This window comes from Cordyceps javanica, chromosome 1 (genome assembly GCF_051103115.1).
Source record: "Cordyceps javanica chromosome 1, complete sequence".
Lineage (NCBI taxonomy): Eukaryota > Fungi > Ascomycota > Sordariomycetes > Hypocreales > Cordycipitaceae > Cordyceps > Cordyceps javanica.
This window is the reverse complement of record NC_139295.1, coordinates 6,061,300-7,113,219: the sequence shown is the minus strand read 5'-3', so window position 1 is coordinate 7,113,219 and position 1,051,920 is coordinate 6,061,300. Positions and strand designations below refer to the sequence as shown.

The following is a 1,051,920-nucleotide window of genomic DNA, read 5'->3' as shown; positions in this document are numbered from 1 at the left end:
GAGACGGAGAGAGAATCGCGCATGGGCTAGACAAGAGAGCCGGCGGTTGTGACGGACTCAGGGCGAGACAAGTGAAGCGGGGAGGGGCGCAGCGGAGATATCAGAAAGACGCGTCGTAATAGAGCAAGTAAATACGGGGAGGGGGAGAAGGAGATGGAGAAGAAGAAGAAAAACGAATGTGAGTTTGATGTAGACTCAGCAGCGCGGAGACGAGATCTGCGTGAGCTATGGGGTGATGGAGGACATCAAGAAGAGCAGAAGCACCTTGAGGGGGGGGAAGGGGAGGGAAGAAGGGGAAGAAGAGCGAGCGAGCAAAATGCTCATGATGTTTGTTCCTTTTTCTTAGATTTTAATTTTTTAATTTTTTAATTTTTTTACCTTTTCAGCAGGGTAGCAGCTGTGCCATTGGGTGGTGGTCAGCGCTTATTACAGGGGGGGGGGGGGATGGTAAATGGTAAAATGGGGAGCAGCTGCAAGGAGTGAGGTATGCTGTTATGACTTGGTGCAGGGCTTTGTTGCTGGTACAGCACGGTACATACTAAGTACTGAGTGACTGGCTGGGTACCTTGCGTACTTTGTTTGGGTACCTTGGTATGTTGACCTATAGTATGTTCTTGGGGTAATCGACTCCAAGGAACAGCCAGCTACAGCACACCTCGGCCATCTACGTCAAGGGCGAGGCAAAGAAAAAGAAAAGAAAATCACACATATCTACGAGACCATGTCTCTCCAAGGCAGCCCGAGACTCGATAACATTGTGATGAAGCGTGATGGACCAGAGAGACACCCCAGACGCGCCGCCCAGCCAGGCAACCAGATACGACAAGAGAGTCTACAGTGGCGGCCTCTAGTGGGCTTCAGTGGATGACCAGCGGACTACCTAGGTTCCAGGGCCCAGAAATCCAGGCACAGCGCCGCAGAGACGCCCAGAGGCAGCCCAGAAACAAAAGGCACGCTAGACCGAATATGGTTACTAGATTGTCCAGGCACCGAAACCTCATCACAAGCTACCAGTAAGGAAGTAGTAAGTACTCAGTAAGTAGACAGGTAGAGAAGTTCCATTGTTGTTATTGAAACTCAAAATGAAAATGTACGGAAAGTGTAATCAACAAGTCGTTGAGCCATCCATCACATCATCTACCTTTTAGCCAACCACGGTCTAAGGTTTTCTTCGCTACGCATACATCACCACACTACTCAGTACTTATTAGTACTTAACCCGGGCACTTGAACCATCTACGCGCCCACCATCTCGCCGTTCTCTTCACTCTTTTCTCTTTTTTTTTTTTCTTCAACCTCCGATCCAATCGCAAATCTTGTCCTGTCCTCACTTCTTTGTTTACTTTCCTGTTACTATTTTTTTGGCATACCAGTCAGTGCTTGCCCTCCCTTCCCCACCATCCCATCTCCCAAACCCACAAGCTTCAGCCGTGTGTGCTCGGTTGTTTTTTTTTAATCCTACTCAGTACTTACGTATTTATCACTGTCCTGGAACTCACGCAGCATGTACTTACTTGCTGGTACCGTCAATATTCTAACCCTCGGCATGTTTACCCTCTTGATACTTGTAGCGGCCCATTCCTCCCTGAAAATCGCCGAGCACCAACCACCACCTGTCATGATCACGCTTACCATGTACATTTGAAACGGGCATAACAACTCCATGATATGGGAACATTCTACACCCCCGGAAGAAAAAAAAAAACACGAACCAAGATGACTCAACCATTAAACCAGTCATATCATCTTCCCAACATCTTCTATTTGTATTGGCCTCACAATCACGCGTCGCTGCTCTGCATAATACTACCTCATTTAGCCACAAGCCACAATTAGAACTTTGTGCCGCTACTGAGTACTTGTACGCAAGGGCCCCCCCCCCCTTCCATGTCAACAATGCCAAAATACCACCGGGCCCCTTGGCAGCCAATCAACGGCCCTTTGCCCCTCGCTGAATAAAAACTACTTAAAAAAAGAGAAATAAAAAAAAAGCTAAAAAGTAACAAAGAAACAAGGTGCCTCGCTGCAGCTACCCGGTACGTGGATGACTCTTTTGTTTTCCTTTGTTTGTTACGCTCCTCGGCTCCGGGACGCCAAAGATTATGCGTCATATGGGACGAGCGCATGGTTTGCATAAACGGGTCAAATTGTGTACTTTTATATATTTATGCAACGCCCGACTGTGGCTTGCAGGACCGTGGCGGTGCGGTCAGCCACGCCCGGGCACTGTATCACATATAAAGTCTATAACTTGACAGATATGGTTACCCTATACGATACAATGTCCTTGGAACAAAGCTTCCTACCTGTAGAGATGAGAGTCGAAAACTTTCTCGTTGCATTGTCTATGCATTTCATTCAATTCATTCAAGGTCATTAATTGCCCCGCCTTTCCTATTTGATATGGGATGTCCTGCAGTGGCTGTTATACCGGTTCCGTCACTTGTCCGCTTTGTAGAGGCGTTTCCCCAAAGATTTTGCCCAGGTTTTCTCTGTGATTGCTCACTAGAGATAGAGTATCACATTACGGCAAAATTCAGCTCCAAAAAGGTAATGCCAATCACGATCAAGCTTTCCCAACCCACTCTCGTTGAACCGACGCGACCCAATCTCAAAGCGCGTCAAATATCAACACCGTGGTCTGCAATTCATATAGCCACCCGCAGATCTCCTACCTAAAACGGAAAAAGCGAAAAAAAAAAGGCAGGAAAAAAAAAAAAAAAACCAGTCATCCTTCTCATCGCTATCGGTAATCGTATCGCAAAACTTATTATCTACTGCGACCCTCTATCGCACACTGCGCAATTTTTTACCGCAATGATTACCAGTCGCGCAAAACGGACTGTCTTTGCAGCAGTGCCATAAAAAAGACTCAAAACTGCGGCAGATCCTGCGCACATGATAAACCACCCATGCCAGATCAGGATGAAGATACAATAGGTAGTTTCTGCATCGTTACCGACACGGCTGTATCGCATGGCTTCATGACCACATGCGATCTGGGGGTCCCACGGTTGGCGGACGCGGCATGCCCACGAGAGAAGTGCTTGATATTTGTGAAAATTCCCACACACCTTGTGTCCTCATATTCCCGTTCCCGTGAAGGTGATTCAAAGCACTATCAATGCACTCCATGCCAGCGCAGGGCTCCTCGCCAATGCAAAATTAGAGATGTGGACAGGCGCAACGGCTACACAACGACAGTAGCCGAGAAGCCAGCCATCCAGCGCATCAAAACCATTGGAACCGACATCGAATTTTGCATCACCAGGTCTATAATAAAGCCCACGTATATCCTCCCAAGCCACTTCCAGATTGCTGCCGCTTCTTCCTCTCCATCCATCAACAATGCCATCGATTACGATCGAGTATAGGTCCGATTCTGTCCTCTTCCTCGAAGCGAAACAAGCCGCCACCAAACATTACCCAAAAACCTGCAATCGAAAAACACTGTTCGACAGACACACCGCTCCCATCCCGCGGTCCAGACCCAGAATCTGAGACGTCGCGCCCGAGTCACCCATCCTACGACACATGACGAGACGCTTTTGCGATTCACCAACCCCCGTCCGTCTGGATAACACACAGCCCATCTCCTCTCTGTACGCAGGCAATGTGCCTTTCACAAAAACAGGATGCGGACCTTCTCGGCAATGAAGGCGAGTCTTTTTCTCTGTCGCAAGATGCACTACATCCATAGAGGTTCAAGGAGAGCCTCGGAAACCGGTGAAATGGCTCCAGCGGTTTTGTTGAGGGGGCAAAGCTCGCGAGTGAATCGTATGGTTATATATAGCTACGTACGGTGACGGCAAGTACGAGAAAAAAAGAAATCATAAAACAAGTATCAGGAATCAGACGAACCAGACCACTCAGAACGATAAACTACGTATACGATGCAAGACATTGATCACCAAGTCGGTTCATCGGCCTCAACTATCTTCGATCGCCGCCACATTGCTCCAGACTTCATTAGCTGACCAGCCCTCATACCCCCTGTCGCTCCTTCTTCTCATAATCAGTTTATTTTGTTAAATCTTTCTGATTATTTTGTACTTTGTGACTCCAAGTCAGAAGCCTTGCCTTTGGAAATGACGGCCAAGGAACGAGACCAGATGGCCCACGGTGAGCGGCCCGGGACGGCGCTCGGCGACGACCCAATGAAGCCGTTGCTGCGCAAGATTGATTTATAGTGAGGAAACATCCAACTTACAGAGGCGTGGGGGGCTCACTATTGATAAAAAACATATACGATAGCTTGTTGCCCGTAATGGCCGCCTCCTACATGTTCCAGTTCCTGGACAAGTCGGCCCTCAGCAACGCCGCCATCCTCGGCATCCAGCCCGACCTGCGCCTCTCCGGCGGCGACTACTCGTGGGCGTCGGCAATCTACTACTGTGGCTACGTTGTCGCGTCGTACCCGGTGGCCTGGATCATGGTGCGGATGCCCGTCGCCAAGTTGCTGGCCGTGTCCATGTAAGTCAAAAGCAACAAAACAGGCTCTTGACGAGACTGTTTCTCGTAAAACCAGAGCGCAGGATACGGCCCAAAAAAAAAAAAAACCCAAAATGTAAAATGCTAAGCAAAACTGTTTTCCTCTTGTGGGCTAGATTCCTTTGGGGAGGTGCCTTGATGATGATGGCCCTCCCGCACAACGCCGCCGGCCTGCTCACCGTGCGCTTCTTCCTCGGCGTCTTCGAGGCGCCGCTCAGCTCCGGCCTCACCATCATCGTGGCCATGTGGTACCGGCGCTCCGAGCAGCCGCTGCGGCACGCCGCCTGGTTCGCGGGCAACTCGGTCGCGGGCATCTTTGGCGGCATCGCGGCCTACGGCATCGGCCACATTCACGCCGTGGCCCCCTGGAAGGTGTGTGTGAACGTGTGATCCGCGCATGAAGCTTCTCCTCCCCTTTTTACAATTTTTTTTCTTAAAATACGCCGTCCCCGACAACTAATGCGTTGCATCTCTCCTTCTCCTCTTCGATTCAAACGAAACAGGCGCTCTTTCTAATATTCGGAGCCATGACGATTCTGTTCGCTGTTGTCGTCTTGGTCATGTTGCCCGACGTCCCTGCCCGGGCGCGGTTCCTGTCCGAGCGGGAGCGAGAGCTGGCCCTGGCGCGCGTCGGGGACAACATGACGGGCATCCGAAACGACGAGTACAAATGGTATCAGGTACGCGAGACGTTTCTCGATACCAAGACCTGGCTTCTTGCCGTTTTGCTGTTTGGCTCGAGCCTGGGGAATGCGGGAAGCAATGTAAGTCACTACTCCTTGAAGTTTAATCTCATGAAAGAATTTAAACCAGAGAGAGGACAAAAAGAAGAAAAGAAAAAGAAAAACATTGCTGAAGTCGGAGAGAACTACTAGTTTACATCGATTGCCATCAAAGGCTTCGGCTTCACGGAACTCAACACCCTACTACTCTATTCCGGCGAGTACCTCTGGCAGCTCTGCTTCATCATTCTCGTGACGTGGATCAATTCGCGCGTCCCCAACATTCGCACCTACTGTATGACGGCGTGTTTTCTCATGGGAGTCTTGGGAGGACTGCTGATCCGGCAGCTCCCGCCCAGCATGCGATGGGGACGGTACGCCGGCGTACTGATTCACTCCAGCTATGCCGCATATTTTCCGGTCTTTATAGCCATGGTCTCGGGCAACACGGCCGGTTTCACCAAGAAGACGACGACAAATGCCGTGGTACGTTGAACAAAAAAAAGTTTCCCGGAGCTATTCCTTGTCCCATCTCCTATCTTTTTAATTCCACCGTTGTTCTCTGGACGCCGGAGAGCAAAAAAAAAAGAAGAAAAGAAAGGAAAAGCACTCTTTGCCAGCTAGTTTCTTACTCGCTTTTGACAGATCTTCATGGCTTTTGGCGCCGGTAGCATCATCGGTCCCCAGCTGTGGTTTGCGTCAGAGGCACCGGGATACCCTTCTGGATTCCTTTCCCTGATCATCTGCCTTGCCGTTGCCGTCGCGGCTAGTCTTCTCCTGCGGGTTCATCTCATACGAGAAAATAGACGCCGCGATGCAGAACAGTCCTCAATGCCGGGCGACGCGGCAGCCATCTATAGTCTAAACGATGAAGATTTCAACGAAATGGACCTGACGGATAAGGAAATGCCACAGTTTCGATACCTGTATTAGCCTAACGATGGATATCAGTATGTTGATGGCGAGACAGGCAGATTACCAAGCATTGTAACCAAGTTCGCCACCCATGTTCATGTTGACAGGACGGCCCTGCGCCACTGCTGATAAATAGAAAAACGAGAAACCAGGGCAAAGATGAGAATCAGGAATTAATTTTTTTCTAATTTTTTTTTACAAGACCCACAGATATCGAAGAGGTAATCATACTTTATTTTACGTTGCTGATAAATCCAAGGCTCTCAGCTTGCTGTTTTGCTATGTGCTACCAACTTATGTGCTATATAGCGCGATTAGCGATTTTTTTTAGCGCCAGAACCCACTGGAAGCCACCCCCAAGCCAGCCTGTAACAACTCGGCCTAGTATTTCGTCCCTCGAACAACTTCCTCATCGTCACCATCCATCGCCAACCACGAATTGCACCACACATACCCCCGGGGTTTGCTCGCACAACACGCCCCCATGGATTCCGAAGCTGTGGCCGCCGCTCCGGTCGCCCTGTTCAAGAAGCGCGGCGCCAAGGGCAAGGCCAACATCCGCAAGCGGCCCGCGACGCCGCCACCGGCCGCCAGCGACAGCGACAGCGACTACTCGTCGTCCGAGGACGAGTCGGGCCAGCGCGTCAAGCGCCGCAAGAAGACGGCCGTCATCACAGCGTCCTCCAAAGCAGCCGGCGCGGCCGCCGCCGGCGGAAAGGAACTCACCGCCTCGGCGTACACGGCCGACCGCAGCGTCCCCATCACGTCGGCCAACGACGCCACCAAGCAGACCAACTGGTACGACGAGCACGCCGCCGACGCGCTGTCGGCCAAGAATCTCCTCGGTTCGGCGGCTTCCTCGCGAGGCGGCGCCGGCAGTGCAGCGGCGGCGCCCGACGGCACGTACAAGGGCCTGGCGAACCAGACCTCCTTCATCGCCAGGAACCCGGACGCGCCGCAGCGCTCCGTCGGGCCCATCAAGGCGGCCACCAACATCCGCACCGTGACCGTCATGGACTTTGCCCCCGACGTCTGCAAGGACTACAAGAAGACGGGCTTCTGCGGCTTCGGCGACAACTGCAAGTACCTGCACTCGCGCGAGGACGTCAAGCAGGGCTGGCAGCTGGACAAGGACTGGGACATCTCCTCCAAGGGCAAGACGCACCTCGGCGGCACCGTCGTGGCCAACGCGAACCGCGAACAGGCGGGCGGGCGGTCCCTGACGACGACGACCGAGGAGGCCGAGGAGGAGGCGATGCTGGAAAAGATACCCTTCAAGTGCATCATATGCGAGGGCGACTACCGCGAGCCCGTCGTCACGCGCTGCGGGCACTACTTTTGCGAGCCCTGCGCGCTCAAGCGGTACCGCAAGGACCCCACGTGCGCGGCGTGCGCCGTCGGCACCAACGGCGTCTTCAACTCGGCCAAGCGGCTCAAGAAGCTGCTGGAGAAGAAGAGGGATCGGGCGGAGAAGAAGAGGCTGGCCGAGGAGGCCGAGGAGGCCGCCGCGGAGGGCAAGGCGTAGAAGCGCCAGCGGCAGATGAACGCGACGGTCTTTCATGTACAATACAAAAGTTTTTAGCATGGGCACGGGGAGTTGAGGAGGTTGAGCATTTAGAAGCGTGGAATACCCAAATTGCATTTATTTCTGGTCATAATACCACCGGTGGACCACCACAAACAAATTCGCATTCCTCCTCGTTGCTCACATCAAAGCAAATGTGTGCTCCACCAAGTTCAAGGAGCTACTTTGTGGCCGACCTTTCAATAAAGCGACATCGTACCTGTTCATTTTCTAGTCGATCGTACTTGATCACTTCCTTGTCGCCATCGCTCGAGGTTTGTGCAGGGCGATCATTTGTGTAATGCAGAGGACAAAGACGTCTTTGAGTATTCGTATTCAGAATGACGTAGCTGCATTGCGAATCAGTCTAATGTCGATTAGTTTAAAAGCGTAAATGATAAGAATTGGAACCCAGCATCACCGTCCTCCAGGATTCGGGCGCGGAAGTCTGGTTGCACCTATACAGACATTAGAGAGCCTCATCTTCAGTCACAATATTGGCGCCGAAAGTCTTTCATCAACTAACGCCCATGATGATATTACCCTTCCCATGCTGTGTCTGCCTAGCGACTTGTCGTGCTCGAGGCAGCACTCTTGTATGGCTGCTCTTGGACGCTTCGCCCAATCACCAGGCAGAAACCCCGCCATCGCGTACCCGCCACCTGTAGACGGCGCTTGACCTCTCCACCTCCCCCACCATGTGACGAGCCTCAACCATAACCATCGTCATAAGCAGCATTCACCTCTGGGTCATTCCGACACTGTCATCCGACGTTGGCTCGACACTTTTTCTTCCACCTTTTTTTTTTTATTAAACCTCTTTAACCGAGTTACCCTGAAGCCCTGCCGGGAGGACCCTGCATCCCAACGAAACCCCAAGCCACCCACCATCGAATAAGCCCGAACCGATAACCTCCAAACCCATCTGAATATAGAACCACGAATAGAATACAAACCAAAGCAACATCACAGCAAGAGGCCTTACCTCCAACCAACCGCCATGAACTACATCTACTCGACAGTCAACACCCTGCGTGACCGCTACACGCCGGTCTCGCACACATCGACGTTCCGCCAGACCGGGCAAATCACACCCGAGGAGTTTGTCGCTGCCGGCGACTACCTGGTCTACAAGTTCCCGACGTGGGCCTGGGGCGACGCCGACGACGAGTCCCGCCGCGTAGCCTACCTGCCCGCGGGCAAGCAGTACCTCGTCACCCGCAACGTGCCGTGCGACCGTCGCCTCAACGACGACTTTGCCGGTGACGCGGGCCATGAGGAGTCGGTCGTCCACGACGGCCTGCACAAGACCGGCGGTAGCGGTAGCGGCGGCGGCGGCGGTGGCGGTGCCGATGACGATGAGGAAGGATGGTTGCGCACCGGCGGTCTGGCCAGCTCGCAGCCGCTCAAGGCCAAGGACGTGCGCACCGTGGACGACGCGGGCAACGTGGGCGTCGCGGACGAGGACGAGGACGAGGATGACATTCCCGACATGGAGGACGAGGATGACGACGAGGCTATCATCCGCGACGCAGGTGCCGGTGCGCAAAAAAGGTACGATAACAGTCTTACCCCTTCTACTACTATTGATACCCAAAGCCCAGCCCTTTTAAAACTCTTGCGATCTGAAATTTACTAACCGACGTCGACTTTCTTCTTCTTCTTCTTCTTTGCAGCGGACGACGCACATATAACCTCTACATCATGTACACGCCCTACTACCGCACGCCGCGGCTCTACCTCTCCGGCTACCAGACCAACGGGCAGCCGCTGCCGCCCCACGACATGATGGACGACATTGTCGGCGACTACAAGGACAAGACGGTCACGCTCGAGGACTTTCCCTTCTTCGCCAACAACATCAAGATGGTGTCGGTGCACCCGTGCAAGCACGCGTCCGTCATGAAGACACTGCTGGACCGCGCTGACGCCGCGCTGCGCATCCGCAGGGACAAGATGCGCGCCGCGGCCGCGGCCAGGGGCCACGACCAAACGACGACGACGGTAGCGTCGGCGTCGGCTTCGGGGGGTGCACACGGCGGCGTGGAGGGTCTGGAGGACGAGCTCGGCAAGCTCGATGTCAAGGGCGCGCAGGAGGCGGCGGCCGACAAGGACGAGTGGGAGGAGGTGCAGGAGACGGAGGCGGTGGACGAGAATGAGGTGGCGATTCGCGTGGACCAGTACCTGGTCGTTTTCCTCAAGGTAGGCCTTCTTGCTCTTTTCTTCTTCTTGCCGCGTCGGCATGGAGGCGGTAAGCTAACGGCGAACAGTTCATGGCCAGTGTCACACCAGGCATCGAGCACGACTTCACCATGGGCGTATAAAGATGGCATAGACTACCAAAGATATGAGATTCAAACGACGTTATGAGAGGATTCTTGTTCTTGACTCCTTTTCTCTCTTTTTTTTTAAAGGACTCAGTTTTGATATTACAGACGCGGAACCAAACAAAAATCACAACACTCTTCTTTTGTGCTGCTTTTCCCGGAGTTCTTTTTCTTCTGTTTTGGGGATTGCTCTTTTTTCTTTTTTCTTTTTGCTTTTCTTTCTTTTTCCCCACCTGTTCATATTTCTCTTCAAGAAGCAGGATAGTCGACAACAGAATAATAGATCGGCACATGTGCACGCTGTACGACCATGTCTGACAACTACAACGTATAAGTAGGATGGCTACTTTTACCGAGCTAATGAGGAAGAGGAAGAAGAAGAAGCAAAGAAAAAAAATAAAGCAATATAAGATTGGTCTAGTCTAAGTACGCCCATGACACCCCATAAGAGCAAAAAAAAAAAAGGATGTGTAAAGACAAGCACTTCATAGTTCAGCAGAGTTTATGCAAACAAACGAGAAACAACATGCTGTATATACATCTCTCCATTCCATCCTTGTCTAAAAAGGAAAGAGGACAAGAAAACAGAATGCAAAGGAAACAGTGTATCTATGTGATAAAGTGAAGGCTCGCTCAAGTGTTCCCAGTGATGTATTCGCCATTCTAATAAACAAAGACATGGTGTATATGGTTATGTGTGAGAAAAAAAAGTGCTAGGGGGTATATTAACAGTGTTTCAGGTCCTTGATTGGGGCGAGGAGCATGCCGTCAAGGTTGACAAAGGAAAACATCGTATAGACGTGAGGTAGTGTTCAATCCAACAGCACAAGATGAAAATGTCAATGGCTGTAGGGATGGGCGGTGGGCGCCCTTTGGAAAGCGTCAAAGTGGCCAAGTCTTGTCTCGTGTAGCCGATTGGCGAGCACGCTATGCCACGCCAAAGGGAGCGCCAAAGTTGGTTGTGGTGCGAATCTTGAGAGGAACATCTACCTCTACCGGCTTGGAAGCCTCGAGTGTCTCGGGAGCGGCGTCGTCTGCCGTTGGCTTCTCGACTTCGGCTAGCTGCGACTTGATGACGGTAGGCAGAGCCTCTTCTTCGCTGTGACTGATGCCCTCAAGCTTCTGGTTGACGCGGGCCCAGAAGATCTCGTCCTGCGCGGGAATGTTCTTGACCATCAGAGGGCCCTTGAGAGGAGCGTCGTCCTGAGGCTCAAAGTGAGGCTCTTGATCGTCAGTTATGATATCTTTCAGCGTCTCCACCTCTGGCACGAGCTCGGCAGGCCTTGTCTCTGGCACTGGGGCGGCTGCCTCTGACCCTTGCCCGTCTTCTTTGATTACCCCGTTCACCGCCGTGGGTGTTGTCGCCTCGCTTTGGCCGGCCGTCATGGTCCCATCCAGTGTCGTCATGGTGGGGAAAAGAGAGAGCGAGTGGTTGGGCGTGTGACCGGCATGCATCGTTCTGCGACGCATCTCACCGGCTGCGAGTGCTTGCATCGTCTGGGCTTTGGAGGAAGATCGCCGGTAGGGTGCCCCCTCGCGCTCCAAAGAGCTCTGGTCCGTGGGTGGCGACGTCGCGGGCGATGACTTGACAGAAGACTGAGTAAAGGTGTCGCGGACGGCGTTGGCCTTGATGAAGATGCCATCTAACTTGGGGTCGATCTCGTGGACGTCGATGAGAGGTATCGGCACGTCACTTGGCTTCTTGCGAGAGGCAAGAAAATCGCGAGACGACGACGTTTCAGGCTGGGTGCGGGGATCGAGAGGCACGGGCACGGGCTGCTCAGGGTTGGCCGTCGGAGAGGTGCGGGATCCGTTGCTGCTGAGAAAGTGCGGCCGCTGCGAGGCGCCCTGCAGACCCGGTGGCAGCGAGTCGGCATGTAGCTTGGCTCCGGGGGCAGGCGATACCAAGCCACTCCGTTGACTGCACGGTGAGGTCAACGATTTGAGCCGGGTATTTTCGCGTTCGAGATGGTGAAGACGGTCGTGCAGGGTATGCAGCTCGCGTTGCAAGGCGGCCTTCTCGGCGAACCAGGAATCACGCATGCCGTCCATGATTGTGCGCTCTTCCTGGTAGACCTCTTCGGCGCGTTTGCGATTGGCCTCGAGGTATCTGCGTTCGGCCTCCCAAGCGTCGCGAATGAGCGAGTTCTGCTGAGCAAGACGTTGCACAAGGTGGAGCGACGTCTGCTGCGGCGCGGCGGCATCCGCAGAGGCAGAGCGGGAGAGCGACGCGGCCACGGCCAAACTGGGAGAGACAGTATCGCGGCGCAGGCTGCCGGCAGGGGGCGACGGCAGCATCGGGGGCCTGGGGGCCCTGGCGAGGCCAATATTGGTGGGCGAGAGGCTGCTATCACGACGGATAGAGGAATCGAGGGATTCGGCGAGGGGCATGTGGGAAGACGCATAGTTGAAGTGTGGCGCGGAGGGAGCGAAGCGGGGGGCGGCAGCAGCGTGCGAGTTGCGTGTGTGGTAGTCGCATATTGGTTGCAAGTCGTAGGTGGCGGAGGGGTTGGCTTTACTGGCGGAAGTAGGTGAGGAGGGTTGGAGTAGGGCGTCGTCGTCGAGAGCTCCCGAGGGGAGGAAGGCATCGGTATTGATAGGCTGCCTCGTCATTGTGCTGGGGGGCGGCGGTACGGGTGTACGGCTATCATGGCGCGACCAAAGAACAGCGTGATTCGTGCTTGGCTATCCAAGAGGGAGTGAGAGTTCGTTTCCGTGCAAGATGCCTGACCGGGTGCTGCACCTAATTCTTCAATCACGGTGACACGAGAACAAGGAAAAAAGAGAGAGGTGGAATGGGGGGCGGGGGTTGGGTTGCAGCAAGCGTGCAGGGTCGTCGGGCCGCGTACTCTGTACTGTACTCAGCAACTGTAGGCAGGCACTGGCAGGGTTGTTGAGTAATAAAATGGTGGACAGTGAGTGAGAGGGAATGCGGCAACGGCAGGGTCCAGGCTGAAAGGAGAAGAAAGGCGGGGAGGCAGGAGGGTCAAGGACGATGTCGTCTGCGCGCGCGCGGCGTGCTGGGGTGGTGGGTGGGTGGTAGGCGGCGGCGGCGGCGGAGATGGATGTATGGGCCTGCGTGTTGGCGTGTTGTTGACTGCAAGGATGGGATGTGTGGATGGTCGGTGGCTTGCGTTGGCTATTGCGTCGAGCGGCCAGGATGGAATGTAACAGGGGAGACACGGGTTGTCGATTTAGACCGAGACAGAAAGAAGGCGTTGATGGTTGATGGGATAGCTTGCGAGAGGTACAAGACAAGTAGAGAGAGGTAGAAATGGGGGGGAAAGAGAGAGAGAGCAAGCAACAAGGAGGCCACTAAGTACTCAGTGAGTGAGTTTGTGTGTGACGGAAATGAGTGGCGCGATAGGCAGTGGCAGGGCGAGACGATTGGTGATGATGTAGTCGGTATGTTGTTTGCAACAAGAGAAACGAACAGAGGCAACAAAGGGAATCAATCTCGCAGGTGGTCCCAAGTAAGGTAGGTAGCAAACGAGTGGTGGAAGAGGTGGTGGAGGATGAGGAGGAGAGGCACGCGAGATGGAGACGACCAGGGATGGAGAGGACAGGGTCGAGGGACAGCCGAGGGACAGACAGGGGACGGCCCAGGAACAGCCACCGCATAGTAGCAAGAGGTATTTTTGAGCAGACTTGTGTGGTGGTTGGAGGGTGATTTGCTGAGCAGAACTTTGAGGCCCACTGTGCCTGGAGTACTATTTCTACGGACCAAGGTACCTGGCTGCGTACCTACAGGCACCTACCAAGAAAGCGCGGTGCGAGTGCCTAAGTATACCTAGGTACCTAGGTACCTAGGTACTTGGAGCAAGCAGCGCTGAAAGCCGGCGGTCTGTAGTGGCTTTAATTGCTGCCCTTTTATATTCTTCATTTTCTAATTCAAAAACCTGGCCATTTCGGCTTTTGGCTATTGTTTTTGACAATGTAGGGTACTGTGGGTGAGCTAGGTGTACTCAATACTTACCTGTGTACTTTTTACATTTTTGCTCATCAGAACTTGTGAACTGGGCAACTGTACCTAAGTAATTGCCGCAACATTAGTGGTCGACGCACTGGGGGTGGAGACGGTCCCCTGGCGGACTTCGCAGTATCAAGCAGCCAAGTACCCCGTGACGGCTACGTTATTAGATATAAGCAAGTATAAGCAATCATGTAGGCAAGGACAGAGTATCTGGTGTCTCCCTGTATTTCGTACGCAGAAAACAAAAGTTCCGTCTCTTCGCATGTAGAAAGTCTTGTATGAACTAGATTGAACGCCAGAGAAAACTGTTGTGAGTCTGTTCTACAATGCCCGTGTCCTGCCCCGAATGACAAGAAAACTTGCGCAACGTGACAGGTTATCATGACCTTGACCACCATCAACACCACCATCACCACAACTACCACCACATGTCTGCAAGGATCCCCCTCTAGTGCCGTGTGGGCTACTTAATCGACGCGGCCTCGGCCCGCTGTTGTTACCAGGTATCCGCAATCTACACTGCGTGGAAAAAGCAAAGGGAGACTGCTGACCGGTACGGAGTACTTAGGTAGGTATCATGAAAGACATGGAATCATACCGCTAGGTACACCCAATTACGGATACACAGAAGAAAGACCAAAAAAAAAAAAAAAAGCCACGGCGTTTTTGTCTCGCCTCGTTCTAGTTCCTTTGTCATGACAGCCAATGCGCACCGCCGCATCCGCCGGAGCACCCTCCGAGCTGCAAACAGTCATCGTGATCCCACGACTTTGTTGTGAACCCTGACACGAGGCACCGGACACTGGACGGCGTCATCATATCGCGACGAAAACGAATTGCTCACATCACCCTGCCAGACAAGGCGGTATTCAGCTCAAGTTCAAGGGGTGTATAGCCGCCCCCTTCCCTCCCTTCCCCCCACCATAATTAGGGAGAAGGGGCCGTCTCAATAATAGCAGCAACAGCGGTGTATGATGGGCATGCTTCTCTCTCGTGAGGATATCCACGGGATGCTACCCTCGCGAGCCCCGTGTCTCCCGTGCTTTGGTGGGTGCGAGAGAGAGAGGGGGGGGGGGGGGGGAGCGGCTTTCTGTACCATGCATCTTGACTTGTTGTTATGATTATGATTATTATTATTAGAACTGCGCAAGTGGTTGTTTTCCAGCACACTGATGCAACCTGTGCACTTTATCGACGATATGGCTTCGGATGTCGGCGACCCAGCACTACTACCTTGCCATCCTTCACATGCCAAGCAGCAAAGCCGGAAGCCGCAAAAAGCATAATAAACTCTAAAACGGTACCAGGCTGAAACTTGCTCGCGCGCGCACTTCCAAACTAGTTGCGACGTGCATTGCTTGCCTGCAGTCGAAGTAGGAACGAGTAACTCGGTAGCCAAGGGAACTCTCATTGGCGGTGGAAAGTTTGTAGAAGTTGGTTGACAAGGGGAAAGAAGAAAAAAAGAAAAAAAAAACAGGACGAACAAATTCTATTTTCCCCACGTTTTCTCGTATTTGTTTCCTAGATTACTTTGAAAACTAATCTCCTCTACCAAGACAAAGGCCGCCACCTCTATGTTGATGGAGCAAAAAAAAAAGAGAAAAAAAAGAAAAAAAAAGAGGCAAACAAAGATTTCGTTTCATCCTCAAAAATAAGAGAATCAAGACATGAAAAAAAAGCAATTCAATCGCCCTTTTCTCCCATCGGGCTCCATTCCTGCGTGTGCGCCTGATGGTGAAACCACACCCCCCCTCCCCCGAGGAAAATCATCAACCCTTTTGCGCCCAAATGTTGTCTCTGGCCCTTTCAGCTTGCTCTGAGCGATTGACTGCATGCAGCCTTGTCACACATACCAGATGGCGTCTGTATCGAAAAAAATTAGAGGAGCTAGGTATCTTTTCTCTTAAAAAAAGAAAAGAAAAGGAAGACAATATAGATTAAAGAAGAAAAAAAAACAGGCAACGCGTTCAAGATGATTCCTCAACGCATGGCACTTTAGATGAGGCCGCCACACACGTTTCTTTCTTTCATTTTTCTCTTCGGATTCTTCCTCTTTCTTAGCAAGTTCTCTCTACTCGGCAAACTTGGCGCCTCTCAATATGCGGATAGACCAAAAGAACCTGCAAGATTCCAACGCTGTATATGAATCTGGTCTTTTTCAGATTTTCTGATATTTTTCTTAAAGAAAAAGATCAGAAAAGAAAAGAAAAGAAAAAAAAGGAAAAAAAAGAAGAGAAAGGGGTCGAAAAAAGTACATAATTTGATCGTGGCAAATTATCAACACGCATAGCACAACTACGCCTCGGAAATTCTGCTCCCCCCTTTTTTCTTTAACAAAAAAGAACCAAGAACAAAGAACAGCCCCCTCCCCCTTCCTTCTTAGACTTCTTTGACATTTTGTCGTGCCCCTGTCCTCGGACTCGTATTTCTGAAATCGGCCGAGGATGCTAATTGCCCGATTGCCGACAATTCCAAGCCTCCACTCCAGCTTCCCCCCTGGTCTACTACGCTTTGATCTCTATGCAGCCCGGAGCTTTTTCCGGCTGCTGTACTCCGTCTGTCCCGTCAAAGACAAGAGCGACTAAGTAGAAACCTTTCGATAGACGTTTTTTTTTTCCTTCTCTCGAGGTGGGTTAGGTTTCGTCAGGTTAATCAACACAGATTGCCAAATTTCTTTTCCTAGTCCAAAGAAGGAAGAAAAAAAACGTTTCATACTTTTCTTTTCACATTACCAAAACCCCAACACGCCCGACAGCCGAAAGTGAAAAGAGGGAGAGCAATAGAGAAAAAGAAGAAAAGAAAAGATTGAACAAGAAAAAAGAAATTGCGACAAGCCGCGGACAAGAGACAATCGAAGCACTCGTCCGCCCATGTACCGAGATGCAAACCACATGCAGGGATCGCTTACACCAAATAAGGCAATGAGCATGTCTCGCAGTGGTCTATGCACAAGAAAAGAAAATGTGTCAGGTCGAATGCAACCAAGGCGGCAACAAGGACAGCAACATCAAACCGGCCCCGGGGCTAAAAAAAAAAAAAACAGACGAGCGAGGGGTCCATCCCATTGACTATACGGAGTACTTGACAGTTATCCGTACTTTGAAAGGAGGGCATCTACTCCGTAATGAAACCACGGACGCGACACCGCACCAGCCCTTGCATCTCCCTCCCATGGTGGCATTCCCCGTCCATGCAGCCGCAAGCAAATGTGAGAGAATGCAAGCAATGTAATCTGTAAGCCGTGCAACCTGCCCTTCCGGTAAGGATGCAAAACGACCAGGCATGGTTGGTTGGGGGGGAGGGACCCTTGTCAGCCAAGCCTCCCGCACAGACTCCAGCAACTAACGGTCTGCGGAGTGGGTGACGGCATTGACGGATCTGTCCCGTCCTCCCAACGGATCAGACTAGAAGCCAAGCCAAGCCAGCTAGCCAACCGGTCAGCCAGCCAAGTTGGCCAGCCCTGCCTGGCTTCTTCAAGGTTCAATGGTTTCGAGTTGGCCTGCCGCCGCGTCGCCCTCTAGACCTTGAGAGACCCCATTGGCCTCGAACGATGATGCCGCAAACATTGGCTCGGAGCTGCTGCTGCGCCGAGAGCATCCGCGAGAGACACGAGAGACACGAGGATGGTGGTGGTCCCTGTTGCTCGGGGCCTGTCCCGTCACGATGCCACGCTGCCCTCTCCAACTGGCAACTGGTTCGTCACAATATTGCGCCCGCCCCGACTTGGCACATTCTAGTCAGATGCGCCACCTTTACTAAGGGGTGGTGTGCGCTGGCTGAGAGAGAATCGACTTGCTATTACGGATACTCTCCTGGTAGTATCGCTTTGCTACCCATACGAATACTCGCCGTGCGCTACTGGTTGGCGGAGCACTCGTCCGGACACTGCCAGCAAGCCCCTGTTCTTTCCCTGGTCCTTTTACCCCCTGGTCACCGCAGGACAACGGCTTTTTCTATTCTTTGGTGGCGGAGCCTGTTGAGATCCTTCCTGTAGACCGCTGCGATGCAATATACTAAAATTACGATATGGGGGTGTAGTTCATGCAGGCAAAAAAAGTCCCGAGCAATAACAAAAACATACGGCTTGGCTTATGCCGGGGGATGAAAAGTTGGATGGGTGTATACTCAGAACTCTGTACTCCGTAGATGAATGCGAGCTGTCGCATTCTCTCTCCCTCCTCTCCTATCGTCATATTCGTGCACACCGTCTCCCACCGTCTTGTCGGGTTGGTCATACGACGCCTCGAATAAACGAGAGTGGCTTGGTTACACAACATCTGTTTGGGAAGGGGGGGAGGGACTCGGTGCAGTGAGTGCTGCCACGGGCACCTTGCAGGTGTGCTGACCGGTCTGCTTCCAAGTCACGGCAGATGGGCAGCACAAGACCCGTGCCTGATAGTATTGAGGGTGTCAGTGGCCCGGGTGATGCCCGAGTCGAGTTGTGTGCATCACCAAACAACCTAGACTGCCTGACTGCCACATGCCTTTTGAGGAGCCAAGGTTGGTGCGGGCGCACGATGACGAAGGTGGTGAGAAGCCGAGACAAGTACGGATATGCCCGAATATCTGGTAAAGACAACGTAGGAAGCCTGCTAAGAAGCATGCGTAGAAGATGAGCAGCAGCAGGAGTAGCAGTAGCAGCAGCAAGCTCAGCATCACAGTGACACAAAAAGGCTCCGCCTGCATGTGCGGAATGACGCCGGTGGGAGCGCCCGGGCACACTTGGCGTTGTCTCATTGATCAGTTGAAGACCCTGGTCGGCGTGAGTAAGTGCAGCTGAGCGTGTGGAAATAGCCCAGTTGCCCAGGTAGGCCAGCAAAGCAGGGCCAGGGCAAGACGGGAAACCAACAGACGCTACCGTGCGACGTGAGACCGGGAAACCGGAAACGCAAGCGGATATGCGAAGCACTTACAGAGTATCCGTACTCCGTACCTACTGAGTAGTTACTGAGTAAAACGTTGGCCACCGTCACGTCTGCGCAAGCAAGGACTGCATGCATTCATCTCTCACCCCCCCTCCCCCCCAATCCCAATTTACGGGGAAGCGCTCGTCAATACTGATACCTGGCTGGCCGTCAAAGAAGAATGACTTGTCACGAGCCCCAAGCTAGGGCGTGCATGGCGATGCTTCGGTGGCTTGACATGGTCAGTCGAGTCGAGGAAGAAGGCAAGGCCAATGTCGGTCCTGGTTGGGAGAGGATCATCCCGGGAGAGTGGGCGTGGCTTGGCTGCAATGGAAGTCAAGTCCTTCGATCAGAGAATGGGGGGTGTGCTGCAAGGCTCTGGATCAACGAGAGTGGAAATGCGCGAGAGAGGGGTCGTGGAACCCCGTCTTGTACGGTTGAAAAATGACGGGGGATAAGCCGGGGGTTTTTGTGGCATGATCATTGTGGCGTGATGCTGGTGTCTTCGTTTTCGCTTCCATGTGAGGATGGATGGAATGGATGATGCATCGGGCAAGGCCACTGGCCGTTGCGAGAGGCTGGAGAAGGAGGGCGAAGAGGAGGAGGATAGACGCCGCATGGATATCAAGGAAGCCTCGTTGAGAGCTGTGCGGCTGGCGACGTGGCGAGGCAGGGGGGAAGGGAGAGAGATGGGGAGAAGGGATGAGGAGATGGATGTGAGAGGAGAGATGGAATGCAGGACGGCACGGAGGCAGGGCGTTGGTAGTCGGGGTGCGAGAGGACGAGAATGAAGAGGACAGAGCAAAAGGGCAAATTGAAGCCTCCCAGCTTCCCTTCTGGGTGACCCGCAGACGGTTGGGTGGGTACCTGCCCAGGCCACTGGCAGGGCCTACATATAGAGGGCCTGTAGGGGGCGGGCTTGGAGGATTTGTAGGGGATTTGAGCCATATTTTTAGGGTGAAGTGGTTATGAGGAGCGTCTTTAGCAAGACTAATTACTCACCAATAGGTACGTAAGTAGGGACCATGTTACAAGGGAAGCCGGCCGTGGTGAGGATGCTACTTAGAGAGACAGGCAGACAGGCAGACAGGCAGAGAGATGGAGAGACAACATACAAAGAGACAAAGAGACAAAGAGGGCAGCTGAAGTTGGTGGCCAACTGGCAGCCCCCATCCAGTGTGTGCGTTGTTACAATGTTGCAGTGTTACAGGGGCAGAGGGGAATACATTAACGCTCTGACTGGCCTACGCTGGGGATGGCGCGGGGGGCCAGAGGAGAGGTCGAATGGCCCCTGGACGATGGCAGCGCTAGTGGGCGACAGTGGGCGACGGTGGATTGGAGCGGATGAGCGGGTCTTCCCGCCCGCCAAACTGGGCCGAAAACTGACACCAGTTCGGCTGGGCTAACCTCGTTTCTGCTTGGCTCCGGCTACCGCCTCCACAAGTCTTGCAGCAGCAGAAAGCACCCTAAAAGCACCCTAAAAGCACCTACCTCCAGGTACCCTTGGCTGTCTTCATCCCAGTAGCACCACCACTTTGCACTCGCACTCCCTCACCTCACCTCAAGTACCTCTCCCTCACAATACACATGCTCTCTCTCTCTCCAGCTTCATCAAAACGCTCGCCCACTTTCACGCCATCATCAATTATCCCTGCTCCCTCCACGGGCCCCCCTCCGATGCAATGTTGCCATCTACTGAGTACTCGTCGACTCACTCACTCATTGCCATGGTACCTTGATTCTCTGCATATCATACCATGCCATCCATCCATCCATCCATCCATCCATGACCTCGGCGCCACAACAATCAACTCCCGTTTGATTGCACCGCCTCCGCCGCCGCCGCCGTGATGTAGATGGGTGACATTCCAACCTATTCAGTACTCAGTACACATCCATCCCTCCATCTATCCACCCATCACAAAGAACAAGGTCTGTCCAATCTGCAAACTTCCGAAACATATCCCACTTGTGGCTTCCGCCTCCACCACCAATCGCCATCCCTGCTGCGCACTCTGGCACTATTTACACCACACACACCATCGACCCCTCCACATCTGCACGCAACAAACAGGCAACCCGCAACGGGGAACAGGCCTGCCTACCCAAGTACTCACTTGTGAGCTCCGTACTGACACTGGATAGCATATCTTCACCAGACTGCAAGCTGCCATGCACCACGCTGCTCGTCCATTCCCAAATCTTCACCACGCACCACTCTCAAATGCGCCATGCAACCCACCACCACCACCACCACCACCACCCCCATCTCCTTCAGCTGCGATTTCGGATCTCTTTGCTCCTTACCCTTCCCTCTCGACTTGCCTTGCTTTGCATTCTCCTATGCCTCCCTCGTACTAAACGTTCTTCTCCAGACGCAGGCGCAAATGCAACGCAACGCTGCGTAAAACAAGGCCGACAGACTATCGATCCCTGCATATTCAATAAGCGGCCGAGAAACGGGGAAAAGAAACCAAAAGAGCAGATGAATTAAAAAAGAAGAGATCCCTGCTCCCCTCAACAGACGCTATCCACACATAAAACAGCCCGGTGTTTTCTAGGTCTCTGGCTACCGAACCAACAGGTGCTTACACCAGCTTTTCACACCCAGCTCACACACCCAGCTCACACACCCCTTCCCTCTCCTCTTCCTCTTCCACCTCCTCATTCTTCTCGCTCACTTCCTTGCCCGTTTCATTAATTCCGCGCCTGTGCCACGCCAACACAGTCACCGACTGGGGGTGGAGGACTAGTGACGGCTGCGAGACAAGGACAAAAGCCACTGCGTCACCCACACCAAGTCCGCACCCATACGCCGTGAGCCGCTCTGCAGGTGCTTCTCACCACATGCTCCCGCCATCATCCATATAAACCTGCAGCTTCCCGTCTCCCGAATCTTGTCACCAACAAGATCCTCTAGACTGTAAGACAAGCAATCCATCTGCTACACGCCTTTGACGATCCCGATCACCTCCACTTTCGACTGCTCTCATGCTACTACGCCCAACTGCGCCTTCTTCTCGCTCATGACATATCTCTACGAGACTCCGGATCCTACTATACATGGCATTCTCTTACCTCAGCTTGACGACGACTTAGAATTTGACTTTGGCATCTTTTTCATGGACGACATGGACGACATCAAGATTCCCGAAACTCTCCGCCATAGGCCACCACTGCCAAGTAGCCGTGATTATGGACTCGGTATCGAGCTTCTTGGCAAAACTACACCAAGCCGCGATGAGCGCAACGACCATCCCTCGGAACCCCAACGTCGCATTGACGAAGCCGTCTTCAAAGTCGGCAGCCCGCAGAAAATTCAGCGCAAGCCATTCGCTGCCCTCTATCAAGAGTTTTGGCAGGATAACATGGATAATGACAATGATGAGGAGCTCGAGTTCTCCAGTAAGTCAGCACTGCCGGCCTGTCTAGTTGCGTTGAAGTGTCAAACCTAACATGGCCAGGCAACTATCTCTTGTCCAAAGCCCCTGGTCGTCAAGTAAATCTTGCTTGTCACCGCACGCGATGGGTCGTTTACAAGGAGGGCCAGTTCATTACCTCCAACGAGAGTATTGCCCTCCGCAACGCTGGTCAGCAGGGCTTGCCGGTTCCGAAGATCTTTTGCCGCGAAAGACTCTACTCTGTCGGCGGCGAGGATGTTTACAGTATCAAGATGAGCTACATTGCCGGCCGGTCCCTGACCAAAATATGGGTAACTCTTACGCACGAGGAGAGGGTCGACGTCTTCACACAGGTCCGAAATATGCTCGTGCGACTTACCATACCGGACAACGCTCCCAACATTATTGGCAGCTGTGATGGTTTGGATATCCGTGACAGCCGACTTGCCAAGACTCACTTTGGTCCAACGTGTAAGACGGAAAAGGACTTCAATAAGTATCTGGTATCGACCATTTCCACGGCCCCGGTCAATATTCGACGCGATTATCTCCGCAAGCTCAACCAACGGCGACATCGCATCGTGTTTTGCCACGGCGACCTGTCTCCTGACAACATTATTGTCAACGAAAACATGCGAGTCATTGGTCTGCTCGACTGGGAGGACGCCGGCTACTACCCCGAGTACTGGGAGAACATCAAGTTTTATTCTCGCCCCGAGATGGTGAATGGATGGCATGAATATGGCAAGTATATTCTACCTCATGTCTATGACGAAGAAGTCAAGGACTTTCTCGAGGTCAGAAAGTATCAGCTGCCATAGACCATTTGATTGGTTCTTGGATGAGAGCCAGGTAGTTGTATATCGAATACAGCTCGTCTACCATGGTTGGCAAACCAACCGAAGAGGTCCATGAGTGCTCAATGCCGATGGAAGTAATGCCAACTTTATTACTATAATAAAGGCATGACGATTATGGATGGAAAGTTTCACGGGGCCGTATCTCGGGAGCTACCATTGCAGCTTACTCAAGTCTGATGTGGAATACGTTTTGCTGCTGGGGAGTGATGGAACAAAAGGAAGGCCATTCGCGCTGTGTTAGGCGAGCATTGGCGACACCCATCGCTGCTGTTGGATGTGATGAAGTACAAGCATGGCATGGAACCATGTAGTGTAAAGTTGGATGTGGTGTACGGTTGCTTTTGGATAATAGGAGGAATACAAGCACGGCAATTGGCATCATGTTGTGCCAAGCCTGTCGCGGGCTTATTGTTGCTTCTGGAGAGGACGAGGAATACAAGCATGGTGATTGACACCATGCGGTATCAAATTTCTCGCGGGTGTATTGCTGTTTATGGGAATCATGAATAATACTTGCTGCTTGGATGCGGGACAAGACAAGGGAATTGCTTGCCTGCTCATTTGCTTGCTTGGGACGGATAATCTGGGACGTGTATATTTGCTTGACACTTGTGTACAAAACTATTGGGTTTATACTGTGCTTGGTACCTGTCGACCATATCTCGACCTACGTTGTGATTGTTTTTGCTTGTCTATGGTTGCAAGCGGAAGGGCGACGATGGCGACTGATGGTGTAGGGTACGAGTCTGCGCCCTGAGGTCGCAGCCTGACAGTTGGTATGCACTCGTCTTTTGGATGAATGGGCGATAGCGCCGACAGAATGATGCTGGGACAGCTGGGCACCTATATGGACTGCTTCAAATACAACTCTGCGATTGGCTTTTTCCCAGGTAGCATTGTATGCCGCACCCCCCTCCACGATGCCGAGTGGCAGAGTAGCGCTTACTCGCGTCGGGCGATCAACATCGACAGCGGGTCACATCGAGATAATATCGACCGCCAATACACACTGCGTCTTCACTGTCCCTGCATACGAATTCCACCTGACAGTCGCACGTCTCTGTCTACTGTATTTTATCTGGGAGAGTAGATGCTCTATGAGAAGGGGATTGGCGAGGCATCTCTCCTCTTCCGGTGGCATGTACCTGGCCACCAAGAAGGGCAGGAGAAGCATAACCCCTCGACGGCCTCTACGTTGAAACGTAACATTTCTCCATCCCTCTCCTTGTTCTCTCACCCCCTCGTTATGGTGGACATGATGTACATGGGGTGATTCTTGGTGCTCATCTTGTCTTCGTCTTGTTGCAAAGTATACAATACAGACAAGTACATAAACGACAACGCTCGAGCCAAAATGACTCTGATATCGACGCTACGGCAAAAGGTACCCTGCAGTCTGAGTAATAACTTGGTCAGCCGATACGGATAGGCTTTCCAGAAACGACAGTGGAAAGAAACCCCAGGGTAGCATCCTACGGTGGAAAACAGACCCAAGTTGGGAACTGGATTTCCTTGCTCTTCTATTATTATCATTGGTTTCATTTGGTTCTTCTCCCATTTTTTTGTCAGTGACCTGTCACTCTCCCCCCCCGCCTGCTTGCTTGGGTAAGCTCGGCCCGAAGAAGACAAGGGTCTTCTTTTCAATGTTGCATCAGATGTGCAAGAAGGTTACCAATTGTGAGAGAGAGTGAGAGAGAGAGAGTTCTGATGCCCGACTCAGCAGGTCATTCATGAGCGCCGCGTTGCGCCCTCAGCTGCAGCCCGTTTTCTCGAGAAAAACAACAACAAAGTCAAAAAGTAAAAAAGACTAGCGATGCTAGAAGGTGGCCTGGACTGAATATCGACGTTCCCTCCCCCAATCTTGTCTCCATTCAATTGGCCAAAGAGACGACGGGGACGACAGGGAGGCTGGGAGGGCACGCGCACAAACCTGACCAACCCATGCCCATGCCCACGACTTCTACTTTTGGACGTCGGTGAGCAACGGAATGCTTGTTGGAAAAGAAAAAAAAAAAAAAAAAAAAGAAGAAGCTGCAAGCTGCAGCCGTCGCGCCGCGAAAGACCCTTACTCGAACGCTAGGTGCAGAAATACAAATGTCTCGGTCGAATTACCCCCCCCCCCCCCCCCCCCCCCCTCCCCAGCGCCCAAAGAAAAAACAACAAAAGAGAAGAGAAAAGGGCTCATGCGGCTAATTTTCTCGAGTCATTCAAGCAGACAACAGTCCAGCCCCGATCGGACCCAAACTTGTGAAGCTAATTCATAGGGAATTAGACCGCTGAACAAAGAAAAGGGGGGGACGGGCATGGAAGAAAGGGCATCGGCCGTATTTTCAAGACGCCTACGGCGGGATTCTTGCTTTCTGGGAGTCGTCCTGGACGGCCTAAAGACCCTTGGCACCCAAATTCCCTGGCTTCCTTCCGGACTATGGCATTGGCATTTAATTGCTTTCAAGGCGAGTTTTACCTGAATTTGAAGAGTTGATGATATATTTCACATCATGCTGTCCTGTGTTGTTGCCATTTCGCGGTTATGTCTCTTGATATTTCCCCTTGCTCTCCTTGGTTTCCTTCTTTCGAGTTCCTCGTTATGCTTTGACTTTGACCCTATCTACGAAGCTCCTTTTATTTTCGTCCTGTGTCGCTTATCGTTATACGATGTATAGTTATACAGTACGTATTCCGCTGCCCTGTGGATAATTAAAGACAGCTATGCCAGTCTTCAAGACACATTTCATTATATCAATCATGATTTATGATCAAGGCATATCTTTTATTATTTCGTTCTTATTGTATATTGTACAGTGTTCAGTAAAAGTCTGTATATGGATTGGCAGAATGCCTCCGTATCTAATGCAATCCCGGGTACAAAGTCGCATGACGATGTTCTGTTATATTACATATATGTAAGGAAACTGTACATTTGTATTGTCTCTTGCAAGCGATCTTTCACCAAGAGGTCACTCAATGATGATTGTCTTCTCGACCTGAAACAATGAGAGAAAGGAGAGATAAGGAAAAGGGGGGAGTGATTGCTAACGATGGAAAGCCAGAGTGTAAAACGGGGTACGGGAAATCTAAAAGAAAACATTGAAGACATCATCAAAGTGATGAAGTCAGGAAACAACATGAAAATGACACGGATAACGTTCAAAGAAACAGGGCTCTTCATAGTCACCTCGAGACATTTTCCATGTGAATCCCACAGCTCTACAAGTCTTGAATTCTGCTACATCCGAACTTGTACCAATACCATTCAACAAGAAATCTCCATTCAACTCTTCACCATGGCCGCTACAGTCGCCTCTTTCCATCCCATGGACATCGCGGGTCTCGGTGGCCCACTTTCAGAGCGCCATCTCCTCGACGCCAACACTCGGTACGAGCCTATAACTCTGCAGAACTCCCAAGAGAATAACCAGTAACCACGTGTATTACTTGGTCGTTTTAGATACAACAGCCTTCCCCACGTTGGTGAACACCCGAAGAAGCCTACCGCCGAGTACCTGGCGCACGTCAAGGCCCTGTACTTACTGATACGACATCATTGTCCAACCAAGACATGGCTGCCCACTTCGGTTTCCATTCGGTCCACCGCCAACAATCCGCTGCGATGGTCAACCACCCAACGTGAAGATGGCTTCAGAGATTCACACTCTCGTAACAAATCTTTGCATCATTCAAATCAAGGAATTTTTCGACAACCACATTGATGTGACACGGGTCCAGTGCGATTCATGGGCCGCACGGGCTCTCGGCCAAACCGTTTGCGCGTCGACTCTCCAAGGAGTTAGTAGCTACACCGTCGTAGCCAGCGACAGCACTACCGAACCTGGAAAAGTCGTCCAGTTTCGGGGTCCTGAAGACGCTTTCGATCTAGAGTTGATACGCAATATTCGAGTGGCCTATGGTTCTCGATTCGTGCCGGAACATGAGAGTATTGGCACCATCGGCGGGCTCCATGCCTACATCATGAACGATATCGGCGGCATCTCCGTCTATCTTGCGCGAGACCGGCTACGTGCTCACGGCAGCCGCCTCTTGAAAAACACTGTGCAAGACTTTGCCAGGTAGGTTTTCATACACCATTGTCCAAGCGTGCCACATGGCCATTGGAGCTAACGTCTTTTGGCTGTACAGATAACTAGCTATAGCCAATGCTACAGGCCTTGTGCACTACCAACTTGAACAGTAACCATTGCTTGCAGCCCGATAGAAGCCGGCTGGGAAATGAGCCTGCGCTTTTGCAAACCTTTGCGATCGAAAATTTGCAGCTCCAATCTCTAGAGAATGCAGACTACTTGGCGGTTGTCTTCTTCTTCTTCTTCTTCTTGAGACCCCGAGGACAGCTGCATGTCACGAACGACACGGACGCCACAACCGTCGGAGAATAAAAGACGACGGTCTCGGTCTCGCCCCGAGCCGTGCGACGACACCCCGATTGTGGAGGGAACGCTTAGCCGGTTACGCCATTTTTCTCTTTACTTGTCTTTTTTTTTCTTCCTTTCGGTATCTGGTGGTGGGCTGGTAAACTCCATATAGTGGGCTGCAGGGGGAGAAGTCAACGATTGGGAAGAAAATAAAGAGTTTCCTACGTATGAGTAGACAATCCTGGCTGTCAAATCAAAGGGCTGGCATGGGCACTGTCCGAGAGCCTGGCGAATAGCTTCGTTCTCAGTTGTCATAGTAAAGGGAGGTGTAATGAGACAGGTAAGGCCTCTTTCTCTCATCAGAGACCCCAGGCCAAGCTTCGGGCACGCTCGCGTAGATGCCAGAACAATAGGCGTCTTCTTTTTTTGTTGGGAGGAGAATCGCGCGAGACTTTTGTTGCTCGGCATGAATCCCCGCAAAAGTCCTGGTCTCGCATGATATGCAAGAGGATGGATGAGTGGCAAACCTCCTGGCGATACCGTGGTACTCACTGTATGGCAACAACGGTCGACTATTTGTGACCCAAGTCGAAACAGTCCACGTCGACTTGCCTGAGCTGTGACGAGTCGGACAAGGTTTCCCTTTGCCCCTCCCTTGGCCTGTTGATCAATCGAACACGTAGTCATTCGGTGACCATGCCTGGGAACCCACAATCACAGAACGTTCAGTCATTGGCTCGAGCCGTAGCATGATACAGGAAAACATAATATCAGGTAAGTAGGGCAAGTATACACAGGTGCGCTGTGCCGAGAGAAGGAAGCGGGTGGGTTTACCTGATACGATCGGCTGCTGATTATGTCTTGTTGGCCCCAAAAACTCAACCATCGAGCGAGCGTAACTCAGTATAACTAGACAGGGGCGAGCAGGGGGGTGGGGAGTCAATTCAAGAGCGTTTCTGGTTTTCGGGAGCAAACTTGTGCCGCGTCTCATGACGCAGATGCCCAGAGATTGTGTGGCTGGCTAGCTGGCTGATGCCATGGACCCTAAATGATGACCTTTTTCAGATCATAGAAACACGGAGGCGCAGCCGGGCGCAGTGTAGACTTGGCAATACGATGGGAAGATGCTCTGGTCCAACCCCAAGTCGCACGGGCGAGCACGAGCACCAATCTTCCAATCTTTTTTTTTTCTTTTGCCTTGGCGTTGATGGCAAAATGGCAGTCTGACAAGCAAGACTTTGCCGTTTGGCGCGGTTAGCTTTTTCCCTACACCGTCCTCGGGGGAACAAACGAACGACCCGTGTGCCCGAGAAGGGAGGGGGTTTCCTCTTTGGAAGACCCAAAAGGATACAAGAATAGAAGTGACAGTTTCGATTTAAAAAAAGAAAAGTAAGCGAAATCGCGCTTGTTGATCGGCACCACAACAGCCCACATCCCCTTCCCCCCCCTTCTTTCCGATGGCATTTCCAAACTATAATAAGCCGACATCCTTTTTTTGGAGCAACGGGACAAGAGGCAAATCAAGCCACACACAAAACTGCCAAGGACGGGACTATCCTACGACCCGGGAAAACCAAGTAAGAAATTTAGAGCCTCGCGTACCCCCTTGCTTGAACAGGGGGGGAGGGGGTGTGTGTGTGTGGAAAAAAGAAATGTTTCTTTCGCGAATTGGCAAAACAAAAAAGAGAATGAAACCTCGTGCTTTTTGGCAATGACGATATCGGGGGTTCCTGTTCCTTTGTAGGAGGCTGTGCAAAAAAATAAAGATAAAAATCAAATAGAAAAATCCCTGTCCAACTTCTTGGCAGTTTGCGTCCCGCGCGTGTGAGTGGCGGGAGCTACGGTGCTTCTTGTTTTTTAAGGTTGCAGATAGGCATACCTGAATGAGACAAGAGGTGAAATCATGACCAAATGGACAAGCCCAGGAGAGGTTGCACATGGGGTCAGTCATCTAAGACTACCAGTACTTGGGCAGTGCAGGAGAAAAAGGTTAACCCTTCAAGTTAGGGAGGGGGGTTAAATGAGTACAAAAGAAACGTTGAATGAATGCCGCGCGCCCTCATTTCCCTTTCAAGGATCTTTTGGTAAGTACTTATCAGTACTTATCGCATGGGAGAAAAGGGGTGCAAGGATCGCAGCAGGAGCAAGTGATAGTCTACGGAGTATGGTGACACCAGTTCTGACGCGCGGCGGTTTGCTCTCCGTGTCTAGGGAGACGTCATGACGGACAAAGATGTAGTGCAGACTTTCTGTCACTGGCGCGATCCTGCTTACACGACAAGACCGCCTTTACTGGATGGCAGGATCGGGGGTTGACTGTCACCACCTCGGTATGTATGTGTCTGACGCGCGCGAGTGTAGCAAACGAATAAGCGTCGTCGCATCCTTCTTTTCCCTTTTTTTTCTTGTTCTTGATAAGGACAGGGGGAGGCGAGTGACAGGTTACTCGATAGAATCGGCAATGAAGGGGGGGAAAGGAAAAAAAAAAAAGGTTGGAGACAAGAAATTTAAGCATATTACGAATTGCGAGACACTGCGAAGAGGCTAGTGACATGCCATGCCAATGGGATGGGTTCTTCCCGAGAAGTGTACTCAGGAGGAGGGGGGCTGTGCGTATCGGCAACCTGGCGATCTTTTGCCCAGACTTGAATTGCAGAAGGAATTAGAAAAAAAAGCAAAAAAGGGGCGTGTGTGTCTGTGTGTCTGTGGGGTTTCTGTGTGTGTGTATACGATCGTTTTGGATTTCTTCTTCTGTTTCGTGTGCCATCCATCCTTGGGGGAACAAGTACTTAAACAACCCAATAAAAAAACACACACTCTTCTAAAACTCCTAAAACGCTGCGGCTAAACACATGAGAGAAAGGCTGTGTGGGTGCAGGTTTGGATGACTTGAGGATGAGGATGAGGAGGATGATGATGACAGATGGTGATGATACGAGCACAGACCCTTGTGCCGCCCGGCCAAGAGGGACTTTTGATTTCTTATTTTTTTCGGGCATGAATTTGTTCAAAATGATCCACCGAAGTGAGGGTATAGAAAGATACTTTGCTCATCCAGAAAAGAATGTATCGTGTACAAGAGAAATAGTCTGCCCCCCCCTTCCCTCCCCTGTTCTTCTTTTTCTCTGTGTTGTCGCTAAAATGTCTTGCCAAGTACAAGAGAACCAAGGACAGAGGGCAGGGGGGTGTGTGTACAAATCGCCCCAGGTCAAATAGGCTCTGCAACACAGGGAAAAGAAGGTTACTTATTTACTAGTACTCGTGTCTCTGTTTTGTGTGAGGTCGCCAACGAGGTGTAACGCGGGGGAAGCAGGTGGTGATCCAAGTTTGTTCTACGGTTACTTTTTCCAAAAGTGCCGCCGAGCTTTCTTCTTCTTCTTCCCTTTTCCTCTTTGGTCTCTCGTTTCCTTTTTGGTCCATGACTATAAGAGAGCAGTTACAAGTTACACCCGAAGGCTCAGTGTGGGCTTGCTTGGCAAGGATCAAGACCCGATCCGATGATGGCTGACCTCTCTCTCTCTCTCTCTCTTTCTCGCGGCGACAACACTTTCTACTTTCCAAAGGGGGGGGGGGGGGGAAGGTTACATTGAAAGCTCCTTTCGTCATCAAGTGTCCTCTCCTTGTTTCGGCCGCTTAGAAGGGTCAACTGCCATCTGCTTTTGACATTATGCCGATGGGATCTGGACAAAGGCGACAACGCCCCCCGCCCCATTTGACAACTTGTAAGCCAACACGATGGGACTATCTGCCGAGAGTAAAGGCATGGTGTCGTATTGGTATCCTTATAGCCCCCCCCTCCCCCCTCTGGCAACCTTCCCTATGGGGAAGGCGCCCGCATCAAGGGTCGGTCGTGATCGGGACGTACCGCACGCACCGGATGTTGGCATATTCTCGATGGCGCGGCCCGGGTGAGAAAAGGGGAGGAGGGGGGTGGTGTGTAACTTGCTGCGCCGCTGACCTACATGAGAGATGGAATGTATTTATCCTTTTTCCCATGAAGAAGGGGGAAGCCGGCGAGGAAACCTACGGAGGCATTACTGGATATGGAAAGGAAAGGAAAGAAAAGAAAAAAAAGCCACCTTTTAACGTCGACGTAAACGCCCAAGAAACAGTCATTTCTGGTTTCCTCCCCCCAAATCATCATTTCGTAGAGCCAAGAGAAATCAGGTCCGTCCAGCAAGAAAAAAAGCTAAAAAAAAAAAAACCTTTCAAGTCTCGCCAAGGCCTTTTCTGGGCCATCATTTCATTCGCTGGAACCGGGTTGATCTTCATATCTGTCTGAACCCTAGAAGGGGGGAAAAAAATCTTGGCGAGTCAAAGCCCTTATCGCTGGCTGGCTGCCTCGGTCGTCCACCCCCCCCCCTCTCCCCGGCCGACCAAGACAACAAGTCATTGTCTGAGACTTCTTTTCTTTCTTGTCTCAGTTTCCTTATTGCTTCCCGCCAACTCTAAATCGCCCTGTCTCTTTGGCCGGACGGTCGGGAACGGGTAAGAAGGGGGAGGCTCTCTTTTCGCCCAGTGGTCTGGAATTTCCAAGCATGGCTTCCAAGACAAGACACCCTCTAAGTAAGAACTAGAGAGAACGAGAAATTTTTTTCTGCAAGCATCAATCTGAGTAGCCAAAAAAAAAAGAAACTATTAGACTATTTCTTTTTTTGTTCTTATTGAGCAGTAGCCGTGATGGGAAATAGAAACCAAAGAAAAAAGTTCCGGCAAGTACTTAGACTGCGACAACCCGACATTGCCCTGCCATGGTACCATGAAACTTGGAAAAAAAAAAATACATCTCTGGCATGTGCCACTTGTCGTGCCTTGCGTGTCGTGTTAGTCAAGAGTGTAGCGTTGCAATCCATGACGGGATGGGCCACCTCTTTGGGAGGCTAGCCATGGCAGCATCTCGTAAGACGGAAAGAAGGCCAAAAGAGCGAGAGAGAAGGGCTAAATTTGGCGTCCATGTATCTAGACAGAGAGGTTACTCGATCAGAGTCTACTGACGAGGGGGACGCCTGCCGACGGGCAACAGCAAGTTTGTGATTTCTCACACGTGGTTGATCGCCACATCCAACTCGACAACGCTATGCCAAGGTAGAACATGCGACGTATCTTGGGATACGAAAAATTGTGATTTTTGACAAAGAGGCACAGAGTACGGACCAACTTGCTCTGTTCTGCTCTCGGGTAAAAGCGTCACTGCATGGCCAACGACCGTGTTGACCAGACGCGTCTCACGGTGGCAGATCTGTATCCCTCGTGATGCAACCAGTCCAAAAAAAAAAGGACCTGTTGTGGAATTTGACTTTTGGAACGAATCAATTTCTTCCTCTTCTTTTCTTCCTCTTCTTTTCTTCCTCTTCTTTTCTTCCTCTTCTTCTTTTTTTTTCATTTTCTAAATGACGCAACATCCATGATAAACTAACAAGGCCCAGGCCACGTTGGAAACCGAGTGGCGTGGTCCTGGCTTGTTCCGGGTGCTGGACGGCGTAAACTTTGGTCAAACAATAGGTATAGAAGAAAGATGGTGGGAAACAAGAAAAATGAAAGAGGCAAGTAGTGTGGATGTTGATGGTACCTTTCATCTAATCTGCACATCTCCCTCTTATCGCGTACCGAGCCATGGCGGCGCGAAGCTAGAGAAATGACTAGTTAGTTGGACCACGACACATGACAATGTCGTGATGACGGACTTGTCCCCGAACAAGGCAAGAGGGCTTGTCGTTGACCATGGGATCGAGTTGGATCAATGTCATTTGCTGGCTAAAAAAAATTGTGATGAGTGGGTTTCTTTTCTGTCTTGTCAAGGATCCGAGGCAGGATTGGCCCTTGCGGTGAGAGACTCGGTCACTCTACCTGGACCCGGACCCGGACCGGTATCTCGTCTGCCGAAGGAATGCTTGCGATTTTTTTTTTGAAAAAAATTCTTAGCTTGGCCTGTGATGATCACCAGTACTATCAGTAATATCAGTGTTATCGGTATCGTAAATGAATGGTGATGGCAGTAGCATCATGTTCATGTGTTCATGTGAATGTGTCGTGGCCAGCACATGCTCGTTGTTTTTTTTTGGCGGGGAAGCGCTCATCATAAGCCGCCGTGGCCGCTGTCGCCATCGTGGCCGCTCTGCCCTCGTTTTTTTCTTTTCTTTATTTTTTTTAGCGCCCGTTGATGTAGTTGATTTCTTCTCCTCTTATTCTTCTTCTTCTCTGATGTGCAGTCGATCGGTTATGTGCGGGCATGTTTAGACTTGCCCGCTTCTCGTCCAATGATGGGCAAATGATGCGATGCCGTTGTAGCCGTCTTTTTGTTCCCAATGGGGCAGGGGACTGTCTTGTGAGGGTCATTTGTTATGCAAGGTGACGGTGCCTGCTTTTGACTTTATTTTTATTATTTTTATTATTTTTAATCCTTTTTTTTGTTTTTCAATTCGAATCTCTTTTTTTGGCACTCCCCGAGTGACAGCGCGGAAAACTGGCACTCTCTCTTACTACCGCCGCAGAGGGAGAGACTTGTGGAAAGTGAGAAAAGAAGAGGACGAAGAAGACGGAGAAGAAGAAGGAGCCCACAAAACCAGGCTGCAGGAACGTGTGATCGAAAGAGAGAAAAAAAAAAGTAAAAAAAATCAAGGGTTCATTAGGCTGGCTGGCGCAAAACGCCTCAAATGTAATAAGTGCGGTACAGTGCAGTACCAAGACCGAAAGCCAAGCCCAAAAAGCTTGGTTGCTGGTTTTTTGTAGGGCAAAGAGTCTTGGCGAAAAAAACAAAAACAAAAAAAAAAAACAGAAAAACAAAAAACAAGCTCTTGTAGGCTTGTTGTGGCGCAACGCTTTTGTGCGAGGAATAAATTCAGTATTGAACTTTGACAATTTTATGCCAACTTGGCGCATAATAAGCTCACCGAGCCCGAGGGGGGGATAGAAAGAGGAGGAGGAAAGGCAGCGGCCAAGCCTCCCCCGCACAGACTTTTGGCCTATACTTTCTTATTACTCAGTACTTTTGTTCAGTATTTTACTCGGTACTTTGCTTTGCGAATGAGAGGGCACACATTTGTACGAGAATTCGGCGAAGGGGAGGAGGGTATATCCCACCGAGATTGAACCCAAGGAAAAAGAGAGAGAGAAAAAAAAAAAGAAGAGGTGCCCTAGACGAGATGCCTCTTTTCATCATCATTTCCGTTCTTTTACCTGCCCTTCTCTGTGCGTATAATGATGTGTGTATGCTCTCGGTTTCAAGCAGTACAAAAAGACATGACCAAGACGTCAGAGAAGCAGAAGAAGCAGAAGAAAAAGCCAAAAAAAAAACAAGCCTATCAAATGGAAGAAGAGGGCGTTTCATGCAAGGCGGCCACTTTTATTTTTTATTTTTTATTCCTTCCATTTTATTTAGTCCTATTTGCTTCGCGCCCTGGGATGGAGTGGCGGATAACCGGCAACGGCTGCACGAGGCATAATTTTGTTCGTGACCTGCAAACTGACAGTCGCTCGCAACTCCACGGAGAATCGGCCAGGCCAGTCCCCCTCCCCCCCCAGGTAAGTAGCCCGGCCAGGCTGGCACGGAAGTGACGGGATGGCTGCAAGCTGCGCAGCGCCGGGCGGACGGCAGCGATGTGTGTGTGTGTGTGTGTGTGCCTGTGTACTTTTGATGCGCTGTTCTCTATTTGGCTGGTTGGCCCTCGTGGCTGCGCTTCTCATTTTTCTCTCACCTGTCACTCTCTCTCTGGTCATGGTGGGAGGGGGGAAACGCCAAAACGCCAAAGACAAAGAAGACAACTGGCGGAACAAGGAATACTTGTGAGATGGGGCCAAGAAGAGCGTTTGCTAGGATGTGACGCCCCCCTCCCTACCCCCTCCCCGGCCTATGTGATCGATGAGCTGAACCTGGCTCGTGGGTATTTGGTATCGCTAGTTTGGGGCTGGTTGGTGCTCATGGCGGGGAAGGAGGTATTTATTGAAATGAGAGAGAGAGATTTCTGATCGGCAGATGAAGAGGTGGTTGTCGAAATGAGAGAGATTTCCGGTCGGTAGATGGACAGACGAGCTTCTTACTGATACTTGTTCCGTCCCATCAAGAAACGGGGTGAAACCAGGTTTTCCCCGAGACAGAAAGACGACTTTTTGGCACGACTCTCCCATGTTTTGCGCCAAAACGTGCTGCTGCTGCTGCTGCTATCCGAGACTCGTATCGGACTCGGGAATAGGATGATGGCGTAAAACCTCGCAAAAGGGCACATCATGGAACAAAGGGGGGGGGGACGTTTTTTTTCCTTTCACCCTTGCCGTCCGGGCCGACCAAAACGAGGCTGCGGACTAACTTACGGAGTACTTGGCACTACGACTGACTACTATTACTGACTCTGTGCTGCTTCCACGGGCATGACCAGAAAAAGAAAAGAAGCTTGACCCAGTCTCAAGTAGAGAGAAAAAGGACGAGGGTCGAGTGTGACCTGCGTTAGTGGAGTTTGGGAGGGTACTGAGTAAGTAAGTTAAGTAGTTGAGGACAGGATAAAAGGATAAAAGGATAAGTAGTTGAGATAGTTAGGACGGGAGGGGCAACGAGGCATGGATCAGGAAAAGCTAGGATTAATTAGGACAAGGGCAAGGATAGATTTTGGTGGTGGTTTTGGCGCTCACCGCAGGTCTTGAAATTTGGCCGAGCAGAGAAGAGTACTCAGTAGAGCAGAGCAAGGCTGGCTGGACGTCGGGGGTTGGGTTGGCGTTTTTTTTTTTTTTTTTTTTTTTTAATCTTTGGGTTTTCCCCATCCAAAGAGCAGGTGATGTGAAGAAAAAAAAATCCAAAAAGGAACAAATCAACGTGTTAGTCGGCACATGGAAGCCGTATACTCTCTACTACCCATGAAACTACTGAGCACCGAGTAGATAGAGTATCAGTACTCTGTACGGCAACGGGCGACTAGCATGTTGGGTGGTAGAATAAAGTAGCAATGACGCAATGAATCTGAATATCGGGCTTGTTCATGGTGACGATGATGCCAAGCGTTGTCTTTTCTCTCTCTCTCTCTGTGTCTCTGCGCCTCCAGTTCTCTCTTGGATTGTTAATGTGCGACTCTTTGTTCAGATTAATTTTCTCAAAAATCTCCTCGGTCGTCGTCGTCGTCGTCGTCGTCGTCGTCGTCGAAAATTACTGGCTGCTTCGGTTTCGGATTCCGCCCTCTTGTCGTCAGCAACCCTCAAGTTAAGCCACACACAGTCGACGGCGACCATGTGCCAATTTTTGCGGCTTTGTGGTTGAACAAGACGTGGGTCCATCACTGCCATGACGAAATAAGCCTCAGACAAGAAATACACATTTTTTCCCTTCCTCCTTGCCATTTGCCATCGTCCTCTCTTTGGGCATGGGTTTGGTGACACACTAATGTTGAGAAATGCAACATGTCTCATCCGTCTGTCATTGGGGGCAACATGTTTTGGACGGGGGGGTGTGTGTGCGGGCGTTGCCTTGCGTGTGTGTGCGCCTCCCCCGGAAAAAGAACAGCGCCTCCCCCCTCTTTCCAGAGCATGATGATGAATTTGCCAAGGCCGCCTGGACCATGTTCAAGAATGAAGGGCTGGGGTACGGGCTTGAGTTGTCCCTCTGTAACTCCGTACGTCCGTCCCTTTGCATTCTCGTGTCTGTCTGAATATGGGGTTGGTGACGGACGCGACGGGGAATTGAGCTTGAACAAAGAAACTAGAATTAAAAAATAAAATAAATAAATAATTGAATGACGATATTGGCAAGAAGAAAGAGAGACAGCAAGGTGCATGAAAAAAAAAATGGCAGAGCAACACGGATAGAGTTGCTTCTTACGGGGTAGTTTGGGGAGTCAGTAGTTACTTAATAGAGGTCGATCGAACAAATGTGTGCAGCAAACCGCGCAGGGCCGGCTGCAGCAGGGCGGTTTCTGGTGCATTAGCTCGAGACGTTAGGAGAGAGAGAGAGCGAGAGTGAGGGAGAAAGAAAGAAATGGCCAGAGAGGGATGACTTGATTCTAGAAGCATACACGGCAGAAGAGACCACCATGTGTGTACTGAGTATATGTGTGTACATGTTGTATGTGTGCATGTGTGCATGTGTCGCAGTCTTGGCTCGCACACATCCGTGGATGAATCGATTTCATTCATTCATTTTCTTTTTTTTCTTTTTTCTTCTTTTTTTCACCAATCCTTTTCCTTTTCCTTTTCTTGACTTTCTCCTCTTCTTTTCCACTTTTGGCGAATATAAAGCACAATAATAAAACGGACAAACTCAACCTATAGACAACCGTAATACACACGGCCTACCAATATGCTGCCAAGACGCCTTTTACCCAACAAGAACCCCTGGCTGGCCTTCTCTCAGTATTAGTATGCGCCTACCAGGGCGATGGGGCGCCTGCACGATGTCCTTTGGCGTCTTGGCCCCTGCGTGTGTACGTGCGGACGAGGTGGTCTGGAGCCGGTGGGAGAAGGTATGGACAAGAAAAGTGAAGAAATACACACACGCAACACGCATACTGAGTACACACACACACATACACACACACACACGCACATGTGCTGCTGCGCCTCTCTGCCTTGGCCCTGCGTTTCCGGTACGCACTTGAACACCGTGGCCGACCCGGACAGGCGCATGTTGCATGGCCGACTAGACAAACAACGAAAAGAACCCAAAAAAAAGAAAAAAAAAGAAAAGGAACAATCGGTGCCTAGGTAGATGGCAGGCAGATTACGTGGGGAATGAGTTGTCGAGGCGCACAAATGCGATGGGAATGCGATGACCATGTAGGTGATGATGCAAGTTGGTGATGAAAGCAGACGGACACGGGGATTGATTGTAGGGGATTTCGACAAGAATTACAGCGGCCGTTGCAGTGAGACGGGCCAGGCCATTGATTATGGGGGGATCCGACTACTTGCAATTACAGCGGCCATTGCAGTGACACGATGCCTGTGTGTTTTGTGGCCTTGCGGCCGGCTCAAAGCGCTGGAGGACCAACTACCAGCATTGCTATAGCTGCTCGTGGGGTAAAAGGTGAGATTGATGAAGCGACGAGTTTGACCATCAAGGGGGGAAAAATACCCATAATAATAACATGGCCGAGTTGGGATAAGACGTACTTACTGTTTCATCTTTTCAGTCCATGTCTATTTTTATTTTTATTTTCATTTTCACTTCATCGTCACTGGACGCTGTTCTGTTCTCATTCTCCTTTGTCGTCTTGTTGCAGCTTTTTTTTGTCAGTGACGAGGTAGTCTGACTGTGTTGTACAGATTACCTACCTGTCGCGTGCACCAAAATAAGTATCACGCATGCATCCAGCTTCAACCTGACGATGACCTTAATAGTAGTATCCGTACTCCGTAGCAGTAATGAATTAGGTGGCAGTAGGTGCAGAGTACGGATAATTCTCACGCATAATTCGTTCCCCTACGCACCTTGAACCATGCAACCAGAGAGCCCAGACCAGCTCGCTCAGACCAGACCAGACCAGACTAGAAACCAGAAACCAGAACCAACCTCGCTCCTGGCTGCGGCGCTTGCCATGACAAGTACCTCGCGTCTTGTACACGATGCATTTCGATCTCTTCTCTTCCTCTGCACTCCCCAGACAAGGGTTTCTGATGAGCCACATATTACTCAGTAGTCTTAGTACGCCTGGCCATCTTGCTAATTGCACCCTCCCCCCCTTCTGTCACTACCCCCCATTGCCCCCCCCCTCCCCCAAAATCCCTCTGGGGTAACCTTCTAGGTCCGCTGCGGTTCCAGGGCGTTCCAGGTATGAGCAGTCACTATAATCTCCCGGCTCGCTCTCCATGTTCCCTCTATAACCCGCTGGAACAAAACCCTACACCCTTCCTCTACGGATTACACCCCCATAAACTCCCCCCCCGTAGACCCCCATAAGCTTCCCCCATAAGCTCTCGCTCGCCATGTTCCTCATAAATGTCTCCAAAAGCCCACGCCCACTTTTACACTTGAAAATCGCCGTTTGTCCTATCTACTGGTACTCAGTACGGAGTACTCAGTACTGCCATTGACCTTCCCTCACCAATTCTCTCTCCTCCGGGCTGGTGGAGTTTTGTTTATCATCTCTCTCCTCCCTCCTACCCTTCTTCTCTATCCTCTCATCTCTTTACTTGATCTTTCTTTTTCTTTCCTGTTGGTTTTCCTCTGTCTCATTTCTTTCATCTTCCTCGTTCCCATGGATGTGCAGGTGTAGCCTCGCTTGCTTTCCGTACTCTCTCTCACTCCTGCCCTCTCTCTCGCTCTCCCGCCGCCAACCGACGATACTTGCACTAGCAAACAGCCCGGCACCAAAAGGGGACAAGAGAAAAGAAAAGACGACAAAAACCACAAATGCCTCATCAGCCAACATCTCCGGAGAATCTCGCCAATTCTATTCATCCATCAGCCTAATCATTTCTTCTCAGCTCGCTACCACGACGGCAGCTAATGTTTGAAGACCCAGTCTGAAACTCGATTCGCCTATACAGCTACCCCAGCAAACGCAACATCCGGATATCTCCTCCTCCACCCAATCCTATCAACAGCAGCCCGTCAAAATCCAATTACATCTCTCACGAAACCTCTCCTCGTCCATTTCCATCCTCGTGTTCCTCTGGTGGCTTGCATCGAAAAAGCCGGCCCGTCTCTCGCACCCCAGGAAAAAAGATCCCTCTCGGCATCTCCGCGGAACTATCAAAAGCTTCCCTCCTTCTTGGTGGTGTGTGCCTCGCTCGCTCGCTACCAGCACCTATCCAGCAACCAAGCAATCCATACCTATCAGTACCGATACATACGTCCATCCCGCTCCATCCACTCTATCCGGCACACACACCCGGCAACAGGGCTTCCTCCTCTTCGCCTCGCCTGTCCACAGCAACCCTTTCCGCCGTGTTAGCGCCCATTGTCCCGCTTTCTTCTCTGCAAAGAGGGAAAAAAAGAGGGCAAGCCACTCCATCAATTACGTCGTTGGGTGCCGCTAAATTCCGCTACCACCCACTATCTCGAGGCATCTCACGGGGCTAGCCACCCACTGCCCACTCTTTTCTCGGCCTCTTGTTCGTCAAACTCGTCCACACTCGTCCTTTCGTTGGTGGAGGATTTTCTGGCGCCTCTTCTTTTCAGGTCTTCTAGGTACCTTGGCACGCTGCTACAACGCCTCTTCTCTCGCCTGATAGCAGCCGCCTCGCTGTGACGCCAATCTCGAATTACTCTCGTCACCTCTTGTCACTCACTCGAGAACTCGACACGGAAACCCCCACCAGATACCACTAGTCCAGGTGCAGACAACTCTGTTCGTCGCTAGTGGCACACCAAAAAAAAAAGTCGCTTTCGCCCAGCTCTCTCTCTCTCTCTCTCTATCTTGGCTGGTCCGTCTGCCTACCCACCCATTCGCCGCCTCGCCCTTTCGCGCCGTTCTCAGCGTCCGTTCTCGTCCACCCTCGTCCAGTCTTGTTCGTTAGCCTTTGTACGGCGTTCCCACGCTTTCGTCCTCGCTCGTCCAGTTGGTTTCTCCCGACCAAAACCAAAACTCAAACCGAGGCATTTCGAGCCTAATTCAGCGCGCAAGCCCTCACCACCAGCTTCATATTACTCGGACGCAATCATGGCAGCTACATTATTACGACCACCAGAGCCACAAGCCATGGCGCCCGAATCAGGTCAGTGCATTTTTCTCCTCGTTCGGTCTTTATTAGTCTTCCTCGACTCCTCAGCGCCCACCATTTCCTTGCCACTCCTTCTGCCCACGCACGCGCCCGATTCGCTGTCTGTCACCAGTCACAACCCGCCCTCAGCCTCCTTGCCCACTATTCTTAGCCTCTTGGTCCGCCTCGCCGGTTTGCTGCCCGCCCGCCTGCCCGCAGACGACTGACTGCCTTCCCCTGCTTATTGATCCATTTTCATATCCTTGTTCAGCGCCTGCCACCTGCCTGTGACGTGATTCCGCAGCTCGTCCCGCCTCAAGTAACTTGGCCCCAGCGTTTTCCTTTGCCCAAGTCGGAAGTCAATTCAACTTCTATCCTTCTTCATCTTCTTCTCTCTTCAATAAACCAAACCGTTTTTTCTCTCCCCAAACTTACTGACGTCCCAGCTTTTGCCACCAACACAGACCCTACGGATGCCGCGGATCTCCAGGACCGCCAATTTTACTCCCACAGCTTCTCATCCCCACGCCAGTATCTCACCGACATCCCTCATCCCATCCTCGAGGAAGAAGCTGGTGAATCGGGAAGTGAATCTCCTATTGAGCCCGTCACTCCCGTTAGCGGCGGTCGTCATTCGCAGGATTTCACCAGTGTCCAGCAGTTTGAGCAGAACCTCACCTTGACGCACTACAATACCACGCAAAACCCGCCCACCTCGAATCCCACGAAACCGCCTCTCCACCCCGAGTTGCCCGTAGACGACACGCCTCCCAGCAGAACGCCCATACGTGTGCTGCATCGCGCGCGTACAATCATTGGCAACACCACTGTGCCTGCCGTCGAACTTGCTCCTCCAACGCCCAAGCTGCCGGAAATTGAACCCGACGCTCCTCAACCTCCCACTCTCTCACGTCGCTCCACTCGTGGCTCTACGTCCAGTTTCAAGCGCACAATGACGAATCTATTCCGCCGGTCTTCGTCCGCCATTGAGCGTGACACGCCAGTCTTTGACTCGAGCACGCCGAGTTCAACAGACAGTGGCGTGCACCGCAACACTGCCCCGACCAGCGCTCCTCGCAGCATCCCCGCCGCGGCATCCTACAAGACGCAGTCCACTGCTTCCAATTCGCCTCCAACGCCCGGCTCGCCTCTCGAAATGGTCCCCTCACATAGAAGCAACATCTTTGGCAAGTCGTTGCCGGGACCCGAAGACTTTCAGAAGAAGAACCGTGCCTCTACCGGCTTCACATTACGAGGCCGTGCCGTCAACTTTGTCGCCCGCGGAGGACGTAACGGTAAGACCCCTCGCCGTGCTAGCAGCTTCGACCATGGCAACCGAGGAGCGCCCGGCCTGCCTCCCCAACAGCACACAGGCGGTAAAATGTACCCTGCTGAGCGTCAGCCCTGGGCCCTCCCCCCCGATGCCGGTACTGGTACCAAGGCTCGTCGGATGAGTCTGAGTCTGCCCGACGATTTCATGATCGACACGGCCGAACTTCTCTCTGAATTTGAGTATCAACACAAGCTGCTCGGCCGCCACGGCAAGCACCTCGGCAAAGGCGCGGCCTCCAAAGTGACCCTCATGGCCCGCAAAGGCTGTCCCAACGAACTCTACGCTGTCAAGGAATTTCGTGGCAAGTCCAAGAGCGAGAGCCAAGAAGAGTATGAAAAGAAGATCAAGTCGGAATTCAGCATCGCTAAGAGCTTGCACCATCCCAACATTGTCGAAACGATTCGCCTTTGCACCGACCACGGTCGATGGAACCACGTCATGGAATACTGCTCCGAGGGCGATCTCTTTGGTCTCGTCCAGAAGGGGTTCTTCAAGGGCGACGCCAAGCTCAAGGATCGCCTGTGCATTTTCAAGCAGCTTGTCCAGGGTGTCGCTTACCTCCACGCCCACGGGATCGCCCACCGCGACATTAAGCTCGAGAACCTACTCATTACCAAGGACAGCAAGATCAAGATCACCGACTTTGGAGTTTCGGAGGTCTTTACGGGCACGCACCCTGGGCTTCGTGAGGCCCACGGCCTTTGCGGCCAGAATATGGGCGACGTTCGTCTTTGCAGCCCAGGCATCTGCGGTAGCGAGCCCTATATTGCACCAGAAGTTCTTGCTAAAAAGGGCTCCTACGATCCCCGCGCACTCGACGTCTGGGGGACTGGCATTGTCATGATCTACCTCAACTTTGGCGGCGCTATCTGGTCGCGCGCGGAGCCCGGTAACACTCACTACGATAAGCTCGTAAAGGGCTGGGAGCGCTGGTACAAGAAGCACCCCGATGCTGAAGCCGTCATCACCGACACCGACTACCCCAAATGCCTGGCCCTCGACGTCGGCGTCAACCCTCCTGCGCTGCGCCGCATGTTGCTGCAGATGCTCAACCCTGAGCCCACGAAGCGCATCAGCATCCTCGACGTGGTCAACAACCGATGGATCAAGAACATTGAATGCTGCCAGCTCGAGTCTTATGACGACCCAACTCTTTGTATTGATGCCACCAAGTCGACTTCGGCGAATAACAAGCGAATCTTTTGCCACAACCACCTCCCTCCGAAAACTATGGGTTCGCACTCGCTCGGCAAGATGCCCGGCCAGGCTGGTTACTAATTCCAACATTCTTGGTATATTTTATCACCTTCAAATGCCCAGCACATCTGTCGCTGGAGGCATCCTGTTTCCTTCATTTGCTTCTTTTCTTTTGTCTTGCCATATTATTATTCATGGGCACAAACCTGGGTCTGTTTAGATCAATTACTGGCATGGTTTTAGCATGGAAACCTTTTCTGGCGTTTAAACGTGGCGGTGTCCACGGGTGGCGGTCTTTGCTGTCTGCTTTTTCTGTTTAAAGGGGAAACTGGGAGGCGGAAATGGGATCATGTCTCTAAAGGCGAGGCGGGGAACGGCGTTGGTACGGAATGGACATTCGCTTCGAGCATGAATGAGCCTACATTTAGTCATTTTTATACTGTCCTTTTTGTATATTTTATTATTGCCTGTGAGCAAGGTGGCTCCCGACAATAGGTCCGTCGAGATGTGTAGCACAATACAATGGTTGAAACAAGCACTTTTGATATACTGATGAGGGCGGGATGACCAAGGGGAGGAAGAAGGCAATTGCATTTGGCTGGATGGGCTGCATCGCTCCATGTATGGTTGCACCGAGTCACGCCCGATCATGGGGAGCAATTCCAGCTTTTATCATTCATGATTGGCATTCAATGACGGGACCCGGTAATCTGCGGTCCATCAACAAGCACTGATACAGCCCACCCACCAATGCGTAGCAATTCCTGAAACAGGAACCGACAGCTAACAATAAGGGTCCAATGGCATGGCCCATGGCTGGTGCGCTGCGGGGAGGGTGGGAGAGGGAGGGCGCGTGCGTTGCTTGTTGCAGACCCCGTTCGTTTCCCTTTCAAAGCGAGGCATATTTGTAATTGGGATAGTCCCTGTTGGGGTGCGTGGAGAAGAAATACCAATGGCCGACCCGACTCTTCTCATTGTCTGCCCGAGCTCTGTCTTTCTGTAGTATCAGACACGACAGGAAGAGGGAGAGAGAGAGAGGTTGTGGGCATTGATAGTGTGGAGGCTTGCTCAAGGGGGGGGGGGGGAACCAACGGGCAGTTGCGAAAAAAAAGAGATCAACCTACATTTCCCCGATACGGCTTCATACAAGCATACATGCATGTATGACTGCCTCTTATCCCTCTTATCAATCGAACATTGCCAATGTAACCACAAAAGCGCGCACGCGCGCGATTTAGTTGGGTGTGGGGAGACAGAGAGAGACAGAGAGAGAGAAATATGAGTTGCATGGGCTGCGGGACTAGTTTGGGAGGAAAAGGTCCAAGAGCGACACAAGGAAGGAGTGGCTTTATTCTAGAAGAGAAACGGGAAACAGCAAAAGATAAATGCTCGCAAAGAGAGAGAAAGAAAGAGAGAGAGAAAGAAAGAGAGAGAGAAAGAAAGAGAGAGAGAAAGAAAGAGAGAGAGAAAGAAAGAGAGAGAGAAAGAAAGAGAGAGAGAAAGAAAGAGAGAGAGAAAGAAAGAGAGAGAGAAAGAAAGAGAGAGAGAGAGAGGCTTTGACCAATGTAGTGGTAGTATAGCTCGTTGTCGGAAAGGCAGCGAGGCAGTATAGTTATGCGCTCGGTTGGGTAGCAACTCGCAAGATCCGTGCGAGGCGCGCCGTCGCCCTCTTTGCTCTTGAGTCAATGATGCTTGAAACGGGTCAAGGTTATGGAAGAGGTTACGGAAGAGGAGATTGAAACAGAAGAATAAGAAGAAGCAGGCTACTCCCGACAAGCTTGATTTGCATGAATCAAGGCAACTTGACGTGCATGGATGAATGCACACTTGAAGCGGGGAAACGCGATTTCTGAAGCTTTAGTCGTCCCGCCCGGAAATATGTAAAACCCAATCGCTTGGTGTAAGTCGTTGAGGGTGTGCAGGCAACAACAGGCTTTTTGCATGTCAGGAGGGCGATGTACGGGCCCCAGGACCTGAATCGGCACATATCGTGGCTCTCTCTCAAGGACAAGGAGCACGCACAGAAACAAGAAACGGGGTGCTGAAACATAGCGCACCATAGATCAACGCGAATCGTGCGAAGCGAGCGAGCTCCGATGAAGTTGCTCAAAAGGCCGACGAGGCCGCCTGCCTCGAGTCCCTTTTGACCGACTTGATAAACCCCATCCACGCGGCTCACACTTGATTGCTGATATTGCATACAAGCCGAACAGGGAAAAACGACCATAGAGTGATGCTCACCTCGGCTCTGCTCACCTTTGCTCTCGCCGCCGGCGCCGGTGTCACTGCCACGCCGGCCGGCGCCGGCCCCGCCACCAGCACCAGCACCAACACCAGCATCATCACGGGATGCCGCCCTCGTCCAACCCCCGCGGCGGCGCTCCCTGACACGTACACGCTCTTTCGCGGCGACGGTTCGGCGCAGCAGGGCTGGCCGGCCGTCTCGGACTGGGGCACCTTTGACCAGCTGTGGCTGGCCAACACGGCGCTCATCTCCATCGCCTGCTCCAAGCACGGCTGGGGCGCCGACAACTCGCCGGCCGAGACGGCCGAGCTGCGGGCGTCGATCCGGGCCGTCGCGGCGAAGTCCGGCCTCGGTGGAGGCCCCGGCGGCGGTGATGGCGGCGGCGGCGTCGACGAGCGCTTCGTGCTGGCCACGGTCATGCAAGAGTCCAACGGGTGCGTGCGCGCGCCCACCACGCACAACGGCGTGCGCAACCCGGGTCTCATGCAGAGCCACGACGGCGACGGCGACTGCGCCGCCGTCGAGCCCTGTCCCGCGGCCGAGATTGCCCTCATGATTGCCGACGGCACCCTCGGCACGCGCAGCGGCGACGGGCTCAAGCAGGTGCTCGCCAAAGCGCGAAACGCGACGGCAGCGGCGACGGCAGCGGCGACGGCGAGGCCGTTTTACGTCGCCGCGAGGCTGTACAACTCGGGACAGGCCGACTACGACAACCTGGGCGACCCCAAGGGCGCGACGGCCTGCTATGTGAGTGACGTTGCCAATAGGCTGACCGGCTGGGTCTTTGCCGAGTCGGAGTGTCGCCGTCCGGGAGTGGTGCCGTGAGAGAGAGAGAGAGAGAGAGAAAATGGGTCGTGTCAGGTAGCCTGGAAGATGATGTGATTGGGGCAAGGGAGCATGCAAACATGCTGTCAATGTACGTTGAATATTGAATATTGTTTGTTTTTCCTTTTTACATATATCTCAAGACTACTGGTAATGGAGAAGAGTGAAAAAAAACCGAGAGAAAAGTATAGTTCATCAAAAGTTCGCCGAGGCTTCCTACGTGCATCATCACTCTTCCACCGCCTCCACGGCCCGTTCGTCCGACACACGGCCCCTGACCACCGTCGCCCTGCCGTCCTTGAGCGTCATGATGGCGTCGGCCGCGCGGAGCGTCGCCGCGCGGTGCGAGATGACAATCTTGGTGCAGCCGGCAAACTCGTCGGCGAGGACCCGCCCGACGCGCGCCTCGGTGTCCTCGTCGAGGCTCGCCGTCCCCTCGTCCATGAGCAGCACGCGCGAGCCCGTCGCGCGCCGGTGGAGGATGGCGCGCGCGAGCTGGAACAGTTGCCGCTGGCCGTGCGACAACTTCATGTCCTTCATGTCCGCGCCGAGGTCGCCGCCGCCGGGGACGGCCTCCCACAGGCCGACGCGGCGCAGGGCGTCGGCCCGCGCCCCGTCGTCGTCGTCGTCGTCGTCGTCGTTGTGGCCGTCATTGTCCGCCGCGTCGCGGCTCGTTGCCGCGTCTTGTTGGTGGTGGTGACGCGCAGGCTCAAAGGGGGAGAGGTTGTACCGGACGGAGCCGCGCAGCTGGACGCCGCTCTGCGTGACGGTGGTGATGCGCGCGCGCAGCTCGTCGGGCGGCAGCGTGCGGATCTCGCGCCCGTCAATGGCGATGGTGCCGGTGTACTCGAGCAGGTTGAGGATGCTGAGAAGGACGGTGGATTTGCCACTGCCAGGACGCGACCCAGAGTTAGTCCATGATGTGTTTCAATGCAATGATGAGGGAAACACTTTACCTGCCGGTCCGGCCTACGACGCCGAGCGTCTCGCCAGGGTTGACGACGACAGTGATGTTACCGGTCGGACTAAAGGGTGCCGAGTTGCGTGGCCTGGAGCGCAGAATTAGAAGAGCTGAATGAGAAAGCGAGAAAAAAAAAAGGGGGGGGGGGGGGGGCGCAGGAACAGGGAGATGCATACTTGTACACGGCGGAAACGCTGCTCAGCTCAATCTTGCCTGAGCTCGGCCATTCCGCAGGAACCGGCGGGCCGCCGCCCTGAAATGCCTCGGCCGGCGTGGTGGCCGCGTAGGTCCGGATACGCGCCACCGCTCCCAACGCCGTCTCCATGATGACGGACGCCGAGATGAACTCGTTGATGTCGGAGCTGAAGCTGATGAGGCTCATCATGGACAGGCCCATGGAGCTGGCCGTCGCCGTGTCCGGGAACTTGACGGCCAGCGCCACGACGACGACGGCCGCGACGCCCGTCGACAGGTCCAGCACGCCCTCGAGCCACTGCTGGACGCAGGCGAGAAAGTAGAGCGGGCGCTGCGTGACGCCGAACGCGGCGGCGAAGCGGCCCGCCGCGTCGGCCTGCGAGCCGAACGCGCGGATGTGCTCCACGCCGTGCGCCGTCTCCGTGAGGTGCCGCACCATGTCGCGCGCCGTCTCCAGCTCCAGCACCCGCAGCTGCCGCGACGTGCGCAGGTAGTACTGCTGCACGGCGGCCGTGAGCACCACGAAGAAGGGGATGATGGCCGCGGCGTAGGTGGCGCCGGCGCTGATGGTGCCAATGTCGATGAGCACCGTGACGGCGCCTGCGAATGATTCGGTTTCGTTAAAATGGGTCGTTTGGGCCAAAGAGAAAACAAAACAAAAGAAAAGAAAAGAAAAGAAAAGAATAGGACAGAAAAAAAATTACGTACGGAAAGCTGCAGGAAGCAGGTAGAGTGCAACCTGCTGGGCACCAGTCGACATGTCTTGGCTGAAGCGGTTGAGGATCGAGCCGGCGTCCTCGTTCATCAGAAACTCGTAGGTGGCGCCAAACGTGCTCTTGACCAGAGTGTCGTGTAGTCCGCGCGTGGTCTTGACGTGAATTATGAAGTAGTAGAAGCTATCATGGAGTGGTTAGCATGCGTGCGGTGGACTGGCAGCCGTACATTTGTGGAACGGTAGGCACGTACATGGCACCGGCGGCAATGGCAACAGGGTAGTTCATGCAGAGAACAGCAAAGCCAATGTAGTACAGGTTGTTTGAGGGATCTCTCTCGTGCCAAATGCGAGCGTAGATGACTGATCACGTTAGCGAAGCAGCATTTCATAGGGGGCGAATGGTAGATACTCACTGGGCATCACCTCGGATAGTGCCCCAAGAGTGTTTAGAATGAAGAATGTTATGACCCGGAGAGCACCGGCCGGACGTAGATAATACGCATAGAGTGAAAAATCTCCCCGGTCAGTTCTTGCTTCTTCCGGCTCCTCTGCTTCTTCCACTTCCTTCACGGTCGGTAGCTCTTCCAAGTCGCCGTCAATGGCCTCCGCCTTGGCTTTTTGCCGTAACGGCAGCTCCCGAGTAAACTCTTCCGGGTGAGCCACCGCCTCCTCGAGCGAGACCTTGAGGACATCTCCCTGATCAGTGACATGAAGAATAGTATCAGCATCCACGAGATGCTCTCGCATGCTGGTGCTCATAATTAGTGTTCTGCCCTTCGCCGTGGCATGGCCTTCGACTAGGAGCCGGCCGCGCACCACAGCTGATGTCTCCTTGTCAAGTGCAGAAAACGGGTCATCAAGTACTGTAATGTCTGCCTCGAGGTAGAACGCACGTGCCATAGACTGTAACACCACATGTCAGTACTAAAAGCTTTCGAACGAGGGCGTTTGCCGGGATCACTTGGCTTGTCTTACAACTCGCTGCTTCTGCCCACCGCTAAGGTTGGCGCCAGCGTTGCCGGCCATTGTCTCGTCACCATCGGGAAGCTGATGGAAGTCAACATCTAAAGCACAAATGTACACCACTTTTCGGTACAACACAGCATCATAGGCCTTGTGGCCAATGATGTTGGCCCGGATGGTGGCGTTGAGGAGCCAAGGTTGCTGGCCTGCGTAGGCGGTAGAAAGCGACGCAAGAGAAATACTCCCGCTTTGGAGGACAACTTCTCCGAGAAGCGCGCGCAAAAATGTGGACTTGCCACAACCAACCGCTCCATAGAGCATGGTAGTTTCGCCTGCGTTGATATGTACAGTCGTGTCTTTGAGAATAGGGCCAGCTTTTTCGTCCATGCATACAACCACATTCTGAATCTGGACCGCCGCTGGTATATCCTTCCCATTGATTGAAAGTGGTTTTTCAGATGAACCACTAGGACTTTCCTGCAGACCGTCAAGACGGCCGCGAGGATCCTTTACTTCGGGCTTGTTGAGATACTCCTGGACGCGAGACACGCAGGCAAAGCCAGCCGCCCACGACGAGAGTGATCTGAGAAACCACGACCATTGGTTGGCAACCATGCTAGTGGCAGTGAGTATACTGAAGAATCGGGCCGTTGATATCGTGTGGTCAGCCCTCGTCCAGAATAGAGCTCCCGCAATGACAAGCATTGGCGCGCTGGTCTCAGTCAACGAAGCTTTCTGGAGTTAGCTACTAGATACATGAAGAGTAAAGTGTTAATCAATCTTCACTCACTGACGCCAAACGTGAGAGACATCATCTTTCGCTCACTGACGGCAATGTCAATTTCCTCATCATACATCTTCTGCAGATGCACGGCTGCGGACGGGGCCAAACCAAGCATCTTGATATCTCGGATCTGAGCTAGGATTGTTGAGGTCGAAGCAACACGGACCGAAATATGCTCGTTCCATCTCTTGCGTGCGTTGTTCATCTTGGAGGCGACCTGCCGCGCAATGATAGTAACAACTAGACTGCACGTTAGCGGAAGGGCATGGCGATCATATGGGCATGTGAAAGCCTACGGGTTGCGGAGATTAGTGAAAAGATACTGGATGCCCCGACGAAGAAGGAGAGAATGGTGATACCACCAATTGTTTCCACAATCAGGGCCCAACTCTCGTAGCAAACCGATACGAGACGCTCAATGCCAGCCATATCCGTAGTGATGAGCGTGACAGAGGCGAGCTCCTCAGCCTCAGAGGCGGATAGGGCCAGCGTTTTTTTGTAAATGGCAGTGGAGAGAATGCCTCGTGTCGAAACCATAATTTGGTTTCGAAGGTGGCTGAATACGTTTGCGGTAAGCTGTTACACGTGCTTAGCAATGGCCCGAACGGAAAACAGTGACTTTGGTTTACCGTTTTGCTGAAGAAGACAAGAGCAGTTGCGAATATGAGGCTAGTGCCTCTTTGGTCGCGAGGCATGCCATCGATTGGAGTGTCTCCGGAGACAAAGTTGACCACGGCTTGTAGTAAAAATGGCTGACTGAAGATAATGCCGATTTGTAGTAATCTCGGAATGATAATGTACACGAATGGCCAAGGGTCAGCAAGAAAACAACATTTCAGCAGAGCATATTTGTCGTTCTCGTCTCGTTTATCCCAGAGACGTTTAAATGCTAGGAACTTCTTCTCTGAGTTGAATTGATGCCGAATTTCGGGAAGTTGATCATTCTTTATTCTATTTCGGAAGCCAAAGAATAGAAGCGGGTTGATCCATGCAAATGTGCATCTGCTCCAGAAGCCGGCAAAGACCTCACTACTGAACTCGCGCTTCGCCTCCTCCGAAATGAGTAGCGAGCGCTTCGAAAGCTCCTCCAGGATGATCAGCGCGAGCTTGAGAACAGGCAGCGCGCATGTGAGCCATGTTAGCGCCCCAAGGCTCTCGCGGTGGTAATACGAGTAGATGGAGACGAGATCAAGTAGAAATGTGCCACTCAGGAATAGGCAGAGGAAGACGGCCGGCTGGAGGCAGTGCTTGTGCGAAGCATACGTTACAACGACGGTGCCCAGAGAAGCGAGAAAGGCCAGAACCGAGCCAGCTTGTGCGATCGATGTGTTGAGCGATGAGTTATGCCACAAGACAATACTGGTGAGCTGCACAACCGCGACAGCTGCAGCCAAGGCGAGCTTGGCCCAGAGGAGCAGGCCCGAGCGCACGAGAGCAGGGCTGTTGACGATGATGCGGATGTAGTATGGAAGAACCAGGATCATGGACGAGCAAGGAATGATTTGAAAAAACGCATGCTCGAAGCGTAGAGTGAAATCGAAATGGCCAGACAGCCGCGGCCCGAAGGAGTCGTCGTCCATCCTGGAGAGGGCTGGCCTTGGTTTACAGCGCCAGAGACGATGCGTTACCACGGACGCGGGGTTGTATTGAAGAGAATGCGAGTTATTGCAAAACCTTCTGATGACTGGAGAATTGACAAGGGATGAAGAACACAATGAACAGGCGGAAGCCCCATCCCAAGATCGATATTCCGTCCGAGGTTGGTTGGTAGATCTCCCGCGTGCGTTCCGCAAGTTACTCTGGGCGAACTGGGCACTTTTGTTTGATTACTTCCGCTAATAACCACTTACTTAGTTTATCACACTGCATCTTCTCCATGCTTTTGCGGGTACAAGCCCAAAGCAGGTCGGTCAGTAGAATGGTGGTCAGCAACCAAGTCATTCGCGCAGACTTTCCTGGTCGCTTACTCAGTCGTCCCTCAGAATTACAAGTCGTTGGAAAGACTGTCAATACCAACTTGATCGGAATCGATGTAACCAAATTTCAAGACCAAAGAGAGCGGAGCGCGCCGAGTCTAGCCTCGGCGACCCCAACGCGGGAGCAAGGCGCCGCCACAGAGCGATTCCGACACCACTCCGTTCGGCTAGCCATGATGGTGCTCAGTGCTCACAGTATTTTCGTCCTGGGATCAAGCAGAGGGATCGTGGGCGGCCGCCGGTCGCATCGCTCTGCCTATCTCGACAACCCCGGCATCGCTGATCCTGCTAGCAAAAGGTCCTGCAGCCTGAATTTTAGCGTCATGTTGGGGCGGACAAAAACAGAAAGGGGACGGTGCAGATGCTTCTCTGCCCCTCTGGCAAGACTCAAAGCAAGTCAGGCTATACTGACATTTATTAATCCCCGTCTGGGTTGAACGAATCCCATTCCTAACAACGGTGGGATGGGATAGGTGGTACACCATTGGCGCTGACGAGAGGCTAGAATCCTTTCTGCACTATCCACTTGGAACGCCAAGCGAATGAGAATCCGCGCACACTTTTCGTTCTTTCTAGGTCATCTCATAGTAGGTAGCGATCAACGGCGATGTGGCTACGGAGAACAAGCTAGGGTTAAACGAAATAAGGAGTCGCTAACGTAAGCAGCCACGACAAGATGGCAGCCGTAGATGCGCCCAGCGTTACACTAAAAAGAAGATGCTTGTATAAAGCCTTGTATGATAATGCGCCTCGTCCTGATGGGATTGGGTCCTCACATAACTCGTGCTACTAATGCTGCTTGCGGTGTCTGGGTGTTGACCATCCAGACATCCTTCACAGCCCTACCAGAAAGAGGGATTGTGGTGTTGAAACGACCCGTCAGACATATGCAGCCCACTACTTGACGTGCCAAAGCAGCGCCGTGAAAAGGCCTTTCGGTTGAATAACGCGGAATTTGCCATGAGCCCGTGCATATTGTGTGTCAACGGACAGTTGTTGCGACCATATTGGAGCTTGGCTGGAAATAGCTCTGATGTGAGCAAACTGGAGAGGTGAAAGCTGGCAACACAATGAAAAAAATTGTCAATAGAGTTGGAAATTGCACCGAATCGAGCAAAGTTGAGCGATGAAAGCTGGTAACATGATGGATCACTTGTGGAGAGTATTTATCAAGTAGCAGCCTGTCGAAACCAGAACCCGATGCAAGGTCCTTCAGTCTCTGCAATTTTCTTGTTCTGAGAGTAGAGGACACAAGGACTCCTTCAACTTGGCCAAGGTTATAAACTGCCGAGATTATTATAATTCGCGTATCAATTGTAAATTATCGCTGCGCAAGATGTCCGTGTGCGACCGGGGCTGTGGAAGATGATGGCATGCGGACCATCATCACCAAATCATGTATAGTCACTGCAGCTGAGCACATCTTTGATACGACTAGACTACTTCTATAGTTCTGATCTGCCGGGTCGTCCCGGGAGGAGGAGTATGAGGTCGGTTTTGGGCAAAGAGGCGAGCAACGGCATGCGACATTCATCAATCGTGGCTGGTCTCGCTAAGCTCGCCGAAGTCAAATCTCAGGGGCGATGTCTCTGGTACAGACATGGAAAATGCTACGAAAAACCCGAGGTAGTAGTCAGTCAGTTTCCGATTTTTTTTTAGAAAAAAAAATTAAAATTGTACCGATCAATGATAGTTGGAAACCATGCGATTTGACTATAGACATATATATTAACAACTGTGCGCTAGGCGCATTGGAGGACGGTGTAGCAACAACTTGCCGAGACGATAAATCAAGAAGGAGCGAATCGATCTGATATAGAAGACGTATTTCCGAGAGTCATCAGAATATCTTCGTAAATCTTGCACCAAAGTCAAACCTTTGTTTTCTCTTCTGTTTCGGGCACCTCTTCAGTTAGCCGGTGCCAGATCACCCTGCTTCACCCCAGACCAAAATTGGGGTGAATTGACCAATCCAGCCCACGAGAAAAAGAAAACAGACGAAAATGCTCCTGAGTGGACGCGTGCAATTACGTTTCTCTCGTCGCTAGACCTAGTGGCCCCGGAACAAAGGATGGCAACACGTGCGGCGAAGAACGGCGCGCGGTAGTCGATGCAGCTGCGCCACTCGCAGCATCTATGGAAGAGGAGAAGGATCCAAGTAGAGTACACACGGGCTGTGTAAGTAAATATAGTTCAGGTGATATAGACGCCGAGATATAAAAAAAAAAGGTAGAAACAAACTTGGACCGGGCGGTTAGCATTGTGACGTCCTGGCAGCCCGCTCACATGCTGACATGGCGACGTGATGCGTCTTTCGCCTCGTTTTCGGGGTTCCTCTTCCATTCAATTTTTGCTACTGATCAATGGAACATGATTGTTCTACATACAGTTTGATTGCGGGATAGGAGAATGACTTGTCACGTCGGGACGTTCTTAGCCTCACGAGCCGGGGGTGTTTCTGACAAAAAGGGAAACCCGCTCGAATGGGGCTGTGCAGCGAGTGCAGGTCGGGATTGCATCAAAGAGATGAGGTTGTAAGCGCCCGCATATAACATGTGCGTACAGTTTCGAGTCGCTCTATGGGCTCAAGACTGCAGCAGATCGATGACCAACCCCTCCGAATCTGCGTACAAATCCGTGATGCCGAGAATGCCGATGGTATTTCATGGTCTCCTGGGCCTTGGCGGCATGATTCCTGTGCCTGAATTCATCCCCAGCGAGATCCATTTCTGATGCTTGCTAGCTTCTCGGCGGTGAGTAAGACAGCCAGGGGGGACGGGAGCCAATGACGGCTCCCTCCTCAATTTAGATGCTACGCTTCATCGCCCACCCAAACCGGTCGCATCCGGTGGGGATGCCCGCAACGGTTCGGCTCCGTGTTGCCGAACCGGGCGTTGTGGCTGTGAGGGCCATGTCCCCATACCAAGTGTATCGGGCCAGCGACAAACTCTCTCGAAGCGCCTGCTGCAACCTCGCACTACGACGATGCACGGCGCTGAGCCTATCATCATGGGAGACGTCCAAATGAACGGTTACGCCGTCAAAAAACGACGTAGGGCAAGCCGCTGAAAGGCCGGCTCGGACGGCAAAAGGCGTCGGTGGTAGGAAGATATAATGCGCTCCAGTCCGCCCTCGACGGCTTCTGCAAGATGGCAAACAATACACTTGCATTATTTGCCCCAATTTATCTCATCTTCACCAAAGGCTCATCATATCCCCACCGCTCTCACAATGGGTCTCGTCGGCGGAGCAATCAAGCTCATCATCATCCCCATCATCTTTGTCCTCGCTGTTGCGGTTCTCGGCGGCATCTACCTCAAGCATAGAAGGAACAAGGCTGCCAATGACGTCGAGCAAGCCCCGTTTCACCCTCCCCCCGTTTCCGCGGCGCCGCCGCCGCCCGTCTACGCGCCGAGTCCTGTACAATACCAGTACACGGGACCTGCAAAGCCAGCCGCAGTGGCGACAGTGCAAGGGTACAACTATCAGTAGTGCGGAACACGCCCATGTCTTTGCTTTTGCTTTGCTTTGTTTTACTTTTTTTTTTCTTTTTTTTTCTTCTTTTCTCCGAGTCCGGGGCCGCAGGAATCTTGTGACACTGCATGGGTTGGAATGTTCTGTTGTATTCGGCTTTTCTTTTTACTTTTTTGACCCGGGTCTGGCCGCGCCGCGGCGCCCGCAAACCCGATCGAGCCGGGACCCAGTCAGCCTCGCATCGCATCGCTGCGATCGAAAAACGACCTAACCGCTATTGAAATACAATTATTTGAAACCTTTTTGCACTTCCGTTGCTTTTTTTGCCATTTACGCCCGCTTTCCCCCTTTGTCTCTGTCTTTAGCCTCTCTTCTACAAAACAACGTGTGCCCTGCGGTCAAGTGTCCCTAAATCTCCGAATGCGAGAGAACATGCCGCAACTCACGCAATCGGGAAAAAAAAAGCAAAACAGACCTGCATGCGCGTCGGATAAGGGACAGTGAGAGACAGCCTTTCTGCCACTGTATGCATTATGAGGTCGCACAAAGAAAGGGGAGGGGGGAACGAGCTGACTTGACGCATGAAGGAGGTGGGAAAAAAGTCCCCATCCCCTCACTCACCCTTTTGTCACACTCTTCTTTGTCGAAAACACTGTCGCCGCTCAACTAAATACTTACAACCGTCCGTCTCGCGTTGTTTTTCCCGCTTTTGTTCCGCTGCCGCCCGCTGCCGCTGCTGTTGTCGCTGCCGCGGACCCTTCCCCCCAACCCCAAACCTTGTCCCAATGGAACCGGAATGGGAGTTCTACTCGATGAAGGAGCGCTGGGGGGATATTGACGGGGTCCGTATGTTCCTCTACACGCACGTCATGTACCTGTACAACAAGTCGGAGTTCTGGGACGCCCGGGTCGCCGGGCGGTACCCGTCCCGGGAGGCGCTGCCGGCCATCGAGTCGTGCATCCTGCAGCAGGTCGACCGGGCCAACCTCTGGCCGCCGCTCGAGGCCGGCACGCCCGTGTGCGCGGAGCCGGAAAAGTACGGGCTGCACGTCAAGCGCGTCCGCATCGCCGAGTACGACGGCTCGCCGACCCTCGGCCAGTACGTGCAGCACGAGGCGCGCATCGGCCTGCGCCTGCGCGCGTGCCCGCACCCCAACGTCGCCCGGTTCCACGGCTGCGCCGTCGGCCGGCGCGGCGAGGTCACGGGACTCTGCTTCGACCGCTACGCCGAGACGCTGGCGGAGCGCATCCGCCGGCGGTGCCCCGTCGACACCGAGAGCGCCATGGCGCAGCTCCGCGCCGCCGTCCGCCACATTCACGGCATGCAGCTCGTCCACAACGACGTGGCCCCGGACAACATCATGTTTGTCGACTACGCCGGCCCCGCGCTGGTCCTGGTCGACTTTGACTCGTGCGCGACGCGCGGCGGCGGCCTGCCCAAGAAGCGCGGGCCCGTCGCGCCGGGGGCGGACTCGTCGGAATTCGAAAACGACTACGTCGGGCTGGAATTGGTTCACAGAACACTCTTACGACATGAGCAGGACATGAGGATTCGGCTATGAGGCGGGGGCCGCGCTTGGGACCGCTTCGATACGGATGCCTTTGAATGATTGAAATGGATGATATATGAAAACGTTTTTGCTGAACTTCCTTCTTGTACGGCTTTGATATACGAAATTTTGAATTACCGAGATGTAGTCATACTTCTCTTTCTATTTTACCACAAAGATCAAAAGACAAACGCATATGCTGTGTAATGTTGGCGTTAAAGGTTGTGGAAAAGCTGTGTACCCCGCATGCAGGTGCGCAGCAGTGTGCCATTGTCGTGGCATGGCGTCCAGTATGGAAGAGCAAACATGGGCTTGGAGTGGTGTTTTTATTACACTACTGGAAACCTATGACGTTAATGTACCATACAATGTACCTCCGTTGGGGTGGCTGCCGGGATGCGTCGACCTCTTGCGGTTCTCGACGCTCTGCCATTTTACGTAGGCCGTAAACGCTGCAGCCAAGACGGTGCCCACGATGCCCAATGCAATATTTAACAAAAGCGGATTTCCCCGCAGCTGCACGTTCAGCCAGCTCTCCAGTGCCGGCTGAACCAGGTTGAAGACACCAGACGCACAGATGACGGTGCCGTACACCCGACCGAATGTGGCAAAGCCGAAAATCTTGGAGGTGGTATACCTAACATTGATATTCATTAGCCAGGGGGGGTGGGAAGAAGAGAAGAAGAAAGAAGGAAGGAAGGAAGGAAGGAGACGGGGGAAACGCAAAGTCTTTTTTTCTCTTTGCAGGAAAATATTCGACAACCTACGAAACAGCAGAGTAGTAAAAGGGCCGAAACGTGACAAAGACGAGGACGGTGGCGATGCCCGCGGGGACGGACGGGAAGCAGTTGAGCACACCCATCAACGCCACGCCCCCGGTCATGACGCCCAGGACGGTGGCGACGCTGCAGCTGTTGAGCAGCAGGGCGATGAGGGGGGTGGCCGCCACGCCGCCGATCGGCAGCGCCGCGTTGAAGAGGCCCGCGATCAGCGCCTCGCCGTCGAGGCCGAGCATGTGCCTGTACTGCGACCCGACGGTCGCGATGAACAAGTTCATGCGCAGCATCTGGAAGGCGGTGACGCACAGCAGCAGCGCGAAAAAGGGCGTCCGCATCTGCGCCGCGACCGGCCGCCCGTGCAGCGCGCCCCAGACGCCGTCGCCGCCGCCCCCGCCGCCGTTGCAGTCCCCTTGTTGATGTGAGGGCCGCCGCCCCCGCCGCATACCCTCCTCGCGCTCGGCCGCGTCGCCCGCGAGGCTCTCGATGCGGTCCAGCTTGTCGCGGCGGTGCTCGGCGCGGCGGCTGCGCACCCGCAGCAGCGCGCGCGCGTCCGGCAGGTCGTCGTCGGAGGCGTGCACGTCGGCCGCGCCGTCCCGCGCCTTGGCAATCTTGCGCTCCAGCTCGGGCAGGGTGTGGTAGCGCTGCCGGGGCATGACGGTCCACTCGGCGACGACGATGGCGGCGGGGACGGCGAGGTAGCCCAGGAAGAACTTGCTGATGCTGATGCTGTTGCTGCTGCTGCTGCCGCCGCTGCCGCCCGCGGCGTCCCAGGCGAGCCGGTAGAGGAAAAAGACGGCAGAGGACGCGTCAAAGGCGCAGGTGACGAGGGCCACGACCAGGCCGGCGTGCTTTGGAAACGCATTGGACAGCTGGAAGCTCGGGAGGAAGAGAAAGGTGCCGCCCAGGCTGAGGAAGAAGTGGCCCAGCAGGTACCCGTCCAGCTGGTAGAGCAGCCTGCCGTGCGAGGCCATCATCAGCGCGCCGACCGCCAGGAATCCCGCCGCCACCGTCGCGCACCAGCGGCGGCCGAAGCGGTCCAGCGTATATCCCGCAAACAGGCTCGACGTGTTTGTTGTCACCGAGGCGACGATGAAGAGGAGATTTAGCCGAATTTCCTGCTCCGCGCACGGCGCCGCCCCATGACGCTCCCTTCCTCCTCCTCCTCCTCCTCCTCCTCCTCGTCGCCCTCCGCGACTTGCAGTTCCCGCGCTGTTGGTGCAGAATTCGCTGTAAACACCTTCGGACACGAGGATCGGCTTGATCGAGGCGAACCCAAACACGATTCCAGATGCGAGAAAACAAAAGATTACTGCGAGCGCAACTTGGACTGTTTGTTCCCGCCCACACCACCCGCAGCCCATTTTGTTAGCTAAAAAAAAAACCATCCCGGACCTTGCAGACAAGACAAGGTTCCCCCGGTGAGGACGGCAAGAAAAAAAACGTACCGATTCTTCGCAGCGTCGACGTCTTGTACGCGGCCTCTCGGTGGCTCTTGTCCTCGGCGAGGTCAAAGTGCGGCCGTACCGGCGCAAACGCATCGAAGCTCATGCGCCGCCACGAGCCGCGCGCATGGTTGACGACGTCACCATCGCCGTCGATGTCGTCGCCGCCGTCGTCGGGCAGGTCGCACTCGAACTCGTCCTCGACGGTCAGATGCTGCGCCAGAGACATGATTTCCCAAACGCCAGGCACGACTTGCTCATGAGAGATGATGGGAATACAGGAAAACAAAACAACTGTAGAGAAAAAAAAAATCTCGGTTTGTTCCCATAATAAACTTTGGCGCCGCTTATGGTCATCTCGGGTGGTTATGTCAGCGCTGCGTCAGTGATCTCTTTTTTATTAGCGGCGAGGAGCGCATCTTCGGGACTGTTTGGCGCGAGTTCCTAAACGGGGGCGAATATGAGCAGGCACCAAAGTATGTTCCTAATGAATGGAATATACACTTTAACATTGCTGGTAAGAAAACAGGCCCCCAGGTACGGGAGTATTTCAGACCCGACGCCAACGTTGAGCATTTACAAAATAAAATTCTACACAATTTACCTATCAAATCAAGTAGTTTCCCAGTAGAGCCGCAGGCATGCTCAACGCCAGTTTGAAACAAACAAGGCGTCTTTGAAGTCCCATCGTAGATTATTACAAGCCTAGGATCGAGACTGGCGGAAATGAACTGGATTGGAAATCGTCGTGCTGGAGCGCCGAGACGCCGCGAGCGGCACGACTCGCCGGCCCCCGCCACCAAGCCGTCCGGCGAGTTTTGCCCAACAACAAGGCCCGCGACAAAGCGGGGGACATAGGCCTCTCCGGAGCGGGCATCGGCATGACGGGCGCGCGGCTGGCGGTACCGAGCGGGCGGTCGACCCCAGCCGCGACAAAAAAAAAGGTCGAGACGACAGCCCCCCCCCCCCCCGCGGGACAAGCTCCCCGCCGGCGCCTGTGCCGGAGGCATGGGCTTCGCGCTCTGTCTAGCTGCCGACGGGGATCGTCTAGCTTCTTTGGTGGGCAGACGAGCCCAGTGTTAAGGACCAACACACAAAAGCTCGCGCTTCGGCCAACAAGAGGAAGACTGACGGCACACGACTAACAAGACTCTGCCCCTTCTCCCTCGCAGCCGAAATCTAGGTGCAATTTTTTCGACTGTCCATAATGGTAATCCGCATCCGAGTAACGCCGAAGACGGGGGAAAGCAGCAGATACTCACAACGGTCCAGAATGGCCAATAAGACTAGATTAGAGAACAGCACCCAGAATGAAAAAATGCATGGAGTTTGTTATATATTACATGTTGAAGAGTGATATGCTAATGTTTTGTATTGTACCTCGTTGAAATGGCAACCTTGTTCTCGTACCTTTGGAAAAAAACAAAAATGATGGCTTCTACAGAGAGATTCACGCCAGCTTCTTCTGCGTCAAGTCCGCCAGCTCGTCCAGCAGCTCGACCGTCTCCGAGGGGCTCGCGATCCACGCCGTCGTGCCCACGCTGCGCGCCTTGAAGTCGTTGCTGCCCGCGCTGAGGAACTGGTCGCCGACGTGCAGCGTGTTCTCGCCCTTGATGGCGGTGCTGGCGGGCGGCGCGGCGCCCGCGTCGGCGCGTCGCCCGAACCACTGCTGGCAGACGGCCACGCCCCACGACTTGTCGCCAATGTCGACGAAGACGTCGCGGCCGCCGTTGAAAGCGCAAAAGGGCACGCCCCGCTTGCTGTTGCTACCGCTGCCACCGCTGCCAGGCGCCGCGGCGGCGGCCTGCTCCCGCAGGCCCAAGCTGCCGAGCTCCAGGATGCGCTGCACGACCAGGACCGTCTCCTCGAGGCTCTCGCGCGCAATCTGGACGTGCGGCGGATCCGGGATGATGCCGACGGCGCGGTCCTTGCGGATGAGTCGCGCGGGCAGGTTCATGGAGCGGACGCAGTCGCGGAGGGCCGTCTCGGCGACGTCGAGGAGCGCGGTAATGTCCGACTCGGACCACGACGCCATCTCGGGCGTCAGCCACTGTGCGCGCGGCACGGGCGCGAGGCGGTGCGGCGACGACTGCGAGTACTCAAAGAGGTAGTTGGCCTCGCCGCCCATGATGACGAGGTTCTGCTTCTGCACGGGGTCGAGCTCCGTCGACGCGGCAACGGTCTCGAGCAGGCCGTGCAGGCGCCCGTAGTAGCCGTCGGCCGTCGTGTAGCCGGCGGCTGTGACGATGCCGATTTTGATATTGTTGCGCAGGAGGTCTGGAACAAAACTGTCAGGTTCATGTTGCCCCCACCACAGTACGGCACGATATGATGGGCCGAGTGGAAGGAAGAAAAGAAAAGACACGTACTCATTAGGCGAGACACGACGGGGCTGCTGGGCTCCAAATTTTGACCGTCCTCGTATAGCGTGACATCACCGTCAAACGTGGCAAGCTGCAGAGTGCCGTTGGTCACGGCCATGATCTGGGCCGAGTTGAGAACGAGGCGAACATCGTTAAACGACGGTGCCACGTACCGGCGGCAGGAAATGTAACGCTTGCGGTCCTGGTACTTGAAGGCCGCTTCCAGCGGTAACCTGGTGAAGAAGGGTCCGGCTGTCGGGACCAGCATACCAAGCTTGGACGGTATGGGGGAATCCTGGTTTTGTCGGGCAACTATCAAATGACAAAGACAAGGAGGAAAGGCGTCAGCATCAGGGTCTCTTTTTGGGTAGCCAGGTTGGAAAAGGGCGGCGTCTGCGCGTACTGTGGTCGTCAATCATCATTTCCACGTCGCGCATGATCTCGGCGTATCGGCGATGCGCCTCCTCGGACATCTTGGCGATGCTGGTGCCATCTCCGACGAGGCCCGTGGGCTGCGAGTAGAGGACAAAGGGCACGGCGAGGAGACCCTTGACCCATTCGATGAATTGGTCTCGTCGGTGCGTCTTGAGCGCATCTTTATAGAGGCCAGTCAGTGAGTTGTTGGAGGGGGGCACGGGTCAACCACGAAGGAAGGTGAGAATAGTACGTCATAACCACATGGCGCCACTCCAAGAAGTTACTTACATTCAACGCGGTATCGGGTCGTCATAATTCTTCTGGCTCACCGACGGTGAGGTGAAGTGAGCGGGCGCGATGAGATCGGTCTGGGCGGGGTTGAGCGTTTGCGGAGGCTGGAAGGTATGGTGCGTTTTACTGTTCAGCCCCTCGACATCGACTGGTAGGGAAGCCGTCTCTTGATGAATAGACAGAGTCGCCTGTCAGATTTTCGATTATATAAAGGAAATGAAATGCTGCATGCGTATTGTTTCTGTTGAAGGGTTTACTTACTCTATGGCCGTTCAAACGGCCCGCCCAGAGTCATCACGTGCCCCACTCGATTCGTGCAACAGGCGGAGAGTGCCGAGAGCTAAGCCTTGCTTCTGCAGATCAAAGATTAAAGAATACTGACGATCAAATAATGCATAAACAGTAAGGATAGAAAGCAGTGGTTGCTGCATTCGTTTCTTTGTGCAGTGGTCCGGAGCATCTGTACGCAAAAGTCTCGATGCGCCAATGCAGAAACGCCATGGCCGATCCTGGGGTCCCCTCTGTGTCGGGGCCGGCCAGCTCCGATGCAGTGGTAGAGTGCTGCATTATAGCCAATCAAGTGGTCGACAGATCGAAGAAAAAAAAAGAGAGGAGGAGGGGGGGGGGGGAATGACCAAACGAGTTATACAATTTAGTTTTGCCTTTATGTTCGTCGCATCTTTACAAGGCCATGCACCGTGATTTGGCGTTGCGGCGACGTGGAGCCCGTTGGAGAGCCGCATCCAACGACTCTGAGAAGGATGACGCGTGCGGTGTTTTTTTTTTTTTCATCTAGAAGAAAAACCTCTCAAGGAGTTATCTGGCTAAGTCGGATTGCGGAATGGACGTCAATTTCGGAAACTCGATTTTTTTCGCCTCTCAATCCAGCCCCCGGTGCGTTATAACTGATGATGGCGGGCGGCGGTGAGCTTTTCCCACACATAAGTACAACAACAGAGAAAAGGACAACGAGCCTACCTCAGATTCAAATCTGTTTTTCTCTCTTACAGAAGCCAGGCAAACAAAGAATGATTTGCAATGACAGAAACGTGGCGCGCGCCAAAACTCCGGCCCTCGGGGGCCCGCGCGGCTTCCTTGCTTGCAGCTACACCGACCTCGTCCTTTTTTTCCGCGCCTCTCTCATAATAAGCCCCAACCGTCTGCATCCATGAGCTCTTTCCAACTCGCTCACTCCAGCCTATATTCATCTATCCATACACAACTGCAACCTTTGAGCTTTATTTTATTGTTTTCTTTTATTTAAAACCTTTTTTTCCCCTTGGTCGCGCGCCATGGCCAAGTCCAAGTCCAAGACCAAGTCGCAGCGCCGCACATCTCCACCACCACGGCCGCCGCCGCAGCAGCCTTTGCCGTCTCTCCTCCGGCAAGCCTGCAAATTCTTCGGCACGACCGCCGGCCTAGACCTGACGCTGCGCCTCTTTCAAGGTCTCGTCATCATCTCCGCCAAGGCGGCCGATGAGGTGGTGGCGACGCGCAGCTTTATCGCATCTGCGCAGTTGGATCTCGGTACACACGCACACACACACATACACACACATACACACACACGCCGCCACCACCACCACCACCACCAAAAATTCTACCCAGTGTACATGACAAAACGATGGAGAGCTAACGTAGACAAACCATAAATTAGCAAGACGATATCTGCGATTTTTTGTGCTCCTGGACTGCATCCACAACGTCCTCGACACCATCGCCAAAGAGCATGCATCGCTGGTGTATAAAACCTTGGACCTGGTGGAATGGAGCTGCCTGCTCATGTACTTTGCCCTCGAGAACCTGACCATGGTATGGCACTCACTCCTCATGGATCCCCCTTCTCTTTTTGCTTTTTTCCTTCTGTCTTTGCTTGTCTCTTCTTCTTCTTTTCCCTCCTCTTCGTCTTCCCCTTGTGATCAATGTTGATCCTGATACTGCATCTTTGTAGCTCCACGACATGAAAATCCACGTCTTGCCCTGGTACAGACCCGTCCTCGTCGAGGCCAACAAGTTTTGGCTCTACGCCATCCTCGCCTCCATTGTCCGCACCGTCATCCGGCGCGCCGGCCTCCTCCTCTCGAGGTCCCCTGCCAGATCCTCCAAGAGGGAGCAGCAGCAGCAGCAGCAGCATCCCCCGCCCCCGCCCCCGCCGCTGAGACGCCTCGTCATTGACGCGCTGGACCTTTGCCTGCCCGCGTCCTTCATCGGTTGGGTCGCCATCGACGACGTAACCATTGGCTGCATCATGACCCTGAGCACGCTTCTCGTGTGGAGAGACGTCTGGGCGAAAGCGCAGTAACCAAGGCAAGACTTCAACCTGAAGCTCTGCTGGTATCCATCCCCCATCGATGCCATCCGACGGGTAACGAGCTACCCTTTTTTTTTTTCACGAGCACTTTAGAATGTACTGGGAATCGGTAGACGACAGAAAATGATTATGACGATAGACAAATTTGAACAAAGTAAATCATTATTCTTTTCTTGCTCACATCTGCTAGACAGGGCGCCGCCCACGCTGGCCAAAACCGCGGCTCGGACTTGGACTTTGACAAACCACTTCCGAAGCAATTGCCATCCGCCCCGTATCACTACCTACTATATATAAAAGGGTTTGTTTCCCACACGGCCCAACCGTGTGTCCCGAACACCCGTAATCATCGCCTGTCTTAGGTATCTTGATGCTATCCACCGCTTGCTCTTGTGCTCATCACCAGAGCCGCCATGCCGTGAACATACGGCACGCCGCCCCTGGCCCCCAACGTTTCCTCGCTATATTGAAAAATGCTCGCCAAGTCTAGTTGGCACCCCCATTGGGTGGTTGTTGTCCCTGTTGTGCGGCGATTGCCTCGGCCTTGGCAACAATGGTCTGAAGCACATTTTGCTCCTCTGCCGACAACTGACCAGCCAAGCTGCTGTAGAACTGGGGCTGCTCTTGTTGCATTTCTGGAATTGTTAGCACGTGCTGCAATTCAACCTTGCGGACTACTTACTTAGCAGAGTATCACGGAAGAGCTGGTACGGCTCAACCTTGTCTAGTGGTGACTCGAGCAGAACGCTGTCTTCTCGCAGCTCATCTTCTTCATCGTCGTCAATCGCCCGGCTGAACTTTTGGGCCTGAAAAAAATGTTAGCGAATTCGACTTGTTGAGCGATCCATTGGCTTCCTACCTCGCCATGCAGAAACTCGAGATAGGCGTTGCTTTCTTCCTTGGCTTCGGTTGCCTCCTCCTCGACAACGGCCTCTACCTCTTCCTCAGCTTCCCATTTGGATTCATCCTCGTCCCACTCGTCATCGTCATCATAACTGTAGTTGGTGGAGAAGTAAGGGTCGTCACGGAGAGCCTCCTCGCGGTCTGCAGTAGGTTAGTATCATGGTTGGCGATGCACTTCGAGGTGGCTTACTCTTGAGGGCGCCAGGCAGAGTACGGAAGAGCTCAGTGATTCCCTGGAGCAGGCGCGGCCACCCAACAGAGACGCTGTGAGGAACTTGCTCGTGGTTGAGGTTGAGAAGGGCAGAGATGGCGACGATACAGAGCTTCTTGTCGTGCACACGGCTGAAGGAAGACATACTTCCGAACCACAGGCTGAAGAAACGGTTCGTCCAGCCCTTGGCCTCGAGAATCTGAAGACTCAGAAGAGGATTATAATGGATGGCGTTGATCACCATTTCTACGAGGTAGATTTTGTAGCTCTTGGGCTTGACGTCCGGTTGGTCCGACAGCACAGTCATGGCCATGGAGATGAACCCCTCGATGAACTGGTCAATGCCTCCACGAAGACTAAGCATGAGGGCTTCTGCCAGCTTGCAGGCGCATATTCTCTCGACACCACCCTGGCGCGGATCAGCGAACATGTCGGAAACCATCTCGTAGAGGGCCTGGACATATTCGGGTTTCTGAACTAGCTGTGGTGCACCGTACTGGACAAAGTTGTCTAGAGCAGGCAGCATGTCTTCGAGGTAGAATTCGGCGCCGGACTTGAAGGTTGTGTGGATGAGCTCAAACGCCTGCCACATATTGGGGGAAATGGCCTTGGCGGTGAATGTGCAGCTGTCAATGATTTCGAATGCCTCGTTATACAGATCTGTGTCAAGTTTGTTAGTTTGGTCTGCGCGGACTGGGCTCGGATCAACTGACCGTAGAGCTTGTTCTCGAGAGTGACCTTGATGACAGGCATCAGGACGGCTTCAATGTGAAGGAGCACATCGGGGGTGCTCTCCAAAGTCAGAACCAGGGTTCCAATGGTCTGCAGGACACCAAGAGCGGTGATGCTCTTGTCATCGTAGGCAATGTATAGTTCATCGTCATCGCCAGCCTTGCTCTCCTTCTCAAGGAGCTCGCGAACGATGCGCAGGTATGTGTCTCTAAGCTGTTCGCACAGGGCGACGGCAAAAGGAGTGAGTTCGGTGGCAAAGACCTCGACAAAGTCCTCCATGACGTTGGCAAGTGCGTCAATATCGGCCTCGTTTGCGAGCTTCAGGAGCTGTTGCATGATTGTAGGGATGCTCTGCTTCATGTGCTGGCGAATAACGTCGTGGCGGATAAGAGGCTGCAGGGCGAGAGCAGCGGTGATACGGACGGGAAGAGCTTCATCGGCCATGCCGTCGAGAATATGGCGGTAGATGGTAAGCAGATTGTTCTGGTCCTGAAAATCGAGCTGCTCAAACTTTTCAATGGTGTCACAGGCACGTGCACGAAGGTAGCCCTGAGGGCTCTTGAAGTCGGGGAAGACGTATCGGACGAGGAAGTATTCAATCTGATCGGCGATGGGGCTCTTTTTGCCGAGAATAACGGGGGCGAGGGTACCAATCATGCGCAGAGCACCCTCCTTTGCGACGTGGTTCTTGGCTTCAGGAGCAGCTTCTTCGTACTCATTGACAACGGCGTTGACAAACTTGAGGATTTCAAACGTCTCCTTGCGTCGCTGCTTGGTGAGGTTCACGAGGAAGTTGGTAGCAGCCACGTCGGGGGCCGAAGCCTCCTCGAAATATGTGAGCTTGCGGTGAAGGTATTCTTCGGGCTCGTCTTCGAACTTTTCGAGATCGTCCTCGGTCAGGCATAGTACGGGAAAGACGAAATGGGTGACAAGATTAGTCAGGTGCGGCTTGAGGTGCGGCCACATCTCCTTGGGGCCAACGGCCTCATCGAGGAAGATGAGTGTGTAGGAGAGGCAGGGCCGGCTGAGCCAAGAGGTCTTGGCCACCCACTTTTCAATCTCGTGGAGGTAATGCTTGAGGATCTCGGGAGCAATGTTGGCGATGAAGTTCTTGGCAAAGGCGAGAGCGTCGCTCTCTTTGCCAGGAACAGTAGGGTTACCATGTCTGGGGGCCGAGGTTAGCGGAGGGTAACGAGGGAATGACCAAAAAGAAGAGAAAGGAATACCTGATGAACAGACGGTTCAGGTTGAAGTAAGCCCATTTCTTGGCCTTCCACCAGTGGTGAATCTCGCGTTCGCTTGGTTCATCCTGCATGGCACTGGCAGGGGCGGCCTTGGCAACGGTCTGGAGGAAAACGGTACACCAGGCGATGTTGGTCTCGGGAACACGCAGAGCGGGGGCGAGCTCGAGCTAGAAGAGAGTCAGAGAGAGTGTACTAGAGGCCGCCGCATTGAAAAAAAAGAAATGTGTACCCATGTAGCGTGCTTGTAAGTCTTGAGAGCCAGGTGAAGCATCTCACCAGCCTCGTCGCTCTCCTGGTTGACAAGTTCGTTGCAAATGGCCAGCAGGCGAGGGAAGCTGGCCTCGACTATGCTGTCAAAGTGCTGCCTGTCGTCACCGTTGGTGGCTTTGAAGCGGAAAGCACGGCAGATGGCGAGGAGACACTGCAGACCGGCGAGAACGGAGGAGGGGTTGTTCGTGTTGAGCAGTTCCGAGGTGAAGCCCATGAAGTTGGGCCATCGGCTGGGAAAATCGGCCTGGAGAACACGCTGGATGATGGGGATAAGCTGCTGGCGAACGAGGGGGTCGGAGTTGGCGAGCAGAGGTACAAGGCGGTCACGGATGCGATCCTTTTCCTCGTCGGGTATCAGCTTGCCAGCGGTGACGGGTTCAGTGGTGTACCATGATCGATTGACGCGGTTTTTGAGGTAGATGATTGCTAAAATGATGTGAGAAGGCGGTGCAAGAAGTGAATCGAGGGCATGGAGGACGAAACATACTAGCCAGGCGCACACTAGCATCTTGTTCCGCCTCGAGAATGTCGAGGAGGCAGACGAGGAAGCCGAGCTCTTCTTCAATCTGCAGGCAAGGGAATTAGTACGAAGATTTCTTTTTGAACCATGATGAGCAAAAAAAATGAAGACAGTGCGAATCCGGAGTATTGCGCAGGTTCGCGGTCGAGGGCATTTGCCGTGGTAGGTGGCGTACACAACGGGAGGGATGCGCATCGTCGTGGGGGGGCAAAAATGGTAGTCGAAAAAAAGATATGGAGAGAAGAAGACGGTCAAGGGTCAAAGGGGGGGAACGGGTCGGGCGCGCGGGCGACATACCTGCTTGAGTTGAAGCTCGGCACGACGTCTATTATCCGCATCGGGAAGCAGACTCGCGGCGAGCAAGCCCCTGACGGCGGCAGTGTCCATGGCGACGTATCTTGGAGCGGGTTGTGGTGGTTTGAATGTTTGGAGAAGAGGCTCGCTCTGCGTTGCGTCTTTGGGTAGAGGGGCGGCGGCGGCGGCGGGCGGCGGACGGATGGTGGGCGAACAAGTGGGCTCTCTCTGTTCTGCCAGTGTCTGTATGTATGTGGGCAAAATAGGTGGACGAGATTTTGGCGGGCAGAAAAAAAAAAAGGGTGCTGTTTATTGGTGGCGGGGCATCAAGTCAAGGCAGGCGGGCAAGAATGAAAGGGGAGAGAGGAAGAAGAAGACGAGAAAACAGTAAGGGAAGTTAGAAATATAGAAATATATTTATACTGATGAGGATCAAATGAAAATGTAGACTTGGTGATATGTTAATGTGGATGAATGGATGTTGGGTGGGTGGTATGGGCTACCGGCCACGAGGATTGAATGAGAGAAGAACGAGGAAGAAGCAAGGTGAGTGAGTGATTGTGATACTTGGGAATAGTATGAGACTGCCAGCAGATGGCCAGGTACCTGAGGTCTCGTTGTGGCTGGTGGTGGTGGCAAGCAAGTAAGGCAGTAGGCGGTACTGAGGCTGTCTGTCTGTCTGTCTGTACCTACCTATTTACCAGGATGCTTGTGCTTGTGCTTGACAAGTATCCAGGTACATCAATGGAGGGGCTGTCTTGACCAAGAAATACGAGCCAGGCGCAATATTTTCTCTTGTACCTTGAATGGCCGCTCATGTATTTTTGGCACTTGTGTACCCCGTCTGGTCCCTGGCCAAAGGCGGTGGGCAGCTCCCCCCAAAGGCCCCCTGATGAAGGCACTCACTCGCCAGCCACTCAATGACGGCGCTAAGAAGGGAGACCCCTAAAGAGGTACTTAGTCATGTCAAGCTGCTCTCGTCGAGACATGACTTGGGCATGTAGAAGACAATGCGCGATGCTTTTTTCTTGTTTTATTGTACAGATCTTTGAGAAACTATCCTGCTATCCCAACATCTTCCAGTGCGCCAAGAAAAAAAAAAATAGCCCAATCCAGTTCTGTGGTCATTCACCACTTCTACTTACTTCCCTCCCTCCCAACTGGAACAATCCCTGAAACCACCACCAGCCACACACGTCGGCCGGCTACACACGGTGCCGGATCTTTCGTTTCGTGGCAGCCGCCCAGCAAATCCTCTGTACGGCTGAACTCTGCGCTCCATGACAACTCCTCCGTACAACAGACAAGACAACTGAACACCACCCCCCGATCAAGGGTGACCTTCAACTTGCATGCAAATAATACAAGACATCCGTGTTCCCATCACTCTGCCGATATTCAAGCTTAATTTCTTCTGTCTTGGCACCAAGCCTGCTCCCACCCCGATGCGTCATCCACGCACGGCCCGGTGGCGGGCCAGTCAGTAATGAGTACTCCGTACTTACTTCCTTCCTTGCCTACTTACCAAGCGGGTACCAAAAAACATGGCCGCTTTTTAGGATCATCACCAAAAAAGACACTACTATAGTTAATTCTAGATAATTCTAGATAAATCAAGTAAGTCTTAAATTTAATATAATAGAGCTTCTATATGAGATAAGCTATAATATCAAAAATATCAGTATAAAGTAAACTATAGCCTTTAGAATATATTATTTTAATAAATATAAATTCTATTTGAATTTTTATTTAAGATTATTATCCCTCCTCTAAGCTAGAATAAAACTCTAATAAATTATTTCTTTATATAGGAGATAAGTATAAGGAGTAAATAATCTACCTATATTTTTATATATTTATTATATAACTTATTATTAGTTATATAGTAGTATTATAAAAAAAGGCTCAAAAGTGGCCATGTTTTTTGGTACCCGCTTGCTTACCTACCAATAACTGGGTTTGCCGCCACAGCTCCAAGCCACAGGTACCTCATCCACCACATCCTCACACAAAAGGTACGTGGCTGCACCCTCATGTATATCTAGGTAGGTTAGTAGGCAAGTAGGGTAGGGTTATCGCGCCGTGCACACCAAAGCGAAACTTGTTTTGTTTTTCCTTTTGTTGGCCAGCAGTTCGCAGATTTGCACAAAGACATGATCTGGTACCTTATTACTTTTGACATGAAAATCTGTAGTCGCCGGTTCAAACCCGTACGTCATTGTTCGGGTCACGACAGCTGGTGCCATGCCTCCTCCTGCGCCCAGGATATTTGTTCATCGGCGTTTCCTCATGCAACGCTGACCGAACCGTCTTTGTTATTCCAGAGTTGATTACCACCGAGCTTGTTGAACAAGAATGAAAATAGTCTGGCTATTTTTCGGTCATCTCCATTTTGCACTGTGTTCTCTTCCTCTTTTTTTTCTACCCTTTCTTTGTATTGTGCCCAGCTGCCACCATCTATCCCTGTTGTATCTCAGCCGCCCTCCAAGAGGCGCTCTGCACCACCGGGTCCACAACTACTTACATCAATCGCATCAACAAAGAAACGAAACGTTGGAGGAAAGGCAGCAACCCGCACCCACAGGCGAGAAAATGCATTTGACTGTTGGTCGCCCACTCGAGACGTCATCCACCACTCGCCTCGCAGCCAGCCTGAACTGGCCCTTGCTGGCCACCGCCATGACATTCAGGTCCATCAACCATGGTCTGTCCCCGGACAAGTCGCAATAGCGTGTATATTTGCTCTCACCACACATACTTGGATTCTTCAGAGGGCCGGATCGTCATATATGTGCCCTTGATCATCGGTCTGAAGGCGGCCTAACTTTGACCAAACTCGCCAAGCCGTCCGCAACGCGGTTCATGGCTAAATACAACGCTGTCCCGGTCCCCAAGACAATCAGCTCTGGCAGCAGAAGCTGTAGGACTTCCGAGTACCATTCCCGAAAGGAATGGAAATCGAAGCGGCATTCTAGTCAAGTAAAGCCCGACGTTGAACATTGACTTGTGCAGAGAGCTATAGTGACTCGAAGACAAGTCACAATGACCTTTGATACACAGGCTAACAGAACACACTATCCCGTATATTCAACAGTGTACTAAAACAACTCGCCACGTTCAAGGGCCTAGATTGGCACTGGTTTACGAGCCATGGCTTCATATCGGCACTCGAATGGCGGGATGTGCTAGACATGATCGCCGCAGCAACGTCTCGCAGTAATGCCACTCGTCCTTCTCCCCAACCTGATTGTCTTGGTCCTTGCCTTGACACCATTAAGCTGAAAAACGAGGACCCTAAAAACGCAAGTACTCGTGACAACCAGCTTCGAAGGCCTGTGGCTTGTCCGCACAAACAGCATCTGCCTGGCTGTCTGCGCAAGCTCACTTTGCTTTGCTCCGAGGCCGTTGCAGTGCTGCCTGTCTGCACCACTCTGCTGCTGCAGTGCGGGAGAGTATTCAAATCCACTCAAGTCATTCTGACCACGTTCCCAAGCATGACTAGGGAAGGAGAGGCTGGTTATTGGACCGACGACACGCCGCGAATGCAAAGGCCACGCCCGCCTCACATCACGCAAAACCCACACACACACACACACACACTGCCTCGATCACGCCCACCACCACAGACAAAAGCTAAGTCCACGCAGCAAAGCAACAGTCACCATTGTCGCGGGCTACCCATTGTTTTTCTATTTTTACCCTTAAACTCTGCAGCCATGAAACGGATCAAAAGTGCTGCTGTGGGGGAGAATTACCTTCACATGCTCCCTGCCGCGCCGTTGAGCGCGCCCGCTCTACGGCCCGTCTTGCCGTGTCCGCAGCAAAAAGAACCCCGTCTGGGTACTCCGTAGACGCCGAGCCAATGAAAGATGCTCCTATCATCTTTATTCATGTGAAAGAAAGTCTCGTCCCCTTCCTGGTTGTTATTAGCCTTCTGCCTAGTTCCGCTCCGAAATCTCCGGAAGACACTCTCCCCCCTTCCAGAGCGGCGCTAGGATCAGCTACACACGCACGCACGCACGCACGCACGCACACGTATACGGCTGTCGCGAAGTGGACGGGATGGAACCGTGACAAGGGCCTCGGAGGTGTTTGATAGAGTTTCAACGGCGTCGACGCCGTCATTTTCGAGGCGAGAAATACGGAGTACTAGAGAAATACATGCTGGGATTGACATGGTCATGGCAGCCGATAACCGAGCTGTCAGTGATGGACGCCCTAGGCCGGGAAACTCCGTCAATTTGAGGCTTCGAGCTGCAACGCCAGAGACATGGCATAGACTATACCCCCCTCTTCTTACGCCTCGCTCTCTCCATCTCTCTAGATGTTCTCAGCGTACAGCCATGAGAGAATGCAGACGGCCCCAAGTCCTCCAAGACTCGCACCAAGCTACAAAACCTTGGTATATACACGCGCGCCAGTAGCCTTTTGCCCGGTTCGTGTGAAAGAAAGCTATATCCGGACCCCCTGACGCCACCAGCTTTCTCAGCTCCGATTTCAGATTCGGGCCTATTCATTCTAGGCATAGCCGTGTATGCATGTATGTACCTTGCTGAAAACCATGGAACTTGCCGTCCTGTCACGCCCGCAGCCAACAGCCACTAACCAGCACTTAGCACGCACCGATGACCAGATGATGGACGAATGATCCAATCCGAGCGCTCGCCGACATCCGGGTGTGTTCTTCATAATCTCCACAAAAGAGACGAACCCAGGCAAGGACGTATCGAGCTCATTTCATCCCAACGCTGTTGTTGTTGTAGTTGTTATTGCGCCACGCGTGTGATCACAAGGCTTCTCAGCTGCCTTTTCCTTCTCTCGGCCGATCGCCCGTTCGTTTCATTTCACCCCAGGTACGAAACTCGGCGTGTCCGAGAGAGGGCTTGTGAGATGTCGTCCTAGTCCATGTCCGAAAGCCCAGTCACAGACGCTTCTTGAACGGCCCTAGATCATAAACAGAAAAAAAAAGAACCTTAAAAAAGAAGAATGGTTTCAAGGTCGAGCGATAGCCGACTGACGAGATTTGTCCGCCGGACATGTACTCAAACCTCGGCGCAGCAGCTCTGCAACGTTGCCATTCATTGTGATGCTGCCGATTCCCGATATCAAGGCGTTCGTAAACCCATGTGAATGCCCAAAAGTTTCGATCTATAAGAAGCTTTCGTTGTCCCATCTATTGCCAGGTTCAGATTCTCCTTGTTCATATCCATTCCATTTCTTCTTGGCCTTTGTCAACATACATTGAAAAACTTGAACGCAACACTATAGAGAATTGTTTTTCTTTCTCTTTCCCAGTGCTCCGAAACCTAGACCATGCAGAACACCAGCAGCAAAAACAACAAGATTAGTCGAGAGTGCAGCAGTGGCCGTGCCGCTGTCGACAGTCAACAAAAGCGCCTAGACGTTGCCACGTTCTACCGTCTCGACAACCACTCCACCGCACCCAACTCGCAGAGTACACCAATTCAAGAGAACGACCTTCCTCCTTCGTACGAGTCTCTATATCCTCCTTGGGCCTCGATCGAATCGAGCCCCCCTCCTTATCAGTCTCTTCCTCCTCCTCCACCCGCTTACGAGCCGCTCCCCTCGCCTCCTCCCTACTCTTCCCTCTTCATTCCCCCTTCTCCTCCTTCTTCTCCTCCTCCTCTTCCTCCTCCGCCTTACTCGGCTCGCTCCTCCAGCTTCATCTGCTCCTCATGTTCCTCGTTGCGGACTATTCTCCCATCGCTGAGCACGCTCCTGTCATCCGTGGGCTCGGGTCTCTCCTCTCCTCCTCCTCCTCCTCCTCGGCCGCCATCACCACCTGCCACGCCGCCGCCAACGACGCGCTTCCTCGTCTACCACGCTCGCTACTACGGCACCACCACTGCCGCCGCCGCCGCCGACCACGGAGACTCGAGCCAGGACCGCCACACGCTCTTCCTCTTGACCAACCCCGGCTCGCAGGACCCCACCGCGCGGGGCATCCATCTCGGCATGGCGGGCGGCCACCACCAGCGCCGCCGTTACCGCCCCGGCCGCGGGCCGCAACTCTACGAAACGCCGGGCGACACGCCCGAGAACACGCCGCGGCTGCGCGAGAGTACCTTACTGGGCAGCGTCGCGGCCGGCGACCTGGGAGCGCTGGAGGGCGTCTGCCGCCAGGCGCACTCGGACGCGTTTCCCGTGCCGGCCAGAGGCGGCGCGGCGCGAAAGAGACAACCGCTCGAGAGGCAGCCTTGCCGCGTCCTGCTGTACACCGTTGACGCACCGCCTCCTCCTTACGGCAACGGTCATGCTGCTGAGCCGCTGGCCTCGCCGTCGCAAGAATGGGTGGCGGCAGTCATCATGCTTGCGCAGCATGGCGGCCTCTTGCTGGGGTATTAGAAATTAGTATTCTCCTTTCACAATTTGGCTGGCTCGCATTTATTTTCTCTAGGCGTTTTGGCAATTCAGTCAGTATTCAACTCAAACAGATTTATGATACATATATAAAACATATTCCACTTTGGATGTTTCTTTGGTTCTTTTTTTTTTTTTGGAAGAGGAAACGAAACGCGCTGGAAAAGAAGTGATTGACAGTCGCCAGTAGATATAAAAGCATTCGTAAATGTGTTTTTTGGAGATGTGCGAAAGTACAAGTAACCAGTGTCGCATCTATGGGGGTCTTGCTGCTTCTTCTTTGATCAAGGATGATGTGAGAAGGAATGCGAATAAAAGAGGAGCTCAATTTCCAATGGCGTTGCGGCTGCTTCTTAACAGGGATTGAAGCACGTTGTTTAGGTTGTTTGGGAAGTACCCGGACTTGACGGTATGGTACAAAAGTCATTGCTGAATGCAGCAAGACCCAACAGAACTTTCAACCACGACTGATCCAGAAGAATAATATTTTGACGGCTAAACTCGGCATCCAGACTCCAGAGAGGGGACGGCTAGGTGTATCAGTGTAAGCAAATCACATCCATGACACCCCCATCGTGTAAACAAAGTAGCAAGATTCCATATAAACGTCTGGGGAATATATACAAACCGGCAACGCTTGCCCGGCTGTCCGGGCTTGGGCATACAATAAGAAAACAGGCATGTTCATGTCGACGGAGTAGAAGACGACTAGCCAGAGTGACGATTTACAGCTCTGGTAGACCAGAGCCCAAGCGGACAGCGGCAGGCAAGCATCGTCGACCCAAAATCAACATGTACCGAAGTAACCAGCCTTTTCCAAAACGCCGATTGTGATAGATAAAACATGACATAAATCCAATCATTAATCAACTTGGGGATCATCGGCCAGATGATAAGACACCAGTCCAGGGCCAGGGCTGGCAAGAAAAATCCAGGTTGATGGCAAAAATTGCAAAGAAACGAGAACCGAAGAGGTTTGAGGTATATCCGGCATTGGTAACATTATCCATGAGTGGAGCAAGCCAAAAGCACAAATAAATCGCAAGCATTGTCCAGGGAATAGTCCAGAGCGGGTATCCGGGGCAAGGAGAGTCCGTTTAGGGAGATATTATATACGCAGAGGGTATTCCGGTTTATATTCCATTGCGGGTCGTTGATGATGACATGAAAAAAAAGAAGGGGATGGCTTCGGATGAAGCATCCTGGGGACAATGCAGTCACAGTATTGCAAGCTGTGTTAGCCATGGCTGGCGAGCTAAAGCCGAGAGACGCGTCTAGCGGCGGGGAGGAGGAGGTCGGTGTCTCTCAACGGAGTTTCTGTCGCTGTCCTGGTCACTACGACGCTTGTTTGCACCAGAGGGCGGCTTAGGGCTGGAAGGGGGCGCGGAGCCTCGGGAGAGGGGGGGTTCATCATACTGTTGCTGTTGTTGTTGCTGCTGGTGGTGTCCTTGGGCTCCATAAGCGGATGGCGGAGGGCCTGCAGGCGAGGCTAGAGTAGGTCAGAAGACAAGTTCAGATGGCACGCAGCTACTCGCCGTTGGTACGCAACTGACCTCTGCCGTAGAAAGGATCTTGCGGCTGAATAGAGGAAGAATACTGCTGGCCGCTTCCTGGATGAGGTCCCTGGTTTGAATACTGGAAAGGAGCTCCCGAGGGTTGGCCATAGCCCTGTTGGGGAGGGCCCGAAGTGGAATACATGGTCTGCTGGGGTCCAGGTCCAGAGGAGCCCCCGCGAGGTCCGGAAAAGCCATCATTTGGAGGGTAACGGGGCGCCATGTTGGCACCAGTATTCACGTAGGGAACTTCTTGAGCTTGGAATCCTGGGTTCATCAAGCCGGGCTGGTTGACAGGGCTAGCATATCTGGGATCGGGATTCCCGCCGGGAGGACCTTGCTGGTAGCTGCCATAACTGGGACCTGAAGTGGCAGGTGCATAGGTTTGCTGCTGGGGAAAGTTGCCAGTGGCGCCGGTGTAGCCTGGTGCACCAGATCCGGGGTATCTAGCCGTCTCAAAGTTTTCACGAGGGTTGAAGTGGTCCTGCTGCTGCTGCTGCTGCTGGAAGGGAGGGTGTTCGGTAGGGCCATGGTGTTGACGCGACTGGTGCGTCTCGGAGTATCGATATTGCACTACATGTGAGTTAGAAGACGGAGCCCCAGCATAGTTTGCACCATCTCGCGAGCCTTGGATACCTCCAGGGGTATTGCGCGATGTTTGGGAGCGGCGTTCGCTGTCCCATCGCGCAGAGTCTGCTTTGAGGTCCTCGATCATGGCCTGGCATGGTTTAGCAAGCGAACATGGCTAAGGGAAAAGTGAGGGTGACTCACGGTCGTGAGGTTCCGGTAGGCGGTAATGTAGTATCCCTGGACGGTTTGTCCACTTTGCGGGTTCTGAGCAGCGTTAGCAGATCTGGCCCGGATCGTTTGGGGGTTTGGACGAGAGGAAGAACTCTTCCAGGGGCGCACCTCATAGTGACCAGGCCGCACCAGGGCATCGTTGCCCAAGTAGCGGCAGATGTCGGCAGAGATGACTTCGCGATCGATGCCGTCCCGAGGGACAAAGTATTCGTTCATGCGAGTACTGGAAGCAGCCGGCGCAGGGGCGTTGTTGCGGGGTTGTCGTGACATGGCGAGGGAATGTGTGAGATGAAGGTGACGGAGAAGAGAGAAAGGTGGCTCAGAGGCGGAGGCGAAAGGCAAAGGGCGTAGGAGCGTCTAATATGCAGCGAGCTAGAAGTAGGCGACAGGGGCCGAAGGGGGGGGAGGCGAAAAAAGGTCGAGCTGGCAGCGGGTCAAGGCGAGTGGCAAGGTATAGAAAAAAGGCAAGACTGGGCAGTGATCGACTAATAAGCAAGGGCCTGTCGAGATTTCGTGCGTGTCAGTACCAAAAGTGTCACAAGAAGCGGGCAACGCGACAGAGGGAGCGAAAGAGAGAGGGAAAGAGACCAGGGGTCAGAGGGCTAGAGGAGGGGCTGACCTGGCTGGCGGGCTTGGTGGCGGACTTTTTTTTTCTTCCTTGGTGCGGAAGCTGTTGTGAGGGCTGGCTGGGCTGCAAGAGGGCGGGTTGGGCAGCCTGGGTTGGGTGCCAAAAGAGAGGACGAGAGGATGAGGGAGAAGAGGTCGAAAGGTTCTGAGGCACTGATGAGAGTGGTGCGAAGGAGCCCGGGTCTGTGTGCGTGCGTGGTGCGTGCGTGAGTGAGTGAGTGTGTGTGTGTGTGTGTGTGTGTGTGCGTGCGTGCGTGAGAGTGCGTGACTATGTGAGACGAGGGTCGGCAGTCGTCAACGAGTGTGTTTGGGTGGGTGCGGCACGAGATGGTTTTTGGGCACCATTATTAGCCCAGGATGTGTGAGAGAGAGGGACGAGTCGAGATGTTTGACTGGCTGGTGAGCTGGTGAGAGGGGAAGAAGCGGGCGGCGATGGTGGTGGGGCTTCGCTTTTTGAAGCGGGTAACTACGTACCAATTACTACGAGTACTTGGCAGAAAACCCCGTTCGCTGCTGGCTGCGCATGAACATTATGGTTCCCCCAAGACTATCCATTCCCAGCGACGTGATGAGATCATGCCAGGATAAAAATCCCTTTCCAGTCGTGCTTCATGGTATCAAAGTGATTTGAAAAAAAAAAAAGAGGAAAAAAAGGGAAAAAGAAAAAAATCTCTCCGTTTGTCGCTGTACGGAGCCCAAGACCATGACACCATCCTCTCCATCTCGTCCTATCACTATCGGGAAAATAAGTAAGTAGCGAATAAGCAATCTCTAAGGAGTACTTACGGAGCACTCCCGACTGATAGAATACTGGCAGGTAGGCAGGTAGATAGTCATGTTACCCAGCAAATGGATACGTAAACTACTTACTTAGCTCGCCGTCAATCTACACCAAGCGTGTGTACCGGGCCTGGTCCGGAAGCTCTCCTCCTGTACTCCTGGTTGGCCAGTTGGGATCCCATCGTCTGCAAATCACGACTGCGCTAAGTACTCAGTAACTAGGTCTTGAGTGTTCACTCGACCAGCCATCCAGCAAACCGGGCATCCATATTTCCATCAAAATGGCGGCCCAAACGTCCCCCGCCGACCCCCGACCCGGCTCACTCTACGACTCCGGTGTCTCTGCTAAAACACCACGGCGAAAACCTGTTTATGCGAAAGCACCATCAAATACCGAATTCCTTGTTTCGAGAAACTACCCAGCTATATCTGTGGACCCCAGTTAGGGCACCTGTGCCTCTCGAAATCCCATGCTTCCGCTCTCGACACCGACGGTCATACTGTCAACCTGTGGACCGTCTCGTGGCGATGTGGGTTGCTGGGTCCTTCCTGCACGTTGTCGTGTCGGCCAAGCCATCCAGACACCAGCATCCAGAGCCAGACTGCCAGATACTTACCAGAATGCCAGACAAGCCAGACAGCCAAACACGGGCACACCTGCGCACCTGTGCGAGAATGCATGTGGTAGATTCCGGCACTCTTGGCTGCCTGGTTTGTTGGGGGGGACGAATTTTCTGCATCTGTCTCTCCTGTAAGATTCCTGCGAGGCAGTTGGCAGGTAGGCCGGCCTTGGTGCGCGCACCACACACGTCCTGCGCCGCCTTGTCCGGCCGCCGGTGCCCTCGTCCCTGATGAAACCTAGCAACCGGGACGCACATCTATGCACCAATTATTATGAATCCCACTGCGCCAAAAGCTCCTTTTTTTTTTCTTTTTTTTTCTTTATTTTTTCTTAGTTTTTGTTGCGATCTGGCTTGCATTGTGCGTCGGCGACTCTTTTTATTAACCCTCGCTTGATGCTACAACTGGTGGCGCCGGGGTGCGGCCAACCAACGCGGTCTCCTCGTCGCAACCTGGGTCAACCCCGAGCATTCTAATCTTTGTGCAACTCCGGTAGGGCTTTGGTGATAAGGCAAAGCAAGACTCTGTCCCAAATTCTGCGGCATCATGCCGCCGTCACGTCGTCGCCACAGGTAGGGCCGGTGATGCAGATTAGCGCACGTCTGTCCCTACCAATTACGGCGTCAGAGACTGGCCAGCAAACTTGGCTTCGGCCTAGCGCTCCAACATAACTAGCTCACGCCGGACACAAAAAATCATTGTTGTGAGACGGGTGCCTGGCTGGTTCCCGCTCGCGCCGCCTGTGGACCGCTTCTTTGTTGGGTATCAACGCCGTCTACCCAATTGCCACCCAACCCTATCGAGGGGGCCCGCCTGCTCACCATATCGTCTTTCCGCCGCCGACCCACATGGCGACAACGTTGGACACCCATCCGGTCGAGCCTTCGTCACGATAGTATATATGTCGACGACTCATGGCAAGCGACTCGGACTTGCTCATGGTGAAACTTGGTCAATCATTTGTGTCAGCACGAAAGGACATCCAAGCAGCCGCACCACGCCATTTCTACCAAAGTAATAACGTCATTACCCCACGTTACGCCAACCGCGGTATACTCGAAATCCTGGGATGCAAGCCCAACCCATCTCGGCCCGCGGCTTTGTTTTTTTTTTTTTCCTCTTTTTTTTTCATTTTTGAGTGGCCAGATTGGTAGAAGCTGGATTTGGTCCATGTTCATTGCCCAAACTTTAGCTTACTTTGGCCCTGCTCGAGCTTGTTGCTTCCGCCGCGCCCTCCACGCCGTGAGGAAGACGACACAGTGGAGCTCTTGTTGCTTGTGGCACGCACTGATGCTTCATTCCGCGATCTTTCAGCGAATGCTGATTTGACACGTTCTTCTTCCTGCATGTCCTTTGCCATATGCCAGTCCATGTGGCTTTGTAGTGCTTCCGATTTCTCGAATGAGGCGTTGCAGCGAGTGCACCGCAAGCCAGTTTGCTCAGGGTCGCTCTGTTGGATACGTATGCCTGCATCCGCTTCTGCATCCGCTTCTGCATCTGATTTGTGATGACTATGGTTCTTCTCCGCGCTGCCATCATCATGTTCCCGGACATGGGCCGTTGTAGCATCTGCGTCCGCGCTAGGTATCCTCTCCCGCTGGCCTTTGGCGAAGAATCTCTGTATGCCCGCTTCCTCTGCACGAGCTCGTTTATGCGGCCTTTCTGACGATGCGGGTGCGTTGTTGCCGTGGTCAGCAGCTTGGAGGGACATGGCTGCATCGCCCTTGACCAGAAATGCCCCGATACCCATGTTGTTCTTTATGCCGTCTTCAAACCCTCCGACGGTGAGGCTGAGGTTGTTGCATGGCCATATGCCGCCATCACCTAGGATCTGCGACAGTAAATCCTTGGCCAGGCCCATGAGCATCATTTCGTCAATCGGCCTGCCTTGGGGTATGGGTATCTGCCGGCTCCGTGCCTGTGCCATATGCCGAGCGCTCAAATGAATGGTTTTCGGTCGACGCTTGTTCTCCAGCACACCTTCCTCCACAAGCCTGTTGAATATATCCCCCACAAAGATGCGGAGCCATTTGATGGCCTGATCCTGCGTGTTGATGTATGGTCTGAATGACTTGGCAGATAGCATAGACTTGATCTGCGTTCTCGGGTTGACTTCACTTGTATCAACTCCGCGTATCGTATTGTAAAGCCATATACCGGTCTCTTCGCCCAGCTTGGCCTTGAGCTGCCCGACGGGTACCGGCAACAGATCCTTCACTTGATCTGTTCCAAAAACGCTGACGACTTGCTCTCCAAGCTTGCCACCCAGGTTCCGAATCTTGGTCAGCTTGAAGTCGTGCAAAAATATTCCTACTGCCCTGTTACGCACGACCGTCTGACGATTAGGCTTCTTGTAGCTGGACCCGAGTTTGCTCAAGAGCTTGTTGCACGCAACACCAGCGGAGCAGGTATAATGGAGCCGCTCGAAAATCTCTGACCTCAATCCACGCACGATTTCTGACCCGATCAGGATCGCCACGTCGTCCCAGTCCGGATCTTCGCCCTCACGCTCCTCATCCAAGTCGATGAGTGCATCCGCCTGCCAGTTCAGCGCGGAGATGGAGGGCACCGGCAGCCGCTCTGCTGGATCATTGTATGGCGGCGGATGCTGGAGCTCGGGAAACCGGTCGAGGAGAATGGAGTGCACCTGTGCTGACAGATCCAGAAATACCTCGTCGACGCTGGCCTTTTCCACACGTTGGAGGTTCTGAGGGAGATGGGCGCGGACCAGCGCCAGGATTTTGCGCGATTCTAGCCGGTATGGGTCGAGGGAGACCTTGTCCGTGGCCATGTTGGCAGCGGCGTCGTCTCGATACGCCCACTTGTCGTCGCCTTCACGCCATGTTGCAACGTGCTGTGCGATGAGTTCTGGACAAACTTTTTTGGCGTCCAGAACGGAACCCAGACGGCTTCCAATCCCACTCTTTCGTGCCGGGTAGTTGATAGCGATCAGTGACTGCCTTTGTTGGGATCAGCGATACAGTCTTACGCGGGCCGGCGACACAAAGGCCCTTCGCCAATGAAAGAACTCACCACTGCTGAACAGCCAGCGGTTGGTCGTCTGGCAGCCCCAGCCGGACCATCTCACACTGCGCGTAAAATGCGTCTAGATCGACATGCGCAATGACACGCAGCGGGCTAGACGTGACGTAGTTTGCCATCTGGGACAGGTGGCGATATGTGAATTGGGAGCGCGTGCGACGCGTCCCGTCATCGTGCTGGTCTGCTGACGACAGCGGCGCGTATTGTCCCGGAGAGGAAGGCATGCTTGCACCAAGTCAATAGTACAGCACGACAGCGTCTGGTACTCATTTGAAGAATTGACGGCTTGTGAGAATTCGATGAGCTGTCGGGCGCGTTTGCATGGCACCGCAGTGCTGTGATGCACCCAGAGTCCACCTTTTATCGACCGAGGAGTGTTCACAGTGCCGTGGTTCACCTAGAGCTCATATATGCAGGTCCAGTCATCATCTTATCGTCTACTATGCCTCTTGGGTAAATATGTTGATGGAGGCAAGATTCTATGATGGGCTAGAGCCGTGATGCTGAGAATAGCCCGCCCCACATCCATTTCTGTCAAGACAGGCGCGAAGCTGAGCATAGTAAAGATCACAGTTTGCAAAAGTTCATATCCAAAAATTACTCCAGTGGCCAAAGGCCTTGGTAAGTGATTCAAACTAAATCACATGAAAAGGGGGAAAGCGCCAATCCCATACAGTGCCTATTGCTTCTTGTCGACCTTCAACGCCCGTGTCCAATCTGTTATATTGGCCATGCTTGCACTATCCCTGCCGACTTTCTGCGTGCATTCTTCTTTGCTGTCCATTGCTCGAATTATCAAATTTTATTTTGACATGAAATTATCCGTTGATAAGGAATTTCGTTCATCACCAACCCCAACATCCGCTTTCGGTACCCAACATTCATTTTTGCGATTCGCAACTCGCTCGCTCGGATATCTCTGCGGTTGCCTCCTCAAAATCATGAAGATCCTGAACAGCAACAGCCAGTCGATGTTGTAGCATAGTCATTTGCGAGTGAAGCTGGTTAATGCTAGACTGCCAGTACGCCATATCGTGGTGACGCTTTACAGGGTCCACTTCGTACGCTTGAATGTAGGAAAGCTGCTGGTACTGATGTCGAATGTTATCCTCCGTAAGGTGAACGCTTTGCGTCGCCTCTTCGATTTCCATCTGAAGTCGTTGGCGCAGTTTCGATCCACGCCGCAGCTCAGCCATGCGTTCTGGTGGGACCTTGCCCGACATATTTGCTCCTAGCTTTATGCGCTGCCCAATTCTTTTGGCGATTGAGCGACTCTGGGGAGCCTTGTAAGCTCAGGAGGGTTGAGAGTATGTCACTGACGCCGACAACGTAAAAGACGACAAGATATGCTTACACAAGCTAGCTGCTTTACGCCGCGCGACGAAGTGCGCGTCCTGGTAAAAGGCTTCGCTGGTTATCGTCAAAGATTCGAGAGAGACAAATCAAAAGAAAATGTCGGTCTTCCTATTTCATAACTGTGCTTCGCACAGCTCGCGCGCGGACTAAGGAGAAGCTCTAGCGATGCTCGCAACTAGTTGGTGAGGCACTCTCGGCTCTTGGCGGCTCTCAAAGAAGGCTAAATGAGGCGGCAGTCTGCCAATCAGCACTTGATCATCGCTCGAGGACTGACTTTTACTTACAGGGCGATGGCTTCCTGCCCACTGTTTTTGAGTCGAGGGGCCAACGCAACCAGTGTACAGTACTTTGTAGGCGACACTAGTATGGTAAATCGTGGAAGTTCTGACTCGACTTCACCCTGTCAAAGTTCACATTCGGTAGCCAGCTACCGATTGAGCCAAAGCTATGTGTAAGACAGTATTCTGTCTCGGCAGCAAAAAGGATGACGGCGTGGTATGAAACAAAAATCGGATCCAAGGTTAAAAATGAGAACAGGAAACTGGCTCTGGCTCGAACGAATATAAGGCTCTCGCCTCGGGCTCATGGAAGAGGGGAAGCAGGCGACACGCGGGGGGTTATTAGGGACGAGAAGAAACAATACCGGTAATCTGCATGGGCGTGGAGTGCGACAAGGAGTCGAGTGAAAGGAGGGGGGGTTCTTGCCGGAAGCCCAGGTCAGACAATTCGGCTTTCTCGCGTGGTCCAAGTACCCTTCCGACCAGGCGCCGCCTTGGCCTTGGCTGCAAATGGATGGGCTGTCGGTGGTGTTTCTCATCTGTTGACGGGTTGTCACTTGTCATCCCACGCGCACACATGCGCGTACCCCTGCTCGCAGCGGGCGGAGCATTATTAAATTGACGAACACGAGGGCCTGTATCCGTACAGAAGTGTTCATACTCTAATGTGTTGTAGGCTTGTAGCTAGACCGCATCTTGCGCCCTTTCTGGCGGATTTCATGGTGCTTCTCATGCTGGTAATGAGGACGGTACCGACGTGCGTCCTTTCCATCTAGGATTATTAGTCGGGAGTCTTTGCAAACCTCCAGGGGGTTATTAGAGGCAATATGGCCTCCTCTCCCTTGCTTCCGCGCCGCTGTCATATGCAAGCCCTAGCCCCATGGCCCCTCCTCCTTCATTCAAGAATGACAGCAGCCGGGCTGATTCTCCGCCGAACTCTAATACGGACATTTCGCAGATGCACTTCGGACCATTTGCACGCTGACCAAACACTCTCATATGCGCCTCGCAAGCTTAAAGAACATGTACCAACATTTGCCGTGCATTTCATGTCTCTTGGCGCTTCAGCTGATGCGTTGTTCGTTTCAATGCCTTGATCGCATGAAGGCGGGTCGCACAGCATAAGAAAAATTAGGACACCAAAATGCCCTCGAGCGCGCCCGCAGGGACACTCTTTGACTGCCAATGTCAATGTGCAAGGGTCCAGATTGCGTGAATAGGCGACAGGTTTCTAGCACGAGGAGAGAAAACCGGCCCTGTTGTTGCCCCGTGGATGCCGTAGAGGAGCACGAGAGTGAATCAGACTCAACTGCTACCGTAGCCTGGTCTTGCCAAGCATGGACGGTTGCGGGAGAGACGCCTATCAAGAACTCTAGCGCTCTGCAGCTGACCCATTTTCAGTGTCGCGAGACCGTGCAGCTGCCTCTACAGAAATAGTCATCTTAGAGAAGGCATTTGATATATTGAGGCATCGTTGTATGTGGTGAAATACACGCTGGGGGGGCACACAGCAGCTTACCCTGCACCCATTGGGTTCCCGCAATCACCGCAGCTTTCTCTACCGTGGGTTATTGTTCGAGTTACCGCTGTTTCCTATCCTGATAATCGTACTGGGAGTTGCTGTTAGTCCTGGGATTAATAAAATCACCTGTGCTAGAATTTCTCGATGCATACCAAGCATCCAAGTCCGCATCACGCATAGCTCGCCAAAGTTGGAGGCGCTCGCACGGAGGCGCTCGCGCAGAGTCACAAAACTTGAACTTCGTTGAACAATGATATTATTAAATACACAATTGACTTTGGTGATTGTCCGAAGTCATAAGATATGGCAAATTGTTATCATTGCCATCTATCACCGATACGTTGACTCGGGCGAGTACCGAACCAGTAGAATATACCGAATTGCCCCCAAAACACGGTAAAACATCATGACAGACATTTTTCTAAACCAAGAAAACTGGGTGCAAGCGAAAAAGAGCCGTTCAATTTAGATATGAGGTTTGGACCGCGATGATCTTTTCAGAGATTCGACTGTCAAAAACTGACTGTTGAGATGGTCATTTCCAAATTGTCCCATTGGTACAGCCATTGACTCGAAATGGTCCTTAATATAGTAGATGCCGACCTCTTGAAGATGATCAAACTCGTTGTACAGGAGCGACTGGTCATGGCTTGCTGTGCCAGAGTAGGCATATCGCTCAACGCAGTCACTGCCCTCAAGGGAAGCCATGAATGTTGGAAGAGATTTCGGGTCGTCTTGGCTCAAGTACTGTGCCATTTGAAGTGATCAATGATGGCAGATGTTAAAGGTATCTCTTTTGCAACCCATCGTTCAAGAGCCCACCTCTGTGATGCAGGGTGGTCATCCAAGGCTACACAGTCAATTGACACAATTCTCGAGGTCAAGCTCGAAAAAGACTGGACTATGCCAGTGGATGGGGCTACAATCAATATGCTGGCCGTGACGTTGACACCAGAATTTCGCAATTCAGCTCCAACCGCTATCGGGAACGACAGGATATCCAATTCTGGCGTATCTGGCGAACGTTTCGCTTTATTGTGACTCGATATCGGGGCCATTGCTCATACTCACGGCAGCCCGGGATGCAGGTTGGTCAGATTCGTTCATTACAAGAGAGGAACCGGAGTCCCGGTTCAGCCATCTATCGACGCTGTCATACCAAAATTCATCATATGTGTCACGGATAACGTGGAGAATAGAAACCCGCTCAACAAAGCCCAGCTTGTTGTCACGGACTTTACGATCCGAGTTGTACTGCCACCGCACCTTGCTGTGGCCATGACAAGGCAGATTCTCGAAACCTGAACGACAAAGGCCGTCATTGCTAATCAAACTTGCAAATTGTATAAGAAAATTCGCATATTGTATGTCAGAGTTTTTTGAGATGGAGAGAGTTACATCGGGGAGCCGTGACAATGGGTGTCTGAGTTGCAAGCATGCATTCTCCGCGAGACGCTCTAGTTTCCGTCACAGAAGCCCAGGGCTTAACAGAGCAATATGAAGGGTGAGATCATGATAAATGTTGTAAAAATTCAACTGTTGTTGATTGTGCGTCGTTAATTCAGAAACGCAACATGCTTTGTAGAGAAAGAACACAGGAGCAACAGCGGAGACGAAGGGGCTTGGTTCAACCGGCTCGGCGAAATCTGGAGCCACACCAGACACAGCTTGCAATCTGTAGAACGAGTTTGAATAAATATTCTTGATCGAATTCAAGTAGTGAATATAAATCTGGAATGGAAGTAAAGAATCGGTGAATGATAGTAAGCCAAAGTTCTCGACCAAAGTAATCAGCCGAAAGTTCGATGATGCAGCTACGTGGGCTAGCATCGTTTCCCTCGCTCAATATTTGATGTTTAAAAACAGTTGCATCGGAGCTCAGAAGTGTTGAATCGTGGCCGACTCAGCCCTGAGCCATGTGTGGAACAATACACATGGCGACTATCTCTTTCCGATGCACTGCGGCAAGCGTCCGCCCGCCGGAAGAAAGCATGGCGTAATGCCAGGAAAAATAAAATAAAAAGAAAACACTACAGGCGAGGATGATTCTTTTGGATTCATACTTGTTACCATATTGTCCTTCCTTCACGCATTACTCAACTACAATGAGATTCCGAACGTGGTGAGCAGTTTCGCCGCAAAGCGTGATCAAAACCTCAACAACAGACCGAGAGTACCTAACGGGAAGGCGAAAGTAATTCGGATGCTCTCTTGCACATGGAGAAGAATCCCAGTTTTAAAGCTTGAAACTTTTGTTCTTTCTTTCTTTCATTCTTTTTTAGTTTGGCATTGCCTGGCCGCAACAGTGCTCTACAGCAACTCAACTCTAATCGGGCGGCAATGCAGCCCAACTTGGCGAGACGACGAGTTCCTTCAGCTCAACGCGATTCTTTTCGTTTGGAATCTAAGAGGAAATAGCTAGCCGGGCCTCCACAAATAGGTCCCCTGTGGCTCAGTTGGCTAGAGCGTTGGACTGTTAATCCAAAGGTCGGAAGTTCGAGCCTTCCCGGGGGAGTAACATGATTTCTTTTTGATCTTTTTGACTCCATACAATGTGGATACTTGGATAAGGCATATCTTGATTCACTCTTATTGTAACCCGCCGAAAACTGCGGTGCTGGTTTCTTGCCTGGGTTGCAACACGTGTGACACTGCTTCCATCACGAGGCTATCATTTATTAGTCTTTGATAAATGGGAAATGGCAAGCCGAACCCAGTTGTTCCTCCAATCTAGTTTTACCAAGTATAATTTTTTTCGGAAATTTGTTGCTGGAGACAGTTGACGCGCCAGGTTGAAATTCTTTCTTTCTTTTTTCGCCGAAGTGGGTTGCATGCCCCAGAAATTTCCATTGGACGAGTTCGATCTGGGTAACACTTACTCATGTAGCTCAAGGTAAGGCCTCAGTAATGGACATGTACGAGCGGCAGCCAAGCAAGAACAAGGTTACAGCCTGATGGGAAAGGCGAGACTCCGTCTGCGGCTGCAGCCTCGTGGGCTAGCTGGGCTAGAACCTGACACTACCGGACATAAGCTCTTCGTTACACAATGATGGCTTTGGCTTACAACCCAGAAGGAATGTATAGTGCCGCATTTTTTTAGACGGACGTGCTTCAATGTGACGTGGGCTTGACGCGTCCTCCCCAAGCCCAACGCCAACAAAACACAGGCGGACAGTTACTTTTGCAAGAATACGCCGGCGGACAAGGCATCCACGAATCTTTTGTGCTCTTTCGGAAGTGGTGGTGGGCCTTCCGAATCCAAGGCAACCGGACGTAAGGCAGCTGCGTCAAATTTGGGTTGTCGCCAGACTGCAGCAGCAGTTCATGGGAGCACCTCATTGTACAGGATGGCTGTCATGCCATTCTTTGGCGATCGAAAAGGGATGCGATTGCCGCGACTCACCAGAAACCGTCGCTATCATCACACCTGATGCAAACCTGGTAAGAAATCACAAAGACTTGGCACTTGATTCAAACAAGGATATAATGAATAAAGGTTTCTTGTAAAATCTTTAATAGCACGTAGAAGAAGTATTGTGAAGTGACCGTGGACACATCTGACTTGCAGCCCAACCAAGCACCACCTCGCGCAATCGCCTGCTTGTACTCTGCCAGATTTCAAAGAAAACACTTCTTATAGTCTGATTGATTCGAAACTGGGTGCAAGAGACTTGTTAAGAATGTTCGAATCTTCTAAACCAGGAGGGACGCCTTCTCTGGAGCTGACGTTTGAGCCGGGGGGGGGGGGGATGAATGCATGGGGCTTACCTTGCTGGCAGAAATGGGTGTCACAACGTTCAGCTTGATTGGCTTGATCCTTGTACTCGATGAGAATCGGCACAGTCTAATATGGAGTACGTCTACCACATACCAAAGTAGCTACTTGCGAACCTTGCCCCAGGCGACAATGACGTCTCCGGAATCCGCGTAAATCGGCGGCTCAGGAGCCACGGGGGCCGCACCCGCACCAGCGATTGCTGCAGCAAAAGCAATAAAGACATAAAAGTAAGTCGTCATTTTGACAAAGAAAGATGGTTGATTATAAACAGATGTGGATAAGCAAAGAAAATAGAGGTTTTGTGGTGCTCAAAATGCAAGAAATCGAACCTAGAGGTCCCTTCATCTGCCTTTTATAACCTGCTTGCCCGCCTCCCCTCCCCGACTGCGAAGCTCCAAAGTTGGTGTTGACTTCTTGAAGCAGTAACATAATTCAAATGTTCCAGGCCGAGGAAGGCTTCTGAGTCAAGCCATCTTGTGTGACTTTTTAAGGATTGTGTGTGTGTGAGTAATAAAAGTCTGGTTGGCCGCAGTCCTGCGTGGCCGCTTCGCACCGCGGCATCCCCGAACTGACCGCCACCGCCGCATTCCTGCTTTTTTTTCTTCTTTTTTTCGACTCGGGTCGGGGTTTCTGTCGCGCCCGTTGTTCTTGCTAATACAGAAGCGATGACTTGTAGCGTGTAGCGCTTGGCCCGATCACTGCGACAACGGGGCTGCGCTTAATCGGACCTCATGGCAGCAGACTCGAGTTGGTCCTGGCCGCCGAGGTTAGTGCATCGGGGCAGCAACATTGCGAGGTGTGGTGTCTTCATGTAAAAGGAAGCATGTACACCGGAGAAATTTCTCATGAATAATGTCCCAGGCTGGAGGTCGCCGGCTGCGACAAGGCGCATTACCTTGCGGCGGAAGGCTAGTCAAGCCCCCCCTCCACGTACTTGGCGGCCACCACATCTGCTTCTGGGCCAACCATCATCAACACAAGTCTCCGTGTAACTGTGCTACTAGAAAGTCTGGTTTTGGAAACATTTGCTCATCGTTCAGGAGGGCGAGGTTGGATGGGTAAGGCCCACAGGTGTTTGGCCGAACGGTAGTGCTAGCGTAGCCTCGCGCCGGAAGCAGTGGTCACTACCAGATATGTAGGACTCGATTGACATGGTCCAGATATTTAGGACTAACGTGGTTTGGATTTGATCGAATTCTCCTCCTCAATGTCAAAAGAAAGTAAGCAGATGCTGTTGTAACCCAAAATGCCGACGACAGACGACGATAGACCATTGGATGATGGCAACGATTCCGATGGCTCACCTCTCTTGGCTGACTCGGAATCAGCAATGGTCAGAAATAAAGCTACAATCAGCCTAGAACTCGGGATACTGGGAGTCTCACTTCTTTTGAATATCACTTTCATCATTTTGCTGGTCGTGGCTGACTGTCCCCATCTTTCTCATCGGCTGCACCATGGTCGTTGGATGGACATCCGCCTATACTGTACGCGACTTACATGCAAAGGGTACGAGGTGAACAGCAACACCCACTGACATTGGCATACAGCTCCGGCTTCTGAGTCTATCGAGAATATACCCCGAGTCTTCAGAATGGCTTTTCAGGACGACCAAAGCCCCTACCAGGGATGGCCGGATGACGAGAAGGACCAGCTGTGGCAAGACATGTACAGCAGTGAGCATAGAGATGATGAGAGCTTTCCCATTGAACAGCGACTTACAAATGATATTTTTTAGAGGGAATGTCTATTCGAATCGACGAGCAAGCTGCGGCTAGTCTACTCAACAGGACGGAGCACGCTCCAGTGGTCGGTATACAGCACGACTACGTCGTTGGACTTGACGTGTTTCACCAACTACATTGCCTGGTCAGTCTTCTCAGTCCCAGACGCCGTATCAGACTCTAATCATCTTTAGAATATGATTCGGCAGTCTATATACCCCGCTCGCTATAATTCGTCCATTCTCCGTAAAGACGGATCGGTTGATTTTTTGGCTTGGTCTCATCTAGGTACGATGCCCAACATGAACGACTCACACCGACTGCCTGGGGGACGCAGTGGAAATGCTTATGCCGGAGATGAAATGATATATCTAACCAACTTTGTCCACTTTTCAGACCACTGTATCGAAGTGCTTCGCGAATCGCTCACCTGCGCTGCCGACGTCAGCGCCATCCCCTACAGGTGGCACCACGAGACCAAGATTGCCGAACCGGACATACGAAGTGTACACATGTGCCGCAACTTTACAAAGATACGGGAGTGGGCATTCGGTCGGTTCATACCCATGACGACGAAGCGAAAGCACGTCGAGGACGGTGTGGTCGTGGACTATACTGGCGTCGGCCGAGACCCGGAAGAGGTCCTGGCCGAGGAACTGGCCAACCCCGAGGGCTGGAACAAGACCGTGAACGATCTCTGATGAGCAGACCTACAAAGATTCTTGTCACATTTCTGCAATTGCATCCGAGAGCGCCAGCTGCATTGTTGCGAAGAGTCCAGCGCCGAGCAATGTGGTGGACCAGTTGCGCCCACCACTCACTCTCCAGGATACAGCTGGGTGCTGGTACCCGGAGAGATAACGTGGCAGATTCGATGGCAGATACTTTGGGTCAAGTGTGTTTGTTCTCGTCGGCGTATGGATCGCATCGAATGCGACCGGTGTGCGAGCACCCTGGAGCATCGACCACCCTGTGGCAATAGTTTTGTTTGTCTCACGGAACCTCCTAAAATCTGACAGAACTTTTACCCAATTCTTTAGGTATAGGTGGTTTTTTATTCCCTCTCCTTACTTAAGGACTTTGGCTTTACTCGTAGCAGTGAGAGCGGCTGATGTTGCCCAAAGGCCCGTCAAAGTTGGAGTTGGGGTGGCTGCGTGCATTGCTCCTCGTCGGAACTCGTCAGACAGGGGAGCTTAAAAAATGCATCGAGCTTTGGCATTGAGCATATATGCAAACATGCCGTTTCCAGGTGTATATAGCTGAAAAGGTGCCTTCATCGTCGCATTTACCCGCTCAAAAGTCCATGAATGAAACAGTCTTCAGTTGGCGTGTAGTTGGAGCAGTTGCTGGGAGTCAAAGGCTGCCCTACGTCGGAACGATTAACACACCATGGGAAGAAGGAGAAGAAAAGAAGAAAAAGAATTAGTTATTATTCATGCAATATTGAATGACGAAAAATGACCACGAAATAACATGGCCAGGCTTTGTAGCAGTGTGCCCCGACTGGGATACAGATACACCCGCCAATGACATTCTTGTGACGACCGGGAACATGATGTGGTCCTTTAGTTTCTATAGTGCGACAAAAATCAGGCGATTTCAGCCTGAGACAGGGAGCTGCAAGGTTTGTGAAAGTTGCGCAGGCGTTCTTTTTTTATTTTTATTTTATTTTTCGTCTTTTTTTTTGGGGGGGGGGGGGGGGGGGGGGGGGTGACGAAGGCGTCGGGGAAAGCCCGAGTCCGTCTCAGTACAGACGGACTACCTCCGACTACTGTGCACACTTTTGGTCTTGACACATCTTTGGGAAGGAAAAAAACAAAAACGCCAGATCAAAAGCCAAAGAGCGGGCCGTACTAGTACAGCTGAAGAGATATACAGAGACAAAATATCACTCAATGAAGAGCTCACTGTTCATATCCTGCCTTGAGCATTCTGGAGTGCGTCTCGAAGAACAGCCCACGAGCCCTAGGAAGAAGGGGCGTGGAAGAAGAGGGGGGGGGGGGGGGGGGGGGCTAGGTTGATGCAGTCTCTCGCGGCGAAAGAAAAAAGCTTCTTTTCTCGCCTTCTCCTCAGCTGAGCTGAGTTTTCCCCCGCAGACGGGTAGCCGCATGTCTTGGCCCACCGGCTTGGCCAGGGTAACAAGACCAGACGGAGGCGGATTTCGCTCCCGGACTTTGCAGGAAATGCATTGTAGCTCACCGTCATGGATCGATTGCTAGGTAGTTTGTCCTCAATGTCCCTGCAGCGGCGATCGTGCGCATATCATCGCCACAATGGTTTTGTAGTTGGCCTGCCTTGAGAGAAGGAAAAAGACGTCGCTTCTTTGTTAGCAAGAGGAATGCACTAAAGTGATTGTATACTGCAGATTTGACCCCCAGGAATGCCAGTAGACATATGCATGCAGTACCGGGTCCGTCTGTGCTGGTATATTGGCTGGATTGTTGGCGTATTCTCGCCCCTTCAGCCCAATAGTCTTTTCGCATTGAACCCGAGTTTGCTCGTAGAAATGGCCCCAATGCGAGCCAACGGACCTGCCTGTTCGTTCACCTTTTTCAACCTCCCATTCATTCTGCGACAATGCCGATGCAGTTCTGTGGAAGACATGTTTTGGACAATGTGACTGGGCACCAAAGTGACCATGTAAGCCACGCCGGCGGCGCTTCGGGAAGCCGCAGCCTTGCTAACCTTGATTGGTGGGACTAAACATCACTATTTGAACGAGACAAGTAGAATGAGACAACTCGAGTGAGCTCTGCATGTTATGCAGGCCGTGAAAACGGGGGTTGTGACTGTCACCACCAAATCGTCATCTATCACCATCCCCCGGAGTTCGAATTAAAGGGCCTAGTTTCCCCGGTCCAAAAGACTGACTTTTGGCATATCATTCCGTTCGGTAATCCTCCCATCTTTCTTATATCAGACTTTTGGATTGTGCATGTCAAAGTCTGGTCTCTTTCCCAAAGCGACCAAATATATATATACATATACTTTTGCTTTTGGTTCTACTTCCACTCATCGCCCTTCATGGACTTTCGTCTGGAGCAACTCAACTCTGGGCCCGACGGCGCGCATGTTCTTGCTTCCTGGATCGGCCTCCTCTTCTCCGTGTCCGTCAATGTCAGCTGCGCGCCGCCCCGGGACTGGGCGCGCGCCACGCCCTCGCAGCACCTGCACCGGCTCGTCCAGAGTCTCCGTGTTCCACACATCACGGACGACGAGTACGACTCGGCGTCGCGGGACCTCTTTGCGCGCATCCTCCGCGCGGGCGAGCCGCTCCTGCGCAGCATCGCCGCCGGCTCTCGAGCACGGCCGGCGTCGTCCCGCCTCGCCGACCATCTCTTCCTCCCCATCCCCCTACTCCACATGGTCGACGACGACGACGACGAGCAGCAGTGCGTCCACGACGGGCAGCCGCCTGGTGGTGGAGGCCGGCTCGAGCGCGCGTCTCACCCCAACAAGTACTTTCCAGAGCGCGTCCGGCATGCGCACCCGGGGGCCGACACCCTAGCCTTCCAGATCGACCCGGACCTGCCGCGGTACCACGTCGGCCAGGTCCGCGTCCTCGAGTCCCTCGTGCACCACCCGCTCGTGGACCACGTCGCCTGCCGGGTGCTGGTCGACGGCGAGCCCATGTTCTGCAAGGCCGAGCGCGGCGGCATCGCCTTTGGCGACTCGGTGGTCGGCAGGGACTTTCGCACCATGCTCGAGCTGCGCCGGGCCCTGCGCGACGCGGACCGGCAGGGCGGCGACAAGACACATGGCCGCCGCGCCGCCGCCGCCCTGCGAGTCCCGTCCCTGCGCGGCGTCCTGCACCATCCCGACGAGGGCCACGTGATTGGCTTCCTCCGCGACTGGGTGCCGGGAGCCAGCCTCGCCGCGTACGAGATGGGCGACCTCCCCGTCGCGCTGCGGGCGGAGTGGGACAGAAAGGTCGCCCGGACAATTGACGAGCTGCACCGGCTCGGCGTCTACTGGGGCGCGGCGGAGAGCGAGAGCGTCATCATCGACCCCAGCGGCGAGCCTTGGCTGGTGGACTTTGGCGCCAAGGTCAACCTGGGACTGAAGCGCGAGGAGCACGACCGCGAGGAGGGGGACTGGCTGGACTATGATTCCATTTACGAGTATCTCGGTACCAGACAAGAGACGGCGTCCAACACGTCGGACGATTCCAACAGATCCGGGTCGGACGATTTTGATTCGGACGACGGCGGGCTGTTATGGGACCTGGAGGTTGATATCGTTGAGGATGCCGAGTAAACAGAATGCGAAAGTGTTAGCACAGGATTGCGTGCTTGATGGCAGATCTGATGGATAATTAATAAATGTTTCATGTTTCGAGAATGCATTACCGGCCCAGATACCTCTCGAATTATTAAACTCTCCAACTAAATTCTAAACCAAGTAATACAAAGTATGACTGTTTTTCTATCCAAAAAAGTACGCCTGCTATGCTACATTACCAAGATCTGACCACCCGGTTGACTTACACAACTCAAACAGCAACACGCTCCTTTGGCTGCGGAGGATCAACAATTTCACATTCGGTAAAGTGATGACGTCTCTTTACGTCATACAAGCTGTCTCCCGTAGGATAGTCGCTCTCCATGCTGTCGTGGTCGCAGCAGGGCGAGTGTCTGATGGGGAGCAGCCACTCCAAGGGCGAGTGGCCCATGACGGAAACCCAGTTGCGGGCGAAGCCCAGATCCCAGGGGTTCTCGCGCGACTCTACCCGGAGGATGGCAAATTTGCGCTGCGCCCGCACGTCGCGGCTTGCGACGGCCGTCGGCACCGCAGACACGGGCCCGACAGGGGTGGTGGCAGCTGGTGCGTCAGCGCCCGCAGCGGCAGCGGCAGCGGCAGCAGCATCAGCATCAGTGGCACCAGTGGCAGAAGGAGGAGGTAGTTGTGGCGGTAGTTGTGGCGGCTGGACGAGGCTGGACGGCTCCAGCGGGTAGACAATGGTTGCATAGTACTGCGAGGGGGGTGCCTCGAGCGGTATGCGGACGGCGAGGTACGATATGCGCGTGCGGGAGAACATGTCAATGTTTGTCAAGTTGGTGAGGATGTAGCGCAGCGAGGTCAGCGCCATGCCGGCGCTGAAGAGCAGGAAAAAGGCCGAGAGGACCACGCCTGCGACGACCCAGCCGTCGGGGGACGAACGTTGGCCCGACTGCTGGCTAAGCGTGTACCCCGTGATGGCGAGCGTGAGAGAGCAGTACAATGCGCAGTAGAATGTAAATTGGGAGAAAAAGTTGAATGCTGGCGCAAAATGACGTGTCAGTATTTTTTTTTTTTGCGGGCGTCGTTACGCAGCCGCTTCCGACTCACAGGTTTCCGATACCATTCCGCCGACCCAAGGACACAGATGATCCATCTTTCGCACGCAACGCCCGATTTCGCTGGAGTGGTGAGCACGGTCGGGCTTCCACTGGCGACAGCCCGAGCACCACTTTGGACGGCCGTCGGCCTCGCAGACGAACACGTCCTTGCTATAGAAGTTTTCCAACCCGGGGCTGTCCGGGTTCATATCGATTGGTGTCCAGGTCTGCGCCTCGACGTCGGGCTCCTCTCCGCGTCTCCGTCTGCGTCGTCGCCTCGAGGGCGGCGGCGGCTGCTGCTGCTGTTGTTGTTTCTCGTTGGCATCGTCGGCTTGTCCGTTGATGAGCGGCACCAGGCCCGGATCACGGATGACGGTGATAAAGGTTCGGAGGTACGCCGCAATCATGAGGAAGAATATGATAAAGTACAAGACAATCATTCCGGCACCGAAGCCGGTGCGGCCTTGTGCGCGGATATAGTATTGCACTGCAAAGCGTCATGGTAAGTACGCGAACAAAAAAACATGGAAAAAAAACAACAAAAATAAACAAAAAAGGGACTTGGAGTTGGAAAGACGCGCCGGGCGCCGCGACGTCAACGCACCACATATACGGCCGACGTAGATGTACGTCGCTACTACAAAGGCACACAGGATGAAGATTGGAATAAGGCGAATGGCCAAGCGAGTCGACACTCGATTGCTTGCCGGGCTGGCCATGACGGCATCGGTCGCGGCCGTCTGCGCCGGGCGATTCGGGGGTCGGGAGGGCTCTCGTCGCTGGGGAGTTCGCAGAGGGAGGCTACATGCGCACGCAAAGAACTGTATCGTTGGGGGAAAAGTTCCCGACTGTGATGGCGAGGTAGTATATGCGACCGGCGCACGATGCCCTGTTCCTCCGACGCGATGCTGATGATGCCGAAAGGGGGGGGGGGGTTGTTTGATTGAGTGTAGCAAGCGGCTGTGTAGCGGACCAGCCACTGCAAATACGTCAGCGACCCAGCCAGCAATGGCCAAGATGCGGCTCAAGTAACCTTTGGTGGGCCGATCGCGCGTTTGGTGCAAGGCTAGTCGCTTAATGCGGTCAAGGGCCAGGTTGACTGCAGATGAAATTTATTTTTGATGAATCATGGTGCAGCTTTTCGTGTTGATGGATATATCGCGTTACTGCTTCCAAAGTGCTTTGTCGCGGCTCTGGCCAATTGAGGCATCGTATAAGTCATACGGCATAGATTTTGTCTCGACCAATTTCGCCTGCAGGTGATTGGATCGAGTCATTTATTATCTATTGATTTGTTGATTTATTCATGTTTATTTGCTTGCAAAGGTCACATAATCAACGGCCATAAATAATACAATATTTCTACTTTCTAGGCGTTTTTTCTTTTCAAAGTTGTTGCAAAGCCTCCATTTGGCAGCTGTAGCCTCTCGCTGCAGTTTCTCGCCCGGCGTTCTCTTATGCATGAGGAAAAGTGAGCTTGGCATGGAAACGCGACCTTTTTGTTCACCCGTTTAATTGAATTGGCAGGCAGTACAGCTATTCCAAACGATTGTCGTTTCATTGTCGCGATGCTCCAATCGAGGCTGCAGATCTCGAGTGTGCATCTGAATACGCCCCCCCCGCCCTCCCAAGACAGCAAACTCATGCGTATGCCAATACCCGTCTGCACGCCATCCTTTTCTTCATCCCGTGGTATTGGCGTTGAAACTGCAGAGGAAAACAAGTCTTACACGATCACTCGGAACCTGCTTCCACTCTTTGGTGCGCACGGTCGTGTTCCTCACGGTTTCCTCCATCACGGCGCCACACGCCACCATACGCAGCCACGCCGGAAAACCGGGCAGATGGGCAAAAAGGAAGCTCCAGTTTCGACGGTACTAATTACAAGCAAGGATCCGAGTACGAAGCACCCATGTACAACGGTTCGGGTACTGGCTTGTCGACGGAGATTGGGGGACAGACCCAGCCGGGGATATACAGCCGAGACTTGTCCCCGTGTCAAAAAAACAATCGCAGCGTTACACGGCGCTAGTAAACGAATTGAAGTCTTGGCTTTTCTTTTTTCCCGCCGTCTTTGAGACTTTTTCAAGTGGCACGAAAGCCAGATGACCAAAGTCAATTCCACGACGACGAATCTCTCCCATCTCACATCCGGACATTGGCAGCGCAACGCGCATGATCAAGCCTCGTCACCAGATCATAGGTCACGTAAAATCAACCTTGTTGACACTGTGCAGTCACCGGACCCAAAAGGTTCGCTGGTGTATTGATTTGACGCAGGCCAAAAGCGAGCCAATGCAGAAACAGAGTGACAAGCCGCATCAGCCATTCCTCCAGCGCCCCTCTCACCCCCCCCCCCCCGGGCCTCTTTCCCTCAAAGATCGTGCATCAAACTCTGCAACCAGGTTGCATTGTCTCTCTTTCTCTCTTCTATCTAGTGCCTGTGTAACGTTTCGGGTACGGCCAAGTAGAGGGAGAGACAGACGGGGACAAGGCCGACTTGCCGTGCCCAAAAAGAAAAAAAAAGAAAAGAAAAAGACAGAGAGAGAAAGCAGCCCTAGGTTTGTTGCTATCATATCATAGAACTAGAGAAAAAAATGAAAACGAATACCCGGGAAAAAAAAACCTTTGTCTTGTACAACCAACAGCACCCCCACAGGCATCATCTGCGCAATCCCGGACCATGTATCGCAAATGGAGAAGATGGCAAGCAAAAGCCACCCGGAGGGGGTAAAAAAAAAACGACATATCAGAAAACTTGACCTCACCTGGACTTGGGGGATGTTGTTGTCATCTCTCATCTCTCATCTCTCATCTCTTCTCACAGTCACACTCCCCCCTCCCCCTCTCCTCTTCCCGGTTCACAGAATTGGATTGTGTGTATGCAGGCCGACAGAGACGGACTGGGCTACGCAACTCGGCATTCTCCCCCTTCCTATTCCTTGTATTTTCTTTCTTCTCCTCCTCCTCCTCCTCCTCCTCTCCTCGGCAGCCGTTCCGCAAAGGCCGGCCAGAATGGATGCAGCCACTTTGCCGTCTCCACGCAACCTGATGCACCTGATGCACCTCTCCCTTTTTGGCATTCATATACAGCCCGATTCTTGACGACCTGCTCCGAGGTTTCGTACTGGTATATATCTACCCGTATTATTCCCTCTTGCCGCCGCCCCCTCTCGCCTTGTCCTGCGTATCTGTTCAGTTGGACATTTTCCTCTTCACTTCAGCCTGACCTTTTTTTTTCTTTTCACCTCTGAGTCTCTCGTTAACATTCCAGAGCTCTGCACAACTTTTGTTTCTTCATCTTGCTTCTAGACTTTCTTCCAGCCTTCTCTTCTTTCAACCTTGTTAGCTCCCTACACACTCACCCTTCCCATTTCTCTTCCTAACCATTGCTATTTCTTTACGTGTGGGATCCCGAATTCTATACATGCTTCATCCTTCTCCGTCACCAGCGCAATATGCCTCCCCGATCCCCTGACAAGACTTTCCACGACCTCTTACCCTTTAGTCCGCCCACTCCCGCTTCTGCTTCCGAAAAGGCCAGCCAGGACCAAGAGAGGCCGGTGCCGCCGGGGACGCTGGTCCGGTACTTCTGGACCTGCCACCACTGCGGCTGCGGCACCTTTCGCTGCAACGACGTCTCGGTGGCCGTGTGCGTCCAGTGCGCGCACGAGATCTGCGACGGCTGCACCGCCTTCTTTGGCGCTCACCTCCTGCGCTGCGTGGAAGCAGAGCATCTCCCCAGCCACGCCCCCAACCCCGGTGTAAGTCGGCCGCCCTCCATCATCCATCTTACCACCACCACCAACCAACCAACCAGCCAACCAGCCAACCCCCTTTTCCCTTGTCACCTTGCCGAGCCGAGCACTAACCTCGAGACCAAAAAACACCACTTACACAAGAACAGTGCGCCTGCGAGCAACCCTCCACGAGCAGCCGCTGCCGCCGAAGCCACCCCATCCGTCGATGCCCCGTCGCCTCGGGCACGCGTCGTCGCATGCGTCACGAGCCGTACGGCCGCCCGTCGCCCGTCCAGCACTGCGTCGTGACGTTTCGTCCCGGCCGTGACGGACGCCCCGCGCTGGGCACCTTCTTCTTCACGCGGCCGCGGTTTAACAGGTCGCGGTTGCGGGCCTGGCCGCCGTGCGATACCGGCACTAGCACGGGCACTAGCTCGGGCACGGGCAGCACCCGCTCCGGCACCCGCCCCGGCGGCCAAGAGACACTCAACTGCATCGCCCGCTCCGTCGCGGCCGCCCGCGCGGCCCCCGCCATCATCCCGCCCATCTACGACATGCTTCGGCAGCCGCTGCGCGGCGAGCCCGCCACGGCCCGGCGAGGCACCCCGGTCTGCACGATTGCGCTGGCGCGCTTCTTCGCCGCCGGCGCCGCCAGCGTCGCCCGCGCCCTGGGCGTCGCCCGCCACCCCGTCGTCTGCGTCCGCGTCGACCCCATGCTCGCCTTTGTCGCCTACTATCTCTGCGCCCACTTCTACGCCGTCTTTGGGGCGACCTGGAAGGAGACAACAACTGCGCGCCAGCCGTCTCGGGCGGCGCCGGAGTGAAGAAAGCCGTATCCTGGCGTTTTCTTTTTTTTTTTTTTCAAATATTCTGCTTCTACGCGATTCGCTGTATGCTTGGCAAGAGCTCTCTCTCGCAATGATTTATTTACGCAAGCGGAAGAAGGAGAGAGATGGAGGAAAAGACCAGAAAGAAAAAAAGAAACCAGTCACAGGAACATGCCGAAACGAGGCACCTCGGAAACGGCATGTGCTCAGGATACGACACAAAACCTCTTTTTTTTGTCTTCTACAATGGTCAAAACTCTTGGAGAGTTTTGCTTGTTAGATGTACATGCAGGATTTTGTGTCCAGCAATATTTATGCAATGGGCTTTACGAGACCTCCGAATGAATGACACAAATTTGGCTTTCTATACCTGTCAAAATGTTTAGAGCATTTTGTTTGCTGATGTTACATTATTGTGTACCTTTTTTTCTTCTACAAGTTCTTGAAGGAATCTTTGCAGGCCCTGGACGTATAACTCACTTGTCGCAGCTTATCAAGAGGTTTGAGATGCTCAATAGACGCTCGCTTTTCCGCACCTTTGACAACTGTCGCTCATTGTTCCCCTCCCTTTTCTTCTTCTTTTCTACTTGGCATTATCATTTATGACGTGTAACTTGCCCATGCAAGAATGGCATGTACACATTTTTGGCCTGATGGAGCTCATGTGTCACCTCGATCCCATGCATATGAGAAAAGTGCCAGTCTTGCCTCCACTCATGTGTCGCGCTCCGTTTAGATGCCTGCCGGCTCCCCCTTGAAGGGAAATAGAATTGCTGCTCTTACGCCCGCTTTTCTCTTGTGTAACTGACCAAATCTCCCCTTCTGTAAGTAAATAGGCCGTTTTTTGCCAACGTCGGCATCACTTTTGCCCCCGTCATCATCATTCCCGGGCTCGGAGGTTTTGCACCGCGGTGTGTGTGCGGAAGAAGCAAGGGGTGGTATAACAGCGAGCCCGGCAACTCGTTGATTTAGTTTCTTCTTTTGTCTCGCAAGAGGTCATTCTCGTTCAAAAAGGAAGTGAGAAAGGAGTGTTAAAAACAAGGAAAAGGCCACATAACTGGACGCAAGGGAAAAAAAGGCACCCCGATTTTCTCGCATACATCCTGTCGACTACGCCGAGACAAACAAGAAATAAGAAAAAAAATATGGCTTCAAGACACACCCACGCGCGCACACGCACGCACAACGAAGAAAAAAAAAGCAAAAATGCTGTACAACGCCTCCCCGACCCGACAGGACGGGCGCGCACCTTCGAGACATTGTCCTACAAAAGACAACCTTGTCCGACTACAAACCGTTCCGCCTTGCGCCTCGATGATCGGGGAGAAAGTGAAGGAAAAAAAAAAAAAAGCCTCTCATGCACGCCTCGTCACACCCGTTCTTGTCGCGGCTCTCTACCCACCAATAAGACCACTGCATGAGAGGATTGTTCCCCCAGCCCCTCCTTTGCTGCTGCTGCTGCTGCTGCTGCAATAACGATCGAAAGAAACCATTGCAGCTTTCTGGTCGCAACAAGCGGAATCTTCTTCTTCGGAGAAAAGAGCCCTGTGTCCATTTCCGCGTCAAACACTTGTCCCTTGCACGACGATCACCTCTTTCGTCCTGCGGCTGCTACAGGACGCTGGCATGTTTGTTCCTCTCCCCTTCCCCGTCCATTTCCCATCGCGCCCTCCCAACGGCTGAGCTCGTCCGAATAGTCTTTACTTTGCGCGAGTGTGTCATGTTGTGTGTCTTTCTGCATGCATATACATGTGTATATGTGTGTGTGTGTGTGTGGGTTCTCTGCATGGCCACCTCTTGCTCCCCTTGTTACCCCTCCTTGCCTACATATGCATAACGGGCGTTGCAACTATCACTATCAGTACTCACTGAGCATTGTCTCTCGGGTAAGTAGTGGCACGGGGCAAAGACGACCAAAGAGACACGCAAAAAAAAAAAAAAAAAAGACGAAAAAGTGCAACAAGGTTCATCGGCTTCCTTCGTCCGCTTCCCCGGGAAGAAGACGTCGCCTGTAACCCGTCCCGCGCCCCCTTCTCCTTCCCGATGCCATTATGCCTGCTCTCTTGATGCTCACATCCCGCGTATACCGCTCCGGCGTTCCGGTGATGATGGGGTGAGCAGTGACACACGGGACGAAGAAGAAGACGAGGTTCAGAGAAGCACGCAAGCAACATCTTGTGCCTTCCCAACAGGCAGGGGATGGCGAGGGCAGGTGTGTCACCCCTGCAAGCTGCTTGTGTTGCTGCTGCCTGATGCTGCTGCATGATAAATATGGCTAGCGAGCGCCCAGTTTGGACTACTTCACATAAAAAAAAAGCCAAAAGGGTTCCTCAAACAACGCCCGCCTGGTTGTGACAAACATGCAGAGGAATCCGGAACAAGCAGCATGCACTCATACACATACACACACACCACCACACACACATCAAAGAAAGAACTAGCGTAGAAGCAACGTGGTTGAATTGCAGAAGAAAATGAGAAACATACCCGATGAGAAAAGAGAGTCGGGCTAAAGTGACCAAGGTCTCTCAAGCCTACACCCTCCTCCCCTTCAAAAAAAGTTATGCATGTTGAAGTATCGCGAATAACATTCTCCAAAACTCCCCGATCCCTCCCCCCCAAAAAGCAAATGATGAGAAAAAGATCAAGAAGAAAAAAAAGACAAATAAATAATTAATCCCCGTATTCCGCATTGACAAGAAGAAAACAATACAGACCAAAATGATAAAGTCGGACGCCCTCCTCCCTTCTTGCCTCTCTCCCCTTTCCCCTTTCCTCTCGTCGCGTGTATTGAGAGTGACATCGTGATAAATGCTCCAGATTCCTTATACATCTGAATAATTCCCTACATGGCCTGCACAGCAGACACTACTAGTGCGTGTTTTTGCTGTGCCACGGCCGCTGAGTCAACCATCGGCAACGGCTTTGCCGCGCTTAGCAATCCTCAACAAGCTTGATTGTCGGCTTGGCAACCTGCCTAGGCTTGCCGCTGAGGCGACGATGGGCCGTCTTTGGCGTCACTTTTCCCTTTGGCGTCGTTTTGCTCTGAGGAGTGCCGCTGATACTGGATGCTCGGCTCTTGGGCGTGGCCTTTGGTGTACCCTTGGGAGTACCCTTGGCTGAGGCCTTGCTGGGAGTTGATTTTTTTGGCGTCGTTGTTTTGCCGGCGCGCACATTTTCGTCACTGGTGCCGACCATGGTAAGGCTAGACGAGCGCGAGGAGGCATGCTTTGTGCCCGGCTTGCCTGCGACGGGCCGACGCTTGATCAGCTTGTTCGTTGTTGCCTTCTTCAAGAGGTCGCCCGTGCTCGCCCGTCGTTTGACCGGTGTCGTTTTGGCAGAATTCTTCTTCGCCAACGACATGCTGGAGACGCCCTTCTTGATGGCGGTCGCAGCACCCTTGGCCGCCTTCATGCTTGCGCTCGATAGCGAACGTTTGACGCCGGTAGCTGGCTGAATCTTTCGCTTCTTGGCCTTGTCGCTGCCAGCCGCCTCGTCCCCGAGCATCTCCTTGAGTTTGCGCTTCCCAGCCTTGATCGTGCCCTTGACGGCCTTCTTCAGGTCGGCCTTTGGGGGCTTTACTTCACGCGGGCGTGGGCCGAGAACTCCGCGGCAGTTTTCGGAACCGCAGAGACATTTCTGAACATTCTTGGCAGAAAAAGGGTCAAAGTTGTAGTCGTACGTCAGCTCGTCTCCGGTCATGATGGGCTTGTCACCCGCAAACAGAGCCATTCTCGGCTGTCCCGAGACGATCCATTTGATCATGCGGCAGTTTGGATTGCAGCTGTGGTTGACAAATCGGGCGATGCTGCCAGTGGTGGCATCGATGATCATGTTTTGGTCAAAGCTCATCAAATAGTAGCACTAGGGCTTGTTTTAGCACATCTTTCATGCTCCAGCTTCACTTCAGAACAGCTTACCTCGTTCTTCTTGTACTCGTTGTTCATGCGACGTTCGCATTCCTCTTCCGTAATGATTTCGCCAGCGTACTCCATAATTATCTGGTGCGGGCGGAAGCATCGGTTGCTTCGCACGCCATAGCCACGGTCGGATGTCTTGATGACTTCGACGCCGACACGGTACTTGCCTCCCTTGGCACGTCGCGCGGTGAGTGTGGCAAATGCTCTATTGGTACATGTCTCTTTTCCGGCATTGCAGTTGATATCGTTACATTCGTACAGCATGATTCGGTTCTGGCAATTGTCGCCACAGCCATCTTCCGGTTTGCAAACGCACTTGGAGTAGTCTTGGTAGTGCGGCGACTTGCGCCAGTAATCCTTGGAGTCTCCAATGAAGCGATCTATGCGCGGTTAGCAAATTACGACGCACTACAACGTTTTTGAGGGATTTTTGAGGGAGGCGCACTCTTGGTCATTTTCTTCCATTCGTCGGGCTTCGGTTGGCCAGGAGGCAGCGGGTTGCAAGTCTGGAATGGCAGCTTGAAGTCGCGACCCTGCAGCAACAAGCGCAGGCCGGTATAAATGGGTGCAGGCATAACTCTATTGACGCGTCGACCATAGTCGAGTTCCTTGATATTGGCAAGTTTCTTCCTCTCAGCGGGCGTCAGACAAGACCTGGCATCGATGGGCGCATCTTGACCCGCATAAAGGCCCTTGGCCAGAAACTTCTTGGGTCCACGAGGCTTGATTTCGGTGACGGGCTCCTCGGTCTTTTCCTCTTCGGATTCACGGTCGGCGGCCTTGCTCTTCTTCTGGCGCGGAGAAGGCGGCGGTGCATTGGGGTCGACATACTTGCCATTGGCCCAAACGGTATGCACAACCGGGCGGTCATCAATGTGAGAGAATTCATTGGTGTCGCGCAGGCGCAAGAGCTCGCGAGAGAGTCGGCCCATCGAGCCCGCAACGGCCTTGCTTCCACGCTTGCCAATCTTGGACAGGCGAGAGCCAAAAGACGATACAGCGGTACCGACACTGCCGCTGGCGCGAGAGGTGAGACGACGCGAACGAGGGGAGTCGTGGCCAAGGCGACGGGTGGTGCGAGGCGAGTTGAGGTCCGAGGGCGTCCAGCCAAGATCGAGCGCGTCAATTGCATCTTTGCCACCACGAGACTTCGCTCTGGTTGAGATGGAGCTGCGAGTCGACATGCCATCGTTGATGAGGGTGTCGCCGGAAATGGTGCGACGTCGGCGGTCAGCGACCTCATCGCCATTGGCGCGACGTTTTCCATGGCCGTCGGTGCCACTCAGCTTGGAGAGGTTGTAGACGGGCGCGGCGGCGCAAGCACGACGAGATCGCTTCGGAGAGAGCTCTACGGCGGCGACAACGGTGGCGGCGACGGGCGCAGACGCAGACGCAGACGCAGGCGCGATGACGGACTCGACAGGCTCGACGAGCTCGACGGCCGCCTCAGCAGAGGGCTCAACAGCCAGCTCAACGACAGGCTCGACGACAGGCTCAAGCTTGAGCGTAGTTTCGGCTTCCGGGACAGGCTCGGGTACAAGTTCGGAGTCGGTCTGCGAGGCAGCGAGCATCGGCTCGGCGAAGGCGGCAACATCGTGTTTGGAGGCATCGGAATGCAGGCTGTCGCTGTCGGCGACGGTGGTGGGCGGCGTGGAGCTGGACGACGCGACATTGGACATTATATCGGCGAGGCTGCTAGTGCCACTCGACTCGGATGGAAGCCAGAGTGGTAACATGGCAGGCGACAGGATGTGAAGAAAGGAGGGAAAATGATGGGAGTCGGAATTATAGGCGTGTGTATAGTAAGTAGTAGTATGGAGGCGTGGGTGCGCGCGCGGTGGGCACGGGGCGGCGCGACAAGGAGCGTGATAAATGGGCGAAGCACGACAGCGAACCGCGTCGCATAGAACACGTCGAGCCTCGTACCGGGGCGGAGACTGAGCAGCAGCCCCAAAGATTGCGGTTTGGGGGTAAGGCGCTGCTAAAATGGTTCGAAACGAAGGAAAAGAGGGAAAAGAGCGTGATGAGATAAATTGCAGTAGACGTTAAAGGAGTGCTGCCCACGACGAGGTGACCGGGGGGGGCGCGCTTTGCGGGAAAGGGAAGAAGGAGAGTTGGCGTTTTTGGTGTGGAAACGGCGAAGGCGAGAGACGAGGCGACGGGGCCAGACGGAGGAGCCGTGCGGGATGGGATTTCTCGCTGATTGGCGTCGCACCACTAGTTTTACCGTCGACTACCAGTAATAAGCAACGCAGCCCACGGGAGGTCCAAGACAAGGGCGGCGAGTCAAATGAAAATGGCACTAGAGATTCCGTATCCGACTTTCATTAGCGGGCGAGGCAGGCAAGGCAGGCAAGGCAAGGCAAAGCAGGCAAGGCAAGGCAGGTTGGCTTGGTCCGAGGCACGCGCCGCCTTGACGTCTTTAAGCTTTGCTTCTATTTCGCTGGCAAACGAGTCGTCCCCGGAGATCCGTTTGCTCAGCGGTAATTGCTGCGCGTTGGAGTAGAAAATGCGATGGACTCTTGCTCGTGTGATCTGCCGGGGGGGAGGGAGGAGGCAATGGACGGGAGCCAGGTTCAGCTATTCTCTCTCTTTCTCTCTTTCTCTCTCGCTCGCTCTGTCTCTCTTCCTCTCTCTCTCTTTCTGCGCGTTGGACGCGTAAGGTGGAGAGGCGGGAGATGTCGATGCCAGAGACTGACCGATCAAGCAGAATTCACAAGTTGAACAAGAAGAAAAAAAAAGACAAGAAATCGTCCGATGAGAAGAAAATGTCTTTCTCTCTCTGGTCGCCTGAGAGATTTGATGGTTTTCTCGCGCGCAAACGTCGTGACGAGATGGCCGTTGCGATATGAACGTTGTCTAGTTCAAGAATGGCACAACAAGTGTAGGGATTACAAGAGAGAGAGAGAGAGCCAGCACATACTCACACAAGGCGCCAAAAAAAAACAAGACAACAAGAGGGAGCGGGCCGGCTGATTTACCATTTCGGCCCCCTTGGCATCCTTCTTGTCGTACTCTGTATCCGTACCTTGTACTCTTTTTTTTTTTCGTCTCTTTGCTAGGTAGCCTCTTCCCTTCTTGTGCAATTCGTTCTGAGCGACACTCGAAACAAGCAAAGGCTCCGTCTTGACCAGAACCTCGTGTCTCCCAGTTGCCCATGCCACAGCCCAGCCCGCGTCTGGCAGGGCGTTCCGGACGGCCCTTTTTTTCGTCTCGTCACGGCTCGATGTGTCTTGTCCGCCGAGTTGTGGCCCCCATAATCACCTGTAATCATCTTTCGTCTTGACCTGATTCGCAGAAGCTTCTCATTGCCTAGTTTCGTCGCATCAAGGACCGACATGGTATATATCAACACTAACCACCTCCGCCACTCGCACATCTTTTTTTTTTCGCGATGCTCTCATGTCGAGGTAAACTCGTCTAGACGCTCCCATTTTTTTTTATTCTTTAACAAGATAACGAAACATGTCCCTCAATGTAGTGTGCCTGTCATTGCGCCTCACCACGTGAGCTCATCAAGCCCGGCTATCCGACCTGGAACTCGCGCACCATATACCGCCTGCACCGTTGGCGATACCAAAAATTATCCCACGGCGAAGCTAGACACTGTTAAATTCTCACCTGGTTTTTTGAAATTGCCGTGAACCCCCCTTTTGCGCTGTGGCTTTGCTAGTTCAGCCGCTGGACAGCTGGTCCATCGACGACGACCACCACGACCCTCAACACTCGCCTAAAAATGGGCCTCAACGGGAAGATCAGACGCGGCCATTAGCCGTGATGCTTCTCTCGTGCTTTTTTGGGGGGAGCCGTCTCTGCGTGGCCTTGCCGTTGTCCGGAAAACCACCCGGCCGCATATCTTGCCGTGTTGTGATGACTCGCGCCCGGGCCTAAACCTGGCTCCGCCCGAAACCATCCCGAACCGCTCGACGGCTGGGGAAGGGAGCAGGGAAGAGGGGGTTGTGTCTTGACAGCATCACGCAAAACACAAAGCGACGCCAAAGCCATCGCGCCCGCCCTGGGGCTCGATGGAGCTCCGGCACCAACATCACGTTGGACAGCCCAGCGTCACCAAGGCGCTTACAACCAACCAATAACTAATAAAGCCTCCCCGGACACGGGCAGCCGCCCCCCCCCCCCCCCCCCCCCCCCCCCGGGGGGCTGGGACCATGGCCAGTGTCACCAACATTTTCAACCGTTCTTGATGGCACGCGCCACCGGCCTACAGTAGCGCTCCATTTCTTCCAAGACTCAGAACTGTCCTATTTCGAAGCCTTCTTGAGGAGTGACCGACACGTCGAACACATTGTTCGTTTTGGCCTTTAGAGACGCCCGCGCCGCATCTCAATTGTCCTTCATCATTATTCCTCAGAAACGCCGAAAGTTCTGTCTTGCATGCCACCAACGGTACTCACCTTGGCAGATATCCTGTGTCATGAAGTGGCATGCTCGCAGCAGGCTGTACATGGTACCGCGCTCTTCCCCTTGACCCCCGTCCATCTCATCCGCAAGTTGCAACAATGCATTTGTGCTACAGTCAACGAGATTGCTTTGACTATTATGTAGAAACTATGTCAATTTTAATGTCTACAAATGTTCATCAAACTTTATTACCCCCTCCCAAAAAAAAGAGAAAAATAAGAATCGTTATTCATAGTTCATCCAAGGCTGACCTCCTGCACCGCGGGCAAACGGCGTATGCCCAGCTGAGCGCGTAGTGCTCACTGTATGACGCACTGTCCTGTGTACTGGTAAAGTAGAGGCTCGTCGGCGTCGTATTTTGGCCCAGTTACGCAGCCACTTGGCTTTGGTGACGTCTCGTCCCAGTTCTTCGACTACGGATGCGTGCCAACGACCACGCAGCCAACGAATAAATGGCCCTTGTCGAAAGCCATAATACTTGACCCTGCTCCACAGCCTTCTGTAAACAAGAACGGAAAAAGACGCCACACCTCATATAGCGACAACGTTCCAAACAGTGCCCAGCATGAGTGTCTATAGCCAGTACAGAATGATGAATTCTGGGCGCTAGTGAGTAATGCTGCTGAGAAGCAAACAACGGAACTATCTACTACAACATGCGAATGCTTTAAGACAGCTTCGGCTTTTTTTGTATGAGGCAGTGGGCGGGGGGCTGCCAAATAGATTGCTGTCATGTCTATCAAAATTGGCTCAGTGACGAGGGTTGGCCCCCTCTCGTCAAACAATATCAGATGGCAACATTACATCGAGCGATCCGCCCGGGGGGGGGGGGGGGGCGCAATCTTACTGGCGGAGCGTGAAAGCGGACGAAAGTATTTTCCACTCGGTTTTGCCTACTTGCGACCTCGCTGCACAAGCAACACGGAGCGTCCTGCGCAGCAGCAGGCCGTATCACGATCAGCCCGCAAGTCAGAAGCGCTCAAGATGATGGAGATCAAGTCAACTTTCTTAAACCAAAGCGCAACTTCCTTACTCACAACACTATCGCACCGCGACTGCTCTAAGTAGTAGAGGTGCTAAAACAGGAGCGGCACACAGCATAACTCATTTCCACGCCACAGCGCCGTACAGTTACTGTGCCGCCTCGAGGCTGCCATGGCGGCGGCGGTAAGAATCATGCTCCTAGTCTTCCTAACAAGAACTTTTTTAACTTTTACATCTCCAAATATTGTACCTGCTGCGTATTCTACCCATCGATTCTCTCAGTCCGTTCCCAAGTCTCACATGCTTTAAATGACCCTAGCTAGCTATGCGCAAGCTTCGCAGTCGGCGGTTTTTCAGATGGGTACGCCGACTGGTCCGCATGACGATGCGAAACGGTAAACCTCACATCTCGTCACTGCTCCCGCTTTATGAAGCGCGGAAAGAGGCGAAAACAAAAACCCGTCATCGCCAAAGTATACATGCTTTGATCAGCCCGGGGGGGTCTGTGTAGTAGTAAGGCCGAATGCTGGCAAGCTGAAACAGTCAGCGAAATTTTTATCAGCCGCTTGCTGGCTGGGGCGCGTTCTGGGTCGCGAAACGTAAACACGGGTATTATTGCAACTAAATCACACAAAGCTGTGCAGCATCTAACAGTAATCTAATCGAGGTATCATTTGTAATTGGCTCATTTTCCGCGACAATCTCCGAGATATATTCACCATCATATTCTTCTTTGATCGAATTTAGGCAGCAGTTGTCTTCTCAGCAACGGGTTCAGCAACAGCCTCGGGGACGACAGCCGGGACCGGGGCCGGGGCGGCCTCTACAGGCTTTTCGGCAGCCTCCGTTTTGTCCTCCGCCTTCTCCGCCGCGTCGGGAGCAGACACGGCGATGGGCTTGTCCTCGGCAGTCGGTGCGGGGGCCGCAGCAGTGGTGGTAGGCTCCTCGACCTTGGCCGACTCGGGCTTGCTAGCCTCGGAAGCGGCTGCCGGAGCGGCATCCGCAAACGCCAGCTGCTGGCCAGTCTCCTTGACGCTGGGGCCCTTACCGCCATACTCGCTGGGGAGCGTAGCGGCAATGGCGGGAAGCTCCGCGGCCAGTGAAGTACCCGAGGTCATTGGGTGGAACTTGCGCAGAGTGGCCGGGGCGAGGAAGAGTTTCATGGCGCCAAACATCCAGCCCATGATGAAGGGCACGTTGACAAAGTACTTGTGGGCGAGGAGCTCGGGATAGGCCATGGAGAATGTTTGGATAGTCTCCTTGCTGGCAGCCTTGACGGCGGGGTCCATGCGGAAGAAGCTAACGTTGAGGTAATCGTGCGTCTGGATCATCTGGTAGGGGTCCTCACCACCCTCGGGGATGAGCTCCTTGACCTCGTTGAGCTTGAGCTTCTGAACGCTGAGTTCCATGAGAGCAGCACGCCACTTGATAAATCTAGTTGGTGTTAACCAAGCATGCACTGCCAGTCCACTGTAGGGTGTGCGTCCACTTACTCTTCAACGTTGCCAAAGGTGGCCTTGTTGTCCTTGACGGCACCGTATATGTTCCAGGTGATGACCGTCTCCTTGCCTGCGTCGTCCTTGTGGACCGTGACGTAGCCAAGATCGGCAAACTTGCTCTTATCAAAGTGCTGCTGGACGAGGTTGGCGGGCTGCATCTTCTTGCGCCACTCGAGGGCCGAGGCGAGCTGCTTCTCGGCGGCCTCGGCATCGTTGCTATTGGCGCGCAGGAACTTTTGCAGGACGACCTGGCTGGGGATGTTGTCTGACGATCCGTTCAGCTCGACACCCCACATCTCATTGTAGTCGGCCCTGGTGGTGATTTCGGCGAGGCGAGCCGTGAGTTTGGCGAGAGGCGTCTTGGGCGCCTCGGCTGTTGTTGTGGTGGTAGCCACGGGAGCAGCTTCGGCAGACATTTCGAATGGGTATCGTGTGGGCTTGGTTGATGAGAGGAGGATAGGATAACGAAATGGCTTTGCAAGCTTGCGATGGGGGTGCTATGCTCCGAACAAGTCCGAGTTGAAGGAGAAGAGCTAGCGAATCGAAGAAATAGAGAGGGCGCTAGCTTATTAGGAACTGGGACTTTGTTCAAGACGGTGGAGCCAGGCTGTCGTTTGTGACTGTTATCTGATGGACGAGGAGATTGGCTTGGCTGGAAAGGTCGGCGGGCGAAACGGATGGAAGAAGAAGAGTCGAGCTATTGGATTTGTTCCAGCTTAACAATAGTAGAAGCTAGAAAATACGAGGAAAAGAAAATTCTGATTGCAAACAAGGGAGAAATCGCAAACGTTTCAGGATGTTGAGGAGTGCAGGCAAATAAATAAATGACTGCCACGCACGTTGCTAGGCAGGTAAGTAGTGGGAGGTACCTAGGTAGTAAGGGTCTGCTTCTCAATGTTGAGATACGTACGGATAACCTACCTGAAGTTGATCGAGGTGCTGGGCGACTAGGTGAAAGGTACTCTGCAGGTACGTTGGTATGGTACTAACAAGGTAAGTAGGTACCTCCTGGTGGGTATAGGCACAAACAGAGTCTAGTGGGTCCGGCAGCGCCCTGAACAGATGCCGGTGCTGCAGCCACGTTGAGAGTGTTGGCCCAAGCCTTCAGAGCTCTAGTGGGGTCCTCAGGGGCACGCAGGTACGGCACAGGCTTTCACCACGCCTAAAAGAGGGTACTTCCAGGTACAAGACCCGTTCTGAGGACCGATACTGCAACGTCTTTCGACAGGCCATCAATCTTGCCAGCTGGCGCGGGCCCAATAAAAAAAGACTCGAGTTAATCTTGCTCCAGCATCGCCCAACGCCACCATTCAGGATCCATTATGGTCACCCATGATCCATTCATTGGTATTGGGACTCTGTCACTTTTCATTCGTGCCCTACAGAGTATCTAATCCGTCTTTCAGGCAAAATCTATTGGGAGGGTTTTGCATTGAAACGTGGACTGCGATCCTGTGAAAGGCCCAGCGTCCTCGCCGTTTGCCCAAGCCCGAACTCTCAGGTACCTAGGTATCTTAGTACCTTGCTGGCAGAATGCGCATCTAATCATTCATCCAAGTCTAGCTTTCGCTAATTACAGCTCCTCGGGTAAAGATGAGGAAGTAGAATCATCACTCTCAAAACCTGAATTCAGCATTCAAGATAATCACATTCGCCATCGATTCAGTATGGCAAAACGAGATATATTCAACAAGTGCTGTGAGCCGTATTTTAAGAAATCTACCATTCATCGCGAACCGAGCCAGACTTGACCCGATTAGCGCACTTCATCAATCACATTGTGATATGCAGGCCAGAAAGTTTCGACCGCCAAGGGTACTCCAACGGCGAGTAATCTAGTACCACCAGTCGACAACAATCTTGCCCCTGGAGAGCGGCGCAAACTGCTGGAAGAAGCCGCGGGTCAGATCAACCTGGTCGGGGGCGCATCCCCCGGCACAGAGATCGGCAATGTAGCCGTCAAGCACCTTGCCGTTGTGTTTGATCTTGATGCCCTTGCCGCAATGCGCGCCATTATTCCAAGCGTGTGGAGGCAGGGCAACAGCCCAGGCGTCGTTGCCGATGCCCCAGCCGCAGGCGCCGGCATGTCCATTGGGCTCGTAGTAGGTGGCGTGGCCGGCATGGGCGACGGCGGCCATGACCGTGGTGGCCAGGACGGTGAATTTCATCTCGGGAGGAGACTTGGATTGCTTGGAACTTTGGAGCGTACTATGAAGGCAATGTTGATGAGGCTTGCTGCTGATGAAGAAATGGTGCGTGTCTCGATGTGACGGCGACGACTTCTTATATACTTTTGCAAAAACAAAATCTCGCTTGTTTCTTCCCGCCTTTACTCAGCTTCCAACTCTGGTCTACAACTGAAATACGAGAACCTCGGTCTCACTGTCATCCTCGACTTGCCGCTGTGGCCCAGCCAAAAAGCGCAATGCGACGTGACTTTACCAGAAGCGGTCACGCCATCACCAGGAATTGGCACTTGGTGCTACGGATATAGGATACTAGCTGCGAACTTCATCGCTGGCTTTCATTGTTTCCGGTATCGATTCAGCCCGACCACACATCTTATCCCAGACGAGGATTCGCATGTCGTCTTTATTCAGACCACAACTAGTTAGCGCTAGTCAGCAACACACTGTAGGCGTGGGATACTTGCTCCATGTTCTCTTGTCATCACCGCCGCAATTCTCGGACCTTTGACCGCGACAATCACTGTGTCAGAATACTCTGACGATGTTTCTAGCAATTAGGTGCCATCTCACTATCCGTGCCATCTCAAAGGATCCCCTCCCGGCCGGGATCGTCACTGTGGGAGCAGACCGAGTTCCGCTGACCTACCCACTACCTCCCTCAGCCAGGTCCGGTACCTCATAATAATTTGTACCATAGTGAATCGCAAGGAAATATTGTTGAAAACACTGTAGATATTCCTCGATGGTATCTTTTTCCCGAAAACTTTGCCTTGTTTCTGTCTTCAATCATCCTCACCACATCATAGTAACAGTCTGCCGCGCTTGACGTGTCTTCAATGGACAGCGTTGGCCCTGACCTACGCTGCCAAGCACATCGGGTTCAAGCTAGGCAACCATGAAGGAACAGGCTTACGGCTTCATTTCCATGTAACATTCATCTGAAACTGGTTTAATACTGCTAGGTACATGTTTCTCTTGAGATGAGGCATATCCTCTTTGCCGTTGGCCCTTTAACAGCGCTACCCTATTGCCCAGCACAGGCCAAATGCCACCCAGCCCTACTTTCGAAATGCTATGAGAAAAAACCCATCAGTAACTCTGATTGTTTGTATAAAGAGTACGTTGTCGAAATCAGTCAATTTAATTGCAAGTATGCCCTATTGTCTTGATTCTGCTGCTCCCTGTGTTACCAGGCCTGGCCTCTGGTTTGCGACGAACTACATTTATACACAAACCACAATCATGCAGATGGACCGGGTAAGTCCAGTCATTTTGATAAGAAGAATACCGACGAAAAGAAACTATACTAAACCAAATTTCGCCTTGTACCTTTTTCTTGCATTTTGTCCCCAATGTTGCCCGTGTTCCCAGATTCCCCAGGTGCAAATTGTCCAGTCCAGCCAAAAAAAAGGCTCCCAAAAAGACCAAGTTTGAAGAGTTATTCCCCAGAACACCTGATTCAAAAATAAATCATCGGAAAAAAGAACTTCCTCCAGAATGAGCGAACAGCTAGAAAGAAAGACTCTGATGACCACAAAAGTTTCCCAAGTTGCGTAACAAAGAAATAGAATCACATGACGCGACTGAAAGACCGAGCAAGAATGGCCTCAATCACCGCAAACTCGACCTGTGCAACATGTGCCAGCGTCATGGCATCAAAGCCAGCACCTGTAGGGTGGTCAAGTTCGGCCCAGAAGTAACCCCAGTACCCGTCAGTAGCCAGAGCCTTGTCCTGAATGCTACGACGCTCGACTGGGGGGCGTGCAAACACATCGCGCATCGTCTGCTCTCGAATGGCAGCAATATACCACTGAAAACACTGTTGTTGGCTATACATTCCGGCAAAAAGGGGGGAAAGGGACAAAAAATACTTACCTCGACAACGTCCAGCGGCATACCGGGCTTGGGGACGAGGGCATACTGGTGACGCCAGCTGTTCGCGAACCGCGGCTGGCCGTAGATGCGCTGCTCCCCTTCGGACATGCCCACGATCCAGGCTACGTCGTCCTTCATTATGGTCGTGAACCCGGGACATTCCATGGCGGCCTTGGTCACGCGGCGGAGAAGTTGCTTGTTGAGGTTTACGGGATCATCGTTTTTGTCGAGGCTTTTGAGCAGCAACCGCAGTAGGTCGCACGTCGCCTGAAACATGGCGCTGCGCTGGCCGACCGTGATGCAGTCGGTCATGTACCAAGGAAACTTGCGCAGCGTGCTGATGAGGCACTCGTAAGGGCGCTGTGGGCACTCCTTGGAGAATGGGGACTAGAAAGAAGTATTTCGAGGTTATTACTGAAAGGGAGGAAAGACAACGGCGACTGGCAAAGGGGCGAAAACATACACGATGAGGAACCTCGACGTGCTTTACAAGCATAACCATCTCCTCGGCAGAGATAAAGCCCTTGAAGTTAGACCACGGCTCGGTGGGCTTGAATGGCTGGATCTCGGGCGTCACGCCCTTCCAGACGACACCAGCCGCGACGGGAAACAGATCCTTCATGAGATTGGCCTGGCTCGAGAGCTGTAGGTCCACAGGACGGTCGCCAAGACGCGTTGGCCGGCCTGAGAGCTGGTTCTGCGTGTACTTGTCTACAGCGCGCATGGCATCCTCGAGAGTCACAAACTCGACGTAAGCGTCCATGGTCTTGCTGGTAACCTTCTCCATGATGATGTGAACGGGCTCTTCGGCGTCATTTAGGATCTTGGAGTTGCGGCCGAGAAACGCAATTACCTCGGAACGCTTGGTGGCAAAGGGGATCTGCAACGGTCAGTTGAATTCAAGGTGACAAAAGATGTGTTGCTGGTTTTCTCTGCTTCTCCGGCGTACATACGTTTCCAAGGCGGACGACGCCGTGATTTTTAGCTGTGGCCTGCTTGGCTGCCTCGACAAATGGCATATTGCTCGGGTCAAGCACCATGGCAAGATTGGTGTCCCCCCAAGCCGGGTTGGTCAGCGCCTTAAGCTTCTCAGAGCGTCCATCGTAGGCGCCAACAGGCGGTTGATACACGGTAAGACTCTGCGGGGCAGGCAAACTCTGTTGGACCAGGAGGCCGAGCTGATGATCGAATGCCTCGGGAGATGGCAGCATCTCCTTAACGTGCTGGGACACTGTGGGCAGCTCTAAATTGAACTTGGGGGGTGGCTCGCTGGACATGGGGCGGCCGGACGTGCGCGGAGCATAGTTTCTAGGCTCCGTCATGCGACCAGAAGTCGGCATCGGACTGACAATGGCGCTTCTGTCTCGAACGTGGTGCCGTGGGTGCGATAGCACGGGCGATGTGATGACTGTGTAGCTGGGACACAACTGATCAATGCTGCGAGGCTCATTATGGTGGCTCTTGGCCGGAGTGCCATTCTATGGCGTTCCGATCGAAGAGACAGAGCCTTGCGCGATAGCTTGAGAAAGGAGCTCGTGGGCGAAATCATCACTGGAGCTGAGACTCGTAGAAAGGTCAGAGTCTGTTTGAGTAGTGTTTGCGCCCTTTTAACAAGTTAGTAGCATGAAGAGGCAAGGCAGTCATGACGCTTACCTTGGAGATGGTAGGGGAAAAATCCCCCCAGCTAGAGGGAGTCCAGACGGCAGACTCGGGATTAAGCTTGCTTTGCAAAACGATAGACGAGGAGCCGGAGTCGGCACCCGACAGCATGCTTGAGGACATGTAGGCAGTGCTAGCGTTGGGAGATGAGGATAGCGAAGAATCAAAACTCATCTGGGAGACTTCCGAGTCCGAAGAGAAGAGTTTGAGGAGCGATTGGCTTTGATTGTTCATTCTCAGGCGCTAGTGTAGCAGTCATGAATGAATTTGGACCACAAGATTGAGGGAACAAAGGACTCGAGGACGTCCAGTGCGCCCTTAGAAACGATGATGATGAAGAAGAAGAAGAAGAAAGGAAGGAAAAAGAGGCAGAATAGTAGCCCAAGCCACGAGATATCAGATAAACGGACAGTGAAGATGAGGAGTCGTTGAGAGTAGCTGGTTTGCGGGATAACAAACGTCGAATGAACGGCGTCGATGCAAGCCCATGTGACAGGGTAGGAGAGAGCACCTGAGGGAATGGCTAGGAGAGGAGAACGATGAAGATGAAACAAAGGAGCGAAAGACAAAGAGTTTATATTTGTAGCTACGCCAACGTGGACGTGTGTGTGCGATAGCCGGGCGGCACTGTTGGAGGAGGTGCATGATGTGAAGCTGATCTCCGTTTGCCAGTGATGTGAGGACAGCCGCCGACTTCGCTGGCCTTGGCCAAAATGTAGCGGATCCCGAGAGTCCGGCTCCATTGTCGAGGAAGGACAATGCTATTTTTTTCACTTTCAAATTTTCTATCCTCGGTAGAGCCTTGGCCACCGATATCGCACAATGCTGGCTATTGTAAATTGTGACATTTACTACGTGATTCGTAGCCATATGCGCCTAAAACTGACATGGGCTGGCCCAACCCCTTGCACCCATGACTCGACCGTACAATTTTCCTACGCTGAAAATCATTTTTGTGTCGCCTCAATTAAACTGGATGGCATTAGCAAAAAGTCTCGACAGACTCGAGTAGTACATACCGGTGTTAGGAAGGACTCTGCTACGAAACGCGCTCTGGCGTTCAGCTGCTAGTTGTTAGCTAAGCCTCTCATGTCTGGACTCCAACACATACAAAGAGCTTCATCTCGGAAATCTCCTTGTCGACATCCTCCATAAATTGAATAATGAAGTCGACAAGCTTGTGCTTCAACATCTCATCCGTATGGAAGTTTGTTATTAAGAAGGAAATGTCATAGCCCTAGATGCCAGTCAGCTGGCAGTCTTGACAGCGCCGGGATGATCGGCCGGGGCGGCATAGATACCTTGATCGGCTTTCTTCTCAGGATAAAAAAGGACTCGGCTCTTTGCGTAAGGAATCGTGTAAATTTGTGTACAAGGATGTGCTCGATCTCGTCGGCTTGCTTAATCTTGATGCTTATTCTTATGGAGTTGATGCTGGGCTCGATGAGGACGCGCTCGTTTTCGTTGCGCGCAATCGTCAGCGGCGTCAGGAGCACCTCGGGCGAGGATTGGGCCTCGATCTCGGGAACATTGTGTCGCTCGGCCGTCTGCGAGGCAAAGTTGGAGAGCGTCAAGGCGGCCGTCAAGCTGCTGCGCACGCACTGTAGGTAAGGGCGGAGTGATTGAGACTGGCACCCGCCAATCATTAGCCCACGAAAGAATTAAATGGCAAATTTGCCGGCGCATACTCACCATGGCTAGAACAAGGGACGCCGCAGCCGGGCGTTTATCGTCGTGGTGCTGCTTGTTGCGTTGTCCAGCGTCACTATTGCTGGCTGGCTACGACGGCGGGGTTCACGTATTGGAGCTTGACCTGACGTCTGCAGGTGGGGCTGAGCAACAGAACGACGTATGTGTCACGTGAAGGCATGTGGCGCGTGCAGATGGGCCTGTGGCGCATTCACCGCCAGACACTCCACTGAATCGTGGTGAACAACTGCTGAAGCAGGGTCAGGGAGCTATAAGAGCTGCCGGGGGAGCAATGAATCGGGTTGAAGTATCAGATGAAGAAAGGAGATAAAAATACCATAATTTCTTCTACCGAAGGATGTAGAGTAATGCAGCGCAAGCAAACCACAGAAAACTGACGTATTGAGTTGCCTTTCTGCTATGGCCAAGTAAGTAGTATAAGCCCATTTGGACACTGTAAATCAGGTACCAGCCATGACGAAGCTCAGCGCTTCGATCTGGCTCCACCATCTTCGAAGGCAACCACCCGGTTCTCTTCCGGCACATATCTTTGTTTTCATTTTGAACCTTTGCTTTCTTCTACACTGGACGAGTGTATCTTAACCCATATCAACTACTGTAGCACACGTCCACAGATACACCAATTCACGGTCATCATGGCAATCATATCTGGTCCGTTACCCCGCCATTCCTCCCGCGTTCAAAACAATCGCTGACGGTAACAGTGGTTGCCAAGCACCAAGGCAAGAAGTACGATGTTGACGTCGATACCGAAACCACTGGCCTCGACTTCAAGCTTCAAATTTACTCTTTAACCAATGTCGAACCTGAGCGCCAAAAGATCCTCGTCAAGGGCGGCCAGCTCAAGGATGATGCCGACATGGGCTCCCTCGGCCTCAAGGCCAACCAAGTCTTGATGGTCATGGGCACGCCTAGCGGTGGCGCCGGTGAGCTTGTGCGTCCCAAGGATCAGATCAAGTTCGTCGAAGACATGACCGAGGCCGAACAAGCCCAGCAGGTCGGCGCGACGCCTGCTGGCCTGATGAACCTGGGCAACACTTGCTACCTCAACTCGACACTCCAGACCCTCCGCGCCATCCCCGAACTCCAGGCTGCCCTTGAAGACTATAGGGGAAGTGACTCGTCAAGCCTCATGGCTGGCATGTCGCAAGTGGATCTGGCCTCGCAGCTGGCCGATCTGTATAAAAAAATGAGCGCCACGCAAGATCCGTTTCCTCCAATGAACTTTTTGGGTGCCCTGCGCGCTGTCTTTCCACAGTTTGCTGAAAAGGCGAAGTCTAATAATGGCTATGCGCAGCAGGATGCGGAAGAAGCTTGGTCGCAGATTGTCCAGCAGCTCGGCGAAAAGGTTCAGATCAAGCAGGACAACGGTCCCAGCGCATCATTCGTGCAAAAGTATTTGAGCGGTGAATTCACCTCGTCTATGGAATGCGACGAAGAGGATGCGGTGAAAGCTGGAGAAAGGGCCATCGTCTCAAAGGATCATTTTACGAAACTCAACTGCCACATCGACGGTCAGACGAACCACCTTCGCGACGGTATCATGGCGGCTCTCAGCGAGAAGATTGAGAAGAAGTCCGAGGTCCTCGACCGAGACGCGACATATACGAAGCGTTCCAAAATTTCCCGAGCCCCGAAATACCTTACAGTTCACTTTGTCCGATTCTTTTGGAAGCGTGAGACTCAGAAGAAAGCCAAGATTATGCGCAAGGTTACATTCCCCCAGGAGCTTGACATTGTCGAATTCTGCTCCGATGATCTGAAGAAAGCCTTGATCCCTGTCCGAGACAAGGTCCGCGAAGTGCGCAAAGACGAGGAGGATATTGAGCGTGCTCGCAAGCGACGCAAGAAGAACAACAACACTGATGATATTGCAGGCGGTTCTGGGCTACCTAGCGAAAGAGAACTCAAGGAGAAGGAAAAGGCCGAAGCTGAGAGGCAGAAGCGGACTGGTGAGAAGGCAACCGGGAAGGCGGCCGATGGTGATACCGAAATGGGCGAGACGTACAAGACTGATGCTGAGGTGGAGGCCGAGCAAGCTGCCGCTCTACTCAGCGCCAAGAAGGAGCTAAATGCACTCATCAACCCTGAGCTGCGGACAGACGAAGGTGCTAATCAGTCCGGTCTGTATGAGCTCCGTGGCGTGGTTACGCATCAAGGTGCCAGTGCGGATAGTGGCCACTACACTGCCTACGTCAAGAAGACTGCCCCTGTCGACCCCAAGACCGGTGTCAAGGGCGAGGAGGACGGCAAGTGGTGGTGGTTCAATGACGACAAGGTATCGGAGGTGACCGTAGACAAGGTAGAGGCCCTGTCAGGTGGTGGCGAGTTCCACTCAGCGCTGATTCTGCTGTACAAGGCCATTGATCTGCCCAGTGTTGACGGACAGTAAGGATACGGATGAATAACAGAAAAGTATATGATAGAATGGCAGCTATGAAGATGAATGAACAGGAATCATGACAGGCCATGTGGGTAAAACGCGTAGTTCTATCTATGCAAGTAATGTACAGGTCTATCGGGGGTATCACGCATCATGCAATTTTGTACAGTGCGGTGCAGCGACAGCTACGCCAGCAACGGGAGGGCGGAAGATGCCAAGTCGGTACAGCATTTTCGTCATCTCGATCGTTTCGCCTTTTCCACCTCGCGCTCGACGAGGCGCTCCTGAAAGACCTCCATCTTTCGGTCAATTTGTGCGCGCTGATGCACAAGGTGCTTCCGCTGCTCTTCGAGGATGGCTATTTGCTGCGCAGGCGAGTCGGTCCGAAACTGCTTAATCGACTGCACGGCGAAACCGATACCAATTTAGTACATTGTCTTCGTTTGAGAGAACCCCCCTGGAGAGAGGCGAGCAGCAAGAATTTGGTGGTTGGTTATACCTCGGTCTTCTGGTGGTCGGATTTGAGCTGCGCGCCGGTCAGAGAGCCGACGATGATGACGGCGCCAAAGGCGGTCGCAATCAGGCCGCCGCGCAGCCTTGGTTTTGGCAAAGGGCCGGACATGGTGCGAGTGCGTTTCCTGATATTCTCCTCGGACAAGATATCGACTGGGGGACGCGCGCGAAGCTTCGAGGTAGTCGATGGGCCCGGAGGAGAGTTGACAGTTTGCGCCGTGGTGATGTCGCTTACGACTTGGCGACTTTGAGGTAACGAAAAGGTACGACGGTAGGGTATTTTCAGTGTAATGTCTTATTATCCAGTGCTGTATAGTGGTTCGATCGCGCAGGTTGCTTGTTGGCAGTGTCTTGAGGCACGTTGGGGCGGTTCATGGCGGAACGAAGATTGGCTGTTAGTCAGCTTTTGAACCGCTGCCATTGATAGCGGTCTCAACCACTGTAACATAGCGGGCGACCTCTGGTGCTCGGTAGCTGCCGATAAGCGCCAAGAAGGCATTCAATCTTTCATTTAGACTTTGGCCGACGCCATGAAAAACGCCTTGAGAAGAAAAAAAAATGAAAACATAGAATAGATGCAATTTTCTCATAGTAGGCACAGATGGCCTTTCAGCCTCGTGATGAGATTTGTTGCTGCTGATTACTGCATTGAGTAGCGCCTACAGTTCATGATATATACAGGACTGTATACAGCGTGCGCCATTCATTATATAAGACACAAAAGTAAGGTAATGTCAATCATTTGGGGACACGAGAACATAAGTGACTCTGGAGAAACGAGATCCTTTCCGGAGAGATTTGCTGGTCTGAGTTCATTACTACATACATGCGGTGTCTCAGCTCCCGAATCATCGCGACAGTATAGCAATTGTTGGCTAAGCAACTGAAAGAGTATACTTATGCGGTGCTGTTCACTAGGTTGCGAGGGTTCACTGGGTGCTGGGTTTCTTCATCAATATGCTTGAACATCATGGGGCGGCAACTTGGGTGGTTGCGACGTCCCGATGGTATATGATCTGCAACAGTAAGTAGAATCATTGGGCTAATTTCCAGCTGTTCTTTTTTCTCGAGGCTGAATCACTGTTGATCGAAATCGTTATTGCTTCAGCTTTCACAGCCCAGACCTGTCCCTCGCAGCCGCGGTCTCTGTTCATGGTAAATGAGATGCACGATCTGCGAATTAAATCGACCGAGACAGCAGCTTGATTGACAGTCAGAGTTTAGTCTCTTTTCGCATTCAGCCCCGAGAAACAATCAGACCATTGATTCGAGCATGCGGCCTGCCACAATGACGAGCAATACGACCGACCACTGCCAAACCCGAGTTGCCCGACGTCCAGTGCGGCTGAACTGAACCCACAGGCCCTACGCTTACCCTAATGAAGCTCAGGTCGCCGCCGGCGCCGCCAGCCACTCATGCCGCAGCATCGGTACCAGTCGTTGCTTTTGCGATCAGAGAGAGGCCAAGAGATCCACCATCGGTGTCTCCCGCAGGGGCCCCCGGGGGAGCGGCCTAGAACTTGTGAAGGGGGGGAGACCTGCAACCCCTCTGCCGAGCGCGGGCGGTGCGACATCGTGCTGACGCGACGACGTTATGACCTTCTCGCTTGGGAAAAACAAAGCTTCTACAAAGCCCAGGATTGACGAATCGAGAGACAAAGGTGGGGTGGAAGGTGTTCAGCTGTAGAGAATGGCGTCTCAAATCGGGTCAGCCCTGCGATACCCCGACTGGCGGTCTTTAACATGCCAGACTATAAAAGACGTCTGCTGCGCCTTTACGATTCGAATACAAAGACGCCGCTAGCTACTCTTTAATACTTAACATCCACGCAGCCCACTCAATCCGCATCACATCAGCCATCATGAAGTTCACCCTTGTCAGCATGGTCCTCGCCGCCTCCGGCGCCGCCTTCGCCGCCCCCGCCGACGAGATGCTCCAGAAGCGCGACGGCCCCGGCATCGTCAAGGCCGCCGACAGCCAGATCGGCATCGACTACGTCTACGGCGGCGGCGGCTGCAACGGTCCCTCCAAGGGCGGCTACGACTGCTCCGGCCTGACCCAGTACTCTGTCTGCAAGGCCCAGGGCAAGACCATCCGTACGTTTCTCTCTCTTCCCCAGCAAAAAGATGAAAGCTATACAATGTGTCAGCCCGGCGAACAAAACAAAAGAGATGCTGACACTGGCCACAGCCCGTACCGCCCATGAGCAGTACCACTCGTCCATGGGCAAGCACCTGCCACGCGCCCAGGCCAAGCCCGGCGACATGCTCTTCTGGGCCACCAACGGCGACTGCAAGAACCACGTCGTGCACGTGGGCATCTTCGTCAAGGCCGGCACCATGGTCAACGCCGCCCACACCGGCACCAAGGTCCGCCAGCAGTCCATCTGGACCTCGAGCGGCGGCGAGTCCATCTGCCCCGACGCCGTTCGTTTCTGGTAGAGGGACCGACCACGACGGATAACGCATTGTACATATATAAATGTAAATACAAGGAAATATTAAGCAGGGGTTGCCCTAAGCGAGAGATGATTCATGTGCTGTGCAAAGTGTTTCTAGATGCATCATGCGGCCGCGTCTTTTTTGCGATTGAGCCTCTCAATAGCGTCCCGCGCTCCATCCCACTTCTTCCGCTTGCCGTCAAAGACACGCAGCAGGAACGGCGAGTAGATGCCGTCGACGAGCAGCCTGTAATAGTCCCTGTTGCGCCACCAAAACACCCAGCCCTTCCACCCCCAGCCCAGGTTCTCGGACAGCCCCGTGCCCGCGGTGGCCTGCGCCCAGGGCTCCCACGCGCTCTGCCGGACCCAGGTGCCCGGCGTCGGCCCTTGCTTGGCGCGCGCGCAGACGAGCCTGTGGTGCGCGTCGACGGCCCTGCCCATCTCGGCGGCCGGGGGCAGGGCCGAGCGGCCGGTCCACACCTGGGCGACCGTCATGGAGGCGAGATCGTAGAGCGGAAAGGCCCCGCTGAAGAACCAGACGCAGCCCATGAACGCGAGCGAGTCCGGGTGGTCGAGGGAGAAGATGTTCTGGTACAGCCGCGGCAGCGGCTTGCCGTAGGATCCGGGCAGCTCGTACCAGCTCTGGGGGGTGTCTCGCGTCGGGTCGGCCGCCGGGTCCATCATGCTGAAGTCCTTGCGGTAGCCGGTGCAGCATATGATGCTGTCCACCTCGATCTTGCTGCCGTCGCTGAGCTCCACGGTAGTACCGTCGAGAATCGACTTGACGGCCGGCACAGAAGTGACGACCCCGTCGGCAAAGTTGGACACCAAGTTGTCCGAGACGATGACACCGCCAAACTTGACCGGCAGGGCGGGGGAAAGCCGCCACTCAGGCTGCATGGTAAATCTCTCTCCCTGGAGCTTGCCGACCATCTTGTTAAACATAAAGTCCGCGAGAGCGGGCGCATATTTATCTATCGTCGCAATGAAATTGAGCTTCCGCAGCGTCAAAGTATGATCCGAGGGCACCCCGTTTTTGTTCGTGCGTGGAAGCTACTGCGTGTAAGCATTCCGCACTGGATTGTGAGGCCTCGAGAATGCTGTCATCTGGAGACCGATTACACAACTTACAATATAAATACCCTTGGCGTGCGAGATATAAATTTCGCTTGCATGGCCGCGCAGAGCCTCAACGGTGTCAGCCGTGGTGTTGCCCAGGCCTACTAACAGAACGCGCTTCCCTTTGAACGGCTCTGGCCTGGCATGTTTGTTAGCTCGTCGTTGCAGAGGGTCCAAGGGACTGCGATCACCTTTTAAAGGCCTGAGAATGAATGTAATCGCCCGTGAATCGCTCCACCCCCTGGATCTTGGGCATATTCGGATGTGACGTCGGCCCAGTTGAGACTACGACTTTGTCGAACCGCTCCGACGTGCCATCAGCCATCTCCAATACCCATGCCTTTGCCGCCTCATTGTATTTTATTTTTTGGACCGTCACACCGAGGCGAAAACGCTTCTCAAGCTCGAAATGTTTTGCGTAGCTCTCTAGGTACCGCTGAACGTCCAGAGCGCTCGCGTGAGAAGGGACCGACTCTGGAAACTCATAATCTGTAAAGCAGCCCTGAAGTTCTCTGTTAGAAGAAAAATGTGGTAAACCCGTAGATTAGGCTTTAAATACTCACGCGCTCCTTTGAAATATTTACAATTGTTGCTAGGGTATTGTTAGTGGCTGAAGGAGGTACATCTGAGCGACCTACATTCGAGCACCGACGTCTGGTTGTCCTCAGTGTAGTGCCAGACGCCGCCAATATAGTCATTAGATTCGAAGCCGGTCACATCAAACCCTTCCTCGACGAGATTTTTAACCGTGACCAGGCCGACAGCGCCTGTTTGATATTGTTTTAGCATCCTGCCCCAAAGAAACTCTAGACAGACGCCACCGTACCTAGACCGACGACAGCGACCGTGGCTTTTTGATCTCTCATATTTCCGAATCTCTGCAGTGACGCACTGCGCAATGTTGTGAGTTCCAAAATGTTGCGTTCAGCCGCAATGATATTTATGCTGCTGGACTTCGGGGCTCAGCCCATCAAGGTCAGCTTAATAACCGAGCGTTGTGCTCGATATCCGTTGCGCGTGGCGTGCCACAATCGGACCTACGAGCGCACAACCTAATCCGGTGTGTTCGCGAAGGATCCTGGGGAATGTGGCTTTTCGGAAATACGGCAAGTTTGGAGTATTTTTAGCCGCGCTATGACTCTCTCGCGAGAGTAATAGATCTTGCCCACCGTCCGGGACGTCGCAGGATCCATCACAAGATATTCATTCCTGGATATTGCAGCAGGGAGTTATGATATTACCAATATATGCACGTTCTCGTATGCATCTAATACCAACACTACTTAGTGTTGCGGCTCTTCCCGGAGATGCCCCATCAACCAGTATAGCGTCCCCAAGTATAGTCAATGTCGCATCCAAATGGAGCAGGTTCCGGCAATCGTCCGCGGACAGAAAGCTAAAGTCCGGCACTAAACTTTGCATTGTATGCCTGAGGATTGTGCGTCACCTCTATAAAAAGGGTGCGGGAACCATGGTTCAAGTTTCCATCGACAAGACGGGACGAAAATGCCATCCGAAACCCCAAGATCGCTAAACATACTAATTAGCGGAGCCGGGATCGCCGGCCCCGCCACGGCCTTTTGGCTCACCCGTCTCGGACACAAGTGCACGATTGTTGAGCGATTCCCCGGCATCCGAGAGAATGGCCTCCAGATTGACATCCGCAAGGAGGGTGTCGAGGCCATGCGCCGCATGGGCCTCCTTGACGAGGTCAAGAAGTATGTAGTCGACGAGCACGGGACCGAGTTTGTCGATAGCAAGGGTCGCCGTGTTGCGCTCTTCCCGAAAATTGAAGAAGACAAGCACGGCAAGCAGGGGTTCACCAGCGAGTACGAAATCATGCGCCACGATCTGGTCAATATCCTCGTGGACGCCTCAAAGGACAATGTCACCTACCGCTTTGATCTCTCCATCTCCGAGTTCGACAACAGAGAAGACTGCGTCGTCGTCACATTTTCTGACGGTTCCGTGGAGACGTACGATCTTCTCATTGGTGCCGATGGGCAGGGCTCGAGAATCCGCAAGATGCTGCTCAAGAGTGAGGGTAAGGAGGCGGACGACTCTGTCAACATGGGCGTTTATCTGTGCTTTTTCAAGACACCGCGCATCCCGGACACGGAAAAGATGACAACACTCTACATTGCCACGCGACAGAGAATGATGATGACGCGTGTTCATTCGGAAGCAGAAGGGCAAGTATACATGGCTGTGCGTGGCCACGCCGCCGAGCTGGACAGCGTGCTGGCCAAGGACGTGGAGACGCAAAAGGAGTTCTTTAGCAGGCTGTTCAAAGATGCTGGGTGGAGAGCCGAGGAGCTTGTCGAATCAATGAACAAGTCGACCGACTTTTACGCCTCGTCGACACACATGATCCGCAGCAGCCTCTGGTCCAGAAACCGCGTCGTGCTCGTCGGTGACGCGGGATACTCGCCGACGCCGCTCACGGGCATGGGCACCAGCGTCGCGCTGATTGGTGCTACGATCCTCGCGGGCGAGATTGGCAAGCATGGAGCGGAGAACCTATCCCGCGCTTTCGAAGCGTACGAAAAGACATTCCGTCCATACGTGGACACTGTGCAAGATATTCCGCGTACGGTAACGCGTGGGCCGTACTGCGAGGGAAAGACGAAGCTGCGATTTGTGAATTTGCTTCTGTTCACGGCGACAAAGTTGAGGCTTGACAGATTCTTCCAGACTGTGATTCTGAGAGCCAACGATCCCTTTCGCATACCGCAGTACCCCGAGTTAGACGAGGTGGCTCGTATACATGGCTAACCAACTACGTTTTCGAAATTCGTTCGAACAAGGACGATCAATCTCAATCTCCGCTTAATTACATCGTATCCACCAGAAATAATAATAACTAGTACCAACAACTTTACTAGCTCTACTAGTAAGAGCCATGCTCGTGAGGCCTGTCCCAGCGACAAGGTAGCTCTTTTCCAATCTCACTAAATGTGTCCAGATACCGCACACGTTTCTTCTCTGTCAGTTCTCTCATGTCAAACGCATCCTGACCCGCATCAATCGTGTATCCGTTCACCGAGACAAAGGTGCCGTACTCGGGGGGGCCGGTCCCCTCGACGGCTTTCCATGCCTCGGTGGGCGCATCAGCGCCGGCCGCACCACCCGGCAACCCCAGCGCCGCGGCGTCGATGCCGACGACCTCGCCCACCGCGTTCGTGCTGAAGCAGCGCACGCCGCAGGTCCGGCAGAAGAGGAAGTGGATCACCTTGTCGTCGGTGAGGTAGTCGCCGAGCGCGGCGTACGGGTCGAGCGGGCGCAGCAGCAGGAAGTCGCCGACCGGGTCGGCGGGCTTCAGGTGGAAGAGGCCCATCTTGTGGCACGTGGTGCAGTTGCAGCGCGAGATGCGCTGCTCGCCCTCCTTTGGAGGGTTTGACTCGGTGTGCGGCGCCGGCAGCGTGAGGAAGAGAACGTAACGGGTCGCGCCGCAGTGGCATCCGCCCACCAGCGGTACTTTTCTCGGCTCCATGCTATGGCTAATGACAGGTATTGCAGTCAAAATGGAAAACGTTTACTTGCCCGAGGTTGAAATACCAAGCTTGGGATGGACCTGGAGTCTGTTGAGCATGGAGCAGCGCCCAGCTTTATGTATGTAGCTCGAGCTGAAAGTAGGCTACTTATTAGTAGCGCCACAGGATCGTGAACGGTCTGCAGTTAATGCACCAGGAAATTCACGTGTGCAATTCATGTTCGGAGACAATAAGCACGGATAAATTTGCTCCGAAGAGCTTTGGCTGTAGTTATTCAGGCAGGAAGAGCTTGGAATTCGGTCAGCTTGTTACTCTTGGCTGGTGTTGACCTGGCTTTGCAACTGCCTCGACATCAACAATCTCAACCTTATTTCTTCAGAGTTGCGAAATAGAGCGAAGAGCTAATGTATAATAGAAGAAGCATGAAGCGACCACCAAGGGAACCATACTAGAACGATTATTGTGGTGCTTGGTATGGTCTGCTAGCCACAATGGCCAACCCGGCTCGTCGGCGTCATGACGGGACGGGTGCTACTCTCCTCGTAGATCTGTAGAATTCTTTTGCTGGTCGCCTGTGCATGATATTCAAGCGAAGTAATGGAAGATGACTACTCAGGATACGAAATGGTTCATGTATGAAGCTCTGGCAATTCATTTTGGACTAGGCTATGGTCTAAATATGCAGTGGGAGCCGCCAGTCCCGATGGAATCCATCATCGACACTGAATGCGCCTGCGGTCTCGCACTTGCTCCATGGCTGACAGGCCGCCTCGCAGGTAGTCTCCTCTGACGGCACGACACCCTCGTCAAAGTAGCGGCGCACAAGGTCCCTCGTGCAGTCCGTCACCCGGGGGCTGCCAAACACGCAGTGGCCCATGGACTCCTGGACGAGCACCGACGCGCCCGGGTATTTCTTGGCCACCCTGCGCGCGGCCCGCAGCGGCGTCACCGGGTCCCAGCGGTTGGAGAGGAAGAAGATTGGGGCCGCCGGCCGGCCGGCTTCCGGCGCGGATGCGTTCTTGGAGGGCTTCGGCGTGGTGAAGGGTCCGGGGAACTGCCACTTGGCGGGCGTGCGCCAGTTGGAGCACGAGATGCGAATGTCGCTCCAGCGCGCGCCGGCGACGGCCGACTGCGCAATCTGTTTCGCGGCGTAGGCGCGCCAAAAGGTGGTGTTGCGGCCCGTGATTGCCTCGCCATCGCCGCACAGGACGGCGCTCTGCGCGTCAGTAAACCCGTAAGCGGACGCGGTAGTATTGCCGACTGGGCAGACTTCCTCCAGGGGACCGCCCGAGAGAGCGGACACGAGCTCGAAGAGTGCGGTCGTGTTGCCGCGCATCGCGTCGTCGGCCACCTTGGCTGTTTTTGTGAACGTGGCTATCGGGACGTATAGGGAGGTGAGGAGCAGAAGGTGAAGGTCGTTGGGCTGTAACACGGCGGGAGAGCTACCGTCGGTCTTGGAAACAAAGGTGGGCGTCTCGGCGAGCTGCGCGACCCAGTCCCAGAAGCGCCGTTTGATGTCAGTACCGGAGGCATCGCCGGGGCGGTAGAGGGGGCAGATGTCGCGACCAGCGTCAAAGCAACCCCGGAAGAACATGTCCGCCATCTCGTCGGTATCTACAGTGTTGGTAAGCCATCCCTGATGAAAATAGAGTCAGTATAGGCCGCACATCCGTCAGTGAGCGTTGGGAATCCTTACGTCGCCAGTCGCATAGTCATCAATATCGCATACGCCATCGAGTAGCAGACGACCGATGCGCTCGGGAAACATGGAAGCAAAATAATTTCCGAGGACTGTGCCGTAGGAGAAGCCCAGATACTGCAGACGTGGGAGATCTTCTTTATTGTTCCCGGCACTCCGCAGCTCTAGCTGGGCGTCACCCTTAACCAAAGACTCCTCCTCAGTCTGATTCTTCTTGGAGTGCTTCTTGTTGTACTCGGCAATCTTCTCAATCACAGCCAACATGTCTCTCGCCACGCTCGTCGTGCCCACGTAGCGAAGAAGCTCGCCATTGAAGTCGGCGCAGCGATCGCCCTGGATCGTCGCGAGGCCGAGGTTGTAGGACAGGGCGGCGGGGCCGGAGCCGACGCCGCCGCTGCCCCTCGCGCGGAGTGAGGCCGCGGTACGCGCGAGCCGGCCGTCCGGGTAGCAGTTGACCTGCGGCGTTGTGCGGCCGATACCGCGCGGGTCAAAGGACACATACTCAAAGTGCTTGCGGCCGGGCGTGTCGACCATGTTGCGGTGCTGCCCCGCGGAGTTACGGAGGTGGTCTACGCCGGATCCGCCCGGGCCGCCCGGGTTGGATAGAACGGGTCCTGCGTAGGTGGGATCATCGGGGCCGACGACGGCGTCGGACTTGATGACGGCCAGAGCAATTGTCTCGCCGGATGATTCATCGAGCCAGTCGAGCGGCAGCAGCAGCCGCGCGCAGCGCAGTTCAGAGTAGCAGTCGTGGTACTCGAGGTCGTGGCTGGGCGTGACCGCGTCCCAGTCAAACTCATCGGCCGGGCCGGGAACGGCGGCAGAAGCGCCAGCAACGGCGGCGATGGCTAGGACGGCTTGCAAGTGTGCCTTCATCGCAACTACAATGGGACAGAAATAACAAAAGGTAAATTTACAAAAGTAGCCATGTCAGCGGCACAGGAGAAGAGGTGCAGCAAGCTTTATGCAGACTAGAGGGTCCCCGCTACGGTTACGCGAACCGGAGCGGAAAGAAGGCTTGGGAAAACCTGATACATATGACAGGCACTAGCAGGGTTGCATACTGGTAGTTGCGCGTCAATCGCAGCCTGTCAGCCGGTCGCGTGTAAACAGTGCTGGCAGCAGAATGGACCAGCGCAACTGATAGGGAACCCATACGATGCACCTCTCACAGTACGACATCTGCTTCAACGCATCAGTAGTGGTTGCTTCATTTCTTGGGCAATCTTGTTGTTCATATGAAGGCTTGGAGAGCTGACGACTGGCTTGCGAACTTGATTACGCAGCGCAGCTCTCAGCTCCGCCTCCACGACCATGGCGGGGACGCCGACAGCCTTGTCGCGGCGGGGCAACAAGCCAGGAGGAAGGATGTTAAAAAGATGGCCTTGGTCGGCAATGCGATGGGTGTCGATCCAGATTTTCCCGAGAGAGCGCGGACGTATCCACCAGGCAACTATCCTATTACCCCGCGTCGCTATGGTCGTAAATGATTTCAAGGGAGAGCAGCCCGGCAGCAAGGCTCCTCAAACGATTACGTCGAGCCAGTCCGGGCATCGCCAGACAGTGCCGTCCGAGGCCGAGGACGACACGACGCACGAGATGCAGGATCTGCCTCCTCCCTACGAAGCCGAAGCCTCTGCTCACCATCACCACCATCACCACCACCCCGGGTATGCCGAGTCGCACAGGAGCGGCGACAACACTGCTCGCACGCGAGCCGAGTCAGCCAGGATGCTGCGGCGAACACCCAGTGGCAGCAGCAGCAGCAGCAGCAGCAGCAGCTCAAGCCGCGTCGATCAGGACGGCTACCGGCGCACGGAAAAAATGACGTGGGAGGAAAAGGACGCCAGCGGATACTGGGCGCGGCCCGAGAACTCGACGAGGGCTTGCTGCTCGCGACGCGGAGGCTGCCTCTTTTCCGACCGGGACGCGTGCTGCTTCTCGGACCGTGAGGCCTGCTGCTTCTCTGACCGGGACGCATGCTGCTTCTCCGACCGCGATGGGTGCTGCTTCTCGGACAATGGCGGCTGCTGCTTCTCGGATCACGGGGCGTGCTGCTGCAGCGGGACGGCGCCGGGGAGATGGTGGCGGCCAGTTCCGTCGACCGGGACGCTGTTCAAAGGTCTTTGCTGAGACGGAGGCAAGAAGGGGTTGTCGGCATTTTTTTTTTGTTTTCGCTTCTCTGCATCAAGTTCACCTGACATGATGGGCTGATTGATGGAAGACGGGTGTTTGGACAAGGTTTGCGTACGGCGTTTGAACGAGCGATAATACCGACTCCCTCGATGCGTCCAAGGTAGTGTGTAGCTGGTCTTGGCCGCGTTTTGTTTGTGGTCTTGCTTGAAATTCTCTGGTTCGAATAGCGGAATGTAATTGTATCTGATGCATCTCAAGCGCACCTCTGGCGGAGGCGATCTGCCGCCGTGAATACCACACCATCGTGAGTATGATGTAGTGACGGTTTCATAGTAGCGAATTAGGCGGGCTGAAATGATGGGCTTTTCGTGGCCTTTGGTGGTGGAAACTGCTGTAATGGCCCGTCATCAGTGACCAACCATCCACCGAAGCGACCCGTGATGCGCTGAAAGCCGCTTCAAGACTTTGGCGGACCGTCCTCGTGGTAGACGGGTTGAGTCGCCTGACAATCCTTGTATCTATTGATACTACATTTTCAACTATATTAACAATCGACCATTGCCACAAAGTCACTGTTTGTTTTTATCTTGAGCTGACATTTGACGGTACTTTCCCCTGTGTAGTTTCGAATGCGCCTATGGAGTAGTAAACCGGCATTTCATAACGCCCATCTCCACCGGCCACCATCACTATCGCATCTCTGACACCTACTCATCTACCAGTACGGCTCTTCTTTTGCCTGGATTCACTTTCTGTTCTTTTTTGGGAACTGGCTTGTCTTTTTTTTTTCTCGAAAAAAAAATACCCCCATCGATAGTTCCTACCAAAATACCAAGATCGGCTGTCGCCGCCTCCCACCGGCGCACTCTGTCGTGCGTGTCGAGGCCCTGCCCAAATGCCCAGACACATGCTATCTATACCTTGCATGGTGCATAAAAACGAGCAGCTCCGCGTACAAGAAGCTCGGCTTCCCGCAGAGTGACATTTAATGCTATGCCGAAGCCTCATAACCGGCCATGGTGCGATTGTTGGGATCGAATGTCGCCTCGCCGATCGACACGCTCGACGGCTGTAGATAGGTGCCGTCAACCTCGGCACGAGCCCGAATCAGAATGCTTGGCCAGGGTTTTCAAATCGATAGCTCGAGTTCAACGCTTCAAGCTTGGCCTACATCAGTGGCCCATTCGCTTTGTCGGCTGACGTGACGCACAAGATCTGGTACACCACCACCTTCAATGCCGCTGTAGAGGCCACAGGTCGACGGTATGACTGTCAGCTGGGCGGTTGTATACTGCGGTCAGATTTTGTGAAGGACTCGCAAATTTTCAGTCCACATCGCTTGCCCGAGAGTTTGAACTGCTTTCTGGCATCGCAGTGCGACCGAGTTCGATCCCCAACGTCGAGTGAAGAGCGGGTCCAGAGGGAGAGATTGTTTCTCTGTTCGGTGAAGGAGTAAAGAGTGGACTGCCACGCATGAAAGTGGTACCGATGCTGCGACTAGGATTCGGCTCACCTGTGTGACTGTGAATGTGACTGTGACTGTGGCAAGCTCTGCATGCACTGAGAGCTCGGGCCTGTAGCGATCTCTATGCGTCCGAGGCGTCTTCTCGATCGATGCCAGTCTGAGGGAAAGTGCCAGTGTGTTCATATGGCTCGGAAGGGGAAAGATTGGCTCCAAATTTACGAGCAGGCCTGAGCAATGCGCAGAAACGAAGCGGATGAGCCGCGAGATTGGATTGCAACTTAATTTACCTGTGTTCAATGTTGACATTAGGTGATGGCTGTAGAGTAGAGATGTAGATACCACGCTCGCTTCTGTCTCGGTTTTATTTAATTTTTCGTCGTGTCAGGCTTTTTGTTCAATTCCATATTTCCCGCCTAGATCTTGTCTCTCCATTCGACCTCCTACGGGGCAGTTTGCATCCGGACCAAAACGTAGACAAAGTGCGTACTGCCCTCCGTGACGGAAAAGACCTGACCGGCCGCCACGAGCATGGCGGCTTCGGGCTCCCACGTCGCGCGCGTCGCCTCGGTGCCGTCCGCCTTGCTCTCAACCTCAACGGCGGCGCCCGAAAGCGGAAGCACCACGGCCACGCAGTCATCCGGCGTGGGCAGCGGGTGGCCCTGCTCCAAGCGAAACGTCTCCGGATGCTTGTCGAGGATGGTGGTGCTGGTGATGCGCTTGCCGTGCTGGCTGGCCCAGCTATTTAGCTCCTCGGCCTGGGTTGCGTGCGTGCATATGCGTTGTCAGTCACATAGGAAGAAGCAACAGAAGGGTGGAAGGGGGGGGGGGTTCTCGACAGCTTCGCGAGACTGACAATCTGCTATCGAGAGCTTTCAGGTAGGGTCCCATGAGGGCAGGACGGCACATACCTTTTCAGACAGCGCAATGTCGAGATAATGGGCGCAGGCCGGCGACAAGCCGTACGAGAAGATGCCTTCGGCCTGCTGTGAGGGGCCCATACTCACACCATCCGCAAGAACCTCACGAGCAGCATTTTGCTTGCCCTCGAGTGTCTCGCGGCGACGTAGAGTGAGAAATGCGGGGGTGTACATGATGGCGGGGAAGAGCGGAGGGGATGGAACCTCGTGAGCTTGTCGTACTCTGTCGTGTGGTGGTTGACTGGACAAGAAACGCACCCGGCTGACCTGTCTCGAGGCGAGTTTGTAGAGGCCTTTTCTTCTTTTCCTTTTTTTTCCCCTTCTTCTTCTTCCTCTTTTTCGCTCTTTCTTTTCTTCCCGTTTTCTTCCGTCGAAATTTACTCTATCGAATCCAATGGCTCGATGATGTGCACCGGGGAGCTCTTCCTGGTATGCTTAGATTAAAAGTGCGGGGAAGAAATGGAAACGGAAGAAGCTTCCCGCGATGGCGTCTCCGCGGGATCAGCCGGTTCCACTTGTCAATCGTGGCGCCGTTGCAGATGATTCAGCGCTAGGAAGACGTTACGCGACCCAACGGTCGAAGAGACTGTTGCGCCTAAAGAAAAGACATAAAAAACAAAACCAACGTCAGGATCAGCCTCACGATGTAGTTCGTCTGCTCGGTTGACGAGCCAGCATCGAGGCAACTGTCTTCGTCCAGCCAAGAAGTACACAAAATTCCGCACCCGTTGCCGCCCATCCAAACGTCTACAGTTTGTTGAACCGAGGCGTCGTCGCTCCCGCGCCAAAGGGGGGAAGCGACAAACCAGCCCTGCCTCAGATCGTTTCCGCGCGCATATTGACGGGCTGTGCGCCTTTCCGACCCCAATCATCGGGAGCAAGAGGGCCGGGGCGATCAAAAGGCGCCGGCCCCGTCGGCATGCTGATCTTCAGGTTACCTGTGAACGGAAGAGAAGCTGGCTGTATCAAAAAACCGAGAAGAAATTGCCAGCTTTGTTTACGCAAATCGTTCGGAGATGACTTTTTAATTGTTACGTAGAAAACGACAGTCAGCGGCAAAGTAGAAAAATCGACCTTTCTATAATTATAACGCCGTCCTTTGAGCCCCTTGTCTGGGTGCCCCCGTTGCTAAACCTGTTTCGTGAGCAACTTGAATGTCCCTATAATTTCGCACTATGCAAATCGAATCCAATCGAGGCTCGCTGATCGTCAATTACTCGGCCATATCTGGGGTCAAATTGTCAGCTTCGGGGTAAAATCAGGACGCGCCCGTTCTGGCGTAGCATTGCTGAGCTGTCCATAAGATACCTGGCAAAGACGGTGACCAAGGAACTTACTCTAGAAGGAGCCTGAATAACCACGCCTCCATGTCCTCATTCCGGAGCGTCATGCTGGCCCAGTCGCTGCTCTGCGCGGCCATGTCCGCGGCCTGCGTACCGGAATCCCCTCCATCTGAAAAGTACCGGACCAGCTCTAGCCACTCTCTGCCCTGCAGGCTGAGCGGTACGTAGTGAACCCACGGCTTCAGCCATTCACTGTGCCACTCGCGGAAGACGGCAAACTTGAACGTGAGGCTCGCGCTGCGCAGCAACGCGTGGAATCGCCCGGAAAAGGCGTTGCCGTCCATGTCCAGCACAAACTTGTAGCCCCAGCCATCCTGCTGCGAGGCGTGCTCCTGGATGTCAAAGTACCGCTGCTGCGACTCGCAAGCCGCCTCGTCGCACTGAACAGTTCTTGTAAAGGCCACGTCGACCAGGTCCCGGTAGTCGCTGTGACGCACCGTCTCCGTCTTCCATGCGCGCGTCTTGTCCCCGCGCCGCGAGAGGATCGTGGCCGCCGACTCGTCGCTGTTGAGCATGTGCACGAAGCGCTGGCGATGGTGCCCCTTCCAGTTCCCGTCACTGCCGTAGCCGCCGGTGGTCGACCCCCGCCAGTACAGCCGGTCCCGCTTCTCCGCCCACGGCCGGTCGCTGGCGGCGTCGTACTTGACCACCTCGGCCCAGTACCAGGGGGAGGGATAGAGGATGTCGCTGTTGGACGAGACCTTGGACTGCGAGAAGATGGGAACCAGGTCGTGGGACACGCTGTGCGTGTCGGGCCGGTCGAAGAAGCCGTGCGAGGAGCTCAGCGATGGCGACAGGCACACGTCGGACATGGCCGTCGTGTTGTATATAAAGCCAAGGCTGCCTAGGCCATAACTTTCGACGTCGTCTTGGAAGTCGGCTTCTTGGAGAGCTCTGGACGGGCTGTTTGGCGAACAGGCCTGCCGTAGGTGCTGCCAGGATGATTCACGTCCCAACGGAGCGAACGAGACATTAGCCATCTTCGGACCAGCATTCTCTTGCCTGCTGGCTGTTTCTCGTGAGAAGCTGTTGATGGGCCTTTTGTTTGCCCCAGCAGCTGGGATGCTCTTCCTCAGCGCTGTTGAAACGAGGCGTGCCAGGTCAGCATGTGGAACCACGACCCGAGGCTCGTCGACGGTATCGAATGCGATTTCCATGTCGGGCAAGTACTGCGCAAATTTCTGCATCATGCCGCGCAGCGCATCCTGGTGCCACTCAGGCCCCCCCTCCGTGCCGGTGACGTTGCCATCGCGGACTGTGACGCGCATCAGATGCTCGCCGCTGTGGAGGGCTTCGGATGTTCTTTTGCGAACAGCGGCGGGAGCCAACCCCCAGAACGGCGTCATGGACTGGTGGATCGTATCGAACTCGTCGATAAGCACCAGGCGGTTGTCTGTCGCAAACTTGTACCACTTGTCAAAGTGCGGCGGTGGATGCATTCCATACCTCCTTCGGTACTCGGCCACGGCGGCCGGGAGCGATTTGGATTGCTTCCGTTTGAGCTTGTCGAACTGCTGCTGGGCGGTTCTCACAAGTTGCGATACCGGGTGCCGCCTCGTCGGCTGCTGCTCGGAGGATGAAGCAGACGGCGATGTTACATCAGAGCCCGATCTAGTGACCGCTTCAAGTTGGAAATAGAGGACAAAACAGATAATGACGGCGGCCCATGCGAACTTTGGTCTCTTTGGCGCGGTGTTTGGCCACATCATTCCCTACCACGGCCCTTTTTTTTGTTTTGTTTTTATTTGCTATCAAATTTCCGATTCTGATTCTGCAGCGGCAGGGAGTGGGAGTGGAAGACGACAAAGAGTCGAGAAGAACGCCGAGCAAGACGGCGAGCTATTTTCTATAAAGGCCGGTAAATCGCTTGGGGGCTCTCCTGATGAAGATGGATGCACAGCACAAACGCCATTTTCTAGTGCACTGCAAGGGCTCGGCGGCGAGGTTCGACCGCTGAGTCACTGACCAGCTTGAAATACGAGGCGCAAAGGGTCGGACCCCGTGCCGGGCAGACACAACGTTCGAGGACACGGTTGGCACTCCAATGACGTGAAACGGATCAGTGAAGTTGCGCCGGGCAAGTGGAGAGGCGTAGATCCACAAGGTGGCATCGCGGCCAGATACGGAATGCGACAAAACGGTTAGGCCAGCGTATCAGTACTAATTGACATTTTCTTGTTACTGGTAACTGCGACTTCATTCTCCTGGCACCCATCACGAGTCAACGCCATTCAGCACGTCGGCTTCCTGTTGGTCGAGGCAGCCCAGGCAGGCGGGTATCGAATGCCCTTCAAGAGCTGGATGTTCCGCCACGTGTTCTGAATGACTACTGAGTAGTCTTTCGACTGCGGAACGGGGCCCAAATTCATTATCTGAGTATTTAAAATAGATACAGTGGCGCTCCTGAGCCCCCCGGCTCTCCGCCGCATATTGGTAGCTATGTAAATGAATCATGCGCGGATAACAAGCGCAACGCAAGTTGGAACTCGAGCGCGAGTCTCTCTGCTGGCTGCATATGGAAAAGACTGCGCCATTCCGAATGGATACAGGATAAGAATCGCCCAACTGATTTGCGCTGTTTCTTCTTCATCAGTTTTCTTTTGTTTGCTCGTCCTCCCCAAGGGTCCCGGTCCGTGCAGTAATATTCATCAACCTCCAGGGGTCTTGGCGAAACAAAGGTATGCATGACGAGGAAGCTACTTTGAACTGCAGCACGGCGAGGTTTGTCCGTTCCAAAACAAGCCAAACATAAATTTTATCCCTGTCGGTCGTCCTTCATCAGCAGCAAGCCCAGATAAGATTGTTTCTTTGCACAAGTCATGTCAACAAACTGCCACCCACTGCGGTGCCGGCCAGTCCGGCTACCGAACGCTCATCTTCTGTCCCGCAAAAGAAGAAAACATCCACATGGGAAAATAAACTTGAATAGAAAAGTGTAAAATTCGCCGATTTTCTTCCTCTTTCCCAGTCAGTATTGTTGAGGGGCAGACGGCTTATTTTCACTGTGATTACAAAACCAAACTCCGCCGCCAAATCGCCACGCATCATAAACCTGCCCCGCCCCCTTCTGAATACGAACTTTGAGTAGGAGACACAATGGAGAGCTGAGCGGGGTCTTCAGAGTTGGGAACGATACGCGGCTCACATTGCATTTGTCAGGCGACACCGCGCGCCTCTGCAGCGAGATATGGGTGCAAGAGAGGGAAGCGGCGGGCGAACGCGCGACGCTGAATATTGGGATAGAATGTTGCGCAACCGTCCAGTATTGGAAAATCATCCATGGGATCGTCGTTGTAAATTGTACACAATGAAAGAAGGGGGCAGACATGTTACGAAAGTGGAGATGTCGGATACGAGGCTTCTTATTATATACTCGCCCTTACGGGGTACTCGGTACAGGACGAACATGTTCATTGGCGGGTGGGGAATGGGGCTCAGAGTAGAGGACATTCAAGATGGGCAGAGAGATCTCTGCAGTTGATAATTAGGAAAATGACCATGTATGTATTTCATCACTCGTGCATGGATAACTAGGTACCAGGCGTTGACTCGATTGACTTGTTTGTTCCGCTGCCAATGGCCAGAGACTGCCAAATAACCTGTCGCATGGCACAAGGCAGGTAAATAGGACTAGGGGTCTTCTACGAAGATTGATTTCCAAGTTGGTGAATGGTCAATATGGTCTTTATGTATGCGTCTTTCGTCAGAGTTCAACTCGACGGCTGTTGGTCTCTATTATTATTATTACTTTTTCTACTTTCCAGCAACCGTGACGGCTTCCAAACTTGAAGCTTGGCTCCCCCGGGGTAATTGGAGCCATAAATTTATCATTGCCCCATGTACTCCGTAAAGTCGCCCAAAAAATCAAGCAAAAGGAGGAGATCAAGTGCCGGCTCATATCACTACCGGTAGGCTCTCTGTGTGTGTGTGTGTGTGTGTGTGAGAGAGAGAGAGAGAGAGAGAGAGATGGAAACGAAAAACCGAAAAAAAAAAAAAAAACAAATTAAGAGGTGCTTTTTGCGGCATCGACCGTAAGTATTTCACAGAGCACATTCTCCCCCTTTTGGTTCTTGCCAGCCCTCCGGCCACCAAGCAAAGCATCGTCCGCTCCGGGAGTTTTCTCTTGACTAGCGCCGGCGTAGCCTCCGTCCGGGATTTTCGTTGTGTTTATTAGCCAAGATATATATTCCCGCCCTCGCCCGCTAACTAACTAGATACTAGAAAAGTACGGAACACTATTTGCTACAAGAGTTTGCCCCCCCCCCCCCCTCCCCCCTCCATTCCGCCCTCTCTCTCGATCGAGTTTTGCGGGCGCAACCGTGCAAGATCTGATGTCATTCTGCCCAGCGCCGCCCCATCCGAATATCGCTCACGGCAAAAAAAACAGCATCCCACCTCAAATCTACGACTCTTCTACCTAGTGCCAGAGACGCAAATCTCCTTTCGTGTTACTTTGTTCCCTTTTCTTTTTTTCCCTCCTTCTCCTTCTCCTTCTCTTCCATCAATCCGGTTCTTCGTCTCGGCGCGCCCGCCTTTTGAGGCCATTGTCATTTCTCCCAAAGCCTCGTGCCGCCCGCCCGCACAGATATTAAGGGCTGCCGCCGCCGCCGCCGCCGCCCCCCCTCGGGACACACCACCGTATATTCATCCATTCCAACATGCCGACGCCCAAAGTCTTCATCATCCGCCACGGCGAGACAGAGTGGTCGCTGAGCGGCAAGCACACGGGCCGCACCGACATCCCGCTCACGGCCAACGGCGAGCGGCGTGTACTGGCCACCGGCAAGGCCATGGTCGGCCCGGACCGTCTGATTGTGCCCGGCAAGCTCCAACACATGTAAGTTGGGGGGATACAACAAGAAAATAAGGGCAAGAGATCCGCTTTCCTCTCCTCTCCTCTCCTCTCCTCCCCCTTCCCCTTCCCCTTCCCCTTCTCCTTCCCCCTCTCCTTCCGCAGGGGTTCAGCTGTCAATCACAGCTTTTGAGACGTTGAGAATGACCTGTTACACGAGAAAACCAGTCATGGAAACTGCACGCACACCTCAGGACAAAAAAATAAAAAAAAAATAGAAAAGAATTCCATGTCCTGAACCCTCTGATCCTATCCTGTTGTGCAACGGCAAGACGGGAGGGCAAGGGCGTGTGTCACTTTTAAATTCTTTTTTTCCCATACACCTGTCCCGTGCGGCGACAAGGTCTGACTCAACCTTCTCATTCTTTTCCTCCATCTTCTTTTTTCTAGACCCCCCGCTGCGGCGGCGGCGGCGGCGGCGGCGGCGCATCAGAGACACGGCATGGACCGTCCCTCTCTTGTCTGATTTAACCCCCCCCCCCCCCCCCCCTCTCCTCCTCCTCCTCCTCCTCCTCCTCCTCCTCTTCAACCCCCGGTTACATCAACGACGGTGTGAGACATGCAGACGCCGCATGGGATAGGGCAAGCAGCGGAATTGGGGCATTCTGTCCTTTGCTCCTGTCCCCAAAAAGGATGCGTGTCGAACCACCCAGCAGCACTGTCCCATTGCGGCGCATGTTTCCCTTTCTTTTTCTGCTTCCCTTGGTGTCTCTTCTTGCGCAATGGCCCCCTTGCCCCCCACCTCCTCCCATTCTTCTTCTTCATTCGGTTTTTGCCGTTTTTTTCTTCCATACCCGAGACACGGCCGGGTCGTTGCAGCTTTTCTGTCAGATATCAGATCGTCGTGAGACCTTGTCGAAAGTTCGTTGTTCTTGTGTCTTCTCTTCTCCCATCAGTCTCGCGTGCTGTGTACCATGGGGTCGGGTACTACGTGCGAGTGCATACACACATGTAAATTGTCTTGCCTGCTTGTTTTGGTTTTTTTGTCCTCCCCCCCCCCCCCCTTTCCCCCTTTCCTCTCTCGCCCCAATATGTGATACGAGCAAAGAAAGGCTAACCTCGTTGCGCGTCTCTTCGAGACAGCTACGTATCACCCCGCAAGCGCGCCCAGCGCACGTTTGAGCTGCTCAACCTGGGCCTGCCGGACGGCGCCCTGCCTTGGAAGCCCCACGGCGACAACCCGTGCGAAGGTCTCCGGTGCGCGGCCGCGATTCAGGTCACCGACGACATCCGGGAGTGGGACTATGGCGATTACGAAGGTGTCACTAGTCCCGAGATTCGCCAGATCCGCGCCGACCAGGGTATCGAGGGCGGCCGCTGGGACATCTGGCACGACGGTTGCCCAGGCGGCGAGTGAGTGCTGACCCTTCTCTTCCCGACTGCCCCTTGCCCAAAAACCCCTGCTGCGCCGCGTGCTACAAACTGACACTCACTTGATCAGGAGCCCACAGGATGTGACGGAGAGACTGGATAGGCTGATTCGCGAGATTCGCGAAAAGTATCACCGTCCGGTCCTGGAGAAGACGCACCACGATCCCACCGCCACCGGCAATGTGCTCATCGTGGCGCATGGGCATATTCTGCGCGCTCTCGCCCTACGCTGGAGCGGCCGCCCGCTAGATGCCGGCCCAACCTTTCTGCTTGAGGCGGGCGGCGTCGGCACACTGAGGTATGCGTCTGATGTATCCAGCAAGGCATAATGCACAACCGTTACTGACCGGGCCTCAGCTACGAGCACCACAGTCTCGATGAGCCTGCCATCCTGTTGGGGGGTGCTTTTGTTGTTGGCGATGAGTAGATGCATATACACAGAAAGGTACACAGAAAGGTACACACGATTGGCTAATAAATGATGTAAGACAATCATGTTGACCCCATAAACTCAATGCAATATAGCTACCTGCAAGTTGACCCAACTTCTAGAAAATAAAAAGTTCCCTTCAGGCCGTCTTGGTGCCTCTGGCAAGAAACAGCCTCCGATGCATAGGCTGTCCTTGACCTGGCAAATTTGCAAATACCACCTCGGTGCTTAGCTCTTTGTACTCAAACCCGCTTCCGGCGCCTGCTGTCTCAAACATCGTACGGATGTTGTCCTCCGTAAAGCCATGGTGGTGCACGCCGCGCGCGGCATTGTGGTTGAGATCAGGGTCGTGGGGCAGAAAGTCGAGGATAAACAGAGAGCCACCCGCGGCGAGGCGTTCTGTCAGACGCGTCGCCGCCAAAGTGACATCCTCAAAGTGATGAAAGCCCATACCCACACCTGCAACATCGAACCCAAAGAAGAGCTTGTCGTCGAGACTTGGAGACGGCGGGTTGCTAAGGAGATTGCCAAGATAAGCCTTCCGCTGATATTCAGGAACATTCTATCAGAAAGAACAAGAGGGTATGCCAGTTAGCAAAACTCAACAGGGGCTTTTGTACCATTTCCGTAAAGACATACCGCGCTCTTGGCCTTTACGTTATAAGCACCAATCATATTTTCGGTGATGTCTATGCCGACGGCCTGACCAATCACATCAGAGAGACACTGAATATTTCGAAAAAGTCAGGTCAGTGAGAGAACACTTGGTAGAGTTTCAGCGTCACACAAACAATAGAGACGAAGCCCGTGCCACAAGCGTAGTCCAGCAGCCTTCCGCCACTTTTAATGCCAATGAACCCAGCATTTTCCCGAAGCTCCGTTTTTAAAGGCTCTAGGACATTGGCGAATCGCTTGTCGTAATCGGCAGCGATGTTGCTTTGTTTAGTGTCAGCGATGCGATGCGTGTACAGGGTAACTTGCATTTGAGATATCATGTCCCGTAGTAGACATAAAACAGATTCGAAAATGATGATGGTCTCCAAAAAGATCGGGGGGTCAATTGTTGGATATGCTGACTTACTTGAAATACTGTGAGTTGATCTCTGCAGAGCTAGACATTCTGGCTGTGGTGTGGTAACTGAATTTGTCGTTGTTGAGTACCTATGAAAAACGTGGTAAAAAGCTGCAGAAAGCTCCACACAGGTGTCGAAAATTGTCTCAGACAGTAGATGACAAGTAGCGTGCGACAGAAAAAAACTATACTGAATTCCTGTTCCGGTCTTGAGTTGCTGGCTTGTCAAACGAGGCTTGATTGCTGAGCTTTAGGGATGTTTATACGCCGCGTGGAGACTTCTTTTTCGGAGACTTTTTTGGTCGTGCCTGAGCAAAACTTTCCGCAATGTTAGATATTATCGATCAGTCCATGATGAAGGTCTACATAATCAGAAAAAAGTTTCCGAAACAATGGAAGATGTAATTGACCGATGACAAAAAAAATTTGCTCAAGAGTGTAGTCCCGTGTCATATGCTGTTCACATGTTTACCACGCTGATGATGACGTATTCAAATGAGTCACGATAGTTATGCTGTCGCCAACGGTGGCCGGCAATATTCAGGAGGAATCGCATGTCTATTTCGACCCTTCTGACCTGTCCGGAATGCGTGCAAAAGTTTCTCCAGAAAGCCTATAACTCGGTGCTCCGTTCCGCGCTCGGTTGAGGGTGACTGGTGCATTTTTAGTTCTACGAATGCCATGATGCAATTACAAGTTTGACACTTCCAATACAGGTTCGTCCTGTCGCACCTGGTCAGCCGACAGAAATCCACGGCGACCGACAAACCATGGCGTTATGGGCGGACGCTCTAGCCAACAACCGATGATATGATGATGACCTCGGCCAAGGCCTACGCAGCAAATGCATTTGCAAGGCGCAATTCTCAGATCCGACACAAGGACTGTGGTGGAATCTACCAATAAGAAAAGGGAGGCGAGGGACCAACCGTTTACGGGTCCCGGGGGCCGGAAACGCATTCCTAGCCAGGGACGTCTCCAATATTATCAGTAGACTGCGGGCAGATGCGGGAGCTGATGCGGGAGCAGATGCGGGAACTGATTCGGGAAGCTATTTGCTGATGACTGAAGACGGCAATCGGACAGCTGACAGTGGGCTCACACTCCACGCGAGTGTGTACGGATTAGTTTCGATGGGGGTGACCATAGGTGCCTGGGCGGCATTGCCCGATGGCGTGTGAGCATGCCCAACGTGCGTCGGGCCGCCATACGAAATTCCCAAGGTATATCACCAAGAATACAAACAGGCTTTGGGTGCACCCTCGCACCGTCGATTGGACAGGGTCGGTGCCAGGTGGCTGAACCCGCCAGCGCATCGTGATGCCAATCTTCTGCACGCGTTGGGCATGCTCTGGACACGAGTTCCACAAGATGTGCACCTCGCATGTCAGCCTGCATGCACGCTCGGTCCCGTGTCATTCACTCCGCCTTTTCCATGGCAAAAAGCGATCCCGAGTGACTGGGGAGCAAAAGCATTCATGAGACAAGGTGGATCGTGCTCGCTATAAGTGGCAGCCGAGCTGAATCTGTACCAGTATGCGAGGTCGCCGCCATTGCTTCTCAGCGAGTCACAAATAGAGGCCATGGATACTTGGGCTTCTAATAAATGACGTTGGAGAAGCGCTCAATACGTGGTAGACTCAACTGACAGGGTGCGTGCTAGCCTGCTGCGCCCATGGACAGGGTTGTGAGCTATAACAGGGGGCCGGGCATGGGAAAGGTCGGGTCGGGCATGTTTCCCGAGCGCAAGTAGTGGGCTTCTCTCTCTCCTTCTTTTTTTTTTTGTGACAAAAGAACTTTTGAACTTGGCTTTCCCACGACATTTGCCATGCGGTGCAATCATGCAATATGGACAATTAGTTGAGGAAACAAAGATGGTGAAGTGGAGAGTGTACACACGTTGATTCATGTGCAAAGACAAGGCTGGGAGAAAGTAAGATTCTTCCCCACCACGAGGGCGGGATGTCTCGTCCCATTCTACCTCGCGTCAACGTTGTACTGGTAGCGCAGCCAGTCGTCAGGTTTATTGCTTCTGCAAGAAGGTACCCAGGACGATGGGGTTGGATCCTAGACAAGGGGGCCACAAAGTGACCAGTATTTCATGGATCAAGCGAACTTGGTGTGGCTGGCAATTTCGAGGATTTTTGCTGCCTTGACACCCCCCTGCTTGCAGCCTGAAGATGTGCAGTCCATCGAGGTTAGGCATTGGAAGCAGCCCGGCCCCATAAGGAAAGAGAAGTTTGGGTTGAAACACAACCATCAAGCCAGACAGCCCCCCGCCCCGCGCTCCTTTGGCGACGTGATTCGACGGCGGTTGAGTGAATTGGCGATGCCACGAATGAGGGAAGAGGCCGAAGCACAAGTAGTCGGCAATCGGAGGAGACGCTTGCTAATGTGGGCGGACCGAGCCCGTAGTGCATGTCATGCAGGGCTGGCGGGTGATTGGGGGAGGGGACACGAGAGGGCGGCGGCGGCGGCGGCGGCGACGACGACGCCCGAAAAGGACTGGGCTTGACCGTAAGATTGCGGCCAGGGTGGCGCAAGACTTGTTAATTGATGCTCTCCATGGCCATTGAAGGGTGGGGGGCGTACATATTACAGACACTAGTAACTCACAAGGCAAGCATCGAGAGCTTGTTTGCTGGACTTGAAGTCTGTGCGTTGCGTTGAGGACAACGCCTGGTGAAGGGGAAGCGCATAGGTAGGGTAAATGTGGGATCTCGGACATGTCCGACACGATGAGCAAACTGACGGAGCAAGTGTTTGGTAATGCCTTGCGGATGAACCGTGATGTAGACGGTGACGATGGTGATGGAGAAGGCAGGACGGGGCTATCTTTACTTTGGCGGGCAAACAGGCAAGGAAAGGAGGGGGTGAGCGGGGAGCGTCTCGTCTTGGACGGCGACGTCTTGGGCCGACGGAGACTGGCAGGTTACTAATCCGTGCAATTACGGATTACGTACGGAGTAGTAGGTACGGAGTACGGATAGTAGGTACGGATAGCGAGTGATGAAGAATGGCTAGCTGGCAAGACAGATACATGTAATTTGGACGAATAATACCTGCGACTACTACCCAGATAGTCAGGTAGCAAACGAGCTACAAATTGGCTATATCAACGCATCTGCATATGTAACAGAGTACCGAGTACAGATTACTGTGTATTTAGTACATATTTACTACCTATTTAGTAGTATTATTATCACATAGGGAGAGTCGAGATTAGACCAGGGGACCCAAATTATGGGGCGCTCCCGCTGGGCGGCTGCATGTTTGCCGATTCGCATCGTCTCGCCCGCATGAGACTTTCATCACGTGAGGAGACGGCGACGTGACCAGACCCAGTTAAAAAAATAAAATAAAGAAAGAAGCAGTTGACAAAAAGTAAAAGTAAAATTGGCGAATTACAAAGGGAGGGGAGGGGGGTAAGAAAAGAAATACCGGGCAGGGGGGGCAGTGGACAGGAGGTGAGGGGACCGGGAGGACAAGGAGGCGTTTAGGGGGGAAAGGAGGGAGGCGGAGTGAGGCCTGGCCATGCAATCAATATCCCTATCATAACAACACGGAACGGGCCATGGGCCGCCGTTTATTAGGCACCAAAAGGTGGGGGATTTGGCGATGACTCTCTCTCTCTCTCTGTCTCTCTCGCAGTCATCAGTCTAACCTCCATGTTCACCACGACAGTGCCAGAAGCACAGTATAGGGTGTGTATTTAACACGGTACACGATAGCGTCGTCATCGCATTTACCAGTTCAATCACTCACTCATTCACTCACTTACTTACTCAATCACTAGCATGGGCTGACTATTAGTATGAATGCAGATTTGCTTTTCTTTCCGCAAACAGAACCCGTCCATCATCATTTTTGGAACCATTCATCTTCCGGTGCGGGAAAAATGCGGCAAAATCCGCCCTCACATCTCAGCTCTGGTTGGGTCGCATTTTGCCTTTTTTCCCCCTCCCTTCCGCCCCTCCATAAGTACACCACCGAACAAGCAAAAGCCCACTCACTCACTTCTCTCACTCTCTTATTACTCTCACTCACTCATTCACTCACTTCAACCCTGCTCGTGACGGGAGCTGTCGCCTTCTTGTCCGCCCTTCTTCATAACCCCCCTCTCCTCTCGGTGAACAGACGCAATGCGCATACAAACACAAATGAGCCATCAACAAACAGGATCATGCCATGTATGATGTACCCTATTCCGATCCATTGGTAATCATCCCCATGCAGCCACCCACCCACCCATCAATGACGTGCAGTGCAGCGCACCTCTTTGCAAAGTTCAGTGCTCGGCAGTTGCCATTGCAGCCCAATCATTGTCAGGGTGGCATGAAGTTCTGCCTCTGCATCAAGCTATGTGACGCCTTCTCAAATCCACTTGAACTTTCTCCCGTCAAAATACACTCATAATGACCAAAAAAAGAAAAAAAAAACCATTGTTTGTATTCCCCTCCCCCTTTTTATTATTCGCCGTCGCATTTCTTTTCCCGTCTCTTCTCCCTGGCCACAACATGACTGCTACCCATCAGCGGTGAGCAAGCCCCCTGTGGCTTGATTAGTGGCTGTCCCCGCTATAGGTAGCTTCGGCCAAGGCAGCCCACCGTCACTAAACAAAGGCTCAATGTAAAACGGGTATTTTCCAGTTTCATAGCTGTCTGTTATATGATCGACTTTGCATTGTTGATTGCTCTGCTTTGAGCCAGTGTGCCTTGCCCCGTATGCCTCGGTCTCTTCACTAAACAAAGAGGCTGCTTCGCGAGGGGAGAAAAAAGCTGTGACAATGCTACAACTGGTCACGTCACCAGCACCGCTGTCGTCTGGGGTTGTGCCCCCACCACATGCCATCGCCAGCTTTTATTAATAAACGGTACGAATCGAATAGGAGAATGGTGATGGTGGTACCGTAGCCCAGACACTAAGTATGCTCCGGGGAAACGTGTACACGCTCGGTAATTTATACGACAAGCTAAGTCACGAATTGTCACGATTGTGCAAATACCCTCTCCTATACAATGACCTTCGCCTGGTATCAACTGCCCTGCAACGACACAGTAAACGCAACAAGTCGCCCTTTGTTTCTCAGGGAATAATGACTCCAGTCCATATCTGTCCGAAGTTGAACGTTGGGCTAAAACGTGGTATCGTCTTACCATTACGCTTGGCCTGACCGTCCTCCATAACTTCTTAGTAGGTGCACACAGGTCTGGAGTAAACCTTTGATGCAGTTGAGCCAAAGGACCTCTCACCTCGCTTTTGATTGTTATCCTTCTCCGCCTTCGTCTTGTTCTTCCTTTTCCTTTTCTTTCTTTTCTTTTTTTTTGCGTTGTTGCGACTCACACACACCATCGTGCATTGCGTCGCAGATACTAAACTCACGCCTGCTGCCTCGACAATCCACTAATTAGGACTGGCCCGCCTGCAGCCAGAGTGCTAGCGCTCATGCAGTCGATAGGTGTCCTGCAGGTGGCTCCCCAATTGGCATCTGCAAGCTTCCCTTGCGGCAGCCCTTGCGGCGCGCCGGCTCTACTCCATCATCTCCGGCCAATGGAAACGGCAACATCATCAGGTCGCCGGGAGCAAAAGCCACCATGAACGTGATCCACCACAAGCCGGTGCTGATGTCCCTCGTTCGCGACGCTATCTCTGTCGACTTCATCTCGTTCTTGTACACGTCGTGGCTGCCAGAATAATAACCCAGGTCCTGAATCTTGTTTCCCGGTGAGACACGCCACGCTAGTGTAAAGCCTGATACCTGGATGCCTGGGCTGTTGAAGCAGGCGGTTTCACTGGCTGGCAAGTGAATACAATGACTGAATCATTGTTTGCGCAAAAACTATGTGACGTGGAAAGCCTCCTGTGCGAAGATTCGCTCGGTGCCCAGTGATGCTGCTGCAGGGGGACTGGCCATGGCGCGGCCCGATCAGTCTGGGGGCCTTGCATGTCCGGGAGGAAGTTGGCACTGGCGCCGAGGTACCAAGCTCGGCTGACGTGCGAGAGTCAAGCTTCGACAGCCTGGTTGCATCTTGTTCCTTTTTTTTTGTTCCAACCACACCGGGTCGATACTCGATTCGTGTCAAAGGCCGGCTCACGAGATGCCGTGAAATTCTTTCTCCGGACACGAACGTGTGAGCGGCTGTACCAGTAAAGCGGCGAAAATTGGGCCTGTAAAGCGTAGTTCGCGAGCCACCCGTCGTCGGACGCCTGCTTCTCCTTTCGGCCATTGGCTCAGCGCCCGTCACGAGAGCTCTCTGACCGCACTTCTGGCTGCGGCTGGTGTCCCAGGATAGGCTTCTCCGACTGTCCAGTGCCACTGCGCCTGTCGTTGTGGAGTTGGCAGCCCCTCAGTAGTGCAGCAGAGGGGGCACCACATGGCAAGCAAGCCCCTGCTACGCAGTGTAATTGGGTAGCCACCACAGCCAGGTTCCTGGTAATAGCCATGGTTCGGTGCGTTTCCAGACCCTCGGGAGGCACTATGGCCCATTAGTGTCCTCCACAGGGCAACCTCCTTGCGATTCGGCAGAAGTGACGTCGCCGCCCGTGTGAGGCCCCCTTGGTCGTCTTGTGTGCAATGACCCACCGCCACCAGGCCAGCACGCAGTGCTAGAAGGATGGTATTTGCGGCGCGGATTCGCCAACTTGGAGATATGTACACGCCCTGGGGGCGGCACCATCCTTGAAAAGGTTTGCGAGATTTGCTCGCCTCTCTTCTGTTGGGGCTGATCCACCACTTTTCGAGAGCCTTTGATGAAAACAACCACATTTGGCTCAAGAAATCAAGGAGCTCCAAGTATGATTGGCGAGCGAAAATAGAGTCGCGGTTGTTTGCTTCGATGAACCAGGCACGACCTGGGGGGTTTGGACAGCACATCACCGAACGGATTCTGCAGCCCACTGTTTGTAAGGTACGATTAGCGTATGGTGCTGAAGCTTGCGTTTCTGGAGGGCCTATCAAAACGCAGCATCGTACACATTGCTGGTGTGAAATAATAGAGAGCTCTCTAATTTTTCTAGCCCAAGAGATGCGACATCGAGTTGAAAACTTTCCCAAGATGCAAGGGCTGATGCAAGATGCACCTGGTGTTTGTGCGGATTTCACATAAGGTGCCTACCTAGCTACCGCCTAATAAGGCACGCATCACACGTGCCGATGATTCAGCCCAAACACCGTCTGCTGATGTCGATTTCAACCATTACAACACCCAGATAAACTGTCCAAAACGCTCACACGAAAGCCGTTACATAGAGGCACGGGTAGCAGATAAATTTACTGTCCATCTGCCGAGGGAATTAGCGGCGTGCTTGGCTACCTGAAGTCACCATTTCAAGGCTTCTCTTTCCAGCGCAAACAAGCAACATACCACGAGATGGGAATTCGAAACATGATCTGGATTTTTGCTATTTCTTGGCAGGCGAGCAACAGAAAAGTCCAGTACTGATATGCTTGTTTGCATCCGTGTCTTACACAATAAGACTATCAGTGTACGTACGCTGTTGAATCGTCTGCTATCATGCCCCAAAGTCAAAGCCATCTCCAGACATGGCACACCCATGCAGCTCCTTCCCAGTAGTAGCACATGATTTTCTTCACAGACTGACTGTCTGATCCGGCTCCATTTGCATGGGTTGGCATCTGTGCGACGTCATATGCGCATCCAGTGGGTGCCATTCGCGCCATGCTGGCAAGGATATACAACGGCCAACATACTGAGCTAAACAACAGATAGCGAAACTCGGCTAGTCCTATGACCCATGCTCAGAAGCCTCCCAGTACTGGTACGGAGGCTGTAGAGCGTGTTGCCTATCTTCTTTCAACCCTGACCGTCGACTCTGTCGCGTTACGCCCCTCGAGCACGCGAGGCGCTTAGCAATCACTACCATACATCCATGTTGGGTTTCAGTTCGAGTGGTACAAGCAGCTGTTCTATATCGTTGGGCCGAATTTGAGTTACACGAAGTCTACTATTGACCCTCGGAGGCTGGATGCTAAGAGTCAGAACCACCTCTTCGAACAGTGAGGTCCAACTTACGTCCCTACCAACAAAGCGGATAAATATTATTATTCCAAAGTGCAACTCTGCGAAGCCGATGATATCAGCGTTGGGAAGTTCAAGACCGGCTGGTGCCGTCGACGAGCAAACCCTACAGGTAGCTGCGGGAAGCACCGGCGCGAACCGTCAGCAGGCGCCGGCGCGACCCCAATGTCCAGGCTGTGCCTGTTCGATGCCCAGCTGTACAGGGGTGGATTATGCAGACGAATCCGGGTCAAGCCCGAAAGTAGAACCCGAGAACCAAGAATTTCTTCGCATTTCTATGGGCTCGCAGATTTTTTGGGTGCAACGTATACTGCCCGTCAAGAGAGGACATATGTTTCAATTCGTTGTTTGTCAATTATAGCTCGTGGCCGGACCGATTTCCTCGCGAATTGCCCACCACTCGGTGCTGTAACGCATGGCATCGACGTCATATACCAAGCATAACAAATGACTCGGGTTTCAGCATCCAAGTATCAGCTCACTCCGCTGCCTGGTACCCTCAACGTGTACCTACCTCTGTCGGTCCATTAGTTACAGTGGCAAGCTGGGCAATGAACCACCGCTCCAGGCAAAATCCGGCTATAGCAAGAGGAGTCGAGAGCTAATTCGCAATCAATTGGGCATAATCACTGTGAGAGAGGACGGCGCGCTCTTTTGGTAGACAAGACCAACGCTACAAAGATTGACCGAGGCATAACAGAGCTGGCAATACATCGGGCTGCCCCCGGTGAGGACTCGTCTCAGAGAAAAAAAAGAAGCCTCTAAATGTGTTCTAGGACTGGGGCGAGCGCGCCAATGGTGGAGAAAGAAGCACACAGCTCGTGCATGCTGCGGCCGCCTCTGCGACCTGCAGGCCGCTCCGGGAACGGGCGCCGCGCGGGACCAAAGGGCAGTTCTAGCGTACGACCTCCTGACCAAACTTCAACACTCCCCTCAACGCCACCACCGCACGCCCCCTACCAAAACGCTCATGTTGCGTCACAGCTTGTTGTCTCTTCCCTGAGCTGGTGGGAGTGGGAGGTGCAGAGGTGCACTAGACTAGTGGAGGTGGGCAATGGCTCGGCGGTGGCTCGGCTACCAGATGGTGTGAGAGACCATTCGCGGAGCGCAACCCAGCTGTTATGCAGACTGCGGGAGGGGAGGCGGAAGGGGCCTGTTCTTGTCGCGGAGCCTGCCATTGCCTTTGCTGTCATCCTGCTGTACCAGTACTCAGTACTGGTACCAGTCGCGGGCCAGCCAACAAGCCTGTAGCAAAGGACAGACACAGCCAAGCGAATAGGCCCAGTTTGCCCTTTGCTACGTTGACGCCCCCTTCTCATCACTGGAACGTATTTGCACATTCGTCCTACTTACTGAGCACTGCCCTTATGTTGTTGCGTGCGGCACTACTCGTACGGAGTACCGGTACTCACTCACTCACTGGATGTTGCGACGAGGCTTCCGCACATTCTGTAGCACGTAAGCTGCTGTTCCTGCTGACTTCCGGCCTGGACATTGGGCAGCAGACACCTCGTCATTTGGATAACTCCCATCCGCTCCACCAACCTAGGAATTCTGACTCTCGCTTATTGTCAGAACATTCAAGCGTGTGTCGTCTCTCAAAGCGACGGAGCTACGGTTGGAATCAGAACTCGCGAGCCTTTCACATCGCTCCCGCGAACCGTTGTGTGTCATTGACGATTATCCTGACATCCCTGCTGTGCCACGGTGACACCGCTTTCGGTGCCAAACCTTAACATCCCATCTCTCCGAATTGAACGGCCACACGCGTAACCAGGTCCCGTTTGCGCAGCAACAAACGGCGTCATCTTCAAGGCATCATCACCGCCAGCGTCGACCTTGCACGAGTCGTTCCTTGCTCACATACTGTTCAACGGGCGCAACTACAATCGCGAGGGGTCTGCCGATATCGAGAGAGCCAAATCCCGTCATTTATCGCTGCATACTATAACGGTGCGTATTCCCCGTCAACATTGACGACTATGAGCTTGGCCGCCCGGGATATTCACCAAATGGCTGCGCCTCGCGCGCCGTGGACAGGAGCAATTGCTGGTGATCGTGAGCTTGTGTACCAATTCGAGCAATGGCAGGCAGGCTCTTGCTCCCACTGAGGGCAAACTGTCACGATCGGTGGCATCACAGCAGAGGGTCACGCAGCGTTGTGCCACCCAGCTGTCGCTCCGCCCCCAGCCTGAAATCCTCTGCACCCTGCCGGTTGGTTGCTTCTGTCCTTGCCACTGCACTACAAGGGCCCTCGCATTCGCCGGGCCGTGGTGGTTCGCTGGCAGCTGGGTAGCAATCCCAAGACACTAGATCTCGGCCGTGGCGGCGCAGGGCGGCGGCGCAGAGCTGTTCAACTCTGGGGCAGTTGTGCCGTGTCATAATAGCGGAAAAGTCTAACTGAGTCGCAGGCCACACACCCCCTCGGGGCATTGTCTAGCTAGTCAGTGGACAGGCAATTGGGCGACTCAGCAGCTCTGTCGCCCACGATCTTGCTCCCGTTGGCTTGGAACGAGCGACGCAAAGGGTCGCAAGTCAGGCCACGACCCGTAATTTGCCTTAGGGGCGGATTCTTAGCGACGCCCACAGCGAACGACGAGAACGAGCTGGGAAACCTCGACTAGTTTCTGTCTAGGGTGCAAGGGCGCCCCTACTTACTCTTAGCACCTTTGGCTTGAGGCCCAGCGCTGGGAGCGGCAAGACACCGGTCCATCCGCCCGCTTCTGCATTCCCGCTCAGATGGTCTCTGCTCTCTCCCGCTAACGTATATACATACGGCCCACCCTCTTCAAACACACACGCCCCCCCCCCCCCCCCCCTCTCTCCCCACCACCACATTGCCATTTACTTCCACCGCCAGCCGGCCTCTGTGCTTCTTCTTCCTGCGACAACCCTCTTTTTACGCATCCGTCAAGGGCTTCGCGCGCATCCCGTACGTCTCTTGCTGGCTGTCATTTTGATTTCTCAAAACAGCTACATGCGGGCTCTGTTCTTGACACCCTGCCTCAAAGTCACTGTCATCCATCTGGCCGCGCTATCCACCGCAGCCACTCCTTAGGACGTCCACCGACTCGCTAAGAAGCCGCGTTCGATCTACGTTGCAAAGATACAACGCGCCTCGCTACAGTTATTTACTTGCGCAACTTGCCACTTCTCATCGGCGCATAATCTCTACCCTGACCTCATCACCCTCACCGACTTCCAACTTAAACTCGTCATCAAATGCGACTTTGACTGTCTACCTCGTCAGACTCTCCGCCGTCCCTCGCCAATTTAACCTACTGGTCAGTGGCTGTATCCCGGCCCCCAGTGTCCATTGTAGGACAGACATAGCATGGCCGACGACCGTTATCGTCGAGAGTATCCTCAGCACGTTCGCCCAGAGGATCATTCGCAATCTTCGCCACACTCTCGCCCTTCTCTTGAAGAAGCTCGACACGCAACCGAACCACGAGGCACCATGGCAGCCTCAGTAACCTTACCATCCATGCACGATCCTCACGGAGGAGGCTATCCAGGACAACCTCCTCCTAGCCGCGGCTATCCCCCGGATCCACGGTACGCCTCGCCCAATAGTGGAAATGGATATCCGCCTCCTGCGCAATCCGGCGGACACCCCTCGGGCTATCTGCCTCCTCTACAGGCCGGATCTGATCATCGTTCGCAAGCGTATCCGCCAGAGCATCGCAGCAGCTACTATGATGACAGACGCCACCCTCAGTACAGCGACTACCCGCCCGACTATTACTATCGTCAGCAGGGTCCGCCTCCAAATGGCTATTCTCGTGACTATCGCGGTCCTCCGCCTGGCTCATACCCTCCTGATTTTGGCCAGGGGGTCGGCCCCGCCATGGCGCAAGCAGCACCGCGACAGCGAACCTCCATCGCTTGCAGATACTGCAGAAAGCGCAAGGTGTGTATCTGCTGTCCCTCACTCTACTAACCGCCACGCACTAACAGACGATAGATACGCTGCAGTGGCTATCAGAGCGCCCCGGGGGGCAAGTGCCAGAATTGCGCAAGAATGAACCAGGAATGTATTTTCCAGCCCGTTTCTTCTTCGAGCTCTACGGCCTTTGTCCCACTATCTGCTGTTCAAGGTGGTGTTCCTCCTGGCACACAGCTCTTTGGCGCATACGGCCAGCCCCTTGCTCCCAATTCGGTACCTGGCGGTCACCATTACCCCCCTCATCATGGCGGACCGCCGCCGCCAGGTGGTGCGTACTATGGTCAGTCTGCGCAGTCACCGACCGAACCCTTTGCACCCCATGGTGGAGATCCCCGAGAGGACCCTTCCCTTGCTGTCGGCAAGCGATCTAGGGACGCTCAAGACCGAGACGAGGACTGGCGAAGACAGGCACCTCGAAGCGCTCACGATGATGATGCACGCAGGCGATCCCCTGCCGAGTTCTCCAGCAAGAGCAGCCCTGGTGGTGCTAACTACCCTTATCCCGCTGCTCGGCACAGCCCACATACCGCTACTGCGTCCACTGCTGGCACCCAATCCCGATCACCTAGTGGGCATAATGGCTCCAGCGGCGCTTCTACCCCAGTTCGCCAGCCTGGTGTGCCTGTGACGCAGACTCCGCAGGCACCAACATCGAAAATGAGCTTGAGCAACTTGGTAGACAAGAACGACATCGATAAGGGTATGATTGATCGTCTAAATCGTCCAAGGGACGGGGCTGGTCCCCCATCTCGCGATTAAAACAGGCCCTCCCCACTGATATCTGGATGTCCCTGGGACTACTTGGCTGGCTTCGCATTACTGTGCAAGATCAACATGCTTTCCACCGTCTGCTGCTGGCAGCGCACGTGGGACCGGGCCATGCGATGGAGTGTGTTTGTTCACGCATTGGCTAGCACCAACAGCGCGCAGAGCATACCAATCAATACAGCAACCACCATAACAAACAACAGAAAAACTTAAACACCGGAACGGCGCAAATCTAGACGGAATTCCAAGTTTGGCAACAAACGCTCAGTCAGCATCTGTTTATCTTTCTTGGCATCTTTGAGACGTGTTTTTTCTTTTCTTTCTTTTCGATTTCGCTCTCGGCTGCGCAGAATCTTTTTGTTTGTCCCCTTTTCCCGCACATGGTCGTGCTGCGCAATCGCTTGTTCGACTCGACTGGCCACCGCGGTGTTTTTATAAATGCTCGTCTTTTTTTTGACTAAACGTACGAAGATGGTTACGCCTCACGGCACATATCGGTTGGCTGGTTTTTTGTTTTTTTTGGCTCCCTGTTTATATCCCTGTTGACCCTGTTATATTTACCAAAACATTTAGCGCGCCGAACCTGGAGCGCAAATACTTGTTTGAAGCTCCTACCGAGCTTCTGGGTATGTCACCTCCAGTAGGACTTGACTGTTGCATTACAGACGGACTGTTTGGTTCCCTGGTTTTATGTAATTCTATTAGCAATGCAGGCCACTAATGTTCTTAAATTCGCTCTTTGCTATTCTGTGATGCTTCCTATTTCACAGATGGCCATGGCCGACAGTGCAGAGGTGACGACCAATGCAAAGCATCGACGACTGACTAAGTGAGTGCCGCCTTTCGTGACGTTTATACTACTTTCTCTCGCATCATCTCTTTCGAGCTGGTCTGTTTTGAGTTCTCTGACGGTCACGGTGAACCAAATTCAAAGCTAACAGGGATAGTTTGAGGCAGTCGCTGACTACGGCTGCTAACTGCTAATCAGCTCTGCGACTATCATACCAGTACACCCCCTTCTCACACGGGAAACGCGAATTTCACTAAACCGTCATGACCCACAGAACAATGAAAGGCCTACTGCATACTGTCATGGGCGGTGAGCATACACGGGCTTGGGAGGTGCCCACGAAGACTTGCGTCGAATCAGAAGACAGAGTTGGGGTCCGAGCAGAAGCAACAAACTCACTCGCGAGCGGGCGAGGGCAAGTATTCTAGTTTATTGGCGGAGACCACAGTCACAGTGGGGGATGTACGGGCAGGAGGGTGGCGTTCTGATGTTGAGCAAGAGAACTTGCCATGGTAAGGGCCCGTTTGCTTTCCCCCCCTTTTTTCAAAGAGGAGACTGGTCGGGCTTGTCGGTCTCGGGGACGGGAGCGGCCTTACTCGATAATACGCCGCGAAAGGTAGAGATGGCCGGCATGGCCTGGGTCTCTCACACGCCTGATTCAAGCGCCGCCTCTTGGGTTCGGGATTAGCCCGAAGGATGGAATCTAGCATGCAACTCGGTGCAGACAAGAGAAAACTACGTGGGAGGGGATGACGCAAGGTCGACGACTTGGGGTGGTGGGAGGGCTGGAGGGGCAGGAGGAGGGGGGGAGGGGAATCAGAATGGAGGGGTGTTGGAAACCAAACAGCCTTTCTACCGGGAGGATGGGACACGACCCAAGGCTGGCTTGACCTTGTTGCAGTGGCGGACTGGCGGGCACCTGGCCCTTATCCTGGGGCCCCCTTCCTGTCCGGCTTGCGGACTCGGATTTGGTGTGGTGTGCACTACCGAGGATTGGCGGGCGGTACCTACATTAGGGTCATCCGGACGAGGCACCCGAACAATGGTCAGGGAGTAGGAGGCAAACACTGGGGCGCTGAAAGGCGGGAGGCTCCGGCAGCGTACACCCGCAACTGTGAGGGTGATGACTGGTGATGCTTAACTGCGAAAATCCGCTCGCCCTTGGCAAAGATCTTTCCACCTGCTGTGGCTTGGATCCAAACGCGGCGGTGACGTTCGGAATGGATCACCTGTGGGTAGATACGTATGTCTCCTGCATTTCATAGACCGCTGCGGTACTATAAGAGGTATATTGACCAGTTTGCTCAAGTCAACCGGAAACAGCGAGAAGAGGGGCTCTTGTACAAGTGGGCTACAGAGGCTTCCTAGACGCAAAGTAGAGAGACACCATAGGGAAAGGCGAAAAGAGGATTCAAGAGAACAAGCACGTTGCGAAGGAGCGGAGAGGTCCATTCGGTAACTCAAATCTATCGCGGTTAAGAACCTTCATATTGACATTAACCCTCACACGGCGTTCGCTTTGTTTCCCCTCTCTTATTGTGAAGGCTGCGTCTGTTCACATAGAGATGCGACTAGCGAGATGCTTTCCGCATGACTTTGCTAGAGCTATTAATTGGACTTTATTAATCAAAGTGCTATAGCCCAAGAATACAGCACAAGGTTGTCTTCCCGTTGACTGGTGTGTCGCCCCTGTTCGCCGGATTAGGGCAAAGGGCTCGCATCACCACCTCCAAGTAGTGGGAATAGTGCGGACAGCCCCACAGAAGAAGAAAAAGAAGAAGGCATCAGAAACTGGAAATGGAAGTCGGTAGAAAGTGGACAGGTCAATCTGTATTCGGTGCTACGAGCATGGGGCAACTGCGGGCAGGAGATGGCCAGAGTCAGCTGGACAGGAGACGCCTCTCTGATTTAAGAGGCGGCAGAGTTTGCAACTAATACACTTGACTGGAGCCCATACTATGGGGGAGGGGGCGTGTGAAGACTGGTCAAGAAAGAGAATACAGTTGAATGACTGATCGAATCGGCCACTCGTCCGAGGAAACATGGCGATTGGGGAAAAAGATGAGAAAAAACGGTGGTGCATTAGTGCCACGGCGAATCGTGCGACTACCTCCGGGCTATTTATCCCCATCTGCGGCTATAGGTGAACACTTGAAAGCTGAACAGTAAACAACAGGTCGAGAAAAGATGACTGGTTCCTTGCATCGCACGGTTAACAATGACATATCATGAACGGCAAGGGCCGGCGGCGCATACTTACTAGCTGGCCGGGATGCGGTGTAAACTTGAGAGGGGGAACAAACTCGGGAGAAAACCCGCCGTCTGCCTCGGAAGATTACGACTTGACGCAGGGCTGAGACATTCTGGCGATATCGAGAAGAAAAGCTAACGCCGGATTTGGGGCCATGTCTCAGCGCTCCGCATAACTTGACTGGCTGTCTACCGGTAGCTCCAGACTTGTAGCAGGCAAAGCCAGCGCGCGAGGAATCGGGCTTCAACGGTTTAGCTAGGGCTCATCAGCGAACTTGTGTCTGAGGCAGGCTACGAATGCGGCCGCCTGTTTAACGTGAAACAGAAAGTCATCATGTGATCTTTTTTTTTTTTTTGTGTCCGGCCGCCTAACCGAAGGAAGCAACCAGCGAATGAATGGCGTGTTGTTGCATCGCAGAAACGCAGACGCCAGTTTTCGTCGTCGCGAATTGCAGGTACGTGCGTTACGCGTCTTTGTCGTCGAGGGGTGGTGGCGGTGGCGCTCTGATTCTTTACTATTTCTTTCTTCATAGCGGTACTTGGTTGACAAATTCCCCCCCGGCCACATCAACGAGGAGTGTGGGAGAGAGCCCAGTGTCGGAGGTTTTGGTGCTTGATTGCCTTTGGTGGCGCGCTATCCGATCGCCCATCCCACCTGTATGTAGGGTATGGTGGTTTCTTGGGCATTCAAGGAATGTAACAGCAGAGACCGAAGTATAGGGAAAGGAGTGAGACTTTCTCCAAGCGGCTATCTTGGCTGCCCTCGTGGTCCTTTTGGTGCTGAAAGGGCCTTGCACATGCCTTCGGAGACAGTCCGCGGCACAGGGCTCGCTTACACACGGAATGTAACCTTGACTGGTGGAAGATGAGCTGAGGTATACAGCTAAACTACCTGATCTGATTCGTTGGTAGTGGTAACACTGGATATCACAGAGTGAGGGTCTACATCTGTCTGGCAAGAGACTATAAGATGACTGTGCAGGCATTGTTCAGAATCTGCCTGCAATGCCCAACGTTAACCGCGGACCATATTACACGCACACCTACTCCCACAGCCAAAGCCCCGTTAGCAGCCGTGCAAAAGGAGCCCACTAGGCGGACACAAGTCACGGATCAGGGGGCGGCACGACACCGAGGAGGGCCGCCCGCCCCTCGTGGACACTAGAGTTCGGGATGCGCGAGCAGAGGAAGTAGCCGGGCGCGGCCGCAGCAGCAAACTCTGACGCCATCGACCTCGGTGAGGTGGAAACATCCCCATGGGAGAAGGAGTGCAAAGAAAGGGAGGGGGGAGGGGAGACGAGCGGAGTTGAAGCCATCACGCCTCCGCAGCATGCTGTGTGCCATAAGAGGAGCAAAGGCGTGTCTACAGTAAGGATATCGGGATGAGGGAGGGCTTCGTGACCCGGCTCGAACGGGAACAGCGGCAACACCGACTCCGGCGGTCAAGTGGCCCCCTTTTTGGTCCTCATGGTGGTTGCAGCAGAAGCGACAGCCCTCTTTGGGGCGGGAGAACCGCGCTGTCGGAGAGGGAGACGAGCAACCAACGCCGTGGTGGGCTGGGCTTCCCCCCCCCCCCTCCCTTCTGCTCACGAGTAAGGGCGATGGTGAAGGAGGAAAGGTGAAGGACAGTGACTAGAAAGGTAAAAGACGAAACGGGTCAAGCGGGGGGAGGGAGGGGGGACAGAAAAGGAAGGTGTGGGTGTGTGTGTATATTGGCGATGGCTGTGGCTGGTGGTTTCTGCAATGACTGGAATGCGGAAGATCGCTGCATTGGGACGTGGGCGCTGCCGCGAGCTTGGGGAGACTTGAGCCCGGAAGCTCTGCTCCCACAAAGGACGGCTGCACGATTACACCATTGGCAATCGTAAAGTCAAAAATAGAGCAAGTTTCTGTCGTGCGGGCGCGAAGACGCAAAAGAGTGTCACCAACCCCAAGGTGAGCAGAGAGAGAATGGGTGGTTTGGCACAGACGCCACCGTTTCACGAGGAAATGGCGTCTGTGGGCATAGAAGGGGACTATAAAACAACTTGATATGTTTCATATTACTAGTTCGATAAAGCTCTGATGCGGACAAAATCTTTTTGGCCTGGACTGTCTCCGAGTTCTCAATCTTTCGCTTACACGCCCAGTGAGTCTTTTTTTGTCGGGGAGGGAGCAAGGCGGCAAAGGCACAAGATTGTCCACACTCAGTGGCAAGGCTGTCAAGATCAAAAAGAATCAGAGATGAAAATGGGACTAGAGAAAATCGGACAAAGCGTTGGACCGGAAAGTAGACGGGCACATAGCCCGTGCAGCTACGGCAAGGCTTTTTGAAAGGCCTTTTCTATTCTCCGCGCCGGGCCAAGCAAATCAGGATGTTTCGAATGTGTGGATATTTTTTGTTTTCTCTTGCGCATCATACTTACAGTCTAGTAGTCCTTGGCTTTCTAGCAGAAGGCGAAGCGATCGATGTGTTCAAGCTCTGATGTAGTTGCACCCTGCCGTGCTGCTATACTCTGGGCTTTCCTGTCTTGGACAGCAAGGAACGGATGAAGGGCACATAAGACTGACTGACTGACGGACTGACTGACTGACTTGTCATATTCAAGACAACTGTCTCCTCGGATGGTCATCGTCTAATAGTAAGGATAGTTACCAACATCCTGGCAAGGTTGCGAGTTTCTGTGGCCGGGGTAATCGTTCTGGCCGGACATCGCATGCGCTTCAGCCTGCGCACCTCGCAGAAACTAGTGCGAAGTCCGCGCGAATGGCCCTGCACCGAGCTCAAGGAACGGTTTCCAGCGTGACCAGCTTCTCGTTATATATCCCCTTTCAGCTAACGTCCAAGTATTGACATTGAACTGGGTTGCATTTGTGGCGGCAAGGTTTGGTCAGTTGTCAGAACTGAGAAGGATGGCTCGGCTCCTTCCGGGGTATTCGGGCCACCAGGTTCGTGCGCGCGCATCTGGCATCGTGATCCGGGGGGGGGGGAGATGTATCTTTAGCAAAAGAGGAGACTTGCAACGCTCAGGGTAGTAGTTCCATTCCATGCAATGAAAGAGAGACGGAAACGAGTCATGGGCACATCCATCGTACGTCTCCTTCAGGGAGCATCGCGGGGTAATCGAATCATCAAACATCTTACAGGGTCCCCCTTTGCAACTCGGAAACGTTTTGATATCGGGGCACAAGAGCGAGCTAATCGTTAGCAGCTGGTCCGAAAACCAGGGCGTTCAGATACGTTCATGGCTACAGTATAGTCAAACAACTCTTAGCGTAAGCCCTGGTGGTTCCAAGGTCAAGCTGTCTCAGATTCTAGTGTAATAGTGCTCTCTCTAGTAAACGCTGCGTGTCACATTCGAGGAACTTGGTGGCAATGTTGTCAAGATTTGCGACAAGTACAGTGCCAGGGCATTTGGACGTTGCAAAGGGTCCAGGATTAACCGTACATGCTATTTGTGGTGATTGCCAGCTTTATGTATATAAGATGGCGAGTACCATGGACGCAATACACATTGCTCTCTTAATTTGCGCATATATAAGTCAAAAGACAGCTTTATACATCTACGCATGATATAGTTCAATTTCCCACCGAGGCTTGTACGCAGAATTCTGCCGACTCCGTGGCTGGCGGACGTAGGGACTCGGGAATATGTTGCAATTCCATCGCTGGTATAGGGTAGCAACCAGGCACGACATGACCTGGTACCCTCTTCAAGTTTCAGTCACTCCGGGTAATGACAACAGATTCTATATCACAATGATACTAAAAATGGCATACCTACTTGAAATCCGGACAATCAGGTGCTTCTGTAAGTAGAAATGGACTTGACGTCGGCAATTGGCTGGAGGGTCATGACGGGATGGTCATGAACGGCATGTCTGTATCCGTGTAGCAAGTGGAATAGAAAGGATGCTGAAACCTATTCCTGGCTTACGAAAAAACCTGTTCGTGTCCTATGACATGCTGCTTAGTATCTGTCCATGTCATCCACACGTGAGGGAGCGCGACAGCCGGCTAGCCAACATTATGAATACTAGGTCACTCTGCCAAAGACAGCGACTTAGATTTGTGACTTTGTCAACCACTTGTGAGATCTGTGAACCATGGGAAAAAACCCAAAGGAGAAGTCGATTACCAAATAATCTCCCGTACCACGTCATGGTTGGATGCTTCACACTGCATTCATCGTTGTCGTGTGGTTCCTGCGCTGGTATCATAGCTGGGCCGGCTACGACGACGACGACGACGATGCAGAGAATGATGAACCGCAGAATTCAACGACCAAGAGAAAGGTTTGTGCAATAATGATAGCACTGGGTTCAAATGTTTCTCATGATGGTTGTGTATAGGATAGCTTCAAGTGTGCCGACTTGGCTGGCCGCGGGGGTCCTGGCCGCGCCGAGGTCGGGCAACTTGTCCAACTTGCCGACCGAGTGCCAGGCTCCTATGCCATTGTAACGAGATTGAATGATCGAAAAATCTCGAAGAGAGCCTTTTTGACCCAATAACGCTTTCATTAGATGGTAAAACACCCCTGTAATCTTGAGACTCTGTTGGCAGATGTGCTCTGGGAGTGCCGCAAGCATCTTTGTTCATTCCATCAGTAGGTGCTGACCAGCAGTATTTGGGGTTTCGCTTTACGTTATCCTGAAAGAAGAGAGTTCTAGACTGGGGGGTTAAGTCATTGAAGTTTTCAGCGCGTCTGCTGATGGTTGTTATGACCATGGCTCGACACCATGACCACCAATTGATTCCGCCTCCATCATCTTAGTCAAGGTTGGTGCACTTTGAGGTACGGATCTGCCGCTCTGAAAGTTTACTATATTCATGGTAAGATGATCAAAAAGGAAGATTGCAAGTGTTATTCTCATCGTCCAAGCTACTGCTTCCTCTTCCCAAAGAGCTCACGCACCGGTTCAGAGACTGCAAGCCGCAGCAGAACCCACTGCCCCCAAGCTTTTGCTACAACCATGACCCCTTCAGAGCCGCGAGGTACGGAAACTCTTTTATGCAATCCAGAACTCCAGCCTACCGTCGATATGACCTTGGCAGGGTCGAATCATCCCATCGTGCCGACCTGCGCAGTGCGACGCTAGGTCCGGGCCGCGTACTGATAAGTCAAGCCCTACGGCCTCCAACACACTCCAATGTGCGTGCCAAGACGGCAATCTCCAAAGAAGGCGCCGCAATCACCCCCCGGGCATGCTTTGGCTGCCAGATGGTGACTGAAAATAGCCATCCTACACCAGAGAAAGGAGGGGATAGATGCCCTCCACACCGGGCCTCGGTGCCGTGGCAATATGATTTTCACATTCCTTTCCACAGTAAGGCTACTTCGGGCCACCATCAACAACCGTAGTGGGCGTTGTCTCGTCGTTGGTGACGTCAAACACTGATGAATATTGAACAGATTGTCAGCATTGAGGATGGACTCGTCTTGAGAAAAGCATGTTGGGTTGATTTGAACCTGAACAGGGATGATTGCTAAACTTGAAAAGAGGAAGAAACAATAGAAAACAACAATCAGAACGTGTGAATAATCGACTCGGAACAGGGAAGAAGATTGGGTACGGGAATATTTTTATTTTATCTTATCTCATGCTATCTTTTACTTTTCCCTCTGTTTCTTTTTCTCTGCATCCAATGGAGAACTTTCTACACGGGTCACAAGTGCAGGCACGCCGCCAACCAACAGCTGAAAGTCGGACTGTATCAACGTCGCGTTAGCGACCGTTTGTAATTGAGTCTAACACATAATGGGCTGACATGTATTTGATCCCGTTCGAGTCCCTGTTGGTAGTTTACATTGCAACAACATGAATATTATTATCATTAATACTAGTCCGAAATATTACTTCATCTAGATACAAATAACCCCATGCCCTCCTCTCCCCTTTTATATATATCAAACAATAGCTTCCGCGGCCGTTGTGTTTCTCGATTCTTGCGACCCAAAATCTCGGACGTAGGAGCAGTACACGCCGCGGCGGTCCGAGGCGCAGCGCGTCCTGTCGCCGCCGTCGATGCGGACGTTGAGGATCTGCGCGCCCTCCGGCGTGACCGCCTGCCCGGCGCCGTTGCGCGCGTAGGCGTCGGCGAACGCGAAGCGCCCAAAGTCGACAAAGTCGACCGGGCGGCCGTTGTGCTTGTAGTCCTCGACGATCCACTCGGCGTCCGTCTCGCAGAGCGGGTAGGGCGTGACGCTGGAAAAGGTCTTGGTCCGGGAGCCGCCGCGCGTCAGGTTCTCGACGGTGGTGGTGCCCGACGTGCGCGAGGTGGCGTGGACGGTGAGGCGCAGCGCGTCGCCGGCGCCGACGGCGAGCGGCGCGCCGGGGTACGCCTCGGCGTCGTACTGCCACCACTCGGCCCAGGTGTGGAGGCTGCCGTCGCCGAAGACGGTGATGCCCGTCTGCAGGATGGCCGTGTGGCAGTCGTTGCCGTCGATGCCGACCCAGATGGACGCCGACGCGTCCGCGGCCTGGCCGCTGATGGCGGGCACCGTGAGCACGCCCGTCACGTAGTCGTAGCCCTTGCCCTCGAGCACGGCGCCGCCCCAATTGGCGTTGACGACGTGGTCCGCGGCGGGCTGCACGGTGGGAGCGCCGAGAGCTTGGCTGGCGAGGACGCCGAGAACGAGAGGGCAGAGGGCCTGCATGCTGCGAAAGATGGATGAGCTGATGAGTGGCTTTTCTTTTTGGCTTGTCTGCATTGTGAATTGGGGATGGGTATCACGAAAGCTTTGACCAAAGGAATTAAATCACTTCCCTTTACACAATCTCTCAGTGTCTCTCGTCTTCGTACACCAAACTAGGTCCGAGTCCTTGAACTGAAAGGTCCCCGTATTCTTTGAGAGTGTCTAAGTAGGCGGTTCTTGGTAAGTGAGCTTGAGAAACCCTGAGGGGTTACCAGAAAGTTTCGAAACTCTCTGAGGGGATCCTGAGTCTCGACATAATCTGGTTCCAATAAGCAAAGTTTGTTTTACGTAAATCCCACCCGAAAATCATAATCCCCCCCTTGCCGGGCAAAATTACTTGTTGGTTTCATGGTCTGAGTTGCCGGGGGGCTCAGGATTTCAACACAGGAATGTTGTACCTGCCTAACCAAGTTTAGTTGCGTTGCCAGGACCTCAGTTATCCATGTCGACCAGGGAAAAAAAGATGACATCAAAAGGTAAGACAGCGATTTCGGCGGCTATTGAGTCGTGGACGTATTATCAATGGCATGATCATGTAACCTTGACAAGACTTGCCAGCTTGTGGCTAGCCGGCGCATGGGGTTCTGACCCGAGCATGGACATGGGTCTACACTGGCGTGGCGTCGGTAGAATGAAAACGGCGTAAAATGCATGTCAACCGTCTTACGTTTTTTCCGAGACTTTGCTCGCTGCTATTTGTCGCTTCCTCGTCGAGACGTGGCCCTGACGAGAAAGAATAAGCCATGCAACTTACATATCGTGGGGTATAACTCATTGGTAAAGTTGCTTTCTATCTACGCACTGATGAGGGCGAAAAAGGGGGAGGAACCTGGGACTACTCAGTAGACTAAACAGGCCATGAAATGAGTGTCTTACATAGAACTCTTTTGAGGAGGCAAATCGCTGCAAGCTGGTCTTCGAATCGAAGCAGCTTGTAGAACAAAAAAAAGGGGGGGATTGAGGATGGAGAAAAGGTGCAGAAATAGGATAGAGAGTATATATATTGAGGCAGCCTCCGATGGTCTAATAGAATGTAGGCTGTCTTACCGTGATGGCTGGCTATTTACAAGAAAATAGACGAAGATGAGAATAAAAGCGGATGGTATCAGATGGGGACATGACAGGAAAACAAAAAACCGAAAGACGATTCTGTTTCTAAGCAGTTGGAGAAACGGGGTGATAAGGTCGTTGTCAACAAATAAGCTGTAAAAATGGCAAGGCTAATGACGAACAGAAGACGCGAGAAATTTGCTCACAACAGGCCGTGAACCGCAACTTCAGAACTGGCCTAGCTGGCATTGGAGACGCTCTGTGCACGCTAGATGCTCTGGAGTTGGAAATTGCAGCGCCTCGGCTACATGTTTCATTTCGGCAGCTTCGACATGCGGCTGAAAGAGCGGCACGAATGCTGGCCAATGCTTACGCCGTGGATTTGCCTTTGCCAGACGCGGCAGCGGCCTCATATAGGTCCTCAATCGACGTGTCTTTGACTCCCGCGGGGCCAGAGCCAGCGGCATCGTTACGCAGAGCTGGGTGGCCGCCAGGGGGGACCGCAGCGGGGGTGAATCCAGGGTGGAATGGCTCCTGAGGCAGATCATCGTGTGCGGCAGGTGTGCGTGAGCGTGATGCGCCATTGAGGGTGTCGTCGTGATGTTCCGGGTCGGCAAATGGATCAGCAAACGGATTTTCGTCGTCATGGGCGGCGCCATTTCCTTGGCCCTGCTTGCCCTTGGAGGACGAGCCGGAGCCGGAGCCGGAGCCGGAGCCGGAGCCAGAAGCCAGACCTAGAGTGGGGCCGACATCGACCCCGGAGGAATCAGCCTGGTACAGGTCCGTCTGTTTTCCCTTTGCGCTCCGTACAGGTAGCGCCGGCGAGTCGAGTAGGGGCGAGACGGGCTCGCCAACGGGAGTACCTGCGGCAGGAGTCGTCTCTTCGGAGCGCACATTGAGTCCGAGTTGCTTGCGGGCGCTTAGGACGGAGCGCTGGTGGTGGTTGAGGGCCGTCTGCAGCTGCTCGTTGGTGTCGATGAGGCTCTCCATAGTTTCATTGTCGGGGCCGGGATTGGTGGAAACCATATATCCCTGAATGCTTCTTGAGGCGCTCAAGCAACGATCGGCGAATTCCTTTATCAAGTCATTGTTGAGTGTCTCGGCTGGAGGCGTGTTCATGACAACCTGTTCGAGAAGCTTGGCAGATGTTCGCGCTTCTTCGAGGCGGCTGGCGAGCTCGACGCTACTGGGCAGCTTGTTGTTGGTGTGATGACGGGAGAAGTAGTTTTGGTTGTTGGCGTTATTGTTTGGAAATTGTTGTTGCGGCTGGTTCGTGAGGAAGGGGCGCGGGGCCATTCTCGGAGCGTTCTGTCAAGGGCATGCATATTAGCTACTGTCACGAGTGGGCAGGAACAAGCAGCACTGTGCATCTGGGAGCGTACCCCGTATACGGCCTGAATCTTAGTACGTTCCTTGGCCCACATGGTTAACAAGACGGACAGGTTGTCGTCGTAGGATTTGGTCTGCTGAAAGTCGTCGAGGGTTTCGATGAGCATCTGGCGGACGTTGAGGTCCTTGGTGCCGCGCAACAGGGCCTTGCACGTGTCGGCAAACTTGGCGTCAATATTGCGGGTGAACATGGGGCCCGGGTTCTCAGTGAGGATGCGGAGGAGCATGATGGCATTGTATTGCCAGGCGGCGCGGCCAAAGTAGTCTTTGGACATGAACTTGCGGATGAGGCGAGCGCATTCGGTAGCGGCGGCGGGAGAAGACTCGGCGGCGTCGACAATAGGCGGGAGAAAGAGGACCTCGTCGCCCTGCAAGCGAGACGTAGCTATGGTTAGCGGAAAGTCCAAGACATGACAGCCTGGATGGTGGGTGCCGCGGCGAGCGACCTACCTGGACATTGTATCCCGACTCGCAAAACGCTTTCTGTAAGGTGATGACGGTTAGGAACGACGCGCAGTTCTCCCAAAGAATAGGCGCAAAAGAAAAAAAAACATACCACGCTGTTGTGAGCCGTCTTTTCGGGGGCTTCACCTTCTTGGGGAACGGCAGCGGCTGCGCTGGCGGAGGGAGCTGGCACTGGTAGAGGCGAGATGGTGTCAGCGAGTGTTGGTCCGGCCGCGTAAACATGTTTCGGGGAGGAGGAGGAGAAGGAGGAGGAACAGGACGAGAACAGCGGAGGGTAGCGTCAGATGGGAGGGAGAGTCGCGTACGTGTGCTCTTTCTTTTGATGCCGCCGAGCATCTTGTTCATGCTGAGGCTCTTCATCGACTTCATGGCGGGCGGCTGGGGCTGCGTCGAGACCAGGATGCTTGTATCGCGGTGTCGGGCTGGGGCGGGTGGGAGTGACAGTGGTTCAGTAATAAAGCCCGAGGCAGCGACGGGGGTTTTGCGATGTTGGAAGGCAAAGGGGCCGCTCGCTGATGGGCGGGCTGGGACGAGGGGCAGGATGGAGAAGAGAACGGCGCTAAACGCAGGAATAGGGAGCGATCGGTGTGCAGCAATACAGGAGGAGAGGCAAAGCAAGCCGCAATGTCGCTGTTCAGAGGAAACAAAATCAGAGAAGGGGGAAAGAAGAAACAGGCTGACAATGGAAATGGAGATGTTGGCAAACGGGGCCTTTTGGAGGTGATGGAGATGATGGTGGTGGTGGCAGTGGTGGTGGCGGACGGCTATAATAAATGGAGTAAGTAGGAACCTCAGTATTTTGGCTGGAGCACGGAGCACTGACGCGCCAGGTTTGTACTGAGTAGCACTGTAGCAGTACCTTGAGTGCTGAGTAGCTCCCTGTAAGTTACCTGTAGGTATCTTAGTAGTGCCTGGACAGCTATAAAAGGATACCTACTTTGCCGGAGCACTACTCAGGTAAGGTATCTGTAGCCAAGCTAGAACACTCCTGCCTCTAGCAAATCACTAACAAGGACCTGGTGGCCCTGAAGACTTAAACTTCCTAGAAACGAGTCAATACAACTTTCATTCGGTAGTGACAGCAGAGCGCCATGACAGGCTGCCATAGCCAGGTTTGCTATGAGCGCCCTGACGATGTGATGAGGCGGGCCACTCAGAGGCTGTGCCCTGTAGCGCAGTGGGGCTTGGCTTAGCTACCGGTACCTTTCCAGTAGGTACCTAGGTACAGCAATTGGTACTAAGCGTGAAGGGCACCTTTCAAACAAGTACCTACTTAGCTAGTATCTCTGTACTCTGTAGTTACCTTTCTACTTTGCTTATTAAGTACTTATGCCCAGCAGCCAACCAAGTTAAGTACCTGACTGGTCAAACTGGCCCTCCGAGAATAAACCCTTGTTCCCCATGCCAAGACGAAACACGTACGCAATGTTTACTGGCTCGTTTTTTTTAACTTCTGTCTCTTCTTCCTGTCCCTCTACTCATTTGATGAGTGAGTACGCGGCTGTAGCGAGTGTTCGGCCCCTACGCAGTCAACCCGTAAAACTTACTCTGTACTGACAGCGAGCTGGGTGACGCCCAAGTTTGGCATCTCCATCTCTAAATACCGAGGCAGATAAGTAAGTACTTACAGGTACCTACCAGGGTCCTATATAATACCTAAGCAGGTACTCGCGTACCTTGCATCAGCAGTACTTTGAGCATGCATGTAGCTTTGGTCCCCCTGTCTTTCAAGTCAGCAATGATAATGATTGTCCAACTTGACGAAATTATTCAAGGGTTCAACGCCAGCAGCCGCGCGGCCAGGCATTAACACCTGGCCCGATTCGGCAACTCCCGATGGGGCTAGCAATTGGCCGTCGGCGCCAACCAGACGACGCCTCAGGCAGCAACAGGATCAGCAGTAAGTACTAGTCAACTCCCATACATACCACAGCAAGTACAGCCAGCATCTTGAAGATTCTTATTCATTTACTGTCTATTCTTTCTCTTGGTGATCTTTTTTGTCTCCCAATCATCAAAACGAAAAGAAAAAAATATCATCAGCTTCACCATGAATCCACCCCCTGGAATGCTTATCGAGACCCCCGAAACCTCGCCACCACCTCCGTCACGCGGCTTGCGTAGAGCTTCCCCGGGGTGGCTGTGCAAACGAGTACATCATCATGTAGGCACACGGCGCACCTGACAAAAAAACTCTCCCAACGGTCATCCCTCCTCCTACTGCTAGCCGCGCCGCTCGCCAGTGTCGCGTGCGTCCTCTGCCCAGTCACGTCTGACCATGTCGCATGTGCGACTCAGTCAACTATACGGAGTACATCGGGGCTTCTTGGCTATTGCGTCGCCTCGCCACGGCTCACATCTACTGAGTACACCCACACCATACTGCTCTCACTCCGTCTCCCTCAACATAGAGAGTCAGATCTAGGAGCTCAGCCTGTTGCCCTTTTTCTTTCTCGTGTGAGATTCCTATGCATTTTCATTCATTCTTTTCTTTCCACGGCTAGTATTACAAAGATCCCTATGCACCACCGTCACCACCACCTCCCCGTTTCTTACTCATTCACACATTCCTCCTCCGCCCCGTCTTCTACCGCCTCCACGATCAGGTTGCCGGATCGTCCAATTGTCGCCCCCATCGTCTGCGTTTCGCTAGGCTCGTAGACCACCCGTGGCAGCGTCGATGCCACGCGGAACATGTACTTGTGCTCGTAGTCTGCCGGCGGCTTCTCCCCGCCGCTGTTCTCCTCGTCCTCACCTTGCTGCATCATCCTCGTCATGACGTCGTAGCACTCCACAAACGCGTAGAGCTCTTCGACCGGCGCGTCCTGCGCGAACCGCCTCGTGATGCGGCCCGCGCCAGACGCCTCGGGCATCTTGAGCGCGACGCGCACCACGTCCTTGTCGCCCGCCGGCGGCTCCGGCCGGATCCGCGTCGCCCGCCAGGCCTTCCACCGCTCGCCCTGCTCGGCCCGCCGCGCCGCCGCCTTGGCCTCTTCCACGGCGCGCTTCTCCGCTGCTGCTGCCGCCGCCGCCGCCTCCTTCTTCTCGCGCGCCCGCTCCCGGTCAATCGCCAGGGAGCGCTCGTAGGCCGAGTCCTGCTGGTCGCGCAGGGTCCGCGCAAATTGCTGCGCGCTACGCTCGGCCCGGACGCCCGCCATGTCCGCGCCGTACTTTTCCACGGCCCCCTGCAGCTCCGACAGGTACGTCGCCGCCGGCATGGGCCCCGACAGCCGCTTGACGATGCCCATGCGCGTGCTGCCGCCGCCGCTGCCGCCGCCCTCTTTGGGCGTCAAGCAGACGAGCGCCGAGAAGGGGAACCGGGTGCACTTGTACTCGCGCGCCGCCTGGAACGCCTCCGAGTCGAGCACGTTGCCGCCCCAGAGGATCATGTTGCTCGACGGGTCCCGCACAAACGCCACCACCTCGGGCGCCAGCAGCGTATCCCGCACAAACGCCGCCGTGTCGTCGTGCTCGGGCGAGAGCAGCACGACCAGCAGAAACTTGAGCTCCTTCTTGGCCAGGTCGTGCGCCTGCGCTAGCCCGCCCTCGAAGAATGGCAAGTCGTTGTCGCCGCCGCCGTGCTCCTCGTCAAACTCGCGCTTGAACCGCGCCGCCGCATCGCGCGGCATCAGCATACGTCGCCCTGTCGTACCCGCGCCGCCACCGCCCTGCAGCGCCGCCGAGAGGCGGTTCGTGAGCAGCGTCGGCCGCACCGCCGCGGGCAGCAGCGACACGGCGTACAGCACCGTGCGCAGCAGCACCGTCGCCGCCTGCCAGCCCCAGTTGAGCGGCGTCAGCAGCAGGCCCAGCAGCCAGGGCGTGCCGTGCGTCGTCGAGGCCTGCGGTACGATGCGCGGGGCCGGGTCGGTTCGTTCGCGGCGCGGCGCGGCCCGCGAGTTGAATTCCGAGGCGAGCAGGCTCTGCTGCAGGTTCTCGTGTCGCGCGGCGACTTGTGGGATGGCCTGGTTGGCCGCCATGGCTTCGGCTAGGGGGTCGGGGCCTTCGCCGTCAAAGAACTTGGCGATGGCAATCTAGATGTTTCCTGCTCGTTAGTACATTAAATGGCGCGGTTGCTCTAGTTGCCGCAGTGTATTTACCTGCACGTTCCATTGCGAACGTTGCAGCAGCGGAACCGCGTCCTTGACTTCCTGGTTCGTCACGGCCAGGTACTGTTGGAGTGCCTCTTGCTGCGTTGGGGACAGCTGGCCAATGTCCGTCTCGTCGTCGGCCATATTTGCCGTTTCCGCGCGTATCGTCGTTCCCGATCAAAGCGATTTCCTTGCGCGTTCGTGTGTGTGATTTTCTTCGTTCTTTTTCTTCTCTCTCTCTCTTTGGGTTCAGGGATGTCGAAATGCGTTGTTTGCTCGTGAGATAGATAGGTAGCTTCTCAGTGGTGGCTGAGAGCTGTCGAGGCACCAGCGCCAAGTCTGATGTAATGGTGGGGGGGCCACAGACCAGCTCCGTTCCCGGCTATGTGCATTCGAATGAGACGAGATACTTTTCTAAAAAGAAAATTTCTGTAATCAGATTTTATAAAAATATTTCCGTTTCGTAGATCCAAAGGTCAACTCAATTTCGTGAGTTGGATTCGCCTGCTCCCTTCCAACTTGTTTCTGTTCAGCCATGTACTCAGTGTGTTGATCGACTCCATCCACCACCGACCTTAAAAGAGTCATCCACATGTCGCGACTGCGCCCTTGAAAAGACCACATAGAGCTACAGCTAAGAACGCCTCAAGATTCTCAATTCATTTCCATTTCATTCTTCAAGTTGGCAAATTTCTGGACCACAGGGCGCTGTACATTGTCCAGTCATCAGTGTATTACGCCAATCATTCACCCCGCAAGCCAGTTGCCAATTGCCTGCTCTTGCAGCTTTGGAAATAACGGGCAAGGTCATTCTCGCTGAATCAGAGTATCAGAAATATGGCATCCAAACCGGCAGCCTCTTCCACAGTCTTGATTCGCCAGGCCGCGTCGCCCGAGGACCTCGCCGCCGTCATCGAGTGCTTCCACGCCTACACCGAATGGCTCGACGAGGATCTTTCCCACCAAAACTACGCCTCAGAGCTGGCCGGCCTGCCAGGGAAATATGCGCCTCCGACGGGCTCGCTCTTACTGGCCGTGGACTCCGAGTCCGGGGCTACTCTGGGCTGCGTCGCCCTGCGCTCGCTGGAGCTGCCCTCGAGCCACCCAAAAGCCAAGCCCGGGCACCGATGCGCCGAGATGAAGAGATTGTTCGTGTATCCCGAATCTCGCGGGAGGCGGGTTGCCAAGAAACTGCTGCTGGAATTGTTGCAACGCGCAAAGGACCAAGGGTACAAGGAAGTTTTTCTAGACACCCTGGCCAGGATGGAGGCCGCCATCAGCCTGTACAAGTCGGAAGGGTTTGTCGAGGCAGAGGCATACAACAACAGCCCTTATGTAGGCATGGTGTATTTGTCCAAATCCTTAGAGTAGAAGTATCGAGGTTTGCACTCTCAGATCCGCTGTACACGAGGGTATAGCGAAAACGCCTGCCTTCATCGATTCGATTATCAGTACAGATCATCTACTTATACGTGCTGCCTAGCCACGGGTTGCTTCCAGTTCTAAATCCCCGCCTATTCGTGGAATACGACTGACAATACATTCGATCCAGTCGGCAATCTACAACAGCGTCCTTCTTTGTCGTAGCCTTTCCACTTGACCATGTATCTCGCGACCGGTATCACTTCTCCCGCAACTTTATGCAAATGAATTGGATCCTGCTCATTTTCGGCGACGTGCCCGAGAAATACCGGTGCAAGATGCGCAATTTTGTCTACAGACGGCTCCTGCATAGGATGTCAACGCAGCAGTCCACACTCATACTCTCGCGTGCGGACGAGTTTCTCTCGAGCCGTCCTGTGGCCAACCCCGAGAATGGGTCGTCATCACCCGAAGTCAATGAAGCTTTGAATCGGCTGTTCCAGCGCCACGGTGGAGCCTTGACTCAGGCCGCCTAGGATGAGGTTGCGGAGAGGTACGTGACCGAGATCCTCCTCGACCACTGCCATACTTTCAGACTGAAATTCTGGCTGTATCTGGCGGTCCGCCAGGTAGAAGGATCCTGTGTGTGGGTTAGGACGAACAACTACGTGAGCATGGCGCAGCCAAGGACAGCCCAGTGGCGGTGCTTCGACGCGGGGAAGACACGAAGCGAGCATGCGAAAGCAGCGCTGTCAGGCTCTGCCCCGATGAAGCCACGGCGATATCGAGAGATTCTGCGCCGAGACACTCCCTTTTCGAGCTTGAATCGTTCAGACGCAAAATGATATGGGTACGCGCTGTGCTCGCCTCCGTCGCAAAAAGCTGCGAGCCTGGCGACCGCGATTCACCTGGTAGGAACACCTATTACTCTGCCCTCTTGGACCGTGGTTGAAATGCATAAGGTCAACTTGGACGAGAACCCTCACTCTCGTGGACAATTTCCTTCAAAGTCAAAGTCATCGGAGTAAACATGGCTAGGATAGATTGTTCTAGCCAAAACACCCAGGTCTCATATGAGCTCGGATTTACACATGAAAATCCGTTAGCTCGCTAGATCTTTGCCTCCCAGCGACCTACACAACACAAAAGGATCGAATTTAATACTCAGGAACCTCGTGAGCATTTGATAAACTATATCAACCCAGGATGTGGGAAAACGCACGTTCGCGTGGATAGCCGCATCGAAAAACGTCCCATTTCTGATCGTAAGGTCTACCAGATATGGCTGGTCATGCAGGCCCCGAATGTGCAGACAATCTCTTATTGATCTTTGACAAAAGTCCTGCCAAGCCCCGCAATAGGCACCATCACATTGATTTCACTCTTGCCCCGACCGCACGCAGCTGGAGTGGAGGCAGGACACGCATTATCACAACGGGAACCGCACCCTGACCAGGATATCAATGGATCCGAGTCTCCTCTTTTACTTACATCCCGTCATGCGACATGCGCAGGAAGTTGGGAGAAATTAGTGATTCGAGCAACACCGATATTTCAAGGCCGGATTTTTTAAACCTTGATTCTCGCCAACCAGGCCCTCAATCCTTTGGTCCGCGAAAGCTGTCGGAACAAATGAATTTGGTCACGATACCTGATATGTCTATAGCGTAACAAGTTGAGATGGGGACAGGCGCCGTGCTGCCTGCGACCGAAGAATCATAGCACCCAGCAGCCACGGGTTGCCACTTGGGTAGGTGTGGTGACAGTTGTGATCCGATGGAGCTCACGATGCTACCTGCAGTAGCAAGTTCAATTTGTTAGCTCCAATGCTCTATGGCCAACATGGTCGCCGATAAATAACAGGACTTTTCAAATGCGTGGGGAAATGGGAGGATATGGCCAATATCGTTGCGATATACATGGTTGTGGCGTGGCGCCATGAGGCTGCATGGCGCATTAAGTTTTGTAGCACTGAACCAAGCACACCGTGCTGAGGATAGGTACAAACCCGAGTTTTCAAAACATGGCCCAAAGTCCCCTTTGAGATACCTTACCAGTTCTCCATCATGTAACTAGCTATCGAAAAGCCCCGATCAAATCTAGATGTATCGTTTGGCGTCAAACTGGGCACGATATCCCAAGAACAGTAACTAGCCACAGATTCCAATAGACGCTAAATACAAGGCTGTGGGCACTTTTGAGATGGGCGTCAAGCCCAGCGGAGACTATTGATTGAGTTGACCAGGGTCACCGGCGGAATGTAACGGTGACTGAGGAAGGTGACTGGTTTAGCCTCGCTATTGAACAAGTACTGCCACAGCATAACATGTACTGAATATCTGCTTTCTGCGGGTGGCTTACGAAGCATCGCGGAGACGAGTTGGATGCAACCTTGACTTGAAATTTAGCTGCAGGCCTTATTAGCACAAACTTCTTTCTTCTTCCTTTCAGCAAACCTATTCATTACACACACCTCTCTTGTACCGTACACCGCGTTTCGCTGAAAGCAACAAACATTCAAATCCCAGCATGCGTTTTTTCCGTCTCATCATGGCTCTCGCAGCCACCGTTGCCACCGTCGAAGCACTACCAGGTATTCGACCTCGAGTCGCCGAGCGAACCTCGAGGCGCATCTACTGACAAGACGACACAGCGGTACAGGCCGAGCACAACCTCATGCAAGCGGCAGCGATGCAGGGGAAACCTTGGAGCGTAAAGGAAGGTTATGCTTTGGAGGTAGATGCCGCTGACCGATCAGAGATTCTTGGAGCCGAATAAGGGCAGCTTGACTCAATGCGCCCGGGTTATTGCTAGATAGACGGAGACATTTTGAATATCAATAGACGAACCCCGTCCCTTTGATGGACGGAGACTCTTCTTCTTCCATCGCTACATTTACTGTTTTCTTTTCTCCAAGTTTTGAGGCTACCGTGAAAGGGCGAAGGCCTTGCCCGACTGCTGTGACGGAGAACACCTTCACCCTGTTTGTGCCATACGCAAGGCAATGCCACCCCTTAAACGATCAAAGGACGCCACAATTCCGATACTGTCTGGAGGAGGTGGTGGTACTTTTGGCCTAGAGGATCATGCCGCAATCGCCTTTACCCCCGCTCCACAAACGGGCTGGCCTGTCTGTAGTGGCTGGATTGGTCCCAAGTATATGTTGTTTGCAAGGTTGCGTCTCTCCTCCCATAGTTACATGGTATATATCTGAGTAGCGCCTTCGTAAAGTCTGTACCATGTGCCACTCGATGCGCCCGACTGTCTCTACTCTCGTCGTTTCTTTCACGCACACTGTATGCACGACAGCGTCTGGCTGCTCAATATGGACGACTCCTTCGGCCCGCGTTTATTTGGCCACTTTGATTTCACGCTCTTATTTGAGCATACCATCTTCCACATTGTGCCCTCTTCGATCCTTCTCTTCACTTTGCCATACTATCTCCACAAGATCATCAAATGTCGACCGGTAGTTCGCCCGTCTTGGCTGCTATGGGCGAAGCTGGCCGTGGCCGTTGCCCTCGCTGGCCTTCAGCTAGCCACGGTTGTGTTCTGGTATAGGTCGCCGTTGAACTCAAAGGTGGCACAGGCGGCCTCTATTCTCTCATTTCTTAGCTTCATAGGTGTCATCGTTATGACCTACGTGTCACACATCCATTTACTGCAGCCAGACCTCTTCCTCGCCTCCTATATCAACATTACGCTGCTATTTGATCTGGTGACCATTTACAGCTATTTCCATAGAACGAGTCTAGGCTCTATCGCGCGTCTTAGCTGTGCCCTGCCAGCTCTCAAATTTGCCTTGGTTGTCTTGGAAGAAATTTCCAAACGGAAATTTGTTATAGCTGAGAATCGACAACAACTCGGAAATGAGCTCACAGCAGGCTTCTGGAGTAGATCTACCTTCTTGTGGATCAACCCGCTATTACTTTTCGGCTTTCGAAATCTAATCGACAATAACCACCTCCCTGATATTGGACATCAATTTAGCTCGAAAGATCTATATGGTAATCTAGAAGAATGTTGGGGAAAGCAAAACCAGAAATCTAGGTTTGCGTTACTTGGCGCTCTAGTCTTTTCGATGCCATGGCCATTTCTTTACGTCATTCTACCAAGGCTATTCCTAGTCGGATTTACTTTTAGTCAACCGTTTCTATTGCAAGATATAGTCAACGCCGCATCTGGGGAGCATACGCAGCCCGAATATATATCAAAAGAAGAGGAGGCTACCGCTCTTATTCTGGCCACTGCGCTTGTTTTCTGCGGTAAAGCTGTGAGTACCGACGTGAGTCGCTTGAAAGCTCCGGTCTAAGTGTTTTCAGATTTCAAGAAATTGGTTTAGCCACATCAGAAACCAAATCATGGTTTGTATCCGAGCGATACTAACATCTGCCATCTACCAAAAGTCTCTTTTGCTGAGCACTTCAGAGTCAGATGAATCAGCTGCAATTACCCTGATTAGCACTGATGTTCCTGGCACCGAAGAGCTTATTTCACTGCTATATGATAGTCTTGCTATGATTCTGGAGGTTGGCTTCGGAGTTGCAGTACTCTCCATCTTCGTCGGAGTGGCTAGTGTCTTTACGATCGTCACTGCCATAAGTGAGCATGCAAGCCTGACGACCTAACATACATTGGGAGACTGATTTTTTTCGCAGTCGTTGCAATTTTGTCCAAGCGCATGGCTAAGCAGATGGGCATCACACGAAAGCTATGGAACGAGCATATCGAAGAACGTGTAGCCGCGACGTCAAACATTCTGGCCCAAACTAAAGACATCAAAATGACCGGTTTGGCGCCTTCTATGGAAACGTATTTAAACGATCTGCGGGTGAAAGAGGTTGAGGTCTCGTTGAGAACAAGGAGAATCATCTGCATCACGTTTGGTATCTGTAAGTTCTCGCTGCTTTCTGCCTTTGAACAAAAATTAATCTCGAAAAAGCCGCATTTGCCGATACTGTTACTCCAGCAATTGTTGTTGCCGCAGCATTGTTTTGGACCCGAGCTGCCCAAACCATGTCTTCTGCTCGCTTCTACACAATTCTTGCTGTTGTGACGATGATTGCTCAACCGCTGGCGAGCTTTTTTGCTAGCCTTCCTGAATGGTCTGCTGGTTTTGCTTGTCTGTCCCGCGTTCAGGCCTACCTTACCCAAGATGAGTTGAAGGACCCTCGTCGGATCGGTCGAGCATCAAGTACCAGCTCCAGCATTGCGACTGATGCGTTAGGATCGGGAGCTACCAGCGTGGCCCTTCCGGTCCAGTACGCTATTGAGCTTTCCGGTGTGAATGTCTCCATGGATCTTACTGGCTCAATATTACGCGATGCATCTATCGTCATCAAATCTGGTGAGATAACCATGATCCATGGCTCCGTTGGCTGTGGAAAGTCAACATTACTGAAGGTCATGCTGGGCGAAATGGAACTCAGAAATGGACTTGCTCTTCTACGCTCACCATCTATTGCTTTTGCTGGTCAAAGACCTTGGCTACTTAACACGACAATTCGACTGAACATCATTGGCCATAAAGCCTACAATCACACCTTATATCAAAAGACCATATTTATTTGCGCGTTGGGAGTTGATTTTGAGTCGTTGCCTGATGGTGACCAAACTATTGTGGGAAGCGGTGGATGCACTCTGAGTGGCGGACAGATGCAACGCATCGTAAGTCGAGTCATTCTGTCCTGAACGCTCCAACTTGACATTTTTCGCAGTCTATTGCGCGTGCAATCTACGTGGAAGCGGATGTCACGATCCTTGATGACCCTTTTAGCTCGCTAGATCGGGAAACATCGGCATTGATCAGGATCAGGCTGATTTCGGATGGAAATGCCACTCCAAACGGAAGAACATTGGTTATGACTACAAGCATGAGTAAGTTGAGTTCGTTTTATAAGCCTACATCTCAACTGCCCGTGATGGCTAGTTAATCGCTCACCTTTTGCTGCCTTGCGGCTTTCTACATCATGTCACTATCCCGTGTTTCTTTTTTTCGCTTCCCGTTCGATAGTGTCTTCGAAAGCCCTGTGCCTCGAAAACGACCACAGCTCCGACGTATTGGTATTATGGAATGCTGATCGAGTTTAACCTCCACAGAGCAGCATCTCGTCGATGCCGACACAGTGTTTCGTGTTACAGACGAAGGACACGTCATCGCACTGACAAAGCAGCAAGTAAATGAAGAGCTTGAAGATCTGACAAGAAACCATCGATATCGGACAGTTTCGCCCACAGAGTACGATGCCACTGCAGAGAAGCCGTCTGAGCCGCCTATTGTCCAACCAACATCGAGCGGCAATGCTGATGATATCTTTAATGCGCAACGAGACACTGTAAACACCTACAGTAGTTTATCGCTATACGCATATTTCTTCCGACCTGCAGGCGTTCTCTTTGTGACATTATGGGTTGTAGCTGTCACTCTCGCTGCCGTCTCCGAAAGACTTCCGAGTGAGTTGCTCGATCTTCATCGGTGCAATCTGGTTTTATTGACCATTTTAGACATTTTTGTTCGCATATGGCTTGATACTGATGCTGGAAATAATCTCTATTTCATCGGGTACGCAATGCTTTGTGTTGCCCACCCACTGTTAAATTGTCTCTCTGCAATGTGAGTAGTTGCACGCTTTCCAACGGCGTCTTGACTCATTCGTCGGAACAGGTTCTTCTACTATTATGTAAACGCGAAGACTGCCAACAAGCTCCACGAGAACCTTGTCAAGGCTACATTCCGATCGACATTCGAGTTCATTACTACTGAAGATGCTGGTTCCATTTTGAACCGATTTAGTTCGGACACTTCCATGGCGACGCAGAGAGTTCCTGCGCTGATTATGCCAACAGTGTTCCGTAAGACTTACCGCCCTTTTCTTTTGAGTTTGACAGTTCTGTTAACGCTGCATGATCGCTTAGGTGCCGTGTCGGTCATCATTGACATTGGTATCATCGGTTCTGGCGCCGCATATGCGGCGCCAGCGATTCCATTCTTCCTCGGTCTTATTGGTTCGATACAACAGTACTACTTACGTACATCCCGGCAGCTTCGTGTTCTGGAGCTTGATACCTCGAAACGACTTATCCGACATTTTACAGAGACAGCTGCGGGGATCGACCACATCCGTGCTTTCCGATGGCAGGAAGAAGCGACGAAGGAGTTTTTCTCAATCTTGGACCTCACACAGAAACCCTTTTACTTCTTATACTGCATTCAACAGTGGCTCGAATGTACCCTGGACTTCTCAAGTGCTGCTGCTGCCATCCTTGTAGTGAGCTTGGCGCTGAAGTTTTCCAACACGGCATCTGCCAATTCAATGGGACTGGCATTGTTAAGTCTCATTGGATTTAGCAGCACAATATCTGAGTGGGTGCAGGCCTCTGTGGCAATGGAAACTGCCTTTGGCGCGGTGACACGGATTCGATCATATTGCGACCGCACCCCGAGTGAGAAATACAAGGATGGTAAGACACCGGTAACATCGCAATGGCCTAGTCGAGGCCAGTTGGAACTTAACTGCGTATCTGCATTCTATCGGTACGTGAAATATCTTATCTAGCGAGAAATGCGCCATGTGCTAAGCCGCTGGCCGCATAGGGACGACACGATGCCACAATTCAACAATGCAACCGCCATTATTCGGCCTGGTGAAACGCTCGGAATCGTGGGTCGCACTGGAAGGTGAGCTCCATGCCATATTGGCCGCTATGTCAGGGCTTTTGTACTTACTGACTGAATTGTTTTAGCGGTAAAACCACTGTGCTGCTCAGCATTTTGAACCTAGTGCAATACAAAGGCACAATCAGCATTGACGATCGGGAGATTCGCACAGTGCCTCCTGATTTACTACGTGCCCGGATAACTACCATTACCCAAGGCGGAATCCACTTGCGCGGTTCGGTCAAATTCAACCTCGATCCTTTCGATCCCGCGCAACGACCTCCCACCTGTATCGTTACGAATGAGATGTGCCAAAGTGCCCTCGATCGCGTAGGGCTGTGGGATATCATCAGCCGCCGCGGGGATTTGTCCTCTCGCATGAAGGATGTGAGTCTCTCACACGGCCAGCGACAGCTCTTCCAGCTCGCACGCGCGATATTGCACCATGAAATCACAGGATCAAAAATCATCTTGATGGACGAGGTTACGTCAAGCCTAGACGAGGACACCGAGGCACGGATGGCGGCGGTGATTGGTAGGGCATTCGGAGGCTGTGCAAAGGTAATAGTTTCGCATCGATATGCTACTCTCGACAAATCGGATGCCATTATGGTCATGGACCAGGTCGGGCACGTGTGATCAGACATACGCCAGGCCAAACGGATTGGAGACGAGAGCTAGAATGAAGTTGACCTTCTCTATTAGCTGTCCAAAACTAATCTGTCTCACCTGCCGCTTTAAACGATCCGGAGAAGGCACCAGACACGCTGAGCTCAGTGATGCTCCCTGTTGCTCGCCAGACATCGGCCGAAGCTGCACTGAGTTGCCCTGAGCTTCATCCGGAGCTGCCCTGGCGTGGCTGAGCTGCCCCCCCTGAGCATTACAAAACGCGAGGGTGCGGTTAAAATTGGTCTGGTAGAAATTGGCGAGGCCCTTCCTGTGGAGATGCTGTCCCGCGCATGCACACACACACACACACAAACATATTTATATATGTCTACCTTACCCTCTTGTTTTACGTCTTTGAACTTTTACTATCTATTTAGCCCTCGATTCATTTGTCTAATCTAGGTTATTTTAGTTATGTATTTGACATGGCTGGCTGTAGTCATTGAAATACTTGGCGGGACTACGATTAACTATGGTCATAATCAGTCGAAGATGGCTCTATTAAGCCTAATTAAATAAATAAAAATGTTAAGTCTTCTATCTTACGACTAGTTATCTTTGAACCAGTTGTCTTTAGACTAGTTGTCTCTTTGAGACGAGAAAGAGAGAGAAAGGATAGAAAAGGAAAAAAAATTCAGTCTGAATAGACAAGTGTTACTATCCATTGTGGAAGATATCTTATTGAAGTTATCCACAGGTAGCTACAGGAAGTACCTAGTCTTACAGGCCTCTGCCCTCATGTCTAGGTAGTGCTCTGAGGACGGCGCCAGCGCAATGCACTACCTATAGTACACGGGTTCGAATGCCAAAAGCCAATTTGAGCTGCCTCCTTCTCTGGCTAAACGGCTAAAATCAGGTTGCTGGGCTGCCTGCTCCATCATCTGCCTCTTTGCTGACGGACTAAGCCGAGACTGTTGCATTCTGGCAGTGGCTCGTATCTATGTGAATGGATGGCTGCGGCAGCTGCATAGGAAGTGTCTAAGGGGGGCGGTGAGGATCGGCAAAACTGATCAAGGCTATGCAGCTACCCTGCACGCTGCCTTGCCGCGTTGTCGCACTACACCCAGTCATCCAGTTTACCTAGCCGCCACTACCAACAGGGAGACACGCAGCATCCCACACATCCCCGCTACAGCTCGCGTCTTCCCCACTGGCATCACCCTCGCGCTGTCCCGCCTCTCCGTACCTCGTCTTGGGCAATCGCCAACCCAGCTCGCCTGCCATCCTGGCCCTCGGCCGTTTTCTTTCATGGGCGCCGCGCCGCCGCAATCAATTGAACCATGGCTGATGACGACACGATCCGAGTATGATGTCCCCGGCACTGTCTAGTTACCGCGTGGCGCCCCGTTGGCCTACCGACGTCCGGCTGGCGGCATCGGATGCGCAGATGACAGCGACCAACACCGCGCTGCAATCCCGACTGCATGCTAACATATTTCGTCTCCCAACATAGAAGTAATCACGCGATCCGCATAGTCAAACATGGCGGCTCCCCGATATCAATCTAACGAGCTGCGGCGCCAGGTCGGCTCGCCGAGAGTTAAAACCCGAGGTGAGTGCGAGCATGATGTACAGACCGCTTAGTCGTCACGAGACGTATAAGAAGGAGCGAAGCTATCACCCAAATCGGGTCCCCCAACGCGAGCAATGAAGACGGACGAAGGAAGGTGCTAGGCGCACCAAGGGCATGAGCAGGATGTACATCAGCAGGAGAAAAATACAAACACAATATCTCAAAGACAAGGCGCAGGGCCAGAGCTGACATGAGACAGAAAACAAGGAAACTCTCTGTCGTAATGTGCTAATATACGGCCACTGTCGCTATGAAGATCAGGGCTGCACATTTTCACACGATCAGAACAAGTCGAACAACCAAAACCAAAACCAACAAGACCTGTACGTCACCCAATCCAGCTCGACGAAGTGCATATCATTACAGCCACTCCAGACCTTCCTCGAGTTGCTTTTGATTCATGCAAATGCAAAAGCTAATCAACCGCAGATCCAAAAAATCCCTAAACGTGGAGTCGCCGTCGTTTACCCCGGCCAATCTTGGGCCTGCAGCGGCCGTGAAGAAGTCATTTACATCCCAGGCCGCTAATGCGCCCTCCTTCACACCCCGTGGAATAGGTATGCACAGACGAGTACCCTGCATTGCTTACTCTCACTGATAAGTACAGCCGGCAATGCAACTCCGGTCGAAGGCGACGCTGCCGTATTCAACCCTGCCGCCATTCGAGAATTCACGCCATCATTTGACCAGAATGCGTCTGCCGTGACCAACGGTGCTGTTGATCCATTCAATATGGTAACTGTTGGCCAGGGCCTTCCGGCGGCGGCGGCGGCGGCGGCGGCGGCGGCTTTCAATCCATATGCCGAGAATCACGCAGGCATAGCCGGAGCAGCGCAGCAATTTTTCCAAGGAGGACAATTTCCACCGCAGCCGTTACAGTATCATTTATATGCGCCGGTAGGGCCTCACCGAGAGGACCTCATGCAATATCATCGCGTCACACACGACTTCTTCATGCCCGAAAAGTTGCGGGAGGAGATGCAGCGCAAGTCGGAGGCTTCGCTGCAAGTCATCAACTCACAGCTACCGCAGCTAGACAACTTTCACTCGCTGGTCGCGCTCGACACCACCCAGCGCAAGAATTCCAATATTTTCGGGTACCCTACCTGGGTTTATAAGGGCACATCGTCCAAGACTGGCAATATCTACTGCCTGCGCCGCATCGAAGGTTTCAGGCTCACAAACGAACATGCGATTAGATCAGTAAATGAATGGAAACGCATTGACAATGCCAACGTCATTACGATACACGACGCTTTCACCACGAGGGCGTTTGGCGACAGTTCGCTTATATTTGTGCAGGACTACCACCCCCTAGCCAAATCTCTGGCGGAGCATCATCTTACCACGAATCCTGTGCATGGGCAGCGATTCCAGCCCAAGTCACCCATCTCGGAGGCGGTACTATGGGGCTACATCTCACAGATTGCCAACGCTCTCAAAGCTATCCACTCGAGCAACCTGGCCGCGAGGTGCATTGACGTTAGCAAAATTCTGCTGACCGGTAAAAATCGAGTTCGTCTGAATGCCTGCTCTATTCTCGACGTTGTGCAATTTGAAAATCGCCGCCCGCTTCTCGAACTGCAACAAGAGGATTTTGTTCAATTCGGCCGCACTATGCTCTGCCTGGCCACGGGTACCCTTCCGGTCCATCTCAATAACATCACAACATCTGTGGAGCAGATGAGCAGAACTTATTCAGCAGAACTTCGCGATACCATTATTTGGCTTTTGACACCTGTCCAAACGCCTGCACAAAAGACGATTGACGAATTCATTCGTGGAGTTGCCGGTCATATTGTCGCTACATTGGATCAAAGCCAACACCAGGCCGACGAACTCAATACAGAGCTCTACCGAGAGCTCGAGAATGGGCGCATCGCGCGTCTTTTGATGAAGCTCGGCACCGTAAATGAAAGGCAAGAGTTTGATGGTGATCGGGCGTGGTCGGAAAACGGGGAGCGGTACATGCTGAAACTGTTTCGCGACCACGTGTTCCACCAAGTGGATGGCAGCAACAACCCAGTGCTGGACATGGGCCACATGCTGCGCAACCTCAACAAGCTGGACGCGGGTACAGACGAGAAGATTTGCCTGACGAGCCGGGACGAGCAGACGAGCTTCATCGTCAGCTACAAGGAGCTGAAGAAGCAGCTGGGGAGCGCCTTCAACGACTTGCAAAAGGCAAGCAAGCAGGGAAGGGGCATCTAGTTGAGTCCCTTTAGAAGCGAACGGGAGCACCACGAGGCGCGATCGCGGGCCAGCTGGCCACTCTCTGCAGGATCAAGGTACCAGCACCGGAGCATTGGGTAAACGTTGAGGCTGCTCCGGATGTGACATGGGAGACTTTGTTTTCTTTTTGTTTGTGGTGCCAGCGCGCGCCAATGATTCAGTTTCTTTTTCCTTATTCTTCTCATTCTTCTTGGATTTATACGACAGCGCAGATGACGACATTATTTTGTGCGTAAGCGGTATTTCCTGTCATGAAAGCCAGCACAGGGCACTGAAGGTTGGTAATTACGATTGGGCGGGGAAATCGGAATGGAACAGGCCTGGGCGTGCGGTAGAATAGAGGGAAATGGCAAAGCTGCACACCATCTTGGCGGCGATGAGAAATCAACAAGGCACAGCGTGATGAAATTAGTTAAATAAAAACAACCTTTTGAGAAAAAAAAACCCAATGTTCATGATTCTATTTTCAAGCAGGTGACTCTGAAAGAGAAACGAGGTGTACGCAGCTAGGACGCCGGATCGTTGCCTGTGTGACGTCGTTTATTTCCTGTGTGTTGCTGATCATGTTGCCTCGACATGAAATGTGAAAAAAAAAAAAAAAAAAAAAAGAACTCCGTCATAACTGCGCCAAACGATACCCAGTGTTGTTGTTAAACGATCGTCCCGGTGAATGGTGGGCGCAGGCTGTTTTCTGTAACTCAGCCCAACCGTCGCACATGAAAAAAAAGGACGGGACCACCATGACAGAGCAGCTCGCGTCTCCTTTGCGCTGCCACATGTCTGCCTTTGCCTCGTTTTGATTCTCCTTCAACGCACTTCTGTATGACGTATGTAAATGTGGGTTTGCGTGTACAGAGACTCACTCGTCCTCGGCCTGGGCAAAAGGGTTGGCGATTTCCTCGCTGCCGTCAACGGGGGAGACGAGGACGAGGAGAGTGCCGCGGGCGACGACCAGGCCGAGGGGTCTCGTGGAATCGTTGCCGTCTTCGTCTGCGATGCGTCCCTCGGCCGCCAAGGGGGGGATGTATTAGCACGACGCTCACAGAAAGTGTGACACCAATTGGTCAAGGGAAAGGTGCGCGAGGGGGGGGGGGGGGGGGGGAGAAGCCTACCGCGAACAGTTTCTTGTACGTCGTCAAGGACCAGGTTCATCAGCGCATCGTAGCCTTTGAGGGTTCCCACGACTGCATGACCAACGAATTAGCTTTATCCGCCTGCTGCCTGTGCATCGAGGCAACGGTACCTTCTCTGCCGCCGTTGAACTTTACGGTGATTTGCTTGTCCATGTACTTTGCGAGATCCAAAATGTTTTCCTTCTTGGGCTTCTCGCCGCTGTCAGCGCCGCCGCCGCGATGTTCTCCGCGCTCACCACCGCCGTGTCCACCGCGCCCTCCTCTGCCGCCACCGCGATGGTGCCCTCCGTCGCCGCGACCGCCGCGACCGCCTCGGTGAGCGGGTCTCTCAGACATGGCGCAAATGCGTGTATGTGTGTGGAGGGAATGTGCGATATATCGAAAAAAGAGAGAAAAAAAAAGAGAGAGAGAGAGAGAGAGAGAGAATTCCAGCCAGTCACGAGTGCGGGGTCGGGAAAAAAAAAAGAAACAATGGAAGAAAGACGGGAAGAAATCAAGGACTGAGGAGGAGGGATTGATGCTGTGACGCTTTGTTGACGTGGATTGGGCCTAGATGATCGACGTGGGCGGGCTTGCGTCGGGTGATGTCGTCTGGCTTCGAGAGATGGATATTGATTGGAAAAGCGCGTTTGGAGATGTGCCACCATTTGGAAGAGCTCTCTCTCGATGAGTTTGGAGGTGGAGCTCTTTGCTCGTCGTTTTCTTACCCTTTGATTGGCTGAAAGATGACGAGCCGCTAAGGGCCATTTTAGGTTTAGCGCGGGTAGCTTCCGCTGGACTGGTACTGGTACTTGCCAGGTTATCTGGAGCACAAGGCAATCATGCATGTAGCTATGTGGTGGCGATCAGAACAACGTACTGAGTACGGAGTACCAACACAACAACTACAGACGAAAAGTGTGATTGCAGAAATGTAAGTCTCAATTGGGTGAGTGGGCTTTGTCATGGTTTGGCGAGAAGACCTTGATAGGATTCATGTCCGTTACGGGTGAAGGTGGTTTTTCTCCTTCTCTTTTCTTTTCTTTTCGCCTCTTTTTTTTTCCCTTTAGCAACAGCTCCAACGGCCAGCCGGCCTGATCAAATGCCGAACGGTGACCGGTAACGGCAGAAGCGTCCGAGCCCAGCTCGCCTAGGTAGATCAGGCTGATCCGTGGATCGGAAAGACCAGAAAGAGCAAGTACTTAAGGGGGAGGGAAGCAGAGGGAGAGAGAGGGGGGGTGGTGGGGGAGGAAGAGACCCATTCAGATAGGCCGGCGGAAAGGGAAACAAAAAGTTACCAGTCAAAGATACATTTAAAATTTATAGAAGCTTTTTTTGGCTTTTGTACCAAGCTTTTTCTTCTTCTTCCCCCGTTGGCAGAGTGGAGGGGAGCCAGCCATGTTTTTGCCACCGTTACATTGTGATTCCGCCTTTTGTTGCTAAAGTTAAGGGCCACGCTAAGAAAGGCTGGCCTGGTTCCGCTGTGAGCCGCTAACTAGGCAGTCAGTAGTTAGTATTTTCCTAATCAGGTTCCTAGAAAGAAGAAGAAGAAGAAAGAGAAAGAGAAGGTGAACGAGAGAGAGAAAGACGGAAAAGAAAAAGAAAAAAAAAAAAAAAGAGAGAAAGAAACAGTTGAATGGCTTGCAGGTCTCCTTTTGCAAATCCTGCATGTCGCGCTTGTACGGGAATGCGTGCGATTGGGTTCTGCTGCTGAACAGTCTCCCCTTTGCCCCCCTCTCTGGGTCCTCCGTCTTCCGGAATGCTGCTCTCTGCCAATCTGCTTTCTCTGTGTGTGTGTGTGGCAAAGACGACGAGTGGCGCGTCCGGAACTTTATTACTGGTGGTATCCGTACGGATTAGCACAAGGAGATATCCAGAGCGTCGGGGCGTTGTTTAATTGGCACGGATAATGAAGGTCGTGCCACCATGTCAGGGGGGAGGATCAAGTGGCATGGGCATGACTCGGCGGCGGGCAGCGGGCGGGCGACGATGGGAACATGAGACGGAGGGTTCTTGGCTGGGCTGGGCTGGGCCCGGCTGGGCTGGCTGGGCTGGCTGGCTTGCCAGGTACCTGTTGATAGCTGCCTTAGTGCCTTGGTAGCCAGTCCTCCTCTGTAAGTAGTGAGCTTGCTAGCTTACACGGGAGACGATGCACCCGCCGGCGCATGTGGCGGGAGACAGGGTATGAGTGTAGGTAGCAAGCAAGCAGCAAGGTAGTTGGGGTGGTGGTGGTGGTGGCGTGTATGTGTGTGTATGCATGCATGCGTGTGTGCCGTATGTGCGGATTAATCCGTACTAATTAAGCAAGTGTAAAAAAAAAAGTAGGCTCAGAAACAAGAGGCGCACATGGGAACCGGGGATAGTGTGGTCAAGCAAGGTTCAAGGACGAGGGGGGCAGTATCAGTAAGCAAGAGGATTGGAGCTAAAAATAACCATGAAAAATAACATCAGAAAGAGTGAGCTTTGTACTCGGTAGTGTCAGCTTGAAAGAGAGAACACTCAGTCAGTCAGTCAGACAGATGCGTGTGAGACGGTTGAAGAAGATTGGTGTCAGGCTGATGAACCAGGTAATAATAAATGGTAGATGCTAGTTAGTAAGTAGATGGAACACTGGTACATGGAGCTGTAGCCACAGCCACAAACGCCACAGACAGCCAAAGGACAGCTACAAGCCACCCTCACTTGGGCAGCTGCGTAAATCTGCCAATAACCATCCACGTGGATTTAGAAAAGACAATGGTGATGTGATGTTTCCAGTTTCGAATTAATCAAGAGAGCCCAGCTCGCTTGGTTCTCTTGCCGGCCGAGCTATGTACGCAACCGCCCTTGACCCCCCTCTCTCTCCATCTCCGTTGTGAGCGTGTGTGGGCTGCCCGAGCTCTCTACAGATGAATCCACAATCCGTACAAGGCCAAGGGAACAGATAGTACCGAAAGAAAAAAGAAGGAAAAAAAAATTGAGCACCGACATGTTCATCCCGGAAAATGCCCTAGCAGACCCCATTCCCCCTGATACCCTCCCTCCTCCACCTTCCCTTCTCCTCTACTTTGTGGAAGACTAGAACATATGGAAGTTCCTCTCCCCCCAGAGACCCAGACATGGGAGGGGGGGGGATCCAGACTTGGCCAATAAGGCAAATGATGTGCAGCGCTGCGGTTCTGCTCAGTTCCGGTCTGATGCCTCGTTGCGGGCTAGTTTCGTGGCGGGACTTGATCATTTGGGATTTTCCCAACGACCGAACCCCTCCTCTCTCCTCCTCCTCCCCTGGCCGCCGCCGCCGCATCTTTTTTTTTTTTTTTCGCAATGGCGGATTTTTTGCCTTGCACATCATTACCTTGTCTGCACACTGGAAACACGGTCGCCTACCCCGCTGTGGATTTGTTGACGGTGATCAAGGGCCCTTTTCGTGCTTTTGCACGTAAGTACATTTTCTATATGCTGAGGAGGCATGCGTGCCCGTCGTGGCTTGCCGGACCTGCGCCGCGGCTGTGTTGTTCCATTCTGATTATTGTTGCTATTATTATAATTTTCTTACCATTATGACCATCATCGATCGTCGTCTTGATCATGATCAATGCCAATGACTGTGCCAACAATTTCAACTTCTTTATGCAATGCCCTTTATTTTCAAGTAGTGAGTAAGTGAGTGAGTGAGTGACAAGTGGCAGACAGCAGACTTGATATTTACACCTCTTCCGTTTGTAGCTGTAGTTTTCTGTCACGTTTTGGTAAAGCTACTTCCTCGCCTTCAAACACCACCACCACTACCATATCCTCCTCCTTCGTTCATCCATCCATCCATCCATCCACCTCTCCTCTAGCACACCAGAAACCTTCTCAGCCAAAGCGAAACCCGCCACTGACATGCCGCCCAGCTCTCTCCAATATGCCCCCCTTCCACCAACCGTCTTCTGCTGCTGATCACCTTCCTTGCCGGAACCGAGAAATGACACCGATTCAGCTCCCTGGCTAGTCAGTCAAGACCCTCCCCTCTTCTCGACAAGAGGGTAAAAAAAAAAAAAAAAAAAAAGGATCTGCAGTCGCCCAACGCGTGTCCAACCGATGGGTGCTTTCAACTAATCGTCTACACATCACAATTCTTCGACCGCCTCTACCTCTCCCTCTCTTTCTTTCTCTTTTTATTTATTTTATTTTTATTTTTTCCCCTGTCTCTCCTCAACTTCTTTTTTTCACCTGCTCTAATCTCTTTATCCATCATCTCCTCGTCCGTGTCCCCCACCTCACGAAACCTTCGGGCCTTTTATTCCCAGTCCGAACAGCGCCACCAAAATAACGGCCACCACTCAATCGCACATCGCCATCATCGGCGAGGAAACAGAACAAACGTCAAAGCAACAATCAAACCACCGCGCACCACATCCATCGCCACCATTCCTACCCTCACCAGATATCGACCCCCCGTCCTACTCTCGGCATCACCGCCCGCGTCTCCTCTTCTCTCCCCCCGAAGCCGGCCAACCAGCTCTCCGTCGTCTTATTGACCCTTCCGAATCCGAATAGCGCGGACCTGGCTTTTTGATAAAACGGAGCAAGGATTCCCGTCCACTCTGCTCACCACTACCCTCTCTGCCTCTCTCTCTCTCTTCCTCCCTCTCTGCCTCTATCTTGGCCCCCTCAAATGTGCGTCTCGCCCCACCGACTGAGAGGTCCCCTGCCCGGCCAGCACCACCACCACCACAGTCACTTCTCCCACCTCGTGCGCACATCCGCATCAACGGAAGACAGCATCGGGTCACAGAGGGCTTGACGGGACCCTTTCCCCGGCTTGTCCCTTCCCAGACATTTACTTGTCGCCCGTTGGAACAGTGCACTGCAGAATCATTCTCTGCATAGAACAGGGGAGCCGCGGCAGACTGACATCTTTGCGCATCTCGCGCGCCGTGCTATCATTCCCACCTGGCCGCACCGCACAGTCTTGACTCTTTAAACTACTTGAACCAAGCCCGACTTTTATTTTTCTCAAATCACCCTCCCTTCTCTTTACTTTTCCACCATCTTCCGTCTATCACTGTCTCGGTTCTTGCAACACTCTCTTTCGACACTTTCGTCTCGCCTGTCGCGTGTAATTCCCGCCTCGCCTCGCCTCGCCTCTCTCCACGCCTCTCCACGCCAGCCCACCCACGCTTCACGCCTCGACTGCTCTCACACGCGGCCCTTGTCTCTCGTTACGTCGCTTGCATAAATACCCCGAGATCCGCAAGCACGATAGAACCTTGTTGCTCGCCATTCGAATCGTACCCTGTTGCCAAGACGACCCAGCACCACTCATTCTATCCGCCTCTCGTTCCTCTCTCGCCTGCTCCACATGACCATGTCGCAGACTCCCGACCTTGAGCACAAGAGGAAGCGTTCGGCCATGGACGCCGGCGGCGGCCAGCACAACTACCCCTCACCGCAACAGAATCCCCTCCAGCAGAGTGAGTTTTTTTCTTCTCATCTATATACATTGTCTGCTTTCCTTTGGGGGGTTTTTCTTTCTTCTTTCTTCTTCTTTTTTTCTTAAAAAGAAAACTGCCCCCTTCCTCCCCTCTTCATTTTCTCCTCTCTTTTCCCCTTGGCTTATTCACTTGGGTGGCGCAAACTCCCGAAACTTCAGCTGCCAGCCTCCGTCCCAAAAGGGTTCAAACTCATGCGGCTCCGCTCCCGCGTCCTGGCACAAGCGTCACTAGCGGCCCCTCTCCTCGACAGGCGGTGCAACACTGTTTTAACTGTGCATCTGCAGCCAAGGTTGCTCTTTGCATCCCGTCACAGGGATGTTGAGAAAAAAAACCTATCCCAAGGACCTGTCTTGACAGCTGACCCGCGATATCGGACTTGATCATGCTAACTCGTGCAGGCCATGGTGGCTACATAAACTTTCTGCCCAGGCAGAATACCGAGCGTCTTGCTCTCATCCAAGCAGACGGTGATACCTTTGCAGATATACTCCATCTCATTGCCGGCTACGAGGGTATGGATACTTGACGATCCCTCTGAAACAAACTTATCACTTACTTAGTAAAGGCGCTCTCGATCGACAGGAAAGCCTAGCCGCCAATCTCGGGGCCAAGCTCACAGGGCCTCGCATTCTCAAAGGTATCGAGCGCTTCTTTGATGGTCCCATAAAGACAAACACAACGCAGCCTTTCGCAAACCCCGTCAGCTGGATTGATGTCGTTTTGCATGCCAAGGCACATCCCAATGAGTTTGTCTTTGCCACACTACCCAACGGCACTCGATGCTGTCAATTTCACTACAAAGGTCTACAGTGCGAAATCAGCGAGGATGACTGGCGATTGATATCCTCCGGGGCTCTCGATCGCTTCCCACTCGAGCACCCGTTTGAGGAAGACGAGACGGCAGAGCTGGCCACCCTTGATATCCTTGAATCGAGGGCCTCCATCTTGTACAAAAGGGCCGATGAAGTCGCGGCCAGAGCACGGATACTGCATCATCGCATTGGACAGCGAAAGCACGAACTGTCTAGGCGACGAAATGCCGAAAATGGTCAGCGATATCAATCGACCGGCGGTATCCCGCCCTCGCGGCTGACCGGTTCCGGTGCACCGCATGACCTCCACGCCGACCTTCTGCAGCAGTTTCTCGCCGCATCAGCACCCAATACGGCACCGTCGTCTCGCCCACAGTCTGTTACTGCCATTTCACCCATCGGAATGCTGCCCATTTCCCCTCCCGTTGCATCACCACACCCTAGCCAGCATCGACTGTCCGTGACCTCTGGCCGTTCTGGTGCCAGTAGCCACGTCACGGAAGGATCTGCCATGACAGAAATGGACCATCGCGCCGAGTTTATGCGCTCGCTCGTCACGCAAAAGGCTGAGAAACTGAAGCGCGGTGATGTCATCAGCCCAGCCTGCGACCGCTGCCGTCGCCTACGTCTACATTGCATCAAACATCTCACGGCCTGTCAGGGGTGCACCAAGAAACACGCGAAATGCACCTGGCGCACCACGACTGATGAGGAGGCCGAGATGCTGAAGCGTGAGATGGGTATTCGCATGGAGCGCGATGCACGGGTTGCCTCGGAAGGGATCTCGCCACCTGACGAAATTCCCACGCCGCTTACCATGGACGGCATGACGATGCGCCCAAGCAGCCGTGCCGAGACCGATGTAAGCGCCTCCATTCAATCCACAACCTACAGTCCCGGGCCGCTTTCCAGCGCACGTTCCGATCTCAGCGCCGATCATGGCAGGATGAGCTTGCCGCCGGTGCTTGCCGGTTTGGCCGGGCCACCTCCCATCCAGCGAGGGCGAGACCCGTCACGTCTGAATCAGGTAGCGTCTGTCTTGACGGATGCAAGCTATATGCGGCCTCCATATCCCACCCAACAACCTCCGCCATACCCCCCACCGCAACAACCTCCGCCGCAACCTCCACCATCCCGCTAGGCAATATTGCCGTGCGGCCTGGCACCGGACCCTGTTCCTGTACATAACATGTTTTGAATCACCCATACTGGTAGTTGATGACAATTTCGGGGGGAAGTCACAAGATAGACTGTACAGTAGCCCACTTTCTGGCAAGATAATGTATAAATGATGAAGATGATCATGACAACATGTGGCAATACGGACTCTGTTGCTAATTAGTCACCATTCGCCAACTATTTACATAGGTATGATACGATACCTGCAGGGAAATCAGAGAGTCAACGATCCTCTACCATTCTACTTGATCATGAACACCACCCAACATTGGGCCCGAAAATGTTGACAGCTGAGTTGGACGGAACTGGGGCTTGTTGGACAGAACAAGCCACCAATTGAAGCTGCACTGTTACCAGTAGGTCATATTTAGATGCCTCATCAAGTCTTAACAAGGTCTTGAAACATTTCGCATTACTGCATAGTAAGAGTCTATCTCATGTAGGGCAAAATACTTGCGATGCAATATATAGGTCTCTTGTGGTGTCGCACTTGCGACACAATGTTTCACTCTCTAAGCGAAATGGCCACAAGAGCTACTGTGACGAGTCATTGCATGGTTCTCATTATAAAGACATTCTTTACATCGAGATGGCGGGCATTTGCATGTTTCTGATTTATTTTTAGTGTTTTATTAGTGACTCATTTGCCTCAGCGCAGGCGCCCTGGCGCCCTACAAACCACCCTGTGAGGAGCCGCCTTTTACAAACCGATTTAAAAAAAAATTGGGGCCCAGCTTCCAGAAAATCATTATCCCTTTCATCATTTCCAATTCGATTCTCCATCCTCGCAAGCCCAACATCTTGCCACCCTTTCCGATGGACATGCCTGACGCCTACGATATTATTCACTTCTAACGACGATACGCCGGGATTTGATTGCTGCATCTCCCCCCGCCGGTCGCTGCAGCCCGAGTCTTTGCCACCCGCCAGCGACACGGTTTCTGCCGCGACCGCTCGCAAACGCCTTTTCCGAGAAGCAGAACAAGAAGAAGAAGCAGAAAAAGAAGAGAAATTCGGCATCATGGCGCATCCGCAGCAGGTCTTTGCCCCCGGGCGTGATGACCGTCGGCCGTTTCAGCATTCGCACGCGCCTGCCGAACACGCCGCGCTGGTCCAGTCCCGCGAGACTGGCGACATTCTTCCCGACGACACACCGGCGCTCAAGGGCGGCCAGATCAAGGCGCTGCCGTTTGCAAAGTCTTGGGTCCATTTCATGGCTGGAGGGTACGCTTCTCTCCCGATCCGCAGACGACGAGATTTCCCCCCGGCGTAGAAACGACGATTGTGCTAACTTGACCCTTTTTTTTCTCTCCTTTTTGCAGCATCGGTGGAATGACGTCGGCGACACTCACGGCACCGCTCGACGTTCTGAAAACGCGACTCCAGTCCGACATTTACCAGGCGCAGCTGCGCGCGGCCCAGGCAATGCAGGCCCAGACGGCGGCGCGCAACCCCCTGGCCGCGGCTATGTACCACCTCGGCGACACTCTCAACATCTTGCGCACGGTGCAGCGGACCGAGGGCACCAAAGCGCTCTTCAAGGGCCTGGGCCCCAACCTCGTCGGTGTCGTCCCCGCGCGCGCCATCAACTTTTACGTCTACGGCAACGGCAAACGCATCCTCGCCGAGCGCTGCAACGACGGCCAGGAGGCGCCGTGGGTGCACATGCTGGCGGCGGGTGCGGCGGGCATCGCCACGTCGACGGCTACCAACCCCATCTGGATGGTCAAGACGCGCATGCAGCTCGACAAGAACGTGGCGGCCCAGCGCGCGGGGGCGGCTGCTGCTGCCGGCGCGGGCGCGGGCGCCACCGAAGTGCGTCGCCGGTACCGCAACAGCTACGATTGCGTGCGCCAGATCCTGCGCGAGGAGGGCGTCCGCGGCCTCTACAAGGGCATGAGCGCCAGCTACCTCGGCGTGGCCGAATCGACGCTCCAGTGGGTGCTGTACGAGCAGTTCAAGGCGTACCTCGCGCGCCGGGCGCTGCAGCTCGAGGCGAGCGGCCGCGAGCGGACGGCGTGGGACCGCTCCGTCGAGTTGACGGGCAACTTTGGCGCCGCGGGCGTCGCCAAGTTTGTCGCTGCCGTTCTGGCCTACCCGCATGAGGTGGCGCGCACCCGCCTACGGCAGGCCCCCGTCGCCGACGGCCGGCTCAAATACACGGGTCTCATTCAGTGCTTCCGGCTGGTGTGGAAGGAGGAGGGCCTCATGGGCCTCTACGGCGGCTTGACGCCCCATCTTCTGCGGACCGTTCCCAGCGCCGCCATCATGTTTGCCATGTACGAGGGCATTCTTCGCCTCTGCAACACGCCGGCGTAGAAGGGCGGACGGAAGGGGGGGGTTCCTTCCTTGCAACGATGTGCGAAGAAAGACAACACACCCCCTTTATTGATGTATCAATATTCATGTACACTCTACTACCGAAAAAGAAAGAAAGAACAAAAATGGGCGAATATGCCTCTCGCGAGGTTCAGCAAAACGAAGGGGGGATGCCAGGGGGGCCCAATATCAATCACTAGAGTGAGAGGAAGCAACATGGTAGATTTTCTAGGCATTATCTCAACAGGCGTTTCGGAGCAAATAGGGAAAAAAAAGCAACTGATACAATAATAGGTTGCAAATTCTCACTCGATTAGACATACTATTCTCAGCTTACATTTCGTCTAAATAATAACGCACTTTTCACCACCTCCTCATTCATTACCTACCTGCATTTACACTGCCACTGCCCAGCATTGGCCCAGTGGGTCCTATTTGTCCGCCCGACATCATCATCACCACTGGACCTCGCTTTGCTTTTGTTTTCTTCTCTTAGATATCCCTCAACCTTGTCCTTTTTCAACGCACTTACGATCTCATAGCACTACATATCTAGGACGTACTCGAGGGAAATTCTTTGGTGAGAAAGCTGGAACCTAAGCTGCTGCCAAGAAAAAAGAACCATCTCGGATAAATTCATCCGGGAATAAGCACCGCAAACCCAAACCACCCACCCCCCTCTCTCTTCCCGCCCGGCTAGGATCGACCCGGATCGCGGCAAACAGAACATATTATCCCGCAAGATAGCAAAGAAAGGAAAAAACAGCAAAGGCGAAATCATCTGTGGAGAAGAGACCATCAGAAGAAGAAGAAGAAGAAGAAGAAAAAACTCGAAATGCCGTGGAAAGACCGTTTCAACCAGCTCAAAAATGAGTTCAACGACATGATTGGTGGCGGCCAGCAACAACAACAACAGCAGCAATATCAGCAGCAACAATATCCGCCTCCGCCGCCGCCACCGGGCAACTACTATCCTGGAAGCACCCAGCAGCAGGGCAGCGGAGGGCCGCCGCCGCCGGTACCGCCTCATCCGGACCAGCAGCAGGGCGGGCCGCCGTCGATACCGCCGCATCCGCCTCAAGGGTCGCGCGTGTACTGGCAGCCGCAGTTCCTCCCACACGTGGCCGTCTCGCACGAGTGGGATGCAAAGACGGGTCACGGTACGGACGGCTGGGGCAACCACGAGCTCCAAAACTACACCGACCAGTCGGAGAATGCGTTCCAGTAAGTCTGCCCCTCGCCTCCCGGTCAAGGGGAACCTTTTGTTCGAGAGAACCCCTCGTTCTGCAGTCCTAACACACACATCACCCGCCAGCACCCAAGACGGCAGGCTCGTGCTGCGCGCCGTGGCCAACCGCGGCGCGGGCGACGACGACCAGAGGTACACGTCGGCGCGGCTCGTCAGCAGGCAGACGCTGGCGCACGACCGCGGCGTGCTGTCGGCCGTGATCCTCTCGCCGTGCGCCGAGGGCATCTGGCCCGCCTTTTGGCTGCTGCCGGAGGAGCCCTTTGCGTGGCCGACCGACGGCGAGGTGGACATTGCCGAGACGTGGAACGGCGACGGCGAGAACCACAGCTGCCTGCACTGGGGCCGGCACGACCAGCCGGACCGGCACCGCGTGCGCGGCACCCGCATCCCCGACATGCGCGGGCGGCCCGTCCAGTACGACTTTGCCTGGGACCAGCCCGGCGGGCGCGCCGGCCAGGGACGCATGCTGTGGTACATTGACGGGCGGCCCGTCATGAAGGCCGCGGTGCCGGCGGGGACGCGGCCCCTCCGCGACATGACCGTCCTGCTCAACGTGGCCATGGGCGGCGACGTCTGCCAGGGCAAGGTCCCCGCCGACGGCGCCTACGACATGGTCGTCTTCGCGCTGTCCATGGCGCACGAGATGGAGAATGGCGGCTGGGGCCGCTTCGAGTACGACTGGGGGCACCCTGCCGTGACGGAGGGAGATACATACTAGAACAAAAACTAGAGCAAGCGTATCCGTACATGCCAGGCCATATAGTCGTTGGAGCAACCTTCGTTACGGAAAAAAGATGATGATTCTCTTTTATGTACACTGAAACCTCGCATTTTCCTTTTAGTCCGTCAAACCCTGCAGCGCAGGCTGCAGTACAAGTCGGAAGATGCAATCGCCGGCGCCGAGGTATAGATCCGCCAGCTCATCGAGTCGAAAGGTCCGCTCCTCGGCGGCGGCCCCCATCAGAGACACGTCAATGACTGGAACGTAGCTACTCTCTCGCAGTGCGCGGGCCTCCGGTGCCGTGAGCTGCTGGATCCGGTATCGCAGATGCCGGCGCTGTCCCGTCCCTGTGTATTCCAGCTGCACGCGCAGGGGCTCCGCGGTGTAGAGCGCTGACACTGCGTCCGCAGGCAGGCTGGATGCGACGACCTCGCCTTGCGCAAGGGCGTAACTCTGGCGAACACTCCAGTGCTCGTCGCTGCCGCTGCCGCTGCTGCTGCCGCCGCCATCGCGGAGATGCGAGGCCGAGTCTCTGCTCACAACCCGCCGCTGCCGCTGCTGCTGCTGCTGCCGTGCGTCGTCCTCTGGCGTCGACGCCATGCTGCTGCTGCTGCTGCTTGGTGAATAGGATGTTTCTGGGGAGAGGGAAGCAGGTTCCGCGGCCGGAGTCTCCAATGTCTGCAACGACGCGCGCTCCACCATCGTCCCACCACCACCACCGCCACCATCACAACAACGACAACCGTCCGCGGAGGGCAGCGGCTCATCCACTACCGTGGCGACGACCGTTGTGTTTGATAGCATCGCCGTCGAGCAGGTACTCTCACAGCAGTCCGGGTAGATTCGCAGTCGCCGCAAACCACCACCACCACCACCACCCAGCAGCGCCGCCGCGCTGCTCTGTATCTTGAGCTCCAGGATCCGGTTGAGGGCGCGCTGCAGCGGCCGGAACGCGGGCGTCGGCGGCAGACGCCACTCCGTGTAGAGCTTCCCGTGGCACCGCGGCGTGTACAGCTTGGCGTGCGCCCGGAGCAGGCAGTGGCACAGGAAACACGCGTCCTTGCTGGCGCAGACGACACGCGGTGGCGGCGCCGTCGTCAACGGCTGCTGCTCGAGTATGTAGCCCAGCAGCTGCACCTCGGCGTGGAACTTGCCCTCCACGAGCGTCTTGCGCGTTTGGGTCCCGAAGGCGCCGCGGGCATCGGCCGCGTTCCTGTGTAGTGCCTGGCAGAGGCGGCCGACGCTGCGCGCCTGGTGCGCGAGGAGGATCCTGCTGCAGGCCGCTTCGAGGGTCGCGGGCGGCGGAGGAACGGCCGGTCGCTGGAAGGCGGATTCGGGGAGGCGGACGGCGACGGCCTCCATCCGTCGGGCGATGGGGTGCTTCTTGGCCGCCCGGTACAAGATGCGCGCGGCGTGTCTATACCGCGCGCCCTTTTTCAGCCTGTCAATCAAGCTGCGTCGCATCGAGCCTTCCATCAGCCGTTCCGGGATCAAGTCAATGACGGCCTGCCACTCGTCCATCGTGACAAAGTCGCAGAGACCAAACATGACGGCGGTCAGCTCGGCATCTGTCTGGTGACGCTGCCAGCTGCGAATGATTCTCAGCAGCTCGGCCGATTTGTCGATGAATTGTAAAATCTGAGCGTTCATGAAGGGGGCTTTTTGTCGATACGTCTCCATTTTCGGTACCTCTGTTCCCCTCTGCAGCTTGACCAGCGAGTCTCTCGCCCGGTCGAGCACGGTATCGAGCGGATTTTTGCCTTTGTAGGTGTTTTTCTTCTCGGAGCCGAGCCGTCGCAGGATTCTGGGCTTGCACAGCGAGATGATCTGTTCAAATACGTCGTCTTCGCAATGCCCTGGCCATTTTGTCTAGTCAATCGCAACGGCATGCAAGATCGATTGCGGCACACGTACCATCCCCTGGGCCGGCGAGACGGGCAAATATCTGGTTGAAGCCGCGGCAGATTGTATCCAGAGTCGCGTTGTTCTCTTTGTGGGTTTTCTTGTTGATGGCCACATGCGCTTCAAGGCGGTGGTCGTCGCCCGGGTGCTCCTGGACACAGACGGCCGTGACGCAGTGGGAGTCGCCGGTGATGCTCGACAGGAAGGCGAGCGCGCCCACGAGTGAGCGCTCCGTCGCAAACGGCAGCGTGTAGCTGCTCGCATGCTGGGCAGCCGTGGGCGCGATATTCGCAGACGGCGGCTCGGGGATCTCGTGAAGCAGGCGCAGAAGCGAGATGTTTTCTGCGCAGGCAACGTATGCGGACTCGGCGTCCATGGCCAAGTTGCGCGATCAACGAGGCATGGGGAACTCGAATAGGCTCTGGCCGAGAAGCCTGTGTGCCATATATTTACGTGCCTCGTTCTCAGCTCTCTACGCATTTTCGAGAGCTGGCCGAAGGATGCGGAGACAACTGCCTGCGAGGGCCTGCCGCTACTGCATGGCAGCAGCTGAATCACCCGGCTATGCCACCACTACTGAGTCACATTCGAGTACAGATTACCTGCTCACGTTTTATAAACCAATTAGGCAAGATTGTGAATTTTGATGTGCTATCTAAGGCTCGCAGTGTTTCTAAAAACCAGCTCGTGATGGTCAGAGCAAAATAGGCAAGGCAGTAGATTCTGTGGCGGCGGCCGCGATGCCTCTCAGAGATTTTCGGCCCAGAGGGCCTCCTCAAACTCAGACTCTGGCTTTTCGTTTTCCTCCATCTTTTTTCTGCATTGACCCAGCATCGCCTGTGCGAGAGCCCGAGTCTTAGGATCAGGGTTAAGCAGCAAGGCATTCCAGAAGTGGACGCTGGCCGACCTCCAATTATACGGTTCTTCAGGATCTTCCATTTGCGCCTCTCCAATAATAATCAAAGCCTGGGCCTTTGTATTGGCTGTGGTGTGACTTTTGAGAATCCATTCCGCCTTTTGTGTTGCAATATCCGGCCGGTTGTGGACTTTCAAAAAGAGAAAGGCCTCACGGATTTCAGGAGGGACATCTTTCTCGGCACTCAGATCTAACGGTTCCATTTCGAGATGAAGCTGATTGGTGTAGGGTGAAATGGCTGTGTTGGTCGTGGTCTGCTGAATTGTTGGTATGAGTGGCGGAATCTGGGCCTATATATACGTATATTGGAAGAATGAGGGAGTCGCATGCTACAATACCATTTCAGAATTGAAATCGCATCACCGCATGATATTGCGTAGAAACACGTGAATCACCAGTAGCAAAAAAGTTCTTTGTCGCCAAAATGTGAGTTCTGTGAGGTGGCACATTGGTTTCAAAAGCGATAATGGTAAAGAGGACACACCATTGATTCAACCAAATATATAAACAAGGTCCTAGCTCATGTCGAGATTCGTTTCAATATCACCATACGTCGACTTCCACAAGTCCACCGGGTAGTTTGTTCTCGGTGCCCAAACGCCGCTACCGCCCTTGGGGAGTTGCTCATTCACACTGTCCAGGTAGGTCGCCTTCAGGCTGAACAAAGGCCTCGGGACCATTGCCTTTTGGTCGGACGCGCTCATGCGAGGTACAGCGACCCTGAGGCCTTTGTCTCTCAGCTGCTCGATGACGCGCACGGTCAGGTGAGCCGCGCAGTCGCAGCCCAGCGTCCAGGACGCGTTCTCGAAACCGATCGTGAAGAACAGGTTCGGAATGTCCTGAAGCATCGTACCCTTCCACAAGAATTGTTTCGACTGGTCCAGGTGCCTCCCATTCACTGTGAGCTCCATGCCTCCCGCAAAGCTGAGCTTCAGGCCGGTCGCTGTGACGATGATGTCCGGGTGCAGCACGCTCCCGGAGTCGAGCTTGATGCTCTTCTCTGTGACGGTGCTGATGGTGTCAGTGACGACGCTCGCCTTGCCCGTGCTGAGAGCGGCGAAGATGTCCCCGTCTTGTGAGGCGCACAGGCGCTGCTCCCAGGGGTTGTAACGCGGGTTGAAGTGAGGGTCCCACGAGACTTTGGCAGGCAGGCGCTTAACGTTTTCGTACCGTATGACGCGTCGCACGATTCCGGGAAAGTATTTGCAAAACTGGATCATGAGAACAAGCTGAAGGATCCAACCCGCTCGGAGAATCAAGGTGGAGATTGAACGTGGGAACAGAAGAAAAACGATTCGGGCCAGAGTTCCGTGTTGGGGTAATGGGAAAATATATGTCGGGCTTCTTTGTAGCATCGTCACATGCTTCGCTTTGTCGGTCATGGAGGGCACCATGGTCACGGCTGTGGCACCACTCCCAATAATGACGACCTCCTTGCCTTTGTAGTCGAGATCCTCTGGCCAGAACTGCGGATGCAGCACCTTGCCCTGGAAGTTGTCGATACCGGGGATCGTGGTCTGCAGAGGCTGCTCGTAGTCGTAATATCCTGTCGCAAGATACATGAACTGGCTGTAGAAGACCCTTGTCTCTTTGGCGGCGGCGCCGGGGACGGAAGCGGTGATGGCCCAGCGAGAGTGTTCCGACTCCCAATTGGCAGCGATAATTTTATGCCGGAAGCGAATGTTGTCATAGATGCCAGTCTTCTGCGCCGACTCTTTGATGTAGGCGCGAATCTCCTGGCCGCTGGCCATGGTGCCCTTCTTCGGCCAAGCGTTCCACTGAAAGGCGAATGTGAAGATGTCCGAGTCGGACCTGATGCCAGGGTAGCGGAAGAGGTCCCAGGTGCCGCCGAGAGACTCTCGCGCTTCGAAAATCGCGTAGGAGCTTCCATTAGGCGTGCCGGTTTGGAATCGATAGGCGGCGTTGATGCCGGCAATGCCTGCGCCAACAATGATGAGATCAAAGTCCGTGTGGGAGGCATTTGCCCCCGGATTTGATGTTGCTGCTGTCATTTTTTTTTTGTTTTCTTTCCTTTCGGATTTACTTCGCGTGTTCTGATCAATCGACGAAGAAGAGGTAAAAAAAAAAATTCCACTCGTCTAGGGAGCAGGGGTCTCGGTCTATATGAGGACGGCTCGGGGTAGGTGCCGGCGCAACTAACCCGGCGGCGACGGCGCAGACGAAGAGGCCCGGCACCCGGCTGGTTGGAGCTCCACCGGCCACATTGCCCCTGCTTCGGTAAAAGTTTAGTGACTTGCCTCGGATGTCTGGGGTCAAACGCGGGGGTCCCATCTGTGAGCCCTGTCCGAGCCCATTAGCATCGCGCTAGCTCTGTACCTGTGCGTGGCCCTCTGATCCTCTGATGTTGCCAATTCTTAATGATTGCTCACGGCTTTTTGAATGATGCCCCCTGCGGTGATTGTACGAAATAATTGTAAAATAAAGGTCAAGTTGCGTGTTAATCTAATCAAGAGCCTCTACTAGATGCGAAATGGTACAGAGTATAAATGTAATAAATCAACCCCCCCATCAGTCAGGAAATCATACGGCTGCGGCGGCGGCAGTCTTTTGCATTCTGTGAATTTCACCAACATATCCAAGCTGTGTGAAAGGTGAGAATTAGCGTCGTCGTAGTAGGCCGCAGTGGCAAAGGGATCACGTACCGTCTCAGTGCCGCCTCCCAGGCCCTTGATTCCAAGCCAGCGGCTCAGAGTGGCCTGGGAGAAGCTCTTGGTGGGCAGTCTTGCGTCTTCATCGCTAATGTCGGCGTTGAAAATGATGCTCCTAGGCAGCCTCGGCTCAACTACAGAAGGTCGACCGATGCCGACCAGGTCACAGGCGCCGCTCTTGACGGCGTACTCCAGGCCTAGTCGACTGCGGAAGCCTCCAGTCACCATGAGAAATAGTTCGGGAAACGTTTTGCGAATAGAGTTTGCAAAATCCAAGAAGAAGGCTTCGCGCGCCGCCGTGCTAGCCGAGACTTTGGCTCCCGTGTTGCTCTCCACCGACGCCATCATCTGCACAAGGCATTAGCATTCACAAACGTCTGTTGAAAAAGTGGCGAGATTGGTTTTTTTTTGTAATTACCGTGGGGTTCTCGTAGTTTCCTCCGCTGATTTCGAGAAAATCGACGCCAGCATTGGTGATTTCCGTAAGCTGCTCCAGGCAGTCCCTCAGCTCGCCCTCGCTTTGATGGTCTACCGAGTTGATCTTGATGCCCACGCAGAATTTCGGCGACACGGCGGCGCGGATGGCGCGAATCGTCTCCACGACGATTCTCGCGCGCTTCTTGGGCGAGCCTCCGTAGCCGTCGGTCCGCTGGTTGCTCTTGGCCGACAGGAAGGACGACAGCAGGTAGCCGTGCGCGGCGTGGATCTCGACGCCGGCGAAGCCCGCGTCCTCGGCGACCTTTGCGGTCGTGGCGAAGCGGCGCACGACGTCGTCAATCTCAAAGTCGGTCATCTCCCGGGGCGTGCCAAAGACGAGCGCGCTCGCGGCCTTTGCGACGAGGCCCGCGCCGAGGTTGACGCCGATGGCGCTCGGCGCGATGGACTTGCTGCAGAGACCCCGGCTGCCGGCGCCAATGGTGGACTGGCGGCCCGGGTGGTTGATCTGGACGAGCGCGGGCGTGCCGCGCTCGCTGGCCGCCGAGGCCCAGCGGGCCCAGGCCTCAATGTGCGTGTTGCGGCTGATCTTCTCGTTGATGCTCACGTCTTCGCGCGTGCCCAGGTAGGTCGAGTCGACCTGCACGTTGCCCGTGATGATCATGCCCCAGTCGCCCTCGGCCCAGAGGCGGTACGTCTCGATGAGGTCGGCGTGCGGCAGCCTGTCCTGGCCCGCCCAGCCTTCTGCCAGGGCAGCTTTCGCCAGGCGGTTGGGCAGTGTGAGACCGCATGGCAAGGTGATGGGATTTGCGATTTCTAGACTTTGTTTAGCCATTATGGGGAGTGAGAGAGAGGACCGTGTTGAAGCTGCGGTTCATGTCAACTAAAATGTTGGTGGACCGCGGCTATCTATATATACGAGCGAGCTAGCCAGGCACCATTCTGACGTTTTTTAAGCTTTGCGCTTCCAGTGGGTGCCTCGAGCGTTATCAATTCAAGGGCCCGCCGGACAATGAACATCATCTGAAAAAAAAAATCCTCTTAGCGGAGTTTCAAAGTCCTTGCCGCCTCGCCTCGGCTTGTGAGCGGACCACCAGCAGAACGCGGAGGACCGGGGCATCTTGCTGGCGGTGGAGACTTAACCCGGCTTGGCCGCCTAGTGATTAGTCTATACGGCTAGTACGCTGTCGGAGCGTCCTTTGCACAGGCCGATGCCTCTGAACTGAGGGTCCCGGGGTATCATTTCTGAGTGTGCTTGTATAAAAGTGTTGTACTTCTGTCCGCCTCTGTTTCCTCGAGACCCTGAAGCACGCCTTCAACGACTCCGAGACTTTCCCGAGCTCTCCTACACCGAGGTTATCTATATTACAAACACTGGCAGTTTGCCACTTCGAAACTCGTCTCGGACATTTACTTTTTCGCCCGTCGCTGCCTGCTTGTCTAGTGCCATGCGCAGGAACGCATGTGCTCTTCCTATATTGGGCCCAAAGGCCGCCAGATCCTGAAATCTCGCCAGGATCCAGTCGCGTGTCGACTCCGAGTCTGACTGCAGCGCTACGAGGAACAGCGGGTAGGTTATGAGATGCAGAAGCTCCAGGCCAATGTGCTTATAGATCTGGTGAGCCAGGTTCATGATCACCGCAATGTAGGTTGCTGTCGTTATTTTCTTCTCGTCAGCGGTCATCACATCCGGTTCCAGCTCGCACCTCAGCAAATGCAGCTCCAGCAAGCTGGAGAAATACAGTGGCATGAAGGCGCGAAAGTTTGTGGCAACCATTTCGGGAACGTCCGCGTCGGGCGTCATTTCTGTCGCCAACGCAACCAGCTCCGGATACTTCTCAGCAAGATAGTCGGCCGACTCTTGTATCAGGGCTAGACGATCCCGGGCCGCGTCTCCTTCGTAGTTGGATATATCAGCGACGAGGTATCGCAGGCCACAGCAAGCTTGCCACATGTCGGTAATGTGCTGGTTGGCCACATCCGCCAGCATCTCGTTTGCTGGATAATTCTGTCGGAAAACAGCTCTGTATAAGCCATCCGAGTAGCGATGCAGCTTCGTAAAGGCCTCTGTTAATACAATGTCAGGGTCATGGGCCCGGACGATTCCATGCATGACCTTGTTGATTTCGCCCCCCAGCCCAAACGTTGAGCCGAATCCGTCCATGAATGCAAAGTATACAAGCATACGCGCCGCGAACACGGACAGGGGCGGTGTCTGAGTAGTAGCCGACGCTGCTTCATCGGACTGATGCGAAAGCGACGCCCTTGCTGTCGGACGTTTGGCCAACTGGGCAGGCCAGTCGCTGCAGCGCTCTTGTATAAGGAGAGCAGCGCCCCTGAGATGATTCACCCACCCCGAGTACACTGCGTCTCCGTACTTTTGCTCATACATGAGCATGAGATATATCGCCGCGAGCGCGACATCCAGGTCTATGAAGCTATTCTCACCGGCACTGATGGTATCGGCCATCATGCGCAACGCTGCAGAGTAATGGCCCAGCCCTGACCAGCCGCCGGGGCCCTTTCGGTCCTCTTGCGAGGCGACTCTCCCATGGTGCATGTTGCGCGTGCCCAGCGCCAGCAAGCCCCGCATGACGAGAGGATCTCGCTCGGCCAGCGTGAAAATGATGGAGTAGACGGAAAAGTCCGTCTTCTTTGTCGAGTGCCGTTGCGAAAATGTTGTGCGGTAGTACCGGATAGCTTCGTGATCCAGGGATGTGAGTTTGAGAGAATTCGCCGCAGTATCGAAGACGGGCAGGTGCATGGGCATGGTCGCCGCGCGCCTCCATGGCGCGACCTGCAAAAGCCACGGCTGGCTGGTGATCAGCGCTCGGTGCGAAGGCTCCGAAGAGCTTCCATCTTGGGTGTCATCGGGATCCTGGCGAGATTTGTCGCGTGGCTCGTAATCGCAAAAGAGTCTCAGCCGGATGCAGCGCAGGCATTTTGGGCGCGTTTCGTCGCACTTGACCTTTTTCGTGCGGCACGTCCAACAGCCCTTGCGCGACCTCGGTCCGTTCCGCCCACCGGTGACGCGGACCCGGACCGGGTTGGCTGGAGTCTCACCCGGCGAGGTGGTGGAAGAGGGTGTCGGAGGGTGTGAGCTTCCACAGTCCGGCGACGGCGAGCTACTGTCCCCATGAGACTCTTGCATAAGAAGGGGGGGAGAGCCTGGCACGGCGAGCCTCGCGAGTGGCGGCCACGCAAGGGGAAAAAGCCCGTCAAGAGACTCGCAATGGAGTAAGCGACGCCGGCCCGTCCTCCAACAGTAGCACCAGTAGGTGCGGCGACGGGGTCCGAGCCCGGGTCCGACAACACGGATAGTTCTGGCTCCCAGCGCCGGGGTTCCCGGAGCCCGCGGCAGCTCCACGGAACAGGTGAATCGGCTGCGGGGATTACCTTGCGTCGCAGAGTTGCAGCAGCTCGCGACCGTTCTGCATCCGGAAGCGACCCTCTGTAACAGTACACGGTCAGCTGTGGCTGTGGCAGGGCTGCGGTGAACCTTGTCTCTTTATTTAGCCGACGAGATCTGTGGGTGCGAGGAAGAAGTTTCCGGCTTGGCCCCCCTCTCCAGGCACCTTGCCGATGGTCGGCAAGCTTTCTCCCCATATTACTGGCGGATCTTGCCTAGGGTGCAGAGCCAACCAAAGTCAGTGAGCTGGTATCGTAACCATCCCTGTCTTTGCGGACCAAGTCAGATAACTTACAGGTCTGAGGCGAACCGTATTGAGGAGCGAAAACTACTTACATCACAATCCGTTTATGTACTAATCACGGTTGGGCAGATGCTTCAGCTGGATAGCAAATAACTAATGGGGTGATTGGCACTAGGCCTACCAACCCTGGCTTTTCGCAATTCGGTTTCTTGCGTATATATTGTTACTGGTAGAAATTGCCATAGATTGGCACGGTACTCATGTCGCACTTGATGGACGCGAATGCTTCCTGAAAGTCTATTTACCTTGAGCCAAGTCTCTTCAAATGGATAGTCAAATTTTCGATCAAATTTCAACAACGCATTTGTTACCCAAGGCGGATGCACTCCCTGACTGTAGGGTATCTAATTACGGGGGGAAGAGATATTTACTACAAGGAGGGCAGCAGGTTTCTTGTCAAGTTGGACTCTTTTTAGAATCAGAGAAATACGGGATGATAGTAGAGGGATGAAATATCTCAAAGAGTTTGGGTCGGTGCTCACAATGCGTTCTCAATTTGACGGCACACCAAGCGCGTCCCGCTCCTGCTGAAGCCATGCTTCTCCTTGCTCCTTGGTAGCATCGGCGTTGTCGAATTGCCACTCCATAAGCTTATCCATTACAATTTTGAGGTACTTGCCGCCCTCTTTCAGGCCAAACAGATCCTGAATCTCCTTGCCATTTAGTAGCGGGCGCTTGGAATGCGCATCTAGCAAGTTTTGGCTGAAGATGAACTCGGCAAAAGTTGAGTAAACATCTAGCACGCTTTCCCGAACGTGCTCGTCCGCTGACAGTCTTCCCTGAAGGCCGCCTTCCGTATCATTCTCTAGATCACCATACACCGCTTGCGATAGCATGACGTATGTGACTTGTGTGGTCCAAGTTGCGCCCCATGAGCGAATTGCCATGCCGCAGGCGCTGCGAGAACAACACTTGGCGTTTCGGCCTTGGATATCGTGAACGAGCTTCCGAATAGAGTCAAAATTTTTCAAAGAACTGTCTAGAAGCTGAGTCAGTTTTGATGTAGTCTTGATAGAAGCGGCTGCTTCTTGTACTGTCTCTTTGAGTAAGCTGTGCCGTAAGCCAGCAAGTGGGCTGTAGGCAGCCATCGTCCAAAGAAAGTCCACGTTTTCCTCGGTGGCCACCAAAGAGGACAAGCGGCTGTCTCCTTGCAGGACATTGGCTAGAATTTGATATGCCCGAGGCCACGTACTAGGCCACGGAGAGGAAGATTTGACTCCCATGAAAGGGAACTGCTGAGCAAGCGGTTGCAGTAGCTTCGCATCAAGTCGGACGAAGATGGGTGCGTAGAGATGGTAGCGAAAGATGCAATCAAAGGCAGCCTCTGGGTTTCGACTCCTCATCATTTTCACAAGCTCTGCGCCAACTCTGTCGCGAGTTATCATTGTCTCAAGGGCTTGGTGTATTCGCGTGTTGCGCATGCAAGACACAGCTTCTGGGTCGATAGAGAACCCGAGCTTGCTGCCTACTCGTATCAAACGTAAGACTCTCAAAGGGTCATCCATAAACGTTTGCATGGGTTCCAGAGGGGTTCTCATTATCTTGGCATCCAAATCTTCGAGACCCCTCCCGGTCAGATCGACGACTTGTTGCCTTTGCAGGTGGAAAAACAATGCATTTACAGTTGCGTCGCGGCGATATGCGTCTTCTTCAGCAGTACCAAACTCCATGTCTGGGTTACGAGTCTGACCGTCGTATACTTCTTTGCGCAGGTTGACTAGGTCAACGTCCAAGCCAAACAGTTTGCCGCCCGCGGTTTCGAGCTGCTTGGACATGTTTGCGTTTTTCTTCATGATGTGGAATTTGGTGAATAGAGAGCCAGGTACTCCCAGCTCCGCTGCTCTTTGAGAGTATCTAGATCCAACTTCGGGTCTCGCGGAAAAGGCTTCTAAAAATGTGCCGAATTGCTTGCCTGTTAAATTGCTGAGGGCCAGGTCAAGATCGGACGACGGTATTCCAAGAAGGCGGTCACGGACCCAGCCCCCTGTGACCCAGATTTCCAGCCCAGGAAAATGTTGAGCACACTCGAGCAAAAATTCCCTTAACAACTTTTCTGCAGGTAGCAGGGTAATAGTTCTATCTTGCGCAGCCATTTGTGCGCTGGCGCCTGCGCCGATTGGCGATTGGCTTGGGGAACTGCGACGCATCTGGGAGGCGATGTCGGCTTCGTATTTAGTAGCGGCTTTGGCGTCAGGTTTTATCAACAGCAGGTTCGGTACGCTAAGACGGCTTGAGGCAGCAAGAAATGAGATGGGTGGTAAGAAGAGGAAACCTTGGTTAGTTACTGGGCGGGCTGGCTATAGTCGGCGCCAATTGTGCTCGGGGCAAGCCCATTCAATTATCCCCCGAAGCCTTCTGTTTCCTATGACTCAGCCACGTTGATGGGTTGCCCAAATACTGGGCTTTTAGCACAATGACAGCTTGGCTTTTCAAAAGCAGCGTAATATTCGGGTCGACGTCGCACTGCTCATCGAGACTTCCAGCGCATAAATCGCTTCATCAGACGACATCACGATGGCAGCTCACGATGGGGATGTATACACACTCCATATTTTTCCCTTTTCACTATATTCCATCATGGTCATGTACACGTATGCACTGGGGAAGCAGCACTCTGAGGACCAGGGTGGAGTAGTGCTCTCCAACAAACTCGTAAATTTACATCGAGACGAGAACATCAGCGAAGAGTACCTCGCGAAAATTAACCCGAAAGGATTAGTAAGGTGATACTGGTTTGCGTTTCTCGTGCGATGAGCTAAGACTTAAAGGTACCTACCCTGAGTGACGGTGCTCTGACTCAACCGATGCCCGAGAGCCTTGACATCTCTTACTGGCTGTGCTCTCATTACCCGAGCTTGCTCCCAAAGAAAAATGAGTCAAGAATTCGACAGCTATTGACAGCCATACATGGGATCCAAGGCTTGTGCCTTTCCGTCTCAAAAGGAAAGCGCATGGACAAACTGCCATGCGATGCTGACGAGCGACTACAAAGAAACGACCTAAGCCCAGAATATAGACAGGCCTTGGAATACAAGCAGAAAATGTAAGGCTGTCTTGTCTAAACAAGAATCGCATCCGTCATTTAAATTTGGCTAACAATCATGCAGTCATAGGGAAACTCTTGAAAATGCTCTGACCGACGTCAGGGTAAAAGCAGCCGAGGACCAGGCGCGGGAGCTTTTCCAAGACGTCTTGTCTGTCTATCATCCAGGAGACGAATGGGTTTTTGGAAGCTGCCCTACTGTGCTGGATGGACATCTGGCACCATTTATCATACGGTGTCTTGATTGCCAGCGGGACGATTTAGTTCCGGAAGCCCTGCAAGAGTATGCCCAGAAGCATGCCGTATCGCCTCAGTGGAATCGCGTCATGCATGGACGGCCGACCATGTGGAATGTCTCCCTAGGGCACGTTAGTGACATGGCCGCGGAGTATACAGGACCTCAGTGAGAAGCTTGAAAGCTTGCCAGAGCTTGCCTAGCTACCCCAGCTGCCCAGATGTAGATAGGCGGCTTATCCCTTTAAAAACAACGGGGGTTTTTATTCAGAATACGGGGTACTTCTAGTCAGGTATCGGCGTGAACAAAAGTTCCAATATCTCAAAGTAACTCACAGCAATGTGACCAGTTGGTTGACGCGAGTTTCATTAGCGGACCTGAGATCAAGCACCACTCTACTACCCGCAAAAGCCACTGTATTTCACGCCGTTGTGCTAAAATTGCGTGTGGTGCCGGCTAATTATTCACGGTCGCGTAAAAACGGCCCCGAGGCCACGCAGCCGAGCCTAGGTCTTGCTGCGGCCTGGGCCAGCAACTACCTCGGGCTCGCGCTAACAAGACTAGTCAGAGGAAGCCTTATCTCAACATGCTTCCTTGCTTTCCTCCTGTTGTTGGAGTTTGTTGCATCGTGAGGCATCGACTTGCTGCAGCCTCCCGTTCCCGGGCGTCGTGAGACGTTCGGGCGTTCCCTAACCAGGCATCATGACTTGGCCGTGAGCCTGAACTGTGCGTTGCCCCGAATATGTGCGGTAGTCAGTCGCGCTTGAATTGATACAATAGCATGGAGCTACTCATAAAAGTCATATAAATGCTTCATCAAGGCCGTGCTCGGCTGTGATCTCTCTCATCAGCTTCATCAATAGATAGTCCTTCGAGATTGTTCTTACAGACCACCTCACCTTTAGCGCATCAATCAAACATGACGTCCTCAAAACGTACCGACGTTCGATGCCAGCTCTGTGGTGTCAGTGGCAATGTTGGACGCCTTCGATTGGCCAGCGAGCCTCCCGAGGCAGCGTCGCGATGCATGCGCAAAGGCATCCCTGTGACCAACGAGACAGACTGCGTTGGCTGCTTTGTGGTGACTGATGATGGCGCAGAGGATGATGATGACGCTGCTGATGTCTCGTTCCTACCAGAGGAAGATGAAGACCCAAGAGATGCCAAGTATGAATACATGCCGACAGCTTCTGGCGTCAAGGGTGAGGGCTGCCTGGACGACATGTCCGAAGATGACGACGACTACACTGACGATGAGAGCGAGATGGACATGGAGATGGACGTTCACGACAAATCATATAGACAATTTCTGAATGGCATACCTTCCGACAACTGCACCATCATCGTGCCTCTGACCGAAGAGTACAAGAAACGAGACCAGACATGGCGCAGTCGCGAGCATATTTCAGGCCCCAACTGTGTTCTTGGCAATGCATACTCGGGACAAAAGATCACTGCCGAGGAGCTTCGTGGATGCAACACAATCCAACTTCTCTGCCCAAAGCCCAGCGATTGGCAACCGGAGAAAGGAGACGACGACTTTGAGCTCGATGACGAGTGCCCTAGCTATCTCTCCGGGCTACGAGACCACCTAGACACTACGACAAGTTCAGCCACCGTATTTGCACCGATGCGCCACAAGCAGGAACAGTTTGACGTGCATAACTGGGCGAGTGCTGCCAGCAACCGCCATCGCGCGGCCATGCCTTTCCATCCGGCATGCTTTGAAATATTCAAGCGGGCATCGCTCAAAAGGTTGAACACCATCGATGTTGAAGGCTTGGTTGGTTGGTACCAGGTCGAGTCGACATACCACTTTACGGACAAGGTGTTTCCGCATGACGAGGCGGTCCGTCGTGCTACGAAAGACAAGGTCTGGGATCATGTGCCCGGCGATGAATGGATCGCTGCAAACCCTTGCTTTGTGCCCGCCCTTGATGAAACAATGCGGCAGTTGGCCACCGACGAGGTCTTTGCGGGACCTCGGCCTGACGCAACCGCTACAGGTGATGATATCGGTGTGATTGCGCAGATGAACTTGGCATCAAGAGCATCCGATAACCTCCCGCAATCATTCTACTTTGGCCACATTCGCCACGACATGCCCTGGATCTGGGAAACATGGTGCGCTCGCCCGTACGCCGGCTGGGCGACCACGACGCAGTCCGAGATTGCCAAAGACCCGCTCGCGCTCAGCCACCAGCGAGACTATCTACAGAGCTGGATCCGCCAGGTAGAAGCCGACGGCGAGCCCTCGACGCAGAAGCGTGCTCAGCTGCGGGATCTCCACGCCCAGCTGCGGGATCTCGATGCCCAGAGCTCCCTCTCCATCCCCGCGCCCGTCCCGGCGACCTTGCTCCCGCGGCACGGCACCGACTGGCGCAAGCTCTACTTCGCGCTCCAGACGCTGGGCGAGACGTCGAGCGGCCTCCGCAACCGGGAGCGTGTCTGGCGCTGCTGCAACTACGTGCTGGATCGCATCGCGCTGCAGCGTGCAAAGGGAAAGATTGCCGCCAACAGGAACGTGCAGCGGCAGCAGCAGCAGCAGCTTTCGAGAGAAGGGCACGCGAAAAAAACGGGCGCGTGCCATGCGAGGGGCCTGGATTTTGCAGAGGACTACTCGGAGAGTGAGGCCGAGTTCTCGGACGGCAACGGCGAGGATACAGACATGGATGACAATTGAAGTCGCAAGTGTTTCTAGCATACAATGTCTGCAGAAAGTTTAATCCAGGATTCATTGATCCAATAAGAGTGGAATGCTTTGATATGATGCTTATTCGTTTGCCCTTGCACAACTACGGCGAATATCCGTGTAAAACAAATCAGTCATCTAGTGTATACCCCTCTGTGCCACAGTCGTCGTAATCAATATTGAGGCTTGCAATATCAACACCATCAAACACTCGTACACTGACGGGCTGCATGTTCATGTTTTTCACGTAATTGTCCAGGACGATAGGGAGCCTCTCGGGCGGTAGCTTGTCGAAGAAGCTAATCGGTGGGCCGTGGACGTTCTGGAACATGTACACGCCGCACGTCTTGCACATCGCTGGCCCGCTCATCTTTGCCCTGAACAAGTACTCGAATGTGTTCTGCCTGCCGTGGATGCGTACGACGTCTTTCGTTTCGTAAGAGCCGATATAGGCCAGCTTTATCGCTGTGTAAGTGCGCTGCGCCAGTTTGTTTGCTTGTAACTTTGCTTGCGTATGAACGTACCCTGCTGCATGAACTGCAATTATCTGCTCTGACTTCCTTGTCCTGTATCTTGTAGAGAATCTCGATTTGTACCTGGCCACAAGTACATGATCCGAGTTGCACAGCCGGCGAGTCTGCTACTGGTAGTGCGGGCAGAGTTGGCCCAGCTTCTTCCGTATTTACTGTAGTTGCCCTGAATTTTTTTTTCCCGCGTCTTAGCTCACCGTTTTTGAATCGAATCCGCGCGCGCGCACCACCTGCTGCCACTTACCCAACCTTAAACGGATTGAGTTCTGTGATGAGATTGATATTGACTAGCGTCTGTCCTTTCAGTGGCCCTGAGGTATGAACTCCGGTAACACCGTTGCCGCAGGTTTGACAAAACTAACAAAAGTATTAGGCTCAGATGTTCGCGTCAATTGAGGGGCATAGTAGGTTACTCTATCGACTAGAACCCCAGAATCGAATTCTGTCAGACTGCCCTCGTCTCTCGTGACTGTAAAACTATCCCCCGAGACCGTCACCCAACGGTAGCCCTTCTTTCTGCATTGCCTACAAGTGCACTCCAGTCCAGAGCCGATGCCAGGCACCAATAGTTCGAAGCGATAGTTGCCGCAGTGACAGTTACCATGGTATCGGGTCTTCTGGTTGCCTTCCGTCATTTCGCCGAGTTAGTTGCGACGCTTGCGCTGCAAAAGGAGAAAACCCGAAAGGCTGTGCGGGGATGGTCCTGCATTTAAATACACATCGCACCAACTAATTAACTAGTTTCTGGTGTGTTCCATTGTGTTGTCTATGCTGACAAGGCTGGGGGGTTGACAAGTGTCGTCAGTCCTTCGCCGGCGCCCTCCGCTTTGAGAATTGACAGATACTTTGTAAAGCGCATACTAAATAAAAAACCTTCTACTACGACTTTTGGAATAATTTGAGGGTCGCATTGCGTCGCTGTATATATGGTATCAATGTTCTCTACTAAAACCAAAAGTACACCAATATCAGAGAGGCCAGTGGCTTTTAGTTTGTGCTAACATGGGAAACCGATGCACCTTCGTCTTTCTGGTCTTCACCAAAAACGCCGTGGTATCCATTCTCTTCCAGGTAGCGGCGGAACTTGGCATCCTCAGTCTCTAATTCGCGCTCCATGTCAGGCACGAGGAACCAGGTGATGACGGCTCCCGTCATTGCGAAAGCAGCCCCAATGAGAAACACGCCTTGAACACCCTTATTCTCGTCATCGAAAGAGTCTTGGATCGGCGTAAAGACTTGGGTGCCGATGGCGGCACCAGCCTTGCCTACCGCAGCTGCAAACCCAAGAAAGTGGCCGCGCACTGGGGTAGGGAAGGATTCCGCACCACACAGGAAGGTTGCAACCTAGATAGTTTATTAGCACGGGTAAAAGTAGCGACCAGGTAATATCAGTGCTTACACCTGGTCCCATCTCTGCAACGGCATTGAAAATTCCGTACATGACTACAAAGAGAGGGAAAACGGTTTTCAACGGGTTAAGCGCGCCACCAATGATGAATGCCATGAGCGACCAAAGAACAAAGCCTAGGGTCATGGTCTGTTTCCGGCCAATCTTGTCCATGAGGAAACCTCCCAGAAGACAGCCGGGCAGGTAAAAGCAGTTGAGAACAGTACCATAGCCGACTGTCTGCATAAGACTGTCGCTCGGGTTAAGTGTTGCTAGGATGGTCGAGCCGAATAGACCGAATGGATAAGTCTAGGAATATAGGTTAGCATCTCCGTTCGCTGCCACTCTTCGTCGCAAGTCATCTGCATACCACAAAGTCGTAAACAAACCAGGCCATTGAGGTACCAATCATGGGCTTCCAATAGCGTTTGATGACCAGCCAGTAGGGGATCTCTCTCTTCATGGCATGTTTTCGGTACTGTGTTGAGTTGACGAGACGTAGGCGAACAAAGAGAAGAGCGACGGGTAGAACCAGACCAAGACCAAAGCAGACACGCCAGAGGCCATCGCTAGGCTTGTAGCTGTACGCTGCAAGAACGATCAAGACGACAACACCCGCAAAGACGAAACCCATGTCGACTGAAAAGTCCGTGGCAACGGCAGAAAGCATGCCACGACGTCGCCGAACCTGGGCGTTTTCGTCTGCGGCCTCTGAAGTACTAGTCGCGCACGTCGGGTATTCGCCTACAGGGCGGTGCATTGGTCAGACGGTGTTGATTGATTGACGGTGCACCTGAACCGTTCGAGTAGAAAGACTCACCTCCCGCTCCGAAGCCAGCGACACCTCGGCCGATAATCATCATCCAGAACATGCCGTTTCGGGTGGCGCCGTGGGCGGCAGTCGCCAAGACGATGCCAAGGACCAGGAAAAAGGTGGCCCAAAAGATGCCGGTGCGACGGCCGAGCTTGTCGATGGCCCAGCCGAAAAATAGCATCCCGAAAACTTCGCCAATCAAAAAGGCATTGGACATGCTGGTCTTGATGCTCTTTGTGTAGTCGTGCGGATACAGCGCCGACAGGACAGGATTCATGTGACCGACAACTTGAGCGTTGTAACCATCTGAGAATAGAGCAGCACCGGCAACAAGAATCATGACAATGGACGACATCCTGCTGCCTCGCCCGATAACTTTCTTCTGGCTGTGAGGCGCAACATTCACAACGGCAGAGTCTTTGCCATCCTCCTGAGAGGCGCCACTATCGTGGACAGGTTGCACAAAAGTAGGATGAGACATGGTTGCTTGGTGTTCGTATGTAGTGGCAGTCCCCTTGATAACGTGCTCTTATCAGACAAGATTTCGCCTCAGCTGAAGCGAAGGGTCTCTTCGTTATAAAAGCGACAGAAGGGTTTGCAGAATCTAGCAACAAGTCGCATGCACATTATGTGACAGGAACAATATCGAAACCTGAATGGACCGGACTATTCCGACACCTGTTTGATGCAGATGTCTCGGCGGCCAGAAGCGCTCGGCGCACCCACGTGTAGAAGCAATAGACCAAATGTGGCACGCAGCCTTGTGCCGAGATGCCGGGAACAAGAGAAGAAGAGGCAGCCACCTGCAGAAATCACACGAGCATCTGCAAAGTCTTGCAATCTCAGCACCTTCTCAAAGTTGTACTCTTTGTTGAACGCTCGGCACGTTGCAGGCCGTGTAAGTGAAAGAGGTCCATAAGCGTGTCTTTTCTCCAGTTCCGCCCCCACACACGTGGTGGAAGCGGCGATTGTGATTCCATGAGATGGAGCGATGAACCCCAGCAATGCGCCCTGCGCTAATGCACAAGTCCTTCCGTTGTGGCGTTGACTACTTGTTTGCCCGGGCAGGTGGTGCAGATCGCCGCGAACCGGCTTGGCTGGCGTGGCTGTAATGCGAGAGCATTCGCGCAAGTGATTGACCACGTTATTGTTTTGAACGTGGCAACTCGAAATAAAACGAGGCGGAGCTGCAGAATTTTTTAAGAGCCGTTGTCAAGGGGGGGAGCTATTTAGCCTTGTGAGGCATGTGGGATGAGAGCAGGTTTTGATATGACTCTGCAAAGAGAATATCACGCAGCTTAGAGCTGCCCCGGTGCAGCTGCAACTTTGGAACCAGAGTGGCTCAGATGCATAAATATCAATAAAAGACAACCATCGTCCCCCACGTGTAAAATTCGACATCAACATCAATGCACCGATTTCAATCACAGTAGCTTTGCCTCGATACAGACCAGCGCAATCATGGTATCTGCTAGCGATGTCACTTTTTTCAAGGACAATGGCTATCTCATTGTCCGTGATTTCCTTTCGCCAGAGGAGATTACAAACTTGAAGTCTTGGGCGCAGCAAGTTCACGACTACGAGGCTACTGAACGCTCCGAATTCATGCCCTATGAGGTAATAATCTTTTTTTTTTCCAAAACGAGGAGAGAGCGACTTTTCCGAAACTAACAAGTTCCGGATAGGAAGTGAACGCCAAGGGCGAGCGTGTGCTCTGCCGTACTGAGAATTTTGCCGACGGCCATGCGGGCTTCAACAGCCTGCTCCGGGGCAAGAAGCTCCTCGGTCTTCTCGAGGACCTGTCTGGCGAGCCCATGCACCTGTTCAAGGAGAAGATCAACTACAAGCTGGCGGGCAGCGGCGGCTTCGCACCGCACATTGACGCGCTCGCGTACAAGCACGTCAAGGATGTCAAGCACCTGACCATTCTGCTCAGCGTCGATCCCTCCAACATGACCAACGGCGGGTTGGAAGTCGTCGATGCCAGCCACAAGGTGGACGTTCCCATCAACCCCAAGACAAACTGCATCACGGACGAGTGGGTTGCTTCTCAGAAGTGGACGCCTGTTGAGCTGGAGTCTGGTGAGTGCCCTGGTGGTCTCTGATTTAAGAAGTTTCTGTGTGGATGGCCTCTGATAACTTTCTGACAGGCCAGCTTTTGATCTTTACCTCGTATCTTGCGCATCGCAGCGAGGCCAATCATAGCAGCACTGATCGCAAGGCCGTTTACGCCACTTACAACCTCGCGTCGGAGGGCGATAACCACAAGAGCTATTATGAGCACCGTAAAGTTGCCTGGCCTGCTACCCACATGCGCAAGGAAGGAGAGAATTACGAGCAAGGGTCCTTCACCTATAGCTACGGCTCTCCCATGCTAAGTTTGGACGCCGGAAAGCAGTTGATCTTTTAGTTAGAAGAATAGGCCAGGTCCTACAGCTAGTCGTAGCCGCCGCTTTTGCGCAGGATGGGCTTTTCGTTAGCCACACGCACAAATTTTCAGCTGCTGCAAAAACCAGTAAACTCAAAAGACGTTGGGAGCCGTGTCCCGCAATGCTACTGCTTTGTAGAATTCCATTCCCGATGAAACGTTGAGTGCGCGCCGCGCATTTTGTCCTCGGTGCAGTCTAATAACGTGCGGCACGACTGCGCTACTCGTTCGATCCACACCACCATGACGCGCATCTTGTGGGAATGTTGGAAATGCATCTCCTCTTTGTGGTCCATATCGTACAGCATGTTGGCAATGAACCAGCCACGGAGCCCACGTGCATCGAGCATTGTCCTCGTTCACTGCTGCTACCCGGATACTGGGGATGGACTCCACCGTTACGGGGACAACACAGGTTGCCTCAAGATATCCTAGCATCTCAATTTTGCCGTCCAAAAGATAATCGCCATTAATTGACGAATAATTTGAAATCAGGCTTTGCATTAGTGTTGCTATAGATTGTCGTAGTCAAGCCGGGAGTGACACTCGAGCACGTGGAAGCTCTGGGGCTTGTAATCAGGCAAGCCGCGAGCAATACACTTGCACATTTTCTCGTCAGGTCAAAATTTTGCAAGTCTGAACAATCTTGCTTTCTTTTTCTTCAAGAACAGCTTCTTCCTTTTCCATTTTATTTATTAGCGAAAATAATTATGGGTGTGCCCGAGTGCAAAACGCCCGTCGCTGTCGCGGAATACGTCCTCTCCGTCCTGGACGCATCCGAGCGCACGCCCTACATTGGCGAGGACATCTCTCAGCTCCAGCACTCCCTCCAGGCCGCCGCGCAGGCTGCCTGTGCGACGCCGCCCGTCGACGAGCTCACACAGGTCGCCGCGCTCCTGCACGACATTGGCCAGTTCACGCCCGCCGCCGACCTGCGCGCTCTCACGGGCGGCGGCGAGGCCGAGAATCTGGGCGGGCAGGCCGCGGCGCAGTCGGTCGGCCGTGTCGGCCACGAGACCCTGGGCGGTGCCATGCTTCTCGCGCTCGGCTTCCCGGAAAAGGTGGCGCGCCTGGTCGAGTCTCACGTGGCTTCCAAGCGCTATCTTTGCGCCGTCGACGAGTCGTATCACGATAAGCTGTCCGACGCGAGCAAGAAGAGTCTGCTGTACCAAGGGGGCCCAATGAGCGGCTCGGAGAAGGAGGAGTTTGGCTCGGGGGAGTGGTGCCAGGAAATGTGCCAGTTGAGAAAATGGGATGATGCTGCCAAGGAAAAGGACCTTCAAGTTAGAGACCTTGAATCTTGGCGCCCCGTGATTGAGCGCGTACTAAGTCAGAATATTAGCGCCGCCGCAGCTTAGATCAGTACCATCCAGAAAACAATGATAACTCACATCTACACGATGATATTCTGATTGGTACTCACTACCCATCTTGCCATTGCTGTGCCGTCACGACGATTACCTCTGTAGCCATCTCAATCAAGCCTCGATAAGATACCTCCAGGGGGGGTGTAGAATTGAGAACTAGTGCTATCCAGTTCCCTATCGCTATTTTCTGCGCAGAGTTCCCTGCCTCATCAAGTCCGCGAAACTGGCCGGAATAAGCGAGAACATGGAGTTTCGTGATGCATAGTCTCGGGCTATGGCCAGATAGGGGAGCTGCAACGCAACAACAACGGCCGACAAGTTGGGCTGGCTTTGCATTTCCGCCACTATAACATAGGCTTGAGGTCCATTGATTGAAGGCTTCCTTATAAAAAGATGGAGGAGATACTTGCGATGTAGCTAAACTACCTGTCGCTGTATTGTAAGCTGGAGAAGTGCACGGTGTCGGTGTATTATAACTCGGGTTGAATGATCAATAGCTGATTGGGTGACTACTACTGGAAATGATTGGAGATGGTTAGTCTTTGGCCTCTTTCAGTTTCGCGTTAAGCTCTAGTTATTGTCCATAAGTATAATTATGTCCAGTGTTGACAAGGTTGCCAACAAGTGATTGGCCTCATTTAGCCGGAACGTAGCCAAGGGCTATATAAATTCCAGCGATTCACTGATTTACAAATTACACATCACGTGTATTTACACTCGGCGTTCTTTTCTCTAATCTATAGAGATAAGTGAAGATTGAAGCTAGGAGGCAACTCCTAACTGAAGTATTCCTCTTCAGATCTGATGGTTAGAATGATGGGTAAAAGCGGCATAGTGCTGGAATACCCTCTGGGGAACCAACTGTACTTAAGCCGAGCGACCAGTAACAATCGGCGCCGGCGCCGATTCCGGGCTGTATTAAGGTTTTATCATGGTAGCGTTAAACCCGGGCGACAGAAACAAGGGGCGCGCCCTTGTGCTCCATTTTCAATTGACATTTTGCCAAGGTGCAGAGTAGGTATATAGTTGCAAGCGAGACTCCACGTAACAGATCTCTCGGTAGTTATCGCGCACCGTCCTAGTTTTCCCTTTGCGTCTTGTTGCGCCCCCAATGCTACCCATCCCGGCCTTGTCACAACCCGACCAAGCCGCCGTTCGACACTCGACCTATTCGCAAAAACCCGAAATGCGTGTCGGCTTCATGGGTCTGGGGTTCATGGGCACTCCCATGGCCCTCAACCTCGCCCGTAAATTCCAGGTAGTAGTGTGGAACCGCACAGCTACCAAATACGAACCCTTCAAGTCCACGAGCGCCGCCATTGCCGACTCGCCCGTCGCGGTCCTGCGGCAGTCCGACGTGGTCTTCACCATGCTCTTCAACGAGGCGGCGTACAGGGCCGTGCTGGACGGCCAGTTCATGGCCGCGCTGCGCGGAAAGACAATCATCAACACGAGCTCCGTCTCGGTCGCCTTTAGCCGCGACTTTGACCGGCAGGTCCGGCAGGCCGGCGGCCGCTACCTCGAGATGCCCGTCAGCGGCAGCAGGGTGCCCGCGGAGCAGGGCCAGCTGGTGGGCATGCTGGCCGGGGACCGCGACGAGGCGCGGCGCGTCGGCCCGCTCCTCGAGGCCGTCACCAAAGCCGCCGTGTACTGCGGCGGCGAGGTCGGCATGGGCCTCCGCACCAAGTTCGCGACCAACCTCTTCCTCATCACCATGACGGCGGGGCTGGCCGAGTCCATGAACCTGGCCCGCGCGCAGGGCCTCGACGTGGACGCGTTTGGCCAGGTGCTCGACGCGGGCCCCATGGCGTCCGCCTACTCAAAGCTCAAGGTCGCAAAGATGATTGCGGAGGACTGGTCGCCGCAGGCCGCCATTGCGGATTGCTATAACCTTACCGAGCTGGTACAAGATGCGGCTGGTGAGGTGGGGGCGCAGACGCCGCTCATGACGGTCTGCAATAGCCTGTACAAAGACGCAGTTAGTCGCGGGTTTGGTGGTGATGATATGATTGCAATCCACAAGGTCATGACGCCTCCTGAAGAGGGCGAGTAGTATATTCAGGATAGAATTACAAAACTATAAACTTGTTCTCCCCCCATATCGAATGACATATATCGTAGATGCTCATATCACTGCTTATTAGTAATTGCGCCTGTTGCTACTCTACTGCTATTACATCAGGGTGCTCGCTCATCATATGCGTCGCCAGCTGAGCTCGAAAATAGAATCTTTCATGGCATTTTCTGCATGCCTTCGTCTTGAACTGATCATGAGCACTTGGTCCGCTTTCCAGAGCCGGACTCCAAAACGACCGGCGTTCTTTCCTCTTCTTTTGTGACGATTTCGGCGTCGAGGGCAGCTTCTTCCTTCGCAGCCCGGGGCTTGACGAGGCTGAGCCAGCAGCGCTTGTCCCTCTCTTTTTCTTTTTGCCCGAGTCGGGAGTCGTCGTTTGCGTTCCCGGAATCACTGCTGGACATGATGCGACGTGAATGCATGACTCTTCGATTTCACCTTCCTCTAGCTCACCATCTACCAGTTTCCGGCAATCTTCCTGGACGGGCTGTGATCTGAAGCAATCCAAGTCTTCGACCGATGGGGGCTCGCTCAGCCCTGATGAGTCTGGCGAGTCTGGTGTCAGATCTGGAATCTGCCCGGCAATATCTGGTGTCTCGGTGGATCTTGCTGTGCTGGTCTCCGGAACGTCGTTCGGAGCGGGCTCTTTCTCGGGTAGTTCAGCAGCCTCTTGTTTTTCAATGCTTCCCTCTCCATTTTCCAACGTAATTCTTTCACTCTCACTTCTTGATACTGGAGATGATAGATTTTGACTCGCCTTGAGGCTATCAACCGCCCGAGTGGCAGCGTCAAGTAACTGTGCGGAGCCGTTTGGGGTACCATCAGACTGGTTTGTGCATGTTTTCACAGTCAGGCAATCAAATTCTGTCTCTGCGTTCTCTTTTTTTATGGTAGCCACTGTTTGGTTTACAGCTGTGTTCTCGTCTTCATCGTCTGAGAGACAGATGATGCCGGACGAGTCACGTCGCGCCCTTGGCAATTGAGCTGGTTCGGAGTGCACGGTATGTGACATCTGTGAAGCAGGCTTCTGCTGCTTAGACATGAGGACAGGTGCCTGAATTGCCGACTGAGTGCTCACTGGTGAATCGGACCGAACGCCAGCGTCTTGTTGTGTCGTGGGGCTTGAACTAGACCGATTCCACATGTTGACGGCGTCAAGATTGTTTTGCTCCGCACGCGCAACATCGCAGTTCATAACCTCGACACCGAGTTCTTGGATAATGTCCAAGAAATCGATGCGCTGGTTTGGCAACGCATGCCGCGTTGTCATGTGATGCCTGGCCCCTTCTGCCGTTTTGAACAGCAGAACCTGCTCATGCTGGTGGCACTGGAACACATACCACTTACCCCCGTAGCCGAGGATAGCTTGTCTTTGACGGGCATCTCTCTCATGTTGTACGTCCCAGAAATCAATGCACAAACGAGGTTTGGCCTGTGCAGGTGACGACGGAGGCCCCATCTGGCCAGCTGCCTGGCGTAGAGCCTCAGATGTGTATGCCCTTTTTCGCGCAGATGGGTTTGCTATTTCGATGGGAGATGATCGCTTAGGCTAGGGATTTGTGTGAGCAAAGCAAACTATCGAATGCATCCCGACAAATGGAGACTTACTGGACGGCCAGATTGAGGCGGTGGTGGTGGAGGTCTCTGAACTACGGGCGTACCATGCGTTGGATGCTGTAGTATAGCCGTTGTAGCAGGTCTAGCATTATGTGCCGGTCGTTGAACAAGCTGGTGGTGTGCAGAGGGGAAAGGGGTGTGGTGGGAGGGCGGCGGCGGAATGTTGTGCGGGGTTTGGCGATTCACGAGGTTCTGGCATGGGCCAATGTCCCTCGGAGGAGAGAGAATGCCGGAATGGTGAGATGGATGTCGGAGGGCGGCGTTGTTATTGGGAGCGCTTGGCTTCGACGCCGCCGTGTATTTGTCAAAGGGTTCTTGGAAGTAAGCGAGGCCGAGAGCTTCAAAAACACCGGAAGCAAAAGTCCTGAGAGCAACATCGAGCGTAGTGTTGCGGACGAATGAGCTCTGCTGGGTCCTCATGCTTTCATTCAAGCACTGCATCATGGTGCCGAGCCAGTCTTGCTCCGACATGTTGTTCCCTATCCGACCCTGCGAGGCCATCACCCTCTGCTGGAACATTTGATTGGCATTTTGATGAGCAGATTGCTGCTGGGGAGATTTGTAGGCCTTTGTCGCCTCCAGAATCTCGTGGATACACCCTTCCAGTCTTGCAACAAGCTCGAGTCGCTTGTCGGCAGTTTGAGAATCGCTACGAGTTCGGCGATGGGCCGGATGTTGCGGAGGTCGGGGTGCCAGGCGGGACATCGGTAGTTGAGGTGTAAATGGCTGTTGAACTGGTGCGACAAGCCAAGGGTAGTTAGATGATGGGAATTGCAGGCTGATCGCCTAGTATGGAGGCTCAATAGAACTGGAAAACAAATGAAAAAGACAACTATCCAAAAGGTCATCGATTGATACACGTCCAGCCTCATTTCTATATACCTGAAATCTACTCTCTCTATATCAAAGATTTACTTCGAAACGATCCACCGGGCTTCCATATAGGCCACACCCCATACCGAATGGTAAGACAAGATCCCGCCCCATGCAGAGCATGGAAGCGCCCGTGGGAAAGCCGGACCCAAGAATAGTGCAAGCCGATGATGATTGGACAACGAAGGTCTGTGGACTCATGCAGTAGTTACCGAGTAGCAGCATGCTATTCGCTCTTCCTGTAAAGTCTTCCCACACCACAACGGCAGTTTAGTGGGCGGCAAGCTCATGATTTGCCCAGCCTGGACCTCTCCCCACATCAACAGCGCGTAGAGAGAGATCCGTCCCAGACTATTGCGCTATAGTTCTTCATTTCCGGTAAGCGGTCCATCTCGAAACAAAGGTGATTGGCCCAGGGTGCCCTGCTGCGCTGGATCATCATATTACGGTGCCGAGAAAGATCCATATCTATACAATTGTGATGCCATTGACCGTTTCATGAGGCTTTCGACGAGTTATCGGGCGGCCTCGTGACACGGCCTGGCAGCTTCACTAATAAAGCATCTCCACTAGGATAGTAGGATAACTAGTAAACATTTACGACCAAAAATAGTCTTGTGGGCGTTGCTGCTCCAACTAGTTAGTGACAGGAAAATGCCAACAGGCTTGGGATATTTGAGTGACTGATTTAGCTGGTGAGCTTAATTTCCAGAGTTTCACAGAGCCGCCCATGCTAATTGCGAAAATTTGTATAACCTAATCCGGCTGCAAATGTAGCCAGCCATGGCACATTTGTTTTGCCCTCTGCCAGCTCCGTATAGAACTCCCCATGCGCCGCCCCATCAAGGTCTGGCTTGCCGCCGTCGGGAGCACGCTGATCAGCAAAATAGAATCTTCATGCAAAGAAACACGAGCGGTCAGTCAGTAGTCTGTTTACAATGCATCCTCAATAATCCTGCCCCTGTCAGCATTCAGCTTGTTGACGTACCTGTACCCCTTGGGCGCGTAGGCTTTGCTAGCGGCAGCAATCAAATGCGCGGAGCCGTTTTTCCCGATGCCTAAATCGACAAATCCAGGCAAGGGTCCGTCTGTGAGCCTATTGCCCGTATAAATAAAGGTTTTGGCTGCAGAGCTGGGCAGGCCGCCGAAGCCAGCGACGGCTTGCTTTGCCGCCTCGAGGACACTGGCGGTATTGACCTGAAAGTCACGATTGAGATCCTCGACGGACAATGCCAAAGGGTCGTCCGGTGGAGTAAATGTCAGTGCCGCAGCTGTCGTGCATTATTAGCGTCCGTCGTCCGGTACATGTAGTAACACCCTGGTAAGCCATGGGATGATTGGGTGGGAGAGGCTCACCATTGTAGACTACCACGCTAGGCGCCTGCCCCAGAACCTCCTTGACTTTCTCAAAGACTGCCGGGACGGAGCTTGGCTCCTCAAGATCGCTCTTGATATGCAGGTCAGTTGCATATGCCGGCACTTGTTCTGGTTTCGGCTTCTCAGAACGTGACGTTGCAGCAACCCTGTACCCTTTGGCAGCAAATGCGCGCGCGACACCGTCGCCGATGTTAGCGCCGCTACCTAATATGAGAAGGACTGGTTTTGCTGCAGACATTGTGTCATGTGCTTGCTTTGTCTGGAATATATATGTTATTTGAATTGTTGCAGGCCGTGGAGGTATCGACCGGGCTGCGTAGCTATTTCTATTATTCGGCAATGAAGTGTCGCATTATCTGATTACTGCCGAGCGCGCCGATGGTGCAATTGGCTGATTATCAATCCACTCACTTCTCGGCACCCGTCGTCAAAGAGCAAGCTACTAGAAGCATGGCGCAAAGTTGCACCGCACCACAAATCATTACAAATGATGAGTCGGCGAAACGGAGCAAGAGGCAGCCTGGTTTATAGGCAGTCTGGACACATTCCTGACGAAACCAATGGGATCGAGAGTTGGAATCTACAACTGCGGGGTGGGAATGGCGCTTTCGTAAGAGTTTTGATGATGAAATGAAGACGACTGTTACTTCACTTTGGCCACAGGGTAGGTGTCGCTAGCCCGGATGGACGAAGCTTCTGGGAAACGTACTTGGTGCCATCCTAAGCCAGTATTGACAGGCAGCAAGACCAGAGAATTTTCCCCAAGCGACAAGTAATATTTTTTCCATTTTAGGTATCGCTGATGCTGGGCAGAGATCTGATCGCAGCTCGAGACGATTGACCAGCCAAAGCAGGGAAAATCACGCATTTTCAACACGTCAATATTGTAGCTTGCGTATTCCGATCACAACATTCGTTTCGATATCAAGTGTTGTCGCTTAAAATACAGTGTTTGCCCATTCCGTAACACGCCACTCACAGCAGCAACACCTAATCGACGCGCCATAACGGTATTGTATAGGTTGTTCTAGGGCGCTAAAGGAACGACAGGTTTCGCCAGACAAAACTTAATATTTTGTGAAATCATTACTCAAAATAATAAAGAGTCATGCGCGGAAATTAGAAGCCATCTCGATCTTCTGTACCCGTGTCAGGCCGTTGTCCGAGTTCCGCAAGATTGCTCAGTCATCGCAACGTTAAACGAGGCGAAATGCAGTCTGCGTGAGGAATAATACAAGCCCTGCAGTGACAACTCCTTGGGCTACTATCCTCGCGATTTTCATCCACAGCGAGCGGTATCTCTGCCTCTCCGTCTCCACAAAGTTGTCCCGCGCGTTGGTATGTGGGAAGCGCTGGTTCGGGATGGAAATGCCGAGAAAGGCGCAGAGCGGCTCCCAGCCATCGCCCGGCCGGTACTCCAACAACTTGTGCCTGGGAACGACCTTGCGCACGTGCTCGTTGTGAGAGTCGTAAAACTGAAGCAGAAGGCGATCCGCAGACGGTTTTCAAGGCGGCTCGCCTTGGGACAGAGTAAAGTAGATTCTTGTGAGGAGGCGCCAGTGCAATGCGGTATATTGATCGGCCAGAGAGATGACGCCCCAGATTTTGCGGCTCAGAACCATGGAAACTGTTTCTTTGAGCGACGCGAGCCACGCCTCCGGAGGTCTTATTGAAAGGATGACTTTGGCGTCAGGGTAGGCGGCAAGGAGCTCGTCCACGAACATCCAGCAGGGGCTGGCGGCGACAACCTGAAAAAAAGGCCGGTTAGTTTTTCAGTCAGGAATCTTCGGTTTTAATGCCGTTTGAACCAATCGACTTACATTATACTCTTCAAGAATGTGGTCAAAATCTTCGGGCTCAAATGGCTTGCCCACGCCATTGTATTTTGCGTCAATCGCGGAGATCCAGCTCTCAAAATGACCCTTTTCCTTGTTTCGAAATATTTCGTAATAGTTGTATGTATTGAGGCCTAAGATACTCAATGCAGAGCAAAGAGCTACTCGATGTTAGCACCAACATCTAGCAGTTGAGGTAGCTGTCGATTACACGTTGTGCCTGTTCGTGGCAGTCCTAGGACAATCGCCTTCATCTTTTTGACATCGCGCCGTTCATTTGTATATTCCTCTTTGTTTGGCATTTTTTAGATATCGTTTCAGCTAGAAGTGAAATCTACGTCGTATTCCATCGAAGCAACCCATGAGGTGCACCATGGTATATGCTTTATACTCCGCGATAACATGTACCATCACAGTCAATGCTACTTCAATTCAGGCTACATCCATGACATTTCGGGACGATTACTTCGTATTTAGAGGTCGAGCCCAAATCAATATATATATGCTGTGAAACCGCATGCGTGAGTAGGCATTTCGGCCGAATTTTGCATTTGTTCGGCAAACCAGGCAGTACCTGACGCGAAAACCGGAAATGCACGCAGTTGATTGTCGCCATTCCTTGACTTCTCCAGTTTCATATATCATTAGATGGAAGTCGGTAAGTAACAGCCTTTTTTTTTTCTTCCCAACCTTACTTTTTTTTTGGTCAAATTGAGGCACTCAAGTATGGTGTGAAGTGAAGCCTGTGTTACTGCGTTTCTGGCTTTCAGTGAGCCACAAACATGTCCGTCTTAGACAGTCCAGCCCAATTCTCTCTCTCAGTATTAACATGACCTGATTTCAGCTCAATAAGCTCCACTCATATGCCGGCCAGGCAAACTGAAAGTGTGATGATTTTTCGTGTCAGGCGAGCAGCCGAAGCTGCCATGTCTCGGCTGCCGGTGAGTGGACCGCACTCCGGAGGTAATTACATATTAGCAGGACCCTATTAATCTCACTTGGATTGAAGCTCTGATCTCAATCCATACATTACCATCTTCAATTGATTATTTTCCTTGCTCATCTTCCAACTATGAATGCTGAACAACAACCATTACTTCCAAGTACGAGCTCGCCGGATCGAGCTGGATCGTCGACATCCACACCCGTGGTGAACAGCAGCGATGAACCATGTCCGACCCTTTGTGCAGCAGAGTCTGCGAACAAAACACCATGGGTTCAGCTATTTTTACTGTGTTTTGCCCGCATGATGGACCCTGTCGTGTTTTGCTCGATCTTCCCGTACATTGCCGCCATGGTCCATCGCAACACGGGATTGCCAGTCTCCGACGTCGGATTCTATAGCGGCCTCGTCGAGTCGCTCTTTGCCATCGTGCAAACTTTGGCACTCGTTCTATGGGGTTACCTGGAAGACAAAATCGGACGCAAGACTGCTCTTGTATGCAGTCTGGTGGGGACCGCCGTCGGCTCGTCACTGTTTGGCATGGCTACCAAGCTCTGGCAGATGTACCTGTTCCGTTGTCTGTCCGGGCTGTTTGCTGCGTCCAACCTGATCACTCGCACAATGATCTCAGAGCGGTTCCCGCCCGAGACACAGCCCAATGCGTTCGGCTGGCTCGTCTTCGCGGCGAACGCAGGCAACTTTATCGGGCCGATCATTGGTGGCACACTGACAAACCCGACGCAACAATATCCTGGACTGTTTGGTAGCTGTACCTGGCTGCGGGAGAACCCGTACGCTCTGCCCGGACTAGCTGTCGGGGCAATGAGTGCAGCTGCCGCGCTGGCGTCGTTATTCTTTCTCCATGAAACGCAAGACACGAGCGAGGATACACCCAGCAGCCCAATGCCGACATTCGAGTTGATCAAAGCCCCTGGAGTGGCTGTCACTCTTGCAGTCTATGCTCAATCCAAAGTCCTAGCAGTTGCTGTTTCTGCTATACTGCCGGTATACCTGTATACCCCCATCGCCCTCGGCGGGATGCATCTCTCCCCTGTCGATATCTCTATCTACATGACAGTTCAGGGTGCCAGTCAGATATTCTGGCTCCTTGTTGCTTTTCCTCTATTGAACCAGCGACTGGGTACCTACAGACTGCTCAGCGCCATCGCAACCAGTTACGGACCAGTTTTTGTCGGCTATATCGTCATGAATGCAATGCTTCGCTCCGCGGGTGACGTAGTGCACGAGTGGTTATGGCTTGGAGTGGCACCGGCCATGGTTCTTCTTGGGTCGGCCGTCATTATGGCCCAAACAAGCGTCCAGCTAGCTGTAAATGATGCATCACCAAGCCCGGCTGCATTGTCGGGCATCAACACTTTGGCGCTTATAGGAAACGGCGTTGTGCGCGCCGTGACACCAGGAATCGCCAGTGCAATATTTGCAACCGGTGTCAAGAACGATATTCTAGGTGGTTACCTGGCGTGGGTGGCTCTCATTATTTCGGCCATGGTATTCCGAGCGCTGGTTCATCTGTTGCCACATCAAAGCAATAAGTCAAAGCAATCCAGTGGCAATGTCACTGAATAGTCATGTAGCTATTAAGTTGGGAAACTAACGGGACCTGAGAGGCGAGAATCGAGAACAGAGTATCATTGCCAGCAAGAACGAAACTAGGTTGCAGCTAAATAGGCTATCAAAGTTGAGAGCTTGCCGGTGCGTCAAGAAAAGTAAAGTGCCCAGATGCCTAGAAGAGGAACGAGGATGATTCCAATCAGAGTGGCAGTCGCATTCCACATTTTGGGTCTCAGAACATTGGCCCAGCGAGTGTGGAAGTGGTCTTGATTGTATGCGTTAGGATACGGAACCTGAGGTACCTCGTGGCCAAGGAAGGGACACAGTTTCTCCCAACTGAATCCGTCTTCGAGCCGGAAGACAGCCACATTAGCCCTTTTGGAGAGAACTTGTATCTGCTTTTGTCTGGGTCGAAAGGTTAGTTAAATGCAGAATGAAGACCAGCGAAGGCGATACACTAACCGAATAATGAAATCAGACTTTGCCTCCTCGACGCCGGCGAGGCTACCCTTGCCGAAGAAAATCACTTGCTCCAAAGTTGAAGTGAGTGCGCAAAATGCTCCAAGCCATGGATCAGTCCTGCGAAGGAAGCTTAGAGGAAATGACTTTGTCATGTTCATCAGTTCACAGATGGTGTTTTTCACGGACTTGATCCATGAATCGGCATCGCGATCGGTAATAATAAACTTGGCATCAGGATAAAAGTCCAAAAATTCGTCAAAAAAGTACTGGGGTACCGTCATGATTGCCTAGACCGACGGTTCAATTGTCAGCCTCTATACTTCAGCATGGCACGGAGTGTAGGCTACGCCCGCTGCATCCTTCGCATACATCGTAGCCGGCGAACCATTTGTCAAAATCTTCCTTGCCATAGCGTTTTCCCGAGCCGTTGAGGTATTTATTTCGTAGGGCTTCCTCGAAAAGTCTCATATTTGTACTGCTGTCGGTTGCAAAGACCTGCTTAGAGTGGAATGTCTCGTAGCCGAGGATGCCCAGGGCCGTAGACAACGAAGTAGTTCCGACGCTGTTCGTAATTTAGTCAAGGGATTTTCGTAGAAATAAATTATCGACCAATAAGGACTTACCGACTGCGACTAAGAACCACAATCTTAGTTGGGCGTACCTGCCTAGGAGCTGGCAGTTCATCTATCAATCGAACCATTTCGAAGACCGATGTTGTAATCTCTCTCACAGTGGATAAGCTGTGTGAACTGTTCGGTTCGAATGAGTATTGCGCGAGAAGAAGCAAGGACGCTCAAGCTTCTCAGCATGTAGGGGTATTGTGGCCACACGTCACTCTTATAGGGCTCTGCATCGCAACTGGAGGTGCCAACAAGCAATTTTGGTGGTCCAGCCACTTTGACTCTGGCTTTCTTCCCAGATGCATTAAGCGTGTGGCTTATACATGAATCAAATCGACGCGGCCATGTACGATTTGGTTGCATCTTGGGACACAAGATAAGCCTTGGACACTGCGGTACTAACCCTCTATCAGCAACAGACGAGCCATGTGTACGTGTGTAATCCGCGATCCGCACTCTGTACTATCCTGCTATCTATTCGCAGTCGCTCTGATCCGTTCGTGGAGCTTTCATTGTGAAGTACTTAACCGTGTCTCGGACCATCGCTCAAGCCCCCGCATTTGAAACATGCCTTCGGCGTCACACCAAACAGCGGCATCAACGGTGTCGGCGCAGCGATAGACTGGACCGCCGGTTTGGCACCGAGATCGTGCTTCAATTTATCGGACCAAATAAGCAATTCGGTGTCAGACATCGCTTCCAAACCATGACGTTTTGCAGCTACCCAAGCCCGAAACGGCAACGGCCGGAGGACAAGGCTGACCACGACGGCATCGGGCCCGCAACGTAGCCTGATGCAAAAGTACCCAATACAGCCTTGTGCCAACGTCCTGTTGGCTGGGGGGGGCGGAATTGTCGAAACCGTCATACGAGCATCGACCTACGCAAAAATGGAGGTTACCGACTCATTCCATCTGTACTCGTTCTTCGCATCCTCCTGCTGTCAGCGCATCATCATCGCGGCCCATCTCAAGTCCATCCCCCTCACCTTTTCGTTCATCGACCTGGGCGCGAAGCAGCACCTCGACGACGAGTACAGGGACAGCCTGAACCCCAGCCGCAGCGTGCCGACCCTCGTCGTCACCAGTCCGGACGGCGGCCGCCGGGCCGTGATACGGCAGTCCGTCTCCATCCTGGAGTACCTCGAGGAGCGGTTCCCGGAGCCGTCCCCGCTGCTGCCCCCGCGCCGGGACCACGAGCGGCGCGCCCTGGTGCGCGACTTCGTCAACATCATCACCACCGACGTCGCGCCGCCGACCAACTCGCGCATCACGCAGCGGGTCAAGGCCGTGCGCGGCGCGCTCGACGACCAGCTCGAGTTCGCCAGGGCGTGCTTCACGGACGGGCTGCGGGCGTACGAGGCGCTGCTCGGGGAGACGCGCGACGAGACGGCCACGGGCGGCTTCACGGTGGGGGAGGCCGTGACCATGGCCGACGTCTGCCTCGTCCCGACCGTCGACCAGGCCTTCATGTACAAGATGGACATTTCATTCGTGCCGAGGGTCAAGAAGCTTTATGAAAGTCTCAAAGCGATGCCGGCCTTTCAAGCCGCAGATTGGAGAAGGCAACCGGACACGCCTGAGAAATTTCGGGTGCAAGAGTGACAATTTGGGCACGACCTACACTCTACAGCTAAACTGCAAAAACTCAAACTGTTTTTGATTCGGATCACATCACACGAGTATTGTAATCGCTCTTCGTTCACGCAGCCGAAGAAGTGTTGGAAGCAGCCAACTAGCCATTGGCCGAATCCGTCAGCAATACGGTCTAGTTGCGCTCACTTGTTGAAGTATAGTATTGCAAGCAAAAAAAAAAGAAAATGAAAAAAAAAACATCACAATTTCTGTACAATAAAATATCAGTCTACATCCTTGGCGGACGCCGAGCCGACGCCAGCGCCAGCCTCCACAGCCCATAGCCTACACCCGTAGTCAGGAGCATCATGCTGCCCTGCAGCGCCGACGTGCCTGGCCACAGCTTGCTCACGATCCTGCTACGCACCGACAGCGCCTGCTCCGCTTCGCACGGCGCCTCGCCGCCGCCGCCGCCGTTGCTGCCCCGGGCCTGCCGCGCCTTCATGTCGACGACCAGGCCGCGCAGCGGATCGTCCTGCAAGAACTGCGTCATGCGGCCCTCCAGGTCGGACGTGCCGCCGTAGTAGCGCGCGTTGAGATAGCGAAAGGCGACGGCGTCCATGTCGTGCCAGTTTTCCAGCGCGTGGGCCATGAGGAACCCGCCGTCGTGCTTGGTCCGGTCCCACTGGTCGGCGAGGGTGCTGTCCCGGTACGCGCGGCGCTCCTCGGCCCGGACGACGGACAGGAAGACGTTGAGCTCCCGGGCGACGTAGCCGTCGTAGGCGTGCTTCCAGGCCAGGCTCTGGACGTCGGCGTGCTTCAGCCACAGCGGAGGTGTAAAGTACTGCACGGGCACGACGCGACTCCATCCCCAGTCCAGCACGCCCACAACCTCCATGGTGTCTTCGTCCACTAGGATGTTGTCGGGCGCAAAGTCGCCGTGGCTCAGAGCGAACTGCACTGGGGAGGTTTTTGGATCGAGCCAGAAAGCGGCATGCTGGCGGAAGAGATCCAGATGGTAAAGGCTGCTGTCAATCATGTCAGGGTCGACACTGTCGGTGCCTTTGAAGAACGCATTGTATGCTGTGCGTATCAGCGTCTCGGTATAGTGAGAAGCCGTTGGTAGAAAGTCTCGTGTGCCATAACAGTGTTGCTGTATTCTTCGGGGATCCAGACCTTCCAGTTCTTGCATGTTAATATCCTTTGTCGTAATATCGTTGGACACACGGAGCTCGTTGCCACCAGCCCGGTACAGCCTGCCAAAGGACGGAAAGGTAAGCCTTCGCAGCTGAAGCAGAATCTTTGCCAGCGACTTATACAACTGGTCCTGCTTCTCCTTCTCGAGCAATTGGATATTGACAGAACTCAATTGAGTGCCCTCGATGTAGTCCACTATTATGTATCTTGACAGAGGATTGTCTGCACCGTCAAGGCTGTAGGCCCGGATAGTGGGTATCGGAATATCCGCATGCACTCCCAGGAATCTAAAAAGCATCAGGGCTTACACGCTTTTCTCTTCTTCATCGTGATCCTACTCACTTCATAGTTGTCACTTCAGAAGCCAACTTGGACCGGCCGTCGTGTGCGAGGCACGGGTGTATCGGTATCCGGACTGTCCATTTCTGCCCCGTGGCTGCAAACTCGACAAAGTAGCAGATGTTGTAGCCTCCCTGTATGGCTGGCTGGAAGAAGGTGCAGGGCTTCTTCAATGGGTGCTGAGACGATGCCAGGCGCAGCACGTCGCGGTCCTTAATGCTGGATATGAAACGCTCCCGCTCTGCTTGGATGCGATCTGGGACAGAGGCATTATTGAGCTGCTGCCATCGTCCCATGATGCGATGCGCAGAATCCGGGCCGGATTCGCGACAAGATTTATCGCAGTTGACGATCAAGAACAGGGCTGCCGGAAGCGGGCTGGTTGGTGATGCCGACTTTCCGATCGTTGAGGCAGCGGCTGTGCCGGATGGCCGCGGGCGGTTGCAGAGCAAGCTGGTAGGGGTAGTTCGCAGAACTCTCAATATGTCTGTATGTGAGCCTGTCTCGCTATAATGATCCGAAAACCATTGTTAATGGAACTCTGATGACTGGGGAAGAGAAACTACGACGCCAACCAGATCTCGGTGGTGGACCAGTGGTAAATAGCTTGCAGAGCTTCAACGAGAGCTACTGTGGAGCATTTTAGCGTCAGGGAACCGCCAACCACGGCGATGACATCCAAACAGCTTCGTCAGGCCAGTGCATTTCGACTGTCTCTGCATTCAATTAAGGTGCTAGCAAGTATCTTCATTACCATGTTGACATCGAAATATGCTGTCAAAGTAAACATGCTAGGAATAAATACAGCCTTGTAGCCCATCCAGAGATGGCCGAATAACAGACTCAAGCTTCGCCGTCGCTCGATATACAAAAGGCACACATAGACAGCCCGTTGAATTGTCTTGTTTGAGTAAGAGTGTGTATATATATCCTCACCCTGCTTCATTTCTTCATCAGAAGAGAGCAAGGGTAAAAAAAGTTACTAGTAAATAAATTGACAAAAATGTAACGAAAAAAAAATCAGTCGAAAAGAAAAAGCCAAGATAAAAAGCATACAATTGCAGATATGTCCAGTATGTCGTAAGAGTCGTCGTGGCGGTAGGCGATAAACACAGACCAGAGAAGCTTGACCACAGAGCTTCTGGTCAACAAGAAATTGGGAAAACCGGGCACGAAAACCATCTTGATGCAAAAAACCAACGCCAAGTGTCGAGACCAAATATGTGTACCAAGGTGGTGTGTTTGTGTGTGTGTTTGTGTGTGTGTGTGCGTATCCATGTGTGTATAGTCGTCGTCGATTAGTCGTGTTGTTGTTATGATGCATAACAAAAGAAGAGTGCGCCAAATTATAAAACAAAAGTCCTCGTCCAAAGTTTCTCTCGCTCTCTGCTGCGCTCCCCTGGTTTTTTTCTCTATCGTGAAGAAATTTGCGAAAGTAATCAATCCGACTCCTAGATTCGGCCAATCTGACTCGTACTCGCGCGGCTTCTCTCGTCTTCTTCAATCACATCGCTCAGTCGCGTGGGGTGGTGGTGTCGTTGTACCGTCTCCCATCCTGGCGCGCCGTAGCCCTCGCCCGAGTAGTCCTGTGGGTTGGAGTAAGCGCCTGTCCACTGACCGTTGTTATGGTTGCTGCCTCCAGGCGTGCCAGAGGTCGAGGGCTCGTGGCCGCCGCTGGGCGGGTTGGTGGTTGCGGGGGTCTCGTACTCTTCTGCTTCCTGCTCTGAGCCCGAGTAGGTGGATGGCGGTGCTTGGCGAGGAATCTTCTTGCCATGCACGTCAAGAATCGGCTGCCCTTGGGCGTCCAGCACGTACTCGCTCGCATGATAGTCGGCCGGCTCGTGTGGTGCCGAGGTTGTTGCACCACGGTGGCCGCTATTAGAACCTTCGGGCTGTGGGTAGTAGCCACCGGTACTGCTGGGGGCGGCTGCCGAGTGGTGTTCAGTTGGCGTGCGGCTTGCGTCGGTAGCTTGGTACGCTCCTGAGTCTTTGGGGCCTGTTTGTCTGGCTGAGTGGCTCTGCGTCATGGGCACCACCTGAACCCCGCCGACGATGGTTGGCTGACCAGATTGCAGAGAATGCGTACGATCGCGCTCCTCTTGCTCACGACGACCGAGCTCTTCCCAGGCGCGACGCGCCTCCTCTTTCGAGATGGCCAGCTCTTTGCGCATTTCTTGAAGCTGTTTCTGTGTCTTGGAGACGCCGCGTTCGTTGTCGACTGCATCGCGGATAGCGTCAGCTCGTTCTCGTCGCTCCTTTTCGAGAGCCTTTTCTAGAAGTGCATTCACTTCTTGGGCACGCTCAAGCTCTGACCGTGTTTCGAAGAACCATCGCTGAAACTTGCGTTCGGAGCTTGCTCGAAGGCGCTGCAGCTCGACGACGGCGTGGAACAGGTTGGCACCAGCTGCAGAGAGGTCGGTAACTTGACGAGCAAGTTGTTGGCTGAGGGGGTCTCTGTTCACATCGTCTTTGTTCTGTTCAAGTTTTCTGATCCAGTAGCTGGTGAGACCCTCCCAATGTGCCGACAGTGTCTCCCATCGCTCAAAAGCATGCGGGAAGGAGTTGCGCGGCTTGGCGGGCTCCGCCGCGGCCGTCGGGGGATCTGTCGGGCGGGGCTCGGACACGCGCCGTTGTTGCGCGGCCGATCCTTGAGAAAGGTATGCTTGTGAGGGCGGTTGCTGAGGCGCGGCTGCCGCTGTCGGAGGGGCTTGTGGCTGTTGTGTGTGGCTGGGAACCCTCTGATGAGCTTGGGCTCGCTCTTGGGATGCTTGGGATTGGCGTTGAGCTGCGGCTTCAGCTGCTTGCTGCTGCGCACTGTTGGCGTGCTGCCTGTCAGCAACGCCAACTGACTGTCGCTCTGCGTTTCGTCGGCGCATTTCTTCCATTTGGCGCGCTTCTTCTTCGGCACGAGCTTGTTCGACCCGTTGCTTCTCAGCAGCTTCACGCCTCGCTTCTCTCGCCGCTCGCTCCTGCATGATCATGCGGGGTCCGCGAATTCCAGACGGCGAGCTAGTGGGAACAGGAGCAGCACTCGGCCGTGGAGGAGCTGCGCTGGTGGTGGGCGGCGCAGCCCCCTTGCGGCCAGAGGGTATCGCGCCACCGCCGGCGGCCATGAGATCAGCCATGTTGGAAGATTCCTCAATGACGTCTGAGGTGAAGGGGTTGGGGTAGCGCAAAGCTTCCTCGAGTGCGTAGAGGATGGCACCGTGCGTGCGCTTGGAGATTCGTACGACAGGGTGCGCTTTGGAGGAGCCACGATGGTGGGAGGAGTATGCAGGAGGGAAGCCGTCCGGGTCAGGTTGCGTGGTCGATGCGTCGTCCACCTCCGTCAGGTTCTGCTGCGAGAGCTGGCGGTATCGGCGAGCGGCGGAGCGGCGGCGTGCCGAGCTGTGAGATGTCTCGAGGGCCGAGACGACCGACGGCGGCTGGGGCTCACTCAGTGCAGAGACGGCACTGGGAACGCGACCAATGGACGCGGCAGCACTTGGCGTTTGGCGCTCGGGTGGAGGGGACGGGGTCTGGAGTGGCGATGCCGAGTTTCGACTTTGGGGGAGCGAAGAGAGCGCAGAGACCTTGTCGGAGGTGTCTGACTGGGTGGGTTGGCGTTGCGGGGGGCGAGGCTGGGGCCGGGAAGACGATTGAATGTCGTCAGAGCCAGAACCACTCGGGCGAGGACTGCGCAAGTGTCCGGCGCCTCCTGGAGTGGGAATTGTGGACGGAGCACCACCGGCTCAGGCGAGCCGGTGATGGGAGAGAGATAGCGACGACGCAGGTTGAGCGCTGCTTTCCGATGGCGCGAGAGCGCTAAGGAGCTTGCGACAATGGCAAGGCTCGGTCAATGGATATACGAGAGCTTATCGGGGCGATGTGAAACGCCGGCAATGAGGCCCAATGAGGTTGCAAAGCAACGCAGAATGTCGTCCGGGCTTGCGAGGCTGGAATGCGGCAACGAGCGAGTGGGTGCTCGGACAGGTAGAAAAGGGAGCGAGACGGTTTGAGTGGGCGAGGTGACACAAAAGCGGAAACGGCGCGCCCGTCTAATGTGATGTTTGTGTCGCAATGGCACCAGAAGGATGGGAAAGAACAGGACGGGAGAGAGAAGAAGGCGTTTTGAGGGAGACTAGGTCTCGAGCGGTGGTTTGAGCGGCGGCCGAGGACAATGGAATCGTCATGAGGATTCCTGGGGCAGTAAGTAGGTAGGAGAGAAACGGTGCCTCCGGGGGGGAGGAGAGGAGAGGAGAGGCAAAGAGGCTAAGGTTGCAGCGGCCCGTTATCGCGGCCCAGACGCAAAAAAAAAATGGCGAGCACACAAGGAAGAGAGGGAAAAAAAGAAAAAGGTGGTGGCTAGGAAATCGAGAGACGGGAAGTGGATGAAGCCAGTGTCCGGATGGCGTTGGCCCAACTGGTGGTGAGCAAAAAATCGGGTGGCTGGTGTCTGGAGACGGGCCTTGGAGAGGGTGTGTGCTGGCTGGCTGGCTGGCTGGCTGGCTGGCTGGCGGTGCGCTGGCTGGCTGCTTGTGGTGCCCGTGGGTGGCGCCGCAACCTTAATAAGCTGCCTAACCAAGCATCACTTACGGATACCTGTACTCGTACGAAGTACTCTGGTGTCAGGTACTAACCTAGCACTCTGCCAAGGTAGCAAGGTGGCTTTCGTGCCTGCGCCACAACTTGCTTCTACCTGGTGGAAATTGCATGTTACAGACTCGAAAAGAAAAGAAAGGGAATAAGAACAGAGATTGAATAGGAACAAGAAAAGAAGAATGGGGAGAAAAAAAGAATTCTAGAAACAAGGGGAAAACAAAAAAAATCTACCGAGTACCTCTTGATCATTTCTCCTCTGGTACGTCAAAGCCCGCCAAACTACTCCGTACAGAGCATCTCTATTACCGAGTTCCACTAGGTACGGAGTACTGGCTCTGCGTTTGCACATCAACAACACATGCACACCCGCAAAGACTCTTCAACACCATGCCCTGCAACTTTGTCCACAACCACTACCACCTGCAAGAACCAATGTCTTCAAGCAAACAAAGAAGCGAAAAGATATACCAGGTGTTGAACCTCAAAGTCAACCAAACTTCTTGGCAATCAAAAGATGGCTCTGAGACAGCCCTCGCGTAGCTAGCGCCATCTTTTCTCCTCGCTCGGCACCTTATGCCGCAGTACCTTCCTTGTCTTCTTCTGCCCACCACCTCCAGCAACCTCTCCGCCTCGCAAACTACACCGCATTTCGTCTCTATCCCAACCCAAATCTTTTCACTGTTCAACGTACGGAGTAGACTCTGCGCAATCAAGCAATCAACCGGCCCAGAAAGGACGTGCGCACATGCGCGTGCCCTGCCTGCAACCACATCCGTCACGCTACAAATGCCTAACCATCTATGCCGGCACAGCAAAGGTGGCTCGTCGATAGCCATGGCCCAAAGTTACGCTGGCCGCCCACCTTTCCCGACTCTTGACGAGACCGGAAGCTCGTGTCGTCGTCGTCGGCCTCGTCGTCGTCGTCTGCAAAGAGCCTTGCTTGCCCAATTGACACCCTCGCAACCCTTCAACCCTTGTCTCGCTCGGCCCCAGACGTGGTGGAGATGATCCTTGTTGCGCGCGGGCGCCACTTGTCACGGGCTCGCGCCTCAACGCCCAGTCCAGCTATTCAGAGGAAATCAGTGATATGGAATCGAGATTTAAAACGCATGGATCAACCCTTATCGATTTGTCCTCCCCCCCCCCCTTCTTGCCGCTCTCGTACTCTATTTCTACTTACAGAGCCTTCTCCAACTTTATCCAATTTCAAACTCAGACTCAGACCATTATTGATCCTGGAGCGACAGACCTACACTTGCACTCAATTTTCCGTTTCCGTCGAAGCCGTGGGACTGGACAACTTGCGACCTTCCCAAAACAATCGGCCATACTACCCGCCTCATTTAGTGGTGCGATCACTCCCTCCTCAAGCCCACCCAAGTGCACTGTTCATCTTGGGCTGCCCTTTCGGCCGGGCCATCCCCAACATCCGACCACCACAACAACGACGGTACGTACCAATGGGCACCCATTCAGGTACAGGGCGGTTGGTTACCGGCAGTGCTGCCACCCAACCGAGGCGGCCTCCTCGCCAAGGCTAGTTTCTCTTCTTAATCCAGAATTGGTTGGGCATGGCATTGAAAACGTCAGCTTTCCCTGGGCGGAGGCCCGGATGGCTTTCTTTTTGGGCTTCGATCTCTTTAATCGCTCATCGCCGACATCTCCGCCATCCCAAAAGCAGGTTTTCAACGATCTCATAATGCCTTGCCTAAGACGGGGCCGGAGCGTTCGCAAACTCTGCTCAAGTGAGACTGTGGCCATGGCAAAAAGGAAGCAAGTAATCCGTGCCAATGTTCGACATGGACTGCGCAAACCGTAATATGTAGAACAAGGTAACAGCCATCATGCACCACACCGTAATCGGGAAGATGCTGTCCCGACACTGTGGCATCACTCCGGACATCCGATATCAGTCACTAGGCGAGGCCACGATCCCTCCATATGAAATGAAGAGGTCCCCCCATGCGCATGCTTCTACCAGTATGGACCCCCCGCGAAGAGGCATGTTCTGGCTTGATACTCTGAATCCTGCTTCGAACATGCCCCAAATATACATAAATTCGCTGCTCATTTCATTACTGAGTATCTGCGCGCCATTTGCTTTGTTACCTTTTAACCCCTGCCTATCGTTTAAACATGCATAGATGCAACTCCACTGATTGCCGAAGGAGTGCGTAGCAGTTGGACAAGATGATGCAAAGCAAGGGTACTTTGTTTCTTCCTTCTTGCTCTTCTACTTTCTGTTCTGTACGGGATACATCCCCAGATAAAACTATGTAATTAGACATACCCTGAGCTGAAAAAGGAAAAAAAGGAAAAAAAGGACAATGTCTTGCTCGTAGGTCAAGACCCCGAAACAGACCTGATCAAAGACATTGCTTCTCGCTTTCTTCTTTAGAGAGAGAGAGAAAAACAAGGAAACAGAGCCGGTGATTTTGAGAAGAAAACAAAGTTTTGAGTATGTTTCAACGTTGACAGCAATCGAGACGTCGCACTTGTGTGTGATGAGGCGCGTCAGTCATGCTCCCGAGAGACGCGTCGATGAGCGCTCGCGTACGCAAGCCAAGGTGGATTTTCTCAATTATTAGAGCTGAGAGGTGTTCCTCCACACAAGCACGATTATGGAATGCAAGCGAGCGACAACTCCGTAGAGGCCAAAAGGCCCCATCCATGGCAATGATGCGGGATTGCGGGTGGACAGGACCTCTCTCTCGTCCAGAATGCGGACACCAAATCGGGGCCTAGAGCATCCAGAAACTGACGGAGGATCGTAAGACACCCTCCCCCCTCAGGTACGATCGCAATCGAGAAACCTTGTCTTTTTTCTCTCTCTCTAACCTCTCACCTCGACGCGTGAGAGTCGCGTTGTTGAGGAATCGCTTCACCGGCTGCGGAGTAAGAAAAAGCATGTTCCTACTGGTCCCGTCCCATGCCTTGCAGGAGCGGATATACGAGACATGCAGCCTTTTTTTTTTGAGTCTGGCAGCCGAAACCCACCCACCACGCCCACGCATCGCGTTCAGGTTTTTGCTGGCAAGTAGCGCGCAGCACGAAAGAGAAAAAGGCATTGCCCTCTCACTCGGTTGTCGGGAGGTAACTTGGGAGTACGACACGGTGGGTGGCCATCGGGAATGAACAAGTCGTGATGGTGGTGGTGGCGTGTCGATTTCGACATGGAGGGTTGGGTTGCATCGGCTGTCGGCCATGATTGGCATGGCATCAAAATACCATTTCTTACACGTCTAGTGTAATGCAGAATCAGGGCAGTTTACCACCCAATCATCCTGCGCAAGGTGGCATGGTGCTCTTCATGATTACTGCTACGTGGAGTGCTTTGCCAGTCCGGAGGCGAGTCTTGATAGCGACCGGCAAGGGTCTACCAAGTACATGTCGTTCAAGAGCCAGTGGCCGTACTGTGCCAGTCGTTGCGCACCAGTAACAATGCTGAGTACTCCGTGCAAGACAGCCTATTGACAGCGTAAAGTGGAAGTAACAGGCAGGGTGACATGGAAGTATACAGTCTGTTTGGTCTCGAGAAATCTTGTCTCAATCCCTTCTAGATTGGCATCCGTCACTATAGGTCTGGCAGTGACGGGTGGATGGAGTTGTGATGAATGTCAAGTTACAGAATATGGTTCTCTACACACTCCTCTGTTACAGTTTCGCGAGCTGCCGAGGACGCCAGGCCGCTGCTACGCGACTGAGAAAGTCAGAATCGCGACCATGATGACGGCGGCCTCTACATTTGCTGGAATGTCAAACTGGGGAACATGTCGCGTTTGCCCGCCCAACTTGGTGGTGCCGGACGGGTGAATCTGCAGCGGAGAATAAAAGCAAAGAGCCCAAGACACTCTCGGTTCGCGGCGTTTTGCGGGGCCGACGACAACTAAAAATGCAGCATGTTGAGGAATGCCGAGACGGGCGTTAGCAGCATCCTTTGAACCAACCTCATGCGTTTGAGGGGCAAGATGGGCACAAACTTACATGGAGAAGAGAAAAAGTGAACCAAGCCCCAGCAGCCCTCTAGACAGGATAATCGGAATCGAATTTTGGGCCCGCGTTCCCTGAGACCCGAGAGCAACAAAGGGGTACGCGAGCAAGACCAAGTTGCGCATCGCACTCAAGTACTGTGTACAATCTCTGTGACGGCTTCCCAAAGAGACACCAGGTCCGGACTCATCTTCCAGCCCTGAACCACTCCCCGTGAGGGGGGGGAACCGGGAGTATCCATGAGACAGCCGTGGGCTCTGCTATTTCTGATGCCAGCCACGAGCGTCGAGTGACGCCGAACCCTCACGGGTCGACCCGTCCACCCACATTGAAGCGGGCGACTGCGGTGGTAAAAATGTTTGAGAGTACTCCGAATTTCTCGCATGCCAAAGGGGAGAAGGGTTTTCATTGAGATGCTGCGGCGAGGCAGCTTCTCTGTTTGGAAGCATGGAAGCGCAACATTGTCTAGAGGACGCTGAGAACCTGGTTGAAGAAGAGAAAGAAGAGAGGAGACGGGAAAAAAAAAACTTGAAATTTTGATATTGCAGTCACCAATTTGGTGGGGCGCGAGGACGGCCAAGTGGCGCCTGATGGGCGAGGCAGCCATATACTTACCCTATATCTGGGTTCAAAAACACGATTTCATGTCATTCTAATCTGTATGCGGTTTGAATTCCCCGTCGATGCTCAGAGAGGCGAATTAAACCCCAGTTTCGTTTCTTCCTTTTTTTTTTCTTTGTTAGTCTCTCTTCTTGAATGTTCAGGCTGCTTCCTCGAACTTGTCCTGCTGGTGTACCAATACCAACCATGTCTAGAGAGCCGTCAGGCTAGCACGGACAGCAATCAACAACCAGCACAACCACAGGGATTGAGCCGACAGTTCTCAACACAACGCGCGATAGAGGTTACAATAAGTCGAATTAGTGCACCGAGACACACCACCCACCTCTTTTGTACGTTGCTTTTTTACTATCAGTTGGCCGTACTTGCCTAGCGCTGCCAAAAATCATCCTGCGAAACGGGCGCACGTTCATCATTGTCAACTTGTCTTGGAGGCCATCGTATCGGATTCGGCAATATGCAAGGGGAGAAATCAGCATAAACCCCGATATAACTACAGAACTGCATATGCAGCGCACGGCCGTGCCCCAGAGCTGCAAGCGCTTTGTTGCGAGGACATGCTCTGTTAGGCGCTGGTGCATCGACACTAGCTCGCTGTCTGTGATATGCCACACCGGTTGGCAAAAGAAAAGAAGAAGAAGAAGAAGAGAGAAATAACCCCCCCCCTCCCAAAGAGCAAAGACACTACCACAGTAGATCGACACTGCGCATCGCTTGGATACTGATTCGATTATTCTACTCCGTACCCATATCTGGTCTGCTGCAACATGGGACGACCATGGGACGACAGCACGACAACTCGCACCGCCGCCACGGCACGGCTGCCCAACTCAACGACTCTCAGCATGCGAGCAACAGCCCGACAAGTGCTTTGGGAACCTAGTCTCGGCCCGGGTACCAAGCAGAACGCTGATTCTCTGCCCAAAATGGAAGACGCTCACACCGGAGAATCAATGCATGCGCGAAACGGATCACAGTTCCCGACGCCACCTACTCACTGATCAGGATCGGAGACTGTGTCTTGACGCACCCCTGCGTCAGAACTACATCCGAAACAACCGTCCATACGCCGTGGAAAGAGACAAGAAGAGAAAGGCCGCTAAAGGGCTGATTTTTTTCCCAAAGGAAAAATATGAGAAATGGAGCCCCTCTGATTTTCACCGAGAGTCAACCACCACCTTTCTTGCTTTTCATGGTGTGGCCCGGAGAGCTGGTGCGGTGCCAGGACCACCTCTCTGAGACCTGGGGGAGCATGTGCTCGCTCAGAGACAAGCTTTGAATTGGGCTCAGTTGATGACGCACTACCCACGGGAAAGTCTGGCATTGGTCACACTAGGCCTGACGGGACGAACCAGTTACCCCTTCGTCTCGCGTTGTTTGTTATTTCTGCATGCTTGAAAGTGGTGGCCATGTTTTCCACAAGCATGGCGATTCCCTGTACAGAGGGTCGATGAGCGACACCAACTCTACCGGCAGAGAGAAATCGTGACTGGGCGGCAGCTAGCATGGTTTACATTGAAATGGATTTCCATCGACATGCTCCTTCGGGGTCCCGTACGACTGCCGCAACAACTCTCCAGAGATCGGCGCGCGATGCATCTCGGAGGGGGGTGTGTACGTAAATGGAAGGAAGCAGCACTTGCGTCCGATTCGCTGTCCCAGATGCCACACAGTCCAGTCCAGGCAGACCACGCAGGATGGCAGGGTCGAGTGCAGGTTTTGGGGTGAAACTGCCAGTGGTTGAAACTCGAGCGATGAAAAGGGCAACGAAACAGCGAAAAGAGAAGGGGGAAATACCTCTGCTACGCGAAAATGCGTGGTGCGCGTTCGTATAGGCTGGCTGAGCCCCCATCTTCAAACCCACTCGAGCCAAGGCATGTAGTTGCGGACAGTCGGGGCGAAAGAGGGAAACGCAGCTGGTTGTTAGTTGCCATGTATGCCACGTCGTGCTTGTTGGCGCACAAGAGAACCAGAAACAGAGGGCACTGCTACTTACACTCCCACACACATTACTCTGTGAGACACGGGTGCAAAAAACTTGCCACTCTGCCACTGTATACCAGCACCATGGGCGAGATTCTTGAGAAAGGGCCAATGGTGACTTGAGACCGTGGGTCCCGAGCAAGTTGGCGTGGGATGATTTATCACTTTGAGTACTCGACCATCATCGTTTCCTATGCCCTCTTTTTTTTTCTTTTAGTTGCGATAGGAAATCAAGAGTCGCCAAGGCTCGGAAAGTATGAGAGCAATTCCCTGCGTCTACGCTGACAACGTAGTAGTTGCCAATTCTAGATTCCGGGCCTGTGGGCAATTTCGCAGTTCTTGTAAGTCGAAGGGGGGCATATATATGAGCGCCCTTTGGCCAATAGTGGCACACGCAAACAAGAAGAAAAGAGCTGAGAAGGGTAAAAAAAAAAGGAGGATAAATGCAACGATACAACCAAACTACCGTTTCTTTTCCCTCCCTTGCGTCGAACCGACACGCCGCAACTTGCAACTTGCGCACCACCCGTTTGGTCCAACCAGTAACTAGTGCACAACGCCAACAGGGAGAAGAATTGTTTAGGGATAAACAAATGTCCAACTAGGAGAGAGAGAGAAGAAAAAAAATAAAGGGCGTCTGCATGCATGTTTAAATCTTGTGCCCAGCTTTTGATTTTCACTGTTATTTTCATTTTTTTTTTTTGGGTTGCTCGCCCTGCAGTTAGCAAGCGCCTCATCCCCGCCTGCATACTTTGCTTTTTCAGGTCGCCCTGCATTTTGCTTTTTCGTCTTGTCCCGACAATGTGGCACTCTTTTAGCCCCATGACTTTTGAACCTTTTTTTTTCTTATTTTTTTTCCCGATACTCATCAGTCCTCCTCCTCCTCCTTCTTCTTGCCCACCAAGACTGTTTGTGCCGAGGCATTCCCACTCTTTTATCCTGCTGTACCCTCTCTGGAACGGCGCGCTGGCGGCGTCGCCGTTGCCCTTGCGATCCCGTCCGCCGACGCAAAGCTTCTTGACAAGCCAAAAAGGGGGCGCGGGTTACCAAGCCTCGTCCTCCTCCTCAAAGCCCCCCCCCTCCCCTTATTGTACACGAGTCAACAAAAGTCCGTTCAATTTCTTATCGGAAATGATATGGTCAAGGAACATCCAAAAAGGGAGCATAAAAATGGACAATTATGAACGAATAAAGGCAATAAAACAAGGCCCTGGTCCGCCGTTGTCATGCGCGCCGAGTTCCTCCCAAAGGCGCAGGCTCGCATCCATGCACATGAACTTGGAAACTGGTTTTTCTGGCTCTCTGGTTTTCGGCCTTTGACTCTCTAGAATGTGCCTTGCATCGTCTATTTTGTCATGCACCTCACCTGTTTCTCTGGCCCCTCCCCCAGCCATTGCCACTCTTCATGATGTCGTCGTCGTCGTATTTTGTCATGACTAATAGCTCTAGCAAGTATGGATAGCAGCCTATAGTCACGATGGCGCGCGCCGCTCGACGAGTAAGTGGTGGCGAAAGAGAGAGAGAGAGTGAAAGCCACCGGGCTGGGCAGAATACCAGTCTCATGCGAGTCTTTTCTCTCACAGATCGATGTTCATAAACCATTACCTAGTCGAGCGCGTGGTGGTGATCAGCGGCCGCACCATCAGGACCACCAGCACCACCACCGAACGACTTACAAGAACCTCCCTTCTTAGGTTGCAACATTGCTTCCGCGGCCGGTCCAACCAGTGCAAATCAGAGCCATCACCCATAAGTCTACCTGCTAGTTGGTCGTAGTTACCCATCATGTACTGACCCAAGTCCCTGCTCCAGAGGAACTGGATAGGAACGGGGCGCAGTACGGACAGCAGCTGGACTCTGCCACCCACCATCCACCATCCTCCATCCTGACCGACGCAGGAATGCCATATGTCTCTTCCCAAGGGGGTGGGAATGCGATGGGTCGTTTCTCTCAGCTCACGCCTCACCCCCACAGCCTCCCGTGTTGCCGTATGTGCGTATGCGCCCCACGAGCAAGTGTCTTATATGTAGGGTTCCTCTCAGGCTCTTCTTGTTTTTCCTTCAACTTGGGACGGTTTGTGGTATTCCCAGAGACACCTTATTTTCTTTTACTTTTTTTTATATCATCCCCTCTACATCCATGCCAGCACGTCCTTTTCTCGCAATCGTTACTTCATCTGCGTTTCCCATGCTGCTCACCCCGGCCCCTTCTCTGCACTATGAGAGCTCGCCTTTAGCTTTCAACTTATAGGTATAAACTACATCTAGAAAAACTACACGCTGCCCACCACCACCACCAACAACAACAACAACAACAACAGTCTCTTTCGCCTTGTTGTGTGGAAACTCACAACCATTCCAAACAACGATGCGGATAATGGACCGCCGCAGCAAAATGGCCGAGATCAAGCTCGTGTCGAAATTCTACCCCGTGGCCAACTATTCCTACCCCTCGCCCTTGAGCCCGACGAACCCCAGCTCCAAATTTGTCGACAGGTCCTCGGTGGGCTCCGAGGCCTCTGCGCCTGGCCTCGTCGATGACAGAACCGACTCCGAGGTATCGCAGGAGGACGACTACCAGTTGCAGTGCTCCAACACCACCGGGTTGTGGGACAGCTTCTGGCAGGCGGGAGGCGAGTGGCGCCTCGAAGACGCACCGCTCAAGCAGCCGCTCCGCTCTGTCAAGCAGCAGTGCCCGGCCTCACTTTCCAGCCGTGCACCCAAGCGCTGCCCACCACCAGCCGAGACTGACGGTGCTTCATGGCCTCTTCCCGATCCGGCAACCAGCAGCAGCACCCGGAAGCACATTGCGACCTACTCGGCCTTTCCCAGTCTCAAGCCAACCCCACGAGCATCAAGCCTCGTGCCCGCAGCACCCCTGTCCCCGAGGCCGTCCACCGCAAACAACACGGCGGCCGGCAGCAGCGTCGTCCTCGGCCCTCCGCCGCGACCTCGACGCCCCGAGGCCCTCCTCTCCCCATGCATACGGCAGCCGAGCCAGGCACTCGCGGCCCGGACCTCGACGGTGCCCGCCATACCACCCCGCACGGACAGCCGCCGCCCCAAGACCTCGGCCGGAACTACGCACTGTGCCCAGCCGCCGCCACCACCGTCGTCGTCCGGGATGGGCGGCCACCACTCCCGGAGCCGCAGCAACATCCTCAGCATCCACAGCGGCGCCGCTTCGCGCTCGTCGGAAGACCTGACTCGGGTCGACGACAACACGCGCCAAGCCTCCCACGGACCGCGTCACTACAAGTCCGCCACCTACCTCGGCGCCGCTCGTCACCAGCAACGCCAGCTGCAACTGCAGCTGCAACTGCAAGAGCAGCAACAGCAACAGCAACAACAAGCAGAACCCCATTCCGTGTTCGAAGACGACTCGGATTGCGAGGAGCCGGCGGGCATCTCCTTTTTCCGGTTCCACAAGCGCTCCAGCAGCGACAAGAGCTGCAAAGGCTCCGCCGCCGGGACGCAGGGCGACTCGGCGGTCCCGCGCAAGGGCCGCGATCGCGCAGACACCGTCCCCGCCTCCCCGGCGACAAAACGGCCCTCCTCGGAGCGGGAGCGCAAAGTAGACGTGTTTGGACGTATGCTAGGCCGCCGCAGCCGATGAAGAGTTGAAACAAAAACGGGAAAATTCCAGGATATTGCACCTTTTTTTTTCCCCCCAACGTCAAAAACTTTCCTTTTGAAAAATGTATTACCACACGGGCAAACCAAACCGAAAACAGCCGGTAACAACAGCAACTATGATCAAACCACCAGCATGTGGACTTTTTCTTTTTTTTCCTTATTTTTTTTAACGACATTCATTTCTTAACGATTGTGAGAACTCGGGCATTTCTAGGCGAACTTTTCTTTTTCTCCCTTTTCCTTCTCTTTTTTTTTCTGGTCTTTGCGGCGTTTTGGAGTTGGCGGTTTTGAGTGTTTTATGATGATGAAAAAAATTACGACTTGAACTTTGTTTCTAGTGGACTACAATCTCTTGAGATTTTTCTTACTGTTGAGGAAACGTGTATTACGCTCACTGAAGCTACGACATGAATATGAATTTTCTGTTTTTTACAACACCGTCATTTTTTTCTTCTTTTTTTTGGGTGATGAAGCTCACATGGCTAGATCAGCATGAGGAGGTTACTTGTCAGTGGTCGGCCCGCTGCGCCCGCATTTTCTTGGTAAAAGAAAAGTAGAGCAAATCAGAATCAAAACATCTAAACTCCAGAAAAACAAATGCTACAAGTTGATGGAGGTAGCCAAGTCAAATCATGATGAGCTCACTGCGAGCCAAGGATGGCGGGCAGCATTCCAGTTCATGTTGTGGTCCCTACGACGACCGACGGGGTGTGGCAGCTTCGGAGGGGGGGGGAGTGTGTGTCTGCGGAGGTGGTTGGAACGAGAAAAGTAGACAGCTCATCCCAAGTATCTCGTTGGAGGATTTCAGGGAAAAATACAACAAAAGTATCCGCGCTTCTCCACGGAGAAAAAAAACAAGGGATCAATCATATCGACCCTTCACTCGATAACATGACTCTTTCGGCCCTTTTTCCATCTGTCACCTACTCGTTTCCCTGGGATATCAGCGAGTCGTATATATGAGGGAGGCTCCGCCTGATGGGGACATTTTCGAGAATTGATTTCGCTTCGAATTCGTCGTCGTGTTCAAGGCACTCTTCGTTTTTTTTTTTTTTTTTTTTTTTTTTGGGTCTCTGGCGCGCGTAGTGACGGCCCATGATAATACGGAGCAACAGTGACATCTCTCCCGTCAAATCTCTCCGTAGCAGGCTTCTCCATGTCATCCCATTGCTAGATATCGCAAGATCTTGTATCCGAGGGCGGAAGCAAACTAGAAAAACCAACAACAAAAAAAGACTCGACTACTGACCATGAAATTTCGGCAGTTCTCATCAGGCGTGCCCCCGCACGCTGGCAGGCATGCATTGCATGGTGGTGGCGCGCGCGGCGCGCCTTCAGAACCCGTCAAAATGTGGCCTGCGCCAGAAAGAAAGAACAAAAAATAATAATAAGAAAACCAAAGAAAAAAACCACCCAAAGGGACCTCGCCGGCCACGTCCGCACACGATGCGACCACCACCTATATGCGACTGACAGCTGCCATGCGTGTCTCAGATGGAATGATGTCGTTCCTCAGCAGAGCCGGCCTTGATCTGAGTGCCTCTGTCTCTCCCCACCAGTGACGGGCGACACATGCACATTCCAGTCGCTCCTCGTATGCCATTTGACGTTGTCACCGTGACGGGTTTCGACTCCCGCCAAACTGGCATCGTTCGCACAAAATGTCCACACGAGCAAAGAAAAAATAAAATAACAAACGAAGAAAAAATGGCCGAAGTGGGTACAATCAAGTTCGTTCAATCGTAAAATTGTAATTCGAAAAAAGAGAAAAGGCAAGTAGCATATTCAATTGAGCCTAGGCCATCAACACCCTGCGTGGTTGACTGGTGGTCTGGGCAGAATGCAAATGCCAATCCAAGCCCCAGAAAACTCCGTCTATCCTGCAAATTTGACCCGTCAAGTATAATCAACACCGTAAAGGAAAAAAAAAAAACTCCAAAATTGTACAAAACATTTTCAAAAGAAAAAACCCACTTCACCCAAAAAGACTCCCAACCATATCAAAATATGTACCAACCTCTTGCTAAATCACCACGCTCAACTCTCTTCATATAAAACGTGTACAAGACCATCCAGTCATAACAATAATCTAGTCATCATCGCCATCCAACTCTTTTGTCGTCAGAGCCCATAAGCTTACAAGCCGTGCAAGCTGATCGGTTGTATATACATTTCATCGTCATCGTGGAACAGCATTTCGTCGTGGTGGCGGATATTTGTTCTCATGTACATTATTTGTACTCGTGTCAAGTCGTTCTTACCTCAAAAAGAATCCCATGTCAATCATACCATGGCTTCAACAATTCGTACCCTTGGCTTCCCAGTGTAGCGCTGCATGCGCCTGACGCTAACACGATGCTCGTCACGGCCTGCTACCACGCCGTAAAACCACACCGTTTCCTCCCGAGGATCCCGGCCGATACCGAGCCGTCCTTCCAGGTCCTGGCGGGATCGGACGGAGCGGAAAGCGCTGTCCTGCGTGAGCTCCTTGGCGGAACACAAACTCATAATGGCGGCAATCGACGTCACCGGGCGGGGCAGCTCAAACTGGGCGCGGCGGGGAATCGCCAGACACAAACAGCCCACGTAGAGGATGAGGAATGCCACCAACACACCAAACACTGGCATGCTGGGATACATCCTAACCTGCCCGTCCTCCCGTGCGAGCGCCATGAAGACCCCGCCGCCAAGCACCGGGATTGCCGCAAATGCTTGTGCCATGATGGACAGGAGCGCGACTCGCCAATGACCATTGCGGGCCGCCCTCCACGTCGCCTGCAGGGGGAGGCACGCAGCGTAGTCGGCCATTATAGACTTTGACGCGATCGCGCCGTCCAGCTGGCCCAACTCGGCCCACGGCTGGAGACGTCTGAATGCCATTTCGATCGGCTGGAAAAGCATCCAGAATAACATCCCGACCAATGAGGGCAGAAAAGCGTATAAAAAGTTGGCTGCTGAAAAGGCATTGTTACCCGGCCTCGCAGCCAAGAGCGGGCGAAAGCCGTCGTCGATCCGGGATTGCGGTAGAAATGACGCAACCAGCAGACCAACCAACAGAAGAGTGCAGAAGGTCGTGTACATGATGAGTGGCAGAGATCGTATACAATAAGGAAGATATCGTTCATAGACACGACGCCAGTTTCCTGGCGCTGCAGTTGCTTCCGAGTCCATAGATACCTTTGGGGCGCTTTCTCGACGCATCCCTGCGACTAACTTGGCATCGTTGCCTCTTGCGCCTACAGCGCCGATCGAGTACCAGATGCCACCCGAAATCATATCGCTAGATCTCCAGTATCCCAATCTGTCAAACCATCTATCCCGAAGGTCCGTCTGGAAGTAGTCTCGCGAGCCAGTCAGGTTCTGCGGGTCAAAGCTGGAGATGGCATTGCTGCGGTTGAGAAGTGGCAGTAGATCTCCAATCGACCGAACATCCCATGAAAACCCCGTCCACTTTCCAAACCAAAACACCATGACAAGCGCCGTAGACAGAATCAAGAGACTGTACAACGCTACAAGCGTCCAAATGACGATGGGCACCGGGGCCCAAACCCACTTTTCGCTCTGGTAAATACAGGTAAAGGATGCGCTCAGCAGTGGGACAGTGAATAGTGCAAGCCACGTTGCAATATCAAACAGCATTATTTGCCAGGGGCCGACGAGCTGGGGGTAAAGCAATGACTCGGGGTACATGTTCGCGAACAACGCGAGGTATCTGTGCTGGGGATCCTCGTCGGCGAGGGAAACAAATGGCAGAACGCGCAAAGAGGTATTGACGATGCTCTGAGCATAGACGAGAATGACTGCGCCCAGAAGCTGAGGAAGAATTCGAAAAACAAAAAACTGCGCCGTATATATACTTCCAGGGTACGGCGTTAACCCATGTTGGCGAGTAGAATATTGTACACAAAATATCAACGCTGCCATCATGCATAAGCATAAGGTCATCAAAATCATCATCGAGAATGGCCGCAAAATTGACGGCTTATATGTGAGGGGTGGGTAGGTGCGACCATGAGGGTCGAGGCTTTGTCGCATGTCGTCGGTGACAGCAACCCAGTGGGCGTTTGAAGGGTCCTTGATACCCCAAGTGTCTGCGATGGGAATAGAGACAGCAGGGGAATCATCCACGTTGGGCGCCGGAACGGACCCCGGCAAAGAAGTTTCTGGGCGTGGGGAAGTCCGTCGTAGAGGAGCGTCATCGTGTGTGTAAGAGGGCTCTGGAGCAGGGGCCGACTGGTGACGAGACGGAGCTTCGCCAACAGTGTTGGTGCGGCGTAAATGATTGAAATAAGCCGAGGCAGATTGCGGCGAATAGTGAGGTTGTGACTGAGAGCCACTGCTGCGGTCCCGGGTCAAGGCCGACAAGGCGTACTGAATGTATGGTGTGTCGTCCACTCCGGGCGTCACCTTGCCAGCGGCGAGTGCCAATTCATCTTTGAGCCCGGACATGGGCGCTGGCCCTCCCATGGCGGCAAACATTGGCAGCTGAGGTTCGTCAAATCTCACACGCGGCGAGGTCCTTTCTGGCTGCGTTGCACGACGGGAGAGAAGACGTGTGAAGATCTGACTTCGGTCGGGGCCGTATAAATCGGGAGAAGACGCCACAGATGAGGATGGTGGAATGTTGCGACGACCCAGAGTCGGTTGCGGCGATAAGGAGTGCGGAGAAGTTGCGCTGGGAGAATTATGAGCTTGATTTAAGTGATCACGCATAGTCGAGTCAGAGTCGCGGCCAAAGTCGCTCAAGTTGTCGTCGACCACCTGCGACGACCAAGGACCTAAGATGCAGCAACAGTCAGCATCCAGCTGCCTCCTTGGGCGGGCAATGAAGGACAAAAAAACACAAGCTTCCCCCCCGAAAAATATGAGTGCTCAAAATGAAAGAGTTTACGTACGAGGAGCTGCAACGTTGTCAGCAGAATTGTTGAAGATGTTCATGGCGAGAGAAGCGCATTCCACTGCAGGCACGCCTCCACTTGGACAGACGAACCAATTACTGGCAAAGAATGAGATGCAGGAAGAGCATACATGATGTGACAACGCATGCAGCGCGGCCTGACTGGTCTATGAACAATTTTTTTTTAAACACGAGGCTGGGTCGCTGGACACGGAGACTGCTTCCTTGCTTGTGGCCTGACGAGATGGCTGGAAGTGTTGAAGCCAGCCACCAGGCGGCCCCACCCCGAGGTCCGGGGATCTCAGGCGGATCTGACAAGGGGGAAGGGAAGAGTGGATTCGAAGAAACGGTCTTGCGCGGCGGATAAAAATAGAGGCGGTTGACTCACACTTGGAAATCGTCGCGATATATGAGGGCTCGCAAGAGATGAGGAGGGGAAAGTAAGTATCATGAAAGATACAAACGGGGAATTAGTCTTTTTTTCTTTGTTGGCGGCGGTGTTGGGCATTTACTATGTGCCGGCCGCGAGGCGGTCAGGCTCCGTCGTTTGCCAACTGGCAAGGCTAGGCAGTTGCACGCGAGTCCCGATTGGACGAAAACTTGGTGGCGGGTGCCGCCCGAGGCTTAGCTCATCACCCTGGTGGCTGGTGGTTGGGACCGTGTTAGAAGCGGCAGGGCTACCCTGTTTGGTTTGGAAAAAAGAAAAAAAAATCCAGCTCCAGGAAAAGAGAAGGAGAGAAGACATTATATTAATATAGAGGCTGGTCCCGTATGATTTTTTTTTTGTTCGGCCGAGTTTGAGCCCCTGGTCTGTTTGGTGCTCGAACCAACTCCCGCCAACTCCGTCATGATAGGCTGGTCTTTCCCGAACCGCACAACTGCTGCCGGCAAACTACCCCAAAAGAATTCATCGCTCTGAAGCGCGAGCTTATCGGCTACAGAACTACGGGTCAAAGCACGTGTACACTTTGGTCCAACTGGGGCCGTGATATGTTATATCATGTCGTTGTCGGCAGTTGCAGCAATCCCATCCTGACCAAAAGCTGGTCAAAGCCCCTCAAGCTGGCAGATGTTTCGGGCAAGACATTATTCATCCTCAGCAACAAGACCTCTTCGAAACATGTAACCCGACAACGGACACTAGGCCGTCCCAAAGACAGGCCACGGCGGACGTAGATGACAAGGCAACCTGGCTTTGCCATTGTCATTCCCCTCGCCAGATCTAAATCGTCACCAGCAGATTCTCCTGCTTGAAATCCTGACTGATGACTCGCCATTTGTTCGATGTTATGTTGTGCAGCCTCAGCTTTTCCCGTTTCAGCTCACAGAAGCAGCGCTGGTGGCGGAGAGCCCCCCTGTGCCAGCACTCGCAGTGCTTCTGCAACGGGTGTTGCACTCTTTTCATGGCAATGTAATCTCGGACGTAATCTCGGACGACGGCCTCGCCACATCCCACGTCTACATCGCATACTAACGCCTGCGGCCAAGTAACCTCCACCTCGTTCCGCGCCGGGCCCTTTGTGTCGCTCACGATGGCTGTCAAGATGTCGTAGACCTGTCCCAGCCGCACCCCGTCCGCCACCGTGGCGACCTCGACGTCGCCCCCGGGTTCGCCGCGGTAGCGTATCTCGTATACGGGAGGCTGATAGATCTGCATGTTTCTCCAGCTCGCGCCGGCGCGCGCGTACGCGTTGTGAACCGCCCTTCCCGGGCCGCAGGTCGCAATCGGCAGATCGGTCATTGAACGCATTCTCCAGAAACGCTGACCGGTGAGACACAGCCCGATATTGAGGGCCATCAAACCGTCATCCATGATTTGTCCAAAGTGTTCAAACAGAAGCGGGTTGATTTTCCTGCGACGATCCCGGCTGCTGGGCGGCGCGGCATCGCCGTGAAAGAGAGGCTGCAATAGTTCCCGAGCAACCGCTCTCCACCGTCGACAGACACGTTGAACCTTTGTAAGCAGCATGTCTGCAGGGAGATTTTGTAAGATCAGCCTTGCCAGTTCTTCAATGGCAAAGACTCGAGCCGCGGTTGTGAAAGGGGCGCAGTGGACAGTAGCCGGTGCACCATCGGTGCTCCGGTATTCCACACCTCTATGGCGACTGCCCCTCTTAGATTTCGCCATATCGAAGGTTTTTTTTTTCTGTTGGTGAGGCAGCTGATTTGAATCGAGAAGGAAACCATCTTCTTTGTCCACCTACAAGCTCAAAGTTAAGTAGGTGGACTCTCGCTGCGTCGATGAGTCACAGCGGCGGATCCGACGCAACCTGACTCGTTTAATAGTACTCGATTGAATCAGGCCAAGACTGCCTGGGGCAATAATCGCATGTTATAAACATGATTCATTTGCTTGCTAGAAGTCAATGTTCTTCTTTATTGAACTCTTACGGCGCAACAACGCAATATCGTAGTCATTGCAATTATCGGCGTCAATCTCACTATTAGACAATCTCAGTGCACCGGTCCGGCCCACGCCTGAGCCACCGGTAAATCTCAACTAAAAACAACATTTAACTTGAAAGTCAAAACCTCGTATCCGTACAAATGCTCGTCATTGGCCCTCGTAGACAGGGTTGTTGCCAGGCAGCTTCTTTATGCGGCCATTCAGACCAACATCCTCCATGGGAGGAGCTCGCTCAGGCTTCTGGAACGAAGTCTTGCCAGCGCCGTTGGGACCGACATAGAGACTGCAGGTGGGGGAATCCGTACCCTGTTTTCCGGTGCAAGTCTCCATTGCGCTCTCCAGCTTGTCCTGGTCCTCCCAGCCCTGCAAGTAATCGCCGTGGAGACCGTAGCCGGTGGTGTCGCCGTTCGCGTAGACCCAGCGCCGGAAATCCTTGGCCTGCACCTGGCGCGTGTTGTAAAAGAATTCGTTGAAGACGGAAACAACGGCGACGGGGTGCGACTCGGGGCAGACGCCGCTGTTGTAGTCGCCGATGGCGGGGAAAGACATCTGCGTGTGCGTTTTAGCGACCGAGGCGTCTTCCTTTTCCGTAACTCGACTTCATGCGAGCTGCACTTACATGGCTTTTGTGGTCGGCAGAATCTAGGTTCTTTCCATCCCAGCAGGACGGAAAGTAAACCTGCATGCGCATCTCGTTGCACGGCTTCTGGGGAAGCTCAACGTAGTCCTGGCCAGGGTCGAGGCAGACGTGGCTGATGGCACGGTTCGTTTTGTCGCTCTTGTCATAAGTCCTAATGTATCATTAGATCAGTGTACTCATATTTATGGCGGATGTGTGATTTACCTTCTAAGGGTGTCGCCCGAGATAATGCGCAGCCCTTTGGGGGGCGCGATGGCGCCTTGCGCACCCTTGCAGTTTCTGCGTCCCGCTTTATAATCGCAAGTACGGTCAATGTAATAAGCTGCCTATTATTCAAGGTTAGTCTTTATCGAACATGGGAACCGCCATCGTGACTTGCAATGCCCAGCAGTTTGATCAGCTCGAAACTGTCGTCGTTGTGCTGATGGTACAACTGAGGTTGCCAGTAGTTGCTCTTGTCCAGGGCCTTGTCACAGGTGGTGTTGTGCGCATTTCGAGCTTCTTCGTTGCTCATGGACATGTAATAGCCGGTGCCTCCGACAACAGCGTGAACATGTGTGCTCAGTTCGCCCGGGCTAAGAATCGGATCGGTACGCTGCACCGTCAACGCTTTGCAGTGCACGATGAAGAGACCACCCTGAGCGGTGACCAGAGATACTGCAGATGAAAGAGCGAGAATGGATTTTGTATACATCTTGAAAGTGCTGGATTCTCCAACGCTATTGAAGCTTTTTGAGTTTCGGAAAAGCTGCGCCGGGATATCGGGTGACTAGGAACTCCCGTTTGCGTTGCTTGTTTGATCCAAATGACAGCACAAATATCGGGATGAAGATGTAAACAACGGTATATATACTTCTATGGATAGAAGAGAGCCAAATCAGGCTGTCAAGAAGTTTGTCAGGCGGCAGCACGCCGTGATGGCCGAGCAGTCAGCATTTCCGAACCATTCGAACAATTACTCGCCGTAATACACCCGGAAGGGTTGTCATATTCGATCGCACCTCATTCACAGAGCTGACAGCCTCACTCAAAAGGGAATATCGCCCGGCTCCTTCGACAGGGGTGAACGAATTCTGGCAAAGAAATATCCCGAGAGGGTTGGACGCCGGGAGCCGGCTGGCGTCATTCAAACGGCAGCAGGACCTGTTTGTCGGCGACTCAGCCATCCATTGTCCGCTCAGACATTCCGACTAGCAGCAGACTTGGAATTCTACAACATGATATCTCAACAGCAGCGTGGTATTGACAAGTTCACCTGTTACATGATGGCCCACACAACGTGCCATGGCAGGGTAACCCTGGTGGTTGCTTGGCCGTGGGGTGATCTTCGCGCATGACTTTTGCTACGCTGATCCGATCGGGTCGCCGAGTAAACAACAAACCTATCAAAAAAAATATCAAGGCCCCCGACCCGCCGCCCAACGAATGCGAGTGCCCCTTACATGACGAGGCTCGCAGCCCCAAAGTTTAATTCACTAGCTCCAGGCTCTATCGGTTCGAGTCAATAGTTAACTCGAACAAAATTCCGGCGGGGCGGTCGTCGTTCTTGTAAGCCTCGAGAAATCCACCTTCCGCCACGACTAACATCATCCATTGCAAGGCTTATCCTTTGCATGGGGGAGTCTGGCGCTCTGCGGTCCTCTCCCGATGCAGAATAGTCAAGGGCGTGCTCTCGGCGAAATCAGTGCATGTGGTCCTTCAAGTCTGAGACAATGCACGGAGCCTCGTGCAATCGAGCCATATTCCTCCTAGCTCTGCCTTCGAAATCAGCTTCCATGCTGACCCAGGAAAGTAGCAGTAGGTATTCCTTTTCTTCGGAACCTGATGGGAGGAATGCTCCGGGCCCAACGGTCAGTTTCCAAAGCCGGCCAACTGCCACCGTCTGGCGGAGACTCCGCCACCTGCCTCTCGTTGTGGCGACAAAATGACAGGTCAGGAGCCCTCTACGGTAGGTTTACTAGTTTTCCTGGCATGATCACGATATGAAATCCCGTACATGACAGTCTAGCCCGCGCGAAGAGGGGTGGGGAGGGAGAGCATTTCTGCCGCCTCTGTTAAGACTCCGGCACAAATACTCCGTGCCCCAGCGGATAGTTTTTCTAGCATAACGGGTGTTACCAATATGCCGACTGTAAAAATCTATAATGAGCTTCACGAGAAGGACCGTCTTGTGAATTTCTAGAAGAATTTCTAGAATCGATAAAGCTCGATTTGCTCGACGAGGTCATTGGCATGTTGAAGCGGTGGATCGGCAATTCGTTCCATTCGACGAACTTGCACCGTAAAGCAACAATATTCCTCAAGCCGCTTAAAGTCCTTCATGAAGATGAATAGTGGCTCGGAGAGATATAGTTATGCCATTGACTAGTCAATCTGATAAATTTTTGAAAATAAAGTTCACTCAACTCGTCACCGGCAGACGAGTCAGGCTACGGCAGGCTCCAGACTTCAAAAGTACATGTCGACGTTCCTTGTAAGAACAATACTACATCGGAACAGTTTGCACGCTAAATATGTCGTTTCTCCACCCGTCTTTCCTGTATTCATGAATGTTCTGCTGCGCGTCCTCGGCCTCCTGCTCCCACAGCTTCACCAAGCTGCCCGGTGCGTAGCGCCCTCGGAAGACATCCTTTCCAGGTTTCACGCCCACCCGGGCGGAGACGTTCGGGTTGTCCTCGAGCGTGAACCGTGCCGCGACCGCTTTGAAGAACGTCCAGATGCTGTCTGGGCTGCAGACGCGCGTGGCACGGAGACGTTCCCGTGCAAAGACGAGCTCCCTGTTGAGGGACTTGACGCCGTCGGCAATGGCGGACTTCATGGTCGACTCGAGAGCCTTTCGGAGAATGGGCCGCAGGATTAGCTTGAACAGCCACGCCATGCATGCGAATTTCGACTTGCGCAACTTGTAGTCGAGGTGGTGGATCTTCACCTTGGCGTCTCGGAGCACCACCAACTCCTCGAGCCGGTCCCGGCCGATTTCGAGTTCCACGTCCACGTCGATGCCACGGTCGTCGAGGTGGAATCCCGCGAGGCCCTCATCCATGAAACGTAAAATGCCAGAATGCACACGCATCCAGTAGCCCAAGTCCTCTGCCGCGACAGAAACACCGGCCAGTTTGATGGTCAGAAGGCTCGTCACGGATGAGGCCGTCCCAAATCGGAGCTTGGTGACGTCTAGGTCGTTTCGCGTCATGAAATGAATATTGTACGGTAGGAAAGAGCTGTCATTGACCGTTTTTCCTGGCTGCAGAATGAGATTCTCCAAAAGTAGGTCAACCTTGGGTGTCGCCACCTCCAAGCGTGGAATCGGCAAATGTTGCACCGCCTGGACTAATAGTGGCAGGAAAATGTTGGCAAAGTCTGTGAATAGCTCCGAGTTGGCGTTCTGGTTGGTCGGGAGCAGAATTTCGGCAAAACGGAATGACGAGGACACTAGCTTCTGCACGGCTGGGTCGTGAACTGCAGAGTGCACCGCCGCCTGTGTGGTGTTGATGAGATGAGAAATGTCGTCGCTAAGAGAAGAGTCTTTTGTCAACTCTTTAGTCTTTTCCTTCATCTCTTTCTTCTTTTCTCCAAAGTTGTCCAAGAATTCCGGATCAGACATCATCTTCTGCACCATGGTGATGAGCTCCTGCGCAAGCTGCTCGGCATTGGCCTTGTTCTCGTGATTTTTGTCGAGAAACTCACGAAATGAGGCAGAGACGTCATCCCATAGGCTCTTGTCGCCAAAGGAGGAAATGAATCCCCAGAAGTTAGTGGCCGCAGCCTTTGCTTGCCGGTTCAGCTCAATAGTCTCCTCCACTTCCTCGGCCGCTTCTCCTGCTGCTGAAAGATAGATGGCGGCGCAGCGCTGCAAAAGGCCGGCCAGCTGAGAAACTGCCTCAGGATAGTCCTTTTTCTGCCGGAGGCCACTAACTGCTGCCTTTAAGCGGTTGATCAAGATTTTTTGCGTTTCTTCGCCCATGTGATCTCGCAAGCTGGTGACCATCTCCTCGGAGACTTGTGCCGCGTCGCCCTTGATTTCCTCCTTCACCTGATTAGCCCTCTGCTTCAGGTCTTCTTTTGAAAATTCTTCTTTGGCCTTTTTATCAGTAGCCTTTAAGGCGGCCAGGTCGCCAGAGCCTTCCGCGTCGCCAGACTCGAGTTGTTTGCCAGCATCCTGCGAAACTTGGCCAATGGCAAAGGCGCCATCTCGCAGTACTTGTGTAGATATAGTTCCGATATCCGCCATCAAGACTCGGAAATCGTTATTCATGAGCGCAAGAGAGAAGACGGTCCTTAGCGCCTCTGCTGCAGCTGATGCCTTGGCGTGGGCTCTTCCCTTGCTCAAAACGCTGCCCGCGCCTGTTACATCGAGGTGGACCCGAGCGCTTGTGAGATACCAAATGAAGTCTTGAATTTGGTCCTGGGAATTTTTCTGATCCAAAAGATCGATGAAGAGCTGCAGCCATTCCCTGGTGGTACGAACCAGCGCCCGCCCGGAGCTGGACAGGCCCGCCGTTTCCGATGGGTTCAGAATTTGCGACGACAGGAGAGTTCTTAGCTGTATTTTTGTCTGTTCTGTTGATGGCATATATCCTTTGGACATGGCACGCAGCATCTGGTAGGTATGCAGCTTCTCATGCAGCCGCTCTTGGCGGTTGGTATCATCATTGTACCGGGGCAAAAGTGGCTCACGTTCATGTTCGTCGCCATCACTTCCAAAGCAAGAGAACATTGTGTCTTGTATTTTCCACGTTGCTCGGAATACTTCTGATTGGCATTCGCCAGGCTTTCGTGAAATGAGGGTGGTGTTTTCTGTTTTATGACATGGCCGCAGTTGTGATGGTGAGGACAGAGTGACGTAGATGATTACGGTGGGTTGCTGCAGGGCAGTAGCGCCAATAGTGACCATGTTGATCGACCGCGCAGCAGCTTCCAGGATTGCTGATTTCCTGAACTAACATGTCTTTGATTGAAAGTATTTCATTCAGAGAAAAGGGATTTTTTCCCTTCATTTTTCCTTTATTTTTTGATTCTTCGACCCTGGAGAATGCCCTGCAGGGTAGGGGACAACAAAGGGACGTTGTAGCTCAACGGCACCGACTTTGCAGCTGTAGCGGTGCATTCTAACGTGTGAACTGAAGTGGCGGTTTCCTCGCGATGTGAAACTGACACAAATTCTGCTTCGGTGCTTTTTGGCTATGCCGCCAGGTAGACCTGTGCGCAACCTGAGCTGATAGTTGCGCAGTTTGTTGCAAGTAGGTGCTGGACCAATACATCAACACTGACACGACTAGGTCGAGCAACGCAGCAATCCCATGTCAAATGCTCAGCATTGTCTGGTCATCTTCAATATCGAAAACAAAACTGATTTAGAGACTTTTAGTCGATAGATCTTGTCCGGCACCGAGATTTAGCTTGTGGGACTGATGCACCTAGCTATCAGTACTTGGTAGAAAAGCGTCCCAGGAACTCGGAATCGATCTCCTCCTCCTGACCTCTGCACTATCAGTACTTAATCGTGAGCCATGCAATTCTTGACAAATGATAAGCTAGGCAATTGTAGCCAAGCAATAACTAGCTATCCAGCCAGCATTACGAATTTCCAGTCATCAATATAAAGTGGGACAAAAAGCCATATACAAATCTCTGATTGGCTACCAGAACCCCTGTCGGATTACCTGCAGCTTAAGAATCATTATGTAACAGCGCTAGTCCTGATTCGGCCTCATACTACAGTGCAACCAGGGTCTTTAAAGTTGTTAATGCTCGACATGCCCACGATGTCTAATTCATTGCAAATGCTTGGACAATACAGATTTACTAAAGTTTTCCAAATAATTCCATCTCGCTAAATATTCGTCTATATATGACGCGCTTTACCTCCAGCTCTGCAATTTTGGTTGCTCTTCTTTCCACACTCATCATCATCTTCAATCCAACAGTGTCCTTGTACATTCAGCAGGTCACCTCTCTCCTGTTCTCATCCACGACGACAGAGCCTTTCAATACAACAAACCCCGCAGAAGCTTTAGAAACACCCATGATCAAGGCTGCCAGCAACATGTCCAAGTCCGTCCTGCGTCAGGCCAAGATTACGCCGCACCGCTCTGGTGCTCGCGGTCACTCCGACCACGGCTGGCTCAACACCTACCACAGCTTCTCCTTTGCGGACTGGTACAATCCCAAGTTTTCGCACTTTGGCTCTCTGAGGGTCCTCAATGAAGATCGCGTCAAGGCCAACTCGGGCTTCCCCACGCACCCGCACCGTGATTTTGAAATCTTCAGCTATATCCTGTCCGGCGAGCTTACGCATCGCGACTCCATGCTCGCCAAGGGCAAAGAGGGCGGCGAGTCGGACAAATTTTATCGCATGCACCGCGGCGATGTTCAGTTCACCACGGGCGGAACCGGGATCGCGCACTCCGAGTTTAACGAGCACAAGTCAGACACTGTCCACTTTCTGCAGATCTGGGCCATGCCCTGGAAGAAGGGCCTCAGGCCCCGCTACCACACGCGCACCTTTGACGAAGAGGCCAAGAAGAAGGGCTTTGTCACGATTCTCAGTCCGCTCAAGGGCGGGCCGGAAGCCACTGCGCAGCAAGAAAAGGACGCCGAGCCTACCGTGGCGGAGTCGATCCCCATACACGCCGACTTTGCCATGGGCGCGGGCATCATTGCCCCCGAAAAGGCGTTTGAGTGGGTAGTAGGTGCCAAGGCCACCGAAGCCAACAAGAGAAAGGTCTATGTACACCTTCCCATGACCCAGAATGGCAAAGCCAAGATTCGCATCGACGGTCGTGAGGACGCCGAACTCGTCGAGGGCGATGGTGCCTTCATTGAGGGTGTTAACGCCGGCGACAAGCTTGCTATCGAGAGTATTGGCTCAGTAGCTGCTGAAGTTATTGTTTTAGATACGGCGTAAACCACGTCGAAATATAGAGAAAATGTATCTTGTTTGACCTTTTTGTACGTTATTACACGCCGGCGCAGAACACTACAGTTTTAGATTAGAAATGAAATCAACAGTTGATGAGCTTGAACGTGGTTGTATTATCTGCACATGTGTATGAGCAGAAAAGCATCGTAGCATGAGTTTAAAATTGCATGCTATATACTATAGCACGTATCGAAAGTCTTTGTTCTGGACATCAGTCAAATCCTCGCTGATAGAATGAGCATGGTGAGCCGTCCCGGCAGATCTGACACGCCTGGAATTCTCCCGCATCAAGGCTACTCCGGTGACAGTCGCAATGGCCACGACACCGCAGAGGCACACAAAGCTACCCGTGAACCCAGCATGGTAGAGCGGTCCAGGCGACGCGCCGAAGATGATGGGACCTATGATGTTACCGACGCAGTAGCCCACAAAGGTGGACGCAGATACTGTCGACTTTTTTGTGTGTCCTGAAATGTTCGAGGCGGCAAGCCCGACCGCCAGCCCGCCCGATGCAACCTGCACCGCCACCAGGAAGATGCCTGCAAACAGCAGTCCTCGATTGCTCCGCGGCGCGAACCAGCATATCAAGTCTCCCGCGATAGATATCAAGCCACAGGTAGCGATGCAGATGTAGCGCGTGTTTGGGATCTTGCGAGTAATGTAACCGACAGTCAGGATACTCAACGCGGTCACAGCACCAATGGGACATGTCAACGCGAGGGACTCGAAGTGATTGAACCCAAACCCGTTGATAACAAGCGTGCCAAAGGTACCCAGGGCACCAGACGGCACGCCGGTAAGCATGACGATGAATGCGCCGCTGTACAGTTTGTAGTCGCAAAGCGCTTCTTTGAACTGGCCAACGTTGAACTTGTGATCCACCGTGCCTGCGTTGTTTCGTTGGAGGCGCTCGACGGCAATCTCCCTCTCGCGCGCTGAAAGCCGCCCAGAGGCCATGGGGTTATCAGGCAGGAAAAAGAAGAGCACAATCGACCAGCACACGGTGATGGCCCCCAAAATCAGAAAGATTGGCTTCCACGGGAGCAGAGGCCCTCGGATCTGTCCCAGGCCGTAATTGATGAGCGGCGAGATGGCCGTGGCGACGCCGACGCAGCAGTACCAGGTGGACATGCGCAGGGCCTGCTCCTCGCGCGTCCACCAAAACGTCACCAGGACGGTAAACGCCGGTGCGACGGCAGACTCGAGGAACCCGAGGAAGAAGCGGTTGGCCATGATGCCCGCGTAGTTGTAGCAGCCGGCGGTGCTCATCAGGACGGCGCCCCAGAGCAGCGTCGCCCCGGAGATGACGCTGGAGATGGAGAAGCGCTGCGAGAGGAACATCATGGGATATGTCCCAACCAGATAGCCAATGTAGAACATCATGGACGCGTTGGCGTATTTCTTGTTGTTTGTGATGGGGTGGCCCGCGGCGTCGTGGCCGACAACGGCCGTGAGATGAAGGTCCTCGTTGAAGCCGAACTGAGTAGCGGCGCTCATCACGCCCTTGTCATAGCTCTGGAGCGTGTATGTGACCATCATCAGAGGCAGGATCCTGATCTTCAAGGTTAGCGCCTATGCGTGAGAAGTTAAAAAAGCTTACCGCAGACATACCAAAGGTCCAGCTTGCGAACTAGTCTCTTTTCCTCCTCCGGGGTGATCAAGTTCGAATGCATCTTGACATCTTCGACTTGCTCGGCAGATTCAAGTGATTGACCCTTTACGGGGTTGATTGGAGAATCCATTGTGACGCTTGTGGATATCTCATTAGTGCGCAGAGATGCCCACAGAGACACTGGCGAACCGATACATTCTTATATCTAGAATATCTGGGGTAGACATGGTCCAGCCGATGTGCCGAATGATGTAACAACTGAGTTTGCTAGAGAGTTGGTGCTGGTGTTGTCTAACTAGTTGCTCTAATTACCGAATTAACCGAGCTCCTCAGTCGTCCACGCGGCAATTTCCCCCGCATCAATTGACAACTCCGCCAGCTTCCCCGGACCCCAGACATTTTGTCCTTTTTTACCGAACTCTACATGGCTAATTATTGATATGCGAAACACAAATCTATGATGGGTCCTCCCCGCGCCAGATCTCGCGTTGCATGCCAACGGTGTCAAGGGCGCAAGGTCAAATGCGACGTTGCGGAGACGACGACACCGTGCACCAACTGTCGTCAAGATGGACAGGCTTGCCTGGTGCTGCCACGGAAAAAGCACAGGTATTTTTTTAAACGTGCGCAGAATTCTAGAAGCTCGAGCATATGACTGATTGTCTGTGATAGACCCCGAAGAAAGCGCAATGCGTCTGGTGAGCTAGGTGAGTGTTACTAGCTCTACGGTTGATTTCGGTCGACCGGCTAATGTGAGCTGGTAGTGTCTGACACTGAGGCGACGGCATCTTCACCATATACGAAGAACCCTACCAGGCGTCGTGTGTCGCAGAATCACCGAGACACAGTTTCTTTGACTGCATCCACAGGTGTTAGTTCCGCCTCTGTACCTGATGTCACGTTCAACGGCGAGGTTCAGATCGAAGCTGGTGCGTTTCACGGTTGTGGCTGTTCTTCAGTCCCTTCCTTCTTCCAGCGTCAGCAAAAACTGACTGAAGTTTCCAGGTGATGAAGTGTTGGAGGATCCGGCTTTTGACCCTAGTCATCCTGAAGCCCCTCAGCAAGCCCGGGCGGCCATGCTCAGCAGGTTGCCGGCTCGCAAACCCCATGAAATAGAATACATGCGCCACCAAGGCGTCTTCATGCAGCTACCAGATGATGTCTGCGATGAACTGATTCGGTGCTACTTTCAGCACATCCACTTCTTCCTGCCCATCCTGGATGTACCGACATTTCTCAATGAGTATTGCAGCCACAGATCGCAAGCCGTAAACTCACTGCTGCTATGGAGTGTTTTTCTGGCGTCGGCAAATGTATGAACCTGGCAAACAACCCAACATTTTAAAGAGCCAGACTGATCTGTATTCCAGTTTGCGGACCTTGAACTGCTGGAAAGAGCTGGGTTTTCATCTCGAAAGGCAATGAAAACGGCCATGTATGATCGGGCCAAGGTGAGCGTCCCCTGCTCGCTAGCCGCGTCCAGACACTGAAACTTCACAGTGTCTTTACGACTTTGATCGGGGCACTGATAAACTCACATTGATTCGTTCCGTCATCCTTCTAGCGTTCTGGTACTCGGATCCTCAGGATCACACAGGCGCGTGGTACTGGATCGGGATTGCCATCTCACTCGCGCAAGCAGTCAATCTCCACCGTGCCTGTGAATACAGCGCGCGATCTCAAAAGTCTCTGTCGAATCCTGAGCCTTCGGCACGGCGAATATGGTGGTCCCTGGTGGTACGAGATCGGTGGATTGCTGTGGCGAAAGGCAGACCAATGCGCATTCGCAACGACTGCCATGACCTTTCCATGCCTTCGCGCGAAGACGTCGTGTCGGAATTGAAAGAGATACCCGTCGGCGCATTCTCGAAATTCATCCCCAAGGATGCTTCTACCTTGACAGACATGTGGCTGCGGATGGTACGAATCAGTAATGCTCTCGGCGATGTTCTGCAGCTCCATTATCGGCTTAGAGGGCCCGAACCTTCTAGAGAAGAAGTACTGCAGCTGTCAAATCAGCTAGAGAAGTTGAAAGCAAAGGATCTTTTTACAGAACGCGAATCCATCATTCTCACCCACAGTCTCCAGGTTGAAATGCTTTACCAGTAAGGACCCGCAAATGCGCCTTGTTGCTTGCTTGCTGATGAGTTCCAGAGCCACCATCGCAATATTGTGTCGGCCGTACATACTGGCTGCTACAAAATCGTCGAGGCCCGACCAGAACCAACAATGGAAGCAGAGCGTGGTGCGCCGCGGCCGAGAGGCTGCATCGAAAACAAACAACCTTCTCGAACAACTAATCGAGTTGGATGCCATTGCCTATCTGAAGCCTATGATGTATGTCCCCTTCCACTTGCCATTACATTGAACTCGACGTTGATTCGTCGACAGGATTACCGCCATGGTACCGGCGACGCAGATCCATCTCGCAGACTGCAAGTCCGACAATAGCTTGATCCGCGGGCTTGGCCGAAACAAGCTGCAGCTCTGCATACTCGTCTACGCCGACCTGCGGTCCACGTACTGGAGCGCCGACGTCATGTACAGATTATTCCAGCGGGCGCAAAACCTCACAGCCGATCATGACGCTGGCCATGCCAGTTCGTACGTACGCCCCCGGCGGTGTAGTACTTCCGCGCAGGGGCTGGAGCGTACTTCGGAGCAGCTGCTGGACGTGAGCCAGCAGAGGAGCAACTTGATGCCGCAGCCGGCCGCGGCGCCAGCCATTGATCCGATGGTTTCGTTCTTGTCCGGCTCTTCGCCACAATTAAACGACGTGGACCAGCTACTCAGTCCTGGATTCGCCTTGTCTGAGGATGTATTCTTGGATTTTTTCCCGAATTACCCGACCGGCAATTATGACCAAACCTTGGTGCCGAACTATTACTAGCCGGGATATGCTGCGCCCCAGAGCTACGAATCGTAGTGGAGTTTGGGGAGATCGTCAGCAGGGTTCGTGGCTGTGGGCTGGCTGATATCTCGTCAGCGGCAGAGTCAGCTAGTCAGCGAATAAACTTGTATACATAATGATGCTGCTGCGGCAGTGGACGAGAACTCTTCTTCTCGCCAAGACCAACTACACTACGATCATGCAATTCTTGACTGGCTTTGTCTTTTCGCTCACCGCTAGCGCCGCTACACTGGTATCGACCGGCTCTTGTGCATCTATTCCCCAAGATGGAGCCAGCAGTAAAGTTTCAAACATCACCATCACTAGCAACAAAATCAATAGGTCATTTCTGCTCTGGGTATCGCCGACATACAGCTCGGAATCCCCAGCATCCGTCATTCTCTCATACCATGGTGGCAACAAAAACGCGCAGGACCAACTTGAGTTAGACGGTTTCACGACTGCCGATACCAATGCGGTCTCGATCGTCGTGTATCCCCAAGGAGTCAATGTGAGTAACCTGGAGCTTTCTCTGGTGTCGAGCTTTTCCTCACGCAATACAGAACTTCTGGCAGGGAGTACCCGGAGATACTGTGGATGACGTCAAGTTTACCAAAGACATTATCGATTATTTGGAAAGTAAATACAACGTCGATAAGACGCGCATCTACGCGTCTGGCAAGTCGGACGGCGGCGGCTTCTGCAATGTCTTGGCCTGTGACGACGGCGCTTCCACGCGCATCGCGGCCTTTGCGCCCGTCTCCGGTGCCTTTTACGTCGACACGTCGCCCTGCCACCCGGACACTGTTCAGCTGCCCTGCAATCCGGGCCGAAAGTCCATCCCGATGATAGAGTTTCACGGCGGCAACGACTCGACCATACATTACGAAGGCGGCACGCGCAAGAAAGAGTGCCTTCCGTCCATCCCGCACTTTGTCCAGCAGTGGGCTGTCCGTAACGGTCTGGGGCTGCAGAATCAGACGAGCAATATTGCCGATCATACAACATCGTATACGTATGGGACCGGTGCAAACACTGGGTTGGTTCGGCACATTTATGAGTCGGATATTGGACATGACTGGCCGAGCACATCCCCCAACAAGGACAACTCGAGGGACGGCCACCATGTGGCGAGCTACAACGCCACGCCCATCATTTTGGACTTTTTCAGCAAGCATCGCTTGACCCAGTAATTTTTAGTGGCTAGCAATAAAGTTGAAATTTGATTACCGTGTCGCATTTCGGGTGCTAGAGTGCCGCCAACCGCAGCACGGCAACGTGTAAGCCGATGGCTCCGCCGTGTGTCTGAGATAATTGCCGAGAAACTTTTTGTCGCTGAGCTGCCCACGGCAAATAAGGGCATCGAGCGTCATTCTCCGGTACGGTCAAAGTGACAGCTAGGTTGCTGGCATTGGCATAAATAAGTTGGAGTGTACAATCAACGGTAACCCACGTAAGTCTGTATTTTAAAGTGCAGTCGCAATGGCAGATATGTTATTATCGCCGGTAACCACGCCCGACGGCATGGAGCCGCGGTTTTCGCTGCCTTTAGAGACGCCCCGATCAAGCAAGACGCCTCTGGTCATTGGGGGCGTACAAATATACGTGTACGGCCTGGAGGAGTTGCAAGATTACTCTGGCGAGATAACAGTCCTCCACCTTGCTCATAATCGAACGCGCACGTATCTCGTCACCGAAGCCATTGCACACGAGATCCTGCACCGACACAGACGCAATGGCGGCGGGAGGAGCCGACGTCCACTTATAGCCGTCACAATGAACATGAGAAATCACGGGGATCGCGAGGTATATTACGCATTCAAATGGCGAGACAGGACATTTGGCTCACGCTCTTTGCAGATTTGTGCGCGGGCGAACCTGACCTGGGCTGGTGGCAATGAAAACCACGGGCAAGACGTCCTCTCATGCAACACTCAAGACCGAGTCTTGCTAATCAAGTCACAGGCCGGACCTGCTATCCACCATCAGCGGCGCAACGCACGATTTCAAGCTGATTCTCGACTACCTGCCGTGCTACCTGCCGCAGTTCACCAAGCTGCACAACATCATGATGGGCGTCTCGCTCGGCGGCCACACGGCGTGGCGCATGCCGGCCCTCGCCGCGCCGGGCCAGCTGGCGGGCGTCGCCGTCGTGGTCGGCTGCCCGAGCCTGACGTCGCTGCTCCTCGAGCGGCTGGGCTTCGACGCCGCGGCGGCCGGGCTGGAGGCCTCGCAGCTGCACGAGGCCAGCTACGACGACCTGGAGCGGCACATGACGGCGGAGCAGAGGCGGCGCTGGCCCCGCCCGCTCGCGGCGCTCGTGCGGCAGGCCGACGTGGACGTGGCGCACCACTTTCCGGACCTGCCCGTGATGCTGTGCAACGGCAAGTACGACAGGCTGGTCCCGGCGGCGCATACCGTCTCCTGGCTGGAGAGGAGACGGCAGGGCCGAGGCAGCAAGCCGGCGACGGACGCGGAGCTCTTCGTGCAGGACAACACCGGACACAGCTGTACCAAGGAGATGGTGGCTAGGATCGCGGACTGGATAGGGGAACGATGGTGAAGGGTAGCGGGGAATGACGCAAAGTACGCTTTGAAATCATTTCATAATACAACACGATTAGAATCACACTGTCCGCCAGGTGCATATGCGGGGGTGAAGAGCCGCACGTCCCGACTGCTACGCTTATCAAGATCTTAGCAAGATCTTAGCAACGGCTAGGCCTGGTTGGGGTGGGCTCTGTAAAGACGCAGCTCTCATTGGCTCTTTCTACTTGTTCAACATTAATTAACCCAGAGTTGTGTTGTTTTTTCTATTTCAAGCCTTATTCTTCTTCAACTTCTCTACGCTCGTCTCCTTGTAGCTTTCCCGCCCATCATGGCAGAAAGAACACCCCCCACGCCAGAGCTTCTGGACCTAACCATCGACAACATCACGCCCAACACCATACGCATCAACTCACAATGTGAGGACACGCGCCTGCGCTACCTCATGGAACGGCTCGTCACGCACCTGCACGACTTTGCGCGGGAGACACGCCTCAGCACCGCGGAGTGGGCTGCCGCCGTGGAATTCCTCACCCGCACCGGCCAGACGTGCAGTGACGTGCGGCAAGAGTTCATTCTGCTGTCCGATGTGCTCGGGCTGTCTCTGCTCGTCGACGCCGTCAATCACCCGAAACCGGCGTCGTGCACCGAAGGCTCCGTTCTGGGACCCTTCCACACGCACGACGCGCCGGCCGTGGGCGCCGGCGGCGTCCTTTCCGCGGACCCGGCCGGTGAACCGCTGCTCGTTCTGTGCGCGGTGCGCGACCGCGACGGCCGCCCGATCCCGGACGTCAAGGTTGACATTTGGGAGACGGACGCCTCGGGCCACTACGACGTGCAGCACGCGGACCGCGGGGGGCCGAGCGAGCGTGGCGTGATGCGCAGCGACGCCGACGGCGCGTTCTGGTTCAAGGCCATCACGCCCGTCAGCTACCCGATCCCGACGGATGGACCGGTGGGAAAGCTGCTGCAGAAGCTGGGACGACACCCGTGGCGGCCGGCGCATATGCACTTCATGCTGGAGAAGCCGGGGTGGGATCACCTTATCACGTGAGTGTCGCAATTTGTTTATGCACGAATATCGAAGGGTCTGACACGATGCAGCGCTGTATATGTGCGTGGTGATCCATACGAGAAGACGGATGCCGTCTTTGGTGTGAAGCAGAGCCTCATTGTGGACCTGGAGCCGGTTGACGAGGTCACTGCGGTGAAGTATGGTGTCAAGCCAGAAAGTAAAGTGTTGAGGCAGGAGTTTGTGTTGGCAAGCGAAAAAGAGACTGCTGAGCTTCGCGACAAGAACGCGCTAGGGGCCATGAGGAGCCTCGGATTGAACATGAAGCTTGTTGACCATCTCCCCGTGCCCGATCTGGATTGAGGCTCTTCTATATAGTAGATGCGCACCTAGTGGGACCTCGGGCCTGTTTTGGCCAACTTGACAATGCTCGAGTAGTATCCCTCAACGCCGCCGTACTTTGCCAGTATACTTGCAATGTCGATGTCTTTTGTTTCTCGTGTCCGTGTCCGCCCCAATAGGCCCGTATTCCTCGTGCTTGGTATTCGCAGCATCTCCGTCTCGACATGCCAGCCGCAGTCCTCGCCAATCTGCATCACCCAGTCCACCAGCGACGCGTAGGTAGACTTTGGCTTCGTCTTATCTCGCGGCGGCGGTGCGCGGAATCTCGCCCCTGATAAATCGTGGCTACAGCACGGAATGGAGATCCATGGACAGTCAGAGAGGGCGCCGAGTATCGGCGTCCACGGTGTAAGCTCATCCGCGTGGTTGGAAATGATGAAGGTACCCTTTGTAAACAGCCCGTTGTGGATGAGACTATCGTCAATCGCCATCTCATTCTCGGGTCTGGGCACGACGCTCGGCATCAGGCACCTCTCAGCTAGCGAGTGCCCTGTCGGCGATGCGGCGCACGGCGCCCTGCTGTATTGCGCCCAGGATTTGCGTTCCCGCGCATCAAAGCCCCAGCCCTGGTAGCCTTCCTGGTTCAGAATGCACACAAGCAGACCATTTCCACAACCAATGTCCACGAAACCCGGAAATGCGGCCTTGTCCTGGCCGTACATGTCCGTCCAAAGCTCCATCAGGAACGCGGCGATGCCCAGGTCCTCAAAGACATGCTTCTTCGGGTCTGTGCTCTCCGCCCAGGCGTCCATTACAGATCGCGCGTACTTGTTCTTGAGAGCCGAGAAACGGTCTTGAAAGCGCGGCTGCGGAATCACGGCGTCGTGGTGCACGCGCTTGGTGTAGCCGCGGAGTGCGCTGCTGCCATGTTTGTGCAGCCGCTCGAGGAGATGGTAGCCCACTCGACGCAGCTTCGCATCCCTGAGAGGCATGTCAGCCTCAAAAGGTTGGAAGTGCACGGAGACGGCACCATGACCTGCGGCAGCGTCCCATTCGTGAAGGTGCGCGATGCCGCGGACGTTGGGGTGATAAAAAGGCATCGTTTCGGCAGACTGGGAGTGTGGGACGTAGATGATGAGTGTATAAAGCTTTCCAGGACAGGCGGCTGCATCATCCTGAGCTGCACTGCTTTGGTGAAATTCGCACGTCTGATTCATGGGGGCGTCACGTAGCTGGTTTCGCGGAATCAACCTGCGCACCATGGTTCTCGTTCTCGTCATCCCGGCCACCACTTTGCGCTCTGGCCAGCCCGCGTCAAAAGCTCCAACCAACTTTGGCGCTCCAGACGACTTGGCCGGGTCTTCGTCCCCAGGGTTGTCGTCGAAGAGTATGTCACCGCGAAATAGCCACGTCGTATTCAGGTTTGGGTTGCGGATAAACGTGACCATGCGCTGCGTGAAAATTTCAGGGCCAAAGGCGCAGGCCTGGCGATACAGAGGCTCCCAGTGCGACGGCTCCGTTCCAGAGCTGCATAGCTCGTGGATCACAGGGCTTGTGCCTGGCTCAAACTCTTCGGGAGCGTAGGCCATGGCGATCCATTCAGAGTCGATTGAGAAATGGTTGTTTACGAAGAGCATGACCAAGCTTATTGTGTGCTATGGTTCCAGTGGTGGGGCCTTCAGAAGTAGTCATTCAGGCAACACAGTAGATCAAGCAGGAACACCACACCCTCAGACTTGAGAAGACTCTTAATTATCGTTTAATTGAACATGCATTTCAGCAATTTCATTGTCGTCTTGCAGCAAATTAAACCAGACGTCATCCACCATGCTTCAAAATCCGAACTGCACTCCGGCCAGTCCACTGTTAATGCAAAAAGTTCCAAAAACCAAAGCCAATAAGTACCGCTTTCATATTTGCTGGTATATGCTTCCAGATATTTTTAAATTCATCTCTGAAGGTATCATCATCCAATCATTTGTGTGTTCATGCATCTACTCCTCCTCGTCCTCCTCGATCGGCGCTGGTGTCCGTCGCTCCGTTCGCCTCTTAGGGCGCCGGTGTCTTGAGCTGCTGATGTTGCTTGCAGAGTCATCTGGCATAATGTCGTACTCCTCGAACCAATCGTCATCACTCAGTGCATCTCCCTCGCTGCTTGGCGCCCACGACGGCCGCTCCTGTCCGATGCCGGGCGTTGGAGTCTGCGCAGGCAAGACATCCACTCTACGTCGGCTTTGCAGACTTTGCATTAAGCCGGCGCCACGTTGTCGCAGGGCAGTGCGCACCAATTCGGCCTGGTGGTGGAGCTTCTCAAAGGCATCTTCCAAGCTCTCCATTCCTTGGTAAATCTCGCGCTCCATCTCAGCAATGGCAGCCATTTCCATCTCTTCGTCATTGGATACTGCTTGCCGACCGCTTGGGCCGACAGAGCTGCTGCTGATGAAAGACGCGGGGGTGGTTCCGCGCGAGAATGGCGTTAGCCCACGCGAGCTCATAGCAGAAGAGCTACGAGGGCCGGGGCTCATCGTACTACGGCTGCCAAAGTAACCATATGATGGCGTCTGGGATCTTGAATCAAGGCCTTGGGTCATGGCTTGATCGTCCATGTCTGCCCCAGACCACAGGAACCCATCAAATCGGCCGGATGTGAGAATCTCCCATTCCGAGTTATTGATGTTGGAGAGGGTAACCAGCAGATCATGTGTATGCGGGTTCTTGATGAGATATGTGACACTTTCGGCATCGCGCGGCGCTTGCTGCAGTCGATACAGCCGTTGGAGCGAAAGCCCTGTCTTGACCACGAAGTCATTTCGTTGGCGGAGCATAGGCGTTGGTGCCCTAGTGGCGGGCTTAAGCTCGCGGGCTCCAGACAGTAAAGCGTTGAAGTATGGGCGGTCTTCATCGTCTAGGTTTGTCAGAATAGCAAACGCGAGGGTCTCATCATCGACTTCTTGAGGTGGCGGGATCGGTGTCTCTGGTGTACTGTGTAACCATTTATCAACAGCCGATCTGACCTTTTTTGTCTGACGAAGATAGTGTTCTCGGAACTCCTCGGCGATATCTGGATCCAGTTTAATGGGTGATGAAGGTCGCTGGGGCTCCTCGGCAGATATTTCAGCGGCTTTGCTTCCCATCTCGGCGAGGTCAAAGGGAGGCCACTGAGGCAGTTCGATACGGCCGCTCACCCATTCCAGCACGTCACCCCATGTTAGGCCCCGATGGAGGTCGTTGGTGCGATCGCACATGATGCATGAGCATCCATGAGGTGGCAAGTCACGCGAGAAGATATTCTCAAGTCGGTCAAGCAAACGTCTTGCGACGGATCGATGTCCAGTCGCCACAGCGATGGATCCCTGCTTGTCCATGACCGTGTTGTACTGATCAAGGAGCGTGAAGAAGGGCGCAAACAGGGTATCGCACCCGGAGAGAGGCGGACCCGTGTTGCGGGCGCCATTTTGGATGGGCAGCACAGACAAGAAGTGTCGTGATACTGGGTACGGTAGTCCACCGTTTTGTAGTAGGTAGTCGACGCGCGGAATATCGTGAAGATCCATAGGAGGCGGGGGTGGTGGAGGCGGTGGCGGAGCTGGTGCAGGTGTGGCCGTCTTTGAGGGAATAGTTGAATCTGGCCTCTCGGCCCCGGAATGATCGTAAAATGGCGATGAGAACTGAGGTGCCTGCGTAGGTGTTCTTGGGGACGAGTCCTGTACGCTAGATGGCGAGGAGTGGCCATCACGACCTTCGGATTTTCTGACGCTTCGTACAGAGCCTGATCGATGTGGCGAGGGGCGAGACGACGAGCTGGAGAGCCTTGACTCGGAAATCCTAAGCTTCTCGTGTGATTTGTGGTCTGCGGGTTTGATATAGGTAGCCTGGCTTGAGGAGGCAGAGCGGCGACTGACCCTCGACCCTTCCTCGTGCCTCGACGCTGATCTAGAAACACTTGAAGCGGTGGGCTTGTCTTTTCTCCCATCTCGGTCTCTGCTATGACTTGAGGTCTTCTTTGGTTCCGAGGACCTGCGTTTGTCGGCGGACAAGTCTGTCTCCGGGGGTGTTGGCGGCCTGGATGACTTCTTTGTGGTTGAACCCTTGCGGCTCACATCCTCGGATTTGCGTCGGCGATCGTCGTCGCCCGCATCGGTCGGCTCTGGGGTAGGAATCCGCGAGTCTCTGGATGGCGAGAGATCATCCCTGCTCATAACCGCCTCCTTGCTGTGTGCCTTGCTGAAGGAGGGATACGGCAGGGAAACACGTTTGCCATCGATCAGCGAGGCCGTCTGCAGCGACGAGGAGGCGCCACGCCCGCCAACGTCACTGAGCGATTTTGTACGTAGCGAGGACCTGTCATCGCCATCGTCGCGGGTCTTTTCTCGGTCCTTGTCTCGCTTCCGATGGCGCTTGGAAGAGGACACATGCGAGCCCGCCCCGCCGTCCTCACCGCCGACCTTGCTACGGGACGACTTTGAGGAACGATGGCGGCGTTCCCTGTCCCTGTCCCTGTCCTTGTCCCTCTCCCTATCTCTCTCGCGATCGGGGTTTCTCTCCGACTTGGAGCGTCGCTGCTTCTCGCGGGGACGGTCGTCGTCAGCTGAGGCGTCGACGTCACGATCCTTGGTTGGCATGGCCAAGCATCTGGGGCGCGGGGTGGCCCAGGCAGTTGGGGAAGTTGTAGAGCGCTCTGGATCGTCAAGGTCAACGGGGAGTTCTCGATAATAATGTGAAATCCTCTTCACGGTTTGTTCCCCAAAGGATATGCAGTAAAGGTAAGACTATGTGTAGGGGATTAGATGCAAGCGCTCGACTGGTGATCCCGCTAGTTAGTTAGTCGCACAAGTCGGTGGCGGGTGGCAGGGCAGAAAAAGTGGCGGCCCGACCGATGATGACTCCAGCTAGGCGGCAACGGCAGCTGCCGTGTGGGGGTGATTGGGTTCTTTGGGGCTAATTGGCTATGGCTGATGCTGAAAACGAGAAGAAGACAGATGAAAAGTATATTTAGCACCCGACTTGAGGGAGTTGGGCACATCGACGAATGATTTGCATCGTTAAGCGCTGTGTCTACTGAGGCGTTCCTCGCTAGGCTCTCCCAGTGACAAGGGGGGATGGGGGGATGGTTCGGTCTACATGGCGCCAGATTGGCAACCGTGACGTTTGTAAAGTAGTCAATTCCGGTGCCTGCTAATAACATCTCGAGTTGGCAGTATCATTGAAGACTCTTTTCAACTATAGTCGCCGATTATGACATTACGGCGTTGAAGAGCCGTTAGAGCCGTCTCATTGACGGCCGGCTGGGACAAATCAGAATTCAGCCCACCTCTCATAGCAATACCAGCACACTGGTACTTTTGAATACTGGGATTAATTCACCTAGATACCTGTTTAAAAGTGCAGTATACCATTCATCCATGCTGCCCGCGCGGATCAGAGTCCTGGCCGGGAGCCCGGCCCTCCGATGCAGCTGCTAGACGTAGACGAGAGCGCCGCGGAAAGCCTCGAGTAGTATTTGAACAGAGAGAGCAATTCCGTATATATTACTCATACATTGTCGAGTGTCAAGTAAGTTACTCGTCACGATCTATGACAAGCTGCGAAATTGCTTTGCCAGCATCAGCCAATAAGCGGGGTATCCTTGTAAACGAATCTCCCTCTGCACCAAATTACGTGAACATCTCGGTTGCAACAGCGTCAACAGCGTCAACAGCGGCAGCTTCAAAAAGCAAAATCACTATGGCAGGATTGACAGCCACGATTGCCTTCGGTTTCTCGGCCCATTGTGCGAAATTTAGCTCTCGCGAGCGCCAGTGATACTACTCTTGCATCCTGGGTGCTCCGATGAAACTAATTTCCCATTCAGTCTTCCCGCCATGGACGAAGGCGACATTGCTCACGAGACCGAACGAATTCTTCTTAAAATACCTTACCAACCATGACAAAATATGGGGAGGCGGCTGAAGAGACAATTGGAAATGTCATATTGAGCAGACTGGAATACTTCTGTGTCCCCATCGGTAGTTATGGTACACTTGTTTCCTTGATTCGTCTGGGAGGCCAATGGCAATGCCAGCTTTCTGACGTTTCTGCTGTGCTGCTGTTACTGTTCTGCAGTCGCTGAATGCCAGTGCTCCATCCATTTGGCCTGCTTAGGCTGGTAAGATGGGAGAACAATATCAAAGCTGCCATTTGACCGATGGTCGTCAACAAAACAGGCTACTGCACACAGGATTTTAAGCAATCACTACTTCGGCATTGTTTCTGAGCAACTAAATTGCGTTATACATGTGCTGGAAGAGTGCCTAATACCTGATTTGGAGACCGAGTTTGACAATATGGAGCTACAACCGCGCCCGGATAGCAAGGCACGTTGTATTTCCAAAGTCTGTCCGAGCGATCACCTCCAAGAACCTTGTACGCATTCAAGTTCTCGCCCAAAGTGTGCCCGCTATCGGTGGAAGCAGCCTTTCTATATTTCAATCCATTTCCACAAACGAATATGGTGGCATGATCTCCAATACAGGCAGGCGGTGAGTCGAGGCATGCGGCCTAGGAATCTGGCTCGTTGGGCTCAAACTATTGGTCAATTCGACGATGAAGTGAAGTAGAGAGAAGACATCATCTCAAATAGGACGAAAGCATGGCTCCTTGTTTTGTATTGGTTCCTCGAATGAACCATCTGATTCGACGCGGTAGACGGCACTCACCTCTCAATTATCTGTATCAATGGTGACTGGAGTAACGAGCTTCCAGCATCCGAATCGCAGGCACATTTCTGAGCCCAAGCTTAGCTCGTTGCCATTTCATAGGCAATAGTTGGAGAGACGGAAAACCATCTCTCTCTGTGACCTCTGGTACTAACTAGAAGCGACGGTTGACGGAGCCACCGCACCGTAGAGCGACTGATATTCGTCGTTCAAGTATTGGGCTACCAATTCCGCCTTCTGCAGCTTTTTTCCAGCAGGGTGCCCGTCTGCACGCCATCGAATAGGTGATGTACGAGGACACAACCACCCTCCTTCATGCCCGCCTCTTGCTGCTCCGGGGATAAGGAGTCGCCCATTGTTCAAGGCGGCGGCGTGATGTCGCTCCTGCATATGCCCCGGTTACTGTCTCAGTTTCTCAAGCCTGTGGTCATCAGGCCACTTGCAGCCGGTGTGCAGGTGCCAAGTAGAAGCCAGACAGTACCAGTAGAGTCAGCCTGGCTCATACGGCACGGCGTAGCGAAAAACGATAACCCCAGCTGGCTCCCATGCCTACTGAGTAGTAGACTGGTAAAGGCAAGGCAGTCCTCGACAGCACAGTCAGTTCTTTTCTGATCCCCAGCTTCGCCAGGTGTCTAGGCGCGCACTGATGACCATTTCGCATCCAGATCAGGGAGAAAGGATCCAGTCGCTTTTATTGAGAGTGAAACAGCAGCTGCTGAGAAGGCAGGTTGGATTCTCCCCTCCCCGCCTGCATGTGCCTCGGCAGAAAATAGAGAAACCCATATTTGCAAATTCCGGCTCACCTTTTCTCTGGACTTGATCAAAACATTTTGACCTGATTGGCGCCCGCCACTTCGATAGCAACATCGACTACATTGTTCCACCTGTCCCATTAGCGCCTGTCCGGCGCTGCCCATTCTGACAACAACGGCTGCAACGCTCGAGAACATGCGGTTGCCCGTCTTGCATGAGGCTCGGTCCCAGCCCAACCGTCAGGCTGTAGCTGGGGCAGGTCTGTTCACGGTTGCTCATGCTGAAGCTTGTTGTTGCTGATTCGCGGAAGCAAGCAGAGAATTGCGGTGAGTTGAGGTGCAGTTCGGGGCTGATGGCGTCCAGCATCCTACTCGTGACGCTGGAATTTCTCCCCAAATGTCGGGGAATTCGAGTATGCGGCCATTGTGGCATTTGCAGGCAGTTTTGCACACCTTCCGTATATACTGCAGAAATCAGGGGGGAAATGTTGCCTGCTAAATCCGGTTCGACCACTCCGTTTCGGCCTGGGTCGTCATATAAGTCGTTGACCCCCTTCACCAAATCGTACGGCTGAAAACGGGTAAAACCCCAGATTTTCAGGGCCGCCCTCCCGCTTTTACACGGCTGGAGGGGAGCTCAATCTTGACATCTGCCAAAACAGGCAAGGAATGTCTCGTATCTTCTGCTTTCGGTTGAAGAAAGGGGGAAAGGCAAAGGGAGATCGACGCATAGCATGGCGCAAGAACAGAAGGGAAAACAAAACTCGGTTTGCTCAGGCAAGCTGGCTGCTGAACGGTAGCTGTTGGAGCTGCTGTCGGCGTGGTCATGCAGCATGCAAATGCAGGTTGCATGGCTCTTTTGGGCGCCAGGGTTGGTTGGCTCTGTCCCCCTTCCCTGCATCTCCAGCAGCCAAGAGGACAGGCACGACGAGTTCCACCCCGCGCTATGAGACATGATGGGATGAAAATGCTCGTCACGATTCACAGTGGCGTGCTTCCTACATTCTGCATGTTTGTGATACTGGTGTAGCCCCTCTCGAGTCGCTGATTGGAGCACGCTTGACCGACGCTCTGGCAATATCTGCAAAATCATTAACATTACAGATTGTAGTACATTGTCATGCATCCCGGGCATCTGCCATTTAAGGCTGAGATGTTCCCGGGACAACGTCTCATTCCTGATGGCAGAGTACCGATCCATATACACATACTGAACTTACTACGCACTAAACAATCGTGATTGATCCATTGTCCTTTATTCGTTTCCTTTTTCGTTATTTCATGACCCTATACGCACCGAAAAGCATGGGTTTTGGTACCATCGAGTCCATACCGGTGGAAGTCTTTGAAAGTATAGTCTCCTACCTTGACGTTGGTGACGAGGCCAGGCTGTACTCGACATGCCGCCGCCTGCACAACTATGGCGGACCATCACTCCTCGGCCCATTTCAGCGCAACCAACGGGCCGTGTTGTGGGCTCTCCGCCACGATGACGTCGCTTTATTCAAGCGCTGCGTTGCAGCCGGCGCGCCCCTTAGCGTCGTGGCCGTCTTCAAGACCAAGCAGCCGAAGCGCTGCGTCCACAGCATCGGGGAGCCTGGCCGCCCTCGCGTCTGCAGTCCCAAGCGCCTTTCAACGCTCGCGCTCGCCGCCCGGCAGCGTTCGCTCCGGACATTCGAGTACCTGTCTGCGCGGGGTGTCGGCTTCGAGGGTGTCGCGCCGGCGGCACTCAAGGTCCAGCTGCGCGCGCTCATGAAACGTCTTGTGACTGCTGCCCGCCTGGGGACGCTGCAGACCCTCACCGAGCGCGGCTTCCTCTCGAAGATCGAGGCCTGCACGGACCAGGATACGGCGTGGCCGCTGTCGCGTGCCATCCTCGCGGGCGCGTCCGAGACCTTGGTGCAGATGTTCGTCGACGCCGGCGCCGACGTCAACGCCGCGCACGAGCACCGCCGCTTCGGCAGCATATCACCTCTATCGGCCGCCATCCTGGCGAGCGGGGCCGGCATGAAGCGGCTCCTGGTACGTCACGGGGCCGTGTATGAGCAGCCGGCGTTGTATGTTCGTCCCGTCACTCGGCCAACCAGGCACCCGCTCTTCGCGGCGGTCCAGCGTCTGGCGCAGTCGCAGATCCACGACACCTCCGCGGTGGAGGACTGCCTCGCTCACGGCTGCTGCATCAACCGGACGGAGCCCCGCGTCTGGGACCGCGGCTTCAACTGGGACTGGCGACCGCTGCAGCAGTTCAGCACGCCGCTCCTCGAGTTCCTGGACGCGATCCCGTCCATGACGGGCAGCGCGGTGCAGAAGCGCGCGGCGCTGCAGAACCTCGCGTTCCTCCTGGCGAGAGGGGCACGGACGCCGGCGGCACCAGACGACGTGCCCGGCACACTCATCCAGTCGACGACGCCGTCGTGCCTGGAGCTGCTCATCGACCGGTGGCAGGTGGAGGCGCTCAACGACGACCACTTCTTCGCCATTGTCACGATGCTGGTGGAGTCGGGCCGGATGGACGGGGCCATGGGGCGCATCATGCGGCGGTACTGTCGGGGGGTGCGCAACCGGGACCCGTACTTCGCGGCGGCGTGGCGCGGGTGGCGGCGGCTCGTGGACCTGTTCCTCGCCCGGCGCGGCGTGGACCCGAGCGCGCTGCTGCTGCACCTGCTCGTCGACTCGGGGACCAAGGAGATGGCGGCCGTGGAGCGGCTGCTGGTGGCGGCCGTCGACCACCTGCTGGCGCGCGGCGCCGACATCAACGCGCCGGCGTCGCCGCTCGGCAGCTCCGCCCTGCACATGCTCTGCACCGTCTACCAGCACCCGGCCCCGGACAGCATGTGGTGGAACCGCTCCCCCTACCAGGAGTCCGTCGTCGAGCACCGCCGCGGCCTGCTGCGCCTCATGATGAGCCGCGGCGCCGACCCCCTGCTGCGCTTCCGCGGCCGCAACGCCCCGACCGAGCTCGTCCAGCACCTCGCCGCCGCCGACCCCTCGACCCGCGCCTGGATCCGAAAGGTCGGCAGGACCCTGTGCGAGGGCATGATTGCCCAGCGCCTCGACAGGGCCAGGCACGGCGGGCGGGCCTGCATGCGCGACGACGACGACGACGACGACGACGACGGGGGGCCCTCCCGGGCATTCTTGCGCGTAGGCCCTCTGATCGCGAACCCGGTCACGGATGTCTCCCGAGACGAAAACACCAACTACGCCGGCTAACCGGAAGCTCTGCTACTTTTTTTGTTTTTGGAGGTGTTGGCGTTTCGTTTTTTTCCTTTCTTGATAGTTTCATCACGGCGACTGGTGCATGAGCTTTTTTGACAGCAGATGTATGGCGCACTTTTTTTTTTTTTTTACTCTTCTTTTGCCCTTCTGTTGCTTTGATCTTTGCAATGACTTGATTAGACGAACAACCCTTGCATTGATGCGGACATTTCCGGCGACAACGACACTGCATTGCATCCAAGACGTGGAATCAACGTCACAGGGGCGTGACCATGGATGGTCGTCACCATCTTGGACGTGCATAAAACTGCGGTCGATACATGAAATAGTCTATTTTGCAGAAAAGAGTTCTATCGAGTCTCTCTAGGTAGCGATTGTCATAAGCCTATGACATACCCATCCATAAATTACCATCACATAAACAAAGGAAAACATGAAAATAATTCGTCAAACGCCTGAACTGGGAGAGCTTGCTATCGCTCTCCGTCTCTATCCAGAAATGCTGTCATGAAACAAGTGTTGCTTTTCTTTAGAAGCGGTCAAGGAGACCGCGGCTCTCAAGCAAAAGGATAATCTCGTGAACAATAGAGCGGACATTCTGCTTCTCCACATCAACAACGAGGTCCGCCTTGGCGGGGGCCTCGTAGGGGTCGTCGACGCCGGTGAAACCCTTAATCTCGCCAGCGCGAGCAGCCTTGTAGATGCCACGACGATCGGTCTTCTCGCAGTACTCGATGGGGGTGGCGACGTGGACGAGGAAAAAGGGGCCCGACTTCTCAATCAGCTCACGGGCTTGCTGGCGGGCCTGTTCAAAGGGTGCAATGGGGGCAGCAATGACGGCGGCGCCGGCTCTGGTTAGCTCAGAGGCGACGTAAGCAATGCGGGAGATGTTGAGGTCGCGGTCGGCACGGCTGAAGCCGAGCTCAGAGGAGAGCTCGGAGCGGACAGTCTCGCCGAGAAGCATCGAGACTGGGCGGCCACCGCCCTGGTTGAGGGTAGTCTGCAGAGCACGCGCAATCTGGTCCTTGCCAGAGTTCTGAAAGCCGGTCATGAAGACGGTGAAACCCTTTTCGCGAGGGAGAGGGTTCTGCTCGCGAAGGACCTTGACGACCTCGGGGTAGGAAAACCACTCGGGGATTTCCTTGCCAGTACGAAGGCGGTTGCGAAGTTCGGTGCCGGAAATGTTCATGGTGCGGGTGCCCTCGGGAATCTCGTTGGCAGGCATGTACTCGTCACGATCGGGGATGTAAATCATCTCCTGGAACTCGACCATCTTGATGCCGAGCTCCTCCTGATGCTGCTGGACAAGGGTCTGGGCATCATAGGGGCCGTAGTGGTCCTTGCCGTTCTTGTTCTTGCCAGGGCCGGCGTGGTCGCGACCGACAATGAAATGGGTAGAGCCGTGGTTCTTTCGGATGATGGCGTGCCAGAGTGCCTCGCGAGGACCACCCATGCGCATAGCAAGGGGAAGCAGAGCGAGGGCAGCCATTCCGTTGGGGTATCTGGCAATGAGGGCCTTGTAAACGCGGACACGGGTGAAGTGGTCAATATCGCCGGGCTTGGTCATGCCGACGACGGGGTGGATGAGAACATTGGCCTGCTGGGAGCGGGCGGCGCGGACCGTCAACTCACGGTGAGCACGGTGCATGGGGTTACGGGTCTGGAAAGCGACGACCTTTTGCCATCCGAGTTTGCTGAAGTGGGAGCGAAGCTCAGCGGGGGTGACTGTTTTGTTGTTAGCTTGCGCTAGTGGACGTGGCGACGCGAGATGGACATACAGCGGAGGTCGAGAAAGTCGTAGTGCTCGAGACGGTTGACGGCCTCGAGCTTACCACCGACGTAGAAGTCCTTGGCGGTGTTGAAGAGGTGCTTGACGCCGGGGTGGGTATCATCGTCGCTGCCAAAGACGTTCTTGGCCTCGTTGACCCTAGAGCGTGTCAGCGGGAACACTGGATTGAGCGGTCATATGGGGTTTTACATACTTGTCGGGACGGTAGATGTCGTCGATGGTAAGAATGGCGAGGTTGCGGTCGTCGCGAGAGTCGCGCAGGGTGATGCGGGCACCAGTCTTGAGGCCCAGCTGGTCAATCTGCTGCTGGTCGACATCGAGGGTGATGGGCATGCTGAAGAGAAGGCCACTGGCGAGACGATTATCCTTGACGACGCTGGGGACTGCGAATTAGCAAACGAAGTCGGACCGGGCCGGGTTGAAGGGTTCACTCACCCATTGTAGTCCTGCTCGGTCATGAAGCCTGTGATATGATGTCAGCGGGGCACGAGGAGGAGCAGGAAGACTTGGCCTACCCTCGAGGGGAGAGAAACCGCCGTTGAGGATGAGTTCCAAATCGCAAAGGTGACGCTCAGTGAGGACCAGAGCAGGCAGAGTCTCGGACTCGGCGAGAAGCTCAGCCTGGCGGGGAAGATCGCGGGCGAAGAGGTCCTTGAGGACGCCGCCGTGGGGAGTATTGGCCATGGTTGTGTATATGGAGGGGTAAAAAATGGAGGGCCGGATTGAGACTGTCACAAAGGTTTCGACAGACGCGACTTTGAGGGGGAAAAAGGGTAGAGGGAAAAAAGGAGGAGATGAGGAGGAGAGAGAAGATTCAAAGAGTAGAAAAGTTGAAGAGGCAAAGGACCAAAAAAAATCAAATAGGCTTTGGCGAGGTTCCGAAAGTATCAGTAGCCAAAAAAAGCAGCGTGTACGGAGATGCGATTGTTTAGCGTGGCCCAAGTGCCCGCAGCTGGCAATCACGCAATCGTGGGGCTCCGGACCGTCGTCGATGAAGGTGCAAACTAGCTACCTAGGTAAGTACTTGGTAGGTAGGTAGTCAGGACGGAGGGAGAGTCGGCAATGGCTGGGGGTGAAGGATTTCTTGAAGTAGATGGATGATGAGTGAATCAAGAGGAAGAGGGAAGGGAAAGGGTAGAAGAGACTTTTGAACGAGCAAGGAGCGTCTTATTAATACTCCTCATCGCACCTTGGCTGGATGTCAGTTGTCGGCGTTTGCTGTGAGTACTCTGGGTACTTGGTAGGTACTTCTGACCAGGACAGTATGAGAATTGCGTTGTAGTTTGCTTCAAAGATACCTAAGTAAGTCTTTGTCCCCGAACCGTTGGCCCGCCCACTCACTCACTTACTGTACGTACTCATCAGTAAGTAGTTGGTTAGGTACTTTAGTACTGAGCCGGTAGGCCCGTACCTGACGATGCCGTGGCTTACAGTGGCTTGCATTGGCTACTAACCTGTGGCTACCTGTGGCCAACGTAGCCCAGTAGTCGCTTCTTGTACAGGTACATGTCTTTCCATTTTCCGTCCTCGGGCCTCGTCGCGATTGTTGCTTATCCAACATTTCTCTCTATTCTCTAGTAGTGACCAGCTCAAGAGACCATCGTGATGCACACGATTCGGGATCCGAAAGATGGGGAATGTCTGCCCGTGTCGAGGGGAATAACAAGGTGAACGTGGTGCTGACGTGTGGCTAGCTGTGGGCGTACCTCATAAGCACTCTGACACTCCAGGTAAGTAACTCTGTAGCTTCTACGGAATAAGAACATTTTACTTCCTACTGTCCCAGAGAGGAAGCCTTTTCCTTATCACCGCATTTTAGCCCAGCATGAGAACTGTAAATCGATCATCAAGGTGGTCACCAAAAAAAAAATGCAGAGACAAGACAAATGAAAAAACTGCATATTCCCATGTCTTCCATGTTCCATTCCCTCTCCTTCCATCATCCCTCCGTCCGCTCCGCCATGTACCTGTACCCTCCCTCGGAACATCGGCCAAGGGTTTTGCCAGAAAGCCTCACTATAACGTCAGAGGCATTGCCCAATCCGGAAAAGCCGCCCACTCCACGTTGTGAGACCACCGCGCGAGTCGATGGTGCAATACCGCTCCAGTTCCAATCCATGTGCTGCATAATAATAGTAATAAAAGGGGACCCCCAGTCTCTGTTTATCGAATCGAAAGTGCGTGATTTCCGATTGCGCCCAGCGCAACCGCGTCTTCCCGTTGCGGGATGGCAGAGAGGCGTTTCGCTTGGCTGTATATCTTGGCCCAGCCTTGCTCATCCACGGGAAACCATTGCAAGAGACGGAAAGAAGGGGAAGGAAAAACAAAATTCAAGCCCCCAACCCCCCATTCTCACCTCATGGTGAGCACTATCTATTCCATGGTGCGGCCAGCGAGCCTTGGCAGGTATCTTGTGAGGAATCCGGTCCAGCTGCCCGCGCCGGACACGGTCTTTGCTTTTTCGCGGATCCCGTTGGCGGAGCATTGGGATATCGAGCAACATTATACGTCTGAAATTACGGATGATAAAAAAAAACAGTTTCCCCGCCTTCTTTCATGGCCCCCCCCTTGACGAACCCCATGTCCCCTCCCACCCGTTGCTTTCGGACATCGGACCCCGTCGACGGCAAATTTTGGAGAGCGTTTGTCCGGACATCCAACCGAGTATGCGGATGGGGTCGTGACAGTTTGCGCCGGAGTTGTGTTTTTTTCTTCTTTTTTTCTCTATATTTTTCGGAAAAAGTAATTCTCTCGGGGGCTCAGGTCCGTGCTATACGTGCCCATGTATATAATAGTACAAGCCACCAGTGTCGATATGCCCTTTCTTGCTTGCTGGCGAAAACACACGGGTCGCTGCCATCTTTCGCCGTAGAGAGTAATCTCGTCGCCACCTACTCGGCAAATTGAGGTGGACGAAACACACAAAAAAAAAAAAGATATAAATTGTAGAGTAGAGACAATAGTCTGCAACGGGCAGGACGACTTGCCGCAAGTCAGTCAGTTAGGCAGTCAGTCCGTTGCATGCCGACGCTCCGACGGATCCGAATGTTGGCCAGCGTTGTCGCCGGCCTCGGGGAGATGTACCGTACACAAAGACTGGGACATGAGGGATGGAAGGGGGTTATTCTTCCGACAGTAACCGTTATACCGTCTACGGATAGTACGGACCAGCTGTTCCACACTCATCTGCACGGATCGGATACAACGACGATGGCAACAAGCATGGATGCATACCATCCACATCTCCCTTTCCTTAGCCCAACCGCATTGTATAGTGCCGGGGAACTGTCAAGACTTTTGTCATAAGGAACGTCCAAGTGCCTTTCTTTATTGGTAGCCAACCGCCGGGCCGTCGGCCGCAAAGCTGCATGACCGAGAGACGCTGGAGCCCTGCCTATATACCCAACGTCCTTTTCCCGTATACAGGCTTGGACAAAGACACCTGAGTGCTCTGGATCTGCGATTGAGTCTGAATTTGCACGCGTCACCTTGAATGTCCAGAGCGGGAGCCGGGATTACTCGATCCCATCTCCAGGCTCGTCTCTATTCTTCCGCTCTTCTATTGACTGTGCTCTATTTCCCACCCGTTTGCCAATATTGAAATCGGTTGGAAATTCTCCAACGCATCGTAGCCATCGTCTCATGTCAGGGTGTTTTTTCATTGCCATTTTAGAACATGGTATTCATCTACCCAACACAATGTTCAGATTATGTCCCGGAATCGATCAATTTGTATGCACTTGCTAGCTCGTGATGCGATGCTGCTTAGTCCGGATAAGTCCCTGCCAGTTTCTCCTTCTCGACAGCCACGACATTGTCTAATCCCTCGATTGCTTCCTTGAGTTGTCCGTTGACGTACATAGCCCATCGCTGGTGCGTACCACGATGCTAGTCGACGTGGATGACCACATTCTTACAACATCTCTTTCCGGATCGCCACCCCATGCTCCAGCATCTCAAGTGCTTGTTTACTTTCGCCGCTGATTTGGTAGGCAGAGGCGAGAGCCATCGGCATGCCGAGCTTTCCTTGATTCAGTCAGCCCGTACTGCGATGCTAGTCGATCCAGATGAGTCTTTGCCAGTGTCCTGCTTCCGCATATCTCACACTTTCTCAAGCTCGTTCGTATATAACTCGCATGGTTTAGCTTATCATAGGATACAAGGACAAACTGCTAATGCCGGCATCGGCAATTGGAACAGCGAAGTAAAAATAAAGGCTCAAAAGACTGACCACGCTCTTCAATGTAGCAGTTGAATTTCGCTCGACAGCTCTGATTTCGACATCCTTCACTTTCCTTTAGCGTGTTCATGCAGTTATTGATATTTTCCACGATTCGAGTAGACCTTGCTTTGGCACCCTCGTGGCGAGCTCTTTCAGCTTCAAGTTCAAATTGAAGATGGGTAATATTAGATCGCATTGTATCTTCTGCGGCAACAATATCTCGAAGAATTTCGATGCCGAAATTCCCAACTAGCTCAGCCAACTGATCTGTTTCCAGATATTGCCGGATGTTTTTTGCAGTTACTTTAGCTAGCATAGCATGTAATGTTAGGTCTCCTGTTCGGCCCAGTGCCTCTTTTGCCGCATCGAGTAATGATGCTTTATTTGATGCATTTTCTGATGCTTGTTGAAGCTTTGCCTTGCTGAGTTCAGCAAGCGCTTTGATGCCGTAGTAATCTGCAATGGAGTTAAGAGATACGTGTTGTAAGAGGTCGTCATCTGATGCTGTTGAGCCAGCTGCAGAGGCATCGTTCGTCTCCTGAGCTTCGTGAAGCGGCGAGCCGTAATCTCCGGTATATAGAAACTCTACCATTTTCTCCACTGTATCTGCATCGTATTGCTCTATAACTATAGTCCTCGTCTTTGCTTCCTGGTGTCGATTAGAATAATCTCTTCAGCTGGCCGTTGAACCGACTTGCCTGGAAAGGCTCTCTGATTGCCGCGGCAAGAACTTCAGATTGTGAGCAAACCACTACTCGGTGCACACTGAACTCTCTGCCGCTGCATGATAGGGTCAAATCAGAGTATAACCCGGTTTTCAAGACATGGCCGAAAACAGGGCCGCGAGTAACAGCACTCATCGTGTTCAAAACCTTGATTGAAAATATTCCGACCACAAAGGCTAGAGCCAGTGATGAACTGAGTGGGAGCGGGATGTTCTAGGTGCGCGGTAGCGGCGGTGTTTAGTTGTTATTGACTGTTCTGTTTTTATTTGTTATTGACTGTTCTGTTTTTAGTTGTTATTCACTGTTCTGTTTTTAGTTGTTATTGACTGTTCTGTTTTCAGTTGTTATTGACTGTTCTGTTTTCAGTTGTTATTGACTGTTCTGTTTTCAGTTATTATTCACTGTTCTGTTTTCAGTTGTTATTCACTGTTCTGTTTTCAGTTGTTATTCACTGTTCTGTTACTCTATTCAGTAGCATAGGAAATCCCACACTATTAACACCACAAAATGTCCAGGATGCCCGCAACTTTCTTTATCGCGCTCGACGATAGTTCTCTATCTGGAGGCTAGAACCTGCGCGTTAGCTGTAGATAGCGACCGGGTATGGAGGTTACCCTCGATTGCCACGACTATATGCTCTACGCCTACTACGACGACAGCGAGTTTGACTTCGAATGCCCTACGTTTGGCAGCCCATTTAACTACATGAGCGCCGTCTTGCAGCATGCCGAGCGCAGGAGTTATGAGACAAAGAATGGGAAATGATACACTAGCAGAGCTAGCAAAATAGTATTCGTTACAGTTCCTCGGATTTTTTTTAGGGAATTGATACAGCTACGTAATTTTCACAGGGGCATAGCTTCATCTCGATGTTATTTATTAATTCGTTTCAGAGCCCGCGCCGCCTACTCTTGGGCAGAGTCCCATCTTACAATTTCGTTTCATTATGGCCGAGCATTTTCTGAAAAGAGGCATGATATGTGGTAGAAATTACCGCCATAGTAACCTATTATCCCATTCGTTTGATGGAAAGATGTTTACTAGCTGCGCAATCGCCACAGGTTTCATCAAGGAATCATCGGCCTCCTATCCGGCTACCCCAATGCAAAAGGGCAACGGCGCCCTCTTCTCCACGACTGTGGCAAAGAAAATTCTGAGTCACAATAAACTGAGCATAACTACCTACGTAGTTGGCTGATGTGATTCGACAGTCTGGGCCGTGTGGCTTGCTTGTACGTCTGGATTGACGGGCGGCTACTGATTTATGATGCTGAGTCAATGGGCAAAAGAGGAATGAGACGGAGTGGCATGGGTCTCTCCTGCTTATTTCCTTGTAGCCTTGAACACTCGTCACCATGTTTGAGTGGCCTTTATAAGTAATTGGTACATCGGCAATGGAATTTATTCTCCGATTCTGATGAGCGGGACGAGCTTGTCGGGATGATGGCCAGGTTGAACGCGTTCCACTATTTACTTGCAGGGGCGTCGTCGTATAATACTCAGTACCTGCCTGCCTGCCTATACCACTACCCACTAACCTAGGTAGGTACCTATACAACCATCTACTTATACTCCGTACTACTTGGCCAATCAGTGCCTAGGTACTACTTAATGGGATATAGGTAGGCAAGTATCGGTGCCAGCGGAGAAGACGGGGAAATTTCCCGGGAAAATATTTCGAGCCGTACAAATCACATCTCAGACAAGTTTATTTGATTCATTCCTTTGGGGAAAAAAGTTGTTGATATAATCTGTGCTCGGTAGTCGTCACTGCATGTACTCATTCCACAGTCGATATATTTCCGAGACTCGGCACCTTTTAGCGAGCTGCAGCGACCCTGGCTTGTGGCTTTGGTGGGCTATCTACTAAGGTACTCTACTCCTTACACACACTTAGTACCTACCTAGGTACCTGAAGTAGATACCTAACTTACCTACGGAGTACATTAAGTATTACAGCACCTGCCAAGGTACGGTACCTACCTAACTGGTGCTAACCTTACCTTTCGTAGTCAAGTATAACGGGCACCAGCGGGCACCAGCGGGCACCAGCGGGCGCCAGCGGCCAGCTGCCAAAAGTGTAGCAATGTAGGTACTATAGCGGGCATGACTCCACTAAACAGCGGCCCTCCCGTCCTCCGCCGCCAGTCGCCTCGCCCGCGGTCCACTGAAGCTCGGCAGTACTGAGTACGGAGTATAAGTACCTGGGCCCTGAACTCTATCGGGGTCAATAGCAATGTTCTTTCTAAAGCGAACCTTGGTGGTATGGGTGATTTGCGATTTTTATAGCAACATTCGATTTGCCCAAGGGAAAATGGGGAAAGAAAAAGAGAAAGAAAAAGAAGGGTGGTATCAGAAAGGTCAATCAAAAACTCCTTGGGCAATCTTGGCACTACAAGTACCTACGGATTACGAGGTACACTGTGGTTCGTTAGGTATCATTAGCCTTATCAGCGTACTCAGTAACTAATAGCTGCCTGAGCTTGGGCCTCGTGTTTCTCACCTTTTCTCTATTGCTCGCCCAATCTCGCTCGCCATCTCGGTCCATGTTTTTGTTTGACAAGCCCATACCATTGTCTTGCCAAACATTCCCTCCCCCCCAAACCATCTCAGCCCCTGCTTAATTTCTGCGTCAAAACAACCTTTTGTATCGGGAAATCGCCGCCTCTCTGCTCTTGTTTCTTTTTTTCTTTTTGGCTTATTTACTTCGTCTCCCTCCGACCCGGCACCGTCATCAAACGATCCCAACTGCCTCGAATCGTCGACGTTGCCTTGGCCCTGGTGCGGCCCTACCTTGTTTTGTGGCGATTTATTTAGTACTTGGTGGGCTTGGACAACACTTGGCTACACCATCCCGACACCTATTCCGATGAAACGCCAGCCACTTTTTTCCTCTCTCACGACAAGCAAGCCCGTCCTCGTCTGCTGAGCCCGTCGTCGCATCAGTTCCTCCATGCCATAATATTTTCCGCATCGACACGCTCGCTCCCCGTTGCTTCCACCGCCCGTATCCGAAATAACCACCTCCACCTTCCTGCGATCCATACTCGTTCAAACGCGAGAGCCTCCAGCAACTAATACCCGCACCTGTGCGTGCGTGCTGCTCGCCCATCGCAGCAGATGATGCTCCTCGACCGCAGGCCGGCGCGGTCCATGACCGCCGTGCTCTGCCTGCTTGCTTCTCTCCTCGCCCTCCCCTTGTCCACCGCGGCTGCCGACGAATCCAAAGTCATCAAGGGCTACGACTTTAACGGTGACATCCAGAAACTCGACGTTGCCCCCCGGCCCTCTCTCTACTCGGGTGGCTTTGCAGACTGTCTCCGCGGCGGCAGCTTGTTCAACTTCTCCACCTTGGACATCGCCTACTACAGCACCAACGATGAACATACCGTCTTCTTACGTCTCGACGGCGCCAGCAATATTCGAAAGGAGTCGCTCGCTCTCCATCTGTCCATCCAGGCCTACGGCGAGACGCGCTTCAACATGACCTACGATCCTTGCAAAGCACACATGGACACCCTGTGCCCTCTCACCTCGGACAATCGCATCAGTGCATTTGCCGTCGTCCCTCTATCCGACGACGATGTGGCAGACATGCCCCAAGTCACCATGGGCATTCCCGACTTTGAAGGCTTTGCCCGTCTTCAGATCTTTGCCAACTCTACCGAGACGGAGATTGGTTGCTTCCAGGCCGTCATGTCCAACGGCAAGAGTTTGTCGCACCCTGATGCCATCGGAAGCACTGTCGGCGTCTTCGTCATTGCCGCCGTACTCGCCTCCTTCATCACCGCCGCCTATGGCGTTAGCATCCCCCATATGCGCATGCACTACGCCCACTCCTTTTCTGTCCTCGTCGTCTTTGAGACCTTTCAATACATTTTCTTCTCTGGCGCACTCTCAGTCAATTGGCCGAGTGTCTTGCCCGCTTGGTGGAGTAACTTTGCCTGGCCCTCAGGCATGTTTGCCACGCATCACCTCGTTCGCTCCATCAGCTCCTTTACTGGCAACGTCGTGAGCGTCAACCAAGTCGGAGGTGCTGGATCTGTCCCGATCAACAATAATGGAGGCTTGACGCAACAAATCTACGGACGAGCTGATCCAAAATCTGGGGATAAGCCTTCGCCCATCAGCGACCTGGACGACTACGCCTGGGGCGGTGCGCCCAACACGCCAGGGATGCCTATGCCAGGTACCTGGCCCGGCCTTTCCGGCACACTCTCCGCCGTGAATATCCCTCCCGCAGAGGCCTTCACCTTGGCCCTGATCTGGTTCATGGCCATGATTAGCCTCATCATTGTTCTCATGGTCATGTTCAAGTTTACGCTAGATCTCTTTATCAGATTCAAACTCCTTAAAACGGATGGCTTCGACTATTTTCGCAGTCACCTTGGTGGCTACCTCGTCTCGGCCCTACTGCGCACCTGCTTCGTTACATTCTTCGTCATGACTACGCTCGCAATGTATCAATTTTCTCTCCGCGGCCCCGATGGCCCTACCGCGATCGCGGCCCTGGTCTTTTTGTTCTTCTTCGTGGGCATCGGAGGCTTAACTGCGTACGCCTGCTACTTTCGCCTCCGGCATGGCAAGTACTCAACCGCACCCGATGCTATCCGGTTCGAAAGCGCGAAGCTCTTTAAGAAGGTCCCGTTCGTGTCCGCCATTCGAAATAGCGAACGCGCCGAGCAGGAGACGGCCGAGCAGCACCGTCTGTACGCCTCAGTTCCGATCACCAGGATCGTCTATACTGACGACGACCCGAATCGTCCCACTGTCCACCAAGACGTGGGTTTTATCAAGCGATTCGGTTGGCTGTCCGGCCGCTATCGCCGTACTCGATGGTGGTACTTTGCTGTTTATCTAGGCTATCAGTTTATCCGTGCATGCTTCCTTGGCGGCGGTGTTCGCACCCCGCTGGCCCAGGTTTTTGGCCTGTTCTTGTTCGAGATCATTTCTTCCGTCGTCATTATCAAGCTGGCCGCCTTTGAATCCTCACGCAACACGGTAGTCGCCGTTTGGATGCTGTCCATTTCAAAGGTCATTACTACTGGGCTGTCCATTGCTTTTGTCGCCGACTACAATGTGAACCGCATCGGTGCAACCGCGATTGGTCTCATTATTGTTGTGATTCAGGCGTTCCTTGCCGTCGTCGTTTTGATTCTTGCCGCCGTCGGCATCATCTCGTCGTGGATGTCGCTGTCGCGTAACAAGGAAGAGTTCACTGAACCGTTTGTAGACATGCGCGTCCAATATTTCGAGCATATGCAGAAGCGCACCGACGACTTGCCTGAGCCGCTCAAGCTAGACGAGGCAGAGCCGGAGCTTACCGAGCCAGGCTTCAATGTACGCAATGTTCGACGCGCTCCCAAGATTGAGGATGAGGATGAGCTTGGAGAAATTTCGCCGCCACAGCCCGGATTCGCGGCGCAGACGGCTGGAAGCGGCCAGCGCAGTCGCGCAAACAGCGGCAGCTCCCGTTACTCGGCCAGCAGTATACCACGCGCTGCCCGTGTCCACAGAGCTTCGTGGAGCTCAAAGGAGTTTCTTCAAATGCAGGCAGAAATGATGACCCGGCCTGAAAACCAGCGTGGTGGCCATTCAAGAAGCAACTCGCAACGCATGTCGTCTGCCAACATTGCCGCCTTTTTGACCACAGACTCACCGGGTTCCACCACGCCGGTTCGAAGGCCGATGACCCCAACGCGTGAGTCCTCGGAAGATCTGAGAGACAAGTCAGATAGCACAACGACCGAGACGACTCCGACAAAGCTCAGCGATGACCGGCTGAACGAAAAAGAGATTGTGGAGCCCACGTTGGCTCAGCATGCCCAAAGCGAGCCGAAACTTGGGAACGAGATGGTGCTTGAGGCAGTCGCCCAGAATACGACAGCGCCTGAAGCTGTTAGTGAGAAAAAGGCAGCAATTGAGTCTGCCACTGAGGATAAGACAACAACCGAGGCTGTCCCTGTGAGCAAGACAGCAACAGAGACCGTCACTGAGAATAAGACGGCAATCGAGGCTGTTCCTGAGAACAAGACAGCAACAGAAGCCGTCACTGAAAACGAGCCTGTACTCACGACTGAGAAAACAGTAGGCGAGAAACCTACCTTGTAATGAAAAGCCAGTGCGCATTAATATTTTTTTTTCAAGGATTGTCTCCTGACAGCATATGTTTAGCAGGGGCATGGGTATGGACACTTTTTTTTTTTTTACAGCACATAGTTTTCTGCCTTTTGTCGGCGTTTTTTGCATTGGTGTGGTTGCGGAGCTTCCAGTTGAGGCTCATTTTATGCATCATTCATGCCTGCAATCACCTCGTATAGTGATTTTCACCAATGAAATTAGTTGGATTTATTGAAATTGAGCCTGTATTTACTAGTTGTTCTCAAGGCTATCAGAGAACAGACTACAAGTTTGGGGAGCGTGACTGTGTAGGATCGGTTCAACAAACAACCCCGCCGAGACACGCCCTTCTATCAATCCCCGGAGACATTTACGTGACTCACTTGCCTGCATTTGTTCACAATTCTTCAAGAAAAGACTTGGCATCAACAATCCTTTTTTAAGAATGTTTTATACTGTCCATTGACTCGCCAATAGTTTCCCATCCCGGTTTTCGTATCGAAAAAAGGCGAAGCAGAAGAAGAAAAGGAAGGAAGGAAGGAAAAAGGTAGCCGGCAAACGCAGGAAACCATCATGGCTGACACCGTCACCTACCGCGCAGCCCGCGAGGCCGACCTGCCCCAGATCCGGGCCATCAACGCGCACTACATCTTGCACACCTCGGCCAGCCTTAAGCGCGTCGTGCCGCGGCTGGCCAGTTTTTATGACGGGTGGCAGGACCTGCGGAACCGCGGGCTGCCGTACCTGGTCGCCACGGACACAGGCCCGGACTCCTGCCCAGGCCCGGACCCGGACGGCGTGCGCCACGAGGACAATGACGATACCGACGGCGACACAGGCAGCGACAGCGATGGTGATCGAGTCTTGGGCTACGCGTGCCTGGCGCCGTACCGCGCGTCGTACCCGCCGACCGCCGAGCTCAGCCTGTTCGTGCACCCGGCGCACCGGTCCCGCGCCGTGGGGTCGGCGCTGCTGGCGCGCATCCTGCGGCGCGTGCGAGAGGGGACCGTGGTGCACCGGTGGCCGGACCGAGGCGAGGGGGCGGCGGCGGCAGCAGCAGCAGCAGCAGCCGTGGTGGTGCCGACGGTCGTCAGGAGCGTGGTCGCGGTCATGACGGTCGACCCGGAGAGCAAAGAGGGCGGCGAGGCCCTGAGGCGGTTCTACGCCCAGAGGGGGTTCGCCGAGTGCGGACGCCTGGTCAAGGCCGGGTGGAAGCGCGGACACTGGTGAGTTTGACGTGGAGGGTCGTGGGAGAATCGGAGGATCTGGGGGGAGGAGAGAGGAGAAGGGTGGAGCTTTGGCTAATTAATACTCGGCAAAAGGATCGATGTGATACATTTCCAGTTTTCGACTTTTGAAGAGTAAAAAAACCGCGTCTATAGGGTGGGTGGCTTAAGAGAGGAAGTGGTGTGAGTATCGAGAGCAGACGACGAGATGTCGTAGACATGAATGGGCACCGTTTCACACCACCAATCGAACAAGGTCAACATACTACGAATTTCTCAGTTTCTAATACCTCTTCTCGTCTACTTGGGACTCTTCTCCCCACACACATGCAGGTATGATAAGCTTCTTACGCTCGCCTTGTCAGCCCTCGGCGGACCCCGGACCAGACCAGACCAGAGCACGCGCGCGCGAGCGAGTCCCTTATCTCCGTTCCCCGGCAGTACTTGTGTGGCGGGGCGAAGGAACAGCAGACTTACGATCAAAAGTTTGCCGACGATGGAACTTGGCAGAAAAGCTCTGGTATCCGAACCAAAAGTGGGATGTGCTGTGGTTGGCGCGACCAAGCCTGGCTGATAATTTTTTTGCGTCAACGTCTTGGCAATTCGCTTAGCTGTCTTGATTTGCTAGATTTACTAAACGATTGCGTATTACCAGTATAGTCTTTTTTTTTTCCCGCTTTCCCGTCGGGTACTGTACTACGCAAGTCGAACGACTTGACCCAAACCACACAAGACCAGGACACCCCTGCGATTTACTACCAGTAGTCCTTGGCCCCCCCTTCCGCCGATGTGACAAAGTAGATGGAATGGTCCCTTTCAGATTGCAGCCATCAACCCGGGTTGGGCTTTTCTTGCTTGTTCGGAGACTATCCGCCAAAATAAAGTTGGGCCGTGCTAGTTTACCAGTACACTCAGCCTTGGCTCCGGCACGCCCCATCCAAGTCGCGGCGTGCCTACATACCTCTGTCGGCTTTGCGAGCCCATTTTCACCCTAACTAGATGCTGCAGCATTTTTTTGCATGACGTGGCCGGGTCGCTGCGTGATGGGGACTGTCATGTCTGTTGGCTGATTTCGAAAACTTGACTGCGCTCATACATTCAACGCATCCCCCCCCCCGGTCCCCTTCCGCCCATGTTGGGATCATTGTGCACCAGCGCCGAGACATTTTTCTTCAGATAAACTGTCATTTTTCTTCCGCATTGCCCCGTGCAGGAAGAACTGCCGCTAGTTCACAATTTTACATCGAATTGAACTGGGGCTAGTCCTGACGCCACGCCGAAATCAACGGGCTTTTTCCCCAGCTCTCTCTCTCTCTCTCTCCCGCCACGCACGCCTGCCTACCTGGAGACCGGGGAGGAGGGGGGCGTTTAAACCCTTCTCGCCCATACCCCCCCCGGCGTACCGGAACGGAGGATTGAAGAGAGAAAAAAACAGAGACGGTACCGAGAAACTGCGAAACTAGTTTGTCAAAAAAAAGGGGGGAGGGGACGATCCGCGATAAAACTAGAATCCGTCCATGCCAACACCACCAGGCGCGGCTGGGCCGGCGAGGCAGAGGCGCTGGTCCGCCAAGGTGAGGACCGGTTGCAGCACATGCCGGTGAGTCGCATACCCTCTTTAAAGCAGAAGAAGAAGCCAAAACACACAAACACACCCGTGTGGGGAGAGGCGACAAGGGAAATAGGCGCACAAGAGCTGACCTCCGCCCCCCGGGGGGGGACGGAATCATAGCACCCGCCGCGTCAAGTGCGACGAGAAGAAGCCCGTCTGCGGCAACTGCGCCATCAAGTCTAGGCCGTGCGACATCTCCGGCGAGATCATTGTGCGCGGGCGGCAGACCAAGTCGCTGAGCCCGCCCTCCAAGAACCAGCCGTCGCCGGCGCACAGCGAGGCGACGACGCCGACGTCGACGTCGACGGCCCCGGACAGCCAGAGGACCATTGTCGCGCGCCGCGCCAGTCACCATTTCATCCACGATGTCACGCCGCGAGGATGGGACTGGGTGGAAGCCTGCGAGTACTGTAAGTTTTCTAGACCTTGAGCTCTCTCCCTCTCCCTCTCTCTCTCTCTCTCTCTCTTTGTCTCCCATTTGTTGAGATACTCGACACGGGGAAGCTGACCATGTGAGCGCTCGCGCGCGCGCCGCCGCGTCCAGGGAACTCGGTCCTTCCCGTCACGTCAGAACAGGATCTGATGCTGCCCAGCAGCTTCATCAGGAAACCAGGCAAGATCAATTGGAGCCCCGGACCGACCTTTACCGTCTTCATCATGGGCGCCCTGGCCCACAGCATGTCGCGCACCTGTCGCCTGCTGGGAAGCAGCGTCGAGACGGAGCCGCTGCCCGAAATGGCCCGCATGAGGCAAAAGTACAACCGCTACATGGGCGAGGAGCTGCAGAACCTGAACAGAGACATTGCAAGGCCCGAAAACTACGGCGTCACAAGAGTCTTTGGCCGGCTCATAGGGCTGATAGTCAGCGAGGTATGTAGGGCCTTTTTTTTTTTTTGCGGAAACCCTCGGTGAGGAGGAGAGAGGGAGGAAGGCCGGGAGGGAAGCGTCCAACGACACGCCGACCCCCGGGCGGCCACGACAATGTCGCTGACGAGGCTTTTGACAGATTGACTTCAACTCGCCAAATTTGCGCCTTCATATAAAGGGTTTCATCACACTCCTGTCAGTGAGCGGCGGCATACAAAAAGTGCTGGAACGCAAGGAGGCGAATATACTCGCCATTATTCACGTCATTGTGTGAGTCACGGATGGGGGACCACGCAAAAGATGGACGAACCTGAAGCAGCACTGACCACACAAAAACGTCTCTTTTTTTTTTCCAGATCGGCTACTGTCATGAACACAACAAGCCCCTCCACCGACATGATCTCCGGGGCGTTTGCATTCACCAACCAGGAAATATATACGTGCTACGCCTCCACGCTGCACGTCTCGTTTCCCTGCCCCACGCAGCTCTTCCTCTGCATCGGCGACGTGAACCGGCTGCGCCAGCAGATCGCGTCGGGCGAGCACGGCGCGGCGGCGGCGGCGGCGGGCCTGCTGCTGCCGCTGCGGGCCTCGGTGCGCGCCGTGTTGGAGAGCATCGCCGCCTTTGACCCGGACCGGTGGCTGGAGCGGTACGAGATGCCCCGCGTCGCGTTCCGCGCCGCCCTCGCCCGCATCTACCAGGCGGCCGTCGCCTTTTACGCCAAGCTCACCCTGGCCGCGCACGCCGGCATCGGGTACGACGCGGACCGCAGGATCGCCGACGCCCGCCACCTGGTCCGCCTCATCGTGTCCGCCGAGGCGGCGTCGGTGCCGCCCAAGGCCGTGTGCTGGCCCCTCATCGTCGCCGGCGCGGGGCTCGCCGGCGCCGACGCCGACGCCGGCACCGGCACCGGCGGCCGCTGCTACTCCTCGGACATGGCCGTCGTCGAGCAGCGCCTGCACGAGGTCGGCAGCCGCGACGACGCCTCCGACGGGCCGCTGCAGGCGCTCGCCATGCTGCGCGCGCACTGGATCTCCGGCAACACGGGCTGGGACGACTGCTTCGCCGTGCCTCTGTTTCCATTGACGGAATGAACGAGGGGAGAGGGAGGGAGGGAAACCGGGATGCGGCGACTACACACGAGAGCAAGGGAGAAGACAAAAAGAAAAAAAAACAGGCTGCTTTGTACAGCAGAGACAGAGTTGCACATGCAACGACGCGCCAATGCAAATGGCTTTCTAATATCCCTTTCGAAAAAAACAACCCAACTGAACATGGCGTTCCACACAGAGTTGGTAGCCAAGGACCTGGGAGCTGCCAGCGCGGCTAATCCTCCCGATCCTGCTGAATGCATTATTCAGATTTAATCATACGCAAATTTTGTGCACTGGCACTCGTCCCATAACCCCCCCCCCCCTCTCTCTCCCTCCCCCGGAACACGTCCAATCTGAAATCGTAAAAGGTTTTTCGTCCATCATGTCATAGTCTTCGTGATTCAGCCCCCTTCCCTCTTTCTATTGCGAGCATTCCTCCGCCGAGCTCGTCGTCATCGAATTCGATTTGTAAATGTGCAGAAATTCGAGTGAGGCATTCTTAAACAAACGCATGAACCCGACCGGCTCCGTGTCGCCGGCCAGGGAATCGTGATGTCGCATGAGCTTCAGGATGATGTGGGCAGCCTCCTCGCAAATCGTACCGGGCGGGCTCCCGCCGTGGCCAATCGGGGTCTGGTCCATCACGTACGGGGTGAAGAGGCTGAGGATGCAAAAGTGATAATATGTGCTGGAGTCGCGTTAGAGTGTCTGTTGGTCTGCAAGGAAAAGTCCCCCTCCCCCCCCCTCAACCCCAAACACGTACTGCACAAACAAGATGAGAGGCTCGCGGCCCGTATAAGTCTCCGAGTGTTTGAAAAAGTTTTGGTACCACTCGAGGCCTTTGATGTACGTCGCCGTAGCATCGTCAAAGGTGCGGTCCTTTTCCGATACGCAGCACGTCTTGAAGACTTGCTCAATCAACTGGTAGAGCTCTGCCACGACGAGATATATGTCCTCTCCGCGCAAGTCAGAGTCTGCCATGAGCATCTCATTCGCTTGCGTTGTACGTTAGCATCATGCGCGTTTGCTTTTTTTTTTTCTTTTGGATTGGTCGGTCTAGTTTTCTCGTTTATTACCTAGTGTTGGCCGTAACAGGTGGACTCTCCAGCTTTGGCTATCGCATGTGCTTCTCTCGCTGGATTTCGTCAACTTGTCATGCATTCTCTGCACGTCTTTGGACAGATTCAGACGGTATTCCTTGATCTGAACCAACAATCTACTCCGCGTAAGCAACAATGCTCTTGATTTCCTCCTCTCGCCCGAGAGTAGCCGAAGGAGCTTCCTACCGATTCAGCGATATCGCACCGCAGTACGTGCTGGCGGCGGCGCGCCGAGCAGTCGTCGGTGCACAGGCTACGCCTACATTCTGGACGCAGTGTTTCCGGATCGCTTCCGCAAAGTCCATGGCAAAGTTGCGGGTCTCGTCTTCCCAGCCGTGGCAGGCGCAATAGAGCGCCAGCACGCCAATCGCTTGTATATCGGGGACGGTTTCCGGGAGCCACGCGCCGCGGTGCAGCGTCTGGATGGCCTCGTTGGCGAGGGTGGCGCTGAAGATGTCCCACGCTGGCTTTTCCGCCCCGCGGTTGGCGACCTGGTCGACGACGTTGTCGCGAAAGACGACCACCGACAGGGCGAGGAGGGCGTCGACCAGAGCGGGCGTGCAGTACGTTCCCGAGCCCGTCTGGAAATCGAGCTTGAATCGCTCTCGATCAATCAGACAGAACGTGACGCAGTCCCATTGCAGAACATTGTCGAGGACGCGCAGGACGCGTGCTTGGGGCCAGTCTACATGCGGTGAGGTGTACGGAGGGGGTCGTGGCGAGGATGAAGTGTCAGAGAAATCTTCCGCGTCACTTGCGGAAAAGCTTCTCCGGGACACTGATGGTTCGATACTTGGTATAGGTTGCTCGGGGTCTAAACCGTGGGAAAAAAATCAATTTAGTAAAGACACACTGCTCTGGGGACCTGGCGACTCCGCGGCATATCGGTTTCAGGCGTTGTAATTGTTTTCATACCATTCGGTTCGACATTAAAACCGGAATCTTTCCCCGCGCATGTCGCATCCCTGGCAGACAAGAAACCTGAGCTGCTTACTGCTGTGGCCGGCATCACCTCGACGCTGCCACGCGTGTCGTCGCCTTTCAGCAATGCCGCGGCCGGCGTTGTCGGCTCCGGAAGCTTCGGCTTCAAGGACTTTTGCTTCGCAGCAGACTGCGCGGTCGCATCGGTCGCATTTGGCGGCGGTATTGCGTAGACGCATTCGATCTTGGCCTTGCTGCAGGCGTAGCATGGGTGTTGTCCGTCGCACTGATGATAGTTTCAAAGTTCCGTGCCCTAGTTAGCAAAGTGTTGGATGGGGTTGGCAAGACGCGGCAATGAGAGCGTGTAACCATATATGCCCCTTTCTCACCTTTTTCTTCCTTCTTCGGCAAAACTGGCAACGGTCTGGTGACGGGCGGCGAGGCATGGCTTCGCGCGGTGGTATCGTGGGCCGACCTTGTTAGCGGCGCGACCAAGGTAGTCTGGTTTGCACACCTAGGGTCGTAAATACCGGGACTCGTAAAGTGCAATATAGAGGAGTCGGCTGCTTCATTGACGCCATCTGTTGTTGCTGAGGATGTGGAAGCCACTTTGCGACCAAGAGATCAACGGCGGCGTGTCCTTCATTCTAATAATGTGGCAGCTCAACATGCAGCCGGGCTTACCAAAGTACCCCCAATCCAGACACTACCCAGCTGATGGGCATATAACATGCCCAACGGGTAAGAAAGCCCGCCGATCCAGAGTGACGGGTCCTGGCGGACTGCAGGACAGGTTATATACAGCCAATCAACTAACCCGGAGTGCGTCCGTACTAATACATGCGTGGTCTCTCCTGTCCCCCGAAAGTGGTGTGCAGGCGCGCGCACCTGCTCATCATTAGTACCTTTTTCCTTCGGGAGGGGGTCTCACAACGCCCTGCTTGTCATGGATTGATTGGGCCTTCTATCGGGCCAGTAGATTTATTCTGCACTGCGACTCTCGAAACGACATGGCGTTGGTGGTGGTGATGGGCCATGAGACCGGCCGTGAATGTACCGTTGTGACGAAAACTATACTTTTTTTATACAGACGGACTTTACTCCTCTCATCATCATTGGCTAGCTCTTTCCATCATAGTCAGTTATTACTTGTTGCTAAAAGCCCAGCTACTCTCAGGGCAAAAAAAAAAAAAAAAAAAAAGGAAAAGCAAAAACTCACCGCCAGTAAATGTCGAGCAACCTTCTTTTTTTTTTTTCCTTGCCCAGCCCATTACGCACCCTTGCTATTTTCAAATGCTGTTTCTCAAGAATCAGAGTTTCCCCTGCCCGCCCTTTGAAGAGGTGGTGTGTGTGTGGGCGCACGGAAGCAACATAGTCGACCAACCGTTGAGCATCGCTTTCGGGATTAACCACAGGAGCCACTAACGCAGTTTGCTACCACTAGTTAAACTGCCTGTAGCCTGGTCATCCCTCGAGTTTACGACCCGGGCAGGCCTGGCAACCGGGGCACCGCTCGTCAGTTCACTCAAACCCTGTAACTTGTTAGCTCCTTGGCTTCTAAGCACGAGAGATTGCAACTCACGCGGTGTCTCAGCCACGGCCGCTGACAAAGGAGGATAAAGTACTTCAATATTGCTGACATTAGGTTAGTGGGTAATAATGTACTGTACTTGATTGACACCCTAGCAGCCGTCGCCGTCCTACGCGGTATCTGCACTACTTACGCGCCGAGCCCTGCAGTCTTTCAATTGTTGTGTGGGTTGATTGTGGAATGCCTCGCCGCGGCCCCGACTTTGCTCAGCTGATGTGGTGCCGATCAAGAACTACAATCAGAAAGGTTCTGCCACATTGAACAGAATGTCGCCTCACCCTAAGCCCTGCTCCCCAAGCCAGCACTGAGCGGCAGACGACACTCATATCTTCGAGCAGACGGCTAAGCACATTCACCGTTAAGGCGCCTCTTTGTCGAATCCAGTTGAAAGAGAGGGGGTGGACTTTCTTCGAATTCCGGCTGGTTCATTATGGCAATTTGTGAATGTTGATACCCGCCAGACTCTTGGAGTTGTGACTGTAAATCGCTCCAATGAAACAGTCTAATTGAGGCTTATGACACCAACATCATAGCTTACTTTATTGGTAACTTCTTCTGTTATAATCAACGTATTCCGCGGCCCGTATGGACTGTTGGGTATCAGCTCGTGAATTTGGCTGTTGTTTATGTGATTAGCCGAGCCAAGCGGCATAAACCTAGGAATGAGCCTAGTTCAAATGGCCAGAGCTGGAAGTACAACACAACACAACATAGCTTTCATAGCACATAGCCAGTGAGGACCCCTGTGTACACAGCCTCGTTCTAAGAACAAGAGTGGCACCGCCGATCCACTGCAGGGTTATGTGACAGATACTGAGTAGGCGTTCGAGAGTAAGTGGTTTTCGCGTAGTATTCAATGCTACTTAGTAGATGTCAGATATCGTTATTCTGACGTGCGGAGAGTTGGTGTGTTGGGCGCTGGTGACGTTTGTCATGGTGGAGTGATGCAAATCAATCGAAGGAAGAATTCCAACGGGGTACCTTTCCGAACTTTGCATTCGGGCCTAAGGAACATTCTCTGAAGACACACAGTTCGTCATGACTTCATCGGTACCTAGAGAGGTGCCAGTTGGGAGCAAACGCTTCGCAGATTTCAATTTAGGAGGGAAAGTATTTTCCGTCACGGGAGACATCTGGGGCTCGCCATTGAAGAAGCCCACGTAGAGGCTGGCAGCTAAAGCAAGATCACAGCCTCGACCAGAATGAAATTCCGATTAACCATAAATAGTTTATTGTTTTGGCATACAAGTTACGCCCGATCAGGAATGGGAAGAAGCGTAGAGCAGAGTTGTCCCTGAGTGGGTGGGGGAAACTAGTCTACGGCCAGGAGGGCATGAAGGATTCGGTCAAGTTCAAGCAACATATGGAGGAAATTACAGATGAGAATGGCCATCTAGAGGGTGTGGTGGCGGCCGCGGCCCTTTTCCAGACGACGGCGGCCATCGACTACGAGGGTCCAAGACGTGATACACCGCCATCTTCATGACAGCGCAAGCATCCCGCCAAGGCAATCATGAAGCACAAGACGGGGGACAGCATCCGCTTGATCGCGAGCATTTCCGGCATGGTTGCAAACAAGGGTATACTGTCACACATGTACAACCCGTCCAACCGTTGCCGTCCAAGGCGGCCTTGCTGCAGCTGGCGCGGCGCGCGACCTGGGCATGGAATCGAGTCCGGTCAAGGAGGCCGGCACAGGTTGTATCCGTATCTGCTGTCTCAGCCCCGGCCATATGGAGACGCCCATGGCCCTGCAGCTCTTTTTGAAAAGGATCCTGAAATGAAGGAAGAAGTGGATCGCTGAGAACATGAACGGGGGACGGCTCGCCACGACAGGGGGAGTTGCGGGATGCAGCATTGTTTCTGATATGCAGCGGCCAGCGGCTTTCATGACAGCCTGACGTGTTGAGGGCTATGGGTTGCAAGGCATCATCAGCGTTATACCCTGATGCCTGTGGACAATTTGGTCGCAGATGGGGAACCGTACGGCCTGGTAAAGGGGGCTGGAGAAAGGATAGACAAGACTGACGGGAGCAGTATCGATGCCGTGGGGAGGGTTATGCCATTAACAGCCTCTACTAATGGTTGAAGACATGGTGGAAGAATGATTTAGATCCTTTGATCAATAATACATGATGGAGTGGTTGCTTTTTCCCACAAATCGCGCCTTATCAGCGACTAGTTCAGCCAGTCGGGAGCTTTACTCCGCCGCTAACACGACTGATTTTAGAGCTGTGCATCAAGTAGTTGCATTATTGTACTTTTGAGTGAGTGATTAGTTGCAATACACTGCAGCCGAGGCGACATCATAGTAGTGCTCGATGTATAATATAAAACGGTTCTTGTCACTAGTTATGTATGACGTGCACAAAGAGAGAGCCATTATCGATTGGGCGGCGAAAACATTGAAATCGAAACTTGTATTTTTTTTCATGTGTCATTTTTTTTGTTCTATTTCCTTGATTCAGTTTGAGAAGGCGACGGGTTCTTTGTTTGAGTTGTCGGCACTGAAGACTTTGCAACGCTGTCCGGTTTCGCAATGAAGATGGCGTAGAGCCCGGCAACTCCGACTCCGGCGATGGCACCTATTTGCCACCCAGGCCTATATGTCCTGTCAGCGACCGGTCGTATATGTGGCGGATGGAAAGCCATCCCGGGGCATTTTCATTATACATACATCTTGGGCGCTGTGCTTGATTCTACCGGCTTTGTTGGTCCGCCTGGCCCGGAGGAGAGATTCCGCACCGAGACACGTTGCATCGTGCCCAGGTTGTGCCGAGTTGCGACGGCTTTTAATTTGTTTGCGCAGAACATGTCGTGAGTTTTTAAATTTCTTCTCTCTTTTGAAAAAAGACTTTCGTTCAAGTGTTTGAGCTTGGAATGACTGCGGCGCTCAGCGTCTTATAGAGTTTCCTCGGCATTTTTCTAGTGAGCCGTCCGTGAGCACAATGGTGATGCTGCTGTTGCCTCACGGTGACGTTTGCTTGTCCACTTTTGGTGATACCATGGTAATAAAGAATGAAATGGCCCACATAGTTTAACCGGATCTGCGCAAGGGATAGATTGGAAATCGCTTAAGCTAAATCATCTATTACGCTCTGTCCTACGTGATCAACACCATTGCCAAGAACCGATCGTTATTGCAACGCTGATTTAGGCGAATTAATATGGTTCCCAAGAGAAGAGCAGATCGACGGCACACCGTTGATTTGTTTCAGTCACCTGAAAAAAAAAAGAGAAGACGTCTCCGGTCCATTCCTTCGACTGAGGTAGCGTGCCGTCCTGCCAGTCTTGCCGAGTCAACCAGTTTGCTGCTAAGACACCAAACTACTGCATGTTGCAGCCATTGGGCACACTTTTCTGCAGAGTACTCCGAAAAAGGATGCTGGCAGTCCAAGTTTTTCTCATCGGCACGCGGTCGCAAGCCACAATACGCCATGAAAAAAAAAAGACTACTGTAGCACATGCGAGCAAGATGTCGCTTTCAACGGGCACCGCAACGCAAGACACCCGTGATGATTCGGGCGTCGTTGAGGAGAGAGGGAGAGAGGGAGAGAGGGAAAAAAAATCAGGCCATCTCTGTTTCAGACCATGGCGTCCCGACGGCCGCCGCTCAGATGAGTACCTTTGCAAAGGCTTCCCCAAGGCCCCTCTCGCCGAGCCACGCCTCGAGAGCCCTCATGTCGTTCCTGTTGGCCCTCTCGCCCCGTCTCTCCAGCTCGCCCGTAATCTCCTGCATGTCGGCAAAGGCCCTCCTGGCCCCGACGTCGGTCTGCCTGTACCTCTCGCTGACCTTTTTGTGGTGCGCCGGGATGTCGCCCCAGCTCTCCGTCTTGATGAACTTCATGTAGTCGTCGACCGCCTGCGAGCCGCCCTCGACGCACAGGATGCCGGGCTTGCCGGCCAGCAGGAAACCCGTGAGCCCGTAGGCCGGCGCGTGGTGCACGAGGTCGTCGCGTTTGGCTCGCGTGCTGATGGAAGGAAAGTAGAACCAGACCCGCGTGAGAGCCTCCTCTGTCCGGGACTGGGAAGCGGCGGCGGCTTTCTCTTCTCGCGTGCGGGCTTGCGAGAGCTGTGACGACGCTGCCGCAGTAATGTTTTCAATTGTCGCAAAGAGATCATCGTCTTTGGGCAACTCGGCCATCAAGGCACTGGCCTCTGCTTTGCTCATCCATGATATCTGCTGCAGTCTTATCCGAGCTGGCGGTGCATCGTCTATGGTGTTTTGTTGGTAGCGCAGAGGTATCGTAATGCTGAGTTGCGCCGTAGCTCCGCTGGTTGGCGCATCACTCTTCTCCGAAGGAATCTCCAGCTCAAGTAGCAGGTTAATGTCATGTAGTTCATTCGAGACATTGGCCAGAGAATCGCCATCTAAAGCCTCTCGCAGGCACTGTACAGTTGCCCGCGACGAGTCGCCGAGAACTACGCTACCTTCTATAGGGTACATGGCCATGAGAAGATCAACCTGCCCAAGCTGAGCCTCGAGCAGCTCCTTTGGCAAAATCGTGCCGCTGACTGGATCGCTTTCCATGACGGGGCGGTTTTTCGAGCATTAAAAGATATAATTAGGAAGCAGACCAGCAGATTGGTGCTGGTTGAGCGTTTGGTGAGGCCTAACAAATTTTGCACTGCGCCAATAACTGCCCCATATTTGAGGATGCGAGATGGTCAGAAGGAATAGGCGAGTTGCAAAGATCAGCAGAGGGCACAATATATTGCTATCGTGGTTTGGAATCAAGTCGTGCATTGTCATCTGGACGACACTTTCCAATCCGCTTTTAATACGTCCATCTATCCGGCATGTTGATCACGATATCAGGAGAGCCAGCACAGGCTGACAGAGTCCAGTGCGAGGCTGGTTAGACCACGTTCTAGATTCGCGTTTCCTTCAATAACGGTAATAACGCCGCTTTCCCAAGTGGGCTTGGTCCCTGAGGAACATGCACCCACGATGCTGCATTGGCGCATGGCTTGTTTGCTTTTGAACACTTTTCCAACAGACTAATCTGACTCAAACAAACTGTTTTCTCGGATGAGCCGTGCTTCAGACACAGATCCATACTCGGGACGGTAACACAAAGGAGAAGAAGAAGAAGAAAACCGCGTAGGTGATACGCTCCACCAAACGGCGACCTTGGCAACTCTTACCATGGCGGCTGAAACTACGATTGACACCTCTTCGACGTACAACGTCGACTACACCTCGGAGGATGTCGTCAATGCGTGGCAAACCAAGCGTCTTCGGATGATCCGCGTCGAGGCAGGCGATGACAACGTGCGGGAGGCTCTCGCCGTCATCCAGCAGGACCCCGTGGTGACGGCCCTGGCGTCCAGCGCGGCCCTGCAGCCCGTGGGCAGGGCCGATCTCGACGGTACCATCTCGGCCATCTCGGGGGCCTTGCTCGGCGTGGCCATTGCGCTGCTGCCCACTGAGGCGGACCATCAACGACAGCAGCAGGAGCAGCAGGAGACCCCCGCGGGCGAGGGCGACGATGCCAAGCGCGACGACCCCGGCAAGCCCGTCATCATTGGCAACATGACTCTCGGATGGGGCGGGCTCTCGCCCCGGACCGCCCACCACCGCAGCGCCAGCATGGGCATCACCCTGGCCCGCGCGTGGCAGGGCCGGGGCTACGGCGGCGAGGCCATCGGCTGGATGCTCGACTGGGCTTTTTGCCACGCGGGCCTGCACACCGTCTCCCTGAGCGCCGCCTCGTTCAACCAGCGCGGCGTGCACCTCTACCGGAAGCTCGGCTTCCGCGTCGAGGGGCGCCGCAGGGAGACAATCTACTTCAACAGAGGCTGGCACGACGAGATTGAGTTTGGCATCACGGAGCACGAGTGGGAGGCCCTGCGGCGGAAGAACTAAGAGGGAAGAGAGAGAGGGGGGAGGGGGGGGTACACGGAAGAAGCTGAGTTGTTGGAGTCACTGACATTTCAGTGCGTCGTGCGATCATCTTTGGGAAGATGAATGGGTATGTGTCAGGGTACAAAGTGTTCTAGGGGAGCGGTTGATGGGGGGTTACAGCCGAGGAAACCAGACATCATCATCTTCTTCTTTTCTTCTTTTCTTCTTCCCAATACTTTTCGGGTTTATTTACATGAAACATATGCAGGACAAGCCTCCTTCCCTTTTCAGACGGACCCAATGACCCGGAACATATCGTAAGTGATGACCACTCCGTGTGCAACATGAGAAGAGACATGGCTCTAATGGGCGCGTGTCACCATCATGTATGTCTAGTCACAACATGGAAGCGCGTCACCATTGACTCCGGCAAGGGTCTGTGCCATGGCCACGCCGTCATGTACGAGTTCATCAGAACAGTCATTCAGAATTGACAGGTGACATTGCGCTTTAATAGCAGCAAAGCTGGGATGGATCATGTTGCACACGTCAATATTGAAACGGGGTCAGCGAATCATATTGAATACATGGGGAAATCCTATCTTCTTTTTCAAGTACAATTTTAAAGCCCAAACAAACACCACCCCAGTAGCCACACAACTCCTCTCAAGCTATGTAGCAGCTTCCCCCCCCCGGGCGGCCACCGAGTTTGTTTCTATGCCTTCTTGGGGTGGATGGGAATCGTAACTTGAGTAGGCCCCTGCCGAGGCGCCGCGTTGGTTTCTTGCGGCGGCGGCCTATTGTCACCGGCGGCCGCCGCATCGGCCTCCCACGGGAAGACGTCTTCGTAAGAGGGTGGCGGGCCGGGAGTCGCCCGCGCGGACGGGGGTGAAGAGCCGCCGGCGCCGTACTGCTGGCTCGGACGCCGCAGGATGACGGTGATGATGGTGCATTCGACGACGGTTTCGCTGCCCTCCGAAGCGGATGTAGAGCGGGTTCGGTTTCGAGCTCGCTGTCTCTCGTTCCTGATCTTTTGGTAAGCGCAGCTTCTCGAAAAAGAGGCATTTGTTTTGCGTGCTCCCCCCCCCCCCCCCCCCCCCCCCCTTTTCAGGATGTGAAAGCGGCCTAAACGTACATGGCATCACATTGGAGGCAGTGATCTAAGGGCTGGGACTCGGCGATTGGCTTCTTGCAACCTGGGCAGGTATAGAGAGGCATTCTGGCAAGGGTCTTGAGGATTCAGGAGTTCTTTTTCAGACAGAGGAAGATGAAGAGGCCGCTTTGATTTCAGAGAACTAGGAAGAGGGGAGCTCGTGGGAAGAAATACCAAAGTGCCACGACGTGAGTGAGGCTGGCGTTTATATACTGTAAACCTTCTTTTAGTTGACTCTAGTCAGACATTGGTACGTCACAAAGCCGAAAAAGAAACAGTGGCAGAGCCAGCTTTCTGTACCGGTAGCACAGAATGTACCGAGCAACATGACAACTAACGACTCTACTTTTGAGGGTTTGCGCGTGCAGCCCACCGCCCGCCACCGACAAGAGCCGGGCGTATCTTTGTACCCAGAATAATTACAAGGATCGTGTAAGCCAAAAGGAAGCATCTTGACCATGGTAGCTCTACAAAAGTGCTTGTACAGTATGGCTCGATACTGCCCGGGACAGGACCGCCGCCCGAGCCGCGCTGCATCACATCAATAAGGATGCCAACGACTCCGCCAAGGCATCACATTTTGTTTTTGTTTTTTTCAATAGCTTCCAGATCATGAAAAAGTACTACTCATAGAACCACATGCTCTTTATTATACCGGTGCAGTGTGCCGTGTGATGTTGGGAGCCATGCTAACCCTCAAAGTAGCCTCATTGGCAACGATGTCAAGGGGGGCAGTGGGAAGAAAGACAACGACTGTGAAACCCCATCTTGGGAGCCGGCCGAGAATTCTCGCATATCACTTGATAGGACAGCCACAACGCAGGGGTCGAGGGGGCATTAGAGTTATCTTCCGGAGAAGCAGTCATTCGTAAAAGCATAGACCTGTCTAGGAACCGAAGCCAGCGATGGAAATGGCATCTGGTCCAACCGTAGAGGTAACCTGCCATCGTTGCCGGGGGGCGCCGTTGCAAGGGTGAGTTTAAAACTGTCCCACCCTGCGGCCGCAAGACATTCTCGCGTGCGCGGTAGAAGTCGTGTGTCGGGTTGGTGGTGAAGCCTGCAAGGCATCGGGACACGACCTCGTCAGCCCGCCTCCGTCCCCCCTGCTTGCTGGATACGCGCGTTGTCGAGACCTGGGGTAGCCAGCTAGTTTAACTTTTTTTCTCTTTTAGTCTCCAAGCATTGCGGCCTTTTGATTGGAAGCCCGAAGCGAGACCGCCCGGGGGAGACGGGTATAAATTTCTCAACCCGTCTGTCAACGAAGGGTTGGCCCCCCCCCCCCCTGTAGCCGCGGCCGGAAAGCCACGTCCCCGGCCTGGGGCCCACGCGCTCTCGGCTGTCGCTGTTGCCATCGATCAGCAAAAATCCCAGTGCCCGGACACCAGACAAAAGCACCAACTAGTCGACAAGATGGGTCGGGCCTTGCAGGGCAGACGGGGCGGCGGAGTCCGAAAGGTGTCAAAAGCACGCCCGCACGGCGCAAGGCACGACTCTGTGGAGACTTGATGCTGGCCATCTTGAAACGGCCGCATGGTTTTTTTTTTGCACCCCAACTGACAATCTGATAGATAATATGTACCAGAGACGAGGTGGGGAGGGGGCACCAAGCATTTCTCGCCTTGTTTTCTCGGGCTTATTTTCGATGTATTTGCGGATCACATCTCGCATCTGTTGCCTTGTATAGCCAAGATGGCGCTATAGGCAGCCAACCTGACAGAATAGAAAGTTGCTAGATTTCTTTGTTTCATCACGATAGAGGTTTTCTCTTCCCACTCACGCCCAATTTTCGACTGGTTCGTGCGTTGCTGCCTACTTTTCACATGTGATTGTGTTGCTGCTGCTTTGCACCCCCCCCTCGCTGGTCCCGACTTTGGCGAGTTCGCCAGTCAGCTGCCAGAACGCAACAACCGCGTCTCTCTGCATAACGCCATCCTGTTCTAATTTTAGAGTCATCACTGCACAGTCGTGTGAGCCGTGGGAAAAGGGAGAAAGAGGGAGGGGACAAAAAATTGATATTGCTCGTGTGCGTGGCTGGTGGGTGTTTCAAGTTATCATCCCATTCTGCGTGGAAGGGGTGTGGCCGACACAGGCCCGAGGAAGCACAGCAAGCCTCAACTACCCATGGCGCCGACGATCCGCCTCGGTACAATGACATGACAAGCACGATACGGCTGCATTCTATCGTCCGAATCCCACGGGTGCGCTAATGATCCTTTGTTTCCTGGTGGCTTCTGGCCCCGAAAGCCCCAATCATACCTATATGCCAAGCAAAAGCGGCGCCCAATGCTCATGCTCTGCCAACCAGTATCTCGGACTAGCGAAAGCAAAATGCAAGCCACAGCAAGTTCGGCTTCATGCAGGGCACTGCATGCATGCATATTTGCATTGCTGATCCTTCACCCGGCTTCCGGTGTACAAGGCTTGCGGGAGCTGCTGCTGGGAAGGGAGCCCTACTTGTCCGATTGGCGTGTGGCCCTGTGGACGCTTACACAGAGCTGCCTTTTGTGTGGCGACGCCTACTGAGATTCAGGGATTCTTTGACCGCATCAAGAATGCAGGGCGAGGAGAGAATGCTTGCTCATGGTTATGCTGATTCTCTCTGTGGCCATTTCGAAGCAGCGCCCAGGAAGCCCATAACAATCACCAAGCATAGATCAAAATGATCGTGTTGCGCCGTTTCAAGGGTCTACAAATGAAGTGATGCTCACCCGACCCCCTTCCGCCACAGAGATCTACGAGAAAATCAAAGGTTCTCGTGACGAGCGTGATATACATTTAGCTGCCACACAAGTGCCGCTAGCGACGCGTGTAATGACATTTGAAACCCGAAAGTAGCTAAAATAGCCGAAGACTAACTGCACTCGCCGGATGATCGAGTCTGGCGCGCAGTTGAACTGAGTCTCTTGGCGGCGGCTCCGTATCCCTGAGTTGCCCGCGGCCGAGAGACAGCCGCTGCAATGGCGCCCACTGGGTCTGCAACACCCGGTCGTGCTGGAGAGTAAATAGTACGCCTGTGACAGTGCTGGTACTGGTAAGCACAAGGTAAGTAGTGAATAACTTGTTTGTTAATTAAGTAGCGCCGGCCATATCTATCAGTTTTTTCACCAGTTCCAACCCAGGAAACCGTCCAGTCATCGTGCCGCTCTCCAAAATAATAAAACCACGGGTAAATACAATCGAAAGAGAGAACAAGAGAGGGAAGAGAAAAGAAGCAAGAAAAGGAGTGACTAAGGCTTCTTTACCAGACAAGAACAAAACAGAAAACTCCGCCCTTTATGCTATACACAATCCTCCCAGCTCAAAATGAAGTACAATTGGACGAAAACTCTTCTGCTGGTAAGCGGTTTTCCAATCCGCCATGTCCTGCTCTCTTTTACTCCCAACTCCGCTTTGCAGCTTCTGGGCGAGGAGTGTCGAGACCATGACAAGTCAACCTGCTTTTGTGATCCATTCATCCCACTTCCGGCATCATACAACGACTGATTACAAAATGGGTGTATATATTCTCCATCCAGGAGTGATAAGTCAAAGCTCAAAAAAAAAGAAGAAGAAAAAGAAAAAGATTTGAGTGTCGGTGGTTAAAAGTATGTGAGTGATGCCGGCCCGGGAAAAGTAGTAATATCCGACTGAATGATCGTGAGATGAATAGACGCGGCGCTGGATCAAACGAAACAGGGGGCCGTCATCCATCATGTGCGTAAAGGAGCTGCTAATGCAGGTTTATGCGTAGAATGATTCGACAAAATAGATGAGACCAAAGGCAAGGAAGGCGACAGCGCCACCGACAGTGACAACCTTTAGGCTGACACGTCCGGCAATTGCTCGGCCTCCGATAACCGCAACGCCAGTGCAGATGGCATGGCCAACGGTAGCACCCAGCGTCACCCACCAATAGTCCTGACCGGCAGCCATGGCAATGGTGGCAATCTGGCTGCGGTCGCCCCACTCGCCGAGGAACGTCATGACAAAAGTCTGCACCCAGATCGGGCTGATGAGCAGGCTGCAAAGGTTGCTGGCACCGTACAAGAAGCCACCCAGAGGGCCAGCCTTCCTCGAGGGATGACGAGATGGCGACTGGGATGGAGAGCGAGGCGGGGAGCCAAGGCGGCCCTTGGATCGTGATCCACGGCCGTTCAAGCCCATTTCGAGGGCGTCAGCAGACATAGTGCCGCCGTTGTGATCGCGGCCAAACTCTTTTTCCTTGGCAGCAAGCTCTTGCTCAACCTCGTGCATCTCGGCACCGACGCCTTCGTTGGGATCCATCTGCATGCCCTCGCGCAACAACTTGGCGCCAAAGACGAAGAAGAGTCCGGCGGCGAGCAAGCTTGTGAGGCGCTTGGGGATCAGTGTAGGCACAGCGTGGCCAAGAACGGCAGACAGGAAGGTCATGACCAGCAGGGCGCCAAAAGCGGCGGAGAAGACGACGAGTCTGTCGTGCTTCATGGCCATCAAGGCTGCGACAAGAAAGGTCTTGTCACCAACTTCAGAAACGAGAATCATGGTGAGAGAGAGGACAAAGGAGTGGAAGGGCTGAATAATGCCCTCGTCGCCGTCCGAAGGGGGTGTCTTTGATGTTGACTTCGGGGTCGTGGTGGCGGGCTTGTGAATTTCGAGGTGGTCCTTGTCGACTGATTGCGGAACCGGGGGTTGCTCGCGAGCCTTTTCGCCGAGGTCGTCGGGTTTCTGTGCACATACACATTAGCAAGCGCGTAGGTGGTTGCTCTCGTAATGGAGGCTCACGTCGAACCCAGCGTAACCGCCATTATCGCCATCCTTGATGGCCTCCTTGTCTAGAGGTTTGGTCTTGGGTTTCTCCTTGCCCCCGTTCATCTTTTCTTCTTCACTGTGCGGTAGAGGGAGCTTCTCTTTCGGAGATTCTGGTTGGGTGATGAGCTTTTCGCCCGTCTTGCCTTCTTGCGCCTTGCGGTATTTGTCCTTTTCGGTGACGCCACCTTGAGTGCCAGTGGTGCCCTCCTTGGCCTTTTCGCGGTTCTTATCGAACATGATGCCGTCATTGGACTCGGGAATCTTCTTGCCGTCGACAATGGTGGGATCTTGCGGTCTACCCTTGATGTTCTCTACGGCCGCAGATGATGACTTGGCATCGGAGCTTGCTTTTGCGGGCTTGCCGTCTGTCTCGACAAATGGGCCCTGATGCGGCTTGCCATCGCGTCCATCGACGGGGGCATCCTTGGTGGGAAGGCTGGTACGGCCCTTGGGTGCAGTGACATCGTCGCTAGAGGCAACGGCGGAAGAATCATCAATGGCGGCGATACCAGCAGCGGCGGAAGCAGGATCCTTGAGGGCACCGACAAGCGCAGGCAGGATAAGCAGCAAAAAGGACGAATTGGAATTGAATCGCATTGTATCGGGTGTTTACCGCGTACAGCGGGCTCGAAACGTTGCTGTCGCCGTTTTCGTACGTTGGCTCGAGATAATGACGGGTATCAAAGACTGCCGATCACGTCGTTGTTCCTTGTACACTTGAGCGTCTCCAGATTTCAAGAAAGGGGGGGTGGGGGTTCCGCGCGGCTCGTGGATTGAATAAGTGTCCAGTGTCGTGTTTGCGTGAATGTGAGGAATACGCAGTCAGGGGTGCAGATGTTGCGCGACGGGAGTCAAAGTGTCAGAAGGAGTGAGAGTCGAAGGACAAGGAATAAAAAGCTCGCTGCGAGATGGGAGAGGAGAATACGAGATGAATCAAAGGAGCCGGCGATGGAATGTGGTAATAGGGAGGGACTGACAAAAGAAAGCTCGCGTGGGTTAATAAACGGATCGATGATGGGATATTTTTTTTTTTGGTCAGCCCCGGTGAGTCGCCTTGCCGGAGGGGGGGCAGCTTGTTTTAGGTACCTTAGGTAAGTAAGTACTTACCTTGGTACCTGCGGACAAGTTAGTGGGCAACGGGCTGGCAGGCGCAGGCAAACAGGCGGCAGGTTTAGGCCGGAGTGGAGAAGAGCGATCGAGTCCTGCCAGTTGTGTCTGTTCAAGGTTAAAAGGGGGTTTTCGGGCGCCTTCCAGGCCGGCTTCAGGGCAATGTCAGGGGGCGGGAGGGGGGAAGGGGGGCCGCTATGAAAGACACAGTGGGGAGAGCTCGTATTGGTTCGTGAAGAGGGAAAGGAAAAGCAACAACAGGCGGATATAAACTAGGTACGAAATGGAACAGATATTTCCCATTGAAGGAAAAAAAACACAAGATCACAGTAGCAACATGGCAGGGTAGAATGGATAAGTAGTTCATGACGCATCTCTTCGCTTGTACCACTACATCAATTAACGAAGGCATCTGTAAGGTACGGAGTACCTAACTACGGATAGCGGAGAGAGACCTAAAAATATAGCACCGCTGCAGGGGCGTACAGGGAATGATCAGAATCTACAGGGCCTCCCCCGGGTCGGTCTGCACTGCCGCGGCCATAAAACCCACCAAGCGCCCACTGTGTCCCCTTGTCGGCCCCCGTAAACTCCCTGTAAACCCTCCTCTCTCCTCCACTCAAGCCACAGCTAAGCCCCTACCACCGTCCATTTCTGTCTGTGGCACAGCTGTGTTGGCACCACCAACGCACCAGACGAACGAACCCCTTTTCCTCTCCGCAACGGCTTCTTATTACTTATCCCTACTCAGTACTTCACTGCCAACGGGAGACATTAGTTTGTGAAACACGGCACGCGATGTTGGGCCTGAAATCAATTGTCATTTCTGAGGGGGCTTCCTTCGTATTTCCTTTCTTGGTTTTTGTTTCATTTCCTCCATTCCGTCCACGCCCTCACGCTCGCTCCACCCTCAACTGGCCGCCTTTCCTTCCACAGATGCCCCCCCCCCCCCCGACAAGCCGCCATCACGACGCCACACCGGCTATGGACCACATCTGGGCCGCGTCATGCCACCAGCCCAGCGCATTGATACAAGCCAAGGCAATTCTCCTTGCGAGACGATTTGATCATCGCGCGACCGTTCATGAGTGGTCAGGCCCTGCATACGATAAGTCGTACCTCACATCGTGCAAAACGATTAGTCATCCTGGGTAGCCAGTAAGATTTTTTATGAAATAAATACTATTTAAAAATGTAAAACTATTTTATCATAACAGTTCATCTTCTTAGCAAGTAGTAAATCTACTATTATACGTGCGTAGCTAATTCTGGCTACTACGTAAGTGGCACGGGAATTAACGAGTACTTAAGATAACTACCACTACTACTAGATTACAAGAATCAACCATCTACTCGTTACTTCTGACTACATATTGTGTAAAGTAGAGTACCTGTAGACTAGCGATCCTGTCGACCATCGACATAGTCAGGGAACAGAGGCTCGTCAGTATTGACGTGCTACCAGTCACTTCCAGCCTCCAGCTTGGCGATTCTGGCGACCTTCCCTGGTCAAACAACTACTATGTCGGTCTGCAGGTAACGTGCCACGCGGCCGATGAAATTGGCTTGGGAAGTGACGATGAGATGTAGCGGTATCTTTCACTGAGACGTGGAACTAGAAGGTAAAGAAGGGGCAAGTAAAGAATGGCTCATGCATAGAAGGGGTTTAACATTTTTGGTGTGTGTGTAAGACCATACGCGTAACCGCGGTTTACGGTTCGGTTCAGTTTGAATATTCAGATGAAACCGATAGTGCGGTTGGTAGCGAGCAAAACAACCAGCAATTTGGTTTGGGGAATAATTTTGAACCGGCGGTTCGGTCTGATCCAATTTGTCGGAACGTAAAGGCGGGTCGACGTTGTTTTTTCGAACCGGTAACACTATTAAGAACGCTGGATTTCATCCCACGTTAGATTACACTTTACTATATTGTCCCTGCTTCTAATATATAAGATAGACTACCGATTGACGGCACAAGTACAGTGTCGACAAATCAACACTCGCAGGTAACGGAGAATCTCTGATGGTCTTGGTGGTACTGAGGCAATACTAAAACTTTTCTCGGCCCAGTGGCACTGGCATTGCTTACACAAGAACGAGACAGTACTAAAGGCTGAGTATAAAATGGCAATGTTCGATCATTCAATAGAGATATGACGCGGATGGTACTGTTCTTGGTATACATTTTTCGGTAGTTAGTTTTACATGCCTCGGAGTTTTCACATTCAGCCACGGCGCATCTGGTCCATCAGAGAGTGATTGCCTATTCGTCTACAATTTCATTGGCTGATTAGCCAGTGTTTGCCGTAGACTAATAGTATTGTTGGTAGCTTCCGCCCACGGAGGATTCTAGCTTCTTTATTAGTATAACATATATTAATTCCTAACAATAATTACTATATCGTGCTACTCTCTATGCCTTATTTTCTATCGCTTCAGCTCGTACACCACAGACCGGTCACGTGGAGGGGAAGCTACTATAATAAAGGAGCGGGAACCGAGCGGGCTTCCCCTGAAGGGATCTCCTGCAATGCTCAGTAGTCTATCATTATGAATTCCTGGCGAGATGCCAGGGATTCCTCAATACAGCCACGGCGATTACCATCATGTTTCCTTCTCCTTCTTCGTGTTAGCCACGTACCTTGACACATTCACACGAGGAGCCGAAAATATGCTCAAAGGACCTAAGCCATCATCATGCACAAGAGACAGCAAACGGAAAACGTAGCTAGCACAAAATGTACGCTACAAAGTTGCATTTGTTGCAATACAATAGTAGTAGTCGTGAGTGGTGCTGCAGGAGCGCAAGGGCTGAGAGTTGGATAGCTTGCTACACTGGCCGTCGACCTGTGTCGTTTATCCGTGTCGGGCCGTGCCCTGTGCTGACAGTCTGGTTCGTCCCGTGCAGCTCTGCCATCTCTAGGAACAAACGGTACAGATAGATGGACATGTCAATCTCGCGCAGCGCCTCTCGTGCCCGCGCCGACCCGGACTCGGCGATCGCTGCGGATAGGACCTCCCCTTCCGGATCGTTCATCAGAAAGCTGATCAAGGCAGGAAGTTCCTCCATGCCCATGGTCACAGGGATATAGTGAGCCCAGGGTACGAGGCGGTCGTCGTGCCATTCGTTGAACCAGGTCTGCTTCAGTACCACAGATTGACGGGACAGGAGTCGGTAGAATCTCGTGCTCATGCTGTTCCCATCAAGGTCGAAGAGGTATTGGTAGTCGGATGAAGTGTCCTCAGGTTCTTGGTCCGGCGGGCCCATCACTCGCTCCATGTCTTTGCAGACGTCCTCGTCGCACTGTTTGTATTCTCCGACGTGAACATCGAATGCGTTCTTGAACGTTTCTATTCTTCTAGTATCCAGACGCTCAGACCCGACGCCGAAGAAGCGGCTCGCAGCGAGCGTGGTGGCAGTGCTTTGCAGAGACTGCACGAACGCAACAAAGCGCTGTCTGTGGCCCGACCGCCAACTAAACCGCGTTGCCCGTCCCCCGGTCGTCGACCCGCGCCAGTATACGGCACGCCTCTTCTCCGCAAAGGGAATCGGGTCCTCCGCCGCCAGAGGGTGCCAGGTGTAACAGGGGCATGGCACGAGGATGTCTCGAAAGGCGGCCATGCGACCGAAGCTCAGCATGGGCATGGGAGAGTGCGTGTACGAGAATGTGCTGGGCGATGCGACAAAGGCGTGGAGGTTTGCGGGGTGAGCCGACTCGCAGACGTTCCTGACGGGATCAAGGCGGCCTGCCAGCCGCGGAGGGATCTGGCGGCATGAAGTCAGCACCAAGTCCTCAATCGACTCGCCTGCGCGATCGCGAAACTGGATCGTGGCAGGCGCGGGCTCTTGGCTATTGAGTATTCTTGGCTCATCGATGGTGCTCAGGAACAGCAGACCGTTCGGCAGCTTGTGCAGGAATGGCCGGACTAGCGTTCGGAGTCCTTCGTCGTACATGTAGCCTGTTGTTGTCGACATGGTCCCGTTCTGGATTGTGATGCGGGTGGTGTGAGGAAGCTCCTCCGCGTCTTGGGCCCGAAGCGATCGGAACACCCGCTGTGCGTCAGCAGTGCGATAGGGCTCCAAGTCTTGGTGAATCTGGTCGAAGTCGTCGATAATCTTGGACCCGTGGTCCAGGGCGAATTGCACCCAGTCCCGGAACCCCTGCGGCGGGTCTTTGCGGTAGCGACGCTTATACTCGGCTACCGCCTCTTCTGGACTGGATGACTGCGACCTTGCAGCGGACCGGATCCTGTCCTGCGCGGTGCGGATCCGACATCGAATGGCCAGTGGTGTAAAGTCTGCATCTGGAATGACATCAGGGCACGGCGCTGACGTAGAGAGAGCAGCGCGGTTCGCAGCAGGATGTGCTTGGCGCTGGAACCAAAGAGATAGGGCCAGAAAGGTAGAAATTGCAACGCATATCGCCCTTCCAAGTCGAAGCGAGATGATGGAGTAGGGGGCATACTTCAGCATCGTGGTGGTACTATTATGCGGTGCTGCCGTTTGGTATGAGGACACCGTGCTCGTCTGCAGGCTTCGGACGAGTTATAGTGAAGTCCTGGGCTCTGTTGTACAACAGTACATGGTGGTTCGTTCTTCTTTGGCCGATCATGATGGACGCAGCCGCTGGTTATAGAAATGCAAGGCGGCTCTCAGGCAACATGAAGCGGAAGGCAGGTGGGGACACTACTTAAGGTTTGGTGTTGACAGAGGTTAATTAAAGCTATAGAAAGCTTTCAATTATGTGCTTGGCAACCCTTGTTTAACGTGATGTGATACCGCCAAGCTGCCGTCGCAAGGTTGTACGTAGTGCACCAAATTACTACGCTATTGGACAGAGTTTTACTTTGGGATCTTATAGAGGAATCTAAGGTACAGTTATAGTAAGGCGATCTACCTGGCTGGTAACGATTTGGACTGTTTTTGGTGGTGTTATTACAAGATATATAAGATATGTGACGACAGGTGGCCACTTTGCCCACCAGCATCCTCTTTCGAGAAAAGGGGGCGTTTGGCATAATGTAACGAGTCAACGACTGTGTTAATGCGGTTGATGAACGCGAAAGTTAAAAACTGCGCCTCCGCAATTATTATAGGTTGCCAAGTTGCTTCCCCCTTCGCGTGTGTTTTGCTGGGACGATAAAGAAGGCCCAAGGCTTGGAGACCCAGAGTCCATCCGCCTCGCACATGCCCATGGTCACCCGGCAGTCTCCTGCCATAGAGGCGCCGGACCAAACCTCGGGCAGCTACTTGTGACGTCCTAGTCATGATCACTAGAGATGCATTATCAAGAGATTGGGCCAAGAATTAGCCAACGGACATCTATTGCTTGTAGCCACCTGCTGGTCAATCACACGCCGAGGATCGCCCCTCCACACTGCTTACTCTGGTACATGAGATCGATATGCCCAAAGAGTCAAAGACTATGCAGGTTTCGAGGAGTTGTATTCACCAAGCAACGGGCAAGAGGTGGGTATTTTTTGATCTTTGAACGGAAGCGCCAGTTGTGATTTACTGGAATCGTGTCGTTTTTAGGACAGCCGTTGAACAGCTGCAGAGAGCAGAGTCTCGCTCTAGGTCCAGCGCTTCTTGACTCTTGTAACACTCTTTGACTGAGCTACATGATTGCAGATGATCCTTTCCCTCATGCCAGAGTTTCATTGAATTCTTGTGATTGCTTTGAAAGAAAAGCAAGTAGCCATCTAGGGTAGCTATCCTCGAGCTACCTCAGCAAGTACCTTACCAGATTGCTTTGCCTTAGTACCTACCTACCTAGGTACTTACGGGCCACATCACTCTGCGCTAAATGCGCTATAAACCATCGCCCAGCACGCTAAAAGGCCCAACACTCACTGTAAAGTTGCCTCAAAGGCCTGGAGCACCACTAGTGGCGGCACCTACATGCCGTGTTTTACCCTGTAGAAGCTAACCGTAAAAGCAAGCTAAGAAATGGCCTGGAACTCTGTCGGACCTTGAAGGCCGGCTCGTTATCTCCGCATGTCGTCACTCACTTGATAATTGGTAATAACGCCAGACCTAAAGCCGACATGCCACCGTGCTTCCCTCGTCTTGATAAACAGTCACAAACGGCCCTGTAGGTGCCACAGCTCATTCAACTCATCATCGTCAGGCCCATCGGCCGGATTTTCTCTCAGCTCTGCAGCGGCTTTGGCACCAGCAATCATTCAATACACACCGTCCCGCGCCCACCGATCGCCATGGCCTCACATGGGGACGAGCATCCGGAGCCGGACCAGGCGCCTTCTAACAGCCAAAATGAGTCCGAGTCCGAGGGAGGTAACACCTGGTACTATAGCATCAACGACGACGTTGAAGATGATGACGATGAGGACTACGAGGATGCGCCAGATGAGCTGGAAGAGGACGACGAGTTTGGAGGTATGTCACTGCAAAGACGACGTCTCGGGGACGATCGGATGCTCATGCCACTCGGCAGATGACCCCAGAAATATTGAGTTCCAGGTCATTTTCGGTAATGACGATGATGAAGAAGTCGACATCAACGAGGACGACGACGAGGATGATGACGAGGAGGAAGCTGACGACGAGGAGGAAGATGCTCACCACGCAGCTGCCGAGGAAGGCAACGAGCCAGCCCTTCGTATCCTAGGGCTACTCAGAGGTATTTCATCCCACTTCATCGCTGGACATGCAAGCTAAAGCTCACTCTCTCCAGCTGGCGCTCGGACAGGTCTAGTTACAAGAGCCCAGGTTCTGGCTCTTCTCAGAAACGGCCAGCTCGCCCGTGGCCTCATGGACGAAGATGCTGAAGAGGATCTGGAGGGTCTGTTTGGCCAGTGGGGCAGAAGGCGTCGTCGCCCAGCAAAAGATCCCAACCGCTTCCCCAAGGTGCCAAGCGACGAGGGTAGGAAACTGATGCAGTCCGGCACCTTTGGCTCGAGCAACGAAGCCGTTCGACAAGGCGCCACCAAGAGAATAGCAAGACGCATGCTCGAGAGAGAACTCGGCATCGGCGATCGACGGCAACGCACTCGAAATGCGGACTTGATAGCACAGGTGAGATGGGCACTTTCTGCGCGCCCGCTCGATGTGCTTGCTAACAACTGCCAGTCACTCGTCCCGTCCACCAAGGTCGAGCAAATAATCCACTACGACGACCCGGTCTACTCGGGTCAGTTTTCTGACGACGGCAACTTTTTCTTTTCCGTCTGCCAAGATTTCAAAGTCCGCATGTATGACACCTCAAATCCATACAGATGGCAACATTACAAGACAGTCAGCTATCCCGGCGGCCAGTGGACGTTGACCGACGCCTCGCTGAGCCCGGACAACAAGTGGCTGGCTTATACCTCCATCGACAGCCTGGTATGCATCGCCCCGACAGATCCGAGCGACCGCGGCGATCCTTACGCTCTTAATCTGGCCGAGGGCACCCGGCGAGTGAATGGCTGGGGCCTGCGCCGAGGCGGTTTCGGCATCTGGTCAATCAGATTTTCTGGCGATGGCAGAGAACTTGTTGCTGGCACAAACGCGCACTCCCTGGTTGTCTACGATATCGAGTCTCGACAGGTGCTTCACCATGTCGAGGGCCACGACGATGACGTCAACGCTGTATGCTTTGCTGACAAGCTGTCTCCCCATATACTATATTCTGGCTCCGACGATGCCACGATTAAAGTCTGGGACAGAAGAAGCATGGGCGACGGCCGCGAGGTCGGCGCTTTTGTCGGCCATATCGAAGGCTTGACGTATATAGACAGCAAGGGCGACGGACGCTACATCCTAAGCAACGGCAAAGATCAGAGCATGAAGCTTTGGGACCTGCGCATGGCTATGTCCACTAATCGCTTCCAAGACATGGGCCGCAGTCGCTACGCCTACTCGAGCGGCTTCGATTATAGGAACGAAATGTATGACGAGAGCGATTGGGACGTGCATCCCAACGACAACTCGCTGGTGACGTTCCGCGGCCACAAGGTGCTGCGCACGCTCATCCGATGCCATTTTTCGCCGCCGTCGGCCACCAACTCTCGTTACGTGTACTCTGGCAGCGCCGACGGCAAAGTATACGTTTACAATATGGATGCGACTATTGCGCGCATTATAGATGTTAAGCAGGCGACGACTGGTACGCGACGTCTGGACCGCCGAACACGCCTGTATTTTGACGAGCCCGGCGGCTGGGGCACCTGTGTTCGTGACGCCAGCTGGAACCCCAATGCGCCAGTGATAGTAGGTAAGTTTCTCATGAGCGATCCAAATTTCCTGTTTCTCCCATAAAAAAAATCTGACATTATACAGCATCGGCATGGAATGGTTATAGTATGGCTCGTGGCACATGTACAATACACTCTTTCAATGAGGCAGGGGAAGATGAGGGAGAACCAGAGATGGGACAGAGCGTTGACGACATGCTCAAGAATAATCCCAACTTTTATCGTTCGGAATACTAAGCTGTATAATAGAATTGTGCGTTGAAATAGTCTCGCGTAAAACCCCAAGTAAATAAATGCAATTTCATCCGAAAAATTTAAAAAAAAAGCAGAAAGAAACAATAGGTGTTGGCTGCCTGCCTGCCTGCCAGAGGATCCGGATGCAGGCGGATAATCGATGCTCCACCCGTGTGGCTCGTGCACTTGTCACCCAGCTCAGGGAGGATGAAGCCTTGTTGGAGCTTCCAACTTTCATCACAGTCGCCCTAGTTGTGCGTGACAAAGCTCAAGAGCAGAGCCCGCCGAAACATCATACTGGATCACAGGCACCCTTGAAAGACGAACATCGCTCCCTGACACGTTGTGCGCCCGACTCCCGACAACGCGACACAACAAGCCGACCGCGGGACACGACAGGCATCTTTACCCGTAACGGCCCAACCGAATTTGACGACGCACGCTGCCCAACGGTTCCAGCGCGTTTTAACAAGATTGGTGGTGTCTGACAGGAGGCGTTGATATTCTTTATTTTTTTTCTTGTGCTTATTCGGCTGGTCTATCCGACCGCAATATCTGTATCGAGCCCGCGTTTGCCTGGGCAAGAAAAGCTGCGACCGTCGGGACAGAAATCGATTGAGGCACAGAGCCTCATCGTTTTCGTGCGGCACAGAGGAGGCGTTTGCCGAGTGTTACACAGTCCACTTTCCGTCTGATTTAATCACTGGGAATGTACGTATTAGCATTGATTCCAGTTTATTCACTGTCAAGCCTCCCGCGCTTTGCGGACGGCCCTGCTTAGCCATTTGTTTTCTGCCTGCCCACGAGGTTTCTACAGGGGTTCAGCGTCGGACCAAGCCGAACATGCCACTGATTTGTATCTCGAATACTTTAATAACATTCTTTTACAAGATCTCCGCAGCTCTGGTCATATAACCTCGAGACTTTTACCCACCAAAGCAGCGCTCTTTCAAGATGTCGGAGGAAGCTGATTTCGAAATCGACTTTTACGGGGACGAGAGCAACGATCAGCAGGATCAGGGCCAGAAGAAGACGGAGCAGCACAACGAAGGGCAAACCGGAAACAACGACAACAGCCATCCCCAGGAAGGCCACAACGGCGCTGACCATGGCGGTGACGATGCGATGGAGGATGACAGTGGTCAAGGTTATGACGACCACACTTCACAGCAAGGGACGAAGCGCAAGCAAGAGGATGACGGCAAGCCAGTCGACTCGGCAGCTACGACCGCAATCATGATTTCCGAACTGAACTGGTGGACTACTGACGATGATATCCGAGGATGGTCGCGCGCCGCCGAAGCCGAAAATGACATCAAAGACCTCACGTTTAGCGAGCACAAGATCAACGGTAAAAGCAAGGGGTAAGAGCACGATGTCTTGCGCTTGGCTGATTCTGCTAACATGGTCACAGACAAGTATACGTCGAATTCAACTCTCGCCAGGCAGCCACAGCAACCAAGCACCACTTGGACAAGCTTAGTTCGGAGGAGACGCAAGGCGCTCACAAGAAGATTACCGTCATGTATTGGAACCCCAATATCAACCCTTTCAAAACACTACCAAAAGATGCGCCCGCCAGAGTTAAGGACCAGCAATCAAGAGGACCATCAGGCGCATACAACAACGATCGTGGAGGCTACGGCGGCAACTACCGCGGCCGCGGAAACTTCAACAACCGTGGTAACATGGGCCAAAACAACTACAACCGCAATTACAACAACAACACCAATATGGGATACAACAACATGGGTGGCGGTGGCTATAACGGTAACCCCATGGCCGGCGGCAACTTTAACAACTTTAACAACCGTGGCGGTATGATGGCTGGCATGCGTGGCGGTATGCGCGGTGGTCGTGGCGGGAACATGATGGGCATGAATCCTGGCATGAACGGCATGAACCCCATGGGAATGCCAATGGGTATGATGGGTAACATGGGTAACATGGGCAGCATGGGCAGCATGGGAAATATGGGAATGGGAATGATGAATCCCGGCATGCAAGGTATGAATAACCAGTCTTCTGGATCCTCCAACCACACAATGCAGGCACTCTACACACGTCTCCTCGCACAGCAAAGCACCATGGATCATATTCTCCGTGGTCAAGTGACCAACGCGCGTAACCACTCGGCAAACCGAGCACACTCAATGGTGGACCTAGGCTCGACGCAGACGCAGTTTACCCAGCAGCAGCAGAGCCGAGAGGGACATTCACATCACGGTGCACAGCACTCGCACTTCCCTCACAACCCGTATCGATCAAGAAGCAACTCCGCTAACAGCTCATCCCAAGGCATGAACCCGGGCTTCAACCCTGGCAACTTCAACTTTGGCCAAAACCAAGGAGGTGGGGGTGGCGGCAGCGGCGACTGGGGAAACCCTCATGGCGCTAAGCGGCCGCGACCTGAGTAGACTACTTAGCTGCATGTTTTTGTCTGTACGCTGAAGTGAATCGATTTCGGGCTATTGGGATATTTTGCTATTCATGAAATGGACAAGAATGAAGCGCGCTGGCAGAGGACAGCGCGGAAAAAAAACTGGGACATATCGGGGAACTTGGAGTTTATGATTCGATCCTATTTTTCTTTGGAAGTCGAACGTGGCAGAACCATGTACTATAACAAGAAACGCATTACTCTTTCAAAACATGAAGACCTGGCTAGAACCGATGTTTACACTTTTATGAGTTTATGTATATTTTTCATGTATTATTTTTTTCGGTACGTTTTCATGTACATCTATTTGCGTTTTGTTTTCAGGCTGCTAAAGAGACCCATGTAATAGCATTGCTTCCTTTTCGTTATTCAGTATCTAATTTGTTACTGCTCTTCTTCCAACCTCCTCCTCGTCCCCACGATCAGCTCTTGAATCTGCGCCCAGCGATCCCGCAGGCTCTGCCTCGACAGTGGCTCCCCGGCCGTCGCCTCCTCGACGGCGCGCAGGCGCGCGGCCACGTCGGTCTCGGCCTGGCGCCGCAGCAGGGCCGCCAGCGCGGCGTCGACGGCCGGCTTGTCGCGGTCCTCGTCGCGCTCGCCGGCGAGCACGGCGCGCCACTGCAGCGGGGTCAGGCACAGCGCGCGGAGCGCGACGTGGGTGCGGTAACAGGCCGTCTGGCGGTCGAGCATGTAGCCGCCCCAGAAGCCGGCGTCCTCGAGCGCGGCACGGTGGCCGGCGGCGGCGGCGGCCGGGCACAGGTACGGGTCCAGGCACGTCTCGTCCCAGGCGTCGTTGAGCGGCGGCGGCAGCGTGAAGCCGTACTCGACGAGCAAGAAGTCGTTGCCGTGCGGGCCGTACTGGATGAAGAGCTCCTCGCCGGCCGCGTGCGCCGCGCGCGTCGTGATGGTGAAGGCGGCCTCGTCAAAGGCGCCCGCGCACCACCCCGCCGGGCTGTGGTTGAAGAGGTCCGCGACGGGCTGCAGCACCATGTGGTCCTCCTTGGGCCGCTTGGCCGTCCGCCGCGTCGTGTGGTAGAAGGAGCGCGTGTTGACCAGCAGCCAGGCGTGCAGAAAGGCTTCCTTGCTCAGCCGCCCGCCGCCGCCAGTATCAAAGGCGGCCGCGTCGACGGCGGCCCAGTCCTTTTGAAACTTGGCGCTCTGCTTGGCCAGCAGCGCCGAGGCCGTGTGCGGGAGCAGCGCGCGCAGCTCCGCCGGCCAGCACACGGGGAGCATGGCGCGGATGTCGTCCCGCGAGGGGAACACGCCGCGCCAGGCCGCGAGGTCGGCGTCGCCATCGAGGCACAGCGCGGCGGCGAGGATGGCGTGTACGCTGGCACCGGGGAGGCGGGCGACGACGTCGGCGGGTGTGTTGGCGAGGGAGCGGAGCGTGTCGGTGGGCACACGCAAAATAATTTCATTGGCCTGGAAGAATTTTATATCAGCATAGGCCTATTGGTCAAGGGTTGGGGAGGGAAGAGGGAAGGTAAGGGGAGGGGGGGGGTTGAAATTTTCTTGTTCACCTCGAGTGGTCTCGTGGCTACGATGCCGACACCGCGGCCATGCAATTGCTTCGGGGCGCAGCCGTTAATCTCTATCCCTTTAGTCTTGGCCCATGCCAGCAAATTTTCAATTTCCGTCTCCATTGAACTTGCATGAATCTGATGTTGGCTCTTTGTGTTGGTGATGGGCCATCAGGTCGAGTTCAGATGACGCCTTCACTGAGTCACGGGAGGTGGAACCATATGCGGCGATTGAATGGAAGGCGGCAAAGCCGTCCAACTATCCGGACTGCTGGTCGGAAAAACGATAGAGAATCGTTGGATCTTTACCTTGTACTATCCTTGGCGTATTTGAAAAAAGTGATATTTGTGTTGGAATCGATTGAGACTACTGATACTACTGAGGTCCGTATCTGGGCTCCTAGCATGTGTTGAACGGTACTACTCGGCGCTCTCTCCCTACTGAGTACAATCTGGGAGCTTGGCTGCTGCAATTGAAAAAGAAAAAAAAAAGGCATCACAAGAGACTACATAAACGACTTTGTTCTCTTTGATAAAGCTGTGAACTGTTCTCATCATGTATTAGGCGGTCGTCTGCGCGGAAGCAGGCCATGCCATATGCCGCCCCACCATGAAGAGTGGCCTGACTTGGACAAGCTTTTGGATCTATCTCGTTCACGCCAATTGCCGACCCAAACTTCTCGGAGCCTTCATATCCTTTGCCGCGAACACGATGGCGTCGATACGATATATACGGCCCGCCGCCCGCAGGACTCTGCAGGCCAGAGCGTGTGCGACATGCGGGACGGCGTCTAGCCAGCGCGACTTTTCCGTCTTCAACCGGCCGCCTCCCAACTACGAGGGCCATGTCCCATTGACGAAGATTGAGCGAGCCGGTCTCGCCATCGGCTCCGGCGTAATGTCGCTCATCAACCCCTACCGCCATGGTGAGTAGTCCAGCCGCCAGATACTCACTCTGGCCAGCTAGCTACCTACCTAGCTAGCTACCTGCGGCAAGCTTCTTCAACCACGCGCCTTCCCTGCTGACCCAGGATGGAAACAGACCTCATCGCCGCGCTCGGCGAAGCGACCGCGACTCCTTACTTTATCTACCGGCTCCGCGACGCCATGCTCGCCGACCCGACCGGCCGGCGGATCCTGCGCGACCGGCCGCGCATCAGCTCGGCGACGCTGTCCATGGCGCGGCTGCGCGCGCTGCCCGCCGGCACCGTCGGCCGCGCCTACGTCGACTGGCTGGACCGCGAGGGCGTGACGCCCGACACGCGCTCGGCCGTGCGTTATATTGACGACGAGGAGTGCGCCTACGTCATGCAGCGCTACCGCGAGTGCCACGACTTCTTCCACGCCGTCACGGGGCTGCCCATCGTCAAGGAGGGCGAGGTCGCGCTCAAGGCGTTCGAGTTTGCCAACACGCTGCTGCCCATGACGGGGCTCAGCATGCTCGCCGTCACGACGATGAAGAAGCAGGAGCGGAGCCGCTTCTGGAGCATCTACCTGCCGTGGGCGGTCCGCAACGGCCTGCGCAGCAAGGAGGTCATCAACGTCTACTGGGAGGAGCAGCTGGAGCGGAGCGTCGACGACCTGCGCGCGGAGCTCGGCATCGAGCAGCCGCCCGACCTGCGGGCAATACGGGCTAGGGAGAAGGCGGAGCGCAAGAGGCTGGCAAAGCAGACTGCGTAGCGCGGATGCGAAATGTTGTATTCTTTCTCCTCATACTATTGTCATACTAGTGTAGCATCACAGCGCATCCCTTTGTATATTGCACAGCGTCGTTATCTTTCAAAGTCGCCCGTGCAAGGGCTTCGTACAAGTCGTAAATTTTTCCCTGCGGAAGGTTCATCAGTAGTATTACTCTGCTGTCGATTCTCGCAGCCCCCCCGAGCCCCTCTGCCTCATCACGTCGCCGTCGCATCGGTCTCGTGCCGGTTTACAGGTCGAAAAAGTCGTCATCGTCGTCCCAGTTTTTGCGCCGGCTCACCACAATCTTCTCCTCCTCCTTCTTCTCCGCGACCGCGCTCAGGAGCTCCTTGAGCTGCTCCTCCGTGACCTTTTGCCGGAGCTGGCCCGACTGCGCCAGCATGATTAGTCGGTTTTCGATTTCGGCGGCGCGCTCCTCCTTGACGAGGCGGATGCGGCCCAGGCGGTCGGCGGCCTCGGGCTGCAGGATCTGGTTGAGGATGGATTGGCGGGCGTCGTCCTGCTGTCTGCGTAGAACCCATTCAGAAGTGATCCTCGAACAGGGTTTCCGCGGCCTGCTGGCAGCCTGCGGCAGGACTTACTGTTTCTTTTGCTCCTGGTCTTGTGCGCCTCCGCCACCTTGACGACCGCCACCACCGCCGCCGCTCTGCCCCTTGAGCTGCTCGAGACGAGCCTTGCGAATCTGGTCCGCGTGTTAATATACTTTCACCATGGGAAACGCACTGATGCTACCTGTTCAAGCTCGGAATCGTCCATTGCGACTGTTTTTGTGCAAACGTTGGAATATGACCCCCCGCGGCGGGGCAGAATAGCTGCAAGATTTAGAGGGGCACATGATGAATTACATAAGGTGACGGAGGAACCAGAAGCAATATCGTGATATACATGAGAAATTATTTCATCGCAACTACAGGAAGCCTATCAAAATGGCTTGTATATATTATCTAACGTCTTATCTTTGACCGGTTCCGCGTACATACGAACTTGGAAACCATCACCTGTATGCATGGAGGCTGTCTCGAGGCTCTTCAAAACCGGGCGCTCGCTAACAACCGACAGAGCGCGAGGTGTTGGACGCAGACCCAACTGCTAACAAAATCGCGGGACAAAAGCAAACTTCGTTCGGATATGGCATTCGACTGAAAGGAATAAGCGATTTGTCCAAGCAGTTTACTCGAGATCTGATGTTGCCTCTCGGAAAGACGCGTCGCTGTACACGTGATGGCCAATGTAATTTGCTGCAAAATCGTGTTATACCCACATTCTTCAAGCACATCTGAATGAGTTCTTTTGTTGTTGAATCTTTGCCAACCAGGTCTGATACCAAGGCATCGGACAAAGTCTCGCTCAGGTCAAAGTGATCGACGGGAGAACCATGGAAAGCAGCTGCGCCACAAGCTTGTATCATTTTAGCCACCATAGGCCACCATGGGCCACCCTCGCTCTCCGCCAACCAAAGGTTTCGAACATGACATACACCGCCATGGCCTGCGCTGCGACCAATAGCTTCCCCTTCATCTCCAGATGATGACGGCAGGGGCTTTCGTCAGAACTCTCCGAGCAGTGAGCACACTTGGTCAGCCTCGCTGCAGCATCCACTGAGGCGCGCCGGCCCCAGCAAAACCTAAGCTCCATGGCTCTTAGTAACAACGCTCGGCCGCGGAACCGGTTGGAGAGCCTCATAACGTCATGACCAAAGGCTGTGTCCAGTCGGCGCAAGCCGAATTCGGCCACTGATCTACACCACCTTGACAGCTCCGCGCTCCGCTCAACTCGTCGACCGTTATTTCGATTGTTGGGCCCAAGGACTTTGTGTAAGACGCTGATGCCAGATACGTCATGCCGCCATGAGCACAGTTGTATAAGTACGACCGCCAAGGTGCCATCAGCTGGCGGCTCAATCATCACCTAAACGACTCGTATTTACATCTCTCTTTGTGAAAACAACAGAGCAGAGCTCCCCATGCGTCTCTCTTACACTCTTCCTGCCATTGCCGCCTTGTACACCAAGGCGGCTCTCGGCGACTTCCTCACACCGACGTACCCGACGCCGGCTGATCTGAGCAGCAATCACAGCGTCGTACACGCCGGTTGGAAGAGCCTCACCTCGACATTTGACCAGTACCTGCAGGGCAAGCTCAATGCCTCCGTGGCGGCCGCCTTTGCTGGTGTGGAAAACGTCACCTTCTCCGTCGGCCTGTTCTCTCTCAATGACCCCCAGTCCGAGCGGCTGCAATATCACCACACAGCGCCCGAGGTCAAGGCCGCGACGCTCGGCACACGCAGCGTCAATGAGAACAGCATCTACCGCGTCGCGTCTGTGTCAAAGCTCATTACCGTATTTGCTGGTATGGTGAAGCTGAGCGACAAGGACTGGCATCGGCCGCTTACAGAGATTAATCCTAATTTCAAGCGGGACAAGAATGCATCCGAGGTTGACAATATCGAAAATATACAATGGAACAAGATCACGCCATGGGCTTTGGCTACGCAGCTCAGTGGCTTGCCCACAGTGAGTTTCATACCCATCGCTCGAAGCTTCCTCTCAATTGACCACTTACTAACACTCGATAGCTCGGCTTCCTAGGCGATAAATACAACGCATCACAGACGTCAGTGTATGGAGGTCCGTTTGTAAACACTAGCACCCTCGGGGATTGTCTTGCAAAGTTCTACAAGAATCCAGATACACTCGCCTGCTCTACGGCAGAAATCATCTCCTCCCTGAAGAACCTGCCGCCCAACTTTGAGCCGTGGAAGACGCCCGTATACTCTGATCTCAATTTTATGCTCCTCGGGCAGGCCATTTCCGACATCACAAACAAGTCCATCGCCGACGTGTACAGCTCCGCCCTATTCAAACCGCTCAACATGACCTCGTCCAGCACCAAAAGCCAGAACTCGACGCTGCCGCGCGAGGTCGTCGTCGGCACGCCCGTCGAGTACCTCGGGTTGGACGCCATCCCCTTCACTGCCCCGTCCGGAGGCATCCTGTCGACGCTCGGCGACCTCCGGAAGCTCGGCCTCAGCATCCTCAACAGCACGCTGCTCACTCGCGAGGCGACGGACCGGTGGATGAAGCCCGTCTCGCACACGGCGAGCTTGAGCTACTCGATTGGCGCGCCGTGGGAGATTTATCGCTTCGTGCACCCCACCACGGGCCGCGTCACGGACATTTACACCAAGCTCGGCGACGCCGGCAACCACGGCGCCGCTTTGGCCCTGATCCCGCAGTACGACGCCGGATTTGCCCTCCTCAACGCCGCGAGCGCCAAGGTCTCGCCGCTGCGCTCCGATATTGCCCTCGGCATCCTCGACGCCGTGACCGCGACCGTGCTGCCGGCGCTGGAGGCCGAGGCAGCGGCCGAGGCCAAGCGCGCCTTTGTCGGCGAGTACAAGTCCTCCGGCGACGCTCTCAAGGCGACGCTCAAGATTGGCTTCAACAAGTCAGAGTCGACCGACGTGCATTCGGACCTTGTCGTCACCGAGTGGACGTACAACGGTACCGACATCCTCAAGAGCCCCCTCATCGGCGGCGCCACGCCGCGCCTCGAGCAGTCCATCGTGCGCCGCCGTCGCGGCTGCGATGGCAAGCCGCAGCAGGTGGCCTTTATCCTGTCCACCTGGAACCAGACGTCGACGTACGAGGGCGCCAAGTTGGGACCTTGGACCGGGTTCTACAACTCGGACGGGGACTTTACGTTTACGGACCTGCAGCGCTACGGCGGAAAGTCTACGCGCCAGCTCGTGTTTGACCTGGATGCGACGGGCGCTGCTGTCAAGTGCACACCCTCGTACCAAAAGATTGAGTTGACCAAATCCAAGAAGAAATAGTTAATGCGTGAACATGACCCGATAGACCATTGAATATAGACATAATATTTCCAGAATCCCTTTAACTACACCCCGTAGTGTGTCTAAAATGTATTGAACCCAAGTTGACTGTAATCTTGGAACGTTAATGAAAACATGTGTATAGTGGTACAGAGTCTAGTAGCTAGACGTGTTTTTATATTCATCCTCCATGTCCGGCGTCACCGACGTCTCCTCGATGCGCACGTACGAATCCCGCAGTGTCGTCGCGATGGCGTTCTTCGCCTTGACCAGATCCCACATCATCTTGTTCGTCGGCACCTCGACGCCGAGCGCGTAGGCACGGCGCAGAAAGTACCCGTTCAGGTAGTCCACGTTGACCGGGTGGCCCCTGCGAACGTCCTGCACCAAGCTGCTCTCCCGATTTCGCTGGCGCAGGATGCGGCCATACAGCGCCTTGTGCGCGCGGTCCAAGTCCAGGAGTTCGTGATATGTCTCGGCGCGGCCAATCTCGGGCATGAGCCGGAGCACGGAGACAATCTCCTCCAGGAGACTGCTGATGAGTTTTCGGGCGTTGGGGTTCTGTAGTAGGCCCGAGTACGGCACTTCGAGGAGCAGGCACACGGGCTCGACCGCCGAATCGAATATGACACCCGGCAGCTTATATCGGAACCAGCTATCGAATGGAGTGTATCTCGTTTCGAGAAGCGTGGCGGCTTGCAGCGATCTGACAAAGTTGGTCTGTGTCTCAACCTTGGGCTGCTCCGTTGACATGACTGCGCTTCGCTGCACCGATGTGATGTTCCACATCCCATGACGCAACTGGCGAACTGAGTCGAAATTTCTGTTGAATGCAAATTTGTGACTCATGTTGCCCAACAAAAACGCGGGTTCCTTTTCTGGCACGGAAAAGATCTTTTGCCGAACGTCTTCTAGGACACCCAATCCGTCCGTCATTAGACATACTGTTGTATTATTATCCACACGATGTTTGACCGCCTCGAGGGCCGCCATTGCGCCCTCGGCCGTATTGCTCGACACTACCAGCTCCTCAATGTGCGTGTCGCTTTTGCTTGCGAGCACCTGCCGCCCGACGTTGAGGGGCTCAAAAGTGGCGGTGCCAGTCTTGTCGAATCGCTGTAGATATCGGTATTTATTGGAGGGGCGAGTCCACGCCAGTCGCTCGACTGAGTCGTACACTCCAGAGAGGGCGTGCGCAATAAACTTGGATCGCGCATCCTCACCGAGTATGTGAATTTTATGGACCGAGGGCGACTTTGACGCCTCGGGCGACAGTCGGACGGACGGTACATATATAGATTGCCCGTGGCCCTTTCGTAATATCGTCGGCTCGACAATGCCGGAAGTCGTGGCGCTGTGCTGTTTCGGTCGGTACGGTAGCTCGGGACCGCCGCGAGAATTTTGCTTGTCCGTACCGGCGCTCGTCACGGTGCCGTAGCACCGCGCAGCCCCGGCAACAGAGCATTGGCTATCTCCCTTGCATGATATCTGCCTGTGGAGGAGGTCCTTCGCGGACACTCGTGGACGAGGGAGCCGAGCCACTTTGACGATTCGGAGCCACGTGCGGGACGAGCTCCTGGCGGGAAGACAGCGGTGGCAGCGGCAGGGTAGCTGGGTGTCCCTATTATTCGAGATTCATTCGATTTGGTCTCTTCAAAGACATGGAATAGACAGTCGCGCGGATTATCGCTTGGTCGGTGGTGGCAAATACGTTTCGTTATGGGCAAAAGGAGATTTTCGGCGGCGGCGAATCACAGGCGTTCGGAATGGTCAGCAGCACGAGATTAACCGGCTTGCGGCTAGGAGCCATTTTTGCTGGCCAAGAGTGGAGCCCCGATACTTACATAGCTCGGCCAAGTGCATTGAAAAGTTGCCCAAGGCCAATCTAGGGCCCTGCGGCAAGCCAACGACTGTTGGACGTAGGCATTACATCAAGGATCTAAATATAATTTGAAGCGGCCAATTCATGTTTTATCATGGCTGACGTCAAAGACATCACGCGCGACCTTGATAAGCTGGATTCTCAGCTGGACAACTTGGAGGAGGCGCTCACGCCACTGCTGGGTGACATTGATGAGATTTCATCACAGCTGCCGCTTCTTGACAAGGCAAAGCTGTTTTCCCTAGTTGCTTACTCAATAGAATCTTTATTATTTTGTGAGTCGGTCGAAGCTCGACGTAATGGCATGGGCCTGCCATTCTAATTCCTCACAGCCGCTTTGAAACTGCAGGGGGCTGATGCGCAGAACCACGCTGTATATGCCGAGCTCAAGCGGGTGCAGCAGTATTTTGGCAAGATCAAGGCCATCGAAGAGCCAGTTGGCGAGCGAGCCACGACAGTAAACCAAGAGGCCGCGGCGCGCATCCTCAAGGCAGACCTTGTAAGTGTCCCCAAAACTTTCACACGCCTCGCCGCTCTGCAGTACTAACCAATTCCCCGCAGAGCGACAACAAGGCACTCAGCAGCAGACTGGCCGAGAAGATTGCCGAAGAGCGGGCCAAGGCACTTTTGAAATCCGTCGAGGGCCGCAAACGCCCAATGGATGAATCGGCAGCCAGTTCCGCTGATGATGGCAAGGGCGTCAAAAAGTCGAAGAATAAGCACAAGACCAAGGGCAAAGGCAGGAGGTGATTATGCGGAAGAGAGGTGCACACGACAAGTAATCTACACGTGATGCCTGTGATTGTTGTGATTCAAGTATAATTTAGAAGAGGGGTAGTTGAGATGGGTGCAGAGCTTTGCCGGTATCCGGCTGCCGCGAAAGCCGGCATGTTTACCTGCTGCGATTTTGCATGTGAAACATAATACATAGATACACGGCGTTTGGGTTATATAGAATAAATGGGATTCATGTCAAGCACTGTAACAGATGGGGCTGCAGACACAAGGACTGTGACGCTGCCCAATAATCCGCAGATAAGCTCTTGCTTGGGACGATGCTGTTGGTCAAGCAGCAGAGTATGCAATCGGAGTATTTGAGAAGGGATATTGTCATAAAGTCAAAGCGAGTGGATATATGAAGTGCCTACCAGTAAGCTTTTTGATCTATTCTAGCTCCCAAAATCGAAGTTGTCGGCCCAATGAACGCTCCTGACACAAGCGACACGTGAAGTCGACAACACACCCTCTACTCTGTCCACCGACGGACGATTCGATCAAAAGCTATACTATGACACTTTTTGGACGCATTCAAAAGCCGAACGCGCCTCTTTTTTTGATCTTGAGGGAGGACATGGAATTCGAATACGAGCTCCATTCATTTTAGACGCGGCAAGCTTCCCGTGCTCGGTTCATGGCTATACCGTTATTTTATTACGTTTTCTTTTTTTTTCTGATCTATCTACTCTCGATGACACTCAAGTCTGCGACTCATTCGCGCCAAGACCATTTGACCTTGTCGGCTCCCACCGCCAGATTGTCGCGACCCCCGGAGTAACATGGAGATCGACCGTGGGAGAGGCGAATCAACACACCGCTGCAGTTTTTTCCCTTTGCGGGGCTGTTCACGGGTTCGCAATCTCCTCCCTCGAGAGGCATAAAAAGGGAAGAAATTAAAAACAAAAGGGCGTCGAACGGATCGCTGACCTCGCCCGCCCCCCCCTTCTCGGCTTCTGTGCAGGTGCTTGCTTACGGAGCGCGGACCAGTCACTGTCCAGGATGAACCCGGCGCATTAGGCGCACGAGAGGGCAGGTCCCGAAAATACGAACCTCCTGTAGGGTCTGAGGCGGCGACAAGAGTGAAAGGCTGGTGATTAACGAAGTTTAATTCATTATTGAATTTTTGGGGCCACCCGATTGGTTACACAACGCTACTGCCCTACGGCCCAACGGCTCTCATCGCTTACATGGAAACCATGGGTTACATCACACGAGTGGCGTGATGACCGGTGAGGCTAAGTAGCTCACTTATTGAGTTCTGGAATAAACATGGAGGAGGGGGGGGAGGGGGACCTCCTGTCATCCTATGATGAGGGATAAGTAGACTTCCGGCCAGCACCCATACTTTTCGGGCATCAGTCTGGTGGACCAAACTCGGTGTATGTCCAACGCGGCGCGTGCCCAAGCGGTATTTACTCCGGGTTGCCTTGCCGCGGAGATGTAGCTCGTGACTCGTCTAAGTTTTCTGCGGCACCGTCTAGGATGTTGTCGTGTGCGCACTGGTCGACATCTTGTCACAGAAAGCTCAAGTTGCCCATGCTGCTCATGACGCGAGATACTCATGCGTCATGGTCCGTGTCTCTGGGTGTTTCGATCTCCTGAAATGAGAATGCTCTCATCGACACATTCGATTCTGAGACAAAACGTAACATAGGTGTCTAGTAAGCATGCAGTGCATCACACGCCCGCCCTGGAATGATGGACATGTCAAGGCTGAACGCACAGTTGTGGCCTCTTCGTCGGAACTGGAGGTTGTTGTACGTACATGTGTATCCGTACATATATCTATGTATACAGATAGAGATAGATAGATAGATATCTATATATCTATATATATATATAGTAGCTTTGTGCCACCACTCCGCCGATGCTAGCTGTCAAGGAAAATACCTCTAGTTCCACTTCCTTCCGGAACGAGAAGCACGAGAAAACCTCGCTTCTGTACGTTGAGGTCCCTCTATTCTGACGTCAGTGCTGCTCGCGTGTCCGCGGTACCTTGCTAACCTCGTCGGCCGCGGCGAAGCAGACTTGTGCCTGGCGTGCATCCAATGAGTCCGCCCCCGCAGCTACCTCCACGGCGGCCGACGCAGATCACCATTTTCCAGATCAGCGACGCCATCAGAACGTGGGCGCAACTATTCCTACAGTCGCGGGGGTATTGCCTCTGCGGCCTGTACACCTTCATCGGCATATGCGGCCACGTCGTCCACCAGGAAACGCTGCTCTGCGGCGCCACCAGGACGCCGACAGGGGCCGTCCGGTGCTGTCACCTCTTCACGCCGACATACCATGCTCAAGGCTATGAGGTTAGAATGATTTGCGAGACGTGTTATGACGGAGGGTGATGGGCGAGGAGGCTTCTAAGTTGTGCGAGAGCCGAGAGCGTGCGAGGACGCTGGGGTTCACTATCCTGCTACTTGACATTTCGATGGAAAGATTTTTTTTTTCCATTTCAGTTAGAAAAGCAGTTTCGGACGGCGCGTTGATGGGCGTATTCTATTAGTTTTCTGGTTTTGTATCCCAAACCACGACCGTCATGGATTGGGGAAGCAGGTGCGCGTTGGGGGAGTTGTGTATGCCATGGAAGAGGCTGGTGGTAGCCGAGACTATGACTCGACTAGAGAGTATATGGAGTTTTATGGTTGGCAATATTTGTATATATTTGTCGATTTTCCTTCTTCTCAATCGATCAGGCAGAAGAAGAAAAGCCTCGGAACAAACCCGCGCGGGCATCCTATCATTAGGCTGAGTGGGCCAGCGATCGGCTCTGATTGGCCACTGCGCGCCACCCAACCAGTCTTTGCTGATTAGCATTCCCCGAGTTTCCATTTCTCCCATTTCCAGTCATCACATTTGCAAACCAGCATTCCCAAGCCATCAGCAAGCTCTCCCGAACCTCACACACACACCACAGAAACCCGAGATGCCTCGTCAACGCTCCGCTGCCCGTGCTCCCGCGCGCGCCCCTACTCGCCCGACCGCCGCTGCTCCTGCGCCCTCGCCCCAGCAGGCTCGTCCGGCCACCACCATGGCCGCGCCACCTCAGCAGTACCAGCAAGCGCCTGCTCAGTCGCAGGGCCCTGGCCTATTTGGGCAGATGGCCAGCACTGCCGCGTAAGTGCTTTGTGGTTTACTCGGAGCCCGCGGTGTTTTGAGATCTCCAAGTGTGGCTTTTGCCTGCGAGGAGGGAGTCTTCATTTTCTGTGCTCCTTTTGGCCGCTCTCCGCAAAGCTCTTCTGGCAAACAATTTTGAGAACTATCAAAACTGACATGAATACTAGCGGTGTCGCCATCGGCTCTTCGGTCGGCCACGCCATCGGTGGCTTCTTCTCCGGCGGCTCGTCGGAGCCCGCCCCCCAGCAGGTCCAGGCGCAGCAGCAGCCACAGCAGCAGCAGCAGCAGTACAACAACTGCGCCGGCGCGACCCAAAACTTCACCAAGTGCATGGACGACAACGGCGGTAACATGCAGATCTGCAACTGGTACCTCGAGCAGCTCAAGGCCTGCCAGGCTGCTGCCAGCCCGTACTAGACACGTGCAAACGGGACCAGCCAACCGCTCCATGAAGGAGAAGAGACCGTTTCCTACTGTATAGATATCCAAGCATTGAGCGACATGCGATACAAATAGATCGGTTGACTTGAACAAGGGCGAGAAAAACAACACCACCAGACATGGTGACAACGAAATGGAAATGCTAGTGAACAGGTGGCAACAGACCCTTTGATCCGAAGCATCTAATGTACAATAACGAGTTTGGCATATGCTTGGCATTGTTCCCTTTTGAGCAAACCTTGTATAGTATACTTGAGCAGTCCACTCTAACCGAAATACAATCTGCGGAATCCTGAACCAGGATTCTCATTTCTCATCTTCATCAGGGCGCGGCTCGAAATTTAACTGTGCATTGTTAGAGCTGCAACAACATAATGGAAGACGATGGGTCCTTACAGAGTTTCCGTTATAGAGCTGCTGATCGCCCCGTTTATCGTTTGGGTTCTGGAATGCATGAACACGCTGATTCCGCAGGGCCGCTGCGCTATTGGCGGGTTGCTGACTCGAGGCTGACGCCGTTGGAGGGGGAGCCTCGCCGCCAAGGCCGACGATGCCCGCGAGCCAGGCGAAGAGGCCGAGAATGAAACCCATGATATGGCCAAAGAAGCCTTGCGACGCGTTCTGTGATTCATAGGCTGTGGCGTATCGATGAATCGGGATCAGTAGAAGCGTAGAGGACGGGGAGAGCCCGAGTTCGCCAAGAGATTTATCCTCCTCGGTGCTATCAATATTCTTGTTGGGCGCCGGTCTGAGAATCTGCTTCAACAAGTATGGACCTTGACCGTCTGAGCGCTCCTGATCAACCCAGGTCCGTATATCCTTGATACTCTCGGTAGTTTGAAACTTGTTTCTGAGCGTAGACCCGTCCGATAGTCGCACCTGGATAGCAACGGTGGCGCTTGGTCGGTTCACACTTGATCTCGATGCGGCCTCGGCTTTCTCTTGTTCCCTGGCATGGGAGTCCACAGCGGCCAGATCTTCTAGCCTTTGCTTCTTGCGTTGTGCGGCCAGCTCACGGCGCGCTGCCTTGTCGTCCTCGATTCGCTTCAGGATCCGGCGACGCTCATCGTTTTGCTGGGCCTTTTTCTTCTTGATCAGCTCGGTGGCCGCTCTTTGAACATCTGTTTGGGGTGGAACGACTGCCGTTTCCGCCACAGCTTTGCCTTTACCCTTGGCAGCGGTAGCTGCGGCGGCGGCGGCGGCGGCGGCCACAGCAGCAGCCTCGGCTTCCCTGGCTTGACGTGCAGCAGCTTCTTTCTGGGCCTTGGCGGCTCTTTCGGCGAGGATGCGTCGGACATTTTCCGAGCCGTCTGATTCCGGGCTGCCTGAAGGAACAGAGGTTGGCGATGCCGCTGATGACCCGGCGTTGGGCGCAGGGCCTGCAGTCGCCGTGGCGGCACCGACGCTTGGTGCGGAGGGCCCGGGCACCTGCGCAGCGGCATTGCCGCCGGCAGAGAAGGCGTTGGCTACTCGTCTGAGAAAATCTTCCTTTGCCGTTCCCGAGGCTATGTACTCCTTCAGTTCGCCATGCTTCATAATGACAATGGTGGGGGTCTTGGGTAGCGGAAATATTTGAGCGAGGTAGCCGGCCTCGTCCGAGTTCGCCTGAAGACGGAGCGCGATGGCCTTTGTAGCAATCAAGTCTTTAACCTATGTGTCAATCAGTACATCTATTGATCTCCAAATATGTCATGGCTACAAACAGATTCATCTCGGAGATATTCATCCTCCCATGTTTGGCTCTCGTCGTTGCCGTCTGCAGTGGGTTAGACTTGCGTCAGGTGGCTGCCTGTCTCAGAGTGAAGCTTCACGTACCTGTTACGAAGCATAGTAGCAGCTTTTGCTGGCCGACAGCCGTGGATATTCCTTCCTGAATTGACCCTTGAAAGAACATGGTAACGGTGACGTATGTACTTGGTGAGATGTGACCTTTTGCGAGTGAGCTGCTCAACACCCTGCAACGAAGTGACAGGTGGCGTGCCGGCTAGCTGGAGAGGGGTAGCGGATCTTGAGCAGTATGAAAGAGTCGGCCGAGTACTGGGTAATTGATTTGATGCAGTGCGGTGCCTTTGTATCCGGAGTGCTGCAGCGCGTTTGATGGAGGATGAAATACGACCTTGTGCAGGGATATGCAGAAGCATAGGAACAGCTTGAAGCTTGTCCTTGGTCTGGGTGAGCCAGAAAGGCACAAGCCACAGTAGCGCCACGCCACCAAGTACGGAGTACGTGATGTGTATAGAGTGGTTGAGTGCGAGTGGGTAGGAAAGCTCTTGATGCTGCCGCGGTGGGCGAGTAAAAAATTGGTCAAATTCCCAAGATATAGTATCTCAAGGTTTTTTTTTTCTTTTTAACTTCTTTGTTTTCTCGTCTTTTGCCCTTGAACATGGCTCTCCGTCGTCACGGTGCACCTCCATTCAATGGTGCGCTTGAGGCCAGCACGAGATCTCGCCCCACAGTAGCTTCACCCAAGCCACAGACCGGCAGTTGTTACCAGTACTGCGCGCAACTCCCTCAGCCTCAACAACACACAAACGAGCTTTCAACTTGACCCGCGGCGATGCTGGCTGCATTACCTCGACTCCTGTTCCAATGAGATTGATCTTGGTCTTTCTTCTTTAGGCGAGCTCTTGTCTTTGGTCGTTTTCTGTTGCGGAAATGAAGCTCATGGTGTATTAGGAACCCAACGTCGAGGACAACAAGGACCAGCCTCTGCCCTATTCCACGCCCCATTTTATGGCGCTACCTTGTGACGTGAATTCTTGGATTGGATTTCTTTGCTTGACCTTCCGTCATGATTGACATTTGTCTATCGGCTCTGCGGAGGCGCGCGCGTGGCCCTGTGCGTGTGTGGGGAACCAGGAGCGCGCCAATTTACGTATCAAGTGTGAGGTCATTCTGCCTGATAAGTGAAGGCTTGCTAATCCGTAGTTTGTTGGTGTTAGATGTGGGAAGTGGAGAGAATCGATTTCAAGTTTGAATATCCGTATGCGCAGCAAGATTGTGCTAACGAACCCCGGGCGTTCTTTTTCCTTGCTAGCGTGAATAACCTTCTCTGTCCAAGACGTGTATTGTGCCAACACGGTAAAGCCTGCATAAATCATTTCCGACGGCGGGCTGAAAGTAGCAATCTTGAGTGGATATAGTGGTGGTCCCCGTTGGGCCGTTATTCGCAGGCACGAGACGCCCGCAGCCCGGCATCGCCCCAGTCGCTGCTCAGCCTTGCGCTGATCCAAGGCGCATCGGGCGTCAACCTAAGATCTTCTCTTGTTTCGACAACAAGCATTATGATATGGCACGTGCGTGTATGGGAATATGATGGCCGCGCCCCAGTCCATGAACGCTTTGTTTTACCTCAATACCTGTCCCAGGTCCTAGAAACCACACCAAAAAGCTCAGTACGCCTACACGATCCCGCCTCGCGAAGGAGCTAAGCATTTCCAGTGTCGTGGCAGGGTCCCTCCAGCTGAGGTTCAGAGGCAAGCTAGGGACCCAGTGTAGAGCCTTGGCAACAGAAAGGAGCTTGGCGGCTTGTGGTTGTCTACCTATATAATAGGCAGGGCACCCAATTTCCAAACCGAAGACTTGGCCTGGAACCCATATCTCAGCAGTACCACAGCACGAAACAGCCAACATGTATTACGGCAGCTCCTCCTACCTACGCGCTAGACGGAGATACTACCTCGAGCAATCTCAATATGACATCGCAGTGGCCGTGCTCTATGCCATTGCCTTCCTCGGTGGCCTTTTCGTGACCGCTCTCGCTTTCATCAAGCTGAAATGCGGCGGCCTGCGCCACGGCGTGGCGACCTGGATCAGAGTCGCCTGCGTATTCTTCACCCTGTGAGTTATTGGACCAATGATGCCCCTTGCATCCTCAGCTAGTCACTGACGCGCTCTGCGCACAGCTACTGCATTCTAAGTACTTGTGCTTTTGCCCTGATTTCTCCCTTGGCTCATCAGACCGGCGTCGGGCAGCAAGAATACACCAAGGACCGCTTCGGGAAACAGCAAGACGCCGCACAGTACGTGGGAATCATCAGCTCCTGGTTCCACAACGTCACGCAGGGACTTATCTTTATCGGCATCATGAGTTTCTGTGCTGTAACATCGATCAGGACCGGCAGCAAGGGCTGCCTGATCGTGGCCTATGTCTTGGGAGGCGTATTAAACGGACTCGCCGCCGCAGTATTCGCTATGAGTGTCAAGCAGTATTACGACCTCGTGATGGGAAGAAGCATGCCGGAGCCGATTTTGACTCTCAGAGATGTAATGCTGGCTTTCAACTGCATCTTGGCCGCGGCTGCTCTGTTTGCCGCCGGCTTTGCTGTGGCGAGGCTATCTAGAGGCATGCACACGAATGGCAGGTCTTCCAAGCTGACAGTACTATCCAGCATCCTGTTGCTTCTCTCTGCTCTCTACCAGCTTGCGGTCCATGTCGAAATTAGCTGGATATACCGGTCCTGGATTGGCCCGCCAAACTACCTTTTGATCTTGGGTGCTATCCTTGACGCCTGGGCGTTGCTTGGGGCCCTTGCGCTGCTCACAGTTGCTGGGAAGAAATAGAGTGACGGCGATTCTATGAAGTAGCGGAATGGCGGTTTTGCGTAAGATTATTCACTTGTATTTTGGCAATTTTTCATTATACCCCAGTCTCCTCGTTCTTTTAACCTTCTATCATTAGCAAGTACTCAAATAATTGAAATCATACTAGCGAAGAAGTTGTTCAAATCATTGGAATCATGACAGCGATTCAGTCCATTTTCTCCGTTTTTCTGTCATGTCATGGAGACGGGCGACTAGTTCTGGCTCGCCTCCGGGCATTTTATAGAGTCAACACCGGCCACGACTGCATTTTCCGACGCCGCCGACCGAATCACATCGATTACTCCATGTTTCTGGATTCCTTCGCGCTACCTTCAGCTCGATATGCCGGTCGTCGTCATAGAATCTTCCGACATAGTCATAAGGTGCGCAATTTGCTAGGCTTCGATTTCCTCAAGTCGAATGCTGGGAAGCGTTTTATTCGGTGCAATTTCGAAGAACGGGGTCGCTGGCTGGAGAGGACCCTGATTGCTCTCATGGAATTAATGGTTATCGAGTCAAACTTGACGACATTATATTCAACAAGCGGCCGGTGAGTGAGGTTGTTGTAGCGAGAGACAGTGGCACACGATCAGGGTCTTGATGATGCAACAACTCGGCAGAGAGCGAGGTACTTAAAGCAGCCAATGCCGGCTTTTGGTAGGCAGAGCGGGCACGCGTTTTGAAATCCATTGACGTAAACAATCCCATACTGTGCGCTACACGCACTGAATACTTCTTTCTGATAGATTCGCAACGCTTAAATACGGGTACCCGGAAAGTAGGGACGCTCTTTTCATATCGCCCATGCACCATCTGCGTGACGTATCCTGGGCTATTGAGAGAAATGCCAATACTAATGCCGATGGTCAGACTATAACACAGCCAACCCACATAATATTTGTGCTCCTGATGACATTTAATAGCCGAGTCACGCCTTTGTGTCACTGGAAGACCTGCTATACTACGAAAATCCTGCAGAAGGATGTCACTTTATTAATCGATAAAGAGGTTGCTAGACGGCTTTGTCTCAATGCAGCCACGACGCGTGGGTATTGCTCAGTCCGAGTTTGAGAAAAGATTTGATTGATGTCAGTTTCTGACAGGGGCTCGCAATAAGATCCGTCTTCAGTACGAACTGCGACACTAGTCTTCCCGCATTCCACAGATGCGACGCTCTTGTTGGTCAAGACTCTTTTCTCGTTTTCAAGACAATCATATAGGGCCTGAATGACAGTTTGACCGTCAACGCAGGTTTGAGGGTATACGGTTCTACGAAAATAGTGTCAGCCTATCAATCAGCTTTTTGATGACTAGCTTTGGCATTTTACCTATCCTCTGATTTCTCTGATATTGTGATGGGCTCCGGGTCGCACCATATTCTCCCGTTGAGCAGTCGCAGACGAGTAGCGTAATAGGTGTTGCCAGCGATCTAGCGGATCTTGTCGTAACGGAGAATATAACACAGAATATAACACATCAAATACTCACTGCCCCAGTTTCCTTTCTTAAAGAGGAATTTAAGCCCCCATATAAGTTACATCCTAATAAGCTAGGACGGATACTCCGTACCTAAGTTGCTAAGCTAGGTAAGTAACACGACACGACCCAACCCAATCTAATCATCCCAGCCGCTAACCATTCAACTGGACAGTGACAACCACCCAACTGGGACGATGACCACCAAACGCCAGCCATGGCACATGAGGAAGAAATTAAGCGGCTCAAGAGGGCGATCGAGCAGCAGATACGTCGGGCTGATGAAGAAAGACGTCGGGCTGATGAAGAAAGGCGTCGGGCTGATGAAGAAAGGCGTCGGGCTGATGAAGAAAGGCGTCGGGCTGATGAAATAAGGTGTCTGCGCGAGCAGGAGATGCGCCTGCGCGAGCAGGAGATGCAGAACACCAGAGCCATCAAAGCCGCGCTGCAGCGACAACGAGAGGGGCATAACAAGACGACACGCGGTAAGCCGGCCCTGCCTATCCCTACTAACTTTTGGGCCTCGCTGACTGACCAATTGCCTCTAGACCAACCGCTTGAGGACTACCTTAAGCGCGTACATGTCCTAAATTACCATACGGCACGCCTCCTCCCGCCGCCGACCAAGACAGCCCAAGCCCTCTCCGAAGGTCAACAGTCCAAGTCGACCACGTACGGCGAAACCGATATTGTAAAAAAATACTACCCGCTGCGGATATGTCCGTGGACCGGCTTTCCGGAGCTCTGCCAGCGACAATTTGCCCGTATCCAAGATGCGCTCGGCACGCAGCGACTGTTCCCGTCGACGTACGAGCTCGATCTTGATGAGAAGAGGCTGTTGGAGAACTTACCCGCGGGCTTTATCGAGTCCGACGCCTTTTCTAGTGACAGCAAGTCGTCCTCTTTTGTGTATGAGACGCTGGAGCGGCCGGCGCAGCGCATTATGAATGCCTACCTCGGCACGACCGGGCAGGAGACGCAGCTGTACTTTGACGGCCTCTCGGCTGACTGGGAAATGCGCCATCGCAGCGACAGCAACGCTGGTTCCAGCTCGGCCGAAGGTCAGAGCGGTGGCGGCAGCGGAACGGAGACTATCATCAGGCAGCGGCGTCCCAAGAAGATTCTGCCCGACTGTCTGGTCCTCCGCATGGATATGCTCTCATCAGAAGGAGGAGGAGGAGGAGGAGGCAGTTCGACGGCCCCCTATAATCCCCACGAAGAAGAAGACAAGGGTGGCGAAGAGGCCCGTACACGCGTCTTTTCACGCGTGACGGTTGGCGAGCACAAGCCCTTTCACCGGCTCCGTGCGGCGATGCTCTCCCAGGTTCAAAGAGACGCCATAGCCGAGGATTTCATGGTACAGCTGGCGCGGAAGGCCTCGATGAAAAAGCCCGTGCCGGGCGTGACGACGGATGTAGCCGGGGCGGTGACACAGTCGACGAACATCCCGGGCTTGATCTTCTTTACCTATGCGCTGGCCCAAACTTTCCACTACATGGTAACGTCTGCGCTCGAATTTGGATATATGGCCGCTGGCGAGAGCGTCTCTTTTTTACGCGTGCCGCGCGACGAACCAACTACGTTGCTATACTACACGGAGCTCTTTCCCCAATACTGCCGCGCGCCGACGGCCGACGACGCGGCCGATGAGACTACTGCTGCCGTCGACGTCAAGACGCTGGCCATTGCCGGGCTCTGCGGCCTCACCCTGCTCGCTCTAGAATCCCCCGCGGTGGGACCAAGAGAAGTCAGCATCCAGCTTTCGCAACTGGCCGAGTTCCCCAATCTGCCATCGTCCCTGTGTGAGGAGTCGGCTGCCGCTTTATCTCCGACAACGAGTTCTGCATCATCGAGTCTCGATAGTGGCCGACAGAGAAGGCGTGACGAAGCAAGTGGTGATGACGACGACGTTGAGAATGGTGATGATGGCAGTGGTCGGCGTGGACGTACGATGGCGCATCGGCCTCGGAACCCCTCGCCCCTCAAAAAGCCGTCGACGACGCCTGGCCAGCAGCCATCGGACGCCGCCACCGACGACGACGCCAACGGCGAAGTCTCACCCGCACCACGACTCGCCCATAGCTCACAGCTGGCTCGTGGTCGCTACGGCCTTCCATCACTGCCGAGCCCCTTTGATCCCATGTCTTTCAAGCCACTACGGCCATACTGCACGCATCTCTGCCTCCGTGGTCTCATGCGAGGGGAGGACGGCGTCGACCACGACTGCCCCAATATCCTCCTGCACCTAGAAGCCGCGCGGCGGATCAGGGGGGCGGCAACAGCAGACGGGGTGGCCGGCCACCGCGGCCACCACCGCCACCCCATCGGGCCGGCGGAGCTCACCGAGCTCGTTCAGCAGCAGCTCCTCAACAATGTCGAGCAGGACTGCGAATGCCTCCTTCGCCGCGGTCTCAACGGCGCTATCGGCTGCCTCTTCCGGCTAACCGTCACCGGCTTTGGCTACACGCTCGTGGCCAAGGGCGTGCAGTCGTTCCACGCGCACCGGCTCCGTCACGAAGACGTCATATACAGAAAACTGGCGGCGCAGCAGGGCGTCCTAATCCCCGTGTGTCTTGGCGTGGTGACACTCCGGTTGCCGTATCCTATGACGAACGGTAAGCTCGTGACAGGTATGCTGCTGCTCTCATACGCGGGGACGCCGCTGTATTCGCCATCGTTGCAGCGCCGGCTCGAGGCGCTTGGGGTGGACGTGGATGCAGAAGTGTGTCGAACTCTTGGGGAGCTACGGGCGCTTGGGGTGGAGGATGAGGATGAGACGAGCAATGGGAACCTGACGTGGTGTGAGAGCGTGGGGCGGGTCATGAAGATTGACTTTGACCATGTGCATGTGTGGGAGGTGCAGCATCCTACTACTACTACTGCTGCTACTACTACTACTACTTCTATAGCTACACCGAATAAGAAGAAGCGGCCTGCTGATGGGCCGCCGACGGGGCAGCTGGTGTGGGAGGAGTGTAGGCAGAAGAGACGGCAACAAGAGCAGCGGCACTTGACAGTGACAAGTTTGCTACTGGCATAGGTGGAGTTATGCCCAGAAATTGTTTATCGGCCTGTCAGATATCAGCTGGCTGGCTTTGTCGACAGCTGCTCGAGAGATGAGTATATATTCAACGACTCGCATTTACGTATAGAAACTGCTGAGAGGTTGGACGAAAGCTCTCTGAGCGTCATTTGATGCTTCCGGATGAGCAGTCCGTCCCAGACCTCTCGTAGGGCAGGCATGGCGAGAAAGTGAGAGAATCTTTGATTAGCGTTAGTTATTGCTTCATTAATCCTCTTTAGATCGATTTTCTTGCCTCGTAAGGTCTTGACCTCGAAATATTCTGCGTCATGCTCTGACAGTGATGTGGCCGGAGAGCGCGTTGAGGCCATCACTGGCTCCGCTGTCTTGACCACGCCAATCGAGAGCAACGCAAAGGATGTAGCTCAGACAACAAAGCCATCGGCCAGGAAGCACTTAGTCCGTGCCCATTGTGTCGTGAGGTTGCATCTTCAGTCTACAGCTAACCGGACTACCAAGCCGCTAATGAGCTGTGTGGCAGTGGCATACATCCTCGGAACCATGGTAAACACTCTCGCTGGGGCCATTGTTGCAACTGGATTAGTCGCTAATTCATACATATGACAGATGAATATGACAAAAAGAAAAATTCTCCCCCAAAATGGTTTTAGTCGCCCATTTAGTTCTCGCCGTCGATCGCGTATTATTTGCTGTAGTTGTTCCGATAGAGCATCCGCCGCTTCGACAGTAACCCGAGACAAGCACACCAGTGCGAGTGATGGATTCTTGTGTTTCGCTGCCCTTGAGAGGAGTTCTTCTGCTTCTCTCTGCTATCTCATCGGCTTGGCGAGAGTGCGAACTTTATTTGGTCAGCACCCAATGATGTTGGCGCTCCTGCCCAAGCTTATGCGTTGGCCGTCGTTCTCGCACCTTAGCTACTGTCTGGTGAAGTGAGGATGCCAATTTTGGATCCCGCCTGCTAGTTTTCAGGCACAGCCAAGAAAACGCAAAGACGAGCTCTGTCATGTGCGAAGGAGTTGAAGGCACTACGCGCCACCGTTCATCATTATTATAAGGGCTTGAAGGATATGTATCTCGTTTATTTGCATATATATACACATAAAGTGTGATGAGCACACCAGCATAAGCTCATGTGTCAAGTCTACACAGACAAGGTCTTTCCTTGAGAGATGCTGTTGACCCAATTGGCGTCCTTCTTACCGAGAGTTATGAGAACGTTGATAAGCTGAACCACGATAGGCTCTAGGTTCAGGCCTAGAGCGAGTGGATCGAGCTTGTCGGTGAGAACCGATTTGCTGTCACAACCGCCAGGAACCCAGCCGTTGAAAGCATCATCGGCAAACTTGATAGCATCGATGAGAGCGATCACCTCGGTGGTGACGTGACCACCTGCACCGTAGGTAGTATAACGCACGCTTGCACCGTTGTCGCACCAGCGCTTGCCAACGGCGACGGAACCGGCATAGGGGATAACCTCGTCATCGGGGGCATGGTACAGCATGACAGGCGCGGTGGGGGTTTCTTCCTTCTTTAGCCCCATGGTGTTGTCCTTCAGCACAACAGCGATGTCCTTCTGGTAGAGCAGGTCCTTGCCCAGGCTCTGGACGCTTGGGTCGAAGACTGATTTGCCAGCAAAAGCAACCAGGTTGACTGCAACACACTGGCTAGTTCCGAGAGCCAGGACGTCTCTACCATGCGGAGTAACGATCTTGTCTAGGACAGGCTTGAGGGTTGCGCCGTAGGCAGAGGGCATGGTCAAGCCGCCGATACCAGCTGGAAGGAAGCCAGCAACCACGGTGCCATCAACAAATAGCATGACTTCGGTGAGGTTGGCGGGGGTACCACCAAGAATGTGACCCTTGATGTTCAGCTCCGGGGCATAGGTAGGGTGGAGAGAAGCAGCCCAACCGCCAGCAATGGCACCGCCCGAGTAACCAGCATTGACAATCATGGGGTTCTTGCTGAGGCCAATGTTGGAGCCATAGTTCGCCACGGCGCGCATACCGTCAAGGACACCCATACCCGCGAGACGGCCGGCACCAAAGGCTGCATCAGGGCCCTCATAATCGGCCGAAGCAACAGTATAGCCGGATAGTAGGTAGGCTTGGATAATGAGAAACTCGGCCGACGATATCAAGTCGGTCTGGAGGGCACCCCAGCGGTAGTTGTAGCTAGGGTTGCAAATGGTAGCTGACGAGTCGTAGGCCGTGTTGAACGCGACAAAACGATCGCGCTTGGCAAAGGCCGGCTTGAAGACGGTCGTGACGGTGGCAATGGGGGAGCCATCGATGGCCGTGGTGCGGTACAGCAGCTGACGCGCATCGATTGGGGCGGGGATCAAGCCAAAGAAGGAGGCAATGATGCGGCGATCACGCAGCACAGTGCCGGGCTTGGACGACTCGAAGCCAGCAGGAGGCACATAAAAGGGGTCGTTTGCTGGGGTCGTGATGCGCTTCTCAGGAATGGTGAGCGCCGACGCCAGCGGGAGAACCGCAGCAAGCAGCGACAGGAACTTCATGGCGGGCAAGGCGCGGAAGGGAATGGGATTTTGCAGAAGCTTCTTGATCCGATGAGGCTGCTACACTCGGAACATCTTCACTCCCAAAAAGGGAGGGATGGCAGTGCAGTTATATAGTCTCACCAGCAAGGACTACCAGTACTTGTTCACAGAACTAGTTTGAACAAGAATTCACTAATCTCACAGAGGTAGGCGGCACTTGGCAGTGGGCTGGCTGACCAGACAAGATCCACGAAAACTCCCCCTTCTGCATATTTAGTTGTCTGCCAGCAAGAGACATACTCCACAGAAGAGGTTTCTCGCTAGCCTCGTTGTGATGCTCCATCAGATTATTGCTCAACAGCAACGGCGGAGCCAAGCAAGGATAGCGACCGAGCGCCCAGTCTCAAGTCGCATGGTCCATCCTGTCTAGCTTGTTAGCGAAAGCCTCTTTGATGGGCTAGGGGGGGAGGGGGGAGAAGCTGGGGAATGGGTAGGGTTAGAAAAGCCTCGGCACACGACGACGTCGCCCACGATCTGCGACCGCAAGCCACCGCCATGTGAATGGGCGGGCAATACGGCCTGGAGGAGTAGAGGAGGAACTGGGCAGCTGAATCGACGTCGATTCACGGCGCTAGAAGAAGCCAAACGGGGCTTGTCTTGGGGGTATAGTAGTGGGCTACGGGCGCCTTCATCGCGCCCTTGATTCGATGCAAGTGAGCAGACTCACCGTTGCATGCTAGTCCGCCCGACAAGGTGCAGACTAAGGGCCGGCTCACGCTCCATTTTGAGTAAGGTGGCGGAGGTAGAGGATGCTATTCGCATGAAATCGGCTGTTGCTACCTTGCCTCTTCTCGTCTTGGCCAAGTCCCTTTGTGTGTTTTCTGGGGAAGGCTAACTAACTAGCTAATTAGTGAATGGCGGGGTTAAGCCATCCCGCCATCCTGTACATACTTAGTATATATCCTCGGATAGTTGAACCGGCCCGAACAATTGAACCAGCCGGAGTGGAAGAAAACCTGGGTGGTAACCTGACCTATAGTTGTTGCTCGTATAGGGCTGCGTGCAGCAAGCCATTGGGGGGGACCTGACGAGATGTCGTCGGAGGAACGGACGTTTTCACGGCAATGAACCCAGATTGATCGTCTGGGGTCCGGGGTCGCGCTCATTGGGAAAATCTGGGGTTCCGTCGGAGAGTACCTTTCGCCCGATTGATCCGTTGCACAACATCGCAACGTCCAACTGCCTTCATCATGTTGTAAAGTTGTCTCACCGCTGCGCAAACACAATGTCCATAGCATATATTGTCTCCTTGCACCTTTCCGAGTATCATGAAATGGCACGGGGCCGGAGCTAAAAACTTTGATCCATCTCCACGCGTCTCGGCGCTCGGGGGATGGTGTACTTGCGGCTGAAAACCCCCCCCATCGACGCACAGTCTAGAATTGAGCCTCCGCTAACATCCGTTTCTAGCGTAGCACTCTGTGTTTTAGTTTGTCACTGACCACGCCAAGAGAACAGCCGGGAAAAGTGATGGGCCATTCCCTACAATGAGCTGCGTGGCAGGGCCAGGTGTTTGGAGCACCAACTACCGGGCCTATTGTCGTGAACTACATGACAGGCCGCAGGTGTGGTGCGTGCCAATATTGCCCACCTTTCAAGGCATAATATCGGCTCTCCATGCCGCTCGGGTCCGCGCTGGCTGGTCACCTCACTCAGAGTAGGCTCTTCAGAGGACTGTGTTTCCTCGTAGCCCCGGGCAGCGACGTTCTCCTCTACTCCAAGCAAAAGGTCGCCGGCAATGCTCATCTCGTGGCTCGAAACAGATTACCAATCTGCGCGCCATGTCAGTAAGTCTTCTATATCAAAGTTTGGGCACCCGTTGCGCTACAGCAGAGTCAGCGACTTCGCCACGGAGATCCTCAAGCCGGCCGTTGTGCACAACCATGCGCATGTGCACCATGTGCCGATATCGCCATCTCTCTTGAGTAGTGGAACATCCAGAAATACCAGCTAGTCTAATCCCGCATACTAGCTCGTTTTACGGATATTCCGTTGCAAGTGAGCACCAAAGCCGTGGGCAAGGGTTGGCCGACACCGCTGCAGTGACATTGGCGAACCGCAATTCTGAACTGCACGGCTAATTCCGTATTGGAGTCTTTAGAGTTTTCGACGTCGATAAAAAGGCAGTTCATTAGCAGGCTTATTGCCCAGCAACTGGAATCTCACCGTTCGGCTGCGGGTCCCGGCTTGTGGCTTATACAACTGCTGATGTAGATGGACAAGGACATGCTTGGCAGATTACGCAGGAATGAAAGGTATGAACAAGGTAGCTTAATGTGACGACGACAGTAAATATTTCATTCCAGATCTGGTATAACATCCGGCTTACTTGTGACTAACCGAGGGCCGTGATCATAGGTGATTCTGTCTGATAACAGGCGCCGCTGCAAGCCCATAATTGTACATGCGAATACCTCGGAGCATCTATATCAGATCTTTCATGTGAAATTTGGAGAAGATAGTACGATGAGTTGGTTCAGCTTGGTGTCCCAGAAACAAGGAGGGAGCTGCATTGGTGGCTTGCAGGCCCATCACGTTATTACATACTGCCGGCAGCGGTGGGTTTCTACCTCGTTTGCATGCTGCTTTCTATATAAGCATGTATATGAATGATTTACTCTGTACAATATTAAATTTTGCATCCACTAGCACCAAGCAAGACTTCAAATGTGAGCTCATTGTTAGTTAAGATGTACTGTGCTGTGGATTCGCCGTATACTATGTCTATCAGCCCCAACAGACTATCTAACTGCAACGAAGGAATTGTTTTTGCAAAGAATGATTAAAAAAAATCGGATTTAATTGTCCCGAATGTGTTAAAAAATCAATTCCTTGGTAATGTTTTGCCTGCAGGCTCGGTATGAGCTCTCCGACGCACCTTGATATTAGCGGCGATAAGCATCTGACAGACAAGTTGTAACGAGGAGCAGCAAAGCTATCAGGCATTTCGAAACGAGCTCAATATTCTTCCTGCAATGAGGAATTGTGTTCGAAATCATACTAGTACTATCGTGCTGCGTCGGCAAGCCGGGTCTTCGCCGCCGTAAACTTTTTGTGGGGCCGTCCAAAGTGCATCTGCAAGCTCTAGCATCCTCGCAAACAATCATCCAAACCTCGCAACTCCGCCGTCAAGCTCATCCCCCACCATCGCCGACCGGGATGAATTGCTCTCGAACTATGCTGCGGAGGCTGCAGCAGCCGATTTGCAACAGCATACGGTCGAGCGCGCGACAATGCTGCGCAGCGCCCTCCTTGCCGTCGACGGGCGCGGCGGCGGCGGCGGCGGCTGCGCCGACACTGCCCCGGTCCTCAAGCAGCCGCTTCTTCTCGAGCACGCGGCAGCGCGCACAGAAGCAGGCCGCCGACGATCCCAACTTCGTATCGACCGTCGACCTCGATCCCACAATGATCCGGCCCGGCCGCAAGCACGGCCCAGGTCTCATCATCCTCGGTATGCGAGAATACCGCGCGCACGAAGTCCTCAACTCGTTGCTTCCGTGCTTCCGTGGAAACCCCCGTCCCGTCCCGGCTAACCGCTTCGTCAGCACTCATCCCCATCACAGCCTTTGCCCTCGGCACCTGGCAGGTCCAGCGCCTGGGGTGGAAGACGGACCTCATCGCCAAGTTTGAGGACCGCCTCGTGCGCGAGCCGCTGCCGCTGCCGCCGCACATTGACCCGTCCGCCGTCCGCGACTTTGACTACCGCCGCGTGCTCGCCACCGGCCGCCTGCGGCACGACCAGGAGATGCTCATCGGGCCGCGCATGCGCGACGGCCAGGACGGCTTCATGGTCGTGACGCCGCTTGAGCGCGAGGGCGGCGCCTCCACCATCCTCGTCAACCGCGGCTGGATCAGCAAGAAGCACCGCGACCAGCGCACGCGGCCCCAGGGCCTGCCCGCGGGCGAGGTCACCGTCCAGGGCCTGCTGCGCGAGCCCTGGAAGAAGAACATGTTCACCCCCGACAACAGGCCGGACAAGGGCGAGTTTTACTTTCCCGACGTCAAGCAGATGGCCGAGCTGACTGGGGCGCAACCTGTGTGGGTTGAGGCGACTATGGGTATGCGGGATCGAATTTCATGTTTGTGGTTGTGGATCGAGCGCTGACGTATCAACATAGAACCCGAGTATATCAGAATGATGGAGTACGAAGCTCGCGGTATCCCCTTTGGCCGACCCGCCGAGGTCAACCTGCGCAACAACCACGCCCAATACATCTTCACTTGGTACGCGTCCCGCTTGCTGCTTACTTGATTTATTCTCAGTTGACTAACTCGTTACAGGTACGGACTCGCCGCAGCGACATCCGTCATGATGTACCTGGTGATGAAGAAACCCGCTTCTGATGTTGTGCGTCGGGTCCGCGCGACGCGCACTCTGTAAATACATGTAAAACATTGCTCCAGCCATGCGCCAAAACTACAACACCATTTGTACAATATCTGAATTCAAACAAGGAATAAATCATGAAACCTCGGAAGCATCGTCATCGTCATCGTCATAATGTGTTAGGCTCTTGTGGCGTTGGCCTTTCAGGTTCGACGGCTGCGGCATTCGTAGATCCTGCAGGAGCTCCCTGGGTAAATGCCGCTGCGCGAGGGAAAACAATGTAGCATCAGACCCGATCTGTCTTTGTCTGATAGAGGCTATTAGTATGCCATTCATTAAGTTGTTGAAGCTACATTAGCTAACCTCTTCATCAATGTTAGTACATCGCTCTCCTCGATGACTGTTCGCTTGGCGTGGTCAGCGTAAGCGCCCAAATCGTCACCCAGTTGCTCAAAAAACCACTCCGACGCCTGAGTCAGCGCCGCTAACACGTCTGATGAGATGCGATGGTTACTCAGGCCCGACGTTTGCACTGCACGGTGTGCCACGCGCCGTACAAAAGCGGGTGGTAACGGCGGGTACTCGGCACCGTGGCGCGAAATGCGCTTTTGTTTCTTCTTGGGTTTAGGGCCCCGGCGGGCTGGCTTTGAGGGCTCCAGTGCCATACTCGTGTCTTGCTGGCGCATTGTCACATCCGCCGGGTCGCTGTCCTCGCCCTCTGATATGAGTGTATCTCCATGGGCCGGCCCAGAGACTCGGCGGCGGCCAGATTCAACATCTGGTTCTTCTTCCTGGCGATCCTGTCTGATCGTGGTCTCATCATACTCAGAAATTTCAGGCCGGCGATGTTCATCGTCCTCGTCGTTGTCGTCATCATAACCTAATGCAGGCAGGTCTTCCGCACCTGGATTTTCCGGAATGAGTGACGTATTGCCATATATCGTATCTCCTCCTGCCTGCATCGCTGCGGCCGTTCCAGGATTTCCCGGCAAAGGCGACGTGGCCGGTGCATCGCCACCGGGCTCCGAGAGAAGGAACGTTGTTTGATCGGCCATATCCGGGGGGACACCCATGGTAAATCCACTTTCACGGCCAATCGTACGCATTGTTGCATCGGCGTCGAAACTACTCCTGTTAGCACCAGCGGTCAAGGCTCCTTTGTATGCGGTTGAAGCTTACCGCTGAAAGGCAGCAGCATTGTCCTCTGCTCTGTTCTGCAGGTCCGCCAGCAAAGACCCTGGGAAGAAGTCTGACTGCCGACCAGTTATTTCGGCGGTTTGCTCATTCGGGTCAAAGTAGTCGCTACCGCGCACACTGCCGAGACTACCCCGCGAATATCTCGATGCTGGCCGGTCGCGGGGCAGTTCGACGGAGCCTACAGTATAATTTGTAATGTTGTCGTCTGGCAAAGATAATCGAGGGGGACGAAGCTCCATCGTATCGTCGTCGTCATCGTCCTGCAATGGTAGAGACATGCGAGGCGGTGCCGGCAGCTCGTCGTCGTCGTCATCGTCATCGTCGTCGTAGTCCCCCTCGACGTCGGGCTCGTCGTCCATGTAATCGTCGTCATCATCATCAGCCGGTTCTGGGCGTTCGCCGACGGAGCGCAAGGCGGACCGTGGCTCCATATCCGCTGGCGACGAGCTCGCGGCGACCTGCTGTGTCGAAGGCGCGAGCCGCCTGGCCAGCTGGTTGAGAATGTTCATCGGAGTTTGGTGTTGCTCGCGCAAGCTGCGGCGGCGGTTCTTGCCGGGCGTAAACATGGCTGTCCGCCGCTGCTCAAGCGCTCTTCGCGCCGCCGCTGCGTGAGGCGTAGGGGCATTGTTGTTATTTCTGCGGCCCGAGGCGCTGAGTCCTCGACGAACGGAATTAGCGAGGTCGCGAGGCCCGGTACGGTCGAGCGGTGTGTGGACAGAAGAATCGGAATTGGTCGCGCGTCCAGAAGGTGTCCTCTGGGAAGGCGTTCGCCCTGCAGGTGTCCTGGCTGGGCGGCTGCTGCCTCCAGTCGGCGTGTCGGCCATGGTGTCGCTGCGTGATGATGGTGGCGGAGAGAATTGTTTACTCGGCACCGGAGCCGTCTCAACCAGCGTAGCGCTCCCAAGTCTTACCTGCCCATTTCTATGAGCAGGCACGAATAGTCTAGTGATATCGAGTCTTTATGCCTAATCAAGTCGTTTTGTTAAATGCCAGCTGTAGTTGTGTAAGGTACAAATGGTCGACCAGCTGTAGACGCGCCATGAGGCTGGCAGACGCGACTAGTGGGGTCGCTCGTACATCCATCACCAACAAGCATCTCCATCACATCCGTCCAAACATTGTCTTTCTTGGTAGGGAATTAATTAAGAAGTTCTGACTTGTACGAAATTTGGTGTCTATTTAATAGTGCCGAAGATAGATAAAATTCAATTTTCTCTTGTAGTTGTTTTCATCAGTCGTTATGTTTAACCAGAACGTATGTGCGGCTTGGACATCAAATTGATGTGATTGTCGTCTCCCATTCATTTCGAGACTCTGATAGTAGTCATTGCCGAACTTGGCAGAATACTGAAGTTTTTTTTCCTTTTTTTGAGACGTCGTTCAATTGACCATGAATAGGCCCGTGGACGCTGACGACCGATAGATGATCGTCTAGCCGCCGAAAACGCGACCAGTAGTTCCGCAGCTATTCGGAAACACACGTTAGCACAACTTGCCGGCGCATATATTTGTAGTCTTATCGCCTACGGACGGCACCTGGACGCCTGCTAAATTGAATTTAATGGTCGGGCGGTCACTGGGCCACAGTCTTCGCACTTCACGTTATAAATCCAAAACATGTTGCGTCCTTTGCAAACTAAATATTCAAATTCCTATATACATTTTTGATGATGAGGTCAAGTGTGCAGAAGTGCAGACATGCAGTATATACATTCATGTGCTTGATCATAAACATTCCATTTAATGCTGAAAGTCGCCATCGTGAATCCAGCGGTTGACAAGGTCCAGGATGGGCTTAGGCTGGTCCATGGGCACCAGATGGCCAGCACCAAAGATGCGCGCAAAGGCGAGACCCTTGGCGGCTTGGACGGTACCGTAGGCGTCGCCGCCGTCGGCCTTGTAGGTGAGGTTCTGAGTCGGGGCCGACTTGAAGGAAGACTGGCCCGGCCACTGGAGGGCGTTGGTCCAGGCGCGCTGGCCGAGCCAGTTGCAGATGTAGTCGGCATCGCCGGCGTAGACCAGAACGGGCACGCTCTTGGCCAGCACCTTGGGGACGTTGAGGTGGACGGGCTTCATGTCGTCGCCGGTGCGGTGGAAAGCATAGTTGACGTTGTTGTTGCAGTTGTCGAAGCTGTCCACCTCAACGTTAAGGGCCTGCATGACCTCCTTCTGGTTCAGGTACTGCTCGACGTAGTTCATGCCCTGGTAGCAGAGGCCGCCGGAGTTGGGCTCGCACTGCGTACGCACATCGTAAGGGTTCTGTCCGGTCTGGTAGTAGGCGTCCGAGACCCGGCTGCAGGTGTTCGAGGCGGAAGTGCAGTCGCTGCTGCTCTGGGTAGAGTAGCACTGCTTGATGGCGCTCTGGCAGCGGGGAATGGCGTTGCGCATCTGGCTGCAGGTGCCCTGGTCGACGACAGCAGGGTAGCCACCCTTGCCGCAAGCCATGTCGGGGTATTGGGGATACTGGTTATACGCATCGGTAAGACCGTTGCCGATCAAGATGCTCTTCAGGTTGATTCCGCTGTCAGAGTGGGAGAGAATCTCGGCGGCGTCATCGGGGATGTAGTGTCCGGCATACGACTCGCCAGCAATGTGGAAGTCTTGCTTGGCGTATTGCGGGAACTGCTGGAAGAAGAGCTTAAGAAGGGCATAAATGTCCTTGCTGGCGGCCAAGGAGCTCGAAACCTGCTCGCCGTACGAGTAGCCCGTGCCGACGGGCTGATCGAGGAAGATGACGTTGGCACGGTTGTTCCACGAGTCGGGGTTGTTGATGACCTGGAGATTGGAGTCCACCTTGGCAGGGCCGAGCTCGAAGAACAGACCGGTCATGGACGAGCAGCCGGGTCCGCCGCTGAGCCAGAGAACGACAGGATCGTTGGCAGGGTCATTGCGTGACTCGAAGAACCAGTAGAACAAATGCTTGTTCTGGTTGTTGTCGTCAAGGTAACCGGCGTATTGCTTAACCGTGTCTACACCCAAAGAAGAGGGATCCACGCTCTTTCCACGAAGACTGTAGTGGGCAATAGTATCGTTGGCCGGCTCCTCACGACGCTCAATGTCAGCACCCTTGACAATATAGTCCCAACTATCGTCAGGGCGGCGCTGGTAGGTTGGCTTGGCCAGCGCCGTGGAGGCAAGGCCAAGGAGGAAAGTAGCGTACCACCTCATCGTGAAGGTAAGATAAGTATGTATAGGAGAAGAAGAAGGGGCTTCAAAGCATAACCTGAACCTGATCAAGCTCTACCAGAGCCGAGCAGAAGGCAGCCATCTTATAATCTTTGGAAGAGTCCCATCATGCCTTTCGGACCTGCTCCAAGGGGTAATGGCGGACCGGCCGCGCCCCCGTGGATGAAGTCACCAAACTGGAGCAGATGGGTGCTCGGGGTGGGCTTTGCTGATCGCCTCACGGCATGCTTGATCAACTAGGGCTGTATTGGGAAGGACGTTTATCGCCGGTGTGGTTGCTGATTCCGCTCCAGGCTCCCGCCCGAGTTATTAGTGTCAAGTCGCCGGCCAACCAGCCAACCAGCCTGCGACGCAAAGCGACACCGACCAACCTTGGCAACTAGAATGGCCCGGGACCCAGCGATAAGTGGTGGCCCATGGTTGATTGTGGAGCAGCTAAGCAAAGCACATGGTGCCTATCGAGGAAGCGGTGCTGTGCCCGCGAGCCTCCTGGCGATCTTTGTGGCAAGTACTGGTACATAATACGAAACGCTTTGGTCCACGCGAGCCTGCGAAAAGGGCAGGTACGTACCTGGTCCTGGAAATAACACTAATGAATGACCCAGAGGGAACTTTGTTGTCACAGCGGATATGGCACCCGGCCTAAGCCAGAAGGTCACTTGGTCACGTATTAGCCATCCCGCCCTTTTTGCTTTGCGCTGGATGTAATGTGCAACCCAGCCTGTTGCTTTCTGGTTTCTGGCTTGTCAACCCATGCCGATCGTTGTCATTGCAAACAGTGGCAATGCCGAATCAAAGCGGGCCAACAGGAATCAAGGTCCAAGGCCAAAATTGCGACGCAAGTAGTCCGTGTGTCCAGGGTTAGAACCAGGCTCGCTTCCCGCATTTTGTTCCGCAATTGGCGGATGTAGTTGTCAGAGTTTATTTTGTCCCTTTTACCTTCCCGCGAATCCCAACTGTGGCTTCATTGTCCCTTGTGCTTTCGTCGTCCGTCGGGCAGCTCACATTACCGACCCGATATGGTTGAAGCTTCTGTCGCCGAGTTTTCCGCTCACTATACGACGTCGGGTATCCGGCTCTGTAGTGCGCTCTCTCGATGTGCCTGTATATGAGCACTATGCTCGGAGCCGTGCTACCTGCCCAATACAGTAAGTTTGGACTTATTAGTAGCTTAGGGGCTGTGATCAGACGAGGAGGACAGGCAGGACATGACGTGACGCAATGAGTCAATTAATAAAAGACAAAGAGCAAAATATTTCTCTGGCCGGACATCACAGTCGGCATTTGTAGCATGGGGTCTTGTATTCGACACATACATAGAGTGGATTTCATCAAGACGTGGCGTCCGGGGCAGTGTCTCTTGAGACTTATTAACGCGACGCCACCTATGACCTACTGAAATCTAGTGTTCCGATCCGTGGTGCCTGCCAAGAGCAAGGTAACGTCTGTTTCCTCTCATGACACCGGCACTCGGGATGAATGACTGAGCCCTCACAAGCTACCGGTTTTTAACAGTGGTATTAGTCGTGTAGCCGATACATTGCCTGTCGATTACGCTCATACTATCGCTACATATCCGGACAGTGTGTTTATAATGCGCATTAACTGCGGGTTATATCGTAGCGTGCTAAGGCCGTGCACGCCAAGGCGCGGAATCGACACCATTGCCTCAAACATGCATAGCGTGTGACATTCTTAGAAGCCACCGACCAACTCCTTCCCTGATGTAAGAATACTTGGTTCAACGCCAAGGCATACATGCGCATTTTGTGTCCTTAGACTTGCCGTGAATTCATATCAGTGCTCTACCTCCACCTTTAGGCACGCTGGCGGGTGGAACAGGTGCCCGCGACGGTGGCGTACGAAGAAGGCGTACAGGCCGCCAGCGATGTACACTGCTGCGATGCTAATGACAAGCGGCCAGTGGAATTGCTCCGGACGCGAGAAGACAATGGTGGTCGCAAAGGAGAGCAGCTCAAACAAGTTTTGAAAGGAAGCCTCGACGCTCGAGAACGCGCCGCGGTTGCCATCTTCAACTTCCTGAACAAAACGTTAGCAAAGAGAAATTCGGCCAGTGAAAAGAGGGGGGAAAGAGTGAGAAACGAGAAACAAAAAAGAATAGCCAAAGAAAAGACAATGAAACCGTCTACGAACCTCTTGCACAATTGTCTGCGCGCAAAGGTCGTACCCCCAGAGGCCGAGCCGGCTCAGGGCGATGCAGACGATGAGGCCGGCGACGGAGGTCCACGCGTGATGAGCCCCGGTCTCGAAGCCGTCGCGGAGAAAGACGCCGAGCCCCAGCGTCAGGCAAATCATCTGCCAGCTGAGACTCCAGATCCCGCCGCGGACAGGCCCCATGTAGCCCATGAGGCGAGGCGCGGCCCACGTGGCGCTGAGCTCGATCACGGTGCTGCCTGTCCGGGCCACGCCGACGTGCAGCGGCGTGAAGCCGATGGACAGGAGAAAGGTGACAAACTGTCCCGAGAAGGACAGGACGGTGAGGTAGAGCAGCGACAGCGAGAACGAGGGGAGGAACGCCGAGTGTCTGACGTAGCCGGAAAAGGAGGCCGCCGGGACCACGGCTCCGAGAAACGCCTTGAAGCGAGCGCCGACAGAAGGCGCTGCGACGTCTTGCATCGTGGGGAGTTGGGCGTTGGCGTTTTGCAAGGCCGGTACGCTCTTATAGACCTGTTTTATTTTAATTTTTTTTCTTGGTCAGAAGAGTCTGAGTTGAATGGCTGGTCTGCACTTCCTAACCTTGGCGATGCAGCCGTATTCCAGGAGCACCGACGCCACATTCATGGCGAGCGTGGCCCCAATCGCAAAACGCGTCGATACAGTGGCAATGATGGATATGGCCAGCGGTCCAAGGAGTTTACAAAGCAGGTCAATGCGACGCATGCGCGCGTTAATCACTAGACAGCCGGGAAAGGGTCAGCACATCTGCTCGAAGCGTCGACGGCATCCCCGACCGGACGAGGCGAGCCATCTTTTTGTTTTCTTTTTTTTTTTTGTTCTTACCTCTTCGCCAGCCCTCGTCGTCTCCCGTCATGACCACGACCCAGTCGCGCTCGACGGCAATGGTGTTTGCCATGGCGGCCACCTTTTCCACGCCGGCCAGCGCGCAGAGCAGCACCAGCAAGCCCGCGGCGTGCGTCGGCGTCGGCGTCAACTCCGACATCCGCCCGGCGGCGGCGCGCGCGCGCCGCTCGAGAAGCCACAGGAGGCCGCAGCTCGCGGCCACCGGCAGTCGCTGGCCGACAATGGAGGCGCGCACGACGGCCAGCCGGTCCCCGCGGTCGATCCACGCGCCGACCGGGTGCGCGAGGGCCACGGCGGCGAGGCCCCGCGCCAGCGCGTAGACGGACATGGGCAGCAGCGTGTCGGGGAAGATGGAGGCGAGGAACAGGACGGCGCCAAACTCGAAGAGGCGCGAGTTCCACGCCGACAGCGTGTGCGACACGTAGAGCTTGTGTTCGAGACCCCGGGGGTCCAGGAGGCCGCCGCCGCTACTGCTGCTGCTGCTGCTGCTGCTGCTGCTTCTGCTGCTGCTGGCGTTGTCATCGTTGTCGTCGTCGTCAACCACGGCGGCGTGTGGCTCCGCGGTGTCGTCGCTCAACGGCGGCGGCGCCGCCGTGCGGCCGAGGAGCGGCTCCGTCTCGCGCGACGGATGTGCGTCGTCGGAATGCATGACCAAAAAGACGGGGGCAAAGGGGGTCGGCGGGAATGGCCGGGGGGTCTTTTGGTTGTCGCGCGAATGTGATGTTGGTTACATTGGTTGCTTTGCATTACCTCCGACACTGTTTTTATGCGTCTACGGTCGCCAACGGTGGTTCGATTCGGGAAGCGGCCAGCCGGCCCAACCCAATACATCTGTTGAGGCTGACAACCCGGATGGAAACTCCGCTTATTATAAAGGCCATCTGCCAATCACATCATGACTTGTCGCACATGGTTTGCGCAAAGAGCGTAATATCTAGATCCGCTGCGACGCAGGTATGGTGGTGTAAAATGGTTGATGTAGAATTTCCATGTCGCTGCGTCCAGTGAAGCCAAGACCAGCTCGTCTTTCTTTCTTGCACTAGGCGCGTCTTGCATGACTGGCCAAGGTCAAGCGATTCAGGGGTCCTCTACTAGTCTCGTTGGCGAATTAAATAGTTGGTAGATTTTGCCAAGACAATTTACATCGCCATCGTTTTTAATTTGATCGCGTATTAAAATGCTTCCCGAAAGGCTTGGCAGACTTCACCCGTGTCCCCCCCCCCCCCCCCCGTGCAATGTTTCGTCCATGCCAAACTACATTAAAAGAACCTAGGCCGCAACTCAAGCCGGCTGAAGATACGAGTGTCGCGTGCTGCAGGACCAGAAATAGACATGGATATCAGCCCGGAGCCACAGGCGTAGATCAGGCTGCGAGCTGGCGCCACACCAGCGCCTCACAACCGAACCATATGTCGGGTTAAGCAGCTTGCATTCTTCGGGGTTCTGGACCACAAGGAACGGCGCCCCAATGCGGAACGAGATCCCTCATCCCACTCCTGTCGGAGCCTTGAGGTCTTCTCTTTCGGCTTGTAGGCTGCCTCTGACTTGCTCCAACGAAAGCAAGCCCGAGAGCACACGACGGGTACCATCGTCGAGCAGCAACCAACTGCCGTGGTACTCTCCATGTGGCCGGATATATATTCACTGCATAAACTGGAAATCACGATGCACGATGCTCACCCCGCAGAAACAGCAGCCCTTTGGAGCTGACTACGCTGCAGTGGACAAATCAGCCACGTCTAGGGCGCTCCAACCCGTTGTTAGCGAAGCGCAAGTTGCAACAGAGAACCGGAACGTAAATCGTAGGGTCGTGTTCGTTTATACGACGCTGCAGCCGCGTGGGGTGTATATGCAAGTGAGGCTGCATGGCTTGCAAGCAAAACTATAAGCGCAAGCAGAGAGCCTCCATGGGTCGTATTCCGCAAAGCTGGCTCGTTCATCGACCAAGTCTTAAAGGTTAGCAAGGCTGCCTACTTCGGAGTAGCTTCGTGAACTGCTGCTCTTTTGCATATAAAGTGTGCATGTGTTTCCGCCTTGCAGTCGTCCCCTCTTTCATCTCGCTCGGTCTTCATTTTCTATCCTCTGTCTTATTATACTCTACATCGTATCAGTCTTCGACATGCAGCTATCGCAGCTCACACTGGTTCTTGCCACTGCGGCAGTGGCTTCTGCCAATGTAAACCCGCTGCTGGTTCGTCCACGGCCATTATCAAGTTTTCGCGCAGAAACTCGTAGCTAACGGTTTGATTTTGATCAGGGCAATCGCTTCACCGATCACAAGTGCAAAGTTCTACACTCCAAGCCGAACCGGGCGTTTCACGTCAATGAGTGCATCGAGCTCCAGACCGTAGGGTATGTGCTTGAACAGGACCTCGCGCTCGGGCATTGTTCTCCAAAGCCGTGCAACAATCACTAATAAATCTGGCTACCTCTCAGCTCTCTCACCATGAATTTTGCTGGCGACTGTTATCTTTACGAGTACGTTCCCCGGGCTTCCTAACGAACCCAATCGCTTTGTTACTGTTTCACTCTTTCACTCTTTTCCTCGAGGCCAAGCTAACTCAGAACCATCAAGTGGTCATCAGTGTCACGGAAAAGTCGTCGCTCAATTTGAAACGTACAATGGCGATGGCAAAGTCGGCCAGGACGCGATGACTGGGATGTGCTATGATACCAGTCGCGGCCGCTGGCCCAAGGCCAAGTCTTTTGATTGTGTCTGGAAAGATTAAAAACGGCCAAATCTATCAGAAAATGTGATGACATTCCAATTGCCGTTCTTTTTTTTTCTTTTGGTATTTTAAACTTTTGCTCGCGTGAAACAGCCTTACCATGTTAGGCTGTTCTAGAACAGGGGATGACCAGACCAGCAAAGAAAGAAGCAATTACCCGTCCGAATTCATTATACACTAGAACAGGTGCTCCTACCCTGCAATGCAATTAAAGTTCAAGATACTATATTATAACAGTCATCAGGCCATTTCATCCAAATGATTTCAGTAGTGTATTACCATCGACAGGCTCATAGCTCGCACGACAGTCCCACGGCCATCGCCGAGGAGCGCTGCCGCTCTATCTTGCTATGCGACACTTGCAGCCTCGCTGTTTTCTAAAAGTTGCTTCCAGAATGGGCATTCTCAAGACAGAGGCCTACAGCCTGATCTCAGCATAAGCTCTATGGAAACTCCATGGCCCAATTTCTAGCCCTTACTTGGGGGACCACTCCGTCGTCCGGCGGCCGCTGTCATTGGCCGTCTTAAAAGGAAGCAAATGCGAAACGACGCCGTGCATAAAGCTGGCTGAGTCTACTTTTTCGTTTCTCGAATCGAGGTATTTCCTGCAAGGCAAACATTTCCTTGCTCGCCGGTGCCAGGGACTCTCATCACCGCCACAGGCCAGTAGGTCGCGTGCCTCCATCCCAAAGCAAAGATAAACGAGTGAACGTACAATACGATCCAAGGAAATACCGGATACAAAAGTTGGCTTACTTTTTACTATACCAGCCGTCATGTGTCAACCGGGGCTTTATCGGCGCCGTGGTAGCCTATGTGCAGAGTCAGTGTCTCAAGGCAAGTACGTTGGCGTCGAATTGGTTCTTCCCGCTAAAGGTAAATCCGTGCTTGACATCAAAATTTCTCACAGGCTGCAGTGCAAGAAGTCATGCCACAGTATCAGCAGCATGAAATAGAACTTGTCTGAGCCAGGTTTTTGAGTCAAGTTGGTGGAGTGGCTCGCGCGTGCATGGTAACGAAACCCAGCTGTCCATTCGTCATGCAGATATGCGTAGTGTAGTAGCTCAACTGCACGAATTCACACCCGTCAAGAGGGCTTGCGTTCAAGACTGAAATTGACATGACTACACAATTACACAAAGTGGTACAAGAGATAGCTGGAGCTTTGCCGATATCATTCATGATTGTTGCGGTCTTACAGGCAACTGGCCTGAGGCGACGCAAGAGCAGCAACAGAAGCGGCGATACTGACCATTATTTACGTGTACAACTCGGAGCAAACTGACATCTTTCATGGGGGGCAACCTTTTGCCCATAAAGAACGATGGTAGAGGCTTTAGCACGAGTATCGTTTGGCGGGGCGGCTGAGTTGCCGCTGCTAGCAAGGAAAAGGTCCATGTTTCGACTACTCGGTGTCCAGATGCCCAATCATAATGCCTTGAGCGACAGGCTAGATGAATGGGTGCGGTACGCTGGTGTGAGCCATTGGGCGGGCCTGTGCCAGGGCGCACACCTACAATCGGCGTGGGTGCAATCTATTCAGCCACCTAGCCGTGTGGCAGGCTCCGGCTTCGATGGCTCACGCGCGAATCGACGCATCCCCTTGCAGGTGTCACTGCATCGCATCTGCAGGTGGCCGTGACACAACGCTGGCGCTTGAATAGTATGATGAAGCGGTTTGTCTGTGTCTCGGCTTGGCAGGTTCAACGAAAGAGAGACAGACGAAGGGGGGTCGGAGAGTGCTGACGTGAAGCAACCAGCTGGCCACGAGCGTTTGGCGTTTTGCGGTCGAGGATGGGTGCGTTTTATCCCATGTCAGGCCCATCAGATGGAGATGAAACCCGACAGCTCGTGTAGTAGGTAGGTAGAAGCATCTAGTGCTAGGACGGCTAGTCGGTGCAGGACGGAAGGAGTCTGGTGGGTGGACGAAACGCGTTTCCGTCACAGGAGGGAAGCTCCGTGTTGAGAGTTGATGGAGAATGGAAAGGTTGGTACAGGGTGAAGAATAGTGTAAGAGTTGGTGACAAGGGTCAGATGATGGTCGGGAAAAGCGCTGATGGAAGAAGAAGTTGATAATGATGATGAGGCTGAATAGAAGGCTGTTTGGCTGAGTGCTATGATGGTGAAGAGGTACGAGGAGAAAACACCCAACTTAGTGGTACTACTTACTGAGTACCTAGGTACGTACGTACGTACCTAAACTTACAGGCCCAGTGATTGGGCGCTCTGGCAGGCCTGAGCTCCACTGAAGAGATGGTTAGCTGAGCGCGTAAATGGCCTACCTATTAGAGGGAGAAGGAGGTAAATGGGTAAATTACCAGTGCCTACCTACTAGGTCCCTTGCCTGAGGCAGGTGGGTGGTCATGGTGACAATAATGGCAGGCAGGTGCCTAGGTAGGTTAGTAGGTAGGTACCTACCCAAGTAGGGCTGCAGCAGCGGGTGTAAGTAGACGTGTTTGGCAGCAGCCGTAGCAGTGTTTGGCAGCAGCTGCAGCCATGTTTGATAGCAGTCATCGCAGTGTTTGATAGCAGCTGTGGCCGTGTTTGATGGCAGCTGTGGCCGTGTTTGACTCCAGCCATAGCAGTGTCTGGCAGCAACTATAGCTGTGTTTGATGGCAGCCGTAGCTGTCGCCGTCGCAGCTCTCTGGCAACAGACGGACGACTGTCTGGCGTCCGTGTTTTAGCAGCCGACCCCGCCAGAAGGCTTGGCCAGAACACCACCTGCCGGCGGACAGCCCAACCAGCCCTGCCAACCACCTGGAAATTCCTCCTCATCCACTATAATACAGGCCCCGACCACCTACAATCCCTTGTGCGCTAGCTTCATTCCGTTAGCCTCTCTGCCTAGCTCCAACCCTTCCCCCTCCACCCTCCACTCCCACCCTAGCTCCTCGCAGTTAGCCATCTTCACGCGCAAGCTTCTGCCACACTACCAGCCTCATCAACGTGCCTCCGTCGTCCGTCTTGCCGCCCGGCTCTTCGTTTTCCCATCGGTTTCCATCTCTCACCTCTTGCATCAACTTGCTTCTGCATCTCCCTTTATGCAGCCTTGAAACCCTCTCGTCGCCATTGTCGCCCTTCTGCTGACCCCTATTTATTTTTTTTCTCTTACCTTGTCTTTGCTCGACGTTTGCTTCCTCTCGTACGCCTCATTACTGCGAGTCGTTCCCTTTTTTTTTCTTTCCCTTTGACCTAGTTAGCTTGCAGGCCCGGACCTCTTCTACATCTCCAAAATCCCACAGCCGCCGCCGCACGCCCTCAATCATCCGACCGATACCCCTCCCCCTATCGGCCCTCTTTTGCTCTGCTCGTCGCCGTCTCAATCTCGGCAACCTACATTATCAATCTCGCCTCTTCGGTTCACCTTTTCAGCATAGTCTCTCCGGCCGCCCCAGCTTCTCTTTATTTCACTCTGCCCGCTCTCCCTGATTCCACCATTCACCATGGCTCAACCAGGCGGAGTCCAGTCGCTCAAGGCGTGTTCAGCCCCTCACCCATCCCCGCCCCGAGCTTCGTCGATGACGCCGAAATGCTAACCTGCGATGCAGTGCGTCGTGACTGGTGACGGTGCTGTCGGCAAGGTATGTTCCCCCAACTGGTTGCAGTCCATTCTCCTTTGGCTAGGTCCTCGGCTGATTCCCGCAATAGACTTGTCTTCTCATCTCATACACTACCAATGCTTTTCCCGGCGAGTACATCCCGACAGTGTGCGTGCCTCCGCCTATACGCCTCCAGCCGTTCTTTGCCTGTTAATGCATCCCTCTAGCTTTGACAATTACACTGCCAGTGTCATGGTCGATGGCAAGCCCATCAGCCTCGGTCTCTGGGATACCGCCGGTCAGGAAGATTACGAGCGACTTCGTCCGCTGTCCTACCCCCAGACTGACGTCTTCCTCATTTGCTTTTCCGTCGTCAGCCCTCCTTCTTTTGACAACGTTCGCGCCAAGGTATGCCCCGAAGCAACGACCAACGACTTGCCCGAGACCCCACACACTGACCAAACGCTCCGCAGTGGTACCCTGAAATCGACCACCACGCTCCCAACATTCCCATCATCCTCGTCGGCACCAAGCTCGATCTCCGCGATGACGCCGCCACCCTTGACTCCCTGCGACAGAAGCGCATGGAGCCAGTGTCTTATGAGCAGGCACTCGTCTGTGCTAAGGAGATTAGGGCCTACAAGTACCTTGAGTGCTCTGCTCTCACACAAAGAAATCTCAAGAGCGTCTTTGACGAGGCTATCCGGTAAGCGCCCGATACCCCGTCCGTCAAACCCTTCGAATGTCGCCGCTGACCTGCCCAGTGCTGTCTTGAACCCTCGCCCCGTGGCCGCCAGCAAGAAGAAGACGAAGTGCTCTATCCTCTAATCGACCCGTCCAGCTTCCCACAATCCACTGTCCTCACGCTAGATTCAAGTATTATCATCCGAAACGCTACACGACGTTATTCCTGCCATCATGCGATTTTTCTGCGACTGACTGCCCCGGGTGCATATCAACTGATACTGGAGTCTTTGTGTTATGGTTGGGCCTTGCACCGAAATAGACAATCCCTTTTCCAGCGAGATACCAGATGGGCCTCGACCCCAAATTAGAGTGCCTTATGACGTTTGTTTTGTTCCTTTTTCACATTTTCTTCCTTGGCGCATTCTATAATCTGTGGAGGCTTTCGAATTTTTTATTCTAAAAACTCATTTTATTACCACTTGTTGATTCCTATATAAATTTACATACAAGCTGCGTTTCTTTTTCCCTTTTTTTCTGCTTTTTTGGCCTTTTGGTTTCTTCTTGGTGCGAGGTTGTTTCTGCGTGCCATTGCTTCTTTTGATGGATACAGGGTGCGATGAGATTCTCCAAGAGCCTGCTCCCAAGGAAGACATGATTGAGAGGGATCACTCCCAGCGATAGTAGCAAGGTATACATACGTGCACGCATGTGGGAAAGAACTTATTGGTGTTGATCAACAGCGGCGACCAGGCTAGCATCTATCTGAATTCAAGTTTTCTTCGATGACTTGTATGCATTGTATCTAAAAACCCCCAAAAAAGAAGAAAGAAAGAAGAAATAAACCCAAGAACCAAAACAGCGTATCAGAGATAAAAATAGCGAGACGTATAAGGACTTCGTAAACGCCATATGATACAAGACAAAATATATGCTTTTCTTTATACCCGTTTCCAACAGATCAGACGACGGCCAACCCTTTCCCGCGTCTCACGCATCCTTTTCCAGGAGAGAACCGTCCCTCTGTCTCTATCGCCTCCAGCCTCCCCGGCCGCGGCCACCACCACCACCACCTCCACGGCCACCACCGCCTCTTCCTCCCCGGCCGCGACCACCCCAGCCTCCACGACGGCCACCATGACCGCCGCCGCCACCGCCGCCGTTAAAGTCGTCCGCGGGCGCGTCGCTGCCCATCTGCGCGCGGCGGCTCGGGTGGACCTGCTCGTCCATGTGCTCCTGCTGCTCCTCCGCGGTGCCGCTCTCCGCCTTGGTCGCCTTTTCTTTTTCGATGCGCTTGGTGCGGTTCTCGTCGAGCTTGCGGTTCTTTTCGCGAATCTTTTCCGTTCTATTGCTCGAAGTGCCACCACCGCCGGCACTAATTGTACAAAAAAAAATTGATTCGCGGTTAGCCAAGAGTTAAAAAAGAGAAGACCAAAAGTTGAAAAAGAAAAAAAAAAGAAAGAAGAAGCAGAAAAGACACAGCAAGAGAGGGAAGAGGGGGAAGATAGGGGGGGGGTTGCAAAGACACTCACGTCAACTCAACATTAATCTTGCGCGCCGCCGACTGCCCGTCGTCAAACATGCTGTGGTGGAAGCGATCGAGGCAGGTGCGCTGCGTCCAGACGTTGGCAAACTCGACAAAGGCGATGCCCTTGCACGTGTTCTTGGTGTCGCCCTTGTTGGTCAGGCACCGCACCGCAATGGGCGACAGCGAGGCAAAGTGCGCCGAGATGCTGGCCGCCGTGGCGGTGAAGGGCAGGTTGCCCACGAAGACAATGTGGCGCGCCGCCTTGTCGGCCTGGCCCTCGGCCTCGGCCTCGGCCCCGTCGCCGTTGGCTGCCGCCGCGCTCTCGTCGGCGACGTCGAGGTCGATGCCGTTGCTGGCACCCTCGGGGATGGCGTCTTGGGGCGTGGCAGCCGTCGTCGTCTCGTCAGAGGGGGCGGATGCCTTGTTCTTGTTCTTGTTGTACTTGTCCTTGTTCTTCTTGGGCTTTTGCACAGTCTCGTCCTCGTCCTTCTTCTCGTCCTTGCTCTTCTTGTCCTTGTTCTTCTTGTCCTTCTTCTGCTTCTTCTCGGCCGGGGGCGCCGCCGCCTCGCTCACCTCGCCATTGGCGGCGTCCGAGTCGTCGTTGTCCTCCCCTGGAAGATCCTGCAGGTCTTTGCGCTTTTCCTTCTTCTCCTTGCGGCTCTCCTTCTCGCCCTTCTTCTTCTTCTTATCCTTTTTGACCTTCTTGCCCGTGTCCTCTACCTCGTCGTCGCCGCGCTTGCGCTTCTTGGTAGGAGGGGTCGCATCGTCGTGCGCCTCCACGGGCTTATCTTCAGCCGCAGTAGCAGCCTCTTGCGCACGTTTGCTCTTCATTTCTGTCTAGGGAATAAAGAACAGTGTTTTTCTTTTGAGCTTGAGGGAATCTCAAAACCAGCAAATTATTCCAGCAGTTTTTCCAGTCCCAGTCTGAAAATTTTAGCGGGGCTGTCCCAAAACGTGGCTAGCGGCCTCTGGCAATCAGGCTTACCTAACATCTATGCTATGGTCTCCAAATGGCCCATTCCTACTGTCACAACCTGCGTCATTAAGCATAGTTGGCAAAAGTAAATGTGATGATGAAGTTCAGAATTGCAGAGAATGGCCAAAATGTCTTGTGACAATACATTGTCAAAAGCTGTGGTATTTTCGTCCGTCCCATATTGCTCGTACGACACTACCTATCTCTCTCTCAGCGCAAACAGCTTCATACCCTGCACTAGCTTGAAGAACTGTTGTTGCGGAAAAAAAACATCGTAATTATTGCTATCAAGTCTAATATGGCAGAAAGCCAGCTTTATAAGTTTCTATCTCGAATTTAAGACTCACAATAAGGTGGCACACCTTTTCTACTTGGTTCCTGTGCCTTCAAGATAACCATACTATAACGTCATATACTGCCGCACGGATTCTGCACTGTCCTTGTGCTGCCTTCTTGCGTAACCAAGATAATTCTTGGTCACGTCAGACAGCTTCCACCAAGAGTCCACGCCACGAATAAAAAGACAACCATGCTCAAATAGCAGTTTGCAGCTGATGCAGACGACACCACTGGCAAGTCCATCGGGGTACTCGTCTGTACGACGTTTGTTGAAGACTCTGTCAAACTGAAGGCGACATCCGCTACTATAGACGTGCGATTGCTGCTGCCCACCGGCGACATTGTAGTGGCCGGTGTGATTGAGCCCTGTGCTAGCGTGTCCGTCGCCATGCCCATTCGATAAGCATCTACTCGTGCGTGTAGAGTGTTAGCCTTTGCATCTCCCGCTCTCGTTGTCGGTGTTTGCCAGGGAGACTGCTCCGAAACAGTCAAGACAGAAGTTTCGAGATTCCCATCCACATCAGCTTCAATTATTGTGACGAATAGAACAGGTGGTCCGCCACCAATTGGCAGTACCTGTGTGGTAGCAGGATACTGCCTTGTTACCGTCGCAGAGCTCTTAGTTGACAGTGGTACTGTTTCAATCCCTGGGGCCTGGCTTCTACTTTCGCTGCTGGCCGTATTCTCCATTTCATTGCCCTGATCAGAGGAGAGGAATGAGGCAGTGCCGTCATGGTGTTCATCCTCTGAGGGAATCTGAGATGCCCTGCCCTTTGATGATGATGCCACTGAACTTGGCTTTATTGTTTCACTCGGGCCTGAGAAACTGTACCCATAAGATGGTATTGTTACCATTGTAGTGCTCGAGAAGGAAGACGAACGTGGCTTCGTGGTAGAAATACTAGACATGCTGGATATCTCCGACCTTGAGCTTGACTGAGATGTGGCGGACTTTGCTTGTACAGATGCACCAGCATTGTATTTTGGCGGCACAGCGTCAGCATACGAAGGAAGTGGCATAGGTGTAAAGGCTTCGTAGGCTTGTGGCAAATCTTGTTGGGTATAGGCAGGTGGCTCAGCAGTGTGCGAGACTGTGTGTGTTTGGGAGCTGGTGCTCAACGTGGCTGAAGACGAAGACGTTTTGGTAGACTTTGACGATGTAGAAGAGGAACAGGTACTCTCAGCTTTATTGGATCTTTCCGCGGCCGTGAGCGAAGATGTAGTGGTAGCCGTAGAGGTGGTTGAAGACGAATTCGAGAGGGTAGCTGAAGAGGTAGCCGAAGAGGTAGCCGAAGAGGTAGCCGAAGAGGCAGTCGAAGAGGCAGTCGAAGAGGCAGTCGAAGAGGCAGAAGAAGAGCTAGATGAGGTTGTCGACGAAGACGTGGCTGAAGATGTAGTGGAAGAAACAGAAGAGGTCACTGGTGACGAAGTAGATGTTGTGTCACAGCTAGAGCTTGAAGTGGTCGTGGTGACAGAGACTGTAGAAAATGTTGATACCATTGACTGAGTTGCGGTAGCATTGGAGAACGACCTTTGAGCAGACAACTGAGGAATGTGCATATTTCCTTCACGGGTGCTCTCCCTAGAGCAAGATGTGGAAGTCGTACCAACCTCTGTTGTATGCTTGGTGGTTGATTCTGTTGATTCGCATAACGAAGTTTCCGAGGTTGAAATGCTTGACGTTGGCGATGCCATCAATGTTGAAGAGGGCGATGTCTGTGTCACCGAAGCCACAGTAGCTTCTGAGGATTCACTGCACAATGAAGTAGTGGCGATAAGAGTAGAAGTGCTCGAGGTTGTTGTGTGCGTTGAGGCTCGATGAGATGTGGCTTGACAGGCACTGGCACTTTGAACAGACTCTGACCTTGTTTCTTCTGAGCAGCGGCAACTTGTCGCACTTTGAGACGTTGATACCGCGATAGACGGGGTGGGCGTTGTTTCATAGTCACTATCCACGCCGTTCGCGGCATTTGAGCCAGCTTGCCCGCGCTGTCCAGTCTGACCTCGTTGATCATCATCCGACGCTGTCAATTGTTGACGGTCTGCACTGGGTAACGGGGGCCGTCCTTGAAGCTGAGTTATTGTCGGACCGGTAGATGTTGATGAGCCTCCGGAAGTGAAAGGGCCAAACAGACCATCGGGAAATCCAGGAGCTTGAGGAACATGGGTGGCAAATGTCGGAGGAGATGATAGAGACACTGTCACAACACCATCGGGGCCAGCATTGCAAGCCAAAGCGAGTGTAAGTTTACGGTCAACGACAGAATCATGTTTGTCGTCCAACTCTGGAAGAGAGCCGGCGACATCGATATCTTGTGGCAGTTGACGGACAGAAAGCTTCTCGGATTGGATTTCTACTGGAAGGAGTGGGCTGATATTTGCGCCTCGACTGGAGCAGGATAGGATGGCACTGGCGAGTGCTGGGCCATAGTGTCGCGGTTGACACGAGCCGAATATGCAAAGAAATAAAGACTGGATGTATTAGATATCATTTGATCTGACCCGTTTTGAGTCAAAGCTTACCCTTTGCTTTGCCACGTTGTTACATATGTTTGCTAGGTCGGTGGTAGAATACTCTTGCATAAGAGATTGGGTGCAGTCTCGAGTGCACTCTATGGGACCCGTCAGCAAGATTCGAAACGAAGCACAGGAATAGCTTACCGGGAGAATCTATATCAGGTGCTTGGCTACAATGACCCAGCTAGGGTAGCAGAGCAGCGAAGAATGATGCTCGTTTCATCATTTCCGTGGCAGTATGTAACAAATGCCGTTGGCGAGTAGAAAATGTACTAAAGCGAAAGAATTCGGGATCCAAAAAAAAGGCAGAAGAATGGCTTCCAAAAAAGGTAGAGCTGCTCGATGAGAGGTGGACTGAACGGTGATGATGGAGGAGGAGAAGAGAAGAGATCCAGCAGCAAGCAGGGAGGCAAAGAAAGGCTGTCCGGTCGTTTGCCAGCTGGCAAGTGAGGAAGGCAGCGTCCGGCGACCCGGTAGTGGTTGACCCGACGACATTTGCGAACAAAGCAATGTCCCGGGCAACATCGGCAACGATGCGAAAACTCGCTAATGACCAATCGAATGAAATAGGGAAGTACGAAGAGTTTTGAAATGTATTTAGTGAAGGTAGCCGAGGTCTGCAGTGCCTGCTTTGCTCCGCGGTGCTTCTTACAATCGGTAACGCGAGGCACGGGTATATACATCTAGAAAAACAACAAGGACAAGGGTCTCTCCTCGTCAGTGTACCTATCCTGAAATTCTTTTGTCGTGATAAATTTGGCAAGGGGCATCATCGTGTCTTTCATATCCATCACGCCACGCTTCTTCTGATCAATATGCGAAGCGTCAACGACGACACGATGCAGGCCTTCCAGTGACAGCGCGCCTATAGGAGTATTAGCTGCAAGTGGAAGCCTATGATACAGAACCGCATACCGTTGTTAATAAGCTCGGATAGACGCGCTGGAGTGCCGACGGCTATGCTCACGCGCATCTTCTTGAGGAATTCCACTTGTTCGTCAACCTTCATGTGCTTTGCAAACTAGGATTGGTTAGATCTTCATTTGGCATCCATTTTCTCAAGAAAAAAAAAAAAACTTACGAGCTTTGCAACAGCAATCTCCTTGGAGGCGAATTTTCTAACAGATCTGTTGGAGACGTCAGCGGACGGACATTGGACGTTTTGACACGGGCAAGCAGGTATACATACCTGACAATATCTGCAGCGCGAAGCCCGGCTCCGGTAACGATAATAGAATGAGGATTGCCCTTCTTTTTAGACGCCTTGCCCAAACTGTCTGGGTTTTTGCAGAAATGGGCTAGGAAATCCGGCAGCTTATCCAGAGTTCTTTGCTCGGTAAAGCTGGTAGAGTCTGTGATGGCATTTGCTGTGCATGCAGTCAGCATTACCGCCTCAGAGAGTGGCTTAACAGTCTCATTAAACCCATCACCCACTCACCGGAAACTGTAAGGTCAGATAATTCCACAGGGCTGAGATCTGTTCCGAATCTGCCAGTCTTTTGCGCCAAGTAATCGGCTAGCAGCTGGTTGTCCATCCGTGAGAAGAGCGTGTTGAGGCCGAGCTCAGTGTCCAGCGACTCATCTTCAGCTTGAAATTTACTCTTGCGCTTCTTTTTGTTTGTATTTTGGGGAGCTTCCTCCGCCGCACGTCTTTTTAAGCTAGTCATGGTTCCGCTTGCTGAGTATGTGTCGATGCTGTTGTGTCGCAGTTTGTAGACGCAGAATTTTAGATGACAGCGTACAGTGCGAAGCTAAACCGTGCTTGAGATCAACGGTTAATCCCACAGTGTCGAGAGAAGCCACACTGTAAGATCTCTCACACTGTGGGCCACTTATAAGTTGATGGAATTACACTTGTGCGTACAAGTGAAAAGTACATTGGCTATCAGATATGGGCAAAGTAATATCATGTTTAATAAAATTGAATTAGAAGCCTTTTAATATTGATTATAACCTCAAAGCACGTCCCAACGCCCAGCCGCCCGCATCAGGCTACCCACCTGGCGGCTGTGAATGCCATCCGGACCATCGTCTCGGAAGAATTGCCGGACTTTGATATGCTGCTTTGTCTCGCCAAAATACAGTGGAAACAATTGTGTGTAGTATACAGTCATGAAAAAGTGTTGATTCAAAAGCGCAGCAGGAATGAAATATTCTGCAGAGCGGTGCATCTCTGCTGGCCATTCGGACGCCAGCCGTGAGCCGCTGGCCACCAAGGCATTGTGGATTCTAGACAGGGATTCTTTGAAATCATCATCATTTGCGACGGGTGCAACATTCTTCCCGAGCCAAAGAGGAGGGACGAGGAAAGAAACCGGTACTGTGCCCGCCCACTCCCAGTCGATGATACCTTTGATGCTATAGTCCGTGTCCAGTATGATGTTGGACGGCTGCAAATCGCCGTGAGTAAGAACAAACTTCTGCCGTCGGCTGGAAGAAGTGAATTCTTTCATGCGATTCTCAAAGTCCTGCAACGCAAAGACGAGATACTGTACGTCTAGAAGTTCCATTTCTGGGATAGGATCCGCCGCGCGGCGAAGCAACAGTGAGTAAAGCTGGCGCGCGTACCTGTCCATGGCACTGGTCGCTTGAAACTCTGTCTGGAGCTCGATTCCGCGCAAGCCTATCGCTGCGATGTCCATGGACAGCGGGGCTGTGATTCTGAATGTGCCGTCTGCGCCGAGCGAGAGCGCGCCAGCTGCGTCAAACTCTAACCCGCGCATCTGCGAGTAAAACTTTGCGAGATGGGCGTAGAACCTGTCTCGGTTTTCGTCGCTAGTGTCTGCCAATGAATGCCGACTCAATGGCTCTCCTGAGATATAGTCAAGAATTAGGAAACACTTGCCCGTGGGATTGCTCGGTCCCGGCTGGCTGGAATAGCCATGTGCACGCACGCGAGGGACAGGAATGTTGGTCCTCGAAGCAACGTATCTAAGCAACTGGTTAGTAGCCACGAATAGGGGTCGCAAAAGACGGGACTCACTCCATGGTCGCAATTTCACAGTCCAACTTGCGGTGAGCATCTTGGAGGATAGGAATGAGCGGAAACCGCACAACCCATCTCGTCTGGTCATTTGCAAACTCTAGAAAGTAGCAAATATTATAGCTGCCCCGCTTGCGCCCGCGAAACTCGGCGCAAGGCTGGCTGTCATGATAGTAGGATGCAAGCGCGCAGACATCCTGCGTGTTGATGGATCGAATGTAGTCTTCCTTGCGCTGCTCGCATCTTGTCCTCCAAGAACTGTGCTCGTCTACGGCGACGGACTGTGATAACGCGGTTGGGGCCATAATCGCCGTGACAGAATCAATGCGAGTTTCCCCGCTTATATCATAAAATAAACGAAATCCGAGCAATGCAGATCGGACGATGCTACCATGAGCAGATTAAGACACCTACTCATACAAGAAGGCACGAAGTATCCCCACTAACAGACGTTGATCGTCTCTGCAGGGAGACTGATCCAAAACACTCGCTCGCTCGCACATGTATTGTGCGAGAAAAGCATCACTTTACGCGACCAGGAAAACGGCAATAGAAGACGGCCATGAAATAACAAGTCATGTGATTCGGGAAAAATTGGATATTGAGCCAGGCAAGCAGATTTGCCGTGGTCGGCAGATAAATGTACAAAAGGGGATGGTCACCGACCCCATACATATGCCAGATATGAGACAGGCACAATTAACACTTACAGGGATTGATCAACCAAGCACAAAATTATGATTTAGGTTATGGTGACATCGATTCTTTAGTTGCGTTGTCTCTCGGCCCGGATCTTCTAGACGCATTGTATACACGCATGAGTGCGCCATCGCCGTACATATGATGAGTGACAGACATGGCCGGAACAATTTCTTTCGTTCCTAAAGGATGTTTATCCCATGGATGCGGCGTGCCACAGATAGCAAATGGTGAACCATGATATTTCCTGTAGTCAAGCGGTCTTCAATCTCGGTGACGATCTGTCAAATTCGACGCCGGCCCTTTGAATTGGGGTTTCCCCCGATTGTCGTCGGCGACTTTTCCGATGATATCATGCAGTCAGCCACTGACTCGGAAAGCGCACCGCTGAAGGTGGACGCATCTTGGCGCCCAACAGATGAAGAGGGCTCTGCTCAGTACAGACCCCAGCGCTCGGTGCATTATTACTAGTGATGTATTTTGCGATACTGGGACATGCGGGAGTAGGTATCCGTAATCCGTGCTTAGTATCCGTATAGTTATGTCACAATGCAGCCCGAGGAATATTTCATCATGCCCCAACTATTTCTTTCACTCACTGAGTACAGAAGTGGCACCTCAAACCAACTGGCCCCCTTTTTCATAATTTGGTGGCGTTGAAATTATCGCTTGTGCTCTATGATAGCCTCTATTGAATTATATCTATATGAACACCTTGCCGGTGCTTATGCTTGTGCTGGTGATGAAGATTTTTTCAAAGAAAAAAAAATGCACACCGGTAGGTACTTCATGCAAACCCCAGCATGGGTCCCAAGGCTGTGGACGTGTAACATTGGAATTGAGACTCTCGAACCAATAATGTCGAAAAAAAAAAGAAAAAAAAACCGGGACTGCTTAAATGGAAAAATCGACATGCGCCTCCTGCGGATCTGCGTTCATTTGCGGCCCAGTATGTTGAGCATGTTATCTCGAGTATCCGGGTGACCGGCGAAGGTTTTCCGTCGGGAGGCCTCACTTTCCGGGGTGTTGTAAGTGGAGAAGAAGCGATCCATATTGCTTGATTGCGTCTCCAACTGAGACTTGACATAGGCACCGACAACGAGAACTGGATTCATTGGTTATTAGCGCTTTGCTCCAGAATTCAGCCGTATTTGCGGGAAGGGTGATGCGTACCGGATGTGCCAGCTACCAGAATAGGGAGACTTTTGGGGTAGGTGCGCGAGATGGCGCTAGCAGCTGTTCTAGATGGGGCAGACATTGTTTTAAGTATCTTGAATCGTGTTTCTTATCGTGTCAAGGTTGCTTAGGGTTGTAGTTTGTTGTTTTTGGGTTTGTCCGGATCTTGTTTTCTAATGCAATGTAGCACTCTCTGGCGAGAGCTTCACAATTTTATATGTTTCTTTACTGAAGGGAAAAAATTTCCATCGTGACTCCTGTGGATTCCGATATGGCGTGGTTTCGTTACCACAGTCTCCTGCTTCTGGCGCGGTTATGGCCTGACATGAGTCGTCCCAAGCCGGCGTGCACCGAAAAGTACATAAACTCCGCATACTCCCCCGCGTGACGTCTCGTAAGTTCGTAACCAAGGACGGGTAATAAGGCATATTCTAGAATGACCAGTTGTCTCGGTTTCCTCATCTCTGTGAATTCATGTCGTTGCGCAGCCATGCATGAGCTGACCAGCCTTGCGAGATGACCCGATGACCCTGTAACCCTGCGCCCCTCAACCTGCAAGGCTACTGAGTATGCACCTGTATCTTGCATCCGCGTAAGTGTTCCGGGATTACTTGGGTGTTGAGTTCAAATCCGGCAAGTAGATGCGACGAAGCTTTGAAGGAGATCGACCCATCTACTTAGTAGAAGAGTGACGACTTGGCCGCATCATTAGCGCCTTGATGAGGTTTCATTGCTGTTCAGTACCCTTTTTTCCCCCTTGCATCCTTTTACGGTTTGCTGAGAAAGAAGACCACACGATGACTCGGACTGCTGCTCGCTTTCTCTACCAGTCTCGTGGCATTATTGCAGACGCGGAATTGACACACCACTTCCCCCGCCAAGTATCGAAATCGTTGGCATCATTACACCTGCCACTAGTGGAGTTTATCCATCTCTTTTCACTTGATGACAGCATCGCCGATGCTCCCCGATGCTATCATGTATCCACATGGGCGCTGTGAACGAGCACAGTTGGACGACGAGCCAGCCTCCACAAAAATACCTGCGGGATTGCTGATGCTAAAATATTACTTCCACCAACCCCGTTGCTTCTCGCCAGCTTGGTCCTCTACTATGCCTACCTGTTGACTTGGTTGCAACGCGCCTTGTAATCGGGCCGTCCACCACATGCGTGCGCAGTCTGTTGCCTCTTCTGGCGGGGGAATGGGGACTACCGGAGCTTGCAGTGCAGGATAAATTATAAAAGGTGTGCCGCTCTGGCTGCCAAGGGCTGTCATGATGAACCAAGTCTTGTCTCATCATCTTTGTTACTCAAGATGAGGTTTTCAGTAATTGTTCCTGCGCTGCTTGCCGGCGCCGCCCAGGCCTGGCGGCCCGAGGACCGTGACCTGGCTGCTTTCAACATGACTGTTCGCTTTGAGCAGCTTGGGAAGCGCTTCAAGCCCAGTTTGCCAAGCGGAATCAACAAAATCCGCGGCGTCAACTTTGGTGGTGAGTTGCAGACCGCGAATGCTACATGATGCAGCCCTGACAAATCGATGTAGGCTGGCTTGTTGGCGAGCGCTGGATGATGACCAACGAGTGGGACAACGTCATGGGATGTGCTGGCTCCGCGTCCGAGTTTGACTGCATGAAGGATCACTACTCTGGCAACAACCGCGAGGAAGGCAACCGGCGCTTCGAAAACCATTGGCGAGACTGGATCAACGCGGACTCGGTCCAGTCGGTCCACGACGTTGGCTTGAACACGATCCGCATCCCCATCGGCTACTGGTCATATGTCGATATTGTGGACAAGAATAGCGAGCCTTTTGCCGACGGAAACCGCATGCTTCCTTACCTCGACAAGGTGGTCGCCAAGGCTGCAGACCTGGGCATCTACGTCATCATCGACTTCCACGGAGCTCCTGGTGGCCAGCAGGAGGACGTCTTCACCGGCCAGAACAACCACCCTGCCGGCTTCTTCAACGACTACAACTTTGGCCGCGCCGAGAAGTGGATGTCGTGGATGGCGCGCCGCATCCACACCAACAATGCCTACCGCACCGTCGGCATGATTGAGGTCCTCAACGAGCCCGTCTCCCGACACGATGCCGGCGGCCGCTACCCCGCCCCCGGCGAGGATCCCGGCCTGGTGCAAAAGTACTACCCCGCCGCCCTTAAGGCTGTCCGCGACGTAGAGTCTGAGCTGGGCGTCTCCGACGACAAGAAGCTGCACGTCCAGTACATGTCCGCCAAGTGGGACTCGGGCAGCGCGCGCAGCACGAGCGCCGTCGCCAACGACCCCCGCGTCGGCTTCGACGACCACAACTACATCAGCTTCGGCTTCCCTGACAGCCAGCGCGGCGACCAGTACCAGCTCATGCATCGTGCCTGCACCGACTCGCGCGTCGTCGGCGGCGAGGATTTCGACATCACCGGCGAGTGGAGCATGACTTCCAACGTGGACTGGCACAACGGCGACTTCTTCAAGAAGTGGTTCACCGCCCAGCAGCAGCTCTACGAGAAGCCCGGCATGTCTGGATGGGTCTTCTGGACCTGGAAGACGGAGCTCAATGACCCTCGCTGGACCTATTCGTACGCGACATACCTCAAGTACGTCCCCACTGACGCCGCCGGTCTGGAGCACAACGTCTACCAGGACGTCTGCTCCGGCTTTCGGTAAATAGAGGCTTGACAGGGCCAATACATACTTTTATATTTACGAATCATGCGAGCATAAACTTCGAGTACTTTAATCTTGGGCAGTCCTGTGTACATAGCATGATCTTCCAGCAACACGCAAACTATGTCTTCATTGCTATGCGCTCCATTGCAGATGATGAAGTCATGAATTCGTGCATCGCAGCATGAATAATTTGATCTATATTACCTGGTGAACTAATCAAATCATCTTCTGTGTTTACACTGCATCTGGTCCCGCCTCGACTGAGCCGACAACTTATCGGCCCAGCAGAGCATAGAGATAATAGGTCTGGCCGTAGAGGTACTCTGGGATTGAGAATAGGCCCTCTTTCGGGCAATTATGGAATTTGATCAAGAGCTAGTTCTCTGCTGCTGCATTGCGATTGATGGTTGCCTTGCTAAAGATAAATTTCCATGCTTGCCGTTTTGTTCAAATGATCGAGAACTACGATGGGACCATGGCTCGAATGCGAAAGATTTCAAAACTGTGAAGATCCTTCAATGGCATCCAGCCAATGCAAGATTTCGTCATTGAGTTTCTCGTAGTGTCTAGGCTTTGCTTGGGCTGAGTGCAATGGCGCCGTCTTCCAGCCGCAGCACCCTTGTTTAGGCCCCCACGGTCGCCGTTCACAGTTAGACACGCCACCGCTTCAATGGCAGAGGGCTTGTTTTATGATGCCTAGCGGCTGGACTTTCGTGGCAGATCTGTCAGCATTGCCCCTGCACTGGCGGGGCAAGGCATACTGCGCTACGGGTTGCCTTGGCTTGCCATATTAGAGTGGCAAGAGTAGACTGGGGGATATGAAGTACAGGTGGAATAGCAAGAATCTTGACTTGAGTAAGTAATATTAGAGGCTCAATGACTCGATCCTCTCAAGCCATATCGTTGCCGAGAGTGTTCACTCGTGTGTAGAGTGACGGGATCTGCAACAGTAACCCGGAGTAGAAATGGGCAGCCTGGGTCCTCCCAATTCCTACAAATGCAACATTGAGACAACTGTCGAACGCTAAGGCACATCGAGAAGCAGTGAGATGTATATTCAATGAAACTACAGGGACTCGAGTTTATTAATCTACTATTAGTGGCGGAGCTTCCTATTCTTTAGCCGTTTTTGGAGACTTGCTGTCATCTTGAGGTTGTATTCAATGACAACGTATGGATGCATCGCCTGAGGGCACCCGAACCAGAATCATAGAGTTATGCTTGTTTTTTTTTTGAAGGGCTAGATTGAGGTAGATTTGGAGGCAATCTAACACATAATTGCTGCAAAAGTACTCTGGGACCATGGGTTTATACATGGTTCTTCTTCGTTTAGATGACCGCAGTCTGGGCTGTGCGGCCTTGGTTAGCTAGGACCCCAGACTGAAGAGAGGAAACAGGTTTCATTGAATTGGCTAGCTATTACTTATGAGTTATATGACGGAACGCTTTTCTCCGTCCCATTTGCTTTTTTCCCCAGTTAAAACAATTAGTTTGGCCTAGCTCAGATTCACTCGGCGAGACCTCCTTGAGGAGCGACACTGCCACCTACCCAATTGAGTAATCGCCCGGGCCCAAGAGGCTGACCACCAGAAAACTAGGCTGATCCCAAAATAGCTCCATTTTACCAGCTGGATGACATCCAGGCAGTAGCTCCAGACTTCACAGGGCTGCGTGTTGTGAAATGAAACCTATAAAGGCGGCCGTGCCGCCGTGATCGCCAGCGGCCCGCCAGCTGTTTCAATTTCGCATTCCCGATTACCTGAAGAAGCCATCATGCATACGTCCATTATTGCCTCGTTGGCCACCGCGGCGCTGCTCAGCGTAGCATCTGCCGTTCTGGACAAGCCCGTCATCAAGCCTCCCTTTCCGAATGGCGGCCTCGGCAGCCTGGGTCCCGACCTGATGTCGTCCCTCAAAATCGCCGCGCACACTACCGATGATTGGGACAAGGACCACCTCCCAAGGGACTGCAAGAACCTTGCCAAGGGCGCCGGCTTCTCGCCCTTTGACGTCAGCGCCTTCAACATCCACTATGACGACTGCAAGAAACAGCCCTGGGTGTTCTGCCGTCACAAGGACTCGCCTCTCAGCAAGAAGGACATGACGGAGCTGTTTGGGCGCCTCCCCGTCCGCATGCGCCAGTTCATCCGTCACATCATCGCCCTCCCCGGTCAGCGATCTGCCGGCAGCGCGGGAGACAACATCCAGATGAACGGCGACTGCGAGATTACCGTCTTCATTCACGAGACGGGGCATTCGCTGGACTCGCACGCCTTTGATCCCAAGTACGGCGTGCCCTTTTCCAACGGAAAGGCCTGGATCGACGCCTACAACAAGGACTCGGCCATCACCGACGACTACGGCCGCACATCGCAGCAGGAGAATTTTGCCCAGGAGACGGTGGTCTCCGTCTATGACAAGAACGTCAAGGGCGGCATCGGCAAGATCCAGCCCAACGCTCAGGCTATTCGCAACGCCTACACCACCCTCGAAAAGTACATTGGTAACATCATCATCCCTGGCGGCGAGTGCACGCATCGTCTGGAGAACAGCCCTGCTGTTCCCAAGGCCGACTCTGCCAGGACTCGCCTTGTTGCCAGGGCCGAGCCCGTCGGTGAGGGCCTGACAAAAATCGAGCCTCTCCCTATGGGGCCCATCACGCCTGCTAGCTACTAGATATTGTGCGTGACTGGAATATTCATGACGAATGAGATGGGTTGTATATTGAGTTGTAGCATAGAGACTAAAAGAAAAGTATGAGTAATCAAAAAGAAAAGAAGGTCCCCAAGACAAGTTGCGAATAAGTGAAAATTGCACATGAATGCACCACAGAAATCGGGTCGTGTGCTACGTACGGCGGCATTTCGACAGTCAAAGTGATGACGACTTACCGAATTCACAATTCGAGGTTGGTGCACCTACTCGTAGCAAACACTTTTTTCGTCCGCGTAGTTTCATCTGTTGTTACCCGAGAGCAAGATCTCGGTGTAGTACTATGTAACTGACATGGACAGAAACGACTTTGTCAGAATTTGTTTGTTTGATACATAGAGCGCGGATAGGTGGTAGTACGGAGTCTTGATTGAGTAACCCAGCTTTTTTCGGTAGCCAGTTCAATCTAGAACCGGGGAATCCTTAAATATATCCCTCGATTTGTTGCTTCGTCGGTGTAGAGATTGTTGCTGGGACAAAGCGACATGGAACTCGAAGAAACACTAGAATGCAACTGGATGGCCCCCAAGACATTGTTTGGACGGCCAGTGACCATGAAAGACATTTCCAGCTGGGAGCAAACTGGTTTGTAAAAAGGCAGCTAAGCGCCGAGGAGCTCCCCGTCGACAGAAGGGGGCGGACCATTTGGCCGTTGTGGGATACGGAGCGGCTTCGGAACGAATACTCGGCAACCATATTTATTCGACAGCACACCAATGTCCCTGTTCAAGAGTGTCAGCTATACACGATTGATGGGCTACTGCATTTTGCCTCGAGACGGATCCACGGCGCCGTCCAGCTAGAATACGCGCCCGAAGGAACAAAGATTGCCGCCGTCGCCGCCGTCGAGGAGCAGATGAACCGCTTCATAATACCGCAGCTTCGCAGAAAACGGCGAAGATATATTGGTAGCGTCAGCAGATTCATTCCCGTGATTCCGCCCCGAAGGATATACCAAAACGACAGCCGCCAGTGGGAGCAGCTCTGGTCAGAGAACGACGTCTTCGTTTATTGCCACAATGACCTCTCGCGAAAGAACATCTGGCTACATCCGGAAAACTTCAAGATCATGGCCATTACCGGGTGGGAGCATGCTGGCTTCTTCCCACATCATTTCGAACTACCATTGTGGACGGCGTCCGGGTGGGATGAGCGACATGCCATGCGGAAAAGTGTGTTGGCACGCGATTTGTCATTCTTCGAACTCAGTCCGAGCGACTTGAAAGATAGCACTCCAGCTGCGTGTGCACAATAGAAGCAGGCATGACGGCTAATTTCTGTTCTTTTTTCCGTCTTTTTTTTTCTTTATAGTTTCGACGTCATTGACTACTGGTAATGGCCAGCTGGATAGTGTTTCAGGGTGAGCAAAGCGATGAATTGCAATTGCTGCATAAGAGCCGTTGCCGTTTACTAAAGATTCGAGGCCCGTTCAGTGTAGCCAGTATACGTAATAGCTTATTGAAGTCTAATATAAGGCTGTAACGTCACAGTAAGCCCCATTCAAGGGCGGGGAAGTCGGTTCATGCGTCTGTTGAGTCTCCAGATAAGAAGCTGTATGAGTGAGGATGGTGTTATTGAAAATATCGAACGGTTATTTGCAAATTTTTCGTTTTTTCTTGTCGACTGAGTTTGCGATGGTGGCATGCATGAGGGATCGACCATTCTTCAAACCTCCAGCCAGGAACCTCTGGCCCAGATGGGCCGGTTCATTGCTCATCCGGCAGGTACAAAAAAGTATATGATGATTGATGATTCTAAGTTGTGGCCCCCACCCGTGTCTATCTCGGATGAGCACCGAGGTGTGCCAGCGTACCAAAAGGCACCGCAAAGTGTACTCACTTGTGCATGCCGAATGCCAATATCCAAAGTCTGACTCGCAGCACTGCCAGGAGCCGAGAGAGATTGTTGACTCGCGCGGCCATGACTTGCTACACGTAGATGAACTCCTGTGTCCTGGACGCATCGGGATCGTGCTGTCGAGACTAGCCATTTGGGTGCAGAGATTGCTAGCTTACACCACGAGGCCGGGTTCGTCTCGGTTGCACTTCTGTTTCACCATGGATGCTATGTTTTGCCACACGTCTACCTCGCGGGTTGGATTTGTTTACACGGCCAGCCATCGCGCGCCCCTGGCTACAGTCTACTGATCGTTGCAGACCGAAGGCGTAACACGATCGCTGAGCCTGCGACGAATCGATCCTCGGAGAAAAGTCAAAAACTGTTCTCACGCGAGTCGCGCCTACAGCTTCTGGCTCCCTCCCGCAACGACGCGCCCACAGATGCGGTTTTTCTGGAAGCCGTCGTAAAAGAAATTTCCGGCCGGTTAAATGATGGAGTCGATAGAAAACGGCGGCTAGATTGACGCAATGGGTGAATGGCGCCATTGCTTACCATTAGGATGGAGCGGAGTCTGTCCAAGAGCCTCATTTACATCCCACATGGCCTTGTGCGGCTCCTCGGGGTCTGGGCGCAGTTTACCGGGAAATGTAGTACCTGAGCCTTCTTTCTACTTGCTTGCTTTTTTGGTACCCGCAATCGATATTGAAAAGGCTGTCGGTTATTTTCTCGCACACCGAAATGAACCCGGAGAGAACGCCTTTCTGAAACACGAGCTCACAGTGAAGACGTCTGCCCTAGGTAAGAGAGAGGGGGAAGCGGGAGACTAATAAAAACCTTGCCAAAACGGCTGACCCCAGAGAGGTCACAAAAGCAGTCAAGCAGTTTCCAGAAAAATAGCGATAGGCCAGTTTGATTCCCGTCAGCACCGGACTGTAGTTCTTATAGTTACTTTAGCCCCCACGGGCGCCTTTTTCCCTATTCAGGGGTTTCCCGGCGTTAAATAATAATACTATACAATACAATACGAGCTCACAGTGCCCGGTTGGTAAGCAGACCCGTCAGTTGACCATGATATAGTCTACGAGAGTCCAGAGAAGCGATGCTCGCATCCATTCCTCATGGCTACCGATGGGCCAAAATACAAGGAGAAGCTCAAACACGCGACAGAAAACGTAGTGCTACAGATACCATAAATCCAGCTTGATGACTACTGAATCGATTTGGGATTGCTGACGAAACAGTCTGTCGTTGCTGGTGTTTGCAACGAGAACAGTTTGAAGGGTAAACTCTACCAGTCCAACTATACCCAATGACACGATGGAAAATGCCCGCAGTTTACCTCGAGCCGCTGGCACCCGCCGCCAGCATAAAGTATGACGGTGTGATGAGCCTTGCGAGGCTGCTGGACTGACTTTCACGCCCGTTCTGTAAGCGAGAGATGATCACGACCACGGCATCAAGCTCTTCTATTCGGTGTGCAGGCCCCATGAGCCGCATAAACGTTGCTCGAAATGATGACGCATCTTCAGGCCGCGACGAGTAAACCACGCATGCCGTTTCCTACGATTCTTGGCTGGACAAGTCTGTTTTTGGCTAAATCAAGCGTATGGAGGAGTGAGAAACGGCAGCGATCGATTCCATTCTCCTACCCACCGAGTCTGAAACGTTGAAGCGACCCCCGAGTGGGTTGCGACGAGCGCCCAAAGCGAACGCCGCCGGCCCAAAGAGAATGCCCTCGGACCTTTTTCGCGCGAGGCGGGACGCTGCACGGTCGCGCCACCGGCGCCGAGCTTGCTCACTCCGGACCCCCAACCATGGAGTGAGCCGGTGGCAACTGGTAACAATAGTAAGCCAGCAGAGGGAGCCTCTCGTGGAGACGGTCGTGCTCCTGTTACAGAAAGAGACAAGACACAGACTACCAGTAATAAGGCGGGCCATCCCTGGGGTAAACTGGGTTGTCGCGACACCAATCACAGCCCAGACATGGTCACCACGATTCCACGAAATGGTCTTGGCGGAACTAAGCGGAAAGGCTACTACCGAATAGCTACGAATGGCTCTTGACTTTGACTTCTCCGGGGCCCTCTTCTGGGGCCGGCAGATGACTCCCCCGAACTGCCAATTCTGAATTCATGACTCTCCACGCTGTGCCGGGGCATTTTCCCCAGCCGTGCCCGCGTCCGAACCGCGAAAGAGCCCATCTGCAAGGAGCAACCATGAAACAAAGCCGTCTTGGCTCGCGTCCATGGTAACATTGGCCCACGGAGAAAGATGGATGCATTCTTGACTCTCTTGAGGGGATTTTCAAAGAATGGCAAGAACAAAGAAAAAAAAAAGCAGCGACGCGTGTTAATGCCTCTCCGCGTTGAGAAAAAAAAAAGGCCGTGTCCCGGCCCGGGGGCGGGATGCGAAATCCATTGCACCCATCACCGATCTAAAACGAGGTGAAACTGGATCGACCAATTTGGTGATATGCTACAGCCCCTGCTTGCCTCTTGGGCCTTGATTTCTTATATAACAGAGTTGTTTCTACACCAACGCGGCCGCAGACTTGGACGCACGCACACACGCACACACACGACCTCCTCGTACCAACAGGCCGCCCCCCTCGAGACGAACAAGATGACTCCTCCGGGCTCGGTCAAGCTGATCGGTCGGAACGGGAGCATCATCTCGTATCCGAAGCCAACAGATGACTACGATGACCCTCTCGTAAGCTGCGCACCAAAAAAAGCCCGTTTCTACGGCTCAAAAATTTTGTCCGCATCTCGCTGACCACAAGAACCGTATGTAGAACTGGTCTCTGCGCCGCAAGGCCGTGCATCTCAGCATCGTCCTCGTCTACGCGGCCGTGACGTTTGCGTGGACCGACCTCGCGCTGCTGCGCAACGTGCACCTGGCGTCGGACCTGTCCATGGACGCGTCGCAGCTGGCCGTGTCGACGTCGTTCCGGTACATTGGCATGGCGTCGGCGGGCATCGTCTTCATCCCGCTGGCGTACAAGTACGGGCGGCGGCCGGCGTACCTGGCGTCGCTGCTGCTGCAGTTCTCGGCGGCCGTGTGGACGGCGCTCGTGAGCCACCGGTGGGAGTACCGGGCGGCCAACGCCGTCGCAGGCGCCGGCGCCGTCGTCGCGCAGTCCCTCGTGCCCATGACCATCACGGACCTCTTCTTCACCCACCAGTTCGCCACCGTCTACGGGCTCGCCGTCTTCGCCCAGGGCGTCGGCTGCTTCGCCGGCCCGATCCTGGCCTCGGAGATTGCCACGCCCCACGGCCACGACCACGACTGGCGCTGGCTGCCCTGGACCATGGCCGGCCTCTTTGGCGCCACCGCCCTGCTCGTCCTCTTTGGCGTCGAGGAGTCGACCTTTGTCCCCAACATTGACAACCAGGTCGCCGCCAAGAAGACGCTCGAGGCCGAGGAGGAGGAGCAGAGGACCGCCGCGACCCGCGGCCACAGCAGCTACTTCTTCAACCGCCGCATCTCCATCGGCGACGACAGCACGGATGCCGGCACCGCCACCGTTGACGCTGACGACCAGGACATGCTCGACCTCGTCAACGTCACCCGCCAGGCCGGCGGCGGCGCCTACCTCGATCTCCCGCCCGGGCCGCGGCCGCTCCGACAGCGCTTCGCCCTCTTCACGCGCACCGGGCGGCCGATCCGCCGGCGGATCCTGTCCGCGTTCGTCATCCTCGGCACCTTTCCGGGCGTCATCTACGCCGCGCTGACGTACGGCTTCCTCATGGCCTGGCTCTCGCTCTTCAGCCACGTCGTGCAGACGCAGATGATGCTGCCGCCCTACAACCTCGACCGGCGCGGCCTGGCGCTGCTCGACCTCGGGCCCCTGCTCGGCCACGTCCTCGGCAGCCTCGTCGTGCCCCCGATGAGCGACTACTGGATCGTGTCCAGGGCGCGCCGCAACGGCGGCGTGTACGAGCCCGAGATGCGCCTCTGGTTCGCGCTCCTCGGCGGCGCATTTGTCGCTGCGGGCATTCTCATGTTTGGACTCGGCATTGCAAAGGTGAGAACAATTTCTTTCTGATTTCCTATCTTCTTCCGGTAGCTTTTTTTTTTGGATTGACTAACTCTTCTTTTCTTCTTCGTCGCTACGTTTAGAAAGCACCAATTGCAGAGTTGCTCATCAGCTACATTCTGTTCGCTTTCGGACTCAGCGTGTGTCAAGAAACCAGTCTGACGTACATCACGGACTGCTACCACAATGTAAGTCGCGAGATCGAGCCCCTCGCTGACCAGCATTGGAGACTAACACGCGTTAGATGATTGGTGACGCCATGGTCGGCATCGTCTTCTTCCGCAACGCCCTGGCTGTCGTTTTGTGGATGGGCATCATGCCCCGAATTGGTGCCAACGGCACCAACACCGTCTTCGTCACCACCTCGATAGCGGCGGCGATTGTTATGCTCATTCCCGTCCCGCTGCTCATCTGGGGTCGCCGGGGTCGCATGCTGACAGCGTCCAAGTACCGCGAGTACTCGCTTGCGGCGACACCGCCGGCGACCCTCAAGAAGATCATGGGAGAGCGTTGATCGCGTGGCACCTGCGGCGGAAGGTCGATCGCTTCTGTGCTGGTCACAGGGAACCTTGCGCCTGTACACACATCAATTTTTTTTTCGATACCCATGCAGTTTAGAGAGTTATGGTGAAAGGGGGTAGGAGGAGGCCATGGCCACGCGGCATAAGTAATACCATAAAGACCGAGAGAGGGAGGCCAGTTTCTTCGCGAGACACAGGCTAGTCCAAGAGCCCGGCGAACTAGCATATAATAGACCCAATACTTTAATGACCAGCACATATTGTCCTTGGCGCGGCTCCCTGGCGGATTTCCCGCTAATCGATGTAGTTTTTGTGCATGCAATGGTGCAAGTCGGCAACAGACAAGGCAGCTGAGCATATTGGAACACTAATAAGAGGAGCCACTCGTGTGTACTCAAAGACCGTCATATTCATCGTGGACATGATACGTCAGCCAACATCTATCTAACCTACAATGGCTTTCTTCTCGAAGCCACACCGCCCAAGGGGACAGCGAAATAGTATCGACCGGAAATTTGGGTCGGATTGATCCGCAATGCAACGCAAGAGAAGGGCAAGGAAAACAAAACAAAGGGCCGAACAGAAAGCAAGTGGTGATATGCCTGCACATCGTCTAAAAGATGCTATTGACGATATTGCTACCGATACTCGCGCCCGCGCCAAAAATGGCCGCGTTGCCCAGCTTCTTGCCAAACTTCTTACCCATCTCGCCCGCCTTGCCGCCTGCGCCGCCCTCACCTTCTTGCTGCTGCTGCTGTTGCTGGCCACCGCCGTCGGCGACGGCCATTGGGGGCACGTTTGCGTTGTACGGGTTCTGCTGCTGAGGCGGTCCGGCCGGGTAGCCGTACTGGGGCTGCTGCTGCTGCTGCTGGTGCGGCGGGCCGTACGGTCCGGGAGCCTTGTGATCCTGCTCGGGCAGCACGTAGTTGCGGGGGAAGATGCCCTCCTGCCCGGTGCGCTGGTTCATGCCCATCCACCAGTCCTGGTTCATGTACTCGTAGACGGCGATGCGGTCGTCCTTTTCAAATGTCAGGTCGCGCGCGTCCGACGCGCCGTAGTGGTAGAGCGCCCGGGCGTGTGCGATGATGGGCCGGCCGCTCGCCCCGCGCGGGGGTACGCCCGGCGCGGGTGTGTCGTTGTAGGAAGGGGGCCCCGGGGACGCGGCGGCGTTGAGGTGCATGTTCTGGAAGCCTTGCGTCGGCGGCTGCGCGTTGTAGTTGCTGCTGTAGTCGCGGGTCGCCGGCGGGGGACTGGCCGCGGCGGGAGATGGGTTGGAGGGTGCGCCGCCGCCGCCGCCGCCGCCGCCGGTGTTGGCCGTCGTACGCAGAGGCCCAGACAGGGACGACTCGGGCGGCAGGGTGGCGCTGATGGTATCGAACACGTTTTCGTCAATGACGCCTTTTTCGAGCAGGTTCTCCAGCTCCTTCACAGCCGGTTAGCAACGGAGAAAACGACCGTGTCTGTGCTCATCCCTTCTTCGCGAGGGCGCAAGCCCAGCTATGCGAGAGGAAGGGATGAGATCACAAAGGAAGGACAGCTGTTCGTACGTTTTTAATGTTTCGGAGTGACCGGTTGGTCTCCATGATGGTCTGGCGGTCGGCGGACACCATCTTGGCGGGGGAGGGAGGGACGGGGACGAGGACGGGACGGTCGACGGAAACAAGACGGGTCGGTTCTGGTGGCCGCCTTGACTCTAGATATGGAAAGGACTTGATACGATAGCTGTCTGCGGCGAGAATCGAGGAGGAAATAAGCGACCAACAGAACAAAGATGGGAGGGAAAGAGAAGGATTCTGGAAGGGTTGACGGCGAACTGTCGTGGACTAACCATTGGAAACGCAACTAGTGGGGGGAGGTTTCGGGTGCGCGGCGCGCGGGCCAAGCGGATGTGGCGATGTGCTGTGTGGCAGTGCTACTTGGTGGCTTGAGCGGTAGCAGCCGACGTGAGGCGGCGCCGAGATACGTGTCATTATAGGAGAGAGCTCTTCTTCTTTTTTCAATCTGTCTTGTTTTACTACATTGTATCATTCATCTAGCGTTTGCTTGATTTGAATGCGGACTTCATGTTCAGTCGCACGCCTTTGGGTGCGGGCATGACGGATGATAGACACACGTGATGGAGCTGACTGAAAGTGAGTTTGCTTATTTCGAGAATTATGGTAGTAACACAAAGAGACCCGGAAGACACATTGGTAGGCAGACCTGATCCGTGTAATTATCGTAAGGCTGTTGGAAGATTCCGATCTATAATTATCTGTATTCATCCGAGAAAAGAATTTGTAAAGTATATAATAGAATTATATTGATAGCAATGCGCGCTGCTGGATCTAAATCACATTGATTTCTTTTCTTCAAAAAAACACCGAGTCATAGACAAAGCTTAGCATTAATAAGCTTTATGGATGGCTTCAATTTCCGCGAATATCGCAAAAGACGCGCCATTACATATCCGCCACAGCAGGTCGTTGCTAGATCTACTATCGGTGGATTTAATATAGACTAAGATTATCAACCTTCAGAGCAAAAGTAATCATGGCGGCTCATATTCATTATTTCGAGCATATAGATTACTATATATTCAGCCAATCTTAGTCTCATGAGACCATGGGTACTGTAAATCCCAGCCGGAGCAGGGCTCTCTAACGGATCCAGCTCATGTTCGTCTTAGAGAGCGATACAAACTGTTAGGATTTGCTTTGAAAATGGTCCTTTCAAGCCGCCTACAAATCCGAGGTGTGAATCATGAAAAGATCTAATCCATCATCTCACGAAACCACGGATGCTCAAAATCTCAGCCGCAGTAGGGCGCTCTGCCGGATCATATTGCAAAATCCAGCGTACTAGCTCCTTCACCGTCCGACACTCCTCTTCTCCCATCTCGGGGTTTGCCTTGTCAAATGCTCCTCCATGGTTATCTGCGGCAGGAACAGCGACTCCCCCCCTTCCGGCACGCCACCCAGTCTGCAATTGGACAGCGTCCCATCTGGCTTGGAATGCAGCGATGGTCGTGTCCAGAGACTCGCGAGCTCGTCGGGAAGGGTTCCGATCCGCTTGATGAGTAGCAGATTGGGTCGTCGGCCTCGAACCCGGGGTTACGACGCAGAAGAGGGGCTCTCCTGTTATGAGCTCGAAAACAAAACAGCCGAATGCCCATATATCAATCGACTTGTGGACTTGCCGAGCGAATACAAACTCGGGTGTCCGGAGCCCTCGGAGTATGAAGGGTTTCGAGGGCGGATCAGATTGCAATAATACTACTCACTTCCACCCATATCAGACAGCTTTATCTTGAAGCCATTCTTGTAGGGAGTCAAGTTGGCGAGAGGCTGTGGATGGTGGCGACCATAGATCCGTTTTCCCATCCAACCTTGTCACACGCTCAGAGATAAGCCTAACCTGGAGGTCGTCTCTCTGACGAAGGGCATCCTCTGGTACGAGGTCGATATTATCGAGGCCAAAATGCATGTTGCCAGGCTGGAGGTCGCCATGGGAAACTCCATGCGAGTAGAGTAAGGCTAGTGCTTGTGCTGACTGCTTCAGGATACTCTTTGCCATCTCTGGTGGATAGCGGACCTTCCCCCGAAACTTGCGAGGGTTGAACTGGGGGAGCTCCTCAACCATATTATTCACATCGGGGCCGATTGGTTCAAAGACCAGACACTTGTGGTTTCCATTGGGCCCGTTGAGCTCAAACGTATCCAGAAGCTCTGTAATGTACCTTTTGCTCTGCAGCGGCGCAACATTGGCCATGTAATGCAAGATTCGCTCCTCAGTCGTTGTACCGGAAATCGCGGACATAAGAATCTTGACTGCCACATACGTTTCCCGTCTCTTCGATTGTCAGCTTTTTGGGTACGCGTTTGAGTACACTCAAGAACCTGGGTAATATTGCCTACGAGACATCTTGGGCCAACCACAAGTAGAGAATGAGCCCTCGCCTAGCTTGCGTATGATTTTGTACCGACCTTTGGCGAGTTCATCGCCGAGCGTCATAGGAGGATATTCACCAGGCCGGTAGTCCTCAATCTACTCGCATGGTAGGGTTATTCTGTTGAATCGCAGGTCACTGTCGTGTGCACTACTCGGTAGTGGGGTAGGTGGACGTGAAGAGGATGGCATGGTCGCAATGTATCAAAGTGCGGTCAGAGTGCGGTCAAGGAGCACGATGAGACGATTGAAGATTGTGTAGATTGTGCAGAGGAGAATTTGAAGTTTCGCTTAAACTTTGGGGGCCGAAATGACCCCATCCAGGGCCATGTATGGCTTGACGTTACACAGGCAATGAGAGAAGCACAGCTCCTACCACCATATGCGGGATGACTCCCCGCCGAATTATGGGCAACCAACGCGGGAGAAATGTCTCAGTCGCTGTTGGACCGAGCTCGTTCGCCAAACCCAACCTAGAAAAAAAAATTCCAGATCGAAATGTGACAGCTCTGATGGCAATGCAATTGTGGCAGCTACCGAGATCGAACAACTTTGCATTCTACAATAACGATACGCAACAGGTCACTCGCTATCCATAAACCAACTAGTAGCAGCACTTCTTGGGTGACGTCTTACGGCCGGCTTAGAGAAACGAGGTGACGCATAGTTGCCACTGGCCCGTGTCGGATATAATTGATTCAAGCCAAAGCAGACCGACTCTAGTTGTCTAGACCCCCCCCACCCCCCAAAACCGGGTCAAGGCAGAATCGCGAACCGGAGCAGCATGTGAGGCGAAACAATGGCATTTCGTTTTACGATTTCTATGGCCAAAACTCGATGTGTCGGTAGGTTGGACCATCGGGAAAGCAAGCGGAAGCGGTGGGTGTGGTGTGGGTGGACTTGACGTAATAGTATGGGATAGGCGCTGCAACGACGCCACCGAAAAAGGCAGGACGCCAGAGGTTTATCGGCCTAGCCTGGGGACGGGTTCAAAGATGAGACGGGCCTCGATGTGTCAGAAACAACGCAGGGTGACAAGCAGGACCATATGCATGGATAACGTCTACCGTGTACTCCGTACTGGCCAACTGGCCACTCACCCAGCTACCAGTACAGAGTACGTTGTGCCGGGCGAGACACGGGAGGAAGCGGATCGGCAGTTGCAACTGTTGGAGGCATTTTCTCTTGTCAATCATAAACAGAAAGCGAACTGTGTGTCCAGGCGTCGGTATAGCGGCGTGTGACGGATGTGATGTAAATGGGCCGGCGAGACAGGGGAGCACAGGGCCGCTGACCCGGCCGAGAAGAGAACAGGGCTCGGAAATGACGATTCGAGAGTGCTGGCGACGAGGTGCAAGTCATGGATGTTTCTCCTGACTACTAAGTACTACGTAGCAAAGTGGTGGGTGACCGGTTGACTGGCAAACTGGGTCGAGTTTTTGATTGTTGAGCGGTCCGTGTCGATCACTGGATCAGTAGGCATACCTAGCAATGTTTAGCTCGATACGGAGCAATTATACTGAGTATGGTGCTGCAAGAGATGTCAGCCCCGTGATGCATGGCGTGTGAGCGGCATGAGATAGATTGATGACGGGCTTGCGGTGTAGCAAGGGGCAGCGCAATGGACGCTGAGAGATTCTGGGGAGATGCTTGATGCATTCGCTGCGCCGGATGCGTTTGGAAGGATGGTTTGGATGCATGAAAGCAGGCGGAATACAAGATAATTTGATGAGTCGGTATCCGTTGTCGAGATATTGGCGGTGGCTTGTCCCGCCGGTTGGACGCCGACCAATGTATCAAGTTGTCAGCCCTGGTGGGTTATCCGGGGACTACCCACTAGTAATGTACGGCGTACCCTGGTCATGAGCAGCGGCAAAACAGGCAGGCAGCCTGGCCAGCAGCCAGGTGCAGAAGCACCAGCATTCCCATCATGGCCATTGTCAAGAGCGACATGGACATGACGAAGACGCCGGCGCACCCACTTGGCGTAGGCCAGGGAACCGTGCTAGCTCGGGGCATCTCAGCTAGGCAGGGGTCAGAGAGGCTGCCCTGGGGTGGTGGGCTGGCTGCAGGACGACAGAGGCGAGGAATAGGCGGACGAGGGAGGCTCGCAGCAAAGGGTGGCGCGAGTGATGCGTTGGAGTGTTGGGGGTGTTGGGGATGGTTGAGAAAAGGGTAAGGCGCGTGTTTCGAGAGGGTGTTGATGGGCGTCTGCAAGTGATGTGGGTGAAGCTTATAATAGTTTTAGAGGGGACGATGGGAGGTGGGAGGTGGGAAGTGGGAGAGGTTTGGAATTTTCGGACTTGGGCGACGTCAAGGTTTGGCGGGTTGACGGCGCACGTCCCCGAGGTACCTACTTAGTAAGGTAGACTGGTAAGAGGTACCTACTTAACTTAGGAATGTACTTAGTTTATTAGGCTGCTTGGTTGGCAGGATGTACTCGGTAGCTAAGTAGGCACGTAGGTAGACCACCCCAAGTAGGGGCGACAAGGAGAGGGAAAAAAAGAAAGAAAAAACCAAAATGATTTGTGTTGTGCGAGATTGATTGCAAATGTGTTTTTGTAGAGAAAAGTCAAAGTACGATGCCGAAATGCCGAGAATTCCCGCACGGTTGGGGAGCCACCCAGGCAAGTACCTATCAAGCGAACTTTTTACTTATAAGGATTACGAGGTCCAAGTAGCTTGGCTTGGATAAAGTGCCTAGGCGAGGTACCGTACATGAATACATGGGTAGGTAGGAAGTTTCAGTAGGGAAGTATCAGCAGTTGGGCAATGAACTTTTGTCAAACGCTGCTTTCTTTTTCTCTCATTTATGTCCATGTCCACCAAATAACTATCAGTATGACCACAGTCCAGAGGTCCACCAGCAGTGATACCAAGATATCCAAGGGCCTAAGTAGGTACTTACGTGCACTGCACTGTGATGTAATAAGTGTAGGTAGGTACGTACCTAAGTACCTGCCTTGCCTATTGGTTACTTGGTCGGTCAGCTTGCCAGGGGGAGAGAATGTATTCAGTTCTGTCACTTGTCATGCTACGGTACGGAGTAAAGTAGAGTAAGTAGGAATGAGGAGGAAGAAGCGGGAGCAGAAAATAAAATAAAAGGTCAATTTGATTAAAGGGTGAATTGAAAAAGAAATAAAGAGTGGGAGAGAGGGAGAGAGAAGCGATGCAGCAACACTGCGTCTATGCAGTAACTACTTACAAGGTCCAAGTACACCAGTAACCGTCCATGCAGTAAGTATTTTTGACTGGCCATTTCGAGTATTTCGTCCCTATTTGGCACCACAGCTTTTTGTCAGTCGTCAAAAAGAGGCTGGCAGACTGGCACGCTGGCAACCCAGCCCAGTTGCCTTGCCCAGGAACGTACTGATGGAGACCCTTGCCTCCAGACTACTTACCCGTATCCTTGCTAGCGGCCAGCCCATCTGGGTATCCGATGGCTTCGACGGTGGACAGGGGCCGGATATCGAGAGACGGGGCAGGGCCTGCACGCCTGATATGGCAAGCAACGCTGGCAGGGCATGTCATGATGACGGCAGTTGTGGGAGAGTGAGGGTTTAGCAACGACGACGACGACGACGGTGGCCAAAATGGAGAGATAGAAAAGAGAAAGAAAAGAAAAAGAAAGATGGAAGAAAGATAGAGAGAAGAAAGAAGGAAAGAAAGAAGGAAAAAAGAAAGGCAGGCAGGCAAGCAGGCATGAGATGAATCGCTAGAGCATCTACAAGGCCGTCCGTCAATATTGAGAAGTTCACGTAAAATTCCGGCATGTATTTTACTCTATTGATAATGGAATCCTAGTATACATGGGAAGCTGCCCTTGGCCCCTGGTGTTTGCAACTGTTCTTTTTTTTTTTCTTCGCTTACTGCCTCCTTGTTCTCTCGTCTTGACTTTTTCTTCTCCGAGAATCCTTGTTTCCTATTCCTTCGTTTTGGCTGCCCCAGACGAAGCTTTCTGGTAAGCTTTCAGGTGGGTTGATGTGGAGGCCGCAATAGTAATCACTATTAGTAGGTAGGTACGGAGTACTGATACTGACACTGAGAAAAGGCACTGATGAGAAAGCTGTACTTAGGGACTGTTACTGAAACTGTTACTGCTGCAATTGCTGCTAATAGTACAGTTGCCGCTGCTATTAGTACTGCTTCCACTACTGCTACCCACTACCAGCCCACCAACAAGCCCACCAAAAGCCCACCAAGAACCCATCAAAAGTCCACCAAAAGCCCCCAAGCCATCCCAAGCCCATCCCACTACCCTGGGTCGCTTGTACCGGTACCCTCGTCTTTCATAAGTACCTACTTACTTACTTACCTACCGCCCAAACGCAACCAACAGGTATCCTGTGCCGCATAGATACATCCGTTCTTGGAGACTGACTTCGTGGTCGCTAGGTACCTACTTACTTATCCAGGTACCAAGGAACTTGGAGCACCCCCCCTCGTCCATCATCATCATCATCATCACCACCAACCCCTCCATCCCGTCATCACCTCACCCAAGTCGGTCGTCCTCCAAGCCATCCTCCATCGAGCCATCCATCCATTCAACGCCCCTACCACCCGCGGATGGACGCATTCTCACTCTCTCCCGCGATCGATCACCCTCCTGCAGCTCCCACCCATCGCAACTGTCCACCCAGAGACACCGACCACCCTCCTTAGCCTCACACGCCCCCCCGGTCCTGTGCCCCAGATGCAGCCGCAAACTCTCGTCGCCTCGTCAGTCCCTTCGACTAGACTACTGGAATCAAGACAAAAGCCAACATGACGCCTCCGTATGCTGCCCACCCCCCTTCTGTTCTTAAATTAACATTTATCCAGGCTCACTAGCTTCATCCATTCCCAAACAAAGATTTCGAGCGTTCGCGTGTTCCATTCCCGCCTCTGCATCATTTCTACCCGGTCACCGTTCATCTCAAGATCCATGACCAAACGACCAACTTTACCCATCTAACCATCGCCATCACCATCACAACCATCCCATTGACAAATAATTTGAAGTCTCGACTACAAGAAACACACCCTGCCGCCTCTTTCCACGCCTCTCCTCGCCTGGTGTTTGGACCCTTCTTTTTTTTTTCTTCCTCTCTTGTTCCTTGTTCGCCTCAGCCTCACGTACCGCCCGGCCGTTCATTGGGCTTTGCTTCCGCTTGCCTCCTTCACCCTATACCATAACTAACTATCAGCTTGCACGGTAGCGTCTACTCCGTCCTCATCAACACATCCTCCCCCGGCTTCCCGCCGATCAACCTCGTTACCGCTCAGACTGCCAACCTACCCCGTCTGTCTCTTCCTGGTTCCCGCATAAATTACACGCCGCCAGCATAAAAGACATCAACAATGCTCCTGTGGATCTCTACTTAGAGTTGCCATTGTCCTGCTACTTTTCTTTTTCTTTTTCTTCTCGCCCACCTCCGAGTTCCCTCTCTCTCTCTCACTGGGCGGACCGATTGACCACTTAATACCAGCCTGTTCACCTACCTGGTAAACTCATCAGCCTGCTTCCCTGGTTGAACCTCGCAACCACTCAGGGGCTGTCAATCCTCACGTCTCGCTTTGCTTGTTTTCGTTCTCTCGCCCCGTAAGGAATCATTATTGCGCCTCTTTTCTCACCTGTGCCCCGGAGAACCCTACTCGAGTCGTCTGCTTGCCGCCGCCACTCACTATTGCGTCTCTTCTTTCGTCGCTCTTGGTCTTTCTTGGTCTTTCTTGGTCTACCTTGGTTTCTTGTCGTCTCTTTCCGTATCCATTCGTCTTTCTCCAAATCTCGTCGTCTTTGTTCGTCCCTCTTTAGTCCTCCTCCTCCTCCTCTTGCTCCCGCCTGGCGTGGCTCGTCTTGGCAGTGACAAACTCCCCGGCACCACCTCAAGTGCTACCTAGCTCGCCATGCCTGCCAGCAGAGTACTAGTCTATCTGCTACGCCGCGACTTGAGAATATCGGATAATCCCGTCTTCCACCGTCTTACTTCGACCCCGGACCATGGATTCACTCATCTGCTTCCAGTCGTCATCCTCCCTCCCGACCAAATCGAGACGTCCGGTTTCCTCAGTCCCGGCCAAACCTCACCATTTCCACCAGCCAAGAGCAGGGTGGGCAAATTTTGGCGATGTGGCCCTCATCGCGCGAAATTTCTTGCTGAAGCTGTCTGGGATCTCAAAGATACCTTGGTCTCCCGTCAGAGTGGTCTCATTGTCCGGATAGGAACCCCCGCCGACGTCATTCGCAGTATAATCCAACACCTCCAATCCTCAGGCAACGCTGCCGTTTCCGCTGTCTGGATTACAGACGATGTCCCTGTCGAAGAGAAGCAGCACCAAGACGAAATTTCCGCCGTATGCGACAGCGAGAATGTCGAATTTACCCTGATCCCTGATGAGAAATATTACATTGATGAGTGCGTTTCTACTTCCCCACAAGTCCCATTATGTCCTTAATTCTATAACCAGCTACGGTGACGCCTGAAAATTCTAATGCTAGGCTCCGTCATTTAGTCGCGATCTCGATATTCCTACCCAGGACCTTCCCGATGTTTTCACTACCTACCGCAAATCACAGGAGCCCCTGCGCGACAAGCCCCGCGCCGTATACTCCAACTTCAGCTCTCCCTTGCCTCCATTTCCACCAGAGTCCCTAATACCTCCACAATCCAAACCTTTCCAAGTACCAGATAACCTCGACACTTTCCAGAAATGCCTTGCCAAGCCGCTTGATCTCGATTTGCCGAACCCTCCTGTTGATCTCCATGGCGCCGTGTCCGCCCATCCCTTTCTGGGTGGGGAGCAGAGTGCCATGGATCGATTGCAACACCTGATCAAATCAGGCGCCATATCGTCGTACTCTGATACACGCAATGGTCTGCTAGGCACTGATTTCAGCACTAAACTGTCGGGATTTCTTTGTCTGGGCTGCCTGACTGCCCGCCAGGTGCACAGCGAACTGGTCAAGTTCGAGGACGGCACTGACGAGCGGTATCAAGACGCCGCTGGATATGGCCAGGGCGAAAACAGTGGCACTAAGGCGGTTCGCCTCGAGCTCTTGTGGCGCGACTACATGCGACTTTGCACCAAGAAATTCGGCGCAAAGCTGTTTGGCGCTTCAGGGTTTCGACAAGTCGACGGGTACTCCAAGAAGTGGAGGACGGCCAGCACCGCCACTGCCAGCCCCGACCAAGATCCCCCGCCACAGAAGGTGTCTGAAATGATCGAGCGATTTTTGCAAGGAAATACTGGAATGGGTCTTATAGACGCATCTCAGCGGGAATTGTTCTTGACTGGCTACACGTCAAATCGCGCTAGACAGAACGTCGCCAGCTTTTTTGCAAAGCACTTGGATATTGACTGGCGCTATGGAGCGGAATGGTACGAATGCATGTTGGTTGATTACGATGCGTCATCAAATTGGGCCAATTGGCAGTACGTAGCTGGCGTTGGCAACGACCCCCGTGGTGACGCCCGTATTTTTAACCCCGTCAAACAAGCGTTTGATTATGACAAGCAGGGAGAATATGTGCGCACTTGGATCCCCGAAGTACGAGGCTTTGAGAACATTGAAAACGTGTTCCAAGCTTGGACAGCAACGCCAGACGAACTTGAGAGGCTAAACCTCACCGACAACATCATGGTCACGGATCCTCTCAAGAAGATAGAATTTACCGTCGACCGCAAACCAAAGTCGCAAAGGCGTCCATTTGTTCGGGGAAGAGGATCCGGCAACGGACGAGGTGGGAGACGTGGTGGCGGCTCCTCTGGGTATGGTCGTGGGGGCATGCACATGCCTATGCCGGTGCAGGTCGTCCCCGTGCCGATGGACGGCATGGTGCCGGGTGGTCTCCCCACGAGCCCTCCCATGTATGGCACAGTTGGTATGGGATACGACCAACAAGCCTATGCATGGAGCCCACCTCCGCTGGGAATGCCGCCACCTCTTCACCATGGCACACCGCCACCTCACCACTGGGGCTCCAACGCCGGTGGCGCACCGGTCGTTAGCAGCGGTTGGGTCTCCGGCGGGCAGCCCATGTACAACGAGTATAACAATCCGCACGGGGGTCTACTGCCACCTGCCATGCAATACCGTGGCCGCGGCAGCGGACGTGGTGGCTACGCGCCCGGCAGAATGCATCAGGGGAGGGGAGGGTACATGCCGAACTAATGGGGCAGCATCGCAAAAACATGAAACGAGAAACGGAATTGGGTATACACTGGTCACTGGTTCATGGAGCATTATAGATGGGGTCACTCAATCGGGTTGCATATACCGGCGGTGTTTCTGTTTTCTACTCTAATTGTTATAGAGTTGGGTATTTTTGTTGTTGATTTTTGTTTGTCTCGACGAGGGGTTGTATACTTGAAAAGACAGATAGACCTACGTAATTTGACGATGGTGCTAAAAGAGGCGATGAAAGTCGGTATAGCAGCGAAGGTGCAGGGTGGTCTCGTTTCATCCGAGTTGCGTGCACTCCGTCACTAAACGGCATACAGAGACGCAAGCAAGATAGCTGTGTTTTATGCCGGGACGTTGGCGAAGATACTGTTTCTCCCGGACATTTGTGTCACTACATCCATCATCATCAATCAGCCCGTCGTGTAGACATTGCGAGCAAGACACTGCGAGCACAACCGTCCTTAAGCCAGCGGAGCTCACAAATGCCTGGTTTGGCAGAACCATCCCCGTCCTCGCACCGCAGCGTCACGGGATGCGAAACCTTGCCCCTCCTTCCGTCCCAAGAAGGTTTTCCAAATTGAACCGGGAGCCTATATTTATATATATATATATTATGGCTCGGTAGCACCGTCGGCGTTGCTCGTGTAACGGAGGGGTCGGGGATATCGTGGGTTAAAAAGAGAATGGGGCATCAGTTTCATTGGCAGGATGAGGGCGAAGATTATGCCTTCATCTATCTGGTGTGTTGCAGGTAGAAAGAAGCAGGCGAACAAGGCTGTCTTTTAGGCTCCGGGGTTGAGCTTGTGGTTGTGGTGTATTATTCACTCCATATAACCTCTCAGAACCGAGCAAACTTGCTGAAAAAAAGGCTCTACATACGCTTCAAGGCTTCTCAGCTCTGGGTGTTTTCCTTGGTAGACTTTCTTACAACTAGCCGTGGCCGATACCCAATAACTGTATATAGGGTAAGCGGCTGTGTTCCACGGACGCCCTCGCAGGTTGGCACTGTGGCGTTGTGCTAATAGTCATGACCTGATCCGGCCAGCAGCTGGTGTGATTGGACTTGCTTTGATTCAGGTCGAGAAGTTACCATCTGCTTCTCCGAGGGTTTGAGGGTTTGTCCTTCCAAGCTGTGCTGGACGCGGTTGATGCGCTCGCTCTATCCGGTTGGTTGACATGTAATCTTGTTCCTGTGGAAGGAAATGCAGACAAAAGAAAAGAGATTCGGCTTTTTCAAGCTTGTAGTCAAACTTATGTTCCAGATAACATGCTCAACTCATGAGAACAGAACGGCGGTCACCGGGCTGCACCTACCCGAGCTTACAGTGACCGCTCTCACGGCCAAGTATATGTGTTGAGAAGAGTGCGCATCGCGGCCAGAGCTCCGGCCAAAGGAAAAAAAATGCCCATACTTTGAGCTACCACAAAGGCTTATAATATGCTCTTGCTCCCCGCTGACTGGTTTGGTTACCTGGCCCCGTCTAGATCGTGTTTTGTGTCCCCGTGTCGTGCAAGAAAGACGGCTCGGCTGCGGTCCATGTCGTCTTTTCTGCGCTGACGTCGCACGGCAGCATCTAATTGTCTCGCCAGTCTCACCATCGAGCGACTTGAGTTCTGCACAGCGCGTTTCTTCTTCTCCTTCTCCTTCTTCTGCTTCGTCTTCCTCTTCTGAGCCCTCCATGCCGTGCACCACTAGTCGTTCGCAGCGCCTACAGGGTGACCGTGATTGGGCGCCAAAGTTACGATTCATCGTCGTACAAGCCGACGTTGCACGCATCGCCGGACCCCGTATTGCCTTCAGACCAGGTACAATAGGATTATATATAGCTTCTCTTTGTCAACCGTCTCTACCGAGTCCTGGACGCTCGTCACGATTCTGGACAAGTCAATCATCCCCCACACTTGTCCTCGGCCCGGGAAGTATCAGGACCACAGAGCCAACAGTTCTTCTTTCCGTGACGAATCCTTCCCATTTCAATCTACCAATTCCGCGTCAGCCTGGCTCTGAGAATAAGAGACTATATTCGGCAATGGCAGAGTCGGATAGCAGCAGCAGTCCGCCTGCTCGCGCAGAGCAGAGGGCTACGACGAGCCCTGAAGCATTGGCAGAGATCATCGCTGCGCAGACGCAGCCTGACGATGCAACACATCTGTCCCTCCCAGGTTCGGAATACCTCGCGGCAGGGGACTTCCACATTTCTGAGGACATACAGCAGTAAGATCTGTTCCCCTGTGTTGACGAATCCTCCCTATATTCAATCTAACACAATTTCAGGCATCAAGCAGCCCGTACCTCACCACCGCCGGGTGCTCGGGTGTACACCAGGACGGTGCACCTCGAGACTGCCCACACGCGGCTCCAGGACATCCTGGCCGAGACGGACGACGAGCACGCGGAGCGGTACTCCGTCACGCAAAGCGATGACGGCCTCGACGACGAGACGAGGCAACTGGAAGAAGAGGTCTACGTCAAGCGTGAGACCATGTCAATAGAATGGCTGAGGGAAAGAAACGTCCCCCTCTTATACGATCCGAAGTTGCTGTTGCGCGTGCATAAGCAACCGGACCGCTACATGGGCATGCTCCGGCCATTTTACCTGCACCCTCCGTTAGACTTTGACGCGCCTCTGATCAATTTCTTCGAGAGACAGTGTCTGCGGTTTGAGGAATTCAACCGCTGGCAGGCGTATAATCGCGACATAGATACCATGCAAGAAGAAATCATGAACAAGGCATACAACGCCGCGCTTGTTCGTGAGGCCACCAGCGGCCGCGAGTGGCAGCAGCTGATGGCCAACCCTAGACTGGTACACAGCGCCGCCCGGCAGGAGGAATTCTGGCAGAGGCGTAGAGAGGAGAGGGAGTTACTGCACGATGATGACTGCGCCGACTTCGAGCAGTATCAGGCTGGCGTCCGCGCACGCTTGGCTCGGAACGGCGTGGAGGTACCCCTCGACTTTGCTCTGCGGATGGACTTTTGGGCGCAGGACCGCCTGACAGTCTGGGCCGAGTATCTCGCGTTTGAGCACTGGCACATGGAGCAGTACGACGACGACGTTGCCGAGTGGCGGGCTAAGCACAACGTCTCGTACGAACAGCTGCAGCAAAAGGTGGCACTGCGCACCCATGAGACAGCAGAGTACCTGCAGACAGAGCACGCTGAGCTGCAGCTGCGTGTCGAGAAGGACAGGGCATTTGAGCGATTCGACATGGCCGCGCTCACCTTTGCCCGGCTGGAGAGGCGTCCCAGGGGCTTGAGGCACGAGCAGATGTTCATGTCGCACATTCGCAGAACGCGGATGCTGGCCGAAGCCCAGGTCGAGCTGGAAACCGCTGAGGCGGCCAAAAACGAGGCAGTGCGGCGCTACGAGGTCGTGGCAGAGTTTCTGCACGAGACGGAGACGTACCGAGAGGCTTGCGACATTCGTGCGCGTCACGACCCCCTGCTCGCCTGGGCTAAAGACAGGTACTACGAGATCCGGTCCGAGGCCGGCCAGCTATCCCCCCCGGGTGTGCCCCTCGTCGCGTTTCTCCAGCCCCAGGCGAGACTGGCGGACGATGCAGCGACGAGCCAGGGGGCGGTCGTCGCTGCGGGTCGGCAGCAATCTGCTGCCGAAGCCGGGGCCAACAGCCAAGAAGGGCACCGATCTGATGTCGGCACATCTTGGAAGGAGGAGGGCCTTTTCTCAGCGGTTTTGATGACGCCTCCGGCTGCCGCATCTCCGCATGTCTCGTTGGCGCCCGTCTCGTTGCCCTCTGTTGAGACAAGGTCAGAACAGTCACATGCTGTTGAGACGCCTGCGGCGGAACAGCCACTTTCTGAACAGTCTTCGAAGAAACAGTCTTCAGTCGAGAAGTCCTCGGTAGAGCAGTCCTCGGTTGAGCAGTCCTCGGTCGAACAGTCCTCGGTCGAACAGTCCTCGGTCGAACAGTCCTCAATTGAGCAGCCTGCAGTCAATCTTCATGCAGCTGATAGTCCTTCGAACCAACTGTCTCCAGTCGAACAGCCGGAGGGAGCACCAATGGCATCCATGCAAACGACTGAGCCCCCGGTTTCAATTGTCGCCACTGAAATCGATGCAGTCACTTCAGTTCCCAACCTTCCTGGGCCGCGAAGAAGTGCGCGCATCGCAGCGATGCGCCAAAAAGCTGCCGAGCAGGCGGTACTGCAGAACACCCAGGCAAGGGCTGGGTCGGAATCAAGGGCACAGCGTGCGTCCAGAGGGTCTGGCCGAAAGCGCGGGCGCGGCAAGGTTGCCGCGGCGGAAGAGGAGGCGCAGGACGAGCCGCCGGCAAAAAGGCCTAGGCGGCGCGCTGCAAAGAAGTGAGGGAAAGAGGGGGGTCCGGAAAGGGGGGGGGGGGGGGGGGGGGGAATTTCTCTGTTTTGCTTTACATTCTTACTTGTTCTTCTACTACACTGTACATGTTTGTTTCGAGGATACCTGCCATTTACATGCAGGTAACAAAGGGTTCAAGATGTCGGACGAGGATATACTACTTTCATGTTTTGGATTGGCGTGGCGTTTGGTTTACAAGATCACAGATGATACCCAAAATAAACTGTACTTTTTGCGAGATTTTACAAATGATCTGGATGTCGAGACACTACTAGAAACGGTAACAGTGACTGCTGCTCGGTAGAGGGGCATTGTTGTCACTGTTTCTCCTCGTTCCTCTCGTTACCCTGGTTCTCCTCCTCTCCCTCTTCCTCCGTTTTGCTCTTCTCCATGCTCCTCTATCTTTCCTCTTGCTACGAGGGAGAAATCGGAAAGACGAAAATGATACCGGTTACACCATACATATAGTGGGTGACTCTTGTACCTCGGCGAAGCTTTTTGTGCACATCCCATCCTAATGATGTGCGTCTCACGCCATGTAAAACCAACCGCTGTTGCACCAGGCCCAATAATTTCTGGCAAATCTATACCCGAAACTGTGTGAGGAAGTACAAAAGTTGACCGTAAACAGGAAGCGGGTTTGTGAAAATAGCGGATGCTGGGAAAAGCTTCGCCTCGGCATTTCCATCCCGCGTGGGTGAAAAAATAAAAAGAAATATGAGGAAAGAAAAAAGACCAAGACGATATAAAATCAGATGAACACAATGTTGCGGGCCGCTGGTATCAGCCTTTCCTTTTGTCGGGTTCACTTGACGAGACCGCCTACAATCCACAGCCAACGACCGAAAACGTTTGAAGAATTTATTATAAGCACTCACCTGCATTTTTGACTTGAGCTCCTTTCCAATCGTATATATCCGTAGTTCGAGACTAGACAATATTTCAATAATTTTGTTTCAGAAAACTAGTGTCAATGGCTGGATGCTACGGTTATCATTCCTTTGCCCCCTCCACGACTCTCAATGCAAGAAGCGTAAAGATCAAAAAGACATGAGCTAGGTTTGGAGTCGTGATAATATAGTCATGGGTCTGCTACACGATACAAATGCTTGATTGAGGCCCTTTGGACTGTTAGAAAGAGCCACTGCTCCATGCTGGCTGTGCATGTCACACCACGGTGGCACACGGGAGGGATGCAGAGCTGATTCAATTTTCGATAATTTCCAATCACTGAATTTGATCGATTCCCCGTACTACATTTCCACGCTACACAGAGTTTGAACCCCTGCCTTGGTATCCATGTAGTGCTTAAGAAGCCGAACCACAGGATATGCCGTGAAATCGTGTATACGACCACTGAGATCAGTTTTTTTACGCGCCGTGCCTGCTTCGAGAGTCCGAGGCGACTGTGTGACCTCGAAGGCTCGGTGGGTGAGCTCTGTTTTGTGTTGTTCGAGTGACCTATAAGTCTTTTCGTCATCCGACGCACCTTGTCCCATTATACTGGATTTCTATTCATGCCCGTTGTATTTTACCCTGTTGAACAATCGTACGTGCTGGCTGCTGATCAAAGTATTGGCATCGCGGCAACTATCCGATCATCCACCATGGCGTTCTTTCTCAGAGGCTTGTCTTCTTTCATCTTTGGTGGTCAGCCGTCGGCGACCGCCGAATCACCTTTGAACGGGCAGCCCGCCGGAGACGAAGAGCGACTCCCTGCTCCGGCTCGCGCCGGCACGGCGCGAAACGCGCCACCTTCACAGCAAGCCGAGCCGTCGATGCGCGGCAGAGCCACCACGCCGCCCCAGGCGACGACGCTGCAGCTTTTGCTCAGCAGCAGCTCCTCGGAAGCGGCCGAGGAGCGACGAGAACAGCCGCCGCCCTACCGCTCCGCGGACTACGACGATCGGTTGGCGGAGGCGAGCGGCGACGAGGAGTCGCTCGACGAGCACATGGCGGATTCCGAGAGGCGTCACAGCCTGTTGCTGACGCACTTTGCCTCGCTTCCCGAGCACCGCTTCGACGAGCAGGTGGAGCGGGAGGAGGTGCGGCTCCTTGAGAAGTGGGCTGCCTGTAACCTGAAGAAGGAATACTGGCTAGAGGGCTCGGATCTGACCCAGCTGGCGATGAGTGTTGTCCAGCGTCGGTGGGAGGACCAAGGCATCGCGAAAGAGTACGACTGGTTTGGCGGCCCCTCCCCCGAGCCCTCGGGCTTCTGGAAGCACCAGGAGATTCGGGAGGATCACGGTCCCAGGGAAGTTTGCAGACTGGATAGTTCCCGGCCGTTCTTCCAGTTCATGCAAGAGGTGTCGGCAGAGCGGGATCATCTCGAGTTCATCGCCTACCCGCCTCTGCTCCCATCATATCTCATAACTCACGCCCCGCAGGTGCTTCGCGAGCCAACCCCGGATGATCTGCACACGGCAGCATACTACAACGTACGATACGATCAGTGGACGGCCAAGGGTATCTGGGACCCCCGATGGGGTGAGATGCCGGGCATGTTTTGGAGACACGAGAGCGATGTCCGGGCCGTGTTCCTGGAAGTATGCGGCTCTCTGGACAATATTCCGCAGCGTCATCTCGACATGAGCGACCGGCTGCCGGAGCGACAGTCCTTTCAGCGTCGGAGGGTTGGCATCTTGAGCCATCTACCCAAGATGGTGGAGGTCCAGCTGCGCAGAGGAGAATATGAAGATTCCATTGTGCCGGAGAACCGGCATCCAACTGCGAACGGTCAGCCTGCCTCCAATCACGCAGAGGCAGGGTCATCGGGCAGCGGCTCACCCCAAGACCCTCGATTTACCGTATCCGCTTCTGCAAGGACCAATCTCCCCGAAGGGTCCATGAGCAGGCAGGTCAGCCAAGATGCTCTCGTCGGCACAGAGTCTTGGGCCATCCAGCGAGGGGACATTTCCGGAAGCCTATCCGAGGCACGCTTCGGCCGCGCCGAGCTGGAGCATCACGAGGACTTTTCGGGAGATGATCTTGAGCCAGGACAGATGGCCTCGTCCGAAGACGGCAGCTACCAAGGCTCGTTCTCGGACCCGTCCCCGCTGGTGACAGACCAAGCCCAACAACCACTGTCTGCAGCTCGCCGACCGCTGGGTCTGAGCTCTGGGCGGATGACACCGATCCCTGAACAGTCGACGCCGTCGGAGACGTCGTCCGAGGGCGAGTACGGCGATGAAAACTCGGAGGATCCCCTCGACGCCATCCGGAGGCAGCTGCTGGACGTGCAGCGCTCCGCGCAGCAAGTCTTGGATGCGCACAAGGCACTTGCTGCTCAGGTAGCAGCCGTGCAGTCATCGCGTGCCCAACGACGTGCGACGACGAATAGAGGGAACTTTTCCAAAGGGCCCCCCCATCAGCAGCGTCGCGTTCTCGGTCCCTTGCCTTCGACCCATAGGGTGTCCAAAAAAAGGGCCGCCCCGGGAAAAATGGTGACGCGATCGATCGAAACACCCGCAGTTGGCGCGTCGCCGGCGTCCTCGGAAGCTTCCACGGTCATTTTTGCTCCGCTGCGCTCTCCATCCCCGGCCAAGCATGATGATGATCATTCCGCGGAGCATGCGAGCAGTCACGAGGCGCCGCCGCCGCTCACCGACAGCTTCGTGATCAGGCAAGACAGCCCGGAGATGGATAACAACAGCCCGCGGGATGAGGGCTTTGTCATCAGGGAGGATACTCCGCAGGATGCGGAAGGGGATGTTTCAATGGAAGAGCCCAGGATAGAATTGTCGCCCCAGGCAAGGGCAAGACAACGTCGCCGGGCCACCACGGAGCGCCGGGCCTTGCAGCCTCTTCGCAGAAGCAAGAGGAACATCCTTGCAAGGTAAAGTATAGTGCGTAAAAGCGCTGCTGTTTTATTTATTTCTTTTCTATTTATTTCTTTTTTTTGTTAGTTATTGGAGATTCGCATTGGGGGGTCGTTTCTTGTTTTTTTCGTTTCTTTTTTTCTTTTCTTTTTTTCGTTTCTTCTTTTTCTTTCTTCTTTTTCTTTCTTCTTTTTCTTCTTCTTTTTTTTTTCTTTTTTTCTTCTTTTTTTCCCCTGGAGTTGTGGTTCGTTCTTCTCGGTGGCGTTCTGGCAATGGCTGACGCACGTCAGAGGAAGCACTAAATAGAAAGGCAGAATAAAAAACGGACTGGGAAGCTTTGGAAGCCAGGATGGATATAATAGAAATCAGTCTTGCTTTTTTCAAAAGCTGTGTTTGATGACCCCTGGTCAAATTCAGATGCGTAGTAGAGCAATCTTCAGTTAGTATTAGATGGCAGGGCCACCTATTGTCACCACAAAGTACTCGGGACCATGATAAGAGACGCTTATTCCACTCGCAAGTGAATGTAATTAGATTAAATGGTTCAAGGGAATGATACTCAGGCTACAGACCACCTCTTATGATTGTTCTCCAGCCTTGGCTGCCTAGGAACGCTACTCGGTCACAATCGTGTTGTTCTTCACTACTATCATATATATACAACAGTAAACAGATGGCGACAGACTAGCTATCTGGCAGAAAAAATTATACACGAGGCTTGCGACGCAGGGGCAAGATCAAGTCGTCTCCATCAAGCCTTCACCAATGGAACTGCCCTAATGTAACTTGATCACAAGATCCACGATTCTACAGCAGCGATTTTCTTCCATTCACTTTTCATGCATTGTTGACCCATCCTAAAATTCAAGGAAATGCCTTTGTTCCGAAGCTCACAGGAAGCTGGGGGGGGGATTTAGGCGCTGCAATTTTCTCGTCCAGAGCTGCGTCATTGGCAGACCCTCATTTGACTAAGCTCCAGTTTGCCGCTCGGCGAAGAGTCATCGTCGCAAACTATTTTCTACTACATTTAGACAACGCAAATCTTCCACTCGCAGCGGCCACCGTTTCAAAGCAATCAAAAAGATCACCCAAGGCCAACCGGGCAATATGGCGCCCCAAACAGAAGACTACACGGGCCGCCCGCTCTACGGTAGGCTCGCCGCCGACGAGCATCACCCCGCCAAAAGTGACAATGGCAGCTAACCAGCTTCAACAATGGCAGCCTACGATCTTCCTCCGCAGCTTCTTGGCTCAATAACGCTCAAGCCCAATGTTGAGACGCCTGCGACTGTCCTGCCCGTCGAGTCAGAGCGGCCGAGCTCGCCCAGCACAAAAGCCACGGATTCTACAGCGGCCGAATCAAGCCCCGTCGGATCGCAGTCGTGCTCACTGTGCGGCTTGGCGTTTTCCAATGTCTTGGACCAGCGCGGGCATCTGAAATCCGATCTGCACAACTACAACCTCAAGCAGAAGCTGCGTGGCAAGAAACCCGTCTCTGAGACCGAGTTTGAGAAGCTGATCGAGGATCTGGACGAGTCGCTGTCGGGGTCCGATTCAGAAGACGAGGACGAGGACGAGGACGACGCCAACGATACGACATTGACAGCGCTTCTGAAGCGACAGGCCAAGATTGCCGATAAAAAAGCTCCTGCAAACGACGAGGACAGCGAAACAACAGTGCGGAAGCCAGGGAAGACGCCGCTGCTCTGGTTTAGCTCGCCGCTGCTTCCCAAAAACCACTTCTTTGGCGTATACCGTGCACTCTTCACCAACGAACAGCAAAAGACTTCCGACTTTGTCGCAGAGCTACGCAGAAAGCAGCTGGATCCCGTCACAATCCCACACCCTGCCAAGGATGGCACACTCGCGCCGATCGCGTACAAAGAGCCTCACATCTTTCTTTGCATGATTGGAGGCGGGCACTTCGCGGCCATGGTGGTATCTCTGGCGCCGCGCCAGACCAAGCATAATGCGCCTATGAACCGCGAGGCGACGGTGCTGGCGCACAAGACATTTCACAGGTACACGACGAGGCGGAAACAAGGTGGCTCGCAGTCGGCGAACGATAACGCCAAGGGCGCAGCACACTCGGCTGGCTCGACTCTGCGGCGATACAATGAGCAGGCGTTGGTAGAGGATGTCCGGGAGCTTCTCCATGATTGGAAGGCCCTGCTCGATACTTCGGAGCTCATGTTTATTCGAGCGACCGGCATCACCAACAGACGAACCCTGTATGGGCCGTACGAAAATCAAGTTCTACGACACTCGGACCCGAGAATACGAGGGTTCCCATTCAACACTCGCCGGCCCACGCAAAAGGAGCTCATGCGATGCTTCATCGAGCTGACGAGGCTCAAAGTCCGCGAGATCGACCCGGCGAGCGAGACCAAGCCCGAGAGAACGACACCAGTCTCTTCCACACCAGCAACGCCAAAGCCGTCCAAACCCAAGCTCTCCGAGGAAGAGCAGAATGCCCTGCTGCATACCTCTCAACTCCAGGCCTTTATCCGACGCTCCAAACTGCCCGCCCTCCTGTCGTACATTTCCAGCAACCAATTGTCGGCCGACTTTGCCTTTCAGCCGGCCGAGTCGCATCACCACACGCCCGGACCGCTGCACCTCGCGGCGTCGCAAAACTCGGCGCCGATGGTGCTTGGCCTGCTGGTCCGTGGCGGGGCCAGCCCGCTGCTCAGCAACGCCGAGGGCAAGACGCCCTTCGAGCTGGCAGGCGACCGGGCCACGCGCGACGCCTTTCGCGTGGCGCGCGCTGAGCTCGGCGAGGCCAGATGGGACTGGGAGGCGGCCCGCGTGCCCGCGGCCATGGACAAGGCCGAGGCGGCCAGGCGCACCCGGCTCGAGCAGGACGAGGCCGACGCCAAAGAGGCGGAGCGGCGGCGTGCCGAGGAGGAAAGACTGAAGAGGGAAGGGCCCAGAGTGCCGGAACCGAAGAGGCAAGGTGGCAGAGGACAGGTGCTGGGCGGCGCGGCAGTGCCCAAGACCGCTCAGGAGCTGCGCGAGGAGGAGGCTCGAGGGCTCACGCCGGAGATGCGGCTGCGGCTCGATCGCGAGCGGAGAGCGCGGGCGGCCGAGGAGCGACTTAGAAAACTTCAGGGCAAATGAGTTGATCATACAGGTATAGAAAGCGTGTTGTATTGTTGATCTTCATTTTGTATTCATCCCTTGCCTCGTGAAAATGAAGCAATATGACAATTTGGCAGGGCACTATGGGCATATAAATTCCGCCGAATATACCATGTTCCAAAGGAGAAAAGAGAGAACACGAGGCTATTCATCGTTTTTCCACCAGATCGCCCGTCAGTGACATGTCAAGATTACAGCCCGCACTCTTTTTTTTTTAATTTCCTTGAACTGGCCGAGCGGGCGGTCGGTCGCCGGCCGGTGTCAGTCAATGCGTCTAAGCGGAGACTGTCACCGCAATCATGACACCAGTTGTTCTGCACATCATCCAATACTTCTTGGCGCGTTCAGATGTTTGAGAAGGCATATTTTTCCCCTTTTTTTTTACTGGGAACCTTGCTTTCATCTCGGAAATGCGACGTCTCAGCTTTCGGGGGCTTGCATCCGACGGCATCATCGGAACGATAGAGGACGGAGGCGTGCATCCATCGGCGAACCCCCCGCCTCCTTTTTCCTACAGGCCACCGTATCGTGTCCAAGCTTGTTCTTTTTAACCTAAGCTCATCTTGTCTATGTAAAAAAAAACAGTAATTTTTTTTTTACTCAAACTAGTTTTAAGATGGTAGATGCATCGCACGTGGCTTCTGGGCCTCCACGCGGATGGGCAACCCTGCGAGCCGAGAAGCGGCGGAAATGGTAGCGGATATAATATGTATATTTGATATGTTGAATATCTGATTATAAGCTCTATTGTATTTCGATAAACCGTGTGCCATCTCTAGTCTTTCGGCCTCCAGGGCGTAGCATAGTGTGGATGATGAGTCTCCCGCGTGATTTGAACCGTGTGTTGATCAAGCAGCAGCCTTGTCCGCCTCGTCCGCCGGCTCAGCGGCATCCGGTCCAGCTTTTTTGCCGCCAGCCGTCTTGTCGCCAGCCGTCTTGTCGCCAGCCTTGTTGTCGTCAGCCTTCTTGCCATCAGCCTTCTTGCCGTCGCCCTTCTTGCCGGCGCCGCCGGCGCCGGACATGACCTCAAAGATGGTCTTGTGAGCCTGTCGATGCGTCTCGCGCAGCGCACTGTTCTCGCTCTCCGGGATGGGCTCCGCGGCCGACGGCGGGTTCGCCACGTACTTGACGTGGTCCTTGAGGATGTCGCCGATGCCGCCGCCGGCGCGAGCCTGCACCTGTTGCACTGCATCGTCTGCAAAAACGGTAAAGGAGGAGAGAGTGTCAGCGTTTGAAGACTATGGAATATACGTTCATCACTGGAAAGGCCGTAGACTTTTTTTGGATTCGACTTTACCTCTTACAATCGGGACCGCGGCGGCGCTGACGAGGGCAAGAGGTGCCGCAGCGCAGAGAACGACTGCCGAAATGAAACGCATCGTGTTGTGTTTTGTGTTGGTCGTGGTGAAGTGCAGTAAATTGTAGTAAAGTATGGCTGAGTATGTTGGATTGTTTCCAGGTCTTGTATTGATTGAATGAAGCTCAGTTGTTCTCTGCCAGAAAGTTCTCTCGATACTGAAGGCTTCGTCGACAGTATTTATATTACGACATGGACGGCATCATCACGGCATCACCACGATATCGACAACTCCTTCGGAAAGATTTGGATGCTGAAATGACAGTCCTGTGCAAAAATTGAAACACTTGCTCTCCCTTTGCTCGTGCAAATCGAGAGCCTCATATCCACCCCAAGACCGGCTCTGAGACTGCATCGCCATCTTGTCCCTTGTTGTGAGGCCATCACGTCGAATCAAAAGCGAGTGGTACCTTGTCGGCCATGAAACGCATGCAAAGCTTTGATAAGGCACAGTTTTAAGAAAGTTGGAAAACGTGTCCATGCGTGCTTCGATTTTGAAAAGGCCGTCGGGTCTGTTTTGATGTGGTTATCTCGATTGCTGATTGATTACCCGAACATTCCGGTCATGCCTGGGTGCTCGTTGGTCCTCGCCATGATTCAGTATGTCGATTCGGATAGATTGATAGGTGGTTTCTATTCAATTGCCTCGGTTATCTGGACTGCCTGCTTCTTTGCAACGTGAAATACCAGACGGGAAGATTGGGTCGCGAATGCCTCCTTGACCGGGCCGGCGATCCGTTCCTGGTTTCGATTCTCAAACATGAACTGAAAGACGCGGATTGCAGAAATATTTGTGAATCATATAGTAATCAGTTGGGTGTACGTGGCTCCAAGTTACTCGTGTGATCTTTGGATGACGACTTTGGTATAAAGGGATAGTTCAGCCCACGCAGCAACGCAGTGTGCATGGCTCAACACACGACGACGGATAGTCATAACCACCAAGTTCCACAACCTAGCGGGAACAAGATCTAATTTCCAACCGACTCTTCTACAAAGCCTTTCAGCGTACAATCTGACCTTTTTGCGCAGATATTCGAGCTCAACTATTACCATCACTGCAGATGCGCGGTGCTACCCTGGATGTGATAACAAGTGTGCTTCGCACAATGTCTGCACCACTTGCAGTTCAGTGACCAGTGCACTCCTTACTGGCAAGCCTATTGCCCCTACACAGCGCGAATTTGAGGTGCGTACTACTAATTCTCCTCTGGTGTGCAGCGCACAGATATTCTGCACCCCGCTGCCGTGAGGATCGCCGCGACCCTCAAATAGAACGAGTATGTGCGCAGACTGTGCGTAGGGGGCATAACAACTGTCAATTACGAGAATTGAGTTGAGATGACATGACTTGCATGTTGCCCTTCCTCAGAATGATGCCAAGATGGCTCTTCCCTGTCGGGATGACTTGAGCTGGTGTACAGCTGGCCGAGGGATGGAGCTTTGCTTTTCCCTTTTGGCGAGGTCGTGATTAGTGTCAATGGAGCAAGTGGTCTCTACATCACGTCACGCATGGACCTTTAGAGCGATGCGTTGTGGCGTTGTGCCTGGACCGATGATCATCCAATTTCCACCTTGGGAAATACGAACAGGCATTGCGAAGCCAGCAACAGGCTCGGTCGCTTTTCGCAACATTGACGGTGGCCCGGGGCAAAGGAAAAAAAAAATTTCTGCATTTGCGAAAAAGATGAGCTATTGCTCAAAAGTGCAGCAGGTTTCTCTGTTTCCCCATACATAGCCACCTCCGTGAACAGGAGAATACGAGCTTGGTAACCCGCCGACGGCTGCAACGTCTCAGATTCTGCGCGCATCATCATGCATGCCATAATAGGCAAGGGCCTTATTCGAACCGAGAACCGGTGGTGCCACCATGGCGTGAACGAGGCTGCAAGCTGAGCGAGCTATCCATTTTCGCGAACAGAAAAGAGAAGTCACATCCCTGAACAGATGTCAAGAATAGAAGACGCAACTTCCGATCAAGACTCACCCCGCGGTCATAACACTTGACCCATCAATAGGAGAACAAGTTCGGGGGTCGAGCAACGGTTCGCGGGTCATGTAAGTCGCTGGCCCAAGTAGGAAATAGATGAATTGTGGAACTCAGGGGTCGCTCCGGAGGGGGCCGTGCTGCGCCTGACGGGGAGGCCTTGGCCTTGTGGTGTTGCCCGAAAGAACGGATAAATAAGTCGGGCGTACTAAAAAGCTAACTACGACTCGGATCGAAAAGTGTTTCAAATCGAGCCCAAAGTGCCAATGTCGTCGACGCCACACCGTTATGCCCTATGCGAACAGGCCCCGCCATTGAAGACTATTCTGTTACTATGAATACTCCAGACCTCACCGGAACACGAAACACGCCACGCTGGAAGGGGAAAGTCTCCTTGACTCGGCGATGGGTGGCAGTCACAATCTGGCAGAGTAACTAGAGTAGGGCTCGATGGAAGGAGCTTTGTGTCGCATGGGCAAAAAACTTATTCCTGTAGTGGCAAGCCACTTTGGAGCTGGCTGCGCCGGCCGAGGTCTCGCTGCTCACACGCACGATTGAAATAAAACCGACTACTGGTAATTGATGGCTCCCTTCACGAGCTTGGCCGCTGCACTGATCAAGGTCTGTTACTGCCGTGGGCTTGTCAGTCGTTGCGGACTGCATGTCAGCTCATATTCATGCGGATACGGGACACAGGAAATAAAATCGAAATATGATCGCTGTGGATATCAGAAAATCTCTCATCGAGTTCGTTGCTCTGATATAACCAGGAGTTGAAAATAATAGGAGGCGGCGGCGCAGTACCCCAGTTGTCAGTCAATGGTGCATTGGGCACGAAAATAACAGCACAGAACAGTGACCAATCGATGCTCCCTCTGAATAAGGAAAAGCAAAAATAGAAGCGGGCAAGAATGAAAGCTCTGAAAGGTTAATTAATCTAAAATCGGAACCTCTGCTTCATTGCATGGAAATGTCCGCACAACCCTGGTGCGACCGTAGTCTATCAGTAGTCTTGAAAAAAAAACTGCCATCACAACTGCCCCTGGCTCCCAGACGGCCCGTTGGCAAATTGAGGTAGGCAGTTCCACCATGCTGCCCGCCTTGCGGAGTCAGAGTCAATAGCTCTGGTAACCCTGGCTGTAACCCTGGCTGTACACCCCGGCCGGCTGTGGAAAGCACCACCTCCATGCCCGCGAGAAAAAGCAAAGCATCATCTTGGGCACGTTCTGAACATGGACACCTGTGAGCTCAGTCAGTTGAGATGGGTCGGCCCGGACGGCTTCATCGTACTGTCAGCCTTTTTGTGGCGGCGACTGAAACCAAGATCCTGAGAATTTCGTGTCAGGCCGGGTGCCAACAGCCGCTACTCATGATGAGATTCTTGAGCTGGGCAGACTCCTCAGGCCTGGTGCACTGGCAATCCTGGAATAGCTTGCAGTCAGGCATGTCAATAATGTTCAGAGTGCACTGCTCGGAACCATGTCGCGAGCCATCCACTACGGCATTGGTGTCTGCGAATACCCTGCCGTCTACCATTTTCCAAGTTTACCGAGGACATGCATAGTTCATGGACGGACCCGCATGGAACAACGCCTCACCTCGGTTTTAGAGTGCTGCTTGCATGTTGACGAGCCTGAATGGCTAGCAGGGAACATGCTGGTACCTGTCGAGTTGAGCTGCATCATAGGGTAGTAGCGAATCGGCTCAGCGCGGCGGAAGTTGGTGAGTTGAGTGCGCAGTTGGGTCATCCAATATACTGGCAAGTTGAGATGCTCCGTCATGGACAGGGCACTCCTGTCTTCCCTCATGCACCGCAGCACTTGGCGTGGCGAACCGGAAATAGAATAAAAAAAATGATTCCATGACTGGAAAACCAGCATCCTGGCCTTAAAAAAAAGCTTGCAATCAACCATCGCAACTTGCCGTTTGCTGGACTTCGAGATGATCGGCATTGTACCCAGTATCAGTAGCGCATGTTGGCACTAGCGAGAACCCATTTTGGCGACGGCTTTCTTTTGAGCTCGAGGGTTCTCTATGAAACACCATGTGTGATTTTTAGTGTACTAGATCTCAGACAGCAACGCAACAATGGGGTAGGCACCTGAAGCGGCTCGAGGATGGGGTGCCATGGTGTACAAGAGCCGCGCATTAGCATCGGGCCTGGCACCCGCCACTGGTTGCTGTATTGTGCGACGAAGGATTCAGGATACATTGACAAATAAAACAAAACTGGCGCGACTCAGGCCATGTTTCTGGGGTTGGCATTATCGGGAAAAGGAAGGTTGAGTTTGTTTGCTATCCAAGCACATGGTTCGTTTGCCCTCGCAAGTAGGTGCAGGCAGCTTTGAAGTGAAAGAGCTGTTCTCGCCGGCGACTATGTGCTGCTGACCTAATCGACAACTGGTGATATGGAAGTGTGGGCCACACATAGTTAACAACCTACCTTTGCTACTGTTCAGCAAATGACTGGAGAATTGCCATGCATTACTTACGGCTCGAAAATACCTGTCTACAATCGCTTGCAGTTCGTTGGCATTGAGTAACTCTTCACAGGGTCATGCAGTCGTACTGAGTAGTCACAACTGTACTAATTACAAACAATGTCGACTTGCTCCGTGAAGCTCTCGGATACATTGCCCAAGCACAACGGAAACCCCAAGATGCAGGGTCTCCAACAAACAATGCATTCATAAAGTTTTGCTCATGCTGGGTTTGAACTGTTCGTTTCCGAGACTGACCCAACCAGCCCTACCAGCATTCGACTTCCGCGTCGTGTTTACTCTCGACGCTTCGCCGTGGTCTGTCGAATCGCTACTGACACGCCGGAATGGATCAATCCCAAACCACGACCCGCCAGATGATTGTTTCGACAAGGCATAAGCCCCCCGCGTGGTGCGCAGAGCAAAGAAGGAAAAAAAAAAAACACACACACACACACAATTTCCCAACTGCCACCACAGCCACCGGCTGCTAGCTGGACGCTAACGTTGGCCCAAAATGCTCCGCGGTTCCATTACCAGACCAGGGCGAACGGCCGGTGTGGACGGCGGGAGCAAAGCTACCGGCCGGTGCGCAGCAACAACCGGACGGACAGGGCGGGGGAAGAAGAGGTCGAAGCACAGACTTGCTCGACCACGCAGCAGCCCAAACTGCTTAGGGGCGGAACCAGCAATCTCTTCGTCAACCTAAATTGGGCGCTGCAGGGGCTACCCCCTGGTAGGCTGGAATCCATGACAAGCCCTGGGCTGGGCGACAATGCGTGCGGGTCAGCTACCGGCCTCTTGACGTCTGGCGAAACCACCATCGCGGGATGGATGCTGCAGCACCGAGCGTGTCTGATTCGGGCGATTGCTCCGCCTCTCTCCCCAGCGCTTCAGGATGATATTGGACAGGGGCTCAATGGCTTCTGGTCGTTTCGCGCGCACCGCCGACCAGCCAGCTATCGCTCGATGGAGTCTCTCGTCTCCGGCCCTCGTCGCTATGACATGCCATCCTTTCTAGCCATGCAGATACCACCGCCCGCAGGCCGTGGCCCGCTTGCCTGTTCCCATGCCACGCTACCACACTGACGGCGCTGTTGCCAGCTTCTGGTATATAGATGTAGCCGTTCGCCGCTTCTTGTCGCACAGTCTTTCCTGTATGCTCCTTGGTCCTATTCACTTCTTTCTTACCTGTCTATTTCCTATTGCTTCTTCATCGTTATCAAACGTCAAAGCCATTCGTTTTCTTTGACATCACCATCGCTTGTATACACACCCATATATCAACCACACTCGCTCGCCTTACCATTACCATTCTTATTCTTGTATTTTCTACTGTTCTCACCCCGGACCAAGTCGTGTTAGATACGCGATGAAGGTCACTTACGCCTTGGCCGTTGCGGCCGCCATCGACCCGGCATCTGCTACAGTTCGTACTAGATGCCTATCCGTGAACGACGCCTACTAACACTGTACTAGATTGGAATCTTCGGTTCTGTCTTTGAATCTTGGATCGGCTCCAAGCCTTTCACTTGCCCCGGCAAGGTCCCCGTCATCTGCAAGCCCGACCAGATTCCCGGCTTCGATTGGGGGACTGTTCCTGTTGGAAACATCGGCAACTATGGCGGCTGCAACTTCAAGGGCTGGACCTGCAAGAAGAGGTTTGGTCGCCGCGATATGCTTGCCGGTCGTCAGGATGATGGAAGCAAGGTCATCGAGGCCAGTGTTGGCCCTGACGCGCAGAACGACAACCCCGTCATCTCGGCTGGTGACGACATTGGCAACTTTGATATCGACAGCTTCTCCGTTGAGTCTGAGTTTGACGCCCGCTTCGAGTTCCACTACACAATGCCCGACGGCTCTACCTGCAGACAGTCGTCCCCGATATCCAGCCAGGGTACCACTATCGTGAACACACAGTGCGGTGGTGCCAAGTCCGTCAAGATTGTTCTCCCTGAGAACCAGGGCAGCAATGGCAACCAGAAGCGAACCTTTGGGCTTCTGAAGAAGATTTGCAAGATCAAGTGCCACAAGATCAAGTTTTGGTGCAAGCCTCCTCCTCCTAAAACCACCACCAAGGTTACTACTCCTCCGGCTCAGACCACCACCAAGGTGACTACTCCTCCTGGCCAGACCACTCCTCCTGGCGAGACCACTCCTCCCGGCCAGACCACTCCTCCCGGCCAGACCACTCCTCCCGGCCAGACCACTCCCCCCGGCGAGACCACCACCAAGGTTAGCACTCCTCCTGGCGAGACCACTCCTCCCGGCCAGAGCACTCCTCCCGGTGAGACTACCACCAAGGTTAGCACTCCTCCCGGTGAGACTACCACCAAGGTTAGCACTCCTCCTGGCGAGACCACTCCTCCCGGCCAGAGCACTCCTCCCGGTGAGACTACCACCAAGGTTAGCACTCCTCCCGGTGAGACTACCACCAAGGTTAGCACCCCTCCTGGTGAGACCACTCCTCCCGGCCAGAGCACTCCTCCTGGCGAGACAACTCCTCCCGGACAGAGCACCCCTCCCGGACAGAGCACCCCTCCCGGCCAGACTACTCCTCCCGGCCAGAGCACTCCTCCTGGTGAAACCACTCCTCCCGGACAGAGCACTCCTCCCAGTCAGACCACTCCTCCCGGCGAGACTACTACCAAGGTTAGCACTCCTCCTGGAGAGACCACTCCTCCTGGCCAGAGCACTCCTCCCGGACAGAGCACTCCTCCCGGTGAGAGCACTCCTCCCGGACAGAGCACTCCCCCCGCGCAGACCACTCCTCCCGCCACTCCTCCCGCGCAGACCACTCCTCCTGCCGTCACAACCACCTACATCACCACCAGCTACGACTCCATCTCCACTGTCTTCACCACTACCACCAAGACCATCACCAGCTGCGGTCCTGAGATCACCTCTTGCCCCATCAAGACTCCTGGCCAGGTTCATACCACCACCGTCGTCGTCTCCGTCAGCACCACCATTTGCCCTGTCACCGAGACTCGCCCTGTCACCATCACCATGACTCAGCCCGGTCAGACTCAGCCTACCGGAACCCCCGACAAGCCGAAGGAGACCGAGACCAAGACGCCCGGCCCCGTTCCTTCTCTTCCCTGCCCTGAGGCTGTCCCCCGCTGCTTGACGTCGTGGCTCGACTTAGTCAAGGAGTGCAAGGACAATGCTGATGCCGCGTGCTACTGCAAGAACAGCGAGTTCACCAAGAAGGTCTACGGCTGCTTGTTCTCGTATGGTGGTAGTGATAAGGTTGTTGGCGACTCCATCAGCTTCTTCCAGGGTATTTGCGCTCCATACGCCGACAAAAACCCCAACATTGTCATTGGCGCCGAGCCCATCAACGAGATCATCACATACACCGTCGTCCCTCCCCAGCCCACGGCTGGTTCGATGACCACCATCGTCATTGATACCACAATCACCGAGGTTTGTGTCACCAGCGGCACTACCTACACTGGTAGCAGCACCACCCGCGTCATCAGCACCCAGGTGCCTGTTCCCCAGGTCTCTTTCACCCCTCCCGCCGGTGAGAAGGAGCCTGCGCCTACGAACCAGCCGGGCGGCCCCGTCGGCACCGGTGTCCCTACCGTGCCCACTGGCGTCCCCCCCGTTCAAGTCGGCGGTGTTGGCAAGGTACAGGCCAGCATCCTCGGTGCTATCGCCATGGCCCTTGTTGCGGCTCTGTAAAGCAGCAGAACTTGCATGTTGGTACTGTATGTAACTTGTTGAATTTTTGTCGGTACCGAAAAGAAGAATGTGGACAAGTATCCGAATGTTATGCGAGGAAGAAAAAAAAAAGAAAAAAAGACCAAGAGAGGACCTTGTGCTTGGACGCTTCTTTGACTACGAGGAAGCAGGACAACGAATGGACTGTTGACATTACTATTATAATTCTTACGATCCTTGACTCTACACGAAATGTTTATCCCTATCTGGGGGAGCGTCCTCCTCTAGGGAGCAGACAGTTTAATTAATACCCACTGGGCTGGCTTTACTACTGAACCGTTTCTGTGTGATTGTTTTGCTGAGCATATGCCAATATAGACAGACTGCGCCCGGGTAATCGTACTCTTGACTAGCCCGATGACTTTGCGGTATGGGGTGCTGCGCCAGTGTCTAGACTGTTGATTCTCGCCAATTCGACGTGTCTTTCAATACGCCAAGAAAAATACAGAAATGGAAGGGGAAAAAAAGAAGAAAGAGGAGAAGAGAAGAGAAGAAGAGAACAAGAAAGCAAAGAAAGAGAGAAGAGAGAGAGAATAAAGAGGGAAGAGAAAGGAAAATGGAAAAAATAGCATTTCTGTTGTTACTAAATACGAACCATGAAAGTAAAGACTTGCATCTAATCTCTACCTCGGAGTGTTGTGAATGTATATATACATCAATTGCTTGCAATCTCCCCACCTCTCTCGTATTCCTCTTTAGCCACGAATCCACGCGCAAGTGTGCCCCGCTACCAGCCTGTTCTCCTATCTGGTTTGTGCGGTTTTTTCTTTCTTTTTTCTTTTTTTTTTCTGATTTACAACTTGGCACCCTGGGCCTTGCGGGCCGCCTTCTCCTTGTCCTTGAGGATGCGGCGGAGGATCTTGCCGCTGGGGCTCTTGGGGACGGCGTCGATGAACTCGACGCCGCCCTTGAGCCACTTGTACTTTGTCTTGTGCTTCTCGACGTGCTCCTCGACGGCGCGACGAATCTCGGCGTCCGACTTGCCCGACGACGTGGCGGACGGGCTCTTGACGACAAAGGCCTTGGGGACTTCGCCGGCGCGGTCGTCGGGGACGGGAATGACGGTGCAGTCGTGGACGTAGTCGTGGGTGAGGAGGTGTGCCTCGAGCTCAGCGGGGGCGACTTGGAAGCCCTGGTATAAATCTCGTCAGTGACAACTGTTGTTTCTCTTCTTTCTTTTCGTTTCATTTCTTTCTGATTCTTTGGTTTCTGATTTCCTCTTCTTCTCTCACAGTGCAGGATATGAAAATACAAGGGCGGATGCGTACCTTGACCTTGATGAGCTCCTTGATTCGGTCAGTGATGAAAACGTGCTCGTAGCCCTTGGAGGACTTGCGAACAACAGCCTCGTCACCGGTACGGATCCAGCGACCATCGGCGTGGTGCACAAAGGTCTCGGCGTTGGCCTTTTCGTTGTGCAGGTAGCCGAGGACGACGGAGGGCGATTGGAGCAGCAGCTCACCGCGCTGGTCGTAGCCGGTGACGACTTTGCCCTCGGCGTCAATGAGCTTGGCCTTGTAGCCAGGGAGCAGGCAGCCCGAGGAGCCGGGGACGAGGTCGATTTCCGTGCTGGCGGTGGCGACGGGGGAAGTTTCCGTCATGCCTGCGTGGTAATTCAAGTTAGCCTGAGTAACTGGATGCATTTGGTCTTGGTCTTTTGTTTTGTGTTTTGTGTTTTTTTTTTGTTGATTTCCTCTTCGAAAGCAAGACACTGGAACAGGCAAGAAAGAAGATGAAACGTACCGTAGCCCTGACCAATCTTCCACTTGGGAAACATTTTGTTAGCAGCCTCCTGGGTCTCGATGCCGAGTGGTGCGGCACCGGAGAAGACGCAGCGAACACTGTCGAGGTTGTACTGGGAGGCGATTTGCTTGTTGGTGATGAGCTGGATCAGCATCGGGGGCACGACGGGGAGAAAGTTGAGCTTGTAGTCCTGGATGGTGCGAAGGAAGAGGGCAAGGTCAAACTTGGGAAGGATGACAAGCTGGTCGCCGCGGTACTGAGAGACGTGGGCGACGACAGTGAGGCCGTAGATGTGGCTGAGAGGCAAGATGCCGAGGACGTTTTCGGTGATGATATTGTCCTGCTTGCGGCCGACGCTCTGGTGCTGCGTCATCTGGATAATGTTGGCGATGATGTTGTAGTGGGAAATCATGACAGCTTTCTATTGCAGCGCGACTCATTAGCGTCCTTGTCACAATTCCATCTCTTCTTTGTAAGATGTCGTTTTCCACACGCAGTCTTGGAAGGAGGGGAAGCGGCAGAAAGAAAGCAATTCAGTCACGTACGGGGAGGCCAGAAGTGCCAGAGGAGTAGCAGAGGAATGCCGTCTGGCGCGCGCCCTGGCCCTTGATCCAGGACAGGGCGGCGGGGGCGGGCAGGGACTTGCCCTGGGCGATGAGGTCGTCGACGGAGGGAAAGTCGGGGTGGGGCTTGCCGCCGGGGACGGGTAGGAGGAAGACGGCGGTGCGGGGGATGCCGGCGGCGTCAGCGGCCTTGAGAGCTGTCTCGAGAAGCGGCAGGCATGTGAAGAGGGCCTTGGCACCCGAGGAGACGAGCTGGTGCTCGAGCTCCGGGGCCGAATACTGGGCGTTGGCCGGGGTGACGATGCCGGAGAGACGGTGTACAGCATGAGAGACGGGGATGTAGTCAATCTAGGTTCAAGTGGGTTCAATGTTAGCAACAGCGGCGCGCCTCCGAGGGAGAATGTCTTGGGGACCATTCGTCTTGGGGGTTCGACCCGTACCGTATTCACAGAGTAAACTGCGACGACCCTGTCCCACTCGGTGCCTTCGTTGGGGCTGAAGCCGAGGCGCTTGGCAATGGCGCGGGCGAGGAGGTCGACGCGCTCGGGGACCTGCTTGGAGGTGAAGGTGGTGCCGGTGACGCCGCAGGTGTAGGGGTTGCGGGCCTTGGAGGCGGCATGACAGCCGTAGCGGTCATTGTACATGAACTCGCAGAGGGGGATGCTGTCGGGGATCTCTGCGGGTGGGAGTGATGGTTAGTGAGGTTTGTTTGCGCGCATGCGCAGAGAAGTTGCTCGGCCTGGCCTGGCTCGTGTGTCATGGGCAGGTTTTTGGCGCGGATTCAATGCGGCATGTTTACAAAACAGGAACGTACCTTGGAGGGCCGGGACCCAGGGAGCCGGTTGGAAGACCATGACGATGAGGAGAGGGGGGCAAAGGGCGAGGGTTGGAGAGAGAGGTAGACAGATGCAGAGAGCTGATTGCTGGGGTCGGACAGCGAGGATGGGGAGGACGGGGAGTGTAGAGATGGATGGGAAGAGAAGGTGCACAGGCAATCGACAATCGAGAATCAAAAACAAACACCGAGGAGAAGAGGTAGCTGGAATTCAAGAGAGTTTCAAGGCCGAAAGTTGAAAGAAAAAAAAGAGAGAGAGGGAGGGAGAGAAAAGATGAAATGTTGCGACGGGCGGCGCTGTAGGCGTCTGTCTGTCCCGTCTCGGCAAGGCCTCCCCCACGTTGAAGGGTTGGTTTTGCGGGTGTTTGCCTGTTGACTAACCAGTTGGCGTGTTGGAGATTCCGGAGTTATGTGGAGCTTTTTTGGGGTGAGGCAAGTTGACTCTGGGGCTTTTGGACTTTTGGCCGGAGTTTGCTGGACTTGTTGGACTGGTTGGACTCTTTTTGCTGGGGTCGGCCAGTTGAATTCATTGTCGTGATTCCGCACAGCCGAGGAACAGGTTAAGCTTTTAGTGGGTCACTCCCCGGGCGGGCGTGCGTCGTGCAGCAATCGGCAAATCATGCATGCGCTATCTGTATCCGTACTGAGTATTGCTCTTTGTTCCGTGGACCAGCAAAAAGAAAAAAGAAATTAAAAATAAAAAAAGTCCGCGGAGTGGGCTAGACTTGAGCTAAGCAATCGGATGAATTCGGTTCTACTGTTTTTTTCTTCTTCTTCTTTTGTCTTCTTTTTCTTTGTTGCTTCCTTACTTACTCCCTCTCTACACGGTACACCCTGCCGAGGCGAAAATGATGTCACGGCCCTACGTTGCCCCGACGGACATTGTCCTCTTGGTCCCTCCCAGCCAAGTCACAAACGAACAACAAACCTTATCATGGCCATCACACATCCAGCACGCGCATACGGATTACATTGACCCGTAATAACACGCCAACTCGCAATACTAGGCTGACGTCCCTGACCAATCCGGGACAACAAGTTTACTTATTCGTCCTGCTCCACACATTCACTGCCTAAGTACCACTTGTACCTTGAGGGTTCTCGTCCACCCGCATGCTACAACCAACAACATGAACAAATTGATGCAACAAATTCACCATTATAATGTCTAATCGCTACTTGGAAAATGCACAACGCCTACCAAAAATGCAGAAATGCAGAAACGCAGAAATGCAGAAATGCAGAAATGCAGACATGCAGACATGCAGACATGCAGACATGCAAACATACAAAAGACAGAAGAGAGGAGAAATGTCTCACTGCCTAGAGAAAGATAATCATCATGCTGCCCATGCTCACCGAACACAGCACCGCCAGCAGTGATCCGACCACGCCATTCCGCCCACTGCCGTTGCCTTTTTTGGCGTCGTCGTTGTTGCTGCTCTTTTCGCTCTCGTTGCTTGGCGTCGGCGTTAGCTCCGTAGTCGCCTCCGGCCCCAAGACACTACCGGTCGTCGACACGGTCTGCGTCGGCTCGCTAGTCAACGACGACGACGACGACGACGACGAGGAAGACGCCGGCGTGTCCAACTCGGGGTTCACCGACCCGCGGCAGTTGCTCTTGACCGACGGCACCGCGTTCTCGCCCTTGCCAATCCTGACAATGTCCGGGTCGCCGCAGTCGGCCGCCTGCGCAATGTGCACCGCCTTGTTGTCCCAGTCAAAGACAAAGTACCCGGCGCGCAGCACCGTGTCGCCGAGGATCTGCTGCCCGGCCGTCACCGCGATGCCCACGTAGCACGTGTCCGGGTCGCCGACGTTGATGATGAAGTCCTTGAACGGCACCCTGACCATGGTCACCCTGCCGTCGTCACCATCGCCGCCGAACCCAAAGTCCACCGACCCGGTCCGGTTCCTGCTCGCGCACGGGATCTGGTAGTACCCGGTGTTGCCGTCCGGCTTCACGTCCAGCGCCGTCAGTATCGGCCTGGCCACATTGGCCTTGAGCCGCGAAATCGTCGTGCCCGAGTCGAGCATGACGTTGCCGTCGTCGAAGTCGTCGCCTTGCACCGCGTACGTCGTCGACGCGCGGGACGGCGGCAGCGTCATGCCCACCGTCCGGAGCGACACGGCCAGCCGGGCCTCGCCCTCCAATCCGTTGATGATGGGCACCCTGTCGAGCGTCCCGATGAACCGGCTCCGGTCGAGCCCGCCGTAGATGAGAGCGCCGCTCTTGGCGTCCGAGTGGCGCAGGTCCAGGGAAAACACCCGGCTGGCGATGACGCGCTGCCTGGCCATGCTGTTCAGCACCAGGCTGTACGGCTCCCCGCTGCGGAACCCCTCATGCAGGTCGGGAGCCAGCCCCAGGATGCCCTGCGACTGGCGCTCGCTGGCCGTCACCACGCCAAACGTCTGGTTCTTGATAGACAGCCTGCCGAATGCGATCTTGTCAGTGAAATATGTGATGTTGACAGACGTCAGTGTCGAGGTGTCCGTCGGGTCGCCGAACCGAATCTCTTCGCTTCCAAATGGCCCCGTCGGCGGCGTCCGTGACTTGCCAGGTTCGTATCGCCCAAACGAAGCGCATTGCTGCGCGTCTTGTGCTCGTGCTGTGCTGCAGTCTGGATTCACCCACAATTCGCTCGAGCCCGTGTCGATGAGCACCGTGATGTTTTGCGGAGGTGTACCAATACCGACTGCGTCACGATAAAAAGAAAAAACTATTGTCAGCCTTGATTCTTCTCTCTTTTTTTACAGTTCCCCGCATTTCGCCATGATTGTGCAAAGTGCATGCATGGCAAGCTTTCAAACAGTCGCAACGTCCATTTCACATAAACCTCAACGTACTCTGCGCAGCGTAGAAAAACTCTCGATTCTCCAGCGTTGTCTCAATGGGTCTCTTGGCTCGCTTCTCGGTGGTGAGCCGCGTCCGCGGTATCGTGCCGACTGGTATGGCGAGATAGCCAGGGTTGTTGTCGCTGCCGTTGCCGTCGCCGTCGACTGCCGCTGCGACATGCTGGCCTCGACTTATTCGACCTGCCCAGACGAGCCCGGCGGCTAGGCTGACGCTGGACAAGCGCATGGCGACGCGTTCGACGTAGTTGTCGTTTTTTTTTTTTTTTCCTTTTTTCTTCTCTTTTATGTGTGCTTCGTACTCTGCATTTGCGAGCTACCCACGTCGTTTTCCAATTCCTCCCCGTCTCCCAAGTCAGTCGTCGAAGCGAAGTGCCGTGGCGAGCCCAGCCCTGTTGTCGTTACAGTCAGGCTCCTCCTCACTCACGCTTTTTTTGCGTTGTGTCGCACTTAGGTAGTTATCAAGATCGATAGACAGCGCCGCTCAGTCGATTGGAAGCAAACATGTGTACATCGTGTATTATGCAACGGAAGGGCAGGTGAAGAAAAAAACAAGTTGAAAATTAAAAATAACCGTCTCAGGGGTCCCCCCAACTCCCCTTTGAGCTGCAGCCTACTTAGAGACGACGAAAGCTTCCTCACAATGACAGACAGCCTGGTGGCGGCCAGCCTAAGCCTCACTCCTCCCCTCTCTCCTCCGCCCGCTCTTGAGAAGGGGGGGGGGGGGGGGGGTGTTCCCTTTGGCGCTGGTCAGGCGGTGTCAGCATCAGGATGGGTGGCATCAATGCATGGATGGCCTCTTGGCCAGAGATGCGTAGCGTCGCAGTTTGCGACCCCCCTGCCCCCAAACCGATTATGCAACAGGTTTCTCGGCGACCACACAATATACAACTAAGCAAGGTTTTTTGTCATGACACGGAACGAAGGCGCGCACGCGCGCGCGGGATGGCATCGGCCCTTTATAATTAGCAACCTAGTTACCTCATGTACGCAACTCAAGTCTACCAGTATATGCAAAGGGAAACTACTGATGGCGGATGGGACTGAACTCTTCTAGGTGACTAGTCAAGGCGCAGCCCGCGGCAGCATGTCTGGTGGCATCTTGTGCGTGTCTCTGCCATTCTCGGGATGAATGACATTCTCGCGCTCGTGTGCCAACTTGAAACTCGTGCATTGTCGTTGTCTGCAAACTCAATAACTAGCAAGGCTGTGGTTCCGAACTGGTGAGGTCGATTTTACACGGTTCGGTGAAGAGGGTGGTCGTTTGGCCCTTTGGGCTGGCCAGGATGTGCTTTGGGAGGTGCCCAGTCCTCCTCTACGAGTCCGCATCGCCAGCTATTCGGGGGGCTTTTTTTTTTCCCCTTCCATCTTGTTTTCTCCTGTTGACTGCTCCGGGGATACAACGGCCCCAAATACGTACATACCGATAGTTTGTACTATATACGGTTTAGGGGGGTGTTTCAAGCGGGTATCAAAATAACGTGGCCGATTGTCTGACAGGCCTGTATCCGTACTGGTATATTCCAGCTGCGAAACAAAAGTGTCTGAATACCTGCTTGTAAGAGGTCCGGTATAATTTTTCCAACATATTTTTGTGCAAGGAAATTGAAAATGAAAAATGAAAATCAAAGTTCAAAATTCAAAATTCAAAAACAATAAAATCGCATCGTTATATAACCAAGACCTCGCCGAGGCGGCACACTCGAGCCGTCAACCCCCGAGACCACGGGGCCCTCGTACAAGTATTTCTATAGTTAGTCGAAACAGTGAAAGCAGAGTGGCCCGATTCCCTTCCCCGCCATTTGAGACTGAGAGCAGCAGGGTGATGAGATTGAGTTTGCATCAGGCCGAGATGATGGCCCTCTCGGTATTATCAGTAGTTGGCTGCTTCCCATGCCGTGCGTCTTGTACCCTGGGTGCTGCGTTATATAGTTATAGGCGCGCTGTGGCTGGCCGCGTCGTGATCAAGGATACGGGATATAGACAAGGCCGATGACCTATCAGTTTATTATCTAGACTATTATAATTTGCTTCAATTGCGCCAGACTATTATCATTTGGTTCAATTGTGCACCAGCTTATCAACCCCAAAAAGCCAACGTGTTTGACTGTTTCCCCTCCCTCCCCTTCTCGCCGCGGGGGGGACCACGACCTCCACAATACATCATCAGTCATTGCGAACCTACCTGACTCTCTCTCTCTCTCCTCTGGCGACATCGCTCATCTTCCTTTTCCTATTATCCAATCAGAGCACTCGCTTCATCGGCAAAAATCTTCCCCAAATCCAAATCCAAATCCAAATCCAGGCGACCGCCATAAGTACTACCCCCTCCCTTATTCGCTCAGCCCGAACCATGCCACCAAGCTTTGCGCCCTGTCCCGACCAGCAAAGCCCGCTCCAGCAGTTGTCGACCTATTCTATGCATCTGTCATCTTCATTTGCGTGCGTGTGCTGCGTGTATACTTACAAATGATTCGACACACACCCAATTGCAGCGTTCCGAGACCTCTTTACGTTTTGGGGGGGCTCTTCGCCAAGCGACCTCCCGCCCCCGCCCTCCTCAACGGCAATCCACTCTGGTTCAAGTGCAATGGTCGGCAACTCTTTGCTCCGGTTGCAGGTTCTCTCGTCCGTCTTTGGCATCATGCGAGAACATTGTGAGTGAGTGCTCTCACGCCGCCCGTCCAATGATTAAAAACTCGTCCGCTGGAGAGGAGGGCTCGTTGCGATCAAGCGAGCCTGGGCGCGCCTGGGTTTCAGAGACCGCCAAACTGTAAACGGGATCGTGGGGCTACAGGCACACCGCAATCTGAAGCAGGAAGAAAAACTCGATTGATTTCAGGTCACAAATATTGATTCTATTTATAGACGCCGTTGGGTACCTGTACATCTTCCGAGACGAAACTGCGGGCGCGCACAACACCGCCACACCCACGAATGGCCAGTGGCTCGGGAAATTCTGCATCACGGCCATTTGATTTACTCGCCGAGGGTCGAAGCACAATTCATTCACCTTGCTCAAGTATTGGTGCTCGATGACTTCATTTCTATAATCCAAGTCCAAGCTCGACTTCCTCAGAGTAGTAACTGGTAGGTCACGGCGAGTCAGACAATCCAAGACACTTGCTCGCTAGCGCCAGGGTCCAAGGTTCATGTCATGTCATGCATCACCCTTGCTGATAATTGACTCGAACTGAATCTTTGCTGCTTTGGCTTAATCCATGACATGCTCCTTATCCTGGAGCCGGGTCGACCAATTTCAATTCGCATGCCCTGGCGAAAGCGTTTATTCATCTAAAGTACTGATCACCCTCGGAATTCGTTCGGGACCTTGCGAGCATCAATTCTCCTGAGCAGCGATTCGATCGGCGCAACATTGTTGATTAGCCACCCGATGGGCGTATAAGACCACAACTTATTAGCCATCACGGCAACAGTTTGGACGGGAGGCATATCCAGCGCAGGCTCCCGCATCATTGCCTCATTCACTGCACCAACTGGTGTGTACGACCACGCCTTGACGATGGCATTTACGTCCTTCTGGGCAACCCGCAACTTCTCCTCGGGAGTCTCTGCCGCGCGAATCTCCTTTGCGATGGCGAGCAAATTCCGTACCACGTCCTGGTAGAAGCTCGTAGGCACCTTGTACCGAATCGGAGAGAAGAGGTCGACGCCAATGTTGAGCAGCGACTGCTTTGCCTGTTCCTCGCTCTCGAAATCGCCCCAGCGCTCATCCACGGTCTGTGAGAGTGCGCGTTTGAAGCCCATCTGGAGTTCAACCGCGGTTAGTTCCCCTTTCCGGATGGACTCAACCAACGGGTCCAGGGACTCGGGATCCAGCTCGCCGAGCCACTGTAGGAACCGATTCTCCCGAATCTTGATCCCCGTGCGAGCGCCGTTTGCCTCGCCACCTCTGTATTTGTCTTTTCCTTCTTCCTCAAGCGCACCCGGCTTCTTCTTTTCCACCTTCTCCTCTCCAGTGCTAGGTTGTCTCCCAGGCTCTTCATCACCGATAGACTTGGCAGGGTCACAGACCGCCCGTTTCTGAACAGTGCATCTTGGCAATGACTTGAAAGCATAATGTGCGTTCTCAATCTTTTTGGGCCAGAGAGAGGGGTTTGCCCGGTCAAACTCGTAGGCATGGGAGATGCTCGAGCCGGCGACACTGGCCGGAACGGCAAACTCCTGATTGCTGCGGACCGCGGCGTCCCTGGGAAACAGACCGGGAACCCAGTATCCGTCGGGAACGCTCGCGGAATTGATGGCGTACACATAGCCCTTTGCGTTCTTGTCCGCAGGGCGGCCAAATGCGTACCGCTCTGAGGCTGCCCTGTCAGTTGTAAAGAACACGAATGCCGAGCTGCCCTGGGAGCTCAGGTGACGGAGCAAGTCTTTGTCGGAGTCCTGTGGCGCAAAGCCGAACCGGAACACCTGCGAAGGGTGCGCGGAGTCGCCCCTGAACAAGACACCATACTTTCCGTTCTTGGCCGCTACTGCTGCAGGAACAGTAGGCCGCTCTACAGATGCTTGACGACGGTGGCGGCGGTCGCCAGGAGAAATGTCCGTGTCGTTCTCGCCTAGTAGCACCTCGCTGTCTAGGATGATTTCGAAGACGGGCTCGCCGATGAGCTGTTCGTCGATGCCGAGATCAGCAGCAGCACCGTTAGTGTCGGCCGTGTCAGTAACACCAACGGGATCAGTGATGTCGGCAGCACTAGCAACGTCATCACTGATCGCTGAAAGGTCTGGAATGCTGTCCTGCGGCCGGGCAAACGCGGACACTGCTAGAAACGGGAGCAACAGATGGTTTCTCATGACTGTCGAAATGCAACAGCAGCAGCAGGAGCCGTTTTTTTGTTTGGGCCGAATGATGTAAAGGTTGAATGCAAAATGAATTGGAATCTGAGATCCAAGTGCATGATTTGATGAATGTCAATGATGAATCGTTGAAAGTATATTCAGTATTTATAGCCTTCGGTGTCGGTTGGGTGATAAATTCGGACAGTGGACTCGGTTACATGTATAGCCAATTGTAATCTTATTCGGCTCTGCAGAGCTTTCATTCTTCTTTTTTTCTAGATGCTCATATTCCTGCGCCTGCCTACTACAGACGCAGTCTTGAATCAATGGTCTGATGGAGAGTGAAAACTTTGCACAATGAACCCGGTTCATATAGGCCTGATTTCAACTATGCATGACCCCATCAAAATCAATTTTTTTGGTAGATGACCCTACTACTCTTTCGACCATGGAAGCACCTTTCTCAAGACGGCACTTCTAACGGCTCTCTTCTACTTCTATAGATACTCGATAAGATAAATATCGAGGACTTCAAATAATATAAGCATAAATCTTGACTCGTGATGCTTGTATAGTGTTCCGTTACATGGCCACAGGATGAAAAAGTTTCGAACGTGGTAATATAGACGAGGATTGGGTTATAGTTCTGGTAGTCATGGTCATAAAATAGACGCATCCCACCATCTCTGCTTCTATACATGTACCATCAATAAGAGACTCGGCCTACCAGCGCGGAAATCTCTCAAGATCAGGGTACACGGCAACCAAACCGCTTTATTGGCACCGCCCGCCTCTCGGCAGCCGGCTTCTCGGCACTTGCTTCTCTGCGGCACGGCCTGCTTCTCGGCATCGGATGCCTCCCGGGGCTATCCACTTACGCCACTCAGTGCAGCAATACTGTCTACTTACTTGGCAATACCTGCTTCTCAGCACCATTCGCCTCTCGGCACTATTGTCAGTTGCCGTTCTGGTGCGGTGTACTACGTACAATGTGGGAAGGCCGATCAAAGTACCAAAACTTTGCTCAGGATCAAAATTCTGAAGCCAACGGCGGATTTGGTAAAAGCCTCTTGAATTCTAATCGATTCAAGTGCCTTGAAACCTGTTGTGCGGGAAGAACTGCCTGCAAAATGGAAGCGCCCAATAACCCATTAGTGGCAGCAGCCTGATTTCTCCAATAGAAATCGGAAAGGGTATTTAGTTACTAGTAGTGGATGAATTGTCGCGCGCGGCATCTGCTTGTGCTGCTGGACCCTCGAGCTTATACTCGCAGAGCATAGAAGCGCAAGTAATCGCCCTTTTCCTGGTATGCAGCGTCTGCCAGGACGATTCGAGAAAGAACAGCATGCACATGTATAAAGATGGGAAAAAAAGAAGTGTGATCCTGGCCGAAACTGCTACAAGAAAATGGGCGTATCTATTTATTATTCAAGTCTTTCCCCACATCATGTGCTCAGAAAGAACGTTGTCGGAGCTTACGAACCCACAATGACTCAAATGCCATTGCCAGCCTTGAGGCGTCCCTTTGATATTCCTTCTCACAAGCCAAGCGCGAATGAATTGTCGCATTTTCTACGTACAAACGCATGATGACAGAAGAGACTTCAAACCGACATATTGTCGTGATTGGGTAAATTTGCATATGCTTCGTCGCTTTTGACGCCGCTCGCTGACACACGGCGGGCGTTTTACAGTGCCGGTGTCATCGGCTTGTCCATCACGCTGCAGCTGGCCCGGCGGGGTTATCTCGTGACAGCGGTGGCCCGGGAGCTCCCAGGCGACTGGGACATTGACTACGCCTCTCCCCGTGCCGGCGCGCACTTCCGCCCCGTCCCCGTCAAGACGGAGCAGGACGCGCTCGAAAACAGCTGGATGCGCGAGAGCTACGAGGAACTGAAGCGCGTCGCGGAAGACCCCGACCAAAAGGACGCAGGCGTAGCCTTCGTCCCGGCCATGGAGTACTTTGACACGACGCCAACGGAGGAGGAGCTCGCCATGTTTGCCGCGTGGCCGCAGTATCGCCTGCTGAAGCCGGAGGAGCTGCCGAGAGGGGGCCTGGCCGGCAGCATCAAGGCCGGTCTGACGTACTCTGCCTGGGTCATCGACTCCCCAGCTTATCTGGGATGGCTGCGGCGTCAGGCAGAGCTGTCCGGTGCCGTCTTTGTGCGTGCAAGGCTTGGCGCCGCGCAAGAAGCAGCATTCTTAGCCCATCAGCATCGATCACACCTGTCCCTACCCCGAGTCGTTGTCAACGCAAGTGGAGTCGGCTTCAATGACGCAAGCTGCTTCCCATCACGGGGCCAGTTCATGCTCATTTCGAACAGCTATCATTCCACCGTGTCTCACCATTCCGCAGACGGCCACTCTACCGTCATCATTCCCCGGCCTCTTGGTGGCGCCGTGATAGGCGGCACCAAGGAACCTCACAATTGGTCACCCAACGACTCCCAGTCGGCGATAGATGAGATTCTTCGGCGAGTGAGCATCATCTGCCCAGATCTCCCACCGGTTCAAGGAAAGGACCCCTCGTCATTCCCTGCCATTGACGTCCAACAGGCTTATATTGGCCGTAGACCTATGCGCAAGGGCGGCTTACGTCTTGAGAAGGAAGATTTTGCGACTCCCAAAACGTCAGAAAATGGTCTTGATAATGAACAGTTGTCAATCTCCGTCGTCCACTGCTACGGTGCTGGTCCCAGTGGCTTCAAAATCGGATGGGCTGCGGCATCTCGCGCCGTGGCTCTTGTCGACCAGTGTTTCACCAACTGATTGATGAGGACCTGCTCCTCGGTTCCTAACCTGATTCCGCGCCATGAGAACATGTTACAGTGAGCTTGTAGAGCAGCTAGGGGGCTGCTGCTGGGGAGGGGGGGGGGGGGGGGGGGTATATCTGTTGGCCCAGTCAACATCTCCAGGTCAGTAAATCTTCGCGCTCACTTTAAAGACTCAAAAATGTTGGCTTGGCGGGATAGAGGCACAATATAGCAGTCAGCGAGATACGAGTTGAAGGCTACCGAGTACCCTGCTTGCATGGCACCTCTTAATAGGACAAAGGAGGTTCGGGGTTATTTTACATGCGTCACACTGCTAAACCACTCCACGCACTTGGGTCGAAGTATCGGTATCAGGCCCTTGGCAAGCAGAGTAGCACTGCATGGTCTCGAAATTGACAATTCAATATTCATATCTACATGAGTCAATAATACGCCTTTTACATACAAAAGCCATCTGCGGTCGTACAGTCTCAAACCCGACAATGGTTGTTCATTTATTCGAGAATTACGCTCTTGAACCAGGTCTTCATCTTTTTGGCGTTGATATCCGGCTTCTTGAAAAGGTGCTCGACAAGTACACCATCGTGAAGCTCCTTCGGGGCCTCGTAAGTAACCAGATTGACCGCAGGCGCATCGCGTTTGACCGTCTCGATGATGGCAAGGCTGTGGTCACGCAGGACTTCCCGGCCGCCGTACGTCACGTAGATTTTCGGCACGACGGTTTCAAAGTCTTGGAACCAGCCAAAGTCGGCCTCGAGGGGACGCGACCAAGGGTCCGCATCGGACCTGATGGTGGCGTGCTTGTGAGGCTCGACCGACTCGGCGCTCAGCTTCTGAATGATGGACGCGCTCACCATGTCGTTGTTGCCAAAGGTGCGGAAGGACTCGGTGTCGTCGCTCAGGCCGAGCCAGGCCGACACGAGGAAGGCGCCGGCCAGGGGCTCCGAGAGCTTGATCTCGGGGACGGTCGGCTGCGGGTGGAGGGCGTGTCCGAGGAACTGCATCGTCAGGTTGCCGCCGGCCGAGTCGCCGCCGACGACGATGTCGCGCGGCCGGAAGCCCTGCGCGCGAATCTCCTCGTACGCGGCGACCGTCTGGCGCAGGGGCACGGGCAGCACGCCGCGCGGCGCGAGCGTGTACTGCAGGAAGGCGACGGCCGTCTCGACGCCGGCCTCGACGCCCGACATGACGTAGGCGTTCCAGGCCCACAGGAAGTGGCCGTCCGAGGCGGGCAGGACGTAGCCGCCGCCGTGCAGGAAGAGGACCACCTTCTTGGCCTTTTTGCGGTCGCCGAGCCACAGGATGGCCGAGTCGTCGACGCCCTTGCCGAGCTCCTGCACGTCGTAGACGACGCGGCTCTTGAAGTTGGGGGCGCTCCACCGCTTGGCGGCGTACTTGATGAACTTGCCGTACTCTTGGCGCGTCGTCGGCTGCAGCTTCTGGATCTCCTTGCCCGTCAGGATGCCAAACGTCGTGCGGACAATGGCCGCCAGGATCGCCGAGCGCGGCCTCATGCCATGCACGACGGCCAGCACGAGCATGCGCAGGATGTTGAGCGCGAGGCTAACGGGGACTAAAGTTTTTTGCATAAGAAAGAAAAAAAAACAGCTATTGTTAGTTTTTCACACAATGGCTAGACTGGGAATTGAGCGGGAGGCTGCGCGACGTACAGATGGTCAGAATTTTGAAGAGCATCGCCAGGCGCTCGCCGACGCTCATATCTGGCTTGCTCGGGAAGCCAGCCTACAATGCATTGTCAGCCTCGGTTGCTTTGCGACCGTCTTCCATGCCTCGAGTGCCCATTGTCACGCGACAACATATCAAGTGTTTTGGTTTTGAAAAAAAAAAAAAAAGAAGCTTCCATCTCAGCTTCTAGTTGACTCAGTTGCGTGCGTTCCTCCATGTCAAGCGTCTTGCTTCCAACAGGCGTCGCGCGCATCATAAGCTTACCATCTTGATCGGATTTCGTTTGGGTTTCTCGTCTCAAAATCGGATTAGGATGGTCACGCAAGCTTAAGCCGAGGTGTCCGTAACGGGGAAGTGAGTAGAGACGCTAATAACAGCGAGCTTCGCAATCCGACGCTGAGTAAGAATGGGAGAAGCAGAGCAAGACGAAGAAGAAGAAGGAACTTTGCCAAATAAAACAAAACGGTGAGGTAAGATAGCAGGTTAGATTCTATATTCAACCCCCGGGAAATTGTTCATCGCCCTGTTTAGTTGGTCGGCGCACGGGAGACGGGTCAATCCTCTCAAAGTAGCCGAGGTACACTCGACACAGTTGACATTGGTTCTCCGCACTACAACTTGGACCTCCGCAGTAACTAACAAGTCTTAGGTCTTCCCGCAAGCCTTGGATGCTGGTGGCAGTGGTGGGGACGTACTGGCCTTGGCCCTTGAGTCGTTCATGTCTACTTAGCGTAGAGAGTACTGTCAACGGACGCCAGCGTGCGTGCTAACCCCAAAGAGAGAGACATTGCTCCATGTGGCTTTTGATGATGGGTCTCTCCCGCTGGGTTAGTCGTGTGGATTGGAAAGTGAGGGACGCGTTAACAGTGGTAACTATCAGTAGTCAGTTGGCCAGTGTCTGAACAGCATATAAGTTGACACGCTTGGTCCAGCCTGCAACGCAGCCATGTGGCGGCCGAGTAGATTTTGGCGTCGATTTAATTTCTCATCGGTGGATCTTGGCATGAAGCATACCTCTTGCGTTGAGAACTGTAGACGCAGGTGAGAAAAGGTGAGAAAAGGTGAGACTAAGCGCCAATTCCTACGGATTCCCAGCCAATTCCGCATCCCCATCGAGTAAGGAGCCATAAGTATACGGCTCTGATGACGTGGGCAGTCGTACAAGAAAGCTCTTGGGCTTATTATTCCTTCTACTACTTTCTGGCTTTGTGTGCGGAGCGGCTTTGGTATGCTCAAGAGCTGCACCCCAAAAAAAAAAACATTGCGATGTCGGCCCAGATTAAAGCCCAAGGCCTGTCTATATTACCCAGCCGCGTGTACAGAGCGACCTGACGTGGGTACTTTTGTCGCAGTAAAGAATCGAACTGTTAAAAGGGTCAGCAGGGTACTTATTCAGCTCGTCCTTGACCATTTTCACTCTCTTCAAGACCCGGAAGAATTTGGCTGTATTGTTCTGCTAGATCCGTGGTTGCTGATCATAAACTCCCAACCACCGCCCACAGCAGCATCATGTTTACCAACCGTGAGGGCTTCAACATTGACGCCGTCGCCGGGACCCTGAGCCGCGTCGTCAACCACCGCACAGCCCTGCCCGTCGCCCTCGGCCTGTCGCTGGAGCCGCTCCTCTCCCGCTGGGCGCCGGCGCTGCTCCAGACGCTCCTGCAAAGCGAGACGGCCGCCCGCCTGCTGCGCTTCGCGGCCGGGCACGCGGGCCTGCGCCGGCCGGCGTGGGCCGTGGCCCTCGCCACGTCGGCGTACGCGCTCAGCAGCTGGCTCACGCACAAGAGCTCCAACAACTGGGTCGAGGACCCGACGTGGGACTTTGACCGCGAGATCGTGCTCGTCACGGGCGGCAGCAGCGGCATCGGCGCCGCGGTCGCGCAGGAGTTTCTGCGCCGGAACCCGCGCACCGCCGTCGTCGTCGTCGACGTCGGCGCGCTCAAGTGGGAGGCGCCCGCCGGCACCCGCGTGCACTTTTACGAGTGCGACCTGACCGACGCAGCCGCCGTCAAGGACATGGCCGACCGCGTCCGCGCCGAGGTCGGCCACCCGACGGTGCTCTTCAACAACGCCGGCGTTGCCCGAGGCTCGCCCATCCTGCTCGCCCCGCCTGAGGATTTCGAACTCGTCATCAAGACGAACCTGCTCGCGCAGTACTATGTGACGCAGCAGTTCCTGGGTGACATGGTGCGCCGCGACCACGGACACATTGTGTATTCAGGATCTCTGAGCTCTGTGATTGCCGGTCCGAGCATTGGCCCCTACTCGTCCACAAAAGCAGGCCTCACCGGCATGCACGACGTCAGTGACTCTTTGCATCTTCGACTTGACACAAGGGTTAGTTGATTTACTGACATTGATGGCAGGCCCTTCAACTCGAACTCAAGTTCATGTACGATGCGCCTCGCGTCCGTCAGACGCTCGGCATTTTTGGCTTCATCCGGACGCCCATGGTCGGCGCCGCGGCAAAGGGCGGCAGCTTTGCTGTCCCATTCCTCGAAGTCGAGACCGTGGCTGACGCCATCGTCGACTCCGTCTACAGCACATACTCGCGCACAATCTACAAGCCTGGCGCGGCCGGCTTCAGTGCTGGCTTGGTAAGTTACTTGGACGGAAAACGAGAAGCGTGCCATCTTATTTTCTGTGCCCAATTCTCTTTCAGTCTCGTTTCTTGAAAGCTTATATAACTGACAAATGGTTTCAGCGAGGTGCTCCTACTTGGATGTTGACAAACTTCCGTTTCGGCTTCGGGGCTGGCTTGGCGAAATTGCGCATGCCAGCATTCGGCGAAAGAATTCGCAAAATCACGCAGAGGTAAAGATTGGAAACATGGGAAAGCGCAAAATCTTCAAAAGCAGATGGAGTTTTTTCCTGCGTGCCATGTCAAAACCTGTTCCTTGTTCGCGTCGCAATACACTTGCAGGCCAAGCACGGGTGGTAGCTTGGGTCATCTTCTTTTAGCAATTAAAGTAATAGCGGGATTGATTTTCATATATTTTTCTCAGAATTTGCGAAACTCTTTTATTCATTGCTTGTCTCAATCTCTGCTTGTCATGCTCTCGGGCGCATAATGCAGGCTGTTTACAATGGCAAGAGCCCATCATACGAAATGACCTGTCCCGCGTCTGCATCTCGCTCACCCTCAACCACGGTCCTCATCAGCCGCCCTCCTTTGCTCGGATGCTCAAGGTTGAGCGCTTTCACCAGCTCTGGTTTGCCGCCCAGGTTAGTGGCCAGCATCCCCGGGCCGACGGCCCAAACCTTGACGCCATCAGCCTGTAACTTGTGGTTCCAGTCCAGCATGAGCATGTTGAGAGCCGTCTTACTGCAGCGGTAACCGATCGTCTCGAAGCCAACGGGCGGCTTGGGCCAGCCAGCTGGCTGTGGCGGCGTGGGGAAGTACTTTTGCGCGGCCAAAGTGATCTGTGACAAGCCGGCCACGAAGAGGAGTCGCGGATCGGCTGACTTCAGCAGCAGAGGCATAAAAGTGTGCGTCACAATCGTGGTGCCAGTCACGTTGACGTCGTAGGCCTGATTGAAGCAGTCGCGGAGGGAAATCTCTCCGGCGCTGTACTTGATGTCAAAAGTAGCACCTATTGTGAAGAAGGGTCAGAATCCTGTTTACAAATTGGGCATGTTTAATGTCTTACCGGCATTGTTAATGAGCGCGTCAATATTCTGATTGGTTGACTTGACTGTTTCAAAGGCAGCGTTGATGGACTCGTCCTTGGTGAGATCCATTTGCACAACCTGGACAGTGTTGGAAGAGGTAGAAACCTCGCTTTTGACCTTTTCCATGGCAGTTATACCATTTTCAAGAGATCGGCTAGTCATAATAATATGGTATGGCTTGGGTGCTTCGTAAAATGATTTGACAATCTCATAGCCAATGCCGCTATTCGCGCCAGTGACAAGGACGACAGTAGGAGAAGACATATTGATGAAGGTTGCTAGTATGATATTTGCGGCAGCTGGTAGTTTTTTCTTAATGAGCTATGAGAATAATTTACAATCTGCTGAAGGACATGGGAACCTTTATATAGGCATCGTCAGGACGAGCTACACAATGTTCTGGCCTCATGCAATTGTGATATTTACACCGGCTGTATCCGCCTTGGGTATAAAACGGGTGCTAATCAGCCCGAATTTGGTGCCGAGCGAATCCGCACGTACCCTGTGCCAATTCCGGAGTTAAGTGGGTGCTCCGGGCCATACAGCGGATGAGATCCGGAGATGCAGCCTCGGAGCCTGGACAGTGATTCGCCACTGACTTTTCGCCGGCATGATGCTCACAGCCGGAGCGGGTCATTGGCGTATCATGTTTTCACTCGGATATTAGCTCCCAACTGCCCGGGCTTGCGGATGGAATAAGTCCGGCCCTTTGGCAGTACGTGTGCAGACATCGATGTGCGACGACGCGCGCCGGTGAAATCATTCTTAGGCCTGTTTCGAAATTGTAGAATTTTCTGACTTGCCTTTCTCGCGCAAGAAGATGCTGCGGCCTGCGAACTGCAGACTCGTGTTAGGCAGGCCTCCCATTGTCACACAACACGAGGAATCACACGGCGCAGGGGAAATAATCTCAAAGCGTTATTATGTATTGTGAGCCGCATAAATTTGCAAACATTAATCGATATAGGTATAATACGAGTGGTGAGAGGGGGCAAGCTTGTTCTGACAAAGTCTTTGAAACTTTGATCCCAAAACTGGTTTTTTGTATTCTATTCTGCATGTGCCACACACCCATTTCCTTGCAGTGGGTGTGTGGCACACGTAGTTATTTGTTCGCTGTGGGCTTGATTAATTTTAGTACTTGGTCTTTTGAATTCATCAACGTTTCCTACCAGCCAGTCCAGGTCGCTCTCCTTGTATGATGGTGTCGATTCGGTCCAGGACCAAACGCAGCATTCCTTCATCATGTGCATTCCTTCTGACGAGCTCAGTTTCAACAACGCAAAACGCGAATCAAATCTGCCGGCGGTTGATAGCGCGACGGATTATGCGACACCACCAACCACCCACCAGTAGGGAGGACTGCGGCCCCATTTCCCGTAACCTAACCGTCTGACATTGCCCCATCCCTAGGCGATTTTTGACTTTAGTACTGTGATCGCTCAAACCATCCCTGCGCAAGCTAAGTGTCAAGGCCTCAATCACTCTGCCCTGAAAGGACCAGACCTAACCTGCCATTTCTCTCACGGCCATGCTCTTGTCTTGCACAATCGTGGCGGGAAACCCTTCGACGGCGACATAAGCCATGCGCCGGCTCGAATGTATTACATCTTCAACTGCAGGAAACCACATCTGTACGATGGCTCCGGATCGGGCCCAATTTCTCATCTCGGCTGCTAATTTGGGTTCTGCGGGCCAGCTGAGCCTCCAAGGGTCCGGCCACATGCCACGATCCCGTCCGCCGCGGCTATATAGCTAGCAGCTCGACAGATGTCGAGTCTGCCGATAAGCGTACCTCCAGCGATAGCCCTAATTAATCAACCAATTAATCGATTAATTATATGACCAGTGATACCGGTGATGAAGTATGTCTCACACAGGAAACTTACTTGGAAATGTTTGCCAGCCATTGGTTAGACTGTCAACTGTCCATCCCCGTTTGACCTGTCCTCCCGGCTGGAGGCGCACTAGGGGCGGGGGCCTCGGCTTCCCCAGCTTCTTGATAAGTAACTGAACTAACTGAACTTAAAACTCGAGTAACGGCTGTATGCTAGGTCTTCCCCTCCCGCAGCTTCAACCAGTCGGCGGCCCCCAAAACGGCTGTCGTTTCTCGTCTCACCCCAAACGCGGCTTCGACAACGCCAAGATACACGAAATGGCTGCCGAAAAGAATAGCATCACCTACAGCCAGTTCGCTTGCATAGGCACTGGCTTCTCGGGCATAGGCTTGGGCGCGACTCTGAAGCGATGGTACAACATTACCGACGTTGTGCTCTTTGAGCGCGAGAGCAAGCTGGGTGGTACCTGGCACATCAACCAGTATCCAGGTTAGCAATACAGTCAAAATTGCTCCATTAACAATAATAACACTATTCTCTCTCTTTTTTTTTAAACAGGATGCGCCTGCGATGTTCCCTCACCTTTGTACAGCTTCTCCTTTGCCCCTAATGGCGATTGGAAGCAGCTCTTCAACGTGCAAACCGACATCTTTGACTATCTGACCAAGGTCTCTGAGGAATATGGACTGCTTTCCAAGATGAGGTTCAACTCCACCGTAGAGCGGTGTGAATGGAACGAGGCCCGGGCACGCTGGCGCATGGACATCCGCGACAACACAACTGGCACAGTCTTCTACCACGAATGCAAGTTCCTCTTCAGCGGTGTCGGCCAGCTGATTCAGCCTCGAGTCCCGGATTTCCCCGGAATCGAAAGTTTCAAGGGTGACATGTTCCATGCCGCCCGCTGGAACCATGACGTGTCTCTCAAGAACAAGAATGTCATCGTTGTCGGCAATGGCTGCACGGCCGATCAGATCGTCCCCGCGATCGTCAAGGAGACCAAGTCTCTGACGCAAATCGTGCGCTCCAAACACTGGATCGTCAAGCCACCCCTGATGCCAGACTTTCGCCTGATGAGCTTCTTGTTCAAGAGAGTGCCAGGGATGCTCAAGTTGATGCGACTAGCCATCTGGCTAGCGCTTGAAAACTCGTGGCGGGCCTTTTACTTGACGAAACACGCAGCGAGCCTACGCAAGGCCAAGGAAGCGACGACGCGCGCCTACATGAAGAAGCTTGCTCCGGCGAAATACCACGACATGCTCATCCCCGACTTTCCCATCGGCTGCAAGCGTCGGATCTTCAACCCCGGCTACCTCGAGTCCCTCAACGAAGAAAATCTCACACTCACAGACAGTGCCATCCTCGAAGTCGTCCCGGAGGGCCTTCGCACAAAGGACGGCATTGTCGAGGCGGACGTTATCGCGCTCGCTACAGGGTATACCACAAACAGCTTCCTGCCTCGTATCGAGGTGGTCGGCAGGAATGGCGAGACGGCAGAGGAGCACTGGAAAAAGACCAACGGCGCGGCGGCGTACAACGCTGTCTTGCTGAGCGGCTTTCCCAACTTTTTCATGATCCTAGGTAAGGCTCGCTTGTATCAGTCGCAGCCTGTAGAACGACTCTTACTAACAACACAGGTCCGAACACCGTCACTGGCCATACCTCAACCGTGTTCGCGATTGAGAATGCCATCAACTACTCACTCCGCGTTCTGAAGCCTGTTCTGGATGGCGAGGCCGTCTCGATTGACTGCTTGCAGGAAGCCGAGGATCGATGGGACGCAAAGATCCAGGACGGTTTGAAAAACACCGTTTGGGCTGATGGTATCTGCAACAACTGGTACTCTCGCGACGCCGAAGGAAAACAGGCTCGCAACGCGTCAACTTATCCCTTCACGCAGGGCCACTTTTGGTACAAGTGCCTCTTTCCAGTCTATGAAGACCTGAAGTATACCGTAAGTTCTCATGCCTGCCAGAAGCACCCAGCTCTAACTAGCTCCATAGCCTGCACTTGACCGCCGAACAACGAGGCTCGGCCGCTACGTCAAGATTGCAGCGTTTGCAGTTGCGCTTATCATGTCTATCAAAGCGGTGCGGGCCGTTCGTGAAGAAGGACTCAAGAATTTGGTCCAGGGCTACGCTATCCAAGCATTTATTAAATTTCACATGCTTCGTATGCGGGTTCAACAGGCCATCGGAGCAAAGTAGAAACGGGGGGGGGGGTCCCTTTGGATAGCGATCCCGTTACTCGGCAGAGATTGAGCTAGATTGTGCATGACCATCATCCCCTAGCAGATTGGAATCAAATTTTAATTCTACCATAGTCTAGTGCAATATATGTCGTTGTAGTTTTACAGAAATTGTGTACAGTGGTATCAAATGATTGGCAACGGACTTTTGCTCCTTCGCCACTAAGATGACTTGCTGGTGCCAGAGACAAGCAGCACAACACTGCCCAGCTGGCGACGAACATCCTCCTTGTTAACATCGTGGGTATCTTCCACCTCGCCCCAATGGCCCGTCTGCCAATCGACTTCCAAACTCGTTGCGCGAGCCGCTTCTTCGGCGCCAAACCTGGTCTCGCGTTCCGCGGCATCAGAGAGGCCGGCAGGGCCGTCACTCCACTCCGTGATGAAGCGAGCGGCGGTCACAAGACTCTTACCCGCCAGCACGGCTCTCTCCAGGCCTGCAATCTCCCAGGCCGATAGGCCCATGACCCAGCCCTGGACCACCTCGCGCACACCCTCGTCTTGGCTAGCGGGGAAGATGGAGTGGCCGTCGAGCACGGGCTTGATGGTGATGCCGGGCCAGACATGCGTCGTGAGGAAGCCGACCGTCTCCTCGGCAATACGCTTTTGCACGTCGCGGAGGGACTCGCCGGCGTCGTTTCGCAGGTCGAGCGCGCCGGCTGGGGGTGCCCAGCAGAGCAAGGAGTCGGTATCGAGATAGCGAAGGACCGATTCGGTAATGGCGGAGCGGATGGCGCCCTGGCGGGCGTCGTCGGCGGCAATGTCGGTGGCGCGGCAGACGAGACTCGTCAGCGGAATGAGATGCTGCTTGGTGGCCTGCTGGGCCGAGGTGAGCAGATCCCACTCGATGGCGAGGGCCGTCGCCAGTGTCGGCTTGCTGATGGGCACGCGGACAATCTCCTTGGTGTTGGGGTGCCGCAGCGGTCGCGCGTCGAGGAGCACCTGCAGGGCGCCGTCGACCTCTTCAACACGGACGTCCTTCCAGAAGCGGCGCTTCATGGGCGAGGATGAGGAGGACGAGGACGAGGATGCCTTACCGTCCTTGGCGCTGCGGATAGCCTTGGCCGTCTTGAGCATCTCGGCCTGCTTGCGGCGGCGCTCGACTCGCTCGTTGAGTGTACGCTGGACAGGCGCCTCGGGGGGCGGCCCGGTGCCAACGACCGGAGCAACGTTGGCGGCCTTGGTGGCGGAGGCATGGAGGCTTCGCACGGGAAGCGCCGTGCCATTGGCTAGACGGGGCACCAGGCGCAGCGATATTCGCATCGTCGGCTGCATGATTGCGGTTGATGTGATGCTGGTGGTAGTAGACGGGGCCGAAGTCTTAAAATTTTGGAGCTACTAATATTAGAGTGGATGGGTATGTCGTGGTAAAGGGTGACTGACTAAACCTGTCGAGCAAATTGAAGAGAAGAAGAAAAAGAGGGTAAAGCTACTTAGAGAAGGAACTAAGGATGTTAGTGTTCATTCTGTAAATCTGTTTTACGTCTAGCCGAGAATCAAAACGATAGCTGCTCGACTCTCCGTTTCCATGCTACCTAGGTAGTAAATAGGTATCAAGACACATCATCAGCAAGGGTATTAGATAGTAGCTCATTCACGAGACTGCTTCCTCACCACCCCTATGCACCAGCCAGCTAGCTGCGCATCTGGAATTCATTCAGGACCCCAAATCAATCTATTATTTTTCAGGATTCCTAATTAATTCTAATGGCAGCTGTTCTGCCAAAACGGCGCACGGTCACGTGATTCGTCCCACACCGTCCCCCTCGAAGTGTCAACGTGGAGATTCCCCTGGCGGGCCAGATACACCACGACACCTGCAACCAAAACCACCAAGCCAGTCACCCATCATGAGCTACGGCAAAAAGGACGAAGATGCCGACCTGGGTCTGGTCAAGGTGGATCGCACGCAGGTCTTCCAAGAAGGTTCGTTTTCGCACAATTGCTGTCTCGCGCGCCGGCTGCCTGACGCACCCCGCCATTCGATACTAACAAGCTGGCCCAAACAGCTCGACTCTTCAACAGCTCCCCGATTCAGCCGCGACGATGCCGAATTCTCTTGACCAAGATTGCTCTTCTCTTTTACACGGGCGAAAAGTTCCCTACAAATGAAGCCACCACGTTGTTCTTTGGTATTTCGAAACTCTTCCAGAACAAGGATGCCAGTCTTCGTCAGATGGTTCACCTTGTCATCAAGGAACTCGCCAACTCGGCGGAGGACATTATCATGGTCACCAGCACCATTATGAAGGACACGGGTGGTGGCAGCGACGCCATCTACCGCCCCAATGCCATCAGGGCCCTCTGCCGCATCATTGACGTGGGTTTCCCGGCTGTGTGACGATTTCCGTCTGCGCTGCGTATTAACTTCTGCGTAGGCCACGACTGTCCAATCGATCGAACGTGTAATGAAGACTGCCATTGTCGACAAGAACTCTTCCGTTTCCTCTGCCGCTCTCGTCTCCTCGTACCACCTTCTCCCCATCGCCAAGGATGTCGTCCGCCGTTGGCAGAGCGAGACCCAGGAGGCTGCTGCCAACTCCAAGTCGGGCGGTGGCTTCTCCCTAGGCTTTTCCTCGAGCAACCAAATGCCGACAAACAACTCGAGCATGACGCAATACCATGCCATCGGATTACTCTACCAGATGCGCATGCACGATCGCATGGCCCTGGTCAAGATGGTTCAGCAGTTCGGCTCCCCCGGTGCTGTCAAGAGCGCCCCTGCCACCGTTATGCTGGTCCGACTCGCTGCCCAGCTCGCCGAGGAGGACGCCTCCCTACGCAAGCCCATGTCGCAACTTCTTGTTGGCTGGCTGCGCCACAAGTCCGAAATGGTCAACTTTGAGGCTGCCAAGGCCATCTGCGACCTCCGCGATGTCACCGACGACGAGATTAACCAGGCCGTCCATGTCCTCCAGATGTTCCTCACCTCGCCACGCGCCGTCACAAAGTTTGCCGCTCTCCGTATTCTGCACAACTTTGCCTCGTTTAAGCCCACCGCTGTCGCCCCCTGCAACCAAGATATTGAGCTCCTCATCTCCAACTCGAACCGCTCCATTGCCACTTTCGCGATTACGACACTACTCAAGACTGGAAACGAGGCTAGTGTCGACCGGTTGATGAAGCAGATTGCCAGTTTCATGTCCGAGATTACCGACGAGTTCAAGATTACGATTGTCGAGGCCATCCGCACACTATGCCTCAAGTTCCCTAGCAAGCAGGCCGGCATGCTGACCTTCCTCAGCGGCATTCTGCGCGACGAGGGCGGCTTCGAGTTCAAGAAGGCCGTTATCGAGAGCATGTTCGACCTGATCAAGTTTGTGCCCGACTCCAAGGACGAGGCGCTGGCACACCTGTGCGAGTTTATTGAGGACTGCGAGTTCACCAAGCTTGCGGTGCGCATCCTGCACCTGATTGGTCTGGAGGGACCCAAGACCAGCAACCCTACCAAATATATTCGCTACATTTATAACCGTGTCGTCCTGGAGAACGCCATCGTTCGTGCGGCTGCCGTGACGGCACTGGCCAAGTTTGGCGTTGGGCAGACTGATGCTGACGTCAAGAGCAGCGTCAAGGTTCTCCTGACTCGCTGCCTGGACGATGTCGACGACGAGGTCCGCGATCGCGCTGCGCTCAACCTGAAGCTCATGGGTGAAGAGGATGACAAGATGGCGAGTAACTTTGTCAAGAATGACAACATGTTTGCGCTACCGTACTTTGAGCACCAGCTTGTCATGTACGTGACGTCGGAGGACAAGAGCAACTTTGAGCTGCCGTTTGATATTTCCAAGATTCCGGTCGTGACACGAGAGCAGGCCGATGCCGAGGACAGAACCAAGAAGCTCACGGCCACGACACCAACAATCAAGGCGCCCAAGGCCGGCCCTACCAAGGCGCCGGCTTCTGGTGCCGAGGCTGCCGCCGCCGCTTCTGCGCAGGCTCAAAAATACACGGAGGAGCTCACAGCCATTCCCGACATGGCCGAGTTTGGCAGCGTGCTCAAGTCGTCGTCTGTCATCGAGCTCACGGAGGCGGAGACTGAGTACGTTGTGTCACTAGTCAAGCATATTTTCAAGGAGCACATTGTTCTACAATTCAACGTAAAGAACACGCTCCCCGACACTATTCTAGAGAATGTGTCGGTGGTAGCGTCGCCTTCGGAGGAGGAGGAGCTGGAGGAGGTGTTTATCCTGCAATCGGACAGACTGGCGACGGACGAGCCCGGCAAGGTGTACGTCGCGTTCAAGAAGGTCAATGGCGAAAAGTCGCTGCCAGCGTCGTCTTTTACGAATATTCTCCGATTTACGAGCAAAGAAATCGACCCGTCAACGGGAGAGCCGGAGGAGACTGGATACGACGACGAGTATGAGGTGTCCGAGTTTGAGCTCACGGGCAGCGACTATATTATCCCTACGTTTGCGAGCAATTTCAACCACCTGTGGGAGCAGATTGGGGCGTCTGGCGAGGAGGCGGAGGAGACGCTGCAGCTCAGCAGCATGAAGAGCATTGCGGGTGAGTCTAGAGATACGATGCCAGGCCCTGGGACGTGCTTGATTGGTTATGTGATGATGCTAACAGGAAGCGAACAGATGCCACGGAACAGCTCACACAGGCGCTATCGCTGCAACCACTGGATGGGACGGACGTGCCGGTCAACCAGAGCACGCATACGCTGAAACTCCTGGGCAAGACGGTGAGTGGAGGACGTGTGGTTGCGACGGTCCGGATGGCATACTCGTCGAAGTCTGGTGTGACAACCAAGATTACGGCGCGCAGCGAGGAGGAGAATGTAGCGGCGCTGGTGATTGCATCTGTAGCTTAGGAAAAAAAATGAAGAAGAACGTGGCAGAGGTCAGGCGTTGCGGGTAATAGTGTGAGAGTATGACGGTGGATAGAGTCATGATATACAATGCCGAGAGCAGGATTTTTTTACAAAAGAAACAAAGATTTTATTACGATGACAATTGCGATATTGTAGGGGTTGGAGGGCATGGTGCGTACTAAGTGCACGGATGATTGGTTCATGTAGGTAAGGTCTGCTGTGATGAATACTGTAAAATACTGTATGACGTCTTGTCGTCGCACAAGGCTGCGGCTGGCTGGGCTTACAGTTGGTGGTGGAGGTGGGAGGCAATACGTGGCTGGGCAGGATGCATGCAAGCGCCACCAGTCTCGACAAAAGGACCAGTTTAGGAGTTATCCCGGGGGGGGGGGTTCGAATCGATTAATTATTCATTTATTTGTGGTTCATTTCCCAACAAAAAAATCAAACCGAGAGGCAAGCGATTTGGTGGTGGTCGAGTCAAATGACGTAGATCATGTGCGATGGTAAAAAAGGACGGTACCATTACTTGATACTTGTCAGGCTGTACGTTTTGTTGGCAGCGTGGAGGACAGATGGTTGGGGATGAGGCGATGGCGAGAAAAGAGTTTGACTGCATGTCCGTCTTTTTTTTTAATTCCTCCTTCGTCTCTGTTCCGTGTCGGTATGGGTGGGATTGAATGATTCGTCGTATCGTCGTAAGTACAGGGTACTTGCAACTGTGTTAGTGCTACCGTACCCACAGGGCGGGTGGGCGGCCTGCCATTCGGTTACAAAGGCCCTGACTTGAGAGATGCTGTCTAAGTATGGGTGACGGGGGACCTTGATGAATAACAAGAGACGAGCAAGGGAAACGTAAAACAGAAGAAAGGAAAAATCAAGAGAATGAAAAAAGAAAAGAGAAAATAGTAGAAATAAAAAGTACAACAGGCTACCAGAGTGAATTCAGCGTCAAGGAACAAGTACAGAGCGAGCTGCGTGTAGGTAGGTATGTACCTATATTAGCTAGAGCCAAGTGGTATGGGAAATGGGAGGAGCACAGATTAGCCAGGTTATCACAAAGGCCTTGTTTGGCTACGGATTGACTGGCAGACCAAAGGCAATTAATTGTGAGACTCTGGGTCTGGCAGCCAAACTACTGACTGGTAGGTACCTAACTAAGTTAGTATGAATCATGAATGAAGCAAATAGGCGAGCAGGATGGCAGCTTAGTAGGCACGTTAGCCCACTGCCCCTCCCCCATGCTCCCCCCGCGGCTGTATGCGTTCCCCTCGTGGAAGCAAAAACGCCGAGGCAGCATGGATGGCTTTCATTTTTGGCATATGCCTTTGCGGGGGGGGAAGGATTGAAAGGGTGTTGCGACCGGGAAAAGTAGGATGCGGGGAGAAGGGGAGGAGAGGGTGGTTGGCACTAGGAGATTGTGCCGAGTTTATTTATTCACATTTCCATTCTTTTATTTCCTTTTATTTCCAATTTTGTTTGACAATGTGTATTTTGTTGGTCAACCAATTACGTTGACGCAGGATATAGAGCTCTCGTCCCACTAGCTAATCGGGAGGTTGCAACGCCGAGGCAGGTGAGATACCCAGTATAGTAACTCGAGATTTTGCCCATGATCATTGCCAAAGCACCAACGCCAATGGTTATATGCTTACCGGAGCGCTACTTTACCCAACCCAGCGGCCTCCCCCGGGACAGAGGAGGAGGGGTGTTCCCCAGGTGGTGAGTCGATACTTGCAGGGGAAGGAGGGGGGGACTTGTTCGTGGACGAGTTGATGATGTGGATGTGCACCAGTCATCGTCCCCGAGATAGTCAGTGTCCCTACATGCAGTATCATCATGTACAAAGTCAATGCAGAGGCTCGCAAGGTCAAGATCGAGGCTGGGGCTTGCACCAAGCAAGCCTCGGCTGTATTCACATGGTAACCCTACTCGTTCATCTGCCTAGCTGCATGAGCCAACTTGCTCAATTCACCATCCATCTACCAACCACTTGCCCATGCCTGCCATTTATGTAGATGGGATGGGATGGGATGGGCGTGGCGTGCTCTGTTGCTTGCTCCTTGCCCAACAGGACCCGGCACAACACACGCTGCCGTATCTTGGTAGGAGATAGAGTTGGTCAGTACTCCGTACTTATTAGCTCACGGCAACCAACTGGGAACACGCTGGGAAAGAAGAGTACACACAGAATTAGCGGCATATTGCATATTCACCCCAACCTCTGATTTATAGAATTTGTCTCAATAGCACAACTCTTGATTCTATCAACCTGTGCCACATTGCTCAACTTGCGCCACCTCCTGTTGTTGACTCAGGTTATACTTATCAGAGGTACTTGCAGTAGGTACCCGGGCGCCTTGCAAGTGGCCCGTACCAAGAACTTACTTACAAGCACGTACTCAAGTACTTACTTGGGTATGTGCCTAAATAAGTGCCTGAGTAAGTAGAAAAGCAGGTGGATAAGTACATGTTTAGGCACAACGTAAGCAAGTACCTGTAATAATGAAGACTTCAAGTCCCTTTGACTGTCCCAATCAATGTCTCTGCTCCTTGCGCCGTCACTCGGTACATCCGGCCCCACCTGTCCGTAGCTGCCCAGCAAAGTACCTTTCGACCTGACACGCTGGACACTTGGCCCGTTTGCCCGCGCTAAACAACTTGCCAGCTGCCAGCTTCCCTTTCCCTCTCAACCCATCCAACGGAACCCACACCAAGGCCTCGGGATCGTCTCTCTTTCAAATCTATCCGATTCCTTTCCTGTTTCTCTTTCCCCCCTCCCTTCCCCCCCCAGGCGGCCCTCACTTCTTAGTCCATCCTTTTTTGACTTTCCACTTTTGATTTCCCTTCCCCAGGTTTTTTGTCTTGTTCCTTTGTAGATTCTCTCTTTGTCGCGTCCAGGTAAAACAGGCGTCACCAGCTATCCTTCTCTCCCTCTGTCCCATCTTGACTGCTCCCTCTTCCCTTTCGCGAACACGGAAAACGACCGACAGTGGTCTTTCACAACCTCATCGATACCCTCACCCCTTCCTTTGGACTGGGCGACGACTGTTCCAAACACGGCCGACTCACCCGGCGACCATAAGCCCGTGGGCTACCATCGAACGATACACCTAAACTACCTGCACGGCCCTCGCCCCTGATTCGACTTCAACCTCAACCTCCTCAACAAGGTCCCGCGCAGGCGCCGCGACAACAACAACAACAACATCATCATCACACATACACAGATCCGAGATGAATTCTCTCGAGAGCAGGCTCCGGCCAAAGCACCAGGTCCTCGTCCTCAAGTGCTACCCCCGCACCACAAAGGGCGCCGTCGACGTCAAGCCCAACTCCAGCGAGCTTAGCTACCTGCTCTTTTACGCCACCAGCCGACGCTCCAAGATTCAAAAGATTGGCGCCTTTCTCGAAAAGAAGACGGCCACCGACGTCTGGCGCATGCGCATTGGGTACGTCCGTCCTCCCATACCACCATAGCCCGCCGCCTCAACGACGACACCCCCGACCTCCATCATCACCTCGAAGCCCGAAGCCCGAAGCCCTGTCTGTGCATTGCAACTGCTAACCAACCTTCCCACCCTTTACAGCAATGTCCAGGTCACCCTCGCCATCCTCGCCGCCCTCGTCGAAAAGTCCCCCAAAGAAGCCGCCCTCATCGCTCCCACCGTCCTCAAGATCCTCGACCTCATCCTCCGCTCCGACGACATTACGATGATTGAATCCTCCATTCCCACCTTTGAAGCCTTTTGCGAGAACCATGACCCCAGCTCCCTCTTTGGCGACAAGGACTACCTCACCCACTACGAGGCCGTCATTCGCGCCTACGCCCAGCTCGCCTCCGACAAGTATCATGCCGACAAGCCAGCCGCCAGCCGCTCCGTCCAGATCCGCTGGCGCAATGCCGGGCTCAGCGCCATCAAGTGTGTCTCCGCTGCCGATGCCCTCTCTTCCCTCTCAGGTCGCCAGATCAACGTCATCGTCCCCGTCATCCTCGATAATCTCTGGTCCGACAATGACAACTTCCTCGACGTCGTCTACGACCGCCAGCAGCTCGAGGAGAAGCAGGATGCCGAAAAGACGGTCCGCCGAAGAACCAGTATCGCCACCGTCCGGACCAACGACGAGCCTGCCGACGCCAACCCGCTCGCCATCACCGGTACCGCCGCCGACGTCGACAACATGGCCGAAGAGGAGACGGGTGTCTTGGCCTTGCAGTGCCTCAAGAGCATCTTTGTTGTTCCCAACCGCTCCCAGATTCACTCGGCCACAACAGCCCTGCTGCGCTTCATTACCCAGCGCTCCGCCGCTGGAAACATTGTCATTACCAGCGACCCCGCCAGCAACACCGACTCGGGCCCTGCCATTCAAATCTTCAACATTATTTCCCGCTGGGCACCTGTCCAGGATCGCTACATTATCCTGCTCGTCGTCCTCGACACCATGGTTCGCGCGACCCTCAAGGACGATACGCTCGAGCAGCACATTGTATATACCGCCATCATTGGCTCTATGCTGCGCTCTGACCTCAACCTGATCGGCCTCAGCGTCATGGACGTCCTTCACGGCCTCATCCGCCAGATGCGCAAGCTCTTCCAGCTGCGTACCGGCAGCAACCGATCCGCCAGCGGCAGCGACGACCAGCTCGACAACTCCCACGACAGTCGCAACATCCTGCGCTCAAACCTTCTCAGCCGCCTCGAGTCTTGCATCGGAGATCTGGCACACCACATATACTACGCCGATCAGGTCTGGGACATGATCACTTCCATTCTGACCCGCCTCAAGCCCACCAACGCCGGCAGCACCGCTTCCCTGCCCCCTGTGGAGAAGACCACCACGCTTCCAAACGGCGAGGCTCCCGCCGCCACCCCCGAGCCCATCTCTGCAGAAACAACGCAAAATTCTCAGAATGACCAGTACCTGTCCTACACGTCGGGTCGCGCATCAGCTTTGCGCGCCATCAAGGCCATTCTGCTCGTCGCCAATCCCCAGAAGAAGGTGACCGGCAACATGAATCTTTCCCGAAGCCGTGTGCCCATACAGGTTTGGGAGGAGACCCAGTGGTTGCTGCAGGACCCCAACGGCAGCGTCCGTAAGGCTTATGTTGACGCGCTCCTCATCTGGCTCGACAGGGAAACCGTCTCGCAGGACTGCAATGCCGACGACGACTTCGAGAGCCCCGCGTCGCCCTCGAGAAACAGCGACATGCGCCCCTCGCGCCGCGCCGTCTCCGGCAATACCCACCGCGAGAAGCCGCTCAAGAACCACCACGTCTCCCACTTCCTACCCATGTTGCACCTCGCCATCTACGACTCGGCCCTGCAGCTTGTCGACTTTGATAGTGACATGTGTCTGCTCCACGCCCTGCTCTCCAAGCTCGTCGCCAAGCTAGGCATCAACGCCGTACGCTACGGTCTGCCCATGATCTTCCGCCTGCAGGAGGAAATACAGGAGGTCGACCTACCCATACAAAAGGTGCGCATTGCCGCGCTCTGCCACGGCTACTTCTGGAGCGTCACCGACAAGTTCCAGCTCGACAACGCCAATGTTGGCCGCGCTATCCGTAACGAGATCAACCGCCGCCAGCAGACGCAGTTTTGGGTTCAGGGCATCACGGTTCCTCCCAGGCCGCTGGACGAGGTAGGTGTCCTCGGTCGTGCGGGACAGGACCCCACCTGGGATGCAAAGGACGTTGAGACTGGTGAGCTTCTGCCTTTTGATGACAGGACGTCGCTGGTGGAGAGTATTGCCTCGGCATACCAGGACAGTGTCCAGTCACCCCCTGCCAGTCCTGCGACCTCGCCCACTGGCCGCCAGCAGCCCCCGCCCTTTGGTTCTAACATGCAGTCCATCAGCGAGACGGAGCGCGACTCTGAGCTGCCCACCAACTACCGCCACCAGCTGCTCGCTGACTGGTCCCGCGACGCCACCATTGCCACCATGGCCGCCCAGCGCAAAGCCGAGTCCCTCGCGGGTTCCAAGAAGACCGGCAACACTGCGTCCCGTGCCAACCGCCTGACCATTAACACGGCCGGCGGCCCCAACGGCGCCAACTTTACCGGTGGCGGCATTCCCGTCTCGCCTTACGGCAGCCTGCAAAACCTGCGACCGCACTCGGCCCAGCCGCAGATGGCCGTGGATCGCTTCGGCTCGTACGCCAAGATGCGCAAGTCGAGCATCCAGAGTGCCAACGCGCCTTCGCCCTCGCCGAGTCAGCAGAAAGATAAGGGTGGCGCCATAGCCTCAGTAGACCAGCTCAAGATGATGCTGTCAGGCAACATCTCGCCACGCGCCGCCGGCATCCCCGGCGCCGTCAACCCCGACTCAGATGACAGCGGTGACTCCATGGTCAGCTACGACTACACCATGTCTGAGCTCAGCTTTAACCCGGCCACCGGACAGGCAGACGGCGTCGGCAGCCGTGGCAACGGCGCCGGCAGCCCCGCGGGGCAGGACATGTTTAAGCGCAACGCTTCGGTGTCGTCGCGTGGCGCCCCGCCCTCGACGGCGCACACGGACCGCAGCGCCGGCATCTCCTACAGCGGCGACGGTGAGGACGAATACGGCGTTCCCCCCGTGCCCCCGCTGCCCAATATTGCCGCGTACTCGAGCAAGCAGCCAGGTGGTCTGCTTGGCCACGACGCGACTCTCAAGTCGATGAAGCGCAGCGCCAGCGGCCGCGTCGAAACTGGTCGCCAACGCAACGGTAGCCATGGTGCTTCCGCTGCTGCGCGGGGCCCAATTGACTTGCAGGATCTGCTCAGGGGCATTGACAGCACGTCTGACGAGGGCAACCTCGGCAACGTCACCCGGCCCCCGTATTGAAGTGTGAGGAAGAAGGAATGAGGGGTATCGGTCATGGGAAATCACTGGGATCGGGCTATAATGGATGAGTGTCTTTGTCTTTTTCTCGTTTTCTTTTGCATTTTTGACGCTTGGATTCGGATGCTGTTCATATACATATTAATTGTTCATTCTTTGAAAAAGGTTGAATTAGTAGTATTCTTGTCTTTTTAACCCTTTTGCTCTTGTTACACGCATTAAGACTTTATTGTTAGTTTTTTGTGGCATATTTTTTCCCTACGCATTGGAGATGGCATCGAGGAGAGCAATAAAAGATCGAGTTTCAAGAAAAAACTAATAGAATGGAGAAGTCCCTTCCCTTGACGCTAGAGCCTGTGGACATGTTTGTCACGCTGAGCCGGCGCTGCTGGCGAAATGCGTCTTGTTGCTGCCGTTCTCCACCGCCGCGATCTGTATCGCCAGCAGCTTGGAAAACTGCCGGCACATCATGAAGCTGCCGGCCATGAACCACAGGCCCGGGACGCCGGTTGGTCGCGCAAGCTGTGTCGGCGGTTAGTTTGACCCTCTCTTCGTCTTACCGAGGTGAAGGGGAAGGGAAGCAGAAGAAGGACAAAGAGGAAGAAAAGAAAATGAAGAAGAAGAAAGCAAGGATTGGAGAGTCTGATTACGGAGTTGAGCAGGCCGGGGAAAGGGAAGGGAGGGACTTACACCAGCACGCTCCGTCTCGGCGTCCAAGCCCACGCACGGATCATCCACCTTGCTTGCCAGGTCTTTGCCAAGCAGCTCCTCCATCGTCGCCGTCATCTTTTCAAAGCCCGTCGCCAGAACCACGACGTCTGCGTCGAGCGACGTGCCGTCTGCCAGGACGATGCCTGAGCGCTCAAACGCCTGCACGCCGCCCGCGCAGTACTGCACGCGGATGCGTCCGTCCGCGATCATGGCGCCGGCACCCTGATCGATATAGAAGCCCGTTAGCTTGACGGCCTGGTAGTCGATGAGGCCCACGCCGTCGTCGCCCTTTGCGAGCCTCATTCCGGCCGCCTCCAGGCCATCAAGAAGCACCTTGTCGCTGGCGGCCATGGCGGGCGCCGCGCCGGCGCCGAGCGTTAGCGCTACGGCCAGCGGCATCGACGTGCCCAGGAGGTCGGCCGTGTCCGTGTCGATGCCGGGCGTGTTCCACGGCGCGAAGATGAATTGCTCGACTGTCGCCGTGGACGCAGCCCAGATGCGGCTGCGCTGCACCAAGGTGACGCTTTTGGCGCCGTGGCTGACAAAATCCTGTGCAACGTCGTGCGCGCTGTTGCCGGCGCCGATTACCACCACGTTTTTCGCCGCGAGGTCGGCAAAGGCGTCCGCCGATGTGTGCGAAGCCGTGTGGTATGCCTGCCCCTGGAAGATATCGAGGCCGGGGATAGAGGGCACGACGGGGACCGGCGTGAAGACGCCCGTGGCGAGGACGACGTGCGTGGCCGTGTAAGTGCGTTGTTCGGCGCTCTTGCCGAGGGTGACGTCGACAGAGTACCTCTTGGAAGCAGCGTCGTGGTGGATGCCGGTGACAACGGCGCAGGGTAGCATCGAAACGCCCATGGTGTTGCTGTAATGGTCGACCCAGTCCGCAATATCTTCACGTGCCGGCCACTTGGGAAACGTGTTGGGGAAGTCGAGAAGGGCAAAGTGGTCGCTGTAGCTCGGTGTGTGAGCCTTGATGGAAGCGTAGCGGCCACGCCAGGCGTCGCCAGGACGAAGCGCCTTGTCGACGATGAGGTGCCGTATGCCGAGCTTGCCGAGCCAGACACTGAGCATGGCTCCCGATTGGCCTAGTTACACGTCGTGAGCTGGATAAGCTTGTATGTACTCAAGATGAGGGCTCCGATTACCTGCGCCGACAATCAATACTTGATAGTCGTTGGACTTGGGTGAGGCGGCACCATTGACCCGGTTGGTGCCAGCGGCGGGCTGCTCACGAAGGGCGTCAAGCTGCGATGAGACGGTCCACGCTTTCCAGCTATCTGGCCCATCACCATTGCCCAAACGGACGATTCCTTGACCACGCCCGTACTGAGTCGTGAATGCGTACCCAAACTGCACCATCGTCAACGGGCCTATCTCTACCACCTGTGGCGCAAGCGCAGGCACGGCAGAAATGACACTGGCATGCTTGAGGCGAGCTTCCGAACCCAGGATGAGATCGCTGATCGCTGCGGGGCCATTCTTGGAGGTGATCGTCCACGAGAATCCAACAGAGTCCCGCCACCACGACTCTGTAAAGAAGAGAGAGGCAAAGGTTCTGGCGTCCTTGGCGGCGATGCTCTCGACAAGGTCTGACAGCCACGTCTCGGCAACTGCGGCAGGGCTAATAGCCTCACAGACTGTATATTTGTGAACGGTGAGGTCAGGGAACGCCGTACGAGGCGGATATTCAGGAAAGCCCTCTGCCATGCTAGCTGCGTTGATGTGCTCTATACAGAATCGGTGTAGAATGTGGTGATAACTTAAACTTGAAGGAAGTGCTTTGGTGACTTATATATGTACATCGACATGGCATACTCTGAAAGAACCAGCACTCAAGCTGAAGATCATCGTGCCGGGCTTGCCACGCCACTCATGCAGCTTCGTATAAACGGGTCGTTGTTCGAGGCCTCGACTTGGCAGGATCCATCATGGCTGCTAAAGGTTGCCCTGTCGTGGGGACAAAATTGATGTCACATATCTTTCCTGTTACGGCCGTGCAGCTAGCCTTAAATTCAGAACTACCGGCGCACTAGTCTTAAAGCAGAACGAGTCCCTGCAAGGGAAGGCTTGTCACAGACGTCAGAGCCTGAACTCGCCCAACTTTCCTGGCATGCCGTGAGGGGCTTGAGCCGGGATTGTTTGTAAGGCCGATGTTGCCGCCAAAGCTCGCATAATCTGCGAGTGAGGTGCCAGATATGGACTTGGTAACATTGTTTCGGTGAGGTCACGGTCATCGCAGTCGTGTCGCAGGTGTGAGTCGGGTTTTGCGTCAGACATTTTATTTAGATAGAAAGGTATATATACAGATACCGTTGTATCACTTGGGAATCGATGTAGGAAGCGGTCAGCTGTCAGGTAGTTGGTGACGGAAATCCTTTTTCGCGAAGGCTAAAGAAAAGTGATATCCATTGTCGGACTTTCCTCATATTGCCGATCGCTGGGTAGGCATTGCTTTGGGGAGGAGGGGCCGCTCGTCTACTAGTTAACTAGTCAGTTTAGGGTAAACTGATAGAAGCCGTTGGCTGTCTTTGTAGAAGCTAGACAACCTCTACTTTAAATAGAAAACGTCCCAGAAGCGCACCAAATGTAGTTTACTGGCGCAATTTCCAGTAAGCTTCGCTGGATCATTCCTGGTGAGCCTTGCAGGAAGTACCTGACAGATTCAGGAGCCGTGTGTATGCTTGCTTCCCTCCTCCTTACCCGTATGCCTGGGTGACAAAGCTTGGGCATGCAGCACCATGCTGTCGTGTAGCTCGGCATTGGTCTCGTATGTGAGCAGGAGGTCTGGTGACGCACCAGCCTCGAGCAGCACCTGTACTGTCTCGTCATGTTTCCAAAATGCTGCCCATTGTATGCCGCTTTCGCCCATAACGTTGCGCTCGTTTGGATTAGCGCCAGCGGCCAGAAGGAGCCGGACAGCTTCGACTTCGCCGTAGGTGGCGGCAACGTGCAGTGCCGTGGAGCCGCGGGCACCGCCACGTTGCTCAAGCTCATTCCGACCACATCGGGCTAGAAGTACTCGAAGAGGTGCGACAAGGCCCTCGCGGGCACACATATACAGAGGCGGTGTCGCCCAGATTTCTGGCCCTCCTTGTGGGTAAACGCACTGGTACCAGGCTGCGAAGTGGCCGGCTGAGCCGGCAAATTTGATAAAGTGTGCGAGATAGTGCTCGTCACTATCGCACCGAGACGGTACCATGGCGCGCGCGTGTCGAGTCCAGAAGCATGCGGAGTACTCGAGAAATGGCCAGGCCCGCTTGCGCGCTTCCAGTGCAGTCTCGTCTATGCAGGTATGCTGGAATGGCGGCAGCGCTAGGTAGTAAAGACAGGCCCGTGACATGGCAGTGTTTGCAGCGATTGGATCAATGAAGTATGCCCCGGACAGGTCAGGGGTTGTGAGAAAGGTGCGGACGGAAGAATGGGCGAGCTCGATGCGTTGACTACCGGTATCATAGTGAACAAGACTATGCAAGGAGTGTACAATGGCTTCCGGCTCGATGAGACGGTCATCCTCCCCAAAATCGTCGGTGAGTACCAATGATGCAGCTTCGCCAAGCTCATTGAGAGTCAGTGGTCGCATGGCTGATACCAAAAATTGTAGCATGGATCTGGCCACATCGGCCATGTCCCCCGAAATATTGTGCAATATTGCCGTGTAGATATCCCCCAAGGTTGAGGCCACTCCGTCTAAAGCGCTCTTGATAGCTTTTGGGGTAGCGCGTCGCAAGAGATCATCGATTGTGCAACTAGTCCATCGAAACGAGCCTTGATGTTGAGACTGGATCTTCTGGATAAGGGAAACCTGTAAGTCATGTCGTAACCGTTTCAGCCTAGACTCTCGCGCAAACCTGGCCGCTATGTATGTGTTAATATCGCTGCTGACCCTTGCAACATCTATCTTTACCTGCATCGTCAATACACCGTGCAGAGAGATGCTATCTATGATCGTCTGCGCTACGTTTTCGGTGCTCGAAAGCATGAGCCTGATATGCTGGTCATGGCCAGTCACGAGCTGGAAGAGCGCATCCAGTGCCATGACCAGATTGTCCCCACACTCGTCTGCAGCGTCGACAAAGAAGAAGACATCTTTCGATAGCGCCGGCATTACTTTCCTGATCAGTGAAATGAGCATCGGGACTTGGAGCATGTTGTGTAAGCTGTTACGTGACTTGGATTCTTGATAGGCTGCGAGCACTACACTCCGGACGCTAGCGTGCTGTCGGCAGAGCTGCGTGATGAGTGAACCAAGTATGCTTCGAGGCTCTTGTGATAATGAGTCGTTGTAGGAGCAGTAAAAGTACGCGACACTGCAACCTGATTGTAAAAGCCTACGGCTCCAACATCAGACAGGTTTCTCGACTCATTTGGATGCCAAACAGTAGCATACCTATCAGCACAGGCAGACATCAAACACGTTTTGCCAGAGCCGGGCTTTCCTTTCAGCCAAAGAACCGGGACTGTTTCCGAAACCCAGTCTTGAAATGCTTCCTCTAGAAACCAGGAGTTTGTGCCCACCAGCCGACACGCCGAAGCCGTAGTATGTGCCACGTTTGGGTCGCAAGGCCCAAGCCAGTTCATGGCATCCAGGTACACTGTTTGCTCCTCATGTGTTTGCCGAATCTCTTGGACAGACTCTGAAAGCGCATCGAGAGAGTACTGGATATCTTGCGTTGCCTGCAGGCTGTCCTGTGTCACTGCGAGGATGAAAAACGTTTTGAGACGCTCCAAGTGCGTGGCCAAAGACTTCACTTGAGGCCGCTTCAAAGGCCAGACTAGCCTTCTGGTTATACTCTCGTGCTTTGCAGAACCGACCTGAAGAGAGTTTGCTAGCTGCAAAAGGACCTGGTGAGTCTCGCTGAGCATTTCTTGGCATTGCGGAGAGTACAAGCTTGGTGAGTGCACACTGTGCAAGCTGCTATTCTGTTGAACCAACTTCAAATCTTGCTCCATCTGCTTCAGAGCCGCCTGCATGCCAAACAGCTCGCAACGCAGCTGCGCGACTTCTGTTTTGCATTCTTTGACGGCATCGCCGTAGACATAGATTGCCTGCGTGACTTGTGCGATGACTCCAATGACCCTAATCACAGACGAAGGGTCCATCTCCTCGGCTTTTATGCGGGCTAGCAAAAGTATCTTGGCATGAAGCAGTGTGAACTTATAATCATACGCGGCTGGGCGTCAATCGTTCTGAGTGAGGCTGACAGTGTGAGGGGTTACTAGGCGTCGTGGCCCAGTCTATGGAGGCGGTAGCGGGGCACCCAGTGGGTGGCCGATTGTTGTCCAATATATTCATTCACCGCGCCACGTAGCATACGCATGATCGAAATGATGATCGCGAAACGCACGTAAGAAACTGGCATGGGGGGTGCTCATATCTAAGTCAGAATGGTCTATTTGACCTGTTCCCGTGACAACGCAGAGGGTTTGATGTTGCTGTTTCGCGAAGAATTCACTGGGCGGCATGATAGGTTTGTAGGAGTTTATAAGCCGACCGAGCCCGGCCACTGGCTCGTTGTTTGAAATGGGTCTCGTAACTATAATGAACTGCCAGCCGCACGGGGGTCGTGTTTGAGCTCGCCATTGTGCCACCTGTGCTGCTGGTTGGATGCGGAAGACGCCGCTAACAACTGCCTAGCTTCCAATATTCCGGGGAGGTCGTGTTGGGTTCCTAACTTCTATCAAGAGACATCAATAGCGTCGAGGTCGGCTGCGACGGAGGCCCACGGTGAAAACGAGGCAAGGCGTTGGGCGCGTGGCAAAGTGTCCCATAAGTTGTCGTCTCTCGCTTCAGACCTGTTGCTGCCATGAGAAGACACAGTAAGCCTGGGCAAAGTGGCAAGTGGGCACCCGAAGACGGGATTCGAAATGGTGTGTAAGACGAAGATGAGGGTCTTCAGGTGGAGGGCGCTAAGTGCGGCGGGCGGGTGGCGTGGATGAATCGGAGTTGGGGAAGATTGGCGTCGATGAGGACGAGAAAGTTGACGAAGACGAAGAAGAGGGAAACCCAAACCTTTGTAGAGGATGCTGGAACGAGAATCATGGCTGCCGTTTGCCGTTCCGGCTGATAGCACAAGTAGCTGGCACGCGTTTTCGCATTCAAGAGCCTGCCAGCTGTCAGGACTGTCAAGGGTCAAGTCCGAACCCGTCGGCCGGCCAGAGCGGCTTTCGGCCGTGCGCATCCCCGATTTGGACCTGCGCCTTGTTCAGCTTCCTCCAAAACTCTTCCAGCCGGCGGGCGCTCGCTCACCTGGGCGTTTCTTGCATTTTACTGCTCCGCATTGGCTGGATGTTCCAGAGTAGCAGTGCAGCGGGCGGTCCATGTTACCCCATGTAGACTGTAGCCCTTTGGGCTGTTGTTGGTGGCTTACTTTTTCTCCAGCGGTGTGGTTGCCGGCATGGGCCGGGATCTCGCTGACAATGTCTGCGCCGCTTGTACAGCCACCACGTAAATTCCCTCGCGTGCCATATCCTTTCTACTAATACAGCAGTCGTTTCGCAAATTGTCTTCATAGAAACAATTTCAATACAAGCAAGAGGAAGACCTGGAGAACACGAGCCTGCCATTGTCATTTTGGTTCCAACAACCTCGAGACCCGGTGGCCATTGGCATCGCCGTCCCACACCTACCAATATCTCCTTCCCCACGCAGCGTCGCATTATTACTTCCACACGTCAGATTGTCCAGCACCTGGCGCATGGGACGCCCAATTTCGCCATAATAAAATAATTCGACTCCTCTTTGTCTCAACAGTTGTCCAAACTCTTCCTTGTACATTATCATTCGAGTTGTTCTCTCGAGCACACAGTTCCCTCAAGCGCAGCACCTGGGAAGGAAGGGATTGTACAAAATACTGCGCAGCGCAAGACTTTCACACCTCGGTCAAGCTCATTGTTCAACATTATATCGAGTGTTAAGCTTGTTGGCAAAGTCGCGCAGAGCTGGCCGCTCATCGCCTACACATCTGTCGCAGCCACCACTTCTCGACGCTCGACGCATTATTTGCGATATCCGATCTCTGGCCAGCATGGCCCACCCCAACTCGCATCTTAACGAGCACTCATACTACCAGATGGACCCCCAGGTTACGGGCGACCAACTGAGCAGCCATCCTTCTCACAACCTGCATGATGCAGCCTATCCAGAGTCAGATTACCAACCAGGCATGGCACGCACACCTCCACTGTCGGGGGCTTCACCGTCACAGGCCAACGCTATGGGACAAGATTCCAAACCCTATCCGCCCCCAGAACCGGGTCACGCGATATCTTCAGATTCTATTCACGATGCAGCCTATCCCGATTCCAACTACAGGCCAGGAGGAGGATACTCGCCGATCTTTGGTCCGTCGTCAGAGCTAGCTTCTCATAATACTTACAGTGCAGAGTATAGAGATTCGCACCATGGACCGCCGGCAGAATACTCGCGGCCCAGCGGTAAATCGGCAGTGCCTGCGTCGAATGTCATCGACAACGCCGCATACCCAGAGTCCAACTATCGACCAGGCACATCATACTCGGCAACGGAATCACCTGGAACGTCGCATAGGTGCCCGCTGCCTTGCCCAAAACACCTCGAGACCGCAGCAGCAGCAGTGCAATCTCCATGGACGAGAGACGGCCCGTCTTCATCCGCGCTAACGCCTCCCGGTGGCATATTACCACAGCCTACGGGCTCCGAACTGCCGCCTCCGCCCTACCAACTTGGAAGAAGTGGTAGTGGCAACGGTAGCGGAGCGACCGCTCCGCCTCGCCCTTCGCAGACGGAGCCTGCATCAACATCATATGTCCGGGGCAATGACACTTGCGCTGGGTACCAGCCGTCAACTTCATCATCGTCGCCGTCAACTCGACTGCCGCGACAGCAGGACGCGATCCCCATGACGACGTTTCCGGTGTACCAAAATGCTATCGGCCACGTTGCCAACCGCAGCAACGCCTCATCGGCGCTGGAGCGCGGCTACAAGGAGTACGATCGCGACCAAGCTAAGCTCGACGATAAAAATCGGCGCCGTAACAGACGCAAGTGGCTTATTGGAACGCTAGCCACGACAGTGGTTGTGGCGGCAATCATCGGTGTCATCGTGGCGGTAATCAAATTTAAGGTGTTTGGCGATGACGATGACGATTAGTTTTCCATCAAGCAGATAAGATGGTCTGTGAGCTGCTGCAATCGGATCTTTCTCATCCATTACGAACAAGGGCTGTGCCGTGTGTGGCAGACCATTCCGGCCAAAAGTCATATGGTACTATACCTCCAGTATCCGAAGCGTTCCTTTTATATATCCGGCGAATGCGGCGTCATTTTTTTTTGTTCTCGAGATAGCAACATTTATTTCCCCTTCCTATCCCGATGCGATTACCGATAGTTGTTTGTTTACCAGAGTCCCCATTAAGTATAGTTGCTATTGACAGGCATTCTGGTGGCCTCCTTATGCTCGTGTTACGTGTATGACTCGCCCCGTTTTTGATTCATCAGCAATGCGTTTACTACTTAGTATATCAGTACGGATCAGTTAAGCGTGTATTAGCATGGATTTCTCATTCGACATATGAAGCCACTCCCCAGACTTTCATGCAGATTACAGCCTCTTTTAAGAAATCAGGCCATTGTTCATACCCCCCGCTATACTGTTGGTAAAGGTAGTCGGAGCTGTACAACACTCGGGTAGTGTTTAGTCGGACTGTAAATTTGCCAGCGTAGCTGTCTTTTTCCGTGGAGAAACAAAACAGGGTAGATGCCTATGGAGAGCCTGGGCCTTCTACTTTTGCAGTTGGGGTATCGGAGCAGCGGCACGCCTCGTGAGTCGTGATATGCATATGTACTGATATCTCCTTGGCTTATCACCCGGGGTCTGAAATCCCGTTGGCTACATGCGGTGGGCAACAATTTCGAGTCAGGCATATGATTGCGAGAAAGAGTGACATACGAAGGCCCACTAGTCAGCAAGGAGCAATGGGATCGTGTCATGGGCTTTTGCCCTCGATATTTGGGTCATGAGGCCATCTACAGCCAAGACGGAAAGTAAATGAAGAGAAAATATACCAGTAAGCTGCGGGTGCGGGGAAGGTAAGTATCGCGCATCGTCTGCGCCCCAGGGCTGAGTCGCGTTCGATAGAATGGGACGGCGCGCGATGGTGGCGCTGTTCTGCCGTGACCTTGCCTGTTTCCTCCGCAATGTTATGACGCCGCTTGATGTGAGGCCAATCAAGTTTGCCGGTAAACAAAAGAGCCGCATAAGACGCGTGTACTCAGTATGGTTGCCGACAGTCTGGGCCGGCGACTGTCTCTTGCCGGCAGTCTGGACCGGTGACTGTCTCTCGTGTATGCGGGGACCATTGTAGACGTGTTGCACTTTTCCATTCTTGGTCTGTTGTGAGTCAGCTAAAGACAAGTCATGACTTCTGCAATGAGGCAATGTAGACCGATGTGGCATGATGGCTACAGGTTGAGGTAAGCCGTTGAGGTATACGCTAACAGAACGTGCGTGGCCTTTGCTCGTCTCTGTTAGGCCGTTCTACTTACTTGTACTTAAGAGACTACCTCGATCTGGAGCTGCAGGTACCGTTCGCTTGCTGGCAGGTGTAATAGGAATGTGACGGGTATGGTGGAGTTTCCTCTGGAAGAAGACCCTCTCTCCGCTGAGCACTTTCTTAGTTCGCACCGCGGACCAGAGCGGAGACGATAAGAGTAGATCTTGGCAGCTAGAATTGGGGAGGGATGACATGTTTTATTAGTGAGTAGGGGCTGCTGGTACCTAAGCAACTAAGTTAGTATCTGTATAGAGAGAGGTTCAGTACTGATTTTGGCAGAGAGACAGAGACATGGGACTCGGGGAGTGCGTCACCGACAACGGTCGATTATTTCGCTCATGGGATTTGAAATCATTTGATACATGGTTCAGGGTGCGCACGTACCAACGAGCCGTTGTTCCCTCATGTGTAAAGCTGGGAGTGGATAGTAAACTTGGCGGTACAACGGTAAGCGAATATAGGGTCGAAGTCAAAGACGTCAGAGGCGATTCAGGCCGACATCGACAATCAGGCAGCAGTTATCACCTTCACCCCTACTCAACGCTCCATGGTGTCTGTCCCAGCTAAGGAATGGCTGGAAGGCGAGGTGGAAGCCGGGTGGAAGGCTTGAGGGAAGAAACAGGACAGGAAAATCGGGCCGGTCAGGGGATTCTAGTGCGAGGGAAGGATTACACATTGACAACTTTACCGGTTCTTTCCTGCAAGTATCAACTCGGCGCAGCCATCGCGACATCCGAGGAGAAGCAAAGATCGACCGGGCTCACCAGAATCAGGGCTGGTGACTCGCCCGAGGCGAATAGATTTCGGTCGATTGTCACGGCACTCCCGCATTTCTGCGCCACAAGATTCGTAGACAGCGCCCCAAACCCTGAACCCTGAACCCATGTGGACTTGACTAATCCGTACATTCTCGTAGCGGAAAGCCGGAGACGAAACGTGTGAATCCTTGTACGCATATCCGTACTCTTGTTTCGTTTATTATGAAGAGGAGAAGGCGAGCCTAATGGGGTACTATGGGGATTTGGGCGGTGTTATAGCAACCATGTCAATAGTAAGTACAGATTCGGGCATGGAAAGTCAATGCATGAAAGATGACGACCCAGAAACAACAAACAGGTCAAAGATGAAAAAAAAAATTAAAAATTGAAAGGGACGGGAATGAAGAGCACACGGGAGAGGGGAAACTGCAGGGATTTAAAAATCCCTCTTATCAATGGCTTGATGATAGGCACATCAACTCCCCTTTGTAGTAACTGGGCTTGACTTCTTCTGGATGTGTAGCAGGGCGGACAACCCGACCGCTCGGCGCTTCTTCTGCTACCATGCATATCGAAGTATCGAAGCTGTTTTACATGAGACGACCTTGCAGCCACCAGGATTGACAGGTTCTTCTGTCCATCTGCTGGTCCAACCGAAAGCTTGGTGCCAAGGTGTCAGTCGGCGTTGTCTAAACATTGCAATCCAAGCTCGATGCTTGAATATATACTCGCTATCCCGTACCGGACTATACACCGGTTTCAAGTAGGAACATAATTACTCAGGAAACAGAACAAGTGAGAAACAAAGTTATTACCCTGCAATTGAATAAAAGCACAGCCATGATCCTGCTTGAACTACGAAATTAAGCAGCCCCGCCAGACCACTTATTTTCAAATCTCCATTAAGAACAAGCCTCGCGTCTCAGCTATAGAGGACATGTTTATTATTCGCTGCGATTATCTTTGGCTTTGTTTATTATTCCATTGTCTTGACATGACTTGCAGCTCAGCGCCGAACCTTGAGTAAGTGCTTTGCTTAGCAAATCCATCCCTCGCGCAAGGTACGTACCGAGTTGTCTGCAAACAATCAATCGCAGGCCAGCTTGCCAGCTGCCAAGCACAAACGGGCCGGACTCTACCTGCTCGGTACATCCGCCACAACCAACAACCCTTTTGCTCCTCAGGTCACTCGCCCGTACTTCTAACACGAATTACTAAACCACCACCACCAACCGTCTTCTTGACGCCTTTTCTTCTCGACTCTTCTTCCTTTTCTGCTCCCGCTTTGTCCGGCTTCATTTCCCTCTCCCCTGGGCTTCTCCATCAAAGCTTCGCTTGCTTCCTTCGCCCAGTCGTCTACTGAAAACTACCTACGCGCCTCCGTTCGTAAGGCTACGCTGCTTCAAATCTATCGCCGTCCAACAAACTGATCGGTGTTGATCTGCGCTCATTGCTCTTCCTACCCTCGACGCCATAACTACGCTACCCGCCCAACAGCGCGCCACAAAATTTTCGGTCCGTGCCAGCCTGACAGACGCAACAGCTCTGAAAAAGCAGGGCGGCAAAAGGTCTTGATGCCCAGCCCTTCTACTTGCACCAAGCCTGGCAAAATCAACGACACCTTGTTCCCCTCCTGCTCCAAAGCCACCCCCCTTTCACCCCCACCACACTACTGCTTCTTCAAGCAAGCTCCCAGCTCGAGCTCCAGCTTAGCACCAGCGGCCTGGCTCGACCATTCAAGCGCAAGTACCAGACCAATTCTAGTGGCTCACTGTTCCCTGCAGCTACCTGGCCAGCTCCTAGTTTGGTCGTCGCTACTGGCCCAACAAGACTACCACCGACAATACGATTGGGTGTGGCCCCGGCTTGTGGGTTCTTTCGTTGCTCGACTCCTCGGCCTGGTTCGCCGGTACTTTCCTTGGAGAGAGAGGAGGACAACGGGGGGAAGGCAACAAGAAGAATCGAGACAGGACGACATCGAAAAACTTCTTCAACCCACATCGCTAGCGTCTCGCGCTGTGAGCACAACGGACTTGACCCGGCTGCCAGCTTTGACCACCACCACGTTTCTTCTTACCCACGCACCGAATGCATGCTGCCAGCCGCCTTGGCCATTCATTTATAAAGTCAACGGGCTCCCTACACGCAATTGCGCCTCGGTCGCCTCGAAAAGGGCAAAGTGAATACGTCCCCTCGAAAAAGGCCGCTAACCAGCTTGCATCATCTCGGCCGACCACGACCGACCACTACCAGTACCAAGCAAGACCACTGCAACATCGCGCCCAAATCCACATCCCTCACACCGCCCCCATCGAAAACGACGCCTCTTGCAGCTGACCTCTTTACTCTATTGATTGATTCAGATTTCTGGGCAGTCTGTACAAATTCGGCCGACACTCTTTTTCATCCGGATCCCTGTTCCGGCTCCGCCCTGCCAATCATAGCTACCCGTCATATATTCAACTTCGGTCGCCGCCACCAGCTGCCCGATCTGCGTGCGTCCTGCACTTCGCCGCTCACTCTCAGCCTTCCTGTCACGCACTTCTTCATCCCTTTTACCACTGAGCGTAATTGCGCACAGAAATCGTCTTTCTGGGCATTTTAATAGCGATGGGGCGACTCAATTACTCAACAAAGCATGTAATCCCTGCCTTGTCCGTTTAGAACTGTGGCTAATTTTCTAGCAGCCGGGAGCTCCATGTTGTGGTCCTCGGAGCCGGTTCGTACCACCTCATCTCTTACACTTTATGCCCCATCAGCTGATAATTGGCAGGTGGTGTTGGAAAAAGCTGCTTGACAGGTACAGTCTCATCGAGCGTGCCTCTACGATCTGCCAACCCTCTGACGCACTTATAGCCCAATTTGTACACAATGAATGGATCGAGAGTTACGATCCGACCATTGAAGATTCCTACCGCACACAAATACAAGTTGATGTACGTATCTCACATTCTTCTATTCTTCCCCCATTAATATCTCGATAGGGCCGCCAAGTGGTTTTGGAAATGTGAGAGGCATTGCTGATATCGAAATGCTTTCGTTACTGATGTCGAATAGCCTTGACACCGCCGGCACTGAGCAATTTGGTGCGCATTTTTGTCTCATACTATGGCTCTTGGCTAACGTATCACAGTTGCAATGCGCGACCTATACATGAAGACGGGGCAAGGATTTTTGTTGGTCTTTAGCATTACGTCGCCTTCCTCTCTGAGTGAACTTGCGGGTCTACGCGAAGAAATTATCCGTATTAAAGATGATGAGAATATTCCTATGGTTATAGTAGGAAACAAAGCAGACTTGGAAGATAGTCGCGCTGTTCCTCGCGCCAAAGGATTTTCAATATCGCAACGTTGGGGTTCCCCATACTATGAAGCAAGCGCCAGGACTCGCAGTACGTCTATCTTAACCTCAACCTTCGAAACGACTGCTAACATGCAGTAGCAAACGTGGATGAAGTATTCATCGATCTCTCCCGGCAGATGCTACGAAAAGACGACGACTACCTTGGCTCTGGTGATGCAGACGATAGCTTCAAGTTCGACTCTACCAAGGGCGGTTTAAGGAGACGCCACAGGCTGCGCTTCCGCGAAAATGGGCAGCCACGATGTGTGATTCTATAAGACCACCAACCCATCCGGTTCACCTACGGCAGCTTGAGGCTGTGTTGTGAGCTTGCAGTGCACATTTTTGTCCTTCATTCGAAGAGCAGGTTTCTTCCCAACACGGCAATCATTGACTCTATTGCGATATACCCGACAGGAGTAACAGCTAGCGATGCTGCTAATTCTCTTTTTTGTGCTTTTTTTAATATATATATGCCTAGCAAGACGTTAATACGATCATATGAGGGCCTCGGCACACCCATTGCTGGGCATTCAAGGTTTGCAATATGGAAACGGTTATTAAAAGGACATAGGTGGCTTACAGGCGTCATATTTTAGAGGCCTTATTTATCTTGGGAGTCTCTGCATTGGGTTCAAACTTTCGTATATACCCGTCGTTGTTTTCTATTCAAGTTTGTTTCTAGTTTTTCCGCTTCACTGCGCTAGCAGTGACTTTGCTGAGTGGCCCTCCTCTCCCCAAACAATCCACGCAAGCCGAGTACAGAACATCATGCTCTCTCAACACATATCTAATATCAAGGTTATTTTTGACTGTGATTACATACAATGGGTCATGTTGCGAAAAAAGGCTTACATGCAGCCTCTCGGTGAGCCAAACAGTTATCGCTTGCAGCAAGTACTCATGACGTAGGCTGCACGTGGGTACTTCGGTGCAGTTTGACAGCCTGGCGCATTGGCCGTGAAATGAGGTGCGACCCAGGCGGCACGGGTGTACAGGGATTGGATAGGCTGCGCAGGATACATTAGTGCCGGGGGGGACGGCAGACTGAGCGGCGAGGCTCTGTCAACAGCTTGTCGCCCAGCTGAGGTGAGGGATACAAGTGTCGGCCATATTGGGCTTGTGTGGTGGTGCGATATTCTCTTGAGGCAAATTGTGGTGGTGTATATTGATGATTGAGCCAGATGTGCTCTTTTCCATGCACATGGGGCATGAATGGAAGACGGTACAATAGACACGCTTGGCAAAGTCGATGGCGTGACAGATGTCAGTGTATGCTCAAACAAGGGCTATGGGAAGAAACCGGTAAGATTTGCGTATCTCGACTATGCGTCTTCAATAATGTCTAGATTACGACAGGAACTTTGTGACGAACGCGACGGTCTGGAAAGCCTTGATACATTTGCTCGTGTTTCGTGTCTGAATCGAAACGAATTCTCAGCATTGCAATGTTGTGCCTGAGTTCCAACTACATTGACTGTATCCTCTTCGTCGCATTCTACCCTGTGAGCAATTGGTAACTTCAGGCGATTACTATTTTTTTGCCAGGCAAGGTGTGAGGCCGCCTATCGGAAGATGGATGAATCCTGGCATGCGGTATAGTAAGGTTTCGACCCGCGACCAGGACGATTTGCCCCAACTACCTTGTTCAAGTGCTGAAGTTACCCGATGTAGTAGGACACGACAAGAATGTCTGTAGAATGAATGCGTGTCCATTTTTAGCGACAAAATACACGGCAACGGAATAACCAGTCGATATTATTAACCAAGAGAGACTGCGTCAAACTGAATGCTCAACCGCCGTTGTGCCAGCTCTTTACGCCACAACAGGCTACCTGACGGCTCGACATGTTACATTTTGAGTAGAAGATCATCTTTGTGCTTTACCTCGTCGCAAGTCAGTATCGGGAGTTTCTGGTAAGATCAGACTGAGTCGACTTGGCATAACCTTTTCGATTTCTCGGCCATTATTCGAGCACAATCTGGGCAGGGGACAGATATCTCCTGCGGCCATGAGGAGATGAAGAACGAGAAAAAGAAGGGGACCGGTGCTAGACAAGTTTCAGAGAAATCTGTGGCCCCGAATCCGACTTTCTGAGTCTTTTGAGACCTGCCTTGATACCGGCCACACTGCCCGGGTAACTATTGTAGGTGGTAATATGACCCCAATAAAGCAAGCTCTCGCGGACGTCCGAGCCGAGCACAACGCCCCCAGTGTACGATGCCCAATTCTTGAGAAATTTACAGTACACACTTGCCATCTGAGACGTATTTGACATCTGATACGCCCGTTGCATAGACGTATCGAGTTGTTTACGCGTGTTCCTGCAGCCCGCCGACTCGATTCACACGTTCGATTGTTGCGAGCATCTGTTCATGGGTACGCCATTGTCACTTTGTTCTTGGTACCTGCCGGCCAGTATCATTCTCAGGAGCCCACAGCCGCTGTCAATGAGGAATGCGGCAACGAAAAAAAGGTTCACGAATGATGGGCCGGAGGCGATTACACACAGTGACGAAGGGTATTGCAGCGGCAAAATTACACGCGCACTATTGCTCGGCGACGGCTGGTGGTTTTTGCGCTTTACTCTGTCCTTTTTCCCCAGAGTGGAAGCGGGAGTTGATCGAGGCCAGCATAGGAGGAGTGCCTTGGTCGACTCTATTGTGACGCCATCAACCTTTTGCTTTAGTGATGGATACAAGTCATGCTGAGATGATGAGACGTCTTGGTGCTTGGCCTGTCCATTTTCTCGCCGACTCAGCTTTCGGCTCATCCACTTGGTATCATCCAGTCTCGTTCCTTTGATGCGGGAGGTGAGTGTCGTTGGTATTGTCAGTGTTGTGGTGTTGGAGAGAAGCATCGGCACAGGTACAATTTCGGCATCGGCGAGGATTCTGGCAGCTACTCTCGTCTCTGAGGTGAGCGGGCATCGTTGTCGCAGTCATTGCGGCTGCTGTCCGGGAAACCTCGGATCTCGGCCCTTTGGCCCGCACCTTTCGGGCTCGAGACAAGGAGCACCATGTCTGCCCCTTGATGGAGAGCCCTTGCATGGTGATCTCGATTCTACGGCGGGTGGCGCGGAAACTTGATGCAGTTTCAGGATCGTTGACCGCGAAGCCGGCATCATCCTCATCCAAGGCGGCGAAAACGTCACATCACAATTTCTCTCGCAACTACGGGCACCCTATCCACAACCTGCATCGAGAGATGATTCAGCTTGGCACAGTCCATATGTTTTTTTCCCAGTTGGTTTTGTTCATTTGCGCCGTCTGGATACCAGCAGGCATGGAGCTGCCTGAGCCTTACATAGCTACCAACTCTACACCACGCTCGCCCTGTACCTTGGCCGCCATCTGAATACGGCTGCGTGGGCGAGCACTGCTGAGGATTTTGCAAGCGAGCTGATGCGTAAAAAGGCCAGCAAGAGCGACAATATCGTCATATAAAGGATGAATTAAAAAAAACCTTTTATTGGCGTGACGATGGAGTCACGTCGTAGCTTGAAAGTTTCGTCATATATGATGTACATAGTTTCGTCATGATATCATACGGATCATTTATGGAATGAACACACAATGCGGTAATATACATGACCATATCATTCAGAGGACTCTTTCACTAGAGAAGCGGCCAATACAGTACAACTGCACGACTGCAGCCTTGAGATTGAACGCCGATGTAGGCCATGTTCTCTTGACTGACATCAAGATCATCGTGCGCAAACAGTACTCTGCGGCCTTGGTCGAGCCAAAAGTTCAAAAATGCAGTTATTTCAATACCCTCGCTACCCCAAGTGGCCCATGCGGCTCGTGACTGTGCTCTTCCTGCCTGAAAAGCGAGCGTTGTGGCTCCGCCACCACTGCTGGATTAGACAATACGTCCAACGACATCATCACAGACAAGGCAGGGCAAGACTGTCTCTGCGCCGTCTCGAGCCACCAGGATCGCGGATCTGTGACTTTTAGTAGCACAGGAGCAAGGAGGTACTTTGTGTAACTCGTACTGATCAATTTTGAGTTCCATTTACCCATTGAGTGCAACCACATGGGCGGCAACACATGTGCATCCCGAGAATTTCGGGTAGCGCTTTTGTGTAATGACCGAGGGCGACAACGAGGACGAAGATGGCGAAAGAAAGTCTAGATTATCGCCTACGTGGCGCCCATCAGTAGTTTGACAGTCACCAAGTCATGAGTCATCTACTTTCACACATTCACCATACGGTCCTGGTCTTGGAAACTACGGTGTCGTTATGGTTAGCATCGACTCTAGCTGCGTGATGGTCCTGCAGGGATTCTAGGCGAGGAGTCATTTTAAGAAAGTCTACCACAAGTCTACCCTAAATAGAGTAAATAACCTTAAACCATCGTAGTAGACCCCCAAGAGGCTTAATCAGGTAGCCTCTAGGGAGATGGCGATGGGCTAGATGAATCCGCATTAGTATCGGGCTTGTACAAAGTCATTTTTTCTTGTAAATAGCCCTTGCGGGCGCCTTTTTCTCTTTTTAGGGTTTCCCTCTGGCGGTAGTTAAAATGGCAATCCAGATCCAACACAATACTACTTATACTAGTTCGCCTATCTGCGACAGACAACAAAGAGGGACCACAAGGAGCGCGCGACAGATCTCCATACCCACTCAGAAGACCACTTTGCCCGTCCTCCACCCCCCGGAAGGACCATCCGCGGTGGAAATGCCCTTGCCTGGGCTCGACGAGGACCCTCCGGCGCGCATATAGTGTCAGCCCGTGGTCCTCCACCGATGTGATGGCTGTGCGCGCAAGATGGCGCGTGGTGGTTGCTTGATTTGTGCTCGTTTCAAAAAATTACCGGCATGATGGTGGGCCGGGGGCTTTTTTTTTTTTTTTTTTTTTTTGTTCATGCAATGTGGCTCGGAACCATGCGGCTGGGTTCACCAAGGGGGTGTAAGCTGATCGGTGACGAAAGGATTTGGTTGCAACACGCTACTTGAGCAAAACTAGCTGCCAGATGTACAGAATAATGGTCCATGATTTTCCTTGTTGTGAAAGCTGCAGGAACTGGTTTGGTGGGCGTGGATACAAGTCGCATAGCACGAAACTATCAAGAGGTGTGTGGCGAAAGAATGCGCTTTTTTCGGACGGCACCGACAATCTTGGAGAGGTCGCTGTCCTATAAGTAGCAACAGTGGTACAGAAACGAGTGACGATACGCGACGAGAGCGGGAGTGTGCCGCAATGCTGGGGTCATGGTGATTTGATGCTGTGCTGCCGTGGATAACTATTTGGTAGGCCCAGGATGGCACCGTCGGTGGGTGCGGGGGGGCTTGGGGGGCTTTCGAGTGCGCATGCTAGTTATAGAACGGCAACATGTCACTTCGTGCTGTGTATTAGAAGAAAAACCATCATACGGCATTTCAGGCTCTGTCTGACCTGATTCGGTACATGGGATGGCAGCCACCGCAGCACCGCAGCACCGCAGCAGGGCAATGCGGCTGAGGCAGACAGGCACGCAGGCGCAGCAGTGCACCCATTGGTGAATCAATCCAACGAGAGCTGACGCGCTGGCACATGGGATTGCAGCCGTCAGTGGCCTGTGGCGTAGGAGCGAGGATTCATGTCGAGACGGCGTTGTGTGGCGTGCGCAAACGACGATTCGTCATGGAAGCTCACGAAAGGGCTGTTTGCGGTATACAAGAGCAAAGAGACGTGGAAAACACACACACAACCCCCGTGCGAAATGCGAAGACGACGTACAATCTCTCTCCCGCCGGCCGGCTGCAGCGCCATGTGTGTGCGTTAGCGGATCGATCAATCCCCCACACCAAGAGTCGAGGGCAGCATGACACTGTGACGCTATCAGTACTGGCAACCCTACCCTCTCTGCAGGTTTTAGGACGGGCGGCGGCGCTGCTGGGACCGAGAGCCCATGGCAAAAATAAAATAAAATAAAAATTAACAATAAACAATAAAAGTGGCAAACCGAAACGCGTAAGTTTGGGTCATTGATGATGAAGTCGCGTTAATTTCGGGGCATTTCACGTTGGTCCATACTGAGTACGATCCGGAGAGAGAGAGGGGGGGGCAAGGACAGACAGACCCCAGAACAAGTTGCTGGGCGGAGAGACAAAGCAAGGGAGGGAAAGAAGAAAACAGAAGCACCATGACAGCGCCGCGTCGGGGGCGGGGGATAAACACAGGGAGACGGGATGGGATTTCGACTGCGACAGATTTTCCTGTCAGCATCCAGATCCAACCCACTCGATTTGTTAAGGAAAGGCAAGACACAACACCGTCGCAGTGGAAATAACACGCTGACGATGGCGATGATGAGCAAGGACGAAAGAATTATGAAAAAAAAAAAAAAAAAAAAAAAAACAGCGGGCCGCGAGCGTCACAAGGTCTGCCGCAATTTTAGCATTCGACTCTAGCCTTTCCAAACCCTCTTTGCCTCTTTGCCTCTCTCTCACGGCCCCCTCTCGACTTTGACTTTTTCTCTCTCTCTCAACCACCAGTGCACCACCCGATGCGCTCGGCCTCCGATTGGTCGGATTACAAAAAAAAAAAACATGGCCATTGATGCGCACACCCTTGCTTTGGCCAGAGCTAAGCCTTTTTCGATCAACTGGTTTCCCTTTGGCTTGTGGCTCTTTTTCTCTCTTTATAGTTGCACGCCCTCGAGTTGCGCCTGGCCCGGCCGGCCTCGCATACCGGTTGAGCTGGTTGCAGTTGGATGACTATGTGATGTTGGCTTTTTCTTAGAAAATTTTTTTTTGTAAAAATTCGCGGATACTGGGTGGCGACAAATGGATAAGAAAGCAGGAAATCAAAGTGGTCTGATAAAGAAAGAAGCTTTCTTTGTCTGTCGCGCTCGGTATGTCTGATAAGTTAGTAGTAGTGATACTACTCAGTACGGATAGGCAAGCTGGATAGGTAGCCGTGATTGGGTGTCGGCCGATAAATAACACCTGGATGGGTATTGACAGACAGCACGGTATACCCGGCGCAGAGAAAATCTCGCATACGAAAGAGCACTCAGTAGGGCCAAGGCATAATGGACTCGATTCATAGTTATGCGCTTGACTTTGCAGACGGATCAATTCATGTGCATGCCGAGGCCGTATCGCTCAAGTCATAATTGGTGACACGAGAGGTGCTAGGTGAATCAGCAGTTGTAACTTTTGGCGCGTTGATTTTTATCATCATCTTTTTTCGATTTCGACGTTGATTTTTTTTTCTTCATTTACTAATTTTTTTCTCCGAAAAAAAGGCTCCAACATGACTTCATCGTCGGGGCGAGAGCTTCCACAAAGAGGGTCGACAATTGTAGGGATGCGATCGAGAAAGCGGCCCCGGTTCCGCAAGCGACAGCCCATATGGGAAATCGCAACAAGACCAGAGGGCAAAAGGGTAAACTACTGAGTACCAGCTACTCATCAAGTAAAATGGGCTTGTCTCACGGGTCATTTACGAACGCGACGCCCCTGGACTAGAAACAGAGTGTGTGGGCACATTCTAGCGCACGCCCTGCCACTAGGCACTAGGAGCAGGCTCCAGTCCCGACCAGGACAAGCTCGGACCGGGCTGCCCCATGGGCTGTTGCCTGCGGGCGAGTGAGAGAGCAGGGCAGACTGGCAGGCTGGCAGGCTGGCAGGCACGCAAGGACAAGACGGAAGAGAAAGGGACGGAGTGCGTCGAGGCGAGAGAGAGAGAGAAGAGGGTGTGGTGCGGTGTGATGTAGTGTGGTGTGGTGGTAGCGCATGTGGTCAGAATCTGGTACCGGGAGCGCGGAGGAGGAGGGGGAGGGCAAAAGACGTGCCGCCCGTATGCAGCATGCATGTACGTCGGCCACCAAGCCCAGAAAGACGGCAAAGACCTGCATCTAGAGCAGCAAGAGCAGCAAGAGTCAGCGGCGATGCAGCTGGTACCTACATTTGCGACCTGGACCGAGCCAGGCGGCGCATTATCTGGCAAACAGGCTCGATGCTGGTGGACTGCTAACTCGGTAGAGTTGGACTGCGCCCACCCACCCTTGCACACCACACTAAAACAGGCCAGCCAAAAAAGACAGGCCAGACAGACACACACACACACACCTACCAGTACGCCAGACTCCAGACTCAAGATACTCGCCCGCGCCCGCTTCCGCCCACCAAAACTCCAGGTACCGACTGTCTCTCCGCCGCCGCCTCTGCTGGTGCTGCTGGTGCTGCTGGTGCTGCTGGTGCTGCTGTTGCCGCTAAAAGTAAGTACTGTCCTGCGCTCGCTGTCCCACGCCCACGCCCACGCCTACGCCCACACCCACGCCTCTCGCCCTCACTACCTTAGTAGGTACTACTCCGTACTGCACTTGCACTGCACTGCTCAGTGGCGGCGCGCCTCCTCGCCCTCCCATCTCAGCCATCTGCCGCCGTTCTTTTCTACCTTTTGCATCCCCAAACCATCGCTTGGCCACCAGTCCTCCTCGCCTAATTATTCTATTTATTTTTTCCTTTTCCTCCTAGTCAATACTTTTTGCATCTGCCGCCAACCGTGTTGCATTTCTTTTTTTTTTTCTCCTTCCCCTCCTCCTCCATCATCACTTTACCCTTTCGCGACGCTGCTATTCGATCCTGCTCATCGCCCTTCCCCATCATCCCTTGGCCGACCGTGCATCTTCCCACGCAAGCTACACACAAACATACATCAGCCTTTCCATACGCGACCTTTTTATTCATTGCGCCACCAGCATAATCTCGAGATCATCGCTAGTTTCCAACGCGATACGCGATTTCGCTTTTTTTTCGCCCGGCGTCATCTCCTCCTTCCCCCCCAAACATCCCCCCGCGCGCGCGACGGAAACGCCCCTCGGTCCATCTCGTCATCGCGATCCCGTTTGCAGAGTCGCGACTGCACCGCTCTGCATCGTCTCGCCCGCGCAACGACTGTCGCGTCCGCTAAATACTGCCTGCCGTCTTCTCGCACCATCGAGAAACCGCTCGTTTCTTTTGCGCCGCCCAACCGACATTATTTGCGACGGCGCTGCCCCCCCGAGACTATTTCTCGTCTGATTTTGCGACGGCGCCCTTGCGATCGAACGACGACTCTGCGCGACCGTGACTGCAATCTCCCGAATCGCGACTGCGAATCTGTCGCATTGTTACCCCCAACATTATACCCGCCACGCGAGCAACACGTCACTCTGTTTCAAAACGCATGCACCTCACCTTCGGGCGATGAACACTGGCCGCAAATTGTCGCCAACTCAACCTCCAGTTGGTTCCCCTAGCGCATCCGGGCAACACTCCCAGTCCAACCGCTCAAGCCCTTTTGCGCCGTCCTCGGACGCAGAATCCGGCTCCATGGCTGCTACCGCCTTTCCCACCACTTCTCACGCCTTTCGGCCTGCTACCTCGGGCCAAATATCGCGCCCCTTCGCCGTCAACGGCCGTGGTACAGCCGTCGATCGTGGTTTCGCCGAGTCAATCGGCACCCCATTCTCCAACTCTCCCGCCCCGTCTGCCATCCGCGTCCTGCTTCGCCGCCTCCCTCTCAGCTTCTCCGAGGAAGCCATCCGCCTCATGCTAGTCTGGTCGCAAGAGCTCATCGATGTTCAGCTGCTCTCCCCCGAAAAATCTGAAGACGACGGCTTCCGCGCCGCCCTTCTCCGCTTCAAGACCATGCATGGCGCCACCGAGGCCAAGAATATGCTTGACGGTCGCTCCAACATCTCCAATGATGCCGAAATGATTGTTGAGATCCTTAACCCCGGCGGCGCCACTGGTCGCCGCTTCAACGAAGGCTCCCAGCCTGCCGGCAACGGCTACATCCCTACCTCTGCCGCGCCTGGGGGGCCCTCTAGCCGCCAGCAGGCTCAGTTCACAGCTCCCTTTCAGTCCCGAGACAAGCTACCTTCTAGCATCTTCCCTGGCCACGAGTTTGTCCCTGGAGAAAATGGCTTCCAAAGTATCTTCGCCCCACAATCGCCAATTGGAAACCATCTCAACCACGTCTCGGATCGAAATCACATCTCGAGCAAGTCTCTCATCACTGGCGACTACAACGATGATGACGACACGAGCAACCTCTTGAAGGACCCTGTTGCCTACGCCGAGAGCAACGCCCCTCAGAGCACCCCTTTCGGCCGACGTGCCACAGCGCCCCAGATTCCAGTCAATCAGATGGCGGGCCTCTCTCTCAACACCAGCAGCCCACCGGGTCCTTCCTCCTTGCCGCCACACATGAACTCGCTTTCCCCCGTCGGCAATGTGCCTGGCAGCAATGGCTCCAACATTAGCTTCAACCCACCTCCTTCGGCGCCACCTGGCCAGCACTTCCCCCGCCACAACTTCCCGCCTGTGAACCCGGCCGACCAGAACCCGCCATGCAACACGCTTTACGTGGGTAATCTACCTATTGATACATCCGAGGAGGAGCTCAAGGCCATGTTCTCCAAGCAGCGCGGCTACAAGCGCCTCTGCTTCCGTACAAAGCAGAACGGCCCCATGTGCTTTGTCGAGTTTGAAGACATTTCCTTTGCGACCAAGGCTCTGCACGAGTTGTATGGTCAACCTTTACACAACAGCGTCAAGGGTGGTATTCGTCTGAGCTTTTCCAAGAACCCGCTCGGTGTTCGGTCCGGCCAGGTGCCCGCCCAGGCCCCATCTATGCAGATGCCCAATGCCAACGGCATCGTCAACGGACCTTCCAATGGCTTCAGCGCCAACGGGCCGCCTCCTGGCTTATCTGCCCCGCCCGGTCTCGGAAGCGGACGCTCCAACTTCAACATCAACGGCGGAGGGAGCAACCAGCGACAGCAGTTTGGTTACCACGGTTATCCCACAGCCAACAACAATCCCTGGAACACGCCATCCTTTACCAGTGGTCATATGAATGGCGGTTCCGGCAACGGGCACGGCTCTGGCAATGGAGGGCACGGGCCCAGCAACGGCCACACTGGTCACAACTTGAACAGCGGCCACAGCTCCAACAACGGTCAATCGCCCAGCCTCTTTGGATCCCGCCACATGATTGGCCGTTAATGCTGCTGTACTCGTCAACACTTAGGAGGCATTCGCATCATGACCTGTGTGCCTGTCATTTGAGCGTATTATCAAACCACTCATTTCATCTTGCTGCCATATCACTGGTCCAACTATACCACGACACTGTGTGACCAGCACGAAGAACGACGTCTACTCGAATTCTGTCTTATTTTGTATTCAGCGGCGAAACAGCATGTATAAGATGTTGGAAATCATTTCCGCATCTAGCGACACAAGAAAAATTATCAAAAGCCGGGCTTTCAGTCCCAATCCAAAAAAAAAAAACCACTTTACGCATGTTTTCCCGGAGTATCACTTGATTCTATTTCCATTTTCAAACGCCGCCAACTTGATACGGTGTCATGTTCGCACAATGCGAGGGGGACAACAAGGAGCATGAAAACGGCTAAATACAACATTGGCGCACATCTGTTGTTTTCGTGCGAACGAGGAAGCTTTGCCACCTCGCTACATTTGCATTTGAAGATGCGCGGCCATCTACAAGAAGGGTTTACTTGGAGCCCGCCATGTGGGACTCTTACGCATCTTGGCGCATCCCTTTGCTCTTCTTCTGATTCTGCGACCGGTTCGCGCCCTCCGTCAGTACACTTGCTTTTCGGAGGTTTCTTGTTGCATGTCTAGACAAGAAGATGGATAACAAAGGTGTTTGCCTTTGTTTCTTTATACTTGGAGTAGCAAAATTTTGAAGGGTTTCTATATTTGGCATTCAGATGGCTTTTTTTGGGGGGGTTCAAACGGTACACAAAACAAGATACAATGCGGATTACGGAGCATTGGAGGGAGCTTTTAGCATGCGCAATCATGCTATCCCCCTGAAAAAAAGAAAAAAAAAACTCTTTTGTGGTTGCCTATGCGTTTTCCATCATGGTATACTGGCACTGGGTGTTTGGGGCTGTCTTTTCTGATCTTCAGAGCATTACAGGATTCTCAGGACTATTTTTTTTCCCCGGGCTGTGTGGCAGGCACGGCGTTGTTCCGTCTTTTTTGTGGTCTTTTTTCCCTTTTTTTCCTTCGAAATCATGGCTCTGGAGCAAAGGCACGGTCTAACATGTGTGTCGAGGGGTTACGGTGTTGCCTTTCCTTTTCTTTTTGGTTTTCCATCTTTCTTTCTTGTTTCTTTCTTCTTCTTTTCGCGTTGACCTTTGCTTTATCACTTGGTTACCGGTTTTTAATTGCCCATATTCTTTCTACCTCTTTTTCTTATTTCGAATTTTGTCCTTGGTTCTTGGTTTCTTGATTCTTTGATTCCCCCCCTCGTCTCCGCATGTCAAGCTCACGATTTTATTCTTTGGTTTTCCTTTGATGGTGGCTGATGACCAACAAAGAAGAAACAAATCATGAGCGAGGATTTCCAAGCGCCCGAACGCGTCGGTTGAAATGTTGTTTTTCTTGTTACATTTGCCCGCTGGTTTATTCCCGGGGGTTTGTGTGATTGGTTGACCCTTGACAGAAGCTTGGTTGTTTTTTTTTTCGATTTCATCGGCATCGGGAGCACAGCGCAGATTTAGTTTGAACTTTGTTCTGGTACAGTGTGTTTTGTGTGTGGTCTTTTTCTTTTTATTGGAAACTGGGACTCTTTTTTAACTTGGGATCTTTGGGTGGGTGCGTTGCTTGATCGGCGGCAGGTTTTCTTCTATTCTTGACTCTTTTTCTTTTACTTCTTTTACTTCCAATTAGTGCAAGATACAAGTCTACGTTCACTTGACGGCTATATACCATTTATCGTGTGATTTGAAAATATGTCTAGTTGATGGCGTGCTCTTTAATGTACATTTTCTCCGTGTTCGATCCAGTCAAACACGTCTTCTGTCCACGCATCGAGCATCTCGCCACCGTCGCCGTCTAAAAACGGCATGGCCGGTACGCTCACCGGCTGACCGATACTCCCGTCCCATTGGGCAAAGTAGCTATCCAGCGAACCGTCCAGCATCGGACACCTGGAGCGTGGCAATGCTGCTGCCCGGCGTCCTTCCTCATCCTCCTCCTCCTCCAGTCGCTGCTGCTGCTGCTGCTGCTGCTGCTGTTGTTGTTGTTGTAGCAGCGCAAGTCGTTTTTCGTACTTTTCCTTGACCACTGCCAACACCACCCTGCTCGCCGAGACGACGTCGGCCTGCTTGGCCGCCGTCGCCGTCAGGTCCGTCGTCGCGATCGGCGCCGTCATGACCTCGAGAAACGCCGCGAGGCCGAGGCGGCCGCGGGCCCAGGCGCTGTCCAGCAGCTCGGGGCCGCACCCACCGGCCAGCGGGAAGGACAGGCGCATCGCGACGACGACGCCGAGCACCAGCCGGCCCCAGTCCCCGGTGGAGAAGTGCGCGGGCGCCCCGGGCGGGAGCGCGGCCAGTAGGGCGAGGAACCGCGCGACGGCGTCGACGCAAGCTCGGAGCCGAGCCGGCGTCGGCTGGAAGGGATCCGAAGAAGAAGAAGAATAGGAGGAGGCGGCGGCGGATGACGACGACGAGGATAGCGGCGCTGGCGCTGGCGCTGGCGGCGGTTTGGAGCCGGGCAGGCGGAGGATGGAGCCGCCCAGGAGGAAGAATTCCGTGAAGAGGACTTGTAACCGTATAGTTGCTGTATGTGCGTCCTGCGTCAGCATTCTGGGATGAAGAGAGAAGAAAAGAGAGAGAGAGAGAGACAGAGATGTGAGAAGGGGGCCTAACGTATGTTGGAGATGGCCGGCGGGAGGCTGGCCTGTTGGTCTTGAAACTGCGCCTCCAAGCCGCGAAAGACGAGGCTGTTATTGTTGGACGTCGCGCCGTCGCCGTCGCGCACCGCGACCCAGGCGTCCCGGACCGTGTGCCCCAGACGCGCGAGCGAGGCGAGCACGGCGTCGCCCGGGCAGGCGGCGTGCTGGGTGAGGAGCAGGCAGCAGCGCTCGGTCCAGCCCGTGAAGCAGACGGGGTTGCTTCTGCTACGATATGCCTGCCATGTGACGGCGAAACTGTGTTTTTGTGCAACTGTCGTGTCAGCCACGAGTTTGGGAGAACGCGGCGAAAGAGGGGGGGGGGGGGGGGGGAGGGGATAGCAACGCACGAGGAGGAAAGGTAATACTGGGCAACGTAGGCCCGGATCGAGTCGAGCCTCTCCGGCGTCATGGGCTCGTGAGACGCGTCAACGTCGAGCTCCAGATCGTGCACGAGGTCGGCCGCCATGCGTGTGTACTGAAAGACTTGCTTCACCCGCGGCCTGAGGTGGAATGGATACCTAGTAAATCAGTCTCTGTGATTAGCTCTGGTCCCCCCCCCCCCCCGGGCAAAACATCTATGTGATTTCACAGGCACAAAAAAAGGGACACGAACCAGAGACAGTAGATCAAGATGCCTTGCAGCAGCTCCAGGCTGCGCTCGCCGCCCGCGACGAGCTTGAGCGCAAAGACCTTGCGGAACTCGTCGTCGTAGAGGTTGTGGCCCCGGAGGGACCGCGAGCCCGCGGCGGCGGCGAGGATGGCCAGCAGCACAAACGGCCGCGTGCGCGCGAGGTCCCGCACCGTGACGTCGTCCGGGAGCAGGACGCACGGGCAGTAGGCCAGCATGGAGCGAAAGGTGCCGAGCAGAGACTCGGCCGAGGCAATGTTGAAGCTGGGCTGGGCGTGCGCGTCCCGCACGACGTAGGGGGAGGAGGAGGAGGAGACCGGGCTGGAGGCCGGATCGGAGGAGGAGGAGGAAATGCTGCCGCCCTGCCAGAATAAGGGAGAGGCGGAGGCGGACGAGGACGTGGCCGTGCTGCTGGGGTCGGCGGGAAAGAGGTTGTCGAGGTAGACGGCATGCGACTCGCGCAGCGTGGCCGCCGAGGAGGCGACCTCGTAGGGACGGGCCAGAGGAATGTCAATGCTGAATGTGCCGGTGGGCTTGGGCGGCGGTGGCAGCTGGTCGCCGCCGGGGGGCCTTGGCCGGGTCAGCGGCTCCGTGACCGTGAATGCAAATGATGAGAAGGGGGTGGGTATATACATATATATATATATGTACATATATATATTCATATGAAGACGTACAGTTTGGATCTATTGGGGCGCCGCCGCCGGGGTCCCATCCGAGAGACGCACTCCTTCTTAGAGACGAGGCATCTAGGTAACGGCACACAGGTCAGCCAACATGCCCGGCCGCACGCACACGTACAGTCCTGCGCCCCCGTCCTCTTTGGCATTGTTTTTTTTTTTTTTTTAAAAAAAGAAAACCTACTTTTGGCAGACTCCCGGCTCGTCGCTCGGCAGGCAGCGAATCTTGGCTACGCGGCAGGCTTCGCAGGCCGTCGAAGTCCGCTTCCGGCCGGCGGCGGCATCTGGTGCGGCCGGTGCGGGGCAAGACATGGGACAGGCAGGCGCACGCCGGCAGTGTAGCAGAGCAAGGATATGGCTCTCTCGAGCTGCTGAAAATGAATATGAAATGTGGTCTTCTTAGTCGGCAGCGGGGGGGTTTTTTTTTCTTGTTTTTTTGCGAACGGGAGAGGGGAGCAGGGGGGAAAGGGGGGAAGAAGGTGCTGTCTGATTAGATCCGGAGGGCATCGGATGTTTGCAAGTTTTAGCGTCGCCGGGCCACATGGTTCGAGACGGGGCCGGGTTTTGGGCTATCTGGCTGGCTGATTTGCCTCTGCGTCTTACTTTTCTATCGAGTTCATTCGCTTTCGTGTTTTTTTTTTTTTCCGGCTTTTGCCATGGACATGAATCTAGAGCCTGCAGCGGCAATGTCGGATGTGGCCGAGATGATAGCGGCGGAAACCAGCTACACAGCTATCGACGTTGGCGTTGCAGCAGACTGCGGCTACACCAGACATCATTCACCAGGCCAAGGTCTCGTCTTCTAATACCAACTACCGGACACCATGCCTCGGATTTCTGCAGCATTTCTACGGCTTTAAATTGCGGGTTGCAGCCATCTGCAGCGAGTCCCGTTCTTGTATAGGGTATCAACAACTCTGTCGCGAAAAACCCGACAACAAGGTTTCGTGTCAGCCACACCACTAGCAGCTCAGTACTTATTAGCTTTTGGCCCAGCCCCCAAGGATTTGCCGTAGGAAGCTTTCATCGCGCTGCGCCCAATAACGCGTGCTTTCTTTTTCGCTCGTTCGCTTATTCGCTGGCTGAGCGGGGACCGGCCGACCAGCCGTGCGGGGGGTTGCAGTTCTAGCACTCCCTGCCGAAGCATCATGATCCCTGCATCTAGGTAACTATGACGACAATCCTTTTTTTCCCCAAGTACTCAGTAACCTCCTGCCTTGGTGCCGTGGCCGTGCTGTGCTCGCAGTCGCATGGGCACAAAGCTGTCCCGGCTGCCCGGTCATTCCATCAGGACGGAACATTGTTCGCGTGAGACACTGTTTAATACAAAGAGATGGTCCGCGAGATGGAACGGTTTATCAAGACTTGCATGCCCTCCCCCGCATTAGGGACGAGACCTCTATGGATCTTCATTTCACCGATGTTGTGCCCGAGGTGGGAGGGCGCGTGATACCTAGGTCAAGCTTTCGCGCCGTGACATTGCATGCAGAGGGAAACTAATAGGCGTCCGCCTTTTTCATAAATGAGGGGGAGAGGCCCTCCTCATCGGTCAGAGCTTTGTGTAGGAATCTGCTACTGTGACAAGCGGTAGATAATACCATCCCCCTGACCCCCTTCCAACGATTTCTACGCCATCGAAATCACAATGCTTGTACCTCTATTGGCGAGCCTGACCTTGCTTCCCCCCGCCCTGGGAGGCCAGGTCTACTTTAGAGCCGAGGGCGATGCGTACCAGCAGTCGCCAGAGGTGCTTCCGTCGCGTGAGTGCCCGTTGATAGCTAATGTCATTTACCTGGACACACCTGACAAGAGATTGGCAGCGCAAATTTCTGGACAGAATGAATGGGCGGATTCTTTTGGCAAGGCCAAGGCCATGGTCGATCAGATGACACTCGAGGAAAAAGTGAGCTCCCAGTACCCTCTTTCTTACGCGGACCCGATCCTGACACAGAAAAGGTCAGCTTGACTGGGGGCATTGACCTCAAGTCAGGCTGCTCCGGCACCATCGCCGGCATCCCCAGACTCGGATTCCCCGGCATGTGCCTGAATGACGCTGGAAATGGTGTCCGTGCTACTGACAATGTCAGCGGCTTCGCCAGCGGCATCGGCGTCGGCGCGAGGTAAGAATGACGGCACCCATGGGGGCAGCTACGCAACGATAGAGGCTACTAACACTGTTGCAAGCTGGAACAAGGATCTCGCGCGCAAGCGCGGCGTGGCACTCGGCGGCGAGAACCGTCGCAAAGGAGTCAATGTCATGCTGGGACCTGTTGTCGGTCCCGCATGGACAGTCGTCAAGGGTGGCCGCAACTGGGAAGGCTCATCGGCCGACCCATACCTCTCGGGCGTCCTTGCGGCAGAGACTGTCCGAGGAGTGCAGAGTCAAAACGTAATCACCAGCATCAAGGTACGTTGCCAGGACAGGTTGTCGGGGGAAATGTTTTCTGACCTTATGAAGCACTACGTTGGCAATGAGCAGGAGCTCCACCGCTCGCTTGATGGCGATGTGCAAGCCGTCTCATCCAATATCGATGACAAGACGATGCACGAGCTGTATCTATGGTATGCCGTTTTCTTGATCTGCCCTATACGTACCGGCTGACACTGTAGGCCCTTTGTCGACTTGATCAAGGCCGGCGCAGCCAACGTAATGTGCGCGTACAACCGCCTCAACCAGACGTACGCCTGCGGCAACAGCAAAGCTCTCAACGGAATCCTCAAGACTGAGCTCGGATTCCAGGTACACTCGATGGCAATTCAACAAGACAGCATAGACTAACCTGCCCACAGGGCTTTGTAGTCTCGGACTGGGGCGCGCAGCACGCGTTCAGCGATGCCCCCAACGGGCTGGATATGGGCATGCCCAATTCCGATCCGTTCTGGGGAGCCAACCTTGTCAATGCCGTCAGAAACGGGACTCTTCCCGAATCGCGCGTGACCGACATGGCCATGAGGTAGACTTCTCTCTCACTTTCACCGTAGCCCAAAACATTGCTGACAAAATCATAGAATCATTGCATCGTGGTACCAGCTGAAGCAGGACGATCCCAGTTTCCCTCAGCCCGGTATCGGCATGCCGGGCAACCTCACCGAGCCACATCGCATCGTCGAAGGTCGCGATCCCGCCGACATGCCCGTCATCCTCCAGGGCGCCGTCGAAAGCCACGTGCTCGTGAAAAACGACAACAACACGCTACCGCTCCGGGCGCCAAAGGTCGTCTCCATCTTTGGCTACTCCGCCACCACGCCGCCGAAATGGACGGCCGAAGAGGACGCGGACGGGACCTGGCGCTTCGGCCTCGCCCCCGTTCTCGGTCTCGACCCGGCCACGAGCCCCACGGGCGGCCGCGGGACCATGTTCGGCGCCGGCGGCTCGGGGGCCGTCACGCCCCAGACGCACGTCTCGCCGCAGGAGGCCCTCGTCTCCAGAGCGGCCAGGGACGGCTTCGTGCTCCGCCAGGATCTCGGGTCCGCCAAGCCCACCGCCGCCGTCGACCCGGCCTCGGACGCCTGCCTCGTCTTCGGCAACGCCTGGGCCCGCGAGGGCAACGACCGCCCGCAGCTCGAGGACGACTACACCGACACGCTGATCCGCACCGTCGCCGACCAGTGCGCCACGACGGTCGTCGTCCTGCACAACGCCGGCCCGCGCCTCGTCGGCGGCTTCGCCGACCACCCCAACGTCAAGGCCGTCATCTTTGCGCACCTCCCGGGACAGCAGGCCGGCGATGCCGTCGTGTCCCTCCTCTGGGGCGACGTCAGCCCCTCGGGCAAGCTGCCGTACACCGTGGCCGAGAAGGCGGCCGACTACGGCCCGCTGCTGGACCCCCAGCAGGCCGGCCCGGACAGCAAGTCTCCGCAGGCGTACTTCCCGCAAGGCGTGTACACCGACTACAAGTACTTTGAGAGGGCGCACGTCGAGCCGCGCTACGAGTTCGGCTTCGGCCTCAGCTACACCCGCTTCGACTACTCCGACATCGTGGTCGCGGCACCGGCACCGGCAGGGCGGCCCGCGTCGCCCCCCGCCGAGTACCCCAGCGGGCCGGTCGTGAGCGGCGGCCAGAGCGACCTGTGGGAGGTTGTCGCGACGGTCAAGTGCAGGCTGGCAAACGGCGGCAGGGTGGCCGGCGCGGAGGCGGCGCAGCTGTACGTGCGCCTCCCGGGCATGCGCGCCAAGCAGCTGCGCGGCTTCGAGAAGCCGATGCTCCAGCCGGGCGAGGCGACCGAGGTATCCTTTGAGCTGACGAGGCGAGACCTGAGCGTATGGAATACGGGAGCGCAAAAGTGGCACCTGCAAAGAGGCAGTTACGAGATTTATATTGGGCGCAGCAGCAGCAAGCTGCCACTGAAGACGTATCTGACTGTGTAGTGGCCACAGGTATTTAGCAAGGGAAATTGCAAAATGTAATGTCAGACTTATGATTGATCCTGAAAATCTGCAAACTCATGATGCTCTGAGATTGCGCGCTGAAAGTGTCACGATCTCTGAGCTCATGCCGATCAGGAGGGGAGTGAGGAATTCGGAGCCTGAGCGCTCAAGAGATAAAAATAGGGCCGCTGCAAGACCAGGCCAAGAGCCGCGGCGCAAAGTCGTCGGGAATATAGTAAAAAGGTTTGAGGACATGCTGAAAGTTTGAACCGTGTCTTGCTCTACACGGATGCTCTGGAAGGAAACGTCCCTCTGGTCAGGTCCTGGGAGTTGCCTGGCTCAGACGATGATGTCTACCAGCAGTGCACTAAGTCGACCCGGAGAGATTGCCATCGCAGTGGAAGGAATCGATGCTTTGAAAGGTTACGGTGAAGGTGAAAGAAAGAAACTAGCTCGGGAACGATTGTTACAACCAAAAATGTGCTTGCTGGCCAGTGCTGCGGTTGAACTTACACTTGTCTAGCTGGAACTATCGGGAAACAAGTCAGCTACGCCTTGAATCTAGAAAGAACAGAAGTACATAATTATCTGAATTCACGCTCAACCCATACCACTTCAACTATGCAAAGCTGAATTCCCAGTTTCGTTGCTTTTCTACGCATAGCCTTGGTATTTACTTGTCCCTGTTTGACGCGCTGCGAACAGCATCGCTATCGTACTCATGAAAAACTAAGAACTATAGGAGAGAGAGTACAATTATACTATGCTACGCTTTCATTTCAGCTGACGACGAGGATCAGAGCCGGCAGCAACATTGGCCGGCGCAGAGCTGGGTGGTCGCGGTCCGAGAGCCGATTAAACGTTTTCCACGTTGCGCGGGCTGCGAAATAAAAGTGGCAAAATTCCAAAAGATTTCAGTGATATCATTAAAAGATTTGGTTGCAAACCTAGCTTGCATTGACTCGTCTTCAGTTGAAATACTCGATCGCCCATACCAAGTACATGCCATATACAACGTTTCTGTCTGGGGGAAAGCCCTTGCTCACAGCACTGGCGCTGGGAAGTGTTTGTGGCTTTTTATTATAGCAGGACGTGATCGAATGCACTAGTCTGTTCCGAAGACATGTCTTATACATTGTCTTTCGAAAGCTCGAATCCATCTACCACATCACCAACCATTCGACGGCGAAGAGATCGAGTGTCATGGATAAGCCACTCCGTATTCTCTGTAGCTCGCGTGGATTATATGTTGCCATTGCCTTTTTAATCACTTGCGCGTCTACATCGCTTGTTGGCAAAATCTTTCCCCGGAACTTGTCCGTTTTTGATGTATCGCAGGCACACGACCAAGCAAACCCAGCCCCAGCCTCAGCTCCGGAACGACCTGCCCCCCAGGGTCCAGTCCGCCTTTGGCATCTATACTTTGGAGTGGCAAGTTCGCATCTACCGCTACGCTGTGGCTGTCTCAACAGTAGAAAAGATGGATAGTTCTTTGCCCTCATTCGAGCATGCCCTCTTATTCTAGCGTGTTTGGAAGCACATGGCCGGACCAGTCCCGAGTTGTGGCTGATCTCATCAGAACGGCAGACCGCAGACCCTTTCTCGGCATCCGTTTTACCTGCCCCCGGCGCACCCTCACTTGACCAGTCTCTGCGATCCCATTTGCCCCGCCGTGTAAGCTCCTCAAAGTCATTGTTGCAATTGGTGGACTCCTGGTCTTTGGTGTCCATCGTACGACAGCCACTGCTTGGCCCGCTTCCACTATTCATGCATTCTTCACCTCGAAGCCTCTTTTTCCCGGGTTACGCCTTCCATATGGAGCTAGAGTGCTAGGGCGACGGAAAATATTATCAGTTGTGGGCCACTGATTGCACCCTTTATCAATCTAGCGTCGTCGGGAGAGGATATTCCAACTGCCGCGGCTGAGGATTGGTTTTAGCTCACGCCAACTCGCCTTGTGCCCATCTGCCAGCCCACTCACTCGAATCAAAGCGTTGGAAGCCTGGTACATGGATATCCAAAAGGGTTTCCAAAGCGCCATGGCTGTATCCACGAATACCCATCTGGTGGAGGTGCAGACTTTTCCCTCTCAAGGCAGGACAAAGCGGTAGTTATATTCTAGCAGTTGCGGATTGTCCCCATCTTTGAGAGATTTTAAAAACAAGACATTCGCCAGTTTGTTTCTTGGCTCGTCATGGCTGACTACCTTGCCACGTTTTTTTCCTGGTTATCCTTGCTGCAGGTGACTACGCAAGTCTCAGTCTAGTCAAACCACCTCAGATCATCGGATCTGATCGAAAAAGGCCAAGACCAAGATGCGTTTCCACATCCAGATACTGCCCGCATTCTTGGCGATCCTGGTTCACGCTGCCAAGCCTCTAGGTGACCAAGTGTGCGTTGCCACCTGCTACTATGCCCTGCTCAAGGCCAAGTTTGCTGGAGCCAGCGACAAGGCCCAGACAGCCTGCACGAACCCTCTCCGCGTGCAGTCCACTTACTACTGCATCTCGGAGCACTGCGCCAAGGAGAGCGACAGGGCGACAGACGACGGCATTGCGTGGTGGGTTGGTACGTGCAAGAATTCTTCCACAGTTGTCAATGTAAAAAGCTACCGCAATGCCATTTCCAATGTTACAGACACCTACTTGGCCGGTCTACCCGCAGTTGACCAAAACTCCAAGAAGCTCTTCAATGGCCCTGCGCTGCCGTCTCAAGCAAACTGGAGGTACATGTATACCACCACATTTACCTATGCCGATGCTAGAAGCTATAACGATGCAATCAGGTACTTCAACCCACCGCGATGCTCCGATATTTCGCTGACATCCTCTTGTAGATGGTCCATGTACGGTTTTTGGGGCCTAATCATCCTCGTCGGTGTCTGTAACCGACTATGGGTGCTCGCGTCCGGGCTTGGAAAGAGAACCCCCATAGAACGCCAGACTGAAAAACTCAAAACCTCAAGGAAAATTTCCAAGTGGTTAAATATCCACTTACTTCAGGCCCCTACTCGATCGCATCACCACCATGAGCCGTGGGGTTGGTGGACGCTTCCACTTCGCATCCACACCATTGTCATTGCATTGTACATCCTTCTGCACATCTTGGTTGTCGCAACTCGGTATCGTGTAGTAGACGAGAATGACTTGTGAGTAGAGTAACAGATGAATAGGGAAAGCTAGACATACTGAAATCACCCCAGCTTCAAAAGCCGACGAACCCAGACCCTTCGCTGGATCGCCGACCGTTTAGGCACCTTGATGTCCGCCAGCATGCCCTTTATTTTCCTCTTCGGAGCTCGTTCAAGTCCCCTCCCCATAATCACTGGCTGGAGCTACCGAACGTTTAGCAACTTTCATCGCTGGGTGGCCATTGTCATGCTGGTCGAGTCCGTCTGCCATGGCTGCGTCTTCTCTGCATTCTATGTCAACCAGAATGGGTGGCCAGACTACCGGAACCGATTGAGGACAGATGACATGTTCCGGTCTGGAATCTTGATGATCACTGCCATGGGGATTTCTGCCTCGTTTGCGCATGCCAAAATTCGCCAAATGGCATACGAGCTATTCAAAGTTGTGCACATCGCGATGGGCATAATTTTCCTGGCAAATTATTGGGAGTACGTAAGACCTCCCAAAGTCAGAAACGAGCACTAAGCTAACATCAAATAGCCACATCAAAGACAAGTTTGGAGGCGACTATAGAGTCTGGACCTGGGTCTGTGTAGGCATCTGGGCGAGTGACTACTTCTTCCGCGTCGTTCGCATCATCTGGCTGAACTTCAACGCTTTCGTTGGAAAGCAACGCCGTGCCATTGCTAGCTACAGTGAGGAGACTGGTATGATTCGGCTGCATGTTCATGCGTCCGGAACGCACTCCCACCAGAGCCCTGGCACTTATTACTACCTGCACTTTGGCGGCTGGCGCATATGGGAAAACCACCCTTTCAGTCTGGCTGGCTCATCAGCTGAGCAAGCGTCTCAAGCCACGATTGTAGAGGTTGCAGATTGGGAGAAAAAGAGGGCTGTGGTCAGCAGCAGCCAGCCCGAAGCCAATGAGCTCTCCGGCAGCCAGCCGTATAAGACGTTCATGATCCGCCCGCGCAGTGGCTTCACTCGTCGCTTACGTGATTCCATAATCAAGCAGGATACTGCAGGAATCTCACGACTCCGTGTTGTGTTGGAAGGTCCGTATGGCACTGGTGCCAGCATCTCGGGGTTCAGCGAAATTCTCTTTGTTGCAGGCGGCAGCGGCATCACGGCCATCCTGCCCTACGTTCGCCGCATTTTTGAAGACCAAGACCATGGGTGCGCCACAGTTCCCCGCGTGCGTCTCGTGTGGGTGGTGCGCCAGGTCGGCTTCGCTCGGGATGTGCTGGCCAACGACCTGCGCCTGGTCGAGGCCTCACCGGACGCCGCCACTCATCTGCAGATTGACATTTACGTGAGCGCACGCGGCGGGGAAGACGGCAGCTCAGAGAAGAGCGACTCCGAAAAGACGACGACGAGAGCATGCGATGCTAGATTTATTTACCGCAAACCAGCGGTCGGGGAGGTGGTCCATGAGTATGTAGGCGCCATGGAAACCAACAGAGCAGCTGTATTCGTGTGTGGTCCTGCGCGCATGGCAGATGAAACAAGAGCGGCCGTGAGAAAGGAAGCCAGGTCGAGCGCAAAGGATCTTGAATTGTTCGAAGAAATGTATGGCTGGTAAGAGTGAACTTGTGTCCAAGCTTTTATTCATACATACTCGTAGCTGTTCGTGAAACCGCAGCTGGGCGCTCAGCGAGACTGTGCGTCCGTTTACAAGCATTGTGTTTCACAGCGCTCGATCACGATTCAAACTTTGTCATTTCGGCTATTTAGATTCAATTTGCAAAAGAGGAAAACTGCTAGCTACATAGGAACTTGTGTTTACGCTTGAAGTCAAATTCATTCAACGGCCATCGACTTTTATATGTATCAGCATCACTCTTAAGTTTTCAGCTAGATCACACAAACCTTTGGTATCCGACCAGTACAACTGGCTAGGAGAACTAGCTTAGGCTCATCTGTAGCATAATCCATCGGAACCGCACCGGGTGGCGGTGGGTCCGCAGCAGGCGCGCGGGCAGCAACCCACTGCACCATTTCGGCAGCAGAAATTGTAGGCAGGGCAGTACAAGGGGTGGCTAGGAGGACAAGGATTGGCAGCGATAGACCCTTGCTTGTCGTTTGAGGTTTTCAATTCCAAGACATCGAGCTTGCTGCCTGCTGGTAGGTCCTTCACATCGATAGTCGGCAGTTCATTGCTCATGATGGTCGCATCCCGGTCACCGATGGCGGATGCTGCAATGAGAAGAGGAAGAAGGCTGAGGATGGCAAACTTCATCTTGACTGATCTAGTTCTTGGTCAATGTCAAGTGCGATTTTCGAACTCGGGAGTTGTAATTGTAGTTTGGAACGAAACAGAATGAAGTCGGTGGAAACGAGGACAGGCGTGGCCTTATAACCTTTGCGTCTTGAATATGACGTCCCAAGTCAGCTGTTCATCTCAACTGTGCAACCCAATACGCAGGCGTAGTATTGCTCAGCTCCGTCTCAGCTTCCTGCGCCAAGATGCAGTCGGGGACGGGAGCAGTCGTGTTATGAGATTCTAGAACCGCTTGCTATAGAGGCTGATGTATCGCATTTCTACTAGATATGGCACATGATTCTCTGCGTGTGGTCGAGAGGAGCTGGACTAACTATCGTCGCAGACTTCTCTGCAGGTTTACTGCTTCCTCACCTGTTGCCAACGCAGAGTGCCGTGATCAAGGCCGGTTACCGAAATGGACAGCAAATCGGCCGGGAGAAGCTAACTGGAATGTGTATATTTGAACACGGTTGGGTATGCGATATCGGTACGTCGCTTGTCCTGCTCCGACGCCATCAGCCAAATATGTCGGATCGTCGCGGCCGTTTATGCTCCGATTTGGCCGGGCTCTCGCAGTCATATCCGTTTTGAATGCGATCCCGCTGCCGGACTTCAGCTGAGAAGTCAAGCTGCAGTTGAGGTCGCACTGCATCCAAACATCATGGGGCAAGGCTGGACTGTGCTGTCTCATTGAAGGGCCGCCGCACAAGAGCCTTACGGAGACGATGACTTTTACGATCGACAAACATGCCACCCCAATGGGAATCTATCTCAAGTAAATTCTCCCTCAATGTTGCCATGGGACTGCGTCTATCAGAACTCAGAAATCCGGCTGAAACGGGTGTATTTCTCGAGCTCGGGCATGTCGAAGAAAGAAAATTGCCAAGGAAAGCAGCCTTCAGCTTGGACAGCATGTGAGTCGATTTTTACGTGGCCTGGGCCGTTGGGTGCGCTATACCAAGACATGTAATGATTGCATTTTCGAGACACCATGCCACCACTGAGTGAACACATTTATCGAGGCGCAAGGGTGTGCCAATGTGACTAGGATGCAACTGTTGCGCCAGCCTGTGGTTGCTGTACCTAGTATATACGTATCAACCACGCCCGGTCTAAACGCTTCAGAACGTGCTGGGCGTGTACATAGACGACTTGAAATAAACTGCATATTAAAATGCCCTGAAGCGTTACCTAATTTGAAAATGACGCAAGTGCCGGTCGTGCGATGGGTCATCGGATCATCACCCTATATACGGATACTATGTAACTGCACATATTAATATGATCCACCCTGCCCTGATGAATGCACCCGGGCCTGTGAGCTTCTCAGTAGATTAACTAACGGAGCTGCAGTTTCAGTCAGCCTCATCTAATAAAGTAGGATGTGAGAGCACATTAACGCCGCTTGCATGCAGCGGGCGGGGTAGACGTCGTCTTTTTGCCCAGCGGGCATCCAGCTTTACAGCTCACAGTCAAAACACTGCCTTTCGGGCACCAATAGTCAAATGCAAATGCAGCTCGGACATGGGCAGTGTTCAGAAAGTAGAAAGAGTGGCTTGTTACCATCCGACTGATCGCCCGCCATCGCTTTTTACTGGTGGCCATTCCAAGTCGAACATCAGCAACATACGTTTACCGGACAACTCATTCGCCCTCTTGCTGGCGGGCTCATGGAGGCTGATCAAAGCAATCGAATGAATCTCTCTGATGCACAAGTCTAGGTCTACAGCCCCGAGCGGAGTCAAGGAAGCCAAGTAGTCGAGACTCAAGGCTGGTGTGCTGGAGAGCTGGCTCGTGAGATGCTACTGGTAGCTTTGCGTGACCGCGAGTGAGTAAAGGAGAGCAGACTGTTGTTTCTACAATATGAATCAAAATAATTTGCGCAATGAGCACTTTATTCCCCTCTTCAGGCTGTCAAATGTGACAGGTTCGGGACTTGGATGTTCCGCCTTGCGGTGCTCAGGGGTCAGGGAGAAGCCATCTAGTAAGGGCGATGCAATTGCTGCACAATCATTCCCGACCTTTTGTTCAACGTGGTCGACAACGAAGATTTTCTCAGATGATTCCGATAAGATGCCCGCTTCTGCGCCAGCAGGCGATGCTCGAACGCCTGGTCGCTGTACTGGTAGGCAGCCTCGGCAAGCGCTAGCCGGGGGTAGACAGCCACGGACTCCTTTCGGCAACTCGATATGCTGTGTCGAACAAGATGCTGACTTGTTTAATAATTGGGTCAAGTATCATCACATCACACCGCAATAAGTAGGACAAAAGTCAGCTATGAGGGCCAGAAACCAACTCACACCGACCGTGGCGTGATGCCGGCGTCAACTCTATCAGGTACCCTGCGTATCCAGCCGTACATGTGATACTCAGTAATCTAGCGGTCAAGTGACTTTGATTAGCCTCCATTGTCTCGTCCCAGGAGACTGGAACGATGCATTCGGGCCCATGTTTATGCAGGCACAATCGCGGGACTTTCACCAAGCAAAACAGGCAAAAAGCCCACCCCAGCCGGCTGCTCCCCAAACCATTCCGGCGGAACCGCCAGATCAACTATCGCGGCCACCACGACATCGCAGGACCCGGGTATCGTGACATCCGGGCGGCCTAGTCCGCTTTTTGCCACAAGGCCAATGGCCACCGTCGTGGTTGACAGGAACCTCCTGATTCCGACTTGACCACAACGGTTTGTCCCTAACTGGCCAGGTTCGAATGAGAGCTATGCCGTCTTCAGCACCCCGGCTATAGTTCCGGTGGGGCCGGGAAGGTCCGGGAGGGACTTTCAACGCCATTGAGCAGGGAAGTTGACAGTTGTCGAGAGAATGGGAGATTGCAAAAAACAGGGGGAACCACAGTCGCGCCGTTTTGTTGCACTCGACGAGGCCCCCCAGTGAAGACAGGGGCTTTGGGCTCTGAATTCAGGCCTGGACGATGGCTGGGGCTTCCTGGTTTACTTGCGGCTCGCCCTCTTAACTCGTGCCCAGCTGGTTCACACTTGAAAGACAGAGTAGAACACTGTAATATATAAAAGCTAGCCTTTCAACGATGGTAATACAGAGGGTGGGGGCTTGACCAGCTCTGACGAGGAGTCTGTATGTTCGAGGTGTCTCCCCTTTGTGCATATAATGCCCGCGATTCAATACTTGACGGTCTGAGACTTTCGTCTCAGTGCCCTCGGACCCGTAAAGCTGGGAATCATCTAGCTGGCGAAGATTTCCTCGCAGGATGAATGCTCCACATGATCTTCGAGCTGCTCACAGCGGGGCTTTCCTGAGAATACTTGACTGAGTTATGAGCCAAGAGGGACAGCATCGTCAGCCACGTTGGTGGAGGGACCCGCTTGGTGGTTAATGTTTTGGCTAGGATCTACGGAGTATATGTAATTGCATAGACAGACCCTGCCAACTGGGCTGTTCATAACCCCCCAGCAATGCAGAGATGGAGTGGCCCGTTGAGAACAAACCTATTTGCTGTGATGTCGTATCCAACAACTTTGACAAAGTATGGCACACACAGGCGCTGCCATCACTGATATTACGGGCAAAAATGTCCACTTTCACTATGATCCTCTCTTTCATATGGGTGGCTGAAACTCGCATGGTAGCTAGCCTTATAGAAGCTAGTTGGGCAGCAAGATCATCAGGGTTCTAGCTGGTGAATTGTAGAGGAAAATTGTCAAAATTGACCTCGGTGATAGACCACGCGGTCGTCACTGCTCTGCAATGAGATATTTCCTTCAAGGGACGGATTATGGTTTTGGCCTTGTAATTTGACACTATGCCAGGAAAGCAGTACACTATATGCCTTTGCTCTACTCGACGTGCCGTCTCTTCAGAATACAGATGATGCCGATGCTGTGCGACACTTTGCTCTGAAATCAGGCGGCCGAGTCTGGCCAATCATGATGTAGCCATCGCTGCTTTGACCGTGTAGTAGGCCCGATACGTGATGTGGAGTCCAGGCTGTCGGCGTGAGAGTCTTGTCATTTCACGCGATTAGATTATGTCGATATATGGCCCATGCCATTTCTTACTCGGCTGTCGCCGTCTCTCACGAATGACTTACCAGCACGCGGCCGCTTTGGTATCCTTTCCCAAGTTTTGGTATGGTAGCCCGGCGAATGAGCATAAGAGAAAAAAAGAGCAGCATTGCCTCAGACATTGAGCAGGTCACTACGGGGCGGCGTCGCCAGAGGGAGTACCGTAGGCCAACACCTCGGCGACTTCACAACGGCGGACCTTGACTGGTACGGCAGCACGGCAGCCTTCCCATCACAGGTGCGGGGTACATGTACGCCTTGAAGCATAGCGAGACATGAGCGCAGTATCATTTGCGGCAGTTGTCTTGACGAGGCACGGGTGCGGCGTGCATTTGTGCATGTCAACTGTTTCTAATAAATGCAGATTGACTTACTCAGTCAGTCGGCTCAGGTCTCCCCGCCTTCGCCTTCCGTCCGAAAACTGGGCAAGCTATGACGAAACAGTCGCGTAGTAACTGGCCTTGGTTCAAGGAGCTCCTGAGCACCTCAGGTGTTGAAAAGAAGAAACGAATTGGTTTCATACCAGTATGAACACCGGAGACAGCACCCGAATCAGCGGCGGATGCTGAGCAGAGGCGATATAACAATCAAGGCATCAGCGGCAGGCGTCTACTAGTAACGCCAGGCTTGCCCGAATAGAAACTAAAATCAACGGTGCAGAGCGAATGGCTGGCCCCCGGCAACTTGCTCTAGCTTGCTTGCTTGCCAACCATAAGCTACCGACTAGGCGTTTCCGCAGTTCTGTGGACCTGACAAAGGCAGGGATAGCTGAACATCTTGGTCGTTTCTAGCCCTTGTAGCACCAGATATCAGATGTAGGTCTTGAGAGGTTTAGAGCTGCAGGTCTAGAGCTGTACACTACGAGATGGGCTGCATGAGTAAGATAATGGCTCTGAACCCTCTTGTGTAAGAAAAGCATTGGAGGCAACAAAAAGTAAAAAAGTCATCACGTATCATATATGACGACCAACCAAAGGCGGGGACAGGAGGGAAAGAATCCGAGCGGGTGCCATCTTTGCCGACTGGCATGGGCCTAGTGAACTTGTTCGCCCACCCTCGATACCAGCAAAACGAGTCAAGTCCTGGTGCCCGAAAGTAGCGTATCCAGCTGGTTGCCTCTTTGTATTTGCTTCTGCTGATCCAAAGTGTACTTTCCACGGGCTGGGAGCTGCTTTTGCTTTTGCCTTGTCCATGCCAAGCCGCCGTGCAAGTGCTGAGAACTATCCGAAACCTCAGCCGACACAGGGTACAAATCGTAAAAAGGAAGGGTCCGACCGTTGAGAAAGAGGAGGGCACGCTACGTGCATTCAGCCACTGAATCGTAAGAGGAAATCTTGTGAGACGAGACGGAAGCGGCATAGATCGGCGGCGGGAACCATCATGCAACGGCATTGCTCCTAGGCAGGTCGCCAACAGGGTACCAGGGTCATAACGTCTGTGACTTTTTTTTTCGTGAAAAGGCATGGGCAGAGAGTGCTGGACAGAGCCCGACAGTAAAAAGAGCTGGGATGTTCAAGAACGGCGCCCTGCTAGTAGGAAGGCCTTCCCCTGCTAGCCTCTGTGATGACGAGCTAGCAGGCCGAGCTAGACCGCTACGTCTGAGACAGTGTTCAAGACGCGAAGACCTACTTATCAGTTACGGCTTCTCTAGTCAGCCCAACCAGCCTATTGGCCTGGACCTGGAAGGATCTGGACACGAGCAGGCCAGCACCTGCAGGCTACCCGGGGCGCACCTCCATCGTCCACGGCGACAGTTCGATACGGCACCACAAAAAAAAGTTAATACTATATGGGATCAGCAAGGAAGACCCAGAGAGTTGGATGAACTAGGGGGAAGGAGAAAAACTGCCGTGGGTGGCGCAAAGAAGCCTCCGCCCATCTGGCCCGCCCCCTTCCCCTCCCCGGCATTTGATGCGCCATACACTCGAGACATGGTGAGCGGCGCAAGACAACACAGACCTCTTTGGGGGCGGACCCCATCGTTTTGCCTTCGCATGGAGAGAAACGTACATAGGTTGCGCCGCCGCCGCTCTCATCTTCCCCCAAGCCATATCTAGCTAGCCCTCCGATCTCCCCAAATCTACTCCGAGGACTTTCCAGCAAACAAACCATTCGCTCAAGAATCAAACACTGGGCGGAATAATGTATCTGGCTGTACCTATAGAGAGTCTCGTCGACTGATTGCTTTTCGTCCGGCTGGCCAGCATTTCCCGCCTCGGGAAGACCATGCAGGCTGCAGCCCTCTTCCTGCACACCAGACAACCGCGCCGACTATAGTACATCTCATCACAGGAACTACGAAGCCGCGCTGCGCGCCGCCGCACGAGACCGGAAACCAACACCATGGGGATGACGCCGTTTCAGCTGGAGGCGTGGATCGAGTTCGCGATTGGCATCGTGATACTGTTCTCGCGCATCGCCTACCGGACGAAGCTGGTGGGTCGCAACTGGGCGGGCGACGACTACTTCGCCGTGGCGGCGGTATGCTTCCTGACGGGGGAGACGGCGATGCTGCACGTAATAGGTGAGCGATACTGACACTGTTGCCGTTAGCATCTTTCGAAAGAGAGAGGGGGGCAAAGATGAACAAATAGGGCGAGTGACTAACCGAGGTGTCGCGGATCGCAGGACAATGGGGATCGATCGTGGGCATGACCGACGAAAAGGCCCTCAAGCTGAGTGAGCAAGAAAAGGCCACCATTGTCAAGGGTGCCAAGGCGGACATCGCGGGCTGGTGCCTGTACATTACCCTGATATGGTGCCTGAAGGCCTGCATGCTCTTCTTCTACCGTCGACTAACGTGAGTGACTCTGCGCCACCCTGGTTGGAGAGAAAGACGTCTTGTCCTGACAACGAATACCTAGGCTCGACACGTTTCAGAAGCGCCTAGTCTTGGTGGCCGGCGTGGCGTGGATATGCTCGTACGCCGCTACGATTGGCGTCGTGCTGCTGCGCTGTCTGCCGTTCAAGCGGAACTGGCAGGTCTACCCCTACCCCGGCGATGAGTGCGGGACACCGAACCAAATCTTCCTGACGCTCGTCATCACCAACGTCTCGACCGACCTGCTCATCCTCTACATTCCGCTCCCCTTGCTCTGGGTCGTCAAGATTCCTCTTGGAAAGTAAGCAACCACCATCTCCTCCTCCTCCTCCTCCTCCTCCACCCCCGGTTCCCATGCTTGCATCGAAACCCCGGCCCTTTGCCTAACACGGAGCACAGGAAAATCATATACTGCCTCTGGCTCACGACCGGCGTCTTTGTCATCGTCGCCAGCCTGCTCCGCTGCGTGCTGTCCATCCGGTACGCCAACGAGGTCGACGTGTCGACCATCTGGGCCATCCGCGAGACCTTTGTCGGCATCATCTGCGTCAACGCGCCCATCCTCGGGCCCTGGCTCGTCAAGAAGGGCAGCGTCTGGGCGCACAGCATCTCCTCGTCCCGGCACAGCTCCAAGAACAACGACCGCAACGCCGGCCTGCCCACCATCATCACCATCGGACAGCGCAGCATGCGCCTCGGCCGCCCCAAGAAGGACGGCAAGGCCGACGGCCGCACCGGCGCCACCACGGGGTGGACGACCATCAACGACAGCGACGAGTGTGTCGTGGAGCTGCAAGACACCAACAAGAAGAACACGAATCACCATGACGACGGCGGCGACAAGGGTGACAAAAAAGCGAACCAGACAATCGTGGCCTCGATGGCGGCGTCATCGACAACCGCGGTCAATGAGATGGTTTAGAACGTCGACTCGTTGCGTCAGTTTCGGCGCATTGCTCTTGCTTTTTCTTTTATTATTTTTGTCGGCATACTGGCTTTGGCATGCCTGGCGTTTTGGATGCCACTTTTGTTTCATTCCATTTCGGATTTGACGAGCGACTATTCTGGGAATCGACAGCCAGCGTTTGGGAGATTAACAGCACCACATAGCGATGAAATGCATCTGAAATGATGCCACCGGCGAACTTTTTACTTTTTTGGAAGGGAGGGGGGGATTCTTGCTACACCTATACCACCTTTTTACGCTTTTTTTTTCTTATTATATACGGGTTTATTGACATTCAGATCAAGGTATCACGGATGCCACACACAGGCTTCAAGGCAAATAATCAAAAAAGCAATTCTATAACTCTATTTCGTGCGTGCAATCATCAAAGGAATTCATAAACTCGGATACTTCGTCATCATCACGCGTGCGGGCTCAGGCAAACAATTTCGGCGGTGGCAGGCGGCCCAGAATCTTCTCCATGGCTAAGCCGAGGCTCAGCAAGCGGGCATCACTGCCAAGCGGCCCATCAATCTCGATACCCACGGGCAGCCCACTGCGAGTCAGGCCTGCTGGAATGCTCAAGCCGGGGATCCCGGCATCGCTGCCGGGTGAGGTGAAGCTGATGTACGTTCCAAATGTGTCCTGCGGTGGCCCACCGTTGATGGAAACGTTGCCGGAGCCGTTCACGTAGTCTATGGGCGTAGCGGGCAGAGGCGTCGTGGGGAAAAGAATAGCAGATACGTTGGCGTTGACGAAATAGTCTGCGTACATGCGCTTCAGGGCCGGGCGATGCACGGTAATCGCATCATTGTATGCGCCACCGAACGCGTCGTCCGTCACCGACTTGAACAACTTCTGGACGTCTGGGCTGGCAATGCGCCGGGCAATGTCGTTTATGGTGACATTTCTAATGCCGGACGCCTTGAGATAGGCGGGAATATCCATGCGCGGCTCATGCAGAGCGAGTGGGAGAGAAATTTTGTTGTCGAGCGTAATGAGATCGGGAATGTCAGTATCTACCATGATTGCGCCAGCCTGCTCAAGCAGCTGGCGCGCCTTAATGACGACTTGCTCTAGATTCTTGTCGAGTCCACTCCAGAGCACACGTGGGACGCCAAAACGGACGCCACTTAGATTAGCAGCCTGGGGTCGAGTTTGGCCTGCAATGATGGAATCAAGAAGCGTCACATCAGCGACCGAGCGTCCCATGGTGCCGACCGTGTCGCGTGTATGGCTAATTGGCACGACGGCGTGGTCATCCTGGTAGCGCTGCTCTGGGCCGCCGTCGCCAAGTGAGGGGCGAAAGCCGACAATGCCGGTAAGTGCGGCCGGGATGCGGACAGAGCCGCCTGTGTCCGTGCCCAAGCCGCAGGGGACCACATGGGATGAAATGGCCGCGGCAGTGCCGCCGGACGAGCCGCCGGGTATCATGTTTGCAGCATACGGATTGTGCACAGGCAGAGCAAATGGCGCGAAGTTGGTGCTGGTGACGCCAAAAGCGAGCTCGTGCATGTTGGCTTTGCCAATGACAATGGCGCCGGCGGTGATGAGCTTGCGCAGGCTCGGCGCCGTGTTGTTGGGCTTGGCATACTGTAGCGCCGGCGTGCCGGCTGTGGTAGGGACATGCTCCAAATTAATGTTGTCTTTGGCGACAATAGCAAGCCCAGCAAGAGGCGGCAGCGCAGCACCGCTTGCAATAGCCTCATCGACCTTGTCGGCAGCCTCCAGGGCCTGGTCGCGCAACAGTGTTACAAAGGCGTTGAGCGAGGCGCCACGCTTGGCCTGCTCAAGAACTGTGGTAATGTAGCGGCGAGCAGTGATGCGCTTCTCACGAATGGCGGCAACAGTCTCGTCGGCCGACCAATTCAGGATCGTGCGAGTGTCATCGCCGCCTCGGCGTGCGGGTTGTTGCGTAGCTGGTGCCATGTGTATAGTATCGCGGCAGTTTCTGAAGCTCTCTTGTAAGCCAGTCTTTAAACCGCGCATATATGTCTCGGAGGAGAGAAAGCTAAGATATAAGAGAAAGAGGGGAAAGCACTGGACGGCCAGTTTCCGTACGACCCAGAGGAACTTCCGACACATGATTGCTGCGTTGGCAATACAGTGACATTCCGCGAGGGACCCTCCTGGCCGCATCATTTAGCCTCCAGCTTCGCAGGATATTGGACCGGGGCCGATACTTGTAAGGGTATGGCGCAGCCCCCCGTCGCATGATGGTCGAGCCGCTTATTTGATGGGCGCAGATATAGCAGTTTCTGGTGCTGGTGGCCGGATGGGTGCGGAGAAATTCACATACTGGCCGGACATGGGTACTAGAGCCTAGGCCAACATGGGCTTCCGCTCCACGGAGGAGGCGGCATCACGCGGAGGGAGGGTTTCGGGCTGAGTCTGCACGCGACGTAGTCATTAATGTGACTGTATCTCAGGTCTCACGATCAGGCGTTCCGTTGCGTGGAACTTGAATGAATCTGCATTTGTCGGGGCAAGGGAGAGAGATGCCTGATCATCTTCAGCGGGCGATGCTAGTGCAAAGATTGGGTGTCGCACCAATGCGGCCAACCACGAACGACGTTTCGCCCCCACAAAAATTTTATGGTGAGCGGATTTGAAAATAACTTCACGACGAGACGACGTGCAAATTGCTGGCTCATTGACGCCGGGACTCTCAAGTCGAATCGAGCATCTGCCCGTCACCCTGCAACCCTCTCTTGGCTTTCTGAAGCATGGGTAAGCATCCTGTTATTGGCCTCCTCGGCGGTGGTCAACTCGGCCGCATGCTGCAGGAGGCGGCCTCACCCCTCAACGTTGAGCTCGCCATCCTCGATGCTGCCGGCTCGCCCGCAAAGCAGATTTGCGAAAATGCCAAGCACGTTTCGGGTTCCTTCAACGATCCGGCCAAGATTCGCGAGCTCGCAGCGCGCGTGGACGTGCTCACCGTCGAGATTGAGCACGTCAACGCCGACGTGCTGGAGGAGATTGCCACCAAGGGCGTCTCTGTTGGCGCAGGCCGGCCGCTCAAAAAGGTCCCCTGCCACCCGTCGTGGGAGACGATCCGCCTGATCCAGGATAAGTACCTGCAAAAGGAGCATTTCCTGCGCGCGGGCATCCCCGTGGCGCCTCAGATGGCTATCGAGGGCGAGGCCCTCACGGCGGCGGCTCTGCAGGCTGTCGGCGACAAGTACGGCTTCCCTTTTATGCTCAAGGCGCGCAAGGGCTCGTACGACGGCCGCGGCAACTTTCAGGTGCGCGAGCCGGCCGACTTTGACGAGGCCATCCGCTCCATGGGCAAGCTGTCGCTGTACGCGGAAAAGTTTCAGCCGTTTGTCAAGGAGCTGTCAGTCATGGTGGTCAGGACCGAGGACGACGACGGCAAGCTGCGCGATGTGCACCCGTACCCCGCTGTCGAGACGGTGCATGAGGATAGCATCTGCACCAAGGTGTTTCTGCCGCCGCGCGGGGTGCAGGTAGAGGCGTCTGAAGAGGCGCGCAAGGTGGCGAGCAACGTGATTCGCACGCTCAAGGGACGCGGCGTCTACGCTGTGGAGATGTTTGTCCTCCAGGACGGTACGTGTCTACAAACCTGGTATACATGATCGGAGTCAGCCACACTAACATGCACCAGGCAACATCGTGGTCAATGAAGTTGCTCCCAGACCGCACAATTCGGGCCATCTCTTCACCGAGGCCGTCCCTTACATGTCACAATTTAAGGCGCAGTTGTGCGCCATTCTTGACATTTTCCCCGGAAAAGTAACGCTGCAGCCGCGCGTCGAGTCGGCTATCATGCTCAACATTTTGGGCGGCGCGGCTGAGGATTCGCACGATTCGTTGGTGGACCTGGCCAGCCTCAGCTACGACAAGGATATGGACGTGTACATTCACCTATATGGCAAGGCATCCAAGCCCGGACGCAAGATTGGACATATTACAGTGACATCGGCGTCAGCCCAGGTCAGCGGCTTGGAGCAGCTGGCGGCCCCATTGACCCTCGAGGTGGACAAGATCCGTTCGGCCCGCCTAGCAAGCGCGGGGGCCCAGCTGCGTCCATCCGATGCTGCTGCTGCTGCTGCTACAACCCCGGCCAAGCCCGTGTCCTCGCGCAGCCGAAGCAACCCGTTGGTTGTCGTGACCATGGGATCAGACTCAGACCTTCCCGTGCTGAAGGGCGCTTTTGAAGTGTTGGAGAAGTTTGGGGTGCCGTACGACTACACAATCACGTCGGCGCACCGGACCCCGCACCGGATGGTCGAGCTGGGCCAGGCGGCGGCGGCGCGGGGCGTGCGGGTGCTGATCGCGGCGGCAGGCGGCGCGGCGCATCTGCCCGGCATGTTGGCGTCGGAGACGGTGCTGCCGGTGATTGGCGTGCCGGTCAAGGCGACGCATCTCGACGGGCACGACTCGCTGCTGAGCATCGTGCAGATGCCGCGCGGGTGCCCCGTGGCGACGGTGGGCATCAACAACTCGACCAACGCGGGCCTGCTGGCGGTCAAGATCCTCGGGTGCACCGACGCGGGTTACAGCACGGCGATGGCGCAGTACATGAAGAGTATGAGCAGTGAGGTGGAGGCCAAGGCGGGCAAGCTGGAGGAGCTGGGGTGGGAAGAGTACTTGGCCAAGAAATGAGTGGAGGCTTATCGTAGAGCAGGATAATGTATATACCATGACGAAACAATGATTGATTGAGTGGTTGATCAATTGATAGAGGGCAACGAGACGTGAGCATGGATTTTGAGTGGTGATGAATTGTTGTTCCTTTTTATTGGGAGGAAATAGACCGATATTGCACTTGTGACTTTGGGATACAGAAATTGTCAGCGACCTCGGCATGACTTTACAATCTGTAATTATCATCGCCGGGTTTATCTGTGATTCTTGCTGCGTATCAAGGAGCCGCTCCATGCCAGCGTCCATATCGCCTACGATGACTTGCTTGGTCGACCTTTTACTTCTTTCTTCTTTTTCCCTCGCTTCGCTCGACACTGCTCTTGTGAGTGCAGGCTCGAGCCAGATGTAATTGGGATCGGTCATCGGATCCTCCGGCGCGCGGCATCATCAACGCACCTTATCGCAACCGTAAAATTCGATTGCTTAGAAACTCGCCACACATGCCGGCGGCACTACCGGTGCCCGTCGGGCTTACTCTGGGGGGGCAGCACCCGAGTGGGTTGTGACTTTTTGTTGTGGATTTTTGTCATCTGGTTGCGGACAAGACGACCCCCCCATCAGCGGTTACTTGGGCCGCTGTTAGACCACGAAGGGCTTCAATGTTGTGTAATTTACCCAGGGGCCTTTCTCTTTTGCTGGGCCTTTTTTTCTTTCTTTTAAACTCCGCATTCTTGCCTGCACAGATGAGTAAAGATGATGAGCGACGGCTACGAGTGACTAGGAAGAGAAAAGGCAGGATGGGGTAATAATGGGAGGAGGAGAAATATCTCCGAGAAGAGGAGCAGAGTGTTTTGGGGGGAATAATACTTAGTGCAGATACGAAAAAAAAAAATACGAAAAATACGAAGCGGATTTGGGAAAAGGAAATGGGATTGGAAATTAGAAGAAGCAGAGAAAAAAAAGAACAAAAAAAAAAGAGGCGTAAAAATTGGAAAAAAAGTTGGCGATGTTAGTATTAGGTGTCATCATCTCGTGAAGCATCAGCAGTAGATGCATGTCTGACAAGCGTACTTAGTAGCTGCGCAGATACGTGAGGACATTGGTCCTCCTGCGACGAGCCCCCCCGTCCCTCTCTATCTCTCTCTCTTCCCCTTGCCCCTTTCTGGTGAGCGATTCAGTTGCATGCATTTCACGATGGAGATGCAAGGGTAGAGGCGACATGGAATTTTTCTTTGCCTTTTCCAATTTTTTTTTTTTTTGGTGGTGGTGATCCGCATTCGGAGGGCCGGGGGCACCGTTGTCCGTTTGTGGAGAAGCATAAATTTTTCTTCCCCAATCTTCAGCGAGACGGAGGGGGCAAAGGGGGGAGAGTGGTGGTGGCTGCGTCAGGTCTAGTGGTCAGTGCTTACCGGCAGGTACTCAGTACCTGCCAAGTCACTCAGCATGTTAGTGTTGGGTAGTAGTAAGTAGGCAAGCAGCAAGGTACCTACTCAGTTGGTGTCATTATCATCATCATTTTATTAGGGGTTGATTTTTGGAAGAGAGGGAAAATAGAAAAAAAGAAAAAGAAAAAAAGATCTGAAAAAGGAAAGCCAGCCGGATCGTTTCTCATGCAGCCTTGTTCTTCTACTCCCCCTTTTGCCGTGCACGATGCAACCATATTGAGTAATGGCTGCAACATGGAAGATCTTTTATCAAAAGTACCCCAAGTCCGATACTTAATCGTAGAGAGAGCAGTGCGTACTTACCTAAGTACTGACTGCCACGGGTACGTACTGAGTACTGAGTACTGGCAGCAAGGCGGCTGAGCGACATGGTTGTGGATGAGTCGTGCGTGGGTTTGAGGGACGACCAATGAGAAAAAGAGCGCGGCCGTTTTGGAGCGGGGGACTGGAACAGGTAAAAGGTTTGTGACGTTTTGGAAATGAATGATAAATAAAGAAATAGTAAATGCAAAACGGAACATGTAAAATAAAATAAAGAATAAAACAATCCAATCAACCAGACAATAATCAAGCGGATGCACGGTGAATGCCTATTTTAAAGTTAGTCTACTAATACCCGTAAAGAATGTTTGGCCAATCAGAAAAGAGAATTCGTCTCTGCGCGTCCAGCTTTTGTTTTGTTGCCCTCGCATAATGACCAAGAATGATGATTGATAATGATGATGATGGACCAGCAACGCCATCTCTCCAACGCCTCAAACACGCCCTTGATCATGCTGATCCACGCCGTTCGGACAAAGGCCGGCTGTAGCCTAGCCTTGATCAATCACATCGTCAGCAATGCCGCCGGTAGCCCTCGACAACGACATGAGCGAACGGCGGCCGACGAGCTCAGCAAAGGTCACCAAGGCAGCACAGCATTGACAGCAAGCACTGTCATCACACACGCGGTCGAACAGGAGGAAGCGACGAGTGATCAAATAGGCCAAGTTTCACGGCTGCACTCCTTAGAAAAGGATATAATAATCGGTAGGTATGAATGGGTGCTGCCCGTCACTTTGTATCTAGGACATTCACTCGGCAATACAAACGAGACAAAGCGAGCTATACAATGCCCCCTACACAATACAACCTGCTCAATGCGACCTGCTCAAAACGGAATACCTCGAGTGGCATTCCTGAATCACTTAGGGTTCGGAATATCAAGCAACAGCACTATACTTTATAGAGAAAGATCCTAGCATCATCTCCACCCGCATTCGTGTCGTTGTGCGGGCAGCTTTTCCGGGGGAGGGGGCAACTAATGAAAGGTTGAAATGATGTTGACGGTTTTTTCTTTCTTTTTCTTTTATCTTTTCCCTTTTCTTTTTCTTCTTTTCCCACTACTGGAATTTCTCTTTGTTTTGGTGAGTCTGCCGTCAAGCAGTATCAGTCAGTACTACAGCACATTCCGGTTGCCAGGTTGCTGCACGTCATGAGACGTAAATGCATGCGCGGCTCGCCCACCCGGTCATGACATGATGCAGCCAAGACAGAAAAAAAATCTAAAACGATCACTGCCAAGGTGGTTGGGTGACATGGGTTTTTGTGTGTGTGTGAGTGAGTGAGTGTGTGTGAGTGTTCTTGCTTCTTTCTAGAAACCTGGCGTTTTTCTGGCGTGACAGGTGGCGGCGCGGCGGCACTGATGGACGGAACATGATGGGTTGGGCTGGGCTGGGCTGGGCTGGGCTGGGCTGGGCTGGGCTGGGCTGGGCTGGGCTAGGCAGGGGCGGAGGAAGCGAGGCGAAAGGAGGGGTGTGGAGACTTCTTTGCTTTGGAGCAGCCACTGGGAGCGCCGGAGCCTTGGGAGCCCTGACCTGGCAGCCTGGGAAGAGCCTTGAATTACTGAACTTACTCTGGGCTCCGTTGCATGTACGGAGTAAGTATCCGTACTTGATGCAAGTATCAGTAGCCATGCTGCCATGCTGGCGCCCTGCCTGGCAAGACAGACAGGTTGCTCTCTGCGCCAGCCGGGGTGTGCGCCACCCAACCCCCAACGAGGCAAAGCCACCACCGTAACTCCGTTCCGCTCTGACCAATCACGGCGTGGTCTGTGACTGTCGAGTCTGTCGACTACGCCGTGACTCGACGCCCATCATGCCGAGAGCGCGGGTGGCGCTATTAGTATGCAGGTTGACAGGATCCGGCTCCCAGAAGCCAAGGCCACCACGCACACGCCACTACCATGCGCCTCGCCCGAGGCCGGTCGTGGGTAAGTAAGTACTTAAGTGCCTTGGCACTTTGTGGTGAATTCCGGGGAGGGTGTAGCGCTCAGCACCAGTCGCCAAGTAAGGCACAGGAGGTACATGCACGAGGCACAGACGGCTTTTATCCCTTTTTGGTGGCGTAATTGGGGGCTTGCACTATGTAGTTGGTAGTGTTGGACCAGTAGGTCTCTATTTTATTCTATTTAATTTTATTCCATTATTTCCGGTTCGCGCGGCCGATCGCCTGGCTGTGGCTGCGCTTTTTCTCCCTTCTCCTTCCCTTCCGGCGTGATCTCGGCGCTCGGCCAAGACATTTTTTTTTTTTGGACTCTTAACATTGCCGCTTGCAAACAATGGCCGTTCAACCACCATCCAAAACAAAAAAAACACGCAATGCCAACAACGACAACAATCCAAGACATGGCCGATGCCGGAACGCATCGTCCAACGACCCAATCAATCAGCCAGCCCAAATGAATAATGTAATAAATGAAACGGAGTCCGCTTCCTCCTCTCCCCCCCAGATGCCACCTATTTTCAATGGATAGGGCCCAGTTGCCAGAGACGGAGAGGGTCTGGCTCCACTGCTAACACAGGTTGGTGGATCGAGAAACTGGGCATTCCGAAGGTTCTTGTTTCTTTTTGGGTCTCTTTTGCACGGATTGTCCGTCACTGTACGGAGTATGGAGTACCGAGTACCAGTACACATCCTGCCTGCTGCGCTGCATCCTGCCTATTGCGGTGCGCGCGGGTACTGATGCTCTTCTTACTTTATTTTATTTGGCATTATTATTTCATTATTAATTTTCGTCTCTATCTTTTCACTCCGTCTCTCTCTCTATACCTCTGCCTCTCTCACAGTTTAGCCTAATTAAAGTCAAATCCCGGCGCCTTGTAGCGCTGCATTCTACTTCTTTTCCCTCTCCCTCTCCCTCTCTTTATTACTCGGTAATTCTTCTTCATGCCAATCCTTGCCTGCTTCTGGCTTAGCTGCTCATTGTTAATTGTCTGATCCTCTTTCGTCTGGCCTTTCTTCTCTTGCTTGCAGCTCAACTAATCTTTGCCGCCATCCAACGGTCGACCTCGATCTCGACCTCAACCTCGACCTCCCTCCTCTTCCTCCCTCAGAAACAGGTACCTCGTGCCATCCCACACATCCTCTGGAGAGAAACTCTCTTTTGCCCTTCCCCCACATTCTACACCTTCTTTGTCCTCGTCTACCTCTTCTCCATCTTATACACAATCATCGTTCTTCCTCGACCGTCGACGTGCCGCCACCATTATCTCCCTCTCTTCTTCCACCAGCATCCTCGCCTCGTTGCGCCACGAGCCACCAATTCTTCACACGACGACTCCTTGTTGCGCCGCCCCGGATCCCTCCCCAGCACCTTTCTCATCATCAACAATCCAGTCCATCGATAGACCCTTGCGGGGAATTCGTCATTACTCGAACAACTCAATAACCCTCCCCGGTCCCCCCCTGCGCCACCCACACGTGTCGCCGCACATCCCCGGTCCTTCTCCTTGTCGAAACCCTCCCCTCCTCGCTTGACCTCCTCGCCCTGTTCGCGTCAGCGAATCCTTCAGCGAATCCGCTAGCTGCCGTTTGTCGCTCTTCCTCTTACATAAAACCCCTCGACTACCCCAGCTTTTCCTTCCGTTGACCCTTCTTGTTGCCCTTTCCCCCCGTTCCTTCCCCCCATACTTGCTCCTCCCCCGCATTGTCTTGGTCCGTCTGCAACATCGCATCTTCCAAAGTCATGGCCTCTCACGGACAAGACATTGGCCACGCCGAGTCTCAGACCGGCAGCCCGGCCCTCGACCACAAGGTATCCAAGACGGGCGCCGACGCTGCTCCTCACTCGGCCGGCAATAGCATGGACGATGCAACCAGCGAGGCTGCCCTCATCAACTTCAAGACATTATCTTGGTGGTAAGCATCTCTGATTCCCAGTCTTTGTCCCAATCATGCCTGCTGCACTCGCTGACAACCTCCCCAGGAAAGGTGGCATCGTCCTCATCGCCGAGACGGTCTCTCTTGGCATCCTCTCCCTACCATCCGTCATCGCCACCCTCGGCCTCGCGCCGGGCATCGTCCTCATTCTTGTCATGAGCTTCCTTTCCACATACTCGGGTCTTATGCTCGGCGAGTTCCAAAAAGAGTACCCCTATGTCGAAAATTTCGGCGACGCCGTCGAGGTCATTGGCAGGACCCTGGGATCTATCCGTCTTTTTGGTTACAACATCACCGTCGCCCGCATCTTCCAAGAGGTCTTTGGCTGGGCCCAGGCCATTTTCCAGATCTTCGTCATGGGCGCCCATCTCCTCACCTGGACCATCTGCCTCAACGCCCTCTCGGACCACGCCGCTTGCACCATAGTGTGGGCCGTCGTCGGTCTTGCCGTCTTCTGGGTTCTCAACCTTCCCCGTACCCTCCGACACACCAGCTGGATGTCCATGGCCTCGTGCATCTCAATCACGGTGGCCACCCTCATGACCGTCGGCGACGTCGCCACCAACAAGCCCATCGGTGCCACTCCTATCGAGATTAGCAGAGAGCTTGGTTTCACATCTGCGTTCCTGGCTGTCACCAACATTGCCGTTGCCTTTTCCAGCCATTCCTGCTTCTTTGGCGTCATAGGCGAGTTCGAGAAGCCCCAGGACTGGCCCAAGGCCCTCGCCCTCCTCCAGATCGTCGACACCTCCCTCTACCTCGTTGCTGCCATCGTCATCTACTACTATATCGGTGCCAATGTGCCCTCGCCTGCGCTGTCCGCCGCCGGTTCCGAGACGATGCGCAAGGCCATTTGGGGTGTCGCCATTCCCACCATTGTCATTGCGGGCGTCATTTACGGCCACGTTGCTGGCAAGTACATCTTTGGCCGCATCTTTAAGAACAGCAAGCACCTCGTACGCCGCACCTTTGTCTCCGTCGTCGGCTGGTCCGGCCTGACCCTTGCCATGTGGGCTTTTGCTCTCGTCATTGCTGAGTCCATTCCCGTCTTCAACTCGCTGCTCGGTATCCTCTCAGCCCTTTTCGTCTCGTGGTTCTCCTACGGCCTTCCCGGCATCTTTTGGCTGTGGATGCGCAAGGGCTCCTGGTTCAGCAGCCCCGGCCGCATCTTTTCCTTTGGCGCCAACGTTCTCCTCGTCATCACCGGCACTTTGCTCTGCGTTCTTGGCCTGTGGGCCTCGGTCGAGGCCATTGCCAACGAAAAGGGCACCAAGCCCTGGTCTTGTGCCAACAACGCCCCCAAGTCTTTTGAAGAGATGGCGAGGGCGGCGGCGAGCAAGGCACGCTAGACTGAAGACTGATTCTTTTTCTGGCTTTGTTGGTGTTTTTCTTGTTTTTCTTCTTCTCTTCTTCTTCAAAGCTGCTTGCAAACGTTTTTTTGCATGAGAAATGACACGAATGCGTTCAACGCGCTGCGCACAAATGTATTCTCCCCATGGTAGACAGTTTGGAATTGGTGCTTTTTGGAACTCAAAACAGCGATACCTGCATATATATTAATATGGCCAACAAGCCTATGATACCAATTATTTCTCCATATTTCTGCCCCTTTTGTTTTTTGTCCGTGTCAAATACGCCCTGCATGGTCCCGTTGCGCACCATGTCGCGCCCTTTGTGCCCATCAATGACACCCGATTTGACCCTCAAATGGTGGGCCTCTCTGTACCCCAGCATAGGGACCTGGCCTGTCGACGATCCATGGCTACTGAGAGTTGCATTCAGACCCAACGTAATCTATTTTGAACATGTATTGATTTGACTATGCTGATTATTGACAGTTGCCGAACGCCTCCCCCCGAAAAAAAAAAGAAAAAAAGAAAACACAAAAGAAGAGAAACCAGCTCTCGATCCGGTAGACCACCCCTCTCTTTCCATTTCCAGCTTTCAGGTCCGCCGCATCACGTTTTCTAGTGTCGACAGATGTTGCGCTCCCAGTCCTTGTCAAAGTGCACAAAGCTCCCCTCATCCCCATGCTGCCCTCCTCCCCCGGCGGCAGCGTGTCTACGGCACAGGAAGGCCAGTATCCGCTCGTCCTTGGACCGGCCCCGCACGAGGTGCTGCGCGCCGTACAGCGACCGCACAATCTCCTCGTCGACCAGGTGCGCGCGCTGCTTCTCGCGCCGCGCCGCCCCCCGAACGCGTTCGCACGATACGACGGCGTAGCCAAAGGCCAGCACCAGCACCAGGATGGCGAACGCGTGGTTGGACATGTAGATGGGCGACTGCCGCATCGGTGACGGCCGCCGCCCGCCGCCCGCCTCGCTTTTCGTGTCCGCCGCCGCCTCTGCCGCCGGTGGTTCATCGTCCCTGATGGGAGGGGCGGTGTGGCCCATCATCCACCCGAGCCTGTACAGATCGTATCGCCGGCGCTGCTCCGGGTTGCTGAGCAGCTCGTGCGCCGCCACAACGAGGTAGTACCGGCGCAGCCGCGCCTGCGGGGCCATGCCGCCCGCGTCGCGGTGGCGCATGTCCGGGTGGTACATCTTGACCAGGCGGTTAAAGTTAGTCTTGTCGTACGGCCGGCCGGCCTCGACATGGAGTATCTGGTACGGCGTGGGCCGGGCGCCGGCCGGCCAGACCAGGCGCGGTGGTGGTGCTTGCGCCGCCGCCGCCGCCGAATCCTGCGCGGGGCCGCCGTCCGGGCGGCCTGAGCCGGACGAGTACCTGCGCTTCCCGTGGCCTCTGTGGTGGGAGGCGAAGAGCCGGTGAGACTTGCGGACCGTCTGGGACAAGTGCATCCTCTCTAATCCTGTGTCGCGATTTTTGACAAGGTTCCAAGGGACAGGTTGGGGAAAGAAAAAAAAAAAGGGTATGTGTGCAAGGGCTGCATCTGGGCAAGAAGCGGTATATAACTTCTTATTTTCTTTTTGGGCAGCGCGCCGTGAGAACCCGTGTAGCCATGGCGTCGCCGTGCTCGTGCTGTGTTTGCTGTAACTAGCTCATTCCCATGTTTCATTCAATCGTGGACGGGCTCTCGTTGGAGAGTCGTTGCTGCCAATACTTGCGCGTTTCGCCCTGTATCTCACGCATACTTGCTCACATCTCCACGGCGGCGGCTATCTGCGGGGGGAGGGGGGAGGGGCGCGCGCGCCCGCGACTCAAATCTGAGATGGCATCGGCACCCAAAGCTCATGCGGGGTCAGAATGGCAGTAATCTCAGGAGTAAATACCGCTGCAGCAAAATAATCATGTGGCTTGAATATCGGTGCCGGGAACACATTGGTCGGGGGCATGCGTAATCGCGGGGCGGCCACGAGCTGCGGGCAACCAAAAAGGCTCGCAGCTGCTCATGCCGCATCTTTCATCTTGGAGATTGGTTTCCTCTATCGTGATCATCCGGTGCATTTAATACGCACTTGGATGTAGGTAAGGGCCGGATTGTCTAATCAACTCAACCCCTTCAAGCCCCCCTTCCGCAGCATCCGCATCACTTACACGGATCCTCCGCAATTTCCGCAGTACACGACAATATCCGCATTAGCAGCAAACTCTTGTAAGTCGCCAAACTCTGAGTAAGGTTCTATAAGACGGCAAGATGCTGCAAAGGTTTGGCGAGTACAATCCTAATCCTCATTTCCCACACTTACCTTTGATCCTACTCTTTGGCATTCTCATATCCGTCTTCGTTTCTCTATTGGTACAACAACCTACGACGCAGATCATAGCTACCATCCGCTACGACAACTTGACCATGCCTGCCAGCAGCATCCGCAGCATCGGCGTCGTCACCTGCAGCACGCGGCCGACCCGCGTCAACCCGTACATCACGCAGCACATCAGCGAGCTCCTCGCCGACATCATCCGGGAGGTGCCGGGCCTGCGGGGGGCGGCGCTCGAGACCATCGACCTGGAGGCCCAGGGCCTGCCGCTCTACGACGAGCCCGCCGTCCCCGCCGGCCTGCCCGCGGACGACCCGACGCCGCACTACCGCGCGGCGCACACGCGCCGCTGGTCGGCCGTCGTGCGCGCCCACGACGCCTTCGTCTTCGTCACGCCGCAGTACAACTGGAGCGTGCCCGCGAGCCTCAAGAACGCCCTCGACTACCTGTACCACGAGTGGGGGGGCAAGCCCGCCGCCGTCGTCACCTACGGCAGCCGCGGCGGCGGCCGCGCCGCCGCGCACCTGCAGCAGATCCTGACCGGCCTGAAGATGGTCGTCGCCGGCACCGCCGTGCCCCTCTCCATCAGCATGAGCGACATTGACGAGTGCCTGGCCGAGGGCGCGCTCACGCGCAGCGTGGTAGAGCGCTGGGCCGGCGAGGGCGGCGTGACCGAGGCACTCCGGTCGGCTGCGGGCGAGATGGGCGGTCAGTAAGAAGAGAGCCTGGCAGCCTGACAGCCCGATGGAGCGCAGTGGCGAGGTTTTCGCGGGAAGTGCGAGAAAAGGAGTCAACCGCGGTGTTGAATTTTATAAAATTTTAATGTCAATATTGTTCAAGCAATTCCGGGATAAATTGGAGGATGAGGAGCGAAAATGCACCTTACGGGGCGCGTTGACAACTGTTATTAGGCTAACCTAGACCAGACTGATAAGTTTTGTAAAAAACAATGTTCATTTCCAACTCTTCCACAAAAGCACTAAAATTACCAATTCAAATGTATTGTTGACTGTATCGACATGCCAAAGAGAACACAAAGGAATCGGCCGCAGCCGAATGCCGAACGCCGACGGCGTGTATACGCCGCGTGCAGTGAATGTCGCCGTCGCCGGCGAAAATGTGACGGGAGCCAGCCGTGCGCGCAATGCCAAGCCTACGGCTACGCCTGCAGCTACCACGACGCCGAGAGCACTTCGGACACGGCGAATGATCCCGCCCGTCGTCAGCCAGAGACTGTTCCGCACCGGTCGAGCCGCGCTGCCGTCAGCGCGACCGCGGACGAGGACGCGCAGCAGCCACCGCCACCGCCGCCGTCCACGCTCATCGTCAGCCGCGAGAGGGGACGCCTCATCAACGCCAACAGCGCCGTCGCGCTGCCTCACCTCGTCGGGCAGGAGCTGGCGATGGAGCAGCCGCTGCGGCTGCACTCGTACGCGTGGAACCTGGGCATCCGGCCGGAGCGGCGCGGCGCCGTGGCGGCGGCATCGTCGCTGTCCGACTACCTGACGCTGGCCGAGTGCCAGGCGCTGTGCGGTGTCTACTTTGCGGCCGTGCACCCCCTCTTCGCCTTCCTGGACGGCGAGTGCTTCGCGCGGCGGCTGGCGCAGGGGTGGCCCGCGCTGGAGGGGGGCGGCCGGCCCAACTTTGCGGCCGTGGTCGCGCTCGTCGCGGCGCTCGGCTCCTTCTTCGCGGCGCCGCCGGGCTCGGCGCACCCGCGCGAGCAGGACGTGCAGCGTCACGGCCTGTCCATCCTCGACCTCGCCCTGTCGAGCCCCGTGGCCGCCATCGACATGGACGCCGTCGCCGGCTGGATCCTGCGCGCGCTCTACATGCGCCTCACCACCCGCCCGGCCATCTCCTGCCTGGCGAGCCACACCGCGATGCACCTCTGCGAGATTATGGGCCTGCATCGGGACCTGGCCGGTAGCTCGGCACCGGCACCGGCGGCACCGGCGACACCGGCGACACCAGCGGCCCTGTCCAAGGCGGCGTTCAGCGATGAGGAGCTGGAAGCCCGACGGCGCTACTTTTGCGCGGCGCGCTTCCTCAACCTGCTGCTCGCCACCGAGTACGGCCTGTCCGGGGTCGCGCCGCGGCACGCCCGCTGCACCGCGCCGGTGAGCGTCCCCGGCGCGCACATTGAAGCCCTGCACGCCCTGGCCGGCGTGCTCGGCGATGCCGACGCGGCTGCGGGCGCCGGCCTCGGCTCGGACGACTTTGCCGACTTGTTCGCGCGCCTCCGGGACGTGCCGCGCGGCGACGACGCCGTGGTGGCCCTCTTCGCCGCCGATGCCTGTCTCTGCCTGCTCCGGCGCTTCGCCGCGGCCTCGAGCAGGCCCGGGAAGCACGTCACCGAGGTCTCGGCCGCCGTCCTGCGGCGCGCGCTCGACGGCGTCGCCGACCTGCTCGCGGAGGGGCGCACCTGGTGGAACATGCTCAGCGTGCCCTTTCAGAGCGTCTGCATCGGCGTGTCGGCGGACGACATGAGCCTGCTGTCGCTGCTGCCCGCCGCCATGGAGCTGCTCCGGACAATGGCGGACCGGTTCGGCTCGCACATGGCCAGGGAGGCGCTGGCGACGGCGCAGCAGGTCATTGCCGCCTCGCGCGGCTGCACCGACGCCAAGCTGGCCGTGAAGGACGCAGCCCTCACGCATGCACTACCGGCGGTCGACATTGACTGGGCTAGTTTTGATTCGGGGTTCGACTTGGGCGGTGAGTGGCCACCCGTCGTAGACTTTTTTATGTAGATACCAAAATAGTGATTTACATTGATTGCTTTGCGTTATGGGAGATTTCGTGTTGCAAAGACACCGCGATATAATGGAGATGGATTAAATGCCCGTCTGGTATCTCAGTCGCGAGAGAAGCCCTCATCTATACATTCGCCGGTCTCCGCTCGCGATAGCCCTGTCGCTCGCGGAAACGTGTGTAGATTCGCATCCTTCTGGTGGGGGGGTTGACGATGTATTGTATGCGGGTCATACAGGTCTCATCTCACCAATGCGGTGTAAGTTGGTGCTGTCGGAAAATGCAACCAACCAACTAGCTAGCTAGCATGGGATATAAAGCGAGCGATCAATTCACGTAGTTTGCGATAGTAAGCCGGCCGGGCCGGATAGCGTCATGCCCATGTTGATGCGGCCCCGCCCAGTCTGGACATCGTCAGCTTCAGCCCCAGCTCGACCGACTCAATTCTGTCACAAACTGCCCTATCAATTGGCGTAGGCTTTGGAAGGATCGCGACCGACACTATCAAAGACGGCGTTTCTGTTCAGCTCTCGCGCGGAAATGACGCAATACGACCACATTGGCGCCAAGTACGAGCAGGCGAACGAGCAGTTCTACAAGCTCCTCGAGGGCAAGCTCATGCAGAATGCGCTCGGCCCCGAGCTCGCCGACAAGTCCGGCCTGAAGCTGCTCGAGTTCGCCGCCGGCACCGGCTTCTACACGTCGCGCGTCCTCGCCTGGAGCCCCGACGCCACCATCACCTCGATGGACATTTCGCAGGCCATGCTCGACGTCAACGCCGCGCACAACGCCGACGCCGTCGCCGCGGGCCGGCTGCGCTACCTCGTCGCCGACGGGGCCCGGCCGCAGTCGTACGCACCAGGCGGCAGCGGCGGCGCGACCAGCGAGTACTTTGACGGCGCCTTTGGCGGCTGGTTCCTCAACTACGCCACCAACCGCGCCTCGCTGCGCGACATGTTTGACAACATTGCGCTCAACATCAAGCCGGGCGGCTTCTTTGTCGGCGTCGTGCCGTACCCGACCGAGGACCTGGCGGCGCGCGGCCGCGCCTGCAAGGAGCCGCCGCTGCGGGACATTTACCCGTTTCTCGACTTCACGCGGCCGCTGGACGACGACTCGGGATGGTGGTTCACGTGCCATGTCGACGAGACGCTCAACTTTGAGTGCGCGCACCACCGCAAGTCCGTGTTTGAAGAGGTGGCCGCCGCGGCCGGCTTTACCGACATTGAGTGGTCGCCGGCGAATCTGCCCCGGGAGGATTTCATCTCACCGGGTGCAGTGGTGAAGCATGACCTCCCCCCCGAAGTGTACAAGGCTTACACCAGTGTTGGGATTCTCTCGGTTATAAAGATTTACAAGAAATAGCAGAGCTCATAAATTGGCCGAGTCATTTCGTTGGGGGTCAATCGCCTTGGCAGCTTCTCCAAGCCCATTTATATATCTAAAGCACAGACTTTTTGCACATCACTTCTTCCTGTCTGAGTCGACTGAATTGGATGCATGGATGGTTGAACTCGGATCTAGCAGAGATTGGTGTCGCATGCAGACATCCCTTGAACAGCAGCAGCTTAGCAATTGCCAGCGCCCGTAGACTACTAATGAAACGATTCAGTGCTGATTTTGTTGACTTTTCTTTTCTTTTTGGCTGATTACACACTTCTGAAAAGTTCTCGAATTCTATAAACGCATTTGAGAATCCCCCAACTCTCTTGTCCATGCTTTCTACCGCGACGATACGACAGAAATTTCAGATGGTGAGCTTGCCCTTGAACGCTACCGAAGCTCTTGGCCTGACCGCATTTTGTGTTGGTGAGATTTCGGTGATGGGCGTTAACCTTTATTACGCTCCAGATCATTTTTTTTACCTCCTGTAAAGAATACCTACACACTGCCCTTGCTGTAGCAAATTGTACTTCAATCGTAGCGTCCTTTCATCCGCGGCTCAAAAGGTATATCGACCGCCCGGACGGTATACCAGAGCATTCGCCGAGATGGCACGCCCAGTCAATGGTGTGATAGATTTTTCCTTGGTGGCGCAAAGTTTTATTTTCTCAACCCGCGAGCCGCTGGCGAAGACCTGCGCAGAACCTGACGGCAGAATACCGGCGGCAAGCACTACAAAGGTTGACAAATCACTATACAGTTCATGCGCCTATCCAACGCTCGGAGAACAAATCATTTTGAGATTTTGGCATCGTGCGAGAACAGTAGAAGGAGAATTCGTTGAGCAATGGCGCCAATAGAGGGATAAATTCGCCTGTCTACTTGCTGGCTGAAACTGTTTGGTCTCGCGCATCTGAGGGGTTTCCGGACGGTTTCTAATGTTGTAGCAAACACTTCTACAAACTCCTAGAGATACCACAGAGTAGTACAAGCTTTTCAGTGAGCTTTGATTTCTCGGGTCGCCAGCCTCTATTCTATCTGTGCATGGACTTTGAATCTCACACGATGAACCCTCTGACAGTCAAGTCTCATTATTTACACTGGATGGAGGCCACAATATAGAGGCAAACCGCACCTACGTCAACTGTTATGTCGAGCAACTTGGACTTCTGATTGATTTTCGACTCGTCTATGAACAAGTGGACGATAGTATGCAAGGTTTACCGCCAATCTTTACTTTCGCCGCTTCCCCTTGGCAGCTTTCCTTTTGCAGCTCTTAGCTCCCTGAACTTTGCTCTTTTCTCCTTCTTTTCCGGGAGCTGGATTGCCAGCTTCATTTTGAGGCCCCTTTGCGCACTGTCTAAGCTTGGCTATATCTTTCGTTTTGAGGAGCGACCGATCCTTGGCGCAATCCCGCACAGAAATGAGACAGTCCTTACTTCCACCACAGATATGGACAGCGTGGACGCAGGCGATGTAGTCTTCATCGCTCTTCATTGTGATATTCGAGCAGTTGGGCACCGCGTCAATACAGGTTTGCTTTGTGAGATCGTTTGATTTGGTTTGACATTCCCTCTTTTCTTCATCTGACCCGTTCTTTGAGCACGCGTCAAGAGCCTGCGAGTCGTTTACCCCCACGCAGTATTCTTCAAGAAAGGCTCGCATTTCGGCTGGCTGGTGGACTGGGCTGTCGACTGTATTGTTGGCTGGCTTGTTGTCGACTGGCGTTTCGGTTGGCTTGTCGTCGACTGGCGTTCCGGCTGGCTTGTCTTCGACTGGTGTTTCGGCTGGCTTGTCTGTTGTTTTGTCGGCGTCTTGCCGGCATTTCTTTTCCACGGAGTGGCCCTCTTCTTCGCACTCTTTCTCGGGATCTGCGGATGAGCTAGGTCTCTCCCCACAGGAGACTAGGACTTGGAGCGCTTTAACCTTGCAGAGATGTTCCCTGTATTGCTTCTCGGTGAGTGCCTTCGAAAAACAGGGCTGTGTGGTATTATACGCTCTCAGTCGACAGGCATGCAGTAGCTTTCTCTGTTCCCAAACATCAAGATCTCCAGATATGTCTCTGGAACAGCTTTTCCCCATATCAAAAACTTGCTGACTGCACTTTTTGGCTTCTGAAGTTGTTTCTGGTTGGGACTGCGCGGCAGGTCCGGCCGTGTCATTTTGAGGAGTTCCTAGGTTGTCGACTGGCTTGTTGTCGACTGGCTTGTTGTCGACTGGCTTGTTGTCGACTGGCTTGTTGTCGACTGGCTTGTCTGCTGGCTTGTCTGCTGGCTTGTCTGCTGTTTTGTCGGTACGTTCTAGGCATTTTGCTCTCGTTGCGTCGGCCTCATTTTGGCACTTTGTTTTGAAATCTGGGTCTTCCCCGGATTTCCACAAACATTCGAGATGGAAAAAGTTGCTCTCCTCCTTGCACGGGAGTGTCTGCCGTTCCGTTTCGGTCATTGACTCCCCTAGACACAACTTTGTGTTCCGATCATGGTTCCAGTTACAGGCAGCTGCTTGCCTTAGCTCTTGCAGTTCGTTTTTTCCGAGTGCAATACCTCCCAAACATTTGTCGAGGCCTAGTTTATTCTCCGTTCTGCATTGATCTGGCGAATCTGCCTTTGTAATGTACCATGGCGAACCTGCTCCTTGTTGGGACTGCGAGGCTGGTCTGGCCGTGTCATTTTGAGGGGTTTCTGGGTTGTCGACCAGTTTGTCGGCTTGCTCGCTGGCTAGGCTGTCGACGGCATCGTCGCCTAGGTTGTTATCGGCTGGCGTTTCGGCTGGCTTGTCTGCTGTTTTCTCGGTATCTTCCTGACATTTTGTTTTCGCTGCGTCGCCCTCATTTTGGCACTTTGTCTTGAAATCCGAGTCTTCCTTGGTGCTCCCCAAACAGTGAAAATGGACATAGTTACCCTGCCAGCGACACTTAAGTTTCTGTAGTTCCGTTTCGCTTATCGACTTCTCTAGACACGGTATTATGCTCGCATCCAACCACCAATTACAGAGAGTTTGCTGCTTCTGCTTTACCAATTCTGTATTGTTGGCAGGTGGCGCTTTCAAACAGTTATCCAAGGCTCGTTTATTCTCTGACTCGCACTCGTCTGGCGAAGCTGCTTGCGTAATGAACCCTAGCTCAGTTGCTTTTTGTTCAAACGGCGAGGCCGATCCGGTCGTGTCATTTTGAAGAGCTCCTGGGTTGTCAACAGGCGTTCCGGCTGGTGTTTCGGCTTGCTTGTCGGCTGGCTTCCTGGCTGGGCTGTCGGTTGAATTGTCGACTGCTTTCAGGCAATCATCCCTCGCCGCCAACATCTTCTTTACGCACGTTGCGGGTTCCTCCGAACATTCGACCTGGACTCTAATCGCATCCACGTGGCACCGACCTCTGGACAATTGTAGCTTGGTGAGTCCTTTCTCTTGACATTTCAGCTTGTTCTCTTGAGCAGGCAAGCTGCAGGCAGCCGCCGACTTCACCTTTTCCGAGTTGTCAAGCTCTGGTGAAATTTTTTTCATACAGCTTCTATGGACTTCCTGACTTTTCTGAATGCATTCGAGTTCTTGTGAATCTGATCCTTGCCGGGACTTGAAGGCCGGTCCGGCCGTGACCAGACCAAGTAGGCCTGCAACGATGAAAGAACTGTATTTCATGGTTTCATGCGTTGAGGTGGGCCTGAGTAGATTGAGGGAAGCTTCGAGGTAAGAGATGGTGGTGAATGAGCGAAAGGGATGGCTCTACTGCACTGGATCTTACTCTTTATACAAGTTTCCTTTTCCTTTTTGTTTTGTTTAATTGAATAGGAACAATACCTTTCTTTGCCATCATGTTCAGATTTACATGCCAAGGGGAAATTGTCTTATGCCATTGTGATTGGCAAACCTGTGGTCAGTATTGCAATTTCCAATTGCCGCGAGGCGTCGCCAAGCTTTACGACTCAGCAACGGTTGCAGCAAGCCCATAACACGGTAATATAAAATTCAATACCAGTCTTATGCTATAGGCTAGGTGTGAACTCTAACATGACTTCCTTTCCTGTCCAGGGCGGCAAGTAAACAATCTGAGCTTTATCGAGTAAAAGTAAGGAGATGCGTTGATGTAAATAGCCTCGCGTTTGACTCAGTATACGATGAAGATTAACTGCTACACGGCAATCCGTCTCAACGTCCTGCCAATCCATAGCCTTGAAGCCAAATCTACTCCGTAGTTGCACTGATATACTCAGGAAGAGACACTTCGATGACAATCCCCACATGTCCATCCACTCTTGCTACGATAGAGGGGTGCACATTGGTGATGGATTGGTCTCTTTTTGAGTGCGTCGCTGGTTTCGGTAGAAAAACTATACGAGTCACATGACTTGGTATGCTCTTCTCATACCCAAGAAATTGCTTATAGGAGCCCGTGTGGTGATGGGTGGTACTGGTAAGAAAAAGCATCCGACCGAGTCAAGGCGAAAAGCCATGATTCAATTGGGCGCCTTGTTTGGATAAGCCTATGGAGGAAGCTGGTGTCGATGCTCCAAAATTATCCAAGTGGTTCATGAACTACTCATAATTATGTTTCAGGACGAACTGGGTAGTCACCTCGTTGAACACGTTTCTCGAGTCGTTCCCTCAGCGTGTTTTTTCTTCTCTTGGCCCCAATGATGTCGTATAGCTTACGTGGTGTTTCTTACCTTGTCGCTAGGTACAGTGAGTAAGTAGTCATGCCAATGCCAATGTGTCGTGGCAGGGAAATGAGAAGTGCCCTAGCCAAAGGCCACGGATGCATGACGCATAATATAAGTATACTGGGCGCCGAGAAAGGTACTCCTTTCACTCCTTATTTAATCATGAAAAAGGAAGTACTTGTCGGAGTCAAGATGCTTGAAGATGCTCCTGAATGATCAAAGTTGGCTGTTAGTTGCCTACTCAGTACGCAAAAATCCCCCATGCATTCTACTAATAATTAGGCTTCGAGGCCCGCTATATCAGTAGATAACAGGCCATGCGCTACTGATAGTTCGTTACTGAGTAGTAGTCACGGCTGGGCGGCCTTCAGTCCGTCCTATCCACACCATTATTAGTACTATCGTTCACAGACACTAGTCAGTGATCTGGGCTGTCAGAGTAAAACAGATACATTTACAGTACAACTAGTAGTTGGGGATGCTTACGATTGTATAAAGGAAACAAATTCATAAACCTGGCCAATTTAAAGCTGCATTTTTGTTTCATGCCCCTGTTTCAAAATAAATCTGGACATCAGGGTAACAATGCTCACAAGGCACAGTGCTTACCAGTAGGCCACCGTAATTGCTTTTCGGTGGCTACCAGAAAGTGGACGTCGTTAAACTCGAGCCCGATTCGCCTTCCCTTCAGCAGCTCTTATCACTAAGCCTTTATCGTCTTCATTTTCTCGTCACCCATAAGCTTCATTATAATTTTATTACTTCGTACTTTCCATCCCATTTGAATGGTCTGCAGTCGCTACTACTAGCGAGTGCTAAATGAGATGTGGTCATAGATGTTTTAGCCACGAATCCCACAACTCGGAAAACACCAGTTTTTTTTTTGTTCATTATATACGAAACTTTGCCCCCCTATGCTCAGAACTTGACGCAATTTTCGCGGAACTACCCTCTCGAATGGCTAGGAACCGACTAGCCTAGTAATGGAAAGCATAGAAGGGATCTCGTCAATGAGCAAGGAAATGATGTCAGCGCCCGGCATCTATGACCGAGAGTTGGGATTGCAGATCAGGAGAGTAACTGACAGTTTTGACGAGACATCCGTAGGTGAGAGCCTCGCGATAGAAGAGAGTAGAAAAAGGTGAGGTTGGGCACGACTACGCAGATACTAAGTATCGGCCGGCTGAGCGGTCGACCCTGCAGCAATCCCCTTGATCTACCTGACAGTTAATTGGGCACATCAAGCTACGAACGCAGTCCGGGGCTTATTAAGATATGAGTAGTCAAAGATCCTAGACTTGAGTGCCAGTGTATAACAATCGACCAATCGATATCTGGTAGTTACTCTATTGAAGCGCATGCTACTGATACAGTCGGCGTTCCTCCTCTTTCATCTTGTTCCGTAGCTTCATGAGAACGCGCCGTTCAGCCCAAGGCTGCAAGTATTCCAGGCTAAGCTAACAACGTTGAATGCGGTTCATCTTACCAGTTGCCAATAGTAACTACTTACCTACTGCTTAAAGTCGAGTAAAAAATCTATTCTTTGGAGGCATGTGTGCCGCTGCGCCTCTGTAAATCAGTCGACACCGCATTTCCTATTGAAAAAAAAGCAACATGTATTTTAAGAACCACTGACTCATCTTTCTGACAAATAACCAACTAGATTGTGCCGCTCGAAATAGCCGTCTACTTGCGCACAACTAGGCTCCGGGACTCGCTAGTGTAATTTCCTTTGCGCAGAATCTGCCTCGGACTAATAAATCGTGGGGTCCCGCAGCCTCACCAAGGAGGTATCAGTGCCGGCACGCCGAACGGATCACGAGGCCTACCTACTGCAACTGGCTTCAGTCAAGTATTTCAAATCCAAAGTCTAAATGTCCCCTACTTCCTCTTCATGTTGTGCAATTCAGTCTAGTCGTGATGTTGAATTTGAAAGAGGGCGCGGCTCCGCGGGAGCGATATCAAGGGAGGCTAGCAGGTCTTAATCACGTTGATCAGCGCCTGCATTCTCGTCCGAACTTCGACAAAGTATGTCATGTGCATCCAAGTAACTCTACAAGTTTGGAACCGCTGTCGCAAACGCCAGCCACTGTGCATGCCGCGCGGTACCAGCCTACTAGCTAAACTTGGCCGTGTCTGAGATGGAAACAATGGGTACTCAACAGTGGCCCTCGTTAATCAATTCGGCATAGGCCGAGTTTTGGCTAGTTAGTTACTGAGTGTAGCAGGGTTGGCGGACCTCTAGCTCGTCGTACAACTCGTACAACTCGATCCGCGGATCGCCTCAGCCTTATCAGAGTCTTTGGCGTAACCATTCCGCCTGCTCGGCCTGACGCACTCCCTTCGTTCCCGTTTCCTATTTTGGTTCACAGCCGTTCGACTCCTCGAGTAGGAGTACCCTGTTGCACCAAAGATGCAGCTGCCAGCACACATCTTGTCAATTAGTTGGTTGGCTAATTAGCGGCTCTCGGAAGCACTTCCCACTTAACTCTCCATTTTAAGGGCCCGTGTCTAACCTGTTTCCGCTTGCATACTATCCATACAAAGTATTTCATTAACCCTCCCTCCCTCATCAATCATCCACGCCGGCAATCAGGCTCCTGGCGTTCTTTTGCAGCCGCCCTCATCGCTGGCCCGCTTCATGGCATCACCACCAACAGCAGGACCAGCGGTCGGCAACCAGGCTGTGAGATTCCACAACCACCCTACCCGCTTCTTTCACTGTCTCGCATCTCATTAGAAACGATATTCCTCAAAGAAACACATCTCGAGTGGCCGCTTTCATGTCCTGTATCGCACTTGTTGGAATTTCAAAGTCTTTCTATTGTACATCACGATGCCTGCCAATCCTACCACTAGAGGCTGTGATGCCTGCAGAAGACAGAAAAAGAAGGTAACGTAGCCCAACTACTTCCAAAGTAGTAATTACTCGATATTGATGGCAAGTGGCAGTGCGATCAACTCCAGCCAGCCTGTGCACGTTGTCATCGCCTGCGAATACAGTGCACCGGCCGTGGCACAGTGCAATTTCGCTTCAGAAACCAATTTGTGGACGAATCAGCGAAATCGAGAAGAGCATCGGAGGGCCAGTCATCTGCTCGTGCTGTTTGCCCTCGAGACCTCGCGCGCCAGCAGCAACTCAGAAACAGACCGCTATTGCCTCTTGTCAAGTCTCCGACGAATGAAACGACCTACTCCGTGTCGGGATTCGTGTCTATACTGGAAATAACAGATCCACGGTACGACGTATTCAGCATGAGCCACTGGCTAGGGGACCTGCCTAAACGCTTTGGGTCCAACAAGGCTCTCGATGCTGCGATACAGGGCGTCATTGCTTCGTTTCCCTGTCTCTACTCGAAAACTGTGACACAAAGGGCTCTGAGTGCATACGATGAGGCGTTGAGGTACGTCCGGCTGTCTCTGCAGGACGCTCGTACAAACGTTGATACCGAATGCATGAGCGCGTTGTTCCTGCTTCATGTGATGCATGACTGGATCGGCAAGAGACAGGATGCAGACGGCATCTTTGAGCTGGGCATCTCATACGCTCTGAGAAGTGCTAAGAGAGGGACCGCACTGAGCGAGTTCGAAAGGGCGGTGCGCCGCACCATCTCGATCTGTATAGTGCGTATCCTCATATCCTACGGACGACCGCAGAGCTCGGAGCAGGGTTGTAATCGCTGACCGGGCTTCTTTTCCAGATTCTAGAGAGCTTCCATCGCCGCGACATCAACCTCGAGCAACTCATTGGTACTCTCCTCATTACAGAAGGTCCCAGACCATACACTCGCGCCGACGGCAAAGCCTACAGCAGCCTCACCATAGCGAGTCTTGTAAAGCTTCCCACGCTCTTCCAGGAGCCGAAACGCCACCTAGAGCACATCAAACAAGACTACAAGATCCTTCGACTCGAAGTGCCGCTACTTCGAAAACAACTCATCGAGCTCCGCGAGTACGCAGCCTCACAGGTGGCCATGGGCCAGCTGCCGCCGCCAGCCCTCAACCGGCTCATCAGCAGCGTCCGGGCGGGCTACGCGCTGGCGCTGTCGATCCAGATCAACTTTGGCTCCGTCATCCAGTACTACGAGCCCGACTTGGACTTCCAAACAGAGCTAGACGGCCTGTGCGGCCAGGCGCTGGAGCTGGCGGCGTTGGTGGAGGACTGTCGTCCGATCGGGAGCGGCGTCGCACGCCTGCCCATGGTCGCTGCCTGGCAGACGACCGTAGATCCTGTCCAAAAGGCGTTGCTAGAGGAAACGATGGAGGTTTTGCGGAGAGATGCTCCAGAAAGCCAAGACTGGCCTTCTTTCATACCAAACATAATATACTCACACAGAGCGTAAATAGTACCAGGATGAGGTTCTCATCAGAGATCGGCTCATGCCTGCCAGTTTCAATCACACGATTCGGCAGGAGAAGTAGTAAGCTTGCCGATTTGACTGCAAGATTCATCGGTCTTCTTTGCTTTGTGCCCTGTTAATGTGACGTGTAAGCGGCATCGTGTGTGCTGCGGGCGGGCTGGGGCCGTCGTACTTAACGGCCGCTTAAGTCCGGTGCCTCAACCGGCTAATTAGCACCGCCCACCGAGACCACGTTACGAGTTGCGCGATGCTTTCAATGACAAGGAGGTTTCGGTTTTAAAATTTTGGAACAATATGCATTTATAATCCTCAAAGTAATCTCCGTTGCGGCTGTCAGTCATGAGGCCGCACCGGGCGTCTATAAAAGTGACTGTCTGCTCGACAAGAGACCATGTCTATAGGATGCGCGGATGCGGCTGCGTTAGAACATACTTTTTGTGTATATAAACTTCACTACCATTTCTCGTGCTAACTCGCATCACTATGGCAAAAGTCTGGCTCATTACCGGTTCCTCACGCGGTCTCGGCCGTGCTCTGGCAGAGGCTGTCCTCGAAGCCGGAGACCTTCTCGTCGCCACGGCGCGCGACCCATCTCAACTAGACGACCTCGTCGTCAGATACGGACCAGGCCGCATCGTCGCCCGCCCGCTCGACGTCACGGACCCCTCGAGCGCCGCCGCCGCCGTCGCGGCGTCCGCCGCCGCATTCGGACGCCTCGACGTGCTCGTGAACAATGCCGGGTACGCATGCGCCGGCTCCGTCGAGGACGTGTCGCTCGCGTCCTTCCGCGCCCAGGTGGAGACCAACTTTCTGGGCGTCGTCAACGTCACCAAGGCCGCGCTGCCGACCCTGCGAAGGCAGGGCCGGGGCCACATCATCCAGATCTCGTCCGTCGGCGGCCGGGTGGGCTCCCCCGGCCTGGCGGCGTACCAGAGCAGCAAGTGGGCCGTCGGCGGCTTCTCGACCGTCCTGGCCGCCGAGATGGCGCCCCTGGGCGTTCATGTGACGGTGCTCGAGCCCGGCGGGATGAAGACGGACTGGGTCAGCATGGCCGTCGAGCCCGTCAGCGAGCCTTACCGCGCGACCGTGCAGGCGCAGATTGATCGCCGAGCGGCGCTGAGCGCGACCTGGACGGAGACGGTGGATATTGTCAGGAGTGTGCTGCATGTGGCCAATGTACCGGAGCCTCCACTGAGGATGCTCCTGGGAGAGGATGCCGTAGAGATTGGCAAAGTCGCGGCCAAGAACTTGGCCGCCTCGGATGAGAAATGGGAAGAAGTGGCAAGACTCAAGGTATAAACTAGTTTACCCGCTTCGAAATGGCACCTTTATAGTGAAAATACAATTCCATTTGGGTATATTTACGCAAGCTACTGACACATGTCCCGTCCGGTGTACATGACTTTCTGCCGACCCATCATTGAACACGCTCAATTTTGAGCGTGGGATTCTCCCTCTCCAGGATTGGCTCAATCATCTCTGGGACGGGTACGGCAACGGATTTGACATCTATTGCGTGGCTAGTGCCATGCGCCTCCTGCATGTGCGCAGGGAGCCTCTCTGATGCACACCGTTGGGAGCAGTATACTGTGGCCCGTTTGTCGTCAAAGCATTGCTTACACAGCACAGCCTGGGTTGTGTCGTCTGTCATCTCGGTATCCTCATCTTTGAGCTGAATACAGTTCTCACCGGCGCTGCAGTCGTGCCTCTTCCCAATATGCTCTTCCTGCAAAACTGTTAGTCATGGCAACAGAGAATATACCTGCTTTGTTTCACCCACCTGTCCCTTCTGGTAGCAATCTTCCGAGCAGTATACTGTCAGCTCGTCGCTTCCGCCCAGCTGCACGATTGTCTGGCAAAGAGAGCACGAGAAAATTTCCTGTGTAGAGACTGTGCGCTGGCATACTGCGCATGGTGGTAGGTTGTAGAGCACCGACTTGGCCTGAGCTTCACGAAGGAGCGCCTTAGACTCCTTCCTCTTCTGCTCAAAGGCCGTCTTTGCCCTGCGCAATTCATTCAGGCGGCTTGCATGTGTATCTCTTTGGGGTTGTGAACTCCTGCTGCGGTGGTGATCTTCAACGATACGGCCGACAATTTGCTCCAACGTCAAGCTGTCGGAGGCTTGATATTCGTCTAGGTAGGGCTGAGCGTGTTCGAGAACGCTGTTGCCGTCCACACCCTTAAAAATCTCGGTGATGTATAGCTTTTTGAGCTCATCTGGTTTGCCTTTGAGAGCTGACACTTTTTCGACAAATGCGTCAACTTTTTCCGACCAGTTTTCTGGCTTGCCGACACCCAGCCACATCATGGCGACGAGCTCTTCGCGGCTACGGTCTGGGTCACCCAGCATTCCTCTCATTTCTTCGATTGGCGCGTCATGTTCGGCCACTTCAAGGAAGTCAGGATGCCTTCTCAGGACCCAACGATACCAGGCCTCTTTTTCTGATTCGATGTGTGCCTCGATAGCCTGCAGGCTTCCGTTATTGTTTTTGACATCCGTGAAGAGGTCATCAAGCTCCTGTAGAAACATTCGCCGTTGCGAGAACCACTCTTTCTCCTGGCTTTCGCTATACCTTTTCCTCATGCGATCAAGAACTTTTCCGTAACAGTCTTTGCATTCGACTACATGCTTCTTGCCGCAGTCCTGAACGCATAAACTCTTGAGCTTATCCACGTCTGCCACACAAAGACTCCGTTGGCTGCGAGCTGCATTCAGCTCAGACCAGTGTTCTGGCAGCACTTGACTAGCCATGATCAATTGGTCTCGCTGGGTTGAAGTCGAGCTAGTAAGTGAGGTTGAGTCGCGAGGTAGCGCAATGAGGCCAGAGCACGTGTTCAATATACCGCCTCAGCACGGCCGCCAGCTCTATGGCCAGCTTTCAAGAAATCTCTGAAAAGAAGTTGTTGGAGATGGCTCAGCTAATTCGTCAGGGGATGTTTGCAACTTATTATCCGCGTGATCCCTCGGGAAGGATGTGTGGTTGGCGAGAACTCAAAGTGAGACGCGACTACCGAACATCAACCGGCTACGAATGGCCCCACTATCACCAGCCTCTGCGCTCGGTAGCTCTATGAGAAACACTTCATAAATGAAATAGACCTCCGCTTCCTGGGAATTACTGAGCCTTTAGAACTCTACTGCGCATAAACCATCTATCTGGTATCTATTCGTCAGATACTCAACACCTCACTGCGAATTACCAATCACAATGGTCAGTTATAGAGCCTGCTCATTGTTTGCGCATGCACTAACATCACACCAGGCGGACAAGCTTCGTACGCAACAAGAGCTCGAACGGCTTCAAGCGAAATTCATCGGTACTGGACATGCGGATACGACGAGCTGGGAGTGGCGCACGAACATCCACCGCGACACGTATTCCTCCATCGCGGGCCACCGCCCTCTCCTGTCGTACATTGCGCTGGCTGAGAACGAGCCGCTGACGAAAACGAGGGCGAAAATGATTCGAGTACGTGTCGAGCGATTCTTCTTCTTTACCATGCGTTGGAAACTAATGCTTCGCAGAAAATGCTGCAACCTGCCGGTCCCCCACCAGCGCGCGAAGACTGAACGACCGAGGGTGCAACTCCATGAGCTCCATCACGCAAAGCCATCGGTCACGTCAAGACGTTTTACGAGTTTCTGTTACGGCGTTTGGGAAATATACCATTGGATCAAAAAGAATTGTTGTTATTCTGTTCTTCACATCACATGCTCAATGTGCTCGAGCGTGTTGACCTGAATCACAATTGTATTATGTGTGTATGTGTATCATGTGTATCATGTGTATTATTTGTCCTCTTTCATGTGAATTCACATGATGGTATCCCCGTCAGCATCTGCAGCCCCTTCCTCTCTCGGCTGCTTGATCCCAAGACTAGACCGCAGCTTCCTCTCCAGGTCCTCGCTTGGCTCGCCATATACTTCTCGCACAAATCCCATCACGCCGTCTAGGCCAATCTCCTCTCTTCCACGGGGCCCGAGGTGCCATGTCACTATTTCTTCGCCGTCATGGCCAACAGGCGGCCGGTCCACCTTGCGCACCACGTAACCTTGCCGTTCCATGCGCTTGAGGGTCAGTTCGGTCTTTTCGCTGCCGACGTTCTTGTCGGCATTAAGTCGGGAGAGATGGCGCTTCAGCTTTGGCTCGCTGAGCTCGTTGGCACTGAGCCATATCAGTGAAACCACCATGGTATAAAAGGCAAGGTATGTGGCTTCGTCCTCGAGTGTCGGGATTCTGGACGGTGGGATGATGGCGGCGGAGCGATATGCGGCCGGTAGGATAGAGGTGAGTATGTACGCGCCAGACCCGGTCTTGGGCTGCGCATTTGACCTCATGGCTTGACGTTTTTCTTGCAGCAACATCTTTTCGCGGACTGGCAGCTCTCTAAGCTCCATGCCCCAGATTGTTCGTAGTTGCTTCTGCGCCAAGGCAAATATCCTCCTAAAGGCCCTACCCTGGCTTCCAAGGACTTTTATGGATTAATACATGCGTGTAGAAGAAAAAAAATCTATAATCCTCATCAATCACTGACCTCGTTCCTTGATTCCGTCGCGTCGTATTGGCGTTCGTGAATACTCGCAGGACAGAGCATACCGTACCAGCTTCTTTGCCAGCATCTCGTCCGCAGCATGGCTCGGGTCTTCATTTTCGCTTGCCTCGTCTGCCGTATCTGGTTCTTCTGCCGATCCGTTCTCGTTCTCCTGTTGAAGTTGAGTACTATCCTCCTCTGGCTCATCGTTTACGGCCTGCATTATGTTAACTGTGACTGTCGCATGTAGCAACCCGTTACGGGGCGTACCAGTCGGCCTCGGCGCCTCGATGGCGGCATTGTGCAGAGATTTTGCGTTTCGAAAAACCGAAGTAAAGTTTCGCGATAATCGAATGGTTCCGGAAACGCTGTTGAATGGGTGATTGTCGCGTTTGCAAGGCGAAGCACAATGGACGAGCGTGATACAGTGCAGCGCGTAAGTACAGCCGCGTCCCTAACTTATGGGTGGGTGGCGCTGAAGGTTGGTCCCGAACTAGGTGGTACCTAGTAATTCTTCCACGGCAGTAAGTACCTACTGGTAGCTCTACGCTGCGACATTCTCTGTCGGCTCTCTCAGGTTTGAGGTAGTGTAAAGGGTCTAATACCTCAATATCCTCGATTCGTTGGAATTCTTTTCAATTTGAGGGTGCATATTAAACGATTGCATGAACGTCCATCCATTCTGTTTACAACAGTGACAGCACACGACAGGCAAAGTGCAGAAAACGCGCTTATCGTTATCGGCGACAAATTTAGCCACTACCCCTGTCCTAATTGGTTTCGCAACATTCTGGTTCTTCGACCATCAGCTATACAAATGTACTCGGGCTACATGGAACATTGATCAGATGCTACTTCGATCGGTCCAGCTGCGGCAAATTGCATCCGCGCGACCACTGTCGCTGGCACGATGGAGCTCTGCTGGCGTCCACAGGGCCTTGAGCGCTACCCCTCGGCAGGCCAGACAACGAGACACGACAGAAAAGCTGTATTCGCCAGAGCAGATGAACGACATGATACGGGGCTCTTCTGGGCCATCAAACCACATGTATCATGACTCAGTCGTCAGGGTCGAGGGTGATAATCATGTACAGACTTCCGGTCAAGAGAAAAACCATGATGAACCGCGAAACACAGCCGAAGCCGCCAACAGCAAATCGAACACCGTTGAACACGAAACGATGCCTGACATTGAAAATTACGAGCCGACCGATGCCGAGATTGCGGAGGCGCTAGCATCCACAGATACTTCTCTCAGCGACGAGGGATTGTCGACAGAAGAGGCTGCAGCAGTAGACGCGAACACACGGTATAGCGGTTTGGCTCATGGCGAGTATGACTCTTTGGCTTCGGAAGATGATATTCTTTTCGAGACTTCTCCCAAAGAAGCACCATCTCGAAGCCGCCCTTTCAAACACGAGCTTCTCACCCACCAGCACTTGGGCGTTTCAGCGCTCGGTCGCCCTGTAGAAGCCCTTATTCTCAAGGACCCAAACAGAATGCAACGCTCAAGGAAGCAAATTCCAGTCCTCGAATCTGAGGAGGCAGACGCTAAGCCTGTGGTCGAGTTAAAGTGGACAGATTATGTCTTGAAGCCAGACGACGAACAAGACCCTGTGCTCGAAGCATGGGACAACATTGACGAGATGCGACCGGCCGACACGACAACGATACCTGTCCATGAGTATCACAGACTAGTAGCAGCTCTCGTCGATGGCTTTACGCAGGGACAGCTCAGTAGCTACATCACTATGAAGCACGCACAGGAGTTGGAGGCCCAAGCAAAAGAAGAGTCAAACACGTACTCCTGGATTCAAAAGCAGACCCATTGGCAACCAGGCTATCAAATCGAGCTGGAAAGCAAAAAGCCAAAATATGTATGCTCAGCGACCATCATTGATAAAATATGGAAGCTCGATGTTCGAGAGCAGGTTGAGTCTCTTGGCCGAGCGCTGTTATGGGTTCACCCTGTAACATTCAGACTGCTCACAGGTGCGGAACAAAGCTTAACATCCGTCCAGCTGATACTGACAAAGACTTTCAGGGCACGGGAAACCTGTTTTAGAAGCCATTCAGCGTGAAATGCTAAATCCCGGAAACAATGAGAGACTTGCCGCCAAATCTGAAGAATCACGGATCGGCATATACGCCTCCAAAGCAGCTATTAAACCAATAATAGCGCGGTTGAACGAGATTGCACAAGCAGTCACTTCTGCTCGACTCTCGACAGAGACGGTCAAGAAAGAGAACTTGGCAAAGCCTATACTCGATAATTTGGCAAACATCACGAACACGATTATAGAAAAGAGCAGCAGCGGGAACGTAAGAACATGAGCAAAGAGGACTACATTCTTCATGACTTACGCTAATTTCTCCCGTAGGAATTGATAGTTTACTGGATTGCTGACAGCGATAGGCCAAAGCTGATCAGCACGGACGTGGAAATAAGCACTACACGAGAAGGGCCGGTCGACATCGTTTGGCGACTCCTCATGGCTGGCCAGAGTGCGGCAGAAGCGGAAGCCGATGATGCTTCCTTGAAGGTCCTCGCCGGCAAGGGGCGGCGCACGAAGCCCAAGAATGCTGTATATCTCGACTACCACCGCGAAGCGCGCAGCAAGTCGTGGTGCGACAAGCTCAGCGCGTGGACACGCTACGTCGACGTCGTCCGCAAGGTAGAGAAGAACGCTCTGCCATCTCTTCAACTCGCCACTCGTGTAGAGCTCGCCCCGCTGCTATCTCCATCCATTCCCGATGCTGCCAGGATATCGGACGCGACATTCGCGACATTTGGCCACGTGCTGCATCTCAAAGAGACTGTTGCCAAAAGTTCAGGCAAGATGAGCGCCGGTAGGAGCAGCCGCCGCATCCTGTCCCCCCTTATTCCGCACCCCGCCGCGCTCACCACGCTGTCGACCGGCGATGAGCCCGTCACGCAGTCCACCGCCATCGTCCTGCACTTTTCCCCGGACACGACACGGCAGGAAGTCGGCACCCCAAATGGTGCGCTGCCGCGCGTACGGCTGACGCTCCCCGTTGACGAGACCACTGACCTGTCCAATTTTGACGTGCCGCCCACCTCGACCCTGCACGCTGTGGCGGCGCAGCGCGTCCAGGACCTCCTCCTGCCCACGGAGAGCGTCGACGTGCGGCTGACGCAGCAGCGTCTGCTGACCCTCAACGCTGACCAGCTCGCGATGCGCCGCTTCTTGGCCGCGTCAGAGTTCAACTTGCTCGAGGGCCGCCTGCGGACCCCTAGCCGCGTCACCCTCGCCCTGCCCGGCGACGATAACGGCGCGCCGTACCTCTTCATGGGACTCGAGGTGCGCCAGGCGGTCGAGACGCGCCTCGGCGGTGGCCACACCCTCCGCTATGAGAGCATCGAGGCTGGCCAGCATGGCGGTCAGCGCCAGGAGCTGTCCCTGCACCGCCACCACGCGGCGGGCAGCAGCAGCACAGAGCAGCAGACTAAGGACGACGGCTTCCTGCAGCTCGTGGAGGACCTGGCCGTTGGCAACGTCTTCTCGTGGAGCGACGGCGCGGCGCTGATGCAGCAGCGCTCCAGCGAGACCTTTACAATGGACCTGCTCGAGGACGCGGCGCTGGATGAGGCGGGTGAGGCGTCACGGCTGCAGGACAGCGACACTATGGAGCCAGAGGAGGATGAAGGGCGGCGCGCTGTACAGTGCGATGAGGCGAGGGCCGGGAGCGAAGAGGTTGGTCCTTTGGAGAGCGAGCCGGTGCATGCGCACGATGATCCCCTCCGCACCGGGGGGCATTCAACGGCTGGCCAGTCACACTGCTTTGCCTCAAAGGCAGAGCAGCCAGCAACAAGTGAGGAGCTCCCGGCACCGCACGCAACATTCGCCAATGGGGATGCCTCATCATCATCATAATCGGGGGGGCAAACTATAAAAGAGAAGCAAAATGTACCAACACAATCATGTATATTAGAAATCATATCACTGTAACACGTATTCAACGACGGATGCCGGTCTGCCTTCTGCGATAAAAAGTCAATGCTACACTGTACATCACTAGCACAAGAGAAGAAGCAATGTGAAGAACATCCATCACAATGGAGCTACAAGTATTCAGCAAAAGTCTTAGCTACTTGCTTATGGACGTCTTCCAAAGTCACGAATCGAGCACAAGGAAGAAGCATATCACATCATGGCAAATCAGGAGGACAATTTCAGAATCACTTCTTGACTTTCTATTTATCTTCATTTTTTCGTCACATAACACATTATGAGAAAACCATGACAAAGAAAATCCCTAATCGTAGCCCTCTCACGATTGTGCCTCGGCTCTTCAAGCCGAGCGCTCATGAATAGCAAAAATTTTCGTCTCAGTCATAGAAGTGTGCTCATGAAACCAGGACCGCAGGACGCGACCGACCAGAAACAAACAGGGTTATGTTGCTTATTTCTTGGCACCGGCCTTGGCAGCAGACTTGGTAACCTTGGCGCTACCAGCGGCGGCCTTCTCAACGGACTTGATGACACCGACAGCGACGGTCTGACGCATGTCACGGACGGCGAAACGGCCCAGAGGGGGGTAGTCGGTGAAAGCCTCAACGCACATGGGCTTGGAGGGAACCATCTTGACGATGGCGGAGTCACCAGACTTGATGAACTTGGGGTTGTTCTCAACCGACTTACCAGTACGGCGGTCGATCTTCTCGAGGAGCTCGGAGAACTTGCAAGCAATGTGGGCAGTGTGGCAGTCAAGAACAGGGGCGTAACCGTTACCGATCTGGCCAGGGTGGTTGATGACAATGACCTGGGCGTTGAAGGAGGCAGCACCGTTGGGAGGGTCGTTCTTGGAGTCACCAGCGACGTTACCACGACGGATTTCCTTGACGGAAACGTTCTTCACGTTGAAGCCGACGTTGTCACCGGGAACACCCTCGGGCAGCTGCTCGTGGTGCATCTCGACGGACTTGACTTCAGTGGTGACGTTGGAAGGAGCAAAGGTGACGACCATGCCGGGCTTGATGATACCAGTCTCGACACGACCGACGGGCACCGTTCCGATACCACCGATCTTGTAGACATCCTGAAGAGGAAGACGGAGGGGCTTGTCGAGGGGACGCTTGGGGGGCTCGATGGCGTCAATAGCCTCGAGGAGGGTCTTGCCGGTGGACTTGCCGGCCTTGGTCTCCTTCTCCCAACCCTTGTACCAGGGGCAGTTGGTGGAGGGGGCCAGCATGTTGTCGCCGTTGAAACCAGAGATGGGGACGAAGGCAACAGTCTTGGGGTTGTAGCCGACCTTCTTGATGAAGTTGGAAGTCTCCTTGATGATTTCCTGGTAACGAGCCTCGGCCCACTGAGCAGTGTCCATCTTGTTGATGGCAACGATGAGCTGCTTGACACCGAGGGTGAAGGCGAGCAGAGCGTGCTCACGGGTCTGGCCATCCTTGGAGATACCAGCCTCGAACTCACCAGTACCGGCAGCGATGATGAGAATAGCGCAATCGGCCTGGGAAGTACCAGTAATCATGTTCTTGATGAAATCACGGTGACCGGGAGCATCAATGACGGTGACGTGGAACTTGGGAGTCTCGAACTTCCAGAGGGCGATATCGATGGTGATACCACGCTCACGCTCGGCCTTGAGCTTGTCAAGAACCCAGGCATACTTGAAGGAACCCTTGCCGAGTTCAGCGGCTTCCTGTGTGAGAGATCATGGTTAGCAAATAATTGGCACAACTGATTGCATATGATTCTTGGTTGGCCGCTCAACAAGCGATGAGTTCGATGAGGGGCAGGCTTGCAACAACGCGGCGGGGTATCCATGACCAGCCCCACCGGAAACGATGAGGCACCTTGAAAATTTTTGCCGCAGCAAGGAGGGGTAGCGGCCAGTGGCCACAGTGACGGCGGCGATCGCTGCTGAGAAAAAAAATTTGCATAGCAGGCGATCGAGAGCGACAAAGACGACAAAAAAACAAGAACTGAGATTCTTACCTTCTCGAACTTCTCGATGGTACGCTTGTCAATACCACCGCACTGGTAGATCAAGTGACCAGTCTGTATGCGGGTTAGCGATTGCACTCATTGTGGTCGCGGGCAAGGCGGGGTAAGCTTTGCAGAAGCGGAAGCGCCGCTCAGCCGTTGAGTGTGAGTAAACTTACGGTGGTAGACTTGCCGGAATCGACGTGGCTGTTTGAGTAGTCAGTATTCATTGATGCTCATCGAAATCGAAATCGTTGGGCGATGGAACGCACCCGATAACGACGACGTTGATGTGAGTCTTGTCGTCCTTGCTGCAGAGAGACTGTTAGTGTGCTGCGAGTACTGAGGGGCCTTGAGCCAAGATTGGAAAACATACCCCATTTTGAAGGTGTTTGTGTGTGAATGCGAGTGATTCTTTTGTTATGTCCTTTCGGAAATCTGGAAGGCGGCCAGGTTAGCAAACAACGCAGTCGGTGGCAGAGATGGAAGAAGGCAGCCTCGAAGTCATCGAGGCGAGGGCTGAGCAGGCGCAAGCCAAAATGGAAAACGTACGTGAATTCGCAGATCGGATGCTTGAACCGGGTATGCGAGACAAAGAGCAGAAGAGAAGAAAATTTCCAAAGCTGGTGGTGGGAGGAGGAGTTTAAAAGGTCTGGCGGGGGAGGGGTGGAGTGAGTGGGAGAGGAAAAAAAAAAACCTGGCTGGTGCACGAGCTGGCGCGGGGCAACGAGAGAGAGGGAGAGTGGCGGGCAGCCAAGGTGGTCCACTAGCCCTAACAAGAGGGAGGCCATGTTTTTTTTCTTGGGCGCAAGCAATAAGGTGAGGCACAAAAAAATTTCTTCTCTCACTTCTTCTTCACACATCGCGGCATTTCCACTTATTTTTGGAGGGGCATCACCAATCAGCAAACAGAGAGGGGCACTGGCGCAGCAGTTGAATGCCACTGTATGGGCACCACTCGGAGGATTGGTCCCCATCGCAGAGCATCAAGGCATCCAAGAGTGATGGATTGAGTCAACTGGTGAATGATCTTCTATTTGCCATTTTTCTTTTTATTTCCTCCTTTGCCGAGGGCGACCACAGGGCACTTGAAGTATACTTGACTGTGCTGTTGTGGCGACTGGCTACCCCTCCATGCCCCTCCCTCACTGCGTTTGTTATCTTTCTGCTGTGGCGCAGAGTTTTTTGCACCGGCAGCACAGGCCACCTTATTACGTCGCATTCAGGTATCTACCTACCCAGGTAGGTAGGTAGCGAGGTACCTGCATAGGTAGGTAAGGTACATTCTACAACTTGATGCTTGTAAAAGTACATAGAGATACATTTCTAGCAACGTATCGACACGCAGCCTAACCGCCCGTCTCTGCAGCCCCATGCCACGAAACCAATCGAGAGGGGTTGGTTGGGTTGCTATGCGACGAGAGTTGCAAGGATGTTTTCTTCTTTTCCTTTTTTTTAATTTCTTTTTAAGTAAGTAGCTGTCCCTCCCCTCGTAGCCACTGAAAGCGGGTGCTTTAGGTGGATTGTGATACCTGTCGAGTCTCAAGTTGCATCGCTGCTATTAGTTCGTTCTGCAGGCTGCAGGTTCTGGTTATTTATGGGGCATCTGCTGGTCTGGCTGGTTGCTGGGCTAGCTCTGGAAGAGAAAAATTCGCATGCATCAGCCACACCGCAGCCAAGAGATGGCCACGCAGGGAGTGATGAGTGGCCACGGCACCCGATGGCCTACATATAAAAAACTACGAGATGGGAAGTGGCTGGCTAATAGGATAACAGTCTGTTCGTATTGGGTGAAACTGTGGCGATTTCTGGATTGGGTGGTCGAGTCCAATCGATCATCGACCAGCGCTGTACTTCCGTACGTGGGGAGTGATGCTCGGGTCACCACAGCGGGCTGGCTCTGGAGATGGTTGTCGGTGGCGTTGATCGGTCCAGGCTAGACTATGAGCATCAAAAGCTGTGACTGTTTCGGCGACGATGGAAAAGTTTTGACGCAACATGTACGGATTCTCAAAAGTTAATTCTATAGACAGAAAAGCCACTTGACAAGTGCAACTACCTTGACGGTCTAGCGCTACCTGTGAGAGTTTTGCAAGTATTCTAAGTGGTGCTGGCAGAGAGCGAGGCTACATGAGATGCCTGAGGCTCCAAGCCCATAGCTACCTGTGTGGCGAGAGAGCCTACTTACTCAGCGTCCGTACAGGTAACAAGCAGCTACCTCAGTACCTTAGGTACTTGGCGCTCTTCGACCTGACTGGCTAAGTAAGTAGCTGGTTCCTATTCTGGCCGAAGCGGTCGGAGCGTCCTCTACGACGGGCCAACACTTGATGCCGCTTCAGCAACAATCACATGGAAAATAGTTTTTGACACGCTGAGGATGGGATTGTGATTTCCATGACTTCTTCTGATAGACTCTCAATCGCGAGGCATGCAGCCAACTGCTCGTCATTGAGCCCTCGACGCGCCCGCAACCTAAAAGGTACGATTTGTTTGTGTACGCGGGCCGCAGCGGCAGACACCAGTGCCTTGTAGCCGGCCGAGAAATGGCGCGGGTATATTGTAGCCTCGTCCACGGTCATGGCCAAGCAAATAGCCTTTTTGCAGGTGTCCCCCGGATTTCGACGTTGCAGGCATCTTGGAGGGGGGTAAGAAAGTGGCCTTTGGACTTGGTCGCTGCAATATTTTTCAGTGGTCGATAGTGGTCTACAGTAGGCTACAGTGGACTATTCGCGGTGCTCTTTGGCGGCTCACAGTGAGTGCGTCTACAAGGGTGTAGACTCGTTCCGGCTCCCCCTAGCAACGCCCAACAAACTGCCTCCTTACTCAGAGGCTTGAGAGGTTCCTACCTCGTCCTTAGTGGAAACGTCCCCTTCCCCGGCCGATCGGCATTCCACGGCAAAGCACCAAGCCGAGCCTCACCCAAGACCTTCGGCTCAGCTTCACACCTCTCTCCTTCTGTCTGTCCAATACTTTATTTTCTTCCCCTTCTCGTCCTCTCCCAAAACTTTCCTTCTTCTTCTTCCCTCCCCCCCCCCAATCTCCGCTCTTCCTCTTCGCACCGTCTTTCCTCCTCCATCTCAATTGATTGACAGCATCATGTCCGCTGTCAACCGTAGCCTGCGTTCCGCCTCCAAGCAGCTGCGTCTCCAGCCTACCCGCGTACTGCCTTGCGCCGCTGCCATCCGCTCGGCCTCCGTCGGCGCCCTTCGCATCGCCGGCTCGCTTCCTGCCTCCCGCAACACCTTTTCCACTGCTGCCGCCAGACTCTCCGGTGCTCCCAACATGACTTCCGGTGCCAGAGAATACGACCCCGAGATCAAGGACATTGCCGACTTTGTCGCCAACAAGCCCATTGACTCTGAGCTTGCTGTGAGTCTTGCCCCTGCCCGCAACCGACATTGTTAGCTTTCTCGGCTACAACCGTGGTTTACCCCACCATCCCAACATCGCCAACCCATTTTCCCTCTCACCCCGGGGTACTTGGTTCGCGACGAGTCTCAATTACCTTGTGTTGAACGCTTTCAAACCTCCAATTGCCCCTCAACCACCTCGAACCGCAAAACTGACAATTCATCCCAGTTCGACACTGCTCGATGGATCCTCCTCGACACCCTCGGCTGCGGTCTTGAGGGCCTCCGCTTCAAGGAGTGCACCAAGCTTCTCGGTCCCATTGTCCCTGGTACCGTCGTCCCCAACGGCACCAAGGTTCCGGGCACCCCCTTTGTCCTCGACCCCGTCAATGGCGCCTTCAACATTGGTGCCATGATCCGCTGGCTCGACTTCAACGACTGCTGGCTGGCCGCCGAGTGGGGTCACCCCTCGGACAACCTGGGTGCCATCCTCGCTGTCGCCGACTGGATCAACCGCACCAACAAGGCCGGCGGTAACCTCGCCGGCGGCAAGATCTTCAACGTCAAGGACGTCCTCGAGGCCATGATCAAGGCCCATGAGATCCAGGGCTGCCTCGCCCTCCTCAACTCGTACAACAAGGTCGGCCTCGACCACGTCGTCCTCGTCAAGGTTGCCTCCACAGCCGTCGTCTCCAAGATGCTCGGCCTCAACGAGAAGCAGATTGCCGACGCTGTCACCCAGGCCTGGGTCGACGGTCAGTCCCTCCGTACCTACCGCCACACTCCCAACACCATGTCCCGCAAGTCTTGGGCCGCCGGTGACGCTTGCCAGCGCGCCGTCAACCTGGCCCTCAAGGTCATGAACGGCGAGGCCGGTGTTCCCACCGTCCTCTCTGCACCCGTCTGGGGCTTCTATGATGTCCTCTTCAAGGGCAAGAAGTTTGAGTTCCAGCGCCCCTACGGCAGCTACGTCATGGAGAACGTCCTCTTCAAGGTCTCCTACCCTGGTACGTCTTAACAAATCGATTGACGTCGAGCTTCCGCAAATCACCAACTAACAAACGTGTTCAGCCGAGTTCCACTCCCAGACCGCCGTCGAGGCCTCCGAGAAGATCCACCACCTGCTCAAGTCCCAGGGCAAGTCCGCCGCCGACATCAAGGCGATCACCTGCCGCACCCACGAGGCCTGCATCCGCATCATTGACAAGCAGTTCAAGCCCATGGACAACTTTGCCGACCGTGACCACTGCATTCAGTACATGTGCGCCACCATGCTTGTCTTTGGTCGCCTCGAGGCCACCGACTACACCGACGGTGGCGAGGCCGCCACCTCGGAGCTCGTCGAGTCCCTCCGCCAGAAGATCAAGTGCGTCGAGGACCCCCAGTACACCCAGGACTACCACAACCCCGAGCTCCGCACCATCTCCAACGCCCTCACTGTCGAGCTCAACGACGGCACCGTCCTCGACGAGGTCGCTGTCGAGGCTCCCCTCGGACACCGCCTCCGCCGCGACGAGGCCAAGCCCGTCATCCTCGCCAAGTACAAGCGCCACCTTACCCCTCACCTACCCGAGGCCCGCGTCAACGAGCTCGTCAAGCTCAGCCAGAACGCCAAGAAGCTCGAGACCATGTCGGTTGACGAGTACGTCGACCTCTACACCGTCGAGAAGAGCAAGTTCTTGTAAACGCTTAGCCGCGTTTGCGTAGAGAACCTAGGAGGACGCTGAAGAAGAGTGTATAATTTTTATAAAAAAGATATTACAAGTTAGATGAATCTAGACCGATTTTGACAATATTTCTGCGCCCTTTTTCTTTTCAATTTTACTCGTGACTGTGCTTGCGTATTCCAATCAATCAACACCCTTGCGCCTTTTACTCCTCCGCCTCCTTTTCTTGCAGCTGGGCTCTCATTGCCTCGAGTATCAGCCGCGCCGTCTCCTCCGGCGGCCGCGTCGTCGTGTCAATGTCCACCCCGCGCCCCTGAAACCGGTAGATTGTCGAGTCGTCCATGAACCTTTGCACGAGCGCCACGTCCGTGAGCTTGCCGCAGCCCTCTGCGCCGCGCTCCGGGCGCGTCACACGGCGCAGGTTCTCCCCGCGCTCGCACGTCAGGTAAACGGGCAGGAACGGCCTCCCGCCGCGCGCCGCGGCCGCCCGGTGCGCCTGCGACCACTCGGCGCCAATGGTGCCCGCCGTGAAGAAGTCTGTCCACGTTGGTCCGGCCCGCCGCCCGCGCCGCCACCGTCAGCCGCGGGCTTCTCTTTTTTTTCAACATGGAAGACGACGATTCTCAAAGGAAAAGGGGCGGGAGTTGGAGGGGGGGAAAGGGGGGGGGGCAGAAACGTACCGGTAAAGATGACGACACGTTCCAGCTGCTGCTGACCGTCCTCACTGGTAGGAGGCTGTGGGTGAACAAAGGAGGAGTAGGCGGCGTCGCGGACGCGCGCTCGCTCGGCGTTGTAGTCGGCGTGAGAGCGCGGTACCTGCACCTGGTCGATGAGGGAGTGATTATCGATGACCTGCGCGTCCGGGAGGAGGTCGCGGAGAGCTCGGGCGACGGTGAGCTTGCCGACGCCGGGCATGCCGTTGATCCAGACAAACTGACCGGGCATCACGGCAGGTTGTCTCTTTTTTTCCTCTAGTCTAACTTTCTCTTGTCTCATAGGTTCATTGCAAGACCTTGTATTCTTCGTGAGCGCTCTTTTTTTTTTCCTACCTTTTTGCTCTTCCTTTCCTCTTCTATGGTGTGGTGGCGGGGACAGGATCCAGACAGCCATGTCAGACTGACGGCTAGCCCACGGCCTGACTCACATGGCAGCGCTGACCATTGTCATGACTTGAGGGCTGCTGCCCGCCACTCTCGTAAAACATCGTCACTTTTCATCGAGGAGAAACTTGGTCTTAATTCAGCAGCTTGGAATAGGCTGGGAGCAATTAGAAAACTGGGCATGCGCAGAAATGCAGCTACTACCCTGTAGCATGAATGATCTATGGTTTCTTGCTGGTTGCTTCTGCCTGGCAGATTTTACCGCCCTCCTTCTATTCATTAAGCCATACTATATATCATGCGGTAACGCTTCTGTATTCAAGGGAATTATACACTAGTTCTCATACACTAAAATTGATGTGATGCTATGGCTTCTCCTTTTCTATAGTTCTCACAGGCCATATCCAGCCGAAGCTGTAGATGCCTAACTCGACACACGATCAACACACTCGACACTTACCACCTATATGGCAGAATCGCAGAAACAATTAGACTAATCGAGTACCTTTCTACAAATAGCTCTCACAGCCAGAGTCACGTATTGCTATGGATAGTCCATGTGCCATAGCACAAGGTACAGGCAATGGAGATACGAAAAACCGAGCTGGAAGCAAACCCTCCCACCATTTAAAATAAAATGGTTAATTGAGTACTGCACTTTGCAGCCAGAGTCGATTCAGCGAGGCGGAGCGGCTTAAAGCGGACGAGAGGGAGGCTCGCAAGACGACGCTCGGGGCGGGCCGTGGCGATACCTTGAAAGTAATTTCGAACCTGGCATCAACGTTCTGGAAAACCGAGTGGCTGTGTAGACGCACGTTGATGCCGAAACAGTGAAGAACTTAATGCGGGATGCAGTTTCTGATTTTTGTTTTTTATTCGGCCGTTCTCATTATCCTGTACCCAAATGCCAACCCCCTCGCAAACTATACAATGCTACGATAACGATTGATTCCACTTTGCTGTATGCTGTAGCCGCAGAAACAGCGTGTTATTGGCTCTTTGTTGTTGTCGTCTTCTTCACTGAAGACTTGGGCGTCTTCAGGAGGCCAAAGGCAGCAGCTGCCACCACGGCGCTGCCGGTCGCCCCGACAGTGTACGCGTACTCTCTGCCTGCCCACCAGTAGATACTCGTGAATAGAATCGGCCCCAGACCGCGACCAAGCTGGCCCCAACTGCGCAGGTTGCCCAGCTTGCTACCTCGCTCATCCTCGTTGGCCTCGAAGCTGCTCAGCGCGTTCAAACCCGTCACCACCGTCGCCGAGGTGATGGCCAGGCAGGTCGCTGCGGCGTAGAGGCCACCAGTGGTGTTGAGGCGCGCCAGTAGAACGAAGGCGGCCAAACAAGCCGTCGTGCCGAGGCGCACAGAGGTCAACGGTGGCAGACGCCGAGTGACTCCACCTTGTAGGATCGACGCCACGAGTCCAATGAAGCCAAGTAGACGGCCATTGTTGCCAGAGGTGAACGAAAAGAGATCGTATGTCATAAATGACAAGGAGCTTTCCATGCCTGAAAAGAAGAGCAAAAAGACAAAGTGTACAGCGTTGAGTATAATGTGTGAGTTTGTTCTTTCAATGGGTTTCTTGGAAGCGGGAGATTTGGTGCCGTTGCCGTTTTGCTTTGCATTGTTGTCGATGGCTGCCTTACTGCCCGTAATAGCGGGAAGCGTTTCGGGCAGGCAAAAATACAGGTATACAGTTTCGACCACGATGAGCGCCAAGCTAACACCGGCGGCCGTCGCAAACGGATTGGCTTTGACAGAGGGGACGGTGCTCAGCCAGGCACCCAGTGCAGGGCCAAAGGTAAAGGCAATCGAGAAGCAGGAACCAATAATTGCCATGGTGGAGCCGCGCGACGCTTCGTCAGAAATGTCGCTGGCCATTGCGGTGGCCAACTGAATATTGCCCTCGGATAGACCACCGACAATGCGGCTAGCGATAAAAGTTCGGAAGTCGACTGCAGCGACCCAAAGCAACACTGATATGATATTCCCGGTCATGGAGGCGAGGAGGGCCTTGCGACGGCCGTAGCGATCAGAGAGACGACCGATCAGTGGCGATGCAAAGGCTTGAAGGAGACTGAAACGTGAAGCACGAAGTTAGGAAGACGATGAAGCATTGACGAAGGGGGTTTGATGCCTCACGAGAATAGAGAGCCCATGGCGCCGCCAAGCAAGACAATATCGTAGCGAGATTCAATCCGTCGCGCGAAGGAAGCCTTGTAGCTGTTGAGCCCACCTAGGACGCGCTGTAATAAAGTCGGGGGGCCGCCATCGAGGAGTGCTGGGGCTTCCCCATCACGATAGAACTCGAGAAGTCGTGGAAAGAGTGGAAGGATGAATGTGAAGGAGATCTGTCGCGACTATGGTCAGCTTCGCGTGTTGCGACTGATGGCACGCGTGCTCACCCCCCCATGTCGAGGGACGATATCACTGGTGCCGAGGCCGGATGAATCTGGAATCGCGACTGTACATACTAGGTCGAGGAGCAGCGAGAAAGCAATCACTCGCAGGACTCTCTTTCTCGTAGCTGGGTCGACTGTGGCTGCCATGGTGGTGGGTGTTGACGTCGGATGCGACGGGGGGTCATCAGGATGCGATGGACAGAGGAGGCATTCACAAAGAAAAAACACAGCGTTCAAACATGCGGTTAAATAGCAGTTGATTATGTGGAAGCGGAAACAATGTTGAAACAAAAGCACCGATGTTGATGGATCTTAAGAAGAAGCTAGGTTCAGGCCAAGCTGTCCCTGTTCGGGGACGATGACAAGATCAAGATTGCAGAGCTCCCCGGCCAATCAGTGGGCCGAGCGGGCTGCGGCTTGGCATTTTGTGGCGGGGCACGGCTGTCTACCTACTAATAATACCTGGCACATAAGAGGTAAGTAATAAATAAGCAGGTACCCAACTGTCGGGATTCTAGTCTTGCCAGCAAATAGAAAATAGTAGGGTAAATGGTGAAATTTAAACAAGGGAAAAAAAGAGACTGTAGAAAATTCAACAGACATGTAGTCCTATGTAGTAACAATATGAATTATTGATGGACTTTTGGCCAGTGGATGTTATGGCCCTGTTTGCAATGGCGACAATGGTGCGACAAAGCAGGAGGAGGCGTTGCTCAGTAAGAGTTAGGAGAGTACGCCAGTTGGCCAGTATTCTTGCACCTTATTCAAGGTACCCAGGCGATATTTGGGCAGGTACGTAAGCTAACTCAAGTAAGTAGTTATTAGGGCAGGCTGGCCAAATGTGGCTATTCTTAGCGGTGTGGCGGTGCTCAGCCCGCTAGATTAGTAGTAGGCGGTACTTTAGTACCTCTACTACCTATGCAAACGTCACAGCATGTCTAGGTACCTTACTGGTACCTGATTCACCCCGCTATGGCCGCCGCAGCCCGCCAACCTCCCCACCTGCCATTCTCTTGCCTTGTCAACAACAACAGCTCTGCTCTGCCTGTGCCTGTGCCTGTGCCTGCGCCTGTGCCTGTCTGTGCCTCCGTGTCTGTGCCTGGTGCCCTTTTTTGACTCTCTTTGACTCTCGTCCTCTTCTGGCCCGCCTCCTTCGGCTCATTAATCTTGTTTGTCTCTGCAATTACAACTCCTGGGTCTTGTCTCTCATTGGTTGTTCCTCCCCTTCTCTTTCTCCGCCAAGTTCATTGGTGCTCGCGAGTGTTTGGCGCTGCGTGCCGTTGCTTGCATTTGTGGAGTGCCTTTTTTTTGTGTCTTGTTTTCTGACAATCCCGCCTCGCCGTCCTCCGCCCTGCATGGTTGCTTGCCGGCCTTGCATATTGCATCCTGCGCCTCTCAAGGCTTGCTTTTCGAAAACTGTCACCGCTCGAACCTCCCGCACGACCTTCCTCCCCCGGCGCCGCCTCGAATTGCATCGCTTGGATCAGGCCAGGACAGCATCCTATTGAGCACCGCATCCTGCCCATATCACCACAATGACGGAGCGCCACGATGCGGATTCTGCCAACGAGGCCCTTCTCGACCCCCAGCTGCTCTACTCCAAGGAATACTGCATTGGTGAGCAGAAGCCGCCCGAGACCGCCCGCGCGACGTCCGCTGGCAAACGTCTGCGCGGATCACTGCTAATAGCTACCAGGCGGAGGGAGCTTTGGCAAGGTTTATAAAGGGTACGCATCGGCGCTTCCACCGCTCGGCGGCAACGCTAACTCTCCACAGCGTCGACAAACGTACGGGTGAGGCCGTTGCCATCAAAGTAATCGATATCGAAAACGCCGAGGACGAGGTCGAAGACATCATTCAGGAAATAGCCATCCTCTCCGAACTGCAGTCCCCCTACGTCACCAAGTACTATGGCTCCTACTCCAAGGGCGCCGAGCTATGGATCGTCATGGAGTTCTGCGCCGGCGGCAGCTGCGCCGACCTGATGAAGCCCGGCCTCATTAGCGAAGACTACATTGCCATCATTACCCGCGAACTCCTAATGGGACTCGAATACTTACACGCCGACAAGAAGTTACACAGAGATATCAAGGGTGCGTCCGAAACATGTCACCGCCTCCTTCTCCTACTTACACATCGTTAGCTGCCAACGTTCTGCTGAGCGCTGCAGGCCAGGTCAAGCTGGCCGATTTCGGTGTCTCGGGCCAGCTATCAGCGACCATGACTAAGAAGAATACCTTTGTCGGCACTCCGTTTTGGATGGCGCCAGAAGTCATCAAGCAATCCGGCTACGATCATAAGGCCGACATATGGTCATTGGGCATCACCGCCCTCGAGCTGGCCAACGGCGAGCCGCCCTACGCTGACATACACCCCATGAAAGTTCTTTTCCTTATCCCCAAAAACCCGGCACCTCGTCTCGAAGGAAACTTCACCAAAGCATTCAAAGAATTTGTCGAGCTTTGCTTGCAGCGCGACCCCAAGGACAGACCCAGTGCGAAAGACTTGCTTCGACACCCGTTTATTAGACGAGCAAAGAAGACGACGTATTTGACGGAGCTGATTGAGCGTCACAGCCGCTGGTCGGCGACACACAAGGGCGATGATGATGATCACTGGGATGCTGCGTCAGTAGGCGTACCCACTAGGCGTGAGAGAGTGGACGAGGACATGTGGGATTTCGGTACCGTTCGACTCGTTGGGGACCGCGGCGGTCTTGTCACCCGGCCGGGTCTGAACGACCTCAACGACAAGGGCACAAATGCAAGAGCGGCGAGATCGCTCGAAAACTCGGATGATTATGGCGAAACGAGGCGTGAAGCGAGCCCGACCAAGGCCCGCGACTTTGCTTTGGATGCTGGCGACACCGTCAAGGCTCCGTCGAGACAGTCGAGTCCCCAGCGTAAGCCGGTGGCACCGGTTGTACAGTCGCCCGCCAAGGTTCCCTTGCCGGCAAGCCCAATGAAGACGGCAAAGCAACTCCTGCCAGAGACTCCAGCCAAGTCAAAACCCTTGCCACCGCTGATGCACAGCCAGTCTCCTGACTATGATCGGGAGCTGCAAGCCCAACTGCAACAAGACATGAGCGTGCTGAGTCTAGAGTTTTCCAATCACAACTCACCGTCGCCGGTGGCGAGGGTGCCCGTCGCAGAGAAGCCACTTCCGTCTGTACAACAAAAGCCGGACTCGAGACCGACGTCGCGAATTGGGCCGATTCATCTGCAGGAGATTCCGCCTTTCCGAGGCAGCCCGTCGACTCACTCACAGTCGCAGTTCGCATCCCCGTCGCCGGCAGCGTCACAAGTCAGAACACCTGTGAAATCACAGTCACCCGCACCGGACTTTGCAACGCCATCCTCGTTTCCGTCTCCAGCACCGGCTAACCCCAACGGTGAGCTGGACGCGCTCAATGATGTCATCTTCCCGGCGTTAGAGGAGGCCCTTAAGAGACGTGAGACGCGGTTGCAGCAAACCTTTGCCGCAGAGCCGGTGCCGACCCTGAAACAGCAGCGGGCAGAGGTGGCGCACGACAAGTTGCGCAAGCTTGTGTATAAGCTGGCGCACGTGTGCAAGGAGATTGATCACGTCGACAAGGCAGAGCCGGTCGGGATGGGTCGGGATGTAGGAAATTTCCTGGAGGGGTTGCTGGAGGAGATTTTGGTACGCGTCGAACCTCTAGACGAGGAAGAGCTGGCACAGTAGAGCGGTGCATGGTAACAACGGCGTGGGAAATGCGCAACAAGAAATCAACGTTTTACGAAGAGCATGCATGAGCTGTCATTAGAGACGGCAAGACATTTTTTTCCGGGTTTCGGTCTAGGTCATTCGGTAGGCATATATATAGGCACCGCATACAGTTGTCTTAGCAGACTTGGTAGGATGCGCGACGCATCGAGGTATGGTCCGTCACCTTACGGCGAGGGTAGGATACATGACCTTGTAGGGCGGCTGAGAATAGGATGAATACGACAAGCATCGCAATACAATTTGACATGTCATGGTGAATAGGACACGCAGAGTGGCTTACAAGGCAGGTGAGTAGGTGGACGTGGCAGCCAGACCCATCCGAAGCGGCTGTGGCACAACGACGTAAAAAGGCAATATCGCAAACCTGAGCTGGCTGCAAGCTACCATACCGCAATCTGGCTTTGTGACGATGGATGTAGAACCGTGCGACGCAAGGAGCATCGGTATTGCCGGGATTGGATTGACGGTCATCCAACTCTCAACTTGTGCGGGAGCGAAGAGCCCCCCACGACCACTGACAAGCTTTGAAGGCACCATTCTATTGCCAGCTACTCCATCAAGATTCAAGGTAGGGAGCAGGGCAAGCGAGAAGAGTTCGGCGCGGAGCATCGCAGGCCGATCAAAGAACGGAAGAGGCGCAACGTACATTGGCGATACAAGGTTGGTGTCATTTTCAGCGCACGCTCACTGCCGTCACGGGCGTGCGCAGAGAGTTCAGACAGGTTCAGTCCTCGTCGCGGGTCGATTCGACTAGCGTCCGAAATGCGCTTCTTGTCGACGGCGTTTCCCGGCATCGCGGACTGCTTCGCCTCCTGGAGGCGATCTGCATGGACCTGGTCAGGAACGCTTGCAGGGCTCGGAGAGCCACCAAAACCCGGGCCAGCGCGGCTCGCCCGCGGCGCTTGATTTTGGGCGCAAGGGAACAGACATTGGCTCGATCTGGAAGAAAGCACGTTGTCGCCGAGGCCACGCTTTCGCGTCGCCTCGGGTACTTTTGCAAGCTTGGGACTGCGGGTGGCCGACGCGGAAAGCGTTGCCATTTTCGCTTCCTTTGTCGTCAGAGATGACCACGGATTGATACGAAACTGCAGGCGACTGTGGCGGCAAAGAGAAGGTGCAGGGAGTAGAAGAGGGATGAAGCGAGAGAGAGCAGGAGAGCGACTCGGCCGCGGGGAACGCCGCGCTCTGTTGCCGAGTGATTGAGGGATATTTGGGGAAAAATGAAAGAGCTTCGCCATTCAGGAGATGTATGGTCAGGATATCAATATCCACTGATATGTCCCCCCGGTCGTTTGCATTGCGTGTTCTTGGCTTTTATGTATTGGGCGTTGTGGATATTGGAGTTGCTTGGGGGGGGGGGGACATGAATACCAGGTTGGGTTTCATTGGCATTCCCATATTTCCAGATAAATGCTACTCTTGCCAGGCCTGTCATATAGAGAGGATACTGAGCTTGATTCGGATACCGGTTCTGAATGTGCACTATCACTGTACTTGAACATGGATAACCACCATGGAGAAGTGTCGCGTCTGATAAGTAAGTATCGGTCTCGATACGTCACAAAGGCCTGTCCGACGCTATTCCATTCTAGGAACACATGTCTCGCCGGGGCGGGTCTGAGGTCAGGCTGGGCCTCGGAAACACGTTCGCATTCCGGCCGCTGGTCCGAAGAAAAAAAAAATCGGCGGTAGCTGCGCCACAAGAATCACCCCGGCCAAGCCGACACTGGCAACTGGTCTGCGGCAGGTGTGTGGCTTGCGCGCGAGTGCACTCTGACCCCCCTGCTATTGGGTGTGGCTCGGCTCAATTCTGGGGCAGGTTTAACGTTACTGCAGGCCATTTTAAATAAAAAAAAAAAAATAGTGACGGGCTAGAATGCCGCCAAGGGACTCCAAACCAACCTGTTTTTTTCCCTTCGTCTGTCTCCCTCTCTTCTTTTTCTTCTCCCGCAAAACACCTCGTCTCTCTTCAACCTAATCCTCTTCTCCTTCCAAAAACCTCTCCGCTCCGGATTCCTTGACCTTTGCTAGTCAAAGGGGGATTTATTTACCAACCTTGTCTTTTTTGCCTCCCACGGTCTTTTACCCCACGACAAACCTCACACACACGATGCTGTCGCGAAGCTCCCTCCGCACGGCCCAGGTACGTCACTGCGGTTTTATTTTTATTTCTCTGCTCTGCATGAAAACATCTTGGGAACGGAGATTGGGAGATGAGAGTTTTGGCTCTCTTGTTTCTTGCCCAATGACTGTGAATTGAGCAATTTTGGACATGATTTGCACCCTCGCCGCCATGCGCGGTCTAGCGGCTTGTTGCGGCAAACTGGCCTCATTCGTGCTTTGCTACTCAAATACATGTGATGACAGCAACAATCGTCGCAGCCGCCAGTCGACAAGGATTCTGCAATCTCCCAAATCTCGCCTCTGTCCCTCCCTCCCATGCTACCATGTCGCATCGTCAGAAAGGCCCTCATCCGCTAACTTGCGCAGGCCCTCCGTGCCGCCGCTCCCCAGCCCCGGCTGTCCCGAACCATGGCCACGGTCCAGTCCGACATCTTCAAGCCCGCCAAGTACGGTGGCAAGTACACAGTCACCCTGATCCCCGGTGACGGCATCGGTGCCGAGGTCGCCGAGTCGGTCAAGACGCTCTTCAAGGCCGACAACGTCCCGGTCGAGTGGGAGCAGGTCGAGGTCTCGGGCATCGAGGAGGGCGGCGGCCGCACCGAGGCTGCCTTCCGCGAGTCGGTCGAGTCGCTCAAGCGCAACAAGGTCGGCCTCAAGGGCATCCTCCACACCCCCGTCTCGCGCTCCGGCCACCAGTCCTTCAACGTCGCCATGCGCCAGGAGCTCGACATCTACGCCTCCATCTCCCTCATCAAGAACATCCCCGGCTACGAGACGCGCCACAAGGACGTCGACCTGTGCATCATCCGTGAGAACACCGAGGGCGAGTACTCGGGTCTCGAGCACCAGTCCGTCCCCGGCGTCGTCGAGTCGCTCAAGATCATCACCCGCGCCAAGTCGGAGCGCATCGCCCGCTTCGCCTTTTCCTTTGCCCTCGCCAACGGCCGCTCCAAGGTCACCTGCATCCACAAGGCCAACATCATGAAGCTCGCCGACGGTCTGTTCCGCAGCACCTTCCACAACGTCTCCAAGGAGTACCCCACGCTCGAGGTCAACGACATGATTGTCGACAACGCCTCGATGCAGGCCGTCTCCCGCCCCCAGCAGTTTGACGTCATGGTCATGCCCAACCTGTACGGCGGTATCCTGTCCAACATTGGTGCCGCGCTCGTCGGCGGCCCCGGCATCGTGCCCGGCTGCAACATGGGCCGCGAGGTCGCCGTCTTCGAGCCCGGCTGCCGTCACGTCGGCCTCGACATTAAGGGCAAGGACCAGGCCAACCCCACGGCCTTGATCCTGTCGGGCAGCATGCTCCTGCGCCACCTGGGCCTCGACGACCACGCCAACCGCATCTCCAAGGCCATCTACGCCGTCATTGCCGAGGGCAAGGTCCGCACCCGCGACATGGGCGGTGAGTCCACGACCCACGAGTTCACCCGCGCCATCCTCGACAAGATGGAGACCATCTAAACTCGCGATTGAGGCAAAGAGCGAAGAGAAAAGACGCAGATAATATCATTGTTGCTGCATAATATCTTTTGACGTAAAGAGGCGCAAAAAAAAAGACAATTTCCTTTGTTTGAATACAAGACCTAGAATGGCGGACACGCGATGCTAGATACCACGGCGGAGGACAAGGCGGCACCATGGGACATGATGGAGGAAGAGCATACATGAGAAGAATTGGACGACGAGGAGGGATCAGAGGAGGATGAGGCGAGCTACCCCCTTTTTTTTTCTTTTTACATGTACATGACTGCATTTGTGGAATTACCTGGCAGCGATAGCAGCTGAATGTATAGAATTGTTAAGCCACAGACCCAAAGTCATACATGTCATGAGCCAATGACGACGCTGTTTTCAAGGTCGTTGTAAGTAGCTGAGCAGTCGTTTATCAAGCTCTGTTTTTGAAATCAGAGCCGCCCAACACGTTCGGACGATTCGGACGATTCGGACGAGCCGCGGACTGATGCTGGACGCAGACGGCCAATGTATCGCTTGACAGTCTGATCAACAACAAACCTGCGGCCTGTTCCGTTGCCCGATTTGTCGGATACCAACAGGTTGTAATTCCAAATTTTGCCCGCCCCCTCCCACTGCCCGTTCCAGACGACGACGACGAGAAAGAGAGACACCCAACCCACGGACATCTCCGGTCGAAAGCTCCCGAGCTAGCTCGAGATGGCAGCCATCTGCCGCTCTTGGCTTGCATTCGCCCCCCTCCCTCCCTTGGCCCAGTCACTACCAAGTAGCTCATCAGTCCTCTCTCAGCTTGGTGTCAAGCTCTCTCTTCTCCCCCCGCTTCTGTGCCCGTTTCCCCGAGAAGGGAGGGGCACGCACCCCATGCAGGAATTGTCCACCACTGAGCAGAGGCGGCTCTCTTAATAAGCCCGCGTCAAGTCTCGTGCAGCAGGGAAAAACAATTATTCCAAATTCTAAAATCCGATTTGGCCTAGAGCAAAGCTCTGCGAGAGGGGTAGGAGGAGGAAGTGGAAAGAGGAAGAGTATTGAAGTGGAGGGAGCGCAGAGGGTCAAAAAGTCTTTATATAGTGTCCGTCCAATCCATCCATCCCTCAACATTCGCACCTTGATGGTCTCTCTCTATCCTGTCACGCAAACCCCACGCACGCGACCAATCAGCGCAGCACGATTAGATTATTATTATATTATTTTTACTCGTTGAATACTTCGATACAATGGCCACCAAGGGTAGCTGCCTGTGCGGCGATATCGCCTTTCAGTTTACAGGTGTGTAGTTCATGATTACGCTTCGGGTCGTCGGGCGGGGTAGATCATGATGATGATGCTTACTGATGATACTGCGATCAGGACCCGTCGAGGCGACTGCGCTATGCCACTGCATCGATTGCCAAAAGGTAAGCTCTCCGACCTGAATGAGAATTTCAATTGAGAAGAAGATTATATTTCTCAAAATATTCGCTAATCTCTAGTAGTGGTCTGGCAGCGCCTACACTTCCAATGTCGTCACCCCGCGGGACGGCTTTAGCGTCACCAAGGGTACGTTTTTTTTTTTGCATGACATCATGTCCACTTATACGCCTTGTACGGCACGCTTCCCCTTCACAAATATCTTATATTACAGTCAAAGTTTTGAGAGACGAGAAAAGAAGAAGAGAAGGCATAATAAGAATAAGACGGGCAAAAAAAAAAAAAAGATACTGACAGAAATCTCAAGGAACTCCCAAAACCCACGACGTAACTGGCGATTCCGGCAAGATCAACCAGCACTTCTTCTGCAGCAACTGCGGCTCCTCCCTCTACTCCCAGCTCGAGATCATGCCCACCGCCGTCTGCATCAAGGCCGGCGCGCTCGACGGCGGAAAGGCCGCCATGGATAACAAGGTCGGCGTCGAGTTCTACACCAAGGACCGCGTCGGCTACCTGCACGGCCTCGCCGACGCGAAGCAGGTTGACGCGTTTGGCAACTAGAAAAAACTAGATTGTGCTTTTCACGATGGATAGTCAATGGAGCTATAAGGCATGAAATGAGTGCAGGGGATAAAAGAAGCAAAAAAAAGGGGGGGGAGAGGGGGAGATCTGTTCATGAGCGCTGCAGAGGGACAATTCAAGTCGAAGACGGCGTCGCACCGAGATTGATTATTCATTGATGAGAATTCTACTCCATTAATCTGTCAATTTTGATTGCTACATGCATTGTAATCACGTTTCTGGCGTGACAATGTGATTTTCGACCTATCTCACCAACCACTTTTTAACCGCCGCTTTCGCTTCGTTGACAAGCCCGAGTTCTAACGTGTCATCAGCACTAGTACACCTGATAAAAAGCAAAAAGGAAAAAAAAAAAAACATCTCGCACTTACCTAGGAGCAGTTGTACCGCGCCACGGATTCCAGAGTCCAATGCACCCGAGATCCAGCCGTGAGTGTAGGATGTGTGTTCCCCGACAAAGATTAACTTGCGCCTGCGTTAGCGAAACCCCAGTCGTGATGCTGTCCAGCTACTTCTTTCTCGACTCATCAATCGACAATTACTCACATTTTTGTGCACTTTAAAGTATTCGGGAATGTACAACTCGTGCTGTCCAGCAGAGGGATTCGCCCAGGCGGCGCCGGCGAGAGGATCCAGGGCCCAGCATTTCCTATCAAATTTTCCAGTGTACAGCCGTCTTGTGTCCTCGCCGTGTATCTCGGTCATGGCGTCCAGAGTGTATTGGGCATGCTCTTCATCTGACATTGTCATCATCCTCGATATCTCGTGGTTCGAAGACCCCTCAATGTAGGATGCCAGGATTGTGGCCCGCCCGGTCCCGTTCATGTTGTAGGAAGGATAACAGACCATCCTGATGCCAGGAATATCCGTCTGTGTGCTACATCCACCGTAGATTGGGTTCTCGTACTTTTCCCAGAATCGCTCCGAGTATTCTAGGGCTACTTTGCAAGAGGTATCGTAGATGAGATTGTCAATGGCGTTGGCCATGGTGATGGGAATGTCAGGAAGCCGCCATTGGCGCACAACCGTAAAGGGGGCAGATATGACAGCATAGTCAAACGTCGAGTTCTGGAACTCCCGGTCCTTGAAGCTGTGCTTCCACTGAAGCGTGACCTCGCCGTCCGAGTACTGCACTCGCTCCACCTTGACACCCAGTTGTGTTTTGTCGTTCACCAGAGGACCAAAAGACAAGGGGATGCGACTGAGTCCGCCGTCGACGGTCTTGAAGGTACCGGCACTTTCATACATGAGGTCATACACATATTCCCAAAAGCTGCCCTGCGGATCCTGCTGGTCATCCAGAATGTCTGTGCTGTTCAGGCTGCCTTTAAGATACTGCGAGATGTATGAAAACTCCGACCACCGGTCTCCCGGCTGGCCGCCAAGTCCGTTGTCATTCCATTTCCGGTGGGCCTTGTACATGCTCTTGGCCATGGCAATGAAGAAGTCGTCGTCGGGTAGGTTGTCGTTCAACTTATCACTGGTCGCTTTTGTTTCAGGGTCCAGTATAACAGACTGGGTGAGAGACGAGTTGTCGGCGATTTGCTGCAAAGTCGGCGGAAGACCGTCGGCTGTGCGTATGCCGTTAAAATACTGCAGCCCGTTCTCATTGTAGTCGATCCAAGGGATCAGGTCGACGCGAAGATCAGCGTTTCCCTTGTTGCGCTTGTTCATCTCTTCGATAAGAAAGAAAACCAGCTGCGTGTCGGAGATTTTGTGGCTGTTTCCGTTCTCATCAACGTAATCGACGGGGAAGCGCATGGCACCCATTTCTTGGTAGGAATAGGAAAAGGGTCCCCCGGAAAGGTAACTCGTGTGCACACGGCCACCCAGCCGGTTGCCGGCTTCGAGAATAGTCAGGTTTTTGAAACCAGCCTCGTGCAGGACGAGGTATGTCATCAAACCGGACATGCCGGCTCCGACAATGCCAATGTTCTTGTTCTTGGCTGCCTTGACGCGTGCACTACTCGGCTCCTTCTGGGTCAGCGCCTCGACGCCGGCAAACCAAACCCCAAGAGGATCAAATCCATTAGCTCGGATCATTGGGATTGAATCTTTAAGACTCGTCAGTCTGTCTGGGATATGAAGAGGTATTCATACAGTCACAGCAGTCTTACCAGACGAGCCATTATGGGCAGTTTGGTTCCAGCTATCCTGGGAGACTGCAGCGCCAACGCAGAGCGTGATGAGCGAGCTCAGCCAAGCGGCTTGATGCAACATTTTTTGAATCGATTGGCTCAAAAATACGATTTCGATCGCTCTTTCCTGGGACAGCAGCTGCCTGGTATTTGTCCAAGCATGTAACCGGCGGCATGTCTATTTATATACATCGGCATTTTGGTGAATGAAGATCAGTACCTTGACCTAATTGTTCGCTAGTTCTGTTCTGTGCACGAGCTGGGGCTTTCCCGTTTCGCGCAAAAGAAATGTCTTGTTTCTCATCCGTGCTCTAATGCGTGCCGGATACCCGCTGATGGCGCGATTGAGGCTGACCCATCAACGTGGCACTGCATTCGGTTATAGTGCCGGTACCTTGCTGAAGCAGCCCTGGTTATTACCTCGCATAACGAAGGCGTGTTTATATTGCGGCTTGTCCTGCATAATGCAAGCCCTCTTCTGACACGGCACACCTGCCGATTTCAGCCAGGGAAGAGGCTGAGACTGATTACTTTTCACCGCCGGAGAGACGCCAGAAAGGGCAATGATAGCTGTCGAATAGTAACCATTCTGTTAAATTAACAAGACTAACTAAACCCAGGAAGAAAAGTTCCCGCGTGGTCAGAATAAACGTAAAACCATATAACGCGAGTTATTTAAAATCCATGTCGGGTTATTATGCTTGTGGAGCGCCGAGCGGGTGGCTCTGTGGATATAATCCTTAGATCCCGTCTGCCTTGAAAAGGGGAGGCAGCCACTGTTATTAGTGCGGTACCTGAGAAGCGCTTCGACGATCGTATTCAGCTCCTCTCTGGTCCACAGGATAACGAAGAATGGGGGGCTAGGGATAAGATGATGAGAAGGAAGAGAGAAGCTGCACGGACTAAGGGAGCGGAAATCGAAGACGACTGTGTAGACCCAAGAGTACAACAAGTTTTGAGTTGAAATTTAGGTAGCTCCACACATGGCCGAGGCGCGTATGCAATCTATACCTTTCCCCGCAACTGATCTCAAAGCTATACAACAACTCTTATATACCTCTTCTACTACCAGCATCAGCGCACAACTGTGATTGTGAGTGACTCGTAACCCATCGAAGCAATCCGTGACCCCATTCTCGACAAGTCTACTTCACATTGCCAACATGGACTGACCGACTGCAGGAGTCATGGCTCCAACGAGCAATGCAGGGGTCAAGGATGATGATCCAGTGTCCCATTATCCCGCCGGCCACTATGGGGCTTTGACTGCGCAACAGCAGGAAGCGCTCGACCGGTTTAAAAGCGTGCTATCGGAGCGGGGGTACCCTGGCGAAGTGACGTTGAATCCCTCGCAGGATATCAAGCTGCTGTGAGTGCGACGCTGGCATGACTAGCCGGTCATGTTGCGAGTGCGCATCATATCGTTTTTTTCGTTGACAGACCTAGCCGCTTCCTCCGCGCTCGTAGATGGGACGCCGAAGCGGCGTACACTCAGTTCCACGACACGGAGACTTGGCGCCGGGCCAACGACATTGACGTTCTCTACGAAACGATTGACTCCAAGGCCTACCAAGAGCTGCGCTCCCTGGTACGTCCCCAGACCTTGACCGCCTGCCGGACCTCAATCGCCTTTGGCTGCCATCGGCCATGTATATATGCTTGCTAATACTATCACGGAGCAGTATCCACAGTGGACCGGCCGGCGGGATCGCGTCGGCGCACCGGTATACGTCTGGGCTCCTCAGACGCTCAATGGCCAAGCAGTGGCGGCGAGCGAAAAGGTGGCAGCCAAGCCCGGCTTCTCCATGGCCAAGTCGGACGGCAAGACGTCGGCGAGTCTCATCTGCTTTGCCGCTCTGTACGAGAACCTGCTGCGCTTCACGCAGCCGCTCTCAACGCAGCTGCCGGATCGCAAGCACGCTGCGGTGCCCATCACCCTGAGCACGTACATCATGGACGTTTCCGGGATCAGCGTCCTGCAGTTCTGGAGCCTCAAGAGCCATATACACACGCTGGCGTACCTCGCCTCCGCCTACTACCCCGAGACGCTGGGAACCATCTTCATCGTCGGCGCGCCGCCCTTTTTCAGCACCGTCTTTGGCTGGATCAAGGGCTGGCTGGACCCCGTCACGGTATCCAAGATTCGCATCGTCGGGCGCGACGATGCTCTCTCGGCATTGGAGCAGGTGGTTGAGAAGGGCAACATTCCCAAGAAATATGGTGGCGATCTCGATTATACCTTTGGTCAGGCCCCAGTTCTGGACTCTGCCGTGAAGGACACAGTCCGCTGGAATGGCGAACACTCAAACTTTCCGCTGGAGCCGCTCGTGTGGGAGCCGGTGGAGGGTAGCACAGATCAAGTGGCCTGTCTGAGGGTAGGACGTCAAGACGGGAATTCAGTCAAGGAAACCATCTGCACAATCTCACAGATTTGGCCGCCAACACTAGAAAATAAGTCGTAGCAATAGCGCTATCAATATAGTTCCCAGACCATATTTGATGGGAGACTCACCGGAATGGCAAATCAACGGCCCCTGATACAATGTCTTCATTACGCTAAAAGCTAGGATAAAGTTAACATCGTTGCAGGGTGTAACATATCGTATCTACTCTCCAGCTAGTCATGTAACATGTCACACAACATAGCTGTGAAACAAACCACATCTAGGCTATGACCTAGTCAACCGAGAGGCACAACTGAGAAGTCAACGTGAGCTTGGTGTCGGGATACTTCAGACTCTTCTCACCTTTCTGCATCTACTATAATTCTTCCTCACGCCATCTGCTTCTCATGAGTTACCAACATACGCGACGCAACTCGATTCTAAGCAATGCTCAGCATATAGGTCGATCACTGCCATTGCCTGACTCTAGAAGGGCATCACAGAAGAGCCAATGAAAGCTCACAGTAAAAGGAAACAGCGCATGAAATAGAAACACGGTCTTCTCTCTAATAAGAAACGATCCGGCACCCAATAGAATCTAGATTGGGTGGACTCGACACGCTCTAGCTCTCTCTACGCCACACGCCCATCACCAAACTCCGTCGGTGAAAAGACCAGCACCAAATCCAGACTACAGCTAAATCCGACAGTTATAGAGTTTTTACCATCTCGCAAACATTCGGCAATTGAAATCCCATATTTAATCGCATGATTTATTGGATCATGGCGGACCTAATTGCGCAACTGAGAGATTGCGAAAATGACGAAGCTTTTGGGCTGTTTTGTCGAAGGCTTCGGAGGCAGCAGACTGGAGTGCGCAGAAGTGACGTTCGCAGTCAGAGCTGGATCAAAGAATCCAGACTCATGAATCGCTTAATCATTTCACATGCCGAGCAGATATTTCAAGCCAGCTCTCCAAAAAGTGCACCCGTTCCTGAAAAAGCACCTGGGCGAGGCGGCTTGAGGGATGGTGAAGGCCGACGATGTAGGGGCCTTTGCTTTTACCACCTGGAAGTGACAATACTTGATTTGGAATTGAACAACGATGACAGGAAGCGTAAGTACATGGGTGACGAGTAAGCTAATATATAGGAATGCTGAGATTTTCAAGTGTAGTGTTGGAGATATAGTCGCATCATCCCAGCGAGTGCTGTAGTCTTGAAGCAATAGGGGTTCAATCTGTGACTCGACTTCGAGTAGTCATTCCGAGACCAAAAATTCATCAACATGCAAGCTTATTCAGATGGTAGACCGTAGGCGCACTGTGGTGGTAACAGTCATCAGGCTCAGCGATAACGGCGTGCAAGGGTATGTATTGTCGCGGGGTCCGCGGGGTAGGCGACCGAGGGGTAGTTAGAAGGGCGCCGATGAGCAACAACCTGCCAGGAAACAGTCAGGATATCAACTGCAACAGCCTCCAATAAGCCTCTAGCGAGATGATATGCACAAGGACTCTTCAAGAGCAGCAGACTTTGTAGGGTTGACAGACAGCCCCACCCATTCAAGGAGGGGTGAAGTCGAGCAGTCTTTGGCGGTTGGCGGCTGGCGGGTTGGTGGGGTTGGATTTTGCTACACCAAAGACCCCAAGGTGGGATATTTTTTTGCGCTGCTATTTTCTGTGACTCAATTTTATCCCCCCTCTCGTGCCGCAGAATTATAAAGACTCGCGACCAAGCCGGGCGAGAGCAATCTTTTTTTTTCAGACACAATCGATCGAAACGAGCTAGACACCGAAATTTGATACCCGTCCACCACCCAACATGGCCGATAACCAACCCCCCGCCGCCGCTGAGGCGCCCGTCGACGCTGCTGCCGCCGCCGTCGCCAAGCTGCACCTCGACGAGGTCACTGGCGAGATGATCTCCAAGACCGAGCTCAAGAAGCGCCAGAAGGCTCGTGAGCGCGAGGCCGCCAAGAAGGAAAAGGCTGACAAGTCGGGTGCGCCGCCGCCTGCTGCCGGCAAGAAGGCTGCTGCTGGTAGCTCAGAGGCGGCCGAGAAGGATCTGACGCCGAACCAGGTAGGCGATCAAGTCCCGCCTCATTAAATGCCAAAGCAAACGCTAACAGCTCAAAGTACTTTGAAATCCGTTCACGAACCGTCAACGAGCTCCACGAGCAGGGCAAGGCCTACCCGTACAAGGTTCGTCCCCCACCATCACCAGCCGTGCAAACCACCACCACCACCACCACCAGCTGTTAACACGTCCGCAGTTCGAAGTTACCTACGACATTCGCAACTTTGAAAAGGAATTCTCCCACCTCAAGAATGGTGAAATCGACAAGACCAAGCCCCTCAATCTTGCTGGCAGAATATACGTCCGCCGTGCTGCCGGCAGCAAGCTCTTCTTCTACGACCTCCGCTCCAACGTACGTTCAAAAAGCACCCGGCTACACATGGAACAATCACTAACTCCACGCAGGGCACCAGACTGCAGGTCCTCGCTCAAGCTGACCATCTTGGCGAGGGCGTTCCCAGCTTTGAGGAACAGCACATCAACATCCGTCGTGGCGACATTGTCGGTATCCGTGGTTACCCTACCCGCACCAACCCCAAGACCAAGCAAGGCCAGGGCGACTTCTCTGGCGAACTGTCCATTGCCGCCAGCGAGCTCACTCTCCTGTCTCCTTGTCTGCACCAGGTAGGCCCGCGCCGTCTCCTGCCAAACCCGGGCAACTCCAGGCATCGCACAGCTGCTAACCTCGTCAGATCCCCGATGACCACTACGGTTTCAAGAACTCCGAGCAACGTTTCCGCCAGCGATACCTCGATCTCATGATGAACGACAAGGCCCGCGACGTTCTCATCACCCGTGCCAAGGTCGACACTTATATCCGCCGCTGGTTCGACGACCGCGACTTTGTCTCGGTGCAGACGCCTATGCTCAACACGATTGCCGGTGGTGCCACCGCCAAGCCCTTCATCACCCACCACAACGACCTCAACATGGACATGTTCCTGCGCATCGCCCCCGAGCTGTACCTCAAGATGCTCGTCGTGGGTGGTCTGGACCGCGTGTACGAGATGGGCCGTCAGTTCCGTAACGAGAGCATGGATCTGACTCACAATCCTGGTTTGTTCTCCGACACGTACAAGACCAACATGATGTGCTAACTCGTGTAGAATTCACCACTCTCGAATTCTATATGGCCTATGCTGATGTCTACGACCTCATGAAGATGACCGAGGAGCTGGTCTCCGGCCTCGTCAAGCATGTCCACGGCACCTACGTCACCAAGTACCACAACTCCAAGGGCGAAGAGCTCGAGATCAACTGGGAGGGCCCCTGGCGCAGAATTGACATGATTCCCGCCCTTGAGGAAATTACGGGCGAAAAGTTCCCCACTGGTGATGTCCTCCACACGGCCGAAACGGGCGAATTCCTCAAGAAGGTCTTGGCCAAGACTGGCGTCGAGTGCAACCCGCCTCTGACCAATGCCCGTATGCTCGACGCTCTTGTTGGCGAGTACCTCGAGTCCCAATGCGTAAGTAACGTGATAAATCACCTCTGCAAGCAGTCGATACTAATACCCTCTACAGATTAGCCCTACCTTTATCTTTGGTCACCCCAAGATGATGTCTCCTTTGGCCAAGAGCCACCGCTCCATTCCCGGTCTCTGCGAGCGCTTCGAGTGCTTTGTCGGCACCAAGGAGATTTGCAACGCGTAAGTCTTGAAGCAATTTCTCTGTTTTTCCCCCCTCTTGTCCCTACAGATGCTAATCTGCTTAGCTACACCGAGTTGAATGTTGCCACGGAGCAGCGCCTCCGCTTCGAGGAGCAGGCCAACCAAAAGGCGCAGGGTGATGACGAGGCGCAGGCTGTTGACGAGACGTTTTGCAAGGCCCTCGAGTACGGCCTTCCTCCCACTGGTGGCTGGGGCATGGGCATTGATCGCATGATGATGTTCCTGACCGACAACCACAGCATCAGAGAGGTGCTTGCCTTCCCCACCATGAAGCCCGAGTAAGATGGTGCGCTAGAGACTAGACATTGCAGGAGCAGATATGATTTTACGTATGATGAGGCCAGAAGCCAAATAAAAGTTACTCGCCAAATGACTACTGCCTTGGAAATTTGGCCAGTAAGAGTGCCATGGTATTGCCTTTCCTGAGAAGAGGAGAAGAAGGAAATCTAAATCTAGATGTTGGAAGAATACGCCTAAAACTCCGTGCCAGTCATGCCCCTATTTCGTAATCGTTGCCCGCACGTGTGCATGCTTTTTCTTTCTTTTCTTTTCTTTTTCCTTTTTTTTTTAGAATGCAATGCGGCGCTTACGGCCCGTGTATCTGGACGTGGCCTTGACAATCTTGCCCTTGCGCTCCATCTGCTCCTTCTTCTTGACGATCCAGGCCTTGCTACCCTTCTTCACCTCGCCCCTCTTTCCGCCGATGGCGGCAAACTTTTTGCGCGTGTCCTCGACGTCGACATTGTCCAAGCCCTCGACGACGCCGGTGATGTCGCCGGCGGCGCCGGGGGCGGCGCCGACGGTGAGGACGAGGTAGAGCTTGACGTTCTTGGTGCCGGGGTCGTCCTCGAGGAGGCCGGCGCCGAAGCCGGCGCGGACGGCGGCCTGGGTGATCATGGCGCGCTGGGCGTCGTTCTTGGGGTAGAACTGGCAGACGGCGCGGCCGCCGCGGCGGAGGGCGGCGTAGAGGCCCTCGAAGAAGCGGGCGAGGCGGCCGGCCGGGGAGGTGTCGCTCGTCTCGGCGCTGCAGAGCCACTGGACGGCCGAGATGCTGATGGCGGCGTCAAAGGCGCCCGCGCGGAAGGGCACGCCCTGGCCCATGTCGGCGAGGAGCAGGTCGCCGGCCACGTCGCGCTGCAGGGCGACGTCGAGCATCGACGGGCTCACGTCCATGCCGACCCACGTGTGCGGCCCGCCCTCGCCGGGCGCCACGGCGGACAGGATCTCGCCCGAGAGCCCGCTGCCGCAGCCGACGTCGAGGATGAGCGAGGGCGTCTTGAGGTCGAGCAGCTCGAGCGCGCGCCGCGTCATGGACGCCTGGATGTTTTGGATGCGCGACGACGTGGTGTACTTGCGGGCTTCAATGTCATCGTAGTGGACGTCAGCCGCGCTGGGCAAGGGGTCGAAAAAAAAAAAAAGAAACTTGTTAGTTGGGGGTTCTGCCAGCGGATGGTACGGTGCGTGTGTGTCGGTCGGCTTACAGGGTATCCTCGGGACGGGACATGTTGGCGGTTAGACGATGATGTCAGACTTGAGCAAAAGTATGTCGGTCCCGCTGTGCAGATTTTTAGAAAACCTTTGGAGATTATCCTCGTCGTTGTCGTGATGCTTTGCTATAGTTCTCAGGTCGGTGTCGCTTTGCTACCAGTGCAGTCCTGCTCCCCACTCTACTTTTTTTCTTGCGTGGGTGTGCTCTTATCGATAAGTATCCGCCTTGGCTTGGGATTCTTTTGGTGGCGTGTCTTCAATCAGCATACCAGCATGCCTCGTATCCCTGAATCTCTTGAACTAAAAGCTTTTTTGCCTCCTCGAACTCTTTGGTCGAATCGCGACATCACCTCCCAGGCGCCTACTACGCAGTCCTTAACCCCTTTCCAGGCCATGCAATTCACTCGTTAAAACAAAACTATCCTTCTTCCTCGCTCGCTCGAGATTACGACACGTGTAGCCCTTTCAACCCCGTTCCGATTCTCGTACCTGTCAACTTGCAACCATGTGGATTCTTCCCCTTATCGGCTACGCGGGCGCGATTGTCGGCTTCGGCTTCCTCACGCTCGCCATCGCATCGGGCCTGTACTACCTCTCCGAACTCGTCGAGGAGCACACCGTCATCGCGAAGCGCCTCCTCACCCGCACCATCTACACCATTGTCGGCATCCAGGTCACGCTGTGGCTCGTCGATGGCTTTCCCTTTTGGGCCACGTTGCTCGGCGTCGTCTCGCACGTCGTCTACCTGGGCAACATGCGCCGCTTCCCGTTTGTGAAGCTGTCTGATCCTCTGTTCATCTTGTCGTGCGGTGCGTCCAGCTCTCCCTCCCATCCCATCCCAACCACCCCCCATCTTACGTCCACGTGTCGCGTCTAACACGAACCCTCTGCCAGTCCTCGTCCTCGTCGACCACTACGTATGGTTCCGCCACTTTTCCGACACGCAGGCCGCATCGTACCACCGCGCCTCGTACTACGACGACGTCGAGGTTCCCAGCTTCACCATGATCGCCTCGTACTTTGGCCTCTGCGTCTGGCTCGTCCCCTTTGCGCTGTTTGTCAGTCTTTCGGCCGGCGACAACGTGCTGCCGACCATGGGCACCGAGCCCGCGCACGACGGCAGCGGCGGTTTCGGCACCAAGACGAACAAGCCACAGGGCATGATCAAGGCGGTCGTGGACTCGGTGCGCGATTCCATTGGCCAGCTTGCGGGTGCGCGCAAAGAGAATAGGTTTTGACACGGTACTTGACGTGCGATGTGGAAAGCTGCCAAGGGTACATGCGCCATGTGACATCATCACACGGTGGTATGCAGGCATGCTTTGACGATGCGTTTATCTTGTGTACGTCGCATTTTTCGAGTGGCCGGGAGGCTGCAATCAATCTTGTATCAAATATCCGCGCAGGACGCACGTTACTTAATGATAATGAAAATAAGACGAAAAGATTCATGCCCCAAGATTGTTGACCGTGGTATTCACACCACTGCGCTCGCGTGGCCCAACTAGCCAGGGGTCCCCGGACTTGCGCCTGGTGTCTATTTTTGTCCATCAAAGCTTTGCGTTCCCTTTTCGAAATGATCACCATGGTCAACACGAGCACCACCACGGCTCACTCAGCTATATCCATCAACCCACTGGCCCTACGACTGTGTTGCTGGAGGGGCTGCGACGGGCCAGGAGATGCCGGCTCGGACTCGACAACTCCACTGCGACTGGGGCAGCGCAAAAAGTCCGAGGCTTAGCCCACTAGAGCGCCGTTGCTCTGAGTACTAATATCATAAGGCTGACCCTGACATGACATGGCGCCGTGATTTTTATTTATTTATCTATTTTTTAATTTCGACACAGCCACCCATGTCTGTTCCCAAAAGGCCTGATCAGACTGGTCGTCTTACTCTGGTGTGGACAATGAGGTCAATGTTCAAATGCGAGGCTGAGGCAATGAGGCATGGCGTGGCAGCCGCGTCAGCGTTCGAAACCTCTCAATGGCCAGGCACAACAGCCTTGTTACTGGTGCGCTCTGTCACTTGGAGGTAAATCGTGGCTGTTATGGAGAAGGCTAGCCAGATTCTCTGCATGTTGACCTGGTGCGATCTGAGCCTGGATCGGACTTTGCACTGCCCTTGGGGGATACGCGACACGGGTCCGAGAATGCGACTTGCACTGATGACTGTATTTCAAGTGAATATTGTATATAAACGTGAACAAAATCGCTTTCGATTACATCAATTATATCTGGTCTACATCAAGTTCCCCTTCCCTACAAAAGAAAAAGGTGGTGCTCCGACTGTCAATCGACACATCACGTCTCTGCACCATGCTGTCCATGATCGCCTTTGTCGCCGTCGCCGGTGCCATGCCCATCGCCACAGAAATCACCGTTCCTCTCAAAAACACAACAAAAGAATCTCTCAAATTCTTCTCCGAGAAAACTGCGAATAGCGTCGCGGAAATAGTTCATCGGTCCGTCTGCGAGCTCGACTCGGACAGCGCCACGCCGGGCGACTGCCCACACGTCAACTCGATTCTTCGCGCCGTCTTGGCGCTCTTCTGTCTCTTTGTCCTTTTGGTCCTGCTTCATGTCTGGCAAGCCGCCAAGTACAACAAGATCCGTACGTTTTGCCTCATCTCTCTCTTTTTTGTTTTTTTTTTTTTGTTTTTTTTTTTTGGCATCTTCCAAGCACACTCTGACCTGGCATCACACAGAACCCGTCTTTGGTACGTACGTTGTCGACGACGCAGACAACAGCGCCAAAATTCGGTACATTCTCTTGGAAGAAACTGAATCGCCTTGAGCCGACGAATACCTTTGTTTTTTTTTCTGTCCTTGCTTACGAAAATTAAACGGAACCAATAATGAAAGCGTGGCATGTATGGCTGTGCCTAGAGAGCGTAATGCATAACGTGGTGGAGTCGAGCATCACGGCCTTACGATTAAGCATAACGCCTCGCCACCAGCACGAGCAATAAGTCAACACGTCGCCAAATGTATAAATATCCTGCGAGGATCCGGTATACAGAAAAGGATATGACATCGAGTTACACAATCACATTTGCTTATACACACACACACACACACACACACACATACGAAGCCGGCAAAGCATCATACCTTTTCTACTTCACCGTTCCACATTCCACCACAACGACTTACACAATGCCTACCACCATTTTTGCACGCACCGCCGCCCGCCGCGCTGCCACCTTTTGCACCTCGTCGCGTGCCATGAAACCGTCTGCCGAATCCGGTGTCGGTATGGGCAGCCCTACCGCTTCTGCCTCGGCCGGCGGCAGCTCATGGGCCTGGCGCAACCTCTCGCCCAAGACGCGCCAGTACGTCAAGATTGGTGTGGCGACGTGCGTCGCGACCGACGCCTTTGTCCTGTACAACTACCCCGAGTGGGTTGGCCTGAAGAGGGCTTCTGATTGATTGAGAGGCAGGATGGTTTTTTTTTGTTCTTAAGTCGATTTTTGTATCATAACTCTTTTCACAAATTGAAAACGCTTTATCCTCCCTCTCTTGGGTTTTTGGATAATAATAACATATCATATGCGAGATTGTTATAGTATTTGACCTAATTCGATAACCAAATTACTGCAAAAGTACTCCAAAGTCCAATAAAACCATGACCTTGGCAGAAACGAATTAAAAGATTACAACAAGTACATGGAGGTATGAGCTTGTAAAGGGGACACAAAATAGCATCTCGCCATGATTGTATAGATGGATTTTTTTTTCTCGGCTTTTAATAGTGACCAATTAACTAAATGTACACAGACGACTCAAACTCGATCATACTATGCTGCACCTGGTCAAAGGCCCTCTATCTATGAAAAGGCCGCTCAAGAGATTCTCGATTCCGACATTTACTTTTGTTCTCTCTCCTTGAGATACGCAGCAATACGAGGTCGGGCCTCGAAAGCCGCTTTGAACTTGACGATGGCCTCGGGAAGCTCCGCCTATAAACATACATGGTCAGCGACATTGGAAAGGGGGGGGGCAACGCGATTCCGCCAGACATCGACAACTTACAGGAAGAGTACCGATCTTGGCATCGTTATCGATGGCTTGGAACACGGCGAAATCAGCATAGGTGATTCTGCTTCCGAGCAGATACGGTCCGTTATTTTTGGCATAGTGCGCGGCAACGAGTCTGTAAAATTCGGGCACCGTTTCGTTCTTGTACTTGTCCGTCTTGGCGCTAAGCTGGGCCACCCATTCTGCCTACAAACACAATCAGCAGAGCAGGTGTGAGCATTCATCACTTTCCAGGTTCGGGCGAGAGAGTTATAAGCGTTTGTGAACAGACGTACCCTCCAGTCAATGTACAGGTCGGCGACGTGATCGACCTCGTATTTTTCCAGGCTTGTCTCGCCATCGTAACTGCCCAGATCGCGGGCTAGAAAGCGCAGCGTGGGGACATGCTACAACACCAAACAGGCTGCCGAGTCAGTAACTAGTCACCCCATCGCAAAAGTGAGTAATAAGATGCCGTTCTCAGCCCGGGGAGGGGGGGGGTGTTGCTTGCCTGCGTCACGATGGCGCCCTTGTACTCGAGGGCGGGGACCTTGCCGGTCAGCGAGATGCCGTCCTGCTGCAGCTTCTTGCTCGCGGCCGGCCACGTATCGTCGTATTTGTAGCGGACGTCTTTGAAGTCGATGCCGGCGTCTTTGAGGAACAGGCTGGCAAGGCACGCAGGCGTTTGTTAGCTGTCAGGTTGCGGCGCGACGGCCGACCGACCGGGTGACGGGATGCTCTCCCTCGATGTAGCTCACCGAACAACTTCGCCACGGCCCAGTGAGCCAATGTCGAGGTAATGCAGAGTGGCGGTCGCGTTGGCCATGTTGAGATGATGTAGAAGGTTGTGATGTTGATGATGTTGATAAAAGTCAAGCAGCTTACCAGTGCCGGCCGGTCGCTGCAGGAGCTCTTATATATATATATATATATCAATAACTGCCTTTACCTGAGGAACTGATGCAACCCCGGTAGCACGTCATTGCCGATACATTCGAGCTGCACTCGCTCCACCATCACCTCCCGCTCCAACTACGCTCCAACTAACTAGTGCGATGACGCTGGCTGAGAGAATGATTCTAGCTTCTGGGCGTATTATTGCAGCCGAGCCCGGAACCTTGCAGGTGCCGTCTCGTTCCAGCCCACATTTGTACCCCGAAATTGATTCCAAATTCTGCAGTCTCCAAGGAACCCATATGGTACAAGGCCGCAGTTTCTGATTTCAAAGCATTGCAGGCGTCGCTCCGAATCCAAGAGGTGTGTGATCTGCCCCCTCTTCCTTCTGTCTCACCTTGATACCTGTTATAATCGCTCATCTACTGGTAGCTTGCACCCACCGAGATGTTGACCGTTCTGTTTCACCTTGGCGTTGCAGCCACCCTATTTTACGGATGACACGCAGGTGAGGCTTCCATTCAGTCAGAGCTCGGTTATCCGGCAGGCCAACCGGACGGCAAATCGAGAGTTTCATACGGGAACAGACTTGGATTTTTTTAATTTTTTTTCTTTCACTGATCCAAACTGCCCTCTTCTCCTGCACCAAGGGCAGGCAGAGACCGGCCTTCCTGAAGCGTCGCTTGTTGCAGACAGTGCCAAAGGTGAAAATTGCGCTTCATCAACAGCCCAGATCAAACTACATTCACACTCATAGTCAAACTATAGGATGTGGAGCGGTAACTATAGGATGGCTAGTTACCGTCAATGCATAGCTAGAGCGCAAGCAGAGGCGGGAAGCTCCCGCCGAGCGGCTTCAAAAACGCTGGCGTGGGGTCGAACTCACTATGCGCCGAGAAACCAGTTCGTCGGCCTCGAAGAACCGGCTATAGCTTTTGCTGGCATGGCATATTCCGAAAGAGCAAGGGCCGAAATGTCCATTCGCGGAGGCTTTCTACTACTGTAGCCATGCACATGGCTGAACTGCCCTGAAAGTTGTCAGAATAAGGTAGGGCATTTCGGGCTCGATGAACTAACTATCCCTTTGGATGTGCGAAGGTATAGATTAGCGTAGCGCGACGGACCACTTTGTAGAAGCTCTCTTACGCGGCAATGCTGCCGGCAACGGCAGCCATACTACAGACCAGACCAGCTGCTAAATATCGGACATAAACCGCATCTCTCGGGGATAGATGCATGGCCTCGGAGAAATAGCCGTTTCAGGCGACAAAAAGTCAAACTTGGGATGCCAAGGCATGTTCCAAGAGCTACAGTACCTGGCGCATGAATAAGATATGGTGTGGAGGAGGCGGTCCGAAGCACAAGGCGCCTCGGCGAAAAATGCTCAGCTATCTATGTCTCTATTGATGGTTACGGCCCTTTGATAGGCTTGCAGCTGTCTTGTGCCGTGGCTGATTCTTGGCTAACTGGCCCATGTACGTCTTCCTGGCGACTGTCCTTTTCAAGCACGTCTCTGAACCGATAACTGGCTGGCCGCTCCCACCTCAGAAACGGCTCATTCAGCTGCAGCAAGTCCGAGCGGATCAGGACTGGGGAGGACTTTATTTCCTGTTTGGTTCCGTCGGGCCCTCCCACCAGCATTGGCGCCATTGGCGGCTGCGGCAACAATGGCCACTGTATGCACGTTTCGACGAGCTCAAAGTCTCGCGCCCTTCTCTTGTCAATCCAACTATCGAGTACGTTGCGGAACTCGGACACATCAGCGTCCAGTTTCACATCCGGGTGCTTTGTCCACTCAAGCCGCAGTATGGCTTCGGCGTCTTGTTCAAGATGTGGTACCTCCCTAAAGTGCTCGTCGAGGGTAATAACTTCGTACAGTGTGAAGATGACGCCCTTTATATCGTCGCGCTCTGGCGTGTAGTGCTCTTTGATCACGATCGAATAGTTAAAGTCAAAGATGCAAAGATGATCTTTCTCGTCAATGAGCAGGTTACGCGCAGCAATATCCTGGTGCATAATGCCGTAGCGGTAGTTCAGGTCATCGACGACAGACAGAAGCTGCCGCAGCCAGGCTAGACGGAACGGGCGGACCGTGGCGTTACAATCCTTGAGAGTTCCACCAGGAATATAACGACTCGTGAATCCGACGATGCTGCCCCTGATATTATCCAAGACGATAGCGTCGAATGGGACGATGTGCGGATGGTCCCGCGGCAAACGAGCCCAGCATTGAAGCTCGTACCATTTTCGAAACATGCCGTTTGATATGAACCAGTATTTGAATGCTACTTTCGTGTTTGCCATCCCGTGAACCGTAGGTTCTGCTGGGTAGGTCACCAGGTCCACCTGTGGCCCCATCCGGTCGAGTTCCGTCAAGCTCTCCATCCCGATAGTCTTGACCGGGAAGGGCAGACGCAGAGCGGACAGTGGATGGCAGTTCGTATACCAAGTTACGTCGTCTTCTATGTTTGTAGATACCGTAATCGGCCCATCTGGGTCCGAGAAACGAATTCCCAAAACATCGGTGCCAAGCTCGTCTATGTGCTTTCGTAGCTTCGCTAGGCAAATTTCCTCTGTTTCTTCAGAGTCTTGAACCGGGACAGATGGGCAATATGTAACTGAAAAATGCCTTCGCTGGTCGAAATCGGTGATATACCACGTGTAGGGCCCTCCGATAAGCAAGCCGCCGCCTCCAGCCCATAGTCGTTCCCCCGGCTTAATCATAGCCAGTAGTGAGATGGGCTAAATATCAGAGCAGAGTGGTTGCAGGCAAATGAAACCAATGATAGAAGAGGGAACTGGTGAATAGCTTCAAGTGTCATTATTTGATCCTTATAAGCTAAATGATGTTTATTAGGTTTGACCAAGACAGGCTGTGTTGCGCCAAATGTTGAACCAACGAAGCCCCACCTCATGATGAAGCATGATTATGCACGTGAAACACATCACATGTAAATACAAGTAACTTTTTTCTACCTGCTTTGAATCGTTTCTTGCGATGTAATTCACCTCTCAGTGTGCTGCCTGTTGCCCAGTAGCGATGTTAAATTTTGACCCAATACCGGATAGCATTCTCCCACTGATTCCTATCCACTCGCTGACTAGACCACAGGAACGCTAAGCAGTCTAATGTTAGTTATATCTTATATACAGATAAATATGGTATCATGTTGGCTTTCAAAAAGTATGGATATATTTGACTGTGATGGCTCCTTTCTATAGTGCTACAAGAGAGTGATCTAACTAGTTACTTAAACAGCAAAAACACAAAACCTTCCTAGACGCTCAAATGCAGATTTTTGTTACATCAAGTCCCATGCTGCCCACGCATCACCGCTGCAAGACGCTGTCGCGCACTGTCCTTGTTCCCTCTGGTTCCATTGTGCGTATGAGCGGAGTCGTAGTAGCCATTGGCATCCTCATAGCCAACCTTTTGCGGGCGTGGTGGCGGGGGCGGCGCATGGTGCGGCTGCTGTGCCGACGAGGCCGTAGTATAGTAGGCCGAATCCCACTCGCGAGGCTGATCTTGACTGATGCTCGGTGTCACAGGGACAGTATGCGTAATGGGTGCCGAGGGCTGAGGCTGCTGCTGGGGTGGCTGCTGGGGAGGACGGGAGCGCGTGTCGACGATCGGCCGGGAGCGCTCTTCCTGGTAACTCTGCCGGCTCGCCTCAGCGGATCGGCGCAACGGCGCAGCTTGTGAGCCGGTGGACTGTCTCTTGATGGTGCCCCGCCTCGAAGGGCCGTCAGCGTCTGTGTCAATGTCGTCGTCTGCCTCATCGGCGTAGGCGCGCAGGTCACTGCGCATGGCCAGACTGGCGCAGATATTTCGTGCCTCTTCGATCGCCTTTTTCTGTTCTTTGAGCGCCATGCGGCGGTCACGCGTCTCCTTGTTCTCGGCGGCAATGGACTCGATGGTAGAGTTGGGCATGCGAAGAATCTCGACGGGATTGAAGAGACGCAGCATACCAAGAAGCAGGTGGCGCTCGACTACCTGTGTGATGACGTTGCGGGTGAAAATGCGCGCAGTCAAGTCGTAGTAGATGAGCATCTTCTCCAGCACCTCCTCCGCTTCAGTGTACGTGCCGCCATTCTCAGTCGCGTCAGCACGCCACTTTCGTAGACGCTCCTCGTACTCCGGGTCGTAGGGCTGGATCTCGAGCTCCATGTCATCCGTCAGACGCGTCAGCTCCTTGTCGGCATTCTCGACGACCTCGCGCATCTTGGTCTCTAGGAAATGGTAGCGCAGCGGGTCACGCATGCGCATCGGCCAGATGTGGCTGATGACATCGGCAAGAAACTCGTTGCAGATGACGCTCAGATTGTCCTTGTACTCCTGCGCCAGCACAGGCCAGTTGCGCGAGTAGTCTTGGAAGAGAATGTAGGGAGCTCGGGGGTTGGAATCCAGTGGCAGCTCGTTGCCGCGAATTTGGCGCAGAAGCGGCTCGACCTCGTACTGCGCAAAGTCCTTCTTGCTCTGGTCGCCAACGGTACCGGCAGCAGGGAGGTTGGCAGCGGATGGCTCGGAAAAGTTGACCTTGCGGCCTTGCTGGCGAAACAAGCGCGAGAAGCGTTCGCTCTCTTCCCGCACACGAGCGCGGAGCTTTTGCGAGGGCGTGCCCTTGGGGCTTGACTGGCGGGCAAAGAAGCGTTCACCGAACGGATTCTTGTAGTTGCCGTTGACGGCAGGTGTGACTAAATTGTTGGAAGCAGCAAAGAGCTCGCCCATCTCGAACCGCATCTCCTCCACGGTGTCTTTGCCTGCCCCCATTTCCTTGAGCTGGCCATCGCAGCGCTCAAGGGCCTGCTGAATCTGGCGGCGCAGGCTCTTGACGTGCTTGCCGATGTGACGCTGCAGCTGGCTGCTGAGTTTTTGCCGTAGTGAAGCAACTCCCCACATCTGTGGCGGCAGGTTTGCCCATTTTCCACGAGTGAAGAACTCAGCCTCGCGACGGTTGCGGTCCGTAGCAGTCGTCCACTGCTCGCCCGGGCCGGGATTCAGCAGGACAAACCAGCCGAGCTTGAAGTGGTTCTCATCATCTTTGTTCATGACGAGCTCCACAAACTTGTCTTCCAACCCGATGCCCTCCGTCATATCGGGCTTGGTCAAAACACCAATGGTTCTGGATCCGTTGGGGTCAAACTGGCGAGCCTTGGTCAGGATCGGCGCCTGGACATAGTCATTGTTGCCGCCGACAACTGCGAGGATGATTGTTCGAGAGCTCTTCATGTAGCGATCGGAAAGATGCTCGATGGTCGCGATATCGGCTTCGGACTGATCGCGGTTGGCGACACGAACCAGGCCAGGCAAGTCGACGAGCGTCAGAAGGGGCATCTCGGGGCCTGTCTTCTCTACCACAAGAATATCTCTAGCGGCAAATCGACCGGGGATGTTCTTCGGTGCGATGAGATCTGTCGCTTCGCGCATCAGGGTCTCAAAAGGCATGTCGCCCGTGACGTCACCGCCATATTGGAGCAGCTTGGTCTGATCGTTGTACGGGCGCGTCTTGTCGGGAATAATGGAGACTTTCAGTCTCGTTTCCTTTGCTCTGCGTAGCCGGATCTCGGTGGCAAATCTCGTGCAAGCCCCGGCATCTCGTGGGAATGGTGTGCCAGAGAGTGCCTCCAAGACTGAGCTTTTACCAGCCGACTGGTCGCCGACTACAACGATTTGCGGAAGCTTGACATTGTCAAGTTGCGCAAACTGCAGCTTGTCAATGAGATTTAAAAGCTCCGTCTGTTCGTTTGCGAGGCCCTGCGTCTCCAGGGAGGATTCGATGGTGGGTGCCATGTCACGCCTGCGAGTGTGGTGTGATGATTGTGAAGTGGTGTCGTCGGACAGGAACAGGGAACCCATCTTTGTGGCGGAATTATCTTTTATATGCTCTGCTAGTCGCCAGGCCCCAGCATAAAATCACAATACAAGGCCTCGTCATCTATTTATACGCCCCTGCAGAAACAAAGGGCGCCCCGAGCTGCAGCGCGCGGTCTGCGTCATGTGTACGCGGCCTCCCGGCGACTGGCGTAGTAGCACAGCTCCCGCGGATTCTAGCCACCTCAGCTGTGAACATGTCGCACTGCGCCACTGGAATTTTCTCGCTCCATCCCGCTCAAAGGGACACGCAAGGAACACGAGTGCCCGAGCTGGCCAATCGTCGGGTGCCTGAGAAGAGATGACGCAGTGATGGCGGCAAGCTTAAATGGCAGCCTTAGAGGTGGGTACCCGTAGTGTGGCGAAGCAGGGTCCGTGGATGTGGCGGCCTCCGGTTTTCGCCACGTTGGGCACCTGCCAAGTGTGGCGCAGCTCTCTATAGGGTAGCATCTACCATGACGCGAGAAGAGAAGCACGTCTCTACAAGTTAAGCCTTGTCACGTTAATCCAAAGTTATTCTGTTGCTCCGAGTTTATTGAATCTGTTTCTCATTACGTAATCAATTATACCACAGCTTGGTACTTGCGGAGTTGCTCTCAACTTGTTGCATTGGGTGGTGACGCAGTAACCGCGTTGACACAGCTTCATTCACATGCTGACAGGATTCCGCATTGGGCATCGGGTTAGGAGGCATCAAAAGATACTACATTCAAAAAAAAAATCCCCGTATAGTCACAGCATAAGCACTCATGATGTCTTTGCATATTAAAGAACTCAACTCCGTACACGCTTTCGAAACTGTGGATGGCTCTACTCCGGCCTTGAGATATATTTGCTACTTTCCACACGTTGAGCGGCCAGCACCTTCTGCCACAATGCCGAAACGATCATCGCTGCACCAGTATCATTCAATGTCTGGATTGATTGATCTTTTCGCCAGGCGAGCCGGCCAGAACATGCGCTTGTCTTTCTAATTTCTTGTCCCTTATTAGTGGTGTGCTGCGCCCTCGACATCTTGATTCGGCTCTACGCTCGACTCCCTAGCCAATGGACGTTCGTTCCGACTCGGAAGCAGACGTCACCAAATGGAACCCCCAAGCCCCCAAACTCGAGCCCCGAGGCCCCGAATCGCCTAGAGCAAGCCTCCTTCTCTAAGCAGAAGCTGGAGAAGTGGACGCTTTTCTATCATGCGATAGATTAATCGCGGGGTTGGTGTGAGTCGCTTCTCCATGTTCACAAAAGTGGCGACGACGCTTTTCATTGTGCAAAGTGCTGTGCCAGAGTTTCCCGGTTAGCATGGGATATGTTGAAAACTCGGGTTTGCTTAAGAGATTTTTGAGTCGAAGATGAAAACATCAACGTAGTTGATTCAACAACATGCTTAGAGGTAGAGACCATTAGTTAACACAACCAACACTGAGCTTTGAAAAGAAGAAAATCTTGAAAGGGGAATTCAGGGGAACACTTTTAAAATATCGTGTTTTGCAATTCATATAAGCTTTTCTCCGCTTTGTATGCAATGCAGCCTTCATATCAGAAAACTTGATTCTTGGGGCCAATGAACCCGAGTGTTGAGAGACTAGTAGCGTGCTGAGCCTCTCTACCTACTGGGGCGAGGCAGGCAGCAAATGCCGGCCAAGACGTCAAATAACGAAGCTCCACGGGCCAGTTCCGAATGGAATGCGGTCTCATTGATCGCAATCCTCAAGCGCGGACAGAGTGCCTTGTTGCGCCAATCCCCACCGCAGTGCTGGTTACTCGGTGTCAGGGTAGCATAACTTGTGCGACACATTCATATAAGGGGTCTCTGCCCCGTCCTTCATTTCTCTACCCATCAAAGATTTACTGATTCTTCTCTCAGTTCTTGACCATTTTTGCAAAAATTATGGCCAACGCGGTCAAGGAAAAATGTGATGACCTCCACAGCATGACAAGCACCAAATATATTGAGGAGCTAGACTATGGCGGTTCCGAGTGCGTTGTTACATCCCCCCAAGTACCACGTCTCCTTCGTTCTAAAAGAGGATGGCTGACACTTAAAATAGTGTAACTGGGGCCGAAGCTGCTGCTGAGAAGGGACGGGAGTCGAAGCTTCGTTGGAAGATGGACTGGCACATTGTCCCTCTGACCAGTATAATTTTCTGTAAGTTGCGGCAAGCTCACCAAAGAAAGTAGAAAAAGAAAACGCTGACCAAGACTGTATATAGTGTTTTCATTCATTGATCGGGCGAATATTGGCAAGTAAACAGCAAGTTGTGTACGATGCCCTCCTCTAACACGCATCGCAGGAAATGCAAGAATCGCCGGTCTAGAGAAGACGCTCCACATGCAGGGCTACCAATTCAACATCGCGCTCTCAATCTTCTACATCTCTTACATTCTTTTTGAGATTCCGAGCAACATCGTTTGCAAGTGGATCGGCCCCGGGCGTTTTATCCCGATCGCCACCTTTTGCTTCGGCGTCTTGACCATGTGCACGGGCTTGGTCCCGAACTTTTCGGCCCTCTGTGCCGTGCGGTTCCTGCTCGGAATCTTCGAAGCCGGCATCATGCCGGGGCTCGTCTATTACCTGTCGCGCTGGTACCGCCAAAACGAAATGACGTTTCGCATTTCGCTCTTCATTGTGTCGGGCTCGCTGGCCGGCGCGTTCGGCGGCCTTTTAGCCTCGGCGATTCTGAAAATTCCTGGCATTGGCGCTCTTCATTCTTGGAGAATGATTTTCGTCATCGAAGGTAAATGCATCATTGCCCCCGATAATTCTTAGGGGTTTGGCCGCTGACAACCCAATCTCAGGCATCGTCACTTGCCTTCTCGGGATCGGTAGTTGGTTTGTCATGCCCAACGATCCAAGAACTTCGACCTGGCTATCCGAAGAAGAGAAGGAATTTGCCATCCGCCGTCTGAATAGCGAGCGCGTCAATGCCGAGGAGCTCGTTGACAAGTTCAATTGGACCAAGGCCCGCCGCGGAATCATCAATCCTGTGGTGCTCTCCACAGGCTGGATCTTCCTGCTCAACAGCCTCATTGTTCAGGGCGCATCGTTTTTCCTGCCGACCCTGGTGGCCACAATCTTTCCGGAGAAAGATGTCACGACGAAGCAGCTTCTGACGGTGCCGCCATACGTTCTCGGCGCCATTTGTTGTGTCGGCACAAGCTACGCGAGTTGGCGCATGAATAAGAGAGGCATCTTTCTCATTCTCTGCGCCGTCATTCCGACAATTGGCTATGCCCTGTTCATTGCGACTCCGAGTCCAAACATCCGATATGGGGCCATTTTCCTGCCCTTTTTCGGAATCTACACGTATGGCGCCTTGACAAACTCTCATGCGGCGGCCAATGTCGCCTCTGACACTGCGCGATCCTCCGCGATTGCCACAAACGTCATGCTCGGTAATATGGGAGGATTGGCTGCATCATGGGCGTTTGTACCTTCTGATGCCCCCCTGTACAACATTGGCACTGGGCTTAACCTAGCTGCTATGGCATCAATCATCATTACAGCAAGCTTGCTGTATCTCTGGGTTTTGAAGGACAATAGGCGTCGTGAGCGGCTCGATCCTGCCACGGTGCTGGTCGCGCTGGATGCTTCGGCAATCCAGAATCTCGATTGGAAACATCCCGAATTTCGCTGGCGAAACTAGAGTCTCATTCATTAATACATGTCTTTTTTTCCCTATTCATTTATACCACCAGACCAGTGTGCTAGTTGTAGATGGTATGCGGAGAGCTCATCTCTACTTAAATCACGTTTATGGGGGCAACCGCGGCGGCTTTCATCAGCCCAACTACAAATGAAGTCGCCTATATTCCGTCAAATCTGATTTCTAGATTGAATTAAATGTCCTATTTATTTGCCGCTATACTAGCTCGAAGGCCCAAATTATCGAGAAACGGCCCATCATGAAAGCCGACCAAGTACGCAGGCTCCGTACTCGACTCATTGAAATGCTGCACCTTCGACCACGCAGGCACCGCAAACGTATCGCGTCCATGCCAGTAGATAGACTTTTGCTCGCCGTTTGGAGGAGTGATGACAGAGTGGCCTTTTCCGCTGTAGCAATGGTACAGGAAAGAGCTCACGTCCTGCGAAGGCTTGGAGCTCGAGGAAGGGCCTACGCGCTCAGCCTGCACGCCTATCGTGGTGGAAAGGGGAAAACCTCTGGAATTTCGGTAATGAAAGATTGCATGCGGCTCTTTGGTCTCATCCAGAACTGTCTGTGTCTTTTGCCAGGGATGGCGCCAGTCTGCACTAGGGTCCTCACTGCATGGAGTAAGTCGGGGTCGCTCGAGATCACTGAGACGGCAAAGAAAACTTACACGCTAGGGTATCGATCCTTCTCATAGTTCTCAGCAAAGTTCACAGGTAGATAGGTGAAGAGCGGGAGGTTCAAGACATCGAGCCAGACTACAGGCTCATCGCTCTCATTGCCGTGATCGTGCCAGTGCCATGTTGGTGTGACTACCACATCGCCACGTGCCAGAGGCATCTTTTTGCCCTCGACTGCAGTGAAGCCGTTGCCTTCAATGATGAAACGAGCGGCATATGCAATATGGCGGTGAGCAGGTGCGACTTCGCCCGGATTCACCCACTGCAGACCACCATAGAGGGTATCAGTCGTGTGTGGAGCCTCTGTACGCTCTCGTTAGCAGCACATTCGAAACTATGCCAAAGGACTGCCAGTATATCATGTACTCATTGATGGATTGACCAGCATCAGCACCCTCCTCTCCGCCATTTGTTCCGTAACAAGATTGCCCGCTTGAGAGAGGAACGGGTGGCAGTCGCTGTAAGACCAGAGGTGAGGCTGGCAGGCAGGATTCGGCGACGGCGGCACCATGGCGCTCATTCGCGTCCACAGCGGCTCCATGTTCATTCTGGGCAGCGATTGAAGGTACTCTTGCATGGCCAAATCGGTCGGCTCTGTGCCTATAATCGAACCCATGTTGCCCAAAAAGTTCAGCGCAAGTGTGCTGGAGAGTAAGAGTGCTTTTCTCAGCAAAGATCTAGAAACACGGTGAGCGCAGCGGGTTTCCTGAAGAAACACAGCTTCCAGTTCGGATTATAAGTGAGTTGCCCCTCCTGGATGGTCCGGGGAACGGGAATTGTTGCGGGGATGCGCCGTCTATCCATACTTGCCGTTGTCTCATGTGGCAAGCGTTCCGAAAGACTATATAATTCTCCGACCGGGACGTGTCGCAATTGGTCAGTCACTTCCGACAGCTCCGCGCTATCCTTGACCTTTCATGGGCGTCGCGGCGACGAGCAGCCCGTCTTTGTCAGCCTGCGGATTTCATGAAATAGAAACGTAGTATTAAATAGATTGTTGTTTCCAGACTACACGGTAAGACGACGAGTGTGGCGCGCAGTCACATCGTTCAGCCTCAAAACTTCAACGCAATATGGCGTCTTGGTCTCGTCTAGTCCGCTTTCGGGTTGCTGATGGCTCGGAGAAATTGGGCGATTTACTCGTCAAAGATGAGCTAGACTTGGCCCTCAAATTGCAAAGTGGTGAATTGCAGGCAGTCGAGTTGCAAGGGGGTAGCCTCTTTGGACCTCTTGCCCGAGGCAAGACAGTGAGAGTTCAGAGACTGCTGCCAGTCCTCCGCAGGTCTGACGTGCCAATAATCAGATGCATTGGCCTCAATTACATGAAACACAGTGAGTATGAAGCGTGGTGAATTCGAGATTCACTTAGACTGATGCCATCGATAGTTCAAGAGGGCGGCCGCAAGCCACCACCGTATCCTTCCGTTTTTATCAAGCCCAGCACTTGCGTGGCCGGCTTCTCTGCAGAGATTCCCATTCCCAAGATTGCCCAAGAGGGAACTCTCGATTATGAGGGCGAACTGGTACACAGACTTTTCCTTGGTTGTGAATTACGCTTACGGTTAAAATATAGGCTATTGTAATTGGCAAAGACGGCCGAGACATCTCCAAAGAAACTGCTCTAGAGTATGTCGCCGGTTACTGTACATCAAATGATGTGTCCAACAGAGCCTGGCAAAGAGATCCTGCCAAAGCCGGCGGAGTACCGCAGTGGTGCTTCAGCAAAGGCTTTGACAAGTTCGCTCCCCTTGGGCCCATGATTGTGAGCCCCTCCGTTGTCGGAGATGCGTCGGACTTGCATCTTCAGACGTTTGTGAATGGAGAGGAACGCCAGAATAGCCCAACCAGTGACCTCCTCTTTGGGGTCGAGGAGCTGGTCTCGTTTTGCAGCCAAGGCACTACCCTCGAGGCAGGAACTGTGATTTTGACAGGAACGCCGTCGGGAGTTGCGATGGGCATGACGGAGCCCAGATATCTCAAGGACGGCGACGTTGTTGAGGTCAAAATCAGTCAACTGGGAAGCGTAAAGAACACCATGGTATTTGAGAAATAGACATGGAATTGTACACCTAAAATTGATTTGCTATAATTCATCCGCTCAGGAAGTTCCAAGAAGTCACTTCATTCAGCCATGCGTAGTTTTCAATGTCTATTTCGAAATTCATGCCACCAAAGTCGGGGTCAAGATCAAAACCATCCATAACCTTTTGGTTGCCGTTATTTGCCGGCAAGTTGTAAAGTATTTTCGTACTCTCAATTGCCGGCTCCCTCTGGTCTTCCGAACTGACTTGTGGTGTGCCAAATATTGCCGAGAGAATTTTAGCAGACAAGATTCGAAGTGCAGTGACACATTTTTGTGCTGACTCGCTGACGTGCTGTAGAGTCTCAAACACATGAATTGCTTGCTCCCAAGACTGGTTGATGTCGTCGGCCGGGAAAACATCCGGTCGCAACTTGGCGGCAATCAGCACTGTTGATGCCGAGAAGAGGTAGTACAGGCGGTACCACCAAGCAGGCAACAGGCCGACCGTGCCATCGGAGACTTGGTGGTCAAAGAATATTCTGATGGTTGCTCTGGCTGTGGCAAAACATTCGAGTGCGCATTGCTTGTAGAGTCTGTTTGCGAGCCGCTCCGTGTCTGATTCTGTCGCCGCTTGTGGCAAGCATACCAAACTGAGGATAGGTCGGAGGAGCAAAATTCTCGCATGCAAGAATCGCAGTCGAAGAATTATGCTGGGCCGCGCCACGATTGTTCCCAGAGTGTGCTGCTGTAGCTGCTTGGGGAGGCTTTGTTCCCACTCTGACATGTCGCCGTCAATCTGGACAATGTTTGCCAAGTCGCTGATGGCTTGTTGACTCGGCTTCACGCGTTGTGTACGTCCAGTCGGGGTGGAATACAACGTCTCGACAAGCCGTTGAGTGATTTCATAAAGCTCTACAGACTTGACAAAGAATGAGACATCTGTTGAGCCGTCAATTGTCTGATTGTCTTGTTCTGGAAGAGCCGGTAGCGGGACGCAACTGGCAAGCTCAGCTGATATCATCGCCGGACGGCCATGGGTTAGCGCCACCATTCTATAGACTCGTCAGTACTTCATGTAATGGTAACGATGAAGTAGACACCTACCTGTCCATTAGTACACAGCCGTGCCACAGCTTGCGGTAGAGCTCTCTTTCACTGATCGGTGACTTGGCAGCCGAAGTTTCAGGCAAATGCAATCCTAGACTCTGGGCAGTCCTGACTGCGAGGCCGACCACCATCCAAGTTTGATGGGGAGAATTCGTGGATTGCAAATACTGACTAGTGATCAGTAGGTATTGTACTACCTCGACACTTCCGGGATCCCAGATTGTGACATCAACGAGAGCCTGGGCACGCTGAAAATAGTCTTGGCTCGTGTCGTTCCGGACTGTGGCATCTTGACCCTCCTGTAATTGTGTTGAGAGCGCGAAAACAATGTTTAGCGATGCCATAAATACAGACTCGTCAGTATCGAGAGGCTCGCCAGCGAACAAACGACTATATCGGTCCTGCCAGTTGCTTCTGTTGAGGAACGGATACAGGGGGTCAATGTAAAGCCAGTATGTGCGCATCAGGTCGTCAGCAAGTCTGCGCGTAGGAAGTAGCACATTTTTCGGGTCATAACGACGCTTCGTTGCGAATGGAAGGGCCTGCGGGTTTCTTGGGCCTTGAGCACCAACGCTGTGGCTTTTCGGCGAGTGGCCGAGGCGGGAGTCGACAGCAGCCTTGATCTGGGCGGTAAACGAGCCAGCGCTACTGCTGCCAAAGAATTCCGTCGTAGTCTCATCACCGACCGCAGTCATTGAATCAACGCCATGTGAGGATCTGTACTCTCTTGGCTTTGGCGGCGAGTGCGTTTGAGAAACGCCAGAGCTGGTCGACGCCGGCTTCGCAGCAATGGACCTGTGGTGGGCAGGGGCAGGGTAGTGGCCGCCGCGCGGTGGCTGCCATGCACCAGAATGCGATGCAGTGGAACCAATTGCCGGGATCCTGGCATTGCTGTTGAATCTTTTGTCGTGGCTGGCAAGTGACGCCGCATTTGCGTTGCTGGGCGGCGAGACGTTTGAGCCCGCGCCGTAGTGGCAATGATCACGGTGATCCAGCTTGCGCGAACAATTACTACAGGCTAAAACGCGATCAGACTTTTTTTCTTTCCCAAGTGAATGAGTCTCGTCACTGCGTACCTGGTCGAGCGCCATCACACTTCACCTTGCGGCTCCTGCAGCGATCGCAGGCCACGTCAATCTTGAGTCGCTTTCTGCGGCGGACAAGCGGCACTGGCGGCGGCAATTGGCCATCTTTCGGTGGAATCGACGCAGACATGTCATCCGCAGTGCAGGTGGTGACTCCGAATCGCGAGTCGCAAACGTGTAGTTGAGCAATCAAAGTAATCCTCGGCTAGGTCGGAACAGAGGAGGCTGGTGCTCGAGGAAGCCTATCAGCGCACGACCCGAGCCAGATGGCAACCAGATCATGGTGGAGCTGCTTCTCCGCCGATCAACCAGCTGGAGAGGGAATGATAGGAACCCACCTGCTCAATGCTCACCTATAAAGCACAAGATGATTGTCATGATTAATTTTTCGCTTAGAGTAGCAGTGGCATCATTCATCCATCATGAATTGTAGCAGCCTCAGTGATGGACTGTTTAGCTGTTGGCTACTATGCAATGCTGTTCAGTTCAACGGTCACAGACCAGCGTCACAAGTAGGCTGAAATAGTGTAGTTGTATATTTTATATACTGCTGATGTGTATGTACCCGTAATAATAGTATAAACTCAAAAACAACAAGGATCAGCTGGAATGTGGTAGCCAACTGTCATGCCAATGAACACAAGAAAGGGTATATATAGTTTAGTTCTTCTGGGCCCAGCCGAGACGATTCTTGCCACCATCAAAGATGACGTAGGCGGCCTTCAGAGCGATGTCGCCAAAGATGTTGAAGGGAATGTTGCCAGCTGCCTGGATACCTCCAAAGCACTTGCCGCCAGAGCCCTTGGCGTAGTTGATGATCTCACCGGGGATGGTGATCTTGCCGCCGCCGACGGTGAAGCTGTAGTCAGGGAGCTTTTCACTGCAGTCAAAGACGTAGCCGCCCTCCTGCTGATCATTCTCAGCGCTCTTCACGTTGGAGTAGTAGCTCTGAACGCTCTGGTCGTCGAGAAGGAGGAGGGTCGTGCCGGTGTCAGCAATGCCCTTGACCTCGCCGTTGTCGGTGGTGGCGCTGAAGCCCCAGAAGCCCTGGCTGCTGTCGACATCGACGTAGCTGGCCTTTTCGGCACCGCTGGGAACCTTGCCGAAGACGTAGCTTCCGGGGGTGTTGTGCTTCAGGTCGGCGACGAAGAGGGGAGAGTCAAGCTGGGACTTGACGTTGTCGAACCAGGTCTTCTGCTTCTGTGGCTTGATAGTGTTGAGCTCGGAGAAGGCAAGGCCGAGAAGACCATCGCCTTCACCTTGGGCAAACTGCTGAGAGACCTGCTTGGCAGCCTCGACAGCTTGGCCCTTGACGGTCAGTCCGCCAACGGTGACGTCGTCAGTGTAGACATCACCAGAGCAGTTGGAGCCATCGCCGTAGGAGATCTTCCATGTGGCACCGTCAACCTTCTTGGCCGAGGAGCTCTTCTTGGGGTCGTACTTGGTCTGGGACCCGGCACCCTGGGTCTCGGTGGAGAAGACCCAGAGGTCAGAGCTGCCGGTATCAAAGTCCAGCTTCAGAGTCTGGTCACCACCGATCTTGACATCGACGAGGTACTCAAGGTCACCCTGGATAGAGTCGGCCGTGGCGGTGCCGGAAGCGCGCTTGGCGATGTTGCTGTTCTGGACAGCAGCGAGAGCAATGTGCTCGGGCACGGCCTTGCCGTACTTCTTGTAAGCGTTGGCTAGAGCCTGCGGGCCGTTGCGGGAGGAGAAGTTGGGGTTGGCGGTCTGCTTCAGCTCAAAAGAGCCAGAGGTGCTGGGCATGGGGCTACCCGAGGCGAAGCCAGCTGCCAGAGCGGCGACGAGGAAGCTACCGAAGGTCTGCATGGTGTTGGTGTGAATAGTGATGCAAGGAAGAGAAGGAAGAAGATGAGAGATGATGCTGATGAGTTTTTCGTTGTTCATCCAGGGAGTGTGCAAGACATCTTTATACTAACCAAAGCTTCGAGAGAACCAGCCGGTACTCTTGACAAAGTACCATTGTGCTATCGCATGAACCGCACGAAATTGGAAGGTAAATCTCCAATGGAGTCTAGGCTGACGAAATCGACAAGCCAGTCGGGACGGAGTCTGTAGACTCGGTAGGTTCGATAGTGGCTGGGAAGTACCGGATTGCGGTCTCTCGTAGAATGAACGAGGGCCGGCTAACATGCGACGAATCGCGAGCGTGTATGTCACGACTCACGCACTTTTGTTCCCGTGCAAGAGGCAGGAGCCAATAGGCCCCTGCACTAGCGCGGCCATTCCGAGCATGCGTTGGTGTAGATCTCATTCGGAGTTTGAGCTCAACGTCCCCTCTCTGGCTGGCTGACTGGTAGATTTGCGACGAGGGGCGAGTTGTGCTGGCGATTGGGGGGGCGGATTAGAATTTCGCCATCTGGCGAATCACGCCGTCAAAGATGAAAGGGGTCGGCCGTTGGCCTCTGCCCGGACAGCGCGGCAGACGGACTAGATGGAGCTTCTTGATTGGGGGCATGGACCGGGCATCAAGGAGTCACGCAGCGGGAGCCGAAGCCGAGGCGCCTTCCTGAAGAGGCAAAACTATGTGTTTGAGAGAGGGCCAATCATTGCGCCTTTGGGGAGTGTCCCCGGTGTAAGGTGTGGCTTGTCCGGTTTGGTTTTTTTGGTGAGCAAAGAGTCTACTTACTGACTCTGCACCGCCGCTCGTCGAGTACCGCCATATGCCGCGACTCGCAGCAAAGGAACCTCTGGGGAAGGCTGACATCTGGGAAATGGTGTGAGGGTGTGGGCATGCCGCCAACTCGGGGTGGATGTCTCACTGCCGATCTCTGGATGCAACCCAGTGTGACCGCCGACCTTCATTGGCACATGTGGTGAGCCAACGAGCATTGGGCGCCTGAAGCCCCAGTTCTCCATAAGCCGCACGATCGAATTAGATGCCAAGGGGGATAGCGTGCCTGTCACGCCTGTCAAATATTGTTCTATTGTTCAGCGCGCGCTCGCCCCTGCTCACCCCGTCTCGCCCCATCTGCTGGTGCCACGGTTGCCACATGTGCGAGGTTGACTGGAAGCTTATCCCCTGGTGGATCTATTATTATTGTCCCGTCCTTATTTCCTTATCTACGAGAAACGCAAACCCAGGCACAAGAGTTACAAGTCCTTGATTGGATGCTTGTTCATGTTTGAGGGGAAATGAAAGGGCCTTCTCCGGGGCAAATAGAAACGCAGCGTCGCATCTTCCCATCTCAAGCCTCCCACTATCCGCATCACTTTCCGCTTCCCGTTTCCCGGCTTGGCGATGGACGGCGCAGTCTTGGCCCCCTGGGGGAGAGAGAGCCTCACCGGGGTCGCGTGGACGCCGGCGCGCGGCGCTGGACAGGCCCAAGGCAGCACAACACCATACATGACACATGAGAAGCGGCTCTGCTTGACCCTAGCCTAGCTTCATTTCTGATAATGCGACCAGCGGCGACTGCTGGAGGCCGGCGTAGTAGCGTTGTTGGGCCTAGTGTCATCTAATCCCCGCAACCTCGACAATGCCGCCATGATTATTCGCCATGCAGCTGAAAATGCAGAATGACGTCGATCGCTCAAAAGAGCATGGACCAGCAGTTTCGGTGTTCTCCGTTGCTGATGAGTCAAGACTGACTGTCCTTGCGCCCGGGAGCCGGTGATTTTGGAGCTTGACGAATTGTCGCAAAGTTTGAGTTTAAAGTCACTTTGATTGCCGACTATAATTTCGGCCAATTAGTATCCTCGGTCGCTTCACCCAACGAAAGGTATCAACTCGCTACTTAGTAGCCCGTTCGTCGTAAGGCCCTCATGTGACAATTGTCAAGGGCGAGTCACACCATTGCAGATCTTGCAACAGCGAGATAAACTGGATGAATTCCGAATTTCCTGTCCCCCTAATAAAGATTGTTCCATTTTTATCCCTCCACCCTTTCGAAAAGATTTATTACGACGCAGAGACGATCACTCGCCTACACCTCTACACCTGCTCGTTCTGTTCAGGATCGCCAATATGGTGATATGGGACTGGCCGCCTGCTGATGGCTCGTGAGGTGCTAGCATCTGTGGCTGGTCGGACATGGGCACTCGTCAGAAGATTTTCGCCATCGTCCCATGAATCCGCACCATTCGGATTAAACGAAGTGTAGCCCGTCGAGCGGTTTGGCGCTGCCCAAAGTTGCGCCAGTTCAGCATCTCCCCGACGCACTCCCTGTCGACTCTCTTGCCGCATCTTCCCCGTCTCTCCGTTGACCGCAGAAGCATCCGTATGGGCACTTTTGAACAATGCGTGCGCCGTGTCCAACAGCGGCGGGACCCAGAACAGCACGGCAACAACCTGGCCGAATGACCATCCTCTTTTGTCGATGATGTCCATTTTCTGGTATTCTCGCACGACACGGAACTCATAACCGAGAGCTAGACAAAAGATCGTCGTCGTAAGCACAATCAAGCCGAACCTCACGGCTTTGCGGTTAAAAAAGGCAGAAGCTCTCCTTTTTGTACGCATGCTGTCTGCCAGAGCCGTCAGTCCCGGCTTGTGCGTCGCTTCCACAACCTCTTCATCCTTCCCCTTCCAGCTCTGAAAGGCTTGTCGGCCGACTGTGACAAGCAACACTGCTGTTGCAAAAGCCCAGAGCACCGGCACGTTCTTGATATTAGGTATCGGGTTCTTGTTGAAGAACTGGTCCAGGTACACCAGGGGCTCTGCGCCGGTGAGCTGGTGGCAGAGTGCCATGGCTGATGAGCCTCCGCAAGATGTTGTGTGGAACAGGCTTTGGAGCCCGACTCCGAGCAAGTTGGAGTCCCCCTTTATCGACGACAAATTGCTAACCAGTATGAAGAATGTGACAGAGTTGATGGCCCAGCTTCCCAGCACCACTCCGGTGGAGAACCAAGATTTGACTCCATGGCTGTGCAACAGCATGAGGGTAAAAATTGGTGGAACGAATCCCATGATGGACGATGCAAGCAGTGCATACCCATTCAACGCATCTACACTCGCTGGATGCATTGCAAAGGTCGCCACTGCTACAGACACTACCGCCAGAATGTCAAATTTTGGTCCGGCGAACAACCACTGCGAGAACAAAACTTACCCCCAAAATATGACTGCGCCGAGATGAAAGTCGAGAGAGGACTTTTGGCTCTACTTAAGACGGTTGGTCTCTCCTTTCCTTTACCCCATAGCTGATAACCCGCAGAGGTAAGAAACGTCGTAGCAATTACTAGTAACGCCAAAGCTTGGACGTAGTATGTAGTCAGGACCTGATCATCTACATTAGATTTTGTTGCGCAAGTGGTGGAACTGCATCTGCAGTGTCCCCGATGGCTACTTACGCCGATGCCAAGAACATCTTGGTTCGCATACGGCAGGCCGCACGTGTTGTCGCAGAGGCGGCTGATGCACGCCATGGCACCCGTATTATTGTTCTGCAAGTTGAAGTTGAGCCGCGTCGGCTGCGCGAGAAAGTTGTCAATGGCACAGGCCTCCTTGCACTTGTCGGGTTCCCGGGTCAGATCGCATGTGCTCGCGTAGCACGACGCAACCTTGGACGTGACGCGGCTGATGTTGGTCTTGGCGGACGGGTTGACGCTGAAGAAGCCCCTCGCCTTGTCCATGTGCTTGTATGTAGGCAGCACCTCGGTGATGTGGTCCAAGTTGGTGCAGACCCCAAAGAGCGAGACGGCATTCTTGCTCCTTGGCCGGCCGTAGGTGCGGGCGTCGGACTGGACGCCGCCGGGGAGGGAGGCGAACACCCGCGTCATGTTCTGGCAGTCCTTCATGCAGTCGCCAGAGGGGCAATATTCGCGAAACGGTGCGGAGAAGAAGTCATCGTTGCTAATGACTGTCAAGTTGTTCGTATCGTAGATTTGGATAAAGTCTTTAATGTCTTGGTATGGATCACTGTCAATCGGCTGGGGCGCCGTTGGATAGGAGGAGCCCATTGCGAAAGTTGATCACCGTCGCTGCAGGTCAAACGTTGTAAAAGCGACGGAACCTCAACGAGGAGCACACTCTTTTAAACCTAAAATATGCCAAGGTTCTCATTATTAAAAGCACTTCATTCCCAGGACGTGTAGCCTGAAATTTCATCTAGTTCCTGAGCCAAGTCGGGTCTATAGGACGCCACGACGGGCCGCGGTGGACTACGAACAGTGTATTTCCGGGGCCGTTTCGCTCCATCACCAATGAGCACGCCATCCAAGCACCCAGGATGGGCATGATCCATCAAAAGCAGTTGTGTGCTGCCGGATAGTGCTGACGCTACGCAGTTTGGCAGTCTAAAAGGGCATTCCCGCGGTCCACTTGACGCATAGAATCGGGGCTGTGACAGCCCTGTAAGCCCTACTTCTCAGCAAAAGTGTGGTATTGGCGACAGAATTATGCCTACGATGGTGGCGATGCATGGTTATATTTTTGGTCTCAGACATCCGTCGCACCCCCAGCATACGGCCCAAAGAAACAACCGCGTACGACATGGGGCAATGATCAACAAGAATAGGACACCTATCTTCAGAGGACATCATGTGCGCATGGCGGCAACTGGGATTTGTTGCCAAGTCGGTTGGTTGCCTTGTTGTAAGGGATAGGTTGTACGCAGACTACGACGGTCGGCTTTTGGTTTGACGCTTTTTGAATATCATCAGTGACAAAGCATGATCGTTGTCTTGCGAAGAAGGTGTTGCGGATACCGCGGGCCGTCCCTTGAATCTCCAAGGCCCGGGTCCTGACGAGTCTCGACTGCCCTTTTCAAAAAGCCACCGAAGCAGCCAAGTAGGTAGCAACTCCAGTATGGCTGTGATTAGAGATGACTTCACTTTCATGAAGACTTTTGGGACTGCGCAAGCTTGTACCTACCAGAAGTTGCTTGAATGGGCACGATGCAGGGTAACTACCTGTCGACAGGCAGGAGTGAGCATGATCGACGGCGCTCTTAGCGCTGTGACGGATATGTATTCTTATTAGGCTGCCCGATAAGAACGATAATAACTATAATGACAAGAAGACTCTTCCCCGCTCTACTAGTCTCTATTCTTGTAATAGGATCAATTTATCCATTCAACCAAAACGTGGTGTATTGCAACCCCTGTCAAAGAGCCTTCCGATCTAATTTCCAAGAACCGAGTCCTTCAGGGCCCTTCAGACTACTAGTGACAATAGCGTTTCAATCCGAGGCATCGCGGCCATTGATTCCGTATATTTTCTCCAGCTGGTCTGCAGAATCGTCGCCTTCCCTCAATGTTTCACAAGCTCCAGCGACGTTCTTGGTTCCAATTCGAAAAGCAGTCAGAGGGTTGTCATCCTCAAAGTCCACGTAAACGAGCCATAAACCTTGAGCTGCCCAGTCTTTATCATGCGCGACAAGGAAGCCATACGGGAAGTAGGCCAAGTTGGTTCTATTGTCGTTGCCGTATTGTATGTGGACATCCAAGGCCGACCAGAGTGTGGGCTGATGGAGTGAATCTGCAGGCGCGGTCCGAATGAGAGGGATATCCTCTCCACTGGGCACCTCTATGACGAAATCTTGCTCCAACTCTGCCGCTAGATTCTTCAAGCTAGACCCTGGAATTTCGCTGTCAAGGCAATAGAGGGCCCATGGAAGAAATTCGGTGAGGCTAACACTGCCGTCGAGGATATCTGGAGCAGTGCTCGGAAGACGGTAAATGCTCTCCTGCTGCTGATTAGCGGACATGTTGAGGATATTTACGTCGATATATTCAAGAAATCACTAATGAACAGAAAATCCCAAGGCTTCAAGACCAATTTCCAGCAAATTATCAGGTATGATTACGTAAAAACGGCCTCAGCCTGGTTCATCAGTCTACCGCTTACTGTTTACAGCGCATACTCGAAAAGCGATAAAAATCAATTATGGGCATCAGAGGCTTGACGCCGTATTCTAGGTGTGAGTTGGCCGAAGTTTCCGACTTGGCCGAACCAGACGGATGACCAATCAATTCTTGAGACATTAATCAAGATGCTCACATGATTACGTGCCGCGGTACTGGAAAAGGTATCATAAAATGTCTATGGTGCGCTTTTGTAATAAAATTCTTCGACTTCTATTCAGTCTCGACGTGCTCCTCCACCATGGTATACTCGCTATTTCTCCGCCAATTTTCGCCCTTATAGAAGAGGGCAACGGGCACTGAGACCACAGCCAGGGTTGCTAGAGCGTACACTGTAAAGCCCCAGCCGTAACCCATCTGATTGACAAGCTTATCTATCCCAAGCGGCAAGAAGGCGCCCGCGAGGCAGCGAATGACAATGACAGCCGTCAATGCAGATGCTGAGTAGAAACCGCAAGCGTCGACGACATAGGCAGTCAGAGGCGTGAAAGACATGATGAGGGACATGCGGACCCAGACACAGGCGATGAGGAAGACGTAAATGTTCCAGTGGTACTCTGCGCACCAGCCATAGAGCGCAACGCCAGGGACGATGGTGATGGCGCCGAAGATGGCAATTGGTAGACGGAATTCAGGCAAACCAACTCCATTGTTGTCATCACGAAGCTTGACATAGATGGCGTCGAGCCATGACTTGCAGACCATGATGCCAATTAGTGATCCGAACGCTGCAACATGTTAGCATGGCATTTGATGTGAGAAGGAAACACTCATTACCATTGGAGAAGAAAGAAAGTCCAGCAGCCGTGGGCGATAGGTGGTAGACGTCTTCGATAATTCTGGGCATAGTAATGGCTGCCACGTAGAAGTGGGAGAACATAATGGCTACGTAGAAGGAAATCGCCATGAGCACACCGCTGCTAATGAGAACAGTCAGAGGCCGCGACACGGACAACCAGAGCGACTTGTACGTGTGCTTGGCCACCGGTTTATCCATGTCCGGCGCTGGGCTGGCAGCGAGCGCCTTGTTAGCCTTTCGACGGAGAATGACCGGCGTGTACGTCTCGCGGAAGAAGACGAAGGAGATGGAGTAGCAGAGCGCGGCCAGGATGACGCTGACCAGAATGATGACACGCCAGCTGAGCGTCTCAATGGCGGCGCCGCTAAACGCGGGGCCGATGGAGCTGCCGAGCAGAGGGGCAAAGAGGATCATGCTCACGGCGGTGCCGCGCTGTTCGGGGACAAAGATGTCGCCAATGATGGCGGGGCCGAGGACGTTGATGGCGACGGCGGCACCGGTAAGGGCGCGGGTAAAGGTGAGGAAGCGCAGCGTCGGGGCGACGGCGGCCATGACAAGCGCGGCGACGAAGAGGACATTGGCCGTGTTGATTACGGGCGAGCGGCCGTAGAGCTCCGAGAGTGAACCGATGAGCAGAGGACCGGCGGCCTCGCCCAGCTCCCAGATGGTGACGAGGAGAACCTCGGACGAAGTGTCATCCGGGCTGCCGCCGAGATCGCGGGATATGCGACGGGCTACGGGAACGACAGAGACGCAGGAAAAGGTGCTGCATTTGTTGTTAGCGGAGGAGGGTGAGTGGCCGTCACGGAAGCAAGTACATACACTGTGAAGGCAGACATTGACAGCAAAAACACAATGAACCACTTAAACGACGGCGTCCAATCGAGAGGGTTCTCTCGGTCGCCGTCCGGGTTGAAGCTCGCGGCGCCGAGGGCGTCAACCGAGCCGGCCTGGGTCTCATCGGGCTCACGGCGCTCGGCCAACAGCGGCGCCGCCTCGTGATCCGCAGCAGGAGACATGTTTGGCAAAAGCGACGCGTGGAATTTCACGGCCCCCGGACGCCTGGAGGAGGGAAAGAAGAGAAGCGCAGGAAGCCCGCAAGGTACTCGGTAGAGCAAGAAACGGCGAGCGGGTTCGGCGGAGGCTCACGGGTCAGATTCTGACAACTGCGGGTCGTTGTTTCTTATTAGTCTCTGACCAGGGGGGGGAGCTGAAGCTGTAATCATACCACCCACACTTTTGCGTGCTTTTGCCGCCGCTAAAGTCTCTCCAGGTGCCGACTGAGGGAGAGTAAGACAAAGATGAGAGCCATTAGTTCGTTATATTTTTCTTGGATGGGCTGGAGACAAGGAGCCGGCCAGCGCCGGCCGACCTCTCTTCTCGTCCGACTGAGCGGAGGGGTGAAGAAACACACTATCACGACTGACTCAGACACTCGGGTAGGCTAGGGGGTGAGACAGACAGGAGGCTAGAGGAAAATCGGCTGGAGGTTGCACTGTAATTCGTATGGTACGCACCCACGCGCAGCCGTCCGGTGTCACGACGCCAAGGGTTATGTGCCGACGATTATCGATGAGGGGAGGCCGGCATATGGACGGAGGATGCCGTCGCATGGCGTTTTCCGAGTGCGGACCTTTTGGGGGAGCACAAGGCTTTTGGTCGAGTACAGAAAAAAACAATGCCAACGGATGCAGCATTTGCTACCTGAATTGGCCCGACACCTTTAGCGCAATGGTCGTCTGCGCGCAACGATACCGAGATGGCGAGCGTTTGACGGCTCGATAATGTGGTGCGCGGGTCGGTGGCGGGACTTGTTTTTTATTAACTAGGGGTCGCTAGGTACTGATACGGGGTGGCAGTGAGTGAGTGAGTGGCTTGAAGTGGCTGGAGCCGCCTCGCGCGCCACTGTGGCCATTTTCAGGTGCTGATTCCCTGCTGCTGATGCCCTGCCTGCTGGTTATCGTAGTGTTGACAGTCAAACGCCATCGTTCATCGTATACTCGATGATTGGGCGGCATGTCGAATGGAAAAATGCAGCAATCAAGTTCAAGACAAGAGAGGAAACAATAGTAATGCCAATATCTTGCGAAGCTATGCGACCAGGGAGTTGATGCTCTCAAGGATTGGCATACGAACCGCAACGAGCTGTCTAGAGAACACAGACAACAATATCAGAGCGTCCGCTGCTTGAGGGCCAGACCAAAATATCAGTCCATAGCTGACTTGCACACATACACAAGGACGGCGCATCCAAACCCCGGCGCGGGCGTTCCCCCGTCGGGCAAGCCGGCGTATCTGCTGAGCCTCTTCTGCCTCGTGGGCGCCATGGCCACTGACTAGAAGCCAGCGTCTTGCACAGAAAAACATTGCGAAAGAGGACGTATTTGATCAAGTCGAAAAAAAAGAGGAATGAGGCTGCTTCTGAAAATCCGAGTCAACGTCGAGCTGCATCTGTTGATGAGGCAGCGATTTGCACGCAGCAACGCACTCGCGATATCGAGAGTACTCGACTTGGATTAGAACGCCCTTTTTATTCTACCTTCTAGACGTGTGATTTGCACATTTACAATTGTTATTGCGATTTGAATGTCCGCGATTTGTGAAGGTGACTATGGCGAAGCATGTCACAAAGCCTTGGCTAGATGGATATCTGTCTATCTGATTGACACGGAAAATGGGGTTTATGATTTGGACCTCGTGTACTGCGAGAGTGCGCCACCCGCTTGTTATCCAGAGGCAAATACGCAGAAACTCGCAGCGTACCAATCGTGTTTTTGAATCACGCTGCGGCCTAAAGTCGGCCACTGAGCTTGCGCTGAGAGACAGAGGCCTCAGGTCAAGATCTTGAGCATACCTAGCTGGGGTATCATGGTAAGTGTAGGTACGCGAGCCTCTGCCGAAATCACGATGCAAGGCCGTTGCATCTCGATGTCAAGAATTTCAACTTGTTCAATTTCTTTTATCAACTGCCTACTGATCACTCTTTATCCAAGCCTAGAGCGTTTTTCGCTTTATCAATCATCGACTCCTTGTCATTCTTGTGAGAGTCTGTCTCCTCATTCCCACCGGTACTTGTCCGACTAGTGCCAGACCCTTGTTCATGCTCGCTCCCCTTTGCAACAGTTACTTGTCAGGATTGTCAGCTTAACATCGGACCGGTTCATCTTGCCTTTGAGAGCTCTTCCTCGGCATGTTCAATGAGATCATGGGTCTCGATTGCTGCTTCATCGGTGATACCACTCATGTTTTCGAATTTGCTTAAGCTATTTCAAATATAACTTTGTGCGTGTCAAGAAAGAGGCTTGATAACGGAAGTTCGAATGACCAGAGTCGAAGGGCGCATCGACCAATTTTTAAATGTTTGTGGTGGCGCATGTATAACGGAATGCCATCACCTCGCCGTCAGAGGCGCAACGCTTGTCGTCATCTTTACATCACTTTCACGAATGGCCAGAACCCTTTATGAACTGTGTTTAGAATAAGTATTAGCATATCGAATCCGGTGTTCTCAGTGCCCTTCATCTCCGGATAAAGAAAATTGTCAAACGAATTTGGACCAGAAGCTGTCGAGATCGCTAGGGTTGGTGAGGGAGCGCCACCGCCAGGCTTCATCCCACGGCGGAGTCAGGGCGGGGCGCCCGATCACTGATGGCGACGTGGACTGAGTGGCAACTCTTGCATGACTGCATCTGCTAGAGCAAGTCGAGCGAGAGGGAAGTTGCACCCATTCGAGATCGTCAGCACAGCAGTGATTTCGCAAGGCTCCGTGGCGGAACATGATCAGACTCGATGGCGCAAAGCCACACCTGTACTGCCGTCAGCGACACTTCTGTTAAAAGAACTGGTCAGATAACTATCAGCAGCACGCTTTGTGATGGACTGGAAACGTGGGTACTGCAGTTACGATGGCTCGATGTAAATGAGAATTTCTAGCCGTACACATGCAGGCATTATGTAGCCCCGGACGGGCCGTCATTTGGGAGATGACCATGAGCAGCTCTCTGTTCTCGCCTCTGCAAAATCCAAGTTGAGCGCTAGTTCAGACGACAGGATGACCTTGGGGTGGATTTTTATAAAGATTTCATCTTCACGAGTTTGAGTGATCGAGTAGAGCAGCATCAACGATCCGCCACGAAGGTTATTCTCTTATGGAAAGCTCGCTACCGCAGCTGCCCCGCATGAAGCCATAGACTCCGTCGCTTCGCCTACCTTCTAACAGCACTGCACAATGCGCAGGCAAACTCGGCCGTCGTCTGCATTGAACTGGGGCTGCCACTCATTATATCAATAGCCCTGTATCAGTACAGTGTCTCTACTGTAGACCGCATTGGATCCCGTCCATGTCTACCGTACCCAGCTGATGCGGAACAAATAGCGAGGCTTGCCTCGATCTTTATTTTATATATTTTTGCAAGATCCCATTGCTATCGTAATATCTGGTCCTGGAACTGCGGCTGAGATACTTTTGCTCAACGCGAACGTTATTGGCGCAGTCTCATGATATTATCCGCCGCGGTTCGTATAGACGCTTTTAAAAATTGTAAACTCTTAATGAACCTGTGCTGAAAGTGCACAGGTGATAAATTTGCCACGTGGGGAGGTCCAGCCTATCATTGTGCCATATGCACGAAAACGAGAGAAGCTACAACAAGCGTCGCTGACGGTGCAGTAACATGCAAACGACAGAGGCATTCTCTCTCAATCCCGCAATACGTCATCCTCGATAAGCGATACTTGTAGTTAATCATCTAGTATAAGCGAGGCTAATGACCAGTCGTCTCTCATAGCCTGCGTACATGTAGAAAAACAGCAACCATCTAGACTTCGTACATTTCATAACTTGTGACTACTTCAGCCTTGCGCGGCTGCGGTGGCTGCGGGTTCCTGGCCTTTTCGCGCTTCTCATCCTCGACCGACTTGTCCACCCAGGCATCAAACATGCCGGCCGCCGCGACGAGCGCGACCGAGAGCTGCAGGCCCGCCAGGAAGAGGTCCCTCTCAATGTCGAAGCCGACGCTCTCCCCCACCGGCGGGAGGAGGTCAAAGGCGTTGGCGATGGCGGACCAGGCCGCCGCCGCGGGCACGACGAGCACGTCGGCCATGACGAAGCAGTGCGCGTAGGGCAGGCCGGCGGCGCGCGAGAGCAGCAGGGCGAGCGCGAGCGACAGCGCGTCGAGCAGGCGGTGGCGGTGGCCGGGCCCGTACGTGGCGGGCATGGTCCGCAGGATGTAGCGGTAGACGGCGTGGGCCGCGATCCAGGTCTTGCTGACGGCGGTGAAGACGAGCATGCGGTCGTGCGGCGCCGTCGTCGCCCACCCGCGGTAGCAGCCCCTCTGCACGAGCGACGCGCACAGCCAAAACGCCGCCAGCCGCCCGCACCAGCCGCGAAAGGTGCCCTCCGCCGGCACCAGGACCCCGCGGCCGACGTAGCCGTAGACGGCGAGGTTGACGCAGGCGGTAAACGCCCGGCCGTGGCGCGCGCGAAACGACGGCGGCGCCGAGAGGAAGGCGAGCACGCCGCCGAGGCCCAGCGGCAGCTCGGCGAGCAGCGCGACGGTGTCGCCCCAGGTCGAGGTCCGGTCAAAGAGGAGGACCACCACGCTGGCGAGGAGCACTACGAGCAGGAGCAGCTTGCGGCTGCCGACGAGGCAGCCGTAAGCGAAGAGGAGGATCAGAACCAGCCAGCCGTTGAAGGGCCAGTCGACCTTGTACGGCGACACGCCGCGGGAGGGTTGCGCCTCTGCCATGAAAGCTCAGTCTGGGTCTGGTTGTGTTTTTTGATTAGGCTCGTGCTTTTTGGTGCTGTCGGTGAAGTTGGCGGCTCCGCGCCAACCACATAACCACCTCTCGTTGCTATATTTCGCCAGCCTTGTCACGTGTAAGATTCGCCCGCATGCGTCCGCAATATTACGTTGCGGGTGATGATATCAATCGAAAATAATAAAATGGGACAATACGCACACGGACGACATTCTTACGTAATTATTTCGATCTTGTTCGCATATTCAGTCGCCAAAGTGAAAGCCCAAGCTTCTCTACAGCCGCACAGAACCGAGTGCTCGGCAAACAAGCGCTCACTGCTGCAGGTAGGGCGTTGGTCTTGCTAGTGGCTGCGGGAAATAGAAATGTGAGAAAAAAAAAGGATGTATTTCAATAATTTCAGCTTCTACTTCCAAGGCTGATTTACTATGTTGTATCCTTTTCGTTTGCGAAAGTCGCAGCAGAGCCCGGCCCTCGCTTGCGGCCTACTGTATAGCACCATCGGGAATGCAGATGGGCGGACCGTTGGGGTTCCAGTGGTTCGTTTCCTTGTGATTAAAGCTCATCAGCACCGTGGTAGCATACTCGTGATTGAATCAACCTACCAAGTGTGAACCCGGGCCGCACTTCTTCCCCGACGATTTGTTGGTGCCAGGCCTCGGGGGCGGGGTAGCCAGCGCAGCCCCAGCAAGGACGGCAGTTATCGCAAGGGTGATGAGCTTCATTATCTGATTGTCTCCTGATGGTTCTGGGTGATAGCTGCGGAGCAGCCTGCAGGAGGCAGAGACTGGGGGGATGGCTATTTATGCTATTTGCCCGCGCAGGAATTGATCAGACAGCACCAGATAAAATTAGTCCGAGACTAAGACATGTTCGAGTCATCAAAACCTGTTGACTCATAAGACAAACGCTATTTCTTTTAAAGGCTATACATGGCCAAATTTAGTACACCATGTCTAACCGTTACAATGTTGGGCGCGAGTATACACGCGACACGTACTGGTATGCAGAGGGTAGAATCGAGTGTCACGGCCGAGTGAGACATTCCGAGAAAAGAATGCGGACCGAGCAGATAAATATTCGAGCGACGGCTCAAGGTTCGTTCTATTTGCAAATTTTTGTCGCCAAAGAATGTGATAGACGGATCCGTGGCAAGAAACGAAGTCTTGTCATTCGACTTTACCGTCCAGCGCGCCCGCATGTTTGCAGAGTGGACCTACTACTGAGTGAGCTGCTTGTTTCCAACTCGGCGCTTGGCGCATAAGTACAATTCTTCCAAAGGTACTCCGTACAACCCTCGAATCCGAAACTGGCAGAATTTCAATCACTGAGCGCGGGCGGGAGACAGGCGTGGGGCCGGCAAAGGCAAAAGGATATAAGAGCTCTTTGCAAGCAAAAGTTCAGTAGATGTAACCGTGAATGGATAAGCTTATGAGCCACACTCTTCTGTCTTATTTTTTTCGTCTGCAGAAGGAAACAAAAAAACAAAGGAATCATATATTTCCTCGAATGCACCACAAAAAGCGTTGGAACATTAACAAGTTTATTATATTCTGCTCTGGGGAGCGAGTGGGGGCGGGCCCTCCCGAGTCGTCTCCACGGCTGGAACAGGCAATAGAAAATTTCCACCGCCATTCAAGCCTCACAGCTCATCTACACTCAATTATCTCGCGTAGCCGTTCTTTGCATAGAAGGCTGGGAATTTTTTAATTTTTTTTTTCCCTGGCAGCCACAGTGAACAGCCGGAAAAAAATGCCGGGAACTGATGCTGCCAGTTCCACCAGCAGCGGCAACCTGCGTGCCATGGTCGCCGCCGCACTGCACGATCTGGGGTACTTTGACAAGTTTGAGCCCGAGAACCTGTCCAACACAAAACTAAGGAAGCGCTTGGACTTGCTCTGGCAAAGTAACCAGTTCATCGAGTCCGTTAGCATGTTGTCTTGTAGCGATCATCATCCCGTCATGGTGAACAAGGAAGCCATACTGCAAATCAAGGAGAGGCAAGCAGCCTCGCCGTCGGCAGCAATCCCAACGCCAACGAGCAGCACCGAATGTGCGGAGCAAAACAGCACAGGCCAGAAAGATCAAGATGCCATCATGGTTGAGGAACTCCTCCTGGATGACATTGAAACGCCATCATGTGAGTCGCCTTCCTCCCCTCTTCGAAGCACCACAGCACAAGCCAAGATGACCAGCACATGCTAACGAGCAGAAAACAGCCGACTCCCAGCTGGCCATACTGGTCCCCTTCATCGTACAGCACCACGTGTGCCTGGCCGTGCAGGGCGCCATGGAGGCCGTCTGCTTTGGCGTTGCGCAGAAGCACATGCCCGACCTCCTCCGGGAGCGGCGGTGGGACTGCCCCGAGGCCGCCAGCCTGCCCATGTGGCTCGCGGCCCTCAACCGCAGCCCGGACGACCCTCGCATCCCGCCGGGCCTCGCCGGCGACCACGCCTCGGCGCGCTCCGCGCTGACGCTGCACGAGGCGGCCGTGGCGCGCACCCCGCTGCCGTACGACACACTGCGGGAGGGCGTCCGCGCCGCGCTCGGCGTCGTGCGGGACCTCGGCGGCGGCGGCGGCGGCGGCGGGTCCGAGGTGCTCGCTCCGGCGCGGTCATACGTGCAGAACCTGTGCACCGTCGCACGCCAGCTCCGCGACCAGATGCGCGAGCTCGAGGCCGCGGCCCGGCGGCACCGGGAGCGCCTCCGCGACGCCATGGCCGACATCGAGGCCAGGCGCGCCGCACTGGACCGGGACGAGGCGGCCGCGAGGCAGAACGCCAGGGACGCCATGGCGGAGTACGAGGCCAAGTGGGATGCCGAGTACAAGGCGGCGTTTGCTGCTCAAGAGACGTTTTGATGGCGGCAGGGCGGCGGCGGTGGCACCGCTGGTGAGACGAGCGTCAACGAGTACATGAACGGAATGGTTTGGACTACGGGTGGCATAAAAAGCTAGCGAGACACATGGTATAATGCTATTACTATTAGTATATTAGATCAGCTATTCATATTCATTTTATCTTTTTTTTTTTGGATCTCTTCCGTTCCCCGTCGGATTACGTTGCCGTGGAATTACTGGACCAGAAGCCATCGGAGCAACAAGACAACACAAACGAGGGTTCTTGGAAAGAGAGCAGCAAGCAATGCAGGTTGCCAGTCATACCGGAGCACCTTCTTTCTGAAGTATTTTTTGACTCGGTTCTGCAGTTGGCTTCTTGCCTGAACCGTTTGGCAGATACAATTCTTCGCTACATCTGCTACTCTTCAAGGCGATTATTTGAACAAGGATTCGAGTGCATTCCACAGCATCGAGCTACGAAACAATATTTCAGCTTCGGTATTGCAGGCTCAGACATTGTTCTGGCCAGCACAAAGCGTAACGCCGGCACGTCGAGAACGCCGGCACAAGGCTCATCCCATCCTCGTTCACAGGCGCTGTTCGTTGTCGCATGTGAAAAATCGCCCATAAAGTAAATGCTTTCCACCTTTGATCGAGGGCACTGCTGCTGCAGACATGGGAAAATCAGGCCAATGTACGACACTGCGACAAAGTCTTCGAGAATCTCGCATTGGGGGTCATCTTTTTCATCTTTAAAGTTTTGTCGTTCACCGTTCGGCTCGCATTGGTTCTGCGGGACCACCGCACGCTTTGCTGACCATGAATGCGGGACAAATTATGTTCGATTTTTAAGGGAGGACTGCGGCCATCTCCAGAACCCTGCTTCCCCGCACCGGGGTATCGGGGCTTTCGGGGGTGATTGAAAGCTTAGTGCGAGGGAAGGGAGGTGCTCGACGTCGAAGACACGGACGTCGCGGCCGAGCGATCTGCGACCTTCGACGTCGAACAAACTTGGCTCGGCCCCGCTTGCGAACCCTATGAAAGCCGCAAGCTCACTCCAATCTCCCATTTCGGTTACCAGAATATTACCTACTTCTATTTCCGCTCTCGTAATATGACACTCTTGGGCGGCGAAAACACAAGGCGGTCCTATTTTGCGCATGCAGACACTACCGAGGATGAGAAAAAAAACTAATACCAATCGCTGCGTAGGACGGACGCCGCGCGGAGTTGTGACAGTCCGGCGCCGGCTCGGTGTTCGCGATGGCCTCCCCACGTTGAAGGGACCATGTGGGACTTGCCTATTACGGATATAAATTAGACCAACCATACTTGAAAAAGTTCAGAGGTATAAGATGGCCATCATCAACTGCAATTCCGGCAACCCGATTGAAAGTCTTTCTTGTCAGTCTTTGGACACACGTTGCCACTCTCACAGATGCGCTTCTTCACGTCCCTTGTGGCTGCGGCCCTCGCAGGTCTGGCTCACGCCATCCCCGCGTCTACGCTTATGCAAGCCCGTACTGGGCTGACGCTGCCCAGCAAGGACTCGTTTTACTTCCCCAAGGATGACCTCGCAAAGTACAAGCCAGGCGAGATCCTGCGGCAGCGCGCGCCGCCGGCGGCCATCGCGGCCTTTGGCATCGCACCGGCCAAGCTCAACTACACGCAGCAGCTGCTGTACCGCACAAGCGACAACCACGGCAACGCCATCACGACGGTGGCCACCGTCATGATCCCGCACAACGCGGACCTAGGTAAAGTACTTTCGTACCAGATTGCCATTGACGCCGCGTCGATCGACTGCGCGCCGTCGTACGCACTGCAGCAGGACTCGGAGCGCGGGCCGCTGTTCGGCACCCTGCTTTCGCAGGCCGAGTTCTTGCTCATCGAGGCCGCGCTGGAGCAGGGCTGGGTGGTGGTGGTGCCCGACTTCCAGGGCCCGCAGTCGTCGTACCTCGCCAACCGGCTCGCGGGCTACGCGACGCTCGACGGCATCCGCGCGGCGTTGGCCTCGACGGGCACGACGGGCATCCGGAGCGACGCGCGGGTGACCATGTGGGGATATTCGGGTGGCAGCCTGGCGAGCCAATGGGCCGCGGAGCTGCAGCCGTCGTACGCGCCGGAGCTCGCTGTGGCCGGGGCGGCAGTGGGCGGCACGGTGCCCAACGTGGCCAACGTCATCAAGGCCATCAACGGGCAGCCGCTGGCGGGCTTCATTCCGACGGGCGTGCTGGGCCTCATGTCGCAGTACCCGGAGGCGGCACCGCTGCTGGAAGCGGCGCTCCGGCCCGACGCCAAGGCGCTCTTCTACACGCCGCTGAAGCAGTGCCTAGCGGCCAACGCGGCCGCGTTCCTGTTCAAGGACGTGCTGGGCATGTTCAAGGACCGCAACTTTTTGCTCGGCAACGAGGTCATGGCGGGCATCTGCGAGGACAACAGCCTGGGTAAGGCGACACCGACGGTGCCACTGTTCTGGTACAAGTCGGTTCTGGACGAGGTCAGCCCCGTGGCCGACTCGGACGCGCTGGCGGACAAATACTGCGACGAGGGCGCGTCGGTCGAGTACGTGCGGGACGTGCTGTCCAACCATGGCGCCTACGCGGTGGTGGGCGCGCCACTGGCATTTTCGTGGCTCAAAAAGGTCATGGATGGCCATGAGGGCGTGCCACGCAAGGGATGCAGCAAGAAGACGGAGCTGTCGGGGGCTCTGGACAGGTCGCAGTTTGAGGTGCTGCCCAAGCTCGTCGGGGATGCACTGCTGGATCTTTTGGGTAAGGACATTGGCCCAATCTAGAGATTGACCTTATTTCGGTGTTGTGACGAAAGCTCGTTTGTCTTAGGGATGATGGGTGTTGTGTTGGTTGTGTTTGGTGACACCTGGATAGTGGACAGTATATACCAATCTATTTCGTTATTTGATGCACTAGTTGGCGTTTTTGAATATCAGTTCAAAGATGATTTTCAGACGATTCTTTTTCTTCTACCTGTGTCTTTCCTGTGTTTCTCTCTTTCTCTCTTTTCTTTTTTCTTCGTCCCTCGCTTAGGGGTTTGATTGGTGTGCATGGCCTGATCAAGAAGGAGGGATGTGGGCGGATGAGCTGAAGGCAAGGGTGGCGGCCGGATCGGCCTGAAGAGGGGTCCGAGTGTACCTCGTACCTGGGTGGTGCTCCGTGGGACGATGCTCCGGTGGTTCTCGTATCGTGGTCACCGGAGACTTATCCCCGACAGCATTGTCTTGGAGACCAGATTAGTATATAGATGGCTCTGCAAAAGAATCAATCAATCTAACCAACTAATCGCAGTATGCAGACGGGCGGGCGGGCTGGTGGGCGGAAGAAAGTCCATGTACGATATCAACTACATTGTTGACTACCTCAGTGTGCTAGGTAGGTACCTACCTAGCGGTATCAGTACCTATTAGTAAGTATGAACTTCTTCAGTAGCCAAGAGCCTATATAGGTAGGTACGGGTAAGTAGAGGATGGGACATTGTACGGATAAGTTATAACGTGGTGGGGGGTCAGAGATGCATGATATGTACAGGGCTGTGGGCAGTGGGCTTCGCACCTTAGTACACCGCTAAAGCGACCGGGTATCCACTGTGGGAGCGGCAGACGGAGTACGGACTAGACGGCAGGGACTCCGTTTGTACAGGGTGCCTACCTACCTAGGTAGGTAGTTACCCGGCGGGCAGGGCATCAACACCTCGGCTCGAGCTGCTCGTATTTCTACCATACACATCAAGTCTGGTAAGTATGCGTTATTCCCCAACCAGCTAGTACCAAAATACCCACCGCCTGTGAGAAGGGCACAATAGAATGGCATAACAAGATCAAGCCTCGACTGAGCATCGAGCGCGTGGTGTTTCCGCGTACACGACACAAGGTTTACGCTACCGATGGGCTGGCGTGATGCTTGTCGAGTGGAGGACGAGCAAACGCCGTCAATTGCCAACAGCGACTGCCAACTGCCGGCTGCCGGCTGCCGGCCTATCAGCTACCTACCAAGCGCGCCAATTGGGCCGTTTGCAAAGCTTGACTTCATTGTGTGGGTGTTCTGTCAGCGGACAACTGTCACAGTCTGTCAGTGACAAGTGCAATCTGCCAGCTGCCAACTGCCAAGGCCAAACGCCCATCTTCACCCCACCACCCGCGTTGGGCGTTTGTATTCCACCCAACCCACTAAAAGGGGCCACCACCGCCACATGGCTCACATGCTAACCAGCTACTAGGTACTTGATCAGTTGCCAGGTTGGTAACTTACCAAACCACCTTAGGTACCTCGAAAACTGACAGTCTGCTAACAAACTAGGTACTGACCTACCTAACCAGAGGTAGATTGGTAGGTTGGTAAGAGGTCATTACCTAGGTAGATACCTGTTATGACCTCCTCTTACCTTGTCCTCGCTTCAAAGCGCCACCATCTCTCACTTGTACATCTTCATCTTCCAGCCTCGAAGCTTGTTTTCCTTCTCTGCGTCCGTCTTGTTGCTTTTGCCCGGGTGGCTTCGGGCCATTGTATCCATATATACATGCCCACTGTAGGATTTTGCGCTGCGTTTTTCGTCTCTCCGTCTTTGACAAAACTCCGCCTGCTCCTCCGGCCCCTCCCACCCGCGAATCACCACAATGGACACAAAGACGCCGCCCAAACCAAAGCGCACCCTCACAGAAGCGCAACTCGGCAACAAACGTCGCATTGACAAGCTCAAACACCGTGAGAACCGCGCCGAGAGCAAGACCCGTCTCGAAAACATTGAGCGCGACGTATCCTTCCTCCGCCACACCATTGGCGATGTCTTGGAGCACCTGCGCCAGCTCAACGCCGGCTCGGCACCACCACACCATCAACACCAACACAACCACCACCACCACCACCACCCACACGCGGCATCTCACAACGGCTTGTCGGAAACCACTCACCAGCAGAGCCTACAAGCTCTCGCCCTGTGTCCGCCCAAGACCGAACCCTGGAGCTCACCACCCGACCCGACGACGCCGCTGACCTCGACCCCGGCCATGCCTCAGGTTGGAGCCGCCTTCTACAACCCGGCTGACCACCTCACTGAGCGTCTGTACTCGCAGCACATCTTCCCGCAGGAGCCGCTCGAGTCCCAGATGGATATGGAGGCGCTCTTGGCGGAGATTCGCGGCCAGGGTCCGGTTGTGGAGTGCCGGTGCGGCAAGCAGCACAGCGCCGACGTGCAGTGCACCGAGCGCATCGCCGTCATCATGGCTGTCGAGTTTAGCAATGTATCCAACCACGCCAGCATGCGGGCCATGACGGCACCACGGAACCCGGGCTTGCTGGACATGCTACTGCACCACACTGACATGTCCAACCCGCTCGCCATCATCATGTCGTCGATTCTCCGGCAGTACGACATTCAGCATATAGATTCGTTGTGCGGCATCTTTCTTCTCGCATATCGACTCTTGAGGGCACGTATCATGTTTCTCTGGCCGCCGTGATGTGCCCATGCTAACCGTTGAACTATGTAGTGGCGCTACTATCCGTCACCAGAGGCGCTGACCGATGTCCCTGCCATCATGCGGCCGACGCAGGCGCAAATCACTATACCGCATCCCAAAGCCCTCGACTTTATTCCGTTCCCCGCACTCCGCAACTATCTTTGCCTCAATCAGCACAAGGACGCCCGGCACACGGTAGATCTCTACCTACGGTCCATGCGGCTGGTGCTTCCGCCGGGCAAGAACCTGATGACCAAGACGGAGCGCGGGGGCGTCGACCTGAATCCCGAATTTGAGGTCATGGCATCGGACCTGCGCAACTGGACTATGGGCCCGCCGTGGTCGGAGTATTTCCCGCAGCTGCGGCAGTTTTTATATTGAAACGTGAGAGAGTTTGAACTTACGTGTGGGTTGGTTATGTCTTGGTCTTTTATTTATTACTGGGTAAAATGTAGCATGTACTATAATGAGGCAATGTTGGCGGCGGCGTTTGGTCATTCTCTTTCTATATCAATCTCGCATCCTTTCTCTTTGACGGGAGCTGGCAGAGTTTTTGGTCGGTTTAATATCTATCTAGTCATTACCTAGTCGTTATATGCACAACATGAATTCGTCCAGATACACTTGGACAATGCAATGTTCAGTGCGAGCTCGAGATGGCGCACCACCTCCGATAGCTTGGTCATCGAGCTGAAATTCTTGGCTTGATACGAAACAAATCGACAATCTAGCTTGTTCATAAATGCGGCAACGCGCGCCCGGCACTTGGGATAGTTGGCCCGGTCCTACAGAGTACAAGTGCTCCCCATCGTCCCATGCACGACATTTCTTCTGCATGGCTTCGTTTCGTCCCTGCTCTTGCGTCGTGTGTTTCTTGCTCTCCGTGTTTTATTCTGCTCTTTTCTTTTTCAATACTGCGGCTGACATTTTCTTTCTTTTTTTTTCCAGGGGATTTTTTTTTCCTTCTTTCCTTTTATAAGTGAGTCTCCTCTCCATCATTGGTGCTACGCCACACTTAAAAACACTGGGCTTGCTCTTACAACTCACCACTGCCCCCCCGCTTTGGTAGAGGATACAGAGCCACACACACACTCGCACTCACACGCAACTAGAGGCAACCAACTTTCTTGTCCTTTGCCTCGTGCCTTGTTCCTGTTCCTGTCTCCTTCTGCGACACGCGACCTCCCCTTTTCCTCCTCTTGGCCCCAAAAGCCACCACGAAACGACCAACGAGCCGGCGCGCCCTGTCCAACAAAGAGCTTGGACCGCCATTTGAGATCTAGACGACGGGCCCAACGACGCCAGAAATAAATAGCCAACCCTCGATGCGATAGCTCCCTTTGCGACGACGACGACAACGACGACGACACGCGACACCACCATCGGCAGACAGCCAAAATATTAAAAAAACAACCAAATCAAACAACCACACCAGACAAGATGGCGCTCATTGCTGGCAAGACCATCATCACCTCCATATCCCTCTTCCACCTCACCATGGCCTACTTTATGCTCTTCAACCCGCGCACCGTCGATGATCAGATCCTCGTCTATATCCTCGGCCGCAGTATGGGACTGGTACGCACGCGCTTCTCCTTCTCCTCCTCCTCCTTCCTCTGGAATTCCCCCCCGCGACCAGTATCACCAAAAGACTTGAACCCCCCTTCCTCCCGTCCGATGGCGCGTCGCTAACTTGTTTTTTTCCTTGTCTTGTGGCACAGCCCCCGGCCCGCGGACTAGACTCGCCCTCACCGGCGCTCGCCTTTCTCGCCGTCGTCCTCGCTCTGCTGGGCTTGAGCGACCTCGTCTCCCTCTCCATGCCCGAGGAGCTGGGCGCGCTCTACTACTGGGGCACACAAGGTTCGTTGTTGTTGTTGTTTTTTTCTTGGTCCTCGCTTCGCTCGCTGCTTGTCTCGTTGTTCGCCTTTCCAAGCCGCCACCCAACAATAGAAGAAGACAACAGAAAAAGAAGACTTGATACATGGACACCAACTAACGAAAATGGCACAGCACCTTTACGATTCATGTTCTCCATGGGCCTCGTCTTTTACAGCTACACGTTTGGTCCGACCGGTCCCCTCGGCGTATACACGACCGGCACAAGCAGCAAACCGGGCTTCTTTGGCGGCGGCGGCGGCAGCTCGCCGACAGACGGGCTCAAGAATCGCGTCATCTTCACCTTTGTCTTTATCGAAATGGTGGCCTGGTTCTGGCTCTGGGTGACGCTGCGCGAGGAGCGCGTCGGCGTGGTCGAGCGACTGCGGAAGCAGCAGGAGCGCAATGCCCGGTAAAAAAAGAAGAATCAAAGGCAAAGGGAGGGCAAGGGGGAAAGAAAAGACGATGGAAGCGGTAGAATTTGGCGGTTAATGACGGAGAGACGAAAGAGCACCTTGTATACTAGTAGAATGCATCGGTAATGAGAAAATGACAACCATAGAGATATGATTTTCCCTTTACCAGAGGAGCCTTCTTTCGGGTCGCCTGTGCTCAAAACTTGTCAGACCTGTACGACAGTGACGGCTTCACCATCTCTCCGCGAGGGTCACTCGGCGCCTAACTCTCTCTCGCTCTCTTTTTTTTTGTATCCCAGTTTTCTCTTTTTCTTTTCCTTCGTCCTCTGCCCAACGCAGCACCTGTACGACCACGATGATACGCGTGTATATCCGACACAAATCACCGGCGCTTGCAGTTTTTTTTTTTTTTTGCACTCTCTTCCTCCCCTTTCTCGTAACCAGGCGCAGTCGATAGCTCGGGCCATGGTATGGCAGTTGTCCATGTGTGCGTGTCCATAGTTCTCTCCCGGTAGTCGGCGCGTGCCTAACATTTTCTCTTTTCCCTCTTTTTTTTTGTCTCTTGTCGTCGCTTCTTTTTCCCCCCTCCTTTCTGCTCGGCGCAATACATGTGCGACGAATCGATTTTTTATTTCCATCCTTAGATCTTTATTCCTTTCTTCTCCTTCTTCCACTTCTTCTACCTCCGTCCTGGGTTAGTTTCTTTGCCCTTAAAAGCTGGGCGATCCCCTTCCGCTGACTCTAACCCCCCCCTCCAAACAGTGCCACAGCAGCTTCCCCCCTCCATCAACTTAGTCTTTTTGGCTCCCGAGCCTTTCTTTTTGTTCATACCATTTTACTCGGCTCATATACAAATCGCAAAAACAACAAAACAAAATACATATCGCGAAAACAACAGAACAAAATACATATACCCCGCGCCCCCCCTCGCCGAACCATGTGGTATTACGCACCGCCGCCTCCCCCCATGATGATGATGCCCATGTATCCGGTCTACGTCCCTCCGCCGCCGCCGCCGCCGCCGCCGCCGCCCCCCGTCTCGACTAGGTACTCCAAAACGATATTCGGCGGCCGAAACTTCGACGGCAGCACCTACAGCGGCCGCACCTATACCAATGTGAATTTCAGTCCTCCCGCTTACTCTTGGTGGTGAAAGTGTGGAAATGCAAACCGGAGAGGGACGCCAAGGGGAGATTTCGGATCTTTCTTTTGAAAGCCTCCCCTCCCCAAAAGGTCTCTCACCTGTCCGATTTCTAGCGTTTCAAGCATTCGTCTCAAGTTATACATACGTGCCACCCCAGGTTTAGAAAACCAACAACAACTTCTACTCCCAAGGTAAGTTTTTTTTTTTTTGGCCGTACGAGAAAAAAAAATACACGGCTTTTGTACTTTTCTTCGCCAAAGGAAACAAGAAAGGCTCATGAGAATCAAGGCCATGCAACGCATGTAGTTGCTCTCTTTCTTTCTTTTCTTACATCGACACTGAGCTGGGCCTTTTGTTGGGTTTTCTTTGTGGAAGGGAACAGCAGGCGCGGGAACGCTTTGTTCTTTTTTTTTTGGATCACATTCGAGGAGTTGCTAGTCAAGGCTCAAGGCGACCACTTTCGTACGCAAATGCTTTCGTTGGGCGTGGGGTATTAACATTTCTCCAGAGGGCTGTTAGTTGTGTCATGGAGCTGGCATGTCAAACAAAAAAAATAGTAATTTATATTATTTCGTCTTTTCCTCAATAAACGTTCAGTCTCGTAAAAATTTGTTTGTCCGCCATGTTTCTACAGTCTGCCGCCCTCGAGTTGCGTATAGAGACTGCGTGGTTAGGGCAACACTCTCAATGTGGCGGAGTTGAATAAGTAATGAAGACCACTTTGGGGGGGAAGGGGGAATAGTCGGATGTTGGCTGAGATATTTCATACAGGCTTTGACAGCAGTGTCTCAACTCCTCCATCTCACTCGTCAGCTGCTTCCAGTATAAGCACCCCAAGCTTATTCAACATTGCCATGTCAAAGATGGTCTGTCATATGTTACCCCCCCCCCCCCCCCCTCCCTCCCCCCGCGATATAGACGCGTACCCTCCAACCTCCCCTCCAAGAAAGAAAAAATGTTGCTGTGAGATTTAGCTTCCTTGGCTGTCGTTTCAATGTGCTGGAGCCCCCCCCCCCCGATTGTACCTTTTCTCTTCTAGTTTCCACAAGTCGCGTGCTGCTTCCAGATCATGCCAGGAACCGACCAATACGCGGGAGCGAGTGCCGACGTAGCCCTGGCCGAGCGTATACGTGAATCTGTTACATCCTCGAGGTCATGGGGTAACTCTCAGATTTTCCCGATCCTCAAATCATATCTGCCCCTGTGCCGCCTGTGTAACTTTGGTCCCTTTTCTTTGCTCCCAACGGAGTGGAGTCCACCATCGCACGGTAGAGATCACGGCTTCATTGCGCAAAGGTCTCTGGTCACAGAGCGGTTCGCCCTCTGCCTTTCCTCCCAGCTCCTTCACACGCCGAGAGTTGCGGTTCTTTTTTTTTTTTCTTTTTTTTTTTTGGTCAACACATGCCTCCCCCGTTCCTTTTTGAGAGAGTCCAATGTGCCTTTTGCGGGAGGAACCCGCACCGGCCCGTTAACGATGTTGCGCCGCCCCCGGCGTCCCAGAGAGAGCCTGGCTCATGGGTTCGAAGCGATGACGAACGGCAGGAGAATGAAGGTGAGGAAGTGTAGATTTCTTTAAATGATGATTCGAGTCGCTACAGTTTCTTGCTTTACATAGAGAGAGGGAATGACGGAGCGAACAAAAGGAATACTCGCCATAAACTTGCGGGATAGCTGTTGCGCGATTCAAGAAACTTAGTCCCCGTATTTTTGGTCATTGAATTTTGCCCAAACTACACGTTTTTTTTTTTACCCATTTGATTTGAATGTTGATGGTTGATATTCCCCCGTTGGCTATCAAAATCATCAAACCTACCTTATCGAAGGGCAACCCCAGTAGGCTATTGTCGGGTCGCGCGAGTTGTTGGCATGTCCGGCCATGCCAAGAAAAACAGGCCCGGACCCTAAAAACGCTAGCCCCAGCAGCTTAATGGAAAGCTTCTTTCTCTCTCTCTCTCTCTCTCTTTCTACTCCCTTGCCAGTTTCCTTGCTTTTGTTTTATTTGTTGGAGGCCCGTTGGGCGGGCGCCGACCCGGCCGTGCGCCGCCGACCTGCCGGGGACCACCTTTCCCGAAACGGCAAACGTCATCGTCATCGATCGCATCACAACCAGCTTTTCGAATGGGAACCAATTGAATCCCATTGGTGTTGGGGGTACCGCTTCCTGAATCAGGTTTCCTGTGCCTTTTCGTTACGCGGCCATTTTCGCCCCCCTTCCAGTGGCGCCTAGAGAATAAAAACCGCTCCCCGAGTTTTTGCCCACTTCTCGAGCCGTTACATTCTGTCCCATCAGCTATTCTTATCATAAAAGAGAAAAAAAAAGACGTCAACCCAACATCTTCTCAAAAACGTATTCGTCCAACATCATGCATCTGCCTACCCCCCAACAGCTCCTCGCCAGCGGCCTCGCCCTGACCAACGTTATCGGTATTTGCGCCCCTTGTCCCATTGATTGTCATCATCAATCTGCCGCTGCCTCCTCCTCCTCTTCGTCCTCCTCCTGCTACCCACTAACACACACATTTCTCAACAGGCGACTCCGTCTCCAAGGGCAAGGTCCTCGACTACGCCGTCGAAAAGTGCATCGACAGCGACGGCAACGTGCGCTGCTCCAAGCCCTTCCCCGTCGCCAAGGACAGCTGCTACCGCCTGTCGTGGTCGACCGACGGCGCGCTCTCCCACACCACCATCGAGGTCCGCGACGCCGGCTCCGGCGAGATTGTCTACTACCGCGACACCAACGGCGCCTGGACCCCCGAGAAGAACGAGCTCGTGTACGTCGACTTTAAGCCCAAGATTTGGAACACGGGTAACGACACGGTCGAGTACGAGATTACCACTTGCGAGAACAATGAGTTGTAAACGTCAAGTGCGGAAAGAAAGACAGACAGACAGGAAGAGAGAGAGAGAGAGATTGAAAAGGGAATTCGAATGCATAAAAACTCACTTCAAGTCCAATGACAATGACATGATTACTACATTGGCAGCCACTCTATAATAATCAATAAGCGTATATTCGATACATGGTAATACACTTCTTTTCTACCTCGTGTTCGCAGCACTTTGCGTGTTGCATGTAATGACATGAACATGGCAACATCATTCGCCATATGCAAATCCATCTCTCAACTCTCGTAGCTTGAAACAAGTGGGTATAGTTGGTTCTAGCAGGAATAACGAATCAACAAAAAAAAATGAAAAAAAGAAAACAGATCAGGTGGTGGGTTCAAATAGTAGAGAATGTGTGATTCCAATGCATATAAGCCCTCCAGATTCGAAAGCTCATTTGACTCCAACAGCAGCGCCATGCTCTTGGCTTGTCTGCCCGTCCTCAAGGTCCAAGGCAGACGGCAGCTCATCATCTTCGATAATTTGCTCTTCCACAATCTCGCCCGGCCCACGCACTATGGGGTTGAATATTTCGACCTCTTCAATCTCCTCCTCTTCCTCGTCCTCCTCCGGCACGCGGTCCTCCTCCTCTTCCTCCTGGATGCCGGGGATTGCTACCTCGGTCGACCGCCGCAGACCAGAGCCGCTGCCGCTGCGCGAGTGCGAACCCGCACTCAAGTTTCGCGACGACGAAATGGTCGGCAGGTTCAGGCTCGGGCCCTTGAACAGATTCTTCTTGCGCTTGGCAAACTGCACACCACCGGCAAACGGGTTCGGCGATCCGGGCGCGCGGTTGCTGCCGCTGCCGCTACCGCTACCGGTCGGCATGCCCTCGTTGTATATCTGCAACGGCGCCGGCCCTGATGAGCCGCGGACGAGGCGGATGTTGGACGGGAACGCGTGCGAAGTAGGCGTGGCCGGCAAGACTTTGACCGAGTGATGTGGCGAATGAGTCCGTCCGAGCGGTGTCTTGGATGTGGAAACAGAGCCTGTCGAGCTGGTCGACGACGCCTTGGAGTGTGTGTGGTGATGATGGTGCAGTGAGCGGACCGACGAGACAGACGAGGATGTCGACTTGCGGCCGCGCAGGCCCGCAGACGAGCGGCGTACGGTGGACCGGGGTGTCATGGGCGCCGGCGAGAGGGACTGTCTCTTGTACGCCTGCGAGTTGCTGGAAACTCGCGGTCGTTGCGGCTGCGGTGCCGGCAGACTACTCGCGACGCTACTCTTGGACGGGACTCTATGACCCGGAGAAGCCGCCTTGCCGTAGTGGCCGTTGGCGACTACGCCCTTGGGCAGTGGCGCGGTACCGTGAGTGCCCGCGCTGCTCGTCGAGTTGGGGTATTTACTCGTCTGCGGACGCGGACTCGCCTCCTTGTCCGTGCTGCCCTTTCTCTCCTTGTTGTGAAGATCAGGCACGCTCCTACTCGCGTGACGCTCGTGACCCTTGCGCCGGACCTTGGCGTTCTCCTTGAACCAGTGCGTCCAGTGCTTCCAATGGGCCATGATTCCGGGCTTCTTCTTCCACCTGAAGCCGCCACCGGCCTTGCCGTTGCTCATCTCCCCGGGGCTCGGCTGAGCTCTGCTGTTGAAGGAGTCAGCTGTTGTGATGAGATGCAATGTTGACCCGCGTGACCTTGCACTGCGAATCACGCCTTCCTTGGGCGGTGGTATAGGTCGATGATTGTAAGAGGTTGAAACAGACCGGATAGACTGATTATCAGCTGGTCTTGCAGAGTCGCCCCCGCTCGCAGCACCGTTTTCCCTGGCCACTTCGGTCAGCTCGGGGAGGTCCGTTATTGTTATGTCGTAGTATCCTGCACTTCGTCGGTCGCTGCGTCCACGTCGCAGCGAGTGCTGGTCTCCCAGCCGGATGAATTGTGAGGTTAGACCGCCGTCCTCGTCTACGTCTTGCAAAGTGGGAGCCAGGCGCTCAAGTCGACTCGAGGCGGCCGAGAGACGACGCAGGCTTCGCTCTGTTTCCTTTTCGCGTCGTTTGATTTCGCGCCGCTTCATTTTACGCTCCTCCTTTTCAAGTAACAATATCCACCAGCCAGTAAGCGCATCGCACCGTTGCGACAAAACGCTCTCAATCACTGCATCAATGTCGACGCCGGCACTTCTCATACGATGAAGACAGTCTTTTTCCAGAGACGAGGCGAATGGAGGCTGTGGTTTGATCTCGAGGATTGCTTGCTGAGCGGCGGCATGGTCAGCGAGGAATGGATGAGCTAGAATTTCGGGTAGCCCGGGCCGCAGAATTGGACGCTTGGATAGGAGCGACTTGATCAGCGCAACAGCCTCGGGTGGCATATGATCAGGATACTTGGGTTCCTGGCTCAAGATTCGAGATCGCGTAACATTGTCATCGTCGTCGTCAAACGGCAGCTCGCCGCAAAGCAGCGAGTAGAGGATGATGCCCAAGCTCCAGACGTCGACCTTTTCGCCGGCATACTTTTCGCCCTTGAGCATCTCTGGTGCCGAGTAGCATATCGTGCCGCAAAAGGTCTGGAGATGGTTGATGCGGCCCTCGTATTCTCGCGTAAAGCCAAAATCCACCAGCTTGACATTCTCATGCCTATCAAAAAGTATATTTTCGAGCTTGAGATCGCGATGCACGCATGATTGCAGGTGAACGTAACTGACAGCGCCAACCAGCTGGGCAAAAATCTTTTGCACCTTGTCTACGGGAAGCGGGCCATGGTCAAGGAGGTAGTTGTACAGCTCATCGCCTGTCGGGGGTTAATGACTCGAACGGGGCGCCTGTCGCGTGGCACGAACGGCTTACCGGAGCAGTATTCCAGGACAAGCCAAACAAGGTTCTCCGTTACAATGACTTCGTAGAGGCGGGCAATGTGGGGGTGGACAAATTGGCGGTGATGGTGGATTTCGCGGGCGAGATTCGAGTCGCTCTTGTTGGCCGACTTGAGAACAACCTATATGGCCATGAGCGGACATGCGACAAGAGGGAGGGGAGGGGCCGGCGGTTGATGTAAACGGGCTGGAGAGAGCAGCGAACCTTGGAGCCATTGGTGAGCTTGTGCGTGGCCAGGTAAACCTTTCCAAAGGAGCCTTTGCCTATCAACCGTCCGAGGGTATAGTTTCCAACCGACTTGAGATCGCTGCTGGAGAATTCACTTGGGGCCGGTTAGCTGCGACGGTCGAAGGCGAGACGGCGAGCACTGACTTGAGCAGCTCCTGGTAGGAATTGGCGAGCTATACGAGGAGACGAGGATCAGTCATTGGCATTGCAGAGTCGGGAATTGCATTGAGGGGCAATATTGAGCATGTTTGAGGCGCATGGCGCATCGTTGAAGATGAGGATGGGCAGAGAAGAGAAAAAGCAAAAGCAGCCACAGGGGTGGCGGGCGCCGCAGGTGACGTACCTTTGTCCTCCGGCCTTGGTAATCGGGCTTGCCTTTGGCAGCCGCCTGCATTATGGGAGAATCGATCTATTCGGCGCGCGTCGAACCTGCGCAGCTCGGTGCCAAACAAAATATTGACTTCTGTACGGATGGGCAGTCTAGGTTGGCGCGCGGCGGAGAGTGGCGGCGATGGTATTGGTGGTGGTAGCAGTACTCCGTACTCCGTACTGAGTAGCAGATGGTAGGCAAGGTAGTTACTTAATGGTGGTAGTAATGTTGGTGGGCGCGTCAACCCTTCTTTGCGCCCGGCAGGGGGTGGTCGTGGTGTGAGGTGTGAGACGGATGGAGCCACCGGCTTTGTTGCGATGGATAGTCGGCCAAGATTTGGCTGCCCATTCGCAGAATAAGGATGCCTAAGAGGTTGAAAAAAAAAGGAATGGACGCCGAAGAAACCGGGCTTGATTGCGAGAGAGAGAGAGAGTGAGAGAAAGGAATGGCAAGAAAAAGTCTGGGGGCGAGTTGTTTGTCGATGGAGACGAGAAGAGCGGTGGGGATGGCGTCGGATAGGTTAGTACTGGGTAGGTCCCCAGCAGGCTGCAGGGGGTAGGGGGGGGACCACCTGTATCCGGGGGGGCTATTTTGGGTACCTGTAGGGAGGGGGACGGCCCGCTAAGACACGCGAAATTTTGGCGCTTCAACCACCGAAAATGGTCAGCCACAGGTCAGTTACAGGTCATCAGGTCAGTTGGAGGTTTCTTTTACCAGTAGCTGTATCTTCTAAATAGGCGTCTTTGGGCTGCCTTTTAGGTGTCCCTCCCCTAATTGTTTCCAAGGTAGCTCTTCCAGTTACAGCTTCATGGTGTCAACCCGCCAATTCTATTTGTATAGACAGAGAGACAGACAGAGAGATAGACAGAGAGACAGACAGAGATGTATACTAAAATCAAACTCTATTGCAAATCCGTAGCGTCACCACCTGGTCAGGCACTTTCAGGCACTATCAGGCATTGTCAGGCACTAATAACCAACTCTCAAGTCTTTTCCCTCTCCCTCCCCGCCCCGCCCCAAGACACCACCATCATCACATATTACCAGCCTCTTCTTATACAGATATCTGGGTGTGAAATGCTCACAATGTTGTTACATTAATATACTCCTTTCCTATGACACCCCCTCCCTTTCCAATTTCCAACTCCATCTAACATGTTCCCTCTTCTTTTGTTGATTAAAACTCCCTGGAACCAACCTCCCGCTCAATCCAATAGACCATGCAAGACCCGTGCAGGCCCCCGACGCCATGCAATAGTAAATGATATGGAAAAGATCAACGAAAGGGGCAAACACCCCCGCATAGAGCGTCGCATCGCTATTATTGTACAGCCCTGTGTTTTTGAAACGCCCAGGTAGCATGAAATACCCAAAAAGGAAACGAAACAAGAGAAAAAAAGAGACTGAGAGAGAAACCGCTCCAGTCCGTCCCTCCCGCCACACACAGCCCTTGTTCCAAGCATCATCGCTTTCGCGTGTCTTTGCCCTTCTTCTTCTTGGCCTTCTTCTTGTCCTTTGGCAGATCCAACTTCGTGTGACGCAGTGCTTCCCGCATGAATGCCAGCATGAAATCGTCAATCGTCCCCATCCGGCCACCGTCCGCGTTGTGCTCCACCTCCACCACTTGACCGTCGTCGCCAAACTCCACGTCGGCCTTGTCAAGCGGCGTTCCTTGGCGGGCTGTCGACGCTCCCGAAGCGGGGCCGCTTGCCCTTTCCGTAAAGTCGGCGTCGTCGTCGTGAATCTCCTTCTCCGCCACCCGCGCGGCCGCGACGTCCTCCCTGTCCTCGGCCTGCTCCAGCACTCGGCCCACAGTCCGCTGGTCTCGGCTGCTGTCGCCGCCGCCCAGCACGCGATCCAGCGCCGCGTCCGCCGCCGACACTCCTTCACTCGTCTTGTCAACCTTGTCCGCCAGCACATCCTTGATCGACATTTTGTTGAAGTAGTCGGTAGTGAACTCTCCTTCTTGGATGACAACGTCATCTAGCATCTGCTTTTGCGACGCCTTGCGCAGGATATTCGCTTCAATCGTGTGCTCGCTGACCAGTCGGTAAATGTGCACGTCTCGTGTCTGGCCAATACGATGGCATCGATCCTGGCACTGCTTGTCCATTGCAGGGTTCCAGTCCTGGTCATAAAAGATGACCGTGTCCGCCCCTGTCAGATTAATACCCAGACCACCAGATCGCGTCGATAGAATGAAGCACAAGATGCGTGGATCGTGGTTGAAACGGTCAGTCAGGATCTGTCGCTGCTCAACCTTGGTCGCACCGTCCAGTCGCAAGTATTTGTGTCCGTGAATGTTCAGGAATTGCTCCAGAATGTCCAAGACCTTTGTCATCTGCGTAAAGATTAGAGCGCGATGGCCTCCAGACTGCAGCTTGCGCAAGAGCTTGTCCAGCGCCTGGAGCTTTCCACAATCGTACTGAAGCAATCGCTTGTCCGGGAATTGGATAGTGTGCCGCATTCGTGCTTCGTGCCAAGGATCCGTCGCTGCCTCCTTTGGCAAGAACGGCGCCCAGCGCACAGGCGCAGACAGCTTCAAGTCCTCGTCCGTGAAGCGAGCGGCAGTCTCGCGACCTAACAGGATCTGGTTCAGATCTCTCGTAACCACGGCAGGAGTGACACATGTAAACTTTTCGATCAGTGCCTTGTACTCGTCGGCTCGCTCCGCTAGAGTGGGCGTCATGGTATTGATCTGTGACGACTCATTTTCAAACCAACTCATGATGAATTTGGAAATCTTGGGTCGAGGTCGGTACGGTCGTTGGTGCGCATCAATCGTCAACATTTCGACCAAGTCAGACCCGTAAATAGGCCTCTGTTGCCGCCTCAGCGCGTTTATGTACACTGAGTGTTGCAGTTCCTCGAATCGACCCCATCGCGAAGCACTCTCCAGATAGCCCACGGTCGATTCCACCGTCGAGGGATCAAGGTGCGAGTATGCATGCTGTGCACGAACGCGTTGTGCCTCCTTCATATCAATCATTAGGCGGTACGCGCTGAGCTGGGCAATACGGTCACACGCTGCGCTGGACTGCGCCTCCTGCTTCGTCGGCACTAGGTTCAGGAATCCAAGGTCAACCGTACGCATGCGGTTCTCTCGCAGCAAGATGCGCTGCACACGCTGCTCTGCCACTTGATATTCTGCAGGCACCGAAGTGCCCTGCCGAAACGACGTCATAATGGGTCGGTCAATGAACAAGTCCGGGTGATTGCACACTTTGCGTAATTGCATCAGGCAGTTGATAATCGAGAGGTAGTTGCCCGACGACAGAGTCTCTTTTGTATCAGATCGAGAGAGAAACCCGTCGTATAGCTCGCGTTGACGCTTCGATAGCCGGCAGAACTCGACGTGCTCGTACTTGGCCGGCATCTGCTTCTCCACATCTGCCTTCAATCGCCGCAGTAGATAAGGGCGCAGAACTTTGTGCAGCTTGGAAATGATTGCCTTGGCTTCCTCGTCCATCTGCTCGCGCCCACTCTCCAAAATCTGCGACTCCGGCTTGTGAAACCACTCGTGGAACTCTTGCAAGTCCGCAAAGCCGCCCTCCCCGTTCTGGGCCGGCATCAGGAAGAAGAGAAGTGACCATAACTCCGTGAGGTTGTTCTGCAGCGGCGTGCCAGTGAGTAACAACCGCGCTCGTGTATTGAAGCCAAGTAGCGTCTGCCATCGCTGCGATTTAAAGTTCTTGATATTGTGTGCTTCGTCCAGAATCATGTAATGCCATCGCCGACGTTTAAAAACTTGCTGATCCTGAAGCACCAGCTGATACGACGTAATGCACACATTCCAAACATCATCGTTGTTCCAACCCTGTCGCTTTCTCTTCCTTTCGTCTTGCGTGCCGTAGTAGGCGAGAATCTTGAAACCGGGGCACCACTTCTTGAACTCCATTTCCCAGTTCAGCATGACACTCGTTGGCACAATTACCAAATGAGGTCCCCAAACTTCATGTTGGCAGGCCAAGTGCGCCAGCAGAGCAATTGTCTGGATCGTCTTTCCTAGACCCATTTCGTCTGCCAATATACCGTTCGTGTGGTTGGCGTACAGTCCAGCAAGCCAGTCCAAGCCGTCTCGCTGGTACTCACGCAGAGTACCGCGCAAGAGAAACGGCACCTCGGTTTTGTGAGTTGATTCCTTGCTGGGAGACTCTGGTCTGCTATCAATCGCCCTATTTTTGACTGGGGCAAGCGCAGAGGCCGCATCAACTTGTGAAGTTGTGGTATCGGTCAGCTCCAGCGGTTGGGCAGGTTGCACGGTCTGCACATCTGCGATCATCTCTGGCTCTGGACTCATAATCTTCATCGGCTCCGGTACATCCGGCTCCGCAACGGCATCTGCCATTGCTTCATCCTCGTCGTCCGGTTGCGTGAGCTCTTTTACAGCTTCCGTTTCGACGAACTTCTCATCGAACTCCATCGATTCAGATTCAACGGGATTCGTAACCACATCTGTCTCATCGACATGTTCGCCATTTACCAAGCTAGCAGTCGCGTTCTTGTCGGTTGGCTCCTCTTCAGCCTGTTCAAGGAAATCCGGGTGTTGTATCAGAGTGACTTCATCTTCATCTTCCGCATCATCTTCATAAGTAGACTGGTCTTCCTTGGCATCGGCCGTCGAAGCTGGTTGGGCATCGTCATCCGCGGCTGTGGGTGCTTCGCTGTCGGCTTCTTGCTTGAACTTTTTGAGCTCTGATTTGCCGAATAAGAGTCCAAGCATGCCAGCAGCATCACTTTCAGACTCTTCTTCCTCTGACTCATCACTGCCAGCGGCTTCACCCATGTCACTTGAGCCCAGGTCATCGTCCATATCAATCGATTCGTCGGTCGTCTCGGCGCCGGGATCGGTTGTTTCCGCCCCAGCTTGTGTCATCGCAGCCTCTGTGGGCGCATCAGTAGGCGCGTCTGTAGCATCTTCATTACTGCCAGGGTCAAAGTCGGGAATGTTGGCGTATTTCAACCGCAACTGTTCCTGTGTAAGGCCCTCGTCGGCAACGTCCTTGATATCATCACCATCTTCATCTTCCGAGGATGACATGATATCGCTATCTTCGTCAGAAGTATTGTCGCTATCTTCGTCGGATGCCAAATCGGAATCACCTTGTTCCAGTGCGCTCACGCCGTCGCTCAGGTCGTCGCTCAGGTCATCGAATCCGTCATCGTCGGAGAGTGGCTCGGAGTCAAGACCCGCCCGGCGAGCTTGAAGTTTTTGCTCAGAGAGACTCACTGCCTCGTTCAATGCAGCCTTGACTCGCTTCTGCTCCTCGACTTCCCATTCTTCGAGTCGCTGTTTGTTGACGTAGGCGCGCACATTCTCCCAGGTTCCGGTCATAGCTTTGAGAACTTGCTTGTATCGAGCTAGGCATACTTCCCGAGCTTCAGCTTCCAGTTGTTCCGCTGACTTCGGCTGCCTTCGTATCCATTCGTCACGGCAAGCTTCTGCGAGCTTTTTGGCGGTAAATCTGTGACGTTGCTGTTCCGCTACAAGTAGCTTTCGAAAGTTTGCTACGGCTTTTGTCATGTGGTCCTGACGTGCCCACTGTCTAGGAACATCGTCATCTCCCTCTGGCGCAAACAATGAGCAGCGGCCAGGCGCAAGCAAGCCGCCAGGTTCTGCTTCATTTTCGATTCTCAAAATAATTCTAGCATCCCTCAGAGCCAGTTCTTCGGTGTAATATGGGCCGTCTTCCGAAGCTTGCAGGCCACCCTCTTCAACTGGGAGGCCACCGGCACGTATCCAAAAGTCTTCAAAGCTGGTGCCTAGCTTTGGTCTTTTGGGCACTTGTCCAGGGTGGACCAATGGTATCACTCCCGAGCCGTGCAAGCTAGTTCGAGGCGATCGCTTCAAGTCGAATCCATCCTTGACATCGCCCTCGGCGTGTCGAGACGATCGTGTCGGCCGCGTCGAGTGACGTACGTGAACTGGGGGGGGTGAAGGCGTGCGTCTGCGAGTCCGGGTCGCGGACCTTGGCGTTGGAACTGGGCGTTTTGCCGCTGTCTTTGATGAGGAGTTCGGGGCAGACTGTGTCGTAGACGATTTTCGGGCCTGTCGCGATACAGGAGTTGCTGCGGCCGTTCGCGATGCCCTTGAAGACGGTGGGCGAGCCTCTTTCTTCGGCGTCTTGCTCTGTCCACCTAGCGAGCCGCGTGTCGTTCGCCGCTTGCCTTGTGGCAGCAGCTCCAAAGGGAGCAGATTGATGCGCCCTGACTTGCGCCGACCGTTCTCGGTGAAGGATGTAGGGCCATCGGCGGCGGCCTGCTTCCACGGCGGCGACTCTACCTTTGGCTTTCGCGCGCTAGGTGGCGGTGTGGTCTCTCGAGTTCGTTGTCGCTTAGCCGGGCGCTCGGAATCGTCATGACTGTGGGAGTCGTGGGTTTTGGTATCGTTTCCGTTTGGGGTTAGGATCGCGTCCTCAGAAGCGTGTCCATTTGTTTGAACGGGCATCGAATCACCATTTGACAGCTGTCCACCTGACGGTGATATGGAGACGCCATCCTGCTCTAATTTGAGGGCTGAAGAATCCTCGATGGGCTCAGGCTTGCCTGGCGACGCGTGGTCGACCATGGTCACTATACGGAGCCAGGCAGAGAGAGGGGCGTTGAGTTCCGCGCGGATAGCATTTATTGCAGAAATTTATAATCTACAGATGCGTAGTGTATCTCAGAGTTATTGCACGAAGTCTGCCCATATTTAGCGCTCCAAAGGCGGTGCAGAGCCTGGTTTTCGCGGGTCGTGGATGACGGAGGCAAAACTTTTTGGCGAGATGATGATGGTTGAATGCTTGCCAGAACGCGCTGCGCCGACGGGAGTTGGAGACTTTGCTGTAGCACCATTTCCAGTGGCAACCCCCTAATAATAAGGGTACTGAGCTTACACTGTGAGTCTTGGTGGGGTATGGATAGTGGCGGAAGAGCTTGCTTGCGAGTGCAAGCCTGCTCTGTTACGTGGGCATCTTCATGATGCGCTCTAATTAAGATGACAGGGGAGGGAATCGTATCTATGAAGAAATACTCGGGTGCCGCAGTTTCTTTCTTACTCTCTCTATTTTTCTTTATTTTTTCTTCGTAGTCATTCGAAGCTTATACTTGCCGCGTCCAGCACATCCTGATCCTGTCAAGTCCTAATCTAGCTAGCGTCTCGAGACTTTGAGTATCGCCTCAGGCATCAATTTCATGACAGAACCTCAACACCAAAGCCTACTCGACCGCAGCTTCCCCGACAAGTTACCAATTGCAGAGCTATTTGGTCTCCCACGTCGCGATCGATTCGCTCAAGGTACGTTGCCAGATTTTTTACGCTTACAGTATTGGACTCTGACAATTAACCTTGGTGACCCGGCGCAGATGCTTCCTCAACGAATTGTGCGCTCCCCGGCCCTACGCAGCAGCCTCGTCGCTGCTCGCCGCGCGCCCATTGTTCAGCGCCGAGCCTATCTGCCGACTCACTACGCCGACAAAAAGACTCTCGACGAGAAATACCCTGACCCCCCCACAATGACTGCAGCCGAAGACCCTGGCATGGTCAGTTGAACCCGCCCTCAAATTGGTGCAAGTAGCACACAGCCCTACTAACTTTGCGCAGAACGGTGGTTACATCAACCCTCCTCGCATCAAGCGCCAGCACCGCGACCCCTATGCTCAGTGGTGGGATCCTCAGGAGCGCCGGAACTTTGGTGAGCCCGTTCACGAGGATAACGATGTCCTTGGCATCTTCTCGCCTTGGGAGTACACCTGGACCACAACTGGCCCCGGCCTGATCATGATTGGCACCTTTGTCGCGACTTTCCTCGGTGTCTGTGGACTCGTTTATCTCAACTACCCCGATCGGCCTTCGTACCCTCGTGAATTTGAGGGTGGTCTGGAGAAGGAGCTAGGTGGCCCTGGTGCCGTTAGGGTAGGTTCCAAGCCTATTAGTAGGCCCTGCTTAGACGTCACTGACATATCTTCGGATAGGCACGCATGGAAGGAGACGAGGAGCCTTGAAGGGACCGACAAAGACTTACCCGAAGTTTTCTTTGTACATAAAAAGGCATAGCACCATTTAGGAGGAGGGCTGCTGAGTGAGTTTCTTCGTCATTCGATTTCTTGGTCCCGCAGAAGTATCGCGGGGTGTTGCGTAGTCGAAATGGCATACTACGGGTATGGCTGTACAACATGGTTGAAATAAATTAGAAGCAAATTGGAGACACTTGTCAAAACCTTACGCAATGTGCCACGGGATTTAGCGATGGTAGGCGCAAAGAACAAAACGCAAAAGTATCAGCAGTAGATGCAGAGTTCTGTTTGTAGCCAGCTGTATAGCAGAAGGCGGCATGTTTGGCTTGCTCCCAAAACCCGCGGCACCGCGGCTGCCATTCCCACCCAAGCAACACCAACAAATGCATCCTCCTCTTCAGAACTATACCCCTGCAGAGGAACTATTCGTGCCTAAACTCATCTCTCCTTCTGCCAGAGAATGGCCCTATTTTACTGAAGCTATCTACTTGAACGGCCCGTTTGTTTGGCAGTGGCGTTCCGCCGCTCCCTCTGTCAAGTGCGTTCACTCCTGCTGCGGTTGGCCCTCGCTTCCAAACTTGTGCTCATTGGTTGCCGTGGCATTCAAATATCTGGGCTGACAACAGTGGTTCTCTTCTCTTGCACACTGACGGCCTGATGCTAATTTTTGCATGAAGTCTGCCCTGAGGTTGGCGCCAGCCACGGCGATTCGAAGGGGCTTTGAGTAGAGCAATATCCGAAGAAGTTACTTGAACCGCTCGCCACCGGTTTCGTTTACATCTCTGTCTAGAGCATTATCTCTGCAAGACACCTTCAACATGCGTTACGAAGATTGGGACATCCTTTTGTTCCCCCGCGATGGCAAAGTGCCACTGAAAGAATTCAAAGTAGCCTGCCATGTGGTTCATGACAATGGTAATATGTTGATTCACAAATTCAAGTCCGGACTAACAACTGATTAGAGCTCTCGCATATTCATGGCTCGCTCGGTTTACCAACAGTCTGTTGTTTCGTTCCCAGCTTACCGACTGGTGCTCCCTACAAGCTATCGATACACTCTTGGTCCACACCACCAATAAGCCATTTTACCCGATCTTGCGGCAAATTTGCGGATCGTGTAGTCTTCGAGGTCCGATTGTTTGTAGATGGGAGATTGGTGTCGTCAGTTATTATCTTGGTTATCAACTATTGTCCTCCAGCTCACACTATTGCAGGTCGTCTTCGATGAATCGAGCAGGGCCATGGCCCAATGTCTTGAAGAATTCGTTCGGTACGCCCCGTTCGCCTGTAAGAACCGTGTTGATACTGATGTTTACAGAGATTTCTGACAATGGAGAATTGCAGTCGCTCAATTTCCCGGACTTTCAGCGGGAACTGCTCAACCAGAGTTACTGGAGCCCGGCGGATGACCTCGGTCGCATGAAGGTCGTCATTAGCGAGAGCTATCCTCGGGATTCCCTTTCTGTGCCATTTGAGAGACTCAAAAACATTGTAGCCTTTTCCTTCCAACATGCACCACTAGGTAGGGGTTTCCTACCTTGCTTGAGATTAATTCTAACCTGCCGCTAGAGATACTGGAAAGCTCTGGGATTGCCTGGCCAAACAGCTCGATGTGGCGCGCAATGCCTTTTACTGCATCGGCAGCAATTTCAAGTAAAGCCCTGGATAGTAGCAGGTCCCATGCTCACTCTCCTCGTGCACGAAACAGCGTCGTGCCTGCAAGTGTGCCATTCACCGAAGCGATTTCTAGCACAGGACCACTCCAACTGACAAAACAGGGCGAAGGGTCTAAACCACCTACATTCCCATACTCGGATACCCTGTCCTTATCCAACACGGTAGCTTCTGATCCATTTGTCGAGGCCAATGCTTATTTCGAATGGCTCAGTGGCATCGGTATGGGCCTCAACAGTGACACTAGCGCGACTGTAGTAAACCCTCCGACTGCCGGTCGCGCGAACCGCAAAACAAGCACTGACACAAGCATGCCTGACTATGTTTCTTCGACTGATACACCTCCTATGATCAAAAGCGGGCACGACGATGACTTTGGAAAGAAGATCAACGGTGACGGTGACAGTATACACATGAAGGTTCCCACGAACACTCCTACCGCTTGCGAGCTAAATATAACCGAAGCCGAAGGTATGTGCTATAACAACGCCAGAACTGGGTAGCAGATATCTAATAAAAAAAGGCGTCTACTTTACTATTCTTCCGAGCAATACGCCTGTCTCTACGGGCACTTCTGCCAATACTTCATTTTTGGGCCACTCTTCAGCTCTCTCGCCACAGCTTGTCCCGACCCCCGCGATGGAGGTCAAGTCACGAAAAGAAAATAAGGCGAAGCAGCTTTCCACACCTCCAACAGTCTCCACTACAATTTCTATCAGTGGAGAGTCCACCAGTGTTCGCAGAGTTTCTCACCAACTGCTCAAATCTGGCAGCCTTGTCGTGACGACTGGTTCTGTCTGCGAAAGCCCGTCGCGTCATGCAAGTGCGGAAAGATCAGGCAAACGTCTTCGCAATTCTACTCCTGCCTCTTCAAAAACAAGTTGAAGACCATGAGGAGCCTCACAGAGCTAGCCCTCGCGTTCTGCTCTATGCCCTGGACGAAGCTGCACCGAAGTAAGCTGACGGCATTTTCAATCAAGTTCCAGCGCTTCTGGGTGGTCATTCTATGCATGTTCCGAAGAGCAGGAAGAGTCTCTTTTACTCTGAGTCAAAGGATACATAATCTGGAGGGCAATCTCCGTTATCCAGCATTGGTCACTATAGGCAGTGTTTGGCCTTGATGTTTTGTAGGAAGTTCTTGTATGCGTTCGTCTGTTTAGATGAAGCTTTCTAATATGTTGAGACGCTATTCAAATCCAAAATATATGTTCGCGCCGTGTATTTTGAACAAGGTCTTATGTCATCATTTGTATTTATTGTCAGGCTACGATGCGAGTACCGTGAAGATTGGGCCGACTTTCACTCTCAAGTACCAACGGTCCGCCTGCAGGGCCACTTGCGTCCAGGCTGACTGTAAGTGCCTGCTTGTCACTAACGACACGAACCGTCTCGCCAAGGTTTTTCCAGTCTACCTCAATATTGTGGCCCGCAGAAGAAGACTGTGACACGCCACCGCCGGTCTGTGCCCTATACAATGGGTCGGCGTTCACCTCACGGATATCGACGCTCGGATACGGCAGCCAGCCTTCCTTTTGCGGGATCAGAACCAGAGGGATCTCGGCCTCAGTCTCGGGTGTCGATGACACGTTGTCGACCTCATCGCCGTTGTCGCCACTACATCCCGGAATTACGAAGCGGCCCTTGCGGCGCCCGCCTATGAGCCAGGACTCGGCGCTTGCGGAGACATCATAGCTAAACTCGAGGTCTTCAGTGCGCGTGCTCTCTGTGTCCCAGATGCGCGTCCATTTCAGGTGCAGCGTGGCATGAAGCACCTGATTGAGGAAGACGGTTGGCGTGGAGGCGCCGGTGCTGCCATTGATGGAGGCGGGCAGTGGTTGCTGGAGGCGGATGTCGGCGGTGTGCACGATGGCCAGGGATGGAACTTCGACGGGTATGAGGATGGAGGACACCTCCTCGGCGGTAGCGGGACTCGCGACGATGAGGCGCTTATTCTCCGCCTGCCACTTAGTGAGGCATGTGGCGAGGCTGGCGACGGTGGCTTTGGCGGCGAGCCCGTGAAAGCGTTTTACCCAGGAGATGCCGTGGAGGAAGGACATCGATACCTCACCGAGAAGCGCGGCGCGCTCAAGGTCGCCCGGTTGTAGGCTGTGCTTGACGTCCTTGGTGAGGGATGCGACAACGGCGCGGGTGTATTGGGAGAGTGATGCGGCGCGGAGTGCAGCTGATACAGACGCACTAATGCGGTCGGCTACTTCAGTGTGCAACTGGGCATAGTGAAGCTTGAGGTACATGGTCTTGGCGGCGCGGTTGGCGACGCGGACGTTGCTGTTGCGCTGGACGCGGTAGAGGATGCTGGCAGACTGCTTAGGGAACACTGTTACTGCTGCCACTGCCGCCGCCGTACCCGACGTGGCAGAGAACAGCTCTGAGTCGATGAGCTCGCTTTTGTAGAGCCGCAGCGGACTGCTCGTGGCTGTGGTAACGTTAAACCGGGAGAAGAGTGCGCCATGCTTGAACACGTCCTGCACATTAACACCCACGGCGAGGGCTACAGAAACGCTAAAGGTTTTCGCAAGGTGGTAGGATTCGTCGGTCTCAGTGACGTACGTCACTTCAACCTTGGCGAAGACGTCGTCGAGATCAAGTTCTGTAGAGAACGGGAAGCGCAGGGTGACCGACGTCTCGGGCGCCATAGCGTTGAACTGGAATAGGCCAGACTCAGGCGGCTTGACCAGCTCGACAGCAGAGTTTATGACGGTCGCTTCGGTCGTTAGCAGACGAAGGCCCCCAGAGCTGGGTTTGATGCGAACATCGCACCGCTTGAGCGTGTTCCAGCCCGTGCTGATGGACAAGTCGAGACTGTTGTTCTTGTCCAAGGATGTGTGTTTCGCAGCTTTGAGATCAGCATCGAGGGCGTTGGAGTGTTGGTAAAGGGTAAATTCAGGTTGCTTAAAAATAGCCAGGTCAGGTGTCTGAGACGTGTTGACGTCCGCGTCGTAGTGAAGAAAGATGTGGCTAGAATGCAAGCCAAAATGGTTGACCTTGTACTTGCCAGCAATGACGGACTACAACGATCAGCAGTGAGCAGATTCAGAGAGTGGGGGGAGACGTGCTACACTTACATTGGTGTAAACTGAGATCTTGTTTCTCCCTGGCTTCAAAACCACAGTGTCCCTGTTCTCAAAGGTGAGGTCCTTGATTGGGCCCGCATCTACGCCAGACACCTTGAGCTGAACCTTATCCAGACTGATGTCGTCGGGCAGCAGGCTCCAAATGCCAATGGAAATGGAGCTGCCATCACGGCCATCTTCATACTGTGGCGTTCCTAGAATGTCTATATTCGTGAAGAAAAGCGACAGAGGAGACCGTACATCGCTACGGAGAGACGACGCCAAATCACACAGTTTGGCTACAATGCCTTTGATGGGCGAGTCGTCCGATTCTTGCCTGGGCCGCAGCTGGCGTGCTGACGAATCCTGAATTCGGGACAGCTCAGCAGCACTCGACATTGTGAGTAGTTGCAATGCAGCCCTTACATACTCGAGGTTGGCGTTGCGCTCGCTCAGACATTGCAGATACATGACCAGCATCGAGAGCTCAATCATGCTCCATCCTGACTCGCCAAAATATGGCAGCGCCTTGTCGAAATATGACTTTGCCGTTGCGTATTCCTTCATGTAGAACTTCAAGACCGCCAAGTCCGCGATCGCAGTTTGTACAGCGCCGTGCTGATCAGCTACTGTATAGTGGCGGAGCGCCTTGTCAGTCAAAATCTCATAAAGGCGATAAAAGTCGCTGGAAGTTTCCGTTGCAGATATCAGCAGCTGGCTGCGAACTCCAGCACTGGTTGGCGTGATCTTTGTTAATATCTTTTCGCTATGCGTTGATTCGTTATCATTCCTCTCGTTAGTGTCGTCATCGAGGCTGATTTCGTCCATGACTTCAATGCCCGCGTCATGCACAATGGGTGCCTCGTCCCAGCCAGTACTCCAGCCTCGGATTTTACCCAGCCTTTGTAGAATGCTGCGGGACATCACGTAAAGCTCTGCACGGCCGGCGGCCAGCTCTTCGATGCCGACTTTGAGAAAAGGCGTGTTTTGATCATCCCCGGTGAATGTACGACCAGGACCCGGGAAACCTGGGCTGGATGGGGGTCTCGGCGATCTTTCATTGAGAGAAGAGTTCCTGGCTGGATGCATCATCGTCTTGGGCTCCGGGATGGAGGCCTTTTGTTCTGCGCGGTCTGTAGGTGGTAAGGAGGACGGCGGGATGGGTAGCGCCTTGGTAGCTGTCTGGGCCAAGATTTGCTGTGTAATTGAAAAGGCAAAGGACGAAACAAGGCTATCTATAATTTGGTGCGCCTGCGCGCTGAGATTCACTTTCTCGCTCTTGGATGAGTCTTCGGATAGAGATGTGACAATGTCGTGACGCATGATATTGGACAAGGACGGAATAAACTCGAGTGTTCTTCGACACACCTCCGCCAATATACTCAGGTTCTCATTTTCGTCTTCCTTGTGAGGGGTAGCTTTTGTAAGTGGCGCTACCCCATGGAGAACAGATTCCTGTTGTTCCTTGAGCCGGGAAAGCAGCTGCTCTCTGGTAACTGATGAGTTGCCTTGGCGCAGCAACAGCGCAATCTGGCGAGAGAATATATAGCATCTGAAATCGAATATCGAAACCTTGTTGGCCAGAATCATGTCGCGATATGCCTTTTTCACGGGACTGATGGGTATATCATCAACATCAGATGTCGGTTTGTTCGCAGATTGCATGTCCACAGCCTCTTCATCGTTTGATAGTCCCGAGCTGTCATCTAGCGCTCTTCGGGCGATTTGTTTGAGATCATCGGTGTAAGGCAGCATTGCACCCCCGTGGCTCTCGGGCTCGCCAGTCTCGGCTTGTTCGGCGAGAACCAAATCCAGGCCGACATTGAGTTCGTCATATCCAACAAGCGCATCCTCGACCAAGCCAACATTTTCAAAGCCAAGCGCTAAACCTTCTTTAAGAATGAAAAAGGTGCAGAAGTTCCAGCCCGGTAGTGCGCGCTGGCCATCCTTCTCCTTGATATCTTCTTCGTATTGCGTAACGCGTTGGTCGAACGAGCTCAAGATGAGGTTCTTCAACTTGGTGACTAACTCATTCCACGCTCTCTCCGCATCTTGTGCAGTCTCGGCATAGCCCGATGGCACGGCAGGCACAACTCGAGGCAACATATCGTATGGAACATCGTTGATACCGATGCGAATCTGCGCGATTCGGTCCGGAGCACCTTTGCTGGAGCTATTGAAGTCAGAGCGAAATTTTTCTAGAAGTGACGTCGAGCCCGTCCTCCATCGCGACGTTGTGCTTTTCTCTGCGTTGCCTTCTGTTTTGCTCGTGCTGCGCGGTTGTGTGGATGCCGCCGTGTTGGGGATAACAACATGGAGAATGAGCCACTCATATGCGTCATGATTTTCCTGGTTGCTAGCCTTTTTAGAGGAGCTTGTTGGTGGTGTGTGTTGCTTGATCCATTCGCGGACCTCGGAGCGGACAGAATTTCGGTATGAGTCGTTGTCGTCGCATCGAACCAGCAGAACTTTGAGGTACGGCGTACGGCGCAAACCAGGAATTTGGTGGCGTCGGCCTGTGGTGCTCTTTGTAGCTGTAGGTTTGGTCTCACTGCTTTCGGTGGCTCCGGCCTGGCCACCCACAGCTTGTGTCTGGAAGCCATCATCTTTCGCGTCCGAGGCAGCAGACCGCTTGACCGGCACGGGCTTCTCGTCCTGTTGCAGCTTCCCGCCATCCACTAGCTCAATGTGCAGAGTATCGATCGAGCGCAGCGGTCCCGAATGCGATTGCCAGTGGAGATTGTGCAACGGTAATCGGGGAATCAGCCCCGGTTTCAGGAGCTCGTAGACATTGTGAGGGTCAAAGTACTCGACTGGACAGACGGTGAAAGGTGGTCAGTAGGAGCAGGGCAGACATGCAGGAACCCGATCGCTCGAGAACGAAGAATACTGACCAGTAACTTTTGACGTTGAAGCTTGCTGCTCCATGGCAATGCGCTTGCCATTGATCTTTTACAGCAGCGTTGAAAAAGAAGTGTCGCGTACGGGGTGACGGTGTCTGTCGCAACAGGGACAGCATTGGTTTGCGTGGCGCAGTTGCTCCAGCCTAGCGCTTTCTCCCCTGACCGCAGCGCCACAGTTCGTTTTGGAGAGGTGCTAGCCACAAGGCGGTGAGTGCCTTTCGTGGCGTTTTGCAGGCAAGCCACTCGCTAGCCTGACGCCATCAACGTGCTGGGCCTTAGCGGGGTCGCGGCAGAATCTTTTAGAGGGATGGAGGGGCATATATATATATCGCCATCGGCTTTCAGTCTTTTCTGTCTGCTGCAGCTAGTATCTACTCTACTTTTGATATAAAAGCCGAGATTCACGATCATGTCGACTCTGCAGGCTGTCAGGTACACACGGGGTAAGCTCGAAGTCCTCGACCAACTTCGTCTGCCCCACGAATTCCACTACGACAATGTCGCAACCCGCCAAGAGGCCTTTGACAGCATCGCCAGCATGCGCACACGCGGCGCTCCGGCCATTGCCATTGTCGCGAGCCTGGGCCTCGCTGTTGAGCTGCACAACGGCCCTGTTCCCGACGGCCCGGCGCAAGATATTGTAGCTTACATCGACACGGCTCTTGACTATCTCAAGGAAAGTCGCCCGACAGCTGTGGACCTTACCAACGCCATCAACCAGCTCAAGGTTAGGATACGCGCTGCCGGCGACACTGCTACCAAGGAGGAAATTGTGCAGGCCTTCATTGACGAGGCCGAAACCATCTTTGAGAAGGATCTCAAGACCAACCTGGCCATTGGTGACTACGGCGCCGAGTGGCTGCGTGCGCAAGTCGGCGCGGCTTCGGATAAGCAAATATCAGTGCTCACTCACTGCAACACTGGCTCTCTTGCTACTTCGGGTCACGGCACTGCCCTTGGTATCATTCGTACTCTCCAGTCCAAGGGCCTTCTTCAACACGCATTCTGTACCGAAACCAGACCATATAACCAGGGCAGCCGGCTCACTGCTTTTGAGCTCGTATTCGAGAACATCCCGAGCACGCTCATTACCGACTCCATGGCCGCCTCGCTCTTCCGCACGCGAGGCGCCGAGAAGAACATCGCGGGCGTCATTGTTGGCGCCGACCGTGTGGTCCGCAATGGCGACACGGCCAACAAGATTGGCACATATCAGCTTGCCGTCCTGGCCAAGCACCACGGCATCAAGTTCATTGTCGCCGCCCCCACGACGAGTATCGATCTAGTGACCGAGACTGGTGATGGTATCAAGATTGAGGAGCGAAAGCCTTCAGAGCTCACGCAGATTACCGGTGCCGTCATCAAGCCTGATGGGTCCGTCGACGAGACTACCAAGGTGCGCATTGCAACTGCCGACCAGCGCATCAGTGTATGGAACCCAGCTTTTGACGTGACGCCGGCCGAGCTTATCGACGCAGTCGTTACCGAGAAAGGCGCTGTCGAAAAGGGTGCGGACGGCAAGTTTGACTTTTCCAAAATCATGCCTGAGCGTTGGGCGCAAGTTGTCAAGGCTTGAGAAGGGAAAGATGTAATTCGTATAATTCAATCATATATAATGCCGCAGATATGACGAACTTGCTACGCGATCTATATAGCCTCGCGCCACAATATTTTTACAATGCATATGGTTCAGGTTTTTTGGCTCAGGGCATGTTCAATGAGTTTTCCATAATTTTCAACAGCCGACTCGAGGTCACCTACCGTCAGAGCTTCATTCTCTCCATGCGCAACAAGGATAGAGCCGGGCCCGTACAGATATCTTGTAAAGTTGCCCTTTAAATTAGCAACGTCGGTCCCGTAGTTGACGGTCAGAGTTTCAAAGCCTATTTAGTGTCAGTCATGCTCACAAGTTTCATAGCGGAAATATACTTACCCTCAACATCGCAATTGCAGTCCACGGTACCATAGCCAGGCCGGCAATCCATTTCGAAAGCATCTTTGTCAACCTCATCCAGAACGGCCTGGATTCTCTTTTTGACAATCAAGTGGCCGTCCTTCTCTGGCCCAATCGCCACGCGGGCTCCAAACGAACCTACTGCAGAAGCAGCCACCACGTTGCTCGCCACGCCGCCTTGCATGAGGCCAAGGTTGAATGTCGTGTTGCCGTAGAGCTCAGAACTTCCGAGGTCGGTCTCGAGAATCTTGGCCACGGCGTGGATGAGCAGCTCATTGGCCGATTTGCCGAGCCAGGGGTAGCCACTGTGGCTGGCAAGGCCGGTGGCCTTGAGGTCGCAAAAGAGTGCGCCCTTGTGGCCGCAGACGAGCTTGCTCTCAGTGGGCTCGCCAAAGATGACCGAGTGCCACGATGGCGGCTCGTCTCGCGCCAGCGCGGCGTCGGAAAATGTAATCATGCCGTCGCCTGCCACCTCTTCACCGACGACGAAGACAAGCATGACGTCGTCCTTTTTGACACGGCGGGCGGCCACGAGCTCCTCCACGGCAATCGTCATGGCGGCAACGGCGGCTTTGGCGTCGACGGACCCGCGGCCGCGAATGACGGTGTCCTTGGTGACGGGGCCGTCCTCAATGCCGTACTCAATGAAGGGCGGGACCACGTCAATGTGGCTGGATAGGAGCACACGCGGCCGCGGGTCGTCGTACTGGCCAGGCCATGCCAGCACGTTGAAGCGCTGGGCGCCGTCGGGCGTGCCCTCGCGCGGTGCGACGAATTGGACGTCGGTGCGGAAGTTCTTGCTGACAAGGTAGTCGACGAGCCACTTACCGACATCAAGCTCGGCGCCGGAGATGGATGGGATGCTAACCAGGTTCCGATGCAGGTCGAGCAGGGCCTTGCGGTACGACGGCGCGTGCTTATCCACAGCGGCGCCCTCGAGCTTCCCATGATCGGCGATGAGCGGCACCTGCTCCCGCAGGCAGAAAGCCACTGGGAGAGCCGCGAGCGCAGCGATGACTGGTCGGAGACGCATGGCTCTGTTTTCGGCCTCTTTGCGAAGGCCGACCTGTTGCTAATTGTTTGAATTTGTTATGAGGAGTCAATGCAAAGATGCGGGCCGATGCTGAATGGGTCCAAAGATCAGCCGCGACCGGGGGTGGAGACGGGCGGGATGGTGCAAACACGCCGATACAAGCCGGTCCACAATCACGCAAACAGCAGCGTCCAACATTGGAACCTTGCAAGTATTGTACTCGCTCATACTACCTCGGCGTTGCTATCCAGGGAGTGTAATAGTTCAAGATGGCTCTCTTTATTCAGCAGTGGGCAAATTGGCGGTTGTGCTAACCTCCAAACAGCAAACACTACTAGCTTCCGTCACCCCAGACTACCCTAAAACTACTGAGACCAGTCGCGAAGTAATTTCAAAAGCTTTTATATGGCACTGATTCAAATATCAAAGACTAATGGCACGATTCTATTGAGTCCCGGCTCACTATTTCCGCTAACAGCGACTTGAATGTGTAACTGTTAGAGCTGCCGCTTTTTTTACAGTCGGGAAGCTATTCAGACATGGAAGAGTGAGGCCAAAAGGGGCTTGTGCTACAATAAACATGTCCAAAAGAGGTAGAGAGATATTACATATTTTTCATCCTGATGGCCGACTAGAGGTGAGATAACTTAACCGATTGACTAACGGTTCACTTGACTTATATGTAAATGAATGCACTCGTAGGAAAAATTATGTCAACATGGTTACCAAGTATCTGACGTTCTAGGGTCTCATGTCAGCTATGAAGCGGCGGCTAATGCCGCTATATCATACTGATAAGTAGCTTGATGACTCGATCATGCGCTTGTTTCTGTAGCGAGAGAAGCTTGATGACATCGTTTTCAGTATGTCGCTCTCGTCCGGTTCCACCAGTCCGAGGGTGTATTGACTCAACAATGGTCGGGACTAGTGGCAAGTAGATTAGATGAGATGATTGGTGTTCCGACTACTACCTGCTTGATTAGCGCCGCGGCAGGCATTCTCATTGCATGAGATACGCATCAACCTGTGTGCCAGAGACTCCTTGCTGACGCTGTGCAGAAGTCCGCTTATACTGTTTGCGTATTGACCGTAACTTAACTCCTTTGCAAAACGAATTTGCAAAAAGAAAAATCCACCCCGTCTTGTGGGCTTCTTTCTTTCTTACCGTCCTCTCAAACCTGTTCGAGTCTCTTCTTCCGCAATTTTATTCGAATATGGATCAACCACGAACTGTTCGCATGTGCCTCACTACATATGAGCCCATAATGGCACTTCAATATACTGTGCTTTGCTTTGTGGCCTGTAACGGCGTGCAGAGCAGGAAACTCATAACATGGCACCGTTGATATCGAGTATTGTCTGCTTACTGGCTTTTTTTTTTTTGTCAAAATGAAATTCGTTTTCGTGAGTGCGTAAAACTTTGGAGAGTCGCTTCGACCTCTTATCGATCTTTGAGCTCAAAAAAAGCCATCAACGAATCTAAAATAAGAGCCCTCCGTTCTTTGCGATGTGGCAATGGTAATTGAGCGACGCGATGGTAGTATCGGCTTGGACCGAGATGCGGGGGGGCGAGCCTGCGACTTTGAGTTATTTGGCAATAAATGCGTAACTATTGATGCAACAGGCTTTTTCGTCCGTCTGTAGTAGAATCGATACCTGGGTCGAGTTTCTCCAGCTCACTGGTAGCTGTGGTGGCGATACTTTGGCTGTGAGCGCGAGGATATACTAATGAGGACACACCGTAGTGATTCGCCGCGAGTGAAAAATCACACGGGCTATAGTTGTGGAAAGGTGATGGAGAAGAAGACGACATGTCAACTTGCACCACCGCCAGGCCTTGCGCCGCCTACCAAGAAGTGTTCCTCGGGGGATTGAACTCGAAGAGATGAGCACAGAGCGAGGTCTTGAATGTGTATGTCGGTAGTAGAGTTGAGTGCTCTAGTAGTACTCAGTACAAAATGTATAGCTCATGAGCCGGGACACTTGGTTCGTACTCATAATCAGGGCGACGCGAAGGCCTCGGTCCTGATCTTCTCCTATGTGCTTCTGAGAATGTGATCTCTTGGAAGCGAGAGGAACGTACACAGAAGTCGTTGAAGGGTGTTTTCAATATGCATCAGACGCACAACCATGATCAATGTAAACAATCATATTTTGGTTGCAGTGATTCGGCAACTAAATTTCATGTGAAAAAAATAGGCACATCGAGGTTTGAAGTTCAATGTTTTGAGATTCCGTCCAAAAGATCTAAAAATGAAATTACTCTCGGAGCTTTGCAATCCAATGAACAAGTATTATTTATCTTTGGGTTCGATGACAGCCATTAGCGGCCTGAGTAATCCAGCGACTGATCTGGGTAGCATCTTTTGCAGCGTGTGTCGGCGTTTGGAATGAAGACGACTTACATCCCCTGACTAAACTCGGTCAACAATTCGTTGTCGGAACGTGCCTTGGGCGATCCACTGTTTTTTGCTGTTTTTGTTTCTGATTTACAAGATCGTGTTTGTTTTTGTTTTATTAGAAAGTGACGCGATGTTGCAGAGCGAAGGACCCCCAATGTGTCGGGGCTGTTGTGTGAGCACGAGACGGCATTCGAGGTCGTCCCGCACTGTCAACGCCGGCCAACACATCGTGGCGCCGTAATAACGCGGAACACTCGGTAAAATTCCACTGGCATCGGTCGCGCGTGCCTAAAAGGTCACCGGGTCCTATGAGCATGGCCCACCGGCATGCGTTATTCGGCGATGACGAGGTTTAATTTAATCAAAGATCTTGTGAAGCTTCAGGTGGCTGAACGGCTGATCTGCCCAGGCCAGCTAGGGTTATCATTTGATAGCTTTCTCTTCAATAGCCAAAGCAGGTTCTCGACTCTGTCGGATGCAAGCAGCAGGAGGGAGTGACGGAACCCAATGACCATCTGGATACGGCCCGTAGTGGCCGAAAGGCTTATGTGAAATATGGATGATTTCGGGCCAATGGAATATGGGCAGGCTCCTACAGAACTCTGTAGGTGACACAGTGTAGAGGGCTAATTCGACATTTCAGCCTCGGTGTATTTAGCTCAGGAATGTGCCGAGCGCAGTACGATTGAATAACGTATTATATTGGGTTGCTGAAATCTGCCATTGACCAATCTCCCGGTTCAAGGGCTATGATAGAGTCAAAGAGAAATGAGTCAATCAAGATACGGAGGTTCAAGCTCCCGTGCCCAAGCTGCAATTTCTTTCCATTCTGTTCAATGCGATTGTGTCCAGTTTTTTTCTTTTAGTGATGTCTTGCCATATCAAGTGGAGGCAAGCCTGTTGCGAGCAGTGTCCAAGTTGCTTGAGAAGCTGGCTCAAAGCAACGTCGTCTCAACTCTAATCAAATCGCGCGAAGCAAAAATTGAAGCAGAAGTGACTGTCATAGGCCCAGCCACCAACAACTCCACACAAACAACCTTTTGAGCTATTAACTCTTTTGAGCCGACGTGCCGAAGCAGAGGAGGGCAGGATCTACGCAAAGTTGAAGTTTGGGTTAGATGGGACGATGATGGAATGCACCCACACTCCGACTGCAACAGGGCAACAACCAATATCTAGTGTACTCAGTAGTGCGGTGGGGGAATGATCAACATGAGCCCCCGCAAAAATGACAGAAACGGTCAGCATGGGCTGAAGAAAAGAAAGTCCACAACAAAGTACGATGATGAATCAGATGGAAAAGAGAGGGAGAAGGGCAGGAAGAAGAAAAAAACAGACAGAAAAGAAAAACATGGCGCGCAGAAAGGGGCAAGCATACCAGACCGAGACAAGTTCAATAGTGTCTTGCCAGAGCCTTATGCCCGCCTCGCGGAGCCATGGAGGGCACGACAGATGTCTCACTCGGCCGAGTGCAAGACATGTTTGAGAGAGCACAATATACTTCGCAAATAGCTGCACTCGGTCTAGGAATGCATCGCCGTTTCGAGGAAAGTGCTACGAACCCAGCTGCGCAGCGAGATATGCCAGGCCGCGCTATCGCATCTCTCGCTGGAGTTGCTCCGTTGAACCATCGCCGTTCACAGAAGTTTTGTGGGATGATCACCATCTTAGCAAGGCATGCACCCCTGGGAGACGACTTGGGTTTAACTCGCATCGTCAGTAGCGCATGCGGTCGTATGCGACACAAGTGGAAGAGGGGGGAGAGGGGGGGAGGAGAGAAAGTCTCTAGCCGAATGATGGAGGCATTCTGTCGCGTTGGGCCTAATTGGGGGTCACGGCAAAACATTTGCTCCATCAATGGGCGAGTGGGTATGGGCATCGGTGATTCGAACGACGGTCTCCCAGGTATAAAGGGAGCATGAAGCTGCCTCATGGTCCTCGAAACTTTCTTCTCTATCAGCTCATCCATTCAGAAGCCTCTCTCTCACACTCTTTCCAAGCAAACCAAAAAAAACAAAACCAACTACCCTCTTCTCAACCAACCCAACCAACCGCCAACATGCGCTTCGCTCTTGCTGCCATCACGACTTTCGTCGCCGCCGTCGCTGCCGTGCCTCACCACCCGCCTGCTCACCACCCCCCGAACGTCGACATCACCCACAAGGGTGACATCGATGTCACCCACAAGACCTCCCAGCTCACTGTTGGCGATGCCGGTGACAAGTGCGGTGCCAACCAGGAGCTCTACTGCTGCGACGAGACCAAGACGACTCCCGGTGCCGGCTCCGATGGCGGCCTCGGTGGCCTGATTGGTGCCGTCGTTGGCGGTGACGGTGTCCTCACGCACCTTCTCGGCGAGTGCAGCAAGATCAACGTCGACCGTAAGCTTCTACCAGCGACTACTAGCTTTGCCAAACGCTTCATACTAACTTCTGGCCAGTGCTCATTGGTGTCTCCGATCTCCTCCACTCCCAGTGCACGGCGAAGGCTGCTTGCTGCCACAACACTCCCTCTGTCGTAAGTCACAACCAACAGGTGTCCTCGACCACAGCTTCAGATGCTAACAATATTCAATCAGGCTTCCAACGGTCTTGTCAACCTTGCCCTGCCGTGCATTCCCATCGCCGGCCTCCTTGGTTAAACAACACTCGAGAGTGAGAAGAGACATGGCGAGCATCATTGCTCAATTAATGGATCATAGTTGGTGGAGTAATACAGTGTCAAGATAGATCGTGCTTCTATAGAAAACGATAGTTTCCAACTGTCAAACATTTTCCCTACTGCAATGTGAAGGTGACTGAATCGCATATTCCATCCACGCAACACTCTTTCTGGAAAAGAGTAATCTTTCTTTTTCTTGGCAATTGGATTTACCATTGGCGATATATCCTAAACTTGACCACAATGGCCTAACTACCGGTTTTCCATGCATCCACGGTGATGGCTTGAATGGTGGCGAGACTGTCTGCCTCTTGACGAGACGAGCTTCACCATCCGAGCAAGCCGCTTGCTCGATAAGAGCTGCCATGGTGGCGAAACCTGACCGGCAGAACACTTGGACTAGAGGACACAGAAGCTCGGTTACAGTTTACAACCCACCATTACCAACAGTGTTGCCCTCCCGACCCAACAGCGCTGCTAGTATGTAAACCGCACCATCTCATCTTTTTGCGGCGCTCGGTTGGCGCTGTTTCCGAGTGGGGAAATACGATGGCAGGGCTGATCGAAAAGAGAAAAAAAAAAGTAAACAAGTGGAAATAAAAGTAATCCGGATTTTGCAAGGCCACCCTCCCACCAGTAGCGCGAACCCCCCTTTGGCCCCTCCCTCCTCCCGTTGACAAAACTGTGGCGCCGAGATGCGCGTGCCCCCCTCCCCAGCCCAGCCTCTTTGGTTTGGACGAAGGGGGTCGAATGCTAGTCGATTTTTTCAGTCTGTCGCATTCCAGTCGCGTTCGTCCATGCCGTGACGTGAAGCGCCCTTTACAACCACAACCGGTCTCACGAGCGACTCTGATAGCAACGAGGGTAGTAGGATGGTGGTGATTGAATTGCATGTGGTGTGATGTATCCATGCGATTGTAGGCATTTCTTTTTATCTAAAAAAAAAAAAAATACATTTGCTTGAGGGCCGAGAAAGAGGAAGAGGTGGCAGAGAAGGGGGGAATATGCGTGTTATTAGGCAAGCTGGGATTTAATCACATACTTTTACACATCTCATGTAAGTGATGGTAACAAGACAAGCTTACCAACTAGATGTATCTTCCATTTTACGCAGAGGGTATCAATATGGTACACAATCAATCAACGATTACAACTTGAATTGGGATTTCCCGTAGAGTATCCTTATTTCAAAAGGTTTCATGGCTTTCTCATGCCGCTCGCATTGTTCGCGGCCATTTTGTTGAGGAGTTGGTTGTGCAGGGTAGTTGTCATGAGGCGCGCAAGTTCAGAGCGCCTCCCTCCCTCTTGTTCCACCCCGGCGTTGCCAGAATACTAGCCGGAAGAAAAAAGAAAAAAGAGAGCTACATGTCAGCAGAATGATCGAGGGCTACTGCAGTCTTTGGTGTCGGAAAACAACAACAAGAGCGAACGAAGGATGACCGGCGAGAATTATTCTTGTAGAGGCATTCATAGAGAAAAATAGCCGAGCTCGTCTCCACTGCCTAATCGGCTTTGGTGGCCAAGTGGTAAGGCGTCGCACTTGGTTAGTAGTCCCTGATCCACCTTCTCACGTCAAAAGTCTTATTCTAACATCCCGAAAGTAATGCGAAGACCGTGGGTTCGAATCCCATCCGAAGCAATTTCTTTTTGCTGCAACCAGTAATTGGCTGCATGATCTTTTTTGCCCCCCCGCCCAATCCCTGTTGTGTTTGACTCAATTTTTTCTTGGTGCTTAACCGGGGGTTCGGAGAGGTGTTGGTGATTTTGATATCTTCATATCTGGTCACGCGACTTTCATACAGCCCTATTATAATCAAGGGATTGCGACATGATTCTTTGCTTGTGCCGTGCTTCTGCGCTATGCTGCTTCTTCACCCCACGTTGGAAGAGTTTTTAAAATAAGACACGAGCGGCAATAGAAAGCCAGGAAACCTTTCACGACATCGATATCAAGCCACCCAAATTACTCAAATGCACCAGTGACCGGTCATATTTCAAAAACTGCAGTCGCTGTGGACTCGGCAAGTGATAGGCTGACCGGCCACGAGGGCTGTTGTCCTCGGTGAAGCCCATATCCAACCAAGGACAGTTCCAGCCAAGCAAGGGGCCGAGCCATCCGTGCCAGTCGAGGCGAATATGGCAGAGCTCCGCAGGGAAAAAAAAAAAAAAAAAAAAAAAAAAAAAAAAAACTTGTCCTATGGACGAAACTCATCAAGGATCAGAAGAAAATCAGAAGAAATCCCCCTCCCTCCTTGGGGTCAAAGGAGTTGCGTGCCATTCTTCATCTTTCACAAGTACGGCAGAACCAGCAGGAGGAAATAAAAGGTCCATTCCATGACATAGTGGGATGGAGAGTAGATGCGAGTATGAACATATATGTCTCTCGTCGCAATCTCGCCCCCTTGATAGAATGCGCCAAGGGAGCATTCGTCTTGGCTGCCAAGATTCCACACCTGCCAACACTACAGATCACTTGGGACCGACCAATACCTGACAAGTAGCCAGTAGGTACGGAGTAACTTGGACCCAAAAAGGGACCAGAGAGCCCAGAAGCACGCTTCAACCTCACCGCAACCAGAATGCCGCCGTATTCCTCCATCTGTCTGTCGATCGCTCATGTAGTTGGGTAGAGAGTTCTTTGGCGTCCGCTGTGGCGCGCGCCAACCACCCGCACACACACACACACACATTCTCTGTCCCTGGCAAAGCCCATTCCCTCAGCGCTAGCTCTTAATCCAACGCTGTTTTTGTAGAGATGTGGGGGGGGGGGAGCAAGCTGGAAAAGGCCAATCTTGGTCACTGTACTTGGTCACTGTAGAACCCATCCCAGATGGGAGGACTTCCCTTCGCCGTCAAGAAATCCCCCAAAACTTTCCCGTGACCTTGTCAAGCCGGAAGCGGGTTCTCCTCTATGCAGACTATAAGCCGAAATAGTTGCTCGCACCTCCACACAACAATCCACTAGCTTTGGTGGCCAAGTGGTAAGGCGTCGCACTCGGTAAGTCCCACATTGGAATACATACAACAACCAATCAACTAACAAACAATCAGTAATGCGAAGATCGGGGGTTCGATTCCCCTCCGAAGCAAACTTTCATTTTTTGCATTTCTTTTTACCTCCCTCTTCTTTCGAACGGCGGCTTTTTTTTTCTTCTAATCACGCGTGCCACTTAAGGCGGCCCTCATTTACCCATCGCGAACAAAAATCTCGCCATTCTAGTGGACGGAGTGCACGGCTCCTCCCTTTCTTTACCGGCAATATGCATTTTTTTCTTGTTGGGCAACTGCGCTCGGCATGTTCCGTGCTCTGATACCCTGGACTATAAGACATGTAATATCAAATATTTGCTAGGGTCGTGTCTCGTATGACCGCGGCGCGGCGCTCGAGTGCTTGTTTTCTGCGACAAGGGGTAAACTACGTCATACCCACAGCACAGATCTTGTACCAGGGCGAAAACAGCGCAGGAAAAGGGAAAGGGGATTCAATGAATGTCATGTATTTTTTCCTCTAGATAATACTACCCTTGGCCTACTGCTCCAAGGTAGTTAAGAAAACACACACCTTTCTGACCAACAAAATAAAAATCAGGGCACCGCTTTTTTTTTCCTTTTTAATCTTGGCCACCAGTGAAGAAGAGTGAAGAAAAGAAAGCCTTTTGATTCGGAACCCCGGACCTTGCAAAAAGCGACTGCGACCAGATTGCACAGGGTGTAAAAGTCTAAACCCGAAATTTCGTCTGAGCCGAAATGAAACGAAATTAAAAAAAAAAAAGACAATCCATGATAACAATCAAAGCCAAATGAAAAACGCCCCTCGGAATGCTTTATTGTTGTTGTTGGTGTTGTTGGGTGAGTGCGTAATGACGCGCTGGCTCGAGAACCGAGACTGGACGCGTGATTATGCTATATGATATTGTACAGAGAACAAGTGGTATTGGTGCCGCAGTCGATGGATGAAGTCCTATGCAACAGGGTAGGAAAAAAGGCGCCAGCGGCAGGGGTATCGTGCCGCAGACATGTGGGCTTGTTTTATTGCAAACTGGCGCTTCGAAAGTGATCGCTCGAGAATCGAAACAAATCGTAATGATAGACGTAATGGGTGAGATATCGGCGAAATGGATGCGTCGTTCAGTTGCCGAGTGCCGATGGAGGGGAAGGAGGAAGTTTGTGCCAGCACTTCCTGGTTTTTGAAAACGCTGGCTCAGAACATGAGGCAAGCTGAAAAAGAGAAGAACTCGTTGGCGCATTTATTTCTTGGCCCGGCTGGTAGAGGCAGTAATCTTGCTGGTGCTCATCAAGTCGCCAATGTATTTTTGCAAGAACTTGTTGTTGTTATCGAGCTTGTCGTGCTCTTCGCGGACAGCCTCTATGCGGTTGAAGATGTCGATGAGCGACTCTTGCAGAGCTTTGGCATGCCTGTACCAGGTTAGCACCCAACGGTAGCTGCCACTAATGACCGGGCGGAGACTCACCGGCGCAACTCTTCGCGAGCTTCCTTGCCGAGCTTATCGATGTCTTCGCTGGTTCGTCGAGGACTCATGGCTCGCACATCGTCGGGTCCAAAGTGCGACTCGACGGGACCAACTTCTGAGCTATCACGAGGGACGACAAGCGGGCCACTGCTCTTGCGACTTGGCAGGCGAGGCCGAGTCGGGATGGGCTGATGAATGATGGGTTCGTTGTGGTCAGAGGGAGCGGTTGATGTCGAGGAATCGGAGCGGACAATGGGATGGGAGCCGGTAGAGTGATTGTCGTGGTCGTCAGCCATCATGATGGGCGTGTTTCGGAAATTTGGAAGAGAGAGGGAGCAACGAGGAGACACAGAAAGAAAGAGAGAGAAAGAGGAAGAGAAAAGAGGCAGAGAAAAGAGGCAGAGAAAAGAGGAAGAGAAAAAAGGAAGAGAAAAGAGGAGAGAGAGGCGGGGGTGTGTCTTCAGGTACGCCAGTAGAGATATTCGACCAACAGCCAGAGAGACAACCAAGGAGAGAATCAGAGTCAGGAGGAGTAAAGATGGATGTAGATAAAATTGCGGCTGTATGGTATTTAGATGGCAAGTTTTTCGGGTTGACTCGTAAGACTGGTGTTGTTGTGCTCGAGGCAGACTTGTTTGCCACCGACGTAATAAGGGTCCTTGCTAAGACGGTGGCCTGGCCGGGTAGAGCGTGACCAGTTGGGAATGGGAGAAATACGGGTGACGACAGTAAGACGACCAGTCAGGACGGGGACCAAGAAGGCCAAGACGGCGCGATACGACCAGGAAAAAAACGAACTAAATTGGATCGGCGAGAGAATACGATGAATCGGCGGAAATGGACTTGCAAAAGAAGAACACGCAGAAGAAGGATAAAAAGAAAGAAGGGATGGGGAAAAGGAAAGAAGTTGCAGAAGAAGGAGAGATTGGGGGGGAAGACCAGGGGGAGAGAATGTGGTCGGTCCTGCCGATGAGGCAAGGGGGGGGGGGGGGGGGGCGCCCTGGAGGGGGGGGGGGGGTCTGATTTGAGGGATATGAAATAGGCTTGCCGGGTGAGGTTGTGAGTTGTAATGGGAAAGGCGACGTGGTTGCGTTTGGCTGCGGCGGTCGGAGGTTCCTGGCCAGTGAGCGAAACACTGTTGCGTCAGCCAAGTAAAAAAAGGTAGCGCAGATCGACACGGCACGGTCTAGGGAGTATCGAGCACGGACAAGATGTGCGGAGGACAAAAAAAAGTGTTGAAGAAGAAGAAGAGGGGAAAAAGAAAATGAAGAATGTGAACAAGAGGCGAGGACTAACAAAATAAGGAGTGAAAGAATAAGTACTTCACATCAAAAACACAACGGCATGAATTAAAATGAAGAAAAAAAAGGCAGTAAGTTGGAGCCCATGGGGAGCCAAATGATATTAGGTACCTTAGTACCTAACTCGGGACTACCGTTACTTACTAGTACGGGTACCAGCTAGTACTACTATTAACCTATCAGCACCTGCACGAGACACCAGACAGATGCCAGCAGGTCAGGCCAGTCAGATAGGTACTTACATACCTGCCTACCTAGGTACTTACCTACCTATCAGTAATAACCACTCACTGAGTAAGGTAGGTAGGTACCTAAATTACTGAGTAGTAAGTGCCTATTATTGGTCGAAGCAGGCGTGATAGGGCGTGATAGGGCATGATCGGGACCGCCAGGAGAACTCGTCAAGGGAGTGTCAGGGGAGTGCGCCAGGAGCTCCAGGGGACCGTCGCATAGGAAGAATTGGGAAAGAAAAGACAAAGAAAGAGCCACATACGCTAAAACGGCCTGTTGCGGTCGAGTGACTTTGGCGGGCGGCCATCGAAGCTAAAAACATCTGGTACTGCAACGACAGCAACGAGTCAACAACAAAGGCAACTTGGATGATTGCCCACCCCTCTCGGGGCCCCAAGAAAGTGGTTTGAGTGGTCCCCAGCTGCCAGTATCTGCAAGGAGCACTAATACAGTGGCCCCTCCAGTGGCTCCAGAAGCTCCAACCGTTCCAGCGGTTCCAGCTGGTGGAGGCAGGCGGCTGCCTATTTCGGTGTGTAGGCGCCAGGCGCTGTGGAGAAGATGTTGCCGGGAAAAAAAAAACAAAGTAATGTACTGAGTACGGAGTATCCGTACTGGTAAGGGAAGAAAAAGGGGATCAATCAAAAATCAAAACAGAATAAAGAAAAAAGCCCACCCAGGGACCTTTTTTTTTTTTTTTTTTTTCCTTCGCAGGCGACGGCGGGACCGCTCAGGGAGGGCGGGATACAGGCGTCTTTACTAGTGGCTTTTCTCCGCTGACCACTTGTGTGTGAGAGGGAGAGGGTCAGTACGCCCGCCCTGGCCGATGGGTACCTACCTAGGTACCTTAGTACTTATAAGACCAGAGTACTTACGGCGCTCCTCTGCCAAGTTAGAGGAAAAGATACCACCAGTACGGAGTACTTAGCAGGCATGCTGCACTCAACATTGGTATGGCCATCTCAGCTGCGTTGACGCAAACAATAAGAAATGCAGACACACCCACCCGCATACAAGACAAGTGTCAGACGTGAACAAAAATAAAAATAAAATAAAAATAAAAAGAGAGCACGCTAGTTGAAATGACGACAATAGTGATACTACACAGTACCCAGTGTCACCCGCCGCCGATTATCATTCACCCAAAAGTGTGATCTGCACCAAATGTCGTCAGGCCGTGGCAAATCTCCATCTCGACACACTGTGCAGTTCGCCGGCCTTCACCTGGCCCTAGCCGCCCTACTACTCAGTACCTACTAAGTTACCAGGCAGCCAGGCTACCAGGTAGGTGCTCCGTACTGATACTCTGTACTCCGTACAGTGCAAATGCATTCACCACTCTTTGCAACGATCTCTCTGTCACTCCTCTCACTCTCCCAAGTCCTCCTTCAGCCCTCCTTCTCAGCCCTCCTCTCCTCACCTCCTTACCTCACCTCCCACATATCAGTAGCTCGTCGCACCAACGCCCAACCAACCACCATCCGGCTAACCACCCACCCACCATCCCGCTCATCACCTTCATCACCTCCATCACCACCACCACCATCATCACCATCCACTCCTGCTTCTACCCTTCCATGCGACCTGCTACACGCCATTCCGCGCTAGACACTCACCAACACCATGGCTCCATGTCTCCATGGCTCGCCAGGTTTGCTTTTCCACGCAGCCCAACAACCCTCCCATCCTCCCACCACCAGCAAACCAGCTCACATAATCACAACAGTCATGCAGCAGCTCCCTGCTGGCACTGGCACCGTCGTCGCCAAGCTTCCCACTGCTTTTGCTCTCATCACTTGCCAAATGCTGCATGCCGATGCTTCTCTTGACAACTCCAGTCGACCAGGAAGAACTGAAGCCACTGCCAAAGTCACGATGCCTGTAACCGAGGACCACCAGCGCAAAAGACCCTGCGCCGATCTTGCCACACTTCGGCGCCGGCTCTCTGCCAAGTCTACAAGTCTACACATGCTGTCCCCATTGTCGCAAAATGACAGTTTCAATAGATCACCATTTGTCACCGCAACATGTCAAACAAGGAATGAATAGAAAAGAAAAAGAAAATCAACACTCGCGAGACAACTAGATACAGACCGGAATACGCCATGTCACTTTTCAAGAATGAAACTTGCGGTGACCTCCTCTACAACGCAGCTTTGCGGTTACTTATTCACTAGAGAAAAAGCAACGCCCCGAGCTAACATGCACACACTCAAAATCGAGCGAGAAGAGAGGAAACAACAAACTACCTACCAATGCCACTCTCTGTACACATCCCTGCCTCACTACGCAGGGCCGAGCAACTAATGACAATCCCGGATGTGCAGTCCCCATACCCGGCGCACCCCTGTCCCAGGCTCGTTCTACAGTGTTCTCATGCGACGTCGTATGCGTCGACGTACCAGTACTTAACAAGTTACTCTGCCCTGGTAATCTGTATTCTCTGTCGTCACCAGCAAAACCCTACACCGATAGTCCACGTGTGGCGCGCTGCCACACCCTCTAAACTTGAGCCTGGGGAAGCCCTGTTCGTTCTCATGCCAAGCCCAAAGGCCAGTCCTCAAAGAGGAAACTCGTTGGAAGAGAGGCGTGGTGGCGGCGTGGAATAACAGCCACTGAGACGCCACGCTCCTGGCACCCTTTCTACCTCGCCCGTCCTCGCCAACCAACGCTAGCCAGACAACGGGCTACTCTGTGCGCAAATACACATAAAGCTGCGAGATACGAATCTTCATTGATATACCGTGTCATAATGGCAATCTGCAATCCGGCGACTATGTCATCCCACGACACCCTCTTCCGTCATCCAAGCCCGTCGCCTTGCAATAGGCATGCCCGTATTTATTGCTCTTATGATGGCGTCTGTTGTGAGGGACAGACAGGCATGGTGCACCAGCCAAATACAGAATAATGATGGCAGATTACTTACTTATTACAGCTCCAGGTCCAGTCAGTGACCGGCCCAGGAGCTTGGAGCATTGGAATAGTGCGAATTATATCCCTGCAATTTGTGCTGCCCACCTCCCGGCGAAACGCAAACTTGCGAGCTGGTCGTAGGCAAAATTACAAGCTTCGACCCGCGGCATCGTGACGGCATCGCTGATATTCGCCGCTACTGAGCATGTGCTCCATTGCCTGCCGGTGCTCGCCGCCGTGCGTGCCCAGACATTTTGGCGGCAAAAAAGCCCAGGTCGGATTCAATTCTTGAGCGAGCTGATGCTGAAAGCTTCGAATCCTCTATTAGTGCCACTTTTTCATGATATCATGGCCCTGTCAATAGCCTCTCATGGTCTCTGGGCCCACGATTTATCACCAGCGCAACGCTCTCCGATTTTAGAAAAAAAAATAGGATGACGGGCGATGGGCTGTGGACAACACTGTCCACCGCCAAAAACACGCTGGCGCATGGATTCCACATACTTTGATGCCCAATCTATCGCAGCCTCATGTTACCGGGGGTTTTCATGCCCATGTTCACTTCTTTTCGCTGTTGTCGCTTGACCTTGCGACGGCTGTTCATCCCAAACTGCATGTGTCGGGTCTGGCTTGCTGGGAACTGACATGAATAAATGGGACTACTTGACCAGACAGCCGACCGGTAAGTGGCCAAGGCTGAGATGGATGTCATCGCCTTCGAATCTCTGTCAGCGGTCTTTTTTTTTCTCTCTCGACGCATGAGCAAGAACAAAGGCATAGCCCCATCATGTACGGATACTCCGTATACGTAATAATACAGGACTACTCGCGCTAGCCAACTCGACCAGCGCCGCCACGACAATACCCACCCTTCTGTGCAGCCTTGAGACGCTCCGTCTCGTCGAGGGCTCGCCAACAACTGCAACAGGGTTGCTTGGAAGCTTCTGCCACTACTGAGCAGTTAGGGATGATGGCTACCCAGTTCTGTCCAACCAGCGACAGCGGCAAGGTCACTGCCCGCCGCAAATCGGCGCACATGGCCACGGGAGCGGTGCAATCAGGGTTCCTGGCATCATCGCAACCCTCACGCCTCCTGCACGTCTACCGAGCTAGCTGGATCATCCCGCTGCAGGTTTTGATTTGTGGCCGACTCAATGGAAAAGTTACCGCGTGACCTCATGCCAACGGAGGTTTGGCCTTTCTACTTATTCCCTGGCACCGTGGACCTTAGCAGTCTCGACTCTGATGTTAGCCTGGGGGTGCATTTCTCCCTCCCTAGATCAGGGTAGTCGATTGATTCTGTCCCAGGCTATTCCAAATATGTTCCGCTTCAGCTGCTATTGTTCGCCGACAACTGTCGGCCTGTAACTAGTTAGCTCGTCTGCGACCAGCGCCTGCGTGGGCCTTGGTTGCCTATTGGATCGTAATGCTGTGGCAAGAGCAAGCCATCTTTCATCCGCTAACAGCAAGAATATTCGCGAAGACAAATCGCCCTCATCTCTGAGACGTCTTGTCCCGTTCCAGATATTGGAGTTTCGTTTTCTCGGTCATTCTGTGAGGAGGTAGGCAAGTAGGGTCCATTTACTGCGGCCTCCTGACTATCATTACGACATCATGGCTTTGACGCTAAAAAGACAACGACGCGACTACTGAGTAGCTCGGACAGCCCTCATTATTGTGCTACGCGCCAGGTCGTCAGTCATATTTCTACACCTGCGTTGTGGTGCCTCTACGTTTCAAACATCTTGGGCCTATTGTTGGGGGCGATACTAGGCCGCCATTTGTTCCACCATCATTCAGCCGTCCCTTTTGCACCGGGCGATGTCGAATGGAGAACCTGGGTCCAACAGGCAAGCCTACTTATTATTTTCGCCAAAGAATTACTTAAACATTTCAGCCACAAATGTGTACAAACTAAATGACGCACGTTGCTGACAACGTCAGGCCTTTCGTCTGCCTTGACTCTCATGGAAGGACCAGTTATCGCCTGGTAGTTGAGCGCCTCACTACTCTTCATCTACTCCGTACTCAGCCTTGACTTGCAGTCAAGCCACGCGGATGATGGGCTGACACTGGTCATGACCCTCGGTCACCCCTACCAGTACGATGGGCCAGTACACAATGGCGTCACCCTCAGCCCCCCTTTTGTTAAACTACTCGGTAAGGGCTATTTCGCCGTAATAATTACTTATTAAAAGAGACCAAAACAAGAGACAAAAGTCCATGTGTGTTTTCTCACGAAATCACGTCGTTGTTCAATGGCATAATGGTACCCTAGCTCTCCTGCAATGCCGCATACCCCCTGTTCGCAGTGCCCACGACAATGCAGCTAGGCACCCCCCCCCCCGGTCCTGCATGCTACCAGTATGTATGCTGCCCAATACATTGTCATGTGGTTCCTGTCCCGCGTCCACCGGATGCACCTTCCTGTGGGCTGCAGATTTCTCATGATTCCCAAATCACCATGCTCGGTACTTTTTTTCTGGGCCTCGTTCCCTATTAAACACGATTGAGGGGCTCGCCAGCAGCTGAAAGCTGCAGGCTATCTTGGGCCATCGCCGCCACAAGGATGTGGACGCACTTATATTCATTCCCCTTACTCAAGCCGACATGTGAGGATGGCGGCCTGTTTTGTAGCATCGTGACTTTCCTGACCGCTCTGCACGTATCAGTACTGATAGTTTCCCAGCTAGGCGGTGGGGTTCTCAACTGGTAGTCTTTACCAGTAAGTACTACTAAGTAATATTACATAGTAGCCTGGACCTTGTCGTGGGAAGAGTCAGGACTTCGTGGGCTCCGTCTCGGGCTCTTGGCATATCCAATTTTAGTCTGGGACGTGCGCGTGGGAGATTGGAGACTGGCCGAGGATGAGGCGACCGCCTGCGCCCAGCTGTCCTTCCAACGGTCCTTCTAACAGCCTTCTAGACGAGTTCTTGCTTGGCGCCAGGCATCTCACAAGGGTGGGGGGAAATCAAAAGCTTGATAGCACGGCCGATTTCATTAAACTGAGGGAAGGGCGCAGGGCTAAACGAGGGAGATCGAATCCATCTTCAGTACGACCAGTTCTCGCTGGCGTGCTGTAAAAAAGAAAATGCACCATAGAAATAAGACTAATAGTAATCCTGGTCAAGTTGAGGTGCCCGAAATGAGAACAGGGCTTGTGTTCCAAACCCAACGTGCTCGAGTACGAAGGATGGTCAGGGCTGGTTTCGATCATGTCTTGCGCCCATTCATGCGGCCATCAGTTTGCCGTTTCCCCACGCGACTCTGCCCTTGTTCCGACGTGTCACGAAACAGGACTGATTTGACAGTTTGCCAAGAAGACGTCTTCTTGAGCCAAAGGGAGGAATCGAGGGCACAATCAATATCATTGATCAAATGAGACAATCAGGATGATGGGAGACAAAAAAAAAGGTGGCGCTCTATTGGTTCAAGAACGGACGGCAACTAGTCGTATCTTCACGCTGAGCACTCGTCGGCCGTGGCACAGCATCCAGTTAACGCCTGCGAGCTGCAGGCCGTGGGCGGCGACGAAGAAGCCAGCGGTGTCAAGGGACAGGCGGCGCTCGACGAACTCGTCGCGGCCCACGTCCGAGACGCGGAGGGCGGCGGGGCCGGTCCGCCGGCTCGCGGTAGGGTATGAAGAGGTAGCGGTGAGGGTTGAATCTCGAATACGAGGGGCCGGGGGGCGCTGGTGAAATGACATCCCAAGAAAGAAAAAAAAACCTTGAGGACTCGACTGCTGTCGTTCTCTTCTCATGGAAAACCCTGCCACAGGGCTAGGAAGAAGTCACAAGAAGATGCGGCTTATTGTGTGCTCGGGTTTCGGCCCCGGTACAAGAAAACGGGGTCAGGGTCATCATGCCCGGCGCCGCCTCCGCGCCGGGCGGCTGTTGTGGTAGCGTCGCCGGGTCCGGCCGGCAGACCGGAGACGATCCGGTGCCGCCAAAAGGGCAAACTCGGAATCCTCGGGCATCGGCGCGCCAGGATCAATGAGCATCAAGAGGTACGAGCTGTCGGTGGCGGCGGTGGCAGCATGCGCATGCATCGGAGTCTTGTGGAGTGTAATATGCAGTTTTTAGCACACCCGGGCGCCGTTGTTGAGGATGGAGAGGACGGGGGAGCGCGGAAGGAAACGAGTTTTCGTACCATTTGTTTTTTCCCCCTCACGCTTTATGCATGCTCACGCGTATATCTCATTAACTTTAAGAGTCACGGCAGGCGCATCTCGAACCTGCGACAACGCCGAAGCAGGTTTCCTAGCTGTACGGGACGTTGCCGCGGCGTCGTCGACAAAGGACACGGACAGGCTCGATGGTGGGCTTGACGAATGCGGGGATCAGGGCAGCCGCGGGGTCTGGGATCAGGTTAGCCCTCTTGGAGGTCTGACACAGTACGATTTGTTTTGTAGTTGATTATTTGAGGATAGGAAAGTGAAGCTCTTCTCTTCTGGAGGGGATCTAGAGATGGATTTTGAAAGAGTAGTCTTATCTCCCAATCTGCTGAGCCCTGCTTTGGTATTCGGGTCCGTCTTGAATCTGGTCTTGAAGCTTCGTCCGTCAATCCATGGCGAAATGTCATTGCGCGAATCTCATACCGGCTTTTCCAACGGAGGAGGAGGAGGCGAGAGAGGGGGGCAGTTGTTCTGTATGAATCACCCTGTCGCCGACTATCTTGCTTTTGCGCCACAGACAGAGGAAGAATTGTTGATTTCTTAAAAGTCGGTAGTTGACATGCAGCCTGTCGTCTCAACGGGTATTACAGATATGTATTCACGGGCTTTGTGTGGCCCAAGTCGAGTTGCCCAGTGATTGGGGAGCTGTTGCTCTCTGGCCCTTGAAAGAAGACTCGACGTATTGAAGTGAAAGTGCTATCATTTTCAAGGCAATCAAGGACTCGCGGGGGAGGGGAAACAGATTACGGATAGGATTCAAGCGTAAACATGCACGAAACCGCCATACACCTCACATGTCGATAGGCCACCCGTCGAGCATTACCCGGGTGTGAGCGGAAGCTCATCCACCATGCCCTCATCGGGGCATGTCACTTTACGGATAGAAGCTGTTCCTGCTGGGCGCGATGGCTGCAAGGTACTCAACCCACAAGTCCAGAACTTCAAGGGCAAGAAAATACAGAACGGAGCGAAGCCCGCATTTCCAGCGACTTGTCCCCCCGTTCTTCTTTCCATGGCTGAGTTCGTTATAGCGCCAGGATACTGCACTCCGATCTTCGGTGCGCCGCGGGTCCCCCCACGGAGAAGGTCATCTATCTAAGAAGAGCGGCGCCGCCGCCCCCCCTCTCAAAACGTGGGGAAAAAAAGCGGCCACCTTCTTAGGATAGTAACTACCAATTACCTGCTTTAAGCTATGCAGATAAGAAAGACCCCGGCGACGTCGGTGCGCCGGGCATGCGTTTTTGCCGTCCTCGTGTGCCGTTGACGGAAAAGTACGGCTGAGAAAAGCAGATTGGCCTGGATTGCCTCCCTAGGTAGCCCATCCCATGGCCCGCTCGGCGTACTCGTCAAAGAATGTAGAGCCCTTCTGTATGGGGGAAAAGCTCCTGGTCTCCTCTTGTACGGATCGTCGCCCCTACCTGGCAGCTTTGGGAGTCTTGCTGCAGGCCGGCCAGCTCCGCGTCGCGTGACTACCTACTAATACCCTCGTCCTCCTCCCCCTTCTACGGCTCGTTCACCCTCTGGGCCTGGAAAACTGCCTTGACCTTGCCGTCCAAACTCCCAAACGTCCAGCAATCGACAGGAAGAGAGAAAATGAAACCAGACATTGAAGCAGCGGCGGCAGATGGCGGCGGCGGCGGCGGCGACGGCGGTCCCGACGACGGCAGCATCGCCCCGAGCAAGCCCGTCGTCTCGGACACGACGCAGCTCGACATGCAGTACGGGCAGACGCGGCGCGGGCTCTCCCCGCGCCACGTGCAGCTCATGGCCATTGGCGGCTCCATCGGCACGGGGCTCTTTGTCGGCATCGGCGGCGTGCTGTCGCGCGCGGGCCCGCTGTCGCTCTTCCTGGGCTACCTGCTCTGGGGCGTGCTCTACGTGTGGCCCATCAACCTGTGCGTCGCCGAGATGCACGCGCAGCTGCCGGTCCGCGGGTCCATCTTTGAGCTCGCCGCGCGCTTCGTCGACCCGGCGCTGGGCTTCGCCATGGGGTGGACGTACTTTTACGCGGGCGTCATGCTCGTCTGCGTCGAGTACAGCGCCATCGCGACCGTGATGCAGTACTGGACCACGAGCGTCAACCCGGCCGCCTGGATCGTCATGGCCATGGTCGTGTGCGTGCTGCTCAACGTCGCGGCGGTGCGGTGGTACGGCGAGGCCGAGTTCGTCATGGCCTCGCTCAAGGTGCTCCTCCTGGCCGGCCTGGTGCTGCTCACCCTCGTCACCATGGTCGGCGGCAACCCGGACCACGACGCGTACGGCTTCCGGTACTGGAAGGGCGGCAACGCCATGCACCCCTACCACGCCGCCGGCGACCTCGGCCGCTTCCTCGGCTTCTGGAAGGTGGTGCTCTACGCGGGCTTCACCATTGCCGGGCCCGACATGATCGCCCTCGCCGCCGGCGAGATCCAGAACCCGCGGCGCACGATCCCGCGCGTCGCCCGCCTCATCTTCTACCGCCTCGTCGGCTTCTACGTCGTCGGCGTGCTGGCCGTCGGCGTCATCTGCGGCTCGCGCGACCCGCGGCTCCTCGGCGCCCTCGGCGACACCTCGGCCGCCGGCGCCGCCGCCTCGCCGTGGGTCATTGGCATCCAGCGGCTGCGCATCCGCGGCCTGCCGCACCTCGTCAACTTCCTCATCCTCATGTCCGGCTGGTCCTGTGGCAACGCGTACCTGTACTCGTCGTCGCGGACCCTCTACGGGCTCGCGCGCGACGGCCAGGCCCCGCGCTTCCTCATGCGCTGCACGCGTGCCGGCGTGCCCCTCTACTGCGTCGCCGTCGTCTCCGCCGTCACCTGCATCACCTTTCTCGTCTCGTCCACGTCGGCGGTGCGCGTCTTTTACTGGTTCGTCGACCTCACCACCACGGGCCTCATCATGACCTACACCATGATGATCGTCGTCTTCCTCGGCTGGCACCGCGCCCGTCGCGCCCAGGGCCTGGCCGACGCGGAGCTGCCCTACGTCGCGCCGCTCGCGCCCTACTGGCCGTGGCTCGCGCTCTTCCTCGGCTGCGTCGCCCTGCTCTTCATCGGCTTCGACGCCTTTGCGCCCTTTAGCGTGCAGGGCTTCGTCACGGGCTACTTTTGCCTGCCCTACACCGCCGCCCTCTTCGTCTTCTGGAAGGTCTACAAAGGCACCAAGCTTGTGAGGCCCGAGGAGGCCGACCTGACGAGCGGAAAGGCTGAGGCGGATGCCGAGTGCGCGCAGTGGGAGGAGGGCGGCATAGAGGAAAACTGGAAGAGAGCGCTGGCGGCGATGCCGTGGTGGCAGCGATACTGGGAGAAGCTCTGGTAGGTTGATCATCATGAGACAACACGGAATCCCATGCGATCAGGCCGCGAGCTCTGTCGGTAGTACATTTCTTGCGTATAAGCGTAAATATAGCATAACTTCGTAAATATAGTAGTAGTCATAGTATTACGCCACAGAAACATCCTGTATATCAAAGTTCAGCAGCACCGTACACTTGGTCTCTCTGCCCTGCATATCCAACATTCTGACAAACGTCCACCCCGGCCTCGTATACGATAGGCGCACCGCGGCTACCGCAAACATGGGATTCCGTGCCCAGGCATCGTCACTCTTAATCAGCATGCGCAAGAACACCAGTTCATTGTCCTCGTAGGTCCACTCCAATGTCTCGTCCCAGACGGGGTCCGTGGCGGGCGGGTTCTCGCCCCTGTGCAAGAAACCGAGCTTGTGATGCTTGTAGGCGTCCGTCTTACGCTTGGGAACATCGTTGTTGTTCTCAGCCAGCGCGCTGTGCAGTGTGCACGTGAGGTACGGCTTGAGTGTGTGACCCTCGCGGTCCGAGTGTAGCGGGACGTCGGTCGCGCCACCGACGTGCAACCGGAGCCGCTTTCTCTGGCCGGTCTGTAATGATCCGCTGCCGCCCTGTCGCAGCGCTGCGGGCTTGAGGATGTAACCGTCGGAGCCGGCGAACAGGGCGTCGTTGAGCTGGTTGCTGGTGCCAAATGTCTGCCAGTTGAGAGCGCAGATTTGCGCACCCAGGCCCCAGAAGCGCACCGGTTTGAGGTTGGATGAGCTGATACGCGTGCCCTTGGGATATACGCGCATAAGGTGCTTGCTGTTGTGGACGGCGATGCTGGCCCCGTGGACGGGGAGGTGGCCAGAGAGACCAGACTCGGATACGTTGATGAGGTGGTGGTGCGGCCCTTCGAGCAGGTCGCCCGGGTCGAACCATGTGTTGTCGCGGGGTTTGACAGACTGTGCGTATACACCGAGTGCCGCGAGCTCGGGGATGATGACTTGGCTGTTCTTGGCCTCGTCTTTTTTATTGGCTCTGTATGCCTCGCGGGCTTTGCGCTCGGCCTCGTGAAACTCTTCATCCTCTTCGTCCTCGCTCTGAGAGTCGCTATCAAGAATATCATCGCCAAAGTGGTGTTCGACAATGACGGCTATCTTGTCACCCAGCTCTTTGAGAGTGACATGCTCAGCTGGGTCGTGCTCGCGACCGTCGGCTCTGTGCTCCTCTGCGTGGCGCTCTACTAGCTCCTCGCGCAGCGGCTCGGAGAGCAGACGATCTTGAAAGACCTCGTGCATGATTTCGACCAAGCGCTTCTGGCCTTCGGGTCCGCAATGGTTTTCCAAAGACAAGAGTATGGGCGTAGGGGCGTGGTCGGGGTGTTTTGCAGAAATGGCCGCCTCTTCGTCGTGCATGTCACGGATCGTCTCGCATACGGCCCGGAAGGAGATGTGCGACACCAGTGTGTAGCCGTGGGTGACCTTGGGCTCGTCCTTGTTGTCGCTGTTGTCCCATGCGTCGATCTCGACGCAGCGGGAGCCGGTTCGGATCGCCGTCTCGTAGGCCTCGGCGGAGGACTTTCCGTAGAGCTGATGGGCCATGAGGTACGTGTTGTGGGAGGAGCTCACAAAATACTCGGGGAGCGGATGGCCGCGGTCGACGAGTTCCGGCGGCGCGATGAAGTCGCCGCGCGCGAGCAAGGCAGTGAGAGCCGGGGTGCGTACGTCGTCTCCCTCATCGTCGAGGTCCGCATCCTGTTCTGAGAGCACGCCGCGGTCGACGAGAAAGGCGCGTAGGGCATGGCTGACGCGTAGCTTGGCAATCTCGTGGTCGGCGCGTACTGTGCTGCGACCGCCGCCACCGACAGAATCGTGGCCGATGGCACCACCGAGGTCCTCGTCAACAACGTCGCCGCTCTTCAAGGAGACACGAAGGCTATGAAAGCGCGAGGATAGGTCAGACATGGTGGATATATGTATTGGTTGCTGTACGTAGAATATTGGAAGGGGGGGGTTGGTCTGATGCCGTTCATGACCCCGCCAACACACGTGCCTAGAACTCGCAAGCTACGCAATGCGGCCAAGGCCGGAAACGGGCAGATTAGGGGGGGTTATAAAGGCGGGTTAGGAGACTGACGAACGACAAAATGCCAAGGGTTGGTAAGGTTCAACAGCTGGACAAGGAGCCGGATCAGTCTGCGCCATGGCTGGGCTGTGTTGGGCTAGGAGCTGCCGGTCTGAGCTTAACGTGGCGATGCATGGCGGGGTTCAAGGTTGAGGGGTAAAGTTATGTATGTACGGATCGTTGTGGATGGTAACTTGTGTCGGGCATTGCTGGATGATATTGCGGCGTTTTCTAATCGAATTCTTGCGCCCCCTCTCTTGATCTACAACTGTTCTTTACATGATTGCGAAATTTCCCCCTCCAATCTACCCCTTTGTCTCTGTCTCGTCTCTCAACCCAGCCTACCCTACATTGGCAATGAGGGGCAGCTAAGCAAGCAGCTAAGCAACTCCAGAGGGTCCATCACGCACCACATCGCACCACCACGACAAGGACAAGGGACCATGGGCTCTCCCACTACCACAAGCCCTTATCCACCCCTTTTGGGGACTTAGCAGATGCATTGTGAGCGCACAATGTCCGCAGGCCTGGTGCTCCAAAAGGCGCTACGGAGACCGGACTGGAGCGCCCCTGGGTGGCCGATGCCACCTTGTTCGACGCCTGACGCCGCTGTGCCTAATGACTGCATCCTTATGCGCGTCAACGCCACGCCAGCACATATCGTGTAAAAGGACTCGACCGGCCTGCTCTCTTCCCGCACCCGGGACGTTATGGTTTCGATTCCTTGCGGAATCTAGATGTCTCGATTTTGCACCCCCGCTGTCGCGCCGAACCCCCCCACCATCCATGTTCAATGGCAGGCCGTCTGTCCGGATGGCTTCACGGCTTCGTCAACGATGGCCCTCCCGGGCTGCCTAGGAAGCGCAGGCACGTCCTGACGCCCACGCCATCCGCCACAAACCTCTCGCGCCAGCCTCGCCCGGACGCCACGTCCGACAGCCCCTTCTTCCAGAAGCTCCCTCCCGAGATCCGCGTCCAGATCCTGACTGCCGCTTTTGGCGAGCGCACCCTGCACATGGACCTGCTGCTCAGCTACCCGCCGAGGCGGAGCCAGCCTGTCTCTCGTGACCGTGCCGTCTTGGGCCACGCCGGCATGTTCATCGAACCTAGCAGGGCTGGCAACGGCAAGTCCTACCCCGTGCTCGACACGTCGGTGCGGCAGACGTGGCTCTGGCACGGCTCGGTATGCCACCGCAACCCTCCGGGAACCGACTCCAATAGCGGACACACGGCTCAGCCTTGCCAGGACCAGTGCCGCAGTGGCATCACCCCGGACGATGCATGCAAGCTGTGGCCGGGAGCCAGTCCAGACAAGTGCCGCATTGGTGCCATGGGCTGGCTACGGTCTTGTCGGCAAGCGTACGTACAAGGATTGGCCCGTTTCTCACCTGCACCTGGTTGGTGCGTTGCTGCATGATCTAACGCTCTTGACATTACAGCTATCTCGAGGGCATCAATATCCTCTACGGCACAAACACGATACACACCGCCAGCAAGGCCTTGATCCTCGATGCCGATCGACTTCTGCTACCTCAGCGCGTGGCGGCCATCACCTCGCTCGAGGTGTTGTGGGACTTCGGCTCGCATCCGCCGTGGGCGGACAGCTTTCCCAGCAAGACGGCCGAGCTCATGAGGGCATTCGAGAGCATGCTGAGGGCCGTGCGGTCGACGTTTGGCGGGCTCAAGACGCTGTACATTTCTGTGCAGTGGACCGGGCAGGACTCCTTTGGCGTCCACTCGCGAATGGCGGTCGGCGGGTATGACGGGGTCGTGGAGGGCATGCTGATGCGGCGCGTCGATGGCATGGTCCGGCAGCTGCCGGCGCGCGTGGCGGATTTTGCTTTTGCCATACCTAGCTCGATATACGGGGAGCAGTGCCAAATCGCGCGTGAAACACCAGGCAGGATGGTGGAGCATGTCTCAGAAGGTGCTCGTCACGAACGCTTCTGGCGCCCAGTTGACGGAGGGATTGCACATGCGGGATACTGGGTGCGCCTGGGCCAAAAGGATATGAGGATCAGCGAACATGGCACGCTGCCGGACCAGTTGCAGCCTCATGAATGGATTTTGTATGCGCAATGATGACGGCATTTTACGACTAGATTACATATGTGTATGATTTTATATATAGAGGGTATAAGACTTTGATGGTATTAATCATGGTTATATGTATGTGTGTATGCAGTAGTATGCAACGCTAACGTCGGAGTCGTGAGATGTAACAAGATATATGCCAGAGTCTCGAGTGCCTGGTGTGAATGAAGGATGGGAGAAGAAGCCAAAACGCATCAAAACGAGAAGTTTAATGAGAAAAATGGCAAAAGAAGTTCAAAAAAAAAAATAAAAAATAAAAGAAAGGGTACAAGCCGCCTACTCGAGGTATAGGCGATGCAGCTTGATGTACTTGAAGACGGCGCCGGGAATGTCGATTGACTGTTCGCGGTTCTGTATTTGTGCGCGGACTTTTGTCGAGCTGACGTCGTTTTCGAAGGCGTCGACGACCCAGATGTTGGTGTGATACTTTTGCAGGGGCGCGATGGCGTCGCGGACGTCGCACTGGTGCGGGCGCTCGACGACGAAGGCGCCGTAGTAGCCGAGCAGGACGTCAATGTCGGCGGGGGCCCAGACGCGCGGGTTGCTCATGGTGAGGGCGAGGTCGGCGCCGATGAGCAGGACGATGCGGGCGCGACGCAGGCGCGAGGTGCCGTCGACGCCGACGCCGGCGACGACGCCGCCGCCGAGGGCGTCGTTGACGGCCGAGTCAAAGTGCCGCAGCACGTCGGCGGTGCGACTGTAGAGCGGGCGGCCGGCGGCGTCAACGCGCGTGGCCTCCCAGTCGTCGACGTGGATGGGGAGGCCGTCGACGGCGAGGGCGCACATTTGGAGGCGGTGGTGGGCGGGCACGAGGGAGGCCTTGTTGTAGGCGTCGCTGTCATGGAGGTTGTGCTGTGGTCAGCGCCTTGTTTGTGACAAGTGTGTATGTGTGTGTGTAAAAGAGAGAGACAGAGATATATAGACAGAAATGGAGAGAGAAAGAAAGAAAGAAAGAAAGAAAGAAAGAAAAGAGTAGACGCCGACACATGACAAGTGACGAGCAGCAACAAAGACTGACTACTCACCTGCAAGGACTCAGGTAATTGCCGACAATCTCAAACTCGGTTCGCGGGACGTGACGGGCCGCCAGCTCAAACATTTGGACGTGCAGCTTGGTGATGGGCGAGAAGCTGCCGCAGGCGACGAGCACGAGCGGCGTCTTGCCGGGCTGCGTGAGGCGGCGCTTCAGCTTGTTGGTGGGAAAGGTGTAGGTGTCTGGCGACGGCGAGGGCGGCGGCGTCGGTTGCTGCTGCGACGGCACTTGCGTCTGATGCTGCGCCGTCTGCCGCGCGCCGTCATGGCTGTCGCTGTCATTCTCTCGAGGCGGTGATGGTGGTGCTCGTGTTTTGGCGGTTGGCTCCGAGGCCGGCGTCACCCGGGGTTCGGCGTCGGCGGCCGCGGCGTCGGCTGCGGGGGGCGGCGTGGACAGCGTCGAGCCCATGTCTGCGGTTGCTTTGCAATGAACGGCAAAAGAAGGAAACAAATGACGGGAGATGAGACTTTTTTTTGCGTTGGAATTAAAAATTTGGGGAATGAGGAGATGCAAAAGAAAAAAAAACAAAAATCCCCAACGTTGTCGCGTGCTCGGGTGGCTGTGGGCGGACGTGCGGTGTTTCCGGCAGTTTTTTTTCCCTTGCCCTTCTCTGACGCAACAACAGTCTATCTGGACGGAACGAACAAGAGATTCGAGGAGAGGGGCAAACGAGTTAGATGGGCGGGCCCTGAAAGAGGGGCAAAAGACGAGCGACTTTTTTTTTGTTCTTTTTTTTTCCCTCTTTGGCTGGTTTTTCTTTCTTGTCTCGGGCCTATAATAACAAGACACAGAAACAGGGATGGCGCCTTTCTCGGTCTCTTCAACTTAGCGCAATGATGTGCTTGATGCGCCCCCCTCCCCCTCTCGGACAAAAAAACAGGGCCTTTTGATTGATTGACAAGCATACAAAGCTCGACAACAAAGTAAGTTCTTGGTAGACAGCCCGACTAGCGCTGTGGAGTGAGAGGCTCCGGTACGACTCTCTGGGCTTGTTATCAGTTGTCGGCTGAGTCAGGCTGCAGATGACAGCCTGGGAATTGATGCAAGAGAGAATTAGGAGGGATTATGGAGGGAGAGGGAAAGGGGAAAGGTGGAAAGAAAGAGAGAGCAAACATGATATATCCGTCAAGACAAAAGAAAAAGAAAAGAAAAAGTCTCGAGTTGCCGTCTCTAACGAGCACTTCCGGCGTCGGGGCCGGGGGCCGCCGCGGGACAAAACAGGTTTCCCCCAAATAACTGTGGCTGCGACACGTCTGGGCCCGCCGCTGCAGAATATCAAGCACTCGCACAATCCATGTCACGAAACTTATATCGAGTTTCCAAAAAGGATGCGCGCGCGCCGACGCTGTTTTGTAATCGCTTGCCAAGGTGTCATGTAATCGCCCTTTATGCCATGGGCCGCGGACGGGCGGACTCGAAGACGGAGTGTTTAAAAGGAGAATAGTAAATTATAAACCCGCCGGCCGTTGCCCTTGGCTGTCCAGAGGTATTTGCAAAGGACTTTTTTCCCGTCCAAAAACCCCCCCGCCTCCGTTGATCTGGTTTTAGTTGCCAGCACTGGCACGGGACGATCATCCGGACAACGACGCGGGGTAGATCGAGGAGCCGTGTGTCCGAGTACTTCTGGCCTTGACTACGGCCTCTTTGAACAAGAGAGACCAGAGTGGCGCATAATGAGAGTATTGGGCAAAACCGATGAGAGCTCGGGTAAAACAATCGTTGCGTGAGCTGCATTGCGTAACTCCCCGCTCCCCCCCCTGTGTGTTGTTGTTGTTGTCGTCGTCTGCGACATAACCTACTGCAACGAGACAAAGTCTCGGCAGTGACAGCAACACAACCAAAACTAAACAAGGGGCGCATAATCTATCCGTGAACCCTGTAGCCTGACGTGACCAAGGAAAAAAAAAAAGGAAAATAAAGTCTTGCATCAGATCGACACTCTTTTCTGCGACGCCGATCCATCTAGCCGTACCGTCCACCACGTCCACACCCTCGTCAGCTCCTTGCAAGGTCCTCGAGGCACGCGCCTTCCGGTATCGCGGGCAGCACGGGCACATTGCTGGCCGTGACGACCTCGAGAAGCGCCGCGGCTCATCCTCGCCGTCGCCGCCGCCGCCGCCAAGCAGCAGCAACTCGAGACTTTGCTCGCTCGCTCGCCCGCAGGTCCACCGCCGACAACAGTCCGGCTCGGGGCAGTGCGCGCGCGTAGCAGTCCGTCCTCGTATAAGCGATTGCTGCCGCTGCGTCATCATGCCCTGCTCCTCGTCGCGGGAGCACGAAACCATCCTTGACGCCGACGCCAGCGACAAGAAGTGTTCTGCGGAATGCTTGTACGTGGGTGGGCTGATATTATCACAGAACGGGTATTCCCAGAGGACAAACACATCATTCCCGGGTCAAATAAAGCCAATTAAACACAAACGATAGGCTGTTTACTTGGGTTACTCTTCAGGAATATTTGCTTGCAAGATCGAAGCGGTGATGGACTAATCCATGTCGAAAGGCTGCTCAGCCGTCAGTCGATGTAGCGACAGCTTGATGCCAAGATACGGCGAGCTCAACGCAACCTAATTTTTTTTAAAAACCCCCTTTAGGAAAGAGATTGGCAAATTTTCAATGGACCAATGAATGTGCATGTAAGATGGCCAATTCTTTCATTGGTTCAGCCTCACATGATCTGTGTCGGACAAGTAGTTTTTGGGCATACGAATGTCTGACAGCCTCGCAAAGTGGTCAATGAAGCAGAGCATTACAGGAACTCAGGATTCTACGGATAGGACAAGTTCATTCTTCTTCTTCTTCTTCTTCTTCTTCTTCTTCTTCTTCTTCTTCTTCTCGATTTTCTTTTGAATTGGCGCCTCGCAATTCAGACGACAGTGATTTCAGAAGCACGGTCTGTCCGCTTCTGACCCGACGCATACGCCATGTTTCTTTTGCAGCATTCAAGCTGGTCTATTGAATTTTTTTGATTTTCTTTTTGATTTTTTTGAATCTGTCGTTGAGCCCGTTGGCTGGTGATTGCTGGTTGGCTTGTTTTATATGTTGCTACGTGAGAGCGTGCCGAGGCTGTGGGTGAGACTCTGAAATCAAAAGGCCATTTGCTCAAAAAAAAAAAAAAAGAACGAGACAGAATAGTTAAGATCAAGTCTAATAAGGATTAAATCTACGACAAAGCAACAAATCAAGCTGGAATTTTCTTTTGCAGGGATACCAAATTCTTTTTTCCAGAGGTGGTCGTCCCCAGCCATCCAGCCAGCCATTACTGGCCAATCACCATCGCTACAGTTTGCCCCACATTGACTATCCACCAGCAATAAGAAGCCAAAAAATTTGCTGCTTCTTTTTCCTCTTTTCTCTCTTCTTCTTCTCAATATTGAACAACGCAAATAACAACGTTTATGCTCCCCTGATACATGCCTGGTGTGAGGCGACACTTTTGTTGCTGCCCACGACCTACCGGGACCGCGAGGAACACAAGACGGAGAAGAAAGCGAGCAATCTTGGGTGCGGTGCTTCCCGGCCTCTGGCCAACATGGGGAGGACCGCAATGATTGAGCGTACATATCTAGACATGCTCGCCCTTGTTAGTCTGCGAGATGCAGGGCCTAGATCTCGGCAGAAGCTACGCGACTGCTTCGTGATGCGCGGCATGCCGGACGAATCTTATACGTTATACGCTCGCGACTAGTACTGGTTGCGCTACCGACAGCCACCAGCATATGCGGTTGGCTTCTGTGCAAAGAGTCGTAGCAGTAGTGCATGTCAGAGGAGCCACGCAAGTGCCTTAGCAACTTTGTATTCACTCGTAGTGACCCTCGCCTGTGTCACGGCTGGGTGGATGATGAATCCCCACGTTAAATGTAGGTTCACCTCGGCCCGCTGGCCCGTTGGACACGCGCCCAAGGAGTACAATAGCAAATCACCCAGCTGAAACGGGACCAACAAATGGTAAATCATAAACTGCATTACCTATCTCTGCTGCGCTTGTAAACTCTAGCTAACCGCCAGAGCTATCAAAATCTGGCTGTAGGCTATCGATAGCCATTATAAGACATCAAAAGAACGGGCATGTCGCTGTGGCCCATGACCCGCCATCGTAGATATAAAGCTGTACAAACGCGTATTTACGCTAAAGAGAGAGAGAGGAAAGAATAGAAAAGCTGACGAGGATCAGTGTCGAGGCGCACCGGCCGCGGATCCAAAGTTCTGATACACAGTTAGTCCACGCAACGAGGACAGCCAAGGCCCGAGGGTGCCAAGGGGCAACAAAAGGTCACCATACCGTATTTAAAAGACTTCGACAATTTCGCGAGCAGCTTGGTGGAGATTGTCAAGGTGCCTCTTGGCGTTGGAGCACTGCTCGTCGCCGTCGGCGCACGCCTCCTCGGCGACGTCATCGCCCTGGCGGGCCGTGAGGATCGCCTCGGCCGCGCGCTTGACCTTCCAGCAGGGCTGTCTCGGCCTGAAGCACCAGCGCTTGGCGAGCTCGTCCTGCTGCTCGACCGAGCGCTTCCAGCACTTGTGGCCCGGCCTCAGGCACCAGCGCTTCTCCGCCTCGGCCCGCGCCTGGACCTGGCCCTCGCCGCCGGTCTGGATGTGGTACATCTCGTAAAAGGCCTCGGGGTCGGCCGCGCCCTGGGAGGCGAGGTGGACGAGGTGGTCGTAGGCGGCGGACGCGATGAGGCCCATGTCGTCGGCGCCGCGGGCCGCGATGGCCTCGGCCTCGGTGAGGGGGGCGTCGGCCTGCTCGGCAAAGGCCTCGACGGCGCGCTTGGACTTGAATGACCACGCCGACGGTGCAGGAGAAGGAGCGGCGAGGGCACCGGCCGCCAAAGCAGCAATAGCGGCGATTTGGAACTTCATGGTTTGCGAGGACTGTGTGTGTACGTGTAGCACACTTGCAGCTTTCAGAGGGTGTTGGTTTGTTGTAGTATCTGTGTCTTGAACTGCAAAGGCGCCAGCAGAGGAAACAGGAAACTTCAGTGAAGAAGTATCAAAGAGATGAGGAAAGGAGAAGAAGAAGAAGAGGAGGAAGGGAAGGAGAACTGTGTCTGGTTGATTGTAAAGCAGGAGAACGAGAGGGCTTGCGTTGGTGTTTATAGGTTGTCAGAGACGCGACACAAGACACAAAAAGTCCCTCCCGCAGACACGCTTTCCTTGGCTCGTTTCGGAGTTTTGGGGAAAGAAAGAGAACGGGTAAAGTCTAGAACTCGATTCAATAATGAATGAATAGAGGCTGAATAGACAGACACCCACCTTATTGTAAGTGGTTCCCCCCGTTCGCAAACCCGACGGGCAGCGTAGCGACGGCACCTGAACAAACGCCTCCCAAATCCATATTAAAACTTTGAGGCTTTTTTACTGGCAGTCTCGCATCTGCTCTGTCAATTACATTACCAGTACTGCGGTTCTTGGGCCATGTGAGAGATGGTGGTTGTGCGCGGCGGCTAGACCGGGGTCAAACGTCAAATCATCCTATTGATACCCCGATTAGGAAATAGAGAGATGCCACCCCTGCCGCCCTCCGGACGGGCGCTTTACCCTCCCCGGACGAACCACAGGCAGGTTCCCGAGAAATTGGGCGACGAACCTTGGTCCTGACTCTCGATTCTACTCTTTTTTTGCTCTGTTTATTTCCTCTCTCGTCGTGTCCGTTGCAGCGCGCATGCAGCTACTCGCACGTGGGAGGAAGCCTAGTCCGGCAGCACAAGGGGACAACACCAACACTCGTGAATCAATGGCACTCAAGACCATCTCTTTTCGGAATCTGTTCTACCTCAAAGAAGAAACAACGCCATCTACAAGCTAGCCAGCATGTTTGCCCTTTGTTCCAGTCAAGCTCGTGCGTGGCTTGTTGTGCCAGTTGGCCGAGCGCGCGGACCCAATAATAATCTTGTCTAAGTAGCCCATCACTCGAGAAATGATCTCTTCCCCAAGCTGCGGCAATCTTCCGTTTTGCTGTTCCGCTTCTGACGGAGAATAGGCAAGCAAGTCTTATCAGAACTCAGCCCGCACCGCCGGCGCGTCATCTGATGATGACCCTCCCCCGGGCTCGACAACTTCGGTTGTCTCGGTAAAAGCCTAGATTGTTTCAGTAAAGTCATCTCCCGGTCTGATGAGAGAGAGAGCATGCTGTTCTTGTTTGCCGAGGGGGTTCTTTATTAACCATGGCAAGACAGTGTAAAATGAAGTTTGCCGTCCGTACACCCGTATTCCTGCTCCGAGCCTGGTTCTGCGTGTCCATGTAGCCAAACCACGCCGCCTTCACCGTACATTCATGGCCGTTTTGCAAGCCACATCCCACATAACATTGGCCCGCAATCTCCAGCGGTGAGGGTCATGCACATAATGATAAAAAGCTTTGGCAGGGTGCGGCTGCTCGCGCCCGCAGTTTGATTCTCTGGAGCACCCCGCGTCGGTCCCGAACCATGACGAGCGCGTCCCTCAAGACATCCCGGCCTCGGACTGTGCCCAGAGCTGATTTCCACAGCTGCAAGAAATGGACAGCTACTGCGGCGACCCCCCGCCCTCTCCTCCCGCTGCCTCCAATTGTCCAGTGCGGGGTTGGATGAGGCTATCAGGTGGTGGAGGCTAGTTGGGATGTAAGATCCCAATTGAGTCAACGCCGACGAAAAGTGTGAGTAAGCCCTACTGTTGTATTCGTATCCCAGTCCAGCCACCGCCATCCCATGGTTACCGTTGTAACAATCCCTCGCAATGGAAGGACACACAGTGCGAACGTGTATTACCCAGCCGTTAAAGTTGTAGGTGACTGGCTCATCCCACAGCCATGTCGCACACAGTGCCATGACACGGCCACTCGAACAACACTGAGTTCCTGATCCTTTGATTCTTTCACTGCAATGGCGTCGAGATACTTTTGAAAGCTCAATATACTGTTGGTGAAGCTTCAAGATGTCCAGCAAGATAAAATACGAGCAGGTCGGCGACAGTACCGAGGAGTTTGAGAATGAGTATCGACAACCAGCACCGCCACAGCGTCGCTGGGTTCCCGCAGTGAGCGCCTTTGTTCTCGGCCTGGCAACTATGGGAGTCGTCTTCTCTCTTTATTCCGCCGTCTCGTCCCCCCTCCGCCCGCACGCGCGCACCATCCCGCTCGCGCAAAACGGCAGCGACCCCCAGACCGGCCTCCCCCTGGCCTGGTCCCACGGCGACTGCGGCAACTCGCCCGAGGACGCCCGGGCGCGGGGCTGCCGGTACAGCATCGTGCTGCACTCGTGGCTCCCTGCGTCGTGCCTCACCGAGGCGGACGAGGCGGACGCGCGGGACATGTACAAAGACCGCCGCCACTGGTCCTACACGACGTCGTCGGGCCGCAACCTGACCGTGGAGGAGCTGGGGGCGGGCGACTACGGCTTCTTTGACACGTCCTTTGACTGGCACGTCTCGCACTGCATGTTCGTCTGGAAGCGGCTGCACCGGATCCTGCTGGACCCCACGCTCGAGTTGGACACGTACACGGCCAACTATCACCACACCAGCCACTGCGTCAAGATGATTGGCGGACACCCAGAGGGCATGAAGGACTCGGGAACCAAGATTTTTGTCAAGTATCCAAAATGCGCAAAGTAGAGGACAGTAGTATAATATTGAACAGCAATGTTTCTTCTTTCTTACATTAATGCAATCAGTGTTTCTTGCTGGGGCTAATCTTGTGGTAGACCGTCCAAGTCTTTACACATTATGCGTATGTTATGACTATCAAGTACATTGTATTACTCGTTTTGAAAAATCGGTGCTCCGTCAACAAACTCGAAGAAATTTAAATCCTGCGCAGCCCTATTCTCGACAGCCCAGTCGTGGATTTTATCAAAATTCTTGCAAGTGTGCATCGTGTGTACGTTCCCGATGAACCGGCTCTGCTTCCTGCTCCATTGCCACGTTATAGTGGCCAGGTCGGACGTGCACTGTAGCGATTGTCTCAGCTGCTCGTAGCAGTGTTCCATGTGAAAGATGTTGTCTTCGGCTTCCTCCGATCCCGATGTTAGATCCATCGGGTAGGCCTTGGGGTATACCAGCTTGCGCATCATGTTGAGGCAATGCAGCTGATGAAAGACATCGAGCTCCACGATGTGGTAGTCGGTGTCGTTTGAGAATCGCGTCGTAGCGTTGGTCAGACGCGCGGCTGATGCGGGCGATATCTGCGAGATCAAAACCTCTAAACTCGGGCGCAATTAGTATTCCGCTCCATGATGGACTTGGGGGGGGGGGGGGGAAACCGCACTATTGTAGAGATTATCCCACGCCTCGTCAACCTCTGGTGTAGAACCCAGGTACTTTGAGGTATCCCCCTTGAGACCTCCGGTGAACAGTATGTTTTGATACTCGACTGTCGAATGTGCGGGCGCTTGAGGTATTCAGTACAAGATTTTCCGGATGCCTGTTGAAGCTTACAGTAGACCTCATTGGGGATATAATGCTTGTTGCGATCGTGTCTCTGCAAGCTTAAAAGAGCCAACACTGCTAGCAACAAGCCCAAATTCAATGAAAAAGAGTATGGCAATAGGAATGCCCATCTTCCGCGCCGGACGTGACGTAACGGCGGTTCAAATCTGTCCTTCTCCTCTTCATTTAGAAACGGCACCTCATCGAGAGTTTGTTCTTTGATTCCGCGCTCCATTGGCCAGGAAACAAGTGGGTTTCGATGCTCTAATTTCGAGTGTATCATAGCGAGATATATCTGAAGCCTTGTGTCACTGCGCTTTCCAGTCTTGGATTTGCCATCTGTGGCCTGCGAGTAGCAGATGACAATAACCCCAAGAGCTGGTGGCGGTGGGGGACGTTCATGGATCTGGCTCTATTCGCCCTCACTACACACTGTGTAAGCAATGCCCCTCTTCTCGCCATTCCAATTTCTACTGGTCATACCTAGAATTCTACCCTCTTCTCTTTCTCTAGTACCACTTTAATGTTCGTTAACGAACGCCGATAGACTGCAGCCATGCTACGTAGGACAACCCACGCCGCCAGCCCTGCGGGGAGGCGCCATCTCAGCCTCCACCTCACGCGGGGAACCTAGCGCTACTCGTCACACGGGTGAGAAAGGCATAATTTTCATTTACTATCACGTACAATGTTCACTGCCGGCGGAGTAGCCACAATCTATTCGAGGCTTAGTTAGTTCGTACGTAAGAACTTAGATACGGCCTCTCGCGCACAGCCCCCACCCCCCACGTTCGTCGACTTACACGGCTTGTCTGAAGCAGCCTTTTTGTCATTTCTGCCAGTGGTGGTGACAAGTACATATGATGAAGAGACCGAATGGTTAGTGTTAGATGATAGAACCATCAAGACTCAGTTGAGGAGACCGGACTCTGTGTTCTAGCCGTGCCAGCGTAACCCCTCACCGCTATCGTTCGTCATTTGGGGGTCACGCCTAGCCGCAAAGCCCCCAGATGATCCACCAAGTAATGGTAATATCTTGATGCAAGGATCCAGTAGAGCAGTCAGAGTTTGAGAATTGATTGGTGGGACGAGGATGAGGTGGCTGATACGGTCTGCGTGACCAGGCACAATGGCGGCTTACATGTTGCCCAAACTGACCGATTCTAGTACCCATTTCTCGAGTAGACTAAAGACAGGGAGATGGAATCAATGTAACAATTGCTAAATTAATGGCGTCTACCAATTGCCGATTCTCGTGCACCGGAACATGTGGAAAGTTCGGCACTGTTTATCGGAGGCGGAAGCTGTCCGACCATATACATATGAGCACCATCCGCTGATTGTTGGAGGAGAATTATCCCATCAGCACAAAGCTGCATTTTCTCATCGCAGAAAATAGTGTATCCAATCTTCAACTCAGTGTGTTCAATATTCAACTCAAAATGAAATTCATTGTGCCTGTCGCATTTGCCCTTTTCGGGGCCGCCTTGGCCGCACCGGTCGACATCGATACGCGTTCTCCTAAGGGTGATATCCTTTACAACAATGCCGCGGGTTGGGGAAAGCGATCCGAAGAGGTTGATACAGCCAAGCGTTCCCCCAAGGGCGACATTCTCTACAACAACGCCGCGGGTTGGGGGAAGCGCTCCGAGGATGCCGATGCAGCCAAGCGTTCTCCCAAAGGCGACATTCTCTACAACAATGCTGCCGGCTGGGGAAAGCGCTCCCCCAAGGGTGACATCCTCTACAACAATGCCGCTGGCTGGGGAAAGCGATCCGAAGAGGCTGACGCGGCCAAGCGCTCCCCCAAGGGCGACATTCTTTACAACAACGCCGCGGGTTGGGGGAAGCGCTCCCCCAAGGGTGATATTCTCTACAACAATGCTGCTGGCTGGGGAAAGCGGTCTGACGATGCCGAAAATGCGGCTTAAGGCAGCACATAGAATATGACAGTACCATGAAGATCGTGTATTCGGGACACAAAAACATGTGAAATCGACCAGTTTTGAAGATTGTATTCTAAAGAAACATGTACCATGATGTTGAGCCCCTCATTCAATGCCTCGGGAATTTCTCATCAAGACAGCTCTAAATTTGCCTGAATTGACCAATATGAGTATTCATGAAATATCGCCCAGAGTGAAGACAAAGAGCCCTCCTGTCAATGATGTGATGCACACAACATCAATACGTGATGCGGTCGTGATACTGCGTTACTAGTTAGTCCACGACTGCCGGATGTAACCTTCCAGATCTGCTGCGAGTTGGGAAATGTGGCTGACGCCTCCAATCCTTTCATAATGGGGGCCGAGAGCGCCAAGTATAGCTTAAACTACCAGTGTGGTAAGCACTAGTTAGCAAGACGATAAGCCTGGACCTGTTCCACCCCGCATACATATTCGATTTGCCAGGTTCTGCATATGCTTGCGGCTACCGTTGACAACAGACTGAAGCATATTGTTCTCAGAGAACTTCATTTCTTTTAATTCAGTTTTTAAACATGAACTCAAAGAGGCATTCGAAAAATGCTGCCAGCGATGTTGTGGATGCGTCAGATACGGAAAGCTTGTTGAGCCTAGACCAATCACAAGAAAAGCTTCTGCCTTTGTTGCAATACCAGCGATCGAAACGAAACAGCCGACTTGCAATCGTCATACACACCTCTATGATCGCTGTTTATAGTATAATTGGGGTTCTGCTACTGACATGGAGTATTAAGCTACGTGGAGTAAAATGCGAATGCGAGAATGGTACAGTTCATTGTAAGTGAGAAGCTCAAAAGGCACCATTAGTATCGCTCATTGACAGAGCTACTTAGCTCCGGCAAAGACGGCGGTCGAATACCAGAAGCAGACGATAGTTCACGAAGTCTTCGAGAAGAGCAAATTCAGAGGCATGCCGCGTCCGGAAGTGGATGAAGCCTGGGACGATCTGTTGCGATGTATGCTTGGTCATGAAGGCCCTCCCTCCATTGCTTCGTCGTGCTAACAGTATCACCGCAAGACAATGACATCCGTGTACAGAAGGCGGACCTCGAAAAGGCGAACATCACATCGGTGCCGCTAAACGACGAGCAAGGGGGCTATTTTGTAACCCTGGACGTCTATCACACTCTCCACTGCGTGAACCACGTTCGCATGTCCTACTACTCCGACTACTACCGGAATCCCAATCCCATCGCACAGCAGCGAGAACACTTTGACCACTGCATCGATTTGCTGCGGCAAACTCTAATGTGTCACGGAGACATCTCGCTGCATTCGTTTGAGTGGATCGATGATTATAGGTTCCCATGGCCAACCGAGCGGACGGAGCACCAGTGCCGCAACTGGGACAAGCTGGTCGCCTGGTCAAGGGCGCACTCCATTCCCGACCTGGAGGGCCCGATACTGACACATCCGACATTAGGTATGACAGCGCGCATCAGACGCGAAATGGCTTGCATATCCAAGGTCAGTACTAACCGTCCAGATAGGTACTTCCTATCGCGGCAATGAGCCTGGCTGGGTAACAGGCGCGGCGTCCGGCCAGAGGTAGCGAGTGCTTCTCCTCGAGAAAGGACAGAGCCTCACGACGCACCTTATTTTCGGCAATGATGATGAGTGAAATACTCTCACTGTGACATAGCAGCTTCAATAGACAAGAATAATCCCTTCTTTTTTGGCCAACGCAAGTATCATTGGTTCGATCGTAGCAGCACTTTCGCAATCAGTAAATGAATAGCCTTCATAAGCGGTCGCGTCGTATCGCGTATCGACCAAGGAGAAACAACCGATGATCGTTTTCTGAAGCAGAAATTTATATCCACCAATCCTCAGGAGCCCCTAACTCTTGTTCAATTCTGCTCCATGCAGGGACAGAGGTGAACGTTCGCTGTTCTTATCTTGTCGTCTTGGGCATTGGTCGACGGGGCTGATGAACATTAATACGGCAGCTGCGTTCCCACTAAAGGATTTAGGTTTCATGGTCTAACGGTTATGACTGCGGATTCTGATTCCGCCAGCGAGGGTTCGACTCCCTCTGAGACCTACATTTTTTGCCGTCAAAGCCTAAATCTCTCCCCCTCACTATACAACTCGATTTCTTTTTTTTTAAAGTCGTTCAGAGAGGAGAAGCGTGCCTAGGGCGCTTCATAGAGGACCAACACCCACTCCTCTCGGTAACGTCACTAAGTCGAAGCGAGACCGTCAAAGTATGCACCTCCGATGCTTTTTGTTCTTTGTATGCGTCAAAGAAAGCTCTGAGTATGGAACAGAGGCTCTATTCAGTCAATGGCTCAGAAAGCAGGATGCAAGCCAACCACTTGTGCGCTCACTTGTTCGGAACGCCATAGTGGGCTTGCCGAATTGACTGTAGTTTGCCGCGTGTCCAACGGCATGTTCTACCAGTCGTTGGAGGACCCAAGTAATTCACAAGCGAAACAGGGAACATGACCCACGAGAGGCAAGAGCTCGATCGTCTCGAGTATTTTTGCAGGCATTTATCAGGATCAGGGCTCCGCTGGCAAGGTCCGAGGCGGTCCTTGACGTCAGAATATCGTAGCCTACCCTAGAGCCCGCAAGCTAATTACCAAGAAGCACTCCAGACTTGAAAGGTTTACCACAATTCGCTCACAATTTCCGTTTCTGAGATAAGTAGTGGTGGTTGAATGGGGACTCTATACCCTGTGCTAAGACTCGCGTACGGATATCAGCCTGAAAGGGGGAGGTGAGATACTCCTCCGTGTTCCAAGTTACTCAACTACTTGCTCTGGCAAATATAAACCTAACACCGGTTTCCCACCACATGGGGTCCCACTTGCACCATGCATAGCATAGGACATCGTTGACAGGCAGCCTCCAACCGCTTTGCCAGGGAAAAGGCTACGCCTCTGTAGGTTCGCCGGAAATGTTTGGCAAGACGTATGCCCGCCACGTCTTGAAGCAAACTTCGGGACATGATGAGAAGCAGCATGCTATTCGCGAGCTGAGGATATCAACTAGTCAGGTTGTATACGGGCTGAAATTGTCCCAAATAACAGCCATAGCCAATAATGATCCACTGGCTAGTTGCCAACCATCCCAAATGCAGGCGGGCGAGAGCCTACTAAGTAGGGATACGTCAATGGCGCGTCGGCTATATTATGCGGCTTATTGAGAGAGGCTTGGCCCTAGTAATAGTATAAGCCACCAGCCTGTGCCTCCCCTACTCCCATACAGTAGTAGTAGTTAGTTATCAATGAGCGTAGAGCTCCGAAAGAAAATTGTCGCCCACTTCGTAGATGATCAGCATAGTTCCAAGTGTATATGAAGTTTTTCTTGATTTCTGTTAAGCTTCATAACGGTCGTAATGAATAGGCAATTTCGACCCATGCTTCGCCGCATTCGTGCACGAGATCCGCGAGCAAATAACACGGCTTGGAAACTATGTCACTCTCTTGATCGACACTGCAGGTATATTAAAGCCACAGAAAGTGTGTGGGATTGTCGCTGGAGCGGTCCCATGCTTTTGAGTAGAGATGTGGCGACGCACCTGTACATTGGGTTGAGCTCGCCACAACCGCCCCGGTTCAAATTACCCGTTCACCCGCTGCAAAGGTGTGGAGGGTGAATTCTTTTTGTTGTATGGGCCACGCCGAGCCTGCAAATTGCTTGGATCGACACCACAGAGTCCCAATCCAGCCGCGAAGCTGTCACTTAGGTACATATGTCCGATCGTACCAGTACAGACGGCTTGAATTCTGTGGAGTTTTCGTAAAAATAATTAACTTCTCCCTTTTGGCCAAGGAAATGGACGCTGGCACACAAGACAAGACTACCATTGATTAAGATCGGTGGCAACTGATACAACCTCCGACCTTGTGCCTTGGCAGCTTGTCAAAATTTCACATGACGTAGATGCTCTGCGGTGGTCAACAAACATCGGAGACAGAGTCGTGTTGTGTCAAGTAATGAAATTAATATAGAGGAAATCTTCAGCGCGGTCAACTGCGCCGTGCCAAACTCGGGTATTGTTTGAGACAGGCAAGTCGTGCTGCACATCATGAGAACAACCTTGCTTCCTGCGAAGCGCATCTAGGTACCCATACCGGCCTACGAGGGGGCCTCTGATCACTTGTCTTGTCCCTTCTTCTCGCTTCTAGTTCGGGTTTAGGTGGAAGCAAGCTGCAGGTCCCCCTCCCATGTGGCTGAATTACTTTGGTTTGCCAGGCGCGTACATGCATTGAGAAAAGTGGCCGCAGCTGAGCTTTGCATGTCTCCTATCAGTAGAGTGAAGCAGGGTCCAAGACAGGGAAGAACCATTGATGCCCGAGGAGGCCGTGAGACTTGCAGCTGCCGGTCGGGCTTGCCGGTTGGTCTCACTTCTCTGCGATTTCCACAGAGATTTTTTTCTTTTTAATTGCGAACTTCTGGGCGGGCCGTGAACTACCCAAGGCAAGGGAGATGGAGCGTAGCAAGTAAAAAGAAAGCAGCAGGATTTGGTCATTGGAGCAAGCTTGCTTTTTGCGCTGGTGAACTAGCTCTTGCGGGAGGCTTGGTCTGTACTAAGTAAGTATCTCACCGATGGACTTGATGGGTCTCGGGAGCCAGCGGCAGTCCCAGGCAAGTGCTCTCCACAATGCGCTGTCCTTGCAGGACATGGCCCTGTCGCTCGCTGTTCTGCCATGTTGAGAGCAAAAGGTCTGGACTGCCTGTTCCAACACTAAGAGGTCTATTCCTCGCCGTCAAGGTGGCAGCCTTGTTAGTACGACTTTTAGCCAGATAAGCTGCCTTGGTAGCGTCTTGATGAGCTGTCAACCAGCACAGCCTTGTGTGAAAAGTTCGGACCAGATTTTCAAGGTCGGGTTCGCGATGACCCGTGGCTGGGGCAAGGTGAGGGCCCGGCGTGGCGTGAGGAGAGGCGTAAATCGGGCGCGAACACCCGTCATGGGCTCGCCTGACCCTACAATGTAGCCCGGTCCTCGCAGTCGCGCCGACGTAAAATGGTCGTATTATTTCCAAATAGCCTCGAGGGAGACGTGCATAACATGACTGGTCCGCAAGCTGGTATCAGGCAGCCCCAGACCGAGTCCACGACCCTCCCTACTCCATCCTGGTTCCCTAATGGCAGCTGTACTTATTAGTAACTAGCCTGTGCGGAGTGAGTTATGGAGAATCCGAACATGACAGGTTTTTTTAGCTACAGCTTGGCCCCCCAACGGCATATAAAAACAAGCGGAGAGAGCCCCGGGCCGGTCCCGCCCTCGCCACAACCCCTGCCAATCCCCAGCCAACCAGCAACAACGCTGTTTTCCTTTTCTGGTGCACTTGGCTGGGCCATCGTCTGCCGTGGCCCTCCCCCGGCCGCTCTAGTAAGCTGGCGCGGGCAGTGTGCAGGCAGCCTGGCACAGCTGAGGTTGTGCTGCAAGCAACGAGGTTTGAGCAGGCATCAATGTACGGGTTACCGTAGCTGTGTATCCGTAGATGCATTACAGTAGCAAGTGGTGTAAGTCGGCCTTATGCACATATGGAGCCTAGCTTTTCGTCGCCTCGAGCCGACTAGATGGATTCAAGCCACTCAGCGCGCAAGAGACATTTCAAAGGAAGCCATTGTCGGACACGCGCGGAGAACAGCCGACAATAGAGCTGTTGATCAAAGTGAAGGGAGCTTGCATGAGGAGGCTGGAGCGTATCACTATGTGACTCTGGAGTATGCCCAGGGCATTATGAATAACAAGGGAGGGCCATGACAATTCAGGTCTCACTGACCCAGGAGACGACGACTCCTCCGCCGGGGATTGTGTAGCATCAAGTGGCTTGCAGGAAACGGTTAGACACATCAATGCACACCCAAGCATCTTTTCCAGCGAAACGAAGAACTTGTCTTAGTCGGCTGGCCTCTAAGCGAGAGACACAAGACACGCCTTCCACGCCACGGCCGAGACACCTCACGCCATCTACAGAGCATAACAGCTGTCTAGAGAATCAATGCTCATGCACAACCGTGCTGGCCAACTCTGGAGTCCGCCGTAAAAGATGCATCGAGAATCCTTTGTTCGCAAACCCCCTCGTTACATATGTACTGAGAGATTTAGACTAGGCCACGCCAAATCATGCATGTCTCATTTCTTTATTTGGCCTCGGAGCTGGGTCCGCGGCCTCTTTTGCCAGACTTGGCGCGAAGCGGTGACATTTCGTCGGAATCAGGATGGAAAAAGCCTCCCCTCTCTGTTGTTTTGCTTTTCCTCTATCCCCTTCATCAGAGCGTCTATTTGTGTTGCTTTTTTTCCTTCTTGACTAAATCTGGTGGCGAATACCGGGCAAAGGGCTAATTCCGGTGGACAGAAGCAAAGTGATTTACCCCCGAACCTAGCTCAACAAGTTCATAAACTGACCTATCAGTCTTGAAAAAAATTCGGGATACTCAATGTATCGGAACAGCGGGTTTCCGCCTGAAAATTGCCTCGAGCTCGATAAGGGCGGCGTGCACAACCAAATGCTAGTCCTGGCATCCGCATGCATTCGGCCTCCTGTCGGGCACGTCGGGGCGCACTAAAAGCCCAGCGCAACAAGAAACTCGGCTCGCCGTAAACAACCGCCTACTTACTCTGCTTCTATGTACCAGTTAATTCAGCGCGGACAGGGATCCGGGTTCAGCCGATGACACTTAGACTCATCCGTGAGGGTGCGCCACACTCCCTGCCATGGCAGCGCTCTGCCTTGCAACTATCCACACAACTCGAGGCGTTGGCTGGCTCCATCTGAGATTGCCGCTCTATTGTTCACCGGCCCAGGTGTTTCTTCCCTTGGTACCACCCTCCCTTCCCCGTTGGGATGGAGGTCAAAGCCCAGGGGCGTAAGTAGTGACTCTCCACATCTAAACAGGCACTTCTGCGATAGTCCGATGTTAGCGCTCCTGCGAAACGAGTCCAGCACTGGCGTGAATCCCACCATCCCCGTCGAAAATATGAGCAAATGGTAAGACAGCGAGAGAGTAACCTCTACGAGTCGTGGTCCCGGCCAAAAAGATTTCCTCGGTGTTCTTTGGTTTGCGAGTTGCTGGTTGTGCCCCCGACGTTGGCTGGTAGCTTGCAAGGAGTGCGGATGGGAACTAGAACGATGCTGTCAACTACCGGATACCACTGAGTAGTAGAGTCACTCGAGTCGGATGTGGAATGTACCCCTTCACAATGGTTAGATGACATCTGCCACCGTTTTCCGAGCCTGTTCAAAGGACCACGGTGAGCCCGCGTCAGTAACCATTGCTTGCGGAAGTACACCTCAAATCAATTACACCTCAAAATTGGATCGTCACTCGGTCGTTCTATTTCAGACAACATGAGTTTATTCTGTGAATGAAGTGGTCACAATGATGTAGACCTAATCAATTAGCCTGGCCAATATGAGGCGAGCTTATACCAACCCGTTATGCAACTTCAAAGGATGTACAAGCGTGTGAAGCTGGCTAGCCACACAACAAAATTGCTACTATCAGATATGAAAGTTTTTAACATGGGTCAATTCTGGACTGCTCAGCGTGTTCCCCCTTTACTACCCAATGTTGTAATGTTATAAAGTACAGTTGGTTGATTAGTTTGTTTGTCTTGCGAATAGCCCGCCAAAGGTACAGCCACCCCAGGCAACCGCTCATGTCGGACAGCAACAACCACGCCCCAAAGGACTTGTAAAGACAAGTAAGAACCGAACAACGACTTATATGCAGTCATTAGTACAGCTGCAACTCTGCTCGTATCCTGGAACTGGGCACTCTTAGCTGGTGGGGTCGGCATAGCCAGGTTGCATTGGCATCCTTTCGGGGCGTCCAGGGAAGAACAACAAACTCAAGGGCCACAATTTGTTTCATTTTTTTCACCCATTTTATTTGTTTTTGTCTACCTTGCCATCTATTTTCAGTCCCTGCTAGGGCTACCTCATAATGTGAGTGGGTAAGCTATCCTGGTCGATGTCAGGCAGGGCAAGGCTGGCTTGGCTGGGCTTTGTCGAGAGCAGACGATGCCCCGAAGCCCGAGGAAAGACGCCAAATGAAGTATAAAAAGGTCATGAAATCCCCAAAGTCCAGTCCTGTTTCCTTCAGATCATCCCAAACTCAATCAACTCTTCTACATACCACCTCTTCCTTTCGAGAATCACTCACCCCCCCCATCCACTATCAAAATGAAGTTCTTCGCCGTCGCTGCCCTCTTCGCTGGTGCCCTCGCCGCTCCCACTGAGATTGAGGCTCGCACCTACCCTACCAACCTGTGCCCCAACGGTCTCTACTCCAACCCCGTCTGCGCTGATGTTGACGTCCTCGGACTTCTCTGCCTCAACTCTGCTGTCCGTAAGTGATGGTTCTCAATGCTCCCCAGTAACTCCGAGTTTGACTAACAACCAATGCAGCGAGCGAGCCCCCCCGTGATACCAAGCACTTCCAGGAGATCTGCGCCAAGATTGGCAAGGAGGCCCGCTGCGCCGTCCTTCCTGTGGTAAGTACTCTTTCAGGAGATCTTGAAAGACCAACTGCTAATCACGCTGTGTGTAGCTTGACCAGGCTGTGCTCTGCCAGCGCCCCGTTGGCGTTCCCAACTGAATGGAGCCACGACGTTTATCCTGAAAAATGACATCTTCGTCCCAAAGTACAAAAGGGTGGGCTCAGGTGGATACGGTATATGATTGAAAATGATCACCCCAGCTTCAGTTCTCGGCTGGGATAGTGTGTAATACTTTGAGTTTCTATCGCATGTTTCATTCTGGTCACGCCTCTCGTGTACAGAAAAGAGAGGCATTATATGACAGTACTAGTCACAAATCCGGAATATACTATGCACTTTTATAATCGAGTCCCATGTTGATACGATTTGCGATCTGGATGTCTCATTGACAAAGTGTGGCACGAGGCCGCAGCCTACTGAGCACTCGCATTAGTAGCAGGCCATCAGGATAGAAAGAAATCTCTTCCTAACCCCTATCACCCACATATGCTGTAAGAGGCATAGAGCGCTCGTTACTGCTGAGCCAAGTCAGCATCCGAACCACCATAGTATAGTTTCCAGACAGTCAATACTAATGAACTAGGCTGAAGTCCGATGAGCTTACCCGAGTGTTCTGTGGTAAAAAGTGGCGGTTTCCAATGCAATCGCTTTGTGTTGTCGAAGAACCCGGTTTGTTGGGAAAGCTTTGTTCTGCATGCTTCTGCTGCATTATGGGGTCAACCAGACCAGATCAACCAAGAATGCGCCAACAACTATACCAGCTGCCGCAGCTCACAAATTTTAAAAATCGAAACCATGTCTAGTTTGTTGCATTATGAAACATCGCCCAAGATACTACCCCAGGAGCTTAGGGCCTGGTTGGCGGCTTCTTGCGCTTACAGTAGTATCTCGGCCTGGACTTGAAAGTCCCTCGTACACGGAGTAAGAAAGGAGAATAAAGAGAATGCAAGATTGATGGTACTAAAGAACCTCCTTTGCGCCTGAACGATGTAGTAAAGTTGGGAGGCTCGCCCGAAGTCCATTATGGGGCCGGTGTAGTTTTAATTGCGAGGCGCTTTCGGAGGCGGACGTCACGTAGGATAAAGAGAAGCCTGAAAGTGTCGCCATCTATGGTACGATATATGTAGATAAATGGTGTTTGATCTTTTTTCTTTGAGCAGGCAGCACGAGACGAGGAGCTGGCCAATCGAAGCAGGCAGGCGGATGAGTTGAACTGCCTGGCTCAACAAAGTTGAGATGAAAGGAATTGAGGAAAAGAAACGATAGCATGATCAGACATCGATAAGTCTGAGGTAATCTGCGATATTTGGACCAACTGTACGTTATACATGGAGCGAGGAAATGATGGTGATCGCGCAGAAGGCTGCCCCGCGCCAGTGACGTACTTGCCACAGACGAGGCTCACAGCTCAATTTGACTCAGATCTACAAAGTAGGCAACTTGCTAGCTAATAATAAATCTATTTCTGTACCTGGCATATGCACATCAGACTAGTCATGGTACTCTGATCCTTGCTACCCCTCTTCAAGGTTGCAACCTTGTCAACTCTGTCATTACCCCCGCCATGAAGCTCAGCCGCCGTCTATTTCTGCTTGAGCCTCAAGAGCACAACGATGGTCTGGCCGGGTCAGCATTGTTTCATGTCATGGAGAGCTTCTCGGCCAAGGGACCGACGAGAGCAGCTGACCATACCTCTCACCGAAAACCCGCTTGCGTAACCGTTGCGTCACGGCCAGCGACAGTGATACAAGAAGGTCGAAAAACCCGGGCGGACACCACTTCGCGTTGCGCCTTGCACAACCCTCCTCAGACACCGCGCGGTAGTCCGCAAAAGTCGGCGCACAGCGTGCACATGCGTTCGGCTGGCTCAAAGGTGCAGCTGTCGCCGCCGGGGCCGGCCCTCGACGCCTCGGACGTGTTGGGGCACTCGCGCGTCGCAAAGGCCGCGTGGGACATGACGAACCGGCGCTGCTTGCAGACAATCGTCAAGAGACCCGTCTGGTTGACGGGGTGCCGCATGCCAAACGGCGTCTGCACCTGTTCCTCGCTGCGCCTGCACCTGTCCTCGGCGGTGCACGGGCAAACCTCCTGTACCTGGATGAACTGGCACATGACTCTGGGTCGACGTCGGGTGAAAGGGGAAAGGGGACGGGGCATTCGGGAACAGAAAGTTACATGCAAGGGAGAGCTTTGAGATAAAAGACTGCAACAGGTCTGTCATTTTTTTATATCGTAGTGCTACAACACTATGCTACGTCGCGCAAGCAAGCACGTAACATAACCTCACGCCAGCCACTTCCTCCTTGTATGACATTTGGCAAAAAAGAGCTTCTATTTTGGAGTACAACGAGCGCCTTGAGGGGGACCAGGCAGACCGGAAACAGTTCGAGAAGCCCTCATATGTAGTTGGTGCACATGCTGCAGCTGCTGCAGGGCTGCTTTGTGAAGACGAACATGGTCCGGTCGCCCGCGCGGCCCATGCGTGAGGAGATTGATGTCTGAAAACAGTCTCGCGATGCTGAAGCGCCTCTATGTTTGAGTCGCTGCCGTGAACAGATTTCGCTCCTATGGACGGCATCGCTGAGGGTGTGATAGGGAATGCCGCTAATGGTGACTTGCTTGTTCTTCAGAGCGCCCAAGCACCTAGAGGCTTCTCCGCAACGACATAATGTGACTTCAAAATAAAATTTGCACATGACGGGCCGTGCCAAGTCTTTTGTGATATGGACGGAAAATTTTCCAAAGCAAAACAGCAACAAGAAAGCGGTAGGGTGGGGGTTTAAGCCATCTCGGAAGCGTCCCTCAAGCAGGTAGTTATAGGATCGAGGTCGGGTACCGACGCACAGTCATGTATAAATGGCTTCTTCATTACCTGTGATTCATTTTCCGTCAAATGGCAGATCAGTATACGCATTACCAGAGATGGCCTGATTAACCGCTGCCCATTCGCTACACACCGTTGTACACGGATGCCAACCCCCCCCCCTCCATTGCCTACCCCGTCTCGTCATCCGTATCACATCATTGCCTTACTTCCCATCGCCAGCCTTGGGACATTTCTTACAGGCAGCACACACTCTATGATCCCGAACACAGCCATATGGATCATGCTCCCAACCGTGTTTCGACTCGTCCGAGGTGTTTGGGCAGTCACGCCGCGGCACGGTGTTCCCTCGCTTCAGCTGCTCCGAGCAGGCGGCTGATCGGATCAGGGCGTCCCCCCTGAAATGAAATAGTTTCTTTTTGTAGATGGTGGAGCCCTTGCCTATCTGAGTACACCTGTGTCCTGCCGGACAGGGGCAGAGAGGCTGTTGTAGAATAAATCTACACATTCTGGCTGGAGCGGAGCAGGATGGACCAGAGCAAGTGTGATGATGCAAACGACTAGGCCTGGTATAGTTGCGCGAGAATATAGTTCATTTTACACTCTGAGTAGTGAGAAAATTCTATTCTTCTCCCCCTCGCCAACGCTCGACTATATGGGCTGCAGGATTTGGGCTGTGGTCGGGTGTTATGCAGAGACAGCCCAACCCCTGCGGCGTCCCGTCCCGAGACAAGACCTGCGCCTACAGAAGAAGTTCCAACTGCACGAGGAAGGAAATCTCAACGGTCAGTCACTGAGCAATTTTTGATCATGCACTGCGAAAATTCGCAAAAGTTTCGGCTCTTAACCATCTGCGCTGGTCAACCTCTGTCGAAGATGCCGGCAAAACAGGGCCTAACAGTCGCCGAGTATGCAATGACCAAAGTATCATGCCCAAAGAAAACGTCATCATCTTGTGCGGAAAAACTCGATAGAGAAAGAAAGAAAGAAAGAAAGACAGACGAGTGAGCATTTGTCCTATATGAAGCCAGAAAAACATGCTAATACCAGCATAATTGGTTTCGGCCCATCGCCGCCACTCTGCTTGCGGATCTGGCCTTTTCCGGCGCCCGCCACTCTTGTGTCCAACTCTGCTCACAGGAGATATTTAAATTCAGAATTTTTAAGATTCCATCGGCATTGGACATGTCTGAAGGCACATTGAGCAGACCTCCTTATCGAAGCTCCAGCGAACTTCATCGTCGCACGGCTTGGTCAATTCGCAGTCCCTGCTCGGTCTCGAGTTGCCCTTGCGAAGCTGAAGAGAACATGCACGCGATTTGAGCACTTTTCCGTTAAAATGCCACGTTTTCCCTTGATGTATGTGGGTTCCTGAATCTTGCCACTGGCATTCGTGTCCTCCCGGGCAGAGACAAAGTCGCTGGTAAGTGTTGAATGTGCACATGCTTGCACAGATGGAAGACGGAAGATGGAAAAGAACAAGTGGGCTTCGGTAGTAGTAATTGGCGTATCAATAATTCCCTCTTGCGGCTTCTTATATACGTTGATGGAGCCAAGGTGATTCACTGTGCATGTGGTACGAGCAGCCATTGACTGAAAGACTGCGAATTCACGCCAAGTATAGTGTTATAGATACGGGAAATGTCTTCTTGTATCACAAAATTGTCACATCTCGTAATTACGGATTCTTGATTAGTTTTCCATGATAAAGAGTCAGCCGACAGCTGTACATGTCTCACCTGGCAATGGCAATGTGGCCGACAAATGGCCGTCCTCACCAGCAAGCATGTACAAACGTCATAAAGAACACCCGAAGAAGGCTGAAGTAAATTTTCATCTTTCAAAACAACGGTGGACTCTATTGAACTCGGGTCTAGTAGAAAGCCTCTTCACGTTACTTTAACCTGAGACGGTGCAGACATGAAGTCGGAAACCCGAACGCCGGCATTAATAGCTAGACAACCAGGGGCCTGGCGCTTGGAAATCCGCTAATGTAGATTTTCTAAGTAATCATGTCCCAACGGATTATAACAATTATCGATGGCGGCAGTTTATTCTCATGTTGTAGCGCTTTGCTTGTCATACAGTATATGGTTGTCTCGTCGGAGTGGTAATACTGTCAGAGTCCGGCCCTGTCATAAGCTGCTTACGCGCCTGATATCAGAGTGTGCGCTTTTGCAAAAGCTCCCCGATCTCACTTTCAACTGGCTTCGGGATCGCTCGTCAGACTCTATGATGAGTCGTTACCGTCTCCTAGAAGTGCCCTTTGGCAGGCGCATGCTTCCCATACAACTCGTACAGTGTCTCACAGATGGCAAACAGTCAAAGATGTGACAACACTTACACTAAAGGCTGTGTCAATCGAGGGGAAGAGTGTAGAGCAGGCTGTGAGATGCTGCAGATGGCCTAAAACGCGGCACGGAATGCTAGCGGGGGAAAGAATATGCTTCGTAGATGAGAAGCTGCGGATCCAGGACCAGTTTTGTATACGATCGGCTCTTAATCGGTGCACGTCATTGAAAGGGATGTCGCGTTGCACCGGGACACGAGCGTGCTTTGTTTGAAAGCCAGCTCGCAGAAGTTCTCCTGTGCTACATAATATCCCTAGCTTCATGGACCCGCGTTTGCGGTTTGGTGAGGTCGTCCAGATGAACAAAGAGCTGGTGACACGCGGCATCTCTGAAGACGGACTCGATTCGTGCACTCCAATGAAGCGCCCGCTTCTTCAAACTGTCGACATTTACAAGATTCCCCTCCCTGGAATGTCTAAAAAGGTGAAACTAAAGCCAAGATTGGCTGAATGTCCCGTCATCGAATAGATGTTTACTATACTCGGTTGGGTGAGAGAAGTGGGCATTGAGCATCGAGCGCACGACGTGTCGTCAACTCACGACGCGACTCACTTTATGCGACTCTAATCTACTGAGACGGCGCATCGTGTTCTACCACCTGAGAGACTGGGAAAACTGCTCATCTTGATCATGGTGATGTCAAAGCCTGTGGCCGGAGCTTGCATGACGGCAGCAACTACATCGAGGGATTAAAATAGCTGTAACGCTCATGAGCCTGGCCAGTCTGTGCCTCCTCTCAACCAGATCGCTAGCGACTTGGTTTTTTTGTGCGAGCTCAAGTCTGAAAAGCGAGCGGGAGTACGGGTACAGTTGATTCATTTCGCAGTACTGTCGGGCCAGAACATCAAGTCGCATCTTCGTTCCGAGCCCAAACATTTCTGTACCGCAAAACATGTGGTCATGGTATCTATGGGACGATCCCTCCTACAATGTCTCGAAACTGGTTGGGTTTGTCTACAGAAAATCGACTCCCAAACACAAAGGTCAAGCTGCCGCCACACAATGACTTGTTGTTGGCGAGGATAGCATCACCGAAAGCCAGAGAGCCAAGTTCCGCACGCCTTTGTTTATTGGTGTGCGACACTGTGCAGAGCGGCGCTTATACTCAAATTGGGACGCACACGTGGGCAAGAAACCCAGCTATACGGGAGGGAAGAGGGCATCAGCGGTCGTCGTCGCCAGCTGGCTGGATCTACGTCATTCCTCTTGTTTGCCGTGTTGTTCCACGAAAGCCTGTGATATGTACTTGGGAAGGGCGGCGCCCAAAGGTACTTGTTGATCGATGGATGGCTGGGCCGTCCGGAAATTGGACCGCAGCCTTCCTGCGAGTGGCGCGCGTGGTGGCGGCGCCGCCAAGCTGGCCGTGTCCGTGCCCGACCAAGTCTGATCTGCAGCAACGGCAAATGGCAGCTGTGGGTAACTAAGAGCTAAAAGGACTGAACATGGCCGAAAAGCCTTGTTGACCCAGGGCTGATGAATTGCCAAATCACGTCGAAACGATGCTGACAGGCACTTGCACGGAGCACCAGTAAACACGTTGTCCCGGGATGCGCAGCCAGGTAAGAGATTCCAAGGGAACCTCCGTTGTGATGAAAATTCCCCAACTGTATTTGCTGGCACCCAGAGTGACCATGCCGGTTTCTTGTGGCAGCCAAGCACTCTTGGGCAACAACGGGAGCCTCTCGCTCCCAAGGTGCAACTACGAACTCTGAGGAAGCGCCGCCTTGCGGAACTTGAAGGGGTTCGGCTTGCGAGAGATGACTATACCCAACTATGGATTTCTCATCGGGCTCTCCCTGATGAAGAAGACGTTTTCTTGCCCGCGAGGAAGACGGCAAAAAGAGTTGGTTGGGTGAGCGCCACAGCGGCTTTTCCCTTGTGCAAAAAAGTCACTAGTTTAAATAGCCCTATTGTTGCTCGCATTTTGTCTGTAACTCGTTTAGCTGTCGATTTTGTCAGATTCACATGGAAAACGGCCTTGTTGCTCATCTCTTTGCTGTACGACCCCGCCTCATGCAACCGCGGCATTGAGACGAAGAGAAAATAGAAAGGCTGCAAGCCACGGCGAATAAAGTGCGCGGGAAACTAGTAAAGCGCGCCGGCGTGGTGTGTGTGTGTGTATGTACGAGCAGGCAGGGGAGGACAGCCAACCTAGATGGAGTAATAATCACACTAACTTTCAAGGAGATGCTTTCATCGTTGCCCTTTTTCCCCACAGTCCTCTCCACCAACTGTCAGGCCATCGATGCGGGGAAGTAGTAATAGATGGGGATGGTAGAAACCTTGCTCTGAGGTCGGTAGAGGCGTGGGTTAGGGGTGCGAGAGCGAGATGCCAATCATGCCAATGCAGTAGGTATCTTGCAATCTGTTAATGATGAGACAATCGCGAAGCATCTTCTCGAAAGAGTCCTACACCTCACGCGGACCAGTTGACCCTTTCTTTTCAACATGCGGTTGCGTTGCGACCAGACAGAGTCAAAAAACGATTCCTCACCTGCACCAACCCACGACTCTGTCCGCCAAGTCAGACGTTCGGACAATGAGGCTCATCTGTTGCGCCGTGCGTCCGCCTCCAGTACACAAACAGGGAAGGCACTATTTCCGTTTCTAGACGAGAAGAGAGAAGAAAAAAAAACCTTGCTCCCACGATACAAGCTAGGCTAGGCTAGGTGGTGGTGGTGGTGGTAATGGTAGTGGCCGAAGTGGAAGCACGTTGAGAGGCTTTTTTTTTACCCCGGACTGCCTGCCCGATTGGGTAAGACGCCGCCTTGTACGGCGAGGACCATATTATTGTTCAGTCTCGTACTCTCGCGATGGATTATTGACAAGGATGCGGGATTGACTGGGGCGGCAGGCGGAAGAGATGCAGAGAGAATGCAGAGAGAGATGCAGAGAGGGGGAGATGCAAGCAAGAATGTGCCCAGCTCCTTGAGGACTCGTCAGTTTATTGCGCAATCAATACGATGAAAGTAGACAAAGATGTCGGCGGGGTAGTGCCCGGGCTGCGGAAAAGTCGTCGCGATGACTTGGGTTCGTGATGTAGCATCGACGACGCAAAACTAGTGCCATGGCACCCTCATGGTACCCTCATGGCTTGCATGGCTCCCCCCCTCCCCCCGGTACATAGGACGGGCAAGGACAAGTTTCCCTCGCTGTTCCTCGGCTCGTTACCATTCACTTACAGCCTTGCCATGTGGAAATCTCACCAAACCCATTGCCATCTCCATGTTTGTAGACATGATCCCTGCCCTCCCCCGCCTCTATATAAACAGTCCTGTTGATCCTCTCCCCCCGTCTCGAGCATAACCATTCCCCCAACCCAACCGGCCATTACTTCTCCTGTCGATCTATTTCCCAACTTATTCAACCGTCTCTTCTCTCTCTCTCTCTCTCTCTCTCTCTCTCTCCACACCCCTCATCATCATGCAGTTCAAGCTCCTCGCCTTCGTGGCCCTCGCCGCCACCGCCGTCGCCGACATCAAGGGCGCGCTCGACACCATCGGCACGGCGACCGTGAAGCTCAACAAGACCGTGACCGACTACAACGGCGGGCTGCTGGGCCTTGTGCCCATCACGACCGACGCGCTGTGCCTGCTCGACGACATCCACCAGGGCACCCGCACGGCCAAGGCGTCCAAGCCGCTCGACTACGACGCCGCCCTCGACATTGCCGGCGCCACCGGCACCCTGGCCAACGACGTCAACGACGTCATCGACAACCTCGTCCGCACCCGGCCCAAGTTTGACCGCCTCCTCATCGTCACCCCCATCATTAAGGGCGTCATCGAGACGCAGCGCTCCGCCACCGCCGACCTCTGCAAGGCCGTCGTCGCCAAGATCCCCCAGGAGCTGGCTGAGGTGGCCCTCATCCTCGTCAAGCAGATTGACGACAAGTTTGCCGAGGGTATCAAGGCGTTCTCTTGAAAAAAGAAAAAAAAAAGGACCCTTTGTTCAAAAAAACGTATATATGAATAGGGCGTTTATTGCTCTTGGATGTGTCATGAGCAGAATGAAGTGAGAGATCAGGTTGAGAAACGACCAGACAACCGGCCGGATTTCGGAAATGGAGGACATTTTTGGTCAAAGTATATGAAAATTGGATACTTTCTCCCGTACATATATATATATACAGTCGCGCTAAATACAATTTGCAAAGACAGCCGTGTAGTGTATCATGTATGGTGGCTAAGCAATGTACTTGAAATTGTCTCCATTGAAGATTCTCCCCATGCCAGTTGCCAACTTTCAAGGTCATCATGCTACGTCATGTGAAGAATCATCCCACCTGAGCATCTCCTGCCTATTGCCCCCTTTCGACAACATCACGTAGACTACATTATGCGAATGATTGGTCTCGAATGAACGCGGCCATGACAATTGGCAATCTCAATTACCATCAGGCATGCTGCACCATCTAATTGAAGTCTTTGAAATATCAATCAGTTTTCCTTTGCTTTATTTTTTTTTTTTCATATCTTCATGTGCAAATCGGGTGACTTTTATCCCTTTCGTAAAAACAAACCCCTTCCCCCGACGCAGTCTCTCCACGCTCCTATACCGTCTCCCAACTAATCCATCTGGTCCACCGTCTGCGGCGTCTCCTGCCCGCTCGTCTGCGCAGCCGGTGCGCCGTCCACCTTGAGGTCCTCGGCCGTGACGGCGCAGCGCCAGCCAAACTTGTCCTCGACCTTGCCCAGTTGGATGCCCTTGAGGTGGTCCAGCAGCCTGAGGCACAGCGGGCCCGCGTCGGCCTGGTCGGCGGGAATGTACGTCACCGTCTCCGACTCGTCGTCGGTGGTGACGTTGGGGGCGCCCGTCTGCGGCAGCCCGCCCTTGACGCGGCGGGTGACGGAGCGGATGGGCACCAGGGCGGCGGCGGTGCCCGCGGCCATGACCTCGGTGAAGCCGGGCAGCTCGCTGTACTTGACGGGCCGCTTCTCGACCTTCCACCCCCAGCTGCGGGCAATCTCCTGCACGCTGTCGCTCGTGACGCTGTCAATGACGCAGCTCGAGTCCGGGACCACGACCGTCACGTCCGTCTCGCTGTTGGCGACGAGGCCGATGAAGCCGCTCGTGCTGAACTCGTCAATCTCCTCGTGGCGCGCGCTGTCGAGGTGCAGCGTGATGCCGTAGCCCTCGGCGCGCGCCTTGTCGCTCCAGCGCAGCACGGGCGCGTAGTTGCCGCCAATCTTGGCGTGGCCGGTGCCCTTGGGCGCGGTGCGGTCAAACTCGTCGAGGACGAGCGCCTTGACGGGGCTGGTGCCGTGGTACACGCCCGTGGGGACGACGAAGACGCAAAAGGTGTACTCGTCCGGGGCCGTGAGCCCCAGCTGCGCGCTGGAACCGTACAGCTGGGGGCGCACGTACATGGCGGCGCCCGTCTCGTGCGGCGGCACGAAGCCCGCGTTGAGGGCCACGGCGGCGCGGCACGCCTCGACGAACAGGTCCGCGGGCACGTGCGGCATCGAGGCCACGTCGGCCGAGTGCTGCAGGCGGCGGGCGTTGCGGTCCGGGCGGAAGATGGCGATGCCGCCGTCCGCGCCGGGCATGCGGAAGGCCTTGAGTCCCTCGTAGGCCTGCTGACCGTAGTTGAGGGCCGGCGACATGCCGTGGATGCGCATGTACGGGTCGGCGACGAACTTTAGGGGCGTCCACTGACCGGTGGTCTTGGAGTAGGTAGATTCGATATGGCCGTTGACTATGTGACAGGGAGAGCAATTGAGGGGTTAGAAAACGTTTGTTATTGCGACCCAGCGAGTGCGTGGGCACGCTGTAGGGGAATATTGTGCGAGTACGTACCTTCGCGGACCTTGAAGCCGACATTGGACCAGTCGATGGTGTTGACCGGGGGAGGCGGGAAAGCAGCCATTTTTTGATGGGTTCTGCTGTTTTTGGTTCTGGTGCTCTTCTGTTCCAATGGCTTATGATGATGATGTTGGTGATATTGATGATGATGCGCTGTGACGACGCAAGAGGTAAGCTTCAAGGCTTAGTCGTGTCAATAGAGTAGAGTTCGCGGGGTAAAAGGTAGGTAGATGGGCAGGTAGGCAGATAAGTAACACAGTTTGAGCAACCCAATCGAGGTCCGTGTTTCACAACCGCCATTGCCCGCGGGCAGACTGTGGAATCTGCTTCCAAAACATACCTCGGATACAATAGTCTTTTCAATTAACACTTTTGATGTGAAGAAACTCAATATCTAGGTAAAAGAGAGGGACGCGAGGAAGAAGCTGTCGTCGGGCCGCTGCTGGTTTTCCCACATGCTTTGCCTTGACTCAGGTGGGCTGATGGACAACCCCGCAGGCCGATGTCGGGTTGCCGCTGCAGATTGCCTAGGGTACCTTGGTACCTATAAGTACCTACAGACTTGCCAGTCAAGTACTTACAAGCTTTATTGCTACCTACCCTTACCCCCAGCTAGGTGAGGAGGTCAGTAGGCTTTTTACAAAGAGCTATAATTGTTCAAACGACGCTTGCGGATCGACGCTAACGTTTTACGTTTTTTTTTTGCTTCCAATCGATGCTCTTTTATTGGTGCGCCCAAAGTACCGGGGGAATGGCTGGAACACACGGCGAGACAACCGGCAACGTCGCAAACGCAGCAGCATTCGGCATGTATATATTCTTCTCTGCTAAATGACTGCCTCAAACTTTGGACAGACCCTCGCGGGATTCATGTACTTTTTATGCGTTCATCCATAATCTGCGTCTTGGAGGAAAGAGGAAACAAGTTTTTGGTCAAAGAGGTGGTGAGGGCACCGTGTAATTGTGCGCGCACAAGTAGTGAAGCTCCGCTAGTAACGCCGTGTTGTAGTAGAGAGCTGAGATCTTTGTAAAATGTCCACTCTAGTCAAAGACTGGGCCAGACGAAAAAAGGAAAAAAAAAAAAAAGGAAAAAGAGCAAGAAACAAAGATGTATTCGCCAATGAGTGCAGAGAAAATTCCCGACAAAAAGAAAAGAACGAAAATTCAAAATCATGCAATGTCATTCAATAGTGCTCATTATCCCATTCATCTCGACAAGGTTGCTCACGCTGTTGTCTGCCCGAGTCCGGTACCAGCCAGACGCTGAAGAAACGTAAGAACGCCTGTGAACAAATATTAGCAAAAACAAAAAAACACAACAGAGGAAAGGATGCGGGACGACAGATCCCAGCAAACATACCGCTGACACCCTGGGTTAATGTGGCACTGGCCTCGGTGCTGCGGCTGCCGAGGCTCACCGTCACCACTTCCCGCACCGCGCCCACGTCACCGAGCAGGTTCGCCCACTTGAAAACCTTTTCGTCCTCACGCCCATCGCCAATCACCATCATGAAATCCACAGAATCCTTGTGCTGGCCGTCCGGGGCCAGGTGACTCTTGAGGCGGTCAAAGACCTGCTGCGCAGCCGTGCTCTTGGTCCAGTCGGCCGGCTCGACAATGATGCAGCTGTCGAGCAGGATGGCGTGCACGCGCTGCGACTCGCACGCGTCGTTGACGTGGCTCGTGCAGTCGGCCGCCAGACGCGACGCCGACTCAAAGTCCTCGGCGTTGCCAAAGTGAAAGATGAGGCTGCAGCGGCGCTCCTCGAGCTCCGCGCCGGGCGTGCGCTCGAGATAATAGGTGAGAATGTTCTTGACCGAACGTTTCCAATTCTTAATCTGAGACGTGTCAGCCATTTCCTCCCACTCGGTCGCGCCGTGGTCGCGCAGAAAGCACCCGTTCTCGGCAATCAGGCCCAGGTTCGGCACCCGCTGGAAGACCCGGTCCAGCTCTTCGGGAAGCCGCCCGGACATGACGTATACGCTGTTGCGCTCGTCGAGCAAGAGCTCGTTGAGAACGTCCAGGGTCCTCTGCGGGCTGACGGGAATGATTTGATTGACGGGGCCCCAGTTGACCAGGGTACCTTCGTAATCCAGAATGAACAGACGACGTTTTGATAAGTTGTACTTGTCCGTGACGACGGGAACGGAGAGGCGGGGGACCGAAGTCTGGTCCCGCTTGTGCTGCGTCTCGTACGCGCGATCGAGGCGAGATAGGAACTCGCTGAACCAATGCGCGCCGGTATGCAGAGACACGGCATCGTACAGGTTGGACCATCTTGTCTTCCTCTCCTCGTCGCTCATCTCGAGGCCCTGTTTGATGGCTTCGGCGCATTGCCGGTAATCCCAGGGGTTGACGCTGAGCTCGTTGCCATTGAAGAGCGACGACGTGCCGGTGAATTCGGACAGGATCAGTGAGCCGTGCTTCTTTTCGGGGTTGATCTTGCCGTCTTGACAAAAGAGGTACTCGTGAGACGTGAGGTTCATGCCCTCACGCTGGCTGGTAATCATGAGAGCGTCGGCAACGGTAAGCAGAGCGAGATACTGGGCATAGTCGATATCTTGCTTGAGGTAGACGACGGGCTGGTAGGCGAGGTTGGCCCAGGAAGAGTTGACACGGGTCACAATGTCGGAGACGGTCGCATCCAGGTCGCTCTTTTCGCTGGAGGAGAGGGCGACCTGGATAAGGACCGTGTGCTCACGCCACTCCGGATACTTGTTGAGGAACAACTCGTACGAGAGCAGCTTCTGGCGGACACCGCGAACATGGTCCAGCTTGTCACGGGCGACAATGAGCTTCTTGCCCTTGTATCGCTCTTGCAAGATGTCGAGCCAGCGCATGACCTCGGGCTTCTCTCGGTGGAGAGCTAGGCTGACAGGATCGATGCCAATGGCCAGGTTGACAACGTCGACGAAGCGATCCTCGAGCTGCAGACCCTCGGGGGTGGCCTCGACGCTGAGGAGTCTGCTGCAGGTCTGGAGGAAGTGGCGGGTGTATTCGCGAATCTGGAAACCGACGAGATTGGCGCCGAGCATGCCTTCGAGAAGTTGCTTGCGGACGGCGAGGCAACGAAAAACCTCGGAGGAGGGGAAGGGGACGTGGAGGAAGAAGCCAATCTTGGCGTCGGGCAGCTTCTGGCGGACCATGTTGGGTACGAGGAGCAGGTGGTAGTCGTGGACCCAGACGACGTCGCCGCGCTTCCAGTTGGCAACAATTTTGTCGGCAAACGCCTGGTTGACGTTGACGTAAAACTGCCAGGAATGGTCTTCGTAGGCCTTGCTCTTGGGGTTGTCGGGGATCTGGTAGTGGAAGACGGGCCAGAGGATCTGCTTGCAAAAGTGGCTGTAGTGGCCGTCAAAGTCCTTGTCGGAGCAGAAGACGGTGAGCATGTCGTGCTCGGTGGCGAGAGCGGCCTCTATGTTCTGCTTCTGGTCCGTGTCGTCGAGGGCGTCGGTGGGCATGCCGAGGGTGCCAATCCACATGTGCTCGCCGAGCTTGCCGTCGCGGGCGGCGGCGTCGACGGCGTTGCGCAGGCCGCCGTTGCCTTGGTCAGCGTTGACGACCTTCCAAGGAGCCGAGGCGAAGACGCGGTCGTGGCTGTCGCTGCGTACATGAGGTTTGGGCTGGAGGACGCCGCGGCGGCCGAGCTCGCGGGCCTTTTGCAATGTGCGGCCTTGCTCAAAGGCATGGGGCGCAGGCGGGGAATTGGCGCGAGACTTGGGCTGGTCAGAACGGTGACCCCAAGACTGGGAGAGCTGATTGATGGGAGACTCCATCTCGTGGGGGTATTGAATGCGGAGGCCATCCTCGTTGGCGAAGAGGTTGGGCGACCGGGACTCGTCGGTGGGCGTCTGCGGGGGCGTGATGTCGCGAGGCGGCGCAAAGAGACTGGGTTGGGCAGCGGGGGACTGGACGAGCGGCGGCTTGGGAGCTTCAACGGCGGAGGAGCGGCGCCTGGCAAATGCGGAGCGACGTGGAGGCGTGCCGGGCAGCTGAAACTGCACCGTCTTGGGGAGAAACCTGGGTGGTGATGGGAGAGGTTAGGGAGGCTGTTGTTTGTTGGAGTCGCATCAATGGCGTCACGACGGAGACAGGGTGGGGAGGGGGGTTGATGTAGGTAGAGAGGTAGGCGCAGCTTACAAAGAGCAGACAAAGACGGTCATGTTGAATCGAGATGGGTATGACAAAGATTTCGGAATGCAAATGTAGTCTTTGGGAGACAATGGCGCGTGGCAGGTGAATGGTCAAATGTGTATAACCGGGACGACGACGTGGCTCTGCTGGAGTGGCCTGGCTATTGGCAAGCCATGAGGGCTAATGTGGAGGAGTAGAGACGTATTGTTTGTGTCGAGAGAGATGCGAAGCGGGCGCGTAAAGCACGAACCAAAGGGTCGTTGGGGGTTTTGGTCACGAAGAATAGGCCATTGGAGGGATGTGGTTGAGAGAATGGCTGAGGTATGAAGAGGGGGAGGGGAGAGGAGAGGGCAAGGGAGAGGGAAGGTGACGGTAAAAGAAGGCTTTTGATGGTTGGACGTTTGATGTGCGTGTGAGAGGAGCAGCGCAGTTGTCAGTCGTCAGTCGTCGGCGCCTCTTTTCTTTTTCTTTTTCTTTTTCTTTTTTTTTTCTTGGTTGGTTGGGTGGAGGGGGGGGGGGGGGGGGGTTGTTTCGGGCTGGGAAAGAGTTGCTGGGCAGTAAGTCGGTACCTATAACTGCGGATACCTTAGTAGGTAGGTACCTAGGTGATTTAAGTTAGGTACCTGCCTCTGGTTAGGTGGGTAAGTAGGTCGTTACAGTGGGGGGACTGGAGGTATCTTGGCAGCTCGGGTGTTGTACTGACAGGGCTCTAGCAGGAAGAGAACGAGGGAGGTTGGCTGGGGGTGGCGGCTGCGCCGCTACCTGCCTGTAGATAGGTACTTGGGTAGGTAGGTACTGCAGCCAGGTAGGCAGATGGAATAGTAGAGGGACTCTTTGGTACCTCGATTGAATCCTTCGGCCGCCTTTGGCTTTTGCTCTTGTATTTTTATTTTTCCATCTTTCCCTTGGTTGCCGTTGATTGTGGTTGTGATTGTTGTTGTGTCGTCTATGTCGGACGGATGGGGGCTGCCGAAGCGCAAAAAAAAAAAAAAAAAAGGCGTGGATCGTAGACGTAATAAAAGACGCCTTCTGAAACCAAAGCTGCTACTTAGCACGCACCTGGCGGCTGACTGACAGACTGATTGATTGATTGATTTGGGGGGAGGGGGGGGCTGTTGGATGGTGGAGATGTTCTGGTGGTGGTGGTGGTGTCTGGTTCTTTTCTGTTCTGTCTGCAATCGAGATTAATCGCTCAACAAGCAGGGATGAGGATCAAGGAAAAGAAAAGAAGAAGAAAAATAAAGCAGGGACGGGGAAAGAAGCAAAATGGAAAGAAGAAACAAAGAAGAAAGAGCAAAACAAATTCTTTTCTAAAAAAATCATTCGATGCGAATAATCACCCACTAGTTACAGATTCGCCATGCAGACAGGTTTATTATACTTGCTTCGTTTGGTACTGACTGATGACTTGGTGCCAAAAGTGAAGTAAATATGGATAGTAATAAGACCAACTAACGACGGATTAACAAAGGTCCAAAACGCTCGCGCCACACGCACACACACACACTGTGACACACACACACACAGAGCTCTTCTTTCGTCTGAAGTGGGTGGATTCAACGGCGCAAGCCACACACGCTCCAACGACGTAATTCTTTTTTTTATATCTAGAATTCTTTATTCTATTTTGCCTTGGAATTTTGCCTTTGGCCTTGGCTTTTTCTCTTGGCCTTTCCTTTTGGCTTGGCCAATCTGGGGTCTCTCTGGTCTCTTTTTTTTTTTTTCGTATCCCCCCTTTGCTGCACGTCAACGACTCAAGTGAGTCGTCACTTTGGCGTAGACGACTCTTCCAGCTCTGGTGGGGAATTCTATTTATTTTATTTTTATTTCTATTTCCATTTTTATCATCTTCGTCAACACGTCGCCAGACACTGAACATTCAGTCTCCTTGGCCCCTCCTTTTACGTTTCTTCTATTATTGTTATTATTATTCGATTTTTTGTTTTTGCTTGATTTGTTTATGATTTGTTTCTTTTATTAGTTATTTCTTCATGTATTTGCCACTGCCGTCGGGCTCCGAGACGGGCCCCTTTCCCATTGTAGTTTCCTCGTGTCAGCCCAACACGCATTACCGGTTCCCCATTCCCGTGGCCCATGCATGTATATTGAATGGTGTGTGTGCGAGTGTTGAGTGTGAATATGAGTGCGAGTGTGAGTACGAGTACGCAAGCACATGTGTGGCGGCCCCCTTGTATCGTGGCCACGCAGTTGTCACTTGCATGTCCGTCCATGGCAGCCTCGATGGCCAAAGTCACCTGCTTCTATTGAAGCAAAACCTATACTTGAATAATTCGTAAGTAGCTGACACCTCTACTATTATGCGGGGGTCGGGTGCCGGGAAGCTCATCCTACTCCCTCCTCGAGCGCCATGGCTGCCACCACCGTCCTTGGCCATGATTTGTTTCGTGGTTGTTGTACACAAGTCAATAGTCCAACTTGGCCGGGGCAACTTTCTCACTTATTCTCAGTTGCAATCTGCTTACCCAGGTACGTGAACAAGTAGTTAGTTACTTGATACTTGCATCCCGGCGCAAATCGAACACGTATCTACGTACCGACAGCTGACGCTCCGCCATGCCATGCACTGCGCCGCGCCGCGCCTGGCGCCCTTGGAAATCACGCATACAAGATGAGCCCAGCCCGAGAACAAGACTACTATTATACATGATGTTACTTGAAGAATATTCCACAAGTCGTACACCATTGGTAACTCATCTGCATAATTCTGCTTTAGAAAGGAAAAAAAATTCATGTGCTACGGCACTTGTTCGTTCTCTCCATTTTCACTCACTCACTCACTCACTCACTCTGCAAGGTCAAAACTCGGCTTCACCGCGCCGCCAATCATTCGAGAGGATGCGCCGCCCAGCACCTACGTTTGGCTAAAGGAGGATGCAAGAAAGAGACAAACTACACCCCACGCAGGCAAGCTTATTCCTCATTTGCCCTGGTCGCCTTGTCCAACTGTGGCCCACCGAAACTGCAACGATGCATGCCCCTCTCCCTCTCATTCTCATTCTCTTTCTCCTTCTCTCCTCTGTCTTTCTCCATCCCTGTTCGCCTTCCCTGCCTCCCCTCCGCGGGCCGCAGCCACGATGGGCGTTGGGCCGCGTCCGCGCGCGCTCGCCGCGCGCGCCCCGCGCCCGCGCCGTACATCCGTCCGCCCGCATTGTTCTGTGTGTGTTTGTCTCTCTCTCTCTCTACTCACTCACTCACTGTCTCTCTCTCTCTCTCTCTCTCTCTCTGCGTGTGTGTCTCTTCTGCCTCTTGCCTCTCTACTTACCCACACACACTCGGTGTCATCTGTCCGCTCTCCCCTGTCTCGGCTGGCTGCTAGACCTTTGGACAAGGAGCCGAAGAAATAAATGAATGAAATAAATAAATAAATACAAGTACACTCTCACTCCGGTTCTCAGTTTCCAATCTCCAAGGAAAAGTCTTGCAGGTAATGAAACACCAAAAGATGAATAAATAAATAAGCAAACTCAAGAGATAGAGACGAGACAGAAATAGTTTGCGCTGACCCTTGCTCTCAGCCCAAGCCCCAATACATCCACCATAACCACCACCTGACTGAACTTGCCTCCGTCGTGTAAGTCGTCTTGCACTAGACAACACACCTTTTTCTCCAATCCTGCTGTGCAACGCATCTCCAATGCTTTGTATATTTGTTGTTTTGGAATTAAAAAAAAAGGAAACAAAAGGGATTGGATGAAAAGAGAAATAAAATACATACATGAATACATAAAAACCTGCCCTCTTTATCTGCATCCTTAATCCTCACTCAACTATGCTCGCGGCAACACGCTCATGGCCTCACGGCTTGGCTTCTATTCTCCGCATCATTTCCTCCATCTATTTACCCTCCATCTTCTCCCGCCCAACCCATCCTCACCATACATCCCACCTGTCCTTCAGCCTCAAAGCAACCTCGCACAACATTTCATGCCATCTCAGCTCACGAGTTACTTTTTTTTCTTCTTGTTTTTTTCTTTCATGTGATTTCTATTCTCTGTCCAAGATATCGTCTTCTCCATTTAACCCATTCGTTTTTTTCCCTCCCTTCTTGTCGAAACTCCCATGGCAAAATTCCCCCACCATAGCTTGTCTTTTTCACATTGCAACTTTGTTATTGATTTCGACAAGTAACAATATCAACGCCCAACGCCCCGACATTCAAGGCTTAGAATGGCAACGCCTGCAGATCACACTATTGCTTAGCACGAGCCCAATGTCTCAGTCTATTCTCTTGGTACCGCGTTCCCGACTCTTCCATCCTCTCGCCACCCCGCCGGGCCTTTGCCTAGCTTCAGGTACTGGTCGATCTCCCTCCTACCGCGTCTTGCCCTTCCCCGGCTTTCCCTCTCCCTCTCCCTCTCTCTTGTAAGTAGTCGGCTCCGCCTGCATCGCTTCTCTCACATGCCTGTCCTTGATCGTGCTTATAGCCTCAAACCCTGTCCACACCACGTCGCGCAAAATAAATCATGAATATTTCTCGCAGAAAACGCCACGGCGCGAACCGCCTGCCACCACCCTCGCCACATCCGCACATCTCCCAATGACAGGTCATCAAAATGACCGACAGCTCTCCAAAACACTTCACCCTGCAGCTTCGGCACTCAGATTCCAGACAAGCACAAGACTCGTTCATCCTACGCCTCCTCCAATTCCATACCTGCCCGATATATGCCTCATCGCCATTGCCACGTCAACAAACAACAGCCTTGCATGAACCCCGTCGCCATCCTACCATCCAGCCCTGATAAACAAGTCTCCCAAATTGGTCATATAATATGTACTATTATGCATTGCTTCTTTCATTTTGTCCCTCTATTCGCCATTTTCTTTTCCTTTCCTTTCCTTTCTTCTCTTTTTTTTAATTGCACCACAGCCGTACAGCCTTGTCCTTTCCCCCGCTGCCAACCTTTTTGCCATCCGGACTCCAATCAACCGCGTAGACCTCGTCTTGATGGCCCGGCAAGTCCGACGCCAGCTTGTGCGTCGCCATCGACCACACCTTCAGCGTCGTATCCTTGGATGCCGTTACAAGCAGTCGCGAGTCGGCAGAAAAGGCGCACTGGTAGACTGGTGCCACGTGGCCACGGAGCGTATTGATAAATTTCCCGTCCCTGTCATCCCATGTCAGCAAATTTACCCCCGTCATGTTTCCTGATATGTGATATTAACACGTACCTCGCGTTCCATAGCTTTGTGTGGTTGTCCCAGCCTGAGCTGGCAATCAAGCTCCCGTCCGGCGAAAACGTTACATGGTTGACCTGCTTCTGGTGGCCCAACATTCGCGCCACCGGCTTGGTCCCTTGCGACGGATCCCAGAGATACATGGTAAAGTCATCGCTTGCCGAGACTAGCCGCTCAGCAACCTTGCCTTGTATCTTGGCAGCCTTTTCGAACCGCTCCTTGGCCTTGGTGCGCTTCTCCTCCTCGGTTGTCGGTGTTGGCGTGTGATCAAAGTACGCTGTCCGCAGCGCAAACTCCGTCGATAGTGCCAGATGGTTGACCCAATGCGCGTGAGAAGATAGCGTGTGTAGAAGCGTGCCGAGCTCCGCGTTCCAAATCTTCACCGTCTTATCGTGGCTGGCTGTGTAGATGTTTCCCGTGCCGCCCCATTTTACGCAGCTGACGCTGCTCTTGTGTCCCGACAACACATGCTCCGTCGTGCCATTGTCCACAAGCCACACGCGCACTGTCGAGTCTTTGCTGGCACTCGCCAGTCGCGGCGTGCCGTCTCTCCATAGGTGATATGGCTCCCAAGCAATATTTGTCACCCATTTGGCGTGCCCGCTAAACGTCCCGCCAGAAACAGCCTTGCCCGTCACCGGGTCCCACAGCCGCACCGTCTTATCCATGCTACCAGTCGCAAGCCGGCGTCCGTCCGGCGACCATGCGACGCACAGCACCCAGCCCTTGTGACCAGCCAGGGTGTATTTGGGGGTTCCGGTATCGGTATCCAGGATTCTCGCGGTGTTATCACCAGATCCCGTCGCCAGTAAGCTGCTGGTCTGGGGAGGGAACTGAGCGGCAAGAATGGCCTCGCCATGCGCCGGAATACGATGCGACATGCGGGTGACGGCCTTGACTTTGAACACTGCCTGTGGCTCGGCGCTCAGCGTGACTGTGGTTTCGAAAGGGTTCTCAATACCATGGCTGCGCAGTAATTGTAGTAGATCGGTGGGATACTGGTCAACGATGATGTCGCTGTCGGGGATGTGGATCCGGAATCGGTATGGGATAAAGTCTTCCTTTTCCTAACCGGCAATTAGCAAAGACAGCGGACTCCCAGTTCTCATATTCCATACTCTCGCGAGAAGGGTATTCAAAAGAAGCGACAGGTTCTTTTCCGATGCATCAGCCAACGGCACTTCTACCAGCGCCTGCTGATTGCCGTCCGGGTCGACGAATCGAGCCTTGAAGGAGCCCTCAGGCCCGGAGACAGCTGTTACATCTTGCTGCACGCGAGAACGCTCGAGGCCTTCGCGGCGCTGTCTCTTGGACGGCGGAGGCAAGACTGTCGACATTTTATCTTTTAGATTGCTGCTGTGCCAGAGTCGAGATGCTCAGAAAAGTCGTCGATGACTTGGTGGGGCAACTGGCAAAAACACAAAATTTAGGCGGTGAAATTCTTGAAAAACTCTCCCACTGGAGAACCCCAAATTTCGGTGGACACGGCGGGCCCCACTGCATTGGCGTTCGGCGGGAGATACGGCCAAGATTTTATGGGTTTGGTCCTCGCCCACGCTTGGAAGCATTTTCGAATTGCTGAAATTGGGTCATTTCGATCTGGGGAACTGCCACTGGTGTTTGTGCAACTGCGTGATCCAACTGGAACTGTGTTGCGTCCATCAATTCCTGGTCCAGTAGGTGTCCATCGGTATGGAGCTGGTCTTGCACGGTCTCTTGGCCCGAGCTTGGGTCTTCAGCAATGCTCTGTCGCTGCCTTTTCTGGGGTTTGGATAGACTTTGACGCGGTCTTTTTCCAGAAGCAGCTCCGTCATGTAGATGTTCGTTGGACTCATGACGTCGCTGACGTTGTGCATCTTCATTCTGAATGGCGTAAATGGCAGCAATGCGGACCTGCAGATTTGAGAGCGTTTGCATCCGATCAGACAGGGAAAGCTTTCTGTATTCCGCTTTGAATTGATTGAATGTGTCTCCGGTCAGCTGCAATGATGTTTCCGATATGCCGGCGACTCGGAGGGCAGATGAATTGTCTGGCCCGAGCGCCGGTAACTCTCCACCTGTGCTTGTTAGCAAAGCCTCGCGAATGCTGTTTGAGACTCCATACTTGATTCTTCTACAGTTTCCTGCTCTCCGTCACTCTGTTCTGGAGAGGCTGGCTCTGGTGTGCCCGGCTCGTGGTTGTGCTGGTCGCAGACCACAGTGAGCACCCACCCCCCGACCGACTTCCGATTGACTGCTTTTGCTTTCCATGGGCACCCCGTCTTCTTGGTCGTCGTTTTGTGTTTTGTTGCCATGCACTTATATGGCCGCCCCCCGCGATCACATACCAAGTCGCAGCGAATAATGTCATTGTTAGGCACATCCGCTCCCCCCATGCGGGACCTGTGGGAGCGCGCCTTGACAATTCTATAGCCCTCTTTTTCCATCCGTTCATTCAGGTTCTCAATCAGATCTCGGTAGCTGTGATATACTCCGGCGCGGGGGATTGCAATGGCCTCCAAGATGCCAAACATGGTGACCAACTCTTTGCGCCATGCAATAGAAGAGCGGTGCGAGGTGCGGATTTTGACCCTGCCTGGTGCCAAAGGCGGCGAGAGTGTATGCTGTGTGGGGCGGGCCGACGTCCCCAAGTCATCCTCGCCTGTTTGCGACACCCGGATAGCATCTCGATTGTACTTTGCCATGACAAAGTTTCTACTAATTGCAAAACAAAGTGTGTATTAATCTCCGAAATGGGGCCGTCACGACCGAACTCGCGGGCCTTGATGCCCAGCATTACCTCTTCTCAGTATTTTACCACTCCAAACGTATCGCAAAGCAACACGCCAGCGTCCTCGAGCACTCGCCGTCCAAAGAAGAACGCTCCTCCACGGGCTGCCACTCCAAAAGGATCTAAACCATCGCGTTCCCCCTCCATTTCCGTATCAGCGGTGTCATCCAAATTGACCTCATCAGACGTATTAACTTCACTCAGTCGCCCCACTACAGCTTCAGGTCGAAAATCGCGTACGACCAACGCTTCATCTGTTCTGGGAATAGGGGAGGCCCATACCATCGTATGTGCAGTCTGCGAAGCTCGTGGTGTTTCCCCATCCGTTGGGATCGCGTTCGTGAATACATCTCTGGGCGAAGCTATTTTAAGTCAAATCTGCGATAATCAGTCCTATGTCAAAACTCTCCACAAAATACGCATGAATTGGCCGGCTCGAATCGTCTGCTTGGCCCAGAAAACAAAATCAACTAGCCTGATGTCTCTCCTCCGTACCATGTTTGATGGTACCCCCATTGACGAGACTGATCGCGCATTTTGGTCCGAGAATAAAGGGTTAGAATACATAAACACGCTGGCGTTTGAAACTGACATACAGCCCATCCAAGTCGCCATACAAGGCAAATTTTACGCCGTGAGCGCTCTCGCTGCTGTATGAATAGAGCTGACTATTTGGGTTTCAATTTTTTAACATGAATAGGCCATGGCGCAAATCGAACACCAGTTCTCTATAACGTTTGCGCCGCACTCGTTACGAGTCCGCTATCAGCCTTCGGACGACACCATGATGATTGATATCTCCGCGATCCAATGCTTGGAAATTGTTCAAAATAACCATTCCCCCAAATCAAAAGACAGCTTGTTTGGCTTGTTGAACCATTGCGCTACGCCAATGGGGACCCGAATGCTGCGCAGCAATATTGTTCAGCCGCCAACGCTCTATGAATCGTTCATAGCTCCACGTTACGCGGCAGTCGAAGAGCTGACCATAAATGAAGATATGTTCTTGGGTATTCGAAAGTGTATATTCTGACTATTCTCCAAGCATCTAAGCTTTTCTAACGAAATTGACACCAAACTTAGCTTTGAAAAACTTTCTCGACGTGGAAAAACTGCTTACCAAGGTAATGCTCTGTCGAAGTACAGTGCCAAAAGCTAACCTGAGCCTAGTTAATTACCATACCCGTAATTTCAGCAATCTCACAGGCTGAGCAGCAGATAAATCAGGTGCTCATGATCAAATCGTTCTTGGAAGCGGCCAAAGAGCTGCACGTAGTCATGCGTTCAGCGACCACGCCTCTCTTGGTCAAGATTCGAGACCTCTGCAGCCTCGAGCGAATCGCAGCAATCTCACAAAAAATAAATACAGTACTTGAATCTGATGTGGCATATACAAGATCAGCTTTGGATTTACGAAACCAGCGAACATTCGCCGTGCGATCTGGTATCAGTGGCGTGTTGGACGTCTCACGGCAGGCATATAAAGAATTGACAGAAGAAATCCATCAATACGTCGAACAACTCAATGGTAAGGCGTTGAATTATTGAATAGCACTCTCTGATGTTTCCTTCCTGCAGAAAGGTTCAACGTAATTGCGACGCTGAAATACGACAACGGCCGAAAATACTGGCTCAAGATTAGCATCCGCGACTATAACAGTGTTGATCCTCCTGGTCAGTTCATCAATGTCGTCAAAAAGCGAGGTGCTATCGAGTGTCAAACCCTAGATCTTGTCAAGTTGAATATGCGATTGTCAGACACTTCAAACGAAGTGGTTTTCCGCAGTGACGCCATTATCGAGCAGTTGGTTGCCGACTTACAAGCAGACGCATCTCATCTTTTCAAAATGTGTGAAGCTGTCGGCTTGATGGACATGCTTGCTTCATTTGCCCAGTTGAGTACGACACGCGATTATATACAGCCAGAAATTACAAACAGGTTGGCAGTGAAGTCGGCCAGACATCCATTACTCGACAAGGTACGGCATGGACACACATGAACAGACCCGATTCCCGCTGATGAGGGCAGATTCTTTCAGAGCAATTCGTACCAAACGACTACTTTGCCACAGAGCAGCATTGCTTCCATATTGTGACCGGATTCAACATGAGCGGCAAGAGCACGTACATTCGAGCGATCGCGCTGTTACAGATCATGGCACAGATTGGATGCTTTGTTCCAGCCGAGTATGCTTCTTTTTCCATTGTCCATAATATCTTCACTCGTATCTCCTTGAGCGATAATATAGAAGCCGGTCTATCGAGCTTCTCGGTCGAAATGCGCGACATGGCATTTATCTTGCGCAATGTAGATCAGCAAAGCATGGTCATCATCGATGAACTTGGCAGAGGCACGAGCACGCGTGACGGCCTTGCTATTTCCATTGCCATGGCAGAAGCACTCATTCAGTCCAAGGCCTTTGTGTGGTTTGCGACCCATTTTCTGGACCTTGCACGCGCACTGGGCAACAGACCAGGTGTTTTAAATCTGCACTTGGCATCGGACTGCTCCATCAGTGATGACGGGGTGCCGCACGTTACCATGTTGTACAAGACTGAGCGCGGTCCAGAAAAGGATGAGCAAAACTATGGCATCAACCTCGCCAAGGCGATGGGGCTTCCAGAGACCATCACCAGAAAAGCGGAAGAGTTTGTTTGCGCCAGCAGGTTGCGAAAGGAAGCAAACAGGCAAAACTCGGACGCGCAAAAATTGCAGAAGCGCCGGCTGCTGATCCTTAGCTTGCACGAGGCTTTGAAACAAGCAAGAATTGACGGCGCCGAGGATGCACTACCTGGCTATCTGAGGCAACTGCAGCATGAATTTGTCACACAGATGGCGGCGATTGAAGACGGTGACTGATTGAGAACTACTACTTTGTAGAAGAGCTCGGGTGTGGTTCTTGTCAGCTTGAGCGAGACGGAACCCAATGAGGACAACCCATTTTGTCATTGCTATTTGTACATGATTATCAGTCTTGCATTGTGTCGGAGCTCTGCTCTCAACAACTAGTTATTCGCTGCCATTACTATATATACAGAAGCTCGCCAAATCCATTAAACACGCATACCACCGGGACAGAACGTTTTAGGCGTATTCAGCCGTCTCTTTGTCACTCCATTGCCAGAACTGTCGCGGCACACCGTCCGCACTAGTCTTGTTATCCTCGACAATCTTGGCCAAGTCTGGGCGAACGTGATCGTTGCCGAGCCGTCCCCAAGGGATCACAAACGACCCGCCTCTTTCCATGGTGATGTCCGGGCTCCAGCCGCAGAACAGCTCCGTGTACGCGCCGTTACGCGGGGGGTAGCCGAGGAACGTGAGGGAGCTGTGGACGAAGCCGGGCAGGTGGCGCTGCAGGCCGCTCTGCAGGTTGCCCGGGTTGAAGGTGACGCTCACGACGCCGTCGGCCGCGTGGCGGCGGTGGAACTCGACGGCGTAGAACTGGTTGCCCGTCTTGGACTGGCCGTAGTTTGTCTGCGTGAGGGCGTGCTTCTTGGGCGCGCCGGTGGCCGGGTCGATGGCGACGCCGCCGCGCGGGGAGAAGAGGTTGTTGGCGAGCGACGAGGCCCAGATGACGCGGACCGAGTCCTTGGGGGCCGTCGCGGCCGTCGCGACGAGGAGCGGCGTCAGGAGCTTGGTGAAGAGGAACGGGCCGAGGCAGTTGGTGGCCATCTGCATCTCGTGGCCCTGGGCGCTGGCGTCGGCGGCGGGCGGGAACATGACGCCCGCGTTGTTGACGAGCACGTCGAGGCGCGCCTCCCGGGCCAGGAAGGCGTCGGCGGCGGGCTTGACGGTGCGCAGGTCGGACAGGTCGAGGGAGAGGAAGGCGAGGCGGCCGCGCGAGTCCGGGTGCAGGGCCCGGGCCCGGGCGATGGCGGCGTCGGCCTTGGCCTCGCTGCGCGCGGCGACATAGACGGTGGCGTTCTTGGAGTAGAGGATCTGCATGAGCTGCTCGCCGACGCCCGAGTTGGCGCCGGTGACGATGTGCACGCGGCCCGTCTGGTCCGGCAGGTTGGCCTCGGTCAGGGGCGGGCTCGGGATGAAGGCCGACTGGGGCAGCGCCTGCGTGATGTAGTGCAGGCCGAGCATGGTGAAGAGGCGCGAGGGCAAGTTGGCAACAAGATGGGTTGGATGGAATAGTCTGGATGGCTCGAGTAAGTTGGATTGCTTGGGTCGCCGCGATGTGAAGAAGAACGAACAAACTTTCGCAACGTGCAGGGGACGGCGTCAAGATATAACACTCAGTAGTCGCAATGTCTCAACAACGTCATCCTAATTTTCTTTTACCTTTCTTTTTTACTTTTTCGATACTAAAACCGGGCTCGGTTTCCACTACAGCAAGCTCCGAGCGTCGCGTAGCTAGTTGGCTAGCTACTTCCCCGTCCTGTCCATTGCTGTTTCGGCAAATGATTGCGAAAGTGACGCTAAGGCCGGCAGCGGTCTCACTTTCTCCCTAACAAGTGCCTCGGCGAGAGCCTAGCTTGATAATTCGCAGACAGCCCAGGCAGTTGCGGACTGACGTTTGAAGACGGAGAGCGAGCGGGGACGGGAGCAACCTTCATCGGCCGGTCCCAGCAAATCTAGCCAACTTTGCCGGGGTTATCCACCTCGTCGAGCCACATACCAGGGAGCCGGGTGGCCGGCGCGGGCGGCGATTTTGGCCGTGTCAGCCGCCCCCATGCCTCCGGGGCGCCGTCCGCGCGGGTTAGCGTACATGCGCGTTGTACTGTGTGGTAACTATGGATTTGACCAGATTACAGGGGGCGCCACCATCAGAGATGCGTGTGGATCAATGCAGCCTGGCTGGAAAGGCCGGCCTGCCAGGGGGATGTTGTGCTTCCTGGCATCCTGCGTATGCACCACCGAATGTCTCGGCTGCCCATTCTCCGATTGTGCGTTGCCCTGTAATTGGAGCGTCTATGATGCTGCTGCGAGGTCCTTAGCCTCGCGCAGGGGTCATTTTTCCAGAAGCCAGGAATCACAGATCAGGTATGGAGCTCGCCCCGACAGAGTCCTCAGGTGAAAGGCAATTGCTCGTCTTTTCGACGTGATCAGAAGCTTGGACTCAGTGACACACTCGTACGTAGTCGCAGCCGCAACCGCATCATGCCCCGAGAGACATGTAAAGGGTTCGTCGTCATCCATGACTAGAGTCGTGTCATATGCCACATTTCAATGTGAATCATTCAGGGTAGTATTGAGTCGTCGCATCAGAGTCATTGTCCTGGGCTGAGTTGCGCCTCCGTGCCGGGCGCTCGCATTGGTCCCCGAAGTAATTCGGCGACGGTAAGAAGGCAGACTGATAGATAATGCACTTTACCATTACTTCTACTCACTCTTCCATCAGTCGACAAGGCAGGCCAGAACCCCCAAGCATCCTATAACTGTTGAACGTCGCGAGATCTCACGGGAAGGCAGCCACAGCTTCCGACTTGTTTTCGACTTGTACTCTCAACAGAGTTGGTTCTGACCTCTGTCATAAAGTTATTGGTAATTTTTGAAACCATCGTGATAGTCTCGTGCAGCTACTAGCTTTTATCGTTGTTGACGAGGATCAGTGTTGCTGATGGTTTAAATAAGTAGTTAATGTGTACGGTGGGGTAGGTGTGAGGTGTTGAACGCACGGATGCACCAGCACCGTCAGCCAGAAACAGTGCATTGTTCTCCATCCAGTTGAACGGGTTTCTTGTAGGAGTTCTCTCTTACTTTTTTCGGTTTTTCTTTCCTTTGCTTCTTCTCTCCAATTGTGCTCTTCATTGATACAATTCATCAAATAACATTGAAACCACGGTTGGACGCAAAGGGCAGTGCAAGTGGGGCGAGTCCGCTTGTTCAACACCGCCAGCGTTGTCAAACGCTTCAGCCTCACTCCCTCAGTCCCAAAAGTTCATCCGTTGCCTCATCATGGCGGCTACTGAGGGCTCCGTCCTCGATGTAGAACGGCATATCAAATACTGGAAGCGCTGCCATGGTACCTTCCTGCCGGCCCCGTACACCGCCAACGACTCAACCCGGCTCACGCTCGCCTGCTTCATCATCTCATCGTTGGATCTGCTGCGATCGCCACCTACATCGCAGGAACGCGCTGCCATACGGAAATGGGTTCTCAGTCTGCAGCACCCGGGCGGCGGCTTCTGCGGAAGTGCGACACATGCCCCTGCTGGCGCCTCCGCAGGCGATGCGAACCTTGCCGCCACTTTCTTTGCTCTCGTGCTCCTCGCGCTGAGCGCCGTCGGCACGGGCTCGGAAGAGGATGAGAAGAATGCGTTTTCAGGCGTCAAGAGAAAAAAGCTGTTGCTTTGGCTTAGGCGGCTGCAGAGGGACGAGGACGGTGCCGTGGCGCAGATGCTATGGGAAGGTGAGCCGGTGGGCGGCCACGATGTGCGAAACAGCTACATGGCAGCGGGAATTCGGTGGATGCTCAGAGGAGACGTGGTAAATGGAGACAAGAGGTGGGTGCAAGATCTGGATCTGGAGAGGTTGGTCGAATATATTTCCAAAACGCAAACACATGATGGCGGCATGGGCGAGACAACCTCCCATCACGAGTCACATGGTAAAAGCCTCACCAAAGTAATTTATTATTCAAGTACTAATTTGTGTCAGGCGGTTACACATTCTGCGCACTCTCCGCCCTGGCTCTGCTTTCAAGGCCTCCCTCAACGGGCCAACGAGTCGAGGCAGCAGACAAGCACATTCCCGACCGTGCACAGCTTCTCAAGTTCCTAGTGCACAGGCAGTTCATATATCATGCCGAAGAGGAGACGGAGCACGAGGAAGATGAGGAAAACTACATCGAAAAGGAGCTTGCCCAGCTGCAACTAGACGGCCCGCCAGCTCTGGTTGGCTGCAACGGCCGCTGGAACAAGAAAGCAGACACGTGCTATTTCTGGTGGGCGGCGGGTGCATTGTCGGTAAGAGACTTTGCATTGAACAACCATTATTTTTGCATGTTTGTCTAACGCTTAGGGAAGCTTCTCGACCACGAGTCCATGCTGCACCGAGAACCGGCCCGCCACTATCTAACGGGAATTACACAGCACCGTATCGGCGGATTTGGTAAAACGACCGGTGCTCCGCCTGACATATATCATTCTTACCTAGGTCTCACGGCACTAGCGGTGATGGGTGAGCCCAAGCTCAAGGAGTTGGATGCTGAGCTCTGCTGCAGTGCCGAGGTCGCCGCTTGCATCGCCAAAGCGCGAGACGGCTTATTGGCGGCGGAAAATGCGAGAGCTTCGACGGATTGGGAAAACGATGGATTTTGGTAACTCAATCTCAAATCAATTACAATAATAGATCTTTTTGGTCCTATTTTTAATATGCACACCCTTTGCAGTTTGGCCTGATGTGTTGTTCCTGGCGGATGTGGGGCGGATCGGCCGAGTGACGTTTTTCTTCGTTTCCAGAGCTTCTTCGGCATCCCCCGACAACTCTTCGCATTCACAGTTCTGCAGCTACCCACCATGTCGTCAAAACCGGACGAAGAGACGCAGCAAAGCCCTTGGACCGGCGAGGCCAAGCAAAAGTTTGAAACGTATGCGACACGATTGGCAACACACCGACAACCACCGCCGCGCGCAAAACGGATGGGGAAGAAGAAAAAAAAAAGGCTAACAACATGGACGGCCACAGGAAATCAAAGAGCGAGTTTTACGACCCGTGCCAGGAGGCGGCTCAGCGAAGCTACAAGTGCCTGTACAGAAACAATGGAGATAAATCCATGTGCGCCGATTACTTCCAGTGCGTTTGGTGTCTCGATTCTAGGCAGAGCCGGCAACGGTCAACGGTTGAGTTGTGCTAACGGAGGGCTGTGAACAGGGCGTATCGCGACTGCAAGCAAGCTTGGGTAAGTTTATTGATGAGGTATTCATGACATGGAGAGTACGTGGGCTGATATTTGTCGTTCTGGCAGACGGAAAAGCGAAAGAAGGACTCTGGCAGCCTTTGGTGACAACGCAACACGACCGAACGAATAGCCTCGACGAACCTCGCAAAGGCAATTAGAGAGGGGAGAGACGGCCAACAGATGAGGCCCCTGGGGCAAATACCCTGCCTTTTACGTGTATCATATCTACCTTCGATGGGCGTGGCGCCGCGGTGACCCCCGACCTCAAAGTATGTACTTTTACGAAACAAGCACAGTGTATCTCAGTCATGCAATTCTTCAAAGAGCGAATAACCTCGGAGTTGCTCTGGCAAATCACAGCTCACTGAATTGATATGGCGGCTACGGAAATGCCCATTCAGTGTTGTGGGACGCCAGCATCCCGAGATACCATAATGCCAGCATCACAGTGAGTCGGGGGTTCCCAGGACTACCTCGAGCATCCCAGGGAATTGAGGCAGACACTGCGAGTTCGCCCTTGTCACTGAGTCTCTCGATAGCCACAAATTCTAGTTCGGTAATAATGTAGGCGTAGCGGGTACCGTGTCGCTTCATATAGTAGTTAACCTGTGCAAGGGCATCGAGATAAGCATTGCTCAGACTCTTCGTTTCGTGATTTCTCCAGCAAGATCTCCATGTGAGCGAAGATCTCGCATCACCAGGGAGGTGGTTTGCGGTAAATCGCGGATTGGTGCCAGGTGCCACAAGAGAATAGTCTGGGGTGTATCGACCGAGACTGCGAGCGGCTCCTTGTAGACCCCATTCCCTGATACGATAATGCCCCAACGTGTTCGTGCTTCTCATTTGATCGTAGCCAGCTGCGAGGGCATGGCGCATTGGACGACGCAGGTAGTCTGCAACGTGGGCTTCGACGTCAGTCTTATTGCGAACGACAGGAGGCACAGAGGTTGGCATCGGCTCGGCGGCAATTTGAGTATCTCTCAGAACTGGCCTGAATTTTTCTTCGATGGTGCAGAGATTGAAACCCGTCCAAGAGGCCACGTGCGTAATGTCTTCCGGCGAATAGGCATCGTTGGGGCAGCTACTGACGTCGAGGGGGAGGTTGGGATCCGTTGTGAGGGTTGGCGGCCCCTCGTAGACTAGATAGTCAAACAATGGGATCAAAGCCATGGCGGGGGGTAGATCGAGAGAATGGTCCTGCAAAGAAGGATACAAGAGCAGGCTGAGCCGAACCAAACTCGAAGTTTCAAGACAGGGAAATCAAACTAAGAAATGCCATAACAATCAAGTAGTGCATGTCAGACACCAGAAGATGAATTCCCTGCGGGGAAGCCGTCTCTGTGGGGAAGACGCTTGACTGGCTGTAACTGGGGAGTCAGTGCCTACAGGTATAACTTCACACAGAGCACCCAGTACCCAGCGTAAGAGAGGGACATTTGGGCAGAGGAAGATCATCTAAGAGTGGCCAAAAGTGAACGGACATTTGGGTATATAACAAGTCCTTCCCATGTGCGTCTGAGCCGACATGTTGACTTCATACAATGCAAGATGGGCAACAATGCTAACAAGCGCATTTGACGAGCATCATAGACACCCTGGATTTCGGCTCTGCGCCTTCTGCTCAATGTAAAAAAAGTTCTCCTAATACGCCTGGAAATGTTCCCGTCGTTTCTTGTCGGATTTTCTCCGCTCGAAACAGTTGAGCACAAACACCCAGGCCAGGAATAGAGACAGAGCTCCAAAGAACCAGAGCAGGAATAGAATGGTAAACACGTTGAAGCCTTCCGAGGCTGCCTGATATGCACGGCTAGATTTGAGGCGGTCAGTACTCAACCCTACCTGCATCGCGGCCAAGATAAGCCCGGTAAACACGGTGGCAGTAGCAATGTACGTGATGTTGTTCGTGACAAACGTGCGATATTGGTTCCAGCGTCCGGCAAAGCTTGGGATCAGTCGTTGACCCGTGAGCATTAGTATCGCGTCGATTCTCATCAACCGAAGCTCGCCGTAAATGAAGCGCGGATGGATTTTGTGGTAAATGTTGGTTGTGTCGAGCTGGTGCACGATGGATTGCCACTGTGGCCAGTCGACCTGGGCCGGCATGAGATGCTCTTCTTTCGCGATGCGAAAGTCACTCTCGTAGGATACGAGTGCTGTATATGAGAAAAGAAGGCCTAGTGCAGTCATTCGCAGTTTTTTTCGTGTGCAATAGCTCGGCTGTTCGCCCAAGATCGGGGGGGTCCCTTGTCGTGGGCAGCGGCAATCGAGCGTACAGGACAGGTATTCGGTCCAAAACTGTGGGATAAAAAGTATTCCCGGAATGGGCTTGAGGTATAGGCGCTTGCTCGTATTGTCCAGCACGAGGTGCAGGTCCGTTCGCTCGTTAATCACGAGTTTGCGGCCGATCGATAATTGGGCGTGCAACGGGCGGCAGGGATAGATGAAGCCGGCCCAGCTTAGATGCCCCAGAAGCGTCTTGAACCTCCTCATGTCGAGTTCCTGCTTAAGGTAGGTAACTACATCGTCGCGTGGTGACGCTATGTCGTAGTTTCTGAGCTTGTACGAGGCTGGAAGGCCGCGATACAGCAGCTCGCGGAATCGATCACCATCAGTGGGAGCTGTCATCGGCTCTGCCGCACCGGCTGGTGGAAGATCGAATGGGGGCTCCTAGTGTTAAATTAGCAATGGCATGTACGACATGGTATATACCACACGCATCCTATTACCTCGCCTCTGTCTAGCATCTTTCAAGAATCCAGGCTGTCTGCTCACCAACGCGGTACAAAGCAGTCGACTAGAGGAGATAGAACTGTCCGTCCATGTGTGGCAAGTAAACTACTTGATCGGCTACGAATTCTTTCCCGTGCCTATTCAAATATATGACATACGCCAGGGGCGGTCGTGATGCAGGCCAGCCAGAAAGCTATTTCAGCTACCTGCCACCCTGCTAGCCATTTCTACTTGTCAGCTTGCTCTGTTTGGCTGGCGCATGTCAGACATTTTCGCCAGCGCAACCCAGATGATCCAGCCTCGCGCAATTTCTAACCATCAGTAGACTTTCGAATTCAGCCTCACCCTTGGTCATGCCTACCAATCCCTTCCAAGAGATCTACGTCAGTACGCTACTTTCGCAATGCCAACGTACTGCTCAATAATGTCGAACGAGAAGGCCCCCTTCCCCCCCTCCCCCGAACGACCTACCAGAGTGAAGGCTTCGCTTCGCGGCAATGAGCCCCCCCAACAATGACCAATTCTTGAATAGGATAAACGGCTGCGAGACTCGGGAGATCTACACCCAGCCTGCAGAAGATCATCGCGCTCATACATGCTCTCAAAAAGGCTGGCTTACGCTAACCAGCTCTGCTCCTGTGGCTGAGACGGCTCGTTCTGTTCGGTTTGCTGAGGAGGCTACAAAACCGCCCTATGCCAGTGATTGGCCAAGATGAGTTGACAGTTCCCATGCTGTAGTCGGAAATCTGCCCTTGTCCTTTTATACCTCGCTTTCCTCGACGCTGAAACCCTTTCCAGAGTACTCTTTTATTTGATTAGCTTCACCAAATACTCACTAAATTTGCGCTGTCGTAAACGACGTAAAGCGCAGAAGAGAAATCAATGATGGGTCTATTGTGAATAGACGCACTTTGCTCTGTGTGCTCTTTATGCTGTCAAATTTGCCTATGGAATCGCTATGGACCTGAGTGACCCCAAACCTGGCTTATGTTTGTCATGATGTCCGCTATAAGGGCCTAGCAGTCAGTCATTTCGTCGATCAAGAGAATCATGTCCATGCTATGGAACTTTGCCATTAACGTATCGCATGTTTCGTGCATATCCTTTTTTTACTGGTCGTTTCACTCGCCTCCTTTTGGTAGCTTTGGGCCGCTATTTGCACACCACGGAAAACCTAGCTACAGAGACATCGAGTCACCGCAACGTCTTATAAGCTACACGCTAGCCCAAGTCGTCTCTTGGATCGTCTTTCGGTATTGTCTCCGATACTTTTGCTTCCGTGGGAGACACAGTTTCGTACTTTGGCTGAGACTGCGTGCTGGCTCTCACCATGAAACCGCCCAAAAGTTAGTCAGCCGGGACTTCATTACCAAGCCGAGGCTGCTCCGTATTTCGGTCGTGCACTCACGTTATTTCATCCATTTTCGTCGATGATGCCAGCATGGAGCAGGAACTTGTCGACAACCTGGATTTTTCCGAGGTCAAGTGTATCCAAAAAATCTATGATGGCGAATATTCCAAGATATTCAAAGTCGAAGCTCTCGGGCGAGTGTGTGCCCTGAAAGTGGTTTGTTAAGATGGTCTCCGTTTGACGCGCTGGTTGCTAGAGACTAATTATCTGCAAGTATCACGGTCATAGTAAAGCATTCTTCGAACCCGTGGAATCCAAGCTCTTTGGTCGTGAATTGGCCGCGTATCGCCGGTTCAAGGAGACTGGTCTCTGCCAAAGAGGCATCGTGCCGGACTTCTATGGCGCCATCACAACCATCAACCCTGGACTTTGGCCTGAGTTGAGGTCATTCCGCAAAGACCCGTTGCCACCTAAAGCAATCTTGTTTGAATATATCCCCAGCCTGGAGCGTATTTCTTTGAAGAACTACACCAAACAGCGCGTCGCAAAACTAGCCGACCTCCTCGTGGACGTTCACGCTGCACGGGTCGCGCATGGCGACGCGCATCCGAGAAACATGGGTCTAGTCATCCAAGGAGATGTGGAGAGGCTATTGTGGATGGACTTTGACAGGGCAACTACATTTCCACTGCATGGAGATCTGACCGAGAAGGAAACAAAGGCACTAACAGACGACATGGCCCTAGCGAGAGATTACATTGTACGCCCAGTGAGTTGCATGCCGTTCAACCACTCAATTGCAGCGCTGATTAGCATACAGGCGGACTCGGACCCGGACTGGCTTATGATGTGGACGAGACAGATGACACTGCCCTTCGAGTCATCATGACAACTCATCATAGTTCACCCACACCACATCTCAATGCGGTTATCGAATTTCATGTTTTGCTTACTAGACCGTCCAATATCAATCAATATACTCTTCCTGACTCATCGTTTGCTAACTGGCGAGCCGGTTGCATTGCTCCGTTTGTTTCGTTCTTGGCACGTCCGTCACGCGAGTTGGTGCAAACGCCGATGTACACCTCTTACCTTGCGTCTGTGATTCTCTTTTCCCTCATTGTAGCTCACCATATGCGCCTGGAAACATACACGAGCGTTTTTTTCTTCATCTCATACACGTCGCCAATCTACTAAGCAGAATGGGTGGCCCTCGGGGTGGTGGCTCCATACCCCTGCCGCGCATCAGCGGCTTTTCCGAAGATTTCTTCTACAGCTACAAGCTCACATCGGATGAGGAGCACCTCATGTCTGGTGTTCTCGGCAATAACCGGTTCCAGAAGGGCAACCGGGCCGCCCGTTCCTATGCGAACCTGGTCGTGCTCTTTCGGCTCCTGCTATTCTACAGCCCTTTGAAGCGTCACGCGCGATTCTGGGAGTGGATTGCCGAGGATTGGGGTATCATTGTGGACAGCAATCGAGCCATTGCGAGCAAAGTTGCCAACTTTTACGCCGACGCGCGTCATGCGGCACTCGGTCCGAGCGAGAAGCGACTGTCCCTACTCGTGCGTCTGGTCGACGAGTGGCTGATGATTCGCCCCCGACCTGAGATTTCATACTCGGAAGAGGTGGACGACTCCATAATTCAATCCACGCGTATGGAGTGGCTCAATATTCGCGACTGGCATGTAGATATGCTCATGGACTCAAAACTCCCGGCCGGGCTGGCTGGCATCGAACCTCCTGCGAAGATGGTCACATCTCTCTGGGCACCGGACCCAGAAGTAGCGTGAGTCGAATTTGACAGAATAATTGAGGCAAATAATCGAGTGCTGGTACAGGTTCGACAGGGCACTTCTGAAAGAGATCAAAGCCTCCCGCAGGCCCAAAAGTTTGCTTAGCAGGCACGCCCGATTCGCTCACAGCTCGTAACCAGTCTGCCGGCCCAGAACTCGAACGAAAACGGAAAGCTGCTCCGTCAGAAGGAGACATTTACGAGAACGAATCTGCACCAGGAAGCAACGTTTCTGTATATGACGACCGTTGCTTTACTCCAGTCCTGGAAAATGCCCTACTTGAGTCAATCCGCTCCACGAATGTAGACCATTTACACAAACAAAGTCAGTTCTCAGCCAGCAGCAGCAGCACCTCAAAAAGCCACTACATTGCCCAGCCTAGCCGTACCGTTGACTTGATCGACTTTACAGCTAGAGCACACCATACTTTGCCGCCGTCCCGCGAGCCCGCCCAGGAGCAACCCCTTGGCAGGCCTCCGCCGGCACCCGCGCAGCTCAGAATGATTCAGTTTACAGACGGCCAGGCCACCGCCACTCCGGATCCGCGCCAGGACCTCAGCGCGCAGCTGCAGAACCTGGCCAGCCAGAATCGCCGCCGCCAGGAAGAGATTCGCGCGCGCGTCGAGGCGGAGGCGACGGGCCGGGGCCCACCCGACGCCGTGCGAAATGTTGGCCTCGTGGCCACGGATGGAAGGGAGACGTACGAGTCACGGCTGCGCGAGGTCGAGGCGCGGGTGGCGGCGCTGGAGAGGGCTCACCACGACGAGGCGAGTTGGGCGCGGGCCATGGGCCGGTTCTTGTCCGACGCAAACGGCAAGTCTGTAAGGTCGCTGCAGGAGGGTTTTTTCCGCGCTCGACACACTTCAAGCGGTCTCGTCCACCTTGCTCGAGAATGCGAGGAAACGCGAGGAATAAAAGGTCTCACTAGGCCGCCTGGACACTCATGAGTGGGCATTATCGATTCATCGTTGGTTGATGATGTATATATACACGACAAAGGTCCATCCGTAGTTGCAGAGTGGTATGACGAATAAGAATGCGGATAAAAAGTTTTCGGAGTCGCTAATTACATGTGATGAAAGAAAATGCAGCACCCCCGTTGCCGCAAGCCACCCAATCAAGCCGTCTTTTCCTGCGCCTCGTGAATGCGTCTCGTGATCTCGTCATTCTCCGACAGCGCCGCGACCATGCTCTCGGTCCAGCTCGTCGGGAGGTACTGGCCGAGCCAGGTGCGGCGGGCGATGCCCCCGGTCCAGTACCAGTCGGGCGAGCGGCCGAGCCAGCCGCCGAGCCAGCCCTCGCCCTTGACGGCCTGCGCGACGACGCGGGCGGCGTAGACGTCCGTGTCCATGGGGATCGTCTCCTGGCTGAACTGGTGGCGGCGGACGTAGATGTCGCGGACGGGCGCGTAGAGCGAGCCCTCGGGCAGGCGCTGCGACGCGATCTTGGTCGCGATCCGGCTCCGGACGGTGCCGGTGACGGCGACCATGACGCGCACGCCAAACGGCCGCAGCTCGAGGCGCAGGCTGCGCGAGTACGAGTTGAGCGCGCCCTTGGTCGCGCTGTAGACGCTGGCGTAGAGGTCGGCCGCGACGGCCGAGATGGACGAGATCTGCAGCACCAGCCCGCGCGCGGGGATCAGCAGCGGGATAAAGGCCTGGCACATGGCCATGACGCCAAAGACGTTGGTCTCAAACGTCGACCGCACGCCGTCCAGGTCAATGTCTGTCGCGGGGAGCATGTAGAGGAGGCCGCTGCGAAGGGGGGGGAGAAACGCTTGTCAGTGGCGCTAGAAAAGAAGAGGGAGGAGAATGGGGTTGTTTTGCACGCACGCATTGTTGACGAGAATGTCGAGAGTACCGCCGGTAATCTCGGTGACTTGCGCCTTGCACTTTTCGATGCTCGCGCTCGAAGTAACGTCGAGCGAGACCGCGCTCATGCCCATCTGAGTGAGCTCATCGAGGACCTCGGCACGGCGGGCGGTGGCGATGACGTGGTAGTCTATAGGGAAAGTAAGCCACTATTCTTGAACGAATTTTGGTTTTCTCGGGAAGAAGATCAAATTACATACTGGCCTCGTGGAATTTGAGAGCCAGCGCATGGCCGATGCCGCCTGGCGTGCAGCTGCGGATCTGTTAGTCCTATTGTTGTCCGTGTAAGTTTTGACGCGCGCAGAGGTGGTCCTAACCCGGTGATGAGGACAGTCTTTTTGCCAGAAGACATTGTGTCTAATCTGCGCGTAGAATCGATACTCGAATACTCAGAAAAAACAATAAAGACCTGATTTCATACAATACCGGCACAAGAAATCTTTTTTACAAAAAGAAGTACGAGAAAGCCCGGTATATATTTCCTCCTCTTGTCTGTCCCATCGTAGTCAGCTTACAGCAGGGTGGAATAAGTGGCCGAAAGAGGAAATCGTTCTGTTGCTGCTTACGGCGCAGCCCATCTCGCTCCACTGCGAGAATGGATCGCGGTGATCGGATCAGCCGTCGGCAAACACTTATTCTGAATGCTGAACAGCAGGCACACTAGTCTACAATCGCACGATAGGTGATGAGTGTGTTCGTGTTGTAGTTCAGGTTGCCGGCGCTATTTCCATCACTGGTCTCTATGCTAGGGCCCTAGTAGCGTGGCTGTTGAACAATTTAGAACCCGACCAGAAGATGGAAAGAGATGATGGATGAAGCTTCCTATTTATCTTGCTTGCGGCCAGGTTGTGCGACTCCTCCTAGCCACCTGGTTGCATTCTGACCACGGCTTTGCCTTGATCGAGCACAGCTCGAGTGCTCACAGCATCAATCGGATCACGGCACAACTTGTATTCTTCGAGCAGACGATCATGTCGCTCATTTGCTGCTTTGAACGCCTCATTGATGGTAGAACGCATTCGTTGCCACCAACGCCGACAGGTTGCCTGGAACCTGGTTTGAACTGGTAATCACATATGGCCTGGCCGTACGATACAAATTTTCTGAAACATGGGGGACCATGACGATTGAGCAGTCGATGGCGGCTGGGCGGTTTACTGCCAGTGTACTCCCTGCCATCCAGCGAGGCTCTTGCGCCAGCTGCCTACCAGATCGAAGACGGTGCTGTCCGTCACGATCCCCTGCAGCAGCTTCCCTTCCTCGCCTCCGTATACGAATTTCTTGACATCTCTTTCGATCACGCCACCAGATTTCGTGTCCTGCGTCAGCCGCATGATCCACGATTTGCACTGTTTCAGCGCCTCGTCTGCCGCCACGCCCAGCGCCTTCATCTGCGCCACGACATCCTTGGGCAGGTTGCTCTGGCCCGAGCGGTCTCGCTCCTTTTGCTTCTCATTGAAGTTGGCGATCCACTGCGAGGTGTTCCTGGTAGCGACGGCGGTGTCACGCAGCAGCACCAGACGGTGCAGCGACTGGAGCAGCGACGTCGCGTTGCCAATCTCGGGCCCCGAAGCCAAGGCGGCCAGGTAGTCGCGCTGGCTGTCGATTGAAGCCGTGATCGCACTGCCCAGTTGGGCAACAAGCTCGTTGAGGCCCGCAACGCGGTCGGCGCATAGCGGCATGAGGGAGGCGAGCAGACTGACGACCTCGAAATACTGGAGCTCCGGCGCGGTAAATGCAGAGGCAGGCCCTGGGAGGAACTTGGAGAAGGAATTGGCGATTTGACTAAGGGATTCGATGACGTATTTCTGGTCGGCCGCGGATCCGGCTACTGGCACCTTGTAAAAACTGGGCGGTGTGTAGGCTAGAGTCTGCTGGAATGCCTCTGCAAGCAAGGATAGATGGGCTCGGCGGTTCTCGAAATGGTCAGTGTTTTCTTGATGCATTGGGGATAAAAAACTTACGCTAGGAGCTGGACCAAGTTGCAGCTGCTGATATATGGCGGGACTAGCACTATGGTTCCACGAAGGGAACGATCCGTAGTCAATTATTTCATGCATGGTTGTACCGTCCCGAATTTCAGCTATAAGCAAGTTAATTCAAGCTCCATTTCCTATCAGCGATGCTTACTGAATCTTGAATCACTGAACAGATCAGTGTCCGAAAGCCCGAGCAACCGCTCGGAACGCATGCTTTCCACCAGGCTCATTGCTCTGGTGCAGCTCACGCGCAAATCCTCGATATACTGCGGCACCGTCAACACACTGCTGTAGCTACCGTCTTGAAAGGCGTCTATCAAGCGCCGAGGCATGCGCATTTTGAGTGACGTCTGGTAGTGCGTCTTTATCGACGACGTCAGCTGCCAGCCGGTGTTGGTCAGCGGCGAGATCAAGCCCGGCGCCACGGTGGAAATCCGGTCGTAGAAGAGCGGCGCGAGCGAGTCCATGATGGTGTTTTTAATGTCCAGCGCCTTCCAGGCGGCGAGCGCCTCGGGGGCTGACGCGAGGCGCAGGTGGAGCTGCACGAGCAGCAGGCATATCTGGCTGTGCTTCGGCGTCGATTTGAGCTGCTGCTGGAGAAGGAGGAGCGCCTGCACCAGGTACTGCGCAGACTCGGTCGTCGGGATGGATGACGGGAGCTGCTGCGCCAGCTCGATAAGGCTGGATGCGGCAAGAAGGCTGACCTCTGACTGCACATCCCTGGTGGAAGCGGACGAGTAGGAAGATAGCGAACTGATGTACTTGTGCAAGAGCATGCAGGCTTGAAAGATGGCCTTGAATCGGGTCTGCCGCGGAACTTGCTGTTCGCTCGTTGTGGAGGTAGTGGTGTATGTCTGCGGGCATGTCGCGGCAAAGTACCGCAACTTGAGAGCCAAAACCTGCTTCCTGAGTTCTGGCAGACTGTCACTCTGCTCTTGTGATGGAAAGTGATGGTGGGCGAGGTAGTCGATACCGCCAGCGTCAAGCTGCTCTACAAAGAGTTGAACATCGTCAAAGCACGAGGGATAAGCTCCCTGGTTGTTGATGTATTTGACAAGCTCGCGCAGCCGCAATGATGAAGGGCTGGTATTCACCGTGTCTGGGCCTTCAGACTCCAGGAGCTGGAAGCTAGCAGAGACGCGCGCCAGCATGACGTTCCGCTTATAAATCGGTTTCGAGTCCGCTGCCTTGGAAACTTTGAGCAGCAAGTCCTGAACTGTCCCGATCGCTCTGCAAGAGGTTAGAAGAGACTACAATTCACCGGGACAGGAAGACTTACTGCGCGTCACTATCTTGTATGCGGCTGGCAGCTGTAATGAAAAAGCGCCAGATGTCCCAGTCGGAAGCCTGCAGTGTAAGCTCGCCCTTATCGTCCGACACGGAAAGAGAGTCTCGGCAAACGTCGAAGAGCCTTTGCCAGTTTTCGTCCTTGCAAAGTTTTTTGGTAGTGTAAAAGAGGGCATCCTTGCGACCTTGTCTGAGCTGCTCCACGGGGTTGAAACGAGAGCTCTGTAGGAGCCTGTCAAAGTCCGCCGCCGTACCATGAGCGCCAACGATTTCATACAAGAGAAGAATTTCTTCTTCCGTTTGTATGCTGCGAGGCGGCAGCGCCTTGCCATCTTCCGCCTGTGGCGTGGTCAGTGGCTATAGTTCCGTGGTGTAATGAGTAACCTACCTGTTCAGTTGCCTGCGCAGCGCGCTCGATTTGCTTCTGTGCCAGCATGCCGTAGAGCTTCCTTTTTTCAGGGGCGGACTGGGGAGATATCTATTCGAGGTTAGCTGCGGGCCACGTCGTTCAAGAAAAGACATACTGCTAGGAGATGTGTGATGGCAATATTCCAGAAGAGAAATGCCCTCTCCTGGGGGTGTGATTTATCGATAAGAGCAGCAATCTTATTCATTAGCAAAGACTAGAAGCATCTTGACGCTTTGTATGCTTACCTGTTGTGCGCTGACGAGGTCCCAATGTAAAAGGCAAGACTCTAGACATCTAGTCGTTTGGTTCTTGTCCTTGGGAGAGGCTTTGGCTGCACGTACTCGTAGAGAACCCAGAGTCTGGTGGAAATCATCCTCCTCCAGCAAATCCCGAGTGGCCCATTCCAAGAGATCGATTCCGTCTGCATCCCTGATTACAGTGCCGTCCTTGACGTATGCGTGCAGAGCCGTCATGGCGGCGTATTTGGCCGCCGGATCGTCGAGCTGGCTCTCGGCACAGACTTTGAGCACCTGCGGAGGTCAGTCAGTCAGCAGGCACTTTCAGGATGGGCCGGCCTTGATCTACGCGGCGGATCGAAAGAAGAGACCCGCATCGCATTCTACGCAGTCGCAGTCGAGGCAGCTCTCACCTCGTAGTAAGGATCATTGGCCATCTTGGCGCGCCTCTCAGCGAGCCGCACGACGGTGCTCCAGTTTTGGTCCTGAAAGGCCGACTGGAGCTGGAGATCGACCCCATTTTTGAGACGTGGCCCGGAGCTCTGCATGAGTTTCTAGTCGGGCGCGGCGCTGGTTGTGTTGTTTTGCACTGGGTTGTGAAGTCGCGAGGTTTGACAGAGCTCGGGGGCAGAATGTGGATTCTCTGGTGGAGTTTGTTCGTTTGGTGCCTGTTTGTGCATCACCGCCGCCCAAATGCTATTTTATCTATTTAGCTCTGCAAGCCCACCATCGAAAGGCCCGCCCGTGAATGATGACCATGGGCACATTTTCATCACTTGGCCATGTTTGTGTAACCTTTCGGACTCTTTTTCCAGCAAGATAGACTCGGCCTACAGATGAGCGGTACCATGGCGAACAGAACGCCACCCAGAGAGCTTGTTAAGGGGATTAAGAAGCGCTTGTAAGATGAATATCATGACAACTCTCCGGTGACCAATTGCGCGCTTATTAATTGCCCGATGCTATGACTGCTTGCAGCGAATAACAAATACGCGGTCCCGGTCCCAGTATCGAGCCGTGAACGAATCAAGACGGCCGGGGGATAATGACCATGGAGAGGCTCGGAGAATTTGCGTGATCGCTGCAATACTTGTCCTGCAGCAAGAATTTGTTCACTTCATAGGTATATATTGGGCTCTTCGGTTACACTAAACTCGTCAAAATCGATGGAACGATCATTGCTTTGCTTTTCGAGCGATAACGTGCAGGGCTGATGGATCGTCAATAGCCGTGCAACACTCATCAGTGGCGTACGTCTCGCAGCGCCCTCGTGTGATAGAGTGTATGATTTCTAGGTAAGCAGCGAGCGCGTATGCGTATTATTTCGAGCCACTACGCCTCAGTTGAGCGGTTACGGTCATACACAACCTCAACCACGAATTGTTCCACCATAGGTAGCTCGCCGGCTTTCCGCAAACGCCGTGACACTGCTCCATCCGCATCCTTTGCCGCCAAAACAGACGCCTCCTCCCATCAGCTTCGAAGCGCCAAAACTTGGTATAGGAAGGGAAGCCCTTCCCAGGAAACCATGACTAACGGAGGATTTACAGCCGGAGTCTCAACAGCCGGAGGGGGGGCATGGCCTGCAAGCTTTGCTTACTGTGCGCTTCACGGTGACGCCACGATTTCGGTGGGCGATCTAGTTCTCCGAGACGAGTACCTAGCTAGGTTGGATCAGACGGTCCGTCCCATCAAGCTAGCCTCGTTGACTTGCAGTAGCACTCGCCAGGCAGATAGACTATCACGGTGCAACATTTGACCATTTTGTCCCGCAGGATGATGCAGGCCCAGAGGTGTTTGCAGATCACTATCCCCCAAGTGGAAAACGACAGTAGTGCTCATGCAAAACGCAAACAAGAATCTATCAATTGCAGCTGATCCGCTCCAATGAGCTGGGGTCAAGAATCCAGCCGTGAGACATGTGAATCATCAGATCGAGGCTTGCAGGACTCTCAGCAGTGGAAATCTCGCGGCAGACCACTACTGGTAATATCATGCTGCCCGACGTCATTGTGGAAACGTCTGCAAAATACATGGCTGCTCTTGCTCAGCCGTCATCGTACTATCAGATGCAGACGTCGTTGGGCAGAGCTGCCAAGGGGTAGCATGGTCAACATGAAGCGTTCTGTACGGAAATGCAAACCACCAAAAATTGACATGACCACCCTCCGGTCGCTATCGTTTCTTGAGAAAAATGACCACACACTTATTTTCTCTCAGAGGGGCATTTTTCCATCCGCCGCATCACCGCCCAGCCGCCTGGTCTTATGTCTTATCAGCTCATCCTCCGCATAAACTCTAGATGGGCATCTACATGTCAGGAGGGCGCCGCCTGACTCGGATCAGTGGCGCCGCCCGTCATCGGAGCAGTGCCGAGCAAGTGGGAACGGACAACATATTATGGGCGGGCGCCTTAGGGCGTAGTATCAGTAGGTCGAAATATGGAAGGGGGGGGAGGGGTTCTGTTTTATGCATCAAAGTTTGTTTGTTTACTCTTTCGTTTTCATCATCTCTTTTTTTTTTGCCTCTGGATTTGTCGTCATGTTGAAATTTGTTGCTGCATGCGCCGCCGCGGCAGCGCTGCTGTGGCTGTCTTACACACTCGTGAGTCCCTGAAGTCGGCGGTTTGGCGGCCGAAGCAACCCACTGACCGACATGCTCGCTCGCCTTGTTAGATTCGAGCCAGGCGACCGCTGTCAAGACAAGAGACGGCGAGCGCCGAAAAGAGCAATGACGAAAAGAGGGATAAAATCACAATCACGCCCCTGGAGGGCCTGGTCTGGGAGAAGGAAAAGCCCAAGCAGCTGAGACCGTTCAAGTCGACCTACCACATCACCATGGGTATATACGAAACGTCATTTGCCGCCCCCGCCCCCCAAAACCGAAGGGGCTCGCTCATACCATTGTCACTAACATGAAAATAAAAAAACAAAAACAGCCCTACAGGCCGACACCCCGCAGGATCTCATCACCATTGACAGGGACTACCTCGACCGCGTCACGCTCCGCCGGGCTCTCCTCGCCTCGCACCCGGCCACCGTCCACGGGTGCACACCGCACGGCGCCGCCGCCGTCCGCGAGCTCTACACCTACCTCCTCGGCTCGTACCTGCCGCAGCGCTACCCGGGCATTTTTCAACTCTTTACTCCGGACGACGACGACTTGGACGCCGATGCCGGAGCCGGAGCCGAACCCGCCCCACGGTTGATGCTACGCAACACGGCCACCGGCGCGACGCACCCGGTAACGCCGCCGTCCGCCACCGACCACGATGTCTTCGACCCGGAAGCGGCGCTGCGGGTGCTCGGCGAGACGGTCGAGGAGGATCTGTTCTTGCTGCGCGAGACGCCGCTCGGGCACGAGTCGACGGCGTTTGTCTGCTGCTTCCCGGCCGGGTTCGACCCGAGCGAGAAGCTGGGCCGGCTGCTGAGCGAGATACACCGGCCGGTGCCGTCGTACGACAAGATTGCCAAGAGCATGGAGCGCTTCTTTGGCAGGCTCGAGGTCGGCAAGAGCGTCAAACGGATGAATGCAAGCATTAAACCCTCCATCTCTCTTTTTTTCTTTTTTGTGCCTTCTTGCGCTGACCAAGAAGCTTTCCCGTTGCAGTGGGCTGTCCAGACGCACGACCAACTCTTCAACTGCAAGGCCAACCACAAGCTCGTCAATGAGGACTCTTATACACCCGACGATGAAGCAGTCGACATTTCCAAGGTACATTTCTCTCTCTCTCTCTCTCTTACACACACACACACACACACAAACACCTTTCTCCTGGAAATCGCGGCGTTGACCGTCCCCCCCAATTCCTCTCTTCCCAAGTCCAAACAAGCTAACCACCAGGCGAAAAACAAAAACAAAAAAAAAAGACCTTTGTCCGCATCGAGCTCCAAACCCTCACCCGCCTCCCCGAAACGCGCGCCATCCTCTTCTCCTTCAAGACGTACATGTACCCGGTGAAGCAGCTCAAGGACGAGGGCGGCGGGCCCGCCTTTGCCGACGCCGTCGAGGGCCTGGCGTCGGGCAACGCGCCCGGCATGCGCTTCTACAAGGGCAGCGTCCGCTGGGGCAAGGTCGTCTGCGAGTATTTGCGCTCCTGAAAAGAAAAACGGTCCCATTCATAGATACATGTGTCATGAGCGAGAAATATACTCAAAAAAAAATCAACGTCTTCTTTGCTTGCATGTAATGCTTGTATTTACACCGCTATGCTCACCAACTCCTTGTCCTAAAGAGCAAGAAGGAAAAAAAAAGACTAAATGCCATCTACATCTACCGTCTTTTTCTTCCCTCTTTTTTCTTTTCTTCGTGCTAATTCTGAAAGAGAAAGAAAGAAACTCCCCGTGTATGCTTTTCTAGTCGTAAGAAAAAAGAATGAAACAAAGAAAGAAAATAATGGCAAACAAAATGTGCTACAACTTTTCATCAATAGTAGAAGAGGAGAAACGCAAGGGGGGAGGGCAGAGGAGAAAGTAAAAACACTTCCTTCAACCCCACGAAACGAGAACCTTTTTCCCCTTCTTTCCCTTCTTCCCTTTGCCATCCTCCGCCTCGGACACTTCCGTCGGCGTCGCGTCCGCCGACGAGCCACCCCACTGAAAGTTGGACTCGGCGTGGCCGTAGTCGCGACGCACGCCGCGCCCGCCGCCGTAGCCAAAGATGGTCGTCGTCGGCTTCGGCGCGGCCGGTAGCGCGGGAAAGTTGTCGTCGCCGCCGCTGCCGCTACCGCTACCGCCGCGAGCACTCGCGCGTAAGGAGGCCGCGGCCGAGGATGCCGGGACCCACGAGGGACGTGAAGAGGACGCGGAGCTGCCGCCGCCGCCGCCCGACTTGTTGGATGGGGCCGACGCAGCGAGCGACGGGAACGACGAGGAAGCGGGCGCGCGGGCCGTGGAGGCGGCCGGCGTCCAGCCTGGGGGCGTGGACCTCGTCACCGGTGCCGGGCCGGCGAGGCGCGTGCTGTTCTTGAGCTTGAGCACGCGGTTCGAGTGCTTCTGCGCGGGGGCGCCGTGCGGCGCGGCCGGGCTGGCCGCCGCCGCGTGCGCCCAGCCGCTCGAGCTCGACGTCTCGCCCTCCATGCCGCTCAGGCCCGGCAGGCTCGGGTAGTCCTCGTTGATGGCCCGCCAGTCCTGCCACGCCTTGCGGAGGCCGTCGGCCTTGGCCTTGCTCTCGAACAGGTCGGCCACCTCGCGCGTCATGGTGCCCAGCGCGTTGGACGAGACGTCGGCAAAGAGCGTCAGGAGGGCGTCGATCAGCTGCGGCGCCGTCAGCGCGCCCCGCTGGTACGACGAGATGTGCTGCCGGAAGCTGGCGAGCTTGCCGGCGTCGTTGCCCAGGAGGTTGGCAGCGCGCTCAATGACGGAGCTGTGCCGCACGAGCCGCGCGCGGTCCTCGGGCGTCATGTTGCCCGTGTCGCTCAGCGAGAGCGTGTCCATCGGGTCGCTGAGGTTGGCTGTCGACGACGCCGCCGTCGCCGCGGGCCCTACGCGGGGGGTGTTGGAGGAGCTGCCATTGCGGGGTGAGGCACCACCTCGTCCGGCGCCGGCAGCGGCAGCTGGTGCGGCGGCGGCGGACAGCTGCCCACCAAAGGTACGCTGGGTTACCGATTGGGCCGAGTGGATAGCCATTTGACGCTGGAAAGCAATCTCGTCGCGGCGGAGGGGTGGCGTGTACGCGGCCGGCACCGAGTCCTCGTTCGGGTCCCTACCCCGTCCACGACCTCGGCCTCTCGCGCGTCCTTCGCCGTCTCTACCTCCACCGCCGCCGCCGCCGCCACCGCCGCGTCGTTCCTCCTGATACGATTGTCGCAGGTCAAAGCCCGCCATGTCCACCACACGGGCATCGCGGCCGACAGTCTTTCCGCCGGCGTGCTCGGCCAGGTTGTGCGCCTGCAGGTCCATGTTGGACTCGAAGACGACAAACTTCTTCTCCATGCACTCCCTGTCGTTGCAGAGGAAGTGGTCCTTCTTGAAATGCTGCTCGAGTGCGTTGTAGTCGACAAAGTAGTGCGGCTTGCGCGCGTCGCGGCGGTCGCAGATGAAGCAGCGCTCGTGCTTCATGCGGCAGTGCTCGTAGAGCTTGTCGTCGTCGTAGAAGCGCTCGCCGCAGAAGCCGCAGAGCGGGTGGCCCTTGAAGCCGGTCTGGTCGGCGGCGCCGGGCTTGTCGTCGCCGCGGCGCATGTGCTTCTCGAGCTCGCGGTCGGTAAAGAGCTCGTGCTCGTGGGTGAAGACCTTTTTGTTGCGCGTGCACAGGTCGCACATGCGCTTCTTGTGCGCCGACTTGACGTGGCGGTGGAGGTCGGGCCAGCCGAGACCGGCAAAGTCGCACGAGGCGTCGGGGCAGTTGTACCGGAGGAGAAGGACCGTGTCGCCGACAATGTCCTCGTTGGTGTACTTGATGCCAATGTTGGTGTCGATGGTGGTGAGGTCGGCGGGCTGATAGTCTTCAAACCTCTTTTCGGCGTCGTCTGTAAAGATGACGTAGGGAGCTTCGGTCTGAGAGCGCAATGATTAGATGGCGTTACTCGCAGAACGCGGGCAAGGCCGGGTCAACTTACTCGGCAGTGGGCACAGTCCTTGGTCTTGTAGAGCGCCCTCATCCGCAGGCCGCAGATGTGGCAGGTTTTGTGGTTGCAGGGGGCGATGGAGTGGTGCGCGACGGGATTGGCACAGATGAAGCACACGTCGTCGGCGTCTTCGTCGTCGTCGCCGTCAACCTTTTGCGTCGCCTTGTGAGCCGGGGCAGCGATGCCGTTCGCACTGGCCTCTTCCTTGGCTGCACGGGCGGCGACGGCGACGTCTTGCGCGGCGGGCTCTGCGGGCAAATCGCCGTGTTTGGCACCGCCACGGTTCCCTCCACCTCGTCCTCGTCGGCCACCACCACCACCTCCTCCTCCTCCTCCTCTACTATTCTGGCCGCCGCGTTCACCTCGACCTCTGTTGCGATTGCCTCGTCCGCGCGAAGCCTGGCCGCCGCCGCCGCCGCCGCCGCCGCCTCCCGCCGAGGATCCGGCCACTTCGGGCATCGTTTGATTAACGGAGGGGGGGCAATGCAGGTCTCGACGGTGGCGTAGTGCGAAAGATGGGTTCTGAGAGGCACGAGTCTGTCAATGGTATGAGGCGTTTGTGAGTTTCTGTTATGAATATCCGCGTATTACTCGTACTGTAAAGGTAGCAATGGTCGTGACAACAAAAGAAGGGCAGCTCGGGAGCCAAGTTGCCAGATCCTGGGTGAGAACTGCGAATTTGATAGCGGGTGTCCCACAGGGCTTCCACTTATTTTCAGAGGGGCAAAGCTCGCCAAATTTGGGGGCCCCAAAATTGAAAAAACGAGAGGGGCAAAGCAAATCAGCGGCGGCGACGGTGCGATGACTCAGCTGGACTTTTTGAGGCCAAGTTACCTAGCTACCGGGTAGGTAAGTAATAACTTGTCATTACTCCCTCCGTACCTCCAGCCAGCATATCACCCACCCGGCCCTTGTATGTAGTATCGACGATGATAATAAGAGTCACGCCGGGCAAAGTGTCCCACCCACTCACCCACTGGTAATGACACGGCAACGAAATGAGGAATTCTGGAAAACAGTCTTGAGACTCGGACATGCCGTAAGTGAGTAATTGTGTGGCATTCAAAAATCATATCCTAGTCCAATCTAAGCAGTTATTGTGTTCTGGCTTCTGGCTCTTGGTCGCCAAAGATTAGTCACACCATCAAATCAGCACCAGATCAGCACCAGATCAACACCACACTTCGACCAAGTTCCACGAATTCTGTTGTCCACTGAAAGATAACGGCATATTGTAGCATTTACAAACCTGTGCCTTGTTGGCCAAATTTCTCCGCACGCCCCAGTACCATCGTGCCCTCCTCCTCTGTCCGTCTACGCACACACACATGTACCTTTTTTTCGTTGCAGCCTGATACCGTAGGCTGGTATCGGCATGAATACCAAAGACTATTTGTATGATCCCTCACTGCGCCGCCCTTGACCCCAGGGAATTCGAATGAAGAAAGAAAATGAAGAAGCAAAAATACCAAAAACAAAATAAGACTTGACCCACGCAATTCCAAAGCCAAGGACAACCTTGGGGTTGCCAAAATCAAAAAAGTTACCAGTGCCCAACGCCATTGGCATAGCAAGTCGTATCGGCGGGAACCATGAGGCCCATCTGATCGGGACGGCTACTCCTCTCCGACTGGGTAGAGGTGCTGACCAATCTCCTTGTTCATTTTGAACATGTCCACCTTGGCCTGTCTGAAAACGGCATACATTCGTTCGTCGCAGAGGATCTGGCGCTTGTCGCTGGGGTCCTGAAGGTCGTTTGCCTTGATATGCTCCCAGAGCTTCTTGACCACTTGGGGGCGCGAGAGCTGGAATTGTTAAAAGATGACCAGACGCCGTTTTTCTTGTAGAATGCGTACCTGCGTTTCTCCGCACAGGACGGAGAGGCTTTCGCTCAGGTTAAAGGGCTTTTGAAACCCTCCGCCGGCTTTGCGCTTGCGAGGAACCTCGTCGCTCCCATCCACGTCGCTGTCGTCGTCGTCGCGAACGCGCTTGGCGCTCTTCTTCTTGGGAGCTCGCTTCTTCTTGGTGGCGCCAGGCTTGTCACCGCCGCGTGTGGTGCGGCCTCGAGCCAGGCGATTTTCCTGGGCCTGCAGCTGGGCGGCTAGCCTGGCGTCGGCATCTTCCGCCGACGACGATCGCTTGGCCTTTTTCTTGGAGGGCTCAGAGCCGGCCGAGGCATCCGAATCGTAGTGGTGATGGGATGAGCCATTCGTGGCGGCGCGCTTGCTCGGTGTCGGTGCGGGAACGGGTGAGGCCGGGGCGTCGTCGGCGTCGGCGCCCGAGACGGCGTCAAAACGTGCTTCTATCAACTTTTTGATGGCGTCCTGTTGCGGTGATCAGTGGGACGGGGCGAATCGGACGTGAGGAGACTGCGCGCAATGCGTACCTTTTGCTCGCTGAGGTCCTTGCCGCCAAGCGAGGTCTCGAGACCCTGCCGAATCTTCTTGCGCGAGATGGTTTCGAGATTGGCTGTGGCGAGGATGCCGTCGATGATGGCCGTGTACTGTCGAAGCTCCTCGGAGCTCACTAGAGCGCGCAACTGTCAGCTATTGATTGATCTGGCGGACCGGTAGGCAGGTGGCTGGTGGTGCCGATACGGAGCCGTACAAGGGGCGCTCATGTTGGTAGCTTATATCGTGTGTTGGTGGACGACAAGGCGGGGAACCGTCCAGATGGCAATGCGGAGACGCAAGAAAAGGAAAGTCGACGTTTGAAGAACCGGTGGCTCAGCGAATAGCGGCCGGGCGAACCGGCAATCGACGACGGAAGAGCTTGCGGGCGCGAAAGAAGCGAGCGTGCTGGAGATGGGAAAACAGGCGTGTCGGTAGAGGCACGGGTGGGACGAGTCAGTGCATGCCCTCGGGTCGAAGCAAGGTACGTGCCAAGGCGACCTAAAAAAAAAAGAGCAGCGAAAAAAAAGGCACAATCGCGCCTATCGTGCCTGTACCTAGATCGCCCGATCGCGGCAATGAGAGGATATGTGCTAGTTTTGCAAATACCCTCAGATGCCGATGGCTGGCCTGGGTTGGAGGGAGTGGGATGAAGTTGGGCGGCCGAACGGGTTCGTCGTCACCTGATGGCTCGAACCGGAAAACCGTCCCAGACAAGAGACAAGCGTCACACCAGCAAAAAGTTGGGCGCCCAATGAATCAAGAGATACGGGCCTTTTTTAGCGGGCGCTATCTAGCCGGGCCACAGACGCGCAGAAGCAAGTAGCGGCGACAGCAACGACTGAGTAGGTAACCAGGGTCAAGGAAGAAGGGGGGCGACCTCCGAAAAAGACGGTGGCAGGGATCGACGGCACGGTCCGGCGCAGCAGCTTCTCAAGGGCGTCGTCGCAAGATGGCAGATTGAGAGAGAGAAGGAGAGAGAGGCAGAGAGACCGAGAGAGCAGTTGGGAGTGCGCAATGCCAAACGGGAGTGGCGATGGCCGGGAAAAAAGGGGAGCAACGAGCGACAAATGGATCAAGAATCGCACGGTTTGCGGGATGGAGTACGGAGTAGTATGGGAGGTCGGTTTTGGGTGTACTGAGTATACTCAGTAAAAAGAGAAATAGTGGATGAATTGATCAAGACCCGGTCATGAACAAGACAAGAAGAGCGGAAAAGCTGGGGTGGGGCGGCCCTGCCGAGAAGAGACCATGTGGCTGGTGACGCCTCAATTGACAAGTACGGGGGCTGGTGGCACTGGCGAAGCTGTAGTCTGGCCTCTCCAAGTTATATATACGGAGTGCAAACTTGCTTGCACCACCGTCACCACGAAAAGAAAAAAAAAGAAACAAATACAGCCAAATAAAATTCCTCTTGTTTTCACCATGCCCAATTCTACTTTGCCAGTTTCATCCATTCTCCCCCTACGCCAACATGCCACAAGTATCGGTGTACTTCACCATCACCAACAGACTTGGCAGCAGCACATGACAATGATTAAAAAAAAAATTTTGCTTTCCTTCATCCCTCAGCTTCACAAGGCGGGGGGGGGCACCCAAATCATCTCCCACGTTTGATTCCAGTTGATTTGTGGCCAGTGACGACGTCCTATCCACACATGTACCTGCAATAGCACCGCCGTACCCTACAGTCCAGTTGGCCATGCGCTGGACATCAATATCGATGCTGTTGATGACAAGTCTTCCAAGCCGCCACGGGCGTCGGCTGCCTGTTTCTGTGACTGATAGCCGCACGCATCCGAAAACAACCTCAGCAACGTAAACATCCTCCACGCCTGCACATGAGGCATCATTCAAAATGCGAGTTGCCGTCACATCGTACCCAACCAAAGCTTTGCTCTGGTCCGTCGACATGCGCCCAACCAGACAAGCGATAGTGACACGGGCACAATGAAAAAGAAAATGCAGTAAACATGACTTTAATTCTCAAGCTATCGATATGAAAAGCATCAGTACATCAGACTAAACATCTTCGCACACACACACACACACGCTACATATAATACACGCTACATACAATGCAAGGACGCGCTTACGGAAGCTTTTTCTCATGAACTCACTCGCCACCCTACAGACGCGCCGGCTCATAATAGTCCTTAAATCGGTCCGTCTCCTCCCACTTCACGCGGTACACCACATTCCAACATGCTATAAGCAATGTGGGAAACCTGGTCGTCCAAAAGGTCAAGTAGCCATCCGGCAGCGGCCCCACGGTACGCTTCAGGCTCTCCGACATGTCCTCGTAGTGGTTGCGCTTGTTGCGCAGAGCTCGTAGCAGGTCTAGCAGGCGAGATCCCTGGTACTTCCGCTGCTTGCCCAGGGATTCGACAAACTCGCGTGGTAGACTCCTGAGAAAGTCGCCCCGCATAACCCCGGCCGCGTAGCTCTCCAGCACCTGGAGAGCACATGACGGTGGTTCTCGCGGCTCCTTTTCAAAGTGGTCCGAGACATCGCAAAGAAACGCCAACCTCTTCTTGCACGTCCAAAAGAACGGGTGCGCCATGACTTGGCGCGCCGTTGGGCGTTCCCTTGGCGTCGCATGCAACATGGAGCGAATCAGGTCATCAGCTTCGGCTTGAAAGTCCCCCAGCGAACCGAGCAGCTTCAGGTTGTATGCGCCCTTTCTAATGTTGACCTCTCGCATGTACCGGTCACCGCAGTCGAACGGATGGGATCCGTTAGTCAGAACATAAAAAAAGACCAGTCCAAGCGAGAATATGTCAATAGCGCGTGTCGCCCGACGGCTGCTGGGCACAAGACCGTCATTCACAAGCACCGAGCCGGATCCACTGTGCGTGCTGGCATCCACCATGGAACCTTCGCGGCCGTCCTCGTCCATCAGCAGCTCCGGCGCACGCCAGCCCGACGTACCGGCGGCGCGGCCAGTAGTGGCGCCAAAAGAGGACTGACCTCCCTCAAGCTTCTTGCACAGACCAAAATCAGACACCAGGACCCTGGGTTTGTTCCCCTTGCCCATGCTGACAAGGATATTTTGGGGCTTCAGATCGCGATGAACGATGCGCAAGTTATGCAGATGGTGAATGCCGTTAGCAATCTGGTACAAGACACCAGGAACATCCCGCTTGCCGGCAATGGCCAGATCTCGGTACACATTAGGTCTCTCCACGACATCTGCCAGGGATGCCTCGCAACGTTCCAGGGCAATATATAAGAAACCGTCTTGAATCTGCTGTGAATAGTATCGGATGACATTGGGATGGTCATCGCTCTCCCGCAGCAGTCTCGTTTCCTGCGAGGCTATGTCGTAGAACTGGATCAGCATGCGCTTCACCGCAACTTCCCGACCGTCAAAACGGCCGGCAAAGACCAGCGTGCCGTTGCTTCCCGTGCCGAGCTGAATCTCGGTGTTGACTTCGATATTGCCCATGCGTACAATCGGGCTGGTGACGGCGTTCATGTCGTTGTGGATAGTCATGACGTCGGCTTGAAAACTAGGCCTATCACCAAGGCGCTTAGCATTCTGAACAGCCTCTTCGACAGTCGAAGCATCAGGATCATCGTCATGGGACTGAGAATTTTCACGCTGCTTTTTGGGTCGGTGCTTGACCCCACCCCGACGGCCGCGATGAGCCTTCTTCTTGCCCTTGACGGGTGTTTCAGGACGTTCCCCATTGGCTTCCTCGCCAAAAGCCCTGACCCCATCGCCGTCTTCCGGCCTGGGTGTCTTTTCGCCCCCTGGCGGGTCGCTTCTCTCGTCCATGAAGCTACCGGAGACGGCCTTGACCTCCTCATCGGCCGGTTTGGCGTCTTGGGCGCTGAGCTTGCCCTCTTCGTCTGGCTTCTTGCCAACGTCGACGGCCTGAGCTTCCTTGACAATATCACCCATCACTTCTTCTCCTCCGAAATGAGCCTGCTTGTCCTCTGCGAGGGTGTCCGGGAACATCAGCGTCTGGACCTCTTGCACTAACCCTTTCTGGAGGCCCTTGGACCTGACTCTATGGTAGGAGCGACGAAGCTTCTTCTGGTGGTACACAAGGATACCAAACAAGATGATTATGACAATCGGGTTGCTCACAAGGTCATAGACACTGTTGGCAGCGCTTTGAGGGATAGATTTGACCTTGTTGATGATGGTTTCCTCGGTAATGACTGCTGCGTCGTTTGAGGCAGGAGTGGTCTTGGGTGGCTCCGCGACTTCCTCGGTCGGCTTGCCAGGCAAGCTCCTGACTTGATTGTTGTCCCCGCGGATCGACTCCAAGAAATGCGTGCCTACAAGGGCCTTGCTGATGCGAGACTGGCTGATGGTGTCCGAGGATGGCAAAATGTCCCACCAGTCCGGGCTAGCAATCTGTGCAAGAGGTGCGCTGATAATCAAAGGGTAGGCTTGTCCAGACATGGCATACCAGCTTCCCGTTTCGGTTTGGTTCACAAATATGCTGTTGAGACGCATCTGTTTCTCATCCTTGTCGCGAGCTGGCATTGGCGGCTGAGGGAGAACGACGAGCTGCGGGTTACTGCCAGTCACGGCATCCCAGGGTCGACAGACGTCAAACACGCTGGCAACGGGAGCGGCAAATTTGTTGGAGAAGAGAGGAGTTGTCTTGCCCTTGTTGGATTGATCGAAGGCGTAGACTTTGCCATTGTGCTGGCTCGTAATGTACCGGTTGTCGAGAGAATTGTGATACTGATGGTACAGATCGCTGTCAAAGGTGTTTGGGCCCCATTCCGAATACTTCAAGGTGGCTATGGGACGGCCGTCAGATCCTTGGATACCGACTGTGTACTCGGTGCGGCCCAAAGTGATGGTTCCGGTAATGAGGCATTCCTCATTGTCGCGGTCGTCAAAGGTGTTTGCCTGGCGGCAGAAGTCGTCAGTATTTACGTGGGAGCCGCTCGATCCGAACCATTTGAGGACTCGGCCCGTGGCGGCGTCAAGTGTGACCATGGTTGTCTTCTTGTCGCCCGTGTAAACAATCTCTCCCTCGACGTCTTCGTAGGGCGAGAGCTGCTCGACAAGGCTCTTCATGGTGAAGCCAGTCTTGAAGAGGCCGGCCTCGGGATCAGGCCGCCAGATGAAGATGCCGCCATTGGAATTTGGCTCGACAACCCAGAGGTAGTGGTCGACTGGCCTGTAGTCGTCGTCGAGGACGGAGTTGTTGAGACGATAATGTTTGGTCTCAACCATGGGTAGGTCAACTTCGAGGTGCCAGCGCTGTTTACCGGTGTTGCGGTCGCTGGCGTACAAATCTCCATCGACGGTCGCCAGAAGAACAAAGTCTTCGACTTCCCAATCCTCCAGGTTCCGCGCATTCTGCGGCGCCGTCAGCCCCGAGGCTGGGATGCTACGGGGTCGAGAATCGCTGGGGGGTCTTGGTGCTCGGACGGGCTGTGCCGGAGCTAAAGTTGCAAGGGCGCTCTCATCGTCGGGTATGATGATGTGACGTTTTTGGTTATGCCGGCTGGAGCTCCGGGGAGTGTACCGGGGCCTTCCGGGGGAGGAGGAGGCTGATGACGAGGAGGAGGCGGCGGCGTTTGCCTCATTGGTTACGGCGTCGATGGATGAGGCGGCCCAACGGGCCGAATCGTCGACCGACACCCTGTCATTGCGTATGTCATGGTTCGCGTGCGGCGAGCCGGAGTGAACGGCGGGAGGCGGGTGCTGCTGCTGATGCTGCTGCTGGCGAGGTTGCTGCTGAGCATCAGCGAGCTGGATCCACGGGATAAGGATGATGGCGAAGGCGAGTAACAGTCTGCTTTGCGGAGCAGAGCGCCGGCCGTCGCCAGGACGGCGCCGAAGCATGGTGTCGGCAGGCTGTCGAGCCAGAGGCGGTTTTTAGGCAAGCCTTTCAACGACGTCTGGGACACATGGGCGATGAGGGTTCAACCAGGGCGGGTGCAGCGGATGCTGTTGAATGGCGAGCATCAGCCATACCCATCCCCCAAGGACGGTCGGGAGAGGAAGGGCGAGGTGAGGAAAGCGAGTGAGTGATTGCGTAGTCGAAGTGGCGGCGACGGCGACAGCCACAGCGTGTGACGATGAGCAAGGCGGATGATGATGATGTATAAAGGCGCTTGCAGACGCTGTAAAATGAAGCTGTAAGGATACTGGCTGGGGATGGAAGCTACTGATCGGTTTGGTTGGAGGCGTGGAGGTGATGGAATGAATGGGAAGCGGAGACGGCAGAAACGGACTGTGGCCGTCCTCTGACTCGATATGGGCTGTTGCAGCAGGAGCTGGCGGGATGGTGGTGGGCTGGCTGCGTTGTGCGTGCGAGATGCAAGGCCCGCAACCCCCAACCTCCCCTGCTGCGTTTTTTTTCGGCCCTTGTCGTTTAGACACAAATACGGAGTACGCTGTGGTCTTTTTTTTTCAACGCCTCGCCAAGGTGCAATAAAATAAAATAAACTATGGCGTTGAAGCTGAGCCACTCAGCCGTTGTGGGCAAGCAGCTGGCTGCCGCTTTGGCAGTTGGCTGCCGGTCGGACAGCCCCTAAACTCGTATTGATCATGTTGAATCACTTTTTCATGTCATGTTATAGGTATATATAGAAGACTATTTGTTTCGTGTCTTTGCCTGTCCACCCGAATCATTTTCATTCCTTGCCAGGTATTTTCTCATTCTTTCCGCTGTGGCCCGCCAGGTGCCCGGTGCCCAGGTAGGTTAGGTTAGGTATTTAGCCTGCTCCTTGCCTAGGTACTTGCCTGCTTTGCAGCCAAGCAAGACAAGGGCCCGGCCAGACAAGCCATACGCAAGCCTCCAAGCGCACAAAAAAAAAACAACAACTCAACTGCGCCGCCCCCTTCCAATATCTTCCCACTCCCTTGGCTTGTCCCATGTTTTTTTTTTCATTTTTTTCTTGGTCCCTCGTTACGATCTTACCTTTTCTTTTCTTTTCTTTCTGTCATATTTTTTAAGAGAAAAGAATATTGCCCCCTCCCTTTGTAGATAGGCGTGTAATAATAAGTGTGCTAGTCATCAACTTCCAGCGCGTTCCACGATGACCCCTCCTGGATCTTGGAGGTACCCAGTAACCGACCTACTGGATAGCCTGCCAGCCTGCGACTAGGTACCTGTCTAGGTACTTACCTACTTACTGATAGTACACCACTCCCCTCCCCCCGCTGCGGGGCGGGCCTCCTTGCCGGTTCTAACTTCTCAGCGGGTGGCTAAAGCATCAAACCCACTATCCGTACCAGTGTACTTCTGTACCTAGGTACTCCGTACTCCATAATCCGTACCAGTATTCAGTACCTACGGAGTATCCCCCAACCGCCACCACCACCACCCTAGTCAAGTTTATTACTTACTCAGTATCCGTAAAGTTGACTCGATATCGTCTACACGTTTCAAACAATTCATGGCATTTTGTGCTAGGCATTGGTCGAAACGGCCCCCATTGATTTCTCATCTAAAATAAATCAATACATACCAAGCCGCCATCGGGCCTACCCAGCAACGACCTGCGAGCTAACAGCCCTGCCTGAATCGCATAACCACAAACACTACATAGTAGTCCGTACTTACAACTTATTACCTTGGTAGTATATTCCACCCACACATCTCGCATCACGCATCACGCATCACACATCTCGCATCTAAGTAGCATCCTTTACCAATTTATCCATTGTTTTTTTGTCTTTGGTCCCATGTATGAATCATAACAAGAAATATCTTCAAAATCGTCATTACCGAGTCTCGCCCTGTCCCGTCTTTTTTTTCTACCTGTACAGCAAAAAAATTCGTCACTCCTTACTTTTGCATGAAAAGCTTGCGTTTCAACCCACAATCTCCTCCGTCTCCTCCAGCACCTCTTCCACAATCTCTTCGATAATGCGCTCTTGCTCTGAATCGTCTGCACCCTCCACTTCCTTTGTCTTGGCGGCCAGCAGCTCTGCGTGCGGGTCTTGCGGCAGCCCCAGCGCCTCTCTCTCCTCGTAAATCTCCTCTTCCACATCCGCCCGCCACATGTACCACTCCTCGAGCATACGGCGGCGCGCCTCCACCACCGCCAAGTCGGCAGATGCGCCCCGGTCCGCATCTTCTTGCTCGAATACTCGGCTGTATTCGCGTAGGTTCTTGCGCACCTGCTTCTGCTCCTCCTTGCTAAGTAGCGTAGCCGGACGCGGGCGCCATTGGAACTGTTTGAACTTTTCGACGGGCTCTTCTCTTAGTACCTCTCCGCGGAAATCGTAGATGTGGTAACCATTTTCCATCTAATAAGTTTGTTAGGATGCAATCAACACAATCATATCATCGAAACAGAGGAACAGAGAAACACGGGCACAGGAGAAGAAAAACCAGAGAGAAACGTACCGAGTGCTTCCACGCAGAAGCCCAGGTGGCCACAAAGCGACCAGAAGGATCCCACTCAATATCCGTGACACCGTAGTGGTCGCCGGTATTCATCAGTTGTAGATTGGCCGTCAGGTCCTTGTCCGACTCGGGCTTCTCGCCCTCAAAGTCGAGGTCGAGGAAATCGAGATCTGAGCTCTGTTGGTTGCCAATCGTGGCAATGAGCACGAAACGGCCCTTGGGCGACCAGTAGATGGCGTTGCTGTTCTTCTTGTCCAGCGTGCGTAGGTGCTTAAAGTTGCCCGCAACCGGGCCCTTGGCCTTCTCGGGGCAGAAGAAAGAGACTGCCGTCTTGGGGGCAACAGCCGTCGCCGCCACGGGCTCGGTTGTGGTGATGATGGCGAAGCGGTCGCCCTTGGGCTCCCAAGCAAAGTTGATGACCGTGTCCTTGATGGTGTCGACAACCTCGACAGGCACACCCTTCTCCTTGACGCGGAAAATCTCAAGCGTCGTGGCCTGTGACTTCTTCGACTTGGAGTGGCGGTCTACCTTGACGCATAGGTAGGCACCCTCGGACTGCCAGTGGAGCTTAGCGTCACTGACACTGAAGAGGTTCAGACTACGGACAATCTCCTTGGAAGGAACGCTCATCAGGCCGACCTTGGCCGGGTTGCTGCCAATTTCGGGGGTCCAAAAGCAGAATAGCTGCTCGTACGTCTTGACGCCGTCGCGCTTGACCGTGGCGGGTGCCCAGTCAAAGTCAACCACGCTGTCGATCTTGATGGTTGTCTTGTCGAGAAGATTCATGCGGGGGAGTTCGTACACCGAGATGGACTGTCCAGGGTTCAGTCGAGCAACATACTTGTCGTCGGCCGACCACTTGAATGCAGGCCACTGCTGCTTGGGTGGGGGCTTGCCATCCTCCGACTTGGGGGGCTCCAGATTGGCAAAGGAACGGATGGGCATCTCGGATTCAATGTCCCAGATGACATAGTTCTTGCCCTCGTCGTCAGCGGTGAGAGTGCCGTCGCCGCCATCCTCGGGTACCGAAATGGGGCGGTTAGACCAAGTAACGAGGTACCTTTCGTTGGGCGAGTATGCGACGAGGTTGACGAAAGGGTGAGGGAAGCGACCCAGCTTGGACCACGAGCTGCCTCCCCAAATCTGGACACCACGGGCGTGAATTGAGGTGAGGTAGCTGCCCTTGGGTGACCACTGTAGGAAGGTCTCGGTCCAGTGCTGGCGCTCGACAACATTCTCGGGCTGATCCTTTTCGTTGTTCCAGAAAACTCCAACATTGTCACCGCGATACATGACAAACTGATCGCGGCCACGACCGGCGGGATCCTTGAGCCACCACTTGAGGTGCTCACGCTTCTCAAAGGGGGGAACTTCGGGGGCGACATATTCCTCCTTAATGCGGCCTTCGGCACCATATCTTTCGATGTCACTAATCTTGTTAATTCGCAGAGTGTGCTTCTTATCGAGAGGAACCATATCAAGGGAGCGAACGGCAGCAGCAGCCTCGCTAGCAGACGAGTACTCGACGAAAGCGAATCTGTTTACCGTTAGCGAGACACAAAAGTCAACGAAGAGCGGCGACTACGAACCCTAGAGACTTGTCCTCGTCGCCCATGGGCATGTAGATAGAATCCTCGCGGGCCTTTCCAACAGTGTTCAGCTTCTTGAGCAGAAACTTGACGAGCTTGGGCTTTTGCTCTTCGGTGACGAGGGGCAGGCCGTCAATGACGACAAACGTATCGTAGCCCTTGTCGAGCTGAACGTCGAAGCGCTCGCGGAGATCGGAGAAATCAATGTCATCTTCGTTGAACTCGTCGTCGTCGAGGTCGGCCTCGCGCAAATGATCAAAGGAGGGCGCCATGATGTCGCAGTGGTGGGTGTTGCAAGCGAGGGGTCTGTCGACGATGCCCCGCTTTTGTCACTGTCGTAGGGAATTCACAGAAAGAGAAGCTGTGAATATGCAAGCGGGCACGGCAGAGTATATATAGGCCGTTACTGCACGCGGGGGCAGAGTATCGACTGTGCCTTTAGAGTCCTCGTGCGGCGCGAATGTGAAGGCCGTGTCGTGCGTGGGGAGAAGACGGCTGTTTTTTTTTACGGTGATGCCCTGGCCTGGCGCAGATTTTGGTGGTTCTCGACTTTCCACAAAGTGTGTGCGGCGTGCGGCGGAGAAGCGATCTTCCTTTGCCGGGCAGTTTGGACCATCGAGGGGCAAGTCACGTGCAAGGGACTCTTGGTGGGGTCGTGCCTGCAAGAGGCTGCTGGAAGCTCCAGAAAAAAAGGCTGCCTTCGATGAGCTTCGAGGGGCGGAGAGCACTGGTTCAGCTTCAGTTATTGCACACGATAGGCTCTACCAGCAACAAAGCCTAAAATGGTATGAACCCGCCTGGAAATGATCACTTGCTGTTTCCAGTGTACTAAACGTTTCGTTTCCCTTGTAGTCGTTTGCACCTACACAAATCTTTGCGGATGGGACCACCGAAGAAAAGGGTGAGAATGCGCGTCTCGCCGCCTTCGTCGGAGCCATCGCTGTTGGCGACCTGGTGAAGAGCACCCTCGGTCCTAAGGGTATGGATAAGATTTTACAGTCTGCGTAAGTTTACACTGTGGGTGAAGCGCACAGGAGCTACTCCAGTCCTGTTTCTGTACACCGTCTAATACACCGACAGATCTACTGGCGAAATCATGGTCACCAACGACGGCGCTACCATTCTCAAGTCGATTGCTCTCGATAATGCCGCCGCCAAGGTCCTGGTCAACATTTCCAAGGTCCAAGATGACGAAGTCGGTGACGGAACGACCTCCGTTGCCGTTCTCGCCGCTGAGCTGCTTCGCGAAGCTGAGAAGCTCGTTGACAAGAAGATCCACCCTCAGACTATCATCGAAGGATACAGAATAGCCAGCCAAGCCGCCCTCAAAGCTCTTGAAGCCTCTGCCGTCGACCACAGCAAAAACCCCGACGCTTTCCGCAAAGACCTTGTCTCCATTGCCCGCACGACCCTGAGCTCAAAGGTCCTCTCCCAGGACCGTGAGCACTTTGCCGAGCTAGCCACCGATGCCGTCCTCCGATTGAAGAAGTCCTCCGATCTCAGCCACATTCAAATCATCAAAAAGGCCGGCGGCAAGCTGAGTGACTCGTATCTTGACGAAGGCTTCATTTTGGACAAGAAGATCGGTGTCAACCAGCCCAAGCGCCTGGAAAAGGCCAAGATCCTGGTTGCCAATACTTCCATGGACACTGACAAGATAAAGATTTTCGGTGCTCGCGTCAAGGTGGGCTCCACGTCCAAGCTTGCTGAGCTTGAGAAGGCCGAGAAGGACAAGATGAAGGCCAAGGTGGACAAGATTAAGGCGCACGGTATCAACTGCTTCATCAACAGGCAACTGATCTACAACTGGCCCGAGCAGCTCTTCACTGATGCTGGCATCATGTCGATTGAGCACGCTGATTTTGACGGCATTGAGCGTCTGGCTCTCGTCACCGGTGGTGAGATTGCTTCTACCTTTGACCACCCGGACCAGGTCAAACTGGGGCAGTGCGACCTTATCGAAGAGGTCATCATTGGCGAGGACACACTGATCAAGTTCTCTGGCGTATCTGCCGGTGAAGCCTGCACGATTGTTCTTCGCGGTGCGACCGACCAGCTTCTCGACGAGGCCGAACGAAGTTTGCACGATGCGCTTGCTGTTCTGTCACAGACTGTCCGAGAACCACGCACCACTCTGGGAGGTGGGTGCGCCGAGATGTTAATGGCCAAGGCTGTGGAAGGCGCCTCAACGAGAGTCGAAGGCAAGCGCCAGATGGCGGTAAACAGTTTCGCCACTGCGCTGACACAGCTACCTACTATCCTGGCCGACAACGCCGGTCTCGATTCAAGCGACCTGGTGGCGCGTCTGCGCAACACAGTGTACAAGGGCATGTCTACGTATGGACTTGACCTGACAACACCAGGAGGCGGACTTGCTGACATGCGAGATCTCGGCGTTATTGAGAGCTACAAGCTAAAGAGGGCTGTGGTGTCGTCTGCCAGCGAGGCTGCAGAGGTAAGCTTCTTTCCCAGTTTTGCCGAACGACAAAATCATCTGCTAACGAAAACCAGCTACTACTTCGTGTTGACGATATTATTAGAGCCGCCCCGCGACGCCGCGAGCAGATGTAAAAAGGAGTACTGGATATAAACAAAAGTAAAAAAATGGTATATTGGTGGAGAGCGGACGTGAATCTGTAATGATACCATAGATAGAGTGGAACAGTGAATAACGTGTATGCCCTCTGACTGCCTGCAGAAGTGAAGGCCGAGTGAAGGCCAGATAGTGTTAACACGTGGTGATGCACACAACCATGTCTAAACTCCGGCGTTTGTAGTCTGATATTGCAAGCCGGCTATGCTCATCTCGATATCATACACGCGCGTGATCTTTCATCCTGAACCGCTAAGATGGACATCATCGAAATTAGTTCCGATTCCGACTCGGATTGCGTCGTCGAGTCGCCGCCAGTACAAAAGAAGAAACCACAGCCCGCAGAAGCGGCCCGCAAGGAAGCGGCCGGTAGGTAGATCTTTGGGGTCAAGAGGCCGCGTATTCACTGACGTTTTCTTTTCTTTTTGTAATAAAAGGCGAAGAAGAGGTATCGCCGCGCACGAAGAAGCGGATGGCAGCTTCTAGAACACGAGGTAACGCTCTTCTGGTTCTGGCCTCTACGTTTCTACGAACATTCGGGATTACAAACTAAGGCGGAAATAGAAGTTGGACTTGCCGAGCGGAGAGAGCGGCAGAAAGCGAGATTAAATGCGCGAAGACAACGATACCGGGCGTCACAAAAGGCGAGGTTCGAGGCCACCGTTGCCACAACACCTGCTATCATCGAGGGGCAGGAACCACGAGCCGTGACAAACGAAGCCGCAAGCGATGCTACGGTTAGCTCGCCAGACCTTCCGTTTCCGATGGCGGTCTCTCGCGACGGCTCAGGAGCCGCTGCTTCACCAGATCCCGCACATGATCAATCGCAAACAAAGACTGTCACGCCCATCATCATCACGGGATCACCACTCGTCGAGGACACGGCTATGGCGATACCACCCCCGGCACGTACAAAGGGACAACCAGGGCTGAACACTCTAATTCCCCTTGTCGTGGTGCCAGCGCTCTCGGGAGAAACGTCTCTGGTGGCCGCAGCGCCACCCGGCTGTCCTCACGAGCAACCACAAACGCGGACTGCCGCCGCTGTCACTACGCAGCTACCCTCGTCGGGCGGCACAGCTCTGGTAATACGAATCCCTGTCTGTGCTGAGCAGCGGCGGAATACGCCTGATGCTGTGCCCTCGGCTGCGAGACCGCCATCGTCGGGACGGGGCTCTCTGACCGCCACACGCCCGGGTCCAGTCACGGCGAGACTAACGTCTCATTTGGAGCAACCTTCTTGCGAGTCGTTGAACGAAACGCGGGCGCTCGCTGCAGGATCCAATCTGGAGCGACGCATCGAACCGCCCGCCTCTCGCGTTTCAGATCCGGTCGGTGAGAACGCCCATGGGCCGATGTCGCCAAGGCGATCCGCGCAGGCACCGCCACGTCGGACGACGCGAAGACGGGAGACGCTGGTTGTCGCACCTGCCGTATCGGCAGATGCGGCGGCAACGATGACGATGACACCAATGCGAGCGGTGTTGCGACACTGGGGGAGGCTCTGGCGGCAACCAAGGCAGCTGTATCGCTACTGGTTGGGGCGGCCGCTGTTTCGGCGCGTTGCCAGGCGGGACGTGGACGAGATCATGCAGCAAGCGGAACGGAGCGCAGAAGAGCACAACTAGCAGCAGGGGTTCGGACACACCAACACTATTCTCGACGCCCCGTTTCCTTGGAGTGGCCAAGGAACAGCAACACCGGAGGACAAGCGGGATTTGATATACAGGCAAACAGGCTTGGTATCGGATGTGGAATATGTGCTTTGCTTACCCCCCCTCAGGTGCTCGACGCGCTTCCTGCACGGGTCGAGGGCGGCATGCAGAAAACTCCAAGTTATGAGCTTTTTCTCAATGTACCTGAATTTGCAATTTTCGGGAAAGTGGACGATGCGAACCGTCTTTTCGCAAACATTGTATTCTTGCTCCGTCCTTGTCGTTTCCCTTTGCACTCGTGGACCCGATAATACAAGCTCAATATTCTGACGTTGATGATGTCAGTCTTGCGGTCACGCAGGGGGGTAGGCAAAAAGGGAGGACGGTCTCTCATGTCTGTGTGTATGTGCGCATTTGCCTGGATCGTGGATGCCGGGGTATATATGCGAGAAGCTTGGCGGGGGCCGAGTCGCGCGACGCTTATTAACGGCGAGACGAATGACAAAAGACAAGAGGTAATTGGGGGGAAGGGGGACTGAAATGGGAGGATGGCGCAGGGAAACCCCGCAAGGATATTGATATGGACAAGCAAACACAAGCCAAAGATTATGCGATGCCTTCTAGATCGAGAAACCGGTGTGATGAGGATATCAACAGTGTTGTCGGTTCCAGCGGGAAACGATAAGTATGTATCATGGCAGCAAATGGCCACCGTACAATAATTTCCGATATTGGTGCAGATGGTTGTCCTCTTTTGGAACAGTCATTGACCAATTCGAATGTAGAGGTAATGATCTTTCTTTTCATAACAGCTCTGGTTGACGTAATGTGCGGCTATTTTACTTTGTTCACTGTTGCTAGCGGTGGCATAGAATCGAATTACAGTGGGCGAGGTTCAACAAGGTGAGCTAACCGCGAATTCTCTACGCAACGCAGCATGGACATACCCCGTTCCTATGCCCAACTCGTGTCTGAGCAGGAAAGATCACGGTCCAGAACGTGTCCGGCGCCCCTAGGGTCCGGAAGAGCACCATTGCCCGGCGGCTGCGTCGTTCCCTCGGAGGCGGCGTCTTAAACCACGAGATTATGCGGGTCGCCTTTTCTAAGGCCGACCAGCTCGACTCGAGCTTGCCGCACGCCACGTGTACCGAACGCTGACAGTGCATCTCGCCAGACAGGATCTTGACATGGTCGTTGATAGCACCCGCGACCTCTCACGGGCTTATCGCGCCCGGCGGCACGCTCGCCGCGAGGCACAGGGTACCACTACTATACGTCGAGAGTGCCGGGTGTAAGACGGGGCGTGCTGGAGGCCCAGCTGGCGTGCCAGACACGCCGATGTTGAACTAATACACGGCGGTTGACGGGGCGCTCAAAAAAGAAGGGGGGGGGGGGGGGGGGCGCGCCGGAAGCAGCGCGTAAGAGGACGGCGGCCACGCGGCGCGGTTTAGAAAGGGATGAGAAGCCCGTGCCAGACGACAATGGGTCAATGTTGTTGTGGGTGGCACGGAGGAGCCCGAGAAGCAACGCATGACGTATTGGAACGCATCTAGGGGTAATTGGACATTAGAGGATTGATTCGCTCGAGATAACCAGTGTCAGGTTGCAAACCATCCGAAGAAACTGGCAAATGACAGAATGGGATGAAGCGTGACATCGCCGAGGGCAGTCCGAAATTGAGTTTTGCACCAGCGCCCCCGGGGAGGACTTGTAGGTATTGGTAGGTAGGTTTGGCTGTCTTGCCAAAGTGCGAAGATGACCCAATACCCAGACAGGTACTAGCTACTCCGAAGGCTTTGTTGATCGACAAAAGCTACTTGGTAAGCGATGGGGAGAAGATTAGCGGCGATGGGGCAGACAGAGTTCTAGACCGGATTCAGCGCACCCACTATCGACCCAGGGCAAATAATAAGATCATGATTTTTTCATGTGCATTGTATCTCAATTGGAATGCGGCTGACTCGGTGGAAAGAAACGGCTGTCTTCCCAGATTAGGAAACTTGTTAACAACCGTAAGAAATGTCCCGCGCGCCGAGAGGGCGTTGCGTCGTCGCCGTCGCCGTCAATCTCGCAGTTGCATCCCCAGGACTTCCCAAAGCGACCGCTCTGGTCTGTTTCAGTCCGAGAGAAACAGAATCAGCAACGAGAGTAAGCAAGCAGCATGGGAAGGGCCGACCTCTCAAACAAAACAAATCAACTTGTTCAGTTCACGTTGCTTCTCTTGGTTCAGTCATCAGCAGGATGACTCTCCAGGGGTCTTCCCTGTCGTATAGCCGCCAAGCGATTGGGGGTTGTTTTGAAGGCCAGCCAAGGCCACTGCCGGGCTGACCGACTGGCTGACTCGGGTCCAGATCAGCGGATGCCGTGAAGATTTGTAGGGCGCAGAGGAGGCCGGCTGCTCACCTGTCACCCACATTGCCGATGACATGACGCGGGTCGCGGCCGGACAGATGAAGGAACAGCCTGGGTAGAGCCGTGTTGAGCTTCGGCGGCACTATTTCCGTCACGATTTTGGGCAGCATGTGCAGTAAGAGGCGCCCCAGTCCAGGATCACCGTCTCAACACCTCTGTCCAGTCCTGTCTTAAAAAACAGAAGCTGTGTCTCGAGACGCTCTTGGCTCCTTGGTATCATGCGGCACTGATGCTTGGACACGGAGCAGAAGCGACTGCAAAAGGCGCGGCTGGAGCGGTAACCTCTCCCAAATAGCCAGGGTGTGCGGTTCAGGGAGTCAAGGAAGCTGCAGACCCGCGCTTCGTGTGTGGCCTAAGGTGCGACGGACGGCTCAGATTGCTCTCGCACGCCCGTGAAGCTCGGAACGGATTCACTTGTGCAGCACTTGTATCGCAAGATGTGTTCTGTAATGCACTGTATTGATCTAGATCAAGGCCTTGGCAGCAGTGCTGGGCACCTACTGTGCTGATGAAATTGGCAACATGGCCGTTTCAAGCAGAGCAGAAGACTTGCAGGTACTGATAAGTGATTAGTGCGGACAATCAACAGATGCGCTCCAAGAGACTCTGGATTGATCCGCCGCTCCATAAGGGCGACCGTAGCTGTTTGTTGTCATGTTGCTGACAGTACCAGTAATATGTAGAGTGGGCTATTGTCATGCATCGTGATGGACAAACGGGGCGGGGGGATAAATGGGTGCCGCCAGCGGAGATGGGCTTTATGCAACGAAATTCGGCGAGTACGAAGTGAAGACTTGTACTGTGGAGCATCAAGATTCGAGATCAATTCTCTTTGGCACGACTTTCTACCCCGTCTTTGCCTTTCTGCACCATCAGACAGGGTAGGACTGCTGCTGTCTCCCTTCTCTCTCTCTCTCTTTTTTTTTTTTTTTTTGGCCTACTCGGTATTTGTTCGTGTTGATGGCGTCGCGTGCCCTCTTCGGCGCTTGCAACTGGTGCCTGGATGACTAAAACAATCATCGACTGATTTACCTCTGGCAATATCTCCGACCCGCTTTTTCGCCGGGATTTTTCCCCCTGTTCCCCTGATAGATACGCAGGCGGCATTACCGGAGGGCCATGCCGTGGGATTTGGTGGAATACAGGCTGGCTACGGTGGCTTGGGCTGGGGCGCCACCAGCCGTCTGCAGCGGAAGGGAAAGATTCTTTCCCAATTTCCTTTTTATTTTCCACATCTTATATATTCGTGGGGCCAAGGAAATGGCTATTATGGAATGGTTGCGGAGAGAACCAGAGCCAATCGCATGACACCAGGCAGTTATTGTCATGGTGGTGGTGGTGGTAATGGTGATGTGGCTAGCGTTAGCGGACGGCTTAGCGTTGGATCGTGAGTAGGTAGGTGCTGAGAACGTGAGAGCCTAGGTAGAGGCCAGGGACATGGTGACGAGTATAAATTATTCTTGGACATTTTGCAAAACGTGGCGTTGAAGGATCAGACACCGGAAACGGGTAGAAAAAGACAAGCTTCCAAAGCCATGGCCATTTGCAACGATGGCACCTTTTAGACCAAGCTCAAAAAGAGTTAGCAAGGGCCACTGTAAGGTGAGCAGGCACAGGGTTTGGATATGGAAACCAAAAAAGATGGTGTGGACGTTGGACCGACGGCACGCCCCTAATAGGCCTAAGAGGAGCGCTAGTTAATTATATTTAGAGGGGAGGGGGGGGGGGATGGCCAGCGGCGGGGAGGGAGCCAGGGGCTTGGGCTTCTTCGTCCAACGAACCGGCAACATCGGAGGTACCTGCAGCAGGTCATCGGCGAGCGCAGCAAAGGAAAAAAAAAAGGAATTCTGTTCTGAAGAAGTAATGTCAAGAGAGCGCGACAATTCTAGAAAAAGTAAATCTACAAGACTCGGGCCATACGACAAGAATTCCGGTTCCATTGTTTTGTCGAGACAATACCAACATTTGGATGTAGCTGGCAGGCATGCCACTGCCATATGCTAAAGGGTGGGGGGAGAGGGTGATCTATTTTGATTTTCGGCGGCAGCACTGGTAAGTTACTCAGTAGTAAGTTGGTACTGAGTAAGTATTTAGCCTGTTAGCGCAGTGGGCAGAAGATGCCAGCTTTGTGGGTTTCCAGTGGGCTACGGCACCGGGCTCCAGCGAGGCGCGTGCTAAAACTCCACAGTACCAGAGGGTTTCGACCGGCACAGCAAGTGGCAGGTGCCTTGTGCTCGTCCAGGCAGAATACTACCTTAGGTACCTACTTACTTAGAGACTTACTTACCATGGGGAAAAGTGACTCGACTTTGGGCCTCGCTACGCTCGATGGACTGGTATTAGGGGGCTCAAGTGCTCCATGCGTACATGGATTGCCTGGACTTGCTGAATTGAAAGTTGGGTCGCATGGGAGAGGAGCAATGGAGAATGCGCATAGGTGCGTGCCAGTTTGCTACCTTACTTAGCTTGCCATTGTCCTTGCCATATGCCAACGTTGGTAACGATGAATCGATGTTACAGTGTTTCAATGCGCCAGAGCACCTATTAATATACCTCAGATTCCCAAGTGCCTACCAAGGTACTTAGGTGCAGAGTATTTTATCAGTACTACTGACTGGCTTACCTGCCTTCCTCTCTGCCTGTCTACCTGTGTACCTACAGCGCTTACAAGGGGGCGCAGCTGCACTCTCCCAGAGACTGGCGCCCTGTAAGGCCAAATCCCCCGGCGCCCCCCCCCTTGGCCCGCTGCATTCACGACAACGAGTGCTCCGTCAAAGCAGGCGAGTAGCTCAGTACCTTAGTACCCAGGTACTCAGTAAGTAATCTGTGCTGGTACTGGTACAGCAGGTAACCTCGAGCCACCCCGGTACCTTGCCTGTTTCGCCTCCAACTCAAAGTATCTTTTAATACCCGGCATCCCTACCAAAAGTACACGGTACCTGAGCCCAACTCCACGCTAACTACTAACCCACTCAAAGCCGTCATCGACAAAAAGTCTCGACGCCCTGCCCTGCGCCCCTGCCCGGGCTAAGCAGTCCATCCCGTCCATCCACTCACTCCCCGTTCTTCTCTTTGGCTTCACATTTTCCTTGGTTTTTTTTTTTCCCGTTCCCTTTCTTCCCTGACCAAATCAACTTTCACATCACTCGTTCCATAACGTCGACCAACCGCTTTTTTTCTTCTCCTCTCTCTTTTCCTCCCCGCCGCCCGTCTACCACCGTTGTCACTCGCTCGAGCCTCTCTTGCTATCTCTCACTCCGTTCTTACCCCTGTCCGGCTATCGACCCCTCGCACACAGCTCACGCTGTCCGCCCTCAACGCACGCCACCACTTGCGCACAAGTTCCAACGTTTCTGATCGAACTCTTGTACATTTTTCGCCCGTTACTTAATTTTTAAACGCCTTTTCTTCTTTTCAAACCGTCACATAAAACAAATATTTCTTGCCCAGTCGGCAATGTGGCCATGAGCTCCACCTACGCTGTCGCTACCATGCTTCAAAGTCCTGGATCTCCCCCAGGCATGACAACCTCCAAGAGCTCAAAGTCGTCCTCCTTCCACTCTCTCAGCAGTGAAGACGCCAGTGTCATCGCTGACATTGGTCACTTTGAGGACATTGGTCTCGACGACGACCACGGCGTCACCCCCAAGGCCTCGGCCCAGATCCTCACCCGTCGCATCACTTCGCCCACGACCAACTCTCACAACTTTCCTCCCGCGGCTACCCGTACCCTTGCCGCCAGCACCAGAAACGTGCCCAGCCCGAGACGCTCTTTTCCCAATCTACGAAATAATGTCTATTCCGCCAACCCCCGCAGCACCAGCACCGCTGCCCTGACCGACCCTCGTCCCATTACGCTGAAAAAGGGCCATTCCACCACTTCGCTGCCCCAGCCGCGTCGCCAGCGCAGCATCAGCCCGGCCTTCCCCAGCCCCTCACGCGACGCCTTCCACCCTCCTCCTCGCCCGCGCCGAGGCAGCTGGCAAGCTAATCATGATCGCAAGTCCATTTCCGATCTCGAACGAGAGTGTGATGAGGATGAGGGCGACGATATCCCGGATGGTCTTGTCCTCGACAACGTCCCCCTCTCCCCTCGTCCCCAGCATGAACGCCCACCCAGCAGAGTCCCCTCTACCAGCACATCTCCTGAGAGGACCACAAAGGAGCGAGTCCGCAGCATAGGCAACGGCACGCCCGCCGTCGCTCAGGCCCAGGGATCGCTACGTTCGCCCACCTGGAAATCAGACGCCGACAAGCGTCCCACCAGCCCCATGAAGACGCGCGCCCACAGCTGGAACTTGGCGCACGCCGAGCTCAATGCCGAGGCACGTGCCCTCACTGAGAAACTTGAGGAACATGCCGACGAGATTGAAGAGATTCAGTCCCGCCGGCCCTCGGCTGCCCGCCCCAACACCTGGGCCTCGTCTCAAACGCAGGAATATGCCTACGACCGCAAGGAGCGTGGCAAATCCTCGACCCCCGAACTGCCGCCGCTTCGACGCACCGACAACATGGTCGACCCTCTACCCATCTCCAAGGAAAAGGAAGCCGTGCTCAGCCGAACCCGCCCCTCATGGCTTCCGCCCAAAGACCCCGCCGAGGAGCGTCGCCATGTCAAACAGTACCAAAAAATGATGGCAGCCAGCGCCAAGGCCGATGAGCGCCGGGAAGCTGCCCGAAGGGCCCAGACGACGCACCGTGACAACAACGCCGAGACCCTGATGCACATCTGGGAGGACGACATCATCCCGCGCTGGAACGACGCCATTCGTGAGCGCCGAACGCGCGACATGTGGTGGCGTGGCATTGCCCCTCGTAGCCGCGGGGCTGTCTGGTCCAAGGCCATTGGCAACGAACTCGGATTGTCCGCTACCTCTTTCCGCGCCGCGCTTGGTCGCGCCCACGATGTGGAACAGCGTGTCAGGGACCATCAGGCCGAAGAGGGCGACGAAGAAAAAGTACAATGGTTCCAAGACATCCGCCAGGCCGCTTCCGAAAATACCTGGACCGAACTCCGCATCTTCCAAGAGGAAGGACCTCTTCATACGGCTCTTGTCAACGTGCTATCGGCCTACGCCATGTACCGCGTTGATATCGGTTACGTGCCTGGATGCAACGTAAGTCCACACCCGACGCCCTTTGCATCCCCTTGTTTCATCGTTGCTGACATCCTAAACAGACCATTGCCGCGCTTTTGCTCCTCAATCTGCCCGATGCCGAGACTGCATTTGTGGCCCTTGCCAACGTCCTCAATAGATCTCTGCCGCTATCTTTCCAGACTTCCGATGCGACTGCTCAAGCGTCCGCCTTTAACCTCGTACTCCGTACCCTCAGCCACAAGTCGGCTACACTGCACGCCCACCTTACCAGCGGTGTGCCGGACCTCGCCCCCGAGGTGTACCTGGGCGACGTTTTCTCGAGCATCTTTACCAGCTTGCTAGCCATTGACGAGGCCGCCCGCCTCTGGGACGTTTACGTTTTCGAGGGCGATGCGCTGCTGGTCCGCGCCGCTGTCGCCGTTTTGATGGAGCGTGAGATGGACCTGCTCGGGAGCAAGACGCCAGACGAGGTCTGGGCCGTCATGTCCAAGGCGTCCACCCACAGCACCGCACCACGTGCTGTAGGCGAGATTGGCGCCGAGAACAAGTTTATTCAGGCAGTCCGCGACGCCGGCAAGTCGTAATGCAGCATCGGCAGGTACATGAAACTGCACAGGCGCGAAAATATAGAAGGGCAATTGTTTTTTTCTTTCACCCTTACGGGAATTGTTTTGTTTCTTTTGGGATACTCTGCGGCGTTTTTATGGGGGGTGCATTCGAATCAGGCTGCCCTGACGGTTGAAATATGATGGGTACGAGTCCATCGTACCAAAAAAGCACATATCGTCTTACTTCACACACACACACACACACATACACAAACAGCATGGACAACATTGTGGCCGAGCTCCCTTGATGGGGCTGGCAGGAATACTGATATATCGGCATCACAAACTTAATCTTCTACTTCAACTATTATTGGTTGGCCCTTTTATTTCTTCTTCACTGGTCGGATACTGACGACATTTTCACATGGTCATTTGGCGGGGGTTTATTTTGTGTTTGTTGATTGTTTGGATTGATGGATCTAGTAGTCGCCGCGAGGGACGACTTGTATAGTAGCCGGTATATATATACAAAATATGAGACATGTATTTGACTGCCAAGCTTCCACGCTGGACAAGGACTATTTTCGGTTTCCCACTCGATGGGCCTTTTTTTTTTTGTTTGGTGAGCGTGCTTTGGGAACTGCAGGTAAATTCTCACAAAAAACCTGGCACAGTTGCTGATATGGCTGTTGCCGTCTGACAGCTTTCAGGAGACGCGGATATTCAGGAAAGGAGCATGCTCACAACGTCGTCAGCGCGGATCCTGCCAGCACCAACCCTGACTTGTTCAGTCGGGGCGAGATTGGTCAGACTTCAGCTCTGAACGGGGCCAGGAGGCCCTTGGCAACCGCGGAAAAGTAGACCGAGGACATGCTGGGCGGTGGTCGAAATGTCCGCTGGCGGTCGATTGGTCATTATTTACCCAAAAACAACCATCCAGCCACCCGGCCGGCCGGCCGGCCGGCCGGCTAGCTATCTCATCACCGCCCTGCTGACTCGCGCAAGAAAACGTATCTGCAACTACACGACACGATCCCTGCAGCTATACGTCCGGCCATATCGGTCGGCACAACCAGCAGGGTAGCCGGTTGGTTACCTTGTTGCGGCTACACGGTACGCCAATCTCGCCGTTCTAATCACGGTTACTTGCTCCCTACTGACATTGAGAAGCCAGATGGCAATTCATCATCACACCATCTCCGGTTTGATGTGTGAAGGCAAGGGGAGGGTGGTGGTGGCGGAGGGGGGGGGGGGGACAGAGAGCAAAGAAGAAGTTTGGTTGCGGTGTCAGGCAAAGATCCTTACTTACATAGCCACGGGAACATGGTAGCTTTTTTCTCGTCATTTCCGAGCTTTCAAAGCCATGTCATCTTTTGTGTCTCTCATATTCTCCCCTTGGTGCCTCTCTTGTCCGTCGTAGCCATCATCGCCCACTAGCTAGATCATGGGTCCACGTCAACAGCTGAATGCAGATGTACGAGACATTGGACAAGACATTTTGCCTTGGCCTTTTCTCGAGCTGACGATTTGCTCTCCCTTTCTCTCTTCTTCCTTCTCGCTGAGTCGGGTCTCGCCGCCGCAGGGTGATTTGTCACGTGGATGTGACGGGGGGCTGCAGCTGCGGGCGTCCGAGGACACAGTTTTGTGTGACGTGACAGGAGCAAACTTTGTGATATGTCGAGCAACTCTTCTCCTACAAGAACAGGGTACTATAGACGGTGAAGGAAAGAAGAAGAAGAGGGGGGGGGCCAAAATTTTTCCTTATTCGATTGGAGACGAGGTGGGCGTGATATACTGGCGTGTAAGGCGGACTACACATCACAACTTTTGCCCCCCTTCCCTTCTGTCCTTTCACTGCCCAGACTCACACGCTGCAAGTATAAAGCTTATCGAGGAAGGAACAAGTTAAAGTAAGAGGAATCAGAAAACAGAACAGCAGGATCGAAAAAAAAAAGAAAAAAAAAAAACCCCCCCACGTCCGCCAACAAGCCGACAGCGCCATGTCACCCTCTGGTTACACGCACGGGGACACGCCGCAAAAGGCCATGGTCAGGGGCGCGCTGTCCTACCTCCGCGCCACGGGCCTCGTCGTGAACAAGACGGCCGTCTTCCGGCACTTTGGGCTGTCGCGTGCCCAGGGTTACTCGGCCATCACGGCGCAAACGACGCGCGCCGAGGAGCCCGACTGGGTCGAATCGCGCGGCCGACCGGCCAAGATTTCCAAGCCGGTGCTCAAGTTCCTCGAGTACCTGTTGTGGAACGACGTCGGCACCGGCACGGCGGAAGAGACGGCGCTTACAGGGCCGGAGCGGGCGTGGAGCGAGGAGTCCCGCGATAGCGGCAGCGGCGGCGGCGGCTCTACGACCGTAACCGCGACCGCGACAACGACGAGCGACGGTACCGGCGGCGACGATGATTCGACGACGACGGCAGTCGTAGCCCTGACTCTGGGTGGCCCCGCAGCCGCCGGCGCCGCCAACGCCGCCAGCATCGCCAGCACCACCAAGATCAACGGGCCAACGTGGGAGAGCATGATCCGCCAGGGCAGGGCGTTTGGCCTGCAGACGACGTTTGACGCGCGGACGATGCGACGCGCCATGGGCACGCTCCTGTACCGGCGCTGCCTGCGCTGCGACGATACGTGGGTGAACCCGCGGCACAGGACGGCCCGCGTCGAGTACGCGAGGGCCAGGCTCAAGGCCCTGACCAACGCCGAGGACTGGAAGCGGGTGCGATTCAGCGCCGAGCTGCACTTCGCGTTTGGCATGGACGGCAGGGTGCGGCTGCTCCCGCGCCCGGGCGAGAAGTACGCCTGCCCGACGTGCCAGACGGCTGCGGAACAGCAGGAGAAGCAGCAGCAGCAACAGCAGCAGCAGCTGTCATCGCCGCTGGTACTATCGGGCTGGGACCGCGATATCCGCCGCGTGCATGCCTGGGCAGCCGTCGGCCACGGTTACCGCAGCGAGCTCGTCTTTTACGACGAGCAGACGGGCCCCAAGTCGCTGGGCATCATGGCGCCGGCGGCGTATCGCTCCGTCATCCTCGAGCAGCACGTGCAGGGCTGGCCCGTCGGTGAGACGACGACGGCGGCCATACCCACCACCACCGCCACCACGACTACCTCCGGCGTCATCTGGGAGGAGGAGCAAAACCCGCACGCCGCCGGGGGCAACGCCATCGACAAGACGGCCGAGGCGTGGAAGGACGCGCGCCGGCTGCGGCGCCACCGCGGCTGCCCCGACGCCCCGGACCTCTGCCCGCTCGACGTCATCTTCCCGCCGGGTAAGCAGTGGGTCATGGAGCCGCCGCTGCAGGACTGGGAGCCGGCGACGCTGCGGCGCGCGGCGCGCCAGGCCTGGGCGGCCGTGAGCCAGGAGCGCGTGGACCTGTGGGTCGAGCTGATGCCGCGGCGACTGGAAGAGGTGATTACGAGTGGAGGAAACATGGTGACGTGGTAGAATTGCCGTTCTTGCTGTTTGCCGTTTGCCGTTTGTCGTTTGTGTTATCGTTGTCGTTGTTGTTATTGTTGTTGTTGTCGCTTGCGTATTTTCATTATATTTTCTTTTCGTTTCGTTTTCACACCTTTTCCTTCACCGAAATAGAATTAGAACGGACATGATGATGTTTACATCGAAACGGCCGCCATAGACTTAGAATGATCATATCAAGGCAGATTCAAATGAGCACAAAGTATAGTGCAGACGGGGCGTTTGAGGGTGGGAAATATGGGTTGCTTGCTCCCGGATGGTGTTCCGAGCTCGTGTTCTCCACTTGCCAAATTAGGTAATTCAAGTTGTGAAATGATACAGGAGGCGGGCAATCATCTCCAATAGAGCGATATAAGAGAAAAAAAAAAGGAGGCGAGAGAACCGAGACTGATGGACTGATTTGTTTGTAGAGTTATGATTGGAGGGGTGACCCGGCTTCATGTCGGCGGCTGTGGTGGTGTAAGCCGGGTTTACGCACGCAGACGGGCAAATATTTCCGTTGCCTAAACTCCGTGGGCACCAGTATAAAAGGAGCGATGAGGAGGGGTGGTTTCTTGAAATCGTTCCCGTAAAAGAAGTCAAGCTCTCATACTGACAGACCTCGGTCAACCCTTTTCACCGGGCTGCATCATCATGACTACGACTCTAGTGACAGGCGGCAATAGAGGCATTGGCTACGCAATTGTCAAGGTGTTGAGTGCGCGGCTAGTATCGCCCACACTCATTATTGGCTGTCGAGATATTGAGTCTGGCGAAGAATCTATCAAGCAGCTCCGAACAGAAGGAATTTCCGTGGATCTTGACGTGGTCAGAATAGATATTGAGGATGACGATTCCATCCGAGAGGCTGTGACAAGTATCGGCCAGAAATACGGCAAGCTTGATTGTCAGCATTCCCCCTCTCTACAGCAGAGGACCATTCTAGATGCTCATTCAATCAGATCTAGTCAACAATGCAGCACGAGTTACCCGGCCTGAATCGGACAGGCTCGAGGACGCACGCCGCGCTGCCAACGAAGTGTACAACAACGGCATCGCGTCCAACGAAATCGTCACTCGAGCCTTTCTTCCGATTCTTCGCCGATCCCCAAATCCGCGCGTTATCATGGTATCAAGCGCTCGCGGCAGCATTGGTTTGACGGCCGCCAGAGAGGTAAGACTGCCATCCCCCCCAGGGCAGGGGTGCTCTGCCCTGATCTGCGTGGTCGATGCTGACGGTAATGACAAGCTGCCCCGGGCCGCGGTCGTGAGCTACTGTGTGAGCAAAGCGGCGCTCAACATGCTCATGATGCATCTGCAACTGGAGGAGGAAGCCAAGGGAGGGGAGGATGTCATGGTTGAGTACTGGGCAGTGAGCCCGGGACACTGCCGGACGGCGTTTAACGGGTTCAGAGGGAACAAGGAGCCCGAAGAGGGGGCAGAGGTAGTGGCACGACTGTTGGAAGCCAAGAGGGGAGAGTTTAGCCCGGGCACATTCTGGCAGTGTGAAGACGGGGAACTGAAGGAGGTCAAGTGGTAGATGATGGAGTTAGTAGGCGGCGCTGGGAGGTACATGATGAATCATGGCCATAGCACCGGAGCGTTGCGTAAATTTCAATGAGCTTGATTGCACCCTTTCGTGTTGCACTGGTTCGCTTGCCTTTCGAGACTAGCTCCTTGCCACTATATCTTGTTCATTTGCGCTAGGAGCTTGCGAGAGCTGGCTACCTATCTGAGAGCCGGGCGAGTTCTTCATTCACAGGCAAATGTGGCGATGTCAGATATGGAACTTATACCAACTTGGGCTTGGTAATCGAAACCAGACTGGGGGAAAATGAGGGCCATTTTTCAGTTGCGCGTAGCACATGCCCAGAACATGACATTTGCTCGACAGGACCGCAGCGTTCTTGGGCGCGATGAGCTGGCAGGCAGCAGATCGGCAGACAGGCCGAGATGGAGCTTGTAAGGGCACGCACTGGTATACCGATAATATGTGACCATCAGACGAACCGAGCCGGGGTACGGATACTAGCTCAGGACATGTGCCAACGAGTGTGACAACCGTCACAGCGGGATGTCTTATGCCGTGTCAGCGGAGCGCGGCTGACTTATCGCGACAAAGTATCGCCAGCATGGGTGTTGATGCAGTGCAAAAGTGATTTCTGGGTTGTGGTCATGCTCTACCAGTATATCAGTATCAGTAAGCGGGCAGCGGGGCCGTGACAAAGGCTAGCAAGGGAGGCTCCGGGCGAGTGGAGGGTTAACCGGAGCGGCAAGAAAAACAAAACGCTTGTGGCCTTGCTTTCTTTTTTCTTTAGTTTTTTCTCTTCCTATTTGAGAGCTCTTAGCTCAACAAATTTCCCAACAGAAAATTTGCGGGCGGCTTGTCGTGGGCGACATGGGGTCAGAGTTATACTGGGGCGGACGGCGGGGGGCCTTTGTGGATGTGGAGGAACGGGATGCAGTGACCTCCCGCCCGCCCTTTCCAAAAAAAAAAAAAAAAAAATGAAGGAAAGGTAGAATGCGGTTCTACCAATTGAAGGGCTCCTATTTCACGTCCAGAGTCGAAATCCCAGCCGATAGTCCATCGTTTTGTTGACCCAAAGAGTGTTGACGTGTCCACATGCTGGCCAGGGTGAGAATTGACCCGGAGGCTTTGCAGTCTGGCACCACAGCATGATTTGCGCCGCTCGCGCGATGCAGGTTAAAGACACAGGAAAGTCGACTGTTGCATGTGCTGTGCAGCTCAGCTATGCACAAAGTTTCTCTTTCTCTATTCTGGGCAATGATGTGTGTGTTCCTGTGGCTGGGTCTAGCGCACACCATCACAGTTTGGGTTCCTCCATAGCGTAGATTGGGTTGCCAAACCTCGGCCGCCCGCAGCTACACGTGCGAGCACAAGATGGGCTTTTTGGGTGTACGGTTAACTTTCCAGATTGCCATAGCATACCTGCTGATTGATATGATGCCGTGATAGAGAGGGAGGACTGGCAGCCACGAGCGCCTGACAGGAGCTCCCAATGGCGTGTGTCGCTTTACCCACCCATGAGGCTGGCATCAGCAACGAGAAACATGGATGGGCGTGTCCTTATGCCCTATGGCGAGATGCAGCGTGCACCATGGCGGAATTCTGAATTCTTTTGCTGGACTGGCGACGTCTCGGCTTCACATGCAGTGGCGTGGCCCCCTTTTCGTAGGGTCTTTTGACTAAGAAAGATCGCTAGCGCTAGTGAGGCTGTTGGCGAGGACAGTTGGATACTTGGGACCGCAGACTGCATGCTGCCAGTACCACCACCACCCCATCCACCTTGCCATCCTGCCATCCCACCCCCCTGGTAGGTGGATGGGTGGCAAGGCCAAGCTTCTCACGCAGTATCAGTAAGTACAGCCCGTACTTACTTAGCTATAAGTATTTAGCGGATGTGTGCTGATATGACTTGCATGTGTGCGTGAGTTTACTGGTAAGTAGGCGGCCCTGAAAACGTGAGCAGCTGCGAGTGAATTGCTGAGGCAAGGCTGGCTGGCTATTACTACCTAGTTATCCGGTTATGATGGCGGCGCCGTTGTTGCATTGATAGGCTCGGAAGCGGTGTATCCTCATGACACCACCGTCGCCGCCCGGCATCCGAAGCCATGGCTCAGCTGCTCTGCAAACTTGGCCATCTGTACCAGTACAGGCGGCTGGAGGCTATGCCAAGCGAGCTGGTGGTGGTTGTGCCATCTGCAGTGGCGTGTGGCCATACGAGCGGGCCGGTTCACCATCCACCAAGGAGGTAGAGGGTCTTGGAGTGCGGTACTGAAAAGTGTCGATTAGCTTGGTTGCTTGGGTGCTCGCTTTGTTACTTGGTCGCTTGGCTCCAAATCCATCTGAGTGATGATAGCTAGATGCCCACCAGTACCCCGTACATGGTGCTTAGTGGCAGTACTTACTCCGTACTCCGTACAGTGACTTACCTTGCCTTGCTAACCATGCCAGGTAACTAGAGTTCCGATTTTTCCCTACCGCCTGGTTAACTCCATCTCCACATCCAGTGGTTTCGCTGCGACTGCGACTGCGACTGTTTGTCCCCTGACTCTGACTCGGTCCACTTCGGTCACTCCTTGAATGAGGAAAATTCTTCTACTGACCATTGCTTGCTGATACAGCTCGGCATGTTTGTAGCGTGTTGATCCTTTTTGCTTCTCCCCCCTCGTCTCTGTTGCTGCCGTTTGCTGTATTTGTAGTGTTGATGGGGATTTTTTTTTTTCTCGTGGTACGGGACACAATTTCTCTTGCTAGCCAAAAAAAAAAAAAAAAAACCGAGCAAGACCCCCAAACAATTACCCTTTTAGGTACCACACCCCTTGTACCTTTTTTATTTTTCATCTTCCTAAAGCTACCCCACGGACCCTGACTAGACCCCAACAAACTTGGACCTCAAATGTTCAATTACTCAGGAACAAGTACACTTTTTCCTTTCCATCTTTCTTGTAGACGAACCACGCCCAAGCAGCAAATTCGTTCGCACTCTCGTCAACTATCAAGTTGCCACTAGCCAAATGAAAAAAAAAAAAGGATAGTAAAATAGATTTATTTTTAAAAAAAAGAAAAATGCTTTTCCTCCCCCACACGTACGATCGAACAACCAGAAGTCTCCGTTCCCTTCCATCCTCAAACTAAAAAGCTCGGATAATATCACCTCCCCTTGCCAGATCGTCCTCTTACACTCCCCCCACCCCCCTCCCGTCTCCCTCTCTCATAAACCTACTGGCTTCTCCTCCGTCTCTTCTTCACTCCTTCACCTCCTCTCCTTTTTGATCCCTCAGAGCTCTGATCCCTCTCGATATCGAATCCTCCTCTCACCTCGCACCTAAAGCCCGTCACCATGGCTGCTTCCACCGCCGTTGCTGATGGCCCCAAGGCCACCCTCCGCCGCAACGTCGTAGAGTCCTCCGAGTCCTCGGCCGCCGTCTCACCTGCTGACTCTCCTCGCCCGTCCCCTTCGTCCACCTCCCTCTCCTCCCTCTCCGAGATGGGCGATGCGCCCAAGCCCAGCTACGGCCGTCTCATCGACACCTACGGCAACGAGTTCACCCCTCCCGACTACACCATCAAGGACATCCGCGACGCCATCCCCAAGCACTGCTTCGAGCGTTCCGCTCTGAAGGGTTACTTTTACATCCTCCGCGACATCTTTTATCTCTCTACCACCTTTACCATCTTCTACAACTTCGTCACCCCCGAGTACATCCCCAACATTTACGTCCGCGGTGCCCTCTGGGGCGTCTACACCATTCTCCAGGGTCTCTTCGGCACCGGCCTCTGGGTCATTGCCCATGAGTGCGGTCACGGCGCATTCTCCGAGTCGCGTCTCGTCAACGACTTGACCGGTTGGGTCCTCCACTCCTCCCTGCTCGTCCCCTACTTCTCCTGGCAAATCTCCCACAGCAAGCATCACAAAGCCACCGGCAACATGGAGCGCGACATGGTCTTCGTCCCCCGCACCCGCGAGGAGCAGGCATCCCGCCTCGGCAAGCTCGTTCACGAGCTGTCCGAGCTCGCTGAGGACGCCCCTGCCTTTACCCTTGTCATGCTCATCGCCCAACAGCTCATCGGCTGGCCCAACTACCTTCTCACCAACGTCACTGGTCACAACTTCCACGAGAAGCAGCGCGAGGGTCGCGGCAAGGGCAAGCACAACGGCACTGGTGGCGGTGTCAACCACTTCGACCCACGTAGCCCTCTCTACGAGGCCAAGGATGCCAAGCTCATTGCTCTCTCCGATCTTGGTCTGATCCTCGCTGGATCCGCTCTCTACTTCCTCGGCAACAAGTTTGGCTGGTACAACTTGGCTGTCTGGTACTTCATTCCCTACCTTTGGGTCAACCACTGGCTCGGTAAGTTTTCTCTTGAGCTCCATCGTATACTCGACTTGCCATTCCGGCTAACTGTGGGCCTAGTTGCCATCACATTCCTCCAGCACACCGACCCTACTCTGCCTCACTACCACACCGAGGAGTGGAACTTTGTCCGCGGTGCCGCCGCCACTATTGATCGCGAGTGCGGCTTCATCGGCCGTCACCTCCTCCACGGCATCGTTGAGACGCACGTCCTCCACCACTACGTCTCCAGCATCCCCTTCTACAATGCCGACGAGGCATCGGACGCAATTCGTCCCGTCATGGGCAAGCACTACCGCTCCGACACCAAGAACGGCTTCTTGGGCTTCCTCGCCGCCATGTACAAGAGCGCCCGCATGTGCCAGTGGGTTGAACCCTCGGCCGAAGCCACCGGCCAGGGCAAGCACATTCTGTTCTTCCGCAACAGAAACGGTCTCGGCACCAAGCCCGCCAAGATTCCTGCCCAGTAATTGAAAAAGAAAATGAACATGTTTTGGGATGAGTGCGGTTACGGAGTTGGTTGATTTTACCCTCTTTTATGTTTTATCATGGTCCTTGCATTTAACCAGCCTCAAAAATGGACTTTACCGAATTTGCAGCGACCTTTTGCGGTTACAAGACAAGATTCTAGAATTGATAGAATAGACTCGCTTAAACAATAGATTGCGATCGTTTGACTGGTGCTCTCGTTTGAATGTGAAAACGCTGTCTTGCCGAAACCGTGGAGTGCCAGCTGCCTACGATTTTCTCCGTGCAAAGGTCCGTGGAAAGGTGGCAGAAGACTCACATGTACGTCGAAATTCGCAAAAGGGGGCTGCTGGCTTGCAACTACTCTCCCATCACCAATCAACCTCGCCGTTATACCCTTTCGCCCCAATAGCAAAACTCGGGCGCGTGGTCAGATGGGCGAATTTTGAAGGTGAGTCGGCACCGGAGCGAGTCACAGCAGGCATTGCTATTTCCTGACCTGGCGTAGACAACAGGGATGGACGTCATAAAGATGCCATCGCATGCCATCGTCATCCAAACCACTCGTGCGGGCCAATGGTGCGCATCGACCTGCATGTAGACGCTTTGGCGGACTAGATTCAAACGTATCCCGTGTTGATCGAGGGTTTCCGCCTAGACCATGGCATCTCTTGATCACAAACGTCGCATTCTAAAAACTTTATACGTTGGCAAGGCCGGATGTGTTGACCGCTTGTCGCACCTCCAGGGTAGGGGGTAACTCGCTCGAACGCGTAGTAACCAAGTAAAGCAAGATGACGCGGGATATTTCGAGGCAACTTGAGTACAAGACTTGGCCTTATTTTTGTCGATTTGGATGAAATTCTCAATTGATGGCATGGAGGTGTTGACAGACTGACTCTCGGGATGCTCTTATTGGTCTGGGTTTGCCCCAGAATGAAGAACCAGCACGCCAGCTGACACAGCATAAAAAGACAAGTAAACTCCTCTCGTAAAGTATATATCCGTAGGCCAATATTCTCTGGAGTGCCAAGAATGAGAGTACAGTCTCAAGGGCCTTGTGAACACCCGTCAGATGACTCATCTCCGGCAGACAGAACAAAGCCGAAACGAGTCGAGACAAATTGGCACACTGAGCACTTTACCACAGACTAATTATATTTAGACAAGAACAAGTATATTCTGATGCGGCTATGTACAAGGATCTGTGTTGGGTCGTGATCAGATCAAAATCCTGATAGCGTAAATCGGGACAAAGAACCAAGCAAAAAGTCGTAGAAGTGTCAGAATCACGAAGCTTCTAGTTGTGAAACTCAATCGTGGCATGCCCTCCATTCTCCAGGCCACCGCAACCTCCGGACGGGTTGCCCCTAGAGTTGCTGTTAGTCGGGCTTCTGAGGCAATCACGAAGTTCCGGGAGGAGAGGACGAAGGGGACTGACCACTGATCATAACCAATGTGGGGGTTTCCTCCCTGCGAGCCCGGCTCACAGTTTTGGAGGTAGTACTCGCCGGAACGGCCGCATCGGTTACCATTCTTGCACTTGAAGACGCACCGGTCCATGTTGGCGTGGCAGCCGCCCGAGGTCTGGATCTCCATGCGGTTGCCGCCCATGTTGGGCTCGCGGGAGACGTCGACGGTGGCGTAGGGCCCCGTGGACCACTCGCCCCAGGTGTTGAAGACCTGGCCGTCCTTGAGGATGGTGATGCGGTGGTTGAGGGCGGCAAAGGCGCCCGAGATGCCCTGCGCCATGGAGACGGTGACGCTGTCGCCCGTGTTGGGCAGCGACCAGGTGACGTACGGCTGGCGGACGTTGACGAAGCTCGACTGGCCGTCGGTCTGCAGCCAGACGACGACGGTGATGGTCGCCGGGCCGCCCTCGTCGGCGCGGTTGACAAAGGTAAAGGTCGTGTGCCCGTCGTTGCCGACCCAGATGGCGCCGTTGTTGCCCCCGTTGTTCTTGCCCATCGAGCCGAAGCCGATGTTGGACATGTGCTGGCAGTCCTCGCGGGACAGGCCCCAGACGGGGCTGTTGCAGTTGAGACCGCGCTTGCTGATGGCCGAAACGGCGTTTTCACTGCGTCGCGTCAGAAGGGGGAAATCGTCAATGGATCGTGAGTGGTCGTGTAAGTTTCTTGTTACCTTCCAAAAGGAGCGGAGGGGACGGCGACGGCAGCGCCGAGAAGAGCCGCGACGGCAGCAAAGATGGAAGATTGGAAGAACATTGTGTTTCAAGGAATGACTAATGTTGAACTTATATAGCAAAGGAGTGTCAGGCTATTGCCCAGGGAAAAGGAGTGAATTGAGCTGAATTTGCTTGCCGCTTGGTTCAAACTATTCGAAGAGAAAGACATGGCCGACTTTTATAATGATCTGGACATGGGACTTGATGAAAAAGATTTGTAACCAACTTCTCCATTACTCGGTCGCCGTCACCAAAACACCTGGTCCGTCAGTCCGGATCAGAATCCTGTAGGAGAATTTTCGCGCTCCTCCACCTCGGAGCCCGTCATTTGGAAATACTGCGCGCAAGCGAGCCCGCCCACGCCCGACAAAAGGTAAGCTGAGTCCTGGGTCCGTTCCTGACGGCGCGGCCCGGAGCACCTCCGTTCCTGTCCAAGTGCTCTTGACGGATTCTAGACCGTTGGCAATAGGTCCTTTGCTTCATTATTGTCCGCAAACGCCAATGGTTCGGTCTCGCTAGCCAAACTGTTAGTGCTGATGACGGGGAGCCTACTGCTTTGGAGGATTGGTGATGGCCAAGAGAGCCTGTCAGCGCAAGGAATAATGGAGCCTGAGTGAATTTATCCATCTGGTCTGCCCAGGTCTTCCACTAGTATCCTTGTTGAGACGAGTCTGATGTCAAGATTGTGGCCTTGGCTACGAGAAAATCCAATGCCTGGCTCTGCGAGTGTTATTTTGCATTTGCAGAAACTTCAGAACCGTAGAGAGGCAAAATTTTGTTGAGCTGAACGCGTTCTCTGACCTTTGGCTTGTCAGCTATGCCATTAAAAACGCGTATACTCAGAAAATCCAGTCGGTGCTGGTTTTTGCTACCCATGGATGTGGTTCTGATCCATCGCGCCAGTTTCGGTCCGCCACGGGCTGTACCTGCATCGCAAGTGCCATCGAGTGGACTGATGCCAAAGCCTTACGGCCAAAACGGAACTGCTTTTCAGGGGTAAACTTCTGAATTATTGGGCTAGTGGCTCGGCCGTCCCCAAGCGGGTTTTCACGCATTCTCGAGTCCCGATGGAGCAAGTTCAGTCTTCATGCAGAGACGAATCTATAGAGGCACTTTGATTGACATTCTATATGTACTTTTCTGAAATGTGACAGCCACAACGGCGGTGAGTCTGCATTGTCAAATGCCCAGTAACTCCTTGGCGACTCCTTGGCGAAAGGCCACCCTTGTTGTAGGATCTGGTCCCGTCTCTAGCCAGCTCGGATGAATGGGTCCAAGAATCTATACTATGACTGCAGCCTGATGGAGATTTCTCAACTCGGACGAGGGATTCGAGGCTGGTGCCTCAAGAGAGGCAGCGGGAGGACGCTGTGCCTCGCACAGCTGGAGCCACGAGGTCTGCTGCTCGGGCTCGGCCTTGCTGCAAGTCTGAGGCTCCGACAGCATCGTCACGAGCCCGTCAAGGCCTGATCGCAAGCTATTCGCCTCGTACCCCTTGGCACGCATCACGCTGGCGGCGACGCGCGCGCTGTCTCCGTCGTAGCAGACGACGAGCGTGTCTTTGCCCCTGAGACTGCCTAGCTCCGCACTCGGCGAGGAAAATTCCTTGTCTAGTTGGGTCCAGAGGTGGCTCAGGACTGAGGGATCAGAGAACGGGCTCTTTGTACCGGGCTGTGCTAGCGGAATGTTGATGGAACCTGGGAGCTTGCCCTTTTCAAAGTCGGCAGGCTGTCGTAGGTCTAGGATGGCCGCGTTCTCTCTCGGTTGCAGTGCAGCGCTGAGCTTTGGGATCTCGCACGTGCATGCCTCTTGCGCGCGGCGCACGAGGTCGTCCATCTGCCCCTCGTTGATGTGGAAGTATCCCTGCAGAGCTTTGGATGCTTCCCACTCCCATTTCTCATCATATCTGTACAAGTCGACGTCGAGGAGCTCCTGAGTAATCTTGTTAGAAGAGGCGCAAATATGCGTGATGGTGCGGGACGACTCACTTCGTTCTTGACCGGAGGGAAGCATGACTCGTCAAGCTTGTCAAAGTATTCGTTGACGTACTGGTAGGGCAGATCGCAGCACAGAAATACGCAGTTGATGAGTCCGTCAGGGCCGGCAAGCTTGGTGAGGCTACCGTCAGCTTTTTGTTTGTCGATGTATTGGTACAGGCCCTTCAAGTTGAAGCCAGACGAGGGCCCGCAGACGAGGCCTTGGCGGCAGAGCTCCAGTGACAGACGATATGACTCGTACGAGCCAACCTCCTCAACATGATCGACAGAGGACTTCCAGGGGAAGGTGACGGGTCCGAGTAGCGCGTACGATCTCGGCCCAGGAACTCTATCGCCTGCCGCGGTGCAAACACTGAGTCATGTTAGAGACTTGGGAATGACAGAAGAAAGATTGGCTTACCCGAGTCGGAAGACGGTCGGCTTTGCGCCCTTGAAATATGTGCCCAAGCCGGTCATGGTACCTATGTCGATGTTAGACAGCAGCTTCCTGTAAATGATTCTGGAACGCTGGCGTACCAGAAGTGCCCATGCCTGCACAGATGACGTTGATCTCGGGTAGTTGTCTGAGGATTTGGGGTCCGGTCCAGCGGACGTGAGATTTCCAGTTCTGCATCATTAGAATATAGCCGACGATGAGATGATGATTTACTCACATTTTCATTTTCGTACTGGTTAGGGTTCAAAGCCTCGCTTGTCTCGTTTCCCAGACGCTGCGCGGCTCGAATACCACCACGCTCGTCTAGCGGTTCAGGTTGGGAAGGGCCACCGAATAGCGTACTGGATCATGTTAGCATGGTATGTTGGTATACCCCAGTGGAACCTACATGTTGATGCCGAAGAGCTGCATGAGACGAATTTTGGCGATGCTGGTCTTGTTGCTCAAGAATGCTCGAATATCATCCAGGCCATAGATGGCACGGCCGACCAACGACATGGACAGAACGGTCGAGCCCGAGCTGTACTCGACAATGGTCTTTGTCACATCGGGCTTGACACTTTTTTCCAATAAATTCAAAGCTGTATTGTAAGCATCCCTTGTCGAAGAAGACACAAGGTAAGGGGCACATACCTGGCATGCACTTGACGTTGTTTGCTGGATGCATGGACATCATCTTGGCGAAGATACGGACGCCATCGCCGTGGTAGGGATTCAACGAGGCCGGAACCTCAACGAGGGGTAGAGGAGGGGCCGTGTCCGGGTCAAAATAATCTCTGATGGACTCTGGCCCCTTGAAGACATTGAGGGTGTTTGTTTCCTTCATGGTCTTTACCTCGGCCATGATTGTCACAGGTACTATTACTAGACCAAATGACAGGTGCAAAGCCAGATCAGGGCGCAGAACCTAGTTTATGTAGCTCAAAGGCTCGAGTCCAGGATTGTTTGTGCTGAGCTATTTATACAAGCACTCTGAAAGCAGCCACGCATCATGGAACGGTCAGCCGACGCTTACGAGCTGCGGCACTTGCCCGCCGTCCCTCAATTATGGAATCTCCATGCGGTCCTACGCGATTCTCTTTGTGTCTCCATGACCTTCGCGGCCAGTCCAAAAGAGGCATGTTGGAATGTCTCTCTGCGTTTTCAGCGGGTAAGGGTATGCATATCTTTTAAGTGCACGCCGAGAGCAGACAATGCTTGGTGTGGGACGAGTCGGCTGTTGCAACCTCCCAAGGTTGCGCTGAAGCAGATCTACGGGCACCGGCCGTGGTGACAACTCGAATTTGTGACTAAACGTGCCATCCGGGTTACATTGGACTGACTGCCTGCCCGGCGCAATGTCGTGATGCGCGAAGCGAATATATGCGAATGAGCAAGGGGTACCGTCCTGACGCGCCACCACCCTGATGGCTTGTGAGTGGCCCGCCATTGTCGCAGTCTTGAATGCCGAAAGTGATCGGCGGGCCAGATACTGCGTGCGGCGAATCTACTAACCTTAATTCATCATAATGCTCTAGTATCTTACTAACCAGCAAGTACAACGCCATTTAAGCGACTCAATCTTGCTCAAATGCAGCGCGACGATCGGCGGCGCTTGCGCGAATGGCCTATTCCATCTCGTACATCGCCCCCAAGAACCAGAGCAACATGGCGATGGCAAGCGGCCTGCGGTGGGGGTCAACATGCTGCTATTCGGGGCCAAGGAAGAAAAGGAACAGCCGATACTTACCAAGGACGGAGTACATCAAGGAAGGATGAGAGACGTAACGTAGTGGGCAAGCCAAGAGGAACAAAGTATAGTTATGCCCACTAATATAAATGTGTCCACGTTGATACTTTTGCGACTAATGCAGTGTTATAGGTTGTTCGCCCCCATGCACGGATCTCTCAGCTTTTGCTTGTCTCGGGCCGCATTCCCACATTAATGGCCATCTTACGCACAGATTTTGGTGTCTTCAATCTACTGAGCAATAGGCCGCAGCGGTTGCGTTACCCACATCGAAGTTTTGACCCCTGGTTGTTGATTCAAGGGAATGTGGTTTATTATTAGGCTTAATTGAGCTCTCATATGCCGACCCACGAAGCCGGTCTCGCTGCTCCTCGCTCTCTCTTTTATCTGATCCAGCGCTCCTCCCCCAATACACATTCACGAAACAAGGCGCCCCGATCAGAACCTGGCCCAATCGACACGCCAATCGGGGGGATTCCGACCGCAGGATACTGACTTTGCACAATGTCCGGAAAGGCAGAACCCGTTGTTGTGCCTGCGAGGCCGACGACTGGCGATGTCAGCACGCACTCTGCGAGCGACTCGGACGGCGCTGGAGCCAAATTCAACGAGCAGACCAACTATGTCCCGAAGCGCACCATCATTACGGTACGATTGGCGAAACAAACGTGCAATGGCCAGGCGAGTCTAACACCACGAGCAGATATTTCTGGCCTGCGCCAGTGTAGATTTGGTCGCGTTGATGGACCAGACTACTCTTGCCGCTAGTTTATACATTATCGGTGCCTCTTTTGGGGCTACGAAGGAGGTCTCCTGGATCGCAAGCGGCTACTTTATGTGAGTCTTGCAAATTCGATACACAGTTTGACTTGTCTAATGGATCGAAGCACCTCAACGATTGGACAGTTGATTTACGGTCGGCTGTCGGATATCTGGTCGAGAAAGGTTGTTTTGCTTACCGGGCTTGCGATTTTCTTTTTCGGCTCCCTGGCTTCATCCCTGGCGCAGTCAGTCCTGCAACTCACCGTCTTTCGCGCATTCACGGGTATCGGCGGAGGTGGTCTCATGACCGTTGCGCAGCTGATTGTCAGCGATGTCGTACCATTGAGGGAACGAGGAAAGTACCAAGGTATCCTAGTAAGTTTCCCTGGTCTGCATTACCAGCGCCATCACTGATTTTTCTTTACAGGGCGCTGTCGTCGCACTTGCGAATGGCATCGGCCCCGTGATTGGTGGCGCTCTTTCGTCCAAGTCCAAGGAGTCGTGGCGTTGGATCTTCCGCCTGAACTTGCCATTGACCCTCCTTACGACCTGTTGTGTTGTGTTTATCATGCCGCTGAAGAAGGTTGAAGGAGATTGGCGAATGTAAGTCTGCCGATGTGGATTGCTGCCTCTTCTGCTAACACTTGGCAAGTAAACTCAAGGCAGTTGACTTTGTCGGCATCGCTCTGTCATTCTCAGGCATGATTGCTGTTATCCTTGGGCTTACATGGGGTGGAAGCGAATATCCCTGGAAGTCTGCCCCAGTCATTGCCTCTCTCGCGACCGGTGGCGCAATTTGCGTCGCATTCGTCCTCTGGCAATGGAAGGGACCCGAGTACCCCCTGGTGCCTTGTGAGTCCTCGCAAATTTTACCTGGAGAGTTGAGAGACACTGACCAGTCACATAGTGCACATTTTCAAGTCCAAGATTGTCAATGGCGCCTGCTTGACGATGATGATTAATGGATGGAACTTTGTCATGCAAGTCTATTATGTGCCAACGTTCTATCAACTAGTCTATGGCTATAGTGCCACCAAATCTGGTGCTCTCCTCCTGCCGATTACCATCGTGCAGACAGTCAGCAGCACGGTGTCTGGACTCATTGTTCATTGGGTTGGAAGATACCGAGAATGCATTCTCTTTGGCTGGATATGCTGGGCTGTGGGACTTGGACTTATGTCCACTCTCAATGAGAATACCGGCCTTGACAAGCAGATTGGCTACTCGGTCCTTATTGGTATTGGTGTCGGAAACACCATGCAGCCGTACGTGAATGTCAAACTTACTGCACGGTCCCCTCACTAACATGCTTGCAGAGCCCTGATTGCAGCGCAGGCTGGCGTCGCAAGACGTGACATGGCCGTTGCCACGTCTTTCCGAAAGTAAGTACCATGCTACTCAACTCGATATCTTACTAATTGCCTCAGTTTTATCCGAAATGTCGGTTCAACGCTTGGCTTGGCCGTTTGCGGTTCTATAATGTAAGCGAGCTTAGACATTCTCCATTATATTTTACTAAATTCTTTCTTAGCAACAACGTTCTTAGAAGCTCGATTTCTACTCTACACTTGGACGACGCTGCCCTCAAGGACCTGCTACAGAACCCTCGCACGTATACGGATGCGCTGGCTCCTGATGAGGCTGCCAGGATTCGCGGCGTTGTCGTCCCTGCTTATAAGAAGGGGTTCAGGATTATTTTCATCGTTGGGGCAGCATTAGCTGTACTTGGTTTCTTTCTCGCTTTTGTTTTGATGCCTCAGGTGTCTTTATCGCGACCGGACGACGAAAAGCTCAAGGAGGAAGGCCGCAGAGCCGATGAGGCACGCAAACAGAAAAGCAAGGCTTAACCAAAATGTTGTTTACTAGAGATTCGGGGAGAGGGGGGGGGTGAGGCGATACAGTTAAAAAAAATAGAGGTGGAGCGACAACCAAAATTGAGTGTAGCCATTTTAATAGATTAACCTGTTCAATTCAACTAACTAGTGAAGAAACTTGCGCATGTAAATAGTCAAGAAGCATATACTGTTGGGGATATCAATACGGGTCAGTTTGTGACAAGACAATGGCAAAGGAACTCCGTCCATTCGTTCATGTGCCGTGACTGAGCTTGAGCTCAGACTTTGCCTTCCTGAGGTCTGGCAGCCTTGTTGTCGTCCTTGTACAAAGGAGGGCAGACGGCGCTCTTGTCTTGGAAGACATAACGCTTGAACCACCATGGCAGAACGGTGCCAAGCTGGTACTTGGCGTGCGCTCGAGTTGAGACTCCAAAGACGTAATCCAGTTCCTCTAAACTCTTTTGCTTTGTTTCAGGTACGAAACAAAATATGAGAGCCAATGCGACCAAGTTCATGCCTGCATAGAACCCAAATGCGCCGGTCGGTGTCATGGCTCGAAGCATTCGCGGGAATGTCAAACTGAGGATGGCGCCCCAGAAGTTGTTGGTTGCAACTGCCCATGACATTCCAACTTCACGATGAGCCAATCCAAAAACTTCGGCTGAGTACATGAATGGCACGGGTCCTTCTCCCGGTGAATAAAAAGCAGCAAAGAGATATACAAAGGTTGCGACAGCCCCGATGCGTGCCGAACTCTGTTCAACACCCTTGTCGATGAGAAAGCAAAGACCGGCCACTACACACACATAATGTTAGTCAGAATCGCCAGTGGGGATCTCATACTAGGAACTTACCGAGTAGGGTCCAGAACATGTTTGGAAACGTGAAAATCAGGAGAGCACGCCGGCCAAAGGTATCAATGGTCCACACGGCGGGCCAGGCGAAGAGAAAGTTGATGAGACCAAAGCCGAAACTGGCCCAAAGAGCATTGTATGCGGACACACCGCTTTGAACAAAGATGGTACTGCTGTAGAAAGCAATGATGTTGACTAGTTTGGTCAGCGATTGGGCAGGATAGAGAAAGTTTTTCGCGTGTGCTTACTTCCGCACATCTGTTGTGCAATCATGACAATACCAGAGGCTTGGGTAGCGCGACGGTTTCGAGGAATCGTGAACAGCTCAATGAAGCGAGTGAAGACGCTACCGTTGATGCTAAGTCCAGATTCTTTGATCATTCTGTCTTCTTCTTCAAGAAGAGAGTGAATGTAGAACAAGTCGCGAGCGGCCTGAAGGGGTGTGTTTCGCAGGCGTAGCAGCGATTTCCATGCCTTCAGGTGGTTGCCCTTCTTGAGATACCAACGAGGAGACTCGGGGCAGAACCAGATACCGAGAACAAGAGGCACTGCGGGAATGAAGGCAGAACCGAGTTGTAGGCGCCATGAGATATCGGCGACTTTTCCAACAGCAAGATTGGCACAGGTACCAAGGAAGATGCCTTTTCAGTGTCAGCGAACCGAGATCTAGAAATTTTGGGTGCGTGCATTGCATACCGAACGCAGTCCAGAGCTGCCAAGACATGACTAGGCCGCCACGGATGATGGTTGGGGCATTTTCGGCCGAAAATACAGGCACGGTGACCTCCTTCAATCCCATACCGATACCGAGGAGTACTCTGGGCGAGCGTGTTAGTCTTGATATCAGGCATCACAAGAAGAGAGCATCGTGCTGCGTACCTGCATGCAGCAAGCTGGCCCCAGGTCTGCGACAGAGCCATACCGAAAGGAGCTAATAGAGAGAAGATGGCAGCGATAAAGATGACGCCGCGACGGCCCATTATCTCATTGAGCGGATCGGAAATCCAGCCGGCGCTTGTTTTTGTCAGTCGCTGAATTGTCTAGCACCACTGCGTGTACATACAAGAGACAGATGGTGATATAAGGCATAGCATTTACAACACCAACGATCCAAGCATTTCTGGCACAGAGGCCCTTGGTCGCATCGGGGCCACATTGGGGGCTGAAATCGGGGATGCCAAGAGCTTCTGGGAAGCCAAGATTAGCGCCGTTGGAGCCGGTCTGCAGCCCGGTGTTAGTGAAGGTCGGGTACTGAAACTCGTGCGCAAACTGACCTGGTCCCATCCCTGGATAGCTGCGGCTATGGAGTTGAGGACAATGGTATAATAGAGAGCCCAAGGGTGGTTCCACCTATGAGTGACTTCGTTGCGCAGCACGCCCTTGTCATTCTCATCCAAGAGATCGAGCTCCTCGAAGCCCGCGGGGTTCTGCGCGACGAGGGCGCCTTTCCGGAGGAACGGCAGGATATCCTCGGGCAGGCCCTTTTCTTGCTGGTACGCTGTCACGCGCGCGAGGAGCTCGTCGCGAGGCACGCCCACGAGAGGGTTTTTGATCTCGGCCACGGCATTCTCCTCGAGCGTGGCGAGCTTCTGGGCAGCTTCGGACGTCGGTCGCGCTGTCTCGGTGCTATCCAGCGTTGGGGTTTCAGTAAACAAGTAAAACAATTGGATAAGGAAGAGAGACGTATGAGTGCGACAAAAGGTGAGAAAATGGCATTGTGCATTCTTGCACTGTGGGGGGGAAGGGTTGCACTGAAGAGTGCAAAGGGTCAGACCTACACGTGCTCGTCCTGTTCGAGGACAATCTTCTTTTCTGGATCCATGTTTTAGAGGAGCACCAAGGTTTGTACTTCGACCACAAAGCAGCGGGAGCATCAATGGACGGGGACACAGGGTTTCCCGGACGGATGTGGGCGAGAAGCTGGCTTTTTATCCAGATGGACCGGCAGACTTCCATGAGGGGCGGATTGCTTGTTGCCACACATTTCTGCCCGTACGACCAGGTGATAGCTGCATGCAAACTTGCGCTCCGAAAAGGCTGCGCTGTTAGGCTGTAAGTGGCGCGCCAGGGGGGCCCCAGGCTTTCCCATCTCGGCGCAGCCAGAGAATGAGACATGGCGCCAGGCTAGTTGTTCGCGAACGAAGTTTACGAGCCGCTTGAATGATATGTATGACTATTTGCTTCGTTGCCCTTTTTTTTACTGATTTGAGCCTCTGGCTACGAATCAAACGTGAGATCCTTTGTGTCATCTCTTCTTCACGGGAAAACAGTGAGAGCAAGGGCTCTGCCATTGTTGCGTCTGCGCATACAATGTTCCCCAAGAGTCCTCTGCTCATCCCGATGGGATTCCAGACCATACAAGTGGCCCCCAAACTAGAGCTCCCCCCCCCCCGCCGCCTGAGAAAAAAGTCGGATCAACGCCGCTGACCTGACGCAGGGAGCATCTGCGTCGGTGGCGCCCCGAAAGCAGGCTGAGCGCGCGCCGGCAAGTCGAGTCAGGGAATGTTGCGGGTTGGTTGGCCCAGCAGACTAGCCAGACGAACAATTAAACGTTTAGGGCCATATGCACTTAATTTGCACCGTTTCCCCCATTCACCTCCACGCCCCTTTGGCCTAAAATTAGCGAGAAAGCCAAAGGTCCGAATTCCACCGCTGGCGGGTTGCTGCTAATCTGTGAAGGGAGCTGAACTCCGACAGGGCGTGCAATCCTGCCTCTACTTAAGTCCGGGAAATTGAACAATCGTTGTTTGGTTTCAGTGAGCTCCGAGTTTCGATGCAAAGACTGAGGCCAAACCTTGTGTGTGTGTGTTCTCTTCTTACTTCGTAGCTCAAGGGAAGGGGGGGGGGGGGGGGGGGGGGGCGCAAATCGCGCGGGCGTCGGCGATGCAAGCCACAAGACCAGGATTGTGATGGAAGTGGCGCACAAGGGAGGGGTTCGAACTAGGCAGCAGTATTTCTCGAAATTGTTTGGACGGACCTGCGGGCCAAGAAATTTGGCTGTAAGCGCTATTTCCTGTTGCATGTTGTATGGATTGTCAATACGGAGTAGCTTCTGGTGATATCACGCGATTCAACTACGACACAATCCGGTCCGGCCGTTGAGACCCGAGCCTTTCTCATCAGCAAAGCAAACGGTCCCCGGACCCAATCAGTTTCGCCTCCACGCATCGAAGGGATAAATACCGGGGGTGTGTGTGGTGGCGCCGCCTGTGGGCAGCGATCGACTCCTCCTGCCCGCCTGGGCTTTTTTCTCAACTTGTAACTAGCAGCATATGCGAAGCTTATAGTGGGTGTCGGCGCTAATCAACATTGCTTCCCCACAGGCCTCATGACAAGATGGATGCGGTCAGGCTACTTGGGAAGCCCTCCGGCTCCGGGAGAGACAGGTTGGGAGGCAAGGAGGCATGGAGGGCATGTGTTGCTGGCCGCTTTGCGGGTTGCGCGGGGAACGCTAATATTTCTGAGCCTGCCGAATTCGTCAATCTTTTGTCATCTTTCCAGCAACCAGCACGAATAAGCTGTTCTACTGCTGATGAGTGGCATTGCTGTGGGTGTCTCGGCCGTGTTCGCCCGAACTGTGAGAAGCCACTGAAAGTTTCGTGCCAGGTAAATAGTAGCGCCCGATATGAAATGTTTTACTTTCCCATGACTCGAGGTATGCGCTTATTAACAATCTAATGATAATCAACGTAACCAAAACTACGGATTCTTTCACCGCGAACACTGCGCCACTTCTTATTCGGTTACAAAGTCGGCCCTTAAGTTTTTCAGTTTTACTCCAAGGTTTTCTGTAGCTCTTTGTAGAATTTTTCTAGCCTTTATACCAGCAATTGATGATATGGGAATCAGTCGAGGCTGTGCAGGCACATACCTCACCAAGGCAGTGACTACTAATTAAACTGTATTCACATCAGAATGCTTTGCTAGGCTTTGAAGAGTTCGTCACCTACTTTCACCCGGAGGACCTTGCTTCGATGGAGGCCTTGCCTCTCTTCATACCCTCTAAAGCGGTTAATTCCCAGTCGGGCAACATGATATCCCAACCGTCTTGAGACTCTGACGCTAGTGCTGGTAGAACCTCACGGGATGATATAAGTGTACCATGGAAATTTTTTTACATTCAATGCTATTGGGCGTTACAATTGCTGAAGGATCTCCGACATGTCTATCGAGAAAGTCAGGGGCCAGTGCCACCCCGTCAGGCAGCTTCCAGATCGCAAGTGATGAGTTTGCCTCTTAAAACCGGCCTGGCAGTAGTTTCCCTGGCCGTTTATCAGACTGTAAGATGGATGGGAAGACGAAATATGGAGCAAATTATCTCTATTTCGCAAAGCACAATTAGGCTATTTCTTAGTAGGACTTTATCTACTACTCGGTACTGAGCTCTCTTCCTTAATACTGAGTCGAAACCCACACTTCAAAACCTATATTGCCTGCCCTATTTTTAAACTTCAAGGCTGCAAGTCACGTCATTGGGTGCACGTGTACAGAGTATTTGCATTCGGCTGTCGCCAAGCGAGCGATCACGGCAAGATATGAGAGTTATCACGCACAAACCCCGTCCCGAAAAGGTTTGTGTGCCCTCCAATTACGGTCCGTCCTACCAGTAGCGTCAACGTTGACACTACCGGGGACCCTTGAATTCGGCAGAGTGCCGGTGGCACATTTCTTCGTCAATGCGCTTTGTTTCTCGGTGCAATTTATGCCTCAAGACGTCAGTGCTGTGTACTGAGTAAGGAGCGTTGAAGATCCCTCATCGCGGAAATATTTTGAACATGTTCCGAGTTTGAAGCAAGTGGCGATTCGTACCTGAAGAATGTCATAATGGAAGGGCATCATACCATGAGCACGGCACGCCCGAACTTTACCAGCAACTTCGTCGCTTAGAGCCAATCAATGGCCGCCTGCACAGGCCACGAGTAACATGCACGCATATAAATACATGCTTTACTCCAGATCTACTCATAACGACACCTGCCGACGCAAAATCACCAAAGAAAACGAGACATGGAGTTATTCGTGGGCGCATTCAATGTGCCGTACATATACACGCTCTTCTTTGACCCCCTTCTTGCCCATCTCAACGTCACTCACATCAGCAATGCCACCGCTTCCCACCCATGGCTTTCTTTCGCACCAGACCAAAAGACTCTATATGGATTGTCTTGGGTGCCCCCCGGCGTTTCGGTCTACAGAAACCAGCGTGGTGCTGATGATCCGTTCCACGCACTCGAGTTCCTAAACTCGAAGCCAGTTTACAGAGTGCCCGGCTATATTACTTCCTCCGACTCATATTTGTATAGCGTTGGCGGCGCATCGGGAGAGGTCTTCCATGTGGAAAGCGACGGCACCCTGGGTGATCTGGCGCAACAACTCGATTTCAGCATCGAGGGCAGAGAGAATGCCACCGCACCCACCGGGAGTTTCAGCCCTCGGAACGGAACGCACGGTGTAGAGCTGAGCCCTGAAGGAAATACGCTATATGTTTCAGATCTCGGAGCAAATGGTTTTTGGACTCTTGCGGTGTCGGGAGCGGACGGCCAGTCCGTCACCGTGGCAGACCAAAAGTTGCACAAGGCGCCCGCGGACAACGAAGGCCTCCGCCATATCAAGCCTCACCCGAACGGGAAGATATTGTACGTGATCGGGGAGCACTCTAATACGGTGGATGTGTTTTCTGTGAAGAAACACCGCAATGGCACTGTCGAGGACGTCAAGTATCTCCAGAATGCGAGCGTGTTGCCCTGGGGCATCAACGCGACAAACTACGCGGCGGCCGCAGTTCGGATTTCAACCGGTCCTCCCGGATTCGCCCCCAAATACTTGTTCGCGACTACTCGCGGTAACAATGCGACTTTCAAAGGTTATGTCTCGGTTTTTGAGTTGGATAGCGAGGGCAGATTGGCGCGTACGGAGGCTATTGACGTTTGGGAGACTCCGACACACGGAGGCTTCTCGCACGCACTGGAGCCGGCGCCATGGGTGGCTGCAGTATCTTCCGGTAAACCACTCTTGCAGTACTTGGCTCTGACCGACGAAGTTGTTGGTAAAGTTCGTGTTCTGACGTTTGATGGAACCCGGATTCGAGAAGTTGCTGCAGCTACCCTTGAGATACCAGCCTCGGACCCTAAGGCGGTTTCAAAGGAGAGGGTTAGAGCCGCCAACGCTGTGTGGCTTCATCCGGTTAGATGTACAGCGTAACTTTGAACACTGGCGGACGACTTCTCATGAGCCACTCGATACTGGGCATCTGGCTCACCCCTTGTGATGCTTTGCGAAAGAGTTATAGAACAGAATGGATACGTCGCCCAGATATCGTATTATAGACGCAAAGTGTGAAGCATCACATTTTCGCCGATAGCACTCACGCAGGAGCTCACGATAATGCTCACTTGGACATGCCGCGCTGTGTAGATCCGTCGGGAAAAGAATCCCAAGTTTCTGCGATGAAGGGCGATAGGGTCCTTCGCCCACGAAGGAGGGTAAATAGAGGCAGAGGAACAATATTTACAAATTCACAGTCTATGATTCACTAGACGTCCAAGTTTTCATTGAAAAAACTGTTCTCGAGTCGGAAATCGTGATGCCGGAGAACGAATGGGCCGTGATTGAGTTCGTCCACGATAAAACTAGTGAAGTGATTCAAGACTGTGAATTGCGAGGCGTTCAAATTTCGCATCACTCTCAGTGAACTTCGATGTAGGGACATTGTTATGTGGCCCTGAACTACTGGCAGTCGATTGTGTTATCTCGTTATTCAAAAACTCGCTCTCCGTAACGGTCAAGGCTCAAACCGGGACCGCAGCACGCTCCTTTCCAACCCATCAGTCAACGAACCAGACTTGATCCTCCACCGAATCCTTCATACAAATGATATTAGAGTAGTCGACCAGTACCAAGGGCCAAGTGTACCCTTCCATGCCATCTCCCATTGTATGCGTCACCAGTTGCGCAAACTCGGGATCTTCTTTCCATTCCCGATCAACGTTGTCTCCAGCCATTTTTTGACCTCAGCAAGGCACTTGTCGCGTTCGGGACTTGATTCCTTGCCGCATGCAAGCAGATTTGCAGTGACCTGGTCGTCCGCGAGTTTGTTGGAAATGGCAATCACCTTGTTCAACAGAGCCACCTCCTGCTGTACTAGATGCCAGCACATGACTGTGCGCTCCCGCTCAAAATGCATCGCCATTTGCTCGTCGTCATCATCCAAACACTCCTGCACCTTGCCCAGAATGGCTACATTGACCTCGGCACTCTCATTAAAGTTGTTGAATATGAGAGCAGCGCTGTTAGACTGGATACAGTCAAATAGTGGACTCGGAAATTTTTCATCGTACGCCTTTCGTTCCTCGTCAGACCACGATCCGAGTTTACGACTGCGATGCCAATCTGCCAGCCGGTACCAATCCTTTGTCGCCTCCCGATAGATGAGCACGTGCGCCTCTACGGATCGCTTTGTGACTCCCTTCCACGGTTGTACGTCAAAGGTTTCACGTATCGGCGCTACCTTCAAGTAGCCACCGTGGGCCCTCATGCGAAATCCTCTTGGAGTCGGCATACCCACCGATTTAGGAGTAACCGGTAATGGAACAGAAAATCGAAGCGATCTCTCATCCATTCCCATTGTTGAATCCTCACCGAGGCTCCCAAGAAGACTTTTTGGTGCCCATCGCCAGCCTTTCATGGATAGAGTTTCTTCGAGATAAAATACTAGAGAAGTGGAAATTCCATCAAGGGCTTCAGCCAATGCAGACCATACCCGAGCCATACGTTGTTGGCCATCAGTCATTAATGTCAGCCCTTCAATCTGGAGATTCATCAAGACAGCTATACAAAGAGGCTCATCAGACTGGACCGACACTGTTCGAAAATGAATCGATCTTTGCAATATGACAAGCTGTGGCTTGTGATAGGAGTCGTCCAAGCCGCGGCTCGCTTGATCAAAGTTTTGAATATAATTATACTATTCAAGTTAGACCAGAAATAACATAGCAGCTCGCAAACTTGAAAGGATCATTTACCTCGTTGAGAAGATCATGCCAGATTCGGAGGAATCGCATGTCGTTCATGCCTGCCAAGTATAAATCGCGCATCAAATCCGAAGCAGAAGCTGCTTTATCTTGAAATTGAATGCAGAGACTTTTTGGCAGAATAGCCTCTGATGAGATATGAGTCAGTACACGCAACAGAGTACAGCAACATCATTTAGAGGCGGTAAGAAATTCAAGAAGAATGATGAATCATTCGAGACAGAATCCACACGAGGACATAAAGGTTCGAAAAGCCAAAAATAAAGAAGAATTAAAAAACCAAGGAATGAAAATGCAATACCTTGGAGAGTCCAGAGTCGCCGCATCCAGGCCGAGCAGCTAAACGTCCTTAGGAGCATTTCAGCTAGATCGCTAGTAGTCGTATTCAGACACGTCAGCGATGAGTCGAGAATTAAAACATGTGCGGAATTCTTGTAGACATCGGCAATTCGCTCAAGAGCAATTGCCTTTCCCTCGAGCTCGACTGGGCAGCAAATTGTGTCAACCCAGATGCGATATTCGGACTGCGGATCGTCACTGTCATTCATGGTACGGTTGAGTTCTGCGACAGCATTGGCCATTCTGATAACCTGGCAAGTCGGCAGAGCATTGGCGCGCGGGTTTCCCAAGCCGTCCGCCCACACATGGGATAAAGCGACATAGTTCACCCCCGGTTCGTATCTCTCTAGCGTGATGCTCACGGGTCCGGTGCCATCCGGCCCCGTGTCAATTTTCAACACGGGGTAGAAATCGGTTCCTCTTAGAATTTGACCTAATTCGGTCTCATCTATGTGCACATCGTCACAGTGACATCCCTGGGTGACGTGATTCGGTTTGTACTTTGCAATGTCAATCTGAAATGCCCGACAGGCATAGTTTGTGCAGTTGACATGGTCACTTGGCGCGGTACGTGGCCGCAACCTCGTGACGTAGTGAAGAGACGCGACACCCTGGAAAAGGTTTCGCAGCTTCTCAATCTCACTTGGGCACCAGCCAACGCTGAGCATTTGTTTCTCCACATCGTTACCCGCCTTCAGGTAGTCTCTAAACCAGTTGAAAGAAGCGATTGGCAACACAATGCGCGGGCTCACTAAATGGCTGCTTGCGTAAATATTTGTCATGAATAATTCGCTCAGTGCAGCTATCGAATAGCGGATAGAGTAGTCAAGCTGGTTGAAAGAGTTGTTGACTATGAGCACAGATCGAGTCAAGCACTGATGTAAATAATGGAAACGCGGCCCGAGGTCTCCTGCCAAACGCACGCGCTCGACGAAGGTGTCGGTTTGCCCAAGGATATGGACACCAGTTAGCAGCTTTCCGTTGTCGCCGTCTTTTGAATATTCTCGATACAGTATTGCCATTTCTTCTCGAGCCTGCTCGAGGCTAACTAAACGTCGCCCATCCTCAAGCTCGTTAAGGCTCAAGAACTCGGCCAAGATACCAAAGTACAGCCATGTCTGCACGAACGACTGTAGCTTGGCTGCCGGGATTGCGTCAAAGATACGTTGCAGTGGGAGCGTCAAGAGCGCATGGTCAGTTGGTAGATGAGGCACTTCACTAAGCCCTAAATCTTGATATTTCCGATGCAAGAAGGTCCGATAAGGGCCAAAATCCCAGTCTTCCGCCGAAAGATATGGGGTCTCCGGGGTTGGAAAAGTCGGGTCTCGCGGTAGTGGCAGGATATCCATGTCCAGCGTGCTCACTGTGTCTATACCGTAGGAGAATGAAGTTGCGCAGCTGAGGAGTTTAGGTACGTGATACGACGCCCATATATTAACAAAGATCTGACGACTTGTCCGTCGCGCTGCGCCACTTTGCACCGCTGTTGCCATTCAAATGGGGAGAAAACGCGAGCTGAACTCCGCCAGAGTGCTACGACTAGTTGTCGAGTACCAGCATGCACAATGCGACCCACTGAGGCTGTAATGGCATCCTATTGTGTAGTCGAGTGGCTTGCCTGAAGTATTGTATGTTATTCGGTTGGCTGTAGCCAAGTCCAGCAATGATTCAATGCTGAATGCGATGACTAGTTAATAGTCATTGCAGCGCAGAAAGTCTATTCCGCTGCTAGCTACGCAGCTGCAACTGGAGTTCCACACAATTAAACCTTTCTGACGAGCCTCGCCCGAGACAACGAAAAAGGTCTCCAGCTGCTATAATAGCTCCTTGGTATGAAACGGCGGCCTAACCTTTCGCACTTACATCCAAAGATACTCATTTTCGGCACCAGAGCCTGCTCAGCAGCAACGTTCACTGACTCGGAGCCAATTGTCTAGGCGAGGCTGCACTTCATATAATTGAGTCTCTTATACGGAGTATAGGAACGCAGTTCGCTGCATGTATTTTGCCATAGCGTCAAATTCTGCATCGATTTCAACAAGCTTGTCGGTCGCGTCGCTGACGCAGAAGCTTTTCCACTGTCTTGCTTGGAGGCTTTGCTAGTATTAAGGTTGCAGGTGAGATTCAATTTTTTCGTTTCGTGGTACACATTGAAGTTCTGCGGAAAATATAGCAGATGGCGCCGGTGACTGTCAGAGGGTGATGATGATTTGATCGGGGATTCTCGATTTTAATATGTTCTAAACTACAATAAAAAAGCGGTTGCTTACTAAATGTTGAAGAAGGCGGTTCTACGTGCGTGTTATCCATGTATGGCTTCATCTACAACTGTGTCTTGATAATTACCGAGGCTTTCCACCCTCGGTTCGAGCCTTTGCCTTCAAGCTCCGCCACTCCACACAGACACTTCCGAAGATAGTGACTGCACATGTGCCCGCCGCAATGTAAAAGACCTTCGATAGTGAGGCGTTGTAATAAGTGAGGAGCTGGTTGAGCTCATCTGCAGGAACCAATGAGCGCAATTCAGTGGCACCGCCTTTGATGACTGTCTCAGTATCAACACCGGGAAGGGCTGCCAGTTTTGATGCAAGATCCCTTATGAAGACATTTTGCGCGATTGGAATGAAAATTGTCGACCCTAGAAAACGGACAAGCATGACCGCGGCGGACCCCTGTGCGATATCCGAGCGTTCTAGGACAGTCTGCACGACGTTCAGATGCTGTTGTACACCAAGACCAGTACCAAAGCCAAAGAGAATCTGCGAGCCAATCCACATGCCTTTGCTAGTTGAAGTTGTAAAAGTGCACATGAGTCCAGCTCCAATCGGTGATAATATAGAGCTGGCGATATAGAATGGCGCGTAGTAACCAGCACGGGATATGACGATCCCAGAGAAAATAGCTGCCACGACTACTGACAGCACAGTGGGCAGAAGCATGAGACCCGAGCTCACAGCTGATGCGCCTTTGATAGCTTGAAACCAGATAGGAAGATAGTACATAAGAACCATCATACCAGCACCGTTGAAGAAACAGAAGAACATGGCGGCAGCGATGCTGCGCTGCTTTATGATGCGCGGCGGCAAGGTAGCCTGTTCTTTCTTCCAAATCTGGATACCGAGAAAGATGGCGACAAGAGCTATACAGACAATAATGAGAGCAATTATCCTGGCGTTGGCCCAAGAGTATAGCGTACCGCCCCATTGCAGGGCGAGGATGAGGCAGACGATTCCAGGGAAAAAAGCGAGGTTTCCGATGGGATCAAGCTGCTGAATCTTCCCAATGAGAGTTTTCGCAGGAGACTCCAGTTTCTGGTCTGACAGATTGACAAGCAATACCGTAACTAGTAAGGAGACGGCTCCGATTGGGAGATTAAGATAGAAACACCAGCGCCAAGTGACATGATCGGTGAATGCGCCCCCGACGAGCGGCCCAACAACGGAGGCAATGGCAAACAAACCTCCTGCAGCGCCTTGCCAGAGCGGTCTCTGCCGAAGCGGAATGGTATGGAACATTATGACCATCAGGCCAGAAAACAGACCGGAGGCTCCTACTCCAGCCACAGCGCGGCCGATGATAAAGGCAACAGAGCTAGGAGCCGCGCCACAGATTGCTGAACCAACCTCAAACATGACGACGCCTCCGAGAAAGAGGGGCTTGGCTGGGTAGTATTTGTAGACTTTGCCCATGAATAGCTGGAAGCTACAAGTCGTGAGCAGGTATGCACTGCCATACCACCCAATGTCGGCGATCGAGTGGAATTCATCGGTGATGCGAGGGATTGCAGTTGCAATGATGTTTTGATCCTATGCTTTGTTGAGCAATAACTCAATATCAAATTGGTGATTCTGATACTTACTAGAGTGATGAGGAACATGGAGAGGTACAACGCAATCATGATGAGAATGCGTTTATATGCCGGTGGGTATTCCAATGCCTGGGGCGATGGATCGGCATCGCTTGGCGATTGCTTTTCTGAATCGCGTTCTGATTCGACTAGATCAACATCGCTCTCCAGCTTCCCTTCCTCATCGTGTATCGACTCGGTCGGCGTTGATCTAGCTGGTAATGATTTGTTTGGTGTTGATTCGTCTGGCATTTTCGATTCGGCTGCCATTGTTGAGGCAGGTATAAACACACACGTAGTGTCTTGGGAGAATTGATAGAGAAACTTTGGCTACAAAATATAAATGAGAGCAACTGTATCCAGCCAGTGATTATATTTCTACATAAAAGGGGAAACTGTCCGTGACACTGCCATTTATATAACTGATGTTGGCTTACAGCCAGCCCTTCGAGTGGGGCGCTCGGGGTTGAACAGCATCGCCCTCGGGGCTCAAAATGCAGAATCTGGCCTCCGAGCCCCGAAGCTACACCACAGAGTCTCGGCCACCTCGGAATACTTGCACCCCCCGAACAGCGACAAGAGCTCCGTTTCCTGTGTTGAAAACACACCCAGAAGAAGGATAATCAGCACAGCAATATGAGACCAGCAAGTCCATCAATCAGGCCCAGCGCCGATTGCACAGTCAAGACCTTCTCTTGCCTCGTTTGCCGTCAGCGCAAAGTACGGTGCGATCATGCACAGCCATGCGGCAACTGCAAGCGCGCCAAGATTGATTGCGAATACGTTGAGCCTGTGCGGGGGAAGCGCAAGAGGTCAAAGCCATCGCGTGAGACTCTGCACGCCAAGCTGCGACGATATGAAGACATGCTCAAGTCGCGCGGTGTCGATATCGCGGAGCGTACGAGCACGTCCCGCGCCACATCAGATGACGGCCTTTCTGAGAGCAACGGTACTGTTGACTCGCCTGCAAGCCTTTCAGTTCTCACCCCAAGAGGCGAAGCTGCGCCGCCGATGGGGTTTCGCTCCGCGCTGATCAGGACGTCAGGCTCAGGACCAAAATTGGTCAGCCGGGAAGGGGGTTCGCGATACTATGAAAAGTACGTTTCCAGTCTCGGGTGTTCTCACCTTGCTAAATTGTCTTGTAGTAGTACCTTGTGGACGGACTTGAACGAGGATGTAAGTATTCTTGAGTCGTCCCACTGGCAACTTTGACGCTGATATCAATCCAGTTTCGGCATCCTGATGAGTTTGTTGCTGTTGGTGATGATGATGAGGAAAACGAAACCGATCTTTTTCTAGGATCAGACTGTGCTAGTGGTGGCTTCAAAGGTGAATTGCGCCACTGGCATCCTGCGATGCACTGTCTGTACGCACTTTTGGACATATACGTTGACAGAGTTGATCCGCTCATGAAGATGATGCATATCCCAACATTCTGGGCGTCGGTCCTACAAGCAGCAGAACGGAGAGAAGAAGTATCGAAACCCACCGAGGCAGTGATATTCTGTTTCTACTTTGGGGTTGTCAGTGTCAGTGATGAAAACGAGTGCCAGAAACTGTTCAAGGAAAGCAAAAAGACACTATTTGCCAAGTATAGAGCCATTGCTAGGCACACGCTGAAACGAGCTGGGCTGCTCAGTACATCCAACCCGACAACTTTGACAGCGTTTTGTCTGTTTATGGTATGTCATTCGGAGATTTTTCATCATTTGCTTTAAACCGAATCTAACATTCCCCAGATGGGTCTGCGCGGCACCATGAAATACGAGTCTCAGCACATTCTATGCGGTATTGCTCTCCGACTGGCTCTCAAAATGGGCTTACACCGCGATGGAAAATCATTGGGGTTATCTCTATTTGAAACGGAAATGAGAAGACGTCTTTGGTGGTACATTGCGCACCTAGAATTTCGCACGTCGGATTTATTGGATGCCAAACCATCGCTAGATATTCAGGCAGGTGACGCAGGAGTGCCATGGAACGTCGAAGATGAAGATCTCAACCCATACATGACAGAAGTGCCTAAAGATCGCAAGGCCATCACAGCCATCACCATGTGTCTCGTTCGCTGCGATCTGGCGAAATCCCTTCAACGCCTGTCGGGCACCACCACATCCGTCGCATCATGGTCCGATATCGGTACTAGCTCCAACATGACATCAACAGAAAAGGATGCACTCATTGACGAGATTGAGGACAAATTTGAAACAAAATATCTACGCTACTGTGATCCGTCGCAGTCGCTCGACATCCTGGTCACCTGCATGATCCGCGCTGCGGTGTGTAACACACGGCTCTTTGCGCATAACCCACGACGGTTTGCAAATTTGGGAGGGCAAGTGACAGAGGCGGAGCGAGATGTAGCATTTTATAATGCCTCAAAGCTGCTCGAGTACGCTTCCATGGTGAGCGAGAATCAGTCTCTGCGCAAGTACGAGTGGCGCCTCAACTCGACGTACTTGTGGGACAAGATTCTCTTCGTGCTGATAGAAGCGCGCCGCAGAAAAAAGAGCTCCGACCTTGACCGGGTATGGCAGCTCATCGGGCGAGTCTTTTCGCAGTACCCCCATGCATTCGGGCAGTCATCGGCAAAGGCCGTGTACAAGGCCCTTAGCAAGTGGACACTGGAAGTCTGGGAGGGCTACGTCGCGGCCAAAAAAGCAGAAGGCATGATGGAGCCAGAGGAGCCAGCCTACATCAAGGCGATGAGAGAAAATAGAGCGGCTACGGGTGAACAAGCGGCAGTCGCAGCAGCAGCGCCTGCGGCAAAGGAGCAGGACCTTTCGAACAAGGGGGCCCGCCTGGATACTTTTGATGATGCCCAGGGTGCGGAACCCACCACTGCTGGAGAGTTCAGCGGGTTTTCGGACCTTGGGTCGTTTGAAATGGATTTGGACGCGTGGGGAAATTGGGAACAGCTGGTTTCGGAGCAGAGTGGCTTCTATCATGTGGAGGGATTTTAACAGCGCAAAGGCTACGATGTCATGTGAATAAGCCTAATCACAATAGGCTAGTTACTGTCTCGGCAAAGATAAAGCTGATGTATTTCGAAGTTGCCTTTTGCTCATGATGACTTCGCCCACACCGAATGCTGCCCTGGCATGGCGAGCAGTTGCAGGTCTCGGGTAGGAAGGAGCGTCACCAGCCTTTGCAACTTACATCGATGCACACTTGCATGGGGTGTCGCCGGCGAAGAGGTATCGAAAAGGGTAGTCCGATTTGGAGATGACTGTCACTGTTGATGCAAGGGGGGTCTATGAAGTTTTCACGCTCATTGTCGACAACCAGCTCGGAGGGTCTCTGATCTGCGGCCAAGGTGCGCCAAGACGGCAGCCAAGCCGCCAGAGAGACATCGTGGGGAGCATGTGGTGTGTGGCTGACGTGCCAAGACGATGGCCGAGATGGGTCGACGATAGCAGGAGCGGAGACGAAGGTTCGCCTCAGTCCAGGTGCTGGGCTCGAGTCAAATGATTCAACCCTCGTTTCCCACACTGGTTGATCAGTTCAATGCACGTGCAGCACAGAACAGGTTTATTAGTCGACTAGGTGAGACATTATGCGACTCGAGACCGAACGACCCTGCTTCTGGGGGCATTCAACATTTTCAAAACGAAGTAGTCACTGCCAACTCTTTTATGGTATCAATATGTATTCAATTAATTATTATGTTTCAAAATCCGACAAAGCTCCGGCTCATCGATCGGCGGCTTCATCGGCATCCTTGATGGCTTGCGCGAGAGCTTGCCGTCCTATCTTTTCGCGCTGCGCAAATGGCGCTGTAAAGTATCCGGTGGTATCGACAGTGTGGGCATGAGGATCACTAAATTCAATGGTGACTTCGGGACCAAGAGAGGAGCGGGCGAGGGCTACTGCATCGCGAAGAATGTCGCCGCCGATGCCTGTGCCCCGGTAGCGAAGGCGCGTAGCCCAAGCCCGAATCTGCGCGGTCGCGCCGCTTCCCCGACGCTGCGAGGCTGTCTTGGATGTGGCTCTGGCCTTGTCAAGGCGCAGCACTAGCGTCGCAATGATGTTGTCGCCGTAGCGAGCGTACATGACCGTGTCTTGTTGCGCGGGCTCGTCGGCCGGAGGCGTGATGAAATCTTTCCAGTTGAAGCTCTCGGCGCGCTGCACATAGCCGTAAGTGTAGTACTGCACAGCCGCCAGGTAGGCGACAATGATGCCAGCGACCAGAATGACGGCGCCGACCCAGTCATTGCGGCTGCGATACACGACCGCGGAGAGCAGTGCCGTAAAGGGTCCCAGAACGGCCGGGTGGAAGATGATTGTGGTGGACGCAACTTGGCGCTGCTGCGCAATTGTGTCTGCGACAAGGCGCAAGGCTTCGCGCTTCTCCTCGGTGGTTTGCGCGACGGTGTATATGAGCTGAGGGACTTCGGGCTCCTTGGCAGCGGAGACAGACTGTGAAGGCGCCATTTGCGTTTGTGTTTCGGACATTCTCTTTGTATCAATGGGCTATCGGTATGAACTCCCTTGAAAGATTGGCAATACTGAAAAGAGGGAGGAATCAAATTTGATGTTCGCAGGGACAGAGTGTTTAGCTGGTGACGAGGGCCAGACGGGTTACTATTGCTCTTGTGACCTAGTAGGTTTGCTCTCATGAGTCGCGCGACATATAACCCGGAACAAAAAAAAAGGAAAAAAATTCACGAGTGAATTGCAAACTCCAAAATTGGAAGTTGGCCGAGCCTAATCAATACTTGGGACAGAAACACAGCTGAAGAACTTGAAAGCCTGCAATCCGCGGCGGGTAGTCGCCCACGTGGTGGTGGTTGTGGAGTGACAAATATTAAGCTAAAAGTTGAGTAAGGAGGACCCTTTGCCTGGGTCCCATAAAGAGCGACAGGAACTGGATGTACAGCGGCGACCGGGTAACCCGAAAGTAAGACCGGCCTGGAAGACGGGGAAGATGCAGCTGAGAGGACGAATGAGGCGGGAGGGAGGGGGGGGGGGGGGGGGGGAGGAGGCGAAAGGAGGAGGATGCGCCCGGAGCAGCGGAGAAGCGCAGACAGATTTGGGAACAAGACGGCGCAAGGTGAGGCAGGCGCACTTGGCATCGCATATTTCGTGCAGAAGCTGCCTAGGACACCGACCGAAAGTCAAACTGGCCGAGACTATTTGGAGACTCGGTGGCCTGAAAGGGACTGGGGATCCAGAATGACGGCCAATGGGGCTTGGCATGCGAGACGCGAAGGCGGCGATGAGGCACACACTAGCTGCAGCTGGGCGTGCGTCAGCGAGAGCAGAGGAGGAGTAATTTCGGAAAGCGAAACTGGAATAACAAAGGATGATGATGGTTATAAGAGACGCTCATAGAGGTCGTCTTTCAACCGCGCGACTAGTCCGTCCGTCGGCTTGGTTCGCGACGACTCTCTCGACAACACACAAAAAAAAAAAAAAAAAAAAAAACGGCAACATTTTCTTGCAGAACAAAACAAAATAAAAAAACACACAACGACCAACCATCCTCATCAGCGACGGGTCCCCGCAAACGCATCTCTTGGCCCAATCGGCTGCCAAGAAGCCTCTTTCGCTACCGACACCGTGCATGAGGTCGGCCCTGGCAAAGACGGCACGCTGTGGCGCGGCAACGTGTCGCATTCCCGATCTCTCACTGGCCCAATCTCGAACCTTTATTTGGCCAGCGACTTGCCCAGACGGGCTTAGGTCGTGGTGGCTGGCGTCCCATCGCCGAACGAGACCACTTACATGAACTTGCGACAGCAGCGCTGCGATTACCTCTGCAACACGCATAATTCGCCCATCGTTTAAGTTTTTTTTTTTTCCTTTCTTTCTGCCTTGCTCACCCTATCCCTCTGCCATCGTACCGTTTTTCCCATATCCATCAACGCCTCGTCTCCATGGTCGAGACGCTATTCCTTAGACAGGCTGTCTGTCCGCCCGGCTGCCCACACCCCCCCCCTTCCGCCCTCTTTGCCCGGGAACAAGTACAACGGCCGTAGAATAATAAATGAGAGAAGAAAAAAAAAATCGATAGACCGATCCAGCAGCTGTATGGGTCAGGCGCCGCCATCTTTTTTCCAGCTCTGAGCCATTCACGCAGCTCTATTGATGGGCATGCTACGTGCGCCGTCCCCCGCCGTCGGTTTCGACAACCCCCCCCGGCCCTCATACACACACGACTGCCTTCCTCAGCTCATATTTCCATGCGTAATATAAGAAGATCCCCTGGCACCCACCTCTTCTTTTCCTTCCTCTTGTCCCTTCTCCTACAAGACTAGCACCTTGGCAATCGACCTTGGCAATCGACCTTGGCAACTTGGCAGGCTTTCTTTGCTCCTCTTCAACTCTCTCTCTTGGACGCGGGCTCTCTCCCTCTCTCGCCTCCATCAGCCACCATGAGCTCCGGAGACAACGCTCAGACTACCACCACTGTCGCCAACTTTGGCAAGACATCTGGCGGCAACTCTGCCTACACCAACTTCAACAACCAGTTTGCCCATGTCGAGTCCCTGAACGAGAGACGTCGTCTGGCCCTGGCCGAGATTGACAAGGCTCCTTTCGGCTGGTACCATGTCCGCGCCTGCGTTGTTGCCGGTGTCGGCTTCTTCACTGACTCGTACGACATCTTCACTGCCTCCATGCTGACCATCATGCTGGGCATTGTCTACTACCCCGGCAGCGGAAAGATGCCCGCTTCCTCTGACAATGCCATCAAGCTGGCCACCTCGGCTGGTACCGTCGTTGGCCAGCTTGGTTTCGGTATGCTGGCCGATATCGTCGGTCGTAAGCGCATGTACGGTCTCGAGCTCATGGTCATCATCTTTGCTTCTCTCGCCCAGTCTCTTACTGCCGGCGGTCCTGCTGTTCACATTGTTGGTCTCATCATCTTCTGGCGTGTAAGTGTCTTCGCACATCGACCCTGCCCCATTTTCCCCCATCGCTTATTCGAATTCGATTCCAGGTCATTATGGGTATTGGTATTGGAGGTGACTACCCTTTGTCTTCCATCATTACCTCTGAGTAAGTTTGCGAACAAGTCTTCTCGTAACTGTGGTCGAGATGACCGTGGCTAACAGCGTTGCAGGTTCGCCACCACCAAGTGGCGTGGTGCCATGATGGGCGCCGTCTTTGCCATGCAGGGCTTTGGTCAGCTCGGCGCTGCTCTCGTCATGCTTTTCGTCACCCTCGGCTTCAAGAATGCTCTCGAGGGTGCCAAGGACGTTGCTCACTGCACGGGCAACTGCCAGGTCGCTGTCGACAAGATGTGGAGGACGCTCATCGGTTGTGGTGTTGTTCCCGCTTGCATTGCCCTCTACTGTAAGCATTCAACGCACTGTTTTTTTTTTCTTTTCACGCGTCGACGTTGCTGACAACCATGATAGACCGTCTTACCATCCCCGAGACTCCCCGTTACACCTTCGACGTTGCTCGCGATGTCGAGCAGGCCGATGATGATGTCAAGGCCTATATCAATGGCAAGCACGAGGGCGAGCCTGACCAGGTTGCCCGTGCCGAAGCCAATAAGCAGGCTGAAAAGGGCCTCGAGGTCCCCAAGGCCAGCTTCCGCGACTTCTGCCGCCACTACGCCAAGCGCAAGAACTTCCTCCTCCTTCTCGGAACTGCCGGTTCTTGGTTCTGTCTTGATGTCGCCTTCTACGGTCTCTCGCTGAACAACGGCACCATCCTGGAGGCCATCGGCTACTCTACATCGTCTGGTCACGTCAAGAACGTTTACCAGCTCCTCTACAACACCGCCGTCGGCAACGTCATCATCGTCCTTGCCGGTGCCGTCCCTGGTTACTGGGTCTCCGTCGCCACAATTGATACCCTCGGCCGCCGTCCTATCCAGATGGCTGGTTTCATCATTCTCACCATTCTTTTCATTGTCATGGGCTTTGCCTACCACCACATTTCCCCCAACGGCCTCCTCGCCATCTACGTCATTGCCCAGTTCTTCTTCAACTTTGGCCCCAACACTACCACCTTCATTGTCCCCGGTGAAGTCTTCCCTACTCGCTACCGTTCCACCTCGCACGGTATCTCTGCCGCCTCCGGCAAGATTGGCTCGATCATCGGCCAGGGCGCCATTGCCAGTCTTCGTACCCGTGGTGCCACCAAGACCAACGCGTCTCCCTGGCTCGACCACGTTCTCGAGATTTTTGCCCTCTTCATGCTTCTCGGCTGCCTGACTACACTTCTCATTCCTGAGACGGCCCGCAAGACTCTTGAGGAGCTGTCTGGTGAGGATGACTACGCCGCGCACCCTCACGATGTTGAGGCTACTGCTGAGGCTAAGCCTGTCTCGGCCTAAGTATCGCGTCACCATCGAAGCTTTTGGTGTATCATGTATTAAAGTATGCTACGAAGTTGATATAGAAGTGTGTTGTTTCGTGTTTTCACCTGCGTGCTCCTTACGCCTTCTTAGGGCGAATCCCCGCATAATACCTTAGATTGTATCTAAAAAGCATATACTCATTCACAGCACGGTTCAATTTGCCTCCGACTGCTTATTTCCAACAAATTGTCATAATAAAGTAGATCAATCGTACATGCCAATTATTTCGCCCACAACACTGCGGTACAGACCTTTTGGGTCAAAATTGTCCTTGACAGCTTTAAAGCGGGCAAGGTACTGTGAACAAGAAAGGTTAGGCAAAAAATAAGAACCATTAAACTTCAATTAAGAGAATGAGAATTATTTGAGTAGCTTACCGACTTGTCGAGGTTCTTGACGGCACGCTTGAAAACGTCGCGCGTATTTTTCGTCCAGTGTGGGCGACAAGGGAATTCGTCGATGAGGGTGTTGGCAAGTCGGATGTCTTCGATCTGTTAGTGGTCTTTTACGGAAAGCTTACAAAGAACCGCTCGCACTACAAGTGTAAGCGCAGAATAAGAGACAAATGGGCTTACAGAAGTCTTCGTTATACCGCTTGTGGTCGCCAACCGCAGGGCGATATGTCGGAAAGTCCAGCATGATGGCGCCTTTGGTCCAGTCCTGGCCATCTTCTGTGCCCGTCGTGACCTGGCCCAAAAAGTCAAAGTTGGCCTTGCCAAACTTGATGTTGATGCCGCTCCGATACGTGGCCGTCATCCATATGAGCTTCTTGCGCTCCTCGTCAAAGAGCTGTCGCACGCGCTTTAGCATCTCATTGGCGCGCGTGACTGGAAAGGCAAGTTCGAGAGTATAGCTGCGCAGACCGTAGTCCCACTCCGGCTTCTGGTTGGGGTAAAGCCCGCCGATGAGGACATCGTAGTTGGATCCGTAGACGGGCCACTCGGTGATGGCGGCGTCGGTCACCTTGTCGTGGAAGTTGGGCTTCTCCCAGATATCGAAGAATATGGCCTCGGCTATCCAGTTGGAGGACTGCACGTATTTTCCGCTGTCGAGCAAGGCGTGAGCAGCAGCGGCTTCAAGCGATGTGATTGAAAAGGTGGACTGGAAGCCGTTCTGTGACGAGGTGTTGTCGGGGACAACATCGTAATAGCGCCAGTGGAACTTGCGCTTGTATGGCCACCACTACACCATTATTAGAAAGTTTCCAAATAAGTTGGTCAGGGAGTATACCCAGAGGTTGGCTGTCATATATGGGGCAATCATGCCATAAATGTCACCATTAAGCACATCTCTCTCGTCAAGACTAGCACTGGTCAGCCAATGAACCGACTTTTGGTCTGTGAGTATCTCACGTCTTCTGCATCGCATAGACCTTTGTCTCGGCATATATCTTCATCTTCAATCTGACAATCACCCCCAGCAAGCCCAAGGACGTCGAAGCTGCCAGCCAGGTGTCGTCCCTCTCGTCCTTGTCAATGTGGCGGACCTCGCCCGAGCCATCCACAATATCAATGGCCAGCACGCCACCCACGACGGCAGCATTTTCACGGATCGCGGTTCTGTGTGCCCCCATGGCCACACTGCCTCCGACGGAGATGTTCCAGTTTACCAGGCCGGTGCCGATGTTGGCACCGCGCTCATGAAGGTACTCGGCGAGCTGAAAAAAGGTCACGCCACCCTCAATAACGACTGTGCCCTCGTTCGAGCACTTTTCGAGCGAAAAATTCGAAATTCGATTCACATACTCGGTGCGAATAATCATCGTAGCGTCGTCGGAACACTGCGTATCGTACCACATGTGACCTTTGCCGCCGGCGCGAACCTGCAGACCACGCGAGGCTGCATCGCGAACCAGCGACTGCACCTCGGCGACAGAGCGTGCATCGTGGACCTCGGTGACGTTGTGACAGGAAGGAAAGCCCTCGCCATCAAAAGTGTAGTATTCAAATGCTGCAGAGGAACCGAAGCCTGCAGCGATCAATGCCAGAATCTGGGTGTAAAGCATTGTGGCGACCGGTGATTGGGCTAGTCGTTAGCTACTCTGCAACTTTCCAGCAACAACCTCGGTATATATAGCGTCTCCTTTGGCGAGTGTTACTTCGGTTGCAAACATATTTGTCCTATCGCGTGACCCATCCTCAATTTTCCTTCACTACAGTCCAGTCTGGGGTAGCTGGCCATAGATCGTAGCCCATGTAACTTCTGCTTCGGGTTGTCGCGCGCCACCTGCCCACTGGTGTCCAGACACGGCCCGTGACCAGAAGATGATCGCCCACCGGGATCAGATGAGAACATTGAATCCTGATCCGCGATTCGAAGAGGATCAGCTGCAGTGTGGTCGTTGCACCTTAACAATAAGCTTGTCTCAGAACCATGTGCCCGCTTGCATTGTTGTGCGTTCGCGCTAATGCCAGGTTAGCTTGTCTAAAACAAGGCCGGGTCTCTGGAGTTCCTAGTGTGTTGCCCATCCCGTTTGTTTGGCCCTCGGCTAAATTATATAAATTTGGCGAATAGCTCTCTATCAAATCACGCATCGGCAACCGTTGCGACGGAACTGGCCAAATCTCGAAAACAGGAGATCTTCAGCAACATGTGATTACAGCACAATGAAGCCGAGCCGGCACTATTGTAGAACATTTGTACACATGAGAACCTAGCCAGTATCATACCGTGTGTCCTCGTAGGACCTTGTTTCCAGTCAGTCTTGCCGGTGCTGACGCTTCCGGTGCGACTCATAGTCCCAACGCATGTACCAGTACGGGCCTTGAGCCTCGTGTGTCAGTCGCTGAAATAGCAAACTACGTCTCAAACACCTTTCTATAGTCTCGCATAGCTGCCAATTATCTCGTTCGGTGGAATCAGAATCTTTGTGTAAAACCATCGCCTCCACCTGGCGAGATATGATGAAACATGACCACAAATACAGTTACAAGGCCCGAGTATGTCTTAAGAAGAAGTGATCTATAGATGCGGGGGATGAGATTTTGAGCCTCCTGGCGTTGGATATATTAATCTAAATATAACTGAGTAACAGTATACATGAAAGAGAGCTTGTCTATTAGACCCCGAAACGTAATTGGATCCCTCCAAATGTTACCCCGTGAAATCCACATGATCTTGTCGAGAAGTGTGCGGCGAGTAAGATGGATGACGGTTGGACAGTCGGCCTTTATTAGCGACCACCGAGAGGCAGCTTGCCGAGGCCGCTGAGGATAGGGCCAGCCGTGTCTTCGCCCTGGCCGTTGCCAGAGCCACCAAGAGCAGGAATGAGACTCTCGACGCTGTCAAGGAGAGGACCAACGCCCTTGATGATTCCGGAATGACCGCCGAGAAGCGGCAGGTCGCGCTTTTCAGTGGGGGCAGCGGCGACGCTGGCGACGAGAGTGGCCACGATGGCGGCGATGGTGTTGGCCTTCATTTTGTGTGTAGGTTTGTTGTTTCAAAAGAGAATTAGAGAATGGTGTCAGTTTTTATTGCGATTTTTTTTCTTCGTAAGTAAACAAAGAGTAGAACAAAGGGTAGCGAGCGACAGAAGAAAACTCCTCGAATACTAGTACCTCTCAGTGCTCTTATAGTCTCCTTCGGGGTTTGCGACCTGAGACACAATGTTGACGCCATTGTTAGCTTCAACCAGCAATGTACAAAGCAGTGCAACTGCCGCATTGTCGCGCATCTTCTCCTGGCGATGGTGCGATGCCATCTCCAAGCTTCCGTAGCTTGCGGGGAGATTACTCCAAGACGTTCGTCTATGTCGCGATTTTAGTGCCATTAGGCGAATGGCGTCCCCCTGGTGCCGATCCCGTCACCCCGCGAATGTCAGCCATGTAATGGCAGGCCGATCAATCTATAGATCACACATTAAGCTTGGTCTTAATGTAATTTCTCGCTAGCGTACCCATTGCTATCATACATCAAAAAGTCTAATGGCTCGCTAATGCGTAAAAAGAGTCTGTGCTTCGCCCATCACTTACACGCCTTGCACGGATGGGGGAGGATCCGTAGTATAGCGCGATGACAGCATTATCAGCTTTTATTATACTACAGACAAAGGGTTGAAGCTGGCTCACTAGCAGCACAAGAAGCTCAAAAAAAGCCATGTATGTATTTCGTCCCAGAGACAAAGGCGCGTTCATCCTAGTCGGGGCTAATCACGGAACAGATCCAGGCACCTCCGGTACTCACAGCGCAGATGCGGCCGCCGCTGCTACGCCACGTTCCAATTCCTAGATATGCCCCGTGTACTGTGTGATATGTGCCAACAAGAGGCTGCGTTAGCGTCTCTCCACAAGCCTTGAGCACAAGTTCATAATTATGCTGCACAACCTTGCGCTGTGCCACGAAACTTGCACCGGCGGGATTCAGGACGGGGCTCTGCAGGTCTCGCAGCGCAGCCAGCCACTCGTCAGCGCTCAGGTCCTCACCGAACACGATCCCCGCTCCCTTGCCTCCGCGAACGGGCTTGAGGAGGTATTCGTCCTTCAGACCAGGATTGATATTGGACTGGTGGAGCAGGTCCTGCATGTAGGGTGACCCGGGCAGGGCCGTGTCTGCGATACCCTTTGCCAGCGCCTGGGCTTGCTCCACCGCGAGTACGCCACGGCGCACCAATGACGGCAGCTCCTGCTGGATGATGCCCAGCATCCGTTTGTCGTGGACGAGTAGAATCGTGCGCATGTCATTGAAGCAGCGCAGGCTGATGTGGTGCATCATGTCGGTGTCCATGGCGGCGAGCTCGTGCTGGTGAAGCTCCAGCCCAACCTGGTGGATCTCCTCCACCACCTCTCCGTTTGCTGTTCTCAACGGCGATGTAGTCTGGGTGGAAGACTTCACCAAGCAGCAGAGTATGGTGCGGCTCGGGTCCGTGGGGTCTGGAATCAGTCTCAAGTCATTGGGGGTAATCAGGCGCGGGGTCACACCCAGGCGAAGCTGAACAGCATGGATGAACATGCCAATGTCAATTCCCTTTTCTTCTCCCTTTAAAAGATGAAGAGGCTGGTCATGACGGAAGAGGCGGAGAAGTCCGTTGAAAAACTGCTGCCAGTTAGCATACCGTTGGATGAAGCGTTGAAAGTGTTGTTGGGTGGTTGTACTTCTGCTCCGTCCGCCGCACCAACGAGCCCTGACTCGTCCATACCCATGCTGTCAAGCGCTGTCTGTCCGTAGCTGCCATGCATGAATCCATTGAAACAGAAACGGGCGTTTATTTCTGTAAGCCGGAAGTTCTCGTCGCCATTCTCGTCCTCGACAAGGAAATCGGGCCTCCAAGATCCGAGCGTCTCTGCCGAGTACGGCGCAATGTTTCCCTGTTCGACTTGCGTATCCAGCCACTGAAACGTGTAAGAAATTTGTTTTGATTTGATTAACTCATAGAAGGCGTACCTGCAAGAGTTTCTCTTCGTCTTTGTGCAGTGGCATCCTCTCCGGGAACCTGGCGTCAACGTCTGCAAACCATCTCTTGACAATGTCTACGATTGCAATGACAATTGACTCATGAAATAGTACCAACTGGTTGTGATGGCGCTTGTACATGAGAATTGGTCGCGGGCAGCCATACGTGTACGATGTACCACCGGGCCAAATGTCTACAGGACACCTTTTGAGAAGAATTGACTCCTGCCTCTCGTGTTCACTGGCGTAAACGTCTTGTGGTGTCTTGTGAGAGGGATTGACAACTAGGTAACCCAGCGGGCCTCGACCGAGGTGCACTTGCTGCATACGAAGTGGAATTGGTCCCGGCATGGTGAATCATCTGTTGTTCTTTTTTTGACTGCGTGAGCTTGGGTATGATAAATCGCAACTGAGAGTGCGCATCACTCGCATAGGATTATCTCAGGGGGACGATGCCTTTATAACTAGTGGTACTATATTACTCTCAGCCAGCTGCTCAATATCCGCAGGCATGGTACAGGTAGCCGAGACCAGCTGAATTTCTTGGGAAAAAAAAGAAATTTTCGCTGCATGTAAGAACTGTGCTATACGTGATGTGCACCTGCCCCGCCCGTGATTGTACTGCATAAGAGGGCAGAGTGGACATTATAATACAGCTTTCCCCCGTACGCCCCAGCCATATGCATTGCCTGAAGAATATAATGCGGCTTAATCGTAGCCAAGCCACGGGCTGACAAGGATATGTATATGTCAAGAACGGGCAGGGTGGCGCTATAAAGTATTTGCGCGTTAATGAATCTGCAATGCTCCTTGTATCAAATTGGCAGGCCGCTGTAGCCAAGCAGACGAGCACGGTGCTGGCCAAGTATAGCCAGGGGCCGTTCTACGTAATGTCTCGGAAGTGTGCGAGGCACGCCGTCTCTTGGCTTTGCTTTCAATATTGAGAGTACGGATACAATCTGCAGCTTTTCGTGGCAGAAGCCCTTTTTTTCTCCGCCTCTTCTCCGTTGTGACATTGAGAGATCGCGGCACAGCACGGGCAAGCAGAGCGTTGCGGGGCTGCACACCATTCTAAGGACAATGAAAGATGATTTTCTGCTATACTTTCTCGGTCACTCTTCGTACAGTCATCTCTAAATCTGCAATGAACACGAGTTGCAATGCCCCGAGGCTTGTGAACCCCACGCGTGGACGGGCAGCTGCCCCAGGGGTTTGCTATGGCTCAACAAGTGGAGGTCGGAGCGGCATATACCGCTGCTTATTATGCCGCACTGATCGGGAGATGTCCGCTAGACTTGGCGTTGACAGGGTTTTGGAACTACTAAATATAAGGAAGTTGCTCCCTCTCTGGCCTGATACGTAGCTAATAATCGTTGGGAGTTCGGTTGTCGGGTTGGAAATGGCACGACTGCCACTTCAGTAAATAAGACGCACGAGCCTGAGGGTCAGAGAACTATGGATGTATTAAGATAGACGTACTACCAGTATTTTAATGTATTTCATCATTTTTTCGCCCACTTCTTCTACTAGCTCTCTTGTTCATTGTGTTCTTACTTTTTTCATCTTCACTTCTCACCCATTTTTCCTTTTTTTTTTATTCACATTCGTAATAGTACAGGAATCTTTACTGCAGTCCTTTCTTTTTCTTTCTTTTTCTCTCTTTTCTTTTTCGCCAGGCTTTCGTCGCAGACATGGACCATGGCTAGATTGTGAACACATTTTCCTGTCTCCTGATTCGCGCAACAGTTTTCGCCACCGAAAATTGCTTCACTATATCAAGGATAAAGCCAACAAAAGAACGCCCCTCCCCCACATCAGCCGAATGACGGTATTCACACTAACATTTTTCAGGCGACAGAGTCTAATGAGTGGTTGTCGAGTTGAAAACCGGAGGCGGCTCCAGAATTGAAATCATAGCGGGGTAGATACAACGGAGCGGCCACCGTCATCGCCTGTTGAGGCGCTGAAGAACTTTCACGTAAGCGCTGTAAAAGTCCGCTAGCGGGACGGAATGTGCCCTGAATCCCTACAGCCTCCCGCTAAAAGTTGCCACTAGAGTGGCTGCTAGAGTCGCCACCCGGCACATCTTTTGAGCCTCTCGGCCGCCGTCACCGAGCTCCCCGATAGCCCGCCGTAGGTATCCGTAGTTACGACCTTGAGCATCAAACAGGGCAAGCTTATCACGCTGGCATGTCTCCGATCTTAGGTACACGCCCCCAGTTCCCCGCCATACTCTTGTTCCCCTCCCCCTCCGATTCCGCCGCAGTCCCCGAGCCCTTTGTCTCTCCTACTACACCTGCTTCTTGAAATTTGGACAGTCTGATTCAGTGTTCTACTGCAAAGGCATCTGGATATTTCTCTTTTTTATCAATTGGTCAAACATCTTCAGCAACTCATTGTCTCACCGTCACTGCTCGATTCCCGCAGAGCTCCGAGGCTGCCATCATGTACGCCTACAATAAACCCATCAACCCAATGGAGTACGTCTTGCGACCAACCGCCCTTGGTTCCTACAGAATGGCCAGACATTTTTTCGCTCAAAGATGCCGTTCTTGAGATAATGGCAACATTACGCTGACCGTGTGGTTTGCAATAGACCTCCAGCCAAGCTGGTAAGCGCACACTTAGCTACCCCTCCCGCCGACGTTCCGCAACTGGGTGCACCGCTCTGCCACTCTCCAGGCCCCCATTCTCTCACTCAATACTTGGCGCAGACCTAACCAAGAGACTACAGGACCATTACATTGGTATCGATGTCGGTACAGGCTCTGCGAGAGCTTGTATCATTGACGAGTCCGGTGACATCAAGGCTCTTGCTGCTCAGGACATTAAGCTGTGGCAGCCTCAGACCGGCTACTACGTATGTCGCCTACGTATAATTACTGAGCTTTCCCAACTAACTATGCAACCAATCAGGAGCAATCTACCACCGATATTTGGCAGTGCATCTGTGAATGCGTTCGCAAGGTGGTCAGCGAGTCCCAGGTTGACCCCAATTCTATCAAGGGAATTGGCTTCGACGCCACCTGTTCGCTCGCCGTCTTCTCGACCGATACCGACGAACCGATTCCTGTTACCGGCCCCGACTTCAAAAACGACGGCAATGACCGAAATGTCATTCTGTGGCTCGACCACCGACCCGTTGAAGAGACCGAGCTCATCAACAACACCGGCCACAACCTGCTCAAGTACGTCGGAGGCAAAATGAGCATCGAAATGGAAATCCCCAAGATTCTCTGGCTCAAGAACAACATGCCAGCAGAAATTTTTGCCCGATCCAAATTCTATGACCTCGGTGATGCCCTCACCCACATTGCTACTGGAAACGAGAGCCGCAGCTTCTGCAGCACCGTCTGCAAACAAGGCTACGTCCCTGTTGGCGTTGATGGCAGTGTCAAAGGCTGGCAGGAAGACTTTTATGATTCTATCGGGCTGAGTGACCTCGTTGAGGATAACTTCAAGCGCATGGGTGGCGTTGATAAGGTGGTGAGCCATTCTGACCCAATTACATTGATGTAGCTCAACACTCCAGCCAAGCCCCAATCATATCTGAATCGCACACTCCCAAAATAGTTACGATTTTGAAGCTAACTATTGCATCTCACAGAATGGAAGGTACGCCAGCGCAGGTGAATGTGTCGGCACCCTCAGCAAGCAGGCTGCCTATCAGTTAGGCCTTCCCCAGGGTATCGCCGTAGGTAGTGGCGTTATCGATGCTTATGCGGGGTGGATTGGAACTGTTGGTGCCAAGGTTGATCTTGGTGATGACGAACTCAATGCCAACGTCCCTCACAACGACCTTTCCCAGGCCTTCACCCGACTTGCTGCTGTCGCTGGTACCTCGACTTGCCATCTCGCCATGTCCAAGAACCCTGTTTTCGTTCCAGGTGTCTGGGGCCCCTACCGTGATGTCTTATTGCCAGAGTATTGGATGGCTGAGGGCGGTCAGTCTGCTACTGGAGAGCTGCTCCGACACATGCTGGACATTCATCCTGCTTTCAATGCGACGCAGGCTCTGGCCAAGGCTGAGGATAAGCATATTTACGACTGGCTCAATGCTCATCTCGAATTCATGGCCGAGAGAGAGAATGCGCCCGCTGTTTCTTATCTCGGCCGCCACCATTTCTTCTACGGTGATCTTTGGGGTAACCGATCTCCCATTGCAGACGCTACCATGAAGGGCGCCATGATAGGACTCGACAGCGACAAGAGCACCGACAATTTGGCGCTTTGGTATTATGCAACCATGGAGTTCATCGCCTTCCAAACGCGCCAGATCGTCGAGCAAATGAACAAATCTGGCCACGAAATCTCGTCCATTTTCATGTCGGGCTCTCAGTGCCAAAATCCCATTTTGATGAACCTGATGGCTACCGTCTGCAGGATGCCAGTCTTGATTCCCCGTTATGTTCACGCTGCTGTGGTACACGGTGCTGCCATGCTCGGTGCCAAGGCTGCCAGTCACAACGAAGAGGGCCGCGAACCTGAGTCGCTCTGGAGCATCATGGATCGAATGAGCAAGCGCGGACGCCTGGTCGATCCCGGTACCGATGCTGGCGAGCTGGCGTTGCTCGACGCAAAATATGACATCTATCTAGAAATGTGCAACACTCAGCAAACCTACCGTAAAAAGGTGGATGAGGCTACGTCTAGGTGGAAGAAGGAGTTTGGCGGCGACGCCTGAACTACTCAGCCGCGGGAAATACAAGGAGTCAAGTCACAAAACACATCATTTTATATAGAATAAAGAGCATTGAATTCAACGGGGTACCAGGCTGCGCAAAGCATCCTTTCTAATACAAAAATGAGCTCTTATGATAGAAAACACACCTTTTAACTATTGTCTTCGTTCCATCACCTAGTCAAAAGCGACAAACATCAAGCTGTTCACGGACCCACTCGCACTCCTGCGTCTCCCTGATTGGCCCAAGCTTCCTTGTTCCTAGCAAGCGGCCAAACGCCAAAATTCTTAGCAACCAAGCAAAGCAGCAACAGAACACCAACGCGACGACGCTTCCGGTCTCGACCATCGACACGTCAAACTAGGCACACATCGGCATCAATCCATCCCGCGCGAAGCTCACGGACGTGATTTGTTCGCATTCGACCCGTGCTAGCTTGTCTCGCCGCGCCCATCTCCGGTCTGCCACCGCCTGACTTTTGTTGATCTCGAAGCTCTGTGCGACGAGTCGAGCATCAGCACTGCCAAGTCAACAATGTCTCTTTTCGGTGGTGGTGGTGGCGCCACTGGAGCCGGCTCGCTTTTTGGCCAGAACAACCAGAATCAGCAGCAGACGAACACCGCCGCCGCGAGTCCGACACCGAGCGGCGGCCTATTCGGCGCGCTGAACCAGAACAAGCCTGCCGCTGGAGGCGGGCTCTTTGGCCAGAACACCCAAGCCCAACAGGCTCCGGCTGCAGGCACTTCCGGTGGTATATTCGGACAGGCCACGCAGAATCAGGCGCAACAGCCCGGCGCGACGGGTGGCCTCTTCGGCCAAAACACGCAGAACCAAACACCACAGACCGGGACCACTGGTGGCGGGCTTTTCGGCCAGAACAATCAGACCCAGACGCAAGGTACCATTAGCGGTGGGCTTTTTGGTCAAAGTACTCAGACTCAAGCACAAAGCGGCGGCGGTGGTGGACTTTTCGGTCAAAACAATCAGGCCCAGGCACAGCAATCGGGAACAACGGGCAGTGGACTTTTCGGCGGCGGCACTTTGGGTCAAGCAACCCAAAACCAGGCGCCTAGTGCTTTCCAGCTCGGCGGATCAACCCTCGTTGGTAATCAGCAGCAGCAACAGCAACAACCAGCAGCGTCTAGTTTCGGCGGCAGCATTCTTGTCAATCAGGCGCAGAGCAACATCCAAAATGCCGTGGCTGCGCCATCACAGCCTGCAGGCGCGTACTTTGATAGCCTATTCGCGAAAACACAAAAGGCTGGCCAATCAAATTCTAACATCGAAGACCTTCCAAGCCTCGAGCTCGGCCTGGGCGATCTTCGGCACCGTTTACGCAAGCTCCAGTCTAAACCGAGCGAGAAGCCTCTTGAAGGCAAGGCACACTACTTGCTTGCTGCGGCGGGTGTCAATCCCGGTGCTGCGGCCAAGGACTTGGGACTTCTAGACGTGCAGGGACGCAACGAACGCGCCGCGCATAGCGGCTATGCTCCGACCGAAATCGATGTCGAGACCTATCTCTCAAATTTGCAGACCAAAACGACTCTCAGCATGATTTCGGACGGCTTGGAACGATCGGTTCGCGACTTTGATAACTTCCTCGAGGATAACGTTGCTATGGAATGGGATGCCCAGCGCAAACGGATCTACGACCACTTTGGCATCAAACCTCGCGCAAGTGAGGCGACTGGTCGCGAAAGCCAAGGGGGTTTTGGCCGCTCCCGGCGAAGTAAAGCCCAGAGCACCGCCGGAAAGGCCGCTCGCGGCTCCGTCCTTGGGAATTCCGCATTACATCGCTCTGTTATCGGTGCCCCTAGCCGCATCGGAATGCATGAATCGGAGTTCACAGACGTCGACCCGGCAGCGGAAGCCAGAAAGAAGGGCGGATTGGAAGACCGTGCCACGCGCGACAGACAGCTGAAGCTCTCCGATAAGGTTCGCAACTTGAATATGCACCGTCTTGACAACCGTCCATTCCCTATTCTGCACGAACTCTGCCAGATTGAAGAAAAGTCGCACGACTCCCATGCATTCCATGTGGTTGAGGCATACCGTGCCATGATTGAGATTGTTGGAGAGGACCCCGCCAATTCTCCTCTTGGCTACAGCGCAACAAAAGAGCGACATTTCGCTGACATGTATCTGAACGAGAACCCGAACTCTCCTCAGTCTGTTGAAATGAAGAAGAGGATCCTCAGTGGCGCAAATGCATTTTTGGAAAAGCAATTCATTCGAGAGGTGGAGAGCCTCATCTCGAAGCATCCACATGAAGCCAAGCTTGGTGGTCTCCCGGATATCACCAGTAAGATCAAGGCATACATCCGCCTTCGCTCGGCCAGGAAAGACTTGGTCCCTGATAATACAGAACTACAGCAAGTTCAGGGCGAGTTTGTTTGGGCAATAGTCTTTTACCTTCTACGGTCGGGCAATGTCAATGAAGCCGCCAAGTATGTCAACGACAATAGCACTCATTTCAGGGGAATCGACAGAACATTCTCGACCTATCTGAACAACTACGCTGCCAGCGAAGATCGCAGAATCACCAACAGAAAACTTCTCGAGCGTTGTACCAACGAATACGTTCAGCGATACCGCAATGCCCCAGAAAATTCCATCGATCCATTCCGCATGGCTTGTTACAAAGTCATTGGCCGAATCGAACTAGCGAACCGGGATCTAAGTGGCTTCAACACTGACATCAATGACTGGATTTGGCTGCAGTTCAACCTCGCTCGCGAAGGCGACAAGACTGTCGAAATGGCAGGCGAGTCCTATGGCCTCTCAGAGCTGCAAACCAGCATTCGGGAGATCGGCCTCAAGCACTTCCCCAAGACCGTCTCCGACGACAACAGTGGCAGCTTTGGGATGTTCTTCTATCTTCAGGTGCTCTCAGGGATGTTTGAAGATGCCATTGGCTACCTATACTCTTTCTCCTACGTCGATGCTGTTCACTTCGGCCTCGCTCTCGAATACTACGGCCTATTACGACCCAGTGACCCGATGTCGGCGCCGAACGATCTTCGTAGCTACAGCAGCAAAAACCTTCCTCAAATCAACTTTGGTAGGATGATTGGATACTACACTCGCGACTTCCGTGCGGCCGATGTTGTCTCAGCCGTCGACTATTTGACGCTGATCTGCCTCAACCAAGATTTGGGCGGCGAGGCTGGTCGAAGACAAAGCAACTTGTGTCACGAAGCCTTGCGTGAACTGGTACTCGAAACGCGTGAATTTAGCAAGCTTATTGGCGATATCCGTCCAGACGGCCAACGTATTCGTGGTGTCATCGAAATTCGCGGTCCCCTGATCGGTCTGAGCGATGAGGATGACTTTATCAACACTGTCACGCTGCAGGCTGCTTGCTTCGCTGATGAGAACGGGCGAACTACCGACTCTGTCCTGCTGTATCATCTGGCTGGTGAGTATGACGCCGTCGTTGCGATTATCAGCCGGGCTATCAGCGAAGCTATCTCCCTCGAAATTGGCGAAGATCCGATGCGCCTGATGCCTGTCAAACCCAGAGCTGGCGGCAACGAAGCGGATGCCCAGCAAGGGACTAGCTTGAGCTTGGCCGCCATTGATGATCCCATTGAGCTTGCCAAGACAATGATGCGGATGTACGAGCGTGACGCTATGTTCTACCGCAAGATCCAGGACCACAACAAGATGGCCTGCCGCGTCTTGTTGGAACTGAGTACTATCAAGGGCCTCGTCGAGGCCGACCAGTGGGCGCAATGCCTGGATGTAAGTTGTATTCCTACTGGAACTCGTGGATTGCTGCTAACTAGGAATAGAAAATCCGGGGTCTTGAGATCCTACCGCTTGACGCCGGCGGAGACGCCAGCACCATTCGCGCCTACGCTGCTAAATTCTCTGCCCTTCCACAGCCCGTCTCTATCAACGTACCCAACCTACTGATGTGGACCATCATCAGCTGCGTGCGACAGCGCGAGCAGCTCACTAATGGCCAGTTTAGCGGCAATGAGGGCACGCGCAGGTTGATGGTGGATCAGCTTAAGCAAATGACGCTCGACTTGACCACGTACACTAGCCAGTTGCGCTACCGCTTCCCGCCTCATTTGCACGAGGCGCTGGCCAGGGCGTCTGCGGAATAAAAGAAGAAGGGGAAGTGCACGGTGAGCAGGGTGATTATACTTTTGTCTGGGAATGTTAATACTGGTTCAAGTCATGGTTTTGGCTATGTGTAGACTAAAATAAACCGAAATCTAAACGATGGTACTATATTGACTTGTCCTGTTTGTCAGTTCGTGAACAAGAGTGCAATGGACTTGTTGTCACCTGTTACTTGACCAGATCCTTCGAAAGTCCTGCTGTACACTCGCTGGTCGCCGGTTGCTGCCATGTATTGCAGGGTAGATTTTACGAGTTTCGTGCCCTTTATTATTGACTAGAGAGCTATTTTATGAACAGTGCAATGTTATTCTTATAGCAAAAGGTCGTGTTCTGCGTCTTTGAGGATAACGTTGCTGCCAAGAAATGTGCGCCCGACGTTAAGCGGAAATTTTAAGGCCAAGATTAAGCTTAAATTGAAAAGCCAAGGTAACTAGTTGTCTCCTGACCTGGATTCATTTTCCAGCAAGGATACAACCTTCCATATAGAGCTATGGCGCCGCACACCCGCAACCTTGTATCGGCTGCTAGTTCATAAATGCCAAGTCTTCTCTGGATCGCGGTAGGCGAAGCAGTACTTTGGGCAGAAAACCACTTTCCTAAATAGGGGCACACGGCATCGCAGACTCTAGCCATCTTTTCTATTTACGGCAGCTGCGAGCGACGATGAGGAGGGGGAAAGGCAGTGCGACATCGGCAGTTGAAACAATGGCGTGTCTATGTTGGCCTATATCAAGCTCCGAGATGCCCTGTCGGATTCAGAGTTCGAGGAACTCAAAGCCCGTTGGTTTGCCGTGCATCGTACAATACTTCCAGCAGATTTAGAAAGATATGCGTGCAAATACTGCCCTCGCCATCGTTGGCGCGTACCTGCACGCCGTTCACGCGGCGCCGGCTGAGACTCTGATCAGCGTAGACGCAGACCTGCGCCTGGTCAAGACATCCGCCCAGGACCCCGGCCAATGGGTTACTGAGCAGGAGAAGTTTGATCGCTTTACTTCGAAGAATATCGGTTTCATTGATATCACAGATATCAAGGTAAGAATTACAAATTACCTCGTGCCGTTGCAGCTGCGTCTGCCGCTTGAGGACGAGCGCTTTGCAAGATCTAACCTCTGAGCAGGACGAAGATGTTCTGCTGGCCTTATCCACTCCCGATGATCAAGTCGTTTCTCGGCGGGCGGTTCAGTATCCTGCGGGGGCTGAGCATAAAGATGAAGCGAATGGCTTCATCAACAAGGCTAACATGAATGGCCCAAAGTCCTGGCTCAAGACTTTCAGCGAGTGTGTATCTGGCTCTGAACCGTGTGCAATGACAAGCAGACTAATTCATTGAAGTTTCCATACCCGCCACTATCAGTCGCAGACCGGTATCGAGGCCTCAAAATGGCTTTTTGACCAGGTGAAGTCGATTGCTGCAGCCAACCCCGCCATCACTGTACAGCAGATGAAGCATCGCATCAACCAGCCGTCGGTGATTGCCCGGATTCCGGGTCAGACGTCGAATTTGGGTACATGCTACGCACGTCTTATTTTACGCTTCCTAGCTAATTAATCTATCGTACAGTCATCGTGGGAGCTCACCTAGACTCTACCGCCGGGAACCCGCAGACCCGCAGCCCTGGCGCCGACGACAACGGCACTGGCACGGTGACACACCTTGAGGCTTTTCGAGTCTTGGTGGCCGGCGGTTTCAAGCCCAAGAACACTCTCGAGTTTCACTGGTACGCAGGCGAAGAGGGCGGCCTGATTGGCTCCGCAGAAGTCTTTGCCAGCTACCGAAGCTCGGCTAAGACGGTTCTTGCCATGCTCAACCAGGACATGACGGGTTACTCGACAGGTGGTCGTGTCACTGTCTTCACAGACAATGTTGACCAGGCCCTGACGACCTATATCACGGCTCTAGCTCGGGAGTATACTGGTGGGGAGCCGTTGACGTCTCGTTGCGGTTATGGATGCTCTGATCACGCCAGTGCCCGCGCCAACGGTTTCCCGTCAGCCTTTGTCAACGAGGATGTATTCTCGCGGATTAATCCAAACATTCACACTTCGAGAGACGTGAGTTCCCTTTTCTTTTTGAACTTGAACTTCGGAGGCTTTCCTCCCAGTTTTGTATATTTTGCAATAAAGAACGAGCACACCCAGAGCACGTCACAGTAGTATGACTCGAGCACTAACCGAGTTCTTCCAGGCTTACGACACGATCATGTGGGATGCTGTCCTTAGACACACTAAACTCGCCATCGGATTTCTCGTTGAGGCATCTTACTTGTAGCTGGTTCACATGCGTCGACATGCTAAGAAACATTACGCTTTGAAATTTCTGTTGTCATGATTGGTTGACTTACTTGCACGCACCTCGGGTTATGAAGGCAGTCTGATACTACTCACGCCGTGTCGCTTCGGTGAAAGGGATTAGTTACTATGCTAGAATCACATAAATGAACATTTCAGACTCATACTGTCGGAAGATGACACATTCAGTCGGCGAGATGTCAGGGCCGATTATCAGGGCTCACGCTAGTGATGTTGAGTCATCAGCTGAATGCCATCAGTTACCCGAGGGAAGCACGAAGCTGAGATCAGCGAAACTTCACTGTAACATGAAATTCCAGTGAAAAGCTTCAAGGATCACTTACAATGGCAACGACAAGTGCTGAGTACTCGGCAGCAAGGCCAATAGAATCCCCTGCTTTCGGAGTAGTAAGACACAACCGATCACAGTACAAGGCCACTTCACTTACACGAACGGGCAATGCAAAAACAGATACTACCGAATCTCTCTCGAACCTCCAATGACCCACGACCAGTAGTTCTCATGACGTGTGCCATTGCGGGTATGCAGACGACGCGCGAATGGCAGGCAAATGGCAAAGCGCTCGTCTGCTAACGGTTTTATTTTTGTCGCAGGTGCTGGCAAGAGCACACTGGCCAAGACGGTCATTGCAAAGTTGCCGAGTTTCGTGCGCTTCTCGGCCGACAAGATTGTTCGCGACAAGTACGGCCTGTACGGGATCGACTTTGCGCGCGACAAGCACGCCGGATACCTCGAGGGGGCGCAGGCGCAGATCAAGACGGACCTGGCCGCGCTGATCCGAGACGGCACCAACGATGCCGTGCTGGACCTCTCCTTCTACGACAAGGAGTACCGCGACGAGTACAAGGCAATCGTCGAACGTGCCGGCGGGCGCTGGGTCCTGGTCTTCCTGGACGGCGCAAAGGAGCTGCTCTGGAGCCGCATCCAGGGTCGGCGGGCCGCGCGCGACAAGATCCCGGTCGCGAGCGGCGCGAGGGACGGCGACTCGGCTTACGACATTGAGCCAGAGACCTTTGAGATGTACTGGAGTGGGTTCGAACCTCCCGTCGGAGAAGGCGAGATTAGAGTCCCGGTCACCTAGACGCCAGTGGCAGCACTTGCTCACCGCTTGCTCTATTCTCGGGCATTCTCAAAGTGATGGAAGCGGCGCTTTTCAAGGTAATTAATGTGATTTGAAAAAGTACATCGAGACGGAAGTTTTTCCTGTACACCATCTACTGTTCACTCAGAGGTTGTTGTACAGACATTCAACCAACTTACTGTGCCGCGCTCTCGTCGGATTAATATGAATAAAGAATACATACACACAACATCAATATCAGAGGGTTTCCTGAATGCTTCGCATGTCTAAATCATTTTGGGCATGTTGACATTCGATTAGTTGGGTTTCACTTAGTGATTACTAGCCATTTAGGCTGCCGGTATGAAGTATTGAAAAAATCTAAATATGGTGTTCTGGTTCAAATTAGGTGCTTCAATGAGGGAGTGCCCGGGGGTGGTTGATGTTAAGTGAAGACCGAGTTGCTTCTTCACAGAATCATCACACTGTAGCTCCACAGACGTCTTCAAGAGGCAGAAACTGTTTGTGGGGTGAACATGGACCAAGACGCGAATTGGCAGTTTCTATCGACCAGACCCTGGATAGAATGGCGGCACCAGTCTTGGGCATCTGTGAGGCTATAGGAGGCTGCAAACCGTCCGAGTATGCGCAGCGGCATTACCATAGTCTGCAAGCCAACCAGGCTGTTGTCAGCAGAAATACAGTGGGAAATGGCGTGTTGCATGTTGTTTATGGTCTCAAGAATCAGAAACCATTCCAGATCGCTCTCTACGCTCCGATTCATGCTTTCCGGGGTGAGTGGCATCGATGAGCGGACTTTTTCGTTGGCGCTAAACAACATGATCTGTGCAAGCCAGACGTAGACCAGCCTTTGACAGGTGCCAACGCTCGTGCATGAGGCATTCATGTCGGTGCACGAAGCGAAGGTTTCATGCGGATGCAACACCCGGGGAGGAGAGTCGCCATGACTTGCCTGGTTGGAGTATATGCTTTGCACAAGTGCCGACAGACGCTCATGTTTCTGCTCAAAGTCGAACTTTAGTGCGCAATCGTACGGGTTCAGAGCAGTGAGATTTGATTGTTGTATATGGTAAGGCATCTGAGCGACGACGTCAATCACACGGTGCAAGTCGTCATTCGTGACTTCCCCCCATGGCTGCAGATACCAGTCGTCGGGATCGAAAGGGTCGCCGTCTCCGAATGCAGCGCGGGCTAACATCGCAGTACGGGCAAAAGTCAGCGTCAATAAATCGCACGTTCCGGACTCTTGGATACTGCGTATGATTGGCATAAGTGAAATTTCAGTCGAATGCCTAAACCAGTCCTCAATGGGGACGTTGGCGCCATCTATAACCTAACTCGCCCAACATTAGCATTCATGGTCGATGAGTGGGCGCGAGCCACGGGGTGCTGACCTCGACAAGCTGGAGCAAAATAGATGTGAAAGCAATCATATGCCAACTGTGATAGCGCAAGTCCTTGCGCTGCGTACACCGTCCAAGTTCGAACAATGCTTGACTATATAGGGAGTGCGACTGCGGGAGGTGACAAGGGCCGGAGCTTGTAAAGGACGCTGCGGCTGCGAGTAGGGCACTTATGGCGGTATCCAGCGGCTTAAACTGCACGCGAATCTCTGGAATATCGAATAGGGTCAGATCTGATAGCATCTTGCAAGGCAGTGTCAATGGTTGTGTGGCAACTGTCGGTGCGATTGGAGTGTTGGAGAAGCCGATAGTTGTGAAGGCTGCAAGGTCGGGGCAAAAACCATGTTTCGGACTGCTGCTTAAGCTAGCAGCATGGAAGTCGGACGGCTTCTGGACGACGAAAGATGCGTTTGTGTGGCTCTCAATTGTGGCGGGAGGTAGATCGTTTGTCTCGCTATTGTGTGAAACAAAAATGAGGTCGCGCTCGTAACCGTCGCATTGAAGGTGGGAGCGCTTGCATTGGCTGCAGGCGGGCCGGCCGTAGTCGCACTGCGTGAGCTCATGTTAGAATTGCGCAGGAAAAAACCAACATACAAGGCGAGCAGAAAGATCTCGTACCTTTATCTTCTTGCGACGGCAATTGTGGCATCTGGGTTTGGTGATGGGCCGCGGCGCCATGGTGACAAGCCTCGTGTAAGTTTAAGTGGTGTATTGTTTTGCATGTAACGTCTTGTGCAAATATGGGCGAGATCGGTTGGACTTGATTTAGATGTCTATCTATGAGAACCAACAAAAGGATCGGGGTGGCTTGCACCGGGCTTTTATCTGGATGTCGGCCGGGCATATTGTACGCATGGTAAACCCCCCACGGCCCCTAGACGGCGGGATCCGGTGTTATTAGTCCCGGGGAGAAAAGGGCTAAAGGCACCTATAGGAACTTGCAAATGTCTGGCCTTGTCGCCCAGTGCCGCGATCAGCGTCGCTTCTACCCACTCGCCCCATGCCTATTGCGCCTCCGAATCAGTCCTGTCGCCAGATGAAATCCAGCTGCCGCTAGTTAGAACGTTGCACCTCGCTCTTAAGTACCTGAATAGGTTTGGTGTGTCTCCAGAATCGAATCAATGGTAGCCAGAGGTCCAATAATACGAGGCTCTTCAGTTCTCATTATGCCATATTGGGGAAAGGCGGGCGGCCTAGTCCACAGGGAGCGTCAAGCATCGTTGGCCTTGTTTTATGCCAAAGCTGGTAGCTCCAGTAAAAGCTGACAGCAAGATACGATGGCATCCAAGGCCTTCATGCTTGTTGTAGCGTTGCCTCAATCTTCCATGCATCCCCACTTCGTAACTGTCTGTGCTTAGGATACGGCATCGAGGTCAACTCGGCTCCCGCGCGGGGCATGACCGGTTTACGGCACCTGTCATGAAAGTTTCACCACAGCTGGGGCCACGAGCAAGACGTCATGAGCTGCCATAGGTGTTTCCGGCCCAGTACTGTAATTTTGGGTTTACTTTTGTCACCTAGCGTCTCGTCAGCCTTGAGCCAAATTCTTGTAAGCTCTCTCGCGGCCAGTTCATCTTGTTTTCGGCCTAACCACGAAAGCTTCCTCGATTCCATCTATATATGCGCTCGTGAACTGGCTGGCAGCTGCGGCGGATAGATTCGGACATTGCATATGTGCAACAATGGTTACAATCTGGTTAAGTGTAGTAACCTTAACACCGACCCTGCGGAGCTTTTGTTGTGATGTTTGGTGTTAATATCCGTAGCGACTCATCCGCCATATTGGCCTTTCAAAAAAGCAGTTTGGTCCCAATTGATGATCTGAATTTGTTCTTTTCTACGTCCGGTGCCCCTGTCAGCGCTTATGCGTTGCAGGTAGCCGCAGGTCCCGAACATTAGCATAACGGCTGACCATATCCTCCTGCGACTACAGTCTGCCAGGAACTTCGCTCAATGTGCTTGCACAAATCTCATTTCGCGCACACCATTGCGCAGGAGTGGTATCCCTTGGTGATCATTATGAACTGTATCCAGGAAGCCATCCCGCGCGCAGCTCAGATTCATGAAAGGGTGCAGGGTTTCCTACTTCGACCGGAACTAATTCTCAAAGCATTTAACTTGTCATATTCAAGGTGAAAAATTCAGATGCGATATTTCTATCGAAATCTGTCCGACGTGCTGTGAACGATGCACATCGAGAATCGGTATAGGGTAGGCCGCTGGAAGAGCCGAGGTATCCGGCGGGAACTCTGCAGTAGTTGACGTTACCACCATGACGAGCCAGGGAGAACGCGACACCCAGCGGACTTTTTTTCATCCGTAACAACGCAGACAGGCTCACCAGAACCGAATTAGCAATAATGGCTACCGAAATCACAGAGCGCCCTCAGCCGGGCCAGAAGACGGCACTCATCACGGGCGCTGGTGTCGGGGGCATCGGAGGCGCGCTCGCCACGGAACTGCACAGCCAGGGCTACTTTGTGTTTTGCGCTGTGCGCCGCCCGGACAGCATCACCGAGATCCTCAAGCCCGGCATGGTGGTTGTGAAGATCGAGGTGACCGAGACGGAATCGGTGGAGACGGCCGCAGCCCAAGTCGCCGCCGTCACAGGTGGCACGCTGGACGTGCTCGTCAACAACGCCGGCGTCGTGAAACACCGCCCGGCCATGGACTCGGACATTGACGGCGACGTCCGCCACGTGTTCGACGTCAACGTCCTGGGGCCGATGCGTGTCGTCAAGGCGTTTGGGAAGCAGGTCATTGCCGCCAAGGGCTGCATCGCCAACATTGGCAGCATTGCGCCGATTGTGCCCTTGGCCTTTTCTACATCGTACAATGCCACAAAAGCGGCCCTTCATGCATATGGCGATGCCTTGAGCATGGAAATGAAGCCATTTGGGTACGTACCAACGGCACCGGCACCGCTGTTTCGGCGCTCTTTGTGGCAATCCCATGCACCTTATTCAGTGCTAACTGTTTGTAATAGTGTTGATGTTGTTACCATTGTTACTGGTGGTGTCAAAAGCAATATCGGTGTGTCATGACTGATTCTTTTTTTCTAGTTTCACATTCCTATGGCAAAAATTGGCTAACAGATGTGGATAGTTCGCGGGAACCCCAGCCTGCCCACAGACTCGCTTTACATGCCAATCGAGAAGTTCTGGCGTCTTCGCACGCAAATCTCCAATGGCGACGAGTCCATGGCAACCGATGTCTACGCCCGCACCGTAGTGCGCATGATTGAGTCGAAGAAGCGACCACTGTGGTTCTGGGCAGGGGCAAAGACCACCATGGCCTGGTTTTTATACACCTTTGTGCCCTTGCGTCTACGCCTTTATCTGATGGCGAAACGATTTGGCCTACTGACGCTTGGTCAGGGCGCCAAATAAGTATTGAGATAACCATAAAGCCTGCGAGGTACCCAATAGAGTCATGAAATCTTGCGTCTGCCAGCTCTACTTACTTAGTACATTCCTGCACCCCCCAACCTTCTGGGCCGATCAGGACTAATTGCGGAGCATGCTACGGATGGCGATTCGGGCAGAACAATTTACTCAGTACTTCCCCAGTATATTCGTACTCAGTAATCCGTAAATCGCCCGTAATTTGTGGGTTCAACGCAGCTTTGCCCTCCCTGCTCTCCGCTAAGAATGATATGATAGCCATGACAAGACAGGGGCACCGAAGTGCCTGGTTATTCGCCATTTCGGAGAAAGTAAAATAGGCGAATGAGAAGAAGGATGATTAGCAGCGCGTCTACATTGACTTGACAGGCCTCCAGCATCCATATATCGACTCTCTTGCTACAACCACGCCGGGGCCATGAATGCACATGCCGCCCGTACGAGGCTGGGACTGAGACATCTGACATGCACCAAAAATTGGCGTAATCCCAGTAACGGACCAGTTAATATGCCTCCCTGGTTCGCAGGCAAAGAAGATCTTCAGTCACAGCCCCTGCTGATCTGGAATCGTCGTAATAAAAGGAGATGGATTGTACCTGACTATTTGATTCTCTGGCCATTGACCATCGTGCTGCGTGCTCCTTCACGCCCCCAGCAGTCGTTCGTTTCATATTATCATTTTGTCGATAAATTTACATCCTAAGTCATCCTCACCTCGCTCCGCTTAAATACCTTTAAATACGATGAAGCTCGCATTCTCCATTTGCGCCGCCGCGTTGAGCATTGGGCTCGCCTCTGCCAGGGCCAACATTATCGGCGGCCAGGTTGCCGGGGTCGGTGCCGCACCATTCATTGTCAGCATCAGAAAAGACGGCTCCCATAACTGCGGCGGCAGTCTCATCGCCAAGGATGTCGTTCTCACGGCGGGTCACTGCCTCATGGATGTCGCGCCGAGGTCGCTGACGGTCGTCGCCGGCTCCAACTCGGTCAAGGAGGGCGGCGTCGAGCGCAACGTCTCCAAGGGCATCACCAAAGACGACTTTGACTCGCTCAAGCGCATCCATGACATCGCGCTCCTCAAGCTCGCCGAGCCCTTCCAGTTCACCAAGGCCATCCAGCCGATCAAGCTGTTCCAGAAACAGGAGATCAAGGCCGGCACCAACGTGACGGTCTACGGTTGGGGCTATACCAGCTACCCGCCGGGGCCCAGGCCCACGGAGCTGCACGTCGTAAGCCGCAGCACTATTAGCACGGCTGCGTGCAACGATGCCTGGATGGCATACGACAAGGTGAATATTACCGAGGGCCAGGTCTGCACTCAAGCTGGTAGCCTAGGGACCTGCATGGGCGACTCTGGTGGTCCCCTTGTCTTGACCGGCGCCGACAACCAGACATACCAGGTTGGCCTCGTTTCTTATGGCGTTCCGTGCGCCAAGAACTACCCCGATGTATTCACCAAGGTTCCCTCGTACCTGAAGTGGATCGCAGACAACTCTGCATAGATGGCACATAATCTTCTGTCGAAAGGGGGCTCATATCCTATAAATATACATAGAGTGGCATTCGAATACCTACAACTGAAAGATACACAGTGCCACGCAAGTGAAGATGAGAACACGGTCGTAAGGCGGAGCAAGTTCCTCGCATGACATGAGTAAAATCACAAGTTACCAGATCAACAGCAGCCACAGCTAAGGAAGCTAGTATTGACATCAATATTCCACTGTGTTCACCAAGACACCCAAACGCCGAGCGGCCATGTAGCTCCAAACTATGCTCACATATCCATGCTCATCAAATACATTTCTAGTATCCTCATAAATTTAGCCACGAATGCCTCCAGCTGAAAGATTGCCTTTGTGCCGGTTTTGATGCGATGCTCGTAGAATGCGGACCACCGGATGACCTCGCCCTTAAGGCCATCGTCAATCATACCCAGCAGTTTGAATGTGAGAGTTTTGAGGATGACCGTGGGTGGGATACAATGTGTGAGAAGATCATACAGCTTCGATCGAACTTGTAGAATTCGAGCGGGCGTGTGCTCATCCATAATCTCCCTGGCAATCTGACCAATGAGCGCGTCCCAGTCCGCAGGTGGTATCGGAGTGCTGTCGGTGACCTTTTCACTACAAAACCAAGTCAGTAACACGAACTTTCTTCTACGCAGCACGTGTATGGGGCCGGCCGAAAACATACTTTTGCGCATGTACAGCCTCATACATCAAGAGAGCCTTCCGAAGGTTACGTCCGCTCTCTACTGCTATTCTCTGGTGCAATCCCTTGACTGGGCTCCAGTTCTCCTTCTTCGCTGCGTACGCAAGCACGTCGCAGATTTGTTCGTGTGACGGCGCGGCCACTCGGACGAGCAGCGTTCGTGATCGGATAGGAGCAATGATGTTCGAGGTAGAGTTCGCGAGGAGGATAAGTCGTAGATTGGGCGAGTACTTCTCCATAGTGCGACGGAGCGCAGCTTGCGCATCACGACTCAAGTGATCGGCTTCGTTGATCACGACAACCTTGAAGCGTTGCTTGGCTGATTGATCAACTTGCTGCGTCTGAGCCACCTCTTTGAGAAGGTCCTGAACAACTACTCTGTCGTAGTTTCCGACATCAGACGGTGTGATCTCTTGGTGATAAACCGATGCGACTATGTTGAACTCGAGCTTGCGGTTGCTGCTTGTCTGGAAGACGCGCGAATCAATCTTGATCTTCTCCACGCCGGGGCCGTAGAGCTCTTTTAATGTTGCCACGATTCTAGTCTTTTTCCCAGCACCGGACGGTCCGTAGACGAGGAGATGGGGGAAGTCGCCGCTTTGTGCCTATCTTCACGTTAGTCTACCAGTGGACGGGGTGGAAAATCCGATTGTCCTCCGTACAAGAGAACGAAGACGTTCTGTGAGCTCATCATGATATGTGAGCGCATCGAGCGATCTGGGCCTGTGTTTGTCGACGATGAGAGCCATTATTGTCGTGGTTGCTCAATTATTTCGTTGTAGGTGAGAGAGAAGTAAATGCCTTTTTCTGGCCTTTCGCCGCTGGAGACGCGTCGGCGCGTTAAGTGTACTTGGGAAGTACCCAAGTGGTCCTGACAGCTCCCCACCAGTGGATGCCTGGCCTGTCGTCGCCAGCAACGGAGAAGTATCTAAAACGAACACAGTTCGGACAACGAGAACTGATTTTCTCATGCACAAGCACTGGTACGTATTAATTTTGTTCGAATACGTAAGTTTAAGATGTGTAATATGCTATACATTCGATCGTCTCTTAGAGACACGACGCGGCTGGCCACTCTGTTGTGGCATGATAATATACATATATAGATTATACATGGTTTGAGCTTATAACGAAGCAGGGGGTTGACCGCCATTTCCTGCCTCTGCAATTGAAGGAGAGAACCCGGCCTGTTCGATGATCTGCGCCGGTGGGAGCTGACGTCTCGGACGCTTGAGCTCTTCAAGGGTAACCCCATCGAGTTTTGTGATGCCGACAACTGGCGCTTCGCCCTTCTTGACAAACTCCCATTGTCCTGTCGTTGATTAGTGTGCAATCTTTTGCCTGGTTGCTCTCAAGAAGAGAACTTACCGGGCAGCTTATTGCCTGCTAGTCGGAAGGCATCACGAACAACCTGCTCGTGGATGCGGCCGCGGACCTCAAACAAAATCTGACTAACTGCCATTCTCGTCGCCCAGTGGTCAAAGGAACCTTTTCCCTTACCCATTCTCATCTATCTGCTGTTAGCGTCGCATTTAAAGGTATGAGCTGAGCTGCTACGCTGCTGGTGGTCACTAACCTCGTTACCGCTGACGTAGACACCGATGTTGCAACACTTCCGCTTGTAAAGTCGATACTTCTGGCCTCGAAGTCGAACCTTGATGGTATCCTCTGCCATCTTCAGCGATTTTGCGCTAATGCGACGTTGCTTGTCCGTCATGCGAAGGCCAAAGTCGCCCCAAATGACAGTGGTTCCCTTTGTCGAGCCTCCAGTGGCCACACGGGGTCGGCCCTTGGCCATTTTCTTCTTTCGATTGATATCGGGCTCAAGCCATGTTCCAAAAGCGGGTGCGGTTGTCGAAAAGGACTTTGGATGTTGCGCCCAGGCTGTGGACACAACTCCCGATTGACGGAATAACGGGGTTCGAATTTGTCGCAATGGCAATGGGTTGCAGATCTGCAATCCCCTGAAGGCACTCGCCAGCGTTGACGTGGTGCTGGGCTTCATATTGGGCGGAATAAAGGGTACCAGCTTGAGGTTGGTACTGCTCCTTCTTCCAGTGCTGATGAAGCTAGGAAAATCTTAGACCCAGTTCGTGGTGCTGGAATTTTGTGGCCTGACGCACCAGGCACTAACAGATTTCAATTAAGCAGAATCGCTGGTCACGCTGCTCGCGTCACCTTCGCGTCCACCCTTGTGGAGCTGCACGGCAAGGTCGATGATCCAGGCTACGATCTCTGCCTAGAGTCCAACACACATAGGCCGTCAGCTGAGCCGCGATCAATGCGCCTATAAAGCAGACCGCTTTGCATCGCTGCGATCTGTGCCAAACTGTTCGCGAAATTATCCAAGATGCCTGATATTCGCTCTTTCTTCACCCCTAAAGGCGGCGCGGCCCTGCCCCCCGTGAAAGCTGAGCCGCCTAGTCAGAGGTCCGACAATAAGAGAAGAAGTATGCGACATTGGCTTGCTGCCTTTTTTCCCAATGCTAATAGACAATAGAAGCTGGTAGAAAGGTAGTTGAAGATAGCGACGACGAAGAGGTTGTCGAGTAAGCACCCAACGAAATCTAAAGCAGCCTATCGTGCTCACATTTGGACAGAAAGAAACCTGCCGTCAAGCCTGCTTCGAAACCCTCTAAGAAGAAAGCAGAGTATGTTGCTACGCATCAAATTACTGCAGTGCACAATGTTGACGAATTGACAGAGATGACGGTGTGGAGATATCGACTACCGACTACTTCGCATCGAACAAGGCGCAGAGCTCTAAACAGGCGACACCCAAGAAGCCGACCGCCGCAGCGGCCAATTCCGATGTTCCAGTCAGAAGCAGCCCACGGTCGAAAGTGAATGGCGCAAAATCAACGGCACCACCAAGCGACAAACCAGAGCCAAAGCGAACGGCCAGATCATCGCATCGGCGAACACGAGACCATGATGACGATGCGTACATGGAAGACGCCGATGAGGATGCGGATGATATATTTGCCGCTGATATAAAAGGTGGTGGCAAAGGTGATGATGATTATAAAGAGGATTCTGATGAAGATATACTCCCTCATTCATCTCATGTATCATCTAAAGGGAAACAGGCTCGTGAGACTAAGACCAGCCGTGCTGCTTCAACGAGTAAGAAGCGAAAGACCCCAGAGAAGGACTCAGACGAGGAACAAGAAGAAGAACTTCCGCGGAAAAAACCTACAGCCTCAAAGCCTCGCGCACCTCGAACCAAGAAAGCCGATGAGCCCGAAGATGCTGCCATTCAAGATATTCTGGACAGCGTTGCCACAGTTCGACCTCCGACACCACCGCCGAAGGACCCGAATGTCAAGTTCGATTGGCGGAAAGCTGCGGGAGGTGGAAATGCGACAGTTCAGCCTGTAGGTAGCGCGGACATTCCTGAAGGCGAAGAGGAATGCTTAAGTGGCCTTTCGTTCGTCTTCACGGGAGTCTTGCAGACTATTGGTCGTGAAGAAGGACAGGCACTCGTGAAGCGTTATGGCGGAAAAGTCACTGGCCAGCCTAGTAGCAAGACGAGCTTCGTCGTTTTGGGCGACGATGCTGGTCCTAGCAAACTGGCCAAAATTAAATCATTCGGTATCAAGACCATCGACGAGAATGGCTTGTTTGATTTGATTCGCAAGCTTCCTGCCCATGGTGGGACTGGCAAAGGAGCCCAGAAGGCGCAGGAAAAGAAGAAGGCTGAGGAAGAGAAGATCAAACAGCAGATTGCTGAAATGGAGGCTGAGGAGAAGGCCAAGAGAGCTGCTGAGGCGAAGGCTGCCAAAGCCGCGGCCAGTGTGCCTGGAGCAGCCCGCCCACCACCTCCTTCTAATGTCCCTACCCTGCTTCTCACCTCCAAATATGCTCCTACTCAACTCAATCACATCTGCGGCAACAAAGGTCAAGTGGAAAAGATTCAAGCCTGGCTGAGAAATTGGCCAAAAGCCAAGAAGTACAACTTCCAGAAGCGTGGCGCTGATGGTATGGGCGGCGAGCGAGCCATCATCATCTCAGGACCCCCGGGCATCGGCAAAACAACAGCTGCACACTTGGCTGCGAAGTTGGAAGGGTATGATGTTCTCGAAAGCAACGCCAGCGATGCTCGTAGCAAGAAGCTGGTTGAAGCTGGTGTCAGTGATGTCATGAATAACACGTCTCTGCTCGGTTTCTTTGCAGGTGATGGCAAAAGCGTGGACACCACGAAAAAGAAGATCGTTCTCATCATGGACGAGGTAGATGGTATGTCTGGTGGCGACAGGGGAGGTGTTGGCGCAATGGCCAAGTTCTGCAAGAAGACGGAAGTTCCCTTGATCCTGATCTGCAACGAGCGGCGTCTGCCCAAGATGAAGCCCTTTGACCACGTCACATTTGACATACGATTCAACCGCCCGACAGTGGATCAAGTGAGATCACGTATTATGACAATCTGTCATCGCGAAGGGTTGAAACTACCACCACCTGTTGTCGACGCCTTGATCGAGGGCAGCAACAAGGACATTAGACAAATCATCAACATGATTTCAACAGCAAAGCTGGATCAGACGAGTATGAACTTTGATCAGGGCAAGGCCATGACCAAAGCCTGGGAAAAGCACGTTGTTCTCAAGCCATGGGATATCTGCCAAAAAATGCTAAGTGGCGGACTCTTCGCACCAGCTAGCAAGGCTACGCTCAACGACAAAATCGAGCTATACTTCAATGACCATGAGTTCAGCTTCCTGATGATTCAAGAGAATTATCTCCGCTGTAAGCCAATGGCACTCAATGGGAAGGGCTACAACAAGCGCGAGGAAAAGCTCAAGGCGCTAGAGCTGTTTGACCAGGCCGCGGAAAGTATCAGCGACGGCGACCTGGTGGATAGAATGATTCATGGCCCTCAGCAACACTGGAGTCTGATGCCAACGCACGCCATTTTTAGTACCGTCCGTCCTGCGAGCTTTATCGCAGGCCAGCTCATGGGGTCAAACTTTACATCCTATCTCGGGAATCTCAGCAAGAGTGGAAAGCTAGGAAGATATATCCGCGAGATCCATTCTCACATGCGACTTAAAAGCTCTGGTGACCACAACGAAATCCGTCAGCAATATATGCCAGTCCTTTGGAAGCAGCTTGTCGACAAGCTTCAAATCGAAGGCTCCGAGGCAGTTTCAGATGTTATCGAGTTAATGGATGCCTACTACCTGACGCGCGAAGACTTTGATGCTATTCAGGAGCTCGGTGTTGGAACAATGGATGAAAGCAACATCAAGATTGAGTCCAAAGCCAAGGCAGCCTTCACACGAACGTAAGTATTTTCTGCGCTTTGCTGACCGCGCGGTATAACTAACTGATTCTAGATATAACGCCATGAGCCACCCTGTCCCATTCATGAAGGCTAGTACAAATGTTGTGGCCCCGAAGAAATCAGCAAAGGACATGCCTGATCTGGAGGAAGCGATCGAGGAAGAAGACGATGGCGAGGTAGTAGAGGCACCTGCTGAAGAGGACGAGGAGATTGATTTCAAGAAGGACAAGTACATCAAGCAGCCCAAGGCAAAGAAGGCTACCAAGAAATCGAAGGCAAAGGCAGATGACGAGGAAGAGGAAAAGCCCAAGGCAAAGCCAAAGACCAAGGCCAAAGTTAAGAAATAACGCCTATCGGCTGCCCTGTATTGATTGCATGGATTTGGAGTTTTAGGTTCTGATTACGGGTCGATGTATATATAGGTTCAGTGTACATCTATCTATGTTTAAGAATTCGAAGAAAATCATTGTTCCAGGAGTTTCCGCCTGCTGTCTGTGGCTGTGGGGGTTGTTCTTATCGACGTGAGAGGTCTTGGCTGAACAGACTCATTACAATGGTGCAAACGCTCAGTTGAGTTGACTGTGACAATCATGTTAGTTCAGAAGCATTCGAGAGAAAGAAAATTGCATATTTTAGAAACCGTAAATCGGCAGGTGAGCTAAGTTACAGTGATGTAACCGTTCCGTCCAGCTTTAGTTGGTACATGACACGTGCGATAAGTGCTTATCGAAGCGACCACGTCTCTAGGTGCGCCGCCACCTTGTTGCGCAGCAGCATAATCAACCAGCCAAGCTACCTGACGAGCTCAAGCTACAGCGTTAGCAACCGCGAACATTTTTGCCTTCGCGGCTGCTCAACTTAGATACCGACACCCATATCGACTCACGAGCTACCTTTGCATTCCGCCAGAGAGCATAGCTTAGCTCTCAGACCCACCCCTATTCTGCTCTCCCTCACCTGTGCGGAGGACACTGCAGCACGAGCTGCGCACTGCGAACCAGCGAAAAAGCCGAAGATCGCGCGAGCGCAGACTTGGATATATAGTGCAATCGAGCTTCAACACATACACTCCCGAACCGCTGACCGGAGAAGGCGGCTCGAACCAAGATGTTCTTCCTAGGCAACCTCTTCTACGTCACCTGCCTCCTGATCAACGCAGTGGCTATTCTCTCAGAAGACCGTTTCCTGGCGCGCATAAACCTGTCTCCGGGATCGCACGACCCCGGATTCGGCGCGGGTTCAGAGCCGCAGAGCGTGCAGGCCAAGATTGTACACCTGATCGCTAGTGTACGGACGTTGATGAGGAGTATGTTTGCTGCGGACAACTATCTCGCCTACGGAGCTCGACGCGCAAGTTGCTAACATATGTATAGTGCCACTGATAATCGCAAATACATTGATTATACTATACGAGCTCATTCTGGGTTGAACGAAGGGAGGGCGCAGCTGGACACGCGAAATGAAAAGAACAACTCATGGAACTCGGGGGAGGCCAGGCCAGATCGGTGGCTTCACAGCGAATCAATTTTTTTTGCCGCTTGCAAATTGTAGTAATTAAAACTTGGAGTAAATGGTGGTACAAGATGATGAAAGCAAGGTTGCCCAAGACTAGATAGATGACCTCTAATGCAAAGGGCATGCAAGTTATACCCTGTCCAGTTTCCTTGTCCAAAGCCGACTTTTCGCTATTCCATCAACCTTTTTCTAATCGTACAGAAAGAGAAAGTAGGACAAATTTTCATTTTCCCGGACGTTACTGCCAGTCGCCATGCAAAATTTTCTTTTTCATCTTTTGAAAAATCATCATGAGAGGAGCATTAACACATCGTGTCAGACCCAACGCCGGCCCAATATGTATCCCAAATTTTTGTTGAAATAATACACGTGGAGTCCCCTGTCCGTCTAGGACACGGAGGCTCGCACCATTAGAAGACGACGCAATGCAGTTCTATCTGCACTTAGGCGTTCTTGACAACGCCTACCTTGGCAGCACGGAGAACGCGGCCGTTGAGCTTGAAGCCCTTTTGCTGGACAAAGAAGACGGTATTGTTCTCCTTGTCGGGCTGTGGGGTCATGAAGGTGGCCTCGTGCTCATTGGGATTGAACTTTTCGCCCTCGGGCTCGAGGCGCTCGAGGCCGTGCTTCGCTAGGGTCTGGATGAGGATGCGCTCAGTCATCTTGAGGCCCTCGTAAAGGTTGACGAGTTCCTTGACGTCGTCATTCTTCTCGGCGGCGTTAATCTTGTCGGCGGGGACATTAGCCAAGGCGCGGTCGAGGTTGTCGACGCTGTCGACAAGATCCTTGGCAAACTTCTGGATGGCAAAGTCGCGGGCTGTCTTGACTTCACGCTGGGTGCGGTCCTGGAGATTGCGGAAGTCGGCGACGGTTCGCATGCACTTGTCCTATGGTAACGGCGATGCGCAGTCAGTACATGCGATCCTTGGATTGGATGCGTAGGCGTCGGGGTGCTACAAACCTTCCACTCGCGTGCCTCGGCGTCCTTGGCCTCGAGGCTCTTCTTCAGCTCCGAGACCTCGTCCGGAGCTCCCTTTTCTTCTTTGGCCTCGGCCTTGTCCTCGGTCTTGTCTTCTTTGGCCTCGCTGTACCATCTCGATGCGGCAGGCTGGAAGGATCTGAAGGCTGGTGCGGTGACGACGGACGCCTGCGGGCGCGCCAGAAGCTGACTGGCGGAAGCTCTCGGCGCAGCAGCGCGGAGGGATCTGGGGAGAGCAGCAACAGCTTGGCGCAACATTGTGACTTTGGTGTGTATATGTGACGGGATGGACGGAAAATGGAATTGATGCGGCAGTGGTAGGCAAAAAAGCAGATGCGCAGAAAAAAAACCTGTTCGGCGAATGTGACCTTTCAGAAAATTCAATGTAGCTATTACGGCGGTTCGCTCCGGTTTAGGGGAATAATTAGAGGAGCCAGTGTGCATTTCTTGGCTGGCGGATCAATGATTGGCCGAGCGGTTTTATGCGGGCCAGTAGAAGGCTCCAGCAACTCTGGTATAGGTGACCGCTAAGCCACAGCTGGCGCTGCAACTGGCAGAAGCTTTAATAAGGTGTACAGTGGTTGAGTGGCTAGTGAAGCTCCCAGCAAACTCAGCCACACGGCGATGGCGGCCCTTACGTCGCGCCGTGGCAACCTAGAAGCTAATCATCCACCACCTTTGGCGCTCTCGTCTGACCTTCATCAATTCCGCCTTTCCTGCGCATCAATCACGACAACGACGAAGACTATCGACTGCTTAATCTACAACGCGGATCTAGGTCTCGCTAATTTACGTTCTCGCGCGCTGCCTCTGACTCTACCTGCAGTCCGAACCCCGAACAAACAGCACGATCCCAACGCCCCTCAAAATGGCAGCCGGCAACTCGAGCCGGGTCCAGGAAGCGCAGAAGATTGCCAAGACGGACCCAAGAAAGGCAGAGGCTACCTACAAGGAAATTGTGTCCCAGGCTCCGGCGGCAACCTCAGATGCGGCAACGCGCGAGTACGAACAAGCTTTAATCAGCCTGGGCGAGTTGTACAAGGATGAGAAGTCAGTTCGCAGTCAACCTATCAGAGCAATGATAAGAGGTGTGGGATATTAACAGGTTATCTTCTCTGCAGGAAATCACAAGATCTGGTAGAGCTCGTACGACAGAGCCGCTCGGTTCTGTCGTCGTTTGCCAAGGCGAAGTCGTCAAAGCTTAGTATGTTTCTGCTGCCTCAGTCAATGCCATCCATTATACTAATCGAGGTTTTCCGCGCAGTCCGTCAACTTCTGGACCTCTTCAAGGAAATTCCAAACAGTACCGATATCGAAGTCGCCGTCACGAGAGACTGTATCGAATGGGCCACAGCCGAACGTCGAGCTTTCCAACGCCAGGACCTGGAAGTCCGCCTGGTCGCGTTGCAAATGACCAAGCAATCCTACTACGAAGCGCTTACCCTTATTAACGGACTTCTTCGCGAACTCAAGCGTCTGGATGACAAACTCCGTCTAGTCGAAGTTCAGCTTCTGGAGTCCCGTGTGTACCACGCCCTGGGTAACATCCCGAAGGCTCGCGCTGCCCTCACAAGCGCCCGTACGAGCGCTGCTAGCGTCTACACGCCACCGTTGCTACAGGCCAACCTTGATATGCAGAGCGGTATGCTTCACGCGGAAGACAAGGACTTCAATACTGCCTTCTCATACTTCATCGAGGCACTGGATGGCTATCACACTCAGGATGAGGGCCACAAGGCCCAGGCAGCCCTGCAGTACATGCTGCTCTGCAAGATCATGCTAAACCTTGTCGATGATGTCAATCAGCTGATGACATCGAAACAAGCCGTCAAGTACGCCGGCCAGAACTTGGAGGCGATGAAGGCCATCGCACGCGCTCACGGCAACCGCTCGCTCGAGGAGTACGAGCGCGCCTTGTCTACCTACCGCTACGAGCTTGGTAGTGATGCGTTTATCCGCAATCACCTCCGCCGCCTCTACGACGCCATGTTGGAGCAAAATCTGATCAAGGTTATTGAGCCATTCTCGCGCGTGGAGATTGACCACATTGCCAAGATGGTCGGGCTAGACACCCAGCAGGTCGAGCGCAAACTGTCCCAGATGATTTTGGACAAGGTCATTATTGGTGTTCTGGACCAGGGTGCTGGCTGTCTCATCATCTATGATGAGACGCACCGCGACCAATCTTATGACGCGGCCCTGTCGACGATCGACAAGCTCAGTAATGTTGTTGATGTTCTGTACACTAACCAAGCCTCTTTGTTAGAGTAAAGGGAGGGAAGGAAGACTTTCTGGGAACACAGGCGCCTGTATAGAGAACCATAAAAAATCTTTTACTCTTTTGCTAGATAAACTTGTAATCCCAAGCATGAAGGTAGTTGTTGCATTTGTGATCTGCAGGCATTGACCGTGGCTAGAGAGTGAGATGTACCAAAAAACTCCTTCTTGGCTTTGCGCGGAAGAACGAGCCCGGCATAACCAGCCTCGCGAAAGCTCGTTTTAGAATCGTCACATATGCATGCCCCCCTACAGTCTATATTTTACGATACCAAATTCTGTCTGGGGTTGCTCCTCATATGCACGAGTCATACCTTGGGCATGGGCACAAGACACGGCATATTTGCCCGCTTAATATTGCCGAGCCGCTTGCAAGTACACACATCGGGGGTTTGCCAGCTGGCAGCCGAGCAAAAATGCTCGGACCTACAACAAACACCAACAGCCGACCACCAGCTCTGCGGCGGCTCCTCAACCTCTTATCAGACGGGGAATATTTTCCGCGATTCCGTTGTATAATGGACAAGCCAGTTCGTTCGTCATCGTACCCTGCTTGCCTGCGCCTCAATTTATGGCTCGAAATGGGTCCCATCACTGTGTTGGTGGAGAAGCGATGGCCGAAAGAGGTAGCATCTTGAAAAAGTCGTGCCTAGTCAACGAATCAGCCCTGCCACTATCCACTGCCGAGTGGCCCTCCCAATCATTGCGTGGTAGCCGGCTGGGCATCGCGGCTCTGTTGAGCCTAGGCCAGCCCGAAGACCAAGTTTGCACGTCCCGGACATGGCCCGCTTGGGGGGGTGCGGACGGCCTCTCAATCACCACCACCAGGATCTCGTCCACACTCTACTCCTATTTCTCCTCAACATATCAATCGCACCATCGCCGGCCTTGCGTAAAATGATATGAGTCCATGCCGTTGCGGTTGATGTAACTATCAACATGGATCACGAGGAACCCGACATCGTCGCCGCCGAAAAACCAAGCTGGTTTAAGAGCCCGCTAGCGTCTGACCGGCTTCGGCGCGCCTCCGAAGCACAACCACATCAGGAATCTCCCAAAGATGCTCTCCTGTGGGCAAATTCGGACGACCAAGTTGGCTATGATGGCTATCCTCCTTTCAAGCGAGTCCGTCACCCCCGTCACTAGCCTGCAGCCGGCTCCCAGTCACTAATGCGTCCACCAGTACGAAGAGCCAACTCTGCTGGAAATCTTCTACGACTTATTCTTCGCGGCCAACTACAACGTTTTTGCCCAGAGCCAAGAGGTAACCAACCACCAACGGTTCAAATCCTATGTAGGCTACTTCAGCTTGCTCTGGGGCACTTGGCTCATCGTCACGCTGTATGATGTACGCTATGTCACGGATAGTATTTTTGGTTAGTACCGCTCCTCTTTGTAATTATCCTGCATGAACTAGTTGAGTCTAACCACTGGCTATAGAACGGGTGGCGCGAGCTGTTCAGCTTGGCGTGTTGATCGGGTTTACCATTGTTGCACCAAACTTCAACCCGGAAGATCAGGATCAGTCAACCATGATGACATTATGTGAGTGTCGCTTCCTCAAGCTACAACATACGTTTGACTTATGAAGAAGCTCTTATGCTGTTTGCCTCTCGACTCTGCCTCGCAATTGAATACGCACACACACTTGCACAAATCTTCAAGTACAAGCGTGCGCGTCGGCCTTTTTACATTCAAATAGGCATCAACGTCCTCAGCGCAGCTGTGTACTTCGGGATTACGTTCCGCTTCCAGAACAAGCAAAGCCGTGTTTATATTACGTGGTATATTCTTACAGCCGCAGAGGCTGTAGTGAGCATTGTAATCTCCAATTTCTGGAAGACGCTGAGCTTCACCCGTACGCATCTGATGAAGCGGCTCAGCCTGATCACCGTCATGATCCTCGGCGAGAGCATTCAGACCGTGGCACAAAATATTGCTACAATCGTTCAGACGCCTGCAGCGTGGAGTAAGCAAATCCTGCAACCAGCAAATTACCAAGACTAATCTGAGCCGCTAGATCCATACACTATCGGCATGATCACATCCGCCACAGCCACAATCTACTGTGTGTTTCTTGTCTATTTTGACTGGATGCGGCATCTTCAGCTGCCGCCCCTGCGACAACAGATATGGACGGCTTTGCACTATCCCTTCCACCTCTCTCTGGTGCTCTTCATGCGAGGCTTTACACAGCTCATTCTGTTCGTGAAAGCGTTCAACGTCGTTACGACTGTTCTCAATATATGGGAGCCAGACGTGGATGTTCCAGATGCGGTAGCCAGCGACTTCAATGTTACCAGTCGCGCTGTCGCCGATCAGCTGCTCAACCAGACCAATATGGTTTTCGCACTATATCCGCCCAAGTCAGACTCGGTGGTGCGTGCCGTCGTCAATCATTCGATTGCGAACATATCGATGATTCCAGACAATACCTGGCCAGATATACAACAATGGCTCCTGAATTTCAACGACACGACAGACTTGAATGACACTACTCTCAATGAGTTCACCATTTTTATAGATCAGCTCTTCACCATCATCTCGTCCCTGACTAACAGCGTTTTTACGTTGTTCGATATTGACGTTAGCAAGGACGTCCAGCTGAAACATCCTGGAGATAATAGCAACCCCATCCTGCTTGCAGAAAACCAGATCAAAATCAGCGATAAGACGCGGCAGCGTGCCCGCCTCGTTGTAAGTTTGACCTTGTGCTCACCCTTCCGCATCATGATTGTATGAAAGCTAATGCCAACTTCCAGTTTGCCTATACATACATTGCTTGCGGATGCACTCTCGTCCTGCTCGTCATGATGGCCCTCGTGTCGCGCATGACGCCTGTCGGTCGGCTCCCACGCCTGCGTTTTGTCATTTGCACTCTGCTTGGCATCGGCCTTGCCCTGGCAACCGTCATTTTCTTCAACCCCGACAAGGCCGACAACTTCCTGGACAGCCCTTGGCCTATACCAGCGATACTCTTGGGCTGGCTGGTGGTCACGATTCTTGTCCACATTCGCGGCAGCGGTCGAGCCAGAGTTCTCGACACGGCACGCAGCATCGTGAGCTTGTTTCGGCCGCGGAAAGGAAATAAGAAAGTACTCTCGCAGGACGAGAATGCGGACAGCCAGCAAGTGGTACTACAGTTTTGGCCACCCACGCGGGAAAACACGGACCTCTCGGCCGCAGAGACCCTGCAAGGAAGCGGCAATGCTGCGCCTCGACATGAGCGACGAGTGTCCTTCAGGGATGTGTCGCCCAAGGGGGTACGTCGGTCTTATTCGCCTGATCCAAGGCGGAGTGATGCAGACAATGAGCATCGAAAAGCTGATCCGAGCGATCAAGTCTAACCCGGAGCATGTTGCGGAAGCGAAACACCCGGAGTGTCATTCTTCCGATAGTCTGTGATAGAATTGTACTAATAGAGGGGTTTATTTGAGAATACCTGCTAGGAGTATAGACTACTGGGAATTAATACATAACTGACCTCTTTCTATCACTGGCTCCCTGCTCCATTGATTGTGTACACAACGCCGGTGGCCAAAACCTCAGCAGCACAATATGATTTCCATTGTTGACTTAGTAATAGTTGAAGCAAGGCTAGATGCAGAAATATAGCTTCATTAGCAAAACAACCGTGAAGATTGATAAATAACAATCGCGCTGCCGACCTCTAGCAACGTTGGTCATCTTACCTCTACGCGGAAAGGTTGGGTGTGTCTGCACTCAGCTAGTGCTGTTGGAAGCTTGCCGTTTATGACCTTCATCGCGAACCGTAGACAGAGCTCTCCTGCGGCCGTGATAGACGCACAAGCCGGTACCGCCACTTTTATGACGCTCATTTGCTGGACACATGGGGCTGTTGGGCAGATGCTCTGGAACGTCAAACTCAAACTTGGTAACAGCGCTCGTGTCTCCATGTCGTGACGGCTTCTGAGGATTCCCTTCCCACCACTCCCGCGATGGAACGGCGATGCTCATACGGTGAGCATTGTACCTCGGGCTGGCGTACAGTGAGGTTTTGGGGGTGAGATAGATCTGAGAGCCTGCTGAGTCAGGCTCGGGAGGAGGCGTCAATGGGCCAAAGAAGCCTCGAGGTTTACCATCCGCGGTATCCTCATCCATCGGAGGCGTGCTCACCCGCACCGCTTCCTGGCTGGTATTAGACTTGTGGCCAACAAATAAACGTGTTCAACATACGCCACCCGGGAAGGTATTCGAAATCCGCTTATTATTCCAAACTTCATCAGTTAGAACCAGGACACTTGCTTGGGGGACATGACCTCACTGGCAGCATGCGACGCGATTAATGGGGATGCTGGCGGGGTGTCTCCTCGTAGGAATTCTCTCATAGAGCTTGAAACGCTGCTGAATGTGGCAGTAGAATCTTTTCTATTCCATGGCGCACGACCGAATATCTTCATTGTTCTCTTCCCATTACCGAATTCTTCTCGCAACCAAGTCCCCGTTTTGCCCAACCCTGGCGCCGCTCGCTCGTGATGGGTTCGTTCGTCGGTGGAGGGCAGTTGAGTGTTGTCGGAAATCTCTTCATCCAGGCAGTTTCTCTACTCATCGGCATTTAATCAACGTTCGAGCTGAAAGGGCACGTTGTAACAGCACTTACAGACTTGTGTTTTTTGAGACGGTGCTTGGCCTGGTGGAAAAGTCTATACAATGCAGATCCGTCGTGTTTTTCAGAGTGGGCTTTGTCCGTTTCGATGCTGATATCTACCGTGATGTCGGCGATTCTGGGATTAGAAATGGCAGGGCCTAGTGAAAGTCGCGGTGCGCGGCTGCCGCGCCGTGATGACGAGGCTTGAACCGGCCTCTGCAACGAGAGAACATGAGCTGACTCGGACAAATACGGACTTGATGACTGGTGTGGATGAGATTGCTTCTCTGCGGACATGGAAGACATTGGTGACGTGTACGATACATCTCTCGCCTCCAGCTCACTCGTTGATTTGTTGGAGCGTGAGCGCCACTTCCAAAAACGAGCACTGGAAATACTGCCTCTTCTGGGCAGCAATGAAGGCTGTCGCTCTGCCCAGTAGCCCTCAGGGAACCAGACCTACTCATACCCATCACGCGGCGGACGAGGAGGGTCGACACCAAACGGAGGCGAGGGTCCAGTATACTGCATCGGGGTAATCGCTTGCGGTGACGAGGCTGCGTCTGTCGCGGCACCGACAGCCGACATCGGTCTCCATTTGGACGCGTTGAAGCTCTCATCAATGCCCGTCGACAAGGGCGTAGCAAGGTTCATGAAGAGAAATGGCGAGGTAGTTGATAACGCTTGCATGGGAAAACTGAAATAACTACAACTCATCATCAGTGCACGGCCAGAACGCGCTGCTCATTCCCCGGTCAGTAGCGTACTTGGACTCTCCAGAGGGACTTGCATGAGGTGACCATGGCCGGGGAAACAGTGACGAGGTCATTGCCGTCAGAGTCTAGCGGCACTTCGAACGCATATACGGACGGCTGTAAATAATGAGACGAAGGGTGCAGAGATGGGCGCCGGTGCCAAACTAAAAGGGGGCCAGAATATCAGAGACGCGCAGTCATAGGCGCGTTGAAAGACGACGACTTCATAGGAGTGTAGGTCAATGGTGGCATTAGCAGTATAAAAGCATGTGGAGTTACAGGCGAGCATGTGTGTCGTTAGGCGTCTTTGAAGCTGGTAAAGTGGCAGGAACAAGGAGCGGGAGGGACTGATCGGTCACCTGCTTTCAGAAGGAGCCTGTACAAAAGAATTTATTGAGATTGCGTAGCTAGTATATAGTTCGCTTGTTAAAGAGTTTCAACCCGTGGATATAACGCCAAAACACCCCGCAGAACATGCAATCATGACTTTTCCTGTGCTAGTTATGTATGTCATCTAATCAATCAGCATAGTATCGTCGCCGTCGAGGGCATCGCCCTGCGGCTCCAGCGGCACGCCGCGACCTCTGCCGGCAAGGAGTTCGCGCCTGACCTCGGGGCCAATAGCGGAGTGCCCATGAGTGAGGAGCAGATCCAGAAGGGCCTCACGCTGATCCTCCGTTATATCGCCCTTGTATCGCTGAGCGAATACGAGAAGACCTTGATGCCAGATGACGGGCAGCTTGGTTCTTACGTCGCCAGAGACACCAGCCATGGCCTCGTCCTCTTGCACCGAGGCAGGGTCGACGCTGCGGAAGCGCAGGAAGTGGAAGACGAGGGCGTCGATGGCCTGGTAGGGCAGGGCATACTTCTTCTCGAGGAGCGTCTTAAGGAATAGGTTGGTCGCGCCGCCGCCCTCATTATTCTGGGAAGCTTCCTGAGCAGCAATGTCACAGAGTCCCTTGATGGCTGCCGCAGAGTGGAGAACCGGGATGGAAACCCTGGCAAGGACGGCTGAGATAATGTGCGCTTCCCGGATGGTGCAAGATCCGCTGCCGACAAGAGGGAAGAGAAAGCCCTTGAAGAAAGCTGAGGGTTTGTATAGACCCTTCTTGAGTGAGTTGAAGAGGTGGACATTGAGCTTCTTATTTTCATAGATATCTTCGCGGACCTTTTCGAGGACGACCATTTCGAGGAATCGCTGCACGACGTGGGGTTTCGCCGAGACAAAAATGCGAGTCGCTTGATATGTGGCATTGGGCGTCCATTTCTCGGGCTTGGTGATGTCGATGATGTCTTCCCAATGGGGGATCGTGGGCAAAATCTTGAACGGCTTGGGCAAAGGACCGGACTTGTAGCGGGAGAGGATCTCACCAATTCTAGGCGGCTGATTAGCGGGAATTCACGAGGCCGCTTCGTGCAACACTTACTTGGTATAGACCTCTACGACCTTGGCAGGAATCTCATAGTCATCTGGTGGAGGCGCGACATCGCCACGCTCCTGCTGAGCCTCGTGCTGGGCAATCTTTTGGAGGATGAGGTCAGCCAGGTTGGTAGGCTCCTCGTCTTGCTCGTCGCCAGTGGGTTGTCGGTCCCAGCCGTGCTTGAGCAGATCGTCTTCCTCGTCGGGCATGAATTTGCGGTATGTGTCCAGGTCATTGGGGTCAACTTCGATTTCTTCCACCTCTTCCTCCTCATCGCCCCAGGCCTCGTCGTCATCGCCATACACCTTGGCTTCGTCGTCGAAGTCGCCGAAACGGGAGTCGTAGCCAAAGCTGTCAATGGTGGGAGGCGCAACAGCACCGGCACGTTCGGCATTGTCTTCTTCAGCAAGCTCACGTCCAATACGAAGAATATTCTTGGAGGCTTTTGAGTCGACAAAGGCGTCCTGGCCGTCCTCATCGTCGTCGTTTTTGGAGCCTTTCTTACTAGGCTTGTTGCGGAGGACACCCGTGGCGAGGAGGTCGTCCTCGAGAGGATTGTGACGGCGGGAGCCGCGATTCGCGGTAGGAGTTGTCGCTTTGGGCATCGTTGAGGACTATGACTTGCACGAGGCCAACCTGTATAACCTACGTCGACTTGCTTCTTGGTGGGTTATTAGGCGGCACGACAAAAAGCTGCGGCCGAAATTCAAAATTTTGTGTCTGGCGGGCAGTACTGCCACCCCTCTTACCCAAATGGGTTAGATGGTCCTTGACCGCCTTTGGGCTCATTGTATCTCGTGAACTGATTCTCTCTGCCATGCGAACGCTTGTACTGAATTTTTCTAAAAAATGTCACGGTTGGGGGAACAGATAAAATCTTGTTTCATTTTTATCATGATTTTTATCTACCCAATATCGCCTCTTGTGTGCCGTCTAATGGACATGCCTGTTATCCGTAAATAAGGCTTCTAGAAGTCGCTACGCCGCTCACTGTAAATCACTGGCTGCCCCACCAAAGATCAAAAAATGGCCCCTCCAAACATTTATCATAGCGACAGCTCTCACTCGCTCGTCATATTTTTAATTTAATGCAATCTTGCCAAACATTTCGTGTATAGTATTAAGTTTCCTTTCTTTGAAATAGGCTCGAAAAAGAAACATGCCTACCGAACTCGAAGAAGTACGTTTCGATCACAGCTGGCACGTCTACATGCTAACCTTGTCGCAGCTTGTGGGCTTCATCACCCATCAGAACCCTCAGATTCGGCTGCTTGCCACTGAGAATCTGGTTCCGTATTCGCTCTCAGACCCCGGAATCTTCAAGGTGGAAGATATGAGACCGATCAAGAACCTCAAAGTCCTGCTGAATGACCATTTCGTATGTATCTTTCCGCCGATGTAAATGATCAATCGCGCTCGTTGCTTACACATCTCGTAGAAAGTCGCAGAGCATGCATTAAGCTGCCTGATCAACCTTTCGGGTGACCCAGATGTTCTGGAATGCCTAGCTTCCGACGACAAGTTCCTGGATTTAGTCTTGTCATTCATTGTGGTACGTGTCCTGGCTACAGTGCTGGCGTCGGTTCTGTGCTAAAGAGTCACCGCGCAGGGGCCTAAAGAAGAGAACGCCAACCTTCTTGCTATGGTTTTGGCCAACATGACCAAATCGGACAGTCTCAAGCGCATCATGGGAAAGAAGCAAGACCCCCCCAAGGAGCTGGGTTCCGACGAGTGCATCCTCAACCAGCTCATGGATCTCTTTGTCAAGGGTCAGAGTGGCTCTTACAACCCCAAAGGCGACTTTGACTACCTCGCCTATGTTTTGGCCGATCTGTCCAAACATGATGACATTAGAAAATACTTCGTTACCGAGCAGGCTTACGACAAGGTCATCCCCATTACCAAGCTCAAGGTATTCACTGAACATGAGTCTGACATTCGCCGCAAAGGTGTGGCCAGCACACTCAAGAATGTCGCTTTCGACGTTGACTCGCACCCGTCCTTCTTGTCCCCTGAAGGCATAGACATTCTCCCATATATCATGCTTCCAATCACCGGCAATGAGGAGTACGATGTAGATGAAACCATGAGCATGCTTCCTGACCTGCAGCTGCTGCCACCAGATAAGAAGCGCGACTCGGACAACACTATTATTCAGACACATCTCGAAACTCTGCTCCTTCTGACAACAACACGTCCAGGGCGTGAATATCTTCGCGAAGTTAACGTGTACCCCGTCGTGCGTGAAACGCACAACCGAGTCAATGATGAGGAGGTCCAGGAGGCCTGTGACAGACTGGTGCAAGTCCTCAAGCGTGATGAGGAAGGTGAGGGTCAAGATCTCGAACAAAAGAGAATCACAGAGCTAGCAGATGATGAGGAAGATATTACTGAAGTTTAAATGAGCGTGTAACTTGCATTAGAACTCGGATAGACGAAACTGGCTTTAGGATAAAAGAGCCGAAACTGACTACTTGGCGAAAAACTGAAATAGCTTGGGACTAAAAAATCCAAAATATCATAATATCAATCATTCAGTTCGTAACTAATTTCGGCTTCATTTGACTGCTGTCAAGAATCGTCTTTTTCGTGGCCAGTCTCAGCCGGCTCACTCCGGAAGCAGAGTCGTCGTCCGCATTGTTCTCGCTGCTTACCGTCGGGGAAGAGGACGCGCCAATGGGGCTGATGATGACATTGTGCGAGTCTGCATTCGATTCTTGATAGGTGCCAAAGCTGACAGAAGAAATGACGGACAGTCTTCTCACCCATCGCCAAGGATGGCGTGGGGTGGAAGGCGTCCCGTCGCTGCTGCCGCCGCTGACGCTGCATGGTGCAACTGGGGACTCTACCGTTACAGATCTGACAGACCTCGTCGAGCCAAATGATGTTATAAGAGGAGTGAAACCGGCCCTTCGCCACGCAACATCTGTGGCAGTGACGCCTGTGCCGTGAAGCTCCACAGGCGGGGAGGTGTCTTTGCTATGTTAGCCAAGAACAATGGAACGTGAATTGGGACCTCGGCGGCTCATATTGGACTTACCATCAAGTTCGGCAATCTGTGTATTTTCCATCTCATGGCACACGGGGGAGGCTGCGCTTACAGAGCCATCATCAGTGGCAGGTATCGATTCCTGCGTGGGAGAGCACTCCACGTCCGAGGCTGCGCAGCAGGATTGTGTCGAGGTCACTGTCGGCCTGCGCTGAGGCGAACCCTTGACCCAGTAGAACAGTCGCTCCGACATGGCCTCGTTTGAAGATGAAGCGTCGGACCCCGGACGAGCTGCCACCCGCCGTCGCCAGATGCAGAATGCGAGGAGACCCCCGCTCAGCAAAACGAGACCGAGCACAACGCCTAGCACCGGAGCTATCCAGCTGGCCACAGCTTCGGAACCTTTCCCAGATGGTGACGGGTTTGCAGGAGAGTCTGTCTTGTTCTTGGCCTGCGGCTCGTACGGCCAGTGATTCTTCATCTTGCTAAAGTCATAAGAGGTGGCAAACGTGCTTCTGAGAGCTGGCGTCGCCCACCCTGACGGCACGGGTGACTTGACCGTGGCATGCCCTGCACTGTTGCCGCCTATCGTCGTTTGCACCTTTTCATGTACACCGTATGGTCCGTATGCTGTAGGATCGTAATGGTCCATCCACTCGCCGCTTGTAATGTTGAGTAGAGCGATAGGCCCGCCCTCCAAACATTTCAGAGTGTTGCCTGCGAGGGGGGTGTAGCCACCAACGACCATCATCTGATCGGGATACGGCAGGAAACATTTGTGGCCGGCGCGAGCATGGCTGGGCTTGCCGTCGCTGATTTTCGTCCATGTGAAGGAAGGTAGCGATAATACCCAAACATCGTCGTAAAAGTCATCTGACAGATGGATGCCATCGAAACCTCCGTAGTAATAGATGTTGAAGCTCGATCGGTCGGCGGCAGCGGCAACAACGGCGCAACCCCGCGTTCTGGTACCAGGACCGTCTTTGGTAGGCTGTTGATGCCATGTGTTGCTTGCAATATCGTAGATGTCGATTGTGCTCATAAATTCTGGGCTTTCTTTCTCCTGGTATCTGGTCAGTGGATGGCCCACGGCTGCATCATCTCACTGCTACTTACGCTCAGAGTTTCATTCGGCGACAGGTGCACGTCGCCCGCCCATTCCGGGTATGTTACTCCGCCGAGGACAACCAAGATGCCCTGCTCTCCGATCGGAACCCATACGACTTCCGGATTCGCTCTTGCCTTTATATGGTCCGGTAAAGTCGAATTTGTCCATTTTTCACTCAGTTGGCTCTCCATGTCCAAGGTGATGAGCGTGTTCGAGGGAACAGACGCCTTTTCATCGGGAGAGGCAGCGACATTCCAGAAGAAGGGACCTCGGCTCGGCGTCGTAAGCCCGGAAAAGTACCATGCCTTATTCTCTGAAGGGGAACTAGCCGCTCCGCCATAGGCAATATATCTCGTCGTGCCGTCTGGTAGCCGCCGGCTCTCGAAGCCGGGCTTCCACAGAGGCTTGTCCGGCCCGTAAGGGTATGCTTGGTACCGGAGGGTGTCGTAGGCCGGTGGCGGGTCGTATAAGTCGTTGGCTTGAAATACTGCACCACCATAGAGAAAGAACTCTGCATCGTTGGCGAGGAGCGCGCCGTCGTAATAGACAGGTGCATCGCCGTTAGCGTTGCCTTTGCCACCCCGGGCCTTTGACAGGCTCCCGTCCAGCAGGATTCCAGTCACATTTGTGTCCCGGTTGAAAGGTGTGCTCAAATCATACGACAATATTATTCCCTGAAAGTTTCCTTTCGCAGAGTTAACGACTCATGTCAGAGAACGGATAGATGATCATATTGAACTATAAGACTCACCTTTGTTGGCGACGGGGCCGAAAGTTCCATTCTCTAAACCTGAAGTCCACCATATTGAGCCGCCGTCGATATAGATTTTATCACGTACTAAAGCAGCTATATGATTGTTAGAAATTGCCACATGAAGACGTCGTCCGGTCATACCTCGAGGTTGGCTCCAAGTACAGATGCTTGTATTGATCTGGCCATGAGCCCAGTCACCGAACTGCGCGTACGCAAGGCCGAATGGGACAAATAAAGCTCTCAGCAGTAGTTTTTGCATACTTTCCAAACGCAAAAAGCTGCTTCTTGACGCCCAGAGTCATTTGCCCAGCGGCCGAAATTAAGTCACCTTCTTTCAGCTGATCCTGTTGCAGCTGAGCAGAGCTGGTATATGCGCGACCAAAACGCTAAGACCAGCACTGATCGCAGTTTGATCCGGAATTTTTGGGTATATGAAGACCTTCAAACCAGAGTTATTAAATCGAGCAGCCGAATATGTTGCAATAGCCAAAAGAGTAAGCACGTCGCTTTATTATCTTCAAGTGCACGTTTTGGGGTAGCAAGGCTTCCGAACCTGTCTCATACGGTAACTTGCCTCAGCATAAGCGATTAAACTCGTGCTTCCCATGTAACACAACCTCTTTAAAGAGTCCGGGGCTGGGTGTGGCGCTGAGCAAACAAACACGGCGACGGGGCCAACTCAGACCTGCATAGTCTACAGCGCCCGCAGTACTCCGGACTGGTGTTGCGACGCAGATTTTCCCACAAAATTCGAGGGTGTTATTTATCTCTTCTACCGAAGAGCGGGAACTTTGTTGCCATATTGCCTGCATGTTTGCTTGGGTCTGTCTGTCTTGTAGCTACTACACTGTGCTAGAGCTCCTCGCTTTCTGTAATTCTTGTATGCACATAGCTGTTGGTATGTTCTTACGTGAACTTGAACGGTTTGAAGCTTGAGCTGTTTGAGTAGTTGACATTTCCTTATTCCGGTATTTTCTGTAACACCTTCGAGGTTGTGGGGTGATCAGATGTTTATATTGTGAAGCGGTAGCACGTCACGCACGACATTCAAAGGTTGCGTGGTTGGTGTACAGGGCGTGTGCGTTATGATCCTTGCCGTCTTGGCTCTGTGCTTTGCCGCCGTCACGGGGACCTTACTTTCTCTACAATTATGTTCATATTCAAACTATACGGGTTAGAAGACAGATAGAGAAGCAGTCGCTGTCGTGACTCACTGGACTTTTTGATGCTTCCTTTAGTGCAGATGTCAGCACTAGAGGGGGGACTGATAAAACTCCATCGGCCGCCACCAGCGAGCTGAGTGGTTTAAACTAAACGGAATACATCAATTTGTACAATGCCCTGGATTGGGAGGTTTCACATTCGCGATGCGGGCACCTCACCAATCGATCTTGACGCCATCATGGGCTCGATGGACGCGTCCGTCTTGCACCTGGCTAGCAACGGCAACGGTGAACAATGGGGCTCTAAACTCTTCTCGGAGAAGGTCGGCTACCGCGAGGATGTCAGAAATGATCTTGAAATGTCTGAAACCTATCGCCTGACAGGGCAAGGCGAAATGAGGCGGACTTTTATCGCAGAGGTAGAAGATGCGAATACTGAAGATGGCTTACCCCGTCGCGTGGACGAGGAAGGGAAACACTGGCTGCCCGTAGGTAACTTGGAGATTGCGGAAAACAATCTCGGTGATCATTTTTCCGAGATGGAGGACTTGCGCCCGTATCTGGAGGAAGCCAAGGCTATCGAGGGCGGCTTCCTGTGTATAGTTTTTGTCATGTCGGATGCTCGCTCCAGGGAGCAAGCAAAAGGTGCTGGGGCCGCTCAGGTCGAGTATGCGAAACAATATGCCCGGGAGCGAGGCATGAGAGCATTGTACTTGGACTGTTGGGTTGGTGGGACGCTAGGACTGGTCAAGTGAGCGAACAAAGTCCTGGGTCACACACTTGATGGGCTGATCATTGCAGATATTACGAAAATCTAGGGTTCACTCCTATTGGCGATTATTCTTTTGAACGCTCAACATCGAAGACTGTTTGGAATGGCCGAGTTTTTCGGTTGTGGCTGTGAGCGAAGATATGATGACATATCAGCCGGCTGTCGGTGACTCGTCATTATTAGTCTGACTACTTGGCAGAACACGACGGGATAGGCATATGTCTAAACAGGCGAGAGGCGAGAACAAAGTAGAGAAAAAAGACTTGTTGAAAATATTACATTTCGAATCTTTTCTACTGTATATTATCTTGAGCAAAATGCTGCATCACTGCCCATATTTGCATCATGGCAGATCATCACGTGTAGAATATTACCGACTCCAAGCGGACTCGGCCTGGCTGAAAATTCTCCCACCTGCAACCTCAACGCAATTGGACAGAACAACACGCCTTTGGCTATGCAAGCATGGGCTCCAAGACTTTGGAAGATGAGGATCTTGGAAGGCAAGGTACGCCAAATTCTTCTTCATGAGCTAAAATTGGGGTACTGCCCCCTCGTTGCACTCACTGATATCGTTCAGACGCCCCGCCTTCCAACGGATCCAGCACCGCTGGTGGTGAGCCACGAGGCAACCACGTCGCCCGTGATGGTGACGGATGCATGGGAAGTGATGGCTGCGATGAAGGAGACGACGATGATGATGAGGCAAAAGCCGCCGCTGCCGCCGCCGCGCTAACCTGTGTTGTTGACTTGGAAGTGAACAAGAAGAAGAAGCGTAAGCGGCCCAAGAAGAAGAAGGGGTCCGCAGCATCCAAGCAATCCTCGCCACCTCGGATCCCGTTGGATGAGCTATTTCCTTCCGGACAATTTGGACCCGGCCAGCTCATAAATTACAACACACCTCTGAACACGACGGCGCGGGCCAAGTCGGGGGAGCTGCGCCGGGAAGGGCGTGTCAACCTCGATGATAGTGAGTTCCTCAACAACTATCGAAAGTCTGCCGAGATTCATCGCCAAGTAAGACGCTGGGTTCAGGAAACGGTCAAACCAGGCCACACTCTGACTGAGATTGCCGTGGGTATCGAAGACGGCGTGAGAGCACTGTTAGGAAATCAGGGACTGGAGCCTGGAGCTTCGCTTCGGTCTGGCTTGGGCTTTCCTACAGGTCTCTCGCTGAACAATTGTGTAGCTCACTACACGCCTAATCCCGGGCGTACAGACACGGTCCTTCAGTATGACGACGTCATGAAGGTTGACTTTGGCGTGCAAATCAACGGTTGGATTGTCGACAGCGCATTTACCATGGCCTTCAATCCCACATATGACAATCTGCTGGCCGCCGTCAAGGACGCCACGAATACCGGCATTCAAGTAAGGGATCAGCAATGTTCACGACAGAAGCCCCATATCCTCCTGCACAATTGATTGACATGAATCTTCTCTAGACTGCGGGCATAGACGTGCGCATCTGCGACATCAGCGCTGCCATTCAAGAGACCATGGAAAGCTACGAAGTCGAGATTCGCGGCAAAACGTACCCTGTAAGGCCGGTGCGAAATCTTTGTGGCCATGACATTAAACACTACCACATCCACGGCGAAAAGACAATCCCCTTCACCAGGCACTCTGATGAAACCAAGATGGAAGAGGGCGAGATCTTTGCCATCGAAACGTTTGGGTCGACTGGACGCGGCTATACCCGAGAAGCTGTGCGCATCGACGACTTTAGCCTATTTTGCGCTCCAGGTTGCTAACATGTCTACAGGATGGCATCTACGGCTACGGATTGAATGACGATGCCCCGCCGCGCGTTAATCTCCCTCTAAATTCCGCCAATCGAGTTTTCAAGACCGTCAAGGAGAATTTTGGCACACTTGTCTTTGCGCGTAGATACCTGGACCGCCTTGGAGTCGATCGCTATGTCGCTGGGGTAAGATTTCGGCTCAAAAAAGACCTTGCAACATGCTGACTCTCCAAAGCTCAATTGCCTCGTAGCAAATGGCATCCTGGAAGCTTATGCTCCCTTGGTCGACATTGCTGGATCTTACTCTGCCCAGTTCGAGCATGTAAGTGCCTTGCAGGGGTGGACTCTTTCTTATAAAGCCTGGCTCCTAATCCAAACTCAGACTATTCTGCTTCGAGAATCGTGCAAGGAAGTTATTTCCCGCGGCGAGGACTACTAGACCAGTTCTTGGCGTGTAGTGTAGTCGTGGTCATTGTCAATTCTTGGCAGTCTTTTCCGGATGAGTCGGTACCATAGTTACCGAAGGCGTCAAGGCCTCAACGCTCTCGACGTGTAATTGGGGCTTCAACGCCGCAACTGAGCTTCAACACCATAATATCCATAACAATCAACCTACTGAGTATTCAACACCGTGGTTACCGGGTTCTTAAATTAATAAGTGTCCGATACTTGGAACTGAGACAGCATGTCTATACGAGCCCTGTTTTTTTCGTATCCGTACCAACACTTTGTTATTATCGCATTACCTCATCACGCGATTTTTGCGACAGTGGCTTGACATTCGAGTATGTGACGGGCGTAGGCAAGCCACAGCGGCCAATCAGGAGATGCTTGTACGGCTCGGGACAGGGCCGTTGTTTGCTATCCGTGCGCCACGCAATGAGACTTTATTTTGTTTGCCAACCAACCGACCTCTTTGCGCTTGCGTGGAGATGCTTTCGACAGTGGCGGCTACAGGACGTCCCTCGAGTGAGAGTTTCTTCAACGGGAAGCCGCATTGCAACGCGATGTGTCTCGGAGTCTTGCTATTTGTTTGCAGATAAAAGGAAGCCATAGCTTCCTCAGGGTTTTTTTGGCTCGAGTATGTAGCGTAATGACGGCCATGTGTAAAAAAAGAATGGGATGAAAATAGTATGACGGTGTGAAGGCTGCAGAAGTGCATCGATGCCCGTGGCCGGTGGAGGTGCCGCAGCTTCGCCTTTGCCAAGACGCAAGCCTCGCGGCAAAATGTCTTATCCTAAAAGGATGAACCAAATTACTAGAGCTGTGAGATTACGACGACTGGGGCCGTCTTGTATACAACTCAATCTTGTTGGACATGGCAGCGGGCGCCGGGTCATGTCGCAGCACATCCGGCTCAGTGATCCGCCAGACAGTATAACACGCCTTCAAGAGCGGTTGAATGAGTCTGAGCATCGCCGAAGTTGGTCCATTTTGTTTAAAAACAACAAGACTGGCCTGCCGCTTTAAATTGCCTCTCGCCAGGCGCATGCTTTCACAAGGTGAAGCTTCATCCCAGGTTGGTGCTGACACGGCCATTTGTGATTTTACCAAAGAAAGAGAGGAATACAAAGAACAGCTTTCGCCGTTGAACTTGCAATCCCCGCTCCTCAACTCTCAGTCCGTCGTGGCCGTCCAATTGGTCAATTGTCGCTTCAACGAGACCTTGGAGCCATTATGAAGACCTTCCTCGCGGTTGTGGCAGCCTTTGTCACCGGGGCGATATCTCTCAATGTGGATGTGGACCTGTTCCTACTCGGAGATATCGAGGTTGAGGTTGGCATTGGAAGGCACATGGCGAAGGAGTGTCCAACATGCTGCACAGGGACCCTAATAGAGACTACCATCAGGGAGACTCACTAGTAAGGGCAGACGTAACGATGATGTTTTGTATCCTTTTACTGATCTGAGAACAGCTCCACCAAAACAGAGATTGTGCGAGCATCACAACGTCGCAAATGCCGAGGTTGGCTAACAATGATTGCAGATCTACACAACCGCCACGGAGCGCGATGTATCTACTAAGTTTGTAACTCAGACAGCCGTGTCTACATTCACCACCGTTAGTATCACGAGAACCTTTTAATTCTCAACCTACTAATATTACGTGTTATAGTCCTACCCCGTCACAGTCACCAGCCTGGTCAAGTATGCTGGCCTCAGTTCCTCTCTCTGACCAGCACGAGCATTAGCTAACCGTCAACAGCTGCACAAAGAAGCCGCCCGCGTCGACCACTGCCATGACAAAACGCACCCATCCCACGCCAGAACCGCCCGCTGAATGCGATACGGTCACAACTACCGAATGGAGGACAGAAACGTCCACAAAGACGGTTCTGGTTCCCACCGTATCCGTTGTGCCAACCACAGTGACAGACGTTAGGACCGTCACCCATGAGCGGACCACGTCCATCACCCAATGGATGCCGACGACTTACACGGCGACTGTTACGCGCACATCTTGGTACCCCGTGACCGTGACGTCGCCTCATAATGTGACTGTGACGTCGACGTCGACGACGACGGAAACCGTGGTCATGACTATCACGACTAGCTACCCCGTCACCTCCTACTGGACAGTCACCAAGGAAGGTCCTACGGTTACGGTCCCTGGTCCTACCGTTACGGCCACGAGGCCAATAACAAGAGTCACGGACTGCCCTGCACCGACCGGGTCGCATGTGCCGCTTGATCCGGACTCGGACCTCACCTTTGGATGCAAGCCCGGCACCGTCTGTTCGCCGCCCATGCCAGCTGACTGCAACATGTGGCCGGGTCCGCCGCAGGACGACTTTGTGTGCGGCGCGGGCCAGTGCATCCCCTCGCCGCCCTTCACCCCCGTCCACTGGAAGGAGAACGAGACGAGCTACTACCCGCCGCCCCGCGGATTTTTCAATCTCGACCCGGGCAGCTTTGGCCTCACCAACGCCGTGTTCGAGGACCGCAGGCCCGTCGACTTTTACAGCAAGAAGGCGTACGCGGCGCCGTCTCACTGTTTTGACGAGTGCAACAACGCCTACATTGCCGCCGAAGCCGAAGGCAAGACCGACGCCCTCTGTCGGCCCCGGTCCTCCTTCATGCTCAGCTTGGAGCTGTGCAAGCGATGCGTCAGAGTGGGCACGGGCGTCGAGGTTGGGCTCGAAACCTTTGGTCCATCGTTTACGCAGTTTGTCAACTTTTGCAACGGCAGCCGCTCGGAGCCAACACGGACGGCCGCTCCCGTCCCGTCGGGGCCGGCGAGCAGCCCGCCAACCGGCCCGGATTCGGGGCTGGCCCCGCAGCCGCATCGGACGACCGTCAAGGTGACTGCGAGCTCGGGAGGCTTTGAGCTCCCCACGAGTAGTGCTGCGGATACGCCCCTCCCGCAGACTCGCCCGGGAACGACGACGCGAAGCCAGCCTCCGGCCACGTCTGGGGCGGTCACAGCTGCGGAGCCCAACGCTCCGGAGGCCACTGCTTCGGAGCCCAGCGCTCCAGAGGACACTGCTTCGGAGCCCGCCCCCAAGGGCAAGACCGTCAGTGGTTCGTCGGCGGCTCAGATGAGTCGTACGGGCAGCACCGGATCCGGTCCCAGCGACGTGGAAATCTCCAGCGCCTCCAATACTGTCTCGGGTACATCGGCGACTTCTTCGCCTCGCGCTACGCCCGCCATAATTGTCACTGGCGGCGGCAGCCGCTTCGGCCGAGGCACGATCCCGGCGTTGGTTGTAGCCGTGTTTGCTTGTATTCTTATCTAGCTTTTCTGTGAAATGGAAACATATGACTAATGAGGAGGAGGAGCATTGCAATGCCTGCTGAGAATTCTGGGCGGGCTTAGAATGATGTCACCGATACCGAATAATGATACCGCTAGGATTTACCCTCAATACCAATGATACTACTTGACTATTACATATGATAGTTCCCTTGGACTAGATATGCGAATAACGACTTGGCACAGAAGCAGTCACCGGACGTATAAATTGAAGCGAAAAAAAAAAAAAGAGTCCAATCTTGTATAGAGGCCGTTATTCTGATAATACTCGAGTACAACGAGAGCACAGCATAAGCAAATTCCTCGCATCAACAAAGATATGAATAAAAGTACATCATGTAAAATAAAACCCTCCTATCCTTTGGAATAAAAGTCACCATGAAGATTATTTTTGCATTTTTCTTCTCATTTGATTTTCGCAGAAATGTTCCGTCATAACAAAATGATTCGCATCCCATACTCGCAAGCAAAAGTCGGATGTCTCAACGCCGTTGAAAGTGGAAAGGTAGAGAGGGAAGGGGGAAGGGAGGGGGGCATTAACAGCTTTGTTTCTTGATAAAAGAAATCCCCGTTGAAAACAAAAAAAGCCCTCAAAAGTACTGAATACTCTGAAAGAGAAATCGTATTCAGGCCCGCGCTGGGCGTAGGCGTCTGGCACGTATTACCGACCCTGCGCTGCCCTCGAAACTTGCGGTTTCGGCCATTTTGTTGTTAGGCGCTGAGGGACAAGGTACGCCAGAGGTAAGAGAACGGTCCAATTGTAAAACCGCCAAGCATTGTAGTGTAGAAGAAGACGCCGCTTGTGCAGGAGGAAGTCAAGAAAGAAAAAAGCCGATCAATACTTTTTTTTATCGATTTTGTATCGCGCATAAAAAAAACCCGTGGGTTGATTATGCAAAACGGCCGAGGGCCAAAAGAGGATGTGAAAACAAGATCGAAAAAGAGGTTGAAAAAAGAAATTAGAAAAAAGGTAAACAAGATTGAAAGCCGAACCGGAATGAACCCTTTTTTTTTGCGTTTTTTTTTTGTTTGTTTTCTTGCATGTGTCCTGAAATAGATGAAATCGCGTCGAGAGTTTCTGGAGGTGGAAGAATAAAAGGAGCTTTTGTTGACTTGCAAAAACCAAAACAAGGCTGAAAGGAGAAACAAACTTATGCGATGAGGTTCCACGACACCCAAGCTTGCCCCCATCATCCAAAGATGAGAGGATGGGCTGGGTGCGCTTCTCCTCGTTGGAGAAAGAAAGGAAATCATCCGACAATGGACGAAGTGACGAGGGCAATTATATACTTTTTTTTTCTTGCTCCCTTCCCCCCTTCTGCAGTTGGCCAAAAGAGACCAGCCAGTCGTCATCAACGTCCAGCACACCTTTACGACGAGACCCTGATGCACTTTCGTCACAAGGAGACCCCCGCTTCTTACTCCAACCCATCCCATCACAATACGGGGAAGGACTCGAGCCATACAGAGAGGGAGGAGGGCTTACACGATTGAGAAAACAGCACACACACACACACCCATCCATCTCGCAGGCCCGTGTCCAAAACTAGCCTGATGTTAGCTTCAATATATCGGCAGACGTCTCCGTGGTCAAGGGGACCGCAACTGCCGAGCTGGAATGAGAAAGAAGGTCTCGGAGGGGAGGGGGGGGAGAGGGGACAGAACGGGATCATCCCAGACTCCCCTCCCTCAGGCGCGGCGAATGGGGTCCCGTCTCCGTCCACCACTACGAATTCAAACGGCTCAGAGTTTGCCTCCAAATGGCGTTGTGTGCGCCGCTGGCGCGTTGGCTGGGTGGCCGGGAATGCGGATGATGAAATTCATTGGCAGACATGCCCCCTTCATGTGTAATCACGGAGTAAATGAGAGGAAAATTCTGGAAAACGATTCGAATAGCTTCAATGCCAAGATACATTGCAAATCTACCATGTACTCGAGAGACTTATTTTCAACATTTATCTTATAATTTCAAACTCGAGCAAGTTGATTGGTTCTTCATCGCCGGATCCCAATCCGCGCCACCACATCCTCCAAGTATGTGGGAAACATCCTAGATAATGGTCAGCTGTCCAATTTCTGGGGCTGGCGCCGCTCGTCCTCTCTTGATTTCATTCTCCTCCATCTGTGCTAAACACCTTTGACACCCTCTTTTTTTTTTTTTTTTTTTTTTTTTCTGTCTTGTCTCCTCCCCCGCAGAGCCCCGTTCTCATCATTTACTTGGCAACCCACGTCCGAGACCAAGCTTTCCATCTGCGCTAGTTCGTTTCCAAGCTGAAGCACACTGTTGACTGTGACTGGCAGATGGCAGTCTGGCACGACTGGTAGACCCCAAAGATCGCCGCCCAGTCATGTACAGCCCGTTCCAGAAACGATGGACCCTTGTTAGTAAGAATGTCGATTGTCTGGAACCCTCCGCCGCGTGACTTCATCTCGCAAGTGTTGTATCAGGAGCTTGGCGCGCACCTTGGCTTGGGTTACGAGGTCCTTTTGCCTTGATCGGCGTTCGGCTCAAAGAATGATAATCAATGTGCGAAGCGTCTTCCAATAATACTGGCCGCGTCGCCCAGTAGCTGTGCCGCTTCCATGCCGCCTCCATCAAATCGGGCACGCGACGCAAGCCCAAAGGCAAGCCACGACGTGGCTAGCATTACGTTATTACCTACCAATGTCTCTGCACAGTTACATCACACCCAGTCAAAGACAACCACTAATAGTCTTGGGCCCAAAAAGCAATCATGTATTCTCACTTATCAAAATATCCTGTACGCCAGCCTTGTAAATGCAGTGCCCATCCCGACAATCCAAAATGGCACACAATCTCCCAGTGTGCAAACCCATATCCGCTGAGCCAATGCCTGAGAAAAACAAACGCTACCCAAATACCCAGCCGTCATAATGCACGCGTTTACTCGACGGCCAGGCCCTCCAGCACGTTCATGGCTCTTGTACCCTCGCTCTCAAACAAGCTAACCATACGTTCACATTCATGTTTAAGCTGCTTCTCAGCCTCCCCTGCATTGAAATGGATCCACTCTTCCACTGTCATTTGTCTTTCGGGGCTGCTCAACTCCTTGCCTCGCCTGAGCAGGCGTTCCACGCCATTCTCCTTGTCGGTCCCTGCCATTGGTGTGCCGAAGATCGCATCCAGATTGGCCGCTGACCATGGTGTTGTACTCTGCAGCCCCGCAATGACGTTACGCTTCGAGGGCGACGTGCGGGAAGGGGTGGCAGCAAGCGGCGCCAGAGCGATACGCTTCGTTGATGCGCTGGGCCTGGTAGAGGGCGGCTGGTTCTCAGCATCGGACGATTGGGGCGACTGTGATGGTGATAGTGCGGCCTGCTTCGCTGATGGCGCGGGCGAAATTGCGTTACCAGGTGTAGATGGTTGCTCTACCACCGATGTTGCTATCGGTGACGTAGCAGCTTCAATAGGATCTTCTGCAATCTGCATATCATCGTCTGCCGCAAGCAGGTCATCGTCGTTCATCTCTGCTGCGTAGTGTGCCTCGCTCGTCAACTGAGCGTCAGGCCCGGGTGACGGCGTTGGCGAGGGCTCTGGCGATTCCTCGGTCTCATGTGCCAATCCACGCCCATGCTTAAGGGGAGTCTCATCTTGCTCCACGTGGGTGACCATATCAACAGAGTCTTCAGAGGCGACGGATGACTTCCGTTTGCTCGTTCTGCCCCGCGTCTCAGTCATCGAATCAACAGAGTCGGCCTTTTTCAATACAGTATCTGTGCTAATGATGCTCTGATTGTCTTGTTCCTCACTTTCACTCTCGATAGATTGAACGGGCGGAGGAGGTGATGGAGAAGGTGATGGAGAAGGCTGTTTTGCTTTCTTGGGTTTTGTCTGCTTTGAAGCCTTCCGTGTACCCGTTGCTTTGCGACCTTTTTTGGCGACCTTGAGCTCCTTTTCCGGTTCGTCAACCTCCATTTCGTTTTGGAGCGCCTGGAGCTCGCCCTCAACTTCGGCCTCGTCCACTTCGGAAGGCTCGGGGTCCAGCATTCTATAGGCGGCTGACTTCGCCGTTGCCTCATTCTCTGGCTTCGTTTCCGGCTGAGCTGATGGGCGTCGATATTCGTACACAAACTCGTCTTCGGTTAACTGGCGCTCTAGGTCTGCTTCTAACTGTCTCTCAATTTCGTCGTCATCCGGGAACGCTTCTGGCGTGGTACGCAGCGAAGCGATGGACGTGTTTGCTATTGATGCCGATGCAGATGGCTTGCGAGATTTGGACTGCCGCCCGGCCTTGGTCTTGGGGAGAGCAGGGGCAGGGGCTTCGGGCACAGCAGTGTCCTCGGACGCGATAGATGATTCGGCTGCGCTGGCTCGTGTCTTTGTTGCTCGTCTCTTAGTCGCCGGTACACTGGCTGTGCTCATCATGGAATCATCAACCGCCTCGCTGCCTCGCTTCCGGCCACGAGTTGGTTTGGTGGGAGGCGGCTTGATAAGCACTTCGCTCTCGTCCTCGGCATCGTTGGCATCGTCAACAGGGGTGGTCTCCTTCTTGGCCTTCTTTCGACTGCCTTTTGTAGTCTTGGCGGCAGCCTTTTTCGCCCGAGGTTTCTTGCCCTGAGCCATTGACACTGTGGTGAGAACACTGTCTTCTGGTTCGGCTGTTTCGTCAACCGTGATGACCTCGGTTATAGTTGTTGAAACCGACTGCACCGATTGTGTTGACGCCCGGGACACTTTTGATCCTCGAGCCGCCTTACCGCGAGCTGTCTTCTTCGGCGCCGGTTCGGGTTCGCTCGAGAGTGAGAAGAAAGCGCAGTTGGGGGAGCGTTTATAGTGCTCGTCGCTGGCAAGAAAAAAACGGTTAGCATACGCGATAGAGTAAATCCATGCGGACTCGACTTACTAAGGCTTGTCTTCAGGTTCCCAGCCATCCAGTGCCAGTTGGCAATGCATGCATGTTGCCATGTCATCGGATTCGTCGGTGGGTGTGTAGACCCAGCCTGACTGGACAAGCTGGAGAAAGAGCCAGGTCAGCATCATACAGTGTGCCTTCTATTTTGGATGGAAGCCTCCTACCTGCTTGGTCTTGCACTGCCATCCCTTCTTGCCTTCATGTGGCCACCTGGTACCGAAGGTAGCTTCTCTCGCCTCTACCATGATTGACAGCGTTGGGTCCTGCTTGGAATATTCCTCGATCTCGGCTTCGATGGCAGAAACGATGGCCCAGCCACAGTGTGAAGCATGCGTTAGATGTTCCACTAGGGGATCATCACCTGCCTCCCAGCCATCAAGGCCCTTTTGGCAGAGAAAACATGTGCAGTTGTCGGGATTTTCGGGGCTCGGGTTGAAATAGAACCCTGCTTTTGCAAGCTGGAGCGATTGTGTTAGCTGATCAAGTCACATCAGCGAATTCTACTGCCGGCTACGTACGCTTGCAGGTGTAATTTGCTTGTGCGGCCAATTCAATGGCTTCGCGCCGCGCCCAGCCGTAGAGCCGCGTTTCTTCGTGGTTTTGCGAAAAGACGCGAGGCGCGCGTCGTATGTGAAGTATTTTTCCATATCTACCCTTGTGTCCAGGGTCTATTGTGAACTTATTGATGTGAGAGAGCAAGCGTGCAAAGGAGTCGCGGCCGGAGTATTGCACGATGACGGTGCGACAGGTGCGTCCGTCGCAAGTTGTCGAGAACAAGATGTGGTGATTGCTACAGACACCGGCTTGCCATGTCCCTGGTCAAGAGTCGCCGGCGTATGGATAAGAAGAAGATGCAAAAATAAAAATTTCCAACGCAAAATACGTAAGCACGTAAAAGAATTGAGCGCCGTTGAAGCTTGTTGGTATTGCCGGTGTTGCTGGTGGTAGCTTCTCGTCTCCCTTGGTACCGCGTTTGTTTACTTTGCACTAGAGTGGGGCGGCCCGAGCCATAACAGCGGCCTTGACAGCGAGGCTGGCACTGAACACGGAAACAGGCTACCGGCAGATATATGTAAAATGGCACTCATTTTTATCTCATCAATTCATGGTTGTTCTTTTAATTCAGCAGGCGAATTTCGCAGACTGTCCAGTTACTCTCAAGCATAATCGCCGTTGCACAATGCGCTACTGTCGAGACGCGTGCGGCAGATGCTCACAACACTGATGGCATCGGCCCTAGGTTGAAGTAACTCGCTAATTACCATGCATACCTTAGTAAGTAGGTAGGTATAATATGAAGGCCTCTGACTACAGCTTTCCAGCAGCCTTTAGGGCCTTGTCACCGTCCACCAGGACACACCAGCCGTCGTGACCGCGACCGCCGTCTCCGTAGACGACAGCCTCAAACGTCCCCTCGGCCAAGGCAAACTTGAGCACTTCGTCATCCCAGGTACCCGGCTGCAGCCAGATGGACGGGATACCTGCCGTTTTGGCCTCCTTGAGAACCCCAATGGTGATGGCAGGGTGCGTGATGATGGACACGGCCGTCTCCTTGGGGTTGGCCAAGGCTGAGACGTTGGGCACAGTAGTGTGCTCGCTGCCGTTGACCGTCACGGTCGGCGAGGCAGGGTTAATGGGGGTGACTTGCAGCGAGCGGTCCAGATACCACGCATGCACTTTGACATGAGAGATCAGCCTACATCCCGGAGGGCGATGCTGCCTCGCGGGGACGACGACTCACCTTTGTGACCAAACTTGGCCGGGTTGGAGCTGGCGCCGACGACGGCAAACGACGGCGCAGTGAAGAACTTGCGTGCGGTAGCTTCGGTTGCCATTTTGATTGCAAAAATGATGGCGTTTTGTCTCTTTGGCGAGACTTGCAAATCTAGTATCAATGGTTTGTCTGAAGCAGGATGTATGGTCGTCCGAACGGCAATGGGCGTGCTCCGAGGCACGGCTATACTTTTGGCGGGGTGATCCGGCGTAGACGCAACCAGGCCTGCCCCGCCTCCCAGCTCATCAACTTGATGGCGCAACTTTGGCGGCGAATTCGCCCTAGCCAATACTTTGCAGAATACTTTGCAGGCTGACACGTTTGCCTCTGTCTTTTACGAGGAATTTTGCAGAATCTTGAACCGTTTCAATCTTGAGCAGCTAGACAAACTTTTGATCAATCTCGACATCTTTCTCTCGACGGATCTGGCCAGCGTAGGGCCAGCTTTGGACTAATGAACAATAGTTGACCTCCAGCGGCCACTGACAGGACGTGTATTCTTTGAAATAGTTCTAAAGTGCACACTTCATCTTGCAGTGTCTGTATCAGTACAACGAGCTGGGTATATGAGTTTGGGTGTGCAGAACGCAGAATCCACCTCGAGAGGTTGAGCTAGCAGCTGTTCATGCCGCTATAGAGTCAAACGATGGTAATGGCAGTAGAAGTTTTGTGTCATTCGCCGTCCAATGTGCGTGGAAACATGTAATCATCCCTTGGATGTGCTGCGGATATTGTCATGTCGATAGCTGGGTCACATGGCTAGCAAACATGAATTAGGAAAGCCAATAACTCCCTGCCAGATGAGACTGCCAGATGAGACTGCCAGATGAGACTGCCAGATGAGACTGCCAGATGAGACTGCCAGATGAGATTATCGACATGCATGGCGAATCACTCTCTTCGGCATGGAAGTGGTGAATACTGTACAAGGGAATCGCACCATTCTACAGTGTGCAAATACTACACTTTTCCCGCCGCCACATTCCAACTCGAAGCAGTTAGCACTCACTTGCAAGGCAGCCAACAACAACAGTCTCGCCACGGGATAGAACACCCATATAGCACGAATGGCTGAATTATCGACCCCCCCCCCCTAAGCAACTTCTATATCACTAATGAATCTAATAACCAATAATTGACTGTATGTATAACTTTATCAAATGACGTGACTCCATCCATTCCTCCAAAGTGCCTCGGCTACCCTGCACCATCAGCATGATGTCCGACCAACGCTAGCATCGGCCGAGTCGGCATTTAGCTCGGAGTGGCAACCAATGGGACAGAATATAAAAGTCATCGGCTGAACAGCTCGGGATGGAATTGGTTTGGCCGTTTCTCAGTTGAAAAAGAAAGACGACCAGAATATAATGTCATTGTTTGCGTGAGTCATTGTGCTCTCAGTAGGGACAGACATCGCGCTGACCAACAACAGAAAGAAGGGCTTCTCAGCTGCGAGCTATGCTGCAAGCCGACCTTCATATCCTGCTAGCTTATTCAAAACAGTGCTCAGCTATCACAATGCGCAAAGTTCTGGTGGTACATTACTAGATTTGGGCTGCGGTCATGGACTGATTTCTCGGGAGTTGAGCCCCCATTTCGCCAAAACTATTGCCACAGACCCAAGCCCGGCCATGGTCAGGCAGGCCAAGAGCATGACGAATGATGATAAGATTGAGGTTCGACAAGCCCAGGCCGAAGACTTGTCCTTTCTGCAGGACCGGTCCGTCGACCTCGTAGTCTCGGGTCAGGCCGCGCATTGGTTCGACTACAGCAAGGCCTGGCCCGAGATTGCTCGCGTAGTCAAGTCGGGAGGCTCGGTGGCATTTTGGGGTTACAAGGATAATGTGCTACTGGGCTACCCCAAGGCCAGCGTGATTTTCGACAAGTTCAGCTACGGCACGGACAATGTCGTGCCAGGCATCGAGGGCATGGGCCGCTACTGGGAGCAGCCAGGCCGAAACATGGTCCGCAAGCTGCTCGCAGAGGTCGTCCCACCGTCAGAGCAATGGGAACAGGTGCAGCGCATTCAGTACGATGTCGATGCTGAGGCGACCGAGGCAGATATTGCCGATGCGTGGATGGTCCAGGAGACAACCCTAGGTGGGTTCGAAAGCTACGTGCGGACGGCAAGCAGCTACGTCGGCTGGAAAGCGGCGCACCCAGAGCGGAAGAGCCGTGCAGAAGGAGGAGACGGAGATATTGTTGACATGCTCATGGACGAGATTGTTGCGTCGGAAGCCGCATGGAAGGAGATGGGAGGGAATTGGCGAGACGCAAAGGTCAAGACGGTCTGGGGTTCGTATGTCCTTATGGCAAAGCGGACATGACCGAGGGTACGGAGTAGAGCAGGGCGCGCTCGAGGAGGCGTTTCGAACACAGTTGCATTACGCATGTAGACTAGGGTCACTCTCGTTGACAACCAAGGGCTATTAATAGCGACTGTTTTTCCTATAACAGGCGTAATAAGGCGGCATTTTCTGTGCTTATGTACATCAGCAGAAGTCAGTGACCTGGGAATTGGGATTGACACTGGTAGGTTCGTGATTAGTAGCTCTACGATGAGGTCCAACGTCGGATGTTGGGGACACCACATCACATCCATACCCGGTACACCGCCTGTCGCAACAAGGGAACAGACGACCAATAAGTTACTTGGTCAAGTTACGTACCTACCGCCAACACTCAACACGTATGGTGGGCGGCCAGCTCGGCGGGAAACGCATGAAAATGGATGTTTCTGAGACGCTGAACCCTGTCTCGTGTCTTGTTCAGTGGCCGTTGCCCTGACAAAGACTGGCACCGACAGGGGGAGGAGGGATGGGAGACAAAGAGAGTCGGCGTTGCAGGCTTGGAGCGTGGGGCTGGCGAGGTCTCAGGAGGCGGCCAGCAAGGGGGACCATCCTTTTTAATTGACTGGTGCGGTCTTGCGGTTTTTCTGTTCTTGACAACATAGTATTTTGCAGAGGGCAAGCAGAAATCGCCGTCTCGACAAGTTTCGCATCAAAAGAAGACAACTATATTTGTTTCAATCACGCAAGCTTTTATCTACTACGTCGACCGACCATCCGTTCCGATCTTACAACAGACACACACACACTCAAATCCCCACCGCCCCTGTCCAAAGTCAACAATGGTGAGTTGCCCCAGCACCAGCAGCAGATGTAAACAAATGGGCGACCCCGCGGGCCTCTGGCGCCTCTGATTCGCCAGGACAGCCCGAGAGCGCACGCCCATTCTTTTCTTGGGCTGACGGAGAGCCTTTGCGCCGCGTTTGCTGGAGAGAGTTTGGCATCATTGCAACAAATACAACTCGCGCTGCTTGCCGTCGCCGTTTCCCCCCCTCATCTGTTTAACCGCTTTTTTTTTTCAATCTCTGCTACTTCTTGCATCTCGACGCTTGCGCGCTCAGCAAGCAACCTACCACCATGGCTTCTAACCAGTTCGACTCGCAGGCTTCGACCAACTACAAGGAGGCTTTCGCCCTGTTTGACAAGCGCGGCAACGGCCGCTGCACCGTTGACTCCCTCGGCGATCTGCTGCGCGCCTGCGGCCAGAATCCGACTCTTTCGGAGATTGATGACCTGCAAAAGGGCCTGGGCCCCGAGTGTGAGTAGATGCGCTGCTACGGAATGCTGATGCGGGATTGGGTGGCAATGGGCGCCGTGCTTTTGCTACGGCAATGCCCGGCACCCAGCGCATCAGCACCGATTGTCGAAGCAAACGCTAACGGGGAATCGCAGTCGACTTTGAGTCCTTCCAGCGCGTTCTCAACCGTCCTGGCGGCTTCCGCGACCCTGGCGAGCCCGAGGAGTACTGCCGCGGCTTCCAGGTGTTCGACAAGGACATGACGGGTTTCATCGGTGTCGGTCAGCTCAAGTACATCCTGACGAACTTGGGCGAGAAGATGACGGAGGATGAGGTCGACGAGCTGCTCAAGGCTGTCGATACCAGCTCCGGTCAAGTCAACTACACTGGTATGTTTTGCTCGCTTGCGCGCAGGAGCGTGTTTTGATGGCGTTTGCTAACTCAAGACTACCGTACAGACCTCGTGCGTACGATCCTTGCCAACTAAATGAGCACACTGCTCATGACGAGCCGGATGGCATCAAACAAATGGACCGGCGTTGGTGATTTTTTTCTTACTTGTTTGACTATGGGACATGGTACAGGAAGCAACTTGATTGGGATAATGAAGCAACGATGACGCAATACGGAGAGAGTTTGTTATTGTGTCTTGTCATGTATATTCTTTTGCTAGGTGCTCGGTTCAGCGCCAAATAGACGATAGTTTTGCAACGGCTGTGCTTTATTTCCAACAGTGACATGTATTACGTATTCGAACGAGGCCACCTCGCTCTAGGCGGGACGGGGGCGCCGTCTCGCGGCTTTCTGGAGCCAATACCTGACGGATCCCAGCAAAACTACTCAGTATAGGTAGGGAACCCCATCTCAATATCGGTTCTGCATTTCGACGGGCCAAGCAGCCCATGGAATCCATCATGCAGCGTTTCTCTGTCGTCCTGCATGTTGCCCCTTGCGTGCCGCCCTTATCCGTGCTAGGCGGCGCTGCCTGCGGTACAGTACCCGTGCCTGATACAAGTCAGCTTGGTGTCAGCAAAGTGTCATGGAGCAAACCAGAGGGTCTGTCCAATAACTAGTCCAGCTGCCATAATTTCTATTACATATCAATTATATGCATATTACCTAGGGATTATCTGTTTCGCCAGGCGCGTCAGGCAGGGAATGTCTACGTAAGTAGCTCCGAACCCCTCATCTCCTAAAATCAAGTGCAGCTGGCCGACAAAAAGCAAAGACAACCTGCCCACTGTTTATCTTGCTGCCCCGCAACACCAATATCTCAATCCTCAAACCACCTGCCTGTCTCGTATCATTGCCTCGCCAGCATTGGCCACCAGCTGTCCGTCGTCTCCATTGTCTCCAAACGCCGATTTCGCGCCCATTGTGTACTTGTCCAGTTTTCATTACGAAAGCCAATAAGCCCTCTGCTCCGCTCAATTGCACACAGCTCGTCGACGTGGCTTGACTGCCTCTACACAAATCACCAAAGTAGCAGTCGCCGGCGCTCACCATTCCACCGTCAAAGGCGCGCCGGGCTGAGGAGCGAACCACCACGATCGCCCAAGACCCTCCCCGGCCGAGCGTCCGCGGTGGCGCCACGCCGACAGCACACGCTGCATTAAAGACAACCCGTCTGCTCTTCGTCGCGTGCCTGGTTCTTCTTCTCGCCGTCACACTGGCTCCCTCACGCTACGCAACTCGTCTCGGTTCCCTGGCCCAGCATCTGCGCAAGACGCCATCATTCAGACCCCATATACCGCTCGCTCAGCGCTTCGTCGGCACCATGGCCTCTGAGAAATTTGCGAACCCGCCTCAACGGCCCCCGGTGTTCAACTGGACCCCCGAGCAGATGGGCGCCAGGATCGACGAGATTGTTGCGTCCAAGAGAGCAGTCATCGACCGTGTCGTCGCTTCCACCACTCCCGAGACGGCCACCTTTCAAAACACCATGCAGCCCATGCTTGATGATAACGATGAGACAATTGGCGACAACTACCGCATCTGCTTCCTGCAGAATGTTCACCCTGATGCTGCTGTCCGCGAGGCTTCCCTCAAGGCTGATGGCAAAATCAGGGAGCTAGATATCGAGCTGCGAATGCGCGACGACATCTTCCAACGTGTCAAGGCCATCTACAACAACAAGGCATCGGCCAACCTTGACACTGAATCCGCTACCATCTTGGAAAAGGAGTACACCCAGGATGTCACCAAGGGACTGCTCCTCCCTCCTGGTCCCGACCGCGACCACTTCAAAGAGCAGCAGCTTGAGCTCAGCCGTCTGTGCCTCGAGTCTCAGAACAACCACAACAACGAGACGGGCGGTGTTTGGTTCACTCCGCAGCAGCTCGAGGGCATTCCCAAAGAGGACATTGACGTCGACGAGCTTGAAAAAGGAACTGGGGAGAACGAGGGCAAGGTAAAGGTCAACTTTAAATATACAAGCTCCACTCCCCTCTTCAAGTACGCCAAGCATGAGGCAACTCGTCGCGACTATTTTATTGCCGAGGCCAACAAGGTGAGAAGCTTTTTAGTTGTGTAGGCGCGAGCGCAGGGTCGATGTGGCTAACCCGAGGCTAGGTGAACGAAAATGTTCCCATCTTTCAGAAAATCATCGAGCTGCGAGACGAGACTGCTAGGCTGGCTGGCTATAAAGACCATGCCCACCTCACCATCTCTACCAAGATGGCCAAGGACTCCGACAAGGTCAAGGCATTCCTTGCTGATATCAGAACTCGCGTTGGTGACGGCGGCAAGAAAGAAATCAATGTTCTCCGTGAACTAAAGAAGCAAGACTATGCGGATCGCGGCCTCGACTTTGACGGCGAATTTTACGCCTGGGATACTGGCTACTATTCACGAATTCTCAAGGAAAAGGAATATAGCCTCGACGAGAATGAAGTGGCCGAGTACTTTCCCATGTGGAAGACTTTCACCGGCATGCTCGGTATATTCGAAAAGATCCTCGGCCTCAAGTTTGTCGAGCTGGACGAGGCTGCCAAGGCTCGTCTTAGCCCTACTGGAAACGCCAAGGATATTGTCTGGCATGATGAGGTGGTGGTTATCAGCGTTTGGAACGACGAAGCCTCTGGCGGCGAATTTGTAGGCTATCTCTTTCTTGATCTTCACCCGCGCCCCAACAAGTACGGCCACAACGCCAACTTTAGCCTGGGTCCCGGATATACTAAACCAGACGGGACCCGGCATTATCCGTCAACGTCTCTCGTTTGCAACTTCAGCCGTCCGTCCCAGGGTCGCCCAGCTCTGCTCAAGCACAACGAGGCCATCACCCTCTTCCATGAGCTTGGCCACGGCATTCACGACCTCGTCGCCAAGACCAAAACTTCGTACTGCCACGGCACGGCCGTCATGTGGGACTTTGTCGAGGCACCTTCTCAGATGCTGGAAAACTGGTGCTGGACGCCAGATGTTCTGCGCGAGCTCTCATCTCACTGGGAATCGGGAGAGAAAATTTCCAAGGATCTGATCGACAAGCTCATGAAGACAAAACATCTCAACGAAGCTACGGGGACTTTGTTCCAGATCATTGTTGGAACTTTTGACTTGACTGTTCACAGCCCCGAGTCGCACGAGGCAGCGAAGCAGCTAAATTGCGGTCGCTTGTGGAACCAACTGCGCGGTGAAATTTCCGGCGTCAAGGGACCTGAGGATATCGGATATGGAATGTAAGTCAGGAGAAATACAAAAAAGACTGGCCCGAGACAGAAGATGAGGATTGTGCTAACAGGATGTGATTCACAGGGAGTGGGGTCAGAAACATGCCACCATCGGCCACTTTGTAGGAGGCTACGATGCTGGGTATTATGGCTATCTTTACTCTAAAGTCTTCTCGACTGACATGTTCTACACTGCCTTTAAAGAGGACCCTATGAATGGCGAAGTTGGTCGTCGATATCGCAAGCTGGTGCTAGAGCGTGGTGGTAGCATGGATGAGAATGTGATGCTACATGAGTTCCTTGGCAGGGAGCCTAACCCCGAAAACTTTTACAAAGATCTTGGTCTGGCATAAATGCCATTTATTGCCGAAACTATTTCGAGACACGGGCTCTCGAAGAGCTCAAAACAGAAACAAAACAATAACAAAAAAATACAAGGAAAACTTGAATAGAAGAAGAAAATCTTGCCATACTTGCCGCTGTTGTGGCCTCTTCGTGTCATAGCAAGCGCCTCATGAGGACTTGTTTGTGTTGCAGTGACGTGATTTGCAAGGATACGTACACGGACCTGAACCTGTAATTAAATCAAGAAAATCAAATACTTAGGGGTTTGAGCCGACAACCTGATCCTCTGGTTTCTCTGAGTAGCCCTCATAACCAATCAAGACTTTGTATTGGACATTTGTATCCAAGCGTCCGTGTGAGACTTTTGGCGCAATACTGAGGGCCATCATCCTGGATTTGAGCCGGGATTGTATGAAGAAAACGGCAAGTCAAAAGGCAAAAACAAGAAAATTACGAGAAGCACATTTCTCTTTCCGCGCGAACCAACTGCCATGACCATATTGTTTGCCTGAAGCATCAACTTGTCTGAAGCAGCTAGCTGTTAGAGTTTTTGGGCCCATGCCTGACCCCGCCAAACAAAACCCAGTGGGCAGCGGCTTGTTCCCTGCTGCTCCGTTTTTCAAACATGCCCCGAACGCCATGTCTTATGCGTTGAAGGCTCATGACCATCGCAGAAGCTCCGCATCTTGCCGCCAGCCTGATACGAGCCTTCCCTGGATTTGAGTTCTGATACCTGCGATGCCGCTGTCGAATACTTCCTGCGCGGGCCATGTCGGCTTCGGCAGATGAGGCAAGAAACACAGACGCAAATGCGCATTGCCGCCGCCGTGCAGCATCAAACCCCCTCCAGTTTCCGGAAGACTGGCCGGGTCCGCAACAAGAAAGAGCAACGTGGTGTACGGATTACAAGAAGCGGAGAGAGAGAGAGCAACCGAGGGAGCAGAAGAAAAAAGAGGAAAACCTACGAGTCGAGCGTGGCCAGTTTTCTTGATACTTGCTTGGTTGCTAAACCAAGTAGTGCTGTGCAAACCAGTGTCACCATGCATCCGCGACCAAGAACTTTAAAACTGAGTACTGAGTAATACTCTGCCTGGGCGGGGATAATAATACCAGGTGCGATTGGCTATTCTGCGGCCTGTCGCCTTGCCGAGCAGCTGCAAAAGAAGGGTACAGATAACGTTAATTCGATGCAAGACGACCCTAGACCCCTGCTACTGGTCCCTATCTAGCTCCATTAAGAGTTGACTGCAGCACCCTGCAACGCTCTCCCTTGTTGATGGGCACCTCGATGGCCTCGAACTGAGACTTTTAATCACACCCAGACATGCCAGAGTTGGTCTGCGTACAGATCACAGCCCGGCGCTAGGTAGCCTTGCTCACACAGCGTGCCGTCCAGGGCCCCTAGTCGTTGGGCAGGACGGAAATGCTGCGAACCACAAGCAAGAGGGAGAGGGAATGAAGGCCCAACGTTGAAATGAGCGCAGACCCGACACATACCCGTTCACGCATCTCTGCAAACGCTGTGCAGAAACCGAGCTTCTTCGCAGCGGAAGCATCGGAAACCCCTTACTTTTTGCTGCCGCACCTCTCCAGGCTGCTCCTGCGTCGCGGATGACAGAAAAAAAAGAAAGTGGTGGTGACGCTACTCGCTCAGTATTTGCGCTTTCCTCCAGTGTGCGTCGCATTGCTCCACGAGCTTCCTCTGGTCGATCGAGGCTGGCTGGCTTGAGCCTCCGCAATACGGAGACTAATAGTAAGCCTGGGGTAGAAAAGGCATTTGACAGGTCTCGCGGAGAGGACGACTGTTTGACGGAGTCGGCCGCAACCAAAGTGGTCCAGGAAGACTAGTCGCAATTCTCCAAACACAACCTAGCTAAATGGCATTACGGGTGGCGTCAAATTGGCTGGCCACATCTCCACCTCCGGGGGTGCGCGCACCATTGGTATTCTCTCTGTCCCACGTTCGGCCGTGCCAGAGTCAGCACTGAGCCCAGCGAACGGCCAAGCCCATATCGGGGGGATCGCCCATCCCCCCATGGCCGGACTGGGTGACGGACGGCGCTGTCCCATAGTTATCCCGCGGAACTGGGGCGCAAAGCCCTGCTAGTCTCGAAAATCTGAGTACGGGGTAGAGAGTACTGGGGCGACTGGGTGACAATGGTCTTGAGAGTGAGTAGTTGTTCTTCCGCCTGTGCTGACCTTTCCGCGCCACACCAAACCTCTGTTCCCGACTTCTTTTGCCGGTGGAGCATAAAGAAGAACCATTACCCAGGGTCAGGTTGGTAGTTTCCATGTAAATCATTCCCCATCCCCCTCTTCTGGTTTCGCGCCAGACGTTGTCGCCATCCCCTCTTCCTTTCATTGCTAGAGGTTCCTCAATCTTCTTCGGGGGAAGACGCCTGCTTGCTTGTCTACCGAATTTGTCCCTCAAATTTCGCTGCAGTTGCAGGTGTAGAGCGGCAAATTGTCCTGTTGGACCACCGGCCCTGACAATAAGCTTCTAGCTGAGAGGGCATATCGCCGAGCCTTTCGCCTCCAACCCCCAAATAATCCGGGTCACCCGCGCCGCCACACGCCACCACCCAAAAATAAAAAGCCAATTTCATCATGAGTGACGAGGAGAAGATGGAAAAGCCCAGCAATCTTGAGCATCCAAACGACTCCCGAACAGATGTTAGCCCGGCCGTTAGTGATTCTGGTGCTGGACTGTCCGCCGAAGAGCGTGCCAGGATTGTATGTTTGCCCTCGGTGCCTTGTACCGTCTTCGTGATGACACTCTTGCTTTACGATTGCGCATGAAGACAGCGGAAAACGACAATGCTAACTTACGCGACGTTCCGCAGGAGCGCAAACTACTGTGGAAGCTCGATCTGAAGCTGATGCCATGGGTACGTTGCAACGCCAACACCTTGGCAGCATTCTCGGCTATGCCGTGCACAATGCTAACATGTGGCATCATTAGCTCTCTCTACTGTACCTGATTGCCTTTCTGGACCGTACCAACATCGGCAACGCTAGAATCGCGCACTTGGAGAGAGACATTGGCGTGCATTCCACGTCAAAATACAATGCCACGCTCACAATCTTCTTCGTGTCATACGCCCTCTTCGAGCCCGTTTGTAATGTCTTACTCAAGCGCCTGCGGCCGTCCATCTTTATTCCTATCATTATGTGAGTACTACGCGAGAGCACGTTTACGCCCGCCCGTGCTCGTAGCACATGGCCTCGCTGCATGCGCCCGAGATTTTCTTGGCTAATGACCGACATGCTGTGGACAGGGTACTCTGGGGCGCGACAATGATTGGCATGGGCTTTGTGCGCAACTGGTCGGAGCTGATGGCCGCCCGATGGTTCCTCGGCATGACGGAGTCTGGTTTATTCCCCGGCATCAACTACTATCTGTCTTGCTGGTACAAGCGCAGCGAGTTTGGTGTACGCGCGGCCGTCTTCTTCTCCGCGGCCGCCATTTCCGGCTCTTTCGGCGGTCTGCTGGCTGCAGCCATCCAGAACATGAACGGTCTCGGTGGCCGCCCTGGCTGGTCGTGGATTTTCATCATCGAAGGCGGCATTACGGTCTTGATCGCGCTTGCATCTTTCTTCATGGTGGATGATTTTCCCTCCGAGGCCAAGTTTCTAACGCCCGAGGACCGCGCTCTCGTACTGCGCCGCCTGGAGGAGGATAAGCAGGCATCGGCGCATGAGGAGAACTTCAAGACGAGTTATCTCATTGAAGCTTTAAAGGATTGGAAAACATACTGCGGCATGCTCATTTACATGGGACCTCTTATGCCACTTTACGCTTTCAGTCTTTTCCTACCTACCATCATTCAGGGCATGAACCTGGTTCCCAAGACCGACATCATCAAGAATCAACTTCTCAGTGTTCCCCCATACGTGTTGGCCGCTGTCATGACTGTCGTCATTGGCTTCTGGTCTGACAGAATTCAGAAGCGTGGCATCTTCAACATGGCATGTGCTGCCGTCGGGACAGTTGGCTTCATCATGATGATCAGCACCACCAGACCTGTCGTCCAATATATTGGAACCTTTCTCGGCGCGCTTGGCATCTACCCTTCGGTCTCCCTTACCATTGCATGGGTCGCTAACAACGTAGAGGGTGTTTACAAGCGGGGTGTAGTTCTTGGAATCGTCATTGGCTGGGGCAATCTCAACGGTGTCGTCAGCAGCAACGTCTACTTTGACGGCCCGCGTTTCTTCGCCGGACATGCTACGATCATCGGGTACCTGGTGATTGGCATGTTTGGTGGCAGTTTACTCTTTCATGTGCTGCTCAGTCGCGAGAATAAGAAGCGCTTGGCTGGTGAGCGCGACTTCCTCATCGAAGGCAAGTCCGAGGCGGAGATTGAGGCTCTTGGTGATAACAGACCAGATTTCATCTACACACTCTGAGACATGGCCGTCAGCGATTGCTTGGTTCTGCGTATTCTTTTCCTGACTTTATTAGTACATGATCTTCTGGCTAGAATTAGGAGGACAATTGTTGTGCGATGGCATGCTGTTTCCACTCCATGTGTATAGCAGCTGCACAAAGGTCTTCTTTTTCTTCGATACCATGGATATTCTTGCTAGACTTATTTCTCAGGTTGGCTCTGGACAGAGCTTAGTAAATATGGAAGCCTTGCCACTTCAACCCTTGAGCCCGCGATGCGCCACCATGGACTTGGTGTCGAATGTTGTAATTCGTCTCGCCGTCTCGCTGAATATTACAGAAATAGAGCAGTGACATGGGCTCACTGACTCATTTCCCCCTTTCTCTGTTGACTGAAACTGCTTCCAGAGACTTGGACGAATCAGCTATCATAAAATATACCTCGTGGTCAAAGTGGCCCTGCTCCTCGGAATCAGTGTCGGCAACTCCATGTGCGGCGGGAGTACACCGCCGTCAAGCCAACATAGTCGCAGATCCGGGCCGTGGTCCATTTTTCCTACAAGGATCCTTACGGAAAATTATCTTCCAACACTAGATAGGTAACCCAACACATGAGGGGAAGCATAATTTTGCGATGCAGTACACGTGTCGATCCGCCTTTGCTCGTGTTGTGGGAGGGAGCGGGTGCTGAAGATGTTGGTTCCTCCCGGTCACGACGCCAATATCAGCCCAAAATGCTGTCGAGCAACTTGCAGGGACAAGGGGGATGGTGAAAACATGGCTTGCCCCAACCGCCGGAGGGGGGGAAGGTTCGCCAAGAGCTGCTGGGATGTATCACGCAGCGTGGAGGATCGACAATCGAGGAGTACAGCCCGAGATAGACAAGACAAATCGAATACCTGGGCTAGGAAACCGAATATATTAGAAGAACTATTTTATTGAAGATTGCTAGGTGGACAGCCTATTCGAGCTGCTTGCATGGACCGAGTTCAATATTTCACCTGCGCAAAATGATTTTACTCGTGAATACCATATGCAGCGTAACCAACTTACACTATATTCCATTCGCTGCCCGTACACGGTGTTACCAACCCTGTAAACTCGATGTTTGACAGCCAAGAAAAGGATTGCGGCACACCAACCACCATGACTAGCGAGAGTTGGAGAGAGCAGCCACCTGGAGGGGAAATCGATAAAAATAACAGCAGCAAGGCTGTTCATATTTATGACAAATGACGCCGACGTTGCAATTTATGGTTCATTGCCATTGAACTCTACGCTCAGTTCAGCGCCCGCCTGGGGAAGGCAAACCGTTGCAAGCCTGACCGTGTTAGTCGGGCCTCTTTCGCCCATCTCACGGGGTTCGGCGTCACTATATCTGCCCCCCCCTTCCCCTGCTGTCTTTTTCGGAACGGCTTCTTCCCAAGTGAGAAGATTAAGCCCCTACCGAGAATCTCTTTTCGAAAGACCGACCGCTTGTTGCAGAAAGCAACCAACCGCGCCTGCCCGAGGACATCTTCCATTCCTCTCCTTCGCCCCTTCGCTATACACCGACCTCGTCACGGCCAGGTGCAGCCGCGGACGGGACAAGGTTTCACCAAAAGCGCCAAGAGCGAGGACATAGTCGAAAAACAAAATAAACAATAGAGGGAGAGAGATTGAAGAGAGACGGTGGGATACACCAACATTTTCGTTAGTAGTGGTGACACGGCAAAAAAAATAGGGAGGCCGGACAGCAAAAAATCAATATCACCAAGGGGACTTCGCATCTGCAGTATTTCTCCTCGCTGTCTGTTCCCCGCACCAGATTCCCTCCATGCATAGCGGAGAGAGATATATGCCTTATTCGTGTCATTGTTGAATACATCGCCTCCTCGTCCATTCTCGTACCGCCTCTGAACCTCTGCGCCGAGTCAAGGACAGGGGACTCGGCATGCTCGAGTCGGACAGATGGTAACATACACAGCATATCTACTCATCTCTTTTCATTTCCCCTCGGGAGAAGTGGGCAAGCCTCATTTTCCTTTGCACCCATCACCGACATCTCATTACGCCCCGCCAGCGTCCCCTCATCACCGCCACCATCGTGATTTCGCCCCGACGCGGCTGCGATCCGTTGACGGCAAAAAAACGGGGGGCAATTTTCTGAATTTAGCAGCCAAAATTTTATAAACACAAAGGAGTGCCTTGCGGGCGGTGTGTTACTGCGTTGGAAAGGGAGAGCTGAGTCGGGGATCAGCCTTCTGCATATAAGCCGCCACGCTGGCACGGAGCGAGTCGGACTCTGAAACGGCGACTCTGTTCCGAATTTGATAACTCACAAGTCCAAGAAAAAGGATAAGAGAACAAGGGAACAAGGAAACAAGGACGAAGCGTTGCCTATTACGCCCAAAGACCTCTCTGCCCGAGTTCGTCGCCGATATGGGAAGGGGACAGATGGCGAGTCCAGAGGACTTTACGGCGGACGAGATCCGCGTGCTAGTGAAGCTCGAGCGCATAGGAGGCAGCATCAGCATAGTCGCGGTGGTTTGCATCTTTATTGCGTACGCCTTGTTTCCGAAAGTGCGCAACGTGCAAAACACCTTCATCGTCTTTGCCAGCGTATCGAATGTTGGTGCCAGTGTGGCAAGCATCATTGCCTTTGACGGACTCAGAGAAGGGAAAGGCTCGGCGCTATGCAGAGCGCAGAGTTTTTTATTTGAGATGTAAGTCATCTAAAGCTCCTCTCTTTGTATATCGTGACGATACTAACCCATTCTCAGGTTCATGCAGTCCGACCCCTGGTGGTCATTGGCGATGGCCATCAACGTCCTTCTTGTATTTTATTTTCGCGCTACCCCGGATTCCTTTGCCCGTTGGTGGTGGGTTTACTGCATTATATGCTATGGAGGACCGTTCACCATCGCACTCACATTGCTGCTTTCTAAAGCCTCTGGCAAGGGACCAGTGTATGGCGAGGCGACGGTAAGTCTTGCTCACACTCTGGCCCGATGCGTACTAAATTGCTTCACCTCAGATCTGGTGTTGGGTCGACAAGCAGTGGGATGAAATTCGAATTTACACATACTACATGCTGATCTGGATTTGCATTGTTGGCTCGCTGCTCTGTTACGCTCTGGTTGGATACCATGTCTTTCGCTCGCGAGATAGGCTTCGTAGCCTTACGCTCTCAACGAGCCGAGACCCAGCTGTTGAGTCGGTAAGTACCCCAACACTCAAACAAGACTGCGAAGCTAACGCTACAGACTCTCAACGATGAGAATGATGGGTGCTACGGAATGGTCGTCACCGAAGTGCAAGTTACGTCGAGCCTCGGCACACCTCTATCTCCACGGACATCAGCACCACGACCACACCCAGTTGACGTCAACGCTGGGCCTCCTACACGAAGTGTCTTTGAGCATTCGCCGACGCATGTTCCCTCTGGTTTTGTTCAATATTTCTCTTCAGTCGAATCGCCGAGTCGCGGGCGTGGTAATGCACAACCTTCCCCACTGAAGAGAGCTATTCTATCCATCAAGTCAGCAGGCCGGCGCTTTGTTGTCGCTGATCCTGTCAAGCGAGCATACTTGAGAACCAGCTTTCTATTTGCGATTAGTGTCCTGGTAACCTGGATTCCGAGCAGTATGAATCGCATACACAGCTGGATTGCTGGCCAGTCGCCATACGAGTACCACGTAGCCACCGCAGCTGTCCTTCCCCTTCAAGGCCTATGGAATTCCGTCATTTTCTTTTTTACCAGCTGGAATGTTTTGCAGCGGCATCGTCGAAATACGGCAGCCTCCGCGGCCGCGGCCGAGGCGATTGGCAGGCTGCGCCAAGACAGCGCCAACAGCCGTGCGGTTGGCGCTAGCCGTGGTAATGGCGATGTGAGGCGCTCAGAAAGCCAGAGTGAGACTGACCTGGGAGACGGAGACTCACGAACAATTAGTAGTGAAATTGAGCTGCAGCGGCGGCCCAAATCGCAAGGGACTAGTACACCTTCTGTGGCATGAGAAAGACGGGCAACGTTGCATAGAGAATACGATGTTATTGAATACTTGATGCGACATTGTACAAACATGATCAGATTGTAGTCTGAATGCACAAACTTGGCCGTTACGAATTCATTTCTGATGTGTCTTGAACGGCTTCTGTATTACATCCGCCTAGCAATAGCATGTAGCTGTCAGATGATAAGGATAAAACTCCAACTAGTATACATTTTTGTTTGACAAGAATAACAACAAATCTGGTCCTATGGGGACTGTAGCAGCAGTAGCGCTCGTGTATATAGTCGTTTACGTCATAAAACGAGTGTAAATATTGACGTCGTACTTCATAAAATCATGTAAGGAGCGTAGCGTGTGCGCCTGTTGGGCATCGCACATCATAGAATCGTAGAAAGAGCGTGATAAGTGCTCTAGGCACTTTGACTTGGTCGACATGATACAAAAACAAAAAGGAAGTCTGCGAGTGAGACAAGGCGGGGTGGGAAACAAACAGGAAGAAGAAAAATTGACTGGAAAGAAGGCACGGCCATTGAGCATGCTATGCTTGCAAGCATGCCCAGGCAAAATCCAAAGTGGATGAGAGTTGAAAGGAAATAAAAGGACGACGGAAGTCCTTGGATTGTGTGATGAAGAAAGGGGGTAAAGATGGGGAAAAACAAGAAACTTTTCGCGCGAAAAAGAGGAAATTGTGCAAGCCTGCCGCCAAACGCCGAGAGAAAGCATGGGCCGAGAACAAGAAAAGAGAGGACGTATTGCAGACACTCTAGTCTGTGTCAAAGAAGCTGATTGAGAGCTTCAAACTGCTCAAGTCAATCAAGCCCATGACTTTGCCGTCGGCACGCCAAATGGGCTCATCAAAGTAGCAGCGCAGCGCGACAATGACGCCGGAAATGACGACCTGAGCGACGCCGAGGCCAAGGACCAGGGCCTTTAGACCGCTCTGTTGCGCCACTGCAATAGGGGTGGCAATGACAAAGATGCCTGCGGCCAAGTTGCGGAAAACAATGACGCCGGTATGCATGTCGCCGATGCTACGCAGCGCAATCGACATATTGGAGGAGGTGAAGGAAGCGGAGCGGGCAAGGCTTGGGCGGGTGGCTGCGTCGAGAACGCTGATGCCCGCGGCCAGGATGGCGAGCTGAAAAGAGATGAGCGCGAAGCTCAGCTGGCCGGCGCCGTCGGCGGAGAAGAGCGAGCCGGAGGGTGGCGGCGAGGGCGCGCCCATGAAGTTGTTGACGCCGAGGCCAAAGGACAGGATGCCGACGAGGGCGAGCGAGGAGCCGCCGCAGACGACGAGGCAGTTGGCGAGCTGGGTGAACTGCAGGTGCACGCCGCGGTAGAGGGCCAGCGCGGCCACGACGGCCGTGGGCGCGAGCCAGGGGCCCGTCATGACGGTGCCCAGGGTCGCTGGGGCGGCGGCGACGGGCGGCGGCGCGAAGAGCAGCGACAGCGACGCGGACAGGCCCCAGAGGGCGGCGACGGGGAGGAGGCTGAGCAGGAAGACGAGGACGGTGGTGGGCGCGGCGAGCGCGCGGGGCACCTGCAGCAGGATGCCGCGCGTGAGGTGGCCGCGGAAGGTCTGCGGGCGCATGTCGTGCAGGTAGCCGAGGACGCGCGACTTGGTGAGGCGGTGCTTGACGCGCCAGGGCTGCCAGCGCCGCGAGAGGGTGAAGCCGGACACGGGCGTCGGCGCGGCGGCCGCCTGCGCGCGGTCAAAGGCCGTCTCGGGCGCCGCCAGGCACATGAGCGGAATGGCGAGCAGGAAGAGGCCCGTGATGGCGCGGAACTGGTACACGACGTTGGCCCGCCGCGACGAGGACACGGCGCCGCCGATGAGGGGGGAGCCCCATGTCGCGGCGATGTTGAGGACGTTGTAAGCGGTGACGCGGAGATTGCGTTGATGCTCCTGGTAAAAAAGGTGGGTGTGTTAGTCACACTTTTGATCTTTCTCTTTTCTCTTGAACATTTGAATAGTGGAAGAAAAGGCAAGGGGAGAGAGATGAAGAACGTTGAGAGAAGGGGAAGAGTAGAGAGAGAAAGAAAGAGAGAGAGAGAGAGAGAGACTTACAAAGTAGGTGTCCTGGATGGACGTCATGACCAGCGTGTCAAAGACGCCCCATCCCAGTCCCTGGACAATGCGCGCGCCCATGCACGAGCCGTAGCTGTCAACAGCTGTTGCGTTCCATGCGGATCCGACAAAGAGCAAGGCGGTGGCGAGCAGGTAGACGGGGCGGCGACCCCAGATGCGGGCGGCGACGCAGGCGGCAGCCCCGGTCGCCGAGGATAGCATGAGCGGGACGCCAGTCAGTGCGGCGATGGCCACATACGACTGGCGGTAGTGCTCGGCGGCGACAGCGTTGGTGGTGAGGAAGACGGTCTTCATGGCGCCGACGAGGACGACCATGGACAGCACGGCGGCCAGGTTGAGGTCTTTTCTCCATCCAGGCCAGTTCTAGGGTTGAAGCGGATATAAGTCAATGGCTGGTACACAGGGAGAGAGGGAGAGAGATAGAGAGAGACGCTAACGCGAAGAGACCAGGAAGAGGGACGGGAAAACTCACTAGTGGATCGTCTGAATCGTCGCTCGGTTGAGGCATGAGCTCGACATCCGAGTACTTGCCTCTCCCATATTTGACACTCTTGTGCGTTGACCATGTCCCGATGGAATGGTTTCGTGTGTGACCGCTGTTGGACCCGGGAATTGTAAAGTTGGAGCTGCTGTTGACATAGCCAGGCATCACACCAGACATTAGACTTGGTGATAGGCCTGGGTGGGCTCGAGGTGAGTGCACCCTGCTGGGCATGGTGACCCCGAGGCCGGTGCCTCGACTCGCCTCCATCATCATAGCGTCTTGTAGAGATTTTGTGTGACGAAGGGAGCCGCAGTGGTGTAAGAGAAAGAAGAAAGCGGAAGAGATCGAAATAGGAAAATGGCAAGTGTATATACCATTTAAGAAGGGAATAAGAGTCTTCAAAAAAAGCCAGGCGGAATCGTAAGCCCCCTCGCTCCCCTGTTAGTTAGTTACTGGGTCTCGGCAGCCAGGCCCAACGAGCTGGGTCAGGTTCCCGGCAAGGTGAGGAGGGCCCAAAAGCAAGGGTTGAGTTTTTTTTTTTTTTTTTTTTTTTTCCTCCTCTGGCCCTCTCAGGGAAGAAACGATGCGGGACGCGCTCCTGCGCCGGCAGGCGTACAGCTGGGACCTATACTGCGATCCAAGTCTTGAGATGGACGGACTAGGTGACACGGTATCTGAGAGCTTTGGACTTGCATTAGTCTGGACCGGGGGGGAAGGCCTGGAAAAGAAACCACAGTACCAGGGTAAGTGAGTCGATGTAACCCAAGATCGACTATACAACAACCAGAAGACGAGAGAGAAAAAGAAACAAGATCAAGTCAAAGAGGGGAGAAAAAAGAAACGAGGACAGGAACTGTAGGACTTTGGCGTACAAATAGGAAAGAGTTGATGAGACACGGAGCTCGGTTGGGGGCAGAAACGGGGAACCAGTCTGGCAGCCTCTTTCTTTCTCTATTCCTCGTCTCATTGTTTGATCCACGAAACTTTGGTGCGCGCGATTGTGGCTTTACTTGTTTTATATGAACGATTGTCTACGTGGCTTTGGTGGCGGGCGTCTGCAGACATGCAAAAACCAATGCCGAACCCAATTATGTCGTCACCTGCAGTTGCTGCACACCGAAAGGGGCAATCACCAGCCGACAACGAGACTGGGGAATGGATTTACCAATATAGTAGTCTATAGAGCGGCTAGTACCAGTACGATGCCTTTTCGCTCTTGACATTGTGGCCTACACATGCCGCCCGTTGTGCAGGGTGTCTGCGCGCCGCCCCCAAGGTGTCCTTTTTTGAAAGAGCCCGTCCGATCCGAGCAAGGGAGGAGGAAGAGGAGGTCGTGTTGAACACGCGAGGTGGAACATTGATAAAAAGGGGTGGGGATGAGCATGAATTATTGAGGCGAACCTATTATTATGCGCCAACTTGACGCGAGAAAGAGAGAGGAACAAAGACAAAGACAGAGACAAAAAAAGAAGAGGTCGCGGGAGGGATGGGGGGTTGCAAGGGCATGAGATAGTACCATAATGCATATCCTCCGAGAAGAGGGTCGGCAGCGGAGCGAGGGAGGAGGAGGGCGAGGGGAGGGTTGTAAGCCAAAAGGTGGACTGATGAGAGAGAGAGAGAACCGAAGAAAAAAAAAAGAAAAAAAGAAAAAGAAAAAAGAAAAGAGCAATCAAGGGCAGAAAGGATACGGATCAGAGAAAGGGCGACGAAAAGAGGATATTGTGGAGGCGCCGCGATGGGCGGTCGGCTGAGCGGGCGTTTCGTTTCGAGACAAGTCGCTGGGCGAAGAAACGCAGGAGCTTTGAAGCAAAGATTTACTTTCTTCTTTGTTTCTGCAAGTTTCGAAACTGGAGGCTTGCGAACTGGCGCCGCCCGCCGTTGTTCTTGGTTGCGGTTGTGGTTGCTTGAATGCAAGGGATGGTGAGCCGTCTCGTCTAGTGAGCGAGCTTTCTCGTCTGAAGAGGAAAAGGAAAAAAAAATGTGCCGAGAAATCGGGTGTTGCCCGCAACTGTAAAGGTAGTTTTTTTTTTTTTTTTGCTTCTTCTCTATATTGTCTTAGTGCCACGCATTGTTACAGCCCTTGCACCGATGCACGGCTCCGAGTTCCAGCCAATGAATTATTTTTCAGAAGTTTTTCCAGTTGTCCCCGTTGGCTGCGGATTGGTCCAGCTGGGTGCCGTATTTTCTGTACCTTACATAGGTGCCATCTACCTATCCCTTGCGTCCTATGCCGCAGACTCTGGCTGAAAAAAAAAAAAAAAGACACCGACAATTGAAGGTTGGGAAGTGGTGCCAATGAATGCCCTTGTCGATAATTCGCTCCCCCGGGGCACCAGCCATTCATTCTCGGCAAGAGCGAGGACTAAAAGTTGGAACAGCACCATTAAACCTGGCCAGGAGAATGATATGTGATCTCGCGTATGATTGCATAACCGTTGGAACTCCATGGCAATCTGGCGCTGTTCCACGGCCTCGCCACCAAGAAGAAGACGGCCAAGTAATGCGTACACACATGTGCCCCTTATTCCGAGTACTCGATCCTGCGCCACGTCGATGATCCTGTGTCATAATGCCCATCTTAAGATGGAATAATGCAGGCTGCGCCTGGAATAACCAGTCTAGAAAGAGCCTTTGCCAATCTCCACAACTTGTTCTATTCTCATGCGTGCGCCCCGCGAGGGGCTCAAGTCAATGCTCTTGCATAAAAAATGCCAAATAATTGCTTCTGCTGACGCCCAAGCCCAGCCACGGCACAAAGCGCCGACATTGCACAAGACAGGTACCGATATGCATGTAGCGATTTCTGTTGGGATCTGTGTACAAAAAAAAAGTTTGGTGTTTCACCCTGTTTGACAGCTTAAGATCGCGGCGCCATGACCCATGGGGCAGAAAACTGGAAGCAAGCAACACGCCCGCGGCAGGCGTCGTGTTAGTTGTTCGTGAAAGCGGGACGTCAGTGGCTGATATGATTGATGTACCTGCATCGCCGCACTCTTTTTTTTTCGGTAAGCTGAGAAACACGGTACGGAGTACTCAGACGCCGACAACCCAAAACAAGTAATTACAACAAAAGAAGAGACGCGCTTTTTACGCGTCTGTGGGGAAGGCAGGGAGCCCTACCGGCTCGCGGAGGACAGGATGATTGAATTCCCGGACGGCTCCAGCTCCTTACTCGCGGATGCTTCTACTGCCATTAACAGACTTGTGGAGCGGATTAGTAGTTCTAACCAGGGGGACAGCGATTGAATCCAGCGATTAGCAATATGCTCTCTGCAAGCGAAAAGAACGAGAGAGAAAGAAGGAGGGGAGGAGAGGGAAAAAAAAAAAAAAGAGAAGCAGGAAAGCTTTACCTTGGTATGTCAGTGTATACGACACGGACGGGTCATCATCCGGCCCCGAGAGCAGCGGCATCCTCTCTGCCGGGCCCAACGACACATGAAACCGCAGCCCGATGGTCTTGGCCGTGTCCAGCCAGAGGATGCGGTTCGATGCGAGCGGGATCTTGGCGGTCGCCTCCCAGGACCGAGGGTCGCCGCCGCCGCCGCTGGACTCCGCGGCCATGTCGTCCAGCCACCGGCGAAAGACGCGCACGACGTGCTCGCTAATGTTGTGGTGGGTGACAAAGGCGTCGGCCTGCCGGGCCAGCGTGACGAGGTTGACGGCGGCGCACAGCTGCGAGAAGCGCACCCCGCCGTCGAGGTGCAGGTCCTGCGTCGCGACCTCGTCCTCGCTGTCGAAACCTTGGGGTGCTGCCGCGGCCACTGCCCCCGGCCAGATCGTGCGGAACGGGCGACGGCGGTTCTCCTCCGTCACGACCGGCCGAAAGGACGCGTACAGCTGGCAGACGTGGCCCAGCAGGTCCGGGAAGTCGTCGTCGCCCTGTGCCGCCGGTGGTGGCGTGGCGTGGCCGGCGGCGGCAGCAGCAGCATCGCAGTCGGCGGGATGGCGAGTGCGGAGATAGCGACAGGACAAGTATGGCGTTGACAGCTTCAGGGTCGGATGGTAGCACTCTAGAATCAGTTCGTATCCCGGGATGGCAGAGATGGCAACCAGACGCTTGTGTAGGGTATGCACGGCTAATAGGTGTATCTGACGACAAACAAGTGTCGTCTTGAGCAAGGCGTTGACCGGTAGGTGTTCGAGAATGGCGACAAAGATCTGGTCTAGCGGTTGGCTTGTCTGCGTGAGAGCGGTGGTGGAGCATCGTCACGGACTTACTTCATTTGGAAGTCTTAAGAGGATCGAGGACTCTAGCTTGGGTTTCGCAATGTGTGTATTTTCCATGATGAAATAGGCTCGTTTTGGCGAAAGAGCGGTCGTAGATGACGGCACATGAGTTCATCGAACGAGCGGCGGGAGGAGGAGATGCAGGGTAGTGCGTCTGTAGAGTCCCACGCCGCTAACACAAACCTCTTTCGGCAGACTGCAAATGCGCTGCTATTCAAGCATAATCAAACTCGATGGAACGAGAAGTTTGATGGACATCCGGAAAGAAAAAGCCGGTCAGGGATATTTAAACGTAAAAGTACATCCTTGACGCAGATGTCCACAACAGCCACAACCAGATGGATGATGTGCCATCGAGTCCAACTGGACTACTAAATTTTCAGCTACTCATGTAACACTCGAAATACCCAACATAGGAATGCTCCCATGGCCAAAAAAAAAAAAACAATTCCAAATTAGCAAAATGTGTTGTTTGGATCTCAACAGCTCTCAATGCAAGATGCAACTCGGCTCCCATTGACTCTTATTACTAAACGATTTCCAGGCCTTGATGAAGCTGGTCGGTTCACCTGGTAATCTGTCAGGGATCAGAAGATGCCAACACGCGCAGCGCGTAGTACCAACTCGTCACAAGCTGGTCTTCTGCAACGAGCAGCGGCCGTGCACCGTCTGAATACACGGAATGATGAACTAACCATGCAAGTATATGGAAGATTGAAAGCCGACAAGAGAAAAATAAGGGCAGCCACAGAAAGGGGAGAGACAGCAGGCGAGATGACTTGTGAAAGAGAAAGAGGTAGAATGTTTGTTTCCTGGGTTTCAAGACTTCCTATTTGGTCAAATTAGCTGTCAGGATTTGTGACGGACACAGAACCGAACCAGTGAGCTCAAGCTGGAATTAGATTTGCGTAGAATGATGCGTCCGCAAACCCGAGAGGTGGCAACGCCAAGTTGTACGTCATGGTATGATCACGGATTAACGAGAGTTGTATACCATTGGAGGTCATGGATATCACAGAAGAGCTTCGCAGAGATGAGTACGCGTAGAAGTTTACTCTCGTTCCCAACTTTGCTGTCTGAGTGGAGTGAGCACCTCTCCGATGAGCGTCCGAGGTGTAAGTCTAGTGCCGAGGCTTTTCAGGAAAAAAAGAGGCCGGACATGGTAGCTCACCAAAGCTATGCAAATGATCATGAAAGCCAGACCAGTAAGTATGGCAAAAATCGCAAATGGGCTGGCGGGCTCCATGGAGGGGTTTTTGGAAAGTTCTGTCCCCACGACCACATTTTCGCCAGATTCTTCTTGTACCATCGATGTCTTACTGCAGCTTCGAGGACGTCCCTCTCCGTGTGTAGACCCGTGAGCTTGTTCATTCGCGCTCCTACTTGTCGTTAGCGGAGGGTATACCATAACTGGAAGGTCTCTCTTACTTTTCCATGCTGTTGTTAGTAGCCAGAGCAATAGACTCGTTATCAGACTATCAATTCTAGCCATTCTTAAAACAAGCGGAAAATGGAGGTTGTGCCCGGATTATGATATCCATCCCACTGATCCTTTTGTTAGTGTATCCCTGCCCGAAGATGTGTACAGAATCAAAGGAATGGGCTGCCCTTGGACTGCATTTTTCCTAATTCGGACAGATCTCATCAAGAGCCGAAAATTTTTAACCTGTTTTGACTTATCTTCATCCGTGTAAGGCTGTCAGGAATCGAAGTCGGTCGAGGCAAAGTGCCCGTACCCTTACACCCAGCCCTGACATGAGGCTCTGGAAATAACGGCGTTATGAGATCTACAAGTTTTTACTGGCGTCCATACAAATCGATTTTAAGACGTTGACCGGCCACTGCATTCTCGAAACCCACGACTGATTTGGCGCTGTAATGCTGCTTTTATTTTCCGCGCATTTTATCCTTGAATCGCCTGGTGTGCGTCCTGAACTTCTTAGCAGAGGCCCGGCGCCTACCAGAGGCGACACTTTGGACAAGCACCAGAACACAGGCTGGATGACTATTACTAACAGTGCTTATGACTGCGCGATCATTTTGTTCTTTCCTTAAGAAAAAAAATTGGTAGAAACGGCTCGGTATCTTCTCTTAACCTTGTGTAAAATAACCATGAAGTGTTGCGAATTCCAACCTTTTGAGCAGACGAGCGGGCGGGGTACTTGGCCGGTGACTCAGAGGGCCGGTCAAGTGGTATTGCTTGTTGAGGAACTCTCATATCGTGCACCTGGCCGTTCGTTGTATTTGAACTGGCGGGCATCGAAAGCATCTGCTCTTATTTCATTTTTGACAAATGCCAAATTAAACGCACATCAGCTGTTCTGCGACTCCGACTAGACGAAGCTATCGTAGTCACACCCACTCACTCTCTCGAGCGAGAACTAGCAACGGTGTTTTGGTGACGGAAACTCCAGAGAAGACGAGCACAGTCAGGTAAAGCACAGATCTGAGAGAAGCCGCCATGTCGCACCGGAATCTGTCTCGCGCCGCCCTGCAGACCTGGGAGGCCAGCGCCGCCGCCTGGAACGAGAGCGTCGGCCGCGACGGCAACCTCTACTGGAGGGCGCTGCAGGCGCCCTGCCTCGACCGCCTGCTCGCCGATCGTCTCGACGCGCACCACAGTCGCGGCGGCGGCGGCGGCGGCGGCGGCGGCGGCGGCACGGCATGCCGGGCGCTCGAGCTCTCCACGGGCAACGGCATCGGCGCCCGGTGGCTGGCGGCGCGCGGCGCGCACGTCACGGCCACGGACGGCAGCGCCGGCATGCTCGAGGGTGCGCGCTCGCACGGGGACGCCGACGGTCGCATCACCTACGGCAAGCTGGACGTAACCGAGGAGGCTGACTTTGTATCTCTTATCACCGGGCAGGCTGGTGCGGTAAGACGTTGTCTCGCGCAATAGATTCCATCGTTGGTCCGAAAGGGCGTCCCTCTACGCCTGCTTCTGCAACTTACAAAAGTAAAACACTACTAACGCGTATCTTTGGCAAGAGTGATGGGTTCGATATTATCCTGATGAACATGTCGATGCATGACGTCGCTACGCTCGAGCCTTTGGCTAAATACCTCCCTCAACTACTAAAGAGGGACGGCATGTAAGTACCAAAAACAGAGAACATGGGCCAACATAGTGTGGCTGTCATCAGTTGCTCGCGATTCTTAAAAGTCTTTGTGGGTTCGTTGCGCAGTTGCTCCATCCCATCTTCATGACGTCCACACACTCAAAATCGCTCCAACTCTCCTTTGACCCTGCCACCGGGGAGCGCGTCGTTGTTCGCGGCAAGCTGGTCAAGGAGTATCTGCACGTCGAGCCGTTTAATCTCACTTTTGACGGTAAAAGATCCACGCCGCTGGTATGGCCATTCGTTTCACTCGCGTCGGTCCGAGTGCAAGCGTTGACGTGTGAACCGTTAGACCCATTTCCACCGGCCGCTACACGAGCTACTCGGAACATTCTTCAAGGCAGGCCTTGTTATGGATGCTTTGGAGGAGCCTAGCTTTACCGAAGAGCACGCGACTCCGGAGCGAATCGAGTCAACCGCTAATTTTACCCAATTACCAGCTCTCATGGCTTTCCGCTTACGCAAGGCTCATTGAACAAACTCGCGCTACGTAAAAGTACAGCCATGTTGATTGCTGAGAGAAGAAACTGAGTAGAGATGCTTTTCACTATGCTATTAAAGAATCTATATTCTGTCTACTGAAATGTTCACCCAGATGCTTCTAAACATTCATCCAAAACGCCTTTTATGCAACTTCATAATGTCATATGTAATGGGTAGCCCATTCCAAATATCGATCTCAGGCTATCAGTTCAAATGCTATCACTCATGTCTTTGTGACGGGCATCGCGCACTGCTGCATCCACCGCATCGTGCAGGTCGAGGTGGAAAAACGGCCGATCCACTGCTGAAATCGTGGCTTCTCCCCGAGTATTCTCAGTTGGTATAGACAGCGACGAGGCTGGAGAAGACTGAGATTCTTCATCACTGACAAGCGCGATCGATCTTCTGCGATGGCCATTCGGGATGCAAGTTGTCGGTTCACTGATAGGAGCGATTGAATATATAGGCCTCCACTTCGCCAACGCCTCTGGATTTTGCCTGGTCGGAAAACCGAACCCAGCGGTTGCCAGCGCTTTTCGTGTCCATTTGTTTTGAACGTTGGCAAAATGCCACTCAACAGTGTCCGGCGCCGCGTATCGATCAAGTACATTGCGTAAGTCGATCAAACCCTGGATAGAAGTAATGTCAATATTGCTGACGGCCGAAAAATCCAGGACTAGGGCACGCAGATAGGGCAGGTGCTGCGAAAGAAGCTTATCACGCGGCCCTGAGTCGTTCCAAAGCCGGTCTGATTCATGCTCATATTCCTCATCCGAGGTTCGCTTTGAGTTCTGCATAATATGTGACTGCAGTATATCGACATGCAATGCTTGGTTGAGATAGTTGTAGCTATCATGTAGGCGGTACACAAACACGCCAGGATATGGACTGTCCAGCAGAATGGCAGGGTTCGCGAAGTCTTGATGGTCAAAAGGTAAAAAGACGTCCTTGATCCTTATGGATCCCTTTGCACCCTTGCATGGTGCCCCATCGCCATCTTGTGGCACTCGTTGAGAGCGAGCGATGCCGAGAAATCCGCCGCTGGTTCTTGCAATTCGGATTAGCAGCAGCGCAAGGGAAAGACCAACACCAAGATAGATGGAATGGTCAAGAGACTGGAATATCGCCAGTGCGACACATGCCACCCAAATAAGAAGCTCCACGGGCGAAAGTTGCCAGTAATTGTATAGGTTCTTTGGCGGAGTAACCAGGTTGCAAACAGCATGGATAATGAGCCCCGATAATGCAGCTCTCGGGATGTAGAAGAATACGCCGGTCAGCGCGTAGAGTGCCAAAACAAGCACCATGGCGCTGAATAGACCAGCAAGTGGTGTGCGGACTCCAGCTTTTGACAATACTGCAGAAGCACCAAACGAGCCAGTGCAGACGTAGCCTCCGACAAAAGGACTCAGCAGGTTTGCACCCCCTAGGGCCACAATCTCCTGCGAAGGGCTAATGTTGTAGTTATACATTCTGCCCATAGCTTTAGCAATGGCAATATGCTCGATGATGAGTATGACGGCTACAGCAGGTAGCTCTGGAAGGACTTCTCGAATCAGCGGCATGCTGACCTTTGGCACACCTATTTTCTGAAAACCTATTGACTCGTCAGCGAATCGTCAGTCAACGCCCTTGACGTCGCGGTTTACCTCGTTCGATGTGACCGACAATGCGAAATTTGGGAGCGTCAATATCACCACGACCGTGGACCAGAAAACTGATGAGAGTAAAGAGCAGCATTGTGAATGTGAGACGCAGTGACGAGGCAAACGACCATGCACGCTTATGAGCTGGTTGCCTCGACTCCATGTAAGAGCAGAAGCCCCGAATTCCAAAGAGAAGAGCGATCGAGGACAGTCCAATAGCCGCATCTAGCTTGGTATTCGGCAGGGCCTTGAAAGTGTTGATTATCACGCGATAGGGTGGTTCTTGGCTGTTTATGCCTGTGATCCCCAGCGTCGTGGGGATCTGAGTAGACATGATAGTTATGCTCGCCGCTGTAACAAACGCCGAAATGGGGATATAAGGAATGAACTCGATGATCCAACCCAGTCTCAAAAGGCCAAAAGCTAACAAGATGATACCGCAGAGCAGACTCAGGGTATGGGCAATGTCCTGGTTTGAGAAGGAGGATCCATTGTTTGCGCCCACACGGCTGACGACTTGGCCGACGAGCAAGGATCCGACAGCAGTAGTCTGTCCCCGTTAGTGACCGAATTTAGCAGGAGCGCCTTGGATCACTTCTTACACCGATGACAATATCTTTTGACGTTCCAAATATCCAGTACAAGACGGCGCCAGTGAAGGAAGTGTATAGACCGTACTCGGGAGTAAGTCTAGCGAGGACCGCATATGCCATAGCCTGTGGGACGACGACTAAGCCAATGGTGATACCTGAAATTAGTTAGACATGAGTAGTTTTAAACCCGCAGTTTTTTTTGTAACAACTTGCCTGCCACAACATCCCCAAGCAGCCACCTAGGATTGTAGCGTCGTACCCAGACGAAAGACGGAAACAGGCTTCTGAGATAGTGCGACGCACCCGCCTTGGTAGGTATTTGCTCTTTTAGCCATTCCGTGACAGTTGGTTCGTCTTCTGTGTAGGCACCTGAGGATCCTAGAACTGCACGCGCCCGCTCCGCCAGGTCTGGCGGTTGATGGGCGTAGCGGGCGTTGGTGTCGATGCCGAGCAGCGATTTGGTGAATCGAGCTCCAACATTTTTTGACATTGCTAAAGGAAATGCCGTCGAAGCAATTAAAACACGAAACAGAAGGTTTCTGTTACCGAAGCTAGTGAATGACGCTCGTCGGTTCCGGATGAGGCCAGTCCCTTGGCGTGCAGCGATGTTGTGATCAAAGGCCCTCGTCGGCGAACAACGCAAGGATCGAACATGCGTTTCTGGCACGGGATCGAAGGGGCAATGAAAATAATGCCAAAAGAATACCGTAGAAGGCCGAAGCAAAAGACATAAAGTGATGAAAAAGAGCCAAGTACGACTTTATGACGTTCAATTTATATAACAATGGTTTTCAGTGGCACCGAGCCGGTATAAGCATCGGGCGGAAGTCGGAGAGGTAGTGCTGCGTGGAAAGAGCCATAAGGAGGCCACCGTGCTTGCAGATGCTCCGAGAAATTCGTGAGACCAAGTCTTGGCACCACATATTGCAAGGACTTAAAATTATTGCTTAAATCATTGCTTAATCCTTTGACCTCTTTTGGGACTGCATCAAGTCGAGAACCGGGGCCGAATGCAGAGTTGCAACCCAGCCAACGGATGTCGGTGGCAGGAACCGGGCGGCCTTTACCGACTCCCGCCCGCTCGGTGCCAAAGAAGCAGACGAGTTAGCCTGACTACCATTTGAATAAGCAAAGCTGGAGTATTTGTTTCTTTGTACGAGAGCAAACTATAAGATTTAGAGACTTGTACTCGAAATTTCGTAGATTTATAATCATTACCACAACTGTGTCGAGGCAGGTTCACTGTCCGGGCAGCCTCATTACCGACCGGGCCGACTTCCCACTTTGATAGCGGTGTCCAAGACACCGAGGACCTCTACTTCGTACCCTTGCATGCTTTCCTTCTCGTTTTCGAGGCCTTATCTCAAAAATATGGCCATGTTACTTGCATTGTAAAAATAGCAAAGACTACGCATTGTTCCAATGACAATGAGTCGAGTGGGTGCATTTTTTGGGAAGGCCATTTTGCCCATGACTGTAGCCCTTAATAGATCATCATCTGTTCTTGTAACATATCAAGAGGTTCCGAAAAGTGCTGTGAGAATTTTCGCCGCCTTTCGCAGCGGCGTCTGCAATCTTGAGCGCCGGAACGAGCTTCTTTTCAATCCACACGGCCTTTGAAGGCTGAATTAGCCCGCAAAAAGCAGGAGTACATATTTACACGATGTACACGCCGTGCTGGCATTGTCTTCCCATGCCCGACACGTCTTTTGATATCACTAAAAAGCCTCGCCCCCCTGACACATACCAGATACTCTGGAAGAAGGCAACGAGAACTACCGGTAAATACTCGAGCTGGCCAATATAGAGACAGATTACTTCACCTATGGTATATCAAGACCCGATGCCACAATCCGTAATTTGCGTGCTCAAAGGCGTGGTAAGTATCACACCAGATAGCGACGACAGGGCGTGTTTTATGAGTCTTGCAATACAGCAAAGACTAGAAAAAGAAAACGTATACCGCAAGGGAAGGATAAATATCTTATCTGCGCATTAACGCAATCGTCGACACATAAAATATTTCGGTAAAGAGGCTCGCGAGGCAGAGGATCAGCTATAGCTTTTTAGTTTGATCTTTACGTAGCTTGCCTAGCAAGAAAACGGATTACAGAACTAATTAGCGTCTAGGAGTAACATAACGAGCGAAGAACGGGAAAAAGTGAGAACAGAAGTAATAGAGGTTCTACGAACTATTTTGTGACCTTCTGCCTTACTTATGGCTAGGCACGCTTTAGCTCTTTATTTCTAATCTAACTAACTTCCCGCTGGTGGCGATACGTAGAGCTTACTAGTATAGTTACTCCGTTATCTAAAGGCTCTACATCTATAATGCACACATTTCATTATCCTTTGCGGCATCTGTATCTTCTCGCGTAAGCTATTCCGAATTATTACCTAGTTCTGATCCTACGCCCCTGTTCTTCTCCGTGTATTTAAGCTGAATGAAGAGCGATCCTGCCTGGACAGGTGCAATAGTGGAGGCGTCGGGAGCGAGCATAGCTATCCTTCCCTGACGTACTGTAAGTAGATCCAATTTGTCCAACGAGGGCAGAATATCGCTGCTTGATTCTGTTCGTCCTACCGCCGGCGTGAGCTCAAGCTCTGAACCAATTACCGCTTGTGTAGTTGGCGTTTCTCACCTGCCATAAACGCTGAACTCTAGCCTTAGTGGCTCTTCCCCCATGCCTTCTGGCCCGAGAAGCGCGCCTAAGGTAGTCGCAGAAATATCCATCTTCGTACTTTCACTTGGCTGCGGAAAGAGAGTTCTGCGCTGCCTCAATAGCAGTGTAGTTGCGCTGTTGCGGATATAACTCTCCAAAGTTGCACGAAGAGGCGCTCTAACCCGCACGGTGAAGGGATTACAGTTAGCTTCTAGGCAGGGTATAGTCTTCCATGGCATCGCTTCGTGTACACCTTCGCGGCTTGATACAACAATACGTTGCAGAGGAAGCACGCCATCTTGCTCGACTCAACGGCCCTCGGGGCTGGCGTAGGCCGATGTGTTTCGAGGTAATAGATGAGTTGAATCCCCCGTGTGTTTTTTCCTCACACGAAGTCCTAGCACACTGATAAGTGAATAGCGTCCTCAGCCGTTTGTGTGTTTCGACCAAGCAGACAGACTACGCGCGCAACATAGATCCCTGACGTCTTTGGCCAAGAGATGCAGCTTTATTCGACATTAGTAACCGCTGATTGCTGTTCACTTTGAAGCAACTCAACTATGGAGTTATGTCCGCCCTTGATTGCCCACGATAATGCAGTTTGGCCGTCGGCATCTTTGAAGTCTCTATCTACCCCATCGGCAGCCAACAGTAGCTCTACTACCTCAACATGTCCAGCCGCAGCAGCAGATAGTAGTGGCGTTCGTTTGATTTCGTCTATGGTATGGGCCACGATACCGTCAACATCAAGTAACATCTTCACAATCTTTCCATGGCCATGCCAGGCGGCCAAATGCAGCGGCGTTTGTCCATAAGCTCCCGGTTCGTCGACATCTCTGATAAGAACCAGTTCTACATTACCAAGTCCGTGGCCAGTAGATAGTAAGAGCGGTGACTTGCCACACTGAGCCGCTTCATATTCGTGCTGGGTCATACCGCCAATAACATCAAGAATCTTGGACAGATCAAAGCACTTTGGGGCTGACTGGGTCAAGCTGCCCATGAACCCTTTAGTTGCTCCATCGAATAGCATTTGCGCAACTTCCTGTCCATCGATCCGAATGGCGTATAACATTGTAACTTGGCCCATACAGTGGTATTTTGAGTTGACGTTGATATTCTCGCTTAAAAGACGACGTACGATGGCTTCGTGGCCGCTCTCAGCCGCGTAGGATAGCGGTGTGCGACCATTATCGTCCGGGGCATCAGCGCTAGCGTTACCACTGCGAAGTAAAAGGGCAACAACTGATGTCCTTCCGGTTGCAGCAGCCCATGAGAGTGGCGTCCGACCACAGGAGTCTCTCGAGTCGGTATCAGCGTCATTATCAAGCAGAAGCTTGGCCACGTTTTCGTGTCCTTGCTCAGCAGCCCAAGAGAGAGGTGTCCGACAGGCCTTGTCCTTCGTGTTGATGTCAGCACCTTTGTCGAGCAGGAGCTCGACAATTGCCTCCTGTCCTTGTCCAGCTGCGCGCAAGAACCAAGAGTCACGTAACGCTGGCAGTATTGTGACATCTATGGCCACTTCATGCCAATGGCGTAGCAGTACGTCATGACTTGCAATCGCATGATTGACGCATTCAGAGGACGAATATTCCAAGAATGAATATTGTGAGGCCTCCTCTTTGATGCTGCATCCTGTCGGCTTGAGCAAACCCCCTGCCTCACCGTCGCGCCAGAGAGCCTGGCTGCCCGAGCTGGACTGTTCCGCACTGAGGTACACCCAGCAGGCCTTGAAAAGGCGTAGATGTGCTTCGCTTTCAGTGCAGTGATACCATGTACCGGTTGTCGAGGGTTCGTGGAGTAGAAAGTCTTTCACAGTCTGGTGACAGAAGTTGAAGATTGCGTCATCTTCCCTCCCCATGGACATGAGAGAGCTGCAAGCAGAGTGAATATCATTATATAGCTCCAAATCCTCGCCATATGGGACTGATTTAGTCTTACAAATCGCATATGCTGTCTGGATCTCGGCTTTCTTCAATGGACGGCGGGCCGCAACCATAAACCACAAGATGAAGTGGGCAGTTTCCCTATATTCGTTTGGGATTCGATCCAAAACCATGGTATATGTGTTATTGAGTCCTTGTGGAAGGTTCTTCAACTTTTCTTCGACGTCATACAGAAACACATGTCGAAGTTCCGCGAGCATGAGAGATGCCCACAGAAAAGTACCCCCAACTCTGTCTTTGAGAGCTTTCCTGACTTTCTGCTTAAGGGCAGCAGGATATTTTTCACCATTGATGTCTCTAAGATCGCCGACTTTGACGTCAATGTATTCGGACAGATCGTTGCTCAACTTCGTCGAGTCTATCCGCAAGGAAGTGCAGACAGCACTTAAGTGATTCTCAATATCACGCACCCCAGGTCTGCAAGTGATGAGGAGCTTGATTCTTCCCGACCCCCCACAAGGTGATGATTTAAAAAGTTGCTTCATTGCGACGAGCAGGTTTTCACAAACCGAACTATCGCACTCATCTAAAGCATCAATGAGGAGAAATACTTCGCCTGCACGCTCATCTCGGAGCATACACAGTAATATACGCCAAAGAGCAGAGAAGTCGCTGAAGAGACCATCAAAGAGCCGCTTGGACGCATGTTTTTCAAAGTCCGGTCGAACATGTTGAAAAAGTTCTTGTCGCTGTAGTAGAAGCTGCCAAATAAAGCTACGAAGTATGGCAGTTGGCGTTTTTCTGCGTTGGTCCTTGCCATCACAGAAAAAGTAGGCAAAAGCCTTGCCGCGGGACTTCTCGACCTTTTTCCTCAGCTTCCGAACAAGAAAAGTTGACATCACTGTCTTTCCAATACCGGGAGGCCCAACAAGGCGAAGAAACTGTGATTTCTCGCTTGCACCCCAAAAAAGGAATTCTTCCTGTTTTAAAATCCACTCACAGCTGTTTCCAACTCTTTCACCTATGCGAGACCGAACATCGGCCAAATCGTCTTCTAGATTTCGTACTCTCATCTCTTGGAGGCACTTTCTGAGGTTGCCGGATGTGGACTCCTCATCTGTTGGAATCATCTCCGGATTCCGGCGCCGAGTGAGTTCTCGGTCGGCATTAGCTGCCATTCGTACTATCTCGGGGTAGATGCGCCTAAAAGAGGGGTCCTCTGACCCGTAGAACTTGTTAATCTTGAGATGATCTGTGCGGAGAGATATCTTGCGATGACCATCAATGCATGCACTCATTTCGGGTACAATCTAAGTAGCGGTCAGCGAGTGGCGGGGTAATAGTCGCTGGGATACTAAACCAGTTCGTTAAAGCGTTTAGATGGAATAAACTGCCAAATGAACTCCACCACTGCTCCTGTCCGGGAAGAATAGTTCGTAGGAAGCTGCTCAAAGCAACATATGACTGGTACGGACTCGCAGAAGAGCCAACACGAGAAATCGTGCAAACGATCTGCTAAGGAATCTGAGCCTTCTTCTAGTGCCCTCAGCAGTCTATCTTCGGTATGAGCGCCACATGACGCAAGCCATGCAATCCATTTGCCCCATGCAGCAGCTCGACTTCCTCGATGAGGTGTGCCTAAAAATACCACGCCGACGGTGCATTCAGTGATGTGTCGGTGCATCGATTCAATCCTGGATGCGGAGACGATGGCCTGTCGAATTGTCACTAAGGTCGAGTACGGGGAGCATGAGGGTAATAATTGTCACCTACCTGTTCGATAATGTTGCCCCCAAAACTGTGGCCGATAAAGATCAGAGGCCGATCGATAGCCTGCTTTAATAAAGAATTAGCATAACGACGAGGCTGGAAGAGTGGTTTTGGGCTCAACATTATCACGAAGTGCTCGGAGGCTATCTAGCAAGTTATCCGCGATGTTTGAGAGCCGATGTTGAGGGGCCGAGTTCGCCGAGAGCCAGGTCGAGTCATAGTTGAAAGCCAGAACTCGACAAGACAATTTAGTCGGTAGGAGTTCCCTCAGCCAGTTAAAGGGTTTGTTGGGATGTGCGTGGCTCTCAATGGGATTGTTCTTTGGCAACCAAACCCACGCGTAATCTGGATTCGCCCCAAGCCCGTGCACGGCCACGAAACTATCATCAGTCAATAGCGGCGCTTTTTGGACCCGAGCGTACGTAAACGTACTCAACAGTTGCCTCTTCGCAGTCATGCAAAATCTGCATCCCTAACTCGGCCTTCGGAGGACGTTCCATGCCCGATCCATTGCATCTGCTGGTCGAAAGGCTTTCAGCTGTCGTCACAGCTTTGCCTCCAGAGCGTCCATTCGCCCTCTCCCTGATATTCTTGACTTCATCACCTGGCCGAGGCCCATGCTGGTCGAAAGGCGTCTCATGCAAATGTTGTGCGAATTGCGCGTGGTGTCTTGACCAGGGGAGGGCGTATATGAAGGCGATCAGAAGCAGGCAGCAGCAGGTCCAGAACATGTCCCAAGCACCGCTGTGCGAACGCGGAAATACCGTATCGAGGATCGAGAGTGCGGAGAAAGGCATCACGAAAAGTGACCACGCGCGCGGCGATGGAGTTTACTCTTGGGGTTATTAGAAACGCAGACTGAAAGCCAGAAGTTGGCTAATGGGAAGGAGGGGTACTTGATGGCAGCATGCCACTGTGCTGTCACATTTCTCCATTCTGCTTAGTGTACAGATTGGTGGTCTGGCAGCCGCTGGCAATGTGGAAGCACGCCATAGCGACTTTGCCCCTAGTTACAGGCTTCGCCTGGCCGAGCCACGAGAGCTGACAGCCAGCGAGACTAGAACCGGAGTATGAGTTAAAGCGATACAAAAAGCCAAACATTCTAATGATACTGACACTCCAGAGTAAAGTATTCATATCTGCTCATTACCTACTGTAAATGTGGTACCATATGTACACGCTAGTCCGCGTTTCAAAAGTCTCGTTTGATAGCTGATTCTGTAAGGTATCCGTCCAGGACCGCATAGCTGCCACTGAAAAAACACTATCACGGTCGAGGAAACGCACTAGCCCTGGAAAAACGGAAGCTTAGTGGCTCTACATGCCGGTCATGACACAGTAAGTAAACAAGGCTAGGCGTCGAAGTAAACTACCAGAACTTCATTTGTAGCCAAACAGCAAGCTGCCCATAATAACCTTGAAGACAATGAATTGGTGAAGTTGACACGCATCCTGGCATATTCTTTATTGCAGTATTGGCTTTTTTTTGGAGATGCATTGAGCCACGAAGTACATGACGTTTTGATTGACTATAGGCGGACAATGATCATCATGTCGCTTGAACATTCCGGCTCAGATTTCGAATACTTGACGGTCTTTGACTGCACCGTACGAAATTGAAACACGCCCGGAGGAGGCTAGAGACCCTACTCCGGCACGCAAATACGTTCTGCTCTGCGAGCATTGGTTACCCATCTAGGAATACTTCGGCATATGCGAGCCCGAATATAGCGAACAAGCGGTCATGTCCGCTACATTGCTGTGTGCTAAAGAGCTCTCTCACAACAGATGCCGTCAGCCATGTCCGCAAGCATGCAGAAGTGCTCTGTCAAGGACTGTGCAACGCAGAGAAGGGTTCTTTCCTCCGTTTTACGGCTTTCGCCCAATTAAGACAAAAAATACCACAGAATTGGAGCATAATAATGGAGGCTGCAATCAGAGGCCCTAGAATGGAAAAAATAGTGAACCCATACGATGCAGACTGAAATGCACGATTATGGGCCAGGGACTCGGTTGCCAGCCCGACCTGCATAGCGGTCAGGACAATCGCGATGTACGCCGTTGCGCTGGCTAGCCAAGCGAAATAATCATGGAAGAAGCTGCCATACTGGTCCCACCGAGCCATATACCCGCGAAGGGGGGTTTTGGAGAGGGCGTAAATTTTATTCAAACGACTGAGGCGCAGCTCGCCGTGGATAAAGCGACGGTCGATGTCAGGATAGATACGCTCCATGTCCAACTGTTGCACAAAAACCCGCCATGTAGGCCATCGCACTTCAGACGGAAGGAGGTGCTTTTCTTGGGCAATTCGAAAGTCGCTCTCATGGGACAGCAGCGCGGCGTATGAGTACAAGAAGCCGAGTGCACGTTGACGGAGAACTTGGTTTCTGCACTTCTCTTGGGTGGCTGCTTGGAAAGACGTGGTACCGGAAGCGCAGCCACACTCATCTGCACATCTGAGGTAGACGGCCCAGAAGTCCGGCTCCAGAAGAAAGGGAGAAATCGGCTTGATGAATATTCGCCCCGCCATCCATACCAGATGCATGTCTATTTGCTCCGTGATAAAGATCTCGCGACCTAGCAAGAGCTGGTGGTGGAGGGCACGGGGCGGCAAAGGCAAACCCGCGACCCAGAGCCAATCCTGAATGTTGGAAAGCCGCTGCAAGTCGAGCTCCCTTTCAACGCAGGCAGTAACATGAAGATCCGCACTGCCCAAGTCACCAGACTCCTTGCGGTAGGACGCGGGCAGAAGCGCCAGGAGCTGGTCGCGGTCTTGTCGGGACGCATTGTTGTGCTCGTTTTCCTTCGCGAGGAGACGGATCGAGAACGGAAGTGCCTGCTACATTATGCGTTAGCTCAAAATGCCGTGGTGATTTGGAGTGCGTTGGGCGCTACCGAGCTCATTGGGTTTCCTATCCCGCCTTGGTCTACCATCTAGAGGACTGTCCGATCGCCATTGGCTTTTCGCCAGGCAACAGAAGAGACGCATTGAGAGGAGAGGAGCAACCGTCACCATACCTAGGCAAGCCGGATGAATGCGACACCAGAGTGCGCTGTGCAACACTTGATTGGTTGCTACTGAAGCTGAATCTGCACTTTGCTGCACGGGGGGTGGGGAGACACCTGGCAGCAAGCGCTGTGAAACGAGGATTACTCCTAAACCACGTATCCCAAGGTCAGGCCAACTATCGGCCGTGCACGCCGCGTCCTTTGGCAATGTTTTTCTATCTTCTCCCAACTGCGCAGATGGTTCATCACATCTACGTACACGCCGTTTATCGTATTTCATCTGCAATACGAGCGTCAGTAGTTTGAAAACGAAAGCTTTGTGGTCGACTGGTCGCCATTATCCAGCTATCCGCTAGCGAGCAGCGGTAAGTAGGTAGGTACCAAAGGGGAAGGAGACCAGCCAGCTCAAAAATCCTCGAACATCTGCAGACCTGTAGACCATTTGCTCAGTCCAAGCATTGCCCTGTGTTCCTGCCCATGTAAGAATGAACTCGGCGTTAGGCTAGACGCCCAGTATAGTCCCGTACGACGGCCTACATGAGAGCTGTTGCTCTGCCAGTAATAGCTTGTGTGCGTCGTGCGCAACTTTTTCGTATGAGCTACGGCGCAAGAGCATTTGGCGCTGAATTGCGGTCACTTCAGACACGGGGTTGGAATGGAGGCGTCAGTCACTAAGTTAGTTAGTTAATTTAGAGACACGCATGTGTCTGCACTGGTGCGAGGCCGCGATATTTCGCCTTGCTCAAGGCGCGAATACAGCTCTTGATGCAGTCCAGGTAGCCACTACACATCCATTTTTTAAGTACCATAAATAAACTATCCAGTTGTCTTTGCCAATATCCGCACTTCCCACTGCTCACCCGTCATGATGCTTGAATTGTGCGGCTCTGACAAGTAGACTACCACTCAGGCGGCGCCTCTGCCATATGCCGTCCCTTACCGCAAAAGAATAGTAAGTACGACAGATTAACTCTCTTCACTAAGCTTATAAGCATCTTCTCTCTCTATTTATAGCCTATTTTACCATTATAGTATTTTTATAACTATAGTAAAATATATATATCGTTAACGTAGTAGCGCATAATTTTGCTAAGAAGAGGTTATTAGTTATATAAGAGGTTAATAAGCAATATGCGAATAGCCATACTGGACTCCGGGTTTGACCCTGAAAACCCGCTCCTGAGAGATGACCTCGGACAAATAGACTCACGAATCAAAGCTTCACAGAGTTTCGTAGATGGCACAGATCCACAAGACATTCGAGACGAGATTGGCCACGGCACTCATGCCCTTGGTCTGCTACTGAAAGTCGCCCCATGCGTTGAGATTTATATTGGCAAAATTGCGCATCGAGCAACTCTGGATCGTAACACGTACAGTGACATTACCAAGGCAAGTCTGGCTGGCACAGCAGAACCACTTTTTCCTTGTTCAGACTGAGCTAATTTTGTATAAAGGCCATTAATTACGCGGTGTCTGAATGGAAGGTAGACATTATATCAATGTCGTTCGGGATTCGCGAACACAACGTGCCTATGACGGACGCTATATTCAAAGGCCTATGCAGTAAGACACTAATGTTCGCAGCGGCGTCGAACGATGGAGCCAATCTCGGTAGGGCGTTTCCCGCTAAATACCCCAGTATCTTTTGTATACACTCGACCGATGGAAACGGCAACCCGTCCGCGTTCAACCCGACCGCAGACGATAATGACGTCAATTTCAGTCTCCTCGGGGAGAATGTCTCCTCCTACTGGCCGGTTAGCCTTGCGAATGACCTCAGCGAACCTGTCAAAGCCATGTCAGGGACGTCGGTCGCAACACCGATTGCCGCGGGGCTTGCCGCTTCGGTCCTGTCGTTTGTGAGGCAGCAGGACCAGCACGCCATGGTAGAAAGTGAATTATTAGGGCCGTGGCTGAAGAATTTTCATTCTATGGATATGGTATTGAAGAGCATGGCCAGTCAGACGAGGGGTGCTGGGTACAGCTACATCAGGCCGAGTGAGCTTTTCGATAGCAGGGCGTCGAGAGAGAAAGTCTATGACAAGATCAAGGATCTCAGACGACGCATGTATGACTAGAGGCTCAGTAAAGTAGGCTGCTACATATAGTATACTAGCATGTCAATTAAATCTCACCATATACCACAATCAATTTGGGACGCAATAAACCATGCCGTTCTCTGTCACATCTGGAACAGTTTTCGCCGTGTTGATTTCAGAGCCATCCACATCCTCTATCAAAACAGAAAGTGATGCGTCGTTGCCCTCTTCCTCCTCATCATCAACAGCCAGAAATGCACCCTTGTTATACTCTTCCATCTTGACATTGCGTCCGAACTTGAGCCTTTTCAGGCGGAACGCAAACACAAACTCCGACTCACGGCTAAACTTGGTCTCTTCGGTAGCCGCAGAGTTCCAATGGCCCTTTGGGCCGACAGTCAAGGGCACAGTGAGTACATTGACACCGAATTTACCCGTAGCCGCCCTGTTCTTTGAAGTTGAGAAGTTGATCATCGCGCCCTTGACGAGCTTCATGCCCGTGACGAGGTAGAGCGAGCAAGATGGTGCGAACCGCTGCCTCGGCTCCTTCAGCCACGACCGCACAGCAGGGGCTGCTTTGATAGCTTCTTGCACATATTCCTGCGTCGGCTCAAAAGACAGCGTTGTCAAAGTGTCAAAAGCAAACGTATTCGAGGTTTGATTCGAATGCGCCACTTCCGCTTCAGTGCCAGTGGTAGTTGCAGGAACTGAGCATAGACACCAAGGCCAAACTTTTTGGCTGGTGGAAACTGTCTTCTTCCAGTCAGTCTCGACGATGAGAGAAATTGATGTGTCAGGCACGGCAATAACGTCTGCCCTATTCAGAGGGTATTGCGGTGTTGATGTGGAGCGAAGTATAGAGCCTAGAGAGAGCGGACCTGCAGGAGGTGGATGGATGAAATCCGACGTTGGACATAGAAAATATGTCTTTGTGAAGGACATTGCTGTCGAAAAAGCATAAAGCAGGATTCTGGGTCTTTATTCCCAGCCAAGGACGCTGTGCACTGGTCTACTTGACAGTCTTTTGGCAAGTTATTTACAGAGTATTGATCCCGGAATGCTTTGGTCAGTCGTTGGGCCTGTGATGAAATCTGGTTTGTGGGGCCTACGCCTGTCGCACGAACTCGCCTCCTCTTTCTTTAAACTGATATTTTAGAAGCAGAAGCGCCAAAAAAGACCTTGAGACATACGGCTTCCCTCGCGGTTTATACATATTCGGCTGCCTTAAGCTACAGTACACTAGACACTGTGCAAACCAGTGCAGTGTGCGACGCGGGTTGCCTGCAGTGTCACCGGCTCAAAATGAAGGACGGGCAGGACTGGTGGAATGGGAGTATGCATACAGGGGTAGGGGGGGTTCTTTTATTAGCCGCCCATGTAAAACTGCGCAAAGCCAGTTATCAGTATGGACCTGATCCCCTGTTGGCAGAAGGGCGGCTACGGTCGCACATTAGCTCAGGAAAATAAAAGAATAAATACTATATATATTAAAGAAGCTTAAAGATAATTACTATATATATCTTAAAGTTTATATTTTACTTTTAAAACTTTAAATAAAATATATAAAGGCTAATATTTTTCTTTAATAATAAGTATATAATATTAAAGATATAATATTAAGAAGTATTATTATTATAAGAGTTTAAGATTATATTATATAATTTATTAATATTTTACTAATAAGAAAATTCTAAAATAAAAAGTATTTACTTTATTATATTATAATTAATTATACTTTAACTTTATAACTTAAGTATATAACTAATCTTAATTAATATTAAATTAATACCTTTATAAAATAATAATTAAGGCTTATAAAAAGCTTATAAATAAAGATTAGGATAACTATACTCTTCTACTTAAGACTATTATATTATATTTTTATCTATTATTATTACTCTATTATTTAATACTAAAAAGGTATATTTTAGAATAAAAGAGTAGCCTAGATAAGGAAGTAGCTTATAAGTAGGTAGCTAATATTAGATAGAAGAGGAAAGGAGGTAAGAAAGAAAGTAATATATTATATTACTTATTTAAGAGTCTTCTCTATATAGGGGTATAAACTGAATATTATATTATATAATAATTATAATAAAAATAAGCTAATTTTTCTCGTTATAACGCATATACTCTTACCTATTTTAACCTAGGTTCAGAATTAAAGTTATACAGAATTACACTAGCTATACCTGGTACCTTACCAGCCACCCCAGCCACTTTAAACCTTATATAAGGTCATGACGAACCACTTGAATTCGTTCGAGTCATAGACTGGAATAGACCCACATTTTTCGTCTATATAGATCCAGTAATTCCCTATACCTTTTGCTATAGAAATAAGTAAGCTTCTTTACGACGTACGCATGAATAGAAGAACGATTTTATCGATTTTGCTTCGACCATCCTTCTTACCGAACGATAACCCGTGTTTCCGATCCTTCCACTTCCATTTACCAAGCCTATCGCTCGTTAACCTCTAACACTCTAGAGTAAAAGAAAGACTATCTATTTATAATTATTTTAATCTACTAAAAAACTTCCTTATTATAAATTTTTATATTATATAATATAATTTATATATTACTAGGAATATATTAGCTATATAAGTCTAATAGTATTTATACTAACTATATAGGTTTAATAGTATTTATATATATATTATAAATGTTATATATACGTAGTTAATCTTAACTATGAGTATATAAGAATCTATAAGTATTTAAGATAGTTACTATTTCTACTAGATTAATAGAATTAACTATCTATATACTACTCTTAACTATATACTATATAAAGTGATATGCCTATAGAACTGTAATCCTATTAACTATTGATATAGTTAGAGAATAGAGGCCTATTAATCCTAACGAGCTACTAGTTATTATTAGCTCCTAGCTGGTCACTTCTGGCGACCTTCCTAGGTCTAATAATAAATTTCCTTATCTAAGTCCCCTAAGGTAGGCTAGGTCTACTTATAGCTCTAGGGTAAGTAGGTTATAGTTAATCCTAGCATATTAATTATAAAAGTTATAAAGTCTTATTAGAATATAAATATTAATAAATATTAATTAATAAGGTATTAGAAATTATATAATAAGTAAATAAGCTTATATATATTTAAGAGTTTTTTTTAAAAATATAATAAATATTATTATAGAATTTTATAATATATATAATAATAAAATAATTATTTTACTTAATATCTTATCTTATATTTATATATATTACTTTTATATAAATAGTTCTTTATTTAAAAAAATAAATATAAGTTTATATTAAATATAAATAATAATTATTATTATTATATTACTCTAATTAGACTAGTAAGCCTATCTAGAACCTCTATAATAATTGTAAGAGGTTAACGAGCGATAGGCTTGGTAAATGGAAGTGGAAGGATCGGAAACACGGGTTATCGTTCGGTAAGAAGGATGGTCGAAGCAAAATCGATAAAATCGTTCTTCTATTCATGCGTGCGTCGTAAAGAAGCTTGCTTATTTCTATGGCAAAAGGCATAGGGAATTACTGGATTTATATAGACGAAAAATGTGGGTCTATTCCAGTCTATGACTCGAACGAATTCAAGTGGTTCGTCATGACCTTATATAAGGTTAAGGTGGCTGGGGTGGCTGGTAGAGTACCTGGTATAGCTAGTGTAATTCTGTATAACTTTAATTCTGAACCTAGGTTAAAATAGGTAAGAGTATATGCGTTATAACGAGAAAAATTAGCTTATTTTTATTATAATTATTATATAATATAATATTCAGTTTATACCCCTATAATAATAAGAAGAGGAAAAACTAGAGTACCTAGAGGAAAACCTCTCCTTTAGTTATATCTAGTATAGATCCGTTATAGCTCCTAGTCGGGGGCTCTACGCCTCCCTCGATAGTAAAGGTAGGTGTGAGGGTTCGCGTGAAGCGCCTGTCAGACTCTAACTCCCACTAAAAGAAACTGCTCTTCCTACCCGTGGCGTGGGCGGCAACGTGGCGCTCCCGGGCCTGGCCCGGAGTCGGAGGGGAGGGGGGGCAGGAGCTAATGTGCGACCTGAGTCCAAGGTTCTTTAAAATGCGCTGTCTAATAGCGCTCGTACCGAAAGCCCTGAATATCCAGGATATTGACAGGTTCTGAATCGTCCCCTCCCTATCTCGTCCCTCGCCGAGGAGTTTACAACATCTTCTACAAACTCAAGTCTTGGTCCAGATTTGCTTGTGCAGTCTATGATCTCAGGATTCTCTGTTTTCCTCTTCTCTCCTCTTATTGCGCACTGACGCGCATCAGCTTCGTGAATATTTTGCGCTCTCACAGGGAGGTCACCTATTACCGTGCCCTCTTTGTCGCTATGAGTGGGCTGGATACTATGGAGGATGACTTCACTGAGGATGTCGTTCTTCAAGAGGCTCCCTGCCCGACAATCGCAGAGCACGCAACCCAGTGCAACTCCCTTTTCCAGAGGAAAATGGCTATTGCAGATATCGTGCCGGATCCTACAATTATGGATGACCAGTTGGCTCGCTTCACACTGTGGGCAAACAACATGGACGTCTATGGACCACTCAATGTTTCGCTGGACTACAGACTCCGATACAGTCCCACAGGAGTCAAGATTTTACATCAGCTCCTGGACGTAATCTGTGAGACTTTAGATTCTTGTAAGTTCCTGTCGTTGCATGATCTGGGATGAACTGTAGGTCAACGAATTTCATGCTGATTGGGATTCTCCTCAACAGTGCAGCCAGTCGATGGGCAAGGACCACCGAACCAGAAAAGGAAAGAACAATGCATAGGAGAAAACAACGCTTCAAAAGTCGCGAGGAGAACCGAGGACGACTCTTCAAGCGACTCAGATAGTGAGCTAGATCAGGCAGAAGAGAACATTTCGAAAATCACAATCGCAATCCACGGCACCATAACGCGACTCTTCCGCCTCTCTAATGCTCTGCGAAGGTCTGCAAGGGCTAACCGGGCTCACGAAATCGAATGATATATCGACGATGAAGAAGCAAATACCGCTATAGCTGAGTTAAATGTCTACACAGAATGCTATATTCGCTTCCGGTTTCCTGAGGCGCCTGATTTACTTCGTAATGGCAAACCACTTGCTGAGAGAACGTCCAACTTTGCGCACGTCAATCACGATACGCCTGAGCTTCGCGCCTGGTCTCCTCTAGTTCCTCTTGGCTCATAGGATAGTCTATAATTGGTTCCTGTAGCGCCTACTGTTGTATTTTTTATTCAATTACCTTAAGTTTACTAATCGTGTCGGCGTTTGGTGCCATACCAGCACTATCCTTGTTAGCCGCTTGCATCTCAACCCACATGTCGTACTCGGCCCTTTGTTCCGGTGTAAAATTTGCAATTTGCTGCGGCGTAGGACCTGCGGCCGCTACCTCTAGCTTCTCAGCTTCCCCAAACCAGCCCTGGTATCTATGTATCGATGCCAGGTTGGCCATGCTAGTCAGTGTGTCGGGATGGTCTGCCCCAAGCTTAGTCTTGCAAATCTCTAACACCTGCATCTCTAGCATCTCAGCTTCCCTAAGCCGACCCTTGTTCTTATATATCGATACTAGGTTGGCCATGCTGGCCAGCGTGTTAGGATGGTCCGCCCCAAGCTTAGTCTTGCGAATCTCTAATACCTGTATCCCAAGCCTCTCCGCCTCCTCCAATCGGCCCTGGTTCTTGTATGTCGATACCAGGTTGGCCATACTGGTCAGCTCGTCGGGATGGTAGAGATCCAAATCGACATTGATTGTCTCAGCATCGCTATCGCCGTCCTGGAAAACGAGATCTTCATCGTCGTCCAGTACACTGTACATGGATCCACGGAACCTTTCTAACACAGGCCCAACCTCATCATCGGATAACTCGTCGCTTTCAATGTTCATGTTTTGCTCATCCTCAAGGCTTGGCAGCTTTTGTAGTGTAAGCAAAGCAATTTCCTTCATATGGCCGCCAATATGTGACTGTAGAGCTTGGCTCGCAAAGACGGGACTCAGTTCGACTTTTTCCGAGGGCTAGAAATCATCATTAAAGGGACATTGTAGTATTTTGTCGAGGATTGGCCTTCGTGCTGTGCTGCTGAGAATCCTGATATGAGTTTCTGGTACGTTATGCTCTGTGATCAAATGCTCCTGGTACTGGATCTCCACGTTGAATGTCATTAGAGCGTGAGAGGGGGCTCTACACTCCCATGCCTGCCCGTGAGCGTTTTGCATGTGGCTGATCCAAGCGTTTGACGTTTCGAATGTTGATAGAGCGGCTGTCTCATCTTTTCTCTCTAAGCAGTGCGGAAAGATACAAATAGAGGGTTCCAGGTCTCTGATAACGTGATTTCTAACGCATATTAGGCATGGTATAATACTATTGAGAAAGTAGTGTTCAGCTTACTGCCACAAGGTTGACCTTGACCCGGTTTTAAACTCAATAATAACGCGACAATACGGACATTCTGGCAACGACGGTACTGGGGGGAACGATAGTTTATCGTTGACTGCAATATATTTAGCGCGAGGGACCTCCGTTGTAGACTCTGCGTAGAAAGCGCCAACAGCAGTCTGGCGAGCCGTCGTCGCATTTGTCGCCGGCGCTGGCACGAAGCCGGCTCGTCGTGATGGTTGATGGACGCTCGCAGCAAACCTCACGGTCTGATGAGGAGCATCCTTCATCTTGGGTAGTTGTGGACGAATAGCTTGGGTCAGTTGTGGATTCTGAATAGCCAAATTAACGCGACGTCGGTGGGATCGCTGATAACATAAGCGTCGAAGTCGTAGCTCATTCGCTTTAAATAACGCTTTACTGGTGATAAAGGTCGAGCTCGTATGTTCTTTCTGTTGCGGCTACGTCTTGTTAAGCAATTCGTGGATGGCGAGTCGATGAGCATCTTGCGTGATTCCTTTAGCATGCGATCTTCAGATGTTGAACAGGCGCGTGCAATGTTGGAGACTATTGCCAGGGACCTCCATGCTGCGAGCGGTGGTGTTAGACCCGGGAGGGTCGCCAGAATCAACCAGCTAGAAGCTCAAGATAACTAGTAGCTCGTTAATACTAACAGGCCGCTATTCTCTAACTATATTCATAGTTAATAAGATCGTAAGCCTATAAGTACTTTACTTTATATTATATATTATTAAAAGTAATAAGTAGATAGTTGATTTTATTAATTTAATAAAAGTAATAATTATCTTAAGTACTTATAAGGTCTTACGTACTTATAGTTAGAAATGACTGCGTACATATAACATAAATCGTAGTCTAGCTGTGGTGGGCAATTCTTAAATGAAGTATTGACTGAACACAATGGCTGCAATCGAGCCAAAAATCTCCTCCATGCTCAAAGAGCTTTGCGTCAAAAGCAAGAAAAGGTGTCAGCAACCAGTGTCGATTCCGAGTGTCGCCGTGGAAAAACGAGGCGCGCCTGAATGCCAAGTACACAATGGCATCTCGGGCTGGACACCCACCCCTGTAAGCCACCTCGGCGGCCCGGGTTGCCGAGAGAGCAGGTAAATCCGGACGCACCAATGAATGGTTCGGAATATCTCTACATATGTCGTGGTTCGATATTTGCACTTCCTGATTTACACGCTGGGTTCGAGTTCGCTTCCGTTGTCGTCGTCGTCGTCGTCGTCGTCCTCGTAATAGCTACTTGGCCGAGGCAACGTTAGTCAAGGGAGAAGCTACGATGAGCTGTCGCTATGAATTTGAGAAACTATCGATTTTGCCAACGTTCTTGAGTCTGTCATTGCTACAACTTAGCTCATCTAGACATTTGTACAAATAAAAGCAGACCAGCTGGTAACTTAGTATGAGTCTAGCCGAACGAAAAGCGTCTATTAGCAGGAAACTAGGTTCAAAGCTTTGGTTTGTCCGATGCGACTATTTGCATTCTCTTGATTACTTACCTTTCCCTTCCAAAACATCGGAGGCGGGCCAGGATACCCCCCGCTCTCCACCTCGACCCGAGGCAACTTGGTTAGTTGTCCGGCATGTCAACGCTATGACTGGTGCTAAGAACTAGGAGTGCTGGGGAATCGACAGGCCCGCCCCCGCCCCTGGCGCGGGCTGAAGTAGCTGTACTCAACAAAAAAGCTTTGGAAGCGGACCAGAACTATAAGAGGAGGCGCCCGTAAAGTGAGTTCATTGGCTGTTGAAGAGTAGATCATGGACGGCTAGATGGTGTACATGGAGCTGTGCCTCGGCCCTCACACGAGAGAAACTTGAGCTCTCAAATCCGAAAGTTTCTCCTCTTAAACAGACAACTCCTAGTCTTTTCATCGAAGTCAAGTAGAGCAAACAAATTCCACAACCATGGTGACCGCAACAAGAACGACTACCCGGTCGAGCTCTGCCAAAGCGGCAGCGGCGGCGTCTTCGGGACCAACTCCACCTCCAGTCAAGATTGAGACCAAGAAGCTGTCTTTTTTCGGGTATCTGGATATGATTCCAGGTCTGGCTGTGGTTGTAGCTACTGCGTTGGCCTCTTTCATCACTGGATTTTTCAGAACCGAGCGCGACTCCAAGACCTACTATCTCCATGTCGCCAACACAATTCTGCGTAAAGCGACGAATCGCCTCACCCCACTACAGCTACAGTAAGGATGATGCGCAGATTCCGCGACTAGCTGGATTGCCTTTGAGGTTCATCTGCTAATGACTCTGTGGCAGGCTGATTTCGCCCAACACCGACATCATTTACAAGCATTACGCACGAGCCAGAAAGTTCAAGCCGGACACTGTGGCTCTCGCCCACGGAGCTCAAGGTCACTGGGTTGGCAACAAGAATGCCACGAATGTACTGATTTGGTACCACGGTAAGCCATCGATTCGCCCCCCTTGCCCTTTTCGCCGTGGTGCGAAAAGAAAACATGCAAGAACAGCGTCGCTGATGCATCTTCTGCAGGCGGCGGGTTCTGCCTCCCTGCCAACGTCGGCTATTTCAAACTCTTTGAGCGCCTGCTCAAGGCCATCAATGCCACCGGCGGCGATCTCTGCGTGTTCGCCGTCACCTACACGCTGGCGCCGCACGGCACATATCCCGTGCAACTGACGCAGTCGGTTGAGGCCCTGCGACACGTCCTCGAGCACACTGGTCGCTCCCCCAGGAACGTCCTCCTCGGCGGAGATTCCGCCGGCGGTAACTTGACGGTGGGCGTGCTGTCGCACCTGGCGCACCCGCACCCCAGCATCGTCCCGCTGCCGCTCGCGGAGCCGCTCGCCGGTGCTGCTGCGATTGCGCCGTGGGTCTCGCTGAAGCCGGACCTGTCCGAACAGGTCATCTATGACGGCGGCGACATTGTCACTACCACGGTCGGCGAGAAGTGGTCCAGCGAGTTCATGGGAGACGCGGAGCCTGACTACTACACGGATGCCTTTGATGCCCCTTCAAGCTGGTTCGAAACATTCCCCGTCAAGAAGATGCTATTCCTCGGCGGTGAAAATGAAATCATGATGCCTCTGATCGAGCTGTTCTATGAAAATGTAAAGGTACGGTTTTCCACACCTTGACCCGAAATATATCTGCCGCTGATCATACTAACGTTGTCCAGGTCGGCTTTCCCAACGTGGAGCTTTTCAAGGGCAAAGGCGAATCTCACGTCGCTCCTGTATACAATATATACGTAGGCGATAATACCGAGACAGAACAGGGCAAGAAGCTGAAATCTTGGTTGATCGACTTGTTGAAATGATGTATTATATATTAGTGGAGAGAATCGAGATAGCCCATGGATTCTTCAGTGTTCAATTTGCACCTTGTGGGCGTCCTACTAGTTTTGATGCAGTCGCTCAACACGGTGGCTATGCATGTTAACGTATCAATTATCGTGCACCTAAAAGACCGACTCTCAATTTATTTAGAGTGAGCGACAGGCAACATGGCCGACAAAAGGTTGAGCAAAAAAAAAAAACCCCAGGTCACGTCATTTTCCAATTAGCATATTAATATTACCATATTTAGTCGAGAAATTCTCCTTTCGTTTTCGTGCCAACTGCGACTGCGTCGACGATGAGCTCAGCCGTCTCCTTGCTTCTATTCTGCCCGACGACTTTTCTACAGCGCCGGACAATTTGAGGAGGAGCAAGACAGCGGGCGGTGGAGAACGGCTGGAGCCCCGGAGAAGGGGCAGCCGTGGCCGGAAGAAACGACGTTGCAGTGTGCCCAGTGACGTTGAAAAATCTAGACCCTGCTCGATTGCGATCTGCCCCATGGAGCTCAGCTGTGACTCTGTGAGGCCATGCTACGGCGGCCTTGCGAACGAGGGACACAAGACAGACAAGAAGACGGAGTCACTTGATCTGATAGTTTCGTTTGAAGGGCAGGCATGGCTTCCGGTAGTCCTAGCGCACGGCCGGGAGCGGAATGTCGGGCGAAAGTATAAGTTACTCCTCCTGCCGGCCACCTTGTTGGCTGCGTAGAAGTGGGTTACAAGCTCGGCGACTGCATTGTGAGCTGTATCATTCATTCCTACAGACTAACATACTTTGTTGTTAAATAGAGTAATTCCTTGCAGCCTTTTGCTCTGCATATACGTTGTAGATTCTGCGAATTAAATATGTAGCCGCTCAGTAGTGTAAACCTTGAACTATACATGTTTCTAGTCGACCACATGTGCCCAGCCTCCAGCTACCCGTTATCCGAGGCTAAAAACTCCAGCCACCACTCAGCTGTACCCTGAACTTAACATGGGCCGAGTTTCACTGGACTAACAGAGTGACTCGGGTAGCAGGGGCAACTTTTGCTCTGTAGACTTCGAAACATGTGGGCGTATCTATCGCCTTTGAATGAATACTGAAAATCAGTTATTTCTTCTAGAGGGCAGGTAGGATGCAGTACAACGTGCATGCACAATCGTGACTACAGGAAGCGCTGTCGGCATGGCCGATGTACAAAACCTGGGTCGACTGATCGACAAAGCATCCCCATCCCATGTCACAGATTGGGGACTAACAAGTTGCTAGCGCAGTACATCGTGGCGCTCAAACGGATATGCGGGGTAACTAAGGCTTCCCATGAAGCTTTCCCATGGCTATGAGCAGGGTTGGCCTGGTTGCGAAGCTGGCCTGGGCCGCTGATAAGAGACTCCAGGCTCCCGGGAGCTCTGTGCATCATTCAACTTTGCCGCTCTCATCTATTCAACCATCATTTAGTTTTGCGAAGTCCATCTACCGCTACCATGGCGCGCAAGCACAGTAACCCAATGACCAACCCGCTACACTATGCGACGCCGCAGCTTCTCACCGGCGCGCCAGTGACATACGCTACTGCTCAGCGGAAACTGCTCGGATACGATTATGGTGAGTTTTGTTTTCTTTGTCTGGCTCGCGATAGATTTTCAAGACGTAATCATCTTGCATGAGAATCGTATTGATTGACGCGACAATGCATGTAGTCATTGTCGGTGGCGGCTGTGCTGGTTGTGTGCTCGCCTCCAAGCTGTCCGAGGACAAGGACGTGACGGTGCTGCTGCTGGAGGCTGGCGGCCCTCACACGGGCATCCTCGAGGCGCGCGTGCCGCTGCTCTTCTCCAAGCTCTTCCACGGCGAGCACGACTGGGACTACAGCACCGTGGAGCAGCCGGGCCTCGCGTACCGCCGCATGTTCTGGCCGCGCGGCAAGGTGCTGGGGGGCTCGACGACCATCAACGCCATGATGTACCACCACGGGTCCAAGTCGGACTACGACGAGTGGGCCGAGGAGAAGGGCTGCAAGGGCTGGTCGTACGCGGACCTCGCGCCGTACCTGCGCCGGATGGAGAACTTCACGGCCAACCCGCAGCGGCCGGTGATTGACCTGCAGCACCGCGGCACGGGCGGCGAGTGGCAGACGGGCTACTCGCACCTGTCGCCCATGGTGGAGGACGGCTTCCTGCCGGCCTGCGCCGAGGCGGGCATCGCGCCGACGCCCGACATCAACACGCCGGGCGGCACGCTCGGCGTGACGCGCTTCCAGACCTTCATCGACAGCAAGGGCCAGCGGTCGTCGATGGCGACGGCGTTCCTGACGCCAGAGGTGCTGCGCCGGCCCAACCTGTACGTGGGCTGCCACGCGCACGTCACGCGGGTGCTGTACGACCGCCTCGACAGCGCCAGGGAGCCGGCCGCCATCGGCGTCGAGCTCATGACCAAGCGCGGCGGCGAGCGCTACGAGGTGCACGCCCGGCGCGAGGTCATCCTGTCCGGCGGCGCCGTCAACACGCCCCAGACGCTGCTGCTCAGCGGCATCGGCCCGGCCGAGGAGCTCGCCCGGCTCGGCATCTCCGTCGTCAAGGACAACGCCGCCGTCGGCCGCAACATGAAGGACCACCTGTGCCCGACGGGCGTCGTGCTCAAGAGCAAGACGGCCCACACCTACGACTACCTCAACGACAACCTCAAGGCCATCCCCGCGCTGCTGCGCTGGCTCGTCACCGGCGGCGGCCCGCTGTCCAGCAACGTCGGCGAGGCGGCCGCCTTTATCCGCACCGTCGACCACCCGTCGCCGCTGACCAAGCCGGAGAACCGGCCCAAGGACTACTCGTCGGGCGGCGTCGGCCCCGACATTGAGATCCTCGGCGCGCCCATTGCCTTTATCCACCACGGCGAGGAGCTCGCCCCGGACGGCGCCGGCATCTTCTCCGTCGGGCCCTGCCTGCTGCGCCCGCAGAGCGTGGGCACCATCACACTCAAGACGGATGACCCGTTTGATCACCGTAAGTACTCCGGATCCCCCCCCTCCCCCCGCCCTCCCTGTGTGGCAGCAAAGCCCCGTGCTGACCGGGACGCAAAAAGCCATCATCGACCCCAAATACTTTAGCGACGAGGGCGACAACGACCGCAAGGTCATGCTCGCCGCCCTGCGCCTCTCCATCAAGATCGCCAACAGCCCGCACTGGAAGGAGTTTGTGCAGCCCATCCCCCGCAACGACAACCCCGGCCACCTGTGGTGGCCCTCGTCCAGCAGCGACCCGGACAAGATCACCGACGAGCAGCTGCTGGCCTTTATGAAGGAGAAGGCCTTCACGCTCTACCACCCCGTGGGCACGGCGCGCATGGGGCCCGAGGACGCCGGCAACAGCGTCGTGGACCTCGAGTGCCGCGTGCACGGCGTCAGCCGCCTGCGCGTCGTCGACGCCAGCGTCTTCCCGGAGCAGATTAGCGGGCACCCGACAGCCGTCATCGGCGCCATCGCCTACAAGATGAGCGATGTCATTAAGAGGACGTTTACGCCGGCCGGGCCGCCCCTGGCCAATTTGTAAAGGTCGAGGCCGGAGTGCCGGCGCCTTGACGTTGTACTTGTCCTGTTTAGCTTAGGCCTCAATTTTTGGGCGTTACAGATTGATATTGTGTTTCCCAAACATGCATATTATTGATCATTGTTTTTTGCCGCCGTGTACTGCACAAGTCAAACTAGCACAGCACTTGTGGAATCGTGAATGGGCTCAAATTCTACCAATGTAAAGATGAGAGAATGAATAAAAATAAAGCATATTGTGAGTGCGCTAAAAAAAACTGCGCAAATGAGGAGAGTAGGTTTAAAGAAACGCCAACATATGCACCCATCCAAACCCGAAACCCGCCTTTTCGTTGTCGCCAAGAAAATGCAGTCAAGTCATAACGTCATGTAAATCATGTAAAAGCAGAAGAAATGCGAGAGAAACGCAAGACATTCAGCATAAATCATAGAGAAAGAAAAGAAAAAAAAAATAAATCTTGGCGAGGAGATTCAAGTCCTCGCCGTCCATGCCCCATCACGAGCCACCTCGTTGAGGGTGGACTCGTCGCTCATTCTGGGACGGGCCTCGCCGGACTCGGACGCAATGGTGCTCGCCCGCGTGAGAGACTCCAACTCTGCCAGGTCGGCCGCGGCTGTCATCTCAAAATGCTCGCCCGGTGCCGGGACCAGGCCGTTGCTGTTGTAGGTCGGAGGGGCGTGTGTGTTGCTGGTCGTGTGGTTGAGCACCCGGCGCGGGCGTCGGGCCGGCTGCGCGGAGCGGCGGCGGACGCTGGGCTTGTCGCCGTGGGCAAAGGCGGCGAGCTCGCGCTTCTTGTTGCGACGCTTCTGGCTGGCCTTGTAGAGAGACTTGCTACAAGCGATGACGACGATGATGATGGAGGCCATGGCGGTAGAATGGAGAGCGAGAAGCAGAGAGAGAGAGAGAGAAAGAAAGAAAGAAAGAGTGAGGGGAATTAGCCAAGAAACCGACGCACGGCAATATAGAATAGGAAGGCTGCGGGGGAGGCGGGGGAGACAGAGGAGGAGGAGGCCTCAAAAGGCAAGGGAGAGAGCGTATACTTGAGAGGCACGCTGTTTACAACTGAGCATGTCACAAGAAGAGGAAAGGGGAGGGAAGCAGGACAAGCCGTCGGGCGGTAATGAAAAAGGAGAAAATAAGCAAAGTTGAACGAAATGCGGAACCAAGGACGGGGGAAAGAGGGGAGCGCATTAACAACAAGCAAACATCGGCATCGGATAACGACATGGATCTATTGTCTACTCCGCAGAGATGGGACACACTGCGACGTATAATAGGACGATCAGAATGTGTGTGCTATTAGTTAACTACCTAGTGTGTGTGAGTGTCACTGTGAGTGTATGTGTGTGTGAGAGAGAGAGAGAGTGTCTACCCCGTTTTTGGGCGTTGGAAATAGCGCCGAGCGCCACTAACAAACTAGTTTGAAGCACAAGTCATAAATAGAAGGGGAGACCAAGAAGGAAAAAAAGAGGAACAGCGGCCAGTTGATTTGCCAGGAATATCGCTCTCTGCGTAGAAGCTTGACCTGCAGTAGTCGGAAGGGGCTGTGCTGTGCCTTGAGGGGTTGGTGGTGGTGGTGGTGGCTTGCACCAGTAGCAGCAGCAATGCCATGTGGGATCAAAGGGAGGAGTGGGAATCCTGTCACGGAAGGTCTGGAACTTGGCTGGCCTCTTGGGGCAAGGAACCATGGATAAGAACTTTTTGCCAAGCTATCCATCCTATTTGGCCATTCCGCGGCGCGCAAAGGGCTGCATGGCTGGACATGGCATTTACCAGACAGTAACGTCACAAAAAGGCGCATGTCCAGAAAGGGAAAAGAAAGGAAATCCCACGCGACTTGTTCCGCCGCCGGTTCTTTTTTTTTCTTTTCCGTTTTTTTTTTTTCATTTGTCAAAGGAATTCATTTTCTGCTGTTATCGCATAAACCAAGGAGAAAAAAAAAAGAGACGCAATGTAAATGCCTCCCCAACCTCTCCTGCAACATCATTCAAAGGCCCTGTCCTTTTCAGCTAGCCCTGGTCGAGGCCCATCCATCCGGCATGTCGTCCTGACGTCAGCCAAACATCATCTCGCCCGGATCTACCCACATGCCCTGCTCCGAAGGCTTCTTCTTTTGCAGCAGGCAGTGCCGTCCCCATTTCCGCCTCAGCGATGCCGGGACGCCGGGCAGGTCGGGTACCCAGAAGATGCGCGCCAGTAGCGGCGTCGTCTCCGCGTCCATGAAGCGCTCGCACTTGACTGCCTCCCACCGCGACGTGTCGGCGACGAAGTCGGGCTCGCGGGGCGGGGCGGCCTTGGCCGTGCGTTCCGGGTACTGCGTGTCCACCAGGAACGAGCACATGCGCAGGTCCACGTACTTGCCCGGATCCTCCTCGTTGCGGTCGTTGAGCCCGTTGGTGGGCAGCCACGTACCGCTCCAGAAGCCGAAGCCCGTCTCCGCCTCGGAAAACTCGCCGGGCAGCAGTCCGCGAAACTCGGACGGGATGAACTTGGCGTGCATGTCGCGCGGCAAAAAATACGACGACGGGAAGCGGTACCACTCTTTACCGAAGCAGACGTTATCGTTGTCGCCGCCCAGCGCATTCCCGCCCTCAGCGTCGCCCCATAGCGGCTTGTACACTTTGAGCGTTGCCGAGTACGCTTCGTAGATGCCGTAGATGCGCGACAGGCTCACGTCGAGAGACAAAAACATGACAATGACGACGACAAAAAGCTTCAGTCGCGCCGGAATCATGCCAATGAGTGTCTTTTTGTTGGCGTTTCCGAGCGCAGAGAGAATAATGTGTAGCGACATGGACGCATTGAGTGCCAGGAATGGGTACACCGGATACATGAAACGCTCTTCCTTGTGAGGCTGCATCGTAAAGATGCCAAGCCACATGTAGAACGGGGCAACAAACACAATGGTACGCAGGCCAGTCTGGAAGCCATGACCCGATGGCGAAACAACCTTTTGCACAATGAACAGTGGTAGGGCAAGCAGGGCCAAGACGAACCAAAGGTTGAAGTTCAGCGCCAAGTTTTTAAAGTAAAATGTCCACGGCTCGGTGCCGTAGAGGTCAGGACCGCCGGTCGACGAGAATATGTTGTACTTTACAATGTTCCAGCTCACCACCGCCATCTTCTTGTAAAAGAAGAGGTTGATCAAAAAGTCGGTAAACTGCAAACGTTAGCTCTGTGTCCTGCTCGAAGCAGCTCTCCTCGTGTCAGATACACACCAGGACAATCAGACCCGCAACAACTCCGCGAGCGACGCGGACGATGCATTCGATAAAGGCATCCTTGTCGCTGAAAAAGGCAAAGAAGGCCTCCTCCAGCATGTACGGGGCGCAGAGAGCGGCGGCAAACGGCCACCCCAGGATGCCACCGGTGGCAAACCAAAAGATGCCGTGCGAGGTTCGCAGGCCCCCTTGCCAGTTCATGAAGGAAGCGGCGCCGAGCATGGCCATGTACATGGCAAAGCTCGAGGGCAGGTATGCGGCGGCGGCGTGAAAGTTGCCGGGGCTCGTGACGGTCGCGATCATGAAGAAGAGGCCGATTCGTGCATTGAGGGTCGTGCTGGCCACCTGGTAGAGGAGAACCTGGCAGAGGGCGCAGACAAAGGCGAGGATGTAGCGGACAAAGTAGAACTCGGCCACCTACACCGGGGGTTGTCAGCTTTGACGGGGGTTTACTGGAGGACCGCAGCTCCTCCGCACCTTGGTTGAGCGCGGCAGCAGTCGGCGGAAGCTGCCGACGATGGCATGAAGCGCAACATAGAGCCAGCTGCGAATGGCATAGTCGGGCGAGTACTCCCACGTCTGTAGGCCGTAGCCGTGCGACAGATAATGGGTCGGCTCCCAGTAGTTGAAGGTTTCGTCGCAGTCTTGGATGGGCGCAAAGGCGGCGGCAATCAGATTGGCGACGAGGAAGATGTAGAATGCCTTGATAGGTTCAATGGCGTATGCGCTGAGACGCCTGTTTTTGTCAAGGGAAAAAGAAGAAAGGGTTGCCGCGCGTTAGCTGAAGCTCGACCCTCGGGGATCTGGGTTTGCGCCGGGCCGCCTGCTCATCCCCCCTTGCCCGAGGCGGCAGATACTTACTTCTTTTTCGCGTGACCTGCGGTCGGATGTTCGAATTTCGGCTGAGAAGCCTCTTCCTCTTTGGGTCTCGACGCCATAGTTGTGTGGTGGACTCGAGGCGGGATGCTTGATGGACCAAGAGAAGGGATCTGGCCAGCTTCATGTTTTCTTGGACTTTGTCGTCATTCTTGGTGAGAAGCCCCGCTAGTGTTGAGGTATCCACTATAGCTATCGAGTTGCCGATCCAGGGTTGCCGAGCTGAAGTTGCGGCTTACAGCATGCTCAGTATGTTGAGGTGGGAAGCAACATGTATTTTCCGTAATTGGGTTTCTTTACACGAAAAGAAAAATTGACAGGTCTTGGATGTAATGGCCCATGGATGGCTCAACCGTTGGCGAATATCTCAAGTGTCGGTCCACGGTGGCGGCGTGATTGCAACGTAGCAATCATTCCTCGAAAGAGAAGAGAGCCTGGACGGCAATAAGAGAAGAAATTGGCAGGCTGAGCAAGAGACCAAGCATATTCAGAATGACTTCTACTCATATCTCTGTTTGTTACCGTGGCAGACAATACAATGGAATGTAGAAGTGCAATTTCGGAGTCCCGGATCTACAACGTTGAAGCTACGTCCATGTAGTTCCAGGTCAAGAACAGTGACCAAGGCGCTTAGCGGGCTCTTCAAATAGGCACCTAATTTTACCAAAGCTGTACTCGGCGCAGCTGCAGAATTGCCATGCTTCAATACTCTCACTCTGCACTAGCACTACTCCGTACTTGGTAACGAATTAATAGATTGACATGTCTGCGATCTATCTTTTGTGAAGAGTGTCACAGCTGCATACTAAGGGTGAAAAGAGCCTAAAAAAGCCCTAGAATAATTTTTCTTTCGATTTTTCTTTTATTTCCTGTCTTAATTTTTTTAATGTTGTTAAAGGAAGCACACTGAACTTGGCTTCAAACTTATAAGTGGAGCTGCCGCCCCCACCGCTTCTGTTTCTCAGTCGGACCCGCCTGCAATATTTTTTTTCTGCCAGTCCCTTCACTATCTTATCATTCAAAAAAAGAAAAAAAGCTGGCGACTCTCTATTCAACAATCCTGCTCTCGCCAACATTCTGACCTGTATTCTCGATCATATTCCTACAGCATACGATACGCCCTTGCAGTACAATAATGTCGGGTTTCCAAATCCCCGGCTTGGGACAGGCCAAGCCCAACGAAATACTACCGCCACTACCACCGGACCTAGCTGCTGCCGCCGCGAGCGCCGCCGGGCACGAAGATATCCCAGATGCGCCACAGCCACAGACGATAGAGAGCAAACCCGCGAATACTACGGCCCCGGAGTCGACCAACGGTCCTCCTCTACCTGATACGGATGCTATGGTCATTGACGAGCAGCCCCCCGCCAGCCCCCCGTCTCTGACGAGCGCCCTCGAGGCTGCCATTGGCGGTCTCGCCAGCACACCTGCGCCGCCGTCGCAGCCTCTCACACAAGACCAGCAATCAGAGCCGCAGGCAGACCAGGCCGAACCTCAACAAATGATTGAGCTTCAAAACGATACCGGTGACAACCCCGAGTGGGAGATTGATTCCTCCCCCTACGAGTCCTCCTCCGAATCCAGCTCCGACTCGTCAGACTCGGACGACTCCGACAACGAAGGCTACGAGCCGCTGGGCGTCGAGGAGACGGCGCGCATGCTCATGGAAGCCGAGGCTGGCTCCGACGATGAGGGTGGTCCCGGCGGCGGCGGCTCCGGCGGCGGCAAGTCTGGTAGCGCCGCGCAGCTGCGCACCAAAAACGAGCTCGCTGAAGAGGGCGTCACGCGGCCCGACGTCACCATCACCGAGGACATGCCGCTCGAGGAGCTCGGCGCTGTGGAACACGTTGTCGACACGACGGCGCTCGTGATAGGCATCACGCCCGGCGAGTACCAGGTGCTGGATGCCGGCTCTGTGCTGTGCACCGCGTCGCGCGTCGTCGTCGGCGCCGTCGCCGAGACCATCGGCAAGGTCACGCGCCCCATGTACACGGTGCGCTTCAACAGCGCTGACGAGATGGCGGGCCTGGGCGTCGCCGTCGGCACCGCCCTCTTCTACACCCCCGCGCACGCGACGTTTGTCTTCACCGAACCGCTCAAGGCCGTCAAGGGCTCCGACGCTAGCAACCTCTACGACGAGGAGGCCGGCGACGAGGAGATGGAGTTCTCCGACGACGAGAAGGAGGCCGAGCACAAGCGCGCCCTCAAGCAGAAGAAAAAGGACAAGTGGAAGGCCAACAACCCCGAAAAGGCGGCGGCCGCGGCCGCGACCGCCGCAACGGCACGCGCCAAGGACCAGCAACACCACCCCCTCCGTCAGCAGCACAACGTCGACGCCGGCCTCAACTACGACGAGGACGAGGACGGCCCGTACAAGCCCCTCGCGCGGCCCTCTTCGCTGGCGAGCGGGCCCGGAGCCTCGCAGTACGACCAGCCCTCATCGTCCTCCAGACACGGCGGCGGCAACAGCCGACGCGGTGGCGACTTTCGCGGACGTGGGCGGGGAGGCGGCCGCGGCGGGCGGGGAGGATACGGACGCGGTGGTGGTGGTAGCGGCAGAGACGGCTACTCGCTGCCTCCCCAGGGCAGCGGCCAGCAGCAGCAGCAGCAAACACACTACGCAGCACCGCTACCACCACCTCCATCCGTTCCGCAAACGGCATTCGGGATGCAATTCCCCGGGTGGCCGCCCGCGCCTTCCGCACCGGGTGCCGTGCCTCCTCCGCCACCGCCGGGCTGGCCTGGCTCTGCTGCTCCAGCCCCGGCACCGGTGCCCGGTCAGCAGCAGCCGGGCGCCGCGGCCGGGGGCTTCAACCTCGATCCGGCCATGATCGCGGCCATCATGGGCCAGATCCAGGCGCAGGCCGCAAATAACGGCGGCGGTGCGCAGCAGCCTCCAGCGTGGGGGGGCTACCAGCAGCAGCCGCCGCCTGGTCAGGGTCGGTAGATTGGCAAGCAGGGTCAGCCAGTCATATGTGCAACATTTTGGAAACGGAGGCGCAACTGGGAATCGGAAAAGCATGGCATCTCATTATTATTAGCATGGAAAAGAAGAGGTGCGGAGGCGTTTTATGTTTTTTCTTTCTTCTTTTTTTCTTACAAAAGAGGCATTTCAGGTTGGAGTGCAAGTGCTTAAGCTCATCACAAGGCAAGAATCATTGTATAAATGTGGAAACAATCAAGAATGTGTCAAATTGTTTCGTCTAATGCAATCCCGAAAATCGAAACATGACGCTGTCGTATTGGCTGCAAAATGAAAACAAAGAATGCCAGAGTTGGTCGTAATTTACAGCTCGGGAGAGTCAAGGCCGGCGTTCTTGTCAAAGTCGTAGGTGCCCAGCTCATAGGCCAAGCCGAGCGTCATCTTGGCGTGCTGCAGCATGTGGTCAAAGGACAGGTACTTAATCAGGTCATTGGTTGAGTGAATATGGGGGTCAGAGTCCTCGAAAGCAGACTCGATAACAAAGGCCGAAGGGTAGCCGGCCTTGGAGGCCGAGGCGTGATCGGAGCAGGCATAGCCGCACTTGGTCTCGACCCAGGGGATATCGCAATACTGTTTATAATGTTAGTAAAGACACACTTGACCTGAAAAGAGCAACGACGCACCTCCTCAATGACGACCTTGATAAACTTTGTCAGGCCAGGGTCAACAAAGTCCATGATAACGCCGACGCTTTCAGGCTTGCCGGCCTCGATGGTGCCTTGGACGTAGCCGGTCATGTCCTGCTGGAGCATGGCCTTGACGACACGGCCACCCTTCTCATACTCGCTAAAAATTGCCTGGCTTCCGAGCAGACCGGCCTCTTCGGCGCTGTACCAGTGAAACTCGATCGTGTTGTGGGCTTTGCCGTCGACAATGTCTTGAGACTGGAGAATGGTGCGGAAAGCCTCCAAAATGGTCACGGTACCACTGCCATCGTCGTCGGCACCGGGAGCGGCGAGGATGGATGGCAGCCAGAGGTTTGTGGAGTCCTGGTGGGCGCCAATCACGATGGTGTTGTTGGTGCGACCGGGAATGGTGGCAATGACGGAGTGCTGCTTCCAGGTGTGGGGGAAGCTCTCGGCGAAGACGGTCTTGTCGGCGCCGGCCTCCTTGATGATGCTGTTGACTTTGGCGAGGACCCAGTCGGAGGACTCGAGACCGGTTTGGGATTGATAGTACCGGGTGTGGTAGCTGGTGAGCTTCTCGAGGTTCTTCTGCAACTCGCTCTTGGAGAGGGTCTTGGCGAGCTTGCCGACGGCCTTTTGCTGGGTAACCTTTTTAGGAAACTGGACGACAGCCCTTGTGCCAATTTTGGAGGCGCCGAGGTCGCGGGTGTCGGTAATATCCATAAAGTTTTGGCCATTCTATATTGTCAAGCAAGTTAGCCTATGGCTGTCTGGCGACGTGTCGCGGGACTGGGGCAAGCGGCCAGCAACAATGGAGGGAATAATGATGACTCGAGCAAAAGGCACAAGCAAAGTCTATGGACAGGAGATTTTGCCAAGCTGTTAACAAGTTCGAGGGCCGAGAGGGCTGGCTTACGCGGCGAAGTTCCCATTTATCCTCCTCGGTCACCCATTGCTGCTTGCCGGGCGCCGTCTCGATGAGGAACTTTTGGTTGGGGTACAGAACGACGTGGTCATCGGCGGTGGACTGTTTTTCGACGTAGCGCGCAGCCACGGCGGGAACGCAGGCGGCCAGCAGAGAGGCCGTTGAGAACTTCATCTTTGCGGGTTGTTGTCGTAGTTGTTGTTGTTGTTGGATGTGCTGTTAAACGTGGTAGTTGGAGAAGATGAAACGAGACGAGGCGATGACGTGCGGAGATGTCACGCTGAAGTGGGGCTGAGTGGCTAGCATGGGGTTGGTACCTTTTGCTTGATCAGATTATGAAAATCACACTAATAATGGTACCCACCCTGTCATCCCGTGAATGAATAAGGTAACAAACAAGATGCTAAGTAATTACCAAATGCCAACACTGTCCCCACTGGATTGATTCGAGAAAGTGGCAGAGTGGGTGTGTGGCACATGAAGCAGTTGGCAGATGATGCAGGGCTTTATTAGTGGCTCCTCGAACAAGGTATGGACTCGGGCTCTAGCATCTGCCTTGTTGAAGGCGACGAGATTCTTTACCCAGTACGGAGTACTCCGTACTGACATATTTTTACGCCCGTAGACATGGCCTGGCCCTATCAGGGGGCATCTCAAAAAAGACCAAAAATATGTCAGAATTGCCCTTGACCCTGTCGACATGTCAAAAAAGTCCAAAAATATGTCAGTAGAAATTTCGTTTTTTTTTTGGGGCATGTCAGAAAAAACCCCCCCTCTCGCGTAAGGAGTTGTAGGTTCTTGTCGTGCTCTGTACAGATGGTAATATCACTGAGCAGTGTCCCCCTGCAAAGATAATGTGGGCAAGCAACCATTGATTAATTAGCCATTCTGTACCTACTTATACTTGTGCCACGCACCCACCCGCCTTTGCACAAGGTGGTTGGTAAACTACTCCTTTGTCTAAAAAGATTCAAAATCCATGGGCCACACATTTGAGCGGCCCTCTTTGGCAAGGTAGTGTTATGTCAGTCCCTGTAGCGGAACCACCGCCCCCACGATAATCACCATGCAGACGGGGGCCAGGCGGCCTGCTGCTTCGTTAGAAATGCGATGTTGGCGCTAACAGTCATCCACTAGGTACTGTGACTTGAATCGGCCAGCTTCAATAATCTACCATGTTGTAGTTGGTAGTCCATAACCAAGCTGGCAAACTTCTGGTCCTCAAGTCGGGATGGCAACTTTTTTTATTCCATCTTTTGTTATGTCAAGGTTTGGTTTTTTTGCCCAGTCTTGTCAAGCCTTGGGGAGCAAGGGTTCAGTACACGCAAAGGACGTCGTAAAGACATCGTCTAGTACCTGTGATCACAACGAGTGTGTTGGCAGTCCCAATCATCACCCGTCAAGTACAACTTGGCAAATCTGCGGTCTGGAATCCTGTCATGGCCCATTGCCTTCAGGGTATCCTGTTTCCAATTGTAGTGATACGCTCCACAACCCACGCTGCTTAGAACCTGGGGCTTTTGTCCTACGGAAATGTGTCCATCGTCCAACCCATCATTCAAAGCCAGGCTTCGTCAAGTCATAGCTTTTCATGGGGCTCCGATGGTGTACAGTGTATACCAGACACGTTTTGTTCGGCCGGCCGCCATTGTTCGATTGTTTTGGGTTGTCGTATCGTATTGAACAACTTCTTCGGTCAACACGTAACAAAGAAGTCGTGGGTGTACCACGGACACATTTGAGTGATGTACCATCACTTATCGTCTATTCACCCCTTCAAAACTGCAGAAGAGAGCCGTATAAATAGAGCAGGGACCGTTAGGCCTGACACGATACTTTACCCAACTCCTCATCTCTGCAACCTTACCGAACCCTTCTACCTCATAGATCATCCAGTGCAGTATCCATCATCACTTCTACTCGGCACGCCTATTTTACGGTCGAATCACTTAAAAGAATTCAGAGGTACAGTACTAAGAGACCTAACTAGTGTGCCTAGATTGATGCTAACACTCGATAGCAAGATGTGCACTCGCGAGAAGAGTCTATACTCGGATTGTTCCCATGGCGCCACTGACGAGTTAGTGTGCTGCGATCCGGCCATGAAAAGGAAGAAACCTTGCTACCCCGAGGCATGGAGCTCGGTTACGCTTGACGAACGAGTGCCTGGCAAGTGCTATAAATGCCGTATTGCCGAGCCTGAAGTGCCAACCGTCCCCAACTCTCCAACACGTTATCAAAGCTTAGGTTATGAGCACCCCACAAGAGACTGAACCCTTGTGAGGGAGCTTGGCGGCGTACGGTGCGCCGATTGAGTTGGTTCTTTGTCGGAGAGAAATGCGGATAATGTGGAACGGTTGGCTAGAGTAGACACGAAATAGGATTATGTGGTTCTCGAGAAGAACGAGATTCAACAACAGCAGTGATGCCTGCCCACCGCAACTGGTTTTCTTCTGCGTGCCTCTAGGTGACCAAAGACTAGCGGGAAACGTCCTTGAAGGGGCAACGGGAGAATGACGACTTTTATGCACAAAAAACGCAGGCTTCTGAATTGAAAGATTCTTCCCGGTCAGATCCACACACGTTGATATTAATCAAGTGCCAAAGTCTCGGTCATGTAGCGAGAGGTTTGCCTCTGTCATGGAAGGCTCCCTTGCGCATTCGTCCACATTTCTCAACATAAAGCCAGACAAGATACAAGTCACAACGCGAGATTCAATCCTGCGGCATAGCAGTTCTGATGAGCCAAGTTGATCGAATGTGAAAATTTTCCTTTCATACAACGAATTAAAGAGCTATCATTAGGATGCCCCCCGTGGAAATCATCTAGTTACTAAAACGTAGACTAGGTTGCGGGTAGTTTAAAGGAAAATACCAAAGCGTGTCACAATGAGCCCATCTCCATCAGAGTCTTTTTAAACAAGGCATTCTCAATTGCCATATAAAACCTCTAGCGATTCATACCATGCTACCTAGTTTAAAGCGGCTCTGCTGAGCAACTCTGGGGTCGAGCGCTTTACATTTTAGAGCTTCACATCCGCAAACTCCTCGTCAATCACCGTGAGGGCGCCGTAGCCGCCCTTGTCCACGACCTCGTCGTCGACGACCATGGTGGCCAGCAGCTTGGCCGGCTCGGTGGTGCTGTAGTTGTTGCTGACCTTGTGGTGGCAGCAGGGCGCCTCGAAGAAGCTCTCGCCCTTGGTCAGCACCTTGGTCTCCTCGTCGTTCATCTTGTTGATGACGGTGCCCTCGAGCACCAGCACCGACACGGACGCGCCCGCGTGCTTGTGCGGGGGCGTGGCCGCGTTGGGCGGGAAGCTGACGAGGATGCCAATCGACGACTTTCCGGGGCAGTTGGGCAGCTTGTAGTGGTAGGCAACCTCGACGGACGGCAGCGGGCGGCTGCGCGGACACGGGGGGCACAGGGGCTAGTGGTTAGCCTGCGTTCTGTAATCTTCTCAAATGTGCTCCAATCTGCTCTCGCAGTAGGATAAAAAGCGAGCCAGGGCGCTCTCGTTTCGAGTGTGGTACTTACCCGCGCTCGTACTTGGGAAGTTCGGGGATAGTGAAAACCATTTTGTAAGTGAAAAAAAAAAGGGTCGAAAAGTGATGGTGGTATTGTTGTTATTGTCTTTGTGTTTTTTGGTGATTTCTGAATGATTAGAATGAATTTGACTTTGGCTTTCATCAGCTCTATATATACAATCAGCAACGGAATACAAGTTGCATCACCTTCTGCTCTCCGGGCACCGCGTGGGGCTCAACATCCGGCCGGTCGCCGAATACCCGCATACCCTATCGATACGGGCTCCCCTGCCGTTGACCCGATGCTTACCCCGCCGCGGGCCGTGGTGCAGCAACCCACGCGTCCGGAAAAGGTAATCGGGATCTTTTTTTTGTGGCGTATTTGCGGCTGTAGAGACATGACGATGGACTTGTCTTGCTTTGCATAAAAGCTCCTACTTTGCTGCCCTGATTGGAACCGATCTACCCTACTTGCCCATCATTCCAACTGAAACTTACTACTAGCTATTCAGATTGCATTCTTTTTTTCAACTTTACTCAACTCTAGTGGCCTCGTCTATCTCTCAACCCATTTTCGGCATGTCCCCTCTACCCTCAACAATGAAAGTGGTCCACCAACCGGACCCCAAGTCCGTCAACCTTGTTCTCGAGGACGGCCCACTGCCGGAGCTCGTACATGCCGAAGATTGCCTGATTCGCATTTACACCGCCTCACCATGTCTCGGCGAGCTTCACTGGGAAGAAAACTTCCCATCCCTCTTCGACCCCAACCGCGAGAGGGTCCCGTGCACCGAGGCCGCCGGCGTCATCGTCCAGGCACCGCCGCCGCCGCCGCCCCAACAGGACGCAGCCGCGCCCAACAACCAGCAACGGGTCTTCAAGGAGGGCGACCACGTCTTCTTCCGCCTCAAGCCGGCCATGACGGGCAACCTCCGGCAGTACTCGGTCGCTCGCACGTCGCAGCTGGCGCACAAGCCCGCCAGCCTGGGCTGGGTCGAGGCCGGCGCCACGCCGCTGAGCGCCCTGACGGCTTGGCAGGGCGTCTTTGACCAGGGCATCCTGGACCATCGCGCCGTGCTGGGCGATGAGGCCGCGCGGCAGAGCAACTCCCGCGTCCGGATCCTCGTTACCGGCGCCGCGGGCGTGGTCGGCTCGTGGGCGGTCCAGCTCGCCGCTCTCGCGGGTGCTGGCGCCATCGTGGCGTACACGGGCGGGTCGTCGGCCGAATACGTCAGGCGGCTCGGAGCCACAGAGATTGTAGACTATCGCGAGACTGATTTGGTTGACTGGGCGGCGCAGGACCCCGACAAGCGAGCCGTGTATGCCGTTTTGGATTGCGTGGGCGGCGTCACGCTGTCTGCCTGCTGGCATGTGGTGAAGGAGGGCGGCTTCTTGCTCAGCGTTGCCAGCGACCCTGCCCAGAACAAGCCAGCATCTGTAAATAAGGCTCTGTCTGCCTCGAAATGGTTCCTCGTGGAGCCAAACGGAAGTCAGCTCGCACTGATTGCGAAACTGATGGAGGACGGTAAATGTGTTACAAAGGTGGATAGTGCCGTGGATCTTCACGACTTTCAAATTGCCTTTGACAAAGTAGAGAACAAGACTGCCAAGGGAAAGGTCGTTATCAAAGTATCACAGTTTGTCGACCAGGAATAATTGGTCTTTCACGCTGTTCAGGCTGTTCTTGTTGTTTCAGGCAAGAATCCTGGCGATCCTCCATATTATCTTGAATCAATGAAGGCGAGTGCAATTTTCTGCAACTGAATCGTTTTTCTAAAAGAAAACTATGAAAAGTTATAGTCTTGATTATCAGTAGCCCTTCAAAATTAAACCGAGAGAATGCTGCGTCTTCCGCCACGACGTGCAATCGGTTTGGTTGCAAGCATCGACGGCACTACTGATCAGGTGTCGACGTGTTGATGTAGCAGATTTTGTCATAGCCGGGAGCAACCTTATCTACGTATGTGTTAGTAGGTTCTCTTCAAGTGAAATATCTCAAAATTCTATTATTGGCAAGCGAGTCATACCCCAAAAGCTGTGTCCACCACATAAATTTGTGGCAACGCAGTATCTCGCTAGCCTGGCGATGCCCTGACGAGACCTGCAGCGGAACAGGGCATCTGAAATGAATCTTCCCGTGGTACTGTTCTTTATGGATTCGTCGAGGTTGCAATTCCGAATGCAATAGGGGGGTGTGAGCGTGATGGGCGTAGTGCCGTTCGCAGCGGCAGGCGCAGTGTCATTCTTCCGCAGACTGGTAAGGTTGAATGGAGAGGCGACGGCAACGGCCGCCAAGGCAGAGAACAAAATCGCCGCAGCCTTCATTTTGATACGTTTTTTTTCAATAGGTCGATTCAAGTGAACAGATGGAGGAGCAGGGTGAAGCACGTCGATGCTTAATGAAATGAGGAAATCGGTGGAAGGAGTAGGGCGTGGATGTCTTTAATGCACAGAAAATTTGGCAAATGATCCGCTAGCATATCTTTTTTAGCTTTCCGAATGAGGATCAACAAAGTTTTCTGTCATCGGTCCAGGCCTTCTAGATGCCAGTAGCTTTTCAGAAATTCATCGAAGAGAGAGGCTTGTCGCCACTGGCCGTGATGGCGGCCGCTAGGGTGGCGCTTCAGAAGCTTGATGATAATAGTGTTCGCTCTAAAAAGACCCTTAATGAAGATTAAGACGTCTTAGTGCCGCTATATCAGTATTTTCATTTTTTAAAGGAAAAGTACAGATGTATTGTACAGCAAATATAATGACCGCTACAGCCAGCACCTCCTCAGCCCTGCCATTTTCTACATCTCGAATGTCTTTCTCCTCTCATTTGTAGAATTTCACCTTTCATACTCCTTTCTACCATTTCCAAACTTATCATGCTTCCTCGCTTCCGCATTCTCGCGGCCACTGTTGCCCTGCTCGCCTGCCCCCTTCTCCTCCATGCCCTCACCGTCCCCGACGACCTCCCCGACGGCGTCTACGAGATCGACTGGGCGCCCGGCACCAAGGGTCAGATTGCCTCGTGGACGTACTTTGACATTCCCCACGACGTCAACATCACGGCGATCAAGTTCAACGGCGTGGTCCCGCTGCCCGTGGGAGGGCACGACGTCGACTGCCTGCTGGACGACAGACGCCTCGAAAACATCACCCTCTCCGACTTTACTCGCGCCGACGACCAGACAAAGGCCATGGCCATGCTCGGCAACTGGTGCGAGATGGCCACGTACCTCCACAAAGACGCCATGGCCTTTGCCCTCTACAACGACATGATCTGGTACGTCTGCAACTGGGACAACATGCACAACTTCTTCTCCAACATCCAGCGCTGCTCCAAGCTCGAGATACATGAGGCAGCTGCGTGGATGGACCGACGCTGCGGTGCGGACAAGCGGGCGGAGCTGAGCATCGGGTACTGGCAAAAGACATATGGCAGGAGTCAACGCTTTGGGGACATTTGCAATTTTAAGGATTTATGGAGTGGCAACTGAAATAAGCCTTGCGGAGCAAAGTGACAGAGAGAGTACAGGCCGATAGTCTGACGGTAGTATGGTTTCTTTGATGATAAAAGGTCACTACCATCTTTGTACCTGTGCAAGCTAGCCCCCCAGGCAGTGCAACAGGAACAAGAGAGTGATTGGTCATCAAAGGATATGTACGAGCTAAATGTATCCTATCAATGAATATTGGTAGCGACTATTAGCCAAAAGAAGGCTTTATGTACCCTTTGTGTACGTTCGTCATCGACAAAGCGGCCCGACCATCTGTACCTTCTCAGGAAAATCTGCATCGCCTCTCCATCTTTCACATCGACACTACAAAGCCAACCAACCATTCATAAGATACTGTCAAGGTATGTCATTTCTTTTGCCCTCTATAAAATAAGTGCGCCGCTGTTAATGCATCTTTTCCCTCTGCCTGTCTTGTTAGAGCATCAAATTTCCTGCACCGCAAACAGTTTCAAGACCCCTCGAGACGCATCCATCCATCTGCTTGAAAGAACCATCAATCCCAACACCACTCAAAAATACCTCTCAACACACAGAATGTCATCATCAAACGGTCCCAGATCCCACAGCCGCCGCAAACCGGGCTCGGCCAAGTCTATTCGCCAGACTCGGATGCGCTCTAGGCTCGCAGGAGCGGCGCCGCTCATGAGGGGCCTCGACGACAAGGGGCTGCCGAGAGACGCGTTGCCAGAAGACCCGGAAAACTTGCCTTTCGATCAGGTGTTTAGAAAGGTGCGCCGAATCAAAATCATCCTGCGGCCGCAAGTCGCTCGAGGGCCGAAGAACGCGTCGTGTCGGCCCAGAATCATTATCCGCATGACCAGGACCAAGTCGAACACATCAAAAGTCACCAGTTGGGGTGGAGACGATTCTCGCAGCTCGTCAGTGAGGGTCCTGGAGACCTTATATCGGGAAAGCTTGGGTCAAAGTGGCGAAAACTTGGTGGGAGGGGACACGAAAAGGCGTGTACGACCGCTTGCCATTCTGCTAAGCATGCTGCCAAAATTGTACACCGACTTTTGAATGCAGAATATCGCTTCGTATAGCCCTTCCGAATGTATCACATAGTTCTCTTGAGTCATCGCGTCGTAGTCTATCGTGTGATCTTGCTTTAGCGCCGTTTTACAAGCCCATGTCGTCATCGCTGCCGTCGTCGTCGGCATCATCACCGCCGCGCTCCTCCTCCTCCTCTCTACGCGTCGCCTCGGCGCTCGCGCCCAGCTTCCTGGTCCCCTCCACGAGGGCCGTCACGAAGCCCCTGGCCTCGGCGAGCTCCATGGCCCCCACGCCGCGCAGGCTCATGACGCCGTCCACGCCGCCCTCGAGCTGCGCCGTGCTCGCGCGCATCTTGGCGCTGCGCACCTCTTGCAGGTCGCGCAGCAGCGAGCGGACTTCCGAGGCCGAGGGCACGTCGTCGCCGGCGTGCGTGAGCAGCATCTCGGCGAGCTCGTACCAGTGGTACGGGAGCGCGCCGGACGGCGCGTCGGCCGTGCAGGACGGTAGGAAAGGTGGCGACAGCACCGTCTCGTCCGGATCGTCGCCGTTGATGCGTCGCGCGTTGCCGCGCGAGTCGGCGCGGACGGGCGGCGGCGGCGGCGGCGCCCAGCCGGTCGTGTCAACGGTGGTCTCGTGCCTGATGATGTCGCGCAGGGACTCTGGGTGCAGCCAGGCCGGGGCGACAATGTTGGCGCGGCGCTGCTTCTTCAGCAGGATGGCGAGCCATACGGGTATGTTGCTTCGTCTCGGCGGGCGGAGGGATGGCGTAGGACCCTACCTCGCGGGGGAACCAAACGATTAGCACAGCACCATTTTCGCGATGCGATGATGGAGGGGTCGTGACGCGGGGGGGGCGCACATACTCCTAGCAGCTCGATGCTGTCAAGCCGTTGGCGCGGCACGACTGTGATGAGCTCCATCTCGCACAAGAAAGCCACCTCGTTTGGCACCAGGGCGTTTGGCAAAGGGAGCGCCATTTTACCTGGTGCAGTATGATGTTGTTGAAGCGCAAGCGTGGGTAGCGAATTTGTCGGACGCCAAAAAATGCCCCTCTACTGTAGGCCGCGCGACCACCAAGTGGGTGTGGCATTTGTTTGAGGTCACCTTTCTCTTACACCGCGCAACAGAGCCGCAAGAGAAAAAAATCAAAATTCGGTGGGATTTGTAACTTCCAATATTATGCAGAAAGCACCCAGAGCAGAATTTCCTAGGGTCATATCTGTCCGACAACTCGTTGCGAGAGAGACTGTTCTCAGACACTCCCCAACATTCTCATACTGTAGCAAACATCGGGGATAAAGGGTAAATATCAAGCCCAAAAGTTTGGTTTACGCACTCAAATCTAGAATAAATCCATTTAATCACTCTACCCAGCGTAAAACATAAAGCCTGATTTGCCTCACTATCCAGCTGTATCATCTGACTTCATCCGGTCCATACCAAGGACGCCAAGAAAACCAACGCCCTTCCCTCCTACCATTGTACGATCCGAACTGCTTAGAATAGGATTTCTTCCAATCGAATCTCTGGAGTATCGTAATAATCCGGCCAAGCCACTGGAGCATAGCTTTCGGGCACAGGGTGGCCAGGTGATGAGTCGTGCCGCTCGTCCGCGACAAACTCCTCCAGATACTCTGCGCAGGTCTCGTCGTACTCGCCTTTCCAGCATGTCGCCCCTCCATTGCGTACCTGGACCGAGATGTACTGTACAATATTTCGCAATTCCTTGCGGAGGCAACCCGCGCTCGTGGCAGGGATGCCGCCCGGGAGCAGCCGCTGCAGCTCGTCGAGCATGTGTTGTCCGCAAAGGAGGTGTGATTCAGCAGCTTCTCTATCACCGTTCAACGCTTCAAAGATGGCAAAGAGCATCGAGCAGAGTATAGCGGCACGAGTACCGCCGCACATTTCGCTCGAGTTTCGCATCTGTTTGAGTGCGAGCCCGTAGTGCGCCAGTGCGAGACTGTAATGATCGGTCCCAAATCCCGGAAAGTCTTGAAGAACAGGTGTTTGCTGTTTTGAAAGGATTAACATATGTACAGCCATGTTGGCGTAGCGGACTGCGAGGTTCTCTCGCACCAGGCGGGGCACGATGTCTGTCCAGAATGTTGCATCAAGAATACCTATCCCAATTGTCGCATCAATGGTAGTAGTATCAGGGCTGTGAGTCCCTGGTACATCACTACTATCAAAGCTGGTGTCACTACTACTGGGCCTCGCGTTCCGCCATGGGAAGCAGTCGTCGGGTTGGTAGGCGTTCAGAAGCGTCGGTGTGGCCGGCTCACTACCAGCGATCGAGAGGGAAAGGGCACTTTCGTCCAGAATTGGGGGTTCCCGGCTCTTGCTATGGCGTGTTTGTGTGGACTTGATCTTTTTCTGGGCGGTAGCGGTCGGATTGGGGGAACAGGGCTTCCGAAATGGAGGTTCATAACCGCCACAAATACCAGACCACTTGAGACAGCGGTTACAGCTTGGCTTTGCCTCGTCGCATTTGACATGGCGCTTCCTGTGATCTGTTAATGGAATGCTCCTAGTCATGGAATAGATGGAAAGCTGAAACATACTTGCCTGTACTAGTGTTAGCAAGCCTGGCAAGTAGGTTTTCGGGGCACGAGCTCATCACTTACAAGAAACGCATCCTGTGCGAACCTTTGGATACCTGGCGCGTCTGTTTTTGGGGCGCTCTGTTATAGAAAAACTGGTCATCAGAAGCCCTTGGAATGGTTTACTTGGATACTGGTTAGCCATGTGTGGATTAGGCTTTCGGACGAAGCGGCTACCTACCTGGGAACAACTCCAGTCGGGAGACAAAGGCGTTCCTTTTCGACAGAAGCCATGCAGAGTAGTAACTGATTAATGTTTCAAAGTGCTTTCTTTGATCTCGTTGAATCCCTTCTTGGCAGTATGTCTCCCAGAGTTGCATATTCCGTGGTGCGATTGATACTCAGTTTCAGTTTCAAAACGGGAAGCAGGCAACAGCTTAATATATACTTTCGGCCACTCTACCGGTGTGTGCCGGCACTAGGCAGAGGCACCCGTAGGACCCGAAAGCCGAGCCATCGGTCTTGTACTGTAAGCCCATAAAGGTGAAGAGGCTGAGGAGCGGGTGATGCCAGAACGGAAAAGCGGTATCTGGAAAGGGGACCCATTGGCGGTATAGTGTAGCACGACCTGGTAATGGCGCGAAGTTTCATGAGCAAGACTGAGTCACTCGATCAAAATTGACGAGCCACGAAAGGGAAAGAAAGGTCAACGCTGTCAGACGTCATGGCTGCCATATCTCGCAGCGCCCCGCCGGTGCTGCTACCGAACAAACGAGGTGAAGAGGAGGGTAGACTTCACTCCCGCCCGAGTCCTTGGCAATAGGCTATCTGCGGACTTTTGGCTCTGACTACCGTGATCCGCACGCTAATCATCTGGTGTGGGAATAGTCCACAGCGTGGGAAATGAATAATAGAACGCAAACAACAGGGCTGGCGGCAAGTAGAGGGTGTGAGGGTGTGAGGGGGCGGCCGGTACCACCATTTCGGCTGAAGCTGGGCCGCCCTGGGGAGTGAAAAAAAGAACAAGAATTCAAGGGTCCATGTATGCAAGCTCGGTTGTCGCTATACTGTATCTCGTTACATATCCTGTCTCAGTGCTACGGCAAGCTTGGGTAAAATGATCCCCCACAAGGGTCCGGAATGCCACGAGTAGTCTACATCAGCCCTATGATATTACTTTGAACCGCTCACCAAAGTCTGAATCCGAAATTGGAACTGGAGGGCTGGAAGAGCGTGTAGCCAATCTATACTGTTCTCTATAAGCTGCTCACATCTGCCCCCGGCGCAGTACTCTCCTGCGCAGAGTCGACTCAGAACAGTCATCGTGTGGCTTGGCCGGCAAGAGACTAAAAATGTTCAACACAAATCTCAATTTTCAAGTCTTGTAGGTCCCATTCCACAAAAGCTGGAGGCTGTAACTTGCGCCGCGAGGAAGAAGCCTTGTCGACTTGGCCAAAGCTCAAGTGCAGCCGCGGCCCTCGCTCTCAGACTCTCCCCACCAGGGCGGCGAGGACGCTTTTGTCTTGATCCATCCAAGTGCTTTAGTTTCAATGATTTTTTTTTTTTTTTTCGTTTTTCAACAATCTTTTGTTCGCCGTCATGACGAGAGTTGCGACGAAATCACGCGAAATCGCTGCCTAGAACGGAAGTTTCTGCGCACCGCTCTGGCTAACATGCAGATTACGATGAGGGGAGACGGCTTGCAGGCTAGCCTATTTAGAGTGACATGTTTCGCTCTCAGCTCGTCAATCGTGGACTGGAATTGGCAGGGCGGTGGACGCAACAGGACGGGCGGCGCAATGCACGATCCCTCTTATAGGCGAGGCGTGCAGAGAAACAGGGCTTGGCCAGGGCTTTGGGAGGAGGGAAGGGGGGGGTGAAAGCGGGCGAAGAAGAAGACGAAGCCAGATGAACCAAATCTGGTCTACTTTAGCAGAAAGCTGGACAGCAGTCTGTTGAACGAAAAGAAGAAGAAGAAGAAAAGGAAGAACGAGGCCGCACATCTCATTGGCGGAAATGAAGCCGAACTGCGGCAGAAGGGGCCGCTGTTGTCAAGCTTCCCCACTGCCTTGCTCGAATCAAGCCGAGAACAAGAAGGAGAAATCAATGTACTGCGGCAGAAGAGGAATCAACATGTGAGCTGAGGGTGCGTCCCCCGAAATAATCCTTGCTACGATCACCTCTCCGCCCCGCCGCTGCCGTAGGGTTCGAGGTGGGTTCCGTCACCCCGGCTAGGTGGGTTCAGATCGGCCGGAGGTCCGTCGAGCACCGACGCCGATGGGGTTTGGGGGTGGGTTCAACTTGCGCCGCGTGTTGCGAGGAAACGATGGGTGGTTTGCCAAGGTATCGACTCTGCATCGACGAGGTATGCAATATGCCACTTGATCGAATCGGAAAATACAACGCTCTTCGAATATCGATACGTGGTCGATGCTGAGATGCGCCCAGCCCTACCTACATTACCCTGGCAGAGGATGGTTTCTACGATATGATTTGCCGGAAAAAAAAAAGACTTTTGCGCGTCAGTCCACCTCTAGACAACGGTTGGCGCTAAAGTACGTTCAGACGGAAACCGCGAGGTTCTAGGCTTCGATGGACCGAGCAGTTTTCCTACACAAGTACCCCCCTATCGAAGCGTGGTATGGGTAGTGCAGCCTGTTGTCGCACCCACTTCTCTTGTAACATGTGAGGTTCCTTTCAAGTCCATCCCATAGTTACAGGGTCCAGAGCCTAGACTCAGCTCACCAATAGCCACCGAGACTAGCGATGCTGTTCGGCGATGCCCCATCAGCCTTGGTCCCTTCTGCTTTGCGTGGTTGTGGTCTTTTGCCGATTCTGCCTAGCTATGAGCTTGTTTACCGTGGCAATCCAACAGCCGTCGTAGTCTTGGCAATGTCGGGGCTTCTCTCGGCCGGGCGTTGGTAGCTGACTCGGTCTAATCTGTACTGGGCGTCTGATGTTTTCGCTGTTGCCGTTTTCTAATCTTTGCCAACTCCGCAGCGTAACTCTACCTTCACGCCCCCTCCTCTTTGATCAAGGGTTGGCTGAACTTGCGAGAGACGGACTAGTCGGATTCAGTCCGAGACCAGACCCCTTCTGGGCCGCAGGGTCTACGCCGCAGGGTTCTTGCCCTTTCTGAACAACGTTGGGCGAAGAAGTTTTTAACCTTTTCCCCAAATCAGCAAGTGGAGAGAGTGAGTATGGCCTTTGACATGAAAGCCGTTTGTCGGTGTAGTCACGGCCACCACAGGATTCAAGATTCACCATGTCCAACAACGCAAATGTAGGCACTGCAAGGTTTATAAAGCATGTGGGTGACGGCTGGGCGATTGACCCGGTAGCCACAATCACGCATTTACAAACACGTTGAACGAAGCACAGAGAATCAGCGACTCACAAAAATATCGAGGCCGCAAACTGCGTGTAAGTGGACTGTGTTCTGACAGAAAGAAGCGATACCACTACGGCGTCCGCGGACGGCATCACAAATTACCAACTAGCATAAAAGCCTACATGCATTGATTTTTATCGCTAATTTCTCACAGCAAGAATTTTTTATCAATGAATAATGCCATGTTATTTTTCACATCTCCATGCCTCATTGAGCTCGCCGTGGTGGGGTCCATGTTTTCGGAGGGCGTGCCGAACCGGTCGGCCTGTTTTGGCATCTCGGCCGGGCCAGAAACCCGCCACAAGGCAGATTAACATATTTTCATTTTGGGCAAACAGAAATTATTCACGAGGTGGTAGACAAGCCATAGCTGTAAGCATTAGCTAGTATGGAGCGCGCAGAAGCATTCTCACGCAAGAGTGGTTATTCTAGGTTGAGGAACCCAGTGACGGAAGGGGAAGAGTACCATGACGGCTGTGGCGCAACAAGAAGGCTCAATTCGCTGCAGTTTCCAGGCGGCCGTTGAGCAACTCATGAATAACCTTGTTCATTTATAAAATAGCGAGATTTGTGACTCATGACGTATTGAAAACGCAGTGCTGTCCGAAGAGGTCATCGGCGAGGCCAAGCGGAGCCAGAATGCTTGCTGAGATTCTCTGCAACGGCGCGCCCTTTGCTAGTAGAATAAGTCTATCTTCTTGTTTAGTCATATTGCAAACCCATTGGTAGGCACCAGCGATTCCGATTGAATTTCGTCCGTTTCAATATATGTATATATGATACGTTGATATATCCCTCTGACTGAAGAGTTCAAACCCCATCTTCTTTTCTGGCGACCGCTGCAGCAGCTACTCCCCTCCACCATGACATCAGCCCTCCCCGACGTCAACAGCCCCTCGGTTGTGCTCGCCGTCGCAACCCCCGAGGAGCACCGCCAGGCCTGGCGCGCCACCCACCCCTCCTGGGGCCCCGGCCTCACGCTGGAGCAGTACTTTGCGCGCGAGGAGGACCTGCTCACCACGGCCCTCGCCCGGGACGGCGGCCTGACGCCCTGGGTCCTCACCACCACCGACTCGGCCGCGGACGGCGGCGCGCGGCCCCTCCTCTCGGGCTGCGAGACGCTCCGAAAGCGCGCCGTCGTCGCCGGTCCGGACGGCACCGTTACCGACGTCACGGCCCACGGCGTGGCCAGCGTCTTCACGGAACCGGCGTGCCGCTCCCGCGGGTACGCCGGCCGCATGATGGCGCTTCTCGGTGAGGAGCTCGCCCGGCAGGAGCGGGTCGCGCCCGGCGCCGCCGCCTTTTCGGTGCTCTTCTCCGACATTGGGCCCGAGTTCTACGCCAAGTACCAGTGGATGCCCATGGGCAACGTGCACCTCGAGCTTCCCGTCACGACGACCGCCGCCACCGCCGCCGCCGCACCGTCTGGGACAGCTCCGCCGCGCGCGGCCATCACCGAGCTGCGCGACGGAGACCTCCCGGCGCTGGCTGCGCGCGACGAGGCGCTCCTCCGCGCGCAGCTCGCCAAGCCTCTCCCAGACGGCACCGGCGGTGGCGGCCGCGGCGGCCGCGGCGTTGATTCCCCCAAAATCCGCGCGGCCATCCTGCCGGACCTCGACACGCTGCGCTGGCAGTATCGCCGCGAGGACCACATGCTGCGGCACTTCCTCGGCCGGGAGCACAGCGTCCGCGGCGCGCTGTACACGCCACCTCCGGGTGGTGAGGGCGGCGGCGAGCGGCGCCGCGTCTGGGGCCTGTGGACGCGGTCGCGCTACGGCGGCGCCGACGGCCACCCGGTGGTGACGGTCCTGCACTTTTTGCGGCTCGTCGTCGAGGACGAGGCCGCCATCAGCGACGAGGAGCTCGCGGCGGCGCTCGAGGGCATCACGGCCGTGGCGCGGCGCGAGGCCGCAGACGCCGACTGCCGGAGCATCGAGCTGTGGAATCCGTCGGCTCGGGTGCTCGCCGTCTTCCGCGAGAGGCTGCCGCAGCTCCAGGGCAAGGTCGTGGAGCGCGACACGAGCAACCTCGCCAGCCTGCGGTGGTTCGGTGCCGGCTCTGTCGAGACTGTGGAATGGGTTGCCAACGAAAAGTTCGAGTGGTGTTGATGATGCAATGTAGACGACTCACGCAATGTATGCACTTAGACGATGCACAGATCAGAGACCTCAAGTTGTTTCATAGTATCATGGAATTAAGACTACAACCCCCAAAAAGAATCATGTTCTCATCAATTCATATGTATTTTTTTACCACACTCTATCGTGACCATCAAGTCTAATGCCGGCAAAGAAAGAATTCATCAAGCAAACGCCGCAAATACATGTTCAAGTGCTTATGCCCGCGTCAGCTCCAATATGCTTCGCATCCAATATACCTGCCAAAATTTAAACATCAATTCCATACACCCTCATTGCTTTTTCTCTTCTTGAAATACAGCCCCGGAATTCTTAGTAGCTGCGGCCAAACATGGTCCACTTGTCGGCCTTGTCTTTGCATTCAGGGTTCAAGCACTCGGTCTCACCCGCAACAAGACCTTCGGGCTGCTCAAATGGAATGCAAAGTGACTTCATGCCCATCGTGGGAGCCTTTTGGCCCTCGGGAACATCAGGCTGCTCATCCACGCGAGTGGTAAGCTCCTTGATGCGGTCCTCACACTTGCGACCTCCGCAAAAGGGGATGAGAACAACGTTCTTGTTGTCGAGGGCGGGAAGAACCTCGTCCCAGTTGGTAATCTTCAGGCGATGCTCACGGAAAGAAGTCTCAGCCTTGTTGTACATGTCCTTCTGGACCGTCTCCAAAAGTTCAGGGATCTTGGTACCGATCTCATCGAGAGCAACAGTCCCCTTCTCTCCAGTATCGCGGCGGGCAAAGGAGACTACCTTGTTGGCGGCGTCCTTGGGACCAAATTCAATACGCAGGGGCACACCCTTGAGCTCCCAGTCGTTGAATTTCCAAGCAGGAGTGTAGCCATCACGAGTGTCGACCTCGACGCGTACACCTGCCTTCTTCAGGGTATCTTCAATGTCGAGGAGCTGCTCCTCGTGCTGCTTGCGAGCTTCAGGAGTCGTGCTCTTGGTGATGCCGACGGGGATCAGGACTGTCTGGAGCTTAGCGATGCGAGGGGGGAGCACGAGGCCCTTGTCATCACCGTGAACCATGACCATGACACCAATGACACGGGTAGACAAGCCCCAAGAGTTCTGCCAAACGTGAATCTTGGATCCTTTGTTGGCGGGGTCCTCAACAGTGATGTCAAACATCTTACTGAAGTTCTGACCCAGGCAGTGAGAAGTGGCACCCTGGATACCACGACCGTTGGAAGGGATATAGCCTTCGACGGTGGTGGTGTAGTATCCACCAGCGAATTTTTCGTTCTCAGTCTTGCGGCCCTTCACAACAGGGACGGCAAGAAGCTCCTCGTATATGCCTGCATAGTAGTCGAGGATCTGAAGGACCTCAACGCCAGCAAGCTCCTCGGTCAGGTGTGCCGTGTGGCCCTCCTGCCACAGGAATTCACGAGTGCGCAGGAAAGGAGTTGTCTGCTTGGCCTCCCATCGGACAACAGAGTTCCATTGGTTCAGTCGCAGGGGAAGGTCGCGGTAGCTTCGAATCCACTTGGCGTAGTAGGGGTACATGACGGCTTCGGAGGTAGGACGGACAGCGACTGGGACCTCGAGATCCTTGTCACCACTGCGCGAAAGAGAGATGTCAGCATGGTCATTTGGTTGCGCCAGAGGGCATGGGGGTTCGTTGTAAATGCGTACGCCTTGGTGACCCAGGCCAGTTCGGGAGCGAAACCCTCAACGTGGTCCTTTTCTTTTTCCAGAGACTTGGCAGAGAGGAACATAGGGAAGCTGGCCTCCTCAACACCGAGCTTCTCAATGCGCTCCTGGAACCACTTGCGGAGAGAGCTCCAGATGTACATGGAGATGGGACGGAGAACAAAGAAGCCAGAGATTTCCTGGTAGTACTCGACCATTTCGGCCTTGAGGACAACCTCCTGATACCATTGCGGAAAGTTTTCGGCCTTGCTGACTGTGATTCCGATGATATCGTCCGTCTTCTTGCCACCGAGGACGGGGAGATTGGCCTGCTTGGCGGCGTTCTTAGCAGCCTTTGCAGCCTTTTCAGCAGCCATCTTGGCCTGCTTCTCAGCCTTCTTCAAGGCGCTCTTGGACTGCTCGACGACGCCTTCCATTGTGGCGGAAATGAGGCAAACGGGTACGGTTGGTGGAGCTTGGAGAGGATGTTAGAGGGTTTGTCTTTTGGAGGGCGGGGTACTTGAATGTGCGGACGATGGGTAATTATTTGTTCCACTAGCAAGACTCGCCCGACTCTGTGTCAACCTGAGGGCGAGAAGGCGTCTGTAGTCGTCTGAGTCACTGCGAGGAAGCGAGACGGGGAGGGTGGGCGAGGTTGACAAGATTCGTTCGGGGTGTGACCACGAGAGCGGCAGGCTATTCTTTTCTTGGTGGTGGAGGGGGAGACGAGGGACGAGACCCTGCCCCGCGCCCACCAGCGCCTGAGTTCGGAGGTCGGAGGGGCAAGCCAGACTAAATTTCTGATTAGGGCAGACCTAGCCAATCAGCAAAGAGCGGCCGGTCGACGCAGCCAAAAAAAAAAAAGTTCAATGGGTGGCGCCGAAGCTGCGAAGAAACAGCATCGAGGCCTAAGTAAGCATTTAAAAGCCACCTGAGGATCACTTACGTCGATAAGTTCCAACGTAGGTACTTACTTACCTGGTTGCCTGGTTACTTAGTCCCGTAGCTCTGTAGGTACCTAGGTAGGTAGGTAGGTACCTATCCCGAGGCTCGGAAGGGCTGTCCGGGCCAACACCGACAACCTAGCGACACCGGGTACCGGCAGTACTTACTGATACCAGCACCGACACAGGCACGCAGCGCACACAGCAACACGCTGAAGCAAGCTCAAGCATGCTGAAGGTCTCTGGAGCTCGCCCAGGTATCTCGACACACCTCCCAGCTTGGTACTAAGGTACTCAGGTACTCAGGTACCTGAGGGCCTTACCTATAGGCACCGAAAGTTAGGCACCTACTCACCACTGTCCAACTGCCCTGTACCAGTTGTTCTACCGTCCCCTAAAGTCTCTCTTACCGCCCCCCACCCCACCGTCTCTCTCCCGGAGCTGGAACAATCTCTTCTTCCGACATTCACTCCCCCCCCCCCCTCCCCCCAAAAAAACAGCTTTCGAGGGGCAGAAAGTAGATGGTCCACTGTGGAAGCTCGTAGTAAGTAAATCGTAGCGTCGCGCAGGCAGAAACTGGATTCCAGTATTCACCTTCATATTCTCCTACCTCTCCTTCTGCCAACATCTCGCGCCATCACCCACCACTGCAGGAATGGCGTCCATGTTTGAACAGCCGGGGAACGGCACTCTTTTTCTTGGTGGTCAGAAAATTTCTGGTTCCGATATTCGTGACCAAAATGGTACGCCTCGTTGACTCCTCGCCGCCCGCATCCCACCACATACACGCACGCACATCGGCTAACTCGTCTGCCCACACTGCCAGTCCTCGCTACACAAGCCATTGCAAATGTAGTCAAGAGTTCCTTCGGTCCCAGCGGCCTCGACAAGATGATGGTCGACGACATTGGTGTAAGCTCTACTCTTAGACCCCCAACCTTTGGCTGCCCACCACCTCCCATGCCTCTCGCCGTTTTACTCACCGCAAACTAGGACGTCACCGTCACCAACGACGGCGCCACCATTCTCCAGCTCCTCGACGTCGAAGACCCGGCCGGCAAAATTCTGGTCGACCTCGCTCAGCAACAAGATAGAGAAGTCGGCGATGGCACCACATCCGTCGTCCTCATCGCCGCCGAGCTGCTCCGTCGCGGCAACGACCTCATGAAGAACCGCATACACCCCACCACCATCATTACCGGCTACCGCCTTGCTCTCCGCGAAGCTGTCAAGTACCTCCAGGAGAATGTCAGCATAAAGGTGGAAAACCTCGGCCGCGATTCTCTTCTCAGCATCGCCAAAACATCCATGTCCAGCAAGATCATTGGCGCTGACTCCGACTTCTTCGCCGACATGGTTGTCGATGCCATTACCGCCGTTAAGACGACCAACTATAAGAACGAAGTCAAGTACCCCGTCAAGGCTGTCAACATTCTCAAGGCCCACGGCAAGGGCACCCGCGAGTCTGTGCTCATCAAGGGCTACGCTCTCAACTGCACTGTGGCCTCCCAAGCCATGCCCACCTACATTCCGGACGCCAAAATTGCTATCCTCGACATGAACCTGCAAAAAGAGCGCATGAAGCTGGGCGTCCAGATTACCGTCGACGACCCTCAGCAGCTCGAGCAGATCCGTGCACGCGAGTCTGGCATGATTCTCGAGCGTGTTGACCTCATTCTCAAGGCCGGCGCCAACGTCATCCTCACCACCAAGGGCATCGACGACCTTGTGCTAAAGATGTTTGTCGAGAGAGGCGCCATGGGCGTTCGTCGCTGCAAGAAGGAGGATCTCAGACGTATCGCCAAGGCCACCGGCGGCACCCTTCTGAGCACCCTATCCGATCTCAACGGCGATGAGAAGTTCGATCCTTCGTACCTCGGCCACGCCGAGTCCATCTCGCAGGAGCGCATCTCCGACGACGAGTGCATCATTATCCGCGGGCCCAAGAACCATTCTGCCGCCTCATGCATTCTGCGCGGTCCCAACGACTACACGCTCGATGAGATGGAGCGCTCCGTACACGACTCTCTCTGTGCTGTGAAGCGCACTCTTGAGAGCGGCAGCATCGTCCCCGGTGGCGGCGCAGTCGAGACTGCCCTTCACATTTACCTAGAAGAGTTTGCTGGCACAGTCGGCTCGCGCGAGCAGCTTGCCATTGGCGAATTCGCCCAGTCTCTCCTGGTCATCCCCAAGACGCTGGCCGTCAATGCTGCCAAGGATGCTGCAGAGCTCGTCGCGCAGCTGCGCTCAAGACATGCGCTGTCTCAGCGCATCCAGGAGGGTGAAGCAAACGATGATGAGAAGACGCTGGCCCGCAAGAAGGGCTACAAGAACTATGGTCTCGACCTCACCCGCGGCAAGGTCGTGGATGAGCTTAAGCTCGGCGTTTTGGAGCCCAGCATCAGCAAGGTTCGCCAGCTGAAGAGTGCCGTCGAGGCATGCATCTCCATCATGCGTATTGATACCCTTATCAAGTTGGACCCTGAGCCGCCCAAGGATGATGGCCACGGTCACTAAAAATGGCGAAATGAGATGAAGAGAAAAAAAACCGAACCTCGGCGTGCAGAGCCCGCGTACATGTAATTAGAGTAGATGGTTGGGAATATTACAAATGCAAAACGACGCAAAAGCAGAGAAGGCAGAGGGGACGCTTACTTCGTGTATGAACATATATAGAAGGAATGAAAAGGAAATCCAAAGCCAGTCACTCTGCTGCATGCTTGTCCTTGCGTCAATATGCGCGTCACCTGGAACGCTGTCTTGCACGGTCACATGCCATTTCCCGGAAGATCGCGGGGGGGTTGCGGCACCAATTATACGCTTGGCACGGTACTAGAGCACGTTGCTTGTGAACAAAAGAATTGAATTCGTGGGAAATTTTGAAATTTATACAATGTTCGCCTGCAGCACATCCTCCTCGTCTGATCAGAAAGAATAAGAAGAAAAGCGAGATAGATACCCGTGTTGTTCGGGAGATGTTATTCTCGTTTTGTAATCCTTCCGGCTCCTCTTGGCGTCGTTCCTGTCTTTCCCTAAAACATAACACCGTTGCTGCTCTGTCTCTCTCGCTCTCTCTCCTTCTCTAATGCTTTGGACTTCTGTTCTTCCTGAATCTTCCAAGAAAAACTCAACAACAAAAAAAAAAGAACACCCCCTTCATATTCTTACAACGCAAAAATTGGCGTGCTGTGTGATTTTTGAATGTCGCGAATGTTGTTCTTTTTCGAATCTTTGGGGGGTTTAATTAACCAATGACGAGCTTGTCCTCCTCGGGGAAGTCGTAGGCGGGAATCTCGAGGTTGAGAGGTGCAGGGCCTCGTCTTATACGGCCGGAGATGTCGTAGTGGGAGCCGTGGCAAGGGCAGAACCAACCGCCATAGTCACCAGCTTCGCCAATGGGAACACAACCCAGATGGGTGCAGACACCTGTAGCTTCTGTTAGCTCATATTCTCTCTCTTTCGCCCTTTCTTCCTTTCTCGTTCTTCGCAGCCGAGGACAGGGGACGTCAAATTCGATAACATACCCAGCATGACGAGCCACTCAGGCTTCTGGACACGGTCGTCGTCCGATTGGGGATCGCGGAGGGAGGCAACCTCGACCTTGTTGGCCTCGGCAATCTCGTCGGCGGTGCGGTGGCGGATGAAGACGGGCTTACCACGCCACTTGATGATGACCTGCAGGGAGAGTTGGGTTAGCCTTGCAACCGGGCGGATCGGAAGGAAATGGGTAAAGCTTACGTTCTTGCCCTCTGGGATGGTATTGAGGTCGACCTCAACCTTGGCCATGGCCAAAACGTCCGCAGAAGCAGACATGTTGACAAGGAACTCTGTGTTGACACCCAGCGTCAGCAATTCCAATTCGAATAGCGTGTTCCAGTTCGTTGTGCGGTGGGCCACGACAGGTAGCCATTGACGGTCAATTGGCTTCGGTATCGATTATAATTCGATTGTAGCGTATCCCAATCGGGGTTCCCTCCTCCCAGGCTGATAGTTCCCTTACCTTGAACCGTGCTCTTGGCGCCCGCGGCAGTCAGAGCACCCATGGCGCCGACCATGAAGTACGAGAAGAGCTTGTTGTTGCCCTCGGGCTTGGCCGACATGTACTTGCCAAAGTCGGGAATCTCGGAGCCCTTGGACGTGCCCTTGAAGGGGCTGCTGTAGCTGGCGGCGGCGCCGTCGGCGCGGACGGCGGTGCTGCTCAGGGCGCGGACGGCAGGCATGGCAGCCGGCTTGGCCGCCGAGCGCAGGCACAAGCGAGAGGCAGTCGAGAGAGCGGCCATTGTGCAATTGGGAAACGAAGGGTCGGCGAAGAGAAAGGGGGGCGGGGTGCTTCGCAAATCGAGACGACCGGAGGGGGTTGGCGGGTTCAGAGGCGTGTTCGGCTGTGAGGTCTTTTCCTCCTTTGGTGATGATGGTGACCTTTGCGTTTTGCCGAAAGTTTTGGGTCCTTGGTTTGCCTGCCTGAGGCGCCAAGTTTTATTGTGCAAAGCTGGGAAATTGGGCGCCGCTGATTGGCTGGTGGGGCTACTGCCCGGACTTTCCCGCAGGGCAGCCTGTCAGCAGTCAATTGACCAGCCAGCAAGCTATCTCTGAGCTACCCTGTAGTCCTCTGTCGTTATCCCCAACATGCGAAAGTTGTAGCCTGTGCATAGATTATTCACAGAGATCGATCAAAGGAGTGGTATCATTGAATGAATGAGACTTGCCTGTATCTTCCAGTCCTCTCTTTTTGCTTTGACCCATGAAGAATCCTTCGCGTCTTGTTTTCTGGCTGGACGCTTCTTCGTGAATAAAGCCCTGTTTAAATAACATTCTATCCGGAAAAAAAAAATCAACATTTTAAGGCGCATTTCAACTTTTTTTTTTTTAGGATAGACGCGGCTATAGTCCCCTCAAGCCATAGACGAATTCGGCAGAGCTCGGTATCGCGATAGATGCCATCACCATCCCGTCAAGCTTGGAGACTATTTCGTTCACATTAGCTGTGAAGCAGGCAGTAAGCTTGGATACCGGGGCTGTTATACTGTCCGGTTAGTCTTTGATCATGAACAACTCCTTCATTGGAAAGAAAAGTGGACGAGGATTGGCCAATGTCCAGCGGAAGCTCATTCGGCTCAGTTGACTGTATTCTTCGACACCATGTCCAAGAGTTCACTGGGTCGGTCTTCTAAAGGGTACTACATATATCTGAATCGTGGCTGTACTGCTGCCTTCAGTCAGCATGTACAGGACATCCTTTTCATGCGCCAGCCTTTCCACCTCGTAGCTCGGAGCGATTTAACAAACGGACAGTGGTCAAGGCCTGAAAATAGAAATCCTCGAGATTTACTAGAGCCATCAATAGAATATGCTCACAGGAGTGTCTGAATGCGAGGCAGCTGCTGCAATCTATGGCTGTCAACAAAATTCACCGACAGGCCGGACGCGTTTCAGTCTCTTTGAAACAGAATTGAAAAGGTGGAATGTTACTTATTCGATCTGAAACTAATTTACAATAAGATTAAGACAAAATGAGCGACTAGCAACTGCTAACGTGTATATGGCATCAGGCCAAACTCGAATTTACTCTTTGCCTCCCAAGTGATGCTCCATCACGTCCGCAATGTCGACATCCCATGAGCTGCCCTCCTCTTCAGTAAAATCACCATCCCAAACATCGTCGAAATCTCGTTCCGTAAAGGATGTGTTGTCGGATGATGTGTCATCCAAGGCACTTAGCACGTCATCCTCCGTTGAGTCCTGGCCCGCAGCAAGGTCAACGCCCTGCGGCACTTCCATCTCAATCTCAGTGCCTTCGACCTTTTCAATTCCTGCGTAATTATGTTAACTACGTTTCAAGCCAGCTGTTGGAGTTTGTGTCATATCAACATACCATATACTGGTTCATCGCCAAGGAAGCCGATAGGGATTTGATCTCTCTTTCCCGTCGTCTTGAAGCTCAGGCGGCATCTGTTTTTAAGAGCGACGTTAGCACAACCAAATGTACAAAGCCTTCTTAATCGAAAAAAAAAGACTCACGAAAATGCGACAATGACATCAATCAGGCCACCCCATTTCTTTCGCGTCTGTACACCATCCCAGCAGTACCCGTTGATACTGTTGGAACGGAACCGGTTCTGCCCATTCGTGCTAACGGCGCAAATAACATTGTCCATGGACTTGAGGGCTTTGTTTTTTGGCGTATAAGATTTGCCAGCAAACAAATTGCCAGTCGCGGTTCTCAGCCCAGGGAATGTCGGCGAAGTGGCAGATGCGGTCTTGGGATAGGCGAGCTGCACTGTAAAATTGCGCTTATGGTACCAGCTTTCGCGTTTTTGATCTTGCTGTTGTTGAAGAAAAGCGAGTATGCCGTCATTAGAGGTGTGGCCAAAGTAATGGGGTTTGGAAACATGACTTACCGCCGCACTAATGCCCGCGGAGTGTGCTTGGAGATTTGTCTTTGCGTATTGGGCCACTCTCTGCTTATTTCCCCATCCTGACTGAACCCAGCCGTCTTCTTGCGGGCCCCAATTCTTCCACTCTGCCTTGGTGGCGTCCGACTCTGGCTTTTTTCTGCGGGGAGTTTGTTAGTGAGGCCATCAACACTGGGGTGCTGGTCCTACCTGTTGTTGTAATACGCGATATTGGTGTCAAGCCCGCTGAGAAGCTCTAAGAAAGGTCAGAACAACGTTTTAAAAGGTAGGAGAATGATGGAGGCCGCTTACTGTTGCAGAGACCTTGTTGGTCATTCTGCCAGCTTGGCACGCATGTTCTCGCCGTGCCAGTGGCGACGTTCGGGTAAAGACCGTAGAAATCAGAGCCGCCTTCCTCGGACGACGCAAACGGAAATTCATCGCAATTTGTGAGAACTCTCCCGAGTGTCGGACTGCCCCAGGCTGCACGGCGACGCGCTGCATTGTCGCCGGTGCAGAACCCAAGGCGAGTCGCTGTCTTGGTAGGGCAACTTTGACCGCGACGGCGATTTGATCGCTCCTTTTTGGAATCCCAGGTCAACGTCCAACTACTCTTGGAGCCTCTGCTGTTAGGCTGGCCGTTGCGATTGTTGAGAAACTTTTGCACAGAGTTGCAGATACCCGGCATCGTTGTGCTCTTGCCCCGGGGCTTCTGCTTCAGTAGCGTGTAGTCGGAAAAGTACGAAACGCAGTTGTAGTAGAGCTTCGGGAGCTTTTCCGGACACTCGCCCCTGGTAGCAGCGGCGCGTTTGGCAATATCGGCGTCAGAGGTGCCGACCTTTTCGGCGGACCCAGAGTCCGTCTTGTTCGCCGAGGCCATGTCAATGCTGCTGAGCATTTCCGGGTCTGGAGGTATGGTAGCGGCAGTGCAGCCATTCAACCCGCCAGTAACGCAAGTAAAGTCTCCAAACTTGAAAGATCCCTCTTCCGACTTCCCGTCATCGGCTGCTGCGGCCATTGACGCGTCCTGCCCACCGCGATAGGTACCGTTGGCGGACATGTTCGCGCCCATTTGAAAGAGCCCGGGTCCCTCAAACTTGGGCAAGTCTCTTCGAACAGAGCCAAGACCCGGCGAAGGTAGCTCGAAAAGAGGCTGCGGTAATGGTCCACCCGGAGAGCTGTGCAGTTGTCGCTTTCGAGACGTGTCCGAGGAAGACACTCGCACGGGCCCGTAGATGTCTATAATTTGCTGCTCAAAGGGATAATAGTTGTCCGTCTTCCATGAGCCAATCAAGATAGCTTCGACAATAGCGGAGAATCCCACTCTGTAGAAAAACTTGATTCCGTACTCGTATGACCAGCCCTTCTCCAACTGCGCCTTCGCGTTGGCATAGAACCACAGTGTTGTGTTGACGAACGCAGCGACATGCGCATCAACGAGAGTTTTCTTTGAACCAATTAGCATCCAGGATTCGCGTAGAAACCACTCGAAAAGACTATTTACCTTGAATTTACCAATGCCGCCGCCAAGCTTGAGACCCAGGTTCACCTCTGGCGTTACCAAGACGCCGAATCCGACAGACGCCTCCACTTCGGCCTCGAAGACCGGCGACAAGCCTTCCTTGTCGCCGTCGTTCTTTTCAAGCGCGCTAGATGCGGTGCTTTGCTTCTTGTCTTCATTTGGCATATACAACTCGATAGGCTTAAAAGTATACCGCGCCCCTACCCGCATCGAGCCCGCGACGGTCACCTCACCTTGTAACTGCCCCCAGATGTCCAGGGACGGACCGATGGCAGCAATACCCTTGATCGAAAGACCAGGATATGTGAGAGTGTCTATGATCTTTTTGCGTTCGGACGTGTACTCGAGATGTGCTTCGCCAGCGACGGTGATGCCGGCTTCCATGTAAGGGTGCGCGCCAACGTACGCGTAGGTGTCGATAATCTTGGGCGGAACAATTGTTCCAGAGAAATAATAGGCATACTGCGTGCGCATGTCAAAGTCAAAATCGGCTGTTACATCGAGCCCGGCCTGGAATGTGATACCCGCATCACTCTCACACTCGAGCCGACCGCTGTAGAGCGTCAGAACGGAGCTCCAACCCATGGGCAAGAAGCCCTTTTCATCCTTGACAACGCTATTCAGCTTTTTCAACCATTCTTTGAAGGCTCCATACCAGCGACGCTCCATAGCATGGGTAGAAACATCGTGAGGTTCTGGAGTAAAGGACCTGCGGCTCTTGATGTGCTCGTCGCGGCCCGCTTCTTCGAGATCGCGCTTCTTGGCTTGATCAACGCGAGACTTCCATTCATCAAACCCTAGATGTCTAGAATAGTCGCGCTTACTTCGCTTTTTGTCTTTGTCTGCAGGTTCATCCGTAAAGTCTTTCCAGTAGTCCATCAAGTTGGTAAAGTCAACACGCATGTTGACCTCCTCATCCTCAGCTCTCTTTATCGCGCCAAAGTTGTAGTCGAACTTGAGCTCATAAATGCCGTTTCTATTAGCCTCAATAGTCCGCTTGCGGTGAACCCAGGAGGGAAGCTGAGGTTGATCAACGCGTTTCATCGAGACGATGCGAGCAAAAGGACCTTCGCCAACGTGATCTGGAAGCCGAATAATTGTGTCTTCGGCACCCTTATGAAAGGTTCGACGGCACTCTTTAGATTCTGGCGCATGATTGCAGTAAACATGTATGGTTTCTGGGGCGTCTTCAAAAACGTTGTCCAGGATAGTTTGATTAGTGGTGAGGAGCGACCGCTTTCTTAGACCTTCAGGCTCTTTCTCGCTCACCACTGTAAAATCTTTGGCGAAATTGTCATTGAGCGAGCCATCCGGCCCGTTGAGCATAATGAAACCATATGGATCACTGCCAGGGTTCTCATACTGATTGTCTGGGGTCGTGTCTTGATTGTTGTTGCCAAAGTCATCAGCAAACTCCCAAACATTTTCTGCATCATCCTCTTTATGGGGATCAGACCATAAAAATGATGGATCAACTGGCAGCTTCTTTTTGAATGGACTAGGCGGATTGCAACAGAGTCCATAGGCAGGTTCCACAATGTTCATCTGCGGATAAGCTGAGCAGTCAATCGCGTCTTTTTTCACCCAATCGATAGATGTATGCGGGATCAACGCTGTTGTGACCTTGATATCATAGTAGGGACACTCCTTGTTGTTGCATGTGAAAAAGTCTGCGTAGGACTTCGAGTACTGCTTGTCGCCTCCATCTGGAGGATCCAGAAGGCGGACGTCATTAGACCAATAACAGTTTTCCAGAGGATCTATTCAAGAGCAGAAAATTAGGCATGAGAAAGATTGATGAAGCGAGACATTATCACTTACCCTTTTTCGGGCAACAATATGATCGCAGCGGCTGCTTGTGCTGATCCGTGGGTTTACAATTTGCTGTTCGAGGATCAATGGTCAGGACTAGAGTTATCATATCCCACAAAGAAAATACTTACATCCATCATCTTTATCCAACCTCCAAGCAACTACTTTGCCGGAGTTGCCACAGTTTTCGTTCCAGTCGCCGCAGTCCGACCACCAGCAGTCTTCAAAGAAGTCCGTGGAATCACAGCACAGCTAAAAAATACGTGTTAGCTTCCTGCGAGGTATTGTTCCATCGTCACTATGGGTCTTACCGAACGACGACCTTGGTAGCAGCTGCCCGTTCCTTTGTAATCGATGTAACCATCGGTTGCAAGCTGGAACTGCTTTTTCCCGCAAAACCCAGAACAGCCAATCTCCGAGCGTTCAGGAGCGCCGATCCATTCGCAATTCTTTGGCATTTGGTCCTCTGGGCAACAAACATAGTGAAACTTGCCCTCCTTGCAGGTCTCCAAAGCTTCATGCTTGTCACTGCGGATTTGTAGAGGTGCATGAGCCATTTCGACAGGCTTGTATCCAGTGAAGCATGTTGCGCCCAACGTGGTATCTCTCGCGCTCGACGCGCATTTCGAACTGACGTAGCAGTTTTGACCGGTATAGGGTGCAAGCTGCTTCACAAGCTCACCTTTTTCTTTGTCTGTCAAGCCTGCGTCTCCATGAGCTTTGGACATGTTTTCGTCGCCGAAAAGGCCAGCCATCGCATCGAAATTGGAGTTGTCCAAGTCAACAGACCAGATCATCATTCCCTTCAAACAGCGCGATGACTGATATTTCTTTTTGTCCTTGAAGCTTTCCGCATCATCGAAGGATATCCACTGGTTTGACCCATATATCATATACTTGACTGTAGAGTCTTTATCGTAGGTGACCGTAGTGCCCAATTCATTCTTCCGACTTTGGATTTCTAGGCAGGCAATTAGCGGCGTTTAAAAGCTTTGTCTATCTCGCAGAACTATTCACATACCAGAGTATGAAAGAATACCAGCAGTATCGGTACATGACCCGGGAAGGCTAGGACCGTCGAACTCGCAGTTGGGTGGAGTGTGGCAGTTGGGATCTTTGATATGAAATCCCCGACCGTAAAAACCGTAGCCCATGACGACTTTGTTGTAGTCAATTTTGTTTCGCCACAATAGATCAAGCCCATCTTCGATCTCGCTGATGTTGGTATGACCTTTAAGGTATGGGCCAGTGAACCGGATACCCTCATCCCAGACACCATGGATATCGTAAGTCATCATATTAAACCAGTCGACATATTTTTCAAGTTGCTTGATATCAAAGCCGCGCATATACCAGTAGCTTGAAGGTAGGGTAAGTGTGATTTGCCAGCCGGGATCGACGCTGTCAAACATCTCCCTCAACTGAGACATAAAAAGCACAAAATTTGGCATATCGTCGGGATTGCCTCCTAGAGATTTCGTTAGATTCCATTTCTGATGATATCTAAAGACCGAGCCATGAGTCGCCATACCTCTGTCGTCGGCGACTGGGTACTCCCAGTCAATATCCACACCATCGAGAGCATATTTTTGCATGTACTTGATCAGGGATTTTATGAACTTCTGTTGAGCAGGATATGTAGCAACCATATCGGAGAAACGATGCTCTGTAGGCGGGTCATTAAAAACCCAACCGCCGATAGCGATATTGACTCGCAAGCCGGCGTAAATCTTTTTCAGACGAGAGACTCGAGCAACAGTCTCGCCAATAGTGTCAGTAATTTCCAAATCCGAGTTGATACCTTCAAAAGCCACATTTATGTGAGTTAAAACACCGGCAGGAATGTTCTCCGGTTGCACAGCATCACATTTTCGCTTCGCCCCCTCAGCATTGTAGTAGGCGATCCTGACTTTCGATTTCATGGCATCGTCCGTCGCGTCACACTTTGGGCGCCTGATTTGAAGAAGGAAAATAAATTAATAAAAGAAAAATTCAATGTGGTTGCAGAAGAACATACTCAACCTCGGGGCAGCCGCCTTTGTTTTGGCATTTGTCGCAGAATTTGGGCTGCGTGCCGCAGTACCCGAATTGACTAGAAATCACCAAATTAACAAAAAGAAGCCAAATTTCTATGATGGAGCGTTTACTTACCTACAGCAAACCCCGAGTGGACAATCAAATTGGTCCTTTGGGGCATATTTGCCGCATTCAGCAACAGCGTCGCAAGTGCCTTGGCATCTGCGGATGGGCAAATGTCAGGGCATTCATCGTACTGTAATGGATAAGCGGAAAACCTTACCCTTCACCGCAAAACTCAGGACCAAAACCACAATTTCCTACAGTTATCTATCGATCAATATCGGCTGCAGAGCACTCCCTTGTGTGTCTGGAGTCATACCTGAAGCGCCACAGCAACCTGAATGGCACTGTTTCAATTTGCTGCAAGTGCTATCCTGTTGACCTGCCACAGCAGAGAACAACCCAATAGCTGCAATGAGTATAAGTAACCGGATTTTTTTGTACATCCTTGATTATGTCCTCTCCAATCTGCATGTGATTACGTGCAGACAAAGAGGGAATAACGAGCGAAAGAAGTGGGATGAGTCCAACGAAATAGCTCAGCAAGAACTTGGATTCATCGGGATGTGTAATTCCGATTTCAAAAAAAGCACCCAAGTCATTCATATAGGAAACAGGCGGATTTCTTTGCACGCCTTCACGGAGGGTCACATCTCATGATCCCATTCTCGCCCCTGCATGTGCTAACATAGCCGAACCGCCACTCGGGCATAGCGAAAACTGCAAGACACCGACAGATCCCTGTATATACTGCTGAGTGGCTTCGGAACCAGAAATATTGATCTTCATGATTCATATGGGTGCTGCCATGTTTGTGCATAAGAGTCGACACAAGGTCCCGAAATTGCCTAATTAGGCAATAGGCCGTTCACATGTATCCTGGACCGGGGCGTCACTGGCTTTGCTTGGCAAACGAAAATACCAACTTTTCAGGGGTAACGCATGATTTAGCGGACAAATTCCTCTGGTTATTACCGTTGCACGAGGCCTCAGCAGCGCGTGGCGTTCGATGAAGATCCTACGGGCGAGCACAGTGCGACACGCTAAGAGGGTACTTGCAGGGTTGAACTGGTGGGCTGATGTTTTGGCGACATAAGCTGCATATCGGCGCTGTCCAATTCGGAAATGGGCAGGGGAATAAGTCTCCGGGAAGGTTCTGTGAGCAAGTTGAAAGCTATTTTGACTGGTGAATAGAAGTACAGTGTCTGACTTGGTGTAAGAGACCTCGTGGAGAGCCCTACTTTGTATCGTCAACTTTCATCTTCCTCCCTGACAATAAATTCGCCAGTCCAAGTTCATCAAGATAACGTTTCGGGGCGAACCTTGCAACGATGAATCTATTCACTACTGCAACGTTGTTGCTTGCGACTGCTGGCCAAGTGCATTGCCTGCAGCTGTGGAAGACTCCCGGAGACATCCCAAACACCGTTCCCGCACCTTGCCGCATTGCACTTATAGGAGACATCAAATGCGGACCGAGGCTCATTCGAAGCAGTGAAATTCAAGCGCCAGGTGCTCTGGACCAAGAATTCCTGACCGAGTACTGCAAGAAAGATTGCGGCGATTCGCTCGATGTGAGCAACAAATGCTGTTCTCTTTTTTTGTTTCACTTCTGACTTACATGATACCATCAGGGCTATGCGAAAAAGGTCAATGGAAGCTGTGGCTGGAAAGCCTATAGTTGGGGTGACGGCTTTGATCGCTCTGGCAACTCAATTGCACAGACTCTGGTCTGGAATCATGAAGTTGCCTGTCTCAAAGATCAGAAGACGGGAGACTTTTGCGTTCCGATTATTGCCGCCCGCAAGGCCAAAAAATGTGACGATTGTGCACTGCGATACCTGTCGTCTTTTGTTGACGTAGAAATGGCGCCTGATCTCATCAGCGAAACGCAGTTCAAGAATCTCCTCAAGGAATGCTCCGCTGACCCGTCCAGCTACCCTATTGCAACAAGGACACTCGGAGAACCCAACGGACCCAAGTGAGTGATCTCAACAGATATTTGCTCCATGTCCACGTTACTCACAAACACAAGGGAGACAACTGCCCCTGCGCCGCATCAGAGGCAGTGCCTGGGCAAAAATTACACGGTCACTGCCGACGACACCTGCAAATCTATTGCTGCGAGTAACAACCTTGCAATTGACCGTTTCCTCTCAGAAAACAGTCTTGATTCCAAATGCGAAACTCTGAAGCCCGGCGATAAGGTGTGCATTGGATCCAGCTGCAAGCTACAAGAAGTGAGAAGGCCCGTTAGTTACCACACGTCCTGCGCGCCATCTAACAAGAGACAAGGTCAAAGCAAATCAGACTTGTAATGATATTATTCGGGATCAGAAATTCACCATTGTCGAGCTTCACGCGTGGAACCCGGTTCTTTACTCCGACTGTGGCAACTTGGACTCCCTCGTCGGCCACTCCATCTGCATTTCGTGAGTCGAAAAAGGGTCTGATGGCTGCACGACACACTAATGAACGCACAAAACAGGCCTCCTGGAACCGATCACTACGATGTCAATGGTACTGTCACTTGGACCACGGGTCCGACCCGGCCACCCACCGGAACCTGGGCTCCGCTGCCTACGACAGGTCGGCCAGCAGGCAACGAGACGATCCCCGCCATCATCACCGACGCTCCCACGCAGACTGCCTCGGGCAACGCAACTGCGACCTCTGAGTGGGATCAGATAGTGACGAACTGCCCCGTCTCAGACGACGTCCTCGAGGCTGGCTTTGACTGGGACATGCTTTCAGACGAGTGCTCGGAGATGCTGGAGCCATACTGCACCCAGCCTCTGCCGGGAACTACGTACCCTGCAAGCACTGCATTCCCGAGTAGCTGCCTTCCAAGCGTGATTCTAGGTCTTGGAAACGATACAGCTGCGGCGACAGCCGCGAGCAATGCAACACTGGCAAGGAGAAGTCACTGATTTGCCCATTTTTCTCGCAATCTTTCAACCTGCGAGAGTTCCGGGTCGTGATGAGGTAATGCTGAAGACTTGTTAGTTTTGAATCAGTGGGGATTTAGTAATTTTCATGTTACATTTATGCTCCGTGAGCCTCAACTCGTTCGATATAGTAAATTAGTTTGAGCCATACTCGGACTCGGTCTCCCATTCAGCATCAGAACCTTCCTTGACGGGCTTGTTTCTTGACTTGGAGTTCTTCTTGCCCTTTCGCTTGCTTCCAGATCTGGACTTGGGGACCGAGTCATCTTTTCCATCAAAGCATTTCTCCTCCACAGCCTCAGCCATGGTGTATCCATCCGAGAACATGGCTGTCATTCCCTCCAACTCCCGAGGTTCAATCTTGCTAAGCAGCAAAATTTGACCGCAACGGTCAAACCAAAAGACCTTGACAAGGTTTTCAAGAACACTTTCTTCGTCTGCGATGTACAATAATGTCTCCATCCGGTCAGAGAGGGTACTTAGACTTTCAGGCTCAGATGATGCACCTTGTCTGCCTGGTTGTGCCGACGAAAGTGCGCTGTCGTGGTCAAACAAACCTGGAAGGCGCTCAGTTATCCGCTCTCGAAGGGCTTCACTGTCATCATTGATATTGTATACATCCGCATCGCTTAGTACCATCTCCACATCAACGCCATCACCGCCCACTTCACAGCGCCATTCCAAATCACAGTACTTTTGGTGGAGTGATTCTTTGTAGCAGGCTGTGATCCATATTGGGTCTCCGGGGCTACCAAGTTGGCTTAAATTTCTTTCCCGTATACTCTGGAAAGGCCTGAGTACTCGCTCGATGTTGGATTTTGTGAGAAGCGATTGTGCATCATCGACCAAGCCGTCCTGTCTGACGCTTTTTGCCTTGTCTTTGTACGGCTATTGAAGAATCAGAATTCGTAGACTAAATAGCAGCAATATATGAATTTTGCGTACCTGGCGAATTTCGGGCGAGCTAGCAAGATATTCTGCCACAAGCCGACGCCACTGCGTACCATCATTCACATGCGGCAGCTCATAATTCCAATGCTCCTGCAACTGATGTCAGACACTTGTAATATCATGGGGGCGCAGTGGGTTATCGGTAGACTTACCAGAACATAATGATCAAATGGTATCGCGCCCCATTCGGCATTTTTAACCAAGTTTTCGCCAAGCGACTCTGATCGCATCGCTCCTTGCTTGGTACCTCCTGTTGCTTGTAGGAAGGGAAGGGGCCGTTCTCGCCCGCAAGGAATGAGGGAAACTCTCAAATATAGCAACAGGGGGGGCGGTCTCAAATACGCGTGGTGGAGACTGTTACCTGTCTTTCTGGCAATGTCGGACACTCGCAACGAATATGCGGCTTGACGTGACCCAGTAAACACACAATGATGAGATTGGATAGACGGAGCTGAATCTCCTGTGGCGGCCCCGTCCGGCGTATGCCAAACTTGGTAACTGCCAGACCGGAATTGTTGATACCTCTGTGGGCGCAGATCGAATATCCTATACGCCGAATTCCATATTGAAACAGAATATTATTCAACATCAATCGTAATAACGCTAAGCTTGTTTACTTGCCAAGTTGGTCCAGTCGGCATCGTCACTCTTTTGCATCATGTCCCAAAACAGACCTCGCTTGGTGCGTTCAACTGACTAGTTATACTAAGGCGCTCGCCGGGTTTTATCGGCCGCAATGCGCTCTCTTTGCTAACAGCCAAATTGCGGATCTCCATTCTTGCGCATTTGGGCCATGCTTGACTGGGCTTGTCTCTCTCTCGACTCTCTCCCTCGTGATATACTCAGTCTGTGATTCTATCAATGGTGCTTGTGAGCGAGCGTAGTAGATCAAAGCTACCGGTCGCGCCTCTCAGGGCACTTTGGAGCGGAAGTATGGGGCGGAGGTCAGCCCTGGTGCAGCTTCTGCGCCTTGCTGCGCAAGAGCCGCTGCAACTGTAGTATTAAGCTCTACGCCTAAACATCTGAGTCGAATAGCTAGAAATTGTTGCCCTAGTTAAAGGTGCGAGCCCATTATTGCCCCTTGATTGACGAGGTACTTAGTGCATCGGCTCTAGACAAGCATCAGTCTTATCCCAGGCTCTAATAGGGGCCAGCCCAGCCGCGACGGATCTGACATGTTCCAAAATGGCCTGAAGTAATTGGTCAACTAGCTTGATGAATCGGCAACACCTTTGAGTTGCTGATATTCGACTTTGGCGTCAAAAGACGAGGGTAACGTCCAAGAAAAGCGACTGTGGAATGGAAAGTATTGGCTGATGCAAGTATGGGTGTCATATCTTGTCAGTAAACTTGGGACTGATGGTTTGAATGAAGATCATATGGATCACGCTTCCCATTTTGTTATGAAGCGTTTGGGTTGTTTTATTATCAGTAGTATACATGTCGTTCTCTAGGGTATGGATGTTTTAATACTGTCCACCAGCCCGTGGATCAAGGATCTCAAAGCACTAAGACTCAAGGGTTGCAGTATAATACTGGTATACCAAGCCTCTACAGCAAAAATAATGCTTAGCGACGGTACTAGGCATATGCTAATATTGGTAGTCACTTCGGAACCTGCTACGCCTGTGTCCGCTCGAGCTGTCCCACCAAGAGCTGTTGTTGGAAATAGTCTGGGATAAAGTAGTGACCAACTGCAATTTCAGTGAAAACAACGTCAACTGGCACTTGGATTAGCTACCCCATAGAGTGCCCCCGAGACTTTTTTTTCAGCTTTGTCCAAAATTGGTCATTGCCGGCGACTGCTGCGCTCCGAAACCGTTTCAGAGTGTAGCACCAGGAAATGAAAACCATTGTCGTACCAGCGACATGGGCAAGAGAATCGCATCAAATGCTGACTGGTGATACATTATTAGTCGGCTACTGTTCATGGAAAGAAAACACAATAATGCATAGAAGCAAAAAGACGAATACCGACTACGGCCCCCAATGTCTCTGAGATTACATTGGCGGAACTTGGTGACTTTTGCAAACAAGGCTCGCAGATGCGTGAGCCACAAATCCGCCGCTGGAAGCGAGATGCAGTGTACTCAGTATACATACCATGCTCTATCCTGGGTCGCGGCGGAAATTATCGCGCGGCTTGTTGCATTCTCGGAACGACTACATTGACGACCTGTTTATACAAATATAGACGCAGCAGGTAAGAAGTAACAAGGGTATTCGCCCAGAATGTTCCCCTAAAACAATAACTATTTATTACGTCTAAATGGTGGAGACGACCCGTTTATTATTGGGAAATGTAAATCGGATGAACCGGCCAAGGATCCCAGACCGGATACTATAGTTATAGGCCGGATTCAGGTACATGTATTGCGATATTGTTAAATCTTTGAATAATTCATTATTTGGAATTCTCTTTTCTGGTACCTTTCTCCCCTCTTTTTTCTTCTCGCCCAGTGTCTCTGATTTCGCTTATCTTTCTTGGCTACATCATAGTACTGAAACATGATGCATGGTCAAGTCTTCACAACTGCGACAGTTTTCTGTTCATCCGTACGCAGGCCTCTCTAGAACTGGCAAAGGATAAACCTATTCGTCGATCATTCGATATCAGTCGCCATGTCGTGGCACCTGCCAAGCTCAGCGGGCCATGTTTCCCTCTCTGGCACGCAGCGGGACTTGCGAGTCGGAGACTTTCTTGCTGTATTCCTCGTGAGCACTCAAGTCAGGGTGACACTTGCACGTCGGCGAGTCAAGCTAAGGTGAAATTGTAAAGAGGTGCATTCAGCCATCTTCTGCGCCTGAGGAAACTGCGACGTCGACTAACTCGAACCAGACGCGTCTTTCAAGCGGGGTACATTCGGATTTAATAAAATGGTGGCGTCAGTCTTGCATTGATTCCCCCGAGATCAAAAATTGCCTCTTGTTCACTATTGGCCAGATACGGGGCACTTACCACGCCTGATCAAAGCCATGTCGCAGGGCGACCAATACCAAGCGTTGCCTCCGAGTCGGTAGCAGGCAAGGCCTCGTGTAGCTTGCTAGTTTTTAAGGCTATTTGCGAGCTATCGCATCTCATCACAACGAAAGACAGGGCCCTACACGCCGGAGACAATGTTTGATTCCAGCCCCGGAGGAAGAACACCTGGAAATCGAGGCTGGTAGATGTGAGACGCAGCCTCGCCCCCCAACGACTGAGAATGGCCTAAAAGCAAACATGAGGTCGACTTCGTATCCCAAAGTAGGGCCGAAAAGACGGCAGCGAGGAAAATGGAGCCATTCCTATGATTTCAGATTGTGGTGTGTGGTCAGTAAGAGCTAGCCGCAAGTCGGGTATTCAGGTCAACTCTTGACAATTTGTAACCACTTTCGGGTTTACTGAAGCCCCCAGCCTATACACCATCCCCGCGCCTCAATGTCGCACTTTAGCTACAGAAAAGATAGAAGAGACAGATACAAGTCATCGAATGGTAAAAGCTTTGACATACGGTGAAGAGCAGGCAAACAGGTATTTAGTGATAGTATTGGAAGTGTAAATAAAAAATCTGTATAGTGCGACGCTCCTTATTCCTCCAGATGTCAAATATGATTCGTCTGCCATACAGTCCCATCTACACCGGTCGTTGCATCGGCAGCAGCTGCGGTTTCAACTGACGTGGTACAAATGAAAGAACCGACTGTAAACATCCGTATACATTATTCAATGGAGAGTGGATTGACGGAGTGTCTAGTGCTTCTGCTCAGCTGCAGCAGTAGCCGTCGGCGCAGCACGACGATACCAGGAATGCTGGTCCCCATCCGCGTCTGGCTCAGCCTGGGCGGTAGCCTTTGCGTACCAGGAGTGGAAGCCATCGCCCCCAGCCGTAGAAGCAGCTGTTGCCCGGTCATACCAGGAGTGTAAAGCTGTGTCGCCAGCGGCCGGCTCGCGCACGGGATTTGCCTGAGCAAGATGGGCACAGGTGGCAGCGACGGCAATGAGAATCTCAGAACGCATGATCAAGGTAGTTTTGAGATGGAAAGACTTATTTCTGTTCTTTAAAAGAATGAGAAATTTGACAGTTTCGGAGGGTATAGCCAACGAGACGTTATTCGAGGTGAAGAGGATAGTAACTGGATGTGTTTTTTCCTCAGATGGAGGCTTTCCAGGTATTTATACCTTCAGAGACCATGCCAAATGATACAATTGTACGCAGTTACATCACTTTTAGAGCTTTCTACGTGCCGATGAATACTTCATACCTGTATGTTACACGATGGGAGCGGCCGTCCGTTGTGACTGGGCCTCTATCATGCAAGCAAGCCTTATCCAGCCTTATCCAGCCTAACTGAACTTGCAAAGGCTCAGAGAGTTGACCAATGCGAGAATGTGGCGTCTGAATTGTAATTGCTACGTCAACGATGGACGTGTAGTATTGAGTAGTCCTCCCCATCGCATCTTTGCCGCGCGTCTTGTCCCCTTCTGCTACAGCTTGTGACGAGTTCATGATTCCGCAAAAGTCCCAAACTTTTGACTTGAGAATGAATATGTCGAGTCTGAAAAGCCTTAGTCGAGGACTGGTATGTTTTTGTTGCACTATGAGTACATTTCTATGCAGAAAAAAGCAGGATAGTGTCCACTGACGGCGCAGTCATATACCGAGTTACCCGACCAGGATGCTCTGGCGGGAGACGACGACTCAGTCACCGAAAGAAACCAGATCCATCACACTGGATATATGAGAAATACATTCATTGCAAACATTGTTCTTTTGAGTATCTCATTGGGCTGTCTGGCTCTGTCGGCACTTCTCGTCCTCCCTCGTCAACCGCTTGACGGAGTCCGCATCTTACGCGATAAAACATTCTATTGTGCGTATCCTGACGTTGAGATATTAATGCACCAAAGATGGAAAAAAATAACGAAGGCTAAGATGGGAAATAGCACCACCTCTCGACACGTTCACACCGATCTGGTCTGTTACGGAAGTAGTTACGGAGCATCTTAGCTCCAACGAATCGGTGCTCCGCCAGGACCCCAGTCCCCACGTCGATTCTGCATGGCAAAGATTTGCCGATATGGGTATAATTGGCATAACCGAGGAACAAGTCACTAAACTGGGCAAGGATCCAGACATGACGGTCAAGGCACCGCCAAGCTGGGGCATGGGGAATGCGACCTACCTCGCACAGCTCGACGCAGTTCATCTCGCACACTGCCTCAACTCGATGCGCGAGAGTCTACACTACAACTTTCACCATTACTTTCCCAGCGGCATACCGAATGTCTACGCAGCACACTTGATGCACTGCCAGGAAGCCCTGGCAAAGTGGCTGATGTGCCAGCCAAGCATGGAGCTTCTCACTTTTAACTGGGTTGAGGGCCACAAGGGTCCATTTCCAGACTTTGACATTACGCGCAAATGCTGGGACTATGAGCAACTTCTCGAGTGGCAGGATGCCCACAGAGTGCAGACAATTAATACTGCCGAGTGGGCGGCCATGAGCGCACCCAGGGGCGCCAAGCGAAAGCCGTCTCCAATCTTGTATGAAGAATCTCTCGTTCGTGCTCCGTTCGATGACAAGGCAAACTGAAGCGGAAAGTAGATGGTATTACGATGGAAAGAGGAGGGAAAGCGAACGTAGGGGGAATGGCTAGAGAATAGGAGCAAAAGGTAGAGAGAAGAAACTGCGAGCGTGACTATCTATCCAGGACTACTGCTTGATACCGCACTTGATGATACACCTCCATAGACTATAAAACTGGGCAAGGCACAGCGCAGCCCTGGTGTAAGCACCTTCTTTCAGCTGCAAATATAATAGAATGTCTGAATATTTTAGTTTCTTGGCACCTTGCTTGTTCACAAGTCACTCACCAAGTACCGGTCCAGCGAAAAGTCGACCCCCCTTTGAACGAGGCATAATCGACAGCCAAATCTCCAAAAGGAGTAGATGCCGATGTTTTCTTAATCTGCGCTCATCTGTGCACAGTGTGTAGCTTCACGGTGCACTGTGCGGAGGTACTCTGCCTTCGCCCGGTCAGCCCACCTCCATGCATACCACTTACACCGGATCCCTGCACAACTACTCCTAATTGCTGCAATAAGGAATACCAATATTGAAGGTGTGGTTCCGGCGGAAGCGTACTTATACAATTACTAAAGGTCCTTGATGGCAGGATCCTCATGGCTTGCCTAGCGTATTCCCAGCCTATTGCCACCAGCCTGCGAGACGGCAGGTCGGACGGGATCATCACGGAATGATTGCTTTCGGGATGTTTTCCACGAAAGGAGCCGGACAAGGCCCAATTGAGCACAGTTCCGACGGAAGCCTTGTGCTTTCGCCACGTTCCTTATTTCCCTGAGGTTCCTTGGCTAAAGCCACAATGCCTAGGTACGTCATGAACGCATCCATCGTAGGTATAATACATGGCCCCTTGACTCCGAGACGGCGTACATTCCCCTTCCGCCTTTCAGGAGTCGGTAAGCTAAAACTGCAAATCATTGGTCTTTTCTGAAACAGCTCTGCACATCATTTACGGCAAAATGCGCGTTGCTTCACTCGCCGTCGCCCTTTCCGTCGTCGTCGCCGCCGCGGCAGCGTACGAGCATCCCAGCAAAGTCCGCCGTGGAGCGACGCCCGATGGCAAAGTTCCGCCCGGCACCACGAACCAGTGTACATACTATTTTACCACCACGTCCAAGGATGATACCTGCAGCTTCATTGAGGGCTATTGGGGCATCAGCCACAAAGACTTTGTAGCCTGGGTAAGACGCACTTGGTCTCGCGACTCCCCCTCAAGCTCCAAGGGCTGACTCCTTCCCTTCCATAGAACCCTGCTGTCAAAGATGACTGCTCCGGTATCGAGATTGGATACTCGTACTGCGTCGATGTGAACAATGGCGGCACCATCACGTCCCCGCCGACGTCCACGCTCCCGCCCGCCCCTTCGCCCACCCTCGACGGCATCGCCAAGGACTGCGACAAGTTCCACCTGATCGTCAAGGGCGACACTTGCGACAGCGTGACCCAAAAGTACGGCATCTCCATGGACCAGTTCACCGCCTGGAACAAGGCCGTCGACAAGGACTGCGGCGGCTTCTGGGCCGCGTACTACTGCTGCGTGCACGTCGCCGGCGCCGGCACCTCGTCCCCGGGGACGCCCACCACCACCAGCGACCCGGTGCCGTCGCCGCACCAGACCGGCATCGCCAAAGACTGCGACAAGTACTACAAGGTGGAGAAGGGGGACACGTGCGACAGCGTCACGGGCAAGTTTGGCATCTCCGCCGGCCAGCTCCTCAAGTGGAACACGGCCATTGACAAGGACTGCAACGGCTTCTGGGCCGGCTACTACATTTGCGTGCATGCGGCCGGCGCGACCACCACGTCTCCGGGATCGACACCCACCAGCGACCCGGTCCCCTCGCCGCACCAGACGGGCATCACAAAGGACTGCGACAAGTACTACCAGGTGGTCAAGGGCGACACCTGCGACAGCGTCACGGACAAGTTTGGCATCTCCAGAGACCAGCTGACCAAGTGGAACACGGCCATCGACAAGGACTGCAACGGCTTCTGGGCCGGCTACTACATCTGCGTCAAGACCAAGGGCTTCAAACCGACGTCGACGACCGGCCGCCCGACGTCCACCGGCCCTACCGCCCCCGGTCCCACGCAGACGGGCATCACCAAGGACTGCCACGACTGGTACATTGCCAAGACGGGCGACTACTGCGACAAGATTGTCCAGGGCTACTCCAACTTTGACAAGGCCACCTTCATCAAGTGGAACCCGGCCGTGGGCAAGGACTGCTCCGGCATCTGGGTCAAGTATGCCTATTGTGTTGGTAAGTTTCCCTGATCGCGTTTATCATGTTCTCGAGTACATCACCTGCCAGATTGCCTTACCAGTTTGACCCAACAGGAACCAAGAGCAAGCCCGCCAAGCCGGTCAAGCCCCCGACACAGTGCACGACCAAGCACCCTGAGCCCACGCAGCCCGGCGCCATTTGCAAGTGCAAAAAGTGGCATCTCATGAAGGATGGCGACAACTGCTGGTCGCTCGCTCAAAAATACAAGGTCTCCGAGAATGACATCAAGAAGTGGAACCCCGGCACCAATTGTAACCTCTGGGCTAAATACAATGTCTGTGTCGGTGCCTAGGCGTGCCACTGCTGTTCTAGATGGCTCCTGGGGTTACATATAGGCGAGCAAGCGGATTTGTATCCCGTTTATTTTGTCTCTTCCATCTAGAACCTTCAAATAAAATCCTAGTTATCCTACAAAATGGCGTGCAATGGTGTCGGCCCGCTGTATTTCCGTGTGGCGTTAATGCATCCTTCGTAGCTCTTCGATGAGATTCCGCACGTCCTCCACGTTGGGACCAAGATCCTTGCAGAGCTCTGCCTGGGTCGACTCGTCCAAGTCAAGGAATCTCTCCACCATCTCCCCGTCAACAAATCGGAACGGGCCGTCTGCTTCTCGTGTCTGGTTGCGAAACGACCGCCACGTATTGAAGCTGATGCCACCAGTCGTCTTGACGTACTGTTCTATATTCGTCTGAAGGGTAATGAGCAAGTCCTGATATTTTGGTGCAATATCGCCGTAGAGATAAAGTGTGCCTTCAATCTGTAAAAAAATGGTTAGCTCTTGGCGCGCCGTCATGGCTATCGCTGCAGAAAACGTACAGAGGCAAGAAACGCCTTTGGCGATACGACGGCATTGTCCGACGGCGCTGCATTTAATTTTCGGATTTTGTTGATCTGTTCTCCAAGATTCATCTCGCTCGTAATTTCAAGACGGCCGCGGTCTTGTTCAGTCGGTGCGTCCGGATTTCGAGCCAGCACCATGATGTTGCCCTGAGCATCCGTCTCCAGCCAACGTTCGTCATCCAGATGACAAACCGAGGTTGCCCAAGCCGATTGAAAATGTCTGGCCTTCTCCTCTAGCTTGGCAGTCTCTCCATCCTTTGGTGGCGTGAATTGAACTAGGGACAACGACTGCATCAAGTCACCAACGCCAATCATATACCCAGAGACATCAAGTGCCACTGGAAATGAAGCCGGGCGGTAAGCTGCCAGCTTCTGCAAGGAACCTTCGGTACTAGTTTCTTCCGTATATCGGTATACAACGACCGTCTTGGAAAGACCAGCAACAATGTACTCGTCATCAATGACACTCAAGCAGCGGCATGCGCCTCTAAGATTGTGCGCCACAATGGTGTACAGCTGACGCTCCTCATCCACCCCCAAAACTAGTATCCGGCCTCGGGTCTCCCCAGCTTCGCCGACTTCCCCGTCAGTTATGAAGCTTGTCCCCACGATGAAGCGTTCGACAGGAGCGCCGGTACAGTCGGGAAGCTCGGCACATATGACACTCTCAACCATCTCAAGTGTGCTTGATGCGTTGAGTTGTAGCGGAGCGCCGAGTTCTTGGAATATGATTTCGTCCACCAGCTTGACTGAGCTTGTGATGACTTCTTCGTTATCAACGAGCTCCTTCTTAATGCATCCGAGAGCGAATGCCTTCACACCAGGAGCATACGCAACTCGCCGGACAGTCTCATATACAGGCAGTGACTTGACATGAGTAAGGCGCTCTTTGTCAACGTGACAGAGACGGACGTGTTTATCCGTGGAGAGGAGTATGGAGTCAGGGAATGCCTCAGAATCGAAGGGTACCACGTAGGTTGCATCGTCAGCAGTTGTGGCGGAATAAACAATGCGGCCTTCGGAACTATATATGAGACTGGCGTGTTCGGTTGTGGCAAAGATACTGCTAGTCCCGTCGGCCTCGGGAAGAATATGTAGACGCGCAGGGCTACTTCCCAGCGTGACGCTCTTTTTGCCTGATAGTTCGAGATCCTCAGCAGAGACGTTGAAGTTGATAACCGTTCCGTCTTCTAAAGCAACCAAAAGTGTAGGTCCTGATATACTGCGTGGGTGGAGTTGGACCAGCGATATGTCGCGTGGTACTGAAGCGGCATCCGTAGTCTGCTGGAGGGTTTCGCCATGCTTGGCGGTCAGTGTAGCAAGATCCACGATGGTAACCTTGCCCGAGTTCCACCACCCAACAACTCCGTAGTCTTTCAGATCCGGTGAAGCATGTAGACAAGAGATCTGATCTGAGTGGCTAGAGTCATCCGTGCCTTGGTAGCGTTGTACACAAGCCTCCAAATCCTTGTCGACATTCAACGAAACAATCGTATTTCCGTCAATGCAAAGTAACAGCCATTTTCCATTGGATGAGGCAGATGTGATTCCACCGCCGCGATCATCCGCCCATGAGGAGACTTTCATCCCATTTTCAAGGTCCAATATTGCAACGTCGGTTGTTGTTACCTGGAGCAAACGCCCACTAGGCAAGTTTGCTGCGATTATTGTCTCGGCTTCCAGATTCAACCCTGCGAAATCGTATACTTCCTCAATATCTCCATCTCCACCAAAACGGAACACACGTGTTTCCATGACAAAAGAAGCCACAAGTGTGTCGACCTTGCTCGAGCTGTGGGACTTGATAGTAAATAGACCTTTGGTGTTTTGAATGTCATCCAATATACCATGATCTTCTAGTCCAACACCGCTTCTGATGCTGCGTAATGAGCCGTCTCTGTAGGCCCCGCAGCCGGCAACAATCCTAGCCTGTCCAGACGAAAATACGTTGCCTTGTTGATTATCACCTTCCCTGTTCCCCATGTCCATGATGGCAAAATCCAGGATTGGGGCATTGTTGGAAAGAAGCTTAACAGGGTACATGGTCTGAGAGTCGAGATCGATCCGCAGAAGCTGCGAATCGCCATGGTGAGAGGCCACAAAAAGCATACTGTCGCCCATGTATACAAGATTCGAGGCTCGAGAGGTCAGGTTCTCGGAATCGGGAAACCTTAGCGGCCGAACAGTCATGCCAGTAACAATGACCCCAGTTGGCTCTGTATAGGTTTCCAGTGTCATCAAGTCTAGACGTCCGTAGTCGTCAGCCAGGAAATAATGTGTATCGTCATACATGGCCCAGGCGACATAGATTTTTGGCTTTTCAAGCGCGGATGACACGCTAGAGTATGTCAGGCTATCAAAGTATGTCAATAGGGTCTCGCCAACAACCAGCAGACCACCTAGGTGCGCCCTCGTGCCTTCGTTGTTTCGCACGTGGTATCGTTTTTCTTCGGCAACCGGGACAGGAATCAGCATAGAAGCATAGGGATCGGCAATAACCTGGTCGAGCTCCCGATCTTTGTGCGGGTCGAATTTCGAAACATCGCTGCCCTTGTCATCCTTTGTCAGCCTATAAACGGCGACACGAGCTTCCTCCTGGTCAAGCTGTGTCTTGTAGAGAAAGGCGATGCGTGGATGGCCTGTACGACTGTGGAGGAATGCGCTGTCCTTCATCCACAGCTCTGTTAGACGGATCTGATCCATCTGTTCGAGCTTATCAGCAGCGCCGCGCCTACTCGGCAGGCGAAAGACGTTGAGCACGCCCTCCCACAGATGCATCACCATGTATTTCGCTGTAGGGTCCACCAGGCACTTGTTCTGGCTCTGCGATTCGCGCATGTACGGCTCGGCAACGTCGTGTATCGTTTCATTTGTAAGTACCATCTCGTGCTTTTCCGCGTCCCATGATACATTGAAGTACTGCAGCCTCTCTGTGCCGACAAAGAGGAGGTCGGCGGTGGCGTCTCTTGGTCGCATACGCTGTAGCATACATATTGTGCCGTGGACGACTTTAGTGTGCAGGCACGTCATGCCCTCTTGCGTGACGCGCCATATCTCGAGTCGATTCGCTTTTCTGTGGAAATATTGATCAGCAATCAGGCCGTGGGCAGATTGCCAGGGCAAGCCATCGACAGTGCCCGCCCCAGGCAGAAAAGGCACGTACGCGACAATCAAGTCTTCGTGATCCGGCGAGCTGAATTGGAGTCGGATCGCATGGCGAATGCTGGTTGGTAGATGCACTGGTGCTACATAGGCCATGATGAGGTGATGATAGCCTCGGGATGTGTTGGATGACCTAAGTTGAACGATCCCAAGAGCTTCTACGAGAGCTCCGATCGAGTGAAGTGCGTCACCAGAGACTTTGGCGGGAGCTTGTTAGCGTTGGCCTGTGGTGGATTGCAACATTGGTGGGGTGCAAGTGCCGGAGTTTAGAGCCATTGACGCATTTCAATCCAGGCAATCTCCGACAAGGGCAGAACTGGTATAATTAAGAAAATTGACACTGGCAACATGTGCAAATCGTAATACGTATAGGTCTCGGAATATTGCAGCTGGCAAATATATATATGGTTATGTTGGTGGCTATGGTTGTCGAGCCGGCCTTTTGTCGTTTGCGGCAGCCGGATCACTCGAGGCACAATAGCACAGGAAGTTTTTCATCAGCAACTCCACGATTCATATTTCAAAATTGAGTCGACGGAATACTGGATCGAAGGACTCGATGGATACTGCAGGTGAATCTGCTCTACAATACGCAGAGCGACTCGGACTTTTCCTCGGCCACAGGCATCACACGTTTTCACCCCAAAGCTGCCTGGCTAGCCTGAGAAGCTCGATCAGTAATATTTCCGTGGACTGGAAGGAGAATGAAGATCTACATGATGATATACAATTTCCAAGCAGTATAGTAGCATACGACCGGGAACTTCTGGCTAGCAGTGCCCAGAATGAGCCGGAATGCGTCAAACAAACAAATATACAGTCTGAGCAAGACTTGCTACTCGAACTACCAGATATGGGCCCAGGCTCCTCAACAGATTCGGAGGCATATTCAAATATCATGCAGATAATGCCGAATAATTGCCTTATAACACAATATCTGCCTCTCATTTCAGTGGACGAAAGGGAAGACCAGGGTTTGTGCTTTCCTCCTCATATTGATCGCCTGCACCAGGCACTCCTACACAAGGTGACCAATGAATGCATTGAGGCTTCAAAAAGCTTTAATCCCCTTAAGTCCGGGATCAAAGCAGACCCTGAGGTAGGATGAGCCCTCGGCTCCTGGTCTGCGTAGCGCTAATCCGATCAGGTCTTTTCTATCCACGAGAACACAATAACACCACCGCAATCGCCTAGACAGAGCCATTCGATTTTGTACGATGGTTCTACAACGACGATCCCCTTTTTGGTAACGCATTTGGGGCATGAAAAGCCATTGATTCTCGAAAGGACGCAGCAGCCGACCTTTAAAGGAGATGGCTTTGACAGCATGGAGCAGCAAACCATGCAGCGAGAGGTTGGGGGGACTATAGATCTAGATCTCGTCACCAAAGACGATGCAACAGCCGCAGACGAGGAGGATTCCCGTGGGGAGAAAGAACGTTCTCCGCCGGAGCTCAACCGGGAGCGCGACGATGAGAACTCTTTTCTCGAAGATACAGTTTTCACCAACAATGAGCAGGAAAATTCAGAAGGGCTAGAAATGGAACTGCGGAGCGTGGCTTCATTCTTGGACCAAATTGAGGGTCTGTTGATGCCACTTCCAAATGTCCCGAACCGTGACTTGAGCCACACAATGCCAGACAGGGTGACACGACTTGAGACGCTCAAGTGCGAGAGCCACAGTCGCCTCCCACCGATACCACCAGACCCAGCTCTTGAAGAAGCGCTTCCCTGGGCACCTCTGCCTCCGCGTCAAAAAGGGCCGTTCGAAACGGAGACCATCATAGCACGGGACAATCACAGCAGACAAAGCGCGCAGGGAAACCGCCAGAATCATATCGACAGCGTCGGCACCATAGGCACCATCAAAGACGGCGAGGTTGAAGAGTGTGCGGAAACGAAGAAGCCGACGAGGCCGCAACCAGCTCCAAGCAACCCGCTTGATTTGCTGATCAGGCGACGGCTACAGAGAAGCGTGTCCGAGCGAGCGCTCCTGTCCAACGCATTGTCTCTTCCATCTAAAACGGAGAAGCCCATACTGCCTAGGATGGACGACCCTGGCGCAACGTCCAAGCTGGTTTCGGCTTTCATGACTCTACGAGGCGTCAAAAGCCAGCACTCAAATATGAAGTAACACCGCAAAGGCACATCAGACCTATACAACATGAGTGTACCTATGGGAAAATGTACACACTCTAGGTTTATAGACGCAATGTAGCGTAGTGTATAAAGTAATGCGAATCAGATCTCATCCATCGAGATCCAGCAGTCGTATATCCGTCGCCCCGTGTATATAGATAGATCGTCTAATAGAGCCAATAAAATGAATAGCAGAGGAAAGAAAAGTGCAATACACAACACCCAGCTCGTAGCTCTCTATTTCGTTCGTCCTCAGCACACCACCTCCCACAAAGGCCGCGGCATCTTGGACAGCGCCGGCGCCATGTGACGGGTGTGCTTCAGCCCGACGTAGACTACTTTCTGCGCCGAGCCGCCGCCTACCAGCACCGACCGCGACGCCAGGCCGTAGTAGTCGGAGATGGAGTGCGTCAGCCAGCGCTTGAACGAGGCCGTCTCGTCGTCCCCAAACGAGTCAAACACGACGCCCGCGTCGACCGTCTCCCGCGCGCCGTCGCGCCGCGTCGCGGGCCGCGCGGCGTTGCGCTTCTTCTCCTGCAGTGCGCGCATCGCGTCCGAGCGGCCCGCGAACACAATCTCCTCGTCCTCCGAGTCCAGCAGACCGTCAGAGGACTCGTCTTCTTCTCTCTCCACCTCCACCTCCCGTGCTGCATCTGCCTCCGTGCCAGCCATGTGCGCGCGGACAAAGTGCCGCACCGGCTCCTCAAGCGCGCGTACCCACCCCCGGACGGCGGGCGACCGCTTGGCCGACTCGCGCAGGTCGCGGGGCACTTCCCCGACGCCGAGGCCGGTGGCGCTGCCGCTGATCAGCTGCTGCTTCTTGCGAGCGGCCTGGAGGCGCCGCGTCTTGTCGTCGACGCGGTCGCGCACGCCGCGATCCCAAAACTGTGCCATCTGGTACGGCACCTTGTTGATGGGATGCGTCGGCTGGACCTGCCAGTCGGTGGGCTGCGGTGGTTGCGCGTTGGGGACGCCGATAAGACGGTCTGCACGCGAAGTGTTAGCAGACGGGGCAGAAAAAATGACAGTGGCGCCGCATCAACTCGAAACAAGACAGAGAGAGGGGCAAAAGTTCACAAAACAGTCGTACCATTTTCCCACCGGCGACGCTGTCGGCTGCCTTCCTTGCCCTTGAGCAGGGCCTCGCGCCGCGCCATGCTGTCTCTTCGGGAAGGGGGCCGCCGAGGCGGCATCGCGGACTCGTCAGCATCAAACTGGACAGCGCGAGTACCCGTCGTCGTCGTTGTCGTCGTCATCTTGGACGCTGTCGCCGCGCGGGACTTGGAGACAACATGGTCGTCGAGCGGAATGGACAAGGGCGTGCCGGTGCCGCGGGCAATGGGCGAGACGCTAAGCGATTGCAGCGCCGATATCGTCCAGGCGTCAATGTCGATGCCGGTGCTGGTCGCAGAGGGCGATTGCGCCGCATGCTGCAGAGGAGCTGGGCTCCCGATGGCCATGGTTGCGGAGGTGTGTGTGTATGGGTACCGATGTATGGAGGGGTTCAATCGTGGCCTGTTCCAATTGGTTGCGAGTCTGGACGAGGAAACGTGACGGCGCTGGTGAAGTGAGCAGCTATTCTGGCTCAGCAAGAGCTATGTGTTTTGCGCAATTTGTTATGAGCCTGCAAGATGGAAGAAAATCGAAAGCAACAAAGCCTCGGAAGCTGGGGAATCAGCTTGAATGACTCCATTGTCGTGATGCGGGTGACTGCGCTACATGTCCTTCAGTGGGTTGTGCGGCCAATCAGCGGGCTAGCGCAACGCATGAGGAGCGATTTAGTGGACCGCACTTAAGAATGGTGTCGGAAGCCAGCAGGGTTCCTGGAGTGCTGCCTGCGGGCACTGTTAAGGATCAGATCATCATGGCAACTTTTACATTGTCCAATGACTGACGCGTCCTTGTTTCTTGTTCCGACTTTGCACAACGGCCGGTTGCTATAATCGAGATACCACATGGATAGCTTGCACTCGTTAGTTGCCGCGAAGCTATAAACTGCCAGGAAGCGTGTAGAAAGAGCGCTGGAAAAGTAGCATTTTGTTCTAAGCTAAATTGAACTAACAAGGTAGGAGAATCCGTAATACTAAGCATGATGAAGACCTCATTGGCGGCGATTTGACGACTTGTAGTTCTTGCGAGGATTACCGATGCCACCAGGCTTCAACAGCGGTTGGCTCTCGCGCGCAATGGCGCGCTCCTCGCGGTCCTGGATATGCTCCAAATCCTCTTCGGTTTCCGCATAGCGTTCTGGATGACCAGTAAAAGGGCCCGGGAGACCGCGCTCCCAGCCTTCAGAGTACGTGCGATTCGCGATGGGTCTTTGCTGGTTTGACTGGTCGACGGGAGAATCGGGTTCATTGAGAAGGGGAGCAGTTTCGGGCTCAGCAGCGCGCTCGCGACGTCGAGCCAGCTCGTAGTACACGCACATGAATAGCACGGAACCTTGCATGGCCGCGGTCAGCAAGTAGATGGCCCACGTACTCCAACCCTCGGCACCCAGGCGCATGTATAGACTAGCAGCAAACAAGAGACCACCAGGTGTCTGTATACACATCATGGGAATACTGAGACTGCCGGCGTGCTTGAGATGATATGTTGTCCAGATCTGTGGCACATATTGGACGGCAGCCAATACTGCGGCCAAAACGCCGAGAAGATGGGCCCAAAAGTTCAGGTGCTGGGGCATGGCAATGGCGAAAACGCCGGTGATGATGACGGTGATGAGGCCGTGAAGAAAGGCAAGTAGTCCAACGGTAGCAGCGGTTTGCCATTTCGGCGACTCGCCGGCAAGCTCATCCTGCGGGACCGCCGCGTCCTCGTAACGGAAAAACATGAGAAAAAGAACGACACTGGAGACTAGTCAGCATTTTGGTGGCCAAGCATGGAAGGGGGTTTGGAAACCATACATGAGGCTAAAGCACAGCCACTGCCCGCCAAGCTGGACGATTCCTAGCATACTAGCCGCGCATTCAAGGCCCTCGATTTCTTTGCAACAGGTCATGGCCGCGCGAGAAGGTGGGACGGTCAATATATTTGCAAATCCGGCAGTGGCCGACGTAGATCCAAGAAGCACAAAGTATGGAGATATGCCCTCGGCTGTTCCGCGTGATATGATTCGATAGTGTTGTGGAAGATACGAGACGAGAAGTCCGAGGAGGATCAAGCTGCGATTGGGAAAGGTATGAGCATTGCGCAGCAAAAGCAGAGCACGCACCTGGCGCGGAGAGACATGACGTACATAGAGATGACCACCTCGAGATATCTCGGCGTTCGAAAGGCATCGCAGCGTGAGGCGGCCTCGTCGTAAAAGTCCATGACGGTAGCGGGAGCGCCGCGACGGCTTGCTATGTAGAAGAAGGAGAGAGACGGCGAGTGGAGAAAGCGTCGAGGATTGGGCAGGTTGCGGCGGGGGGACGAGCTCTGAGATGAAATCTGGATCCAGCCCGCCCGTCACCAAGCGGCGATCAAGTCGGAACTAGCAGGCGGCTGGCGGCAGCGTTTCCGAATCGCAAAGAGGCGTTTGGCTGACAGTGCTCTGCCTCTGATGATGGTGGGAGTCGATGCCGAATCGTTGATATGGACTGGGGCGTGAAGAGATGTTTGGAGAATACAAGAAACGTCTGTGTCGCTGTCCTGAGTTCTATTTTCGGGGGGGCTAGCGCACCCGTTTGTGGACGCGCCGACCACCCCAGGACGGGTACCTCCGTAGTTTGTCCGCAGGTACTACTCAGTACTTATTAGGAGTTGTCACTTGTACCTGGCGAGCACGACGCTAGGCGCTTGCATGGAGAAGCTACCACTTCTACTAGATTGACAGAATCAACTATCTACTTGCTACTTCTGACCACATACTGTGCAAAGTGAAGTGCTCGTAGGCTCGCGATCCTGTTGACTATTGACATAGTCAGAGAACAGAGGCTCGTCAGTATTGACGTGCTGCCAGTCATCTTCAGCTTCCAGCTGGCCAATTCTGGCGGCCTTCCCAGGTCTAACAGTATGGCTATGATGAAATCCTTACAAAGGCATCACTTTTCTAAGCTTATTATGGGCAACACACCGAGCAGTTACGGACGGCTATTCCCATTCTCCAAGATGACAACAGCAATTGTTTCGAATCAGAAAATCTCCTATCTCGCGGGTTTGCGAGGGGCTCCACCCGTCATGTCCCTCAGCGATATCGCTCGACGCTGTTCGACAATCATGAGAGAACCTGAACTATCGCCCGTCGCCTGGGTAGGCGTCTTCGGCTCCTTCGCTAGAGATCAGCAGCGGGCAGAGAGCGACGTCGACCTGCTTGTTGGGTATAGGAAAGAAGCTACAAGTGACGAAATTTACTTTATCGGGGATATTAGTGAGCAAATCCGGGATGCTCTGGGAAGCGAAGTGGATGTACTCTATATGCGGGATGGACAAGAGCTAGATCTAATACGCTGCCAAGCTCTCCTGGTAGGGAAAACGATATATGGCTCCGAGACGTGGATGCTGGACAACCAATTCCGGGCAGCGGCCCTTGTTCAGGACACCCACAGAAGGCTGAGGACTGCTCTGCATTTAGGGACAACTTTGCGGCACAAGCTGGCAGATCTCAGCGAGGAAGTGAGTATCGCAGCTGAGCAAGCCGAATAAGCTAATCACAATAACATAGAGGTTTATTGGTGACGATTCACTACTTAATGAAGTGGCGAGCGATCTGGAGGAACTCTTGTCGGCCTTCGGAAACGATCTCGAAGAAGCAGAAGCGATAAATGCTTATTTCTGGCCCATAATCGAACCGCTGTTAGAAGTACAGCAACTCGCCGCTCGGCAAAAGCTAGGGGGGTTCGCAAAGACTAGCGCCGCGGATAAACAGCGTCTGTGGCTGACTCTTTCAGAAGTGTTGCCAGATCGTACATCTGCATTGAGGTCCATATATATGCCAGTGTTGGAAGAAGTACTGAACACCACAAACTTTGGGCGGAAATCATCAATAGGTAACAAGTAGCACCTTCATGGCCGAGAAGCTCACTTACCCTTACATTGGTTACGTTGCAGGGTGAAACGACTAGTTACTCAGTAGGATGGACCATGAGGAGCTGAATATCTCTATAAACCTTTGAATTCATAATTTAGGCGGCTACAAACCAACTAATTGCCTTCCACCCCTGGAGAAATAGGCTGGATGGCTCATGTCCCACCAATTGCTCAACCCCCGCTTCCGCTAGAGACATCCCGTACCAATCGCAATTCGCAAACAGATCAGTCTGTCCTGTGGAGAAACATTTGTCACGTCCTCCAGACTGCTATTCAGCGTATTGTCATCACCTGTCGTGTATACCCTCCTAAGTTGTTCCCCGCGGTCGGGTTTTGTGGAAGGACTTCACTGGCGGTCGTTGACTGACCAGACCTAAGTTAACCCTAAGTTTCTGCTAGGTTAGTATGCCTCAGCGGATATAGGCGCATAGCATCTAATCATTCTAGAGTTTCTTCGTGAACGATTACCTGATTCGCGTGAGCATATACTGACTTACTCACAACAACACACCAGGTCCCGACCTTAAGTACTTGAGTACTTACGTACCTAAGTTAAGTAGACGCTCACTAAGTACTTACTTACTTACTTATTAAGTGCCTACTTAGGTAGACACGACCTAGGCAAGTACGTAGGTACTTTTGGTAAGTACCTACTACTACCTAAGTAGGGGGGCAAGCAAGTCCTGAGGTACACCTACCTCGCTATGTACGGGGCGGAGCTTGGGCCAACACGCATCTGCCATCACAGCCTGTCAGGCTCAAATGACGTAGGAAGCAAAGTAAGTACCTCTGGCCACCAACTGTACCTATGGCAATCGTGTGGTGATTTGCCAAGAAGGGACTCGAGGCCCACTCTAGGTAGGCAGGCAGGCTCATAGCGTCCCTTGTTTTGGTGGATTGGCAAACATTATACTGAAGAAGAGACCGGAGAAGAGGCTGCGGGAGATATTGCGGAAAATGCTACAGAAGTAATTGGCGAAGATGAGGAGGCTTCAGAGGACACTGCGGAAGATACTGTAGAAGACACCGCAGGGAAGCCAGACACTGCAAAAACGGCCGCTGCAAGTTCCAGAGGTCACAACATAAGTAACTCCCTTACAATCACTGCGAGTCCTCCCCATCCTCCCAAAAGCACTCCTGGCACTCTAATAAAAGACCTCTAAAAGCCCCCCCCCCCCCACCCCCCCCAGCACCCCCCAGCGCCCCCAAAGAGCCCGCGTCTTCTCTCCCAAGAGAGCCCCCACAGCGCCCACTCCACCGGAATTACAGTGCGTCCAGACACCAGAGACGACCACACCCCACCGCCCAGACAAACCGCTGTGGGCATTTGTTTTTCAAGTTCGAGTCCGCGGCTTTCAAACTTCAAATCTCCAAACGGCCACTCGCTATTTGCTTGGTCACATCCCAACTCCACGGCCATCTCATGCACCCTGGAACTATGTACCAATGCCTATCGTCATGAGCCTTGGCCGGCATGCCATAAAATCACTTCAAACTACCCTGCGCACATCCTGAACCTGATCGCCAACTGCTGAATATGGACTCCGACGCTCAGCCACTGGAGGCGCGGCCACCACAGCTACACCATGCTTCGCCTTCACCTTCGCCTTCATCCACTACCTTGATTGCACAGTGTGCTGCCAATCCAAATACCACACAAAGCACTCGGTGTTTCTATTCCTCGGCCCAGTGGACGGCCGATGGCACCTCCCTCTTGGTCGGCTCCTCCGATAACAAAGTCTCGGCCTTTGTCCTGCCAGCCGACCTCCTAGAAGCCGATGTCGTTCAGCCACTGAAGCCTCAGGGCAGCGTCCAGCTACCAGAGCCCTCTCCATGCATTGCTCCAGCTCCATACTTTTCGCTGTCCATTCCGGCAACACAAACTTTTCTTGTCGGCAGTCGTGATCACCCGCTGCATCTCTATCATGCGTTCCCCGCGGCCTCGGAGAAGCCGATGCCATTGTGCATGTACAAACTCATGCGACATGAAACCGAAGCATATATTACACCATCCTCCATGTTGTGGCCATCGCCGGGAACTCATTTTCTCTGTGGCTCAGCAAACCGCATAGACTACTTTGATGCCTCGCGCCCAGGCTCCGACGGTCCTATTCACACCATTCATACCATACCATCCAAAAGGCATCTTTTGAAAGGCGGCGGTGTAGGTATGAAGGGTACCGTGTCCGCGTTGTCCAACTCGCCACCTAGTGCGCCTAGCAGCGCAATCGTAGCCGCTGGAACATGGACGCGGTGGATGGGTCTGTATGACATGTACCGGGCTGACAAGGCTGTCGCTAACTGGAGCATCGCGGGTGCCGATTTGCTCGAATTTGGCCACGATTTCGGTGGCCAGGGTATCATGCAAACGAGATGGAGCCCTTGCGGGAGATACCTCGTCGTCAACGAAAGGCACGCCTCGGGCCTGCTCGTCTATGACATTCGTGGCAATGGCAAAGTCCTCAGCGTTTTGGCCGGACGCCACTGTCAAACACAACAACGGCTGACATGTGACGCATTCGGGAGCGCAGACGACGGGCCTGGTTTCGAGCTCTGGGCTGGTACGGAAGCGGGAACAGTACAGGTCTGGGACGAGGTTGGTCTGCATTACGGCGTTGTCTATCCGAAATGGGAGTGGGATGCACACCAATCTCCGATAGGCAGCACCATTCTGCATCCAAGTGGTTCCGTGGTTGCTACTTGTGCCGGTGCTTGGCGGCATCCTTCTGATGGTGATATTGATGGCACGCAAGGTGGCTCAAATGGCAGCAAGGTCAAGACCACAATACTCGACGGATCAGGCATTAAACTGTGGTCTATTACTGGCCAGCAAATGCCAAAGTAGTACAGAAGCGCCTGCTCCGATAACCCTGTAACAGATAGAGGTTCCCTCCCTGGGCCCAGCACATAGGCTTGGTGGTCCAGTCACACACCACTTGTTGGCAATACATCAGTCACTTGACAAGGGATGCGCTGAACCCTGCCAAGACAACAACGCTAGGACCCAAAGATGGAATTGTTTGCTGCAATTTCCCCGTATTTTACAAAAGCGCCACCGCAATCTTATGATCCGCTTGCGGCCCTGAAAATGGAGATGACAAGAAACTTTCGACTGGCTCAGCAGTCCTCCGCGGCGCATGTTCGCAACTGTATGGCCGGATCGAATTGTCAAGTGTGAACTCTCCCTTGAGGTTCTGGCCGTGTTCTGGCAAACGAGCTAGGCTACTAGTGCGCGGTGAACCTACGTTGTAAGGGGGACTCAGCTCCATTTGGCGCCCTTGCCGTTGTCTCGTTACCAGCACAAAGACCACATTGGGTCTGAAAACTCGGCAGACCTTGCCGAAAGTATGTGAAAAGGCAGCCTGACTTCTCGTTCTAGTCTAGAACCAGGCCCGTGGTGATGCCGCGGGTATCAGGGAGTATGCCGCAAACGGCTGGTGTAATATAATCATGTCTCACTACCCTGTTACATTGTTGCCGCGAACGGCTGTCGAGCATCCTCGATGGCTTCCATATTAGATGTGCTGCCGCCTGCCCTCTTTGTTTCCACTTAATTCATTGATTATGCCACGCGGCCTATTGTGATACAAGCTCAAGAAAATGAGGTCGCTATTGTTAGCCTTCACCACGGCGGTGATGGTTGTGGGAGGCACCAACGCCTATGCTGGTATCAAGGAAACAATTGCGCAGATCAACAGCCGAGCGGCCACATTACCTTCTGATACCGACTACGAGCTCATAGGTGACCTCGAGTACCTTTCCGAAAGCAGCTTGACGCCCACCGGTAGCACCATCAAGCAGATTCTACTCGGCCAGCGGGACGCGCAGGACCTCTTCTCAACATACACGGCCCCCTCAATAGAGTCCCCCGCCTGCGCGGCTGAGACGTGCTGCATCTGGAAGCACATTGCGGATGAGTTCCAAGCAGCCATGGTCGGCACGGCGGGCCGCTGCAACAAACTAGCACGAGGCGCTGTGCGGCTAGGGTACCACGACGCCGGCGGCTGGTCGCGCAAGACGGGCCCGGACGGCGGTGCAGACGGCTCGATTCTGCTGGCGAATGAATGCGAGGAACGCCGTGATAATAGCGGGCTGGAAGTCATATGCGCGCAGATGCGTGTCTGGTGGGCTAAGTACAAGGGTTACGGCATCAGCCTGGCCGACCTCATCCAGATGGGAGCCACCGTCGGTGCCGTCGTCTGCCCGCAGGGGCCCAGAGTCCGCTCCTTTGTCGGCCGCGAGGACAATCCGAAGCCGGCGCCGCGCGGCAATCTCCCGTCACCTTTTGGATCGGCCGACGACCTCGTGCAAATGTTTTCCGACAAGACCATCTCTCCGCGGAGCCTCATCGCGCTCCTCGGGGCGCACACGGCCAGCCAGCAGACCAAGGTCTACCCCAACCGCACCGGCGCGCCGCAGGACACGACCCCGGGCGTCTGGGACACGCTGTACTACCGGCAGACGACGGCCCGGCACCCCCCGGCGCCCATCGTGCGCTTCGTCAGCGACACCAACCTCGCGGCGCACCCGCGCACCAAGGCATACTTTGGGGTGTACGGGCACGAACCAACCGGCCAGACGCTCTGGAACGAGGACTACGCCCGCGCCTACGTGCGCCTCTCCCTGCTCGGCGTCCGCAACATCAACAACTTGACCGAGTGCACCCACGTACTGCCCGCATACACGGGGCCGTCGTTCACGAATCCGGATGAGGAGATGATGGCGCTGTACGCAGATGGTGAGCTGCACAGGAGCGCCGAAGTGGAGCTGGAGGCAGGGGACTTGATATCGCAATGATGAGCCAGACATCCGGTCAACTACTCTTCGTCTTTCGTGTTTTATCATGATTCCAGGCCGTTTGCTTTTTTTTTTCGGGAGAAGGAAGATTGTACCTGTCCTGTTACAGGTTCTTCATTTCGCCAGTTTTTCAATTCGTTTATATAAATTATTGCCTTCGAGGGCAACGGCATTGGGTGAGCCATGTACTATGCTAGACTATGGTCAAAGAGCCAAAGGAAATGCAAACAGCTACAGGCAAATCAATATACTAGACAGAGGCACATGTTGGCAGACAATAGACATTAAGCACTACGCTAAGCTCGCAGCTACCCAGGATATAACATAAAAGGGGGAGTAATCATGAACAATCCGGCGGTTTAAATGCATCCCGAGTTTGCATCTAATGAGTCTTGCTCTACAGGCCACCCAAGTCGCTGTTACCCTACCCGTCGCACAACCTGCGGTGTTTCGATATACAGATGACGGAGAAAAAGTAAAGTAAAAGAGAAGCTGAAAACATAAATCCACCGCGCACGGTAGTTTGTCACGTTTTTTCTGTATGTTCCCTGTGTAGAGAAAGTCAATCGTGAAGAAGAAAGAAAGAAAAGAAAGGGGGGGGAGTGAAGAGTCAAAGCAAAGAGACAACTCAGTAGGCACAATGTTAGTGTCATGCCAATGCCCCTCCCTTTGCCAAAGTCCAACCGCACATGTCGCTCGCATATGATTCTTTTGTGCCTGGCTTATGGCCATATTTCCGCTCTTAAACGGTATATACACAACTTGCACCTCAACTGTCCGTTGCTCACGATCGAGTCAGGTTTCGGGTTCGGCCACCGCCAGTCTGCTGCCAGAATGGACGCTCACCACCACGGCGAGGCATGCTGCCAGTGTCGACAGGATGAAAGTACTCAATGTTATTGGTTGGCGCGAGAGCGCTCTCCTGCGTCAGAGGAGTCTGGTCAGTATCCGTGGCGGTGTTGGCGCCACCGATGATACCACCCTTTACTGCGGGAGGAATAGGCCATGAGTCCAGGTCTTCATGCTGATGTCTAGGCCCGGGTGGCTTAGGCGCGGGGCGCGTGTCAGTCATGTCGTCTGCATCTTCCAAGTCGTTATCTGGGCTGGCCAGCGGGCGGCTGTGCAGGGTTAGCAAACAGTGTCAAGCTGAGATGATCTGAGAGGCTGACCTGATAAATTTGGGTTCCTCTTCCACTTCGGGAGCTTTGGGGCTCTTGTTACGGCGCCAGAGGAAAATAGCCAGAGCCAAGAGAAGGATCAGGGCCACGGCACCACCGACAACGCCACCAACAATGGCACCGGTGTGGTCGACTCCTTGGTCAGGCTTGGCTGAATCAGTAGCAGTGGGGTTACTATCGCGGCCCGAAGTGCTACTAGGACCTCTGCCGTCACTGCTAGTTACCGAGTTCAGAGTCGTAGTAGGACGCAGAGAAACGGACACAGTCGTGTAAGCGATAGAAGGTTGGCCAGGAGCCGATAGAGCTACCGTTGTAGCCATGTCAGAGGCGGAGCCACAACCGTACTGGAAGAAGCCACCTTCAAAAGTGTTTTTGTAACACGCATCGCCGTTACCACAAGTATAAATGTGAGGGTCGACGACATTCTGGCCAGGGCTATTCTGGTCGACACAGCCGGTGAAGATGCCCACAGTACAGTCACCCTCGTCAGGACAGCAGCCGATAGCTCTATGCTCAGTGTCGACGACACAGTGGGAACCGGCCATACAGGTCGCGGGCAAATCAGGATTGCCTCCTATGTAACCGCAGACGGTGTTGAGATCGCGACCAGCGAGCTGGGACGGAATAGTGGGTGCCGTGGTAGGTTTGATGGGCCAGGACAGCATATTCACACTGGCCGTGGGCCGCACAGTCTGGCGGGGAAAGGCATGGCCAGAGACGGGAGCAATCATGGCCGATGAAGTGAGCATGGAAGCGGCAATGGCGTGGGCACGACGACGCGAGCTGGATCGCCGAGTCGCCATGGCGGCTCAACTTGTATGGCGCGAGAGCAACTAAATTCCAATGCAGAGTCGGCTTTGCTTTCCAGGTGGCAAGAGAAGAACAACGAGAAGATATGCAGGTTTTGTTTGATTTTGCGAGGTCGATTCGCACGTCCGTTGTTATGAAAACTGGCGAGCGAGGAAGCTGACAGACCGACAGACCGCCCTCGTTGCAGGGGGTGCTGTGGTAGTACTCGAAGGGGGGTTGCCAATAACGCAAGAATAACGTCTTTTGTGCGAAGAGGCAAATAGCAAGAAGAAATTATAATGAGCGATAAGCAAGAGTATACTCAAAGAGGCAGCCGGATGGTTGGCCAGGTAAAGAGTTCAAGGGAATAAACACAGGGCCGGGGCCAATCGAGGTGAACGGGGGGGAGGAGGTGGTGGGTGGTGATGGACCAAACAGGCAGCCGCAAGAAGAGGCAAGCACAACAAGAGACTTTGCCTACGAAAAACAGTGACGGTATAGAGAGCATACAGAAGCATAAAGACACGAGACAAAGAGCAGAGACGGTTTGGCCTGGCGAGGCGAAGTTGAATCGAAGCCTGGACGGAGAGAATGACGGAGAGGGTGACGGAGAGAGAGGGGCACTTCAGAACAATTCACCCAAGACAAGGGCCAGGTCACCTTGCGATGACTCTGGGAACGAGACAGCATAAGGGGCTAGACTTTTTTAAGCCAACATAAAAATATGACCATGTGCGTATGTCTTTGCTTTTTGGGCAATGAGCATCGAGCTTGCGTGCCAGAAGGCGTGGTGTGGGATGCCACCTGGAAGAGGCTTATTACCTAGTATAGCTCATAGTGGTTGGCCAAAGAATGCCAATGGCCAGCTTGATGGCGAAAAGAAAGACTATTGTTTGTCGTTCACGTGGCACCTCTCCAGCCGCGGCGAGGAACTCTTGCGCATAGTGCTTGCGCGAAATACTGGATATTGAATATGCGAATGGGCATTCTGATGAATCTGAATCATTTTGCTAGACACATCTCGGCTAGCCTGGCATACCTATCCAGACGTGCACACTGTGCGAAGACGCGCTACAACGGTCGCATCAGCCGCGCAAGCGGCCCCTATAGTACCGCTGTCATGTTGCTCTGCAACAGTGCTTTCCATTGTTCTCGCACGTTGGCCCGGGACTACAAGGGAAGTGGGTGGCCATGAATAAGACAGAAATCAGCCCAGCGCATGCAAAAAGAAACTATCAGTACTTGCCAAGTGTACTTCGTACTACTTGCCGCGTTGGCAGACTTGGGAGAAAATTTTCATCTTTCTTTTTGAATCTTTCTTTTTCTTTGTTTTTCTTTTTACCCTTTTGGCTCCTCTTGTCCGACTAGACGAACCCAGCAGTGCCAGTACCACGCCATCCAGACAGAGGTGGCGCGTCAAGACTACTACATGACAAGCGTCGGATAAATACGAGAAAACCGAAGAAGCAAATAAACATAGCAAATCCGCCCTACTATAAGTAGCACCCGGACGAACCGCAATCACAAAAACACGTTGTGTACTCCGTAGACAGATTACTGATAGCTACTCAAGACAGTGCAGGCGGTCCGATTTCCCAAAGGGGCAGCTCCACCCATAAAAGCCCAGCGACGCGATCCCATCGGCTCCACAAGCCGACACAGTGGGCCTGGCCCAAGTCATCCGTCATGCTTTTGTCTTGCCTAAACTCTCCCTGCTCTCCAAGCGCACCAGGACCTTGTTCGAATCGAGAGTCGGAATGCTGGACCCTCCATTTCATGGTCTAACATTATAACCTCTTGTCAGACACAGACTCTGGTCGTTCACATCGATCCATCCGCCCGGGCCTGTACTGAGTACTCTTGCTTGGTACCCCTACATTGGGCAGATTGCTGAGTTTGCATCATCACAACATTGGTCAATGCAAGATGGGTTCGAATCATCCTCTTCCAAATCTCTTCATCTTCAATATCCTCGTCCAATATGCAAGCTATACCCTACCATGCACAGGACCAAGCTCCCAACTAGAATTACGTCTCTCGACGCCAACACCGGTTGTCCTCACATCATCGCCGTCTGTCTCATCCGCTAACCTCGCCGCGTCATCTAGATAAACCACCTTGCCGCCAATTTTCTCGAGCCTCTTTGCCTCTTTTCGTCGCTTCTTCTCCTCCTTGGCCCGATGCTTCAGCGCCTTCTTCTCCCTGCGCGTCACCCGGGGAAACTCCCCATCCGGGCCCCGCAGCACCAGCCCGGGATGCATCAGATTCAGCAACCACAGCGCTAGCGCCATAGGCATCGCGTCCAGCACCAGCGGGTATGTCTCGTCCGTGATGAGCTTGTTGTTTGCGTTGATACCCGGTCCAAACTCGAGCAATCGAAAAATAATGCGAACCTGGTGTTTCAATATGAGTCAGCAACATGAACAATATCAAAACAAGGAACCAGACACCGCCACGGCAGGAGTTTACTACTGCCCACTTCATTGAGCAAGGCTCATGATCTGGTATAACAGGAAAGCTCACCATTATCAGCATCAATACGGCCAGCATGACCCAGATCAGTAACTGCAATCGCCCCATACCCCGCCCCCGCGAAACTTGCCGCATGCGGTGGTAGAACCACGCCGTCATGACGCCAAAGATGACGACGAAGCCAAGCTGTAGCCCGATGCCCGCCGTGTAAATTTTCATGCCGATGCGGGTCAGGTCCGCGTTGTCATTGTTGGACAGCAGCCCGCCGCCGCTCAGCTGCACCAGGAAGCAGATGACATCCAGCCAGACAAACAGCACTGTTAGCTTGATGGCGCGGACGCCCCAAATCTTCCTATCGGGGAGGCCAAAGTAGACCATGCGCGCGACTGTCATGTAGACAAAAGTATTGATCCCTGCCACGCGGTCAGATCGCGCATCATGTGAGGCCGTGAGTGTCCGGGTGTACAGTGAACTTACACAGCGGAGACAGCAGAAAGAGAATCTGTCCCCAGAGCGCGTACTGCCGTTCTTGCTGATGGTGGGCACCAATCGTACGCAGGCTAAACGCTGCCGTCTCCCATGCGGCGCCCATGATCACAACCCAGCAAAACCTCTATATTTGGCATCGTGTTAGATAGTTTCACTGCTGATCTCGCTATTCTCGGCAGTGCATGATCGTCTCACCTTTTTATAGACAATGGCCTGTACAATGTGCGCGACGAAACTGGCTCCGAATACTGCCGCAAGGGCCAAATTCGCTTCAAAGCTCGGGTAATCATTATAGTATGAGTTGCAAGCATCAAACGGCACATGTCCATACTTATCCGGGACAGCCGTGGTGCAGCTTGGCGAAGCAGAACTGCTCGTCGTTGAGGTAGGTGCATCAGTTGTCGGAGTGGCCATGGTATTGGAAGCTAGCATCACACTCAAGCTCATGTTTTCAGGCCACCAAAGAGCTATCTGTCATATCCTATATATACATCTCAGTAATACACAGATCTCTAGCCGTTTGTATCGGATTCGCAATTGTTAAACGAGCTTGCTATATTTACCTCTGCCTCTCTCCACTCTGCGGAGAGAGTGGCTTACACACGGCATCGGAAGGGGACTCTGGCCGGATTGGGAGACGGCAGCCAAGAAGTATAGGGCTACATAGTACTTCGCCTGAATCCGAGGAATGACGAGTTGAGACGGGTCCGTCGCCTTGGGTTGGCTAACTACCGAGACAACTTCAGCCCTATCCAGAAATCGCCTGGTGAGGCTGTAACTAGTGGGGAGGGCTCTGCCAGCAGGTACGCGTCAGCCGTCAGCATGGTCGGATTCACTCAGAAACTTTGCGAGGCTGTCTATTTGATACGACAGTAGCGTTTTCAGACAGTCGGCGACAAAATCTGTTACAATCCGGATGGTACCTGATTCTAAGACTTTTACAATCTTGTCTCCCGTCGCCGACGTACCCTATACATGGGTGTGATGTTCGAGGCATTGCCATTCTATTCATGTACTATAAACGATCCAGATTCTGGTCATGTACTCAATTATTGCAATCATTTGATCGGAATGCACCGGACGCAATGACTGTCATCTCTGCCGTGGACGGTTAAGCCGCAGCGGCCTCGACCATCCAGAGCATACTCACCAAAAGATGAAGCTCGGCGAGCGATGACAGCCATGGCCAGTTGTGCGGCTAATAGATAGGGGAAGCCTGAGAATTATGAACGCAATGAAAAGAATAATATCGATCAAATATATCTACATTAGAACCATCCTTTTAATTTTGTACTGCATACTGTCCAGTGGTCTGAACTCGGCAAACGCCACAATATACACCCGCCACTCGGCACCAGCCACATCGGGCAGGACCTCCACCACAAGTCCGTTCACAATCATGCGTTTTCCTCAAAGTTCCCCAGTCAAGTTAACCCTTTTCTCCTACCAGCCTGCAAACTGTTTTCTTTTCTTTGCTTATGAACATGTGCTCGAACTGCTGTCGCCTAATTGCCGTGCAAAAGTATGGGGTCCCTACAAGGTAGACCACGACGTGGTCTCTCGACCCGCGACGCAGCATCGCACAGTGCCCATGCTTCAGCCAACATGGTCACCACCACCGCCCTCGCCACCGCCGCCGGTGCCGCCCCAGGCCAGGGGGCTGACATGACGCGCGAGGAGAGCGTCGACGACTTGGTGCCGTCCGACTACCCATTACCTGTAATAAACGATGATGAGGAGTTTCGCTCCGTCATTAACAAGCTTTCCATGTGTGACACATCCCCTTTTTTTGCACCATTATTTGTCGCGCGAGCCCTGTTCGTGCCGCTCGCCACATGCGTCTCAAAATCCATCGTCATGAAATGTCCTGATAGCTGACCACTGATCTCTCTTTCCCCGTTGCTCGGTGCAGATACTTTCGCTCCGTGATTGAGCTCCCGAGTACCTTTGAACAGCTGCGCACGACGGCCGCGGGAGCCTGCCTGCGCGACCTGGCCAACCACCTCGCCGATACGTGCCATAATCTCCTCATTGTGAATGCCCTCCTGTAAGACCCCCCCGTCTCCCGCCTAGTCCAGTATGTCTCTTTGCCTAGCCGTCTCTCCTTGCTCACAACCACGCTCCCTGTACCGCAGTGCGCTGAAATGGCATTACGACACCGACAAGCACGAGCAGACGCTCAGCGACGCGCGCGCATCGGCCTGCGAGATTGTCGCTTGGCGCTTCCTGGCACTGCAGACCGACGTCGACGCCATGCGCTTCTGCCTGTGTGAGATCCCCGACCCGCGCGCCGCCGCTCGCCGGCTGTCGCGCGAGGAACGCCGTGCCGACGAGGAGGCGCAGCAGCAGCGGCCGCAGACGGAGGAGGATGGTGGGGGCGAGTCGGCGCCGCTCTTGCGCCGTGCGAGGACGGACCCAGAGGCCGAGTACGGCATCCGCCTCCGCCACTCTCAATCGGGGAGCACGTCCCGTCGCTCGCTGCCACTCGACTCCCTGGCATCTGCTGGCGCCGACGACGCCGACGTGGCGTTGCCGGAGGACGAGGGTGACCCTGCGGAAGCCTTTCGTACGCTCAATGCACTCGAGATTGCCGTCGTTGCCGGCGCAAAACGTTTTCTTGGACGGAGCGTCGTGCAGCGCATTGTCACGGGCATCTGGCACGGCGAAATCATCTTTTGGGACTCGCTCTCGGTGCACGCCACCAAGACGCCACGCCTCTACAACCCGGACAAGACGGACATTTACTCCCGCCTGCGCGTGCCCAAGTACCTCAAGACCTTTGAGGCTTTCTTTTTCCTAATCTTCCTGTACCTGTATTACACCGTGCTGATCCAGCGAGTGTCGGAGAGAATCACGGCGGCCGAGGCGGTGCTGTGGGTGTGGATCGCGGCGTTCTGCTACGACGAGTTTAGCGAGTGGCTGGATGCCGGCTCTGTCTTTTACGTGACGGATATCTGGAACGTGTGCGACTTGATCATGATGCTGCTCGGATGTGTTTTTGCGGCGCTGAGTGAGTATTTCCTTTGATGCAAAAGCTTTGTCGTGTCGATACTGATAGATGCAGGAATCACTGGTGTCCTGCGGCAAAGCACTACCATTAACAATACAGCCTTTGATATTCTCGCTCTCGAAGCCCTGTTTCTCGTCCCTCGAATGTGCTCCCTTCTATCGCTGAACCCCTCTTGGGGTATTCTCATCCCATGTCTAAAAGAGATGACCATGGACTTTCTCAAATTCATGGTCATCATTCTCATCATCTACTGCGGCTTCCTCACCACATTTTCGCTTCTCGGCCGCGACCGCTTTACCCTAGTACGGATGGCTGGTGTCCTAGGCAAGATCTTCTTCGGCTCCAGCTACGTCGGCTTCGACATCATGCACGACATTGATCCCTATTTCGGACCGCCGCTCATGATTGTCTTCATCACCATGTCCACCTTTCTCCTCATGGGTTCCCTCGCCGGTCTGCTCGCCAACAGCTTCGCGCGCGTCATGAACGAGGCGCACGTCGAGTACGTCTACGTCTACAGCGTCTACGTCCTCGAGGCGTCGACGAGCAACCGCCTCACCCACTTCTACCCGCCCTTCAATCTGCTCGCGCTGCTCGTTTTCCGCCCCTGGCGCCTGGTCCTGCGCGGCGACGACGCCTTCCGCGGCGGCCGCATCTGGCTGCTCAAGGCGACGCACACGCCCATCGTCGCCGTCATCCGGCTCTACGAGATGCTGACGCGCCGCAGCACCGTCGATGGCCTGCCTCAGCTGGCCGGATCCATACTGGACGCGGACGCGGGGCTGCGCCGCCCGGAGTCGCGCCTCGGCGCGGACAAGGCAGAAAGGGCACAAAGGCGTACGAGGCGTCGCCGGCCGGTGCTGCAGTCGCCCGAAAGGACGGCCGTGGAACAGGAGCCCGGAGAGGCGCATCGTGTCGCTCTCGAGGCGCAAATCGGAGAATTGAATAGCAAACTCGACAAGCTGACGGAACTCGTCATGAAAATGCAACGTAATGAGGCATAGTACGTGTGGAACTTCTTGATACAAGACTCGAAGATAGCAAGTTTCATCCTACCTTCCAAGCTTCCGAGAATGCCAGTCTCATCATAGACAGCGGGGTGCTTTTTCCAAAAGCAAAAATTACGATAGAGGGGTGACCTAGAAGTAAGGTTGCTTGAAAGGTTATCGAATTGAGCCCGAATGGTGGACGTTTACATGATGCATATATTGCTCACGACGAGGTCACGCCTTTGCTGGAGTCCAGCCCCAACGTTGGTCTAATCCAACATTTTTTCAACGATAAGGGAACCGCCCTCTTGTCACCGAACTCTCAAGTTAACAGTACACGCTGGAAATTTCAATCGCGTAATATCCTGAGTTTTCCGTCAGATTGATTCGATAACAGCTGTATCAAGCACAAAAAGTGTATATAGCATGTACAGCCATCACCAACCCTACCTTTTCCCAAAGCTGTAGTGCGTTGCTGTTTGCCAACAGCAAACGCCCTGGTGCATGCTTTCACACCCTATTGAGGTTGACTCGAACAAACAAAAAGCAGTGAATGCATCTCTCAGGTAAACCGCGTCTCCCACCCAATCCACGCAACTCTCTAACCTTAACCTCAACACAACCGCGTTCTCCCGGCTATGGTGATGCTTGCTTCCTACTAAATCATCATGAGCCCATTTATCTTTAAGCTCCCGCGAGAGCTATGGTCTATGATCGTGGATCAGCTCAGCTACATCGGCCTTATTCGTTTCAGCGGTACCTGCAAACTCTGCCGCGAGAAGCTCGCGCCGAAGATCTTCCACACGATTCGATTTAAAAACTCCAAACGAGTCGCCGAATCCGCCTTGGCCGCGGCGAAACGCTTCGGCGCCCACACCCGGTGCCTCAAGTTTGTGTACTACGCCGAGCCGGAGGAGCTCAACTCCCTGGGGGAGCTACCACTGCTGACTGCCCCGGTGCTACTACCGGCGTCTAGAGAGCTCCTAGCAGGACACGAATTTCAAAACTTGCAGACTATCACGTTTGTATTTGAGTTTCGTTTAAGCAGACAAGACGACAACATACTGGACAGGAGGCCCGATCTGTTTAGCAATGTAGAGCACATAGTCGAAACTGTGGATGCTGAAGAGCGACACCAGTGGCGTGCTTTGTTGAACGAAACATACAGCGCCATTTCCGAGAACATGACAATCACTGGAATTGTTATCCAAGACTTGATTCCTATCAACGTGTCTGCATTCTATTCACGAAACTTCCGCCAGTTGCTTGGTCGACTCACGTCGGCCCAAATAAAGCTCTGTTGGCCCTCAGGATATGGACGACTTGACGATGTCTCGCTACTACTTGGATATCGCGAATTCGTTACGAAGATGCCGGTAACTTTCTTCTGCCATATGAACCAACTCCAGGAGCTGGACTTGTATGTGGACGGAGTCCCGCTGGAAGCTGGCCCCGCCACTGCGTTGGCATTGGCCCTGGTTCCAAAGTCGTTGCCGGCGTTGAGAAGTTTAAAGCTGACGAACTTCTTCATCTGCACCAATCTTCTCCACTTCATCAAGAGTAAAAAAAGTACGCTCTCTAGAATTCTCCTCGAGGACTGCGTTTCGGACTGTGACCGTATTACTCAGCCGGATTCGCGAACCGAAACCTGGGCGCGATTCTTTACCGAACTCCGGAAGTTGCGGCTGCCACTTCTTGTCCAGTTCTCTGTCAATTACAGCATCGAGGGGCAGATACTCTTGGATGTCTATGATCTGTATGACTGGGCAGACACTGATGACACGACTGACGCTGACGACTTGATGGAGCTGATCCGCACGACCCCCGGCAGAAGATTGTTCTCCTACGGAAGCCTGTGCAGAAACGGTAATCTAGTCGTGGACAGAGTCGTCAACAGACGTCACGCATGGCTCAGCAAGGACTCGCACGCATATCGGCGGTTGCAGCGGTCCATTCGAAACAACGTAGCCCGCCTAGCTTGCGAGACCCTCCGGAGTCCAAGCTAACAGGGCTCGCCGTTGAGCTTAGAATCACTCGCTTTGTTCACTACCGAAAGTCGCTTCCGATTAGGTATAGCAACCGCAGTCTCTGGGCAACCATATTCTATGTGTGGCGCTGGCGTGAATTGCTAGCTTTCTGGGTCTAGGACAATGAGGTTTCATCAGCCTACGAGCCGTATGGCGTTGACCGGGAGAAGGGTCAATAATTTCACGAGGGACCATGTATGGTTGAGGGATGCTGCTTTTTCTTTTTTTCCTTGCTATTTCAGGGCCAGTTCATCGCACGGGCTGCCGTTATACTTGCTGTCCTGTTATACGCCATGTTGAAGGGGGCGGTTGGGCGGGAAGGATTTGGGGTTTATGTCGCTTAAGAAGGTACTAGCATAATCGACTTGCTCATCATTGCTTTTAATTTTCCGGATGTGCTTCTCTCAGGGTCGTGATGTGCCCTCAGGTTCTGGGTTGTCTCGCGTGTCACCATTGTGGAAAACTGGGTGGCAAATCCAAGCTTCAGCGTAGACGATCGCGATTATCGCGAGTGATGTGATCGGCATTAGCTTTTGGTCAACTGCCGCAGGCGCTTCCGATGTCTCTTTCTAGTTTCTAGCCTAGCGGACGCGGTTGACGCAGATCCATCTCTCCGATGCCCAGTCTTGGATCTACTATCAGTAGGCCTGAACAAAACATGTTTCACTTTACAGAAATCAAGTATACACTCGTGGTTCCCCAATAAATCATGGGCAGTCGCCATGACCTTTTCCGCGAGTATAAGTCGTCCGGGGCTCATCACTGATCAGACGCACGCGCCGCCTGGGAAATGACGTTGACAGTAGGCAGCCCGCCTTGAGCACCACCTAATCAGCTAATCAGACGGTCCCGATTCGCCCAGCACCAGTGTCGTATTGCAATGTACATGAGCTCGAACTCTACTTGCCGTCATCGTTGCTTTCCCTGTCTCTCTCCATCTGTCTCCCGCTCCCCATATCTTTTAAACCCTTGAGTAGCCGTTCTGGAAAATCACGCAGGGGCAGACGGGGTCATAACCCAAGTCATTTGCTCGGATCGCGTTGCCGTGCTGGGCCGCCCTGCCAGATTCGGTTGGATGAGCCACGTACGGCTCTCGCTGGGACCTCCAGAGACAGTCCCCCTTCCCGCCCCCCCCTTGAAGTGTTTTGCCAATGCCCGATTGATCCCGAAGCTCTCTGCCATGCCTATCGGCGCAAGTTGGGTGTCTAGGTGTTTCTGAGCACAACCGTATGGGGACTGTCTTGGTAAGTACAGATTACTCCAGACAGATTACGGAGTACTTTGCCCCGAGATGGCCAGAGGCCCACTGTAGGTACTTGAAGCGGCAGCCTCACCGGGCGGGCTCCGACTTCGGTACTTTTTTTTTCTGCCGTCAGCCGACGTTGAACAAACAAGCTCCATCATTTTCGTCCAACGACTCATTGGCCTTGCATCTCCAATCGACGCCGTCTCAACGGTATCTGGTTCCGACTTGGCATCCAGAGGAAAAAAAAAGAACTAGAAAAAAGAGAGAAGCGATTCTCACCCCACCCCCCCCAGCCAAACCATCATCTTGCCCTGGTCACCACTACATCATCTTGAAGCTCTGTTTCTTTGCCCGACAAAAACCGCAGCCAAGCGATGAGCTACAAGCTGCTGCTCTCGTCACGACTTGCCGCCCTAGGTCCCTCCCACAGCAGCCAACACACTCAACCACCACCTTGTGATGATATAACGCCACTTAATACATTGAGATAAATCACGACTTGAATTATATAGGCACACGAACAGCCATGGCCCCCTCGGCGGCAGCTGCGACGACGCAAACACAGCTCCTAACCCCCTCGACGCAATCGTCATCATCATCACCATCACCACCACCATCATCTTCCACCTCCTCCGCCTCGCTCACCACAACAACTATACAAACAACCCCAAAATCGCGTCAATGGAACACGAAAAATCTCGGCATGCGTCTAGGCGCCGACGCAGCCAGCGCCTCTTGCGCTGCTGGCCTGATATCCCCTCTAATAGCATTTATTGACAAGTACGTTTCCCGCCAACGCTGAAAACCCACGCCTCCTCGAAAGTGTCTTCTAATCATTCTCCCGCCCCCCCCCCTTGCTCCAGATCCATCATGGAAAACGCCTCCGGCTCCAGCCCGTCCATCCTCGCCTCCCTCCGCAACTCCTTCACCGCTCTGCTGCGGCGACCCCTCCGCACGCTCGCCTCGCGCCCCGTCGGGCTCGTCTTCCTCCTCTACGGCGGCACCTACCTGACGGCCAACGCGCTCGACACGGCCTCGTCGACGCTGTCCCCGGCCCCGGCGCGCACCACCACCGCCGGCCCCGCCAAGTTTGCCGCCTCCTCCCTCGCCAACGTCTCCCTCTGCGTCTACAAGGACCAGGCCTTCGTCAAGCTCTTCCGCGCCCCCGGCGCCGCCGCCCCCCGGCCCGTCCCCCTGCCCTGCTTCGCCATCTTCGCCCTCCGCGACTGCCTCACCATCTTCGCCTCCTTCAACATACCGACCCGGCTCGCGCCCTACCTCGACGTCTACACCGCCCAGCGCGGCCCCCTCGGTGTGTCCGGGCTCACGGCCGCCCAGTTCCTCGCGCCCGCCGCCGTCCAGCTCTTTTCGACGCCGCTGCACCTGCTCGGCCTGGACCTCTACAACCGCCCATCCTCGACGACGTCGTCGCAAGTATCGTGGGGAGACCGCTGGGAAACCATCCGCCGCGGGTGGCTGCCGTCGTGCGCGGCCCGCATCGGCCGCATCGTCCCGGCGTTTGGCGTCGGCGGCGTCGTCAACTACAAAGTCCGCCAGGGCTTCATGACTAGATTGGAGTGAGAATCAGCATTCTGCCGCGGCTGTTGTCTTGTTCATTTTCGTATTGCTTGCTGCGTGTTTTCTTGTTCTTTTTCCCCCCCTTCTTTCGGCGCCACTTGTCTCATTGAAACGGTTCAACCAAGACGACCACCATGTTACCCATCCACATTACTGCATTATAGATCACCAAGGTTCACGCTGGACAGCGGTTTACAAGCAAAATATCTTCCCCAGATTTGTGCATTCTTCTTCTTGCTTTACTCATGCTCGGACTGTCAGCACACTCCAACATCATTCCTGAAGTTGCTATTGGTTACGCCACGTATCATCCTACCGATCGACTTCCCGCAGTATAAGCCCCGGTCCGAATCAACGACAAACTTTGAATTATTGATTCAATCGGCGCGAGGTAGATACATTGAAAAATGCCAGCCTCACATGGTCTTCCTTGTTTCCTCACTTGGTAGCCCTTGTAGCAACACAATTCCTATTTTCTTCCTTCACATGCTGCGACAAACCAATGACAGCATCTTGCCCTAGAAATCATTGAATTCATTCCCATCTCCCCCATCCACACCATAATATGTTCCATAATGACTTTCCACATTGCTCCCGTTTCCATCTTAGGTATAAACTGTTGCGATATAGAAGAGCAAATTAAAAAAAAAAAATTCACCCCCGACCTTGACGCCATAGCAAAAAAAAAAGAAGAAAAAAAAAGGGAAAGAAGGAAAGGAAAAAGCACCAACAAAAAAGTGACCGACATTGTAGAGAGGTGCTATGTGCGGCCTCGGCAACAATAAAGAAGCGTCCACAGCGATTGCTCTGCTGACAAGGACAAGAAAAAAATATAAATGATGAAGGAAAAAAAGATCATGAAATCGTTTATGTAGACCTGCTGCTGTCTTACATGGACCCGCCACCATTGTGTCAAGGAACCGAGATACGTTTCTGACAGCGAGGCGCATACATCTCCAGCCGAGATGGAGGATGCTAGGAAATCAAGAATTTGTACCCAAGAAAAGAAGAAGGAAAAGGAAACAAGCGCACAACACTGTCGGCGGCTAAAAGCTCAGTTACGCAACACTTCGGCGCGTAGTAACAGCTTGTCCGACTTGCCGAGAACAGAGTCGAGGTCGTAGGCGCTAATTAGATTCAAACTCGGCTGTTTCGTTTGCTCGTTGAGGGAGAACAGTTGGAGCTCGTCTCGATCTGAGACGTCTAGGCGGGCCGCAATAACGGCCTGGAGCTTCTTGAACTGGGCATCCTTGTCCATGCGCGTATCAACTCGGGGTACTCGGAGAGCTATGAGGTCATCGCCATAGTACATCTTGACCTTGATGAGCTGCTGTGGTTGGCCGGCTGTATCGGGGTTAGTGTCAAGTGCGAAACGTTTTGGGTCGCAGACGTGGCGGATGCTCATCTTACCTGGCCCTGATCCGCTGGCTTGGCGTGGACCAGAGGGGAGTCCCCCGTAGCCACCCCCACTGCCGTTGTTTCTCGATTCGAGTCTTGAGTCGCCATTTCTAGGCGATCCCGACGACGACTGGCGCGAATCTTGTGAATCTCTATATTCTTGACCGTTGATCGGGCCGTCCATTTCGTAGTCGCCTTCTCGCGGTGCAAAGAATTGCTTGACCAGTGTGCAGCGCGATATGTACGAGGGCTGGCCGAGCAGGTTCTTGACGTATGCGTCTAGGTTGTGCAGGCGACCCTCGGTAATGGCGTCGGTGACGTAGCTGACGGGTCCCGGCATGTATGGTAGTGTTCGTTTTTGCGATCCCGTGTTGCCGGCTTCGGTGGGAAACTCTGTGAGCAGGGCAATTTGGAAGTCGTAGAAGTCTTCGTAGTATCGGGACAGCTCCCAGTGTCGGCCGTCTTCCAACATGGCCTCAATGACGAACCAGTACTTGTCCTCGGCGAAGCAGTAGCGAGGGATGCGAGCTTGGATCGGGGCGTACAGATCGGACGTCGAGTTGCTGATGTGGCGAATCGCCTGCTGAGCTGACTGGGCGCGAGAGCGCTGGCCAGCTTGAGCGTCGGCCTGCTGCTGGAGGCTGAGACGGTCCATGCCCTGTTCCATCTGCTGCTGGCCGGCCTCAAACTTTCCGAGGGTGATGCTGCTGTTTTTGTACTCGGCGGCCATCTTTTTCCATTCCTCAACACGGGGCACGCCGGCCTGCTTGATGGCGTCGCCGGGGTTGGCAATGGCTCTGTCGGTGGCCATGTCTCTGATCTCGATGAAAGAGACGGGGATCAAACCCGGGCCGCCGAGTCTCCCGATGGGCTTGGCGACGAACCACTCCGGGTTAGACTGGGCAATGACGATGATGGCCTCGCCGGCCTTGGCGTTGAGTTCGTCTGCTCGCTCGGCGACAAAATCATACATGACGATGCCGTAGACCATGGCACCACCCTTGCCGCCAGATTTGGACAGTCGCTGGGTGGGCATGGCGGTCGATGTCGGGGAGGCGTCGCTGTATCCGGAGTCGTGATCTGGGCTCTTGTTGGCTGTGGGTGGGCGGACGACGCTGCCTTCGGATTGAGCGCTGTCTCGCTCGGTTCTGCCGAGGGCCTGGAAAAAGGCTACGGGGACAAGGCCGCGGGCATCTGGCAGGGCCGGATTGCACGCTTCATACCAGTCGGGGTCGTCCTCACGGCCGATGACGTGGAAGAAGTCGCCCACGGAGAAGCTCAATTCCTGATTAGTGCGAGCTGTGTAGTCGTATAGTGCTCGAATGACCTAAAGTAAGGAGCATGCAAGTCAGCAGGCAGGCACGTGAGAAAGCAGTCCAAGGCAGGGGTCGCAGAGAATGTGTGTCGCATTGGTGAGGGGCGAGGGGCGCGGGGCGAGGGATGTGCGAACGTACCTTTTTGGGAGGAACGATGGCGACGGCGGATTTAGGCGTGACCGAGGCATTTTGGCTCTTGTCCTTGTCGCCTTTGATAGATCGTCGAAGGGCCTGTTGGGGGCGAATCAAGTGGGTTAGCAAATGGCGGGCTTGAGGGTATCAAGACGTGGCATGTTTTGGTGGGGGCAGGCAAGGTCTGCAGATTGCGCGCGGTTGGCGACATTGGGCGGACGTCGCGAGTGCAAGGCATCGCAGGGCCGCCAACGTTTGTTGGTGCGCAGACATCTTGAAGAAAGATTCGACTGCGCCTCAGCCGTCAACGGCACAGATCGAAGCTGCCACGGCGGGAAGCCATGATAAGGGCTCGGAGGAGGAGCGCGACGCGGGGGTGGTAAGACTGGCGAGGATAGGTGGTGAGGGTAAGTTGAAACGCACCTTCATGCTTGCGACCGTATACAAGTATAGATGTTCTGCCGGGAGAGCAAGGAGGAAAGGTTGTGGGAGGCCAGGGAAATGTCGTGGAGATGACCCGCGCAGAAAAAGAGAGCAGAGTAAACGGCCAGAGACGGATGGGCAAGGGTTTTAGAGGCGCGCGGTCGAGGGTTTTCCGTTCTTTGTCGACCTTGAAGGATTTTGGCGTGTGTTTTCCCCTCAATGGTGGGAAAAAAAAAATCCAGAAAGAAAGAGAGAGAGAAAGAGAGACGAGGTGTCGCACTAGCCAAATCGATGAAGGAGGATCTGCTGGTGTGAAGAAAGAAAGCAGAGTGGTGGCGGCAAGCGGCTTTGGTAGGCCGACGAGCAGCGCACAAGGAGCGCCTCTCTAGGTGTGGGTCAAGAGGAGGATGAAAATGGTTGGTTCGTTGGTTGATGGTGAAAAGAGAAGGAAAAAAAATAGGAAAAAAAAGAGGATGAGGCCGAGCAGAGGGAGAGTTTGTGTGGCGGAGAGAAGATGGAGGGGGGACGCGGAAGGATGGGGGGGGAGGAGGGGATGAATGGAGGAGAAGGAAGCGCTACGAGAAGCGAGGCGAGAGGCTACCTACGCGGGAAAGAAAACAAAAAGGGGGGGGAGCAAGGTAGAGAGAGGAGGGTTGAGGTAGGGGGAGGATTTGCGCAAATGATGTTTATTTGTGATTCAAGAAGATGAAGGCTTTTTCTATCTTCTTTGCTCGCTTCGTTCATTGCTTTATTAGGAGGGATTTACAGCATCATGCTGGGGCGTTTTGATGAAGCGAGGCCGTAGTACCTTTTAAACGTTGTTCGCTGGTCGCCTACTAACTTGGGTACCTTGGGCCTAGAATAAATAAGTATAGTAGCTTAAGTAGTTGGGTAGGTACTAACATTGGCCAAGTGCTGTTGGTGAGATATAGCGGCTTATTAGTAGGTGGCGTAGCGGGTCGACGGTGGATTCTCCGCCGCTGAAGCATCGCCGCTGGAGCGGCTTGACTTGCTAACTTGAAGATGCCACAAGTAACAAGTCTCTACCAAGGTGGTTTAACACTTATTGAGTATTTACTGAGTACTTACTTAGTAGTAGTAGGTAGGTAGGTAGGTACCCATGCAGGCAGCCAAGGCAAGTACTTAGCAAGAATACTGTTGTAGGAATGTAGCATTCAAGGGAGCAGTGTTTTTCCATACAGCAACAATTTTACCACCCATTTCTTTCTAGACCTGTGGCATGAAAAAGAGACTGTTACTCTTCCGACAGGAGAATTTGTTGTAAAAAGAAAAAAATTACAAGTCAGTGGATGAATGCAACAATATTGTCCCCTTTTCAAATTGGGTCCAAGTACGGAGTAGAATACCTAAGTACTTAGTGAGGTGCCTAATAAGGAACCTGTTGCCTGTCTAAGTTTACTTACTTGGCCGAGGCATTCGCGCACTGGAATTTAATCGGTCCAGCGGTCCGTAGCCTAGCAAGTTTTTTTTTTTAGTAGCCCCTCCCGACTTACTATCGCCGTCTGTGCGGCCCTTTGTTATTTTTTTATTGTCCATTCTTTGTCTTGGGCAACAGGTCAAGTAAGTACCTACCTGCCTAGCTCCCTACCTCTAAGTGTTAAATATACACTTGACTGGGTACAAGTACATGAGCATCCAAGTATCGTCATCGAGCTAGAAGCGACCAAAGGTAACCATCCATCCCGCACTTGCAGGCACAGATCGCGTTCAACGCGCCATCATCAGCCATTAGCTTCGGCATCTAGCCAAGCATTTCGAAAGCTTAAAAAAAAGAGGAAAGTAAAAAAAATTACCCTTTTTGTAAGCTTCCCGACCATGGAGACCGTCCAAATACAGGTTGCAATGCCAAAGGCAACTTGAATAGTACTCATGTAGACTCATAACTTGGCCAGTATGCTCGCATCTGAGCCGATCCAAGCACCACAATCACTCTCTCTCTTCTGCTCCGTCCCTCCTCTCTTTCCCCCCCTCTCGCTCTCTGTCCATCTCCCGCGGTCCTTTTTGCATAACAACTCTCGTCTCATCTAGACTGACCGTGCGCCGTAATAGTACATTCAGGTTTAATTCAGCCACGGCACTGACGACTCGAGCTTTTCCCAGGTCCTCCGCCCGCAGCACAGCGCCACCGCCTACTTATGCACACCCCTCGTTGAGTACCTAGGGATCTGGTTACTTACCTAGGTACGGAGTGGTTGCGTAGGTACTAGATAGGTAAAAGATAATTTAAGTAGATATCAATCCCTCTCGACAAAGAGGTGCTTTCCGCGCCTATGCAAGTTAACCCTCATTTCCTCCGCCTCCTCCTCTGCCCCCCTCTCTCTTCCCATCTTTCTTCCTCCCTTGTTATTTGTCATGGCGACAATGTCGATTATGATGCCCGTCCGGAATTTTCGAGAAAAACAAAAGAACAGGAAAAAAAATACCCATGTCCTTTCAACCACAACGAAACGTGGGGTCGCGTGGCCGTTGAAACCGGCCCATCCAACCCGCCAGTGGAATGTGGCGCCCTTTTTTGCCTTTGGCCCGTTGGCCCATTGTTGCCCATTTATTTGTTGCCACTATTACCATCACCACCACCTCCACCACCTAGGTACATACTAGCACTTACAGGTAGGTAACTATCAACCTCGCCACCATCCATCATCATCTACCACCACCAAACTTGCGCCGCATAAACGTACGTCTTGTTCAATTCCACAGCCCCCCTCCCCCCCCTGCCTTCGGCAGCTGCTGTCGATGGTGCCTGCATTGTTCTACCCCTCTGCCCCTCTACAACAACTCGGCGGAAATTAAAAGCGAGCGTCCCCCCACGACGGTCACACACGGCGTGGCAAACCCGTCTCTTTGTCCCGTTGGCGCGCCGTCCTACACATATTCGTACTCAGTACTCCGTACAACAAGTACATACAAGCACACACACACGCACGCACGCCCACACACAAACACAAACGCATACAAGGAACCAGGGCCGCAGCTCGTACCTGCAGACAGACATCTCTTCCTCCTCGGATACCAGCAGCCCGACAGCTTCCCGTGGCGTAATGTCCTCGCACCCACCACCCACCCTTTACATCCTGCACTCAGCCAAAACAGATGCAGGTAGATTTCCCCCCCTTTTCCAAACGAAAATCAATTAGAAGATATACCTCCGAATCCTTCTTAAGGCGCTCCTCTAAACAATGACATGACGGGTCGGGCCATTGTTCGGTTTGTTTTGGTCGCCTTTTGGTTCCGTGTCTAGCCTTTATGCGCCGTCGCATCAAAGTAACGACAAGCTCCCCTCTTACAAGTAAATGCATGAAAAAAAAAAAGAAAGAAAGAAAAAAGCTGTAATCCGTAGCCGTTCATCATGTTACCGACCACCGCCATACCCCCCCAGACCTTGCACCTATGCCTTGTCAACTTGTCTGCTCAGGCGGCCGGGGAGAGGGGTGAGGGTCGTTGCGCCAGCCCAGCCATTGGCTCTCGCTACAGATACTGAAACGTCTACAAGCCTCTTTCTCCCGCTTTACGCATGAATCTGCAGGCTTCATGAATCAAGGACAGGCAAAGATGTGCAAACAAATTTCCACATCATACCACACACACACATACATTCAACTATACTCGCACTCGGTACATCCAGTGTCAGCCCAAAAGCGCGTGGTGGGGGTCAAAAAAGGTCTTCACAAGCTATCAAAGGGGTAACTGCTTCTACATAAGCCATCTATGCGTCTATCCAACGACTGCCAAAAAGAAGTCCTCAGAATATTGGTCACGCCTCCGTAGAGATCAGGTAGAAACTGGAAAAACAAAAACGAGGCAATTCTCTCGCCGTCAGCGCCAGTGCCGAAACGCCAAAAACCGGATATGATTTTCCCATGCTGCTTCTGTACATGGTCGCCTGCAGCTTCACTTGTCCGAATGCTTTCAAGATCCACTTGAAAGAAAAGAACACATCGGCCAATCCCGCAAAAGAGAAAAAAATCAAGAAAAAGCTTAGCCATGCTTGCTCGCTAGCTGTGGTGAAATGATGACATTTCGATTTCGTGCTGGCAAGAATAAAACTTATTGCCTCTACGTGGGAGCGGGAAAAAAGATCATGTCGGTCGGGAAAGAAGAATATGTGCGAGAGAAAAAAAGAGGAGTCGCTCGCCACTGAGAAATGTCAAGCGACTCATCGTTCCACGAGACCGGGGAGGTAAGTAGTGGGAAGATTTTGGGATGGTGAATGCAAGATCGCAAGAAAAAAATGAATAGAAACTTGGGGGAGGGTCACATTCAGATCTGACCCTTGATATCGACACTTCTGAAGGCCATCGTGCGGGAGTTCTCAAAGAGATTCCCCGCTTTGCCTGTCAGGAATACGATACTGTCGGAGCGATCTTCGAGCAAGTTTTGACCTTGTTGGTCAATGATGAACTGGGCTGCATCCGCGTCCGATTCGAAAGCAAGCTCCTCAGTAATAAATCGGAGCTTGACATCGGGTTTGTACCTGTCAATCTCGGTTAGCACAAAGAGTCATGCCGCGGCGGCACCGGGTAAACTTACGCTCTGCACATATTACATAATGCTGCTAGGCGCTCTCTGACCACAAACATATCCATGAGATATGCTCCCATGTTGGGTGTGTCGAGGTAGAGCTGGAAGAATTTGTGATGATTCCCCAACGCCAAAGCCGATCGCACGCTCAAGGCGTGCTTGATGGCCGGTTCCTCCTTCTCTGCTGCGGTTAGATCTGCCAACGTGTCGTTCAACCCGGTCCGGTTGGCTGTGTGAATAAAATATAAAATACGATACGCTTTAAACTCCACGGGGTTTCCTTTCAAACCCAGCTCGTACAAAGACCGCAGCTGGGTTTGGCACTGATTATACTCACCGATGTCCCCCTTCTCAAGCGCAATTCTCGCGTGGATCTCGTAGACTGAGACTGTAAAGTCGTTTCTGATACGCTGCACAGTCAAATCTTGTCGCATCGATTTAAACTGGTCGCACACATAAGAGTAGTTCCCCTCTTTCCTCCACTTCTTCTTGAGCAGATCCAGCGTCTGGCGCAGTATCGGTTCGGGACGAACGTTGGAAGGAATAGGAGGGGCGGTTAGGCGTAAATATCTCTTCTCCAACACTTCACTGGTGCCAACAATAGGCCCCGACGACAGGGTACTTTCCGTCGGCGTGATGTTTGCGGCCTTGTACTCGTTCTCGAAGCGCCGCTTGCGCTTGCTCGCGTCCTTCTGGAACTTACTGGACTTTGCGCCGTTGTCCACATCTCCTTGTTTATCATATGCATACGACGTCCGGGCCTCCAAGGAATTACGGTCCTTAACGGTGTTCCAAGGTGCTTTCGAAGCCGCTTCGCTCATCGAGTCGGTCGACTTTCGCTTTCTCGTGTTCTCGACGCTATACAGTGGATTCCCTAATAGTGCGGCGCGGTCGGCTTTTACAAGCACTTGCGGCAGTGGCATTTTATCCCAGTCAAGCGTGTGTAGTGAGCCGTTATCCTTGGCTGTTCCAATAGTAACTTTCAACTTCGCCTCTAGCTCGGCGCGGGTTACCGAGGCATCGTCATTTTGGGGAAGAAAAGATCGCTGGACATATCTTCTAACGGAGTCCGGCCATTCGGTCTTCGCCTTGGACTGAGTCCCAGGAGCCGGTGCAGCAGGTGGTGACATTGCAGGCGATGCTGCGAGCGGCTCCGCCTGGTATCCGGGGGGAGGGGTGATGTATTGTGCGAACCCTTGTCGAACCTGAACAGGGATGAATGCAGGATCTGTTACCTTGTTAGTCACAGGAGCCGCTCAAGTTACACTGACAGGTCGTGGGTTCATACTCTGTGAATAGGTGTACGTTGCAGCTGCAGACTGGGCGCTATGCGCTGTTTGCGTGGCAGGCCAGCCAGGCACCATTTTGGGTGCGATAGCTGAATTAAATGTTAGTTTCACAGGGGTCGAATACTGATGGCGATAAGTGTCGGCGCAGATTATTTGAGCAACGAGGGCAATGTCGGGAAAATATCGCACGTAGTGTGGAAAAGAAGTTTTAGTCGGGGGAAAGAAAGGATGTCGGTGTGCCATCTACTTAGACTTTACGTCCCGTGACTGCACCGGCAAAACTTCGGGTATGATAGCCAGTAACTTGTTCGTGCTTCAAGACGGCGACAGATTGGTATGACGGCATGAGCAGTTTTTATATCAGCAGTCGGGAATTAAACCTGCTTTTCGAAAGTGTTGTGTTGACGATCGTGGAATCTCGACCATTTCCCTCATTTTTCTGGGGTTTTGCAGTGAACTGAACTCCAATCTCAGCATACCAACCTCACTTGAACTCTGGTGGCGATCGTCATCCACTCGGGCCCTCACTTTCGCTTCACCAGCTACGGCGACATGATATGACGGATGTTTCTAAAACATATCGACTTGACTACAGCGCTCAGACCCTCCTATCTACCGGACGAGGTTCTGTTATTCGTGCAGGATAATGTAGGCCTGTATGAGGGGTAAGCGCCATTTCATCACACGTTCTCCATACCGGGTACTGATACTCTAAAGCAAGTATAAACTGCCAAACCAACAAAATGGGCAGGTATACTTGACTACGCATCGAATATGTTATGTCGATAAAAATGAGCCTCGCCTGAACTCTGCGGCCCTAGAACTCAAAGATGTGGATAGACATGAGTTCTACGCGGGGTTTCTCAAGTCGTCAGCTAAAATCACACTGATACCAAAGCCACTGCGCAGAAGTGCGCTTCAGAATCATCGTTCTTCAACTACTGTACCAAGTTCGAGACATTCAACGCCAATTCCCGATCGTGAAGGCCACTATCGGCCACCGAGTGAGCCGCAGACTGTCACAGCAGCTACATGGGTTTGCAAGATATGCAGCTTTTCCAATCCAGTGCCCGCCAACTTTGACGCTACGACAGCAAACGCGCATACACCTCTACCGCCATGTCTTGCTTGTGGCATCAAGCCGACCTTGCAGCACGTATTAAAAGCTGCTATTTCAAATGCGTCCAAACGATCGGCAGCGCCGTCACAAGGACTGCCATCAGCGCCTGATCGAGCAGCAGACACAGTCTACCCCACGCCTGAGAGTTCTGGTCAGAGCAGTACTCGCAGATCAAACGACCCCCTTCAGTGCCCGAGATGTACCTTTTTCAATCACCCTTCGTTGATGTCGTGTGAGATGTGCGGCGCCTCGCTTGTGTCCAAGTCAAGCCCCAGTCTCCCCTCAAACCCTGCGCTGGGCAGAGACGGAACCGAGTCTCCAGGGCCCATGCTGGATAAGAATAACACAAATGAGCCTATCAATCTAGAGGCTAGCGATGGAGTAAAGATATCTTTCCGCGGTGGCGGAGAGAAGATCTTCTACGAACGATTGAAGGGATCCTTGACACAACGGAAGTGGTTGCTGCACAATGCCCCTCCTCCGCCAAAGGGCCGTCCCCGGGACGGCAGTCTCTCTGGTGCGGGAGCTGACGCAGACTATAGCGAACGCAGAGCCAAGACGGCCGGTATTGCCGGTCTTGAGCAACTCGGCCTGAGCAGACACAAGAATAACGAGTTACTCATTGGCAGCGCCTTTGAAGACCTTGAGGCGCTGATGGCGTCGGCAAAGGAGGTAATTGCTCTAGCAGAAAGGTTTTCTTTGCAAAAGGGCACCGGCAACGGCAGCTTTTCCGCGGAAGAAAACGCCATCCTTGCCGAGTCAGCAAGCCAACTTGGCCTTGTGACAACAAAGGACATGGTAGGAGGCGGCGGAGGTTCCGAATCTCTGTATCTGTCCGAATTGGCGCGTAATCTGGCCGAGTTCCTTACTGATGACACCCGGAGTGTGTTGAAAAAGGCAGGCGGCATTTTGACTCTAGTCGATCTATGGGCCATGTTCAACAGAGCGCGTGGCGGTGTCGAGCTCGTGAGTCCGCTCGACTTTGAGAAAGCCGCCCGGCTATGGGAAAGCCTCAAGCTTCCCGTACGTCTCCGCACATTTCGGAGCGGCATCATGGTCGTTCAGGGAAGGGACCGCACCGACGAGACAACCATCAAGACGCTGCTCTCGTGGCTTCAGGACTTGCACGAATTTCCGCCGGATCGGGACGTGCTCTGGGACTGGCGGGCTTTTGGTCGCGGCGTGACGGCCCAAGAAGCAGCGGAGCGATTCGGATGGAGCCTCGGTGTTGCGGAGGAAGAGCTACTCATGGCTGAGGAGCACGGTGCGCTGTGCAGAGAGGAGGGCTTGGAAGGGCTCAAATTTTGGAAGAACTACATTGGTTCAGAACCAATTGATGAGAAAGAAGTGGAAGATCCCATCATTACGAGACTCCGTAGCGCTGCATTAATATAGACAAACGAAAAGACATGCACATCAGGAAGCTACCGTTGAATCATTTATTGCCTTTCAAGTCTTGATCATTGTACGCTTACTTATCACTCATCGTAGCAATATCAATATGCTCTCCGTGAGCCCGTCAACGCCAGCTACACATTATTGCACCCTCTCGTAACCGTGAAATTTACATCAACCCTTAGTCAAAGCATTGAAAGGGTGAGCACAAAAAAAATTAGAAACCAAACGCCGGTACAAACAAAGACCATGATGTTATACCACAACATGTGTTGACATGTGTTCAACAGCCTCCTTGATAGTTCTCAGCATACGCTGATTGATGCAGAATGGACAACGAAGTGGTCTCTCCTGGGACATCATTGTGTCGTTGGAATGAATCGGGGTCAGCGTTAACTCCGGAGGTATCTCGTGTGACGGCGTCTCATATCTGTGGTCTGGAGGCGGTCTATCCGGAACCAGCGGCGGCGGCGGTAGGCCTGCACGTTCAGCTCTTTCGCGTTCTTCTCGAACAGCGGCGGCCTGTTCCTCGGCAGCCTGCTCCTCTTCCTGGAGCTGGCGCAACGCGTTTTGCAACACAACTTCGGGGTCGTCGTCGGCATAGATGTGTTGCTCGGGCGGTGGCGGCGGCGGCGCGCCCAGCTCAGCCTCGGTTGGCGACATGGGAATCTCTGGCGGGGGTTGCTCGATGGTGATGCGGCGGATGATCTCGTCGCGAACGAGCGCGCAGGTATTGAGGGACGCCTCGACACCAACCACGCGCAGAACCTGTTCGCGGATCGCGGCGGGGCTTGTGTCAGGCGCAATCGCCATGAAGCGCGGTACGCAGTCAGACAGGTAGTCGATGTCGTCGGCAGGGTTCAGCGTGCCGTCCGTGTATCGTCGCTGCCGGCGGATGAGGAGACCGTAGCGCTTCTTGAATCTATGAATCCAACCAGGCGAGAACTCGGGGGCCGGTTCTTCACGATAGCGGGGTAGCTGGCTGAATATTGATTTCGCTTTTTCGCCAAGCTCGTCGTTTGTCGGTTGGCGTCCAGAAGCTTGTACCTGCTGGTACCACAACAGTACCAGCTTCTCCACGTCGGGCCAGTTGCCAAATCGCAGCCGTGAGCCGGACAGTTGCGGGTGTTCTCCGTCTAGCCTGGAGTATTTGGGCGACAAGGAATGCGACACGGTAGACTGGCTGATCATCTGCCCATACTCGGTAAAAAACCAGTCGATGCACGCCCTGTGAGAGGGCCGCATGGCCTGGCTGCTAGCCCATCTTCGCAGTGCGCGACGCTGATCGAGCGTCAGTGAATGACGCTCTTTGGAACTGGCGGCTGGTGCTAACGAGATGTCGTGGGCCGGGTCGGGCAGCAGTGCTGGGTCGGTGGTGTCTTCGGACATGGTCCAGCTGCAGCTATGCCAAGGTGGGTTTGGGAAGCTGCAGTTGCTGCAATCGTTGTATCCGATGAGTGGCATTGAGCAGGAATTTTCGACTAAGGCGGTGATGCTTCTGTCAAGGCTGTTGTTTTGGGTGGATGCACGTGATCTTGGTCGAACCGTTTTGCCGCTTGTTCTTGCTAAGTGCAAGATTTCTTGGGGCCCATTTGCTGGAGAATTGCACTCCGGGCGTTTGCGCTAACAGGGGCGGACAAATATGGCCTAACTGAAGATGCGCATTTATCAAGGGAGTTCAGTGAGCGAGCGAGCTGATACGTTCGTACCAGACTTCAAGTAAATAAAAGCAAAAGAGATTTCGAAGCATTATAGTGCCAGTTGGCCAAAACGCCCTGGAATAAGAGCTCACGTATTGCACGGGTTTGGTACAGTCACGCTCGCTGCCTGCTCTATGACGAAAGTAGTTGGCCTATAAAGAATCTCTGTTTTGAAAGACAAACAAGGGAAGAGTTCTTAGAGACATGAAGATACCGTTACCAGCACTGGGCAACGTTTCAATTGAGGTACTACGGTGTATCTCTGTTGAAAATAGCTGCTCGTGATAGCAAATAGTTTGATGACGCTTTCTCATGGTTCCGATGCACAACTTGAACGCATATCCAGGGTTAAGAGGTCATATCATAACAACCAAACATTTGACAAAAAATTATGAGGTGAAATAGATATTCTATGGGATCCCTAAAAGGCTAACAAAATAAAGTACTTTCATACACGATAAACAGATAATGAGGATGACAGCATATAACCTAAATGCTACCTCACGTGGGAACCATCTCAATCATGGCCTGTCCAGTAGCCTTGTCCACTGAGACGCTTGCTACCTTAAGACCTGCGGCGGCGGCCAGCTCCTCGAACATGGCACGCGTTCTGCGTTTTCCACCGTAGTTTATGATAAAAACATCCATGGCGGCTAGATCTAACGATGGTTCATCTGGAAGAATCTGTTCCGAGACCAGAACGACCGAGTCGGCAACACAAGCATCGCGGATGTGCTGTAGAATCTCTATGGCCTCTTTGTCGGACCAGTCATTGAGGACTCTGCGAATGTGGTAGACCAGCGCACCTAAAAAGAATGAATTACTTCCTAAATAAGATAAATGGAGAAATAATGAGAGGAGCATACCTTTAACGAGTTGTGGTTCGAAGAAACTTGAAATCACCTTTGCGGTTTGCCTCACGACCACATCATTCTCGGCAATGGCCTCGTTAATCATGAAAGCCTGATCCTGCAAAACGCATCGCCCATAAGGAATTGTGGGGTTCTCCTCCAGTATAGCTTTGAGAGCCTGACCTTTGCCGCCGCCGACGTCCACTAACAACGTGCGCTTAGGGTCAGCCTCAATACAGGCGTGGTTGGGGATCCAGCTGAAGTCGTAGTAGCCCAATATGGGCATACTATCCAAAGTATTGGCCATGGCACGATTGAATATAGACGCCTTGTTGCCAGGGAGCAGGGGCATGACTTCGTAAATTGATTTGTCTGGGTAGCCGTGGTAGAGCCCGAGAGGTGTCTGCTTGCCAGATTGTGGTTCTTTGAAGCCGTTCGCTTCAAAATAATCTGGCCAGCGAGTAGCAGGCCCCATGAAGAAATCGACATGCAACGACAAAAAGTCGATTGCCCTAGGTATGGAAAAGAATTCTGACTTGGCAGTGTGGGCAACGCGGCCAGTTGCCGGACTGACCAAGACTTTGGCGAGGATGAGAAACTTGATGAAGCGATTAAGTAGTGCCAGGTCGATGCTGGTCTTCTCCGCCAGCTCTTGGACAGAAATATCGCCTGTAATTGGGATAGCACTAAAAACGTCACGCTCTGCCAAAGTGCGGACAACGCCAATCTCAATCATAGTGTACAAATATTCATGAACAGGGGTAGTGGTTAGCTCGTCGTGTTTGGAGTCTGCGGCCGTCGAGATCGCAGTTTCCATGTTTTTGGGCTCATCACTCTGATTAGAGACTGGAGCCGGTTGGGCTTGGGCGAGAGCGAGAGTAGCCATTCTATGCGATATACCTTGAAGAGCTGCTTTTTCGATGTGATATTGATGAATTAATTAATGTTCCAGGCAAAGGCGATGAGGAGGTTTATATATTCAATCAGTGTAGCTTCGCTGAGTACGTAAAGACAATTTATAGATTTCGAAGGTTGCCCAGCTGAGCTCAGTTTACCTGAATTACTTATGCTAGCTGACAAAAAGCCTGGCCAACTTGTTTCCGGCTCAGCGTTAACGAGCCCACTGGGAGCGTGAAGTAATCGCGTTTGTGCTGACATGGTTGGCACTGGGGCACACAATTTGGACTAGGGATCTAGAGCCGTTGATACCAGCAGCTATTCGGACAAATGCTGAAAATAAAATGAACTGACGAAATACAAGCGGGCGCATTCTACCTCGGAATATTCGGGCTATCATACCATACCTGACGTTATTAATTAGCCTCTACACTGTGTTGGAGGCATCTCTGTAGCTAGTGTAATAGCGGATCTGGCCGTTATATATATTGGCCAAAAACTAAGGTAAGAGAAGACGAGTATGGCATTTTTGCAGGCTTGCTTACCCTGAAAGTGCATTTCAGGCTGCGTGACGACTGGGAGGCTCGCCCCGTCTTATAAGCCTCGTTGAATCTTAGACCCTTTTGCCTAGCCCTATGTCGGTTAAGATTTGTGTCATGCTGGTTGTCAAGCAGGGGACCAGGTCAGACCACCTTAAAGGTGTCCCTAGTGGTCCTGGCACAGACAAAGAGTTCTCCAATCAACACACGTTATCCAATGTCTAGTAACTGCCCTGCGTGACACTGGTCTATCAGCCTAAACCGTCGTTAAATCTCGTTATGTGACGCTGCGCCGCCCCGCCTGCGACAGGGTGTAAGCAAGCCAAAAAGGTTCGCTTCGATGGGATTTAGAGCGGATAACGGGCCTCCTGCCTGTCCGCTGTCCACAATCTGCTTGCCATTTAATTTTCGTCTTCCATAAGCGTTGATAATAATAAACGTTCGTCGTCGCAGCCTATAGTCTACCGTGGGTCGCAAGTGATTCCAAGCAGTGTGCCACCAAATCGCCATACATTAGCGCTCGGAATTACCTGATGGCACTGTAAATGTCTCTGAGCCTCGGCTTGTCAGCATCGAAATGGCATATATAAAAGCAGTCCTGTAGGATAGAAAATACTTTTCAATCAAGAATTTTAATAGATCAAAAATCTTCCCATATCCCAAGTCTAACACATCTAAGACCAGTCTACGCCTAATCGAACAAGAGAAATCACATCGCATAATGACAGGCTTAGACAAGCTGTACGATGTCATCATCGTGGGGGCCGGTCCGGTGGGCATGATGCTCGCGGCCGAGCTCAGTTTCGCTGGCGCTTCGGTCCTCGTGATCGAGCGCGATGCCAGCCTCACGTCGGACTGGAAGGCCATCCCCATTGGCCAGCGCGCGCTTATGGTTCCGTCCCTCGAATCCCTATACCGCCGCGGCCTCCTCTCCCAGCTCAGCCACTACGACGTCTCATCCCTCGAGCGCCAATGGTTCGGCGTAAAGCGCGAGGGCTACTCCTACGGCGGCCACTACGCCGGCCTGAAGCTCAACATGTCCCAGTTCGACCTGAACCGGTGGAAGTACCGCCTGCGCGGGCCCGTCACGCGGCCGGCGAAGAGCTGCATCCAGGAGGTGACCGATATCTACACCAAGCGCGCCCGCAGCCACGGCGCCACCATCCTCGTCAACCACACCGTCACATCCATCCTCCGCCAGGACGACAGCAGCGTCACTGTCGTGGCCGGCGAGCAGGGCAGCACGTTCCGCGGCCGCTGGCTCGTCGGCTGCGACGGCGGCCGGAGCACGATCCGGAAGCTCGCGGGCATCAACTTGACCGGCACCGACCCCATGTTCACGGGCTATATGGCGCGCCTCGACTTCACGTCTAAGAAGGAGATGGAACTCGGCTTCCACCCGGCGCCCGGCGGCATGGTTATGACCTTTTCCGACGACTGTATCGCGCTCCTTGACTGGGACGGCGCTGCCTTTGACCGCAACTCGGAGGTGACGGTCGAGCACTTCCGGAGCATCGCCGATAAGGTCCTAGGCCCCGGCGAGATCACGGTCCACGCCCTACACTATATCTCTACCTTTACTGACCGGTCTAAGGGCGCAAGCACCTTCCGCAAGGGCCGGGTGCTCCTTGCCGGCGACGCCGCGCATATCCACTCGCCCCTAGGCGCCCAGGGCCTGAATCTCGGCCTCGGCGATGCTATGAACCTTGGGTGGAAGCTCGCCGCCACCGTCCGTCAGGAGCTTATGGCCTCGTACGCAGGCACATCGGCGCCCCTAGACACGACGCTTATCGATAGCTATGAGAGCGAGCGCCACCCGCTGGCCGACTGGGTGCTCGATTGGACGCGCTCGCAGGTCTTGTCACTGCAGCCAGACCTCTTCGGCCGCGCCGTCCTTAACCTCACCCAGGACATGCTCAATACCGACGACGGCATGAACCTCGTCATTGGCCGGGTGTGGGGGCTGGCCCAGCGCTATGTCCTCGGCAAGGGCGGCGTCTTTGACCACGAGCTGGTCGGCTCTAGCGTGCCCGACTTTGAGTTTCTCGACGGCACTAGGATGGGCGACAAGCTGCAGAACGGCCGTGGCTGGCTGGTGGACTTTGAGGACAGCGCTGAGCTCAAGGACGCCGTCATCGGGACCGAGTTTGCCTGGAGGGTCAACTACCTGTCCGTGGCCGCCCAAGACACAAGAGGGCTGCGAGCGGTGCTGGTACGCCCGGATGGCATCGTCGCGTGGTTGGCGGAGGGAGATTCTTTCGACGTGGAGGCGCTGAAACTTTCGCTGTATAAGTGGTTCAGCTATTGAGAAGGCCACAACCTTTTAAGCATTGGCGGCGTAAGTCTGCATTTGATTATTATTTTAGAGTGTATAGATTTAAATATTAGCGATTGTTTTATTTTATATAATTCTTAACACTATATCTTACTATATGATAATCAAATCAAATTACTATAGTTAATAAGTGAGTCGCCTAGATAGGTGTGAGGAACGCCTATGCCGTCAGGCCACGGGGCAAAAGATCAGGGCATTGAGAGCAATTCTAGCAATCAACGTAGGCGTAATAGCTGTATATATAGCACAGAGCAGTGCCTCCACAACGGTGTTACATTAAGGTACGTTTTCTGCCTTCTTCTTTATATAGGCGCCTAGTATTATGCTCGCGAGGTATAAGTGACAACTGTAGGTACCTGCGGATAAACCGCGGAGGTACCCGTCTAGGGTGGTCAGCGCGTCCATAAACCGGTGCGCCAACCCCCCGAAAATGGACCTCAGGACAGCGACACACAGACGTTGCCAGTATATACAGCCTTACTCAGTAGTATCGTTCAAAGGCAGTCAATGTCTCAAGGCAGGGTTTCGGGGCGGTGGGCGCTGCCATGTGAATTTATCAGTGCTCCCCTCCTCGCTGATCGTAGTACTACCAGACCTCTGCCAAGTCTCAATGTGTGATCACATCTACAGAGCAACCTGGTCTCTTAGGCAATGGGGTCGTTGTGAAAGTGCTTGCTTGAGTGAATTGGCATGGGTAGAAATAAGGTTCTGCCCCAAAACCTTGCTGCTTCCCGCAAAGCCGCCCACAGCTGTCATAGTTGCCAACGGGTAATGACGAATCATTGAGCGATATCTCTCCATGTAGTTGAGATGGACAATACCCAGTGCCCTCCGAAATACCAGATTGAAGGGGTGCTGCCGCATCCCTCGAGTTGGCCGCCTTGCAGTCCCTGGCCCTGTGATACGCGTGTGGGCTTCTTGCCTGGACTTCAACCTGTTGTAAATCACATATTTGCAAACACGAAATGCACAATCAAGATTTCAAAGGATCGACAAAGAAAATCTGCGCATAAATTGAAGCGCCGAAATGCTGCCTCGCTCGATGATTAGATCGAGCGTAGCTGGGAGGCCCAGCTTTATATATACATCGCGTCGTACAATGTCCCGCCCAGTCCCTCAGTATAGCATTTAGTTCTTCTTGTCGGCCTGCTCGATGAACTTCCTGTATCGATTGTTAGCCAGAAATGTTGGTTTGTCGAACTCATGGGTAGGGAAATATCGCACTTGATGAAGTCGGCCTCGTCGGAGCTGGCAGCGTTGATCGGGGGAGCGGCGGTGCTGGGAGCAGGGGCCTTGGGGCCCGAGGCGACGTAGTAGATACCGCCGGCAAAAGTGGCGAGCCAGCCCATGGCAAGCTAGGACGCTGTGTTAGCATGCGTGTCGCTGTGCTATCGCGAGAGCAAGATGGTTGAGTGGCGTTGCTTCCAAGGGGGGAGCTGATCATACGTAGTGGCTACCGATTTGACGGCCGGCAATAGTGTAGGAGGCGCCCATTTTGGATATGCTTTCGGGGTACGAATTGATGAGATTAGAGTACGTCGCGGATCAATTGAATGATGCTGAAGGCTGAGGTTGCTGGTGGAGAGGTTAGAAATTCGGGAGTCAGTACGCCTGCAAACACAGGCCCGTAACGCGGCTATACCTCGGCGGGCCGACCATCGAGCTTCCGAGTACCGCTAAGCGTCGATGATGCGCCGCGTTGTCCCAAAGCTTAATGATTGCATCATCTCCGGAAATCTATCAGATATTCTGTGTCTGAAACATTCGCTGATTACTGACCTGCTCTCTGTTTGAAGATAAATCCGACAATGCCTTGGTGGGGGAAATCGGACACGCCCAAGGACGGACAACCGTCAGGCGCAAACTCCAGTGCCAACTCCGGCGCCGCCGAGGTCGACAAACTCCCCCGCAGAGAGAAACTGCCCGCCAACCTGCAAAAGATTGTCGACCAAGCCAATGCTGACAATAGCAGCTTCTTCGACGATGTCAAGGAGGGGAAGTAAGTTTCAGTGTCCCAGCTACCTCAATCAATCAGAGATCCAGTAGCTAACGCTGTGCCTAGCGGGCCGGATTCTACCGATACCAACCTTCGATATGCTGCCTACGCAACTCGTCTACGAACAATTATGCTCTCTGCGCATCGATATGTAGCATACACATCCGACATTGGCGAATCATTCCGGCCTGTAGCGCATCCCAAGCTGGTGCGCGCCGCCTATGGCATCTCATGGCTGTATCTTCTTGGTGATGTCAGTCACGAAGGCTACCGAGCATATATCCACAACCAGAGGATCTTGAATCCTCAGATGGAGCTCACTCCTCATCAGCAAAAGATTACCGGTCTTCCGGCGACGGAAACCACGCAGCTTACACCAGGTGTCATTCCACCGCTAGAGGACTACAGGACGGTCATGGTGCAACGAGGCATTTTCCAAGCGGTTGCCAGTATGGGACTGCCCGCCTTTACCATCCACAGTGTTGTCCGTTACTCTGGGCGAGCCCTGAAAAATGCCAAGAACGCGACTGTGCGCACCTGGGCGCCTATTGGACTGGGTCTGGCAGTCGTTCCTTTCCTGCCCGCCATGTTCGATGAGCCTGTAGAGCATGCTGTCGAGTATGTGTTCCACAAAGGGTTCGAAGCTGTCGGGGGTAAACAAGCTGTGGGCAACGCGCCTGTAACAGGAAGAGAAGCCGAGCTTGGAAAGGTCAAGAAGGAATAACCTCCAAGATACTACCCGGGAGGGATCAACATTTTTTCTATTTCCTTTAAAGTATAGCGCCCTACTCTTTTATTAGTATATTACATTGTAGAATCTCTCAAGACATCTCGGACGATAAATTTGGACTCTGGGGATCTCGACTCTTCAGCATCATTTCGTGATTTCCATCCGCCTACTCTCGCTGGAGTGCCTTCGCCGCAAGCTGGGAGACTACGATCGCAATTTCGCGCGGGAGCTAACTGCACAAAGGGACCAAGCTCACGGACGTACAGCGATGCCTTAGTAAAAGAATATTTATTAAATAGTCAAGTACGTACAAGCACTGTGCTGCTCATTTTCTAATGTAGCTTGCGTTGCGTTGCTTGGCGCGGCGTTGTTCCACTCCGCACAGCGCATCGCCACACTACTGGCAGGCGTTTCTAGACGATTCGCCGCACGTTGGTCAGCATCACATCGCAACCACTTCTGCCTATACGCGCGGCAGACGACCACTCCAACTTGCTGGCGTGGCGAACCAAGGCAGAAATACTATAGATAAGTCATATTTGACCAGAATTCCGGCACGATGACGTCTCCCGGCCCCGATGCGCCTGAAGAGAGTTACGTTATGAGAGACAGAACGGATGCCACATTAGTCGGCAAGCACTGCCAATATGAATATTGCAATCAACTTGACTTCCTCCCCTTCTACTGCCAATCATGCAGCAAGACATTTTGTCTCGATCACCGGACAGAGACGTCGCACAAGTGCGCAAATGCAGGTGCTTGGGCCGAACGCCGGCGGCAAGCCCAACTCAACAGGCCGTCGATAGGCGGCGGCGGCGGCGGCAAAACGTGGCGAGACAAGACGTACGAAAAACCGTGCGCATCGCCCGAATGCAAAAGCATGATCGGGACATCTTTGACCCCCGGCGTACACTGCCAGACTTGCAAGCGCGATTACTGCCTGAAGCACCGCCTCGGAGAGGACCACGACTGCAAAAACTTGACGCCGCTCGGGTCGCGGCTCGTGCAAGTTGACGATGTAGCCAAAAAGACGAAATCTGCTTTCGAGAAACTGAGAGCTTGGGGAAGTGCCAAGAAGGAGCAGGCCGGCAGGGCTCTGCCGAAACCCAAACCCAGTTCCGCCGCAGCGAGGCTGGTCGCCGTCAATACCCTGAAGAAGTCTGCCAAAGGAGACGACAAGATCCCCGCGGAAAAGCGTGTATATCTGTACGTTGAGGCGGAAGCAGAGACTGCAAAAGCGAAATTCCCGAAAGGCGCTTTTTACTTTTCCAAGGATTGGGTGGTCGGCAGAGTCTTGGACGCCGCGGCGAAGCAGCTGCAGGTCCAGAACATCAACAACCAGAGTTCTGATGAGCGAGACAAGTTAAGGGTGTTCCATGTGGAAGGAGGGAGGGTGTTGGAGTTCAACGAAAAGGTTGGGGCCTCGTTGCAAAGCGGAAATACAGTCGTACTTTTGAGGGGTGTTGGGCCGGCCCCAGATCTTATTGAGGCCTAGATTATTGCATAGCGGGATATTTTAGGAGCACATGTGTATTGAAAAAAAAGACTGAAAACTTCGTTATTGGATAGCTCATGTGATGAGTCGAATGGCTAGTTGCCCGCAGCTTTTCCCACTTCCATCTCCAAGCTGCCGCGCAGTTCCTCATACATCGGACCAAGCTTCTGCAAAAGAGCGAATGCCGCTTCATCGCGCTTCTGTGTCAACGGATACTGCAAAGCCCCAATAGTTCGCGCAATTTTATCCATGACCGCGGCCGATGCGGTATAGCCTACACGCGACAGGCAGGCCGCGGCGTCAATGCTTCGTCGTGCTCCAACTTGCACGGCGAAATAGACTAGGTGGGCACGCATCCCAGGCGGTAGACCAACTTCAATTCTGTCACACAACCACTTTATTGCGGCTTCATTCGCAGCCGAGCCTGGCGGCATGTCGTCCACTCCGGCAGCTTGAAGGCTGATGTGCTTGAGAGCGTTGGGAATGGAGCGTCGAATGACCTCTTCCTCGGTCAGTACCTCCACCTGTCTGAAGTCGGTCCTCATTGTGTATGATTTTCCATAACCTAGCGAATCCGTCTTCCAGGCAGCCATGAACTCTTGCAACGGCAGAGTCGCGTATGGGTAACCGTGAGGGTCGTGAATCGTAACAGTATCGCCGTCTATGCCAAGGACTACCACGTAGTGGTCCGCACCAATGGCGCCGCGGGCGTTTGGCTGATGCTTCAAAAGGCCCATTTCAACAGGACCGACAAACACGGGGCCCTTCAGCACGGCTGTATTGAGAGAGCCGAGAGCGTCCTGCTCGTCCTTGCCAATGATTTCGGTACAGCACCAGCCCATGGCCTCCAGGGCGTCATCGAAGCTCTTGAGCGGATCCCAGCCATATGGATCAAAGAAAATGAGAGGATTCTTGGGAACATTGATAATTTCCATGCCAAAGGCGGACGAGGTTGCAAATTCTATGACAGCAGTAGAAGGGGCCTTGGCACCGAGCACCGTAGCAAAAGAGTTGGCATAGCAGTACGGGCCGCTGCCGACGTAGGGTGTAGATGCCATGGCTGGAACAAATATCGCTGCCTGTTCTTTTCTGAGAAGGGTCAAGATACTTTTGAAGGGGAGCTAAAGTACGATATTTATAGGCATGTCAGTACGTAATGGCGTCCCCGATTCACGGTCGTGGAAGAATTCCGTGAACCCGAAAAGGGCGTCGCTAGTGGCCTTGCTTAGCAGGATCGGGCAGGCTCACGATCATTTTTCGGCCGCCGTGACTACAAGTAAGCACGCAGGTACCGCCATTGAGACGACAATGGCCTAGCTTCAACGACCTAGCACTATTAATAAGAAAGCTGCCCGCCTGTACTTTTCGTTTAATCTGTCGCAGGCCGATGTATCCGCGGGGTTTGGAACCTGTCCATTGGAGCTGTCGCATCACACGCAAAATGGAGAAGCGTCTATATTGCAAGTTGTCCGAGGACCGTGAATGCATGGAAGATTTATGAGAAGCAGTTTGAAATATGTTGAAACAAACCTTCTGTCTGGTGCACACCCTGGGCGACTATCCGCCTGCTTCGAATTCCCACTACTCTGTGTATGCAAGACAGTTGTCACATTAAAAAACGACATCTTTTGATAAAAAAGATCAAACTCAAAAATTCCCAGTACCGCAAGTACTGCACGGCTTCAATACGAACACGAGCTGGAGCATCTCCCGCAGGAGGAGCACAATCAGGTTTCTGCGGGATGGAGACATAATGGACAACTGAAAGGATAGAGGGATACTGCTGAATAGTCAAAGAGTGGTTTTGCCTTGAATCTTGCGACTACCTGGCATATAGCTTTACAAAGTGGTGGCAGTTTGTTCTGTCCCGTCGCGAAATCTGCCGGACGATTGGTACAACGCTCAGAACAGAGCTGGCACACTCGTATCACAGTACACAGACTATCTATTTCAAAAATAGAGGTATAAAAATTCAGAACTGTAAAGTCTAGCCTCGTCGCTGATACACTCGCTACATACATACTTGGGGTGAAGAAGAAGACAAATGAAACAGAGATGAGTGATTCAATATGTAGTGTACTTGTGAACATATCAATATCAATATCTCTTTATTGAGTACTTCAGAAAAACATTTTCTACGCTGTAATATCTTCGTAGGCGGCCATTCTAGTCGAGCAGAGATTAGATTGGGCAACAAAGGCCAAGTTCGCTGTGATTTAGGGACATCAGAAGTAGGCAAACATGTAAAAGTACAGGAACAATGACCATAGTCATCTTTACAATGAAGATGTTTCGAACTATTCATTACCAAAAACCTTACATTTCACGTATTTTCCTGTCTTTTAGCAAATCAATTGTCACAGCGTAACCGGCCTAATTATCATGTCGAACGATGCTTTTTTAGCGGCAATCTTTCCAAGACGAATGGATAGGTCCATTGTATATCCCAGGTGGTATTCCGGATTAAAGTTTTCGTAAAATGCAACGGAGGATCATAGTCAATAGGAAAAGGAGTGTCTGGTCAATTGCTTCCCAAATATCATATCTATCTACATCTGCCTTCTATCTTGAACACGACAGAGTTCAACCAAAGGAATGTCCCTTCTAAAGTTCATGTTCCGTTTCCTAAGCCAGGTATGGTCTGGCTTGAGCCACTTTGCCTCTATCAACTTAGTTGTGGCAGCTGATAGCGAACCCCTTGGCCCAGTCCAGCGGCTTCGAGGAGAACTTCTGGAAGTCCTGGGAAGGATTGTGGATCTCGGCGACCTTCTTGGTGCCGTCCTTGAGAACCTCGCAGGACACATGCTGGAAGTTGCTCGTGAACTGAAGGCTGGTGACGAGAAGAGTGCCGTCCTTGAAGAGGTTGGTATTGGCATAAGCCTGACCCAGCTGAACGGGAGAGCCGTTGAGGGGGATCCAGGCGTTTCCGTTCGCTCCGCTCCAGTCGTTGCTGAACTGGACCCGAACGCTGTTGGTAGTCTGAGCAGCAGGGGCCGCAGAAACGGAAGCGGCGAGGAGGGGAAGAGCGATGGCGATAGAGGAGAGCATATTGAAAGATGATTGAAGTGTTTGAGTAGTAGAGTGAGTAAGGCTGGTATTCGTGTTGTTCGTAGTATTGAGCTTGTTCTTCTTGTTGTAGATGGTGTTCTAATGATATTCTTACGATGGACTGCCTCACTCTTTATATAGTTGATTCGGCGACTTGATGCCGTTTTTTTCTTCTAAAAATATTGAATCTAGAAGCCTCAGCTGAAAAGTCTGCCTCGTGGAATACTGCAATGAGTGAGTATGTTGAAATGCAACCTAGTTCGGATGTTCCCGAAACTATGTAAGCTAATTGGAATCATTTGAGGCTCACGAGAGGCCTTCGGCTGAAGCTGGCTGCGGCTATGCTGGCAGCGTAACTTATAACTACGCTGCTCGTATCTAGCGACGCCACTTCCTCGCTCTTGTGCGGGCAATTCTCTCTAGTTAGACTTATTATCATGATGATCATCGTTATGATATGATCATCATCATGATTTTTATTTTTATGTTTATTTTTATTGTAGTTTGCATTGGATTCTCACGATAATTATTGCTCGTCTCAATCCTCTTTCTTGAGCCCTTTTGCTTCACCTCGCTCCGCTGCCATACATGACAATACATCACGGGTTTACGCCACCCACCAGCCATCAGGCAGGCTGAGCGTCCGCGCACCTGGTCCCCTAAGCATAGCAGGTGATGCTGCCAAAACCTGAATATCACGTTGGTGGGGATCTTTCTGGTAATTGTTTCCAGGAAAGCATCGTTTTCGTCGCCTCACCCATTTCGTGTTCCATCACAAAGAGTGCATGCTGGTGATGTAAGCCCAACTCATGAAGGGGGTGTGGTTATCACGGCTATTGGCTGTCGGAAAGTGGCCGCTGGATCTTTTTATATCTTGGTTATATGCGGAAATATCATGATCAGGCTGGGGATAGCCTTATCCATATTTGAGGTGCTGGTTAGCCTCCGGAGGCTATGTTGGAAAATATGTGCTCTCCATGTGGCCGCAGCCTGCAACTAGTCCTTACATGTCCTAATGAGGCAAGTTCAAGCCCAACAGGAGAACCGTCATTTACAACCGTGTAGAACTAGTCAGATGACAATATGGCGCCGAGGATGCTTTTCTTTTGCGACTTGGAATACGGAGAGCTGTGCCCTCTGGGCTGATCCCGAGGCTGGAACTTGGCGAGTCACACGAGTTCAATGTTGGACCGTGCCGTGATGCAATTTGCCTCAGTAGCATCACGGCGAGGACTGTGTGTCGTAATCACGGTGCTAGGCACCGATGGCAAACTGTACACTAGGTCACGCCAAAGGAGCACCTTTCGAATAAGCTTCAAGCACCACGCTGGTGCATAGCCTCGATTGCTTAACGAGACTGCGTGGCTGTAAGCCTTGCATTGGCTGTTGGCACCTGGTGGGCGCAAAACCTGAAGGTCATGCCGCTTAGCTGAACAGCTGAGTATGCAGACTTTGAAGGGCTGAGAATACAGCCTTTGGACGGCTGAGAATGTAGACTTATTCAGCATTGGCGAAGGCCCCTAACAATAAGCCAACTAGATAAGGCTTAGGCACATCAGCCCTGCCCTCCCTTTTTTTTTGGGTTTGCTCCCACCTCCCCTGGCTCGTATAAACGGATACATGATAAATGGGTGAGACTACTGTGAACACGTAGAAAGGTGCCTCGATACGCACTCCGTCGAGAGGACTTTGAAGATGCTGTAAATTTAAGAGCGGCACGCATGTGAACATTCGATGATCCCTGTGACCATTTTCCCTGACCTGATGCATAGGAGCGGTGTTTCATGCGTTCCACCTTTGTTCGGACCATCATTGAATGGAAAGTAGCCAATCGGTGCCGACTGTCGTAGCCGGCTCAACCAGCACCGGCTCCGGCTTCAACTAGCTAGGGATTTCGCAGCGGCGTCGGAAATAGAGTGTTTTGCCTTCACAAGCGAAATGGTGGGACACAAGTACAGGCCGAAGATAGATGCTACATGATGATTCCTTTTCCAAACTTACATACTATGCCGCGTATATCGTAGAGCTGAGCACCGCTCCGCAAAATGATCACTGATGCATTTCAACATGCCATGCAACAACAACGAGTTAGTGATGGGGGTGGTAAGTAGCCATACAGTTACGGCCCCGGTGCACTTTGCTGTTGGAATCGGGCTTATATAGAAGAATGACTTAGTTTGGCGCTCAATTCTCGCTAAAAAGTTATTTTGTTAGGTTTGGCAGGCTAATGACCAATTCCACTCCACGTTTCCGCTTGATGTGCTGAGAATTTATATCTAGCCCGACCTTTACCACACAACTTCCCGGCCCTTGGCCGCGCGGACATGCCCGTGTGGTCAAGTTCTACGTTGACGGTAGCTGCAAGCAGCTGGGGGGCGCCGCGCTATCTGCACCATGACGAAAACAATGTCTTGGTGCACGCCAAGGCCGCCATGGTCAAGACATGGCTGCAACTCGGCAAATACGGGCGCATCGACACGACGGGATGTTGGATTGTGTAAAGTAGGTGTGCTGAAAGCTGAGAGCCCGGTGCTAGCTACCTCAGCATGTTGGAGGCGGCGGCCCACCTGGTCCTTTGTGAGCGACATGCGACGGTATTTTGTGAGCATGGCGCCTCAGCTCGCCATACGGAGCTGGCGGAACGGGCTGACTGACTGGGCTGGCGGACTGGGCTACCACGGCGGCGACGGGGGGCTGTGCCAAGGTGGCTACAGTCTTCATGACGTATCCTCATGAAGTAGCTTCAGCCTTGGGAAAGAGAGGAGTTGTCGACGATGGAGAGGCCTAGAGTGCCGCTTAACGGACCCTGCATATACCAAAAGCTCCAGTGTTGTAGAACTATATGCGTGAAATCCGTTCCTTGCGCCACCAGCACGCTTGAATTTGTTTTGACAGATGCCGGTGAAGATTTTTGAAAGAGAGCGCTGCCTTCATCAACAGCCGAAACACTCGACGCCCCATTGGTGGCTTAAGAGTTGGCTTCTTGCTTTAAGCAGGGTGCTCGGGTTTGGTCACCTTTCAACAGTAGTTACATACTTTTTCGTTTCTCACAGTAAGTAGTAGACACGCGCCGAAGGGACAAATAACGGATTCGCTGTATGAGAAAGAGAAAAGAAGAAACAAGAAGAATGACAAGCCAAAGAAGAAAGACGCAAGAAAAGCACCGAGCCAAAAGGCCATTTCATTTCACAAATTTGCAGATCCACACAATTTTCTCGATGTGAATCAAGCATTGTAAGTATCTTAACTTCCATGTTCATAATTAGCGTGATCCTAAGTACTCTTTGGTCATCACCCACTACACAGTTACTACCATGCATCACTAGCTTGCTCGCCAAAGTAAGGTACACATGCTGTCTTTCAGGCTACACGACCGGGATTGACCCTTCAAGGTACCTATTGTTGCGGTCCCAATGTACGATGATGGTGATGCCGCCTAACATGACAACCCATGGCGCCCGGGGCGCCCAGGGCGCTTCTCCAGCGGCCTGTTTTGCCTACGTCGTGAACGAATTATAAACTTCGTTGTTCCCTGATGCGTGCAACCAGATAGAAGTCAAAATACAAATTGGCTTACTTGTAAAAACTACTGCAACCATGACAGACCAGGCTCAGAAATACCTCCATCACTCGTTCATCTGCACGATCATGGCTAGCCTATTCGGTATTGCGAAGCACGACCTTGCAATTGAGCAAAATCCTGTCGCCACCAACAATCATGTATACATGATTACCCTTTCCCAACCTGTCGAGTTTTCGAAGACCTCCGCGGACGCCAAGCCTTTCACTGTCGCTGTACCTGCTGGTACCTCCCATATGGTGATCCGGATTGCACGAGCTGATAATAATGTTGAGGACTCCATCCGGATTCGCAACGAGGTTGCGTTCCTAACGTTGGCGCGACGGGCTCTTGGGCAGCTCGACCCTCTCCTAATTCCTCGCGTTTTCGCCTGGGATGACACTACTGAATTGGGCTATATTCTTCAGGAGTTCAAACGCGGCGAGCCACTTTCCCACGATGATTTCCAGGCGCTCAATGAGCAAGACGTTTCTTTTGTGTGCAGCCAACTTGCCACTGTTATCAAGGCCTTTCAAAATTATCAACTTCCTGTTGACGGTTATGGCGGTCTCACCTTTGACGACGCCGGCAACATGTCCACGACCAAAGTCATCTTCCGAACGGGCGGACCGTTTGTGACCTATACTGACTACTTGAAAGCAACGCTCAAATGGCAGTTGGCTCAGAGCGAAAACGTAACAGTACTCAATGGCTGGAGGGGTGTACCCGGCCTCCGAAGTAGAATTGACGCGTTCATTTCCAACGGACTTGATAAAGTTTTGTCTAAAATACCGGAAAGCAAACCAACGCTGGTTCATGGAGATTTGAGTGCGTTACGTCCTACTCATTTTCTGCTCGTTCCTTAGGCAGGTGCCAACTTGGCCATTGATGGGCTGACTGAATTAGCTTTACCCAATCTCCTCTTTGACCGACATACAAAGCGGCTGATGGCCGTTGTCGACTTTGACTTTGGTCATGTTGGCAGCATAGTCACAGAATTTTTGTACTCTTTCCCAGAGTTTCAAGGTATCCTCACCGGTGTGGCTGAGCCCGAAGACAACCTGCGAGATCTCGTGCTCAACGGCTTCGTCGACCCGGTAGATGCCAAATTTTCCATCGGGAAGGCATGGGATCAAGCCCTGGCGACGCAAGGGGTCCTCCGACCTTGCACCATTGAGGGTTCCGACGACGTCTCGAATGTGTGGTGGTTCGCGCAGGACCTGATGCAGTTTCATTGGTTGCTGCCACGATTCTATGCGAACCAGTCTGATGAGCAGATCCGAACATGGAGGGAGAAGTCACGAAAGAATATCGAAGCTTACCTGGAAAATTGGGGATATTAGACCCATGACTAGTATGCTAGGAGCGTGGGAGATGTACACACTGTTGCATATGTCCTATTTGGTCTCAAGGCTTCTCGCAGGATCAAAAGCACACTGTACAGTTACCGTAGGCTCGTGCAAATATCGTTAATGCTCAGACGAAATGAACAGAATTTTTGGGGGGTCATAAAGATCAGCCCCAAAGGCCAAGACTCAGTACTCCCACTCAGCAAAGCGTTCCAGGGCAGAGTGAGCTTGAGGGACCGTACAAGACAATTACAATAAACAATACGTCGGCAGGTCACTCTGAATAACTAGTTACTACTTGGGATGCTAGCGCCAAAATCCCTCTGTGCCATTTGAAAACGTCTTAGTCGACCTATATCTAATACATCATAGCTCGGGCTTGATCACATATGTATATTACGCCAAATATGACATTGTCGAATCGGCTTGCTTCAGTAGAATCATTCTTTTCTCGAGGAAGTCGATACGGCAGAGCCAGTCGTCCCGGCACAGTCTCTGTTTGGCCTAGTAGGTTAATGAAGGCAGGATGGAATATATAAGTGATGGAATATCTCAACTACCCCGCCTTCACGCAGCCTTGTGCAGAAAGAAACAACCCACTTTGTTATAGTCTCGGTGCATGTAAACCTCGCGATTTTTACAAACTCGAGCGTTTTCCATGCTCAAATGTCGGCCTCTGTCGCTGAGATACCAGCCAGCAGGCGGGCGCAGTATGAAGCCGCCCTAACGAATAACGCTCGAACAGCGTTGAGGCCAACGGACTATGACGGCGAGAATAGTCAACTTGCAGGGCATTTGATGGCACACGTTGGAAGCACTGGGTCTTGGCTATTTTCTACATCTTCCTTTCAAACCTGGAAGTCGTCCGCGACCCGAGAGCATGGGCTCCTCTTGATATCTGGTAACTGCTTACACTCTCACCATAAGAGTACACCAAAAATACTTGTGCTGATAGGCTGTCTCTTATGATCAGGACCTTCAGGCTCCGGAAAATCTGTCATAGCGGCTCAAGTGATTCAGGCCCTTCGCCATGAGAATGCACAGCCGTTGTTCTTTTTCTTCCAGGGTCGTCTAGAATCAGGTCCCAGCGGGGATGCCAGAACGGCTTTATACGACTGGATCCATCAGATTGCGCGGCGCTGCCCCGAAGTTTTGCTCAAACTCGGAAAGTATTTGAGCTGTAGCCCTTCAATTGATACAGTGAGCACGTTGGATTTGTGGCGATGCCTACGATTCGGTCTCGCAACCTGGTCAGAGCAGCACAAGTCAGCGTGTTACATTGTAGTAGATGGTCTGGACGAGATGAATCGCGATGCGCATACACAGGAATTTTCAGAAATGCTACTGAGCCTCACGCGATGGGAGAAATCTCAGGTCAAAGTATTGGTAACGGCACAGCTGCGATCTCCCGTCACGGACACTCTCGTCCGGCATGGAGTACCCGAAATTAGCCTTCACTCTAGCTTACCTGAGCTACAAGGCGACTTTTCGGATTACATAGATTACCGTCTGTCTCAGCTCGCTAGCAGAGATAGTTATGGACCAGCTATAAAAACAAAGGTGGGTTACCAGGCAAAAGGTCTGTTGATATACGCTCGTTTGGCTATGGACAGATTCTCTCGATGTAGCACCGAGACGGACATTGCGAAATTACTTACAGACTTACCCGAAACGATTGGAATGATGTATTCCAATATGCTTGACGAGTTTGCTAGGCAAGCTGAAGTGTCTTCTGCTACCCAACGACTGATTCTGCAGTTTGCCACGCACGCTATTCAGCCGCTTAAGATTTGGGAACTGGCACAGTATCTCCATAGGATCGAGCCATCAATTACTCAAAACCTAGACATACCACAGATACAGAACCTGATTCGGAAATCTTGCGGCTCCTTATTGGAAGTACAGCTGGACGGGACAATGGCTGCTGCACACCGTTCTTTCATCGAGTTCCTGACCGATGAGACACCTGAGCCTGAGAACAGCCATGCAACTCTGGACTACGGACTAACGCATCAAAAAATGGCGCTTCAATGCCTTGAATATCTGAAATCTCTTGGCCTTGATGAATTGAGCCTCCATACTCCTTTCATCGGATCCGCGTACGGACCGCAGTGGATTACTACAGCCGAAACGTCCGCCTTTACACTCTATGCTGGCGCAAACTGGTTTATTCATGCTCAAAAGTCAGAAAAACTTGACGTTGATCCACTTTCAATTATTTATACTCTGGATTCGCTCCTGGTAGGCGATAGTCTGCGCAAGATTTGGGTACTCTCTCATCAAGGTGAAAAAGAAACTTACGAGGCAGACGCTTTGTATATAGCCTTGACTTTGGGGCTTGTCGAATACGCAAAGGAATTGATTAGACGGCCTGAGTCAAGCATCAACAGCGGTCTTCCGACCAAAGTCAGTTTCTTGCCTCTTGCGTATGCCTCGAAGCTTGGCCACACTGAATTCATCAGAGCACTCCTTGAACAGGACAACAGAATGGACGTCGACGCATTTGACGTAGGGAATTCTAGTCGAATGACTGCCCTACACCACGCCGCGATCAGTAATCATGGCCAGATTATCACAATGCTACTCCAAGCTGGAGCAAATCCGCGTCTCCTAACGGAGAACCGAGGCCCGTTCAGCAGCGGCCCTCAAGAGATGACTGGGTCTTCGGCATTTAAGCTGGCCTGTATGCATGGCAGCCTCGACGCACTCAAAGCGCTAATGCCTGTCGTGACGACGAGCGAAGATATCAATCAAGCCATATGCTGGGCAGCTGAGTATGCTTCTTCCCCGTTAGTCGAATTTCTGGCATCGCAGCCACTGTTGCAAATTAATGCGCGGGTGAACGGGATGACGCCGCTAATGCACGCGAGCAACGGGCGTTATCCCGATTGCGTGCAACGCGTACTTGCCGCCGGGGCAGATGCGACTCTGGGATCAACAAGCACGATTGATCCCGCTCACCTGGGCAGGACGGCAGTGCACTGGTGGGCGGCCAACTGGGCTCCGAGAAAGCCATGCGTGGACCATGAGGATGACTCTGGTGATGCTGAAGAATCTTTCCGTCTGTTGTTTGAAGCCGGCGCAGCTATAAATGCACGAGACGCTGCCGGAAACACACCGTTGCACTGCGCCGTCGACGTCAGGGCTGCCAGGATTCTGCTGGAGGCTGGCGCCAATGTCCATGCTACCAATAACGCGGGCATGAGTGTGCTGCACGCATCTAATAGCTCACGGGGAGCGAGCATACTTCAGTTTCTAACCGCCGAAATCAATGCACGAGATACATGAGTGAGGGGGAAGGGCACTGATCGAGCTTCAAGCAAGAACTCGGCAGTTCTCTTTGAAGATATTGCTAACGCTATCGACGGCGGCGAGAAGGCCACCGACGCCGACAAGAAGAAGGCCATTGTCGGCTGCCTCAGCGCCGGTGGTGCTGTCGGCGTCACCCCCAACCTGGAGAAGCCCATCTACTCTTCTGGTAAGTACAAGGCCGACAAACTGACCCCCGAGGGTATCTTGATCAAGGTTGTCAGCAACGCTCAGTAAACGGGGCATTACTCGATGGACGGTGAATGCTATAGTTGATTGGATAGAGTACAGATAGATGAATTGAGCAAGTAGCTTGTTAGCCCTGAATAGACAGCAATAGCATTCAATCGTAAGAGGCGTATTGTATACAGATCCAACGTGCCAGAAACAGCCAAGATGACCATAGTAACGAGCAAGGGTCCTAATTAAGGGATCCTTATATGGTAGTTACCCCTGAGCCAAGCGTTGGTGGTTTCCACGTTGAGATGAAATGGCTGGCGAACCCCCGCAGCGGGTGAGCGGGTCAGCCATGTTCAGATTCTGTCCAGATTTCGTTTGTACGCGAACGGGAAGGATTTTCTCATCAATTATTAGTGCGAGCCCCACGATGGAAATAGCGGGCAGACGTCGAAGTCCGAAAGAATGCAGCTTATTACCAGTAGCGACAGGAAGCCAGGCTAAGACTCAAGGCTAACTGTGAATGACGTCACGTGTACTGGTGCCCATTCACGTTTTCCTACCAGCAAACCGACTTGAGCTGTTCACGTCCACATTATAAGATGCAGTATTCTAGGGCATCCGCTTCTCAGCATGGTGTCAAAAGAGCAGTCGCTCGTTTCAAGGCATAAATATGCCACCACATGTACCGCGTAAACGCTTGCGCAGCGCGTCGCCTGATGCCACGTTCCGGAACAAGCGAAAGCCTACTCTGTATGATGACCTCGATGCACCAACAGCGTCCGATTCGGCACAGGCAGCATCTGTATTCTTGGAAAACAACACAGATGGTGATAGCAGCTCTCTTTCATCACTTTCCGACGCTGAATTCGAAGATGTGTCTATCGCAAAACGCAGGTCTCTCGAGACTGAGGTTGAGGGTGATCAGTCAGATGACGACGACGACGACGACGAAGATGAAGTCGAGTTTGAAGATGTTGTGGCACCCAAAATACCTACAGATGACATACCGCATGTCACGCAGGATCTTGAATTAACTCTTGTTCGAGATGACAGAGTCTCCCTGACGAATCCGTTCGGAGCGAGGAGAGGGCCATCGAAAAGAGAGAGAATGGTCCGCAATGCTACTCATCGCCTTCATGTTTTAACCTTACTTTGGCACAATGCTATTCGAAATTCCTGGATTTGTGACCAGGAGCTGCAAGCCATCATGATTTCGCATCTTCCGTCAAGGATATGGGACGAAGTTGATAGATGGAAAGAGAAAAGCGGGTTTGCACAACCCAAAACTGACAGATCTAATACAAAACGAAAAGGAAAAACTGATTTGAAATCGAGGGAGTGGGGTGCTAGTACCAAAAAACTCGAAAAAGGAGTCCCAGACATGAGCAACGGGGACCCTTTATTCAGGCTAGGCCAGGCTTTAATGTCCTGGTGGAAGCAAAGATACCGCATCACCACACCAGGATTGCGAAAATGGGGCTACATGGCGTTGGAACGCCTCGATAGACTGGTAAAGGCATATGGATGTGAAGAGCAAAATCAACATAAGTTCGGCGAACGCATGGAGAGCATAGATGATCTTCGGGATTGTGCTACTCGCTGTCAAGGAAGCCGTGACACGGGAGCGTATCTTTTCACTGCGCTCCTAAGAGGAATAGGCTTAGAGAGCCGCCTAGTTGCAAATCTGCAGTGCCTCGGCTACTCATGGACCAAACTAGAAGATGCAGAAGCAGAACAAATAGATGGCGACCTGCAGATCCGTGCAGGAGATATCGCATCAAAGAAAGTCTACCCGAGGCAGCGCGGTGGAGAAAGTTCACAGTTACAAAAGCCCGAACGGCCGGTGCGAAAACAGAGTTTGAACCACGTGAATCTGGAGCTCGAGTATCAGGACTCCGATGACGACTCTGTGGTTGAAATGCAGGTGACACCCGTCAAGTCGAAGAGACCAGGCGAAGACAAGATTGATGTCGATCTTCCATACGCGAACTACTGGACTGAAGTATTATCTCCAGTGACGGGCAAGTTTCTGTCCATTGAGCCAGTAGTAAGAGGAATACTCGCAACCAACCGCGAGCTCGTGGAGTCGTTCGAACCTCGAGGTGCAAAGGCCGACAACGCACGTCAGATAATGGCATATGTGGTTGCCTACTCACCTGATGGCACAGCCAAGGATGTCACCGTCAGATATCTGAAGCAACGGATCTTTCCTGGGCGTACCAAGGGTACACGATATCCAGTCGAGAAAATTCCCATTTATAACAAGCATGGAAAGGTACATAGGCACGAGCATTACGACTGGTTCAAGTCAGCCATGTCGGGGTACAGACGCGGGGACAAGAAGCGGCCTATCACTGATGTTGATGAAGTAGAAGAGCGTACTGACCTGAAAGCGGCAAAGCCCGAGAAAAAAACCGTGCTTGAGGGGGAAGAGACGCTACAATACTATAAGCAGTCTAAGGAGTTTGTACTTGAGAGACATCTGAAGCGAGAAGAGGCTCTCCGTAGTGGTGCAAAGGCCGTCAAGAAGTTCCAAAACAAGGGAAAGGGCAATACAGGGGAAGAGGATGTGTATTTGAGGTCTGACGTCTTGAATGTCAAGAGCGCAGAGACCTGGCACAAGCAGGGAAGGGCACCTCTGGACGGGGAAGAGCCTCTGAAACGAGTGCCATATCGTGCTGCAACAACTAATCGCAGACGTGAGCTTTTGGAGACGGAAGCGGCGACTGGTAAAAAAGTCCTACAGGGTCTATATAGCTATGATCAGACCGACTGGATCATACCGGAGCCCATAAAGGATGGTATCATTCCCAGGAATGAATACGGGTAAGCAAGTTCTATGAAGCGCAGCAAAACTTTGGCTGACCACGGCACAAGAAACATTGACTTGTTCGCCGAGCATATGTGCCCGAAAGGTGCGGTTCACGTGCCTTTTAAAGGAACTGTGCGGGTGTGCAAGAAATTAGGAATCAACTATGCCGAAGCTGTCGTGGGTTTCGAGTTTGGGCACCGCATGGCAGTACCAGTGATTCAAGGCGTTGTCGTTGCTGAGGAAAACCATGACATGGTTATGGAGCAACTTCAGCAGGACGAGGCTGAGCGATTACGCAAGGAAGACGAGAAACGGCGGAAGGCTGCTCTGGCACAGTGGCGAAAGTTCATCATGGGAATGCGAATTGTGCAGAGAATTCGCCTAGAATACGGCGAGATTGACGACAAAACCTCCGTCTTTGGCCACAGCAACAAGACTGGTCCTGCAGGTGCGCCAGACCCTCCAGTACTACATGAGAACGAGGACATGGCGGGGGGTTTCTTGCCAGAAGGCTACGAAGAGGAGGATGGTGAAGAAAACGAGAGCGGCAAGCCTAGCACGTCACATTTTTTCCCTGTCGTTGCCGAGAATGAGGCAGAGGAGGATGGTGATCTTGTCTTGGAGCACGACGGCTAAGTAAAAGCGGATTTCGGTAAAGGTGTAGCGACCAATGTCTTTATTTTCATTGATGCATATATTTAGGATCATACTTGGTGTGTTTTGAGTCACGGCCAAGTTCAGCAAAGTCGTGTTGGTCAGGCGATTGGGCCTAGTCGTAGTGTGCGAGCGAGTAGTGAATCACGGCAGTAGCAAAGTGCTCAACAAGCAACAGGCTTTATGAGGCCTATTCTATAGTCCATCAAATCAAATATGAGCAAGCTTTATGGCTTAATTACCAGCCCAATTGCTGAGAAAAGCTGATATAACGGCGCCGGTTGTTGTGAAGGGAAGCTTGCTAGCTGTAAAAGCTACCGGCTGCGACCGAATTTCTCATGCCACTTTCCGACACTCTTTGTGGTTGGCGTACGATCCATGATGATCAACTTGTTCACGCGGTCGAGTTCGACTGTCTCCTTGATGGTGGCAATGGCAGCGATGCCTTGCTGGGGGGACGCCTTACTAGGTGTGTAGGGCTTGATGAGGAACAGGCCATTGGACGTGTTCTTCTGTCTGAGGTTGTAAGTGTGCTCTGGGCTACGGAGAGTGGCCATGTCATCGGGGCCGGTTTCTAGGTAGAGCCTAGAACATTCGTGTCAGCTCTAGCTGCGCTCTGCCATTGCGAATGGTGCATGAGGGGCAACGTACACTGGAGGGGCAGGACCTTCGAGTAACGTCTCAAGCTCGGCAGGTATCTCAATGAGTCTAAATCCCGAACTGTCGGGGGCATTGTAGAATGGTAACCCATCGTTTTGGCTCGACATGCTGACGAAGGGACGGATGGTGCGAGGTGAAGATGCTCAGGCGTGCACTAGTTGACTACTTGAGTACGAGATGGCTGCGAGCTGCGTGGGTGGGGTTGGAGTTGTGCGGCAAGATGAGTAGCTAGGTTATGACGGATGTGCTTTCATCATTGGGAAATGGAAATAGTGCAACTAGACTGAATAGGAGTTTGGAATAAATATCTCCGAGATGTCAGCATGATGACTTGAAAGATAATTATTCGTTTTATTTGCTCTCGTTCCGGCGTTTGTCGTAGATCTAACAAAGTCGCCAGCGCGTGCCCCACAGGTTGGCTGCTCAGCGAACCGCGTATAGTGAGTGCACTAGCTAGAGCAACCGCGTTTCATCGCGTCTTCCACGGCATCAAGCTCCTTAGCTCGACCAGATCCAAAAAGCGATGCTTGCTCAGCGACGATTGCCATCGCAAGGGCTACGAACAAAAAGATGGCTCAGGAAGCTACGAATGGGAACAAGCGATCGAGAGACGAAACCGACACGCTGTCGCCGCCGAGTGCCGACCTTGAGCTGAAGCGTCGGAAATTCCAAGACGCAACCCTGGATGGACATGGGCCGGGCAGTCGGCTTGGCACTATTGCTGCCGCCCTCTCGGGAGTCTTTGGCTACGGGCAGTCTGCGGTCGATACCAATCAAGAGAATACGGCTGCTCCCGAAAACGAGGCCGGCAAACCTCCGCGATCCGATGCGGCGCCACCGCAGCCGGAAGCTCCAGTCGCAGCAGCAGCCGCGCCAGCGTCTGTCAACGTTGCTCCAGTAGCCCCAATGTCGGCGCAAACCAGAATCACAGCCGTTCCTCCTGCCCGAATAGAGATTCGATTGCCCGCCTCGCGCCCCGCGATCAAGTTGAAGGCCCTCAAGGGAACGAAATGGGACACTGGCCAGTGGGATCCGTCGCCCCGGGCGAAGGCTGCCCCAAGCAAACCTCCACCTCCGAGAAAGGCGCCGGCGAAGCCAAGGAGCAGGAAGAAGGCTGCTCCTGCGCCAGTGCCCGCGCCGGCGCCTGAGCCCACGCCCACGCCTGCCCGAAGCCTCGAGAACAGTGCTGATGTGCCCCAGACTGTCGCAATCGGCACCATGCCCGAGCCCGTGGCTGGTGAGGATGCCTCACTTCCAGTACCGATCGATACGCCGACAAAACATCGACTCTTTTCACCTCTCGTCTCCAATCCGCCAAAGAGTATCCTCACTCCTACTAAGAAGAGAGGTCCGCGGCCCAGCAAAAATGTCACGTTTGATGGCAACGGCTTATTCGCCCACATCCCGCGAAGTGCCAGTGCCAGAAAACCGGGACGGCCAAAGAAACTTGACGAACCTCTCGACGAAATCACTTGCGGCATCTGCGCAAAACCTCATTCAAAACCCCCCAACGAAATTATACTATGTGATAACTGCGACTTTGCAGTTCACCAGGAGTGCTACGAGATCCCAGAGATCCCGGAAGGTGATTGGCTTTGCAAGTCGTGTGACCAGGAGGATGTCTTGAAAACTCCAAAAGACACGTCTGGACTAGCCCCTGCGGCCACTCCTCTGGCCGTCGAGGTCCCCGAGATTCCAAATCTGGACCAACATCTCAGCGCGATGCAAAGAGTGCTGCTGGATCGCTGCGCTGGCCGCCGCCGTATACGCATGTTTGGCCAGGACGAAGCCAGCGACAAAGTTAGACAGCTCATTGAGCAGACTGTGCTGGCAGGGGAAGGCAACTCTATGCTGCTGATTGGACCCAGGGGAAGCGGAAAGACAACAGTAGGATCCTCGCGCACCTATATAAGCTTGATCTCATTCTGACATGTCCTAGCTTGTCGAAAACACGGTATCGGATCTATCCCAGGAATACCGGCAAGACTTTCACGTTGTTCGTCTCAATGGTTTCATCCACACAGACGACAAGCTTGCTCTCAGGGAAATATGGCGTCAACTAGGAAAGCAAATGCAAGTTGAGGATGACCTCCTTAACAGAGTGAGTCCCTCTCCCGACTTTGAATAATCAAAACTAAACTCTCGTAGTCTAATTATGCGGATACAATGGCATCATTGCTCGCGCTTCTCTCCCATCCTTCCGAGATATTGGGCCAGGACGAAGGCGTCACCTCACAAGCCGTGGTGTTCGTTATAGATGAGTTTGACATGTTCGCCACGCATCCCCGCCAGACACTCTTGTATAATCTATTTGATATCGCGCAATCTCGTAAAGCCCCCATTGCTGTGCTAGGGTGCACAACGCGTATGGATGTGGTCGAGATGCTAGAGAAGCGTGTCAAGAGTCGATTTAGCCATAGATATGTATACCTTTCTCTGGCTAGGAACCTGCCGGCCTACTGGCAGATCTGCAGACAGGGGTTGATGCTGGGTGAAGCCGATGGAGGCCAAGAGGGTCTCAACATCAGTCTGGAGGGCTATTCGGATTTTCAGAAATACTGGAACCGCAAAATTGAGGTATGCAAGTGGCCGCTGCTGGAGTCGAAGCCTCGCTGATGCTGTTGATATAGGACCTCTACAAGCACCGCCAATTTCAGGATCTGCTACAGTACCATTACTATACTACGAAATCAGCTTCGGCATTCTTCTCCGAGTGGATCTTTCCACTGTCGTCTTTGTCGGCCAAAGACTTGACTCTGCGCGTGCCCGCAACAGGGTCGGAGCTGACCTCGCTGGCACCTCCCGACTCACGAATGCAGCTATTGGGCAGCTTGTCGGAGCTTGACCTGAGTCTACTCATTGCTGCGGCAAGGCTGGACATTGTGGCGCATACTGACACGGTCAATTTTGCCATGGCGTACGACGAGTACAGCTCTCTTGTGGGCAAGCAGCGCGTGCAGTCTGCAGCGTCAGGTCTCCTGGCCGTGGGAGGCAACGTCCGGGTCTGGAGCCGCGGCGTCGCAAGCACTGCCTGGGAACGACTGGTCGATTTGGGCTTTCTCGTTCCATCCGGCATCGGGGGCGGGAGAACACTGGGCAGCGGGGGACTGGATGGGCGAATGTGGAAGGTGGATGTGTCCCTGGAAGAGATTCCGGCGGGAGTGAAGTTAAGTGCCGTCATGGCAAAATGGTGTCGCGAGATTTAGGTGCGGCAAGGAAGCTGATACAAGACGGCATGTCCAGAGCGGGCTTCCTCTGCACAAGACATTGCCTCGGCCTGTTTGCCCACACAATACTCGTCGATATCGTGTATATTGCGCTCTGTATGATAGCATGCCTCATGTTGAATTTATAATATAGGTGTCTTTTATTTGATTGTGAGCCATTGCAGTTCATGTAGGTGATGGCATTGCCCTTTTCTCCATTATTCTTGAACCATTCAGCGTCTATACAGCACGATATCGAGCCAAGTTCATGCTACCAGGGAGGGGCGTGCACCGCGAACCGTGATAAAGGAACACTTGTATGCATGTAGCGGCACGCAGGGATCCAAGGACAGTGCGGTTCGAGAAGGGGGAAAGGGGTTGCGCAGCCTAGAGAATGCTCAAACCAGAGAAAGAATTTACCCTTGCCTGCACCACCTAGGCGTGGCCATCCATCTTGGCCAAACCCGCAAGATGGTTGCTACATTGCAAGGCTCGGGAGAATATAAGCCAGCGCACCTACCATGCCAGTGGCTGTAGCCCTGGCCACGCGCCTCTTTTCATGCCCGGTCGGGTCCGGAGACTCAATCTGGGATAAAAAAAAATGCATCAAAGGAGAGATGGTCCGGCAGATCTCCCAAAGGGCTTAAAGGGGGGAAGCGAGCCGCCGAGGAAGAGTCCGCCTTTGGCTGGTCGCCCGCCGGTGGCGCTCAGCTTCGTGCTACGTTCAAGTGCTTCGGCGACCGAAAATAGCAACGCCATACGGACCACGGCCGAGCGAATCCAAGGTCGCCGTGTGGTGATTTTCCCATCCCGCCGAGGAAGGGGTTGGTGCAAGTAGCATTTTGCGGTCATGGCTGTCCCTCCCTCCTCTCCCCCCCTTCCGGGTTGACAGTTTGTCTTTGGAGATGCCGCCTAGCGTTGCAACGTAACTAGCTGCAGGCTGAGTGGTTGTGTTTTTCGGGAACGAGGCTCAATGTAGAAAGGTGCTCCCAAGAGCGTTCTTTACGGTTACGGTTGTGAATGGGCAAGATTTTTCATGCGTTCAAAGCACGCAGCAAGCACGCGGATAGATCTCTCGCTGCTGCATTGTTTTCAGAGTTTCACAATCGAGGTTAATGGATAGATATCGCAGCAAGTAAGCACGGCGTGCAATTCGGTGTCGCCGCTGAAAAACGGAGTCGACGGGCAGAGCGAATGAGGAGAGCAACAGTCAGCATAACAAATGTCAACTAATTAAAAGCAACATAATGTGGCATAATAACGATTTGTCCAATTGGAACTAAATCGTAACCCCTGAACCTCAAATTTTGATCTCGGCTTTGCATAATTGCATCTCGAAATCATCAATTCACAGCTCTCTCCCTCCCTCTGATGCATCTATCCATTATTTACAACCGAGACGCCCCAGCCCATTGACACGCCCTGGCGTTGCGAGACGAACCTAGATGTGCCGGTTTCACTCTTTTGAGCGCCAGTGGGCGTGTCCGTGTGTCGTGGCTGTTGTCTGACTTCGGGCCTTGAATGAACACTTGGGCAAAAGATCCGAACTGAACTGGCGCGGATCTTCAGCCAGGCACGCCACGTTGACGGTGACATTTTGACAGGATAGGCCATTTCCCCCTTCCCCCCACGGGCGACGCAGTGACACGATTGATTTGCTCGGCCCAATAGTTGGCCCGCGAGGATTGGCTCCGGTTGGCGAGGCCGAATGCCACAGCTTGTCCTATGACTAGTGACGCCTGTGTTGTTCCATGGCGGCGGCGCACCCCTCCCCCTTTTTTTTTTGATATTCATTTACAACGCAACGCAAGAACCGAGCTACGCTGGTGAGGCTGTCCAATGGCATGATCAACCTTTTTTTCCCCCGGGCCACAACGGCGACGAGAGGAAAAAAAAAGGCCCGGGAGTTTGTTGCTGGACTCTACTCGAGGCTAGTGGCCCCCCTTGTCGAGATGCTCTGCGGGGTCTAGATGAAGGGCTCGTGCTACGGAAACTCAAAATAACTGAAAAGGAAAAAAGAAGGCATTGCTCTCTCCCGAAAAGGGAAACACGACGAGAGATTGCCCTACTTGGTTGCTCTTCCCCCCCAACAGGTCGGCAGAGAGGCCAGGAGAGTTGGGGCTAGTCGACAAACCGATGCGTCAAAGTGCTGCTGGTGCTGCGTACTCTCGCTTGTAACCCAAAAAAAAAAGGACAGAAATACATCGTTCGATCGATGAGATACAGCGGCCCCACGATCGGTGTCGAGTGTCGGCTCTGCCCCCTTCGGGTGGGGGTTGCAGCGACACACGGACGACCGAACGAGGTTTCATGTACAATGCTGATGACCTTTGGACAAGGTTTCCATATTGCAGAAGGATTCATACCAAGAAAAAAAACGAGACTCGTATGCCGGTGAAGGAGCAAAGCACGGGAGGGGGCAGTAAAAAGCCAGCTTTCAAGTTGCGCGCCAAGTACGACGCTAGGGCATGATGGGATCTTTTGTAGATCAACACTCGCAAAGCCACGCGGGGCGCGTACTGGTATGCGTTATTGACAAGGCCAATTGGAAATGCTTGGCTATAATAGGGCGTGCCCAAAGGCGCGACATTGTTACAATGTACCGGTGCTAGTACTGAACACTTGACTAAGCGATGTGTAAGATGACACGATCGCCGCAACACTGGTCTGTTACTCTTAAAGGGGAGGGGGCCAGAGGCTAACCCGATACTAGGGTCACCGGCCGTTGCACAACGACGACGCAGGGGATAACGGGACGGAGGCAATATCTCGCCTGATTCATCCTCTTCATCGCCCCCCCCCTCGGCCCCTTTCTTTTTCCCCCTTCTTCTGGTACAAGCTAGCCTCGCCGGCATGTGAAGTCTGCGTGGCAGCATCCGAGATCTTGGTGTAAACCCAAACGCAAAGTATTGGAGGGCATGTGAGATGCCTTGGGCCGAACTGTTGTTCAGTTTGTTAGATCCGGTCCGATGGCCCAAAATGGCAACTTGACGTGACGGTGGAGATGAAACGGGGGGGGGCAGCGGCCGCAAGCAGATGCTGCTATTGCGCGAATTTGAAATGATGCATGAACCGAGCCAAGCAGGTACCAGTACGTACGGGTCGCACGAGAGGGGAGTTATAATATAACCCAGCCCCCAACTGCACTACTTACCAGGTAGTTGCGGTTCCCCTGCATGGGTCGTTTATGCGGCACGCAACCCGACGCAAGCGTGGTCATGGTGCGACACAGCTTATACTTTTGCAGAGGGCATATCAAGAGGCGGGTTCAAATTCTGTTCCGAATTCTGCAAGATACACACCACGGTAAGGGGCGGATATCATTTCACGGGATGATGTGTACCATTTCACCCGGCTTGCCCGCCTCTCGCTCCATTGACCTTGGCAACATGGTCCTTGCAGCGGATGGGATGGGTTGCAGTCTGCAGGTCGATGGATGCCCGGCCGATGCGGTCAGCACGAAAGGACCTGCGCATCCTCTCAGTACCAGTACTTGACAAGTACATGGACAGGGTCAATGATCCACTAGTTGGAGCGACTAATAAGTAAGTGTATGTGCAGCATGCAGTCTGTGGACAATGTTGATTCGCCCTCTACGGTGGCATTATGTGCTGAGGAGCATCACAGCGGTGAGCCTCAAGTTGCAATGAAGAAGAGCCAAAAAGGAGACGAGAGAAGATCAAAAAAAAAGGAAGAAAAAAAAGAAAAAAATCTCTGTGTAGCCGCGGTGGAGTATCTCGAAACACGGTGAGGGATAAAGGGCCGTGGTAACGTTGGACACTCGCTCACCTTGAGCACGACGCGGGCGTGTAGCCGCGATAATGGAAAGGGCAAGTCAACAAGCCCTAACAAAAAGCAGCTAGTTCCATAATCGAGTCATTGGGATCTGTGACAATCAGAGAAGAAGAAGAAGAAGAAGAAGAAGAAAAAAAAAAGAAAATCCGGCATAGTGCATGAGCTGCAGGAATGGACCCCCCTCCTTGGCACCTTAAAACGACCATCTTCAACGGGTGTGGCGTCTTTTTTTTTTGCAACGGTTCAATTGCATATTTTGTCGTATCGTGTCACGGCAGCATCCCACTTCGCTCACTGCAGGTATGGAGCCGGGCGAACAGCCAAAGCCCGTTTTCCCAAACGGCGCGCGGCGGCGCCCATGTCGCCCTCATCGCCATGTGCCGCCCGGCAGCAGGGCTCACAACGACAAGGATCTTTTTCGTCATGTACGTGTTGAGTCCTCCGGTACTCCGTACTGCACAAGATGAGAAGCGGGCGCAACGCAAAACGTCATAGTCGGCTCAGGCGTGGGGAAAAGCATGAGAAATTTCTACTTTTTTTTTTTTCGTTGGAGGGGTGGAGGACAGCATGAGACGACCTACTACTCATCTACTTGTTTCTCTTTTAATTTTTTAAATTCTTCTTTTCTTTTCCTTTTTCTGCTCTCTTTTTCTTGCTTGTTTGCATGAACCCTAGTCCTTGCTTGCTGTTGCTGGAAACACGACGAGACTGATTATACCCGGTGGGCGAAGCGGGTCGTCCGACCTCTTTCGCGAACCGCCGAGACCAACTAGATTGGATGAAAAAAGGGCGGACGGATTTGAGATTTTTGCTGTTACGAAGACGCATGAAATGGCAGAAATGCCGTTGCCTTTGCGCCAATTGGAGAGGAGAGAAGAAAAAAAAAGAAGAAGAAGAGAACGGTGCCGCGAGGCCCTCACGGTGGGCGATGGCAAGTATATACAATGACAGGGCACACATTCGCGGCCCCAATTGGGCAAATTCACCGCAACTTTGCAACGTGCTTTTTTCTCCTTGATGGCGGAAAGCGGAACACGCATCTCTTTTTTGCTGTTTTCCCCTTTTGGTCGTCAGAAACGTGGCTGCGCTGTCTGACCAGGGGGTGTGGCTATGGGTACCAGTAGCACATCAGATGATCAAGACTGGTTTTATATTGGCCTCAATGTATATATTAAAATGAACCACCGCCTGGAGCAGGGGGCCAAGGAGTGAGGTGACAGGTGAGTAGGTACGGAGTAAGTAGTTGGTGGCCTGCGAACCACATGGTACAAGACCGTCTCTTTATTTATCCATTTTTGCGCCAATTCAAAGGGCGCGCGCCCACCCTTTGCGGAAGCCACTTGTCATGTCACTTGAAGAGAGAGAGAAAAGAAGAAGAAAGTTTCTTGCGGAATTGGTTTTGGCTCAGTGCCGAGCTGGGTGGCGCCGCCACCACCGAATTCCCGTGTTTCCCTTTTACCCACCAAGTATGACTTGTCTCTCTTTCGATTGTTTTGCCCAAGAGATTGATTAAAACGCATGCAAGGGTTGCTCGTGGGTTACTCAGTAGAAAGGAGAAAGGTTAGCCGAGTCTGCAGGCGCCTCGATGCTGCATGACTGCATACTTGCATATCGACGCTGCAAAGTTGGGGGGAGGGGGGGACACTACTATCACCCAAAAATACCGAACAAGGTGGAGGAAGAGGAAGAGGAGGAGAAGCAGTATGTAAGGAAAAGGAAGGGGGGGGGGGGGGGGGGGCGTGCGAGCGAGAAGCGCCCAGCAAAGAAGGAAACCCGGCTCTGCAGCGGTGTTCCATGGGCCTACATTTGAAGCCATCGTGAAAGGCACCTCCGTTTTTATTGGTGTTCCCTGGCGCATCGTTACTTGTCTTGACTCTGTGCTGTGCGGAGTAGTCGGCGTAGTTGATGAACGACGGACTATCAAAAGCCTAAGACAGAATAGCAAAAAGGGAAATCAAATACGGATAGAATCAACTAAAATAAAGAAAGAAAAGAGGTATCCGTACACGGCGAACTGTTGTGGACACTGTATTATGATGTCGGGCTGAGAGTCGAGCCCGGCCCGTTTGCGTGCGCCGCGCCACATGGGCAGAACGTGGTTCCGCAGAAGAAAAAATGAGAGTGCAAGTCCAAAAATGGAAAAAGGCTGAGAGGGGCGTGTGAGGTCTTTTTTTTTTTTTTTTTTTTTTTTCACGAGTCAATTAAAAGACTGAGGACATCACAACCGGTGAGTGATGAGTGATGGAGGCGGGGGAAAAGGCGGTTTTTGGTCTGGTCAAATTTCTCATGCAATGGCTCATTTGTTACGGACCGGTCGGAATGTCATACGAGAAGAAGTGATTTAAAAAAAAAAGAAAAAAAACAGATGAAACCGGGCGCATCGAGCCGCTCTCGAGATGCTTGTCAGGGACCACGTGGTTGTATTTGCGTGTAATGAATTGCATGGAATTATCAGACACGATTCGCCCTATATAGCTCAACCCAGGCTCATCCGGAGCTGCTCTTGACTCGCTCAGGGTAGCTCGCTCCGGTACTTGCGTGCTTGCGGGTGAACATCATCACGACCAGAGATGCGCCCACCATAGTCTGGGTCTAGAGCTGCAGCAAGGCGAGCGGTAAGAGCAAAGAAATTCATCCGCGTATATTTTGAGTATCAAAAGAGACCACTCGCGGAAATAAGGGCCCCCCCAATTGGTCACGAGCCAGGCTTCCATTTTTCCCTCTTTCTCCCTTCCTTTCCCTTTTCAGACAGGAATCCTCTTTATTCGCCCCCTCTTCCCCTCCACCAGCCAGCCCATAAGTATGGTCTTTTTTTTTTTCTTTCCCAAGATGCGGTGTGTAATCTGTACTCCGTACATGGCAATGGCTTGGCTGTTATTAGTATAGAGGGGGGGGAAGAGGGGGAGAGAGGGAGGGGGTTTGAATTTGATACATGGATCGCCTCCACCCACAACGCAGCCCAGTCGCGTGGGAACGACAGATTGGCCAAGGATGGAAGGGAGGGGGTTAATTAGAGTAGGACTATTCCTGGGCCGAAAGTGTGGCTTACACATGGCAAAGTACTGGGTACAAAGGAATTCTCCATGCCTCCTTGGCGCCGGTGGTTGGCAGAAAGGAAGTTGGACGATGGGTGGATAGCAAGTAGCGTAGGAACTCATGCAGATATGAGGCGCCCGCTATATTAATCATGGTAAGCCGATAATGACGTACGTACTCTACGGATAGCGTCTGTCTGGCTGTCGCCCATCAGCAAGCTTACGGGTCGACGTAGGGCTGTTTTGTCTGACGGATCAGATATACTGGTACTGGGTAGGTGGCCTTGAGGGAGCAGCGAAGCTGTTTCAACGAGGCTGCGTGGCTTCGAAGCCGTAGCCAAGGTCGACGTCGTTGCTTGCCATGTATTTTCATGTTGTTAACTTACTTGGTTTCCCTCTTTTTCTCTCTCTACTCTGTACTGACAGAGTACTCGTCGGCTTAAAGACCCCCTCTGTTATTTTCATCTCCTGCTCCGCCTTGGTGGTGGGCTGTCGCAAGCGTTGAAATCAGTCGTCAGGGCGTGGGGGTCAGGGTCTTGATTATCATGGCCGATTCTTTTTTCCTCTTTTTCCATTTCTCCAATTCTTCTGGGCGGTTTTTTTTCCTTTTTTTTTTTTTCGAGCAAAAGCCCGCAGAGAGAGATTGCATAAAGTATGCACACACCATCCTGAAGAAGGGGGGCGGCGGGTGGTGGTGGGCGCCACCACCGCGCTGGCCGCGTGGTGCAAAGTGTTTCCGGGTGCCAAACGAAACGGGGAAAACTAAATAAAAATAAAAAAAAATTGAGAGGATAAGAGAAAAAAAACACCAAAAAAAACCGGAACGAAACGCCACCAAAACGCCGCCTTGCCCTTTGCATTGGCATGCTTCCCTCCTATATCGGTGGGCTTTTCGTCGGTGGACGGCGCTTTGCATAACCATGTTTTTTGTTTGTTTCTCCCTTGAACCCGACCGCCTCTCCGCATACACATGAGTAAGTACTCCGTACATACCTTGATGGGTCATGAACAATACAGCGGGATCGGCCGTGAAGAAGATAGAGTTTCGTCGACCGCGGACTATTGAAATCGCCCGGCTTCTAGAAACCCCAGGCACCCGCCAGTGCCAGCAATACATTTAGCATCTTTGTCTTTCTTCTTTTTTTTTTTTTTGTTTTTTTAGGTTTGTATCTCGCAAATCGTACATTTTACAAATGCCGATGGCACTATCCGTGAAAAAGAAACCGTCGCATTCCCCGCCGTTCGCTTAGTCGAGCAGCTGAGATCATCAACGCGTCTCGCATCGCCGAGTTGTCTCATCTGCAGTCACATTCTTGTCCGTCGCACCAAACTTTAAAAAAAAAACGGCACATCCTATGGTGGCTGGCCAAGCACGCCCGCCCGCCATCATTGGTGGGCAAATACCCCCTGATTAGCACACTGAGAACACCCCCCCCCCCCCCCCCCAAAGGAGCAGATTATGGGTTGACTCAACGCGGCTGAATGTAAGCACCTGGATCAGCTATTGAAGTTGTTTCGCACTCTATTTTTATTGTAGAGCTAGCAGGGCGTGGCGCTAGATGACGCAAGTGTTTTGGTCATGAAGCGTTCGGCATTCACTCAACCCACCACCCATTTCTGGCAGTCTTTTGTCAAGTCTCTGGAGAGAGGGGTTTTTTTTTTTTCTTGTCATTTCATTTCTCGAGTTTTTGCTTGGCAGGAGCATATGCCGTGTTGTCGAAATATTCAAGAATTTTTCATTTTTTTTTTATTTTTTCAAAAAAAAACCGTCACTTCTACAATCAATCTCTCGGCAACTCTCCACTACGCGACAACGGACCTGTCAAATTGGTTCTGGTTAAAGTGTCTTGGCTAGGTCCGTTGGCTCGCACTAGCTAGGGGACAAGCCGGAATACAAAGTTGATCCTTGCTGTGTGCCATTGCGCAATTCCGACGCTCAGCGAACAACTTTCCGGCTGATCAGTGCGTCGATGGCATCCGGGGAGGGTCACTATAGTCTGTTAGTACTCTCGACAAAGAAGCCCCCCCCCCCCCGGGCTTGCCCTCTAGTCAGCCGGCAGTGGCGTGTGCCCGTTTTTAGCAACGTGGGGTGAAATGTTCTCTAGGACGGGAATTAAGAATTGCAACTTTTTGCATGAGGGAATCTGCCGAAAGAAGAAAGGAAGAATGGCGGAGAGGAATGTATCAAAGGTCGTGTCGGTTATACAATAGGTGTCTGGGCCCTTCCCACCCCCCCTCCTCTCTCTCTCTCCCCACAAGCCCTCCACGAACAAAAAGGCTCCCTGGGGGCCAAAGCCAAAAAGGCCACATGGCAATGGAGCAGTGCAAGGGGGTTGACTCGCCCTGTGTGGCTGCCCGGCTCGCTTTCTTGGAAAAATGGCGGGCGGACTCGCACCGGTTTGGGGATGATGAACCCTTTTCCTGTAATGCGCTCGCAGGTCTGATCCCGTTGGTGCCAGAAACTCGGGATCAGCTCCCCCCCATGTCGCGTATTGTTCCTCCTCCTCCTCCTCCTCTGCCGGTACTTGGACTCCGTCATCTCTCTCGAGTTTCAACAATCATGAGTGCACTTCAAAGGCAAGCAGGGCGGGTGAATCTACCGATGGTCTGCTGCTGCCAAGGGAGCACAGACGTTGGGAAACATAATTCTTCACAATTCTAACTTTTTGGTTTTGGTTTTGGTTTTCTTGGAATTGTTGTCTCGCCCGCAGACCCGACCGGGAACCACAGGAGGACGTGCGGGATCAAGGAAGGAATCAGGGAAGAGAGAGAGAGAGGAGAGAAGAGGAGAGGGGACGGAGAGCACACCGCAGCTGGGCATCATCTCGCTTGAATTGTTCAGTTTGTCCACACATCCAACGTTCATATCACGCTGCCCCGTGTGATGTGTGTGATTGGAAGAGGGGGCCGGTGGTATAAACTTTCATCCTCAGGGCTGTACCGCCGCTGCAACCCATCATCTTTGATGCGACCCCCAGGCCAACATCGCCGTGTGGATATACATTGCTGCATGAGCGTTTTGGTTTGGTCATCCCCTCCCCCTCCCTCCCCCCCTCCTTTTCGAGTCGACCACTTGCCGATTTGCGCGGGCGAAGCTAATAGTAATGCGGCGGTGTGTTGGCCGCTGAATTGTAATGCAGCCCCCCCTCCCCCGGGGAATTCTCACTCACTCCCGTTTGGGGATTCTCGAGCAAGAACTCTCTGTGTGTCAGCTTGCTCGAGCTTCTTGGCGATTTCAACATCCACATGCAATGACTGACTGTGCAGGACCGCCAAGGGAGGGGGGGGGGCTATATGTCTTCATTTTTTGATAATGTTCATCTTTTTGCCCATAGAACGATGCCCGGTCGTGTTTCAGTGAATGATGAGTGAGAGCTGAAAGTTTTGACGGCGACACCGTTTGGATGACAAGGTTTCATGTTGCTGTTGTTATTTTTTTCACGGCCCATGCATGTGACAAGGCGATGAGGAACCATACACTACGCCAAAAGTCACAACCAAAAAGACCTGAACCTGCCGAGTACAACCGGCAAAGGTGTTTTTATTTTCTATTCTATCAATCGCTTCTCCTTGCACCACCCCCTCCCCTTCTCCCCCCCGTTTGTGGCTGGTCGGGTGTTGGCAAGGTGA

At 53.3% G+C, this 1,051,920-nt stretch overlaps 342 protein-coding genes and 4 non-coding genes across 346 annotated transcripts; 177 read left to right on the top strand and 169 right to left on the bottom strand.

Annotated features, from left to right (window-relative positions):
- Positions 1 to 4,267: 4,267 nt before the first annotated feature.
- V2A60_002163 (uncharacterized protein) lies at positions 4,268 to 6,146 on the top strand (the record flags this gene model as incomplete). The annotated part of the gene is made up of 5 exons (XM_083253514.1): positions 4,268 to 4,473; positions 4,608 to 4,863; positions 4,995 to 5,255; positions 5,367 to 5,699; positions 5,859 to 6,146. 5 exons carry the CDS (start codon positions 4,268 to 4,270, stop codon positions 6,144 to 6,146), a joined length of 1,344 nt encoding a protein of 447 aa, XP_083109640.1.
- Positions 6,147 to 6,612: 466 nt separating this feature from the next.
- V2A60_002162 (U2-type spliceosomal complex subunit CWC24) lies at positions 6,613 to 7,653 on the top strand (the record flags this gene model as incomplete). Its single annotated transcript, XM_083253513.1, has 1 exon — positions 6,613 to 7,653. One exon carries the CDS (start codon positions 6,613 to 6,615, stop codon positions 7,651 to 7,653), a length of 1,041 nt encoding a protein of 346 aa, XP_083109639.1.
- A 1,039-nt stretch (positions 7,654 to 8,692) lies between these two features.
- Positions 8,693 to 10,016, top strand: V2A60_002161 (autophagocytosis associated protein; the record flags this gene model as incomplete). The annotated part of the gene is made up of 3 exons (XM_083253512.1): positions 8,693 to 9,246; positions 9,369 to 9,894; positions 9,963 to 10,016. 3 exons carry the CDS (start codon positions 8,693 to 8,695, stop codon positions 10,014 to 10,016), a joined length of 1,134 nt encoding a protein of 377 aa, XP_083109638.1.
- A 930-nt stretch (positions 10,017 to 10,946) lies between these two features.
- On the bottom strand, positions 10,947 to 12,632 carry V2A60_002160 (uncharacterized protein; the record flags this gene model as incomplete). Its single annotated transcript, XM_083253511.1, has 1 exon — positions 10,947 to 12,632. One exon carries the CDS (start codon positions 12,630 to 12,632, stop codon positions 10,947 to 10,949), a length of 1,686 nt encoding a protein of 561 aa, XP_083109637.1.
- A 9,290-nt stretch (positions 12,633 to 21,922) lies between these two features.
- V2A60_002159 (aminoglycoside phosphotransferase family protein) lies at positions 21,923 to 23,118 on the top strand (the record flags this gene model as incomplete). Its single annotated transcript, XM_083253510.1, has 2 exons — positions 21,923 to 22,301; positions 22,361 to 23,118. 2 exons carry the CDS (start codon positions 21,923 to 21,925, stop codon positions 23,116 to 23,118), a joined length of 1,137 nt encoding a protein of 378 aa, XP_083109636.1.
- A 3,672-nt stretch (positions 23,119 to 26,790) lies between these two features.
- On the top strand, positions 26,791 to 27,228 carry V2A60_002158 (uncharacterized protein; the record flags this gene model as incomplete). The annotated part of the gene is made up of 1 exon (XM_083253509.1): positions 26,791 to 27,228. One exon carries the CDS (start codon positions 26,791 to 26,793, stop codon positions 27,226 to 27,228), a length of 438 nt encoding a protein of 145 aa, XP_083109635.1.
- A 13,876-nt stretch (positions 27,229 to 41,104) lies between these two features.
- Positions 41,105 to 43,755, top strand: V2A60_002157 (kinase-like domain-containing protein; the record flags this gene model as incomplete). The annotated part of the gene is made up of 2 exons (XM_083253508.1): positions 41,105 to 41,159; positions 41,591 to 43,755. The coding sequence occupies 2 exons, from the start codon at positions 41,105 to 41,107 to the stop codon at positions 43,753 to 43,755; spliced, it is 2,220 nt and encodes a 739-aa protein (XP_083109634.1).
- A 2,152-nt stretch (positions 43,756 to 45,907) lies between these two features.
- Positions 45,908 to 46,744, top strand: V2A60_002156 (uncharacterized protein; the record flags this gene model as incomplete). The annotated part of the gene is made up of 1 exon (XM_083253507.1): positions 45,908 to 46,744. One exon carries the CDS (start codon positions 45,908 to 45,910, stop codon positions 46,742 to 46,744), a length of 837 nt encoding a protein of 278 aa, XP_083109633.1.
- A 228-nt stretch (positions 46,745 to 46,972) lies between these two features.
- V2A60_002155 (uncharacterized protein) lies at positions 46,973 to 51,942 on the bottom strand (the record flags this gene model as incomplete). Its single annotated transcript, XM_083253506.1, has 10 exons — positions 46,973 to 47,633; positions 47,701 to 47,793; positions 47,882 to 48,500; positions 48,609 to 48,796; positions 48,867 to 48,975; positions 49,029 to 49,518; positions 49,591 to 50,309; positions 50,369 to 50,602; positions 50,659 to 50,938; positions 50,992 to 51,942. 10 exons carry the CDS (start codon positions 51,940 to 51,942, stop codon positions 46,973 to 46,975), a joined length of 4,344 nt encoding a protein of 1,447 aa, XP_083109632.1.
- A 3,627-nt stretch (positions 51,943 to 55,569) lies between these two features.
- V2A60_002154 (uncharacterized protein) lies at positions 55,570 to 55,830 on the top strand (the record flags this gene model as incomplete). The annotated part of the gene is made up of 1 exon (XM_083253505.1): positions 55,570 to 55,830. The coding sequence occupies one exon, from the start codon at positions 55,570 to 55,572 to the stop codon at positions 55,828 to 55,830; it is 261 nt and encodes an 86-aa protein (XP_083109631.1).
- A 767-nt stretch (positions 55,831 to 56,597) lies between these two features.
- Positions 56,598 to 57,374, top strand: V2A60_002153 (uncharacterized protein; the record flags this gene model as incomplete). The annotated part of the gene is made up of 1 exon (XM_083253504.1): positions 56,598 to 57,374. One exon carries the CDS (start codon positions 56,598 to 56,600, stop codon positions 57,372 to 57,374), a length of 777 nt encoding a protein of 258 aa, XP_083109630.1.
- A 333-nt stretch (positions 57,375 to 57,707) lies between these two features.
- Positions 57,708 to 59,812, bottom strand: V2A60_002152 (uncharacterized protein; the record flags this gene model as incomplete). The annotated part of the gene is made up of 3 exons (XM_083253503.1): positions 57,708 to 57,999; positions 58,130 to 59,468; positions 59,587 to 59,812. The coding sequence occupies 3 exons, from the start codon at positions 59,810 to 59,812 to the stop codon at positions 57,708 to 57,710; spliced, it is 1,857 nt and encodes a 618-aa protein (XP_083109629.1).
- Positions 59,813 to 61,033: 1,221 nt separating this feature from the next.
- Positions 61,034 to 62,676, bottom strand: V2A60_002151 (IMP 5'-nucleotidase; the record flags this gene model as incomplete). The annotated part of the gene is made up of 4 exons (XM_083253502.1): positions 61,034 to 61,860; positions 61,953 to 62,258; positions 62,350 to 62,541; positions 62,652 to 62,676. 4 exons carry the CDS (start codon positions 62,674 to 62,676, stop codon positions 61,034 to 61,036), a joined length of 1,350 nt encoding a protein of 449 aa, XP_083109628.1.
- Positions 62,677 to 63,946: 1,270 nt separating this feature from the next.
- V2A60_002150 (uncharacterized protein) lies at positions 63,947 to 64,956 on the top strand (the record flags this gene model as incomplete). Its single annotated transcript, XM_083253501.1, has 3 exons — positions 63,947 to 64,181; positions 64,312 to 64,466; positions 64,606 to 64,956. The coding sequence occupies 3 exons, from the start codon at positions 63,947 to 63,949 to the stop codon at positions 64,954 to 64,956; spliced, it is 741 nt and encodes a 246-aa protein (XP_083109627.1).
- Positions 64,957 to 65,451: 495 nt separating this feature from the next.
- V2A60_002149 (armadillo-type protein) lies at positions 65,452 to 69,232 on the bottom strand (the record flags this gene model as incomplete). Its single annotated transcript, XM_083253500.1, has 9 exons — positions 65,452 to 65,600; positions 65,648 to 65,771; positions 65,825 to 66,009; positions 66,059 to 66,739; positions 66,793 to 67,976; positions 68,038 to 68,222; positions 68,285 to 68,751; positions 68,813 to 68,891; positions 69,143 to 69,232. The coding sequence occupies 9 exons, from the start codon at positions 69,230 to 69,232 to the stop codon at positions 65,452 to 65,454; spliced, it is 3,144 nt and encodes a 1,047-aa protein (XP_083109626.1).
- Positions 69,233 to 74,452: 5,220 nt separating this feature from the next.
- Positions 74,453 to 75,505, top strand: V2A60_002148 (uncharacterized protein; the record flags this gene model as incomplete). Its single annotated transcript, XM_083253499.1, has 1 exon — positions 74,453 to 75,505. The coding sequence occupies one exon, from the start codon at positions 74,453 to 74,455 to the stop codon at positions 75,503 to 75,505; it is 1,053 nt and encodes a 350-aa protein (XP_083109625.1).
- A 1,289-nt stretch (positions 75,506 to 76,794) lies between these two features.
- Positions 76,795 to 78,144, bottom strand: V2A60_002147 (uncharacterized protein; the record flags this gene model as incomplete). Its single annotated transcript, XM_083253498.1, has 5 exons — positions 76,795 to 77,009; positions 77,074 to 77,646; positions 77,710 to 77,791; positions 77,845 to 77,907; positions 77,983 to 78,144. The coding sequence occupies 5 exons, from the start codon at positions 78,142 to 78,144 to the stop codon at positions 76,795 to 76,797; spliced, it is 1,095 nt and encodes a 364-aa protein (XP_083109624.1).
- A 2,932-nt stretch (positions 78,145 to 81,076) lies between these two features.
- V2A60_002146 (uncharacterized protein) lies at positions 81,077 to 83,168 on the bottom strand (the record flags this gene model as incomplete). The annotated part of the gene is made up of 2 exons (XM_083253497.1): positions 81,077 to 82,862; positions 82,936 to 83,168. 2 exons carry the CDS (start codon positions 83,166 to 83,168, stop codon positions 81,077 to 81,079), a joined length of 2,019 nt encoding a protein of 672 aa, XP_083109623.1.
- A 657-nt stretch (positions 83,169 to 83,825) lies between these two features.
- On the bottom strand, positions 83,826 to 84,167 carry V2A60_002145 (uncharacterized protein; the record flags this gene model as incomplete). The annotated part of the gene is made up of 1 exon (XM_083253496.1): positions 83,826 to 84,167. The coding sequence occupies one exon, from the start codon at positions 84,165 to 84,167 to the stop codon at positions 83,826 to 83,828; it is 342 nt and encodes a 113-aa protein (XP_083109622.1).
- A 4,374-nt stretch (positions 84,168 to 88,541) lies between these two features.
- On the top strand, positions 88,542 to 88,615 carry V2A60_002144. Its single transcript has one exon. It is a non-coding gene; the product is annotated as a tRNA-Asn (tRNA).
- A 2,857-nt stretch (positions 88,616 to 91,472) lies between these two features.
- V2A60_002143 (uncharacterized protein) lies at positions 91,473 to 92,303 on the top strand (the record flags this gene model as incomplete). Its single annotated transcript, XM_083253495.1, has 2 exons — positions 91,473 to 91,554; positions 91,999 to 92,303. The coding sequence occupies 2 exons, from the start codon at positions 91,473 to 91,475 to the stop codon at positions 92,301 to 92,303; spliced, it is 387 nt and encodes a 128-aa protein (XP_083109621.1).
- Positions 92,304 to 94,626: 2,323 nt separating this feature from the next.
- On the top strand, positions 94,627 to 95,859 carry V2A60_002142 (uncharacterized protein; the record flags this gene model as incomplete). The annotated part of the gene is made up of 1 exon (XM_083253494.1): positions 94,627 to 95,859. The coding sequence occupies one exon, from the start codon at positions 94,627 to 94,629 to the stop codon at positions 95,857 to 95,859; it is 1,233 nt and encodes a 410-aa protein (XP_083109620.1).
- A 235-nt stretch (positions 95,860 to 96,094) lies between these two features.
- Positions 96,095 to 97,639, bottom strand: V2A60_002141 (palmitoyltransferase PFA5; the record flags this gene model as incomplete). The annotated part of the gene is made up of 3 exons (XM_083253493.1): positions 96,095 to 96,861; positions 96,931 to 97,407; positions 97,525 to 97,639. The coding sequence occupies 3 exons, from the start codon at positions 97,637 to 97,639 to the stop codon at positions 96,095 to 96,097; spliced, it is 1,359 nt and encodes a 452-aa protein (XP_083109619.1).
- A 2,739-nt stretch (positions 97,640 to 100,378) lies between these two features.
- V2A60_002140 (uncharacterized protein) lies at positions 100,379 to 101,484 on the top strand (the record flags this gene model as incomplete). Its single annotated transcript, XM_083253492.1, has 2 exons — positions 100,379 to 100,684; positions 100,828 to 101,484. 2 exons carry the CDS (start codon positions 100,379 to 100,381, stop codon positions 101,482 to 101,484), a joined length of 963 nt encoding a protein of 320 aa, XP_083109618.1.
- A 2,937-nt stretch (positions 101,485 to 104,421) lies between these two features.
- V2A60_002139 (uncharacterized protein) lies at positions 104,422 to 107,086 on the bottom strand (the record flags this gene model as incomplete). Its single annotated transcript, XM_083253491.1, has 3 exons — positions 104,422 to 105,351; positions 105,408 to 105,787; positions 105,853 to 107,086. The coding sequence occupies 3 exons, from the start codon at positions 107,084 to 107,086 to the stop codon at positions 104,422 to 104,424; spliced, it is 2,544 nt and encodes an 847-aa protein (XP_083109617.1).
- Positions 107,087 to 111,553: 4,467 nt separating this feature from the next.
- Positions 111,554 to 112,725, bottom strand: V2A60_002138 (CRAL-TRIO domain-containing protein; the record flags this gene model as incomplete). Its single annotated transcript, XM_083253490.1, has 2 exons — positions 111,554 to 112,244; positions 112,304 to 112,725. 2 exons carry the CDS (start codon positions 112,723 to 112,725, stop codon positions 111,554 to 111,556), a joined length of 1,113 nt encoding a protein of 370 aa, XP_083109616.1.
- Positions 112,726 to 114,144: 1,419 nt separating this feature from the next.
- On the bottom strand, positions 114,145 to 114,477 carry V2A60_002137 (RlpA-like double-psi beta-barrel domain-containing protein; the record flags this gene model as incomplete). Its single annotated transcript, XM_083253489.1, has 1 exon — positions 114,145 to 114,477. One exon carries the CDS (start codon positions 114,475 to 114,477, stop codon positions 114,145 to 114,147), a length of 333 nt encoding a protein of 110 aa, XP_083109615.1.
- A 1,591-nt stretch (positions 114,478 to 116,068) lies between these two features.
- Positions 116,069 to 117,713, bottom strand: V2A60_002136 (RNA-binding protein; the record flags this gene model as incomplete). The annotated part of the gene is made up of 4 exons (XM_083253488.1): positions 116,069 to 116,308; positions 116,374 to 116,760; positions 116,837 to 117,253; positions 117,327 to 117,713. 4 exons carry the CDS (start codon positions 117,711 to 117,713, stop codon positions 116,069 to 116,071), a joined length of 1,431 nt encoding a protein of 476 aa, XP_083109614.1.
- A 138-nt stretch (positions 117,714 to 117,851) lies between these two features.
- Positions 117,852 to 118,266, bottom strand: V2A60_002135 (uncharacterized protein; the record flags this gene model as incomplete). Its single annotated transcript, XM_083253487.1, has 2 exons — positions 117,852 to 117,977; positions 118,027 to 118,266. 2 exons carry the CDS (start codon positions 118,264 to 118,266, stop codon positions 117,852 to 117,854), a joined length of 366 nt encoding a protein of 121 aa, XP_083109613.1.
- Positions 118,267 to 118,995: 729 nt separating this feature from the next.
- On the bottom strand, positions 118,996 to 119,727 carry V2A60_002134 (actin-related protein 2/3 complex subunit 4 family protein; the record flags this gene model as incomplete). Its single annotated transcript, XM_083253486.1, has 5 exons — positions 118,996 to 119,004; positions 119,052 to 119,096; positions 119,144 to 119,269; positions 119,334 to 119,660; positions 119,725 to 119,727. 5 exons carry the CDS (start codon positions 119,725 to 119,727, stop codon positions 118,996 to 118,998), a joined length of 510 nt encoding a protein of 169 aa, XP_083109612.1.
- Positions 119,728 to 120,377: 650 nt separating this feature from the next.
- V2A60_002133 (ubiquitin-specific protease UBP6) lies at positions 120,378 to 122,134 on the top strand (the record flags this gene model as incomplete). The annotated part of the gene is made up of 2 exons (XM_083253485.1): positions 120,378 to 120,393; positions 120,447 to 122,134. 2 exons carry the CDS (start codon positions 120,378 to 120,380, stop codon positions 122,132 to 122,134), a joined length of 1,704 nt encoding a protein of 567 aa, XP_083109611.1.
- A 227-nt stretch (positions 122,135 to 122,361) lies between these two features.
- On the bottom strand, positions 122,362 to 122,747 carry V2A60_002132 (uncharacterized protein; the record flags this gene model as incomplete). The annotated part of the gene is made up of 2 exons (XM_083253484.1): positions 122,362 to 122,526; positions 122,625 to 122,747. 2 exons carry the CDS (start codon positions 122,745 to 122,747, stop codon positions 122,362 to 122,364), a joined length of 288 nt encoding a protein of 95 aa, XP_083109610.1.
- Positions 122,748 to 124,500: 1,753 nt separating this feature from the next.
- V2A60_002131 (C40 family peptidase) lies at positions 124,501 to 125,080 on the top strand (the record flags this gene model as incomplete). The annotated part of the gene is made up of 2 exons (XM_083253483.1): positions 124,501 to 124,735; positions 124,830 to 125,080. The coding sequence occupies 2 exons, from the start codon at positions 124,501 to 124,503 to the stop codon at positions 125,078 to 125,080; spliced, it is 486 nt and encodes a 161-aa protein (XP_083109609.1).
- A 122-nt stretch (positions 125,081 to 125,202) lies between these two features.
- On the bottom strand, positions 125,203 to 127,064 carry V2A60_002130 (flavin monooxygenase-like protein; the record flags this gene model as incomplete). Its single annotated transcript, XM_083253482.1, has 6 exons — positions 125,203 to 126,132; positions 126,211 to 126,337; positions 126,390 to 126,700; positions 126,762 to 126,790; positions 126,837 to 126,965; positions 127,025 to 127,064. The coding sequence occupies 6 exons, from the start codon at positions 127,062 to 127,064 to the stop codon at positions 125,203 to 125,205; spliced, it is 1,566 nt and encodes a 521-aa protein (XP_083109608.1).
- Positions 127,065 to 127,704: 640 nt separating this feature from the next.
- Positions 127,705 to 128,973, top strand: V2A60_002129 (uncharacterized protein; the record flags this gene model as incomplete). The annotated part of the gene is made up of 1 exon (XM_083253481.1): positions 127,705 to 128,973. One exon carries the CDS (start codon positions 127,705 to 127,707, stop codon positions 128,971 to 128,973), a length of 1,269 nt encoding a protein of 422 aa, XP_083109607.1.
- Positions 128,974 to 129,088: 115 nt separating this feature from the next.
- On the bottom strand, positions 129,089 to 129,691 carry V2A60_002128 (GFA family protein; the record flags this gene model as incomplete). The annotated part of the gene is made up of 1 exon (XM_083253480.1): positions 129,089 to 129,691. One exon carries the CDS (start codon positions 129,689 to 129,691, stop codon positions 129,089 to 129,091), a length of 603 nt encoding a protein of 200 aa, XP_083109606.1.
- Positions 129,692 to 130,365: 674 nt separating this feature from the next.
- On the bottom strand, positions 130,366 to 132,267 carry V2A60_002127 (alpha/beta hydrolase; the record flags this gene model as incomplete). The annotated part of the gene is made up of 2 exons (XM_083253479.1): positions 130,366 to 131,328; positions 131,389 to 132,267. 2 exons carry the CDS (start codon positions 132,265 to 132,267, stop codon positions 130,366 to 130,368), a joined length of 1,842 nt encoding a protein of 613 aa, XP_083109605.1.
- Positions 132,268 to 132,867: 600 nt separating this feature from the next.
- Positions 132,868 to 133,524, top strand: V2A60_002126 (uncharacterized protein; the record flags this gene model as incomplete). The annotated part of the gene is made up of 1 exon (XM_083253478.1): positions 132,868 to 133,524. One exon carries the CDS (start codon positions 132,868 to 132,870, stop codon positions 133,522 to 133,524), a length of 657 nt encoding a protein of 218 aa, XP_083109604.1.
- Positions 133,525 to 135,432: 1,908 nt separating this feature from the next.
- Positions 135,433 to 136,083, bottom strand: V2A60_002125 (uncharacterized protein; the record flags this gene model as incomplete). The annotated part of the gene is made up of 2 exons (XM_083253477.1): positions 135,433 to 135,747; positions 135,901 to 136,083. 2 exons carry the CDS (start codon positions 136,081 to 136,083, stop codon positions 135,433 to 135,435), a joined length of 498 nt encoding a protein of 165 aa, XP_083109603.1.
- Positions 136,084 to 137,242: 1,159 nt separating this feature from the next.
- V2A60_002124 (uncharacterized protein) lies at positions 137,243 to 138,958 on the bottom strand (the record flags this gene model as incomplete). Its single annotated transcript, XM_083253476.1, has 1 exon — positions 137,243 to 138,958. One exon carries the CDS (start codon positions 138,956 to 138,958, stop codon positions 137,243 to 137,245), a length of 1,716 nt encoding a protein of 571 aa, XP_083109602.1.
- Positions 138,959 to 141,910: 2,952 nt separating this feature from the next.
- V2A60_002123 (histidine phosphatase superfamily) lies at positions 141,911 to 143,902 on the top strand (the record flags this gene model as incomplete). Its single annotated transcript, XM_083253475.1, has 4 exons — positions 141,911 to 142,089; positions 143,188 to 143,457; positions 143,546 to 143,773; positions 143,833 to 143,902. The coding sequence occupies 4 exons, from the start codon at positions 141,911 to 141,913 to the stop codon at positions 143,900 to 143,902; spliced, it is 747 nt and encodes a 248-aa protein (XP_083109601.1).
- Positions 143,903 to 144,044: 142 nt separating this feature from the next.
- V2A60_002122 (S-adenosyl-L-methionine-dependent methyltransferase) lies at positions 144,045 to 145,024 on the bottom strand (the record flags this gene model as incomplete). The annotated part of the gene is made up of 4 exons (XM_083253474.1): positions 144,045 to 144,467; positions 144,545 to 144,631; positions 144,697 to 144,841; positions 144,987 to 145,024. The coding sequence occupies 4 exons, from the start codon at positions 145,022 to 145,024 to the stop codon at positions 144,045 to 144,047; spliced, it is 693 nt and encodes a 230-aa protein (XP_083109600.1).
- An 11,326-nt stretch (positions 145,025 to 156,350) lies between these two features.
- V2A60_002121 (Zn(II)2Cys6 transcription factor domain-containing protein) lies at positions 156,351 to 157,724 on the top strand (the record flags this gene model as incomplete). Its single annotated transcript, XM_083253473.1, has 2 exons — positions 156,351 to 156,929; positions 156,984 to 157,724. 2 exons carry the CDS (start codon positions 156,351 to 156,353, stop codon positions 157,722 to 157,724), a joined length of 1,320 nt encoding a protein of 439 aa, XP_083109599.1.
- Positions 157,725 to 166,661: 8,937 nt separating this feature from the next.
- V2A60_002120 (A4/G1 family peptidase) lies at positions 166,662 to 167,465 on the bottom strand (the record flags this gene model as incomplete). Its single annotated transcript, XM_083253472.1, has 1 exon — positions 166,662 to 167,465. One exon carries the CDS (start codon positions 167,463 to 167,465, stop codon positions 166,662 to 166,664), a length of 804 nt encoding a protein of 267 aa, XP_083109598.1.
- Positions 167,466 to 168,869: 1,404 nt separating this feature from the next.
- Positions 168,870 to 170,723, bottom strand: V2A60_002119 (uncharacterized protein; the record flags this gene model as incomplete). The annotated part of the gene is made up of 5 exons (XM_083253471.1): positions 168,870 to 169,808; positions 169,883 to 170,257; positions 170,340 to 170,372; positions 170,446 to 170,525; positions 170,660 to 170,723. 5 exons carry the CDS (start codon positions 170,721 to 170,723, stop codon positions 168,870 to 168,872), a joined length of 1,491 nt encoding a protein of 496 aa, XP_083109597.1.
- Positions 170,724 to 172,906: 2,183 nt separating this feature from the next.
- Positions 172,907 to 174,586, bottom strand: V2A60_002118 (UBX domain-containing protein; the record flags this gene model as incomplete). Its single annotated transcript, XM_083253470.1, has 2 exons — positions 172,907 to 174,385; positions 174,452 to 174,586. The coding sequence occupies 2 exons, from the start codon at positions 174,584 to 174,586 to the stop codon at positions 172,907 to 172,909; spliced, it is 1,614 nt and encodes a 537-aa protein (XP_083109596.1).
- Positions 174,587 to 175,279: 693 nt separating this feature from the next.
- V2A60_002117 (GNAT family N-acetyltransferase) lies at positions 175,280 to 176,340 on the top strand (the record flags this gene model as incomplete). Its single annotated transcript, XM_083253469.1, has 2 exons — positions 175,280 to 175,788; positions 175,995 to 176,340. The coding sequence occupies 2 exons, from the start codon at positions 175,280 to 175,282 to the stop codon at positions 176,338 to 176,340; spliced, it is 855 nt and encodes a 284-aa protein (XP_083109595.1).
- Positions 176,341 to 179,129: 2,789 nt separating this feature from the next.
- V2A60_002116 (uncharacterized protein) lies at positions 179,130 to 184,100 on the top strand (the record flags this gene model as incomplete). Its single annotated transcript, XM_083253468.1, has 10 exons — positions 179,130 to 179,522; positions 180,211 to 180,406; positions 180,463 to 180,696; positions 180,747 to 181,151; positions 181,904 to 182,257; positions 182,309 to 182,366; positions 182,469 to 182,656; positions 182,720 to 183,338; positions 183,399 to 183,482; positions 183,548 to 184,100. 10 exons carry the CDS (start codon positions 179,130 to 179,132, stop codon positions 184,098 to 184,100), a joined length of 3,084 nt encoding a protein of 1,027 aa, XP_083109594.1.
- A 1,512-nt stretch (positions 184,101 to 185,612) lies between these two features.
- V2A60_002115 (PAN-complex poly(A)-binding subunit PAN3) lies at positions 185,613 to 187,914 on the top strand (the record flags this gene model as incomplete). The annotated part of the gene is made up of 4 exons (XM_083253467.1): positions 185,613 to 185,682; positions 185,903 to 186,026; positions 186,133 to 186,260; positions 186,311 to 187,914. The coding sequence occupies 4 exons, from the start codon at positions 185,613 to 185,615 to the stop codon at positions 187,912 to 187,914; spliced, it is 1,926 nt and encodes a 641-aa protein (XP_083109593.1).
- An 880-nt stretch (positions 187,915 to 188,794) lies between these two features.
- V2A60_002114 (Sm-like protein LSM7) lies at positions 188,795 to 189,404 on the bottom strand (the record flags this gene model as incomplete). The annotated part of the gene is made up of 3 exons (XM_083253466.1): positions 188,795 to 188,925; positions 189,048 to 189,119; positions 189,179 to 189,404. 3 exons carry the CDS (start codon positions 189,402 to 189,404, stop codon positions 188,795 to 188,797), a joined length of 429 nt encoding a protein of 142 aa, XP_083109592.1.
- A 4,975-nt stretch (positions 189,405 to 194,379) lies between these two features.
- On the top strand, positions 194,380 to 196,459 carry V2A60_002113 (uncharacterized protein; the record flags this gene model as incomplete). Its single annotated transcript, XM_083253465.1, has 3 exons — positions 194,380 to 194,485; positions 194,905 to 195,018; positions 195,072 to 196,459. The coding sequence occupies 3 exons, from the start codon at positions 194,380 to 194,382 to the stop codon at positions 196,457 to 196,459; spliced, it is 1,608 nt and encodes a 535-aa protein (XP_083109591.1).
- A 1,059-nt stretch (positions 196,460 to 197,518) lies between these two features.
- V2A60_002112 (mitochondrial carrier domain-containing protein) lies at positions 197,519 to 198,816 on the top strand (the record flags this gene model as incomplete). Its single annotated transcript, XM_083253464.1, has 2 exons — positions 197,519 to 197,721; positions 197,820 to 198,816. 2 exons carry the CDS (start codon positions 197,519 to 197,521, stop codon positions 198,814 to 198,816), a joined length of 1,200 nt encoding a protein of 399 aa, XP_083109590.1.
- An 835-nt stretch (positions 198,817 to 199,651) lies between these two features.
- Positions 199,652 to 200,783, top strand: V2A60_002111 (concanavalin A-like lectin/glucanase domain-containing protein; the record flags this gene model as incomplete). The annotated part of the gene is made up of 2 exons (XM_083253463.1): positions 199,652 to 200,040; positions 200,132 to 200,783. The coding sequence occupies 2 exons, from the start codon at positions 199,652 to 199,654 to the stop codon at positions 200,781 to 200,783; spliced, it is 1,041 nt and encodes a 346-aa protein (XP_083109589.1).
- A 120-nt stretch (positions 200,784 to 200,903) lies between these two features.
- On the bottom strand, positions 200,904 to 203,064 carry V2A60_002110 (nucleic acid/nucleotide deaminase domain-containing protein; the record flags this gene model as incomplete). The annotated part of the gene is made up of 2 exons (XM_083253462.1): positions 200,904 to 202,642; positions 202,701 to 203,064. 2 exons carry the CDS (start codon positions 203,062 to 203,064, stop codon positions 200,904 to 200,906), a joined length of 2,103 nt encoding a protein of 700 aa, XP_083109588.1.
- A 371-nt stretch (positions 203,065 to 203,435) lies between these two features.
- V2A60_002109 (uncharacterized protein) lies at positions 203,436 to 203,807 on the bottom strand (the record flags this gene model as incomplete). Its single annotated transcript, XM_083253461.1, has 1 exon — positions 203,436 to 203,807. The coding sequence occupies one exon, from the start codon at positions 203,805 to 203,807 to the stop codon at positions 203,436 to 203,438; it is 372 nt and encodes a 123-aa protein (XP_083109587.1).
- A 312-nt stretch (positions 203,808 to 204,119) lies between these two features.
- On the bottom strand, positions 204,120 to 205,616 carry V2A60_002108 (flavin-containing monooxygenase; the record flags this gene model as incomplete). Its single annotated transcript, XM_083253460.1, has 1 exon — positions 204,120 to 205,616. One exon carries the CDS (start codon positions 205,614 to 205,616, stop codon positions 204,120 to 204,122), a length of 1,497 nt encoding a protein of 498 aa, XP_083109586.1.
- Positions 205,617 to 206,145: 529 nt separating this feature from the next.
- Positions 206,146 to 207,543, bottom strand: V2A60_002107 (NADH:flavin oxidoreductase/NADH oxidase family protein; the record flags this gene model as incomplete). The annotated part of the gene is made up of 3 exons (XM_083253459.1): positions 206,146 to 206,205; positions 206,268 to 206,621; positions 206,692 to 207,543. 3 exons carry the CDS (start codon positions 207,541 to 207,543, stop codon positions 206,146 to 206,148), a joined length of 1,266 nt encoding a protein of 421 aa, XP_083109585.1.
- Positions 207,544 to 208,068: 525 nt separating this feature from the next.
- V2A60_002106 (Zn(II)2Cys6 transcription factor) lies at positions 208,069 to 209,859 on the bottom strand (the record flags this gene model as incomplete). The annotated part of the gene is made up of 1 exon (XM_083253458.1): positions 208,069 to 209,859. The coding sequence occupies one exon, from the start codon at positions 209,857 to 209,859 to the stop codon at positions 208,069 to 208,071; it is 1,791 nt and encodes a 596-aa protein (XP_083109584.1).
- Positions 209,860 to 210,912: 1,053 nt separating this feature from the next.
- V2A60_002105 (uncharacterized protein) lies at positions 210,913 to 212,514 on the bottom strand (the record flags this gene model as incomplete). The annotated part of the gene is made up of 1 exon (XM_083253457.1): positions 210,913 to 212,514. One exon carries the CDS (start codon positions 212,512 to 212,514, stop codon positions 210,913 to 210,915), a length of 1,602 nt encoding a protein of 533 aa, XP_083109583.1.
- Positions 212,515 to 214,618: 2,104 nt separating this feature from the next.
- On the top strand, positions 214,619 to 216,382 carry V2A60_002104 (uncharacterized protein; the record flags this gene model as incomplete). Its single annotated transcript, XM_083253456.1, has 1 exon — positions 214,619 to 216,382. One exon carries the CDS (start codon positions 214,619 to 214,621, stop codon positions 216,380 to 216,382), a length of 1,764 nt encoding a protein of 587 aa, XP_083109582.1.
- A 139-nt stretch (positions 216,383 to 216,521) lies between these two features.
- On the bottom strand, positions 216,522 to 216,761 carry V2A60_002103 (uncharacterized protein; the record flags this gene model as incomplete). The annotated part of the gene is made up of 1 exon (XM_083253455.1): positions 216,522 to 216,761. The coding sequence occupies one exon, from the start codon at positions 216,759 to 216,761 to the stop codon at positions 216,522 to 216,524; it is 240 nt and encodes a 79-aa protein (XP_083109581.1).
- Positions 216,762 to 217,908: 1,147 nt separating this feature from the next.
- V2A60_002102 (major facilitator superfamily domain-containing protein) lies at positions 217,909 to 219,603 on the bottom strand (the record flags this gene model as incomplete). The annotated part of the gene is made up of 4 exons (XM_083253454.1): positions 217,909 to 218,265; positions 218,321 to 218,617; positions 218,679 to 219,052; positions 219,129 to 219,603. The coding sequence occupies 4 exons, from the start codon at positions 219,601 to 219,603 to the stop codon at positions 217,909 to 217,911; spliced, it is 1,503 nt and encodes a 500-aa protein (XP_083109580.1).
- A 980-nt stretch (positions 219,604 to 220,583) lies between these two features.
- V2A60_002101 (uncharacterized protein) lies at positions 220,584 to 221,532 on the top strand (the record flags this gene model as incomplete). The annotated part of the gene is made up of 3 exons (XM_083253453.1): positions 220,584 to 220,739; positions 220,808 to 221,204; positions 221,273 to 221,532. 3 exons carry the CDS (start codon positions 220,584 to 220,586, stop codon positions 221,530 to 221,532), a joined length of 813 nt encoding a protein of 270 aa, XP_083109579.1.
- A 728-nt stretch (positions 221,533 to 222,260) lies between these two features.
- Positions 222,261 to 222,908, top strand: V2A60_002100 (HD domain-containing protein; the record flags this gene model as incomplete). The annotated part of the gene is made up of 1 exon (XM_083253452.1): positions 222,261 to 222,908. The coding sequence occupies one exon, from the start codon at positions 222,261 to 222,263 to the stop codon at positions 222,906 to 222,908; it is 648 nt and encodes a 215-aa protein (XP_083109578.1).
- A 1,195-nt stretch (positions 222,909 to 224,103) lies between these two features.
- V2A60_002099 (NAD binding domain of 6-phosphogluconate dehydrogenase-domain-containing protein) lies at positions 224,104 to 224,970 on the top strand (the record flags this gene model as incomplete). The annotated part of the gene is made up of 1 exon (XM_083253451.1): positions 224,104 to 224,970. The coding sequence occupies one exon, from the start codon at positions 224,104 to 224,106 to the stop codon at positions 224,968 to 224,970; it is 867 nt and encodes a 288-aa protein (XP_083109577.1).
- A 106-nt stretch (positions 224,971 to 225,076) lies between these two features.
- On the bottom strand, positions 225,077 to 227,313 carry V2A60_002098 (uncharacterized protein; the record flags this gene model as incomplete). Its single annotated transcript, XM_083253450.1, has 2 exons — positions 225,077 to 226,540; positions 226,600 to 227,313. 2 exons carry the CDS (start codon positions 227,311 to 227,313, stop codon positions 225,077 to 225,079), a joined length of 2,178 nt encoding a protein of 725 aa, XP_083109576.1.
- A 1,101-nt stretch (positions 227,314 to 228,414) lies between these two features.
- V2A60_002097 (uncharacterized protein) lies at positions 228,415 to 229,096 on the bottom strand (the record flags this gene model as incomplete). The annotated part of the gene is made up of 2 exons (XM_083253449.1): positions 228,415 to 228,752; positions 228,838 to 229,096. The coding sequence occupies 2 exons, from the start codon at positions 229,094 to 229,096 to the stop codon at positions 228,415 to 228,417; spliced, it is 597 nt and encodes a 198-aa protein (XP_083109575.1).
- A 1,267-nt stretch (positions 229,097 to 230,363) lies between these two features.
- On the bottom strand, positions 230,364 to 230,995 carry V2A60_002096 (sulfotransferase family protein; the record flags this gene model as incomplete). The annotated part of the gene is made up of 3 exons (XM_083253448.1): positions 230,364 to 230,606; positions 230,679 to 230,827; positions 230,905 to 230,995. The coding sequence occupies 3 exons, from the start codon at positions 230,993 to 230,995 to the stop codon at positions 230,364 to 230,366; spliced, it is 483 nt and encodes a 160-aa protein (XP_083109574.1).
- A 992-nt stretch (positions 230,996 to 231,987) lies between these two features.
- V2A60_002095 (uncharacterized protein) lies at positions 231,988 to 233,223 on the top strand (the record flags this gene model as incomplete). Its single annotated transcript, XM_083253447.1, has 1 exon — positions 231,988 to 233,223. The coding sequence occupies one exon, from the start codon at positions 231,988 to 231,990 to the stop codon at positions 233,221 to 233,223; it is 1,236 nt and encodes a 411-aa protein (XP_083109573.1).
- Positions 233,224 to 233,354: 131 nt separating this feature from the next.
- V2A60_002094 (sulfotransferase family protein) lies at positions 233,355 to 234,370 on the bottom strand (the record flags this gene model as incomplete). The annotated part of the gene is made up of 4 exons (XM_083253446.1): positions 233,355 to 233,613; positions 233,671 to 233,957; positions 234,040 to 234,232; positions 234,294 to 234,370. 4 exons carry the CDS (start codon positions 234,368 to 234,370, stop codon positions 233,355 to 233,357), a joined length of 816 nt encoding a protein of 271 aa, XP_083109572.1.
- Positions 234,371 to 235,180: 810 nt separating this feature from the next.
- V2A60_002093 (uncharacterized protein) lies at positions 235,181 to 235,894 on the top strand (the record flags this gene model as incomplete). Its single annotated transcript, XM_083253445.1, has 1 exon — positions 235,181 to 235,894. The coding sequence occupies one exon, from the start codon at positions 235,181 to 235,183 to the stop codon at positions 235,892 to 235,894; it is 714 nt and encodes a 237-aa protein (XP_083109571.1).
- A 259-nt stretch (positions 235,895 to 236,153) lies between these two features.
- Positions 236,154 to 237,696, bottom strand: V2A60_002092 (phosphotransferase family protein; the record flags this gene model as incomplete). The annotated part of the gene is made up of 2 exons (XM_083253444.1): positions 236,154 to 237,348; positions 237,404 to 237,696. The coding sequence occupies 2 exons, from the start codon at positions 237,694 to 237,696 to the stop codon at positions 236,154 to 236,156; spliced, it is 1,488 nt and encodes a 495-aa protein (XP_083109570.1).
- Positions 237,697 to 238,851: 1,155 nt separating this feature from the next.
- On the bottom strand, positions 238,852 to 242,531 carry V2A60_002091 (uncharacterized protein; the record flags this gene model as incomplete). Its single annotated transcript, XM_083253443.1, has 2 exons — positions 238,852 to 240,986; positions 242,474 to 242,531. 2 exons carry the CDS (start codon positions 242,529 to 242,531, stop codon positions 238,852 to 238,854), a joined length of 2,193 nt encoding a protein of 730 aa, XP_083109569.1.
- An 8,439-nt stretch (positions 242,532 to 250,970) lies between these two features.
- Positions 250,971 to 252,191, top strand: V2A60_002090 (uncharacterized protein; the record flags this gene model as incomplete). The annotated part of the gene is made up of 1 exon (XM_083253442.1): positions 250,971 to 252,191. The coding sequence occupies one exon, from the start codon at positions 250,971 to 250,973 to the stop codon at positions 252,189 to 252,191; it is 1,221 nt and encodes a 406-aa protein (XP_083109568.1).
- A 2,303-nt stretch (positions 252,192 to 254,494) lies between these two features.
- Positions 254,495 to 257,149, bottom strand: V2A60_002089 (DUF3433 domain-containing protein; the record flags this gene model as incomplete). Its single annotated transcript, XM_083253441.1, has 2 exons — positions 254,495 to 256,989; positions 257,107 to 257,149. 2 exons carry the CDS (start codon positions 257,147 to 257,149, stop codon positions 254,495 to 254,497), a joined length of 2,538 nt encoding a protein of 845 aa, XP_083109567.1.
- Positions 257,150 to 258,330: 1,181 nt separating this feature from the next.
- On the bottom strand, positions 258,331 to 258,921 carry V2A60_002088 (uncharacterized protein; the record flags this gene model as incomplete). The annotated part of the gene is made up of 1 exon (XM_083253440.1): positions 258,331 to 258,921. One exon carries the CDS (start codon positions 258,919 to 258,921, stop codon positions 258,331 to 258,333), a length of 591 nt encoding a protein of 196 aa, XP_083109566.1.
- A 741-nt stretch (positions 258,922 to 259,662) lies between these two features.
- V2A60_002087 (DUF1996 domain-containing protein) lies at positions 259,663 to 260,849 on the bottom strand (the record flags this gene model as incomplete). The annotated part of the gene is made up of 4 exons (XM_083253439.1): positions 259,663 to 260,064; positions 260,135 to 260,306; positions 260,360 to 260,481; positions 260,535 to 260,849. The coding sequence occupies 4 exons, from the start codon at positions 260,847 to 260,849 to the stop codon at positions 259,663 to 259,665; spliced, it is 1,011 nt and encodes a 336-aa protein (XP_083109565.1).
- A 1,791-nt stretch (positions 260,850 to 262,640) lies between these two features.
- Positions 262,641 to 264,872, bottom strand: V2A60_002086 (bactericidal permeability-increasing protein; the record flags this gene model as incomplete). Its single annotated transcript, XM_083253438.1, has 1 exon — positions 262,641 to 264,872. The coding sequence occupies one exon, from the start codon at positions 264,870 to 264,872 to the stop codon at positions 262,641 to 262,643; it is 2,232 nt and encodes a 743-aa protein (XP_083109564.1).
- Positions 264,873 to 266,180: 1,308 nt separating this feature from the next.
- V2A60_002085 (RmlC-like cupin domain-containing protein) lies at positions 266,181 to 267,062 on the top strand (the record flags this gene model as incomplete). Its single annotated transcript, XM_083253437.1, has 1 exon — positions 266,181 to 267,062. One exon carries the CDS (start codon positions 266,181 to 266,183, stop codon positions 267,060 to 267,062), a length of 882 nt encoding a protein of 293 aa, XP_083109563.1.
- Positions 267,063 to 267,254: 192 nt separating this feature from the next.
- Positions 267,255 to 268,819, bottom strand: V2A60_002084 (major facilitator superfamily domain-containing protein; the record flags this gene model as incomplete). Its single annotated transcript, XM_083253436.1, has 2 exons — positions 267,255 to 268,629; positions 268,689 to 268,819. 2 exons carry the CDS (start codon positions 268,817 to 268,819, stop codon positions 267,255 to 267,257), a joined length of 1,506 nt encoding a protein of 501 aa, XP_083109562.1.
- A 330-nt stretch (positions 268,820 to 269,149) lies between these two features.
- Positions 269,150 to 271,579, top strand: V2A60_002083 (Zn(II)2Cys6 transcription factor; the record flags this gene model as incomplete). Its single annotated transcript, XM_083253435.1, has 8 exons — positions 269,150 to 269,298; positions 269,362 to 269,396; positions 269,454 to 269,618; positions 269,695 to 270,002; positions 270,060 to 270,140; positions 270,190 to 270,794; positions 270,844 to 271,026; positions 271,081 to 271,579. 8 exons carry the CDS (start codon positions 269,150 to 269,152, stop codon positions 271,577 to 271,579), a joined length of 2,025 nt encoding a protein of 674 aa, XP_083109561.1.
- A 136-nt stretch (positions 271,580 to 271,715) lies between these two features.
- V2A60_002082 (CE1 family esterase) lies at positions 271,716 to 272,772 on the top strand (the record flags this gene model as incomplete). Its single annotated transcript, XM_083253434.1, has 2 exons — positions 271,716 to 272,090; positions 272,143 to 272,772. 2 exons carry the CDS (start codon positions 271,716 to 271,718, stop codon positions 272,770 to 272,772), a joined length of 1,005 nt encoding a protein of 334 aa, XP_083109560.1.
- Positions 272,773 to 273,061: 289 nt separating this feature from the next.
- V2A60_002081 (alpha/beta fold hydrolase) lies at positions 273,062 to 274,142 on the top strand (the record flags this gene model as incomplete). The annotated part of the gene is made up of 3 exons (XM_083253433.1): positions 273,062 to 273,385; positions 273,440 to 273,489; positions 273,545 to 274,142. 3 exons carry the CDS (start codon positions 273,062 to 273,064, stop codon positions 274,140 to 274,142), a joined length of 972 nt encoding a protein of 323 aa, XP_083109559.1.
- A 315-nt stretch (positions 274,143 to 274,457) lies between these two features.
- On the top strand, positions 274,458 to 275,501 carry V2A60_002080 (intradiol ring-cleavage dioxygenase; the record flags this gene model as incomplete). The annotated part of the gene is made up of 2 exons (XM_083253432.1): positions 274,458 to 275,176; positions 275,231 to 275,501. The coding sequence occupies 2 exons, from the start codon at positions 274,458 to 274,460 to the stop codon at positions 275,499 to 275,501; spliced, it is 990 nt and encodes a 329-aa protein (XP_083109558.1).
- A 26-nt stretch (positions 275,502 to 275,527) lies between these two features.
- On the bottom strand, positions 275,528 to 277,069 carry V2A60_002079 (tRNA (uracil) methyltransferase; the record flags this gene model as incomplete). Its single annotated transcript, XM_083253431.1, has 1 exon — positions 275,528 to 277,069. The coding sequence occupies one exon, from the start codon at positions 277,067 to 277,069 to the stop codon at positions 275,528 to 275,530; it is 1,542 nt and encodes a 513-aa protein (XP_083109557.1).
- A 405-nt stretch (positions 277,070 to 277,474) lies between these two features.
- On the bottom strand, positions 277,475 to 280,102 carry V2A60_002078 (uncharacterized protein; the record flags this gene model as incomplete). Its single annotated transcript, XM_083253430.1, has 1 exon — positions 277,475 to 280,102. The coding sequence occupies one exon, from the start codon at positions 280,100 to 280,102 to the stop codon at positions 277,475 to 277,477; it is 2,628 nt and encodes an 875-aa protein (XP_083109556.1).
- Positions 280,103 to 284,232: 4,130 nt separating this feature from the next.
- V2A60_002077 (uncharacterized protein) lies at positions 284,233 to 286,140 on the top strand (the record flags this gene model as incomplete). The annotated part of the gene is made up of 1 exon (XM_083253429.1): positions 284,233 to 286,140. The coding sequence occupies one exon, from the start codon at positions 284,233 to 284,235 to the stop codon at positions 286,138 to 286,140; it is 1,908 nt and encodes a 635-aa protein (XP_083109555.1).
- A 535-nt stretch (positions 286,141 to 286,675) lies between these two features.
- Positions 286,676 to 288,619, bottom strand: V2A60_002076 (sulfate adenylyltransferase; the record flags this gene model as incomplete). Its single annotated transcript, XM_083253428.1, has 5 exons — positions 286,676 to 287,871; positions 287,925 to 288,073; positions 288,129 to 288,311; positions 288,371 to 288,398; positions 288,451 to 288,619. 5 exons carry the CDS (start codon positions 288,617 to 288,619, stop codon positions 286,676 to 286,678), a joined length of 1,725 nt encoding a protein of 574 aa, XP_083109554.1.
- A 4,866-nt stretch (positions 288,620 to 293,485) lies between these two features.
- Positions 293,486 to 293,647, top strand: V2A60_002075 (uncharacterized protein; the record flags this gene model as incomplete). Its single annotated transcript, XM_083253427.1, has 1 exon — positions 293,486 to 293,647. The coding sequence occupies one exon, from the start codon at positions 293,486 to 293,488 to the stop codon at positions 293,645 to 293,647; it is 162 nt and encodes a 53-aa protein (XP_083109553.1).
- A 2,358-nt stretch (positions 293,648 to 296,005) lies between these two features.
- Positions 296,006 to 298,993, top strand: V2A60_002074 (transient receptor potential ion channel family protein; the record flags this gene model as incomplete). The annotated part of the gene is made up of 1 exon (XM_083253426.1): positions 296,006 to 298,993. The coding sequence occupies one exon, from the start codon at positions 296,006 to 296,008 to the stop codon at positions 298,991 to 298,993; it is 2,988 nt and encodes a 995-aa protein (XP_083109552.1).
- A 582-nt stretch (positions 298,994 to 299,575) lies between these two features.
- On the top strand, positions 299,576 to 303,802 carry V2A60_002073 (uncharacterized protein; the record flags this gene model as incomplete). Its single annotated transcript, XM_083253425.1, has 5 exons — positions 299,576 to 300,228; positions 301,961 to 302,250; positions 302,358 to 302,710; positions 302,847 to 302,977; positions 303,064 to 303,802. 5 exons carry the CDS (start codon positions 299,576 to 299,578, stop codon positions 303,800 to 303,802), a joined length of 2,166 nt encoding a protein of 721 aa, XP_083109551.1.
- A 420-nt stretch (positions 303,803 to 304,222) lies between these two features.
- Positions 304,223 to 306,269, bottom strand: V2A60_002072 (uncharacterized protein; the record flags this gene model as incomplete). Its single annotated transcript, XM_083253424.1, has 5 exons — positions 304,223 to 304,490; positions 304,566 to 304,797; positions 305,108 to 305,716; positions 305,818 to 306,109; positions 306,213 to 306,269. 5 exons carry the CDS (start codon positions 306,267 to 306,269, stop codon positions 304,223 to 304,225), a joined length of 1,458 nt encoding a protein of 485 aa, XP_083109550.1.
- Positions 306,270 to 311,027: 4,758 nt separating this feature from the next.
- Positions 311,028 to 311,945, bottom strand: V2A60_002071 (ubiquitin-conjugating enzyme/RWD-like protein; the record flags this gene model as incomplete). Its single annotated transcript, XM_083253423.1, has 1 exon — positions 311,028 to 311,945. The coding sequence occupies one exon, from the start codon at positions 311,943 to 311,945 to the stop codon at positions 311,028 to 311,030; it is 918 nt and encodes a 305-aa protein (XP_083109549.1).
- A 618-nt stretch (positions 311,946 to 312,563) lies between these two features.
- V2A60_002070 (GNAT family N-acetyltransferase) lies at positions 312,564 to 313,283 on the top strand (the record flags this gene model as incomplete). The annotated part of the gene is made up of 1 exon (XM_083253422.1): positions 312,564 to 313,283. The coding sequence occupies one exon, from the start codon at positions 312,564 to 312,566 to the stop codon at positions 313,281 to 313,283; it is 720 nt and encodes a 239-aa protein (XP_083109548.1).
- A 694-nt stretch (positions 313,284 to 313,977) lies between these two features.
- V2A60_002069 (uncharacterized protein) lies at positions 313,978 to 314,480 on the bottom strand (the record flags this gene model as incomplete). The annotated part of the gene is made up of 2 exons (XM_083253421.1): positions 313,978 to 314,287; positions 314,398 to 314,480. The coding sequence occupies 2 exons, from the start codon at positions 314,478 to 314,480 to the stop codon at positions 313,978 to 313,980; spliced, it is 393 nt and encodes a 130-aa protein (XP_083109547.1).
- A 3,655-nt stretch (positions 314,481 to 318,135) lies between these two features.
- On the bottom strand, positions 318,136 to 319,779 carry V2A60_002068 (TMEM165/GDT1 family protein; the record flags this gene model as incomplete). The annotated part of the gene is made up of 2 exons (XM_083253420.1): positions 318,136 to 319,098; positions 319,156 to 319,779. 2 exons carry the CDS (start codon positions 319,777 to 319,779, stop codon positions 318,136 to 318,138), a joined length of 1,587 nt encoding a protein of 528 aa, XP_083109546.1.
- Positions 319,780 to 323,119: 3,340 nt separating this feature from the next.
- Positions 323,120 to 324,763, bottom strand: V2A60_002067 (uncharacterized protein; the record flags this gene model as incomplete). Its single annotated transcript, XM_083253419.1, has 1 exon — positions 323,120 to 324,763. The coding sequence occupies one exon, from the start codon at positions 324,761 to 324,763 to the stop codon at positions 323,120 to 323,122; it is 1,644 nt and encodes a 547-aa protein (XP_083109545.1).
- A 1,745-nt stretch (positions 324,764 to 326,508) lies between these two features.
- Positions 326,509 to 328,725, top strand: V2A60_002066 (WD40-repeat-containing domain protein; the record flags this gene model as incomplete). Its single annotated transcript, XM_083253418.1, has 5 exons — positions 326,509 to 326,689; positions 326,748 to 326,933; positions 326,988 to 327,328; positions 327,383 to 328,508; positions 328,574 to 328,725. The coding sequence occupies 5 exons, from the start codon at positions 326,509 to 326,511 to the stop codon at positions 328,723 to 328,725; spliced, it is 1,986 nt and encodes a 661-aa protein (XP_083109544.1).
- Positions 328,726 to 329,676: 951 nt separating this feature from the next.
- V2A60_002065 (uncharacterized protein) lies at positions 329,677 to 331,139 on the top strand (the record flags this gene model as incomplete). The annotated part of the gene is made up of 2 exons (XM_083253417.1): positions 329,677 to 330,086; positions 330,137 to 331,139. 2 exons carry the CDS (start codon positions 329,677 to 329,679, stop codon positions 331,137 to 331,139), a joined length of 1,413 nt encoding a protein of 470 aa, XP_083109543.1.
- A 407-nt stretch (positions 331,140 to 331,546) lies between these two features.
- Positions 331,547 to 332,805, bottom strand: V2A60_002064 (protein-lysine N-methyltransferase; the record flags this gene model as incomplete). The annotated part of the gene is made up of 2 exons (XM_083253416.1): positions 331,547 to 332,584; positions 332,683 to 332,805. 2 exons carry the CDS (start codon positions 332,803 to 332,805, stop codon positions 331,547 to 331,549), a joined length of 1,161 nt encoding a protein of 386 aa, XP_083109542.1.
- Positions 332,806 to 333,292: 487 nt separating this feature from the next.
- On the top strand, positions 333,293 to 334,362 carry V2A60_002063 (ubiquinone biosynthesis protein COQ4; the record flags this gene model as incomplete). The annotated part of the gene is made up of 2 exons (XM_083253415.1): positions 333,293 to 333,608; positions 333,725 to 334,362. The coding sequence occupies 2 exons, from the start codon at positions 333,293 to 333,295 to the stop codon at positions 334,360 to 334,362; spliced, it is 954 nt and encodes a 317-aa protein (XP_083109541.1).
- Positions 334,363 to 334,609: 247 nt separating this feature from the next.
- On the bottom strand, positions 334,610 to 335,136 carry V2A60_002062 (PDCD5-related protein; the record flags this gene model as incomplete). The annotated part of the gene is made up of 3 exons (XM_083253414.1): positions 334,610 to 334,886; positions 334,962 to 335,062; positions 335,113 to 335,136. The coding sequence occupies 3 exons, from the start codon at positions 335,134 to 335,136 to the stop codon at positions 334,610 to 334,612; spliced, it is 402 nt and encodes a 133-aa protein (XP_083109540.1).
- A 1,207-nt stretch (positions 335,137 to 336,343) lies between these two features.
- Positions 336,344 to 338,214, top strand: V2A60_002061 (serine hydrolase domain-containing protein; the record flags this gene model as incomplete). The annotated part of the gene is made up of 2 exons (XM_083253413.1): positions 336,344 to 336,892; positions 336,955 to 338,214. 2 exons carry the CDS (start codon positions 336,344 to 336,346, stop codon positions 338,212 to 338,214), a joined length of 1,809 nt encoding a protein of 602 aa, XP_083109539.1.
- A 156-nt stretch (positions 338,215 to 338,370) lies between these two features.
- V2A60_002060 (ketopantoate reductase PanE/ApbA C terminal-domain-containing protein) lies at positions 338,371 to 340,024 on the bottom strand (the record flags this gene model as incomplete). The annotated part of the gene is made up of 2 exons (XM_083253412.1): positions 338,371 to 339,731; positions 339,970 to 340,024. The coding sequence occupies 2 exons, from the start codon at positions 340,022 to 340,024 to the stop codon at positions 338,371 to 338,373; spliced, it is 1,416 nt and encodes a 471-aa protein (XP_083109538.1).
- A 166-nt stretch (positions 340,025 to 340,190) lies between these two features.
- V2A60_002059 (Sas10/Utp3/C1D family protein) lies at positions 340,191 to 340,846 on the top strand (the record flags this gene model as incomplete). The annotated part of the gene is made up of 3 exons (XM_083253411.1): positions 340,191 to 340,371; positions 340,429 to 340,595; positions 340,658 to 340,846. 3 exons carry the CDS (start codon positions 340,191 to 340,193, stop codon positions 340,844 to 340,846), a joined length of 537 nt encoding a protein of 178 aa, XP_083109537.1.
- Positions 340,847 to 342,921: 2,075 nt separating this feature from the next.
- V2A60_002058 (uncharacterized protein) lies at positions 342,922 to 343,218 on the top strand (the record flags this gene model as incomplete). Its single annotated transcript, XM_083253410.1, has 1 exon — positions 342,922 to 343,218. The coding sequence occupies one exon, from the start codon at positions 342,922 to 342,924 to the stop codon at positions 343,216 to 343,218; it is 297 nt and encodes a 98-aa protein (XP_083109536.1).
- A 578-nt stretch (positions 343,219 to 343,796) lies between these two features.
- Positions 343,797 to 344,404, top strand: V2A60_002057 (coiled-coil-helix-coiled-coil-helix domain-containing protein; the record flags this gene model as incomplete). Its single annotated transcript, XM_083253409.1, has 2 exons — positions 343,797 to 343,987; positions 344,155 to 344,404. 2 exons carry the CDS (start codon positions 343,797 to 343,799, stop codon positions 344,402 to 344,404), a joined length of 441 nt encoding a protein of 146 aa, XP_083109535.1.
- A 330-nt stretch (positions 344,405 to 344,734) lies between these two features.
- On the bottom strand, positions 344,735 to 346,322 carry V2A60_002056 (ubiquitin-related domain-containing protein; the record flags this gene model as incomplete). Its single annotated transcript, XM_083253408.1, has 4 exons — positions 344,735 to 344,773; positions 344,825 to 346,078; positions 346,132 to 346,184; positions 346,244 to 346,322. 4 exons carry the CDS (start codon positions 346,320 to 346,322, stop codon positions 344,735 to 344,737), a joined length of 1,425 nt encoding a protein of 474 aa, XP_083109534.1.
- A 1,737-nt stretch (positions 346,323 to 348,059) lies between these two features.
- On the top strand, positions 348,060 to 348,991 carry V2A60_002055 (uncharacterized protein; the record flags this gene model as incomplete). The annotated part of the gene is made up of 2 exons (XM_083253407.1): positions 348,060 to 348,268; positions 348,334 to 348,991. 2 exons carry the CDS (start codon positions 348,060 to 348,062, stop codon positions 348,989 to 348,991), a joined length of 867 nt encoding a protein of 288 aa, XP_083109533.1.
- A 1,891-nt stretch (positions 348,992 to 350,882) lies between these two features.
- On the top strand, positions 350,883 to 353,528 carry V2A60_002054 (uncharacterized protein; the record flags this gene model as incomplete). Its single annotated transcript, XM_083253406.1, has 2 exons — positions 350,883 to 350,973; positions 351,037 to 353,528. 2 exons carry the CDS (start codon positions 350,883 to 350,885, stop codon positions 353,526 to 353,528), a joined length of 2,583 nt encoding a protein of 860 aa, XP_083109532.1.
- A 1,144-nt stretch (positions 353,529 to 354,672) lies between these two features.
- On the bottom strand, positions 354,673 to 356,049 carry V2A60_002053 (uncharacterized protein; the record flags this gene model as incomplete). Its single annotated transcript, XM_083253405.1, has 1 exon — positions 354,673 to 356,049. The coding sequence occupies one exon, from the start codon at positions 356,047 to 356,049 to the stop codon at positions 354,673 to 354,675; it is 1,377 nt and encodes a 458-aa protein (XP_083109531.1).
- Positions 356,050 to 359,268: 3,219 nt separating this feature from the next.
- V2A60_002052 (cytochrome oxidase assembly protein SHY1) lies at positions 359,269 to 360,472 on the top strand (the record flags this gene model as incomplete). The annotated part of the gene is made up of 4 exons (XM_083253404.1): positions 359,269 to 359,542; positions 359,637 to 360,149; positions 360,210 to 360,315; positions 360,373 to 360,472. The coding sequence occupies 4 exons, from the start codon at positions 359,269 to 359,271 to the stop codon at positions 360,470 to 360,472; spliced, it is 993 nt and encodes a 330-aa protein (XP_083109530.1).
- An 81-nt stretch (positions 360,473 to 360,553) lies between these two features.
- Positions 360,554 to 362,439, bottom strand: V2A60_002051 (centromere kinetochore component CENP-T-domain-containing protein; the record flags this gene model as incomplete). The annotated part of the gene is made up of 3 exons (XM_083253403.1): positions 360,554 to 360,725; positions 360,782 to 361,543; positions 361,598 to 362,439. The coding sequence occupies 3 exons, from the start codon at positions 362,437 to 362,439 to the stop codon at positions 360,554 to 360,556; spliced, it is 1,776 nt and encodes a 591-aa protein (XP_083109529.1).
- A 916-nt stretch (positions 362,440 to 363,355) lies between these two features.
- V2A60_002050 (S10 family peptidase) lies at positions 363,356 to 364,783 on the bottom strand (the record flags this gene model as incomplete). The annotated part of the gene is made up of 1 exon (XM_083253402.1): positions 363,356 to 364,783. The coding sequence occupies one exon, from the start codon at positions 364,781 to 364,783 to the stop codon at positions 363,356 to 363,358; it is 1,428 nt and encodes a 475-aa protein (XP_083109528.1).
- Positions 364,784 to 366,598: 1,815 nt separating this feature from the next.
- V2A60_002049 (uncharacterized protein) lies at positions 366,599 to 368,492 on the bottom strand (the record flags this gene model as incomplete). The annotated part of the gene is made up of 4 exons (XM_083253401.1): positions 366,599 to 366,841; positions 366,956 to 367,489; positions 367,559 to 367,716; positions 367,823 to 368,492. The coding sequence occupies 4 exons, from the start codon at positions 368,490 to 368,492 to the stop codon at positions 366,599 to 366,601; spliced, it is 1,605 nt and encodes a 534-aa protein (XP_083109527.1).
- A 1,470-nt stretch (positions 368,493 to 369,962) lies between these two features.
- V2A60_002048 (uncharacterized protein) lies at positions 369,963 to 370,572 on the top strand (the record flags this gene model as incomplete). The annotated part of the gene is made up of 4 exons (XM_083253400.1): positions 369,963 to 370,034; positions 370,101 to 370,195; positions 370,280 to 370,321; positions 370,419 to 370,572. 4 exons carry the CDS (start codon positions 369,963 to 369,965, stop codon positions 370,570 to 370,572), a joined length of 363 nt encoding a protein of 120 aa, XP_083109526.1.
- A 3,444-nt stretch (positions 370,573 to 374,016) lies between these two features.
- V2A60_002047 (P-loop containing nucleoside triphosphate hydrolase protein) lies at positions 374,017 to 374,940 on the top strand (the record flags this gene model as incomplete). Its single annotated transcript, XM_083253399.1, has 6 exons — positions 374,017 to 374,049; positions 374,122 to 374,154; positions 374,222 to 374,280; positions 374,340 to 374,520; positions 374,586 to 374,818; positions 374,877 to 374,940. 6 exons carry the CDS (start codon positions 374,017 to 374,019, stop codon positions 374,938 to 374,940), a joined length of 603 nt encoding a protein of 200 aa, XP_083109525.1.
- An 885-nt stretch (positions 374,941 to 375,825) lies between these two features.
- Positions 375,826 to 377,155, bottom strand: V2A60_002046 (uncharacterized protein; the record flags this gene model as incomplete). The annotated part of the gene is made up of 2 exons (XM_083253398.1): positions 375,826 to 376,171; positions 376,329 to 377,155. 2 exons carry the CDS (start codon positions 377,153 to 377,155, stop codon positions 375,826 to 375,828), a joined length of 1,173 nt encoding a protein of 390 aa, XP_083109524.1.
- Positions 377,156 to 378,825: 1,670 nt separating this feature from the next.
- V2A60_002045 (U3-containing 90S pre-ribosomal complex subunit-domain containing protein) lies at positions 378,826 to 381,823 on the bottom strand (the record flags this gene model as incomplete). Its single annotated transcript, XM_083253397.1, has 6 exons — positions 378,826 to 378,996; positions 380,951 to 381,021; positions 381,072 to 381,177; positions 381,238 to 381,283; positions 381,346 to 381,523; positions 381,595 to 381,823. 6 exons carry the CDS (start codon positions 381,821 to 381,823, stop codon positions 378,826 to 378,828), a joined length of 801 nt encoding a protein of 266 aa, XP_083109523.1.
- Positions 381,824 to 382,111: 288 nt separating this feature from the next.
- V2A60_002044 (phosphotransferase family protein) lies at positions 382,112 to 383,444 on the bottom strand (the record flags this gene model as incomplete). Its single annotated transcript, XM_083253396.1, has 2 exons — positions 382,112 to 383,087; positions 383,140 to 383,444. The coding sequence occupies 2 exons, from the start codon at positions 383,442 to 383,444 to the stop codon at positions 382,112 to 382,114; spliced, it is 1,281 nt and encodes a 426-aa protein (XP_083109522.1).
- Positions 383,445 to 384,773: 1,329 nt separating this feature from the next.
- Positions 384,774 to 385,096, bottom strand: V2A60_002043 (uncharacterized protein; the record flags this gene model as incomplete). The annotated part of the gene is made up of 2 exons (XM_083253395.1): positions 384,774 to 384,943; positions 385,012 to 385,096. The coding sequence occupies 2 exons, from the start codon at positions 385,094 to 385,096 to the stop codon at positions 384,774 to 384,776; spliced, it is 255 nt and encodes an 84-aa protein (XP_083109521.1).
- A 1,234-nt stretch (positions 385,097 to 386,330) lies between these two features.
- On the top strand, positions 386,331 to 387,679 carry V2A60_002042 (glycoside hydrolase superfamily; the record flags this gene model as incomplete). Its single annotated transcript, XM_083253394.1, has 2 exons — positions 386,331 to 386,505; positions 386,559 to 387,679. The coding sequence occupies 2 exons, from the start codon at positions 386,331 to 386,333 to the stop codon at positions 387,677 to 387,679; spliced, it is 1,296 nt and encodes a 431-aa protein (XP_083109520.1).
- A 1,776-nt stretch (positions 387,680 to 389,455) lies between these two features.
- Positions 389,456 to 390,358, top strand: V2A60_002041 (uncharacterized protein; the record flags this gene model as incomplete). Its single annotated transcript, XM_083253393.1, has 1 exon — positions 389,456 to 390,358. One exon carries the CDS (start codon positions 389,456 to 389,458, stop codon positions 390,356 to 390,358), a length of 903 nt encoding a protein of 300 aa, XP_083109519.1.
- Positions 390,359 to 390,902: 544 nt separating this feature from the next.
- Positions 390,903 to 391,649, top strand: V2A60_002040 (uncharacterized protein; the record flags this gene model as incomplete). Its single annotated transcript, XM_083253392.1, has 1 exon — positions 390,903 to 391,649. The coding sequence occupies one exon, from the start codon at positions 390,903 to 390,905 to the stop codon at positions 391,647 to 391,649; it is 747 nt and encodes a 248-aa protein (XP_083109518.1).
- A 3,206-nt stretch (positions 391,650 to 394,855) lies between these two features.
- V2A60_002039 (uncharacterized protein) lies at positions 394,856 to 396,786 on the top strand (the record flags this gene model as incomplete). The annotated part of the gene is made up of 4 exons (XM_083253391.1): positions 394,856 to 394,945; positions 395,028 to 396,260; positions 396,356 to 396,460; positions 396,517 to 396,786. 4 exons carry the CDS (start codon positions 394,856 to 394,858, stop codon positions 396,784 to 396,786), a joined length of 1,698 nt encoding a protein of 565 aa, XP_083109517.1.
- Positions 396,787 to 397,406: 620 nt separating this feature from the next.
- V2A60_002038 (SH3 domain-containing protein) lies at positions 397,407 to 398,403 on the bottom strand (the record flags this gene model as incomplete). The annotated part of the gene is made up of 2 exons (XM_083253390.1): positions 397,407 to 398,216; positions 398,341 to 398,403. The coding sequence occupies 2 exons, from the start codon at positions 398,401 to 398,403 to the stop codon at positions 397,407 to 397,409; spliced, it is 873 nt and encodes a 290-aa protein (XP_083109516.1).
- Positions 398,404 to 400,066: 1,663 nt separating this feature from the next.
- On the bottom strand, positions 400,067 to 400,696 carry V2A60_002037 (uncharacterized protein; the record flags this gene model as incomplete). The annotated part of the gene is made up of 2 exons (XM_083253389.1): positions 400,067 to 400,602; positions 400,690 to 400,696. The coding sequence occupies 2 exons, from the start codon at positions 400,694 to 400,696 to the stop codon at positions 400,067 to 400,069; spliced, it is 543 nt and encodes a 180-aa protein (XP_083109515.1).
- A 5,913-nt stretch (positions 400,697 to 406,609) lies between these two features.
- Positions 406,610 to 408,875, top strand: V2A60_002036 (DASH-cryptochrome; the record flags this gene model as incomplete). Its single annotated transcript, XM_083253388.1, has 2 exons — positions 406,610 to 407,118; positions 407,216 to 408,875. The coding sequence occupies 2 exons, from the start codon at positions 406,610 to 406,612 to the stop codon at positions 408,873 to 408,875; spliced, it is 2,169 nt and encodes a 722-aa protein (XP_083109514.1).
- A 2,042-nt stretch (positions 408,876 to 410,917) lies between these two features.
- V2A60_002035 (uncharacterized protein) lies at positions 410,918 to 413,215 on the top strand (the record flags this gene model as incomplete). The annotated part of the gene is made up of 2 exons (XM_083253387.1): positions 410,918 to 411,102; positions 411,163 to 413,215. 2 exons carry the CDS (start codon positions 410,918 to 410,920, stop codon positions 413,213 to 413,215), a joined length of 2,238 nt encoding a protein of 745 aa, XP_083109513.1.
- A 1,616-nt stretch (positions 413,216 to 414,831) lies between these two features.
- Positions 414,832 to 417,063, top strand: V2A60_002034 (uncharacterized protein; the record flags this gene model as incomplete). Its single annotated transcript, XM_083253386.1, has 1 exon — positions 414,832 to 417,063. One exon carries the CDS (start codon positions 414,832 to 414,834, stop codon positions 417,061 to 417,063), a length of 2,232 nt encoding a protein of 743 aa, XP_083109512.1.
- Positions 417,064 to 418,149: 1,086 nt separating this feature from the next.
- On the top strand, positions 418,150 to 420,162 carry V2A60_002033 (uncharacterized protein; the record flags this gene model as incomplete). Its single annotated transcript, XM_083253385.1, has 2 exons — positions 418,150 to 418,192; positions 418,265 to 420,162. The coding sequence occupies 2 exons, from the start codon at positions 418,150 to 418,152 to the stop codon at positions 420,160 to 420,162; spliced, it is 1,941 nt and encodes a 646-aa protein (XP_083109511.1).
- Positions 420,163 to 421,031: 869 nt separating this feature from the next.
- On the bottom strand, positions 421,032 to 421,562 carry V2A60_002032 (uncharacterized protein; the record flags this gene model as incomplete). The annotated part of the gene is made up of 2 exons (XM_083253384.1): positions 421,032 to 421,421; positions 421,488 to 421,562. The coding sequence occupies 2 exons, from the start codon at positions 421,560 to 421,562 to the stop codon at positions 421,032 to 421,034; spliced, it is 465 nt and encodes a 154-aa protein (XP_083109510.1).
- Positions 421,563 to 427,379: 5,817 nt separating this feature from the next.
- V2A60_002031 (uncharacterized protein) lies at positions 427,380 to 429,697 on the top strand (the record flags this gene model as incomplete). Its single annotated transcript, XM_083253383.1, has 2 exons — positions 427,380 to 427,436; positions 427,487 to 429,697. 2 exons carry the CDS (start codon positions 427,380 to 427,382, stop codon positions 429,695 to 429,697), a joined length of 2,268 nt encoding a protein of 755 aa, XP_083109509.1.
- Positions 429,698 to 430,529: 832 nt separating this feature from the next.
- V2A60_002030 (acyl--CoA ligase) lies at positions 430,530 to 432,896 on the bottom strand (the record flags this gene model as incomplete). Its single annotated transcript, XM_083253382.1, has 6 exons — positions 430,530 to 430,868; positions 431,005 to 431,339; positions 431,480 to 431,900; positions 432,025 to 432,390; positions 432,483 to 432,718; positions 432,857 to 432,896. 6 exons carry the CDS (start codon positions 432,894 to 432,896, stop codon positions 430,530 to 430,532), a joined length of 1,737 nt encoding a protein of 578 aa, XP_083109508.1.
- Positions 432,897 to 434,200: 1,304 nt separating this feature from the next.
- On the bottom strand, positions 434,201 to 435,959 carry V2A60_002029 (aspartic peptidase domain-containing protein; the record flags this gene model as incomplete). The annotated part of the gene is made up of 2 exons (XM_083253381.1): positions 434,201 to 435,573; positions 435,725 to 435,959. 2 exons carry the CDS (start codon positions 435,957 to 435,959, stop codon positions 434,201 to 434,203), a joined length of 1,608 nt encoding a protein of 535 aa, XP_083109507.1.
- A 3,077-nt stretch (positions 435,960 to 439,036) lies between these two features.
- On the bottom strand, positions 439,037 to 440,545 carry V2A60_002028 (uncharacterized protein; the record flags this gene model as incomplete). The annotated part of the gene is made up of 1 exon (XM_083253380.1): positions 439,037 to 440,545. One exon carries the CDS (start codon positions 440,543 to 440,545, stop codon positions 439,037 to 439,039), a length of 1,509 nt encoding a protein of 502 aa, XP_083109506.1.
- Positions 440,546 to 442,119: 1,574 nt separating this feature from the next.
- V2A60_002027 (FAD-dependent oxidoreductase) lies at positions 442,120 to 443,299 on the top strand (the record flags this gene model as incomplete). Its single annotated transcript, XM_083253379.1, has 2 exons — positions 442,120 to 442,160; positions 442,225 to 443,299. 2 exons carry the CDS (start codon positions 442,120 to 442,122, stop codon positions 443,297 to 443,299), a joined length of 1,116 nt encoding a protein of 371 aa, XP_083109505.1.
- Positions 443,300 to 443,798: 499 nt separating this feature from the next.
- Positions 443,799 to 445,257, bottom strand: V2A60_002026 (alpha/beta hydrolase; the record flags this gene model as incomplete). Its single annotated transcript, XM_083253378.1, has 3 exons — positions 443,799 to 444,877; positions 444,975 to 445,047; positions 445,255 to 445,257. The coding sequence occupies 3 exons, from the start codon at positions 445,255 to 445,257 to the stop codon at positions 443,799 to 443,801; spliced, it is 1,155 nt and encodes a 384-aa protein (XP_083109504.1).
- Positions 445,258 to 446,499: 1,242 nt separating this feature from the next.
- Positions 446,500 to 447,808, top strand: V2A60_002025 (uncharacterized protein; the record flags this gene model as incomplete). The annotated part of the gene is made up of 3 exons (XM_083253377.1): positions 446,500 to 447,291; positions 447,357 to 447,587; positions 447,695 to 447,808. The coding sequence occupies 3 exons, from the start codon at positions 446,500 to 446,502 to the stop codon at positions 447,806 to 447,808; spliced, it is 1,137 nt and encodes a 378-aa protein (XP_083109503.1).
- Positions 447,809 to 448,071: 263 nt separating this feature from the next.
- On the bottom strand, positions 448,072 to 448,926 carry V2A60_002024 (uncharacterized protein; the record flags this gene model as incomplete). Its single annotated transcript, XM_083253376.1, has 2 exons — positions 448,072 to 448,583; positions 448,641 to 448,926. 2 exons carry the CDS (start codon positions 448,924 to 448,926, stop codon positions 448,072 to 448,074), a joined length of 798 nt encoding a protein of 265 aa, XP_083109502.1.
- Positions 448,927 to 450,817: 1,891 nt separating this feature from the next.
- V2A60_002023 (flavin-containing monooxygenase) lies at positions 450,818 to 452,707 on the top strand (the record flags this gene model as incomplete). Its single annotated transcript, XM_083253375.1, has 4 exons — positions 450,818 to 450,989; positions 451,059 to 452,081; positions 452,138 to 452,454; positions 452,504 to 452,707. 4 exons carry the CDS (start codon positions 450,818 to 450,820, stop codon positions 452,705 to 452,707), a joined length of 1,716 nt encoding a protein of 571 aa, XP_083109501.1.
- Positions 452,708 to 452,910: 203 nt separating this feature from the next.
- Positions 452,911 to 454,023, bottom strand: V2A60_002022 (ATP synthase complex assembly protein ATP12; the record flags this gene model as incomplete). Its single annotated transcript, XM_083253374.1, has 1 exon — positions 452,911 to 454,023. One exon carries the CDS (start codon positions 454,021 to 454,023, stop codon positions 452,911 to 452,913), a length of 1,113 nt encoding a protein of 370 aa, XP_083109500.1.
- A 575-nt stretch (positions 454,024 to 454,598) lies between these two features.
- On the top strand, positions 454,599 to 457,570 carry V2A60_002021 (coatomer subunit gamma; the record flags this gene model as incomplete). The annotated part of the gene is made up of 4 exons (XM_083253373.1): positions 454,599 to 454,674; positions 454,758 to 455,068; positions 455,127 to 457,260; positions 457,338 to 457,570. 4 exons carry the CDS (start codon positions 454,599 to 454,601, stop codon positions 457,568 to 457,570), a joined length of 2,754 nt encoding a protein of 917 aa, XP_083109499.1.
- Positions 457,571 to 460,807: 3,237 nt separating this feature from the next.
- V2A60_002020 (uncharacterized protein) lies at positions 460,808 to 464,398 on the top strand (the record flags this gene model as incomplete). The annotated part of the gene is made up of 2 exons (XM_083253372.1): positions 460,808 to 461,022; positions 461,161 to 464,398. 2 exons carry the CDS (start codon positions 460,808 to 460,810, stop codon positions 464,396 to 464,398), a joined length of 3,453 nt encoding a protein of 1,150 aa, XP_083109498.1.
- Positions 464,399 to 464,764: 366 nt separating this feature from the next.
- On the bottom strand, positions 464,765 to 466,816 carry V2A60_002019 (flavin-containing monooxygenase; the record flags this gene model as incomplete). Its single annotated transcript, XM_083253371.1, has 3 exons — positions 464,765 to 464,917; positions 465,086 to 466,194; positions 466,255 to 466,816. 3 exons carry the CDS (start codon positions 466,814 to 466,816, stop codon positions 464,765 to 464,767), a joined length of 1,824 nt encoding a protein of 607 aa, XP_083109497.1.
- A 955-nt stretch (positions 466,817 to 467,771) lies between these two features.
- On the bottom strand, positions 467,772 to 470,209 carry V2A60_002018 (uncharacterized protein; the record flags this gene model as incomplete). Its single annotated transcript, XM_083253370.1, has 3 exons — positions 467,772 to 468,896; positions 469,014 to 469,437; positions 469,497 to 470,209. The coding sequence occupies 3 exons, from the start codon at positions 470,207 to 470,209 to the stop codon at positions 467,772 to 467,774; spliced, it is 2,262 nt and encodes a 753-aa protein (XP_083109496.1).
- A 1,925-nt stretch (positions 470,210 to 472,134) lies between these two features.
- On the top strand, positions 472,135 to 473,238 carry V2A60_002017 (uncharacterized protein; the record flags this gene model as incomplete). Its single annotated transcript, XM_083253369.1, has 2 exons — positions 472,135 to 472,450; positions 472,493 to 473,238. 2 exons carry the CDS (start codon positions 472,135 to 472,137, stop codon positions 473,236 to 473,238), a joined length of 1,062 nt encoding a protein of 353 aa, XP_083109495.1.
- Positions 473,239 to 478,096: 4,858 nt separating this feature from the next.
- Positions 478,097 to 479,018, top strand: V2A60_002016 (P-loop containing nucleoside triphosphate hydrolase protein; the record flags this gene model as incomplete). The annotated part of the gene is made up of 7 exons (XM_083253368.1): positions 478,097 to 478,121; positions 478,172 to 478,198; positions 478,255 to 478,334; positions 478,383 to 478,405; positions 478,456 to 478,484; positions 478,532 to 478,789; positions 478,840 to 479,018. The coding sequence occupies 7 exons, from the start codon at positions 478,097 to 478,099 to the stop codon at positions 479,016 to 479,018; spliced, it is 621 nt and encodes a 206-aa protein (XP_083109494.1).
- An 8,913-nt stretch (positions 479,019 to 487,931) lies between these two features.
- On the top strand, positions 487,932 to 489,737 carry V2A60_002015 (uncharacterized protein; the record flags this gene model as incomplete). The annotated part of the gene is made up of 1 exon (XM_083253367.1): positions 487,932 to 489,737. One exon carries the CDS (start codon positions 487,932 to 487,934, stop codon positions 489,735 to 489,737), a length of 1,806 nt encoding a protein of 601 aa, XP_083109493.1.
- A 1,786-nt stretch (positions 489,738 to 491,523) lies between these two features.
- Positions 491,524 to 494,064, bottom strand: V2A60_002014 (Zn(II)2Cys6 transcription factor domain-containing protein; the record flags this gene model as incomplete). The annotated part of the gene is made up of 6 exons (XM_083253366.1): positions 491,524 to 492,329; positions 492,419 to 492,699; positions 492,792 to 492,962; positions 493,058 to 493,642; positions 493,750 to 493,821; positions 493,937 to 494,064. The coding sequence occupies 6 exons, from the start codon at positions 494,062 to 494,064 to the stop codon at positions 491,524 to 491,526; spliced, it is 2,043 nt and encodes a 680-aa protein (XP_083109492.1).
- Positions 494,065 to 495,397: 1,333 nt separating this feature from the next.
- On the top strand, positions 495,398 to 498,121 carry V2A60_002013 (beta-glucosidase; the record flags this gene model as incomplete). The annotated part of the gene is made up of 7 exons (XM_083253365.1): positions 495,398 to 495,655; positions 495,709 to 495,872; positions 495,937 to 496,159; positions 496,211 to 496,314; positions 496,363 to 496,492; positions 496,543 to 496,706; positions 496,762 to 498,121. The coding sequence occupies 7 exons, from the start codon at positions 495,398 to 495,400 to the stop codon at positions 498,119 to 498,121; spliced, it is 2,403 nt and encodes an 800-aa protein (XP_083109491.1).
- A 2,315-nt stretch (positions 498,122 to 500,436) lies between these two features.
- Positions 500,437 to 502,834, top strand: V2A60_002012 (ferric reductase family protein; the record flags this gene model as incomplete). Its single annotated transcript, XM_083253364.1, has 4 exons — positions 500,437 to 500,906; positions 500,958 to 501,269; positions 501,324 to 501,740; positions 501,793 to 502,834. 4 exons carry the CDS (start codon positions 500,437 to 500,439, stop codon positions 502,832 to 502,834), a joined length of 2,241 nt encoding a protein of 746 aa, XP_083109490.1.
- A 7,063-nt stretch (positions 502,835 to 509,897) lies between these two features.
- V2A60_002011 (uncharacterized protein) lies at positions 509,898 to 511,297 on the top strand (the record flags this gene model as incomplete). The annotated part of the gene is made up of 4 exons (XM_083253363.1): positions 509,898 to 510,078; positions 510,183 to 510,354; positions 510,419 to 510,676; positions 510,775 to 511,297. 4 exons carry the CDS (start codon positions 509,898 to 509,900, stop codon positions 511,295 to 511,297), a joined length of 1,134 nt encoding a protein of 377 aa, XP_083109489.1.
- A 459-nt stretch (positions 511,298 to 511,756) lies between these two features.
- Positions 511,757 to 513,250, bottom strand: V2A60_002010 (uncharacterized protein; the record flags this gene model as incomplete). The annotated part of the gene is made up of 1 exon (XM_083253362.1): positions 511,757 to 513,250. One exon carries the CDS (start codon positions 513,248 to 513,250, stop codon positions 511,757 to 511,759), a length of 1,494 nt encoding a protein of 497 aa, XP_083109488.1.
- A 797-nt stretch (positions 513,251 to 514,047) lies between these two features.
- On the top strand, positions 514,048 to 515,947 carry V2A60_002009 (phosphoribosylaminoimidazole carboxylase ADE2; the record flags this gene model as incomplete). Its single annotated transcript, XM_083253361.1, has 2 exons — positions 514,048 to 514,888; positions 514,947 to 515,947. The coding sequence occupies 2 exons, from the start codon at positions 514,048 to 514,050 to the stop codon at positions 515,945 to 515,947; spliced, it is 1,842 nt and encodes a 613-aa protein (XP_083109487.1).
- Positions 515,948 to 521,380: 5,433 nt separating this feature from the next.
- On the top strand, positions 521,381 to 522,923 carry V2A60_002008 (transmembrane amino acid transporter protein-domain-containing protein; the record flags this gene model as incomplete). Its single annotated transcript, XM_083253360.1, has 2 exons — positions 521,381 to 521,553; positions 521,621 to 522,923. The coding sequence occupies 2 exons, from the start codon at positions 521,381 to 521,383 to the stop codon at positions 522,921 to 522,923; spliced, it is 1,476 nt and encodes a 491-aa protein (XP_083109486.1).
- A 618-nt stretch (positions 522,924 to 523,541) lies between these two features.
- On the bottom strand, positions 523,542 to 524,372 carry V2A60_002007 (uncharacterized protein; the record flags this gene model as incomplete). The annotated part of the gene is made up of 1 exon (XM_083253359.1): positions 523,542 to 524,372. The coding sequence occupies one exon, from the start codon at positions 524,370 to 524,372 to the stop codon at positions 523,542 to 523,544; it is 831 nt and encodes a 276-aa protein (XP_083109485.1).
- A 797-nt stretch (positions 524,373 to 525,169) lies between these two features.
- On the top strand, positions 525,170 to 525,949 carry V2A60_002006 (NADPH-dependent FMN reductase; the record flags this gene model as incomplete). Its single annotated transcript, XM_083253358.1, has 1 exon — positions 525,170 to 525,949. One exon carries the CDS (start codon positions 525,170 to 525,172, stop codon positions 525,947 to 525,949), a length of 780 nt encoding a protein of 259 aa, XP_083109484.1.
- Positions 525,950 to 526,252: 303 nt separating this feature from the next.
- V2A60_002005 (uncharacterized protein) lies at positions 526,253 to 527,980 on the top strand (the record flags this gene model as incomplete). Its single annotated transcript, XM_083253357.1, has 1 exon — positions 526,253 to 527,980. The coding sequence occupies one exon, from the start codon at positions 526,253 to 526,255 to the stop codon at positions 527,978 to 527,980; it is 1,728 nt and encodes a 575-aa protein (XP_083109483.1).
- A 541-nt stretch (positions 527,981 to 528,521) lies between these two features.
- V2A60_002004 (uncharacterized protein) lies at positions 528,522 to 529,346 on the top strand (the record flags this gene model as incomplete). The annotated part of the gene is made up of 1 exon (XM_083253356.1): positions 528,522 to 529,346. The coding sequence occupies one exon, from the start codon at positions 528,522 to 528,524 to the stop codon at positions 529,344 to 529,346; it is 825 nt and encodes a 274-aa protein (XP_083109482.1).
- A 7,925-nt stretch (positions 529,347 to 537,271) lies between these two features.
- Positions 537,272 to 538,438, top strand: V2A60_002003 (uncharacterized protein; the record flags this gene model as incomplete). The annotated part of the gene is made up of 3 exons (XM_083253355.1): positions 537,272 to 537,640; positions 537,718 to 538,281; positions 538,364 to 538,438. The coding sequence occupies 3 exons, from the start codon at positions 537,272 to 537,274 to the stop codon at positions 538,436 to 538,438; spliced, it is 1,008 nt and encodes a 335-aa protein (XP_083109481.1).
- Positions 538,439 to 538,860: 422 nt separating this feature from the next.
- Positions 538,861 to 539,676, top strand: V2A60_002002 (uncharacterized protein; the record flags this gene model as incomplete). The annotated part of the gene is made up of 1 exon (XM_083253354.1): positions 538,861 to 539,676. One exon carries the CDS (start codon positions 538,861 to 538,863, stop codon positions 539,674 to 539,676), a length of 816 nt encoding a protein of 271 aa, XP_083109480.1.
- Positions 539,677 to 539,794: 118 nt separating this feature from the next.
- Positions 539,795 to 541,129, bottom strand: V2A60_002001 (uncharacterized protein; the record flags this gene model as incomplete). Its single annotated transcript, XM_083253353.1, has 3 exons — positions 539,795 to 539,886; positions 539,998 to 540,103; positions 540,158 to 541,129. The coding sequence occupies 3 exons, from the start codon at positions 541,127 to 541,129 to the stop codon at positions 539,795 to 539,797; spliced, it is 1,170 nt and encodes a 389-aa protein (XP_083109479.1).
- Positions 541,130 to 541,586: 457 nt separating this feature from the next.
- On the top strand, positions 541,587 to 541,948 carry V2A60_002000 (U2 snRNP complex subunit YSF3; the record flags this gene model as incomplete). Its single annotated transcript, XM_083253352.1, has 3 exons — positions 541,587 to 541,589; positions 541,641 to 541,847; positions 541,904 to 541,948. 3 exons carry the CDS (start codon positions 541,587 to 541,589, stop codon positions 541,946 to 541,948), a joined length of 255 nt encoding a protein of 84 aa, XP_083109478.1.
- Positions 541,949 to 542,191: 243 nt separating this feature from the next.
- On the bottom strand, positions 542,192 to 543,210 carry V2A60_001999 (Smc5-Smc6 complex subunit NSE3; the record flags this gene model as incomplete). The annotated part of the gene is made up of 3 exons (XM_083253351.1): positions 542,192 to 542,850; positions 542,914 to 543,127; positions 543,181 to 543,210. 3 exons carry the CDS (start codon positions 543,208 to 543,210, stop codon positions 542,192 to 542,194), a joined length of 903 nt encoding a protein of 300 aa, XP_083109477.1.
- Positions 543,211 to 543,758: 548 nt separating this feature from the next.
- On the top strand, positions 543,759 to 546,806 carry V2A60_001998 (mitochondrial inner-membrane-bound regulator-domain-containing protein; the record flags this gene model as incomplete). Its single annotated transcript, XM_083253350.1, has 3 exons — positions 543,759 to 544,902; positions 544,955 to 545,232; positions 545,292 to 546,806. The coding sequence occupies 3 exons, from the start codon at positions 543,759 to 543,761 to the stop codon at positions 546,804 to 546,806; spliced, it is 2,937 nt and encodes a 978-aa protein (XP_083109476.1).
- Positions 546,807 to 547,335: 529 nt separating this feature from the next.
- V2A60_001997 (translation elongation factor EF-1 alpha) lies at positions 547,336 to 549,251 on the bottom strand (the record flags this gene model as incomplete). Its single annotated transcript, XM_083253349.1, has 5 exons — positions 547,336 to 548,586; positions 548,883 to 548,945; positions 549,050 to 549,077; positions 549,143 to 549,181; positions 549,247 to 549,251. 5 exons carry the CDS (start codon positions 549,249 to 549,251, stop codon positions 547,336 to 547,338), a joined length of 1,386 nt encoding a protein of 461 aa, XP_083109475.1.
- A 2,715-nt stretch (positions 549,252 to 551,966) lies between these two features.
- Positions 551,967 to 553,905, top strand: V2A60_001996 (protein PDH1; the record flags this gene model as incomplete). The annotated part of the gene is made up of 3 exons (XM_083253348.1): positions 551,967 to 552,239; positions 552,450 to 553,227; positions 553,292 to 553,905. The coding sequence occupies 3 exons, from the start codon at positions 551,967 to 551,969 to the stop codon at positions 553,903 to 553,905; spliced, it is 1,665 nt and encodes a 554-aa protein (XP_083109474.1).
- Positions 553,906 to 554,092: 187 nt separating this feature from the next.
- Positions 554,093 to 554,832, bottom strand: V2A60_001995 (uncharacterized protein; the record flags this gene model as incomplete). Its single annotated transcript, XM_083253347.1, has 2 exons — positions 554,093 to 554,424; positions 554,568 to 554,832. The coding sequence occupies 2 exons, from the start codon at positions 554,830 to 554,832 to the stop codon at positions 554,093 to 554,095; spliced, it is 597 nt and encodes a 198-aa protein (XP_083109473.1).
- A 1,143-nt stretch (positions 554,833 to 555,975) lies between these two features.
- Positions 555,976 to 557,534, bottom strand: V2A60_001994 (major facilitator superfamily domain-containing protein; the record flags this gene model as incomplete). The annotated part of the gene is made up of 3 exons (XM_083253346.1): positions 555,976 to 557,062; positions 557,128 to 557,336; positions 557,460 to 557,534. 3 exons carry the CDS (start codon positions 557,532 to 557,534, stop codon positions 555,976 to 555,978), a joined length of 1,371 nt encoding a protein of 456 aa, XP_083109472.1.
- A 1,388-nt stretch (positions 557,535 to 558,922) lies between these two features.
- Positions 558,923 to 561,089, top strand: V2A60_001993 (kinase-like domain-containing protein; the record flags this gene model as incomplete). Its single annotated transcript, XM_083253345.1, has 4 exons — positions 558,923 to 559,004; positions 559,084 to 559,114; positions 559,164 to 559,480; positions 559,531 to 561,089. The coding sequence occupies 4 exons, from the start codon at positions 558,923 to 558,925 to the stop codon at positions 561,087 to 561,089; spliced, it is 1,989 nt and encodes a 662-aa protein (XP_083109471.1).
- A 608-nt stretch (positions 561,090 to 561,697) lies between these two features.
- Positions 561,698 to 562,174, bottom strand: V2A60_001992 (uncharacterized protein; the record flags this gene model as incomplete). The annotated part of the gene is made up of 1 exon (XM_083253344.1): positions 561,698 to 562,174. The coding sequence occupies one exon, from the start codon at positions 562,172 to 562,174 to the stop codon at positions 561,698 to 561,700; it is 477 nt and encodes a 158-aa protein (XP_083109470.1).
- Positions 562,175 to 563,244: 1,070 nt separating this feature from the next.
- On the top strand, positions 563,245 to 564,728 carry V2A60_001991 (isocitrate dehydrogenase (NAD(+)) IDH1; the record flags this gene model as incomplete). Its single annotated transcript, XM_083253343.1, has 2 exons — positions 563,245 to 563,277; positions 563,625 to 564,728. The coding sequence occupies 2 exons, from the start codon at positions 563,245 to 563,247 to the stop codon at positions 564,726 to 564,728; spliced, it is 1,137 nt and encodes a 378-aa protein (XP_083109469.1).
- A 1,226-nt stretch (positions 564,729 to 565,954) lies between these two features.
- On the top strand, positions 565,955 to 566,708 carry V2A60_001990 (Mss4-like protein; the record flags this gene model as incomplete). The annotated part of the gene is made up of 4 exons (XM_083253342.1): positions 565,955 to 566,006; positions 566,088 to 566,134; positions 566,213 to 566,276; positions 566,455 to 566,708. 4 exons carry the CDS (start codon positions 565,955 to 565,957, stop codon positions 566,706 to 566,708), a joined length of 417 nt encoding a protein of 138 aa, XP_083109468.1.
- A 264-nt stretch (positions 566,709 to 566,972) lies between these two features.
- V2A60_001989 (flavin-containing amine oxidoreductase) lies at positions 566,973 to 568,949 on the bottom strand (the record flags this gene model as incomplete). Its single annotated transcript, XM_083253341.1, has 4 exons — positions 566,973 to 567,028; positions 567,101 to 567,194; positions 567,276 to 568,783; positions 568,847 to 568,949. The coding sequence occupies 4 exons, from the start codon at positions 568,947 to 568,949 to the stop codon at positions 566,973 to 566,975; spliced, it is 1,761 nt and encodes a 586-aa protein (XP_083109467.1).
- Positions 568,950 to 570,054: 1,105 nt separating this feature from the next.
- V2A60_001988 (SEC14 family lipid-binding protein) lies at positions 570,055 to 571,329 on the top strand (the record flags this gene model as incomplete). Its single annotated transcript, XM_083253340.1, has 3 exons — positions 570,055 to 570,236; positions 570,314 to 570,455; positions 570,550 to 571,329. The coding sequence occupies 3 exons, from the start codon at positions 570,055 to 570,057 to the stop codon at positions 571,327 to 571,329; spliced, it is 1,104 nt and encodes a 367-aa protein (XP_083109466.1).
- Positions 571,330 to 573,071: 1,742 nt separating this feature from the next.
- V2A60_001987 (lysine--tRNA ligase KRS1) lies at positions 573,072 to 575,277 on the top strand (the record flags this gene model as incomplete). Its single annotated transcript, XM_083253339.1, has 8 exons — positions 573,072 to 573,329; positions 573,386 to 573,451; positions 573,523 to 573,678; positions 573,732 to 573,950; positions 574,019 to 574,382; positions 574,433 to 574,794; positions 574,850 to 574,974; positions 575,040 to 575,277. The coding sequence occupies 8 exons, from the start codon at positions 573,072 to 573,074 to the stop codon at positions 575,275 to 575,277; spliced, it is 1,788 nt and encodes a 595-aa protein (XP_083109465.1).
- A 285-nt stretch (positions 575,278 to 575,562) lies between these two features.
- On the bottom strand, positions 575,563 to 576,499 carry V2A60_001986 (18S rRNA (guanine1575-N7)-methyltransferase; the record flags this gene model as incomplete). The annotated part of the gene is made up of 2 exons (XM_083253338.1): positions 575,563 to 576,385; positions 576,477 to 576,499. The coding sequence occupies 2 exons, from the start codon at positions 576,497 to 576,499 to the stop codon at positions 575,563 to 575,565; spliced, it is 846 nt and encodes a 281-aa protein (XP_083109464.1).
- Positions 576,500 to 576,988: 489 nt separating this feature from the next.
- On the top strand, positions 576,989 to 577,721 carry V2A60_001985 (transmembrane adaptor Erv26; the record flags this gene model as incomplete). The annotated part of the gene is made up of 2 exons (XM_083253337.1): positions 576,989 to 577,292; positions 577,378 to 577,721. 2 exons carry the CDS (start codon positions 576,989 to 576,991, stop codon positions 577,719 to 577,721), a joined length of 648 nt encoding a protein of 215 aa, XP_083109463.1.
- A 1,081-nt stretch (positions 577,722 to 578,802) lies between these two features.
- On the top strand, positions 578,803 to 579,280 carry V2A60_001984 (uncharacterized protein; the record flags this gene model as incomplete). Its single annotated transcript, XM_083253336.1, has 2 exons — positions 578,803 to 579,097; positions 579,192 to 579,280. The coding sequence occupies 2 exons, from the start codon at positions 578,803 to 578,805 to the stop codon at positions 579,278 to 579,280; spliced, it is 384 nt and encodes a 127-aa protein (XP_083109462.1).
- A 362-nt stretch (positions 579,281 to 579,642) lies between these two features.
- Positions 579,643 to 579,915, top strand: V2A60_001983 (uncharacterized protein; the record flags this gene model as incomplete). The annotated part of the gene is made up of 1 exon (XM_083253335.1): positions 579,643 to 579,915. One exon carries the CDS (start codon positions 579,643 to 579,645, stop codon positions 579,913 to 579,915), a length of 273 nt encoding a protein of 90 aa, XP_083109461.1.
- A 437-nt stretch (positions 579,916 to 580,352) lies between these two features.
- V2A60_001982 (glutathione S-transferase) lies at positions 580,353 to 581,329 on the bottom strand (the record flags this gene model as incomplete). The annotated part of the gene is made up of 5 exons (XM_083253334.1): positions 580,353 to 580,445; positions 580,519 to 580,710; positions 580,800 to 580,910; positions 581,024 to 581,168; positions 581,262 to 581,329. 5 exons carry the CDS (start codon positions 581,327 to 581,329, stop codon positions 580,353 to 580,355), a joined length of 609 nt encoding a protein of 202 aa, XP_083109460.1.
- A 1,478-nt stretch (positions 581,330 to 582,807) lies between these two features.
- V2A60_001981 (P-loop containing nucleoside triphosphate hydrolase protein) lies at positions 582,808 to 587,254 on the bottom strand (the record flags this gene model as incomplete). Its single annotated transcript, XM_083253333.1, has 2 exons — positions 582,808 to 583,934; positions 584,755 to 587,254. 2 exons carry the CDS (start codon positions 587,252 to 587,254, stop codon positions 582,808 to 582,810), a joined length of 3,627 nt encoding a protein of 1,208 aa, XP_083109459.1.
- Positions 587,255 to 589,154: 1,900 nt separating this feature from the next.
- On the top strand, positions 589,155 to 590,910 carry V2A60_001980 (uncharacterized protein; the record flags this gene model as incomplete). The annotated part of the gene is made up of 4 exons (XM_083253332.1): positions 589,155 to 589,243; positions 589,315 to 589,400; positions 589,558 to 590,001; positions 590,063 to 590,910. 4 exons carry the CDS (start codon positions 589,155 to 589,157, stop codon positions 590,908 to 590,910), a joined length of 1,467 nt encoding a protein of 488 aa, XP_083109458.1.
- Positions 590,911 to 591,112: 202 nt separating this feature from the next.
- On the bottom strand, positions 591,113 to 592,212 carry V2A60_001979 (RmlC-like cupin domain-containing protein; the record flags this gene model as incomplete). Its single annotated transcript, XM_083253331.1, has 3 exons — positions 591,113 to 591,530; positions 591,587 to 591,899; positions 591,963 to 592,212. The coding sequence occupies 3 exons, from the start codon at positions 592,210 to 592,212 to the stop codon at positions 591,113 to 591,115; spliced, it is 981 nt and encodes a 326-aa protein (XP_083109457.1).
- Positions 592,213 to 592,669: 457 nt separating this feature from the next.
- V2A60_001978 (fumarylacetoacetate hydrolase family protein) lies at positions 592,670 to 593,649 on the top strand (the record flags this gene model as incomplete). The annotated part of the gene is made up of 3 exons (XM_083253330.1): positions 592,670 to 592,928; positions 592,983 to 593,119; positions 593,170 to 593,649. The coding sequence occupies 3 exons, from the start codon at positions 592,670 to 592,672 to the stop codon at positions 593,647 to 593,649; spliced, it is 876 nt and encodes a 291-aa protein (XP_083109456.1).
- Positions 593,650 to 593,686: 37 nt separating this feature from the next.
- On the bottom strand, positions 593,687 to 595,941 carry V2A60_001977 (uncharacterized protein; the record flags this gene model as incomplete). Its single annotated transcript, XM_083253329.1, has 3 exons — positions 593,687 to 594,671; positions 594,724 to 595,744; positions 595,803 to 595,941. 3 exons carry the CDS (start codon positions 595,939 to 595,941, stop codon positions 593,687 to 593,689), a joined length of 2,145 nt encoding a protein of 714 aa, XP_083109455.1.
- Positions 595,942 to 596,471: 530 nt separating this feature from the next.
- V2A60_001976 (pepsin-like aspartic protease) lies at positions 596,472 to 597,641 on the bottom strand (the record flags this gene model as incomplete). The annotated part of the gene is made up of 1 exon (XM_083253328.1): positions 596,472 to 597,641. The coding sequence occupies one exon, from the start codon at positions 597,639 to 597,641 to the stop codon at positions 596,472 to 596,474; it is 1,170 nt and encodes a 389-aa protein (XP_083109454.1).
- A 2,125-nt stretch (positions 597,642 to 599,766) lies between these two features.
- On the bottom strand, positions 599,767 to 601,733 carry V2A60_001975 (uncharacterized protein; the record flags this gene model as incomplete). The annotated part of the gene is made up of 3 exons (XM_083253327.1): positions 599,767 to 600,824; positions 600,968 to 601,052; positions 601,125 to 601,733. 3 exons carry the CDS (start codon positions 601,731 to 601,733, stop codon positions 599,767 to 599,769), a joined length of 1,752 nt encoding a protein of 583 aa, XP_083109453.1.
- A 1,220-nt stretch (positions 601,734 to 602,953) lies between these two features.
- Positions 602,954 to 603,481, bottom strand: V2A60_001974 (uncharacterized protein; the record flags this gene model as incomplete). The annotated part of the gene is made up of 1 exon (XM_083253326.1): positions 602,954 to 603,481. One exon carries the CDS (start codon positions 603,479 to 603,481, stop codon positions 602,954 to 602,956), a length of 528 nt encoding a protein of 175 aa, XP_083109452.1.
- Positions 603,482 to 603,851: 370 nt separating this feature from the next.
- V2A60_001973 (uncharacterized protein) lies at positions 603,852 to 605,456 on the bottom strand (the record flags this gene model as incomplete). The annotated part of the gene is made up of 3 exons (XM_083253325.1): positions 603,852 to 604,366; positions 604,416 to 605,203; positions 605,260 to 605,456. The coding sequence occupies 3 exons, from the start codon at positions 605,454 to 605,456 to the stop codon at positions 603,852 to 603,854; spliced, it is 1,500 nt and encodes a 499-aa protein (XP_083109451.1).
- A 3,798-nt stretch (positions 605,457 to 609,254) lies between these two features.
- On the bottom strand, positions 609,255 to 610,184 carry V2A60_001972 (uncharacterized protein; the record flags this gene model as incomplete). Its single annotated transcript, XM_083253324.1, has 1 exon — positions 609,255 to 610,184. The coding sequence occupies one exon, from the start codon at positions 610,182 to 610,184 to the stop codon at positions 609,255 to 609,257; it is 930 nt and encodes a 309-aa protein (XP_083109450.1).
- Positions 610,185 to 611,949: 1,765 nt separating this feature from the next.
- Positions 611,950 to 613,057, top strand: V2A60_001971 (uncharacterized protein; the record flags this gene model as incomplete). Its single annotated transcript, XM_083253323.1, has 2 exons — positions 611,950 to 612,337; positions 612,417 to 613,057. 2 exons carry the CDS (start codon positions 611,950 to 611,952, stop codon positions 613,055 to 613,057), a joined length of 1,029 nt encoding a protein of 342 aa, XP_083109449.1.
- A 1,417-nt stretch (positions 613,058 to 614,474) lies between these two features.
- V2A60_001970 (uncharacterized protein) lies at positions 614,475 to 615,833 on the top strand (the record flags this gene model as incomplete). The annotated part of the gene is made up of 1 exon (XM_083253322.1): positions 614,475 to 615,833. The coding sequence occupies one exon, from the start codon at positions 614,475 to 614,477 to the stop codon at positions 615,831 to 615,833; it is 1,359 nt and encodes a 452-aa protein (XP_083109448.1).
- Positions 615,834 to 617,666: 1,833 nt separating this feature from the next.
- Positions 617,667 to 618,890, top strand: V2A60_001969 (DUF3425 domain-containing protein; the record flags this gene model as incomplete). Its single annotated transcript, XM_083253321.1, has 2 exons — positions 617,667 to 618,479; positions 618,540 to 618,890. The coding sequence occupies 2 exons, from the start codon at positions 617,667 to 617,669 to the stop codon at positions 618,888 to 618,890; spliced, it is 1,164 nt and encodes a 387-aa protein (XP_083109447.1).
- A 1,059-nt stretch (positions 618,891 to 619,949) lies between these two features.
- On the top strand, positions 619,950 to 620,800 carry V2A60_001968 (increased loss of mitochondrial DNA protein 1; the record flags this gene model as incomplete). The annotated part of the gene is made up of 3 exons (XM_083253320.1): positions 619,950 to 620,087; positions 620,231 to 620,369; positions 620,520 to 620,800. 3 exons carry the CDS (start codon positions 619,950 to 619,952, stop codon positions 620,798 to 620,800), a joined length of 558 nt encoding a protein of 185 aa, XP_083109446.1.
- A 3,507-nt stretch (positions 620,801 to 624,307) lies between these two features.
- V2A60_001967 (uncharacterized protein) lies at positions 624,308 to 624,803 on the top strand (the record flags this gene model as incomplete). Its single annotated transcript, XM_083253319.1, has 2 exons — positions 624,308 to 624,368; positions 624,475 to 624,803. The coding sequence occupies 2 exons, from the start codon at positions 624,308 to 624,310 to the stop codon at positions 624,801 to 624,803; spliced, it is 390 nt and encodes a 129-aa protein (XP_083109445.1).
- Positions 624,804 to 625,223: 420 nt separating this feature from the next.
- On the bottom strand, positions 625,224 to 628,267 carry V2A60_001966 (non-specific serine/threonine protein kinase; the record flags this gene model as incomplete). The annotated part of the gene is made up of 5 exons (XM_083253318.1): positions 625,224 to 627,562; positions 627,619 to 627,766; positions 627,850 to 627,967; positions 628,018 to 628,046; positions 628,217 to 628,267. 5 exons carry the CDS (start codon positions 628,265 to 628,267, stop codon positions 625,224 to 625,226), a joined length of 2,685 nt encoding a protein of 894 aa, XP_083109444.1.
- Positions 628,268 to 629,705: 1,438 nt separating this feature from the next.
- V2A60_001965 (chromatin-remodeling protein SWR1 domain-containing protein) lies at positions 629,706 to 634,811 on the bottom strand (the record flags this gene model as incomplete). The annotated part of the gene is made up of 3 exons (XM_083253317.1): positions 629,706 to 634,006; positions 634,164 to 634,406; positions 634,466 to 634,811. The coding sequence occupies 3 exons, from the start codon at positions 634,809 to 634,811 to the stop codon at positions 629,706 to 629,708; spliced, it is 4,890 nt and encodes a 1,629-aa protein (XP_083109443.1).
- Positions 634,812 to 635,590: 779 nt separating this feature from the next.
- Positions 635,591 to 636,229, top strand: V2A60_001964 (uncharacterized protein; the record flags this gene model as incomplete). Its single annotated transcript, XM_083253316.1, has 3 exons — positions 635,591 to 635,767; positions 635,829 to 636,140; positions 636,200 to 636,229. The coding sequence occupies 3 exons, from the start codon at positions 635,591 to 635,593 to the stop codon at positions 636,227 to 636,229; spliced, it is 519 nt and encodes a 172-aa protein (XP_083109442.1).
- A 1,236-nt stretch (positions 636,230 to 637,465) lies between these two features.
- Positions 637,466 to 638,800, top strand: V2A60_001963 (uncharacterized protein; the record flags this gene model as incomplete). Its single annotated transcript, XM_083253315.1, has 5 exons — positions 637,466 to 637,511; positions 637,560 to 637,732; positions 637,811 to 637,963; positions 638,020 to 638,386; positions 638,439 to 638,800. 5 exons carry the CDS (start codon positions 637,466 to 637,468, stop codon positions 638,798 to 638,800), a joined length of 1,101 nt encoding a protein of 366 aa, XP_083109441.1.
- A 374-nt stretch (positions 638,801 to 639,174) lies between these two features.
- On the bottom strand, positions 639,175 to 643,914 carry V2A60_001962 (transport protein particle complex II subunit TRS130; the record flags this gene model as incomplete). The annotated part of the gene is made up of 3 exons (XM_083253314.1): positions 639,175 to 640,941; positions 640,999 to 643,799; positions 643,881 to 643,914. The coding sequence occupies 3 exons, from the start codon at positions 643,912 to 643,914 to the stop codon at positions 639,175 to 639,177; spliced, it is 4,602 nt and encodes a 1,533-aa protein (XP_083109440.1).
- A 384-nt stretch (positions 643,915 to 644,298) lies between these two features.
- On the top strand, positions 644,299 to 645,465 carry V2A60_001961 (S-methyl-5-thioribose-1-phosphate isomerase MRI1; the record flags this gene model as incomplete). Its single annotated transcript, XM_083253313.1, has 1 exon — positions 644,299 to 645,465. The coding sequence occupies one exon, from the start codon at positions 644,299 to 644,301 to the stop codon at positions 645,463 to 645,465; it is 1,167 nt and encodes a 388-aa protein (XP_083109439.1).
- Positions 645,466 to 645,578: 113 nt separating this feature from the next.
- Positions 645,579 to 646,876, bottom strand: V2A60_001960 (M20 family metallopeptidase; the record flags this gene model as incomplete). Its single annotated transcript, XM_083253312.1, has 2 exons — positions 645,579 to 645,772; positions 645,823 to 646,876. The coding sequence occupies 2 exons, from the start codon at positions 646,874 to 646,876 to the stop codon at positions 645,579 to 645,581; spliced, it is 1,248 nt and encodes a 415-aa protein (XP_083109438.1).
- Positions 646,877 to 651,337: 4,461 nt separating this feature from the next.
- On the top strand, positions 651,338 to 651,919 carry V2A60_001959 (hydrophobin family protein; the record flags this gene model as incomplete). Its single annotated transcript, XM_083253311.1, has 3 exons — positions 651,338 to 651,659; positions 651,719 to 651,795; positions 651,857 to 651,919. The coding sequence occupies 3 exons, from the start codon at positions 651,338 to 651,340 to the stop codon at positions 651,917 to 651,919; spliced, it is 462 nt and encodes a 153-aa protein (XP_083109437.1).
- Positions 651,920 to 653,448: 1,529 nt separating this feature from the next.
- On the top strand, positions 653,449 to 653,578 carry V2A60_001958. The gene has a single exon. It is a non-coding gene; the product is annotated as a tRNA-Pro (tRNA).
- A 1,325-nt stretch (positions 653,579 to 654,903) lies between these two features.
- Positions 654,904 to 655,028, top strand: V2A60_001957. Its single transcript has one exon. It is a non-coding gene; the product is annotated as a tRNA-Pro (tRNA).
- Positions 655,029 to 656,186: 1,158 nt separating this feature from the next.
- V2A60_001956 (short coiled-coil protein) lies at positions 656,187 to 656,707 on the bottom strand (the record flags this gene model as incomplete). The annotated part of the gene is made up of 2 exons (XM_083253310.1): positions 656,187 to 656,355; positions 656,412 to 656,707. The coding sequence occupies 2 exons, from the start codon at positions 656,705 to 656,707 to the stop codon at positions 656,187 to 656,189; spliced, it is 465 nt and encodes a 154-aa protein (XP_083109436.1).
- A 7,579-nt stretch (positions 656,708 to 664,286) lies between these two features.
- Positions 664,287 to 664,562, bottom strand: V2A60_001955 (uncharacterized protein; the record flags this gene model as incomplete). Its single annotated transcript, XM_083253309.1, has 1 exon — positions 664,287 to 664,562. The coding sequence occupies one exon, from the start codon at positions 664,560 to 664,562 to the stop codon at positions 664,287 to 664,289; it is 276 nt and encodes a 91-aa protein (XP_083109435.1).
- A 153-nt stretch (positions 664,563 to 664,715) lies between these two features.
- V2A60_001954 (uncharacterized protein) lies at positions 664,716 to 664,904 on the bottom strand (the record flags this gene model as incomplete). Its single annotated transcript, XM_083253308.1, has 1 exon — positions 664,716 to 664,904. The coding sequence occupies one exon, from the start codon at positions 664,902 to 664,904 to the stop codon at positions 664,716 to 664,718; it is 189 nt and encodes a 62-aa protein (XP_083109434.1).
- A 1,719-nt stretch (positions 664,905 to 666,623) lies between these two features.
- Positions 666,624 to 668,327, top strand: V2A60_001953 (amino acid permease/ SLC12A domain-containing protein; the record flags this gene model as incomplete). Its single annotated transcript, XM_083253307.1, has 1 exon — positions 666,624 to 668,327. The coding sequence occupies one exon, from the start codon at positions 666,624 to 666,626 to the stop codon at positions 668,325 to 668,327; it is 1,704 nt and encodes a 567-aa protein (XP_083109433.1).
- A 123-nt stretch (positions 668,328 to 668,450) lies between these two features.
- On the bottom strand, positions 668,451 to 670,262 carry V2A60_001952 (PLC-like phosphodiesterase; the record flags this gene model as incomplete). The annotated part of the gene is made up of 1 exon (XM_083253306.1): positions 668,451 to 670,262. One exon carries the CDS (start codon positions 670,260 to 670,262, stop codon positions 668,451 to 668,453), a length of 1,812 nt encoding a protein of 603 aa, XP_083109432.1.
- Positions 670,263 to 671,215: 953 nt separating this feature from the next.
- On the top strand, positions 671,216 to 672,504 carry V2A60_001951 (uncharacterized protein; the record flags this gene model as incomplete). Its single annotated transcript, XM_083253305.1, has 2 exons — positions 671,216 to 671,781; positions 671,862 to 672,504. 2 exons carry the CDS (start codon positions 671,216 to 671,218, stop codon positions 672,502 to 672,504), a joined length of 1,209 nt encoding a protein of 402 aa, XP_083109431.1.
- Positions 672,505 to 672,792: 288 nt separating this feature from the next.
- V2A60_001950 (uncharacterized protein) lies at positions 672,793 to 673,957 on the bottom strand (the record flags this gene model as incomplete). The annotated part of the gene is made up of 2 exons (XM_083253304.1): positions 672,793 to 673,351; positions 673,542 to 673,957. The coding sequence occupies 2 exons, from the start codon at positions 673,955 to 673,957 to the stop codon at positions 672,793 to 672,795; spliced, it is 975 nt and encodes a 324-aa protein (XP_083109430.1).
- A 3,879-nt stretch (positions 673,958 to 677,836) lies between these two features.
- V2A60_001949 (pheromone precursor protein 1) lies at positions 677,837 to 678,412 on the bottom strand (the record flags this gene model as incomplete). Its single annotated transcript, XM_083253303.1, has 1 exon — positions 677,837 to 678,412. The coding sequence occupies one exon, from the start codon at positions 678,410 to 678,412 to the stop codon at positions 677,837 to 677,839; it is 576 nt and encodes a 191-aa protein (XP_083109429.1).
- Positions 678,413 to 680,464: 2,052 nt separating this feature from the next.
- On the top strand, positions 680,465 to 681,142 carry V2A60_001948 (uncharacterized protein; the record flags this gene model as incomplete). Its single annotated transcript, XM_083253302.1, has 1 exon — positions 680,465 to 681,142. One exon carries the CDS (start codon positions 680,465 to 680,467, stop codon positions 681,140 to 681,142), a length of 678 nt encoding a protein of 225 aa, XP_083109428.1.
- A 143-nt stretch (positions 681,143 to 681,285) lies between these two features.
- On the bottom strand, positions 681,286 to 682,190 carry V2A60_001947 (oxidase ustYa family protein; the record flags this gene model as incomplete). The annotated part of the gene is made up of 3 exons (XM_083253301.1): positions 681,286 to 681,728; positions 681,795 to 681,917; positions 681,965 to 682,190. 3 exons carry the CDS (start codon positions 682,188 to 682,190, stop codon positions 681,286 to 681,288), a joined length of 792 nt encoding a protein of 263 aa, XP_083109427.1.
- Positions 682,191 to 683,397: 1,207 nt separating this feature from the next.
- Positions 683,398 to 683,886, top strand: V2A60_001946 (uncharacterized protein; the record flags this gene model as incomplete). Its single annotated transcript, XM_083253300.1, has 1 exon — positions 683,398 to 683,886. One exon carries the CDS (start codon positions 683,398 to 683,400, stop codon positions 683,884 to 683,886), a length of 489 nt encoding a protein of 162 aa, XP_083109426.1.
- Positions 683,887 to 684,702: 816 nt separating this feature from the next.
- V2A60_001945 (oxidase ustYa family protein) lies at positions 684,703 to 685,492 on the top strand (the record flags this gene model as incomplete). The annotated part of the gene is made up of 4 exons (XM_083253299.1): positions 684,703 to 684,717; positions 684,764 to 684,896; positions 684,959 to 685,363; positions 685,431 to 685,492. The coding sequence occupies 4 exons, from the start codon at positions 684,703 to 684,705 to the stop codon at positions 685,490 to 685,492; spliced, it is 615 nt and encodes a 204-aa protein (XP_083109425.1).
- A 420-nt stretch (positions 685,493 to 685,912) lies between these two features.
- On the top strand, positions 685,913 to 685,984 carry V2A60_001944. The gene has a single exon. It is a non-coding gene; the product is annotated as a tRNA-Gln (tRNA).
- Positions 685,985 to 692,088: 6,104 nt separating this feature from the next.
- On the top strand, positions 692,089 to 692,503 carry V2A60_001943 (uncharacterized protein; the record flags this gene model as incomplete). Its single annotated transcript, XM_083253298.1, has 3 exons — positions 692,089 to 692,254; positions 692,314 to 692,399; positions 692,456 to 692,503. The coding sequence occupies 3 exons, from the start codon at positions 692,089 to 692,091 to the stop codon at positions 692,501 to 692,503; spliced, it is 300 nt and encodes a 99-aa protein (XP_083109424.1).
- Positions 692,504 to 694,211: 1,708 nt separating this feature from the next.
- On the bottom strand, positions 694,212 to 694,517 carry V2A60_001942 (uncharacterized protein; the record flags this gene model as incomplete). Its single annotated transcript, XM_083253297.1, has 1 exon — positions 694,212 to 694,517. The coding sequence occupies one exon, from the start codon at positions 694,515 to 694,517 to the stop codon at positions 694,212 to 694,214; it is 306 nt and encodes a 101-aa protein (XP_083109423.1).
- Positions 694,518 to 701,003: 6,486 nt separating this feature from the next.
- On the top strand, positions 701,004 to 701,504 carry V2A60_001941 (cell wall mannoprotein 1 family protein; the record flags this gene model as incomplete). Its single annotated transcript, XM_083253296.1, has 1 exon — positions 701,004 to 701,504. One exon carries the CDS (start codon positions 701,004 to 701,006, stop codon positions 701,502 to 701,504), a length of 501 nt encoding a protein of 166 aa, XP_083109422.1.
- A 644-nt stretch (positions 701,505 to 702,148) lies between these two features.
- Positions 702,149 to 703,449, bottom strand: V2A60_001940 (aminotransferase; the record flags this gene model as incomplete). The annotated part of the gene is made up of 2 exons (XM_083253295.1): positions 702,149 to 703,278; positions 703,380 to 703,449. 2 exons carry the CDS (start codon positions 703,447 to 703,449, stop codon positions 702,149 to 702,151), a joined length of 1,200 nt encoding a protein of 399 aa, XP_083109421.1.
- A 1,160-nt stretch (positions 703,450 to 704,609) lies between these two features.
- On the bottom strand, positions 704,610 to 707,548 carry V2A60_001939 (glycosyltransferase family 20-domain-containing protein; the record flags this gene model as incomplete). Its single annotated transcript, XM_083253294.1, has 3 exons — positions 704,610 to 704,668; positions 704,746 to 707,405; positions 707,526 to 707,548. 3 exons carry the CDS (start codon positions 707,546 to 707,548, stop codon positions 704,610 to 704,612), a joined length of 2,742 nt encoding a protein of 913 aa, XP_083109420.1.
- A 4,847-nt stretch (positions 707,549 to 712,395) lies between these two features.
- Positions 712,396 to 714,055, bottom strand: V2A60_001938 (WD40 repeat domain-containing protein; the record flags this gene model as incomplete). The annotated part of the gene is made up of 3 exons (XM_083253293.1): positions 712,396 to 712,648; positions 712,713 to 713,785; positions 713,837 to 714,055. 3 exons carry the CDS (start codon positions 714,053 to 714,055, stop codon positions 712,396 to 712,398), a joined length of 1,545 nt encoding a protein of 514 aa, XP_083109419.1.
- A 196-nt stretch (positions 714,056 to 714,251) lies between these two features.
- V2A60_001937 (uncharacterized protein) lies at positions 714,252 to 715,402 on the bottom strand (the record flags this gene model as incomplete). Its single annotated transcript, XM_083253292.1, has 3 exons — positions 714,252 to 714,775; positions 714,823 to 714,901; positions 715,046 to 715,402. 3 exons carry the CDS (start codon positions 715,400 to 715,402, stop codon positions 714,252 to 714,254), a joined length of 960 nt encoding a protein of 319 aa, XP_083109418.1.
- A 582-nt stretch (positions 715,403 to 715,984) lies between these two features.
- Positions 715,985 to 718,348, top strand: V2A60_001936 (MutS family protein MSH4; the record flags this gene model as incomplete). Its single annotated transcript, XM_083253291.1, has 7 exons — positions 715,985 to 716,140; positions 716,189 to 716,510; positions 716,572 to 716,612; positions 716,659 to 717,016; positions 717,067 to 717,387; positions 717,436 to 717,467; positions 717,518 to 718,348. 7 exons carry the CDS (start codon positions 715,985 to 715,987, stop codon positions 718,346 to 718,348), a joined length of 2,061 nt encoding a protein of 686 aa, XP_083109417.1.
- Positions 718,349 to 718,573: 225 nt separating this feature from the next.
- On the bottom strand, positions 718,574 to 719,578 carry V2A60_001935 (uncharacterized protein; the record flags this gene model as incomplete). The annotated part of the gene is made up of 1 exon (XM_083253290.1): positions 718,574 to 719,578. One exon carries the CDS (start codon positions 719,576 to 719,578, stop codon positions 718,574 to 718,576), a length of 1,005 nt encoding a protein of 334 aa, XP_083109416.1.
- A 1,815-nt stretch (positions 719,579 to 721,393) lies between these two features.
- Positions 721,394 to 722,760, top strand: V2A60_001934 (protein geranylgeranyltransferase type I subunit CDC43; the record flags this gene model as incomplete). The annotated part of the gene is made up of 3 exons (XM_083253289.1): positions 721,394 to 722,045; positions 722,096 to 722,403; positions 722,464 to 722,760. 3 exons carry the CDS (start codon positions 721,394 to 721,396, stop codon positions 722,758 to 722,760), a joined length of 1,257 nt encoding a protein of 418 aa, XP_083109415.1.
- A 195-nt stretch (positions 722,761 to 722,955) lies between these two features.
- V2A60_001933 (cytochrome c oxidase-assembly factor COX23, mitochondrial) lies at positions 722,956 to 723,443 on the top strand (the record flags this gene model as incomplete). The annotated part of the gene is made up of 4 exons (XM_083253288.1): positions 722,956 to 723,026; positions 723,125 to 723,232; positions 723,311 to 723,338; positions 723,405 to 723,443. 4 exons carry the CDS (start codon positions 722,956 to 722,958, stop codon positions 723,441 to 723,443), a joined length of 246 nt encoding a protein of 81 aa, XP_083109414.1.
- A 276-nt stretch (positions 723,444 to 723,719) lies between these two features.
- V2A60_001932 (uncharacterized protein) lies at positions 723,720 to 724,508 on the bottom strand (the record flags this gene model as incomplete). The annotated part of the gene is made up of 1 exon (XM_083253287.1): positions 723,720 to 724,508. One exon carries the CDS (start codon positions 724,506 to 724,508, stop codon positions 723,720 to 723,722), a length of 789 nt encoding a protein of 262 aa, XP_083109413.1.
- A 471-nt stretch (positions 724,509 to 724,979) lies between these two features.
- V2A60_001931 (uncharacterized protein) lies at positions 724,980 to 726,082 on the bottom strand (the record flags this gene model as incomplete). Its single annotated transcript, XM_083253286.1, has 3 exons — positions 724,980 to 725,491; positions 725,612 to 726,005; positions 726,065 to 726,082. The coding sequence occupies 3 exons, from the start codon at positions 726,080 to 726,082 to the stop codon at positions 724,980 to 724,982; spliced, it is 924 nt and encodes a 307-aa protein (XP_083109412.1).
- A 1,427-nt stretch (positions 726,083 to 727,509) lies between these two features.
- V2A60_001930 (uncharacterized protein) lies at positions 727,510 to 728,308 on the top strand (the record flags this gene model as incomplete). Its single annotated transcript, XM_083253285.1, has 3 exons — positions 727,510 to 727,617; positions 727,694 to 728,179; positions 728,240 to 728,308. 3 exons carry the CDS (start codon positions 727,510 to 727,512, stop codon positions 728,306 to 728,308), a joined length of 663 nt encoding a protein of 220 aa, XP_083109411.1.
- Positions 728,309 to 728,621: 313 nt separating this feature from the next.
- Positions 728,622 to 730,162, top strand: V2A60_001929 (uncharacterized protein; the record flags this gene model as incomplete). The annotated part of the gene is made up of 3 exons (XM_083253284.1): positions 728,622 to 729,208; positions 729,356 to 729,448; positions 729,541 to 730,162. 3 exons carry the CDS (start codon positions 728,622 to 728,624, stop codon positions 730,160 to 730,162), a joined length of 1,302 nt encoding a protein of 433 aa, XP_083109410.1.
- A 170-nt stretch (positions 730,163 to 730,332) lies between these two features.
- On the bottom strand, positions 730,333 to 731,438 carry V2A60_001928 (SDR family oxidoreductase; the record flags this gene model as incomplete). Its single annotated transcript, XM_083253283.1, has 4 exons — positions 730,333 to 730,969; positions 731,048 to 731,216; positions 731,287 to 731,339; positions 731,404 to 731,438. 4 exons carry the CDS (start codon positions 731,436 to 731,438, stop codon positions 730,333 to 730,335), a joined length of 894 nt encoding a protein of 297 aa, XP_083109409.1.
- Positions 731,439 to 732,240: 802 nt separating this feature from the next.
- Positions 732,241 to 735,545, bottom strand: V2A60_001927 (N-acetyltransferase B complex non catalytic subunit-domain-containing protein; the record flags this gene model as incomplete). The annotated part of the gene is made up of 8 exons (XM_083253282.1): positions 732,241 to 733,002; positions 733,051 to 733,169; positions 733,217 to 734,295; positions 734,345 to 734,691; positions 734,741 to 734,830; positions 734,877 to 734,957; positions 735,007 to 735,291; positions 735,411 to 735,545. The coding sequence occupies 8 exons, from the start codon at positions 735,543 to 735,545 to the stop codon at positions 732,241 to 732,243; spliced, it is 2,898 nt and encodes a 965-aa protein (XP_083109408.1).
- Positions 735,546 to 737,538: 1,993 nt separating this feature from the next.
- V2A60_001926 (heme-dependent oxidative N-demethylase family protein) lies at positions 737,539 to 739,097 on the top strand (the record flags this gene model as incomplete). The annotated part of the gene is made up of 5 exons (XM_083253281.1): positions 737,539 to 737,601; positions 737,673 to 737,838; positions 737,936 to 738,513; positions 738,607 to 738,711; positions 738,867 to 739,097. The coding sequence occupies 5 exons, from the start codon at positions 737,539 to 737,541 to the stop codon at positions 739,095 to 739,097; spliced, it is 1,143 nt and encodes a 380-aa protein (XP_083109407.1).
- Positions 739,098 to 739,484: 387 nt separating this feature from the next.
- On the bottom strand, positions 739,485 to 742,021 carry V2A60_001925 (E3 ubiquitin-protein ligase HEL2; the record flags this gene model as incomplete). Its single annotated transcript, XM_083253280.1, has 2 exons — positions 739,485 to 741,491; positions 741,554 to 742,021. 2 exons carry the CDS (start codon positions 742,019 to 742,021, stop codon positions 739,485 to 739,487), a joined length of 2,475 nt encoding a protein of 824 aa, XP_083109406.1.
- Positions 742,022 to 743,178: 1,157 nt separating this feature from the next.
- V2A60_001924 (SWIB/MDM2 domain-containing protein) lies at positions 743,179 to 744,182 on the bottom strand (the record flags this gene model as incomplete). Its single annotated transcript, XM_083253279.1, has 4 exons — positions 743,179 to 743,367; positions 743,419 to 743,886; positions 743,949 to 744,088; positions 744,170 to 744,182. 4 exons carry the CDS (start codon positions 744,180 to 744,182, stop codon positions 743,179 to 743,181), a joined length of 810 nt encoding a protein of 269 aa, XP_083109405.1.
- Positions 744,183 to 746,080: 1,898 nt separating this feature from the next.
- On the bottom strand, positions 746,081 to 749,773 carry V2A60_001923 (bifunctional endoribonuclease/protein kinase IRE1; the record flags this gene model as incomplete). The annotated part of the gene is made up of 1 exon (XM_083253278.1): positions 746,081 to 749,773. One exon carries the CDS (start codon positions 749,771 to 749,773, stop codon positions 746,081 to 746,083), a length of 3,693 nt encoding a protein of 1,230 aa, XP_083109404.1.
- Positions 749,774 to 751,750: 1,977 nt separating this feature from the next.
- On the bottom strand, positions 751,751 to 754,149 carry V2A60_001922 (translation initiation factor eIF3 core subunit b; the record flags this gene model as incomplete). Its single annotated transcript, XM_083253277.1, has 3 exons — positions 751,751 to 752,188; positions 752,289 to 753,825; positions 753,878 to 754,149. 3 exons carry the CDS (start codon positions 754,147 to 754,149, stop codon positions 751,751 to 751,753), a joined length of 2,247 nt encoding a protein of 748 aa, XP_083109403.1.
- A 510-nt stretch (positions 754,150 to 754,659) lies between these two features.
- Positions 754,660 to 756,448, top strand: V2A60_001921 (chaperonin-containing T-complex subunit CCT2; the record flags this gene model as incomplete). Its single annotated transcript, XM_083253276.1, has 4 exons — positions 754,660 to 754,662; positions 754,730 to 754,881; positions 754,958 to 756,332; positions 756,389 to 756,448. 4 exons carry the CDS (start codon positions 754,660 to 754,662, stop codon positions 756,446 to 756,448), a joined length of 1,590 nt encoding a protein of 529 aa, XP_083109402.1.
- A 279-nt stretch (positions 756,449 to 756,727) lies between these two features.
- V2A60_001920 (uncharacterized protein) lies at positions 756,728 to 758,098 on the top strand (the record flags this gene model as incomplete). Its single annotated transcript, XM_083253275.1, has 2 exons — positions 756,728 to 756,839; positions 757,035 to 758,098. The coding sequence occupies 2 exons, from the start codon at positions 756,728 to 756,730 to the stop codon at positions 758,096 to 758,098; spliced, it is 1,176 nt and encodes a 391-aa protein (XP_083109401.1).
- A 5,903-nt stretch (positions 758,099 to 764,001) lies between these two features.
- Positions 764,002 to 766,220, top strand: V2A60_001919 (uncharacterized protein; the record flags this gene model as incomplete). Its single annotated transcript, XM_083253274.1, has 2 exons — positions 764,002 to 765,654; positions 765,717 to 766,220. 2 exons carry the CDS (start codon positions 764,002 to 764,004, stop codon positions 766,218 to 766,220), a joined length of 2,157 nt encoding a protein of 718 aa, XP_083109400.1.
- Positions 766,221 to 768,184: 1,964 nt separating this feature from the next.
- V2A60_001918 (uncharacterized protein) lies at positions 768,185 to 769,642 on the top strand (the record flags this gene model as incomplete). The annotated part of the gene is made up of 1 exon (XM_083253273.1): positions 768,185 to 769,642. The coding sequence occupies one exon, from the start codon at positions 768,185 to 768,187 to the stop codon at positions 769,640 to 769,642; it is 1,458 nt and encodes a 485-aa protein (XP_083109399.1).
- Positions 769,643 to 770,305: 663 nt separating this feature from the next.
- Positions 770,306 to 771,191, top strand: V2A60_001917 (uncharacterized protein; the record flags this gene model as incomplete). The annotated part of the gene is made up of 3 exons (XM_083253272.1): positions 770,306 to 770,558; positions 770,620 to 770,825; positions 770,901 to 771,191. The coding sequence occupies 3 exons, from the start codon at positions 770,306 to 770,308 to the stop codon at positions 771,189 to 771,191; spliced, it is 750 nt and encodes a 249-aa protein (XP_083109398.1).
- A 3,325-nt stretch (positions 771,192 to 774,516) lies between these two features.
- Positions 774,517 to 776,001, top strand: V2A60_001916 (fatty acid desaturase-domain-containing protein; the record flags this gene model as incomplete). The annotated part of the gene is made up of 2 exons (XM_083253271.1): positions 774,517 to 775,528; positions 775,592 to 776,001. The coding sequence occupies 2 exons, from the start codon at positions 774,517 to 774,519 to the stop codon at positions 775,999 to 776,001; spliced, it is 1,422 nt and encodes a 473-aa protein (XP_083109397.1).
- A 1,298-nt stretch (positions 776,002 to 777,299) lies between these two features.
- Positions 777,300 to 778,224, bottom strand: V2A60_001915 (uncharacterized protein; the record flags this gene model as incomplete). The annotated part of the gene is made up of 3 exons (XM_083253270.1): positions 777,300 to 777,369; positions 777,441 to 778,076; positions 778,142 to 778,224. The coding sequence occupies 3 exons, from the start codon at positions 778,222 to 778,224 to the stop codon at positions 777,300 to 777,302; spliced, it is 789 nt and encodes a 262-aa protein (XP_083109396.1).
- A 1,241-nt stretch (positions 778,225 to 779,465) lies between these two features.
- V2A60_001914 (tryptophan synthase beta subunit-like PLP-dependent enzyme) lies at positions 779,466 to 781,461 on the bottom strand (the record flags this gene model as incomplete). The annotated part of the gene is made up of 7 exons (XM_083253269.1): positions 779,466 to 780,116; positions 780,173 to 780,533; positions 780,582 to 780,642; positions 780,698 to 780,788; positions 780,835 to 780,958; positions 781,006 to 781,198; positions 781,251 to 781,461. The coding sequence occupies 7 exons, from the start codon at positions 781,459 to 781,461 to the stop codon at positions 779,466 to 779,468; spliced, it is 1,692 nt and encodes a 563-aa protein (XP_083109395.1).
- Positions 781,462 to 782,850: 1,389 nt separating this feature from the next.
- On the top strand, positions 782,851 to 784,955 carry V2A60_001913 (major facilitator superfamily domain-containing protein; the record flags this gene model as incomplete). Its single annotated transcript, XM_083253268.1, has 9 exons — positions 782,851 to 782,994; positions 783,050 to 783,183; positions 783,234 to 783,483; positions 783,536 to 783,711; positions 783,761 to 783,960; positions 784,016 to 784,373; positions 784,425 to 784,490; positions 784,536 to 784,589; positions 784,640 to 784,955. 9 exons carry the CDS (start codon positions 782,851 to 782,853, stop codon positions 784,953 to 784,955), a joined length of 1,698 nt encoding a protein of 565 aa, XP_083109394.1.
- Positions 784,956 to 785,221: 266 nt separating this feature from the next.
- Positions 785,222 to 787,619, bottom strand: V2A60_001912 (sugar porter family MFS transporter; the record flags this gene model as incomplete). Its single annotated transcript, XM_083253267.1, has 8 exons — positions 785,222 to 785,739; positions 785,798 to 785,992; positions 786,046 to 786,438; positions 786,494 to 786,615; positions 786,677 to 786,811; positions 786,861 to 787,018; positions 787,072 to 787,423; positions 787,576 to 787,619. The coding sequence occupies 8 exons, from the start codon at positions 787,617 to 787,619 to the stop codon at positions 785,222 to 785,224; spliced, it is 1,917 nt and encodes a 638-aa protein (XP_083109393.1).
- A 3,185-nt stretch (positions 787,620 to 790,804) lies between these two features.
- Positions 790,805 to 791,998, top strand: V2A60_001911 (lactonase family protein; the record flags this gene model as incomplete). Its single annotated transcript, XM_083253266.1, has 1 exon — positions 790,805 to 791,998. One exon carries the CDS (start codon positions 790,805 to 790,807, stop codon positions 791,996 to 791,998), a length of 1,194 nt encoding a protein of 397 aa, XP_083109392.1.
- Positions 791,999 to 792,737: 739 nt separating this feature from the next.
- Positions 792,738 to 795,515, bottom strand: V2A60_001910 (uncharacterized protein; the record flags this gene model as incomplete). Its single annotated transcript, XM_083253265.1, has 3 exons — positions 792,738 to 793,136; positions 793,819 to 793,955; positions 794,129 to 795,515. 3 exons carry the CDS (start codon positions 795,513 to 795,515, stop codon positions 792,738 to 792,740), a joined length of 1,923 nt encoding a protein of 640 aa, XP_083109391.1.
- Positions 795,516 to 796,508: 993 nt separating this feature from the next.
- V2A60_001909 (MDR family MFS transporter) lies at positions 796,509 to 798,283 on the bottom strand (the record flags this gene model as incomplete). Its single annotated transcript, XM_083253264.1, has 2 exons — positions 796,509 to 797,972; positions 798,026 to 798,283. The coding sequence occupies 2 exons, from the start codon at positions 798,281 to 798,283 to the stop codon at positions 796,509 to 796,511; spliced, it is 1,722 nt and encodes a 573-aa protein (XP_083109390.1).
- Positions 798,284 to 798,649: 366 nt separating this feature from the next.
- Positions 798,650 to 800,976, top strand: V2A60_001908 (uncharacterized protein; the record flags this gene model as incomplete). The annotated part of the gene is made up of 4 exons (XM_083253263.1): positions 798,650 to 799,110; positions 799,159 to 799,189; positions 799,243 to 799,695; positions 799,753 to 800,976. The coding sequence occupies 4 exons, from the start codon at positions 798,650 to 798,652 to the stop codon at positions 800,974 to 800,976; spliced, it is 2,169 nt and encodes a 722-aa protein (XP_083109389.1).
- A 730-nt stretch (positions 800,977 to 801,706) lies between these two features.
- Positions 801,707 to 802,447, bottom strand: V2A60_001907 (uncharacterized protein; the record flags this gene model as incomplete). Its single annotated transcript, XM_083253262.1, has 1 exon — positions 801,707 to 802,447. One exon carries the CDS (start codon positions 802,445 to 802,447, stop codon positions 801,707 to 801,709), a length of 741 nt encoding a protein of 246 aa, XP_083109388.1.
- A 1,943-nt stretch (positions 802,448 to 804,390) lies between these two features.
- On the top strand, positions 804,391 to 806,306 carry V2A60_001906 (uncharacterized protein; the record flags this gene model as incomplete). Its single annotated transcript, XM_083253261.1, has 4 exons — positions 804,391 to 804,891; positions 804,957 to 805,015; positions 805,080 to 805,312; positions 805,378 to 806,306. 4 exons carry the CDS (start codon positions 804,391 to 804,393, stop codon positions 806,304 to 806,306), a joined length of 1,722 nt encoding a protein of 573 aa, XP_083109387.1.
- Positions 806,307 to 806,534: 228 nt separating this feature from the next.
- Positions 806,535 to 808,335, bottom strand: V2A60_001905 (uncharacterized protein; the record flags this gene model as incomplete). The annotated part of the gene is made up of 5 exons (XM_083253260.1): positions 806,535 to 806,627; positions 806,708 to 806,814; positions 806,906 to 807,512; positions 807,561 to 807,633; positions 807,683 to 808,335. The coding sequence occupies 5 exons, from the start codon at positions 808,333 to 808,335 to the stop codon at positions 806,535 to 806,537; spliced, it is 1,533 nt and encodes a 510-aa protein (XP_083109386.1).
- A 1,167-nt stretch (positions 808,336 to 809,502) lies between these two features.
- Positions 809,503 to 809,748, bottom strand: V2A60_001904 (uncharacterized protein; the record flags this gene model as incomplete). Its single annotated transcript, XM_083253259.1, has 1 exon — positions 809,503 to 809,748. The coding sequence occupies one exon, from the start codon at positions 809,746 to 809,748 to the stop codon at positions 809,503 to 809,505; it is 246 nt and encodes an 81-aa protein (XP_083109385.1).
- A 716-nt stretch (positions 809,749 to 810,464) lies between these two features.
- V2A60_001903 (uncharacterized protein) lies at positions 810,465 to 812,069 on the bottom strand (the record flags this gene model as incomplete). Its single annotated transcript, XM_083253258.1, has 3 exons — positions 810,465 to 811,361; positions 811,421 to 811,657; positions 811,710 to 812,069. The coding sequence occupies 3 exons, from the start codon at positions 812,067 to 812,069 to the stop codon at positions 810,465 to 810,467; spliced, it is 1,494 nt and encodes a 497-aa protein (XP_083109384.1).
- A 2,094-nt stretch (positions 812,070 to 814,163) lies between these two features.
- On the top strand, positions 814,164 to 816,402 carry V2A60_001902 (uncharacterized protein; the record flags this gene model as incomplete). The annotated part of the gene is made up of 5 exons (XM_083253257.1): positions 814,164 to 814,198; positions 814,315 to 814,330; positions 814,453 to 814,578; positions 814,635 to 815,204; positions 815,326 to 816,402. 5 exons carry the CDS (start codon positions 814,164 to 814,166, stop codon positions 816,400 to 816,402), a joined length of 1,824 nt encoding a protein of 607 aa, XP_083109383.1.
- A 532-nt stretch (positions 816,403 to 816,934) lies between these two features.
- Positions 816,935 to 820,515, top strand: V2A60_001901 (linker nucleoporin NIC96; the record flags this gene model as incomplete). The annotated part of the gene is made up of 2 exons (XM_083253256.1): positions 816,935 to 820,144; positions 820,195 to 820,515. The coding sequence occupies 2 exons, from the start codon at positions 816,935 to 816,937 to the stop codon at positions 820,513 to 820,515; spliced, it is 3,531 nt and encodes a 1,176-aa protein (XP_083109382.1).
- An 847-nt stretch (positions 820,516 to 821,362) lies between these two features.
- V2A60_001900 (uncharacterized protein) lies at positions 821,363 to 822,806 on the top strand (the record flags this gene model as incomplete). The annotated part of the gene is made up of 6 exons (XM_083253255.1): positions 821,363 to 821,569; positions 821,655 to 821,815; positions 821,870 to 822,042; positions 822,099 to 822,444; positions 822,505 to 822,589; positions 822,723 to 822,806. The coding sequence occupies 6 exons, from the start codon at positions 821,363 to 821,365 to the stop codon at positions 822,804 to 822,806; spliced, it is 1,056 nt and encodes a 351-aa protein (XP_083109381.1).
- A 543-nt stretch (positions 822,807 to 823,349) lies between these two features.
- Positions 823,350 to 823,929, top strand: V2A60_001899 (ATP/GTP-binding protein; the record flags this gene model as incomplete). The annotated part of the gene is made up of 2 exons (XM_083253254.1): positions 823,350 to 823,368; positions 823,442 to 823,929. 2 exons carry the CDS (start codon positions 823,350 to 823,352, stop codon positions 823,927 to 823,929), a joined length of 507 nt encoding a protein of 168 aa, XP_083109380.1.
- Positions 823,930 to 824,413: 484 nt separating this feature from the next.
- Positions 824,414 to 826,010, bottom strand: V2A60_001898 (Zn(II)2Cys6 transcription factor domain-containing protein; the record flags this gene model as incomplete). The annotated part of the gene is made up of 3 exons (XM_083253253.1): positions 824,414 to 825,262; positions 825,324 to 825,881; positions 825,951 to 826,010. 3 exons carry the CDS (start codon positions 826,008 to 826,010, stop codon positions 824,414 to 824,416), a joined length of 1,467 nt encoding a protein of 488 aa, XP_083109379.1.
- A 1,682-nt stretch (positions 826,011 to 827,692) lies between these two features.
- Positions 827,693 to 828,721, top strand: V2A60_001897 (uncharacterized protein; the record flags this gene model as incomplete). The annotated part of the gene is made up of 3 exons (XM_083253252.1): positions 827,693 to 828,231; positions 828,319 to 828,365; positions 828,438 to 828,721. The coding sequence occupies 3 exons, from the start codon at positions 827,693 to 827,695 to the stop codon at positions 828,719 to 828,721; spliced, it is 870 nt and encodes a 289-aa protein (XP_083109378.1).
- Positions 828,722 to 829,479: 758 nt separating this feature from the next.
- On the top strand, positions 829,480 to 830,238 carry V2A60_001896 (S1 family serine peptidase; the record flags this gene model as incomplete). The annotated part of the gene is made up of 1 exon (XM_083253251.1): positions 829,480 to 830,238. One exon carries the CDS (start codon positions 829,480 to 829,482, stop codon positions 830,236 to 830,238), a length of 759 nt encoding a protein of 252 aa, XP_083109377.1.
- A 275-nt stretch (positions 830,239 to 830,513) lies between these two features.
- Positions 830,514 to 831,699, bottom strand: V2A60_001895 (replication factor C subunit 5; the record flags this gene model as incomplete). Its single annotated transcript, XM_083253250.1, has 3 exons — positions 830,514 to 830,862; positions 830,933 to 831,555; positions 831,613 to 831,699. 3 exons carry the CDS (start codon positions 831,697 to 831,699, stop codon positions 830,514 to 830,516), a joined length of 1,059 nt encoding a protein of 352 aa, XP_083109376.1.
- Positions 831,700 to 832,074: 375 nt separating this feature from the next.
- Positions 832,075 to 832,748, bottom strand: V2A60_001894 (mitochondrial 54S ribosomal protein uL16m; the record flags this gene model as incomplete). Its single annotated transcript, XM_083253249.1, has 3 exons — positions 832,075 to 832,262; positions 832,319 to 832,460; positions 832,527 to 832,748. 3 exons carry the CDS (start codon positions 832,746 to 832,748, stop codon positions 832,075 to 832,077), a joined length of 552 nt encoding a protein of 183 aa, XP_083109375.1.
- Positions 832,749 to 833,300: 552 nt separating this feature from the next.
- Positions 833,301 to 836,581, top strand: V2A60_001893 (replication factor RFC1 C terminal domain-containing protein; the record flags this gene model as incomplete). The annotated part of the gene is made up of 5 exons (XM_083253248.1): positions 833,301 to 833,400; positions 833,451 to 833,499; positions 833,551 to 833,601; positions 833,655 to 836,234; positions 836,287 to 836,581. 5 exons carry the CDS (start codon positions 833,301 to 833,303, stop codon positions 836,579 to 836,581), a joined length of 3,075 nt encoding a protein of 1,024 aa, XP_083109374.1.
- A 760-nt stretch (positions 836,582 to 837,341) lies between these two features.
- Positions 837,342 to 837,663, top strand: V2A60_001892 (Yos1-like protein; the record flags this gene model as incomplete). The annotated part of the gene is made up of 2 exons (XM_083253247.1): positions 837,342 to 837,540; positions 837,608 to 837,663. The coding sequence occupies 2 exons, from the start codon at positions 837,342 to 837,344 to the stop codon at positions 837,661 to 837,663; spliced, it is 255 nt and encodes an 84-aa protein (XP_083109373.1).
- Positions 837,664 to 838,192: 529 nt separating this feature from the next.
- V2A60_001891 (mitochondrial nucleotide exchange factor MGE1) lies at positions 838,193 to 838,986 on the bottom strand (the record flags this gene model as incomplete). The annotated part of the gene is made up of 2 exons (XM_083253246.1): positions 838,193 to 838,636; positions 838,711 to 838,986. The coding sequence occupies 2 exons, from the start codon at positions 838,984 to 838,986 to the stop codon at positions 838,193 to 838,195; spliced, it is 720 nt and encodes a 239-aa protein (XP_083109372.1).
- A 610-nt stretch (positions 838,987 to 839,596) lies between these two features.
- V2A60_001890 (proteasome regulatory particle lid subunit RPN6) lies at positions 839,597 to 840,999 on the top strand (the record flags this gene model as incomplete). Its single annotated transcript, XM_083253245.1, has 3 exons — positions 839,597 to 839,778; positions 839,850 to 839,932; positions 839,993 to 840,999. The coding sequence occupies 3 exons, from the start codon at positions 839,597 to 839,599 to the stop codon at positions 840,997 to 840,999; spliced, it is 1,272 nt and encodes a 423-aa protein (XP_083109371.1).
- A 945-nt stretch (positions 841,000 to 841,944) lies between these two features.
- On the top strand, positions 841,945 to 844,410 carry V2A60_001889 (uncharacterized protein; the record flags this gene model as incomplete). The annotated part of the gene is made up of 7 exons (XM_083253244.1): positions 841,945 to 842,130; positions 842,189 to 842,381; positions 842,446 to 842,550; positions 842,708 to 842,974; positions 843,026 to 843,702; positions 843,768 to 844,268; positions 844,348 to 844,410. The coding sequence occupies 7 exons, from the start codon at positions 841,945 to 841,947 to the stop codon at positions 844,408 to 844,410; spliced, it is 1,992 nt and encodes a 663-aa protein (XP_083109370.1).
- A 318-nt stretch (positions 844,411 to 844,728) lies between these two features.
- On the bottom strand, positions 844,729 to 846,268 carry V2A60_001888 (uncharacterized protein; the record flags this gene model as incomplete). Its single annotated transcript, XM_083253243.1, has 2 exons — positions 844,729 to 845,158; positions 846,084 to 846,268. 2 exons carry the CDS (start codon positions 846,266 to 846,268, stop codon positions 844,729 to 844,731), a joined length of 615 nt encoding a protein of 204 aa, XP_083109369.1.
- A 615-nt stretch (positions 846,269 to 846,883) lies between these two features.
- Positions 846,884 to 848,395, bottom strand: V2A60_001887 (snoRNA-binding rRNA-processing protein ENP1; the record flags this gene model as incomplete). The annotated part of the gene is made up of 2 exons (XM_083253242.1): positions 846,884 to 847,745; positions 847,797 to 848,395. 2 exons carry the CDS (start codon positions 848,393 to 848,395, stop codon positions 846,884 to 846,886), a joined length of 1,461 nt encoding a protein of 486 aa, XP_083109368.1.
- A 554-nt stretch (positions 848,396 to 848,949) lies between these two features.
- Positions 848,950 to 850,191, top strand: V2A60_001886 (protein HGH1; the record flags this gene model as incomplete). Its single annotated transcript, XM_083253241.1, has 4 exons — positions 848,950 to 848,970; positions 849,019 to 849,168; positions 849,229 to 849,342; positions 849,400 to 850,191. 4 exons carry the CDS (start codon positions 848,950 to 848,952, stop codon positions 850,189 to 850,191), a joined length of 1,077 nt encoding a protein of 358 aa, XP_083109367.1.
- A 133-nt stretch (positions 850,192 to 850,324) lies between these two features.
- Positions 850,325 to 852,900, bottom strand: V2A60_001885 (uncharacterized protein; the record flags this gene model as incomplete). Its single annotated transcript, XM_083253240.1, has 5 exons — positions 850,325 to 850,764; positions 850,831 to 851,842; positions 851,896 to 852,572; positions 852,639 to 852,734; positions 852,783 to 852,900. 5 exons carry the CDS (start codon positions 852,898 to 852,900, stop codon positions 850,325 to 850,327), a joined length of 2,343 nt encoding a protein of 780 aa, XP_083109366.1.
- Positions 852,901 to 853,977: 1,077 nt separating this feature from the next.
- V2A60_001884 (uncharacterized protein) lies at positions 853,978 to 854,559 on the top strand (the record flags this gene model as incomplete). The annotated part of the gene is made up of 1 exon (XM_083253239.1): positions 853,978 to 854,559. The coding sequence occupies one exon, from the start codon at positions 853,978 to 853,980 to the stop codon at positions 854,557 to 854,559; it is 582 nt and encodes a 193-aa protein (XP_083109365.1).
- A 482-nt stretch (positions 854,560 to 855,041) lies between these two features.
- On the top strand, positions 855,042 to 856,759 carry V2A60_001883 (peptidase M24, structural domain-containing protein; the record flags this gene model as incomplete). The annotated part of the gene is made up of 6 exons (XM_083253238.1): positions 855,042 to 855,084; positions 855,157 to 855,947; positions 856,022 to 856,285; positions 856,342 to 856,506; positions 856,556 to 856,642; positions 856,703 to 856,759. The coding sequence occupies 6 exons, from the start codon at positions 855,042 to 855,044 to the stop codon at positions 856,757 to 856,759; spliced, it is 1,407 nt and encodes a 468-aa protein (XP_083109364.1).
- A 1,238-nt stretch (positions 856,760 to 857,997) lies between these two features.
- V2A60_001882 (uncharacterized protein) lies at positions 857,998 to 860,057 on the top strand (the record flags this gene model as incomplete). Its single annotated transcript, XM_083253237.1, has 4 exons — positions 857,998 to 858,096; positions 858,308 to 858,382; positions 858,437 to 858,468; positions 858,527 to 860,057. 4 exons carry the CDS (start codon positions 857,998 to 858,000, stop codon positions 860,055 to 860,057), a joined length of 1,737 nt encoding a protein of 578 aa, XP_083109363.1.
- Positions 860,058 to 862,979: 2,922 nt separating this feature from the next.
- On the bottom strand, positions 862,980 to 865,595 carry V2A60_001881 (baculoviral IAP repeat-containing protein; the record flags this gene model as incomplete). Its single annotated transcript, XM_083253236.1, has 4 exons — positions 862,980 to 864,879; positions 864,940 to 865,049; positions 865,113 to 865,406; positions 865,467 to 865,595. The coding sequence occupies 4 exons, from the start codon at positions 865,593 to 865,595 to the stop codon at positions 862,980 to 862,982; spliced, it is 2,433 nt and encodes an 810-aa protein (XP_083109362.1).
- A 661-nt stretch (positions 865,596 to 866,256) lies between these two features.
- Positions 866,257 to 866,783, bottom strand: V2A60_001880 (CoA binding domain-containing protein; the record flags this gene model as incomplete). Its single annotated transcript, XM_083253235.1, has 2 exons — positions 866,257 to 866,624; positions 866,690 to 866,783. The coding sequence occupies 2 exons, from the start codon at positions 866,781 to 866,783 to the stop codon at positions 866,257 to 866,259; spliced, it is 462 nt and encodes a 153-aa protein (XP_083109361.1).
- Positions 866,784 to 868,089: 1,306 nt separating this feature from the next.
- V2A60_001879 (S-adenosyl-L-methionine-dependent methyltransferase) lies at positions 868,090 to 869,049 on the top strand (the record flags this gene model as incomplete). The annotated part of the gene is made up of 2 exons (XM_083253234.1): positions 868,090 to 868,103; positions 868,155 to 869,049. The coding sequence occupies 2 exons, from the start codon at positions 868,090 to 868,092 to the stop codon at positions 869,047 to 869,049; spliced, it is 909 nt and encodes a 302-aa protein (XP_083109360.1).
- A 1,098-nt stretch (positions 869,050 to 870,147) lies between these two features.
- On the top strand, positions 870,148 to 870,794 carry V2A60_001878 (uncharacterized protein; the record flags this gene model as incomplete). The annotated part of the gene is made up of 3 exons (XM_083253233.1): positions 870,148 to 870,328; positions 870,463 to 870,696; positions 870,766 to 870,794. The coding sequence occupies 3 exons, from the start codon at positions 870,148 to 870,150 to the stop codon at positions 870,792 to 870,794; spliced, it is 444 nt and encodes a 147-aa protein (XP_083109359.1).
- Positions 870,795 to 872,084: 1,290 nt separating this feature from the next.
- Positions 872,085 to 874,328, top strand: V2A60_001877 (metalloendopeptidase; the record flags this gene model as incomplete). Its single annotated transcript, XM_083253232.1, has 3 exons — positions 872,085 to 872,816; positions 872,879 to 873,984; positions 874,061 to 874,328. 3 exons carry the CDS (start codon positions 872,085 to 872,087, stop codon positions 874,326 to 874,328), a joined length of 2,106 nt encoding a protein of 701 aa, XP_083109358.1.
- A 2,599-nt stretch (positions 874,329 to 876,927) lies between these two features.
- Positions 876,928 to 878,730, top strand: V2A60_001876 (major facilitator superfamily domain-containing protein; the record flags this gene model as incomplete). Its single annotated transcript, XM_083253231.1, has 4 exons — positions 876,928 to 877,053; positions 877,164 to 877,208; positions 877,283 to 877,491; positions 877,599 to 878,730. The coding sequence occupies 4 exons, from the start codon at positions 876,928 to 876,930 to the stop codon at positions 878,728 to 878,730; spliced, it is 1,512 nt and encodes a 503-aa protein (XP_083109357.1).
- Positions 878,731 to 881,146: 2,416 nt separating this feature from the next.
- Positions 881,147 to 882,705, top strand: V2A60_001875 (uncharacterized protein; the record flags this gene model as incomplete). Its single annotated transcript, XM_083253230.1, has 4 exons — positions 881,147 to 881,415; positions 881,473 to 881,674; positions 881,727 to 881,909; positions 881,956 to 882,705. The coding sequence occupies 4 exons, from the start codon at positions 881,147 to 881,149 to the stop codon at positions 882,703 to 882,705; spliced, it is 1,404 nt and encodes a 467-aa protein (XP_083109356.1).
- A 760-nt stretch (positions 882,706 to 883,465) lies between these two features.
- On the bottom strand, positions 883,466 to 885,506 carry V2A60_001874 (uncharacterized protein; the record flags this gene model as incomplete). Its single annotated transcript, XM_083253229.1, has 3 exons — positions 883,466 to 884,608; positions 884,771 to 885,154; positions 885,264 to 885,506. The coding sequence occupies 3 exons, from the start codon at positions 885,504 to 885,506 to the stop codon at positions 883,466 to 883,468; spliced, it is 1,770 nt and encodes a 589-aa protein (XP_083109355.1).
- A 2,962-nt stretch (positions 885,507 to 888,468) lies between these two features.
- On the bottom strand, positions 888,469 to 889,559 carry V2A60_001873 (uncharacterized protein; the record flags this gene model as incomplete). The annotated part of the gene is made up of 3 exons (XM_083253228.1): positions 888,469 to 888,476; positions 888,626 to 889,433; positions 889,494 to 889,559. 3 exons carry the CDS (start codon positions 889,557 to 889,559, stop codon positions 888,469 to 888,471), a joined length of 882 nt encoding a protein of 293 aa, XP_083109354.1.
- A 2,404-nt stretch (positions 889,560 to 891,963) lies between these two features.
- On the top strand, positions 891,964 to 893,096 carry V2A60_001872 (class I SAM-dependent methyltransferase; the record flags this gene model as incomplete). Its single annotated transcript, XM_083253227.1, has 4 exons — positions 891,964 to 892,377; positions 892,491 to 892,594; positions 892,666 to 892,852; positions 892,914 to 893,096. 4 exons carry the CDS (start codon positions 891,964 to 891,966, stop codon positions 893,094 to 893,096), a joined length of 888 nt encoding a protein of 295 aa, XP_083109353.1.
- A 217-nt stretch (positions 893,097 to 893,313) lies between these two features.
- V2A60_001871 (SLC26/SulP family anion transporter) lies at positions 893,314 to 895,833 on the bottom strand (the record flags this gene model as incomplete). Its single annotated transcript, XM_083253226.1, has 4 exons — positions 893,314 to 894,701; positions 894,754 to 895,300; positions 895,353 to 895,498; positions 895,647 to 895,833. The coding sequence occupies 4 exons, from the start codon at positions 895,831 to 895,833 to the stop codon at positions 893,314 to 893,316; spliced, it is 2,268 nt and encodes a 755-aa protein (XP_083109352.1).
- Positions 895,834 to 898,514: 2,681 nt separating this feature from the next.
- On the bottom strand, positions 898,515 to 904,566 carry V2A60_001870 (ankyrin repeat domain-containing protein; the record flags this gene model as incomplete). The annotated part of the gene is made up of 4 exons (XM_083253225.1): positions 898,515 to 900,299; positions 900,960 to 901,202; positions 904,199 to 904,501; positions 904,558 to 904,566. 4 exons carry the CDS (start codon positions 904,564 to 904,566, stop codon positions 898,515 to 898,517), a joined length of 2,340 nt encoding a protein of 779 aa, XP_083109351.1.
- Positions 904,567 to 906,821: 2,255 nt separating this feature from the next.
- Positions 906,822 to 907,655, bottom strand: V2A60_001869 (uncharacterized protein; the record flags this gene model as incomplete). Its single annotated transcript, XM_083253224.1, has 1 exon — positions 906,822 to 907,655. One exon carries the CDS (start codon positions 907,653 to 907,655, stop codon positions 906,822 to 906,824), a length of 834 nt encoding a protein of 277 aa, XP_083109350.1.
- A 3,406-nt stretch (positions 907,656 to 911,061) lies between these two features.
- Positions 911,062 to 911,703, top strand: V2A60_001868 (uncharacterized protein; the record flags this gene model as incomplete). Its single annotated transcript, XM_083253223.1, has 2 exons — positions 911,062 to 911,371; positions 911,450 to 911,703. The coding sequence occupies 2 exons, from the start codon at positions 911,062 to 911,064 to the stop codon at positions 911,701 to 911,703; spliced, it is 564 nt and encodes a 187-aa protein (XP_083109349.1).
- Positions 911,704 to 911,950: 247 nt separating this feature from the next.
- Positions 911,951 to 912,880, bottom strand: V2A60_001867 (uncharacterized protein; the record flags this gene model as incomplete). Its single annotated transcript, XM_083253222.1, has 2 exons — positions 911,951 to 912,733; positions 912,827 to 912,880. 2 exons carry the CDS (start codon positions 912,878 to 912,880, stop codon positions 911,951 to 911,953), a joined length of 837 nt encoding a protein of 278 aa, XP_083109348.1.
- Positions 912,881 to 915,023: 2,143 nt separating this feature from the next.
- V2A60_001866 (alpha/beta hydrolase) lies at positions 915,024 to 916,402 on the top strand (the record flags this gene model as incomplete). Its single annotated transcript, XM_083253221.1, has 4 exons — positions 915,024 to 915,307; positions 915,381 to 915,526; positions 915,616 to 916,199; positions 916,262 to 916,402. The coding sequence occupies 4 exons, from the start codon at positions 915,024 to 915,026 to the stop codon at positions 916,400 to 916,402; spliced, it is 1,155 nt and encodes a 384-aa protein (XP_083109347.1).
- A 1,485-nt stretch (positions 916,403 to 917,887) lies between these two features.
- Positions 917,888 to 919,948, top strand: V2A60_001865 (GMC family oxidoreductase; the record flags this gene model as incomplete). Its single annotated transcript, XM_083253220.1, has 3 exons — positions 917,888 to 918,008; positions 918,104 to 919,402; positions 919,482 to 919,948. 3 exons carry the CDS (start codon positions 917,888 to 917,890, stop codon positions 919,946 to 919,948), a joined length of 1,887 nt encoding a protein of 628 aa, XP_083109346.1.
- A 467-nt stretch (positions 919,949 to 920,415) lies between these two features.
- On the bottom strand, positions 920,416 to 920,811 carry V2A60_001864 (uncharacterized protein; the record flags this gene model as incomplete). Its single annotated transcript, XM_083253219.1, has 1 exon — positions 920,416 to 920,811. The coding sequence occupies one exon, from the start codon at positions 920,809 to 920,811 to the stop codon at positions 920,416 to 920,418; it is 396 nt and encodes a 131-aa protein (XP_083109345.1).
- A 1,187-nt stretch (positions 920,812 to 921,998) lies between these two features.
- V2A60_001863 (dolichyl-P-Man:Man(6)GlcNAc(2)-PP-dolichol alpha-1,2-mannosyltransferase) lies at positions 921,999 to 924,104 on the bottom strand (the record flags this gene model as incomplete). The annotated part of the gene is made up of 4 exons (XM_083253218.1): positions 921,999 to 923,105; positions 923,164 to 923,583; positions 923,644 to 923,902; positions 924,028 to 924,104. 4 exons carry the CDS (start codon positions 924,102 to 924,104, stop codon positions 921,999 to 922,001), a joined length of 1,863 nt encoding a protein of 620 aa, XP_083109344.1.
- Positions 924,105 to 925,177: 1,073 nt separating this feature from the next.
- On the top strand, positions 925,178 to 926,992 carry V2A60_001862 (Gar1/Naf1 RNA binding region-domain-containing protein; the record flags this gene model as incomplete). The annotated part of the gene is made up of 1 exon (XM_083253217.1): positions 925,178 to 926,992. One exon carries the CDS (start codon positions 925,178 to 925,180, stop codon positions 926,990 to 926,992), a length of 1,815 nt encoding a protein of 604 aa, XP_083109343.1.
- A 339-nt stretch (positions 926,993 to 927,331) lies between these two features.
- Positions 927,332 to 928,753, bottom strand: V2A60_001861 (putative aminopeptidase; the record flags this gene model as incomplete). Its single annotated transcript, XM_083253216.1, has 3 exons — positions 927,332 to 927,598; positions 927,652 to 928,392; positions 928,571 to 928,753. 3 exons carry the CDS (start codon positions 928,751 to 928,753, stop codon positions 927,332 to 927,334), a joined length of 1,191 nt encoding a protein of 396 aa, XP_083109342.1.
- A 2,849-nt stretch (positions 928,754 to 931,602) lies between these two features.
- Positions 931,603 to 932,155, bottom strand: V2A60_001860 (cupin domain-containing protein; the record flags this gene model as incomplete). The annotated part of the gene is made up of 2 exons (XM_083253215.1): positions 931,603 to 931,981; positions 932,115 to 932,155. The coding sequence occupies 2 exons, from the start codon at positions 932,153 to 932,155 to the stop codon at positions 931,603 to 931,605; spliced, it is 420 nt and encodes a 139-aa protein (XP_083109341.1).
- Positions 932,156 to 932,704: 549 nt separating this feature from the next.
- On the top strand, positions 932,705 to 933,760 carry V2A60_001859 (NADP-dependent oxidoreductase; the record flags this gene model as incomplete). Its single annotated transcript, XM_083253214.1, has 1 exon — positions 932,705 to 933,760. One exon carries the CDS (start codon positions 932,705 to 932,707, stop codon positions 933,758 to 933,760), a length of 1,056 nt encoding a protein of 351 aa, XP_083109340.1.
- Positions 933,761 to 934,974: 1,214 nt separating this feature from the next.
- Positions 934,975 to 935,589, top strand: V2A60_001858 (uncharacterized protein; the record flags this gene model as incomplete). The annotated part of the gene is made up of 1 exon (XM_083253213.1): positions 934,975 to 935,589. The coding sequence occupies one exon, from the start codon at positions 934,975 to 934,977 to the stop codon at positions 935,587 to 935,589; it is 615 nt and encodes a 204-aa protein (XP_083109339.1).
- Positions 935,590 to 936,144: 555 nt separating this feature from the next.
- V2A60_001857 (uncharacterized protein) lies at positions 936,145 to 936,630 on the top strand (the record flags this gene model as incomplete). Its single annotated transcript, XM_083253212.1, has 1 exon — positions 936,145 to 936,630. One exon carries the CDS (start codon positions 936,145 to 936,147, stop codon positions 936,628 to 936,630), a length of 486 nt encoding a protein of 161 aa, XP_083109338.1.
- A 99-nt stretch (positions 936,631 to 936,729) lies between these two features.
- V2A60_001856 (DNA replication protein PSF2) lies at positions 936,730 to 937,580 on the bottom strand (the record flags this gene model as incomplete). The annotated part of the gene is made up of 2 exons (XM_083253211.1): positions 936,730 to 937,377; positions 937,467 to 937,580. The coding sequence occupies 2 exons, from the start codon at positions 937,578 to 937,580 to the stop codon at positions 936,730 to 936,732; spliced, it is 762 nt and encodes a 253-aa protein (XP_083109337.1).
- Positions 937,581 to 938,100: 520 nt separating this feature from the next.
- V2A60_001855 (Zn(II)2Cys6 transcription factor domain-containing protein) lies at positions 938,101 to 939,106 on the bottom strand (the record flags this gene model as incomplete). The annotated part of the gene is made up of 1 exon (XM_083253210.1): positions 938,101 to 939,106. A coding segment is annotated over one exon (1,006 nt), but the record flags the coding sequence as incomplete, so codon positions are not given.
- Positions 939,107 to 943,397: 4,291 nt separating this feature from the next.
- Positions 943,398 to 944,642, top strand: V2A60_001854 (uncharacterized protein; the record flags this gene model as incomplete). The annotated part of the gene is made up of 1 exon (XM_083253209.1): positions 943,398 to 944,642. One exon carries the CDS (start codon positions 943,398 to 943,400, stop codon positions 944,640 to 944,642), a length of 1,245 nt encoding a protein of 414 aa, XP_083109335.1.
- A 342-nt stretch (positions 944,643 to 944,984) lies between these two features.
- Positions 944,985 to 946,735, bottom strand: V2A60_001853 (proline--tRNA ligase; the record flags this gene model as incomplete). Its single annotated transcript, XM_083253208.1, has 2 exons — positions 944,985 to 946,227; positions 946,302 to 946,735. 2 exons carry the CDS (start codon positions 946,733 to 946,735, stop codon positions 944,985 to 944,987), a joined length of 1,677 nt encoding a protein of 558 aa, XP_083109334.1.
- Positions 946,736 to 947,897: 1,162 nt separating this feature from the next.
- On the top strand, positions 947,898 to 949,759 carry V2A60_001852 (chaperonin-containing T-complex alpha subunit TCP1; the record flags this gene model as incomplete). The annotated part of the gene is made up of 3 exons (XM_083253207.1): positions 947,898 to 947,985; positions 948,069 to 948,154; positions 948,236 to 949,759. 3 exons carry the CDS (start codon positions 947,898 to 947,900, stop codon positions 949,757 to 949,759), a joined length of 1,698 nt encoding a protein of 565 aa, XP_083109333.1.
- Positions 949,760 to 950,486: 727 nt separating this feature from the next.
- On the bottom strand, positions 950,487 to 951,522 carry V2A60_001851 (ubiquinol--cytochrome-c reductase catalytic subunit RIP1; the record flags this gene model as incomplete). The annotated part of the gene is made up of 4 exons (XM_083253206.1): positions 950,487 to 950,668; positions 950,767 to 950,917; positions 950,981 to 951,069; positions 951,243 to 951,522. 4 exons carry the CDS (start codon positions 951,520 to 951,522, stop codon positions 950,487 to 950,489), a joined length of 702 nt encoding a protein of 233 aa, XP_083109332.1.
- Positions 951,523 to 952,804: 1,282 nt separating this feature from the next.
- Positions 952,805 to 958,890, bottom strand: V2A60_001850 (uncharacterized protein; the record flags this gene model as incomplete). Its single annotated transcript, XM_083253205.1, has 12 exons — positions 952,805 to 953,052; positions 953,115 to 953,191; positions 953,261 to 953,565; positions 953,641 to 953,794; positions 953,845 to 953,890; positions 953,947 to 955,081; positions 955,139 to 956,916; positions 956,978 to 957,040; positions 957,100 to 957,220; positions 957,280 to 957,929; positions 957,990 to 958,436; positions 958,500 to 958,890. 12 exons carry the CDS (start codon positions 958,888 to 958,890, stop codon positions 952,805 to 952,807), a joined length of 5,415 nt encoding a protein of 1,804 aa, XP_083109331.1.
- A 1,488-nt stretch (positions 958,891 to 960,378) lies between these two features.
- On the top strand, positions 960,379 to 961,977 carry V2A60_001849 (LysM peptidoglycan-binding domain-containing protein; the record flags this gene model as incomplete). The annotated part of the gene is made up of 5 exons (XM_083253204.1): positions 960,379 to 960,621; positions 960,682 to 961,028; positions 961,083 to 961,287; positions 961,343 to 961,479; positions 961,536 to 961,977. The coding sequence occupies 5 exons, from the start codon at positions 960,379 to 960,381 to the stop codon at positions 961,975 to 961,977; spliced, it is 1,374 nt and encodes a 457-aa protein (XP_083109330.1).
- A 153-nt stretch (positions 961,978 to 962,130) lies between these two features.
- On the bottom strand, positions 962,131 to 963,176 carry V2A60_001848 (uncharacterized protein; the record flags this gene model as incomplete). Its single annotated transcript, XM_083253203.1, has 3 exons — positions 962,131 to 962,883; positions 962,941 to 963,036; positions 963,099 to 963,176. The coding sequence occupies 3 exons, from the start codon at positions 963,174 to 963,176 to the stop codon at positions 962,131 to 962,133; spliced, it is 927 nt and encodes a 308-aa protein (XP_083109329.1).
- Positions 963,177 to 966,676: 3,500 nt separating this feature from the next.
- On the bottom strand, positions 966,677 to 966,943 carry V2A60_001847 (uncharacterized protein; the record flags this gene model as incomplete). Its single annotated transcript, XM_083253202.1, has 1 exon — positions 966,677 to 966,943. One exon carries the CDS (start codon positions 966,941 to 966,943, stop codon positions 966,677 to 966,679), a length of 267 nt encoding a protein of 88 aa, XP_083109328.1.
- A 1,061-nt stretch (positions 966,944 to 968,004) lies between these two features.
- Positions 968,005 to 968,520, top strand: V2A60_001846 (oxidase ustYa family protein; the record flags this gene model as incomplete). The annotated part of the gene is made up of 1 exon (XM_083253201.1): positions 968,005 to 968,520. One exon carries the CDS (start codon positions 968,005 to 968,007, stop codon positions 968,518 to 968,520), a length of 516 nt encoding a protein of 171 aa, XP_083109327.1.
- Positions 968,521 to 969,470: 950 nt separating this feature from the next.
- V2A60_001845 (muramidase family protein) lies at positions 969,471 to 971,091 on the top strand (the record flags this gene model as incomplete). The annotated part of the gene is made up of 3 exons (XM_083253200.1): positions 969,471 to 969,692; positions 969,758 to 970,775; positions 970,853 to 971,091. The coding sequence occupies 3 exons, from the start codon at positions 969,471 to 969,473 to the stop codon at positions 971,089 to 971,091; spliced, it is 1,479 nt and encodes a 492-aa protein (XP_083109326.1).
- A 165-nt stretch (positions 971,092 to 971,256) lies between these two features.
- Positions 971,257 to 974,897, bottom strand: V2A60_001844 (mono-functional DNA-alkylating methyl methanesulfonate N-term-domain-containing protein; the record flags this gene model as incomplete). Its single annotated transcript, XM_083253199.1, has 3 exons — positions 971,257 to 971,556; positions 971,616 to 974,712; positions 974,803 to 974,897. The coding sequence occupies 3 exons, from the start codon at positions 974,895 to 974,897 to the stop codon at positions 971,257 to 971,259; spliced, it is 3,492 nt and encodes a 1,163-aa protein (XP_083109325.1).
- A 1,231-nt stretch (positions 974,898 to 976,128) lies between these two features.
- Positions 976,129 to 976,935, top strand: V2A60_001843 (uncharacterized protein; the record flags this gene model as incomplete). Its single annotated transcript, XM_083253198.1, has 1 exon — positions 976,129 to 976,935. One exon carries the CDS (start codon positions 976,129 to 976,131, stop codon positions 976,933 to 976,935), a length of 807 nt encoding a protein of 268 aa, XP_083109324.1.
- A 257-nt stretch (positions 976,936 to 977,192) lies between these two features.
- V2A60_001842 (uncharacterized protein) lies at positions 977,193 to 978,400 on the bottom strand (the record flags this gene model as incomplete). The annotated part of the gene is made up of 2 exons (XM_083253197.1): positions 977,193 to 977,926; positions 978,031 to 978,400. The coding sequence occupies 2 exons, from the start codon at positions 978,398 to 978,400 to the stop codon at positions 977,193 to 977,195; spliced, it is 1,104 nt and encodes a 367-aa protein (XP_083109323.1).
- A 641-nt stretch (positions 978,401 to 979,041) lies between these two features.
- Positions 979,042 to 980,255, bottom strand: V2A60_001841 (PQ-loop repeat-containing protein; the record flags this gene model as incomplete). Its single annotated transcript, XM_083253196.1, has 3 exons — positions 979,042 to 979,789; positions 979,847 to 980,104; positions 980,179 to 980,255. The coding sequence occupies 3 exons, from the start codon at positions 980,253 to 980,255 to the stop codon at positions 979,042 to 979,044; spliced, it is 1,083 nt and encodes a 360-aa protein (XP_083109322.1).
- An 846-nt stretch (positions 980,256 to 981,101) lies between these two features.
- V2A60_001840 (uncharacterized protein) lies at positions 981,102 to 984,795 on the top strand (the record flags this gene model as incomplete). The annotated part of the gene is made up of 4 exons (XM_083253195.1): positions 981,102 to 981,291; positions 981,379 to 981,536; positions 981,586 to 981,723; positions 983,641 to 984,795. 4 exons carry the CDS (start codon positions 981,102 to 981,104, stop codon positions 984,793 to 984,795), a joined length of 1,641 nt encoding a protein of 546 aa, XP_083109321.1.
- A 755-nt stretch (positions 984,796 to 985,550) lies between these two features.
- V2A60_001839 (uncharacterized protein) lies at positions 985,551 to 986,747 on the top strand (the record flags this gene model as incomplete). Its single annotated transcript, XM_083253194.1, has 1 exon — positions 985,551 to 986,747. One exon carries the CDS (start codon positions 985,551 to 985,553, stop codon positions 986,745 to 986,747), a length of 1,197 nt encoding a protein of 398 aa, XP_083109320.1.
- A 784-nt stretch (positions 986,748 to 987,531) lies between these two features.
- On the bottom strand, positions 987,532 to 988,728 carry V2A60_001838 (uncharacterized protein; the record flags this gene model as incomplete). The annotated part of the gene is made up of 2 exons (XM_083253193.1): positions 987,532 to 987,865; positions 987,917 to 988,728. 2 exons carry the CDS (start codon positions 988,726 to 988,728, stop codon positions 987,532 to 987,534), a joined length of 1,146 nt encoding a protein of 381 aa, XP_083109319.1.
- Positions 988,729 to 990,702: 1,974 nt separating this feature from the next.
- On the bottom strand, positions 990,703 to 992,089 carry V2A60_001837 (RTA1 like protein-domain-containing protein; the record flags this gene model as incomplete). The annotated part of the gene is made up of 4 exons (XM_083253192.1): positions 990,703 to 991,107; positions 991,238 to 991,599; positions 991,664 to 991,799; positions 991,871 to 992,089. 4 exons carry the CDS (start codon positions 992,087 to 992,089, stop codon positions 990,703 to 990,705), a joined length of 1,122 nt encoding a protein of 373 aa, XP_083109318.1.
- Positions 992,090 to 993,280: 1,191 nt separating this feature from the next.
- On the top strand, positions 993,281 to 995,689 carry V2A60_001836 (ion transporter; the record flags this gene model as incomplete). Its single annotated transcript, XM_083253191.1, has 4 exons — positions 993,281 to 993,444; positions 993,588 to 993,722; positions 993,811 to 994,685; positions 994,740 to 995,689. The coding sequence occupies 4 exons, from the start codon at positions 993,281 to 993,283 to the stop codon at positions 995,687 to 995,689; spliced, it is 2,124 nt and encodes a 707-aa protein (XP_083109317.1).
- Positions 995,690 to 996,342: 653 nt separating this feature from the next.
- Positions 996,343 to 997,680, top strand: V2A60_001835 (uncharacterized protein; the record flags this gene model as incomplete). The annotated part of the gene is made up of 1 exon (XM_083253190.1): positions 996,343 to 997,680. One exon carries the CDS (start codon positions 996,343 to 996,345, stop codon positions 997,678 to 997,680), a length of 1,338 nt encoding a protein of 445 aa, XP_083109316.1.
- Positions 997,681 to 999,817: 2,137 nt separating this feature from the next.
- V2A60_001834 (uncharacterized protein) lies at positions 999,818 to 1,000,528 on the top strand (the record flags this gene model as incomplete). Its single annotated transcript, XM_083253189.1, has 1 exon — positions 999,818 to 1,000,528. The coding sequence occupies one exon, from the start codon at positions 999,818 to 999,820 to the stop codon at positions 1,000,526 to 1,000,528; it is 711 nt and encodes a 236-aa protein (XP_083109315.1).
- A 1,051-nt stretch (positions 1,000,529 to 1,001,579) lies between these two features.
- On the bottom strand, positions 1,001,580 to 1,003,800 carry V2A60_001833 (phosphatidylinositol-3-phosphate-binding protein BEM1; the record flags this gene model as incomplete). The annotated part of the gene is made up of 4 exons (XM_083253188.1): positions 1,001,580 to 1,001,869; positions 1,001,936 to 1,003,250; positions 1,003,378 to 1,003,470; positions 1,003,795 to 1,003,800. The coding sequence occupies 4 exons, from the start codon at positions 1,003,798 to 1,003,800 to the stop codon at positions 1,001,580 to 1,001,582; spliced, it is 1,704 nt and encodes a 567-aa protein (XP_083109314.1).
- A 4,275-nt stretch (positions 1,003,801 to 1,008,075) lies between these two features.
- On the bottom strand, positions 1,008,076 to 1,009,700 carry V2A60_001832 (SAC3/GANP/Nin1/mts3/eIF-3 p25 family-domain-containing protein; the record flags this gene model as incomplete). The annotated part of the gene is made up of 4 exons (XM_083253187.1): positions 1,008,076 to 1,008,289; positions 1,008,346 to 1,008,517; positions 1,008,674 to 1,009,564; positions 1,009,625 to 1,009,700. 4 exons carry the CDS (start codon positions 1,009,698 to 1,009,700, stop codon positions 1,008,076 to 1,008,078), a joined length of 1,353 nt encoding a protein of 450 aa, XP_083109313.1.
- A 1,282-nt stretch (positions 1,009,701 to 1,010,982) lies between these two features.
- V2A60_001831 (ESCRT-II subunit protein VPS36) lies at positions 1,010,983 to 1,012,140 on the top strand (the record flags this gene model as incomplete). The annotated part of the gene is made up of 1 exon (XM_083253186.1): positions 1,010,983 to 1,012,140. The coding sequence occupies one exon, from the start codon at positions 1,010,983 to 1,010,985 to the stop codon at positions 1,012,138 to 1,012,140; it is 1,158 nt and encodes a 385-aa protein (XP_083109312.1).
- A 255-nt stretch (positions 1,012,141 to 1,012,395) lies between these two features.
- Positions 1,012,396 to 1,013,529, bottom strand: V2A60_001830 (uncharacterized protein; the record flags this gene model as incomplete). Its single annotated transcript, XM_083253185.1, has 1 exon — positions 1,012,396 to 1,013,529. The coding sequence occupies one exon, from the start codon at positions 1,013,527 to 1,013,529 to the stop codon at positions 1,012,396 to 1,012,398; it is 1,134 nt and encodes a 377-aa protein (XP_083109311.1).
- Positions 1,013,530 to 1,014,341: 812 nt separating this feature from the next.
- V2A60_001829 (uncharacterized protein) lies at positions 1,014,342 to 1,015,577 on the bottom strand (the record flags this gene model as incomplete). Its single annotated transcript, XM_083253184.1, has 2 exons — positions 1,014,342 to 1,014,646; positions 1,014,707 to 1,015,577. The coding sequence occupies 2 exons, from the start codon at positions 1,015,575 to 1,015,577 to the stop codon at positions 1,014,342 to 1,014,344; spliced, it is 1,176 nt and encodes a 391-aa protein (XP_083109310.1).
- A 1,271-nt stretch (positions 1,015,578 to 1,016,848) lies between these two features.
- Positions 1,016,849 to 1,018,435, top strand: V2A60_001828 (uncharacterized protein; the record flags this gene model as incomplete). The annotated part of the gene is made up of 1 exon (XM_083253183.1): positions 1,016,849 to 1,018,435. The coding sequence occupies one exon, from the start codon at positions 1,016,849 to 1,016,851 to the stop codon at positions 1,018,433 to 1,018,435; it is 1,587 nt and encodes a 528-aa protein (XP_083109309.1).
- A 1,155-nt stretch (positions 1,018,436 to 1,019,590) lies between these two features.
- Positions 1,019,591 to 1,019,956, bottom strand: V2A60_001827 (ATP19 family protein; the record flags this gene model as incomplete). The annotated part of the gene is made up of 3 exons (XM_083253182.1): positions 1,019,591 to 1,019,624; positions 1,019,687 to 1,019,817; positions 1,019,909 to 1,019,956. The coding sequence occupies 3 exons, from the start codon at positions 1,019,954 to 1,019,956 to the stop codon at positions 1,019,591 to 1,019,593; spliced, it is 213 nt and encodes a 70-aa protein (XP_083109308.1).
- Positions 1,019,957 to 1,020,270: 314 nt separating this feature from the next.
- V2A60_001826 (mitochondrial 18 KDa protein-domain-containing protein) lies at positions 1,020,271 to 1,021,182 on the top strand (the record flags this gene model as incomplete). Its single annotated transcript, XM_083253181.1, has 2 exons — positions 1,020,271 to 1,020,461; positions 1,020,525 to 1,021,182. 2 exons carry the CDS (start codon positions 1,020,271 to 1,020,273, stop codon positions 1,021,180 to 1,021,182), a joined length of 849 nt encoding a protein of 282 aa, XP_083109307.1.
- A 565-nt stretch (positions 1,021,183 to 1,021,747) lies between these two features.
- Positions 1,021,748 to 1,022,683, top strand: V2A60_001825 (Rad4 transglutaminase-like domain-containing protein; the record flags this gene model as incomplete). The annotated part of the gene is made up of 1 exon (XM_083253180.1): positions 1,021,748 to 1,022,683. One exon carries the CDS (start codon positions 1,021,748 to 1,021,750, stop codon positions 1,022,681 to 1,022,683), a length of 936 nt encoding a protein of 311 aa, XP_083109306.1.
- A 95-nt stretch (positions 1,022,684 to 1,022,778) lies between these two features.
- On the bottom strand, positions 1,022,779 to 1,023,741 carry V2A60_001824 (uncharacterized protein; the record flags this gene model as incomplete). The annotated part of the gene is made up of 1 exon (XM_083253179.1): positions 1,022,779 to 1,023,741. The coding sequence occupies one exon, from the start codon at positions 1,023,739 to 1,023,741 to the stop codon at positions 1,022,779 to 1,022,781; it is 963 nt and encodes a 320-aa protein (XP_083109305.1).
- A 1,612-nt stretch (positions 1,023,742 to 1,025,353) lies between these two features.
- V2A60_001823 (uncharacterized protein) lies at positions 1,025,354 to 1,025,731 on the bottom strand (the record flags this gene model as incomplete). The annotated part of the gene is made up of 1 exon (XM_083253178.1): positions 1,025,354 to 1,025,731. One exon carries the CDS (start codon positions 1,025,729 to 1,025,731, stop codon positions 1,025,354 to 1,025,356), a length of 378 nt encoding a protein of 125 aa, XP_083109304.1.
- A 3,597-nt stretch (positions 1,025,732 to 1,029,328) lies between these two features.
- V2A60_001822 (phosphotransferase family protein) lies at positions 1,029,329 to 1,030,633 on the top strand (the record flags this gene model as incomplete). The annotated part of the gene is made up of 2 exons (XM_083253177.1): positions 1,029,329 to 1,030,118; positions 1,030,197 to 1,030,633. 2 exons carry the CDS (start codon positions 1,029,329 to 1,029,331, stop codon positions 1,030,631 to 1,030,633), a joined length of 1,227 nt encoding a protein of 408 aa, XP_083109303.1.
- A 2,583-nt stretch (positions 1,030,634 to 1,033,216) lies between these two features.
- On the top strand, positions 1,033,217 to 1,034,185 carry V2A60_001821 (ankyrin repeat domain-containing protein; the record flags this gene model as incomplete). Its single annotated transcript, XM_083253176.1, has 2 exons — positions 1,033,217 to 1,033,890; positions 1,033,960 to 1,034,185. The coding sequence occupies 2 exons, from the start codon at positions 1,033,217 to 1,033,219 to the stop codon at positions 1,034,183 to 1,034,185; spliced, it is 900 nt and encodes a 299-aa protein (XP_083109302.1).
- A 613-nt stretch (positions 1,034,186 to 1,034,798) lies between these two features.
- On the top strand, positions 1,034,799 to 1,037,576 carry V2A60_001820 (uncharacterized protein; the record flags this gene model as incomplete). Its single annotated transcript, XM_083253175.1, has 3 exons — positions 1,034,799 to 1,035,199; positions 1,035,464 to 1,036,954; positions 1,037,006 to 1,037,576. 3 exons carry the CDS (start codon positions 1,034,799 to 1,034,801, stop codon positions 1,037,574 to 1,037,576), a joined length of 2,463 nt encoding a protein of 820 aa, XP_083109301.1.
- A 332-nt stretch (positions 1,037,577 to 1,037,908) lies between these two features.
- Positions 1,037,909 to 1,038,361, bottom strand: V2A60_001819 (uncharacterized protein; the record flags this gene model as incomplete). Its single annotated transcript, XM_083253174.1, has 2 exons — positions 1,037,909 to 1,038,179; positions 1,038,246 to 1,038,361. 2 exons carry the CDS (start codon positions 1,038,359 to 1,038,361, stop codon positions 1,037,909 to 1,037,911), a joined length of 387 nt encoding a protein of 128 aa, XP_083109300.1.
- Positions 1,038,362 to 1,038,824: 463 nt separating this feature from the next.
- Positions 1,038,825 to 1,041,460, top strand: V2A60_001818 (origin recognition complex subunit 4 C-terminus-domain-containing protein; the record flags this gene model as incomplete). Its single annotated transcript, XM_083253173.1, has 4 exons — positions 1,038,825 to 1,040,141; positions 1,040,194 to 1,040,355; positions 1,040,403 to 1,040,831; positions 1,040,885 to 1,041,460. The coding sequence occupies 4 exons, from the start codon at positions 1,038,825 to 1,038,827 to the stop codon at positions 1,041,458 to 1,041,460; spliced, it is 2,484 nt and encodes an 827-aa protein (XP_083109299.1).
- Between the last annotated feature and the right edge of the window lie 10,460 nt (positions 1,041,461 to 1,051,920).